Source organism: Bombus vancouverensis, chromosome 1, assembly GCF_051014615.1.
Source record: "Bombus vancouverensis nearcticus chromosome 1, iyBomVanc1_principal, whole genome shotgun sequence".
NCBI classification, from domain to species: Eukaryota; Metazoa; Arthropoda; class Insecta; order Hymenoptera; family Apidae; genus Bombus; species Bombus vancouverensis.
This window is the reverse complement of record NC_134911.1, coordinates 11,564,583-12,666,090: the sequence shown is the minus strand read 5'-3', so window position 1 is coordinate 12,666,090 and position 1,101,508 is coordinate 11,564,583. Positions and strand designations below refer to the sequence as shown.

The 1,101,508-nt window shown below is 41.0% G+C and overlaps 23 protein-coding genes and 5 long non-coding RNA genes across 60 annotated transcripts; 15 read left to right on the top strand and 13 right to left on the bottom strand.

Moving 5' to 3' along the window:
• Positions 1-74,796: 74,796 nt before the first annotated feature.
• Positions 74,797-76,660, bottom strand: LOC143303287 (uncharacterized). The gene is made up of 3 exons (XR_013059428.1): positions 76,376-76,660; positions 75,787-76,312; positions 74,797-75,587 (listed from the first exon to the last, which is right to left on the bottom strand). It is a non-coding gene; the product is annotated as an uncharacterized LOC143303287 (long non-coding RNA).
• A 47,188-nt stretch (positions 76,661-123,848) lies between these two features.
• LOC117153486 (uncharacterized) lies at positions 123,849-128,610 on the bottom strand. Of its 2 annotated transcripts, XM_076618433.1 has the most exons (4): positions 128,357-128,610; positions 127,915-128,186; positions 125,222-127,844; positions 123,849-124,741 (listed from the first exon to the last, which is right to left on the bottom strand). In XM_076618433.1, the coding sequence occupies exons 3-4, from the start codon at positions 125,363-125,365 to the stop codon at positions 124,232-124,234; spliced, it is 654 nt and encodes a 217-aa protein (XP_076474548.1). In that variant the 5' UTR covers positions 125,366-127,844; positions 127,915-128,186; positions 128,357-128,610; the 3' UTR covers positions 123,849-124,231. The 2 variants fall into 2 exon arrangements, with proteins under 2 accessions (XP_076474548.1, XP_033183474.1); XM_033327583.2 differs by having other exon boundaries at positions 125,222-128,186.
• A 102,398-nt stretch (positions 128,611-231,008) lies between these two features.
• LOC117153412 (WD repeat-containing protein 47) lies at positions 231,009-310,230 on the bottom strand. 6 transcript variants are annotated; one of them, XM_076619511.1, is made up of 11 exons: positions 310,151-310,230; positions 284,653-285,352; positions 283,861-284,464; positions 283,422-283,770; positions 275,424-275,534; positions 274,975-275,053; positions 242,394-242,590; positions 235,781-235,950; positions 234,750-235,057; positions 233,696-233,918; positions 231,009-233,310 (listed from the first exon to the last, which is right to left on the bottom strand). In XM_076619511.1, the coding sequence occupies exons 2-11, from the start codon at positions 285,331-285,333 to the stop codon at positions 233,165-233,167; spliced, it is 2,868 nt and encodes a 955-aa protein (XP_076475626.1). In that variant the 5' UTR covers positions 285,334-285,352; positions 310,151-310,230; the 3' UTR covers positions 231,009-233,164. The 6 variants fall into 6 exon arrangements, with proteins under 6 accessions (XP_076475626.1, XP_033183330.2, XP_076475619.1 ...); XM_033327439.2 differs by lacking the exon at positions 310,151-310,230 and adding an exon at positions 304,728-305,312; XM_076619504.1 differs by lacking the exon at positions 310,151-310,230 and adding an exon at positions 297,404-297,453.
• On the top strand, positions 286,718-289,267 carry LOC117153418 (uncharacterized). Its single transcript, XM_033327445.2, has 5 exons — positions 286,718-286,735; positions 286,825-287,247; positions 287,321-287,456; positions 287,939-288,291; positions 288,857-289,267. The coding sequence occupies exons 1-5, from the start codon at positions 286,718-286,720 to the stop codon at positions 289,265-289,267; spliced, it is 1,341 nt and encodes a 446-aa protein (XP_033183336.2).
• Positions 310,231-310,739: 509 nt separating the features above from the next.
• On the bottom strand, positions 310,740-571,934 carry hiw (MYC binding protein highwire). Its single transcript, XM_033327432.2, has 54 exons — positions 571,529-571,934; positions 570,942-571,005; positions 570,625-570,861; positions 570,407-570,560; positions 570,126-570,328; positions 569,732-570,049; positions 569,485-569,652; positions 569,180-569,398; positions 568,900-569,101; positions 568,430-568,822; positions 568,126-568,294; positions 567,989-568,071; positions 567,783-567,914; positions 567,498-567,695; positions 567,221-567,417; positions 566,892-567,144; positions 566,374-566,814; positions 566,173-566,300; positions 565,876-566,102; positions 565,615-565,795; positions 565,367-565,553; positions 565,168-565,302; positions 564,952-565,094; positions 564,249-564,884; positions 563,904-564,171; positions 563,548-563,834; positions 563,144-563,469; positions 562,951-563,051; positions 562,668-562,877; positions 562,373-562,517; positions 321,681-321,903; positions 321,188-321,532; positions 320,896-321,102; positions 320,583-320,788; positions 320,359-320,509; positions 319,924-320,281; positions 319,671-319,851; positions 319,407-319,612; positions 318,924-318,989; positions 318,455-318,544; positions 317,886-318,115; positions 316,279-317,805; positions 316,027-316,198; positions 315,558-315,943; positions 315,273-315,402; positions 314,792-315,198; positions 314,613-314,727; positions 314,348-314,538; positions 313,858-314,286; positions 313,407-313,775; positions 313,112-313,336; positions 312,242-313,014; positions 311,764-312,134; positions 310,740-311,596 (listed from the first exon to the last, which is right to left on the bottom strand). The coding sequence occupies exons 1-54, from the start codon at positions 571,621-571,623 to the stop codon at positions 311,481-311,483; spliced, it is 13,974 nt and encodes a 4,657-aa protein (XP_033183323.2). The 5' UTR covers positions 571,624-571,934; the 3' UTR covers positions 310,740-311,480.
• Positions 324,798-349,817, top strand: LOC117153413 (uncharacterized). The gene is made up of 4 exons (XM_033327440.2): positions 324,798-325,568; positions 345,755-346,174; positions 346,812-347,104; positions 347,586-349,817. The coding sequence occupies exons 1-4, from the start codon at positions 325,362-325,364 to the stop codon at positions 349,348-349,350; spliced, it is 2,685 nt and encodes an 894-aa protein (XP_033183331.1). The 5' UTR covers positions 324,798-325,361; the 3' UTR covers positions 349,351-349,817.
• On the top strand, positions 425,419-426,570 carry LOC143302870 (uncharacterized). Its single transcript, XR_013058703.1, has 2 exons — positions 425,419-425,591; positions 425,665-426,570. It is a non-coding gene; the product is annotated as an uncharacterized LOC143302870 (long non-coding RNA).
• Positions 444,790-561,806, top strand: LOC117153415 (uncharacterized). 3 transcript variants are annotated; one of them, XM_076619540.1, is made up of 3 exons: positions 444,790-445,153; positions 523,885-524,137; positions 557,804-561,806. In XM_076619540.1, exons 2-3 carry the CDS (start codon positions 524,135-524,137, stop codon positions 559,169-559,171), a joined length of 1,371 nt encoding a protein of 456 aa, XP_076475655.1. In that variant the 5' UTR covers positions 444,790-445,153; positions 523,885-524,134; the 3' UTR covers positions 559,172-561,806. The 3 variants fall into 3 exon arrangements, with proteins under 3 accessions (XP_076475655.1, XP_033183334.1, XP_033183335.1); XM_033327443.2 differs by lacking the exons at positions 444,790-445,153; positions 523,885-524,137 and adding exons at positions 543,234-543,319; positions 550,105-550,888; XM_033327444.2 differs by lacking the exons at positions 444,790-445,153; positions 523,885-524,137 and adding exons at positions 548,852-549,893; positions 550,105-550,888.
• A 580-nt stretch (positions 571,935-572,514) lies between the features above and the next one.
• LOC117153601 (RING finger and SPRY domain-containing protein 1) lies at positions 572,515-576,487 on the top strand. Of its 3 annotated transcripts, XR_004463639.2 has the most exons (13): positions 572,515-572,862; positions 572,934-573,113; positions 573,218-573,543; positions 573,676-573,841; positions 573,931-574,113; positions 574,184-574,250; positions 574,337-574,477; positions 574,603-574,718; positions 574,799-574,942; positions 575,038-575,255; positions 575,323-575,583; positions 575,665-575,833; positions 575,914-576,487. XR_004463639.2 is itself a non-coding variant. In XM_033327796.2 (12 exons), the coding sequence occupies exons 3-12, from the start codon at positions 573,329-573,331 to the stop codon at positions 575,750-575,752; spliced, it is 1,599 nt and encodes a 532-aa protein (XP_033183687.1). In that variant the 5' UTR covers positions 572,515-572,862; positions 572,934-573,113; positions 573,218-573,328; the 3' UTR covers positions 575,753-576,487. The 3 variants fall into 3 exon arrangements, 2 of the variants coding, with proteins under 2 accessions (XP_033183687.1, XP_076475590.1); XM_033327796.2 differs by having other exon boundaries at positions 575,665-576,487; XM_076619475.1 differs by having other exon boundaries at positions 573,201-573,543; positions 575,665-576,487.
• A 589-nt stretch (positions 576,488-577,076) lies between these two features.
• On the top strand, positions 577,077-722,844 carry LOC117153597 (serine/threonine-protein phosphatase 4 regulatory subunit 1). 6 transcript variants are annotated; one of them, XM_076619446.1, is made up of 12 exons: positions 577,077-577,098; positions 577,182-577,226; positions 600,376-600,532; positions 706,032-706,144; positions 714,935-715,077; positions 715,318-715,455; positions 719,418-719,588; positions 719,829-720,112; positions 720,333-720,519; positions 720,783-721,616; positions 721,716-721,986; positions 722,076-722,844. In XM_076619446.1, exons 1-12 carry the CDS (start codon positions 577,092-577,094, stop codon positions 722,237-722,239), a joined length of 2,514 nt encoding a protein of 837 aa, XP_076475561.1. In that variant the 5' UTR covers positions 577,077-577,091; the 3' UTR covers positions 722,240-722,844. The 6 variants fall into 6 exon arrangements, with proteins under 6 accessions (XP_076475561.1, XP_033183675.2, XP_076475550.1 ...); XM_033327784.2 differs by lacking the exons at positions 577,077-577,098; positions 577,182-577,226 and adding an exon at positions 683,242-683,545 and having other exon boundaries at positions 600,417-600,532; XM_076619435.1 differs by lacking the exons at positions 577,077-577,098; positions 577,182-577,226; positions 600,376-600,532 and adding exons at positions 625,918-629,149; positions 683,242-683,545.
• On the bottom strand, positions 588,632-591,185 carry LOC143302864 (uncharacterized). Its single transcript, XR_013058691.1, has 2 exons — positions 590,917-591,185; positions 588,632-589,919 (listed from the first exon to the last, which is right to left on the bottom strand). It is a non-coding gene; the product is annotated as an uncharacterized LOC143302864 (long non-coding RNA).
• Positions 722,845-725,724: 2,880 nt separating the features above from the next.
• LOC117153598 (uncharacterized) lies at positions 725,725-728,698 on the bottom strand. The gene is made up of 3 exons (XM_033327787.2): positions 728,448-728,698; positions 726,519-728,179; positions 725,725-726,441 (listed from the first exon to the last, which is right to left on the bottom strand). The coding sequence occupies exons 1-3, from the start codon at positions 728,590-728,592 to the stop codon at positions 725,908-725,910; spliced, it is 2,340 nt and encodes a 779-aa protein (XP_033183678.1). The 5' UTR covers positions 728,593-728,698; the 3' UTR covers positions 725,725-725,907.
• A 124-nt stretch (positions 728,699-728,822) lies between these two features.
• On the top strand, positions 728,823-729,946 carry LOC117153602 (selenoprotein F). Its single transcript, XM_033327797.2, has 4 exons — positions 728,823-729,003; positions 729,151-729,269; positions 729,346-729,467; positions 729,540-729,946. The coding sequence occupies exons 1-4, from the start codon at positions 728,959-728,961 to the stop codon at positions 729,719-729,721; spliced, it is 468 nt and encodes a 155-aa protein (XP_033183688.1). The 5' UTR covers positions 728,823-728,958; the 3' UTR covers positions 729,722-729,946.
• Positions 729,947-730,640: 694 nt separating this feature from the next.
• Pep (Protein on ecdysone puffs) lies at positions 730,641-736,525 on the bottom strand. 2 transcript variants are annotated; one of them, XM_033327788.2, is made up of 10 exons: positions 736,436-736,525; positions 735,014-735,372; positions 734,784-734,930; positions 733,638-733,867; positions 732,735-733,038; positions 732,496-732,654; positions 732,183-732,423; positions 731,909-732,109; positions 731,608-731,792; positions 730,641-731,537 (listed from the first exon to the last, which is right to left on the bottom strand). In XM_033327788.2, exons 2-10 carry the CDS (start codon positions 735,365-735,367, stop codon positions 731,055-731,057), a joined length of 2,304 nt encoding a protein of 767 aa, XP_033183679.1. In that variant the 5' UTR covers positions 735,368-735,372; positions 736,436-736,525; the 3' UTR covers positions 730,641-731,054. The 2 variants fall into 2 exon arrangements, with proteins under 2 accessions (XP_033183679.1, XP_076475576.1); XM_076619461.1 differs by having other exon boundaries at positions 734,784-734,927.
• Positions 736,526-736,596: 71 nt separating this feature from the next.
• On the top strand, positions 736,597-740,085 carry csul (protein arginine N-methyltransferase 5). 2 transcript variants are annotated; one of them, XM_033327793.2, is made up of 13 exons: positions 736,597-736,779; positions 736,972-737,084; positions 737,231-737,351; positions 737,424-737,542; positions 737,612-737,835; positions 737,903-738,085; positions 738,167-738,376; positions 738,462-738,670; positions 738,815-738,937; positions 739,011-739,186; positions 739,280-739,483; positions 739,556-739,737; positions 739,803-740,085. In XM_033327793.2, the coding sequence occupies exons 3-13, from the start codon at positions 737,263-737,265 to the stop codon at positions 739,953-739,955; spliced, it is 1,872 nt and encodes a 623-aa protein (XP_033183684.2). In that variant the 5' UTR covers positions 736,597-736,779; positions 736,972-737,084; positions 737,231-737,262; the 3' UTR covers positions 739,956-740,085. The 2 variants fall into 2 exon arrangements, with proteins under 2 accessions (XP_033183684.2, XP_033183686.2); XM_033327795.2 differs by lacking the exon at positions 736,972-737,084.
• An 872-nt stretch (positions 740,086-740,957) lies between these two features.
• Positions 740,958-742,499, top strand: ppl (glycine cleavage system H protein, mitochondrial). The gene is made up of 3 exons (XM_033327864.2): positions 740,958-741,350; positions 741,766-741,909; positions 742,000-742,499. The coding sequence occupies exons 1-3, from the start codon at positions 741,206-741,208 to the stop codon at positions 742,227-742,229; spliced, it is 519 nt and encodes a 172-aa protein (XP_033183755.1). The 5' UTR covers positions 740,958-741,205; the 3' UTR covers positions 742,230-742,499.
• Positions 741,780-822,352, bottom strand: LOC143302848 (uncharacterized). The gene is made up of 3 exons (XM_076619411.1): positions 822,134-822,352; positions 820,198-822,053; positions 741,780-741,891 (listed from the first exon to the last, which is right to left on the bottom strand). Exons 2-3 carry the CDS (start codon positions 820,490-820,492, stop codon positions 741,872-741,874), a joined length of 315 nt encoding a protein of 104 aa, XP_076475526.1. The 5' UTR covers positions 820,493-822,053; positions 822,134-822,352; the 3' UTR covers positions 741,780-741,871.
• ftz-f1 (ftz transcription factor 1) lies at positions 743,061-762,622 on the bottom strand. The gene is made up of 5 exons (XM_033327862.2): positions 760,556-762,622; positions 747,804-748,486; positions 746,130-746,388; positions 745,917-746,017; positions 743,061-745,819 (listed from the first exon to the last, which is right to left on the bottom strand). Exons 1-5 carry the CDS (start codon positions 761,862-761,864, stop codon positions 745,673-745,675), a joined length of 2,499 nt encoding a protein of 832 aa, XP_033183753.2. The 5' UTR covers positions 761,865-762,622; the 3' UTR covers positions 743,061-745,672.
• On the top strand, positions 807,482-818,993 carry LOC117153644 (uncharacterized). 2 transcript variants are annotated; one of them, XR_013058666.1, is made up of 5 exons: positions 807,482-808,382; positions 808,553-810,516; positions 810,877-811,015; positions 811,215-812,092; positions 815,624-818,990. It is a non-coding gene; the product is annotated as an uncharacterized LOC117153644 (long non-coding RNA). The 2 variants fall into 2 exon arrangements; XR_013058665.1 differs by having other exon boundaries at positions 807,483-808,382; positions 811,215-818,993.
• LOC117153627 (metallophosphoesterase domain-containing protein 1) lies at positions 820,249-827,237 on the top strand. Of its 5 annotated transcripts, none has more exons than XM_076619391.1 (6): positions 820,251-820,335; positions 825,546-825,669; positions 825,815-825,959; positions 826,030-826,306; positions 826,381-826,578; positions 826,663-827,237. In XM_076619391.1, the coding sequence occupies exons 1-6, from the start codon at positions 820,304-820,306 to the stop codon at positions 826,679-826,681; spliced, it is 795 nt and encodes a 264-aa protein (XP_076475506.1). In that variant the 5' UTR covers positions 820,251-820,303; the 3' UTR covers positions 826,682-827,237. The 5 variants fall into 5 exon arrangements, with proteins under 5 accessions (XP_076475511.1, XP_076475506.1, XP_076475498.1 ...); XM_076619383.1 differs by having other exon boundaries at positions 826,381-826,607; XM_033327833.2 differs by lacking the exon at positions 820,251-820,335 and adding an exon at positions 825,225-825,414 and having other exon boundaries at positions 826,381-826,607.
• On the bottom strand, positions 822,449-824,799 carry Mcad (Medium-chain acyl-CoA dehydrogenase). Its single transcript, XM_033327863.2, has 10 exons — positions 824,586-824,799; positions 824,357-824,435; positions 824,096-824,263; positions 823,916-824,016; positions 823,774-823,854; positions 823,583-823,713; positions 823,397-823,505; positions 823,178-823,318; positions 822,822-823,097; positions 822,449-822,744 (listed from the first exon to the last, which is right to left on the bottom strand). The coding sequence occupies exons 1-10, from the start codon at positions 824,598-824,600 to the stop codon at positions 822,592-822,594; spliced, it is 1,254 nt and encodes a 417-aa protein (XP_033183754.2). The 5' UTR covers positions 824,601-824,799; the 3' UTR covers positions 822,449-822,591.
• A 1,436-nt stretch (positions 827,238-828,673) lies between the features above and the next one.
• On the bottom strand, positions 828,674-835,501 carry Prps (phosphoribosyl pyrophosphate synthetase). 5 transcript variants are annotated; one of them, XM_033327842.2, is made up of 8 exons: positions 835,375-835,501; positions 833,733-833,940; positions 832,829-833,012; positions 831,845-831,916; positions 830,626-830,649; positions 829,274-829,497; positions 828,879-829,212; positions 828,674-828,802 (listed from the first exon to the last, which is right to left on the bottom strand). In XM_033327842.2, the coding sequence occupies exons 1-8, from the start codon at positions 835,439-835,441 to the stop codon at positions 828,710-828,712; spliced, it is 1,206 nt and encodes a 401-aa protein (XP_033183733.1). In that variant the 5' UTR covers positions 835,442-835,501; the 3' UTR covers positions 828,674-828,709. The 5 variants fall into 5 exon arrangements, with proteins under 5 accessions (XP_033183733.1, XP_076475490.1, XP_033183734.1 ...); XM_076619375.1 differs by lacking the exon at positions 835,375-835,501 and adding an exon at positions 834,750-834,889; XM_033327843.2 differs by lacking the exon at positions 830,626-830,649.
• On the top strand, positions 834,771-837,272 carry Ubc4 (ubiquitin conjugating enzyme 4). Of its 3 annotated transcripts, none has more exons than XM_033327846.2 (5): positions 834,771-834,909; positions 835,987-836,139; positions 836,395-836,477; positions 836,563-836,726; positions 836,801-837,272. In XM_033327846.2, the coding sequence occupies exons 1-5, from the start codon at positions 834,847-834,849 to the stop codon at positions 836,935-836,937; spliced, it is 600 nt and encodes a 199-aa protein (XP_033183737.1). In that variant the 5' UTR covers positions 834,771-834,846; the 3' UTR covers positions 836,938-837,272. The 3 variants fall into 3 exon arrangements, with proteins under 3 accessions (XP_033183737.1, XP_076475517.1, XP_033183738.1); XM_076619402.1 differs by lacking the exon at positions 834,771-834,909 and adding an exon at positions 835,429-835,542; XM_033327847.2 differs by lacking the exon at positions 834,771-834,909 and adding an exon at positions 835,660-835,891.
• A 657-nt stretch (positions 837,273-837,929) lies between these two features.
• Positions 837,930-841,482, bottom strand: Rfwd3 (ring finger and WD repeat domain 3). Of its 3 annotated transcripts, none has more exons than XM_076619357.1 (3): positions 841,366-841,482; positions 840,580-840,687; positions 837,930-840,492 (listed from the first exon to the last, which is right to left on the bottom strand). In XM_076619357.1, the coding sequence occupies exons 2-3, from the start codon at positions 840,665-840,667 to the stop codon at positions 839,000-839,002; spliced, it is 1,581 nt and encodes a 526-aa protein (XP_076475472.1). In that variant the 5' UTR covers positions 840,668-840,687; positions 841,366-841,482; the 3' UTR covers positions 837,930-838,999. The 3 variants fall into 3 exon arrangements, with proteins under 3 accessions (XP_076475472.1, XP_033183731.1, XP_033183730.1); XM_033327840.2 differs by lacking the exon at positions 841,366-841,482 and adding an exon at positions 841,196-841,355; XM_033327839.2 differs by lacking the exon at positions 841,366-841,482 and adding an exon at positions 840,937-841,155.
• A 545-nt stretch (positions 841,483-842,027) lies between these two features.
• Positions 842,028-847,345, top strand: LOC117153634 (uncharacterized). Its single transcript, XM_033327849.2, has 20 exons — positions 842,028-842,033; positions 842,198-842,581; positions 842,710-842,831; positions 842,908-843,134; positions 843,228-843,388; positions 843,477-843,659; positions 843,727-843,857; positions 843,927-844,103; positions 844,331-844,665; positions 844,759-844,791; positions 844,862-845,061; positions 845,129-845,368; positions 845,572-845,625; positions 845,684-845,915; positions 845,984-846,132; positions 846,205-846,306; positions 846,366-846,575; positions 846,652-846,834; positions 846,917-847,066; positions 847,142-847,345. Exons 1-20 carry the CDS (start codon positions 842,028-842,030, stop codon positions 847,343-847,345), a joined length of 3,483 nt encoding a protein of 1,160 aa, XP_033183740.2.
• LOC117153628 (uncharacterized) lies at positions 845,487-853,470 on the bottom strand. 3 transcript variants are annotated; one of them, XM_033327836.2, is made up of 6 exons: positions 853,332-853,470; positions 851,895-852,293; positions 851,332-851,835; positions 848,280-850,798; positions 847,981-848,195; positions 845,487-847,911 (listed from the first exon to the last, which is right to left on the bottom strand). In XM_033327836.2, the coding sequence occupies exons 2-6, from the start codon at positions 852,277-852,279 to the stop codon at positions 847,779-847,781; spliced, it is 3,756 nt and encodes a 1,251-aa protein (XP_033183727.1). In that variant the 5' UTR covers positions 852,280-852,293; positions 853,332-853,470; the 3' UTR covers positions 845,487-847,778. The 3 variants fall into 3 exon arrangements, with proteins under 3 accessions (XP_033183727.1, XP_076475443.1, XP_033183728.1); XM_076619328.1 differs by having other exon boundaries at positions 851,521-851,835; XM_033327837.2 differs by having other exon boundaries at positions 851,332-851,787.
• Positions 853,010-854,981, top strand: Urm1 (Ubiquitin-related modifier 1). Its single transcript, XM_033327848.2, has 5 exons — positions 853,010-853,196; positions 853,279-853,343; positions 853,404-853,485; positions 853,838-853,886; positions 854,713-854,981. Exons 1-5 carry the CDS (start codon positions 853,153-853,155, stop codon positions 854,779-854,781), a joined length of 309 nt encoding a protein of 102 aa, XP_033183739.1. The 5' UTR covers positions 853,010-853,152; the 3' UTR covers positions 854,782-854,981.
• Positions 854,982-865,225: 10,244 nt separating this feature from the next.
• Positions 865,226-900,900, top strand: LOC143303039 (uncharacterized). The gene is made up of 2 exons (XR_013059004.1): positions 865,226-865,676; positions 900,181-900,900. It is a non-coding gene; the product is annotated as an uncharacterized LOC143303039 (long non-coding RNA).
• The last annotated feature ends 200,608 nt before the right edge of the window (positions 900,901-1,101,508 follow it).

Sequence of the window (1,101,508 nt, the reverse complement as noted above, 5' to 3'; positions counted from 1 at the left end):
AAAAATAAAAATCTTTCTATTTATAAAAAAAAAAAAGATACAAATTCCAAATAATTACATACCTATCGTTAATAAATCAATCGCACGATTTTCTCAAAATAACGCCAGTAGATGTAGTAAAAAAAAAAAAAACATGCTTCGAATTACAATTGCAAAAGAAATAATAGGAGAAGAATAAAAGGAAGCGAAATAAATCCAACCACAATCGGTGAAGGAAGAATACAAGAGGCGAATTGTTAGCCGGATAAAATTTCGTTCGACAACGTGCTGACTCGATACATTTACCGAGGTGGACGCACGATGAAAATAAAACGACGCGCGGATGTTCTTGGCTCGAAAATATTATTCCGCTGCGTTTTCGATGATTAATTCTCGCGATGCACGCGATCGGCAGGTAGTATGTTCTCTGTACGCCGCGAACATCCGTGGCCGTGATTCGCGTGTACGCGCCACGGGACCGAACAGCATCACGAGATCACCGAGTGCCGCGCAGCAGTTTATTTTCTCCGCGCCCAACTCTCCAATGAGCCGAAATCGAAGCCGAGAGAGAAAGGCAGGGGCGCGAGTAACCACGTTGAAATTCGTTAGACGAACACGTTTTTTTTTTTTTATTTTTCTTATGGGAACCGGGAATACGTTACTCAAGCGGTTGATACTCGAGTGGCCCATCTCATATAATCGTCTGACGAAATACACGCTAATAGTATCCGGTCCTTCAACGAATCTGTTACGGTGGTGGATTCAATTTGTTTCTTTTCTATTTAACGAGATGGTATAGCCTTGCTGATTTGTACGAGGGTACGAATGAAATATACATAGTTCGTAGGAAGAGTGGATAAATGTCAGACGTATCTGAATCAGTAAGTCGGACTTCATTACTTTCAATTAGTAAGAGAATCCATGAAATGTGGTGGTGATAGGATCGAACAAGGTAGTGGATGACATAAATTTGAAGAGCAGAAGATTTGTAAGTTTACATTGCAAGAAATTTGAATATTTGAATATTTGAAAACTTGGAAGCGTGTAAGTAAATTTAACGCTACACTGATTCCACCTTCAACGAGAGAAATCTCACCGTACGTGTCCAAAATATTCTTACGAGTTTATCTCCGCCCAATCGCAGAGTGCATTTCATTCACCTTTCGACCTGAGTGTTTAAATCTCGCCGGTAGATTACACGTTTAATTATGGGATCGATTACGCCGCCGCGAGATATCTCGATCGATAACCCGAGCCTCGACTTCTCGTTCATCAAAGCGGCTTTCTGTTCTCGTTAAATCAAGACCATGACTTCCGACAGAAACCGCGATTGCTCTATTTGATCAATAGCAACGTTCAACGGTTGTCCGAATCTCATTTAAAAACACCAAGTAAGAGCGATGGATAGCAAATGGAGTGATTATTGCTTGAAAGTGCAGTCTCACCTATCGCGATCAACTCGAACGCGTCATCCATTGACGTTTATTCTAATCTCCATGAAAAACCTTTCCTACTTGCGATCGATATTCAGCTCGTGAAAACCAAGTAAAGATAAATAACGAATCTCTATTTAACACGTTGATTACTCTCATATTGTGCGCGATAAAGAACTTAGATATCAGGTATCGGGGTATTATACGATACAATGACAGCTATCAACGATGCATCGTTAAAACAAAATACAAGAAAAGTAATGAAATTGTTCAAACGAGCGTACAAAGCAAAAGCAAAACGGAGCTTTCGTTGTACAACTTCACAGTACATATCGTCGGTTCTATTTCTACGTAAAAATACAAATCAGCTAAGTACGAAATTAAGAAATCGTAGCATCTTTGTACAACGATGTAAGACAATGTCATAACGAACATGTCGCAAAAGACAAATACGTACTACGTAAGATTCAAGTAACTTGAGCGCTGACTGCTGTAACGATATATGTATGTACTATAATAGCATACTTATGTCCAACAAAGCGCTAAATTGCACTCTAACGATTTTTACACACATTGAATCTCATGTCTTGAAGTCTTCCACAAAGTAAAGCATAATAGGTGCGAAATGAATGTAAAACCTTTGATCAAAGAATTAACAAAATAATATAATAATAATAATAATAATAATAATAAATGTAATAAAATAAATAGAAAATAACGAACGATAATAATACAAGTAACAGTAATAAAGATAAAAAGAACTGTGAGCAAAAGGAAGTGAAGAAAGGGTGCAACCAGGGTGTACGTACCCGGAATAAAAAAAAGAACAGCGCGGCAGCCTCGAGGATGCTCGAAATTTTACGAAAAGCAACACAGGTGACGGGGGCATTAAGGGATGTACAAGGTTGTTATCGCGTGAACGCATAATAACGTTCGGCTTGATTTACGTTACGCCTGGGATTTCAGGTGGATATCTCATTATACCGCGTATTATATGCACGCTCGGCTCAAGGTGTACGTGAGATAGGTGTGTACATTGTACACGCATATCGGCGCGCTCGTATCCTGTTCGCCGGCCGATCGATAGCCCGGATAAGTGGTAATGGAATAATCGACGTTCCGTGTAAAGGATATTCGGATAATCAGGCATCCCGATGCGCCATATCTCTATAGCAATATCCGGTGACACAGTTTTTCAAATATTCGCACACTATCGGCGGGAATCACCGCGCGACCGGTCGACCGTCCCGCGAACCGGTTACCGGAAGAGGGAGAAACTTGTAATTGGATTAACGGACCATTGTCAGTCTTATCTTAATCGCCTTTTATGCGTTGCGCGTTGTTTACGACTGGAAATTGCTGATCGACATTTCGTACAGCCAACGATCAAGTCGTAGATACTAACGATTTTACGATACGACGTTTTGTTACTCCTCCGTTAGGTTTAGAAGAAAATTCTATGCTCTTAATTCTACGCTCCGTACGCTTCTTTTAAAGCAAAAAGAATTTTCCTTTGCCGATATCAGTGTCCTTTTTTCGTTATTTTCGTTATTCTTCGATTTTGATTATCGGCGTTTCGATTTTAAAAATCTCTGACATCATGCTTCATATATGATTATTGATGCGGTTGATATAAAAGTAAAACTAATCGTCTTTAAACAGTCGTTCGTTGTTGTAATATTTCGGTTGATATATGCTGGTGCTCTAGCTTGCAAGTTTACGAAGATTCGGTTACAGATTTGCGCGTGCCTTTCTCGCCTTCGGTATTTTGATATCGTTATTAGATGCGGCGAAGAAGAAGAGGATCTAGCTACCTTAGAAAAGAACGTGACAATATTACGATGTTCGAGGGAGTGCGAGACGACGTCGCCTTGGAAAAGTGCTGACGAACCGGGTCATCCACCTCCAATCTTTCCTCAGCAGAATCTTACGGTAGGTAATATACATCTCTTCTTTGCACGATATTAATATCTTTTTATCGCCAACTACTTTTTCTATCATACTCTGCAATACTCTAAAGATTACTGTAATTTTTAACACGGCTAATAAACGAAATGGAATTTTACTTTTCTTGTATCAAGGTTTTTATCCCTAAATAACTATGTTCCTCATGATACAGTATTTCTTTCAGACTATTTAAACAGCTAATAAATAAACGAACGTTTGTACTCTTTCATATCATTTTTTCTGTCATTTTACCTTTCATCTTTCTGCTAATATATTAAAAATGTTTTCAATTTTGTTATAACGTATACCACGACTAATAGATGAAACTAAAATTTAATTTCCTTGAGTATCCAACTTTTCGATCAAATCTATATCGATTTCTTCGTCATCTTACAAACTTGAATGTAATTGTATGAAAGACCGGAAATCTGAAGTCATCTCGCAATTTATCACATCAGCATGTCATTTGGAGCAACTTAGTAAGCCACGGAGCAAACTAAACATCGGAACAGAATCAAAGAGAATATAGAAGCCAGTTAGACATGAAAACTTTCGACATGGCAAAGCGTCGACAGACTGCTGGGAATATTTCGGATAAAATCATCGATTCACCAGTTGTCTTCCCTTAAACCCACGAACATAATTAAACTCCGATACAACGAAACCTAAGAATCATAATTAACGATACAAGAACCAAACAAAATGAACACCCACCGATATATCAACCGCTCTTCGATGTATTAAAATTCTATGTCACACGACGAAATAATCAAAACTATGAAAGCTGTTATCGCGAAGCCTAACAACGAGATAGCCAATTCGCGGGATCGCGGCCAGCTCGTTTCAGCCCCACGTTCCGTATCGGTATTTAATCCGCGATCTTTTCAATCTTCGCGACTCGAAAGAAGGGAATACACGGTGAAGGAACGAAAGACAAAGAACGAAAGCACGAGGATGGTCGGTCAGGATGAATCGATGGAAAGGAGAAGAAAAAGGGGAAAGACCAAAAGGGGGCAGACCAGGTGGGGGTTTGGGAGGGGAAGGTGGTCGCGATAAAAAGTTGGACCGGTCCACGGCGTAGAAAGGCGAGCGTGGCGTGGGTGGAACGAGGACCAGTGACAAGTACGATCAGCCGGTTCACCGAGCTGATCGAGGGAAGAAGAGGAAGAAAAAGAGCGTGAGCCAGTGACGGCGGCGGCAGCGACGACGTCGGTGGAGGCGGGGGTCGATGCAGGGGAAGAGACGCGCGGGGGAGGAAAAAAAGAGCGAAGAGAAGTCGGCGAAGTTGCTCGAAGCCGCGTCGACCGGCAGCGCTTATAATTTCTAATGGGCACCGGTGTATTTTTTGCAGCGGGCCCGGAACGGTCCGCAATAATTTATATCCGCGGGGACAGCGTCGCGCGTGCGTCGGCGTGCATACGAGAAAAAGCGAGAAAACGACGGGGACGGCTCGCGGGAATCGCGCCACGCCGCCGCTGATCGTGCCACGCCGCGACAGAACTCGCTGGCTATCCGTCCACACGCTTTTGGAATTGAAAATTGTTACAGGCAATCGAGAATCTTAGGCTTTCGCGAGAAAGTTTGTACGAGTTTGCATAGCTGTTACATAGTTAAGTCCAGTTTCACGCTATATAAGATAAATATATCCTTTGATATGCTCGATAACTTCATTTGATAGAAATATATCATCATGTTGCGTATACGTCATTGGCCACGATCATGCGTATATCGTCGCTCTGGTTTTCGACTGGTTCTATAATCTAGCTCCGCTAGTTTGCAAATTGAGTTTAATATGATTATGCGAAATTAGCACTACAAAGAATATTTGTTGCTTTCTAAATAGAATTATCATCGTATTATCGTAAATTTGTATTCCCTGTATCAACGAGACATATGCGAATTGGTCAATTACAATTTTTTGAAAGACAGTTTGTACGAGTACATCCAAATTATGACGAGCTTCCACAGATATCGAGTATCAAATAATAAAATTGGGATAGAATTTCGAATGTTAACGCCACGAAGGTTTAGTTTTTTCGTACAACCTTCGTTCTACAGTGATTTAATTTTTTTATACAACTGCTCGCAAAAACGGACTCTGTTTCGACATAAAATCTTCCACGAGAGTCATGGCAAAACGCGTGACTAAGAATAATTCCAGACGCCCGATGCATGCAGCATCGATTCCACGCGAGTCTCTGGAAAGCCAGAACCCCATTGAATACGCGAGCCCAATGAATTGTCATTCATGACAAACGGAGGACAGAGTAAAGGCGCGCGGCGTGGACGCGGCAACCAGCACGGTTCACCATAGAAGCTCGGTATGTTGCTGTGGCCATGAGGACACGGCGTTATGCGGCATCTCGAGGCAATAGATCACCTGGTCGGCGTAATCGGCGAGGAACGACCGTTCGACTGTCGACGACCCGACGTCCGGAGGATACTAATTCCTCGAGCAGCCTTCCGACAGCGGACCGAGCGGCGATTCACGGTCGTTCGAGTACCTCGTTTCCTCTTCCCATCTCGAAACGCTAATTGCTGTGACTTGGATTCCGAGCGATTGTTTCGGTGATCCGAGTACGGTACTGTGTGCATAGTATGCTGTGTAGCATTGTGTTATGGGAGAACCGTATTGATAGAACAGGTTTCTAACATTCGCATACTATTCGTAACATTCTTTATACTATTTCAGAACTGAAGAAAATTAACGTTTTATTATTTTCTTTGCGTTTGTCGTCCTTCTGTCTTTGTTCAATTTAAAAAATTTAGTCGATAGCAGCAGCCCGTATGATATTAATTTACTTACAAGATAAAAGACATCGACAACTTCAAGTATCTCGGTATATCTTGAAAAACGAAAAGATGCAGGACCTTTCGATAAGGGAGGACAAAATATTCGGTGTAAAGAATGACAGGAAGCCAACGTAGGATATTACCTGTGAGACAGGAAGCGAGATCTTGTGAAAAATAGGTGAGAACTTCAATAGCAGAAAATTAAAAATTCGTAGATTTGAGTATTTGAGAATCTGTGGACGTTTGTTAAACGATATTGATGGTAGAAATCCCGAAAGCCGCACATCGAAAGTTCACAACAAAATCGTGTACCTAGAATGTCTCAATACAAAGACACCCGATGGGACTCGACGACGATCAATCCGCGATCTTTCACTTATCAACAAACCAGCGGCAAGAATTCGTTTTTCACCCAGTCGCTTGACGTGGGACGATTGCACAGTGTGCATTGCACGCGCACACACACGGCTTTCTTGCGTCTAGCTTCGTTATATGAAATCTCGTGTGCGCTCGCAGGACACGTTCGTCCTGGCTCCTCGAGCGCGTTCTTTCCGCGTCGAGATTTACTGCGTCATCCTGCGCAGACGGCAGCTGTCCGTGGAATGTCGATTGCTGGTATCGATCGAGCGCACGCGAAATCACGAAGAAAATCTACGTGGAAAAACTAACATTCATCAGCCGGAACGCGGTCGATGGCGTGGCGTGGGCGAATTTATCGGGGACCAACGACTGGTTGCTGGACTCCGTTCGACGATCCGCGCCTTTTATAGACGGAAGAAAAAAGAGTTCGTGAAACTTTAACGGGAATTTTAACTATTTAAACGACCAAAGAGAATCGGTTCGATTAAACGACCGATGGAATACTATTTGCGAATTATTTTGGGGAACGTTGAAAGCGTTTTTAAACGAACGGTAAGGCTGGAACTGAAATTAAATGACGTGCTATTGGCGGCAGGACGTATCTCATTTAGTACAGAGGCAAACATTTATGAATAATGCGAAGTTTTGTACAGCTGGAGAGCTCGCTTCCATAGTTTTCGTATTCTTCATATTTCTTTTCTGTTTTTTATTTTCCACTTCTCTTCTATTATATTCTATCTTCGTTTCACACGGGAAACAAACTGATTACGACAGAACTCCGTTTATATGAATTTTTCGATGGACAAATGGTTTGTGCAATGTGCAACTTCACTAATTACTACCAACTATCTTGTTCGCATAATAGAAGTTTACGTTCAGATAAGTAACTTCAACTTGCTGGAGTTTATCTAATCAGCAACTAACATTTCGTTTCAATAAATAGAGTTTGTACAAATGTGGCTTCATCGTATCTCCATGAAGAATAATCAGAAATATATTGTCATAATAAAATGCACAAATCACAAAAACTAGAATTAATCAGTTTAGCTTCCGAGTATCTCATCTCTGTTGCCATTCGCCTTACGAACGCGTTACACCTACCCATAGCCGTAATAAAGCCATTACCACTTATCCATGCAAATCAACCAAAGCAAAATCTAACGCAATCGCTCCAATAAGCCAATCTCCAAATAAACCTCTTACAGCGATCAATTCCGGGACAATGCTTCATTAAAATCGCAAACATTCCTTGACACAGCCGCTAAACAAACATTTCGTACACGCGCTAGACAAAGCACGTGTTTCGTGCCGCATAAACCTCGATTGACGCGCCACCCGAAAAGGAAACTGCCCTGTATTAACGCGACGTACGACCGTGTGGGCGTAGTCATAGATCGTATCGCGAATCGATCGCCAGTCGCCTTATAGTAAGTTTCACGTCACAGCGAGTACCAGCGTCCCGTGCTACGCCGACACCGGCGAAAAACTCGCTTGTATCTGTCCGACTAGGAAGCGGACGGGATAACCGATCGGCCGCTATCGGCGGACAGGCTTTTTCGCATTTCGCCGCTTGTAGAACAATGATCTTATCGGTCGAGTGGCTGGCGGTCGCGTGGCGTGCACCAGGCGTGTACCAGATCCGCCACCCGGTTCAAACTTTTCCAAAACAGGCATCGAGCCACGGCAGCTTCGGCTTGACGATTTTTCATCGCGTGGGCGTCGTAGATACGATCTCGACAATGATCACGAGCCTATACGTCGTAGGTTTGTCTCTTATTAGACGATTAATTTTCTGGCGGTGACGCGTTCGCGAAGCGTGTGTCGTTTGGTCGGGACGAGGAGAACGGGTAGGGCGACCAGGAGTCTGAAATTAACGGGAGAACCCGTTCCCCCATCGCGGTAACGGCGAGTTAATTATGAAAAATGTAAACGCCGTGGCTAATTTTATATGTCGCGACAGGTGCGTGGCACGGCGCGTGCGTGCGTAAGTGCGTTCGCCAGTCGCGTGAAATCGAAAGACTTAACTGTTGCGCTTATTACTTGTGACAGAAATAACGACGAACGAAACGTCTTTTATGTTCAAATGCGAATGATACTGATCGCGTGTTAAGTAGTTTTTAAATATTGTCGAAGTAATGTAAAAATATGTTTGGTAATGGGACGTGGTAATGAATGTGGTTGATACGGTTGTCGTTGTCGGTAGTCAAACTGATCGACGTTCGATTCATTAACAAGGTGCACGTCAAGAAACAAATAGTCGCTGTCGTAAATTTATTTATTACGAGAAGACGGTATAAGTAATTGTAAATGTCAAAATAAATTTTATGTCAGTCGAATTTTATGGTCGGTGCGACTTCTGACAGCTTTTCATGGATAGATTCATAATTTATAGCGGAAGTTTCATCTGAATTCAGTAAGTGGATTTATATTCGGGAAGAAATTGAGATCATGAATAACGATGGTGACCATCATTTATCAAATTATATTTGCACAGATTGATCGGCAAGCAATTGCCCGAATGCAAATTATTGTGTACGATTTCAGTGAAAATCCTCTTTAATTTCCATCGAGGGAACCTGTTGCATTCGACAATTAATATCTTGTGGAAGAGGAACTGTTATCGAAATGTACGAATTATTACGTGTATTATTTTATTAGTTTTGGATATTTTTCATCGTATTATTTATCTACACAGGCTGTGTGTAACCGTCAATTTTTCCCTATATCTCCACAAAACGATCAAAACGATCACGTCGAGTCAAACAAACACGTGTTTTTTAGAATTATGACTCCGCCCCGAACCTCTTCACTCAATTAGCCCTCTCATCGTTAAAATGACTGGTCACCAATTGTCGAGCGTTCACTATATACATACCTAGCAAAGCTTGCAACAGTCATTTGCCATAATTTTACATTAGTTAAATTTTTAACTCTCTCTCAACTTTACCTCCCTCAACTTTAATATTTTTATAAAATTATTTTATTTAATTTCTGAGTAAATTTACGATTCAACCCGTATAGCGTTTGCATACTGACGGACAAGTCTGTGACGAGAGGAATAAAGTCTACGTCTCTGTAACTACAGCCACTCGAAGCGTCCAAGCAACGAGTCTATACTCTGCATGCATTCGCAAAATATCGATCGCACGGACAGATTGGCGTTTCGCGTAGATAGGTATCAATTTTTGAGGGTTGTTATCGACCAAAGTGGAATAATCACTCGTTACGTATATTCGCGAACGACAAGCAAGCATATAATTTCACGGCGAAATTGGTCCACCATACCGATTATTAATTTCGTATCATCGATCGACGAACAAAGATACTTATCGAGGTACGCGACACGATTTCCGATTCTGTTGCTATCTCATGCCGATGCTAATTGAAACCGTAACCAACTTGACGTCTTTGTATTCTCAGATATGATAATGATTTCCGTGACGTGTAAAAAGATATAGATGAGAAGATGTAATCGTGAGACGTTGACGTTAAAGGAGATTTCCCGGAATAGTCGGTCGCCAAACAGATCAATCGTGTATCTGACATGCCGATCCGTTCGATTAAACTCTTGACTAGGAGATCGGTTGAATTATAGCGCGTCACGAGTACAACTCGTTATATATATCGTCGTATCCGCCGGCATATGTCAATTGCATCCAAATGAAATCTCCGCTGCGGAAGTCGTAATTATTCTTTATCATCATTAGTCGCAAATATATCAACCGGTCGACACGTGAAAACTGCCGACCAACGTTCATCAAAGCTGCACACAGCGTTGCCTTAGTTCAAGGAATATTTACACCGCGATGAATCTTCGATTCATTTGTACTTTTCTGGTGATAAATAACGAAAAGTTTGTTTCAATTTTTTTTTTAATTTTATTACTTGAGGGCTGTACTTGTGACTATGGGATCGATCGTTTGTCACCAAGACGATAATAATTTATCAACGTGATCTTCCTGCAAGTTCGACACAGTGAACTTTAATCCGAAAGAAGGAAGAAGCTTTGACTACGCAAGAATCAAGCAGTTGAGAGCCGCGAAGTAGGCGTGTAGAATCGAGATTGGGTGAAAGGGGAATTAACGTGCTTTCCTTCTCAACAGCTTCCTGTACAGCAGATTTGTGAATAAAATTCAGCGGCGATTTGTATGTTAAATACGAAGTAGCTTGTAGGTTAAGAGTCAAAACTGCGATTTAATCGAAGAGGTCGACGAGTAGGAGTCGATATTTGTGAAACAGAGAGATTCTGCGGTGAAAGTGGAAAGTCGATACAAGTGTTTCACCCGATGTTAAGGATCGGTGAAATATAATTATAGCAAAAGCATAAAACTGTCAGTTATCAAGCATTTATCAAACCTGATCATTTCAGATATAAAATGTTTTATATAAGAAAAGTATTCCAATGTTTTACAACCAACGCGGTTAGCCTCGTCAAAAGTTGAATGTAATATTCACTGACATTAACACGCTGAAGATATTAAAATTTCTGCCGAACTTTATCCTTACTTTTCAATTACGATACATATTAAATTATCTAAAAAATCATCTATTTTCTCGTTACTTTATTATAAATCTATAATAAAATTTATCAAAATTCTCCAGTAAATACAACAAATAGGTATCCTAATACTTGTCAGAGAAGCGTCAGGAATAGAGTTGTGGGCATTTGCTAGATCTCCATTGGAATGGCCATCGCTGTGTTATAACTACGGTACGGTCTGATACTACGAGTATGAACACTACCGATTCGACGATCAACAGCGGCGATTAGGCACTCGCGATACTAGTGATAATGGTCTTAGGTTCGATAACGAATCCACGGTCAACGGGAAGATAGATATACTTACTCTGACTCAAACGTGTACTGATCGTAAGACGCTACTCCCTTCCTCGATGAGGTCTCAATCAGGAATGAATCTTCGTCCCAACGACGCCACCGAGACAAACTCTGATGGGGTGTCTAAGTACACAAGATCCTCGGATCGACGTCGCTGTCAATTGGTCAGTTTGGGACAAAGACTGTCTGTCCGCTTGGAAAATCTTAATTGCCGGAAAAACCCAGGTTTTATAGCGGGTCCTCGGGCTAACTGGACTTGTGCTGTGTACGTGCGTCAACATCAGGTATTCATTATCCGAAGGAACCATTGGCATGTTTTACTGTCAGATACCTCTATGGGTATTTCCTTTAATGAGGTTCATACTATCGCTCCATACCTTTATTAGATGAAGCGCCCGCCCCGTTGACCGCGGCTACGTTCGGCGGCTGATGGTCGCCTTGAGCCCAAGTTCATTATCACCAATCGCCAACAAGTACAATTGGGCAGACTGACGGCAAATTGTTTAGTTACAACTGTAAACTTTAATTACAATCTTACGGATTTTCCTGAAGTTCCAGAGGGGAGGCTCCGGTGGCCTTTCGTCTCCGACATACTTATAGCCGGTACTGTATACAACAACTTACATCACACGTCAGTGCGAAAACAACATGAACATTCGAGTAATATACTCGTACTTTCCCTTTGTAAAATCAATGCGAATGATCCGAGACTCCGAAATCCCGAAACATTCGCGCGGTTTCGCTTTCCATCCCAATTAGCGTGAACGGTCCCTTTTAACGGAACCGGCGGCGTCCGGAATCAATAAGGATCATCGAAAACAGGGAGCGTAGGCGGTCGGTTTCCGTGGCTGTCGTACATATAACCGGTACTTTAAAGACCGTGCTCTCGGCCTTCTCGATCGGTCCTCCCGTGGGACCACACAGAGTGTCCGAATCTGGCGGCCTTAATTAATCGGCGTTAATTCTTTCCGGCTGTACGGCGTGGATCCCAGGCGATCGCGGTCGAGTCGAAGGCGGATCGACTTGAGAACGTTCGATCGAGACTCGGTGGGGACACGGTCCGGCTCGTACGAGACAGAGAATCGGGAAGACAGGGCTAAAGGAAGGGCAGGGTGCAAGGGAGGATCGTAAATTTCCGTTATGGGACTCCTCGTAAAGCCGGCTCCGACCGGCGCGATAAAAAGCCCGGTCCACAGGTTGCTACTCCCGAGAATGATTCTTCCTGCCTTTTTCTCTCTTCCTTTCTCGCTCCCTTCTTTCTCTATCTTTGTCGTTCGTTTTTCTTCTTTTTCTCTCTTTTTATCCCCCTCGGCTCCACGAACGAGAGAATCATCGGGAAAATCGTACGTAAGGAGAGGCGGCTGCCGTCCTCACAAAGGTGTTCCTTAAAATTCGTGGGACACTTCGATCGGTAATGGAGAGGAGACGGTGAAAAAGGGACGAGAGAAGAAAGAAGGGAGGAACCGCTCGTTAAGGCGGCTTCGCTCATCGGCTCGTCGCCGGGCCCGTAATTGCTGCTGGCGCTCGCCCACGCAAAATCGCGTCAGGCGTAAATACGGCTTAATGCCCTACTCCACCCATTCCTCTTTGTCCGGAGCGCGCCTTCTTCTTTCTGCGTGTCCTCCGAAATCGACTCGAGTTTTCGGTTTCGTTCGGTGAGAACAACTTGATGAGTTTTTTTAAAGTTAACATCGAAGGAATTATGGCGCAGGTGAGGCTTTCTTTTCTGAAAACGTTTTTTTCGTACATACTGTCTGCGCGTAAGACTTAATAGCTTCTTAGAACGAACGCGTCGTTTCTTGTTTGTTTATACTTACGAACCTTCTTATTTAGTGCTCGCTATGTATATCGTATCTTTCTTGTATGCACCGACGTACATGGCTTTGTCATCGCAACGAGTCGATAGTTGCTATTTCTGTACTTTGAACAACGACACAATAATTCTACCTGAACGTCGTATCAGAAATATAGAAGGAGTTCAGAGAATAATTTTCTTCGTCTTTTATTTGAAGTCTGAGGTAAATGATACAGGTTAATTAATCAAATTTAAACCAGTCGATTGGGTTGACGTTGTAAATAAAAATAAAGTATTTTGCATTTCGACATTGTATTTTTGGCCAGTTAAAATCTCTTACGCTCAATCCACTAATTTGTCAAATATTGCATCGTCTAACTAGATCGAAAAATATTTGAGTGGTCCAAATTCGACGAACTTCCCCTACATATCTCACAGATGACACAAATTTTATACGATTAAGCTATTCGCCCTGCCAAATTTACCCAGATATTTTCCAAACGTATACACCGTCACGTCATTTCTACATTTTCGGCAAACGGACTGGCACTAGTTCCTCGTCGAATCGAATTTCAAGCCGGAGTGACGCATAAATTATGCCGTACGTATCTCTCTAATCTCGCGGCTAACCAAATTCCTCCGAATGCAATCGAATCTCCCCGGACATTTGCCAAAATGAACCACGATCCGGCGTCGTCCCGTATACGTAACGGAAGAGAGGGATCGATTGGTCGTCGTAGTCCGACGTCAATCAAGAGATTCGGAATCAGGTCGTCGCTCGGGAATTAATCCGATTCTGGCGACCCCGGAAATATCCTGGTCCCGATTTCGCGCGGGCGTTGCCGACTATTCGAACCTATTTGAACCGTTCTACGACGTGCGCCCTCAATAATAAATCAACCCCCTTAATTGCATTACCGGCGAAACGTCAGTTGTCGAGGATGAGGGTTATATCTTGACAGCGCGTCAGATGCACACAAATAACCTGACAGCGTTGCTAAATCGAGCCACGAATAGACAAATGCTAGAAAAAGTGTATAAATATTTATTCTCCCAGAATGAGGTAATTTTCCTTACGAATTTTCATCATTATGCTGATTATTATTAGATTATTTCCAGAGTTCGTTCGCAGCTACTTTGAATTTTTTATTTCGTAGATCAATGGTAGAGAAGCTAAACGAAAAAGTTAAAAAGTCGAAAATTCCAAAGGTTCGCAGTGAACCTTTTTCGGGAAAGTCCAAATTGCCTACCTCCCAAGTTGTAAAGCTTACGATGCGGACCTCGTTAAGAGGCTGAAAAACACCTCAAGTACCCGATGGGTCAGGTCAAAGGTAAACAGTTGGTATCAATCGGTAATACCAGAGGATATGCCCCCACTAGTGTACACAATTAAACCATGGAAAAGTCAATATGGAAAATCAGTATATAAGGACAAGACGAAGCTTCTGGTGACAGTATCAACAAAATCTTACAACCGTTTTCATCAGAACGTCAAACTCTTCGTGTATACTGAAAAGTGCAAATAAATAACCAAACCATACTACTACTCGGTATATTTAATTTACAACCGATCGATTGTAAGTTGAGAATTCGCAACACGCGGTACCTAGTCAAATATTCTCTTTAAATTTTGAGTAGCGAGAAAATTTACAGAATTCGGCAGGTTCAAATTTATAAGCTCAAAATTCGGAAGGTTTGAGATAGTCAAACTTTGTCTCGATATCTCGGGTCACATGTACGGTGTACAGCAGGTAATTGATATGCAAATGATACTTGGTGGATAGACGAACGAAAGGCATTTATTTCATCGAATCGTTCAAAGAATTCCATCGAAATGAATATGTGACATCTTCGGTGCGCTTCCTCCATTAATGATAATGATAGTTTATCAGCGACATGAAACCACGGAGCATCGATCTAGACACCAATGTTCGTCGCTGGATGAACTAGCCCCGACTCTGAACACGTCTCCGGGTACACAGGCTAATAAAATACGATCGTTTCGTCCTTTCGTTTTCCCGATTCGTAGGAACGACTCGATCGGATCGGCGAGTCAGACCTGGGTATAAATAATGTAGAGGCATCGGTCGTTAGTTCTAAAAGAGCTACCTGGTCGCCCGCGTTTCTTCAGTGACCGGATGCTTTTCATTCAGGGACAGATTGCCGAGTAGCGCGACGACCACGTCAGTCAACGAACCGGTGACGGTGGTCCAGGATCGCTTGTCGTCGTAAGGACGCCGATTGCGATCGACCGGCCTCAGGAAATGCTCGATAAATAGATTTGTTGTTTCGAGTTCGCGTTTCAGGTGAAAGGAGATAGCTCGCAAATCGAGCCATTTATTTCCTTTCCTTTTCTTCTTCCTTTCAAATTGATTTCGATCGTGACTTTTTATTTGCCGAGCGATGATAGTATACGACTATTTGATTTTTTATTTCATCCTCCGTAATTCTATTCCTCTAAAAAATATATATCACACTTTATAATTAATAGCATATTGGTGGCACTGGCTAATCGAAATACGAGTACCAGTTTATTTTATATACTTAAAATAGTTGACTTTTTGGTACCAGACAAGATATTGGAAAATTCAATGGTACTATGAGTGGAAACGAGAAAGGAAGGGAAAAAAGGTGTCTATCTCACGAAAGTAATGAACATTCGCACTTTCGCAAACGAGCATTAAACCAAATGAACGGAACTAGTCGGTAAATCATTCCCCTTTCTAGTCAAAAACAAAAGATCAAGTATCGGTTGATACGATATACGAGCGTGTAAAATGCGTAGCGAAGATCGGTTCGTAAATAACGAGTCATCGACTGTGGGAACGGTTCGCGACACGATCGTTTCAGGAAGATAATTCAACCGGCTGTCGATCGGCGCGACGTCTTAGCACCCCGACAGTTTCACTGACGCGCAACACGATCCTGCGCTCAGCCGCTTTAAATATTTGCCAGCTGGCGATATTAATCTGAGGATTCGCCAATTTTTCGCGCGGCTACGGCGCTGCTAACAGGTTGTACCCGATCGTGGTCGGGGACTTTTATCGAGAAACGAACCGATACCCACCGCGAGAAAGCAGCATTTTCGACGTTTCTTCGGCGACGCGACGAGTCGATCGATCATCTCGTGGCAAGCATGTATGTAAATCGATCGTCGTACGATCGATCGCGCCAAACGATCGTCATGCAGGTTGTAGAGAGCCGAACGACGATAATTCCTTCCGCGTAGATCGAACAGCGTCAACGACGGTGCTTGAGCGGGGACCGCCTACGTCGAGACTGGATTCTCTATTTGGCAAGTTGGCATTGCCCCCTCTCGCGAGACTGTACGCTTCGATTAGGTTTACTTACGACCGATCGGCTAAGGGCACGCCAGGTTCTACGTCCGCGGGATACCTGTCAGCGCTTCCGTTTACTCCGACCGCTGTTCTGAATCGCCCCATGGGGACTCTGATCGACGTTGTGTGCACTCCTTCCTGGTTCTGGCTGGGGAAATTCAGTGGCGTCTCCGAGGGGTAGTTCCTGAGGTTATAAAGATACTGTTACGCGTATGAAATCGATGATAAAAGAATATACGGTACACTTGCACATATAATTTTCCAATAAAGTAAGAAAGTAAGATTCGACTTTAGTATATCGCTATCCACGATGTTTATTTAACCGAACAGCGAAGTCTTTTGCGAGCTTCTATATCGGCCTTGAAATGTATAATTAAATATACCGATCACGTACTCGGTACAAATAAAACTTCCAACCGAATCATCTCAATTGCAAACCAACGTACAGGAGTTTAATCGATCAAAAGTAGAACATCGCAGATTTCCAAAAATCCAACTCTACGAAACAGGTGACTAGATACGCTCCTGCGATCGACCATCAAGTGCGTGGAGTAGATAGGTGCACGCACACGCATCGACGGCTATTGCTCGGTTGGTTGGCTATCCCATTAGGAGTGTGTCAAACCCTGCGACATTTATTGAGCCGCGGCGGAATGTCCCGAGCCACTCGGTGCACGTTGGTTGGCGCGCGGTCGCTTGCTGATTTTCTCCAGATGTGGAGCTGAACGTTCGCGTCGTAAGGTGGTCGCCTAAAATGGCCAGGCCTTGGCCAATCTATAAAACATCGCTCGCTCTATCAACGGCCCTAAACGCTTTTGCGTTCGTACGCGCCCGCTTCTTGCCGTCGTGCCGACTGCTCCGTAAACCGCCGCTGAGCCACTATGATGACAACGGCGCGGCAAGAAATCCCCTGGAGTTGGAGAAGAAAGGCCCTCGTGTCTATCGGGAATACCGCTGGCAATATTCGTAATAACCCTTTAGGGAAAGCCCGTATTGCTCTCGCCGGTGAGTCCGTGGTTCTCGTGCGTCGCGCGGTTTAACTCGACTTTACAACCGCGAGCCTATAGACAAGAAACGGCCACCACCGGCAAAGAAACGGTCGCGTTTTTCCTCGCCGCGTTTCGAGGACGCGGTTGGAGAACGTTTACGGTGGCCGATCGATCGGTACCACCATGACCATGCTACGTGAATCTCGTTACCGTTCCGCGTCATTTCCGGATGCTTCTTGCTTTCTGGGCTGGTAAATCGATAGATTGAGACAGAGGAATCGATCGTATCGTGACGTGGATGGATATTCTATTTTTACGACTGTTTCATCGTTATATTTGTTTTTATGTTTCCATCTTTTACATGATTTCGGTTAGGTTGGTTTTCTTCCGTGGATCGTCGTATAGACTGTAGCAACTGTTCCGCGATATAGTCGAAAGGATCGTAGATTATACGGCGCGATGGTGTAGATAATCTGAGCCGTAGATGGTGGGTGCGATCGGTAGAATCAAAAGTTCGTATACAAGTTGGCAGTTCGATTGGTTAACGCAGTCGACTGGCAAAAGGAAGGTGCCTGTTTCTCGACCCGAGTCTCGGTCCAGTAAACCGTATCCTCTCTTCGAGAGAGTTTATTGTCCCCGGGGGAAAGCGTTACTTTGTTTCTCGACCACCGCTGTTCCATTTCGCGTTTTCTTCCTTGTCCTGGTATTATCGTTTGAATCAGTGCTCGTAATACAAATTTATATATACCTATGTAATCATTCAATGACAAAACGAGACAATACTCTGCGAAATTCGCACATTGTAGAACACTTCCATATAAAGTTTCCAAGTTTTCGCTCATGATATTCGATGAAACAAACGATATATAACCGGCGATACCGGTGCGAGAAAAAGCGTTATTTCTGCGCTCGTAACTCCATCGAAGAGACAGAGAGGAAGGCCTCAGTCTATCGGCTAGGATTTTCCCATTAATTACTGTCTACGTCGGTGAGAAGCGGATCGAGAAGAGCGTAGAGCGCGAGCACGAATAAAAAGCAACGTGTCGAGCGAGCGAGACGTGGAATTGCCGGGATTTATTGCTAAATCGCGCAAAACTAATAACGCTCTCCTCGTCCGTTCCAATCGACCTGTTACACGCTTCTCGACTGCTCTTTTTTCTCTCCACGTTCGACTCGATGGGAGACGCTCGCCGTGCTCGTCGTAGATACGTCCAGCCTGTTTGTTGTTCCCGATTGGTCATTATAATTACCGTGGTCGTCGATAGGATTCTTATTTACAAATAAAGTAGCCGACCTGTTGCACGGTTTTGTCGCGCGGTTTTGCAATGCGTGCACGCGCGGATCGACGGAAGTGGGAAATCGTTCGCCATGTTTGACTACGAGATAGCCTAGGTACTGTTATGTCATTTGGAACTGTTAGATTCGCGATACGAAAAGTCGATGATTTTTTATTTTGAAATAACGAAAACAACAGAAAACAAAGTGGAAAGTTTTAACGTTATTTAGTAGTTTAATATATCTAATACTTAATTCTTGGAAATGCAGAGTCATTCTTCGAGTCGTATCTCGAACGAATCTTTTACTAACTTTTGTTATCAATTTCACGCCAATAGTACAAATAAGAATATTAATTTTCCAGCTTCGACAAAGGTATGGTCGAAGAGATTTTCTAAGGTAGCGGAATTCCAGAATTATTTTACTTTAAATACTTATGATTCCGTTCTAAACTTATTCTCGATATCTTCTCTAGTATATTTGTAAGTAGCTACTCGTGCAACTTCCACGAGACTACGTAACAAGCGATCCTACTTCAACTAGATTTCCAAAATATTCTTCCTTCCCAGAAATAACCATCCCCACATTCTAAGCTCGTGGACGTATTCTCAAGGCTCACCTCTCGCACTGGTTCTTTGCCCTCGAGCATCGATGGTCCCTGTTTTATTCATCACATCACGAATCCTTTTCCGGGAACGTAAAATCCCAGGACGAGAACCGAATATCGAACCTTCTCTACCATCTGAGATGATTTTCCATTTCTCTCGCGATTCATAGCCTGAATTACATATAAACGAAAACAGAATGCACCTCTTCGAGCGTGTCTACGCGCGCACGCGTTCCAACACTCGCTGAAGAAGAGGATTCGCAGTTAGGTCGGCGTAGCTCGAACGTATTTCACCAGTGGATCGTCGGCATTCGTCCCAGCGAAGGGAGGATTTATTCTTCGTCGATTTACAATGCTTTATGGTGTCGGTCTCGCTGCTTCAACAAATAATTGCCAATTAAACGTTCCGCACATCGATCGTCTCGGCAGCCCGGTTGCGAAACTACGGATATCCCGAGGTAACTTCCTTCTTCTGCGTATTTCCACATACATATATTCGTTGCGTTGTGATTTTGCGTAGGAAGCACAGAGAGAAGTTCGATTTCTATCCTCTTTATTATGAGAACTACGCTTCATTCGAATATTTATTGTTAATTATAAAAGTTAGAGGAAGTGTCATTGGCTTGAATCGTAATATTTGAATGCCCGTCACACTCAATTTATTTGATTTATTGGAATTTACAAATATGAGATTTCTATACTTCAAGAAAGTTAAATTGTGGAATCAGCCGTTTGATACGAACGATAGCGAGCAACTGAATTGAAAGCAAGAGCGAAAGCTATATTGTGTCGTCGAGTAATCGTATAGTAAAATTATTTTACGTTGTTTTGTGCTGTCAAGTAGAATAATAGTGTGGGCGTATATAGCCAATTCAGTATTGAATTGTGTATCGAATGATAATAAGAATTCGCATCTATTCGAATTTATGTTACAAAGTCGAAGAATATTTATCAAAACAATTTCCTAACGTTTACTGCAATCTCGCAACTCTTTCACGAAGCAACCTGACGAGTTTTCATTTTTAGTAATATAATCACGTTTTGCCGAGATATCTCGAACCGAAAGTGGACGTAGGACGATTAAGAGCAATTATGCGAGATCAAAAGGATCGCGAGCTGTCGATACCGAACTTTTTTTTTCTTCCCCCGTGGAATTCATCCTCCACCTGTGGCCGTGCGTTTCCTCGAACGAAGCGGAGAACGAAGAGGAGGATGGCGAACCGATCCGACCGCGGACTCCGACAACGGGCTCGTTTCGATTTTTTGCCGGGGCCGGGTATGCGGGCACACCTACGTCAAATCGTAAATACATTTATTCATGTTAGGCAGCCACGAGTATTGTATTCCGTTGTGGCGTTAGACAATGAAACGGGGGCGTTTTGGCCGTTCTCGCGCCGCCGCATCGCCAGAAACACACGGGTCGCGCAGCGAGACGTTTCGCCAACGAAAATTTATTTCATCGTTGAAACCACGATTTCAAGCTTTGTATTTTGGTTTCTAAGAATCGTTCTAATGTCTATTCGTCATCCAATATGTATTGGTTTCAATATCTCTACGTTGTTCCAAATTCTATTCATTTTTAGTAAATTTCTAAACAAGAAATTCTTCCATTATAAATATATTGATATAAATTATCGACGAAGATTTATATATTATACCTATTCCACTCGATAGTATGAAACAATACAAGATAATTTCGCTGCTAAAAATTATTCAACGAGGTACATTAATTTTCACTTTCAGTTCTGCTCAAACATCGCCCCGTGACGTATCTTCTTCAAAATATGTACGTATATTCATACCTACATTTGCACATTCTCTCTCTCCTTATGGTACAATCTTTTCTCTTAGTCCACGCAAAGTACAAAGATATTCCTGCGACACGTTCGTACGTAAAATTCAGCTAAAACATTGGATGGCCCACGATCCCTTCTTTAACATTCTAATCTCAAGCTCTCAGGTCTTTAGATGTTACATATACATACGTATCTCTGATATTCGGAATTTAGTCACTCACTATAAACGTTCACATCAGATTTCCATTTTTATTTCGAACTATAAATTTCCATTTTTACTTGAATATTCTAAAAACTATACGTATCTACGCAGAGTGTATTACTTGAAAGAACTTTCTACGTTATCGATATGCGTCACTCTTCATTTTCATCCATCGTGTTCCCGATTCGTTATTCGTACTTGCCACCTTGTATTCCTTTTCGTGCACAAAGTACCCGGGCGGTGCAGGTAAAAGTGGTCTGTTCCGAAGCCTCGACATCGCGCGACACTGACGTGCTCGGCGTGGTGGTCGACGCGCATGTCCTTTCTGTTTCGCTTCTGGCGTGTCCTGGTAAGAAAGGTGCTCCGACAGTTTATGGCCGCGGAGAGGAAGCGAAGGAGATATATGCACGCCACGCTGTATACACGCAGGGATGCGGCGTGTCTGTGTAACGTGGACGCGTGCGACGCGGGAGGAGTACTTATATGTACACCGGTGGACTGGCGAATAAATATAATGCCTGGCGTGGGCGGCCATTGTTCGCACGCGTAAAGTTGAAACGCGAGAGAAACCGACCGTAAATCGAACATTTCGAAGTTAATGGTTTACCGAGGCTGCCTCCTCACCCCCGTGGGAACGCATCTTGTCCGTCGTGGACGACTTTCTCAGACGCCACCGACGAGGCCAGCTTTTTCACATGCCGCTATTCGGGATGCGCCACTCTGTTCGCCGTGAGTTACAAAGTCCTTTGTTTTGACGTTTTCAGCATGGACGTGGATTTTCAGTTGATTAGTTGACAAGCATATCGAAGTATAAGTAGATTTATTTCCACGGTATAGTGCGATGCATGACGCACAAATTATAAATGTCTGTGCTTTAGATGCAAAAGTTATAACGCGAAATTGGACAAATGGAGCTAATATCGAGGGACTAATCGGTAGACTTCTTATGGGAAATTTAAATATGCAACGGCGGATGAAATAAGCAAAGATATCTTAAGAAGTAAAGCTTCAGTTTGTTGTAATGTCTAGTAGATGAAATAATTTTCCATTCTCATATTTACCATGATATAAAATTGTACGAGTATCTACGATCTATTGGCCAGGAAGAATTTCACGTAGAAAATACATTTGATGTTTCAACCTCCTGTTTACGACTGCTCGTTTCACTCAATATTTTCTCAATATTTAATCGTTCTCATTTTCGTACGTTGTTCCCAAGCGTTTTGAAGATACTTACGAACGGACCATCGAATTCGGACATTTCTAAAATTACCTTCATCTTGGAATATTCCATAGACACTGAAACAACGCATGCATACGATAAAGCAGAGCCACGAAGCGATCGACGCGAGTTCGATACTTATGAATGGCGCAAGGTGGATCGAGCAGCGAGAAACGAGCCACGAAGAGGAGCATCGATCGGCTCGTTAGACGGACGCAGGTATACGCGTCCGCACACAAACGTGTCTGATGTGTTCTTGTGAGCCAACCAGCACGGCGTGAAGTGCCGGACGACCCCGAGGCGTGTACTTGTAACGCACGGAACCCTGTGCTGCAGGGAGCCGCTTATTACCGATGCGGAATCAATTTCAATTTCGCGCAGCTTCACCACCTGCGATGCTGTGTACGCGAACCGAACGTCTCGCGACTCGCCTTGTCTCGGATTACCTGGCAACTGGCTGGCGTGCGTGACTGCATGCGGCTCCACCGATCTGCGAATACTTGCGTCCATCTCTACGATATTGGGTATGGTACCCGGAATGCGGTTACAAGGGTCATAGATGAATGTAGATACGGTTTAGAAAAGTATTTCAACTTTTAAGTCAGGTAACCTGGCGAAGAACGATGAGTAATATCGATAACGTATACCAGCTATGGAATTTTTGTGATGTTAAAAATGAAGGTTATTGGATCTTGATTCCTGGGTGCAATTGAAACAGATCTGAGAAGCCTGGTTAGAACGATATTGTAGTCAAGAGACTCCTCTGACACCTCTATCTCAAAGGATTCGATCGAAGACACTAGAAACTTAAGCAAGAATGACTCGACCAGTTCACAGAGATGTGAGAAATTCAATTGGAATCTACCTAAACTCGAAGAACACTGTTGGAACTTGCCCAGATTTCGTGGATCGTATCCGAGGTATCTCGGCTTCTGACACCTTGACCTATCCTAACGATCTTGAATTTCAAGAGTTTAGCACGACATATTCAAGAGATTTGAATATTAGGGTTAGATCGATGAGATGTTCGAAAATTTGAAAATTCGGCTTGTAGTAGCCATTTTCCACCGTTGTTATTTTTATGTAATAAGAAATAGAATAATATTGAAATTATACAAACAAATACAAAATGATCTTGTTTGCGTACTAACAAACATTAAATATTATGTACAGGATATACGGTACCGTGACAATCGTCGTGGTTTAGCGCAGAGTATATGGTTTTTCGAGGCCGCTATAGAATTGCGACGGAGAATGTGAAGGGGGCAGTGGCCGGTACTTCTGCTCCAGGTTGATTGAGGTTCGTGGGTGGCCCTGGCGTCGACGTTACCCGGTAATGCCCCCTAATCACGGTCAGCCGTTCGCCATTAGACTTAAATGCGATTTTGAGCGATACCAGAAGCACCGTGGCCGGTGTAATTGCTCGTAGATGTCGCGATACTTTACGTAACTCGATATTGATAGAAAAAATCTAGATAAATCTAAATGCACGTGAAACACAAAAGGTCCGTGATTAATTAAAATTACGCGATTTATCAAGAGAGACAATTGCAAAATAGGATAAAAAATTTGTTAATTAAATTCTCTTTAGTCTCGTTTCGCGCCATTCAGTCGAATAAAACTTCAAAATGAAAAGTTTTACGTGACGTTAAACAACCTTACAGCGTGCAGCTTTACTTTCGAACGAACCTTCACGCTGCGGCGCGATAAATCGAATAAGTTCGATACTGGACATATGAAATAGCGACAGGGTGGCCCATGTCTGACAAGTGGCTTCGGTGGTAATGGATCGAGTCAGGATCGAAGGTATAGTTTTTAAGCGCGGATATCGATAGACGAGTAATAATGATAATGGTAATGATGAGTCAGATAACGATCGGTGAACACAGAAACAAAACTGCACGGGATATCGACGTGCATATAATAAGGGATGCGTGTTTGCTCGTTTTTCGGCGCTCGACGAGATATTTATAGCTGTTGCTATACCCATACTTGCCTGTGCCAGATCAGCCTCGCTAGAAAAAGCATTATTTTCAACATTAACGTCTCGGCGACGCATTAATAAGAGGACGTAAGTGCATTTTGGACCTTGCAACCAGCTACTCTCTTTTCTGTAACCGTCAATTTCACATCTGATTCTGGTATCGTGAATACCTTAACGGGCCGGCAGTCTTTTCAAGTGTATAACTGGAAAGGAAATTTCTGATTGACGTATAGAGAATCCTATCATTTCCCTTACAAAGCTATTATATTTTTTGTACGATCTATCTTTTTTTTTCAGAAATGGTCATCGAATCGCAACATCGCGTCTGTTAATCGCGTGAAATAATCTGATTCATACTGAAATAACATCGAACATTGCGAAGGACTTTTTTTTTAAAGACGACAGTCTCATACTTCGTATGTGCAAAGATTAATGTAAGATAAATTTTAACGAATGGCAAAAGAAAAAGTTAGTACATTTTTACATCAATCTCCCTTTCGTTGATAAAGTACGGTTGTGCAAACATCGATGTACGCGAGCACGGTGAACGTCATCAATGATGAAAGGTTCGCGAAACTTTGGATACTTTCACCGTTCGTTCGAGAAGAGTATTGACATGCATAGAATTCCTTTGTCGAGTATGCGAGTACGCCTGCGCGTTTGTGAAATTCAGCGCAGGAATGCTTGACTTTGTTTAAACGTTCCGGGCATAAAATGAGGGAAACCGTTTGGTGAACGTAGTAGGATACGGCGAATGAAACAAATTAATGGTTTTCAAGCTGATTTTCGTGTTTGCGTAACGAAGACATAACGAGCAAACGCGTTCGCGAGAGGTGTGTTTTGAAATAAAAAATAGTGAGCCGCATAGGTGTAAATTTCTCTGAACAAAAATCGATTCGCTTAAAAACATGATGGCAAGTTTTAAAACGAAAGGCGCCGCGTTGCACTTATTGCGATTTAAAGATTTCCTGATATTCAATGATAATTCTAACTGAAAATCACAAACTGTAAATTGAAACAAAAACCTGGATATATTCTACATTACCAATTCGAATCGAAACTCGAGCGTGCAAAGTCTTGGGTAGTTGAACCATTATTCCGATCGACTTTATTAGCATCGAAGGTTCAATAGCCCTATAATTCTACCGTCGGAACATTTACTAACTATTTCACGCGAGCTACCGTTTTTCTGCATCTGCGCGCAACCACCGTTCCGAACACGAACAGTAGCTCTGAATTGCACGTTGCTCTCGATGCTGCACGATGTTGGCGAAACGGCGAAACATTAATAATTACCCGCCGCTTTCCCTTGGAAAACCAGGAAAGCCTGAGGGACAGAAACAGACAAGAGCTGTACGGTTCCGATTGCGCCGATAACGCGTAACGTTCGAATTACCATTCGTCCTTTCACAAGTGTTGCCAATCCCTGTAGCTGCGTACAGCGTTTAATTTATCACATTGTATTGTGCCGCTACGGGGTAGTAATTTCGCGATATAAATCGTTTCTGCTCTCGTATAACTAGCTCAGTGCAATTTACGTAATTTCGAATCGCGAATCCCAATGTCCGTTACATGGATCGAAATCGGAGCGAAAATTCTAACTTATCGTCGCCACGACACGAAAACGCTACCTATCGCACGATGCATCGTTCAACGGACCGATTATACGGTTCATTTAAAGCCTGCTGGTTTCTGCTTCTTTCTCCCTTCTCTGGAGAGAAAGGTGCACAGTAGTTAAAATGCATTTAAAGAGAAAAGTCTTCATTATTCGCGTCTCTGAGACGAACCGTGCAACGGACACGCTGATTCACGTGGGATTGGCCAGTTTATTAATCGCCGGCGGCCTTCCTGCTCGAATTGTCCGAATGGTCCATGCGTGGAAAAGTGAAAAAGTTTTTATTACGGTTGGGAGTATAATAAATGTGAACGTTCTTCTACCAACGGGATTGTCGTATAATTTAAACGTCGCCTCATACGAATATCATTTTTCCATTTTTACAAACTAATTGATTTTACTCGGTTCGTGCACCATCACCAGCTATAATTAATTTCAATTTCCTTAATTAATCTCTCCATTGATAACTTGGTAAATTACTTAAAAACACGAGCCCATTAAACGAATAAAAAGTGCATGGAAAAGTTGTAGGGAAGAAAAAAAGGGCAACGTTTAATACGAAAAAAGGAGCAACGCATCGCAACAGATGACTTCCTCCGGTCTTCAGAAGCGGTGTCAGATAGGCATCGCAGGTAGCGTGGAGTCAGCGCGCATGTGCGCGTGCCGGGTAGGCGGTAGCGAGCGCGCATGCGCACCGGTGTTCATGTAAATCGACTATGCGCAGTGGCGTTAGCGGCGGTGCATTCGTGCTGTTGCAGACCGTACGTGTCGCGGCACGTCCTTGTAAGGCCACTTGCCTCCCGTCTAGTGGTGCGCACGCGTGCACGCTAGCGTTGTACGAAGCGTGTCTAAGCGGCGATGTGTGGTGTGCGCGTGTGCGTGTGCACACGTGCCGTTCAAGTGGCGCTGCGCCGAGGTTTCGCGGGCTTCTCTTCGATGTAATGGTGTGCCGCCACGCCGCTGTTCAGCGGGACTGACGCAATGCACCGTGTACACGCGTTTGCTCGTAAATCGATTCCGAGGGAACGAACGAGAAGGGGTCGAGCAAGAAACTGCGAGAGCACGCCTTAAGCAAAAGACCTCTCCTGGACTAGCTCTGGCTCGTAACGACAGGTATTGTCGTAATGAACGCTGTTATCGCCGTGATCGTTATCCTTCTTCGCTCAGAGCTGGATTTCTATCGGAAATCGGGTTTGTCCGCTCGATAGCAAGATCTGTGATATGTAAGAGATAACTTTTTTCGGTTTCGAAGTTTGAACAATGTACGGGCGGAGAACTTACATTATGTTTTTTTATATACTTGGTAGTTGGAAGTAAGAAAGCTTTGGATATTGTAAATTGCGTGTTTCTTAGAATGTAGAAGTATTAGAATTTGTGAATTTACGAATAGAAATTTGGGAAATAGATTTTTTGATCAGTGACGAAGATAAATCGTTATCGAATAAAAGTCATTTACCAAGATCGAAGTGATATTTGACGATAGAATTTCAGCACCTGTTGCGCATGCAAATTTCACGCGATTCTGCCAAGATTTCTGTACTCGGTTCGCGTTTCCTTTCGTACAGAAATCCGGCGAGCGTTCGAATTATAATGGAATAATTTTAACGAGCACGTCGAATCGGGATTTCCCGATGCGCGTCGGTCACGCACGGAACGGAAGCGGCGAATTGAATTCAAACCGAGACGAATGGGCGAAGCATCACGTGGTGGTGTATTCTCCGTCGAAATCGAACGCGTTCTTGTTCAACAGGTCGATCGGTCCACTCCAAAGAATTCATTTAACGTTTGTCTTACATCGGTTTTTTCGTCTCTTAACCGGTATTTTGTTTCCCCTTCGTTATTTGCAAATGAATAAACCGAACTTCACAACGAGTCAGCTATCTCATCACGTAAGAATACAAATAACGCAACGATCTCAAATAATTCGTCTTGTTTTCCTTTTCCTTTTAGGCTGTATCTTAAACTGTTATCTTAACAAATAAAAAATGTTTTAAGTTTGAGTATATAAACAATTCCACAGGATCCATCTCACGTATCGAATCTGTGATATCCTTATTCTCTCTCTCTCTCTCTCTCTCTCTGCCTCCTCCATTGCTGTCTTCTTCTCCCTTACCATTCCATCTCTCTCTTCTTCGCGATATGCTTAGCTACGGGTAAGAGAACCGAAGAGACTGTCGAAAGTGAAAGGAACCGAAGAAATCAAGATGGATCGTGCGTTCGTTATAACGCAGGTTTTCTCGCTGCGTGCTGCACGCACCTCCACCTTCCACCTTCTCTTCTTCCACTGGTTCAAGGACTCGTGGCGAGCGTGGCAGTCGATACCAGGCATCGATAGCATCTTGCCGGTCGTGGATGACGAGGTGGATGAGGGGAAAAAAGACGAGTCGACCGGTTGTCCCGATCAAGTGAACCGTGTTAACGTCAGGCCTGTTAACGGGGAGTCGAATTAGTATCGACGAGGGTGAATCGATCGGTCGCCATCGTGTTGCTTCTTTTTCCTCCTTTTTCCTTCTTTCTTTTTCTTCTTTGATCGTTCGCGAGCTGGTCGAGCTCGGTTCCTGTCAAGGGCCCGACCCCGTGACGCCCTCGTGCACTTGTTGCGAGCAGTGCCGTTAGAAAATACGGCACCGTTCCAGAGAACGGCGCTCGCGCATTACTTTCGGTACTCGGGGCCACGTTCCACTGACGATTCCGTTATCTTTCTCTTCGTAAACCCTAAACGATGGCCTTTATATAATCCGGCATGCAGGGTTTCATCGTTCCCTCTTGGTTCTTCCTCGTGTTCATCTTGACTCGTTATTAGGTTCTCCCACGAAGCCCTGACGATGCACGCGGTTCGGTTAGACTGGTTTCTTGTGGAGTATGCGAAACGGTCGTTAAGAGAAAGTACGTAGGTGTGTACAGTTGTCCAGAATCGTCGAATCTTTATAACGCGAAGGGAGACCGGCAGAATTCCACGTTTCATGTGGTCCTCGGCCGTGAGTATCTTTTGCCGTGCGATGGAGAACCGAGAGGGACGAGGTGAAAGCAGGAAGCGAACTCGTGTCGGACCATAGTGAGATCCCATTCATTGATCGTGCTATTACTTGTTGCTTCATGGTTCAGGTGTTTTGAACTCGTAATGCATCCCTCTTACGGTACACGGGATTCTCTCCGTCGGATTCGAAGCTTTTCATCATGAAAATTATCTCTAGGAGTTAGAATCTCTAGAATTATCTCTATTCTTGTATTTTGATAAAATCGTGAGTTTGTATTCCTATTCGTAAAAGTAGAGATAAAGTTGCACCAGTGTTGGAGTAACGATTATTAGAAAGAATTACAATGTAATTAATTTCCGCAACTTCAATTAACAAACTACGTACATAAGTTCTTAGCAGCATTCCAGTCGCGAGTCTATGTGAGAAGAATGATCACAATCCTCCCCCCACCGAGTGACCTGAATCATATCGACCCAGAATGTTCGATATCATTACGCTTTTTGCCTGGATCGATCGTATCGCGAATGACGCTTGCATCTTCGTGGCTCAAAGACGTGGGACGGACTTGCGACAGGCGTGTTACCCAACGTTATTACCCGTTATTAGCTACTCTTTCGCGGCGTGACGAATTTGATAACTTTCAGGCGCTAATTTATTCGGTCAAGGTCCATTATGCTCTCGGTTATAACGGCCGGGCCATTCATTATGCGTACGCGGACCCGTTAGGCCGCGAACGATGCCCGTGACGCGTCGTGAAAACCTTTAACAGCTTCTCTCCTTACTTCGATTTTAACATGATATTGTTTGCATCGGGACAAAGACGTGCGTTTTACGAGATAGAATGAAATTTGACGTCTGAAAAATGATAAACGATTAAATTTTCTATTTGAAACGCGTATTTAGCGTGAAATCGCAATAAGAATTAACAAGATTTCCAGATATTAATTTCCAAATTATTTCTGTGTCTTTAAAAAAATCTTGCCAATTGTATTAAGAAAAGTGCGTTGGAATGAAAAAAAGATGAAAGAAAATTCCTGTAGCGTATCGAGGCACGATAATCTGTATGAAGAGGAAGAAATATATTTATAATCTGAATCAATTTCAAATTATTCTTAAAAGAAACTCGCATTCCTGGCTATTTCTTTTATCTACGTAGGAACACCCCCGCATTAAGTCACGAAGTATCCAATAATCTTTTCCTTACTGGTTCTCCGATAAAGTTGCTCTCATCCGTTCTCACTTCTGCCTTCGAAACCTTCTTTTTCAAGAAGCGAACTTGCTCCGTACGATACGCTGATTATCGGAATCCTCCTGAACAAATCGAAACACAGGGCGGTATCTTAATTAACTTCGTTCGATGAACACTGGCTGTGTACAACAGTTAAATATATTCGAACATTTTAGTCGAAAAGATAAAAACGAAGATAGGCAGCTTCTTAGCAAGTTTTCAGGAAAAAGAATCTTGTAAACTGCCCACGACGCGGCATGGAAGACCGTCTGAAAGAGGAGTCTCGAAATCGGGAGGAAGATAATTCCATGTTTATGGTAATTCAAGCTCGCCACGAACAGAAGTTTTAATTTTCTACAATGTTATCCCGTTACGCAATCCGTGCATATTATTAGTTACGGATTTCTTTTCCCACAGTTCCAGTGTGCCACATTATCGGTGTGTGTCATCTCGAAAAATCGTCGACCTACCATAGACCACCCTTCTCAAGCGTAGTATAAAAAATCACGAGGATGACATCAACGACGCGATCGGTCGCCCCGTAACACGACGAAAAAGACGAACGGATCATTTCCCAATTAGATTTCTGCCGCCCGCTATCACTTTCCCTCTATTCTCCTTTCGTTTTAATTATTCTTCACGACACGAGTTCAGGGGCCAGGAGAAATATTGTCTAGCCGGGTTTGTTCCGGCGGCAAGTCTTTCCAGGCAGCATCCCGGTCCAGACTTTCGCGGTGCGCCTTCTCCGTGTGCTATTGACCCTTTTTCACTACAGGTGAGCTGGGAGGGGCCTTGGACAGGTAGATACACCTAACCCGCGTACCGTAAGAATTGAGAGCCACGTCTAACGGGTGTTCGTGTACGAACCTTATTGTGCTCTTTTCTGTTTCATGGAAAGCGGGTTGTCTTACATACTTTTCCTCGATTCCTTTAAGCATTTTTCATCGAAACGTTACGTTGCATATGGCGTTTACAAATACCTGATAATTAACTACATGAATTCTAATCTATATTTTACAAAAGTATAAATAACACAATTTTCGTTACGTGAGTAGAAATGAATATATACCGGTAACTTTATACACGTATAGTTATATCGCAAGGTATTCTACGAGTCTACAAGCCATAGAGTCAATCGTAAATCGGTTACTTTTCAACCGGATGAATGTGGCGCTTAATTGAAACCACCGCGTAACGCAGTTCGTTTGATCGCGAACACCGGTTCAACGAACAGAGAGCGAGCGGAGGTTCTCGGATTCGCGCTTGCTCCACCGTCTTAACGACACGTGCCAGAACACGCGTAGGCTGGTATTTTTACCGCGTTACGGGCCCGGCTCGTTTAGAAGCCTCGTTAAATGGCGAGCAATTAATCTAGATGAAACTGGATGGGACAAGCGCGCCTGGATCAAGCGGCGGCAATTAGAGGCTCGCGTTATCGGCTGCTGGCATCTTCCAATGGAAAAAGTCACCCGGTATGTGGCGCGGAACGATGCTGCGTAGATATGCGGCGAGAGTGAGCATAAGGTGCACAAACTACCATACATGCCCTTGCACGGTGTTTCCACGTTACGACACACGACCGTGATACACGAGCGCGAGCCACGCGTGTGCGTGTCCACCATCGTTGTATCGTTATGACCATTAAACACATTGTGCACGAAGGTGTTTCTTATAATGGATTCCTGTTGTTTATTAACATCGCGAGAACGTCCTCCCTTTATCGTGCCGCATCAGGCTCCAGTTGTATCTAAGCTTTGATTTCGTCCGAGTAAGGACAGCGGATAGAGTCTGACCGGAAAGAGACTAGGGAAATCACGGCGTCGATTTATGAACTCCGCGACCGGGGCTGATGATCGCCGCCACGATCGCGAGATGGTGGCTGTATCGGATGGAACGCCAAAGCTCCCGGGAACAAAGGAATACCTTTGGTTACTTGTCTATTTGTGAATTTGAGAATTGGTTGCGGGAAGCAACCGGGTTGACCAGCGGAAATTCAATTTGAAATGACGGTGGTTGATGGTGGGGCTAGATGTCTTTGTACTTATTGAAATCGTGAACCGTGAACTTGAGATGGGAAAAGAGACGGGGAAAGAGATGGGAAGGGAGATGGAAAGCAGTTGATATGTATTTACCAATTTGAATACTTGGTGATACGAGCTAGGTTTTAACAACCATAAAGAAGTTGTAGAATATTCTTGAATCAAAATCGACGATTAGGTCCAGTACTGGCGGATTTGCTGTCGAGGTGAAACAAATATATGCGAATTTGGGCATTTCGTACTTCAGGGTAGATCTAGTAACCGTAGTGAAGTTAGAATGTTTAATAGTTCTTCATAGAGGTTCATAGAGCACCCTTGAACCAAGATCGATAATTAATTCTAGTACCTGCGGTGGTCATGGTAGCGTGACCGCGTTAAAATGAAAACACCGGGCAGGAAGACGGGAAGAAAAAGCACGGAGAAGAAACGAGTCGCCTGAAATATTAATCCCGATAAAACGTCTGTCCGCTCCGGTCTACAGAAAATTGCCTCAATTTAGTCGCTTGAGATAGCTATCGCTGGCCTTTTTTCCCCGCTTCAAGGTATTCGTATATCCTGCCGTTGATTATCCGCGACATTGCGCAGACTGGCGCGAGGCGTGTGTTAGTTGCGGCATCGACGCACGTGCGTCCACGCGGCGCGGCGCCGCGGGAAAGGCGCGTGCGGATTGCGAAATAACGAATTTAACGAAGCCGGATAGAGAGAGAACAGGTGTACGCGCGCCACAATATTGGAAACTGAGGCCGCGCGAGCGCGTTTTAATAGTGTTTCCAGTCTTCTGTCCGGCCAAGGTATAATAATCAGAAACGAGGGAACGTGGACACTAAACCCGTACCAGTGAGCCGTGTATCGCTCGCGAGTACGTGATCACGCGCGAAATAATCGGCCGTTGTATAGATTGGACAACCGGTATTGAGGTGGAGATAAGTCTGAAACACAGGTAGCTCGTAATCTGGAAAAAAGTCCTGGATGTCCTATTGATAATGGTCGGTAGAGTATCGTCGATTATCGCATTGCTGCCGGTGCACTGACTCGACGATCATAAATACGTATCTACTTTAGGTTCCTTGAATAATCTAACGGTAGGCCACTCGTTTCCGACGTGGTGAATATTAAATTGGTCTAATGGCGATCGTGAAGTGGCTCTACTCTTCCTCGAGATGCGGCCCGTTGCTCGATATGTACAAAGTTTGACATGCGATAGTTTATCGATCCGTTCCACGATCCGGATGTTAAAAGAGTCGCGGTGCTATCTCTGAGTTTCGAGGTTTCGCGAGAACGGAGGAACAATAAGTAGGCGCCAATGGTAATAGATACGACCGACACGATAACCCTGTCACATAAATACCGTCATCAAGACAGTGTACGCACGGTCGTTCGATTTTAGTGACCGTTTGCCGTGGCATTTCTCTCTCTTTCTCTCTCTTTCTAGCGAGCAGGCATTAGCTCGTGGTTACTTTATCGTAGCCCCAACGAACAACGGTCGTCCGATCGATGAATCCCGGCGAACCGTTCACTTAGCCGCTCATTACATATTTTGTTGTATTTTCTCGAACGGCCGACGTAATTGCCCCTGCCTATCCGGTTTGCCCAGCCCGTATTTATACAACGGGCGTTTAGAAGGGACGCCGTTACGGAAAAGGAAGATCTCGCGGAAGGTGCATCGGGAGTCTGATTGATAATCACGTCATGTAAATATCGCCATTATCTCGCGTAATCTGAGCACGGACCTCTATCCGTTATCAGAAAGCAAGCTACTCGCTCTCTTCGCGTTCCTGTCAAGATTCGTGTACATTGTACAAGCCCGACTCATTCTCCGCCTTCTTGCACGCCCGTGTTTATTCTTCCTTGGACCATTCCGTTTTATGGAGCCCGGTAAATATCGAGACGATGAGTCGTCATAAATTTCCATTTTGTTGTTACGCCCTGTTTGTTGTGTTCTGGTAATCCACGATGAATGATCGAGCATCGAACGATACGCTAATTTGATCGGTCTATTCAGCGTAAAAGCCTGCCTCAAGGCCCTCGATATTTTCTTTCTTCGTTCGCGCTGACTTTTTTACGTGAAACTGTAGCAACTTTGTCGGCGATGAATCTAAACCGTTTCTTCCACTCTCTCTCTCTCTCTTTCGCTCTTACTCACCCCTTGCTTTACGTTTATTATGCAGAAGCGGTCCCTGCCGCGATGCAGCTTCTTCTTGCATCTCGGGAGCCTGTGCGTCGATTCGATCTCTCGTTCCAGTTATATGCGTGCTGGCTCTTGCACGCTTCTTGATTTTTCATTATTTTACGGTGGCGCGTCGGTGTACTCTCGATTCTCCGCAGACAATCGTGTCCGCCCACCTTTTTTGCTCGCGTTTCATCGAACGCTGTGGTTTCCTCGACGTTCCTTCATCGATTCTAATTCCACCGCGTCGCAATTTTTCCAACAACCACCGACCGCGATTGTCTTCATTTTTCCTTCGACAACGGGATTGTTTGTCGCTTCGACAGGATATTTACGTAACGCGGATCTCGATGATCTCGTCTCAATTCGACGAAATATCAACGACCCGCTTCCTAGCTCTATCGAAGACATAATTCAACCATCTGATCGAAACCTCAACCAGAACGACCGATCGTTCTTCGTCTTTCACCATGAATCTCACGCGTACGCTATGAATTAATATTCCAAAATCGTAAATTAGCAGACTCGTCGGCGATCGGTTCTGAGGAATGTGGAATCGACCCGCGACTGTATCTCTCACCGTTACGTCGACGCACCTAACGAAAATGGAACGTAAACGTTGACGTGTTATATAAAAAACATCGTCAGCGTCCTGGACCGGCGTTATCCATCGCGATGTAATGCCTCTCGTAAATATAGCTAGTGTTACAGCCTGCACACGGCTTCGTAGCTACCGAAGGAGCATGCAGAGCATCGCGTTGCCCGAGTCACGTTCACGCTCGATGCACCTGTGTAAACGCGAACTGACCACCGGGAGTTATTATCGCTGCGTTAACTCGTCTATTCGCGGGAAGTTACCTGCGTTACGGGAAATTAATCCGCGTGAAACGGACGACAAGCAATTCACGGGAAAACGTCGTACAACGTAGTAACGAATTGCCGGTGACGAATACCGTGATCATGACTTATCATAATTATCATCCTGGAAATAACCATGCCAGTGCACGTGGATCAATCGTTCGATTGGGCAATTCGATTGCTCGCGAGGAACCGGCTAATTCCGTAAACGATAACCGATCGAAATTCTGCCATCTCACTGACTATCAGTGGTTAAGATCGTCGATCGAAGATTCATCGTGTTTTAATCGTTTTGCCTTTATCGCTACTATCTTGCTCGAGTCCACGGAACTCGCGTTTAATTAAATTTCACATTGGCCGTATTAAAAACTCGTTCTGTGCGGCGTATACGAATTTCACTGTATTACGCTTTTAAATTGTAGAAAGAGATCATACGGGAAGCAGAAAGAAGGAAACGTAGTTAAAGCCGGCTTTGCACGGAGATACGCGTATCGCGAGCTGCGTACCGTGTGAATAACGCCGTTTTTTTTTTCGTCTGTCGTCTTCGTACGAAAAATATCGTCGCCAAGATACACGAAATAACTATCGTGATATCGCGTCTCATGAAAATCGTCGTGTGAACGCTTCCCTTAGTTTGCGTGCATATTCAGTATCGCGTATTTCCGTGTGAAACCGGTCTAAGGGTCTCGACGTGGGACCATCTATCGTTCGACGATAGATCATTGACGATGGACGAAACACGACGACGTGGTGTCCCTTTGAATAGTGGAAGGTGGAAAGAGCGACAGGTGCGGTTAATCGATACGGGTGAAAGGGATTGGTCGTCGTGGCGGCGCGCAAAAAGTTCGCACGCGTTAATCCGTGCCGAGCCACGGATAATAGGCGCTGACCGCAAGAAACGAGCGGTCAAGAAGGACGCTATGCTCGTTGGCTATTAATTAGCCGTTTGAGAAAATCGTTACGCACGTATGCGCTTTACACCGAAACGTAATTCGTGGGGAGCGACTGATAGTTGAAACGTGGCTGATTTATCAACCGCGAGTGAGGAACGGTGGAAACTGGAGGAATAATTTCTGATCTTTTTCAGTGTTGGAAATTTCGCACGTGTGAACCGACGGTGGGTGGTACAGGCGAAATGGTCAGCATAACCACGGACGTTCCTCGACCTTAGATTCTTAGCTCGTTAGAATATATGAATAAAAACGACTGTATTATACGAGGTTACATCACCGTGCGGTTTCGAAAGTTTCTTAGGGAATGTCGAATCTCGTGGAGGCGCGTTTAAAGCACCTGCCGACTCTATCCGGAATACTTGAATTTGTCATCAAGGTCTTGCTATGATCAGTCGGCGTGTTCAGAGAAGAAGGACGACCGAAGAAAAAAGATGCGAGGAAAAGAGGAAAGAAGTAGCTATATGGTAGAGTGTAAACTGGAAAAAAAGAGACGAAGGAAGGGGGAGGAACGAGGAGGAGGGGAATAATGGTGACACTCGGAGGAGGATTAGTTTTTTCGGAGTGGCCACAGTCTCACGGTACTTAATATCTCGTAGTGAATCATAAATAATCGAGCGATGGCCGGTTTCGAAGACACGGACGAAATCCTTCTCAAGCTCTCGTAGTTCGTGAACAGGTATGAAATGTAACGTGGAACATCATCGGCGAGATAGCAGCGGCGTTTGCAATTAAAAAACGATTTAAATGCTAATGGTCGCGCGTAATTAACGCGAGTCACACGCGAGCGGTGCCCCTTTGCCCCGCCCCCAGCTGTCGATTATTATTTCACGGGGTCCGCACGGGGTTAAAACGCCGCTGAGGGGATCCGGCCAGAAAGGGAATATCGATTTTACGAGGTGCATGTCGAAACCTTCGATGGATTTGTAATGAATCACTCCGCGGGTACGAAATCTGCCGTCCGGATCCACCGGATCGTTAATAAAAGTCGTGCGGTTGATGCACGTCCAACTTTTACTCGTTTGTTATTACATGTTCCTCGAATACCGATGAATAACTCTGTTGCATATTACCGAATGGCGCTATTGTGTACTCCGATGATGATCGTTTAATATTTTTAGTTATAACGAGATTCGTAATGAGAAAGGCTACCTCCTAACATACATACGTAGATTAAGTATACCATCAGATCGGTTCATTCGTATTTTTGCCTTTTTACGTAAATTTTATTCAAACGAGCAGACGCGCCTGTTCGTATGCGAAATTAATTTTAAACTGCTAAGGTTTGCCTTGCTTGGAACTACAAAGCGGTGAAGGAATCAACTACATGGAAACCTCTTCCCGTCAAGCTGGATAATTGAAATGTCTCCAGGCAGATAACGAGAGAAGTCACGCCATTAAGAGGCCGTTCTTTAGCTAGCTTTTACGAACTGACAGTTCTCACCGATTAGCGGTTCCTTCTAGAACGGTCCGTGGTGGACTGCCAGCCGACGTCAACACGCTCTCTCAAGGGAAAGCAATGGAAAATCAAGTTCGAGGAATCGTTAGGTCGTCCGATTCGGTCGTGCTGGAGATTTCTCCAGTCCTAAGTGGTCCCACGATTCCATTTGTACGTCGCATGAGTTATCGCGTGGTATCGCGGGGACACGTATTCCCCGGCACCCGTGCGTGTAAAAATCGTAATAACAGTTATCGCCGCGTGTCAATCGGCGCCGATTGAGTATTCATTAATTAATAATACGAGCCGGTGCGGTCGCGATAAGTGGTCCAGAGCAGGCCCACGCTTATCCGCCGAGGAAATATACGACCGTGGCCCGTTCGCCACGACTTCCTTGGTCGGTCCGCGGTCGACAACAAGAAGAACAACGCAGCGGTCCAGTTGACTTCTACCTGACTGCGACCACGCAGCCGGCGACAAAAAACTTTATCGTACGAGCAATCGGCTGGATAATACCCGATAAAGGCGTACCGAAACGAACCCGGTCTCGCTGCTTGCACAGAGGCGGTCCTATTAATTTACAAACGTACATCTCGATACAAGTATGGAACGTGGAAGCCTCGATTAGCTAATTGACACCGTTTGGTAACTGTTCGTACGATTCGTTTCGGTAATCGCACATCTGCTACACTGCTATAGGATTCTCGTCTGTCCGGCTTTATCCTAGCCTGACTCGACGCTTTTTCAACTAGATACGTGGATTATGTACACGATCCTGAAACGTCGGTATCGAATGAATATACGGTAAACGAGGCAAAGTGGTGAATTGATTTATAGGCAGCTCTGATATTTCTGCTCGTCGATTAATCGATCCGTGTCCATCGCCAATTACTTTTCCCTTGAAACTTAATAAGCCATGCCGTCAATTAGAGGACTGGTCTAATCGAACGCACACAGGTGGTCGTCGCGTAGTTCTTGCTCGATCGTTGATGGCCGATCCATGTAGAACAACCAAGGAGGGGCCTTGCCCTTTGGCCCGGGCCGCTTTGACCGACCGTTTCTTAAATACCTTTCTCTCTCGTTTCGTCCATTCCACGAGTGCCACGAGCGGCAAACATCGTTCGGTTCGACGAACGATTCGGTTACGTCGATGCTCGACCCCCAACCGCGGCTGTCGGAGAGCCGCGCGTCGATTAAGACGTGACCGATGAACAGGAGGCTTATCGAGAGAACTCTTCCAGGCAATTCCGTGTGCTCGCGGGGGTTGTGGGCGAGCCGCGTGGGCGTACGCAGATCGTTTCCCCCCTCGACGTTCTATTTCTCTTGTTTTTTTCCCTCAGCTCTCTCCAGTCTACTCGCGAGGATACGATCTATACGAGCGAGAGCAGTTCCTCGAACGCTCTACTCTGCCATCGAAAATGAATTCATTCCATCGGCTCTACCACGTTCTAGCTATCCTAACCAGCGATGCATGACTCCCAACGACGTGTATCGGGCTGACGGGCTTCCTCGAACGAATTGTATCTACCTCCACATCGAAAACATCCTGACTTTCTTGGCTAATTTCCGAGCAATTAACAAATCAATTTATTCGAGAGTTATCTAGATTTCGTCACGCTAGCCTTTGTGTCGATCGCAGTCGTTCGATTTCAACGAGCAGAAACATCATACCTTGCAACGTAACAGAGGTAATCTGGATACCATAGAGACCCTCGCGTAAAGCGATTGATTTTGTGTACGAAGACTCGCGAACAAACTTGTGATAATTTATCACCAGGAAATGCTCGGTTGCTGTCGTAATCGCGAGCGTGAGAAAAGGTCAAATTTCTAACAGATTTTCGTGGTGAAGGCGATCGTGAGGACGACAGGGAACGAGTCTTCTCAGAATCTGATACGACGATCCGGAATGGGATCATGAATCCGGTTGGTCGTTGAACTTACTCACGGCCCTTTGCACTCCCCATAACGAGAATTTTAACACCCTCGCCCTGTACGGCCGGCCCTTTTGCTCCATGCCGAAGGGTATCACTTCCATGCAGCGTATTCGGCGCATGGCTGTGCCGTCATCGAGGCCAGCTCTTAATTCTTCAGATAAGAAAAATCAGGTGTTATGGCTGGTCGCCGTGAACCAGCACCAGTACGCTCCTTGAAACTCACCGGTACGAAGATCATTGCGGATAAGACGGTGTTGTTCCCTGAGGTATACCACAGGAGATCTTCAAGTTCCTCGTCCGTGATGTGATTCATGGTTCTAGGTCATGGTGTTCTTCGTGGTACTCGATCCAGTCAGACGTCGTAGCAGAACACGGACCGCAAGGGTCTGAACGCTCGCTCCGAGCGTGGGCCTCGAATGCTACCCGCTATGATGTTGTACCCTACTTCTAAGAATTTCTCTCTTTTCTCCGGTCTCGTTTTTAGACAGACTCTGATCCGTGTCATATGATGGACGTTGTACAAAGACATATAGAAGTTACGTTTGTAGAAAAGATGACGATGATCGATGGCGAAGCTAAATTATATCAACGTTCTTTATATGTACCGTGTTAGGTAATTACAGCAGGCAATCATTTGTTACATCGATCGAGAATCTATTAAGAGCAATCTTAAGAACGATCGTTAACATGGTGAATCTTGCCATCGTACAAATAAATTTACCGATCCATTATCAACGAGTTCGTTGTCGAAATATAGACTCTCCTTAAAACGTTACTGAACGATCTCGATAATTCGTCCCTTCTGCGACAGTTATAAGTTCGTTTCTTGGAATACATTCGCGAAAAGTATCTTGTACTAGTCGCGGAGCGTCTTCGAAGATTGTTCAACCACATGCCAACCGTGGATAAGGGTTGCCATAATATTTGTGTAACACGTTGCCACGTGTAAATGCTCACTCGCAACCAGTTACCTGGCCGCGGTTCGTTAATGAGGCGTCTGCCTGCAGTGCGTACGTGCATTTCCGAGACTCTTCTTTTTCGTGCCGTCCATAAAACGACGGCAAAGTCCTATCTGTCGCCTTTCATCTGACCCGCTGCACCGGCTTGCGGAGAATTAAACAATTACGACATAACCGGACGTAAGAATCTCAGGAAAGTTGGCCCCAGAGGTCTCCCGGTTTATTTCTCGAAGTCGTATCGCTGTCCCATGTTCTCGACCCGTTGCTCGCCAGAATTCCTTTCGAATTTATAACTTCGCTCGACTTCTCTCGCCTCGAGTAATCGCGGTCTCTTACCTTTTCCTCCATTCGTTTAATCTGATCCGCCTTTGATCGCGATTTATGTAATCGGTGCTGACTCGAAGATGAATACGTTCAGCGACCGAACGCTGTGATTAGAAACGATTCGTAGTAATTGAGATTCTTTTCTTGTTCGTTGAAACCTTGATGGTTGTATCGCGCAGTGATACGTATGATTCGTTTGCGTGTACGGTTCTCGTAAAGAGAAACGAACTGCAACGAGGAGGCTCACACCGGATACTTCCATCGCTTCATGGCAATTACAACTCGATTACAAGGTTCGATCGCGCGATTGTCGGTGTCAACTGGCAGACCTTAATTATTGCGTTACACGAAACCGTCAACCACATACTCGCCTCTGATTGTTATCCGTTATAGGAGTCGTGCAAAGGATTTTGTCTCTCTGTTATTCTATCGTGCGTACGTTTAGTCCTTCTTGTACGATCTATGAACGTTCGAAAGCTCGTCGAATTCATTTACAATAAACTAAATAAATTCCAATATTTCGACTTACGACGCAGAAAAATCATTCGAATCTTCCTGTTCCAATCTGCTGTTCTGGAGAACATATCACACTACCGATTGGTAACTGCATACTATACGACGTCGCCATATGAGAAGAGAAAAGAAAAAATAAGGATGAACGTGGTTGATGCACAGAGACGATGTTACGAAGGGCGGTGTCCTCTGAGGGCTGAGCGAGCGCAGGAGGAAGGGTGTGCACGGCACTCGCGCGAGGTAACCGGAGATACGCGGTCCGGTAAAAGGTGGTACGCGGTAAGCAAGTACCAGCGGTGTGCTGCGCTGTCGTCGGCGAGGATATACGAGCGATCGCGCGCTGATGAATCGCTCGAAACTTCGGGACGCTCTGGGACGGTCTGGTATCGGCGCTGGTGTAAACGGAACCGTAAATCGTTGGGACGATAAATGACAATTGCGGCTGACACGATCGGCTGCCGTCCGGAGTGTCGAGACCGTTGCGTTGCTACGAGCGGGGTGAGGCGGTTAGCGAGGGGTGCTAGCGCAGAGGTAGCCGAACGCGTGGGTGGACGCGAGATAACGCGTCGCATTACGTGGGACGTTAATAAATTATTATTGCGCCCCGCGAGATCCCCTGCCGCGGAATGATATCTCCATTGTCCTTCGACGAATTAATAGCCTGCGCGCGAATATCGTACGCGCGCACCACGCGCCTCCTTCGCCAAGGAATCTTGCGAGGCCGCTCCTCTTTAGCTTGCCGGAGATCGTGACCCGATGATCGACGATACATCGGCTCGCGAGTATGTTAATTCGTGACTGTGAGGTTTCGCAAAAGTGGTGGTGGCATTGCCGCGATGCGATGTCGCCCGATAACTCGACGTTTCTCTTGGATCTCGCGGCGCAAGAATACCGTTCGTATAAATTGTCGTCGCTGACCCGACGAACGCTTTACACGGCGTTTATGGGGTATCAATGTCGGTGCCGTTACGCAGCAGCGATGAGCGTTAGGTTGCCTGGAAGAGAAAGGAACGATATGGCAAGATCGAGATTAAATCGGATGGCGAAGAGGGTAGACGTCTTCGTTGTCGCCTGCTTCACAACGCACACCGCCACTAACCAACCGGGAAAACCAGCGTCGATTATCTGTTATCTAACGAGAAACGAGTTTACCTGTTTCTTGCTTGCGACAAGAATTCCGTGTCAGTTGGCCGGTTGGCATTCCTACCGTGACCATCCCACCAAACATAATTCATCGCGCAGCAAGGGGGGAACAAAGATCCCCTGTTCTCCTCGGGCGATCCATCATCGTAACAATTAGCGAGACTCGCGTTTCTTTATCGGCTCGAACGTGGGAGGTGTAGGTGGAAGACGGGTCTCGGTTTCTGGGATGATTCAACCGTACGATTGCATCGATGGGAACGAAGAATGCCATCCTCCGGATTTGGTGGCGGATGCTATGCTTTATGACTCATTGTCTGTTCGTATTTTTGGTCGCTTGTCTAATTACGCGAAAGGAACTTTTTTACTCGAACAAAGACAACGCGCTTGATGCAGGAAATGTTCTTCTTTTTGTTGAACATTTCGCGGCATTCTTGTACAATGATGTAAGAAGAATGTTCAAATTAACCCGCAGCAGGATTCGTCAGCTAAATATACCGCGTGTTGCATAGTTTCCGTGTTATGTAGATAAATAATCAGTTTCTGTCATTTTTACGTTCTTCTCCTATATTTCCGTGCAGCATTTTGTAGTTTAAAAGCACATTCCACGAAGAGGAGGTGAACGAATAACGTTGATGTTTTTCTGGCACTGTGACAGCGATCAACAGCTATATTTCTAATATCGTCCGTGCTTTGCAAAGCCTAGATAAGATTTTCATCTAACGAAAAATTTTTTGGGTGAAAGAGAAAATAGTTGATCGGAAGTGCAATGTGACAATGTTGATTGCAGCGGTTCCGTAATATAATCATAGAGATAAATATATAGATAAACTGGACCAAAATATTACTGATTATCGCCGCTTGAAATAGCATATCTCATTGTAGCACTTGTCCATTAAGCTAATGAACAGCTGCGACAGCGATGGTGAACTCCATTCGCGGTAACAACCACTCTGCCTGCTACCTTGAATTATTAACATTTCCGTGATTTATGTCACGAGGTGATAATTGCAAACAGTCTAAAAGTCGGTAACACGATATATTTACAAACCCTAATTTTTCCGAACAAGTAACAAAGTACGTACTGACTATCGAACCATGACATTTTTACTGAACCGTTTAATTACCAGAATCTCACACAGGTGCTTGTTATTTGTAATTATCATAACAGGTTTGAATCATTTCGGGTATTAGACTTTGGAAAATACTTTGTACGCTATTATTATCAAGGTACAAATACTCCAGATAAGCAGAACTTTTTTTTCCTCTAATATTTTACACCGCTCAGATGAAAGCCAATTTCCTAATCGATCGCTTCAATTTAAAATTATAATTTGGATCAGTCTATAAATTTTCACGACCCTTTCACGTCACTAAACGCAGCTGTTGCGTTAATTAACGCACCAATGGACGCCGCAATGTGCGTATTTCGCCTTATATTTACAGAAATCCCGATCGACGATCGATCGGCTCGCATATTTCATACCAACACGGCGGGCTGATTTACGAGCTCTTCGTAAGTATCCATACATTATCTGGTGCATATTTTCAAATTAGCGGCATCATCGACATCACCGATATCCGATCGATCCTCGTCGTCCGATTTCCCTTATCTCATTCATTGTACCATACATTCCCCAAAGACATTCGTAATTACAAGTACTACATCAAAATCGAACTCCTGTTTCGTGTCTCGCTTCCGCGAATCGTCTGGCAATAAATTCGCGGCCGGAGATCATTCTGTGGTCTCATCTCTTCGACTCACCTGTGGTCACCGCAACCTGGTAGCACCTGCCCAACGAATCGGCTCCGACTCGACGGTGCGCAATATGAAAATAATATCCCGTATGAAAACGTGGTTTGTTAGACTATGGATACATATGCTAAGTCAGTTCTTCTGATAAACTGTTGTTTCAACGAATGAGACATCCGAAGACCGAGATGCGGATTCTTATAAGAACCTACATGTATATTAAGTTGTTCAGAAAATTCGTGGCGAAAGTGAATGAAAGTCAAACTAAAATTAGCATCTTCGTTGCAAAATGTCATTATGTGATAGAAATTTGCAGTATACCTGTCAGGTTTTTTCCACGAAACCCAATATCCGATTGTTTTGCCATACGTGAGAGTACTAGAGGAAAGAGTCGCGAGAGGAAAAAGGGAAGAAGACGTATTTCGTTGGAACAATGTACTTTCTATGACTATGACTGTCTGATGTAACGATTTCTATGAATATAAGAGACTTCGAATGTCTAGAATGATTGTAGAAAGTAAATTATACGTATATTTGCTACAAAGAAGTTAGTCCGTCAGGAACTGTTACCACTCACTGTAACTATAGTCCTTCGCACGCGAAAGTGGACACCCGCATACAGCAGCTAAGCATAATAACGTTCGAATATGAGCGTGGCGCGAGTTGCGCGTCTCTTATTAATAGATCGCGTACGGTGACGGGCAACTCGTTCGCCCTGTGCTAGTGCACACGGTGGCTGCGCGATGGTGGTTTCGTCATAGCGGTGTGGAGTCGCTATTATAAGGACAACCGCAAACCTGTCATCGATCGCTGGTAGACGTCAAACGTGGAGGAAGAGGGAGACGGAACGGCGAGAGCACGCGAAAATTCTACTTCCATCGTCGACTAGCCAGCCACAGGGAAAACTTCCGGTTTGTCCAGCCACCGAGAGAACACCACCTGTCGCTCGTGTGTCTCTCGTCGATTCTGCCCTTCTCCATACGAGCGGGCGCCGCGTGTTGCATCGTGGCGGATAACTGAGCATGATGAGAACGATACTTGATAATACGTGGGAGTAATGGAGGAAAGAATCAGGGAAAAACAGGGAGCAGACGTATTTCCCTTGAGAATGAGGTAGCTCCCTATGACTGTATTAGCGTAACAGTTTCAATATAAGAAGCTTTGAATGTCTGAAGAACAAAATTGTATATTTTATATAAATTCGTCTAACGAACGAAGAAATAATTTCATTGAACCTGATAGCTGTATCTACCAAGATCTAAGAGTTCAGACGACATATTGTGGAAGACAGAACGTTCCTGATCTGATGATGAGAACGCGTTTCTTTAATATTCGGTTTGGAACTCGTAATTGAGACAGCTATGCGCCGAGATACACAATGGTAATTAAACAACAGATTATTATTTTCGTTGGTAGCAATGCGACAACTAAACGACTATCTCTCGTGCCTATTTATGGCAAGATTTTCGTTAACGATTTCCATGAATCAGCGGCCATCTCATTGAAAGCGTTCGAAAACGGTTGAATGAGTTTCGTAGAAGCATATAATGGAAGCGTAGCCACCTCCACTGAGCGAACTCCGTTCGCCAATCACGTTTCTGTCAGCGTTGTAATGCTGGTCTCATCGGCTGAGTCCGCCGTCGCGATATCAGGAGAAACGGCCGCCTCCGTCGCGGAACAGTGGCCGTCGTTGTTCGCCTAATGGGCTGCGCATTTCTCCGTCCGCTTTCACAGCCAGCTGATTATGACATGTTGGTCGCGACTGCGGGAGAGAGCACGATACCCCATACCACGTACTCCAGCTACCGTAACGCCATTTGCCCGGCTAATGACTCGCGGACACTCGGTTACCATGTAGACGGCCCTTCTTCGCGTACCGCGACTCGCAGACGGCTCTATTCGAAAAGAGAGAGTGTCACTCGCATTAAACGAATCCGGTATCCACGTTTGTGTTCCGCCGTGTACCGCGTATAATTCTCTCGCATTAGTCACGTCGTGTCGCTCGATACATGATTTATTCACCGGTTTATAATCGCTCTCGCTTACCATCACCGACCGCGCCGCGTAAAGACGTTGATCTGTCTGGCAATGTTCACAAGCAGAAGGCGATCTACAAACGAGCCGATTCTGGTTTCGTGATTTCTCATCCTCTCGAAACGATAGATCGTAGATAGAAACGATTAGATGAGTTCTTAAACGGTCGATGAAATAAAACGGTAGCAGGTGATAACTCTATTCGGTCGGGGAAATGGCGTTCGCGTCGAACAAGCCGCGGTTAGCAGGCAATAGGATAATCGGGAATAAATGAGATGACTTGAATCATAGGTGTTTATCTATATATGCAGCCAGTTCTAATGAGATTAGCGATAGTTCAAGAATGACGATGCGAAACATTGATTAACGCGATCGAGAAAGGATCGCGCGACTAAATCCGCATACCTTCGGTTCATTTTATTGAAGAAGGTTGATTAACCGCGACGTCTCAGTTCAAAATGAGATGCGAGGCTCGTTGGATGAGGGACGCCCCCGTACGTTCGTGCAGGAAACGGTTCCGTTCCATCGTGAACGTGGAAACGCCGTCTTACACCTAGGCGGCGTGACGTCGCCAATTATTCATCGCGTATGGTTGCGAGTAACAAATCGCCAGTCAAGTGGCAACACCGTTGGCAGCTTGCGCAAGCGGGGCTCGAAGGCAAGATCAAGTGGGGAATAAAGAGAGAAACAGCGGCCGGTGAAAATGAGATGGAGAGCTCTCGCGGAAAGAAAGAGAAGGAGAGAAAGAGGGTGAGGCGGACTCCTCCCACGTACGTCTAGATGCGCGTCGCCAGAACGTAAATTTAGCACTAACGCATTATGCACGCTCAGGCTATGTCGCATTGGGCGTGCGAAACCAGTAACAGTGGCTTCTACGTATGCACCATCTCGAAACGGTTGTCACGTTACGCAGGATGGAAAAAGAGATCGAACTTACTTTGTATCGTAGAACGTGCTACGATGAAAACGTTAGCCATCGTAATAGAAGCACGAAGGAACGCGTTTGATCGCACGATAGAAGAGTGATTAACGCGCGGCAATCCGATGCGAGCAGCAAAAGTGACACAGCGTAAAATCCGATACGAGCTCGTTGGAGACGGATCGTGCCACTTGGCCGATGAGATAAAATGAATCCGCGCGCGACCACCGCGAGAGAAGCGAAAATAATAGAGTGGAGTGGCCCATTGAAAATAATCGTAAATCAACACTAAATAACGAGCGCAAGGTCGTCGCTTCTTAGTTTTTAGCTGGTCCACCGGTCAGAAATCTTAATTAGTCCTTTGTGTCCCTCGCTGGCTGCTTCGCAATGGATTTGATTAATGCTCGTTTTACCGTGGCTCCCTTTGTGGGAGACGCTAGCGCGCTTAAGAAAACACAATTTACACCGGTGAGCGGTCTTGGTGGATGTTTTGCGCGTCGGATAGCACGCGTTTGACTTTGAGTCTGGCATTGAAATCATTATGATTTAGAGATCAGCGCGAACACGCGAAAATTGAGTCAGCGTAAGCGGCGCGTCATTGCGAACGTAATTATGGTATTTAGTCGCCGTGGCTTCATGTCAGGATGATAAATTCCACGCGACCAATGGACCGTGGAACAACGCGTCTGGGATTATCGTCGTTCGCGGAACTCGACGACACGGATCGCGCAGCCGTGGCGTTTCAATAAAACGTACCTTCGTTACTTTTAGTTATTCTTAGTCCATTACACGCTGTCAAGCGCGAAATATCAAAAGGGGCATCGATCTCGCGCGAATTTAATTTACCCACCTCCCGTCCAAGACCAAACGTATTTTCATGTTATTTCCCATCCTCTCGCACCGCGCAAGCAGTAGTTTTGGTCCCACAATAGTATCACGAAGACAAATGTTAGCGATAAAGTCACGCGAATTGATGTGCGATGTACAGTTACTACCTTCCCGCTTTAGCGATAATTCGTACTATACTTACGCTGTAATAGTTGTTTTACGTTCAAATGCCCCGCTACCGTGGCGATTTTCATGCTTCCTTCCCGGTTGCGGAATTCCGTGATGTCCGGTTCTCGAATGAAGATATTCTTATCCTTTCTATTTCTATTTATCAACGGAACTGCCCGTGGTTTCCCTATCGCCTCTCTACCAACAAATGAAAAAGTATAAACGTGATTTCTCTTGCGAGAAAAGAAGCAGCTGTAATTGGCGAGAAACAAAATAATGAAATTCGCGGCATTATACTAGTGGCAATTAAGTGCTTTATGAAATAAATGGGAGAATAACTAAACGGAATTTTATATGTTGAGATGCGAATCAAGGGGAAGGAATGAGTACATGAAATATTAAACGATATTCAACTTTCTCTCAGTTAGCAGTAAAGCAGTTTCACCAATGTTCTCATCTTAATCTTGTTTTCTTTTGATAAGCGCAGCACGGTCGCGACAATGTTGCTCCAATAATTTTGAATGTTCGATAAAATGCAGGTGCTGAACGTATCATTAGTCCGAGTTAATTTATGCAACGTCATTTGCACTCTTCCGTATCCAACTATATATCCCTTCGAACCAATTCAGATTTCACGTGTTCGAAATACGGCATTGAAGACAAAAAGCATCAACCCGTTATACGGTATCGGACCGCGTCTCGATAAACTAGATTCGGGAAAAAATAATTACTCTGGCACTTAGTCGGGCAATCAGTGCCAAGATAATAAAACAGGCGCCACGATCTTTCATCACGTATTTCAGCAGCAATCGGTGGTTGTACAGATAATACGGCACGCAGCGATGCTAGTGAACATTTATTATGTCAATGCTAAACATTTACAAATGCGTCCGCGAGCTTATCGTGGCTTAGCAACGGAGCACGAACAAATTTCCCCTTAACGGTGTCGCGTTACTTTGAATTTAGAATTCGTTTAAAAATTACACGTAACGCCATCGGTGATACGAGATACACGACACACTGGTACAGCCACTATCGTGTGATATTCGAAACAACTTCTTGGGCGATGGTACTCCATACGATTACAGCGAGTTGAGGTGTAGTTATAGAATTGTAGCAAACTGAATCGTTACGCACGTTCCTGTGAATCGTGCTGACCGATCTCGCGCCTACTTGAGATAATTGCGTCGAAGACGGGGTGATTAACTGACCAGTGTGACTGTATGGATTGTGGGTCGGCCATCTATTTCGATCTGGCTACCGTCTTCTTTCTTCGCAAAAAAGACATGCACGAGCAGTGTCATATTGTTGAATCTGATTTCCAATTAACAGCCCCTTTTCCATGGTCGTGATCGGATCGAAGAAATGCACAACACCCATCTGTGATCAAAAGATAAACATGTAAGCGCAATTATGTAACATTCGTCCGGTGGGTAGTCGCACTACGTGATAAGATCAAGTGCTATACATGTAGACACCTGTGTGCAATAAATATTTACGATTCAGGAATAGAAAATAACACGAAAAAACGAAGCAATATTTCTGTCGTATGTTGTTAATATTACTTCATAAAATAATCATATTATATAACGGTGATGTAATCGATTAAATTTCAGTATTATATTATTAGTCGGGATGAGTCATTCGCGATGGACCATCCAAATGACTGTCTCGCGCGTGAAGTTACCATTCTAACCTCTATTTTTTAAGTATAGATAATGACGTTTTGATTCTCGTGATTACTCATATATTATGTTTTATACAGAAATGATAAGATTAAGTATAATTACCTTGAACAATCAGATCCCGCTTTAAACATTTTATTCGTTTAACTAAGTTGTATTGTCACACAAAGAAAAAGGATTCTCACAATGCATTATAAACTGCTGCTGTGCCTGTTACTGTTTATACATTTCTGTGATATACCGTTACGAGGTTAGTACTGAAGTACGAACAGCGAAAATCAACTCAAGTAAATCCACCAACCAGCATAAAGAATACAAAAAATGTATTTGTTTATAATCTCAGGATGCGTATCGTAGCACAATAGACATATAATATATTATATAACATATATAACATAACTGTTCGTTTAGAAGCTTAACGAAAGGGCGACGCGATTGTTATAGTCACGTGACATGTCAGTTTGCACTGCGCATAGTCATATGATCACTCTTTAGTATACGACACGTTCGGGTACCGAATATTTACTCGTTTTGTAGAAAACGTAAGATTTCGTTTGTCTTGTACGGTTATCGGTCAAATTTTGGTTTTAATTATAGTGCATCGTATGTTAATTATATTATTCTAATAATACGCGTGTGTGTGGATATCATGTGGTAGCGATTTGTGATAGCATCAAAAGAATTTGCTGGATTTGGAGAAAATCAGCTCTATGCCATATTGTCATCCCAGAAGAAGTACATCGGAACGATGAGTTTGAATTTATTTTTCGTTAATTTCCCATATAATGATATATTTTCAAATATACGAACATGTTTATTGATAATCAAGAATAATTATTATCATTGGTGCGACTGATTATTACCAGTAATATGAAATAAATACGTATAACGCTTATTATTCGTGTAAAAATACTTTGACGTAATACGATGTATATGTAATACGTTACAATATGTACACAATAGAGTACTCTCTGTATCAAATATTTGATACTCTCTGTATCAAATATCGATCAACTGTTTACTAGCGTATATCATGTCTTTTTTCTTTCGTGTAGCAAAACCTAAACACGAAGCGTGGCACGCGTCTGTTTTGCACACTATTATTTACGCGTACATTTATATAGACTGGGATAAAGTGAGATAGCTTTCGTGGGTAATCAAATGTACGAAGAAGGGCAAAAGGGAACGTCAGAATATTCCAGTGAGTGAACTGCCGGCAAAAAGAGAATTCTTGGGCTTCTCTCGTGTTCGTGGCTGCATTGCCGTTCTTAACCCCTTTTCTTTCACTATCGTCTCCGTTTCTTATTGCTCCATTTACCTATATCTATGTTTCCTTCAATGTTCGACGCATCTTGTGCGTCCCGCTTAATGTACCATCCGTTTACCGTAAGTCGCAATCACGCACATTCAGCGCCAGATTTAACCTCCTCTACGACAAAAGCGAGCCCACTTCTCTTTTCAAAGCCTTAAAGATTACGCGTTCCTTCTTTTCGTTATTTTCTATTCGTCGATGTGGATAGAGTCATGGTCGTAAATCGTTTTCTTTGCATCCTCGCGGAATACTGGTCGCACGACTCCGATCGGAGAAGAGGTTGGACGGAGCAGTGCGGTCTATTTTGCCCGATCGTCAAGAACCGTGCTATTTTCGATTTGTTCGACGCGCTCCACGCTATTCTATTCCGCGAGTAGTGCGACTCGCGCACCGTGGCAGCTTCCTGCTGGCTTCTAGCGCGCGTTCGTCCCGTCCCTAGGGGCCCTAATGCATTCTCGGCTGAATGGAGAGCGTGGAAGCGATTTTCCTCGGCTGCTCAATAGCGTCTGTTCGTTTTGCTCTAGACATGGCGTGGCGCATCGCGGTACGCGGCCAACAGGGGGAGGACGACGGCGACGACGTAACATACGCGCGGTGCTCCCTACGCCGCCAACTCGAATAATTCACATTGTCCGTCGGGAATGGTAGGTAGTCCAGTGCTTTCTTTTGCCAATTATTTCGGGACACGCTGCTGTGAGGAAAGAAAGCCCCGCGGGGCAGAATAGATCGCGCGATTTTCTGCGGACTAATTTAGCCGCGTGCGCGTTCAACCGCCACTGTGCGTGTGCTCTCTTTTTCTCAGTCGCTTTGTCCTTGTCTTTCGTTCCTTTCCTGTTTCACTTCAACACGAAGGTAGAGGCTATCGTCTTCTTCGACTCCTCGACTCTGCCTCCCTTTTTTTCCCTCTCAGTCACGCATCGTCCTTTTCTCGTGCTATGCGCCGACGGATCCTCCTTCTCGTTCCTTTTCCACGGTGGAAGCCAGCTCGATTATTCCCCTCATTAACGCCATCCATATCGGTATTCCTCCTTTCTCATTTGACCACACCCTTGGCAAGCGAACGATATGTTACGTACATCGTCGGTTATCCGTCGTTCGCGCGTGCTATCGTCGGCGAGTGCTCGTTCGTGACCATCGGACAAAGACGTATTTTCGACGATTATTATCGGTCATATACGATAAAAGGGTCGATATGATGTATGGTTGTTTGTACCTTCGTACTTTTAATTACCGCCACTGGTCCTCAATGTTCGCGTCAGTCTAACTTTAGAGAGTCGATTTGTTCACGCCTCACCCGTGTCACGAACCGCGGAAATTTCTATCGATGTCGATGAATCCACCGGATAACGGCAGATTAATTATCATGGGATCGACTCATTTCGAGGCAACCTATGATCGTTTGCTTCCTTTTTCACGTTTCAGTATTTTCGATTTGGCCTGATGCTTCCCGCTACTCGTTTTCGACAGTTTTCATTTTCATCGTAGAAATGCTCTACGCATCTGTTCGTCTGAATAGTAATTGTCAATGTGATGCAAGTTTCTCTCTTTTCCGATTCTTTTCGTACCTTTTGTATATATGAACTTTTGTCTAACCTAACCCAAGTTCCGTTCAAGCCATTCCGTCAATCGCTTTACGCATATAATTTTCTCATTACTCGAGTCGTCATTCTTGCCTCGCTTCCTCCCATTTGCTTGCTACTCGTCATTAGTCATTCCACGATTCCCATCTTCCGTCATTGGTAGCGGCAAAAGAAACGGAGAACGTTCTTACAGCTTGATGGAAACTCCTCCAAAGACCTGGTCTCTGTTTTTTTTTCCGTAAAGTAGGGAATTCTTGTCCTCGGTTGTTCATGGTACTATATTGGAAGCTTCACGGTCCACGGTGGCCGCCTCCATCGTCGGTTACTCGCAATTTTCGATACGCTTTTGCCTAGCGAATTAATGCTCGCGGTGTTTCAGGGATCGCGCACGCCATTCATAACGCGAATGTTATTAGTGCAGATCGCAGTCAGATATACCGCCTGGTCGGTCGTATGGTTAAAATAAAGATGATGAATGCCCGGCCGTCCCTCGCCGCGGCGCTGGATGTAGATTAATATCGACCCTCGCTCACTTGCTGCACCGCGAGCCCTTCCCTTCTACCTCATATCTGCGGGTTGTATGTACCCTGTCCGTGTAAACCAAGTATCCTGCAACCTATCGACGACGATCCTTCCCTCTTCGCTAGATTGCTACTTCGTGTCCTTACGGTGACCCTCTTTGAGAAACTGGTCGGAGAGTAAACGCAAGGTGTGTATAGACAGGCGGTTCGATGGCAAGATCGCAGAAGACCGCGCGTCGCTTATTGTAACGCTAGTAACGCCAGAGATCGTTCGAAACACTTTTCGAGTGGTCGAGGGTGTTTCCTAGCCACTTTCTCATCGTTGACCGCGGCTTGAGTCGTCTTATAAGCATAAGTTACGGGAATCAGGCGAATTAGAATAATTTTCCAATTGGTCGTAGTGCACGTTTCAAGAAACCAATTGCCGGTCGACGATCGTCGCCGATTCAGGAAGCAGAGCCGGTTAACGTCGGCGTTAACGAGTAGACTTTTACGTAGGCCCTGTTCGCTACGTATCACCGAGTTTCTTCTCGCTGTCGTCAATTGCAAAATCTACGGGGAACTTTTTATTTTTATACGATATAGGTATCTGGAAGGCATCGTTGCGAAAACGCTCATAGACGTTCAAATACTTCTTTCATATTCGCGAAGTGGTCAGTTCGCCAGGCTATGGCTACCAAACTGTGGAAACGTAACGCGTATTGGCGGAAAATTTGCATAGTAGCGACTGACACGTTGCAAGTCGAGCGGCAATTTTACTTTAAGCCGGGATCAGGGCATCTGATCAACGCGACAGCGTAAACTATCGTGCTCCTTGGATCGTGACACGATCTCTCGCGGTTTTCTCATTGGAGAACGGTTCGATGCATCTGCATCGCTATATTACTAGCCGGTGCACCGCCAGCCCGTGCAATGTGCAGCCACATATGTGACTCGGCCTAACGCGCGACATCATTTTGCGCAGTTCGTTAGAACATTAAGGACGGCAGCTCGAGGTACCTTCCGTTTCTGTTCCCAGCCGACTTCTTCGGATTCCAGTGATTCTCATTTGTTGCTCGTCTTGCGTATACTTTCGAACGCGTACATAGCAAAGTTTTAGTTCGATTGATTATTAGATTCTGTTAGACTAGACGTCGATGGTCTATTACATTCACTAGTCGACACGTAGATATAAGTCTTTTTGTTTTGTGGACATTGTGTTAACGTAGATTATAAATACGCATAGATATAACCGTTGATGAAAAGTAGAACGAGCAAGTCATTAATCGTAATTATATTCCGGATGTGATAATGTAAAATTATCTGTCGCTTATCTAACGAGCAAGTTGTTCGAATATTTTTAAATTTGTCGCCTCGTTCCTTTTTTCGAAACGAAAACCTCGATGACTCGAGGTACTCAAGGAAATTATTAATTACCTTTAAACACCGACGGCTTAGCGAACGCTCGCCCGGTTTGGCGCGCGCATTTTTCGTCCCGCATGAAAATGATGTTTAACGAGAAGGGGGCGTACTGCTCATTTGTCAGGGGGAAAAAGGGGGGATAACGTTGAACCAGGTTCTTCCACGATTAAAGCGGTTGTTCGTCCAATGGTGAACAGGCGGCAGTCTCGGTTGCGTAGGCAGCAGTCACGAGCGCTCGAAGGACGAACGATAATGTCCTGACGACACTCGAGATGCGTTTCAGATCCTGTTCGCCTGTTATCCATGCGGGAATGGATGTTACTCCTGGCCTGACAGAAAATGGGATCGAGACTTGACCAGCCCGTGGCTATCGTTCGTGGTCCTTGCCGATTGTAATTCATAACGAAGATCTTTAGATTAGATTCTTGCGTCGCAACACTGTACATCGAAACTGATGGCAACGGATGACAAATTTGACGTATTTATGTGAAAAGTCAAATCGTCGCTGTTAGCTAATTGTGCGTCGCCGTTAATTGGAGATGATTTATAACAAAGAACGACTACTGTGTCGCGCCTACAATACTATCAACTATTTCCAAGTACGTTTACATCGACATGAGAAATTTAAGCATCACGTGCATCACGATATATGCAAAAATTACGTTGGAGTGTAAATGAAATATTTAAAGTAGCCAGCGTGAAGAGTGTTAGATCAATTTTAGTGAAAGTCAATGGACCGGAAAAGCAATCTCGTTTTGCATGAATACTTTTACGATGGACTGTTTTTTGCCCCATTATAGTTGGTCATCATGAGTGGATACATTCCGTGTCGATGTTATCACGATGACCTGCCTTATTAGCGACTTGTGAATGACGTGCTGAGGTTTTTGTTTTTGAAGATTGTTCGCGATGTTCATCCCTCGCAAAGTATCTACTTATCGTGATCGTATCGGGGATCGTTATTGTAAAAACTAGTCCTCCCGTTTATTGAATTAACGCAAACGATCTTCTAAACCGTTCAAATCTTGACACATTGATTTCTATCGATTGATTTTTGATACGTGGCAAATTCATCTTTTTGTTCGACTAATAAGGCGTGTCTGATAAGTTTTATTACGTATCATGTGACTCGTTAGGATCTTCCTTGGAATTCATCGATGAAATTGGTTAACAGAGGAACGACGATGCTAACGAACGAACACGGTTGCAGAAGTACGAAATAGAAAAATAAAAGTAGTTGAAAGCAGTGAAAGAGGGAAAAGCGAAAGTATCTTTGAATCGTTCCACGAGCGGGTCACAGAATTGTCCAGACCAAGGAACATTACAGAAGAACGCAGGTTTTCATTGGAGAAAATTTGTGACTTAGCGAGTCCACTGGCCTCACGAGTTAATACGCGAGACATTCTCAGACGGCGTCGGCCGCGAATTAATATAGCCTCGACGCCTCAGTGCATCGGGGATTATAATTGCCTGAGAATAATGAGAATATCCCCTGGGAATTACGCTCGACCATAAAGTGGCCTAATGCAGTTCCTAATAAATTTTCACCGCGTTTCACGGTACAAATGGCGCGTCTGTCCATACCAAAAATTTCATTCACGATTTTCATTCTCCTGTTCGGCTTTCATTCCTTCTTGCTTCTCTACCAAGTTCTTTCGTTTTTTAACGTTTCTAATCTGAATATAATACGGACTCCAGTGTGACTATAATATTATTCTTCATTTACACGGTAGTCTTCGATGATGGAAAACCTTTATACTCGTTAGAAAACGAGCACTTTTGCTTTCATCCTTACCTAAGCTCGTTCCAAGATCTCCTCTTCGCTGCTACGTACTTAGGGTTCAGCCTTATGCAACCGTCCCCGTTTAACGCGCTAACCTCTTTCATCGGTGACAAGGGACGAAGGCGTTCTAGCCATCGAGGCTTGTAACGTTGGACATTGAGCGATGCCACCGAGACGAGCGATTGTGTTCGCAGATATTTTACTAAGTCGGGAATCGGGCTAAAATTAGGCCACGCTGCGCCACAACGAAAGATCGGGATAGCGTCGAGTCTTTGGCGCGTTAATTGTTCTTCTCGCTTCGCAACCGACCGTGCATCGTACCGTGATTTGCGAGAGATTGGTTTCATGGAATATCCGCGTCAAGTAGAACGCGAAAGGTCCAGCCCCGGGGGTGAATGAATTTAATTTCGACCAGATACCATTCACCGTTGAATTCTCTCCTTTCTACCTCGTTGTTCCTCCTCTTTGTCCGATTAAACGACATTCCTGATATTCCTAGAACGACTGGCCGGTGTTAACGGTAGATTAGCGGTTGATTGATTTGCCAGTCGCTTGGATTTGAATCTACCGAATTGACATTGCTCTAGTCGTTTTTGTGGTACAAAGATAGAAGCGCGGATGTATTCTAATCGGCTTGCAAACCGTTTTCCGTGTGTGAATTCTCCACATATTTTGACGATTTCGTTTTTCTAGATATCACGCACGTAAGATAAATTATATCAAGGCAAAAAACTCAATATTCAACTTTGTAATCGATTACACGTGATCACCCTAACGAGTCTTTCGCAGGAAATGTTTTAATATTTCATAAATTGCGCGAATGATGTACTTACCTACTGTATAATTTTCAAATCTGTACCAGTCAGAGTCAGTCCGTGTTTCAGTTGCAGTCTCGGTCTTGGTATTAATTTCAAAATTTCTAGTTTATATTTTATAGCTTTAATTATTATAAATCGCACATAGATAGATGTTTCGATAAAATAACTTTCCAGACTCGAAAGTTAAATCAAAAAGCCATCGCTCGATACGCACATTACTTCTTTTTAATTTCCACGAAATTCCAATTGAAACCTATAAAATTATTCCAACAAAAGCTCACTTTCCGTATCGACACATATTTTCACAATATTCTCGCGATATTGGTTTGCGCGTGGGTGACAAATGAGAAATCTTGAGAAAAGCTTTCGCAATAATTCATACGAGGCAAACATGTAGTGCCTAACGATTACGATAAAGTGTATCGATCCGTCGTGGTCGAATTCGATCGGTCGTTAACAGTGCAACATCGAAAACCGGAGTCGGAGCAATGATCACCGGTTTCGGGGTGATCGTTGGGAATGGACGGAATCGCGTTATCGCGGCGCGGTACCGCGACTCGAGTCGAAGGAAAGGCGTAATGAAGCTAATGGCGATGGCACGGTGGTCCGGCGATAGCAAACGCCCGATTATATCGATCTCGAAGCGGCGGTCGTCGATGCTGGCGACTGTTGAACGAGCTACGAGAGACGCGGTGGAGGAGGAAATCGCGGTTGGCACCGCTGGAAGAGGGGCAAAACCGTGTGTGCTGGAGGGTGGGGAAGTGTTGCCACAGCGTTACAACGAGGCGGACCATTAACTATTAAGCGTGCAGATATGCATATGAGACGATTGCAGTGCGTGGGCTCGCTCCAATCGGCGGCCACGATGCTGTATATTGCCGAGATAATATCCCGATCTGATTGGACGGTTATAAACGGGATATCGCTGCGCGGCTTCAACGCCGTAACGCCGCGTGCAGTCGATAATTTTTCGAAGGTGCCGGGCTCGATATACGATATGGGATTTCGAAAGAGCGACGCATGCTCGCGCGCACAGTCGTGTTCATTTGCGGCAAAACGAGCAACGCCGCACGAGGAAGCGTACATTGTGCTGTCTCGATTCTTTCGGCCGCCACCTCCGTATCTCTTGCAACCCCACCTTTCGCTGTTTTCGTTCGTTAGGGTGTATATGCGTACAATTAATAGCGCGTATACTCTGGCTGTTTGCATAGGAGATAATGTATTTATTTATTGTTCGTAAACGGATCGTATAAGCAATTACGATAAATCGAGATCAGCGCGAGATAAGGGTGTAGGAATGATATGTAAAATTCGTGGCGATAACATCGGGACACGGCGAAACAGTAGGAGATAAGGAAGATACGCCACGGGTACAAATATGTAGATGCGGAGAAGGAGGTGCATGCTGCGAGAATAGCATAGGAGAGTTGCTCAGAGGTAGTTGGTTCGGTGTCTCGTTAAAGATTCAATGAGTTTAAGCAGTTATTCGTTTGCACCTTGTGTTAATTAATTTGATAGCTACGGAGCTTGATATAAGGAAATTGATATTGCTCTTTGTTGTTATCGACCTCTGAGGTACAGTATCCTTTTATCAAGCGGATCTTCCATAGTACACGGTATACAGTATCTTCTTTCCGGAGTACAGATCGTTCTATACAAACTAGGACGATCCTTGCACGTTTATCTTCGACCCAAAAGTAACCAAAGAGGGTGATGGAAGGTTACACGTGGAATATTTATGAGGCGGAAATCGGTGTTAGAACGCAACGATCACCTGCATTGGATGCACGAAAAAGCACGTACGGTTTCCTGGCAAGTATCAGCCGGTGCTTTCTAATAAATATGCCAAAGGACCTGTTTCGATGTTGAAAACCTTCAAAGAATCAAGACGTTTCCTCTCGAGCTTTTATCGTGCCGAAGGGTTAGGCGCATCTGCTTTGTACCTGCCTGATCGATTTTCAAAACGAGTGCTCTCGTATTCTGTGTATCGCTGGGTGGTGAGATATACAGTACAAAAGGGGAAAGCAGCGGGAGATGATGAAAAAGGTCGTTTATTTGTTCGGTAGATGAACGCGGCCTCTTCCGAGCGTGCTCAGTTCATTTCGTATGATAATGATATTCAAACTGAAAATACGGGGCGCAACACGAGTTTCCGACACCGCACTGTAGAGCAGCGAGAACCATCGACGAGAATATGACTGTCCATCGATCTCAGCGGCGTTATTTTTCTTTGATCATCGAGATAACCCGGTTTTACTAGCAATTAGGATCGACTGTCTCCAGGAGTCGAACACGCAGTGGCAACGTTCACTCGGCGTAGGACACCCGGTTAGCTAGACAGACATTTCAAGCCACGAAACATCATTCCAGTACGTCGAACACCATTTCGATTACATTTGCGCAACATGCTCCACAAAGTCAACGTAGTCTATCGCCTGGTTTACTCGGTCAAACAGGGGTATTTGGCAACGACCGGATTAAAAACGAACGTTATGTTTCTTCGACTATCGATAGTCGCTCGTTTACAACTTTTCTACGAGCAACAAGCGAACGAACGCGAGAACTTGTTCTACTGGATGCTTTTACCATCGATCGTTATCTTATCTAAGAATCACTACGCTATTAAACCGATTTCCATATTCCAGAAACAATGTCGTAAGAGAGGAGGGACACACGCGAGTCGTGCTCTCGCGACACTTTCTGTGCTCGAATGAAAATTAAATCGGAATCTCTGCCTGTTCCATGTGGAATGGACAATTTCTTATCCAACCGCACGAACGTACTTCGAATAAGCCTAGCTTTTATCTCCTCCTCTCGTATCTCTTCTTCTTGCTCCTCTTTCCTTCTCGTTAGCGATCGCTGCAAGCAATAAAGTTGATCCGCATAGGTTTATGTCTCCTCCTAGGCCTCTCGTTTAATTCTGTTCCCGTGAATATTTAGGACGACTGCATTCCAATTAATAGGAGTTGCCGGTCTTGGGGACCACGCGACTTTCAATTACTTGAACGAACATTTGAAAGATACGCGCTGTATTCCTCGATGACTATAGAAACGAGAGTCTCGAGAAGGAAGAATCGCTGAGAACACCGCGGTGAATGCTAATCACGACTGGCGAAAGGTCAGACGTGGGAGTCTAGTCGCCTTGCGAGGTTCGCCATATGGCTATTTGTATTAATTATATTTGACAAATTATTATCTCGATTGATTGAAATGGTACCTAATATTACGAGTTAAGAAATTTCAGTTTTAGATATATAAATCTAAATGTAGGTATTTAAATTAACAATTAAAAAATGTTAAAATTAGAGGTTTAAAATTTAGAAAAGCGAATTTTAAGGCTCTAAATTTACGGTTTTGAAATGGAATACTTTCAAATTTGAAGCTTTCAAATGAAAAAATTCAAATTCCGTTCCTTAAACTTAAACTTGAAAAAATTCAAAGTTTAAAACTTTAAAAATTTCGAGTTTAAAGCTATTCATTCAAATAATCTTAACTTGCAAATTAAATGCTTCCTTCGTGAGACAAGCAAACGTTCACCGAGCCAAGTAATCCGATTCGTTGTATCATCGATCACGAGCACGCGTAACGTTTCGTTTCAACGTTGAATGCTCTCTTTGGAGGGCGCTATGACACGCGCGCATCTTCGTGTTTCCCCTCATCATGTCCTTGCGAAAGTATACTTATCTTAACGGTAAGTCCACCGAGGGTAGCCCAACTGAAATTCAGGCTCTATCTCGGTCAGGCTCAGGGAATATAATATAAGGATCGTTTGAAAGGAAGGAAGGCACGGGACAAGATCCTTTTATGCGTCGAATTCGAGTTTGAACCGTTGGCGAATGCCTTGAGCACACACACGCGGCGCGATTCAAAGCGTCTCAGCTGTTTCTCTCCTTTGCCGTTCCATCTTCTTTTTTTCGTCGTGGCTCTGTCCTGTCTCGGGCCGGCAGACTTCCGATTTTGGCACGCGTCCCCAGCCAACGTTGAAATCCGTTGACGGAGCACCTTTTCGAACACGCGTGGAACGAGTCGATTTTTTTTCGGGATCCCGAGAAGCGTTGAGACGGTTGAGAAATGAAACTCAACCGCGTATATGTAGATTCTCAATATGTGCTAATACGAAAGTAGTAATGGTCATGATTGTTGAAGTAATTGCTTCAAGAAAAACTCTACATCTTTATTTTTGTATATCCGTGACCTGGAAACCGCTGTTACGAAGAGAATAGAGTTTAGTGACAGAAAAAATTCGAAATAAGGAGAGATCCATATTATTGTGCTCTTGAATATAAATTATCTTTTGGATTACAAGGTCTAGAAACAAAAGAGCTATAAGTAGATTTCTATTGCTGTTTCTTGTAGCCTTCAGCTAGAGCTACAAGGTAAACTTTTTGGTAATGCCCTTTGCTATAAATATATGAACGTGCTCCCTATCATAGCTTCTTCTATTGTGTTGTAACACTGTAAGAGTGAGGATCTGGATCTGCATACAGTATACTTATACCTTTATTTATTTCAATATATTTTTCTATTACAAATATATATACTCGTTCTTCTATCAGTCAACCTCAACATGATGAAACTTGATAACCATGCTTTTTAATTAGGAGAATATAGATTAAATTATATGAGTCGTTCAGGAGCCATATTGACCAAATCCACAAATTGAAAATTACAAAAAAGAACGACATTACAAATAAAATATGTTTAATACTCCTTAGAATGTACTACTGTTTATATCTTGCTTTCGACAGATACGTATATAAAGATAAATATCTTGTTTCTCGGCAATTGAAAATTATTCATGTACCTGTATAACAAAAATGAGAAATTTACAAATAGGGCAATCGATTAATTTAATTTCTAATAAATTCGTATAGAGATGATTCATTTCTGACGATTCTATTTCTCTAACGGCTGAAAATGTATCAAGAAATTGCTAAAGGCATTTAACGCTGAAGGCAAGTTGGAAACAGGGAATCTTATGTCATAGGTCGTTGACCCATTCTCTAGTAGAATAAAACATCATCAAAGAAACTGAAATTGACTTGCGACTCGTCCGATTATCTTATCAGGCTGTTACTCGTTATCTTCTATATCACAACTTGCAGTGAGATATACTTGAGATAAATTTCAAACGCTCCACCCCAACGGCTTCCGATAATTGGTTTAAAGGGTACGTTCTCGTTGATAGACAATCCCTTTTCTTTGCTTTGGTGCGTTCTTCTTCCTAGCAGGTACGTAAAACGTACGTTATGCAAGAGACCCAGTAACGTATAAGAGTCTTCTACCTGGAGCCCCTTCGAAGGGAAAGAAGGTAAAAAAAAGGTAGATAGAAGGCAGGGGGATGGCACGCGCCAACCTAAGCGAGAAGGAGGTGGCCCCGATCAGCTGCAGCTGCGCTTTCGGTTTTGCTCTTGGCTGCCAAGCGGTCTTTTGCTTGGCTCACAGCCGATCTTGACCCGATCGTATCGAACTATGTAGTCTGCCCGCTGTCATCCGAAAACGAATGACAGCGTTCGAATCTCCCCTGGAGGCCTCCTTAGAAAGCGACTATGTCACTTTTCCTTCGTGATTTATATATATATATATTTTTCGAGGGAACCGTATTCGATGGTTAAATTGCTGTCGGTAAAGGAACAAATGAAATCTCATTTTGCTACTGAATTTGTTGATGTGTTTATCGAAAGAAAACAAATGTAGGGAAGTTTAAGTTTAAGGAAACGCTACTTTAGACTAAAATCATTCTATTACTGTGCCTTCAATGCGACGTAACAAATAATTTGATATTAGAACTGTGATTGTACTCCAAGTTTGATTCGTTATTATTCTTACTTCTTACAAATTGTTTATTTTACATCCAATTGTAAATTTCTACAATTTGTTGATTCATCGAAACCATATTTTCATAACTTCTCAATCCACGATTTAAAATATTTTATATCGAAGACTCGATAAAAGAATTTAGGAGATTTAATGAAATAATTAATGGAAGAGCACGAAAGATGATAAACAACGGTACATTGAAAGTTTAATATCATCGATTCCAGATCTAAATCGATGAAATTAATCTTCCCCGTACACCTGGTTACAATCACGTCTTAGCTAACGACAATAGCTTTTGTTGGAGACGATGTAACACGTTCGACCACCCTCGCAGGGTTTCCGTGTTTGGACACACTCACTTTTCAGTTGACAAATGTCCGTGGGTGGCTGGTCAAGCGGTCAGCGTGCTATGTCGTTGTTTGTCGTCTCATTGTGCTAACTATACGAAAACACGAACATGTATGCTGTACACCCTCGTAGAACGTTAGAGGTAGTTCGATGGCTTTAATATTTCTACCCTAGAGTTTATATCATCGAAGCGTGGACGATTACCAGCTGGCACATATAAGACCGTCGTCATAGAACCGGGATTTTTCCTTCTATTGTCCTTAAAGACACCTTGCGTGAACATTCGTTCGACACATGCCACTGTACGACGGATGTAACCATTTAGGTTTGTGATTCCACTGTTCCTCTAACAATTCAGCTGATTCGTTTCAACGTGATTACGAAACCATCTTCCCACACTTCTCGGTGATTTATTATGAGCGAACAAGGAAACATATAGTCGTCGAACATAATTCACAATCGAAGATCATAAATTTTATGTTTCATCTTTTTTTCATTTCAGGGAAGAGTTAAAATTGTACATTACCTGCTAAAAGTTTGAAAGTTCGTTACATCTGTTATAGAATACAGAATTTAGTAGAATATCAAATTCTATACAGTATAAAATTTATCAGAGAATTGAGAAATTTGGCAGGATGTCAGCTTAGAATTCTATTATAAATCTAGCGAAATAAGGGAAATTTCTATCGATATCATCTATGTCGCTAATCTCGAATGAATGAAAAAACGAATAAATGATTCATATACATACGATAAAAATATTTCTGCTATGTGAAGGAATAAATACTTGGCAAAATTTTTACACAAAGTTTGCCATTCAACGTTTGAATGTTACGTCAAAGGATGAAGACATTTCAGTAGATTTTCCAATTACCTATACCGAATGTAATATCTCTATTGTGTGGTATATTGAATTCAATCGGCCGCGAGATATCGTTCGCGTGATCCGTAGGAAGCGAATAAATATTCCTACCAGTCGTTTAAGGCGAACATCGAAATTGTCGTTATACTGTCGGAATGAAATAATGCCTGTCGTCAAGTCGAGAAGAAACATCCGTGCGGTTAATATTCGAGGAATGAGGTCCAATCGCTGCAACGCGCCGAGTGACTTATGGAAATTCTAGCCTTATCCCGGGCAAATACAATGATAGGAATGCATCCGCGATTCCACGATTTACTGCCAACCTCGACCATTGCGTTCCGCCGTGTGACTCTTTTCAAGTTGACCGACAAAATATTACATTGCACGTCTCCTTGAATAAATATTAATCGACATCGTGTTTCTCCAATAGTACCTCGATTCGTTTCTTCCTGGAGATTTGCGATTAATTGCATTTCCTATGATAGGCGAAAAGAGAGATCCTTGATATCATACATTCATTTATCACTATATGTTTATTTATCTGCTGATTGTACCCATTTAACTAAGCTTTGAATAAAAAAAAGAAAATCCTGTCGAAGCTTTTGCACAAACGAGGGAAAAATGTCAAATCTGGTATTCAATTAAATCTAATTTTCACGCATTACAACGACACAAGGTCTCGATCGAGTAAGAAACAGCCATTGAACGATTGCGAACAATCGTAGAACGCGAAGATTGCTTTGCAATGGCCGATTACCTTGGCAGGAAAAAAAGCATTAAATACCAGTTAACTTTTGATCCTCGCAGTATTTACGTTTCTATACGCGATTAAGACGAAATTATCGAGGATGTATTTCGCGAGACGGCAGTATATCGAATGCGATGTCGTTAATTCTCCTCTACGACGACTTTCATGGGACTGGCGTAAAACGTACGATCGCTCAGTCACCGCGTGTAATCCACGTTCCTGGCGTTTCACGTGCGCCTTCGACTCGCTGAAAACGCATCGCCACGCGTATACCTTTATATTCGCGCGATCGTTCGTCGTGTTTTACTCATTGCGAGGGACAGCGCGTAGATCCATCGAGGCCAACCGATACTCGTTAATTAAAATAGCGAGCTGTTAGACCTCGTATTAACGCGGCTTTATTGCCGCGTGGAATTCATTGAAGCGTCTGTGCGCCGACAGTCAATGTAATTACCCTTACTGTTCCTGCCAGCCGATTCTCATTAATGTCCACCCGACTGCTAGAAATAAAGGTGTGCTTTTCAGAGACCGACTCTGGTTGTGCGCGTGATAGAAGCTCGATGAGTCGATCGGAACCGAGCCGAATCGTTGTTCCGTTAAGTCGTCCTTTATGACGGGTTTCATTTCCTATTTTTTCGCATGAAATCGGGACACCGTGTGTGGAATTACCAAGCACATACCGATTGCCCGTTATCGAGCCTAGTCTTTGGCGCGGAACTTCCGATTAAAACGTTCAAGGAGAATGAACATGTACGCTCGTTCGCGTCCTTTTACAACGGTCCTTTCACGGGTGAAAATCACACCGTGAAATGATTGTCTGGCCGTTCCTTTAACGATGCTTCTCGCTAATAGATTCGTATACAGAAATGTTCGTGAGCGTAACGATTCGAAGATCGATTGGCCTCGACGAAGAAAGTCGCGAGGCGGTGAAAGTGACCTCGTGTGCTTCTCATTAATTTTGGAATAGCGTGACGATGCAATTTAAATTGGAATAAGATCGTTTCCCTCGGTGTTTGTATCAGCGGATTCTCCCTTGCAGCCTCTCTCAACTCGAAATGGAGCAGTCGAACGAGGCGGCAGCTGGTTTCATAACTTAGCTCGTTGCCGTTAATTAAATATCCAGTCCGCATGGTCCTGATCCGACACAGTGTAAGCGTGGAATGAAAGTAGTCGACAAGCGTGTATAGCATATACTCTATACGTCAGCCTTCTGTTTCACCAACGTTCGTTCGGTTACGCTAATCTAACTTGGAGTTAATCTAGCTGCTTCTATTGACAACGGCGCTACTTAATAAGCGTCTATCACGTATAAATCACGATCCCTTCGTACGAGCACGCGCCACGATAAATATTTATTCGCCATTAAAGATTCGATAAATCGATTCCCGAGCTGAGTTTCACGTGTCGCGAAAACCTATTCTTCGATGGCCTTTTAAATCGTTTTATAGTCGATTTACATGTCACGTTTATACTGCTTCGCGATTCAGACGATGTGATAATGATATTCTGAATTGAATATGTCGTAAAGTATGATTTTTATAGAACGTTGAGAGATACGTTGAAAGGGTGTAAGGTGCGTGCATTTTATGTCTCATCGATATTCCACGCTCCTTCTGCCCTTTTGGGTCGGCCCCAATCATGTTCGGGAACAATTTGACGGCAGGTGCTCCAAATTGAAAACCTTTGGTTGCACCTTCGCCTACTCCGCCCCTGGAACGCATCGCCTCGTCGTCCATTAGGCGGGGCCACCTACGTACGAAAGCAACGCTGGAACGACGACGTACGTGTGTGGTGCTGGCATCGCATACGTGGTAAATTCTTCGCCGGTCGATCGATAGATTTTATCAACGAACGAAATAACAGGCGGCTTGGTCACCAAGAGTATAGTTCCGATCTAATAATCTCTCTGTGAATTACTTTCGTCCCGTGTAACTTCCTCGGAATTGATACCTACTGTTACTTTTGATATGACAAGCACAGAAACTAACATGGTTCATAAGTATCAGGGCACCTGTTGGCTTCATACGAAATGCGATACTCGTTATTAGGCATCAGGAAAAGGATTGATCCATCAGAATTTTTGGTTCTCGTAAGATAACGATCTAGAATATACAATATCAATTGGCAGAAACTGTTTGCGAGGGTCGAATATAAGATTTGAAACGAGATAGTAATTCTTCAAGGTTTTAATTATTTCTCCGTGATTATTCAGCTTTATTACTTGTATCATTTTTCTCGAGTGTTCCAATATTTATAAACGGCAGTGTATACGCTGACACAAGCCGATTTATCTGCATTCCTCTCTACGTCATGGTCGACTTTTCGTTGCGCTACGACGTCGTTCATCGTTAAAGAATTGGACAACTCAGCTCAGAATTTCTCTCGCAACAAAGTACCATGCTCTTACTTAATTAGGATTATGCAAATGTAAAGACAACCGACGATAATGAAGCGTAACGACGGCCACCGAGGTATTCGCCCAGCGAACAAGATACGAGAGGGAAGTTTCATCTTTTCCAGTTTCTTATAGCTAGTTGCACAGGCGGGATAACTCGGCGAATTATCGGCGCCAAATAAGCGAATGCAGCGTAAGAAACTCCATTGGATGATTGTATTTCACGCCGGCAGCGTGTGACTACTAATTGACCAGGCTTAGACGGTACCGCGAAACGCGCACGACATATTTAAAAAAGGCTACCTCGCATTAGCAGGCTTTTAATGCAGCCCGTGGTACCGCGTGAGATACGAGGCTCGCACCAGGTGGCGGTGGACGGTGGTTAAAAGCGGAGTGGTGCCAGGCCGCTTATGTCTTCCTCCGGTAATCTGCTGGTACCTCCTGCCGGTCGAGACCTCGTCAAGTTATGACGCGGTGCACCTGCCACAGGGAACGATCACAGCGTCTGCATCTAGCTAGCCGTCAGTGACCACTACGGCCTGCGTCGATAGATCGCTGATAATTTGTTTATTAATGAGTCTCGAACCATGGGTCAAGTAATCCTTGATACCGTGACTTCTCGCGTTTCATCTCAGTCCACTTTCTTTTTTGTTAATATTATTTTGCTCGTCGTCAAGAATTAATTACTTCGATCATCGTGAGCCAACAAGGAAGACGGATGTGTTGTTGCGTTTGTTTGGTCGATCGTTGTAGCGTGTGTTCGTAATACGAAGTTGTATTAGCTAATCGTTGTTTTTGCAAAGATCGTTAATGAAGAGACCAGAGTTTGAATCTGTGTACGATATAGCGTAACTAGGAAATTAATAAATTGAAACGTCCGAAAAATGATCGAAACGAACGAACGGGTCAAGACATGTAACTTAAATTTCAGCCAAACTCGCGCGTCACTCGTAACGAATATTAATCGCGCGAACAAATCATCTCGCGTAGCTTTTCCGTCCGGCTGATATTCAGACTAACGGTAGAAATCGATTATCCAATTATCGCAGATTACCTGAAGTTGCGGAGCGGCGCGAGCCTTTATGCAGATGGTTTTTCGCCGAAGGCTGTGCATGAATGGTGCCATGACTTTGTTGCATACAAACAACCTTCTGTAAGTCACCGTGTAATTTATCACCACGCCTAGCGAGATCTTAATACAAATCATTTATCGGTTGCCGCTGATACCGACTTACACCGACGAGTATGTATACATCCATAAACTAATAACCCAGCGAAGTAATTAAGGTGAACCGATGATCACCGGACGACTTTTATTCTCTTTTCTCATCTTCGTCAGTTGATTTCTCGTTTCAACTTGTCTCTCTACCTCTCGATCTTTATCGTTCGATTCCCTTTGTACGAAATCGATCCTTCTTGTCCGGGTTCTTCCTTGTTCGTAAATGATCCCGTTTTTTCTCTTCTAATTTCACAGCTTCGATTCGTTTGCCCGCTCTTCGTACCTTCCATAGATGATATCTACTCCTATTTCGATCGAATCCTCGATGCATGCACTCAACAGGTAGAGCAAGGTGTATTTAAGACAAACGGCGATTTAAAAGATCGCCGGTGTTGTACGGTAGTTAATGGTTAACGTTGCTACCACGTTGCGAAGCCGCTATCGCTCCGTCACGACTTGATAACGGTGTGTTCCTAAATCATAGACGCGCGGGAAAAATCCTCGTCACGGAAATTACAACGATTTTAATTGAACGTCTATATGGCGTGCTAGCACTTAAAAATTCGAACGGTTTGATTCATTTAATCGCGATCGCGCCCGCTTGTCAGTTTATCGGGACCCGTTGGCTTGATCCACGGGGGCGCGGCTCGATTTCAGGTTTTCGCGGTGCCGCGTTGAGAAGCCACTCGCGCGTTTCGCGCGACTTACTGCAACGTATACATCTACCTACACGAACGTGTTACAGCACTGTTCCTATTCTAGATACACGCACACGGGTGCAACGCAGGTATAATCGAAGGGAAATCTACCGGTGTCGAGGAAATAATAGCCAAGCGTAGAGAGGAGGCTGAACTCGCGAAGAATGGGAGACTCGTAAATTCGTTCCGGGCATCGGTCGCGCGAATTTCTCGCAGCGTGTAAAATCACTCGAGAATCACTTCCACGTTGTAAACACGTCGCGTAAACGGGTTCCGTGTACGCGCACCTATATACCTATCGTCGCGGACAAAGAGGCTGGAAAACGGTTATTGGCAGGCAGGATATTGGCTTTGACCGCGTCGCACCGCTGCGCTGCATCGTACGAACAAACGGCCGGTGAAACGCTGTCTAGAACCTTATGACCCCGCGGCAAAAAATGTTCGTTAGCGGTACGCGTTCCGCAAGTTTTACCCCGTCCGTGACAAAGGAGATAATACGCCATTGAATCGACGCTTTATCGTGTCCTTTCTCTCCTCCCCTTTTCAACCGGGAGAAAAAGTATCGGGAGTATTTATAAATACGTTTTGCTCGTTCCCCGCAGCGATAGCCAGCCATGTTTCTGCGGGAGACTAATTTTATGTCGACACGATATTTATCGGGAACATCGATATACCATCGTCGTTTTTCGCCCACATAAAGTTGAACACGTAGTTACCCAAAGGCCTGCTATAACGCGAACAAAAGGTGTACCGCGTAATTATCTTCTATTAGTCGATACACACACGGAATTGGTTCGGTGGTTTGTAGCCAGCCAGTTACGTAGCCTGGCGCTACCATTGTACTTTCTTCTTTATCGCAGCTCTTATTAAACCAGTATCATTGTTCTCCTCGTGCTATGCAAAAGTGCCACGAGCGGACGTGATAATCGTGGCAAAACAATAAGAGTTCGAACGTCTTAATGCTCTACCATTGTTGTCTATTATTCGTTGTTCAACGATGGGTCTCAACGTTCAACAGGATTACTATCGAGAGAAAATAGGAGCGTCTTGGTTACACTGTGCGTACTACTACATATAGAAGTTATGGATCATCGACTTATGATAGAACTACATTTCGGTTGGTAGTCGATTAAACGAACTCTTATAGATTGTATCGGATGATCTGAAAGTGTATTCTATTATTTCGATAGAAAATTACAAGCAGTGAAAAAGCATAGGTGAACTCCAGTTATATGAACTGTTTGTCCACAAGTGCAGATATATAGATATGCAGCGACTTATGAATGTATTTGAACACCTACTACGAAGAATTTTTATGAATATATTACGAGTTTGTATAATTACCTTGAACAAACTTGATATCAATCTGAAAATGTATATAAAAGTTACCAAACATTTACTGCTAACATATGCTTATTAAAAAGTTAGTGTATCGTATGATTAATTGCTTTATTACTTGGCGTTCTACGATATAAGTCCTCAATCTTATTCAAGCATGACGATACAATACACTTACTTATTCATATCTATTATATGTATATATCATATCACCCTATTCGTATCTCGGCCGATACCAAAAATACTTTCAATCGCTATAACTCTTACGAACTCTTCAATTTACAAGCATGAAGACTAATCTATCCTGAGTGATGTACGTAACACATGTATCTGCAGGCCATTTCTCTATCCATCGACAATTTATTCATAGCGTAAGGATAGGGTTATTCGAATTAAGCCGTAATTCGTGTAATTACTATGAGCAACTTTTAAGGGATCCCAGTTTGAAAAGAACTATTTTTTTTTCTTTTAAATAAAAAGATTGTTTTATTCGTTGTTAGTGGCCTGAGAAACAATGAAATATATCGTGCTCTTACAAAGACAATTCGATGACTAGCATTTTATGAAAATAAAAATTTCTACTCGTGAAAAGGAAAATTTCAACTAATGTTAATATTCTCAATTGTAATTACATAATTCAATAGCACGTGTATCGTATTACTTTATTTCTGGAAGTTATTTTGTTATTTACTTTATCATTTCTCATACAATACCTGCTCGCCGAGTCAAATAACTCTATTACGGGTATATTCCAATCATTTTCTTGTCTTTTATATTTTTTCCTGCTGCACTTCCAGAACACTATATTTCTTCATGCTTTCATTATTATATTAAGCACTAACGACGTCCTATAATATACAACAAATTCGATTATTCTGTACAAAAATCAAGATTGAACTTTGAGATGTTGAAGCCTAGCTGATTCGAATAACCCTACCTTGCTATATATACATATATATCGCAGCCAGCAAGGATCACGCGACGTGACGCAGGTCCTGCGGTTACGAAAAGGCCCTGGATATATCTGGTGGCGTGTAACGCAACCGATATTAATATTCTCGTATAAACTCGAGCGTAGTGAGCAGGGACGAACGATAACGCTGTTGCCGGCGCACACGATCGCATGGTTTTAATAGGTGGCTGCGAGGCGCGCGTATAGACGCACCCATACGGGACCACACACCGGTAGCGTTCAATTTATATTTTGGGCGGAGTTACGTTATTTATCGCTGCCGGCCTTCGTGCCTTCGACTGCCATTCCGCGGTCCGCCTTCGATGTAAATGGGACGAACCGCCCTCTCCTCACTAGCGCGAGCCCTGATGCCTTAAAACGCATCGATGCGAGTCGATCTTTCCTCGTCGTCCCTTCCATGATCTATTCTGCTCTTTCACATCAACCTACCACTTGCACGTTGACCTCTGAACCCCTTGGTCAACGCTCGGACTTTGAGACTCGAAGGGAAGAACCTGCAATTTTTCTATTTTTGAAAATTAAATGGATAGTATGTACCTAATTAGCAGATACCTGGATATAGGAATAGAACAAGTAGAAAAATTAGCTTTCGGAGTTACTTAAGATGACTCAATTAAAGAAGAATCTATCGGTCATCTTCTCATTCCGAAGAACATTGAAGCGGTTGTTGCGATGAAGGATTTTATAGCTCGAGATCGCTGTGTAAGGCAGACATGTCTGTATGTGCAGCGTGTTGCGTGTAGGTGATGAAAAGTTGAAAATCTGTCATATACTATTTGTGATAGCAACTCAATCTTAGATCCTCTTCGCGATATCTAGAATTAAGTAATTTGACGGCGAAGTAAACTTGTACTTTGTGCGAGAGATATTATGGTTCTCCGGGATATATCAATTTCTATAATTAGAGAGCGAAAAATCAGACGATGCTAATCATCGATTAGTTTTATGGTTAACGTCGGCGATTTGGTATTATTTAATTGATTATTGAATATCGTGAATAAGTTTCATCGATATCTAGTCAAGATATTTTAAATGGAAGTATCGGCTGGAATATTAAAGAGAAACTCTCGATCGTTTTACTTGTAACATAGTTGCACTCGTTGTCGGTGTGATTTGTGATAATGATCGTGTATTTTATTTAACGGTCATTTGTCCTCTGGCCGGTTTGGTCGGTCAGTACCGATGATGATGTACAAAGTGGGCATTAAGCTGCTTGCGGAACGTTAATCACGCCACGGCCACGAATCTCGCACTTTCGTTCGGCAGTTTCACAGCGAGGGTCGCCTTTCTTTCGTTGATTGCTACACCACAGCGAAAGAGGGAAAAGTCTTTTTGCAACAGTGCTGGCGTGGGTGACTTGCATTAACTGTGTACCCAATGGTGAAAGTGGGTCCTTTATGATCGTTATAATGTTCGATTTATCCTCGGTGTCGAGCGTTCGCTTCAAAGTGAAGGGCTCTCGCGTAGCGAAGAAAAGTTTGGTAAAAGGCGAGATGCCGACTCGCTCGTTGGCTTCCGTGTTAACGTCGATCGTACTATCGCTCGTTTACTTTCCTCGCCAACGATTTCATTACCTAAGGCGTCTAATACGAGCAAAACAAACGATGTAATACATTCCTGGTATATAAATTTCATTTTTGCAAAATTCTTCCTCGAATTCCCATTCGACGATTTCGGACATAATTGACTAAACTTGCGGCCAAACTGACAGGAAACTTGTCTTCCTCCTATTTCACAAATGTGGATATTAGAGCTGCTACAACGTTACTACCCGAGACTTTTGTTAATCCGGAAGTTAAGGAAGTCGATTGTTAACATTTCATATCTATCAAATATATCTACGTTACAAATTATTATGTGTAATACGTAACAAGTATGATGTACGAGTAATGGAAAGAATAGACAATTAAATCGATTAGTTAGCGTGTAGTTACATTACCAGAACCTCGTGTTAACGATTAACAAAGAAATATCCTTTCATTATCCACTCCCTTCTATGGAGACTCTATTGCGTTTCTACGACTGTATAGCTGTGCTATAATTACGCATATTAAGCGAGACAAATGTAGATTGCCATACTAACCGCGCGACAAAATAATTTCATCATCATCGGCCACGCTTTCCCTTTTTCATTTTTACGCGAGTACATTGAGCATCGAATAATATACGAAAGAACAAAAGGAGAGACACAAGTACCGTTAAGTCTAGCGTTATTAAATCCGGAATGCAAGATCACCGTTTGAATTTCCCGATAGATTCTTTTTACTCGAGCGTGATATTTGAATATAGTTTTAATTATGGTCGGTGGCTACAGATTTAGTCAAGCGTATGACCGAATAAAAATACCAACGGTATAATTATCGATGAAGTGTTAACAGATGTGGAGCACGGATAACGTGTTCTGCAAGTAAGTACGATTTAGCCTAGAGTTGCAATGGATGGTTGAGCATCCGAACGAACTGACAAGCTAGATGAATATCGAGCTACAACTTCTTCGCAACCGTGAAGAGAAACGCTTCAACGAGAACAAAATTACAGAGGGAAGTGGAGAAGTCGAGGAAAAAAGAAACACGCTCGCTAATGAAGAGGGTAAATAATGGGCGTTTTCACACACGGTGGGCAAGGCCATTGCCAAAGCAGTGACGAGTTTCTCGATCCGAGCTGTCGCAAGAAATCTACGTATCTACCATCAAGAGGAATTTAGACGCGAAACACGCGCGTGCTGTACACACCTTGCGTGTACCTGCAAATGACACACCGTAAGAGGAGGACTAGCAACGAGAGAAAAAAAGAACAAGTTTGACAAGAAGGGAGACGGAGAGAAAGGAGAAGAAGAAGATGAGGAGGGACAAAACAACGAAGACGAGAAACAGCGGGCGCTGCCACTCAGCGGTCCATAAACCGTATGAAATATTAATAATGGCGCCGTTCCCCTGTGGACTGCAATACTCTCTGGGACTTTGCAAAAGAGGGACACATCCCGTGAGACGATCGGTTCGTTAACCCAAGTCGATGGTTAGTAATCGAAGTTTTGATCTTCGGGGCGAAAATTCTATAAATTTTCTTGCTTTACTTCGCCTTCGCCGTGTCCGCAGAATTTTATTACTATTTTGATCGTTTAACGAGTAGAAAGTATCTATGTTGGATTTTTATGAAACTTTATCGATTAGTTATATTTGTAACAACGCTCGATCGTTCCCACAGGTTAACTTAATAAATCGAGTGGTCCCCTTCTTCTCTCGTACCTAAGACCAGCAGATGCTCGCCGTTGATCGTACGATGCAATTGGCCGATCTCGGAACAATAGAATGCGACCATGTTCTGGTAGAGGAACCACTTTGGAATTTCATAGTTTCATCACCGTCGGTCTCACGTATAAATTCACCGCGCACCTGCTACGCGTATACGTCTTTTGTTCATCGACCATTGTTTCTTACCCGTGACGGTTCGATGCGATCCAGGAAACTGTTTTTCCTTCATGAAAGTATAAAATCGTCAAACGGTGAGCGCACAAGCGCTCGAATCCGATGCATGGCTATTCTTCCGCGGTGGATCCAGCTCAAGCTCAGGGTGGATCAACCTCGACTCTTAACGTTGAGAAACTATGGAATAGGAATGATACGATTTCTTGAGTTCTTCTAAAGAGCAAGAATCGTTGCATTGCGTTTTCCATCGAAAGATATTCTGAAATCGGAAAAACGAACTTAAAATGAATAGAACTGATACTGGTAATCGTTAGAAGGGTATCACGAGTATTTGAGTCGACGAAGGACCAAAAAGGCCGGGACGATTATCCCGATAATTAACATCAACGAACGAGCTAGGTAACTGAAGCGTGTAGTCCATTACCGCAGCAAATTCCCCTTCCCACAGGTGTAGGTACCTTAAAGGGTTATTTACGCTCGTATTGTCGTAATTATTTCGTAAGGATGAGCGTAAAGACCGTTTCGTTATTGCATGGCTGCTATTCTGTCTCCTTCTACGTTCCACCTCTCTCTATTCTTCTTGCTCGTTCCTTTCTGTTTTCTCATCATCATCTTCCTCTTCGCCTTTTTCTCCACCTCCTCGCGTACTTTCTCTTTTTCTCCTTAGAAACTCGTCGCCCGCTTGTATACGTATGCCCTTACGTTGTGTGACGCTTCCCTCTTTCTCTTTCTCGCACAGGCAGGTGAATATTATGCATAATGAATCGTCCATCGTGGTGAGCTCTTACCTGGAAACTCAAGGCGTGGTTAAAAGGAAGCGCGGATGATGGACTGATCGCGATCGACATCGACGTAAATCCTCGATCGGAGATATTCGTTTATCGACGCTCCGTTGTCGTTTGCGTCAAATAATTCCTTCTTTTGACTCGTTGCCATGGCTTTTAAATCTCGTAAATTCTTTCCTTCATTGTAACGATATAATTCCTGGCAAATGGAGATAAACTGTGTTTATGAATCATCGGTTGTTTAATATGAATCAGACCTTACCATTTGGTTTCTCTTCTTCTGTAAATATATAAGTTCGAGTATGTAAATTATTCCAGACATATCGAAGACGAGAAATCGGCGAAATGGAAAAAGAATATCGACTTGATGAAACATTTGCTTGAACCGAAACCAAAGCAGCTAATCATACGGAATCGCTAATTTCATTTAAACGTCTTACAAGAGCTTATTCACTCCAAAATGCGTCGTAGCACAAATACTCGTAACACAAAATGTAAATTCCCGATAACATTCCTCCGCAAGCGGCGAATATTTTGTCAACGGTAATAGTTGTAACTAACAAGTTCATTTAAGTGAATGTCGCTTGTTGCTCGTAATTAGCACTGCAAATCAGAGACGGGGAATATAGCGGCAGCCTCCGACGCGTCACTGGATCGTGTATTAGGCGCGATTACCAAAGGCATAAGGATTAACGTTACTACCGTGGTTCAGTGTGATTTTACGGAGTAATTTCGTGGAGTTAACGACGTCGTTTACCGCAGCTTAACATCGTCGTCGCTCGAAAGATCCACTCGTTTCACTAAATCTCGAATGGAAGAAGCATCGACTATTTCGCGAGAAGCAGTCGATATTTAGTCAGTCCCTTGATGTCAGGGGATCGAGAGTGGTCGCTTGGGCAGATCGAGAAAAGAACGTCCGCTTATCGTTCGATGGGATCTGTTATCAACGGGCGAAACTGTGATGCACTGCCGGATCGGCCGATAACGAAGATAAATTTTATGCGATCAAGCTCACCGATATCGAGTTCACGGATCGGTACGCGGAAATATAACCGTGAATTAGTTTACGAAACGATCGATCGGTTTAACGAAGGAATTAAGGGGATGCAACCGGCCTTTGCAGAGTTACGAACTGGCAGAACTTTATTAAAGGTAGCTCAGCGTGATCTTGACTTTTATACGAAGCGTTCAGTGCGCGTGATGATGCGTAATATCGCTCGTCCAATTAACGTAACCAGTTTCCATTGTTACCAAGCGTTGTTTATTGTACAAAACTGAAATAGAGTGAATGCGTAACGACGCATCACGGCAGAAGAAAGCCTTTCGATGAAGAGCCCGATAAATTAAATTAAGTATCCTACTATTCGTTTATGAATTGGCATTTACTATCCTAGGTTTTATATTACGCTTTATCTTCCTGACTCATACGATGATAGAATGCGATTCGACGAAAAATTTCAGATACGCGTATTACGTATTCAGACACGCGGATTACTTATCACGCGTATCGTTATTGCGCGGAATTTTCCACTGAATGTGGAAATGGATGACAAAACGCAAGAGGAAGGATTATCGCATACACCATCCTTATTATTAAAAGTTTAAAGCGAAGGTATGATTATATTTGATAAAGGCTTTCCATCATATAAGTTATTTTTCTTTCTCTTTTGTCTTCTAACATTTCTATAAACAACCGTTTACGAATCGGTGTTAACGCCACGCGTGCCGATTTTATCGAGATTGAACTTCCGCACGGTTATATTTTATGTAACCAAGAGTTGTGTATCTTGGTAGCTAGACGATTGGTATTCTAGACGATTTCATGACGTTATTTATGAAAGTGTCGTCAACATATTGTGTCCTGTCAACGATCCTCTTCTTCCAACGCGTAGTGATAAACAAGCTAGATGAAACTGAATTATGTCCAGTATGCTCGATAAAATTATTATTTTATTATTATATCTGGGTCTTTCTATCTTGAGGATAATCAACATCAACTACTACTTGGTTTAGCCAAGTTGCATACATAAAATGTTACATAGACATAGGAATTAATAGATCGTTTCCTAGTGAAATCAAGGAATCTCAACATATCTCAAGCATCTCGACGTTTCTAGAATGTTTTCATGTCCGTCTTCGGGTTTAGCGAAACATATTGCCACGAGTCAGCAGAACATTTACTCGCAGTTTCGATGTTTCACCGGTATCATCAGCCACGATTTACGTTCCCTTGTCGAGCGTAAATAATAATCAACTTCCACCTTCTTCGTTGTATTCAAAGGACTACTAACTTTCATCACAGAAACTTCCTCCTGGCTCGCTTCTGCTTCTGCTTGGCGTTATCCTCGATTACAAGCTAGCTTACAACGTAGCTTCGTTTCGATAATAATGAGCGATCCACGCTACCGATCGTCGCTTCCTTGTCGATACTCATCGTCGCGTCGCGTCGATTCTCTGCTTTCGTCCTTTATATAACCTTTCTTCTCGCATTCTTATAGTAACATACAGGTTTCTTCATGGACAATCGAGAAAAAGCGAAGAGCCGCTTGGTGTAGGTTATAAAATTGATACTGGATCGGCGCTTACATAAGGAAGACTCGCGAGAGATATAGCAACTATGTAACAAAGAATCTCTTTATAGTTGGCTAGTTTCTTCTTGCCTATGCATACATGTGTTTAGAGTCTTGTGTTTTGCGGCTGTTTAATCATTCGCGTGGCCGCTGGATCGCGAATAATCTGGCGATGCAAAGTTATTTTACAGTTTCGTATCAAGGAAGAAATTCGTCACCGTCGATGAAAATCCTCGGTAGAAACTGTCGGTATAACGACGCTGACCCTTCGTCGTGGGATTATCCAGCTATGAGCTGCAACCGCGGCAGAGAGATTAGCGTCACTAATTTCGTCGGTCGAACCGCGGTTTAAATTTCATTCTGCCCGAACTAATTACCAATGTTAATACCGTGTTCTTACCATGGTGTAGCTTCCATCGTGGGATTAGTAAACGTAATGAGCTCCTGGTTTTGTCATTAACGATATGGTATCTGTTTGAGGGATTGATACGGTGGTTTGCGATACTGTCTTTCGCAGAATAGCCGGTTTCACTAGATTCCTCGTTATTACTATTCTGTTTCGTATGTTCCGTATGCCCATCATGATTATCTCGCAATGTTATTTACGATTTTGAAAGAATTTCAGGAGTACGAAACGTGGAATCAATCTCAAGATCCGTTAAATTAGGATCGTTCATTTGTAAATGTCCATTAGTGTCTTGCACCTAAAGTAGAATCTACTTAATTCGCTTCCTGATGAGCTTACTGGCCTACCCGAAACGAACTATACTTCCCGTATTTTCTTCTTCTTCCTCCTTCTCCGCCCATTCTTCGCGGTAACTCATTCAGCTGAGCATCGTAAGCCGTAAAGTCGCCGAGGCTAGACTTCGTTTGCGTGACAGCTAGCTTATCGTGCTAGAGTGTATGGCGAGAAACAGGAGACAGCAATGCATATTTGTGTCATATGGTATAACAATGCCTCTAGAATCCTCTTTACATTTTTCTGCTACTTTCACAGTGACTGATTGAATACGAAGTGAGAATACAGTGGAACTTCCATTGCTCAAACTAGCCATCACACACGCTGTTTGGACCATTGACTAATTTGGAACTAATTTATAAACGTTAATACTAAACAGGAACAAGCACTTTGGAATAAATGTGTTATAATCTTCTTCAATCTCCACTCTTATCTTAATTTTCTCTAAGAAAGAACCATTCCTAGATCTTATGTTAATCGATGTCCTGCTAATTGCTGTTCTGATGAACGTGTTTCCATCGTACGACGCTATTTACGATGAAAATCGAAAGAAGACACGATGAACAGTACTTGTTTCGAAAATAAAAGTTGAAACTCGATTTCTACCTATGTATTTTAGTTCATGCGATACAACATTTCATAGGATGTTAGAGATCTATGATAAACCTCATCTGTGTTACAACTGACCTTTCTCGTCTGTCATTATCTGTTTAATGCCATATAAGAGGCGGTAATCTACGCAACACGCAGGTTTACCACCAGCAGCGATTCGTAACTGTCTCTCGCTGCTACCAGATAAAACATCTAAGTTCCTCCGAGACTTCGTGTAGCTCCTCTATCAACGTTTCTCGACAACGAGAGAGCTTAATACCTCGCGTCCCGAAACGGGCGATTCGAGAAAATCAAGGTGAAGAATGAAGAATGAACCAATTATATCGTCAAAGGTTCCCATGTTATAAATGCCTTGGAATTATTCGATTAACGTTCGTAGCCGGTCACATGTACTAGATAAATTATCGGCTCGGTCTTGCGGCCCGAAGAAGCGTTATTATCAGGGGAGCGATTCACTTATGAAGACGTAATCGCCGCGGGATTCCCCTGCCGAGTGTTTCATGCAAAGCGATAAAGCCCTGGATACGTCGCTAATTATACGTGGCGCATTAAGCTAACGGATGTTTTTCTCGGCTAGCCTGCTATTAAAACGATGCCAATTAAACGGCATCTATCAACATCGTTAGGCGTCCGGGAGTTATGACTGCCCTGGAAGGTACGTAACTTTCCCAACGACCAACAACATTTCGGTTCTTCTTTTGTACGTTTTCCATCGTAACGTTACGATCTTGTAATTACCCTTTATCCGTTCTCGCTCCGGCGACGTAGATGAGAGTAGACGCGCAACTAAGACAAGATTGAACGCTGATGTTGAAGATCAAGATCAAACACGTCGATCTTAAAAAAGATATCGTTATTGCGTTGTATAAATTGGAAACGTCGTTTCGAACAACTTGGCTTCGTTGAAACAGTACAATGTTTATTCTGAATAGATATTCTAAATGTTCCAGAAAAAATGCTACACGTTATTACTTTCATATATTACGTTAAAAATAACTTATTTTGATAAAAAAAAATATTTACCAAGTTCTTCATAACGTGTTACAAATATTAGTTCGTGGAAATCTATGAATTTTTAATTGTCATGATAGAAATGGACAGGAACTCCTATAATTATATTTAGAATAACGTGAATTTAAATAATATGTGGAAGGAGTGAAAAGTCTTTGAAAATAATAAAAGAATGTCCTATTTGGTTATGCGAAGCCTGCATATCTACCACGCTTACTCTACGCCAATGGGTCTCGCTTTTCTCCGTCCAGCATTGGCTCCGATTAAAAGTCGGAGACACCCCGAGAGTGGAGAGATCGAACTGGACAGGCCAGTTTCGTCCCGTGCACTTCGGCTTCTAAAATAAACCCGACAACGAATAAGTCTTTGGCCGCGTGTGTCGCCGTCTCGCGTACGCGTACGCACAGTCCGGTATCAGGTGCGTACGCAGTGCGTCATTTCGATAGGATCTCGGTTCTCGTATACGCATCTCGATTCGATACGGCCTGGTGAACATTCCGCCCACTTGCTGCCATCCGTACCCTCGTACCAGAGGGAACTCGTGGGATCTTCATCGAATTTCGTCGTCTCCAGCCCGCGTCAGATCTATCCTAATGATTAAAACTCTTTAAAATGTTTCCACCGCTTACGAGTCGATATCCACCTGTAATGAGGGTTATTACGAGGATACAGATTGATACAAGGATGTTGTATTTTGTAATTAAGTGGCGACTAGTGACGTGCGCGCGTTTGATTAGTAGAATATATTCGATCGTTTCGACTTTCAATTGGAATGGCACTGGTCTCCTTGTATTAACTCAGCGTTATTTCAACACCGCCAATGGACAAAAAAAAGATTGTTGTAGTAGTCGTTAAAATCAATAAAGTTCCTGTACGAAAGGGATAATTGGCGAATAAAGTGAGATTTAAGAGGTTGTAGGATACTCTAATTTCCTTAATCGCAGAAGCTGAAACGTTATTAAACACGTTTTTCTCTTTCGTTACACAAATTAACTGTATCTGGCTTGAAATGTGGAGTACTAATGAAAATGATTCAAGGAAGAACACGTTATGTATACGTGTATTTCTAACTTGTTTCAATATTCAGCTAGAATTCTAACATATTTACCGTATCCTTTTGACTAACTGCAGATTAAAACGTGTACGCGATTTCATCAAGGCGTGCTCAAAAATTCCTAATGGCCGTCAAACTATTTTCAGAAATCTACTCAGGTATTCCATCAGCTGAATCAGTCTTAAATTTGTTTATCGAGCCGATGAACACTTAACGATCGTTCGTTCCAGCAGGACGAATAGGACAGGTAATCAAGCTGCCTCTGACACTCGCTGTTTTCTTTGTTATCTCATACTCTGTTACGCGGACAAGCGAGGGACGAAGGGAGGAAAGCAGCTTTAATGGCGACTATCAGATCCAAAACCAATAACCTACGCGGGATAAGCGAGCACGGAATGGATGGTGTGGGCAGATAATCACGCGAACCAGAGGCATCTTTGAACGCCACACGTCTTTCGATCACCATATAGTCCTTTCTCTTGCCGCGTGGCCACATTCAATCGCCTTGTATACCAATACACTCATACATATACCTCATTCAGGTATACCTGTTTGTGTACACTCATTCGATAGAGCGTGCATTCGTGTGCATTCGAAAAAGCCCGATCCTCTATCCGACGCAGAACCCCGATGCGTCGATCTTCCCAGCTGCCGTGCCGATCAAAACTTTCGATATCGATTGGATATAATGACGCGCTCGTAACTATTGGATACTGTGGCGAACCGCAGCCCTGGGTTATACGGCTGGTAGACCTAAAAGGTAAGAAGAAACTGGCTTCCACGCAGCGCGCACGCACTTGCATGAAAATCGCCACCGCGACGAGTGCGTGCTACGCCGCGCCGCATCGAGCATACCGACGCGAGCCCAGCCAGATCGAATTCCATCCGACTTTCAGAGAAAGGGTAATTATTTATACAAGATATAAAATATGCGGCGGATATTTATGGGCTCGACTTTAGATCAGACGTTAAAACGGCGAAAAAAGTTCTACAAAAATGCCGTTCGAGGCTTATTTTTCAAATTACAGTCGACATTTCATGATAGAAATACATATACCGGTATCAGCGAATGGACTGACCACCTATTTCGCGTTTCATATTTCTCGCTCTAATATAACAGACGAAATCCTATCCATGTTTTATGTCATTTGTTTAAATTCGTGGATCTCCCCCACATATACACGTATTTTGCGACACCCTATATTCAGATTGCGGAAAGACATGTGTTTTTAGGTATAGAGTAGAACTTTATTTAGACGAATTCCATTTATTTGATTAAATGATTTCCTGTGAGTTGAGTTCAACTTATATTTTATATGCATAAACGTGAACTTCTACTATATAAACGAAAAATTATAATAATAGGGAAATCAGTGGATTTCTATCATATGAACTTCAATTATACAAACTATTTGTTTCCCCGTAAATTGATGTAAATGGAAGTCTACTGTAATTCCTAAGTCGACGTATATGAATCGAAACGCGAACGTCCATTGATTACCGATAATGAGATGACAACGCAGTAATTACGAGCGGAGGAATTACTATCTGTCTATGTTCGAATTTTCTATTATCTCCTTTTTGCGACACCTTCCAAGTATTTCTGTTTTTGTGAATTTCTTGCTATACGGAATCTTCTTATTGGCATCAAGCGTTTTCTTTCTATCCATTAGTCGTGTTCGTTCACATCGATAGTATCGATAGGTATAAAGGCAGCAAGTATTTGCAATCGGTTTTTACGTAATAATTTTCATTCAACTATTTAGTTGCTTCTTTGTATGATTTCTTAGAGGTACGACTACAAAGAGAGTCGTCATTGCTTTTTCCCCCGCGACACGTTCCTTTTTTCTCTTCGTGCTTCGAACCACTTCGATTCACTTCTGTTTTTGTCTCGTTCTTCACGGTTTGTTTAACCGGCCACGTTCGCTGCCGCAAATATTCCACGTTATATTCGTAGATTAATTTTTTTCTCATCGCGGCACGCTCTTATCGATGAATACACTGTGGATGGGGCGCGCGTTCAGGAATCCAACGACGCATTTTTACGGATTACAGCGTATAGAAAGCGCCGGTCGATTTGTTCGTCCTCCGTATCCTTCGCGGAGCAAACAAAAACTCTTCATCGAGCTGGCCGAGCTGGTTCGATCCTGTTCGTACGCCACGTGACTGGGACGAAATCCGAGTTTCTCGGTAAAAGTTGGCCTCGTTGCAAGGAAAGCGTGTCTTGCTCGTACATCACCGAGGATTACCGATGAACTCGTCACTGCACTTCTCCGTCCGAGACCTCGAGAATAATGTTAGAACGCTGTGTGTGTCCGGTAACGCGACGATAAATTATTCGAAGAATATTTCCTGACTTTTGAAAATCTTCGATAAGGTACGTAATAACAATAAACTCGGAAGACCAAAGCATGTAGTATTCAGGTAAAAATATTTTAATCGACGTTAATGCACACTTTTGAGACATAACCCTTAGATCCATCACACTTTGACGACTCGCTCTCGTTCTTAACTACAATAGGTGGATTTCTGCGAAACAGACAGCCCAATATTTATTATATACACTGAAACTCATATCGTTTATTTGTATAAATGCATCATACTGTATTTATATTTGTTGATTTAATCCTTCCCATGTTAATACGATATAATCTGAAAGTAACTTTTACAAAAATTGCTAGATTATTGCAGATACGTATCTTTTTCCGTCACTAGTAAAATCTGGGGAACATGCAATCATCTCATTGTAAATAGCACTACACGTCCCATCTTTTAATCACTCTTAACCTATTCGTAGTTTCTAAACTTACACGTCTTATAATCCGATCAATTTTACGACCATTTTACGAAAAACGTTCACCACAGAAAACTCACGTGATCCTATTTGTTTGTTCATTGAGTTATCGAATTATTAAAATGCAAATCTCTACATCTTTAGCCACCTAAACATTCGAGACGTCGAATCGGGATATCGAACGGTACAGCTCGGGTGCGCGAGTAAGGCTCATCGTCGTTCGTACACGACTGTTCATTTAAAGAAGAAAAATATCGTTGGTCTTTGACCGAGCATGATGAAGTACGTCGCGAGTAAGCATGTTTAACCGGGGGACCGTGGACATCTCCATTTCCTGGTTAAACGAACGACCGTCTCTTCTCGCCGTGACGCGGCAGCGTTCTAGCCACCGTTGGTCAGACGGTCGACAAATTAATGTCAAAGGCCAGTAATTGGAGAGACGGCGAGGCAAAGAATGTCTGTCCTTGTGTACCCCACGAAGCGGAAGCTCGATGGTTTAGGATCCTCCATAATTCGACGCTAGATCTGATCTAACGTCAGGAATTGTTCGGTCTCTGTGGATACCACGTGAACGTATATTTACTACACCATCACTGGTCAGTTTGGTTCGCCTGTACTGACTTCGGATTTTTCTTGGAAATGATCGCGTCTTAATCACGCCGCACCTTATCCGAACGGGATCTTCCTTTCTGCCCACGGCTTATGTGACTTTCACGTATTAATTAGCGGCGTACACGCGCGACTGGTCGGCGCTAGACAGTGCTCGTGGCGTGGGCAGCGAGTTCATGTACGTCGCGTCGCGTCGCGACGGTGCTACTACCCGGACGTTCACGTGCTCGCTGCGGGCAGGTGATTCGGAATTTTCATCGCTCTTTTACGATCCGAGTGTGCTTTCGTAGCATTTGTCTTAATTAAATTACTCAGAAACTCGCCGATCTACCTTACATTTTGTAACTTCTTAAATTTTATTACGAGCATACCCGATTAGCGTTGAATTCTTAAAAACTGAGAGATCGCTGAAAATAATATCTCAGGGTTTCGTGCGTGTTTACGTGTTACAGCGTATTATACATACATATGGAATCATCGAGCTTATGATACGAGTTATAAACGCTAAATGATCACCACCGGAAAGGATTATACTTGACAAAGTTAGTGAATCGCAACCACTTAAGATATGAAAGATTTTCTTTTGCGAAATAATATCGTATAAACGTATTATGTATATATCGATACGATGATCTTTATACCCATCTAGGGATTATCGTTCTGTCCACAGAGGCACAAGGTATACGAAAAGTAAGCCAGGTGCTAGTCGTTTCTGATGTCCTCTCGTGGCCAGGCCGGATATTAAGTGGTCCGTTTAGAAGAACATTTAGATTAAAATCAAACCGCGATCGATTATTAATCTCGAATGAATTGCCGTTCCGACAAGCAACATTTATTGCGGCATCATCAATAATTATCGGCGCATTAACCGGTGTTATTGCCGCGACCGGTAATTCATTTTCTTTCGGATCGATGTAATTAATTACCGCGAACCGAGTCGTCAGTGTAATGCCTTTATCGGTAGGTATAAAACGCCGGCAAATATTGTTCCCAGTGTACGATCCGTCGATCCGTGGATCGATCGATCAACCTGTGTGCGCCCGACGTTCGGTGCGTGCACGGACTGCTCTCGTTTCGACCAGGTAGCAGCTGCTTCATCATCATCCTTGTCCCGGAATAAGGTTGAGAAAGAACTGGTGGAAAGAGATAGGGAACACGGCGAAAAGGGGAGAGAGAGGAATGACGTTGCACACGGAACGGACGAAAGGGAGGAAAGTAAATGAATCGTCGTTATCAGCGTTTCGTAATTAGCAGTTTCTTCTTGCAAATTACGCGCATCGATAATGCGAGTCGTTTAATTTCGCTTCTTGCTCCTTCCTCGCTGTTTCTTCTCTCTCTCTTAGTGAACGCCTATATACATATACGTGCGTTGAAGAAAAAATTCCGATCGGTTGTTTCGGGAATTAAGGAAAACGACGCACCGTGTGCGTTTCGTAACAGGCACGGACACGAACGATGATCAATTAACAAGAACGAGTGGCGAATAAAGGACGAGTTTCGAACGAACGTCATCGCAGCTGTGTGCAAAGCGCTATGTGCAAGGACGAGCACACAGTACACACGAGGACCATCGGTAAGATCATAACGATAATCGCGCCGGATGGTGTTTGGGTGCGTGAATTCGATAAGTATATATTTATTACGGACGGTGTATCACAGGTGTACATACAAGTAGAAGCTGATGGTGGTAAGTCGCGTGCGAAGTCGAGCGCGCGTGAGTCGAGTCGACCGGTCGCATTTTGTCTCTCGCCTCGATAAAATCTTTCAATGGGAATCGTCGAAAGTAAGACGTCTCTCGCGACCACGAGACGCGACAAACGACCGTTCTTTTTCTCGTCTGGCCGCGATAAGCTGGCGGACGCGCGACGCTTCGATTTCGCGACGATACACGCCACGAGGGACCATATGTTGTCGGGCTGGTGCTCGCGTGCCGTGCTTCGCGCACATGTTGCATCCAGCGGCGCTACTCGCCGTCTAAACGCGTTGGTCACGCATAGATTTCTGGTCATTCACTTCGTACGCTTAATAGTTTAATTGATTCTTCGCCGCGTATCAGCGAATACATTGAAACGTAGATGGAAGAATCGTTCGTGGAAATTTCAAGGTGTAAAGTCTGATGAAAAAAATTTATTCAATTAGCTGGAAGATGCTTTCTCTAGATTGTGCATATAAATTGTCTCGATGAAATTGCGGCTTATAATTTTCACATTGATACGATCAAACGAAACGAATGGAGAATTTATAACGGAGACAAAATCAAAAGTTAGTAACTCGTACGTATAGCCCTGGGTGACGTTGCTCTTTAAACTGCCATGCAATTCGAATTTTCAAGCGGGCCTGCAACCAAATGTTCGTAAGCAAAGAAGAGCAAAGAAGGATGGGCGAGTCGCGTTTTGTGGCTCGCGTGCGCATGATTGCACCCTCGAGCTGGCGAGTCAGGTGGCTGTCTGTCCAGACCTTGAGGAGTCAGAATTCAAAGACCGAAGATGAAGCGTTACTTCGAGTCTCCGACATAGTAGTAGACTGCCTCGCAGCCATGTTCTTCTGGCTCTGAAACTCGTGCTTCGTTCCGCAAAACTGCCTGTAAGATTCGGTAGTGATTGTTCCCTTTTTTCCATCGTGGTCGGCCGCGATTGTTCGACGATTATTCCTTGTAAAACCCTGGCAATTTCGTTATTAAAGCCGATTTTCTTCGAGCCTGGAGCCTTGCCCACGGATACCGTGGCTATTGGTTTCCGTTCGATCGATCTTGCACGCGTCAAGACGCGGTTCAATCTGTCAAGTCGTAAACAATGCGGCGTTTCCGTATAAATTAGGCAGTTGTATCGAATTTGGAAAAATAGACGATTTGGAGAAGTTGGATCGCTGATAAATGTATCAGCGAATAATTCAGTCTACTAAGTGACGAACGACTGGAAAATAGCATTTTCAAAGAAATTGGGTAGCTAAACTCAATTTTGATAAAGAGCCGAATCTTATATTAATCTTGTTGATTCAGTAATAGTTAAGAAATGGTCCAACCTACAGAAACTAAATAAAGTGGATAAATAAATAAACTGGACCAAATAAAGTTCTCCTAAGGAATTATATATTTAAATTCAGTTCGATAATTAAACCGAAGAGAAGAAGATCATTTGGAGAATTTGAATCCTGCAACTCTGTTAGATCAATCATGTCGCAATATAAATTCAGGCTACGATTGAATCAGTTAAATAATAGAAACGAAATATATATCTCTCTGAAAGTTTAGTAATCTAAATCTAGCTCGGAAAGAAAAGAAAGAGGAACCGAAGGACTCGAATCTTGCGTCGTCTCGTTCATGGTCAACTTTGGTTCCCCTGGTGTTGGAAGTTCGTCCTAGAAAGGACGAAGGACACAGGCCGCTCGTCGGAGGGTCGCACGATGATGGATGCGCGTTAGCGCGGGAGTGCGCGAAGACAAAGATCCTACGGATTCCCTCCCGGCGTGCGCAACGTGCATTAGTTCGTGTCGCTCCTGCTGTGCGCAAATTAGACCTGCGAGTATAGCGGTGTACCGCTGCACCTCGTGAAAACGAACGTGCGGAGAGAGGACGTGAAAGAAAAGAGGAATACGAGAAGAAGAAGGAGAACAAGAAGGAGACAAAGCCGGTAGTGGAAGCAACGAAAGAAGAGGACGACGAGATCCGGAGAAGAAAAGGCGAAGGAAGAAGAAGCGGAAGAAGAGAAAGAGGAGATTGTGCAGGAAGAAGGAGAAAGAAAGAAAAGAGAGGAACGGAGGCGAAGCCGCGATGAACGACCGCAATCAACGCAACACCGCCCCGCGAAAATTGCCTGGAATACACCCGGAATATATTATCCACACGGATGTTCCTGCAGGCGGCGTCCTCCTTCGGGTCAAGAGGTCACGAGCTCCGGAACGGACACGGCCCGAAGGAAGAGAAGCGTGCCCGTGAACAGCCGCACGATCGGCTGTGCCGCGATGGATCACGAAGAAGAGCCGCGGTTTTACGGTTGCGTTCGCCAAGAAAGACCAAGACCACCCCGAATTATTCGTTTGCACGAAGGGCGGTTTAACGTCTTCTCCGTGTCCTCGGTATCTTTGAATCGTCGGTAAATCGTTTTAAGGGTAATTATTAATCGATCGTTAAATTAAATTACGTTACTAATCGTGTTTCGTAGGCAGCAGGACGATTAGTTACGTATGGCTGAAGGGTTCGTAAACGTTCGCTTTATTATATCGAATCCCAGAATTATGTGCTCGTAAAATGGTAAATGGTAATGCGGAGAGTATTATGATATACAGAGATATTAAAGTTACTAGAATTTTGGTGGCAATAAACAGGTGTAAAACGTGGCGTAAGTTTGTTCGTTAGTAGATGTAAGGGGAAGGCGAAGCAGGAAAATTTTCCCTCGTACCGATCGTATCTCGTAAAAGTCCATGAACCGGTGAAATCGAATCGATTTAAAGGCAATCCATCTTCCTTCTTGGAATTTTTGATATTGATTTCGACGATGCCTCGGGGACACGATCGCGTAAATCATGCGAACACGTTATACGGGATTGCGACTCGGAGACTCGTAGCGAAACACTCGAAGCACGCCTCGTCCAGATACGTACACTATACTCATTATCGTGACGTATGGCAGCCGCTGGTAACGCGGGAATAATCCATGCGATGGTTCGCGCTCCAAGTAGCTACCGCCTGTTGGTGGATTCCCTACGGGCGATTTCTGCTCAGTTCCAGCGGAATCGTTTATGGCCTTCGTAATTTTCAGCCGTTCAATACGTTCTGCCTGATCCGCATCGACTAATGGCCCCTGTCGTACGACAGCCATGGAAAACGTACTCTCTCGATTTGCCCGCTTTAAAAGGACTCCTTCTCGGACTGGATAACTTTATTTAGCGTGCATTCAGTCGCACTCTCGTGCGTCCTTTGGCCCGCCAACGTTGAACGCTTGATTGCGATTAAGTGGCTATTATATGTAATTCGTGCTACGTTCCCTTCCAGGGTAGATCATTGCAGCTTACGAGAAATAAATATAGCACGCGCAGGATGTTGCTCCTAATGGCGCCGCGCGTAGAAATCGCGGAATCGTGTGTAGCGCGATCTCAGTTATAAGATATCGTCGTGCACCTGATTACTTTCTGTCAGGCGAAACGACAATGCCTTCCACGATGGTACGTTTCGTATTAAGATTTCATCGCTCTCGAAACCCGTCGAATCGTTCAGAAACACCCTGTACACGCGTGATCGCAAGCAAGCTGGAAAGGCGATTACGAAAGCAGTCGATATTGTCATTAGAGCCGTGTTGGCTTTTGCAATTAAGCACCGGGCTTCGAGAGAGTGAAACGCAGGCCGCGATGAATGTTAAATGTAGCGTATAAGATTCAAAGATAAAGATTCATAATAATTTCCCGGAATTCCGGCCAAGGACCGGTATTTTCGTACGACGCGAGCGAATTACGACGGCGACGAGGTCGTTGTCAGGGCTGACGCATACGGGAGAAAGAGGACGAGGAAAGAACACGGGGAGGGTATAGAGTAAAAGAGAGGGACGAACGCCGGCGGAACTAATGGTGATTTTTGCGATGAAACTCACGAATTCACGGTCCACGGGGGGGCGTCTGCCCTTCACACCTGCGCCTTAACCTTACCGATTTATCAGGGCCGGTTCACAGTTAGAAAGAACCCGTTTCTCGTGATCGCGTTTAATCCACCCGCGTGCTTTCGCGTGAAAGCTCGGCTTCGTGGAAAACAGCCGACTCGTTTAATGCCGCCGCGACTTTATAAAACAGCGGGCGTGCCGCAATTTCGCCGATGTAACGAACCAATTGAACGCAAGGTCGGCTTTGCTCTTTTGAACTCATTCAAAGTTCCTTCGCGAACGATGATTTCCTATTTTATCGTGATCCCGATGTGTGGATCCAATAATCACGATTGATCAAAGGTTTCTTTATTCCTTTCTCTCTCTCTTTCTGGAGATTCAACTCTTGCCGGAATAAAAGATTAAAATAATTAATAAAAAGACGTATTGTTCGTCAGACGTTTGAAGCGACGCAACGGAATTTCTCTTTTCCATTCAACGAGCGTAATTTCGCTTTGAGTCCACTTCGATCGTATCGCCTGTTAATCACGTCGAATTCTCTCGCGAATAGACGATGTCGGTTATGATCAGCTAATTTCACCGTGAGAAACTTTTAACAAACCATAAACGTCTGGAACGCTTTGATCGTTCTACGAGACGCGCCAACTATGCGAGACTGGTTGGTTCGGGTCCGGACGCGTGGGCGTTCGTCGAAGCCGTCTTTCGGCTCATCTCTTTGAAAATAGGCGCCTCTTTAATGGGGCGTACCTGATATTCGGTCGCAGGTGCGCACCTATTTCGAGAACCCTGTAAAGTGGTAGAATGTTTCGAGAGTAGGCAGAAAATGGGAACGGAAGTTTGATGTTGTATACCTGTTAAGATACTTTTACCTGTCCTTCGAACGCAGGAAATTTCCTTTTGGAAGAACGTCGCGTTACATTTGGGACACGATTATATTATTATATACACACGTAGGACATAATATTCTCGCTGATTGTGAAATCGACATTGTTCGATATAGTATCCATTATCGTGGGTAATAAGCGGCCGCTGCCGAGAAAATAACGGAATTAGTTGAGCGAGTCGGTCGACTCGTTTTTAATTGACAGGCCAGCCTGTCGAATAGGTTGTGCCAGAGAATCGACACGCATCGAGGGAATTCATAAAGCTTCGACCCGGGGGGAATGTGATTAATTGATCTCGGGTCACGGGTTCGATACGCTGTTGAGAATCTCGCGGTCGGTTTCGTTTCACGCGTATGCATATGAGCTCCTTCCATCGTCGCAACGCCGCGCCGATCAAATGGAAAAAAATCAATTTCTTCAGTCGACCGCGACTGTGTATGTCTGTCGATCGTGTATATAAATGGTCGAATTAATTGTGAGGCGAAAGACTCGGGGAGAGAGACACGCGTAACCTATGCGCTTCGATCACGGTGGACGCGCGATCCAGCCTCGTTGCGCAATGAACGTGTTCCTTTTTTTATTAGGGATCGGAGGTAATCGATTTGTCTTCTTTCTTTTTCAGTCGTTTCTTTTATTTCTCCCCTTGCCTCTCGGCGGTTGTTAGCGCCGTTATACACCTGCATAACGACTTGGAGCCGCTCGTAACGACCAGATCTATCGACGACAAGTGTAAAATCTCTCGTTCCTCGTACACTCATATCGCTTCCAGGCATTTTTATTATCGCGCCACGACCGCGTTCTCGCGTCGTCATCGCTCGAAACGTCGACGCTGACTTCTTTCGACTTTCAACCACTCCTTATACCTATGCACGCACCTATATTGGTTTCTCTAAATCTAACCTACTAACGGATCGTTTCGCGTTCGAAAGTCACGAAAAATTTATCTCTTCGTGCTTTTCGTTTGCATCGTTTGTCGTTTTACTATCTGACTCGCTTAACGTCTCCCGTACGAGATACGCGCTTTCATTTTCCTAAGAAAAACGTATTTACCGCTCGTCTAATATCTGACCAACCTGTCCAGCTTGGATCGTGCGATGTATTTACGAGTATCAGATAAACTACCAAACAATCTGTTATTCCATGCACACGGTCACCGTCCGCGTACAATGTCTTCTCGATTAAAATTAAAGAGCTCCCCATACACCGAACGAATATATATTCATGGGACGAAAGCGAGGATACCGACTTGGAGACACTCCTGGAATTTCTCGTATCGACGTAATCCGCATAGATTCGCCAGAATGCTAACCGAACCACGAATCGCTGCTAGCTTGACCTATCGCGTTGACACGCAGGCCTTGAATGCCGAAATTGAAAAATAACTATGACGAAAGAAATCGTTCGAGCTTGTAGCCCTTTACGGTTAAACGCATTTTACTCGATTTCCACGAAGTTTCCAGATAGCGTATACTTTCAGCGATAAAAACGAAGAAACTGGGATCAAGTAACATTTATTAGATAGCGTCAAAAGGATGTGTTAATGATGCTCGCGTGCGTGTAAATGAAGTGCATATACGATCCAAGCTGTTAGGTGCGTTAAAAAAGGTGACGGACAACTTGGTAACTCGTGGCAGAGTCGTAGCAGCGTTTCGAGAACGTTTCAAGAAGAGGAAGCGCTTTGAACGGTTGCTGGCCAGCTTCGTGTCCGGTGTTGGGAGCGGTCAGTCGTTTATCACCTTCGCCACACGCGAAATATAAACGTGTTTTCTAGTAATCCCTTCCATTCGTGACGTATCGTGTACAACGATGTAACCGGGTCACGCGAGCCCGCGTGATGACGAACGGAACGGATGTTACGACTAAGTTTATCGACGCGGCCAACCACTTCACGAACGAATCGACCTCGAACATATTCACCCTGTGTGAAATATGGACCTTGAACGTGTAGGTTCGTTGAAAAGAAGAATAAAATAAGTAAAATATAAGAAAAGAGAGAGAGAGAGAGAAAAGGGAGGAAAAAGACAGAAAAATGGATGCATTAAGCATGAGAAATTTGTGCGGCGGCGAATCAACCGCGAGGTGCATTCTTTCCGCGAAAGAAGCCGTGGATAAAAAAGTGAATTCTGCGTTAATTATATATAAGCGCGTCGTGTACGCGACTGTGTGAAATGTAAGCGTATAATCATTCATCGTTACCGGTCGATTAATTGAAGCGTCCGAATGTTGTTGAGCGACCTGGACCGGTCATTAAACGAAGCTCCGAGCTTTTTCCTTCCTCCTTCCAACATCGACGTCACGGCAAACGATGCAATTTCATTTAATGCACCGTTATATAGCGTTTTATAACTATGTTGCTGCGCTACAAGTGAAACAGCTCGATTAATACGCGGGCATGGACGGTGTCCACAGTGAAGGATTTTCTGCGTCATTAACGCGAACGAGTTCTGATCGGCAATTAACACTACACGTTCGCGTTGGGGGAATATACGTTGTTGGAAGTACGAGCACGAATCGGTAGCAGCTGTTCCCCGGCATCGGGAGCAGGTGAATCCTGCTACCGTTCTCTCCCGAACGGCAGACTCGACAGTCGGCGACGCTGACCTAATCACCATCGCGCCCCTAATGACGTCCAACCCCTTCGCCACACGGTCCCTTCGAAATTCGCTTAATTGGCGGTACGATGGTTATTTATCGCTGGCCCATGCGCTACCTGCCCCGAAACGGAACGAAGCCGGGGCCACGATCCATCCGTGTAAACTAAAGTACCCAACTCTCCCGTCGATACTCCCGATTCCATCCCAATACTACTCTCTGTTCCCCGTTTCTGAAATCTTTATCAACGAAAGTGTCCTTCGGGTCCCGATCTACGGATTCGAGAGCAACTGGTAGCTCCGTCACGATATCCCGAGCAATTAAACAGTCTCCACTTATCTGAACGATTAACGCTTTCTCCCTTTCGGTTACGTTCCATCCGCAGGTTGTGGCACTCGAAGAAGATCGCGCAACAGATACCAGCATCCTGCAGATCGTGGTCGAGAGCGTGATAAATAGGAACGCGATCGGTGAAAGTATAAATCCACGAGACGAGAAATACACCGACGAGAATCCAGGGAACGGTCGTGCCACTTTATATTTCATTGTCGGCCCCGTTGGTTAAAGCCAGGGAGCATATAGCGCCACAGAGACGTGCCTTGGAATCTCGTTATCAGCCGGTTGGCGATCGCGACCGAGCAAGAGCTCGCGGCTGATACGGGTTAAGCCTTTTCAGCGAGAAACGGAGATTCAGGGACGCGCACCGCGACAGAATCCTGCGAGGAGTGAGGGCAGGGACTCGGAGGCCACAGTCGGTTTAAGGCACATCAAAGGACGCCGGCAATAATTATAGAAATATGCGCGTTGATGCGTGCCGCTTTGTCGGGTAATCCCCGAAAGGGGGTTGCGATCCTCCTGCTGCTGTTCTCTCCCGCTGCCGCGGATGTTATCTCTTCTTCGTGCTCCTCCATCGGTAATACAGTTATTTATTCGCCACCCGGTATCGTGCTGTAATCTATAAACGCGTTGTTCCTCTTTCATTCGCCGGCTTGCCCGCTACCTTCGACCACCTTTCTTTCTTTACTGTCGCGGGGAAACAACGCGCGAGTCTCGAGCGGATCGCGTTCTTTGTAGCTCGTACGTCTGCGATCATAGTATACCGCCACGGAAGTTACCTTTGGCATCTCGATTCGTAATTGGTGTGCTTTTTCTCCTCTCGACGAGTTCGTATGCTGTTTCGATCAACAAAATCGCGGCCGAATGCACTGGGCTTTAATCGAAGATTAGCTGCAGCTGGTACGGTTACAATGAGGGTAATCAAATTTCTTATTTCTTATTTCTTCGAGTATCGGTACTTGCGTTGTTAGAATCCAAGGCGTTGGTTTTGCGATGAAAATTTGTGTGCGATATTTGTTTTGTTTATAATATACATAGGCGGTGAAATCCATCATATTGGTGAATTACCTCTTAATAGTAGATTAATTGTGACAAGGAAACGTAAAAGACCTTAGCAGTAGCGAACAACAGAAATCAGATTCTATATTAAATGGAATAATATCTTAAATCTTCCGATAGTTAAAATCCTCGATTGATAAGTCATCAATCGAGGAACCAGTTAACTAGGAGATACGCATGTCACGCAGAATCAGTCTTAAGTCTCGCGTCCATCGTATCCCCTATCCAAGCAACTAATCGTCAAAAATGGTCGCTTTATCTCGTCGTCAAAATTCCAGCGATCAGATTGGAAGGAAGCTAGGAACTTGATCGCTGATACACGCGGTACGACGTAAAAGAATGTTTCGCCGCAAAGGACACCTCGACGTCTCGTCGCGGTTCGAACGGTTCGGTAAAAGGGTAAAAGTGCTTCATTGTTTCGAGTCACGCCATCTTCAGCCGGCTTCTTCTTCTTGGTTGAGCGTCGAGGTTGTCCGGCGAACAATGAGCGGCGTGCATTCGTGGGGCACAGGTGCGTATTTGGACCAGAGGGGCGTTAAGGTCCGTTTTCTCCTAATTGGCAACATTTTTCTTGTTTCTCCGAGCGGCGCACTCCGCGTCGGACAATTGCATCAGGCAGCAGCAAACAGCATTGGAAAGAATTCGTAGCCAATTGCCGTTGCAAGCTGTGCAGGCTGCTGCTGTCGCCGCTGAAAAAAAGAACGCATAGATCGTTCTACGATTATTTCGCGCGGCGATTGAGCAAGCGGCGCAGCCGTCGCATATTTCTCTGGCTGTCGAGTGGCGAACGAAACGCCTTAAATCTTATCCCCCATTGAGCGTAGTGCGGTCGGTTCTGTGCGACGGGTATCGTGTGTCTCGGCTTCTGGATTATTAACTTATTCCGGGCTACGATACGTGACACCGGTCGATACCGGTCCCTAATGATAGTAATAGCACCCACAACTCGTAACAGGCTGTTCACGCAGGTTGAACGCGAACATTATTGCGTTTACGAGACCCTTGCGACCGACCCGTTTCCAGTCTTCGTAATAACCACGTCCTGAACGGACTCGCAGAAACCGAGCTGCGAGACTTGGAGAATAATAGCTCGTCTCTCTTCTCAGCTGATTTAGAATACGTAAATTAGCTATTGTATAGTTACACTTTATGCGTAGAATAAGATAGGATTGTCCGAGTCAAGCTAAGTAATACGAACAATTGTTAAGCGATATTACCTTTCTATCTGATTAATCGCAGAACTTTATAGATTTATCGCTAATTTCGGGAAACTTACGTTTGTGAATCACACGAATTCGAGATCGAGAGTGCACCTGTTATTTTCTTCCCGTGCTTTTCAATCCTAAGTACAATAAATTTACCATCTCGCAACTTTAATCAAAAAATGATCAGTCGTGCATGGTTGAATCACACGATCGCGATTGATTCCACGTATGTATCAAAGAGATTAAGTTTCTACATTTTTCACGAAAATTACATGAAATTACACAAAATTTCGAATTCATAGAAATGCTGGAAATTGGCATTCCCATAATATCGGCGTATGTAGATTTTTCTTTATCCACCGATCCGCTCGTCGTTCACACGGTTTTAAAGGAAATACGTATCTGGTCTGGTGTCTTATCGTTTTACCAGCGAATGTTGTATGGGCGAACGGTCGATTCGCTCGAAGCGCAGATTAAGATTCTACAAATGATCATTATTATGCCTGTCCAATACCAGGAAGCGAGTATCGCAGCGCATTCTTGCTTGCTGACCCCGAAACGCAAATTAACATTATCTGGCTGTGAGAGGTCTGTGGTCTGGATCCCATGGTGGCGACGCGACGACCAAGGGGAGACCGATTAAAATTATTCGATCGGAACGTTGATCGACAAAGCTGGCAAGTTCATTAAGCAGCTTGTTTTTTTATCTTTTTTTCTAGAATTTCGAATCGGCCAGCACGATAATTTGCAATATGCCGGCTGAAATTATCTGTTACATTATATTCGGATGATTCTGGCCAATTTTAATCGGAAATAAAAGAGCCTGTTTGACGAAATCGTAATCGTCACGATTGCTTCATTAGCGTGTGCCTGTCAATTCGCAAAACCATTATCCTCGCGTGATGTATTGCTCGTCGTAATAAAGAGATTAAAATGTTTTTATACCGAAATCGTGTAAAAGCGGGATCAACAAAATTTTACCTATGTTCCCCTTTAATGTTCGCGTTTCAAAGCCCAATAAAGCATGAATATACGCGCGACTAATACGGACACTCTCTGAATTTAATTGGCATAAGCTTGACTAAAAAGACGAATGACAGGGAATATAGCGAGCGACAGTAGCTTTCAGCGACAGTACGCCGAATGTTTTGATACTCGGTGCGAAAGCCACTTATAAATCGTTTGTACAACTGACAGGCGAAGATCGATCATTGTCACATTCACGCCTTTCACACCTATCTAAACACAATTTTACAGATTCCGTAATTTACTTTCAAAGCGATCGCTGAACTGTCGTAATTCATCGCAAGACTAATCCCATTTTATTATAAATGAAAACTCGAAACACTAAATTCAAAACCATTACAAACGTTTAAGTAACATGACAATTTTCAAAGTGTCAACTATTGAAATTCCAACGAAAAGACAAAAGCAAAAGCACGTCGTTTCTATGAATGCAAACGGTGAAACCAATTTCCTTCCACTTTAGGGCAGTTTGCAGTGGCGATTAACATGAAACTTTCCTTCCGTGTGAATTCGGGCGCAACCGATGACCTGGTTTTGCGCGGCTGCCTAGGCTGCGCCGAACAACAATTATATTTGGCGCCTACGGGGTGCAACGGGAGCAACGAAGAGGAACTTGAAGCGAGAAAGACGAAAACCGAGGGAGAAAACGTACCGATATTAATCTCAGCCGCGCGAGCCTGAACGATCCTCGTGACAAATGCGGAACACGGCGCGATCGCTCGAATTTCGACGAGCAGGAACATCGAAACGGGCCACTCGTTACTCTAGCACGTTTATTTATCGAGTTTACTCGCTTCTCGTTTGTTTTCTTTCTATGTTCGCGAGCTTCGATCGAAGCGTCACGGTCGATTTTACCGTGATCAGAGTTCTTGCGTCGACTGGCAATCATGACGATAATTATGGTCAGTTTTTTGATAAGTTTCGTTTGTTTTTCAGTTGAAGTGGAAAGTACTTAATGTCTGTATATCACGTTTTTGTCGCTGGAGAAAATTAAGATTATTATGACGATTAGGTAGAAGATGTTGTACGAAGGAAGAAACAGTTAGAAGAGCAAATGTGATTTTATTAGTGGAAAAGTTGGAATGGTAATAACTAGAAGAAATCGTTAAATCGAATCGTGCATAAAGTTTAATTGCTAGCTTCTGATGGTATAACGAGACGTGGCTCGCACAGATGCAGCGATAGCAGTGGAAACTCGATTTATCATACTTTGCATTAAACTAACTACGAGTATCCTCTAGACTTCTTCACTTACTGTCAGGCTGAAATCGTCGATCTTCAATATCAATTCCGTACTAAGACTTAACTACTGATTAAGAAGAAAAAATACCTCTCGTTCGTCTTTGCTGTACTTCTTGGTTGCTCGTATCTCTTTTCGTGTCACCGTAACTGCATGAACAAAAATACTATAACTGTTATGTAATTTCTAGATCCTGTTAAACTGTATTACTTTGCTATGTTAAGTACACGCTACCGCGCAAAACTATGTCGAGGTACGCTTGTTTTAAAACGTAAATAAAAAATGTAATTTGATTACGAAATTACAGACAGAAGAACTCGAGGTCTTTGATTAGCGCTGCCGTAGAATATCATAAGCCGATGAAGTTCATTTTTCAAAATTCATAGACCATAAAATAATTTACATATATAAGTGGTAAGCATTATGGAGCAGTTTTCTGATTTAAGGAATTCATTATACTTAGCTAATTTAGACATCAAGCTATAAATAAGATAGAGGAGGTTCTTCCAAATTAATAGAGAGACTATCGTAATTGATTCCAGTAATGATATATAAAACCGGTTAACGCTTTATTTCATCGTGTGTTTAGTCTTAATATATCATTGATAAGATTTAATACGTGTCTGTGTTTGACAACAGATTATTTGGTTCGTTTGTGACCACGTCCCTGTGACTGACGTGGTAACGAGAAGAGACACAATATGTAAATCGAGTTACTCGTATCTAGTAAAACTTCATCGATGTTGACTCGAAGAGACCAGCAGGGTTAATTCGACGTCCGATCGTCTCCCTTATACAAACGATTAGGTGAATCTCAACGTGGGTTACAGTCGAAGAAACTCGCCCTGAAGCTGTGCTCTGACGAGCGACTGCTATCACTTGATTCCTCGTATTTATCCCATCGGTATGTCTAGTAATTACTGGTTAGACCATTCGTTAGAGCTGTCGCGCCTTCGGGACGATCCTTAATGCGCGGTGGAAATTGTGCTTCGTCGCCGAACTGTGCGCGCGACGTGTCGCTCTTCAGTCTCGATCATCTTTAAACTCGGCGAATCGCAGAAACGATCCTCGGAGCGAGGACTTGGCGTATCTCGTTGCTTTATTACAGGATACATCTGTTTCTGGCCAACTTGGTAGCGTGTAATCACGCGCGTAATTCGAAAGCACGAAAGGGAAATTGCCGATTAGCCGCTCGCGCGTTTCTTAATCGTCACCGACATTACGCTTGCGGAGCAGCGGTTTCACGCTGTTTCGACGAAAGGCGGATACGCGCCCGTCTTTTTGAAGCTGCGGGCGTATAAGGCGAGGGAAGTGATTTTCGTTGAAGCTCGTTAGGTTTGCATAATAATTTAGTAATTAATAACATTAGTTAATTGGTGAGTAAGGAATGTACGTAGATTGTAAATGCTTGTTGTATAGAGTTCGTGTTTTTTTTATGATTTTACAATTTCGTGTAAAATATATTATTATTTATATTATTGTAGAAAGTTAGTAGCATTGGTAACGTGTAAGAGAATGGATCTATTACAAATGTTACTTATTTAATTTATTCATGCTAAATGTAGATATATCTTGAATAGGTAAATATTATTATCTATAGTATACGATTTATTTATTATACAGCACAAGTTCTTTGATATCGGATATATAATGGAAAGAAAAGAAGAATAAAAGGAACAAATAAAGAAGACGGTATTATTATCCATAGAAAGAATATCAAAGCGTGTTTGTTTTAAAGGAACACATCAGGAAGGAACGTTTAGCAGAATTTTCAAGTTTATCTGATGCGTAATTCACGAAGCGTTGTATATCAGTCATGTAATCAGTCATTTTAGTACAGTGAAAAATAGTGGACGATTTGCGAAAGAAATTACCATCGCATCGTATCTTCTGGTTTGACCATTAACGAGTCCAGCGAGCGTGTTCCTCGAAGCAATGAGCAGTTCCGTTGCACGTTGGTTTCCCAGCCAGACGTATAACGAATGACGTCCTAAATAACGCGGCCTGCTGGATTCGCGAACGAAAATCGTGCGTCTTCATCGCAAAGTTCTCGTTTGCTCGGTCGTGGTTGCTGCATCCGCGCATCGGAGTCACGCGTGTTGCGTTCATACTTGCGACGATTACGTTTCGTAAATCGTCGTAAAACACGTTGGCGACACGTGCGCAGACGTTCGACTCTCACGCTGGGTCCTTTCGACGTTCACCTGAAAATTGTTCTGTGAAAACTACTGATTTACGTGCATCAGTTTCGCCAAACTCGTTTTCCGGTTTCTTTTCTTTTCGTTTTCTAAAGAGAGAAAATATTGTACATACGTACATTATTTTACGTACGATAATTATTAGATCGACTTGAAATATTACTGTAGTATCGTGGACGAGGGGCCTGGGGGGCGTCGTACGAATTATAAACAAGCGATTGCTGAGCATGTGCGTGGTGGGACTAAGACAAAAGATATGAGGCGAAGACAAAAGACAGGGGGTTGCTAAGGGACATAAACGAATTAGCAGCAGTATGAGCTGAGAAGCCAGAGAGTGCGAATTCCGTTGTCGAGATAGTGTTGCTAGCGTTGTCGAGAGAGAGAGTTGAATCCGTGGTGACGAGAGTTGCAAATTAATTATCTAGTTGTTTTAATTATAATACGTTATTGTGATTGATTCACGTTAAACAACCATCGTTTCCTGTTTAATCAACATCTGTTTAATCCATTTATTGTACATAAACTAATTATAGTAGTACGATACTACATTACTTAAATAATTTAAGTTTGAGATACGTGTAATATTTAACTAATAGTACGAAACAGTATTCATTTTTCTGGTGAAGAATCGTGTGTGCTGCCAATAGGATAATAAATAAGGAAACCTTATTTGGTTTTTATAATAAAAGTAAAGTAAAGTGTAAAATTTTAAGGTACATCGCCCGAAGCATTACAACTATACATATATTAAGTACAGTGTAAGTATAATGTATACCACGTAGCAGGTTACACATTAAAACGTAAACCCTCGTGAGACACATGATTTGTAACACGCGACAACATCGTTGCGTCGTCTTCTGATGTACCTTTAAACTCAGAGATTGTATATATACACCGTGGGTGAAAACTTGAAACAGAAGACGAGGACAAAAAAAAAGATCGAGATCGAGGATCTCGTCTTCAATTAAGGGGAAGCCGCATAAAAAAGTAAATCTCGTAAATTACAAATTGACGCGTGAGGATCGAAAGTGTGGAATGAAAAAGAGGAAATCAATGCGAAGTGCACATGAGTGAATGATTTATCGTTTGTATTCAGCAGTTGGCTGTGATCAACGTAGCTGTCGATTAATTTCTTCCCTCTAATAAAATTTATTGAAAAGCAGTATCTGTTCGTGTCCGTGCGCATTAAAAGTCGAGAAAATTACGATTTATACGCGAGCGCTTATTACACAAACCATTGACCATTAACCGTTCTTCGATGAAGGTACCCTTAAAAATTTCACGCGAGAGAAGTACGTATTTGTGCAGGATGAATTGAATGGCAACGATTATATCACGAGCGACAGCGATAATTTCAAATCGTACGGTAGCAGAAATTTCCCGGAACCGGATGGCAACGTATCGACGAGAAATTTGCATTCATCGACACACCATCGGTGTGCAACCTGTTATTACTCACTGTTAGAATGTCACGTCTTGATATCGGGACTGTTGCAAATTGCAAGGAAAAATCGCGGGGCGTGCATCACGCTCATTCGTGACCACGAATCGCGGTTTACATTTTCCTGATGCAAAATAGACGCGGCACTATCAAAACGATCGACGAAGATTGCCTTTTAAAAGGATTACAACGAGACGAAGTTTTGATACGAGCCACGGACGTCAACGCGGACAGGATGCCATTACGAGGTAATAACTGTGCATCAAACGTGGATATGATCGTCATCGATCGACAGAGTCCTACTATTTGTACATCGTTCGGCGACGTATCTTACAATGGCAGGGAATCTTGGGGCCCATTGATGCGTGAACGACAAGCCGTTCCACCCTGGCCATGGGCAACTCACTTACTCATTGAGATTTCTAATTTCATACATTATAAATCCTCCATTCGCGTTAAGTGTATGATTCAGGGAGAAATCGGGTTTTACGAGACACGAACCGTCGCTTATTATTGGAATTTGCAACGGGAGGAGACAACGATGGACTTTACACATTTATGCGGTAATTACGTACTACCTTGTTGCGTGCAATATGTCCATTTTTGAATTCGAACAATGAACCAACTTCGAGAAAGGATGTTGAAAACCGGAAATATGTACGTAACATATTTTTATCAAAGCCACTTTAAGAATAAGTATTTTATCATCTGTATTAGCTTGTTTTATACCATTACGAAACAGGATTGTTAGGTGATAACCAGTTAATTCCAACTGTTAATTCCAACAGGTTGATTTCTAAGGAATGAAGCCCATATCCTGGTAATTAATTAAGAATTTGTCAGAAAGTCGAGTTAATCGGTTTGATTCCCCAGTGAATCAGATCCAAATGATATCTGCTAAACTAACGTCGTTTAAATAAGTAGTTACAGATAATGGTACAACACATTCGACTGCTTGGTTGTATCTCTGTAATAGACGCGATATGGCATATTTATGCGTGTCGGCCTGCCCACACGTGACGGTCACGCAGATCGTGCGGCTCGAGGGAGTCTGCAACGGTTGTGGACGTGTCGCGTTGCGCGAAGAAAACGTTACTTCCGCGATAAATTATTTCGCCCTGTCGACGGTGCTATCGGTGTTTGTCGCGCGACAGGAGAAACGGTGCGCGCCAACAAAGTCTTCCTGACGAGTGTACAAATCGATTGCGGCGGCAGAGACGACGAAACACGTTCCCCTGCGTGTTGGAGGTCGTCAAACCTGCGGAGGTTACGTAAAACCTTCCATGCTCGCATCCTGGTACCTACGCACCGGAGATATACGACCGGCACGTCGATAGTATACGTCGCCGTGGCAATCGATCACGAGCCTTTAAAATGTGGAACGTTTGTCCGTCTAACGTTCTCTGCTGACTCTGATAAGCTGCTGGTGCCTGGGCTTGCAGTGACTAACGTCCATCTTGGATACGAAAGAAAATAGAATGCTGTACGATGGATATATCAGTAATTTGTAGTCATGAGGAGTACTAACGAGGGTCGTATAGGATACCACCCTGAAGTTCTTAAAATCATCGACGTCTCTCACAACTTTCATAGATCCAGATTATCCCACAGCATTCGGATTATCTCAGTGATCGCTTCGGAGTTGATCGTTCCCCTTAACTCTCGTACGCTCATTTTCGATCTAATTTGCATTTTTCCATCGTTAGAAAGTTTTCTAAGCTTGAGAAGAATGAGGAAGAATTGTTATCGAAATGTACGATTTATTGTCTTAGTTGTGTACGTAGAAGTTGTTTGCTCTGCTAAAAGCGAAAGATTGAGACATAAAAATTTCGAGGACCGCAGCAGGGTTAAATATAAACTAGAATCAACGATATCATATAGCGTAGGCGTTTGTTATCGATAAAAGGATTTTATAATTTAATATCTCTTCCAGGTTCGAAAAGAAGAAAATGGTCGACGTACCGCGTGAAATGCGCTTTCCTCGAGCGGATAATCCCGCTTATTACACGACAAAGGTTCAACAGGGCGATTCGTGAGCATTACTCATACGCCACGTCGCGTATTATATCATCCGTGGTAAATGTATCATGAACGTTATTACCAACGGCCGTGGTAAGGAGAAAGCGAAGGAAAGGTAGGAAAAAATGGCCAGGCCCGGTGGTAGATAAGAGTTTAATTATCCACGTAGAAGCTCGGGGTTTCCTCCACGTAGGCTGGCTTAGGGAGGGTCGATTAGGCGCGTACACTCGGCACCGGAGGTCCACCTGCGTTCGTACGCTCGTACGTATCCTCTCTACGCACGCATCGTGAGCGCGATAAATCTCGAGGAGTCAGGTGGACGATGGTCATCAGCTAGTCTCCGCGTGTAAGAGCCGACTGTGCGCATGGTACCGGGTTTAAGCCTGTTCTCATGAGGCCGGACGGCCTAGCGACGACCCACGACCCTGCTGACCACAACTTACCACATCGTACACCCGCAATGCTTCCTACGATCCCCCACGCCGCATTCCTGACCCGGCCGACCAGGTCGGAATACGCAATTCCGACGAGCAGCCACGTCGAGAACATCGGAACAGAATGCGGCCTGCGGTAGTGCGGCTTTGAACGGTGATTTGTGTGTCGACACCTTTGGTAATTGAAAAGAAATTTCCTTGCGTAGGCGGTAGTTGTATATTTACAGAATACTCGAGTTTCGAGGTTGTAATGAGAATTTGAAACGTGGAAATTAAATACCAACGTGGCAACAAGGCTTTCATAGTCTCCGTGTTGCGTAATTAATTTCTTCAACTACTATTTTGAAAGGAAAAAAGATTTTTTCATTTTTAATTCTTCCCGCCGTTTCCCTTTTTTCGCTTTTTATGTTACTACCATATGTACCGTTGTCTATCTACGTAGTAGATAAGAATAAACCTTAGTGGAACTTGGGTTGAAGTCGAATTTCGCGATACAAAGATTAAAAGAATTCCAGCCTTAATTCTCCACTGATATCATGAGATTTCAGTCAAATTACTTTCCATTTATATTCCATACCTTGCAAGAGTCTTCATTGTCTTAATTTGCTTGAATCAAATGTACGATTGTAACTTGGATCAAGCGACAGGGGTACGAAATACTAGCGACGAAGGGCTTACTTTGGCGCGATATCTGGCAGAGATCTTGTCACATTTTACGATCGCTATGATCGCGAGGATCTGGAGTTGGTGAATCGTGAGACATCGAGAGGCAAGCGGGAACCCGTGGCGCGAGATAGCATCTCGACGAGCGGTCGCACAATACCAAACATATTAATTAATATGCATCGCCATGAGGGCTATGCAAAGGCAACCTGATGGAGGTATTTCATATTTGTAGGCTACAATGCCGTTTGCAAATTGTTCCCTTCTAACGGTACCATGAAAATCTCTGGAAGTTAAAACACTTATAATATATAAATCTCTTAATCAAAAAGATAAATACGTTGAGTGCTCTACGACAAGAAGCAATGCTTCCAGTGCCTGGATAAACATTCCTTGATTTAATAGAACCAAGATGATGGATGATAGGAAATCTCATTTACGTTTCTCTAAAGAGGACAGATCTTAAAACGAGCATCTGTTCCAGCGTGAAAAACACTCAACGAAATCACGAATTAAGGAAATCATCTTTCACACTAATTTTCAAGTTGAAAGTCCGTCCGCGGGGTACGTTCACGAGCGAACTTGGTGATTATAATTATACGCGAGAATATTATCTGGCTGTTTCGCCAAGTAACTATCAACCAGGACGTATGAACCAGCAACGTACAGGGTGCGAATGCTTACGCGCCTCCTCGTTACACCTTTTTACTGCGGCAGTTTCTCCGAAGCGCTACAGGTCGTTACGTGGATGGCGACAGGACACGTAGACTTCATCACTCGTTCACGTATCGCGTCGCCTTGAACCCTTGAACAAGATAAACCTTTCGTTTATTGCGAACAATGCGATTAAACATCGTCGATTAACACCGATGATTAAAGTATCCGTGCCAAAATTTTGTGCGCGAGAAATCAAAATAAAGGATATACGTATGAAGATATGAAGAGATATATGTATGCAAAGGGAAAATGAAGCCTTTCGTCAAATATATTTTAGAAACAAGTTAGTTAAATTTCTAAAAACACAGTGTTGTAAATGCGTAGAATTTCGATAAAAAATTACGAATTCGTTGCTTTGACTAACCACAGTCAGAGATAAAATGTACAACGTTGTCGCATGAAAATGAAAATCTATTGAAAACCGTCAATGTTACGAATGTTTGAAAGTAACGCTTGCGTTCTAACAGCAGTCGAAGAAATTAGATAGAGAACTATAGATAAAAGTACGTTCGATCCCTGTTGCACTTTTCTGTTTTCTCGACGGCACGCAATGCCAGTCTCCGCGCGATTTCTCGTTTAGCCTGTTAACGAGACGCGATTAGTGGTCGCGCGGCCCAGAAACGAGATTTCAATATATTCGCACTTAATATTGTATTTAAAATGCGCGACAGAGAACCGCCTCGATAACCGGGAAAAACGAGACTTCGAGGCACATAGAAGATATTTTACGATCGCTCGAAAGGGCGGTGTTGGACGTTTTCTCCGCGTTTATCATACGTCGCCTGTGATTTTACTTATTTATCGTCCGCTCCTCTGCCTTCTCTCTCGCTCTTTCGCCCGCGTTCTTAACGAACAGGCCCACGAGCCGCGGAAGGAGAGTTTCGTTTGGCGGACGTTAAATTAAAGAGTCTTCACCCAGCTTCTTCGGCTGCCGCGAGCGACGTAATGGGCCAGTGGATCGTTTTCTTGCGTGTAATATCGCGTCATTAGTCGCCAAGCGAGAAGAAACGAACCAACACGCTTATCGTACTCCCGTTACCCTTCTGTCCTCTTCCTATAGCCGGTACGTAGCTCGCGTGATAGTATTGCCGCGACTTAGCGTCTTTTACGACGCTTTAACGCAGATGAGGAGACGCGCGGTCGTTTCCGGCGCGACCGGATAATCTCAAAAAGCACCGTGACCGTGCAGGCTTTTTGCACGCCAGCCTTTCTATGATTGTTTCCGCGAAAACTATGGCGCAGCTGATAGGACAGCCGCGACTGAACGTGAACCATGGGGATCATTTAGATGTCGTTAGAGGCGCCAACGCTCGAGAGGCATTACGCGTTTGTTTAAGAATAACCGTGGTTCTCTCTCCGACGTAAATTTCCTTTTTAAATCGGGTTTCCGATGTTGTTAATCGATGCCGTTGAATCGTAAACGCTTAATTCTGATCGCTCGAACGATTATAGAGAATTATGAAATCGCGGTTGCCTACTGTGCTGTAATGCGAACTCGTTAAAAGTTAACTGACGACTCGTTATATAATAAATTACGTTCGCGTTGCCTGGCGGATATTATTGGGTTATGATATTCCTTTTTACAAACAGCTGATGTTTAAATTTATCGCTATATAGGTTCGACAGCCGCGTTTATAGCCAATATTCACACTCCGTTAAATTCAATTTTCCTCGAACAGACGACACTGCCCCGTCACGAGTTTCCTCGCAATAAACCGATCGCTGGTTTATTGTGATTGCCAGACGTGTTTCTTGCGAATATTTGCATAATTGTATCGTACACGTTCTCACATGTACGATTATATAGGTTCGGTCGCCATGACGCACATTGACAGAATTTATTGTTTAAGATATTTCCAAGACCTAATCGATAACTAATCGCCTTCGCGTCGTGTTGTGATTTAATATGGATTAATTCTTTTTCTAGTTTCGTAGTTCCGTATTCGTTGTCACCTGCCACGTTTCTTATATTTTATGTATCCCATAATTAAGCCGAGTTTATATAATGCAATTTAATGATAGGCTGTCTGCGAAACTCGATCACGGATTGGAGTTGAAGGATGAAAAATTTCGCTAGTAACGTTCTTGATCGGAAAATCGACGTGACAACCTATCGAACCGTGATAATTTGCCTGATTCGGTCGTCCTCTTTCTTCGCTTGGTCGCCGTTCTTTTCTCGGAATCGGCTTCCTCCGCAGGTGGGTCGTTCATATTTATAGTTGGAGTCTAACGTACAAACATTATGTTAATATTTGTTCAATATTTGTACGGCCTACGTGGGCGTTTAGTGTCGCCTACGCGTGCGCACGCCTTAAAGTGTGCCTTCGTCGAAAAGACCGACGTAACCCATTATGTGTCGCGGTTGAACTCGATGCTTAAGATGTCCACCTCCATTCAGTTCTTTCAGCCACGAGAAAAGGAAAATATTATTCCGATGTCGTGACATGTGTAACACTGTCACTCATGGCTCACTTCGATGCTCGCGTCCTTAGCACCAGGAATTCCTAGTGTACATTTAACTCAAGATGTTGTAAAAGTGTCCCGTCAAGGAGAAAATTGCAATTTCATACGACGAAATTGTTAAGAATTGGAAGGGAAGGAATGGGAAAGAAGATACGGGAAAAAGTGAAAGGAGGAACGGTTAGGGCAGGTAAAAACGAAGCTCCGATGCTTCAAGCAAGGATGACTTAATGTCGGTCCGACGTACGGCTTTTATATTCTACTTTCCCGCTAGATTTTAGATCTAAAAGTCACTGCGTTCCTATAGATACACCGTGACCTATGATACAATTTTTAAGACTGCGATTTCTGCGGAGTTAAGCTAACGATACCGATACATATTCCGATAATACCTATTGTCGTCAGTTTTATTGTTCCAAAGATAACGTTTGTCTGCGGTTTGACTTCACCTTATATTTATCGAAGTCGTTCGAAGAGTATGTTTCATCGAGTTTTCAATTGCACGTGCGAACGTGTGGGTGTCTAGTGATTTAAATGTCTCGACCGGGTCACGTCATAGGCGATTTTCTTCATCTACTACGAATCGCCCCCGTCGCGTCGTTGCGAAACCGTGCTGTTACGCTTTATACGGATCTGACCTATCAGTCTTTCGATTATGCGCCTAATAACGCGTATTGTCGCTTTCGTACACGTTCATCGACTGTCGTCTACCACTTAGTCCGCAATCTTTTTTACAACGTTTCCTGGCAAGCTATTTCTTATCAACAGTTAATGATACTTCGTTATTAAGGATATTTCTCTTTTTAGAAAGTCCTAATTGGTCCTCTATTTATCGAAACTTTTCATTTCGCGAGTTAGGATACCGGTGGTAATTCGTCGGTATATATTTAGAGAAACATCAAAGAGACTGGTTTATTTGTATCACTGTACGTGTACGTACAACTGTGAATTACGCGAATTTCCCAGTTAAATACGTATCGATCGCTTTGCACTCGTATATTCGGCATTCCTTATTCAAATTTAATGTTACTTTGGAACGTGGCCGTTTGAAACGGTGGCGGGTCCAAATGGCTCGACTTTAATTAACGTCAATTAACGCGCTTAAATAATTCCGTATAGCTGGACATTCAGCGCGAAATTACCATCGACAGGTGTACCATTCGTTTTATACCTCGGCAGGATCATCCGACATAGAAAGTTATTCGCGGCCAGGTCCCCGTTACAATTTCCAGCGGTAACGATGCCCACTCTCAATATAACTATTATCTTGAGCCTGGCGAGTCACGGTCCCCCGGCCATAGAGTGTCCACTTATGCAAACACCGACGATCGTTGTCATTCAAATAGTCACCATCCTCGTTATCTCGGAAGAAACGTCTACCAATCTGCACTGCAGCTTTCCCTTTCCTTTTCATCATTCTTCGAATACATATTTTCTTCGCGATTCGCCATCACTGAACGCATACCACAAGTACAGTAGCAACTGATGAAGAAAAACGAACATTCGAATACATCGATAGACGAGCACTGCGTATAGGGTGTTCCAAAGTTCCCGGCAAACTTCAGAAGCATCAAAGCAGGTAAAAGTGTTTCGAGCAACGTGGCTGCGAATATCATCGGTCTCAGAATTATGAGACGTCGTAGTCTGATAACTTCGTTCCACCGTTTGAAAAATCGTGCATGACTAATTTGTGTCTTCTTGTCATACAACATCAGGTAAGCAGGTAAGGCTTCTCTGGTAAAAACGTCTTATAACGTCGAAGTTGTTATAATTATTGATATTTGGAGGCAGGTTCGTTACAAATTTTTTGCTTACTTTAACGAGATACTGCACGCTCCTGAAGTTTGGCTCCAATTTCCTGAAACATCCTGTATGGTAAATATTAGGTCGTCGGAAAAGTTTATTTCGTTTTATAAGAAAATTGGATACACAACATTTTTCATTTTATATTATTTTATCGAATTACGTATGATCCATTTTGTTCTGTCAAAATAAAGACACACTCACGTTCGATAGATTAGGTTTCATGTTTGTATAAAGATGCATCGTTGTAAAAGACGTGTCTGTAAAAGAAAGACACTTCTCGGACAACCTAATAGGATATAATATATAGTATATAGTGACACGTATATATAGACATAGTATATAGTGTACACGAATAATGTCACGCTTTGAAATCAAAGTTAGGTTGTTCTTGTAGCCAATAATTGAAAGAAACGATTCTCCCTTTGACAAGCTGAACTCGGGAAGCCAGTGCGTGGCTCGCATTCCTGACACCACCCGCTGCTCCAGGCCCTAATAAATACTATCCAGCAGCCTATTGTTACGTACCCTGACCCATGATTTGTGGCAATTAACGTATGATTTGCTTGTTCGCCGAGAGACACGGCGGGTCGAGTGTTTCTGTTCGCTCGGTCCGGTCGTCCCGTTTGTTCGGCTTTCAACGGTGCCGACCGATCGCGCAGCTAATTTATGCCCTGGTTCCGCGCTGCGATCAGCTAATTGTTTTTTCAGGCCACCCTTTCGCCGTGCATCTCGTCCACGTAAGATCGTACGTCTTGTTGCGTGCGGACGACTCGCTGATTGCGATTGCTTATAGATCCTCGTGGCTCGCTGCCGATCGAAACGATTCACTCTGAGGTATCTGTATAAAAGCTATGCTGAGGTATGCTGGATAAAAGCCGGTTTAAATAATTGTGCTCAATTTGACAATTTTTTATTTCGAAATAGGGTGAAATAACGAAGATTTGTTCGTTAACGCGTCTTTGAATTAATACTTTGGAAGTTGATATTTGATTTATTTAATTTTTCTGTAAAGTGGTATAACTTTGAAACGATTCTTGAAGATTTGAAGAAGATAATATCAAGGTCTGGTTAGAAATTATCAGAAAATTATATCGTAGTTTTATTTTGCGTTACAATAATAATAAACTACTTCCATTCATCGTGAATTATGTGCAAAAGTAATTTTATGCATTCTAAATGTAAATAACCGAGTATGCGCTCTGTCGATTTATTTCTCGTAATGGAGTAGTTTTGTTTTTGTCGTCCCGTTTCATAGAACTCTCGCTTTTTCCATATATCGTGTTTACGTGGAACGTTCTAGTTTTTCGTATAAATTGGACGAGCAAAGAGGCGTTTCAGATTTTTCATCGGCGCTCTGTTAATGAGGACGAGGATCAAAGTGTCACCTGTCGGTCGCGTGTTGTCAGCCTGTGATTAAGTCGGAAGGACGACCATGCAAATAGAAAATTGCCTCGTGCATGTAACTTCGATCACGTGAGATTTTTTTTTATTCGCAGCCGTCACTCGTCGACAACGTACAGCATCGTTCGCACCTTTTGATACGTTTAACTTAATGCGTCTACTTCAGAGGTTTTTCTCGGTGGCGGTTCTTCTCCTCGATCTGTGGACAGAGAAATATAATTATTCTATATTTGCCTGAAGATACGAATTATTCGATAACCGTAATTTGTATTAATCATAATCTATGATATAGGAAAGTAGCTACAGGATAAACTGCATCAGCTGGCGTTGGTTATAATGCTCGATGATACTATATTCGTTCTGGACTCTGTACCATTTGTTTTTAACTTTGATTACAAATTACTACTGACAATGTGTCTAAAAATATTGGAAGATATACTCAGCGAAGGCTAAATTAATTTAGATGTACCTATACTGCCTGAAAATTGCAAGATAATTTTTCTACCAATTTTGTTGTTCTTCATAGTAGCGTTTACGCTAAAGAAATTTTTCTGTTTGCGTAGTTGGAATAATAAATGGGACAGTAAACAGTGATATGCAAATGTAACCAGCATGTCTATCCAATTTAAAGGTCAGACAGACACTGACCTTATAAAAAGAAGAATTCAGAAATTAAAACACTCGGGAAAAGACATTCCACTATGTCTCGCATATCGAAATTATTAAGATGCGGACATATACTTCGATTGTTCTTATCACCGTCTTTCATCATACAATCAACGCTTGTATCAATACTTACGAAATATTTCGAAACGTGCAACTCTCAATTTTCGCCCTTTGTTATTCTGATAATACAATCTATCTCACAGGTACACCAATTGCTTCGTATCGTACGACGTAAAAACGTAAATTTACCTGGAAAAATTTCTGAATTCTCGATCGCATGACGATCAATGATTATTCAAATCCTGGCGTCCCGTCAGCATCGACCCTCGGCGATATCCGTTTCCTTCGATTTCGACTGCAAGCACCAGGCTGTCCATTGCCCGGGGCAAATTTCGTACACGGTAAAATATGCCCGACCGGCATCCAATCCAATTAATCACCGTTAATTACGGGCGCGGGGGCAGTGGCGTGGCGAACGAGGACGATTAATGAGTAATTGATTTCGATCACGCCACTCGCCGACCGAGAAAGAACGCGCCGAGAACCAAGAAGTTGGCCTGATCGTAAATTTTCTTTTCCTGCTCCCGGATGACACGTTGCTCTACCCGATAACCCTTGTGATAACGTTTGCGAAACTGTCTCACTCCTCTTCTACGGTATCGAGTAGCGTCTCGATAATTTCATCGATCGCTTGTCAACCGATCAATCGATCTGTAATTAGATTATCGAAGATTACAAGGTTCAATTACTCCCGGTCATCCATATTCGTATTTCAATTTCGGAAATGTCGTGTTCCGACATACGACGATACCTCATCAGAAACGCGATTAAAGGCGCTGATTCGGCTCGTTCGTCGAGTAAAATTCTCGAAATTATGACAGGGAACGGTAAATTACCTATTTATGGAACGACAGATTCGATTCGACGGAGTTCAAAGGACTGAGCCGACGCAAAAACGCGGCGAATAGTAATAGTGGCAATTATGTTCTCGGATATCAGTCAGCAGAAAACATTGAAGACGTATACATCGAACGTTCCGCGACTCGTAAAGACAGGCCCATAAATTATCACCACTTTACCAGCAGCCTGCGTCGCCGCGTTCACCGACGAAACAAAGAACCTCCCGGTTTTGTTCCTCCTTCCACCTTGCTCGAATCCCGTTTCGCGATAATGATCGCGAGGTATTATTGGCCATTAACGATCGTTGTCGCGGCATCATTCAGCTACCAAATGGACTAATCTCGGGTCAACCAACTCCCCGGAGGCTTACGCTTGTTCTACCTGGCTCGATTAACGGCCAGCTTGCTCACCTGACTCGCCGATAATTCAAATTCGAAAGAGGTCGAAGGCCCGCGCCGCGTGCCTACGTATGCGGCTCTCGTGTTGCGTGCCAGCGCCGAAAGTATTAATTCCTCGGCTTTTTTTTCCATCATACCCCCGCCCCACGCGTCGCTATCCGACTCGATTCGACCGGCTGTTTTCACTTCTCGGACTGATGCGAAGCGTGAAAACGACCGGTATTCTCGTCGAAATCGTTTCTAATTAGATTTTACGCCGTCCTAGTTCCATCCCGTCTTACATTATAGAACTCGGTTCGGGTCGTAAATTTTTGACGATCGATAGCACTTACGAGCTATCACAGCTAGAGGTTCTTGCGATCGTTTCACACTTCCAGCGAACTTTAGATGCCTCTAGTCGTAACTTATTCTTCGAATAATCGCCACCGTTATCTCCCACGTCGATCGGTTGCGAACTTCCTCCACGTGTGACTTCCCACGAGCGAATCAGTCCGATTTCACAAAAGGGATCGCGGACGTGCAGCTCTAACTCGGAGAGCACGAGACGGTGGACAAGCGGTTAATTAATTAACGCGAGGATTCACGGACCATGAGACGTTGAATCGAAACCGGGATCCGTCGATCAACGATCGATTCATCGATCGATAAGAGAACGTCGCAGACGGCGCGGAAAGCGCTGAGTTGTGATTACATTGTTTGGAGCTGAATAGAGCCGTGTGTACGCTGCACGGATCCATTGTGGCTACCCGGGGAACCTGCAGGTCCCTTCTTCTCCTCCTTCGTGTCCTCTATCCTTCCTCCTCCTCTCATCCGTCGTTACGTCCTCGCGTTCGCTGTTGGTTTATACTTTATATAAATACAAGACCGGTAACCCCGGCGGTTCCGTGCGGATGGTTGCCGTTTCCCGCGTATCGGAAGGCGAGTCGGTATTTTCATACATCCTTTTCCCCTACCTTCTGTTCTTCGATTGAAAATCACTTCGTTAAGTTACTACATATAGGCGAATCTTCAGTGGTTGATATGACACTTCTGTCTTTTTAGTTTGCGCTTATCGTCGCGCGTGATAAACGATCGTACGCGGAGTATTCAGCGCCTAACGAACAAGGCGGAAGAAAAACGAGCTCGCAGGAGCTCGCTAAACACTAAACGGAGTATGGTTTAATACATCATAAACAAACCGGCTGTATCGATTTTATTTACATGATCGACCTGGTATGCGCCTTATTAAACGTTTAATTAACCGGCTCCAGCCTAACACGAGTCCACGCGACTCGTTACTCCAACGAGATGGAGCTCTGCGCTTTATCGATCAGATAGCTATTACCTTCGGTGTGTGTCGCGACCCGCAGTTGTATACTTTCGTTCTGCCGTAAATCTTCCACCTAATTATTAGCTTCACGGGATTATTATAATTTTATTTGTAATTTGTAAAATTCCCTTGCAGTATTTCGTTCATTTCGTTATCAAACTTGTTGATATTATACAATGTTATTTACCTATATCGATAACTCGTGGCTCGTCTACCATGTAGATACACGATCTGATAGCCAATAATTTCACCGAAAAATACTGGAATAGCCGAGGAAACAGGGACCAAACGCGAAACCGGTAATTAATCGCGATCAAGTAATTTTTCACGCGCGTAATTAAAATTCATGGTGCTAGATCATTGAAAAACAGAGTTGGTCGGCGACGTTATCGCGAACGACATCCAATTTCAGTCGTTAAATGACGATGCAGATGCAATTCGCTTGAAAGAAAGAACGCGGAAGGAGGACCGGTGCGCTGCAGGACGAAGACGCCTACACCTAGAAGCGCAAAAACGCCACCCGTGTGTATTCGCGGCTGCATCGCAGGTGTAGCCTTCCCTTCCGGTCGACCGTCGCTCTCCGGCGATCGCCGCGGCAGCCTACGTAATTTTATCTCGAGCACCGTTAAAACGAAGTTAATTAGGCCTCCAGATAAAATAATTATCGATAGGGCTTCCGGCGAGCGTACGCACGACATCCGGGGGTGGTGCCAGCTGCAGTCTGCAAAGAGACAAATATCTCTGGCTGTCACGTTCACCGTGCCCTCGCTCGTGATCTGCCTTTCTGGATCTCGAAATCGGGTGGGTGTACCGCAATTTGTGGCCTCACGCGTATTCCATGCACCTTTCCTGCGTGAATGTTATACCGTTGCTTTGGAGAAGGGTTGGGAGAGCTCGACACTGGTGGTACCAGTTTTCTTTCGTTTCATTCGGTATATCTTCGTTGTATCGTCCAACTAATTATCAAGAGAAAGCTTTTTTTTTGTATTTATAGAATATAATTTGTTGTTATTTTAAATGCAGCAAGATACTTAGCGAGCTTGAAATATTGTCTCTGTCGAATAGTATGTCGTAAAAGTTAATTAAAATAAAGTTATCCTGTGTCTATATCGAAATATGTAGATGCTGTAGGTCGCTATGAAATTATCGTGACTATGTAAGAAATTAATTGCCTTCTCTATTTTCCAGACTTGAACAAACTTACCTTTATTATTATTCGGAGAATTGAAAAATTTGTTAACAGTCGAGCGATGTTTGCGTTTCATCAAGCTGATGAACTGATAACTACAGTGAACAGTTACTTTGTGTCTCGTTGAAGTGTACCCAGGTTGAAAGAATTCACAATGAAAAATAAAAGTAATTATAAATATGCTTTGGTCGTTAAACCGTGAATTTTTCAAATTGGCCGTGTGTATTATTCGAAACAGTACCTTCTACACAAAATCACCCCATCTGATGTACTGAATTGACTTTTCACACTATCTTACGCAATTTCCATTTATGACAACAGAAAAAGCAAGTATGTGAGAGAACGTTTCCGCTCTGAAAGACGTTCCTTTCCTTCTATCTTCGAAGCGTAGTCTCAACAGGTAGTTAATGAGACCTTGAAGCTTTATCGTGGTCGATCTGGTGCACACCGTTTCGCATTTTTTCCCTGTCGAGCTCTATATAGAGAACACGCTATCGATGGTAAGAATAATAAGGATCCAGGTAACCATTCGAGGAGAAACGGAGCTTTTACGCGTCGTCTCGTTTTCATTTTGATGGAAAACGCGCGATCGAGGCCGCCGACTTACCTTCACCCATCGGCCATTTTTATAAACGTCTGATCGTATCTTAACGATTCACTAATTCGCTATAAATCCTGCGCCGATATTATCCGCCGACGCTGGCACGTTCGTTACATGCGAATCCTTAATAGAAAACTACGATTCGACAAATCGGTCATGAAAAAGCGACCATGAGACGAAGCCATTGATAATCATCGTACCGATCGGAATTAACGGCTCGTCGTTGCTCGCGATCTATCAAACCGGAACGAAGATTTTCAACGTGTGTAGATTTTTCAGAATATTACCGGTTTGAACACGCTCGAATGGTAATTATTCATCTTTGTGCTGATCTTGCCTTCGTTTGCCCTATTGAGAATTAATCCGGCTCGATCGAAGAAAGAGTATAAATTAGCGAAACGAAGAATTATTGAATTTCCAGACGAACATATGGCAAAATCACTAACGAATATTTATGTTTCATTCGTGTTTAACCGAAGCTATAAACTTTCCAAATCAACATGCTCCAAATACGCTCGTGAAGCTACATTTGAGTTATGAGTAGGCCGCAGACTTATGTAAATTCATATTTTCATGAACATGTGGAGATTTATGTCAATCTTTATGACCAATTCTTTATTTTGAATATTTCGTGTATTTTTACAGGCTATAAGTACGCGCTGTATACGTTCTCGCATTTCTAAATTTTGCCATAAATGCATAAATAACCGCAGTCTAGTTATGAGAAACGTTCGAACCGCGTATAACAGGATTCACCAGATAGCTCATTTCGCATACGGTCAATTCCTATAGAATGACTTTTAAAGCAAAGAACTCACACTCGATTTACGGGTTGGTGCGAGCCTGGCCGCGTAAATGCATCTGCGTAAATGAATAGCGAGACTCATTACAAATCCCGACACTCGGCCCGCGAGCTTTGCTCATCTCTTTATAATGTCCCAAGTAAGATAAAGTGGACGGGAAAATAATCATAATGTTGAGCTTACACGGCCGACATTTCCCCGGCGACTAGCCCCGGAGACCATTATCGGTAAACACACTATTAACGCAGCCGTTGGTAGCCTTTGCCCGGCCTGCAGAACCGTGTACCAATCTAGACTCATAAAACTGGCCAAGTGTCCGGTAATAACGTGCGAACGCGCTATCCATCAGCCGGGACAAAACAGTTAAGCGGTTGTACGCTTGCTCTGTACGCGGGCCGACGCCGTAATGAACGCGCGGTCCGGTGAAATGTCGGCGAAAAACCCCCTGGAACACGCGCTAAATCTTCTTCCGCTCGTTGCGCCACGAAGATGCAACTCTACCGCAACGTGGACCGTTGTTCTATTCGTGTAGAAATTCTTCGGTCTTTAGGCGTGGATGGAATCGTGTTTGATACAAGAAGAATCTCAGTAGCGAGAGTAATTTCATCGTTTCTTACGATTATCCGGAGATCTTCAACTCCGATTCTGGAATGTAGATGTGGCCGATTGATTTTAGGTTCGATTAGATTTCCAGATTTTCCTGCCTCGATGAAAGTTTATCTTTGAGCGTACGCGGAATATTTGAAGAACGAATAAGTATAATACGTATCACGAAGGTTTTAGAAAGCAGGAATTTAGAAAATCCGTTACGAAATAAAATGAAAAGAACGGTAATTGCGGTCGCATCTGCGCCGCAATTAAGCGCGGTCACCTTTCGTGGTGGCGTCGCTGTGAGATTCTTCGCTGGTTACCGCGCCGCGAGAAAGCGAGGTATCGTTCTGTAATCGGGCGCTGAGATCGCCACCTGCTGATCTCGCATCATCGACCTAGCCTAATTCGAGCAACCGGTAGTTCACTGCCGGTAGTTATCGAACGCGTAGATCGCTCGAATTAAAGTTTCTCGCGTGTGGCCCTGGTCTATTAGCCGCGAAGGTAGCGACTAATTAAGTTCCTCCAACTAGGTTCGACTAGATGGGTTCGCACGGACCAGAACCAGCGACGATGTCTCTTTGAAAGAGAACTTTCAATTGTCTTTCTTCTTCTTTGTCGTACACGTGCGCGTGTTTACGCGTTAATCGATCTGATGCGTCGTACGAGTGTCTATCCAAGTCATGAAAGAGAACTTTAAGTTTCTTGTGGTTTCTTCTTCCGTAGTCAATCTCTATGCTTAATCTATACAGCATCTTCGATGATTTATTCCTGATTGCAAAGTTCAAGGAAATGCGATTTGAAGGATGAAGCGCTTAATTTAATTTACCTTATTGAAAGTTCAATATCCAAACCGAGAAATAAAGTTGCAAGAACGCGAAGAACCGTTCGCTTCGCAACCTCAATTTCATTTACAAATACGCCTGGAAATATATAGCGATTCTCTAGGAGTACTCGGTAAATTAACCGAACGGTTTTTCACTCGGCAGCAATTTACTTCAATACGCGTATATTCGCGTGCAGCGTACAGTGTGCAGCCTAACGCCTAACCTAACCTCGAGCTGCCTCCGTTTACGTAGAACATAAATTTACCTTAATGATATCGCACGTAATGCCAGGGTGACGCTATCTCGCAGGTTGATACACGTAAGAACAAGGCTGACACCTCGATCCACCGTTTCGTACGGCACTTCGTAAGAGGAATTGCGGCGCGAAAGATCGTATCGTCGAGATTTTCTGCGGCCCTACCCTGCTTAGCTTCGCGTAGTCGTTTAAGGGAACTCGCGTAGCGATGACCCGTCCACCTCGCCAGACCTCGTTTGCACCGTTCAACCACGAAATTTTCAACCTTTTCACTCCTCGCCAGCTCGTGTTTCTGCTCGTTTAAGACAGCCAGAAATGATTCCAGCCGCGATTTGTCTTCAGATAGCTTGGAGATCCGCCGGCCATTCGCGTCGCCCGCGCTTCCTTCAACTTTTTCTCCATTTACTTTACCGGCTATTCTGTACGCTTGCTTCACACTCCACGTTGCAGATGGTATCTCGACTTTCGCCACTTTGTACGACTCTTCGACGCTTTCACGAAACCCTTTCACGATCCTCGACCTTTTTTATTCGGCGCATCCTGGTTTGCTTTCGATCGCAAATTAACTTGCTGATAGCAATTATCCACTCTGTAGTTAATAATCGCGTAATTAATAGTTTATACAGATTCTTTGCTTCGATGAAGCGAATTTTTTAATTTTAACGTAAGCTACGCGAAATTGTGTCGTCGTTATCTGTATTAGAGAAACATCGAAATAAATGGGGCATTCTCGAATAAATAAATCACGGAAACACTACGTTACAAATTGTTACATTCGTGATATTAAGAATTCAAGCGAAGAATTAACGAATTAATTCTATATAAGAATGGAGAGCCGATTGAGAATTTGCTAAAAATATGAAAGAGCTTTCAGAGGAGTGTACGCAGAAAGCACGAGTTGCTGGCAGGTGTAAGGTCTAAGGAAGCCAAAAGAGTTGGTGGCCGAGCACGCTGCTTCCCGGAGACGCTGTTCCTGCGAACTAATTGTGAGATCGGTGGCGTGGAAGGGCCTGGGATACGGCGGGACACGAAACGATAACGGGGCTTTCAGCGTGGAACTCGTAAATTTGTCAGTGGCGGGTTGTATCGTGGATTTTTAGGCCGCTTCCCTCCTGCAAATTATCCCCCCTTTCAATTTGTTCGGTTCCCCTTATCGACGCGGAGGCGAGGAGTCGCGCTCGTTAAATAGTAGATAAGGTGTAACGCTCGAACGAAGGAAGGAAAGGTTCTTCCTTTCTTTCTCTCGACGTTATCTTATCACGAACCAGTGCTCGACCCCTTGGCTTGTGCGTCGAAGAGGCACGGCGCAGGTTCCGTCGTGCTAAACCAAAGAGAAGTTCGTTCCGCTCAGGGTGGCATCAGTCGAAACGATCTGCCAGAAGGTTCCTAGGTGAAAAACCCGTGACAAACGATTTCGTGCCGGAGCAACGTTCTACCGAGTGTGTAATAAACGATGTTATGATATTTGTGGTGTCATCAAAGAAAGAATAATTTCATCTTCGAAAATTCACGTCAGAGTATCAGTACTATGATACCGTAGATAATACGAAATATCGACGGTTTAAAAGTTTTAACGCACGGCGAATTCTTTGTGCAATCAGAAAATGTTTTTCAATGTCGTTTTGTTCTATGTACAAATCGTATCTCTTAAGAACTACCATCAACGGATATAACGTTATTGCTGTCATAGGCGAAATTTCACCCAGTGTATGTTTTTCACTGTAATTGTGCGTTACGATACAGTTATCGATAAAAAGCAGATAAGTGGTTAGAAATGACACGAACGAATAATATTAGAAAAATTCGAGTGAGTTGGAATTTCACTACTAATGGTCTTTACCGATGAACGCTTGTTCCATCGTTTAAAAGTAGAACTATAACCGAAATTCTTTAACTTCTTCAAAGATCATAGCTTCTTCTCGTAATTTGAAACAGGCAATTTCAAATCTGATTTGGCTTTCTCAAAGATCTCAAAGAATCTGCTATAACGACACTTGTTGATGAAAATCCACAGACTCACGCTTTTCAAGCTTATAATCTCAGGATGCCAATGTATCGACCTCCCATAGGTTCGATCCGTTCATTAAGAGAATAGAATAGGCCAGTGCGATCTGCTGTTGCTCTTGTAGCTCTTACGAAATAATAAGCTACGTTATGGCACACACAGGGAGCGATTATAATGCGCGGGCGCTTACTCGTTATCGCGCACAATGGGTCGCATGCTGAGCCCCGAAACTACCGGCTGCCAGGGCCGATTTAAAGCAATCGCGACCTTGTTCGTTCTACGTTATCCGTGGACACGAAATAAGAGAACGAAAATGAGCGAGAAAATGAGTCAGCGAACTACTGTCCGTTTTATGAACCGTTGTTTCCTGGACACAGGTAATCATCTCGTGAAACTTGAGGACGATCTCATTTCTCAGCTTCCTTGCTTGTTTGCGATTTCAATCGCGACAGTTGAGATTTATCTCTTTCGTGGAAATTTTATATTCAAAACTTTATTGTCCCTATTTATTTACATTAATCGAGTCTCTCAGAAATCGAATCGAGCAACTCCACTTTTTTTTCTTTTTATTCCTTAATTTCGTAAGCAAACGACTAATGTTCAATTCTCGATAAGTTCATTTATCGCAAGAAGACGAGCAATAGTAAATTCTAACGTAAACTTAAAAAAATAGTGTTTGTATTATATTTTTACTTTTCTATACTTGGCTTTTGAACGGTTCAATTGATCTTAATAATTTCGTATTTTCTTGACCTCAACTTTTTCTATGGCATGTTACTGTGCCTGCCTGATCGCTTTCAAAGAGTAGCATATTTGAAACAGAAAATAGCAGAGAAACGCAAAAGTAGGTTCCGTCGTGTCGATAAACAAATCGACAGAGATCGAGATAACCTTGCGTAGATCCTCCGATACGAATCCTTTTCATCTAGCTACCGAAGATGGACCTCCGAAGAAGTTTCGGGAAAGCGAACGGTGTACTCCGCGGACGCGGAGGGAAAACTCTTTCGTACAATACCGATACTCACCGTTAGAAGCACATTAATATCGTCCGATGAATTGACCGGTAGTGTCACGTCGACCTCCGAGAGAGTCCTGCTGGAGAATAGGGAGCAGTTAGATCGCGGTATTGTGACGCGTACGCGAGTCCCCGCGGGACGTCCGAGCGGTACCAGGAATCGGCAGGCTCTCTCTCAGTGGGGACCGGTAAATACCACTAATCACTTCTCGATCCTTTCTAACCCACCTTGACCCCACCGCTGGAAGAGTTATGGCCGTTGGTTTTATTCAGGCTACCTCGGCCAAGGCCCCGACCTCCGTTCTCGCCTGGAACCCCAGCCGGGGTTCGCCAGACGTCGTGAAAAGTTGTATGTTGAAGAGTCGAGGAGAGAAACCGTCGACGATGCGATTCGTTTGCGATTCTTGCGAATTAAAATTCAGAACAGCCGTATATTCGAGTTAAAATGGAATTCTATTTAGGAGAACCGTATTTATCGGAATTTTATTCAAATGAAACTTTAGCTAGTGATTAGCTAGTGTTTCCCTTGGATGGGAAACAAGTGTATAAGTTTGAAGCTTTAATGATTTCGACGTAAGAATACTCAGAGGATCCAGGAAGGATTTTGTGGTATTTTCACTAACAAAGCTGTAAAAGATTAACAAAGATGTTATCAGTATACAATCCTCGTATCTGAACGTAAACTTGCGTTGTATAATCTTTTATTATCCAATTGTCATGTACTTATTGTTCATCCCTATCAAGTTCGGATAAACGAAGTTTTCATTGTCTAAAGATAGAGCAATAAAACTACATCTATTGATACATAGTGTCCATTTATTCGTTCGAACGTTACACGACGAAACTGAATCAAAGTACACTTATTACTTGATAGAATGATTGACACGAGCAATAGATCTAGTAATACGATCAGTGAGCTACACAATTTAGACAGAGGTGATGAACGACAGGTGACGCTCCGAGACGCGAGCGGTTCCATTCGGCGTCGATCATCACGGGGATGTCGATCGACAAGCCGAGCGTTGTCTGACAACGCGCCGAGAGATTGTCACCGTTAACGATGCACACACGCACGTAGTGTATGAACCGACTTTTCTGATCGATTAATCTTGATCATGGATCGGTCGTCGATCGGTTATGGCGCCATCTCGATCGCTGTTTGCCGATGATCGACTACGAGTCAGACTATGATCACGACTTCTGCTCTGCCTGCTTCGGTTCTCCTCGTTGCTCTCCTTCTCGCACATGCACACGTTATCTGGCTCTTGTGGCTCCACTGGATTGTTCCTCAGAACGTCCACGTTCCTGGTTCTCTTGGTACACCTGCATCTGGTGCAACCAATTCGCCTGGCTCTCATAGTGGCGCCACGTCTTCTTCGTCTTGAGCGACGACGACTACGACGACTTCTACGTCTGCCTCTGCTACGTCGACGTCCTCGGCGTCTACTACGTCGTCTGCTGCTTCGTCGTCGTCTGCTTCTTCGCCTTCCGTACCTTTCGGTTGGCGTCAGGTTCGACGTGAGCTGCGGCTCGACTTCCGTGTTCAAGAAGTAGTGGCCCTGCGTCTTCTTCAGGATACCGCAATCCAACCCACGTTTTAACGCTGCTTGCATCTGGCAAATGATTCCATCTTGTTAGCAACATATACATCATTTACAATAAGGTGATAGAGTCTGGTTTTGTTTAGTAGTTTCAGATTGCTGGAGACATTGCCTGTCAAGGGAGATTACCGTATGGATTATGATAAAATTTTCATTATTATTGGTCTGCGGAGAATCGAATTGAGTAAACATGAGCAAAGTGCATGTGCATGATATGCGGAAAGATACGGAAGTACTCATTACCATAGATATGACCTTTAACATTCATAAAAATACCAATTTGCATAAACACCTGCAGTCATATCATTATCAATGTTGTTTGATTTACATTTATCACAGTAATAGGAAATAAATGGTATTTTTACTCGATGATATTACTCTTATTTTAATCCTTCCAAAGATATTAGTAATGCTAGTCGTCGGTGACCAGCATGATGACCAACGAGTTAGCAAAGTATGGCATCTAAAGAAACGTATATTTTTCAAAAATACCTGTCTCTGCACGGTCGTCTCGGGGACGTTGCACTGTGACATGATGTAATTCATGATCTCCTTCGACGTGGAACCGTGAGCCTCTCGTAGATTTCTAATGGCATTGACCACTCTGGCTGACATTTTCGGCGCCTGTTTCCCCATTTTCCAATTGTTTCTTTCGTTTACCCGAACGAATCTTTAACGCACTGACCCTCGGGTCACTTCTGAAGGAACCTCCAGTCTCAAAACTAGTAATTTTCATTTGATCTTCACGTGGAATTTTGACAATCGCTCTATTAGTGTTCTTGAACTAGGATTTTAATATCACGAGAAAATTTGAAGAAGTTATGCCAAAATCATCGTGACCCTGAATCGATTTGCGTCTCGGAAGCGATCCAGGAATTAATTGACGATGCTGTTTATTCTGGTATCCGCGTTTCGATTTTGTCAGGAGACGCCACGCTTCTCGCTCGAAAACGATCGCATTCGCCACTAACGTCATACGAAAGAATTGTCACACTTGCCAGAAAATGGCACATATATAAATTTTGTAGAAAAAGAGAACTTGTTCCGTGGTGGTTTGTGGCTGGACGAGCACGAAGATTAGTTTAACACGAGCTTATCTCGTCTACAGGATGACCGGGAAAGTGGAGCTGTTTGACGCGAGGATACAAGGATTTTCGAAGTACACCGCTGTTAAATCGAATTACACGGCTGAAATAATAAGGAAAGAGAAATGAAATCGAAAAGATAGCAGCCTGTCAAACGAACCTCTATAAGCGTAGTACGCCTTCGCTAACGTTAAACAGTCCGGAGTCTCGCTGTTCTTTGGATAATTCCTCTCTTAGTATCTCTCGATAGGTGTCTCTTTTCTGAAGATTCTTTGCTTCCATTTGAAGCATATCTTTGGACGTTTCATCGTTTTACGTTAGATTCCACCAGGAATGACGTGTCGATTAATTAATTGAAAAGTTGATTCTAGCATACATTATGGCTACAATATAACGGGAATGATAATAATTTAAAATAGTCGAGCGTATCTCGTATCTGACTCGATTGCGCTTTATCTCAAAGTGTAAGAATTCCGTTTTAGATTCGTTTTGTTCTAATGTCATGTTACTTAATCATTGCACTTCCTTTTCGTCGATTAGCGGTCGCGCTTTCTAACTATTGATCTCAAGCTTTCTTATTACAAATTTATCAACGACGCAGGAAGAGGTAAAATATAACGTCAAATGTTAATCCGAGATCTAACTATGTCAACAACGCTATCAGTTTCGATATTGCAAGTAGGTAATTCGAAATACGAGCATTTCACTGAATACAAACGACCGTTTCACGCCTTTGAGCATCGGACATAAGTACCCAGCTCCAGGTAATTTTCACTAATCGATCGATTTTCGAACTTCTCACCCAGTTCGCGTCTCCGACGGGCACTCACTTTTGCGATCGATTAATAACAACGAGGTCCTCTTCTGAAAAGAGAGAGAGAGAGAGAGAGAGAGAGGCGCAAGCGGAGCGATCTTTAAGGCCTCGTCGCGGTACACGTTAGTTGTTAAATTCGGTGATCCGGATGGTAACGAAGGCAGTTTGCAGCCGGCTCGGTGCCACGCCAAATTTGCCGATTAATTTTTTTCCCCGAGCTCATTAGCCGCCCTTAATGGTGTCGGCAGCGTTAAAAAAGCCGCGATTCCGAGTCCGTGGCTGGAACGCGTGTATCCAGCTCGAGACATCTTGCCACCTCGTCCAGTAATTGGATAGTCGGGAACGCCGCGGTTTACAAGAATAACGCGGCAATTTAGCCGACCATTTAGCCTTCTACCTGACCAGAACCGATTCCCCGATTCGTTAATCAGCACCAGGTGTCGCGCGTCGCGTCGCGTCGCCGCGCATTCGCCCCGGACCTGCACACCTGCATGTAGATGCTCGCGTCTATACACCAATGATTATTTATCAACGTCGCGCTTAGACAAGAGGAACGCGCCGGTGCCACGGGCTGAACGTCGCGTTTACGCTCCTTTATCGTCGTCAGCCGGAGCGCATGCTTCGGTAATCGCCGCCACTTTCGTCCCCTTTTCTTCCGATTCACCGACGTTCATCGCGCTGATTTCATCCTCGCCACCATTCCTCCTTTCTTCTCCTTTTACCTTTCTCTCTTCCTTTTTCTTTCTTGTCTTCTTTTCTTCCCTTTCTTCCACTACATAGACAGCTTCTTTTGAACGAACCCTACGAAACGGTAATTCACGCGCGGTATATTTACGAGCGACGCGGAAGGGAAATTTATACCGCGTTCCATCGCAACCATGCATCATCCAAGCGGCCAGCTAGTCAAGCGACAATCCTATTTCGACGAATAGAAACGCCAGCATTTATTGATATCTCCGTGTAGCAGGACTATTTGTTGTTACCTGGAGCCGATACCACGTTCACAGCCGCATTCCGTGACCGATAAAACCGTCATCACGGGACATTATTCCAGGCAGTCGCGAGATATTGCTTCATCGAGGCGTCATGTACCGGAGCGTCCGACAAAAACTGGATCCTCTTCGCGTGGAGAATTTTGTTGTACGGTATTATGGTACACAGTGTTCGATCTGCTCGCAAATTCTCGTGTTCCATCGGTTTTATGCCCACCGTGCACCTGTTTTCAAGACGCGAATCATGTCAATGGCGACGCTGGTGTAACAAATGTCACGCGTCAACGTAATTACCGCGCGGAATTCTCCTCTTCCACGAGAGTTCTCCGGGTCACGAGCGGCCAGAAAAGAGAATCTCGTGGCCTCGATACGATCGTAGCAAATGCCGCTGTTCGAGCGTAGCCTCTGTATGTAGGAGCCATCACCCTTCGCCGCAGGATGTCCGTTTGGATGGACACGCGGTCAACTGACCGTGACGATTGTCTACTACGCTATTTTTACACCTACGCCACTTGCACACCTCCGTGTATTCGATCGATACATTTCCATCCTAATATTTCGTGCTTCTGAAACAATTCAACGCTCAACATTTTATGACCGTTTACAGTCGATGACGATGCGCGGTGACCGCAACAAGCGGACGATTCCATTTTTTGAAATCTGTTATAAATGTGGTAAAAAGTATCGCGTAAGAATTTTAAGACGACGATAAGAAAATTATGGAAATTACACTGACCTATATATGGACAGACTGTTACGAGCGCCGTAATACATCCAATTTTCAAATACCACGTTTATTTGTTCCGTGCTTCGATAAAAGGAAACGAAGGTCCTTTGCATCTGCACCTCAGCCTCTTTTCCAGCTGCTGATTGCCATTTTACAGCGACTTATTTAATTGCAGTCGTATCACAGGAATCGTACTCTCTCTCTCTTTCTTGCACCACGTACAGTATGCATCGACGTTACGTGTGTCGTAGTCAACGCGTTTTCTACTTTGCCCACGTATGCAAGTAAGTAGAGAGTGAACTGTTTCTCGGCGAACGAGTTGACGGTGCCCCCGTCGCGTATCGATGATATTCAGCCGGGAGGCTTAGCCTCTATTTAAAAGCGGATACTGGCTGTCGCGTGTACAGGGGCGACACGCGAACAGACGGCTGCTGGTCGATCGACCAATCAACGGCATTGTACCTGTGCCGCGCGATGATTGCAATTGGCTGATTAACGGCCTTTCCGATCGCCAAACGGTGGCCGGGAGTCGCGTAACCCGTAACAGAAAACTGTCCGTTTTGCATACTCGATTGCATCGAGGCGAGCCTGTGTCGCCTTGCTGTCCATTATCGCTGCGTTTTTGCCCCGCGTCGTTCGCCATTTTGCTTATATTATCGCAGGATCGTTAGGTACCGCGCGACAGAAATTATCGATCGGCCGGTGCGCGCTCGTATATCAGCTTATAAATATTCGTGGCGCAATTAATAATTAATATTCCGCGAATGAGCCGAGATAAATCGCCGCGTTTTGTATTCATTAGAAGGTTGGGAACGGCACCGAGACACGGCGTGCCGAAGGAAATTATTCGCGGTAGGCCGCGCAACCAGACGAATTGATTGCCAGCGACCAAGGCCGGATCCAGTGGCTCTGGTTTTTCTTTCGTCGATCGTCGTACGATCGTTTTCACCTTGTGGAATTCCACGGCAGCGTACTGTCGCTCCGTTTTTCCTGCGCTCGTTTCACCCTGTCGGCTGGACATCAATTACGCGGAAAATGGAGCTCGTTACAATGCGAAATACGGTTATCGATTCTTCTACAACTGTTCTCCCATGCTCGTCATCGAAAGCGTTTCCTATAACTGGAACCGATATTGCGTAGTCGTAAAATCGATCAAAGCTGTAAAGTTTAAATTATTCGTGCAAGAGTGCTATCAGTGAACTTTTGACCCGGCACTGCCCATCTAATAGTCAAAGACGGGTCTTCCTCGTGAATCATCCAGGTAAACGAGTACCTGGCTTCGGAAGGAATTTTCCTTTTCTTCGTTCATTTATCTATCTCTCTCCTTCTTCCTCGTACCTACAATACCGTATTTCATGAAATTTCTCATCGAATCTATTTCTCAAAATCTGGCAAGGAAGCTCGATCGAAGCTTCGAAGTCGAGTGTCCCTCCCTCCGAGCGAAACAGTTTGCTCGCGTTAAACCTGTTCCGCGGTTCCTCGAATCTCCCGCGTCCTTTGATCACGGCAGCCTTTGAGTCTGGAACGGTACACACGTGGGACGATGCACGCGAGCAAAGGGACAGCTCGCGCGATCCTCCCTATCCACTCGTTCTCCCTCATTCCCTCTTTGTCTCTTTCTCGTCGTCCGTGCACACCAGACAGATTTTCGGTGCACGAGGTTCGCGGCAAAGGGTGAATTAATGCCGATGAGAGCGGGCGCAGTTAATAAACCGGACTTATTAAACGATTACATTAACGCAACCGTCGCCGGAGATTAATGCACTCGGCTCTGGAACGTCTCACTCGTTCGCGAGCGGCGAGTATATACATATACGAAGAAAGGCAGAAGCCGACAAGAAATATGATCTACACGGTGTGGGCACCGTATCGCGGTAGCCTCGAGATAATTACGGCCACGACCGGCGATAATTTTTGCGTATCGAAGGGCTAAGCTCCGACGCAAAAGTGGGCCGATAAAGGATCGCGTTAATGTCCTCCAACCCAGTCTCGCTCCCTCTCTCTCTTTCTTTCTTGTCCTCCCTTACTCTTGGACCACCCTAATTGGAACGAAATCCATTAAAAAGGTACAGAAAGTATACGATAATTAGCCGAAGGACAGTCTCGTCTGTTCCGTAGCGATGTTGACGTAGTTTTGCAAGTTCCTGAATTTATTCCTCTTTCTTTCTTGATTTCTCAACTTTTCGATATTCGTTTTACAATTACAATTTTCGAGCGTCTTCTCTTTCATGTTTTCTCCGTTTAATTTATTCCTTTAATACTATATAACATAGTTAAATGTGAAAACCTATGTATCAAAGATGAAAGATACAGTTGCCCTATTAATTCTATTAGGATAGACACGAAATTCGACTAATCACGACACCTGTTCTTATTATTGTAGCAATTAAAAATGAATTATTCTCTTTCCTCGCAAATACGACAGATATATGTTTCCTTACATTCATCGCAACACGTTCAATTGAGATAAGAAACGAACGAGGATCGAACGTTTCTAAACGAAGCGAAACGCCGAGGAAACACTCGAAATATTCGTATCGGCGAAAACGAGAGAAGTTCGCGTCGGAAGGAAGCAGACACCAGTGTCAGGAATGTAATAAGCCGGACAGGGCAAAAGGAAAATATGGAATCAGACGAGCACGGAAGAGAATATGTACGTAAGAGGCTACTGTCGGTCGTCGTACACGCGAGCAGGTGGACGAGAAGAGGCGAGAATACGAAACTGCTCGGCCCACCCGCACCAACCACTCGGCCCGATGTCATGTGTTTATAAATAGTGCATCAACGTAATGCCTGGCGGCTGTAACCACGCTGAAAGATTTACGCGCATCGCGGCCGCCGTACGCTTCTCGCGGACGCGCTGAACGCGGAAAGGAATTCCGCGATATAATAACGAGGGTGTCCCATCTTGTACCTAGTTAGGCGTTACCGATGACTGTCCGAGATTTTACGGCTGCTTCGTTTTCTATGATCTACGCGTCTCGTCGCGTCGCGACGTTCTTCGAATTCAGGTTATGGTACTCGTCGCTGAAACGACGATGGTTTATGGATTTTTCAGGTCGTATGGAAAGTTGAATGAAAATTTCCGCATTTGCTAGAGGATGAAACTGTGACGTTTTATCAGAGAATCAGTATTTTGGAATCAAAATTCTCATTATTTAAACTTCGATGGTTTACTTTTTAGATGTTTGTCCCAGTGGGTTGAATGGAAAATTTGACTTTTTTTATGAGATGTCCTGTTTGTGTTGTTGTTGATGATGTCTCGAATTCTCGGACGTACGGTTGCTAGAAATGTATTTCATTATCTTTATGATTATATTTCTACGTGTTTTATTATAATTTATGATTCGGAGAAAATAGATCGGAGAATTAAATTAGAAAATTATGCAGCATTCCTCTTGTTTACTAAACATATCTTTTGTAAAGTTTTGCAGATACAGAAGATCGTTTAATAGTTAAGGAATAATGTTCCTGCGAAGAAGAAGTTGAAAGTCTCGTAAACTATTGAAATAACTTTCGTCTTTATTCAACGCAATGTCCCTGGTATTGAAACGCTGTCTTTCCCTGAATCACAGTTTCTCGCAGCATAATTTAGGGCACGCATCACGCGGGCGGACAAGCGAAATGCGTCTCGGAAACCATGGCTTACGTTCCACGCTGGCAACGTTGACGCACACGCGACAATGAATAATCTTGTCGCGTGTCACAATTACGCGTCCGCCGGCAACCGAAAACAATCCATTTTTCACGCTAATCCGCCGTCATAATTTTCCAAGAAGCGGCGTTTGATACGCGGTGCGGCACGATTCCGACGCGTTTCGCGGCGAAGAATCGAAAACGCGCGAAGGATGACGCGATGGCGCATTAAACCGAAAGCCTGGTAACAAACGATGGTCGAAATTTTCGAAGTTTCTATCGCGGAGGCCGCTTTGTCAACGTAGTAACATATTTCACAAGCCCTAACATTGCTGGACGCGTGCTTAGCTATTTCTGCGATCCGTGACACAAGCGTTTGAGACGTGTTCTCCCGCGCTACGACGACACCCTCTCATCCTGTAACGGTTCCTCGACGAAATTGTTATCGCTGCTACGTATTTTGTCCTGCTCTTCCTCGTCCTCGAATTTATCGTCGAGTTTCAATCTTGCTTGGTAATCGAGTGAACGGATCTGGAGCTGCCGGCGAAATTAGTCAACGTAATTAAACATCACGTGGCCGCCTGCCGGGAATGCAGATTGAGGCGATCAAAGGAGCCATCAGAGAAACGAACAGGGATAGGAAATATTCGTCTAGATTCGTGGTAGCTGTGTAATAATGTTTATTGTTACGTTGAAAGGCATATGATGCATAGAGTAGGTAAAAATATATTTATCTTCTTGGTGAATTCGTAAGGTTGTTCAGTTTGGTACGCACGAATAATAATATAAAATTATTTGTCAATTTTTCTAGCAATAAATTTGCAATAAAGTTTATTAGGTGAAGTTGAGCGAGTAGGTACGATTTTTTAAACGCAGATACTTTCATCGATAACGCAAGACATGACGTAGAAGAATTACAAAGAAAAAGTGCACGTTGTAACGCAATACTTTGAATGGAGATTTCGATTGGCAATGAAAGACGCGTGAAACGCCTCGTTTAGCAAAAGCGAACAGGTCCAATGATTTCATGGAACCGTCACGGTGCGCGAAAGTTTAACCTGCCGAGAATTACGAAAGCGGTATCGTGGTACGCATGACGAGTTTATTCGTCACGACATTTTAATACCTACACATGATCAAATTATTAAGACATCGTTTCTTTAGTGGTGGCTCGACCATAATATTTAATTTCTCATGCTTCTCCAGGCCAGTGACAACGGTCTACATTCCCTTTTCTTTATCCTTCACAATACCAACACTTTCATTCTCCATGCCAAAGGAATACCACCAAGCACATACCAATCCTGTCCAATTTGAATTCATCTTAAGAAAACATTTTATCCTTTCAACAACGCTATTCTCATCTTTCTGTTTTGGAATGGAATAACAGCGAGTAACGCTTGAACTTGATGTACGGCAGACGCAACAATCAGCTTGCTAGACGAAACAATCGAGAACGATCCCTCTGTGAGAAATGCCCGCGAGAAACAGACACCAACGCCCTGGATTCCCCTGAGATTATGTACGCGTACATTTATTAGCTTAATGGAATCCAACATGTGTATTACAATACGCCCGAAAATAATGGAGTACGCTTGTTGAGACGCGACCGGCACAAAGCGACCACGTCTCTACCATCTACTTGCACGCGCCTTCTCGCAAGCGTAGAATATCCATATTCTCGTAGCCGAGGACACTCCCCCGGTCTCGGGGAATCCAACGACACCGTCGCTTCCGGGTGCCTCCTACGAAAGAACCCGTCGACCAGTTTAGAAACAACCGTCGTGGATCGTTACTGTGCCTACTGGGAGCGAGACGAGCGCCAGATGTTGTCAGAGGGTAGATATGGCTTGTTTGATGTAAATGTTACAAAAGCTTAAAGTCGGTGCGGTTAGGTGTTTAGCGATCGTAGAAATGGTAATTTGTCTTCGCGATTTACCGTGGATTTTTGAAACAATTTTATCGGCGACATTTATTTTCTTATGAAGGATCTTACTCGTGTACTGATATGTATTAGGTTGTCGGAAGGTTTCTTTCGTTTTATGAGGAAATAATTGACGCACAACGTTTTTTGTTTTATATTATTTTGTCGAATTGCGTACGATCCATTTTGTTATGTTGAGATAAACACCGCGACACTTCACAGACTTGGTTTTACGTTTATATGAAGGTGCACTGCTGTAAAAAACACGTTTGCGAAAGAAAGACACTTTTCGGACAACCTAATATATATGTATTTAATGGTTATACGAACCATTTAAAAGTCAACTTCATTTTCTGACAATCTTCCCAACTTTAGAAGCAATACGTACGATTAAGGTGATATTTATTGGAAGTGAAGCAAGAAATTCCGATAGGCCGATCAACTTAATTCTTGCGAGTGTAAGGCGTGGATGTACTTAAGTTTACGAGAAATTATGTAATATCCAAGGCAATTAAAATCAAAAAGAAATCAAATGATATCCAAGTTCATCGACATTACAGTTAGATTATTCAAAAGTCAAGCGACACTTTGATATTTTAATACCTTGAAGATATGTTTGATTGCGAGTTATTTTACCGCCATCATAGGTGTATTCTGATTATTCAGTCGAGAAAACATTCTATAGCTCGTTCGAAAGCTAAAAATAATACGAATCGTATAAGCAGAACCAAACACTCTTAAAATCTAAAATTCTCAGTAAGATACAAAGTTCCGTTGCCTCCGACATATATCTTCCACCAAATTAATTTGCATGAAGACCTCCATACAAAAAGTTTCTATTAAGAGGCAAGATTGAAAACGCGTTTGCAGCGTATAATTCGTTGATCGCTCAATGTCACGGGCGATCGATTAAGGAGAACAGGCGTGATTCGACGCCAAGGATCCAGTTGGCCTGGGTGCTCATTCGCGGCCGTCGACGCGCTCTAAAGCGAACGACGCGACGATCTCCTTCCGTGGCCAGTAAATCAGCCGATTCCAAGGCTTACGGAGGAGAGTTTATAAATGTATCTCCCACGCCCTCCACTGTCTGGGCCGGATTTCTCTCTTTGCTTCTCCGCTCGTCGCCACGCGCCGCTCCTCGCGGCTTCTGTTCGTCGCTACGCCGTTGTATTACGCGCGAATGCTTCCTCGGGGTAAATTAATTTGCTTCTTTGCCTCGTTCTACGCTCCGTTTCGAGGATGGAACGCGTCGGTGTCTCGGTTTAGAAGATTGCTTCGAAACATTCTTTTCTTCGAGAGTAAAAGCGCGTCGATGTGCTTCGGGAATGTTAGCGATAGAGAAAAAAGGCTGAGACTTAGACGTTTTAATGCGATCAACTCGCGAAAATAGGTGACGAAGACGTTGGATGTCGTTAAAGGACGAATTTATTGCCGACACGATCGTTGCAGTGAATTTCTGTTAAAACAAGCGAATTAATCTTTGAGGTGTTGGTACATATGGTGGATGTTAGATAGTAGAAGGAGTTGACATTTTAACCAGCACTGTCAGGGTTGTATACGTATATGTGTGTATGCTTGACAGGTATGTTTTATGAGTAACAGTATTTTTTAATCGTTCGCAAAGGACGTTAATTTGAGACTCGAGTGGAACAAGTAAAAAATGATGCAGGTAATGCGCAAGATTGATTAAAATAAATATGCGCAATAAGAAGAAGCTGGCCGTTTTTTGCGCGTGTAAAGCGTGAATATGGTTGTTGTTTTATACATTCTAATGGTTCGACTTTTTACGTCTTTGTCTTTTATTGATCTTGATGAATGCAAGAAATTCATATATCCTCATACGATCACATGATCATCGTTTTTTATCGCGTAAAATTAATATCCAACTTCCGCCCTATCAACATCGAACATATCTTAGTTTCTGGAATGTTATAATTACATATATCCTACTTTTCTCCCTGGAATTTATAATTTCATTAAACACGAAGAAACCCGTCTTTATCATCTGCTGTCTGCTTAAACCATTAAACTCGTGATTTCAGGGTATCACATCGTGATTCCAGTGGCTGAAATCGTAAAGTAGATTCGTTATCGTTCTAATTCATCGTGACACCCAGCTTCAACGCGGTAAATTAAAACGCTGGAACGAGTCGCAAGAGGAGCGAAAGAGTAAGAGAAACGTAGTAGCGTGCGAGCTCGCTAATAAAATTATAATTGAAGTATTAAAAGACGTATAATTAGCGGCGGTGTAGTTAGACACACGTCGGGGGTTGACAACCGGCTCTCGACTCCTCGGACGTTCGCGGTCACTTAACGACACTTACGACAGCCGACTACGCTCGAACGAGCCGCTTCGTTGGCTGTGATCGCACATGGAAGAATTATCACGGAGTTACTACAGATTAACAAAATGTACGACCCTTTTCCTTGCAATTAGCAATTCGTTTGTATTAGACAAACAAGGGATACTTTTGTTGGAATCCTCGAAGCTTGGCAAATAATTAGTTAAACGATGGTGCTTCCGCGTGACGACGGAAACTACATGTTATGTTGATTCGAGAGAAGATTTGCGGAATTTAAAAAAATTCGAGTTTTTGCAAACTCTTATTCCCAATTATAATCTATTTCTCAATTTTCAATTTTAATTACGAATCGATCGTTTTGACTGTTCTGGTTATTTTTAGTGGTCCTCGAGAGTTACAACTGCAGTGATCGTTTTACCCAAAATTCATACAATCGAAGTGTCTTTCTTATTCCTTAGATGGCGTTTAAAAATTTCTAGACTCCTACACAGATTAGATTCATACACTGCTCCCATAAGTTATTTTTAAGTGTCATTCGAATCTTTTGGAAACCACGTCGATCAATCTCGCAAATTGAAAAGCGCAAATTGAGAATTGAAGCGAAGATATGGCAAATTTGGTTCCCTTACAACGAGTGAAATTATGAAAGTAAGTCATCCGTTTCTCAAGAATTGCATACGAAATTAATAAAAAGTGGCGCCAAGCTTGGCTTCCGGGAAGCTCGAGTATCGCGAAACAATGACACCAGATATCACAGAAACCATTTGTCCGGTGTAATTTCGAAAGCATGTAACCATTTCGACGTTTGTTTCGGGTTCAGAAATTTCTTCCGCTATGTAGCTTTAATTGCCGTCACGAGCAACGTACCAGTCCACGACTGGATACTTGTGGATCACGCAACAAGAAACGACGCTGTTGGCGACGCTCGCGTGAAAATAGACGCTCAATGCTTCATAGTCGCGAGACGCCGTGCGACACGCCTGCCTTGAAGTCTCCCCTCGATCCTCCGGGTCAACACGTTTCACTGTTATGAGCAGCTATAATAACAGTGGCGGCTAGCCGCGACGAGGAACCCCTCATTAATGGAACACCCGCGAGACTATGAATCGCCATGGCAAGTCTCAGTGAACGAGCTACCGTCTGCTGACGGTCTCTTGAACGCGAATGAATGTACGCGGAGGACTCGTCGCGCTCCTATTGCATCTCCGATGACAATAATAGACAGGACCGGTGGTCTACGACCGCGTCCAAACCGACGACCACTGGATCACGCGCTCGAAAATCGGACCTAATTGGTCTGCCAAATGGAAGAGTTTCGGTTACTTTCCTTTTCACTTCTTCGCTTTCTGCTTCTTTCGATTCTTCGTTTTTTTTTTAGTGGAATTGCAAGGTTTCAGGATTGCTTGGTAGTTTAGGGAGTTGATATCTTATAAATGGTATTGTTGATATATCTCATTGATGTTTATTATGAATATCTAAAATTAAGAAAAATACGATACATCGATGTCTTTGAAAGTTTACGGTAATGTCTTGGTGATCAGAAATTTTACAATTTTTTTTTTTTGTAATGCCATTTATTTTAGTTCTTTCCTCGTTTATAGGTACACGCATATTTAGTTTCTTCTCGTTTGTTATTATTTAGTCGAATAAATGTTTCACTTCATTTTTATAGTACACTCGCGCTATGGTTTTGTAATTTGACTAATAATTTTAATATAGTTTATTTTTAAGTATACGAATCCCTGATATAATTCCTAGCGTTTTTGTAAAATAATATGCCACAATGAAATGTTTATTTTTGTGTCAGAAAATTCTAATGCCTATTTGGGTAGGAAGATATAGAATATCGGATTCCGTGCACGGAATATTAAATATAATTGATAGAGTTATCTCCTAGTTGTTTGGGATAATAGATTGCAACATTGATAACAAATCACGGGGTTAAAAGGACGCCTTTGAAAGAAGTTTATTTAAATGTATATACAGTACGTCGCAAAAAGCGTCCGCGAAATTTATGGCTCTCTTAACGGTCGTAAACGTCAGAAGGCGGTTCAACGGGCTACGTTCTGGAAGGTTGAGCTTAAAAAATAGCACCAATTTAGACATAATCTTCCTATGCTCAGAACAAAGCTACATTCCAGTGATTCTTCACAATGACACTTATACCGATCCACTAAACTTTTTTATTAGCGAAAATTATTTCCTTTTTTAACTTGATAACCAACAAGCATCCGAATTCTTCGACTTCGGAATTAACTAGCTCCTAAACTAACAATCTGTCCGTCACTTTCAAAAAAGACACCCCTATAATCTCTCGTAATACGTAATCTCGTTTATAACAAAACTTACGTAAGAAGCAACACTTCGGAAATGAAATTTGCCGCCCTTTAAACAACCTTTAACATTTCGCGGCGCAATTCGTCAGCGTCGTTCGAAGAGCCGCTACCAAGATCGATGGTTAACTCGTTAACCGGCTATACGCGTCCTTAGAAAGAGGAAAATTGAAATCGACGCCTCGTTAGTCGTGCATTCCTCTCGCGATTTCGCGGCCCCGCGAAATGATTTACGCGCGCGCTTTTTCCCCCGGCTAGGATGAGGAACGATCGTCCACCGGTCGTTAGTTATTTTTCCTCTTCCTTCCTTCCTTCCTTCCTTCCTTCTTTCGTTGCTTCGTTTCCACCGTCGACGTATCGATATATAAAATTTTTGACGCATCGCGCGCCGCGAGGTCCGCAGCCGCAGAACCCGGGCAGAAGCGACACAGCCAGAACGAATGGTATCGTTCCGTCCGTTTTCAGCGCTTTGATTTATGACCGTCTTATACGCGCACTCGTAAACGTTATATTGGTTTTCACAGTAGCCACGTTCTCCGCGGCAACACGGAGAACCAATTAACTTCGCATCAGCTCCGATAAAAAGCGACATGGTCCGCTACGAGGGAAAAAGGCTGGCGCTGCTTACTGAAAGATATACGTCGAGCCGCGTCTCGCGGCATCGTGAAAAATTATTGAGACATCGAATTCGCCGAACGTAACGAATTCGTGACGCGGCTCGTGTCCAACTTTTAATTCGGTTGATTAAACGCGGACACGACAATCGAAACGAGCATGGTAAAGAACTCGGGACGAATTTTGTTGCGTCTTGTCTGACTGCTCCTTCCTCTGTCTAGCTCGTGTTCCTTTCTCTCCCTCTCTCTCTCTGTCTCTTTGGCTTTTCGTTACTGTTCGCAAAGAATCGTCGTATATTGTTGAAAAGTGTGCTCGATCGACGAACGAGACCACCGAAAGTTATTTCATGCGACTCTTTCTGCCAACACTTACCACGCTGGCGATTCGAGCGAGGGCGTGCTGACGTGGGACGCCATGACGCTGAGTGCGTTCCAAAAATACGACTGCACTTTGGCACGGCACACCGCACCCGGTGAGTTTAGCGGTTGTTTACATCGATGAAGAAGCTGTTGCGAGTGATTCCGGGCCATTAGTGGCAGTCTACGATGCACCCTCCTCGAAAGGTTAAAGGAGAGTAATCAATCTTTCACCGTTCTTCCGAATACCGAATAATCACGTTCTTCGTATTCTCTAACCATTCTTGCACTTTGATTCGATTCATTTTTGAGTTGCGTTTTACGAACAGACGCTTCGGAGGACTAGTAATTTTTCTTCTTGACGACAATGCTTTCAGGGACGTACTTTATTCGTAACTTACCGATTAGTTCAGTAAGTTCGTGAAGCAAATTTATAGTTCGTTCAGTGAATTATGTGCAGTGCTTAAATTTTAGTTTTAAAGCGTCTGATATCTGTCATCATCTAATATCTATCACAAGCGAAGGGTCATTTGCTGAAATAACGGAATTTAAATTGACAGCATGTGACAATAACCATATGTCACACGTACGTTCGGAGTACTATAATCGTAGAGAAAATTAAATTGTAATCGACTTTATGGAAAGTATTTAATGTTAATGTATTTTATGGAAAGTTGCTGTGAAGGATCACATGTTTGAAAGAGTAAGATGAGTCGATTATTAAACGTGGCAACACGAAGATGCATCTCGCGTTCTCGAAGAGAACGTCGACTAATCGATGTGTTTGTCGGAGCTGCGTCTTGGAACCGTGAAAATGTACGGTTAGTCGTTTCCATTCATTAGCGGCGTTCATGCGGGAAAATTAGATGACGCATAATAACAATAACATATCTCAACCCAGCCGTTCATAGATGCGTGCGTCTGGCAAAGTGATGTTTAGTGGGTGTTTTTGGTTTCCATCCGTCACGAAACGAGGTGTTAATTCTCCTACGTAGAAACTACGATGCGTCGACAGTTCTGAATTATTATGAACTCGCCTTGTCGACGCTGCTAATAATTCTACGGCGAACAAGCCGCGATTTCGATGACTAGTTTCTTTCTCTTCTTTTATTCTCCCAGCTTCCCGAGTCTCTTTACGCGATTGTGTAATGATTCCAGGATCTTAAGCCGATTCATATCCAAGCGAAACGATCGAATAATCTTCCAACATATTAATCAATTTCGAAAAAGGAGAAATAGATAGATAGATAGAGATAGAGATAGAGATAGAGAGAAAGAGAGAGAGAGAGGAAAGCTACGCTCAACGTGCAATCATCCTATCGATCGATTACTTTGTTACTCGCCTCTGAATTGCTATAATTGCCGCTTGCTACGTCGTCAACTAAAGCAGAAAACCGTGAAATCTGTTTATCGATTAAAAGTTCGAGCGTAATAACGCGTATCGTTGCAACGATTACAACGCGTATCGTTGCAACGATTACGACGCGTATCGCTGGATTACAACGCGCGGCGTCCGAGTGGCCGATGTCGGCGCGGAAATCCACGCGGTGTCATTATAATCCCATTACTCGCGTCGATTCCTCGCCGTGGCTTAATTACAGTCCGCATGTAAATAACGTCGGATCGAGCATCGTCGATGCAGTGAGCTACTACCACAGAGACTTTCTAGCGATTTCTAAGACCGATTGGGAATCGTTCTCGAAACCGTAGCCAGTTAGGAAAGGACAAACGTGTCATTTTCGTACAGTTTGGTTTTATAACGTTTCGGAGCTCTCGACCGGCCAATTTGTGGCTGGACACAGTAATCGAGTTGAAACGGCGTTTGCCGTTTAAGACGAGCGTTTCTAGTTTTTTGCACCGGCTGGCAAATCTTCTTTTAAGTGTTACCCATAATTCATCCATAGTCAGATGACCGGTTAGAAAAACGCCGAGGATAAAAGATCGTTTCATTTAAGAATGCTTTTCATTTACCGTATCTTTGTCTAGTTTCGAGAGACCAGTTTAAACGAGATTATTATTACGGCCGCTAATCGATATCATCGACTGTTGAATTTCAGATCGAAAGGTAGCAGTATATTGCGCGAATTGAAACGCGTTATTGATATTACAAATCGCACATTATCGACTCTTTCGATTCGTAACATGACCTGACAGTTTGAACCACTTGCGCGTATCGTATCGAGTCTATCACGATTCATTCAGCCGTACCGATTTGATCTATAGCACGATCCATCATGCACTGTGTCAAGCAATGTCGCTATCATCATTGTTAGTGGGCAAACACAAAGGGAGTGGACAGGCGCAAGTACAATTTGTAACATATCGAACACGTTGACCACCCTACACATACAGCAATCTGTCATAATTTGGCGCGAGTGAAGCAACTTAGTCCTTAATTGCTACTGTTGAATCCTGGAATGCTCAGATATATTAGAAATATCGTTATAATTTCTCAAATGATACGTGATGCTGTATCTATGTATATCTTCAATTAGACCGAGCCTTATAATTATAACTCGACCGCGGAAGTTAATGCATTTAGAGGAAATTTAAAGATGCAAAAGTAGGCAACATGTATACGTGATATGGAAATTTTTCCAAAAGTAAAGGATTATAGTATTTAGAAGGTGAAACAAATTTCTAGCTACTTGTAAAATACGAATTTGCATAAACGTCTGCAGTTTAATTACAACTTATAAAATTAGGTTCAAATGTTTTATCGAGGTACGTATTTTAGAAGATCCGCGAGAACTCCAAAAATTATATAGAATTACCTACCACACTTCATTTTTTAAAACAGACCATTTACAGCTATTCGTAATACATTTTCAGCTCACTGCAAGCGTTAATTAAGTACTTATATAATCGTAAAGCAATATCTCAAGACTATTCTGAATGCAGCTTACAATAACATCAAATTATCAATCATTTCTAGATTCCTTTCAAACTGTAAAATAATCACAGTAGCTGAGTGTCGTAACGATTAAACTTCAAAATGTCTCATTTATAAAACGAATCTTCTGTAAAAGCTTCATATGAATATTTCCCCGTAGAAGCTACATTGTACAAAGTTACGCATCGCTTCGACGATTTTTCACGAATCAATTTCTCTTCTCGGCTGTCAACGACGCGCATTTTACACTCGTCGCGGAACATAAACGAGTCGCAAATTTCGCGCAGTTGAACGCATCTGCCATGTGGGTGTTACCACTAAATCTCGTGTGCGCGATATGTCGCATGCCTGTGTCACACGTTCCCCGTTCACAATGGCAGTGACAGCGCGTCGGTTGGCGTGGGTACGCTCGCGTGTTACAAGAGCGTGCAAGATGAGCTTAATGCGGCCAACGACAGGCACACCCTAAAATCGAGAAACGCGACGCTCGCGACGGGGTATCGCGCGTTGACAATATACGAACCGCAGAATACCTCCCTGATGATGTGGAAAAGAATCTTGGACAAATGTCCCCCGATGTCTCTTGCTACGTTGGGCTTTACGAGCCTCTTTGTTCGGGCTTTGACGTTGGTGTGTTAATACCTTGGCGTATGCCGTGCTAATAACTCGAAGCTTCTCGCACTTGACAAATATTGCTCAAGGGGCTAATAGGAACGCTTTGTACGTTTAATATTGTTATATCGTGTAATAATACTGCAGCCCTTAACAAAGTCTTGGCAGATCTCTTATTCTTAATGAAACGTCAGTATCCGATTCGAATTACGAAATTCAAATCGCATTTTAGTAAAATTCTTGGCATATTAACACCGTACGCGTTAACAGTTTTCTTTGTCGCGTGATATTATGTCTTTAACGGTTAGCAAAATTTAACAAATTTCCATGCAGATAATTGAGATGATATTTGGAAACTTTTGAACGGGGGTGTAGCATGCAACGTAAATCTAATTCAAAGTGAAATATTCGTTACAATATCGGAAAGTGAAACGAATTTCTGTACTTATGTTCTGACAATAACATTTTCGTTAAAAAGAAAAGATCTGTACCTATTTAAAGAAAAGCACCGCTGCCTACTATAAAGTAGTTTTCTGTCGTTACACAACGCACAGTGGGCAGACACTGAGATCACACAATGGTTTTCTGAGTCAACATTTGTCACCGCTATATTTCCTAAGAGAGTAAAACAAATGCAAAATATTTACGCTTCAAGTCGCCGAATGTATGTCGCCGCGCGTGTAATCCGTTTTTAATGCGAATATTAATGTAACCGTAGAATACGGGCAGCATTGGTCGTCTGAGAACAGACGAAAGCTTAACGAGCATTAAAAATACGGAAACTTCTTTTTCTCGAGTTCGCCCTGTTCTGTTCCCGACGACGACGTTTCTGCGAAATTCTCCGTCCTCGATGGAGACCTCGAGAATCTTCCCTCCTCCCAGCGCCCGCTCTGTGAAAGTCAGACTAAACACTTTATCCCGGGGTCGGTCACAAAAAGAGTGTGTCACCCGCATTTTCGCGATGCGTGCGAACAATATCAGTAGGAAAAAGGAGGGGTGGGGGCGTGTAACGGAAGACGAAAGAGGAAACACGAGGGACGAACGAAACGGAGAAGACGGAGGATGTCTGGGTCCTCTCTCCGTTAAACTCTTCCAAGACAACAGATGTTCCCTCTTTTTTTCGATGGTCTGCGCATGCCACGCGAAAAAATTCTTCCTCTCACGACGCTGTCAAAATCGAACGAGGAGGTCTTATTTATCGGGGCCCCGTGGTCGTTCCCGGTTTCCCTTGCAGCTCGATTTCTTCTTTTTTTTCCTTCGAGCCACCCGGCTGAACGGGATATCGATATTATCCTCTCGTTTGCGTGTTATAAAATTCCCCCTTAATGAACTCGTCCCGCGGACTTATTTTTAGTGCGTGCCAGGCCATCGGGCCACGCTCGTTACGTGTCCACCGTTTCCATCGGAGGGAAACGAGCGAAATCTTTCTCGCACCGCGTTCCTTTCGTTTCACTTCCTAAAGCATTTATTGGATACGCTAGATAACGACTTTGTACGCGAGAAGTTTCTGGATTGAGTGACGCATTGTTGGCCGTTGCACAAACGTAACGCGATATCCAGTCTGACGCTATTTTGTCAAGTAGATGTTACCGAAGATTCAGTAGTCTTTCTTCGCTCATGGTGAAAGGCATTTTGGCAATGATTAATATCATAGCGTAGATGTGCCATGGGCTGGACCGATATAGCGAGGTCATAAAATAGGTCAGAAGTTAAAGTTCATACGTTGTGAAAATTCAAGCCAATACATTGTTCGAAGTATTTTGGAAAAATATTTTTGGCTCTTACTAACAACTTCGCAGAGTGTACAATTTAGAAAGCAACTTTCGGGAATATGTAAAGGTTTCTGTTTCCTAAATCATAGATATATTGCATACGTACACGGAATTATAGAAATATACTGGTAGAAAAGGTAAACAAGTAGTATAGTCATTCATGATCAGACACGCACGAATACGCGAATTTTAAATAAAAGCTTCAGATCTAAACTGCAGCTATAAAATTGCTACAGCTCCAAGTGCGGTTACATTCACCGTTACTGTACCTTTTTATTCAATTTTTATCAATTGTAAAGTTGATATATATAATTTAAGAATTTACTATATCAGTTCCGCTATAATACACATCGAGAATATCAAAATTCCACATGTTAATTCTTCCATAGACGATCCATACAATTGAAAAATAAAATGAAGGCCTAACATGTCGCATTTGTACGAAACAGAAAGCGCGCAGAATAACGAAACGTTTGAGTTTCGTGCGACGACTAGTAGCGAGCGAATCTGTTACTTTCTGCATTCTTTCGCGGAGTCGTTCGCAAGATCGGGGAGACGAGGCTTGGCTCGAGACGCGCGGTCTAAGTTTGCCACAAAGCCGGACAACTCTGATATATTAGTTTCATGCGTGGTTACATAACCGCGAAGAGTTGTTCGCCATCGCATACCCCACGTCAGCCCCGTCGTCGCGGATGAAAAGTCGTTGTTGTCGTCTTCGTCGTGTGCGAGGCGGCGTCATCCGCGTCGAGCGCCCGCGCGCGTTCTGGCGTCGTTGCGTCTCACGCGAATGTCACGCCATCACTGTTTTCTATCTTTTCGTAATATCGCGTGTCAACCTCTTGACAAATTTCTCGATTCTTCGTAATCGTGGCAAATTTTTAATCGGAATTTAACAATTCACGCACGATTCTTCTGTTTGTCTTCTTCGTTAGAAATTGTTCGGTGGGTTGGCCATTTCTGCGTATTTTTATCTTGCGCTTTTCGCTTGAACGTTCAGTATTGAATACTAGTCAGACTGTGTCGTAACATGTATTTCTAAACTTAACTTATTTAAATTACTTTAGGCTTAATCGCGAGAAAATGGACATCAGAAGATTAAGATGCAAAATCTTTTGGATTTTACTAGATTTTAGATAGCTACAAAAAAAAAAAAAAACGTCGAATACAAATAATATCGCGTATACGATATTATCGATATAAATAGGCAGATTATGGATAAATCTAACGGGAGAGAAATATTTTAGTGAAACGGAACGAGTAGAAGAATCGTAGGTGATTTTCATCTGAAAAAGAGAGAAGAGAAACGCAGGGAACGAACTCTAGGGGAGTTGGCATAGTAGGACGGTCTCCGGGTTATAGTTTCCATGTAAATTAGCGGTCGAGGAAAGAGAAGAAGAGAAGGCCCGCGTCTTGGCCTGCAGCGGTCTTTTACGCCGTGAAACGATCATCGGCGTATGGTCGCTCGTAAAATTGTCAATGATGATGATTACGGTCCAATTACCAGTTCACGTATCGACGTTGTAAAGGAATAAAGAACAGGGAGAAAGAGAGAGAGAGAGAGAAAGAGGGAGAGAGGGTGAAAAAAGAAATACCGAGCAAAAGAGTGAAAGAAAAAGGAAGAAAAGAAAGGAGGACGGAGAAAAGAGTAACGGGAGAAGAAAAATAACTTTTCTCCCTCGCCCTGCGGGTCCAGCCGCTAAACGATAATCGTTCGCAATTTAGCAATCAAAAATTCGAAATAAATTCTCTTCCCGTTAGCAATTAACTCCTCGTCGTACGATCTTACATCGTCCTAGATACATATGTAATACTTAGAGTTTCGATCTCGTTTTACTTATCACGGAACAAGACACGAGCACGATCGAAATTAGAATCGTAACGCGTTCTAAATATCGGTTTCGCAATTACTCGCTGAGAGAAACGACGAGTGAAACAAGAAATAGATGAACGCGCCCTACACTGTATTTACCAGGACCACACGTCGCGTTTTCTATTGGCCACCGATTATCCGCCTCGCGATCGTATCTCGTCGCGCGTTTTTCACCGCGGCACGTTCGCTTTCGAAAACGCGCGACGTGTCTCGAAGCGGTCGCACGCAATGACTGCGCGACCAGTATGTTCGTTCTCGAAACGAGTTCATTATCTACGTGAAAAAGCGCGATCCATCATCGTGCTCGTCAGATTAGATCAAACGGAGAAACAACGCGCGCCACGTGTAACCGTGTGTAACAACTGGTAAGAAGCAGCCGAGGAGAACGCGCGGCCAAGCTCCGTTGTTTCGTTAGAAACAACATGACAGTTTGGCATGATTAGTACACGTGTACTATTGTTCATTCATCCCGAGGCCACCCACCATAGTGCGCACAAAGGAACGCGCCAGTGGTCCACCAGTGTAGAGACAGATGTAGATCACTCTTGTAGATACCGAGACGAAAAATAAAGAGCAGCAAAGCCTTCTACTCATCGCCGACGTGTTCCTTCTACCAATCGTCCAACCGTCTATTGGCTTCGCTTCTATTTACGAACGAGGCATTATCAGTCCCACCGGTTCTCCGCTATGTCTCGCGAGCAATCCATTTCCATTTCACAGATCAGATTGGTATCGCGCCGGGACTCCAATATCCCTTGCGAGCAACGAGTTCGCGCTAATAGAAAATAGAGCAGCAAACAATGGATAGCGTATAGGCGTGCGCTTACGGAAGGTTGTCGGGCTCTGTCGATTCGTAGGTCGCGATTAGATGGTTTTGTTGGCTCGATGTGTCGAGAATAAAGGAATAGGAGAAACTAGTTTCAAGCTTTCATAGATTCAAAATATGTTCAGTTTTTTCTAAAAAGAAGATGAAGTTTTAAATGATATTTGAGTCGTTCATAGGCCAAAGTAGATACATATAAATGCAATGTTTCAAATTTTTTAAATTTTCACGCCTCAGTACCGGATTCATTTTTACGTTACATCGTTTCATCGATTTTCTCTACCTCTCGTTTCGTGAATTAGCCGATTTGGTAAATAAGTGGCACATTTAGAAGTCTTTGAATTTACATCGCGGGTTTTTGAATCTTAAAATTATTAAATCGTATCGCTGTACTAGATCCAAGTAGCCGGCGATCCCAGAGTCACGAGAACGAAGCAGAAGACCTTATTAATAATCGTAGAGTGTCACGGGAACGCAAGCGGAGTTTCCATCTTGGAGTTACTAGAAAAAGATCACAAGGAACCGGGATTGTGCAAAAGGAAGAGACGGAGAAATAGAGAAAGGAGGAGGCAGAAACCTGTCTGTCGTACTGTCCGTCAAGACGTTGCGTCTGGGGGGGTGGCGAAGGCGTAATAATAGCGACGATAATACATGCGCTCGACGCGGTGAATCTCGTGCGAGAGTCCAAGCAAACGGAGTCCTGGCTTGTCTCCCTTTATTTCATATCTGCCTGACTTTCTCTCTGATCTACTCCATCTTTCTGCTCTCCTCTGATGCGTGTACCACGTCTGAGGTGGGTGGCCACGGATTCAACGAACAATAGTACACGTGTACCCGTCATGCCAGACTGTCGTGGCTATTTCAGACGAAACAACGGAACGCGACCAGACGTATCTTCGCGGCCGTCGCTTCCCCACCTTGCGATCCGATCTACGTCCACCTGACAAATTCTCCTCCGTTGGAATCTCGCGCGCCTCGATTCGTTTGCGGAGCAAGACATTCTACTTATTTTTTACTTCTCGTTAAAATAATAAATACGAGAAACGAATTATCTTGGTACGAATTCCTTGGAAGCCAAACTGATCAACACCGCTTTTGAAAGTACCTCAATTTCGTTATCTGGCCATGTGATTAGTATCGAACTCCACTTAATGGAACGAAATTTGTAATTAGTATGTAATTTGAATGGTTTCCTGATAATCGAAACTATTTATTCGAAATTTGATTCCAATTGTATGAAACAGGAGTCACAGATAGCTTATTACGTAGACTCCAGCTGTAGATCGATCTGCTTGGTCCCTGATGGGTTTGAGTAATGAATGAAGTTCTAATTATCGAACAACAAAGTTCTGTAATTGCTGAGAAATAATTTAGAAATTATTAGACAAACCTTGCATCGATAAATAATACAATTTTTCTGCCGATCTATTAGTATATCAACGCCGAGCTCTGTGAGCAGTTTTGGACACGAAAAGCCACGTCCCTACCTGGCGCCATATAGTGCAAACATAAATTACTCTCGTGCATAGATAGAACAACGTGCCTCGGAGTAGAATGTTCCTCTTTTTCCTCGCCCCCCTTCCATTCGATAATTTTCTTCGATCCTTTTACCTCTTCGCCCTTCCTCGAACATCCTTTCTTCCGCCTAGTTCGTCCGCCTCGTACTTTCATTTTTCTCCTACAAACAGCTTATGGTGTATCTCCTTCCTTGTTTTACTAGGCTGCCCCCTCGGCGAATCGTCAGCGCTCGCTTCAGTTGCATTCCTCTGGCAAGAGACCTTAAGCGTAATTCCGCGAGCCGGAGCCCGTAACGCCTGCTACGAGCTAAGGCGGCGTCGATGACGGCGTTATTGCCACCCTGCAACGCTGCCGCTTAACGCGATCGCTGACTGAGACCAGCCGTTATCTGAGAATAGGCGGAGAGGCCGCGGTAAAATTGGTTGGAAAATTATGTGTACGCGCACTGGCTAACGTATTCGTTTTTCGAGTCCCGTCCCATGGAACGTCGTTGTGGCGCCGATATGCAGCTCTCGGCACTGTTTCAAGATTCTGCACCTTCTAATAGAAACTCTTATTAAACTACATGTTTATAGTAGCGGCGTATTAACTGGCTGGGAATTTGTTTCCTTAAATGGTCATCGTTAATCCTCGACAGTTCTACGGACTGATTTTTTCAGGAGCGAGCACGTGGTGTTACGTGTAATAATTTGCGAAAGTGTTGGAATACTTGCTAGTTGTATCGACTTATATGTTATATTCATCAAATGTTTCTCTAACTCTAAGTGTCTTTGCCATCGAAAAATGCTTTTGTGGATTAAATAAACAGATATGCCAAGCATCTATACTCAACTTCTTCTTGAGACTTTCTAGAAATGTGTCTACCTCGATAATTGGACAGACAAAGTCAGATCCATGGTCGGTTAACGAAGCACTGCTACTTTAGATAGAATTTTACTCCATCTGAATCGAAGGATAAACATAATTCTTTCCATTACCAACGATTTAACGTTCATATTATAGTTCACATTCGATCAAACACTAATTAAAATTTCGTTCCAATAACTGGAACTCTACTGCAACAAAACATTTCTCACATCAACGAATTAGAACAAACATACGATCTGACCGAGTTTTTCAAAACTACTTCAACGCGGTTCCTCTCACGCTCGTACAACTCGAAACACGTTACAGCTGTGTATGTATGAACGCGACTCATTTGTCGTTGCACCGCGTAATCGCTCCGTCCACCAGACCACAGACTGTTTCGAACTCGGCACGTCGCATCGCGTCGACGAAAATAAGCGGCAGTGCTCGAAACGAGAGCCACGATACCTGTCAGCGTGGCGGAACATCCGCAGAATTTCAGGAAACGTGAACGCAAAATCCCGTAACGTTTCGCTGTTCGTTTCACGAAGCACCATTATGTAAACCGCGAGACGGAACAATATTACTGGTCGCATTTTAGCCACGGACAGCCACCCACGCATGCTGGTTGGCGTTTGCCATTCGTCTTCCTTCCGCTCTTTCCACGACGTTCTCTCTCGATCCTCTAGTTTCCTTCTGCGCTTTCGATCGTACGGAACGACGCTGTGACGGACGTTCATCGCAACTTTTTTTGTCGTTGCAGACGCCGCGACGATGCACAGACCGTGCGAAAACGTTACGATCATTCCCCTCCTTGCCTTGCACATCGACCATAGCCATCGCTAATTCCTCGCTACTATTTGAAGCGGACGTCCTGTACCTCAACTCGCCTTGGACTTCGTCCAGGACGTCCGACCAATTCTCTTACTATGAGATCACTATGCGATCGAATGATTCCCCCGGGATGACCAAATGGAACTTTCGATGGAACTCTAACTACATCGTTAGTTTCAAAAAATAGAAAGAAAGGAAGTATCGATATGTATTCTGTTTTCTTTCTTAATTCTTCGTATATGAGTTGCCCAGATACTTACATGGATGTATAAATTGGAAAGTACAGCAAAGTGACGATGATAATAAACGTTAGTTTACTAAATTTGCCTGGGAATTTTCGATTCTTTACGTCGTTTGTTTGCGATCAATAAACTCACAAGTAAGTAATTAATTGTTTAAGAAGTTCGACGTTAATCTAAAGTATCCGATTACAAAGGAGAAGTTCAGTTGATTAACTCGACGTCCGAGAAGCTCGTACGGAAACGAAAGTGGAGTTGAAACGCGATAGGAGATTCTTCGCGAATAAAACCACCATCTCCAAAAATACACGACAGGAAATACCGCGTAATCTATTCCCTCTAATCCCCATCGAAGCTCGTCGATCGTATCTCTCCAGGAAGCCAGGAACAAGCCACTCGGTTCCCGTGAAACTTAACGAACAGTTTCGCGAGAATCGTGATTTTTGCTCTCCCTTGTAAACGAGATAACGCGTTTGAATAACGGGTGTCTCATTCTGCTGTGAAAAATCTCGCGGCATAGACGAAAATAATCATTGTAGTTAGCCAGTGACTACGTCCTGGAAATTACGTAGGAGAGGAACTGAAATTCTCGCGGATGCTCGTTACCGTCGCTCGATTATAAGTTCTTTTCGTCCTTCTGCCATCGCCTGGAATTCTACCACAGGGTCACGGATTTTTCTTCCGTGTTTTCTTCTTCACGGTGAAGAGTTTGTCGCCAGCGAAAGGTGGAACGCGGTGAATTGGAGAATTTCGCGACACGAAAAGGTGCTAGTAGAGAAGGAAGAAGGAACGAACGAAGCACGGGCCGCGCGCGTTGGAAAGCCAGACGTCGCCGGCAATAACTTGTTGCACCCAACCACTTGTTGCACGCCTCTCAAAATTCTTCACGCCTCGCCGAGCAATTTTACCGTAAATTGCCTGTTCGGGAAAAAAATCTCTTCTCGTGGCGTATCTCATTGGCGCGAAGCCGGCACCGTGCAAGAACTGGTCGCGAAAGAGCATTGCTTATAAGATTGCGACCAGGAAGGACCAAAAAGGAACCCGATAGACGGACGCCGCGGTAACAAATTGAGAGATTTTACTACGACGCCGGTTCGCGCGACCGCCGCGTTATTATCCGTTCACCACCGCCAACGCAACGCGGCGCCGCCATTCAATGTCGTTGGTTGTTCGGCGCAGCGTTTCTCTTTTTTCTCTTTTTTTTTTTTAATTTCGAAGATTGGTTTCACTGGTGTATTAATTGCATCGTTATCCTAGAAGAAATGTATTTATTGCTAAGTTTGGTCGTAAAGTATTTAGTTTAAGAGGAAATTCGAAAAGGCTGGAATTTTTTAACAAGTTGATCGGTTAGCTAGAAATTGTGCATTATGTAATTTTGACGTGACTCGATCGGTATCTAATTAAAGAAATGAATAGAAGGGAATAGAATTTTGTAAAAGTTAACGTTAGTAGAAATTATACTTTTTAGATAGACAGTATACAATTTTAATTTAGATCGATCTGCACGAGTCGTGTCATGTACACGTACGCATAATAAAAAGAATGAGAAACTGTGTTCGTAGAAGTTAAATAGAAAAGGATAGTAGTTGTAAAGTCATAATATGTCTTGATGCGGTTGCGCGTACGTTTAATTGAATGGTAATTAACTACCAAGCTTAATCCGGAACGCATTGGGACGACGAGGAAAACAAACTTGATTAGGATAATCTCGAACCCCAAGAACTGAAACGTACTCGTGATACGGCATATTGAAACGAGCGTTAAATTCTGGTGCTTCGCGGCGTTATTTTCAAGTAATGGGAGAAAAAACAACATTTCCATTAAAATCCACCGGCTAGGTGATCTACGAGCTGGGAATATTAATTTCAGTTGCTCGCGAGGCCGCCTTGATAAATTAGCTCTGCAAATGACCATGAATGTGCCAGCGTTATTCCAGCGAAAGAAGAAAAAAGAAGTGAAACGATTAGATTGTCATAAGGAAGTGCGAATTCTCGTTTCTTTGGGTTGTGCGCGCAAACGTGATGCGATTAGTCTTCTTTTTTAACTAAAGCAGTACCGTACGGTCAATTGAAGCCTGTTGCAGCTATCGTTGCTGCGATTGTGGATTTAACTTGGCGATTTTAATATCGATCAAGATGAAAAGTTGTTCGAATTTACTTTTTAAATATACATCGTTATCTCGAACGGCGATATTCTTTCTCTGCTTGCTGCCGCGTTACGGTAAAACGAGAAACACGAGAATAAATATAAATCATGTAATTAATTTGTTGCGAAATCATTATAGCGAGAAAAGTTTTATATTGTTGTAACAGCATCCATTTATCGTTATTTAATAATATACATTATGCAATAGAGTAGCATTTAATGGAAGAACTGGCGCGTAATAAGTCGATAGAATGTAGTAATAAATATATAATTAGTGATTAGGCTCGATATTGGTACTAGCTTCCAACCTGTTTTACAAATAACATATTTCGTAAAATGGATGTTAAACCGTATTTCATTGCTTCTATGCCTATCACGGCTATTTTATCGAAACAGTGTCTTTGCACGCTTCCAAATATGTATAGTTTTACTAAATTTAAAGAATCCGAATTATCTTGTTTGCTTTAATGTTAACGATATGAGGCAAATGGTATTTGAAAGATTTTACATTTTTACATAACGTATCAGTTTTAAAGACTTAAATATATATAAATCTCTAACTAACAACATTCGATTTCTTGTTAACAACGAAGAAAGTAGAACGAGTATACTCACGCACAGTTCAAAGTTTCCAGTCTAAAGTTCCACGTCGTATCTTGCCATGTTTGCTCAACGAATTAATATTTCGTTTTGAGAGTTTTACGACTTAGGTAACCTCTCACGTATAGAATTGCGATTCGCGGGTCGGCTTCAGACCAATTCGATCGAGTGGATCTACTAGCTTTCGTTTTTCGACGTAGAATGGCGGCTTTTGAAAGGTGAGCGGCTGAGAGCGGATTGATTGGACGTTGAACGACGACGAGTACATCAAAGGAAATATTATTAGTACGTGACACGAACTCGCAAAAATAGCAACACCCCCGCAACTTTGTTTCAAATTTCACTTACTCTGTGGACAGCAGTCTGACACGTATATTAGAACCGTGTTATAGCGAAGTCTTAAATTAAAGCATCGTGCAGCGGTGGCTTCAAGGGTGGCATGTAGCATTCTTTAGAGAAAACGAGCAATAGCTGAAGTATGTTTCAGTAGTTAAAATTAATATTTAGGCTCGTGCTTTTTCAAGTTTCTACCAATTTGTTCGTTCAGAACATTCGAATCTATTGAGATATGTATGACCTTGTGCGCTAGACTAGATTGACCGCGTAGTTGTGACACACGTATGTGAATATGAGTGTGTGGAAGTATGTGTGTGCGCGGCGTCTCGAAAAACAGATGAATGTAACTGTTCTGTTGGCAGTGTGATATGGAAGATGATGAGACAGATGTATATCGACGAAGATCCTGGAAATCGTTTATTAAATAAATCTAAAACTATTTTAATATGAGTTCCAAGTGTAATCTTCCTGTTCCTTTACTTTTATTTCGGCGATTAAGATCCACAATTTTTAACAGAATCATTCTCATTAAAGCTATTCTACTTAACTCCACGATATAGAATTACATAACGTTCAAAATCAGTTCGTGGTACTTAACGATCTTTGTAATATTATCTCTACGTCAATTTTATTCTTTGTAAATTTGCCAACTTCATTACGTGAAGAGTCCAGCTAACGTTCGATTATCAAGAAATAGACGATTCAGTTTCATAAGTTTGTTTATCACAAGGAATATTTGTACCATCAATTTTCTCTACTTTTGCTTATTATTAATATTCAACTTCAAGCATGTTACTCTATCGCTACATACCCAATTTCAATGAAAATTATCCACCTGTATAAATAACGATAATTTGAAACCTCCGCCCATCGTCTCGATACAATGTACGTTTCATTCCCAATTAAATCTGAATACAATCAGGGACGAACGAAATGCGATGCGACGCCTCTGCAAGGCGTATCACTCACTGGATCCATCGATAGCGATCTCGGGTTCGCGTTTACGTTCGAACGACATTCGCCAGGCGACATAGAAGGATCGATCGATCGTCCTCGTCGAGTCGATCTACGCTGGTTCAGCGGATATCTTACTCTCGATCCTCTTCTCCACCTTGCTCACCACCCACCCGACTAACGAACTCAACGCGACACAAGACACTTAGCACGGCTCTCAGGTAAAAATCGTTTTCACGCATGCAAACGAGCGACTCAGCATTAATTAGCGTCAACGTCATCGTCGTGGTGCACCGCTGCTCACCTGGCTGTTATGCAAGCGTGTAATAGCTCGAGCACGCTTCTGCGCGCGAGTGCGTGCCACTAATGACAAATGCGAACGATCAGACGATGATTTTTCGTTGAGATTTCCTGGCGACCCACAACCGTTTCACGCAAACCGGAGTTTTCACCGCAACACGATGCGCTAACATAAACCGTAATCATCGTAATTATTTTATCGCCGTGCAAGGAGAGAGGCAATTAAGTCGGCTGACACGAAGGTGCGAATTAATTTAATTGGGTCCTGGTAATTTGTCCAATTTTTTGCAACCCAATTTCGTTATCTCCTTTTACTAGCGTGCCGCTGATTTATCCGCACGCTTGATACGCTCAATTTACGCTTGATCGATCGGATGGTGTCACGGGGTCGGTGCGACAACCGATTACGATCGTTTTTGACGTCGATTGATGCGGAAACCCAGGAACATCGCCGTCTAGTCAACATTGCCCCTCCGACAGTGCAACAATCTTTCTTATTACGAGATCTCTGAGCAAGCAATCGGAGAATTAATTTGACAAAAATTCATGAATTTCACCGAACATCGAAACCTAGGTATCTTTTATACTGATTACGATATCTCATAGTATTCTTAGCTATAAGCGCTATTCTCAGAAGATAAATTTCAATTCTTCGAATATCCAAGCGAAGCAATCGAACAAACTTCTACAAACCTAAACGAAAGGAATTTGTTTCGTATTAAGAGATTTGAAATTATATCATCCTCGACTTAATTTGATAACAATTTCGAGTTGAAACGTATTTTCCTTAGGACGTTGTTTCACAATGCCACTGTAACACTGGCATCGAAAGATAAATCTCGACCCTCGAAACAACCGAGCGAAGCAATCAAACAAACCTCGGCAAGCTCGCAAACAAAAAGGAAATCTCTCGAGAAACCACTCCTCCCTTTTGAAAGACGCTGCCATAGAATCACCATCGTCACTTCCGTTTCTCCCCTGTCGTCTTCCCACGTTCACCAACGCGTTCGATCGTGACTCATGACGCGCCACTCGCCTCGAGACTCGCGCGTCGGACGGACGGACAAAGAGAAGAAAAAAGTGCGCCGGTGGGTCGACCGAGGAGGAAAAGTATTCGCGAGCGGCGCAGATATATCAATCCGAGTCGGTATGAATCCCGCCGACAGGTTTAAGGCTCGCGGCTCCGACGAGTCCTGGACAGGTGCGATTCCTATGAAAGACGCGCGACGCACACGCATGCCCGTGCGTGTGAGCGCGCATTGTCCGCGCGCGTTGCATTTCGTGTTAGCTGGAAAGGCGAACGAGACGCTTGACTGCTCGGTGACACTAACCCCTGGGATCGTTAATAAATCGAGAAGTTTTTTCGTGCCATTTGGATAATATTTTCGTGAAGTATACTTTCAAGCGAAGGATGATGATAGGTTTAATATTTTTGTGAATTTTCGTTTCAAAGCTCTATGAGAAGGTTTGCAAGCGGCTGGAAGAAGGTGAAAATTTGATAATGAATTTTAGGCCTCCATCATACGTGATGGAATATGTGTTCATTATGGCAATGCGTTAGATTTTATAAAAAGAAAATGATATGGACTGTTTCTTTACGCGCTGTTGCTTATTGCTAATTACATTAACTGTTACAATAAATATTACTGGATACGATGGATTTTGTACGATGTATGATAAATTGTCCTCAATAATGAGCTTTTATTAATTATTCTTTTTATATTTACGTGGAATGTGACATACGAATTCTATCAGTATCTAAGACAGTTTGGTTTATATTCGACTCATGTTAGATAATTATGGAGTATTTAATTTATCATCTTGTATTCTATGTATTAGACTTGCATCGTACAGGATACGGAATACACGTCAAAACGAAGCAAGTGTTTCCAGCAACTGCAACTCGCCTATTTACGACGCAATGAAACCACTTGAGAATTAAAAAAATGATATTTCTTACCACTTTGTCGTGTTACATATAATTGGTTTTCTTACTGTAACGATGTGCCTAACACGATAGATGGTTTGAAATTAAAATACTCTCATTTGACACGTAATATACCGGTGCACCGTATTACGGAAACAGTTTTTCTTTCGCTCGTAAGATTTGGTCCTTAACCGTAGCCCGATTTAATTACACGAATCGATTCGACAGAACCGACGTCGGCTGACGACGAAGTGAAAGCCTTTCCGTCAGCGGAGACGCCAATTAGGACGTGTTAACCAGCTCGAGAACGTAAGAACCTTATGTCTGGTTGAAGTGCGATCTCTTTCATGTCAATCGTCACGCACCATGGCAGCAATCGAAACGCACAAATTACCAGCCACGATTATACCTGTCCGTTAATTGAGGGGAAAATTACGTTACGTAAAATTGCATAAAATAAACAGTTTTTAAATCTCCGTCCAGCGAAATTATATTTCGCTTTCGAATTTTAAAAAGAAAGGGAAACACAACTTTATCAATATCATTTATTATCCAACGAAATGAGTTTGTATTATACGACCAGAGAAATTCAGGCAGGTTGCTAAATAGGCTACTATAAATTTCACATCTTGGATGTCATCATCATACGTAACGTAATTATTAATATTTATCTCCTGTTGTAAAGTTGAAGATATATATTTGTGTACTCGATACTAGGTCCTTCTGCATAATTGAACTAATATCATTAGCAGAACTTGACACGTTGTACGTTACAAATTAATATTATCAATAAATATCCCTGCACGACAGCAATTAGCGTAGCAATAAAGCGAAATGCAAATTACAAATTACGTAAATGGTCTACAACCTATAATTTCAAATTTATCGTTACACCGATATTGTTGGTCAATCAATTATTATAGAAAAGGAGCCAGAAATTCAAGAAATCGTAATAATAAAAAACTGATTTCAAACTCTTCGTTATTTTCATTCACTGACAAAGAGTTGATATTATTTTTCTATACATTTCTTTGGAACCAAGCTGAGGATCGATTCGGAGGGAAGAAAATGGTGGCGTTTCAGCCGCGAGAGGCAAGTCGAAACGTTAGAAAAGGGGCAGGCCTCGCGCTGTCTTTCTCGCACCGCGATGACGTACGATAAAAAATCTCATTTTCGTTGCACCTTGCGTGCGGTGGGCCACGCCTGCTAAATTATGTTTTTCCCAAATTGCCCCCAGTCACGCCCACTCGTACGTTCTCGACATCGAGAAGGGTTGACGGTCATTAAAGCGTACACGATCTCCCAGTCGAACAACGATCGTCCGTTCGACTTTTAATCCCTCAAAAAAACCGAGTCGTTTGTAGAATCGTCTGGCAAATTGTACCATCCGACTTTCGCCGTTTTCAACTTCGACCAACCGTATTAAACAGTCGATGTCGGACACTGATGCGAAGTTACGTTCTTTCATTAACGATGATCGAGCCTCGTGAAACGGCAAATATTCGTTTGATACTCTTCGTTGTTGCAGGAACAGGCTTACAGGGAAGATGGAGTAGCGTGTCAATTACTTGTAATTGTTCGTCAGCCTTTAAGACGTTACATAGTGCAGCCAAAATGCTCTTGCCATGGATAAACATCGCATGGACATCCGCTGCGCAGAAGTTTCCAAGAGATAAGCCGATCGTGTCACGTCGGGGACACAATAAATCAGGAAACCGATAGATCGCCGGTGATCTCCTCGCGTCACAGATCAAACGTTTCACGAATAAGGCGAAGAAATTGAACTTTGTATATGACAATAGAATTTATTATGCAAATCCAACAGAGTTACGGTTCAAAGAGTTACAGAATGATTCAAAGTGTTACAAAAGGCTGTCAAAATATTTTAACAGACTGATTCGAGCGCTTATTTTGGAGGGTTTCTATACTGTGGTCTTAGTCCTTCTGGAGGGGTTGTCGTCTGGTGTATCTCAGAGGCGCCTTTTCCGTTACTATTTGGTTATTGCTTCGATGGCTGTGGTATGCAGGATGTCTAGTCTATCCTATTACTGTTTCCGAGCGGGTGGTCTTCTTGAGCGTGTGATAATCGCATGTATTTCAGAAAGGAATGTTGTGTTGCACAGTTTCGATCGTTACATTAATACCGAAACAGAGTAACTCAAAGAGAATATTGAAAGTATAATGGTAGCGCGACGTCGTTATTACAGCAATATAGCGCAAGTATATTATGATATAATGAAGTAAGAACGTGGAAATATGAAAGTTAAGGATAAAATTGTGAAAATCGTCGGAAAAGAGGACAAAGACTCGACTACAATATAGCAGCTTCAACGTTCTATTCTGAAAAGCATGCGGTATGTATTCAGAAGCCAATCGATCGTCCATGAAGCACCGAAGAATTCAGATGCCTTACCGAACGTTGTTGGAAATAATAGCCGAATTAGCAAGGCCATGCCAATGTCTATTCTTAACGTCCATTACACTCGCGTCTCGAAATCTGCCTGTAAATCTGTTATCGCGACTAAAAGCCTGCTCGGCGTGCGTCACGAAGTGAATTATGATCAGAATATGGAAACTGTCGCGCGTCATTGGTAAAATCCATTCACTATTAACCCACCTCTTAGTATCAGCAATCGAATCCACTTCGAACGATCTTTCCTTCTCGAAGGTTTCGGAGCACGTTTCGCAATCTACCGCGAGACGCTCCGAAAATCTACATCGAGTCAGCGAAAAGTGGCAGTTGGACCAGTCGTTCCGAGCGTTTTGACGAGGTAATCACCCAGAATGGGCAACCTCGTTTCGCGATGGATGTTAAGAAGTCGCGAGATGGACGCGAGGCGGGTTGAGACGCGCGAGGTTACGACAGGTGCGTGCTGTGTTCGACGCTGGCTCATTGTTCACGTTTGTTAAAAGCGTTAACGCGATAATTAATCACAATTACCGAGCGGCTTGTCGAGGTTAAAATGACGAGAAGACTTTGTGAAAGCGAGAATTGTGTAGAATCGGTAATTTGTTCTGTTGATAAAATAGGTATTAAACATACGACTCAGTTAGGGGCTGACTCGCAGATGTTGGCTTTTGTTTAAAGATTGATAGCCGTTAACAGAAGTTTTAATAAATAGCTTTTAATAAATTTTCCAATAAATGCACTTCTATAACGTATGTTTCAATCTACGACGAATGAATATCGATCCTTAAAAAATATAATTGTATTGTAAAATAATTTTATTTCGTGACTTATCACAAGCACTGTTTACATTTTACATTATTCTCTTATTTGAACAGTTGTTAACTATTTCTTTTGAAAATTATGTAATATGCAACAGTTTATATAATTCATGCAATGTAGATTCGAAATGAAATGAAAGCATTATTTTCGGCAATGTAACAGAAAGAAAATATGTAAAAATGCATTTCTGTTCCAATAGACGCGATATATTCGTAGTTCATTAACATATGTAGAAACGACGTATAGAAATCTCAATAGGATTTTCATGTTCACCATTTTCAATCGGTTAATTACACGCTCCAAATGACAATGACCAGCTTCATCTTGCGTAAGGGGAAAGCAGCGTGCGCCATACGGGTGTTTAGGTATGGATTTATGAGCGGCCGTGACCGAGGAACGTTGGAGATGTTCACGTGCGAGCGTCTGTTCGCTGAGAAAAGTTCATCACGGGTTAATCCTGAAATACGGCGATCGGACATCGGACAGCGCGGAGAAAATGCTAAGCCGTGTTAAACGATCGATCGTGGTTAACTGCCGGTGCATACGTTGGACGAGTCTTTGCGCGGGAATTGTGCCGTGAAAATACAACTAATTTATCGTGGCATTTTGTAGAAGCACGTTTGTGTGCGGCATCGTTCAGGTGTATGTGTCACTTGATTATCTTTGACAGGGTGTAATTCAATTGTGACAGGATGAAGAAAAGAACTCCGGGTGATTATACTCTTTTTGCTGTCACTGTTATTGTGTAGAATATAATGACACGACAAAATTGATTTTTAGAACTAGTAACGTAATAACAAAAATGAAATTCATAAGTATCGAACGTCGTGCAATTGCTTGGTTTTGTAACATGTCTGTTACTTTAAAAGTAAAGACTACCGCGATTGATTCAAATAGCGATATCGCAAATTGACAGCTACTTTGATGAATTGTGCGTAACTTTCACACGCGTACACTATCGCCACACGTTTTTATGTATGATCGAAATTTATAACACGTTGCTTCGATAAGAATATGACAAGCATAGCCTCTGGTTATTACATAATTCGTTAGTAAGTTTTATATCAGAACTATCCTTGTGCCGTTACTGCGAATCAACAAAAATATCTACAAATATCATATCCAAAGTCGATTGGTTTTAATTTCTTCAAATTAGTTCTTCTCCTTTTTGCAACTGCCTTGTTCTTCTTTCCTCTACGTGTACTGATTCAGGTTTGTCAGATTCTACAGTCCAAATAAAAGATCATATTCTTTTCCTTTCGCCGCTTTAATTTTCTATGTTTTGACAATCCAAACATCGCACGCTAATCCAAAAATCTTCGAAATATATTGAAGGGAATTATTCCAAGTTTGAAAAAACTTTTTAAATTCAGGAGTAAAAATCCATGCTCTTCTATCCCTTCGTTTGCATCGTTCCCCTATTTCATACCGGTTCAATCTCCGGACGTTATAAGCAAACTCATCGTTGAACGCAAATGGTCTGCGGTAACTACAGGTCCGAGCAGAAGCGTGATGTCTGCTCGCGATCGATTCGCTGGCCGAGCTTCGGATGAATGGAAATCGCGTGAATGACCGAGGGAACGCCCTGGGTGATTGGGGTGATGCCAGAATGAGCGGCGAGCCGACATGCGTGATCGAGGATGATCGGTCGACTCTCCGGGAATCGTTGGGTCCTCCGGTTTGCTCGCGCAGCGGCTCCGAGAAATCGTCGTTGAAATAATCCTCCTGGAGGCATGCGCGCGAGCGAGTACACGTGTGCCGTGGAAACGAGAGAAAGACGCAGAAGCCGGGAAACGGACAGCGAACCTCCGACGAACGGCAGAGAAAAAGAGAAAAGAAATAGCCAAGTGGAAAGTGGCAGGCCACCGTTATTGGCCGGCCGAAAACGCGCCGCCTCGAGGCGCAATATGCAAACGACGCTTTAAAACGGGATATTTGCGCTTCGCGCGCTCTCCGCCGGATAGCCATGCACACGAACGCGCCAAACTCTGGCTCATGCGAGTAACCGCGGTTTTACTGTTTTCTTCATTCACGCGTCTCGCCGACGCGGGTCCAGATGCGTGGGCTTGACACGGCGGCGTCGATGAAAAAAAAATCGTCAAGCACCGACCTGCCGGACATGCGACCTGTAATCAGTCCGGGACCAAAGGGAGGAAACGAGATGGACGCGCAACCGGCTGATTAGGATTTACATTTAATCGAGATCGTCCTTTGGCGAGCTACCGCCCGTAAAATTGATAAAGATTAGGTCGGACGAGTAGTCTTTGGTCGATCGCTATTCTGTTAAGGGTGTAATAGTTTCGTTGCAGCGAGATTCCTGATTTACGCGAAAAGAGAATTGCTTAAGGAAGAAACGCGTCTCCCTCAGCGGTAGTTGACCTGGTTCAAACACCTGGATCACCAATTGGCACGGTAAAATAATATTCCTCGAATACGTTCAGGAAAAAAGCGGACCACCTGTGTAATCTTACTCGAAGCTCGATCACCGAACCGAACGTTCTTGGACCTTTGAAAATGCGTCTCGTTACTGATTCCAGAAGGGTTCCGTTACGACTGGGCCGGTGTGCACGAGGTTTGACGAAGCGGCGTCCGAGCCTTGGGGGAGGACCGCGGCGGAAGAAAGAAAAGAGAGTAGCGAGATGCTGGGACGCGGGACAGGTTGCGGGGAGGTGGTTGCTCCACATATAAAAGAGCCGTAGCCCGAGGCGCGACTCTGCTACCGACGTTCCTCCGTGGTGCTACGTGTATAAGACTCGGAAGAGGAGCGGCAGAAACAGCAGCGGAAGAAGGAGAAGAAGAAGAAGAAGGAAGAAGAGAAGAAGAAGAAGAAGAAGAAGAAGAAAGAAACGAAGTGGGAGACGAGAGGGGAGAGGCGAAAGGAGGGAACGTCCATCTCATCCATCCTCCTACCGTCCCCTCATTCTTGCTTCTCCTAATGATAGCGTGCACGTTGTGCCCCCTTCGATGCACCGCGTCGACTGCACCAGCAACAACAACAACAACTACGACGGCCGACAACAACGCGACCGACCGCTGCTCGACGAATATATACACCGAGAAACGACGGTGAAGGCGAACCTAACTACCAGAGCACGCCTCCGCCTCCGTGCACTAAAACATTACCACGCCGCCAGCGTCGGCTGCCGTTCCTGCTACCTTGTAGGGTATCATCCGAGGCACGTATAGGGCCCTAAGTGCTATTCCAGGGCCCCGAACCAGAGCCACCCTTTCCTCGTTCCTCTCCTTCCAGCCAAACATTCTGCTCCTTTCTATCGTGCCCGAGAGGGAGAGACGGGTAATCGAGCGAGACCCGTGATTACCCATTGAGGGTGGAATTCATTATAGCGAAATCCAGGCTTGATACGCTATCCCCCCTCCCCTCGTGTCCGTTTCTCGTCCCTGCTCTCCCCAATTTCATCTCTGTCCTCGTCTTTCACTTTTCTTATCGTTTCTCGACGCGTTTCTTCTTCTTCTTCTTTCGAGTCTTCTTCTGTGCTGTTCTGCTCTCTATATTCTTTTTCTTTGTTCCATTTTTGGTTTTCTTTTTGCAATTGATCCACCTCGTGTTTCTCTTTCGCGCTTTCTGCGCTCTTAGCGCGGACCAATTAATTTTAGCAGCGGTGATTTAAGAGCGTAGCGTTCGTTCGGTAGATTGAGTTTTGATTCGAATAAGTAGCATCTTTGAAATATGGTTTCTCCGTATTTCACTTTCTTTTCTTTTTTTTTTTTTTTATTTTGTCGCGCGTGAGAAACGCGACAGCGCCGATTTGTTTTGTTTCGAGCGGTATGGGAAAATAATGCAACACGAGAGGCAGAGCGACAGTTGTTCGACGATCCGTGCGATTTCAGTATCGTGTCGCTGCAATTCACCCCAGAGATGGCAGAATTCCTTCTTAACGACGTATCCGTTGCTTGTTTGCAGGATGACCCGCGCAGGATCGCGACATGACTATCTGTGACCACGTCCTCGGAGCGAACTTCAATTTCGCGAAGTGGAAAACACCGTTGCTTCCCTTTCCCGATTGCCGATTTTCGTGACATTCGAAGATATGCACCAATAAATACGGAGAACACGTGACGCGAACAGAATTTTAATGACGCCGAGTTAATAACCTTCTCTCCCCAATCTTCTTTGCCACGAAGCAAGACAGATTTCCAAGGAATCCTCCGGTCGACATTAATTCACGATTTCACAGAAACGCGTGAAAGAAAGCACGACATGCACGGGTCACCGGCGGTGACTAACGAATCCGCGAAACGTGTATCGAATGCCGGATATAAAAACAAAATTAATCAAACATCCGAGTCGAAGCGAGGAGACGCGAGTCGAATCGGTAACCCGCGCCACGAAGACGAATCGAATACCCCAAAGCAGTGACCGCGCATGGAACGCAATCTCCGGGTAAAATTAGTCGAGTCGAATGCTCGAATCAAACCGAGGAAGCGCCTCTAAATCGACCATTAAACCAAAACAGACTTGAAAAACCAAGAAAAAAAAGCCAAGAATAGAAATAAAAGCAATTTCATCCTCTAACTCTGACTGTCTCGAAATTCAATTTATCGAAACGGAAACGACGGACGTTCCGTGATGGGGACTTGCGTTCTCTTCTGGTCGTCCCGTCCTTTTCTTCAGTTTTTGCGCGTCGCTTCTCCCGGGCGGAGTTTTTGCGACCGCTGGGCCAAGGCTCGTTTCTCGAGCACTCGCGGACCAACGACGCGGAGTACGTGACAACGATAATCAGCGAGCTTAAGTGGGGTTTAATTTCCCTTGGCGCGGGCGGTGGAGAAAGGTGCCGGTGAACCAAGGGGAACAGAGAGGGGATTGGGGCAAGGGGTAGACGGTCGTGGGGCGAGGCGACGGAAGGGAAATGCGTGTATACACCTGCCAAGAAACATGCAGACTCGTACACGGCATAGGCGGACCTTACGGTCTCGAGAAAAGGAGAGGAACCTCGACGAACGGACAGAAAGAGAAGGGGTAGGTGAACGAGGAGAGAGAGGATGGTCGGACGCGAGCTGCGCCTCGGACAGGGACACAAGAACGTCCTGAGCACGCCCGCGCCACCTGTAATTGGGTCCAATCATCGTGGTTCTCATGCCGACCGATCGTTTCGATCGCCAACCGGTAACCTGCTGACCACTTGGTTCAACGTAGATCTAATCTACAAGGATCGCAATTGGAATTCTTGTTGCACTTTTTGTTTTCGCTTCCTGTTTTATGGGTGTTGCTTGAAGGAGTGAGTTTCATCGCTGGAGGAACAGAGTGGTGTGACAAGTGTTCGCTTTTATTTTTACTTTGTTTGTACGATTATCTTGGATTTTGAAAGGAGAGGTAGAAATTTGGTGGCAAGTTTGATCGATGGTGGTTTGACGTGGTTACGAAGAATAAATTGATTTCGACCGTTTCGGTTGGTTTCGCAACCTTTTGACAGTTTGATGTCAATACGGAATGAGAGTTGCTGGTTGGTTGCGCGTACAGGAGCCACGTCGCATCTCCGGAGGCAGCTGCCTTGACTCCTTTGCCTTGCCTACACGGACTGCATCTATCCTCCGACTGGACGTAGCGCTGGATTAGAACGATACTCGAACCTGTTCAAAATTCTCTCACACCGTCTCTGCTTCTCTCATCGAATTTAGTAAAGTGTAAGGAATACAACGAACATGCGATATAAATTAACGTATGCAAAGACAAATCATAAAAACCGATCACAGGTATCGTGAATGTCTTGTCTTCGATCCATTGCGATCTAGCGCTGGTAGTTTTCTCATATTTCGGATTAACAGCGTACATCGATCACGACGGTCTTAATTACATTTATTCATTTGCTTCTACATAATCTGTCACGAAATAAAATTCATAGAATTCGTTTCGTACTTGTGAAAATGATTTCCGAATAAATTAACTACCCATCTCCTATGGATTCGACGCATTAAAATATTCATAATTTTAACTCTTGAATGACTTCGAACGTTGATACAAGAGGAGAGAAAAATTACAAATCATTCGATAATTATATGATCTCGAAACTCTCAACGAAACAATGCAATAAGCTCACGTTCCGAATCAAATTATCCCTTCGTCGCTGCGGATCAGCGCAGACAGCCGCTCTAAAAACAGCCCGAAGTCAACCGCGTTGCTTCCGCGCTTCCATAAATCGGCGATTCGAAGCAATCGTCGTACCGGCGCGTAACGGCCCGCGAACATCCTCGGGAAAAAAAAAGAAGTTCGATCGGAAAAATCCACATACCGGCGGTCCTCCTCTCGCTCGGTAAAGATTATCTCAATTATGAACGCGTAAAAGAAGCAGACTCATGCCGGCGTGCTCGATCATCATCGTCGTGAGAGCGCAATCGCAATGCCTCCTATGTCCGTGCGTGCGCGGTATAAACCGCTTCTCCACCTTTTCCTTTTCCTTCTCCTCCTCCTCGTCCTCTTCCTCCTTTCCTTTTTTCTTCCCGTTGGTACGCGCGAACACGTACATATACGCCTCCACCTGCCACTCGACGATGAACCGCCTATAAAACCCCGACGAAGGGAACAACTTTTAGCTCGTACCTCCGTAGACAACGTCCACGCTTCTTCGTTTCCACGAGAGGGAAGACTCTCTCTTGCTCCGCTTGAAAAATTTCATCCAACAGGGAGACGCATTATGGTACCTTTACGACCGCGCTCAATGGCACCTGAATCGACGAGATGAAGACGGAGGTTCTCAGGAATCGAAGTCGATTTCAAGTAAATTCACGAGACCAATGTAATGATTTAATGACTTCGTGGTTAAACGTCCGATGCGAAAGATGAATCGGCAATGGGAAGAAGTGATTATTCTCGGCTGATAAGGAGATGATAAATTATTGGGGTATGAAATTTGAATTTTATTGAAGACGAGCTTTAGGAGAGATTAAGCTCTATGATTTCTTTGGTTAATATATACGCGTTAGCTGTTCGCAACACGTTAAATTTAGTATATAATTAATGTGTTTAGAAAACATAATTAATGTTCCAGCTGAGATTAACCTCTTACCATATGTTTTGTCTAATTGATATACACATACGTGTTAGCTGTTTGCAATATTAAATTTAGTACATAATTAATGCGTTTAGAAAACTTTAATCTGTAGTTAGAAAGAATTGACATTGAGGTTAGAGTTCAAATTAGAATTTGTTGCATGTACAAATTATCTCTTATGGTTGGAAAATTGACTAGCGGAAGGAACGCAAATCTGAATAACTTTTAACATATTAATGTCATTTTCTATTTCACGATCTCAAAAATAAAGCATAAATCGCACAGATCGCAGGAATGGCCAGTTGATACTTTTCTTTCATCCGTATTCCGCTAGCTATCTTGTCAGCCATGCGTAGTACTTCCATCGAATGGCCATCACTATTCTAGTTAAAAAAGTAACAGCATATTGCAAGCCATGCCATGAAAAACTAATTCCGATATAAATCGTCGATCTTCGATCTTCGTTCATACAGGATGCCTGATACAATTTATTTCAACAGAGGCGATCTAATCATGAATACGAAACAGCAACTATTTAGAAAATATCAATAAATAATCAAAAATACTCCAAAGATGTAAACTCTAATTAATGGAAAGCTGACGGGAAATCGCTACAGGTAACGTTGGCAATTAGACGAGGACCGAATCGGTTGGTGGAGATGGCGAGCACGAGGGTACGATTATTTTTCTCGCGTTAGGCGCGCGCGAATGCTTTCGATTCTCGACGGCCCTTTTCGGTCCCGCGCTACTGGCTTGATATCAGCTGGCGTAATCGCTTGGCATTCTCCGTGTACACCGCGAAAGAAACGAGCGAACGGGCTGGAACTTATGGCGGCGCCGTGCAATGACATCAGTAAGCTGGAACGGGTCCGTACGTCATCGTCGCGTACGCGAGATTCCATAGATGAACGCCCGATACGCGCTTATTAATGCAACAACGCCGAGGATCGTCCGCCGCCCAACCTCGGTCGATGGTGGGCGAGAAAAAAAAGAGAAGGAAAAGAAAAGGGCGAGAAGAAAAGTAAAAAAGGGCAAGCGGAAAAAAAGAATGGAACGAATGGCTCGTTGAACAACTTCTTCGAGCGGTGAGGCGCCGATAAAGTTTCACCTCGCGGTGCAATCGCCGGCCAGGATCGCCAGTTGTCGCTGTTACTTCTTATTCGTGCGCGGGGGCGAGCTTATCTGCGCGAACGACACCCTTTCTCCTTGTCTACCTGCCTCGTTGCCTTGTCGCGCTTTTTATTCCCTTCCGGTTCCCAGAATATCTCCGTCTCGCGATCTTGTCACGTTCGGCAGAAGCTTGCCGGTTTCTTGGAAACGATTAGTCCGCGAGACTTTCAATTCTGGTAGCATGAGGTAAGCATCCTTTGTAGACATTCAAAGTAGTAACCCGTAACCGATAGTTCCAATTCGTTTAAAAATTCTCACTTTACGATACTAGTTATCTTTCATTTATTTATAATCGTCGTGCAAGGGTTTTAGATCAGACGCAAGTAGTATATAAATAGCGTTTATCAAATAGTATTTATCGATATGCGTCAATACAAAGTATTAGGTTGCCCGAAAAGTGTCTTTCTCTTAGACGCACGTCTTTTACAACAACGCATCTTTATACAAACATGAAACCTAATCCGTCGAACGCTGTAATCCTTATCTTGATTGAACAAAATGGATCATACGTAATTCGACAAAATAATGTAAAACGAAAAACGTTGTGCATCCTTATTTCCTGATAAAACGAAAGAAACGTTTTGGACGACCTGATAGTAAATACCTCGGTAACTCGTTCACCACAAAGGTTAATATGTATATTATGCTACGAAATATCGCGGGAGTTTTATCGAATATTGATAAGTGCGTAATCATTTACTAAATTCACACGTATTTACCTTCACACAAGGTATTATGCATTTAATTATACAAAGTACATTCACACATACGTGTTCGTATCTTCTGCATAATAACAGGATATTCCAATCTCTATACAATAACATCTAACCAACTCTTTAAAAAAGCAAGAAAGATGGGTGTTTTAAAAATACGCGACACATACTCCGAGCTTATCTATTGAACATCTCACCCCTTTCCATGCTGTCTATTTCTTTTACACCAATAAGAAAATCCCATTCACCCTTAATTCACCGTCGCTTCACCGTTTATTCATCTTTCCTCCCCCCAAACCCCTGTATCCATTTTCTTCCTTTTTTCGGGCGTATCCAAAAGTCGTTGGAACTGTCTTTGACGAACGGTCCGTACGGTTCGCCGCGCATTCCCCGATAGTTTCGCAGCCGCGTTAAAAATACCGTGGCCGTCGTGCGGAAGGTCAAAGGCACGCGGGGGTCATAAAGTGTACGCGGTGCCGCCACCCGCGTGCAGCGTATAATAATAATTAAAGCCGCTTAATTACCGGCACGTTGGCGGCAAGGATTCAGACGGGCGATAATTCAGCGGCGGCCGAAGAATCCCGGAGGGTTGGCGCGTCGCCGTAGCGCGTGCACCGCGAATTCGACGCGGGGTGGACGGTTGTCGGTGTCGCACAGGGCAAGGATAGCCTGCAGAAGCACGAAGCAGTTAATATTGTCCTCTGAGGGCATATTTTACCGAAGATACGATCTTCGGGATGCCTTGCTAAAAGCTACACGTGTTTATCAGCGTAAGTTCCTCCTTTCTATCCTCTTTCGCCCGGTCCGTTCCTTTCTCTCACCCGACCATCGCAACTCTGACTTGGTCCAGTCGCCTGTTTTCGGGTAACGTCGCGTCGAACGTTCCATTCACCTTCCTGCGTCTCCTTTTTTATCGAATCTGCATCTTCCGAAGTGTTCCTTGTACCCACGACATCGAGTTCGCGTCGATACGCAACGGTATAAGTACACTTCCATTCATGAGTATTGGTGTACACATGCTGGTGTGCGAAACGTGATAATTGATTTAGCTTGTTAGAATTTTTAGCAGCTGCAAGATAAGGAGCGAAAGTATATGATAAAATTTGCCAGTAATTATTTGCTTCATCAAGCTTTCCGATCTACTATATATAGTCTTTAGCTATCTTCTTATTGATTGTAGATAGACTGAAACGCATTGTAGTAGGTAGCAGCGATCTCACAAAGTGATAGCTCACTCATTGTGTTCTTTGACCTATATATTGCCAAAATAGATGGTTGCGGTTAAGGAAACAAACTAAGAAAATAACGAGAAATAAAAATGCTAAAGTATCTTTCTTTCACGCCTGGAAATCTTTTATATCTCTTCACTTTTAAAATCGGATACTTAGGAGCATTCTAGAATTACATTGCCATCGATCATAACCGTCAACGATCATACAATAGATTTGAGCCTCTCGCAATTTGACATCGCGCTGCTTTTAACAGTATCGAAAAATCCATACGTGTATTCTCCATACGTGTCTTGATTTATGAATAATCTCGCTTATATCGATACTCATAGTGTGCGGCACCAGAAGCAGGCAACAAAAATAATAACCTATCATCAACCGCGGTGGGGACACCTCAGAAGTGGTTCGTTTCTGATCGATGCAACTCGTTTACGGTCGCAATGGTTGCCGATGATAAAGCTCCTCGCGGGGGTTCTAGATGTCGTAGGAACCGGGCGATAACGAGCCGTTTCGATTACCAGCGGTGCCCTCCGGTACCACGGCACTGTGCACGCGAGATAAATGCGCCAGATAGGAAAGTACAAATGATCGAGGGCCGCGATTGAACGGCGCAATAGCCGGTACTGAGCGTGCCGCGAAATGGCTCGCGTCGTTTGACCGTATGACGGATTTCTGTGGAAGCGGCAATCAGCCAGTTAGGAGCAGTATACGATACGCAAGGTGTTGCCACTCAAGATCGATCTTTGCCGGAATTCCTCTCCTTTTATCCCTCGTGATTAACTTGTTTGATGATAGAACGTTTTCGCCAGAATTATTATCCATAGAAGCTTCAGCCGGATAATCAGCGAGAATTCCAAGTTGAAACCCAATAATCAGTGCAACATTGACGAATCTTTTTCAACTTTCTTCCGCTGGATTGCTCGCCAGTCGTAAATATGAAATTACATTAAACGACAAGCTATTAGGCATCTATACTATAGCATTTACTTACAGTCGATTCTTTCACGACGTTACGAAGTATGTCGAGACAGATTAATAAAAAATTTCATAGTTTCTAGTTAAAGACACGGCTAGGGAAACCGTTGCGCCGATACTTTGATCGGATCTCTGGAACGAATCTCGCCAGTATCCTAGATAGATGCGGCGCGTATTAAATCCCTTTCCAATATTATAAGCTACGTGGAATTTTTTGCACCAGCCTGAAAACGCGAGCAGAATAACGTGTCATTAGATGGATTATACTGTTTAACTTTATTAACGAATTTTTTACCACGGCCGGCTGTTTGGTCTCGTAGCGCGCGTGCGCCCCATTCGTTCTGACGCCAGACTAAGAGAACGCAGTGAAAAAAGGAAACAGATCGTTCCATTAAGGAACGAAACAGCCGAAAAACGGCGAATTATAACTGAGAAAACTGACAACCTGCTTGTCCGAGTGAACGAACATAAAATTACACGAAAATCACTGTGATTAAGCAATATAATTCATTATTTCGATCCTCCGTTACGCTGAAATAATTTTGTTCAAATAATGCTGGAATTTGTAAAGTACATATGGGATGATCGTAAGTACACATATATCGTCGTGGTAATGATACCTTCGGAAAAACGATACGCATCTATCATTGCTATCAGCGTCCACTCCCGATAGCCACCGGTTCGATAAAAACCGAACCGTTGCGTCGGTAGCCAAATTTTTACATATATTATCGTGGTTCGACGCGACGACTACGCCCATATCACGATGTTCCGCCAAACTAATTGTTTATAATCTGCTTACCTAATTTCACCGATAAGATTGCACGTTAGCCGCGTTGCGCACGGTGGCCGAACGTTATCGTATATTTTTTAACGCGCTCGAAAATTATCCGACGAACCTAAAATTTCGAGCCGTGGATCGGGAGCTCGCTCGTTCCGTAGCCTGACGGCACTTTTGTTCGGCTTGTGCGATCCTCCGTGTGTTGTTTCGTCTGAGAATACGGGCCTGCGACTCTCTTTGATGATACGGTATGATGTGACGACTACTATCCTGCGCGTTGTGAATATTCAGATATGCGGCAATGCGCGTCTCTTTCGAAGAAGCGGGCTGTATTTCGTCCACCTTTTTTCATTTTGTAGAGTTTGCTTTGGCACGGTGCCCGCAAATTTGAAAGATAGGTGGTAGCTATTTAGGAAATTTTATCGAAGAAGTCGTGTGGTATCAGAGCAAAAATTTGTGATATGGCTGGTGGTGAACTGTATTAAAAAATGTATGTTTCCAAATTTTTTATTTCTATTCTCGCGTTATTTGTTTATATTCTTCGTTTGTTTATTTACACTTTGAATCTATTTACCTATATCCTCGATCTATTTAGTTACGGTTTTTTTATCGTTTGTTTCCATCATTGGTTCGCTTACCTATTATCTACAATTTATATACGTATTTTCTTCTCATACTATATCGTACACAAAAGTTTGTTTTATTTCTGTCGCCTTTCTAAAACTATAATAAAATCCCCTTATATAGTTGATGTAATCCTATTCAGCATGTTTAAGTCTCGTAATGCTTCAAACCTATATCTTCACTGTAGCGTTTAGCAAGAATTTCTAGAAAATTATTCAACTCATAGCCGCATGTCATAATCGTGTGTCAAAAATATACCGATAAAATATAACGCCTGGCTCAATCGATTTCGTAGTGAAATCTCTTAATGACACTCTCAATCGAGTGTTCTTCGTGTTGTCTCGATCGTTAAGCAACCGCCTTGACCGTACCATGAATGAATTATCGTCATAAACGACAGCCGTTAACGCGCGAAACTTCAGAAAAAAGGCAACAATCAGTCGCGCGTGAAAGAGAAACGCGTTTAATGGTCTCCTCATTAAGCACTTCTAGCAGGTTATAAAATATGAACGATAAAACGGAGAAATGATAATCGTTAAGGTCAAGAACGACGATTGCATAAATGATAGGCAGGAAGAAATCGCTAGACCGTGCAATTAATCGTGCGTGCAGAACGAAGCACGTAGAGCAAGGAAATCGCCAGGAGGTGCCAAAACGAAATCGAAGGTCGCGACTGGCCAACAGGTAAAACCAAAAGGGATCGTTCGTTCGCGCACGTGGTTCTCCGTTTCATTTGCATATTCAGCTCTCGCCGCGTTACAACAATAAAATGCCGGTAAACACGTGTTTCACGGTACATTACAGTCTGATTTTCGATAGTCCAGTCACATTTTCAGCCTGTTCTTCGCCGTTTGTGTCTTTTCACGGACGGCCAACACGAACGCTACCGCGACCGTAATCGCAAATTATCCTTGTATCTGGTGATCTCCTTTCGTATCTTCCTCCTTCTTTACGTTATTTTATTTTTTAAATTATTGCCGCGTAATGCTTTTTATTGGATCCAATAATACATAAGATCCAAATAGAGAGCATGCAAAATTTAAGATGACGCTCTGATACTTTCGAAAGAGTATCATTGTACAAGAATATTCAATGTACTTAAAACGATAGTCTCAAAAGCAATAAGATAACATTTAACAACGACACGGTGAAACTTTTGTCATACAAACTCTACAATTCCCATTCGCAATCATAATTTATGGCAATCATAATCATATAGATGAAATCGACATTTGTTCGTATATGTGCAGTTAGCAACATCTTTTTTCAATAGCGCTGTAATATTTTCTGCGTGCGTAGGATACGCGTCTTATACAAATCAATACCTACTCTAAATAACTAAACATATTAAACGACATTACGCGAAACTTGGCAGATCTAAAGCTAAAACCAAACCTTACCCTCGACACATCTCGAGCCGCTATAAACCAATTTACAAAGGGGAACTATCTAAACAGTGCAGTAGCCTGGTCACGATATTCGTACCTGCTTCCTAGAAACTGCCCGCTAAATCAATATTACACCCTCGTAAGTTCTGCGCAACGACGTGATCCCGGATAAACGTCCAATTATCAAAATCGTAGCTAGCGTGCCACCGACAGGATAAATATGTCGGTGACACGAAGGATCGCGGGTCCGACAAGGATCCTGCGTGGCAGCTCTGCGCATAGGTGTTCGAGTTGCGTGGGCGAGCAGACAATCGCTTGGCCTGCGTTCCTTTTTGCACCTAGATAGCTCACGGCAAAAATCAGAATAGCTCGAGCTCTCGCCGCGAGCTAAGCCGAGCAGAGCCGAGTTCTCTTTCGTCCCGGGAGCCTACACGAAAGGGTAGGCAGCGGCGCGTTCGCGCGTTGGATACGCGTGTATCCCGCGTCCAACGTGAACGCGTCGCCTTAATCCACCAGGTTGATTTACGCACTGATTTACACTCTCCACCGGGTGGCAAGCGAATACCAGCGCGAGCGGGTTAATACCGCGACCCTTTTGTCGCTCCCAGTGTATACAAGGTGTAAACCCGCTTGTCGTCTCCTGCAAGCTTGTTCTACGGTGTCGAGGAGAGGCGAAAAGTCGCCAGTTATGCGACCTCGAAGAATAACCGCCTCGAGCAACGTCGTGTTATAGAGGGAAGGGTTATCGGGCCTTGTTGTAGAAGTAAGGGTTCCTTTCCATGGAATGGAAATAAGGGATGAGCATGAGTTGACAATGGGGATTTTTCTGTTGCTTGTTTGCGATCATTGAAACAGTTTGTGAAAGATGTAGTTAGTTAATCCATTCGCTATTGCCGATGTATATGGCGCAGTCTTTTTTGGTTTTGTACGTTTCAATAGGAAGACTTAGCAACGTAGACACAGATCGTCACTTAGGTTTTACAGCATTTTAGTAATTGAAACTCTTTTATCTGTTGTTCATTAAATCGTGTAAGTACAATGATAAATTTGATACAGTTGAGATTACATTTATTAAGAGAGTATTTGGCATATGTTCGTAGCTAAGTAAAATAGTAAATTCAGCAGAATCATGCAATAGAATATTTTGTCAAATTTCTTCCTTCAAAATGTCTCAATATCTGACAACCAAATTGATCATTTAAATATTCCCACCTTAACAAAGAAGGTAACCACTTTCTCTTTCATTCTCAAATATAACAAATTAAGATACAATCCCATCTCATACCATGCACAAAACACGATCCATAAAACACGACCCGCAAAACAAGCAGAACAGTAGCCGCCACTCACGCGAACTCGCTGCAAGGCGCGGCAGCTTTCGTCATAAACTCCTTTGCACGCGTCACGTGCATAATTCGCGCATATTGTCGTTTGTACGCGACGACATTTCGCATTGGGCGTCTTTATGCGTGCAACGTAACACGGCCACACGTTGATACAACGCGTCACGACGCTCGCCGATACCGTAGAAACGCGGACCGATCGTCGACATTTTCGAAACCGGTCTTCGAGGTCCCGGAACGACTCCTACGCTCTACTCTCGCGGATCGGCTGCGATTCGCGCGCGACCGGATCGATCGACGTGCGTCGAATTTTGCCGACGCGGCGATTTCCATACAGGCGGCACGTGTAACGAAGATAAGGATCGATATTCGTTGCGAATGCGTTTCCTTTCCACGTCCCGAAAAGATACCGCGGCGATAACGAGAAGCTTCGCGCTCGACAGAACGAGAGGGCGAGTTTCATACGGAATCGTCCCGGCAATTTCTTCTGGTTTTTGCTCTTTAGGGAAGCCGAACGGTTCGGGGGCTGTTTTTAAAGTACACACACGGAGCGCATCGTGTTATTACGGTGGCGCGGTAATGATAATAATTATGGAGCATAAAGTACGTAAGTTGCCGTGATCTTTCGCGATTCCAGATAATACCAACACGTTCGGCAGCCGATGGGAAGTTTCTTTCGGAGACGATCGTTTCTCGGTCGCTGTCGAACCGGAATGACCGCAAAATTTCCCAATACGAGTCCAAGTTTCGCGAATCGAATCGATAGACCGACACGGGTTTGTTTGTCCTGCGAGACATGAATTCTCACTGGGCCACGATCTTCGAACAGAAAGATATCTCCTTTTCCATTCTCCTTCACCTTTTTATTTCTTTCCTGTTTTTCTTTTCTCTTCTTGTACTTCGTTCCTGTTGCTCTTGCACGCGCGTACGCGAGACCGAATCAGTTCGATGCATTACCATCTTGACATGGGCGCCGTCGTCTTAATTCCCATCAAGCTTTTCGTTTCTGATACTAATCTGGCAGCCGGCCGATTGCCATACGATCACGATGACTCGCGTGTCTTTCTCTCCGCCTTCTTCTTCTCTCGTTTTTTCTTCCCTCTACTTTTACCGATGCCTTGTTCCATTCGGTTGTTCCGAACGAAATTCAAACGTCTTAATCTGACGTATAAATGAATGCCAGGGTGGTTTCTTTCGTCCCAACACGCAATCACGAATTTCACGAGCGTCCCTTCTTCTACAGAGTTCTATCCTCTCGGTTCGATGTCCACAAATCCTCGAGTCGATCTTGCCGCGCGAATCGGACCACCCCTTACGTCTACTCTGCGATCGATCCACTCGCCATGCATGACTTATCCTCCGATGAAATCTTGTTTCTTCGTTAAACGAGGACCGATCGAAACGATCGCCGTGTCCACTGGCTTAGGTGTACATATTCGATTTTGCGATTTTCGGAGTCTCTACATGTGGGGCGACAACGTGTCCAGTTGAGTCTCCGCAGTTGAGCGTAGTTCTAATATTTTGTGGCTGATTAACGAAGATCTTGTAATCGCAAGATGATCTACTATTTTTGCACTTGGGATGTGATAACATTTCGTGAATGTAATAATAAGGGTTATACTAGTACTGTCCTAAAGAGTTAAGTTTTTTTCTAACTACTAAAGATAGTAGAAGAACGAAGATAAAGGTCAAAAAGAAGGAAAAGATGAGAAACATAGGAAATACATTGCTTACAATAATCGAAACATATTTCTTACGCGTCATACAAATTTTTAGACACGTTCTTTGCACTTGTACATTTTTTAATGAAGGTTTTAAAGACAATCTTCGTTACAGCATCGTACGAATAACATTTCGATCTATCAATCCCATACTTCGGTTGATCGGTGCAATAACTAATATCTTTTATAGTAGCAATTTTCCAATTGTTTGTAGCAATGTAAATAATTGGAATGATAAATAAGCCTATCAGGGGTCAATCGACAATTCCACTTATTACGAATATTTAAATCTCATTACATAAGTACACGATTAGCGATCGATTCTCAATAAACAAGTGGTAAATTCTATGGTAAATTTGGAAACAGCGTTTGTAGCGTCATAACTTTTCTGTACCTTCTAATTTATAGAGTTGATATAATTTCTAAATTGCTCGAACAATTAACGTAACAATAATTAAGAATACTTGACCCTGTAATTGTACAAAATCGATAACCAAGCGATGAACGATTAGTATTGGAGGAAAAGCTCCCAATGTAGAAGCACTGTGTGTCACTGAATTTCTCGACTTCTCACATCTCGTGTATCTTTGAACGTTATCGCGGATGATACGCGTGGGAAGGTAAAGATTGAAGATAAGCCGGAACTTCGCGCGACTCAATCGAACCCCAGTAAGTGCTGCTATACAGAGGCTATTGTGCCCGATTCGATAATCGACGGTTGAATGAAAGAGTCGATAGACGGGTAATCCACGTGCAAGCAGAAAGGTGCAAATAAGGGAGATTTTTTTCGGCTGCAACAAGTCGCCTGGATTTTTCAGTTCTCGCTGGCTTCTCTTTTCTCCCTCTTTTCTCCCTGCTTTCTTCCGTGATTGCTTTCGACTGGACGTGCGAATATACTCGATACCAGCTCGCTATTGTGTTCTCACTATTGTACAAATATGTGTATTTATTTGGCGATGCCGATGTCGATAAATTAGTGCAAATGTAACGTCACTACAAGATTATTAGGCGAGCTTGTGAAACTTGAATAAGATTTGATCAAAAAATATTGTGAAATACAAGAATACAACAATATTTAGAAAATTTGTGAAGGAATATTTTCGAATATTTTCGATAAAATATGTATGGACATTTGTACTAGTCATCGTCTCTGATGGAACAGTGAGCCGAATTCCTGAATATTTTAGTATTTTCAAATAGATTAGATTCGTACAATATTCTATTTATTCCAAAATATTTTAATTCAATTTTCACTTGAAATATTCGGCGATAGAATAACAGTCTACAGTTCGAGTGTGCTATAGAAATCTCGTTTGACCCACAATGAGTCACATAATTTTTACTATGTTTTTGGAAATTCTCGTCAACCTAATATAGCTCCAAATGTACCGTTCGATAGTTCAAATGGCACGTCTCTGCCGCTATTTTCACCGCAACGTACTCGTAGATTGATCGACAGATACCAAGTCTTCCTCGAAGAATTCCTCTCGTTCGTCTTCGTCTTCGTCTTCGGGGATGTTCTCTCGATTAACGTCTTATGCGAGTGCAACGTCCATCGAGGATGAATTCAAGACGCATGATAACGAGCGGATAATGGACACGGAGTCTGTTTAAGGACAGGAAGATGCAGCTCGAGAAAGCGAGAAATTCCCAAATCAAGAAATGCCAGCGAAGACCGTCTTCACGAACGTATCTCGATGACCTTTCGAGAGAAAAGTTCAGGCAGAGAAGAATACGCCGATTGTACTTCGTCCAGCGATAACTACCGTGTATAGTGCGGGTAAAAATTGTCGGTCGTGAGCTTCAAAGAGAAGTATCGTTTGAAGTATAGTGAGAAAAGTCACTTTAGATACGTAGGAAATTTTATAAGATAATAATATTCTTATTTTAGAACTCACTAGTGTGTAATGTTTTTCCTCTCATCGATTTTCCTTCGTCCTTTAATATCTTCTCTTTTCTACTTCACGCTGCCATGTTTCTTCCTCCTCCGCGTATTCTTTTGAAGTTATTTTTTATTGTCGTTCTATTGATTGTCTTAGTTGATTTAATATTTCGTGAAATCCCTTGAACGCAGTTTCCAATGTATTCCAAAGTATTATTAGCGTATTTTCTTATTTTTAGATATTTATTTCATTAGTACTGTTACCTTTTTCTTAACTAGTTCCTTCAGTCACCACTTCCTCAAACATGATGTTTCAAGAGAGTAAAGAAAGAAAACACTTTTGTTATTCAATTTTTCGGCATATAGTCTCAAATCATCCAACCTGTACAATTAATAAATTATATAATAAAATTATATATAATATAAAATATATAATATAATAAAATAAACAAAACATAGCATTGAATTAGAAAATTTCCAACAAATAGGAATGCACAACGACATCTTCGATTACTCATTTAGATCTGTCCATGAAATTAGCTTTCTGTCTTTGAATTCTTTGACAACCTTATTTATTACACCGAAGATGGCCAACTACGGTAGAAAAATAGTTGTTCGTTAAATTCACGAACGACCAACTGATCCAGTCGCGAAAATACTCGTGACACTGTCAACCGCGTGTGGCCACCGCGAGAAAGAGAAGGAAAGGAGAACAGCGGAAGAAAAGTGGACACAGGGTGTCAATCACTTGACCGCCTCGGGATCGGTCGTTTCCTCCGAGAAATGAATCGAAACGGCGTTCGAATCCGCTTTACGAGCGCAATTTCGCGAGGGGAATTACGGCCCTGGCGAAACGAGGCACTTCCGTTATATTTTTCTCGGTATTACACGGGCGGCGCGTGAGCCGTGCCGCGCCGAGAGGTGACTAAAACTTTTCACCTCCGCCTTAAACGGGATAATTAACCGTCTCCGGCTCGGGTTAACGGTAAAAACGCAATATTTCAGTCGGCTTCGGCCCTCGGCGTCGTCGGTACGCCACGGCCACGGTACCGTACGCGTCGTTTCTCCGCTTCGAAACGCTCTTTCCACACGCCCCTGCAAGCACCTTACGCACCTTGTAATTTCGTCCAATTAAAAACGCCCGATAGACGCGGCGTGAACGCGCCCCTGAAACCATCCTAGAGCAAGCGTTAACTATTAGCGCCAATAATTACCAGCGGAGCCGAGCGAGAAAAATTGATCGTGCCGCGAGTACAAGGGGAAGAGTTTCATGCCGCGATATACCTGTAATCTGCACCGTTTAACCTTAATGCCGCGTGCTCGCGTTTGAAGCTCGGCCGCGCTGTGAATTAAGCGTACGAGGTCACGAATGCGCGCCTTCCGGCGTACAGCGTGCTGGTTTTTATGGGTTTCGAGACGGTGTCATGGAATGGATGTCATCGTCGTTTGTTGAACGTTAGGATGATCGTTACAGAAGATAATTACAGTGAAATTCCACTAATGGGAACGAAATATTCATTGGGACGAAATTTTACTTCGTGTCTGACTTTTGATGAATGAATCCACTTACACGAGCGTAAATGTTTATTATTTCATGGATTGTGTCATAGAGCGGATGTTATTATACGGCTAATTATAGTGAAATTTCATCTATTCGAGTTCTATATTTTGGAACTAAATGTTACTTAGCGTCTGACTCTTGACGGGTGAATCTACTTGTATGGATGATATACTGTTATTTGCCGAAGTGCGCGAAATTGTAGCGATTCTTATCGATTCAACAGAAAGAATAATGGTAATAATTGGTGTTCGAGCTATTGCAGAGAATTTGTGATCTGTCTGATATACCAATATATACCGAACACTGCAACAAGATTCTGTACCGTTAGCGTAAATCAAGTAGCCCACAAGTCGATATTACTATACTATTAATATTCTTCAAAAATACATACCCGATCAGCTTCTACTATCAAGATGATCTCCTTTCAAGATGCGGTTCAAGATGCATGTTCCGCGGTTAAAGCGAACCAAGCTAAAAATAGGTATAAATTACCACAATGATAATCATCTACCCAAGATTCTAAGATCGAAGGAAGAATGGTCAAACAGCAAATCGAAAAGGAATGGAAATTATTGCCACTATATAGTGTCGTATAGCTTATAACCAACTAACAACTATGTAGGCATTTCAGAATGATTTACCGACTATCACAACTCATTGGGGTATCGCACTTGAATCGATTCACAAGGAATTGCCAATTCTTTAGAGGTAGACCAGGATAGTTGGTTGTACCGGCGTATTTTACATTATGTATATATACCGTTAATAAAATTCAGTAGTCAAAGCAGCTGGTCAATTACGTCAGCCCCGGGACATAATTCTGACAGTACGATCAATTCCGGTGAGCGATTGGTGCTCCCGATGACTACAGAGTTACGGCGAAAATTATCATGCTCTCGTCTATACTGGCGGCGGTGCACCTGCGTTCATTATGTGGCGCGGCTACCTCGAAACGCGAGCACGATAAGAATATCCAATTTATACGATCGTTTCATAATTCTGATATCGTTGGATCGGTAACCGGAGAATTAAATTTCCACTTAACCTGTCCAGTTAACCGGGGTAAACAAGGAAACGCGTTGCATCGACGACCATTTCTATTTCATATCCTATAGAATCAACGTGGCCAGCAGCTTGAAACTTTCGTAGATTTTGCAGAAAGAACACGATCCAATGCCCGGCCATAACACTTCGATGATTACCAGTCATAATTCCGATACCAGTTGCAGAAATAGCAACTTTCTTGCGGATAGTTGCAGAGCTCAAGTGGAGTGAATGTTACTGGCTATGATATAATGGGTAACTGGTGAGGCGTAGGCCAATCGAGTAAGAACCGATAGCCTTGGGTCAAACGAAAACCGATTGGGTCTAGGATAACGCGTTTTTGATCAATAACGAAACAGTAGGTTTAGAGTTTGGAATTTTGATTAACGTTTGCAGTAAAATTTGATCAGTTACCGCTTGTCTTATTTTAGTAGATTAGATTAGCGTAGATTATTTTAATGCTGAGAAATATTATTACAATCGCGATGGAGAACATTAAGGCGTACTCGTAGAATTAAACTACTTAATAAAGTAAAACTAATAGAATGAAATAACTTAAATTCAAGCGATTTTATATAGCAAATGTTTCGACTAATGAATATGAGAATGGAAACTTGAAGTGACATATATCACGTAAAGTAAATAATAGATTTAATCTTGAACGTGACGACTCGAATTCAAGTAACCCGACTAATTTGAACGAGGCTTTACTTCATTATAGTTCTAACGTTAAATCATAGTTTGTTATTCCAAACGAGTCACAGAGCATTTTTCGAAGTACGGGGGGAGAAGCTGAGAGAGTCACACGTAGTGCTCATTAATAACGCGATTATTAGGCGCCGCGCCAGCCTCGTTACGCTATTCGGATCCTAACCTAATTGGCATGGACAATCGGCCACGCCGTGAGCCGTTTCGTGCACCGATGAATTTATCTTCTTCCCCGCGGGCCGCGATGCGAACCATAATTCTCCGCTGTTCCGTCGCTCCTTCGACGAATAAATTTTTCCCCGTCTGGATAGGCGCCGCTATGTTACGCCCACGCCCGACGAAGCTATGAATGACCCCGGCTATTTACTAAATGATCCCGATGGAAACACCTGCGGGGAAATTCTTTCAAACCGAGGACTCTGAGTTTCGAGAATTTCGTGGAAACTTTCTTTTTTTGTGGAACAAATTTCACTCGCGACCAAGATTACATTTATTTCGGTAAAAATTTAAAATCCACCCAATAACAATGTCGAGGAAGCGTACTCGCGAATCGTGCGTTATTCAAACATAGAATAAATCAGTCATAAAGCTACAAAGATTCGTACACGATAGAGTCGCGACGATACTTCTCTTCGCTCGAATCTTTCGCGAAAACCGACGACACCTGTACGAGTAGCTTCCATGAACCACGCTGATTTAGACGAAAATTTATACCCATCCGAACAACGGTCGTCTCGTTGATCATCGTGGCGTTCCTTTTGCGGCTCGTTTCTCATTGTATCGGGCCAAAAGTTAGCCGGCAAAAAGTCGTCACCTGGTCAGAATGAAAGGGCTTTCTCTCTCTGTCGTTGGCGTACGATCTCGCATCCAGGGCGGTGTGCCCGGAATGCCGGAAAAGGGATCCATGGATCATTGTTTTTGCGGCGGGACGAGAGACGGGACAGAAACGGAGGGCATAAATCCCTCGAGAGACTTTCATTGAACGTAATTGGATCGTGGCCAATCGGCGTGGTCGGTTGGTATACTCGACGAAAGTTTTCCCCTCTTGTCAAAAATTGAATGGCGGCCAGGAATCGCGGCTATCGTCCAACAAGCCGAATACTTACTTACGTATACTCGTATAAACTGGCGATATCGATTATCAGCGAAAGAAATCGCGCGTATGTCCCAGTGGCTTCCGGAAACGCGGATGGAAAGGCTAAGAAGTTTGCAGAGCGAATTCTATTCTAGCGATTGGATCTCGCGTGGTAACGAGCTTCCGGTCGATCGCGGCTCGTTCCATGGTCTTATAATTACAAACTGGTACGGTTTCTCGGGGAACGGCCACGGTGAGCATCGAGAGCCGGTTATCACGGCGCTGTCTTGTTAGGACCGTATACATTTCCGATGATAACGATTGCGATTAAACCGCTGGAATTAATGTTCGCGACGGGCCAGTGCCGCGAGCAGATAATCGCACGGAAAAACGCGTCGCGTTCTCTGTTACTCACGCGCCTGGAAAGTTTCTAGTTGCCGCGGCTAATTCCGTTTCCGGCGCCTCGCGACCGGCGACTTAATTCGCCACTCTTGTCCTACGTATGCTTTAAATTATCGGTAATTTACTTGGGAAATGAAATTATTTATCATCGTTGAATGGAACAAAGTTTATGTCTTCTGCCGTATGAAGAAAGATGATATTAACATTGTTCGATAGATAAGATCTTCTAATATCATGGTGAAATGAATAGGCAAGAAATGGCAATAAAGTTTGGTAACTCTGTTAAATATCTTACAACTCTTGTACATTTTGTATACAATTTGTGTGAATTAATACCTATATATTACAATAGTATGTATCACTTGAATTACTATAATATCTACTTCGTAATAATTCATGCGAGGTATCAAATACTCGCGTTTCGTTAAAAGATATTAATTCTTCAAGAAATGCGAAGGATTGTTTTCGAATATAACGATATATTATTTTCTTTTTCTTAATCAAATTGATCAAGACAAGGGAAATAATTATCATAAAAAGAAATCAGAAAATAGAATCGCGTTTTTCTTCTCAGATTCTACATTTTCATAGTATCAAATTTCCCTAGTCATAGGTACAAAATTTAATATACCTGGACCTAACTAATTAGTACATAAACGTTACGATAAATACAATGAAGATACATTTGTAGCCACTGTACGTAACATCTTTACGTAATGAAAACTCAGTCAATAACAGTAAACGCGTTAAAGCACTTAAGCCGTATAATCACCGTAACAACAAACTCTAACACGACCATTAACGTCCCGTTTCTCAATTTGCGTGCAACGTGAGCCGGAATCGCGGCTCTATTTTCCGCGTTACAGATGTTAGAAATATATCGGGGCTGCCGTTATTCAGAGGCCATTTCCAGTCACGTATTCCTCGTCTAATAATCGGTTGATCGCGGCGCGTCCGCGCGCAACACGCCTCGCACTACCGCGAACGTTGACGCGATTTGCATACAATCGCACGTCGCATGGCTTCGACGTATCGTTTCGCGCGTTTTCAAGACTTCTTCTCTCTACACGCGCGCACGTACCCCCATCGCGTTTAACCGGCCACCTTGCGTCCCACGAACCAGATACAACGCGTGCAAGCGGCTGCCAGTCATTTATTTTTATCGACCTGTTGAAAAGTGCCGATGATTGTACGCGACGCCTGTTTCATGCTCGCGTTACGATACAGCTATTATTATTTATTGCCGCGTTACGATATACCGCCCCATTCGACGCCAATTTGATCGAGTGTTAAATCAATCATGTATAATATGGCTTGCTTTTTGCTTCCTTCTTTTCGCACTCAATGGGATTGTTATGTGCGGCTTTATGTAGTGGTAATTGGTAATACGATATAGCACTACATTTTGTACTTTGCAGAAGCAGGAGATTGGCATCTGTTATTAGCAACCAGAATATCGGATCCTATCATTTTGTATTCAGAGTTAAATTATCGGTGATAGGAAAAAATTCCGAGAGAAAGTGTCGTTTTTTAAATGAAATTTCATTATTGAAGTACAAAACTCAAAGGGAAATAGAACATCTTTTATTTGGTAAAATATAGGAAATATTTTCTAAAGACACGTTATGTAGATATAACGCTTTGAACAAATTTAAGGACGAGTAGATAAAGCAAGGGACCACGCGGAGCGAAGAATTACTTATTCATACAAGACTTTCGACGCGAAATTGATTACGATCGATAAATCAATCAGCTCGCGCTCCAGAAGGAGCTAAGGAAGATCAGGACGAGAGGAGCAACACGATCTTTACGTCAAAATTAATATATCGATATAATTGATTTAATAAGTTCATCGATTTATGGAAGCAATCAGTGTCGATGGGCAGATTTATTGCGGTAAAATCGTTTGCCAGCGTAACGGTCCGCGAAAATGAAGCATCACGAACCTTTTCTATCCTTCTTCTAAAAGGGCTGTATATTGTAGTATTCCCGAAAAATATTTCGCATTGAACGAGCTCGTAGTAATTGCGTAAATGATAGAATCATTAATGAAGCAAGTCTATATCGTGAGTGTCGTGCTTGGACCGTACTGCTACTCGCGAGCAGCATAATATTTATACAGGAGGATTCAGAAGTAGAGGTGCAAATTAATTTTTACGTATCTTAGCGTAAAAAATAGAAGGCTTTCGATTATACATTTATCGAAAATATTTTTTCTTTCAAGATATAAAATACCTACAATATAACAGATTTTATGATTTATGACTTTTGAATAGTTACGCACTTGCAAAATTTGTATCTCAACGAAAATTCGATCAAGCACTTAAATCTCGCTAAGTACGTGAAATATATGTCGCACTGTAAACGTTCATATCCACCAGTCACATCAATTAGACGTGTTCGCGTTTCCGCGGTGTAATTCACGAGCGATCGTTCGAGCTATGGACACAACGGCGGGCCGCATCGATCATTCGGACTATCGCACGTCGATCGTGCGTTTCTCGAAAGCATCAAAATCTTATGACTTCTAGATTGACGTTCTAAAAAGAAAAAGACGAGAGAGAAAGAAAGAAAGCTCCGCCATTCGTTGGATATTTCGGCGATCTTATCGATTCCCTCGCCCCGGGCTGTTTGTATATAATACATGTGCATCGATCTTGATCTTACGTATCGATCGTTTATCGATGCAAAGATAACGAGGACGTTTAGCGCGATACTGTAGCCATGGTTTCCGTTGTCATCCTCGCTGCTGGAAGCGTGGATTCCTGTCGATGTCTATCTGAATGGCACCCGACTGTCTTCGAGTGCTCCAATTTGTTTTCTGGCACACACGAGTGCCACCTCATTCGACCTCCCGCCGTCATTCGCTACTTAAGTCGCATTCAAAACTCTTAACTCACGACCCCGTATCGATGCCAACGTATCCTTCTCAATATTCTACCGGAGCATGTTTCAGCGACTTGATTTTTAAATGGCACCCTGGTGGGTCCAGATACATGATAATGATATAATGAAGGAGTCTAGAGCGTTTGATCGTCGAAGATTTTGTTTCTTTTAGAGAAGGATCGATTAAAAGATATAATATATTGCCAACATTTAACAAGGATCGTTGTTAAAATGTCGCATGAATGCCAAGCAAATTTCCGTAGTTCTTACGTGCTTAATAAGAAGTATGTAAATCAGAAATAGGTAAAACATGAACATTGTAGTTAACTTCCACGTTGTATATAAAACAATGTAATAGAAATGTATGATGTAGGTATATCATTTTCGGTCTTTGTTTTTTTTAAAGTTCTTTAAAAAAGGGAATATTTAAACATGTATTTTATCGTCAATATTTAGGGTAACAAGTACCTACGCCTTACTAAATTATCGTTTTTATAATATTTCATTATTTTTCAAAACTCATGAAACGTGATTATCAATAAGCAAGCTGATTTTCCAACTTTTAATCTCCTTGATGATAAACCTAATAATTGGAAATAAATCATAGACGAATGTTAGTTTTCCACGTTGCCAACTCGTCAGAAACGTGGTAAAAAGGAAACAAGGTTGAATACAGTAGAATCACAGCGATTCTCCGATTCACCTGATACGATGAAAGCAGATGGATTCGAAAATAGCGGTCACTGTGAACGCACCTTGAAACGTCGGTCCCTGCCAACTCCGTGGGATGCCATGCTTCGAGTCAAGCATTCCTGACACCCTGAAGTGGCTGTCGGAACCAGAAATGGAAAGAGGGAGAAGCAGCAACAGAAGAAGACCGATAGTCGATTCGCAAAGCCGAGAAAATATCTAGAGTTCCGAGATAACGAGAGAAACACTTTCCACTTTTTCTCATAGTCATAACTCGCAGGAAAATCGTAAAAAATACTAACGTTGTCTTCTTTGGTTCCTTTGTTAGTCTGTTGCTTTCGGCTGGTTACGAGCGACCCAAAGGAGAGTAATAACGGAAGATAACGTAATTGAAAGATATGAACTGGCGCGTGTGGTTGCTCTGTACCACTTTATGAATCGTTACTTCACCCTGACGCAGATTGAACGAGACCAAAAGGGAGAACGACGGTAGAGGGGCGCGCGAGGAGGACGAATCTCATGGGAATGCAATGCGGAAATTTCAGGCTGGAACTCCTCCCCCTCTTCTTTTCCTCCATCCTTTTTGGCCATCTTCGCCTGTTCCTTCTCGTAGGTTGGAACCTCGCGATGCTCCGAAGTAACCAACTGGTGTCAAGATCTAATACGACACTCGAGGGAATGTCTCTTGTAGTACGATACAAGATCATTTCTCTCACAATGCTTCCAATACTCTTCGTCCTTTTTGATGAATTGGTAGCGTTGAGAAATTTGACGAAGAGTATTTAATTTTACAAAACTTGTACGCGATTCCGTTAATCGATATTGAGACTAAGCTAAAGCAAAGTATTTAATTGATTGAAAATTCTAATTCTATTGATATAACCATCATTTTAGACAAGTTCAACAGACATAAATAACAAAGAGCTGCCATCCTTCGGAAATACTTGAATCAGAAATGAGTTCGCCATGCTACGAATGTATTTGTAGTAGTTAGTAGTTCATGATTTCTTTCCTTCTTATCAAACCATTCCGTTTTATGATTTCTCAAGCAATTTTGAACATGGACATATAATACTCTATTCAATACGTGGTTCCACATGCCAATCCAGTAGGTAATGAAATAACATTTCGAACCCCGAGAACACCTCCCTATTAATAGCGTAAAAAAGAACGTGAACCACGTTGCGCACAGGAGGCAAAAATAATAGTCAGACGACAGACGGAGTCTTGTTGCGCGATATTTTAAGTGATATCGAGTTATTAATATCGAGCGTTAGGCGTCCCGCACCTAAATATACATTTTTGGCGCGGACCCAAGTGATCGCTGGCTGGTTTTATCGCGGGGGGATAATGTTTTACCCGATAATTAGAAACCGTAGATCTCGGTAGGCGGGGTCTGTGGACCGTTCGATAACTTTTAATTGGGACCGAACCGGTGTACATAATACGTCTCCTTGCCGTGGCCGCGTACTTTCAGCATTCCTCACGGAACAGCCGCGAGACCAGCTTCAGATATCTTAACAAATCGGTCCGAGCTCCCCCCGTTCGACTCTTTTTTTCCATTCCACGCTCTCTGCTCTCTGTGTGCCCCTCTTTCATTCTCGTCGTCGGAGAACTTCGTTCTCGATCCAACCTGGACCCGGAGTGATCTCTTCGGTTTCCACGGGAACTCATTAGTGCTGCCAGGCTGCCCTCTTCGAGACGGAAGATCCGAGATCCTCGATCATTAAGACAATGTTTATTAGCGAGCTTTGCATAAAGATATTTATTGCCTGGCGTCTACGGTTCTCGGCGTTCGTTTCTAGATAGAAACGACGACGTCTTGTTCCTTGAAAACCGTGTGAATTCGTTGATTCTATGCTTCTCTAAGGCATCGTGCGATTTTGTAGCGATCACGCTATGCTATTCGGCAGATTTACATTTAAATGGTAAAAGATAGGTGTTTACAAGTACGGTGAAAAATTTAGCCATTAGGCTTATCCTTCTATCGTGATAGGGGTATAATTTTGAATTCCGAATAGACAGTGGTCGCAAAAGATGGAAATATATTATAGAAAGAAATTAATTTAATCAATCTCATAATATTCGTTGTCGTTTATTTTCCTTCCATGTCTATGAAGCTATGTCTATAAACGTTGAAGCTGAAGATTCCACACTGTCATTACTAGAAACTAGTAGAAAGCATACCACCTAATCTAACAAATTGGCAATATTTATAGGAAATTTGACAGTACAGAAATGTACAGAATGCAATAATACGTAAACGCACATGCAAGATATCTAAAATTGACTGCTCATTATAATATTTAGCGAGTGAAACAAGTCTCTAATTAAGTTCCATTTCTTTACTTACAGTCATAAAAATCTAAATTTGCATAATTATGCAAAAGTATCTACAATCTAATAAAATATTGATATCAACGGGTGTATATACATGCACTATATTAACTGTGATTTACGGCCTACATTCGCTGCTCTACGACCAATTAACAGAACCTACTATGTTCGGGAAATGACTCCATGTTACTACTTGTAATTATATAGGTGCTCAAAATACTTCCGTCAGCCTACCTGTATACGTATATCGCTACATATGCACATAGTTCGGAAAATTCGTCCGGGCAGAGCATGATCTTGGAACAAATGCGAAAGGGCCATCAAGTCCCACGAAGAGAGGTGATCAACGTCGAAAAAAGGATTCCGTGGATCGTGTGCGAATCGCGCACAGTTCCCGTTCTTTTCGTCGTGCGTCGTTCCTTCTCCTTTCTTCTTTATCTCGGCCCCTTCAAACTCGACTTACCGGACCCACGATCTCGACGACTCATTAGTGCTGTCAAGCTGTTGAGCCCGCAACAGAAATCAAAGCTAACTAGGGTGCTCGATCACTCAGACTTGTATTAAGGGTATTTGCATAAAGAACGCTTTTATCGGTATTAGAAATTCCATTCGAAGAGACAAGGGGTGGCTCGCCGCTTCTTCCTTCTTCTCTTTCTGCGTATCTCCGCGAACCACCAAGTCTTTTGTCTTTGCGTATCTACTTACGCTTGGCGCGCGTCTAATTTTTAAGGGACATGTTACCGATTAATGGGACTCAATTAACTCGGTTTCTTCATCAACGTCTAAACCACGATTACACCGAGGTAAAGAAGAGGGGAAAAAAGAAGGAAACGAGGAGACGCTACCAGCAGACCCTTTCAAGTAGACGAAGGTTAATGGTCTAGCGAAAGATGCTCGAAGAAGAGGTTTCTGTGACAGGTCCGATAGAGAGCGGTAAGAGAGACGAGCAACAGACAGAGATGGTTGTTGGTAACCGAAGAAGCGTCTGTTAACGCCTGGTATTCACATGTAAATCGACGCACCAACGAGAACGAGAAATATATTAAAGCGAATGAAAAAAAAGAGAAGGAAGAACAATCTGACGGCAGTTACAATACGAGAACCCGTGGCCACGCCGCGTAAGAGAGAGAAAGAGATGCGAAAGAAAACGATGTTAAGTGTCGGTTATGATGAACGCATAGGTGCTTCCTGACTGAAACGATCGGTTCGAACCGAGAGTTGTCTTTCGGTCGATCGACCAATCCTCTTCGTAATAGTATTCCCATTCGGTAGCGTCGATCGTCGATACGCGGATCGATTTTTCTCAGGCCTACACGTCTTGGGAACAGTGACAGCCATCGAGTGCACGCTTCACTCCAAGTAAAATGATGGATCTGATGTTCAAAGCGCTCGAGATACCACTGCACAGGGTTGGAATTGGCGGCTTGATCTCGATCGGCAACGATTCAAAACGCATTTTTGAGGCCAGACGGTGAGCGAAGTTTGAGGAACGCTGCTTCTTGGTCAGCAGAAACGAAAGTAGGCACGATTGAACAGTTGGCGAATGATTCCTGACGGAGGGTGTTAAATTTAAATCTTGGTTGGGGAGGTTAATCTTTTTCGTAAGATTTATCTTGATTTTGAAGTGTCGAATAGTGACTATTTTAAAATAGAATAAAAATTGTAATGAGTTGTTTGAATTGTAATGAGAATAAGAATTGTAAAGGATATTGAATATTGCGTAGAGATTAACTGAATCCTCCCTTAATTTTTAGGAGAATAGAACATTTCATTATAAACGAAGCCACGCCTAATTAAAATCCTCGAATACATAGGTTAAGAATACACAGGTTCACGTTTTTGACGTCTGCAGAAAATCCCACTTCCATCGATGAATCCAATAACAGACACCTTCACCTTCCGCTGCCTCGTCCTTCCATTTTCCTTTCTACCTTCTACTTTCATCGTACAACCACATCCTCCAAGCCAGAAACTCTCTTCACCTCCTCCAATACATCAGCCCACAAAGTACCTGAAAAGCTCCCATGACCCTGCTACAATGTATCAATATCGTGCTCTGAAGTACCATCGACATTCAATTACGCAATATTCCCAAACATCGATCTCGACCCCGAGGCACGCGTTATTGACCCCTGCAGTCCGGGTCTCTCTCACGAGGTTTGCCTTGGCGAAACGCGATAACGCGCAATCATGATCGCGGCGTGACGAAACCAACCAACAAAACAAAGGGAAAGAAAAAGATCGAGACAGGAAGGTGGGGAGACGATCGTTGACGATAATTGCCAGGGCGAGGTTACGTGGGCGTAGAGGAAAATGCGGACGAGTAAGGGTGCATCTGTAAACGAAGGTGTAGGAAAGCGCGCGCGCACGCGAGCGTACCCTTGCCTGTTACTTGCATTACAGGAACGTGCACCGCTTTCGTGCCGCGTTCAGATAAGTGGTGTATGATTTGGCGATGATTGATGGGGTCGTAGGTCAAAGTGATCAGCGGCGCTCTGGGCGCCTCGGCTCACCTGACTGCGCCGGACCCGAGCCTCGAATACCGGGGGCCCCCTGGCCGTGTAATACGCCCTCGACCCGACCCTCCTCCCACTCGTACGCTCCTCACAGTCTGTTGGTATTGCCCACGCGCGGTTCACTCCAGGAACTCGCTGTTCCGTTTCTTAAAGGGAATTTGGAGGCAGATCTAATGGCTCTTAAAGAGGGTGGTTGGTTCGTTGATTATTGGTATTGTAGCATTTGCGAGGCAGCGATCGAGGGGTTTTAAAAGAGAAGAAGACAGTGAGAATTTTCGGGAGATCGTTTAAGAAAGTTCTTACAATGTTTTGATAGCACTCCTTAAAGACTGGAGAAGTACGAACGTTGACACATATTATGGCTATCCATCCTTGAAGGTGCATTCTGTTTCTTATCAGATATGTATTATCGAGCGATAATGTTTATGTCATTACGTATGTTTCTTGCTGCTTTGTTTCTCTTTAGCATTCTGTCGTCAAAAGTGAAATATAGTAGGTGTAACATTCGTATTACTTAAATAATTAGATCAGTCACAATCCGATGGCATAGAGCATGGTTTCAATTCAACAAAGTATGTTTCCTTACTTATGTAACCATAATTTTGTAAAACCTTAATTTCAATTTCAATTGCCTAGTAACAATTGATATACACAACTAATTTAGAATGTTTCAATATCTCGTATCGGAATAAAGTTCAAGTACGACTACTTAAGATGTAACTACTTAAGATGAAGAGTTAATGCAATTGACCCACTTCCAATCCAGACCCGAAATTTCCACATTATGGCGATCACAAACAATCAGTGGCACAATTATGAGAGCTACGTACGGTGGGTGTGTGCCCACTAAGTCAACGAAAATCATCGCCGAGGTCTTCCGGATCTTCCGTCGCGTTCGCGTAGCCGATACAACTTCCGAGAAGCTTCTCTGTCTACGACAAATTGGTATATCCAACCGCCCCTCTAGAGATCTTTCTCTCTCCCTTTCTCTCTCTCTTTCTTTCCACCCTCTCTGTCCATACCCTGACGTAGCACGGTGAATATAAAGCAGCGCCATTAGTCAAGCTTCTAACTAATTCGGGCAATTAAGATTGGAACGGAGACCAGGCATGAACCAAAGTCGCCGGGATCCAGAAGTGAAAACGAGCCTCACTGCTCCCCGAGGATCCAGATGAAAGCTAGAGGGGAAGGATGCTGTGAATTTTCACTGGCCACGGCGATAATTACGTATAATTCGAGGGAGATGATCAGGAAGTTGTTGCTATTAATCTTGCTGACTGGTTGTTCGATTTGTCTTTAGAAACGTGTTACGTGGAGCGGGGTGAAGATTGATGGGAACTGTTACGACCCCGTGGAACTGAATTAAATAATTTTAAGCACCTCAAATAGAAGTAACGTGTTCTAGATCGACAGTTCTTTGTGACATCTTTGAATTTTCTCATCGTCGAGTTTGCAAGAGTCTGGTGAATTTTTAAATTTATTTGTTAAATTAGTTAATTTAGAATTAACAACTTTAACAAGTTGCAAATTTTTTATTTTGAATACGGATTTCCCTAATTCTTTCGTCGTCAAAATATTCTAATTCCCTCGCGAGAAGAAACCTACGATTTTAAGAAGACACTTTTCCTGTTTAACCTTGACTACGTACTTACGTAGCAGGAGCTTATCTCAAAGCATATACGGTAGGATGGTAGCTGTTTGAATCAGTAATAAATCTTAAGCTACTCACATCAAAGTCCAATATTACAAACTGGATTCCACGAGTCTAGAGTTCAAGAATCCGCGTAATCCATCACGTGGAAAGATTTTCCTTTACGTGGGCGAGTGGGTGCACGCGGATTCCGGTAGATCGACAGTGAGTGATCTACAGACAGTGTAGCGCGAGACACCGTTTTGTAGATGAGACGCACTCAACCATAACTAATTAACCCATTCGCGTGCAGCTATTACATCTTGTCTTTTCGAACGTCGAAATCACGATAACGCGTGAATTTACGTCGTTGGTAATTGCTGACATCCGTTCAAGCACCGAGTCGAGCTACTTGGTTCGTAATTTTCGTTACGGTGGAAGCAATGGTCGCAATCTAGAAACATCGACTGAGATCGTCGAATTATTCTGATTATCGCGAACGTCTTTTCGTTCTCGAAGGCTTTCTATTTTACGGAGCAATAAAATATAAGCCCACGTTTGACTATCTTTTGCACTTCGTCGTTTATCGACTCGGAGCTTGTCACGATATGCCTTGATCCTCGTTTAATGGTAGATCGTTGTAAGCTGTCGCTTTTGAAGTATGCTTTCTGGCATTCGATCCACGCATTTATCGATATTGTCAAACATACGGTATTGATTGGTTTAGATAGCATCCTATGTTTTTGCGAACGTTGATGATCAGTTATTGCAATAATTTTTTTAACGTGTCTACGGATAAATCAGTCTTTGACATTGGATAATGCTCTTTTGTTTCTATTCCTTTATTTGGATAACGTGATAATGACGAATTTACGGACACGATGAATCAACGTTGAAACAAGATTAGCTATCTACTATCTTTATTCGCTATAAAAATCCTTGTTCATTTTCAGTCTTGATCTTCAACCCTTATCGTCATTAACTTTACCCTAATCCTTCCCTACGTTATGAATCAAGTTCTATACAATTTTTATCAAATCTTATTCCTTTTTAATCTTCACGCTCAATCTTTATCAAAATTAACGATTCTAATCTTCCTCCCTGTCACAGACAATTGTATCTAAATCTTCATACTTATTATTATCAATTTTATTAAATCATAAATAATATGCAAACATAATTTTACAAAATTCACATCTGCTATAATTCCATACTGTAAATCCTTGCTCTTTTCCAATTTTCATACTCAATCCTTACCACGATTAATTTTATCCTAATTCGTCTCTACAACGTAATCAATATTTAAATACACTGTCACAAAAATGTACACTCAATCCCCGCCATAAATTCTAGTCCCTTTTGAATCTCCATGTTCTGCAAATCTTATCACTACCATATTATCTTCATCTCTGGCATAGTCCTTTTTTACATTTTTAAAGTATTCGACGCGGTTCCCAAAGGTTCACAACAAATCCCTTTAACGTTCGAGCTATCGATTTCACCTGGCGTAAAAAATGCTTGGAAAGAAAGAATGAACGCGGAAAAAGAGGATATTCACCGGTAAACGTTTTTCGTTCAGTGTTATCGTCGGGTTGGGCCAGCAACAAAGACGCTGGTAATCCGGGCTAATCAATTTGGGCCTAATTGGGGATTACGGCGGATCCTCGATTCCGTTTCCCGCAATTCCCCTCGTCGAGTTTCTTTCCCTCTTTTATCCTCGGTTCGGCGTGCTCGAAGCGGCGCAGAACGGGCGCGGCGCTAATAGATTAATTTATTACGCCAAAGCCTTCAAAGACACCGCCCGACATTGCAGCCCGACGACATATTAGTATCGTGTCACGACGATCGTTAAATAGACTCGAGGGAGGGGTGCAATCGTCCGGCGGCGGAATGTTAATTCCATCAAGATTCGCACGAGCGATCGCGATGTCAGCCGGAATGCAACGCGACCGCGTGGGTGAAACTTACTACCCTTTTTTCACAGCTTTCTTCTCTCTTCTCTAAACGGCAAACATTCCGATGGACCCGGTCCAGAATGGAGTTTTTTTTGCCTGGAGAAAGGAATTTTTGCGTATGTAGGTAGTTGTATTATATATGTTTGTTGCGTTTTCGGGTTTTGGGAGAGCGGAATTTTATTTAGGAGGTCCTAGTGAAATATCGTAGTATGTCATTGGGAGCGTAGCGGAGGATAGTGATTATAAATATGTTATATTTAATAACGAAATGTAAGTATGAATCTTCTTTTTGCTTCTTTGACGTTGTTACTGAAATAAAAATTATTATTTGGGTTTGCCTTCGTCGATAAGGGAAAGTAGAACGATTATAACATTGAAACAAAGTTTTTGGTTTTTTTAAATAAAGATCGTATCAAAATATTTCGCAATTTATTTCACAATTTGCTTATCGCTTAAAAATCTCCATTCTACGATCCCTCAATCTCTCCTAGATTTTTCTAAATTAACGCTGCTATACATTTCTTAAAGCCCATCTTTCTTACAGCTACTAACATGTCTCAGTAATAAATAAAACTGTTATAAAATTAGTCGGAGACATCTTTGAACGTCGCGACAGTTTTATGCTATGGATTCCAATAATTTACGATACCATGACAGTCTTCCATTAGAATTTTAAGTGGATATGGAATTTTTATTAATTTGTTTTCCGTAAGATTTTATGCGCACAATATTCTGATGAAATTAAAGTCATGAGAATATAAAATAGGATTCTCGGATATTCCCTCGAATGAATCTTTTAGTAGCCATTACATGGAACGACAAGACGAGTTCATTCGAGATCATTTATATACGTGATTTCGAATCTTCCGTCATATATTCCATATTAATTATGAATGGTCTCCAATAAACTTTTTAATTCGCAATCAAGCAGCTTACATTCAGTTCCCCACTCGTTAGAAATCCATTTTATAAATCCGTATATCGTGTACAAATTTCATTAGCTGAATCGAAATCTCAATTAATCAATAGAAATTTGTTTCCCACCGCTCAGAATCGCAGAGCTCGGTTATTCTGTTGCGATTAAATCGCCCAGAACATGCTACTGCTTGCGATAATTCCGGGATCGATTCAATTAGATCTTTCGCGATCTCCAGCGCCGGTTATGTTTCGATAAATAATCGGCGCTGGATCTGGCGTAGTCGATGTATCGAGGACCCGACGTTTATTAATCGCTAGTTACTCGGCCAATGATGGCGTCATTATTGAACTATTCGCTTCTATGCTTCCTTGATCGTTCGCTATTTAGGTCTGCCACATTTTCCACGATTTTACGTAACTCGACTATTAATCATTTATAGACTGATGCATAGAACATCCCAGGAATGTTCAGGAATTTATAGATAATTCAATGAAATAAATATATACTCGTACTCATAAATATATTATGAAACTATGAAAATAAAATCTAGAGGCTAATAAAAATGTGTTTCGTTAGAAAAGAAACAAATCTCAATCTACATTTAGATCCTTTAATTCTACTGATAAAAAATACGAATTTATACAAACGTTCATAATTTGACCATAATTGACAATATGGATATAATGTAATAGAAGCTTGGTACAAAAATCAGAAGCCATTTAAACAATGATTAATCAACACTTTCTCAAGCACGGTTCGCAACCATCGCTTGGCTCGCTGCAACAAAACGGTATCTTCTTTCCCCGGTAGCAATGTATCCTCGAGGAAGAAGTGGGACCTCGAGAAAACAACAAAGAACGAGTCCCTCATCAGTCTGGAAGTCTAGGAATCAATCAATGACCGTCTTTCCATGGAATTCAACTCACTCGTAGGCGTACACTTTATGCTTCCTTTCTCGCTCTTCATCCTCTCGCTTCAATAATCGCTTCCAGCTTTGTTTTCCATCCTCGTTTCTCTGCGCAATTCCAATTATTCGAGGTGCCCTTGGTTTCCATGGAATCTACCCTATTCTAAGAGGTTTTTGCGCATCGAGGTTCAGCCAGAATCTGGCAATCGCTTCATTTCGCGCGACATTGAGGATAATGGGTGCTCATGATGGTAACGAGAATGAGGGTCCTTTCTTGGTATTCCTTGGTTTTTGGAAGATTGGAATCTCGCTCGTTGTGTTGGCCACCTGTTTGATTGGTCGTCAGAAGAACTGAGGTGACGAAATGGTTACACTTGTATCGATTTATTTTAGTCGCGTAATACTTTTTTTTCATGTGCGTTATTACCGTAATCATTTTCTTGTAAGTCTGAGGAGGATTTATTGTGGCGAGTATGTAAATAGCTGTAAATTCTTCTGACGATTTAACTGAAATTATATGTAGTTTATACACAGGTGTGCTTCTGACTGAAGCGCTATGTATTTGTCGAATAACCATTACAACTTTACAAATATTAATTTCATGGTATAATGATATTAATTTAGAAATGAATATTTTACACTATTATTTTTTGGGATTATCGAAAACATAATGTCCTTATTTATACAGCTTCCAAAATCGAATAAAAATGCAAAGGTCCTCATTTACTTATTACACCAGCTATATAGTTTGTTACGAAACGTGTATTTTTAATAAAAAAGAAGAGGAGAATTTCAAAGCACTGACCGATTTTGCAAGCAAATGTAATACGACTGGCCTGGAAAGTTGGAAGGAAAAGATCGTCGCTCGACCGTGAAGAGCTGACAGCCGCGAAAGGGAGAAAATACGCGCGGAAGATGCAAAGAGGACCGCCTCTTTATTTCTTCCAACGGTGTCTTTCACTTTTCCCGCAGCCTTAGATGCACTCGACCTTCCGCACCTTTCATCGTCCGGTTATAAAGCGCTACGGAGCTCCAGTTCCTGCAAAGATAAGAGAGAAGATGTTTACAGCAAGTAACAAGCGCGCCAACGAGCATCGCCGATAGCGAGCTGAAATCCACTGCCTCGTTTTTTCTCTGACTTCGCCGACGAAATACACGCCTGTGAATTTATTCTCCAAAGGCACGCTCTTCAAAATTGTGACAGAAAAAATACGTATCTCGTGCACTGGATTCATCGTCAATACATTAATTTAATGTTACTCGTCGTAAAATTCTTACCTATTTGTCACATTGACTGTTACGGAAGTCAGAAATGACTAGAAAATGCCCGAATTAAATAAATATAAATTTGTATTACAAAATCTTCACCATTTTTAATGTTACGATATAAAGCAGACTGTAATCGCATCAGAAAATGTCTAATAACAAATCTGTTTTTCAATAAGATATAACGTGATATGACGTGAAAAGAGATGAATTTATACAGAAAAATAAATCCACGATGTCGAGCGATATCTTTTAATATTACATGATCTCATTTTTCCGAATGCAGTACTGTCACGTTAACCCAACAAAAATTTTGTTTTGTCAACTGGCTATTTGTATTCCCATCGAGTTCAGAAATAGGTTCCTCATGAAGTGAATTTCTGTTGTTAGACACGTCAGCCACTTGTACTTAGCAAATATACTTGAGATTTTTTACAGATGTACCACGCTCGATAACGAGACAAATATGGTCCCAAACGGTAGCTAGTTAGTGAACTAGCACGATAGAACATACTGCTATATAATAAACTATAAAGAGAACCAATAAGATTGTAACGCATTTCATATGCATATTACAATGTATCCTACTGAAATAAACAACAGTCATAAACAGAAATAAACAACAATATGACAGTCAACATATGAAATACCAAAACCATCAAAATCCGCTTTCAGTACTCGTAATATTGTATCAGTACACAACGCGCCGTAAACATGTGAAAATGGGGCGACACATTTTTCTCAAATCGCAGTATGAGATCTCGAAATCTCGATTTACGCGGGTATCTCGCCCACGCGAATCGCGCGTGAAATTCGTGCGACCCTTAAGTCTCAACACCATAAATTCAGCGCTCGTGGCATCATTAACACCGAATAACGAGGCCGATGTTATGGTTGCTCCAGCTGGGGACCCCGACGTTGGATCCACCATCCGAAATAACGACACCCGTCGCCGGTGGAACCATGGGGTGCGTCACATTCCCGGAGATCCGAAAATAAGTAGTTTTGCCCTTCTTATACGCGGCCCATTTGCATGAAGATTCCGGGACCCGGTCTGCGCGGAATCCTCCATTCTTCAAACCGGCTATTCCTCTGGCCGTTTCACGATGTCTGTTGACTCTTAGCTCGTGAAAGGCTTGCGAAGTTGCGAGCAGCATTTAGAAAAGTTGGAGAGAGGGTACGCTGTGTTTACGAATTTTTGACCCGTTTAAAACGTTTCGTTGCATCCACCATTTGTTCTCTTGGAAATTTGGGCTGTAGAATAAGACAGAAAGAAAAAGAGGTAAATAAGTAAATAAGAAGTAAAAAATAAATACGTAAGATTATAAGATGTTTGGTTGTTTCGCTTGCTTTCCTGAAAGTTTAAGTTGTAAAATGAGAAAAAGAAAAGAAAGCACAAGTATTGTAAGAGATGCTTGAAAACCTTTCCTGTTGATTTCAAAGACGTAAAATATTACATATTTTTTGCATGAACTTGGTTCGTACAACGAGTCAAATTCGATTTCAAGATTCTACTTCGATTTCCAATAAACTGCAATTTGTGTTAATTTTTTAATAAAGCACGGAAATACGTTCGTCGATTTACAACGAACAATATTCGCCACTCTGAGCGATGGTATATGTATTTATAAAACTGCGCTTCCTACTTACGATACAAACATATCGCGGATAATCGTAAACGAGACGCGGAAAGCGTACCGAGACTCACTGTTTGTTAGGCTTTAGTCGTAACCGCGTATCTATAAATTCTCGCCGTGTTATCCTTCGTCGTGATCGCTCCCCAGGGAAGAGGAAAAGGGAGTGGAAAGAAGAAGAAGCGGGTGCACGTGCTGCGGGCTTAAATCATAAATGAGAAGGAAGGGGTGCAGCTGCAGGACAAACGCCCTGAAAACGAACGTTGCAAAACCGACTTTCTCCTGACGTACGTCACATTGTTGCATAATTTTATTGGGACTCTACCAAGTGTTTGGAATGTTTTACACGTGGGTTTTGCAAAACACAGAGTGACATTGTAGCTATCTTTTTTTATTAATGCATGACACTTTTCTTGGCTACTCTACCCTTTCAGCAAGCTACGATAGAAAATCAAATAAGAAACTTGCCTGTCTTAGTTAAAATATCCTACCTGTCATTTTAAAATTGAAATAAACCGAAGCTTTATTATTTTCTTCGTCTCGTGTTAGTTTTTCTTCGCTCGATGTAAAATGTCAGTCATTGTTTTGTAACAGCCTGTATAATTTTTCTCGTCAGAACATTTAATTTTACCAGTACAATCTTAATTACTGTCTCTTATCCAGTTTACGATCGCCGCCGTATTTACAATGTTCATAAAGAATAAAATTATTTGCAAACCTCCTTACATACAACGTTATTATATAGTAATAAATTAGAATATTGAATTTGATTAAATTATAGTGTGTCAAAAGTGAGTAAACCTTCGAACGGTAGTGGTTGGAATCAAACTGGCGAACGTACGAGCGGTAACACGCGTACCGCACGTCTTAATCATTCTTTAATTATGCCTAACACGACAGTAGCCGTGTAACTGCCGAAGGCAGTGGTCGATACCGTGGCTATTCACTGTCGAGGTTCGCGCGTCGCGTTTTCATCACGGTATCCAAGAAAACGAATCGAGTTATGAAATACGACTGAGAATGTTTACGTTAGCGTAATTAGAAGAAGAGCGAATTACGCCGCTAATTTATCTCCCTGTCACGCACGAAATAAATCACTTCGCAATGCATCGACCACTGTCGCGCATAATCATCGATAGCCACAGTGAAAGTGTATTCTCACCGCCAGATTGAATTCTGAAGCCAGTCGTCGTATTTACTCAACGGCGTCAAATTTAATAGCTTCGTTTAAAATCGAATAAAAATTTACGAAGGAAAAATAATAATGAAATATAAGAATCGCGCGGGTTTAATGATTCTTTAATGAGGGTTTTGACATTCAAATAAGTCATGGAAAATTTCAAACTGCCCAAAGTCGTAGTCACATTGAAAATCCAAGGGACAAACTCTTGTTTTTTCGTCGCGGTACTTGAGGAAAGAGAAAGGATTTTATATTTGTAGCTTTTTTCAACTGAAATATTTTTTTTTTCATTTTCCTTGGAATTTACTATTATTTATGTTATTCCCACGCGATGAATGAACTTGGGAGTAGTCATCTATTTTTTAAGAATTGGACATTGGTTTTCCGGATAATAAAATTGAAGAATTTGTAAGAAATGAAGTTATTTAATACTACCTATATAAATAAATTTTATTTCTGTTAGTTATCCTCAGGGTCTATTCGCTATTATCCATTCTAAACACGTTTCGTTCGTAGCATTATGTTCGCCGCGTGATCTCGGCAGAATTAATGGTACAATTTCCAATGGAGGCCACCCCCAGAGGCGTTTGGTTCCGCGTCAGGAGACATCTTCCTCGGCAAGGTTCAATTCCGCGTATCCGGCGCGGCAATCATCGTGGAATTTTAGGCGGTCATGAAAATTGCGCGGTCGCGGTCGTAGCGACTCGGTTCGGAACGGCACCTAATCTTTTTGCGGCGTTATTACGGTAATCAAGGTAGTCCGTGCGGCCATTATCGATGCTCCACATTTCGAACCCTCCCCCGCCTCGCGGGCCCAACTAGAGCTTCGGTGTACACACTGGCACCGAAATCGTCGTGCAATTACTCGCTCATAAACGAGGGACGCTAAAGGAAGTTATGCGCCTGGCCAATAAAAGCAGCGTCAATGACACACGCACGGCCGCCAGCAAAAAGCGTTAATGGCTGACGTACCATGCCGGGGCCACGAGCACAATGTGTTCGGTTGTACAGGCCGCGTCATTTTCACCGGACCACTAGAAACACAGTTGGATGACTAGATCCATGACTAGATGTTTCAATGATTTACATTTATCCTTTGAGTATGTTGATTAATACTGCGATAATAATATTATTTAATTTGATTGCAAATAATAGTACAATTACAAAAAAATATACAGATTCGTTCTGTAAAATTAATGGTGATTTTTATGGGAATAGGAATGCATGTAATTCTGTACTAAGTATTTATTTTCATTATATCACTATGAATAACTTGTTCGGGTATACAATACAAGTTCGTATCTAGATCAACCGAAGTCTAGTATTTTCATACTAGCTGTTACATGTATGTATATGTGCATGATAATATCGTTACAAGATATTAACTAACTAAATGATAATTGTATTTGATTTAGATAAAAAAAAGTGGTCCTAATTTTAATAGTTTGCCTTTTTCATGGGAACATCCAAAAATGTCCGACTCTGTTGTAAACAATAATTGATAAAAAAGGAATTTTTTCCATCGTACCTATACATTTCGAGGAATGATGCGAAAATTGTTTAAAGAATATAAATATAATAATACTGATTTATCCACGTAGTTTCATATTCTTAAGTCTTTTTGACAGAATTTGAGTTAGCACTGGGAGGGGCACGATTACAATAGCGATGAAATATTTTTAATAATCGGAGGACCGTGGAGATGAAAAAGCTGCTGTCATCGAATCATTGAATTCCAAGTGGCGTTCCAAGGATCGTCCTATGCAGACACATATACACGGGCAGTTAAACCTTATCCAAAGTCGATGCCGAAGAGTACAATAACGACGAAGACGATAGCCGTGTCTTGTGTGCTGCCCATAAAAGCTTTCCAGTCGGACTACGCGGATAATACCCGCATTAATAATTTATAACTCGGCCGTTAACAGTTTTTTTATCTGTTGTTCGTACGTTTTGTTCCTCTCGAGCCGGTAGGAAGAACGTCGTCGCTGGATCTTTGTGCTTTCGTGCGACAAAAGACTCCCGTCATCGAGCATCTTCGTATCTTCGCTTTGCGTTCAAATACTTGCTGCTAATCGAGCATAACAACCAATCAATTGCATTAAAATTCACGCATTCCCATTGAGATTCTGCTTTTTTCTCTTTTACGTTATATGTAATTTACGGGATTGGCTTGATTCCGTATCGTCGATTTGTCAGAAGAGCGAAGACATTTAAAAAATGACCACTTTTTAAATAGCTGTAGAAATTAATTCTAAAAGCGAACTATGTCCTTCTTATTTGATAAAATTATGCCATTAAACAATAATAATATTACGATTTAAATAATTGTTAACTAAACTGTGAAAAATTGCTTTGATTGCTAAACGATTGAATTTAGTAATTTTGCCAATTAATTGTAATTTAATGTTACTATTGCGAACAAATCTCAATAACCTGACGTATTTCTTTTCCTCAATCCCTTCTAATCAATCCACGATCTGACGTATTAATATCTTTTCATATTAGCATCGATCGCTTATATAACTGTAATTGCAGATGTAAATGAAACTGCATTTGCATGCGCAAGTGTAACTTTGACTACGTCTGCAGTTGTGAACGCAAATGCAACTACATTGAATATCCACGGGTGGACATTCGCCTGTAGATATAATTCGTATTATAATCAAAACTTTTGGGCGGACTACTCCAATGACAACGCTGGTTCCGTAATCTTTATGCACCAAACGGTTCTTTCTCTGTATTCGTTCTTTCGTAACTGGCCCGAGAAATATCGGTTGGTACGATTTTTGGAACACTACAGAATGTCTGTAGGGTGCAGATTCGCGTGATTACGTATCGGTGATCAGTCATTCGAAGGGGCCTACGGTTCGTTTCGAGTCGCGGAATCACGACGATATCGTATACAGGAGAAACGAAAACGAGCGTACATCGCCTACCTTCTCGTGGTTTATTTTGTCAGATAAATCAGAACGGGCTACGCGATACTGAAGGTAATAAATTTATTTTACGTTCAGCTCCAGTGATCCATCGTCTTCTTTTTTCTGATATACACACTTAAATGTTTTTCGAGAAGACGATTGATATAATGATGAAGATTTCTCCCGGACGATTTCGTAGTAACATCTTGTTTTTATCCATCCCGATGCGGGAACATTTACATTTGTGATTAAGGTGACTGATATGGAGAAAAGATTTAATGCTCCCTTCGATCGGTCAAGGTATATAAAACACGTGGGAAATAACTCCCGAATTTCCAAAGACGTACGATCATGTGCATTATCGACGCGCTTGTTAATTTAATTTCATTATTTCCACGGTCTTAATACAGAAAAAACGATTAATCGTCTTTAAGCTTTTACTTTACGATATTTTTCATATTATATACGATCTGAGGAGTCAAATTGATCAAATCCATTTCCTGCAAATTTGTTTATTTTAATGTCGATGTATGCGATTAATTAATTCAGAAATAAGATAATTAATTTTTGACGAAGTTAATCAACTTGGTTTCTGTAAGGTGGTATGTAGTATGATTTACGTTGTGTCGAAAGTAAAGTATTAAAATATTACATACAATTCATATTCAATAATATGAAATATGCGTAATAAAGCAGTGTTATAGCGTGGAATTCAAGTTGGAGTTAAGATTAAACACGCGTAATCTATCTTCATTTCATTTGCCCCCTTAATTCACGCCACAAGTGTAATTCAATATTAAAAGACAAGGAGTTGTAAATATCTCGGACAATCGTTAAAAAAACATCATCGTAAATTATTAAGAGGATCGTGACAACGAAACAGTGTTCTCGGTGTGAACAGCGCCTCAAGAGAACAAGCACCGCGCTGGCAGGTCAACAAAGGCATATTTCGTATTCGCTGGGCATAAGGAGTATTAACTCCAAGAATAGTGCGCGTGGGCAGCTCTCCCACGTACGCGTCATACGCGGCAAAGCGGCTCTTCGAGATCCAAGCTCGACAGGTAAGAGTGGCCTGTCTGTGTCTTCGACCACGAATCCCGCGGTAGCCTGTAAAATTAACAGGTTCGTGAATTTTGAAACACAGTCTCAACTTCAAACATTTGTATTCAAATTCGTCTCAATTGCATTCTCACAAAAATCGACGAATGATCGTTATATGTGAGAAATAATTATCTGAAGATATTTCTTCAACAAACGTTTGTGAGCCTCGGTTGAAAATTAATACGAGTGCACTTTTCCTAAATAAGATAGATATCTAACTTTCGTATTTATCTAGAAGATTTTGTTACGAAATTTCAAGTTTTTTAATATTTTATGTAACGTTTGGAAGCATATAGAATTTTTCTCATTTTTTCGTCATTTCATATATTGAATCTATGTTCGAAATCTTCCTCAATCTCTTTATATTGAATATTTTTATTTTCTAAACACTATAATGATATAAAAGAGTGATAAATAAATAATCGCAAGGTAAAGATGAAAATCTGCTACAGTTTTTTTCCTAACGGCCGAGCAAGCAAATTCAATGTAGGTCAGCAACAATCCAGCTCCACGTCCGACCACCCGTCACTCAACTATTAAAGTGAAGTCACCCACAGTTTTCTCAAATCAAAGTCTTTGTCTCGTACCACTTCTCCACCGAGCTTTTCAACTGTGATAATAGACGACCTATTCGTTTCTATTAACTCGTCTATTTCTTGTTACAAATACAGTAGCTACATGCTGATCGATTCATCTACGCTCTAATGCATCTAATTTACGCAATTCGCCATAAATTTCACTTGGATATATCAATTTTCCATTATCCTGCCGTGTTAAAATGACGCAAGAAATCGTCGGTTGCTATCGATTGCGTAACGGGTCAAACCGGTGGCTGGCAGCGTTGGCGGATCGATGCTTGATTTACAACCGGTCGGATGTCTTGCGTGATCCGCGAGAGAAAATTGACCACGCAACGCGTAATTGGTTGGTCGTTGCTTATCGTGGAAGGCAACTGACTTTGTCTGTTTGATGTGGGTGTCGAGCATTTTTTATAAGAGTCCTCTTAGATTGGCTTTGCAGCACGAAGTCACGGCGCGAGATCGTTGGAATACTACAGCCATATTACGATAATAAAATTTCAAGCTGATCGCTAAACATAACGTACACGTAACAATTGGTTGTAAAACTTGCTTCTTTATTTGTCGCGTTAAACGACAACGGCGACTTCGCAAGAATGTAACACTGTTTGTACTGCGCTTCGTCTTGTTGCCCAACGAGATAAAATTAGTATGTGTTTGTTTGTACAGATTTTATTTTTAGTAGACAGAAATATCGTACGAATGTTCTATTAGAATATGTGTAATAATATAGTCTCTCGCTAGTCGACCACTTTCAATTTCCTCGACAAAATCAAATGATTGATTAGAAAGATTATAAATGATATTCATTTTGCAGAATTTATGAAGGATTTTCTTTGGCTGTACATCTACAGCGGAAATAATATTAGATATAATTAAAAAATTGTAATTAAACGTCATTAAGTATATAAGTAGGTACATTATTCCAATCACTCTATTTTATATTTAGATCTACCAAGGACAGATTTTTATTGATTTCGATGATACTTCTACGAAGTACATAAAATTTAATGTAACGGTGAATCAGAGCACTCGATAGAGATATAAACACGTCTTGGAGAAATTGAAGTATAGCTGTAGAAAACAATGGATAACATATTACTTATAAACGAGTGGATATTACGCGTTAACATTTTGAAGTTCACACGTATTCGTATGAATTCATAATCTGATATCCTAACGATCCTAAAACTCAAGTTCCGCGTACAAAACATGTCTCCTGCTACAAGTTACATGAAACTCAAGTAGTTTAAATAATCTTCCTCGTATCCACCATGAGGGAATTCTCGTATTTGGGCGAGAAAGGTGACAGAGGAGAAGGCGAAGGAGGTTTCCTGCGAATCTCTGGCAGTTCATCGCGGCAAACAGCGGTCGGCCTCGATTAGAGTCACAGAATAAATTTCTGCAGAGTGTGGGAGCGAGGCGGTCGAGGTCCGCGTCTCCAATTGACCCCACTTTGCTGCGAAACTCAGGCAACTCCGCGGGCAGATTTGTCAGTCGGGACGCGACCATGCCTAGATTTTCGCAGATTACGCGTGTTTCCGTACTCGAGACACCGACCAGGTGAACCACCTGGTGTGCTTACAGCTTCCAGTAAGATGATGTCTCCTGTGTAACTTGTCTCAGTTACTCTCGGTGCGTGTACATGCTTCGAATTTTCTCTTTGGCCCGTTTCCCACTTTCTTGGTTATACCGTGTCATAAAATATCGTCTAATGAGAATTATAAATTCTACTCCGGAGATATCTGCTAAAATTACCAAATTTTACCTTTCGTATCGAATTCTGTGTATCAACAACGCTTAACGATAAATTATTTATAAATATGTATGAGACTGTGATGGGAATGAATGTTCTTCGTATTGAGAATACTTAAAAAATGATACAAAAAATGATATTCACCTTTTGCAAATTTCGAATCTTGAAATTACGCTGGAATCATAAATATCAATAGGATGAAACTAAATTGGAAAGAAACGCTTATACAAGTAGAATTTATAACGATTCTTATCGATGGTCGATGTCATAGTGATATATACGATATAATACAGAATATTCTCTAAAAAATATATCAATTATGTATCGTTATCCGATATCATGTAATTATGTCTATGATAAGTAAATGGAGATGTAAATGAACTTCTTCACGCGTTTCTATAGTTAAAGGGGTTTTTCCTTTTCTATTCAATGTAAACGTGAAACTTTAAGGATTTTCATTTGTAATTAAATTTTAACAAAATTGACCTGTACGATCAAGTTATAATTTTATTACGTAAATTCCACAAAATATCTCACAGCGTCATTGTGAAATTAAAGACAAATTTCAATAATTACAACGGTGAAACATTCGTTTTAGCCTATTTGGGAGAACAGGAAAGGATAAAGCGGCGTGGCAGTGTGATTTACGGGCCACCATCCTCGATCTCGACTCGCGGTTACGAACGAGCATTATTCCGCAGCGCCGTATGAATCAAGATCGGTATCGTCACTCAAGCTCTTATAAGATAACAAGCGCGACTCTTGTTACGAACAAACACAGCGTGTCGAGAGGCGTAGTGGGTGGTGGTTTCGTGTGGACGAGTCTTTAAGCGTTAATTGAGACGAGAGCCGCGCGTTGGTGGTCTAAATTCTTCGCTATTCCGGGAAGGCTATTTTCAGTTGTATCTACGACAATTCGCCAAGTCTAAGGAAATGGGGGGTGGACGATGACGTCCGCGGATGTATAAATTCTCTTCTTTTACCAGGCGACACACTTCTCCAGTGCCCATCGTGGACCTGTTTGTTGCCATCGCCGTGGATTTAGTTCAGCTGCAATGAGAATTAAGGGCATCGAAGTTCCAGGGAAGCTCTATAGTCTAATAATAAGTTTTTAATCAAAGAGAAATATAGCTTTCTATTGTATAAGAGCTATTTATAGTTGATAGATAAAAGTACACAGGATGGAACTTTTCTTGTAAGACCTTTTTACTCTTTTAAATTTACCTAAAGCTATAAAAAGGTCGTACAATTTATAAAAAGACCATTTTTATTTAGATAAAAAATATAGCTACATCGTAGTGACATTTATTTTTTAACTTACCGGGCAATAATTAAACTTTCTTCAGCCATTTTCCCATAGAATGATGTATACAACTATGCACTGTAATTTTGTTGCATCTTATTTTAATAAAAATGACTTTCCAAGACTTTACTCGTACCTTTTTTAATCTGAAGTTCGCTTTTGATTATTGCTCCCTCCGCTATCTGTCAACATCCTCGTCTTAGCTTCAGCTGCTATAACTTCGAGAATGAATCAAAGAACCATCTACAGAAACGCTATCATCGAAATAGCTGAAATTATCGAAATGAGTAAAATCCAAAGCCTACCATCACCGGAATAGCTAAAATCTTCATCGAAATAGCTAGAACTTGAAATCCAATTTCACCAAAATAGCTATATAAAAATTAGCTTCTTCGCTAATTATTTCACTATCCACCATGAATTCGAAGGCAAAACTGCAACGTTGTTGGAAGCTGTTGTAACGTGTAACTCATTACACATAAGGATCAGTGAAATTAAGATTCCCTTTTACGCGGATCGTCGCGCGTATTTTCTCACAACTTCGGTTGTAATGGCTGTATAAGCAAGCTTATGGGATAAGTAATGTCTATCAATATTTTCCACAGTTCATTTTCCAGCTCGTTTCGAGGTAGCTGCGTGGGAGGGAGGGGTTGTAATGACCGTCAGATAATAACGAACGGATACGCATTCGATCGACCGGCGAATCAAGTACGGCTGCTTAGTATTTCACGGTTTACGGGTTACGAGCACAAGGATTATCGTTACTATTATCGTCGGACCACCTGCGTGGTCGGAGAGGCCGCTTTCACGCGAGCGCAGCCTGCAATGAGGAAGGGATTTTATTTTCGTTCGTTGAAAAGCCGCGTTTCATCACCTGTCGAGAAGATTCCCCGATGGGGGTGAACATATAATGCTTCGTAAAGAAAAGGAAGAGTATGGATGAACGGGAATTTAAGGAAGAAATTAAAATTGCTATACAATTTTTTACGTAATTATTAGTAGACTGTGGATGTTTGTGTATTTATGGGAAACTTAAATGTACAAAAATGTACAAGCCAGCAAAAGTACAGTGATTCTTTATATTTTTAGACGTGGATATTTAAGGGATGATAGAAATTTTTTGTAAAAGTTCTACTTGTTTAATCGTGTTCAGAAAAATGGATTTGCAAAAACAATCGTTTGAATTCTCAGATACTAAATACTAGTCGCGTACTTCGATTATAAAATCAGATAAAATTAATTAAGCGGCTCATTTAGAAACACAACGATAGAAATATCTAACTTTCGAATCTGTCTAACAAAATCTGAAGCAAACTATACGAAGGCTATTTAGAAAATTAATAGGAAACTTTCAAATGTCAAAAAACATCAAACACCTTCTTCCGCCGCAAAAAATGTTTCTCCCAAGCCGTAATCTCTCCTCATTAAGGTTACCAGTTAAGATAAAAGCGTTCTCTGCTCGTACGATAGCTTGGTACATAAACATTTAAGTACTCAGTTAAATTAATCGTCACGCGCGATTTAAGCAGCCGCCATGACGATAATATACGACCAAATTTCCATGGTGGATCATGCTTGATGTCGTCCCGGTCCAATATCGTTTAGATTAGCACGAAATTGTCGGGGCGAGGCGAGCTCAGTCGATTTACGTACGCCCACACGTGAAACGCCGTCGCATCTTAAGTGGACCCAATGAAAAAACGCCAGCCAGTCGTGGTCCAAGCCGGTTGCATTATAATTACTACAAATTGAATCGTTTAGCCGCTTTTAAGGTCGTGAGATAGTGTCCGGGAATGCGACGCTCGAATAAATCAATTCACGGGTTCCTCGACTGCTGGTCGCTCCTCACTTTGCGAGTTGAATGTAAGAACGACGAGTATGTTTGTTACTTTGGGAGGACAAAATCGGTATTGTTTACAATAAAGAAATCTATCGGATGGTATGAATTGCAGAAAAAAAACTTTATTTTGGTATAATTAGTTTGTCGTGATGATTCAGCTTTGAAAGATTTTTCTATTAAAGAAGTATTAATTCAATAAACGCACCACGTATTACGCAAAATCACTTATTTACAGGTATGGACGTATTAATTGATACGTAGACGTATCTCCAAACAGCGAAGTCTAAACTCTTATTAGTCGAGGCATGGATTTTCAATTTTCATTTCGTATATACTAGGATAGTAGATATTCTTACTTTTTTTTTTTGTATTTAGCGAATGTATTTACATTCTGCATTTAGTAGAAACCCACAAATAATATTTACTAAATTATAGGTATATTTCTACTTTTACATGCATATAATATGTTACGAAAGACAAGGAATTGAAGTCGTAGCCTAGCAGAAACATATTGGAAGATTCCTCTAATCACCCTGACCACGAACAACCTCGCCTCAAGATACCAAGCGCATACGCACAAACGCATAACAATTAATCGAAAGAAGAGGCCACAGCTACGTCGTATACAATCGACAACTCGTCATACCTTCCGCGCATCTAAATTACAGAATCCAAGATATTTAAAACTAATCGCCGCTAAACAAAAAGAACTTCCCTACCTAATATTCTAAAACCAGTCGTTCTGTAACGACTCGGGAACAAGCGAGGTCTCCCGCGCTCGTCGCACGCGTTGCCATCGAATTTTGATTATTTTTATACAGGAAAAATAACTGCTTCCACCGTACGATCTTTCTTTGATCCTTTTTCCTTCGTTTATTATGCCGCTTTTTTCTTTCGCTATAACACGTCCGCGGCCAGCTTTCTAGTTTACGGTCGATGAAAGCAGCGTCGCTGGACGCGCGTTTAATCGAAGCCGCGTTCTCTCCTATGTCCTCTCTCTCCTCCGTTGAGAGACGAGCGTTTCATTTGGATATTTCGCGGCCAGGGTCATCGCCTATAAACGTCGCGGACCAGGAGATCGGTAATTTACGGCCGGTGCCCTGGAAAACGAGCGGACCAGCGATTATCGGTCTAATTGTAATTAACGTCTCCCGGCACCGAGGCCAGCGCGCCCGATCGTTTATCGTCCGCGCATATTTATGAGTGTTCGCGAATCACTTGTCGCTCGCCCTGATACGCTTCGACCAGATACATCTGTTTACGCTCTTGCGAGCCTCTACTTGCTGTCCGAGATCTCTCTGGTCCAGAGAGAAACAGGAAGAGAGAAAGAGAGAGAAAGTAGAGTGGAGATCCAGTCTTCAGCGCGGTTTATTATCGACGAACGAAGAGGCTGCCGAGCGTAGTCCCGAGTGTGGGCGGTTTCGGGAGGATGGGATCGGGATTGGCGACCGAAAGTGATTGAAAGCGATCGCCTTCGGAGATATTCCGCCAAGGGTGAACCAGGAGGAGTGTAATTATGGTCGTATTAAGGCTTCTTCGAGCTCTTTCGAAACGCTCCGACAATGTACAGGGTGTTCCAAATAATAACAGTTTCAAAGATTTTTGTTACGTATCTCGAAATGTGCTGAAAAATTACACTCGATCGTTAAACAAAAGCATTTACAATACTAGAATTATCTTATTGTATGAATGGAGTCGGGTTAAAATGTTGTAAAATTTAAATGTTGATGAAATACTTTGAACTTTAGGAGCAAGGATTGTTAAAATTATTGAACTCGATAGATATTTATGCTGCGAGTACATCGTGCTATAATGTTAAATTTAGTTGTTGATTTAATATTTAAGGCCCTAGGATGAGGATTTTTTAAGAATATTTATCTTTAATTGTTATTAAGGTTGCTCGATATCAAAGAAAGTGATCTAGTTATTAATGATTACGTTCTATTTTAAGAGATCGTGTGAGAAACATTCTGTCAAGTTTCTATTCGATACAAGTTGATTAAGAACGCATACGTGAAAATAGATGACGGTGGAGTCCTGGCAGTGATCAAGCAGTAAAAACGAAAAACAATTTGCCGATGCAAATTTGCGAATGTCTGAATCTTAAATGGCGATGCATATCTGTTCTAAATACCACGTATTATGAACTGTCCCGCGAAATCGTTTAATTATACACGACATTCCCGTTGCATGCGTATCACGAGCTGTTGCTTCAATTAACATTCCAATCAATTCGTAGATATCATTGATGCGCACTCAAACTTCGTAATTGCTTAAAGGTGTGCATTCTACCGTGAAAAAGATGCTATTTAATACTATTCAAATTGATTTTCCAGATTCATACTTCGATAAATTATCAACGTAGGCGTGAGTGGTACAGAAAAAGTAAAAATAATACTTATTTATCGTTACATTGGACGTTTATAGTAATAGATTTGAAATAAAATTTTAACCACATTTGAATTTAAAATAGGTGAAAAATGTAAAGTACGTACTGATGTTACGTGTTGGTAAAGTGATTCAACCGAGTTGGTATACATCGTATTTTTTTTTTATTTCAGTCCTGTGTATATTGAACTTGATCCCATCGCTAGTAATTACTTTCCCTGCGGCCTTTTTCACCGCGTCCTGATGAATATTCATGTCGGTAATGACGCGAATAATTGCGCGCCCTTTAAGGAATCTTAAGAGATCTACGAGACTTGGGCCCTTCGGCAGATTCACGTAACACGGTGGTTCGTTTGGTTTCAAGCCCCGAAAGCACGTCGGTTTACAAATTATGTCGAGCTTCGACGCAGAACATGATACAACAAGCCGATGATTAATAGTCGAACGCAAATTGTACGGGAAGTATTGCTGCTTCTGTTTCTGTACTTTTCTGTCATTATTTCACTATGTATATAAAAATATATTTATATGGAATTATGATTATATAAAAGTTTACTAGAACGATCGAAATAAAATTATTGAACTTCGCGCACAGGCACTCGCATATAAAAAATCTTGCAAAAATAATTCAAATTCAAATTCAAATTTAGATTGCAATAATATTTTTCAAAAGTCATATTTCAAATTGTAAATCTCAATAAAGATCAGCTAGGAACAAAATGAAAGATACTCTAAATAATGTGCTCACATTGTTTAGGAAATATTTCGTCGAGTCAACTGCAAATCTTCGCGGTCTCTGCGAAACATTTCTCACCCCCTGAGAGAGCGGAGAATCCAACTTAAGACGTCTCGTGAATCGCGGATAATCGTATGGTGTGTCTAGGGAGGGAAACATTTGCTAAAACGTAGAGCAGAAAGACGAAGAGATCGACCAAAGTGAAACGTTTGCGGCACCCACGCGACCACCAGTCTAGATGAACTGTTTGTTGTTGCGTTTCAGTGAGTTATGACCGGACCGCTGCCCCGTGCTACGAAACCGCCGTATATTAGCGGCTGAAAGCCAGCAAATGAGATCCGGGAAACATTACAATTACCATCGCAAACAATATTCCGTCGTACGCAGCGAACCTAAGAAAACGGTAATTTACTACCCATTATATTCACGAAACAGCTTATGGTGGCGCGTGTTCATTCGACAATTTTTAGGGGAGGATCCTTGACGCTAGGACCAACGTTACTACCAGAGTTAAAATAAGCAATTAAAAATTCTTTGCAGAAATTTTGCAGGTAAATAACGGTGCATTTTTAGAGATACGAATAGAAATTAAATAAGGTTTTTGGAAATTTAATGCAGTATATGAAGCAAGGATTTATTTTTTCTCTCCATTATGTATTACATATTTTCATGTAGATTTTGATTTTTTTGAGTATTTTAACCATGGGTAATCTTCGTATTAACTTCTCAAATTAATTTAGATCGAAACATTAAAATATCGCATGAAACGTAGAAAGTTTCTATTCTAAAAACGAGAAAGAACATTTTCCCAGTGACTACTTTACGGGTAGGTGACTACATTATTTATCTCGCATCGCCTACCGTTTTGAATAACCTGAAAGCCCACAGAAACCCGATAGATTTAATCGACCCAGATCGCTGACAATGCCGCGTCAATACTCGTAAATAGCTGGCTAACAAATAAATAACAGCGAACGTTTCAATACACAATCAATACCTTTCACAATACTAACCAGATTGCATTCAGAAATTCGTTCCACCGTTTACCTTTTTCTATACGCTGTATTTGAAGTCATCCTGATTTTTGCTACCGTGTTCAACGAAGAATCGGTTTGTCGCACCGATCTTGAGATACACCTCAACCGGAAATACCAGGCGTGTCGATCGGAATCTCCGCGTGTTGGAGTTTCCTAAGCAACAGGAAAAAGAGGGGTGAGCTTTGTTGGCGTCTAGGCTGGACCTGGCGCGAGGAAAAGTCAATGTCCGGCATTAGGCGCATTCAAAGCATTCCCTAATGTTTCACCGGAGGATTTATAACATATTTAGCGAGCGGTGCCGCGATACATCGTCAGATAACGCCGACGTCCGTAAGCGTACGCGGCACACATACGCCCGTTGTTCGGAGATTTATGCGCAGCGCATGGAACGCGCCGTTGTCGCCATTGTGCCAGCATTAGGTAACCCGGCTGGCACTCCATCATCGCCGATATAATAAGCCGGCAGGGAGAAAAAAAAAAAATAGTATGCGTTGGAAGCTACTCATGCAGAGACGTTTCTTCGTAAATCTTGTTTGTAGGTACTTGAAGTTTTGTGAGACGTACAATGTCGAAGTGGAGATGACGAATATCGAATTTAAGGTTCTGTAAAAGTTAGGCTTCCAGATGAGGGTGAATGTTAGGGAAGGGCTGTAGATTAGTGTTGGTAAATTAATGTCGGTGAAGTTTAGCTTTGACGAGAATTCTCCGCGAGGTTTATGATGTTATTTCTATTATACTTGCACTAAGAACGTATCGCAGTGTCATAAGCGAACTGTGGATGTCTATGAAAATTCAAATTTTTGCAAATACAACTAAAGAAACGGTACCTAAATTATTGAGAGTTATCTAAAACTATGACGGGAGACTGCGGCACGATATCTGTCTACGTATAATTGTGTAAATCAAAAGAGAACAAACAAGGGTGTAAGTATGTAAATTTGTAGTAATAGGAATTACAAAGAAAAAAAAGTCACTAGCAGCCTTGGACGAAATTCTCACTCTTTCTGTCTTCTCTCGTTGTGTCTAAGGTATAGGTCTGCTAGGTGAGAGCCTTACTGAGGAGTCCGCCACTAGCAAAGAAAAAGAAGTCCAAATGAAGAGGCATTGAATGGGAGAATAAAAGACTAAAGAACAGGGAATATTAAACTCTGTGCTATCGTTACCTGTCAATTATAACGAGAGGCTTTATTAATGGAATCTTTATTAATTAATTAACAAATAATTCAATATCATGTTCCCGCGAGAAAATAAAGTTCCATGCTCAAAAATCTATATAGGTAGCCTAAAAAGGACATCGTTCTATAAATTCAATTTCAACGTCCACTTGCGACAAATCACTCGATCAAGATCTAAACTAAATCAAAAGTACGAATCCTTGCCGCATACACTGTAGGTAGGCGCGTGCCAAACAGGAACGTTGTGGTCGATCGAACAATGGAAAACTATATTGTATTCGAGTCCAGTAGTAGATCAACGGAAGTACCTGGACTTTGAGATCGAACAGTAGCAACCGATCTCGGTTACGATCGAGCTGCGTCACGAAAAAAGCTCGCTGTCGCCACAACGAAAAGAGTAGCGCGGGCGCGGTCCAACAACGACAGAGACGACCACGGGGAACACGAGAATGCGGCAGGAATCTAAATAAGACACAATCGTGGCGAACAATCGCATACCGGTGGCGCATTGGGACTTTCTAATAAGCGCTTCTCGGCGCCGCGCTGCGCCGCGTCGTGCTGCGCTGGTCGGCCTTGCTATGACTACTGCTAGTCGAATCGAAACGGGACTGTTCACGTTCAACAACCTGTTGCTCGTAAGCTATCTGTCTCACCATCTGTGCGTAGTCGCTGGCGGAAATATTAAAGAGGAAAATCGAAGCTGATTGATAGGATGAACGTTGAGAATGTGTAGCGCGTTCCTCGAGTGTCAATGAAAACTGAAGCATAGTACAAAGTAGCTACGGGAAGGGTATTATTGAAAAGGAAACGGAAGAAATCTGATTGGAGTGATGGAAGTAGTTAAAGTGTTCGAAGTTTTGGCTTTTCCGACTACCTTTATGTTAAATGCTCTCTTATGGAAACAATTTAAGGTGCAAGTAATAAAGAATTCGGAGTTTCAAAATTTAAAAGATTCAGTTTTCGATTTCATATTTTTCATTAACTTTATTAATTATCCTTTATTTAGATTTAAGCGTTTTGTATTCGTGAGATCAGTTGATTTTTGTAGGACAAGATGAATGAAGATACACTTGGATGTTTTATGTCTAAAGTAGAAAAGGTTTAAATAGCAATTTACACCTACTTAATAAATCTACAAAGTTTGTGGATTTACTGACAATAATTTTTCTGCAAGACATTAGAGTCCTCTTTTCTGCACATCGTTTGAAAATTAACGCGAATCTTCCTATTGCAATTGTTAACTTATAGATTCTAATTTATAGATTTTTATATATAGATTTAATTTATATATTTATCATGACTACAGGTCTATCTCGTGATGGCGAAACGTTTTATGATGAAATTTATGAAATTGATATTTGTAGAAATACAGCTAAAGGTGTGCAATACGTACGACGAGAAATAAAATTGAAATTAAGATACGTATGCTGGATGTTTCGCTTAATTGAGCTAAAAGGAATCGAGTATCAAAAATGATTCTTAATTTCCAGCCGAGTCATGTAAAAAATGTTAAATGGATTTTGATAGATCGTAATTCTCACACTTAATCTTTGATTAATAATTCAGAATCTCGGTGTATTCGACGTTGTACGAAATTTTCGGCTCCGTTCCGGGATAGCCTCATTCGCACTTCATAACCGCGTGGCGAATGCAAATGCGAAACAGCTGGAAGATGACTGGTGATCCGAGATCGGGTTCCACTGGTTTCGAGGGTCGCTTAATTGAATTTAAGAGGTCTGCCCGTGACTGTGCGCAAACATTACAGCTCCTGGAAGTCCCCAGACAAAATTCCATTTGCTCGATTAGACATTATCTCCGGTTAATTTATTTTAAAAACAAATTTTGCAATTTCGACGTGACCTTTGCTTTTCTGTACCGACGCACCTTGCATCACTTTTGTTTTCTCACCCCTCGTTCGTAACTTATCTTGATCTAAGACATGATAAATATAAAACAACAGTATGGCTTGTACTTCGCTGCATGATCGTTGAACGATGCCGATAATCTTATGTCCGAACACAAAAAAGTCTCATTTTTCTAACAATAGTTTTAATGAAAGAAGGAAATTCAAATTTATGTACAACTATTTGTCTTCTCGTCATATTGATGCTTCTATCATTAGGTTTGATTTTAAGAAACAAATTACTTTAGGAAAACAAAAGATGGATGAGGATTAAGAACCTTCAACAAAATCTTGTTGAAGCCACTTTGAAATAAACTTTAAAATAAAATAAATCGTTACAATGGTTGTTCTTTCCATCTTTCATAAGAATGTAAGTATTATGTCATCGTGGTCAAATCTAATACACGCTCAGTATGATATTAACGAGTCGTAAAAAATATAATAAAATATTTATTTAATTTAATAAATATAATTTTAAACAATTGCTCACATAATCGTGTATTTCACCACTAAAATTGATAAATTCTCAGAAAATAGAATAATATGAAGCGATATTGCTAGTAGCCAATATGAGAAACTCTGTTAGACCTATAGACGCAATAGGAGTGACGTTTTCCACCCAAGTGTCAGGCGAAATGAACTAGGTTTCCGTGATAATTCGATATTTCAGCTGAGAAATATAAACGCGTGTGGCTGGCACGGGTTGGCTTTTTCTCTTCCACGCGACACGTCGGCTTTTTCACGCGAGCAGCTCGAATATTAGCCGAACACACGTAAACCTCGCTTGCTTTTCTCTTTTGCGACGCAACCAGTTCTCCGATGTTCGATAACACGAGTCATCGTTTTCATAAGTCAACCACCTTCCTTTTTTCCCCTTCTACCTTCAAGATCAGTACGGTCGATAGACTTAACGCGGTTAAATTGTTTTCCGAACTGCGAACAAAGGGAAAAAAAGTAGAGAAATTTAAAGAGCGCTAGTTCGAAGCTTTTTAAACACCTCGTACGAGCTCTGTTTTGATTTTAATTATCGACAACAAGTCAAGGGGATAAAGGGGTAGAGCGTTGAGACTCTTAACGTTGTTTATGGGGAACCGATTAATTGCCCGCCTGACCACACAGGTCGTCCAGCGAAAATAATCCCGCAATTATGCTAAACCATTGTATGGCAACAACCTGAAACTACCCATCATCGTATTTTGCTGTTCTCGTATCTCACCGTCTTGGCAACTCTGAATTTTCTGCGATCTCACGTTGCGAACTTCATTCTGTCATGTCTATAATGTGCTTTTTTCCCCATCCTTTTTTTTCGACGTCAGCAAATTTTTTACTCGTCCTTCGGTGTCTCTGGAAAATAATTCTGTCGAGTAAGAACCATCTTGGTATACGATACGACAGTTGCATATTCTCGAGAATTAATGAAAATTGTATGAGATAATTGGTGAGGAAAATAGTAGGTAAAACATTCGTTCATTATATTACTTTCTTTATTCTCTCTTAGGTCCCTCTTCGACCTTAATGCACCTGTTGCGTCCAGTTTCAAGTTGTTGCCGCTACGCGGTACCACCGATCAACGATTTCATAAACGATGTTTCGTATAGACGAAATAAAATAAATGGAGATTCTTCTGGTAGATAAAAATTATCATAAATAGTTTTCAGAAAGAGGAATTTAATCTGATAATGGATAGATACTCCCAAACATTTAGGGAACAAATTACCCGCTATCAGTTCCTTAATCTCCTACTTTAAGAGAAAACGAACAGCAACTAAACTTGTTACTAGCGTTACGTGTTTGAGCGGAGATCGATAATTTTGAAATCATACAAGATATCCTTGGAGATAGAATAAATCGTAAATAAAACAGAAAATCTCCCTTACCAATTAAATAAAGAATTATGTATAGAAATAAAATCTAATCCAATAGGAATCTCTAGAGTTCCCACATTATCAAATCACATTCCAAAAGAAAAAAGAAAAAGGAGAAAAAGATTAAAACTATATTCCATACGTAACTTGAGAAATAATTCATTTACTGTCATTCTACCTGTTACATAAATTTTCCTTCAAAATCTTTGCTTCACAAAATTGAAACTCGCGGAAGAACTCGACGAACGTTAAGCGACGCTCTTAAACGAAGAAGCACAAACGTTCTTAAACGAATTCCAACGATCGGAATCCTCGTAGCTCTTTTTATCGGAAATAAAACACTTTCATCTGGCTCCTTCGCCCAATTATGCGGCGCGGCGGTCCGATTTTACGTTTATATCCGTGGCTGGTACCTGGCATGGCAGAGGAACGCGCACGTCATAAAATGGATCGCCGTTTGCTCGGAACTCGTCTGCGTTCAACCGCGGAATTTATTAGTTTATTAGACGAGGCGATAATACACGTTCGAAGACAAGACCGCGCCTTGTGCGTTTAGCCACGGCTAGAATTTTTATTGCGAACAAAATGGCTCGTTTCTGCTCGTGCATAGGTTACGACACGTTAAGAGTCTGGTATCGACATAGCAGGCGTTATCCAGTAGAGAAAAGGGAAATAAAGTGAAAGAGGCGAGGCGTTTTCGGTCTTTTCGCTTGTTAAAGCGTGCCAGACACCTGTCATTAATTACAAGCCTACGTGCAGCGATGCTACCTTGCGCTTTCCCGGCGTTCAGAATTTATCGCGTTCAAGCGAATCTGATCGATTCGCTGGGCAATCCTTAATTGATAATCTTCAGCTGTGATGAATAATTTGAGCGGAACGAGCCTCCTCTTACTGTTAGTCTTACGCGCTTCAGATTTACAGGACAGTGGTAACGCTTAACATTAAAACGTCGTGGGCTTTCTGTTGTCGAGGTTAACGAAGATAACTCGTTACTTGTAAACTTGCTCTGCTTGTCATCTTATATGTGGTATTAGCTACCGTTTTAAATCACACTGTCACTTTGATCGGCAACTATCGCGGCTCGGCAACGAGTTTTTAAAACCAGATACGTTAGATTAGTATAAAATGTAAAAGAAAGTATAATGTGAAGAGAAACTTGGTGAACATGAGGGTAAACCTATATGAGGGCAAACTGGGTAAAAAGTAGGTAATTACATTTCTTGACGTCTTTTTGTCTGAAATGTAAATAGTGCTTCAAAGTAATTGGTTGTTTAGACAGGATACTACTTAATAGGAAAATTTTAGAAAAAGGAACACTTGGAATACAAAGATCGTAAAGTGTAGGTCTCGATATGTGCAATTATGCAACAAGATGCATATAACTAGTTTCCCTATTTTACCACATCTAGTTCTACATTATTTTATAACACACTCTCTACTTTGCTCTTACTCTGTAACACTCTTTCGAGAACGCAACATCCACTTTTTACTTCTCTCCACTTCTTCCACATTCACGGTATAACAAAATGCATACAACTGTCTCTGCTTCCTATCAAATCTGTGTCATTCAACCACTCACATTGAACCACTCTCTTCAAACTGATCCCGCTCGGAAAAAAGAAACGAAACGTAGCCGAGTAGGACATGGTCATGGTTTAATTGACAGTAGCCGCGTTCGAGGGGGTTATGGTGGTCGGCTACCTAGCGTCCTTATTATCGTTAATTTTAATTAGAGGTTACTGCCGGGTCCGCGACGAGAGATACGCAGCGGTCACGGAAGCAGCGGGATGCCGGGAAAGGAAGGAGATTCCTAAGCCGCGGGAGGAGACGCGAAAAAGGACACGCCGGCCGATCCTGATTATAAACGACTGGCCCCGCGTGGACGCGGTGTCCCGCCGCGAAAGAACGTCCTCAGCGGCTGCGACGACCGGACGAGATTCCGGACAAGACGATCCTCCCGCAGGCCAGACCGACCCCCTGCGTGAATCTTCGACCGCGAGATATCTGATTCTGGGACCGAGGGACAGCTCCTGGATTCGTACGAGCCAGCGTGATAAGAATCCTGCGGCGAATCTAATTTCTCTAATTTCGACCTCGTGGAATCGAAGTTTCCCACGTGGAAACAGGCAGACAGAACTTTGACTCGTCGCTGGATTAAATTGGAGTTAGGAGAAATGTAAGTTTATTGGCAATGCTTGTTCTTGAGTTTGCGAGTTTCATTGGGAGCGAAGGAAGTGAATGGTTGCATGAATATTAAGTTACAATATAAATTCATCTTGTTTATATATTGTATAATGCGTGCGTATTGTAATAGATATAAAAATGGGACGAATTTAAGTTACAACTCGATATATACATATCCTACCATTTGGCAGAAGAAAAATGAAGTTTCGCAGATGGCAACAAAGTGATACAGCGGTTTCGCAACTTGATGACTTCATATTGAATGTTTTCGTTTACGCTATTCTTCTCTACTTTCCCTCATTGATCTAGTTAGTTGCGACTGTGGAACTCTTCGACTATGGTTAAAGGGAGAAGAAGAATAATTCGCGTTTTAGAAGTTGGACAGGTCAAACATTGTATTTTGGTAAGAGAAATGGTTAGTAAGATTTTTCATGAATTCTATCGAGTATATATCACTCCAGATGATTGCTTTGTGTTAGTCCAAGCCCTTTTAGGACTATATTCTAAATCTTACATAATTTTATAGTAACTGCAAGGCAAATATTACAACTTGATTCGCTTCTATTGAAATTAGGTTTGCATTTGTTACAAATGGAAAATAAGAATAACCCTGATCTTTCAACAGGTTCTTCTAAATGGTAAAAATACGATTGAGAAATGAACTTCTCAAATGTACAAAAAGTACGAATCTTCCTTAACTTTCTTCGCACAGTCCACTTAGCTTTCGAATTCCTTTTCCTCCCTCGCAGACAGGGGGCGTCATTCGCTGCAGGGGATTCGTCGCGTCGAACAATTAAATCTTTATAATCGTTCCGCGTAATTGGACCGAATTAGTGATGCCGTCCATCCAAGAGCGAACTCGAACACACTGATTATCGTTGGTCGCTCGGCCAAATAACAGAGAGATAAAGCAGAGGTTCGGGGACGGTCAAATGGAAAGGAGCGAGAGAAATAGGAGCGTGGCGGCTCCATGAAAAAAAAAGGACTTTAGAACAGAGGGGGGCACTTAACGGGATACGTCCCGGTGATTATTGGCTGTGATAATGATCGAGTCGCTGCGAGTTGTCTATGGCGTGATTGTAGGTCGCAGCTCTGATCCTTAGGCCATCTGCGAGGGTGGTTATTAAGAACGACCGGTTCGAACGGAGAACACCAATGACCGTGGATTAGAGATGAGACCATAGTACCCATGGTGCGTATAACTAGTGTATTCGTCACGTTTTAATATTATCGGAAGAAACCTTTCGATTCTATTATTCGTATCTTTCTGAATTCTTCTATAGTACCATACACCAATTGTATTCAATTTGTCATCCAGGTTGCACTTTACCAGCCTATGTACCACTGTGGCAAGTGGTAACCTTGCGCGCCGATACATCAACTAATAATATCGTGAATTATAGATTTTTCTTTTATACGATATAGCATATAATATAATATGGGAATGACCCAGTGATCATCAGCGAATGACAGAACGTATTAATGGAATATGACATTTTCTTCTTCTTCTCCTTCTGCAAAATACAAAACAGTGACAAATTATTCCGTACATGTATAGATCTTTGTTTCCTCTAACAGCAGGCACAAGAGCAGTCACGTAACTGCATGGCAAACGCATAAATTTCATTAATAACATCGCATCGCGCGGACAAGGGCAGCTAACAACTCGCCGATCCCCGATGGGAAGACGCTCGCAGTCAGTGTTTACACGCTGATGATTTCCGAGGGCTCGGATTCTTTCCGCTGACGGGGGTATTTAGTCCGACGTATTTACCCTCGAGAGACAACGTAATGGGTCGGCAATTAGACGGCGAACGATTAAAACCGACCCTTAATTGGCCACGATAGAACATACGAGAGGATTCACACTCCTGCTTCTTCATCCCTCTCGTTCACGATGGGCCCTACCCTTCTTTCCTACTCTCTGCTTCTTCCACTATGTTAGTCGATCCTTTTTTGTTGAACGTTTAGTCGAGACGAATCCTTTTCTCGCCGCCTCCGCATGCCAAGCCCGCGGCGATAAATCACGCGAGCTCATGCAAGTAGTAACTAGTAACCGATTCGCGTTTGTACGACTCCTGTGAGATATTAGCTATTACGGAGAGTTATGGCGCGGTGCCACCCTCGCCCTGTGGCTATGGCCGCGGGAATCACCGTGATCGACCTTGATTAATTGCGACGCGAAGATTGCCCCTCGTAACCGCGCTGTGATCGCGCCTGGCACTCAATGACGAGTGTTTTTAATTCCAAGCAACGATAATCGTAATAGCGTCTTTTTTTTGTAAGTACATAGTTCTGAACGATTAGGAAAACGATTAGTATTTTTTTTTTTTTAAATTACTTTTATACGTGATAGACGTTGGAATATGAAAAGTTTATAGTTAGAAAATGGACAGTTCTTATGGGTAATTACTGTTTGTGAATACATACGTCGTATTGCGTCAAGTATTTTCTTTAGTCGACGTGCATATTAATCTATATTATCCGCCTATTAGATACACATGCACGTTCAGGATGAACTACATACTCAATTGTTTCAAGTTACAGTGCATCCTTCCAATGTAATTGAAATGGAATGTTGGAGGAAGATAATAAATGATGTAGAAATTATTACGCGTGTAGAGTCATATATTTTTTTTCAAATACAAAGATGAATGTTCATTTAACAATTGTATTATTATTTTAAATGGAAATGTATAGTCTTTTCCCGGATTTTCTCGCTATTCTTCGTAAATAAGTGTTGGAGCGAGTATTATTAGTTATAATTTTTATTGAACCCAGGTCTTATTCTATGAATCATTCGCTCTACTAAAGTCACGAAATAATTAATTTTTATGAGTTGATAATTATCGTTCATTGCTGTTATTTTCTAACCAGTTTCAGCACCCCTTTTTGCCGATCCTCGTTTCATTTCGGGACGACGCTGCACGAACAGAGGTAAATTAACACCGTGATGGTTATTCGCTCTACTAAAGTCTATCGAAAGATAATCTTCTTCCGTTTTTCCATAATCAAGAAATAATTAAATTTTATGCGTTGATAATTATCGTTCATTGCTGTTATTTTCTAACCAGTTTCAGCACCCTTTTTTGCTGATCGTCGCTTCATTTCGTGACGACGCTGTACGAGCAGAGGTAAATTAACACCGTGATGGTCATTCGTCGTAAATTCATGCAAATACTTTTACAAAAATACCTATAATAATCTCGACCCGTAATCAGCTGTTTCTTTTTTTTCTTGCCCATTAAATTCCGTACTGTTTCGTCTTTTGGTCTGCACGACCATCTGTTTATCGTTCCTCGTCACGCGACGCTCTTGCTTCGCGTTCTTAATCACCGTGTTTAAAGACAAAGAAATTCGTTTTTCGCGGAAATGCTGGCGCGTGGTGATTTGAATAGGTGCGACGAACGAGCCATCACGCGAAATTATACGTGTTTCGCCGTATTATATTACAGGTAATTACATTCTTTCGGCGGTGATTTCCGTTTTTTGTCAGTTTTCAGTTAATAGCGAGTTTAAAGGCGAATCTAGAATTTCTAATGGGCCAAATGAGCTTCTATAAACAGGCACCTACCTTTTGAACAAATTTACTCTTTTACGAACTAAATTTAATTATAGTATCTACCTCTCATTATAGTATTCGATGCTCTAATCGCTTTGTAATAGATCTTAATTTAAGATTAATTCCTAGAAAAAAACAAAGAAACAAATAGATGTGAAAAAAGCTTTGGAATGTTCAATGATAACTGTCGCAAATTACGAGCACACAAAAAGATACAGTATAATAGAACAAGGGAAAACGTTGTAATTTATTTAATTCCTTATTAAAATCACCCAAAGGACATTTTGATTTATTTTACATAATACTTGAAATGCAACGTGACAAACTAAAGAATGTATCTGATGATAAAAGCTATCAGAAATAATAGAGAGTTTCTCAAAGAGCAATACAAAATCACGCTACGAAACAGATGAGACAACGTTCCTATTTCGTTAAAAACTCAGTACGATATGTCTGAAGGAAAGAAGATAATCGTCGCAAGGAATGGAAGAAGCGTAATAAGAGCGAATGACGAAAAAGCGTATGGCTGTTGCGGTCGTTGAAATCCCCCGCGGTCGCTGAACGTTCGTCTACGTCGAGCGCACAATCGGCAGTGGCGTTTTCCCTCGCATTTCATTCTCGGGCAGATGATCGTGTCTCTGGTGTGGCGCCCCCGGCTTCGACCCCCGGTGATTATGAATTTCTGGTTTCGTCGTTTAACTGCGGTGCCGGGACAGAGAAGCAAAGGAGGACGCGGACGAACGTCGACGAAATCATCTTAAGCGGCAAATTACACGTATGCTAAGTGGCCACGATTCAAATTATTATTATCGTCATCATCCCCCGGCCCCAGCGGACTCGCCCTTCTGAGAATGATTACACGCGCTCATCTTTCTCTCTGTTTTTTCGAAGTCTTCTTCTCGTTTTGCCTCGTCCCTTTCCTCATTTGAATGCGATCACCACTATCAGCGGTGCGCATGCATGTCTTCCCAACGTTTGTTCTGACGAGTGTTGAAAGAGACGAAGACCTAAATAATATGAAGTATCGAAGACTTAAGCCAGACGTTTTTGTTATCCCTTCAGAGGGATGATCGCAAAATCTCACACTTATTCTTAGTAATATTGTTCACATTTAACATTATTCATCTATTTAAACGATCGGAATAATAAACAGGCGTGCAATAATAATACATTAATTATTGATTATATTTAATCTAAACCTTAAACGAAGAATGCAATTTATCTTGAAAATCGTTATAAAAAAAGAATTTATGAATATCTGGGTTAAGAATGGTAATTCGTGAAAATGGTATGACTTCGTGTTCGGTGCAGCTTTTAAAAACTTGTTCGATTTTTTAAAACGCTAGCGTAATTTTTTTGTTAAATAGAAGTATATGTTACAAAAATGTGTGAGAATTTACATAACCAGAAATAAGGATTTATGTATCTATATTGAACAAAAAACCTCACAAGGATTTACTTCTACAAATTACTAGCGATAATAATAAATAACGATTATACGGTCCAATCTTCCCTAAACATCAACGATGGGCATCATTACGATTTAAAAAAAAGCTGCAACAATGTATTAAAAGGAACGCCCAAGTTAAATGGAGAACCACTGCGGAAATGATAGAGTATACAAAGCAATGCCCGCATTCGAGCAGAATTGGAGGCGATTTCTGTAATACGTTATTAATTTGGATGCCTCGCGCCCGATGAATTATTTAACGGCGCGATTAGCCTAATGCATCGCGCGTCCTCTTCTATTAAAACACGCTGAAACGATGTTTGCGTCATGATCGACAGGCAAGGAGGATCGTCTGCTGTTCCGTAATTTTGTTTACGCTTTCCGATCCTTCGAATCGCTCTCCTCCCTCGATTCTTTTAATCGCGAGACTCTATTAGCCAAACAGAACGCAACGACTCTTCCCGGAACCGTGACCGGTTGATTATTGTTATTACATATCGGAAATTGAACGTGTCTCGTCTCGAAAATTTTACCACCGATGGAACATTTCGCGGCACGTGCCAATTACTCCCTCCGTTATTCTCTTCTAAAGTCTCCCAGTCTTCGCTCCATTACTCTCTTAGATTCTTTAGTGGAATAATTTACGCATGACGAGTTTTAAATTTGTGCCTTCGAAGAGAATTAGACGACGTTGGTCAAAAATCGTAGACTCTCACAAGTACGTCCGAAGCTTGCTTATGCGAAAGTAGCACGTTAACACCGTAGGACTGTCATACCGCTCAAATTGATATTTCAAACTCCTAATTACCTTCGTCTATTATAATTATCGTCTGATCTACTTTATTTAAACTTCGCTCAATCCAATCGTAGCAAAGTCACGTCGACTATACGACTGCCTACGTTGAACAATTTCCAAGACCTGCAGGGTTCTGCAGAAATCATCACGGCGGTCGACATTCAGCGTCAATTCACGAATTACACGGCCGGAGGATGCTCGAGGTGCACAGACCTCGTCTGTGTCGCTCTCGTCTGTCTAAAACGTAACATTACAGGATCGTCGCAGCTCCGGGGGCATTCCTGAAGCCTGTGCAACGTTGTGGACGCGGTATGGCCCAGCCAGAGGATGGAATTCCGATCGTAGGTGGTGCTCGAACAAGAAAGGAAACGGTCTCTGTCCTCGGGGACCAACAGACCGCGTATCCATTGGCGCCCCGGCAATTAGGGTGCCTGGCCCGCGGTGAGGATTTCGAGGATATTTGTGAACCGCGAACCGACAGAGGCGAGTTCGTCGAATCGACGGATGCCGCCGCCTAAGAATTTCGTGGGTGGGTCTGTACCCCGAGTGTGTTTGTCCTCCGGCACTATCGAAGACCTGGCCTGATTCATGAGTATTAAGACACCAGCTGGTCTCGAACGAACTGTCGTAATTGACATAGATTATTGGGTGAACGATCGACTGGTCTGACTTTTGTGATCGTGCTGCAGGTAGATCTGAAGTCTATTGCAAAAGTTTGTAGGAGCTATCTGCAAGCGTATATTGTGAGAAAGTAACGAATTCATAATTATATTGCTTTAACAGTTTTGTGGTCTGAACTTTAGCGAAGAAAGTTTCGACTGATCGAATAAGAAATATTGCCTCTACGATTATGTGGCTTGAACTTTAGCGAAGAAAGTTTCGACCAATCAAATAAGAAATGATGGTTCTATGATTATGTGGTCTGAACTTTAACGAACAAAGTTTCGAATTAAATAGGAAATTTTGAGAATCGAGACTCGAAGAGTCGTTTACACTATGCATGGAACCAAATAAATTAATAATGTATAATTAATAATAATAATAATGTAATAATGTACTAAATTAATAATTAATAGTGTAAATCAATAATAATAGTACAAATATCAACATTTATGAATGCGATTGTCAAGAACTGGAGCAAATATAAACGAAAGAAGAAAAAGTACAATCTCACTACACGCACATAATGGATAGAATTTTTATAACGATATTCACGGATGGATTCTTCACACTTTCTTTAGTTCTTAAGATCTGAACAAAGATTGCATATTAGAAACTATATCCTGAAAAGTTTAATAACTTTCAAGTTTACAGAAATTTAATGTAATATTCCCAAGGATATTTCCATTGTTGAAATCCTTTTTATTGAATTTCTAATAATCTAAACTTGTTCACTGAAGCGTTTACCTATAAAGGTGGCTCGTTTTAATTTTTTGCTGGGTTATGAATTTCATTTTTGCGAAATTGCTGGTTCCACAGCTCGAGGGTGTAATGAGGGTAAATCGAGATCCCCTGCCGTGGATCCGTTTGAAGTTTCGTAAACTAGAGCGTCGGTTCAGAGAATCTTGTGGTGTAGCAATGGTTATTTTGGCATGGATTTGACCGCGTAGAACGCGCGCGGGTGGAAGATTACATGATTGCCCGGTGATTATGGGAAATTTTCAAAAAGACGACGATCCAGGTACCTGGCACCCTCTCAACACTCGATGTGATCGGTTTTACCGGGCTAATTGCGTCTATTACTGGAAATCCCGGAAGGCTGATGGTCGATTAACTTTCTTCATGGTTCTTTGATCGCACCGACCAAGGAATTTATTCAGTGAAGTTCTTCTTTTACGCTCAAACGATCGATAATGTGTTTTTAACCTTGTAGATTTTGGTTCCAACCCTTTTTGCATTAATCTGAATTGCTTAAGCCTTATACTACGTTTCGCTCTCCATTGAAAAAAATATCGTAAATATTTTTATGTTCGAAATCTGAGATTATCTTCCTGTTGTCGACACATTTATAAGTTTGTAATTGTGCATTGTTTAATACGTTTTGTCTACAGATAAGATTCTACGCCATAGTACACCCTGAACGGTTAAATGTTTCAAATGATTCTTACGCGAGATACCGCGTTACAGTCGTAATCAAGCGAAAAGGAAGGAACTGCATGGCGAGAAACCACATTGTTTAATAACGTAAATTTTATTGTTTAAATTAGACGTGACAGTATTATGTCGTATCTACAGGAAAAGTACAAAGTTATAAGTTATGCTATATGTATACCATATGTATATATATATATTTATATTAGAATACGGTAATTATCGTACGAGATAGCGAAGAGATTTTTTATTTTACTTCAGCATTTTTATGACAGTTCGATGGGATGAAGATATTCTCAAGGATCGTCGAACGATCGTGATTTATAATATTTCGAAGCTGGTGAGGAGTGAGGCTGGGGGGGGGGGGTTGATGGAAACGAGGGAAGTCGAGGGGTGAGGACGAAAAATATAAAAATAAGTGTGAATCGTCGAAAGCAGTCACGACAGAAGGCACGACAAATTGCTACATGGAAGCAGATGCTCGCACGCGTTCTCGCGGACGCTTCGTTTCTTTCCCTTTTTTCTCTCCTCTGACCAATTAATCTCTTGATCGATTAATCACGAAGAACGCATCTTATACGTCACGAACGAAACGAAGTAATCGATTATAAGGCAGCATCGGGAACAAAATATCACTTCTGCCACGAAGCACGATAATTTTCTCCTTTCGACTGTTCACTTTTCAGATCGCTCAAACGTCTACGTCTCTAATTCCTGTGATCCATCTTTTCATTTCTTTTCAGTATGAGGCATGTGCATATAAAAGGTTCCTAGGTGCGATTTAATTGCTAGATGCGGAGATGATGAATAAGGAGAAACAGACGATGCTTGTTACCTCATCAATGTTCATTTTCGAATGGAAACAAAAGGAGAGACGCGATCACGCTTGCGCTGATCAGGTGAATAGTAGCTCGAAGAAACGTGCGTTATGTACAAGGAAAAATTGCGATTCGTTCGCTGGTATCTCGAGCAGCACGAGACTTTCTCCCTCTTTTCCCCAATTTTCCAGAGCTAATCCGACAGCTTTGGCGATTGTGACAAGCGACAACGTAAACCGAACCTTCCTCGTCCGTGACGCTTATCATGCTACATTTATTGCGTCGTACCGGAACATCGAGTTCCTTTCTTCCGAGTGTTTCCGACACGCTCAGAGAGAATCCGTTTCTCGTTTTATCATCATGGTAAAAAATAGCGATTAATAATGAGCGTACGTATATGTTGTTCTTCTTAATATAAGATAGGTATCTATATATTATAATATGCGTAATATGCGAATATTTGGCGTGACTTCGGGGGATCGATAAGACAGGGACGATGACTTGGTGGGAAGAAACGCTTTAAAACGATTTAAATAAGAAATAAACACAAAAGGAGAATGAAAGAACGAAAAAGATAAATAGGCAGTTGATACTTGATCGACTAAAACAGATAAGGAAAAGAAAAACAAAAGACACAAGCAAATGGTAATCAAACAATGTCGTAGATAGATTTTACAAATGTTATCCGCAGGTAAATCTAGAAATATTTGCAACGAGAAATAATAGGGTATCGAGCAAAGAGAGAGCATTCAAAATCTAAAAGTTACAGAGAGCGATTAAATATGTATCGGGAGCATACAGATTTTCGTCTCCCGCGAATCATCGCCCTTAAGCCTATACTAAACTTATGTACACCGGGGCAAAACACACGACCGCGAAGAAACTCTATAAAAAAAAAAGAAAAAAAAAAGAGACAGACGTTATACAATGAGTCTACAACGAAATACGTCCGATCTGAACGCTCACGATAGTGTTGCACTGTCGTTTGTTCTAGTCGAAAATGTTGCTTTTGAACGAAAGAATCTTCATCGAAACGATGTACGTTTCGCTATCGTGACTTGACGTATTAAGCATATATCTCGAATGACGAAGTTTTCTTGCCGGTTCTTCCGCAGTCTTATGATTCCTAACAAACGACTCACCGTCGTCGACAAATGATTAACGCCTAGAACGCTCGTTACATCGTCTCTACGCGAAAATGCACTTTCACTCTTTCTCACACGAGGCTCTCGAAGCGTGTAACGTTTACTTAGTAACGCGTTAACAATGTTGCTCGGTGTGGCTGTAATTGTTTCTCGCACGCGTCGTCGCGCGTTGAGTCTCCATTACGCTCGACTGCTGCCGCAGCCTGTACTTCAGGAAGCTTTAATTGGTCATGGTTGAATTATGCTCGTACACGCGATGAACTTTTCTTCCTGTTGTAATACGCTTCGCATCGATAACGTTCACGATCGCCCGTTCTCCCGTTTCCGGCAACGACCTTTTCCTTCGCGGATTAAAAAAATTACGTTTCAACACTAAAAATAATATCTACTCTCGCTTGATCGTGCCATCGATCTCTTATTGTTATAAAAAAAGACAGACTCTCTGATGTTGATTTAAATAAAAGGGAAAGAACGAACGATCGTGACCGGGTTAACGAGACAGTTCCTGAAAATGAATGTTACGAATGAACGACAAACGCGTGCCATCGACGTTCGCCTGCCTAAACAGGTGGCAGAGCCCACAGAGTCGCTGTCTTGTCAGCTGAAGTACTGAGGAACGAGAATTCCGTCGGATGCCATCGGCCGGAAATCACCTTGTCTTGGTGTTGCGCCACAACTACGCTGGGCAAAGGCATCGTTAAATCACCTAAAAAAAGAATTTAAAAATTACTAATACATCACACGCATAAGCATCATTTTGTTATTAAATCGTATTAGATTATGCAGAGTGTCTTAGCCTAAACCGAACATCCAAATATCTCCCTTGTTTTTAATGAGACGGAAAAATGTTTGTAAACTGCAATAGAGAAAGATATGATCTTCCACGATATTCCTCTTTTGAGATTGTTTAGTCTATACCTCATTGTCAGACATTTTCCAGTATCATTAAAAAAAGAATATACATTTTGTTATTTAAGAGCTTGGTTTATAATGGGGAGAAAAATTTAATCTTTTAATAACTTTAGAGAAGAAATTTCATTTCTAACGATTTCATCACGCATGATCTATATACCAAAGTAGCATAAATTTACCTTGCAGATCAGTCAGAACCAGCTTGTTATCGTAGCCACCGGTAAGCAAGTAGTATGCAGAAGGGGAGAAGCGTATGCTTCTGATATCAGCAGCGTGAGGTTTGAAGCATTGAACGGTCCGACCGCCCCGGATGTCGAAGAGGACGCAGCTGCTGTCCTCGTGACCGGATACCAAAAGACGTCCGGATGGATCGACGCAGAGAGCTGCTACCGGACTGCCAACCTGCAACGGGATCAAATGCTAATCAGATACGCGATACCGATTCCGTTCCAAATTATTTTCGAGTACGTCCGATAAAAATTCGATCCTGAGTTGAAGAGAAAGAGCAAGGGTGAACTAGAGGAAGAAAGAAATGCGATTCGTGAAGGGGGATGTATGATCGGTGCGATTCAAAAACGTGGGTCGAAATTTTATCGGACGTCGAACGAAAAAACGAAACTTAAAAAACTGAAAAGTCGATGTCGTCGATGCATGCTGGGTCCGTTATGAATCATAGAAATCCTTTTCACATTATGTACGAATTATTTATCGCTGATCGATGATGCCTGGATTTCTTATGAAGTGATAGAATTAACCGTATGTATTACTAATACCTTTTCTAATAACTTTTCTAATAAAGACCGATGACAGGAGGAAAGCGCTAATTGAGAAATAAATTGACGAATCTGAGAGTCAACTGTGATACAAAAATATGGACTTGCGGATCGACGATATAAAAATCTCTGTTTTAGTTCAATGAAGAGGAAGATTGAATTTAAAGATACTTCAACTTCAAGATTAGAGTCTGTTTAAAATTAAGTAGATAGTAAAGATCAGTAAATGTACATGTATAAGTTCACATATATGTATGAAAATATAATATTACATAGCGATATTACACAACAGAGATACAGCAAACAGTTACTGTAAACGATAGGGATAATAGATTTCAAACAGACTGTCTTACAGAAAATCAGCAACTTCAACAAAATCTACTAATACCGTTTGACAATCAGATTCCTCGCTAGGTATTCTAAATACACAAGATCTCCGTTGCAGAGGAACTAAACTAACCCTGCTGCCAGGAACCGTGGCTGGTGTGACCATGTTCACGCAACCTCTCGTTCGAAGATCCCAAAATCTGACCGTCTTATCCTGCGATCCGCTGACGAACATTGCTCCACCCCAGTTGTAGAGGGTGAGCACGTGGCCACTGTGACCGCTCAGAGCCTGGAAGGGTGTACCAGTTGCGCAATCGGTGACGTAGATCTTGCAGTCGCCGGCACCACCGCTAATCAGCAGACTCGACTTGTTCGAGGTGTCCTCGAGGAAGCACAAGTCGCGAACGGTACCGTCGTGCATCGTCAGCTCCACTTCTTGTCCTGGAAGAGACACAGGGTTGTAAAGAGAACAATGTTTTAATACGTTAACTTGGATCATTTCCGAATCGAACACTTTTATAATGAAATATCTCAGGAGTTAAATTGCTAAACTTCAGTTTTTGTTAATTTCGTAATTTCATTGCACGAGCACACTATTAATATTCAATTTTCAAGAAACAAACGGCTCACTTTCTTGAAACAAGCATATAAGAAGATGCGATAAATAATCTAAATGAATTCTAAGGCCAATTAAAAAATTTTCTAACTTTTCCGATTTATAAAGTGGGTCAATGTAAGTTTTACACGACCCGATTATAAAATTAAGAGTTAACAGAGACAGATTAATTTCAGTTGAATCGAGTTTAGTTTCTACAAATACGATATAGTTTATTTTTAACACAAATTATACGATGCATTAGAAGCTAGGAAATCTATAAATAAAGAAATTTTGATATGCTAGAGATTGGAAATCAAAGTAGTTTAATTCTTCCCGGTTAATAGGTTAAAGGGAGAAAGTTTTTTCAGGCCATGTTGTTACACAACAGTTATCATACACTGCGACAGAGTGACAAGTAGGAAGTTGCAAATAAATGACTGCCACTTTGAGAGCAGTTTCTGTGAGGAATCGATGTAACGAGTATCGTAGTTAGCGTGAAAGTTGTGATAAATGTTTACAAAATGAGAGAAATGTTAAAAAATTTTCGAGAACGCTTCTACATTTACCTTCGAGGTTTGATGTATCGGCATTGAAGCGCATCAATTTGACAGTCTTGTCGTTGCTTCCGGTCGCCATAAGCTGTCCATCCGGCGTCCATGCGAGACAATATATCGAGCCCTTGTGGTGTTTCGTTCTCTTGAAGAGAACCGTGGGCTGATACGTCTGATGATCCTCTCTGAAGAAAATCCATTCCAGCATTAGTAACAGTTTCTTACGTTTGTTATCCTTTTTACCGGACGATTGGAATACGTTTGTTCCATTTCACCGCGCAAGTATTACTAAAACAACTAAACCACTAAAAAGAGTCACGCAGCTTACGAGTCGTTTCACTTTTGTTTGAACTGTTTGCTCTTTCACTCTTCTTCTTCAACAAACTTTCCATCTCGACGCTATAAACTTCAGCGTGAACCACAAGCGTTTCGTTGACTATTAAGTGGTTGATTTACACTTTAAATTAAATGCCTGATACAATATTTTATTACGAACTATACAAATATAGTACATATACTGTAAACTACTTGCTATTTGACTTGTTCAAATGTTGCCAAGTGAATTGTTATTTTTATTTATCCAATCAGATTATGGAAATAAGTTCGTGGTGAAAAGACATTTCAATAAATCGTAGCGTATTCAAAATACATTAAAAAGATAGATTTTAAACTCTTCTCATACAAACTATCTGCGAACTTTATCATATATAAGCCCCTCAGAAGCCAAATTCGGATAAATTCAATCTTCTTAAAATGTATCAATTTGCCACGAAAGTATTGATCAGTTTGGCTTCTATGTAACACACATACATATATTTGTACTTACATACGTGAGCCTAGTCGGTATACATATGTATACTATGCACACAGCTACTGCCATAAAATTAAATTAAACCAACGTCACCAAATCATCAAACATCGACCTACCTCGCAAGGGAATAGAGTTCTCATCAACAGAGTCACTTTCCTTGCAACCTCGTTTCCTTCCTCGTTCCCAGCCCCGACGCGATTGCGCATCGTCCTTAATTAAAAGAGTAATACTTAACACGACGATCGTGTTTCGGTCGTGGAAACGAGGGAGAGGAGGATCGTCGATACGATTTTAAACAGGAGCGACGCCGCTTTCACGTCGGTCGCCTTTTTACGTCGATTTTAATTAGCCCCGAGTTTTCCCAGACACCGCGCACGTACGCTATTCGTCGATCGAACCTCGGTCCTCAAAACTCGCCTCTTTCTCGAGAGTCAGAGCTTCTCCTTCTCGCGCTTCTCTCCGTTCTTTCACTTTCTTCCGTGTAAACACGAGAATCGCGTGCTGGAAATTATCGACGGCCCGGCAATCTCGCCTCCCGAAGGAATCGCGCCGCGGATTTTCAATCGCTCCATTAGAATCGTACACGCGTTACTTTCTCTGCGAAGATTCAGAGCAACGTCGAAAAGATGGCTCGATCGAGGCGTTCACGGTGAATTCGAAGAACACGCTGGCTTCCTTCGTGGAAATTAGAGCGTTGTTACGATACAGTGGATACAGAGCAGGATAGCTATGTGTTTTCCTCGATATTTGATTCTCCACGATAACAGAGCATCTTTTATTCTTTGTTTCAAAGAAGAAAACTCGACGAACCTTTTAGTTGGCGAAAAGAAGTAAGAAACGAAGAGTGGGATTTCTGGTTTCTTGTACGAAAGCTAACTGACGTCTATATTGGCTTTAACGCACAAGGATCATGAGCCTATGTTGTGAAGTAGAATAAGTAGTAGCGTAATTGTTTCCATTTGTCCGAGTCGTGTGTAACTGCAATACGAAATAGTACCATTTCCAACCATAATAACCATTATTATCGTGAAATTGAAGGAGCCATTAACGAACTTCGTGATTGGAAACTAACTGATCTCTCAAATAATTTTTTTACGCTAATACGCAAAAATACCACGAACAGGATATTTTTCTCGTTTTCCAAATTCCTACTCTTCTGTAACGATTCGGTACATCAACGAATGAAACTCAAAAACACTGTACTTAGCGCGACAATCATAACAACCGAAGAAATGAAAGAACAGTTAAGATACTTCAACTCGTAAAAACTAGAAAATTCTTCCTCCATTATTTCTGGTAAATTGTGACGTGCGAAGACGCTGCGAACACGAGCGAACATTAGCAAGCGACTCTATCTATTTGCCACATTCCTATATCTCAACATTAGTTCGAATGAAACCCAAGCCAAACACTAAGAAGTCGAATGGTCGGTAAACGTGTCAGTTTCGTTTACACGCATTCTCCTCTAATCCTTCCTCCAGACCCAAGATTTTGGTCGACTGACATTTCGAAAGTGGACAGATCGTTCATTGGAAACACCGACTAAAGATAATGGCAAAGAGAGTTGGTTCTGATACTGTTTTTCGAAACGCTACGCGACAGATGAAGAAGCGCGCTCTCGCTTATCAATCACCCGCTGTCACGGGGCCGAGCGTTTATCACGTTCCACATAGCCCATTTACAAGGAGAGGACAGAGTGAAACGCTTGTCGAAGCAAACACACGGAAACACGGATATCGTGACGGGTGAATCGAAAATGATAGATCGCTGCTCGGGGGTCTCAACATATTGGGCCTTTGACGTATTTAAACACCTCGTCTTTTCCCCTCTGTGTTCGAGTATCACATTAGCAAAAAGTTCTCTGTTGATCCTGTGTGGATTCAAAGGTGAAAGAAAGTGGCTGAGAATCGAGGAATTCGTGTTTCCAGAGAAGTTCCGGGGTAAATCGAAAGGCTTTGAGAGACGGTTTCGAGGAACAGAACTTTGGAGAAAGGTTCAAGTGTTCTCTGGTGTATTTAAGGAAATTGTATGTTTATGTACGATATACCTTTTGATACGGTTCTTGGATTAATGATAATAAGGAGGAAGTTTATGATCAGCAAGTTAACGAGTTCACTATCTCATTTGTTATGTGTTGTAATTGAAGATCATGAAGGAGAAATATAGCTACATAGTATTTTCTACTATGCTGTGAGACAGTAATTTTTAAACTGGATATGAATAGAATTAAGATTATAGAAAATTACATGTATCACGGGAGAAGAGCGTAATTTTACATTTTTCTACGAGAAAGCAGTCTTTAGGTTGCATATAAATATAACTAGAATTATGCAAATTTGTATAGAAAATACAAGGATTAATCTTATGTTGCTCAAATTGTATCATTATTTAGGTTCATAAAGTTAAGTATAGTTTTTTAACATGTTTGTGAACATTTAGAAAATATTCGTAAACTAACTTCATAAATGATCTTATAAGACCATCGTCTATTTTTAATATCCTAATTATGTCATACTAAAATATTCTGTCTTTATTAAAAAATTAGAAAGTCAAGAAAAGATAGGTTCGTTCTGTTTTTCGCATATGATTTTCGTGTACAGCTATCGATCTAAGAAGAAATTATCACTGTCAATCGTTGCCATCGATTCGAAAACGAGAAACAAAGTCGCGCAGATCGATTTCACAGCACCTGCGCGCGAATTAGCTTTAAATTCGATTTCGAGTACCTGTCAGAGTAAATGGTTGCTGGGTAGATGATAATTGAGCGATCAGCCTGCAATCTAATGACCGACTTCGTATAAACCTTGCCTTTGACGAAGTCGTAACCTGGCATTACGTTGCAAAAATGATTTCCTGCAGTTCTGAGACTGCAGAGCACCTGAAATTCGACTATCGTGTGCAACTATCGCTCTCGATTACCTCACAAACATAAAGTTACACGTCAAACAATTTTTAAACGAAAGTCACGCGCTAATACCAGTTTACGATCTTTTTCGTCCATTTTTTACTCGTAGTGAGTTTCTTAGTATGTACTCGTAGAATGTTGATGAGAAGTAACATACTGGAGAAAAATTTTCGTAATCGTTCGCCACACCGTAATACTATATATATATTTTTTGTACTTTCACTCCATTTTAAATATTAATTTTACAGACAACGTAACACATGGTCTGTTGGAAAGTGCGTTATTTCATTTGTAGCGGACGTAAATTTTCGAAAGGATTACGTAAACAGAGCTATTGTCTCGCGACTTAAATTTAACTCTCCAGCTACTAAAGGAGTCCGAGTGATTGGTTTCAGATTTCTTGTGTATTCGAAATCATCAAAAACACATGGGGATTTCTGATAAAATTAATATCGTGTTTTATTAAGACAGAAATATGACTACTACATATTTATTTATTTTTATAATTTTTATACATGCATAACACGATTAATCACAGATCAAGCTCATATGTAGTTCTAGCGCTAAACTCTTTTGATTCTTTATGATGTCATTTAAGAACTGACTCCACGTCGTTTCACATGCACTTTTCTTACTTTTTACCTCGCTTTTTACTACAATTAGTGCGAGTATAACTACAGGAACGTATGGGAGTTATTACAGCGCGAAATGTAACAGAATTCGGTGTTGATAAAGTTCTGAGTTCAATGCCAGATATTCGATCGGAGCGAATATAGATTAATCGTTCTACGAGGCAGAAATAACGTATTATACCGAAAGTTGCTAGCCTTGATGAAGTTCCTGTAGACTATTAGAAGAATAAAAAGAAACTGAAACAAGGTGAAGATTTAAGAAATGGAATTAATCCCGAGCCGTTAGACTTTCACTTCAACTCGGATGGAAAATTCTATGAAATAATTAGAAATATTATCCATCAGCTTCTATCTGTAATCTCATCTACTAAATGGTAAAGTCGGTTAAACCAATAAAGCAAATTGCAAGGCTATTTTCAACGATATTAATTAATTTATTTTATTGTTTTTATTAGCCAGTCGTTACGATTATCAAATTACTTTCTAACCGAGAAACCTTTTCAACGTCAACCAATAAATTCTTTTTAAACAGAATTTCTCTATTATCGATTAAAATAACTGTACTTTTGCTTTCCATTGGTGTAAATTTATTAACTCGTATTCTATAATGGAGACATTATATTTGTAATAGCACTTTTGAAAAATATCATCATCATTCTTGAAAATGTTATCGTCAATGAAAAATTCGTTAACTGCACAAAATATTGTACTGCTACAAAGAGAATGTTTCAATACTATTTGATATAAAATACACACGAAATAAAAAATACATAAATCGATATTCAATTTTACAAAAATTCTGCTCCAAGAAAGCGACACACATTTTAATTTAATTTAATTCAATTTTAATACGATTTAAAATAGTTTCAGAATTTAAACGGACATTTTATGTGTTACGAACGGATATATCACTAAGTAAATGAAATGATGATTATTAAAGTGTACCGCCGAGAATTGAATGAATTCACGGTTCTGCTCTGAAATTTTGATTGAAATTCATTCAAATATAACCAAAGGAAACAAAAAAGGTAGACGGAAAGAGAAGAGACAGGGACGAGAGAGAAAGAGAGAGAGAGAGACAGAGAATCGCGAAATCGCGATAGCAGACAATAAAAGAATCGCACGAAGGATCGAGGGATGCTCCGTTTGGTATGAAGGCCTCCGTCGTTCGTTAAGTCAGCAGGCTTGCGTTAAATTAGTCCGCTCGACGACTATTCGTGTACAATCGTAAATAGCGCGCGGATTGTGATAATGACGTGTCAATTTTTTCTTTTCTTCGCGGAGAAAATTTGTGGATTTAGCGCACCGTCTAAGAATATTACGGGCAACCTCTAAAGAGAAAGAACGAACAGTAGTCAGAAGAGAAGTTTGATAAAGAATAAGAATATAGGAAAGATTTTTCACAGTTAATTTTAATCTGGAATTAAAATAAATAAATCCTCGATTAAACTAAGAGATAAAAATAGCGGAATAGAAAAGTAAATAATTGTTATCCTTTTTTAAAGGTGAAAGGGAACATAAATTAAGTGATAAAACATAGAGGTCTTAAGCAACAAATAATTGGCACCTAGTTAAGATTCATAGCTGTTCAATGTAAATTCGCGTGAACATGAATCGATCGAGTATCGAGAATCGTTTCACGTAATTACCAGTGTTGGATCATCCCAGTGTGCTCGTTAACAACGACAGCTTTATCAATAATACGTAATTTACGATTACTACTGCAACTATTTTAGCAAAATATATCGCTCGTACCCTTCACTCCTATTTCTTCGTTTCTTCACGCTAGCCAATGTAAATTTCGAAAGATTTCTCTTTGCGACATCCCATTTCGAAATACGAAATGCACGGTCCAGCTTGATTAATCGTTCAGATAAAAACATAAAAGTCTACTATCTACTATGCATTTATATTTCTGAAAACTGCTTTCTCGATTTTACGTTATGTATCCATTAAAGAGAAACATTTTATATAAAATATGAGATTAGGTGCAAGAAAGTGTGATGTCCACTGATGGAAGATACGAAATTACAAATAAATGGCGATGGGAAAGGCAACAGTTCTTAATGAATAATGTAGCGGAGAAGAAGACGTATGTTTAAAAAAAGATTAAGCTATACGCGTTGTAAAATATGAATCGATCGTTCGAGACACCGACGAATTCGTTTTACACGAAGAAGAAAAAGAAGTTTATGAAAAAATCACGTATTAAAAAGACCAAGAGGTAGAGGAATATAAAATATGAAAAAAGAGACTAAAAGATCGAAAAAATTATATTACCTGACATCGTGAAGCTTTGGATAAGAGCATATTCTCAGCGTCTTCGAGTTCGATCCCACGGCGTACAATTTTCCATGGGGGTGGAATTCCGCGCATCGAACCGCTTGCACGTCCTCGAGCGCTGTCACAGGAACGAATCTCGGTCTTCCGCCGTTGCTATTTCCGTTGCTGGTATCGAGTTCCTGCCTCGGTTCTTGCTGAAAACGAGATCGAAATCCGGTTACGAATTACATCTCATATTGGCGCTTTGACGTCTGTTTACGATTAACGACTAATGAATAATTATGATTGTGACCAATGATTAACGAGTAAATTTATAATGCAATAAAGAAAAGTATCGATATGATCGATACGTTCGAGCCGTCATAAACGTCAATAAGTGGAAAATCGTGTTAGAGTGGGGGAATTTTTAAAGAGTTCCCGTACTGTAATTACCCATTGAAGTATCGTTGCGATACGATAAGAAAATTTATCATCATGTTTATACATCGATAGGCGAACTGAGTAGAACTTGTGCAATGATAGGCAAACGTTTCTAAAATTAATCCCACGTGTGCTAATTAGAAATTAATAACCGTAGAATCATTTGTGTTTCTACAAAAGGTGTATCATCTAGATTTTAGATTTTCAATATTAAACTATCATTTTGATGGGGAAATTTCAACCGGTTACGTTATGATATCCAGAAGTTTTCGATACTACAATTATGTCTTAAATAACACTCGGTACATTTTTGTTCTAAATTATATATCCGAATGGTTTCCATGCGTAACGGAACTAATTCGATACTTGAATAACTACTTTTATTTTACGTATCCATTAAAATACTGTAACAGGTTGAATTTCACTTATTCGAGCATACTTTTTTATTCGTGACACTGTTACGCAGACCCGTAAGTCAAATTATATTTGAATGGCAATTTTACTGAAAAAAAGCGTATTTCATAGAAGTATACACGGTGTCAGAGAAAAATGAAGAATTTAATTGCAACATTCGTCAAGGCACACGCTCGTTAAGATTAATATTCCTAGCGTTTCCACGTCAAAAAAGCAAGCTGGAACCTTATAATAAGCGTTAAATCTTAAAACGAGACCCGCCTTGACCCTTTCGTGTACTTCGCGCAACAAAAGTCACCGTTTAGGAGCATTTTTCTGCGCGAACTAGTTCGTTCGCGGCAGAACGAGCACCTTACCAGCAGGGAACGTAACGAGCGACGAAAACTTCAGGGGAATTAGAAAGTCAGACCTTGAAAGGATTTCAAACGCCTCTCTTTTCTACACAATCACCGTGTTTACTTGTATGCTAATCTCTGGTGAAGTTTCCTGCTCCAGGCTCTTTATCTAAAGACCCATTCATGTTGCAGTCTTGTCGATGCAATCTTCCTCTCTCATTGCCGTGGATTATTTTATTATTATTGCTACTAGTATCATTATATCATCTGTGACGAATTTTTGCTCGTTCACAATACGTATTCATTTAATTAAAGAATGTGTTTAAACATATCTTTTAACCCACTTGAACAAATCGTTAGCAACAGGTAATTACTACGGGCAATAAACGAAATGAAACACTCATGGTATTAGTTAATAGGTGAAACAAATTGCTGTTCAGGCTTCATTCCTTTGGTCAGCTCCATAGAACATTAAGTTAAATGCACTCGTTACTGTATTTAGCATATGAAACAAATTTCTATTTAAGTTCCACTTCTTTACTCGTGCTCGTAAAATATATAAAATAGATAAACCGAGATGTTCAAAATATTTAATAGACGGAACAAATTTCTATTAAGGTCTCCTCTTTTTTTTTAACTGCACTCGTAAAAATATGTATTTACGCAAACATCGACCGTCTAGTAATCACCGATTTTCTTAATCGAACAATGACGTTATGCGGATCCTATGCAGGCTTAGTATCTAACGATCGAGAAAAAAGAAAAAAATGTAGAAAAAGAAACATTCAGGGTCTCTGAGTGGAACAACGATCTTTCAAGTATCGCGTAACACATTCTGCATACTTTTTTCCATATAGCTCGTAAAATTCTTCTGTTCTCAATCGATCTTTACTTTGATTTGTTTCTATGCCGTCATGGAATGATAGCTTGTTCTGACGTAGTAGGATTGCGAAAAAGTTTGCTATGGAAACATTCGAGGGGGGGATAAGGAGCTTGAGAATGTTTTTCAAGCTCTCTCCAGAGGAAACCGAGCTGATTTAGAATCATCTTGCGACTCTTCTTGCACAATAATTTGCACGCCTCGCCACGTTTTTACTTTCGACTGCTACGAGTTTTTCGTAATTATCGAGATAAGGGCAATTAGTAAAACAAACGAGCAGCACTATTTTTCGTTATGATCGTCTAATTTTTCGTTAACTGTCTATAAATCAGACTTTAGTGTGAGGAAACAAACTGTAATTTCAAGAGTTTCTTACTTTTATCTAGTAAATACAGACCGATAATGTTATGAACAGACTGTTTGGTATTAGAGTAACGATAATACAACGATAAACGAATAAAATATAGATAAAAAGGTACGTAAGATTTCAGTTCGTGCCGTTACACAGGTTTAATTACCAAACTGTGTAAAATGGAAGAAAATACAGAACTTAAAAATGATGGTTTTTTAATAACGTATTTACTAACTTGTTTTTTGCTCTCTTGTTTTATCTTTGTAGAAATATTATAAGATTAATCGAGTCGATTAATGAATTTTATTTTTAGTGTTGGAAATTACGAACCGAGCACGGATAAGTTGAAACAAATTAACTAATTGTTTGCTGAAGCTTCACATTGTTACGGCGAAAACAAATATAATTACGAAGAAGAAGGAAATTTCAAATCGACAAAGATTAGGAGTCAATAATCGGGACGACACTATGATTGACGCAACGACGATTATTTTCTCGAGCGTTGCGCCTATAGATCTTACACACAGTTAATAATTTTGTTGCACAACGAGGCAGAAGTTCGATTTGCCGCGACACTGGTAATATAAGCGTCCTGTTCGGTTGACATCGTAAACCTTTCGAAAGATTTCTATTTATATGAGAATTCTAGAAATCGAGTATTCCATTAGCTGAAAGGAAAAAGTCGATCGAAAGAATTTCAATATCTAAAAAACATTTTACAGAACGCTTTACTTTTAATACTTCGCTACATGGTATTTCGTTGTGAGAAATACTTTTATCTTTCAGAAAATCGAGGAGGGATTACCTTCGCAGTAATTTCGATGATTGCAAAATAGAGGGCCGAGGCGAAAAAAATTTAAAGATCTAGGACGAGACAGGTGTAGAATGATCCTGAGGAATCGTGAATCAGAAACGCTCGCTGCTTAGTCACGAACACCGTTTCTCCATCGGTGTTCACCACGGTGTGTCATTCGCGAGGGGAACGCTAATAGAAATCGACTAGATCATAAGCAAAGATACACAATTAATTTCTCCTTTCTTATAAGATAAATTATACGTCTTAAAATACAGTAGAATTCCATTTATTCGTACGAAATTTTAGTTAACGACATATTGGTCCACTCATATGAACCTTAATTAATACCACGTGAACGAAAAATTATAATTATGAGTAGGTAGTATAGAAATCACTGTACTCCTATTTATGAACTGCAATTATATAAACTTTTCCTCGACAGATCCATGTAAATAGAGTCGTACCGTAGCTATGCAATCTTCTGTAAGTGAAGAAGATTAATGGAACGCGAAGATAATGGAGTTACAATCACAATACGCTTGTGTGCTGCGTCCTTTGCAACTTTTATGAGCCATCATCGGACATAACTGTCGATAAACTTTCGTGCTAAGCAATTTCTGTCTTCTTTGGTAAATTTATTTCATTTAGTCTTTTCTTCGCATATCTTGAAAGAATATTGCATGATGTTTTTCTTCAAACATTGTAAAGAATTAGAAGAAATGGCGTTAAGAGGAAAAATAAATGGGTTTATGATGAAAAATGAGGCCGTCGAAAGGATCGATCGTTGATCCATTTCGAGGTAACTTCGTGAAAAATTCATCGATGATACGGCTTTCTTCCGGAGGACGTTTAACGGACCGGAAACGGCACGCCAGTAAACCATCCGGGAACGACCGATAAATTTCAATGGATCTGGCAGAAGCCTAGTTTCACCGGCGCGACGGGTCACTAAACCAATGAGTTATTGGCCGTTTTTTCTTTTCTAATTGCTTAAGTCCGGGGTTCGATAATTTTTCGATATAGCAGCTGGCCATGCAATTGTACCGTGAAAATGACATAGTTTCTGACTTTTGGAGTTAATTTCACTACTGACAATGGCATCGATTAGGTACGTTTAAAATTATGAACCAGAAAAATAAATTGTTTTAACAATGTTCAGAAAAAAAAAAAATGAATAAAGATGAAATACTGGATTTTCATATTGGAACTATCAAATTTGTTTAAGTGATGGGTTTTAGATCTTTCGTTTTAGAAATTATAAAAAATTTCAAAGAAATAGTGAAATGATAAATGTATCGGAAGCATATCGAATCGAATCGATTCCATCAACAAAGAGATGATGTCTCTGTTAAATATTGGCAAGGATAGTGAAGATTGCTGAAACCGACTGAAGACTCATCAACGTTAAGAAGGTAAACGTCTCGTGAATTAATCAAACAATACCATTCTTCGAGGATTGATGCGTCGTATTTATTCGATACGTTCTTCTCGCGGGACATTTACTGCTGCCTCTATGAGAAGTAATAATCGTCGGTAAGATCGTTTTCTCGCTGTATTCATAGTTCTCAAAAGAAGATTGATAGCACCGTGGGCTACCAACTATGACTCACTGCTTACGACTTTGAGCGTCAACGGGATTTCCTGCGTGCAGCTTAAAAGCATCCGATTCATTTTCAGAATGACGAGAGTACATCTTGAAGACAATTAAACATCCATTTTCTCAAATTTAGAATCACTTGCCTCTAAAACACAAAGGTTCGTGTAATTTTTACGCCTGAGAGAGCTTCCACGTGACACAAATAACAGGTCTGGTTATTACATAGCTATTAACTAAATAAGATATTAGACTATTGATCGTAGATAAAACGTGTAATATTTATCGGAAAAATCTGAAGAAACTAGTAAATGTTACGAACATTTACGTTGAACGAATGTTGAGTAGCGTTTTGTATTTCAGGATGAAAATTTCGCGTAGAACGCAATCTTCTGCTTTACAATGTAAATCCCACGAGTAATTCAAACGTCAAATTACCATTTTAATCACCGATCTTCCATTGAATTGTCGAATAGAATCAAGACTCGAGCGGCAATCAACCGTCTGTTAATTTTCGACCGATGATTAGATGCGAATTACACAGAAGATTTAAATTAAAGCTCTCATGAATAATTTATCTCGGTCCGATTATCAAGTAACAAACAAAATGATTGAACGTTGCTCCCGCTTTCTATTGCAATTATTCCGTCGCAACTATTAGCGTTTTTTGCCACTTTCGATATTAAAGCGATCACGATCTTTAATCACTTTCTACGCACGTATTACCATTGATTTCGTTTACACGCTGTTACTTGCACCGATATATAATATTAGCATCTGGAGTTCGCGATCGATCTAAACGTTAGAAGATAAAAGAAGATAGAAGAGCCCTAATCGATAGCATTCAAACGTATTACGAAATATTTGTTGCAAAGGATGCTGCACGAGGAGAGACACGCTAGTGTAGAGGAAATCGCGAAGGTCTTCGATCGAGCGTCCACAAGGACTATCTAACGACCCGTGTCTCGATGAAAAGCAATTACCGATTACGAGAACCTTCGCGCAATCTTAGAAATTGCAATACGCCGAAGAGGCAAGAATCTCCATGGAAATATTCGAAACATTCGGCTCGTTCTATATCGATAAATCCGCATTATCTCGCCGTGTTTATCGCCACATAAATTTCCTACGCCGTTCCCAAGTGAAATCGCTTGATAGAGATGTTCGAATTAGTTGGAAACGGTATTTATTAAGGCAGCTTTCTTATCGCATTTTTCTTCACGAAAGATAGAGAAGCATCATAACGTTTTGAGTTTGAGACAGTTTTGTTTGTGGAGCAGAGACTTTTCACTTTTGACGAGGAACCGGTCGAGCCGGAAACTACGTCCTTTCTCTGTCTGCGGTCCAACAGATCGATCCACTCGATGATAATCGTATGATCTATGTTTAACCAAGTCTCGAAATATGGAGAATACGTCGCGAATTCCGGTGAAACCAGTCGCAGCATCGCGGATCTGGGTTGCGACATACTTTTTCAGCGTGACGCTGTTTCAGGAAATCGAAGATGTGTGTGGACGGGGCTTAATGGCAGCGCGCGCCGTCGCAGGGTTCCTTTCGGAGGAAGGAACTTTCGAAACTTGTGCACCGGAATTTCACCGTTCGAAATTGTTCAACAGATCTCTGTTCGAGAAAGAACGAGAGAAAAATTGCTCGTTTATGATGGAAACAGGCGTGGAAAATTTATGTTAATTTGAAGATTAGTAGATAATAATTGGAGTTTCTTAAAAATTATTCTTTGTAGAAATTGTTTCTGTGCTGCAGAAGTGTTTGTTCTTCAAGAAAAGTACCATTCATTGAAAAAAGAGGAAAGATATACCTATCTTCGTTGAAATTCTGTCTTTTAACAAAATTATTTACGAAGAAGAGATGATATTCATCTTCTACAACAAGAGTTTACCATTGAAAATAAAAATGCTCGTCTTTTTAAAAGAAAAAAAGGAATAATTCGCTTCTTGATAATTTTGCTATTGTTTTAGAACCTTCCAAAAGAGTTATACATTTCCTCAGTACAGAAAGAATATTTCATCGAGTAAACGTTTCGTTCCAAATAGCAATAATTTCAAGATCAAACGATTTGACGTTACAGAAATATAGCAGAGACGGTAAATAGCAGATCAAGCTTCCGACTATCGTTAAAATATAGCGGAGATTAAAAACTAGTTTGCACGACGAATGGAAAAGAAATGAAACGCATTCGAGCCGATCCAAAATTCAGAACTGGAATACAGAAGGAACGATATTACTGTGGAGAGATTTTACAAGAGGTCACTTGCATTCAACGAGTTCTTATCGAACGCCTTGCAACCGGTGTCGGCGTAAGAGAGCGTGTAAGTACCTTGCTCGGCGAAGCTTAACATACTCGAAGATAGACTTTTTCAAAACCAGAGGCCTTTAGACCGATCGATCACGTAATAGTTCAAAGGATGGTCCCCCTCGGGCGTAAGATGTTCGATGTAACTCGCGCACGTGCCAGATTAGCCACAGCTCAACATTCTCTTCTTTCTATTTACGAACAAACTCGAAAGTCCGGCGCAGTTCAGTGGACTGAATTGCGATAGAACGTAGATCGTCTGACATATCCTTTTAAATTTATGTAAAAAACTACCATTAAATTGCGCGTGGAAATCATTTTCTTGCCTCCTAAGAAAATTTTTAATTAAAAGAAATTTCAAATGGAATATTGCATAGGTTAGAAAAACGTATATTGATGAAAGTTCAAATGGCGAAAAAGTTAATGAAATAGGAAAAACCGAGAAATTATCATTCTTACGCGAACACGTTTGTTAAACCGTAGAATATTGCTAATTAACCATTAAGATTAGAGACCTGGATAAATGGTTTAACGATTTCACGTAGGCCAACTGAAAAGCGAATACCGGCTGGTCTTTTCATGTTTCTGCGTAAGATAAAACCACTGTTTATTATGAACTAACAAGCAGGTTTGAATTGTTTGTAATTAACCATCCACCTATTGCTTGATTGAAGTTGATAACTCGATACGGATAATATGTCTTTCATGTTTCTCTATCTAATAACGTCAGACACTTCCTTTATCTCATGCCAACAACAAGAATAGAATAGAAAAAATAGCAAGGGTAATAATAAGACCAGCGATTGCAGACTGTTGCAATCGAGCCACGAACACAACGTTAATTAAGCAGCTCATCGATCGAAACGACCACTTTTCCATAAGCTACTTCCACTTTCGTTAATCCATTGGATCGCAAGACGAACAAAAACACCGAAAAATTGCGTTCTAACGGTTCACAGAAACCACCAGGCAACGTGATCGCTCGTCCTTGTTCGCACCTCCATATTGCGCAACCAGCGAATTCACTTTCACCAGAAAAATGCTTTTTCGAAAGTGTCCGTGTTTTAATTGTTCCCAGCAGCTAGAGTTCTCCTTTCCGAAGAATCTCTTCGGGGCACTAAAATTTCAGCGAACGTCCTGTTTGCTCGAGCATTGAAATCGCCGATACTAAGGTGTCTGACTATGAAGGGATCGATCTACTCTATACTATACATGAATTGTATACAGATATAGAAGAAATATAGAACAAAAGATATGAATTTTATTTTCTTTGGGTAACTACGAGAACTTCTGATATTGAAATTATAGTTTTCTTTTTGGTAGTTAATTAGATAAGTATTGAAGATTTTAGATAAAGCTATATATCGAAAATTCTTGAATGAGTAAAATTCTTTCATTTTAATAAACAAAATAGATAAAATTGTCAAAGGAATATTTACAGGAAAATTTACATCGATCTAGCAAAAGGTACATACTGTTCAATGCTTTGATAGTATGTTAAAACGACCAAGAATTCAGAATGAACAATGTAGAGAATAATTATTCCATTATCTTCAACCACAGAATCACAATGTATCAGACAAAAAATAAATACTTTTAATTTTTCCTACGAAATAAATACTTATCTATAATTAAGACTTGAAATTTATAGTGTCATATTTAATGGCTACACTGTGCAAGAATTAGATAATCGATCCAGTTCGACAAATTCTAGCATGGCATGTATAACTCGTTAGAAAGAACGTGTTTCTATTTTTTGTCTTCTGTCGATCATTGATCTAAGTCGTCGTACAAATTAGTCAAACTGAAACTACTCGAATTCTGTAGAAGATTTCTCCTTAATATGCTACATCGTAATAGATGGATTCAAATGTATGACTTTCTAAATAAACATCGACAATCTAAAACAATCTAAATATTCAATTATTGATTTATGGCAATTCTATTATCCAAGTGACTCAAGTTTCTAAATGCTAATGAAAATCGATCAGTGATGCCTGTAACGAGAATTCTTGATAAACAAATTTCACCGTGGTCCATCGAACGTGAAATGAAGGATTAGGTTTGAGAGAAGCTACCGAGGCGCATTGTTCCCGATGGATTCGGTTTCTTTTTTTTTTCTCGTTTTAACGAAGAAGTAACGGTGGATTAACTCGAGGTCACCAATCGGGAACACTTTCTATCTGTGACTAGTAAAATTACGGTTCATTAATACCGGCTCGTTATTTTTTAAAAAGTATCGACCGATATGAAGATAAAACATGTAATCGAACGTTTACGAGAAAAAGGACAAGATCGCGTGAAGACGCTTTTTCTCGGCAAATTACAGCGATTTCTGCGATAGATCCTCCAGCCAACCGTGTCATCGGTGGTATTTTTATTAATGAGTCGGAAAATCGAGGCTATTTAGAAAACAGAAGGTTAATACTTTAAGACACGTCTCATTTAAATCTTATATGTCTCATTGCAAGATAAGTTTCTATCGAAAATTATAGTGACGGACGAAAGAAGGCTTAGAAAGGAAGAAGTACGAAGAAACAATTAGAGAAAATGGAACCATAATAAATAAGAGCAATGAGCAGATACAATACATATAGCACAATAACTTACTATTACCAGAGTAATGCTAAAAAAAATGTCTAATAAAAAAGTTTCAAATTTTCATATACAAAAATACCAATTTTAAATGTACTTTTGCCTGCCATTGTACTTCAATCTTTTTACTCCGATCTATTGTATCATATTTCAATCAATTTAACTATACCAAAGTGATAAAGATAATAGAGATTATGTTGCAAAATGAAATAACACTAAAGTATAGTAATCGTATATGAAATAGTAAAATAATAGTAAAAGATAAGATTTTCCACGATAGAAGTTTGATCGGACACAATTTGATGTTTATCAAAGCGAGAGAAAAGCCGATTATCTCCTTTCTGATACAATCGTGTCCGGACCAAAGCAGGTGGTTAGATACGATTCAGCGATCGATCGTCGCGAAGGCGACCGTTTTGAAACAATTTCTATCCGGGCAATACATATGCGTCAAATCGCGTAATTGATGCGAACATTCGTGGACTTCCGGGATCAGGCGTTGGCACCGATTAGAAATGGCGAAACTGGAGCAATAAACTGGCGGAACACTTTCCATTAAACGCTGTTCCCGTTAATCTACATACAAGACGTGATAGGTGCAACAAATTTGCGGAATAAATCGAAACAAAATTTCCAGTAAAAGTGGTTTTACTTTTTACCAGCTAACAAATTCAGAAAAATAAGCGAGAAAACGGGATATAGAATGGGCGGAATTTCGTATATAAAGCTCCATTTGTACGAAATTCTTTTCCTGGATTTTATCTATTTAAATCCGACAGAACAGGCAAAACGAGATTTTGAACATAAAAGTACAGCAATAATTTCAACTGTTTTAGTAATATCTATTGATACGGAGGTTCCTACATATGTAATTAGCAAGAAAATTATTGCAGAAACGAGTCTAATTTCCAATGAAATTGTTACCAATCCTGAATCATTCGTCAAACCAATATCTACAAACGTCACGGTAACTAAGCTTTCTACGAGTTTAACTTCGAAAAAAATAGTTATCAATTTTACATTGGAATCCAGACGAAACATTTACTTCAACGAATCTCTATCCTACGACATTAATTTCTGTCACAGCCTGATCCTAAGATTATTATCTCTCCCCATTTATCCCCACGAAATCCCTAAAAATCAACAAACCATATAACTGCCGCGCCTTCTTCCCGGCCTCTCGTTTCTTCTCTCATCCGGTTTTCTGCAAGTTCTGCCAATTCTCTCAAACGTGTTCAGCTCATGCTGCTCAGCCGTTTCAACATCCAAAAGGTTCTCCATGGACCGTCTAACTTGTCTGCATACACCACCGTTCTTAGGGCTCTTCCTCTGCAGATGATTTCCATTTTCATCGTGATAATCCTCCCATTCGCTCACTTCGCTTCTAACGTCCTCCAAGGATCTGGTCCTGCCTACTGAACAGGTGCATGGAGGTACGCTGCTTCTACATAATCCTCCAGAGTTTTTAGTTCTACTTCTCGGTTCCATCATCATCATTCTTGGTGAAACAGCCACGGGTGGAACTTGAAGAGGTGACATGGCTTGTGGCGGTGGAATTGCATTTCGATATAAAGGCGCCAAATAATAATAATCGCGACCTTTGTTAGAATTGGATGCGCTTATTCTAGTTGGAACGTAATTGTAGTCAGCTATATGAGGTGTTACCCATTGAGTCATCGCGTCCATCGGCATAGGACGATAACAGAAGGACGGTCCTCTGGTGGCTGGATGACTACGGTACATGGGGGGCCAAGGACGAGACTGCTTGAGATCGAAGCGAGGATCCATCCGCGGATCCAGCACTCGGATGTCGCCCATGTCGTACGCCGCGATCTCTTGACCGGGTTTTGAATGACAGCTGCGTATCGATGTTGAAAGTGGCGTCAATGAACGACGTAGACGTTCATCTTGAGCTACCAGTTCTGATACTCTTGAACGATCTTCATAGCGGTCGAGTTACCGTTTTCGAACGAGTTCTTTCGATATGATACAATGTGTCTGGAATATTTATGAAGCAGAAGTAGGTCGCGTTTATACTCCTGTATGATCGAATACCAGGGAGTAGTCAAGGAAAAGTCGGAAGAAAGTGAGGAAAATCGGCAACCGATGGCCTTCTTCGAACGAAGAATCGAGGAACAAAGGATGATCCAGTCGTGTTCGCACGAATACAGGATTTTCACCACTTTCCACGCACGCTGGGAAGTCTCTCGCGAGCTCAGGCCCTGTCACTTTCCTCGTGCTTCCCTTCCGACACTTTGCACTTCACCTGTGGAATATTCGATATTTCCTAGTTTCCTAATCAACTCGTACGTGTTACCCTTGTAACAAGCGCGTTACACTTATGACGTTATTACGTGCGCGCGAATGGCAAACCCGGTACCGTTACGTCTCTCACCTTTCACCCGTTTTTAGCTGAAATCGCGGTCGGAAGCGGTGCTGCTCGCCCCCGAACAAACGTACTTCCGCCGCGTTATCACGACGAACAATCAACAGAGAGGCTCGTGGATCGTGGATCGCGGATCGGAGACGACTGTGCTCAGCTGAGTGCAGCAAAGGAGTGCGTAGCCGACGCGTTCTCGTCGAGTGACTTCGCCTCTCGTTGAGAAACGACCCACTTCTCCTCACGGGATTGAAACTTCATCTCCCTACCACGATCGTGGCGCGGCTCTACAACTCATCTCTGGCTACCTCTTCAGCGTCTGTGAGTTTCCAACGAGAATGCATGCCGCGCCGGTTCCGTTCGCGGACGATGCGCGTTTAGGTGATATCGCAACAGGTGGTCCACCGAATCAAACGTGACTGATTATTATTGATACTCGAGGTATTGAAGCCGACACATGAGATACGGTTTCCTTGAGGATGACGAGTGAATTTTAAGTTTAAATTAAGATAACTATGGAACGGAACGATGTTTGAGGAAAATTAAGCATTTAAGATTCAAACAGGTTAACCCCGATTCTCCTCGAGTCTGCATCACCTGAAGCGAATATTATATTGCGATAGATTTTAGGCCTCGATATTGCTCTCATTTTAATGAAGAGAAACTAAAATGACGTAGCGAGAATAAGTTGAAATATGAAAAATGAGAAAAAAGAAGAAATAGTTTAATTTAGAATCTGGAACAACAAGAAACTTGAACCCTGTGTCACTAATAATTTAGTATGTATTTTTTAAATACTAAATAATCACTAATAATATTAAGATATTAATAATCGTGTACCTTTGTTAATCATAAAATCAGTTATTATACAATGAAACCTAGAAGCTTCTCAATCTTCATCGCACACACACAGGAATCTCACCTCGCCGAATAATTTCGATAAAATCGATTGATGGAAAATCTAAATGCTCCGGAGGAGATTCGCGAGAGAGCTTTTGATAATCAAACACGAGGATCAAAAGGACATCGCGTTCCTTTTCTGTAAGCGCTTTCACTGAGCCACCTTGATCCAAGTCCACGACAACCGTGCCCATCCTTTCGGGTTTATTTTAGTTCGTACGGAAATCGCGCCATTATACGCAGGAAGTTGGAAACAGGTGGGTGTAAAGAACCGATTCAGTCGCTAATACGAGCCGCGTTAGCAGATTTGCATCATTAAGAACTTTAATTACGGATATAAAATAGATTTGCACGAGAACTCGAAGCATGGAAACGCTATTTTTAAGCTATCTTTTTCCTGGAAATCAATCTTTGCTCATCATTTCGGTCGATTTTACACATGTACTCCGTTTCCAATAAATAATTCATGTTTTTGGAATCGAAGATCTCTTTCGATCGAAAAATATTATTAAAATAATTTAAATATTTTATCCGAAATAATTTTCGTGGTCGACCATAAATTATTCATAGCTAAAGTTTTTAGATGTAGTTTCATATAATTGTAGCGTGGCACGATCCTGGAACGATATCAGGCGATTTATGAGATTATTCAAAACAGAATGTTTAAATCTCCTCTTTGTACCATGTAATTTTATTTTTTCTAAGTGATGACTTGTTTTTTAAATGTTGGATGCCTCAAGGATCGCCATGCTGGCGCACGATCACGCCGTCTCAATTTTCCATCTCAGCTTTCTCCGATACGCTCCGTTAATAATTCGTGGCGATGCGGCAATTCCTCTCTATTTTTTTTCCTTCCCGTATTTCTCTTTTCGCCCTCTCTTTCTTTTATTCGCGGGAAACTATCGCGTGTCGAAACCCACGCAAGATTTCCTTTCGCTAGAAACGGACCTAGCGCGATAACGACATGGAACCACTTATCGACGAGATCGTGGACAACTCAGAATTCAAAGATCGGTAGAATAAGCAACGACAGGTAATTATTGTAACTCGAACGAAATCGCGTGGAAAACTAGCCGTAAACCGGTCCAGTCGATCAGCGGAATAATTCATCTCGTTGCAATAGTTCGTCGGATGGTTCCATTATTTCCATCATTTCTATCATTTTATGGTAATAGAAAGAAATCGAGTCACTTTCACGAACTAAACGGCATCGATAGTTTTCTGCTCTGACGCGTAATAGATCGATCGTCCCGACCAGAGGAATCCGAATCGCTTTAATCGAGTAAAAGTGACGCGAAGACAATCGATTTCGTACGTTCTGATAGTCAACGAACTTTTCCTTTATCGAAGCCAAATACAGTCAGAAAATGGGTCGTAACGTATGAATGGAGAACGCAGACGTCAAATCAGACGTAAGATCGGTATCGTGCACATTTTAGAGAAAGTTCGCCGCGCGACACGAAAAGTAAATTGCTGTGATCCGGTCGTCCGCTTTTATGCCGATCGTATCTGATCAGCGTCGCGCCAAAACGACAAATGTACTCGGTCCTCGTCTTATCCGTTCGAATAAGAAGCCGCTATTCGTTTTATTGAAAATGAACGTTGCATCGGACAACTTTGATGAACGTCTTCCCATTGAACCTGTTTACCGATCCAAAAAACAGTAGCTTTATCCAACCAAACATATTTTTGGACGACGAATACATTCGCTTGAGAAAGTCACGAAATTTAGAAAGACAAATACAATAAATATATTATAGAGGTATCTGCAATAATAAAAAGAAATATGTATATTTGATCGAAATATATAGATATACGAATCATTTAGAAACCATCGTTTTGACCAATTCTAGAAATTGAAAGGTAAAGAACGAATGATATCGTAAACAGTTCTGTTTGTACTATTTTAGAATTTACTATTAAATACATTATCGTGCGTGCCTATGTAATATTAGGTCGCCCGAAAAGTTTCTTTCGTTTTATAAGGAAATAATGGATGCACGACATTCACCGTTTTATATTATTTTATCGAATTACGTATGATCCATTTTGTTCTATCAAAATAAAGATCACAACGTTCGACAGATTAAGTTTCATGTTTGTATAAAGATGCGTGTTGTAAAAGACGTGTCTGTAGGAGAAAGACACCTTTCGGACAACCTAATACAGTTGAGAAAAATTGACAGATGATGGATATCGTAATCGATTTGATATTTGAAAAATCTTCCATATCCTTTTCATTTCTTTTCGTTCATTCTTTAAGATCCATTCTTCAAAGTCCATTTATTACTTTCCGATTGTTTCTATGTTATTCTAAGTCAATTAACTTTCCATTGCGACTGTATGTGTTGTTTTTTTCATTTCTGACATTGCTGTCTTATTTTCTAGAATCGAGCATTGCACCAGACTTCATCCTGGAAACTGTGTCAGTGTTCTAAAAATTACGAGTATTTAAAGTGAAAGTAGATAAAAGATTTAAATTTAGAAATGTCTATTGGTTAACGATAAAATCGTAGCAAATGTCCAACGTAAAAGACTTACTTTACATATTTTACGTACTTTAACCGCGATATCGATGAATTATGAAAGTATCGTGTTGCTGAGAACAAACACAATGTACGAATACAAATTTTGCTTCGACGCTTAGTTAATTTTCAAGGTACAGTTCGTAAAGCGTACGATAAAAGCAAGTATACTTCCTAAGTGGTAGGAATAAAGCAATCGACCGTCTCTGAACAATTCGCGTTAGCTTTCTAACGTTAATAATTACGGCATTGTTCCAAGTTTCACTGTTGAAATAAAATCAACGACCTTCCAATTTAATACTCCATATTCTTTTTCACTTTCGTATGGTACTTGGCTCGTTTATTCCTCTTCCTTATCGCTGCAATTTTACCTTACTTTTTACGTTTTGCATAATGCAAAAAGAATATCTGTAAATACAAAGATCGGGAAACTCTAAACAGAAGATGAAACAGGAATTGTACCTACTTATCCTACAAGTATTATTATATTTTCTAAGAAATAATGTCTGTATTTTCTAGTAGATATCAAATTAATTCACTGTATATTTTATAGAATTTCTACATTCGTAAAAGTTGGTTAAACGAAATTTTATCACGTGCTTTCAGTTCAATGAAATTATCATAATAGTATATGATAATGTAGGAATACATATGTATTATAGGAAACGGTAGTTTAAACGTGTTCAATAACCTTTCTCTTTATCCGTCAAAACTTTCATCTCAGGATGTGATTTATTACTGCTTTGTATCGTAATCCACCTTCCGGCGTCACTTTCCATAAATGCAAAATTTACCTGTTCGATAATTACCTCCGAAAACTAAAAAAATCTCGAGTCTACAACAATTTAAAGCCAAGCATGAAAGTGTCTACGTAACATCGGACATGTAATATCGGTAGAACAGTGTGGCGATCGCGTAACACGTATCGATCCTGTGTCACGAGTTTATGCTATCTATTCACTCGTTTCTGGTACGGTAATTAGGTCGCGTGACACAATGAAAATCAAACAAGGATATTAAACGATCCCACGCATTACCTTGCAGAATCGTCGAAGGTCGAATGCACGCTCGATCGATCAATCTGAAAATCAGCACGATTTTTCTCTATTTCAATGTAATGCGCGTTAAACGTGTCTCACGAGGGCAGATATCGATCTTTTCGCTCCAAGAATGGACAGGTAACAGTTTCGATTAAGCGGTTCGGCTATTCGATTCAATATTAGCATTAGGTGCGATTCGTGACGCAATTTAGCTGCTCGCGAGGGCAGAACAAAATGCAACCTGCTCGTATGAGACGAAAGGCACGGTTTGACGAGAATTACGCAACAAGCTCGTACCGTTTCTTTTCGATTTTTCTTTTCCTGTCGTTCGCTGCTTGGCAAAAATCAGGTATTACCGGATCACCGTGCGGCCGCGCGAAAAATCTTAATAACAAACCCGATACGCGCGTGTACGCGATAACAGCCAAGTGCCACGAGATCTCGGTGTGTTTTAGTTCACGTACGGCGCTACCATAATTGCTTTTCCGTCCGGTCGTGGTACGTGGACCATGACTCGCCACCGCCGAAAAACTGCGCGCGAAAGCGATGCTGAAACTCGTGTGGAAACGAGACGAATCGAGTCTTCGCACGGTCTCGCATCGTAATTATCTGGTTTTGGAAATTTTCGCTCGGAGCCCGAGGCGATCGTTTATCGATGAATGAAATACGCCGGTTGCGTAATTCTTTGGTCGTACGAACTCATACAGTAAATTTCATGTTTGCTGATTAATGAGTCACTGTTTTATTAAGGGTTTTGAACCTCGTTTCAGGCGTTTCCGGTGAACTTGCGTGTTTTCAATCTCGTGTTTTCACCGCTGTTATGCTACGTGCAACGGGGCTCGTTTTGTGTGTAACAAGTTTGAGATATTGCGTATCGAACGCACGAAAGTTCGTGACGTTTCTGGCAATATTATTCAGAAGATTGCGTGCGTGTTAAAGTGGTTCGTTTTTTCCTATCCGACCAATAGAAAGTCGATCGATCGATCAGAATGCTGGTATTGTAAACGAATGTTCTGGATCATTTGGTACATTTTAACATGGGTTTAATAAAGATCAGCAGTGAAATATCGCGTTGTGGTCGTTCCATGAAGTGATATAGGATACGAGGCAGAATATTTGGAACGATGCAACTCGATTATACACGAGCCTCGAGAATCGCAACATGAATGCGCGCTGATCTGTGACATATTTACAAGCTGACGGTTGTTAAGAAATACGAAATGCTAGCAGGATGATTGGGAGAAAAGAGTATGATCGTGAAAATCACAAAGAATTTACAAGAAAGTTGATGACCATTAGATCCGCCTGGTCGGACTTGTATCCGTTGGTGCAACGATCCTGCCCTAGATTTCTTTCACAATCCAAGTCTTAAATAATATTTTTTTTCCACTTCTCACGCGTATTCGAACGTTTACTTTCGTTGTATAATAATTAGAACGACCGGTGTTCGAACGGGAATTTGTCAGTCACAAAAGGCGCAAAACGATCCCTGGTGAAATCGAAAGTCGCGGAACTGCTGCTTAACAGGTAATACAGAGTGAGTTTTAAGCGATCTTACTTGTAGTCGGTAAAACAGTATTCATTGATGCATGATTAAATAAGAAGATATGTAAATCATGCAGGACTCTGTGATCGAAAAACTGAAATACCGACCTTAAAAAGCACCAAAAGTTTGATTTTATATTTTAGACGTTGATCTAATTTTATTTTATTAAAAGCAATATTATTAATTTATTAAGACCAATAGGGCTATGCACTTAAAAAACAAACTAGTAAGAAATAAGTATAATAAATTCTGTTCATCACTTCTGAGACAGAATTTATTTTTAGGTCTCTGATCTTTTAATTTTCTACGTATATAATTATTTGATTACCTTCGCGAATATTTTTCACATTCGAGAGAGACATGATACTAATTATTAATTACACTTTCTATCGACTAATGGGTTAGGTTTATACGATTATATAATCCTACTCGACTGTCATTCAATAATTACTGCAGCTTGTCTATTCAATAAATCAACTTAAACTGTCAAATATGATCGAATTTTATAATAAGGAACTAGAAACTTCCTATCTTATCAATATTATACAGATTTACATTCGAGCGAAATCGATCAAAGATATGGATTTATGTACATTAAAGTTACTTATGAACTGATGATTGTAATGTGATGAAGTAACGAATAGAGATTTATATTTTATTCACCTAGATGAAGAAAGTCTTTTGAACCAACACAAGATACAGGAGTATCATAATAAACATTGATATATCGTGAACATATTACATTTACAATTAGAGAAAATCCTGCAATTTATGCTGTGAGAATATAAAGCAATTTATCTGTTCAATAAAGATAAATTATTTATCAACACAAAGATATCTCGTTACAAACCAAATTACGAGTTGGCAGATGGAACGGTAAACACTGAAAAACCGCAAAGAAATCAATGGCTGTTGCCAACTATCTTCATAAACATGTTGCGGAGCAATACCCACGCGATTTATTATAAATGGAAATCCACTGACTAGTATGTGACGAAATGAAATATGTAATGAGATAACAAATTTTTGCAAACGTGATCACAACTAAAATGTGTTTCTTATCCGATACGTAATTACATGACCATTAAAATAGATGCGTTTTCATTAGCACGAAGAAACATGGTTTAATATTATGATATGTTGGTGGGTTAAGATTTTCAGTGCAATTTATTCTGTGCAAATTTCACGTGGTGACTTTATACAATAAGCGCATAAATAATTGTTAATAACTTTAGAAAACGTTTATAATCTTCATATGTATTTCTAATTACACGCTTCGCACGATTTTAAACGAAGTGCTACACTATTTCATTAAATCAATTTCTATACAAATGTATTTTACACCTTAAAAAGATTCACCACAATTATCAGTGCAAGTCTTACGAACTCGTTTCTTAGTTTCCCTGAAATGTGAGAAATAATCATAACTTTTACGTGTCTAATTAAAGAACATCCTTTCGACTTAACGTTCCACATCTTTTCTTTTTGATTAACGTATTTTACGATGTATTGTAACCACTATGCGAATGTTTATACATTTGTGAAAAATTTATGGATGAATAATGTACTGAATACAAAATAATATTTCAATATATACAAAATATTTATGATTAGACCGTGGGTACCTAAAAGATCGGAAATGGAAAACTTAAAAGTCCAATTATGGCGTGTACCAATTAACCGATTATGGCGTAATATTTCTTATCATTCTCTACCATCGTTAAAAACATTGCAACGGTGAACTTTATTTTTGCGTTGGTCCATTAAATACACAAATTCCACGACCTTTCATCTTTCCAGTTGACCAGAGATTCTGTTTGATTTAATCGACAATTGCCACGGAGCAAGTTATCATCAATAATAAGAATTTAAATAAGAAGAATAATTACCTTAAACAATAAATCGAACTGTAGCAGATGAAAATGGAAAAAGCGATCAAAGAATCACAGTGGAGGAAGATGCGATTTCACCGAAGTATAAACACGTAGAATTTCAAACACGAGACTTTCACCTAATTGACAAAGCATGACGGTGTCACTAATCAAATTCATTTCTCGTAATTTGTGCAATGAAAAAATCCGTATTTTAAATATATCGATATACATACTTGGTAATTGATAGACATATTCCTCTTGGCGTAATGACTCTATCGCGTCTATATGACGCTTTGATTATACTAACTGACATCGTTTCATCGATATTTGCTTCTATAGCGTGCTTATTTATTTTCCGCTAACGAGCTTCTCGTGTAATTTATGACACGATATTCAGAATTCTAAACAGCTACGTCTGGTATCGTACATTTTGCATGATACTTTTGCCGAACTTATAAAAATTCAATACACTGACCATGATAATTACGTAGTATATTTCACGAACACGTATTGCATAGAGATGTGTAGCGCTAGAAAGGATATAATCGAAGACCAGTATGCAAAATTATACTTGAAAATTACAGCTGGAATCTCAGTTAACCTAAAAAATTTCTTCCAATGTTAAGGATTCCGTAATCCGCAATAAGTCGGCAAGCTTAATTAGCTTGCTAATGATAAAAGTAGAGAAAAATTCTTGCCGGAGAAATGTCAAGGTTCGCTAGCCCTGGTTTCTAGATTTGCCGCGTGAATCACCGATTTCTTTGCACGGTGCCACTTCGAACTTGACCCTATTCGGTGTATTTACGCTCGGTACATTTCAATTTAATCATTTCGTTGAAAATCTCGCGATTTTTTGTCTCCTGGCATGCAGCTATCTCATTATCAAAATGTAATAACCGTGGGAGAAAACGTAATAGTCTTGCTTAAAACTTTTATGCAATGCAACGAAGAATATTCTTGTCACGATACAAAGAGACACGATATAAAGAACTTTAGGTGTATTTGCGTTAGTTGATACGGATAGATATAGAATCATAATGTATTCTCAAAGACGATGAATATATCTCAAGGGAAATAATATCTGATTTGTTTAAACATAATGCGGATGATTTTGAATCGTATGAGTACGATATTGACAATTATAGACACATTATATCATTGACACATGGATGATTTCAAGTAAACAGAAACTAGCCTAAAGCAATCGCAATTCGATACCAGTAATTCTAGATTCTACAAAGACACTGTCAAAAGCAGTAGACTATCAAAGCACATCTTTAAGGTATTAATGATTCCTTTGGTCTCGTTACATACAAAACCTCCTCGGGACCTCTAAGATCTCAGCAGGTTGCATAAGCTTCAACAGTATCAGTTCTGCGAATATCGAGGATCTTAATAGGTTTCAGGTGTTTCAAGATTTTCTAGACTTTCAATGGACCTTCAGAATGATCTAAGTTCTTAGTTACCCTAAGCTTTCAAAAGGTCCTAGAAATCTTAACATCCACTGTCATCCAGTTTCCTAATTCTACCAAATTTGTCAGATTTAAGTCTCTAATAACAGAGCAGAAATTATATGCATTCAAATTTGGAATTATATGCAAATGAATCTAATGTTATCTGCAATGGTAGCAAAACCCATAATCGATATTTTAGCTTCAGTTTTGTGAAATAGGTACTACATACACATCATAGTTAAAGTAAATTTAATGCTTTGTTACGTTATAAACCTAAATCAAATTTCATTAGCATTCAATGGAATGAAACAATAAAGCAACTTGATAGAATAAAATTTATATTCTTCGATAATAAAACCAATTCTACTACAAATGCAGAAAATATTCCTATCTTTGGTCAATCCATCAACGTACACCAACTAGTGCACCGCCAGACAAATCGTTTCGCGAGCGGACGCAGTTGTGTGCGTTCGTACGTCAATAAGACGTCAATTTTTGTTAACGGTACCGGTCTGTTTCGGCCAATCATCTCGGACGTCGTACCGTGAGACAAAGCGGTTCCGTGCAACACGGCACGAACGCGAAATGCGTGTATTCGCGGCGCAAGAACGCGACACGCGTGCAGTTGAAAGCGCATCGCGGCCGATGCACGTGCATCGTATCGAGGAAGTAAGCCGTGGCGACCGGGCAACGTCACGTGCCATTCCAAACGGAAATTGCCAGCGCCGCGATTTCAGGAATTAGACCTATTACGCGGACCGTCCGGTATAATGCCGGAAAATGACGCGTGCAACTTGTCGATTCATCCCCATTACGCGTATTTTCGAGAGCCTTTGGAAATCGGTGCTGCCGATGTTCCCGGTATCGGGTCGACGACCGAGATTGAAAGGAACCAGCGGCACGTTAATTTCTCTTTTCCTTCGGTTTGGCTCGGTTTGAACGGTGTGCGAAGTTTAAATAAAATTCACCCGCGTGGAATATTTAACGAGATTTTAATTATGGAGGAGAAGATTATGGGAGTTAACAGGAAGGATGTTATTTTTTGGTTTTGACGTAATTAACAGCCACTGATCTTAATGAAACATGATAGAAATTGAGGGATAATAACGGTATTATTTACGAAGAAAACTGTTAGGGTGTTATTATACAATTATTCTAACGCAATTAAATATCGTATATAAGTTAAAATAATTGTCTAAAGGCTTTAATATAAATTTAATATTTTCTCTTTAGCAGAATGCTGTTCACACGCAAAACGCGGAAAGGACGTTTCGCGTTGTTCGCGCTCGCACAGATTTTTATCCCGTAAACGAGCAAAAACCATCGTCTTGCTAACATATCTCGTGTCATTAAGGTGTTAGGAAGCATCTTAGAATCGAGTAATTTGTTCCGTCATCATGGTTCGATGGTACTTCTAATTGGATACGAACAACCGAATTCGGTGCTAATTAAAGCAGAATTTACATTCGATCGGTCGCTACTTTCTCGATACTAACATCTCCCAGTTCCCCTTTCCGACTCTCCAAGTATCCTTTCAATTTTTGATGCACACGCTACGAGTTACGTAAAAAAAACTTTCTTTTCGATCGCGAATCACGCTCGGATTACATAAAAGAAGTTCCTTCAAATAGAAAACAAATAATACGTTAAAAACTGCGTGTGCTATTAATTCAACATGTCTGCTTCGATTTTTGTTTCAAGCATGCAACGAGTTATAAAACTACGTTTCAATCTATATGGCTATTTATCTGACATCTTACAGTATGAAATCTTATGTTATAATAGGCGATACGATATTTGCATTTCCTTATTAGCATCAATATACAAATGAGAATTCTAACGTAAAACACCATCAGCAAATTTATTCTACCAGACCAGAAATTGTGAACATTGGAAAACAAACAATGGGCATAATATTCCACTCAAACGACTATGCACTAATAAACGCTGCAACGAATCAACGAAGAACTTAAAACTTCAGTATCCAGCGTCTATTAATAAATCCATCTCGCCAGACCATGGAGCACAAAAAAGCCAGGAAACGGGGAACATAAAATTACACCCATTAATATCAGCCTACTAAAAATAAGTAAAACAAAATAATTAGTGTAGGTAAAATTCTATCCGAATGACTATTAATAACCATTCAAAAAACGAAGCGGACCTATCAACAAATCCATTCTACCAGATTAAACATCGAGAAGCAAGAAATTCTCGTTATTAATCCATTTCAACACCACTAACACCCAACATCTACCAACAAATCTAACCTGTCAGCGAACTTTAAAAAACAAACATCTCAATAAATATAGCGCTTAACGCAAATGACCATGAATAAATAATTAATCAAATCATTAGGTTTATTATCCATATAATGACGCGATTTTTCCAGATTTTGCGAAACAGTCGAGTATCACGGCGACACAACGCGCCAAATAAGACGAACGATGGGGAACATTAAAATACGAAACGATCGGTGGATGGATGGGATCGGGTCGACATTAATGACGCGAACGCTACTTTTAAATCGTCCTGGCGGTGTGGCCATATCGAGGAACCGCGGCGTGGGTCGCCACGCGTGATCGCTGTTTACATACAAGACGAACGCGAGGTGGAAACGAGACAAAAAGCTAAGAACGCGAGGAAAAAACGCGAGGTACAAGCGCCGTGCAGGTGAGTGTGGGCTGCTCATGGCCAAACGACGCGTAGGCCTTACCTGCGCCAATCTTGTTTCAGGAAATGCGCCACAGCATCGCGTTTCAGCATCAAGACCAATGCCAATTCAGGAAGATTCAATGAAAATCGCGAAAATTGTTGTTTCGTCCGAGTCACTTAAAACTTTAAAATCGAGAAGCAAAGTGATATTGTTAAAAGCATTGTATTTTTTAATTTATCTGCAAATCTGTTACTATCTATGTTATCTTTTTGCAACAAATGGGCTTTGGTTTCAGAAAATTGAACAATAAGGTTGTGAAACTTGCAAAGAGTGGGGTTGAGATTTTGGCTTCTGAGATTTACATGAGATTTACTTTTCATGATTTACAAATTGAGAAATGAATGATTTTTGTAAATGTTCTAACGGGTGAGCTATCGCGACCTGTGTCTACAATTCTACTTGTTAGGTACAGAAATTGAATGATTTGTTTCTTTTAATGGACGATGTAGTAGAATGGTAATTACGCTTGATGTATTATGTATTACGTATGCAAGGAATGCTTGTGTATCAGATAGAGGCGCGGTGAATAACAATGATTTGAACTCGCTTCTTAAATAAGCGAGTTACATATTCTCAGCGTTTGTGCTCGAGAGTTAAGGAAAACGAAAGCAATGGCGTATGCTGGAATGACGATTCCACCGCACCGATGCGAAGGAGGAATAGGAATTACGTAGCTGCGAATCTAGGCGGTATGTGTGCGCGTGTATGTGTATTCAACAGGTGAAATGCATCCAAGAGTTGTTCATACGAAAGAGGAATACAAATATTTGCTAATAGTCATAGGCTGTAAATAACCGTGACGTCTTTCCTTGGAAATAAAGCAGCAAAATTTATTACTTCGAAAGTATTATAATACAAGCAACACCAAAATCCCTGAAGTTTGAAAAACTGCGTGTCAAAATCGAATCGAAGCATTGTCATGCCCTTTCATCTATTTTTAATCAACCTACGTGTCGCGAATTATGCATTGGAAGGCATACACATTCTCGATAATATTCACGCTTTCATAAACAGTCGATGTTATTTGATTTGTAGCAAATGTAAAAGATCAAAATCAAATCAAAAGAATTGTCACAATTTTTAGCCTATCTTTGATCAGCCTAAGTGCTACGGATTTTATCAAGAACGAGACGCATAGATATTCTCGATGCGGTGGACGCTTTCATAATCAGTCGATGACTAACAGCGTGTCCATACCGTGGAAGGCATGTCGATGACGTAAGTACGCGGCGAACACTTTGCATGTGACGGCGCCACATGGAAAGCACCTTAATGTCGTGAAACATTAAAGCCATTGCACGATTGACACACGGTCGTAAATCAACGCTTTCGCGAAATTCAGCAGACGTTTTCTAACGACAGATGAAAGTTTTGTAAAGTATTACGCCGTCTCTATCGACGTTTCTTAGCAAAGTTTGAAATTTCATCGGGAAACCTGTCCACAACGTTAGCGTATCCTTCGGCAGAAATTTTCGTTGCGATAAACTTGCAATCGAATTGCGAATGCTTGGACTCGAGAATGGCATTCTCACGGCCGGCGGAGTGCACCTTCTAACACGGGACGATAAATTCTGTCCGCGCGTGCAACGACAATCAAGCCCCGCACGTTTCACCACGCTTCGAGATGGTTTCTCTTGTCCCTCGCGGGAAAACGCCAGAGACAATGAGACGACGTCATTCGGCTTTCTGATCCGTTGTTAATATCTGACAGAATTTTGACAGCCACAATGGCTTGAGAAGACAATTCCAGAACAAACTTTCTATGCTTCCTTCTTTCAATCAGTTATTTCTAAGCCAGGTTTTTCTTCATAATCGTTCGTAAAAGACAATTCATTTTGGAGTTCCGTATTAACAAGTTGGAATATTTTACCTGATCGACGCAATCGAAGGTTCCTTCCTCCCAAATCGGATCGTCCCATCCTCCGGATGATCCGGAAGAGCCCCTGCGACCCGGATCCCACGAGTTTCTCTTCGTATTATCCAAAGAATCTGTGGAGAGTCTTCTCCTGTCGTAAGAGCCCCTTCGACTAGAAAGCGGCGCTATGAATTTGCCGTCTTTTTTCAAGTTTCCGTTGGAACCCATCGAAAGATCAGTACTGAGCGTCACGTTTAAATTGCTTCTTAAATTTCCACTAGATCCGGCCAAGCAGCTCTTCAGGTTCGACGTGCTTCTTGCCTTTAGATCGCTGTTCGACGAACTCAAGTTAGATTTCAGAGAATTCTGCGATATCGGAGAAGTGGCGAAAAGGCTGGCCAAATTGCTGGTGTCTCGTCGCGAGATTGGTCTCTGAAGACTCGTCATCGATTTTGCCACATAATCCCGTCTCAGTGGAGAATTGTAGCTTGACATGGTGTCTTTCTTCAAGCAGCCCATTGATCGACCTATAGGATCGCGTCTTAGCGCCGAATTAGCCAAGGTGGACATGTGAGGATCTTTCTTCGTGTGATTGATGGCACTCATCGACGAGCCCAGGTGATTTTTCCTCAATGTATTGGGAAAGCTCGAAGGATGAATCTCCTTCTTCGGTGGTAGAGAACCTCTTCTACTCGGAGATGTTCCAGGATAACCGTCACGACGACCGAGCGAATCCCTCCTGAACTGATACGCAGCCCCAATGGATCCTCTACGATTCCAGCAATTCTCCTTTGCATGCTTGCCGTGGATGTCACAACAGCTCGTGTCGATTTCCACCTTCACTATCTCGGGATTATACTGCTGTTGTTCCAGCTTCACGTTTCTGAAGAGAGCCTCCAAACGTCGTATCGCTGCTTGCTGATGCGCCGCGGTAGACATGTTGACAACGGACCAATCGGTTCAATAACACGTCTGATGTTTGTTTTACCGAAATCGCTTCCTTGACTTGTCGACGCAACAGCTAGTTCCTCCGGACGCTGCAAGTATACTGAACTTCGTCGATGCACCGCATAGCTACTGCTTTCTATCGAATGCAACCTTCCTGTCACTTGTTTCCCGGTTCTTACCAGTCTTTGACGCGTGTGCTCTACGCGAAAGATCGAGTCTGAAGACTAAACGATAAATAAACAATCTAATAACAACGATCGAGTACGTTCCAAGATATCTTATCTTCTGTTTTGTATCTCTCGTTGATAGAAAAATTTGATCGAAAAATCGACTTCGAGCAGTATAGATTCCAATTTAGATTATTTTCTCTCTCTCTCGAGTCATGAAAAATGGCACACAACTCACTGACAACCTTGCGAAGAACGGTAATGTTTCCCGTTGAACGTTCCACGGACAATTTACAGGACGGAAACGTAATCGTAGTTACATGGAAACGCGTGTGCGGCGTAACACACGTCCGGTGAGGTACTGGGGAACTCCGTGAGGAGAGAGACCCGAAGGCCTCACAGGAGCTCTCCATACGGATCCCCACCCGACCGGTGGCATTCGTAAAGTCCAAGTCTCCATATTAGGTCAAACCTTATGGGTTTGTCGCGCAAAACTGCGGGAGAACACCGATACGTCCCTGACGGTCGTTGTAATCGGGCCGAGGGCCAACTCTTAACTTTGCCATTGCGAGCTTTACTTTCTTCTCTTCATGGCTTGTCTACCGCGTTCAAAGCTTTACGCTGTCATCGACACTGGCTGTGCTACGTCCCCACTGGTACTCGACGTTTCAGCCGATTGGAGACGCGTGTTTCGTTTTTCATTTATCAATTGTGCTTTTTATTGACATGAACAGATATTTCGAATGGTTTAAAGTTTAACTCTAACGGATCTATTATTTATTCAAAAGGATGCTTGTGAGATAATCTTATATTTTGTAAGTTTTATTACATTGTTTATATTGTTTAGTATCCTGTATGATGGATAGTCATTTTTTGAGTACTATGCAATTCAGTTTAAGTAAAAGAAAAGTAACATTATTTTAAAAAATATCACAGAAATATTTGGACATATCTGAATCAATTATTTTATTGGTTAGATTCTACCATTTATAAATATTGTTATCTTCGAGCTTCCTATAAAATACAGTTTTGTATATTATTATTGTAACGTGTTGCGTATTTGCCTTGATTTCTTCAAAGGAAACAAAATGAGCATGAACTATTTTATAAATAGTGTCTTACTGTTTCGTTATTCGCAACATCTTTGCAATCTCATGAATCACCTGACGATCATATCTCCACATAGAAACTACTATTTTTTATTTTGTCATTCAGAACAGTATCTTTGTATCAAATTCGTCCAATTCTAAGTTCATTCATCAAATTATCGATTTTATTGTGTTTAACAGCTTCTTGGTTTTTATCCAAAACATATTCGATCGTAACATAAACTGAACGTTCAAGAATGTTTTCCGATTCCAACAGAATTCCATCGAATTCTCGAGATGTCTACTACAAAACTCGAATTTACGAGTGTTTAAAATCGACCAGTATTCTTGGTACACCGGTGAACTCATTCAGATGTTTCTTTTTTTCTGCCTCGTGGTTGGTATTCGAGCTAAAGAAGGCTTTGCCTTCGGCAGACAAACGAAAGGGAAAAAAGATGTTTATTGGTCATTACTAGGAACGTCTGTGAGTCACAATCGACTGTGTCGAATATAGCGCTACACTTTAATGTTTCAAGAAAATGCTTGAAATCTAAAGCAAAGTAACAATGACTTACAAAACTAACAATGGCTCTTTGAAACTTTAAAACTTTTCATATATGATATACAGTTATTGAATTCAAATAATCAAGGTAGTGTTAGAGATATAATAAAAGATATATGTCATCGTTATTCTACTAACGTTAGAAGATAATCCGATCGTTCATACAGTACATAGTTACACAACATTTCTTTTGAATATGTTTCATAGCCAGGTTACGAAAGTATTCCAATGCTTAAAGGTGAACGATGTTTACAATGTTGAAGAGATTTAATGAATGACAAATTCAGTTGATAATATCACATCGTGTTATTATCATTTAATTATAATTGTTATTGCGTATATTTTGGTGTATTTATTAAATTAGACGACATTAATACTCTATAAATAATTAATCCGTTCCCCAATTATGTAAATTGCCAACGGGGGATCTACTGCGTCGGTAAATTCATTCATGATCTGACGCGCTGATATTCTTAATTAATCCCTGCATCACCAACGAAAAGCGTTAATAGAGTAGTGATATTTGCAGAAACAAGCTCTCATGCATGTAACGAGATGGAGCTGCGATTCTATTTCACATTCTGTATGCACTGTATGCTCGACATCCAGAGCAAATGATATAAGACATCGATCAATATAAACGAACATCCCATGAATTATACATCGGTCTGTTACGTTCTACGTACAAAAAATTTTAATTCAGCTACGAGATAGATACTTATGGAAATCTTCAAATTTCCATAAAAATAATTACATAAATTGTTCAAATAACAAGGAAGTTTCATGGTACCAATTTTCAATTCTGTAATACCATGACTCCGGCGTCGTTTCCAAATATTTAAAAATTGGAACATCAAATCTTCGTCAATTCTGAACCAAACGACTGTCAACACTGCCGTTATACATTAATCATGAATACTAACGAGCACGTGCCATTATTAAGTTACTAGGCGTCTCTTCCACACCCACATGGCTGTCGATTCCAGTTCACCTTGACGGTCGAAGGTGTATCACGCTTTTAATTCAAGTAGGAAAAGGTATACCGTTTCGGAAAAGTGATACGTTGGCAGGTGTCCAGTTTCCAGCGGAACATGTGACAATTGTTGCGATTTATTAACAAACATAATACTCTGTTTTTCTCGAAAATGGCCACACGTCTATTCTCGAAAACTTTCTGCGCTTGAATAGCGACGAATTTTTTCACGGAGCTATACCCTCATGATTAGCTTGTTAAATTCTGTAAACGTTACATTGAATAAACATTAAATCACAGACAATGTGATATGTCTGATTAATATGACTTCTTTTCACACACATATTTTCCTTTTACTATTTACTGCGACATATGATAGTCGTAAATATTGAAATTAGAGTTTGTCACAGAGCGATCGCCAAGTTTGCAGCTCGGCAAAAATCTCGGAAAACAGTGATCACCTACGCGGAATAGCCATTTTTATCCGTGTTACGACGCGTCTTCTAATTGTGTGAGGAAAAGACGCATCAGTGCGCGACTGCATGTCGATTTGCATCCTGTAACTGCGTCATCGCGTAACATAATCCAGCGACGCTCAGGAATGAGCAATAGAATTTCGAGTGTGGGCGCTTGGACCTTGTCTTGCAATTAATTAAAAATCAAAGTACGTTCCACAGAAAATTCATGTTTCTAAAGAATTTGATCGATTTTTTTTCACTATACTTTGAATTTTTTCATTTAAAAGAGTACTTTTTATTTTTTTGTATAACTGTGTTTCTTCAATGAATAATTAAGAAATAGAATAGTTTAACAGTTGCAAACGTTTTGATAAACTAAACTATGACTTTAACTATGTCTTCTCTCCCACGCGACGTAATTTATTTTCCTCAAAGTATGCGCGACACGCACGTTTATCGATGTCGTAAGACTTCTGTACTGAAAAGTAAATCCAATATGGATCGATGAACCGGTTCGTCCGCGATACTGGAAACAGACAAAACAGGCCGTGACCCATTACGACCATCAAAGGTAGACTACATCGCCAGCAGCTGTTGTTGGCGATCGAGGTGATCACGTACGGGGACACGACGTCGAATCGGAATCTATGCATAGTTCTGAATGGACACCTGGCGAATCACTCGAATCAAGCGTTTTCGCAGTTCTACGAGATATTCTGTGTTGTATAATCGAATAATATTGATATCGTGAGTTTAATTCCAAATAGGAGATGATTAATCGATTGATCGATGTATATAATAGTAATCGATGTAGAAAATTTGAGAATGGAACAGCAAAGAAATTGTGCTTCCAATTATTTAACTAGAATTACGTAAAGGTTAATTCGAATATCAAAACATTCGAATAATAAAGGTATAAATTTTTGCGATTAATCCGTCATGGAAGCGAGTTCTTGCTGACTAAACGATGATGTAACGTGGCGCATGAAAAGATTCAAACACCGAATAATTATTACGATGATTACATGCCATTTTATTTCGACAAATACTCTTCAACACATGGTTCATGGACATGATAATTGCCCTACAATTTTGTCAATTCTTCTCTATTCGTGGTTTTTGCGTTGATGGTGACGCGAAGGAACATTCAAATGTAAACTGACAAAATGACGTCAACGACGTATTATCTCCACGGATCTTCAACAACGGAAACATGTTACAAATAATCGTGGAAGATATTCGAAATGCGCAGCGACTTGCCTCGGTTACGTCACTGGCGAACTTTGCGGAAAAGAATTTCGACATAGTTGACGGGGGACAAGGGAAGGGGGAGGTTATGCGATCGAACGGCTAATTGCGCCGATTAAAACGTCTAATTGGCAATTCCTCGATTAACCAATCGATGATTACGGGAATTAGAGCCGATCTGGGCCTGGAACACCGAGAACGAAGTTTCTCCGAATGCTCGGCACTGTAATTTTCCAAACTCTGACACTTTCACCGGTGTAATTTGATCGCTGATTGAATTATATTAAATTGATCTTAAATCAATACAAATCGTTAACAGGCTGATAAAATGGTATCTTAAAACGGAGCATTTTTATGAAATTTAATTATTAACGGTTGGAATATTTTGAAATTACCTGTTCTTAATTTGAAAAGAAGTAGATATAGATAATTTAGACGTAACGTTTGCAACTATTCGTGGAAATTGCTGTTAAGCCAGTTTCTCTGGTGCGTTACGAGTCGAACCATAAACGAGTCACGGGTTTATGCGGGCGCTTACGGCAACAAGGAGAGACAGATAGAAAGTTGGACGTTAAATCGATCCTTTTTCCCGATTATCAGATTGTAAGTTTTTGATGCAATAAACGTACACAAGAACATCCGTTACAAGGCCACAAATATATTTTCTATTTTATGAAATCGTTTCTTAAGAAACCTATCGCTAATTACGAGTGACTGGTCGAAATTTCAAATTGGCGTGAAAAGGCCGTTGAACGGTTCGAATCGTCACGATACGCTCGTTTGCAATTTTTCGTATTAATAACAAATTTCATCGAGCTCCCACAAGCGTTATTATCAGCAATGCGTTTGCAATTCAATCAAAAAGCGAGTATATAAAGTATAAAGAACGATTAACAACTCGAAGCGATAAACGTCTAAGTTACATGATTCAAAATAAATCAACTGTTAAACGTTGTTCTCGTCAGCTTGTTATTAAATTACATGGAGCGTCGTAACGACGATTTCGCGCCACTGCTTGCGCAGCAATCGTAAATTAATTGTATCGGTGGTCCATGAAAGCATCAATGTGGTTTAAAATAGCGACGAGTTATTTCTCGTGAATCTTGTATATTCGGTGCAATAATCGTAAATGAGTTTATCGACTTACCTTCATCGGCTTGACGGCATCGTAATGACTCTCCTGTGCTCTAACATCGTAAGCATTGCCTAGCGCCGAGTTCTGTCTCCTGCGAGGACCATTTTCAATGAAATATCATGACAAATCGTTTCCTTTCGAATCTGGTATTTGAAAATTGCTGAACTTCCTACGTTACGCCATTGCGTATGCGTAGAATACACGCGAAAATATATAAAATATCTAAAGTCTAGTTTTAGTGTAGTACTCGTTACGCTAAAATAACTTTCTTATTCAATTTCCACTTTTTAGATTATCTTCACAATAATAGGAATTTATATAAATACTTATAGTTCAGACGTTACGTAAAAATGTGAATGTCTTTTTCAGAAATTTCAATTCTACTACAATTAAATGCAAATCTACGATTATAACTTCTTTCGTATAGATAATTAAGTAATGGAAAGTAGCACGACACTTACACTACAGGCTCAGATCCATTAATCGTAGGCTTTGGTGACTGGATACCAGATCGAGCAGGCGTGCTAGTGTGAACAGGTGAAGGTCCTTTACTCCCCAAAGGTTGCTTTATACTGTAATCGCAAAAGAAAGTATACGATCAGGCTCTGTCGTGACCGTGATTTTCTATAAAATCGTCGTATATTATACGCGATTGCTCTTCAATTTCGTAAAAACCATCCGTAACCAGTGAATTGATAAATTATACCGTTCGACAAAAGCGAAATTTCCATTTCGTTTAAAGTGACTATCTGACACTGAAGGATACTGTTGTTCTCGTGTTGGTAAATGTTTAGAGGCTGATCGGCAATCAAGATTTCCTTTGGAACATCATCAACGGAGTTAGGTTGGGGTTAGAAAGGTTATCCGAGACACTGTTCATTATTCAGGCAAGACGTGACTTATGGAAACAAAGCATCCCGCATCCTTTACAAGTCGAATATGAATACAAACTCTGTCCCCAATGGACAAAGAATGCGATTTAAAATAATTGATAAGATACACAAAATATTGTAGAATCAAAATTATTATTATACTAATCTTTTTCCTAATCTTTTAAATACCTTGCACAACCAAAACAATTCCAAACGTATGTTTACAGAACGATAGACGTTTCGTTCTTATGGTACAAGTTCGTTTCTTGCAATATTTACAAACACTTTTCCACGTCAGCGTTAAAGTAACGCGAGTGAATTTCTCAATACTTCTAAGCCTACGACTTTATTACGTTGCATTTCGTCGTTTCGTTTTCATACACAGTGACAGGTCCGAGAATCAACACGCGTACTATGCGGGCTGGCTGATGGGAACTGGAAGCGGAAGCTGTTCATAATTCAGCGTCGCATTCTAAATGAACGACACTCGACTCAGTGAAACGATCTAAAGAGAGGCTACTCATTCAGATGCTAAAATCCTTCAGAAACTACAACCACGAGTTGGTCAAAGATACATTTATAAAAATATTCTTTTTCTTTGACGACATAAAATATGAACCGCGAAATAAGAATCTACACCAGAGGTTGCAAAAAAATATCTTATCGTGTACCGATTGACACATGGTGGCGTGGAACCGGCGCTCCTCAAGCTGCACGTGCTACTGTGGTTGTTCTGTTTCGTGTAAATCGGTCGATTGCTCGGAGCCAAGCTGATACGTTCGGCAATCCGAAATCGTGGTATCGTCGGTTTGTGATAAATCATCGTTTCTTCACCAATCCAGTAAACTTCGTCGATCAAAAACTCACACTTTCATATCTCAGTTCGATTCTTCCTCGTATCACGAGGAACGAAATCAAACTTCGTCACGACCAATCCCTTTATCCTCGTAGTCTAATTGCAAAGCGATCACCACTACACACCTGGACAAACTCGAACGATCGGATGTCTCATAGACCACGTAGACAGAAACGATCGGTTCGTAACGATTCGACCGCGCCACGGAATTCGAAGTGTTCGTACCTTATTTAGGGAGCGTGATCAAGGACCGAATGGAATGTCGAGTTCGCGACGATCCAACGTACCGTTTGTCTGTCCGTTTGTCCGTACGTATCTATGTGTATAACCGCGTCGCAGCCACAGAACCGGGGGAACGATGCTGCTGCGGAGGAAGCCCGACGTGAAGTATCGAGGGAGCCAAGCGTTGGCTACGATTTCGCCCGCCAGCGGCATTAGACTCGACTGCCCGTCGACCGACTCCGCTCGTAATAACAAAGCGTATCGCGACCTATCAGAGGCTGCTTTGATTCCCGCGGCCCTGCGCCACGTTCACGTTTGCACACGCGGTCTGCGATCAGCTGTGCCCGCAACAAACATACCGATCGAAAGATGCAGCCGCGAGCATTCGAGGAATCGTCTCGCAGTTTTTCTTTGCGCATGGATATTCAGAGCGTGGTTTAAACGAAGCGTGTTTCAGCAATTGTTAGGCCTTTGTGATCGGTTTGATTGCTTTCTGATCGAGCGAATTTCGCGGTTACCTCGCTATAGAATCTTCGATAATTGGATATCTGTATGGATGTTTCGATTATAGCATTCTAAATGCGGAGCTCTTGACAGAACTTGAGAAATATTGGCAGAATATTGCAGCTTTTAGTAGATATAGAGGGGAATTCTAGAGTACGTGATACGATACACGCAGAAATGTAATTTTTTATTTCTGGATATCCGTATCAGTTAAAATCTTATAGAAGTGCTAGACGGCGTGTGCAGTAGATTTTATCAAGAGCGATAAGATTCATCGATGGCCGACAAAATGCACATCACAGACTTATACAAGATGTATTTTAAATAGGTAACTAACGCTTTTCAGATGCGACAGGACTTTTAGAAGCAGTAACGTTTGGAGTTTCGTTTCTGCCTCCATAATGTAGACTGGTTCTTCGACGAATTCGAAGGTTAACGAATATCTTTCACTGGAATTCACTGCAACGAGAAAGTAGCATGGAAAAGGGTGGATGACCCTTTTTGGAGGAATCAAGAGAAGAAACATCTGGCAGATGTGGTGGCCCAAGAACAGGAGGGACAACAGACGTAGCACAGTTATTTCTCGCGTAAAACTACACGCATTTTTACTCTAAGCGTGCGGCGAAGTATCCTGCACGTTACACGCGCTGTATTTCACAACAGGTTGAACGCAGAACTATACTTTCCGCCATACACCAACGTGCGAATTCCTATAAATTTTCAAACGTCGCCGTATTCGCGTATAAATTATTCATTCTACTTTCTTGAGTTATTGCTCCCATAACATTTATGTTGTTGCCTTTCTTCTCTACTTGAGCCTCTCATTACACAGATACACAATTTCTTAATATTCGATTCTCAAGAAACAAATTACTTCAGAAATTTGTTCATCGCAAATAAGTAAATTCCAGGGTAACACTAGAAAACAGGGTTACATTATTTTTTAATTTATGAAGTTGGCCAATGCGACTTCTGATTCGCTCATTTGAACAATGATATTATTACTGCAAAAAGAAAAACAAATATTCTCATGAATATGCAATAATTTTCAAACAAATCCTACATTATCAAACTCTAACCCTGTAAAATGCAAATTTCGTAACGAAGCATCAGTGAAAACAAACTATTGCGAAAGAATGGGACACCATCGTCCCGTCACGGCACCTGCAATCGATTCACCTTGAACCAATGCGAACTAACCTACTCCCAATGTACTTTTCCACGTAAGAACGTTTACAACACCTGCTATTCTTCGATGCTAACGAGGCGATTCGATTCGAGATGGACGCTCATTTCGCGATTCCCTCTCGTTTTAATCGAGCAAGTCTCGAACAAAGCAACGTCTGTGGCCAATCTCGGCCGGTCACGCGTACTAATTGCGTGCTACATCTCGCGGTCGACACGCGCAAGTAGGCGGACTACCGTACTTACGCTGGTTGAAAGCTTCGTTGGCTGAGGAATTGAGAAAACGCGGTGTCGCGAGCCAAGAAAATCCACGAATGACTGCCACTGTCGACGATCTTCACGGAGAAAGCAACGTCCGTGACAATCGCACGCTGACCGCTCGACAGCTCGAACGAATCGAGAACGTGCGTGCGAGACATTCGCGAATTTCTATCTTTCTACGCTAAATCTGTCTTCCGACGTGCTTAAACTCAATGCCTCACGATTCATTCGACGACTCTGGTCACCAGAGTTATTCGAGGTAGCTGTCTCAACTTGTCTCGCGTAATTTGTATCTTTGAGAGAAGTTAATAAACTGTATTATGGATACGATTTGTGTCTGTCACGCGTGAAAGATAATACGCGGTTGGTAAGTATGTTACCACGCAGAAGAATGCTTTATCCTGAAGTAATAGGATGGACAATAATAAAGTAATTTCTACGAAGAACGCGAGTTAACTGGGGATTGCTTCTAACTCGAAAATGTGACAGCGCGTGGCCATTTAAAGGGATTCACTGGAAAGAATCGAGCGCAGTGAATCATTAAGAACGGCCTCGTTTGTTGAGCCGGTTGAAGGATCAAGGACTACCGTACGCTCCTTATTTCAACGACCGCAAAACGTAAATTTTACTACTTCAAATATGTTCGTATTTTGTGGTTAACGAAGTGCCAGACATTTGAAATTCCTTTGGCCCGTTAATTCCACGACTTACGTCTCAGACGTGTCAACGTGATTGCTAACAAGTCTCGTTAGTATCTACACTAACTATGTACACTATAAATGTACACTATAGAAACAGTATACCATTAAAATATACCAACTCGCTGTAATTCGATGTAAATGGATTTCACCTGCCCTTTTATTTTCATTCTTAGTTTGATTTATTTGTTAAAACTCTTTGATTATCAAGTTCAAAACAATTGAAGTGGAAAAGAAATCATTCATTTACTTATTTATTCGCGCAACAAAATTCTGTTATGTAAGATATATCGTTTGAAAAACATTTATCGTTCCTTTTTTTTTAATACAATGAAAAGATAAAAGAATATGTGGTAAATTCAATAAAAAATTAAAGAAGATACCAGGAATAATCATTTCTGATGAAAAAGTAACTTCAGCTTAAACTGCTTGACGCGTGCGGTTTTACGCTTATTTGCGAAGGAAATACAATATTGTCGCTAACTTTGATTTATGCAATTCTCATACAATATTACTGTAATGAAAATATGAATTACATACTTCCACACAAACAAAGAAATTTACTACACAAAATATTGTTACGATCTTTGTATGAATCGATGCTTGCGAATTACTTTTAAGTGCATTCAATTCTTTACTCTCCTTTCCTTCAACTTCTAAGCTTTTAATTCTTTCACTGAAAATTCTATGAAAAATTCGTGTTTTGACAGTAATGTGAGATCGGAAAGCTCTCCATGCACAAATATGTACTAGGATCGTGAAATATGAACAGTAGCAGGCGACGGCGACAGCGTAGTGGGTAACGTAGTCGGCTATAAACGCCAAGGCGGCACTCGGATTCGATTCCTAGAACAACCATAGTCACTATTTTTCACGACTCAACAGTAATGAATGACCTGCAAATGCTCTTCTCAAATAGTTAGTAGAAAATGCTCTCCTCAAAAACAGATCGATCTGCTCCTGAAGAGCGTTATTCTTTTTTTGCATTCGATTGCTCTTCTTAAAAACATTTTTCTTTAAACTTTATTAACAGATTCGAAATATTTTTGCATCACTCCTTTGATCCTTTCAAACGTTTCGTTAAATTCTTTTGTTCTTCCTGAGTTATTCGATCGAAATTAATCCACTTGTACTGAAATAAGTTAATCGATTCTGTTAATGACTGAGTCAATCGAACGTTTTTTAAGCAGATATCACGATCTTACGGTTCCTTTCAACCGAATCATTCCATGATATCATAGATTATAGATAAGAGAAGGTATGAATCACCTTTATGATACTGAATCTAAAAACTGTCATTGTCAATAGCAAGAGCAAACAAAAGGAAAGAAGGACTAAGTAAACGTAATCTCTCTAAAAATCCTGTAATATCTAAAAAAAATTGTTATGTTGTCCGAACAATTGATGATAATATCAAATAAATGTTGAAATGGATATTTGAATAAATATTCGATGTATGTAATATCCATTCTTCATTGTTTAAGAACCGAATGCAGTCATAATACGACACTATTTGCATACGTATACAAGAAATTGAAACCGACTACCGCAAGCTCGTCACGTTGCAACCACGATATTGTCGCCTCTGAAATCAGTTAAACTTTGTTCGCCAGCAATCCACAGTAATTAGCATTTTGCAGACTGAGGATGCCCTTCAAGCCCTGTTGGTATCTGTTATTTCGCTTCATTTGCAGTTACGATTAATTTTGCTGAAACGAATTCCACGTTGATACACATCAAATTACTCCTCGCTACGTATTAGGTTGAACGAAACGTTTCTTTCCTTTTATAAGGACATGATAGATGCACAACATTTTTGTTTTATATTATTTTATTGAATTATGTATGATCTATTTTATTCCATTGGAATCAGAACAAAGTGGATCATACATAATTCAATTTTGTTTCAATAAAATAAAATGGATCAATAATAAAATTAATTGAGTGCAATTCAAAGTAATGGGTACATAATTCAACGAAACAATATAAAACAAAAAATGTTGCGCATCTATTATTTCCTTATAAAACGAAAGAAACTTTTGAGACAATATACATTTAGATCTCGCTTCAATAAATTGTAGCTAAAAATAAAAAAGTTAAATATGTATAATTATTAATTTCACCTGTATATTCGAGGCAGTGAAATTATTCGTAAAATTTACGAAATACTGAATGTTTGTACGAAATAATTTACTCTTAGCTTTATTCAGAGACCGCATTTACATCGTCAAAGAAAAAGAAACGTCTAGACGATACACCGCATACCAGAAATTTGCACATTCATCTGCGTTTTATGAGGAACCGGTATACATGAATGAGACAATGAGACCATAAATATGCAGAACGAAACCATGAAGCGAGAACCTTCGATGGGGCCCAAACCAATGACGAAGCTGTATGGTCACGATTTCCCTGTGACAACGTGCGCGTACTTATTCTCATACATCCGGTATCCGGACTCGGAACAATGTCAACGATCGGTGCCAATGAACCGTGTTTGAATTCCACTTTCATTTCTTTGACGCATCGATACCGCGAACTGGCTTTTTCACGACAACGTCATTGAGAATTATTTAGGTCATTTGACGTTATCGAACCGCGTACAGACGATGACAAAAGATATGATAAAAGATCAGATATTATATGTTCTGACCCGTTACAAAATAGGCAAGGTGAATCCATATCTAGAAATCTATGAATTTAAAAAATGGTAAAAAAAATGGTTCATAATTCTGAATGGTAAAGTATAATGTAATGTTGCTTCTATGTAGATATCTTGATAAAGTGATGAACTAAAGCTGATAGCGTAGCGTAGAAAGTTCACGAGATCGGCGTTTAAACGCCGTTTTCAGTTATTATCACCGGATGCGACCGATATGCCTTTGCAGAAAAGATACATTGCACTTGACATCTCATGGCGATGGTAATTTTAGCTCGTTACAAGACATTTACGAGGATACAGCCGGGACCGTTTATTCGTTCGCGAAAAGGAATGTGCATGACACTTACGAGGGATGACTTCCCGCCGCTACTGATTTGTCTACGGTGAAGTTTTCGGTGTGTAAGCTCGTGGGAAAACAGAATTGCTACGATCGGCAGCGTTCAAAAGAAACGCGTTTTCAATGAACTATAAATAATACACGAAGGTAAAAAGAGTAAAAGAAACTTTTTTTACAAATACATATTTTTATAGCCCCTGCAGAAATTTCAAATTCATATACGGTATTGAGTACCTCTGTAAACTCTCGTCTTTTAGAAGTCGATATTTGAACAGAGAAATAGAACTGCGATAAGAGAGCAAAGGTCAAAGGGCATCGTCAAATCAACAAAATAATCCGGGTTTCTTTTGAACGTTTCCTGTGGAGAATTGCTATTTCGATCCGTGCCACACGTTGCTGTCTAGACCGAACAAGTTATTCTCGGCCCACGCTTTAGTACCATAATAAGCGCGACAAAGGCATTCCTTTGCTGCCATCTGTTAGAGAATGTAGCCAACTACTCGGTTTGATTGACTGTGCTCTGCAGAACCTGCGAGACACCACACGGAAAACAACAGTATTTGTCTGCATTTTGTCGCATGAGCAACTCGCCGGGAAGCGAGCCAATGTTAATTCGAAGCATCGTACCACTTTTCCGTGATTGCCTCGTGGTGATAATCGTCAGCACTCCGGCCACTGAATAGCGGCGCATCGAAACGCGACAAACAATACGCTTTTGTTTTTCTGTTCTCCTATCGTTTACCGATCGGACTCTTTACATTAAAAAAACTATCAAATCAAACAGTGAATATTTATCACTGTCGAAATTATACTGGCGATATGAAAGTTAGTTATATTGGCTAACAATAAAACTTTCACTTACCCATCTCCCTGAAGTCTATTATCGACGACTTGAGAGGGTAACGGAGCCGACAACTGTCTGACCAAATCATCCCATTCCCTTTCTCTCTGTTGGAACTTCTCCTGCAGCCTTTGCTTCTGCTTTTGGTACTCTTTAAACAGGTCGCCGTTATAACTCTGCTCGAGATGCTCTCCACCTAGGGAAGCCCGAACAGGCATCGCAGTAGGTTCCGTGATCTTTGCCGCGACTCCGGTTGGTTTTTCTGCCAAGGAATCTCTTCTCGAACTTCTGGCCGTCGATGGGGCGGGAGATTCTCTGCCTGCAACTCTACGCTCTGGCGTGGAGGCTGCAGAAGGGTCAGCTTTGATACCTAAAATGAGACGCATGTAAAAGTATTAAAAATAACAATTTATGACATATTACTGTATTAATAAATAAAAATAAGAATAGGTAGGCTTACCCTCGGGACTCTTCGATTGTCCTCTCGTCCTCGGCGGAGCTTTCGGCTGGCTGTTGGTCGTTGTTTCTTGTATAGAAGGCAGTTGCTGAAATTCAGCGTAGCTCGAGCTAAGAAAGACGTCACCCTCGTTCTCAAAGAGTCTGTCCACGCTGGTGTTCATTAATTTGTTATTCTTAAAACCGGTTAGATGAAAGCTCGCGAAAGATGATCTTGACATCGGGTTTATATCACCGGTAGACAAAGCCATTAGCGCCGCAGATGGTATCGGCGTATTTTTAGGCCCGGGACTCCTTGGTCCAAGCCCAGCTTCTAAAGCGGGCACTAAACTTCGTGACATCATGTCAGCCGCGGATCTTGGCCTGGTGAACGGCATCGCGCTATGCGGGAAGGTCTTCGGCTTTATAGGGGTGATCAACATGTGTTCCGTCCAGGAGGTCTCCAAAGATGGTCTCTCGAGCCGTTCCACATCCACGTTTAACGTTCGTTGAGCGAAAGGTACGGCGAACGTTTCCGGCGGTATACTTTGTAGCCAAGAAAGCAGACTTAAGTCAGAATCACTGAAACCTACTGAGCCGTCTAACAGTCTAGAAAAATTCATTTCCACCTGTAATACAAATTTATATCTTAATTATCGTTAATTATCTTTAAACTATAAAGGGAAGTAAAGTTAATATATATCTAATAATATCTACGTACTTCAAGTACAAATATAAATATTACTCGAAGTATCTGTCCTAGTATTTCAAATAAAAAAGATAGTCGGATTAAAGATAAAATGAAAACAAATGTTACCTGTTCGCTCTCCTTCGAGCCTGTAGCTTTAGCCTGACAATAATTAACGCAAGACTCATACAAAATGCCCTTGATGATCAACTGTATGAGCCGATCGTTTTTCGCGGAGGTGACGGGATGAGCAGGGTCGGTGCTCTTTCTGTCGCCAGGCAGAAATTTCTCAACCAAGGGATGCACCTCGCGAAAGCACTGAACTCTGGCATTGCTAGGATTCCAGTCCTTATATTGCAAGTGGTCCGTGAGTCGCGGTAGCGTTAGCAATAGGCACAAGCTGCTGTACTCTTCTTTCGATGGCGCGACCTTCTCGAGGTCGCTCAAAACCTTGACAACCTCTTCGACCGCATTGTCGACACTCCCGTTTGTCCCGGCGGCGATCAAGTTCGCCTCGGACTTGATACATAGCAACTCCACGTACTTGTGCCTGAGGATCGAGTAGGTGAACTTTCTCATATCGAAATCCGGCAGCGCCTCCAACGGCTGAATGAACTCGAGCACGTCGTCCCATTGTCCATCGAGGATCAGCTGACGAAGGAACAGGACGTCGTCGCTGTACTGACCATTTATCACGCCAGTTTCTCGTTCCAACGAAAGCTGCGAGATGTGAAGGTCACGGCTATGGAGGAACTCCAAGGTTAGTCGTACCACATCCTCCTCGCGCAGCGTCAGGTGCGCCGCCGGCATCACGTACCGAATACGCAACCTGGACAGTTTCCAGAGCAGAGAATTACAGCCTCGACCTTTTGTATCGAGCGTGACGAGTTACAAGAAATTTCATTGATAAACGGTCGAATGAAATACGGCTCGACAATTTCGATGATATTGTGACATCTACCAATTTTATGCAGCTTGCATATATAGGTTATATCTGTACATTATATTGAACCAAGGGAAAAAACGATTTTCTGTTAATACAAAAACAAAGACCTACATATAGATTATGTGAGTCGAGAATGTGGGTAGGTTGATATCGAAATTGTTTTGCTCAATGCTAATTTTGCGATCGATAATACTAAGGTTCAACGCATCACGATCTGATTCACCGGGATTGCTGTTCGGACGATACGTGTTATTGCAAAACTGAGTAATGTTACGCTCGTAAGGAATGTGCGAAATCCTTGCTTTTATAAGTTCGTTGCACTTCGAGGCCACCGGCCCTGCTGACACGCCCTGATTGTCGCACGAACTGGGTGGATAGATTCGGACGTTGATTTGCTATTCCCCTACTAAACTACTCTTTCCTGTGCGTGAATATTTCAAACATAAAATCGCCCGCGTTTGCTTCCGTTTGTATATCGTTTCGATGTTTCTAACTCATAGATTCACCGGTCAGACGATGAAATCGCACGAGTTGCTTCTTGAATGAAATATGCACAGCGGGAAGGCTCGGAAACGTTTAGTAGATTGGAACGATGACATGGATTTACACGAGGGCCGTTATTATGCGGCCACCATATGACGATGATATTCCATTTCGTTGCAAAATCCTACAGACTCGATGCAGCAGGGAGAAACTTGATATTTCGAGCAACCCCGTAAAATCTCCTACTTTATATTCCTCTGGAAATCTCGTTCTATCCAACTTGCTGGGAATCGAAGCGCGAACGACGTTGGCGGAGAATATGGGTATGAGGAAAATTGTTATCGACTGCCTCCATATGGTGCCGAAAGTTTCTTTCGAAGCGGCTCTTGATCAAAGGGTGTGAATTACGAGATTTGTATTGCTTCACCGACCAGATGAAATACGACGAAACGAAAGGTGATTTCTATGGCTGAAAGATTTCATCAAAAATACATTTTTATTAAAAATATATATATATATAGCATATGAAATCGCGATGAAAGCAATACAGGTGACAAGCGATACATGAATTTCGTAAAACAGTGACCCATAAAAGTCTTCTGCGAATTTGCTAAATTTCCCAAGTTTGTAACATGCTGGCTTGACAAAAGTGCGTGCCAGACGAAATACGTGACATCAGCACCTTCGTCCGTTAATTTATGTGTCTTTAAAGCCCGCTGCGCAGATTCGATCGAACTGTTGAACGATCAACGGTAAAGTACAACAATGGGGCAATTAACGATGGTAAGATCGCAATAATTGACGTTTGAAATCGTAATATGTACACTAAATTATAAAATATCACGCTCATACTTGATAATATTTGATTTCAGTTTTTAATGGCTATTTTCCTAGTCCACTATGCGTTTGCTGACATTATGATACAACCTGGATACGAACATTCACACTCTACACAGAAATCAGATTTGGAGGAAGAACATCAGCCCATAACTCAACCTCCTGAAACTCTTCCAAATTCAGAAGACAAAGGCCATGAATCACATCCTCAATCACACAGTCCACGCCAATTAGTACAACAACAGGGATACATGGATCCAGGGTATCATTTGGAACTTTATCCAGTGTATTCGGATTCATACCATGTTCCCGCTCAAGCATTGTCGCCGATGTTTCAACATGTAATATTGCCACCTATGTCAAGAACTGCTTACAGACGACTGCTGTCTGATATGAATAGCTACGGATCAGCAGGAATTCCCGGGGCAGTTCTACCCTATTATCAATATCCTCCTACAGTGAGCGCGCAAAGTTCATTATTACTTTCAGCACTGTCTCCTGTAATTATCGATTAACCGATCATTTTTTTAGGCAGCACACAATCGATACAGAAGATCTAATCCAAGCGAAGAACCCGATAGAATACAAAGGGATGAACACGATGATGTGGCCACGAAGTCGCCCTTAGATGATTCGTTATCGGTCGTTGATTTGCAAGATCAAGAGAGTAAGATAATTATTTTCAAGTACAATATTAGTGTTACATGTGGAATGTTGGCTAGTTGAATGATACAGATACTCTGATTCTTGGGCGTATATATGTATAGCAGAATTTCAAACGAAATATTAGTTATGACCTTGTTCAATGAATTCTTATCGATTCCACTTACATATCTGGTCGTGAGTTCCTATTATACGAATGAAAAATCATAAAAAGAGAAAGAATCGGTGAACTTTTATGATATGCATTACAGCTATGTGAATTCTACTACAAATGATCCATTTGCAAATGTGATCATTTTGACCAATGACAAAAATATATTCGCCCCATTTTTCAAATTATGTTATAAAAGATAGTCCTATTATCTACTATATTACCTACTATAAATCAATTAGACTTACATATCTTTCACTACCCAACTTTTCACCTATGAATAATCTTCATAAAAAATCGCAAATAAATTCTATCAAATAATGATGTTTCTACAGAGAAGCGCGTGAATACTCGTCAGAGTGTTTCATTGTTGGGCTTGAATCCATCGAACATGTATCCTGTGCAGCAACAATACCGTTCTGTGGAATTGAAACCATCCTATAATCCCTATCAACAAATACCAGCCGAAGTAAAGCAAAAAATGCCACAAGAAATGCCAATTGCTAGTCCTATAGAAACCACGAGTTCTTTATTAGCCAACAAAGATCTTCATCACGCATTATTATTGCAACAAACTTCCCCCCAAAAACAGCAACAGAGAAATTCCTTGGATTCCATGGTCTCTGCTTCCGTTCAATCGTCGCCAGCTGATATCGTGGGAAGTCAGCGCGAATTTAAAATTTCCACGGTAGGAATTTTTGTTTTATATACACACAATGAACCATACAAAAATTGTTTCATACAATGAACTGTTAAATTCTAACGACTTTGTATACGTTCATTACGGATTTGATCTTATTATTACTAAACCAACTAAACTAGAACTACGAATATTTTTTTTTCTGTAAACTTCTACTTTTACAAACGCAACAGAAATCTATTCCACTTACTGAATGTCATAACAGATACTATACTTTGATTAGTTCGTATTTTTATCGTATTTTTTTTTTTTTTATTTTAGGAATTATGTCTTTAAATCTCGCATAAATCATTCATAGTCCATTCATTATAAATAATTTTCCAACAAATAATTTTCATACACAATGCCCGTTACTATTATTGTATAACTTTAAATTGTAAAATATTTTTTCACATTTTCGTGATTTTGCATCGCGTCTTACATAACGTATGTGATATGCATAATCTAAAAATATGTACTTTGACTCGGATCATGATAAGATATATCGTAATTGATAAACGTGTTAATTGACAAAGAGTAATGGATATGAATTTATTTGCAAATACCTGAACAGGAAAAAGCTGATAATCATAAGGATCAAGTGGGCACGAAGCTGGGGGATATCTACAAAATAAGGGTGCACCAGCACGTGCATAACCACGGGAAATTCAAGGATAATATGTCAAAAGAAAGTTACAGCATCACGATTCCTACGAACGCGCACCACGACGCTGAGCCATCGAATAATTTAACACCGATACAGCCCGCTGCAGAGCAAGTTTATAGTAAGCCAACTGACCTGGGGACAAATTATTTGCCATACACTCAGTACACCGTTACACCTCAATCTTATCCTGTTAGCGATTTCGGTAATTATGTAGGTAATTATGTTTGGTCATGCCCATATCCGTCCCCCTATTCGCCATACAGAATTTGTTTCGATACCAATGATATACAACAACCTGTCGTATATCAGTTAGCTTAAATGAATCTCGACTTTGCAAATCAAACGACCACGCAATTTAACTACATAGCTATACTTTTTGGATTTTGTATAAAATGTTTATATCACGATATTTTATATTTTTTCACGGATATTACACGTCAATTAAGCATCTATCGAATATATATGTAAATTTCATCGTTCTTAATCGATGATTAGATGAACATTTTTCAATAAACGTATAACCATAAACGCCGTCAAGTTTATTAGAAGCTTCCCTACCCATAAAGTGTTACATCTCGTGCCGTTAACAAGGAGGCTGCACATAATCGGACCTTAATGCTCGTCTGCCAACCGGATCTCACTATCATCTCATCAATCGCTTAATCACGGAACTAATTCGAAAATACGTCTATCACTTGACACCCCTCTCGTCAATATTTATTAACTTGTCGGTTTTACGCAAACATTTCCAGAGAAATAAGAAACAATTTTCCTCAATGATCCACGAGCTTTCGCAGAAAGCCAAAGATTACCTTTCATTCCGGTTCGTTTACGGTTTCTTGACTCAGCTCGTTTCCAGATCGCGTAAGATTTCCCTGCCATTAACTCGACTATTCCTTAATTAGTATATTAACGCTGAAGACGGCGAACTCTCGTCCAGGACACGTTTCACAGCCCGGACCGTGCAGCAGCGGTTGCGGCTGCGAGACAACCGAGCGACTGAACGAAAATTCAATTTCGGACAATTTGCCGGCAGCGTTAATTGACCCGAACAGAGAGGCGAGAAGTATGGCCGGTGCACGACGAGGGCATCGAGTGTCTGCAACCGGAAAAGGAGGGCAAACACTGATCGAGCAATTTCTGATTTCTCGCTCGGGACCCGAACTTTCGAACCTTGTATCCAACCCTTCCGCCCTTCGTTCATCGTGAAATGTAATTTCTTCGAAGCTGCGAAATTTCAACAGTGTTTGCCATTCGTTACGCTCGTCGAAAGTGCAAGCGACGAGATAAGGAAATTACTCTGTGTAACGAAGTTCGGAGACGTGCCTCGGAGAATACACGGGCTATGCAGATGCACTCCAGCGATTACGGGCAAGCGGATAGGCGAGGCGAGAACGTGAACCGGGGATAAATTCAGCATTTACGAGCGAGCTTCCCGTCAGCGCGTTCAGAAGCAGGACGGCGAAGGACGAGCGGGAACGAGCAAGTTTTTGGAAAGAGAACGTTTCACGGGCGCCCAGGAGATTAATTTTCACAAGGAGAATTGCGGCTACTTCTTCCTACTTCAGCCACATTTAATTTCCCTTTAAATTGTGAAACTTGGGGAGAATTGGAAAAAATCACATGCCATGCCTTCGTAGTGGTATAATTCGCGTTGTCGATGCGGTAGTTTGAAAGGTAAAAGTTACAATCGAGATTGGAATGGAAGAAATCATACTTTTATTCGTCGATCAAGTCCGTGAGATTTAATGGTCGGTTTTAACGGTTGAATCTAGCAATCGTACAATGTTGCGCGAATAGAGGGTATCTGTCTGTTTCGCGGACAAGAGTATCGATGTCTGTGCTATGAATAGATGTTGCAGTTGACAACGAACAACGGTTAGGTATTTTTACGAAGCCATATCGTCGATCCTTTTATTTGCAATTTTTCAGCTTCGAGACTCGAAAAAAATTATAAAGAATTGCCAGTGAAAGGGAACCAAAACGATAATTATTCAAAATCGACGACAGTGCAGCCGATTTCTTTTTTTTTACTTTGGTGGAATACAATCAACTTTATTGAGATAAAAAATATGAAAGTCCAAAAAGTACAAGGTCGATGTAACTTAATTTAGTTTCGGAAAAGAGAAGAATACTGTCAAACGATGAAATTAATTAAGAAAAACGATCGAATAATCATTGACGATTCGTGTTATACTTTAAAATGGTCGTAAACCCACGTTGGAAACGCGATGGCAATAAAAAGATGGCGAGACGTTTAAAGTGCACTGTAAAATTACAAAACACAGAACGTAAAACGCGGTATAATTTTAGCCACGCGATTATCGATGCTTCGAGGTATATAATTTAAACTAAATTTTTCAGCACTGTTCCGCTTACGTTTCAGCCGGCTCCGTCACGGGTTTACTCGGCTTTCGTTACCAGGCAAACAATTCGACTTCAATTTCGTTTTAATTACGCCGTGATCCTTGTATTTCGATCTCAAACGAGCAATTTTACTATCGACGATAGGACAGGTTATACGAATCCACGTGCTTTTCAAACGAAGCGGATTTTGTAGAAGTTTGAAAAAGCTGAAGCTCACAGCTGTTGGTCCTTTTTTTGCTACAAATCTTTTAAAAATTCCATTTGTACTTTAACGAGTTTGTTCACAGAGGAAAAGCTCTCTTTCTATCATGTAGAACTCCATAGAAACTCTTGTGGAACTGTGTGATAAGTCATCTTTATTAATCCCTCTCTTCCTCTCCTTTTTATGATCTGAATGAAGAGATATATATAATTGAATTTGATTTTCAAAGAAAAGGTAATGGACGAGAAACCTTAGACAAAGAATTCAGTAGCGAACTAAACGGTGATTACATCGGAATATAACGTTGTGTGAGAGTCAATAACCAGACACGATTGTCGATAATGGGTAAATGGAACGAAAGTTTTACCGATGAAAGTTTTTGTTTTTTTATAGCCATCGGTTCTTAGTGTACGTAATTCGCTGCGCAAACCAAGCAGCGCGCTACCAGTTATTCATAAACGTTGACCGTCTACTTATTAAAATGACTAATTGATACGAAATCGATGGGGAAGTGCGTTTATTGAGCGGAAATTGCGAATCGTCCACAAATCGTTCCACCACGTTTACCGTCCTATAACGACCTATGCAAACTCATCGTTATTCTCGTAACAAGTGACTCTAAACGACTATAATTAGATACTAGTTAAGGGGAGTCGGCATTTACCAAACAAAACTACCGGTCGATATTTCGTTTGCAAAAGAACAGTGAGTAACAATGGCACGTATTTCGATACACATATACGGCCTGCCGTTGTAAATGCGTCCAATTGTTATTTGTTTTCAAAACAGTAAATGTTCAATATGATCAAGATCGATATATTATAATATTTATAAAACAAGATTTGTGAATAGACACGCGAGAAAACACCAGGAGCTTCATCTATGATATATTGTACGTAGAAGATATACAATTTCCAGTTCCAAAAAATATAATATTTATAAAATTTCAATGGAAGGGATACTGCGATAAAGAAATAGCTCTACTTTCCAGTAATTTGAATAAACCAACAACAACCAACCGAAGATCAACCACAATCAAACCACCTTTTCAAGCGTGTTATAAATTCATAGTCAACTAATATCCATAATAATAAACTTTTCCACGTTTGAATATTCCCTACAAATAAAACTTTAATATCGAAGCTGCCTCTTTATTATTGCAAACTTTTTAATTCCCAAACGGTAAAATTTCCAGACGCAAATATAGCAGAGTTTTCAAATGCAAAAAAGTACAGAAAATCGATACTATCAAATATTACAAGCTTGGTGTAAAAAAGGTTTTCCTACCAAGGCCAACATATGGAGCAGTTGTTAGACTGATAATGAAAGTAAAGAAGAAATGAACACGCCGCTGAAAGAAAGAAAAAATAGAGAAACGCTCTTTAATTTGTATTCTTGAACGAAGGTAAAAACAGGTCGGTTGTATGGAACGGTTCTATGGCTCGCGAAGCCCATTGCCCCTAGCCAAGGAGCAAAGACACAAAGAGCGAAGTTTGAAAATCTCTCGGTGGCTTTGAAAGCCCGGTCATTCCTCCATCTTTTCGATGCCGGCTGGCGGCGTTTAATGCCAGAGTCAGTCCACGATCCTTTACTATCGGTGTTTCTCGGCTCCTCGCTGCGTTCGTAATTCCGGCTTTCAGACGTCCAGACGGCCACCGTGACACTATTACGTATGCGCGATTCAAATGTCCGATTAATTTATTCGATAACATTCACGGAGAATCGATATGCGTGTGCCTCCTCTCTGATTAATAAATCCATTAATAAAACGCATAGACGATCCAATGAAACGTCAGAAATTTCATTTTTTTTCGATAGTTAGATTAGACATTCTTCGTGTAAATATAGAAATTTTGTTCTTGGGTTTCGTCTTATAAAATCATATGTTATGTCGTTTCACGTAATTACAAATATACGATCGAAACGTAACCTGATCGTGCAGTAATCTTTAATTAAAACCGATTCACCAAAACTTTCACAACTTCACAAACCTCGTGTCTTCAGGTCAAAACTTGTCTCTAAGTATTCCACTCATTCTCCAGGATATTTCGTCAGAAAGTTCGGGTAACAAAGATACGATGCTAGTGGCTGCGTCTTATCTACCGACACGATTTATACCTGGAAGCTTCGAGCAGTCCGAGTTCTTTTAAAACACCACACGTATCTATCTAGCACCGAAACCATATACTCGTAAAACTCTCTGTTAAAATAATTAGCCTGTTTCTCGAGTCATCTTGAAATAAGGTGGATAACTTGGTTCTCCTAGTCACGGAATATTACAACGATGTGGACCAACGGCCTCGGACACGACGTCGGACACGGTTCGATTCGGTACGTTTACCTGCATGAAACGCCATAGCGATTTATAGAAGGGTAGTATCCGGTCTCTTCGTGGTTCAAAGCCGTGTGGCGTGCTTTCTTCATACTGGTGCACGAGTAAAGGAACCATTACCCGGCCTGTAATGGAGGTATTCAAGCAGCTCACCTTTGACCCGAAAGCTCGTGGTACCGGTGCGCGTTTACTCAAGAAGATAGCCAGCCGATGACAACTTTTTCCTCCTTTTTCACGCGACACGAATTCCTCGAGAAGGCTGCCGCCTCCGGGAAATCTCGAAAGCCTCGTTTAACCGGATGAAGACGGTGTGTGTCGTCACGAGACATTCGTTTCCTTGTAAATCTCACTGCGCGTTTACATTAACGGTTGCTAAATAAATGCGTGTCGATTACGAGACGAACAAGACGTGAAACTCGTTGTTGCATGCGTGTCACTCGCGTGATTAACACGTTTGAGAGTTTCCTATTTTCACGATGTCTTCGATGGAAACAGAATTTCCCCACGATGAGTTTGACTTTTTAAGAAAATCGATGTGCTATCGCGGATCGCCTCGAACGTTCTCGAGCTACGTTGGATGCAAATAGGTTAATCACTTTCGAAAGACTGAAAGCGAGCCAAATCGGCTCTTGTTACGCTTAAAAAATTGCTTCTCTAGAAAGTCAGTTGTAACGCAACGACGTATTATATTAGACGAGATTTGTCTTAACGATATCAACGAGAAAACTTCAATTTGGCAAGTTTTCAGTGTAATAACGCTTGTATAATGAGATTTAGCGTTTTGGTAAAAGAATTGCTCGAAAGTGGGTGAAAAATGTGGCGATGATATTACTAGATAGGCTGCTAGAATGTATAAAGTTGTTCGTCAAGTTCGAACGAGGTAAGCAGCGATTGCAGAAGCAGGGTCGAGCGTGTGGGAAGCGTGAGATCGTGGGAAGCAGAAAAGTAGCAAGCATATTGTCGGACTGTTTCCCAATCGTTAAGACGATAAAGTGGAAAAAGAAGGGAGGAACTTTGCCAGGACAAAGTCGGAATACTAGTCGTCTTCCTGAGTAATTTTACAAAGTGGTTGTATACGAGATCTGGCTTGCTATTTCCATTGTCCGATGAACAACAAGACCAGAAAAATGATTGCACAAGCTGATCCATCGAACTACATTTCGATTCTTCTTTTATTATTATAATTGCTTCATCGTATTATCCTCGTGGTCTTTATCGTTCAGAAATAATCCATATTAAAAATTAATTGGCTTACTTCAGATTAAGTCTGTCATAGCGAACATTATTAACTCCCAATCCCTGTTTCAACAGTACCTATCGATTTATCCGTTCATCTACCACGAGTATCCTCAACACTGCCATATTATTCGACATTCATGGGACTACTTGCATGAAGGAAGAAGATCAACGACCTGTCAATCCAAAATTAACCATCATCGTTCCTCTGTACACACAGAAGGAAGAATGACAACGTAATTCGTCAGCATCGTGGCATGCCATTCACTGTAGCGTAATCGACATTGCCCTTTTGTTTACCGAGTCCCCTGCCCACAAACTGCACGGATCATGGATTTTTTAATTGCCAGCAAGCTCTGAGCGTGGATGAGCACAGAAGGGTCTGTTCGCGGGTTAATTCTTCTCATTCAACCTCACATTTTATACATGTGAAACAATTTCTTAACTAAATCTTTTACGTATTTGAATTCCTGTAGATACCCTTTGTGTATTTTAAATTTTTTTTAAATTTTTAAATTTAAAATTTAAATTTCATTAATACATACCAGTCGATTATTCATTATATTAATAAACCTCAATAATTAGGAGGCCCAAATTTAACACTTACATGTTTAAGATGACTACTTATATTGTATAATGGAATTTTAAACATATAACTTCGTGCATATTTGCAATAAATATTTGTTTAATAAATAAATATAAACGCTCAAATAATAAAATATAAGTTTTCGATGGCAAGTGTTCATATATTTTTGTAAACCGCTACGCATATTTTTCGATATTACGAATATCTTACTGAAGTCATAGTCGATGTCAATATTCATCAAAACAGCAAAGCTCTTTCTCTTTAAAGACCCGTTTTAAGCGTGGCCTTGCTCTTGGGGTAGATCGAGGCTTACTCGAACGCGTCCATGCGCCACCCTTACTTTCTAACGAGTCCTCGCCGCCCTCGTCCATTGTCTCGCGGACGAATCAGCCCCGACGTGGTCGATAAAGCGCGAAAGTAGCTCGCCGTGATTTATCAAACCGTCGCTCTCTATAGTCGTGTGGAGAATTGAACAGAGAGGATGAAGTTCAGCTTAGGAGGTCGTCCGATAAACCTCCAGACTCATAAATTACCGCCATCGCGAAAAAGCACGATGTCTCGTCGATCGTTCATCTGTATTAGCCTTTTTAGAAAACATTTTAGTGCACCTCCAACGAACACGTAATATTTTACACCGTATAAAGAAGTTTTGCTCGTTAAAATAGTTGACGATAACTTTTTGTTCTCGTTTTAGCTTACAAAATATTTTATATTTTGCACGTTTCAAGCCACAACCATCGTAACCACCGGTCGATGCGTGTTAATTTAATTTTTCAGGCGGGGCGTGACGTTGACAAATTCCCGGAGTGACGCAACAATTCGGGAAAATTTTATACAAAATGGGTACAAGCGAATTTACACGGCACATCGTTGGAACGTTATCGTACGCTGGGGAGCGACGCGTTAGTAACAGCAACGCATGTATCAACGAAGGCATACAAACCGCGACGCTCGTGCCCCTGGAAATCCAATCTGTCGGTTCGCATCCCCTGTACGATCTTTCCACCGTTTCATGGCCGGATCGTTCCCTAATACGGTCGATAATACGTGTCGGAAACAGCTTTTCGCGACCAGTTTGAATGATTTGTGCAAAGCACGTGATTATGTAAGCGGATCGCAAGGGTGGAAAGCAGATTTCGCGGTTCGCCGTGTAAATTATGCGTATCCCACATTAGGGCGAAAAAAAGCCCTGCCTCTCACCCACATAGGAAGCCTATATCTCGATCTAGAAAATGATAGAACGAATCCATAAAAATTGCTGGAACCTGTGAGGATAGAGTTAACACATAACACTTGCTATGTAGAGTAGAACAATTCACGCGGTGTTTCGCAGAAACTAGCCTTCATTAAAACAAATTAACCTTACATCGTCTCGTCAGGGCAGAGAATAGATCTCGTGATACTTTGTCGTTTCGCGTACGGAAATCATAATATTAGTCGAGATACGACTACCGTTGTTGTTATCTGTGATCTCTCGTTATCAGAGACCCAAGTGATTTGTTAATTCATTCGATTGATATTAAATCCACAATCTTGTAACAATGCAAATCACAAGATAAAACCTGTTAATCTTGGATGAAACAAATTTGTATAATATATCAATTTGTAATTCAAATATCCAATGTTTGATTATGAAATAACGTGATCCAATGTAAAATTAAATTTCATCGAAAGATAAATGTCTGAAACAAACTACAGGGATTGGCTTGTACAAAGAAACTACGTATTTACTTCCTCTTGATCGTCTGCTTGCACGTTGTGGACATTCACGTAACACGTAAGGAGATCGAACGACTCAGTGGAACACGCATCACAATCGCACACGAAATCTTACGGCGAACGGAAGCACAGAACCGGAAGCACGTGGCTGAACTGCACGAACGACGTCGCAAGAAACACTGACTCGACGCCTGGCGTCGAATCGCTTCTGCGACGGCGCCTGTATCTCCGAAACGCGCGTCTATACGCAGACCGTCGCACGCGTCGAAATGCCTCGCGAAAGATGAATGCTATCTCGAAACTCGAAACTGCTGAATCGCAATGCTGTGATCGAACGCTTTGTGGACTATTCGAGCTCCTCGAACAAATGTTTCGAATGAACCGGAGTTTCATAACGATAAATCTATTTGAAGTAAGGAAATGCAAGAAACAAATTTTTATGAATTTTTGCAATTTTTATTACATTAGTATTTAAAAACGTGTTGAAATTTATTTACTTTTATTTAATTTCGAATTTTGAAATGAGTTAAGATTTCATCAAGATTCCAATATTTAGATAATGACTTTTTTATTCCACCCTGTAATATCACAATTTTCTGTTTCAATTAAAAAACAAAATAGCAGACGTGCAATAGTTGATACTTTCGTATTAAATTTTAAATAGAAGCAGCCCACGCAACGTGGAACAAGTATACTATATGGAAGATGGTACAGAATAGAATCGATCTCTAGAGAGTCTGGCATGGTCTAGGTGAAGGATAAAAAATGTCTCGATTACGTCACTGGAGAATTCTTGGAGTACCCTGGTCCATATTGAACGAGAAAAGAAGATGTAATTAATGGTAGAGAGTAATTTGATGAGAGACGAATTTATATTGAAATGAAAGTTATACGTGGAAAATACGTAAACTTTACTTATACTCGATATAAAGAAACGAAATAAAAAAGACATAACTCCTATTAAAAAGATAATAAATAATTCATAAGCGAGTAATAACAATTAACTTCGTCCTGTTCATTAAAAACTTCATAAATAAATAATCCCAGTGTTTTTTATCTATACTTTCGAGATTAATTTTCCTTCGCGACTACTAATTTACCGCGTAAACGAAACCGTACAGATCTTTCCACTTTTGAATATAAAAAGAACATAGGAACTACACACAGGATTTTGATCAAGATCAAAAGTTTCCAGGCGAATCGAGTAATTTAACACGTAACTCTTGTTATCTCGCAACTCTACCGCAAATGAAATTAATTTAAAGAATAAAAGTCTATTATATCGTAACTTTTTTCTTTTCGAAGCATATTAAACGTTCCTGCTCCAATTATATACTGTAACATATAATGCAAACGGTATAGTTGCGCTAAACTTATCAGAGCCTTGAAATATTTTTGAACAAAACCTTTTCCTCGGAGTATTGTTTCGCAATAGGGAGAGTTCGTGTCTTAATCCTATTGTTCAAGTAACGAAAGGGTTAACGAAGAAGCGTGTACTCTCGAAGAAAGGAGATTCAATTAAACGACTACCCCTCGCTCGCCATTCCATCTACTCGACCACGCCAACTACTTATCTGCCGGAAGTACTCGGCACGCACTGTTCCTTGACACTTCGATTAGCATATAACGTAGTAAGCAGAATCCATCCGTTCTCTCCACGATAATTACGATAATCGTAATCACCTAATCGCGAGCCAGCCAATTTTTCACGCCACGATTTTCACGGTTCAATTATGATACATATAAAGCCAAAAAGCTTACAAAGTGTAGATGATAGATTTAACATCTTGTAAAAACGAGCATTTACAAATCGTTAATTAAATTAATCAGTTAATTGGAACGTTCACGATTATCAGACACTAATGTTATGCAAAGTACAGATAAGGTAAGTGTGCACACAATCACGAAAGTATTCGAACATTTATAGACACCTTCTATGCACGTGTGTATTACGTGTCTCGTTACAGTGCTAATGCAATTTCAAAATATTCTATATAGCATTATTTGCACATAAAGATTTTCTATGGTATGTGTGCAAATATTTTTGTGAGTTTACTACTACCAGTGTAGATACAAATTGCAAAATGATAACAAGTTTGCAAACATCAGTTGTGATGCGTTAATAAATATGAATGACGACGCGAGCTAATTTCTCCTATGGTGTAACGTTTACGATGAACAATAGAATTACACGGTTTGACGTATGAAATAACGTCGTATGCTAATTCGTACATACGCCACGTAGCCCCGCAAGTTTTCGCTCTGAAAGAGGATTAAATGGTGGTAGGCGATCATTTTGCATTCTATGTAACCGCACATTCCTGCGGTACGCAAACGGTGACCATCATCAAGGAATTGCAGCCTCATTCGATATAAATGACGTCTCTCAAAGGAAACGTCGAAATTCCATTACTTCGAAATTTTACTCTCAGGAAATCTTGTGACAGTAAATAAAGAGCAACGATAAAACATGACCTGACTCGACTCACGATCGATACTATTCGCAATTTCATTCACAGCGTGATATATAGCGTATCAATCACCATCAAACGAGGAATCACCAAGTACATTCGAATTATCATGCAATTGCTGTTTGTTACTATAATCTCCGGTAATAAAGAAGAAAATATGATACTACGATAATGTTTTCAAGGTTAAAGAAGAAAAGGAGAAAGAAGCCGGGTATGTTACATAAATGAAGACACGCGAGATCTACGGAGGAAGGTTGGCTCCGTATATTCCACGAGGTTTCATGTCTGATCGTAGAAAGTCAGATTATTTGGTGTATAAAATACGTGTCCTGAAAACGTATCGACTTCCTCTCCAACCATCCCCCACCCCTTTGTCTCCGAATGAAAAGTATGTTTTATTCACACTCCCCATTCATGACAACCGAACACCACAAAAAGATTTACTATCGTTGACTCTCGTTTCGTCACGGATTTTAATCTCTCCGTGTGTCGTTCACCCGCAAGAAGAGTGATTAAACAACGAGCACCAGATATCAGAAAACGTAATAACAGCTGAGAACTAACTAACAAAAGTTCCACCAAGCAAAGACGAACAAAGTTTGAAGCCGCCCGAAAACCACAGTGCAGCCATTTCTTACTCGATGTAACGGTAGAAACTTAAATAACTCACGAGCAGAGGTCACAGTAGCGGAACCATCGACTTTTTGGTGAATCTAGAATGAAAATAAAGCTCACGTAGCTCACCGTCGGTGATACTTACGAGAGCGCTCAAAACATGATAAATTTAAGAGATAATTTCGAACTCCATTCTACGTTTCCTAGAAACTTAATCTGTGTATTGTATTTCGTCCGTGTGTATTATCTAGTCGCAGAGACTCTGGGACTACAGACGTATTTAGTCTCTGTGACTAATAATTCATATTAGAGACTTGTTTAGTCTCTGTGATTAAATAATGTCTACGTATCGTTATAAGAGGTTATTGCATTATACACTCGGCTAATTCAGTATACATATTCTTCTTGTATACGCTTCTCGCTCAAGATGACTAGAGATGGCTATCGATTTACAGGATTTTTAGTATTATTTATTCACTGCAAGCTCTACATTCGGAAAAGCAAAGTTTACCAATGTCGATGAATTTACTGCTGAAATTTTCTCTCGACCGTCTCTCGAAGCGTTTCGTCCTTCATCCTGTGAAAAGACGGGATACTCTAACAGCCTCTCCCATAGACATATTAGCTACCGACGTAACTCGGGTCTAACTTGCATAGCGTTATCAACATCGCGATAAATATAATCTCATATTTCCTTAAACAACGTTCCATGAGATTATGAATCTTATACTGCGTTCCTGAAAACTCTAAGAAGCAGTATCGCAAAGCATAACACGTTTCTCATATAGTATACCCAATCTCTCTGACCCTTCTTTGACCTTCACCTACGCATTGAACTTTATTGCTCACGGTCAACTTCTATGTAAGCAACTTATAGGTATATACGTTTGCGTTTGACGACTTGTATTCTTTCCTCGAAATTCCACCTTGAGTGCAACTTTTACGGAATGTTTCACATCGAAGAAGGAGCAAAGGTAGAAAGTAATAACGTTCTCGTACACGATTCGCTCGATTACACTCATGGCCTCTTTATAACCGGCGTCTGTACGCTTTTAAACGACATCCGCGCGATTATGGATGCACGAGGGCACGGAAATTATTTGCGACCAGCTGTCGACGGCAGTTTTACGGTGAAAGTGAAACGTACGAGGCAGTCGATTAATAAACAGAGGGGGCTTCCCTCGAACCAATTTCTCGAACGCATCTGGAACTTCCTCGATGGTATCTGAACGATTTAAGAATAAGGCAGATTCGATGAAATACGTACGCGATAAACAGCAATTAGCCGAACAAGTTGCAGAGAGAAATTTCTGGATAAAAAGTCTCGACGGTTTCAAATATTCAATGGAGAAACTCTATTGGAAATATTAATCAACGAGGCGAGAAGAGACTATATTCCTCGTTCTTTATGCACTCTATTCTGAATGGGAGATATTGAATCAGTCGGAGAAATCGAATCGAACGTGTTAACAATGAAAACAAAGGGGGGAGATGAAAGATGTTTCTACGTTTATTTACCACTCGAACAAAACCCAGGAACGAAAAGTTCAAGCTAATTACTGAAATCGAAACGATATCTGTTTAAAAGTCTTATTACGCGATTATGTCAGACATTTCTGCGCAAACATTTATTATCCATTGTTCGATCCAATTTACTTTTCGAGTTCCTCTAGGAAGATTAAAACGAAAGAAGACAATGTAAATTCGGCATCGCGCGGATGTAACCAAGAACTGCGACGATTCGCAGAGCAACGTTCGTTCCGGGCTGTGTACTTCCTTTAACTGACTGTGTGTTTTTCCTCTCCCCAACACGTTCACACGTTCCTTCCCATCTTCGAGATTTCCCCCCTTCAATATCAAAGCGTACCATACATGCAGCAAATCATGTTTCCATCAATGGAAAATCGTTGAAACGGATGGGAGAAGACAAGCGGACAGGAAACCGTTTCTGTGCCGGATATGGCACAGAATATTAATAGGTTGTAGGGTAATCGCTATACCTGTATCATTTCCGATTCCTTTTTCTTTTACCTTGTATTGTAAGCCGATATAACTCAGATGAAAAGGAACCAGGTATATCATAAAACTTTTTACGATTTAGAAATTTCCGGCTATATAGAAACTTCCTTGAAACCACGACTGAAAGTTGCTTACGCAGCTCTCAGTCTTCAAAACTTAGAAATTCGCTTAATGTCAAACTTCTCCAATTAATCTAACAAAGACTCATAACAATGAAGTATCTGAAAGTTTCATTTTCGTATCAAGATATACGGCATTCGTAAGCTTCGAGAAGTTATCGCGTATCAACAGCTAAGATTTATTCACGTTTCACCACACACAAAATAAAGTCAATAAGCAAGTACGTAAACCAAAATCAACAAGTACCTTTTCATACGATTGAATGATTCCTCAACTGTAATTTCTTCATTTAGCAAATGATATTTAAATAGTTCAAGCCAAAAGTGTACAGACTAGTTTTAGCAGACCCAGTTAAATTATGATAAAAGACACTAAGAATCGAGAAATTATCAAGTACATCCAACATTGCTACTAATCCGCTCGTAATCGTTAAGTCTGCGTCGTAGCAATGATTCTTCGTCGCTGGGCTTCACGTACATCGATTTTGCGTAAACATGCGTATCAGCGCGATTCGTATTGAACAAATAATTCTCCCCTTCTCGCTCTTAGCAACCAGTGGTTTCGACGAAAATCGTGGAAGATAAGGCTGTGGTTACGCTGGATGCTTTTTCTGACGAAGTGGCATGAACTGAAATATATGAAGATGATAAGTACATTTTCCTCGATTTTCTGACTTTAACGTGACTTTATGACTAACAGACATTTTCATTCGTCAAAACGACAGTTCGCTAAAAAAACACATCCACTATAACCATAGTTCAAGAGCAGTTCGTCGTCTATTTACCACCTGACTGCATATAGTTCGCAAACATGTTTGCGAAACACAGTGATATCGCGTAGTGTGGATACAAAAATATTTGCAAACATCTTGCAAACGCTGTGCGCAAACAATGTTTTTGAACTGTTCACTAGCGAGTACGCGCCTTAACGAGTGCTCAAACGTTCTCGCGTACCGAATGGATTTTCAGTGACAAATGACGCGTTTGATGCAATATGTAAACTCCCGTGGAGTAATCGAGCTCGAAAGAAAAATCGACAGATTACTGTTTCGTATACACCGTTACTCATCGATTTCGAAAGAGGCAGACAATTAAAGAAACAGGCAATAGCACTTGGAAGGTCGAATCAACTGGCGCGTCGGCGCCGCGATCGATGTTTCGGAGTCGCTATCGGCTCTGTGCTTCTTGGTTGAGCGACAGACCGATAAATGAGGAACACGAGCGTGCATACGCGCGAGAACGAAAGAACGAACAAACGAACGAAAGAACGGATAAACAAACGAACGAACGAACAGACAAACGAACGAATTCAACGTGGAAGGCCAAGTTCGTGGCGACCTTCGTCTGCACGATTTCAGGTGAGATCGTGACTAAAGAGCGCAATCGAGTATACTTTCGATCGTTGTACCAGGGAATAGCATGCTGGTTTAACCACGATGGAGAAACGAAAGATCGTTGAATTTCACCGACCTAAAAAACATTCGTCCACGTTGCTTCCTGTCGTTCGAATTTCGACGATAAAACGCGCAATAAAAACAATTTCACGTGAAATGGAATGCTCTGGAGTCGAGACACGCGTACGATTCAACTTCGTTTTTCTATCGACGATAAGTTTAGATCGGTTAGAATGGTTAGACGGTCACCTCGAAGTCATTCGAAAGAAGTTGTTCGCGCGACGCGGCAACAATACCGTGAAATAACGTTGTTTCTTGCAGTGCAGCTCCGACCGCAGAACCTCGCGTAACGTTAAGTGCGGCTTTTTTAGTCTGATCGTCGTGTCCGTTAGATTTCGTGCACCTATCGGGGTAAAGGGGGACATTAGTGTAATTCCGCGTAACTCGAGCAGGACTTTAACCCTTAACTGAAAACATCCGTGCGTTACGGTTCTATGGTAATACGAACGATTATGTCGGCTACGCTGATGTTTCTAACAGTATCGAACATTTCCGTGTATTTTTTGAAAGCTTCACTAAAAGACATAAAGACTACTGTGTTAATATTAATTATAAAACGAATTATAGAGCACATAAAGAGTAAAAGAAAATTGAATACTGTTTAAGTTTACAGAATTTAGTTAAGGCATGTCATATGAAATATATGACCATATTGTACCTTCCCAAGGTGTCTTTGGAAAAATCCTCAACCACAGTAATCGCCGACGAAGCCACGACGACCATGGTAGAGCTTCTCTCCCATATCTCGTCGCTGACCAAGTGTTTCTATTTCGAAAATCTTGTTCTCAAACCGTAACACTAATAAACAGCATCCACTATCACTTCTAATGAAAAAATTGCTGCTTCATAGACTAATGAAACACCATACGAGGAAAAAGGTATTCAAACAGTTTCTGTCCACTCTTCGATTCTCGTTTTCAATTTGCAATGCAAAAACACTAGCAGACTTCACCGTTCGAAAGCTTTATCAATCATCATTTTCGAGACACGTTTACAGGGAAGTTCGTGTAGTTAGTTGGTGGCAAAGGGCTAACGACGCTTTTAATTAACAGCGAGCGAAAGGATACGCTAATGCGAGTCAAGAGCCGACATTCGTCAGCGCCTCAACGAATCAACTCGTCACTCGATATTCATCAAGCTAGGTCAGTTACGAACTACATACTTCTCTGGCCGTCATGAAACTTCTAACGACCCGAGATACTCGTCTCACAGGAATACACGACGTTTCGCGAACATTTTCATCGACACTGCTGTCTAAAGCTCACTCGTATCGAACTCGATCAAATACTTCGTATCGTATGATCTCGATAAAGTCATACGGTCGACGATTCGCACATTGAACCTTTATCGTTTCTGTGTCCGTTTGCCTCGCGCTTGCTGAGAATCTTCGAGTCACGCGAGCATTCCGTGTATTACAAAAACGTCGATCCCTCTAAATATAAAACGAAGAACGATCGAAGCTGAATCACGGTTTTGTGAAGCAGTTCGCCATACGTTTCTTTTCCTCTCCGATCCCACTTTTGGTTGCTCGACAGGTTTGGTAAACAGGAGCGTTCTCGGTGGCTGGCCTGATCAAAGGGTGATTCGTGAAACGAGCAACGACGTCTCGGAAACACGGCACGCGAGCGCGCAGAGCCGGCGATACACCGTCTGCAGTGTTGATGTGAAGAGGAAGAAGATACGACTGAAGGTGCTCAGCGGCGTTCAAGGCGCATTCACCTTGGTTCCACGCACCTGTGTGCACGCGTGAGCGAATCTGCGCGCTTTCTCTCTCTGTCTGTCTAGCGGATACACGGCGTGCACACGCTCGTGACCGCTTCGGCCCGTGTCCACGCGAATTTTACGCTCGCCCCGCGAATCGCCGGAGAGTTTCACCGCGACCGGCATATACGGCCTTGATCTTGGCTCGCGATGTCTTGGCCACCGATGCTCGGGGACACAGCTCGCGGGTCACGATCGTTGTGTCGGACGCAACCGGTTCGAGATGGTAACAAATATAAAAATCCAAGAGTTGCGCAGATCCGTGCTGGCATTCGAGTGTCGCGAATTTTTTACGTTTGAGAGAACACATATCGTTATCGGATCTCTTATCAAATTCTACGCTTGTAGGATATTTTTTATTCCTCTTCGAAGCTAAGCTAATTATCCGCATGCTCGTTGTAGATTATCGATCATCACGCTCGTCTGCTTTTTCAACGATTTTCCACGTGCATACGTCGCCTAGTTTCTCTGAAAGTCAGAATCTTGCATACACGTGAAGATCAACAGAATAGAAGATGAGAGAGCGTGAGGCAGAAAAGGGCAATTAAGCTCATCGGAAAGAGACCAGACTGGCGGACGCAACCTTAAATACCTCCCAGTGCAATTAAAACATCGTTAATCTCAGTAATGAGAGCGCACGCGTTGACGCACCTTTAACGCAATTACAATATACCGTGCGCTGTCACAGTCTGAATGCGATGAAACTCAAGATTTAAATACACGTCTGCGATCCTGACGAGTGATACGACTTCAATCGAGTCCTCGTATAGTCTACCGATATAACCTTCCTACCAAATCCGTTAACCGTGAGCGGACCGAGGACGGAATTAATTCGCGATCGAAAGTCATTTTGCCGAACTCGTTTCTCATTGAAATTCGGCCTCTGAAACTGCCTATTTTTTCTATTCTCACTTTGTTTCTAAAATAGAAATATTCTGAAATGTTGTGTTTCTTCTCGAGGATACCATAGGTCGAGGACTTCGTGGTCGAAAGATTATTAATAATAATTCTAACTTCGAACTGAATTTCTTTAAACTTGAATTGTTTTTATTTGGCTATTGTAATTTCTCAAATGCTTTTCCAAAGATATCATACTCATTAATATATAATAATATATATGCAATAAGAAATACTGCAATATTATCAGAGATTCCAGACATACCATACCATACAGATACCAGATTTTGTTTTAATTCATGGATCAACTTATTTCAGCTAAAATCCACCGTTAGATCTAGACATGTATCTCATTTATTTCTCAGTGATAAAACATTACTTGATTTTTTTAACGATAATTAATTATATTTCTGCAATAATTTTTTCGATTCTTCATCAGTATATACCAATGAATCATTTGAAAAATAATAGAAAGATTTTAGTATAAATTTCCACAAGCTTTCACGACTAAATACTAAAATAATAACGTGCCTTAATATTTGATCCATTTTATCTATATTTTCCACAAACCATATACTTCGTCACTTGTACTACTTTTTCTTATAATCACTCGTTTATCTCGAGCCATTCATCGCTGTGAGCGACATGCGTCCAATTAATGCACTGGAAGTGTCTACAGACGCATTAGTAGCGTTTTCAACTTTCTAACGCGACAAGCAGAAGATAAAGGGAAGAAAGCACGTTCACGGTGAAAATTCCGAAAGACCCCAACCATGCTTTTGAAGTTACAAATATGTGCCGTTCTGTGGAGAAATAAAACTTGCAGAAAAAAGCATCGTTAATTGGCATCGAAATATACGATTAAATCAATGATAAAGACGAAGCTTCCAGATTGTCAGTCTAATAGAGAATTTCACGGTGGATCCAATCGCGATAATTCGAGTCACGGAAGTTTCTAATTAGAAATGAAAATTATACGATGGGGAAAATGTTTGTCTATCAGATCGAATGGAGCAGAATATATGCATAGTGCGGTTAGACAAACACGCAAGCTCATAGATCTAAGCCGTTAGTGACTTGGAGGAGTATAGGAAGTGTTTAATTACGATGGACTTTAATCTTGAAGGTAAGGACGATATATGTGATGTGCATGTGAAACGTGATGTGGAAAGAGAATATTCTTGTGTAGAATTGCGGTAGACTAATTTTAGAGTGCTAGAATTTGATCTAAGAAATGGCGACGAAGGCAACGTGGTTTATGAAACGTATGAATTTGGTAATTTAGTTAATTAGGGAATAACTAAACACGCTTGCTTCTGCCTTCATTTATTACATAAACATTTAAAATAGAATAATAATGAGTAATTTATAATGTAGCCGGAAGAAGTGCAAAACTTTAAAGACAATAAGAAAAAAAATAGACATCATTTGTAGCATATATAATAAATATACACATGTTTTTCTAGTTTATTCATGCAAGTATTTCATCGTAAAGAAATTAAGGAAAGAAAATGTTCGATAAATACCAATAATAGCTGGTAAAAAAATTAGTAATACTTAATCTGAATGAATACGTCAAAAAACTTAAAAGACATAACAGCCATGTTTGGTAATGTCCGAATTTAAGGCCGATTTCGGTGAAAATCGTAGAAAGTATATGTAAACCTTTGGACACATAGTGCAGATATCGGCTGCGACATATGGCACTGACGCAATGCATACGATTCAGTAAAAATAACGGGACACGGTGATCTCTCGCTGAAACTGGTTTTCCGGGGTACCGGTGATGTTATTTCTTCAATCACGATGGGGCCCCAAGCAGCGTAGTAATCATAGAAATTACTGTTGCGCTAGGCATTGACTAGTAGTATTCGGATTTCACTAAACATGGGTCATCGGATTAATTGAACGCGAATGTAAACGCGATACTCTTCGCAACAGCACTTTCATTCGATCGTAAAGGACGTAATAACCAATGTGAAACTGAATGAACTATACATACCTGAGTTATACAGAAGAAAAAATATCGAAACATACTGAATATGATATAATAAATAAATATGTATATATATATCACATGAAAGAAAAGCAATGAAATGCTATAAAATAACCTCCAGTTGATCTCCAACTGGCTCACCGGCGCAAGTAATGCCATTTCCAGAGAAAACGGAAACAGACGAGAACGAGTCATTCATTGTCGCTGACAAAGTGTACTTTCTCAAATGATTGTGTGCGTAGAACGATTCACCATGAGCGACAGGCGCGTGCTCGAATGCGTGAGATGCGTGAAATGCATTAGACCGCGTGGTACGCACGTGTTTAAAACCAGTTTCACGTGAATCTAAACGACTCCCGCAAAGAGTATTTCCCATTGGAATGCCACGGTCGCAATCTTACTCAGCCGGTAGTCCTGACGACCGGCTGATTCGTTACGAACGCGTCAGATCGTGTCATAACGTATTAAAGCATGAGCACGTTCAAACTGCAGAGACCAGAACCCTCGCCATTCGACCCATTATTCTTTTATCGATAGTCGACTCGCATGCGAAATAAAACGTGCTTTGCAGTATGCTCTTCCAGTACCCTCCGTGCGAAACAATAACTTATCGCAGGCATTATGGTTACGACATTGATTTTAATCATTCATAGCACGCGGTGTTTCATATTAAAGTTTAGTACACACCGACTGATTCTATGGCTTTCATGATATCGATAAAGAACAAATACGAATATTTTTGGTAGAATTTAGAGAATGCCCGTTAAGTATGAATTTCGAAGTAAAGTTCTATTGTATCCAGCGCTAGACGATGAAACTGAAAGGCATCGTATCTATACATTATCGACTATCCGAATTCAAGGACCACTTAGCCTCGAAAGCGTCTATAACTTGACAGCACATCGTGTTAAGTGAGCAAAGTGAGGTTAAGTATCGACACAGCAGACGACAACTTGGCAGGAATTCTATGCCCTCACAATCTAATTTCGAAGAAATATTCCGGGAACGTGAGTCAAAAGAGCAATCTACGCGCATAAGAACACTGTCTGCCCACAGTTGATCTGTCTGTTGCTTTTTATAAAGACTTTCGTAAAGAATCGATCGGTGTGTTTAAATTCATGTAAATCTTGACTGGAAGATTCTCTTTTAAACGAGGAACTTGTGTAATTTCGTTCAATTAGGCTATCGCTCGGCTTGTAATTGGCTTCAATTCGTGGTAAAAATAAACAGAGCGAGTTGACAGTAATGCTAGCAGGGTGGCACGAACGTGCGTAGGAGATCATCTCCAACCAAGCAGTTGCCCGATCGTTTCCCACCAAGAAAGCAATTTCCCGCCAAAGGCCGTTCAATGGGTGAGTATACATAACTGACGAGGTTCAGGAATTATATAACTATTGTTGCACGACTCGCAAATAAAGGCTACTTACCGCTGATCAAGGCGAAAAACGTCAGGATCGCGCGCACACACACACGTTACACCTCGAACTGCTTAAGGCAAACTGCCGTACCGTGGCGCTGTTGCTCATCGCCATCTTGGATCGATCAGTCGGCAGTCGAAAAGTGCGCAGATTTTGATTCTCGAACTGTTCTGACACCATATTCGAATAACGGTCGTTATGTTCGTCTTGAAATTAGAGGTGAGTAATAAACTGATACTTTTCTTCACGATCATTACTTTCATCTAAACTGCACTAAATCAAAGCACAAATAATAACAATCGCCGCTTTATATGTTAATTACCGTCCACACGTTTTATTTATATATGAATATACACAATGATACTATCATCTTACAAATAGCGCATATAATACAAAGCGTTATACCGATAAATAAATAACAGCAAAGGTTTTATAGTACACGATCTATTGTAGTACACGTTTGAAAAAATATAAAAATAAACAAGAAACTGAAAAATATGATAAATGCAAATTTCATGACTATATTGAATAATAGTGCAAATGTAGTACATACAATTAGTTCATTCCGTATATCACGGATAATAATTATTCATTCAAATTTCAATTTTTTTTTTTATTTAATTTATGTATTCTTCACAATTGAATTCTCATTTTTAAGTAACACACTTCTTTCACATACATAATTTACCTACATACATAATTCATTAGGATCATTGCAGATAATAATTAAATATTTCTTAGGTGGCGTAGAGAATTATATTAGGTATTTATATATATATATATTATTTTAAACACTTATAGCTAGAATACTTTACCAAAAAATCACTACACTTTGTATGACTTATGCACGTGTGCAAGTTTTCCTTTTTTTTTTATTAGCTTTGCATGGAAGTTTAATATACGCACAAATTTTCTTCCGCGTCTATGCGTTTCAGTAATTTCTATCTCAATATTTACCAATAAAAACGACTTACGTAATACTTAACAAATATAGTTTCACGCATCACCAGATCCTCACTTACAATTGTAGCTAAATTCAGTTTTGTCTGTTTGATTCCTCTTGCATCATTATATTGCATCAATTCCACTTTTGCGGTCATTATAAGAATTCTTAAAAATCAATATACACATAGCACTTCGATACACATATTCATAATTATGAGGATGGTTATATCGAACTATATATCCGTTTAGTCATATTAATATATACTGCATCGATAAGACTCAAAAAAGTTTTAAGAATCACTCTTATCGTGCCGAATGTAGCTCGTATAAGAGCTATGTCCCGTATCAAATATGTTAATAAATAGATTTTGCAGATCATAGATTTTGAAGATTTTTAGAAAGTATGCGCGTTGCGGCAAATGCCACAGCCGAGAGCAAATTCTTCTCCAGTCGGTGGATGTTTTACGTGTAATGGACATTCGTCCCCCTCGAGTTGTTTTGCTTTAGGTCCTAATAATAAAAATTGGAAAATATCTATATATGACATAAATTATATAATAACATTATGTATAATAAATTTATATTTTATATCCTTTTCTATTAATAATTTGTATAGTGTAATTTCAAAAACATATCACAGATAAAATTAAGGGGTAAAATTAGAAGCAGAAATCTACCTGCAGGGCACGAAGGCAAATTGTTCTTTGCAATGGTGGTGACTCGTTGGAAGTCGTCGTGACAGGGGTTACAGAAGTGTGTAGTTCCAAAGCAAAAGAAGACTGCCACCGAGCAACAATAACGACACTTATACTCTAGGAAGTCTGCTCCGTGCTTCGGACACATCTGAGCCCTTGCCACGTCGCTGCAACCTCCACACACTAATTCTGTGGGATCGAACGTTTCTCCGCCTACTTGTGCATCGCATCGTGCTTCACCACCGTAATAGGCCTTCTGACATTTATAACAGACATAATATGCATAGCGTTCCATTGCGTATGCAGCAGAATCTTGGTGATATTTTCCACCTGATCCAAATGCTGCTTCGGTCCTGTAACAATTAATAATCGTGTAGACATGTAATCCCATATATGTTTTAATATTCAAGTATAATATTCTTCTAATATTATCTAATATTCAGTATAAACTTGTACATACTTATGCAACCCTTCGTATTCTAATCGCATTAAGGCCTTTCTTCTGACATCTTCATAAAGTTCTTTTATACTGGCCAACTGATCCGCCAAAGTAGGATGTTCCATCGGAACTTTACAAATTGGACAAAGAGAGAATCCGAAAGTTATCCTAGGCCCCACCCACCTCTTCATTAAAACATGCCTACAGCAATGCAAATGGAATACGTGCCCACATTGTAACTGAATCGCAGGCGCTGCAGATAAAGCTTCGGTAAAGCAAATCATACACATGTCGTCAGCATCTTGTTTCAGATCACTGCCTGGTAGGCATCTGTGTAGACAAGGTAGACAAATATTCTCGTTTCGAACACCTCCACAAATATGTCCACACACGTGTACTTTGCTGCACGCATTTTTACCGTGCTCTTGACAGTCATGATCTGCACAAATATTCCCTACCGCTAGCAACCCTGTATTACCAGTAGTACCACAAAATCTGCACATTCCAGATGTAGCTCCAACAGGTTTCTTTGGTGCACCATCACGAAACTCTATCAATGCTTTTAACGTTCTACTGTCGGCTAGAGCTAAAATCCAAAATAATTTTGTTCGACCACAGCCCTCGTGAAGGTCTACCCGTATCGCTTCTTCTTCTTCTTTGCAAACTTGTCTTATATGCATTCGTGTTCTCCTATGTAAATGCAAAATTTTATCACACTCTGCACATAAGTTTCCGCAAACGTTGCATTGGATAATTGCTGTTGTTTCACCATCGTCGTGATTATTACATTTTGGCTAAATAAAAAACATATAAAAAATTTTTTTAATTGGATATATCAAGATATATGCATATGTATAATGAACCTCTTAAAAATTAGTTTAATATTCTCACTCTAGGCGGTGGTGGTTGTCCTTCGGTACCGCTCCATTGACCAGAAGATAATCTTTCAACATGATCAGAATCCAACACACACAAAGAAGAAAGGGCGAGCCACAAAGTTGGAGTTTTGAGACATTCTGCCGGGTCACGACTTTTTTCATCCAATCTGGTGAGATTTAGAATATTTTCTGCTATCGCTGCTTTAGTTACAGATGCCCAAGCTTCTGATAATTTTCCCTGCAAAAATATATATAATATAATTAATAAAGTATAAATATCTCACAATTTTTAATCAATTAATACATACCGACGCCATATCTTTCAAAAGTTGAATAATCACTTCTGCTAATTTTCGAGTCATACACCCTCTTAACCACCATCTTGCTCCAACATGACTTTTGGGATGAATACTAGTAGCTAATGAAGCAGTTTGCAAAGCTTTTCCATTTTCTTTCCCTTTTACTTTAACTTGAACAGTCAGTGCTTTAGCAATGCAACTTAAAAAAACATCGAGAATTCCTGGGGAATGTTCATCAAATTCAGTAGTTTGCGGTAAATCATTATTCGCCGCGGATACAATACTAAAATCTGTGGGTGGCAATCGTTTGACACTGATAACATTAGCTAATGTTTCTGGCTTAATTTTTGGTAAAATTCTCTTCAACAAAGATGTTACCTAAATGATTAAAAATATAATATTAAAAATCAGAATTTAAATATAAATATAGATAGGAACCTAGAAAGAGTAAAGTACATACTTGGCGTTGTACTCTTGCTGACCCAGTATGTAACAAACTCAACAAATCTTTCAACAATCCATACTGGTGTGACAGATAATACTGTCCTACGGAACTACCACTTAAAGCTAGTACCATAGATAACATTTCAAAGCAATATGTATCCGCTGCCTTAGGCAAATCACTGTTATCACTCAACAAACTAGCAGCAGGGGTTGCAGAACATAATAGCGCCTCCCATTCTTCTCTCAGACGAAGAGTCTCTTTTTGAATAGCTTGAACAATATGTGTACAGACTTGTTTTTGTAAGTGCGTCAAATTATTTCTGCTGAACAAAATTCCAACCATGTGCTCGCGAAGATCGTTGCTATCTTGCAAGTCATCGCTAGTACATTCCGTATTATCTATTTGCTGTTGTGGTTGTTCACCTTGTATAAGCTTGCCGAATACCTGACAAATGAAACATATTAAAAATACATGTTATACCAAGAATAGTGTATAATTAACGTACTTGAGAAGTAATTAAGCGGAACACTTTTAACGTTTCTGCTTCACAATTCCTTTGTTGAATCGTTTGTGTATTCAACTGTTTTCCAATTTTCAAAGATTCCCCTTCAATTTCGCCTAGGATTCGTATTTGCCGTACTCGCAAGGAATTATCAGGACCCTTCAGTTTAAGACCAATGATAACGTGACGTGGATCTGCAAGAAATACGACAATAATATTCACAGTAAAAGATTCATATGGTAATTAAAAATACATAATATGATGTTACCAATAACTGGACAATTAATCCAACCGGCAGATCGGCTTTCAATTTCTTCAGTTCTCAATTTGATCATTTCATCTACATTATTACCTGACTGAAATGTAACACTAGAAACTTTGTGCTGTAACATAAGTATAATGAATATGAAGACATAGTGAGAAAGTTAAAGTTCATCATTAACTTACCGTTAAGTCACGACAATTATCGATATGTATGTACACCATTCGAGGGAGAGAATGAGCACCACAAATGATGGTAATCGTCTTAGTTTTGTTTCGATCTTCATCACCAGATTCCCAGAAAGTTTCTGTCGAATTATCAGTCAAGCTACCGATCATAGCTTGTCTACTCGAGGCTTTTATTTCCACACCACACGTTAAATCTTTCAAAACTTCCACGCAGCTATTAACTTGTTGAGAATGAATCGATTGATGGCTTTCATGCATGCTCACTGTAATATCTTCTTCTTCCTCGGATCTCGAAAGTATTTTACTAATGTTATTAAAAACGTGACTTCTATGAAGAAACATGTGATCCGCGGGTGAGAATTTAATGCCCCAACATCGAATAGCAGCTTGTTGTAAAGGAGAACCTAAAAATGAATCCATTAAAATTTTCTATCTTTTATAGAGAACAGCAATTCTATAGATAATATAGAAGACATACCAGGTGGTGGTAAAAGCATCAAGTCAGCTATAGTTTGCAACAAAGTATGAAATACGGTTGGTAATGGATTAACAGATTCACCTGCTATGACAAGATCGCTTAGAGGGTGTTCACATACTCCGACCATTTCCTAAAAAATGGCTAGAAGTTTATTTATGCTTGTGAAAGAAGTTAGCGAATTAAGCTCACAATGAGTTTGGTAGTTTCTCGAAAGTTCCAGTATACGGAATAGAAACTACGAAAATGTTATAATATAGAATTTAATTATTGCGTTGGTACGCTTACATGGTCATCCTTTTTATCGGTTTTGTTATCTTCATCGTTCGCATCTGGAATGTCAGACGGTACTGTGGGTCTCAGAGACGCAACAAACCACCATAATAAATCATGGAGGCAAATAGGCTGTGTTACACTCCTTAGTAGCCAGTTTAATGCTTGCATCGCATAAACTCTGCAAGCAGCATGTCTTAGCGCTTGCTTCATTGCATATTGTAGATGTTGTAAATTGTGTTGTTGTAGGACAAACAGCATCACCGGTCTCATGAGGATTTCTATTTTATCATTATTCGTGACTTCTTCTTCATTCGACGAGACAATTGCCGATTGATTCATCGATGGTACTAACTTTTGTAGCGCGGCAGAAGGATAGCATAGAAGAGATGACCCGGCGTCTACAACAAAAAAAGAAATATTTTTACTATTGCTAATTTAAAATTAAACTCTAACCGTGATTAGCATTCGACTGTTCACATACCAGTATTCATTTCACTACTACTATTGTTTCGTTTTCGCATCACGACGACTCTACCATCGTTCGAATTTCTGCTCCAAGGGGCACCGGTGGACATCGACACAGACCGGTGGAATACTCCACGACCTTTACCACCTTCACTGTCGCTGTCACTCAAAGGGCATTCCGACAAAGGCTATACAATAATATATAAATACAGTCAAGAGTTAACAAGTCCTCAAACAAAGTTGGATAAAAAAATAGAAAATTTCTTACCCTTCCGTCCGTAGTATTAGCCATGACATTGCTCCCATCATACGCTGTTTGGTGTCCATTTTGGCGTCTTAAAGTCTCCTCGTAATATTTCTCATCGTGACTCTGCGAATGATGAAGCCCTAAAGCTTGCAAACACTGAAACGGTCCAGTCGGTGGGAATGGTCCAGCTGCTTCCGGAGGGCTGTAATTTTCTGCCACAGACGACAATGTCTGGGAAGGCCGTCTCTCCTGTTTTGGAATATTTAATCCGGACGCGCTAGCCAAGTCTAAGAGAAACATAGCATTGTTCTTCATGATTATATGTGTCTCAGTTGCACTAGGGCTATTAATTGGCGATACGATCTTGATAGAACCACTTTTTTTCTTCGTCATTCCAGTCAAAAACTTTTTTGCGAGCTTAAGTTTTCGGGCTCGTAGATATTTATCGCGACACGTATCACAGATGAGATACCACGAACTTCCACCAATTCCACCTTCACCACAATTCCCCGCCCAACCGATGCAGTAGTTCCCTCCGCTGTTGTAGCCTTTTCCTCCTGCGTGCCATCCGCAACCGGGATGCATCATCTTCATGTGATACGTCACAGGATGAGGAAACATCAGACCACATAATTCGCACATTGTTTCTCGTTCTATTCCTCCTAATATTTCAGGTCCATTTCCTCTGCCAACTGGTTTCCATTCTTTCTTCTTTCTACTGCTTTTCTTTTCACGTTCCTTGACTTTATCTTCCCGTGGTCGCTTTTCTGGTCGTTTCCCCAGTTTCATTGTTTGCATCTGTGATATCGGACTTGGCAATACCGAGCGTTGTTCTATTGTCTGAAGGCAATTGGTACTAAGTTCCTCCCACAAGAACACAAGGCTCTTCAGTGCCGGTGGTAATACCGTGACCGTTTGCAATTCTGGCAAAGAATCCAACTTTCCACTTTCTTGTACTTCTTCTTTAATGACTGTCTTCTGCTTCTTTCTATTTCTATTTGCATTAGCATTCGCGGCAGACCGTGTTAAAGCTTCTACAGTGCTCGGTTGTATATACAAGTAGTTTCCAGCGTTGATCACTTCGACGGAATGTCTTTGTCTGGCTTTCTGTTCCTGCTTCTGTTTATCCGTCGATTGTATCACTGTTTGCCTGGTCACAACAAGTGCGCCCTGCTTCGGTAAACTAGGATGAAACTTAAGAAAACTGGCGCAAGCCATTGCATCGTGCACGATTCCTTCGTGCCAGAGGAACGCTGCAAATACCGCTCTCAAACATTCGGCCACGGATGGACTGATGGCATCTTTCACCTTATCTTTACTTAAATTCAATGGTCTACTCGTGTTTGTACTTTGTTGAATATTAGTTGGAGACATGGTACGTTTCGTTCTGCTTTTCACTACTTTAGTGTGATCTCTTCTGACTAACTTCACTCCTTCTTTTGGTCCAGTAGAACCTATACTAAAGTGACCTTTCATAGCTGTAGTCGCGCTCTCAGGACTCGTTTGCGTTTGCGCTTGGGAAACTTTCTTTGGACTTACTTGAGAGTCCTTGAACAAAAACAAACATCCATAATCTTTATCGTACCGTGGTCTTTATATGGATAGTAAACATATGTTTGTTTACTTACTCCGCCTTCTTGTTTTGGAGTATCAGGTGGACTGGCTATACTACCCTCGGATCTCATGTGTAAAGAACTACAACTCGGGCTTGGGGAGAGGTCGCGAGTATTGGCAGTTGTGCTAACAGCACTTGGAGATTGCGAAGGATCCCTTGTTAAACTACTGACCAAGGCACTTGTGTCGCTTTGTGTTGATCCCCGTCGCTGTGACGTTATACTGTCTATCAGCCCACCAGAAACTTTAAAAAAAAAGACGAAGTCTTCGTAGACGAGAATTTTAGCTTTTTCAAAAATGTAAAACTAATAAGTTTTTCCTCTAGCAAGGATATCGTTATCTCACCTTGCTTTTCAGAAACTATAGACATAACAAAAATATGTAACAGATTTGATATAACATTCGCATAAAACTTCGTGCAATGTAACTTCGTGCGACTTTGTCGTGAATTGAATGAAAGAGCAATGAATTTATCTGAATAATGTATTATATGCGATCATGATTCGAAAAGTAATCGTTTCAATGCGACTAGACTTATGTTAGTGTAAAGTTATAGAGTATTAACGCGTGTTGTTATCCTTACCTAACGGGGAGGGACCGACACTTCGGGGGGAGCCACACAGCACAGGGCTGCTGCTAATACTATCTCCCCCTCCTATCAAACTTCTCCCACCTGACAAGTTTTTTATTAGTTGTAGAATTCATATGTAGCGTGTTATGATTTATTACTAAACTAGGGTCTCTGTGTATTTTATTAATGTGCATTATTCGATTCTCTATCTTGAAAAGGGGTAAAAGTGTACTTGTACGTGCAACAATTGGTCAATTTTATCTTATATATTAATCAACATACTGTAATATGCGTGCATTTAAATCATATAATGTTCGTACATCAATAAAAAGAGAAGTCTACGGTGCTATTATGTGTTTCTTTCAATAAAAATATGTAATTGGTGTTCGAAGTAATACATGTACCGAACAACATTAAACACTATATGCTATTGTTAACTGTACAGATTGAGGGTTATGTCGAGTAGGAAAGGAGCGAGTACCTGGTGCATGAGTAGCAGGAGGGAAGAGGCAATTACCAGAACCAACTGGCTGCCGACTGGACCCAGCTAAGAGCAACATTACTATTTTGTTATAACTAATCCGAGATAAAGATCTGTATATATTTATATCCTAAAGTCGTTTGTTCATTGACTAGAATAGTATTAATCGGAGAAAGGTGTGACTTATTCAAACTTAATGGTTTCATCTAATCATCATCCATTTCACGGAATAAAATAAAAAATATCTGTGAGACGATATACATAATCTTACAAGTAGCAGTTTCGGGTCTCTCAGCTTCTGAAATGTTTCCCTCCTCAGACCAGTTACGATGCCAAAAGTGTGAAGTAAGACACACGCATGAATGTATGAGATTAACAATGATATTATCAGTTAAAAAAAAGAAAAGAATAGTAGATGTAAACTGATAATATATTTGTCGTATAGCAGAGATTCGTTTTGTCTTGTAAATAGTGTATACGTACCAGGTATTGGAACCGGGCTAGAGGACGGGCTGTGAAATCTTGGTGACCCACCTTGGGGATTCTTTGGCGACGAACTTCTTGATAATCTCCTCGGTGTCTCCGGTGGCGTAGGTCCATTACCGTTGGCTCTACTTTCTCCAATAGCTTTCACCAGTTCCTTCACGGATACTCCGACGAATTCAGAGAAGTCTCTACAAATGCCAAAACTATATAACGAAACTAATCTAACTGCGCGTGCCTGGTCTTTCGTTTGGTTTAACTCACCTGCCAGGTGAGCTTCTTTTCTCCCCGTGACATTTGTCATCGCCTCTCAACCACTTTTGTAGGACGCTCAATTTCCCACCGCCCCCTTCTCTCTCCCTCTCCTTCACCACCCTTTCCTTAGAGTGTGGCTTGGAGAACTTTGGCGAAACATCCGTTTTCTCCGGGGTAAATCTATCACCTCCTAAGGTGTACAATGAAAAATAGATAATATAATACATTACGTACGATGAAGCGCATTGCCTTTACGCAATACCTGGTGAATCGTGTTGATTGTATGGACCAAAAACGAATGGATTTGTATTACTACCCTCTCCAGATTCTGCTGTACCTGGTGTTAGATTTTGCGCGGTGAAATTGAAGCCCTCATGACTCACAGAAGGCACGCAGAACTCGAAGCCTTTCTGATTGGGCAACTCGGACGGATCTGCTACCACGGGTTTCTTTTCCACTGGGTCGGTTACGAAGTCTTGCTCGATCTTCATGTAAGTTATACCATGTTTGCTGACAGCGAGAGACCAGGCTTCACTCTCGGCTACTCGACCTTTCCGAAAGCAGTACTTCCGCATCGATTCGTCGTCCATGCGTACCCAAGTACCTTCGCCATTGACAAACTGCAGGAAACATCGTTTAGTCAAATATTTAAGAAATTTTTATTATATTAGCATAACAAAATAATATTAAGACGTACGTATTCTTGAACGGTCACCGTGTTACCAAGAGCTAGCTTTCCTACCGGCATAGCATTTAATCCTGGCCTACTTCTGATGTTATGGCCGGAAGCACCGCACTTTACGACGACCATATTCCTACCACCGACGAACGCTACCGTCTTCCTTTTGCTAAAACGAACAATTACGTTACGAAATCAAGTTGAACAACGATAAACAAATAGATACTCGTTGATTCCCATACTCGTCAACTATTTCGGGTCTTTTCCGTAATATAGTTTCCTTGATTACTTGATCCAAAATTGATTTAGGCTCTTCGACGGGAAGAAGCAACGTTTTTCCCAAGTGCTGATTGTATTGCAGACACCAAGCTTCCAGATGACTGCTGTTACAATATTCCTTTATCGTCTCCGCGTTCAGTCGTAGCCAAACACCATCGTCGTTATGAATCTACGGAAATAGTATAACAAGCCACAGAGAGATAGAACGTTTTAATAAAGGTCTAAGTATAACCTTCGAGGAAATTGAAACTCCGCGAAGGAAGCAGAATTGCATACTTCGTCTATGAAGGCTATGGTATCATTAACCAAAACGATGCCAATTTGCTCGCTTTGAAGAGACGGATGCGCTCTGATCCTTAAGCCAGCGCTATTCTTTGCCACGAATTTTCTTAATCTACTCGGCTGATGCTGCGGCTTCTTCACGATGTTTTGAGTCGGTGGTTGCATACCCCGAGGAGATTCCTTTACTTCTACTTTGTATTTCTGCAAAAAAAAAAAATATTACAAAATGATTCACGAACAATTTTATGGAATTCAATACGACAAAATTTAAAGGGATAATATTTACATCTTCCATGTTGTATCCATCAACTGTGATCATAAGAGAATACCATCCTACTGACGACGGTGTCCACGTTGCGCTGTAACTCCCATCGCTATTAGGTCTAACTAGCATGCTTTCGCTTGTTCTTTTTATAGTCGGTGACATAAACCTTAACTCCTCGAAGGAATAGTTTTGATAAGCTTTCATGACTGTAATCGCGTAGAAGCAAGTCTTGTTGTTTATCGTGACTTCGTACGGTACATCCAATGGTGGCTGTGGATGACCACCGAAGGTCATTGGGTCATATTGGGAAACTTGCTCGGAATCTCCTAAATCCTTCTTGTCTATAGGTACTGCCTTTACTTCGACCTAGAAAATTACGAATGGAAGCAATTTCGGTTAGTACTAAATAATACCACGCAATTATACAGTACTAAATAATATCCACGCAGTTATCGAATGCCTCTAAAATTAGAGAAGTAATTTATGGTAGAACAGAGAATAGTTATCGTAATACCTTCAAATTGGATACATGAACAACATCTCCGTACTGGTCTCTGGTGAATATGGTAACTATGGCAGGGCATCCGCACTTCATTTCGTCCTTGGAGTAAAGTGCCTCGCATTTCGAGGGATCTACGAAACTGTCTGGCTGTAACCATCTTGCCAAACGACCTCCGCTGGTGCCAGTCGAGCAAGATACGAAGTCTCGTAGAAAGAGTCGTTCGTTCGAGTGACCACTGCAGGCAAAGAAGATTCTCCAGTTACTTTACTTTATCAGACAAAACTCTACAAAACCTGCTTAACACAGATGAAGCAAGGTAATAAATTAAGAAATTTTCACGGAGAATAATTTTAATATCTGTCATCAGTGCAATTTTTTCTCTGAAAAATTTTAATCTTTCATTTAAAAAAACCTAAAAGTAACTCTATTTTCTCGATTTTTATACATATATGTACTTAAATTCCACGTTATTCAGTTACGCAATCGACATGTCACGAAGTTGAAATCGTGAAAGTCGAACTCTCACGAGCATTTTCGTAGGTTAAAAAGCAGTCTCGAACGAGGTCACAGTCATCACAGGTAGCCGTCTCGTTAGAACGAGTTTCCAAGTTGCGATGCCCCTAATTGGTGCTCCGTTTCGCGAATCTCGTCTGGGTAGAACACGAGCAGAGGACGATGCTCCTCTGGCAGCCAGACAATCGCTGTTTTCCCCTAGCGAGACATCGTCGGACTCATCCCTAATAAGCCGCAATCACGTCGCAATTCTGTCCACTGTGGATCGCCCGCTGCGACGTGTCCGCTACCTATACGCTATCACTGCTTCTACCGATTTTGTTCTCAACGAGCTACGAGAACTACTTCTTCGAAAGCCTCGTACTCGGTTACTTTCGAACAAGCATGCGGCCAAACCGGTATCCGCCGACAGTCACCGCGGATTTAATCGGAACATGGCTCGGCAAAGAAATTACATTCGCACCGAGTAGTATTGTATATCTGCAACTCATTCCCGTGAATCTCTAAATTTTGAACAGAGTTTCTAAAGTATTTGATATTATATGTTTGAACGATCTAATTACGATTTAAAGGCGATTAATTTAAATAGAAATATTTTTCATATGATTTTAGAAACATTGTAGAAACATGAGATTAAATATGACAAATTTTTACAATTTTCGTTTATTAGGTATATTTTTATATATGACGTAAATAACTCGATGGCATTCTTAAAAGTCTTACACATACAACACATATTCTTGCCACGCAACCACATTTTTTGAAGAACCATATCGAAGTCTATGTATGCATGGTTTCAACCAGTCTTTGCTTGCTATCTTAATATAAACATCTACTCAATTCACATTTCACATTTCCACGCTCATTTAAAATTACGTTTCTGCAACATTAAACTACAATTTTTATGGAATTAGAAGAAATGATTACAACTGAAAAAGTGATCTGATCGAGACTCAAAGGCAGAAGACTTTCACGTATCTTTAGAAATATTAAACCCCCATTTCCCAATAGGAATTCTTCAATTGGAATTAGAAAAACGATGTCGTGTATTAAATAATCCCACCTCTGTCACGATGGAATTCGGCAGAGGTAATATTAGAGAAAATTCATCCGTCATAAATGTCGATATGTATTCGCTGACACTCGAATCGTGGAATATCCTTGACGTAGATCTCGTTTTACCGATCCACGACGAGTAATGTGAGACGGAGGAAGATCGATGGAAGGAACGTGAAACGAAATCGAACAGCGAGGAGCCACTGGCATCCAAGAGGATCGTCGGTTGAAATTGGGAGGGCGGCTTTAAGGTCGTCCCGATGTGACGTATGGTCAGCACGTGGTCATTTGGGAAATGGCCACTTCGACTGGCGTCAGGTGCTTCCTGGTTTGAGAAGAGCGTTATGAATGAATGGACGTTTCGCATGTGTGATGCGGACACGACGGGACGCCAACGAGCCCGAAGTTGCACGGACACGCGCAATTTCTCATGGGAAATTAAATGGCCAGGCCTTTTGCTCATAAAGCGAAGAGCTACGATGGCATGGCGCTTTAGGGAAACGCTATCTACCATGAAAAGAGACGTGGCTATGAAGAGACGCTTCCGACCTCGTCTCGTTTTCACGCTGCGCATTTTGCGTTAGGTTTCGAGTTTTCTGCGAACAGGCCAGAGAAAACGCGTAATTCGACTTTCAGTGCTTCCATGGCTCATCTATTTTTCCTCTTTGGCCATTTCTGCACGAATATCACGAGCCTTATGAGCGTAGAGAGGCGTTAGATTAGAGGCTCAGTTAAGACTTGAAAATCTCGGAACAAAATGATGTATAAATCTCAAATTGTTTAAAAGTTCTCGATGTCTTTCTTCCTCTAATATTTCTTGATAACCATCATAAACAACGGCCAAATTGTCCTACTTCAAACCGAGTGGATATAACTGACCTTACGAGCGAAGTTTAGACTAGATTATTGGAACTTGAAAATTTTAAAGTTGACGAAGTAAAGCTTGATACGATAATTTTTAAAATCCTCATTCTACATTTTTATATATCACGAAGTTCATATTTCCTGGTATTACTAATTTTGTCTTCCTACTTCAAACCGATCAAAATAACACATACAGAAACCACAGAAAGCGTATTCTAACACAGGAGAAAAGGAACAAATGAGGAAAGAGCAATAAAAAAATACAACCTGATATCAATCGCTCGTCAACAAGTACAATTGCTCTCCCACGAACATAACTTGCTTGGCAAACCGCACACAAACACGTGTTATGTAAAGCACGGTCACGAGGATCCGTGATTCGTGATAGACAAAGCTGTTTGGCCGTAACTTGGTCAAGGTCAACCCTTGGAAGGCAGAAAGTCCGGTGACCCTGCGACCTGCACGAAAACCGGTGTCCCGATCCTACGAGCGAGCCAAGCCCTTCTCTCTTCGTCACGTCCCGAACAGGAGGAACCTCGTCGAACCGGCGTCGAACAGTGCGCCCCTCCGGCCACTCGAACACGCTTCGTAGCCTGGCTTTTATCTTTTCAAAGACCGAAGAGGGAGAGTAACGCAAGAGAGCGAACCAAGGCAAGGAATACGGTTCTTGGTGGGGAGGAGACACTGATCGTGCATGCCACCGACCACAGTTTGAAAGCAACCTCCGTCATGATCGCGTCAGCTGGCTTCTAGTTGCCCCACCTCATCGGAAACAAGCCGTCCGCGCGCGTGTTTGGATTAGCTCGCGGCGGGTATCCGCTCGAGCAGTTTTCCGTCCACTTCTGATCTCCCTGTCCTCGAGCGCGTTCCGGATCACTCGACAGAAATCCTGTTCCGAAAGGATACAGGGATAGGCGCGATCGATACCTTTCTAGAGTCTAAAATCCAACGATCCGTGGTATTTGCCCTGACCTTTGTTCGTATCGCAGCATTCAAGCAGGGTGTGTCTATAAGAAGTTTTCTTTACAAGGAAAGTTTTCAAGTGTTCGATCAATCGAGACAGATGTAACCGACTTCGAAAAAGAGAAAGAGGGGTCGAGGAAGATCCAGATCGATGAAAGTGTGCCTTGCGTACGAGTAACGGTGTGCTGTAAACGATGTGAGGAAGATCTTCGCACAAGAGAATCGAAGGCGATCGATCGCGGTCGTTGAACAACGCGGCCTTTTGTTCCCTCGGAGGATCGTCTTGGATCAACGAAGATGAGCGGCAGAAGAAGAGTGTTTAGTGTCCTGAATGGGCTAAAGTGTGATCGTGCTATCGTATGGTCGGTGTTTTTGTGGTGTCTAGTATTTCTGCTTGGTAACGTGGAGAGTGCACCGCCCGGAATATGCGCGATGGACGAGTGCAACTGTACCGTCAAGGCACACCGTTGGGTTAACGTCAAGTGTGTCTTCTCCAACGATCAGGTGAATGAAACAAACAAGTACCCTCTTCGTGACTAACCTGCGATGCACGCGATGCAGATATCCTCAACGAAGATACCATCGTCACGATGTTATACGTCCCGATTCACGTTGCGTGTAGATATCTCTGTCGCTGAAATTCATGTTACACGTAGATATCTTTGTCGCTAAAATTCACAACCGCCATGATAACGATGCTGGAAACGTGCGACGCAAATGCGCGCCCGATGACTAACTCTCGGCTTCCAACTTCGCGCTCTGCGCGCTATAACTTATTGTTAGCATCTCCCGTATATACGATCTTTCTTGCGCGATCTAAAAATGGAATCTTTTCGCGGTTCCACGGTCTAGCTAAATAGTACGTTTACTCTTGCTATAGTGTCAAAATTCAAGCAGCTCCTTGTTCTTAAGAACAAAGGTTTCTTTCAAAATATTAGAAACACGTGTACCTCGTACACTTGAACTTCAACCTTAATCAGTTAACTTCTTATCTTTTGACAATATTCGATAGATAGGTTCCGAAGATATTTGTCTTGAGCTTAGAACATTTTCCAAATCTAATTTAAACTCGACTTTAACCGTAGTCTAACTCGAATTTGGCCTAACCTAAACCAAATTCAATATATAACATAACCGCAAACTCAGACCCAACCTCACCTGCACACTCGATGCTGTGATTTACTGTTTTGTAAATGTATGCTACGCCACGTGCAGTAACTCTTGTAACGAACGTAACTTTCCAACCGGATGTTTTCTAAACTTAAACTCGGTATTTCTGGATTTTATTCTTTAAAATTAAATCACATACTATTAGAAAATATGCAAATCGAAAAAACGTTTTCCAAATGTCTTACAAACGAAGTTTTAAATCATCCTTCGAATTACCAAATCTCTGCATTTTCCCCCCAAAATAAGTCGATACTGTACTCATAGTACAATTTCTGCCAAACGATTACTATTTCTAATTTAACCGTAAATTATTGAAAATCGTTACTATCCAGCATTTACGACAATCGATGGTGAAAGTTTCTAGAAAGACAGTGTGGATCGCGCTCCATTGCAGGAATTAGCATACAAATCATTGGTCCGTGAATATGGCGGGAATCACATAGTAACGTGCACATGGGAAACTCGAAGGCATAACGGTCTGTACAGGCGTCTCCTATGAGCACATTTTGGCGCATTATACATATCCGGAGTCCCACTTGCCGTTCCCGTTGTCAGCCTCGCTTGGCTGGATGCAGTCCAAGCGATCCACCGACCAGCAGTGGCACGGTACTCGTTGCGAGCCAACCAGGCTCGTTCTCTCACCTTCAGCTTCAAGCTGGAACTTCCGCAAGAAACTTGGAATCGAGTTAGAACGGATGCACCGGCTGCTAACCGGATAACAAATTGCTATTGTTGTTGGCCCGCGTTCTGATACGATGAAAACGCGATGTTTTCTATCGGCGATCAAAACCGTCAACTCAAAAATGGAATTACCAGCAAGAAGCAAATGGCTCGCGAAAAGTTTCGAACCGATGCTTCTAGGAAATGGAAATGCCGAACAACGTAAAATTCAATCTTACTGATTAGGTGTTATACGGTGGCTCGCGAAAGTATTTGAACGTTTAACCATAGAAAACTTTTATGCGCTTTTACAAGATTTTTTGAAACTTCATTAGCACCGTAACGAGGCATGTTTGTCAGGACCATATCTGTTAAACCAATTGAGAAATACATATATAGAAATTATAAAATGAATTATATAGGAATTACAGAATGTATGTAGAAATTATAATTCATAGAAGGTACATATCTACAAGTATTCGAATACTTTCGAATGCCACTGTGTATATGTAGTATAACTGTTTCACTTCTCAGATGATCTTATTCTGAAGTTCCCAATGGTACGTATCGAAAGAAGATCGTACTTAGATGGTAATAACGCGTCGCGTAATTGATGGTCTTGATTTCTATGGTTGATAGCCGGGTTAAGTATCGATGCACGCTACGCTTCTTGACTGTGAACTGGGTTCCTTATTATTGCCTATCGGTATTTCGATCAGAGTAACGCACAGCAATGCAAGGATAACCAGTTCTACATAACGTTTGCAATGCAGAAATTTATTCATGGTCCGTTGGCGATTTCTTAGATGTAGTTGAATTCATAAACGATGCTAAAACTCCTTACAGTTCTACGTATCGAAGTTCTTCGTTAAAAACTCTTGATACGAGATTGAAATATCGGTATGTTGCTATTTTGTACTTCTGTTATCATCGAAGTATAGTTTCTCTGTGAAGTGGCTGCCGAGTCGACTATGTATAGTATGATTGAAAGTAATTTCTGTCGATCCGACAAACGCCTGACGCGACACTCGTAGGCGTGACACGCATTGCAATGTATACCGGGTGTCTCGAATCAAAGAATAGAGGAACGATCGACGATTCATTTTTTCTTTGTCGCAAGTATCGTAAACCTGGTTTTAGTTCAATGACATCATTCGTCCGCGATGGCCGCCGATAAAATTTACTTGTTAATCGAATCAGATCCAGCCACGACGTCACTTATCGTTCCAGCGTAGTTAATTCTATTTACAGACCCAGTACGGTTATTTGCGTTAAATGCCCGTCAGGCTTTCTTTAATCGTGGGCTTTCGATTATGATAGTCAGTTGAATGAGATACCAATGGCGTTGCAAGCAACGGTTACATCACGATAGCGTTAAGTCGACAATTGCAATTGCGATTTAGTCCCCGTGGACTCAAATTGTATTCTTCCACGATCAATCGAAATTACTTTATCGTGGAAGAGTCAAAGATAAGATAAATCTATCTTAGGCAACACGTAGGTACCAAACTATTCGTATACATATCTTATTCATCAAATCGTTACGTCAATGCGACCGATAATCGTATTCCTGTTGAATATTAAGCGTCGATCGTCTCGTCAGGATTCTCGATTCTCGTACGATAGCGAGAAACCGATTGGAACACTTCCTCGACAACGCACGCGGAGTCGAGCACGTCCGTCATTCCCATCTGAACAGTTAAACGCCACGCCGGTTCGAGGAACCTCGTGGCACGAACCTCGTGTTTATACATTCAGAGAGGCACCGGAGCCGAAGGGCAAACCCGTGTAGATCGACGCGATAGGTCCCACGAAATCGTTTGCTGGTGCGTTCGCCTAAACCTAGCGTGGCTTCCGCCGCGCGCAACTTCCGGCCGAAGGGTTAACCAAGCTCTGCAAGTCGGCGGTCGTACGAGGAACGAAGAGAGACCGCCCTGTATAACATGTTGTCGTCGATTCCATCACATTTCTCCGCGTCTGACCGGCGTCATTGTTCTCCCATCAGCCCCGTAAACAGTTTGATCTTCCTACTGGTTCGTAGTTGGATTCGAAAAATCGGTGATTAACCTTATCGCCGACCGTCGGGGAGAGGACGTTGACCGCAAATTGCTGTAGCGCAACGATTCCAGTTATAGAGCATAGGCGTGTGCCATGCCGTGTTGGGTTATGCTGTTTTCCTTGATAAACGGGCAGCGTGTCGCAAATTCAATTGCTGGCCGATATCAATGGCCTGATCAGGACCGGCGTACTCGTCAATTAATAACGAGGTCAACGCGTGCCGCCGATTAATTCCATCCAACTTTCCTGGCTTTCGAACGATACGATACGATAACGATTGTGCACAGTTATGATCGTACAAGCAAGGCAAATAAAGCTGGCGATCGGATAGAACGAGCGTGCAGTCGTGCGAACGATAAAAGCAGCCAGTTACAACGGAAGCGAACGTTCCCCGGTTATAAGCGCGAGGCTGCGTATATGTACATGTATATGTGTATGTACAATGTATACAGGAGAATAATACAAGAGAATAATACATTCGACCAGTTAGTTCGTCGTCTAATTATCTGATCCAATTATCGTTCGGACGATTTCTGAAAATGGGACGATCGTGACCTATAGACCGGACCACGGATTTCAACTAAACGACGACAATAACGACAGTTCGTGCGTTCACGAGAGCTGGTCGCACCTCTGTGAGGTCTTTCATACCCGCGCCGTCGGTCGTCCAACGCGGTCGTTGGATTAATAAATTGACGGTTCACGGGGTGTCAGAGGGAGAGAGGCAGGTCGCGGTGGGAATTTCATGCGCACAAAACGGACCACGCGATGGCGAGAGAACACCGCGTCGAACCTCGCCTCTGACTGCTGCCCAATCCTTGCTCCGGCTCAATTTATTCACAATAGGCTCTTTCAACGAATTACACTTCGGTCCACGACGAATCTCTGGGTGTTACCGAGCGGCTGACGCGTAATCATGCGGGTGCGTTGTGTGGTGCGATGACGGGGCGCGGAGGGGAAAAATTATGGGTGTCGTTTATCGTCCGGACGGCGCTCACCCCGTACGCGGCCACGTTTTCCCATTTGAACCGGCTACAACCCGTTTCTTTCTCTTTTTTGTGTCTCTTCTCTTTCACAGTGCTCCATTTATCGCTCGGTGAAGACTCGATAAGAGTCAGCCTCCTTCTGGAATTCGTTATCGAACATCGCGGATAATCCAGCGTCGACATTTTTGACTTTCGAGAAGAAACTAGGAGAATATTGAACCTATTACCATAGATAAAGCTTCTTGCAATAAATATCACCCATTATCTATGAAGGGCTGCTGTAACGAGAGACGATAAATCAACCTTCAGACTCTATCGAACGTTAATCAATCTCTTCGTTTCGAAACAATTTCTTAAACAAACTTTCACCCCTTATTTCCTATTCCACGATCGAATACCGCATAGTATTCAAGCGAAGTAACGATCTTCCGTGTCTCGACGTGACTCTGCCTTCATCTTGTGTGCGTCATCGCAATTGAAGCCCACGGAAATCCTTGGCGGAGCTTGACGCTGGATCTAAGCTGGTTAACGCACCAGATAACTTCGATAACCCAATAAACCGCATGGATCGAGATTGCAGCGTACGCAGCGCATTATCAGCCAGGGCGACGATGCGTTCGTGTATCCCCAGCGGGCAGATAAATTATTTTAGGACAGTCCTCGGTACACAATACGTGCACGCGCATCTGGCCCGATTGCGGTTTGCCTGCTTTGTCTGGAGAATTCGCTCGGGGGCGTAGATATAGCCGACATCCTGCTTCGTTCATTCCCGACGATAATTCTCTGTAACACCCCGCGAGCACACTCGAGTTATCGCGATTGGCCACACGTGCGAAGTGGCCCGCTTACTCCATCTCTCTCTCACTCTCTCTCACTGCTGCTCCTGTTCTTGTCTCTTCGTATGCAATTCGTCGCGTACACGTTTACAAAATCGCGCAAGAATTATTCATGAGGTATGTCGACGTCTAAAACAGTAATGAGACGATTTGGAAGATTTTTAATTAATCATAGTTCGAAGTGTCCTTTAATCCTCGGCTTCAGATTTAATACAAATAGTACTATAATTCATATGATTTTTTTATACGTTTTATTCCTCACAAGAATACATGATTTATAGAATAGTATGTTTCACATAACGAGATATAGATTACTGCTTTACAATTCCGAGAAGAGATTCAATAATTGCTGAGATCATTTGTCGATCGTTGAAACACGCGATCTTGTCGAGATCTAAACGTGGCTTCGTGAAAGGAAATGTCGCAATCGAAACGTCACACTAGACATATGCGTGTTGACCGAGTCTCTCGTACCACGGCTAAAGTTCCCCACGTTTAACCAGTCGATTCGTAACAGTTTGTGTAAACAGAAGTTTCTGTAAATTACTCGGTGATATACACCGAAACATTTTCGAATGAACGATATATCGATAATTTTCAGTTTCTCCAACACAGCCATAAGTTGGAATACTTTGCCAGCTTCTCTATTGTCCCATAAAGCAGATATATCACCATCTTTATATTCTAAACTTTCTTCATAATTTAAGTACGAAGTGCCGACATCATAGCAGGTGTCGCGCAAAATAATGTCACAGTAACTATAACGTATAACCTTCTCCCTTACGTTATTACGTTCATGGCGAGTGCTCATCTACAGCAGGTAACCAGTTTATATTTTAAATATATCTCGTGTCTTAAATACGAAACGTTGGCACGTTCTCAGGTGCTATGGATGGCACTGGCACGTGGCTAGCTCAGAAGAGACGTTTAAGAAAAGTTGAGGAACACTGATGAGCACGTTATTACGCTCATCTTTCTTTTTTTCTGAATATTATCCAAGTTACGTATCCTCGGAGGAAACTGGACTAATAACGGGCTTATTGTTTCGAGTTCTCAGCTGCAACCACGATGACCTTGTCAGACCCATGGCGACGTAGGTCGACCGTGTCCAGACCCAAGTTTTTTCTGTGTCTATTCCCGCATTTCCGTCTTAAACGCCGCGTTTCTCAAGTTTTCCACGGAAATAAAAATTCGTTTCGGGCTCAGTTTACCAAGGAAATGCATGAGAATTGCATTTGTATCACTCTGTCTGTCGTGATTTTATCGTACACGATCTCGTCTTACAGCTTCCTTCCGAACGTAACTATTGTTGAAATGCTCGCATAAATCTTATTGCAAAAAATAGCTTAATAGTCTTCGATGTTATCGCGTTAAATGTCTAATTTGAGAGATTATCAGGATTGAAAATTAGTTGCAGTTAGACTGAAACGTCGTTGATTCGAAGGCAAAGCTGCTGACAGACGTATTATCCAAGTAGATTTAACTTTGGAACGGTACTCGACGTTTTCGAGTGTCTCAAGTAGTTCACAATCTACGACGCTATTCATGATTTTAGGTGTCGCTTACGAACTACTGCGATACGCTTGTCAGAAGCATCATATAGTTATGTTACACATTTGCTATTAATACAATTAACAGCAAGCAATATACACGAATAATATTCTATTAGAGAGTCGTAAAATTCAAATGATACTTGCTAAATTGCAGAAGAAAAAAATTGTCATTATAAATTATATTAATAACGATATTACCCCTACTGATCAAGGATCAGCGATTGCATTAAGCATTTCATTTGTAATTTTGTTTCAATTAATTCATAAAAAATAATTCTACTTTAAAGTATTATCTATATTTCTCCAAAAGTTAACATTAGAAAATCACGATGCATTCGAGATCTTATGGCAACAAAGAGACGCTGTTGTGTCAATCCATCGAAGAGGAGCAGTTAGGTCCGTAGTGAAGGCTGGATGCTCGAACAATTAATCGAATTATGCGTGGACGAGAGGACGCGCCATATAATGGCGGGGGATCCGCGTATCTCTCAGTTTCGTGTGCCGGGCGACCCCACACGGATAGGGGAAAAGTAATTTCGTGCGCGGGTAGAAGGAGCGGCGGCGCATACACCATCATTCCACGAATTAACTTCCGGCATTCCTATGACGAGCACGGCGCTGCAAGCTCCGCGAAATTCATGGGACACGATATCGCGGGGGTGCACACTTTGGCGCCCCTAGCTGCACCACACGCGTGTACAAGCGTAATGCAGTGGTTTTGCGGCCCCGCTCTTGCGGTCTGCCCGCTAACGATGTTATGAAATAATACCGCTGTGGATAGAATTTAAAATCTTCCCACTTCTGGTTTTCCAAATCTGACTAATTGCATTTCGAGTACTTTGGATTATTTTCTTTCTTTTCTATTTTAGCACTTGAAAAACAAGCGCCATGCATAGGCTCACAAAGTGAAACAGAAAAGATTACGAAGCATCTGAAAACTTGTAAATACTATTTGTGAATATATTTCTTCTTTTACACCTAATATTTTGAAATTGTACTAGCACTGCAATGAGATCTAACTATCGTGATTATATCGGTAAAATTTGAAATGAATTTGGAAATGTATATAGAAATTACGAGGATTAGCAACGAAGAATCGTTGAAAGATTTGGATAAAACTTTTTCTCGCGAAGAAGAAATAGCTGAGGCTCGTTTAAGTTGCTAGAATTTTTGAAAGAACTTGATAAACGCAAAAACGTCATATAATTTCTACGACGAAAGCACGCGGCGTCGAGCACACGAAGAGAGTTGCTTGCAAGTTGATCCATCGATCGGACATTGAACCTCGACTACCTGGCGTCTCGTGTTCACGAGTCTCTCGTTTCGTACGTGCATCGTCTCGCAACATGATTCGAAGTGAACAAGAGGCAGAAGCACGCTAGCCGATCCGATCTACAGGCATCGTTATCGGTTAACACCTTCGAATCATCTTCGAAAACCTATCTCGTATTCCGTGTAATTCCAAAGGCTTACGCAACGTTAGCGTGGTTTCGTTAAACGAGTAGGCTGACTCGAGTACGTCAGGTTTGAAACGGAAGTTGCTCGACACACTTTGCGGCAGATTCTTTCTTCCAAGTAAAAGTCACGTTGTTTGTGTCGCCTTGTAGACTTTTTATCTCCTACATTTCGATGGAATTCGTTGCTCCATTTTGATTACATAAATTTACTAGGAATCTTTTTCTTCTTGTCTTTTCTTTTTATGTTTAACCTAGAAGGCATCGTGCTTGATTTGAGAAAAGGAAATGAGAGAGAGAAGAAGGGATGTGACGAATTTTATAGATGTTTTATACATCTATTAAAGGGGTACATCGACTTAACCTTCCTTAATTGTTCATTTTTTGTGTTCATTTTTGTATTTCACAATGAATACGTCAGCCTATCACAGGGAAATATTTATATACTGTTAAACAATATGTTGTGTTTAATAATTATAAATTATATCTACTTTCATGTAATTAGTTTTCACATATTCATATTGCTTTCATACAAAAATTGCTTCTATGGTATAGATTAAAGTCATTATATCCCTCAAATGAACCATACCAATTGGAATTTGTAAATCGTAGGGATAACAGTTTTGGGAGTATATAATGAAAATGTATATTGATAATTGGCGAAATAAAGATCAGATCTCGACTTTTACAAAATGCATTTCATACTTGTGAAATATTCCGCACCAATAGGTATTATTTGTAAACGAGCGAAGCTTAATGAATTGGAAAAACATTGGCTGTAACAATTTCACGGATGATGCTACCGATTCGATGCATGGAACGTGAAAATCGCGTGATTCTCGCTCGAACAATTTTTATCATTTTTCCCCTTGCTGTTCTCTTACATTTCCATTTGATAAATATTAAATCATGGAGCGTACATCTACATATAATACAGTTACGAGGATTAAATTTCCAAAGACATTCAGAGAGCGATTAACAAATAATGCAAGGTACGCGTCATGTTCTCAGCAGCAACGCGTTAAACGACGAAAACTAAAAGACCTCATTAGTGTCGCGCCATTTTACGAATTCAGCAGAGATTAATAACCTCGGGAAGTACGCGGTGGGAATTTTAAAATTGTTTTCGAAGTTTAAACCGCGTAACTGGTTTCCAAGAGCTAACCAGCCTCGAGAGTTTCGTGCGATGGTAAACTTTCCTTACCGTACGATACTGTGTTTTATTTTTTAAATATGCTTCGATGATTGTGATGACTCTCCCTTCCTGCGTCTACTGGAATTTTAAATTCGCCGTAGCTTCCGGTAACAGTAACCAGATCCCTTTTGCGGTTTCGTCGAGCGTTCGTTCGGTTGCAACTGTGTCAAGTAACGATCCTCCAACGCGACTTCGAGCACTTTACAAAGAGAAACTTTCGACATCTCGACGAAGGATTTACCGAGAAGTCGAACACTCGAACCCTGACTTCTTCGTTGTTGCTTCTACGACCGTGCAATTGCCAGAAGATCCTTTTCTGTTTCCTAGTTATTTCCACTCTCCTGTTCTGCCTTCCTTATCAACCTCGCTGATACTTCGCTTTTCTCTTTTCCACTCTTTTCTGTTCTACGTCACCTGAATCCTTCTCTTGCAATGTTTTTTGTTAGCTTCTTTCTCTCTCTTTACTTCTCTTTATGTTTCGTACTGCAATTCTAGTTCTTCTCATTCTTCGTCAACCTTTTCTATTTGCCTTCCTTCTTCTACCTCCTCCGTAGAATACAAACCTAATTTTCTTTTATACGCTGCTTCGAAAGGACGTTTATCGACTTCGATATACTGCTCGACGTTTTAAAATTTTCTTTCCTAAATAACATTTTCTAAATTGAGAAAGGCGTAGTCTGTCGTAAAGATGATAAAACACGTGTATAAGGAAAAACTTCGATAGTGTGATTATTCGCCTTATGTTTTAAATCATTTAGATAACGTTGTTATTTTTATTATTAAGAACCGTGTATTTCAGTGTAAATGTTAAGACACGTGAAATGCGTGGCTTCGTCAGACGAAAAAATACGTAGGAGAACAAAGTTCTCTTAAAGTGTCGTTATGGTGCGTGATAAGACGAGAAGAATGCGTTTCACCGGAAGTAGGTTTATAAGGTATATAGTTGCGGATTTTTATGCAAATTTATATTATCCTGAATATAACTAAAGAAAGGGAACGTATGGAACGTCCTTAAAGGGAAAGTAAATATTAAAATGAGCACTACACTTTGGACATTTTATATATCGTTTACATATTATATGTATTCCGTGAATTTTTCTACGTTATATACTTTTTATAAATGCATAAACATCTACTATTTATTTATAACCATTTTGTTCTCCGAATTTTATATTCCGATATGATCTTTTTCCATTGAAAAACCATTCCACTGATGAATCATTGAAGAAGAATTGCTTAGAATTCACACTTAAGGGACACTGTCCTCTGTCTCGTGATATATATACTGAATATGATCCAGATGAAAACAGTCGACCAAATTATGGATATTACTTAGTAAATAGTGTCATCGATTGCTATTGTTAACTTCCTCAACGAAGGCACCTGCAACACGTCGGATAGAGTTAGCCGAATTTCGAATAACTCGATTACGATTGTCTCAGGCTGAATTACAACTACAAAACACTGACTATCCTCGACGAGAAGAGAGGGTCTGTTACTAGGTCTGTTCCTAGGTTTCTTCAATTAGCCTCTGTACTCGCCGCCAAGTTCGCCACCGAGCGGAAACTTTCGAAAGTTTCATTGTTCTTAAAGCGACTCGACTTCTCTGTTCCCGATCCTATTGTCATCGCAGATCAACTCGAATTTCCATCATAAGAGAAACAACGTACGGCTAACAAGTTTTTTTAACGATGGAAACCCTTAAAAAAGTACGGTCCGCAAGTAATAAACTTGCGGCGTAAAACACGAGAAGCATATTACCGCTTATCGTCGTTTCACGTTGGAACAGTTTTTGATAAAAGCCAAATCTGATTTAGGCCTCAATTATCCCCTCGGTGAAAACTTGTATTTTCAAATTCTATGCGATACATCGTCTTTGTGATCTTATCATTTGGTAGAGTATTTTTAAAAATACAGTCCGAATTTCAACATAGTCGAAAACCACGTAACTCAAGCTCTACATCTGTCGAATTTAACACCATTTCCACGCACGTAAATTGAGAAAGGAATAAAGAAAAAAGGAAGCAAGGGGAAAGACACAAGTACTGTTCACGTAACTCAGGCGGATTTAGCATTCAAGAACGAGCGTACAGTACCTTCTGCTCCTGTGAACGAGAAAAAATTGATTCGTACTGTCAGTTGCTGTCCGTGGATCGTACATAAAATCAAGCTACGAAGCGTTAGTTCTCGCTGGGCTGGAAGCGCACGTTATAATCCACGGGAACGCCATTGTCGGTCGTTCTTCAATTTCGATTCAGCCGGCGGATCGCCGATAGTTCGTGACTAGACGCCTTAAAATGCCAGCCAGTTGCGGCGGCGCTTTGCTCTCCGGCATTCGCGACACGCTCCTCGATACTGCTTAATTATTTATCTTCTCGATCGAGTATTTCTTCAACCGTATAATTTGGGGGTCGACGGTACTTCGAAACGCGGCTCGAAGTGCTTCGAACGCCTTCTGCTGGAAGCTCGATTCGAACTGGGCGTATTCTCGTAGTACAGATGCCTCGACGACGTTGCCAACAAACGTTCGCGTTTCCGACATAATTTCTCTCTCGTAATTTATACCGTCGCGCTTACCTTTCTTGTTTGTATCCGTAAATTTCTACGGAGATTGTAAATTTCCGCCCTTGCTTTCTCGCACGATGAAATCTTTTACGGCAAAGAATCATATCCGCGTGCTTCCATTTTTCCACAGTCTAGAGTGGTTTTAGCGATCAAAAGCTTCGTTTCGACGAAGTCGCGGTTGTCTTTCAACAACGCGGCTTTAATTCACTTCTGCTTTAATTTATCTCCGCAATTTATGAGACTTTGTTTAACGCCGTATACACGTTCCTATCTATCCGCGGTGGCCTATTTTTCCATGGCAAATAACGTCGGTTACGAGCTCCGAGCAAAGTCTGCTTAATCGCAAATTTAATTGATGGTTCGTTTGTTTCCCCGTTTACGTTCGCTGTGGATTTCGTCGTGATCTCGCGAGCACACCGTGCATTCGCCACCGTCTTAAATCGTTTATTTACCCTCAAGCAGCGAGCCACCCTTGTATAGTTTCAACTCGCACAGATTCCTTCCTCGCCTCCTCAGGGGCCAAGATCTTGGGAGACTCTGACTTCTCTTTCGTTTGTTTACCTTCTCCTCAGTCATCGCTTCTGGCGGCTAGTTCTCGTACGCAGCTCCTCCTTAACCTCCCCTTAAACGACGACATCGCGTTGTCGCGTCTATAGCTATCGCTTCACGACAGAAACCTTCGAAACGCGAAAACCCTACGGGTTAAGGGTAACATCATCCCTTTTGTCGCTTATGACCCGACTAAATTCGATTATTTCGCTAAGATTTCCTCACCACTGCTCTTCATTCCCCTATTGAAACTGTACACCGTACGCTAGGCATCCTTTTAAGAATTTTTTTTTTTTTCAAACACAGCGTACTGACGTTGCATGCTTCTCTAGTCTATCGATAACGTGCTGACAAATTTTCGACTCTTTCTTAGTTATGTTGCACGGTATATAGTTATGTAAGGGTATGTTAATGGGAAGTAAGTTTTGAGGTAATTAAGGCAATTTGGTAGTTTATTTAACATTAACATTTCATAGACAAATTGTGTCGTCGATGATCCTCTGCATTTTTCGTTTTTGAACTTTTCACCTAGGTTGTGTGAAAAATATGTTTATCTATAAAGATAAACAAGTCTGACCCATAGCTTGTTAAATATTTTTAATATTCTCTTGAATTTCGTGAAAAATAATTCTCATCTAATGATAAAGTAAGAATCTGCCATCGTTTTCAAAATTTGATATTATCCTCCTCTTGCATGAAGCAATTTAACGTTCTAGAATCCATACCGAAGATGCCACAATTAATTGAACGATGTAGAGACGATTACGGCGGCGGAGTTTAAGAGCCGTTCATAATTCGACCGCTCCTCTTTGTGTTGGCAACTAGGTGCAGAAATAGCCGACGTTATCCCTGTTCCATCTTTTGAGTCAGCGTGCGAAATGGCACGAATTTTAAGAGCGGTCTTAGTCATTCATCGAGCGTAGAGAAATGCACGGGTGTCCTCGTGTATCTCTCGACTTACGCAGGGAACTGCTAGGAAGAGTTTTCCCTCCTTTTGGTGGCCCCGTTCTTCTCTTTATTTCGGAGAACGTCCCAGCTGTTCCCGTGCGATGCACCGAGCCTGACGTCACCGATGCACCCGTGAAGACACTCCGAGTCAACCATCATACATTACGGGGAATCGTGTTTATAAACTTCCAACTTTCTTTGGTTTCTTTCCTCGAGTAGAAGTGATGAAATTTTAATGACATCAACGGAATAATGGCGTGGACATTAAAATTCAGCAACAGAATAGATTTTAGTATTCTTAGCGGAACGTAATTGAGAAGATCTTTAAAAAAAGGAAGGACCTATAGGTGTTATTGGTAGTCTTGTTGATATTACTACAGGTCTCTATCGTCGATTGTGATTTTAAGTATTTGCATTTAATCGTACATTTTAACTCTTAAAAGTATCACCCCTTTGATTCCATAATTAATTAAGTTGTAAATTTATTGAATTATTTATAGTGATAAACGACAAACGTTATTTTATGAAAAATAACAATGGACTAATTATAATCCTCAGCAGAGTGTATTTTTTAGTCAAATAGTTGAGTTATTGCGGAATTTTTAATTATTTGGCAAATAGAAAAAGAACAAAGTTCTCTAACAGCTATTATAATTGCAAGACGCAAACATGGTTAACATTTTCCAATGCTATTCCGTTTTATTAACAAACTGAAGAACTTCCTTTTTAATAAACTCGTGATAGTTCGTTTATTTTGTTTAGGTAATTTTTTTCAAGATTCTACCAACATTGAAAATTCGAATTTGAAACTTTAGTGTCTTCGGAGAGTGTCATAATCAATTTAGGATTTTATTTCATTACTTCTGAGAGTAGATGATAGCATGAAATCATCATAATGCGGTAACATCGAGGATTCCAGGGCATCCAAGGGAGATGAAATGGATAAAACGAATCACGATAAAACGGTTTACACGAGTAGTGGCTTGCGGTGCACACGGTGCTTATAATGTGAAGATTGCAGTAATAAGCGAAACAGAAGGTAATTCGACGGTTCCGTTTCGAGTTCATTTCTTAATGGAGTGACGGGTCAGGAGTGGTCAGCAGGAAGTAATTGCAGTCGCATCGCCGCACCCTGTCCTCGATCATTTCTCGTCACGCGATCGGCTTCATCTTTCACGTAAAGTGTAATGTCAGTATGATTTCATGCAGGTTCGTTCACTTGATCTGAATTTCTTCCGCTTTGCGTTTCGCTTTCCGTGAAAGAAAATCAAACACAACCGCGATACTTCCCTGGAGCCTAAAGTCTTGCAATCAGATTCTTGATACTCTAAACAAGATTTTTGCGTGACATATTTTCTTAAATTTCATTTTTCTCGGAAGATCGTCAATCCTTTGAATGGTATTGCGTTCTTCATAATAAACGCAATTAAGAGACATTTATATGCTGTTATGTTTAAACATACGTGTTGAAATATTTATCGAGAATAATACTTAGCCCCGATTTAAGACAACTCCTTATATGAATAAAATTATAACGCTTCTGTATCATAGGAAAAATTACAAATAGAATAAAAGAAGTGACGGCAGTCCATTTCAAACACATCTATAAAGTTTCTTAATATAAAGGCACGATATAAAAATCGAAATCGCAGGAGAAGCGACAGTAAAACAATTCAACTTCTTCGAAACTATCTTTTTACCAACATCAAAACTACTCCATTATATGAAGACCCAACTACTTAATTCTGATACACATTTGTCTTAATCCATCCACAAACTTCCTCTATTTATTTAAATATGTATTTCTCGCTCAAACACCATGTCCACGAGTTTCCACGAAGTAGAAGTGGCGTCCCACTACTTCATAGTAACACGCGTACTCCTCTAATCAGGCTTCACAATCGAGAAACAAGTTTCGAGTAGTAATTTCAAGCGACTTGCAGACACACTAGCCGCATTGTTCTCGCGGCAGATTCTCTGACACCGTTCCCATTCCTTCGCTTGTTTCGCGTCCCGGTTCGCCCGGTCTAATTAACATTCGCGTGGGCGTTAATCCGCGCAACGAGCGTGTCGACGCGCGACAACTCGTTTCTACAAGACGTCTGATCGACGCGAGCCTTTTCCACCTGACCTCCGCCGATGCTCGAGTTCAAGGTGAGCCTCGCACGGTGGAAAATTGTGACGGAGAATTGCAATAGAAATCGACGACGCGACGAGAAAAACAGATGGCGGATATGTGTTACAACGATTTAACCGTGTCGCAAGAGACGAGATCGCGAGCGTGTGGATTAAAAGCAGAGACAGAGGAGCGACTATGTGAATCATCGGTTCACTGGTGAACGCATGGAACATGGTAGCTGCGATCATTCCAGTTGCTGTCTCAGAACCGAGGAAAACTCGGGATACTTGTTGCGACACTTTGTGGTTTCGATGTTATGCGTCAGGATAATTGCAGAATTTAAATGGGAAACGATGTAGAGGCTAGAATAATTTATTTTAACCTTCAAGATTCTTTTTAATTTCTAGGATAATTTATTTTCATTTTCAGGCATTTTTATAAGTTTGAGAAAGTAAAAGACGATCTTTTTAGAAGAAAAGAATGTGAATTTTATGCTGAAGGCAGACGTAAATCTTAAATGTAAAATGCTACGATAATTTACGTATAGCTTTTAAAGCTAGGTACTGGAAAGTAGAGTTTAAAGTCGTAGATATCTTATTTATACTATACTTTTGCTTCTTTATTCTAAATATTAACAATGATTTCTTAAGTTGAATCAGGATAAGAGGGAAGTAATATTTTTAATGTACAAGTAGGAAGAGAAACATCGAAGTTTCAGTCTTCGTTAAAATGTTTTAAAGCAGCATTTGACGTGGTTTTCCACAAAGAAAGGCCGAAGCCTAGGGCTCGATGAGAATTTTTAGTGCAACCAGATGGCCGCGTGATTTACCAGAGCCGTGACAGAACAACAATTATTTAATTATCTCCTGCACAGGCTTTCCATGGAAGAATATCGTATTTCTTTCCGGTAGGCCACGAAACGCATTACAATGAATCAAGACGTCGCTAGGAGAAATCACTTGGGCTGCTTACTCTCCAATGGATGTTGTGATATCTCGCGAACCAAAATATCCTCAGATAACGAATTTAGCTGCGCCACGAAGGTAAAAGGGGCAGGCCTTCCTCCGAAACTCGCAGAGAAACGAAATGCGAGGATACGTACCGAGAATAGCGCGACGAGAAAGATAAACAAATTGTCGGAAATTCCGATCCGAAAAAGAGGAAGTTCCACCGTGAAAGTAGCAGAAATCGCATAATCTTCGAATGAAACCTCGATCAATCGAGTGTGCAATTTTGTTCCACAGATTTTCACGATCTTTCAGTAAATTTACAATTAACTCATATATACGCAATCAGAATTATCTATCAAACATAAGTAAGTTTGAAGCTTTAATATTTCAAATTTCTATATAAATCTCGAAATAGACATGTCCAATGGATAAAAACATATTATCACTAGAAAATAAAAAATTGCTAAAGGAAATATTGAAATGTGTTACAGCTATCTACACTAGGAGTATCCGTGCCGAAGTCGACATTTTTCTTGGCGTTAGATCTCACCACAGGTTGACGATCGTTAGAATTTTTTCTCGAGTTTTTCACTATAGGCAGAACGCAAGATACGAGGGTATTAAGGGATTACAGGAATCGTCCGCCGGAGGCTTAGCCGGTGAACTGACGCGACGCCTCGATTTTCTCGTTCGAGGCTTACTAAATACCAACGCGAAGACTCCTCGAAAACAGCTTTGCTTTCTAACAGGTACAATGAATCCTCCTAACGTTCACAGTAGTAGGTTTTGGTCTTTTGTGAGGCGAACTGAACTGTCTCTTTCTTTAGACATTTCAGTAGTCTGCCTCTCTCTGTCAGTCGAAAAAATGGGCTTCTACGTGTTTGTCTGATTCAACGTCACCTCTTACTCCAGTCCCGATTTCAGCGTTATCGTTCCGTCGATACACACTATACTGTTTCGTCGACGCGTTGCATTGGGGCTGCCACCGTGTTTTCTCATGTAAATTTCAAGTTCTGCTGCGGCTTACATCGTGTTCAAACGTCGGTCCAAAAGGGATTTCCTAGAGTCGACGTTTGCGCGGTCCAAGCGACGTGAGAAAGCGTTCCGAAACCTTTCCAAACTGTTACCAGATAGCTTTCTACCCCTTTTATAGTCTCTCCGTCTATTTCCTTTTTTTTCTTTTTTTGCAAAGATAAACTCTACAACGATTGGAATATAAATCACGGACGTTGCACGCGTACGGGAAATCCGAGGAAAAATGAGATCTAACCAAGCCGACCGACAGACGTATTCCATTTTTCCGGCCATTTGGAAACGTTAGGAAAAACATCCTTTTGCTTGTATCCTATTTTGAGTTTGCACACCATGAATTTTTCTTGCACGACTTGTTACGAGTCGAAGGATTGACGACAGATATTTGTTTTTTTCTATTGCCTTTTTCCACGTTGATGCTTCCGAGGAAATCGATGTTCCCTGGAGGTAATTGCTCGTATACGCGACTCGTTCGGTACACAATTCAAAGAGAAGTGGGGAAACAGCGGAATTATTGCTTAGCATGGCGTTCGAACATTTCATTAAACTGGCGCGCTGACAAACGTGCAGATAGCGGGGAACAGTCAGGAAGCCGACGTCAGCGGAAGTACTTTTAAAGGTAACTCGTCGTGGGCCAACAATTTCGCTCCCCACCGTCTCTCTCTTTCTCTTTCGCTGAGAACGTGATTAGTATGTCACCGAAAACGCAAGCTTCGCGTGCATGTCTGCGTGCTTAATGATGGCGAACAAGCTAATTCAATCAACGTTCACCGGTCTCGTCGCTATCATCCAGTCGATTCATTTTCGTTTATGCTCGCAATTCGAAGAAACAAATTTACATGCGTCTCGATGAACGCACGAAGCTACTATGAAATACACTTTTTGACGATAAAGTCACTTGAAACGTGCCTCGTGGACGAGCAATTAGAGAACGAGGAGGAAACAATTGGTTCGTTCCGTTGTTTAACAAGGAACCAGGGGCAATTCGATTTCTTGCGCTGTACGAGCACATTCGAATTTCCAGACCGGTTCTTGCGTTTCATTTCATCATTGTTGGTTCAAAGGGAGCAGAACGTCGTTAGCAAACCTTTTCGACACGTAAATGGCAATCCACAGAACGGCACATCGATCGTCGCCGTTTCGTTATATAATACAAATCTGACTATGGAAAAAAGATGGGTACAAAGAGATACGCAACCTTGCACGCATAACCAATGATGTAGATATTTCTAGTAATCGTACGTGTTACAGTCGCGTGATTCATTTTTCACGCGGACTCGACCCGCAGAACCATTTCCGTCTCATTATCGATTCACCTCCCGCTCGACGAACCAAGAACTCGTTCACGCTACGTCTAACATCGATATAATATTTCCGAGGACTTCAAACATGTTGTATCGGATACAATTGCATAGCATTTTCTCTTCTGAAAAGTATGATACGACATATGATTTTTACCTTTGACAAAATGACATTTTGAAAATGACGCGATATCCATTTGACTGACAGAATGAAAAATATACCTTAATTATAGGTAATTGAATTTCATACACAGAAAACGAATAGCATTGAAAATTTCAAAAGAGAAGGGTAAGAGTGTTTAATTAATAATCGCGACATTAATTCGTCAGTGATTCCAGGTCGTCGAATTTCTCCTGTTCTCTCTTGTATTTTTTCTTTCTTTTTCCTTCCATAGTTGCTACGACCAGTTAGCCTGGTAATTCAGTCTGATAGAAATTCACTTGTTGATTTTAAAACGCGACAGGGCTAAAGGACTTCCGTTTCATTATGGAGATTTTTAACTATCTGATTATTATTCATCGCCGCCCGAGTCGTAACACGTAAATTATTCCGAGAAATTATTCCCGGGGGTCTATTAAAATCCCTCTGCCCAACTCCCTCAGCCATTCGTCGCCTCTCTTTTTATCGTTACGAAATTACGAAAGCAGAATCCCATCGAGAAGATGATATTTGCAATTACATAAATTTTACGACGGTTCAAATTGAACTCTTCTGTTCCCATTGCGTGGAAATCTTGACCATCTGTAGTGCCAATAAAAATGGAAATATTCTCAACCTCGCTTTGACATAGCTAATTACAGGTCATCTGAATTTCACTGCTAGTTTTTCGCAAATACCAATCATTCACCGCTCGATAAATTCTCAATTTTCCTCGCGCGTATGAAATGAGAACGAAGAGAATGAATCTTGAAAGACGTATGAAATAAGACGTTTCGAAGTGCAACTACCTTTACTCACAGAGCTCTCTATACGTACAGTCCACTCGCAGGTTGTGTGTATATTTATCAGATATGCATCATCAGTCAGCTCTCGACTACGATTCACAGCAAAAGATGATTTATATCCAGGATACACCTACCTACGATAACTCACGTCACTCACCCGCATTGTAACCCAAGTCCCACCTCTCTCGACTCAGGTATAAATTTTCCAAACAACCCTTATAATATTGAGGATTTACAAAGTTCCTAACATCCTTTACAACCTTTCGAAACTGGCACAAAGATTAAAATACCTCTCTCCACCGTTAACGCGTCAACCAACGGGATCGACATACTATAATAACCAATTTTATTTTCTTTTTTTGTTGTTAGGACGTGGAGTTACTGGAGGGAACCATTCCATCGGATGCGATGGAGGTGGAGGTCTCTCACTGCAGGGAGTTGAGGATCCAATCGGGTGCTTTCGCGGATGGCGCGCCTTTAAAACGAGTCCACGTGTCGGGGATCTATAGTCTGGTGGCTAAGAGGCAAGCCTTTCAGAATTTGAGCGCCCCGAATACGCATCTCGAAGTGTCCGAGTGCAACAGCGTGATCCTAGAGAGCCACGCGTTCAGGAATTCGCGAGGGACACTCAGCGTTTCGATATCGAGATGTAGGAACGTTGGAATCAGACCGAATGCCTTCTCTAGGCTGCTCTGGATCACGATTAGGGAGGTGCCCACTCTGGAGCTGTCCAGCAACGCGTTCAAACTCGAAGCTTCTCAACACGGCAGACATGGACCAGCGACCAAGGTCAAGTCTACACTGATCAAATTCTTACATTAAAAAGTAGAAAGGTGACGACATTCTTTAGAATTCACTTTGGGATTCATGATCATTTATACGACTTTCTTCCGAGATAAATTCGTGGAAGTGATTATACGTTTTTTTGAAAGATCGAATATTATTTATGTTTCTGGGCAATGAAATTGAAAATTTATAAAAATGGAGTCAATCAATTTGGCTTCTGTGATGCTCGTATATATTTAGGATTCCGCCGTTCTTTATCCGACAAAATTTTCATGGTGAATTTTGTGTCGTTTAATTTTAATTTTGATTTTAATTTGACGTTATACTAACTAAAATGTGATATTGCTTTTTTACCTATGTTGAATATCTGAATTGAAAATCTTAATAGAAGTTCTGGTACACGTCAACAAATAACAAGAATTATGCATTATAAAATAATAGAATTCAAACTTCTCCGACACAGTTCATTTTAATGGCTCTTATATTTCTCATTTGTTTCGACGTAACATAAATCCATCGCGATAAACGGAATACATACGCGAAATACGTTTGGCTAGAAATTGGCGATATTCCAACAGGCTGGCCGCAACAGTTTTCGACGAATTCGCTATAATCTCGATTTCTAATTCGGCTAGTGCAGATTATGTTCCAAACCGTGAGAATCATGGAGTTGCCGACAGCGGTATTCCCATCGGCGGTTGCAGAGGTTCGGATGGATGATATCTGGACAAAGGTGATCCGCAAGAATGCCTTCTGCGCGATGACGATTTTCAGTGTGACCATCAGCAACGCGACGATCTTAGAGATCGAGACCGGAGCGTTCAGCGACAGAGCGTTAATCCAAAGCCTAGAGTTCGTCGACGTCAGATTGAAGAGCATAGAGAGGGGAGCCTTCCGGGCTGGCCACGACAACCTCACGATACAATATTCAAGGTAGATCCGCTCGTTTCCCTTTGTCTCGCTTACTGTTTGATCAGGCGTGTTTGTATTCTTACTCGCGATTGTTAAGCCGTTACTCTGTTGTGCGTTACAGTTAACGAAAGCTTAGATTTTTCCAACGTTAGAAACGTAAAAATAATGTACCATCGCAATGTCGTTAAATTTTCTTTTTTTGGTAGTGAAAACGTAACGTAATTATGTGTTACGCCATTATATCGTAATATAATTTCCTCCACCTTGAATATTTATCCCATTCGGTAATGTCTCGTGTTTGCTTTGTTTCAAAGTTGACAAGCAAAATTAATTACGCCATAATTTAGTGGAGAGATTAATATCTGTAACTCGAAGCGAGATAATTCCATTTTCCATTCGTGAAAACACGCGAACGTAGTTAAAAACTTTACGTTGAAACTTCTGGAGATAAAGTTTCTGTAATGTGCAAAGTTCAAGACAAAGTTTCCTCTCGCGTTTGCAGGTTGTCCGAAGTAGAGACCGGCGCCATCGACATATCCGCTGCCACGGTCAGCTTCAACAATAACGAGTTCTTAAACCTGCACCAAGGCGCGATCGTTCTGCATCAGTGGAATCACATAGCCATCGACTACAATCTCTTCATCGATCTGGAAACCGACGCGATCATGGCAGAGGTGGACGCGACATCAGCGCCCAACTTCGAGTTCTCCTTTACGGGGAATCACATAGAGAAGGCGAGACCTGGTTCCTTGAAATTCGCGGCGATCTCGCAACGAGTGAATTCTGCCAGAGTCGGTAATAATTACTTCAAGGAGAAGTGCAGATGTGGCCTGGACAGTTGGACACGCGAAGTGACGGGGAAGAACAGCTCTGTATCCTGGATGATGGATTCGAGCTTCTGCGTAGTCGACCAACTTCTCGACAAGTGCTTCAATCTCCCACAGGGCTACATGTCCATGAGCAATTTTACAAAAATTATCTGTGGTCCTGGCAGTCATATCGTCTGTGAGAAGCCATCTGCTAAGCCAGAGCCAAGCGTCAGTCCACCAAGCGTTGGTCCACACGTGTATCCAAGGCACAAGGGTTACTTCGACGTGGAGATGAGCGACTCTGAGCAATTGCAACGCGAGAAGAGGATTATCGTAGTGATCTGTGTGGTAGCTGTATTCATCGTGCTGGTGGTCATCTTAGCTTCCGGAATTCTGTATATGCGCCGTAGCGGCGTGTGCCCAAAGTTAACGTCCGGCCATCTGATAAACTTTGCCAGCTGGTTGTCACCCAGCAGTGGAATGACCGCTGCCACTTCTGCCAGATCGATATCCAGATTAAGCGTGCACGAATACGCTGGACTTCAGCCGGAGACACGAATTCTGGAGGTTGAGACTCAAGCAGAGCCGGCGGAGGAAGACGAAGAAGATGCCGAAGGATTGTATCCTTATACCGAGAACAAAGCGACGCAAACGTTACCCGAGGAGTTAACGGAGGAGTACCTGAGGGATCTCAGAGAACGGCTGAACGATCCTGACAACTACAATCAGGCAAGGGACATGATAGAACACCTGTACGATCTGATTAAAGTGGAAGAGAGCTGCAACAATAACAACGACAGACAACCATCGGGCAGGGAGGAGAACACGTACGATGTGATTCAGCCGAGACAAAGGAGACTCAGAGGTGCAGCAAAACCTTCCGTTAGTGTCGGTACTAAAGCACCGTCTTTGGAGAAACTATTGCCCAGTGGAATACAACCTAGACCACCTCTGACGGAATACACGGAGCCACGAGATCAGAGGCCTAACGAACAGAATCACTTGTACGCCGAACTACCTGGTGACGAGACGGTTCCCAGTACCAGTAGACTATCTCAACCTATTCTGGCGACTTTGGCTGGAAGAGCGCCGCAACCATTGCCGCCAGACGTCGTAAACGACCATTTAATCAATGATCACTCGAACCAAGCATTCGGTAGCTCGAAGACTGAAAACCACAGGCCTCCAGACAGTCCTAAGTTCGAAGCTCCTAGAAATCAGGGCAGACCCATGAGTTTTTTAAAGGCTCTCGGCGAAAGTATTCTCGGCGGATCGAAAACCGGCAACAACAAAAGGCCCAATTCTCTGCTCTGTGAATACGCCGAACCGTCCGATGCGACTGCCCATCTATACTCGGAACTACCCGAACCTCAAACGTCGACTCCAGCGAGCAAGATGGCCAACAGACCGCTACCCACCAAACCCGACCAAGATTCCGTGAACGTGGCGAGGGCATAACGAACGCCCATCGTCGATTGTCTGTGATAAGTGCGCGAGAGTGGCAAGACTACTACGAAGTGAATCGTGCTCTCTCGTTCTTTTTTTTCCTAATAATCGTTCGTCGAACAACGATGATTTTCGTGCCTGGTGACCGAACGTGTTAGTAGTAGAGTTTCGTCGAAGAGGAACAGTGCCAGATATGTAAGAATCGAACACTTTTTATGATTTTTATGATACTAGTTTAAGAAGCTTTTGTATAAAAAAAAAGAAAGAAAGAAAAATAGGGAAATTCATAGAAAGGATGAACATTGTTCGGTTTCGTTGTAACTTTTCTTTTGTTTGTATGGAAGAAATAGTTAATTGGACGAGCGATGAAAGACGAGTTTTATTTAACGACTGGCCCCGAGACGCGAATGTATCATAGATTTATATATATATATATATATTTGCTTCGTCAGGTATTATTAAAAAAGTATTCCACATTCCTCCTCTGTCTTTCATTCGACCCGGTACGGCCAATTACGCTCTCCTCTTCGATCCGCCTTCCACGAGTTCGTGGAATTATGTAGCTGGATGCGATATCCAGTTCCGATAATTTCCAAGTTTCAGTTCTCTCGAGACTTCCGCCATACTCTTAATCGTTCCATCAGAAATTAATTTTAGACATAACGTGACGGCACTGGATAATCTGTGAGAACTATAATCGTTATGGATAACTCCCTTGAAATATTCTTCCTGGACTTGTCAGAACCATAAAAGAAACTATACGTGTAAAGTAGCTAGAAACTTCTAAGAAATTTCATTTTGCCTGTGACGAAGCCATGACCATGAACCTGGTCGCTGTTGTACGTTCGCAACTTTGTCTTTCCCACGAGGAAATCTTGTAGCTACGAACCGTACAGTTGTCTTGCATCCACCGAGTTTATAAGTCGTTTTTCCCATAGGAAACCTTTGCAATTACGAACCTCGCAAATGTCTTACGCCTGTAAAGTTCCTTGCTACATTTTCCCTTTGGGTTAATCCCGTAGTTGTGGGTTGCAACACTATTTTCCCTTCACCGATTTTATCACGGAATATTTCGCAACTTCCATAACCAGATTCTTCGAAAACTCTCGTAACCGCGACACATTCACATGACCTAGAAATCCACTTTTCCACTTCTTCCATACCTCACAAAAATATAGGATCCCTATAGGTATATATCTGTAGCATATACACTTACTTCTCACTTCGGAGATATAAGGATTATCTCTTTCACTGTTCTAAGCCTAAAGAAAAACTTGCTTAATTCCCAAAATTTCGTACTACGTTACCTTATCTCGAAAAACTTTATTATTCCAGCATCGTTCAAGACTCTCGCGTCCCAGCGTTTGTCTTGCTCGAGAACGCGGGTTTTGGGTTCAGGGGTCGACACGGATATTTTTTCTCATTCTACACGGCACAGTGGTGCTCGAGTCGTACGAAACATCGTCTGGTCGTTTCGTTCACAGTAGCAAGACGACCGAAGAAAACAGTCGTTTCGACGGCCACCGAAGACCCCGAAAAAGATATTCTTAATCTCTTTCGTTCTCTCTGGGCGTAGTCGGTGTGTATATCCGCGGCGAGACCAAACTATTCCACAAAGAATGTAAGAAGAGCAAATAGAGAAGGCGGCTAGCTGGGGAGGGCTGCGATGCAGCTGTTGATGTTCAAACGGCTGTTGCCTCTCTCTCCTTGGCTCTTTCACCCTGTTCCTCCCTTTTTCCCTGTCTACTTCTTTCTTTCTTTCTTTCTTTCTTTCCTTCTTCCTCTGATCCTTACTGAAAACCAGAAAAGTTTCAGCGAAAGAGAAAAAGAGCGCGGTGACACGGGGAGAAGTCTGCGAGTCTAGCCGAGAAAAATATCGACCACTGCTGAAATGTTAAGGTAAGTAGCAGGAAAATTAATTTATACTATTTAGTAGTTTCAGAAAAATTGTAGCGTAGTATAGCGTAATTTCTATCAAATGGAACTATGTGTGTATGTTTGAAAAGTATCCATGAAAGTGAATGTAAAGGAGAAAGAACCCTTCGTCGCTCTTATTAGCAAGAGGACAGATGTTTGTTTAATTGTCCAAATTGGAGTACCATTAAAATTTAGTACCTCTTTAAATATCTCTAAAAAGATCTCCTCTCCATCTTATATTCGCACTTTTATCAGGGTAGGTAATTTTAGAATTACCAACCTGAAATGTGTACTTAGATAAATATATTAGAAACAAATTATACTACTTCATATACTTAGAATGAAACTAAATAGGTATATTATATTTTTATCTTAGTAAAAAGAGAACATTTCAACTTTGCCAAAATTCGCATATGTCGAGTAATTGTAGAAGAAAAAAAATCTAAAATCTATCGTTTTTATATATTTGGTAGTTTCAGTGTCAATTATCAGTGATTAAAATATCATATTGCCAATCACATTCATATTCATAACAAGTATCAAAGAGCTACAAAATCACATGCAAGGGAAACTAGATGAGCGAAATTCACGTGAAAATCACGGAAAGCAGGTCAGCCTCGAAATTGAACGGACCGCCATTAAGGACAATGTAGCGTGAAAACGTTTTATCGAACGGTCGCTGGAAATCCAGGATAGCCGGGAGAAAACAAACGCGATATTTCTTCCATGAGCGATTCGTCGTACTTTCGTTCCGAGGGTGTGATCCTTCGCGTGTTTTATCACTCGCCACTTCGTCGACAGGCCGCCGCGTAGCGTCGTCGCGATACCGAGTCAACGTACACGGAGCAATCACCCTATCTCGCACCGATTCCTCGGATACTTTATGGGCGCCTATTTTTCAGATAAGGATGTGATTTTTCTCGACGACCGGTTGCTCTTGGCGGTAGAATTATGGGAAGCATGTGACCGGCCGATTGTTGGACGACGCGTCGTTTGTTTAGTTTCGATGCTTCTGGTATTGGGAAAAGCGTATTATGATATAATGGGTCACGTTTCGGCTACGAACTTGTCTAGTCTTGTTTAGATTAGTCAAGTTGCTCGAGTTTAAACAACCTGAAGCGAGTGATCAAGATGAACGTGGAAATTTGAACGGATATATCAAGTCAGATGTATCACATTGGTCAATACTCTGTTTCAGCTGGAAAAATTGTTGGATCAAATTTAATTCAAGATTAATTAAACGATTGAATCTGTTCTTCTGATCGTATTTTACTCCTTGAAGATCTAGATCCATATTCCAATTTGTTGCAAACCTTCGTAAAGTAACGAACTACTTTCTACCAAAATTTCTGTATCTTCTGTGCGTTACCCTGAAATCGGGTAACGCAAATTAATTCAGCGCATACATCGATAACATCACCATCTAACATCGTATTAGAAAGATAGAATTCTACGATAGAATCCCATAGAGAATCTCCTCAACAAAAGAAGAAATTCAATCCTTCAACTGTATCTTTCTGTTCGAACAAACGTCCTCGAAGCCCAACTACGTCCAACATTCAGTGCATTATCTCGCTTATCATAAATCTACCATCTCTCTTCTCACTAAAAAGGGAAATCTATAGCCTACAGGACCTGTAAATCTTCCATCTGAATGGGGACGATGAAGAAGAGGCAGCAAGTGGTAGGGACCACGACGAAAGGTGTATGCTAGCCGGAAGTGTATACGGGATCACCGGCACGATCCATCGCGTTACACGACAGAATAATCTGCAACGAGGCAGTCGAGGCGAGCTTCTCTATCAGGTTTCATTAGCGAGCCAATCATCTCATCACTTGGATATGGTCGTGCTACCGTCGCTTGTACGTAGGTTAACCCGTTTCTCTGGTCCCTGACCTAATCTCCGCGAGTCGGAGATCGTCCAGGAAAATCGATCGAGGATCACTTCGGTCGGCTCTCTCTCTCTCTCTCTCTCTCGGGTTATCGTAACATCGAAATCACTACTGGAGCCGGTCAACGGCTTATATTAAGCCCCAGCTTAGAACGTAAACGCGTTTTCCATTTCGTGGTCCGTGGAGAGCGAGAGAGAGTTCCGTAGTCGACGAAAACAGCTTACGTGGGATAGAATGTATCGGGACATTGTAATTGGACCGGATCTAATATATTCCACGACGCGTCAGCTAGTAATATCGTGCGATATTGTTTCTCGACCACCTGGATCCCTTCCGCCTTCCGATGGCAACCGGCTCTGAGATTAGTTTCCTAGCCGATCTAGTGGTCGCGAGGGGAGCGTCAATTACGTAGCTGGGAGTTTGTTTCGCGGAGGCTTGTTCGTTAAGCAGCTTGTTACTCGTGCGGGTAATATGCTCCAGAATGATGACGAGAAAGAACTGGATAACTGTGTAATGAGCGAAAATGAGTATACAACTTCCGCGTGTTGGAAATTCTGTCCGCAGCGAGAGATGTAATTGGAGAGTTTGGAACGAAAACTATGGACATTTGTCAATTCTTTTCTCTTTTTGAGACAGCAAGACAAGGATACCGCGGCATTTTTAATTCTCGTCCGATGTATTTCAGAATAATGATCGGGATACTGTGATAAAATAACAATTTTGCTAATAAAAACACAGGTGTAAATTCTATTCTCTCAATGAGATCTATTCTTGCAAAAAGTAGATTTTTGAGAAGCATAAGGCTTATTTTCCGGTTCATTTTCGTTTGATATTAGAATGCATTTGAACAACCCAAAAATCTGATTTTATTGAAAGCTACTCAAGTATTTATTACTTTTGGGTATCTGGAGAAACTAATTTAATATAATAATACGAAACGTTGGTAATACGTGAAAATTTATGCGAGTCTTAATTACTATAGTTTAATTATGATAATTTATTAAACGATGTCAAGCTAATATTAATTTTGAGAGAAACAAGTTTGCCATATCGAAACTTTTATTTTTTGGTCATGTTAATTAAATAGAAATCCATTTTGAGGGAAACAGGTCTGTTGTTTGGCAACTTCTACCATTTTTCGCTCAACGAAGAGATTGTTTCGCCGCGCTCGGCACGAGTTTTACGAGGCCCGTGACGTAACTCGTGTAGTCGTTTTAAATTTTATGGGAAAATGTATAAAATCGAAACGTGTTGGAAGCATACGACCAGGTGACATACTGGCCTGATCGACGAACTGACGGCCGAACTTTCTGTTCGTGCTTTTATTTCGTCGTGCTCGTATATCGAATGGCGCGTTCTTAATATCCACCAAGTGTTCCATACGAGCCAATGTGTCACCTGCCGCCAGGATATTAGACCGTCGTCCTAATGGACCTTTAAGCCAAAGATCTTTATAGAAGCTCACGTATCACCGCGATTCTTTTCTCAAGGTAATCAACTCGAATGACAGAGCTGTCACTGAAAAATGGCGAATCCCTGTTTCGCATTTTTGGCATTTTGTATTCTTGACAGTTATTTATCCTAAAATGGCATTCTAAGACATCTGTATTTCAAATTGAAGTTAAAAGATAGTGTAAATAAATTTTTAAAGTGCCTTTCAATTTTATGTTACTTTATTGATCAACTTATTGTTACTTTAGTAACAAATAATCTGTAGTTTCCAATTTGATTTGTTTCAAGCCACTACGGGTTTGCCAGTGAAACGACATGTAAAAATTGCATAAATGTATAAATAACATTATTACATATGTAAATAAAATAAGCTGTTGTTTTGTCAAGGAGCAGAAAACTTATTAGAATAACATATACATTATAGAAAATCACGAGAAGCCGGCGATACAAAAGGAAGTTCTATAAATTGAAGAAAAAATAATTCATTAAGTTCTTCATAAAATTCTAGACTTTAAATGCCAGAGAAAATAGCAGGTTAAGAAGATACTGGGCAAATTTTTGATATTTACGATATTACAATATGAATTCAATAAAATTCAGTAATAAGAATTGATTAAAAAAGTTACAAATAAAACGTTGCGTTAATGTTAGTTCTTAATGGGTTAACAGGAAGATTTGACTCAAAATAATTGATCAGACACTTTCGATGAGGTGTATGGAAGAATTGCTGGTGAAGTTGATTCGCCAGCCACGGAAGGTTCGTTTGCGTTTCGTCGATGGTACGAACATCCGCGAAATGACGAAACGTTTGCCAGTCACGTGTTGACGGTCACGGGAGTCATCCAACGCGCGAGCCAAATGAAAAAAACAACGAGTTGGAGAAACAGGATGTCGCAGATGAACGGGAAAACTTGAGTCTGTGTTAATTATAAATATGAACCAGAAAACGATGTCCGTTCGGTGGGCTCTAGAAATCCAAAAATAAGATATTCCCGACTCGTTTCATTGCCCTAAGTTCATCGACGGAAGCAACAATTACAATCCTGTGTTGTAGGCTATCTGGCGCCGTGTTATAGTGAAATCGTAGTAAATATATTTGATAATAACGCTTTTACTACTTTTATTGACATTCATCGAGTACAATATACGACTCGATAAGATTACGCAATACGGAGATATAGTTCCTCAATTTTTGGTTCAAGTAACTTTTTCTTCCTCTTTTTATTACAACAATTTCTTACTCTTATTATTTTGTAATATTTTCTACTTGAAAATCCAATAAATACTTCTTGGCTAATATTCACGATGAATAATTGCAATTAAACTAAAACAAATTGATAGGTCAAACAAATCGATAAATGATATATAGTCGTACATATATAGAAAGATATCTGCAATTAGCGAGAATAAGAGAAGTTTAAAATTTTGCGTTAATAATGATTCAAAGTTCCATTGTTCGATTATTTTCCTTCTCTTTAATTAAAAAGAGATACGAGAATCTTAGTGGAGTATCGTATCGACAAAGAAGCGAATTCCTTTATTGCGATTCATTGCCGGGGTCTCGTGTACTTTACAGACGGCGTATCGGCCGTGCAACTCGTGGCCCCGCTCTCTCTTCCCCATTGAAATCTAAATATACCCCATGATATTAATAGCGTATGGTGTGGCGGTGGCAGAAGGGTCGTTTCATACGCCCGCGTTGCACGTAGTCTTTCAGACGAATGCAGAAAACCGCATTCTCTCCACAACTACATGCACCCTCTGTCCTAACAGACGTTTCGCGATTCACGAACTGCGATTCTTTTTCTTAGCGTAAAACACTGCACTTCAATTTGTCAACATTAAATCTGTTTGAAACTTAACAGACGCGATTTATTATTATTCGATTCAGATCTTTTAATTAACGTGATTGAAGTTAGCGAAGGAAATTACACGTTGTGTCGTATATTGAAATTCCTTGAATATCGATTTATTTTGTCGCTAAATTAATAAGCTGACCGAATTGAACGGAATTCAGGTTCGTTTGAAAGAAAGCTCGTTACCTCGTTTATGTCGAATAAAACGAAAACCTTGAGGAAAATCTTATTGTTGGCCAGCGCAGGTAATTAATTTACTTCGCTAAATGAAAATGAGTTTCCACCGACCGTTTCAGGGCAACACTATGCAATCCAATCTGTTCATCATTACCTACTTCCATTTTACTTCCATCCTCTTCGATAATTAGTTCTCTTAAAACTCTCTCAACGCGGCGTGGCACGCCGGCAACAATTATCAATGTCGAATATTTCTTTTAATTCCTGGTTAACCTTCTCTGTTTGTTCCCCGCGCTTCCGCTTAAACCGCCTGAACCCTTTCGACGCACATATTTCTTTCTTCACAGAAATTATATGGTACAGGCTGAGTAATATATTCATATTGACGCAATACACACAAAATGTAAAAATAATGGGTTATCCAATTCGTCGCTATTCAAATAAAGCTATTCCACCCTTGGAAATGTACATTTATACTCCAGAAGTAGCATAATGACTATCCTAACGCACGTATCATCCAGTGTGTTGTTTAACTCTCTAATAAATTTTATGAAAACGTACGAAAAACAAAAATACAATAATTGTGTCAGTTAGAAAAATTACAACTTTCCAGCAGTCTATGTAAAAATTTCCCTTGCAACGCATTGCTCATTAATCTTAAAAAGGGTGAATTGTAACAAGTTCACTCTGTGCATTAATCTTCGTTGTACATATCTAACGAGATGTTGTGAAGATTATCGAAACCGGAAGACATTGGAGAGAGAGCGTAGAGAAGAGCACGGCGGGAATACTTCCGGAAAATCTAAACCATTCAGCACAGTGCTCAGAGATCAAAGAAATGCGCCACTGCCGTGTTAAAAAACCATCATCGTCGTGTCGAATGTTTCTCATCGTCACGGTCGTGTGAAAGAAACGCGCCGCGTGAACTATTCGAAAGATCCGACGGATCTCATGCGGGTTCCGGTACGCAGACCCTCTTGGAGCCCTTTCTTTCATCGTCGCCAGTCAAACGACACCGGCTACACATTTCCACCCTCGATTTCCTCTTCCGGATCGATTTTCCGAAAGATCGTCTCACGTTGCTTCATGACGAATGAAGACATAAGAAATTGTAGTACGAAAAACACATGTAGCGTAATTAGTAATATTTTATGGCCCATAAAAGTTTAAAAATAAGTACTTTCTGTATTTGATCCTGGAAACTCTAGAAACGATCTATTTTATAACACTATGAAAATATTAATGCTGGAAATTTATATAATACGTGTTACGTGAGAAGTATACTAAGTATCCAAAGTAAAGCACTTAATGTATTAAGCAGGCGAAACAAATCGTTAGTTAGGTTCTATTACTTCAATTCAACTTACTTCTAAATAAAACTATGAATTTGCATAACATTCTAATATCATAATTGTACTATCGATGATAGTCATACTATAAAAGGAGGAAACCATATACGTCACATTAAATTTATAGAACTGCTAGAAAGATTTGGTCTAGATTCAAGTTACGCCCACCACACTTTAAGGTAACTTTTATTCAGTCCATTTTTCTCCGAGATAATATCGATGTAAATCAAGGCGGTAATTTCACGTATACTTTATCCCTTACATATATCCGAAAACTGTGTTCTTGCGGTTTCACGTCGTTATAGTTATTAAATCTTTCGCGTTACGTATACTCGAGATTAAATTAGTCTCTTTAAAATGCATGTTAAAGAAATGCATCGTTAAACACCATGTTACAGAAAAAATGAACAAATTATCACATTTTGTTATCTCCTTGTTGGATAACAGCATTTTGTTATTTTCTAGATTCTCTGATTGTGGCAACAAAATCTCATCGATGATCCTTTAGGCAAGAATTAGGAAAAATTAGGTAATTTTATTTCATTGACGTATTACAGTTGCAATTAACGCGGGTTTGTATTCGACCGGGAAATTTTTCGTTGTCGAGGGAACCAAGGGAACCGCATACTCGCGTGAAAACGCAATTTCCAGGCTCGTGTGGCATCGTTCTTTCAACACGATTGTATTACTTCGTTAAAATGAAACCAACTGAATATCGCGTCCACAGGGAAAAGAAGAGGACATGGTACAACCATTGTACTGGAAGTATCAACGAACTGAGAAACCGAGATTTCGTCACTGTAAATAAGCACGTGAAAATGCGAAATTTTTATTTTACTAACGAACAGTCTTCGTGAAAACCACCATAAAGAACTTTTCTATTACAAAAGCTAGACGTATTACGTCATGGAGCTTTTATGAGAGAGAAAAAACTCCTATGACTGAGATTAGTATTTTTCACATAATTCAAGCTGAAAAGAGGTGAAGGAAATATCGGAAAAACCTATTCTCTAAGCACCTGTCTAGCGTACAAATCTCGAATACGTGATCAGCTTGTTGAAATCTGGAATTAAGAATTAAGTAACTTCGGCTTAAAGAAAGGAACTATTTAAATCTTTCCTCGAGCTCGTTCCTATAGACTTCGTGGTGGTGAAAAGAGTTATGTTGGAGGATTTGAAAAAAAAAAGAAGTAAAGAAGCGAGAACGAAAGGTCGCAATAGGTTCCCAATTCTCGTTAACAGATGAAAGATCTAAAGACGTTTGAGCGAAAGTTTGTTTGGGGATCGATGAAATGGGTAGAACGACTAGCTACGAACAGACATGAATAGAAATTGGTAAAAATTCCTGGAGGTAGCATAAATTCCATAGAAAGTTTTTACCTTTTTGTACTTTTATTGAATATTTAAAATTTTGTCAGGAGTTACGATCTTTTAGAACTCTTTTATTTACGAGATCATATTTGATATTAAACGGAGACCAATTTATCATTTAACATTTTTAAGTACAACTATGATAATCTAAACGAGATTATTTCAATCATAAATCCTTGTAGAAAATTTCAGGTTTTCGTAGAAATAAAGTAGCGACTAAGTTAAATGATTTAAAGTCGAGTGGAATAATTTCGTGGTCGTGATACAACGTTCAATGAAACATTTTAACGATTCATTTTACAATAAAATTGAAGAAACCTAGTGGAAAAAAAATGTTAAAAATAATGGAAACGAAGTTTCTTGAGGAGAAGTTGTGATTCCAGGGAATAAATCGTTTTAGGGATGAAATATGGAGGGAGATTTTTGAGAAGATGAAACGCACACGAGCACACACATCCACCAGGAAGCCATCCTTTCCTTCGGCATGATTTCGATAACGGGTCGAGAAGTATGGACGACTTGTATTCCGCGCTGATTGATCGCCCGGTTGTCGCGAAGACTTATCGGCCACTCCGTCGGGCTCGAACGAGTTATCGGGCCACTCGATTTTCACCAGAAACGCTCTTAATAGCTTTCCAGCCGTACCGACCCATTCCTTACGTAATGTCGCCGATTACGTCGATAAAATCGACTTTAATGAAACGACCCGGAGCTCGGATCACCGCGAGAAAAGGAACAGTGTAATCGCGACCGGTTTAACTTCGCGTTCGAGTCGTTCCACTTTGCTCGACACTTCGGTAGTTCGGGATGGGAAGGAGCCACGAATTCTTTCAGAGGACGAAATTACGTTGCGTGAACAACTGCAAAAGAAGACGCGGTATTTCACATTTGAAATTGCAACTGACGATTTGCACTATTTAATCTGTACTACGCCGGTAATATAAGATTCATAAAAGTATTTGAACATTTATCGTAGAAAAATGTTGACGTTTATGGCGTATGAAACATTTTGAAATCTCATTGGTATTGTAATGAGACGCGATGGTCGTGATTATATCGGTCGAAATTGAAAGGAGTATGAAAATGTCCATAGATATTGCAATCCAAAGGATTATGGTCAAACAGTCTGGAAGAGTATGAAATATGATATTAATTAAGGCAAGACGCCTTATTAAGTGATTTAGAAGCTACAGTATTGTAAAGTACGAGCTATTAGCGCGGCAATTAGAACAGACATCCAGAAGCTTCTTGGAACGTTACAGGAGGTAATCTTGGTATTTTAGAGAGTTTCATAATGTGCATATGTTGCTGAAAATATTAGAATGTTTATTAATAACGGGAACCATTAAACCGAATACGATTGACGTTGAAAATCCTTTAAGAGTTTTATAGAATTTCTTAACATATTGAACAATATATACTCGTGTTCGCATTTAAGATATTAAAATGTTTATAACATAGACAAAAGACGATTACGCTATTTTAACAACTTCATAATCAAACGAATAATATTTGTACGTTCGTATTCTTAAAATATTAAAATGCTTATTAGCGACAGAGAATTGAACCTCAGACACAAAAGATGGAAAAAGTGGATCTAATATTTAAAAATCGTCACGCATGCTTTTAATGCTCGATAATACAATAAAATGGAACGCAATGCATTAGCCCTTGATGTGTTACTTCTATAATCTTTATGATTTCAAAGGCAATCCAAAGTGGCAGTAACACGATCAGAAGAGCGTGAATATGGCGAAGGGCAAAGCCGATAAAATCGGCAGAGAGAGGACACCCTGTGAACGACGAAGACCACGGTACGGCGACTATTGTGTCTTTAATAGACTTTCCAGCGCGGAAAGAGGAGTAATTCCCCCTAATGGCAGCATGCGCACCGATCAAATTGTAGGAGGAGGGATGAGATCATCGTAGCGGAAGCGATCTTTGAATCGAGTTGAGCTGAGAACTTAATTCGTCCCGTTCCCGTGGCTGTTCGCTTTCTGTCGTTCTTCTTATCCCCCGTCGCCTTCAAACGACCGATTTCTATGCGCTTTAACGCGATCTGGAATACGCAATTTTTTAAAAGACTCATCTCGTCTAAAGATAGCAAAAGTATCGTTGTCAAAGGAGCATCGGTAGCTTTTAAGATTGAAATCCTATCAAGATAAATGAGACTTGGTATTATTCATAATTCATGAAATATTTTCTCCTGCAAACGTACTATGAAAGAATTGGAATGGTTCTTGATTTTTTACTAAGCGAGATAAGTTTGTATTTCGACGATATCCTTTTACGTACAACGATAGAGATAAAATCGGATAAAATATGTATAGTAGAAAACAAAGGATTAATGGGTCATCTGGGAATCTAACTTCAATGACGAAATAAAGTGGCAGCTCCAGAAATACATGGCGTCGGTTGAATATGTTAAAAGGCGAGGTCGATCACCGAAATTGTCGCCCTCGAAACAGAACGAGCCGCAAAAGCGAGTCAAGGTCTCTCTCGATTGCATCAATAAGGCGTTCGATAGAGGTTCGTAGATTCGTCCTGAACAGTTGTTAACCCAGCCGCAATCACGGGACGAATTTTGACGAATAAAGAGCGGCCAGCTGGAGAATCGGCCGTTTATATCGCCGCTGTGGAATGTAATTCGTCGGAGGTTCGAAATAAATTGCAATTGTCCTGGTATCAAAGTTATTGCTGCGATCGCCTCACATCGATGCAATCCAGCACGCCGCTGAAAACTCTGATATTAACTGACGATTGAAAACTGTTTCAGGCGCTTTAAAATGATATCTTTTAAAATATCGGAAACGCATTAAACACGATAAAAAATTATACGAAGGTTCCAACGATGAATATTTAATGTGTTTTATATATAATCATCATACAATTAAAGATCGCAGGTGAAAAAGGCGATGAATCACACTTTTTGTGTTTTATAAAAGAATAATTTTTTAATTCAGTATGTCAAAATTGTCTTTCTATTTCTTGATTTTCCGTCACTTTCATGAACAATAATATTCGATATACAGATTAATATGAAATAGGTTAAGCTAACGCAATTATTATATAATGTATTTATTCCCTCCTTCGATTATTTCATGTTAAAATAGTTCTTTGTAGCCATCAAATATCAATGAAAATAAAAATTAACTGTAATAAGTAGAACGCGTTAAGCTGCTTCAAAATTCTAATTATTCGAATTAATTTGAAAAATTACATAATCAAATTCTTGTCTCTAGAGATTCCATGGCCATATTTTCCTCTTCTATTTCCTCTTGAGATTATCAACGTCGTGCATCAAAGCTGCTCGGCAAGAACATGAAAGCGAAACGTTTCCCAAAGCGTGTCAGGAATTCAGCTAACCAAAGGCGACAAAATCTCGAGATCCCTTATCAACTCGCCGGCCAAGTGTATGCACTTTATACAGACAGTTCCAGAGGCTATTCGACATGGTTTACGAGGTATCGATGGAGCGGTTGAATAAAGAAAAGTTCGTGTCGGAGAGTTTAATGCCGTCTGCCTAGATGGCAACACGATGCAGCCGGTGGCACTGAACGATTCTTAGAATCAGCTGCCGGAAATCGCAGGGTCAGAGGGCCATTGGGTCACCGGTAATATAAGCTCGAAACAGTTGTCATCAAAAAATGCAATTGACGAGTTGACGAATAAACCAACGGTTAAATGAACCATGTTACTTTTTAAATGGATGTATGAGAAGGTACAGTTAGCAGATTAAAAAAAAAAAAAGAAAAACGGATGGATAAGAGGAAGTTACATCAATGATTTGTGATAACGCGACATGCGATTAATATGAACCAAATTAATATTTTGATTATTAGGTATCATTGATTATTAATATATGATAGGTTAGCGATTGTTAAATGAATTTGATAAGAAAATGAAAGAAGCACGACGACAATATCATACAATAACGATGGAAGGCTAGCTTGAATCTTCTGTAATTTTGTGATAACCGCGATTGAATTTTTCAGGTAGAATGGCTGAAAAATATCTTTTGATGGCGTATCAGAAAGAAATAACCATACGCAATTTGAAATAACAATGTCAACGTTGCATGTTGCGTTATAAATCGAGATTGCACCAATCATCCGCTAACTAAGCTAGTAACAAGATTTCCTCAAAATTGTTTGCCACGTTCAGTTAATTTCGCGCTAATAAAAAGATTTCAAATACGTTTCCCATCGCAAAAAAATAGATAAATTGAAATACCGATAAATAAAATGAATAAACCACTGAATTGTTCCATTTATCTTCTAAAAATTTTGTTAAAAAATAAATCTTTATTTTTGTTATATATTTTATTTAACGATGTAAAATATTTCTAGAAAAAAAAAGACCAATACAAATGGAATTTTCGAAATTCATGCAAAATGGAACGATGCCGAAATGGGCGGAACAAAAAACGTCAATTTGCTATGTTAATACTTTTTGTCGCAGACGTATAATCGAGGCAGCAGCGCGCGAGAAATTGCGACCTGCCGCCAAATTTTTTTTTCACGGAAATATTTCAGCCGATTTACATTGCGATTCGCTGCGAATCCCTGCTCGCGCATATTGATGCGGCCCCCGTGTCTTCGCTCGTTTTCGCCGCTTGCAAAATAGGCCGCACCGTGCTCGACGATTATATTCGTTTACCGCGCACACGTTCGCCTGCCAAAATTCTGTTTTCATGGACTTTCGGACAGTCGGCAAACGGACCGAAGATAAATACGCGAATGTTTGCTAAACTCTTGTATGGCAATTCTTTAACAAAATACGGGCGCATAATGGTAAATACGTAAAATATTCCGTCATGTCATGGTTTGTTGAATCGTCTCGCTGGGTGGGTTTTAATTGGTCGCTTTGGTCGCTGAAGAATTTTTCTCCTCATTTCTGTCCTTTTATTCTTTTCAAGTACTTCTTTTTGGATCATAAAAAGAAGTTTGTTTTATCCGTTAATAAGAATAGAAACACGTTCCCTGATGTTCTGTAAAGAAGACACACTATGCTAATATTTAATACCAGTTATACTGAAAACAAAAATACATTCATTGTTTAATTAGCTATATGATAATTTTGATAAGTCAGGCACTGAAAAAATTAGACAGCGTCATGTTATTTAAGATCGTTGTCATAGGAAATCAATCGACATTTTCTTATGTCGGATAATGTGCTTCAAGATGATTATAGTCCACTTTTTATCAAATCATCCCTTTTCAGCATCACCTATGATTTTTTAAGTAAAAGTATCATACATCGCCTTACAAACAGCGAACTGGAAGAGTCGTTGTTTTTCTATACAGCGTTTCTTTAACTCTACAAGTGACGATGATCCAAACTGAAACGTGATCGTATTATAAATATAAATATTGTTTACTGAATTCGTCAAAAAACTGATTAACCGTATTTTCACTGGAAGTTGCGGGTTACTTGCTGAATGCGAGATGCAGCTTGAAACAGAGAATACTCAGGGTACACGGACATCGATCGATCAGCGCAATACGTGTGAAGAATGAAAATCTAATATATACGTTACCACGAACTTGTTCGTTCCGGAAATGTTCCCATTGATACCGAATAGAAACGCGTTTCTATAGATTATTTGAATTTTAATTAAAAAGAAAACGGCAATAGACGATTCAAACGTTGCGGAAGGGCCGCCACTGCCCTTTTGCTTCACCTGGTTTTATCGAACTGCAAGATTCGTATAAAACACGGTATACAAAGAATGCATTATATTCGGTATTCTCTTTTGTGAAATATCGAGGACGATTCGCATGCTGATTTATTGACGTTAAAGCAACCCCTGTCATTGGATGACGGATTGTTGATGACGTCAACTACAAAGATTTTCATAATTAGTTAATTTTCATAACTAGTTAATGATTCCCCTTTATATCGGAATTTGTACCATTTTTGAAATATTTTACTTTCATTTTTGCATACGGAAAATTATCCGCGACACGGAAGTTTTCGTTGAGTAATTCTAGTAGTTCTAGAGAAGTTTCGTTGAGAGAAGAGAAAAGAAAAGATTGAATAATGTGATAAAAAGATGATGCTGTCTTATTTTCAAGCGATAACTAAATAAAATGCAATGTGTCTGTAACTGCACTGTTCGTTAAATCTAATTGTTAATCTTCTACGCAACAATTGGCCTATTACATCGTTACATCGAATATTCCACGAGTAATTCAATTTATAAAAATCGCAACTCCATATTGTAATTAAATTACCTGTCGCGAATCTACGTTGAACCGTTTAACCTTCTTCCTACCAATTATATTCATTTTCATCCTCCGAAATAAACCAGAATTTTCGTACGTAAAAATGTCTACGTAGTTTGTATATTGTAACGCGAAATTATCAAACAGGTACAAGAGAGAATTATCAAAGAGATACGATCTGTACGGTTCGAAACTGGCGGCGGCGATTTGTTATTTATTTAGCTCGACCGGCGTTCGTTTGCACGAGATTTTCTACTGCAAGGCAAATAGAATCAATTCTGTGTGGTTTATAAGAGGGAATAATGCATCGAACATCGTTCGATTCATTATTTAACCCCGACGATTATGACGAGCTATGAAGGACACTGAATAATGCAAAGCCACGCCAGCTAGCTGTATTCCGTACAATGGAAAATGAATGCATAATGCGCGTGTGGATTCTGGAAATTACGTTTGCTAATCGTAGAACGCGGATGCACGATTATATCGACTGGTTAGAAAATCGACGAATCGTCACCAACCAGACGGAAACAGGCTTCGCTATTATTTAAAAACTTCGACTAACCTGAACGAGCTTGTTCGTGACAAATTCAAACATTTATAGAAACATATTTTACGATGAAATACGCGATCATTCATTAATTGTAGTGACAAGCACGAAAGAGAGTTGAAACTTTTTAAATTCAAATATCTTTCGTTTCATCGTGTCTTTCTGTGTACGAAATTATTTCTAGACGTCGTTCTTGAAATCACACAACTTCGAAAGAAACGGCTTGTCCTTGTTATTAAAAACAACAGGAATGTTTCAGGAGAATAGAGCTAGCGCGGGGAGGTTCCGCACGCGAGATCCGCATGCACAGTGTATTTTCAAAGTATTAAAGCGGAAAAAAGATTCCAAGTTTTTAATCTGAAATAACTAAAACGGAATTTTAACCAGAAATAAGATAGAACCACGTTAATTGGTTAATGACTTATAAATTGCTCGACGATTCTCCAGTACCACGTCTTACTTCGTGTTACGATAATTAGCACAGAGAACGGTAAAACGGATAGCGCAAATACTTCTACTGGTCGTTATACTTAACAAGAGTTAAAGAAACACACAAAGTCCGTTTAAAAAGTATTTAAAGAATGCCTAGAACATCACCGTACGATATTCGTTAAAAAGATAGTAAGGAAAGTTTTACGGCGTGCACGGTCTAACCGTGTAACCACAGAAAGTAATAAGAGCTTGCGTTCTTATTAGAATCTTGCGAGAATCTCGCGGCTATGTGGAAATCAAATCTTCGAAAGCGGCGGTATCCATTCGAAAGCGGGCTTCGTCGTTCCATTAACGTAATCGCGCGGCGTACAGGCTACAAGAAAGATCAATTCAATTCTACGGACCTCTTAGTCCGCCACGATTGCCTCGTTTCTCCCCCAGGGAGACTCTCATCCTACTCATGACTACAAACCTCCCGCAATTTCACGAAAAAGTCACCCTCGAAGAAAGGGGGCGCGGCAGCAACTTCTTCCGCTCGCGAGTTGGTCTCGTAACGCGCGCAAAAGAATCGTGAGATTCATTATTCACAGCTTTTTCTCGGTTCCGTCGATGCTCCTAATGAAAGATAAACATAATCAATCCCACCGTGGCCGAAAGAGGGAATATTATATCGGATGGCCATGTAATTTCGTGGTCTTCTCCCTTCGCCGCCACTCGCCCCTCGTGTTTTCGTTTCATTATACCGCGCCCGGCGATGCACGCCACCGGTCATCATCTCGCTAATTATCCGTTCAAAGGGTCGAATCATACAGCCCTCGATCCTTCGTCAAACGACCCTCGCGAATTTACGCGCGAATTTTTCGGAGGTCGAAACAATCGTATTCGTATGGGTTTGATAGGGTACCGCGGGGATATAATAAACGAACCGCCTCTGGCTACTGGATAAATTACAACAACGGAGAATTGTGTTACTGTTTGCGTAGAATCCGCAATAGGTAGAATTGTAACAGGGTTAGCGAGCGAATCTGGTTACTTTCCTTTTTTATTGCTTATTATTCGAACTTGCTAATTAGTTAGGTGGTTTAGCGAATGGCATATTCCTTCGGGATTCTGAATAGTACGAGTTGCTAATATTATAAAACTATAAAAAAAATTCGCGTAATGTTTTACATTGTTATATGTTTGGATGAAATGTAGCACGATGTAATTACAGGTTGTTAATCAAAAAACTAATTAGCTTTAAGTACAAAGAGATAGGTGCTTTTCAAGAACACAGAGGCTATTTCATCGAACGAGGGGAAAATTTCACTGGCGCGATACGCAGGTGAATTTTACGAAATCGGTCAGCTGCGAATGTTAATAATTTTGGTGTACGCAGGCCTGAAACGTTTTCCGGGGCTGATATACGTTCGCCACGATGTGAAATGAATGACGTTAATATTGCATTACCAGCCCTTTGTCTATCGGGTGGCTGTCCGTGTTTGTTGGATTTCCGAGCGGCGTGGCCGATCGAAAAATCATCCGACACCAGGCTACGGTATTACCGAATCCACGTCATATCCCGTCATAAGCATCGAACTCGCGGCTCCACAATAAATGGACGCTCGAACGCCGCTACATTTGTTCAATGTCCTCTAATTAACAGTGCTGCCCGGTCGAATAGAAAATTACACGATCGAGGAGCCACCTGCGAGTGACGTTTCTACGGGGCTAATGATGTCCGGCGTGGACATGATGAAATTAACGACTGAAGGGCGCCCAGGTGACAGACCGCGTCCAAAAACGTGCTGGACAATTTTTAAGAAGTGAAATTTATGTTTTTGCAAAGTTTAATCGAGTGATATATTACGAACAGCTTTAGCTGAAATTTTACGCGTTAACCAACGGGATGTAACATAACACGCGCACGCCCCTTTTACACTTTCTATTTATTTTCCTTCCTGACACTTTTGTGTCATATTTTCTGTCGTTTTGAATAATATTTGTACGTATTTAAATGCGATATTTATTGCGGCTAATCGAACGTAACCACGATGGTACTATTATATATCGTAATTAATCCATCGCAATCCGAATATTCTTCGCAAGATGGTTTTATCGATCGGAATACGTAATACGATAGCGGGATTCATTAAAAATCGGTAAACTGTTTCTGGAAGTTTCGTCGGTACTAAACTCATCTGATGGTAAAATAATTCTCGTTTGATTTTTCTTTAACGACGTAATTAATGTCGAGAGCAAATACGAAGTAGAAATTGTATACCAACACACTTTGGTGAAAACGCCAAACAGCGAGGAAAGGGAAGATAGCAGAGAGAGGGACGAAGAGAGAGGGAGATGAAAGTAACAATTAACAAACCCGAGAGAAAGAGCGGTTCGAATCTCACCTAATTCACATTTCCGCAGCGGACGGGAGCTCCTGGAAAACGCGAATCCCTTAATTTACCCTTCCGCCGCTGGTCTCATGCCACGGATTCGCGGCAATTTATTTATCGGAACGAGAACAGTCGCCGCTGGCTGTAGCACGAACGTAACATAAATCACCGGCGAGTATAAAGCGCACAGTGCAGTTCGGGTAACGAGGAAACAGAAGAGCAAAAAAGTAACAGCGACAACAAGAAAATAAGAAACCGATAGATATGGCGTAAAAACGAGGTCATGAAGACTTGTTACGCTTCCCTCTAGTTCAGCCAGTTCCTCAATGAAACCAACATTTGGACCGTCTGTTCTTTCTACTTTCGATCAGCAACCATTTTCTCCAGGCTCCTTTTTAGCCCGACGAAGTAAAATGAACAGGAATGAGAGAGAGAGTCGTGAGGGTTTTAAATGTACAAAAGGGTGAAATAGACAGCCACGGACCATTAACAACGACGACACGTTCATTGGCACTGCACGACAATCGTAGAATCGTTTTGACAAACGCAAAAATTCGTTCGAATGAGCCGGTGGTGACCTGTGAGTGTATTTATCCTCGCATCGTTCGTCACCGGAGGGCACACGAAAAATGACAAAACTATCAAAATAGCAATGGCTCGGGGAAAATCAGGAATAAAGTGGCTCGGATTGACGGTGTTCAAGCCCCTTTTAACGACGAATTTTGCCCCGCGGATCGTTAATGTCGATAACGTTGGCCACGTCGCGCTACAACGAAGCCTGGTGAACATTTCCTCTACGGCTATCTGTGTTCCCCATCGATGAGCACGCGGCGAAACTTCGGCCGCGCGAAAACAACAGGTGACAGGAGGGTGGAATCGGCTTTTTGCGGGCAAGATCGCTGCCAGCGCTTTTCATAGCGCTGATCCATTTAGCGTGGCTTTTTTTTTCTTTGTATCAAACGAATGGAAAGGGGATGAAAGTGCGATGGATTAGATCCTTCCTATTCGGAGCTGGTTATTCCAGTATCTTCCGAAGCTTTTGTTTATTCGATGGATCTCGTGCGACTTTGCTTGGACGTCTATCCGTTCCTTCGTGCATTTCGTCCTTTCAAGAGAATAATCGTGGTTTTTTCAGTTTCGTATTTTATCTCGGTGAATTGGATAATGGGCTTAAAAGGGAAGGAATGGAGACGAGGCAATATCTGGAAAAGTGCAACGGAGAACTAGAATGACGAGGAGTGCGCTTGAACTACGGAGCGAAAGCATTTGCTTTCGAGAAAAACATTTAACAGTCGAGGTTGATACATTAGAATATTCAAAAGAAAGATTCATAACGCGGCTGTAGGTTAAGAACTGGGTCAAGCAGGCTACACGTCCGTATAAACTTTTTTTATTATGCGTTCAACCCGTAATTTGAAGCCTTCATCTTGCACACAGATATAACCTGGTGGAAATTCTTTTCAACCCTCGTATTCTTATCGTATGACGCGTACAGAATGATAAAACAATTGGTAATCCAGCCGAATTATACCAACTTTCATGGCTTTTCGTTCCTAACAAAACTCATCCTTAAAAAAGACGTTTGTTCTACTATCTGCGAAATTCTTTTAGATCCGCCGACTGGGATGCGCCTATTATATTCCACGGTTCTAATTAAGGACACACCCATGAAAACACGTCGGGTCTGCAGAGACAAAGACGTCCATTCAATTCGAGGCTAAGTACTGGCATAATTTTTTAAAAAATACGCCTGAAACTTTCATCCGAAACCCTCGACGTCCCAACAGCTCTATCGCGCTTTTGCAACTCTAGTGGCTAAATATTAATAAGTATAATTATGTCGGGAGTAGAGATGCATTTCCCCTTCGTTTACTCCTCGCTCAAACCCCATTATTCAAACCCCAACCCTCACGGCCATTGTCCAGTTTCCCCTTAGGTTTTTACCAAGCCGCCCGTGCTTCCCTTCACAGTTTCGCGGTTTTCTCCGCGTCCACACATCCACTTGTTTCTCCTTCCACGTTCTTCGGTATGTTCGAAGCGGCTAAAAACCGTATTAACTACCGCTTTAATTACCGGAGGCGAGGCACGATGTTTTACGACGTTTTCGAGGCGAGCGTTTAATTCGAAAAGCGAGCAGACCGGCAACGATAATTTTCGATATTACCGGGCGGAATCGCGCGCTCGTCCCCGTTTTTCACCCCGGCCTGATAAATCGCCGCTTGTCAATTAATTTTCTAATTAGAGCGTGGCACGTTGCCCGAGATCGGCCGCCACCGCTTCCACGGAATGCGGCTTCTTAGCCGGGAATTCACGTCGGTCCCTCACACCCCTTCCTGCCTTTTATCTTCTTTCACTTCTTCCGTCGAAGCCCGTTTCTCTGCTCTCCCTTTTTCCATGCCGGATTCCTGTCGGATTGCTTCCTCTTTTGGGTCACGAACCACCCGTAATTAGAATACGTTGCAGCTCCGCAGTTGGAAGGTTAATTGCATCGTTTAGTCACAACCGGGGATGGAACGTTTCAGAAATTTTGTTTGATTTCTCATGAATTTTCGATCGGAACCTCGCTTTTACGAATTCAGCCAATGTAATTCTCCTAAGCAGTAAGGAAACGTGAAAGACTTTGGATACCGCGTTGAATATCGTTGCAGTATGCGCTTTATAAATACTCGAGACTTGAATCGTTTACTCTCAAGTTTCGTCTCATCCTTATAATTCCATTATGAGTACCGATCACTTAGTAATATATACTCGCAGGAAATTAAGAGTATTTCTTCTTGTCATGCGTGTTTTCTCAATTGCATTTTCCGTGGGAGAAAGGCGTTGAAAAATTCATAGCGCCGCTACGGAACAGTGAAATTGAATGAGAAAAGAAGAAAGGAAGAAAGAGAATAGTGACACAGAAATGCTGCGATTACAGAGGCGCGTGCTCGTCAACGATCGTCCGGTTGAAACGCATTCTGCAAGATGCAAATTCTTTGTTGTTGTACATGATACATATTTATGACTCCGCGGGAAAGTACGTTGAATTGTTGTTTAGTACGCGTCGCTGAACCTTTTTCAATGTATCCCACAATATATCACCGGTTTACGTGCTATCTTACACACGTACGAGTAAGATTTTAAACGTGCGTTTCGTGATTCCAATAGCGCCGTGCATTTATGTTTGTGAAATTGAAGCATTATGTTTGTAGCTTAGTTTATACTTTACGAATGGGAAATTTATTAAATTGCGGGAATTAGATCTTATTTTCGAATTTAGGTGCCTAAATTTTCTGAAATACATAGGCAGAGATCGGAATGTCCGAAGTGATTCGTGAATCGTAAAACGTAGTTTCAATGCAAAAATGGGGACTCTTCGTGTATTATCGTTCAATTGATCGTTCTCGGTTATAGACAATTTATCGTTGCGGAATCGATATGCAGAACAAGCTGCGAAATAATAGATCAATTAAAAAAGCGAGGCGGCAAAATGAGAAATGGAATGAGAACGAATACAGCTGCTAGATTGAAAACCAATGTAATTTGTAATACGAATATCAAAAAGTAATTACTTATTTATATCAAATTCACGTATATTGTTTCATGCTTTGCAAATGGGTTGCAACTATCAGTTGCAACTATCGACACAGATATGCCTCGAAACCATTTCATATCTACAACTTCATTTCATCAGTTACAAATTGCATCAATTTCCATCCTTATATCATTCTAAATGATAGATACTATATCAGGTATCTCGATCAGGTGAAACTATCGACATAAATACGTCTCTCGAAACTACTGAATATCTAAAACTTTGTTTTACAAGTTACAAATTAAATCGATTTTCATCCTCGTATCATCATAATACCTAATAGCCACTACTTGTTCCTCTTGATTAGTTGGACCAATCAAACAAACATGTATTTCTCGAAATTATTACGTACTTAAAAGTTCATTTTATCAGGCAAATCGATTTTCATTTTAACATCTGGCTACATGTAACATTCTTACACAATTGATTGCAAACCAATAATAAGAAAAGACTCGATTGATATTTGACTCTCATATAAGAAATTCAAAAATTTTAATCTCTCGTCGATTCACTACCCAGTTCGATCGCAAATAATTCGAGAAAATTCGAATTCGTTGCAATGCCAGTTGATACGTTAATCTGAGTCCATTAAATCGATAAATCGGATGGAACTGTTCGACGATCATCGTCCATTACGGATCTCCATCGAAATTAACGAACGTTTCTTCGCGGAGACGACATATTTCGAATATCCCTCGTCTCCGTTTCCATTCATCGGGGGCATCTTTTTTTTCACAAATTTACCAAATGGAACGACAAAAAAAGGAATGAAACGCGGATGCTCTGACGACGCTTGAGCTGTAATCGTCGATGAAATTCCGCTGGTCTAACGGGCTAATTTCGTTTGCCTTAACAAAGTCGAGTTCATCGCGGCTTGTCTTCCCTCCCGCCTATCCGCTGGTTTCGTTCGATGGAATTCCAGCATTGTTCGACACGGAACATCGTCCGCTTGATTTCCGTGTTCGATTGATTGCGACGCGGAAAAATACGACTCGACGCAAAAACGGGAATCCGCCGCGGTGCAAATTAGATACACGACCACCGACTTTCCAATCGTTTCGTCTTCCTTTGAATTGCCGTTGTTTCGTGATAATCGGGAAAATATCATTAAGTAGGATTTGCGGGTAATTGCATTTTTCATGGCACAGAGGAAAAGTAAGTGCAATTTCGCGCAGAAGTTGAGAAATAGCGACTAAAAAAATTCCAAAAATTTCTTTCCATAGAAAAATATATTTTCGATTTGTTTTTTGCTAGAGGAGGTGATCGATTTATAATATATCGATACTCGTTCGTGTTTGATTTATGGGTTTAATAAATAACGGTTAAACAACGAAGCTTGATGGTCGGAAGAAGCGAAAGTGGATATATTGGCAGTAAATATCATAACGGATAGAAGAGATAGTTTAAAAGAAAATTTAAACATCTACAAATTATTATGCATTTTTCAGTGTTATATTAATTTTCCACGATTCACGATTTTTATACACACAGCTTCAATATTCAATTGATAATCGTTGATTAACCTCGATTTCGGTTTTTATACATTTATTATCATTTCAGAATGATAATACAAAGATATTATATTATATTTTAAGTATTCCTACTCTGATGTAATATCACTACGGAACTTGGAAAATACTAAAATCATCCTCCACGGTAACCTTGTCAAATTTTAATTATCGAAATAAATTATACAAAACATAAAACAACGTTTTTTGGTCGACACGATCGATCATCTGTACAATCGTCAAACAAGAAAGACAAGAAAAATTTACCTTGAAGAAGAATAAAATAGGATGAACAATAAGATCATCGACGAGCCTCGGACGATGAAGTCATCGAACGAGGCACATTAAATTACAGACCACTCGGAAATCGTGGTAATTTCACGTGGTCGTGATCGCCCGAGGGAGCGATTCCCCTGACAATAAATTCATTATAAAGCCGCTTCTAATTGTCGGCTGTATCGCGGGGCCGGAATGAATTCGCCCGGATCCGCCTACGAGTGAACCGCGCCCAGTTAGCAAATTGCAATCTTCCTTCGCGGAGCAAACACGCCGGGAGGTACGCTTCTTAACCGAGTCCCTCCTTAATCGTGCGATTTATTTATGCGAGGTAATTAACGGGAGAGACGCGTAATTTTGCGATCGTTTCCGCTACCTATCTTATCCCGCTTATCCTATCTTCCGCTTCTTCCGCGCATCAAACGAGTTCCCTTCATTTTTATCTTCTTATTTCACAGCCTTTTTGGCAGCGATCACGAGGTTAAGTACAAAAATAAAGGTCTTTCGTGTAGAAGATAGAGATTAGATAAAAATATCGACATGTTTGAGCGGTTATTAGCTGCTGTAAAGCAGCCGGGAATTAATCGCGTTTCGTACCAAGTTACACATTTTATGATAATTATAAGATAAGACCTGACAAGTGTGAATCATAGTCGCAACAAAGATTGCAAGTGTATTTTTATATAATGTAATCATAGATCAGGGACATATAATTATTAAAATGATTAAAAGGCAAGGGATTAATCGCGACATTTCAAAGGTTTATGGCATCGCCGTAGGTAGTTTCACAGAGTGACTCATAAAAGTATTTGAACATTTGTTATGGAAATCTTTTATGAGTATAAATGACTATCATGATCACGTTAGTAAAATTTTTAGACAAATTTTAAACAAGATATTTGCTGCGAATATGTATGTATCGATATAGATCACAAATGCATATTTGCAAGTATCTTGTAACTTCTACACACACTTTTGGATTTGTTTCAAACTTTATCAACGTAATTCCGATAGTTATAAACTCATTAAAGCGTTAAAATTTCTTCAAATTTTTAAATGCTTTTACATATGATATAGTTCACATGATATTTCATAAATCACTTTAATATTAAGCGTTGAAATACTTTCCGCGAGATACAGTAAGCATCGATTCTACTTTCCGTATGTTTTTTGCAAAGCGTGCCAGTCACAAAAGTATAATATTCGAAGGAAATTACAGAAATTCGCGACATGAATTGTAGTCGACTGACAGATAGTAATCACTCCGGCTACGCTGATATCGCGTTACGGGCCACGTATCGGTTTGAATAATTCACGTTTGATTGCGTTTCGTTTTCCAACGACGGCGCGGTGGCCCGGTTGGCTCGCGCTCACGCTCGAAAAGTTCATTTTCCCGTTCATCGATTTCCATACCACGCTCGTAGGGTGGTGGTCCTCGTGATATCAATTTATACCTATCTTCGTGAAAATAGAAACTGCCCGGCCTGCCACTCTTTCGTGTATCTTGTCCAGTTTTTCCACAATCAGATTTCCATTACTCTCTTTTTTTTCTTTTCATCGTCGATAGAGTTTCGTTTCGCTTAGAGTCCACAAATGTGGAAAAATGGCGGTTTAAGCCAGAAACAAGAGCGAAATCGAATTCAATGCCGCGTGGGTTCGAGGAGATATCGATCGTTTCGCGAGTGTTTTAATTTTGACGCGACCATGAATCGGTAATAACAAGCTTCTTTTAATTTATTCGACCTCTTGGCTGTGTTTAATCGATCGAAGACCGTTCTCGAAGTAACAGGCCTTAAAGAGCTTAATTAGCCCCGTCTTCCGTTATTACGACGCCATCGCCGAGACATTAGAGTTATCGTAAACATGCTAAGAATTTTAATATTCATAGCGAGAATAATTCTGCCAACCGTGTTAACGCATGACCATTTATTGCTATGATTAGACTGCAGATATTTATGTAAATTTATATTTTACCCGATATAAATAAATATTAGAACGATCATCAATATTTCGGATATTTCACATAAATCCATACAAATACACAATCGACTTATACATATGTATCAGAAAAAAAGTTAATAAAGAATCCTTGGGGTAGCTTGGAAATTTGTTTAAACAAATTGCACAGAATATTCCACTGTGTATTGTTATTGCATAACCTACATGTTAATTATCGGAATTCATTCAATAGGAATCAATTAAATCGCCACCTCGTTGACCTGGTTTTAATGAACGTGCCGGATAATGAATATCGCGAGGTTGTATGAAAAAAGCGACAAATTTCCAATGAAAAGCGGGAATGTAGAGCGTCGATATCATAAGAAATGCGTAAAATGGATTTCCACTGGCAAATACTCTCGACACCACGAGGACAGCACACTGGATTCGTGCAAAGAGACGTACAACGCACATGACGCGATTCCTGGTCAAGGAGCTTCCGTGTTACGAAACAACTCCCTAATGGATTCAAGATGCTGCCGCTGTGATAAGCTACATTCTCTCGAATGCGCTCAAAGGAGGCACCTTGCGACGACCGTCGATTCCTTTTACATATTCCTTTTGTTCGTCTTTTCCTCCTTAGACGTCAGCAAGAACTTCGCTTTTCAGAAGAAATTGAGATTGTACTCCGAGAAAGAACCGAATTGGATCTTCTTTACGAATGGAATGCGTGTTTGAAATATTTGTGCAGATGGTGAATAAGTGTACATGATATAACTCAACACAAAAGTGAAAGGCTCGATTTAATAGAATGGAGAATGCTGTACGTTAATTTCAAGTTTTATCAAAGATCAATTTGTTACTCGTGTTCTTGACGTAGACTTCTTGGAAAATAGGGAAGGTTCTTTTAATATAGGAGAAGTATGGGAAGGAGGAACATCGAATTGGAATTAAATCGATTTTTTCGATTTATTTAAATTAATTCACTGTTTCTTTCAAATATCGGCATTGTATCTTTATGAATAGAACGATAGGCTTGTTTTTCGATAGTTTTCACAAGTCCAGTCATTTAGAACGAATTATAGTTCGAAGTTATGTGAGTTAATTCATTAAGGGGGCTAACACAACATTTCACTCGCAACTTATCTCGATCAATTTACATTATTTTACTATTTCTTTTTCGCTTAGATTCTACATTTTTGTGAAATCTAGAAACATTGCTAGACCCATATTGGATTAATAATCAAGTCATAAATTAATATCTAACATGCTTGGAACAAAAGAATGTCGCTGTATAGAATGAAAAGTAACGACTAGGGTGTGAATAACGGAGCTTAATTCAGAGCCATATCGAGGCAAAGCTCCTGTTGGGAAAGTACGGAAACGGCAGCGTCACGTGCACGCTCATAAATCGTGTCGAGTCGCGAGGCATTGATTTGCACGCGAATACTGAATAATTTATCCGGTCAGTTAACCGAATAATTGCACGTTATTCGACTGCTCCGAAACACTCTCCCGATGAGCCGGGTAATCGTTGTGTTTATGTTTCACTATTTAGAGAATAATTATAGGATCAACCGGTGCGGTTCAGCGATAGTGAATTATTAATCGAACACGCGCGCGCAAACATTTGTCTGGTCGGATGTATTAATTATTATCTCGACATAACAATAAAAACGAGTAACGTTATTCAGATCTTTTCATTTAGGTTGAAAAAATTTATTTATTACTTATAAGAAACGAATATCCGTATCTATAACGTTTCGAGAAATTTAAATTAAAATTGTAATTAGAATCTTTAAAAGTTTCACGCAACAATGGAGATATTTATATAATTTCGATGTTACAATAGTTTTTGTACATTAAAAAATAACTCTGCCTTTCCATTCTCTAACAATTCACGTCATGAAGTTTAAATCAACTTTTTGATATCCCAAAATTCCTTGTCTCGCAGTAAATATGTCTCTCAGTTAGTTCTTATCTCGAAATGAAAACGATTTCCCGCGAAAGCGTAGGGGAGAATAAAGTCATACAGAGATTTGTTCAGCCGGGTCAAGTTTCCAATCGATTTTTATCGACGCTCGCCGAGACTATTCGATTCTAATTCCGTTTACACGAACAGCCCTAAGTAGATCGGTCCGTGAAAGTTTGATACGCCTATCGCGGTGTAACTTCCAGGCAAAGTGCTATTCCGCCGCCACCCATGGGGCCTTATCTCCTCCGCTAACTCGAAAAGTTAACAGCTGACGATGTCCCACCGCAGGATACGTACAAATGCTACTTTGCATCCTGAACTGAACACCCCGTAACACAGAGAAACCTGGAACGATAATGACGACGCGGCGAATATCAACGCCAAACCAGATAGCGCCATCGTTCTTCGTGACGCTACTCCACTGGATTTTAATCAAAACTTCACCACTATTCTGTAAATAGCATGAAACTTCCATCCAAAAAAAAAAAAAGAAAAAAAAAACAAATTTACTGGAACATGATAGAGAGGATTAATTCGAATGATTTTCGTTGGTCGTTGATTTTTAACTCGATGTTTACAGTGGCTAAAATTTCACTGTTTTATTTATTTTTTGACCAAAAATCGTTCAAACTGTTTGTTACAACGATGGATAGAGAACATTGATATCGAAATTTTCGTTTGGACAGTGTTTTGCTTTAGTCACTTTTTACCGTGCATAAACACGACCACGGAGTAGTTAAATAAGGCATGTGGAAAATGGAGCCATTTATTTGCTGCGCTTGAGTGCACCGTATTTTTGACTTGGAAAATTTTCAGTTGCAAATAAAATTTTAAATAGACAATGTTAGTAATTATTTAATTAAATCGCTCTGTTTAATAATGCAAGTTTAGGATTGTCATTGTTGTATCAATCAAAGAGTACCTTAACCCAAAGTAATCCAAAAGAAGATTTTATTAAATTTTCCTCCGAGTATCGTCAACATCTTCGACTCTACGATTCAATTAAAAGACGCGGCCAGTAAGCTGTAGCAGGTTGTGGGGGTGAGCGATTAGCGAAATAAAACTTTCATTTCAACGGGGCAAATGATCTCGAGCATCCGATGAACCTAACCGAACCCAAGGAAATCGCTCTCTCTCTCTCTCAAAAACGAGAGAGTCGACGAAAATTAGGAAGAAAAGAATCGTCTCAATTATAAGCGTGACGAGGTGGCTCGAATTAATTTACAGGCTAACGCCGAGACCGGCTCGTGGAAATTCCATTAATACGGACCCAAGTGTCCGGGATTCGAGAGAGACGCGCCCCTTTAAAGCAGACAGGCTTGTCCATTAAGACCGATGATGAAATATTTACGTCGCCGTCACGGACAGAGACTAAAGTACACGAAAAGAAATTGCGAATTCTTCGACCGACTGATTATCGAAAAATCGGGTTCAACGACTAGGTGTAAACCAGGAAAATAAAAACGTTTACATTCTCTGTTTGAGAAATTGGAAATGTCTCGACTGAGTATTTCGACCGCTCTTTTGTTAAAAAAAGGAATACGATTTTATTTAGGATGAATTCTTTCATTATTATTTATTTGGAAAAGTAAGCGATTCGATCAATTTCCGTTACATAATATGTTCGTTAATCGAATTTTTATTATTTTCGTTACATATATTCTCGCGCGAAATTTATTCGTACACATCGTATAATTTTAGAAATCCAATTAATCGTACTAATCACGGTAATGTATGATTATTTATTTTATGGTAGAAGAAAAGTTAATAAACTGGGTTCTTCGATTTGCTTGAAATTATTTGAAATCAATGAATGTGAATGTGATTGATATTTTATGTGTATCTTAATTATCGAATGTCAGTTTGATCAAAATTAATTAAGTTACCAAAATAAATTAACTCAATTTACGTCTCACATTTAAATTGATATCATCAGGTACATTGTGAAAGTAACTATCAATTGCATTTTGTATTTTGTATATTTTTTGCAAACTGTTTATTTCCTTCCGATTAATGTTGCCATTTATTTGAAGAAATTGCGCACGGGTAATTTCCCTTGGAACATATTCCAGTCACATTGCTTTGAATAGGACGTGTTACACATTCGTGTACAATTCATAGGTATAACCGTTCGACTCGCAAGTTCGGAGAAGCACGAACTAAGAAATTCTAAAGTTGCTTCGCTAAATTATGATCTCGCACAATGTTTCCTTATTACCTAGCTACTTCGTGTTGCAGATTCGCACAGCTTTTGGAAATTGTTCTGAAACTGTCCTCGTCAAACTTCAACCAATTTCGTCTATGTATTCCAGTTGAATATTTCTTAATCGTTGAAATTTGTATATCTCTGACTTTAATTCATGAAATACAAAAAAATCTTAATTCAAATCAAATTAAATAGAACACGGATGTTTATATTGCATTAAAATTAAATCAATTAATTCTTACCCTGGCAATTCAGATATTAGCTTCTGTTTTGTATTTGATCGAAATGGAAGAGGATTATTTTTTAAGGAGCAGCAACAGATTATCTACAAAATATTATAGAAAAAATATTTAATAAAATACCAATTCTATAAAGACACGTTGTTTCTGAATTTTTCTTACATTTCGTTAAATACTTTCGAAACAACCTAATATTTTTCCTTATATTTTTTTATTGAATCTATATATTGGACATATTCTTTTATTGAACTAAAATCTAGTAAATTTAAATCCTCTACCTTTTTTACGGTTCTATGTACAGCAGAACGCTACAGAATTAAATTCCACCAGCTATGGAAAAGTTAATCGATATTCCTATTTGCAAATTATTTAGTCAAAATGTTAATCATGCAAATTTCTCAAAGTTAGCGCGTCATAAACACGTTCAAATTGAATAGGTACAGGGATACGAGCGAAAGAGGTAATTTTTATTAAAAATAGACCGACATTCTCAGGCTTGCACCATTGCCAGCTTTGACACAGACCAGAGTCTGGGAGTTTCAGAAGTTTCATTCTTCGTTGTCTCGGAAGTTTCGATGGAACTTCCACATCCGGGTGAGGCGTCGAACTTGTCGCCGTGTAGGCAGCTGCAAAAACCCTGGTGAAATCGACAGCGAGGTAGAAGGAACTCGTACGTAGTTAACTGCCAATCAGGATTAGCGACGGAGTCGCCGATTCCGGCGGTCGCTTCTTAACTACGTCGCGTAATTCCGTGTAAAGTTTGCGCGCGGTTAATTTCACCGCGAATAATCGACTTTCACGTTGTTGGCTGTGCCCACGGGGGAGAAACGTGGAAACGAGTAGGAAAGTAAATCCGTAATAGTTTTAAGTGTGTTAATTAATGCTCCCGTGACGAGTTTAAACGGTTGCAACCGACTAATTCGTAGTTCTTGTCGAGTTAATTAATTTGAATATAGTCGGTGTATACGTCGCGATTACGATTAGAGAATCATACTGTGTTCAGAACTACTGTCACAGTGGAACTCTGTTTACAGCAGCAAAGTTTTCTCTGAACGAGAATTTTTATTTTGTCTTTGTATGAATAAAGATTCATAGGTAAGTGATGCTTAATATGTTTGTTTCTCGGATAAATACTGTAAGTGAAACATTAATGTATCATAACTTCATTTATTTAAAAATTTCTATAATATTGCACTACGTTCGATTTGAGTGAAAAACGGGACTGTAAAATATCTTACATATGAAAATATTGATATGTTTGTTATATCCTCGATGAAAAATAGAGAGAAATTTCTAGAGAAACTTAATGTACTATAATCACAGTACGTCAAAGTCACTGAACAAAATCTAGAATTCCCTTGAACACGAAGCAACCCTCACGTCATCCCATTACCCCGGAAGCCACTGGGAAGCTTATAATTCTCCCAGTCATGTCACGACAGATGGAAAGTCCCAGCACCAACCGCGACAAACAGCCATCCGACGAGAGCAAGATCAAGAGATACTCGCCTGCATTAACCATATAACACCCCTAAACTCACCTACGCGTATACACACGTATGTTTACTACCCCAAACGCGTCAACCCGTGAAAATTGAACTGGCACGCAACAGTCAGGATCAATTGGAAAACAACGCGACGAATGATTCCATTTCAGGCACGATGAATTTCACTCCTATCCCTTGTCTGACGATTTCACGAGTCAACGAATCGTCCAGCAACTCGTGGCGCCGCAAATCGCATTGCAGGACACCAGGGTGTCCTAGGATGTTGAAGGGAGTTGGGTGGACGAGTGCCAGGCGATGACCGGCCTTTCTGGCTTCCAGGAACTTCATTGGAGAAAGTTAGGCAATTGGAGGCGAGGATGAAGTTGCCGGCTAGTTTTCAACCTTGGTGCAGTCCCTCGCGATTATGCGTTCGTGCAACGAGCAGACGAGCATTCGAGGTACAGGCTTTTCATCGCGAAGAGGGAAAAGAGAGCCAGCGCGCTTATTTCTCGCTGCAAATGAAAATCTCGACAGAGAATGTTTTTTATTGGCTGGAGCTTCACCGCGTTTCCGTCCGCCTCAGTAATATATCGGTCGAAAACGATCGGCCGCTAGCATTTTTTCTTTGTCGTTTGACGCACACCCGCTTTTTAACGCCGTGCTCGTTTTAAATTATTTATGGGATCCGTTCGCGAGATTTTATTTTTCACTGACGGATTTTTATTAATTTTCCCCGGATCCTTGCCTTCCGCCCAGTGTAACGTTCTGTCCAACGCCCGCTTTTTATGAAAGCTTCTTTCTTTTCGTGTTATTCGGGCTAATGAAAGCACGGCGCGCTACGAGGGAATAGTTCCTTTGGTCTTCGCGTTATGCAACCTCGTAATGCACGAAGATGTTGATGATATCCCTGTGTGTGCTGCATCGTAAATGAGAAGCTTCCTTTTATCAGATTCTTCCGAAAACATTAACTAACTGTACTTGCTATTCCGACGTGGGTAAATTCAAATCGTTCTGTGTCGGATTCGATTAAATTCTTGCCATGACATCGGATAAATTTCTCCTCCGTACTGCATTTCTGGAATTTCTGCTATTATGGAATTTTTGTACTGGCATGTTTGGAATACTCGTACAAAATAGCATTTTTGACAGTCGATACGTTCTATCGCGTATTTTGTAAAATTTGAGGAGCAGTATTCATTACGAACTGCTAAATAACGAAATATCGAATTCGAGATTTCTAGCTGAAAATTTAACGCAGCCGTTAGAGGGAGAGAGATAAATCCATTGTTAGTATAAAAGCAGATTTTAAAGAAAAAATTAATTCTGTACATCCACGTGTGAAATATAGATATCTTGACGTACTTGGATAATTTTTCAGGCATAGTATATTATACTATCGTTTATTTTAATCTCTGCTAATTTTATTTTGACCACAAAACACTGAATATCTTAAAAATCTAATAGAAAAAGATATTCCAAAATAATAATTTTTGACAAATGTGTAACTTTCCAGAAGTCAATCACGAATCTATTTAATAAATATTAAAAGATCGCTACAAGAAACGGGTCATATAATATTCGAGAAAATCCCAGTCATATCAAATATGTTATCTTCAATTTTTCCTAAAATTCTGATACAAATTTTTCAAATAATTGATCTTTAATTTTTTTCAATAGCATTGATCTTTAACCAACGTTTTTTTCATTACATTAGGTCAAATCTCATACCTTTACTTATTGAATTCGCCACGATCAATATACAACGACCTCTTTCATATTTAACTGTCTACACACGAACCCTTTTATCTGAAAATTCCTTCCAGAGAATATCAAATCGAATTTTGGCTTCGCCTGTCTAACTGGCATCTTATCGAATCTCGTCGATGGTAGCCGAGATTCGCTAGCAGCCCCGAGGAACTTTCTTTTCAATTTTAAGCCGTTTCGGAAGATCGCGTCGTTTCCTCTGGGAAACCTGACCCCTCTGGTCTCGTGGATAGCGCAGCAGCGTTTCGGGAAAAGGAAACCTGGCTACCCGTTGGATCGCGTTCGATTACGGAGCTCTCGTGCTTCGAGAACCAGTCAGGAACAAAGAGGCGTACTCGAAAGTTCCTTTACCCACACCTCTATCGCATTGCTATCGCTTTAAATTCTCGCGGTCGCGGCCCAGAATCGTTTCCTCTACTTCCGGTGGCCGCGAGAATCGCTGTTATAAAAGCCTGGAATTGTCCCTGACAGTTCGATTCTTCGAGTCCCTCGTACTTTCTGACTACCGTGCAGTTCCCGATGAAACGGTCACAGTTCAAACTAAACTCAAAGGACTTAAGAACTTGTCCTTGGATCGTAAAGTTTCAAACTTATGCAGGTCAAATCTGCCATATATATCGGCGAACGGGTGGAGATTCATAGAGAGGAAGAAGAGAATTGTGAAGTTGAAATGGTAATTAACGTAAGTGGAAAAAGAAAGGATAACGATTTTCTTCCAATCAGGAAACAGTTAATCTTTATTCGATTCCCTTTTTTTTTGTAATCTTTCAACACTCGATACTTTTAAATTTAATTTCTCCTCTATTTATGAAGGATTTAAAACTGCTAAAATGCACAGAATAGATATAATTATATTTGAAATTTCATGTATTCGTAGTTGAAAATTGTATGCATTTGAAATGAGAGTTCTGACGATTGTTGGTTGATGAGTTGCCATTACTGCAAGCACGATTACTAATACCACCATTTGGATGAAACGAGCTAGTTAGCGCATGTAGATCGATCCCAAAAGGACTACGTCTAGTTAATTACCTGATCAAGCGTGGTAATTACTCTATGAATTCGTTTGGAAAGAGGGAAAATGCAAGCTTTGTTAGCTGTTAAACGAACATACTAAAAACACAATTATATCTCGGAAATTATAATAGTGTTAAGAATTTTTATATTTCTCTACGCTATAAAACAAACAAACTAAGAGGAAATTTTATAACTACAAGAATATTAATTACGAAATTAAAAAAGTTAGGTGAATTCCAGTTTGACTGATTGAAACTACAAATCCAACCGAATGTATTTTAAGTCGATACGACTGTTATATCATTTCACGTGCTATTTTAACTCATAGAAATAATGCATTTTATTAACATTGGTTTTGCCATCGTTAAATTTTGTTCACAGTTCGCCGATAGATTCGAAATTAATGCAACGTAAGGTTCTTACTGAACGAAATCGCATTGAACAGAAACACCTTCAATAAATAACCGCTAGTAATTAATTATAATTAATTTTATGGATAGCAGAGACCATAAACCGACTGACTTATTGCTTATAACGATTAATCCAGAATTTCGCTTCGTTAAAGTTTACGCTTCCATGTTATTCTTTAGATCCAATTCGTTTCATCAGTTTTACTTTTCCATGAGATGCATGCAAATATAGTAGTTTATAAGCGTCCCACAACCTTTCACAAACACTTCAAACAAGAAGAATCTCTAACTTCCCCGGAAGAATTCACCGAATTCTTTAAATGTCTTGTGAGCAATAGCGAGCAATGACGTAGTCATAAATGCGAGAAGAACGAGTTGTGTCTTTGTAAACCATAATAATATCGGTCACATAGAAGAGAGACGAAGTAATTCTTCTTATTCGTTGCCAGAGACCAACTTCTCACAACGAGAACAAGTCGTTTTTCTTCATTTCCTTAAAGTGGTGCCTCGAACGTGATCCTGTCGATTCGGCAAACCGAATATGTTGAATGAATTCGGGCTGGAACATCGATCCTCTTTGCACACCTGGGTTTTACCGAGTAGAAGAAGGTTGTGCGACGAACAAACGAACAGGAGTTCTCGAGGGCGAGATTCAAGCAAGGAAAGAAACGATCGAGCCGGAGGAGACGCATCAACGAATCTTCTGTATTCTGATCTCGACGCGCAGTCGCGTTTACGCTTCATTCTGCCACGCATTGTGGTTACGGAATACAGACGCGGCGTTTTAAACAATAAGACGAGACTAGTGATTTATTGAGTGAAAGGAAAAATAAGGGAGGAAAGAAAATAAATTGATTTTGGATTCTACGTCGATCCAACAATATTTTATTCCTCTCGGTATAAGCTCTTGAAATGTACTACTACATATCCTTATCTTTTAATATCATGTATGTATATGTCGGGTTTGTCGCGTTGGCGCTGGTTTTAGGGGCGCGTTGCGTATCTTCATTAGGACAAGCCATCGTAGTAGATCAAAGAGGTTTATATTTACAATGATATGTACAAGTTTTGATTTAACAATTAAATGTGATTATTAGTCTCTCTTAAAGTACAGACAATGTTCTTAGGTTCTAACGAATCCACGATCAACGGGAAAACTCTTTGTACAATTGAATATGTTTTGAAACTCAAAGTCGCGTCAGCTGTTACGTACGGTACCTTTCAGACTGACTGACCCGACGTTGTGTGTAAACTCTCCAAGGTGATCATAAGAATAAAAGACTGACACGATCACACTTGTCAATTGCGTATTGATCGGGGTTATCAACAAAATTCCAGGCGCCATAACTAGGCAGACTCGCGTAGAGCCGTCATTGCTCCTGCCCCGGGGCTTGTTTGTTAATACAGCGTGTGTCCTTCAATATTGGTACTTCTACTGTTAAGTAAAACGTCCATCCCGTGACCGTGGCTACGTTCGGTGACCAGTTATGACACCTCGACCCCAAGCCCATTGTTATATAATGAACAGCTATAATGAACAGTTTAGACCAAAGTATTGGGATCTTCCCAAAATTCCAAAAGAAAGGCCCATAAATAATATTATATTCATATATTTTTGCACCTATGGTCGCGTTAAATTCTGATTGCAATATCGCACGCATTTGCAACCAGCATTTTCTCGATTCTCCAATCCACTAAAAACCAATGGCAACAATTAATTTTATTAAAAGTCACTTTTGCACCCGTTTCTATTTAATTCAACTCGCGTTCGTTTAATCTCCTTTATCACGGTTTGCGTTCACTGTGAAATAAAAAAAATAAAAACGTGCTCGTCGATAATTCATACGCTCAAATTTTAATAGCACGCGAGTCGATGGAAACGAGATCAACGATAAAAGTTACATTGAAATTAATTTTATACTACTGACGACAAGTTGTCCTATTTCGTTATATGATAGGGATTTCTAGCGAATATGATAAAGTATACATTTACGTAATTGCTTGCACTTGATGGACAGATATGATGGAGATAACAAATATAACACCTACGATATAGTCAGCGACTAATCGATATAAATCACTTCATACAAAACGGATACACTGCTCAAACTTTCATCTCTTTTCATAACTTGTAAAGATCGTCAATGTTCCGAACTACTCGATCTTCAAAAAAGCAGCGTTCTTTGCACAACGATGTGGAACAACTTGTCATTAAAACGTCGAGTTCTCCGCGCAAAATGGCCGGTTGATTGCAAAGACTCGACCCTCGTCGAAGATCCGTTCTCCACGTTACGAACGAGGGCTATTCTTCTCATGGATCGATCCGGTCTCATCCACGTAAGGAAACAGTCTAGTTACCACCATTTTCCACCGTTTTATCCTCGTCTAAAGATGAATATCTTTACGAACTTTATCGCTAACATATAGTATCAGCAAAATTCGTTTAGAAATTTTATTTCGAGAATTTTCATCCCAACCATTAGATAGAATTGATTTCGAGAGTTTTAATTTATATTAGCCGAGTTTTAATTTCCACTAGCCGAGTTTTTCGAATCATTATTGATGATTACACCGGTGAATGTGTTTCGAGATTGTAAATCATACGAAGGAATTGCATTGGATAGAACAAAGATAGATGGAAGATGATGTGAAAGTGTAAATGTGGAGTTCGCTTGATTTCAAGCTTGGTAGTGAACTCATTGTTTACTTCCACCTGGCTTACCTTGCATTCAGCGAGGAAGAATCTGATTAGATGTAGAATTTGTGGAAAACAACGACTTTAGGATGATAGCGTGGTAATAGCCTGGGGTATCTTCTTTGTAGAATGAGGGAAGATTTGTAATCGTTGGATTTCCTGATTAAGGTCTTTCTTTTCCTCTATTTTCGATGGCCCGTATTTTGAGAAATATCTTTAAAGATTTTTAAAATTACCTTAATCAACCTTTGAATTTTAGTGATCCAATCTTATATCCATTTCAAGAAGGAAATTCGTCAATATTCTAATCTATTATCTGACAATTCTATGAAATATTGATAAAGATGAATCAACTGGAATTAGGTCAGTTAAAAAAAGAAAAATTCTTAAATAACAACACCACTATATTCGAAAGATTGATAATTCGAACGACAAATTAATTCGTTAAAAAATTTCCAGAAACTTTATGATAAAATTGGATTGCTTCTCACACATTTTCTTTAAACTTACGAAATGTTATAATGAAAAAAACGCCCGGTCAGAATGGAAACGACTTGAAGTACTAAATTGGGCAATTTTGTCGCAAGGATAAGCCTCTGAAGGTACTAAATGAGAGTGCGTTTTTCAAAGGATTTGGTATCAAGATCCCTTGTACGACCAGTTCATCCAAATGATCGAGCACGACGGAAGAAACGAATTTCGAACACAGTGTAGAAAGCACCATCGAGTTGAATTCCACGCGACCTATCGATTAATTCGCGCAGTCGATTCGCGAAGGACTACAGCTAAAACGATTACTTCGATTCGAACGGTGCTCATCATCAATTTCCTATAAAAAGCGGGACACGAGTTGGGAAGAGGTCGAAGCGGCCGTGCACCAGCACGGAACGAGTTTGTAATCGAAATTCCGTCAGGTAATCCTTGAACCAAAAAATATCGATTAAAACGACCTGAACGGCGACCGGGCGGAAAACAATATTTTTCATACGTGACTTCAAATTTAATCGTCGAAAAACGAGCGGGTGCAGCGTCGCGAAACGAGATGCCTTGATAAAATCGTCCCGTTTATTGGCTCGTTTCGCGAGATCTATAAACCTGGAGCGTGCAACGGGTACTTTATTGAGCTGTATAGAAGATTGTTATAAAGAAATGGGGTGATCATCGGTCCCAGGAAATTTGATCGTAGAACGTGTTTCTAGTTCGTAAGATTTTAAAGAAGACAAATTTCACAATTCGAAATTCTGTCAATTATTTTCATTATAATATGTTCGTAGATGATCGTGGTACGTAATTCAGGCTCATTTTTTAGAGTATTAACTGAAAACGGAAATTCACACTGTTGTGGTTTGAAATTTTGATTAGCAGGAGGAAAATAAAAAATGTTTAATAACAAATGCCGTTTGTAACAACGCTGTGCCCGATGATTCAATAAAATAAACTGTTATATTCATAACATTTTCAATGCTTTTACCGTTGCAGAGTAAAGTATTAAATAGACTAAAAAGCGCTGCCACAATTTTATCTTTTAATAAAATATGTATATATGTTATTCATAGTTTAGCAATCAGTGTAACGTATCAATCGATAACTCGAAAAATGTTCACATCGTGCAATGTCAGAGATGTCAGACTTTTGTACTAAAATAAGAGATGCAAATCTGGGAATAAACTTTCGTGTTTTACATCAACAAACTTAATTTCGGGTCTTATGTAGATTAAGAACGTCTTACTTCTTTAGATGAGTATGTACTACTATGTAAGCTTTCAAAGTCTTCTAAAGTCTGATTATGCATTTACATTGAAAGTTCGTCGGTGCGACACTCGACAAAGAAATTTCCAATTTGATACTCAATTTCCTAATCTTCTTTCATTCGAACGATTACCAAAAATAACAACAATCTACTAGATTATATTAATTTTCTAAATTTCTTTCCCCGTAAATATTTTTATCTTTGCAGATCTCTGCCATTATGGCATCATGTGAAAACCAAGAATTATCTCTTGCACATACAACTTCAGATTCTCGACATTCACATATATAAACACATCTTTCTTGGAATTCAGTGAGACGTGTATCGCTGAAAATCTAAAATTTCGTACATTATAACCTAACATCACTCTTGAAACTCATCATCGCCCTCATATTCCAGCCGCGAACGATTCAAGAACCTCGCGAAACATCCCAACATGTATATCTTGTATCACTATCGACGATGCTCGTTACAAAATTCATCGATAGGATTGCCGCACAGCGAAGTTCACCTTATCGCTCGTCCAAGCGTGGCTCGTTATCCTTTGATTCCATTACGGGGTTCGATGGGAACCGGTCCCGCGCATTGTGCCGCATTCTTGTCTCTCTAGTACCGTGGCAACGCGTCCTCCAAGATCGATCGATCGTCCAACGGCCATGAATCTTGCGCCTGTGGAATTGCTGTCCCGTTTCGCCTTTTCCGTCGCGTCTCTCCTTTTCCGTCCGGTCAGCGGACTCGTTTCACGATCAAACCAACACGAGACACACTCGTGGATCGATCGTCGACCGACATCGAAGCTTCCGCACGAATCCGAGCAATCGTTCGACCGATTAGCGGAGGCTACAAGGAACCGCCGGATTCTCCAACTGTCGGCGTTCATCTTCTCTCTGTGGCGTTGACCATTAAAAACACCTTTTTCGTCGTTGATTCGTGTTCAGCTGATCAAGCCGAGGCTCCGTTATAAGATGCAACGGAGACGAGCAAGATCAAAGGAATCCGATGGGCCACGATTTATTATGGGAAACATCTTCATTTCTTGGCATTTTGACTGGATTAACATCTCGTTGTCTACTCGTGTTTTAATAAGAAGCGTGTTCGTGGCTGGAAAGGAGGTCTAACTGGTTTAAGATACTTCGGAAATGAGAGTTAACTCTTTACGCTCTTTAGAATTATCTAATGGAAAGTTTCTATAGAATATTAACCTGAGAAATAAAGTGTCATATCCGATATGAAAGTAAGAACTTGAGCAGAAAATTTTGATGTCGATGCAAACTTGGTAGATAAAAGAATATAGGGTCAAGGAAATGCTGTTCCTAGAATAATTGATCACAAAGTCGGCAAGATAAAATGTGTTTTTTTTATGATAGAATTGCGAACAACATCGCGATCCTTCTTCCAACATTTCGAAGTAGAACGCGTATCTGACAATGAATGATTTACTTAACCACACTATAATCTGAGTAATACCGAGACAAACGTTACAGCATAAAAAATGTCCAACACGGTGGTATCACGGATAACAGCGATTTCAGTAGATCCAGACACACATGATCAGCCTATCACGTTCCCAGCTCGCTTAAAGTCACATGTGCTGATAAATCGATCAAGGAAAGGAAAGGAAAGAAAGGTGTTTTCATTTCGAAGCTTCACCCTTAACGCAATTAAACGCAACTGGAATCGAAACGGTTGCGATTGCACGGGCATTACACGATGGAACGAAAGTAACTTGAAGGAGATTACTTTGTCGAGTCGACCATGCTGCGGGAAAGATTTTCCGCTGTACCAGAGTAGAACGTGACCCGATCCCTCTGTCTCCGTCTCTCCTATCCTCTCGTTCCTTCCTCTTCGCTGTTTCTTTCCCCCTTTCTTCTTCCCAGAATTTTTTCCTCGACGATGGGAGAAGAGTCTTCGCTCACGAAGGAAAGTCCCCTAGTTACGCGAGAATACTCCCGAGACTTTAATGAATTCCGATGGGAGGAATAAAGAGGAAGGCAAGAGAGGAAGGATAAAAATGGTAATTACGATATAAAGGAGCCTCCCGGATAAGAATACCAGCGTAAGAACGGCGTAAAAAGCAAGACAGAGGGGTAACAGCGGGGCTGAAAGGGGTGAGAGAAAATAAGAGAAGAGAGAAGAAGAGACTCGAGTCTCGAGAATCGCCAACTTATGAACCATTCGCAGACATTCGTGAAAAAAAAAGAAGCGCAGCTGGAGAATGCAAGGTAGAACGACAAGCAGAACGATGATGGAGGGGGATAAAAATGGACAAGGGAGTTTCTTCAGTTCGAAACTGGCTCAACGCGGATGATAGCCCGACAGTTTATTAAAAGTTGCTCATTATTCCGATCGTTTCACTCGACAAGATGGCACGAAACCACTTTCGAACAGTCGGTCACGCCTTTCAGATATTCCCGCGGAACGACCCTTCTTAATAACGACACGGTTCCGCTGAATATATTCTATATAATGCTAATTTAATTTTGTACATTGCTAGTCCAAAGTTTGGGATGTACAATGTATTTTATAAAATTGAAGAATTTGAAAGAACGTCTGCTTAAAACACTGTGTTATTTTAATCAAATAAAATAACATAGTTTCGTAAAGAATCTGTCGAATTAAAATATTTTATTTTAGATTTCAAGCTTCCACGATGGTAAGATGTCGTGAAATTGGTTTTTTCGGGAACAACCGTGTGGCTGTTGCACTTGCGTTTTGCGCCAACGTCTCGTAGACATTGCGGTATACTATTTCACGACCTGAAACAGCTTCAGTTTTTATCAAATGCAAAGTGCAACTGCAACAGCTACACGATTACTCCCGAGAAAATAATATCATGACAAAAGAATATTTTCATTGGTATCTATAATATTAATTCTCAATTAATAATAATATTAGCAGAAGATTCAGTGTAAGTATAATTGAGAAATATTCTGACGGTAGTGTACATTGACAGTTTATATAAAATACAAAGAGAACAGTTACGAGAAGATTTACGACAACCGTGATGATTTAGTATTCATAATCGATAAAGGATACGACTAAATTGCTGGTATAATTTAATAATAAAAGTAGGTTTTGCTAGAAAATACGTTCATTGCTACTGTTTCAATTCGTTCTAATCGATTTCTAAGTGCTAAGAAGGTTTTCAGGAATTAGCTAATTCAAGAAATGAGAAGTGTATGAGACGGAAATTACCTCAGGCCAGAGTTCCGGTAATCTAATTTTTTAAGGATCCTCTTAAGGGTACTGGATATAAATCTGGATATAAATCCTAATGCGCTTTGGTCGCCATTAAACGACCAACCCTTAAAAATTGAGTTTCGAGTGGCAGCTCTTCGTTTAATCGACCATTATTTGGAAACATGCCAAACGTTGTAAATAAATAACAAGGGATGTGAAAAAATGAAAAGATATATCAGCAAATTTGTGATGAAAATTTAGAAATTGTGCATCTAGGCTTATTTTTTAAATTACATCTATAAGGATATGAATTCGTATAAATATTCGCGATATATTTGTGTAATAATAGTAAAAGATAATAATAATAAAAAATCTGCTTTGTAGTTCGCTGTAATTTGTTCGCACTGGAAGATGATTCTCTGAAATCAGTCTCGTTAATTCGAAAGTATGCACTGTCTAATATATGCAATAGCAGCTAGCCAAGTGTATCGTGGTAAACGAGTTCGAAGCTTACTCAAAGGTGCACTCAATTTGGCGCGGCAGGGCGCGGTGAGAAACCATGGGGATGGTAGAAATTATTTACGGTAATCGCGTTGAAGGCAAGAAACCATCGACGCGGGATAAGCCGCAACCGTGAGCCCGACTTCCTAAAACCGAAAAGCTGTTCTCTGCCGCATCCTCCGCGCTCACCGAGTTTCTAACGGTCTAACGAATTTACTATTTTCACACGGCGAGCATCGGGCCACACAGCTCGGGAAAATCGATTTTCGCTATGTCATATCGCACCAGCGGGCTTTCACTGATACGCGGAAACGAAAACCGACTGAAATCATGCCACCTAAATTTCGCTAGCCGCAATACCGACGGACACGAGCGAAATGCACGGTTTAGAATTCCGGGTGCGTCTCTCTTATATCTAACAAGTCAATTCACGAGGTTCGTTCGATTCCTCAGACGATATCATCTATTTTCGCAAGCCTATGAAAGTAGTCGAATTTGTTATATGGAACATTAACAAATTTTTAACGCTGTTACGAGGCTCGACTATCAAAATTATATCAGCAAAATCTGAAATAAAACTGAAAGTATATACAGAAATTGCAAGATATTTAACGCAAACATATATTTAGTAAAAAATTAGTAGAAAGAAAGAAATATAATTATGTTTAAATAATGCCACTAAAAAGACAAACCAAGGATGTTTTCTGAATAACTGCAATCGTCACAGTTAAGGGAAATTTAAAACTATAGAAATACAGAGAATACACATACTGTTAAAAAAATATAAAAAGTTATCTAAAAAATAATACCGACTATAGTACTTAGTAAATACAACATTTTTCTACGTACGTTTCATTTTTCGCGGTATTTCCTTCAAAATATGAATTTGCGTAAATACTCGCACTCTATTCATAACATGCACGCGAACATAAATAATTTGCCACGAGTAAATCAAAAACGAATTGAGCAAAAATCACAACCCACCTAACGTCATAAACCCTACGCTAATTCTTCGTTTAACAAGCATTGACATTCGCTATAAACGTTATCCCGTACACCCTACCTGAAACATCAAGCAATCCAAGCAGCCTAAGCCGGCTACACAATTAATTATCGTGGTAGAAGGGTTGAAAGCCCGAGTGAAAAATCCATTCCGAGGAGCAACGAAGGATTTCGACTTCAAAGTGGGCGACGAAATCGAATCTGACTGCGCGATACGGGCTGCTGCGCTCGCTCACAGACGAAGGGTAGGATGACAGCGCGCACCCTTTAAGGCAATTACCAGAGGGAGATCATCCCTCGGTGTGTCGGGGCCGGCGGGATAAACAAGACGCTGCTCGAAAGTTAATCTAATCCGTCGTAATAAGGAGGCAAGCGAGACGAAGAGAGACTGCAGGGGTAAAAGGGAATCGAGAAGGTCGCTGAAGAAAGAAGAGAAGGAAGAAGAGCAGGAAGATGTAAGGAAGGGACTGAGTTCAGGCTGGAGGAACGATTAAGATGCATCGGGTTGTAATGATATAGGCAACCACAGTGGGGTCTGTTCGCGGCGGTTTTCAGACCACGCTACTTAATTACCGTTTAATGAAAACGCTGCGCGAAATGAAATCCTTATCGGATCGAGCGACTCCCCTACGGGCGTGGTACGAGTGGCAAGCGGATACGATGGGTCGTCGAGAGCCCCGGGTCTCCTGAAACTTGCATGGCCGAACGGAGAGAGAATTGTCGTCCATTGGAGCGTTTTCGAAATTTCTACCTGCGAGTGGAAGTGTTTTTAAGGATCGTGAAAGGTTTGAGGTTCGGATTAAGTTTCGGGTTAAGGTTCGAGTTAAAACAGGGCTTTGTTATATGATACTGTGAGCGTGGTAATATTAGTGCATTTTATACAAGCATTAATAGCTAAATTGCTATAATTTAGCGTTACATATTGGCATTTCAATTTATTTTTTTCTTTATACTTATTTCTTTTTTATTTATTTCAATTATTAATGAATTTCTTTTACCAATAGCATTTTATCCGATCGTGTTACAAGAATAATTATTTCCGAATACCAATCCTTCACTTTCTAACGTCTTTTTGATATCTATAAGTATTCTGATCGCGCTTTAAGATTTTTTGATATTTAGAATCTGATGTGATGTTCTTACTCTGTCTTCGTTACGGTAATACAGGACGCAGATTGATGCGATATTATATCAGGGGTTGAAAGAGTAGATTTCACCCCATTCGGTGACCGTGTTTCGTTTTCATTTTATATCGCGTATCAAGTTCGATGAGACTTCAGTAGTCAATTTTCGAATCGAAAAATATTACATGTTGAGAATGCGTTCAACGGTTCGTGAATACCGTTCACGAAGCACCCGGCGATAAAAATCGCGTTTCGCGGGTAAAAAGATTCAAGCCATCGAGCTTGTACACGCGGCCGAACAGGGGTCAAATATTTTTCGATTTCCGTTCACTGGCATACTTTCGTTCGTGAATGGAAGATTACGACTGGATCGAGTGCTCTTTCAAATCGTACCAAATGCAAAATTTCGAGTACCATAGTTTTCAAAAAACCGTATAATACAAACCTCCAATAACATGCCGTTAATAGAAATAAAGTTACATCAAACATTAATTCCTTTTCCGTTCTCGTCATTTACGATTCTACGCCGAAAGGCAATGCTTTCAAAGCATACGATTCAACTGGAAAATGTATAAAATTCGAGAAGCATTCCGTGACACTGCTCGATAAAGCCAGAATATTTTACATGCTCCTAATTACTTTACACTCAGTTATGCATCTAACTAAAATACGAAAATGTATCATTATTTTTCAAACCAAATTCCAGCACAATAACTTTCAACGAATATCATATTATCAGCTAAGGCAAACTACCGAGAGTTCTCATGAATTCCCAATGAATCTTTTATATTTCGAACAATTTGCATACAACCTCTCTCTATTCCGAGCGTCGCATATTTTCGGTCGAATAATACGATCGATTTATCAAACGGAAATACGCGAGGAATTTGAATGGAGAAGGAGATGGTATAAAAAACCGGCCGATCCATTGGCGAACCGTAGGCTTAGTATCGGACGTGTTTATCGTGGGATTAGCAATTTTATTGCGGTCATCTTTATGCATACGGCATTCACAAGCGGGCACGTTCTTATTTCAATTCGCGTGCAACGTTCGAAAGTAGACCCTCTTTCCTGAAGAGGAAACCCTTTTCCTCGTCCTTCTGATAGCTCTTCTTCTTCCTTCTCTTTCTGTCCGTCTGTCTGTATCTTTCTCTCTCTCTCTCTCTCTCTCCTCTATCCTTCTCTCTTCGCTAGGTTCTGAGAGCGCACTCTCGAAACCTATCCCTGCATCTCGACACGGCCGCTTTTATTCTTATTTCCATTAGAAACGTTGGATGCCAAGAAAGGACGATGATGCTACAGCTTTCCCTGAGAGAGGAAAATTCCTTCGTGTTTCTGTGCTTCTTCGCTATTCCTCGTTTTTTCGACAGCGAGAAGATCGACACGACATGTCGCTCCTCGAGGAGATCCTCGAATGAAAAATGCTCGACTAAACTGTCGGTGGATACTCTCGCACGTTGATGAGAGCACGCATGGAGTTATTTAGGGTGAAGAAGGTAAGAAAAGCTGTCGTATGTCGGGACCACGATGTATGGTTGTTGAAAAACCGGCGAGATTGCCCTAGATTCCACAGTCCAGGCGATACGATGGACGATCGCTAGACGATGCAATCTTCCCAGAGAGCACGAATTGCGATGGTAAATTTTTAAACATCGAGATACACCGGTTCGATTTTGGTTGCAAATTTTCAAGGAAAAATCGGTTTTTCGGCAACCAGGTGATTCACATTTATTTTCCAAAATAAATGTGTAAAACTAGTTTCTGTTTTGTAAAAACTTATCAATGTCGTGACTAGGATGTTTTATTCACTTGTACAGAACGTAACCATTTCTATTCTGCACGGTTGCTTTAGTGTTTGAGTAAATATTACAAACAATATTTTAACTCTTGCATTATGCTTCAAGCACAGTGTATTGAAATTTTTAGAGATTCTTCAAATTTAAACATCGTTTTAAATAAAAAACAATATGAATTGTTTTTATATTGATTTTTAATTCGCTGATTCAATTATATCATTAGTAACTGAATCGACGTAATAGTCAGCGACATAACGTATCTTCACAAACTCCCTTCTTATCAAAATGTATCTAACGATCTCAAGATCTTAGTAACAACAGTTGTTCAGGAGACATTAACTGATTGAACGTAAATCAGACGTATATTCAAAGGAAGTAAATGTAGAAAGAGGGTTTTAGGGAAAAAGTGGACGAAATGGGATGGAGATGTCCGGGAAATTCGAGTTACTGAAGTGGAGCGAGTGTACTAATTGCGTAACAATGTGGGCTAGAGGGTAAAACGCGAGAGGATGAAAGCTTTCTCGTAATGGGGCGTATTTGACAAAGGTCACGGTCATTTGGGACCCGCGATAAAGAACTTCTCACAGGATTACAGATGATCATGAACCAAGAGAAAACCCATGGGAATTATATGGAAACAGAAATATACACGTTATTCCTAAAAGATGAATTCTAAAGAATATAATTTGAAATTTAGTTATAAAGCAATAGGTTATTTGGTCTATTTTCTTCAAAGAATCAAATAGCACTAAACGTTAAATTAAATTGAAAAATTTGCAAACTTTTGTTTCCGTGTATAAATGACAGTTATTAAAACGCGTAATAGTAATAAATCCATATACAATGTCAATAAATATAACGATAATTTAAAAACAGCAACACGATTTACAGAATCACACGATTTACTGATTTTATTGCCTATGATGCCAGTGAATCTTTGGTTTTACTTTAAGCTCACTCATTCATTTGTCCATTTTCCAATAAACATAGATTTTGACAGTTCTACCAATCATACACTGACACGTACATATTATGAGCAGTGTAACAATTAGAACAGAATCAGAAAATTCGAACCATTCTCCACTTAAATCTTACTTAGACTTTCTATATATTTATTTTTGCCAAATAATACATTCATCGTTAATATCGATTCATTTATTTGAGAAATTAAGCCACGTCCTGACAACGTGAGAATTACAAACTCGTTAAATGTAAAGTCACAAATTGTGATTAACGAATAAATTAACGAAAATAATTAACGAAATTCTCTCTATTAGTATGAGAGAAATTTTCGGAAGAAATTCGACGAATCACAACTACGCGTTATATAATCCGAATATTAATTAACAATATTAAAATGAACGACAAATTACTTCAATCGAACTGCTCTATTATTTCAAAAACGTTCTCGTTCAACTAACGGGGCGCAATTAATTGAATCCATTTACGACTTTTCACGGGGCGACCAGTTGATCGTCGACCCCGAAACGTAATTGCAAAATGGGACAGGTGACAAGGAAGCCTCTGCAATCCGTGTCACTGGATGGACAGCCGAAAGATCCGCTGCACGCTGATTAAACGCACCATTTAAGGCAATTAACTCGTTCGATACAATACGATCTTTCATATTTTTCGTTTCGAAATTCAAAAATTCGTGACGCTGTAGTCGAAAAATTAAATTTTATTGAGAAAATCATTACTGGACTCTCATTTTTGTTTTCTATATTTTTCTATTGATTATAATTACTTTATAATTACATTATTATCACATTATGAGAAAACACGAAGAAACATTAGCATCATAGCTGCTCAACCATGTTATAATTTTCTTATCATGATTATTATGTTAATCAGAACTTTTGCTATCCTATTACAAAACTGTAATGAAAAAAATCTGTTTGCGCAACATTCGGAAAAGTGAATTTTTCCCATTGCTGTAGGATGCAACTTCGAAATTGAAGCTTTCATGGCGGTGTACGCCATCCACGTCAATTCGAGCAGACTCGGAAGCGTTGACAGTGTCCGTGGAAGTACATTAGCCTTAATTAAGTAGACACTTGTTGATTTGTATGCTAGCGAAATTCAATCGTCACGCTGCTGTGAAAGATTACACATCTCTTTCTGTTCATATTGAAACAGGGATCAGAAACGTCTTTATTTTAAATAATAATGTTTGCTTCAACATACTCTTCATTACCGTTTATTTCGTCTCTTTAAATCATTGTACTAAATTACACAAAAACGAAAATGCGACAGTTTCCACGCAGCATTACCTACAATTAGATAATTAAAGCGATGCAACGTTTGCGCTAGAAACAATGCAAATATGTATTAAAGAATCGACGTTGTGACATTGAAGAACGAGACTGGAAATTTTTAATAAATTTTCGAGATACTTTGTAAGCTGGATATTTCTAGGAAGATAAATCGGTATTGCTTGATGATCCCGGGAAAAATATTCTTCGCGGTGAATCGGGGAAAATACCCGCATACTCGTGGTTGCGTACAGCGGGAGCTTAGGAAGAAAATGTTTGGAGGAATCGCGAGGTAATTTCCGGTGAAAAATATCGTGTCAAGGTGTGAGTCTTACTGATTAGAAAATCAGCCGTGACACTGATAGTCGAATAGAAAAATTCGCAAATTATTTGTCCGTTACTATTTATATATAATAATGATTATTTAATATTTTATCATAGAACATTGGACATTCTATCGTACTTAAAAGAATAAAATTGAGTTCAGATTTCTTCTGTATTTCTATTCTCCACGTTTCCTTTCCTTACAATTGTGCAACTTTTGCAACGGTTACGTTTATTACTTTGAACAGTAAGAATATTTGATGTACACAGATTTGATAAGACATCTTGTATATCTAGTAGAAACTACGTACATAAAGTAAGAGCGATTACATGAGCTGGGATGGCAACGACCTGGTGATTCAAGTGCGTCTGACGAGGAATTGACTTAATCTACTTCACACACCGCTATTTAAGTAGAATCTTCACTCTGAAGTAGATAATGATTGGTGGTCAGACAAAGACGATGCAAATACTAATGTTGCTGTAACATGACTATGATTTACAATATATTTAATGTTTAAAAAATTACGCATTATTATATAAGCCTTTCAGAAACAAAAGCGATTAACTCTAATTTTCATAAATTTCACAATTTCATTACAACTGCGCAATCTGTGGAAAAAATGCAAGTTACTTGTTATTTCCATCCATAAATTTACTTATTGCCACAAGCAGATGGTATAAATAACTTTATGTTTCGCAGTAGACCAATTCATTTCTACTTTCTAATTTATAATTCATAATTCGGACAGTATCTAACTGAATTATCAAACTTGAAATTCGACTTTTTTAATCAAGCAATTAATTTACTATTTTTTTCCATGCTAAAAATTATTTACAAGTTCTTGGACTACGTTCGAATGTATTGCGAAATCTCAGAATTAAACGGCGAGCATCGTAGCTACACGAGGCAGTTGCATAAACAGCAGAAAGATCACGTCGAGAGAGAAGATCGTTAATCGCGATCGATCAGGCACTGGTGGAATACCAGGCGTCAGAAGATAAAGGCCTCACGTGAACGATGGATGAATAACGCTACTGATGGTTCTACTTGTGGAACTTTAGGCATTCCAATCGAGAAATTCCCGATGCACTTTGGCAAGTGCACGAGAGGAATGCACTGATATATCGATCGTAGTGCTCTGCTATCAGAGCCAATATGCATGAATATGCACGTGATTCACGTTTAGTCGACGATGAAAAGAAATGTTCCCTCTGCAAGCCGGAAGTGCATCCAACCACTGCTTCGATGTTCCAAGAAGTCTCCTTTAAAACGCATGAAGAAACATTTCGACCGGCGTGAAATTGATGCGGCTTTAAAATGTTACGGATTCTAAAGGATTTTCGGCTGGAAGTCGGAAATTTCAAATTGTTTAAGATGGTTTCATGCTTATACGTTATAAATGTAGATTACTGAAAAAATATTTTCTGAAATATTATGTAAAGAAAACGAGTTGTTGAAATGTTAAAAATGAGTAGAGATGTATCTCTACTTAAATAGTTGATGTAATTTATTTTGCTGCAGAAGCTCAGAATATGCCCTACTTAAATCTGATACGATAAATGATGTTTTCCTAGCAGACATTGTCTACGAACAATTTGCATACATTACTCATGGTGTTATGTATGCAGAGTATGATATTGCGCGTCGTGTATTATAATATATCGTGTATTTATATTTTACACAACTTCGTCGACTGTCGATGAGTTATCTGGAAACATCCAGAAATCTTGCATGTAGATGCTGTATCTGCAAATATTATCTGTAAATCTATGGCCTTCTCGTGCAATTTGCAACGACTAACAGAATTTAATAGCATAAAATTGCAATGAATAGGCTAGGAAAAAGGAATACGTCAAATGGCCCAGATCTGAACGATCAGATCTTTCTTCCAAAACTTGTTCAATTTATGATTCTAAAAATACATTAATAGATCCATTCGCTTTACAAAAAATCTTCCACACTCCTTAAACAAGAGAAACTTACTGTTTAAACATCTTCAACCAAACTTAGTCATACGCAAACCAATTATCCAAAATAAATCATGTAAAAGATATTTCTCTAAATTTCACCTAAAAAATCGTGTAGCAATCCGTGGACAATAGAATCATCCCGAAAATGCATCAACGCTAAACAAGCTTGCAAAAAATATATACAAGCATCTAACTCTCTGTCAACGAGGATCGTCGCTTGCCAAACGACGTAACAAAACGAAGCAATGGTACGAAGAATATTCACGGGCGGGCAACAGTCTGCCGGCAACGAACGACAAACATCAAAATCCAAAGCGGCTGGCAAACACAGTTCCGCGCGGATCCGCGAATCGGACAGGTAAACACCGGGCGGAAGAAAATCCCGTTCAATTTGCAGCTTCGTTAGCGCGCGAAGGTGTCGCGTTTGACGAGCCACGACGTTTCTCGGGCAAATTAGCAGTCGACATCCTAACGAGGGGATCTACGGATCCCTGGAGGATGGATGCAGCAACCCTGGTCACTTGGCTAGCTGTTTATCGACATGCATTATGGAGAACATGGCGCGCGTGGCCTGTCCCCGAATATTAATTAGGCCGATTAACCGGCCAATTAAATAGCGTGCGAGTACGAGCGTTGCGATATTTAAACCGACGCCAACGATTTATCGCGTGGATTTATCATTAGCCGATCGCAAATCCGAGCCCCGCCGGATACGGAAATCGTGCCCACTGAGCCTGGAAAAAAGACACAGCAGCCGTGGTTACAAATGGCTATGCTAAAACGAGTTTCCGGAATATTTCTCCTCTTTTTCATTTATTTACTCGCGACGTTAGTGTCTGTGAGTTTCTTGTTTATGACAGAATATAATGGAATCTCGTTGAGCGGAGTTCCTTCAAATTTGTCTCATAATTATGGCAAAAAAAAAAAAAAACGGTAGAGAACAAAATGACACGAGCGATTTACGCAAAAAATTGTAGAGTTCTATTTAAGAGAAAAGTGCAATTGCACTCTGTGGCTATAGGGGTGCATCCGCGAAAAAAGTTGTACAGTAGTATGATAGAAATTGCGATTCTTCTCTAATTTCACTTGGAACAGTTACAGTTAATGACAAAATCATTAACGCCTAATGACAAAATCCGCAATCACTTAGTTGCCAACCCAATAGAAACATCCTGTAGAGTTGGTAATTAAGGTACGGAACTTTGGAACTCGAAGTTGTGCAGGATTGTATTAATCAATAGAAAGGAAATTTAGGGGAGAACCTCGTAATGAGAATTTGGTGTAAATGATTATTGCCAGTGACTGAGTAGTGGGTATTAGAGATGGCTGAAATGTTTGAGAACTTAAGGTAAGGGTGAAGGAAGAATAAGATGGCTGAACCAAGTAAGAGGAACCGTAAAATACGTATAAAAAGAATAGAATATAACTTTCTTCAAAACCTCATCCATCTTTACGAAAATAATCGAATAGAAATTTCTACACTAATTAAAAATGAATAGAATTTGCTGAACAAAAAATCGATATTGCCATGCGTTCTGAGAATTCCACATTCATATACTTTTCTATACATTTTTAAATACAGACCATAGAATAGGCCATTAAATAGAAGAATATAAATTTCCACGACTGATATCAAATAAAATGAAATTAGCAGCTCCGTTTTTAATTATAATTTTCGGTTGTAACTCCATAGCAATCGCAATTAAATTACAGACAACGTCATTGACTATATTTCTACGAAGACTCGCACAAATGCGAAACACGAATTGCAAAAAAGGCGACGTCCCGCGCGTTTTTTTCAAGATGGAGTATAACGTTTCGTAATTAATACTGAACGCGGTTTGCGCCGAGTATCCGTGATACGAACATCGATTCTACGCTTTTTCCCGAACGGATGTCCCGGAGTATAATTAAATTCCGGCGACGTGGGCGTGTGTTTAAGTTAGAAGAGAACGGAGAGGAACTTCAATACGGAAACTATCGGCGATACTCGTGGAAACGAGTCACTGGGGACACAATAAAAAGAGGGAAGAGGAATGGGAAATGGGGTAAAAAATGAGAATGGTTTCAGTCTTGGATTGATACGGAGTTTCGATGTAGGAAAAATGGATGAGATTGAAAATATAGAATCTGCTCAAGCAAGAGATACAATCGCAAATCTATTAAAGCGTCTTTTTAATGCTGCCTTAGAAAAATGGTAAAAATACCAACTATAAATCATAAGTACCTGTAACGTTATCTATAAATCAAGAACGTTTTGCATGGAATAATAAAAAATCTCGAAAAATGTGTAAAACTAGTTTGAACCAATTTGAAAGATTCAAAATTTTAGAACCACAATACATACGAGTTCTCGAAAACAACATTTTATAACACAAAGAAACAGAAAAAGAAGAGAACAAAAGGAACAGAAATTCTTCGACTCTTTCGCATCCTTTCGATCATTTTCGATTCAGTTGTATTAATCTATCGTTAAAATATATCTTTCTAATTCTTTTAATTCGTCGTTTCGATTACATATTGAACACTTTTTAAAAATACTAACAACCTTTTTTGCATACTAAAACGAAATATAAAGATTCAAGGATTAGGGTAAGAGATCTTAAAATTATGGAAGAAGTAGGAGCAATGAAGAGAAGAGATCAAGAGGAACAAGGGAAAGAACGGAGAAGCGTGAAAGATGGCGCGATGGAAATCAGGTTGAAGGTGGGTAGGTTCGCAAGTGGTGCCCGGAAATGCCTGCCGGATCGTGTTTTCTGGCCCTATCGGGTGCTCGGAAGCCGTTTTAAACCCCGTCATTTCCATCGGGTAAACTATGATAACGATATGTAATCACGGCTGTCGAGTAGCGACGCTCGATTATAAACCGGCCAATGCTCGTGGGACATATAAATAACGTAAATAACATCTCGCGACACGCCCCTTTGGCCCTTTCTATGCGAAAGTTTCCTTCTTGGCTGGCGCAGCTCTCTTCTCACCCCTTTGCCGTTCCATCGAGATACGCTGTCCGATAACCCGACCGCGTGGTGCTTGCCAAAGGATAAGCGAGCGAGCACCAGGATCCAACGACGAAGGTGGTCCAATATTTGTAGCTTGAGAAGTAGCAACCGTGTCAATGGGCCCGTGATATCATGGAAGCATCGTGGAATTTATCTTTGGAGTAATATACCCTATAGTAATACGAAAGCGTTAGGACAAAGGAATACCTATCACGTAATTTGTTGGTTGAAATTGGCGTGAACGTTTTAATTGAAAGGAATGAAAAAATGGTACAGTAGCAATTGAAGAAAAAAGACGGGATAAATATAGGAAGTGATATGAAAGGTGTCTTGTAACAAATGGTACAACCGGGAAGAGGATGATCCTTTTTGGCAAACTAAATTGAAAATATAGGATATATGCAATTTTTTCAGGAGGATATGCTCTAAGGAAAATTCACTTGAAATATTTGTCAGATTTTGTAACCAATTCTTTCCAAATCTTTATGAATACGTGCAGCTGTGTTTAGAAATATGCAGATTTCTCTTCAACATTTTTATTTGAGTTACATATTTTGCGAATTGTTGTAGGAATTTTGGGTTGCAGACAGATTTTTATTACAACCAGAAGTATAGTTTTGTAACGATAAAACGGTAACAATGACTAAAAACAAGTCTCGATTCTCTTCAATATTCGTATAAGACTTTATTGAATCTCCATTTGGAACCGATATGACAGCACAATCATTCACTCAACCCTTAATCACTCGTCATCCCCAAAATCCTCAATTCCACGGTACAATCTTTTATCGATACTCAAAGGTAAAAGTGCACGGGAACGCTCCATATTTCATCGTAACCTTTACTAAATACGAGAGAAAATAACGAATAGGAAAGAAGAAAAAAAAAGGAAACAGAAATCCTGGTAGCGTTAAAACGAGTGAATCGTTTGAAGGGATACAAGCTGATAGTTTCTGCCTTTGATAGGAGGAGAAGCCGGATTAAACGAAAAGAAGCGGACATCAAAATGTTTGATTTAATAAACGTGTAGTTTTCCAACATGAAAAAAGAACGAGATAGTGGGACATACAGATGGTAATGGAGCATTATTCAAATCTCTTTATACGTTGCATCCTTCGATGTTTCAAAGTCACTTTTCCAGCTTTTCAAATGGAAATCGTCTCTCCGTGACAAAGAATACAGACGATATTGAAATACGTTCGTCCGTGTTCAAATAATGCGAGTTCCTACGCGAATACACGTGCGGCACGATCAAAGGGGTATACAGAGTGTTAATTTCATGTAAACACGGTCCTTTGAACCCGGCTGCGAAGTCGTTGGAATTTCGCCGGAAATTAAATTTAAATCGATCGCGACGAGATCTTTCGAAATTTCATCCGCAAGACAACCGCATCGCGAAGCTTCTTAATTAAGAATGTCCATCCAGCGAATCGTGCCCTCCCTACCCTGAACACTTCCATAGTCTGCAAATACGCCGAATACTTCGCATATATACAAAATAGTTGTATACCTTTCCTCTGTTTTGTCACACCTTTGTCTTTCGTTCGCCGTTTCACTCTAGTTTCCTCTCGAATTTTCTGTCCAATTTCAATTTCATATTCTCTTATCCTCTTGTTTGAATCCTCTATTATTCCATAAAATGCAAATTATTCGAGTTTATTCCTCGTGTCTTCAATCTTTTCCTTTTCCGCCTTCTTCGCTCTCTGTTCTCCGTTTGAATTTGTTTCTCTCTTTACTACGATATAAAATGATAAGGCAACGTTGTTCTGGTAATAACGACGCCTTATCATATAATGACAGTCGCTTTATTTCTCCGTGAACAAGAGTTAAACACGAGGCAATTTGCGAGAAATGACGAGAACGTGTGTTAAGGAAACCACGTTCACAGAAGCTTTATGGATCACCGAATAGGTTTATAGGTTAGACCTTAAACAATTCATGGGGTAGCAGCAGTTATTAAGCAGAAACACGAACGACCAATAGAGGCGACGGTTGATGGAACCGCGGATCCCTGAAAATCCAACGCAAGACCCACTTTGCACGCGAATTTCAAATGTCTTCGGGTTAATCTCGCAGAGGTAGAAACACATTCACCAGCGAAACGTGGAAACTATTTTAAGCGGTAATTAAATTCTGAATTGTTGGATAAAAGAAAAACATAAGGTCACGGTGTTTTAAATACACATCGACGTTTGAAATTTTCGAAGTTAATCGACATGTTGAATAATTTCTCATTTTCTGATTTTATTCGTAGAATTTTAGACATTCAATTAGATGTTATTGTGTTATTTTAATCAGTTCACAGAAGTTGCAATTTTGTACGTAATCTTCTCGTGCTTGATGTTAAGCAGATGTTACGTTGTACTTTAAAGAGTTATTAATTAAACGACATATATTTTCACTAAAAGTGTTCTTGAATCTTAGTGGACGATCTTTTCTCTTGTAAAAATATACAAAAATATGTCGTTTACTACTAATATATTATTAATATAAATTCATCGTTACTAATTAATACGAAAGAATCTTTCTCACAGAATTGAATTCGCTAGACACCAAATTCCTCCTCCTCTAACCAATCATTCCAAAAATTTCTTCGTTTCACGAATAAAATTCACGATGACCAGAAAACCCATGGATTTTGTATTCATCGTATAAATGTTGACACTGAAAACCACAAATCGTTCGACAAGCAAATTATCAGTCGAATGGTTATCTGCATTTTCCCATGTTGGACCCATCGCGAATAACGATCTTTTTACGGCAGTACAACAAGCCGGCAGCGAGTTCATAGGAATTTCACGAGCGTGATCGCACAAATTGCAAATGACATCCTTATCGATAATGTTCAAACAAAGCGAATAATTAGGATTATATATTAACGAGATTTGCGTTCGCCGCAACACGATTAAAACGGCCCGTTTAGGAACGGAGTTACGATTGTTACGGGAACAACGCGAAAAACGATAGAAATTGTCAGAGCCAGCCAATTTATTTATTGCGTTAATACGATTCGTGGATACATATGTACGCGTTCTCGCTTTGAAAATTTGTTGCTTGATCTGCGTTAGCGCGTTAGCCGGCGCATTTTATGTGATTTTATCGAGTTGTTGACGAGCTGATGAGTTTCGCAGGATTTTTTCCAGTATTGTCATATAAAGGATCCGAGAATTTTTTTCTTTTTACTAAATTTCGTCAGAGCATTTGACAACCACGGACTATAGGCACAAATATAACAAATGTAAGATGAAAATGTGAAAGATAATTTGTGTACATATCGAGTAAAACGAACGTTTGAAGTTTTATTAAAGAAACAAAAATAGAAAATACACAGGGAGCAATCCGACCACCAAGATGTGGGAAACTTGGAGAGAAAAAGTATACCAAACATTGAATTCTCGTAGCAAACTTCTGCAAAGAATTGGTTATCGATTGGCTGAAATGAGACGAAGCTACAGACTTCCTTACAAAAAATTAGTGTTCTTGGGAATTGAACGTAATATTTGTAGAAAGATAAATTAAAGCTTTTACCTCTGTCAGTTGTGTATTTAGTAACAGAAACAAAATGTATATTTGCATTTATTAACTGTCAACTTTCCATCAAAGAAATTCAAAATATCAATATTTACGGTATAATTGTATCGACGAACCAGAGTTCCAAACAATATGTTACACTCGTCATGTTTTCTAAAATGTTTATTCACGTCATATAAAATAGTCTCGAGGAGATATAGAGCATGGGGAATCAATTTCCAGAATCCACCGAGCAAAATAGAAACAATATGTATGTTTCACGTTGCTACAATATTCCTTTCACGAAGTACATATTGTTTCTGTTCCACAGCTTCCTCCTTTAGCAAACAACCCACGGTATCTTCGAATTTTTGGTAAAACCGAAGCAACGTATCAAAATCATCGGTTGAGGGTAACGAACTGCGGTATCAAAAACGTCTATCAGTAGATTACTTGCGAGGAATGGCAGTCAACGGAGCTATTAGCGTATTTCCACAACGAGAACGCCACGCAGCATTTAGCTTGTCGATGATGAAACGAAGAGTAAGAACAAGAATAATATGAAGAGAGAAAAAAGAAAGAAACAAGGAAAAAATAGCGAAGACGGCGGAGACGAGGCTCCAAAAGCGACGAACATCAATGTCGGCGGAAGAAAGGAAGCGTTTGTGCGGAAGCGGAAGTAATTGCGGAAATTGCTCGACTACTTTTCCTTTTGTGCGCTCGTATATATAGCTCCGCTCACCGACGCGGATCTACATACACAAATACATAGATATACATACAGGATGTCCCAGTAATCGTGGTACGATCAGTAGGAGAGTGATTTTACGTGAAGAAATCAAATTTTTTCTTTTCCAATGACGTCTAGTTTTCGAGGAAGTCGAATTTGCAAATTTGTCAAGTGTGCTTGAATTTCGTACTAATCTCGGACTCCACAGGATAATCGACACCGAAGTTATTATACGTGTGAAAATAAGCGAAACCGTGAACTCTTTTTTCTTGAAAACATGGCTTATACGCTTCTTAAACGGATAATTTTAATCTGCATTTTCGACTGTAGGTACAATTACTTCCTTTGTCGATTGTACAACGATTATTCATTTACTTGTTATTTCCACGACACCCTGTATACACAGATATACAGATATAAAAGCTTCTTTACAGAAGTCTTATCAGGAGAATAGGGATGGATTTTCGGAGGTACTTCACGGTAATGACGAGGCGAAATAAACAGAAAGACCACGCGAAATAAAAGAACGCGATAGATAGAAGAAAGAAATGCCCCCGCTACATCAGGAAACGATCCTTGGAAATATTCGCGACGCGACGAAATTAGGATGGAGGAGGAAGAACCAACTATAGGGAACGCCCAGCGCCGGGAAAAATATGCACCGACCATTTCTCCCGGTTCACGGTCTACGAATTTCTGATTAACGTCGTGGACGCCTGTTTTGTCGCTCCTAGCACCAACATATTTCGCTGATATCGCCACGTTCATATGATAAAATGCTGAAAAAACTTCTATCGGAGAAAAACAAGAGTAATTAAAGGGATGTGATTTTTTTGGTTTATCTGCCTGCCTGTTTGGGTATTCCGAGTTTATAGGACTTTTTGATTAACATAGGTTCTTTTTTCTGCTTCTATTGAGACGTTTCATGCATTTTGTTCTACTTCTTTTTATCAACGATTTTGCACAAAGTGTTGTGCTTCACGTGTAGAAATTACACATATCGGTTTTTAATTGTTTGTTCCGTTAGGGGGGATTTTAAGAAGGAGAGAGAGTTTGTGGCATAGTGCACTGTATGATTTTTATAAGAAAAATAATGCAACAGTGGTAACTTAAATTATTAATTCAGTTTATTCGCGAGATTGTCGAAAGGACTTGTGAAAGATAGTCTTCGAGATTCAGGAAAATTTTTATTAAAAGATTTAATTAAATCCTAAGTCGCAGAGATTCTATAATCCAAGAAAGAGAAAGAGTGCTGGAAAATAAAGAAGAATATGCTAACGATTTAATAATGTAATTCATGATTTTCTGTGGCTTCATGTCAGACCTTGTCGTTTGAAAGAATGATGTAACTTATAAAATGAATGAATATTTCCATTTCTGTGATATCGAAATAATAGGACGGTTGTTATTGATTCAGATAAATCATTGGTTCAGAGACATCTACAAAGAAGCTTCGGTAGCAATAAGAATTAAAGAGCCGAAGAAGAGACACTCGAAGACTTCAATTAGTTTCCCAAGGCTTAATTAATGACGGTTCACGTGTCCAGCTCACGTAGCCTCCCTTTTTTCACCATCATTTTTCTTCCTCCCTCTGGTTTACAGTTTTTGCTCGGTTCACCCTGCCGTTAATGTCGCGAACGATAATCGACTTTTCCGGACGAAACAGAGAAACCTAGCGAAATTCTCAATTTAACTTACCTCGAGAAGAGCTGTAAATATCAATTTCTTGCAAGTTCCAGGTCACAGTAATTTTGTCCAGTAATAACAAGATCATCGAAACGACGGAAGTTTCCGTACGAGAATAAAATCATCCCGGGGAAACACGGAGCATCGTAAAAAAGCGCGGAAAAAAGATAAATAAGGGAGGAAAGAATTTAGCGTTTCTTGCGATATACACCGTCCACCATAAGTATTAACACGTGTACTCGCAATATTTATTGAAAACTTCTAATATATTTTAACCTTATTTAGTATTTTACGTCATAACTAGACTGCGAATTTTTATGCTATTTCATATTTGTATAAATAGAACCAAAGAAATAGAATCTATTTAAGTTTCGCTTACTACAAATTGTAACGATATAAAATATTCCACTCTGTGTGTCTTATACATATTCTTTTTCTTATATATCCTATACGTTCTGTGCATTTTTGCACCTTTACGTTTATCACAAATCTATAAATATCCACAGTCTATGGATAAGGTACATATGACGTGACTGAAAGTACTGACTTATGATAAAATAATTATAAGATAAAAGCGGTAAAAGATATTCAATTTCTACTAAACATCAATAGCTCAATAGGTTCTAATACTTATGACCGGCAATGTAAATTTCCACTCACCGTAGTATCGTGTCGCGGAAGGTTGCAATACGTCTCTTACCTGAAACAGAGAAAAAGAAGGATCGTTTAAAAACAGAAGACTGCTTGCTTTTCGTGGCTGATACTCAACCACCGATCCAACCCCTCCGACTCCCGTTTCGACGAGGTTTGAGGATGAGTCGCGCCCGAAAAGTTGCCCGGCTAGAGTTTAATCGGTTCGCTAAATTATTCTCTTCTTTTTTTACCCCCTCCCCCCTTCCCTCGACTGTGGAATTGCCCTCCGGCCGGAAACTTTGCTCTTAATCGTCGTGAAAACTCATTCCGACGGCTGCGAAAGGGTTTAAACCGTTCCAAATAGCATCGTTGCAATTTCTTTTTTCCAGAGCGATAACCGTTGGAGCGTCTTTAAGAAAAGGCCGGCACTGCGCTTCTTTTGAACTTATCGTGCACCGGTTAATGTGAATATGCTTCGAGAAATTATTCCGATCGTAAACAGGTGTTTGGGAATTTTTAACACTTCAACTGCCACAGGAATTTTATATATTTTACTTTAGAAACATCACAGTATATCGTCGATTGTAATACCGACAATGTCGTGTAAGTGATTCACATAGCAATTTTTTAATGCTAGAAATTTATCTTATTTTGACCGCCTCAAAAAACTTAGTAAAACGCAGGTCATCGATGACCATCGATAAACATTGTCATAAATCAATGGATAGTAGAAATCCATTTATCTGAACCCGTCGGGGAATAAATAGAATTCTATAATAAACATTCGCGTTTACTTTTGTTTTTGATATAGAATATTGTTCAAGAAATTAATTCTTATCTGTGTGATTAATGAAGGAAGAAATGGTGTTAAATGTATCATTGTGATGATACTTGTACGCTTGCTATAGATCACTGCCAGAGAGATGCACATGGAAAATCATATTTGTCGAAAGTAGCTAATTTTTCAATCTCGACATTTTCTAAGTTAGTCTTCACTGTCTTAGCACCCAAAGCTATGTGGCGGCACTCGACCACGGAACTTTCCAACGGCTTCGCGACACAAAGCGCTATACCTTCAAAGCGTAAGGCCGACATACCTAAAATGTACCATCCATATCCCTACGGTTCTTTCGCCGAATATTCGGAAGAACGCATACGCGGCAACCGTCGCGGACATCTAATAAACGCGCACGTAGTGGAGATGATATCGAGGGGCAACAAAGAAAAGAATCCGTTTGGTTTCGAACCAAAGATTCATTATGCACTGAGCTGCGAAGTGCGAAATGTTAAGCGTCGTAACGAAGCAAACACAATTAGAGATACGTGACTAATCGTTAATCGTTATTTATTGTTGATAGTTAATCGTTAATCGTTAATTGTTGACTGTTGATTGTTAATAGTTTAATAAACTTTATTGTTGAACATCAAGAGTATTTCTTGGGGCACCTTCACCAACATCCACCTCAGCTATTACTTTTAGGATGTAAATCCACTAGCTAAGATAGTCACCGATGCTAAGATAGTCACTAGCAGACTATATTAAGATAGTCACGACCAAATGCATAGTCCTCGTCCTTTCGATCTTTCTCGTTGCGGTCAACCGTTAGATGAGCTCGAATTCGTTCAAGAAGATGAGTGACAGGAACGTGCAGTTGCAAAGTGTTCCCAGATGGTATCAGGGTGATTGCATGGTGAGGAAAAGAAAAAGCGAAGAAAGGTTAAGGAGCGTAGACGAAGTGAAAGCACCGGGAAGCAGAGGTTTATAGGATGAAAGTTTAACAGAGTCGAGGAGAAAATCGAAGGATCTTATGGCACATGGACGAGATAAAAATTAAAATTGGTATACTGTGCACGAATTCTTCAAATTTAAATATGCAATTAATCGAAAGGTTAACCGATCAAGCCTATTTCCTTTTACCGCGTCGTTTCCACTATAAAATATCGAGCAAACAATCAACCAGGTCAACGTCGATGTTTCGTAATTTCCGGCTGAATGTCGGATCATATAGATGGAGTATTAGCTTTTTTCAATTCCATGGGGAATTGCTCGACCAGCTTCCCCATGGATCGATTCGACTGCACGAGATTAATATGCGGATACGATTTTTTCCTGTTTGCGTGAACACGATGACCTAACAATACCACGACGTCCCTGCGCCACGCACAATACACACATTGTCTATGTGATGTACGAGCGGACAATTCATGAAACGTCAATCGACGGACGCACGCGGCACAATCCTCGTCGTCTCGAACAATGCTCAGCGTCTAGAGATATTGGATCGAGCCGGTAACCATAAACGGGGAATTAAAAGCCTATTGTAACGCTGTTAACGAGCAAAACTTTCCTTTATACGTTGTTGTACATATTCGGCTCTCACTGGATTTTGATGAATTTTTTATTACATATCTGCTAGAATATTTATCTATATAATTATATTTATAGTTATAACATCTATATTATTGCAGAATGGTAGTCTTCTACAAAAAAAAAAAAAAGAAAAAAAAACGCAATCTCGAGACTTACTGCTTTTCATCTCAGGTTTTACATAGACGCAAGTGATATTCAACAAACAAATTCTAGAAATGTAATCTACTTCATGGCTATTCACATGTAGCATTCGAAATGGTGTCATGCTATTCATATCACGGGATATCGGAAAGTCCATACATTTCCATGATGAAAACGTAGCATTTTGCTAACTTTCAATGAGATCTAATCTGCGAAGCTTCCACATCAAAATATCTAAACACGACGCCGTGTCATTTTTCTGATCACGCAAATACTTCTAACTTGTCACTCAAAGTAGAAAATATAACAGAAAGTTATCACAGAGTCGCAGCTACGTACTACATGTAAAATGCAACGAATGCTTTAGCATGTCAACCTGTCACGTAAAAGTTACATACAACGTGTTAGTTTCGGCGCGAATTGTTACACGTGCTATCTCATAACCGAATTCACGCGAGTTAATAGTCTGAAAAGCAAGCAGACAGTTTTAGTAGTAAAATGTGAAAATATGAAAATATGATTTATCATGTGCATCTCTATAGTTTTCATATCGATTTCATCATATTCTAAGTTTAGATTCTGGCTATGAGAATGCATACGACGTTATGTACAAGCTTAAAAAATTTGACAACGTTCGTTTTTGTTACGTACGAGCGCTTTCAATGAAAGCACTGCAGAAAGATCGAAGCAAAATGGACGAGCAAAGAAAGCGTTATCACGTAGAAGCGTGTTCCTTCTCGTGTCTGTTTTTGCTTTCTTTTTTCTCTTTCCTTTTCACTTCTCCGTCTCTGTCTCCTTAATGAAAGCATTAAACACGTCGTCTAAGGTCTAAGCAGACCTCGTTTCTCGGACGATCTCATTTTCATCTCCAGCCCTGGAGAACTTGTTCCCTGGACTCGGCCACGCTTTTTCGCGGGACTAAAAAGCTATCACGCCAGTGAAACGGTTTATCGTTGAAACGGCGCGGCCGGCGATTTAAGTCGTGTCCCAGGGAAAATTGTATTATCCGAGTCAGCTGCGCGAAAATTGCACTGTAAATTCGGACGGATAAAGAAAAACAATTAAGAATAGAATGGGGCCACGGAGAAAGAAGTATCTCCACTGTCTGTTTGCTATTAAATCTAGTCGGAGTGGTGTTCGCCCCGTTGGAAAAATACCTTTCGCTCGTAGTTTCGTTCGTAAACGTTCGACTACAATGGAGAATCGCGTTAGAGAGTGTATCTAACGCGAATCACTAACCTTTTCCTATTGTTCTCTTAAATTTTATGTTCCTGGAGAATTATGGAATTTAATATCACATCGTGTGCAGATGATGTAATTGAATAATTGAAAGGTGCATCGATCGAAGCTGTAGAAAGTAGATGACATTTGCAGGATGAAGTTTCACGATAAAGGCATTTACTTGTTATAGCGTTTAGAAGATGAAAGAAAATTTTATTCGGATTTCATTGTTTAGTTGTATTCATTTTTAAATATGCATACATGTATATTACAACATATTCTACGCATATTGGTGTACTCCTATATACGTCAACATGCTATAATTACATATACATGTAATATCACCACGTTTATAATGCACAAATATCACTAAGTAATCAATCCCTTCATCAAGCATTTCTTCAACAACTTTTTTCCAAGAATCAACAGTTTTTTCGCCATTCGCAAATGTTCCTTCTTAATACACAAATCGAATTTCCCTAATATATCGCTACCCAGTGACACGGAAAAGGCAACGAGCTATCAATCTTGGCAAGAAGTAGCGCGAAAAGGGGAAGTCCTTCGATCGATTTGAACGGTGCACGAGGACGGAATTAAAACTCGCGGGAGCGCAGCGTGACGCTATTACAGACGAGCGAAAAACGAGTAAAAGGAGCAAAAGGATCGGGGAATTCGAGCAAATTAATAGATCGTGCCAGGTGAGAGGCGGCTAAGAGCGTCGCGTGTGAACGCGGCATAAGCTCTTTCTCGTGTCGACGCGCACAAGGTGAAAAAGGAACGAGAGGCGAAGTGCTGCTACGGGGCTCCGGCTGCATGTGCGCACCCATATGGCGACAGGGAAATACGTTGGCGAGGACCCGTTCACGAGGAAAATATTTTCAGCGTCGATTTCAGACCCGTGGATACGGTACGCAGCGCGATAACGCGAGACGATGGCCTCGCATTCGGAGCGTGCATTCGAACGTTCGAGCTGAACGATATACGCGATAGTTAGACGACTTCCTCGAACGTCCCGCGAATAGATCCAGCTCTGTGGGCGTATCCTATCTCATACGTGTAAATGTGAACAGTATTTTTTCTCGTCCAACTAGAAAAAACAGCGTGGAATTTAGTAGAAAATTTGGTAAGAAGAGAAAAGTTGAAAATTGTAAAAACAAACACGTGTGACCGTCTAAAAACATTCTTTTTAATAATTGAGTAACTATGATGAACGAACGTTGTTGTACTTATGAGAAGAAAAAATAATAAATTCATCGCGCATATAATACGTTAATCACCTTAACGGACATTCCTCTCGTTCTTGGCAACAATTCCACGCAACTCACGTGTCGGATAGGTCTTTGCATCAGCCGCGAATTCATTCATCGACAACCACCATTGTTAACTGGCAGTAGTAGTTACACGTACCAATTATAACTGGCAAACGGCCGAGTTCATTGCGCTTGGCTAGCTCTGCACTGGTCCGGCCTTTCAAACCATTCTAGATGCTCGTCACGTCTGCGTGCGAATCATCGAATTGTACGCAAACCGCCACGACGCATCGGAATTTCTTCCGAGGATCTAACGATTACATCGAGACTGATTATAACGGGCGAAGTTCGCCGAACAAACGTCGTAACCATGTGCGATACCCAGAAACGTTACGCGTAAGTGGTACTAATCCAAGTTAGATACGGCACTTGAACTGCAACTAGCGTAGATTCTCAGATGTCTTGTTGTTAGCTCGAGAACTTCCTGCGACAAATGTCTAGAAGATTGCGAAAGTTGTTAAAATATCAGGACTAAAAGATATAAATCATTGCACTCTCGAATTATTGTAGAATACTGCGAAATCGTGTTCAATCTACTTCGTTCTATTAAACGTTAAGTTTGACTAACCGAATTTTCACCTTATGACCCGTGAAATTCTTTCTCGTTACATTAACAAAAATTAACTTCTAAGACAAATATCGTACGATATAAGATATGCTCTTACTTCATCGTCACAAGCTACCAGACATCCTACGTAACTTCCATTCAGAGATCTTCAATCTAAGTACAAAGTATAGAAACTAAAAATTTATCGAAGATTTCAAACTAGCCCATGCCATGAATACAATTCGCCTTTCTTCTTCACAATTATAATCCATGATCCATATCATAAGCGTGACACGACATCGTAAGGCAAGAGCATCGTACAAAAAGAGAATTCGACCAGAGAGAAGTGTCATCGATACTCGAGCGAAAGTCGAAGCGCGTAAGTAGCGCTCGGGACGCGGGCGTCAAGTGGCGCGAACTCAAACAGAAGATCCTCGTGTTCGAAATTAAACATGTGTAGTAGACGTGGACGGGACAGGGGCGAGCAATCGATAAACTTGACGCCATTTTGATGAAGCGTTAAGCCAACACGCAGCTACAAGCACAGCCACGACATAGATAGTGGGATCCCTGGATATATCTGGCCGGCTGCTAATCAACGCTTTATTGGCTATAGCCAATTAACGGCTGCAATTGGCACGCGAACAAAGCGAGCACGTTCCAATAGGTCGACCGAGGCTTTCCGTTACGCATGGGTCCTCGCGAACCGTACCATTCCGATTGTCCGCCATCGAGTATTACCGAATGCCGTGCTAAACAATTCGATTATCTGAACAGCCGTGTTCGCAGATCGACGGATTATTCCTCGGCGTCGCGACCGATCGGCTCTCAAAGCCGTCATTAGCTCTTTTATGGACGAAAGCGGAGCTATCGCGATCAATCCCTCTTCTATTCAAGGGGAAGCGGCACGTGGCAATTGGCTCTTGATGGCCTCTTGCACAATTAAATTAATATTATTAGCGAAATTTTACAAGTCGTAAATACATTATAAGTTACTGGTACAATATGTTACTAGAACGAACTAATTACCATTTATGAATTGAGTTTTTTTTTAAAAAGCACTTGGAATTAATCAACTTCGCTTGTTATTGATCTCCTAATTTCAAAAAATTAAGAAATTAATTAACTACACTTTTATTGTTTTTTTTTTTTATTTCATTATAGAAATACACGATTAACGTTCAAGTTTTAAGAAACGAATGATTTATTTCCATAAATTCATTTATCGTGAGAAGATGGAATAAATATCGATGATACCTTTTTCTATTTTTCAATTTACAGAGTTGACCAATATGACTCGATTTTTATTGGATTTTCGATCGCCACATGTGTATTTTTACTCCTTCCATACGTCGATGTTAATGCACAGATCGAGATACTTGTTATTGATTGCTTCCTTAACAATCATACCGCGAAACATTATTGAAAAATACTTTCAGAGGCGAAATTTCTCACAGCTGTACCAAGTCGATCGTTTTCTACCAACAGATAACGGAATTCGCGTAGGGCCATTAAAAACCAACTTGTTCCTGCGACCTGTCGATCGATGCGAATGTGTATCGGTAAACAGCAAGTCAAACGTATGAGAATACCTCGATGGAAATACAATATTTATTTACGGCGAGTATTTCGGCAAACAGCGTGTTTGAACGCGCAAAAATACCAACAATTTTCCATGGTAAAGGATACAAGGACTACAGAAGGAAATATTCGATTGCGAATCGCTAACAATATAAATAATTACATTTCTGTCATTAAAATCAACCACTCAGACAAAAAGGAAAATTTCATACAATCTTTAACAAAGCTGAAAACGTTGAATGATCCGGTTGGTGGACGACTTTTCATAATTTTCGCCAACGAGGAACACGAAACTGCGAAGATAAGTAGTAAGACGAGCAAGGGTCCGTGGAATATTTTTCTTGTGTCCCGGGGAAGGTGGTATTGAGACGAAATAACGAGATACTCGCGCGATATAAAGTAGACGTATGAAATTTTGCAGAGCTGACGCTTGCGGCCATCGTTGTCGTCGTCGAGAAGGACACAGAATCCGATATTTTCTTTTTAAGCCTGACGGAATTACGAGACCTGTCGGTGCTGGCACGTGCATAGAAAAGCATTAAATAAGGTCCGCCTCCATAAAACTGTTGAATTTTTGAAGAATAAGTAGATTCAGCTCGTTGCTTCGACCTCGGTCAAATATTCACGAACGATGGTCTGCTAAAGAACAAGAATTTTCGTCAGCTTACTACACGGAAAATGATAAAATAGGACCCATATATGTAATTTAAAACACCGATGTACTAAGTATTATACGGCATGTTTGACAAATTTCGCAGTAAAAAATAAGTTTAAAAATATTTTGATTGCTCGTGAGAACAAGGTGTTGCAATTCATTATAATCCTTTAGCATAAATGGAATTCTGAGAACTAATAATTTCTATTAACAAACTCGTTTGATTTTATTCTAGAGATAAGCAAATAAAATAAAATTCAAATAGGAAACCAGAAGTTTCTACAACCAAGACGAACTATTACTAATTCAAACAAACATAAGACATGGTCCTTTTCTTACAGACGTTGATAATTAATCTATCTAATAAAACAACACTCATGAAAAGCGAGATATTAGCTTCCATTAATGCGTTAACCTGTACCAATTTATAACTTCGAGTACTATCACTTTCTCAAAAGACTTCGTCAAGAAGGTACGAAGAACAAAATTCATTCGGATGATTAAGCGGCAGGGAAGAAGTCGAGTCATTTATATCACTCGGTTCCAAAGATCTTCCCTCTTGCGAGTTACCCTTTCTTGGTGGACAACTGAAAAGAGACAGCGAGTAGGTTTCGAGTCGCTTGATACGGTCAGGCCGGTTGAAGGACGAGGTGAAAAGTACGGGAAACGGGGTCGAGCTTCGACCGTGCAGAGAAATGGAAGCGGTCAGACTAACCTCTTCTTGGGAAAACTGCAACCCCCGGACCAACCCTCACTATCTGCCGTAAACAATGAAAGCTCAAGTGTCCGGCTAGCCTAGAGGGGCTTCTCGAGTAGCTGCGCCGGGACTTCCGGTTGCCCGCTGGAAAATAAATTTACAGCTAAGCTCTGTGCACGTCCGCAAGCGTTGCACACGGCTCTCTCGATGCCCTGGCCCTGAAACCGACGCCAAAACATCGTCGGAATAAGAGGAAGAGGAAGATACGATCGTCGTTTGTCACCCTGCGGAACGGTCGGCGGAAAGATTAAGAAAGAAATTTCGCTCGAGTGAATTACTTCAGGGGACGTTGAGACGAATTATTTACACTGCGAAGGAGAATCAACGGAAAATAGAAAGCCCTAAAAATTGGATCGACGATAGCTAAAAGATCCTTGGATGACTAATTTGCCAACGTCGAAGGGTACGGAAGGGGTTGTTTTCTCATTTTCGTTCGAGAGACTTTTAATATCGAAACTCTCGAGGTTAACGGAGACCCTTTGACGAGTGTAATTATCTGACCGCTACTAGAGAAGGTAGAGAAAAGGCGAATAATATTGCCAGGGACGGGTAAGTAACTTCCGTCAGAAAGCGCGGAAACCAACCAACGGATTCCCTTTGTGATCTCTCTAATGACGACCCTTATCACCCTCATAAACAGGGATTTACTTTCACATATTTCTAACGCTTGCTCCCTGTGGCCGGTCCCATTCTCACCCTTCCGGCATATATTCGCTCTTAAAGGCTGACGAGGGTGAAGAGGACGTTTTCGTCGCAGAACCTTTTCTTTTCTTCCCCTCTCGTGCGTTTCTCCGCGCTTTCGCTTCTGCATGCTTTTCCTACTACTTCTCTCGCTCTGTCTTTTTCCACTTATACTCATCCCACTTTTCTTCCCATTGCTTTGAAACGCCGCCATTAGCTGAGAGCAACCGTGAATCAAGGGAACGCTCGACCACGAGTAGCTAAATCATCTGTGCGCTTGTTACATAGTGAGAGAAAGAAAGAAATCATGGCTCGAGTAACGTTTCCACGATCGAAAGCCGTCGTTGTCTGTTATCGATCTTCAAATGGATTTCGTCGTCCTCGCGGACGAAAGGAAAATACGCTTGATCACTTTAGCCGCTAATGGACTACCGATTAATTAAACACGGTCTGGCAAGTTTCCAAGCGTTTACAACGTTGTTTATCGTACGTACAAGTCGGTAAATGCCCGTTTTGCGTGCACTATTATAGCACACATATCGCGAACGTGAACACGATACAGAATGCGTACGCTTGCGCGGTCGCCGATAAATCCGGGACACGTTTGATAGGCTTCATATGCGGTGTAATGAAAAAAGTTTCGTCATACGCTCATGTCCGTTAGGACTTAGTTTTTGCGACATAATCGCTTTTTCCTCTCCGTGAATTGAACATGGTATATGCTTGCCAGGTCATGTCGGTGCATCTGGTTTAGTATTGAACCCTACGGACTCTTTTCTACGATAATTAATATTATTTATATGTATTTATATCTAGATTAATAACGTTACTAAATTTTGACAAATTACAATCCTCCACATTATATGCATCCTGTACATTTTTGCACCGGTTAAAATTTGTTACGATTGCATAAACGTGCAATTACAACGAGTATTCTACAATACATAGGATAGTTCATATATTTTTGATTATTATGTGCATTCCGTGTATTTTTGCATCTTCAAATTTCCCATAGATACATAGGAACCCACAATTTACTCACCCCCAAGTTTTCCATAATTTACTCATCCCCAAGTTTCCTTTATTTACAAAACAATCGTACACGCACGTGTATTACTAATCCACGGAAGCGTGTAGATATTTTCGGACAACGGCCGCAGCCCCTCCCAATTGTAGACGTCCATATTTCACCCCGGTTAAATGTCTCCCAGGAGTACATCTTTGTGGGTATCGAACGCCTCTTCGAAGTTAGCCGGAGTTCACCAATCACCTCAAAGAGAACGGTCAACGTACGCGTACTGACCCCGCAGACTAGTTTCGTACACGATGCAACACGCACCAATACACCCCTCGGGTCAACCCTAAATCAGATGGATCCGCGACAGCCTCAGGGTGAGACGGTCACACGGAATAATTATTCGACGAATTTGCATACTGATTTTGAGGTCACGTTTACTCGAACGACGGCCTACGGCTCCATCCTGTTCCTGCATTTCGATGGACAAACGAACCATTCACCAGCCTATTATATATTGATGAGGATATTTCGTATGCACGTAAACCTGGATTACAGTCAGGGCTAGGGAAGAAGTTTCGGTCAGTAGAATTTCCTCGTTGCACGAATTGTACGGTTTACGTTTGAGAGAGAAGTTTTCGAGGGGAGAGGGATAAAGGTGAACTGGTTAATTTAACACTGGAACTAGGATTCATCAAAATGAACATTCCTTGTGGAAATTTTCATGAAGTTTCTCGTAGGAATTTTGTAGATTTATAAGGTCGTGCTTGAACAAAATGCTCGATCATAAATTAAATATAGATACCTATGTGTACGAATTTGAATGCATTACGATTTACGAATTTACAATCGTAATATCACCAAATGTATCCTTAATTCTTGCAATTATTGAGATCAACTACAAATTTGGAAATTTCCATGTGAATTTATATTTAAAACCACCGTTACGCCACGATTATCAAGAATATAAAAATCTTCCTTCATTCCTAAAGATGAAATCATTCTCGAAACATTCGTCAAATTTAAAACCGAATTTTCTCACCCGATAAAAAAGAAACAAATACAGAAAAACACGATTGTTCCTGATACGCGACGCACGATAAACCTTCGAATTTCCATATTCAACCTCTTGTATTCCCTTTTACCCCTGTTCAAAGCGCGGAAATGAGAGAATGCGGAGCACATCGTACGCGTCAACCCCATACCATAGCGCTACTATTTAAAGCGAGCCGCAACGCGACGCTAAAACACGATCGAATCGGGGTCTATCGGTGTCGCGTGGCGCGAATCCGGGAACCGGTGGCCGAGTTCGCGCGATTCCTGGCCACGGCGTCATTTTCACCCAGCAATTAGATCAGGCGATAACGAATGGGAAGCGACGTTCGAGAGGTCGAGGACCGTGACACGGGAATCGTCGATCGGCGTTGGTCGCTTTTGAAAATCGAATTCGGGGCCCCGTGTTGACGCGTGTGTACAGGGCACGTCGATAATTAATCGGAAATCGAGGAAGAAAATGAATCGAAACGCGTTCTAACCACACCACGTAAACGCCTCGTTTCGTACCCTTCTACATTATTTTCGATTTTAGGTGACTCGAATTCCGGCTGACCGGTTTCGAAATCGGTGCCGCGTTCGCTTGCCGCAACGATCGCTGCGGTGATTTCGTCGCGTATCGCGGAATATACGATTACAGGAGAGAATCAATGGTCGCGGTGGCAAGTTTGCATCCAGGCCGGCTTATTTGGCCGATTACCAATCCTCGTTCGACGATATATTCGAATTGCAACGGATTTAGACTGCTACGTCGAAAATTAGACGGAGAACATTTTTTTCTTTTTCGTCACGATGTTCGTCTTTTATGGGTGGTTAAGAAATGGTATTATAAGAAATTCGAAGAATCGGTCGTACTTGATATATTCGCTATTCGCGTCTTTAATCTGCATTTACGATAAGTACTATGAAACGAGAATGAGTCAGAGAATGTACCACCAATTGCTTTTTGTCGATCGATTGTCTTCTTTTGAATGAAACTGTCTGGTTAAAGAGGAGACCAATCGAAAGTGAAACAATAATATCGTGTTATCTAACTCTCGTTCTTTTTGAAACTTTCATAACTATACCTTTTCACCTTGCCTGGAAATAAGACAATAAAACAAATTTATATAACGTTATAATGAAGAAATAGCACAGAGACAATATTTGATGTTGCTTCTATGCATAATAAACGTATAAATAATTAAGTATAATGAATGCGACAGTGAACGTGTGAACTTATTCGAATGGTGTAATTGTGACTGGCAAAACGAGAATGAATTTGCATTATTGGTTCCTGAACCTGGTTGATAGCCGAGTCACGAATTGATTGCGACCAGTGTGAAATTAAAAAACTTCCGACTCGTCGAGGTCGGAGAAGAAGATTCACGGAGTTTACACGTTATATGGTCGTATATCATAACTGTAAACATAGGCGGAGATTATTATTTATTGCAACGATGTAGCCACGCCATCCAGACTGCAGAATCCGTGCTCCACCTACGAGACTTCCAGAGAAGATACTTGTCAAATTTACTAACCATCTTCCATCTGCACTTACATGTGAAATCGTGATTTTTATTGTTTTTGTTCTTTTCTACCGCATTATTTTAGTATTTCTGGTCCTAGAACTTTGATGTTTTATATTTCGAGAATATATTTATATGCATAAAATTTCTTAAACAATTTATGAATAAAATGTATGAAAAAAAGAAACATTTCATTCATATTATTTAGATAATTAAGAAAATTCTGTTTTCTCCTTTAAAATAGAAAAGAATGATACCAAGAAAAGAAGGAAAGCGTAATTTTATTTAATTAGAAAAAATAAATATCAAGGAATAAACTAAGGGAAATCGAAATGGTCGGTAAGAAAATTCTAGGTGCAGTGAAAGTTTCTGCGATTCAAGTACTAAGCCACGATCATCTTTTTATAAAAATAAACCGATACGAGTACAGAATAGGAAACACTTATCTCGCAACTTCGAGGCAGTTACAAAGTCTCGATGCCATCAGTTGGCCAACTTCTCCTCTTTTTATATTTGGTTGCCTTTTCTACTTTTTTTATTGTTCTCCCAAGTGGATCGTCGTGACGTAAAGTTCGTCTTGTGATGTTCCGGCTCCAGAAAAGGAGTTTGCGAGACATTAAATATACTCGTCCGCGAAAGTGCACGCTCGAGAAGGGCGACGATTTATGATCCGTCGCCGCGGATGCGGCACACCGGAAGGAAAAACGTATTCTCTCTCTATTCGCCGGTTCCGAGCGTGTTTTCTTTTGCTCGTATCGCGCCACGAGAAAGGGACCACAAGGATCGATCCATCCTTCGCGCGGGACGAATTACCTGCCAACGCGCCACCGAAACAGATATTCGCCTCTGAAAAAGAAACATTTCAGCCGTCTCGCGTCGACGTTCTTAAACGTTTCTACCGAACGAGCCCACCTGCTGCTCGATACTCGAGATGCTCAATCGCGAGCCGCGAACTTGCGACGACCCTCACACTGAATCAAATCACGATGTTGGATTAAATTACAGGATTTCGATACTTGTTTTCTTATTTTTGCTTTTATAAGTGAAGGCAATTTATAATTTTTACCCTTTTAATCTTCTTCAGTTTATTGTTTCATAGCGTTTATAATTTATGATTTTTAATTTCTAGCATTTTCTAGCATGACGAAACAATAAAAACGAATAATGACAATAATGAGAAAATGTCTTCAATTTCACGAAAAAAGATGGAGATAGTACAAGAACGATGTTACAAGATAGCAGCCTCTTTCAGTTTGAAAATGGTAAATAAGGAGGATAAAATATTCATAGAATTCGACAAATAATATCTAGACTACAGAAAGAAATTTTCGACAGAAAAATCGCTAGATACGGTCGTGGAAAGCTTCGCAAGACTCATCTCTGCTGGATTACCAAATTTATGCGAATACGTGATACAAGAGCCAAACGAGACGATAGAAACGCAAGCAGTCTTGCTGTTCGTCTGGTAGACTTTACGGCATCTCGCGAAGGAGGCTTAATTTATCACCGTCGAATCATTTATCATCGAAAACGCCAAAGTTCTCTCTCTCTCTCTTTCTCTCCCTCCTCGTTTCCCTTCCAACCTCCATACACCTCCGTGGAAACTTTCGGCTGGCTGCTTACCCTGGTTGTGTGTTTCTCTTGCAGGGACTCAATTCAGGAACGCTGGCACGTGACGAGAAACAATGAGGCGAACAATGAGTCGGGTCGACAATGCTGTCCTCAAAATCTCTCGGCGCCGCTTGCCAAAATCCTTCGGGGCTTTCTTGCAGCAGAACAGAACCGCGTCGTCTATTCGTCCTCGTAATACCGCCATGTGTCTGACGACTATATCCGACGTAACTTGACGCAGGCTGATGCATTCCTGACGTAAACCACGAATTCGTCGGCGACTGTTTTTCTTTATTTTTTACAGAGAAAGAAAGCTTCTTTGAATTTTCCAAATTACCATCGACTGTGCGTGTGTGACGCATGCTGTAAGTCTTTTTATGCGAAGAGAGTTTCTTTGAATTTTCGTCGATTCTCTGTGCGCGACGCATCCTTCTTTATCTTTTCATACAGAGAAAGCTTCTCCGAATTTTTCTTTTTTTCCTTTCTTTTTTTGCGAATCTGTCGCCGACTGCGCGTGCGCGACGCATTCTTTAAATCTTTTTATACAAAGAAAGTTCATTTGAATTTTGTTTCTTTCTTTTACTTGTTGCAGAAATTGTATATTTTATCTGAATATATATTTTCTACTTCTTTATGTTATTTATAATAATCACTGTTTCCATTGGAGGTAGGATAGGTATTTTTTGAAAAAGTTTCTCTGATTATTTCGTAATCGTGTTTTTCTTAATGAGAAATAAAAGATAATGGTATTCTGCGACTCGTTATAACGCAAGGTTTCTATGTTACGTAAAATTGCATACGTTCTATTCATACGCGGTCTCGTAATGAAATTTCTTCTGGATAAAGATGAAAAAGTTTAGATAGAGAGTCAGAAACGTAGGTACGTCTCCATGGAACCACGAAGAATGTCCCCGAGGCGTATTACGAGATAGCAGAATATTACCGTGATACTCTTCGACATTTTCTGTAAATATGACTCTGCGATAACGTCGCCATTCGTCCCTAATGTACACAAAACCACTCGTCTCCTTTCAAATCTGAATTTTTAATACAAATGTCTTTCCCATTACCTTCCCACTTTCCTCAACTTGCTTCATTAATCTTCCAATCTTAGTACCAATAATCAAATCCTTCACAAAATTAAAAAATAAACTCTGCGGAATTTTCCAACACTCTTACTCAATAACTACAATTCAATTATTACTGTTCGATTGTTATTGTTGCAAATGATAGAATTAAGTAACATAATCTTAAAGTTAAATTATTCAAATTCTGTAGCACTTCATTTTAATTCATATTCTGTATTTTATTTCACAAATATCATGTTGTTACCATACTTTTCGACGAGTAATTTAACATTGTAATCTGATGATTCCATAAAAAGGTAATAAGTGTCGCTTCTAATGATTAATTTCTCATTCGCTTGTACACATTGACAAAAATCAAATACGATTACCACGAATCAATCAAAGCATCTGGATAGTTGTGACTGACAGTACACTTGGAAATGAAAAAGATTCGGTCGAGAAGAATCCACAATTCATATAATTCGGATCTTTTCCTATACGTAGACATCATCTGTTCGATATTTAATGGAGACAAGAGATGGTAATTTGCAACACACACCTATGTGTGTACACACGTAGCTTGCTTAACGAGTAACTACCTCGAGATCGCGTAGCGCGAAATTAGACGACATCGCACCGCGACACGTCTCTAATGTCGGCCACGTTTCTTGCGCCGGAAGGACGGTGTCGTTTGCCTCCGTTGTTTCGTGCTTGACGCGTGACGACACGCACCAGACACAACCCTCGTGTTATGCAAAGGAAAATGAAGTCACAACAGGGCGGAATCCTCGAGGGAACAGACAACAGCTGATCGAGGATAAAGAAGCTGCTGTCCAGACAGGAAATGGATGAAATTTAAAATGTTTTTTGATTTGATGGAAACTGGAGCCTGCAGGTTTGCGATATACATAATTCTGTCATTTGTGTAATTCTCTCTAGAGAAAGAATTTCTGTTATATTAGGTTGTCCGAAAAGTTTCTTTCGTTTTATAAGGAAATAATAAACGCACAATGTTTCTTGTTTTATATTAGTTTATTGAATTATGCACGAACATAATAATAGAAATAGAACGAAATCATACCTAATTCAATAAAATAATATAAAACAGAAATTGTTGTTCATATATCATCTTATGAAACGAAAGAAACTTTTCGGACAACCTAATAGATACAGTTGAAAATCTTATTTCAGTTGAAAGTTGGAAAACTTGAGATTAATGGAATTAAAAGGATCGTTTAATGTAATTAGTTGAAATCTGAAATTTTGGTGACTATCAAATTCTTAATGGGTTTTAAATACAAAATTAGACATTTGGTTTCTCACTCGATTTTCAAAGTTGAAACTTCGCTTCAACGTTCAACGACCTATTTTGCCTTCGGAGAATTAAATCATATCAAACATCATTCCAAAAAATACATATTTAAATATTCTTAAATCACGATCGAGCAAGAATAGAGAATTAATCCCTGAAAATTTTTTAATTCCACGAGAACTCTCAGACCAGAAGATCGAATAAAACATAGTGGCATTAAAAATCCTTGAATCAGTTTTCTAGATAGACTTAAAATTCATAAATTCATAAGAAGTCGGATATCATGCGGTCCGTAAACTCTATCGATTTGGTTGTAATTGAAAGTTGCAGCCCTAAAAAGGGACGGTAAGTGAAACGACGCGCAAAATGAATTTTCCAACTTTTAGACGGTCAGGAGAGGAAAAGCAGGGTTATATCGATTGCATTAATTAGCAGGGGTTCTCTTTCTCTGTTAGAAAATGCACGGCCATTGATTATTCATCGCTTCCCTCGATCGAAAGCGTTGCTTCCGCGAAAAATTTTTGCAAATTATATTTAATTTAACGTTGTCGATGTTAATTATTAGAACTCGAAGAGAAATTCTGGCAATCTTGGGTTGTACAGCAGGCAGGAAGCCATGGCTGCGTTTAAATTAGACATAAACAAGAGCAGAAAAGCCATTTCGAGAGGCAACTCACAGGAGACTTCATATTGTGTGAGCAAACAATTTGTGTTCCCTGTGTTTGACTGACAGTCTAAATTGGAACTAAAATGTTGGCTGCTCAAGGCTATTAAACCTCCTCATTTGGCTTTGTGTACAATTTCCTTTCCCCATAGTGTCAAAATATGAACGTAGAATTGTAACTACTCCTTGTGATTATGGACAAAAGAAAAATTTCTACACACAAAATCATAGAAGAAGAAAGTAAAATTCGATTTCCAGGATACAAAATACACACAAAGAGAACAAAGATCTAAAAAATATTTCAAAAAAGCGTACTCTGGAAAGTCAGCTTTTATTCCACATAAATTATAGCTCGTAGATCTTTATAAGTAAAATTAAAAAAATGGTGTCAATTTTTTCGGTGCTAATTATGCATGCACGTATGTCACATTCGTACAGGTTAATGCGTTGGTGGCTAGATCAATGCGTGAAAAGTGAAAAAACGGATTTAGAAAGTTCACGCACGGAAATTGTAGCAGAGGGACTTACATAAAGGCAAAGTGGCGCCTCGGCGAACGTAAGACGGCGAAGGAGGAAGCCCTTGCTCAAACGTAGACAAACAGTCAAGAGAAACACGACTATGACCGTTAATGGAGGTGCAGTGTTTACTGGACTCACCGACAATAAGTCCTCTTGCGAATCCCGTTGTCATAATCACCGCTATTTGCTTGATTAGCAACGGTAATTGCGTTTTATGTGTACACAAGCTAACGTGCTAAATAGTTACGTAAATTTATATCGTCAACAGCACTCGAAATTTCACTACTTCCTAAAACATTAATCTCCTAAAAACATATTAGCTAATCGGCTAGAAACCAATTAGAATAAGACTGCGGTGCACAATTTATGAGATATTTGGCAGACGAAAACGAATTTACGTCGCAAACTAATAAAGTTAGTTGCCGATTGCTCGCGTTAACGAAGATATTACATACATTATCCTCCCAAGAGAATGTTCAAAAATCCATTTTATTCAACCCATTATTTATTTGCATATCCGAACAATTTAAATCGGATACTTAAATAATTCCTCGGGAAATAGATACCATTTTTCGATCATTTCATTAATTGAAATCTTCCCCTACTTTAATAAAATTGAAGTATAAATAGGTATTCTTTCGCCACTTGACTTTTGCTCGCCAAATCGTTCGCTCTCGCTCACCCTGAAGAAGCTCCTTTGGTGTCAATATAATTGACGAACAAATGATTGGATGACTGATGTCATCAGATGAGCGAGTGGTGCTCTCCTTTTCCTTCTATGTACTTGTTCGTTTGACCTAAAGGCACGCTCAGAATTCCGTGAGTCTCTCGACAAGGATTTGAACATATGTATAGGTACACTACTTAAGAAACGAACAAGACAGCATTGAAACTGTCACACGCTGAGAAGCAGTAATAGGGTAGACAAAACATCCTGCATGCCACAGCCATCGAAACAATAACCAGATAGTAACAGAATAGCCGTGTCTGATATACATCCGATGATAACCCCTCCAGAGGGATCAAATCTTAGTATACCAAATCAGCACTCAACACCTTTTTTGTTATAACATTCTGAACCGTCACTCTATTTTGAATTCGTACAATAAATTTTACTACCATATTTAAAGTTCAATTTTTTACCCCATTTGTGAAACGTTCGAACTGCGACGCGAGATCAACGGTGATCTGTCAATTTCGTGATTTCTTGTGTCTCGTACATGACAAAACCAACGTCAGTCCCACGAATCATCAGACTCGCCAAGGGATCATGACTACCCGAAGCGAAGAAATCGGCGGATAAAATCACGCGATAGGGTAATAGGGATAGGGTAATCAAAATTCGATCGTTTCTGGAACGAGCCGGGTGCAGCAGCTTCCGGGAACGTGTGGGCGTTCACTCTGGATTCGCTGGTCTACTGGAATTGATCCACCTCAGGATTATAGGGAACCTGGCTGGGTCGTTAACACGAGCCCTTTACCAACATCTCCTCCCACGATCCTAACATACAATGCAGGCTACCTTGGCGGTAGTGGCGCGGCCGCGATCGTTTTATTAGAAACGCCACGTCAGCTTCCGTGGTAACGGAGACACCTCGGCAATAACGCCGACAGCTCGTTACAACGTTGATAAAGCGCCGCGTGGCGGCTAAGCCTCTACGACGCTACGACGACGACGACGACGACGACGACGACGAAGACGGCGACAAAGACGACAACACACGACGATCTAGCTGTGAAAACTTTGTCCCTGTTACACTGCCGATCCCTCAAGCTGAGCCACATCCAGCTACAACTTTCACAGCCCTCGTAACATTGTAGGTATACCGCCGCTAATCGATGTTATGGACACCGATCAAATTTAGTGCGATTAAATTTAACACGAAAGCATTGCGATCGCTCGCCTTCCTCTGTGTACCATCGATTAGAGTAGGTGAAATGATCCGATTTCATAGTGTACGGAGTTAGGATTTGATCACTCTCCACGGCTATTTTTCAAAGGTTCTTCGGCGAGAGAGAAAGCGGGACAGGTTCGAGACAAAATATAAAAAAATCATGAATGATCGTTAGAATTAACTAGTAAGGTAGAAATATATAACGAATCTTTTCAGACTTTTCATTTTCTTAATTATTGAAAATACGCGGACGTGTTTGGTAAAATTCTTGTGTGCATATTTCTTTTCGTTACATGATTTTAATTATAATTATTAATGCGTAACATATTTATCAGAAGCTCTGGCAATGCATATCTGTAATATGTACACACTGCTTGACCTTCCTCTTTTTTGCTCATTTGCATTTCATGCAATAAAAGGAAGTAAGAGTCGCAATTGCATATTCAAAGTAGGGCACGTAATTACACCGATTCGACGGAAATACGAATATTGAACTGGCGAATCAGCACGATCTCACTTTTAGAACGTACCGATGCAAGTTCTGCGAGCACATTTCTGCCAAACATTTGCACGAGCACTGCCTCTGCGAGGACATCAAATATTTGACATTCGGATCTACATATATACAATCTGCCACCCAGCTGTACGGTCGTTATGTACGTCGTTCTATAGTCATTAATAAACAGGGGATAGAAACTTTTATCCGACCCATCTAACGTTAACGATTAATCTTTCCCTAAGGCTTTCACCTACCAAGACACACACTTTACGAAACCGTTCCCTTTAAACATTTACAACCCTCTCATCGTTCAAAACGTTGCTCTCCAGTCTTCTCCGGTGGTTGCATTAAAAAATTATCGCAAAAAAAATGCCGTGACATCGTAACTCTGCCTCTCGAGCCATTTAAAGCGGATATTCTGGCGAAAAAAAGAGGAAGAGAGGAAAGAGCAGAGGAGAAAAGAGGAAAAAAATTATACGGGAAAGTCGCGTGCGCCCAGGCCACGAGTATTACGTTAAAGTCGCTTCTTATGTCTAAAGCCTTTTTCATGGCCAATGCATGACCCTTGGAAGAGAAGTCTCTATAAGGGTACGTGGCACGCGATCCATCTTTCATGAAACGCATACCGCGGCGTGCAAACCGTCGCGCCGCAGCAATAACGACGGCTTAGAAGCATAAAGTCCGCTATCTTTCTCTCTCTCTCTCTCTCTTACTCGCTTTAGGCTGAGAAACGGCCAGCAAACGGGGCTGAAGGGGATCCTTACTGCCGCCGAGGTTCCCGAATTCCCGCGAGATTGAACCCAAGGTCGACTGCTTTCGAGCTATACTACCGGGAACACGAACGTGCCGCTAATATTGCATGGGAACCGCACCTATACACCCATCCAAATAACTTCCTCGTACTTCCACTTTTATATTTTCTACTGGAATTACGTGTTCCTGAAAGATACATGAACGATTGTACGAGACAAAGAGTAAGACAATCCTTTTACCAGATATATTCTGTTGAAGGATGGTTTCGTGTTGTTTGTCGTAGGATTAATGCGTTAGTTTTACAATTAGCTAATTTTGAAGGTAACTTGCGTGGTAAGAATTAAGAGAATTACGAGAAAATTTAATAACTATGAAGAGTTAGAAAGTAAAAAGGTAGAATAAGTATGGAGAAGTTGAGTCTAGTTGGTAGTAGTTGACACTAGCCGCCACCGTCATAGCGCTAATCTCGTTCAGATTAATCGATCTAGTCGAATTTCGCAAACCCGAGTTCGAGTCTTTGATTATACACGACAAGTTACATGGCTAGCAATTGCTTCAAAATAAATACCTAAAATACACGAAACTAGAATGATATGCATCAGTTACTTAGATATCAGTTGCTTAAATTAACTCGACCTTTTCCGAACTTTATGTTTAGTTACGCTTCGTATGCAGAATATTTTTAGTATGTTTAATTAAGTACTAGTACTTATTCCATTTGCTCAGAGATACTCTCTTCGAATCAAGTTTTTGAACATAAATAACTTCAATTTAGGTGAACGACAGAGATTGGCTGATATACTTGACTGAGATATTTCGAATTACATAGATTCAAATAATTTAAAGTCGCCTAATCTGACTTAAGACAAGCGTACAAATTTAAAGGAATATTTCAAGTCAAGTCAAATAAATTAATAAATCTAAACGAGACTCCTACATAGTATTAGTCTGCGATTGTGAAGTTAAGTAATTATTAAGTGCACAGGGCACATTCATAATGGCAATTTCGAATTTGCAAATTAGTTAGGATATGATCGGAGCAATTGGACGATATTGCAACCAAAGTTGATATATCTCGAACACGTTCTGTTAATTTTGAATACCAACTAAATTTTACATTAAATCTGTTCGTGTTGAAAACAAATCAAACATACACAGAGAGTATCGCGATTGTGACGATTATTATGGCGTTATTTGTACCATTTTTCCCGGTAATGTCTGGACGAAAGGAATCAATTGTGTTAATGTAAACCGGATGTTCCTAACGCCATTCAATTTACGCGACCCAACCGATTAAACGTAAATGAAGCCACTTTAATACTGTTACGCGGTCTGCGTATCCAGAATTCATTACAATTCAATTCGGGACCGGTGGCCACGTCGATGGAATTTCGAAATTTCATTGAAAAGTCAACCGCATTACGAGCTTTCTAAACGAATAGCGTTATACGAGTGTATGCCGAGAACGATAATCGACAACGTTTGTCCGACCGCGATCAGTTAATACTAACCTGAACAGCCGTTTAGTAAAACATCGAAACCTCGATAGTAAAAGCGTTATCGATTTTAAAATAACGAACGAACGTGAATCAAAATACAACGGTTCCGATTCTCGTAGGGAATACATGGAATAGCTGGTCGGCTATTCTTTAAGCGTAAATAAAAACGACCGAGCGAATCGATATATTTCTGGATTTCATGAATCCGTTTCGTCGTATCTTTCGACGTTACCGATCGGCAAATCTGCGTGCGACGATTTGTCTGGCGACGTCAGTCGTCGATCTAACGCTGATCCAACGGGGTCTAGAGAAAAAGCTTTTCTACGCGGGGGGAAAAAGCACCGGGAATGTGATTAATCGAACCGATGGAGCTCAGCGTTATTTTGGCGGAAAAATCGAAATTAGGTTTTTCCAGTCGCCTGGTTAAAATCTAATTAACGAGCCGCATGAAACGATAATCGTCGATGGACCGCGTTCGACGAAAATTTCGCTCCATCGATGTTACAGTAAATTGGTGTATGTGTGTATGTGTGTGTGTGTGCGTGAGAAAAAGAGAGAGAGAGAGAAATAGACAGAAAAAGGAGAGGAAAAATGATCATATAGGTGAAGGGAAAAGTATGGGGCGCAATTTGAATGCATATATCGAACTGGTAACGTTGAATTCATCAACCACGCGAAAAACGCGACAGCTCGACGAAAAATAATTGCGTGCGTTTCAGTCAAATGAGAATCCCCAGGCGGAAGTTGCGTTATCGATGAACCAGTTTCCAGCCAGAAACGAGGACAATCGGTGCTCGGGAATTAAGATTTGTCGCTCCCTCGGGAACAACCGAACTCGCGCTCCGTTGCTACGTCGTTATTCTCGATCAGCTCGTGCCGCAGCGTTTTCGTGTCACGAATCCGCCTGTATTTTACAATCATTCCGCAATGACAGGCTGTGCTACGCGTTAACCTCAATCTACGAAGATTGCATTACCGCCGAGATTGAATCACCGCTTCCGAAATATTAAGCTTTATAAGTAGAAATATTGTATGAAAACAGATTTCTTCATAACGAAATAAAAAATACCAAGCATGTTTAAAAAATATTTGGCCAATAAACGCTTCAAAATTCCTAGGAAGTGGAAAGCAAAATAAGTGATATAATATTATAATACGATTTTCTAATACTTTCTTATACTGCATAGATTAGAAGCACATTAAGAAACAGACAATGGAAAGATAGAGTAGAAGTATCCTACGTTAAGCAGACATTAGGTTGTTCTTGTGGGTGTAGTAGACCTACAGGAAGCGTCTTTTCCGTTTCTTTATTTCCTTTTCCTTCCTTAGCTGTCGTTCTGTACTATTTTCGTTTCTTTCATTCTCTTACTATTTTTTCTTTCTGCAGCTCTTTCCTTTAGGCGAACGACCCTCTACATGTATAATATACATACAATGGCGGAAAGAAGAAAGTTAAACTAAGAAGCATAAAAGGTCATCATAATTCTACAAAGTTGATTTACATTTAATAAACGTAATATGCACCATAAAATAGACGACTATCACTAACACGCTAATTTTTTTTTTTTTTTTTTTTAGAAAAGTTACTAAAATTCATAGTGTTTAAACTTTCCTTTCTTCCCATCGCAGTATCATATTCCAAACAAAAATCCTTCTAAAATCTTCTTGAAAACCCATTGAAACTTTCATTCGCATGCTACATCCTTCATCACCCTATGATCGAATTTCGAGGACGGTTGAAACACACGAGCGAGCAAAGGGAGAGAAGACCATCCGATAGCCATTGCAAGCGACGCGAAACGGAATGGCAGAGTGACTCTGGTACGGTGAGGATGGGGTTGGTCGATCGCGTCCGGTCACCAGGGAATCTCCTCCGGACGAAAACAAAAATCGGGTTTAGCCCGGGCACAGGCCGATCGTGCAGAAGGTACAAACTCGATTTAAAGCGCGACACGCGACACGCACCGGCGATAACCACCACGGTTAACGACATTTCCCCGTTGGCGCGTCGAGCAGCGAGTAATTTGATTGCATTGGGACAGGATGTGGGCATGGTCAGAGGCGAAAACGGAAGGGAGCTCGGACTGGGGACAACGAAACAGAGAGAGAGAGAGAGAGAGAAAGAGAGAGAAAGAAAGAGAGAGAATGGAAGGGGAAACATCTAGCCACGGGAAATGGGAACACCATATTCACGGGGCTGATAATACGACGAGCGTGCGACAGAATTTTCCGTTTCGCCACGTCAATTCGTAGCATACGTGTTTTCGTATCAGTGGTAACGATAGAACTGGTTGTTCGATCGAAGAAACGCGACTGTTCTTTGTTCCGAACCAATCAAGTGGTTTTCGGTATTTAGAGAGGTTTTTGAGAGATTCCGTTTGTAGGTGAATCGCAAACATTTATAACTTTCGTTTAGGGAGTTGTCATCCTTCTCGCCTCTTCCAATGTCGTACTGGAACATGATTGTATAGCCATAGTTTCGTATGTCGATTTATCGATATGGTGACTCTGTCTGGAGAAAAGAGGAGGGTTGTGATAGAGGAAGGCCGCGACGTTTAGTAGGCTGAATAGAAATACTTCATTTAAAAGAATTTAATCTAAAATTTAATCTTGTACCCTTCATAACAAAAATGTACCATAATAAAAATGTACCTGCAATTCAACAATCATATGATTAAAAAAGCTTCCTATTCAACCAGTCCAAATATGTTTGAATAAATTCAATCTTTAACTCTTTTATTAAATTCCTCTTGTACCTCGGATGAAAAAGAAAGAAGTCTCCCATAATAATCCACTCCTAATTCGACAACCATGATATTCAACATTCACGGCACTTACATTCAACCCTGAACTCTGGCTGTTAATCCGACTTCAAACAAAACCTACCACCGAACAGAAAAATCGAAGCACAAGAGGCTCGTATCTCTCAGCGACTCAGAGGCGCCATTCGACTCGATAATCACGCACTTCGGTGGGCAAAAACAAGGAGCCATCGTCAAGAGTAGCAGAGGTGGGGCTTGAAAACGAGGCTCGTATCTGATTAATCGACGCTGAGGCGGTAACGTGCTCGAAATCGCACGCCTCGGCTCGACCGTATCACTTTGTCCGTTCGCCACGCGTCTTCCACACCGAAGGCGTCACGTCGACGCGTCTCCTCAATTAGGAGAATTAAAGTAATTGCACCGCGAGGCCATGCCTTTCGAACCGACGTCGTCGTCGCGTGCGTTCACGCCAAGCTAACAGATAATACCACCGTGTACACAAAGCATAAATATTTCGATTAATAACTCAAATGCACCTTGCAACTGTCGCCACAGTCGCTACCTGCTAATTTCAGTTTTAATAAAATCATTCAACGATCTGCGTGTGGTTTTAGATATTTCGATTACGTTTTTAAAATTAGACAGCTAAGTTTTAGAAAAATGAATGGAGAACTCCGGTTCGTTCGATCTTTGCGCAAGGCAGAGGATGGGTCTCTAAGAATTGAACTGTTGTTGTGCACAATATGGGGTAAGATATTGTGTACACTTGCGCATAATTTATTACCAAATAGATTAGACGGTCATAATTAGTATAATAAATGAGATAATTAAAAGCAATGGATTTTGCATGGTCTTTGTGGTTTTTGTATAATAGCGCGCAGGAAAGTATATGGCGATGCACTTTTGTTACAACTGTAGTTTCTATCGTACCAATATTTTATCGTCTCAAAAATAAATTAGTATTTAATACTAAATTTTTTATTGCCTTTAATACATTTATCAACTATATATATATATATATCTTAAATTGGGGAACTGACTATATATACATGTTTGGAACTGACCTATTCACAGTTTTGTTACGGCCTTTTGTTAGGATCCATAAACTACCCTCTATATCATACAAAACACAAAACTAATAATTACGACGTTACACGATCTATGAAATTCATGAGGTCATAAATCCTACTATATTGTATCCAATATTGTAATTACTCATGAACTTCAATATTATAATTAATAATAACAATTTATAATAATTAAATAACAATTATTATTATTTCTCTTTTCTATCGACCTAGCAGATTTCAATCGCTCGTTTATCACCAATTTTTTGCTGCAATATCTTTGTCGGCAATTAATTTAACGATTATTGTCTGGCAGTGCGCGAGACGCAAAACTGTCTGGATAAATGTGGATAATTGTCGATAATAATAACCATGTGGTCGATGAACGTCCTTGTTATTCCACGAGCGTCTTGCCTCCTGAAGCAAAGTTGAACGTGAAATGCTGCATTGTTCGAAATGCGAGCGGTTGCAGTGTATTATTCTTTCTCATTACGAGTTTTTCTTTTCAGATGAATTCCGTAGTCTCGTGAATGAACTCGCGTTTACCTCGCTCGGCTTCGTTTCATCGCGATTATCAGAATTACCGACATTATTTGTTCCAGCTACGAGATTTCCATCGCTTTTGTTCAGAAACATTTAATTCGAGGAAAACCTCGCGGATTTAACTGTCAATAATAAGTACAATTTGCAAAACGCGCCATGATCATAAAGTTCATTTTATAACATACAATTGACGTACAAATACGATCCTATTGAGTTATATTTATTGAATAACGCGGAAGCATGGCAAGATCCGAGTTCAGTAAATTATGTGATTTATATAGTTACGCATATATAGGTACCCAATGAGTCAAGAATATGGAATTATCACGCGTTCAATAGAATTCCAGAATTTAAAACAAAATCAATCTGAAATTACGTTATGATTTTTATACGTTAATTCTGTTTCAATTTAGAAACGTAATAAGGATTGTTTCTTGCATACTCTTGTCCTGGTTACTACAACCTTTGGTCTTCTAAAGGTGTCCCGGAAACAGATTTGACCACAATCCTTGTGAAACTCTAGCTCTACTAGCGAGCCACCGTTTATTATCAACTATTAACCCTTTCGCTACTATGGAGAGTATGGTTACTCGCCGCGAAACCCTATTCATATATTAGGTGTGACTATAACCGCTCGCCATGAAACGGTCTTCGTATGCTTCTAAACGATGTACGAGGTACGCAGAGGCTAAAGGGATCGACCTCAATTTCTGCAAATTTCTCAATTTTAGCGCCTGATTAGTATTCAAATTTACAAAAGCAAAAGAATCAGCTGATCAACTTAGTTTACTTGTAAGCTTTTCAAATACCAAACTTCAGAAATTTTTCGATTCCTTTAAACATTATCGAATAACAAAGAAATTATTCCTATAACTTTATCTATAGCGAGGGGATCGTAACAAATTTGAAAATATAATGCAGAAAAATAAAATGAAATATTTCATATTCTTCTTTTTAATTCTAACATATCTTTTACATTTTATTCCATCTAAAATCCTTGAAGATAATATAAAAAGAAAGTAAAGGAAAATATCATGGCAAGGCCAGCAAACACTATCTACGCGAAAAATACACGTTCATAATAGAGAGTACCGTCCAGCTAGCGGCCAGTTCCATACCAAAGGGGTTAAAGAAAACACCAGAGAATATCCTGCAGTCCCTATAATGGAAACCATTTAAAGTAACTCGCCAACTACGAACTCAGGAAAACTTTCCCACTTGATCCTTAATTGTTTATCAACTAATTGTTTAGTCGTTTGAAGAAATCGTAACTTCTGATCGTTTCTCTCCTTACCAGCTTCTTTCAGTCATTTCCCATCTAATTCTGTTTTTCTAACGTTAACAAATATTTTGCGTCGGAACAAAACATAAGAAAATTATTGCTGAAATTATATGATACGTCATTTTCATTTTACACCAAACATCTTAAAATCAAAGATCGAAATATACAAATTGAAGAACGGCAGTAGAATTACATTTCCAATGATTTATCAATCGTCGGGTAGTCTTATTAAGATGTTAATATCCCAATACTTGTGGACGAACATATACGTTCGAATTACCGGCAATTAAATCAGATCCTCCATCATCCCACGACTCTTCCATTAGAACCACAAACCCAGACATTTCAGTGCGAATAAAATTCTCCAACTTCGTCGATATTTCATCGTTTCGAGCGTTCCTCCGTTGAATCAGAAGGCAACCGAGCATTCGTCCACTACGGACTCTCTATCCTCGCAATTTCTCTTCCAGCGGATGTTCTAGGCCCGCGATATCGTCGCTTTTTCTCTTTCTCTAGTGGGCATTTCCACTCGCCAACAGGTCGACAGCGGCTCGACTGGAACAACCGACCCGAGGACGAGATTAAGGAGAGTTCTCAATAGCGGCCGGACCAGTCGTCGCAGTCGGTTATCCGGATTCATCGAAATTCAGTCCGGATCGTCCGCCCTCTAGACTCTAGGCTAATCCTCGATAAGGGCCACTCGTCTCGTATTGGCCGTCGAGCTATCGCATCGGGACGCGCGTCCCTCGTTGATTTGCATCCGCGATTGCTCCTGTTCTTCTATTCTTTTCCGTACCTTCTCGACGAGCAAACTTTCTTTCCGATGTTAACAGCATTGTGGAACAATGCTTCTAACAATTTGTCCAGGATTGGCAAAGATTGTTTCCAGTATATGTTGACATGTTGGAGAGATTAGAAGAAACGATGACAATTTCGGATAGGTTTTTCCGATGATACTTATGAAACGAAAAATGATTAAGTTATTGGAGTTTGATTCATAGATGGTGAATATTATTACTTTAATGCAAGATTTCATACGCTACTTTTTTTCAATCAGTTAACGTTATCGAAGTTTGTTTGTGAAAGGGAGTTTCAAGAATTTGTCTAATACTTTTTCCACTGTTCTTGATTCGATCTAAATTCATCTAAACTGTGTCTCGTAAAAATTGAAATATTCATAGAGCTGTAATAAATTATTTCTCTTATATTTTGAAATTCCCTTAAACATTAACATATATAAAAGTTAAATTTTGTTACACGTATGTTTTTATGTCTTTCGATGACGTTACGTTTACGGAGTAAGATGAAAGAGAATTTTTTAATAATTAATTTCGAGAGCAGGTGGTAACAAGAGTAGGGATAATTGATTGCAACACTGATAGCGACATTGAATCGTTTTGCAAGTTGTTATAGAATCCTCTGAATTTGAAAGACATAAAAGTAATAGAATTTTTGAATGATTTATGCAGCAAGAGTTTAAATATGACAGTTTAGGTGAATAAAGAATGCTGATTAACTACCGTGTTAGAATTTTAATAATATAACGAGATCTGTCACGAGCTGTCGTTATATGTCTTCGATCAATTTGATAAATTACAGAGCATTTCAAGGGAACAGGAAGAGGATTATCGGCGATTCGGTAGACAAATGCGGCTACGTTCTTTGAGCTGTCGCATTCTTGTCCGTTTTTTCGTTCCTGACCGATGAACTATGAAAACCAGGTCACGATTAAAATTCTAACGCCCACTGACAGAGACAAGTACAAGTTGGTCTAATTGCCGCGGACAAATGTGACAGGTGACACGGTATTATACAACCCGTCGGGTTTACGAGCAATGCTGATGTAACGTTAACATTTTGACAATAAGAAGTAATATTTCATCTTCCGAAGGAAATAAATATTTGACAATATCTGTCTTCTTTAGAAGGAACTTTTATCGTTTTGTTTTAATGTTGATTATTTGCTTCCTTTTTATTCTTAATCTTTAAAAATATACAGTACTTAACGCGAAGAATAAAAAAGATCGAATCAACTGAAGATTCCAAAAGGTCAATACTTTTAGTTTCGAAAATAATTTTCCATTTTCATTTTTGGGATATTTGAGAGACAAAATGTGAGCATAATATACTCGTTCATGAGAAATAACGTAGTTCAATTATAATGAGTGGAAAACTAAAATGCACGTATTATATCAAACAACGAAAAAAAAAGATCAAGGACGTATTAATATAAATATACGCTCCCCATAATTTACACGTATGAATATTGTATTTAGATAGGAGAAAGACAGATGAAACACCCCATATGGAAGAGGACACAAAAAATCAACCTGGTCGGAGGAAATTAATTTCAAATTTCATGTTTATTAAGCGTTCCTACTTCTCCCAGCCTTTAAATCTTCAAACATTCGTCTTTTAATAACCTGTAGCATCGTTCAAAACAATTATCACGTCCAAAAAGCACAGTATAGAAATTGCAAATAAAACGAATAAAAATTAGATCACGGAATATATATTCTTTAAACAAAACATAATTCACACAGTAGTCGTATAATCAACGTATTATTAATTTACTTAGTTTTCAGAATATTCTTTCTCCTTTCTCCTTCTGTACTTCTTCTTATCTTTCTGTCAGATGAGATATAGGTATAAAATTTTTTCACATCCACCATGCAATTTCAACGATACAAACGGCGCACAATAAATTGGTCATGGTTTCAGCATAAAACTCTCGACGAATGCTACACCACGCGCGAAGATTACCCCGTTTCCTCGCGTTTCCGGCGCGGATGAATTTCATCCTCGCGAGGCCTGAAATCCGGTAACGCGTCGGGCTCCGTGTCTCAGGAGCTTAAGAAAGCGCCCGGAGAGTCAGCTTTCTCTGTAATACACGGTGTCAATTTCATACACTGACCAGGCGTTCGTCCTCTTGCACGGCCACGTCTGAAACTCTTTGTATCGTCTCACGTGTCTCTGTCTTGCGGGTCGACGCCCGGGTGGACCGAGGTCGTCCACCTAAATGCTCGCTTCTCATCCCGCGATGTCACCTCGCGTGACTCCAATTCGAGATCTCCATTATTATTCTTCCCCCCAGCTTTTTTCACTAACTCTGCTTATAATTCATTAACTCGACAGAGATGGTAGAGAAAACTAAACTCGTATAACTCTCGTTGTTGTGCGGAATTTTAAAAGACTCCTTCATTATCCTGTATTAGTAAACTCGAAGTGGTATACTTTGGAGTTTGAAAATTGTTTGATCGCTCTGATAAAGGAGAGACGATGCTCGTAGGTCGGGGATTTAGATATTAACGCACGATTTATTACATTATTAATGTGATATTGGAATTTGTAACTGTTACGATATTGGGTGATGGCAAATTTTCCACTTTCGTTGATGTTATACATCGTATAATCTCATATATGTTCACTCAATATTTATACTCTACGCTGTATTTTATATTTGACTAAGAACAACAGATTAATCACTAACGGATTAAGCTTTAATCGAGTTACGTATTCCCTTTAATTTAATTATACACGATCTAATTAATTATGAGTTCAGTTACTCTTCGAAGTTCCTTGATCCAACTGCTTTTGTTTAGCGTACAACGATGGGTAATTTGGCTGGTTTACATTTTTAACGATACACTGCTCAGATACTGCATAAAAATAGAAAATTACGAATCATACAACATCGTCTCTTTGAAATTACAATGACGTTGCATAATTTATTTGTATTAAATCTTGCATTAAAAATACGTATACCAAAAGTGCTATATGTACCAAAGATTTCTCAATAATGAGTTTTTTTGAATTTTTCGCACGATGGTTTCATGCCATTAATCGTTGCTAACCCAGAATTTTTACTATTTTCCTCCAATCCCATATCAATCACCCATATCACGAAATCGAATCTCAAATGCTCAATAAGAAGTTGTAAATCGTTCTTGGATCTTTCCAGCCGATCGACGAGATGCAAGCTTACATCGAACGTCGTATCGTGTCGTTTAACTTCTCCTTGATCGTCGAAGAGGAATGTTCATCGAATTTGAACAGAACGAAGGTTGGTACACCACTCGACATGTATACGCTGTCCGCATTGAGGGCTGCAGTTTCCCTTTGCAACCAGCTGGGGAAAGTAGCCGATGGAAAATTGATATGTATCTCGCGCGTCGCATTATGCAGTTTCGTTATCGCGTCGCACCATTGGGCAATTCGTAGCGTTGCTCGTAACTCACTCGAGCGAGTCGACGTCTCTCATCTTCGTAAATCTCGTGGAAACCGGACCGTAGGCGATGCTATCAAACGTAATTTAATTTGTCCCAGAAAACGAGCCGGCCTTCGCTCGATACATATAACACACGGAGAATTTCGCGTGGAATTCAAACTCGTCGGTAAAACAACCGAGGAATATTCGCACTTTGTCCGCGAAATCTTTTGGTAACACGGTATAAGAAAGATATGGTTACTCCATTCGAATAGCCGGATGAAGAACGGGACTCGCGGGTTGCATGTAAATTAATGTGTCCCCTGGGAAAATATTCTTCCTCCTTCGCGTACTCCAGCAAGAAAAAAAAAAGAATGAGGGATGTCAAAATGAAAAATTCCGGGGGCGTTCGACGAAGCACGGCGTGTGACGCCTACTTGATTCGCGCTCGAATTTTCGATTTGAGAATCCATTCCTGAAATTGAAGCGTGGAGAATCGTCGTCGATCGTTAGCAACTGTCCGTAGATGTGTTTCATACTAGGAGAAGCGGATATATTCGCGATTGTCGCGATTGTGAGCAAGCCTTAAGGCCCGTTTCTCGCAGCAAAATCGTGGCGGGGATGCAACCGTGGCCCGCGTCCGGTTCTCCAACCTAAGAGACCCGCTTCGTGCCAGTGTCGACGATGCGTTTGCAGCGTCTGCTTCTGCGCAACTTTTGTATCGGTTCGGTTTCGATCCTCAAAGACCGCGAAACTTTAAAACACCGATGTACGATCCCGTCGAATAGAATCGAATAACCAGTGCGTTTTCTCTGTCATTAAAAAAAAAAAGTAAATTTTGAGATTTATCACTTGCTAATTATAAAGTAATAAATTCATTGAAACTTTGCCACGATAAAAGATCGATATTAAAAACGTGACAATGTACGAATTTGCCCGATTCTTCAAACTGACAAAAGTGTGAAACTTCGTTGCGAAAACGATAAAATCTACAATTGCATCGAACTTGCGCGAGTCCATGGACGAAGTTGATCTTCGATTCGACCAAACAAACGTGAGCAAAGCGTGTACGTCTCGTGGAGGCGTACACAAAACAACGCGTTCTCGGAGAGGATTTCACGGCTGAGTCGGAGCATCCATTGCGGTGAGTGGTTCGCTCGTCTCTTTCTCATCTACCGGTCGCACAGCATCCGCGAAATGAATGCAATCAACCAGATCGAAATTCGATTTTCTTCCATTCGATGAGCTTTAGGGAATTCCTTTTCGCGTCACCTATAACGCTACTTTGGAAATCGACCGTGTCCTAACCAATTCAGAAAGATAGAGACATATACGAGGATAGTAGTCGCGTTATGGAAATCGTTATATGAAAACGACGGTTCAGTATATGTTTATTTTGCGGAACGTGCGTTGGCTGAACGCTATTTCGGTGTCGTGCGGTTTGAGAACGGCGACGCTTCGTCGCGTCGTTACAAAACCAGATTAGGATTTTCCTGAGAATTGTTTCTCTTCACGGTGTTGTAGGAATTACAAAAGTTTTCAGGAACTGAGCTTAGAGGTTCTTAGTATTTTGATACTTAATGAATTTCATTCTTTTCTCTTGTTGTTGGTTGAAGACATTATTTTACATAGATCGTTAGAGAACACTTTTAAAACTTACTCTACAACATTATAGAATTTTTTATAATTTTTAATCATTTGGCCAATCTTGACCAATGTACACTTTAAATGTTAAACATTATTTGATCGCGTTTCAAATTACAATTACAAGCTACGACCGGAGATTTCAATAGAAGTCACGTCTTGATCTCTTGCCAACATGCCAGATAGCTTCTTTTATTTGAAACCTCGAATTCTGAGAACTATATATATGTGTGCAATTTAGGACGTGAAGGCCTAAAATTCTCAGTATTTCAAGCATTATACAGAGGTAAAAAGTTGGTACGCGGAATGAATGCAGGTCTGATTGCTCATAGCGTAATAGGTCCAGGTCCTGTAATACGATTATAAAGATAGAATATGTCGATCTATTTTCACCTTAATTTTTCTGCGGACCACTCGAGCCGCGATTATTAGTTTAAAGATCTACGATTTCTTTTTTACGTTAAATTTCATTTTGTAACTGTCCTAGTTCAATCGTGCAAGACGAATCAAACGATAAAATGATCAAAAATGAAAACGACCGATCCAATCACGACCGCCACTCAAACGTTACAAGTTTGAACAGACCTAAAAATCAACACACTATACAAACCGTCAAAAAATTGGTCAAAAAATCTATCTAAAAATAAAATTGAAAGATAAATCTTTTGTTGCCTATTGGCAAGCATTTCCTGGCGATTTATATAGATCGACAGGAGATTTTGCCGGTCGTATCTGCGTGTGCGTGGGCCTCGCGGGTTCTCCGACCAGTCTTTTATCGTGTCGCTGATTTATCGGGGTGCGCCCCGTCATGCGTGCACACGTGCATCTATTAATAGAAACCGGCGGAGACCACCGTGATCTCAACTTTTCGAGGCACTTGAAACACGCGCCCTGCTATCCCTTAACGAACCCGCCGCCGATCAATGAAACTGGAACAATATCGCTGGAGAACGATTCGTTCCAACGTTTCACGCCGCCTCTGGCTATACACTATACACGTACGAACGCATAGACGTATCACGCGTTGTTTGATTGGATTTTCATATGTTTCGCCAATCCGTTAAGCGTTGCAATTCGATGAGGATTTCGTTACGGATACATAGCAGGAATTGTATGTAGTGAACCACGGACGTAAATGGTTGGATTCGCGTTGAAAATATTTATCGATACTTAGTAGTATCGAGTAACCAAGAGAGAGAGAGAGCTTCCCTCGTTATTCACTGCTTTTTTTACCCTTGTTTAAATAAAAGGCGAATTTTATAACGATGCAAAGATGAAATCCTTCTAGTTCTTATTTAGAATTTTTTTTGAACAAACTATATTTTATTTTTCAAAAATGTGTACTTCCAATATTATATCGAATATATGTAAGATATATTTATAAATATAGAATTTTCTAGCGAATAGAATATTCTGGTTTATTTTTTATTGTAAATATCTGAACTGATCGCTAAGGTCATAATGGAGGACGTATTTTTAGATCCGCTCAGTACACAGAGTACCTGTTATGTTGTTGCTATCGTAGACTACGTCTAGGATCTACGGATTTAATCGCCACAATACACAAATTTATCTTGCTCGAGCAGCTTCTCCATTGGATTTAAAATATTCCTATATTTCACAAGTTGTACGATATCGTAGTAATCTTCTTCCTTGTCGAATCGCTCTTTTATTTCCTACAATTGGTCTAATTGTTTCAATGTTACTCTGTTCCAATTCCTCAGCTAATCTTCTCCCATGCTCGCTCTAAATCTTAATTTAACGATACCAACGTAAAACGTAACCATCGTTACTCGTACATCCTAACCTAATAATATCGAAGCCTGGCAGTACGATGGATCTTCCCATCTTTCCGTATTTCAAATTAACCGTACCAAGCTCGTATCCATGGATTTTTTCTTCCTCCTCCACATTTTCTCCCATTCACTTTTATTTTCACGACGCTATCTGTTTTAATTGAGATTGGAACGATTTTAATCCGCGAGAATATTGCCCGAGATAGTCGCGCAGAAAAAATAAACGAGGTCACGAACGAACCGAACGATTACGAACAGCGATATAAAACGCGATCCGATTTTAGGAGAATTTGCACGGAATCGTATACAGGGTGTTTCAGAAACTCGGTAGCAAACTTCAGGAACATGTAAAGCTGATCGAAATAAGCAACTCTTAACAAATGTGGATCTAAATTAAATCATTATTTTTTGAGTTAAAAGATGTCCTCGACTGTGAACTTATAACAGCATAGACTATTTGATTACGTTTGTATCTATATATTGTTTTATTAGCTAAATATAATAACGTGTCACATTTTGGATATTTCATACATCCTTCTGTATGATAAGAATTCTGCTCACTTTTTCTATTTTAAATTTGCTACAAACGCGTAAGTATCCGCGATCTGGTGATATTTGCATTCATGTATATTAACCTTCTATTTGGGTGTTTATTCATATTTATTCGCTCTTTCATTTGTTTCAACAAGTACCAAATACTTCTCAAATTAAATACCAACATTCTAAAACACAGTGTATATGGGGATGGATTCTGTCAAGGATGGGAATACGATGAAGCGGTTGTAAACTTGTATCGCGTATGAAATATGGACTCGCGTGGACGTACATACGCTATCCTCTCTCTAGCGCACTTTCGATTTCACGATGTGGCTGCAACGTGTTTCGGCCCCAGCGTTTCCCGCCACTTTAGCGAGAGTTTCGACCACGCGTTATACACGCAAACAAGCACTTCCATTCACTCGCTAATCGCGGACCGGGCTAAATTGAATCCCTGGACAACCGCGCATAATCTGTTTGGTCGTCCGTTCGGTCGATCGTTGGGAACCACGTTGAAAATTGGAAGAAAATTCAGCGACCAGAATTTTGGTCTAAACGCAGTGTACGTTTGCTTAGTATTGAAAATTCCAAGCTCCAAAATACAAGAGAAGATACCAGTTCCTGATTCCTGGTATTCTTTTTTTTTTTAATTACGTTCTTTTATATGTGAAAATCAATAGTCAAAGAATCTATTATTTTGAGTACAATGCGAAGATCACACTTCATCTTCCTTTGCTGTTAGAAGCTTGTGAAGAATTATATTTGTTAGTGAAAATAACAAATTTTATCGATGTGTCGAGGAGTCGAGATAATCTGACTAATTCTTCTGATATTAACATTCAAATTATTAAACTCGTCGAAACTATGAGTTCTAGATACTATTAATGCAAAAAGGACTTTTTGTACGAAGCTATCTTGCATCTCTTAAATGGCATTATGTATTTTTCTTTTCATGTTCTTTCTGAATTGATTTCTTCCTTGAAAATAATATGAAAGAATATTTCTAAGAATATGGAAGAAAAGAAACAATTGATGTCATTTAAAAACGTAAGATTATTTCATTCTTTTATAAATTTTACTTTTAATCTTTCTGTGTACTTATTCACTTTAATCATATCACTATCACGTATACTTTCAAACAGATTAATTAAGCTCAGTTAGGCTAATCAATTTTAATCATAAATATAACGTTTATATATATATAACATAACTGGATTATGAAATATAACGACAATAAGGTGATGTTTCCTTCGAAAAAGAATTCTCAATTGTTCTTGTAGCTGTGAAAATGGAGAATGAAAAGAAACTGTATCCTGAAGAGCTAAAGTGAAAAGTACGAGGTCCTTTGATAACGAATGAGCAAGTTAAACTTATGAGAATTCTTGGCAGAGTGAAATTCGTGGCAATGTTAAGATGAAACTTTTCTTTTAAAAACTCGGAGTAAGCCACATGTATGTCAAGAACAGAAATCTAAATTATTTCCTATACAACGAGATACAACAACTTCATAGTGGCACCTGAAAGAATTGAAAGAACTGAATTGTTAAAGCTATCGAAAAGTTCTGTATTTATACCTTTTATTCACTATCAATATACTGCTAGCCATTATATAGTACTACGTTTTCATCTACATTGATTTCTTTCTTCGTACTTTTCAATTGCCTCTTGCCCATTGTCTTCAGTTTTCAAACATTTTCCATTTACAAAGTATCGTAATGATGAAAGTAAGTGATCAGAAAGGGCCAACTCGGGCGATTGTCTCAAAAACAGAAGTTGCTTGTAACGACAGCAGCGTTACTTCTTTGATATTCATAAAGTAAACACCTGTTTTATCTATTGATTGTTCACCGTTAAACTTCGAATAATAAACTAGAAGCTGCTACCAATATTCGCATTCCTGTCGTACTTCAAATTAGAATAATAAAAAGTAATAAATAATAAAACCCTAAAAAAGAATAATAAAAAATAATAAAACCCTAATTAATTTGGAGTGCTGGTATTAAAAGTCCACAATAGACACGATAACAATGAACAAAATACATTGTCACGTACGAATCCGACATAATAAAAAAAATGTAGCGCTCCAAGACTAAAGTCAAATCCGAAATAATAGAGAAAAAGGCTTCTCTAATCATGAAGTATCTCACCACACTACCTTAATAGCCGTTCTATTTCAATTAATCTCTCATTATCTGGAGATCGTTGAAAAGCCGCCAAAATTTCGACGTCGATCGGGATCGATGCATTGTTCATCAAAACCATCGAACAAGTCGATCAAACTAGTGACACAACGACGACAGAGGACAGGCGAATGTGGCACGTATTTAAAGTGGAATCGACGCGGCTGCCAGTCGCAATGTCGGCTCCAGGCCGAGCGGAATAAACGTCGCGTCGCGGCGACGTAACCGCCGATATTTCCCGTCCGAGCCTATCGGCTCGCCAGGAGACGACTTAATAGAACGATGCCGGGGCACCCTCTTAATGGAATATCGCATAAAACCACGGGTGGCATTAACCCCCTTGTGGCCACGCTGCGAGAGCAAAAAGCTGATCTCGTAGCTTTCTGCCAACCTCCCTCGTTGGATAGACAGTGGAGGATAAAAGTAAGTTTAAGATCGATATGTATTTCAATAAAAATTTTATACCAAAAATTTGTTACCCTATTGGTAACGGCCGTCTATTCGGTAGAACTATTTCCACGGTGTAGATCGTATTATTATGTTGTCCGAAAAGTTTCTTTCGTTTTATAAGGAAATAATAGATGCACAATGTTTTTTGTTTTATATTAGTTTATTGAATTATGATAATAGAACGTGATAATAGAAACAGAACGAAATGGATCACACCTAATTCAATAAAATAATATAACACAGTAATTGTCGTTCATCTATTATCACCTTATGCAACGAAAGAAACTTTTCGGACAACCTAATATATTTCTCGAATGGGCGGGCAAAAGTGTATACAAGTCGGAATTATCAGTATTTAGTAGCAGAGAAACGTTTATAATATTTAATAGGTGCAGTGCAAGATCGAGCGTTAGATTTCGAACTTACAAAATATATCGAATTAGAAACATCCCCCCCTTTTTTAAAATCATACTATTTTTACCAAAATTATTATTATTCTTATCATTATTATTATTATTATTGACATACATTATTAGAATTTGAAAAGATCGAGAACGAAGCGAAATTGACTCATACTATTAGAACCATGAGCAAAGGACTGCATGTATTCATCCTGGCTCAACCAAAATTTCCCCTACACCTTCTTTGTCGACCCACCAGAGATTTATTGCTTGCTCTAATTAAATTTGTAAAATTATGATGTTACTTTATACTTCTTATTTCATAAACTTTCTTTTGTCCGCCACGGTAGTTATCGACGAAGACGCGCGCCGAAAGCTCGGAATAATTGGGGCGTTGCCCTGAAAAACACGAATTCACCGTGAAATTGGCGAATCCACAAGACTGCAGGGTAGAAGTCTCTAGCGTTCGCTGGTAACCACCCGTTGAAAAGGGATGAGTTGGTTGAAAGAAGCAGTCGCTATTCGAATCGAGAAACCATGAAGTATACTCGAGGAAACTCGAAGGAAAATGAATCGCCCGGCCAAGAAAGAATCCGGTTTATCGACCATCTTGAAATCGTGGTTCATATTCGCCGTTAACGCCGCTTCGTCCACGAGTCGACTGTTAATGAATCGATGAAATAACAACCGTGGTATACACAAAATAATTAGTCGTATCCTCGGCAAGCGACGGGACGCTCCATTTCGTCCGCTTAATGATCCGCGAAGAGATCCCCCACGCCTCTAATGTCACTCTTCCCTTCGTGAAATATCCTCGGTTCAATTGAACGATAATTAATTGCACTTGGAGGGTTGAAGGGAATACCGCGATCGCGAGCTTCTCCGGCCGATGCACTCGATTTCATTCGACCGCGCATCAGATCCAAAGAGACTCTCTCTCTCTCTATGATCGTCTTAATAGCCTCGATCCTGAATACGCTAGTATTGTGTTAATTTACGATCAACATCACGAAGCGTGACTTCATGTGGTCAGTTACAGAGGAAGGTTTGTTTCTAGGATAGTACTTTACCCCTATTTCATGTACCTTCATTTGCAATAAGACCTTTTACGAGCTACTCTAGTGCTTCAAAATTTTGTATGAAAGGACTTGACCAAGAAGAAGATTTTATACGAACGATTGTACGGATTTCAGAGATCTTTTGCCGGACTTTTTACCAAGATTTTGTATGATATTATTTCCTAAGAGTTATAGCTTTGGTTTTTTTAGAAAACCGTCAATTTGTCAGCTGATTTTTATGGTTTACACCTTTGTTTCTTTTGCCATATATCACATCATCAGGTAAGATGTACTTCCTTTCTAAATGATCAAACTGCGAATATTGCGATTCAGTCTCAGAACTGGTAAGTGTATCAACAGCCAGCTACCGAAGCAAAATCTGAATCATCTAATTATCCTAAATCCATCCGTCTCGTGCATAGGACTAAAAAAAGGGGGGTGGTTCGTGATCCTAAGTTCGTCAGACAATCTCGCCCTTGAAATTCCTCCGTGTTGGTGTGGCAAAAGCGTCTTTCGGCTCGAGTTTCGAAGCGAGCAGCTCGAACGAACACGAGAAGCCTGTCGGGAGGATAGCGCGCGTGCCGATGGATCTAATTAGCAATCAGGCTGGCGGCTTAAGAGGGTTGAAAGGGGGCCAAAGGGGCCGGAAACGTCGCGCAAAACCGTCTGCACGCCCCCATTGTCCCTGGTCCCGTTCCAATTACACGGTGAAATTGCGGTTCGATCTGAATGCGATGCGGTCCTCGACCGAGCTCCGATCGGAGATCGTTCGACGACACCTTTGTTTCACGCTCGAACAAAGTTCGATCGGTCGTTCGACCGATTGCCAACCTTCCTCCGACGCGCTTAAGACCGCGGAAACTCTCTCCCCTTGCTTGAACATAGGCAATCTTTGTATACTCGGTCGTGCGAGTAGTTGATCGTCGTTAATTAATCTGGTAATCTCGGACGAGAATCGTCGCGGATGCTTGTTCCAGGCTTATTAATGATCAACGACCGATTCAATGGACGTGGAAAAACGCGAGAGGGAGTAATCTAAGTAGTAAGAAGCGTTTTAGGGACGCATTCATTTGCATTTTCATTAAGCTGATGAAAATCGACATGTACTGGCCGGGGATTAACTCTCTGATGAGGTGAGAAATTCCAATGAGATTCAGTGGTGTATGTATGGCGTGTAACGTGTAAATTTGTTTGGTAGAAAATATCAGAAGTTCAAGCACTTGGGAAAGGTTCAGAACGAAGACGATAGAATTGATTAAATTCTATAAATTATGGTGAACAAGTCGGAATTTAGATATCATAGAGTCACAGAGTAAGGATAACGTCAGTTAAGGGATAGAACGAGATTAGCGATTTCTTTATTTTTTAGTGATTGTATTTAGAACAATAATACTTAAAAAATACATTCATTCGAAAGAAAGTACCATTACACATGGAAAAAGATGATAGTTTTATCGTATGATCGTACGATAAATATTGGATTAGATTAGACCGATTAACTCGGCAACGTTTGGTAATTCGTTTCTCTAATTGGACTTGCGGTTATGGTGTTGGCTAAATTGGATCGGCGGACTAAGAGGTTCGGCAAACAAGACTAATCTATTGCGATAGCTATTGGTCGAGTTACGTATCGTACAACGAGGTGTAATGGAGTGAGTTCGCTTAGTAGTAAGCTATTCCATTTGGTGTTTCGTTTACAAAAGTGTGAACATAAATTGCCTGTAATTTAAGATACTCTACATGGCAAATCGATAAATTCGAATGTAATAATCTACGCTGCAAACCTTCGAGGGCAATGTGATCAATCGATCGGTTTCAATTTACAAAACCAAACCCGCGATGCATGTATCGACAAAATCAACAATCGATGCATGTGCCAGTGCATAAATACCGAGAATCAAGTGTCACCTATAAACCAACGTGACCGGAATTATTCAATGGCTCTTGATACGAGACCCAAGATAGCAACACGGTGGACGTGCTTCAGTCGCTTCGTTTGTATCAACATTTCTTCGTTAACCATTCGTCGTTATCGCTGCATTTGCAGGTTATTTAATGTCTGATACAACAACTTTAAGCAAACTTGTTATATAATATAAATTACAAGGATTCAGAGATTGGAACATAGAACTGTTAGAAATCTGTTTAAGTTAAAAAGCTAGATTCGATGAAAAATAAAAAAGTTGTAAGAAAATACGTCTCAGAATCAATGTCTGACTGTGTTCGTGTATTTACGTTCTTCGAGAGATATCTGATAGGAACACGCTACGTATTTTGTATAAGAAAGCATAGGATAATAGGCAAAGGACGACGAGAGATTCCATCGCATCAACATCAAACTGCAACGAAGTGACGAGGTCCTTGCATTTTGTAGCAAGGCCATTCTTTCACAAGACGACAATGCACCGAACGAAGATTAACTGGATGTTTGCAAATAGTGTCAACGTAATATATTGTACTTACGAAATAAAGGCTTTCTAAAGCGTATTTCTTACAAAGTGATTTCTAAATGTTTCATGTCGTATCCTTCCTCGCTAACAAAAATTCCTACGAAACAAAAATTATGAAACATTTATCGCATTTGAGTGAAAAAATTTGCCACATTCATAGGTCAGCAAAGTTAGAAATACCCTGGTATCGACTCGAACGCACGACTTTCTGGCTGGATGCTGAATAGCCGTGGAGATAGGAACGCGAGAGTTGGGTTAAATGATCGATCGGTTCGCGGAAACTCTCGTTAATCGTCCGTTTCCGTTCGCAGACGTCTCCACCCTTTTCGCGGAGGCGGCTTTCAACGTTTTCGACGGTTTCCGGCCTTTTCCTTGTCTCGTCCGCGCCTTCCATCGTTTTTCACATTCGACGAAACCAGCGAAGACGGATTAAGGGATCTCGCACGGACGAATTCGTTTATTTCCGATAACCGGCCGCCAGCAAAGAATTTATGACCGCTAAGGACGAGTCGTTTCGAAGTTTATCCGCGTCGTCCGGCGAACCACCCTCCGCCCTGGTGGCTGGGAACGTGCCTGAAATTCCTCGGCAGCGCGCGAACATCTTCTTCTTCATCTGAGCATTTCATTCGCGGAAGAGAAGACGTGAAAGTGGAGAATATCGTAAAATAGACGTCAATCGAGGTTCTTTCCTGTTGCTTTTCTTGTACAAAATATTCTTCACTGAATGCAGATGTGTTTTTCAAGAAAATCTTCATAGTAGTATCGGATAAGTAAAATACTGAGGACATAGTTTTTGCATTTATGAGAAATGCGAAGTTGCAAAAAAGAAGATAAAATATCACGGTATTGTAATATCGTGGACAAAAAGGCCTGTGGCGGCACTCGACAACAAATACCGCCACTCGACACTAACTAGTGTCGGACGACGGCAGCGCAGTGGTTAGCGCCTTAGGTTACGAACGTTTCGGGACCCGGGTTGGAATCCCGGCGACCGGAGTCTCCCCGATTTTTTTTCCACGCGTCTAAATCAGAAGAAAAACCAGCAGTACCCAAACGGCGACATCTACAGCCAGCGCTACAATTATCACGGATAACACTTACACCTCAAGCATTTAACAGGAAACGCAAGAAAGCGACACATACAAGAAGTTGTGAGCCGAGTATGAGAATGAGACGTACGAAGATATTGTAGTCAGTTATTGCATTGGGTATTGCTTGTTAAAATAGAACTAAAACTTCACTTCAAATAGAACATCCTTTCTTGTCCTTACTCTAGACTATTTACGATACCAGAGTATTGTGCTCGTTATATTTCATCGACGAAACAAATCATTGGTTAGAGTTTGTTTCTTCGGTGGCAGTCATAAATACATGAAGTCTCAACAATTTTCTCAGTCGCTTACATACGAAAGTTTATTCGAACCTTATTTAAGGCCAATTCCAAGTCTGCAGTCGGAAGCAAAGTAGTAAACTCAAAGTATAGTAAACTCAGATTTCAAACCGTGGTAAATTTGTAGTCGAAGAACACGCAGCATAACTTCCACTTATACGTTAGAATGCTGGACATTTGTACACTTACACTGCATAACTGCTTAACATCGGTAAAAATGAAATTTCGCGTTATAAATTACATCATAACACGTCCCAGATTTCCGAAATACCCAAAATCTTTGTCTTTCATATTTCAAAATTATTTTATTTGAAAACTGGAAAAAATTAATTCCAGTGTAATTGTAGACAATCTTGTTCGCATCCTGTTTCAACGATTGCCTGAAACACATGAAAAATCGTAGTAGAACGAGTGGGAAAGCAGCTCGAACGAATACGATCAGTAGCCGCGTAAAAGTCGCGGTTTATGATGTTGTTACGTACGTTTAATTCATGCGGTGGCGCAAGACGTGGTCGTAAAGCACGGAGCACGCGAGTAGAACGCAAAGAAATCGGCGACGTAAACGGCGACGAGGACGAATAGCGGACACAAGAAAAGAGACACACTTCTTACTTTTCATGAGCGATTTTTATCGCCGTTCTACGACCAGACCACGCGACGTGGTCGTCGTAAAACCGCGATGGCCGATCCATGCTCACGATCGTTCGATCACCAAGAAGCCAATATGGTCGTGAGATATCTCAACGAAGAAAAGATTTTAGAACGCGCGGAGGATGAAAGCGAAGCGTTGGTTCCCGTTGGTGAAATACTCTGGAAATTTTTTCGGCGAAGCTTGATTTACTCGCAAAAGAAATTAATTTAATACACTTGCAAAGACGATAGTCCAGTACAATTTGGAATAAAGCATTCGTTAGTGAGAAAATACAAAGAGTTTAATATCGATATATTACGATACGACGAAACCAATTTTTAAAAGCTAAATCTTAGACGCATGTTTTGTTAGTTAAAAGACCGGCACCTTGTTTTTATATTCTTTAAGTTCTTAATTATAATTCAGATCAATACTTTCGTAGTTAATGCAAGCAATAATATTATAATATTTCTGATAGATAATTTAAATTTATACTCGATTGATATCAAAGTTAGGGAATACTGCTTCTCATGGTTCATTACTTTACAGATTTTGGTAAAATTTGCATATTATTATTACAAGTTAATCGAAGTGTCTTATGAACGAATTCCTGTGAATTATAATAAAACCTAATCCCAACCGATAAAAACAAGAGAATAGTATGACATGTGCTTAAAAATGTTACGAAATGATATGTGAAAATCTGACGTACCGATACATCCATCCATGAAAATGGCGAAGACACCTTTGACATACGAATATGTCATCCGTTTCGAATGGAATAATTCTATCTCCTTCGACTCGGAACGAGTTCTTGGACGAAACGATCGTTTGTAAAACGTCGTTCCCGCGAAATCGAAGAGATCGTTGAATTTTATTCTAGGAAAACTAATCGTCGAAACGGTTGCTCGATCCTGGCCAATGCTCCCTGCCTGTGCTCCAAGCTTTTATTGGCGTTGTTGGGGTTTCAAAGTCTTGCGCTGGACTCGTTCATTCGATTACTCGAAGGAAATAAAAACAGGAAGGAAGTTCTTAAAAATTGTTTTAAAAAGAGATAGGAATTGGAAGAAGATATAAAGAAACGCTCGTATGTGATGTCTCGCTAGCTTGGTAAATAAGTTGAGAATAGATCTATCCGACTGAACAGACATTCATAGTAGCTTTTATTGACTGTACACTCCGATTACCTTGTAATGCTTGATTAATATCGTTCATCATGATCACTCGACGCATGGCCTGCAATATTAAATATTTCACCTGCAGCCCGCGGAATATTCCGTATTTCCCATTCTACCGCAAATTAAAACATACATTATAATATATTACAAATAGCAAATTACAGATAATTATAATTATATGGAACCTCTGATCAGTGAACAGCTTTGTTTAATACATTTTGTGTCGCGTAGATCACTGGTTATCGATGATAGATATCAAAACCAAATGCACGTTCGTTAAGCAGAAGGAAATAAATTTCGAATTAATCTTCCAGCAAAATCCATACATATATATGAAACATTAATAACCAGAATATTAGGAATTTCGGTCGAAGAAAAGATTATTGTTTTAATAAGATAACACAGTGATATAATTCAATGTTAAGAAGAGACAGATAGTGGTGGTTTAGAAAAGAGAAATGTGCGTCTTACGAAATAAGAGCCATCTTCTTACTAGAACTTAAATCACACAGAATATTTTATTATAAACTAAAACGATATATCTAATTGAAAATAAAAATATAAGTATTTCTTTAGTTCCTAACATCAACTTTTTACTTTTTATTTCACAATTATCCTTTGTTATCCACGTTGATTTCTTTTATTAAAAGCTTCACTGTTCTAATAGAAATTTGGTCCACTGATATTTCTGTCTTTTCACAATTAAATACTCTATTATAAATTCTCAATTTTCCACCAAACTCTTCCCACCGACCGTAATTTGCTCGTGACACAGAATGTGCAAACATAACTTCCATATTATACGTTACAACAAACCCGCGTCGAGCGGTGAAATTACAAATAAAATGTACATTGAAAACGCAGTGTGAATCAAACAGCAACAGCGGAAAATTCAAGCTGGTGCGTAATAGCGTTTCGCGTGGAACATTATTGCACCGTCTGGTACTACCAATGTGTGTGCAACGGGGGATATTAAAAGAAAAATCGCGAATATCGTTGGAAATTTATCGTCAAACAGGGCTACATTATCGTAGGGTGTACGTAGCACAGCCCCTAGGGACCTAAGTTTAATATTCCCGCGTCTGTTTGACGATAAAATATTGAAAGTTGCAGGGTTATCGACAGTATACATATACACGTTGAACGTTTTCCAACGACGTGTCTTCGAGTGCAACAGTCCGTTTTCAACGTTTTCACGTGAGCTTTCGCCGGAATAACGAGAGAGCTTTCGATTTCGGATACGTTCGACGTCTCGTCGAGAAATACGCTCGTTAATCCTCAACTTTCTGGCATTCGACATGAGACCTTCGATCGGAACAGGACAAGCAGGTCTTCGTTTGATTCTTGTTGAACGCGATTGTCTTTCAACTCGGCAAAGATATCTTCTTTAGAAATTAAATAGGCAGAGACGGTACGATCAATTTGTGGGACGATCGATGTCGCATTCCTTCTGTTAATGTCAATTAAAAATAATTGAAATTAGGTGACTTTCCTTTTGGTACACGTAGTAAATCGAGCCTTGCCTAGACGAAATATCACATTTTTCCTAAATTGTCTAAGACAATCGTATTTTATTTAAAAGCAAATTAAATTATTAAAATTATTAAAATGATCAGATTCTAAGATTCAAAACTTATCTTCCATAAAATAATGAAATACCACGATAAATTTCTTCCTTGTAAAATTTACAACATTAACAAGCCTTCACTTTCAGAATCATCGTCATCTACGCGTTCGAAGCAGTCAAAGAACTCTAACAGTAAACACGATCGGTCCAAAGAACGAGACTAATGGCTCCAATACCGTCCGATAAAGTCATTGTACCGCCGACCGGATAGTCGCTTTTTTGCACATCCTTCAGAAACGAAGTAAATCGAAGATCCTGCGACGGATTCGTCGAGGCTTTACGTCACGTAGAAAAGGTGTACGTGAGTCTCGACGGGTATGTAACGTACGAGAGGGGATGGCGACGCAGAAAAGAGGGATAATTAAAGTGGCAAGGCAAGCACGAAACTGGACATTGGCCATGTCTCTCGAGGGCTTCTACGAGATCCGAAAATTTCTGTGCTGCTGCTGCCGAGGCGAATGCGTGCAGATTCCCGGCCGGAATACCAAAAACCGGCCGAACGAGACGCGCGGCATGCGATTGTACGTGCACACGCTCGTCCATCGGCCTCGGAGGTTGCCAAAGAAATTTACATTTCTTGAAATAGTCGAGGAAAATCGAAACGATAGAGAGAATAGCCGGCAGGGGACGTACGAGAAAAATCGAAATGCGATGAAACGGGAATTCTGTTAGGGTAGCGGAAGAAAAGAAGAAGAAGAAAAGTGGTCGATGGAAAGAGAGGTTGGAACCGTTGAAAACCATTCCGACACTGTACTGTATCCCGGTGCGCAAATAAGAACAATATAAGATCAAGCCGTGCTCCTTCGGACGAACAGTCTACGAAGATAGAACCTTGAGACGATCTTTTTTTCACTACAGTCGAAAAAGTCTGGCAAGATATTTGAGAAGAGAGCCGTGGTAATTATGGAGAATTGGATATACCTCGTTGATTGGAGCGGGTTCGGTAGTTTGATGTGAATTACACAGAAGCTGAAATTATCGAGTTCATCGAAGTAATTCATCCGATTAAAGTTGATCGATCAATTGTGTACAATAGCGCAGTGAAATACATGTGAAAAAGTATACATCTAATCAATCTGATATGCACACCGATTTTAGCTATATTTCAAAATCATCGAACGTTCTATATAATTGGCAAGATCTTCTAGCTGCAATTGTATGCCTGTAAAGAATTCGGGTATTTTTGTCAGCACCGTGATACTATCGTTAACGAGACAATAAAACCGGGAAAGAAATTTCTAAGAGCGACAGATTCGTCGAGATATGCAATACATGCAAATATCCAGACAGGCACGCAGCATTTAGCATTATTTGCAACCGGCTGCGTGAAAAATGATAATAGACAAAGCAAAAACGATAAACCAAGCTCTTCTTTCTTCGTCTTCCTCTTCAGCTTCTTCTGTGAAGCCACGCGATAAGCTGATGTATCTGAGGAAGTTGGTGCAGTTACCAGCTCGGAAAGTTGGTTAGGAAAGAAGAAGAGAGAAAAAGGGAAGATGTATATAAGAAAGAAGAAAAGGAGAAGAATGAAAAAGGGTATATAAAACATTCGGGTAACCGTGGAACCGGTGAATAATGCATAGCCGAGGAAATGGACCGCTTAGGCGATTTAAATCTCATAAATGCATCGGCCGTTTGTTCTCGAGGACACGTACCGTTTTGTCAGGACATTGGACCGATTCTACTGTGGCTACGTGTCGCGGAACGCGACCGGGACTAAGTCAAGAGAAATCGCGACTATTTTTCCACATAGAAGTGTGTACGTATCTCGAGAGAAGACTTCACCGGAGAAACTTCAAAGAGAAGACGAGATAAAGGTGTTCGAACGTGAAACCGGTCGAAGAATTAACCCGAAAGAAATCAAACAAGTCAAATGTTTAACACATTGTCAAATTCGGCCTAATTACTCGCTAATTATTCTACGTGTTTTGTAATAGTAACGTTCTAGAATTTAAGTAGTCGTGAAGTATGCAAGCAATTTCGAATAACAAATTGTAACTTGCAAAAGACACATGAAGATAAAAATATGTTATACGATTTAATAATTGTCTGAACGGCGATGACTGAATTTGTCGATAAACTTTTCTTTCAGGCTGTGTCTTTCTGTCATCGAAGGAAATGAAATAAGCCTTTCGTTCAAAGATGATTAAAAACTAATTAACAAGAAGTACAGTATGAACGACGTGTTTCGTGTAAGATGTATATACAATTCAAAGATATAGTAATATGAAATAATATAACACAAGACTAATAGCGTACAGTTAATGGTAATAGCTTAATAGTAATAGCTTAATATATAATTAAAATGCAATAATCAAACAAACTGACTATCTTGAATCGCATATTATTCTCATAAATATCGCAATCATGTTTAAAACCATACTGTATCCGTTTATACTAAAACAGGGTAATATATCCTAAACGAAATGTGAAGATTACGCAAATCAATAATCGGTACATTAACTCAAATTCAACTCGAGTAAACGTATTAATTCCTGAGCCACGCGTGTAAATCTCGAGGCGACAACACAGTGGACGAAGAAGAACACGCGAGCTGACGTGAGCGGAATGTTCGTCAAATTTTTTCGCAAACTTTCGCGGGCTTGATCACAGAGCGACGTGAATTTTAATTCGCTCCACTGCTGCACGCTCAGATACCGGAGGAAAGCTTGAACACACCGGCAACGGAGAATAATAGAAAACATTTCGTAAAAGAACCGATGCCGGGTCGCGTGAAAAAGTTCAGCAGAGAGACCGAGTGGCTGATCTCGTGAGAGATAAACAGCGCAATTTAATACAATTCCGTTTCATTACGCGTCGCCGCGAGACGCTGTTAAGCCCGGTTACATCTAACTTTCATGTTCACGAAGGAAATGTTTCGTGTTCACCTTTTTCCTTCTGATTCGCTGTTCTCCTTTTTTCGTAGCTTTTTCATTCCCCTTCTTGTTTCGCGATATTTTATCATCGTCAATTTCGAGCTGCGCTACACGAATCAGATACCAGAGAAATTCGAATTAGCATGACTTCGATAACATATTTGTAGATCATTTAACGAGGAAACAGTACATTGAATTTTAGTATAACGTTCATGCAAATTCAACTTTTATGAATACGACTGAATAAACAGAACCTAGAGATTTGTTCCATCCTTCAATCCCCTTGTTTTCTTTTCATCATGTTTGACCGAAACGTATTTTTCTATCGTTAAAAAATGTCCTAAGTAAGGAAAATATGAAAGAGTCAATATTGATATGTTTGATATCTCCTTTCAATTTTATGCTAAAAATTCTCCTAGAACGCTGAAAATCCTTCTTCCGCGTGGAATGAAAACGAGATTGAGATACAAAAAATTTAAGTATCAAAGCGGAATTCAATTTTATACCGTAATATAAAACATCCACTTTGCTTTGGATATTCCATATATTCTTGTATGTATATGTCACGCGCATTCAGTGCAATTTTGCAAATTTAAATTTTCCATAAATGTACAAGCATCCGTAGTCTATATGGTAATGTAATAAGATCGATTGGCGCTTCTTTCATAACGATAAGAACCGTAATCCACAATCGTTCTCGAGAAAAAGCTTCTTCTTATCAAAGAAGTGCTCGCGAATATCACGTAAAAAGGATCGTAAAGAACGTGGATGAGTATGATGAATTTTTCAGGCGTTTTAGCCCTAATAGTAACGATATATGTACTCGAGCGTGTAGCTCGAGCACTCTTTCCAATCAGAGAATTCATCGCTGCAACGCGAGATCAAACAGTACACGTTACTGGCGAACGTGTTCGTAATAACTTGGCGAGATGAACACGCCTGTTTCTTTCGATTTCAATACAAACTCGGACACTTCTTCTTCTTACGTTCCATTGTTTTAGTCTTCATTTAGTCGTCGCCCAGCTTTTCCAAACATTCGTGCGTGATAAAACAGAGCTGAAAGTCGGATGAGATTCTTCTTTGCGGTCTAACTTTGGTTACCGGGGGTTCGAAACACGATTCACCGTGGATATCGAGATGAGAATGTCTTTGATCCAGATTAGAATGTTCGAGAAGCGAGAAAATTGTGGTTGCTTCGAAAGGAGGGGGCGTTGATCAAAGTTCCGATGAAAGAGGGAGGGAAAAGAGAGAGAGAGAGGACAGAGAGAGAGAGAGAGAGAGAGGGAAGAGATAAGCAAAAGAGCGTTGTAATTTTGTTCTGATTAAATGCTGAAGAACTTTGAATAATTAAGCTTCCAACGACGACGATGAGCAAGGAAAGTACGCTCCGTGGTTACGTTAAACTTCCATGGTAATTGTTGCGAAATTGCGTTGGCTGAATTGCCGTTAACGTTAAAATTTAATCGGAAACAATCAGCGGTGTTTTCTCACCTGTGAAGAAGTATCATGATCTTTTCGTGTGACCATCTAGAAATGGGAAACATAATCGATTTTCTCGGAATGTTTTTAATTTAAGTAACACTGAGGTTTCCGAATGTCTAAATTCAAATTCCAGTTTATGCGAAAGTTCAAGTTCAAATTCAAATAAAAACTTTCAAATTTAGGTCCAAAATTGCTAAATATAAATCTAAGCCTTCTTAGATATACAAACTTGAAATATTTCTCTTCACCCTCACATACGTATAAATTTAACCATTCGAGTGAAAATTCATATTCGTCCGAACGACAGCAAGCAGAGACGATCAAACAGTTCTTTTATTTTTTTTCGCTATCGTGATTCTCCATCGCTGTCAAAACCACATAAAACTGGCGCGAAACGCCCGACAATAACAACAGCTCGAAGCCAAAGTGAATCCGCGGAAACAAAGAACACGCCAGAGGAGACCGAAAAGGGAGAAACGGAGCCGTTTAACCGAACTGCCTCGACAGGACTCAATGGCACGACGCGACGATGTCTCGTTTTCGGTAACTCACCTTCATCGCGAAACTATTCGTCTGAAACTATTCGTGGACGCGGACAAGCCGGCCTCGGGCTTGTGTGCAACGAGGTCGACGTAGCTCGCGTGGAAACGAGTTTGCCTCGCGGAGTGCTAGCTCGCAGAGAGAGGATCGTTTGACCCGAAAGAGAAGCGGGTCGACGATGCGCCCGAGCCACCGCCGAAGAATGGAAATGAACCATTCATTCGGTAGTCGTTTGGAATGGAAAAAAACAGACAGAAGAAAAAGAAGAAAAAAGAAACGGAAGGAATTTGAGACACGAAATAGGGGACGAAGTCGTCAGGTTTGTCAATTTCACGTGACGAAATCCCATCCCCTTACCTTCTCGTCGCCTATTTTTTCGTTGCTACAAGGGGCACACGTTATTGCCACTGATGGAATGCGACACGACGAAAGCGGAACCTGCGTCGCATAGTACGAGAGAATAGAATTCCAAGATCTTGCATGAGAATGAATTTTCGCAACGAAGATCGGCGAGAGTTTTAGGAAGACGGTGGAAAAATTGGTCTGGAGGAAAAGGTTGATTAAACTAAATTAGCTACCGTCGGGATACTTTCTTATTAACCAAGATGGAATCGAATTTCCCGAATTCACAAGCTTAATCCTGCGTAGTAAAAGTGGTCATCCGCGATCCAGATAAAATTTCACTTCCCGAAAAGAATTTTTATTTATACTGGAAAAAGTTCCGATATAATATCACGAAAAAGTTGTATGAGACAATAAAAACATCGATACGTATCTCGCAATTTCTTCACATATCTTGAAACCTAAAATGGTATCGACATTGAGCTTGAAACGAAATAATTCACTGCACACAGTGTCAAAAAGCATGTTTACCTATGAATAACTAACATGCTTTATCGATGAAAGCCACGATAATCATCGTATAACTCGGTCGGAGTACGTTTCATAATTTGCCAGGACGATAAAAGAAAAGGAGATCCTAAGATAATCTGTTTCGGCTTCTCCAACCGAGGTTCGTAAAAGCGTTCCGCAAGAATTACCTGACAGCGGCACGATGTAAAGCGTGCGATATAAATCGGTGCTTTCCACGAGTTCACGCTCGGTTAAACCGATATCCCCCGCGGGGCAGGCGATGGAGTTGCGTGCAAACAAACATCGCTGTTTCCTCGCATTGATTAAAACGGGCACAGCCTCTCTGAGAATCAACGAACCGCGTCGATGTTACGGGCCACGTAAACACGTTCATCTTGCCTGATAAAACTCGAGAGAAACGAAAGAGCTACTCGAGATCCAGAACGAGTGTCGTCCCGAACAGAAGAAAAACAAGTTTTCCTCTGTAAATGACTCTTTCGATGACGTACTTTCACAACGAAGAAATTTCTACCGCTGCTGAAAGAATAAGACGGTAAGGTAAGAAGAGGATGAATCTTGCTCACAGATATTCCAGCGTAGACCTTCCCCCATATTTCGTGGCCCGTGACAGGGCGAGCAGCCTCGTATAAATGGTTTAATTTCCTTATTCAGACGGCAAACCACTCGGTACGCCGCGACGAGCATACTGATGAAACAACGACGGGGAACAATCAAGAGGGTCGAGACGTTTACTACAAACAGCCCTCGTCGAGAGTGCGCTCGAAACTTCCGCCGATGACCCTTTTCTCCTGACCGGTTGCGTCACGTCGTTAGTCGACGACGACGAAACTTCGAGGAAAGAAAATGTTGCCAACCATGGATCATCGTTATGACACCGGCAAGACAAACTCGATGATGTCCTCGAAACTATCGAATTAATTTCCTACACAGTTTTACGCGTTTGCTAGCGATCAATCGACGATACAATTAATTTCTTTGAATTTTAATTGAGGATAGGTGGGGCATGTAGAAATTATTGCCGGTCATATCCATCTGCATAGATATGCTTGATCAATGATGCTTTGATCAATTTGTCAAGGGCAGTATACTAGCAGTGGCTCATGAAAATATTTGAACAGAAAATTTGTATGGATATGCGTGTTACGTCAAACGTTTCGAAACTTTAACGACATGTGGACAATTTTATATTACGGGTGTATTTACTAGACGATATTGTGAACACATAAGTCGATGCTATTCTACTATTTTACTTGTTGTATCATTAAATGAGTAACAACTTCCACGTTCGTGAATTTGGTATAGTGAAATTCTATCGCCCTCAATTCAACCTGGAAAACGATTATTTGAGTGTTCCGATATTTTTGCCAAGAGCACCAGGCAGCTTTCAATCGGCCAGAAAGCTCGACGCGAAATCACCGCTTCAAAGTCAAAGAAAATCTGGCGCGTTTTTCGCGTTAAAGCCAGATCTACAGACGGGCACAAAAATAAATGCACATGTAGTGAAAGTAGGTATGAACGAAATATAATTGAACTGGTACCAGTTATATACCTAAGCCTATATAAGATTATTTGATAAACAATGAAAATTAATACCCACATTTTTATCTGAACACACTGTATTTAACGAAACTTCATTGGTACCTGTTTCCACTATTGATTTCTGTCTATTTATTTTTCTTCTCGACTGTATACGTCCGCTGTAACTCGCGGGCCAATTCCATACTCTTCTGTCCAGCATGTTCCCAAAGAGTTTAATACATCATTAGACGTGCACGGGCGCGGAACATGAGGCGAACGTATTTAACGCGACGTACGCAATACACGTTTTGTTTATCCGTTAATCAACGATAAGCCATCGACGGCGACGTGGTCGGCGGCCACGATCGATATAGGGGAGTACATAACGACTTCCCTTTATCGACGTCTACCCTTAATTAACGTTAACGAACCGAGATAGCGGACACCCCTCTGTGAAGTGGCTGCCGCGTTCTGCTTAGTTTGTATTCGTAGATGCTACAGAATTTCGCATCGAAGGCTGCGCAGGCCTCCCGTTTGTCCACCTTGTTAGCGTTATGCGCTTTGCACTGAATTTTCACCGGTAGCCAGCTAATTGCATACGATATCGACTCGCGTTTATCTTGATCGCCGTCTACTTTGAATAAAGGCAACGGGAGAAAGCGGGTTAGACGATTTGTTTCAACTAACGAATGTCGGCTATCGAGATAATTCGTCTGTTATAAAATTATAATTTTTTGCCGATTAACGAAATTATTCATTGTACGGTTGTTACTTAATAAGGGTAACAAGATTGTTAATAAACTACGGATGTTTATGCATTTATGGAGAAACTTTTAAATGCAAATATTTTCACAAAATGTATATAATATGGAAAAATATGTAAAATAATAAAATTAATGCGTTTATTATAACATATAACGAGTGAAACAAGTTTCTATTTAAATTCTATTTCTTTAATTAAATTGATAAAAATATGAAATTACATAAACATTCGTAGCGTAGTTATTACCGGCTAACAGCAACGTAATATACAACATTTCGCTATTATATTATTATAATATTATTATAATCGTGTATTAACAAATATCAGAAAGTAATTCACAATTTTCCTGCTTTTTACGGTCATGATGTCACAATTGATCAAAGGTTCCAGAAACGTTTCAAATCGAATATTCGATAATATATTGTTTCACGACACAGAAATTATTATTTAACATTTCAATCAATATTCTTCTATTTGTTTGAAAGCATATTTACTGTACAAAGACCAGAATTATTCGATTTAAGATCCATTGAAATCGCTCTCTTTGGCAACGCACACGAAATACGGTGGTCCGTGAACGGCTGGCAATAATCAGTTGACAAAACAGAAAACAAGAAGAGAAGATCGTAAAAGTCATGCGTTCCTGGCTAACAGCATTAAGTATCATTAGTTTCTATTTGAAAGATAGCGGCTTATACGGCCGATCAAAGATTCCATTCAACAGCTCACAAGATACAACAAATCAACTATTCTCTTTTAATCGATGTTCACCGGGGTCCAGTGTTTACACGGAACACTAATCGTATGAACGATCAAATATTTGCCAGGCTGGTTGCTGACTGTCCGTGAAACTCGCTAAGCAAGAAATAGTCGAAGGAAATTAAAAGTAAATTGAAATCGGTTGCTGGCTCGATATCGATTAAGCGGCTGAAGGGCAAAAAAGGAGGAAAAAGAGGGGTGGAAAGTGGCGAAGGTAGAAAGAGAGAGGAGAACTCGAAAACGAAACGACGAGCAACGCGATTAAATTTCGGCGAGCCGCGAGCTATTCGCCGATTCCACGTTAAAATTTCATAAATCGCATGATTGTGTTAGAGTTCAAAGGCTGTCGTCCAGAGGCAACCTACCATCGTTTAACATCGCTCCAGTCCAATCTGATCGTCATATATCGGATGTATTATCAATTTTTACCGATCGATCGAACAATACCGCTTTATTATTTCTCAAGTAAGAGATATTTTAGTTAATATATACTTTATTTTAGATTCGAAAATAATAATAAATCGAAAGAAGTATAGTGGCTACAAAACTAAGGTGTTTTCTCCTTTATCATGTTCTATCACATTTTATTTTCGTAGTATGAAACATTTGTAGCCATGTGAAAGTAAATAATACTAGTACTAAATGATATAAAATTTAACATACTCAGACTTAATTAGTACGTAAATGCTACAAGAAATACAACTAGTATAATAGAAAGAAGTAATGTTAAAAAAATCATAGAGGAAATGCATACATTGTGGATGAAAACCATTTTCTTTTATAGCAGAAGAATTTCTGAATTCGTTCCGTCAATCTCGCTTACATTATTAAAATTTCTTCGCATTTGAGTTTGTAATTAAATAAGTATTTTGGTCACTACTTTAAATATTAAAAAATATCGATTGTGTGGTATAATGGTAAGTTGACATTAATATTTGGTGGACTTCTAAGATTACTTTTACAAGATTAATATCTATATTTCAAAAGTATGTGTCATATCAAGATATTCTTTCCATCAACGACATCTAAATCCAGTAAACACATTCGTCATTCAGCACTGGAACTATATTAAAACGAAGAAAAATTTGTTCAAAAATTCGTTCAAAATGTTTTATTCGTTCAAACGTTATCTTCTAAATTTATTCTGCTTTCTCCATTTTGCATGTATTTATATTTGTACCCACCCTTATACACTTTCGCATATTTGCATTAGTTGAGAATACGCGAAGGTACATTTATCTAATAATTTACCATATAATAATTGTTGAAAATGACAACGCGAGTTCGTGCTCGCCATTCATATGCAGATGCGTTAGTTATAAGAAATAGTGACTAGAAGATAGTCCTAGTTACAATCGATAGATTTAATCGATAGGCTTAAGATGCTTTTTTGTTTTTATCCCTAGTTTTTGTAAGAGCGTGCAATGAAGGATTTTTGGCTCACAACTGTGTGATAGATTTATCCATTCAATAAAATAATAACTATTGTGATCCTACCTCTGAGTATAGAAATAACAACAATAATTAAAATGAATATCGAAAAATATCTTGTAATTTCTCTACATGTTGTCAGATTGGTTTTAACGAATGTAATCATAACAGTCGTGTCTCATTACAGTGGCAATGAAATTCCAAAACGTTTACACATGTAACACATAAAATACGAACGTGAGAATTCTCTATGACAAGTGTTCAAATACTTCGATCATAAAATGACATTATTTATTTATTTATTATATATTATTTATTAATGACAGTATTTATCGCGTTTTTCTCCTGTCACCCTCACATTTGTTCATAATTTTGCGTAAATGTAAAAACTTAAGCGTTCAATCCTTTCCTTGATACTTCACATTAATTATCACCTTGCGTATGAAACCAGTAGACGCCGTACTACTTATGAGCGACAATGTACATACAGGCCATAAGTATACATATCAGAACACCTACTTGTTGCGATTATTGGAATACTCTAATAAATTTTTTTTATTCAGTATTAATAATATTCACAGCCGGTAATGTATATATTTTTGTCACATGGCAGGAAATTTACGAATATTTGGGAAATTTTTGGGATCCCAGCGGAATCGTTGTAATCAAATTCCACGTGGCGAAGACACGATCTATTTTATACCGTATGAATCGATCGATCGATTCACGAGTCAAATTAGTTTAATTACGTTCCAGTCGAGACTAGACCGTACGCACGGCCCCATACCCTTTTCCGCAGCCGCTAAAAACACGATTACATTTCCTATAATGCACCGGAACGCGTCACACGCGTTAGGTTTAACGTTGAACGCTTATACGCGGAAATTGCGCGAGTGCGCTCATGCCGCTACGCTTTCCCGTTTCCATTCCGCGGAAGAACATCATGGGCGAAACGTAATTGCATCCCAATAGTCCATTCGAGGGTTAGGTTCCTGGCGAGAATAAATACGCGTGGAAAATGTGAGAATTCATTTCGCTTGGTCGACTAAACGCACCCCGATTGCACCGTTTTCTCGCTTCTTCCACGCGTAATTCAACCGCTAGATTCGTCGATCTCGATCACTTTTTTTCATCTTTCCTCGAGGTATCGCTTTCAGAGATTGATCGATTGCTGTGTTATATTCACTGTGAAAGTTTCTTCGTTCTTTCGTGTTGGAGGTTGCAGATAGGTTTTTGATGTGTCACATCTCAAATGAGAATGTAATAGCTATCTCTAATAATGGTGTAACAGGATGCTGACAATTATTGGTCAAATATTATAGATTGTTTGTATAAATGTTTCATCCCTTGCTTTTTCGAAGAACCGACACTTGCTTTAAATTCGAAGGTATAATTAACCTATGTATAAGCAGTTGCCCTAAGCATTTATCCTTGCACACGTGCTTACATTCACTCTTTCGTCAGTTTACTATTTCTATCATAAGATGCACCCGTTCCTAGAATACATTCAGCCCATTATTCTGAATATCTTGGAAGATGATGCATTCGTTCACAGAATAATCACAACTACTTCGTCCAAACACTCTTTGCTTATTCTTCTAATGCTTTCAACTAACGTTAATTTTAACATGAAATATTTCGTAAAGTATTAGGTAACTACCTAGCCCTAATACCACTATCATTAGTTTTCACTTTTCGAGCTCTATCATTATACAAACCTTCATCAAAGTGTTAGTAGTACACATAAAGATCTCTAGACTATGAAATTTAGGAATCTCTAGATTTTTTGGACAGAAAAATTTGTATGTTACGAGATTTAGGAATCCCTTTATTATTAAATCCATATGATTCATACTATCTCTACTCCGTAACTTCGATCTAACAAGTTTTATCTAAAGTCTATAGTTTCCATAATACTGGTATGTTTTTCCGGGATTCTAACGAAACACGTATCTCTAAAAGAGAAAACCAAATACATTTTCGCACAAATCTATACGCACGCGTTCATAGCTGAGTATCGAATCAATGGAAAAAATGAAAGAAATCACATCGACAAAGCTAGATCCCTCCGGATGCATCTCAAATAACCGTCTCCTGTAAAGGACCCGGTAGATCCGTGCATCAAAAATAGAGGATAAAAAATAGCCGTGTGAGGAATGTTGAACAAACCCCGTGTCGTTTCCCATTTTCGCGTACGTATCGAAAAGCGGCAGGAAAATACATCTCCATATTTTTCTGTGGTACGACGCGCATGGATAGATCGACAGATTGATAGACATTTCATCCAGCTTTTACCAGCCGATTGTCATCTGGTTGCATTTTTTCACCTTTTTCACTTTTTTTTCTCTTTCCCTCGTTTCTCGTTTCGCGAACTCGATCTGATCGAAATTTTATAGCGATTTCCCCCCTTAGCGCTTCTGTACGCGATTATCTCACGCGATAGAAATATAGGAAATTTAATCCAATCGAAACAGACGATTATCGTAACACGAATCGTTAATATCGCGTTATTAACCTCCTAGGTACGATGCGCCACAGTAGTGACTTTCCCGGATGTCATCTTATATTACGACGCGCCACTATAGTGGCTCACTCTACTGACTCTGTTGTTTGAACTAAACGATCTTTTTCATTTATTTTGTTTCGCACTTTTCTTGTTCTCGCAACATTTTATAACAGTGTTAACAATATACAGGCAAAATATATAGTCTTTGTTTCTGATACACCTGTGTCAGATATCAATTATTGCTTTTCGTTAAAATAAATGTACCATTATTAGATGCTCTTTTTAACATGCCGATCCGTATCCTTGTAATTTTTTAGAATCTTCAAGCTCAAAATGTCGCTTCAAAATAGAAAACGAAGAGCAATTTGAAAAACACTATCGCGCTATGAGTGTGAAAATTGTGACGTGGTCTATGTGTTGTACCGTGCTTTAAAATATATCGCACTCAATTGTATTATTAATTATTAAAGTAAATTATTAAAGTCCGTCACATATTGCAGTGTCGTATCGTTTACGCGAAATTCCCGTCAAACTCTGCCGTGCACAAAAGAGAAACAGCCTCGCACAAAATTCAACCTAAGAGGTTAAACTATCATAAATCAATAATTGTAATTACCGTGTTTACGTAAAGGTATTTCTTAGTCTTTTCAACGAGCAAAATAAAATACAATACAAACGTACAAGACCATCTATGATATTTTTGTCTATTATTACACATTTCTCCAAGACTCTACATATTTCTGCCTATGAATCTCGGGAAGGAAATGGCATTCGGTAGAAATGCTTGTGAAACGTATCCGGATGAATGTATCGAGTAATAGATTCATGCGCAATTGTATAGAATGCGACGATGCTTCGTGCGTTGATTCATGTTTTGAAATTTCGAAACTTAGGAAGATTCAGTTTCCGCTCAAAAATTTGCCGGTTTCAATGTTTCAATTATCCAAGTAATTATTATACTAAAATATTAATACAGCGTTAAACGATTCTCATTCGACTCCCTAAACGAATAGATTTTGAAAAACTGCCTGTCACCGTGAAAGCATCCAAAATTTCCTTCTAGTTAATTATCACAAAAAAAAAGAAAATAGCGCAGAAATAAATTAGATTATATTAATGATAAAATTCATTTGAAAATTAAATCATTAGAAAATCCGACAGTTTTAAACTACGTACATTACGACAAGTAGAGACAGTAAATCTCGGCACGTTCATTCGTTACGCGAAATTTATATCGCGCAATTACTCGAAACTCGAGAGACTCACTAGTGACACTCGTTTATCTTTCCACGCGGCATAAACGTATCGCTGGATGAGAGGATCAAGTGAAACGGATGATTCACTCGGTGGTGCAGAAAAACAATGCCAGCGTCAACTACTAAATACCTTTAACCTGACACCGACGACAGGGAATTCGATTCAAGAATTCACGTGTAGACATACGCGCGTGATTCATGAAACCTTCTATTCATAGAGTATGAATATCACTGTCGACATCTAAATTCGCCAAGTAATAGAGTCGGTAATAGTTACTTTCGAATATTAGATTCAAGGATAAAGAAAAGATAAGGAATCTGTTGACCCGAATAGCTCAATCGTAAGCCACTTGATCAACTAACAATACCAGGTTCGAGTTACACTCTATCGATCTAGCTAATGCATATTGTGTACTATGATAGCCGACAAAAGCCTATTTTTATTCAAATTATCATCATAAATATTTTCCTACACTTTCAACCATTGAATATTTATTATTCCTTTAAACGTTACTCTTTTTTCGCCCTTAATTCGCCATTACTTTTCTATATACGAACTCGTAATAAACAAAGAAGAATATTTTATAAAAAATCGAGTGTATCTTTGGCAAATTTCTTTCTGACATTACTAGGCTATATATTCCTTTGCATAATTGCGTACACCTCGAATCGCAAATACATTTCAACCGTCACAATACGCTTGGTGCATTTCCTGGCGTCGGCCTGGTCGTAAAACTATTGTTAGGAATAAAGCAAAATTAATAATCAGAAAGTTCTACTGCCAACAGTAGTATCGAGTAACACAGCGTACGATATCGTTCGAAATTCCATCACCAACTTCGTTTCGACGAACAAATGCGTTCAAGTACCGCGAACGAAACATCAACTTGCAGCCACGCTATTCGACTCGAACGAAACGATCTGTAGAAAATCGATTCACGCCCGTAAACACGCGGCGAACTTGATCCTGCGACGCGAATATCTTGTTCTGTTTGTCGCTTATTCATAGCCCGGTCTTTTCTTCCCCTCGGAAACACAATCTCCTGGTCAGTCCAGCGATGCACTCGTCGCGATCGCGTTTTTCCTCTTGCATTCTCTGCTACAACAGCCAGTGTATTAACGAGACTGGTACAGTTCGAAGAACAGAAAATGTAACAAAATCGAAAAATCGGTTAGCAGTTCAAGCTGATATGCTTATAGGCTTGAAAATAATTTCAAGACGTCTTTCGTGATATAAGAACTAGACATCAAGGCTTTCTTTCAAAAACTGATTTCTTCATTATTCAATGATTACAACCTAATCTTTATTATCGGGATTTTTATCGAGCGGTGGTGATGGAGACTTAACCTTTTGCGCCTCGAAAAATTCTTACAATATGAACCTAACCCCAATCTTCCATAATTTTACCGAGGCTTTCTGAAATCAAATTTTGTTTCCAAAAAAAAAAAAAACATGTGGTTACATACGTATGCCTATAAATTTAATTATACTACGGCCTTTCTATAATTTACATTAGAAAACTAATAGGAAGAACAGTAGAATATTTTCATACCGTCAATGTCACTATAGCACCATTAATGGAATATAAAACGTTAATACCGTACAGTATAACATCGATAAATGATTTGCAGAGTGAAATTCATAAGCTTTTTATGATTCACATACGATCTTATCTAAAATCAACGAATATCGTCACTCAATCAATGTATCTACAATCTGGCTACATCGATTCCGTCAACTATACCATCCACGCGGAGGAACACGTCTTTGGCGCCAACGACGCGTTTCCATCAGTACGACTGCGACTTTTGTCGCAGAAAAGGAGAGCCAGAGTGCAACCGTGCCAGTGGAAAAAGAAGACCAGGAGCCGAAAGCAGAGAAACTGGTACAGTAAGAAGGAAGAAAGATGTACACTGTGCACCAGTCCAGGTTCGTAGAAGCGAGAAGACGAGCGAATGTCATCTTGAGCAGTGATTCCAGGGTAGTCCAGGAGTTTTGGATCCCCGTGAATGCTCACGAAAACGTCCCGCAGAGAGGACCAAGCTGAAAGGACGAGACGTCACGTGAGAATTTTCTGTTTGCGCCGGGCAAATATTTCAGCCGGTATTCCCCGTCGTATTCCGGAATTTCCCTTTAATCCCTCTTTGCTCCTTCGACTCGGCCCTGGGCGTACCTCCTCCTGTTCTTTCGCCAAACGTAACGCAGGGAACATTCTTCCCTTAGAATCGTGCAGACTCGATCAAATATTAGCCATCCGCTGCCCCCGGCTACGATTGTTCGCTCGAATGGCGACAGACACGTTTTCCGAGTGGGCAACAGTAACCACCCGACTCGTCTCGAGAATCCCGCGAGGGAATAAAGCGGAAAGAAAGCGGAGAAACAGCTGCCGCGAAAGTTGCCAACTTCGAAACGCGGTATCGACATTGATGCTGTATTGTATAGTATCATACGCCTTCTACAGGGTGTCGTGAAATACACGAAGGTCATGCAGATGTACGATCGATTTCAAGCATTGAAATGACGAAAGAAGTTCATATACAAAGTCGTCGTTCCAGGCTTATTTTTTGAGCTTTCATTTGCATTGCTGTAGTGTTAATTTGTATTCGTATTTTTCAAGCAATTTTATTTTATGCTGGGAACGTGAACAGTTCAGAAACCACATTGATGAGCTTTAGAAATTGAAGAGTACAAAAAGTAGTGTTTCAAGCACAGTCTTCTGTTTTTTAATTTACTTTAGAATTTACCATTATTCGTGTCGTCCTTTTACGATGAATGAACTTACGAAAGTAAGTCACTTGTTTCTTAAGTATAGAATATCAGTCGAATACTTTTGTAACGAAATTAAATTTCATGTCTAGAATCGACCTTATAAATATCCACATATTTAGCGAGATACTCTGTGGTATATGTATATTCTAAGGAGTAAAGAATATTCTCCGGATGAAGATTGTTCATGGTAAATTTGTTGATTTTTCAGGGTTATAGTTAGCGAAGAAGCAGAGTGCTGGATGTAATCGTTTATCTTTCTGTGGGAAGTTTTAGTGGGAAAGATAATTTGGTTTCTGCTATCTTTAGAGCTTAGTACTTTGAGGGCACGTTTGGGGCAAAGAGTTTACCTCTTTACAGGATTTGTAGATGCTTCAGTCCGTAAATAGTATCCGGATAATATCTATTTACAAACGTAAAAGATGGAGGTAACATCTGAAAATCAAAAGGAATTATCGACGCAATTACTAAAGGATGAATGTAGCTAGAAAATTGATGAACTAGAGAAGCTAAAAAATTTGTAACGGTACAAACTACTTTCTAAAGGAAATTAGAGAAAAATCTAAATTGGCATCTATTGAGAATAAATAGAATGTTAAACAAAATCCGATAAATTAATCTCCGTCTGGAATTGGAATTTTATCCGTGACCAATAACACGGAGCGATCGATCAGCTGGCATTTCGATTTCATCGAGGCGCCCGTTTGCAGAACGTTCGTCTTGATTCACGAGCTTTCCACGACTCGTGTCGATCGCAATTAAAGCGATTACGATAAATTAAACGCGGCATACGGTGCAGCCGAGGAATTTACGACGAACGAACGGAGGTGGTAAAAAGCGGAAGAGAATCAGCAACGACAAATTAAGCCGGCATCGATTTTCCCCTTGCGTTCTCCGCCGGCGTTTTCCATTTAAATGAACAACATAATACGTGCACACGGCGTCGCGTCTATTCGTCTCGCCCGTTATAAATTATAATTGCGCGAAACCAGGCCGAGTATCGTTACGGCTGTCGCAGGAAGTTCATGAAATTGAATAATACCTACGATCGAGATATGGTACACCAATCACGTGCTCCGGTTCGTTCTTACCCGAAAAGATCGATTGCACGATTTACGAGTTCCGTTTATTTATCTTTTTATATGATAAGAAAAATTCGCCGCGTGTCCCGTATCTGTTTAATTAAAATGTTTCCAGAAATCGAATCGTATCGAATTTATCTTTGACGGTATGTTTACTTGGTTGGATGTAATTGACACGAAAGATTTCATTTCTCATTATACGTATTAAGTAATTTTTCTCATTCTTTTTATTGAACACGAGACTCGTACTGTATCGGAAAAGTGACGTCAAAGGCTGAAAAGTGTAAAAATACTGCGTTATTCGGAAAATCATCTTTCTGAATAAGCCAACGTCGCGTTAATCCATACATCTGGTAGGCCGTGCAGATGCATCAACGTCGGTACGAACAGTGGAATTGCTCGACTGCTCGCGGAAATTGCGTGGATGGGAAACGCCGACGCGGTAAACGTTACACTCAGGAATACATTACTGTTCCAACAATTTGCTTCGCCGGCGCGTTTGAAGAAGTTGCTATAGGCAGACCAATTACTACTATCGGGCAAACGAAAACGAAAGAATGAACAACTCGTGCGATTAATTGAAACGTGACTTGGTCCATTTCATATATCATTCAGGTTTCGTCATATTGTATAAAAACTTGCATCCTTGTTTTTACCAAAGAAAAAAAGGAAGGCAAAATGAAAAATATTAAAAAGAAAGGCGTAAAAAAATGTAATGAAATGGAATTTTTGTGTTTTCCATGGTTAGATTGGATGGGTGTGTAGGGTTCGTGTACTTCCAACGGAACCGATAAAACGGCGTCAAACGCGTTGGCATAAAAACACATCGGGTTGGAGGAAAATTGGCGGAAGCCGTTTCCTGTTCTTTGTTTATGGGGAGGGAAGATGTCGCGCCGTGGAAACCGTTTCCTTCGGTTTCCTGCGAGTCGCGCTCCTTTCTTCCGGCGTAGTTCCTTTTTACCCGGGTGACAAAACAGTTCCTGCGGGCTCGTAGAACTCGCTCTTTGACTTGGCAATAAAAACAAGAAACAGAGCGTGTCTGGTGAACAAGAGAGAGAGAGCAAGAGAGACGCGAGACAGAGCAGTGAGCTAGGGGGTTCGAGGTAGCCGAGTAAATACGTCTTCGCCAGCTGCGCCTCGGTTTTCGGAACTAAGAGCAGCAAGACACAACAAGCGTTCTGCAATTAAATTATCATCATCCCCTTTCAGCGTGTACCTCCCACGCTATCAGCTGCCGGCTATGCTCCTTTTTATTCCGTACAACGTGGCAATTAAACGTATTTATTAGGTAATTAAACGGATCGCTTTGGATCCTCGCGTAAAACCAACCGTACGAACCGGAATGAATCCGTTTGGACGAGAATAACGAGCTTCCGCTAGACTTAACCCATGGAAATAAGTCCCAGCTACAAGATTCAAGCCCTTTCTCGGACACGGCAAGGGTGAAACGGTTCGCTGATCGATGAGACAAAAGTCGGTAGATCGCTCGCAACACGAAATACCCGCAGTAAGTTCCAACGAAGGGTACAATTAGAAAGATTAGCAAGACGCTGCCAACGAGTCCTTCCGCGGATGATACAGGCGAAAGAATATGGATCGGAGCGTTCTATAAATCTTCCGCTTCGTTCCACCGAAGAAACCTGGCCGTTTGGTACCGAACGAAATTACCGACCTCCTTGCTCGGCCGTATTATTAACCCGCGGCTAACAACGAGACCACAAACACGTCCAAAACGTTGTACGACCAATCGAGGCTCGACCACTCGATTCGAATTTCCTCGTAGTTCTTCCTCCCTGCGTCGTGTCGCGGCGAAACGATAAAAGCCAAAGCACCATTTTCCTCTCTTTCCTTTCTTCTTTCTTCGAGGACGCGCGACAACCATTATATTGGCTGGTCCACGGCTACCGTTCACTTATCCCCCTGTACCACTCGTTTCCCCATAGTTTATCGACACCAATAAGAGCTGAGGCAGGTCGTAGTTCTAACCTTGCTATCGAGAGCAATCCCGGCTAACCTCAACGTTCGCGAGAAGCTGCGCTAGAAAGTCGGAAGGGAAGATGGATAGAGAGTAAGATAGGGTGAAAGGAGAGAAAGGAGAGACAAAGAGAAGTTCGAACTTGAACACTCTCGCCGGGGTACTCCTGGGAACGTCGCCCGGGGACTTGCAAGCAGAAGACCTGCCAGTCGGAGGTTGCCAAGCTGTGGAGAGTATCATCCATGTGACAAGTTGATACACGAGTATACGTGTGTCTATAAGACACAGGACAGGATACCTAGGATCCTGGCTGATGTAGAATGGTTACCGAGGGTGTTTATTAGAATAAACACTGGGGGATATATCGTGGTGTAGTTATAATTGACATTTTGAAGAGAATATGGTATGGGAGAATGGACGAGATATGTTTGAAACAGATTGCAAGAACTTCTGCTTCAAGGTGAAAAGAATATTACGGTATGTTTCTGTTCGGTTCTTTTCTTATTATCCCGAACGAATCATTATTTAGTACCGAATTAAATCTGTTCACTGAATTGAAAAACTATAGGCTGAATAAAGATAGATACTGAGATGGATGCTACCCTGACTACCCAAACTTTTATTTCTAAAGATATATTTTAACATTATGCATAGAAAATAAGAGAATAAAACAGATTAAAAATAAAATACAAGTGACATGCCGCTTAGAAAACACATTTATATACTGAAATAAAATCTTTTTCCGATAAATATTTCTTTGTATACGAGTGCAATACAACATAATGATGATATAGGACGAATAGTTAATAATAACGAAGCTTGTCTCATAGCAAACAATCGCAACCACCAAGTATAATAGCAAAAGGATTAATTATTTCCCTATCATTAAAAACAACATGGATGTTTGTAAATCCTGCAACATATTTACCGTACATTTCCAAAGCAAACAAGTAGAGACCACGAAATTGGCTCCGAAAAGTCTACACAACGCTTTGGTGCATCGCCGCTTTGTGTACACGTACAGAAGAAGTCCATCAAGCGAAGAGGCGTTGCGGTTGGTCGCTGGAGAGCGGCTGCACTCGAGGAGGCCGCGAAATCGCGGGGGAGATCTCTGAAGGAGCGGATGAGAAAACTCGAAACCACGAACGTCGAGGAGCAAACAGGTCGAAAGGGGAACGAACAGCCGGAGACAAAAGCGGTCTTGATATTTCACGGATAGAAGGAGCCATCGAATGAAAGAAAATGGATCACGATCGTCCCTGGAATAACATTTTCACGTAGAATAGAAATTAAGATAAAAATCAATCATTTTCTTAGGCTGCTAACCGAAAATAAAGATCGTCGACGTCCCTAATCTTAAAACCGCTTTTACCTTTCAACGAAACGGATGTAATGGACAGAAGAAGTTTGAGCTACTGGTTTTATTTCCAATTAGTAAGCTGCAATGTTTGTTTATATCTAATAACAAGCAATCAAAGTGGTACACGTTTGTGAACTAAAAAAATATCTTCACTATGGAAGAGACAAGTACGTTACACAAAAAATCAATAAAAGATCAGATAAACCAACTTTTGTAAACTTCTGCAACAGAATAACATAGAAGATCGTTCTTCAAGATGAACTATAAATTTCATCGATCGAAGATCTCGGAAGGTGACGAGAGAGAAAATCTGTGTATCGGGGGAAAAGAGAAACAATTGTCAGAAGGAAAGGTCAGGTATTATAGTTTGACAAGTTGATACCTTCCGTATCGGATTTCTCTAAAACACTATACAGGAACCTTCGAAGGATCTCACGAAGTTGTTCGTCGAAGAAGGCAACGATGCAGCAGATCGACGTGCTCCCTTTTGAAATTCTACTCCCGAGACGATTTTACAGTAGACGCGCGTACGCCAGAGGAGAAGCAAGCAAGGAGAAGAGAAACAAGGGATCTCGATTGGTCAAGTATACGATGCGCGGATACGAGATTCTTCCATGGGATCCTGTCGAGAATAGACGGGAAGCAGCGGAGTAGCCTGGCAGCAGTCGCGATTGCCTCGGTCCTCGACATTCTCGAACGATGGAAATTGCATGCCAGTCATTCTGGGAGACGATTAAAATCCTCTCCATAGCCCGAAGGGAAAACTGGTCGTGTTACTCTGTGTCGGTTTATATTCGTTTCCTCTTCCAACCTTTTGACGATTAAATCACCCTTAATCGCGAATGCATCGTTCGATCGCGTCAATTTGCAATTTCTTGTTCAATTTCGCAAAAAACGAGACAAGCCTCGAAGATTGGAAAAATAAAACAATTGTAAAAGAACGTATACGTACATGTAAAGTACAGTTCGAGCGGTTGGAAAACAGTCGTTTGATTTTCTGTTAAGATCGATGGAAACGATATAGCAAGATCGTAAAATAGCGCATTAATCTTGCGACACCGCCTTCGGTGTTTTATACACGCGCAAATATCAACATTGGTTTACAAAGATATTTTATATATGTATGTTATGTATGTTATATGTTATACATTGTTATGCGTATGTTATATAAAACATTTTGAAACTTCACTAACACTGCAACGAGACACCACTGTCACGATTATATCGGAATCAATCTAGAAATGTATATAGTAGTTACGAAGTATTTATTGCAAATACATATTTGATAAGAAATTAGTATACAGAACTGAATATTGAGGTTTATTCATATAGCGGATACTTTTGACTATTTCAACTCTTTTACGAAATATAGTTATTATGGTAGAGCACAATTTTGCTCGCCAAAAGCAGTAGAATTTAGTATTATAGAACTTATACTTTTATAGTTTTACCTTTACACGATCAATCAAAAAATCATGCTGAAAAATACGAACAGGAACATAAGCTACTTAACTATATCCTTTCGTCGATCTGAACGAAGAACTCGCGGTATTTAGGTGATTCTCCTCTTGACTCTATCTGTAGTCCGTTTTCATCGTACTACGCCAACAACAACTGGAAAAAGACACGGGAACAGGCCAAGCGAAAAGAAGCAAAAAGGAAAACGAGGGAAGAAACGTTTCTTATTGCGAATTCGACTCGGTCACGGGAACAAAGTCGGTCAATCCGTAAAATCACGAGCATTACTCTCTCAAGAAGCAACTCGAGATTTACTGGAGTGTGCCGTAGAAAGAAAACTGGCATCGACCGTGAGGTAACCGAGAGGCGAATTCTGGTGAACGGCGAGAAAACGAATGGGAAACGAAAGAGGAGGAGGAAAATCGATGAATCTCAATTCGCCTACGTTCGCTTTATTATGCTCCAAGAAAGTTGTTCCAAGATTCCGTTTATAATTCCGTTAAGTTACATACAATCGATATGATCTCCTGATGGGTAGAACGGTTCGTAGTTGGAGGATTGTTAGTGTCGAGAGCGAGAATATATGAGATCGTTATTTCAATGCGGCGCAATGAAACTTTGAAAGGTTAAAGTGGTAAGGAAGTTTCATAGTTGCAAGACTTTTAAAAGAATTACGTACAATTTCTTGCTGTTTAAAAGATCTGAAAAAATTCAGGGATTATCGACACCTCTGCTTCGGTATATCATACAGTCGTTCGTATCAAAGATCACACGTTTCAGACCTTTTTAAATACAGATAAAAGTCCTTTAGACAGATAAAAGTACAATAACATCGTATAATATAACAGGAATCCATCGATTCTCCTTGTTACCTATCATTTTTTATATAAACGAAATTCTATTGTACATACCTTTATACATGAAACCACATATATATCATATATCAAACATATAACACGATATTTAAATAATTACGTTTAAATAGCCAAAGAAATAATAAAAAACAACTGCGACTACCAACGTGATAGAAAGTCTTCGAGTCATGGAAACTTAACTCGGGGAGTATCGAGAGATTTATTCGAGCGATGAAAGAGAGAACTGGGGGCTGGAGAACGGGGTTGGCGAAAGAGGACGAAGCGTGAGACCAGAGAAAAGAAAGCAGGAAGGAAGGAAGGAAACGCGAAAGAAAAGGTTAAAGATTCCCGTAGGGCGACTGCAGAGAGGGTTGGAAGGCCACCGAGAACTCGAGCAGTTTTATCGGGTGAATTGTATCGGTGTCTGACGTGCCAAGTCCCGTCGGACTGGATTCCTCGGCCCAGCGGAAATTACATTCTCCGATAGAACGTGGCGGTGCAAAAGAAACGCGGACCAGAGCCAACGAAAACGCGAGGAGAAAGGTGAAGGACAGAGGCTCTCTCACGTATTCCAGATCCTCGTAGCCGTCGGCTCTACGCTCCTCCAATGAAATTCTTCGAAACAATGCGACACTGACGGTCTAGCAATCGCTCTCCATCCATCTGTGTAACGCGGTTTGGGATGGAAAAAAAGCAGGTCGATCCTGCAGGTTTTACAGGAATTACTGAACTCCGCGATGATTTCTACGATTGTGTGGAACAGAGAAAAAAGTTTCTCGAAAAAAAAAGAGCTATTTCCGTTGGATTGAATCGTTTTGGATCGGAGAACTGAACTGGTTATTAAACGATGTTGACACTCTGAGGGGAATAAATGCGGAAAGTGGACTATTTAGCGGCAGTTATACGCGTCGTGTCGCGTTTTATTCTCGATGCTTTTCAACGAGGTTCAATTAGCGAGCAAATGGAAACGAACAGAGACGGTTTTTCGCCATCGGCAACAACGTTTCTCTCCCTCTTGCTCGGCGCGTGCTCCACTCAAGGAATTTTTAAACGGGCAAACAACTCGACAGAGGATATCGAGCGACACATTCGGATTCGAGCGAACGCGCGCCAATTGAAAACCAACACAGCGGACTTGGTCCTGTCTGGAAATTTTTATTCTGCCGTTGCGCCTGGCAACTTCGTGGCCGGACATCTGCGTCAGAAGTGCACTTTAATTCCGCGTAAACCGTTTACTTGGATGCCAGCAGCGCGACGTACAGCGGGCGTATATGATGAAATAAAAAAGGCAGAGAGGAAGGAAGTTGAAAAAAAGATTGGAGAGGTGAGTGAAAAACAAGAACCAAGTGGAAATAAAAATCACCGTCCGAAAAGTAACGTACTCGCCGCCTTTTTTCAAACAACCTCTGTCACATCAACCCCTTCCCACTTTCTCCCTATGTCCAGTACGCTGCCCGTATATATTAAAAAACGAATCGCGAGCGGCAAGCGGAAATAAAATGAACGCATTGCTCGTTCTTGCATGTACCTGTGAATGCGCAACCGGCCGCCCGAATATTTCATCGTTAAAATCGTAAGCAACGCGCGGACTATGCAACGTTTCCGAGTTACTTCTGCGGCCCAGCTATCCCACGAGAAAGTTGCGATAAACGGGAATGCTCATAACAGTTCCCGAAGACACACATTTTTTAACGTATACGACGCAAGAACATGACCCTGACTCGTAAATATTAAGATGGAATGCGAGCCTTTTCTGTCTCAGAACATGTGTGGAATAGTCAACGCCGAGAACCGTTTTGAGTACACAAGTGTCTTCGCTATTTAAATAAAATTCACATTTGTATGTAGCTATGAAAGCGTTTTACGTTAAAAGATTGACCAATATACCAATGCATTTGCTTTTTTTTTACTCTAGTTCCAAGCAAGTTATGTGTCGTTCAAAAACATGATCATCGAGATAATATCATGCCTGTCTGAATCACTTGAACATCAAAGGTCATTATGATGGTTAGTTTGCTTTAATTTGCTTTAATAAATAAATATTCGAAAATCATTGGCAGCCATTGCGGCAATGTAAGGCCATAGAAGATCATTGGGATCGTGTCATTGATAGCAAAAAGACATTTAACCTATTGTTGTTTAAAATATACAAAAACTATTTTTGCTATATTAACACATTTATATATTTACCTAAGATCTGTTTCTCTAATTTATACGTACGTCTATTTCGTCAAAAATTGCGTGAGTCAGTAAATAGCTTTTGCAGACGCCACAAGTGCTGGGAAAATGCAGTCTAAAGAACCATTTAAAACTGCTCCCCACCCACGCGTAAAAATTTGAAATTCGTCCATGAATAGAATATAAAAGTTAATGGGTGGTGAAGGGGAGAAAACGAGAACAGCAGGCAAAGAGTGGAATCGTTCTTTTTGTTTCTCACGTATCTTCACGGCCGCGATTCATCGGGCTGCCCGGTTTTGTAGTATCTACTGCGGTTCTGCTCTGTCAACGTTCTATAATTCCGAAAATCCGCGGGACGGTACGTCGGTACACGGATAATGAGGATCCTCCGTCGGCCGGGCGGCAGCCAGCCAAAATTTTAGCATCCACCCGCTGTCATTTAAAGCACGGGGATGGGTAGTCGGCTGGAAAAGGCGTCCAGCCTTTGTTACGAAATTATTCCCCGGAATTATTTTCGAAATACAAGCCTTACTGGACCGGAAGTCGTCAAGAGGCTTCCCCATGGCACCATTTCGAATCGAGTTACACGTTTCAAATTTTTATAGCGACCACAGAGATGAATGGAAATTTTTCTTTTATTAATTCTATCCGGTATCTTACGTGTTATTTGAATTTTAGGCGATGTTCTGAATATAAAAAATATACGCCGAAAAAATTGAGGCGCTCTATGCTTTATGCGTGAAGCGAAGCATTTTGTACATTTTTTTTTTCTTGTTTGAAAAGTGAGAATATCGCAATTATAACTTTCATTCGTATAATTATAATGTACAATTTCGATACTACGAATGAAACATTTATTTACTCAAGGAAATCTTTTGAAATTCTAATATGCTGCAAACTTTGACGAAAGTGTAAATATAGTAAAGATAAAAGAGATAATAGACACGTTGGTCTTTTGAGATACTATTACAATATTAGTATTTTTGAATATTTGATATTCGGATATCGGATTAATAATTAGAGCAGAAAGTAATATGTGTATTTTATATATCAGATATCGCGAAAACTGATCGTTAAAACAGACCTCGTTTAACGGGCGATAGCTGTCGCTAATAATAATTTCGTTGACGAATGTAATTCTCGAATTACTAATGGAAAATATTACGCGTTCGCAAATACTATTCAAAAATTACGACACGTTTCCACAAACTGTATAATTATCATTATATAATTCTATAATTTCATTATTATTTTATTTTCTTTTACTTAAGAAGAACACGCAGCGGCGGTATTTACTCGACGAACAGCAAGACAGCACTGAACTTTCCCATACAAAAGAAAATATCGTCTTGATTCAAGTGTCGACGAGGTCAACGCGAAATACAGGGCACGTGATGTCGAAATTGTAAGCAATACGAAAGTTCTTCGCAGAGCCGTGTTAAAATTCCGTGTGACATTCAGTTAGACGGACGACCTACTCCTGGAACATGACACTAGGAACCGGGAACACTATATTGGACTCCATTTATTTCGTTTCCACGATTTGCATATCTCTTTTCTACCACGGTATTAATAGCGATACTGAAAGTGACGAATACGAAAATTCCGAACGACCAAAGTCTCGTATTTCAGGAGCTGCGAACGGTAAAATAATTCAGTCTCGATTGTCATGCAAATTATACGATCGTGATCGATAACCAAACTCAACTAAATTAACGGAAACTGAAAACTACGTGGAACAGAGTGAGAAAAAATTTGATATCAGCAGATCTGCGAATTGTGAGAATCTTTTCTTCTCGTTTGAATAAACCATTTAAATGATGTATAAACGTTATTTACCTGAAAAAATATTGAAAAAGCCACGTACCGAATAATGGTACTATACGATATGAAGATCTCAGAACAAAACCGATATTTGCTCTTGTTTGTCTTTCGCGAAGGAAACAAACTATTGCAGCAAATCTTCGATTTCCATGCTATGCATTTCAATCTTTTTAAACAAGTACATCTAATTGAATCCACGAAATTATGAAATCGTGACAAAGAGTTTCGTAGAACCGGTTAATTTTCATTCGACGATAAAATTAATAAGGCAAGATATTAATCATTTTTCATGGTACATTACCATCCCGTTTATTCAAACAGGATATCGTATATCTAAAGTTGATCGTTATAATGTTCTATTCTACTGTATTCACCGTGTCTTGGCTATTAGATAAGGATATTATATAAAAAGTGAAGAAAATCGATACGGGTCGTTCCTGTTATGAGCCCCTCGTATGGAACCGGAGCAAACAATCACTCTTGTCCGGAGGACGATCCTAGAGCAGTTTAGAAGGATGCTTATCGAGCGGGATGCAAATTCGCGTAGAGAGCAAGGAGAATCCATGGTAGGATGTTGCATCGTTGGGAAGACGCTTAAATCTTTGCAGTTAATTTGGAAGCATACCGCAACCGACAGTAGCAGAAATCAGCATGGCAAAAGCTCTCGGTACCGCCCAATTGTAGCTGCACGTAAGTTCGTTGTGAGTCCATCGAATCGAGCTCTTCCGGTCGACTGACCTACACCAATCCTCCATACCTCGAACATCGCTTGGCTGGTTGGTTTCTTCCATTTTTTCCGCCGATTTTCCTTCCTCTAACGAGAAATTATGAGAAAGAGCAAAAAAAAAAAAAAAATTAAGGGAACAGAACTGGTGCATTTGCATTCGAGTATCTTCTCATTAATCCAGTAAGGTTTCACCGCCCTGATTCGAGAATCCGAAAACGACGGTCCTCCATCCTATCGCCTTTCGACGCGAATTTATACAAGCTCACGAGAAATATTGATTTTTTAATTGATTTTAAGAATATACGAAACATTTTGAGATTTTATTGACGCTGTTATGAAACTCTATCGTGCTATCATGATTATTGCTGAAGTTTAAAACAAATGTTAAAATACATTTAGAAAGTACAAGTATATATTTTGCAGAGATTACAAAAGTATTTAGATAGACAGTTATTCGTTACAGTAGATTTATGATTTACATTTCCAGACTGACTTCAAATTTTACTAATATAATCATGACAGCTGTGTCTCGTTACTACGATAATGAAATCCAAAATGTTGCATACGACACATGCAATATAAACATAAAAGGTATCTACGGTAAGCATTCAAATACTTTGTACACCGGCATTCCACCTGATTTCACCATTCCGTGTTTCGCGACGCAAAATTTCGCAATTTCTCCGAGAAAATGTAACGCAGTCGCCACTATTCACTTGGCGAAGATCGTTCTTTCTGTCTCACAGTAGAAAGCTTATTTATTATGGATGCTACTGTTTCGTTCAATGGAGAGGCGATGGAATTAACCATCATAAAAATATGGTTGATGGTAACGAATTATGAAAAGATAACTCGAACGTTGTTTCTGCGAAAAGTTCAAGGAAAAAGAGATATGATACATATTATGTATTTTCTTCTTCCATATTTCTAACAAAGACGAGGAAACAGAGGAGCGCAAAAAGAATGAGGTGGAAAAATCTATTAGAAGCCAAGAGAGAAAAAACTAGCCAATTATAACGGCGTTGCACTATGAGTCCCTAACGAACCGAGAATCGCTGTCGGTGCTTGCGCAAACGCTGGTTACGATAATACAGAGACGCGCGTTCAAAGGAAAAGCGAGCTAAACATTTCTTGACTTGAGCTTGCCTAGAGGCGGAACATGTTAGACTTAAAAAAAAAAAAAGAAAATGAATAGTCGAAAATTTTTCAAATTAAAGTTCCCAAAGGATGTTCCTTTCGACTTGGATGCCAACTATTTCCATAAATTTCTACGGTTAATTAAAAGTCGAAACAAATAGTAGAGCCCGAAGGAGAAAAAACAATTATTATCGAAAACAATTTATTATTGAAAACTAAAAAAACCTTATCTGCCAATATTAAAACGTATTGTTACACATATACGTAGGTACCTAAAGATTTGAGAATTCATAATAAAATTTTCGAAACGAATGCGGATTTCGTGTGTCAGCCGTTGTATGTATTTATTTCGATTTTTGACAAAAATGCATTTGTACCATTTTTTTCAGTGAATCCATCGTATATTATAGTTTTACATAGATACATTTTTTCTTCGATTTTTTCTGGCAGATGACAGTGCTGTTATGACGATCATAACTTACAGTTTATGGATATCACGCGTCCTCCTCTTCTTGTTCCTCAACAAACTCACTCAACCACACACAGAATCACTGCGATATACCATAACTTCAGAAACTTTAGTACAGTATGATAGCAGACTTCAAAATTGTTCATGCAAAAGATCCACGTTATTCACGAGTCAACTCAAATTATAAACGAAGGAAACCAAAGCGATTTAAAAAATGATAAACATTGGATCAATACTGTAACGTTAGTCCCTGATTTTGCAAAGCGTCGTGTCAATTTGCCAATTCTTGTCAAAAATCCACAGAAACGAAAGCATCACCGGCACTGCACGAATATCCCGTAGGATATAAATTCAGCGAGTGGCCAACTCATTGTGCTCGATTTTCAATGAATTTCCGTATCGTGGGCCGGTGACAAAACGAATAATTTATCGCGCGCTGCCAACGGCACACGCCTCTCCTCTTCCCGTACAACTTCCACGAGGAATAATTCAATCTTCGCGAGGCGAGGAACGATCGGAAGTTTGGAAAAGCACGTTCTTAGAGATTTCCGCGGCGGCTATTGGCGGACGAGGCCACCAGGAGCCTGTCTCTCCTGGTGCCCGCCACCGATTCTCCCTCACACTTCTATATCATAGCAATTTTACGCCCGAGCAGACGCGCCGTTTCGAACCACGCCGAACTCGCTCGAGAACTTGGAATGATTTGTACCGCGAGATCCTGGCCCTGTACCCCTCTAACCCCTTTCTCGTCTAGCCGTGACTTTATCGCGGAACATCGTCTTAACTTAAGTTCGCTAACTCGCTCCGAGCTATGCATGGTATTTAACTTCTTGCGATCACTAGGTTGTTATGCTTCTTAGTTGGGAATTAGATAGAACAGATATGAATCTCCATGGACAACTGGTTTGTTTATAAACTTCGATGCAAGACTGTTCACTGCAATGCCATTCTATTTTTCAATTTGTCGGAATGTAACGTATACGTTGGAGATGTTCGTGCGTTTGTAGGAAATTTAAACGCGCAGAATATATAATAAATATATAAAATATTCATACACAATGGAGTGGAATATTTGTAATAATATTCCGAGAGTAAAACAAATCTCTGTAGAGTGTCTATTTTTTACATTGTGTAGTCTAGTAATAAAAAAAATTATCAGTCAAAATGTGTACGATACGCGTATCGATGGGAGAAAAATTACATGGTTTTATTTAAAATACTCAAAAAACCTGAACTGCATTTTAAATAAAAGAGGATCGCCATATATTGTTTAACCAAAAGGCAAATAGATTTTCGTTAATAACTTTCTTCTATTACACTCGCGCAACACTTGAAAAATCGTACAAAATTGATACGTTACATTGAACCTTGCATTTATAAGACATCAGAAATGAATGTCTTAACGAAAGAGCCAACTTTCTCTACGGATATCTCTACAAAATACAATTTTAGTGAAAGTGACTTTAGCTATGGCCTTCCTGCAACGTGCTCTTAAAAGAAAGCTCTGTCTACTTTCTTTCCAGCTCTTGAAGGGTGTTTGATTAAAGAAGTCTGGACGTCGGAACAGCCGCAAGACGTTGGCGTCCAGTGTTCTGTCAGGTTGAGGCCGCGACAACGGTTAATGCGGCGTAACGTAACGCGACGTAAATATTAAAGCGCGACACAGCGTGAGACGGCTGGTTCCGTATTCCGTGGTAGTCAAAGCAAAAGATCGCCTTGCGAAAGCCGTTGCTGCCACAGGGGTTGAATGTAACCGCGCGAACTTTTACGGGGCTTCTCGCGACCTGGGGAACGCTCTTGCTAAAGGCAAAAGAGAGTCGTATTGCGAGACGGGCGCAAAAAAGAAAAAACGCGTCAAAGGTAGAGAAGGAGCCTCGAAATGCAGGAGAACAACCGGAGCTCGTTGTTCCCGGCCGCGCGCTTTTCGAAAATAAGCGCACGGATTTAATGGCGGCTCGAAGAAAAGCATTTCCTTGTGCAGAATTTCTCTCTCGTCAACGAATTGTAGTTCGTTGCCCGGTTCGAGCTTTGAAGGATTAGGTTTTTTGTACAACTTTTGAACCTGTAGAATTTTTGAAGCTTACCTGTCCGTTTGATATTAGGTTTCTAGCCTTTCACCGAGTGTTCAAGATCTGCAGAGAGAATTTTCTGTCTCCCACGGCGTTACATAAAATGTATCACGGCTGTTCTCTTTCCTCTTTCATTAACGTGCTCCAAGAAAAGAAAATGTCGAGATAGTTTCCGATCTACGTGTCGCATTAATCTACTTGATGTTCTTTAAACGCGTCAATCAGGCTTTAAAACGTATCCTAGTTATCCTTGTAGATTAGAAATATTCCTGTAGATTCAAAGACCCCCTTTAACTCTTTCTTCCCTCGAGTACACAGTTAGCCTTTTGCTCGCATTTGCATCCGCCCGCCAGAGTCAAACGTATTCTGGAATTTTTAATCACCGTTTCCTGACAAGAACGGAGGGGAATGGAACGAAGGCGGCGGACAAGATAAAGTAGTTAGTTCTTCGTAACTTTCGGTAGAGACCACCGCACTGAAATGCAATGAAAAACGTTCGCAACTTCGTGAGACCTCTAACCACAGAAACATAATTTTATCGACTGTCTAAATATTTAAACGCCAAGGGACGATGTTACACTGGCATAAAGGTGTAACAAACCACCGACGAAAACAAGCGCGGCGTAAAACAAGATGGAATCCCGGTAGTCGAGACTCGCGGCAGACGGTCAAATTCCATTTCCTTTACAAAATTCCGCTTTCGTTTCGACGCCCTCGGCTTCATATTACTTCGGTGTGCTCTAAATAGGACGAAGTCAAAGCGCGTTACAACGATACCTTCCGTCGAAAATTCAATTTCGGTTAAAGTCAGACGAACTCTCACTTTCATCCTCCTGCTCGCGTTCTTCCCTTATCCGTTTCTTTCCTTCTTTATTCTTTCTTTCCCGTTTTTTCTTCTCTTTATTTCTTTGTTTACCCTTCCCTTCGTAGTTAACCGAGCGTTATTAAAGATATTACGAGCAGCCAGCCGGCACCAGGTTTCTACCGTTTCTCAGCGAATGCACGGAGGATTAAAACAGGTGTAAGCTTAATACCGGATGCGCCGCCACTGGCCACGCCGATGGATCTGTTCGCACACGCCGTGCTCGCGAATAACTAGCCTCAAAGAGTATACACAGCGAACGCTTGAAAATATTCGACCTGGAGGCTACCTCCGATGTAATCCTGTTAATCTGTGAAAAAAACGTATATCGTTTGAATTGCTGGCAGGAGTGAGAACTTTCTGTTTCCGTTTTGTCGCGAATCAAATCTGCCAAAGTCTTGCTGATGGAATGATATGGTATAGGATGTGAGAAACCACATCTGTGAAAACATACCTTATATCATGGAACATATGGAACATGAATGGTATGTTGGTAACGACGAATACGCCCGGAATTTAGGAGATGGTAATAGAGCTCGTAGAGAAATATTTTTGTATGCGAACTTGTAAATATTTTGAAACATTATTTTTGTTATTAGTGGTGTAAGCTTCATATCGACAATTGCATTTTACAGCGGTCAAACTGATCAGTTTCAGTTTTTCTCTGGCTTCTCGACTTCGTTTCTTAGATTAGATTAGATTCTCGCGAAATTAATTACTGTTACTTATGTTTATGGTATTTTTCCTGAAAATATTTAAATCGGGAATACACTGGTACGTAAAAGTAAATATATGGATAACCTAAATTCTAGACTTCTAAGACAAATATTTATAACACAAATATCTATAACGCAATTAAAGTTTTACTCTTTATTTGGGTTTAAACTGCTCACAAATCTAAAAATACACGGAGAAAAATATCAAACGTCACGAACATGGTGCACGAAGTGTAATCCACGTCCTTTGAGCCCGCCAACCGTAATTAGACATGACTCGTTTATTTACAGACGTAATTTCATTAGTCGCGTAACTTTCGTGACAATCCTGTTCGCGCGTACGAGGGGGAAACGGAGGATTTCTCAGTGTTTAATTTTCACAGAGCAGACACCGATGAGATCACGAATATTCCCAAAACGACAGGACCGTCCCATCCGGTTGCGTCTTCTCTGGATTAAATCCGGAAGCGTACGACGCGTTTACACGCGCGATCCACGCTCCTCCTAAAAGTAAAGCCGCCGGAACTTCGATTTCTCGTGTTCGTAAACTTCGCAAACAGGGTTACTTTATCGAGCGCGCACCTCGTATAGTGCAAGTCTTCGCTTATTTTCCACGGTGATTCCATTGGTCGCTGAATCATCGAAAAATCAGGCTCGTAAAAGCTTTAGGTTTCCTTTTTTCAAGAGATTTCCTCTGAATAGAAGGATCGCATTATACGTGGGAATTTCTAGAGGAATTTAAACAACTTCCTTTCATGGCAAATAGAAAACAGAAGCGTTTCTAAGTTAATCCTGAATTATTATCGAAATTCAATTTTATTGACATATATAACTCTACCCATCAAACCTTCGATTAAAATAAAGATAGAGTTTCAGTGGTCGAGGAACAAGATTTTGTTAACATAATATCATCACTAAGCGATTTCAAACCTCTTACGCAATAGTCTTGGTCTTTTCACATCGGGTTAACAAAAAAGTACCAAATAAATGAAAAAAGAAGCTCTGGCGGCACTCGACAACAAATATCGCCACTCGATACTAATTAGAGTCGGACAACGGCAGCGCAATGGTTAGCGCCTTAGGTTACGAACGTTCGGGTTCAAATCCCGGCAACTGGAGTCCGATTTTTCTTCTACGCGTCAAAAACGGAAGAAAATCAGCAGTACCCCATCAGCGACATCTACAGCCTCAGCAGCTACAATTATCACGGATACATATACACCTCAAAGCTACTGTGTCTTAGAGGTAAAACAAAATTATGTGGTTGAAGAATGCAGGATTGCAACTATGGCGTTCCAGAATTAAAAGGTTTAAAAATAACTTCCGACGAAAATAAAATTATCTACGAATAAGAAACTACCTTTCTCAATTATGAATCAACAAAATACATGAACAATCGTTTTGTTCCCCTTTCGTTCGTTGTCATACGAACTACGAATCGACTTTTCGCTCATAAGCCATGACACAAAGCTTGTAATATTAAACAAAGTGCCAAACAGGCATCCAATGTATCGAAGAGAAGTTGCCAGAGACAAGAAGTTCGAGTAGTTGTAACCAGAGAAGTTTGTGCAGTGAAATAATGTCTATTCGAGTATATAATCTCAGGGCAAGACAGTTTCAAAATTAGTGCAACTACGTTACTCGATACGTTTAACTATGCCATATCCTCAATTAACTACATAAATTAATAGTTACGAGAATTTGACCCAATAATGATAACAACGTCGTACAGATAGATATATGTATAAGTGATAATTCTACTAAACCAGGTTAAAAATCATATGGAACGTAGGACGATCTAATTTCGCCGCGAAATAATCAAAGGCGAATATAGCATGAACGACAATGGCAAATTTCCACTATTCGCGTCATTTTTCTTCCCATCACGCGACGGAGAATCATAAAAGTCCAACGGAATTGCTAAATCTTCTCGAGTGCACGGATTCCTCGGTCTGTACGGCAGTTTTAAAACTATTTGAAAAGTAAAACGCCTGGATACCATCAGCCAACCATAGAAGAGGGAGAAAAAGAGAAAGAACGTCGGGATCCATTTAACTTTTATGACGCCGTGGCGCGGCCTTTTTACCGTTTTTCGATGGACCGTGCCTTTTCTTTCTGTTCCTCCAGAAAGTGGATAGGGTAACCGTGCCGAAAACTCCACCCTCTGTCTGTTCGCGGGCAGCGACGTGCTGCGATTTCCACCGATACCGGACGCCTCTTCGACCATTTCTTTCGAGAACGAATCCAAAATAAAAAAGAGAAAAAGATAAAAGTGGAAGAAAAAGAGAGTTGGAAAAGGTAAAAGAAGAAAAAATATGAGGGGAGAAAGGAAGAAGCAAAGTGAAAAGGAAAAAGGATAGGAGAGAAGAGTAATTCCGGAGATCTGGAATCGGTATAAAGGATATCGCATACATCGACAGCCGCTGATCGGAAATTCAATCAGTGCTTTTGGGAAGCGTTTTAACTTTCGAAACCCTTGAATTTTTCCTCTCTTGTCGAACAGCGCGTTCTTGAAGTGGCGCGAGCCCGTGTCGCCGCGAGGGGAAACGGGATTTTCCTCGATGCGGAAAAAGCGCTCCGACGATTCTGCTGATCCACGTAAAAACCGAAACAGGAAGAGCCCGGCTACGGAACGACGTAAGGCGCGAAGATTGATGAATGAATCGGTGCCTGGCTACCGGCAAATGGTTCTTCGGTGTCTGTCGTAAGAAACGTCTCCAGAAATTAAATCTAAAATACAATTACGGCGGAAAGATGATCGAGTAAAAGATGCAAAAACAAGAAACCTGTGCGCAAGAACTGCGATACGTTAAACAGAGAGCGGCGTATAGAAAGAAGGGTGAATGAGAGAAATGGATAGAAGATGGGTGGAGAACAGAAGGTTTTTTGAAAATTGATTTGGTGGTCCGAATAGAGACAAAAAAAGGAAGCTTTATAATATTCAACGGTTTGAGAGAAGAATACAAATGTCAATACAATTTTACGCTATACCTTTGTACTTTCATATTCTACTGAATATGTACCTTTTCCCTTGAATGTTTCATATATTTTTGTATAGTTATGTGTGCACCTAAAGTTCAAAAACTGCCTCCATTCTATTGTCAAGACACATCTCTTCAAATATTCAGATATCGCCTATTCTTCAACCAGCACAATCGGATCGAACACGATGAAAAAGCTCGCAGCGCTACGTAGCGAAGATCTTTTATTTATCAGATTAGAACGTGTAATCGCGGAGAATCGAGGGAAATTTAGATTTCGCGATAAAGCGGACGCGTGAACAGCCGGAGGACACGAAAACCATACGCGAGAGCTTAGGTCTAAAGACGCGGAGAACGGTATGGAAGCAGGTGGCCCTAAATGGGCTCCGCTCGATTCCGGAATCAGTTCTAACGGTCTCACGTTTCAGTATTTATGCGCAGGCAACCCTCTTTCACACGGACCAGCCACGGTCAAGCCATCGATCCGGGCAGGTAGGTGCCATTTCGAGAGGCAAAGTTCCCGTTCGAAAACAGTTACGCCTTCGCTTTGTCCAACTTACAGACGTGGACGTTCGAACGAAACGTTGCTGGACCGAAGTTTAATATTACGAAGAGGTCGCGCGCGTGTTGAAATACGATACCGAAGTCCGCGGGATTTTTATGCGCGATTATGTAGAAACGATCCGAGCGAACGAGTAGTAGGTACCAAAAATTCGGTTCCAGACTGAATAAAATATTTTTCGAACGACACCTGCAGAAGTGACGCAAATCTCCGGAATCGAAAGACGAACTTTCGTGATCGTAAACGGAATTCACGGAGGATACGATTTCTCGAATGCGGGAAAGGAAACTGGTAGAATTGGAATTTTAAAAATGTTTTAGATCTTGTGAAATTAATTTTTTTTACTCGATTCGGAAGACGATTTCGGTGGTAGTTGCTGTGGTAAACAGAATTCGAGAAGAGTACGATTTCTCGAATAGGCAAAAGAAAACTAATGGTAATGAAATTCTAAAAAATACGGACGCATGAAAAGATGAATTCTTTGTATTTCAATAGTACCGCTACAGCAAGTTTGATAATGTGAAAATTGTTTCTTGTATTGTTTATACCGATAGAAAATGAAAAAGGGAAGATGACTGTTTACAACCATTTTCGTCGAAAGAAATTTCCCGGTTTCAACAAGTTTCACTAGATGTAAAAACATGCAAAGGTTTTACCTTCTGACATTTGATGTTGCAATTGTTAGCTGACGTTAACCGATGAACGTATTTGGTTTCGCAAAAAATTGCTTTGAAACTTCAATGCATCCCCTTACGTGTATGTTTTTTTATTTTATTACAAATAATTGGTAAAAATAAAACTTTCCTCGAAATTTGAAAGAAATTCAATGCGTTAAACGAGTTAAAACGTTGAAATTTCTGATTATTTCAAACACTAATTTCAAACACCATGTCTAATTCGCTACACAGTAGCTCTGAGATTGCTACAAGTCTGACACACGGCTCCGTTTGAAACGACGCGAATCTGGCTGGTTCGATATGAAAGCCAAGTGGAAGAGAAAGGAGACGGAGTCGGAGGCGTTATCGCGGGAGGACAAATTCGTGCAGGAACAGTAGTCGCGAAAACGTGATCTTCGAAGCGGGAAAACTAGCGCGGCGGATATCCCCAAACGGCTGTTCGTAATGCGAAAGTAAAACACGGAATATTAATTGGAGGATTTAAACTAATTATCGCGGTGCTCTGATCCAATTAGCGAGGTTGCGTCGAAGCCGGTGTTCTCGAGAGACTTGCCCGTAGTTAACCGAATTACAAATTCTTTGCGTCCAGAGCGCATACCGTTCGTATCGAAAATCTCCCTGGGTTTCGAACATCGTCTTTTTCAACTTCTTATTATCCATCGTCGTGTCGCAAACGACGTATTTTTCGTCGAATGAAAGCAAGAAAAACAGAGAAAAAAAAATGAGAAAGAGAGAATCAAAAAGAGGAAGAAGGTGTCGTTGCGGTAACAAACATAATTTGACGAGCTATTTGCGCGAATACAGAGATTTGCTCGTCGTTGATGTTCGACAACGTTTCAAGATCGAACGAATGCACAAAGCTATGTGTCGCCGGATTCAACACGGATCGTTTTTAATCAAAATTCTAAACGATTCCGTGTGACATTCTTGTAAATCGGATGCCTAGAACATTCAAAGCGTTCTAATTACTCGAGGCTGCCTAGTCATTAGTATGAATAAGTAAGCGCCCCCTTGCGACCGTGAGGAATTAAAGTCTTTTAATTAAAGAGCCTTTTTACGGCGAATTTAAATTGCCTGATTTCCCGGAGTTACCTACTAGGGTTCCCTTCTTTTCCATGCAGACCCCTCTTGCTCGCTCCGTTCTCTTTCACTCCGCCACCGCCACAATTATGTATACAGAGGGAAACTTGTCTGCTCGAAAAACTCGGACAATTAGTTTAAATAATCCCAATGGTAATCCGCACGCGCGACCAGTCGATTCCACCTTCGATCGTACCTTCTCGTTTTCATCGTGCGCGCCAGGATAATCACCAGGATACCACGGTTAGACGATTAAAACATTTGGATCATGATCACGCTCTCTGGAATATCCTTCGTCTCTATTTCTCTCTCCTTTGCGTTGTATCGTACGGATCTTAGGAACGGGAATGTTTCACTTTACGGGATTCCCCATGTGAAATCGATTTGTAACCTGACATGTACCTCTTTCACGGCTATATCCTGGCACCGATATATAAAGTGGTTCGCTTTGAACGTAAAATCTGTTTAACTTCGATCGGACCTTGGCCGAAGAACGAGTTTTTCTCCGATGAAATGATCAACAAATATACACAGACTGAAAGTCGTTTGCAAGCTGTAGCCGAAGCAATTATTTCATTAACCATTTCGAACGATCGAAATTGACCGACTAGCAAACGCTGTATCGCGAATTTCGTTTCGGGCGAACATTCCTACGTTCCGTAAAGCGTAATCGAAGATCGACCCAATTTCCAGCAGCGTTTGGCACGGCTTCCGCTTCCAGGTCACGGATAGTAAGCGCGATTCTTGTTGTCGCGGTTATTGTGTACGAACAATCGCAGAATTAAACGCGTATTCCCATCAACTCTTAACTTTGTACGATAGCAACTATGTCGCGACTATCCGTTCGCAATTTGGTCAACTCTGACAATAACGCGATGGTAAAGTTGTGGTAGTAACACGATCATGGTTCGCTGATGTGTCTTAAACAGACAGAATAAACGTCTATCCTGTATATCGTATACGAGCTGCACAGGTTAAACAAAATGGCGAAACGGATCAAATTTGAGCAAGGCGAAATTTCAAGGTATCGTGTGATCGTGTACGATGAACGGAACAGTGTATCATTGGAAAGCATGCATCAGACGTGGCCATGTCGCGTGTGTATGTGCGTGTATACATTCGCTATTTGATCCTTCATACAGGATCAAATGTTCCGCTTCAAAGAGCCTGGCTACGTACACACGAACCGATATCTATCCTGTGTTTAAGCTACTCGATGGATCTTGTTAGTTATAGACCATCCTTGCTGGAACGTTTAGATGCCATCATGCTGTGTATTGGCAAATAAAAAGAAGTTTCGGTGCTTTTAGCTCTAGAGTTTCAGGCAGTTGCGTGGGTTGAAATGTCTTGATATGTTTTAACGTGTCTCTAATGTTAGCACTTAGTTGTCGAAATATCGCCTGGTATATTATTCCTTGTTTGTAATTTAGCTGAAAAAAGAATGACGAATGTAATAGCAGTTCGTAAAAATTGGGTTACGTACACGTGTTAATAAAAATTAATATTATCTGCAAAAAGTATTTTGAAATAAGAATCACTGAATTCGATTAATTGTACGAAAGATATAGAGAAATTATTGATAGAAATGAAGTATACTCGAATGGTCGAAGTCGTTCAATTTTTTTGAAAATGAAAATATAACGCGTTTACAAAGACACACTTGGGTGTGGCATAATACGATTCGAAATATTAATCTCTACAATGGTGGTGGTGGTGAATGGTGGTGGTGGTTTATGTTAATCGACGACTAGTTAAGTTAAACGATGACAGCATTAAAATTATCGGAGAATTTGCGAGGCACTAGAGAAATATACGAGATAAATTCAAATTTCCATAATTTAGGAAGAAATATATGTGTTCGTGATGAATATAGATGTGTTGGCATTTGTCAGTTCCGACTGAAATATTTAATGTAATCCCACTCGAGTTTGGAATATCCGTGGCAGTCAAACACTTTTTCCATCGAACGGGGTTTGAAATTCTTTCGAGCTGGAAACGACGCGCTGAACTTGGACGTGGAAACCGGGGGAGGGTACACAATCGAAGGAAAGGTCGGATGCAGACGCGGGGTAACCAACGTAAATACTGTTTCGAGGTGTTTGCCAGCAGTCTCAAAGGTAGTGCATTCGATGGCAGAGAAAATATTAAACAGCCATCGATGTTGCAACACGAACGAATCGACGAGCAGTCGCTGCTCTAACAATGGTCTTAGAAAATCTAATATCAACTCTCCTACCACCTATGAAACTTTATTATTTTTTGACAAATACAAATACAACTTCGTAACTTGATAAATACTCGATATTCAAAACCCCATCTTCTAAAAACAATACAGAAAAGTTACTCAAACGATCGTTTCCAATTCCATTCTCCGTAAAACGATACTTTGTACTCGCAACCGTTTTTCTTTTTTCTTTTTTTTTTTTTTCAAAAAAGAGTAAAGAAGGTAAAGAGTAATCTTTGTAAAATATTCTACAAATCCCTCTGAAATGTACCTTTTATCCAAGAAACCTATCAAATCCTTTCCTAAGCTACGAAAAGGAAATTTCATTTCCCACGAAACAAGACTTTACATTCACAACTCTTTTCCTAGAAAAAAGAGAGAGAAGAAACGAAACTTATACATTCCTTTTATCCAAGGAAATCATTGGAACTATCTCTTCCTGCAGTTGCGGAACAAAAAATTTAATTTCCTGCGAAACAGGACTTTATATTCACGATCTTCTCTTTAAAAAAAAGAAGGAAAAGGAAGGAATAATCTCTATAAAATATTTTTCTTATCCAAGAAGATCATCAAATTAATCCTCTGCTTCCAAGCGCCTGAACAGAGAATTCCGTTTCTCGCAAAACAAAACTTCACATTCACAAGCCCTTTGTTATCAGAGAAGGAAAATTCTCTCCATAAAATCTCTCTCCTATCCAACAAAATCATCGAACCGATCCAATTGTCTCAAATACTGAACGGAAAACTTCATTTCCCGCGAAATACGACGTCGATGAAGTCGCAGAAAACGAATACCCAGCGAGTGGTTTTTACGTGAGCCGCTTGAAGATCGAACGAAGCTACCTTAGTGAATACGAGCTTGTTCCGGAATAGTGGTTGTTCCAATCACCGTTACGGGGTGTTTACGTATGCTTAAGACGCTCGTCGGCACTCGTTAATTTTAAGCGAACCGGAGAGACGCCGCACCGCGGCGCAGAACACCGGCTGGAAGCTGCCTCGCCTCGACAGGGAATATTCAGACTTCGACCGACTTCGAATGCCTTAATATTGCATTTCTGGTGTCCTCGTTCCGTAAGCGGCACCGCGTATATAACAGAAACCGGCAACGCCACGCGAGATTCTAAGCAACGGGCTGTCTGCACCCCAAGAGAATCTCGGATGTTACGCTGGCTGGCTGGATGAAACGGATCATCCTGCGTGGGCCAATTTCGCGGATCTCAGCTGGCCCGAGGAAGATGGTGACAGTTGTTATCGAGGACGAGAGACACGAATCGTCCGAGGAAAACAGCTGCTGAAGAACCCACGTTGAATACGAGGGAAAAGTACGCGAGCAGAATGTGAAATAGAATAGAAATTTCTTTATGTTCAGGCTATGAAATAACTCTTAAGATAATGAAACAAGTAGAAGGTATAAAATTTGAAATTTTAATATGCAGCTTATAACCAACTAAAAATATAGGGTTTGTAACTAATGACTTTTTTTTTTTATTTGGTAGAGTTTTTACAACCAATTCTCATTGAGAATTATAAGTAAATTATTTTGGCGTGGTACTGTAACTTGGATTATAAGAGTTTGTAGTATTGATTCTAGAACTAATGACTTGACTGCGGATGTTTATGCGCTTATGGGAAATTCAATGATGCAATGATGTACGCATACGCTAAGATATATGTACAAGTAAAATATACATCCTAATCTCTTTACTCGTTATTCTTATAATTATACGAATTTGCATAAATATCCGTAACTTATCGATGGTCGATAATATTGATATTAGGATATTAATTTCGGTGAAAAACGAAGTACTCCTATGTCGGGCGTTTTTCGTAGATTCGATAACAGGGTTGAATTAAACTTGGACCAATATGAGGGTAGCTGGAGCGAAGATCGTGACTTCGATCGGGCCAATCGTTCTCGGCGTAATTAATGCCAACGGACTTACTTGGCAAGGTATCTGGGAAACGTTTTCCCTTTCTATCTTCCTTTCTCTGTCTCTCCGTCTCTCGATCGGCTGAACGGGAGACCGATGAAATATCTCGTAATTCAGGGAAAGTTTCTCGCCCACGTAAGTGTAAAGAGAATGAGAACGGCTGAACCGGAGGATGATTTATGAGGGAATAAAATAGGAGAAGAGAGAACCGAAAAGGAGCGTGCGGCTGAAATGAATCAACTTATGAATTTTAAACACGCGTATACCTTCGTAATAAAAAGAACACCGTTATCCGTTCGCTGTCTATTTACCATCGAATTTATATCGACGTTAACGCAGCCGCAACGATGAATCAGTTTTCGTTACGAGCCTCACCCGATCGGATATTATCTCGATATTACTCCGATATTAGACCAATATTACACCGATAAACGCATCGAGCCGGGCGTGAACGTAATTAAAAATATTTCAGCGACTCGTAAACGAGCCTTTGAAACAGGCAGCCGTGGAATTTTGATCAAACGTCACGCGTCGCCTCACCGACGGCGCGCCAGGTTAGCCTCGTTGCGGTATGAAGCTGGAATTTACGAGGGATCGAAACAGGAGGCTGCTCATGCAGTTGCAAGCTGTCTGTGGATATCGTCTATGAAGCTCATCTATCACGATGGACGACAGTCGTATCGCGGGATACGTTCGTGTCCCCGTACACACGTCATTAACATCGTTTACGATTAAGTGATGATCGCCGTATCATCGTGTGCCGTTCGATGCGCCGTTTCATCGGTTGCCATTGAACACGACTGACGTGTCCAACGATTCTCGACATCGTAACCCTGACGAAAAACGAAACACATATAGCTCGAGATACATATTCACTCGTCATTCGAAATTCGATAACTTACTTCTTAAATGAACGATTAATCGAATAACTTATTAAGTGCCACTTATTTTCAGAAGATTTTTCTACATTAAGGCTACATCACACGTACCGTTATATGATATATAGTACATTACGTCGCCGTAAAGCATGGTTAGCGTCTCTTACAATGTGTGCGACTACACATTGCCCACGCGCGAAGATCAACGTTGCGCCAAAAATCCCAGGAAACCAGAAAGTGGTAAAACGCGTGACAAAAAAAGCAGCGCAAGATTTACAATGATGGAGAGAACGCGAGCCGCAAATTGGATTTGCAAATCCCTTTACGGAGTAACCGAGCTGGAGCGTCGTTTACTGTCGCGACGCACGGATCAAAAGTTCACCCTCTCTCGTTCATTTTGGTCTCGCGCGTCTTCGCGCACGCGCACCAAACTCGCATAAATGTAACTTCCATGAGAGAATAAAAGGAAGAAAATATTAAAAAGCAAAGGGAAAAGAGGGAAGGAAAAGGGGAGGCAACGAAACCGGAGGCGAAAAAGAGGAGGAACGGAGCACTGACGAGGATTATCCCCGAACGATGCGAAAGATACCGAGAGACAGGTTAACGTCGTCGTCGCGCGACCGAGAACTCACCCTCCTAAGCAGAGAATTTTTATATCCGATCCCATAGGAGACAGTCGTCGCGATCCCACGAAATTACAAGGGACCCGTTGGCCCGCAACATCCTCGAGGCAAGAGCCGAGTAACTTCGTACCGCTGATACACGTCTCCGATAAGCCTGGCCTTCGAATTTTTCGAAAGCCCGCGCGAACTATGGCGACAATGATCTCGAGAAATTTCCCCGAGGAGCATAGATTAAGAGAACGCCGGGGAGTCTTTCCCCGGTTCGTATAAAACGCCAACTTTTCGAATCTTCGATCGATGTAGTGGAAAATGAAAGGTGGGCTGTCTCGTTTTACTTCTCCCTTCTATTTTTTCAGTTTCTATGAAAGTGTAGGTTCTTGCGTACGTTTAAGAAGATGGTCGCGGTAAGACGCACTTAACGACGTATTTAACGATGTTTTTAACGACGTAGCGAATAGCAATTGCCACGACAAAGGATTTCGCTAAGAGGTATCGTCTCGTTTTAACAGAAGGGATATCAAGTTGAAGAAGCGTCTCGTAAAAGAAGAACTCGTTTATGAAGAGGCGATAAAAATGACGAGGAAAACGATCTACTTCTATTTAGGTGGATTAGAAGTTCTTGCGAGGGAATGTGCTTCGTAAATCAGTCATGTTTACATTGTCCCTCAACATTAGAAAGTTTAATGACGGAAGTAAAAAAATGGAAGAGAAAGATACAAGATATTGAGACATAGATAGATAAGGAACAGTCTTCATTCGTGTACTTTACGAAATATCATTCATATCTACAAAAATGCACCGTTACAGGTCTACAGAATTTCTATGAAGCGTTATAAATTTATCGTTATCGCTACTCTATTAATTCTAGTACTAAATGAACCTCCGAGAAACTCATCAACTTCACTTTTTGTCAGTTACCCAGTTACATTACATAAGTTACATGATTAATGGCCAATCCCAAGGAAACAAATAACTTACATGCACAAGTTCATTTATCGCGAGAAGCGCGGTATAAATAATAGTAACTTCTCTAAGATATTTGTTACATCGTCGCTTGTCTCTCTTTCTCAATTTCCGTAGCTGGTCGATGTAACTTCTAAACGATTCAGATATCCGCCTTTACAATCCCGTAATACGTATTTCCCTGTTTATCGGTGTTAACCAAAATGTTGCTTCACAACGAAGAAAACTAAAAGAAGAAAGAAGAAGATGAAAAATAAGGAAAACAAAGTATAGAAACGACCGTTATATGTACCAGAGAGGCTTCGTCGCGTAGCATAACGCGTATCCGAACGTTCTTGTGTAAATTTCACCGTATTTTGTCTCCAGTTTTTCAACAATTAATAACCTTCATGAATTTCCCGCTGCGTCAGCCGACGGTGCACCGTCGGGAGCGAAAGAAGAAACGAAATAAAGTGGAATGCTAGACTATATACGACATAATAGGGTAACAGGTAGCAACACTGGCACAGGGCTCAGACGAAAGAGCTCAGGGCCGTAGTATATATCATGCGGTAATGGTCCCGTTGCGGCGAGGGTGACAGCCCTCTCGCGCTAAAATATCTGCGAGGTCCCCGTTTTGCAGACGCGCAGCGCATCCTGCTGCCAAAATAATAACTCCCACGAATTAAACCTCATCATTCTGCAATTTGGCTGCCTTCCGAAATCATCGCTTTGCGCTTCTGACATCAACGCGTCGTGTCGTCGTGACTGGTAAAGGCATTAGGTGATGGTACGATGATTAAAGGGGTTACTCGTGTTACGTGAATAGGGCAAAATTACTTTATAGCTCTAGAGGGAGCTGGAGCCGATGTACGTATCGTGTTGTACATACGGGATCGCATTACATGTAGTTGTTGTTGCAGTTGTGTCGCATTAACGAGAAAATGACGAGGGACGAGTGGTTTTAATCAGTTTTGGAAAACTTAAGAGAGTCGTATATTGGTTTGTGAAAGATTGTACGGTACCTTATTTCGATTACCGGCCTCTTGAATATTTATGGTCGGTGATAAAACCTGGCGAGATTTAATCGGTCTTTTATACGCAGCGGTACTTTCGAAGGAAGCCGAGAGTCTGACAAAAAGCAGACCTCCTCGGAAGTGGGACACGAAACACATTGTCGGTAACCTAGTGGGATATTGGTCTATCGGCTGGTGCAAGAGTAACGTGAAATCGTAAAAAAATACACGTGTACACGATAGTCGTACAACATTTTGTCAACCGCTAACGGTCCATCGAACGATCAAATATGTACGAACTCGATATTACTTGAATCCTCGGTCTGCCTACGAAATGTTTCAACGGAATCGATGGTTCTCCAAACGATACCGTAAACGAACAAATCTGTTGCACGCCGAAGAGAAAGAAAAAAACGCAATTCCAGGGCATAAATCAAAGATAAACTAAGCGACCGTTTTCCACGAGTACGCCTCGGACGATACGATCTAACGGAGCAAGCACGATGCAAAAATCGAAGGAAATAGCGAGGCACGAGGAGATTTGGTTCGGGTGTGCGATGCGAGGTATCCAGCGCACTGGGTCATAAACTGTTAACCAACCGTACGATTTTCCAAGCGCGTACACGGCCATATACGAGTTTCGAGGCGATAAGTGTAAAGTGTAAGAGTGACGATGAGAGTCGCTCGGAAGCCGATTCGAAGCTTCGAGTTTCGAGTCATCGCACGAAGGCGAGACGTGGAACCGCGCTGTTACAAACTCGAACCAGCTTCCACGAAGCGAGCCCACATACGGCGCGTATGCACTCCTCTCTATTTCTCTACCATCCTGACTCTCTCCCTTCCTCTCTCTCTCTTATATCCTCTCTGCTTCTCTTCTTTCGCTGCTATTTTATCGACGATTCTTGCGGTAACCACGCCAAACCAAGCATTCTGCACCGCCACGTGTGCACCGCACAAGAGCAAAACGCGAGTTATACGCGAGCAAGGAGCAGCATTTTGCTACGGCCAGAGACCACCTGCGCGCAGAAACAAACGAGAACAAAACGACGCGAGTCGCGTGAATTGAGATCGCCGCGGAACACGACTCGAGGAATAAAGCGATATCGAGTAGAAGAAGGTGAACACGTTTTATTAAAACGAGAGAGAACCGGCTGTTGAGACTGCGTGAAACGCATGACTGCAGCTTGACTGGAAACTGAATGGTAGACATTGTGCAGGCGGCACGTTGAAAACGCGCGAAATCTAGGCTATGAACTTCTTTCGCCGTTTCGAGCTTAGCTTCCTCGAAGGCGGCGTGGCTCGACGCGAAACTTCCGCGACGAGTATCGCGACGAACAGGCGCAAACAAAAGTTGGTAATTACTCTTCGCGAGGGGAAGTTTTCGGCGCTGGCCGGCGCCAAGGTAAATAACAGGCTCCGAGAAGCGCGAGTGAACTTCGGGGGAGTGCCTTCTGCTTCGATACCTCGCGAAACGCGATCGATGCTACCCCTTTCGACGAGTTTCTCCGTCCAACTAATAGTTGGTATACATGAAATGACTTCTTTTTTCAAGTAAAAGTTTAACCACACAGAGTTCATTTGGAGCATCGTGTATTTAATCAGAGTAATCCAATGCACTTCGTCGACGACTAATTAGTTCTATTATGGCAGATTGCAGAATTCAATTTTCAATTTCGCTCGTAAAATAATTTATGTATTAAATAAATTTCAGTCTCAATCAAGCTTTTTCCACATTTATATTCACATAAGAAAATCATACGAATATATGATTATCCACAATGTTCGATAACAAGGTTTTAATATCTTCGTTGTAAATCTTCGTGACTGATACGAAATTTATCTCGCACAGTGTTTGCTGTATCATGGTGGTTTTCTATTTTTCGATTTACGAAGATCAATTTACAAAATTCAATAACTCGATCGAGTGCAGAGAAAAATTTAACGAATGACATTAACCAATCATCCTTAAACTACATAGAGCGAAACATTTCATACACACCATCCCAATGAAAACATTCTCTCGTCCTCCTCCATCTTCGAAGTTCGAAGTAATCCGCGAGGAGGGTGATCGAGCGAAAAGCGATGAAAACTCTTTTTTTTTTTTAATTCCCGCAGCAGATAGATCCACGTACAAGATTAAGCAAGTGTACAACAACTTTCGCGACGATGGCCAATTACGAGAGTCTTGCAAGCGAGATAAAGTTCCAACGCCGATAACCACCGACGATAAACACGCGTTTGCGGCTACATAGTAACATTGCGAATCGTCAGAAATTCAGCAAGGGACGCGACGTGTTCGCGTTTCCTCGCTCGTTCTCCCTTCAAAGGGAAGTCGGCTTTGCATCGACCGGGATACAGTGATGCTTGATGCGTGCAATAATTATATGCACAGACTGAATTCCCCCCAGAGGCGGAACCATCATCGAGGAATCTCGTTGACCCGTGACGACGTCGTCTCTCCTCTCTCCCTCGCCAATGCGAATAGAAGGGAAAACTGGTCTCGAACAACATTCTGACGGGCGCGCGTGATTCCATATGCAAACACAGAGACACGAGACCCAGCCTCTCCGCACAATGGGCTTATGTCATATTATTCTCCCCTCTGTCTAACTTTCCTACGCCGCCTCTTGACTCTGTCACCCTTCTACGCGTTCCACCATACTCCACAGTGTTCTCCGCATCGGCGATCCTCGATTTCCACTCTCCTTTCTCCGACTACGGTCCACGGTCTGACTCTGTTTTCTCAATGAACAGCGGCCGACCAGCTGCATCGACGTTCCACGGTCTATTTTCGGAGAGCGTCGTCATTCGTGTCTCTGAGCCGCTCGTAAAGTAGTAGTTCAACGGCATGACTGGTGCCGCTGATTGAATCTGGACCACCACTCGAGGTGGACTTGCTCCGTGATTTTGCTTCGTAGTGGTGATGGGCGTGATCAAAGCACAACCGAGATTCGCGAAAGTCGTATACTGGTATATACTACGAACAGCTCTGTATGTTTGGCTCGAATAACACTGCGATAATGGAGAATTATCGGTGGTATTATTTGTGTTGTTCGTTTGTTGGAAGATTTTCTTAGGTCCGGAGTGTGAGAACTGTACTGTGCTTCTTAGAATGTTAGAGATAGAGACTCTTTTATTTTTAACGTAATCATTGCGTCAGCGTTGAATCGGTCCCAATTCCTATCTCAAACAGATTCGTTAGCGTCGTTCTCAAGGTCTGTCGAGGAAAGCGAACCGCACTTGAAACCCGCTAAAGGTTCTTTAATGGGTTGAGGACTTTAGCTAGCAGCGACAATAAATATTCGAGTATGTCATCATCGTAACAAGCGCCGTAATATTTACTCATGAGCAGTTATACAAATAAAACAGATTCGACGTCCAGTAAAACTTCTTTCTTATTTTTTAGTCGTATATCTATATATCTGTATAGCACTTGTATGTCGATCAAACAAACGATGGCAAAAACAATAAACTGTTTGCTTAACGGTAGACACCACCTACGACGCCTCGTAGTCTCTTCAGACATTTCTTTTTCGTCGAACTGTTCGTCATCTCTTGAGGCGATCGCAGGCAACCAGACTTTTATCGGCTGGAATAAATCTCGTCGGTCGGTTCGACTTGCATCGGCCGAACTCTGCCGGAGAGATATGGAAAGGAACGATGCTGTAAAACTAATAAACGACGCGGCTATCGATCGACGACGTTTATCGAGTCGGCGTGCCGCGAAGAATTCCAACCGTTCCAACGATTTTCCACTGGCCGGGCCGCGGGATGTCTGCGGCCAGAAATTCGCACGAAACCATCGTCACCTCGTAAAACGCTGTATAACGTCGTTAACACCACGAACGGGGAAAGCTGTGTTTTATAAATAACGAAACTACGATTCTCCAATGCGAATTTGTTCGATTCTTCTTGTATGGTCGTTCGTTCGATACTTTCGATATGAAGGATGATTATAGTAATCTACTGTACTATCGATATCGAGTAATCGCTAACAATAAGCAAGTTAACGATGAGTTTTGCCAGAAGACAAACCGATCTACTTCAATTTGTATTAATTTCCTGTTCGATTACCTTCTTCGAATCGCAACAATTCTTATACGATACGTACTACTTACACGTGTTAAGTCATTCGATAAGCAGTGCAGTTTTTTTCAATGTAAGAAGATGAATTGTAATTAGCAAGTAGCGTGTTTACCCTCATTTTCTAGAACCATTCGTTATCTTACTATCAACAATCAATTTTCCACTTCTGTTTCGCAAAACTTCTATTATATACCGTAAGTTTTATCATTTTAAACGCCGCGTTTGAAAACTCTCTGTTACTTATGTAATCCAATATTCATCAAAGAAACGGCAGATCGCAGGTCGTTAATCTTGAGCCCCACATTAACGCGATATTAATATCGTTGAACGTACAAACGATTTTCGCTTAGACCCCGATTCCCCCGTTCACTACTAAGGGGGATAACGATGCTCCGTCTATACATACAAGCACGTCACCCTCTACCGCGTACGATCAGCATCTTCTCACCCCCGTTTGTGGCGCGTATGTCGCCGCATTCCCAGGAACAAGGGTTTCGCATCGCGCCGTAAATTATAATCGCGAAAATATGGCTTTTCGGGACATTAAGCGGGGATCTCGCTTTGAATAAAGTGGCGAGAGAGTGTAGTAGCAGGCGGTCGAACCCGGGGAACCGGTCACAGGGTGAGCACGAAAGAGGGGGTTAATGCAGCGCGAAGAGGTTGCGGAGCGAAGCAACCAACCGCGGAGCCAGCCTATAATTTCTGATCAGCATAAATCTCCTTTCACCTTGTGGCATCCCTCCGTGTGGCCGCTTCCTTCCGCCGGCTCACGGTCAAAGTTAAACCATCACCCTCTAGCTCGGCAACACCCCTTTCGCGCGCAGTGAATATCATCCCCCGTAGGGATTCTGGAGAACCGCTCCCTCGCGGGATATCACCCCGCTGCCACTTTGAGGCGGCGGCCAATGGGAAGCGACAGAGGATCAAAAGTGCCTTCGAGATAGCACGAATTGCAAATTAGACCGCCTAATATCGCGTCGAAGGGTCGATTGAACCCACGGTGCATAATATCCGGTTGGAACGCGTAATGGACGGGCACCAACCCCACGAAATTCTGCGTGGATGTCGGGTAGGCAACGAGATCAGAGGGACGCATCATCGCGATTTCTGTCGGATGCGATTTACACGAGGAAAAATATGGCAGCCTGCCCCGCTGCCGGCGAGACGACACTTGTCGTGTCATGTGTGGAATTTCTTTTCCCTTTCTTGTTCGTGTGGTTCGCTCGTTATGGCCTGGGACGAAAGCAGCGTGTTCTAACGCTTTACGACTGCAGAATATTATGAACAGTTTTGGAATTTAACGAATGATCTTTCGACAATTGAGAGGTTTACAGCGATAAGGGGCCAGCTGCAATGTCTAAGTTCTATTTATCGGAACAGAAAGAAAGGTACAGATTTCATATTCACAGCTTTCGTATTCAAAAGCGCAAAAGTTTGCTACTACGAATATTGGAAAAGTGATTTGAGTTTGACTGATTTTGACTTGATTTTCCGTAAATTATTCCAGTTTCCCTTAGTTTTCCCGTTATTGAAGAGCGAAGGTGCCTGCATATTGCAACAGTCGCTTCGGATTTTTTAATTTTCTCTCGTTTCGTGACTTAAGAAATAGGTGTGTATAAGAGAAACGTCTCTTTCACACGAAAGACAAAATTTAGATTCGGAAATGTTATCGACGAGAGACTTAATACAGCGCGTTTGTAAATGTAAAATATATGCTGATAATCGGAATAATGATAGTAATTCATCGCATAAAACACGTGATAAAATCTGGAAGAAAAGAAGGTGTAAATGGGATCTAATAAACGACACTTTAGACCTATCGAATTAATGGGTACGCGAAGCCGGACCGCAGCGTGGGCAAAATCAAAACATGGTAATAACGATAATCCAGTCGGGAGAAAAGTCAGGTAGCAAGAATATCAGCTTCTCGAGCCATAAACACGTACCAAGATAAGTAGATAAAACCGGTTCGCGTCTGTGCAACGAGAAGCGGGTAATCTAGCTGCAAAGCGACCGTAAAGATTTAATAAATACTAAAGCTCGATGAGACAAGATAAATCGAAACCCAAAAGAAAATAAAAGTCTATGGAAAACTTAACCCAAACCGCTAAACCACAACATAATCGATGATACAATTCTAAAAAATGAAAAGAACGAAATACACAGAAATAAGATGTTCGTCTTCTTAATTTAGACTTAACAGAGACAAAAAGAAACTAGTCTCGAACGACGCGGCAGATCCAACAAATGTTGAAGAAAGTCAAAGAACGGCAGTGGCAGAGTGAGTTTTTTTTCAGGTTACAGCGAAAGAAACGGTGGCATCTGTTGGAATCTCGGTGGAAGGGTGTGACGGATCGCACGGCGGATGTGGGCACCATTATTTAGTCGGGATGCCAGTCGCAGAGGACTCAGCGCCTGCGGGTGTGCCGCGCGATTCCGGCAACGGCTAGAGGTCTCCGCGCGTATCAAACGGGGCACATCGAACGAAATACAGTGATCCGGTCAAAGAGATTCCCAGACGGCTGAGGGTACGAGTCGAAAACAAGTATAGCGACGTACGGTCATCTCTGTGTCCCCCTGGCCGATTCCATCCGCGTTTCCATCGGCGTCCATCGTGGTAAATCCCTTGTTTGCCCGAGCTCCTTTGCCTCGAGAGATTGGAAAGCTTTTTCGCTTTGAAAACCGCGACTCTCCTCTCTTTCCTTTCCCGAGGCTGTTCCACAAAGGAGGAAATAAATTAGATTCCTCTCCGGCCGGTGTATGCCCCTCGTGTGTGTCGTTAAATCACCGAACCTTCTCATCAAAGTCCCTCGCGAACCTACTCTCTGTCCAACCGTGCACTTGTAACGCGGGACGTGAGCGTGTGCAACGTTTGTTTGCGTCGTATCTACCGCGAAATGAGCATTCATCACGATGCCTATATCCGCTGTCGATCGACACAGTGATCCAAAAGAGTGACTACGAACGATGTACTTGATTTTTCTTAGGTAGAGCCTGTCTATTCTGCTGTTTTAATTGTAATAAATATTTTCTTCTTTCCTAAACATATGTCACATGAGACGAGTAAGGCTATCCTTACGTAAAAACAGCATATCGCTCCCACTTCTACTTTCTAAATCCATAGAATGTTAGCATTCTTCAGGTCAAAAAAAAAAAAGAAAAAAGAAAGGAAAAGGTTACATTCAAATCATTCTACATTTAGTTAATGTACATATCTTCAGTATGACATAACTCGATTGTATAGAGCCACTCGGAAGAATGGAACATTCTCTATCGCGTCTAAGAAATTTACGATCCAAGTGACGGATTAACCGGTCTTCTTGGTTAACAAAATAAAACTACGTCGAGAGAAACCATTCAGTACCTGAAGCTCTCGGTGTGCATTACGAAGCCGGGAAAGTATCTCGATTTGGTTTCCTTTTTCTTCGAACGAGACGGAATGAAACGAGCGTAGCCGATTTCTGTGCCGCCTTCGAGCGAACGCTAATTATTCGACGAATTACACCATTAACCGAAGTTCGACTTGCCAGGTCGGAATAAGTACGAGGAAAGCGCGGGGAGGGACTGTGGTCCCGAACAGTTCGCAGACTCGTTATGTACGTTTCACGTCGAGTGTCAAATCGAATTTCTGCGGTGGCATACGAATTCAAATTACTTCGGCGAACTTGCCGAACCGGCCCGATTCGCTGATTCTTTTCGCCTCTCTCGCCCTTTCTCTCCTCGATAATTACGCGAAAGTACAGTCAGCGTGTAGGAAGTTTGAGAAACCATGACATCTGGCCCCCTGCCATTAGCTTCCTGTCGACGCTCGAATTTGATAATGCCGATCAACGTACGCGACCGGCGAACGCATCCGGCTCCAGTCGAGAAATTAATCGATAACCGTTTCCAACAGACAGCGTGTCATCCAGCGACAGCATAATAGATGATAATTAGAATGAAAGGTGTGTAAACGTGGAATGATTGTATGATAACGAGGGAACCCGTGTGGTTTCGGCTATCTGCACGTAATAACTGATTATTTATAGGGGACGAGGCTTTGGAGAAGCGAATACGTAACGTTTACAGGTGTCAGTGCAGCGAAATTTTGATCGAAGAAGAATTCTGCTTGTTAAAACCAAATTTTAATTAGTCGTAATTAGTCATTATCTGCTTATCTGAACATGAAGGAAAAACATTAGTAGTAAGGGGAATCAACGAACTTGAGAATGAACAAAAATCCCAGAAAAATGACTGCTACGATAGTGTAATAATAGTGAAACAATGTACAAGATGCCTTACGAAACTAGGACAAACTATAGACACACATGCAGCAGGTGATACACGATTTCATTCTCCTTAATGAAATTTTCTCCTACCTCCTACCATTTCCAATCTAACTTGGATCGCTTACACGTAATACTTTTTTATATTATTAACTGGCGATTATTTTATCCCTATTATTAACCAACACAATGTACTAATCCTTTTACATTCTTTGCTATCATATACTTAACTACCTATTTATCTCACCACCATCTTAAACTTATTTTCACAAATGCCTACGAAAACCCTACTAAACACGAAGCGTATATCTTTCACTTGCCAGTCCAGGTACAAAGCTGTCTCTCTAGCAAGCAAGATCGGTGACTCGATAATTATCGCCGCGCAGAAAATCGGTGTTTCCCTTGTACCCGGGCGTGTAGTTAACCAGCAGCCGGGTATTAGAGGTGCGTTATCACCGGGCGAGTAGCTGCATTAATGAAATCCGATGAAAAGGCAAGATTAATGCGCATAAATATCTCAGTCTGACGGTATAAACGCAAGCTGTTGGTACAGCCGGAGAGGGGGAAGGGTTTCGAGGAGTGTACTTTACGCGGGTAATTATGTAAGAAATATGCACATAGATAGCGTAGTCATTAGATTTCCACGGCGAGAGCACGGCCAAGCCATTTTCCCCGGTTTCACGTCGCGCGTTGCGCCTGACGAGCCGAGAAAGAGGGCTGAAAAGAGAGGAGAATTCCACGCAATTAAGCAAAAACGAGACAGCCAAGCTACCACAGGTTTAAAGGGAGAAGAGTAAAAGTAAACTGCGCTGACGGCCGGTCGCCCCGGAACCAGTCGGCGATAATGCACGCTCAGGATAACAAAATTCACCGGCGATATTAATCGACTAATGGGCCGCTCGCGTGATACTTGAATTCCTTCAGTCTTCGGAGATAGGATTATCGCCAGTCAAAGCGCAATTAACCGGACGAAAAGGATTATGACGTTAACTCTGATCGATCTCGTTCCTCGCTCTCTATGCATCATTTTAACCTGCCTTTCTCTTCCCTCGATATACGACGGATAACGAGAATAACTCTTGGAACCCGATAGCAAACTAGTCGCAGAGATATCTAAAATATTTTGAAACTACGGTAGATACGCGGGTATCGCGTTGCTCGTTTATGCCGAGAGCGAAAACAGAATGCTAACCGAATTCCGAAACTTCGGAGAACGTTGCCCATCTCGACGATGAATTTTCAGAAGGAACGTGTATTTGCCGGCAATATCGCGATAAATTAAAGCATTGATCACATCCAGAACTATGTACATCTTATAGAAACGCGTCTTGAAATTCAAGCTGCAAAAGTCCTTTATGAGTTGACAAATTATTTTTATAATACGTATAAACTGCGTGAAAAATAATACCCCACACTCGATATTGCAACATTATACTTCAATAAGTTATTAATCGATTAAACTGTAAATATATTTATTTCTCACAAAACTGGTCTCAAATTCTAGTTCATCGTATCTTCTTTACAAAACCATCCAAAAGAAAGTCTGCTTTTGCTATGAATAAATAAAAGACAATTTTTCTCGCACAGGTTAAAAAGTTTGATCCTGAAAATAATAAATAGATACTACGAAAAAGCAACTGATTTTGAATCGATATAGTGTCATCCCGAACAAGCTCTCCGACTTCTTATACTTCCGATATATGCCTTGAATTTCCATTTGGTCGAAACGTATAAAGTTCTACGTCTGACCAGTTTTATGATCTCCTTCGCAATATCTGTCCATCAAAGTACCTGTCCGCAAACAACGACTAGGAAACGCGTGGAAATTGCTGCTGCCAAGCATTTATTTACTGTGCGCCGGGCTGAAAACGTAGTATCCAGACGAGACGACCGACAGGCGATAATTAACTTACGATTTCCGAACGGCTTTAGTTGCGCAAGTCAAACATCGGGGCTGACCAGCCCTGAAATCGGGAGTCCGTGTTCGCATCGGCAAACAATTAGGCAAACGTTCCTGACGAGTCGTCGACTCCGTGTCAACAACAAGTTCGTGCAGCGCATAGTATCGATAGTTTGCGGCATCGGAATTATATCGAGAAAGAAAAAGAGGCTTAGGTCGACCCTCCGACGTCTTTCGTTAGAAACGTTTTTCCTTTGAAAAGGGTACTTCGACAGGGATCTTCAAGTTTTCGACCACACCTCGATAACAAATCGATTGGAGATTTAGGGCAGAATGCCGGAGCCGAAGTTCTCGCGGAAGTTGGACATTTATAATTAATAGCCCGGCTGCGGCGCACCTTCGTTTCCCGTCGCTAATTAACCAGAGGAGATGATTATATCCGTAGCCCTGGTTTAGTGCATCCGAAAACGGCTACCACGACTATCGATCAGGCTTATTACACCCTAAAATCTTTTACCCAGTTTCTCGAATACTTCTTTGCAAAGGGTGAGGTACGAATTGGGATACTATCGTTGGGAACATTGTGTCTCGACAATCGATCGCATGAGTTCAATGAGTGAGTAAGTAAGGAAGCAATTGTAAAATAACTCTTTTCGCTGCTCACTATTACTAAGCTGTACATTTGATGCAGATGTTGCTGAATTCTTCTCAGTCTTGAAAATAATTTTCTCTCCCTTCCATTTGGAATTTAAATTGATCCATTTATTGTTCCAACTGTTTAATCGAGAGAATCAATTTCGTAAAATCTTTCAGAGTACCTATATGTGTCAACGATAGACATACATTGTACGCAGATATCGTATCTCAGTCAGAATCAAACAGTGCACTCTTAACCTTCACAGTGTAATTAAAAACACGTTGTAATTAATTTCTGCAACTACCATTAAAAACCGTCGATCTTGAAAGAAAAAAGGAATTTCTAGCTCTTCAATTTTCCTAGAATTTATTTACGTAACTAACATATATATCTTTATCAATTCTCAGAGCGAATAAAAATAAATTAAATGCCACTTGGGTTAAAGTAATATTCCCCAGTGAACGCATTAGCAGTCGACCATATATGGCACGTGGCAGTATAAAAAGTTAAAACGCAACATACACCGACGCAACGATATCAAGTTAATCGCTACTCACGTATACCTGGCTCCTCCAAAAATAGCAGAAACTCTGACTCACCTGGAACAAACAGAGAAGCAAATGGTTATCACAAAACGCCGCTGTTAATTCACCTTAATTACGGTCTATCGCGACAATATAATATCCTGCTCCTTCTCGAGAGAAAGCCTTTTGTACACAGATGAAACTCTCGATTTCAGCTGTCGCTTGCTTGAGCGAGTGCTTAAACTTCCGGAAATACAGCGGACGTATCCGTTAATACACTGATAGTGTATGCGAAGCGCCTTGGAGTCGTGCCTTGTCCCATAATTGGGAACGTCGACGTCGTCTCTCGCTACAAGATAATTCGGAAAGTTCTGTCGACGAGCGAGAGGAAGAACGCTGCCGTGATGTTAGGACCAGGTTAAGTGCGACGGGGATAACAGGCGCGGGGGTCAGGTGAACGAGGCGGAGTAAAAGTCGCGAGGGTGGGACCTATGGTACGGGGATGAAATTTGCATCTACACGACGCAACCTGTATAATGGAATTAAAACGAGGTGGTGCTGCAATTAGCTTTCTAACTAATACTACAGGCGTGTCATACGTGGCGCGCACGAGTACTGCCACGCGTGTCTGTCGCGGGCGGAGAAGGAAAAAAGTAGAGACAGACTTTACGAGACATAGTTTACATGTTCGGATTTTCTCAACTACGCGAGCGACGCGTACGAGCTTGGAAATCTGTAGCGTTTCGACGGTACCGTGTCGTGTGCCTCGATGCATCCAGAGTTTATCTTCGTTTAGGTAGAGACGAGCCAAACGAGGGATAAAATGGCTTGTCTGTGACGCAGTTCTCTTTCCTTGTTTCCTTTTGCTCGTTCTTTCCGCTGGTCCGTGAATATTGTAAAATTAGAAAAGTCTGCCACTTTGTGTATTCTATGAGAATTTAGACACTATGGGGGATTATTAAAAATAATTAACAGACAGCTATCAGAAAGAATTCTATTATACTAAGGGAACAGATGCGAGCAAGTTCTGATAAATTTGCATATTATTCGTAGGATACAGTGACAAAGAGGAACATTAAGACAATCGTTAAAACAAGATATAAGGACACCACAAGTGCGAAGAACAATCGTAGCGGTACAGAAAATAACCCACTAATAGTCTCTTAAAATACATCTCTTCTGAAATTTTTATCAAATTTAAATCTGTAAAGATATTTGCATATAATCCCGGAAGAAGCTCGAATCTAAAAAGAGTAACCATCGCGTTAACGTAGCGTAACGCTTCTAACAATAATTTTCTCGTTAACGTTAATATCGGTACGTCCGTTCCTTGTACGGGCGACGATAAGTGAAACGCAAATTGAACGCGACTGGTAATAGCGTTCCCAGAGTATTACTTTTAATTCGAGCAGCGCGTCGCCATGCGACTGAATCTCGTCGCGTTTCGCCTCGTTAATATAGCTCGGTATCGCGGCAAAAGAAACGCAAACGGTTTTAAAGACTTTGAAGCACGCGCGCGCCTTCGCTCGCGCCGAGGATCGACGATAGAGAATTTTATTAGCTCGCTGTAATGAACAAAGTTTACGAACGAGTTTACAAAAGAGTAACCGCGTGAAGAGCAAGTTTTTCACATTGACTCTGAAGCTACGCGCGCAACCGGATGCGCGAGAAATACTTTCCGACGTTGACTAAATAAACCGATATGTACGCAACAGTAAGGGCAACGTAATGGTAGCCGCCCCCTGCGTCTACGTCGTGGAATTAACCTCGCGTCGGATAATGAACTAGTTAGGTTCGCAAACGACAAGGGGAACGGATGAATCGGCGTGGGCGGCGACGCGGTTTCAAGAAGGTTACGAAACGGAAGTAACGTTAAAGGGGAAGGAACGACCGCGTAGAAACTCATGGACAAGTTGCGCTTCTCTACTCTGGAAACTTGCCGATCCAGACAAGTTGGCCGATAATTTATGGAAACGCGCCTCTAAATCCTCCGACTGAAATTCGATTCGTTTCGAATTCATTTCGACCAGCAAGTCTTCTCCGTGAAGTTCTATGCTCCACTTTGAGAATGGAAATTCGTTGATAGAATTCTACCCTACGATAAATTGTACGATTAACCTCTTAGGATTTTCGTTTATTACAACGTTTAACAGATTCGCCCCACATTTTTGTAGGTTACTTTATTTTATTAGGTTCTGATCTAATAATTAGGACCTAATTTAATTATTTAGGTATGAACAAAAATGTGAGATGCGAACTAAATTGTGGAAAATAATGATTTTTGATTTGAAGAATAAAGATAAAGAATAAAGAATAAAAGTAAATGTAAAGACAAATTTTGATAATACAAGATCGGACCTTTTTCAATCTTTCTTCTGCAATCTTCAAACGTAAAGCATTGTAAAATCGTACGAGAATTAGAAAGAACACGTTCACTCGATTCGTTGATATTTTTCAATAAGTAACTAACTCAATGATCAATCTTTTCATCTTCCCTTGCTTTTAGCGATATTTAGTCACGTAAAGGATGTTCTCGTCGGCTACTCCATATCGTAGCATACGCTTTGCAACGCGGCCAGATTACCGGTTGTCCGATGATTTTGCACCGTTTGTGTTTCCTGGCCTCTGCAAACAATCGGCTGGTACGTCGATGACTACAGACGGTTGAAAGGATTCACCGAAGGGTGAGAGAGGAAGAGATATACCACAAGAGGGAAAGACAGGAACAAGGATAGCGAGGGGCAAAGACAAAGGATGCAGGCGCGAGAGGCTGTTTCCGTATAATTACAATACACATCTCGTCCAGGCCATTGTATGTTCTCGGAGACTGCGACAAGCTAACTAGCTAGTGGTCACCGTAACTAGCAATCCTGTATCTTCGTGTTCTGCCCCTAAGTCAGAAAGCTCGTGAACCGGTAATGATACGTTAATATCCCTGAGGCGATCTATCAACATGCCAGACGCGATCGTGAGTACACGATGATTAGGCGTAAGATGTACCGTGACGATCGGAAACGCTACGAAAAGCGATAATAACGACTTTATACGATGTAAGAAGATAAAGGAAAGATTAATCCAAGTTTGACATATGAAATACGAAATGGCTACTACAGAGTAAGTCTAGAGAAAATTTTTATCTTGATGATATATATACCACGTTCTGAACCTGCATCTTAGATCGACAAAGATATGACTTATTAAACGAGAGAAGAAGTTCATCGACTCAGGAGGTACGCTACAGTCTTGAATATTTTAAAATCAACCATCCATTGGATACTTAACTTGTTAACTTGTCGTCTCTTAAGCACGAACATGTCAAAAGTTAATAAAGTCGAGTCAATTTCAGTTAGGCCAGTCCTAGCCCTCATCAATGTAGCTGTGCCGTATAATTCATTTTTAACAAAGAGAGAACTACACGTAAGAAAGACAAAGGATAGATAAAAAAGATAAATGAAAAAATTAGTATGTCTGAAATACTGTTCGATCTTACTACAATTAGTTCATTTAATTTAGATTAAACAGGCGTTGGTTAAACAGGAAGCGATGGTTGTTTAACGTGAACTAAATACAATAACGTACTATAATTAAGACAACTAAATAGTTAATTTGCAACTCTTGTCACCACGGTTCCAACGCTCTCTCTCACGCGGACCACGCTCTCTCGACAACGCAATTCGCACTCTTTGACTTCTCAACTAACACTCTCTGACTTCTCAACTAACACTGACTGTTAACTCGTCTTTCTCCCGTAGCATCCCTTTGTCTTTTGTCTTAGCCCCACCACGCACGTGTTCCGCAACCGCTCGTGGCCAGGGTCACGCAGGTCTTTTCCGCGTAACTATTCGATCGAAGGACCGACGATACATTGTTGGGCCTGTCGGCACTTAGGCTTTCTCGCGACATTGTTTATGGTTCGATCCGGTATCTCTTAGACCTTTCGTCCACGATACCACAAAGTCGACAATCTTAACAAGTTGTCGCTTCCTTTACTAAAATAGGTTAAAGAAAATAGTAACGAGGCGAAACTGGAAACTTTTAAATAGCAGAACGATAAATAACACGAACTCGCCGAACAACCTATGTTGCAACCAATTGATCCTGTACGACTATGAGTTAATTAATAATGGAACAATTGTTTGTGCATGAGAGCAGAGAGAAACGATTGTTACGGGTTTCATCGCTAGTCTCTCGGAAGAAATCATGCAACAGTGGATGAGATTAATTCGATCCGATATTAGAGACGAGAAGGAGGATTATAGAGGTGGAAACAAGAAAATCGAGAGTTAGTAGCCTAGGGAGAACGTCACGGAACCGGACCAGGGAAAATGCCAGCAGCCGGCAACGGCTCTCTGTCAGTAGTGTAGCATCGAGGATATTACCTAGTGGTAGCGTGAACGGGGCAGCAGGTGATCTATTATCAAGGCTCGCGTGTAATCAAGCGAGCTTCAGACGAGCGGACGAAAACACAGACACGCGCCAACGTGGATAGGAGATGATCAGCGATTAATCTCGTACGTAAGGAACTTCGAGGGTGGTTCTCCTGTAATTTCCAGCCAGGAGAACATTTCCGTCCGCATTTAGAACGAAAACGACCGACTTGTGTTGCGTTTAGAAATTCTTTCGCCGCGATTTATTGCCCTGCCAACCACCATGTATCCGCGATCTTGCGCGAAACACCACCATTATCCTCCTTTCAAAGTATGTTCATACCTTGATACGAAAGAAAAAACAGAATTCTTAACGTCCGGAGATTAGATTAAAATGATTCAAGATATAAATTTTCGCTCTAAAGTCTTAGGCTGCGTTAGCGTTTGACTTAAAATTGAAGAAAAAGTTAAATAATGACGGTAAAAGGTACGAATGGGCATTTACCTCGATATTTTATACGGCAAAATATGTAACATGTAAAATGATGTGTGCAATTTAATGTTTATGATCTACATAGAATACCGAAGTTTCATTAGAAACTACAGGTAATGTACATATGTATGTTTCGTTATATTCGCGTAATTTCCAGTACTCTACACACTCTACATATAATTATTTATATTAGAACAATAAGAATCAAATTCAAGACACGCAATTGTTTACTCTTCGAGGATTAAACAACAACTGTAAATTTTATTTTTCTTACAACCAGAAACACCATCAACAAGAGAACCTGTATATTCCTTTGATTCTATCCAACGACCGTAAGATTCCTTAATTCGTTCCTGCTTTCACGACCGTTAAACGATCCGATTCTCGGTTCGCGACAGAGAAAGACAGACTTTGTCAGCGTCGTGTTAATACCCAAAAGACAAGACAGATCGCGGTATGTTTGACGTCGCTAAGCTTTCCTGGAGCCACCAAAGTACCAAGAAGTTTCGTTTATGCAAAAGGCTGAAAGAGACAGAACCGTGCGCGTTCTTTCGTCGTACTCTACGACGAGTTGCTTGAATAATAGAGACAAAACCTGAGACGATGAAAGAGATGGTAAAGGGAGAAAGTGAAGTGCAGAGAATGGAGACTGCGACGCGATATGAAAAGGAACAGAGAATATAGCGGGTTACAGCGACTTCTCATGGGACGTTAACTTGTCGTATACCGGCACTTTGTGTACCGACTGTTTTCCAACGATGCGTGCCGGCTCGTATATACACGCGGACGAGCCGTCAGGATGAAGGAGAATGCGATTCCGTGCATTCGGGGGCATCGAGGCGCGAGCCTCGTTCCCCATGCACTTTGCATTCGCGGTGCATAATTTGTGCCCCGTTCGCTCAGCCTGTTTTCCATGCGACTCGATCGATGCCCATCATCGGAGCTCACGGTTCGTCCACCACGTTCCCTTTTCAAACACACGGACCGGCCTGATACGCGTTCCACGTACCAATTACACTGGCTACGCAGTAGACTCTATGCGACCGCGATGCGGAAACTATAGCGGTGTGTTTGTTTCGCCGAGGGAAGATTCGACGCCGATATGAAAATGTTTGATCGAACCGTGCAGCTCGCCGAATCGCGGGGCCTCAACGAATTTTTATAACCGGGGAAACGGCCTGTCAGTAGCTTTCCAGAGGGAACATGCCAAAGGGAGGAGGTTATGGCAGGGAGCTTATTGGAGTGCTTTTACCGAGGCTGCTAGATCTTCCATTAGTGGCCGTAATAAAACGTTCCGGTACATATTACGTATGCTTTTACATCGATAAACGGGATGCTGTTTGTTAGTGTTGTTTGGGATTTGAATTTCGGATTCAACGAAATATCAAATTTGTAGCATACGAAATGTTCGCTTTCTAACGATTCGTGTTCCATTGAATTTTAGAAAGACGTGTAAGATTAGAAAATTAATTGACAGTAGAACTAACAAACCAGTCAAAATGACTAGTTTCCAATTATTTGTTCTCGCAGTTAGTAAATACGATGTAAGAATTTTTGACGAAATTTATAGTGAATGAGATATAGATATTATCTCACTATTTTTTATTTTCTCTCTATAATGTATTTAAATATAGGTTAGAGGTTAATGAACCGGCGTTAAAATCATACCAGACAGAGAAAATCTTGTTCTCAGAAAGAGAGTAAATAAAATGTTTCCTAACGCTTTGAATTTCCGTTCCATATATATATAGCTTTGATATAAAAAAAAAGAGGGAAAAGCGAGATGAAACATCGTTACCGAGAACTTCCACTTCTCATTTGATCGAGTTATCACACGTTTCGTTGAGAAAGTAATATTTTTCCAGGACGATCGACCCGGCTGGCCAGGATCCAGCCGATGCAGCAGAATCGGAAGAAAACGAGGAAAAACATCTCTGTTGTCGACTGAGACGACTTTGATTGGCAGAATAGCGGTTATTGGCATCGGCCGTGCAACACGGAACGAGTTCGCGGTTTGGGATTCGCCAGCACTAGCCGGATCGATGAAACCGCTCAAAATATGATCGAGTGGACTCCCGGCTGCTCTTTTTAATTCGGCCGCATTCACCGGGGAAAATGGTACGTTAGTGCGTCGACTTTCTGCCGGACAGAACGTGATTCCGTGGCCGAGCAATTCGCGATCGCAAAAATTGCCTGGCATGACGAGTGGCCATAGCGAGGTTGATAGTGGAATGAAATTAAAAACAAAAAAAAAGAAACGAGCGAGGAAAAAGAATGAAATAAAGAGAAAGAGCGAAAAGAGGGACCAATTTCATTCATAATACATTCAAAATCATTTGGATTCAGTCGCGAATCGTTTTCGCCTGGCACATATCCTTTGATTTTCCGCGCTACTTTCCGCTTAAAATGCATCGTATCAAAGCCTGAGAGTTAGATTTCAATATTTTACTATAGGAGAATGCACAGAGAGCGTCGCGAGTGTCGTGTAAAAATCAAAGATGTCTCGTGATAGAACGCGCCTGACTGTTTCCATAACGTGATCCTATATTCTCTGCATTGGTTCGCGAAAGTATTTCAACACCTACGTGGAAAATTTTTAACTCCGTATCGTACGTTTTGTACAAAACATTTTGAAATTTCATTAACGCTCTAACGAGACTGTTTACATTGGTCAACTTCGAAATAAGTCCGAAAATGTACATAAAAGTTACAAAATATTTATCGCGAACATATTTTACTGTTAAATAAATGGTCCCGCTGAATAATTTTAATGGATAATTGGCTTTTTAAATATTTTTCTGATTTCTGAAGAAAAGTGTCTTTCAGACCCGTCTTTTACAACGATGCATCTTTATACAAATATGAAACCTAATCTGTCGAACGTTCTGATCTTTATTTTCATAGAACAAAATAGATCATACGTAATTCGATAAAATAATGTAAAACGGAAAATGTTGTGCATCCATTATTTCCTTATAAAACGAAAGAAATTTTTCGGACGACCTAATACATATCTTGTAATTTCTACGTGTATGAATGTACATATTTTCTACATAATGAAAACTATCTACGAGTGCTCGAATACTTTCGCGAGCCTGTATATGTACACGAGTACACATCGAGAAACCAGAGCTTGAGTACTTATATACGTATCGACATGGAAACATACGAAGACGCGCGCCACGATCCTACAGAGACGGTAACATATCTCAGCGTAATAAAAGATGGCGAATATCTCTGAGGCCGGTCCGATGCTATCGATAAAGCCTGTCTTTCTAGCATGCGAATAATGGACGTACGAGCGACGCATTGTTGTCGACTGGTAATATTTATCGTCACGAGCATGGAGATCGTGCATCTCCAGATGGAAATGGTTACAAGGATTTTCCGTACACCGCCATATTTTCAGTAATAAAGAGACCGACTGAGAAGTGGACGCGTCAGCGTTCAGCCTCGCTGGCATTAAAAAGAAAAGAAAACACGAGATAAAAAACAAGAAAGAGAAAAATACTAGCGGTGCTTTTGCAGTTGCAAATGAAGCCGAGTTCGTTTGACGAGAGGCGTATTTAATATTTCCATACGCAAATGTCGAAGGAAGAGTTATAAAGAGAATACCGAGGCAAAAGAATTTTACCGCTAATATCTGAAATTTGTGTACGTTCTTTCTTTTTTTTTATATATATATCAGAACGATGGAACGTGCAGCTTTTTCACTCATAAATCGTACCCATTTAATTTGCCATCGTTTGTCGGTCAAGTAACATAAAATAAGCTACGACAAGTTACGATACTGCAATAAGTTGGAACACTTTTCATGCACAAGTTGCAGAAAAGGACATTAATCTCCAATGCTGAATGTCTTGTCAATCTTCGATTCATTCTCGTGCAACGTGGTCGAAGTATCACGAACGGCCATAAAATACGCAAACGCGATGTTACGCAAACTTTACGTGAGCCCCGCTCGAATTATTACCTCTAAACCCTCAATCGTGGTTAGAAGGAGGAACGGAAACCGCTTTAACTCCCTTCACGATCGCGAAATGATAGTCCCTGTCAAAATTATTGCTATCCATCGTACGATATATCCAGCCGACCGGATACCACACTTCGATAAAGTATAGTGCGCGAAAGTGGCCGACCTTAATTGTAAAACGGAAGTCGCGTTATCGATCGGTGCCGCGGGCATAGCCGACGATTTGCGAACCTTCAAACGTTTTGCGTATTTTATCACCGACCATTGCATTTCCGAAACGATTTCGACTGTAAAAGAACAGAACATTTTCAAACCATAGTGGTAAAATTCCAGTCATGAAATTAGGACTCTCTGTTATTCCAAGAAACATTGATATTATTTAAGGAAAGTATTACGGGTAGAATGGTAGATCGTAGATTCTTGGATAACTATTGGAAGATTATAACTATATAAAGTTTTCATTATTTCGTTTTATCAGAAAAATCGTGGTAGCTACAGATTTCTAAGTTTGTCCAAGTCGGAGAGTAACATCAACTGTAATTTCTAGAACAGCGTTTTTAGAAGGACGAGGATAAAATGTTGCGCTATTAGTAACTCAATCATATCTACGGCGGCAGTCGTAAAATCCAATAGAGCTCGTTCGTGTAACGAAAACAGAAGTCGCACCGAAAGTACAGAGTAAGCACGAACCGCGTGTCGCGAGAAGCGAAATGAACGCTTCCTCGTGCCTCGATGTTTGATCCTCTGTATGTAATATCTGCGACGCCCAGACGATGAAATATTTAAATTTCAAAATTTTCAAATTTTCTCTTCGAAAGTACATGATTAAATTTTCAAGTTGCCAGATTATTAATCTTCTAATTTGTACATTTATGCGTTAAATTAATGCTCGCCAAATGACAATTATGCAAAAAACGAAAGGATAAAAAAATACTCTCATAATCGCGCGAATTACGACAACACCTCCGCCACCTAAAAAAAGGTAACATTAACGCGATGATAATGGTATGTCACATTACCGCACGCCACGCGCGATGGTTCCGCCGTTACGTGAATAAATTCCATTTACCGGGATGCACGGTGGCCGCGTATAATTCTTCATTTCGTGTGTCTTACCAAGAAACAAACGACACCCGTCTCGCTTCTCGATAAACCAACAACGGCCATAAAATAATTACGCATTTGCCACGCGGCAAAAACGAGAGGGAAGAAGGAACAAGCATAGGGAGGCGTCCGAAAGGAGTAAAAAACGCGTCGTAAAGTCTTGCCAACGTTGAAATACGATCACAGGCTGCACGGAATAACCGGACCGTGTCTCGATTTATTAGCCTGGGCACGATCGATACTCGTTGCCCGTGCATGATTAAGTTTTTATCGAAATCCAAAGTCCCGCGTCACTCATAAATTCGGCAAAGCGCGAGAACTGAAATTCGCGTGCACACATTGTGTCTGTATATAGGTACATATGTACGACAGAAGCTGAACAAGAGAGGGATGAAACGCGTCCATCCTTTTCAATGAGGAAAAAAAAGGGGCAGGGGTGTTAGAGCAACAACGGGGGCGAAGGTAGGCGCGTTTCGCGAGATTCATCGACAAGTTCAAAGCCGATTAAAACGCTGTCTCGTAACACGCGAACGGGCGCCGATATTTAATTATCGAGAGTCGCGGGCGCGTTCTGTTTGTCCGGAACGCTCGCATTATTTAACGTATTTACGGACAAATCCCTGAATACCTATGTTTCCCGATGAAAGAACGGGCCGGTATAATCCGTTGCAGGAAAAACGTGAAACAATGTTTCCTCCTCGCCAAAAATACGACAGGACACGCGCGTCGATAACAAAATACGACTGAAAAACGAAATATGTTCTCGCGGATCGAAACGGGCGAAAGGAGGGGAAAAGTAAATCGAAAAACAAAGGAAAGGATACGCAAAAACTTCTACCTGCCTCCATCTATTTCCACGCGCGTGTCGTAAAAACGCTCTTTCCCGAGCAACGGATGATCAACTCGCGAAATGCATTTTCGCGAGGTCTTGCCGCGGGCACGAAATAACGTTTCGACGAAGGGCAACGAAGCACGATGAAATGAAAAAAAAGAAAAAAAGGGAAGAGAAAAGCACAAAAAAATATACGAGTCGTCGCGATGGAGGCAGTTGTCGCTCGGCCGATATTCATTAGAGAACTTTCATATTCTTTCAGCTCGGGCGATACCGATGTCGTTATTATAGCAACGCCGACCCTTATTATAATTTCTCCCCGACGTGCTTTCGACTCGGATTGATGGGAAACGAACCGCGCGCGTTCCAAGGATAAAAAAGAAAAGAGCACAGGAGAACGGAGGGAAGGGGGTGAATGTAGAAAAAAATCTCGGGACTGAACGATGCTGAGGGGGTGGTGGAAGGATGACGGGAACGGAAGAGACCATTAACGCCGATCCAAAAGATGCCTGAGCGACGTGATATTGGAAATCCTCCTTTTTACGCGAGTTCTCGTCCCTCGAGAGTGCCGAGCCACTCGATTTTTACACTGCCAACCCCTCTACATCGCCCTGTGCCACCCACGCGATTCTCTGAACGTCTATCCTGCACGATTTCGTAGTAACTATTGTCGAACGCGAGTTTCCGGCAGATATATTTCGCGGTGCTCGAATCCGGTTTACGTGCGACCCTTTACTCTCCCGCGCACATGTAAATGATCCAAAAAGACCTTCGAGAAAAAGTTCATCGTACGGAGAATGTGTTATATTGTATCGTGTAACGCCACGTGTTTCACAGTTTCGAATCTTAGACAGTAAGAGAGGAAAATACTGCGGTATACTGAAACGCGTCTTAACCTTTTGTGCCTATGCTGGAAGAATAGTATTAATTATCGAAAGGGCGAGGGAAACCAGGTCGAGCATTGTACCGCTTGAAGGAACGTTCTCTCTACTTTCCATTTCTCGAGAACTACGATTCGATAAAAGGAAACACGTGTAAATGGCAGTAACCAGAGCGAAATAAAAACCAAGTTGCAAATAGGAACCTTTGAACTTTTTGGATTCTTCGTACGCATTGCAAATCGTTTTGGTCGCGGAAAGCGCGGTTTCATTTAAGTTGACATAGTCAACGAGTTTCAATTAAAACTAACTTTAAGTTCATTGCTAGTGAAATTTCCGGTACCTGTGCTATGCTTTAGTAAATAAATTTTCATAAATTTGAAAAACTTCATAATTTTTCATTTACGTTGACATCGCATGCATACAATAAAATCTCGTGCCGACGGAATTATTCGAACCTTCTCGATCGGATCTCTTTCTATATGTTCAAAGCCTTCGTATTCCACCCTCAGAACGCTTCCGCTGCACTCTTCCCTTCGATAAATCCATTTTATCCACTTTTCTGCCCTTTTCTCAATGCGAGCTTCGAAATTCGACGAACGTTCGACGCTCCACACAGCCCTCGAATCGCGACTTCGCGCCGCGAGTTGCAACTTCATCGTCGGTTCGACGTTCCGCCAGTTTGTCGGATAGTTTTCGAGCACACGAGAGGTGGAGGGAGAAGGGATAGCGGTGGCGAGAGGGAAATGTTGCTGGTGTGAGCGCAGATATCGAGCTTCAAAGAGTCGTATCCATCCTTTTAACGCTCGACACTGCCGGTGTGTTCGGTTTTTTAAAAGCTCTGGCCCGGCACTCGCTCGTCGCCATCCCATCGGACCGACTTTCTCCGACATAGACGTCTCTCTCATTCTCACTCGTTCCACCGAATCTTTTTTCCTTTCGTTCTCTTCCATTTCCTTTATTTTTTACTCCCACCTTGGCAGGACTGGCATAAATCGAGCGAAATGCACGCTCACGCGCGGCCTATCGATCGCTTCCGGGCCCCAAAAACACGTGGAAACATCAAACGATAGCTCGGTCCACGGGACAAAGATTCGACTTCGAAACGAAGACACAGAGTACCGGCACGAACTTGGTTAGACTGCAAGATGCATAAACATCATCGGTAACAGGGGAAAATGGGGGAATCTCGAGGGAAAGCTCGTGAGAACGATGAAGAGAATAAATTGGCCGATAAACAGAAGAAGACACGAGTGTTCGTAGAGAGGAAGGCGAAAAGAGAGAAAAGGGAAAGAAAGAAGGGGTAGAGATGCTAGCAAGCCGTAAGTCTCGACGTTATCCTGTTCTCTGCCGCACTGACTACTCGTCGATCTTCCATCTTCGTTCGTTTTCTAACCCCGCAGCATGCGCGCGCGCCCAGGGCGAAGGAGCGCGTTTGCAAATTACGCGCAGTCTGAGGCGACTTAGGGACTTTCAGAGTTTTAATTACTCCGTGCGAGAGCCGCCTTCTCTTTCTCCCTTTGCGCGCTCCACTCCTTCATCCCCTCGACCCCATCTCCTCCTGCTTGGGGTAGCTCTTGCATCCACTTTCGTGGCTCTTCCTCTACGCCACGTGCCGGTATTCCCGACGTACTATTTCAATTCCGCGAAAGAGTTCCGCTCTTTAACGTAAAAGGGAAGCTCGATTCCCGGCTTCTTTCCATCCGATGAGGCCGCAACACCCTGTACGTGCCGCGCCGCTTTCCAAACCAGCGCAGTTGGCAGGACCCAGATTTCGTTTCGACGATCGCGGCCAAATTCGTGAAAAGATGCCGCGAATTTCGGAAGAAAGATTTCCGTCTGTGTACGATACTTTCTCACAGAACGTGAGCTTTCGATAGAGAGTTAAGTAAATACGATCGATGTGAAGCGTTGAACGAGGTTCGACTAAACGATGGAAGCCGAGCGAACAAGGTCGCGATTCGCATTCCTCCGATGTACAACAGGCTCCGGGCTTTTTTTGAGTTTTCAACTTTTTCTTCTTATTTTTTTCCTCCTCTTTGTTCCGTATTTCAGACGGAATGAGTTCTTTCTTTTGTTTACTAGGCGAGCAGGCGCGTTTTATCCGTTTCACTCGCCATTCTCTGAACGCGTGTGACTTAACATGCGCGCGGCTCGTTAAACAACTAATACGCGGCACACATATCTTACAGGTCACGTTCTACCTTCGTGTAGCCCGCGTAACTTCCCCTTGTAACGTGGCCCATTAGAAAATACAAGAAAATATATGAAAATCGTTGAACCACTTACAAGCACGCCAGTTTCCTATCGCAAACGTGCCACGCGTTTTTCGCAACACGCCATACGCCTCGCGCGGAATCACCGTAGCGATAAACCCGGAAAAAAAGAATAACAAGAAAATAGAAAGAAAAAAGCTGTCGTGACGCGAGTTACAAAATCTAGATAGCAATATTGTAACGCGCAATGAACACAGTTATGAATGCCATATTTCTGTATCGATGAAAACATTCGTCCATATGCAAATTGTAGAACGAATTGCCCTACGACTTTATTTTTCCCGCTTTCTGCTTTTTATTCTTTGTTAATTTCGAACGAGTGGCTATTTTTAACACTCGACTAATAGGCAGAAGCTAGCTGGATTGATCTGTACACTTTCGAAAGCGTTACATTGGATTCGCGATAACCGAGAACATTTAACTGAAAATTCGTTTATTTCAAGTTGTCGTCAAACATCAAAATTGAAGATAATAAATTCATAAAGAACACGCTAGTAACTTTTGTTTAAATATAAATTGTAATTATGACTAGAGATTGCGGTGTAATTAACAAATTGAAGAGCGCTAGGGAAACGTAGAAAAGAGAAAGATTTACAAAAACAGTCGAACATCGCTGCGATATTTTCGTTCGAATTGTTAATGCACGGTGCGTTAGCGGATGTTGGATAATTACAGGTAGTTGGGGAAAAAAATCGTTGAAAGTACAGTACCGAGCAATGCAACGTTCTAGCTATCGTTCAAGGTAATTTCCACGATCCTGGGTTTCTTGTCGAGTACGTAAGCCACGATCGAAACGATCGGTCGACAGTGATGAATGTCGCGTTACTGGTGGTCCGCTGTCGTAAAAACTCAATACCGCTAGGTGGGAAAACTTGGAGTTGGGAATTTCACGCGAGTGATCGAACACGGTCAAAACCAAAACAAGATGCACTGCAGCTGTATCGGTCATTGTCGGAACGAGTTTGGGCATAATCGTACAAATTGAATTTAGATTTGTCCTCGTAGAATTTGAATGGTCTTATAAATAATTTATAGATATGTATAGTGTCTTTTAAGAAAGTATAGGGAAAATTGTAGCAAAATTTCTATCTAATTTTGTTCCAGTGAAAATATATACTTGAAATGAAATTTTAATATATAGACGGCAAATGTTTCTGAAGATATTTTTCCGAAGAGATGTAACTTAAATATTTAGTATTTGTTTACGTACGTTTGTATATCTTCTGTCATAAATGCAAAAACATCCGCAGTTTGCTAATAACGAGGATATGGATTAAAAAAGAGAAAATTATTGAGTACATCAAGGACACGGAAAATGGTAGCAAATAAACGAACGAAATGCCTGGTATTACGAAACTAAATTTATTAAACGCGAATACTGCGACAAACAGTTAAACAGATTGATAAGGGCTATACCTAAAATTACCAAATCCATAACGAAAACAGAGGAACCGAAGTTGCTCGATAAAGAGCATTCGTAAACTATAACAACACGCTAACAGAATCCTAGAGTCGCACATAAGTCTCCAAGTCATACAACCTCGCTAGTTTCGGAACATAGTTTAAAGCAGTAATACTCGTGAAACTAGAACCAGACCACTTTGACCTCATAAGACCTTGTACCGAGTGATCACAGAGACGTAGGAGCCTGTGTACTTCGGGTTTATGAGACCTCGTATCGAGAAACCTAAAAGTGGCGTCGGACAGAAGACACGAAACTTCGTGCTAGTATCAGTATTCCGAGGTCTTGAGACTCAAATCGGACAAGAATCACGAGACATTGCTGAGGCTAACCACAAAGTCATGAAATCTAACAAGTTAAATTATCCACAGTTCGTGGAATCTTGTGCTAGGATCCTAGCAAGTTGTGAGAATCTTATTGGACAAATTAAGAGTCGTAAAATTTCGTAACAGAATCCGGAATTTATTGAATGTAAAGTAGAATGCTTTGGAGTTAAGTCTGTCAAATTGAGTTATGAATAGAATCTTGAATTAAGACGTCTTAAAGTCAACGAATTTTTATTCACGACAAATTGAGGTTCACGAAGATCTTTTAGACGCCACCAAGGATCTTGAGCTTCTTAGGAGACGTACATTTTTCCGTAGAGAAGCAGGTAAATTCTGCATGTTCCGTATCATTTCTTTCCTAGCCACTGAATTTTGTGCGGGGTTGTTTCTCCGTGCGGCAGAGTTTGACGCGAATTTCGCGTAAACGATACACCACTGCAATGTGTGACGGATAATGCTGTTTTCTACGCAAGCACATTGGAATGAAGTTTTTGATAATAAAATTAGAATTTTTCTTAAAAATATGATGCATATACTTGAACTCTAATAATTTACTTTAATAATTAATAATACAATTGAGTGTGATGTATTTTAAAGCATGGTACGACACATAGACCCACGTCACAATAATTTTCAGCGCGATAGCGTTTTTCAAATTGTTCTTCGTTTTCTACTTTAAAGCAACATTTTGATTCTAAGATTCTAAAGAATTACAAGGATACGGATCGTCATATTAAAAAGAGCATTTAATAATGGTATATTTATTTTAACGAAAAGCAACAATTGATATCTGACACTGGCGTATCAAAAACAAAGACTATATATTCTATATATTGTTAACATTGTTGTAAAACGATGCAAGGACAAGGAAAGTATGAAGCAAGACAAATGGAAAAGATCGTTTAGTTCAAAAGATGAGCGAATGAGTCAGTAGAATGAGCCACTATAGTGGCGCATCGTACTTGAGAAGTCAATCCTATACCGATGTAAGTAACGTTCGTAACATCTATCTAAATTATGCTTTTCGTGATCCGAATTATCCGATCTACCAATAAACGCTTGCTTTCAGACTCTAATAACGACGAGAACCATCTGGAATAATTAACGAGTACGTGTGTATCCAATTGATTTAGAGATCTCCCAGCAGGCACAGCGCACAAACGTATCGTCAAAGGCCGGAACACACGCACTGGTACCGCAAATAAATATTGAAACACAAACTCACGACTGCGCGTCACGCACAACTTCTCCAAAGCGCTTCGAAATGGAAAAATTGCCTCGATGGAGTAAAAATTCAATTCGCAATTCACGACGCTATCGTTTATCCGTGTAGACGATGAGTATCTGAAATGAACTTGCACGTTCATACGACACCGCGAGGATTTCTGATCGTACCGAGAGTACCGGAAATGAAGGGAAAGAAATAGACCACCCGGAAAAGGTTAAAGAGGCGATCTCTTTACGTTTCATTTATAGCATAAGTACGCATCATGGCAGTCGCTGAATCTACTATTATTTAACGGCTATCATAGATAGCAGGATGGAAAGAACGGCGAGATAATTCGAAGATATTTCACGAATTATCGGCAGTGGTTGGTTTACGATGACTTTTATTCGTGCAATTTACAACGCGGCCGCCGCGATCCCGCGATCGGGAAGCTGGCGCGTCTGAAATATGACGAAAAATATTAGGTTTTACGAGCGCCCAACCTATGGCTCGACGACAACGAGAGGAAGCCAGGAGAAATCGCAGAGAGGCAAAGTAGGAAGAGGCAAATTTATCGTTAGTATTTTTCTTGCGCGAAAGTGCCCGGTATCTTCGAGTTCCTCTCGGACGTGCCAATATTTTTCCCTTTCTCGAACCACACACCGGAAAACGCGTCTTGCCATCCTCTCGCTCCTCTCTTCCGGATCACGAGATTTTCCGATGGTTCGCAACGAAAAAATAATCCGTGGGGGATTTTAATTCAAGCTGTCGCGAACGATCGCGGCCGGGACGCCGGGTTTGAGTGACAGACACAGCCAGCGGAATTCGTTTTCGACCGTGTGAAACGTTCCCGGAAACGAAATTCGTTTCGCGTTCCGGGCCCGCGCTCGGCCAAAAGTAATTAGTATGCAGATATCTGCGTTTGATGAGTCGAATCCCTCGTCGCGCACCTTTTATCCGCTAGCAGCGAACGTTTCGAGGACGCTTTAAAGTGGAATCGTGGCGACAAAGAACGCGAACGGCTGAGCTGTCAACGTGTAGAACTGACAAAAACTGTATCAGCAACAAAGTCTATGATGGGAACAAGGTGTTCACTGAAAATACCAGCAGAGAGATAGAGAAAGGAGAAATAGACAGACGCAACGTTGCACCTCCCGAGGGGATCGCGCGCGCCAGTGAAACTCGGCAAACAATTATAACTTCCGGTGAGAAACACCATAATATAGTCGAGCTGCTGGCGCACGTCGTTTCGAAACGTTACATTTATGGCCCCGTTGGTATTGCCGAGCCCTGAATTTCTGGTTTCGGAATTTCGGGTTTCACCGTTGCGGTCGCACGCCGACGATCCCTTTCGTCCCTCGTTTCACCCTCATTCTCCGCGTTTTGCACGCCAAACCCCTCTCTCTATCCCTCTCCGAGTCTCTATCTTGCTAACTTCGCCTAATTTATCTTTGTCTGGTTGCAGCTACTACATCCAACTCTTCCACCCATTTATTTATTTACCCCGAGGCGGCCGCAAGCTAACGCCCGATTCTATCGTTAAACGTCGTGTCGTCCTCTCTCATGCTGACGATTAAATAACGGGTTACCGATGTTGGCGTACGATTTTCAACTAAACATTTATTACGAGAATTTGCTACAATGACCAATTTAAATTGATAATAGTTTCTTTTAAAAGTGGTAAGATAGGATAGAGGTGGAAGATTAGATCGACTTGAAACGAATTTGTAACAGAGATGAAGCGATACTGACACAAAGATCTAACTGCACTTTGGAAGACATATATATATATATATATGTTAGGGTACTTGTTAGTTTGTTCATGACCTTAGCCCTTAGTTGCTGAAGTCAATTGACTGTTCAAGGCCACTCTCTGAACTACAAACGTCGCTAACTTGCTCTCTCGGTGAAACTACCCAGATTCTGGATAATGCTGCATAAAATACGCCTTTGTTTCTTGCGTTTTCTCTAGGGCAACTGCCGTTACACGATTTTTTCAACAACTGCCTAAATACGTATAACATATAGAAGATACAATACAGTTATCGTTAATCATCTAATTTAATTTACCGTGTTTATTTGATATTTTAAGACACAACGTCGAACGTCTTTCTAGGAAACCAATCCAATCGTATGTTTTTTTTTTTTTTATTTGATATTTCACATTCACAATTTGTCCAATTTGGACATTTGGTAGAATTTCTTAGCTGTTTGATTATCATGTGGGTGGTTACCCCCAGTGGGGTACCATCTTCGAGTTTGTTAGGTTATATCCTTTATGAGATCTGCTGGGTGTTTCCTTTTTAGTAATCGTATAAGTAAGCGTGATAAGCAATTTCAATGCCAATGCTACGGAAATATATCTTACATAAAACGAACGATATTTAGAAATACGATCACGTTCGAATTAACATTTGAATTAACATACTGACAGTATCGTTATTTTAACAATATTCTAATCTCTATAGCTACTTTAAAGGGATTCTCCAGCGTCGATTATTCCGTGCACATTATTGAAATTTCGATGAAAACACGAAAATGATTATACGCGATCGGGGAGTTTTTAACGATGCTTTCTGGGTCACGATCGACGTATTCAGTGTTTGCCGTGTCGCGTCACGTTCTCGGCGATTTTTAATGATTTGCGGCTTGAATGCGACGCGCACGTCCCGGCGAGAATTTTTACCGCCTCCCTCTTTTTGGTCGCGCGGAAAAAACAGAGGGAAAGGTAGCTGAAAATATGATGCCTTCTAGTAAACGGGAGTCGCTTGTCGTGGGTTTCAAAAGATATACTCGCCGCGCGCGCTTTCGTCCCTCGTAAAAGGGAATGGCCTGAGTAGACGAATCCTTCCTCTATTAAACGCCGTTCGTGAACAGAACACCCGACCCACTGCCCGAGGACGTATTTCACGGCTTGTTTCCTCGTCGCCTGAGAAAAATTTCCCGCGAAATAGGAAAACTTTGCGGCGTAACCGACCATCGTAACCGATGCACCGTGGCCATTATTGTTGACAGATGGCCGAGCCTTTGAAAAAAAAAAAACTCAAAGATGATAGAGAACACGATACACGCTTTGTAAAGCTTTAATGCACCAATTTTTCTTCGGTTTACTTATGAGAATGATCAAATCCTTTTAGTAATAGAATGATAATATCGGAGGACCACACGGAAAAGATATGACAGATTCATTTTTGTTCATTTCGATGCTACTTGACAGCGAAAAGATAGTTTTTCAATGTACTTATTTATACGGATGGGAAAAAAGCTCGTTAGGTTCGATGAAGCAAGTCTTTTAAAAACACCTGATAGCTCTATCAAATTTTCTAATAAATCAATACCGGAATCTAAGAACAATCGATACTTTTGCATTGTTGTATATATTTTTACTATGTAAATCAAATAGGAAGCAAAGAATTGGAAATATAAAATTGATCGGCAGTTTACTGAACGATGAAATTGTTCACCTGCAAAACACGAGAATCGTGACTTGTTTTTTTCCTGCGATCTTCGTTGGAACAGTCGTCATAGGAGTAAGAACTGCAATTTGCTAATTGCGTCATACATACATATGTATCCTTTTACAGAGCTCCAAAGTTTCGTAGTTTTTTGAATTTCCAGGCTTGGAAACTTTCCCTTGCGAGTGTACGAAAGAAAAACATAATCGAAAAGAAAATAAGAAACGAATCTGTCGCGTCGAAAAGTGATAAGAATTCACCTCCGAACAATAGACTGAACAAACGGAAACGGAAATAACGATTCCTGATCTCGTCGTGGACAACGATCCGGATCGGTAGCCCCTAGAGGACATACGACGATATCTTGGCGAAGGTCTGGGGTTATTGGACTCGTTGAGCTTGCGTCGATGGATAGAATGGCGTCGACCAGTGGTGGGAAGCAGCCGAGACGCCGCCGGTCGCCTGGCGCCCTTTCAGATCAACGCGGACCACCGCGACGATCACTCGCTGCACAAACTCCAATTCTCGTCTCGGTCGAATCACCGGAAGCACCGTCAGCGTTCAAATTTCAGGAAATCTGATTTATATCTCATTTTTCCTTTTTCTTTACCTTCCTCCTCTTTTGTCGATCGCAGCTACGATCGGGGGTTTTAAAATGTATCGAGACATTCTGCTGTTTCATTGAATCCAAAAATCAATGGTGGTATTGTCGAAGCGAAAGATTCATTTCGTGATTTTCTATATAGATTTCTTTATATCTCTCTGTAGACTTTATTGCGCTCTGTTTACTATATTGTGTCTCTCAGGCGTGATTTTATGCGCAGATCTCTTTATATCTCTGTTTGTATTTCCTGCAGAGAGAAGATATCTCTGCAATCGTGATACAACCACAAGGAGAGGATGATTCATCGTGAAAAAATAAGTTTCAGTCGAATTATCATACATTCTTTGTAGTGTACTATTTATTTTTTATTTATTAAACGACAAATCAATGTGCTATTTTCATCTATGACGGCGTTCCAATTAAACGCGGAATGATAGAAACTGACGATACGATTCAACAGTAAATAAGATAATATCGATGATAGGAACCTGATCATCGCATTGCCCACATTTACAAATACCAACATGGTCTACATAATCTAAATCATATCCGATACGTATCCATCAAATCGAAACCTGCAGTTAGAACGCGCGTACCTAATAAATTTTCAAGCTCGTTCTTCTAAAAAACAGTTTATCCTACATTTTCGATTTATCATGTCATGAAAAATCACTTGCTTCCCTGTTACTCCGCAATTGTGAAAACATCGTGTATCAGCTCTACGACGAGGAAGAAAGGATAAACAACCCGAAATAGGTCAAACACAGTTTAATTCTCGATGTACCATCAAAGTTGCATTACGATCGATAGATATCCCGTTCTGCGGGACAACACACAAGCTGCGCTCCACGAATGTCCGCGGCACTGATTCGCGTTCCTTCGCGCGGAACTCGCGGTATTCGTTGAAAGTCTGCCAAACGTGGATAACAGAACGCTGCTTTTTTCCATTCCCTGATCCGCGTGCCCCGTCCGAGAAGTAACACTTGTTGATCGGGCCCGCGGTCTATGATTTAACGAGCGAACGTGACGCGGAATTAATCACCCGGCTGAGCTAGCGCCGTGGAAAACACGAGTGCTCGGCGAGCTCGTTTTCAAAGATGCGGGAGAAGCGCGCTCCGACCGTGTCACGGACAGAACGAGGACGTCGTGGTTCGATCGTTCGCTGGAGGAACAGTTACATAACGTGTGTATACCTGTATGCGGCGAAAACTAGGCGAATTACACGTCCGATCAATGACGCTCTGCGGAATATTTACAATCGCAAAGCTGGCCAAGATTTTGACAAACTTCGCTCGTACGATTTTTGATCGCAAAAAGAATTAAGTATCTGAGGAATAACATTGTTTATACAGGGATTTTTCTTTACAATTGGAGAATATGAGTCGTCACGTGAGAATCTCACGTGGGAATTAACTAAAATATCGGGCAAATAAATGGAATTCGCCTAAACGAAATTTCGCTACTTATGTAATTATGTTTGAAGTTCCAATATATCTAACTTTTGCATACATTTCAACGGCGAAATATCGAAAGAAAGATTACCGGATGATTTTATGGCATACTTACAAGAAAATAAAACATTGTTGAAACAAATATAGAATTTTCTACGCAGTTTTCCACGTTAGCCTTTAAATGTTGTTACGTCTGAATGTAATTTACGTACAAAAATAACACATCACCAAACTTTCCAATGCAAATACTTGACGATCTGCTAAAATCGTGCGATACGTGACGTTCCATGGAAATCGAGCGACCGATCAATTCATTGGCTGCGGTACTTTTATCCGGCCAACATCTAATTAATCACCGTAATTAACAATTTCGTGTCGACGGTAGCCGAACCAGCTGGGATTCAGCCCGAGGGAATGATGGAAATAATTACCGATGAAATCAGTCCAATTTCTCACGGCCGTGGCCACGACCGATTGGCGGACAGAAAATCGGAAATACCCGTGGACGCGATTAATTTTCGGCTAACGGGCAACACAACCCTTTCGATATTTTATCCGAGGAAACGGGGATCGGAGATGTATCAGGCAGGAAACTGACGTCACGGACGAACGAGCGGAATGACGTCTTGACGAATCGATCATCGAATGGCGCCGCTTATCAGCGGAAGTCGGCCGTCGCCGAGGTCTCCGCGAGCTTCAAGGTGAAAAATCGAGTCGCGATCATTCGCGTGAGATTTCGACCACGATCTCGCGATCGTGCGACATAATGTTATGCACGACACGCTCTGCAGACTAAAGAGGGAATGTGATATAGAAAAGGGGGGAACGCGATAGAAAGTAGAAAGAAACGAGGCAAGTGCGACGCGAAGATTTGCAGTAATGAGAAAAAGAACGGTCGAATATCAAGTAGAAATAAATATTTACATATATGCATGTGTATAGAAACTTGGAAAAAAGATTACGAGTCAACGTGTAATCTTGCATTGCTTAACATGACTAACCTCATAAAGGATACTACAAGAATATATGTAACTTTTACTGAACTTACAAATATTCTGGTTTCAAGAAATTCAACAAACAATCGTATAAAGTAACAGAGGTATTAATTAGTTTTAAACAAAGAGCTAATAAATTGGTTGCTGAAAATGTTAGAAGCAGGATATTCTAAGCTACTAGGACGCCATAAATCATCGAGCAAATAATATAAATAGCACAAACTTAAGAGACGAGCATTTCTTCAACAAAAATTACAATTGCATCTGGCAGATTCCGTGGGAGTTGGGAAAGGGCCGCGTATCATCCCTGACGTCCGGACAGAATGATAAAAGCCGTAACTTTATAGCTGTTAGAGGGCGAAGGAAGAACGGTCGTAAGACACGATATCGCATCCTTTTCCTTCAAAGCGAGGTACAGCTTATTTTGCCGGCGCGGCGCATCAAACAGACGGGGAGACGATGCTCGCGGCGGATTTCATACCGCGGGAAATACCGTGGAAATTGTTCACGCAGTCGGCGAGATTTTTCAACGAAGTGACGCACGACGTGTACGCGCCGAATTCACCGTAAAATTCTCCGAAAGTTAGAGAGACGGGACTGAGCCCCATTTGAATTAGGATTGAGAAGATTGTTTCGCGACGTCAGTTTGTCCCAAAACGCAGTTTAATTAGAATCGAATTCTCGGATGATTCTCCCCGCGGTAAAAACAGCTCTCCCTCCCTCTATGTTTTAGGGGAGATTAATCATTGTTCTCAAACTCCTCTATGAAAATAAAGACGCGTACATTTCGCTATATGGAACGATAAATCACGTCGAAGAGAGAAACAACGGCGTGCAAGCCAGGGAAAAAATCATCGATCGAATTGAAAAGGTTCAAAAACAGACGGAAAGGCCGCGATAAACGATCGTCTTGGCTGACCGGTATATCGCGATTTTACACGGTGGGGAAACTTTTTTATCTTGGCAAGCCTCCGTAATTAATCAACGGCTAATTAACGAGAGAAAATCCGAAGGAAAATACGAGGGAACCAAACGTACACGCTCTCTTTTCCCCGTATCTAATCTATCGTGGTTGGAACGAATGGGTGCTAATTTTGAAAAAAAAGACCTATACCAATGGTTTCTCTGTCTTTCTGCTCGGTCTTCTTTTAGGTCCAGTTTCACGAGTTTTTCGTATCTCGTTACGTAATACAAGGCCGACTAAATACGAAGGATTTGACGATTTCGCAGCGGTAAACATAACGATCATCATTGTGGAAAAGCGAGTTATTCGAATGCTCGTTGATTCTCTTGCTAAAGAAAATGTTTGAAAAACAGTGTTGCTTTCAAAATAGAAGAGGGTGTAATATTTTTGGAGCGACAGATTTAAATATCCTTCGATTCTATTCGCATTAAGAGGACCGTGAACGATTCTAGACAGCATGTCAATTCGATTAGTTCGGGTTTCTAAATCCGACGTTTATATTTAGATCCTCTCGATGATGATTTTAATTTAACCGCTTCCACTCTTCGTCGTTAAAGAAAGCATCGTGACTTTTTCATTCAGCGAAAGTCACTTTATCTGCTAACATTTAAGCAATTTGTCTATAGAATGATAGCAACGCTCCATGCGAAGCAGTAATCGCTCTAAAAAAAAAAGAACAGCATATTGATGAAATAATCGCTGAAAATAGCACTGGTGACTGGTGGCTACGAATGTTCGGCAATGTTATCAGTCGCGCCTTATCATTCGCGATAAGAAATTCGCCTGTGCGACACGGAGAAGGGATCGAACGGGGAAGAGAAAGAAAGGGAGAGCAGAGCGAATAAACAGCGAAGATTCGATCGATACACCAATAAGATAACGCGTCAACTACGCGAAACGAACCTTTGAATAAAACACCGATCCGTTTCCTCGCCGTTTCTATTCGCACGGGAATTTAACTATTAAACGCTTCAATTCATAAATTCGTTCGACTCGAATAGCGTGGATTTTGCAGCAAACGAATCGTATCGGTGGCAAGCTGACTCGGTTTCGCGTGTACCGTTTTCAACTACGGTCCTCTGCATTCACGCGTACCCGTAGAGGTTGTGCGCGAAACATTGTTGGTATGGCTCGATACGTGACCTACGTTTACGTGCAAATATTTCATGCGAGCACCCGGAGTAAGAGAGAGAGGAGAGAGAGAGAGAGAGAGAGAGAAAGAGAGAGAAAGGAAGTCCAACCGACTGCCGCATGCTGTGCAATATCTTAAAGGTGCAAGGGCGAATCGATTTGATACACGCGAAAATAGAGTCCGGCAGGGCTGGGGGCGAGAAAGAACGAAGAAATGGTACGATAACGGTGCGCCGTACAAATATAAGTTTGTTGCTAGACGAGACTTTATCCTCTCTTCTCTGTTCTTTTTCTCATTCTCCATACTCTCGAAGGACAGATACACCGAAAGGAGACGAAAACGGATAACAACGCACACCTCAAGACGGCAAAAGACCGACTGGAAAGCACGCGAGGGAGGGAAGTCCACTTGTTTCGGTGGGGGTACGATTTTCCGTGCGGCACGAGAGCAAGTGGAGAGGAGAATCATAGAGTGGGAGGTTCAAGCAGGAGGGTGGTGGGGGATCCAAGAGAAGAGGGGATACTCGTGTCGCGCGATAACCGTCGTCGAGGTGCAAACCAGCCGCGAATTCGAAAGGCGGCCAGTTGCTGTTCGCGCGTCGTCTGCGTCGCGTCGCGGGTATATCGTGTCGAGATATCGAGGTAAAGATCATCTTGTCTACGCATCATCTTTATTTTGTACTCTCGCGACGTTCAAGTCGTTCCCCACCTCTCGAACGATTCTACGCGGTTAACGTAGTTTACTACGCAACAACAGTGTGTTTCACCTTCGATCGTTTATCATACTTTAAGAATAAAGAGGAAAAAGAAAAAAAAAGAGCACAAGTCCCTTCCGGATTCGAGAAAGTGTCTAACAACAGGAGAACCTGTGAAAAGTTCACTTGATCGAGGATCACACGACGCAAAAGGTTACAGAGGCGTCGATCGCGCGCGGCTCTTTCTCTCTCGATCCTCCAGACGAACGCTTGACCTTCTATCGGTGACAATTCGTGCGAGCCGCGGGGAACATCCTCGAAAGATCGTTGCATAATTCTGACACAGCGGTAGCATAAACGATGACGTTAGAACGAACGCGTCGCGAAATCCCGATGGATTTTTCCGTAGCTGAAGCAAACAGTGGGTGTGCCTGTCCGCCTAGAGCCACGTAGATGAGAACTCGGTCAATGAGTCGCGTTATCTCGTCCACAACCATCAACGATGTCGCGGAAATAGGACTGACAGTCGATTTCGAGGACAAACCGAAACTTCGGATACTCGATGGATCGGTGTCTGATTATCGAATCGTTCCCGTAACGCATCGTTTCCCACGTGGCACATACGTGCGTGCGGTCGCGCGCGTGTCAGCCGTGTATCGTCTTCGATAGAGCTCCGCTCCGATAGAGGAATTCAATTTAATCGTCGATCAACTCGATCGTTCATCTCCCTTCCATCGCTGCGAACGTTTTCTCCTCCAACTTAGTCCCACTTTTTCACATTCTTCCTAGGAATGAAATCCTCTTGTAAAACTTCTTCGACTACTAATTCGTTGGTTTCTTCGACCAGCGACCAACAATAACTTGACACTGGCAAACCCATAAATGGAACAACGTATGGTAATTGTTCACACCAGACGCGTCGTCCGGCACGCAGCTGTCGATCCACCGAGACGTTCTGCCAACATATTTTTCCTCGCAGCTGCATAGTGTACAACACTGCACGGCGTATATATGTATAGGTTTCGCGTATCGAAGGGCAACTATATCGGTTTCCGATGCGATCGTTTAGTCGCAACTGCACGTTTAACGTCGTTCGAGGCTACGACATCGATACTTCCGTGTTTACCCTATGCTTGCGCCAAATACCGAAAGAAATTTCACCGGTGCCCACTCGGATTTCCCACGATTTTTTTTCCCAAAAACTCGACGTATGCACCGCACTCGACCTCTCGGCTGGAGCGCACTCGCGCGGTAAATTGGCTTTGCCCGATGCACGCGTTTTATCGCGCGTAACGATTTGTGTAACAGCATAATTTCTCGACAGGTTCGTTCGTAGCGGATAAAAATAACGATCGCCAGAGCTCGCTCTTCACCGCTTCGACTCTCTCTCTCTCTCTCCCCCCCCCCCCACCCTTACTTCTTTTTGTAAAATTCATGGATCTAACGGAAAATCTGTTTCCACGAGAGAAATGTTATCCGAATAATCGAAGTAAATGATCAAAATAGGTCAATGTACAAACGATAACAGTCGCGCGCTACTTATCGAAGATTAACGTATCGGGTATACGGCATCGTTTCGAATCACAGATGATATTGGCTTGATACCGGGGAAACGATCGCGAATCAATCGCCACAGAATCTCTTTTCATGCCTCGTAAATCGACTTTCGTCGTCGATTCTTCTGCCGCCAAGCGAACTGTCGATAGAAACAACGGAACAACTTTGTACACATATACCTTGTCCTGATAATAACGGATCGGATCGTTGGTGAAGTTCTTCGAATAAAATAACGTCCGTGGAATTCGATTGAACTGGAAAAACGATTCCCTTCTACGAGAGAATACCAGCAGCTATCCCTTGATCCGCACCACTTCCAAGAGGCCGATTAATCGAAACCCTTCAATATATATATCGGAACGATAGCTATAGCACGAGGGCCGTGATTGCGGGATTATCCGTTGTCTCACTCAACTAACGGGTAGAGTTTGACCTTCGAAATATCCCACCTTAATCCTTTAAGGGCGGACGTAAGGAAGTCTCACCCCCCGAGCGAGTTTCGACGATCGAAAGGGTGCCCTTTCCTCTTCCTCTCGTTCCCCTCCGTTATCGGTGGTTGAGAATTGCCAGCGATTTACCGGTTCGTAGAAGTCACGGCGACGATAACCGTGAAACGGAAGATAAGAAATGGAAATAAAAAACGAAAACGATTGTGGTTGAAAGTGGTTGAAGAAAGAAAAGGGGGTGTGGGAGAAACGCTGTTGAAAATCTTTCGCGTCTAGAATCTCGAATAAGATGCACCTTGCGGCACACCTCGAGCGTATTTTCCGTGCAGACTCGGCGAGCAGACGGGTAGACGGTCGCGTGGGCCGCGTGTTCCCGCAAGCGTGTAACACGAAGGAACGCGACAAACCGTTCGAGTACGGGGTCGAGCGGAGGAAGAGTCACGTAACAGGAAGCGATTTACTCGTGCGTCTCGTGGTTGTCGCGTGTCGTGGAAATCGAGTGTGAGTAGAGCAACGTTACGAAAGAGGCGAGTCCTAGGATACTACAGCACAGAATCTAAGCAAATAGCCTAGAACGGGAATATATGAATATCCATTAAGGAGAAGTAAATCAGCCGCAGCGAAATGTTTAACCAGTCGACCACAAAAATCGTTCCGTGGACGAGGTCGAATAATTTCCTCGAGAGAACATCCTTCGCTGGCAAACAAAATCTATACACATACGCGCAGCTTCTCTATCGCTCCTTCCGCGAGCTAATTTTCTATCTACGTCAGCCCAGCCTTACCACTACCATCGATTCATCCATCGACTCTCTTTCTCTCCTCTCTCTTTGCTCGTTTCGTTTCACTCGTTTCGTTTTTCTCGTTACGTATGCACGTTCGATCCTGGCTAGTCTCTCTTGCTACTGTCGGTGTTTTCCAGCTGTGTCTCTGGCTGGTATACGCGTTCGTTCTTCCGAGTCTCGTCGCGGTTCGTTTGTTCGTTAGTTGTGTTGTAGCCGTGTCGCCCAGAAAGCGATGTCAGTGTGCGCCGGTGGCCAATTAATCGCTCACGCTCGATCGCACTCGCGCTCCGCGTTGTGTTGATCGGTGTCGGAGAAAAATGCGAATTCCGAGCGGAAATACGATGTACAAAGAAGCGTATCGATTCGAAGGGAAAACCGGTTGGCGCGCGCGCTCGTTACCAACTTGCGGGCGGTTCGCTTCGATCGTTTCGCGATCGTTCAACATTTTTGCCGCGTGGTACCTTTAAACGAGCGAGGGAACAGCCGATCTGGTACACAAGAAGATCCAGTTGCTCGATGTTGCACCACGTCGCCTTTAATTCTTCGCCAACGACTCTTTGAATTTTCAGCTCGAGATGCGCGAGAGAGTGCAGTAATTAGAGGGGAAAGAAATGAAAGCGTTTGTTCTCTGATGGCGTGCTCAAAGGTTCGAGAAAGACTGAATCGAACAGCAGAGGGAAATTGAATGTTCGCTAAAGAATCCAGCGTCGTACTGTCGCGGCAGTCTATCTGACAACTTTCAGTCGCGCCCCCTCGACGCGTAAACATAATTACGTTTATTACCATTCGCAGTGACAGACGGGATTAACGGAGACCTCGTCCGAGATGACGCGTAATGACGCGTTAAAATCTTTTAATTCGCCGAAGCGACGAACAAGAAAATCGACCCGTGTGCTCGTTAGATTAATCAACAAGTCGACTCGAGTTTTTGATATCGCCGTAAAGCTCGGCCTGTAGAAAACAGACAGAGACAGAGACAGAGAGAGGGCTAGAAAGAACCGGAAGAAATTAAGAGCACAGCCAGTCGAGAGGAGTCAAGCTCGCGGAAAAATTCTTCTCCGACCTTTTCGAATCGGACCCGTCTTTCATTCGCGCCACCCTTTTCACGGCCATTGATGCGCTGTTTCTCTTCATCCAACCCCTCTACATCGCCTTGTATTCTCGCTCGACGAATGGAAAGTTAATTCATTAAAATCGCCTGCTACCTTCCTACAAACGAACTTTCTTTGCCGTTTTCGCGCCGAATTAGCGCAAGCTTTGCCTTTTCTCTCTGAAGAATCTTTCTGTTCGTACAACCGGCTTGACTATACTAAGCCTGTGATCTCTCATCCCGAGAGTAGTTTTGATTCCGAGCAGAATTACCAGACAAGTGAGTGTTGAGGAATACGAGTCGATGGTTCAACTTATTTTCGAAGAAGAAAAAAAGATTACTCTGCCAGGATTTAACGGTGTTTCCGAGTAAGGAACGCTGGTTCTTCGTTCGTTAAACACTGGAATATTTAAAAGCGACCGCGTCGTCGGACACGAGACTGTGACACGTGCGTTCGCGCGACACTGGCCGACCGGGTCTCGAGAATGCCGCGAAATTGCGGCTTAATGAACAGTCGTTTCACCGAGGAGCCGAAGCAAGGGAACGGTTATTTGCCGCTACCTCGATAATCCGTGCATCTTTTCTTATTTCGCGCCACTCTTGAAAATACGTTCATTCACCGGAAGATCGTTCAGATACGCCCACGCTCGTATTGTTTCGATGGAATTTTTACTCGGTAGCGAAGGATCGTAGCGAGTATTCGAGAAACACAAAGAACAGTGATCGTTTCTATGGAACTAGCTAAATGAAAAGGAAGTCAGACAAATATCGTTAACCTTTTCATAGTATAACATAAGAGAGTTGAACAAGCTGTCAAATATAGCATTATAAATTTCACGTTTCAAGCGTTATTACACGTAAGGCGATTATTGAAATTTATTGCCCGTGATAAGTGGAATGTATTAAAATGTAATTCATTTTCTGACACGATCTGACACGAATTTTTTGTTACTCTATTACATTGTCAAAGGATTAATTTCGTAATATCGATGATACGCAGACTTGTATATCTATAGGTAAAAAATTTTATTCCATTCACTCACCTATAACTTATTATATTCTATCAGGATATCACTGTACCGTAACCGAACAATCGTCACACGCTAATTATCAGTTTCTCGATTCCAAACTAACGTAAAAATCTATAACGAATTGTAATCCTTTCTCTGTCACAACCAAACAGAATTTAGCTTACAGAGAGTTGAAAAAGTTTCACCGCGATAACGAGTAGACGTATTTGAACGACCTCCTCGAAACTAGATCAAAAATTCCGCGCAATATACATACATACGTTTGTAAACAAGCTGATATTAGTAGATAGGAGACTCGGTGTCACGACAGTTTGATCCACGCAATTACGCAACGCTCGAACGATAGCAATTACAAGCAAACGTCTCGACGCGCTTTTACACGATCCGGCAACGCGTATACGACAGTGGAATACGGTAAAACCATATCCATTCCACGTTATAACGACAGCGAAAATATTCGAATAAATTCTTTTCTGAAGCAACACGACTAACTCTGTGTAAAAGTAATTATCACGCAATACTTACAATAAAGTCCTCTTTATCGTGCAAAAGTTATTACATAACTCTAATTTTCGAGTCAATTCGACATGCATATCGCGACTTAAATTTGCAGCAAAGCACAATGATCAAACGCAGCGAATCGATTACAAATACCGTCCTTGTTTAAACAAGATACCCTTCCACCTCCAAAATTTATTGTCACATACACACATATGTATACATATATGGAATCTTTTTAAGGAATTTTGCGATCGCGTTATACGAAAGCGCGCTAGCAATTTCCTGATCGCGTTATACGAGATTCTACTGTATTTGCCCTGGAATCGAAGTGGAATGGAGGGGCTGTTGTATGTCGTATTCTATGTTAGAGAACGTAGCAACGGTGAATTTAGTCTGCATCAGGCTGCGCTCGAGCAATCGAGAAGTACAGCGTAACTGTGTAATCGCGTTCGCGTTCCCCGAAGGGCAAAATGTTTAACTTGAAACGGCATGTGTATCGAGCGTGTGCCAGCTCGGTGCACGCGTGTCACGTGCTTTTCGAGCACCGAATCCCGTCAGGAGAGAAGTTGCGCGCCACTTGCTCGCTCCAAGCATATGTAAAAGAATAATGGCCTCGCGTATGCGTTTTCAAACGTAAATCAGTTCGGCTGGACTTGCCAGCAACTGTTTCGTATGGCTCAAATCTATGTTCTTGAAACGTTGCTAGATTCTCCGAAGTCTGTTCCTTCTTCCTCCTTTTCTATCTCTTTCTTCATTTGCTTTTTTTCGAGACGAAAACAGACGACGTTGAAAGAACGATCGACCAGCAACGATTGACACGAGGAAGAAGGATCTCGCGTGGGTCGAGATTCTTTAAGTTTTTAAACACGACGACACGCGCAGTCAGGCGACGCGTCAAAGTCCCCGATAGCGACGGAATGTAGGGAGACGTTTATAATTAGTCATGCGAGAGTACACAGAGAGAAAGGAAAGCTAAAGAGAGATTATAGCGTAGTCGTGAGTAACGAGATCACGAGGATTTTTCATCGCGACGCACGCCTCTGTGATTCACTGTCGTAACGATAGCACGTGTTATTCTCTTTTCGTTCGGTGAATAAAAATCGGCCAGAAGGTAAACAAAATACGTAATAGAGGGAATTCTCGTTCACGTAGACGCAGTACCGTGAACGAGATAACGATCTTGTGGGTTAGAGTGGCTCGATTTATCAAATCGGATCACGTCGACGAGAAAGTAGAGAAAAATTCGTAGAATCTTCTCGAGAGAGAGCAGGCGAGGGACGTTAGAACCACCCAAGAATTTCACCATTTTTCTATCGTTCCAGCTGGAATTTCGGACAACGTCGAATGGGAGTATAAAAATCCGTGGAAACTGGTCGTGATGCTGAACGATGTTGCACGGTATCGTGGGTGTAATTGGATGTTTCCGGTCGAACGAAGGAAAATAACGACGGAGATGACGTCGTAGTCGAACTGGAACCGTCTCGCGACAGCTCGAATGACGACCTTTCGGAGTGAAGCATCTACGAAAGTTGTCCAGAAGGAGAGATTATGATCCTGACTGCAATATGACCGACAGAATTACATAGTGGCGCGTGGCGTGTCAGACCCGACACGGGACTAGTGCGTTCTCCGCCCTTTTCGCCGACTATCATCGTGTGATTTGTGTTTCGACGTCGACGCTATATATCGTTGAAGGGGGGGCTTTCTGGAGAGTGGTGTGATTGGATTCGTGGAAAATCCAAGACGCAAACATGTCGAGACGGCATCCAAGTCGACTCGACGTAGAATCAGCTAGTACGGACTGAGTGTAAACGCGTGAAAAAAAGAGGCTACTGGTTAAAATAAAGGGAGCAAAGACGGTATAAAAGAAGACGAGAAGAGAGGAGAAGAGGATAAGAGAAAAGAAAGAAGAGGGTGGATCGAGAACGTGAGCCGAGGCGCAAAATGGGAGCAACGAAATTCGTGTTGGGAAGCGCTATCCTCGGACTCTTTTGGTGTGGCTTGTTCAAGGGTGCCCTAACCAATTCGATGAACAGGTGCGACTATCCTCCATGCTTCTGCGATCCTCACGGCAGGCTGACCTGCGACTGTAAAGAGGAAGGAGAGGTATGTTCCCCGTAGACGTAGCCTAAGAAACTCTGCTTATCTCTCTAACGTTACAACGCGACTCGATCTTATCGTACGAGAAATATACACCTAACACGGTCGAGATCGTGGAAGGGAATAAAAGGAGAGAGACGTCCTGGGAGAGGAATTCGTAGGGACTAGCGAAGTTTACGCGGGTCGTTCTAAATCTCGGCGAGCGCCGTTCACAACCCTCCGAGAAGAAAGAAACTTCTCTCTCCCTGTTCGGTCTGGCGCGAAATAGCTCATCGCGTTTAACTTGGCCCCTTTCGTTTCGTCGATTTCATTTCGTGCCTCTGGCCCAGGAGAGCCGTCCTCTCCGGGCCAATCGTCGTCTCGAATCTTTTCTTACTGCATCCCTCCGTCCTCCATCTTCGATCTCTCTCTCTCTCTCTCTCTCTCTCTTGCTTCCCTATTTTACTCCCCTTCTTTCCCACGAATTCGACGATATACCGCAGCCAGCCGTTTTTATCTCACGAAAAATCGCAGACAATGCAACATCAGGGTCCGGCAACATCTTCTTTCCTCGCCGTGCTATATTATTCCGCGATGGCTTAAACTATCGAACGAGGAAAAGATAAAGACCTAAATCGAGTCTGCACGCAACAGAGAGCGGCCGTGTGTATAACGCTCTCGATTTTTCGAGGCACGAGACTTTTTAGCGGATAAATTACACGAACGGTCGTTATCGCGGCCGGAACCCGAGTTACGTGCGATCCGATCGTCGTTCCATCATCGCGTCGATTCCACCGGAGCCACCCCTCGACTAAAAGCGTGCCGAGCCCCAGGAAGAAATATAAAGCACGCCGCAACGAGGGGTTGTCAAAATAAAAACGGAAGACAAGGGAGAGAGGCTAATCTCAGAGGCGCGTAGGGGTTCCCGCGTAAATTGCGAGGGCGGTGCGGCCAGCTCACGCAGAGCAAAACCTCCATAAATTAAAGCGTGTTTACGCAAATCGCAGGCCAGACGTTGCTGGCAGGTAGGTAAGGTGCGCGGCCTCTTCCCACCCGTCTTCCACCCCGCCCTTCATCCTCGCCCTTCTTCTCCGATATTTATTACACCGGTCTGATTCAGGTAACAGCCCCCACCTTGGGAAAAATGCTACATGCTGGGAAAAATGACAGCCGCTCTTGACGGATCGCGGTCACGTGAAGACCTTTCTCCAGGGAAACCATCACCACCCGCTTCTTCCTTTAAACCTGCTGTTCTCCTCGTTTCTTCTTCATTTCGCAGAGTATAGTAAAAATTCATTCGTGAAAAGCGTGAAATATAAAAAGTTGGTAACATTGTATCGAACACCGAAAACAAATATTTAAAAAGTATTTACGTTTTAGTGATATCTTTCGCCAGATGTACATACCATCCATTTAGGATTATACGAATCCCAAGAGAACAACATGGTTAAATCTGTCCCTGCTTTCTTTTACATTTTCCGCTTGATCGTAATCATACTTCGAATCCTCGATATCGTATTTTTGACGAAATAAATGAAAAACCACGCAAGAAAATAAGACGGTTTCGAAGAATGGAAAGAAGCTCGCGAGATTCGATATATCTGGATCGAAATAGCTTGTATGTACGTCGTATGTTATTGAGAGGAGGAGTTGTCTCAAGGTCCCGCCTCGAATCACCTATTATTACACCTACGAATTCCAGTACACAATGAAGTTTCGTTTATCGCGCGCCCTTGGAAGCATCCCGGCGTCGTTATGGGCCGAGATAAAGCGTTCTTTATCCCCGGGGATACAGGTCGGTACGTTTCCAAGCGACGCGACGGGAGAATTACGCCGCGCGCCGTGCCACAGTCCGAGGCACAATGCCGTAAACTCGATCCGTAAAGCTCTCGTCCGTGACGAAATGTCCGCGGGAAGCAAACACCGGTTACACGTCGTGAAAACCAATCGGCTCGAACGTGCCGCCATTTGTTCCACGAATGTTAAAAAGAAGTCGTAGAAGAATAAGATTTACCAGCGAAACGATAAATTTCCACGAGCTCCGAAGAGCTCGGTGAATTTTAAATCCGAGTGAAATCGGCGACGATACATAAACTGGATTGGTTCGAGCGGCACGATTAAATGTTACGTAATAGATAGTTGAATCTATATGAATCCTCGATCCGCCGATATTTACCAGCAGAGTAAATTCTCGAAACTGACACCTTACGAACGTTTCGCGTAGATCGGAGCTCGCATTTTTTACTTCCCGTTGATACAGCGTGAAAATGCTTGCTGCGAGAATTCGCGATATAGTCGCGATCGCGACTCGCGTAGGCGCCTCGTGTCGCGTGCGCGAATAAAGGAAGTGGTCGATCGTGGGTCGGATAAATTACGGATCGAATATCATCGGCATCGATGATCGCCTGGTCTGTCGTGGACAATCCAGACGACTGCTGCCGGATTCGACGAAGAACGTGGTCGCTCCACGCGAATTTCAAGCAAGAAATGGATTTAGAATTGTCGATAATCAGGGGCATCGATTTACGATCGACAGAATACAGCGGTATTCAAAGATATCTTTGATAGAGACGTCGGCGTAACAGGAGACCAATTAGCAACGAGTTTCAAGAGGAGAATTCAAATCGACTCGGCCGTTGAATAAATGAGCGGAGCCAGCCGGCACCTTTTCGCGCGCTGTCTGCCAACTTGCCGGTAAAAGGGGTGAAACGTTGCTCGCAAAAGGACACAATGTATTCCGCGAAGGGAACTCGTTTCAGGAAAACCTTAGCTAACAACGAAGAAGAAGAAGAAGAAGTAAAGGAAGAAAATGGTGGTGAAAGAGGATAGAAAAAAGCAGAAAGCAAGAAAAAGAGGCGGCAACTTCTATAACGTATAGCGGGACCGCGAGTTCTGCCGTGGATTTCGCATAATACAGCCAGCATTTCACGAACACGCTCAGCCAATTTGTCGCGCCGTCAACTCGTGACTACGAATATATCGAGAGAGACTGGACGTCTCTCTTCCTCTCTCTCTCTCTCTCTTTTTCTGTCGTTCTCCCTTACCCCGTTCGAGTCCGACCTTACCGGTCTCTGTCTCGTTTTCTTGTTCCTCTTTTCCCATTTCCGCCGAGCTCATTGGAGTTTCTTATTCAGACCCATTATCTGCTTCTTGGCAGCCTTAGCAACGAGACGCTCGCCGGTACGAGTAATACGTAAAATCATTAGGTTCGCGTAATACGTTCAAGCTCGTATTTACACGAGCGAACCAAGACGATACCAACGATCCGGATAAAAAAGCTCGGCCCATTGTGTCATCGAGGAAAAGAAATTCGACGTTCCATGATCGTCTAGGAAACGATAGAAATGTCTTATCTTCTCTCTTTCTTTCTACATAGCTTTCTTTTTCTTTCTACATAGCTTCGTTTTGAAACAGGCGTGACGGTATTTTACTTTCGAGAAGAGAACACTCCTCCAGTCGTGCGTTCCGATGGCAGAGAGTCAACGGGGATAAAGTTGTCAAGCCCGCCGGCGGGCATTGAATAATTGACGCTACGGTAAATAATCGAGGGAACCTTTTAGCGGGTACAGCCTTAAACTCGGCCGCATTTCCCATAACGAGAGACGTCGAAATAAGGTACGAAAGGACGAAATAAAGAACGCGAGCCGCGCTCTGTGAGGCGCGTAAAAGTAATAGCCGTAAGCACTGAGCGGGTGCAGGGAGGAGAACGTAAGGGTGCCATTTACGAGAAGGCGCTCGAATATGAAAATACTTGGAAAATGGAACCTCGATAGCGGAAACTGTCTCGAGGCACCAAACCGTAGAAAAAGGAACAACCATCTGGAACCTACCGGTGGAATTCGCCGTCGATTCGCGAAAACGATGATTACCAAGCCATTGACCTGTTATTTAATCGCCCACCACAGATGAAAGGAAATTATTTCAACACCAAAGCGCTTTCCCGATAGAGAAAATGCATACCACCGCGGTGGATGGTTAAAATGGGAGGTGTTCGTTATTCGACTAATAGAACATCTCGTATTTCTACCGTTTCTACGAACGTTATATTAAAAACGCGTTTCATTTACATTAAGCAAAAAGAGCAGCGAGTAAGAAATAAAATACAAGGGCAGAAAGTAATAACGCCCTCACAGGGGAAACTATTTCGCATAAATCCTCTACAGATTGTAAAAGGACGTCTTTGCATTCAATGGTCTCTCGCTGTTTTCCCTTTTGTTTCTCCTGCTTAGCGAGGAAGCTCGATTTACGATACGACTGTTAACGATTCCATAATCGAAAAACCAGAACGCGTTCGAATTTAATCCTCCATGAGGACAATTTCGTTTTCAGTCTCGTTTCATCGAATAATCTTAGTAATTGTTCCCCGATACGCGTGGCTCGTCGAAAATCGTCGAAACAGTCCCTTGCCAGGTATAATTTCATTAACGTCCCTAACGCGTCTCTAATCGATGTTCGCACTCGATGCGTTTTCTAATTAAAATTACGCTCAATGTTGTTTCATTGGATTGGTAAACACCCGAGGGACGACGCGTACCATTAAACTCGATGACCGTTTTTTCTCTAAAATCGATTCGTCGAACGTGGCAAGAGAATAAGCTACGGATTAATTGGCGAAAATTTACGTTTCAACCCGTCATCAGGTATCAACGGTGTAATCGAGAAACAGTCTCTCGACGCTAAGCAGTCGCGTACTTTATGCTTATTTTTGATACTCGAAAACGTCTGCAGACTATGAGAGGTTACGCTCGATAGAATTACGTGCCGCGAAAGATACGCATGGGGGTTTAAGCCGAGAGAATAAAGAGCAGACGTTAAACAGGAATACCGCGTTGTCGTTGTTTCCTCCTGGTACTCCCGTCTCAACCCCATTCCACGCTATACAGTAACTTTCGTTTCTCACGGGAGAATAAGGCCGTAAGAAAACAAAATTTAAATTCTCGTGGAATCCATTGAAACGCTCGAATCGTTTCCTAATTATTAATTTGCATTTTGGAAAGCGGAGAATATTCCATGTTGCGCGTGTCCAGAGGCTTGTGCAAGCTCGTGGTACGCCATTGTAACCACGTTTGTACGTTCAACAGCGACGAAATCGTGGAAAAAAGAGAGGTCTGTCCCTCTGTGGACTGTGATGGACGGCGAGCAAACTCCGAGAGACGGAAACGAAAACGTTGGCTGGACGAGCGTGTAATTGTTCGAACGTGAAAAACGAGCTGTAGACGCGAAGACAAGTATTTCGGCTGTGGTAATCTTTTCTATGGCCGGAGATTGTGTGTCGGGAATTGACCAAGAACAATGAGACGGGAACAAAGATCGGACAGACGGAAAGGGACGAGAGGAGAGATTGCATCGGAGGCGAGACGGAGAAACGCGCGTGCCCGCGTTCGTACCTGAGCAAAAGGGGCACAAAGGTTTCTCTTTTATCGACGACGCACTACGTGGGCCGGGCCCTTCTTTATTTTCATCCGCTTCGCGCCCTCCTTTTTCCCCATTCACCACGCACGGCCTTCTTTCCATCCTTCATTCACCGCTTGTGTCGTGGCCAACCTCGAAACTCCTTCGTTCGCCGCGAACCCGCTGAATAATATACAACCTCCGCTCGTCCGTGGCTTAATAACCGCCTTCAACCGTTTTTTACCAAAACACGTCGCTCTGCCGAAACTCCGGCACACTATTTTACAATCGTTTTACATCGAACTTGTCAACTTTGTTTTCCTTCTCTTTGTTCCAAGAAATTCCAACGAATTATTCCAAGTAGAAGAAACTTGCGAGCGGTTGAACGTACCGTAGCTAAGATAATTCGTTTATCTGTGCGTAGATTTCCGTGGAATCTATGATTACGCGAAGAACAACCTCGTTGAATCATCGGGCAATCGATGGAACGAACGCGCAGCGCTTTCCACGAGCGACTCGTTATCAGGTGTTCGTTAGCGAGGAAAAACGCGATAATCCGACGAATCGAGTCAGTGTACGCGAACGATATCTGGATCAGTTCCACCGCTGGTCGACACAAGCAGGTATGCGCGTGGCATTTCGCCATCGATTGTTTAACAAACAAGGAACCGCAAAGTGGCAGGTGGCATCGAGTACGCTTCGTTTGCAGTAACACTGACGTGCTCTGCAAGCCGCGTGCAAATGAATTAATAAAAACGCAAAATGAATGAGCAAATAACCGGTAGAAAAACGACGCGCCTGCATCTGAGTTAACGAGGTCGTTTATCCATCGACGAATTACCCATCTCTTTCCTTTTCCAAGACCGCTTTTCCTAGCGTGCTTCCGACTAGTTGAACGTGCCCTCGCAAAAGTATCTTTTTAAAGGAAGACAAACTCGAGAAACGATTCGCTGGACGTTGATGCTTTGTTATTCATCGACGAGAATCGACGAATACGAAACACAAAGCGAGAACGTGCATCGATAAACAGTACTGATGAAACAGTGTCAACGAAGAACGCCCACTTGTAATATATAACAAAGCATTTCAATGGCAGAGTAAACTACAGAGAAAGTATAAAAATCACGATAGACGTGAGAAAAAGTACAAAACATCGGCATCCGTGACCGAGTACCATTAGGTTTGAAAATTTTCGTAGCGACGTTTACCGGTGAAAATAGGAAAACCCTGGTGGCCAACTACGGAAAAGTTAAGCCGGTGATTACGATAACGATATTGGCCTGGTTAATAGCTAAGGGCGTGCGACACTATAGTCGCGCGCGTGTTCCCAACGATTAGGGTGGTTAAACGTAAAATTGCAGCTATTCAGCCTTTTATTAAGAGCCCGCGTCTGGTGCAACGGATTGCACGAGCTTGCGCGAGAAGTTTCATTTCTTCGCTATTTTCTACGTTCATCTTCGAATTTTCTAATTGTAGAAAATGTCCTAATCGTAGAAATTTTTAACGATCGAAAACCGAACGTGCTGATTAACCTCGTTTGTCTGATTTCAGGAATTGGTGTTAACCACCGATGGTGACAAAAGATTGAGCCCGCACACCAGCAGGATAGCGGTGAGCAATTGTTCGTCCGTGATCCTGATGAACTCGAGCCTAGCCTCGATGGTCGGACTCCGTGCGGTTGACCTGATCAACGTGGCGAACTTAAGCCTAGTCAGACAGAGCTTCGAGCTGTCCCCGCAGAATACACGCACACGAATATCCGTGAGGAACTGCAGCATCGACACGATACCGAGTTTCGTCTTTCGAGGTGACGTGGAAGCGATCATCTTCGAAAATGTAAGGATCGGCCAGCTGAGCGCGTTCTCGTTCGCGAATCTGGTACACACGGAGAAGCTGAAGCTGGAAAACTGTCGTATCGAGAGCATCGAGGCACAAGCGTTCAAGAAGTTCGACGTGGGCCACCTGCACGTGATCGGTAGTAGCTTCGGGGATCAGGTGCCCAGTAGGACGATGAACGATATCGAGGTTTACCACACTTTCATGCTAGACGGTGTGAAAATGGGTACAGTGAGAAGCGAAGCTTTCATCGTGAGGAGTCCACGGACTGTGGCGATACAAAATTGTATCGTAGAGAGCTTGGAAAGCGAGGCTTTCGACGTGACCGCGAGGGGGCCGGTGATAATCAAGAACAACAGCTTCGACAGCCTCTCGATAGGTGCTTTTCTCGGTATACGAGCGGATCCCGAAGCGAGAACACCACCTTCCTCCCTACCGACCAACCTACACGACCTTATCTTTAAGAATAACAGCGTGGTCAACTTCGAGGAGGGCTCGATGATGTTCGACCGGAGTAGCTTTCGTCTCGAGCTAGACAACCTCTTGGTCGATCAACCGTGCGACTGTCAGATGTTGCCCATATGGAAGAACAACATTCTCAATTACACGAACGTCTACTCGAGGTTTTACACCAAACAGAACACCGGACTACCCCGTACGTTATCGCCTCAGGACGCCATCAACGAAACGCCCGAAACGTTCCTTTGCTCCGATGGCGAAGTGAACGGGGTGCCAACGAGTTTCATCGAATACGAGACACGACATTGTTCACTGGGTGGATCCATACTAGTCTTCGTCCTGATCATCGCGGGCTTACTCGTGCTACTGATACTGCTCATCTGTCTGATCATCTGGTGCTGCAGAAGGCGTCGTCGAAACAGCAGGAAGAAATGGACCAGCGTGCCGATGAACGCACCTGACGTCGTGTCGAAGAAGAACGGGGTGATCGGCAGAGAAGCAGCCTCGTCGGCCGCACCGGTCGACAGCCGGATAACGATGGTCGTGCCCGATGGCAGGCTCTACAGGGAGACCGAGTTTCACGTGATCGTTGAGAAGGCCGAACCATTGACTACCGAATTGTAACGAGAACCTTCACACGGCTCGACGACGAGGGCCGTGGTAGCTCAAGTCGAAGAAGAATTCGAGTGGTCCGACACTTCGAGCCGTTTTCGCGTGTACAAGCTGTGAACCGGACCAGGACAAGACGATGTACTTTAAACCGGTGCTGGTCAACGATGTGTGACGAACACGTGCACCGGTTTCTCAGTGCGAGTTAAGAGAGTCGTGGAGAGTTTGTGTAACACGCGTATAGTGATCGATGTATATGGTGATCGTTAACGTTCAGGACTAGAGCGGAACTCTTCTAACGAAGAACGCGATCCAACGCACTTCCTCTATGAAGGAGGTTCCTCGAAGAAATTTTTCACGTACTATTATCGACAGAGCCGTGTTGCGTCTAAACGAAAATAGAACGAGAGATATCGATCTCGAATCTCTCTTGTTTTCAATTTAATCGACTATCCTCCTAGTACAAGGCAGTTCGTAAGCTTCCATAATTTACATATCACGAACGAACGCCAATTATCCAACGCGCCTCACCCTGCTCCCATTTTTTTTTCTCTCTTCTTCGTTCTCGTCCTCTTTGAACGCAGTCACGTTCCTCTTCACAATTAAGAGTTTTTCCTCTCTTCCACGATCGAGGTCACGTGCATGGATAATCGGCGCGTCGTTGTTAGTTAAGTTTATCGTGTTAAGTAGCTTCCAAAAGAGGGCCAGTGTCGTTTCGCGAAGATTGGAACGGAGCTTCGACGAACCGATACACGCAAGGAAAAAAAGGCAAAGAGATAACGAAAGAGAGAGAGAGAGAGAGAGAGAGAGAGGGAGGCGAGAAAGAAGAACAGGAGACGAGACGAGAAAAGTGTACAAAAGAGAGCGATCGAAGGCAAATCCTAAACTCGCTGACTTGTGTAAGATACGCGATTGGATCGACCTTTCGTACTTCGTCGTATTTAAGTTTATCGATCGATAGCACGCTTGTCGACGCACCGCGTCGCGCGTTGATCAACGTTTCAAGCGAATGCATGCTGTGTGAACCAACAACCGACAAATTATCTAACGATGATCGCGCGTTCGCTCGGAAACCAGTGCCATCCCTATACAGATGTGAGTTCGTGCATAATTCATTTAAAGACACGTTCGATCCTCGAAGCAAAAGAGAAAATACGAAATAGAAGGTAGCTGAATATTCGTGAGTTCGAAACGAACCGAGAACCAAAATTATTCACCCTCTTAACGCCCCTCCTCCCAGCCCAATCACTGTACTACCTACTTCGATTCTAATTGCGTTTCTAATCGCAATTATGCTTGTAACACAATAAAAGATATTACCTGACACCCCTTGACAATACGAAATAATGAATCGATATGCGAATATATCTGATATTACTATTAAGCGCAGAGAGAACGAAGATAGCGTACTATGAAGTGAGATAATCGAATCTTGTAATCTACGTTATCTACACGTCATAGATCAACGAAACTTACATTACTAGAGCTCGTTACATTAACGAGAAAATTTTCGTTCCGTTTCGATGTAACAAACAACGAGCGTAGCTCGATTCTTCTCAAGTGTTCAAAACCCTTTCTCCCCACCCGATCCTTGCGTATTCGTTAATTTATTGTATTATTTCACTGCGACATGTTTTATTTATGAGCTTTGGACTTAACCAATAAATTGTTGTTATTGTTATCATTCCGATCGGTATCTAATTTTGATAAACGAGCAGCGAGGGACACCCTCGGCGAACCCAATCGATTCATCACGAGGCAAACGATTCGCGTTTACGAATTCCCTCGCTAATCTCGAAAGCGTGCAAGTCCCTGACTAATGCGCGCATACGTTCAACGTAAAACCACAACCGACTGTCGCGCTTAAGTATCGTTCCACGCTCCTCGAGCTACCGCTTCCAGTGTGATTAATAGACCCGATATAATTCGTCGTCCTCTCTATTTCATCAAGGTAAGCACCGGTGGTATTTTACTCGTCGAAGATGAGAGCACAAGAAGCAGGTACGAGGTGAAAGGTAGCCTTTGGAATTCGAAAAACGAAGAAACGCCGCGGTATACCTATTACGTTGAACGAGAACGACTCGTAAAAGACGATTCGTTCGATGTTGGAATGGACCGTTTTGCGTTTTAAAGTACAATGCCGAAGTAGTACCGTAAGCGGAGTTCTGTGGCATCGCGTGTGCAGCTATCTCGCGCACGTGTTAGCCATGCATTATTGATATCGCCACCACTTGCTCCACACGTAACGACTCTTGCAGCGTTGTTTCTTTTTATCCTCGAGCGTCGAGCAAAAATTGGTTCTCTCTGAGTTTCTCGAGATTATTCAGCGACCTTCCCGTCGTTACCTTGAGCTTCGTCCAAGCACGCCCAATTAGAGATCGCGCGCGAAGAAGTAGCGCAAGTCCAATGGAAGCTGGACTCAACTACCAGCTCTATATGTATTCACGCGTATAAATCCACGAGCGCACGCGCGAATATACAAGTACAATTATCGTACTTTGATGAAAGATTAAGTTTTTCTAAGGACATTTTAGTTGTAATTATCGTGAGACTGTGATATAACGACAGCCGATTGTATAATTTGTTTTACATTGACAAGGACGTCGTACCATCGATAACGAGGAGATAATAAAGATGAAGTTGATGCATAGTACACGACAATCAATTAGATACCTGATATTCCTAAAATATATCTCACATATCCTACTTCAGTATATCGCTTCCTTTTTCTCTTTACGCGTAATTATAGATACGAATTCACGTAACGTGTTTATGAAAAAATTTACGATATATCGTCATTGAATCGATCATCGGTTATTTTCAGTTGCTCGCGTGCAAACATGAATGCTACCATGTCGATTAATTTTTCCGTAATAGAATAGCACCGATTCATAAGCTGCGTTTCAATAAAGCAATTATAACCGGAACTCAACGGAGGTGATTCATTTTTTATGAATCCATCAGTCGATTCGCTGTTTGACACGCAGTTCTAGTTGAACGTTTCGATAGAACTGACACGGAAAAGGAAGTAACACGATAAACAAACATTTTCTATTATATTAACAACGAAGGATTTTATTCGTATCTCCTTTACTCGTTTTACTTGATAGTATTATGTGAACGACATTATGTTACCAATAAATGCATTACTCCTTTTTAACGTCAGTTCTTTAGCGACTGGTTGCATAAAATGAAGCGTTACGATTCAGCACTTACCTGAATGGAAGCACACCGTCGAGCGCCTGGGAGACCGTGGGAGGTGAAGCTAGAGCGAATCCTCGTCCAAGTAACGTTGAATGTACGGAGAAAATCCTCTTTGCAGTTTCTTGCATGAGTTCCAAATCCTCTTCCACTTCTTCGTCTGAAAAGGTACAGTCAAATTCATTAAGTAACGAAACAATTGTCAAATACGATTGTATACTTCAAACTACGTATGTATGACGGAAAGAAACGTTAATTTTCTGAATTATATGAAAGAAATATTATTACGATTAAGATAAGTAATACATACGAGACACGGGCGGTAACAGAAGATTTCTCTTCATGAGACTCGCGGCACAGGCACCACCAAGAAATGATAATTCAATTTCCAAGTTTTTCAAACCATTTCCCGATGTTATCCAGTCGTATCCAATAACCAGACATTTGAATCCGTATGTAATTGCTCTGTCGTTCCTCATGTAATCAGAAGCGGTTTCCAACGAAAACATAACTTCATTTCCTGAAATAATAAATAAATCGATTGATATCGATTAAGCATGCAACTAAAATTATTCTGCAAAACGATCGCTTACCTGGTAATACGATCGCGTTTTGAGGCCATTGACTTGGTACATTACTCAATTTATGCAATACAGGCCAATGTAGGGGTACATCTTCTGTTGATGTGCCTATCCTAAAAATATATATATATCCACAAAATAGATGATATTACGTAATTGTTTTTCGCTGTGAAACTTGTGGACGATATGAATTAATTATGCTTACCCCCTAAGAGAAGGAGAGATTATGTTTGGAATATACAATTGTAAATAATCTTCTGGTTGAGCTGTGCCACATTCTGGTGTGAATTCAATGGTTAACCACTTGACCGTTTCTGGGAAGGTGACCCTATAGTGAGACACGGTAGCAGGTTTATAAGGATGATCGCTTTCCAGCCAAGCATAATGATGACTAGAAGTAATGGGTGTGGAAACATGAGATTGAGCTTCACTTTCTTGGGATATTTCAGACGATCCCATTGCAGACAGCAAGTTAAGTGCCGCAACATGGGGTAACATTTCTTGAATTAAAGTAAGAATTTGTACACCACTCTATAAAAAAAATAATTTGTTAAAACTGGAACGGAAAATAATAATAATTAAAAAAAAATACAAGACTGTTAGTCTTACCCTAGGGTCCGATGTAATCAGAGGACTTATATGTGCCATAACCAATGGTAGAAGAGTTGTCACAAATGTCGCATTTCCAAGAACTTCAGTAGCTACCATTTCTTCCGCCCTTTCCCTCGCTAACGTAAAAATTTCGTTTGATCTTTGAATAATCGTAGCTGTCATAGCAAGAGCACATTTCCTTGCTTGTGCCTCAGCCATTGCTTTACTTGTATGCTGACCGTCAGAGTCTTGGGGATTTGAATGATAAAGTATGTGCGGTATTTGACCTCTGGTCTGTGTTGTACCTACAAAGATAATATATGTTATTATTCCTATTTAAAGAAACACAATATGTTTTACGTATAACAATATACCATTGAAGCTTAAGGAGCAAGCCGTGAAGGTAAACGTAGTTCCATCAGGTCCTTTAACGACGCTTAAACCAGCATCGCCATTACTTGTACGACCTCCACGATTCCTCAGTCTAATAGCGTACTTTACATTTTCCTTAATGGGTACAGGTTTATCAAATTTTAACTCTACTATATCATTAACAGAATCATCTGGTCCAAAAGATCCTCGTGTAAAATCCAAACTACTCCAACGTTGAGTGTGAGATGGATCATTGCCTGTGTTATTTTGCTACAACATGTACGGTACGATAATGTTTACGACAATAAAACAATTAGTTTTATACGAGAGTTTAAGATAATACTCACATCATCAAGTAGTTCTAATTCATAGTCATACATTCCAATACCTCCATAAATACCGACTCCAGCGATAACGATGCCAGGTCTGTCGACTGAAAAACAAATTGCATCTGGAGAGCCATTACCGGTATTCCACGATCTTGTTTGATTTACTCGGGTAAATCTTGAAGGTGTAGTATATATAAGTCTGCCGCAGGCTGCTTGAAGTTCATCCTCGTTCCCACTAGATTGTGCCGCTAATTCAGCAATCACTCGCGCTAACAAATAGCAACAATGAAGTACCAGTCCTGGCAGTGATTGTGTCTTTTTTCTACAAAGACTTTTTTTCACAGGAACTAGAGTCAAATCTAACAGTCTATCAAGAACATCACGAAATGACCAGTTTAAAGTTTCTTTGCCAGAATTTTCCACTTGAGATTTATAACTAATTTGTTCGACTAAAATTGGGTATTGATGACTTTCGATCGAATTTATCATTAGTAAGCTCATATTGTCGGATAGACTAAGTTGCCGTTTTATACTATCACTGCTATCCATGATGTTACTTAGAATTGGGAATGTACATCGAAGACGAATAGTAGGATTGCACAGTGCTGCTAAAACAGCCGATAACAATCGATCTTTTGTGGATTGCCCTTCCTCCTGTAAAATACCGTAAATTATATAATAAATACCCTTTAATTCATAAAATTGCGAAATGTATACATACTCTGTCAATTTCTGATAGTAGGTCGCATAAAGATGTCCACTTCAAAGACGCTGTCGGATAAAATGCATGATAACAGGCTACGAATGTTCTGTGACATTCGTCTAATATACTATTTGTCATCTTACTATTTATGGCACTAGAACCTATACAAATTATTTCATTATAAAAATGAAAAACAATATTTAAAATAAAAAATTCTATTGCACGTAAACTTACTTTTGCTTAGTCGCGTCTTTCCTTTGCTTTTCGTATTTAATGGTACAGTATCGGATAAAATTTGATGTAACAATGCACGTACTTCACCAATACATTCTGCTAGTCGTACTGATTCAGCTGGAGTTTTCTTTTCCACTACAAGCCATTAACATTATTTAAAAATAATACTTAAGAATTTGATATAAAATTCACTACATACCTTGATTAGGATAAATCTCATTGGTGTAGGTTCTAAGTAACCGTAAACTAGCTTTACTAATGTAAACTAAACGTTCCACTTCAAGGAGCGCGTGAAATGAAGTGGCATGAGCCACGGTATCATTTAATGTTACTTTTAATGTATTCCAGCTCCACTGAAGGAGAGATATTAATGATTGGAAACATTCCTAAAAAAGGAACACCTTTATTTACATTACTCTGCATTTAATATTAGAACTAGATACGTACTTTAGTGACTGTTCTGCTGAAATCTCTTTTTAAGATATAAACGGGTTCAATTCGATCTCTTTGCCTATTAGAAGTTGGATTATCGGGTGTAACAATTCGATACAATAATTGTGGAATTTGACCGGCATTTACATCGGATCCATTATTGGATCTCTTCGAAGATTTAAAATAAAACGTAACTCTAGTGGAAGAAACAATTAAAAAACGTAATATTCATCATAAATTTACATTCTTTGGAGTAAAAAGGTTGTTTTTACTAACTGATCTTCTGTTGTGACCATTCCTTGACCACCAGAACCACAATCGCTAGAAGGGCCGCTAATTTTAGCCCACGCAACGTACCATCTATTTGCTATTACAGGAACTGGTTCATAAAATAAAATAGAATATTTCTGTCTCGGTCCACATTCGTATGGTATTTCCTCAGATTCTGCCAGAAGCTCGCCATCATTTTCTTGATCTCCTCCATCCAATCCAATATCAAAGATCTAAAATGATTTTTAATATAACTCTTGGCATAATATCTCATAATGTATTAAGAGACTATAATATTAGTACTTTTATTTTTGCCATATATTCTCCTCGACCTCCAAACAATCCGTATCCTCCTAACATGATATCAGTGTCAGACATAAATCTAATAGCCTCGATGGAATGTGCAGAATACCCCCAACCACCACCATGGCCTAAAGATGCCCAGGATATATACTAAATAAATATTAAAAAATATTTATCTTTTTTCATCTTTTTTATACTCACTTTCAAATCTATTAACTGTAACAAAATCTTCACGACACGGTTTTCCGTGTGCTGATTGGTTACATTCATCTTCTTCTATTATAGACAAATTTTCATCTTGTGCTTGTGTAAGAGTATCCAAACAACCCAATAAATGCATTGCAGCCTGAGAACGTGTTACAAAACAGTTTGAAACTACCGGTAATGCTAAACCTGGATTCAAAATGGATTCTTCCAATCCAGGAATTGTTCTAGCTTCTGTTGATATAATATTATATAAACTTATTTCACTATTTATAGGATTAAAAGTCCAAATCACATTATACAAAGGATCTAAACACGTCGCACAATTATTGAAATCAACTTGATCTGGTCCACTGTAACTGTTACAAGTACCATCTCTTTTGCTTATAACTAAACATTTGAAAGAATTTGCATGATCAGTTTGATGTGGAATTAAAACTGAAACAAGTTTTTATAATTAGATGCATTTGGCAATGTAATAATGATGGAAATATAATTTACGAAAGAGGACATACTTATGCAATTTTTATTTGCCATAACAGTACTCCTTGTTAAACTAATAGAATTTATTTCATCAATTTTGACATAAGTTTGATCTCCACTTGCACCAATCCATGTTGCTCTTCTACCCCATTGTGGACCAATATTTGGAACTACATTAGGATAACAATGTCGGGGCTGTGTTCTATCAGAACGACGGCTAACTTGCGGAGGAGAATTTGAGAGTTCATTTTGTCCACTCCACCAATTTATGCCCAGTTGTCCTTTCTATGTAAAAAAAAATATATATGTATATTGCACTGCTTTTTTTGTTATCATGAATAACATGGTTCTCAATACAAACTTGATAAGCTCCAAATGTAAACACTTCCCCCTTTGATGTAAGTACAACGGTGTGATTGCTACCAGCAGCAACTTGTATTGCAATTCCTGGTAGCTTAACATGAACTGGACCAGCATGTGCTACCAAATCTCCTACACCTAACTGACCATATATGTTACTACCAAATGTATAAACTTCTCCATTTTGTAAGAGTACCACTGTATGTAACACAATATAATGGTTAAACTTCATTCTATAAATTTACTGAAAGAACTTAATATACATTTTGAAGCATTACCTGTATGATGTAAGCCACATGATACTTGAACCACAGGACTTTCACTAGGTATAGGAACTCTAGCTGGTGATATACTAGCAATTCTTGTAGCATCACCGCGTTCAATGTCACTTCCGCTAATACCTTCCTCATTTGTTAAATTAGTACCTAATCCTAATGCCACTTTTCCAGCAATTTTTTGAATCACACTTGGCCCAGCTACTTTGCATAAAATTTATTGTTATATTAACCATAATAATTCTACTTAATTTTAAAATATATCCACTACATCTATTTTATACAGACATCTTTCATTATTCGGACCTTTTATCTTCAATCCATACTTCGCAGTACTCGGGCCTGCTTTCGTTCTCTGTTTTTGCTTTATTTCTCCTAAGCATCTTTGTAAATATTCTCTAAAATTTGAACTTGATCTACCTACAATGTGATATAAATAATTTTTTAAAATGTTTGATTAATATTAGTTTATTAATTTCAGATCAAATTTTTACCATTGGTACAACCTTTCCTTGCACAAGTGCGACAGCATCCACATTCCGCGCATCCACTATCCCCTTCACCACATCCACATTCCCTGAAAATATAAACTTTAATTTCTTATACTATATGTATAATTTACTATACGTACTGGCCTGGATTTCGATCTGGACGTATACTGCTTAAACATGATATACTGTAGCCAGTGCATTCTCGGCATACTGTGCAAACCATGCAAACACGATGCCTCCATTGATGTAATCCTGGTGGACACATTCCTTTTGTTTCTTCCCAGTCTTCAGTAGGTTCCATAGCAGCATCTAAACAGATATGAGAGTATTAATTTCCTTTTATATGTTATTAAAGAACATTAGAAATATATAATTTCTACATTGTATATATATATATATATTATATAACTTCTTAATAATTCTATAACAGTTACATATAATTACCCTCATCAGTTACTAAAAGTTCATCCTCTGCTGTACCTATTTCTACAGCAACTGAGGAGACATCTTTATTTATGGAACTATGAACTGTATTAAAATCTCTACCACATTGTCCTTTATTGTTAATTCCAAATGTGTACAAATGTCCTTTGTTAGTTAATGCTGCAGCGTGAGCTTTGCCTAATGAAACATGAACAACACAAACATCTCTGAGATCAGTAACTATTCCTGAAGCCGGGTCACTATGCAATGTATCTTTGCCAAACATCAGCAAGGAACCCTCCCTTGTAACTAATGCAGTTGATCCATTATTACAGGCTGCATCCACAATAAACTGCCCTTCTACTTTTGATATCTTTTTTGGTTTAACTGGCTTAGGTTGTCGTCTAACTTTGTCTAAAAATAAAAGATATATGAAAATATATGCCAAAGCATATTATCAATTTCACGTCATAAACTAATAATATATTTACTATTATCACCGTCTTCTCCGCGCCTAGCAGTCCCAGCAAATAAAACTGAACCATCTTCCATAACCATCACCACATGTTGACCATCATGACCAGCTGCAAAATTTACAAACCTCTGTCCCCTTACAAGTGTTAGTTCTATCCATCTGTTAGGCCTTGTATTACTTTTCATACCAAGGGAAGTTCCTTTTCCACTATATAGAACCTTTAATATGCAATATAATATGTATATTTCACGTCTCTATATAATTTTTGACATATTAAAAAACATCACGTTGCTTACTTTTCCAGATACAGTTTTTAGTAATGCAAATTCTTTTCCTGCAGTAACAGTAGCTATTTCATCATCACAGCCTGGATTTAATGTATGAGTGGTTTGTTCTTCATCAAAAGCAGCGTATCCAAAAACATCTACACATTTTCTTGCCAATTTTAACGGCAATTCTGATGCGACTGTTACTGGATTACTTAATGTATTTATTGTTCTGACTACAAAACCATCCTGTTAAAACGTAAAACATAAAATTTATATATAGTTTTTTAGTTAATATACATTTTAGAAACACTAATTCAAAAGCAGAAACTAACATCTTTTCCAGCAGTTATCATTCCTAAACATTCACCATCAGAAAACATAACAGAGGATGACCAATCACGACCCTCTAAAACAGCAATCTCCGTAACTGAAAGAGTTTCTGCATCAATAATTAATAACTCGCTCTGTTTTCTCGGTGTATATTTAAAATACAGCGTGTTCTAAAATAAATTAATTGATAGAAGAATATTTTTTATAGATATAATTATGCATAAAAAATTAATACTTAATTAAACTAACATTGGCATAACCAAGCCAACCCGTTTCTGTTGGATAAAAGTCTGCTTTATGAACATATGTATGACCCCAAATAGTTCCTCCATGACCACTACCAATCTTCAATAATCCTCTACATGTATGCAGATACAGGTACTTTCCATCGCTCACAAAACTTCGTCCATTTAGTATTATATTATTTATCTCATTTGGTAACTTAAGCGTAGAAGTATAAATCTCAGCACACTTAGGAACTCCATATGTAATCCAGTCTGGCCGTACAAGTTTTCCAAGTAAAACAGCTTGTACACTTCTTTGCAAGGATGTTAATACACATGGCATCTACAACATATAAATTATAATCTCTAAAAATTTAGAAAAATATTCTATAGTATTACGAATTTGGAAAAGGATTTACTTGAATATTTTGAACTGCTAATGCTCTTGGACACATGAGTAAAGCTGCTATTGCTGCCAATAAATGACCAGTATCTCCTCTAACAACCACAAGACTCAATAAACATGCACAAGCGACTGCGGTCAAATGACTGCCATCATTGGCAGCTGCTGATTCTGGGCCGTGTGAAGTTGCAAGATCCAATAATAGATCAAAAAGTGGATCTATGAAAAAAAATGTAATATGAAGTTCACTATGAAGCAATAAATTTGTATGTGTAAATGTTGACTTTTGTATATTACCAATAACATCATCTGGTTCGAATTTAAGGCCTTCAGGAAGTTGTCCTTGTAATACATCCAACAATGCTGACAGTGCTTTTGTACACAAAGCAGGTTCAATTGTTCTACTTTCTCTCATCAATGTAAAAACACTTCGTAAACCAATACCTACAATCTAAACATATTTGAACTCATATATAATTCTTCCAATGTACATAATCTATAACTCTGATGGTTACCTTTGGTAAGCTCTGTATTGATATTCTTTCCTCATCATCACTCTCAGTATCAGTAGTTTCACAATATTCTGGCGAGGGTGGACGATTATAATTTGGTATGCTACAAACTTCATTTGTTTTAGTATGCCTCTCCAAAATAGCACTCCTGACGCTAGCAAATACAGCAAATGCAGAAGCATTGCAGGATAATTCTATTTCTGGTGGATTATTGTAATTTAAATCACCACTTAAGTCAATCTGTAAACATTGAAGGTACAAGTAACTTGTTACAAAAGGAAAAAAAAGAAAATACAAACATCAGAGAAAGTTAATAATACCTTCTTTTTATCCCTTTTACGTACAGATTTATTTTTTTTACATTTTTTCCATTCTTCCTTATTTCTAAAAAATAAAATATATGATGTAGTACATAAAACGCTTTATAAATAATATATTATTAACAGTTTTTTATAAGGAAAGCATTTGCATTTATAAAGTATTAAGTATTGTAAAAACAAACAAGAAAATATATTATATGTTTATTCTTTTTAATGAATGACTATAAGTATATGTTTTTGCATATTATCATGTTAGATTAGATAGATAATTAACAATGGATAAATAATTCAAAATACCAATCACAAATTAATTTATAAATTAAGTCATTTACTTCATCTGAGAACTGTCAAACTGATAACCTAACATACAGCTTTAATAAACAAACAATTTTAGGTTATTTTAAACATTTACAAAAATCATGATATAATTTCGTAGTGCGATAACATTGTATGACATATTTAAAGACAACAGGAATAGAATTATCAGAAATTTTGTTGGAATTATTGAGTTTGATAAATGACAGATGAAGTCACCGCCAAAAGCGTCAAGTAAACAAAGGTGAAAGGAGGTTATACGCAATTCGCACCTCTGTGCTTCAGCAATACTTTTGAACAAATCATAAAAACATTTCACGTAATTCTCCGGTTCAGGCAGCAATCTTTCGTGATCCCCGGACACCATGTTGTACACAAAATTTTCAACGTCCAAATCACCAATTCATTTTCGTAATACTATTGATCGTTGACATTCTCTCGCCTTTCCCATGTGATCGCATCGCACAATTTATAAAAAAGGCCATTCGACGATTTCTAACAAAGTATTTATTTATTTGACCTACGATTTTAAATTCACATATATTAAATAATTTAACGGCATATTATTTTTCCAATATTCGAAAACGGCGAAAGATTCGCTTCTGATGTATGTTAAGAAATTCGTCTTAAAAGTACCAGACGGACCGCGACTGCTTTGCGACTTCGACTCTTCGATATATATTATCACTTTAAAGCAGATTACCAGTCGATATGGCGGCTACTTTTCAAATAACCTTCCTTTCATAACTGTAGTTTTATAAAGCGGTTTATTGGCTGAATTCTACAGTTCTTAGGATATTTACAAATATAACGAACTTCACACAACTGTATTATATGTAAACATAAAACAATACATGCCATAACTTTTATATATTCATTGTTTATATTTGTATTTGTATTTATATTTGTTGTTTATATGACTTTGTGAAATAAGGAGTGTCTTTAAAAGATAACGACTTTCTATTTAAAAATTTTATTTTATGAAATAATATGACTCGGTTATGTGAATAAGAGTATAATTATTAAATTTGATTTCGTTATTAGAGCATAAAAGGCATGTCGTTATATATGAAAAATCTATATATAAGTTGTTGTTAACATTAATTCTGGAATATTATATATTTATAAAATGTATATATTATTTAGTTAATGTTGTATATGTTACATCCAAAATTTTGTGTTGTATAAAATTGTATTATATAAGAATTTCCATGTTCATATATTTTTTCATTATAAGAAAATAATTAACATATAGATAAATGTTTTATCGTACGTAAACTTAATTAAGTAAGCGTTAAAAAGATATACTGACGTAGAAGTCTTATCTCATATGTGATTTAGAATTGATCACCTCACGTAAAGTATAGTGTAGTATGCGTATCCTGTTATGCTGAGAATACTGTTTTGAAGATTATTGAGGACATAACCTAACGGACACGATTTAGAGTGCAATTACGTATAAATCTATATTTTATTGGAAAAGAAGCAAGATGAATGCGATTTTATAAATTATTTTATAAACGGATAATCAAGGAAAATTGCTGAAGAATTGTATAACTTCTTTCTATTCCGATAACAACATAACCAAATGACAGCCCTCAAGCACGTATGTAATATTTACACATATAACTCGATAAATTATTTGGAAAATAATCGTTAATATTTTTTTATTTATAGGCAGATTATTTTAGCAAATATATAACTATAATTGTAGACTGATTTTTGCTTGTTACATATCTTGATTGGAACTGCATTTATCTGTATATTTAAAAAAATGACAAGAAAAAACTACAAGAAAGTAAACAAAAATTTTAGTTAATTGTAATGAAGGAACGTGATTCATGTGATATATTTTTAGTATGTATCATGACAAAGCTTTGTATTTGTAAAAAAATTTAATGTTTACACATCTGTAAACATATGTTATAAATATTGTTATTTTAGAAAAGAATTACTTTTAGTTACATTGGATACAGCAGTTAATAGTACACAGGTCACTTGATTGTGTAAATATTACTTAGAAAATACATGTGATAGAATATCTTTAAAAGTATCATTATAAACGTGTGGGAATGGGTAATTGCCTCTGTAAAGATACACCAGAAGAACTTGAAACATATAATAGACAAAATCATGCGGAGACTGAAAATACCATATTACCAGAATCAAGTGTTGGCACAGTTGCATCTGGTGATATGAGCACTACAACTTTTAAATTTCCAACTTCAGCTAACATTGATAAATTGGTACTTGAAACTCTTGGAGTAATTGGTTTCCTTGTTGATAAGTAAGTGTTACATACTATAAAGTAAGTTACCTTATGTAATTATACTCTAATGAGTATTATAGCTTATATGTAAGTATAAGGCTGTTATTAGATTTATTAATTAATAATTAATTTATTTTTATGCATATTCAGTGAACAAGAGCCACCACCTGCAATGTCAAAATTACATGCTATTGCTGATAAAGAAGATGGGTGGATACAAGTTGTAAGTTCAATGGTTAACGTTATTCCTATGCATAATCCATTAGGTCCTTCAGTTATCACACTTCTATTGGATGATTGTCCATTACCATCAAAGGTATAATTTTACTTTTATATGTTACTTGTTGATGTATAATGTGCTATATGTGATGTATAACCTGTGCTATAGGTCTTCTAACTTTTTAGGAATTGGTTCTACGGTTGTCACACATGTTTCAATTATCTCAAAAATTTGGAAATGTACAGACTAGTGCAACTCAACAACGTAACATCTGCGTGGTATTGGGTTGTATAGCAGAAAAGTTAGCTGGCCCAAGTAGCATTGCTATATTATCTGATGAAACTTTGGATTATCTTATTTCAAACATTGTAAGTATAATTAATTATATGCATATAATTTGTTTGAAAAATTTCATTCATGATTTGTATGTTATTTTAGAAAGAAGATATTGATCCTTATGTAGTGTTATATGCATTAATAGCCTTGGAAAAATTTGCCCAAACTAGTGAGTATTAATTCCAGTAATGTGTACAAATAGCGATATTTTTATTAACTTACATTTAATAAATCGTAATGTTTTTACTTCACTAGGTGAGAATAAAATAACTATAAAGAAACGTTTAATGGCAGAAAAGCCAAATCCATTGCTAGAATTGGAAAAATGGGCAACAGAAACTCATTATATACGTCGTCAAGTAGGTTTTTGTGCGCGATGGTGTTTGGACAATTTACGTAAGTATTAAAGTGTGTAATATAAAATATTAAAGCATACGTGATACACATGAATAGCAATGGAATTTTCATTATTCTATTTTTTATATATTTTTATATATTTCCATATATTTTCATTATTCTAGTTGTTATGGAAGGTAGAAAGTATTCTCACGATTCAGTGGATACAACTGGTATCAACGTAATGTTAAACACAAAGGATGTAAGCGAGTACCTGAAAATATCGCCTAACGGTTTGGAAGTAAGTTTTGGAAATATAATATATTGGGTAATATTTACATATCGTAAGGCTTCCTGTTATTCTTTTTATTGTATTTTTAGGCTCGGTGTGATGCATATTCATTTGAAAGTGTGAGATGTACATTTCAAGTAGACTCAGGAATCTGGTACTATGAAACACTTGTTATAACTACAGGTGTAATGCAAATTGGATGGGCTACAAAAGATAGCACGTTTTTAAATCACGCAAGTTTTTACATCCTTATCGTAACATGGACGATTACGATGTATAGATTATTTTTGCATATTTTATTTTATTTTATTTTATTTTATTATTGTAGGAAGGCTATGGTATAGGTGATGACGAATATTCTGTGTCTTACGATGGTTGTCGCCGATTAATTTGGTATAACGCAGACTGTGAAAGATATCCTGATAGACCTTGTTGGAAAGCTGGTGACATTTTAGGTTGTTTATTGGACTTGAACAAATTAGAAATAATATTTTCTATAAATGGTGTGCGACTAAGACCGTCTGTTCAAGTTTTCAAAACAGTACGGTATGTATTCTCTCTCTCTCTCATCTGAATAAAACATTCTTATTAATGATCATTCTAAATATTTTAGGTCAGGATTTTTTGCAGCAGCCAGTTTTATGTCGTTCCAACAATGTCTTTTTAATTTTGGGAATGTGCCCTTTAAATATCCTCCTACTGATCGCGAATATCAGAAATTTAACGACCACGCTACTTTGAAGCCTGAAGATAAGGTTGTGCTTCCTAGACACATATATCTAGATCAATTGAGGAAACTTAGTGTTAGAGAGGATTCATGTACATTGTGTTTTGACCAAAGAGCTTCAGTAAGATTGCTACCTTGCAATCACAGGTGTCCTATATAATTTTTTCACGTATCTTAATCCTTTTTTCATGATATTAACATGAAACGTAAAAACGAATACTATTTCAGAGGATTCTGCCAAACGTGTTCGAATCAACTGATAGAGTGTCCAATGTGCAGAGCTACAATTGAAGAAGTAGTCACCGATAACACATGACATCACATGAGCGTACCGGCATTTTTTAATACTCTTCCACTATCTTTCTCATATTGTATGATTCTCAGGAACTGCCGCGAGGTAACCACAACTGCATGTCATGTGTATCATATATTAAATATAGTTATAATGTTTTATACATTTCTTTTCTTACAATACAGTATTTTAAATCAAGAGAAGGACTACAAATCAATCACAGAAAGAAAAATTGTATTTAAATATATCGCTCCTCTAAGATATGTCATTCTGAATGTTACATTCATATATGTAGATATAACATACAAATTATCATATTACAAATTCAAGTTACAGAAGAATATCATTTTATATCTACCGGCTGTGCAAATTACTTTCCCTAGGTTTTACCTAAGAACATCTTACGTCTAATTAGATGTTTACAGTAAAATAGCGAGATAAAAATTTAAATATTTTTTTTACTCTATACACATTAGAAAAAGAGATGAAATTTGCAATTTACATCTGAATTGCTACCAATGTTGTACATTTCCAATTTAATGTTTGTGACTGGTTCACAAATATGTAGACACTATTTTGTCTATGAACATAAAGTTCTCTTGTGTTATATTATGAAAGTCTGCATCATCTATTACTTGTCAAAACTGACAAGCAAGTAACTGAATTTGCGCTGTAATGTAAGATTGATTTTAAAAAAATGTAAAATATTATCTTGTAGCATATATGGAAAGAACATATTATATATATTGCATAAGCTTATATTATATTCTTGTGAAGATATAAAATGTTATCATATGTATAACTTTGCAAAAGTTTTCTATAAGTTCTGCCGATTTTTATTTATCATCTTCCCTATTGTTTAAGATAATTCACTGTCATTTGTATATTAAATATATATAAGTGACATGTCTCTTTTATATATTTTTTATTTATTAACTGCAATCATTGCTTTGCAATAATTATTCATATAATAATCAATATAATTGTGCAATTTTCGGTTAATATCATAAAAGAAATTAAAAATTTTGGAAATAAAAGTTTACATATCACGCTGTATATACACATGTCTTTACATATATGAATATCCTACTTAAAATTTGTAGATTGTAATAAATATCAAGTTAATTACTTGGCAATATCGCCGAACGCCGAAGATTTGCCATCGATTTGATTCTTCATTCAACACTTCGAAGTAACTGCTTTTAAATAAGATGTTATAGCAATTTTTCAAATTGAAAGAACCGTTGAAATCAGAATTAAAATTGGCAATATCGATATGTCCACGAAGAATGTCAAGAAACGATCTCTCGATTTGGAATAGTTAAGCGCGTGGCCACGGGGACGCGTTGCAGTTTGTTACAAGATGGCGGGTGAGTGAGTGCCTGTGGATCGAACGAAGCTGCCCAAAAATACGAGGGATTTTCAGCTAACCCGTGGTGTTTGTGGGTTTCAGATATATCCTACATCCAGAAAGAGAACCTGGACGATTCTGACGAAGGTGAGTACTGACACGGAAATACATTTTTGATGATCGTAAATGTTCGCGGAAAGGGTCGAGTATTCGGCACGGTGGCCCCACCATCGAAGCATGCCAGTGTCTGGCGTGCATGGCGGTGGCGTGGTCGTAAATCCATGCCCGTCTAAGTACATTTTATCTTGCATAATTTTCGGGTTGACCGGGCTTGAAAACTTCATTACCACGCATAACAACACGATTCAGACACCTTTGAACGGGTGTCACGTTTCAGTTACGACTGTAACCCGTATGTCACGCCGTGATTCTCACATGCGCGACCAAGTCATGAGAGTGCCTCGATGGCGTTTTATCGGTTAGGGGGCGCCACGAAACGTGCCGCGCTGTGTTTACCTCGACCGCAGGCTGAAAAAAGAAGAAAACAGAAAAAGGGCACGCGGTCGCTTTGCGTCCTCATGTATTGTTCCTATTCATTTTCGCTCCTTTCACGATCCGCTCGAAACATCATACATTTTTCACCGTTTCTCCAATTTTTATATATTGCGATCGTTACTCTCAACTGACGACATGCTACGACAGTTAATGAGTACACACATTGTCCTACCAATTCCTAACAGGGTTTATTTTGATTGTACTTTATGAATAGATATAAGAATGCCCGAAATGATGCGATTCTTTACATCGTTAATGTCTGTAATAAAAAAATATGTTTATTTAGGTACATCGATATGGGTTAAAAATAAATTAAAATTTTTTATAACGTCACAGTTTTGTAGTTTTATGCCTATGATATCGATACGTGTAATTTCTTTCGTATTCATCTAACGGTTTTTTTGAAAACCGATTAAATTGAATGGAATAAAAGTATCCTGGAGGGTTCAAGTAAACAGAGTTAATGCGCGGTTATTCGCCTATCGGGGTTACTGATCTTTCGACTTCCATGTATTTACTAGTGCCATCTGTCGCATACAAAACCGAACCACATTATTAACTTTCAATAGAACTTTTCGTGTGGGATTTTCAAACTTCTAATTGTAAGCACATGATCGAAATATATAATCGAAATTTATAGCGTTTTGCAGGCTCGATCAATAATCGATTTATCGACGATACACGTCGTGCGTGGATTTTAGATACGTTACGAAGCGTACGATGCGTAAATCCTTATCGGAGTCTGCTGGACCCTCTGGGCCGATAATGTCGGCGCTCTACGTATACATATAGGGCATCCACCTTTCTTTCTTTTTCCTCCTCGTTCCCATGCATACAACCATTCTCACCAACTGTTGCTGCTGACTAACTCGTAGTTGGTTCTAATCGACTTTATCAAACATTCCAGAGGTCGTTTATCAGCTTGGCTCGCTTATATTTCCAAGCGCGACTAGATAGAAAAATATTTAAGGCTGTGCCCTTCGATCCTCGAGGCAACGACCCGATTCGAGATCGCATCGATCATGAGACTGTCACACGAATTCCTATCAATGAACTATTCTATCAATTTGAACGATTCATGAAATTTGTTCGGTTTTTTCTCCTCGATCTCGCGGTGTTAGTCACGAACCTAATTAAATAATTCGTCTTATTTCATTCATATAATGATTCATATTCGGGGATCATTTAACGATTCATCTAGGATCCTGAGAAATCGTTATAGTAAGTGTTTATCGATTTAACCTCGCACAAGTTTTTTTACGTGAGTAATCCTTTGCGATTCATGACTCGTGTATCCTATTTGGTGACGTGCAACATTAGCACGTGACACACCGCTTCCTGATTCATACTTCCGACTTGAGCGTTCGTTCGATCATCAACTTAGCGCACGTAGAATTTTTGTATGACTTTCGCGTGTCGCCCACCTCGTTTTAGTCAATTTTGTCCGATTCACGTTTCCTCGAAAACTGTTTTCCCTGAATGACGTCGGATTAACTTTGACCATCGACGAAGAAAAGAATAGACATGACATCTTATGGGATTCCGCATCTCATGCTCTGAAATACCGACCTCGAAAAAAATCAGTATTTCTTACGCCCTCTACAATTTACTACGGCGAACATAGTAATTATGTTCAACTCAAACGTCGAAGACGATAAAATCAATAGTTAGGAAAAGATTTTCATTTGTTACATTCTTAAAGGAAGATCTGTCCCGCAATTGATAACAGCTGGCTGTGGTAGGTTACCTGTATCAGACAAATTTCTACCTTGTTTCTATATAGTATCTTCTGGTTTAAATGTATTAATATTGAACATACGCTCTGATCTCACAGAGATTGTAACTCAGAGTAACGTTTAGAACTTTATCTTATATATTGATCATATCAATATTTTCTCCTTTCTATGGATGGTTTTTTTCTTAACTAAACATATTTAACAGTAGCACGAAACGCAGTAAAATGTAACGATCATTTCAAGTTGTTATTATTCGATTCATTTATTTTCATCATTTTCATTTTATTATTTATCTGCGGTTCAATAAAAAAAAGGTGTTCGAATAGACTATTAATTATAATGGAATTCGTCGAAATCATATTTACATCCAATGATCTATATCATAGAATTATATACGTATCCGTAATTTCATAGGAAAATTTAGTTTTAATTGTTACCACTACTAGCGTTCTTCTTTTATTCTATATTGAATCGATAATGTCGCATGTTGCACGAAAAGGGTAAGGGAGTCACCTAACCCCCCAAATCGTAGGACATGAAAAAGCATAGCATGTCAGGTCTATCTTGTCTTTCGTCGGTGCCTTGACTTATTTCCGAGCGTCGATAACAATGGTTCCCGGCGTTCGACGTGCATCGTTCCGACACGATCGAACGAAACACGTTCGCCGAATTTTTCAAAGTCTGACATATGGCGATGACTACGTACGGGAACCACGACGAGCGATAGTAATCAGTCGCGATTATGCAAATGATTCGGTGACTGGCTGTGACAGCTAGCGAGTCGGACGTTTCTCGGGTATCAATGAATCCCTCTTTTCATTCCTGCTATGATACATCATCGCGTTTACGAGTTGCTTCGAGATTATTTACTAACTACGAAACACCTTTGAATTTTAGTACATAAGTAACGTGTAACGGTCGAATTGATGGAAAGTGTACTTTGCGATCTCATTGAAATTTTTTTTTCACTTTTAACCGGTATCTTTAGATCATAAGTGACTGCATAAATAATTTATGTCTGAATCGAGTTAGGTTAATTAATTTCGGAGTATTCGATTTTCATTTTCTTCTATTCTGCATTATGGTACGTTACATACGGTACTTATATGTAGATACTATTGACCTCTATCACGTAAAACATAAAACAGGAATTAAATAAAGTAGACTGAAATTAATCGACTTAACCTAAACTCGTATAGGTAACTTACCATCCGATACTAATCGAGGATTAAACTCGTAGAAATGAATGCAACGTTTCCAAACGATTTACAGCTTGTCTAAAGCTTCTCGTAGAAGGTATATACAGGATGACCGATCATAACCATAGACGCAACGAGATCGATCGAACTCCAACAGGTACAAGAGTTCAGCGAATCCTTGCGAAACATTTGCCGCGAAGAAAGAGAGCAGTCTATTTAACTGGCGCGTACGTTGCTCCCCATTCTGTGTTTGCGTTTATCGGCAAAGTGATCTCTTTCTCTCTTTTCTTTTTCCTTTCTTTTTTCTTTTCTCCCTGTACCGGTACGACGTAGACATCGGACGAAGAGGATAGGAAACGGATAAAAAAAAAGAAGGAAGGGGAGAGCCATAGGACGAATATAGGTGGATATACAGAGAAACTTTAATTTCTTGGCATTGTGAAGAGTTCCTTGCCCTTTCAGCCTTTTCAGTTCGGTGGTCTGTTTTTGATAGGAGGCCACGTCGTCTAGACACACCGGGGGTTGCCCAGCTTTTATAATCGCAACGAAATGCACCCCTCCGTGCTCGACGCAAAAATACCGGTTTTTTTCTCCCTGATTCTGTCTCTTTCTCTCTTTCGCTCTATCTTTTCCCCGCTCTAACGTTGAATTTCTCTACCCCCTTAGCCTCGTCACCCCTTCGTTCCGTAGCGTCGTGCCGCCGCGTTACATTAAAATGATTTATTCTCTTTATTAAATTCACATTCGAGGCTACGAGAGCACATTCTCGACTCGCGTGAATCGAATCTCGAGACCGGATGCAACCAACGATATGTGTCTCCTCCGGTGGCGGCGACCTGCCCGTGTGTCTCGACCGTGCACAGGATAGGCTTCCCTTTTTCTCGGTCGAGAGGGGTAGTCAAAGGTCACGGAGGGGCATAAATTTTTGTCCTTTTTATCCGAGAAGATACTGTATCTCGTTAGCGATCGTAACCGTATTTACTCTTGCACCATATCGGTTGCCTCGTTTAATCGTCGACGTTTACCCTCCGTTTATCTGCAGTTATGGATTGTTGGCAGATAATTCGTTGAAACGGATCGTATTTGACTTGCACGTTGTTTAAGGATACCTTCAGACACTTTACCGAACGATAAGGTTGCTTGATTAGGATAAATACACGTTTAGGATAAATACGGTAATATACACGTTTTTAAGGCCCCTTACCACTACGCGTAAACCGCTTACTTAAAACTACACGTGTAGCTTCCCTTCTCTATTATTATAATGTCTAACATAAAACGTTGAAACATCCCTCAAAGCGTATTGGTAGTTTGGTTAACTAGGAAATATCGAGCACGTCCAAACTACGTGATTCTAATTATTATCGATGAATTCTGTCCAACGAATATCGAAACACCCCGTATAATACATTGATCGAAATTACTAATATCATAAATTAGGAAGCGTCGAGTACATCCAAGTACCTAGGTGTAATTTACTATTATCGAAGAATTTTTTGACAGGACGATCTAATCTGAAAATGTTCGTGATCCGCCTATTCTAAGGCTGTGCAAATTCACCCCCTGTTCCGGCGGATGCGACGAGCAAGACGAGTGAAACCGAGCCGAGCGGTGGCGCCCCCTGTCGTCAGAACGGACGCTCGAATGGCGGCCCGATTATTACATGACATTCCTCGAATACCATCCAGACCTCCCTCGTCTCCGCCGGCAAGCAGTGGAGGCTCCTTCTTCTCCGTTGCCCGTTCCCCGCCACCTCCCTCAATTTCTTTCTCTCTGTCTTTTACATCCCCATACGTGGCTACACTAAGCCTTCCTGTCTCTTTCTCGCCTCTATCACGTTCTAGAGAACCGAGAGTAGACCTCCTAAGAGGCAAAAGGCTTCGGGCTCCAAAATAGGCCCGCGATACGAATGATAAAAGCACCCCCTTCTGCCTTCCTCCACAGGCCACTGCCTCCACCCACGCCATCTCTTCCCCTCGACAGCCCCTCAGCCCCTCTCACCGAGGCGTCTTCGTTTCCTTTACATCCTGCCGTCGCGGAGGAAGCACGATCGAGAATCAGCCGCGCCCTGTCGAGAGGGAAACACGCCCGGACTGCGATATTCCGGCTCGACGATTCCGTGAAAAAATGGCCGTAGGATCGTACAAGAGGCTATAGGAATCTTCGTGCCGCGACGATTCCTCAACGTATTTTCTTTCTCTCGTCCTAATTCATGCCTTTACACTTTCACGATATTTCTGAAAATATCATAGAATCTTTGTTACGTCGCGATCGATTCTGAGGGTAATATATCTTCGGACAAGCAGACGTTTAATCGTCAGTTTGATCGAGTTTAATTACTGCGAGTAGACTATCGTTCAAGGTTAGCTTCGTTCGACGAGCATGATTTTTCTTAGTCGTAATGACGTTTTCTTTTCGTAACGATTAAGGTGATGGTAAAAGACCAAATGCGTTAGTGCAAATAGACGGCAGCAGTGACGACGACGACGACGACGACGACGACGACGCCGGACGCGGTGGCGGTTGCGAGCTATACGATCGATTCGTGGCCGCCTTCTATTGTCGCTGGCTCTGTATGTAAGGGTTTGCAGTAACCCCCGGAGAAGGACGTTGGCTGACACCCCGTTTAGAGAAAGGGAAAAGACAGCGAGAGAGAGAAAGAGAGAGAGAAAGTAGTGGTAGTAGAGATAGTACGATTCCTCGTAAGCCACGAGCGAACCCATTCATAAAGACGGGGCCGTGACTAACGAGTAAGGAGAAACGAGCGCGAGCCTGCGTCTCTCTGTCTTCCCTTTCCCCCTCTTTCTTTCTTTACTTTCATCTTCGGCCTTTCTCTCTCTTTTTTCGTATCGATTTCCTTTGCTCCATCGGCTTCTTTTCTGCCGGGTGTTATTGCACCCGGTAACGAGTCGAATTTTTCCCTTCTTTCCTCTCCTCTTTTCCGTTTCCTGGTTACTCTCTCGCGTTACTCTTCCGCCCTCTCCTCTCGCCTCTCGCCGCTTACCCCCGCGATTTCACGCTGGTGGTTAATTAAAAACGCTTTGCCGCGACGAGATCCGCCGACGAATTTGATAAACGAGCCCACGCTTCCACGAATCGATCGCGAGACCGTGTACAGGGAAAAAAGAGGAGAACACGCGCAGAAAAAGTCACCCCTAGCTTGGATTTATCGATCGGAATGGATTACACGAGGTTGGGCACGCGCGCGCTCGAATTCGATTTCCCCCGGAAGCGATCGGTCGCGGCCCTTCGTTCCGTCGCGGTTTTTGCGGCACGTCACGGGAAACCGTTGTTGCGTTACGTTCGTCCGCAAGAAACCGTGTAAATTGTAGGCACGCAACGGGCGGTAGAAAAGAGGACTCTCGCGAAGTGATGACAACGAGAAACGTCGTCAGCCTTTCTGGTCTTTGTGCGGACGCTTCCGCGTTCCATCACGTGGACCGACCTCCGGGAAGGACGCGACATCATCGATAACGACCGCGATGGTGCTAGGTTCTTTTTCATCCGTCTCGTTCTCAGAGAAGAAGCTTCCCAACGTCGTTGTGATGGCATTGTTCCGAGCTATCGGTAACGACCGGAAGATTCTGCCTTAAAAGCGGAGTGAGTCTTCTCACCGGTGGCTGACTCGCGGTACATAGATGGCAAACGAGCGTGTTTTTCCTCGCGTCGCGATAGCCCTGATCGCTGGATCGCCTCCTTCTCCTACCTTGTATCGCCATGTTTTCTCGTATTTTGATGGCGAGAATGTCGCACGCTGTCGAGCCACTTAAGAGACTGTTTAAGGTTTTTTTTCGGTAATCCACGGTTCGAGAAAAAAGTTTTCAGAGGGCGGTTCCGTGGGATAGCCAGGAAGATAGTAGGAACGCGAAACGTCTTACCTGATCGGGCAATATCGAGATAACCCTTCGAGAGGGACTTTATTACGACGCTAGGGAAAGTTTTGATTGGGTTACAAAACTCGTTCGCTGAGGGATCGATGGATACCTCGGAAACGGAAAAGCTCGATGTAAACGCAACCCTCCTCTGGTCGCTACGTCCTCTTCCGTCTCTCCTCGTCCTCCGGCAACCCCGGCCTTGGCCCAACGTTCGATGGAAACCAACAGCCCTTCGCTCGCTTTCGGCCATTGCACGGGGGAACAGAAGAGGAAAGAAAAAAAAAACAGAGGGCGAAAGAGGAAAAAACAATCTAGCTAATTTTTCTACCGCATACAAGGGCACTGGGACAACCACTGCGAGACTAAAGCGTCACCCCACCTTTCGTCCATTCAGTCGTCCTTCAAAGGGATCAAAGGTACACGTCCAACCTTTATCTCGCTGAAATCGTCGAGCCACGCGTATCTACGAAAGTACTTACTTTCGTAGCATCAGAATTTCCTTTCCGTATTGTTTCTAATTTCCTCGCTCTCTTTCGCCGTTACTTCTCCGTTTCTACCTGTAAACTAGCCAATTCGTTTCTTTAAAATCGTTTAAACTTCGCACGATAATTTCCAATTCTCCATCATTGAATTTTATTCTTTCCTTTGCCTTCTCTGTAGTCCGTCTTGTTGCACCCTTAGTATACTACTTACTTGCAGCCACACCTTGGTTGCATTTTACAGTTTCGTCTTCTTCGATGGTATATCTAGTTACCGATACGTGATCGCGTAATTATTACCGTATACGTGACTTTCGAGGATTGTCGGTGAACCTTATGCTCACGTAGGCGACTCGTACATCCGATTTCGCTATCGAACGAGCGTGCTGAAGAAACAAAATCGGCTAGCCAGGTTAGCCGGTTAAGGGACAAACCGGAGAGCTCGGGTGGTAGCTGGAATCGCGACGATAACGCGTATTGATAACACCGGGTTTATTCAAAGAACGACTAGACGAGGTGTCCCATTAATCAAATCTAAATGGTGGAGAATGGTAACGTAAATGCAACGTGAATGTAACGTGAATGTAACGTAAAAGTACGGTCACAACCTTAAAGTATAGGAGCGTGTACAGCTGGTGCGTTATCAGGTACCTTTACATGGGCAGGCAGGGAAGAAGGGAATAGATAACGAAGAAGGATGTCGTAACACCTTCCTCCTTGTCACCCTCGGTTCCCTCACTGTTCTCCTCTCGTTCCTTCTTGAATACGAAAATAGGGACGCGACGACGCACACGAGCCGGCTTTTGTCTTCGTTTCCTTTTTCTCCCTTCGGAGCCGGTCGGCCGATTAGGCAGCGCGTGTAAATGTGGAAACTAGCTTCTCAATGGACGAGCCTGGCATTCTTCGCCTCTTTTTTAGGCACGTGTCGTTTGTGTGTCGCACATATATGCATTCCACACGTGGGTGCGTAAAGTGTAAATAAAATTCCAGACGCTGGCGTACCTAACGGCGACCAACGACGTAGTCGAGGAAAATTCGTGTCTCGCGTTACTCTGGTGACGTGCGCGGCAGCACATACACGCTACGACAACGGAATTATCGTCGCGTTAAAGTTTTAATGGTACGGGTCTCTATGCTGGTGTTGGTAGATCGTGCGAGAGAACGTTCCGGTATTTTGGAACGATGACGAACGTGGAAAACACGATCGGTCAAAGAGTCGCGAATAAAATACACCGGTGGCGAGCGTATTTCGTCACCGGGAAGTAATTACGTCACTGTCGGGCGCGTCGGGCTCTCGTGTGCCGCACAGGCAGAGAGAGAGAAAATCGATCGGCGCCGTACGAGTCGAACGTCATTTCACGTATTTTTAAAGCTTTTCCCCCCTGACGATTTAAGCGGCGGGTGGCAAGTGACGAAAGAGAGCCCGGACGATGGGATCGAGGTCAAAGCTCGAAGCGGCACGAGAAATTTCGTCCCTGGAATGTGCCGGTTCCCGCGCAATTGTTGCGACAATTTAACGCCGTTGTCTCCATCTCCTCCTTCGTTATCTCGCCAACAAGTTAATCTTTATAAATAGCTCGAGCCACGGTTATATTTAATCCTGACCCTCGTGGTCCGTGTTTCTGCGTTGATACCTCTCTTTCTCTATCTCCGCTTGTCTCCCGCGTCTTTAACGTTTTCTGGAAAATCGGAACGCGTTCGATAACTACGAGATTTTCTACGCTCGAGTGGGAATTTCTAAGACGAATGGAATCTCCGGTAAATCATCCAGCGGAAGGATAAGGTCGTGAATGACGCGAGATTGAACATTCATTAAGAAAGAGTAATTACGTGCAACGTCTTCGTTATACGAGGCAATAATTTATTAAAATTTCTCTGTGACCTTTCCACGATATCTGACCCGGTTCACCGAAATATCATCTACTCGCGGAACTAGCGCGCCTTTCTGAATAATAGAAGAGCTTCGCGCGAATATCCATCCATCCAATGTCCCAGCCGAAAGCCGTTTTTATCATCGTTACCGTTTCTCGCTTGCTCTCCTTACCGACATCGTTTCTCGTGGTCCTTCGGTTAACCTAAATTCAGACACGACTGCTAATCGATCGACCTTACACGCCTCTCTCCCTCTTCTTTCGTTTTTTCTTTTATCATCCCTTTCTCGCGTTCCAGCAATACCGGCTTCTCTGTCGCTCTCTGTCGGCCAGAAAATTTCGCGCGATCGATCGATCCACCGTTCTAATTTCGATTCGGGGCTGTGGGCCTCGAGCGCAACCCCGCAGGCCTTCCAAATCATCGTTACCTGTATGAATTTTATTTCACGAGGACGATCGTGTTTCCACGGTGTCGGTATCGGTCGAACCGAAGTCGATTCTCGGTTCACGAAACGTTTTCTGACGAGCGGACTAGAAAAGTCCACGCGAATTAATCTTGGAGCTCGACCGACAATAAAACCGGACTGTCCTTACATTCCTGGGCAGTGTGTCGCCCGCTATTTTAAGCCCGGAGTTTAATAAACTTACGTCTCTTAATTAGACCTACTTCTCTCCTCCTCTATCGTCTCCTCTCTCGTTTCTCCTGTCTACATCTGATTGGTAAACGGGTTGAACCAACCGCCTCGATCCAATCGTTATCTCTTATTGTTAGCGCGTACTGTTAAATGTTCTAAACAAAACTCCAGTCTCTCTCAACTTTTGTGATATACCGTTTAAAACAATTATATTTCTATCGTATCAAAACATGGATTTTTTATACTCGTTAATCGTATTCCTACATTTCTTTCTTTTTTCATGATAAAAATCAATTTTTATAAGAATATATATGTAACTCCCTTTGCTCGTGTTCGCTTGATCGGTGCAATGAAATTGGATCATGGCAGTAATCTACTAATTGTTTCGACTAATATGCATGCGTTTTCCCACAGTGGCTCTACACGAATTTATCTTTATCCCTGTGCGTAGAGGAAGAACGTAGTTCAGATTTTTATATTTCAAGAGTGGTTAGATACACTGTTGAGACGCACGAGATTAGATTAGGGACTTACTTTTCAACGAGAAAAATTGTTCGTTGGGTTTTAATCGTACGATACGAAACGCTCGTCCTTCGGATTATTCTATTCCTTACTTTATTTTCTTCTATTCGTAAGGACGTAGAATTTCTTTCCTTCATAGATTTTTTTTTTTTTTTGTAATATCTGTTACCGCATCATCTCCCGTATTCGATATATGGAACGGAGAAAATAATTAAAGACACAGCGACCCAGTGGGAACGGGCGCGTAATGATAACTATCTCGTTGCAGTTTCAAACAAAATATTACTGCTCCTCGCTGATTAATCATTGGTACGTGGGATCGAGTGCTCCGAGAAATCATTCGCAATATTTGCTCGGCAGAGTACTCGCGAGGTATTCCGTCCTCTCGTTTTTTCTTTTTTTTTTTCTTCCTTCCTCTTTTCTCTGTTCCGCTCGCAACGCCACGCGAGTTTACGTGTACGTCGTATTACGGCACTGCGCAGCGTACGCTCACTATTCTATGATACAATCAATGAATGACTGACTGCGTGCCGTGACGTGGCTGAGCTGGTGACCGTGATGACTTATCTCGAGTTCTTTCCCTTTTACTTCCCCGCTCGTACATTCATTTTTTCGTCCTCTGTTTTTTTTTTACACGAAAAATGTCGGTTGTGTATCTAGGCGTAATTAAAATTCAAATGGAAATTGAAATTGATATTTATTGCATACGCTGTACAGTTGTACAAATTTCTCGATAACATTTCGATATTCCGATAGCGAGGCAAAGTAATTAAAAATTTTAATATACAAAACAGGAAAGGTAGAAACGTACGATGGAAAAATTTATCAGTGAACGAGTATCGTATCCTTCTTTGGCTAATCTCGAATTTGGTTGCAAAAGGGCGCAATTTCTGTGGAGTAGCCGCTGTCGGTTTTCGTGCCACGATGAATTCTTCGCGCGAACCGTTTAACCGAGTCTGGTTTCACCGCTAGCGAACGGCGGAGAAAATGAGCGAGATAAAGAGAGAAGAACCTGCCGGGCACATGGAAAAAGAGAAAGAGAAAGCCGAATATACGTTGCCGGCAAAGTGTGCCTTCCTACTCCCGGTAGTTTTCTCTGCTTCCCCTCGCTTCTATATTCGTCCGTTTCTTCTCCCTTTCTCCTTTCATCCGGTGCACATTAGCGACGTGAAACGTACGTTCTCCACGGCAGACCGCACGCCACGATGCAATCAATGAATGACGGTGTGGCGCGGCGCGCGCACTGACCGTGATGACTTTTCTTATCTATCAGTAGTCTCTCCCTCCGTTTTTCCTCTTTCTCTCTCTCTTTCCGAACCCTATTCCCTTATCCGTTCTTTCACGTAATTCGTCTCTTTCCCTTCGTTACGACCTCGCTGCTCTACATCTGTTTCTTCTTTCTCTGTCTACCTCTCTGCCTCTCTTTTTAAAAGTCTTTCTCGGTCGCTCCCCTTTTACGTTTATACTCGCCTCCTTCTCACCGAAGCTCCCTTTTTTCCCTCCTAGTCTCTCGCACGCTCTACCTCCTCCGTGTTCTTTTCCCTTTTTTTTCTTTTTTTCTTTTCTCGTTTCTTTTTTTCACTCTCGTTCACTCTCTTCCTGGCCTCCCACCCCTTCATCCGGTTCACATTACGCACGATGCGTACGCTGACGGGAGTACGAGAAGGAAGCGCCTCCACCCTTATCGCGGCAACAGTGCTCGCCCGAGGCGCACTTAAAAGGTGTTCCTAATGACGGTCCTGCGACCGTATTTTAAGGCGCCGCTCGCTCGCTCGTTTCGCGAATGGACAAGCCCTGCAACGTCTAGAGACGTTTTACGGACACTTTCGTGAAATCGTGAGCAAAACACGGCAAATTGATAACGATGAGTATCGAAGGCGTGGTCGTAAAGGTGCAAATATAGATGGAAAGCTGTGCGACTTGTTTATATTTATAGAATACGTGCCGTCACCACCAAGTCTTCGTTTCCTATAACAGATGTAATGTTTGAAAGCCGGATCGATAGGGTATTGATAGTTCGAATAAATATGAACGTCTCTTGGAGACTCTTTCCTCGTTACTTTGCTGCGTAACGAGAAATTATAGTACAAAGTGTTATTTTCTTAAGGAAGTAAGCAAATAAAATACACTCCGAGTTCAGTTTTAAGTATTTCAATATTTAGCTATGTATCATTAGGCAAACAACCCTCTATGAGATAATCCGATGATTATTTTTCCATCGAAGAGAAGACACATACCATATAAACTTATCATGATCATAGAATATCATGCTCCTCGTATCACGAAATAACAGCTATCCTAATTACTAGGAACTAGGAACGCTCAATGTCCACGAATATTTCATTCGTCAAAACGTTCAAATATGTAACTTCTTATCGTCGTATATATTTCGATCTGCGGATGTTCCAGTCATCAGAACACTCGTCAGAACACGTATACAGTGTGAGATTAGACTACTAATAGGCTATAAGTTAGGCTATAGGGTATAACTGAGAAGTGCAATGAGACTCAAGCAAGAATTAGTTTGAAAAATTCGGAATAGGACCGAAACAAAGTATACGCGGTGGTGAAGACTTCAAAACAAGCAGCGGAGCCAAAACGTTGACTGCCATGCGAATTTTATATATTTTGCTTTGGGTGCCGCAATAGCCCGAAATACATTACACCAAAACATTTAACTTCTGCAAAATATTATAACGTATTTACACACTGTTTTTTGACAATGTTACCTAAATCGTTCACGTTCTTGAATATTCCTCGGTTTATGAAATTTATATATATTTTACCTCGATCGTCCTAGAAAACTGAATAACGAGATAGCCGATATGTTAACGCCCACGCTGTATAATCGTAACTAACGAACGACTAACATGTAGTGAGATTTGATCAAGATTCGATCGAAAAGTCAGGAGCGGTGCCGAAAGTACACGCATATTACTGCAAACAAGTAGCGGGGCCGACTAACCGGAGTGCAATAGTAGTATAGCGGTTCCGTGGCGTAGTGGTGGTGGTCGGCGGCGTCGTCATCCTCGTCGTCGTCGTTCTCATCGTCGTCGTTCTCGTCGTCATCGTCGTCGTCGTCCTCATCGTAGTCCTCCTCATCGTCGTCTTCGTCGTCTTCGTCGTCGTCGTCGTCGTTGTCGTCGTCGTCGTCGTCATCGTCGTCGACGGTCGGTGACTATCGATCGGTGGCGGGCGTCGGCGTCGGTGCCGCGCGGTGGCGCCCCCGTCGTTGTCGGAGGACGGCGACGGCGCTCTGCCTCGGTTGTCCGCCCCTGGGGGGCGGAGGAGGGGGCGGCGGGGGCACCGACACGCAGACCAATCATGCCTTTGGTGGAGCCGGCAAGAGCCCGGCGTGTACGTGAGGCCGCTACACTAAATGCGGATTTATCAGTCGACGAGCCGCGTTCTTGCTGTAAAACTTTTCATTCCCGATCCACCTTGGCTTTTTTCCACGATCGCGATCGACACGGTGAGAGTCGCGCCGACCGTGAAACAGTGTCGACGTTCACGTCGAAACGATCGAGCGATTCGCCAAGGCGTTCCCGCTGCGGCGCCCCTTTTTTTATTCCGTGGGGGGCGTTGGAGAACGCGAGAACAAGGATGCTGCTTCCTTCGTGCGGTTATCTCGTCGGATCGTCGATGAATCACGTTGTTCGCGAGTTCTTCGCTATGACGGAGTTGGACGATCGAGAGGCTGACACTGGTACACAGACGAGGAACGGATAAGTGAAAAAGTGGCATGCTAGTCGGACATCGAGGAACCCCGCACGATGTGAACGATGGAATTCGGATAATTTCGGTTGATTTTGAAAGTAATTTTTGGCACACGGTTTGTACGAGGAAGAGATTCGTCGAATACGACGAACGTACAAACGAAAGAATTTGTATACAATAACGCACGCTTTAAGATAGTAGAGTGTGCTTTGATATAGTAGAGTGTGAAAAAGTCTCCGAGTACGTGACGCATCATGGAAATTCCGATGCGTAACGGTAAGGAAAAAATGAGACGCGTGGGAAAGAGGCGGAAAAGTATGGTTGGTTTTATTTTTGGAGCGAGCGAAAAATGGCATTGTAACACAGCCTTAAACGCGGAAAAGGTGGCGAGGATCTCGCCGGCCACGCATGGCCGTTTCGCCCGAAGGATGTCATAAAATGCCGGCGTAAGGATCCATCTCGACGGCCAGTAACCATTTTCTATCGTCCATAATGCGATCGTAGCTCTTTTCGACGAGACGCAGAGACTAGAAAAACGAACGAAGGAACGACGGTGAAAATGCTGCGAAACCAGGATAATAAAAGAGATTTCGCATAGAGAAATCGCAGGCTGTCGTGACTACGCCAGCAGCATCTCTCTTGCCTGTAGTTTCGTACCTTGTGATAATCGGATTGTGTTACTTTACGAGGGACAGACGTGTGATTGACGCGAGTGCGCGGTCTTTTCTCTCGAAAAACTGACGCAACGATGTTTATAGTGAGGATGCCTGCAATGACACGTGGATACATGAAGAAATCGTCAGGTTGTTTCACAGGATCGGAAAGGTGAGCGAATATTACTCGAGTAAAGAAATTAAACTCGTAGTTTTCCACTTTGAAATAAGAAACGTAAAACGCCGCACGATGTGCTATGCCGAATCGCCTATAGCGAGATTATATAACACCGTAGAGAATCGAAAAGTACGTGTCAAACGTGCATCACTGTACACACGAATCGATGAATCGTTCTTGCTACTGTAACTCGCGTCACTATTTGCCACATATTCCATATATGTACATACGTGTAAAAATCCAATTGCTATAAGAAATTGGTGATCGACCCACGGTTGCGCAATAACCGCGATATTTCTGCACGAGTAACAGAAATTATAGAGGAGATTAAAGTAAAAACAAAGTTTACCTGCGCTTTCATAACAGCCGGTCGATTAATCGAGTAAGTGGTCGAAATACGACTCGTTACCGTTTTTTTTCCTCTCGGTGGGGATAGGTACGCGTGAAAAGAGGAGCGAAAATCGGTGAGAGAGAATGTGCATGGTGTGGTGGATAGCGAGAGGAGCGAGAAAGACAGAAAGGAAGTGGAGGAAGAAAAATAAAAAGCGACAAGCTACCGCGAAACATCGACAAAAACAAATGTTCTCGTCGCGGCTAATGAAACGCCTCCGGGAGCGAGAGAAGAGAAGCGAACAAGGAAAAAAGGTCGGGAGGGCGAAACCGAGGAAAATCGATGTAAAACGTACCGGAAAAGGGGTTAAACAATCAGTCGCCGGCCGAACGAAATGGGTTATTTCGTGGTGGACGATGTTTTAGGTGTGGCGAAAGGGAAAAACCTGTCGATTCCTTTTGTTTCCCGTCCCGAGCCGGATAGTCCGCCAAGAAGATGCTCTCTCTCTCTCTCCCCCCTTGATTTATCGATCTGTCCGCTTTGTCGTGCCACTTTCCTTTCGTTTTTCTTTCTTTTTTCTTCCGCGCGAGACAACGATAATTAGCAAGAGGATTGATTCAAGGGTTGAAGCGACCGAGCAACTTCTCTCTGCACTTGGTCGCTTTGAAGCCTCGACGAGAAAGCAGTCGCAAGAGGGAGAGAAAGATAGCTCGTAATGGTTTGTTATTGATCTATCTCGAAGACTTACGGTTTTCCTTCTTTCTTTCGTTGTTCGTTTCCCAACGTTTTACGATTGCATGACGGGGATTGGTTCGTAAGGAAGAGAAATATCTTCGATAGCAGGGAGAGAACGTATCGGGGGGAAACCGCGTACGAATTTTCTCCGCCCCTTTCTTCTAATTGCGTGTCTCGAAAGGGCGAAACGAAAAACGTAACGTCTGTTTGCTCCTATTGCTGATTTTCACACGGGGAACTCGACGATAAAACAGAGTTTCAAGAAGAGAGAAAAAGAAAGTGGAGGAGCCGCTGTGAAATCTTTCGTGGTCACAAGGCTCGATTACGGGGAAAGCTACTTTGCCAAAAAATTGAAGCTAATTGGGACCTCGTTAAGCGCGAGAAAACGAGAGAATTCGTTACCACTAAATTCAAACTTTTTATCCATTTTTTCTCTCCTCGACTTTGCTTATTTGTTTCTCGTTTTCTTTGCTTTCTTTTTGTTTCTTTTCCTTTTTTTCTTCTTTTTTTTTCTTTGTTAGCGTCGTAAATACCAAGCGTAATAGGCAGACTTACGCACCCTTTTGACCTTTTCGTTGTTTATCCTATTTCTCCGGCTGCGGAGGCTCTGATTCCAATGTTACAGACTCATCGTTATATTTACAAAGCAGTAATTATACCGCGACGTAAACGGAAACCTGACGGTTACTCTGGTAGCGCGTATATATTATCGTTAGGCGGTCCAAATATACGCCAAACGCATGCTTAATCGCTTTCTTCCGCTTTTGCCTTGAATACCGTTGTCGTTCGTTAACGTAATTAAGAAATTTCGCGAACTATGTATAGAATACCGCGTAACGATCGTACGATTGTCACGGACACGTACGTTCGTTCCAATAAATCTTTTCGCTGTTCTAGGACACCGAGCGTTAATCCTGCTCATTGTTTCACCGCGTTCCACGTGACCATTAACGGTCACGTTATTTTAACGAGCGTCGGAAAATGAGCGTTATATAATTGCATGTATCGATACGAGAGGCTGCGTGTATCGTTATCGCATCTGTGACCGACTTATTTTAAATCTATCCACAGTCAATCTTTGAAAATAATCGTATAAATATTCATCGAAAGGTGTGCCTCGCGAATAGATGCTGTCTCTATCTTTCGACGGCTATTCCGGTCGTGCGTAGACGTCACCGAGAAATTCGATTATCCGATCGGGAACATCCATCGGGGAATCGTGGGAAACTGACGCGCTTGACGTCATCCACTACCGATATCGTGCGCAGACCTACTCAGATATCAACCGTAGAAACATTCAATTCGATTCGCCTTAATTAATTGGAATTTAACGAGATTCTCTCTTACCTGCTTTTCAACGAAGCGTCACCAGCGTTTCGCGGTTGTCAATTTTATAATTTCAAGAAATAACAATACCAATTTCTCCCGCCCGATCCTTCCTCTTCCTATGATCTTACTATTTTCCGATAAGCAATATGTTGAATGGAAACGCGTCCACCATCGAATAGAATCGGACAAGTGTGGATAACTCTTATATCGGTAACCTACTTAGGGAAGTTTCCCTTCTTCACGAGCGGCAGTGGCACACGCTTCTCATTAACGTCTTTAACCGAGGGTCGTTGGATCGCGTCGAAGCTCACCTTACACGGTGCATGAATTATAAATCATAAGCGGTACAAGTTGGTGGTTCGCTCAGTGCGCTCACCTGCATTACCGAGTCGTTTCTCTAGATATCCCCAGCGTAGAGATTTACGTTTCCTGTGCGGGAATCGATCTGGTAAATGGTATAGTAGTCTTCCCTCTCTTTCTTCGTCTCGCGCGTCACGGCGATTCGTCAATGGTCTGTAAATGTTAGACATACCGGCGTTGGAAGCATGCACATCGAGTGTGAAACATCAGGGAAAATTTCAAAAGAAAACTTTCGCTTTCCGATCGGTGTGCTCTAGTCGTTAAACCTATCATTACGTCAGTTGTCGTACCACCTGTTATTACGATATATTGTGGTGGTTCTCCCATCGCATTTCATGCGCTGCTTATAACGGAAGGTGAACACACTCGCCACACTGCCTTCCTGATTACACTCCTGCTCGAGGCGTTGCGCACAGAAATTGCTACTAATTACGTAAAACGTTGCTCGGTGTTCCCGGGGTGCCGTCCTTCGCTGCGTGTACCTTGCGTGTACAGGTTGGTAGCGCGTTAATTTCCGATGCTCGACGATTAACCAGGTTCACAGAACCGATATAAATATTAAATGAAAATAGCAGGAAAGAATTATTTTTCTCAGGTAGGCGATCGTACGACAGCGTGTCACGGTTGGAGTAATTAGAAGTTCGTACAAAGTATTACAAGGGTCTCGGTTGGTCGGACGGTAACGACCGTGAAAAGAACATTTTAATCCTGGAAGCTTTTAAAAAAGAAAAACTAGCGTCGACCAGCATGCAGAATGTTATTTCAGACGGTCGTTCCGTCATATTAAGCTCGCAGAACAAGAGAGCCGGTAATTACTTTTCGCGGGACTGTCACGTCGGTCGAGACTCGCTTCCAGTGCACCAACCGTGCTTCGGTTATTAATATTGTCGGCTGGCGCCCGGTTAATCGACCGTGTACGCCGATTCCACGATTTCACGATATTTTCTATTCCAACGGACGAGTCGGCTTGCCGCAAACGAAAGATAGCTCGAAACGACGTTCGTTTCACGATCGTGTGACCCCGAACTCAGGGAATTCAAAGGATCCGTGACGAACAATCGACGATTCATCGTCGTTCCGCGACGATCTGTCGGTCGATAAGAGAAAATCCTTCCATTTATTCCACTGCGCGAAATCATGAGACGCACGTCCTGCACAGGGTGCAAATTGTCCCGCCGATCGTGACGGCCATCGGATGCTCCGGCTCGTCGTTAATTCAGACACGTAGCCAAGGTGAAATTAATGTAACGAACGCGGCGTATATGGAATACGTTTTAAAGGTTGGCGCATTTCCACGAACCGCGTCGCCACAATCGAACGTTCTCAGACGCGCGCGTAATGTTCTGCAAATACTAGATTAGCGGCACCAGTAACGAGGCACTCCGACCTCGGTGTGCGCTGCTACGCGCGATAAACGGATACAGGTTTCCAGCGCGACCGTGTGCTCGTCGCCGATTCGAACGCACGGTGTATGCCGCTCTAGTTGTATCGAGATCGTTCCAACGTCGAATGTGGGTCCCGTTGTGGTCGTCGACGTCGTTGTCGTCGTTGTCATCGTATCTTCCTCGTCGGATGGTTTTCGGGAGGGTGAAGGGTAAAGGGTGCGCGGAGCTTACAAGGAGAAGGTTCATTATACCGACGTCCAAGAGATCAGGATTTATCCTTTCTGGCAGGGGCCACGGCGGCGTGGCAACGCGACACGCACACCAGGGGTACGTTGGGCGCCGAAAATGTCGTTGATCTCTCTCACAGTGGTAGAACTGGTCGGCGACCGTTTGCCTTGTATCGGGGTGAGAGAAAGGAAGAGAGGGAGAGAGCAAACGATCTCTCCTCTCTGGGTTCTTCGACTTCGATCCAGGCCGGAGCAGGCTCTCTCCCTTTGCAAAAGGAAGGAAGGAAGGAAGGAAGGAGCCGACACACAGGCGAAAGGGGTGCACGCATGACCCTGAACCTAACCGGTGCGCCACCCGGTATAGGGGTGCGAAACTCCGACAGCGAGCGAAAGAGAAGTAAAGAGAGATAGAACGATCACGGAGGAACACGGTGGAGAAGAGAACGGGAAAGGGGAGGACGCGCGTATATATGCCGAAGTGAGAGAGGGATGTGGAGAGAAAGAGAGAAACAGTCAGAGCACAGTCCCCGGGATCAATACTCCCGCGTCTTGCGATCATTCATCTTGCCACGCCCCTCTGCTCTCTCCACACTCTCTCTTTCTCTTTCTCCTCCCATTCCTTCTATTTCTCACCCCCTCCCACTATCTGTCTCCATCTCTCGTCCTTTGCTCCACCATCTTCATCCCCGTAGCGTCGGCACCCCTCGTAATCGCGCTCGTCGTCGTTTGCCGCCCAATCCTGATATCCATTACGAACGAACGGTCGAATAAAGAGAAATTTCGAAGGGCAGACAACCGACGAAACACGGTGGAAACGGTATCAAATGCGAACGACAGAAGAAGAATGAAAAGAAACGAGAACGCGTGAATAATAGGTTTCGGAAGCAAGGGATCCGATACTCTGTCCGATATTGCTGTAAGACGGGTGAAAAAGTAAGGGAAAGTGGGGAAAATAAGGGACGAGAGAAAAAAGGACTCGAAGGTTGAGACGAACATGGAACACGCGGCACGACGACACGGTTACGGATGTTGAGATCAATAAATAGCCGGAATCGCGAGGCTAAGGACGAGCGAATGCGAAACTTGGCAGAGAGAGAGGGGGGGAGGGAGAGAAAGGGAGAAAAAGGAGATCGTTAGTAACTACATAGTAGCGCGCGTATATACGTCGGCGTAAACGCGTAGTACGGCTGCACTTGACTCGTCGTTGCACGTGATTCAAATGAGTTTCTGGAGCCCAGCCCCTACCTCCCACACGGTGATGCCAGAAGGCCGATAGAGGGGGCTGTACTAGGCCGGACGACGAGAAAGGGTGGTCTCGAGAAGAGAGAGAGAGCAGGAGAAAAGAGGGTGGGCGCTTGTTTCAGATAGAAGGGCTCGTCGGCGGAACGGTCGATCCGATCGAGCGTTACGATAAAAGAGAGCCTAGAATCGGACAGACGGAAGTCTCGTGAGATCGATATGTTGCTCTCGTTCCACGCTTCTCTCCTTCCATTCCCATCTATCTGCCTTCTTTATGTACCTATTATCTTCCTCTTTCGCTCCTTTTGCTTCCATCTTCTTGCATCCAACGTGGCTCGTGCGCCGCAGGAGTGGCCGAACCATCGAGTACAATCTCTTCCTTCCACTGTCTCCTCTTCCTTTTCTCTCTCATTTCCTATCCTCTACTCCGTTCCCCTCCAATGCCTGCTAAGAATGCTGAGAAAAATATCTCGAGGGAGACCACGAGATCCGCGAATCTCCTATAAATTATCGTTTTGCTGCTGAGACGGAGGTAATTCTCATGCTGTCCCGAGAAGCGTAAAAACCGGGACAAAATTAATTTTGCTTCGTCGAAACGGAATGGAATTAGACCTGGCGGAGAATTAAAATAATTCTTTATGACCTTAAGAAGCCCGCTGGTGAGAAAGACGCGGAAAAAAATCCTCTCACCTCATCGCGTACGGAAACGTGCATACTCGGGGTCTCATTCGTTCGTTTGTAAGAAACGACACCGTGTCTTTTTCTTCTTCTTTTCTTTTCCCTCCTTCTTTCTTCCTTTGTATGCTCTTCCTAGCCTCTAAAATTCAGCGGAGTTTTCCGCGCGATGACGAAATAACATGGCTGAACCGACCTCCCCATCCCCCCTCCGCCCTCCCCCCGGCCAGTGGGAAAAAAGAGAGAAATCGGAGGAAATTCGCGTTAGTAGAAAATACGAGACACGCAGAGGGAAATGGAAGAAATGTAGGGAGGCAGAGGAAGGTGAACACAAGGGGACGGTGGAAAGCAGACTTGGAAGCAGGAACTGCTCCGTTTAAAGCGTCCGGTTATCCCTGCTGCCTTCTCCTTTGAATCTCTATCTCGTTCTTTGTCACGAGTCGTTACGGACACGCTAGTTACACACGGGCAACCTTCTATCGTGTGCGCGATAGCCGTGGATACAGGGAAATTGTCTCAGCAGAAATACAGGGAAACGAATGTTCACGATCGGTGCAACGAACCGGCTGAATTCGAGCGAACCGGTTCGAATAACATTATTTGTCGTCATATTCCTTCGAGCCACTTATCTTAATATCGTTTAGCAATTTACGTAACTGTACAACTGTTGACATATTTTCGTTTTCTTTTCTTTTATTTTTTAATCTGTTTATCAATAAGGGACGAAAGTTGTGCAAATGTAACGTCATTGAAACACGTAGGTAAACAGAGTAAGTTATACTGTTCCGACGAAGCATAATTGTAAGAACTATGCAAAACAAAAAACGCATTATTATAAGAAATACGTTACGTAAGTGTAGAGGACTGGTATATAGTACGTTTGACCGTGAGATTTATTAGATGTTATTGCTTGTTGTCGCAACCGTCGAATATATTTAAAAATAATAAGTAGATATACAGGCTATATTCGCTGAGTCGCTCGTACACAGTGTAAATCGCAAAGTAAAATTGCTAATTAATACTCAATAAATGCTCGCTAGATATTTGTCAAAAACAGAAAGATACTCGTAGATACTACTCTTTTCGGTTGCGTCGGTTCATTTATTCTGGTCGGGAGGGAGTCGGAAAATTCAAATTCGTCTTTGTTCGACGGTTGCGCGTAACGGCGACATTGTTTTGCTCAGAGTCTATTTATTCTTACATTACATGTCTCTTAACGATCTTGATACTCCGAGGCAAAACAACAACATGATTTCACTTGTCCTCTACTCATGTATATATAAATCAGAAACACGTGAAAAGGTATAGATTGATTTAAAAAAAATATATAATTTATATTTATATAAATATATAATTGAATTGCTTGGAAATTCTTAAAATTCTAAAATCTAGACAAAAGATAAAAATTCAAATTCAATAACGTAAATTCGCTGGAAAAATGATAAATCGTCTTTAATATGTTAAGATACGTAACGAAACAGGCAGGAATATTTTCTTTTATTTTTCTAAGTTACAATAACGTATAGCAAGTCGAAATAAGTTTTACCTTTTTCCTTCCTCTTTGATTAAATATTATTACATTTCGGTTTGTACAGCAATGGGGATCGACGAAGACTGCGATGACGTTAATTATACTCTAAGTCCTACTGGGACCGGTATTTGCAATGTTGGAGGAAGTGGCGACGAAGGTGGAAGGGACGAACTTCTTCTCAAATTGCAACAGTACGTAACGTCGGACGCAAGCTTCACACGGTGAGTTTCCTCTCTTTTTCCCACCTCTAACTGTCACAACAAATATATTCCAGTCGTTAATTTGCTTGTGAATCTATCTCGATGTTGATATATCTGGATAAATCTGCGCTTATAAACCAATAGCCTGCACATATACGGAAAAATTGAAGAGTGTGACCGTATGATAAGAACGAAGTGAACTCGTTATAAAACACAGAGCTTGCTCGTCGGTGTCGTTTGCATGAAAGAGCGAAAACGAATGAAAATTCGTTTGCATACACATCGAACAAGCGCGCTGTCTCTTAATATTTTTAGCGTACCGTCTGAATCGTACAGCAAGTTGAAATCTCTTTCAAATGTTCTGCCTTACATTTGTGTCGCTCACTCGAAATTATTTACGAACATTTTCGAATTTCCCTGACTCCGTGCCGGCGTGAAATATCATCAAAACGCGAGACAAAACGAATTTCCGCGCGTTACGCGAAACATGGCAAGAAAATGTAACTATCCGTCCTTTGAAGAACCTCTCGACGTCTCCGCGAAATGAAAGGAACGATGGAACGGGATGGAGGAACGATGTTTAAGGGATGGAGATGGCGAAATTGTTGAAACATTGGAGTATGTAGAACATCGGCAAAGGGTAAGAGGAAAATATGATGTACGCGCAAGCAGACATTGAATAAGGCCGTGATGAAAGAAATGCCTGCTCATTTCCATACGGAGAAAAAGGAAATCTCTTTCGGAGGATCGGCGACTGCCGCTACACAATGTAACGCCGAAGTCCTCTCGTGCAGGTTTCGCTTTTTCTGAGCACCGCACCGGCCGGATACGCGGTACCCGACGAGAGAGAGAAAGAGAGAGAGGAGAGAGAGAGTAAGAGAAAGAGAAAGAAGGGCTCGTCCATAAATTCTCGAAGCGCCGGTAGTCGACGGTTGCTGTTTCTTCTGCGTACAACGAATCCTCGCGTTGCTTACCAACCCCCTCGACTTTTCTCTACTCTTTACAGTCACCCCGAACTTTTGGCTCCGAGACGCTTGCCCCGACGTTTTCCCGCCCCTCTCGTTTTGCATCCACTTCAGTTTGCTCGCGCTTGAAAACGCTACCTGAAGATAAAATCGGCTATTTTGGTAAAAGGAAAAAACTCGATTGCATTCGTTACAGATCATCTTTATCACCAGCGAGAAGATCGCTGATTATTAATTAAAATTAATGTTACGGATACAAGTAGCAACGACCCTTATCTCGATAAATTTTCTAGCGAAAAGCGTTCCAGGATCAGATATTTTTCAACCAATTTTGATATTCTTAGATTCTATGAAACACCTGAGCCATACTTTTGACCTAATAAGTCCGTACCATGACTCGTTTATAGTCTTCGTGACGCGAACTCAAGCTGACGAACGACCAGAATGACTAATTCCATACGAATCTAGACGACGAAAGAAAAAGCATTTGTAAATAAAAAATCTGTGTCCCTTCGAATTTTTACTATTTCAAAGTTAACCGGTCCATTGGTATTTAAAGAAAACTAGAGCGACGCCAAAATTGGAAGTTTCACAACGGCGAAACGATAAACATCAGACGAGTTAATAATAGTGGACAAAGATGATACGTTTGAAAATACTAGAAAATTAGAGGTGTTATCGGTGACTGACGAGACAGTTAGGTGAAAAAATAGAGACCATGAAATGGAGGTTTAAAATCGGAACAATATGACCTAGAGGATATCGAGGATAGCAGTCACTCGAGATTATCTACCGCGGAAAGAACTACTACGATCGGACGTGGCGGACCCTAGCCAAATATACACGGTGCGTCAGCGTCGCGGCGCGCGGCGTCGCGTCCTCCCTTCCTGCACCGTCCAACTGCCGGGCGCCTCGTTTGAGGTCAACGTCATTCGCCTCTCTCTCTCCTTTCTCGTTCCTTTGCTTCTTCCCTTTCCTTTCTTCTCCTATGCTCTTCTACGATCTCGCTGGCTCTCTTGCCTCATCTATTTCTCTCTTTCCCTGCCAACGTTTCGGATGAGCGAACTTTGGAACGCACGTCGAGTCGGTTTACCTATGAGTGAAATAGACCGTACATAAAAATCTGATGTCGATTCAACATCGCGGGAACACACGAACAATTGTCACTGTCTTTGCAATTCCGATCTTCTAACGCGACAAGATGATCGATGTTCTTAATTCGTTTACTACAAAACACGTACACTGTTAGACATATGTATTAGACCAGCTACTTGTTACATTTATTGGGAAATTGTAACAGATTTTTTCATCTTTTGTAATAAAACTCCGCTTACACGAACGAAATTTTTCTTAGTACTCGATCGAACGAACTTTTCGCATGTTGAATTCACTTATCTGCACTTCGATTCTGAATTAAAAATACGATGCCAATGATATAACAGATTTATAATAGAATAACAAGGAAGTAAAGAGCACTCAATTTATATACCAACAACAAGTACGTGTGTCAGTAGGACAATTATCGAATATTCTTAGATGCACACGTTCTATGTGACATGGAACTATTTTCATTTTCGATTACACATATAATGTCATAACTATAAAGGATTAGTAGTAGCATTTAAATGTTCACATATGTATCTTCTCCCTATTAACAAAAGTTACTTCGACATGTGCACCAAAGAAGGATTCGGTTCCGAGCGTTAGCGTAGAACAAAGGTTAATTCCCAACCTCTAATCGCCCATTTCCTTCACCGAGCATAACTAACAACTCTCGAAGGCTCATCGTCATCGGTCGTTCGAACGATATATTCATAGGGCGTCACGATTTTGCAATGATTTCGAACTTCTTAATTGACACGACTGATTTATGCAGGCGGCATGGCGCGTGTGAGCGCGATACGAGCCGCAACGGAAGAAAGGAACGTAGTATCGGTATTGCGCGTCGTATTTCTTACCCTGCTCCGATTCAACTTGATCTTGATCTGACCGCGCAGAACATAATTCCCAGCTCTTTCCGAATCGACCCGTGCGATCTGTTCCTTGTGAAAAGAACGAGCGCAACGCGTTTTATCGTACATCCGTACGATTATTCGACATTTAGTCTGGTAAAGTGTATTTCCACGCGTAATATGTATGCCGCCTTGTCCAATTAATACGAGAATGTAAATACGTTAGAAGGATTGTCATCGAACGAGTATCGCAAGCGTACTGGTCATCGTCGAAAGTCTCGTAAGGCGTACGCAGGTTTCCCTGGTGAACCGTTTCACCGTTTCACAGGTGCCAAGATCACCCAGACCATGTAATTAAAAGCGTGTTTCGTAACCGTGCGCGCTCTTGCATGGTTTCCGATTACCAGCTACCGGCGACAACGTGCTCACGGGATTTCAGGTGCAATTAGAAAGTTCGTTCTTTGCGGAACGATCGTATCTTTCGATAGAGAAACGCTTTGTTTATCTGGCATGCGTCGATCGTTCAGCAAATTAACGTAATTCTGTTCGTTACAAAATAAGCTGCTCGAAACAATTAGAGGATCTATGAACGATTCTATTGCATCAATAATCTGTGCCGATGCAAAGAGGACTCTGTATCGTCCAACTGCGAAGGAAGACAGTATCCGAGAAAGAAGCATTCCGTGACAAAATATTTTACAATTTCATACGATACAATTTAGAAACGTATCACTGAGAATTTTGGCAAAATGAGATACTTCATTGTAATTTTGCACTAAATCGTCTCGCAATACGTTCACGATACGTTCAGAGGTGCAAATTTCGTACGTTTCGTTAGACATGTCATTGTTCTGATACTATGACAAAGATTCTTTGTGACCAACAAGTCTACGACGCTCGTTGAATAAAACTTTTTTCAGAGTAGAGCTACGGTATGCGATTCTCGAACTCTCTTACCAATTTATGTGTATTGTTATTTTTGCACCGGCTAGTTTCGTAGATATTAATCATTAGGCTTATGAATACGCAACGGTCCGCTGGAAATCATAATTTAACACGTCGTTAACTCGATTCGATCACAAGTTTATTCTATAATAAGATCAGTGGAAAGATATCTCGCCCGCGAGAAGCGCGAACGTTCTACCACCGTTGTTATGCTCGTGCATAGTTCAGATATTGCTCGTATAGTTACGCCGTGAAAGTTTAAACAAAGTTGGAAAACCTCTTTTTGACCCGACTGCTGTTTCTCCTCGTTGGCGTGGCACGTGGGAATTTTAACGAACGAGGAAAACGGTCGGGCGGAAACCACGGCCTCGCGGTCGATGCTTCTGGCGCCATGATGCGTTTCCGCGAAGCAGAGCCTGGCTTGCGCGGTGCACGTGCGAAATATTCTGGAATACCGACGTGTTCCGGACGAGCCAATGGGTTCTTCGGCTCTCTCGTCGCGTACAACGCGAGACGCGGTCGAAACAAAATACTGCTAAAATTAATCCGGACCTTAGGTCACGTCTGCAACAAGTCTAGACGACGACGAACTCGTTGACGACATGGCCCGTCGAGACCAGCCGATTAACCGGTTATGTTATTTCTACAAATTTTCGCGTTGCTTTCTTATTCCCGGTTTATATGGATTCAGTGGCTACAAGTAAAAGTATTTGCACACCGTTGATTTATTGAAAGAAATTTAAAACTGCGAAAGTACGCAGAATGTGCGTAGTATGAATAAATACATGGAATATGCAAATTATAGTAGTGCTTTCTGTAGTACTTGCTTTGTTTCTTGAATTATATTCTCGAAAAAAAGAATTTGCCTAAAAGTGCCCGCTTTAAGTATAGCATCTATATGGTAATTAATTAGCTACAAGTATATTAAATTTTGTATCATTTAGCGGTAGTTTTATACGACTATGAAAGCTTGACGCTATGAAAATGAAACGTAGAACTTGATAAAAAAGTGTTTCATAGGATAATACAGATATGTGCAGATACTTTTAGTGGCAACTGTAAATATAAAATCCTTTTATAAATAGCTTTAAACAATTTTTTGTGTAAACCTTGCCAAAGAATAGTAGCTGTTACGTAACAGATTAAGTCTTTATGAGAAGGGGTGGGGAAAAAGGGAAAAGAAGAGGGAAGATGATGTAGCGTTGGATGGAGAGAATGGAAGGTTAAGAAGGAAGTAAGAAAGGAATAAAATAAAAGAAATGGGTAAGAGTAGGAAGGACAAAAAGCAAAAAGGGAGTGAAGAAGTAAGGAAAGAAGAGGTGGAGGAAGATAAGAAGGGAACGTAAATGAAGAAACTATTGCAGCAGAGGAAGAAAAGAGAAGAAATACGACTGCAAAAAATGAAATCATTTCGCGAATAGTCATTCGTAGCATCGAATGTCTAAATACATGAATATTATTCTTCCTACAAGTTACAAAACAATTCTTCTCTTATGAGCTTAACAAATTCATCTCTGAAGAGATCAAATACATAGGAACAATTATATTTTAAAATTAAAATTTCAACATAGTCCTTAGCCCCGCACGACATCAACTTCGACACAGTCTTTTACAAAGATTACAAGAATTTCGTTCACCCACGATATTAGGATAATATCGTTTTTGTAAAACCCGCAGCAGTTGCGACCACACGTGCGGGAGAGCGAATAACGGCAGCGATTTCGTGCGGACAGTAAAAATCGCATTTCCCCGGAATTTTTCCTGTTCGGTGGAACTGGGTTCGCCATTCGAAGCGCAGTCATTCAATGACTAGTCGATTTGTCTGGTGTGCCAAGCATTTGCCACGTCATGCCTCTTCCACCGTTGCGGAGAACAGATAATGCGGACATTGTTCGGTGTGAACGCAGCCTTCGACCAGATGGCACAATTTTCCGATTGTCGTTCTCCGCTTTTTCATCGTTCGACGCTGTTCGCTCTGGCTTTCAATACGTGAATCCTGCATATACACGCGAACACACGTACACGTAGAGTCGGACAGACAGACAGACAGACAAACAGACGCACACGGCATAGGTAGAACGGAGAGGGAGGCCAATATACCGGGATTAGGGTATTACCACGGGTATTTGCGATTTCGATTTACGTCCAGGTAATTTCGTGATTCGGTTTCGACCGCTTGAAAAATAGCCGTATCAGCTATTACGGTCAGTGGGACACCGCGCCTATCATCCAAAAAGCATTCCTCGTTGTGGAATGCACTGCAAAATCTAAGGAATTTATCGAACGAATAAATTACTAGAAAATCATAGATTTCGAAAGATACTGCACGGCCATGCTTGTAATAACGAAGCGATTGCATCATATTGCGCGACGTTACACCGATCTACGTGTGCACTTTGATCAGTTTAAGGATCGCGTCACGTAGCTGTTCACTCTGTCGTGCTTTCTTGCCTCGTATGTGCGAACTCGTTGATCGATCGTTATCGCTATACCCTTGCTAAATGATTCAAAATCTTACGTAGAAGTTAGAAAATCTATCGTGAGAATTGTTCTACTCTTGGAAAGGTGAAAAGTAAGTTAATTCGCGATATTCGAGGGAGCGACGTAACTTGTTTTCATCAAAACTATGATTCGAGAATAATGCAGGGTAAACGAATCGATCGTCTTAGGTCACGATTGAAAGTCGTGCTCGAGCGGCGCACGCCTAGGGAATAATCATCGTATCGTTGCTCTGTGATAAACTCCTTTATTGCATCCATGCGAATCGTTTTCGTTCCTGATAGTCTTTTTCCGAAACCTGAGGTGTGTATTTAAACCGCGATGAAGCACAGACTTTCTCAAAGTGATGTAAGACGTAAACTCGATCTACATACATCGAAGAAACTTATACTCCCTCGGTTATGGATATTGAAATTCAAGTTCACTTTATACGGAACAAAATCCATGAACATGTATGTACACATGCAACGCGAAAGGCAAATATTGACGAATTTAAAAAATATTCGAACGCAAACAGTGAAATACAATGAAATGTGAGAACCGATGTGATGCCGACAATGGTGACGTCAATATAATATAAATATTGAATATTAAAATGAACGGATTGACGTTTCTCATAGTTTCAATATAAAAACTCGATATACAATGTGTTCCAGGACACGCGATAAAGATAAGGAATTATTCTTCGCTCAAAGAATTTAACAAATAAAGTTTTTTCATTCGAGATTGTTTCGAGGAAACAGCGTGACTATGTCACTACACGTACTTGATTAACACCAGAAGATTATTCACGGAAAATTATTCTACAAACGAATGTAAGTCGAAAATGTAAAATACAATTTTTCCGTATCACGTATCGTTTTCGAAAAAAATCGAGTTTCAGATAGGTTTCGTCAGTTGGCAGACATATCGAACACAGTCCATGAAGAATTTGTTGATTGGACGTGTACTCACCGAATTTTCAACTTTATTTTCTCGAAAACGAGGCCTTGGACGAAAAAGTTTGATTCTTCTTTTCCGACTTATCGTTACGTATAAAATATTTTCCGTTAATTAACATATAGGGTAATCTTCGCTAACTACCGGAATTATCTTATATTTAATTTATTACACTTATAAAAGATCACAGAAGGAAGCAGAAACAATATATATAGAATATATTGATATACGGAATAGAATATATTTATTAGTTTCGACATTACTGTCAAGGAACCAACTCCAAAGAATTGATATACTTGAATGTACTGTAGCCGGCTACCTGCAAGTTTAGTTTTACTTTTGCTTTACATTCGCAAACTATCTAAAACCGAGACCGATTTTTCCAGACTAAAATCAGACTAAAATAGATAAATACAATAGAATACGGAAAAGATCATCGATTCTACGGGCAAAGAAAAAAGGCGCAGAGCGATCATTCCCCAACCAAGACGAACGTCCAACAAGATAAATTTAAAGACATCAGTTTATCACGGGCGATCGTTAAACGCTTAACGATTCCGTTTTTCGTTTCGAGCGGCGTCGAATTTAAACGTCAGCGGGACCACGAGAACGGAAGTAACCAAGAACTCGGCATAAATAGAGCAAGATAAGTAATTCCTGGTAAAGAAGGGAGTTCGAATTGCGTCGATATAACGTTGTTCCTGTGGAAGGGTCAGATCGATACCGAGTATCGTAATAACCGTTGGTCAGAAAAGGAAAAAAGATAAAGGGGAGGAGAAAGGAGAGAAAAGGAAAAGAAAAAGAGGAGGCGTACGCGTGTGTGGGACACCTTATCGGCTACGAGGATCTCTAATTATCTACGTCGTCGTTCAGAAGAAAAAAGAAATAATGAAATCGTAAAGCCGGTGTCTAGGGCACGTGCCCTTCGCCCTATGACCATCTGCCCGTCTTATTTCGTCTCTTTCTGCGCGCGTCGTTCTACGTTTCCTTGGTTTTCCGTTTCTTCTTCCCTTTCCTAGTCGTCGTCACGAAATGTCGTCATCGTATTCGACGGTTTGCCCATATAGTTACGCGATCGATTTACGTCACGATATTGCAGCATCTGCCACGGAAAATGGTCATTAAAGGGTCCCTCGCTTCATTAGGAGCTGCTCTAGCGAGAACGCCGTTCCAAAGTCGAAAACTCGAGAGCTGTCACACGACGCAACGAGCAGAGTGCTAGAGGAGAGAGAACACGAACGAGAGCGAGAGAAAGAGAGCGATCAGGTCCACGCCCAGCATGGAAACTTTTAATAATGCGGTCCTCCACCAATTTCCCCCGCAGCCTGCTGTTCCGTGGCGCGAGGGACGCGTTTCGTTGCATCGCTATCGGAGCTTTGCGCTTCACGAAGAAAAGTCCGTCCATGTTACAGCCGAACAAACGAACCACCACCATCGCCACCATCAACGTCATCGGGGGGAGGCATTACACGTGTAACTTCCCTCTTGCGCGGTCACGTTCCTACAAAGCTCGTTTACCTTTGTAACTCCCCGCTTATTGGCGGCTCTCGCTATTTGCGCGTTTCTCTGAAATTAATTGGACGATTCGAACCCGTTAATCTCGCGTTTTTTGCCCGTTTCCTTCTCGCCGTCCTTCTCCACGACCTCGCGTCCATCTGGATAGTTCGTCGCGTGCCTCTCGCGACTTTCTGGTCTTCCGTGCAATTTCGAAAATGTTTCCGTCGACGACGATATCGAAGAGTCGGCGCCTCGTTACGGAGCGGCTAAGTTTCCAGGCGGCAAGTTTCAAAGGGGCGTAAACGTCAACTTCTTCGGTGACGCGCCAACGGAAAAGGGATTAAGGGCGCATCGTTGGAATGGCAAAGTTGGCGAAGCAGAGGGCTGCAAACACAGAGAGGCTATGCATCGGAGAAACAACCACGAGAAACGGTATCGTTGCTGGCAGCAGCCGGCTCTTAGGCTTCTCTAGGTCCCTTCATCCTCTCGCTTCGCCGCCTCTCTACTGTCGTCACGACGATCTCGCGGCTGAAAGTTACTTGCAATCACGCTGTTGTGTCCTACGTAGATGAAGAATCAAAGAGACTCGCTCTTTCACCATGTGTATACTTTGTTTGTTAGACGTTACGATGTCTGAAACAGTAATTGTTTCTATAGTTTGTCACAGATGTTTGATAAAAGTTTCGAAAGACTTGCTCAAGTCATAATCGTAAACTAGCTGCAGGATTCTGTATACGAGGAACTTTCATCCCTTCTGTAAACTAGGACATTTCGACGAAACTTTTGACATTGTCACGAAGAAGTTTGCCATCGACAATGCGTATGAAATTGAATTCGGATGTTAAACAAATATCATGAAACATCCTAGATACCGGTAGTACTTACAATGACGATGAATCGTAAGGTTTCGTCCATCGTTTCTTTCTAAAAAGCTTAACACACGCATCGAATCTACCGATATCTGTAACTAGAACAGATCTCCAAAAATTCTCCATTAAATTCTGCAAAAATACTGCGCTCCGGATACAAAAATCGATTATCAAGATTTACGGTTATTTCGTCATCCCGCGGCAAGTTGAACCGGTACGGTGGTTGGTCGGCATTAATGCGTCGTATACATAAGTAAGCTCGTTGAGCACCCTTTTCTTCGCGCAAAGTTTATTCACCGGTCAAAGGACCTCGACTCGAGTCAGACAGCCTCCTCTGTCTACCATCCTAGGAAATAACATGTCGGAATCGCAGCGGGCTAACTATGTTCTAGTTGCGTCGTAGCCTCCCCTCTTTCCCCTTTCTCACTCTGCTTCGTCCACTTTCTCTTTCTATCCTCCATACCACTGGCATCGCCGGGAGTAATCCGTGTGCATTTACGACCCTCGCTGCGCGCACAGTCATAGCGACGTGCATGCGTGTCGGTGAGAGGCAGGTGTGTACATTCGGGGGGGAAAACGAGACCTATCTGCACGGAGAGAACGAGTGAGTGAGTGAGAGAGAGAGAGAAAGAGAGAGAGAGCAGCGCGTGCCGCCATCGACCATCCGGAGGCCAGGTGTAGCCTTTATCCATTTTACTCGCGTTTGTTACCCTCGGACCTCTACGATTCCGATGCACCCTCTGGGTCCCGCTTCAGGGGCGCCCATCGACCGACTGGATGAAAAAATATATGCTGTAGCGATCGACGACCGATGCCCACAGACATCAGCTTTCTGCTACATATGTACTCTAGTCGCTCGGCAAACCTGTGATTATCGAACGTTTTTGTTGTTCCATTTTCGGACCAGGCGTCGCGCGTTCCTTATTTATTTCGTCGTTCGCCGTGCCCCGGCCGAGCAGTTTGCAGCAGCGAAGAATAGGCAAAGGAAATTTCGGTGATTAATGTTTCAGGGGAAAGTCAGGATACTTGGTGAAGGCAATGGTAGAGTATTTGCCAGAGTTTGATATATTTAAATGCGATGAGTAGACAATGAGTTACCTTAGATCATCGTTTCTGTCGACTCATTTTGTATATGAAATTTTCAGAACTATTAATTCTTGGTATTATGTATCGCTACAGTGACGTATATTAGCTGACGCATGATACCTGACGCATAATACCCACGATTCGTAAGATAATTTGTGTAAGTGACGATAAACAAAAGGAGCGAGTAAGATATGTTATATCGGGATCTCGTAAACGAAATCGATTGTCGGGTTGATTAGATAATTTAATGAATGAAAACCACGTTCGACGTAAGTACACGCGACACTCGTAGAAAGTTACGCTTTTCCATAGAAACGGCGCCATGACCAAAACGTTTGACGATAAATACTACTGGTAGAGTGGAATACCTAGCGCGAACCCTGTCGTTTATCACATTTGACATTAAATATTTCCGCTATCGATCGGCTTCCGCGTAAACGGTCCGATAAAAGCTGGATCGAAATCGACCCAACCCTCTTGCCTCGCCATGTATCGAGTGGAAACATTGTCTCGCGTGCGAATTAAAGTTCGTTTCACCCTGTCTGGCCGAGCTGGCGTCTCGGCCAACAATGTGGAGAAACAGATCGATGAAATTCCACCGGAAGACCGTAGGAAATAGGCAGCAGCTGGAATTTCAAAAATCTACCCCAGCTGTCGAGTCTGGCAATGGACGAGTCTAATCCCGAAATAGCAGAAAGGGGGTGTGCGCGGGGACCCGCGTGCTCCCTTTGACCCCCGAAGGCATACGCCCACGCGGAAATGACGTCCGCCCTTAGATAATCAGCAGGGCCCCGGTAACGACCATTTCGAAGGGCGTTCTCGCGGCAACGCTTCCGATTTTCTCCGTTCACCTCCGGCGCGGTAGAGTTCACGGGGATGGATACTGTGGCGAAAGAGAGAAATTCGCGCAGCCACCGTGTCTCTTTCGTCCGAACAATTCCTTCTCGAGTGGATATTTCGTTGCGCCGTCTCATCGAGGCGAATAAAAGAGCAGATTCTGGCAACAGATTCCCGTCCAGAGGCGCCAGCGAGTAAATCCTCGCGTTAATTCCTCGAAACCGTCTCCGAGGAAATTGACAGATGGTATATTATCCCAGGAAACCGTCCATCCAGCAAAGTGGATCGTTCTTTTGAAACGGAGCACGCTTGATTGCTTTAAATGCCGGGCATTAATACGCAGGTTAATAAGTCGCTAATGACGAGCATGAGAATAGAAAGAGGAGATGAAGAGAGAGAAGGAGGAAAGAACGCGTTAGCATTCCTAATAAAGACCTTCTTTGTTAGCGGTTTAATACAAGAGGCGAGCTCGTTGCGCTGCATCCATTCGCTTCCGCGGACATGCAAAGCGCGAATCATGACATAAATATAACCGAGCAATGCGCATAAAGTTGCATGAAACTACGTGTTCACGGAACCGGAGCAATCCAGGGTAAAATAGTCAGGGCGGAAATATCTGGTACAGAAGGAGCCGGCTCGAGAGACTCGGATACGCGTATCCCGGCAATGCATTTGAAAAGATTCAAAGATACGCGACCTTATTTTTTGACGAACATATCTCCTTCGTGCGGAGTTACGCAATTCTACTTTATCTGGCAGTATATGTTTCGAAGGACACGTATCCTTTTCTTCTTGCGACTTGAAAACCAATCCTCGTTCGACGGATACACTCGTGAATATGTGTGGTATAGGCGCGTATATAGTCGAGAGGAAAGAGCAGCCGTCAGAACGTGTTCGGACAGGAGGGTGCGCGTATACACGTTCCGCCAACGGAACACAGACGCACGCCGGGTCGATGGCTCGTTTAAATACGTCGAGGGTGGTCAAAGGACCATCGCGACAGCGTCCATTGCCGATCCTTTTAATCCTGCTGCGCCGCCCGTGTCCTTTTACCCTACTGTCTCTGTACGACGAAGAAAAGGGGTTGCGGAGGGGGAGGGGATCGGGGGTCGATGACGTTCCGTCGAGAGACATCTCCTCCTCGTTGCTCTTCGTCGCTGAGTCTCCTCGGCTGTTAAGGCCGGCGTTTTTCATCGGTTATCTCGTTCAGGGCATCTTGAACGGCAGGGACAACGTTAAATAGCGACGAAGTACTAGAAGCCCCGATGACGACAACGACAGCCCTTTGACGTACATTAAACGCGTCACCGACTAAGTGTTTCTCCGCAGTCACTTCTAGCCTTCCTTCGCCTCTTCCTGCCACCCGCTTTTCTCCCTCAAGCCTTTCGCCAACGAGAGAAAATGACATCGGCCCGGCAATAACCCGCGGCTACTTCTACCACCGTTCAGACACCAAAGCGAAAGAAAGAAAGGAAAAAGGCGACAGAAAGAAAGGTTAGGGTGGTACAGTATGCCTCCTGCTCGCTCACGACGGCCGACGATCCTGTAAGAAGGGCGAACAACAGGCGTAAAGTACTCTTCGAGAGCCATTCCCGTAGATAGAGAGAAGAGTTCCGAGGAATAAAGGCGATCGAGTAAACTTCGGGGCTTAAGTTCGGTTTCTAGGACACCTCGAGGCTCGAGTGTGCATTGTTCGACGTTATCGCGATCATCCTTCCATTGAATTTCGTTAAAATATTCCGAGTTCGATTAACAGGTGAACCGCCTAGGCCAATAAAGCGGCTCCAATCTCGGAGCGGTGTGCCTGTGTGATTTGTTCGTGGCATCGTGGCTGACACAGGGAAAGAGAGGACACAAAATTCGTCGACTTGATCCGTATAAAAGGAACCGTCCTGGGTCCCCTCTTTCCGTTGGTCGATGAATATTCGATAGTCGAAAATTTGATCATACGAAAGAGTCGTCGTTAGCGCTCCTTGCCTCTGTGGCCTCTTAGGGGAACACGAAAGAGCGACCAGTTATCGTGTTACGACGCGCGTCTCGTGTTAAACCTGGTAACTGAATATATCTCTCTGCCCAATAGCCGTCAAACGGCCGACAACGATCGAATTTGTCCAGCCAGCCGTGGCCCGCTGGTGCCTCTCTTGCTCTTGCGCGTTTTCTTTCTCCTTCCCACCCATCGAATTTGTTGCCCTGTTGCCAAAATATATCAACGCCACGGGGTCCTCGTTGCGCACCATACGCGTGGTACCCTTAATTGATTTTCTAGCCAAACAGACTGATTTCATGAATATTTCGTTTCGTCACTGGTCTGGCTTCTTGCTATCTCCTCATTCATTACCTCTCGCTTCGCTTCGCCACTAGGAATACATTAATAATTTCTTCCTTCTTTTAATACATATCATCATATTTAAGAAAGACATCAGAGTCTGTCAGGATGAGCGTTATCACGCCGATAATCTCCTAATCACCATCTTGCACTCGTAATTTTGGAACTTTCACGCTTGCCGGAGCCGCGTGTCCTTCCACGTCGACAGGATCAAACACGAGCCAACGTTTCTGCGTACTTTGCGAGGCTCCAGGTGCGAAGCACGCCGCGCCAGGACCCAATGGGCCCCTCTCTCGTACCCTTCCTCGAAGCGGCCTCATCCCCACTTTCGCGAGACGACGCGACGGTGGCACCCGAGCGCTTCGTCTCGCTATATCTCGACGCGCATCCGGGGCCCCACAGTGGCACGGAAAGTTTCGAGTCACAGAACCCAGAGTTGGATGGAAAGCGAAAGAAGAAGAAGAAGAAGAAGGAGGAGAAGAAGAAAAAGAATAAGTTTTGGCCCTGTGTGTTCGTAAATATGAACGTACAATTCGTTGGTTCGCCGGCTCGCTTTAAAGAAGCCAGACCCCTCTATTCCAAGTTCTTCGACTTCGTGCCCCGACTATCGTGCAGAGCCAACAAGGGTGCTGGTGAAAGAGGAGAGGTCGGGAAAGGGGCTTAAGGGGGGAGGGAGAGGCAATTTGCGGCGGTGGTGCAGGGCAGCTGCAACCTCACGAGATACGGCTTAGATCGTCGTGGCACGAGCCTTCCTGGCATGTGTTTCCTTTAGGCCCTCGACCTCCTCCTCTCCCTCCCCTCGTGTTGCCCTTCCACCGTAGATTTTTACTCGAATCTGCCTCGCTTCGGCCCTCCGTCGCCGTTCCTTCTTCTTCCTCGATACGCACATGTATATAATTCAAGCGAAACAGACGTCGCGGTCCCAAACCCTTTCTCCACAGTCAGGGGGATCCGGACATTATTTCGTGCAAACGACGACGCGCTACAGCCAGGGGTCGGCTTCGTCCAACCTGCAGGTCAGCTTTCATCGTAAGAGTACAGCGATTCCGATCGTTTGTACAGCTGGGCTATGAGATCTGTAAATATGGATTTTATGGAAAAGCATTCTATTTGGGGACAATCGATCGTCGTTTCGCTTAATGCAGAAAGTGAACAAAAGAATTTTGGGCGGAGTTTCCAAGTTCAACGATCGGCAGTTGCTTCTGGAAAATAGAGCCCTTGTTCTCTTCGAGATTGCTTTTGGTCGATGAAGATCATCCGAAGATTACTTTATATCGTGCAGTTGCTCCAAAAACGAGGCGCTTATCCTTTCATTCTTCCTTTCAAATCGTTCGATCGGAGGTTCTCATTGTGAAAACATGGCACTTGTACGTTCGCAACTCGTTCTATCACCAGAGCATCGTAAAATGCATCTTGCACCGTGTCGCGCAAAGATTGCCTCGTACGGTGCAGTTGTCGAATGAAAAATGAAGCGTTTGTTTATTCAGAAATCTTTCGATCGAAGATAATTTTAACAAACGTCTAAGGCACAGGTTGTAGCATTACGATTCATAAGTGGGTTTTCATTTACCCTCGTCGTAATTTATTCTCTTTGGGGAACATATGTCACGCTTATCGAAGCTCGAAGCGTAAACACTCTGATCGCATTTAACGATGCCCATTGACCATTACAAAAGTACGCGCGCCTAGATTCGCTTGCACTTTCCTTAACAGTTATTTCATTGCAAAACTCATGAATATCGCGCAATCGATCGATCGATCGCGTCGCGCAAGCGAAACTGACAGCTGTTCGCCCGAGATCGTAGTGAAACGAGAATAAAATGATAATTGCACGCGTAGTAAACCGACGGTTGCTTCCTGCGTGAAATGGCACTTTACGCTTAAACGAGATCGATCGAACGCGAATCACGTATCATCAACGACGATTTCGGGCATGGTTGTCCTTATCGCGTTAAGTAACCGGCCACGTACTTTGTGTCATAGGAACTGCATTCCTATTTTAATGAGACCATTGTGCGTCGTGGTAATCCGCCAACCCTGGCGAGCAGTTTTCAAACCAGTCTTGGTCCCAGAAGCAGGGCTCGATTAAACGAAGATTAACATTCTCCAGGCGTATCCTGAGGTTTTCTGCGTCCTACCATCGGACATTTCGTGTTACGTAAAATCACGATATACCCACTTACGTATACTTACCTCGAGCTTACGAGGCGTATATCTTGCTCGGAGCGGAAAGTATCGAAAGAAAGTGGCACGTGCGGCACAGAAGGTGAATCGTGTCCCTCTCCCGGTGGACATCTGTTTGGGTCTATCAGCGCAGGGAAATTAATGCATTTTTTCCCCGGTTTCCAGCCGCAAGCGTGTGCCACAGAAAGAGAGGGGAAGGACGAAAGAGAGTAAAAAAAAGAGGCAGGAGATGCACGGCGCTCGCTCCCTTTCTCCGAGCCTGCACAACACAACGTGCACACCTCGTGGTAGCATCTGCCGAGGCTTTCGATGAAGTGATTTCGTAGCATTGTACACCTTTTTCTTGCTGGATCGCCTCCATCCCCGCGCGTGTTCCACTGCGGGGTGCTACCCGCCACTGGGTGGTGGGATCGAAAAATTTAGATTAGACCGCGCAGGTAGCCAGAACTGTGCCGTGCGTATATCTGCTTTCCTATACGAGCGGTTTCCTGAACCCTGTTCCGCCCTTTCTTCTCTTCGACCTACGTTACGTAGTCGTGGATCGCGGTGTCGGCCTTTTCTCTTCCTTTCTTTTCTTCTCCGTTTCCTTTCTCCTTCTCGGTCTGTGCAGAGGCCGGAGCTCGTTGGTCGCGGGTTGTGCGCCGGTGTCTCGGTCCGTCGATAAAATCGCCAAAGGAGGGCCGACCATAGACAGCTTCCTTTACGCGTGCACACGCGGGATCGAGAAGAACCCAAACTCCTCGTCGTATTGCAGCTGACACGCACGTGGCACGTGGCCATGCACCGGGCACACAGATGCACAGGGCCACGTACGAGCCGAGTATATTTACCGAGAAGCCACGAGAAGGTGAGTTGGCTTCTTTCGGAATACTTTCGACCTATCGACCCCCTTGGAAAAAATAACGCTGTTGCGTCCCAGCGAAACAGATGCACCGCGAAAACCCCCGCTGGGGCGTTCAATTGGATTCGCCTTTTTTTTTCAGAATCTTCGATTATACCGAGATACGTTTCTACGTTCTACCGGAAGGTGGACGGATCGAAGAAACTAAGCGCGTCGGTAAAACATACGCTCGGGTGACTTCCAAGGATCTACATGACGTAACGATCGTAAGGACAACGACGCGCATCAGTCGTCGTCGTTCTATCTCGAAAGACTCTATCTCGAAACAGTATTATCTTTCGCCGGCTAGACACGAGCTAAGCACAAAAAGATTCAAGCATCCGATACAGACGCGCGTTGTATCATTGTGGTCAGCGTGTAGCGCACGTTCGTCCAGCAGTTGCAGCTCTAAGCATTCCACGAATTTTCGGTGGCTCACGCGTGGTTCCGTGGACCAAGATAAAACCATCAGCCGCAGATCCTGTTTCTACTAGTTTATCTTTTAAAGGATTGCATAATCTTAACTCTGGCATCCACTAGTCTGCCCTCGTTCCTTCTGCCTGGCTTGTTTTACTTCTTCGCCGTGTTTGTTTTCAAAGAAAGGAAAATTCATGGTAGGGTTGCTCCTTCCGGTATCACCTACATTTGGCGTCATTGGTGGCCGCCGTCGTGGCGTATTTTTACCGTTGCACCCTACAAATATTTTTTCACCGGTGAAGACGAATCGGTAACTGGCGAGAATCCCCGAAGAGCAAGGCATCTCTGAAACAGAGCACTCGGTTCTTGAAGGCGGCAGGCGGCTAGGGTCGATGGTTATCTGACTTCCTGTCCGTTCGTTCGCCCTTCGTGCCTTCGCGGCCGAACCCAAAGAAAGAACGGGGCAAAAGAGACGGACGGATAAGAACAAGCAATAAAAGCTTGGTGAAATAAATACAAAAGATAATGGACGGAGGATTGTTAGGAGTAGCGGTGCTACACTGTCGCTACACCTTTCTCTGCTTTCTGTCTCTGTTTCGCTGACATCTGTCGGCTTCGCCAACTCTCGGAAGGAAGAGAAACAAAAGGCGTTTCAAAGCACACGCGTAGTAAAGCGAGATTGGCGTCTTTAGGTTGTCCACTATTAACCGTGCTAATAATTTCGTTCTTTCGCCAACACGTTTACCCTTCTATTTATTTGGAAAAAGAAGTATTCTCTTCTCTCGAAAAACGCCGCATTTCACATTGTTCTTTTGGTGAATGACAGCTACAGTAACAAAGAGTATGGTTACGATAAAGTTGGTCGATTAATGACCGAAAGAATCGACGTATCAAGGTGTCTAAAGTGCCGAGTTATAAGTTCCCTGTAGAGTGGAGACGAAAGAAAGAGAAACGAGAGAGAATTCTACGAAGAGAAGGTTGGGTGGGGGCGAGGGGTTGAGGCTCAGGCACGTGACCGGAAGGCGGGGGGCAAAACGGCGCACGCGCCGTCGTCCTCCACCTGGTGCATCACCTGCTGCCCCCTGCTTAAGCCTCCCTGCCTTCGCCTTTCCTTTTTTCGCCTCTCTTTTTCTCTTTTATCCTGTCTTATCCTATCCTCCTTTTTCTTTACCTTTTTCGCCGTCTCCTTCTCCTCCTCATCCCCCGTTCTCTTCTCTGTACACTCGTCCTCGCCCATCCCTCGCTCATTTCACCACCTTCAACCACCTAGAAGCACTCGACGTTAAGCTGCTCGTTCGTTTACGATCCTCCTGATTCTTTCTCTTCTTTTCCGCCGGTTTTAAATTAATCCGTGGTTTCCCGCCAAACCACCTACGCGATTACACCTCTCTTGCACCAGATATTTTAAAACTGTGTCAAGAGTTGGGATTTACGCGATGCTCGTACAATATGTCGCGTTACGTGCATGGTGTCTTTCACTCGAGTTATTTCTCTGCGTTTCGCGACACAAACTTGGCGTCGACGTCTTCGCCGATACAGACAACGATATTCCTTATCCGACAAATATCTATTCATTTTCCATGCTAGTAGAGAGATAAATTACAAGCTGTTACGCACACCGAACGTGCCGCCCGTAAACGTTTCTCGAGTCTCGAGGATTCCTGAATACCCTGGCCCACCACCTGCCACCCCCCCCCCTCCCCTCCCGCCTGGAACACACCATCGAGAACGTGCATCGAGAACGTATTTCGCTACGCACACCGTAGCTCTCGTGTGCTTTCTACCTGTCGGTGTTCGCACGACCACGATGTTTTCACTTTTTTAGTTATTTGTTTTTTTTTTGACAGACATTTAATTAACCGGCGGTTCACGTGACTGAAATCAACGACTTTTCAAAAGACTGACGAGGATAAATCGCAATGAGGATCGCGACGATGGGCGAGCAATTATCGCCCCAGTCAAGATACCGGCGAAACACGCGGCGGCACAAGGTGGCAGATGCGGGTCCCTTTAGGCGGAGCACCCTGAGCCAAACGCTTGTTTGTGTATGCGCGTGCATGTGGCACGAACGACAGAGAAAAGAAAAGAAAATAGCATGGGGATGAAAGAGAGAGAGAGAGAGAGAGAGACGAGCGGGCTAAGATGAATTCAAGGTCCAGGTGGTGCGGCACCGTACGCGTTTCGTGACGCTTTTGTAGGATCGACAGAAAGATCTTCGGGTGTTAGGTTGGGGTAGCAGCCAGCGAGCCCAGAGATCATTGTCCTGATCGCGACAATCTGGCGCGGCCCGTTCCAACAAGGGCCATGCCAACGGTGCCCTCTGCCAAATCGACACTTTCCGCGAATGCGGACGTCTATGCACGAAAGAAAACCGTACAAATAACCGGCTCGCTGATAATGCGATGGAAAAGTCTATTCCTGGGTGGCGTCAGGACTAGCCTCACTCGCCGTAATAAATCGTGTCGCGTTACCAATGGCCTTCTTCCTCTCTCAGAGGATACGATGAAGCAGTAACGTTCAACGAGTACGTATTTATATCCCTGACCCGGTCGCGATCAAGATCGGGTAAATCGAGCGATTTAAGAACGCGATGTAGGTCGCCGATGGTGCATGCGTTCCTGTTACCTGAGGTCACGACACTAACGAGCTAATTGCAAGGCTGAAACGCGAGAATTTCACCGATTTGCTAAAAATATAACGCGTGTGCTCGCACACCATTAATCGTCCTCCCTGCTCGACCGCTAATGAATGACTTTTTCGTTCTGTTGCAGGTAAGTTTATCTAAGCAACGAGATCGTGTATACACCGAAGCGACGCGTATGGCGTGAGTAACCATTCACACGTGTTATTACTATAGCAATATATCCTTCATTCTTGGAATATTTTATTACCGTTTGAATGACGCGTGTACGAACGCATACACGTAAACGCCTGCACGATATCGTACGAGAGCGGTTTGAACGCGTTTCGTGCGACTCTTATTATTCGCTGATAATCCATTCAATATTTGCACCTATCTTAGCGAATACCTCTGTTAACCGCAACGCCTTGCATCACGAGAGCAATTCATTTAACCGCGTTACACGTCGTGTAGAATCTGTTTTACGGTGAAAGCTGAAACGCGGACGAGTAATTTGAAAGTGTTTGCGTGTGAACTGTGCGCGTGGGTGTTGCATCATTTTCGGATGCATCGCTGCCAATCTCTCACTTTTCCCCACCTTGATATTCCTTATTCCTATCTATCTTCAGCTTTTTTCTCGTCTCTGTGATATTCCCTCTTTTACGTGCTGTTATCTTTTGCATACTCGTTACACGTATAGTATATGGTACATTGCCGGGGTAAAGGGATACGAGTGAAAACCAGACACAGAGAATAACAGCACGAATCACGGATATTTTTCCGTGCAGAAACGCACGATACGTTTGGACCATGTAAAGCTGTAGATCTTTATCGTTCTGTTTCTTTCGCGTCTCGAGTAACTTCCGATTGACGGTCGACTAAAATTCAACAACTTTGAACTACTGGAAAGAGAAACAAATCAGGGACACGTCAGAGTTTGCCGATGATACGCGGATAATACGCATTGTGCTCGAGAATAGAATAAAGATTGGGCGAGAGGGGAATTTTTGCCCCATGTCGCGACTTCGACGCTCGACAAAGGAAATTCTCTCGCGCCCAAGTTTCCCGATCGGAAAAAGAAAAGTGAAAAGGGGAGAGACGCGTGCGCGCGTTGATTCGCGACGAAAGAATTCGCGCAGAAAATACCGCGCGTTTGCCCGATGATTCGGAAAAATTCCAATAACGCGTTAGGGATCCTGACTCATGCGTCCCGAGCTCGTCAATCGAAGCGTTACGAGTGGAAACCAAAGAGCAAACGCGAAACGAGACCCTGTGACAACACGAACATTTTCCTTGTCCTTTCACGAACAGAATTTAAAACCGGAGCGTTTGCCTTGGATTCCTTCGTCGCGTTGGCTAGTTATCGCGTAGCTTTCGGTTGAATTTCAGAGCGCATGCCGGATTCGTTAACCAGTGCGGGCTGGCTTGAATCGTGGCCGCTGCTTGTGAATGAATTCGTTATCTGAGGAAACGGTCGTGGCTCGCCAAGCTGCGTGAATCGTATCGTGTAAAGTCAGCCTGGTTAGGAGCTCGGAAAACGCAATAGAGAATCGAGCCAAAATTACACGATACGTCGATATCGATTCGATAACAAACGTACATTGCGTTTCTAATGGATTTTAGATTCGTGCAGCTGCCACGAAATGGAGAGCGAAAAGAGTACGTCCGTCGTGTCGTCATAGCGAAAGGACAATGACGCGATTGTGAGAAAGCTATTTTTCAAGAGACAAGGAAAATGAATTCTATTTTTGTAGTATTTGTTATAAAGTAATAAGAGAAACGTTTGACGAGTCTTATACTCGATGTTTGAGAACAAAGCAATTCTTCCCATGTTTTAGATATTTCCAAGTTGCATCGGTGTCTAACTTTTTTTTGTATCAAACAAGAAAACAAATCTCTTTCAAATCGATCCATACGATGAATTGTTATTATAATATGATAACAAAATGAAATATAGATATATAAATGAGAACTGAAGTAGTTCTAAACGTGAAATTTGAACAAAGACGTCTAGACAAAGTATGAAACGCTTGTAATTTTGCGTGCGCTAGTTGTACACGGGTTCAGTAGATATTTTGCGACCCCACGAAAGATGTTTTCGCGAGGAGCACGCGTGTGCGTGCGGAGCGTGCGCGCAGGCCACCGCTGCGTTACTTTACAGGCTGCTCTCTCTCGCGAGCTCGCGGTTCAATGTCGCCAGAAGCAGTCAACAACAATGTGTAACCGCTAAAAATACTCTCTCCCTTTCCTCTCTCGCTCTTTCTTTGCCGGGTGTCCCCGGCGTCCTCCGTTGCTTCTCCGTCCGTTCATGACTTTTCTTCGTCTGCTTGTGTTTCTTTCTTCGTGTCACTGAGAACCGAGAGTCCATCGCCACCATCGTGCCACCCCACTTTGAATAACCGCCGCGCGCAGTAATAGTTTCCTCTTGGGACTTCGCAGCAAGTTCAAGACCTCTTTCTCCTTGTTGTTCGCGTGTTCTCGCTCTTTCTCAAAGTCTTCCTCTCTTCTCGCCGGAAACGTTTTATTCATTCCGCTCCACATTTTCCTTCCCCCCCCCTTTTTCTTCTCCTCTTTCTATCGTTTTCATCGGAAACTACCGCGTTCTTACTGTTTACTAAGTTCTAGGATCTATTTGTTAATAATCAAGAGACATACAAGTATGTGGTTCCTCGAATCACAGAATGTTTGCGCGACAATAGGAAAGAGGTATATATCTGGCAGATAAGAAACGAACGTCAGCGCGACACTATCAATTCGTTTATACACTGCCGCTATAGTATGATTCACGAGAGTTCGCGAATGAAAATTCCACCTACGCGAGGCTCGTTCTATCGTCGTGCTCTAGACGCCTGCTATTATCGTCGATTGATAATAGCTCGCTCGAAAATTTGTGAATCATGTTGCTCTTTGGAAATGGCCCTCATCTTCGTCACCATTCATTAGAATGACAAGACTCTGAAGTGACGATTACGTCATCATACATAATCATCATCGTCCGCTATAGCGTACGACCTTATTGTACGCAAATCAGGGATATTGGTTTCCGTTTTCTCAGTCAACAGGCAACAAGGACGTAATACCGCGAATCGCTTGTTCATCGAGTCTATGAAATCGTTCTTACGAATATGATCGCGGTGGTGGAATCTCGAGAAAATTCGTGAGTCACTCGTACTGCCTACGTAGGAACCGGTTCTTTGCACTATGAGAAATTATGACTCGAATGCTTGTGCGACGAATACCGGACGATCTCGCACGAACTTTACCTTGATCCATTCAATGGGAATTTGATCGATCGTGAATTGCTCTATTTTAGCTTTTGTCAAACGACGATGCGTAGATCTGCAGCCAGCTTCGAAACAAAGACACTTCTAATACTATCGTACCGAATATCGCGTTATTAATTCCGTGTTAAAGGTCAGGCAAGATTACATTCTCCTCTTTTTCCTCTCTTTCTGGCTGACTTTCGCGCGGATCGCTCTGTTTCCGTTATAATTTTTCAAATGTGCAGTACTATCGATCGGTCGCGCTGGTATTCACGGTTCGTTAAAGGGAGAACTGGGAGTATCGTCAGACAATTTCTCAGCGATTATTGTAAGGAGTGCTTAAGCGAATCTCGAGGCAAAATCCAGTTGAATGAGAGCGCTGCCGGGTTGATCCGTGCCGACTACTCCTCTAAAGTCCCTCTCTCCCGTTCTCTGCTTCTCTCTCTTTGCAGCGTCGTCGAGGCAAGTAGCACGAGGTAACTCGTGGCAAGTTGGTCCGCCGGCTGGCTTAATTGCTAATTAATTCTAATTGATAATTCCCTCGATAGTGTTAGGGAAGTAATCTCAAAGCATGTTTACGCGAAAGTTCCGACGAGCAATCGTCGGATCCTCGTCTGACGTCTCAGACCTCGTTGATCCGCGCGTCGCTATCTCTCGTTCCACTGCTCATCTTCTTCTTTGAGCATCAGTTTTTCGACGACCCCGGGAAATTAACGGTTTAATTTTCCATATGATAACGCGCATACGTTCCGTGTATGTTATCTGGCAAAGATTTCACCGTCCTGTCGATCGATAAGAGATGTCGTAAACGAAAATTAAAAGTATATCATATTCAGACCTGGGAGGCGCAGTAAACAGGCAGGGACACGTTTACGCGATTTATTCGTCGCATTGATAACGCGTCATACGTATCTGGTTTTATTGCTTCCTACTCGATGCCAATTTAACGTTCAATCGCGTAATGGACACAAAATTGCTATCTGTCACGCGAGTTTTAATACCACGATCAGACTCGTGCGGTTGATAGAAAATTTCCACCGAGACGATCTCAAAGAACTCTACTCGAAGAAGCCGATTCCTTTCGTCTATCGTTGGCGAAAAGAAACAACGTAATATTTTATGCAATGAGGATATAATAGCGCAGTTGCGTGTAGCTCGAAGTAAATATTTGTGCACCAGAGTACGTTCGAATCGTGGAAAACACGGAAGCGTCTCGAAAGTCGACAGCGATACGAACCTGATAGCGTCGTGGAATTAATTAACATGAAACGGTGCTTGTCACTCAAACGTTCATTATTATTTTCCATTGTCGTGGATACCGCGTTATATAGCGTTTGCGTGCACGATGCATCATCAATGAATCTCATTTTCTTCTTGTTTGCGCTACCTTCGCCAACCTTCTTTCTTTCTGTCTCTCTCTGTCTCTCCCTCTCTTTCTCGTCACTGCGCGTTTGTTCAGGTTCAAAAGATAGTCGGTCGGCAATCGGTAGCAACAACGCGTGACGTTCGGCAACACGTGAAGAAACTGCAACATAGACGTCACACGTGTCACGTGACTTATCTACGTAGAAACAAGATCCGAGGGACGTTCATCGACGACTACGACGACGACTACGACGACGACTACGACGACGACTACGACGACGACTACGACGACGACTACGACGACGACGACGACGACGAGAGCGAGAATAAACGCGGAGAAACGCAACAGGAAAATGATAGCCATGATACGCGCGCAGCTTTTCGTCTCTGAACTAAACGTCAGTGGCTCGTTATCGACGCACGTCATCGGTAGCCGATGATCGGTTGAAACGAGCACGACCAGATAAATCAATATGTCGGTGGAAAATTATTTCGTGATACGCGAACGTGGTCGGTCGATTCAAAAGTTTCGCCGAGGCGGAACGTCGACGTTTCGCTAATGAAATCGATCGTCGTGAATGAAATGCTGCATCGTCGCGACGTCAACCGCCACGTGACTCTTAAACATGTGCCCGTGTACGTTTCTCTGTGAGCGTCTGTTGTACGTGCATGCAGGTAAAGTACGTATATATGGATATATGTCGGGCCGTTCGAGGTCGTTCCTCGACAGTGTCGAACGATAACACAACAAAACGTTCGTCGGGTTTTCGTCTTTATGTCAGTCAGCCGGTGATACTCGATTCGCGTGGTTAGCGTTCCGCGAAAGTTTGCGTAATTACAGTTAAGATCGCGGAGGCGCCTCTTGTTGTTTGGCGAACAGTGATTACGATTAAAATAGGAAAATAGATGTGTATAGTAAGTGTGGGGCAACGCTAGCATGGAAACGGGAGATCGAGATAAAAAGGTGATACGGCAGAAATTAGAGCTCGAGTCGAAACGTAATCGGTTTCACGTAAGTGTATGGATTTGAGCGTGATCGCGATACATTATCGCGAGTTTCGCGATATATTGACAGTTCGGTGTCAGCGATGAAACAAAGGGACCGAAAACGGTATCGTCGACGACGTTACGCGAGTCGCGAGCGCGAGGCTCTTTGTCGTTCGCACGACGAGGAAGAAAGCTTTCAACGAGTCGCGTGTTCTCACAACTGCCAGTTCAAAGGCCACGAACAAATCTAATTGGCTGATGCGAGTGTGTTGGTGCGGCAGTTTCTAGAAAACCGAATGTACCAAGCGGTACATATACGGCTGACGATGTTACACAGACGGCGGATTTACGTGCAACGATGTACTTACACACAGCGGAAAGTATAGTGACGCGCGAAGACGTACACGCGGAACGAATCGTCGTCGTTGGCGCGCATCGTGTCCTACACAATCTCTCTCTGTGTGTCCCTGCGTTCAGACGCTTGGATTATAAGGAATGTCGACGAACGGTGCTATTTCTGCCGCGTCTCTATTCCGTAACAATCAGGGACGTACTGAGCGAAGGCGTTTCTCTACAATGTTCCCCTACGCTAAACCATATCTACGTATCTCGCGCGATTTATCCCGGTTTAATCGGGAGCATATCGTTTGTCGCTCGATGTTCGAGCTACTTTTAGAACGACCGTGCGCTATTCTTCGCCAGTTATTGTCTCTAATTGAGCCAATATCGCGCTACTCCGTTTTAAGACGTATAATGTCGGGCATATTTTCGGAAGATCGGTTATTGCTTCTTCCAGGCGTGAATTACAGATGACTGGGTTAATGAAACAGGTAGTAGTTTCGTAACATCGCGCGCATTTCATAGTTGAATCGTTAATGACAGCGTGGTACACGGCGTTCAGTATGCCGAGTATTCGAGCAGCGGAAACGAGAGGTCCACGCGTAACAACGTAACAGTACCGGCGGCATAGAAAATATGATTTTCCGCATAGCGTGGAATTCGTTGCACTCGTATCCGTTCCGTGGCACGCGTGCGCGCGCGCTCGTTTACCAACCGGGCCTGATTCACGGACGCTTGGCAATCGGAATCACATCGTTCGTTGTATACCGATGACCATCCAAGTGCATTAAAGTTCGCCGCGCGATAACGTAACAGAAGCAGCAGGGGCAATGAATTTTTCAAGAGGCCAAACGAGGCATATGCTCGTCTCACGTGACAGCCCATATCGGTAGAATCCCAGCGACCTGTGCTACATAATTTTCCGTGTACACGATACACGGACCGATGTTGTGTCACGTTACGCTGTTCTCGCTCCACCCCGTGCGTTCTCGTACGCACGCACGCACGCACGCACACACATGCACAAATGTAGCGTGCGTGTAGCGTGCGTATACATTGGGCTTTTATCGCGCACGCATACACAGAAGCGGACCAGTACAGCGCCACCCCGAATACCGGATGTGACGACACTCGCGCACTTGGCCCGACGCACTCTTGAGATGTCTCCCTTCCTCCCTCCGCCTCTCTGCTCTATTTCTCTCTTTCTCTCCGTCTCTATCCCTCGATTTCTTCTTCCCTTGCCCGTCACCGCCGTTCCCCTCGCCCTCCCCCCTCCCCCTCTCTTCGCCGTGGCCGTACACTGCTCGGTACGCGAGACTCCCTGCTCCCCCAGTACCCCCACCCCACCCGTTGCCTCCCCTCCTTAACAGGGCGCTATTTACCCTCGCAGTTCCGGCGACGGCCGAGCGTGGCGCTGTTCGCTCTTGCGTCGCATCTTGTTCGGTGTGTTGTGTCGACGTGCACGGCGTCGGACTCACGCTAGCGCGCACAGTCCCACGCGGATCTTCGCGCGTGCCTGCTGCTGCGAGTGTCATCGCGAATCGCGGTGTTTATCCGATTTCACGATGTCTTTCTTCCGCCGCCAACTACGACGTCGACAACGACAACAAAATACCGATGTCGCAGCCACGTTCCTGATTTCACGCGTACGATCGTTGTACGACGCGCGGTCACGCAACGCCGTAATCCTCGGAGATGATGCCACCGCTGTCGCAGCGCGTGTGTCAACGAATCTCGCCGTCAAGAGGAAAAGGAAAAAAGACGAGACGGGAGAGCACGACGAACGAAGAGAGAGAAAACAACATACTCGCGGCCATTTTAACTGCGCCGTACGCTAACCCGGGCCACCCAGTGTGTAGTATACGAGAGCCAGAGAACCGCCGCCACCGCCGCCGCTCTCTCCTTAGGCTTAAACTGCGTCTCTCGCGTGTGCGCTTTGCTTCTGCGCACGCGAGTCAGTACATGTTTTCTCACACATACACGGACGACAGCTTCGCGACGCTCGTGCGTTACGCGCACTTTCTCGTATACGACCGAGTTGCTTGTCGCGTTCGGGACGTCTTTCGTCACGATCCAGAGCCGAGTCGCAGAAAATTGACAGTGACGGGGGACACGCACAGCGGAGGATCGTCGATACAGTGACACACCAGCGAGAGGCGACACGCGAACGGAACGTGTCCGCTCGACCGGTATGTTTGCTCGTTTCACGACCACGAGAGAAGCGCGCCAATCGACGATTCGGTGAGAATCGACAGTATTTTGTATGGTCGTATTGTATCTCGCATCGACGTATTGTGCGCGATGAACATGGAACGAACGCGATATCGCGGAATCCCCCGTGGGAATAAACGCGAGGACGATAACAAAGGAATGATCAATCGCAGTATACGAGGAAATTTGTTCAGCCGGTAACAAAGAATTTGACAGCGACCGGGGTTACCCTATGATAACCCGTGCGGAAGAATCGCGACGCGATGGAATAATTGGAAGTGCGCGAAGCCATCGAGGAAAGGAATACGTGTCGAGGTGAAGGATCGTCGTAAACAGACCGATCGAGAGATGACGAGAGACCGAGCGAAAGTACAGGCAGCATTCGTTACGGCGTGGCGGCCTCGTGAATTCCTGCCGCGGGACGACAACAATACAAAGGAGAAAAAGAACCAAAAACGTAAGTCATACGTATGGAAAGAGGTTAAAGACGCGCTAAAAGTGGGGATGAGGAAAGTTCGACGTCCGAGGGCAGTAGCGGGACACACAGAAAGAAAGAAAAGTTATCGTGTGCGCGACGTAGGTACGAATGAAGAACCGCGTGACTCGGAATCTGCGCAGTAAATCGCGTTCACGTGAACGCGGACCCGAAGGCGCCGCGAAATTCCCTGGCGCCCAACAACGCAACCATTCGTCACGAGGAGGTGGAAACCTTTGAAACTCGATCGTGTATCACGAATATAACCGACTGTTTCGTTCCTCTCGTTTCATACGTTTCTTCCTTTTGTTTACTCCGTTTTTTTTTTCCTGTACTCTTTGACTTTCGTCTTCCGATATATACCTTGCTCTCGGTCTCGCTGGCTTATTCCATTCGTCTCTTAGTTTTCGTTCGTCGACCAAGCACCGAAGCCCCTTCTGCGAAAGACGTGGGCGACATGGTGGCTTACGTAATGCCCCGAGCGATAAGACGGATAACGCCGCGGCGGCTCCGAGCGCGCCACCGAAGCGGCGCCTCTATTTTCGAACGCGCGAGTCACACACTGGTTACCGCCTAACCGTACGCGTCGTGACACACCCGAAAAAGTCTTTGCAGGCTGATAAAAACGTCATTCTTGTCGCATCGTCCATGATCACCGTGTTTCATGCGTTACTGCTCTATTCGCGATATTTAAACACGCGTTTAATCAAGAACGCCAACTTGTTATTTTTTGATCTATCGAACCCATCGCAAGTTATCGATGACGTTCCTAAGAAAATTCAATAGTCCGGCTCTATGAAAGCAGATTGGTGCTTATAAAAGGGCAAAGGGAACCATGTACGACGTTCGAAATTCTCTCCACGCGTCTGTAGCGTGCGTGGCACCGCCTACGGAGACCGTCTGCTCGAGTCGTCGCCTTCCGATCGATCGTCAACGGTTCACCAAGGTGAAACGATCCGAATGACGAGCGGTGAGAGTTCCTTTGATCGGTGACCCCTGATTCTTCAAGGATACGTCGTTACCGTGATATCAAGGTCATTTACTAAGATGGACAAAATCGTGTTCTTTCTTCCTACATATATACCCGTTCGTCTTTTGCTTTCGAGTTGTTCGAACGATCGAATTGGCAATAGAGAGAACTATATCACCAAGGTTGTGCCATCGAGGGCCACGTGGTACCGGACGTCCGAAATCTGCATAGCGCGAACCGTGATAACGTACCGAGAGTAACAACGTGACTCATCGGCCTACGTATGCGAAACTAAACCATCCTGCACGATATTAAAATGATGCAACGTTTTGCAATTCACGCGTTAGCTCGAACGGGACGCTCCGCTTCTCGTGCGTTATAGAAAGCTATCACAGACCGAGGCTTGGCTCTCGTGATGATTCCTGGCGTATATCTCGAAACCACCGTCCTCGTCCCCGACTGTATCGTTTTTATCTGAATTGGAGATTCGCGCGACTCTACACTCTGTGTCTTTCTCTCTGTGTGTATATATTTTACCGCGCACGTGTGTATGTGTGTATCGCGTCAAAGGACGATCGAGGGGAAAATATTGGAGAATAGCTTACTGCCAAATTGATACAGCGTATTCCGAAGCTTAAACAGATGGAAAACGTTCGTATAAAGTTCATATCGTATGTAAATAATTTATTATAGAATTCATTACTCGACTTCTTTTGTCCCGCCGCTCTGTTGATAATAGAATTATTGCTTCAATATATTGCTATGGAAATAACAATTGCTTTCTTATTATTATTATTATTACTGGTTAATGGTTAAGAATTCTCTTAATCGGTTAATCCGTTACTATTATCAGGCACCTACGTAGACGATGTACGAAAGTAAAAACTATCGTACAACATTACTCCATAGGTAACTCTAGATAAATTTCTAGCACAGGTTCATACAAAACTTTTCCATCTGTTTAACTTCTACAATGTATTGTAACAATTTCATGCCAACCTATTAAGACGCGTTATATATTAGCCGTTTGGGAATCGTATTGATCGAGCACACATAATTGGAAGGTACAGAAAAATCGTAAAAACTGTGTACTTTAAATTTATCTTGGAATTTATTGTTACCAGTGTCGATTCTCTTGCGACGAATAAACTTACGAAAGCGAGTCGGCTATTTCTCGTGAATCGAACGTTAATCGTGCGTTCGTATGAATGGAATTGCGAAATGGAAAGTGAAATTAATCGATTTGTCTACCGAGAGACTCGCGTATGCGCTCTTCGATCTGTGCAATCTATCGATAATAATCGATCGTAACGACGTAAAAAAAGGCTTGTTTTTCACCGAGACGCGGGCAAACGACGGCAATTGGCGTATCAAAAAGTTTGCTTCGCCAACGTTGGAAGAGGGGCGACGACCAGTGGTGGGGAGATCTCACTTCGCATGGTGGACGAGCAAGATGGCGGCCCGGGTTAGAGACACGTGAGAATCGCGTTGCCGCGTCACGGAGCCCCCTAAAAATACTCGCGTACGTATCGATATCGATACGAACGATTTCCCTTCGACCAACGTGAACCCATCGACCTCGTCTCCCGATCGATCGCCGACTACGAACTCGACTCGAGCTCTTTCAACCGAGGATTATGCACCGTCCGCGTTTTCTTCGGTCGTTTCAACCTTCTCATCCGACGACGTCGTGCGTGATTCAGGATTTGAAACGAATCCACGATACCAGAGACCTACGAGGTAAGCTAATTGATGATAGAATTTCTTTCTCGTCGCCGTGGAACCGTCGTCGATCGTTTCGTGGAGATCTTTACCACTTGGACCTTTTGATTAACCGGCTTAATGGGGTCTGAGACAGTTCGGTTATACGATGACTTGGGAAGAAATTGCCTAAACTGTATCTGTAGTTCCGTTCGATGAACTTGTAATTGTGCCATCTACTAATCTCGTCTTTTTCTTTTGAGCGGTTATAGGTTGAGTGGGTTTGCTTTTAAATCGCGTCGATCTCGTATACAATGCAATTGACTTGTTAGATACAACATACGTTTTATAATTTTAACGCCAGGGACGTCGAGAGTATGCACGCGTACATCGAGAGAAACGTTGCGCAAGTAATTACTACGTAGAAAAAAGGTACGTGACCCGTTTCTCGAGCGTTAATTTATGAATGAATTTTTACCCGCCAGCTTTTTGTTTAAAGATATTTTAATTGGACGACGATTGATCGAGTTGTTGATATTCACGCTCTGAGATTCTACCTTCTTGTAAATTTAATTAATACATACGCCGGTGAAAGGATAGTAAACGACCCGGACGTTTATACGTATGAAACGAGGACTAACTTGGTGTCATTAAATTCTTCCAATGAGAAATACTCCACTTAAAGGTCATTGTTCATACGAAAAAGTGTTTAGTTATGCTACGAACTCCCGTCGACGACCATTTGTCGGAGGAAAGAAGAAACTAGGTAATATCGGTCGGCGAAGCAATAACGCGTTGCCTAGTTCCATATGCAATGTCTAAGAAATAGCTTCTAGTACTCGTAATTACCAGTTTACCACTTGGCCGTTCCGTTGCAAGTATTTGCATTTTCCTGTAATTAGAACTCTCATCCCGGTAGTACGTTGCTTGCCATCAGCTAAAGTGGTAAACGAATGTCAGTGTCCGCTGCATCCGTTTCCTTCCGCAAGGGATTCTTCCTGTCTATAAATCGCATTTTATCTGCGTTCGCTCTTCCTTTTTCCTAAAACGGTTCGCTCGATCATCGTTTACTTTTTCGCTGTCCTTTTTAACGTATTAATTTCTTTTTTCCCTTCTACCGTCACGAACGCTCGCGCAAATAAAATTACGGGCATTCGTTATGGGGCAGCGTGTCTGGTATTCACGGTTCGACCTGTCGCGACCAGTCGAGGGTTTCAAGGAAACTGGTACAACTACTTTATCGGCCGAGGAAGATCGACGCAACTGCCTGCACTGATTTTCATTTCAATGCGTGGCAAGATTGTTTGTTCGGGACGTTGAAGAACGCGTCGACGGAAAGTTAAAGATACCTGGGCCGGTCGTGCTCGAACCAACCTGTCTGCGAACTTTCTAACAAGGGAAGGGGGTCATCGCACCTTTTCTCCTCCTCTTCTCCTTCTTTATCCGTTTCTCAAATTTTGTTCGCTTTCTTTCTCAAACGTTTCAACGTTTCACGCGAAAAAGCATCGACAGAGATGATGCACGACGGTTGGTGAAAGCGTGTCGACGGTGGATGCAAAAATGGGTAACGATATTACGTGCTTAAGGGCGAATGCAGAAGGGGTGTGCCCGAGAGCGATGGCTGTCGGAAGCTGTAATGGAGATTGATGGCTGCCGCCGCGGAAAAGTCGATGTTGCGAAAGTAAATTAGTACGCGAAAAGCTAGATCGAGCCTAAAATATTGAAATCTGTGATAGAATAGTTATCGTGTCTCCTTCTTTGTCCTGGTCTCTCTCTCTCTCTCTCTCTATCTATCTATCTCTCTCGTTCGTTCGCGCTCTCTCTCTCTCTCTCTCTCTCTCTCTCTCTCTCTCGCGTCCCCATTCTAATTCGGCTGGCGACGTCCGCTCCGTTATCGAACCCTCGGGTTTGTACGAAACAATTCCAGCTTCTACGTCGATAACGCGTTTCGAATTGCGGACCGAAACAATCGAGGTACTCGTCGTGAACCGGGGGAAGAACGAACAGGAGCGTTTAACTAATTGACGAGAGAATTCGGTAGGTACTTACTGCTATGGATACACGCAGAGATTTCTCTTTACACGTCGGTAGATACGTGCGGTCACGATTTTGATAAAATGTTTTGATAAAAGTGAAATCACGCGGATGATTGAAAAGGTACATTCTTCCGTCGCACGTTATATCGCTTGACAAAGAAATTACAATAATTCGTGTCCGAGGAAACGCTAAATGTCGATAATGGCGAGCGTTAATAGCTATCGGTGGCGATAAACAACAAAGGCTGAAAGCGACAAACAGGCTAAAAGCGTGCAAGGTGTGGAACGCAGTCAGGTGGGCGAATCGCATTTGGCTGCTACCATAATTGTACTTTCACGTTGCGCCATTGTTTTGTGCGGTCGCGTGGGCAGCTTCTCTGTACGCGAGCATGCGTTAAGGGTTGATTTTTCCACGAGTTGTTGTCAAGTGATACGCCGTACAGGCACTTTATTTCGTGACAAACGTCATCTAGTTCGACGCTGAGAAAGAGAGAGAGAGAGAGAAAGAGAGAAATAAAACACAAGGTAGAGATACAAAAAGGAAAATGAGAATCAAGATGGCACGTACGAGGAATTTTTCGCGCGAGACCTCCACCACTTGAGACAATTATTCTCGTCTTGTGAATAAAATCGAGAATGAAATAAAGAAAAAAATCGTATTTCGAAGCGGCGTGCCAACAAAACGCCTACATGACGTAGGTAAAACGGAGCGTACTCGTTTATGGCTCACGTGTCTCGATCTTAATGAGGCTGCTTTGCGTTTCTTCGCGGTTGAAACACGCGTGTACGCGTCCCACTCCTTCCGCGTGTAGGCGCCGCGGATCTTTCATCGGCTCGTTACGATTTATAATTTGTCAGAAACGGCGATACGATCGCTCGGTCATCGAACCGTTTAAGGGATCCGCACGACCGCTAATAAATAAATCGTGGCACCTCAATGGCGACCGGAGTTTCCATCGTATATCAAGATCGCGTCACTACGAGGATTTTTCGATGATTCATCGGTTCCCCGAGAACCAATCATCTACGATCCACAAATTACCATCATTTTCTCGTATCTTCTTATTTGTTTCTTCAAATTACCGCGTGGATGGCGCGTTATCGGTGTCTGGAGGCAGCTTGTTCCTCGTTTCACAGGCACGATTAGCAGCAAAGTAAATATTGTCGGCAGCAGCTACGTTTCCTCGCGTCTTTGTCGTCGATGTCGGCGCAGAGACACAGTAAGTTCGAAGGAAACCCAACGAGGGTGCAGGTGGCTCGTATGTCAAGAAGATGAAGTCTCTCGTCTTGGAACAATGGGCTATGACGTGCGCGCCAGGAAGCATACATGTCTTGCTTCCGGTGACTCGCCGTCTAATTGATTCTCAACCCTCTTGTTCGGTTAACGTCGTCTATCGAGTCTCGAGCTTTGCCGCCGCGTTCTCTTGGCCCCGTCGTCTTTGTGCGTCGACGTCGTGTTACGTCGGCATCTAGGTGAGGACACAACGGCGAACTGCGGCGCCGCCTCGCACACGCGTTCACCCGCCGCCCGTGTGTGTCGTTTTCGTTCGACGTCGACCAAACGATCCACGAAAAGTCGTAAAACACAGGTACTCTCTTCGCAGGCAAATTCTAATGCAGATATAGAGAACCGAGAGGGGGAGAAGAAACCCCGGACCTTCCTCCTTTCACGACCGATTTAAGATACGCCGACGTTTCGTAGCGCCGGTGACGACGTTTTCTTTGAACTTGGACCGCCCGTGAAATATTCACCTTCGGTGTAATATTCAACGGCGCGTCGTAAATTTCGCGTGCGCCGCCGCAAAAATTGGCCGACACAACCAGCGTCCTTGCACGAAGTCCTTGTGCTCGCTCGTTCTAAAAGCGACCCCGTGCGTCGTTCGTGCCTCCTAAAAGGAAAGAGCACGAAAAAAAGGAGGAATACCGATCGGAAAGGTCACATCGTCTCGTTATTGCGGCGAATTAATCTTCGACCGAAATAGCGTACCATTCCACGATTACGCCATTCCAGTTTCGCTTCTAAATATACGTTTTACATCGTTCCCCGGTTACAGTCGCCGATAATTCTCAGAAAACTACATTCTCGCAGAAAACTGAATTATTATTCGAATTATCGAGCTACAAACGTGTACCTATAACGCAATCATCCACATCCGATTCATTCGGTGTATCTACCACCGAAAGAGTTGCTCCAACGAAACTTCAAATTACGTCGTCATTGTACATTTCAAATTTTTCGACATCCCAAATTCGTTGCGCAAACACCTAGAAAATGAAGCGACAAGCATGAAGAACGCAAGGATATGAGAAATTTGACCGATAAGCACGAGTCGGAGACAAACTAACGGGGTAGGCGTGTACAGGCGATCACAGAGTCTGGCGGCAGACTCACGGGGGTTTGTTTTGGTGTGCGACTATCGAAAAGAGTGCGTGGTCCGCTCCCGCAGTCCGTGCCAGGCACGCAACTGCACGCACATACAGTATCATGTCCGCGCGACCGGCTACACACGCGTGGATGCAAAATGCGATGCGTGCACGCAGCCCGCCTCCATGGCCTGTACGAAAGATAGAGTACCGATAGCGGCGATTCGCCATGGCCAGCCGTGATTTAGGGGTCGCTATGGCGCCGCAATTCAGAAACAAGGGTTCGTTGAACCCGTTCGCAACCCTCGCCCGCGATCGTTACTCTAAAAGCTCTGTCAGCGTGATTACGAAAATGTAGGATGGTGTACAGGGTGGGGCGTGCGAGATCGAGTTTTTCTTTCTCGTGTCGACGACTTTTCACTCGAAGATTCATGATGATCGCATCGCGAGAATGCAGTCGCGATCTGCATACAGAGACGAGAGAATTTTGTACGAGCGTTTCAGTAACGTTAGATTATGCGAAGATGTGCACGAAAAAGTGGTCGTGCCTAGGATAGGTAAAAATTGTCGAAAAATTACATATACCTGTATTGTGAGAAGCTGAAAAGATTTGTAAATTTTTTCTTCAATGATTCGCTACGATCGAAATTACTTGCGAGATCGAGACGGATCGAACGAAATCCGGCAGTCGTGTAGACGAATGGATCAAGCAGAGTCTCTTCTCTGCCATCCAATCGCTAGTCTTCTCTCGATTTCTTTACATCTCTGCACGCATCTCTCTAGGCGCGTGTGAAAATAAAACGTGCTCGAAATAAATTTGTTACGAATTCGAAAAAGTTGGGAAAGCGCGTAAGAAAGAGTCGCTCGTCTACATTGAACCTTTACCGAACGAAATCTTTAACAGACGCGTTGCTCATGGCGGAGGAACGATGGTTCCGATTGAAATCACCAGCTCGAAAAATTTATACGATAAACGCGCCGCGATGTGCGTAACGGACAGCGCGGCGGGTCGCCGTCAAGTGGCAGATTGTAAACATCCGGTAGCCGATGCAAATCCGCCTGCAGTGTGACGACTGTAGGCGAAACAGCTCTACAGAGAGAGAGAAAACAGCATACCGTATACGTCATTGTCCGATTGCGTGCGACTATGTATTCAGGTTCTGTTGCGATCCTCCGATTCATACGGAATACGCTGGCAGCGCATTTTCCCCGGCAAAGACTGAGATACATCTACGTCTTCTACGACGGCTTCTTTTGTACCAAGTTATTTTAAGAGCGCAGAATTTTGCACGCTCGCTCGAGTATGGCAACCGCGTCCGCGGATAAAGGCAAATAAGGGAAACAACTCGTACCGCGCTTAGAGATTCGTTAGAGCTACAACTTTATTCGACGAGTCTTCTTCGAGATCGTTTCGTCGAATGATCTTTCTGTTATTATAAGTACCTACTCTTTGTTAGAGATATACACAGTTGCACGATCGACTAGCCAGCCAGTAGTCGCGCCCGAGTAAATGGAATGAACGATGGCGCCGTAAACTCGTTGAGAAACTGGACGATTCTACGAAGTCTGGTCGAAAATATCTGCCCGGCTGACTAGACGATATTATAAAGCCTGGCGTTTCCTCGTTGCTGTCTTTGGTTTTTCATCTTGTCATATAGTTGCTTTACTTTATCGGGTTTACTCGGTTTGCTTTTTGACTTTTCCAACGTTTCAGTTGGTACGTCGATTTTATAGAAAAATTCGCCTATCGATAGTGTATCATATTCTAGCCTGATACAAGTGAGGATTGTTGAAAGGAAAATTAGATAAATATTTTTCTATTAACCCCGACAAAAATGATCTCGATGGTATCTTTGGCCAACTGTATTTCGTAATTTACAAACGTTAGACGTTGTTAGCCGGTTTTAGAATGTAGATTAAATATGAAACCGAACGGCAAGATGGCGTGGAGAAACAACACGTACCTACTTCTCGTCATACTCCACAAATAATCGACACAAATCACTCTGTCCTTGGCACGGTTATCTACGATATTTCGTACTGGTTTTCCGTTTCTCCATTAGAAACAACGTGGTATTTACGAAAGGAAGTCGGCAAGAAGGCCGTAAACTCGGTTTCCAGGCTGCAGCGCGTGTTCGTACGTTCATAACGTCTGCGTATCAATGGCGGCTCTGACTTTACCGTTTACCTTACCGACCGTTCCTCCTCCTCGCACTTTAACGACTCTCTACGGTTCTCGAAATTATTTTCTTCTGCCGTGTCGGTGCCAAAACGAAACCAAACGAAACGAAACACGACGTTGAACGATTACACGCGAGATATCGAGAAATTGGGATACACGTATACCGTCGATCGGACAGCTCTCGAAGGAGAAACACGAACCGTCCCGTGAAATGTCGCGTGTTCTTGCCTCGACAGTCGGATGCCACCTTAATCGATCGCGTTCGCAGAGACGCTTTCAGCGCATAATGAGAAAGCTGCCGGCGTGGATGCGCCATTGATTTTCAACCGGAAACTAACTTCCACGGGTAGAAGCAACAAGTAATTACTTTAAAGAAATTGAATTACACGGACTATATAGTGCGAAGCGCGCGCGTCTCCTCGCGTAAGTACACTCACTGTAATCGAATCACCGAACATTTTCATGTAATCAAGATTGTTTGCGCCGCGGCTGTTTCCCGTGGAAATTTTTTCTTCTCTCTCCCTCTCTCTCTTTCTCTCTCTTTCTCTTTCTCTCCCCTTGTCCCACTTCGTTCTTAGTATTTCACAGAGTTTTTCCAGTTCGCGACCGCGAGAAAGGGAACGTTGATTATCGGCTCTCGCTCTCTCTCTCTCTCTCTCTCTCTCTCCTTCCCTCTCCCCTCTCCTCTTCTCCCTCTCCCTCTCCGTACTACGACATCGTACGGAGAAAATGAGGACCTCTCGCGGTGCCACGGCATTCATACCCTATCGGGGACGTGAGAGGGTAAAAGACGGTTTTCACAGGCCCGAAAGACGATCGTTCGTAATGTTGTTCCCCGAATGCACACGGAACCCCTTACCCACCTTCTACCCTTTGAACTTTTGAGAGACCACTCGACACTTGGAAAGATGCCTCTAAGCGTTCAATGAGGCCAATACCACGAGGGTGCGGCTCTTAACAAGGTTATGGGACTCTCCTCTTCTCTCTCTTCCTTACTCTTAGTCTCTTTCCTCCCATTTCTCCTTCTAACATTCCCTTTAGTTGGCTGCATTTACACCATGCTTCTCTCTAACTCTCTTCTCTCTCTCTCTCTCTCTCTCTCTGCTCGTACCTCGCGCAACGGTATAGCAGCATTCGGGCGTGAGACACTCTTTCCTCTGTCTCAGTAAGGGGTGGTTGATTTGGGCGCGAAATTGCCCGACAAAATCAAATTTCATTTCGCCGAGGGCGTGTCTGGACAATCGAGCAGCCAAGTGGCCAGCGGCCAATCTGACTATCTCGTCAACCAATTTTGTCGGTGATTACTTTACTCCTCGTTGCTCATGTCCGATGACGAGCGAAGCGTGGCTTTCGACGCCGCGCGCGTTTTCCGAGCGGTCTTCGCGCTCCTGCTCGACCTTGCTTCATGATTTAAAGTCGTTTTACGAAAATTCGTTCCGTCCGACTATATTTCTCATTCTCCTTTCTGCTCCCTCTCTCTCTCTCTTTCTCTCTCACACCCTCCGAGTAGTCGGTCGTCTTACCCGTTTCGTCGTTTATAATACAATAATCGCAGGTTGCCAGGTCGAGACAAGAAACGTTTCTCTCTTTCTTTCCGCAGCCAGCCGTTTCTGTTTCTCTCGCGGAATACCTGTCATCGCCACGCTTGTAATTTAAATTCTCTTTCGCGAAATTCATTTTTTCCCTTTGCCCCGCCGGATTCTAATTACGCGACGATGCCCTGAGAAGCGTATCCGCGGAAAGACATCTGTTACCCCCGAGTTTCTTTAATATCCGATTATATCGTTCCCGGATGGAAAGCTCCGAGAGGAAGAAACAATTACACGTACACGCACGCGTATCTTTTCTTCACCGCAATGAGGCTGGTTACAAAAGGGAGGGAACTCGATAAACTGGATGCTCGTCAACGAATACGATATTCGTAATTAAAATAACTCGTTCGCTCGTTCTCGCTCGTTATAGTCTTGCCAAGCTTCGCGAGCTTCTTATTCCCCTTCGTGGAACCACGTACTCGCGACTCTGCCGCGTTTCACCGGAACGTGTAATCACGCGCTGGCGCGCACGCGTGAAACGATCGGGCAAATTTTCTTCGCTCCGGCCTCAAGGTAAAGCGCAAAAATTTTCTCGTCTCGCTCGCGGTTTGCCACACATGTGTGAATGTGCTCCGGGGTAGCTTCCCACGCGGCACCTGCGGAGACGAAAGCTCCGCTTATCGTGGAAAAGATCTAAGAATCTACGAAAAACGCAGTGGGAGACGCGCGTGTTCGTGTTTGCCCGTCCTTTTTTCAACTGGTGTGTGCCTTTTATGTGTATATATCCGTGTTTGTATATTATGCTCGTTTCTGACTGTATACAAGAATTATTCTAGTGGATAGTACGCGTGTGCGTGCAACGAAGATCAGGTCCAAGTTTATAAGGGTTCCTGGAAGGGCGGCGACCTCCCTTGGGCCTCTTTCATCTGGACCGCGTCCTTCTCACTGTATCCCCCTTTGCCCCTTCTATCTCCTATTTTCTCTCTCTTTCCGTCCTTCCAAACGTACCCTCTCTTTTTCTCCTCCCCGTTTTTTCTCTACTCCTCTTCCCTCGTTCGTCGAGTTTCTTTTCTCACCTTTCCAGCTGAAATCCCATATCTAGCTAGCAGGCAGAGAGATACGCTCTTGTAAGTGGTCCGAATCGGACGAATTCACTTGATTCCGCGGTCTAAGCCTCCCCCGTACGTTATCGTTTTCGCGCGCGAACGATACGCGCGTTGTGTTCGTTGGTATCGATCGTTTCGATTCTGTTTGTTTTCTTTTTTTTTTCTTTCAGCATACGTATATGAACTAAGCAACTATTCCTATATTTCTTTGAATAATTGTCTTATTTTCTAGTAAGAATATCACAAAACTCGTTAATCTCCCGATCTTTCGTTAAAGTTTATGCAAAAATTTGAAATATCACAGCTCCGAACATAGTCGTGGTATTTTGATTGCACGGGAATATAGGTGAAAATGCGAAATGAATGAAACAAATCACGGGTCCTTCGGTTTAGAGCGTAAAAGTTGATCGGCTAGGAGCTACTGTCGAACATGGCTCGTCTATTCGTTGGACGCGGCTGTCAGTTGGAGCCTTAACGAGATTAATTAACACGCCGAACCGTAGCGGCGCGACCTGCGAGGCGTCCGACTCGAAACCGGTACAGAAGCGCGAATCCCGCCTTCGCTTCGTACAAAATAATCGAGTTTCACGAGACACCAGGCAGAGAGAAAGAGAGAGATAGAGAAAGAGTAGAAAAAGAGAAGAAAGAGGAACGTGTGCTCTCTATGGCTTTCCGGCCTCGGGCCCCCGCGTTTCATTTGCTCGTGTCAGTCTCAAATTTCCACGTTCGACGCGTACCTACCTGGTACTTGTGCCCATCTCCTCGTTTACGTCGTTCCGTACCTGTGCCCGGTTCTCCGATTCTTTTCGGCTTCTACCTGTGCAACCGTCCACAGGACGCCCGTGAAGGGATGCAAAATCGTTAATGTACGGCTCGAATGAAGGATAATCTCCTGGAATAACTTCATCGTGCTCTCGAGTAGCCGAGTATTTTATAAAAATGTAATAGAATGAACTTGCTTTTTCAATATTCCGCTCTTTTTGTGGGTCTAATATTTTTTCACACGAGAAGAGTTTGATGATTTCTATTCGAAATTAATACTTCCATACTGTCCTAGGCTTTTAAAAAATTAAGAAAATTGAGAAAAATTTTCAATAGGAATACAAAATGTACTGAACGACATTTCGATCTTGTCCATGGAGGTTTAATGTTTTAGTATCTTGGAAACGTTTTATAAGGCGAACGACGCTGATCCTTTGCCATAGGAAATTTGGAAATAAACAAAATTGGCAGTAATTTATGACTTATTAATCGCATCGACCTATTTTTAATCGCAGCCTGTTCAACGCAATTACGCGGTTCATCGACCAAATAAATTATAGTATACGCTGGAATATATATGTGTACGGTTCGTTTATCGTTAGGACAACGATTGACCTTTTGCGGTTGAATCGCGCTGTCCAACCAGATATTGGTGATATCAAACGCTGGGATCCAACTGTGCCCGCAAGGCATATCGAAATTTAGGCTAGCGTTCTCTATAAATTTCACTGCGTCCTGTAACTGAAACGCGTATCGACAGATAGGATACTATAGGTATTTATGTCATCACACTTTGTCTTTTTTAATATTTTGTCCTGCGCGATTAAAAAGATCGCTTTATCAACTGTTGGTCGCACAACTATCGATATGTTGTATAATTTATAGTATGCTATACGTAGTACACTGCAACCGAGTAACCCGTTACTTTGCGCTTCGACATATTACGCTTCGTACTTAGGTACGTAACTACGATAAAATTGAAATTTAGAGAAAAAGATTGCAAATGGTAAATAAAAATTGGACAGTGCATCTATCGTGCATTTCGAGCGTCGTGCATCGCGTCTAAATTATTACCGCGAAATCGAAATATCAAGCTTCGAGTTACAAATTTAAATTCAAAGTACGAAGCTAATACTCTTATGGTAGCTGTATCTCGTAATAGCTTATAATTGCACTCAATAATAATCGTTCTCTCTGATTTCAGGTAAGTCCAGTTAAGCTCTATCCACGCTGCACGCGATTTCACCATTTCCGGTAAGTGTTCTTACCGACCGCTTCATTTGCAAACGCTTTTACCACCTAACTAGCAAAGAAAAACTAGAGAAAAAACGAAAAAAGCAGAGCGAAAAAAAGAAAAAAACGTGAAAAAAGGAACCAACACTGGTCGGTAGAAAAGCGGTATGCGCGGTGCGCGCGCCTGTGACGCAAAGCGTGACACATTCTTTCCCTCTCTTTTCCTCCTGGCAGCGTATACACGCCGGTGTCGTGGTTTCACGATTTCTTCGACATTCTTTGGCAGAGTAGTCGCGTATGTAGATCAGCGTCTCGGGTCAGTCGGGCCGTTGCGGTCTTTCTCTCTCGGTGTCGCGACGTTCGCCGGACAAGGAAGCGATGCGAATACACGGATCTCTTTCTCGGGAGAAGCCTACGACGCAGTTGCTCCCGCGGTAGGTACGCGCAACTGCGTCGTCGTTCGAATAAGGATCGTAGGAAGAAGAAGGGGGAGGGAGAGAGTGCGAGCGTCGCGAGAGCGCGTTTTCAAGAACGACAGAGATAGAGAAAGGGAAAGAGATTAGTGTGCGCGCGTATGTGTGTATGTGTGCGTGTTGCTTGGAGAGAAAGAAAGAGGTCGAGAGAAAGATAGGGCGAACTGTGTGCGGAGAAGGCGATGTGGATTGAACGGGGAGAAGGAGAGAGAGAGAGAGAGAGAGTGAGAGAGAATGAGAGAGAGAGAGAGAGAGAGAGAACGAGAGAAAAAGAGAGGAGTGTACGCTGTGAAGTTACGGGCCGGTCACGTGGTCCCACGTTCGTCTCGCGTACCTTCTTAGTGTGGCCCTGCTTCGGACACGCGCGCGTACCTACGTGTGTACGTACGTAGATGGTGCGTGGATGTGTTGGCGTTTGGAGGGGGCGGGAGAGCCCGAAGGGAGGGGTGGTATGCGGGAAACGTTTTCCTCGGTTCCCACGGCGCGACGCCTCCCCCTTTGCTCCTCGCTTCTCGCCCTTCTGTTGCCCTCTGTCGGGCATACAGGCGCGCGTGCGGCCTCGTACACCTAATACCCCAGCGTGCTCACACATATACCCGTTCCAGCGAGGATCACGAGTGTACATACACTGTACACGCGCTATCCCACCACCGAAAAACTGTAGCTGTCGCGGGGGGGTGGGGAGGGCAGCGACGCCACTGGACCGCCTGAGATGCTGCGAGACTCGACAGCGCGCGATCTCTGGCCGCCCGTACCCATCCGAAGACGAAGAGGGCGGCGTGCTTCTTTCTAAGCGTGTGTGCGTGCGTTGCGTAGCGAACGTTAGGACCTACGAGTGGGTGTACGTCGCGACGTGCGTGCGTGTACGTTGCGTCGTCGAACCGCTGATTGCCAGGGGAAAGGGAGAAAAACGACGCTTCCTCTTTTCTCTTTTTGCAGAGACGCGCGACACCGGGATTTTGGAATCTGTCAAAGGGGCGGTGTGTGTTCGATCGAACAGAAGGAAAAAGGTAGTCTCGATACTGCGATGGATTTTTTTTGTGAATTTCAGCGTCGTTCGATGCACCGTGGTTGTTCGTGGTGTCGCGAGTCGATTTAGCGTCCGATGCAGCCTTTTCGTGGTTTTCGCTTAAATCGCGTCCAACATCCGTTAATTGACTTCGTCCGAAACGGAACGCACGAAACTCTGCTAAGATGGGTAGAAACGTTGATCCGAGAATTCGCCGGCAGATCGTATTTTTTCCCCTCGTAACGGGCTCCAATTTCAGAGGAATGCGCTCGCTCGCGAGACCTTCCGAGATAAGACAGAAGGAAGAAACTCTGGCCGAGAGACTTGACTTTCGCACACCGGTCGCGGCATACCAATGGATCGTCCGATTTGCATCCTACCGATGCAACAATTGCCAAATTACAAGCGTTTCTGTATGGGAAGAAAGTCGCGATTCTCGGTGATACGTTGACCCTTCGGACGTTCTGTCAACGCGATCGCGAGCGTGCGAGTCAGGTCGTAGTTAGTGGATGGCCACGTGGTTCGAATACCGGGGCTGCAGTCCCTGCGATTGCTTCGCCGGTCGGTATTCGAGATTCGTACTCGAGCGCGTCCAGTGTGCCCACGATGATTCCAAGTCAGGCATTTCCCTCCCTGTTTCGTTCGTTCCTCCTCCTCTCGCGGCCCTTGGCCTCCGCGCTGCCTCTTGAAACCGCTGCCACATCGCATTGACGACATTCTCTCACGTGCCGGCCACTCGTGTCGCGTCCGTCGTTCCTGGTAACAAGAGAGGAAAGATCAGGGAAGAAGGCGGGAAAAATTCCACCGCGTGCTCCTTCTGTGTTTCCAGCTAGTTGAACGAAAATAATTCGCCACGTAAACCGAGAGTAAACCGGGTGAAACTAGAAGGACGTGTTTCGAAATTTTCAAACGTTAGCTAGCTACGTAGAGATACATGCAAACCTTTGTTACGATTTACCCATCGAATAGTCCTAGCACGATAACGAACAACGTAACCGATCTATCGGTCGATCGAAGAGCGTGTGCCAAGGGACGGTGATCCCTCAAGTTCCACGAACGGAGCACCTTTCCGGACGTTCCACGCGGGACGTGGAACTCCGCGATGGAATTTCGAGGAACCTCGGAACGAGAAAAGGAGGAGAGAAAAGGATAGAAGTGCGGTAGGTGGTGGGACGGTGGTTGTCGTTTGGTTCCTGGTGTTCTTACTGCATAGCCGGGTGCTCGGGTACCTACCTACTCACTCCCTCGTACCAAAAGGGCAGCACACCTTGGCTGGCCATTGGCTCTCCTCCGTCCTCTTCTCTCGTCCGAGAGAGAACGTCACGACCTCTCTGTCTTTCCCATCGTCGAGGTTCTCCTGTGTTCCACATAAATACACAAATACCCTGGCATAGCCGACTGGCGCGTATATACCGGGACCACGGCCGCATTCCACGACCCCCGCCCTTTCCCTCTCACCTCTGCCTCCGCCTTCCCTCTTTTTCCCTCTCCCACCTTCGTCTCTCTACCCTTGTGTGCCGTCACCACTACTACCACCGACAGCAACAGCAGCATCACTAACATCACTAGCACCACCATTGCCGCCACCACCACCGTTACCACCACCATCATCACCACCACCTCCTCCACCACCACCACCACCACCACCACCACCACCACCACCACCACTACCACCGTAACCACCACCAGCGTTGATCGTCACTATCGCGCCACCAGGGCCCATCTTTGGGGCCCTTTACCTCTCCCGGGACCGAGAAAGAGTCTCTCCCACCTTTCAACCGCGTGCACTGCCTCCTCTCCTCGTGCTCCTCACCCTCTGCGCGCTACCTTCTCGCCCTTTTCACTCGCTCGGCCGTTCGCTTGGTCGCTCGGTTGGACGCGAGCGCGGCGCCACCGAATGCCTTCGTAGTTGCTTCTCTTCTCGCCCGACTCCTCGCCCTTACCGAGGGCTCTCCCTTCTCTATACACCTTCGTTCTTCTTCGTCCTCTTCGTCTTCTTCTTACGATTCTTCGCCTCACCCTGTTATTCGTCTTCTTTCCTCTCCCGCGTGTATGTGACGAGACACACACGTAAGAAGTCGCTACAGGTTTCTGTGTGGCATACACCGACCTGTAGGAATATTTTGTTTACCTCGCTCACCTAGTCCTTTGAATTCTGCGCCGGCAACGTTCTTCTTCCTCCTCCTCGGTTTCTTCCAGCCTCTTCCTCTTAATTCCGTGACGTTCTTCTATGGACGAACCAAGGACTCTCCGCTATGCATAAAGCTATTCCTTGAATCGAAGCTGATTCGACCGTCAGCCGTTTTCATCGCTTCTCCCGTTTTCGTCCTCTCGTACGCTCCTCGAATTCTCTTCTTTTTCACTCTACGAGTGTCTTATGATTTTACATACCTGTGTATATTCTTGGACAGTGTACCGATTAGAGGAACGTTTCCTGTCTACTCTGTTTGCTACGGGATCACGGGCCCCGAAAGATGCTTGGTTAAACACCGATACTCGGAGAAATTGAAACGGAATTAGTCAGATCAGTTACCTAACGCTCTCCGCTGCGAGTAGAAATTCCGCTGGTGGCGAACGTGAAGTCTGTGTTTATTCAAACCAGCGGTTCCCATGCTGAACGATGCCGCCGAGGCGTAAGAAAGAACAAAACTTTGACAAAAGCGAAGTTCCTGGGATGAGTTGACTACAATTTTAATTGGTCTACCGACCGAATTTTCGCACTCTAGTCGCCTAACCGTGTCAATGAGAAGAAGTAAAGGAACGCGTCTTAGCGAAAAATACCTCGCTGAAAACGATCATTCTTTGATTTTTATACTCGTCCGTTTTAACTAACCGTTTTAACGGTAAAGAACCAAGTATCGGTCAATTATCCTTCATCGTTTAAAACATTCTCTTCAGGAAACTTTAGGTTCGCTCGGTCAAGCAGTGTCTCGGAATTTTCGGCGTCGTTCACAAAAAGAACGTCCAAAAATCACCGCAAGTTTGTCGTCTTTTGAAATGGTGCCCCTAGCAGCAGGGAAGCAATCAACGGTGCACCTTTCGTACGATTAACGGCAAAGGCATCCGCTGCTTTATCGCAGTTCCTTCGACACTTTTATCTGCGTTCTCACGCTCAGATTTTTCGAGGGTAAAGAAAAGAAGAAAAGAAAAAAAAAGAAAGGAGAGGAAAGGAAAAAAACACGCGTTCGACCCTCTCGCGCGTCGTTGACCGTGGCCTGTATCGGTACGAAACGAAAAGGAACGAAGGGGGCGATCGGTGTTGGAACACCGACTCCACGCATACATCGACAGTGGGCCGCTGGCAAACGGAGTCCGTTTTCGTAAAAGCATGCACTTATTCCCAGCATCTCGAGAGGTTCTCTCTTCCCGGGCTGGGCAACAACAGAGAAAGGGAAAAGGGAAAGAGAAGGATATACGAGCAGAGGCTCCCGAATGAGATATATAGCACTGAGCAACAAATGAGGTCCTTCCGAGAATCGGGCCACCGACACAGTGCCCGAAACGCACGAGGGGGTGAGAACCACCCCGGTCGGTTCTTTTCTACGCGATGGCTACGAACGATCTCGCCGTTTGTTTCTTGTCGTCCCTGGCTTCTTTTTTCTTTGCTTCCTTTATCTCTGTTCCAGGTTTCGGTAACCTGCCTCGGAATTATCTCATTTATCATTATCTCCTTGCCTGTAAATAGTCTTGTCTTCGAGATCTTTGACGTGTTCTTATCTCTATTTTATTTTTTTTGTTTCTAAAATTTTCCACGTACAATAGAGGGAAAAGGAGAGAGAGAAAGAAAGACGGAGAGAGAATATTATCGAATATTGAAATTTCAAAATTAACGAGTATCTCTCTTTCTTTGTACGGTAAGGAGCAAAGAATCGCTCGCTGTCTCGTGTCGATCAAGTAGAGTTAAAAATGGCACCTGTTGCCTGGACCAAAAATTCCCAACAGGAACAACGAGACGTGTAGGCTGTTTCGTTCGACGAAGGTTCGTCGACATCGCTGGGGAAACCTGCGTCGATGCTTCAACTTGCATCCCCCTCTGGCCTGGTGTAAGAGGGGGCGAAAGGGGAATGGTAAAGGCGGTGAACCGCCTGGCGCCATAGCGAGCGCACCACCCCCTCGGCCCTCTTCCTCTCTCTTCTTCGGGGTCCCCTGGACCACCACGAGTCACGTGACCGTCTGCATTCTGTGTTTTCTGTGAATGACTGGACCCACGGACCAATCGCAGCCTTGCCGATAGAGGCAAGCCTTAGGCGCGGAGGCGCGACAAGAAGAAGCGGAAAGCGGAGCGCGAGAAGGAGGGAAAGAGGGCAGAGCGCCGCTCCGAAACGTGGGGGCGCGCGAGCGCGCGGTTTCTTGGCTTTTGCAGGTCCAAACTGGGCTTGGAATTTCTTCCGAGGATACCTCGAAACGTTCCACTTCTACCTCGTGCTCGCTGTCTGCTTCCTTTCGCGCCATCCTGTCCTCTCGCGAGACTCACTTACCTACGCGCAATCCAATCTGCGATCGCGTGACCCACGAACCGCAAGAACTCTGCATTCGCCGGTACACACCTTCAGAGTGCACTAATCGTTCAATTTATGTTTCGCTGCATACGTTACGATATCAACGAATAAAATTTACGAACAACCTTCTTTTTCCCGCCGTTTGTTAGGGACTTTCTGTATTTATGAAAAACCTATACCTAGTTTAATGGATGCGAGAGTTGTAAATCCGTTTTGGAGCGTAACGCGGACCTTGATAGAAAGGCTCCTGAAACGACGCAGGAGAAGAAACATCGGAGGATTTTTTCGGAAAGCAGATACATCGACAGCGTGGAATAGGAGCGCCGCGTGACCTGTGCCGGTTCTCGGAAAGGCGGATGCTCCTTTCGAAAATGTAAATGCAGGCGCCGAGTCGACCACGCTCGTCCGTGTGTCTTTTGTACGAGTATTCTCTCCGCCACCAAAAACCAGAAGAAAGAAGCAAAAAAAAAAAAAAGAAAGAAATAGGCATACACAGAAAATCAGAGAGCCGCGATCTTTCCTCGTTTCTCCTCGTTTCCTTTATTTCTCTCGAGACCAGAAGTTTAACGAGTGGCGACTCGAATCGACCGGTGGAAAAGGAGCGAAGCGAGGGATAAAAAAGGGGGGAAAATGGACAGCTTCTAAATCGGCGAGTTTAGTAGCCGTGCGTCAAATTTACGCCGCAATTTGCGCCTCGAACAATTTAGCCGGGACGATGAAGCGCGTCCCGACGAAATTTTTCTCGGGCCACGCCGCTGCGCTCGCGCGCGATGCCATTAATTCCCGACCATAAATTCCCCTGTTTCTCTCCCGTGGAACGTGCGAGAGACACGTTCGAGAGAGCAGTGAGAGAGAGAGAGAGAGAGAGAGACGAACAGCCGTTGAGAAACACGGAGACGGCTTTACCTTCCTGCCTAGGATTATCTTAAATATTATGACTACCCTCTTACCCTGGTGCGGCACACAAGCAGCACGAACGGAACGACGCGTGGGAATTTTACCGGTACTACGGACCGGAGAGTTTTACCCTTGAAAATGGATCTCCATCTTCCCTTCGCCAACGATGTCAAAGGAATCGAACGATCCATTGCGCACAAGTTTCGGCAGATGGACGAATATCGGTATTTTTACAATGGAAAATCTACGATAGCTGATCGATGTTGTAAATATTCCAAGTATTGGTAGCGACCCGCCCAATGACAAAGTATCGATATCGCTTTATGTTGAAGTAATTACCTGTAGGAGAACTCTACATCTTTTTGTTTTGTATACCCGTGACCCGGACATCGTCGTTACGAAGAAAATAGGATTTAGTGAAGTCAAAAAAAGAAAAGGAGAGGTTCTTATTACTGTATCCTTGAATATGAATATAATTTTGGGTTATAAGGTTTACAAACAAAAGTGCTATAAATAGGTTCTTATTGCTGTTTGTTGTAACTTTCAGCTAGAGTTACACACCAAGGTTAATTCTTTCGTAATGTCCTTTGTTGTAAATGCACCAACGTGGTGCTTCCTATGACCTTTTATCGTAGTGTAACAGTGTTATAGTGGATTGGCATACATTACACCTGTAATTTATAATTATACTTACTTCAATGTATATTTCTATTTGACAAATTGATCCACGCGTTCCTCTATCGGATAACCTCAACACTGTACCAGTGTGAAGTTATTTAACTTGAAATACGTAGGAAAAAGATCAGGAATACATTTGGCTGAATTTTTGTTATCTCGATGTCGGTTTATGACCAAAACGGAATATTTTAATATAAAAGAGCCAGTAGTAAAAAAGGTCCGATGTAAATAGTATTTTCATACCGTGGCAAGCGATATTTTTGAAGTTACGTAGTTTCGAAGCTGGAAAAGTCAAATAAAGAGACAAGTTTGTCGCGTTCTTCGCATTTTTCTTCGTCCTCGTATCCTTTCAAGCTTCAAATTATTTGACGTTATATCGTCCGAATTCAGATAATTCGACCAATCTGTATGAATCTTCGGCTACCATCGTTTGTCATATCTAGCAATATAATTCACCTTATCGCATAGCAAGTGTAAGAAGCTGTTCGAAGGAAATGAGAAAGAAAGGTCACGAATCTATGGCTTTCGAATTCTTCGAACTGTGGAACACGATCCATCCTCTGTTTCCTAAGAAAGTAAAACCACTCTGCCTGGCCAAGTACATATTTCTTTCTCTATTTTTTCTATCTTTGACTTTTCCACGATACGCGAAGAAAGATTTAAACAGTGGGTAAAAATTTCTTCTGAAAACGTGTCTGGTGTTTCTCCCTCGAATGCAGCGAAAGATAGGCAAGGAGGAAACGGCAAAGAACGCTGGAGAAACGAGAAAAGGGCCTTCGGGAGGAAAAGGGACGGGCGTACTCGAGGGGCCCATCGATTCCAGGAACCTTGGGGTAGGTCTTTTCGGGAAAAAATGTGTTGTGCTATAAAGCACGCACCGGGTCCTGGGAAAAAGAAAAAAGACATCGTGGGACATTTTTCCAGCACGTAACTTTCTATATGTGTGTGTGTGTTCTATTGGCTAGCCGAAAGACAGGAAAAGAAAGAAAAGAGAGAGCCGATAATACGATGTTGGACGAATGAATGGCCAAAGGGGGCAGGAATAAGAAGGGTACGGAGAAAGTCGTCGAAATGGAACGAAGCCTCTCGGAAATTTATGTTGAAGTCCGCGTTTCTCGGAAACTCATTGTCGATTCCTCATATGTATGCGGACGATTCGTCTCGTTCTCGTCGTGGCGGCCGGTTTTCGACGATCGCGTACGCCGGTATGCCTCCGCTACGTGAGAAAAACTCGAATACGAAACAATTTATTCATCCGCGTGAGAGTTACCGTCTGCCGGTGGAGAACGCCAAGATTTCTCACGAAACCGAGCCGCGAGCTCGTGTTCTCGCGTTATCAGCTTCTATCGAGATCCGCGATACGTATCTCGCACACTCTGTGGATGGACGGATATCCAGGAAACAGCGGAACGAAACGAGAGAATTTCATCGATTGAATAGTCTTTGATCCTTGTTCTGACTGTCTCGGACGTGTAGGTCGATCGAAAGTTTATAGACACCGCGAAATTAGGCGCCTGTGGGCTCTAGACATCTCTAATACACGAACGAGTTGCTTACAATTTTAACGAAATGATAACGAAGCGATACATATTTATTCCAAGGTATCGATGAGTGAGAATAGATTGGAGGAATGCCGATGTAGGCTAACAATGTACGAAGTTGACTGCGCGTGAAAGAGATGCGGTTGAGATACGCGGGAGTTCGGAGTTGGTCTTATTGTTAGATGAGCGCATTTACCATCGTTCGTCGTAGTATTGTTTAAAAAACTATTCCTTACTTACTACAATTAATAATTTCCCACATTAATCGCAATTATCCTTCCAAGAACGGAGCTGGCGACCGCTACTCGTCAAACGCCGGTGCATGGCGGGTTGCCCGAAGTCAGGCGCTAAAACCAAGCGCTTACAGACATCCTCTCCGCTCCGAAATGAAACGAGATCGAACATACGTTCGTTGAATAAAAACGATTTCTGTCTTCGTTATCTACTATTCCGCTCGATTTATCGATCGATGAATTCTAAAGCAACGTTTTATTCGTCAAGCAACGAGCAACATTCGAAAAATCATGGACCAGAGATTTGTCCTAAGACTGTGAGCGTAACCTCGAGCTGGCAGAAGCTCGACCACCTACTCGTACAGTTGTCACAAGACCACCTCGTTAGCGATATACGCGAAGGTCGGTCATAAAAAAGTGAGAAACCCGAGAGGCAACGGTGTTCGTGCTCGTTGTTCGATCGAAGGAGGACTAGCGCGATGGACTCGGTCTCGTCGATTCTCGGAAGGTCCCCCAACGAAATTCGAAGGTGCCGCGCTACGACCTCGGGCAAATGGAGATTTCGTGTGTCTTGACCTTCGTCAAGGGAGGAGCCGGCAGCTACGGCAGCTAGAGAGCGAGAAAAATAACGAAGAGGAGGATAGCGCAGTATGCGAAGAGAGACGCAGAACACAGGGTCGAAAGCTCGTTGCGAAAAGGAAAAAGGTATCGGTCGTCGCGTCGCGGCGCTCCTACGCCGGCCGGCGTCTAACCTTCGGCGAACGCGCAATCTCCTTCGAAGAAAACAGTATCGATTAAGAGAGCCTTCGTCCTTCTCTCTCTCTCTCTCTCTCTCTCTCTCTCTCTCGCGAGTCGTCCCAACATCGAAGGAGGAAGGATAGAGGACAGACACGAGCAAAGAGAGGAGAGCCTGGCAAACAGGGAGAAAGAACTTTCTTGCTTTCACTGCGCACAGACCAAACGAATTCCTGGGGATCCGCGAGACCTTTGAGATTCCGGGCACGAGAGGGCTACGGAATCAAATATTTCTCCGTTTGGATTTCATCCGATAGAGAGATAAATCTTCGTCGTTGGTTATATTAGGAATGTAAAAGGAAACGAACGAGAAGACGAACGCACGATGAACTCTCTCGAACGAGCAACCTCTTCCTTTTTTATCTTTTTGGGTTAAAATCGCGGTTACCTACGCTTTCATAAGTCCCTGTTTCGACCTGTACGAGGTGTGTCGTAGTCGTGGTAGCGATCAGCTAACGTCCAGAACGCAACATCCGCAGCTACGTTCCGCGTGTAAGCTTCTTCCGTTTCTTCTTCTTCTTCTTCGTCTTCTCTCGTTTTGCTTTAAAAACATGATTACCTTTTCTTCTACAAGTCTCTGTTTCGACCTGTACACCAATTTATCGTTTCGTAGCGGTGATGACGGTACGTCCACGGGAATGCAACGGACATGGCCATCTCTCGCGGCGGTAATCATCGTCGTTAGTGATCCGCGACGCGTGGCCGCCGCGCCCGTGCGAATGCCAGAGAAAATTTGGCCGCGAGCCTGTGCATGGCCCGCGGAGTGTTAACGCAGCGCGCGCGAAGGGTATCTCTCTCTCTCTCTCTCGGTGATGGTGGTGTGTGGTGAGAGAGCAGTTGCCCGGGGTTGAGACGAAAAGACAGAGGAGAGAGTGAAATAAAAAAAGGGGGGAGGGGAAGAAGGAGTTGGGGGACGCAGAGGGCGAGAGGGAGAGAAACGACGAGGCCGATTGGAAGGTGAAGATAAAGGGCTACGAAGCGGCGGCACGACCAAAGAGTAGAAGCCGTAAGAGGTTCTGTGCTGCTTCTTCGACGAGGAGAGAGAAAAAGGAGAGCCACACCGTGCATGGAAAAATAAAATGAAAAGAAACGAGAGACAAAGAGAGAAGAAGGGAATATGAAGTGAAGAGACGGTGGAACGAAGAGGAGATGCTGGCTGAAACGCGATGGAGGGAGAGAAAACGAAACACGAAGAGAGATCGAACGAAGTCTGGCCCTGTTGGTATCTTGGCCAGGATCGCCGAGCTTCGGGGCCTTATTGTGTTGTATCGCCTCGGGGGCCCCGAAGGTGAAACACGGGGCTTCGTTCCGTCGAATCTACCCCTAGTTATACACCATGTTATGATACGCTTCTAACGACCGTGAGATGCCGATGATGAGAGGCGGTTTTACGCTCTCTGGCCCCTCTCTCCTTTTATCTCTAAAATACGACGGGGCCTTGTGGCCCCGATGATCCTGTCACGACAACGGCGTCGTCGACTTCACGATTTTCATCGGGTAACACACAAAGAGGGGAGGCCATCCGCCTCCGTTCCTTCCTTCCTTTCTTCTTCCCTTCCTTTCTACCCTGCTTCCTTCCTCTCTTCGTCTATTCGTTCGTTTCGTAAATTCCTATCTTAACAATTTTTCACATCGTCGTTTTATTACGCCCAATTATAACTCGAGTTCCGAAAACGATCGTGCGCTTTCCTTAGTTCGGACACACTGTGGTCTTTTCGCTAAATTGCGTCGTAGATTTCATCCACACCGGTCCACGTCGAATATCCCGTACATTGACAAGGTAAACGGGTTCCTTTGCCCTCGACTAATACCTCGTCCGTGATAATTGACGATCGGACGGTTCTGCGTCGTGGCAGCGGCATATGTAGCGGTACGCTTGTTTATCCTCGACGGAAAAAGAAGGGAACGAAAAAAAATGACGAGGAGGGGAAAATAAGAGGAAGAAGAAAGGCGGCTTGGAAGAGTAAAAGCACCTGAGTGTCCAGGCAGGCGACGCCTAGTCTGCCTCGGGTAACCTCGACACGTATATTAACATATTAGACCAGCAATGACCAGTCGGCTAACGATCTCTCCGACGAGTTCGTACGAGTCACGCGGAATCTACTCGACCGTGAATCCCAATCTCTTCGTTTGAACTCGCAAGACTAATAACCTCGGAACTCGTGTTCACCCTTGCCGGATCAAACCTGGCTCATTTTCGTCGCTGGCATCGAACGTTTTTATTTTACGGTAGTACGACGCTTGATTTGAATGAAATGTTAGTTTGCTATTCGATTAAGCGAACTCGTAGAAACGAACGCCGAAAGGAAACGAATCCCTCGCTTATCTGGACGTTGACTTCCATTACGATACACGGCTGAAGTGTCGTAAGTAGCAAAACGGATCGGCAAACCTTTAATTTCTACGAACTCCAATTACGTACGAAGGTCACAGGCGAGGAACACGATAAATTACATCGTCCATCTTTTACGAGATTTTACATTGAAAATATTTGGTCCTTTGATGTTGAAATTAAACGCGTATCTTCGTCGGCTTCTTGAACATTTAGCGATAAACGATACAATATTCGTTTTTGCTGTTGTATGTAAACGCGAAATGCTTGCGCGAATGAAAACCGAGTCGAATCTCCGTATTCCAAGAATTCAACGATAAAAGGAAGGAAATATCTAAATTCACGCGGCATGTTCGAGACGTATCTAATCGTATTTGAATCGACGACTGAGACAATTTTCCGCGAAACAGCGATAGCGTTTGTAGAAGCGAACTGTGCCATCGAACGATCATCCGAGGAATAGGGATAAGCGGTACCGTAGGTCCGGCTCGGCGCAGGCCGCGGGGTTGCTGCACATTCCAGAGACCCCAGGTAGCATTAAAGGAATGCAGATAGGATGAATGAGGTGGTCCATGCCACTGCCGACGGATGCATAGGAGTGAATCCTCTCTGCCCCCCTTCTTTCTTCTTCCTTCGTTCCCCCTTCTTGTCGAGCAGTTCGAGAGAAGGACGGAAGAGACGAGCGAGAGATGAGAATAAAAGGGAGACACAGTACCGAACGGATCGGTGAGCGCGCAACAGAGAAACAACGAACGAAGGGAGAGACGAAGGGAGAGAAGAAGGAATGGGAAACCGAGGCGCATTCCACGTTACCGCGATAATTAACGGCTATATTCCAACCCTATCCCACGGGACGATCCTCGCGAAGCAGGAACGAGAGTGGGGAATGCAAAGAGAGGGGAGGAACAGAGAGAAAGAGCGAGCATTTGAATAAAAGGCGCGAGTACATGAGTTTCCTTTAATCAAGGGGATTCTTCCGCGGTAGCCTGGAGAAACTGCGCGTCCAGAGAATTCCTTTCCCGAGCTCTTGCCCGGCACAAGAATGCACCGGGATGAGTTCTTTCACCCTCTTTTCCACGAGCACGCTCGAAACGCGCGTGGCCCGCTACGTTGTCCAAATTCCACGGATCCTAGTTAGCCCGCGTTCTTCCTACTCTTTTCCTTCCTTTCTACCTGCTTTCTCTTTCACTTTCTTTCTTCTCTGTCTGTCTGCAAGGGAGGCAGGATTCTTAGTGAAGAGTTGCTCGTTGCCAATGTTTTACGTTAGACAGAGCAAGTAAGATGCTTGTACGTCGATGTTGGAAAAATAAGGAGGTCCGTGTACAATATAGAAAAAGTGCTCCGAGGTTACTCGTGACGACGAAAAATCGTAGATATGAATGGCGAGGGCTATCGTCCAGCCGATACTGGGTCACCGACTGATAATCACGGTCGTTAACTTAACAGAAGGAAAGAGAGGGAAGATACACGCAGAGAGAAGTGGAAAATAAAGCAAGCAACGATGTACACGTATGTAATATCGGTAACACGCGGGATCGTCTAACGAGTTTCTGTTTAACTCACCGTATACCGTAACTCTTTCTCTACGGTGATGGGAAAAAAAATTAACGCGATCCTGATAACGAAACGTCGCGATCGGGAGAAGGGATCGTAAAACGATTATGTAACGATCGATCGGTACGTGACGTAATACTCGGCAGGAAGGCAGAGTTCGAGCTCGATATCGCCAGGGTGAATAATCTGTGACACGTGTGTCGACCGTGGTTTCATGGAAACACTCTTCTCTCCTCTTAGAGGAACGCGCCACTTTCATTGCCACGTTTTTCCGTGGCCGCGCCTATGCGTATAATATCGACACACCGAGACTTTCCGATAACCGATCGCGTCTGCTATACGATACATACAGAAACATTCCTCGGTTCGTTGGGTGCTCTTCTCTCTTCTCTATTTTTTTCTTTTTTTTTTTTTCTTTCTTCTTTCTTTTTCTTTCACGTCACACTGGTGCCACAGAGTAGAGAGAAGCGTGGTGTGTCGTTTCTTTACCAATCTCTCGCTTTTTTCCACGTTTTCACTCTTCCGTTTCGATTTCGTTCTTTTTCTACGTTTCGTGGCAAGTCTCTCGTATCTACGCGCTTCTTTTCCTCCGGCGATAAGCGCGAGGGAGGAGAGGAGCAGGGTACACATGGAAGAAAGAGCAGCGAAGAGAGGAAGCGCGGCGGCGCAGAGAGGGAACGGGTGACGCGCATTCTGCTTCCTCGGTCGATGTTTCGAAATACTCGGGCTTTCATTCATGAGCACGCCACGACGGAAACGAGTCACTCTCCGTCTCTCTCAGCCCCCGGCTGTGTAACCGAGACACGAGTCGTCGGTCTCTCTCCTGCTCGATTCAACCGAGTGATCAATGGTCGTTATCGCGGCGGATAATTTTCTAGGGCCGATAAAGAGGCGCCAGCATTTTTCACGATCGACAGCAAAGCAAACGTAGCCGCACGCGTGCTGCTCGTGTTACAAAGTGTCGTCGTCTCCTGCAGCGATGGTTCTCGCGTTTCCTCGGCATTGTGCGTATCGAGAAGAGCGAGCGATTGCGGTCGCGTGTAAATTAGGGAAACGATAGCGCTGCCGCTCGTCTCGTATCGCGGTTAGAAACGATTCTACGATACGAGAACAGAGAGAGAGAGAGACTGTTATCTCTGGTGGAAATTTATGTATGCGTACGTCGCGCGTATTCCGGAATTCGGTAATCGGTTTTTCGGGGTTAAACCGGACGGTGCACGAGGTCAGGAATATTCGCGACCTCTATGACGCTTCCAAAATGACCAATCGAACGATTGTTCGGGGAAGATAAACGGTCCAGCCGAAATTCCGATCGATATTGGCGCGTTACGCGTACTTTATGAACGAAAGCTAAATATTTCTCGGAGACCGTCGTCGTCGTCGTCGTCGTCGTCGTGTCCAGCGATCGTTCCGTTTCAAATGGTCGCTGGAGGTCGATAGGTCGCGCTGCCTCGTCACGAAATACAATCGCTGGGACGGATCGCATCGATCCACTCCCTTTCTCAGACCGTACCGCCGCTCTTTTCTTCTATTTTTTTTTCTTTTCCCACAGTCGACTTTCCTTTTCCCTCGCGCTACAAACCTCGTCCACGATCGTCGTTTAGATCGATCGCTCGAACATCGAATTCCAGGCCCGCGCCGCCTGTGGGACGACCTAGAAAACACGACGCCGCCAGGCCTACCGCAGGGTCCCCTCGTGGAAAATTTTTCATTAAGCCTTTCTCTCCTATACCTGGCGCCTGCGCCTAATCCGAATACCTTTACCCTACCCTTCTTGCCTCGTTTTACCCACCATTCGTCTCTCGCCCTCTCCCTCTCCTCTCTCTCTCTCTCTCTCTCTCTCTATCCTTCTCCCTCTCTCTTTCTTTCACAGTTCCACGCCGTCATCCTTTTCTCTTTCTCGTTCTTCTCGTTCCTACGTCTATGAATGGGATTCTTTCGAGCCGCGTTTTACCAACACGCACACAATCTCGCGTGTCACGCGCGCGCTGCCTCTCTCTCTCTCTCTCTCTCTCTCTTTGGTGCGTACACTTACAATCAGAAATACGTATACTCGTACAGAGTCACGCACACAGACTTCTACAGAGTGTAAGTACGTGTACACCGCGACACAAAACGTAGTCACTCCCTGCTTCTGGCTGCTCGACTACTCTCCTCTCCTCCTGCCCCTGCTCGCGGCTTCACGACCGAGTAACGCGTTTTCTGTTGATCGTACGTATGCCGACGACGAGCACCTTCACGCATTCCAACCTACTACCATGACGAAATTCAAGACGAGTCGTCGGCCCGATAGCTCCGTTTCTCGGTCTCTGTGTGTCGACCACAGAGCAAACTTAGCACCCAGAAGACGGTTAGCAAGAGGGGGACCCGTTTTTCCGAGTTCCAGCGACCGACGTTGATTCAAGAAATTCTTAAGTGGTCCCATTTAAGACCACCACGACGCGGACCTACATAAATATAGTAGCGCTGGTAGCTGGCATTTCGAAAAATGGGGCGGATTGGAAGGACCGTTTCATGGACACGATTTTTCCTCTGTGCAACATCTGCGCACCAATATTAGGTTGTCAAAAAGTATCTTTCTTTTACAGACACGCCTTTTACAACGACGCACCTTTATACAAACATGAAACGTAATCTGTCGAACGTTGTGATCCTTATCTTGATAGAACAAAATGGATCATACGTAATTCGATAAAATAATATAAAACGGAAAATGTGCATCCATTATTTCCTTATAAAACGAAAGAAACTTTTTCGGACGACCTAATACTTTTGGTTACGCGCATCCAGGATCTCGCAAAGATTTCCTATCGGTGTTGGATGTTTGTCATTAACCAAATATACTCGTAAGAATAATTTCTACGGATGTAGTCACTACATGTGTTAATTACTCGTAAACTATTTGCTATACGAAAGAATATGTGAAAGAAAAGTTGTACGATATCAACGGAGGTTTCAGTACGCTAACTGGTTTTCATAAAAACACAAATTATTACCGTTATCACTGTAATTTAGTATAATTTAGCTACAAGACTCATCCTGTATATTCCGATCGTTCTTTGAAACATCCACTGTAATCACGTGCTTACGACGTATTCTGACGATTCTGGAATTTTTCAGATTCTGAATTTTCTTCGTCTTTTATCCTTGTTGGCCGTCGTAACGGCGCAACGAAATAGTTTCGCCGGAAGATTTTATTCTGTTCGCGGAAGCAAAGCGAAAACGTTGGAGGTCTGTCTATTATGTGATAGGTTTATCACCGCTGGACCACTTCCGCATCCGGTGACATGGTTTGAACTGACGCAAATTTCCCAGCGATACGCGGCCAACTCTGGAATGTCCCCTTATCGATCATACGCGTGTCGTTCGCGGATCCTACATAATCACGTGACCTGAACCGCTGCACGTATTCTCGGATTCCCCGCTGGCAAATTAATCGTAGGCGCATAGTTTGTTTTTCTGTGGAATTGACCGATCGATCGGTGGTCGGAAATGGTATTTCCTCGTCGCCGCTACGACCATCGAGAAACTTTTCTCTCTCTCTCACACACACACACACACACTCGATAGGGAACGACGACATATTCCGTTGTCCCTTCTTAAATAGCGACATGGCTAACGGTGCTTCGAGCGTGGTGCGCCAAGCGTGAGAATGAAACGTCGCAGCGCTAGCGATAAGCCTGTCCTACGTATTGATAAAGGAACTCGAGGCAACCAAGAAAACGTCGCGACTTTCCAACGATCTTCGAAAACTCAACAGGCGTCGATTCATCGTTCGTACGAAAGTATTACGAAAAAATGTGCGAATACTTGTAGACACATTTTACGAGCACAATATTTATACTGTACGAAACGTTTTAGAATCTCATTAGGATTACCGTGAGATTCGACTATCGCGATTATATTGGTCGAGTTTGAAACAAGTTTGAAGATACGCAGAGAAATTGCAAAGTATATCTTTCAGTTATTCGTTGTATTAATAAACCTGAAATATACGTTCGCAATAAATATCTCGTAGCTTCTGTACAGATTTTCAGACTCGTTCCAATTCTGATCAGTATAATGGTGACTGTTGTGTCTCGTTATAGAGCTAATGATATTTCGAGATATTTTACCAACGCACGCAACGCGAACATAAATGATTTCTATTGCGTAAGCGTTCAAATATATAATATTTCCAAGTAATAGGAAATTTAATACGCTTGTACTTAATCAATTAACATGCAAATACCATAATAAACGCAATAGCGTTACCCTATACGCGATAATTTTTGTAACCGCCGTATATCTCGATCGGTTAACACGTTGCGTATAGATTCGTCAGATATCTTTTCTAGCTTAGTCATTTGTTTTTCTCGTCGTACGTCGATGCGTGATTCCGATAATCGAGTATATTCGGAATTGAAATAGCGAGACTGCCGAGCAACGATAAACGAGCAGTTATTTTCAAATATCATCGCTTCCAGCGAAATTTCATTTCGCAATTACAGTTAAGGTACATGCTCCTAAAGTATTTCTTGCATTACGATTTCTTATCGATCGAAAGATTCAACAGCGTTCCGCCATTGGTACGCTCGCCTGCTTTCGGTGTCGCTCGTGGTTGATTAACGCTTACTTCTGCGCCAAGTAACATCGCATAGAATAGGTTTTCTATGTTATTTCTTACTTTTTTTCACCACGCCCGCTGATAAAAAACACCGCTAATCGCTGGAATTACACATTTTTTCACGAGGAACGTCTTTATCTTGAGTAATCATGTTTGTTCCAACACATTTATCTAGCCAAGTGATTTTGACGAAACACGCGCGAACAAAAATGCAACGGTTGTTTGTATAGTTGAAGAGGCGCGATGCATGTACGAGTGACAGCAAAAATCAAAGTGCAAAGTTTTCCGGAAAAATACGTAATGCAAGCTGTTGTCCATATGTTTTATCAAAAATCGATAAAACCTACACAAACTAGTACGGAACTAGAAAATTTCGGCAAAGAACTATGAATTTTCTCGCCTGTTCTAACATTTTCGTTCGAATATTTTGTGCAAATGATTTCGAGGTGGTGTCGGTTTCGATCGTCTGACAACGCGTCTAAGAGGTTGATCATTTTATCGCAAGCTGGTTGCACCGAAGAAAACGCGTTCGAAGGAACACGTTGCGAGCATAGAAAAATGGGAGACGGTGGCGGGCGTATGGAAGGTGCGTAGGGATGCGGCAATTACGGAACAGAAATAAAAGGAACGAGGGTAGAAAGGTGGAACGAGCCGAGCCTTCACTAGGGCGTACTGTGTCCCCGGTGTCGCGCCATTCACGGGTAATCGTACGTCATGGAAATAGCAGCCTGTCGAAATTGTTCTTTCCGCATAACGACGCGTCGAAGGTACAAGAAAATCATACGTTTCGGATGAACGACCGTGTCGCGTGGGTGGAACAGCGTAATTTCGCGGCGTTTACGTACCCTATAAACCCCGGCCGACCCCTAACGTTTCAACGATCCTCTTGTTCTTGCGAATTTCCGTCTTTTTTCCCTCCCACCAGGTCGGTTAATACTCTCGTTGCACGCGGTTAATTATCGCGAATTCGTCGCAGCTCCGGTTCACGACTTTACGCGTGCACGCCGTTACGTATTTTTAGCTTTTCCTCCGACTACTCGATGTTTCGAATATGATCGTTGATATTCACACAGCCGCGTGGTCTTAATTAACATCCGTACGTGGAAAATTTATATCTCGAAGCGTAGACGATTCTACGACCGATTTTCCAAGCATCGCTCGATAATATTATGAAACGAAGAGGGAAGAGTAACGACAGAAGATAATAGTTGGGAACTTAAGACCTTAAGGTTAGAAAACAAATCCAAACATTTTCCATACAAATTCCATACCTCGATCGTCGCTAGTCGTATTATATATAGCGTCTGTGTGTAGTACAAATACATAGAACGTATTAACGTAGCGAAAAGACGTTGGAACGATAGCGCTATTAGCGTCGTTGTCGCTCACCATTATCCAAGCGTATAATAAAGGAATATAGCCCTGTGTGTAAAGATCATGGTCCGAACAGCAAGTTCGAACGACGTATACTATATACGCTTTACGTTCACGTTTTATCGAATCCATCATCATTCGCAACACGTTGCTCCATCGCGAACGGTTAATACCGTTATTGTATCGCGAAGGTCCTCGTCTTTCCCTACGGTGGTACGGTCCCACGGTGTTGGTTTTTCTGGTGAAAAAGAATTAGGCGGGAAATTCGGGAGGTCTCGATTCCTGGAAGTTGGAAGGCGCTGGAACCAGAATGAAGAAGGGACGAGAAAAGAGCAACAGAGAGGGGAGGAGGGGTGAAAGGGAGGATAGGGGAAAGACAGAGAAAGATCGATGGGTGTGAGAGAGTGGCGGGTGTGATATCCCTCCCGGGCGCTACAGCGGGTGTTACCACAGGGTGAAGGGGTGCGCGAGGGATAAAAGAGCAGAACGAGAGAAAGAGAGACGAATGGAGAGGAGAGGGCAAAGGCAGGCAGGGGCTGAGGGTTCTATAGGAATTATATGATGGGAAGGGAAGCAATTATTGGGATGATGGATGGCCCCGGGGCGCCGCTGTAGTGCTTCTCTCTAACCAAAGATCTTTCTATCCCTCCTCTCCGCCGCCTTCTCTTCGTCCTTCGTTTCGTCTCTCTTCCACAACCGCATCTTCCGTTCGTGTCCCTTCGTCTTTTTCTCTCTCCCTTATCGCCTACCATCGGCACTTACCGTCTTCCTTTCTCATTACCCTCCTACCACGAGCCCTCTCGAGCAGCCGATTCGCCCGAATCGACTCAATTTTCGCGAACATCCGATCGCGCCACGCATGCAACACCCTTTACGCGCACCAGCCTTTAGCCACCGAGCAACTCGCGGATTCGGCAAACTAACTTTGTACTCGAGAGGAATCGATCGGTTCAACGCTGTTGAAATTATCGGAGGGCAGCGTGTTTCTCTAAATATTCCTATCCGCTTCGACGAAGATATCTGTATTTCGATAACTGCGAATACAAGGTTTCATGACCATTCATTTTCGTGAATTTCGATACTTGTCACACGGTTACGCGATCGAATTTCAGAATAGAAGCTCTTCGTTTCTAAAAATCATCTTTCACTTAAAGACATCGGCTCTCCGGCAGAAATTCCATTGGAGTTATCGTACGCGAGACGCCGATATCGCAGGGACCGCTCCATCGAGAAGCTCGCTCCTCCCAAAACCGCCCTGCTAAATGTTGATTTCGTTGCCGCCAATGCCCCAAGTCTGCCGCTTAATTCGATTTACCTAGCGAGGGGGCAGCCAAACGAAATTGCGTGGTAAAGGGCGTCTTCGTCTCGACGTAAGAGCCGAGGGGTTGCTAGCCGCGACATTCGAACGCAACCACGCACGCACGCACGCCCTTCCGAATCCGACAGCCACGCATGCGTACGCGTTCGCGTGTACAGCGACGCGCGGCGGTGTGGGTGCGTCACTTAGGACGGCCCTTAAATGGTCGCTACGACGAAGGGAAGCCGGATGATGGACGAAAGCATCGCAGACTCGCCTCCTATTGAATTAATTTCTAATCATCTTCTCTGCTACGTCCTGCGATGGAGTGTCTTCACCGAACTTCTATGCTTCCATTTCTCCCAACCACCCACCCCCATTTCCGATCTACCATCTTTTAAAAGCATTTTCACGCTATATCTAGCTCTGAGAATATTTAGTAACACGGGTATAATGTATTTTTCGTAAGAAGACAGTACCCAAAACGACAGAAGATTTCGATCGATAGCTAAATGAAAACTAAGATGCAAGACCGGTGTGTTCGCAGATTTTTTCTCAGGATTTCTCGTGCTTTCATTTTTCCCAACCACCTGTCGATCTATCAGAATTTCAAAAATATTTGTAATCGGAGAAAACACGCTTCATCCAAACACAGTCGTATCGATACTTGGAACAAGTAGCCCAAAACTTCGCGACGATCTAACAGAAGAAACGAAATTTTCTTAAGCATCGTGAAATTACAGCCAGCAAATTATACTCGCAACGTACCAAAAGTTCAATCCTCGTCGAATAAACGACGTCGCCGACGATTCTCCGTTCCCAACGATTCTCGCGAACGTTTTATTATCCTTCGTTGTCTGTGATCGCTGGTCGGTGTCCCGGAGAAAAATACGTTCCCGTTTCAGCGGGACGTAATATGCGGCCGGTTTGGCGGTGCTCGCGCGCCACTGTCGAAGGTGAGAAAGTGAAAGAATCCGAAAAGGAAAAAAGAAGAGCGCGAGCCCGAAGGTGGAGAAAGAGGCGTAGACTGGCAAATGCCGCGAACGTATGAAAACAAATTACGAGGCGGCGTCTGTTTGTTGTGCTCCGAGAACACGTCCAGGAGAAAGAGAGACAAAGAGAGAGAAAGCCACGGTGGCTGGACGAGGACAGATGAAGGACCATGGTGCGTTTCTCCTTCTCTCGCTCCGGTTCTTCGATCCTCGTCTGCAACGGTGCATACGTAAGAGTAGGTAGAGAGACCGTAGACGGATTCTCGAAGGTGCATTCCATTCTCCCACTTTGACTTCCTTCGTGTTCTCTTCTTCGTCGTTGTAGTGGTCCTCCTCTTCTTCTTCTTCTTCTTGTGCATCTCCTAACCTCGCGGGATGCGTAAACTCGATCGTACTCTGGTTGTGGCCCGAAGTCGTTCCATCTTCTTCGGACCTTCTCTCCTTTCCCTTAGATCGCAAATGATTCCTCTTTTTCGTGCCGTTTCCGTGAGACCATATTGTAAAAACGTTGCCGCTTCTTTGCGCGCGGCAACCTCTTTGACACGGTAATGGCAATTAAGGCTGCCATTAAGTATTACGATGGCCAGGAATGCGTTAAGATAGCGCGAAATAGCGAAGTAGACATTTTAAGGAAATTCTTGCGGCTTCTAGTGCTCGATCACACTCGCACGAATCGTAGTCCTTCGTCGAATCGAAGCTATCGCGGCAACCAGACAGCTTTGACGTTCAAATTACGTATCTGGCAGAAGAGAAAAAATGGTATCATATTGAAGATTGCAAGAGTTTATTATCATCGTAGCTATACATTGTTTCTAGTGAGCTTGAGAGAATGATTTTCTTTCGGTCAATTCTGACTTGGTCGTGTCGATTTATTCAAATTGTTGCTTCTCGATCGTAGAAACTGTCGTCTCGTACGGTATTGAGAGTCGAAACGATTCGTGCGAGTGGAAGACCTCTACGAACGTGATAGATGCGAGAGAGGAGGGAAAAGAGGGTGGAATGTTAGAGAAGAGCGCAGGTAGAGAGACGTCCGATGGTGTTGAGACGATATGATAAAGTGGTGGCGCTAACCTCTCGAGCAAACACACCGCTATCGGCACTCTGTCCCGCGTATCGTTCTACCTAGGGTTCATGTCGTCTGTCGTTACCTTCCACGCTTGTTATTATTGCCGTCCCGGCCGATTGACCGATAAACGAATTACACGATATTAACGAGGAAAGACATTTCCATCCGCGCCAGCGTAGATAGCAAACCACTTGTTAACCCGCCGATAAGAACAATAATTTTCGGGGAAATTCACGACGATGACCAGGAAAACATTTTCACGACGGGTAAAATGCTGCTGATGTCGAGCAAGCTATATATTCGCTCGATATATCATCCATAATTTATATGAAACATCGTACCATATTTTCGTTATTAATTGAAATATATTATACCATTTCTGTGAATAATTAGGATGTGTACACGTATAGAAAACTGGTTTGTTCTTTATGTTCTTATACGACCTCGTAATATTAGGCACGACGTGTGAAATATCCATTATACTTTGTGTCAAGAGATTCATAATTTTAATTGGTCAATTGCACACTGTCGAATTACGTTTCTAACATATCGGAATATATCGTCTAAACAATTACATGATATGTAATGCACATACGTGTTGTATATCGATATTCATACTCGCTATTTACTGTCTCTTCCTCTCACGCGCTTTATCTAGATTAAAACTCGATTAAAATTCCCAAAATATCGCTAAAAGATCCTATAACATCCAATATTTTATATTAGTAGAATTCCTTACATTTTCCTCTGCCGTGCAATTTCATCTTCGTAGTTGCAGCCTTGAGAGGTCGACTCTCTCGTGATCAACTATTACGGCAAAACGTTCGACTCTTCCGTATCGAAATTTTACCAAAGATAATAAAATATCGATTCTCTTCTACAAATCAGCGAGGCAACGCCTGAAACCAACATTTCTGTCGGCCCCATGTGTCTCATGTATTGGCTTGGCAACTGAGTGATAGCGGATTTTGTCAATACCACCTAATGAGAAAATCCGCAATCACCTAGCTGCTGACCCAATATATCAACGTTACACGCATTAACCTGCGAACCAGACAACACAAGCACCGATTTCCGAAATGTATTTAGAACCTGCGTATCTCGCGTATCCCGTATCGTCATAAGAGGAGACAGTTGGTTAGGAAGATTGGCGGGTAGTTTCGCGTTCGAGCCGCTAATAACTCGAAACAAAGTAACTCGTTCATCTGGGAAGGTTCGCTGGCGTGCGCTGCTCGAGTCGTGAAGCGGTCGAGCGCCTCGCGTCGTTGACGTAACACGCTGAACTGACAGTGGTAACTACATTAACCTTTGAAGGGAGGCACCGTGTCGAATGGGATTCGGCACACGCCGGTGCACCGCAGATTCGAAATTCTCTGTCCGCGCCGCGGCACTCCGCCACGGACGATGCAGCAGTCGCTGATACAAAGGGAACCGGCCGCGATTAAGCGCCGATGAGTATTTCCAGCGTATTCCGTCTTCACCGAGTTGAGAGGCGAAACGGTGCGGAGCCACGGTTAGTCGTGACGCGATTAACCCACCGACCACGGAGGCTGGGTCAGTTCTGACACATGCAGATATTTCATATTTATTATTGGGACCGTGCAATAAGTCGGTACCGTGATCTTTTTATGGTGGTCGTGGCGTGTTTTATAAATACGGAGCGATAAGTGTAATCGAATTACCGATTAATCTTTTGGGGCTTTTAATCGAGTTTAGTCTAGGGAAAGCATTCGAGAGGAGGAGATCGGTAAATACGTAGCGAGTAGGAATATCGTAAGGGAGAGAGAGCAACATTTGCTACGAACGATACTTTTGTAAAAACCGTATTTGCACACGGTAGCGGTTTATTCGAACTGGGAATGAAATTTTGATCTTGAAAGTCAAACTGGATGAAACGAGAAATCCTTTCGTGCAAGAGACGTCTAACCCCCTGAATATTGCGAAATCGATTGATCTATCTGTATTTGATAAAGATGGGAATAACGTCAAGGCTGGAATTTTTTAATTACCCATACGATTTAATGTCTTCTTAGCTGTAAGATACAACAGTGTGTCGTATGCTCGCCAGGGACGAAAGTTAATCGACCGCCGTCATCGTCCAAGCTATCCATACACCCTAACCTTTTTTCTGCTTCTGAATATTACAAAAGTCCGTTAAATATACCTGACAGTTTCACGAGAAATGGTGCATTCTGTGTTAAATAACCAATGAAAGGTAAGAGCTTTTACTCTTTAAAGTCTTGCTTGAATATCGTTTATTCGGACGTTTAATAATAAACGTAGACCGCTAAAGGTGTATATGGAATGGTAAAGGAAAATGGAAAATTGCAGAGGATCGCTTATTAACTCTTCCCGGATGGCTTGTCCGAGCAACAAGATATCGGAGGTATCGTTAGAGTGACCAAGAATAGACAAAGGAGGACGTAACAGGTAGAAATAGGAATGCCAGCGCGATTATTGCCGTTCGTATAGCTGCGGTGGCGAGTAAAACAACTCGCGATTACCCAACGCGGCATTGAGCAATCGTAGGATGCAAGACTGCCGTCCTCGTCGCCGTGGTTCTCGGGCTTTGCACAACGATTCGACGAACTGCGCGCTTGTACATCGTCTATCCTCGTGAAAATTTCGGAACGTGTACGACAGACGTAAATCGTCCGCTGACGAGCTTAGGTTCGTTACGAAGTAGCAGATTTTGCTCGCGCGACGATTTTTAACGACACAGACGGTGTGAGTCGCCTGAGAAGGGCAACCGATCAATTCTGCTTCTCATTAATTTCGTCATTTCTATGTAAGAGAACTATTCGACCGACTCATCCATTTAAAATTAACATCTTTCGTATCCAAGTATCCAGGATATTTTGTAAGAAACGAGTAACATCAGTTTAGTGGCTGGTCGTTGGTTTATCTTAATCAATTAGCCTGCATACATAATTAATCTTATTAATATTTTTAAATATTCAAGAAAGTGACAAAATCACATTCAAATGAGAAGATAATTGGATGTAGCATGGATCGGCAACATATTGAATTTTAAAATAGACGATTTAAAGTGGATGATGGTAGAGACGAAATCGTAACGATATCATATACACGCAAACGATTATCACACGTCCGCTTATTTTATCGCTACGTATCCATCGCTTTCTCTTCGTGCCGCTGCATACCTGGTGCGAAAACGCGCGAGAAAAATCGCTCGTCCGCGACGAGCCTTGGAATAGAATGTAGTATATCTTCTCATTGCCACGTATGTTTCGTCTACCGCGAATCACAGTGTCATTCGATAGTCGATAGCGCTCGATGGTAGACCGGTTCGTGCGACGATCCATCCTGTCGTCGACGAAGGCCAGTTTCTCATCGAGAGAAGAATGGCATTAGCCGCGCTGCAGGAAATTGTGTATTCCGCGGCGTGGACGAATACGGAACGGAAGTGCGGTTCGATCGAGTGGAATCGACCGAGCGAGACGTTCTCGCGCGATTTAAATCGACCAAGGATCTACGCGATGGTAGCTTGATCGCATGGCGATCTTCGTCGCGTCCGCAAGTTTCACGCGTTTCTTAGTGAGATTCGGAAGGCTTCGAATTTGTGCGGAAACGTAGTATTGCTATGGCGAGAATCGAGATTCCTGCGAACGGAGCGAGCAGCAGCTGAATACTGCGGAGAAATAAATGGACTTGGAAAACACGTATACGCGTTACGTATATCTATTATACGTACTTACTTACATATACTTACACGGTACGAGCGTACACTAGCGTACAGTCAGAGATAAATATATTCCTACTGTTGGTTTATCATGGAACTGTTGCGCATTATCGAATAGATCCGGATATGCATATATATAAGACTATATATATAGAGCCTCTGAGAAATCGAATCGACGAACTGCGATTCTTTTCTCCAGGAAATTAAGAAAAACGGGGATGAAGAGATACAGAGACAGATTTCTTATCACGAAAGCTTAATACTATTCGTACCTAATCGAATATTTGATAACGTAGAATACATTTCTCTCTTTATTTCTACGGGTACGAATACTTTCGTCTTTACTTACGCTGTACGTACGAGCTGACGACTAGTCGCATAGTTGAAACATAATGAAACAAGAGCAAACGAGGAACGGAGGAAGGACGGGTTGGCTGGAGAAGAGCGCGACGAGAAGAGAACAGAGGGACAAAAGGGTAAAAGGCAGGGCCTTTGATGTTTTCACGTACAAAGTCGATGCGGTCTCGAGGTGGTCCCGACAGTGGGAGGCTACAATGGCCACATGAAGTCCTACAAGGTGCTATGTTCACATCGTTCTCCATACTCAATTATCATATTGGGTCTGGGACCAGTTCCGTCTGCCCTCGAACCCTCCCGCCCCTTCGTCTAGCCAGGCTTTCTCTTTCTCTACCTCCTTTTCTCCGTTGAATTTTCTACAGCGCGTTCCTCCGCCACGGCGTCTACAACAACATCCCTTCTTCCTGTGCCCCCTCTTTCACGGCTTCGCCTCCTTTTCGCCCGTTTCTTCCACGTCTCTCTCTTTATCTATCCCGTTCGAAAACCTCGTACGCGCCGCGTATTTGTCCCCTCGCACCACTCGCCCCGCTGTCTTCCATAGGCTATTGTCGGCCGCCTTGCAGCATAATGCATCTTAAACGGCGGCGCCTCAAAGATCGACGCCTCTGCCTGGCCTCATCGGAATTCTTCAATATAAATTAGATCGTTGAATGGGGATTCTAGATCGCTGCCACGACCTGGCTACGGTTAGCGTGGTTCAACGAAGGATGCGCCACGCGAGCTGGGTTGCTCGAGTCAAATATGTATTTATTTATCTATGCGATCGAATATTGGAACGTATTCTTCTTCCTCGTATTCGATAACCTCGTGTAAATAATACGCGACCTCTTTCTCCGCTTTTCGTGGAATTTCGTCCAGACACGTTTCCCACGTCCACCCGATCGTTCGCCCATTAATCGAACGACGTCGTCACCGACCGCCTGTTTCGTCCCTTCGTCCCATTGGTCACGCGTCGTCGACCAAACGAATACCTTTTCTCTCTGCGTGTACTAAGTCACATGTAAAAGAAAGACAGAGCCCGTTGCGTTAATTAGAGCAACGTTCTAGCCACCCGATCGAGCGGCCTGATTAGCCGCGTTACGCCCCGCTGAATTCGTGTATACTTCCACGACGATCGCCGGCTTCCTGGAAGAAAGCGCCACCGCCTACGCACGCGGCCTGCCGTCGATCGATTCATCCTGTGAACGCGGCGTTATGTATACAGGCCGACGGCGTACTGTGTCTCGTTTCCTCACGTTCGCACCGGCCCCGATATCCCGCTTCGACCACCGTCATTGACGGCCTCTCGCGTACAGGGAAGTGTAGGAACGGCGCTCGCACGCGAACAAACCGAGTAACGTTTTCCTGTCACGAGATCGCCAGAGGGAGGAAAGGAGAGTAGCGTCGCTCGTAGAGAAGCCCACACGAGTCTGGCCGGATACTCATACTTCCGGTTCTACACATGGCCGCGCGCTCGCGCCTTCTCTCGCTTCGTCTCTCCGTCGTTCTTTATCCTCCTCCATTTTCTCTGTTCGCGACGCTAGCCTGCATTCGTACGTCTAGAACGCGTGTATTCGCCACGTTGCTCTTCCCCTTTCTTTCTCCCTTTCGTCTATATGCATCTGTACTCGTGACCACAGAGATACCAGCGAACGTTACACGCGACTCGCGTCGTTCTATAGTCGCACACGTATCGTATACGTATGTGGGATAACGTGTGTGTACTTCTTGTGCTGTGACGTCACCGATCGGGCACCCTACGCACGCAAATATGCGCGCACCGCACCGAGTCATTCACCAGCGTAGCCGACTCCGCTTCTTCGACTTTGGCCAGGCTTTCGTACTTCCTTCTTTGTACAGACGCGGAAGGAGTATCGCTGCAATAGCTGCGTTACGTAGCCTTTCAGCAGCCACGTTGATCGTGTCTCTATAAATTAAAAAGTATTTTTCAAATTTACCTCGGGACATCGATCGATGCACCGCGGCTAACATCGATCGTACAAGACGTTGTACGTTTCTGAAATGTTAGCATCCAAGCACTTGCGATCGTCTCGTATAATTTCGTCAGTTTCCTTCCTCTGTTTCTCTACGACGCACGACGAAGTTAACGAATTAATAAGAAAAAGTAGAATCGACGTACGACCAAGTTAACAAATTAATAAGAAAAAGTAGAATCGACGAGCTTGATGGTTCCTGCTGGCAAGTTTACACAGTTACGAACGCGAGGAACACCTTGTCGCGATAACCGCTGTCGCTGGAAGCTCCGTGTGTCCACCGAAACTTGTGTAACTCGTGGTCGCTGAAAAATTCCATAGTTCCGTGGAGAAGCTGCACGATGGAAGGGGAAGAAGGAACCAGGTTTGGCCACGGAGACAAATTAACGGCGGGGGTTTCCGTTCGTCGTCGGACGCATTTCGATGAGACAGATTTAGACGGGAGGAAAAAGTGGGTGTAGGGGATTACGTGGCCTGTTTACAGAGAGCCCGCGCCGAGTGGCAACGGCTCGCGTCACGCAGAAAAGAGGGGCTGCTGGAGGAGAAGGAGAACGAAACGAATAAGCCAAGTCGAAAGGAGGATGGATATAGAGAAGAGAAGGGGAACGCGAGGGGCAAGAGAGCAAGCGGCCACCAATTTGAGAATCGGCGACGACCCTGGGCACGGACGACTTCCGGTGGTTCCGTTGACCCCGTAGAAGTTCGTCGCTACGAACTCTCGCCGACTCGCACGACGCTCAAACAAACGGACGACTATTCGCGCCGGGCACGCTGCCCTGCTTCGGATTCCGTACCCACCACGTTTCTTCTTTCTTCTGCCAGTCTTTTTCCGCTTGGCATACGAATGTCAGAGTTTCGAACGTAAACCGTTGGGGTCGCAATGCTTAAACGTTGCGATCGAAAACGTGTAATGGCGCTCTATCGCGCTATCGTTTAAACGGTACTCTTTAAACGGCACTTGTAACGTTGTCGTCGATCACGGACTAAGTTGTCATCTGGATGGTTAAAGAGAGTCGAAGTATCTCTGTTTCGCAGCGAGTGCCAGTAAAGTACGGGGATGCCTGACACGTTTATTTGACGCGTGTACAGAATGAAACAGAAACAGCGTGAAACAGAGAATCAGAGTAAATTAACGTGACGTTGCCTCGTGAGACACACGGAGACTCATGGAGTATAAACTGACCGATTGCAAGAGTGGTATGACGATATACTAAAATTGATAATCTCTCGGAATACGCAAGAAACTCTTAGTATCGAAACTTCGTTTTTCCCAGGTACATGATTAATAACGAAATACCGTAACGATAAGAAATTCGCTGCCGCAACGACGTTTATCGCCACGAAACGTAAATACTAAATGCGAAATGCAGATGATAAATACTAAAAACTAACGTCTGCAAGGTAATCGGTGTTCGTCGAAAAATTCGTAGCTTGCGATGTAAATTCCAAGAACCAGTGCTTTTAACACGATCACTCTCCCCTGCTAATTTACAAACATGTTTACTGTATTCCCACTGTTCTCGCTACTACTTTCGCTGCACTTTAACGACGATCGCACGGTTAATAAAGGAGGAGTAAGTGCAAGGCGCGTAAAAATACTACGCCACGCGAAACGATGCGACCAGGCAAAGTGAGAATCGGCGAGGAGGTGAGGAGAAACGATTGAATGAATCGTCGATGGTGAAGCGGCACGGCGGCGCTAGTTAGCGGATGTGAAAAGTGTGTACAGGATACGGGTGGCCGCGAGGGGGGTGGCGAGGCCGTATTAGTCGCAGGAAGGGTGGCGACGAGGAAGAAAAGAGGAAGGAGTGGCAACGAAGAAGGCGACGAACTGCGCACGCGCACGCTACGTGTCCGCCACTTTATGAATGCACGCCGCAAACGTGCGCGTCGCCGCGCCGTCGTACGTACGCGCGGCGAACGTACATTCATACGGACCGTGAACGTAGCCGTAGCCGCGTAGTGCGTAGTAAGCACTCACCACACCACACTCGCGGCCAATGTCTGCGAGCTGGCTGCGTGCGCTCTCTCTCTCTCTCTCTCTCTCTCTCTCTCTCTCTCTCTCTCTCGTCGGCCCCGAGGGATTTACTTAGAGCGTCGTTGTGTCGCGCGAATCGTTAAAACGACGCCGGCCACTCGCGAACGATGGCGCTTGGGTTTATTGACGTTGCACGGTTAGAACGTGTTACGTGTTTTCACGATAAAAGAATTTTCCTCTGTGCTGTTTGCTTCGTGGAACGATTTACTACAGTAGGGTCGATTAGAATCGAGTATGTAAGAAGCGCGGATTGTAATTCTCGATTTTCTTTCGCAAGTATTTCCGGGAATGTTGATAAGGGCGAAAAGATCGGGTCTAGCGAGATCAAACGAGAAGCGCCAATTTCTCGCGTAGTTTTATTATATTTAACGAATAGTTGGGCAGCGGTCTTTGTCTTCCACAAGAACGTTGCAAGCAACGTTTACGACACGTAGAGAAATGTATAGAATGTCCAAAGTCCCTGCGATATTTGTTACAATACGTACTGGCTGAAGGAAATTTCTATCCAAGTTTCGCTTTGTTAGTTACGTTGGTGAATTTGCATAAACATTCGCGGGGTCTGGTTATTAAGCTTAGGTGGAACTGAACTGGAGATAGCGAATAGTAGGGGAGTGCTAGCTAGGGCTGTGAGTCATTCGAATTTAGGTGAAACAAAGCAATCGTTGCTACACTATGTTTTGGACGGCCTTTTCTATCGTTGAATTACGTTTGCCAGGGAGTCGCGATAGTTTGGATAGCAGTGTAGTTGAAACGTAGTTGTTTCTAATTCAGAGGAAATGGTTAGCGAGAAAAATAGCGGGCAAATTACGGTAGTTTGCAGTCCGCGCGAACACGGATGGCTTCACAAATCACCGAGCGTATCCACGCCCGCGAGTATTGACGTAACAATAACCGCACGCGTTTACAGATATACAGCATTAGTCTGCAGCCTGTAATACACCGGCCGTCCCACTTGTCTTCCCTTCGCGTTTTTTTCTCTTCCTCTCTTCTACGTACGCGTGTAGGCTTTTAGAAGCACGAAGAAGAGGAAGCACGACGCATGCGTCTTTTCTCTGAACAGTTACACAATGATAATTCCACTCGTTGGTATTTTCCTCCGACTCATTCACCAAAGTCGGTGTATCCAATCGCGTATCTTTCGCTGCATCTCATCGATCCACGCGCAACGCAAATTATTATGTCACTGCCACAACGTATCGCTCGATTAGCCACAAAAATCTCCTATAGTACGTCCCAATAACTTTTTTCCGGTCGATTGTAATTTCAAATCTTCCCAATCCGATCATCTTCGATCGACTGCATAAATTACATTTCTTCGTAAGTCAAATTTCTCTGACAATTCGCTACGTTTATATCGTCTTCTTACGACGAAGTAACTTACAGGAGTAAGTTACTTGTTTCTTGATATTTGTATATGCAGGTAACGAAATTGAGATAGACAAAGCAATGGAAGCTATCAGGATGTGGCATGTGAATTTTCTTCGAACGGTTATTCCCCGATCGTTGTACGAAAACGTAGCCAACCTCGGGAACTGCGTCATCCTGTCATCGCGATATTGTCTCACATGCCACAACAGAATCGGAAGAAAAAGAAACCGTCGTGCACGCGAATGATGGGAGCTCGTGCTCGCACGAGATAAACACCCCTATACGTTCACGTATAACTCGAAATCTTCTCTCGGATCTTGTATACCTTGCCTCTCTTTTTCCACCACGTCCGCGTCCCTCCGAGAGAGAAAAAGAGAGGAGAAAGCTGCGATCGCTCGTGCTACGAACGATAATTGCGCTCACGCAACTCTCGGTTCATTGACGCCCTTCTTTTCCAACCCTACCCTCGTCCGGCGCTCGGTCCATTCATCGAATCCCTCGGTTCGCGTCGAGCCGAGCTGCTAGCGATCGCGTCGTCGCACGAGGATATCTATTTGTGCGTGCCAACGCACGTTACAACGAGAAGGATACATGGGGAACGGATGGGGAAAACGAGAAAGGGAGGGAAACAGAAGGGCGGAGGAGGAGAGATACATAGGGTTCCAGAAGTCAGATGGAAAGGAAGGACGGCTCGCATAAATATGCGTAGAAGCTGGAATGTGAGAAGAGGAGCGGCGAGGGAGGAGGAATTTCCTGTTGTGAACGTCTTGGGATGCATCTGCTTCTCGCTCCGACTCTTAAGCCCGAACCACGCGTGCGAGTACCAATTAAGGCGCCACGAGTCGTCGTGATTGGCCCCGCGGGTGCAACCCATCGTTGTTTGCTGCCGCTCCCCTTTCTCTTTCTCTTTGTGTTTTCTTCTACTATCCGTGTTCGTCTGCCTGCAACAGCAACACGGCTTCTCTTAACTGATAACGCCGCGGCCCGTTTCGAATCACAAGCCGAGAGGCTGATGACGCCACGTACGACGTGTTTCTGTTGCGTTCAAAACATTCGATGGCACACCACGTATGGCTTATAAAGAAATCGATATCGATGCTATGAAAAATTGTGTCGATGAAATCGCATTGTATAGAATTGGAGCGATAGGTAGTGAATAAATAAAGCGGCCGGACATCAACATCGGTTTACGTGTTGTATTTATCGAATACAAACGGCTGAGCTTTCAGTTTAGTCTATTTAAATTTCGTTCTCTTTCACTTTGACGATCGACGATATACACCCACGAGCCATCTTACGAGTCTTCGGACTATTGCAAAGGATTATAGATGAGTTTACGTGTGTCGTTATTTTTGTTCGTTCGATTCGATAAATAATATATCGATATACATGTCGGAGATGAAAGGACACCGGAGCCTTCCCTCTGGAACTTCGGGAAAATCCGTAAAATTGTAATTAAAGCTTACAGTTGTAATTAAACAATTTGCCGTCATTCTGCCCAATTGTACTTGTTTGCGATTTGTGACGATAAACTTGGGCTCGAGGCGACTATCAGCCGCCGAACGTAGCCGCGGTCAACGGGACGGGCGCTTCATCTAACAAAGATATGGAGCGATAGTATGACCCTCGTTAAAAGAAATACCCATAGAGGTACTTGACAGTAAAACAGTCCAACGGTTCCTTCGGACAGTGAATACCAGATGTTGAGGCACCTACACGGCACAAGTGCAGTTAGCCTGAGGACCCGCTATAAAACCTGGGGTTTTTGATAATTAAGATTGTTCAAACGGACAGGCAGCCTTTGTCCCAAATTGACCAATTGACAACGTCAATTTCCCTTACTTTCGGAACGAGGGCTACACTCGACGAATCCGATGATCTCGTGTCCTCAGACATACCCCATCATAGTCTTCCTCGGTGGCATCATCGGGACGAAAATTCATTCTTTCTTGCGATCTCCTCGACGAAGACAGTAACGCCTTACGATCTGTGAGTATTGTGTGAGCAAGTATATCTATCCTCCCGTTGACCGTGGATTCGTTATCGAACCTAAGACCAACGTCACTAGTATCGCCAGTGCCCAACCATCGCGGTTGATCGTCGAATCGGTAGTGTCCATACTCGTATTACCAGGCCGTACCCTCGTTATAACACAGCGATGGCCAATTCCAATGAAGATCTAGCTAACGCCCACAACCCTATTCCTGACGGTTCTCCGACATATATATCGACAAGTTTATTAGAACAACGCATATAATTGAAAGTTCATAACGCGAAATATCCAAGTTTTATTAAATCTTGAGGCTTTTGGACGAAGGTATGTATGCCGACGAGACAACAAAATTAAAAAGTTCTCACTGTTTTAAAATCGAAACTTTTCAAGAATAATTAAAGAACTTAATTACACAATGTAGGTCAAATGAAACAAAGAGTAACTCCGCCCAACCTCCAACCGTTTTAACTTTCCGAGATCGTCTTATAATAATAGCCGAGGCTCGAACGAGTTAAATAACATTTCGTAACAGCCGCTGGAACGCGAACGCCTTCGACTTCCGTTCTAGCGCCAGCTTTCGCCCCTTTATCTGGGCTCGCGCTTGAAACTCGACTCGCTCCTTGACGATACGGTGGTCGTCGAACGTTTATAGATTTCGTGATGACTGCCGGTGGTTTTAACGCACTTCCTCCGGTGCCCTTTTTCTTAAATGTAGAGCTCCGCGCGCGCTAGAAACGGCCCCGTCCCATTTACGCGAGCAAAGAGGTGGCGCGGTGTTACCTGCACGACACGCGAGCGAGCAAAGCCGAGAGGCGCGAAGCGACAACGGGTCGTCGAGAAATATTGTGGCGACTGTCCGTTACGAAATCTAAGATAGCGGGCATTCGTCTTGCCTTTTGGCCGCGGATGGGTGTCGTTGTTGCCTTAAGTGCCCCGGCGTGTCAGGTGGAAGAACTGCGGAACGAAAAGGGGGAACAAACCACCAGAGAAGGAGAATGACGGCTCGCGGTGCAGTGATTCATCGGGCGAATCTCTCTCCATTCGTCGTCACGCATCCCACGGATAAATCTTTTCTCCGTGTTCTCTCTTCTGCTTCCTATTCTCTCGTTTTGTACCACGTTTTGACGAAGAGCAACTCACGATCGAAGTTCTTGCTCGGTTTTGGGCTCGTTCGACTCTCTTCTGCACGGGATACCTCGCGATGCAATTTCGTTTGCGCGTAGAAAAATATTTGCCGATACCTCGAAGCGAATGTTGTTCTATGGAAAAGGTGAAGCAAATTTGTTTTGGATGGAATTCCAAGTTCAAATACTTCGTTATATATATTTAACGTCGTTGACACTTTGCCGTTATTCTCTAAGATAATGCTGTTCTTCCTTTATTTGGATTATAAATCGAACGAATCTTTAAATCTGTTGAATCTAAGACGACTGTCGGGTAACTTTCCTGGAGGTAGTTATCCTTTCGAAATTATGTGCGGTCGACGCGTTCGAGTTGATGTAACTTTTTCGTAGGTACGAAGGAAATGGAAAATGTATCGTTTGTTCTCCGATAATTTGAAAAATATACAACGGGATGGAAAAGAGGTATCCAATGAAACAGATTGAAAGAGATCTTAATGGTTTGACATTGATCGGAGAAGAAGAAACAGTCGTAGAGTGGGATGGAAAAGTGGTGTCTAATGAAACAGGTTAGAAAAGGATTATAGTCTAATGATCTGAAATTGATCGGAGAAGGAGAAATAACGTATAGTGGGATGGAAAAGAGGTATCGAATGATGAAACGATGATGCGGAGTGACGCAGGCGTTTGGTTCGCGCGCATTCCATCACGTTTCCGTGTCTCTTTATAGGTTAGGTGCGCCTCCGCGATCTCCTCGCATAGGCGTCGCAACGTAGCGCGCATAACGAGGATACACGCGTATATCGTTTTGAAACGCGAAATGGAATGGACAGCGATGCGTGGTCACGTTTACCATGCCATATTGTTGTCCGAGATGCAAATTGCACGGTTAAAACGAGCCGAATAGTTATTAAAGTCTCGATGGCGAAGCGGGATCCGATCCGTTCGCAGCGATCGCAAATTACATGCAATTCCCGGTTCGATCGTCGGCAACATCGTTTGGACACGCTGTTCGATCAGCCGTAACGACAAAGTTGCAACTTTTAACTTCGCCTTCGGGCTTAGCTTATCCCAGTTATATCTCGCGGATGAGATTTCAACCGTCTCGCGGTCCACTTTCTGCTCCCATCTCGAAGTATACGAAAAGATAAACCTATATAATAACCGACAAAATGTCTGCGAGACTTAAAAAACGTAAAATCGACAAAATTGATAAATCGATTTTTATACGCGCGGTTCCCAATTATCGAAGAAAAAACGCACGATGGAGACGTGGACGTGGACGTCGAACAACGAACCGACAGATTAATCGACCACGATTAATAACCGAAATGAGTCTCCTCGGCCGTTATTTTGCATTAGACCGCGCCGTTTCTATTGGCTCGATGGCGAAACAATCGGAACGTTGCACGAGCAAAAGGTCTACGTTATTTATAACCGTTATTATTGCCGTAAATCGATCAGTTTGAACCGGATTACGTGCGGTGCAGTGCGTCCAATTACCGTTGCATCGATTATAGTTCGAAACTATACGGTGGGAGCCGATTATGCGAAGCTGGAATAATCTTAATAATATACGTAGATATATAAATGCATATACGAAATCGGTAACCGGTGTATCTCCGGGATACGTCGCGATCGTCGCTACACCACTGACCTTAATAACTCTCGTACGTTCCTTGCGTACCTCGATGATGACGATAGAAAAGGTCTGCCGTCTAGCGGGCGAACCGTGCGCATCAAATATGTACACGCTAGTTCCTTCTCCCTCTTTTTCTCTCGTTCCTCCTGTATAACTCTTTTCTCTATCTCTCCTGTTTCTTTCCTTTTTACACACTCGACATCTATCTCCGGGATCTCTGTTCCCTCCCCGGTGTCTCTGTGTACAAGTACACCTTACGGTCGTTCACACGAGCGCGACCGATGGAATGCACGCCGGTGTACACACACGCGTGCCCACCTCCGTGCCAAGGAACCGTTAATGAATCTTGCAGTTCTTAGACCGCCCGTGTGTGTCTCGGGAATCGTCGTGAGAGAAAAGGAACGGAATGAAACGCGCGCACGAAACCAGAGTCTCGATCCCTGTGCAACGGAATTTGGTTGAAAGAATTTTACGCTTTCCAGCAGTCGTCGTCATCGGGTCGCTCCATTTCGTCGCGAGAATGTTCCGTAAAGCTATTATTTTACGAGAAGACGGTTCTATCGACGAAATTCGTTATCGATAGGAGAAAAGATCGCAGTAGCAGAGTTTGGGAATATTCTTTCGTAAGGAGAGCCGCCGAAACATCGTTAATTGTAGATCGCACGAGAGGCAACTTTCTCATTTTGCTGGTGCGCACGCTATACGTGGTGTGTACCACCCACGACGCTGCCCCCGTTCCGTGAAAGAAAGGAAATGTCGATCCCCGATGGGTATACGACCGGCCACCACTTGCCACTTTTACTCGGTAAGAAAAACTAGACGAAAGTCGAGGTCGCGTTTCGGCGAAACGCTCCCTTCCCGCCTGCATCCGATGCTTTCCCACACACGCTGCTTGTATGTAACCTTTCTTTCGTTTCTTCCTTCTTTTTTCACCCGTAGAGAGACGATAACCGGTTTTTCTCCCAATTTCATCGACGTCGGTGTATTTACGGGCCTCGCTGCTCCGACGTTCCATCTGCTTTCTGTGAAAAACACATGACATCGGTATGCGTTCGTCACTCGAGTAAACACTTGTATCTAATCAATGGCCGGTCGGTCGGTCAGCTTGCGACAGAACTCGCGCGCCTGTTCGTTTATCGCGCTACGCGTGAATATATCCAACGCGTGGCTATAAAATAAAATATATACGTAGAGAAATAACAGAGAAGGAGACATAGCGCGATGGAAATAACGACGGAGAAGATAAAAGCGAAAACATTCGAGTTGGTAATTTCGAAAATTCCAAATCGTGCAAGTACCAAATTCCGTCCGTGTTTCTCGCGTGTCACGAGACACGTAAGAGTAGCGAAGAGAGTAGTAGGTCCGAAAGCAAGCACGCCGGTGGTGGCAAGCGAGAGAGAACCACCACGGTCGGTACGTGGTTACAGGTCTGTTTGGCGGCGAGCGGTGGCGGTCCACTTCTGAGAACTAACGGGTCTGTTTCGTCCCCTCTCTCCGTCTTTCTTCTCTCCTTTCCCCGCCTCGTCCCTGCTCTTTCACGGACCTCTACCACCCGCGGCAACGCATCGCGTATACGTAGAGGAAGAGAAAGAGAAAGAAGGAGAGAGGAGGGTAGTTGTATGTAGAGAGCCAGGCTCGTGTGGGTGCGTGCATCGCGCATGCGTGAGTGCGTGTTAGCGAATGCGAGCGCGCATCGCGGCTGGTTGCCGCCGCGTCGTGCGCAGCAGCGTGTGCGCAGCCCGCGTCTGCGCATCGCCGTGAGCGTGACGCGCCAGCGATCACTCTCAGTGTGGTACGAGCCGTGCCGCCGTATGGTCGTGTCGTGTTCATCGTGGCGGTGCTCCGTCGCGTCGATCCACTTTCCCGTCTCTCTTTCGCACCACACACGGCCATAGTGGAACGCTGTGTACGCGTGTGCGCGAGTGTCGGCCTACGCGCACTGTATAAACATCCCGTACGGTTGGTGTCAAGGGCGAACTCGCCGAGGAAATTCGGGCCACATGTCGTATGTAGTAATACGCGGTCCGTGTTGTTTGTATACAAAGAGGGTAGCGTCCGAACGACTTTGCTACGATAAAATGGATATATACGAGTAATGGACGGATCGGAAAGGACAGTCGCGTTACGAAGCACCACGTGGCTTCAACGGAATGGAGCTTCTTCGGTAGAACGAAGCGAGGTCGGGAGAGATATCGGAACATCGAAAACGTGAAGTAGGCGCAATGGCGGAACCTTTGGCCGGAAATCGCTCTACCGGTTTCTCTTTTCGTGTCTTACGCGCACTCGAGAACGCTTTTATTTATGGCACGAAGCGAGTTGAACGTGAACGCGTCCCTTGATATACGTTCATGGAATACCATCGCGAAATTCATCGAAACGAGAAACGGGAACGTGCGCAAGCCGTTCCTACGCGGCGAATATGAAACAACGTCGAGGAAAACACACGAGCCGCGGCGAGTAAAATTTGTTCGCGCGAAGAAAACGCCGAAGAAATGATAGACGCGCGAGGTTCGAGGAGAAAAAGGGAAAAAGAGGAGCGGGAGGAAAATGGAGGCGTACACGCCTCCGAAAAACGCATTAAAGAAGTAACGACGGGCAACGTGGCTTTAACCGGTAATTGGACCATTTCTTTTTGCCATTGAGGTAGTAATGGCCCTTGTAGCGTCACGCTACACTACGGAGCGCCATAGTACTATGGAGACTTCCGGCCCGCCGCAGGAAGTGAGACACACGTGTTCAGGCGTGTGCGTTCCCATAATACGGGCCCCGGCTCCTCCTCTACAGTGTGCTCCAAGTTCGATGGCCCATACGGGAAGCAGGCACGCCACGGATACATTACCGTACGATCGAGTAAAGGTGAAGCGAGGGAAAAAAAAAGTGCGCAAACGTCACGTCCATCGAGCGAGTTCGCAGCATGCTATCCCTCGATACGAAGAGCATCACGACCAAATGTACGTACTCACACTCACGCATATATATTTAGACGTATAAATAAATATTTACTTTGTCCTTATCGATCATCTAACACGCAACAAATTGATCGTAGCGTTACAAAGTTTCCCACAGATTATCCGCGATAAATAGAATATAGAGAAAGAAAAGAACCTTGTACCCGTGGTATCTGTTTCTCTTCGATTTCTGTTTCGTATTTTTCATAGTTACTCGCGTTTTATACTTGGTCTTCGTAACGATTTCGGTAGAATCTCTCTATAGAAACTCTCGATCGAATCCCACACGTTGAACACACACAGTGCGGCCCACTCGAACTGCGCGCGCGTAAGCCTCTCCTAACCGGCCCATTATTCTCACGATTTAGGAAAACGACCGTGTTATTTATCGGCGGATCTCGTTAACCTCTTCTCCCCGCTTCCCCCACCGATTCTCCCCTCTCCGCGTCCAGCTAACGACCGGACCCGTAATCCGAAATTCAAATAGCACGCCCCCGGTATATTCGAGTAGCCAGATCTTATTATGAATGAATTTTCGGCGTTACATTCATATTTCCTGTGGCAGCGTACGCCCGCGCAGCCACAGCGGCCGCGCATCAGCGGTTCTCATTTCCGACAAGGCAGCGCCCTACGCTATTTTTCTCCTCGTCGTTTTTGTCAAATATCAAAGAGAGAGAGAGAGAGACCAATTTCGGGGTCGATCACATTAGACTACGATCGAACGGAACGCGAAACCGTCATTTCAACGCTGCAAATATAACTTCTTGCGTAACATATGAATAATCACGTCTCGGACGGTTGCTTTCAATGGCAGCTGCGCGCGAGCGAGCGCACATCCGAGTGCAGCCTCTGCATCATCGTATTTATCGCATTCCTGAATACCCGATGCCTGCCATTTTCGTTTTACCGCTTGACCGTATTTGTTCGACTCGCCGTGCAGGTATTTCCCAACGAATTACGCGCATCGCCGATTATTTTATCGCCGGCGTCGGATGAAAATTATTTCCGTAAAATACGATGAAAGAGAGCAGCGAAATAAAATTGTACGAGAGGAAGCGGTATGTACGTTTCCTGTTGCACGGCATGCGCGTTCTCACCGATCTCGATCTTCACGTTGGCAGGGATCGAGCACGATATACAAGCGTGTGCACGCGTGCTATTATGGTTAGGTGGGTCGATCGCAGCGAATGCGAACTGTAGGAGGCTGAGTTAAGGACAGGTACCGGTGGAATGTCGTCTTGGAAGTTGACCGCTCCAGCCCCGACCACCGTGTTTCGTGCTTCCTCGGGACAAGAACGGCGACACTTTCGTGGCTTTGTTCGCGTGGCTGTTGATACTCGAGCCGCGCGTTCGCTCAAACTGAGAAAATTATTTCTACGATATGTTTCGAAGGTTCATCTTGTTCATTTATATATCTGTGTCTGTTTCATGGAAAATGTGAGAAAGTGGCAGGACGTGGAAAACAAGCTGGGACCAAGTGTCCTGGAAGGCTGGATGAGGCGAAGCGAAGGCAAGACCTTCTTCTCAAGTTCATCGCTCCCGCGCATGTGCAAACACGAGGCATTCATGTGCCCTTTCTCCGCATTATTGTCGGCGGTCGCGCGTTAGTGGGACCCTTCTCGCCCTTCTGCCGTCTCCCCTTACGAGACGACGTTCCCGCCCTCCTGTGGGAAGATATACGATAGTACCCACGTTACTGAGCGAGGATATCCACTCGGCTTCCCTGCTCGTTCTCTTTCCTTTCGATTTCTTCTCGCTCTACGTACCTCTGTCGTTTATTCTTCCGCGTCTTTCCTATCGTTTCGGCATCGGGTTCTTCCTCATTTTCAGCCCCCTTTTTCAAAAATGCCTTTGCCTAAAAACGAGAATGAAAGCTACTTGCCGCAATAAGCAGGCACAGCCATATTGAGATCGTATCATCTGGTTTACAGAAAGGTGTACAGGTTTCGTCTTCAAAAGTGCGAAATATCGTCACTATGAATATTCGTCGTACGTATCGTCAACTTATTATAGCGCGTTCGAGAACACGAATCGATTCGGGTTGATTTTAAGTCGGTTTACGTTGCGTGTCACACGCTAAAGGTAGTAGTAACGTTACATCGAATATCCAAAACAAATATCTAAAAACTGTCCTGTATCTTAATATCCATTGGGATATAACGTTAATTTCCGGTCGTATAGAGCGAACGAGAATCGTAAGATTGTGGTAGAGACTAGATCGGACGAAAGCGTTCTATATATCCGTTTCGAAAGAATGGCAAGGAGACGACCGCGATTTACGATCGATTTCGACGCAGTGGCGCGGCGTTTCTCGGAAACGCGTCGTTCAAAAATGGCCCCGGACTCGCGGGTATTTCGGTCCAACAAAGCCCGGGTTGATTAAATACGCGATCGTGGTTAGCATGTCGGCAATAAAAGCGTCGCGCCACGTCGTGTTTACGGCTGCTGGCCGTCCCGGACAAGTCCGACTCTCGCTTCTCGCGTAATGGTCCCGCGGCTGCGTTTGATCGCTAAATTATTTCGCGCTTCTCGCCCGAACCTATCCTCTCTGTTCATCCCCTTTTGTCCCTTTCTCCGGTCTCTATCGACTGTCTCCGTGGTCTTCAGTGCTCTTCAAACGACGATCGTGAACCGTACGCTGCAACTCGCGTTTCACACGCTTTGTAACGTCAGGCTTTAACGGTTTAAAAGTTGAAATCGTCGCTACGAATCGACGTCTCGTTTCGGTCGATCGTGTTCAGGTACTCTGGAACAATCGTGTTCCACGCGTACTGTCGTCGTTCGAACGGAGTACGCGATCTTCGCTTTGGCGATCCTGTTTCGTTTGCATCGATTTGTGCCAATTGTTCGTCGCATTATTTCCTTACGTTACGTTTTATATTTCAGTAGAGTATTTAAATTGCGCGAACATTCACGGTTTATAAACGTGGCCAACGATGTCTCGTTTACGGCTGTAAAGCAAACTGTCGATTATCAGATCGAGAAAAATCGGATTCGATCGTTGTAACGTTGTTCGACAGTGTGAAAATCGACGACGAAAATTTCGATGAAATTTTCTCATAGATATCGAGAGAAATTCGAGTCGTACGCGACACGGCGAACGTTGACGCGTTGCTTGGTATCGGGCGATGAGAGCGGCAGCGAGAGGGAGGGGGGCAGAGAGCGCGGCGTGGCCCTGGCTTGTTTACGTCGCGACGCAGAAGGGCCTCGGCGAGGAAAAGGGGGCCCGAAGTACGGCGAGAGAACGCGCGCGCCTTCGCCGTGGAGCATTTAACGCAGTGGGCGCTCCCCTCCGTCTTTCCCTACCCCACCCCCATTCCTACCGTCTTTTGCCATCTCCCCACAGGCCTCTTCTTCCTCTGCCACCCCTTCCTTTCGGTTCTCTTTCCTCTTTAGCCGTGTGCAACGAGGACGAACTGCACGTTGCCCCCGGAGTGCATGCACAACGAGGACAGACGAAGCGTGTCTGAGTCGCTGGCCGCCATGACAGAGCGGAATGCATGAGAACGCAGAGCTACTGACCCTCTTGTCCTCCCCTTACCCCGTTTCACTCTCTTTCTCTCTCTCTCTCTCTCTATCTATCTATCTATCTCTCTTTTTCTCTCGTTATATATATATATGTGTGTGTGTGTGTTTGTGTATATATATATTTGGTTCTTTCCTTCTCTCCCCTCTCTCACGACGTCTCCGTTCCTCTTTCGAAACGCTTCTCTCGCTCGCACACATCTCATTCTATCTCGCTCACTCGGTCGCCGACCGATCTCTCGCTCGCAGACCCCACCCCTCCCTTTAATCTCCATATCAATCCCACTCGCCGAAACTGGCGTGTCTTTAAGCGCGCCGATTTGGAATTTTTTCGCCGGCGTGACGCCCTACGTCGTCGTCGATCAACAACGACTCGCTGGCTCGCCAGCGAAATAATCGTTCGCGTCTCTCACACGTTAGCGACCTTTTTTCGCTTGTATATAGGAATCTTTGCATCGAAAGCACGAACCACGATCGAGAAACTAGCCTATGTTTTATTCTTCGATGTAAATAGGATGAAATTCGTAGGATCTAGAATATTCGGCATATTAGGAAGAAATAGCGGAGAAGGGATTAGCAGTAAATAAAAAATTGCGTGGTGAAACAGTGGCTACCAGGAACGGTGAGGCTAGAAGCGTCTAGAATGTTAATTTCGAGTGGTATTGGCGCAACGATCGGGCGAGACACGGGACACCTCTAGCGAATCCGGACAGCATGGGAAAGCAGGAGAGTCGTCGCGTAGACAGGTGCTAGCAGTCGGCGCGGCTGTCGTGTGCCAATCGGTCACATAACGGTCGCACGGTCGTAACACGACCGTCGCCGCCGCCGCCGCCGCCGCTGCTGCTGCTGCTGTTGCTGCCGTGACGTCAAGAGATTGACGACCACACCGCGACAACGACAATCATTCATAGGATTCGAAGGAAGAGGCGGCGGCGGTTTCTCGGCCGCGCGTGCGCGTTTCGTATTCGACTGGAATCGTCGTCGAGGAACGTTTTCCACGTATCCGGTCGAGTATAGCGTTCTAGGTATCGTCAAAGAGAATCAAATAGAAAATTTCTCGGTGGACGTATACCCAGCGTGTGATGGTTACGCGGAACTTTCTGGAGTAGAAAATAGACGTAGATCGTCGTTGACTTGGTTTACACGGGTCAGAAGCGCTCGGTGGCAGCGTTAAACCTGCGCACAGCCGTGGTATTTTCCTTTCTAGCGGCGACAATGACGTAATCCAACGGCCTTGTTAGATCGGTGCAGATCTATCGTGATTTATCGTTGTTCGAACGCGCGTTCATTTTCATTCGATCACCGTCTCCTCCGCTCTGTCATTCGATAACAACGTACACGTCTCACTTCGAAATAACAAGGTCCTTCAACTTTTATTTACTCTTCCTTGGAATCGATTCCAAAGAACAAAATTAGAAGAACCACGAAGAAGATACTTCTTGGTCGTTCGCGTTTATCAGGTTCTACCACCTGTACGAGGCGCACAGGCAATGGAATTCCGCAAGGCAAACGGCCTTGATCCCGTATCAATCCGCAATAGCGGAGGTCTTTGCGCGGATTCAAGATGGAGAGAAAGAAGGACAGAGAGATAGAGAGAGAGAGAGAGAGAGATCAGAGAGGTAGAGAGTTTCGAGCGCGCCTTAACGCGGAGAGACGGCACTTCTCGTTGGGTCGTTGACTCCCCGTTTCTTCTTTCTTCGAATCCTGGGCCCGGTCCCCGTCCTCGTACCAGGTTCCCCTCCGCTCTTCGTCCTTCTTCTTCTCTCCCGTTCACATTCTCTTATACCACTCGACTCTGTGTTCACTCTTTCTCTCTCTTCTTCTCCCTCCCCTTCTTCCTCGTTTTCTTCGTCTTCGTCTTCTTCGCCACCCCGTGTTCGTCTCTTCGTTTTTCGTCGGTGCACGCGGATGCTTCTTCTTCTACTCCGTTCCTGCCAGACAGTAAACAACACCACGCCGTACCCACTCCTCTCATTCATATCTCACACGAGCGTATCCCGAATTATTTGGATGCCGGCGTATTTCGCTCAGCAGGAGCGGGCCGGCCGTGCAACGAGGGGTCCCCGTCCGGTGGATTGCTCCGCGTTGCTTACGAGCCCGTCCGCTTCTCCTCTTTTATTTCTTTTCTTCCTTCCTTTTTTTTTCTGTTCCAAGCCAACTATAAAAATACTTTGCGCCCCGGCGGAAGCGGCGAAACTAGCCGTTGCTGGATCCAGCCGGCGTGAATTGACGCGTCAATTGCCGGAAAACGCCGCGTGCATTCCTCCTTTTCGTTCGCCTTCGTTTCTAAAGGCGAAACTGTCGTAGAGCAATGGAAGAAATGGGATTGTTGGACCGTCCCTCGTATTCGAAAATATACGATTGCGTAATCAGTATAAATTGAATCTTTTGAAGTAATCGTTACTTGGAAAATCGGAGCCTTCTCCCTGCTCGTACACGTAACCAATAGATCGAATCTTTTGAAATTCAATTAACATGCACGGACTGTGATTGCAAATCGCATAAGCGTGATTGGGACTGCATTATTCCGTGGTACAATCAGACCCGTGGTAATGGAATTTTTGAGACTCCCTTAAGGCTAACTCTCGACGACTGGTGGAGTTGTAGTAACAGCGGCGTATAAAACGGCTTGTGTAAAGTAGAACGAGGGAAATGCATGCGAACTGTATAGCACAGTGTTGAAACTATCAACCGATACGGTATAAGACTCCATGAATTTGTCATCGACATTGATGCGACCGTTTCTTCAGAAACGTTTATCCACTCGAAACCATCAATTATCTATGACTACGAGATATCATTCGCCATGACAGAAACATCGCTTATTCCTATGTCCTGTAGCGGCTAGGGAACGATTAGAATCCGTATCGGAACACCTGGCAGAGGCTATCGACGGTGTCTCGGAGGCGGCAGGGAGGGAGAGGAAGAGTTCTCGGGGTCCGTTCAACAGGTGCTCGTCGTCGATCGTGTGTGAGTCGGCTGAAAAGGAAGCCGCGGAGTCAGGCGCGAGGAGAAGGCGAAAGAAGTCGAAGGAGAAAAAGAAGATGCTAATTGGAGCGGCTTGTAGCGTCCAGCAGCGCGTGTTAACACGACTTCCAGGTACTCGGTTTCTCGCCTTCTTCTTCCCTCTCGAACGAATACTTTCCAGTAGGTGCTTCCGGCTAGACTCTGGGCGGCCTCTTTCAAAGAATCTTTTGGAACTCGAAATGCAAGGTCGGTAGATAGAACGCCGGTTCTAGAGAGAACGCAGGAAAAGAGAGGGGGAGAGAGAGAGAGAGAGGGAGAGAGAAAGGTATGACAGGTATAGAGAAGGTGCGACAGAGGAGAGGAGGAAAAAATATTCGTTGACGAGTAGAGAACGGTGAAGGGAACGCTTTTCGAGAAACTATGAATGATGCTCTCTCCTCCCGCCTGTGTCTCTACTCCTACCCCGTTTTCTCTCTCGTTTCGATCCTACGTGTCTTTCGTCTGTACCCCTCCTTGCCCCCCGCCCCCGCCACTCTTTTTCATTTCTCTTATATACACCCGTTAGTCGGACGCGCTGGACAAATATTTGCTCGAATTCAGGGCGACCGCTCGTAAATTAGAGAAAGAGCGGCCGAGAGAGGACTCTGAAATTCTTCAGGGCCGTGCCCTTGCTTGCTTCCACTCCCACTCTCCCCTTTATACCGCGTGTTTCCTCTTCTTTGGCTTCTTCTTCCCGTATTTCGCTCCTCTTCTCTTCGCTTCCCTTCTATGCTCGCGGCACGGTGGAATCTCCCTCGTGGGGCGCTCGGTTAGACAGCGAGCGTTCGGTGTCCCGGAGTCTTTGGCTTCTCGCCGCGGCAGGAAATTAAAACGGCCCCTGTGAAGTGGCCTCCGACGTTCTTCCGTCCTGGCTTTCCTGAAGATCCGTGACACGCCGCCACTCGGTTCCGCTAGATCTTGTAATCTCGTTCGCGGTTTGTAAGCAAGAATGCGTTTAAAGTCTTGAGAGACAGAGATCGTTTCGTTAGACCGTGGCCAGATCGGAGAAATCGTCTTGATGACAGTTTCTCACGGCACTCTGCTGGTATACAGCTATTACTATCAGTAAGCGTACAGCTACTACTTTACAGATCGATAGTTTACAATTTGACAGTCACATCGGATCTTATTGTCGGAGATGGTTTGAGAAATCTTAATACGGAAGCGGTCCGGTTCTTGGATGGAAATTTCAAATCGTCGTACAGAGCCCTAGCCGCTGATTGCCGCGTTTTCAAACGGTTCGGTTCGACTTTCGCCTCCGATTTTCCCCAACTCTATGTATAGCCCCGTGAATCATATGATTCGCGCGGTTCTCGTCACCAACGGATTTAGAGTTCAACCAAAGTGAGTGGAATACTTGAGCGGAGTAGGAGGGCGCCGTCCGACCAAGACAACGAGTCCTGTAGGAAAAAAGTCCGGCACCTCGAGGGTCGCCGCGGAAGGCCAGCTACTAGCCCCGGTAGGCACTCGCGGAGGGAAACTCGCGACCAAATGGAGAGTTCGTCGACTATCGGACTGTACAGGGTGGGAAACGACCGATAGAGAGAAAGAGGCGACGTTGTCCATGGGATGCTGCGCGGTTCCACGTTCTTCTCGCTGTGATCTCGCGATTAGTAGGAGCGAGAGACTTCCTATAAAACGAGACGAAGATACAGGGAGAGGGAGGCAGAGCGCGCAAAAGGGAGAGAAAGAAGGAGGGAAAGAAAGAAAGAAAGACGATTACCATCCACGGGAGGGGCGGTGAGGATCAGAAACGCGACGGCCGGGGGGCAGGGGGTGCAACGTGGAAGGGGTAGAGAGTGGTGTGTGCCGAGTGGGGGTGGGGGCAGTGGCGATGTCCTAGCGAAGGTCACGGCCGGGAATGCGGTTTGCGTCCGTCGGTCCAAAGTGGCGTGCCGCGTTGCAGAGCTTCGTTGCTCTTTCTCCTTTCCCCTTGACGCTCGAGTCTCTCTCGTACGTTCTCTTCTCTCGCCTTCTTCCTTCTCTCCCGTCTCTGTCCAACGTTCTTCGGCTTGCTGGCTCTCCTGCTCTCTCCATCGCGAGCCGCAGCGGCGCAGACTACAGGAATGCACCAAATGCAGCGCACTGACCGGTGCTCGTCCCGTTCCATTGCTTCCACTTGTTTACTTCGGTCGTGCTCGCGCGCGCACGCGTGTTTCTCCCGTCCCCTGGCGCGTTCTTCTTCTACACCCCTTCTCTCCACCTTTTTCTTCGCCGCTTCTTCTTCCTCTCCTTCCTGGGACGGTAGATTCGTCTCTCTGTGTGCAACAGAGAGAGGAAACGCGCGGGTTCGCTACTCCACTCCTGCGCTTGGTCGTGTATCCTTTATCCCCTCGACGGTTCAGCGGCACCGTTCGTCGTTCCCATCGTCGCCCGTCGTCGACCTTCCATCCCCACGCCCCGCCCCACCCGTTTCTTTCATTACTCCACCCCCGTGCGAACGTTCACCCCTTCGCTCCGTGTGTTTGGACCGTGTCCTTGCGCTCGCCACGGACCCGTACGTTCTCTCTTGACTCTATATGGAGAAGCTCGTGGTATGCGCTACCTTGCCACCAAGGTGACCAGAATTCTGCGTTCTCTTTACTTAATGTTCCTTTCTTCTTTATACTCAGTTCCCTTTTTCTCTCGTATCTCGTGTAACAACATCTCGAACCGTGCTTCTCCTATGATTTCGTCTCATTTTCTTTTCTTTTCCCTTTCTTTTTTTCTTTCTTTCTCTTTTTTTTTGCTATTTTCCCATAGCTAACTACCAAGTATCGATCCGCGAGGCAATCGGAATACAGCCTCAAATTAAGATTCCATCGATCCAGGCACTCATAACGAGCAACGACATTCTCGGTGGGGTTGTAACCGCAGTCGCGTTTCACGTTGAGAATTCCACGATCGCCGGCATTCCTCGAAACGCAGGAATTTCCTGGATCCACGGTACCCTCGAAGGGCGTGCGTGTAAACGCAGCCAATATTCACGCACACGCGCGCGCGTACTCGCTGAATCTCTCTGGAGGTTTGACGAACTCTTCTTCCACTCGTCCCTTCGACCTAGCCGAATCCGGCCGCGATTCTCCGTCTCTCTGGCCCTGACCCACCCAAAGGATGCAGTCAACCCCCCTTGCAGCAGTGGTAAATGGGGTGCTCCGGTGGGAAGCGGTCTCTGAACCAAGCGGAGGGTGGGACACTGTGTACTGTATATAGGCGCTCGCGCGGTCATCGGGGACTCTCTGAAAGGGGGGTGTACCTAAGCCGTAATTGTGTATGCGACCGTCTGTGCCGCGTGTGTGCGGAATTCGTGCGTGTATCTGGTCTCTATAGGGAAGCGGAGAGCGTGTACGCGCGCGGACCAGCCTGTTTAGCGGCGAGCCGACGCGCCGTGGCAGAGCCATCGTGTAACAGAGAGGGGTTGAAAGCGACGAGAGGGGAGGGGGTGCGGTGCGTTCACTCCACAAATCAATACCCATTGGCTGCCGCGTGTGTACCAGCCGTGCACAACGAGCGAAACGTGTCACCCACCGACCCAAACCCAAAGGACGATATAGCAGCTGCACGCACGACAGCCGGCATATGTCGGCCGATGGCCAAACCCGACGCTCCACGAGCGTGTTCGTGCACGTCTTCTTCCGTGCATCCTTACATGGCGCATACTGTGAGTGCTGTGTGCGTTGTTTTGATACGATGAAACAATTTTTATCGATCATTTTGGTAGAGGTAGAATCTCGTTCTCGTTGAAACGAAACGAGACAAGATATCGAGATTTAAACGTTTCAGGCGAACGCCGCTTTTTATCCTAAATTTCCTAATTTCGTTGGCAACATTCGTTGCGTAAATGTGAACGTTCAATTGTCGAGAAACGCGTAATTTACTTCTGTAGAGTCCATTCGTTGGAGAAAGTCGTATCGCGTACAATGGCAAATTATAGAATGCTTTTGAATTTCGAGATTGTCCTTACAACGAGACGTTAGCAGCCACCGCAACGAGTTGCCAGAGTTGAGGAAATGAGGTTTTCTAGCGTATCGGACTTTCGGCTCGATATATAGCGATCGTCGGATTTGTGGAAGTTGCGTGGCCGCCCACGTGCATTCGTTTCGTTAATTAGTTACACCCGGTTGTTTTTAGCGCGCAGAGAACAATAGGATATCGCCTTGGGGCAGATATTTCCGGCGCGGCGGCCAATACCGTTTCTTTTTTCGACGAGCTGCGTGCCTCGAGTCCTCCTTCTCGCTTCTACGCTATTGTTCCGAGTCTGGGGGCTTGCTGCGCAATTACTCGGCAGAGCCCGCAGTAACGAATCAAATAACAATCCTACAACCATCTCCGCCGAGCAAATTTCTAATTTCCTCTCGTAGCGCCTCGTCTCGACACACCGCCGCGCCGCGGTAAAGGAGGAAGGCGACGCGGCGGTGGTAGTAATACAGACACCGAGCGTCGTCGACGGTTCTCTGGCCGAGCGGGACGTTCGCCTGTACGCGCCGCGGATGCGGGCCAATGAAATTCGATCTTCGGCCCGTGCGAAATCCAGCTAGAAATCGTTACGAGGGACCACGTTGTTGTTACTCTTGCACGACAGAAACGAAACTGTTTTCGCGGTCCGATAATATCTACGAACTGTTACTCTGTAAAAATACGCCGCGCGAATCTCTCCGATCGAAAAACAAAACTTGTGCTTTCGAAAACTAAAAATAAGAATGGGTATCTTCCTCTGTTGATTCGTCTAATTAAAAGGCAATTCGAACAGCGGATTCAACGGCCGACAAAATCCACAAAAGCGACGTTCTTATCAAGCGAGAAGGCCGTGGGTAGGCGCCAGTCGAATTTGACAAAGTTGGAAGCCACGGACGAGCAAACACCACGGGGCTTTATCCTACTAGGCAGCCGCATCGTGTAACAGCGGCGGCGACGCGCACGGTCGCGTATATACCGTGTGTGCGTGGCCGTCGGGTGACGATGGTGGGGGCCTTCATTCAGTGCGCCTCTCGGGGTGCGCGACGCGCATGCGCAGCCCGTCGCGCGTACACACGCTACTCACGCTGTGCCTCTCTTCCTACTCTAGCGTTCCCTCACACGTACGTGTCACGCACGCGCACACTACTTCACCTACGTATATGGACTTTGTACTCGAGCCGATCTCTTTCGCGCGGCTGTCCAAGAACGAACGGCACACGGACACGCCGTTCTACGGCACACCGGCGCGGCGTGTGCGATCACGTACACCGATATTCGCGATCGCGAACCAACGCGCGCCGTTCCGAAGAGAAAGAAAATGTACGCGTGGCGGGAGGGAGAGGGGTCCGGCGGCTGTGGAGGGGAAGGGAACGCGTATGTGGGACCTAGAAGGAGAGGGGGAGGGTACGGTGCAAACGGCCAAGAGTGACTGAACTGCACGAACGACGACCACACGCCGCCAGTTCTTCGTCGTGCCGCGTGCTCGAATACGCGCGCGTTTTTTAGATTGCCCGCGTTGACTTTTCTTTACCCCGTTCCTTTCGCTGGATTTCTTTGGTAATCGTGGAATAAGTCGATAAAGAAAAAAGAAGCGGGTACAGACGGACGGGAGAGAACCCTGTCGTGGACGGAGAGGGGGATTAGAACGGAACGCGGTGTCCCTCCGCCTTTTTCTCTTTTTCCGCTGTTGTGTAATTTCGCGGGTCGCGCGGGCGTGCGTACGTGGGACGCGGTAAGCCGCGTGCTTTCGAGGTCGTTGCTATCTATCGTTCGCGTTGATATCTCTTTTCCCCTCGAACGATTCGAACGAATTACTTCTTTCTCTGGTCGATTTGATATTTCGACGGGCACCGTTGGAATTCCTCGGAAGGCGAACACTGTTCGATTTGCGACCCGCGCAAAACCGCGAATGTACCGTTCGAAAGCTACTTCTGCTTACATTCCCAGTTCTTACGCGGCCGTTTCCGCCGCGTGACTCGCGTGTCATTTCCTGCAAGGGGAAAACGTCGGATCTCCTCGGAGAGGGGAAAAAAACGACCCGGGGAAATAAAGAAACGGAGTAGTCGACGAGCACGTAACCCGACAGCGGTGTACAGAAATCGTTCGGTTTCCGGAGCATAGAAACGTGTGTGTCACGTCAGATCGATACGGTCGCCGGTTGTTTACAGCCCGACAAAAGTCGGGGAACGTCGTGGCCCGAGTTTTCTTTATCGCTTTACACGCCACGCAACCAGGGCCCGCATTTAAGCGTTTCTGTGTTCCTCGTTCTCTCGGCCCGTTCCTTTTTCCACCTCCGCCACGACCTTCTCTCTTCCTACCTCCGCCTCCGGCTTTTTACCCTGTCCTGTTTAGCGAGAGAACTCGATTCTAGTCGACTCGTAACACGCGCCGCCTCGGTATGCATCGTCCCGTGATGCATTGCTTCCGAGAAGCGATAGCGCACCGGCTTCAGCTTTGCGCCGTTCTGCCTCGCCGCAACGCGCTCGCTTTCAAGCTCGGCCCCCGTGACTCGTGGGAAAGCAAGTTCACCTAGAAGCGAGCCTCGTGCAAGCGCAAGTTTCGGTTTTTAAATGCCGCTCGTTGGACGGTATTCCATGTCCGAGGTTCGTTTCGTTTAGGAATTTTGAATATCGTGAAACGCGAACAAAGATCATGAGGTACGTGGCGATCTGTACGACGAACATGGCAGGAACTGCGTTAGCCACACTTATTCGCGTTTTACTCGCACGCCACCGATTCTACCACCATGTTGTATCGTTCCCACGGTGTAGCTACACGTTCAAAATGACGAAGTAGAACTCTCGTTATTCTCGTCGGAAGCTAATCATTCCCATCTGTAAATAATCTTGACGCGTTTTGTAGATATCATGATGTTTACAAATTGCCTGCTTGTCGCGTAGGTAATATCTACGCGAAGGAATTACGGGCAAATGTTTGCCTTTATTAAATAATTTTAGGAGAGGAGAAATAAAAGGTACACCTCGCCACGAAATAGTACCAATTAACGATCTTCGAAATACACGCACGTTATCGATAGTACGGTGTCATCGACCTCAGCCTAAATCCACCGAAATAGAACGTGCCGAGAAGGTGAGAAAGTTGCAGAAAAATTGATGGAAAACATTGGTCCGCGACAAACCTCGTCTCTGCTCCATGTGCGCGAAGACGTGCGTTATCCTGCTAAGAGAATAGGGGGAGGGGAAATTCAGAGAAAAGCGTATGCCAGAAAAAGACGTAGTCGCGTATAGTAGGCAAGACCAGCGACGACGTAGTCGTAAAGTGCGGTAGAATGCACTCTGACGTAGTAGACTCTGTGTATTGCTTGGCGCGGCGCGTTGCATTCCCCTGCGGTGCATTGACTTTGCCGCCCCTCTTGCGCCTCGAACGCCAAACTACCCCCCACTCCGCCCCGTCTCTTCTCCGTCGAATCCTTCTCCCTCTTTCTCCATCGCGTTGCATCGTCTTTCCCTCCTTGTCGCTCTTCCACCGCTTGATCCACGCCGCCGGTCGCGCCGTTGCACTCCACCGCCTCCCCGATGCAACCGCCTCCCGGCACAACAACAACATTCCTTCTCTCTGCAGTCCCTTCATGCCACGGAGACCCTGCTACCAGACTCCTTCTTCTTCTTCTTCTTCTTCTTCTTCTTCTTCTTCTTCTTCTTCTTCTTCTTCTTCTTCTGCTTCTTCTTCTTCTTCTTCTTCTACGTCGTCGTTCTCTCAGACAGCGGCGTCGAAGCCCTGAGGAACCAACAGACGAGCAACACGCGTGTGTATACGCTTCGTCTTTCTCTCTCTCTCTGTCTTTCTCTTCGTGTAACTACGCCTCCCCGGTGGAAACTGGTCGCCCGCGAATCGCGTGTGCGATCGACCTCATGGCCACCGGACGAACAGAAAACGGGCATAAGTTTTCGGTTGGTATGTATCGGAACGATATTATATCTACCTGCTCTGCCATCGATTTATCGACTGCTTGTCGCTTCGAAGAGAGGAGACACTGGATTCTCGTGGTCGCGTTCCAACGGAGTCGCGTTGCCTCGACGTTTCGTCGATATCGCTCGATTTTTCCCGCGAAGAAACACGAGCAAGGGTTACCTTGGTTTTCATTAATTCATGACACTCGTTGATACGTCGGTATAGATAGAATGTGAGACAACGTAGCATGGAGGTACATACGTGTGGTATACAGATATCGTGAATGTTGGATGAGAACGATAGATGGAAGAAATTAGATATCAAGCCGGTTAACGGAGAAACGCGTGTGTTTTGTAGAAAATATTGGGCGAGCGATGGCACGAGATTTGGCGGATCGACGCGCGGCAATATAGGAGGCGCGAATTACGTCGGTTTTCGCGAATTGTTTGTCTCCGTGCGTTACATCGATCTACCGCGAACACGCTGAACACCGCTAATTGGGTTATTACGCGGAGCCATACGAATCGACGCGCGTTATGCGCACGCCGTCCCTCCTGTTTTGTTCTCGTGTTTGTGAACAGTCTCGACCCAGTCTGTTTACACGGTTGATTTCGAATTTGCCGATGATGCATTATAAGAGCTGTACGACCGACTAACGAGCCGTAAAGCTGTTTCTCCCTTCGGTACCCTGGAAAAACTATCGTAATCGCGGATGCCTATAACGGAAATTACGCTTATCCTCGTCGAGTGATATAGCAATTAGACGATACCAGGTGTCACGGACAGTTATAAATTTAAAAAAGCAATCCGCGCTATTTCCTCGAGTTATCAGCCGACCATTTGTCGGCGATGATTATATTCAGACAGATTTGTTCCGCATACTATCATCGGGACGTGGCGTACTCGTTTGGAAATTTGCTCGTTGTCGAGTGAATCTTCGACGCCCACGAGACAGACGAAACCATGTGGTTGATGTTTTTCCATTTCCAAGCATTCGTCCTCGTGGACAGGTTAATCGTTGGTAAAACTCGCGCGCAACGGTCAGACACGTTGTGAAGAAATCAGCGAAATTCGTTTGGCGAACCGTAGAACGTGAGCAATGGGCAACCTTATCAGATACGATTATTTCTTTGGAATAGAAATTTTATTGCTATAGAATCTCGGGTTATTAGCAAAATTCTTGTTTCAACCATAGACAGTCTCGATGCTTCTAATGACAACGATACAACAAACTCCTCCAAACAACTCTATCCAGTGGAATTAGGTTGGACCGTAACTCGGGGGCGTTAGGCAGATTCCTTTCGAAGCAGAGAATCAGTCGACCCGATGTTATCAGCTATTGAAGATTTAAACCTGTGCATAACCTTTCTCGGTTTCTGGCGAAGGACGGGAATTGCAATCAAGGAAGAATCAGGGAAAACCCAGGGATGGCATTTTCTAGAAGGCAGCCACCGAAATGTTATTTGATGTTGGTAATAAAGGTAGCCGGAGGAGACACGCCACCGAGTTGCTCTTCCGTTTTACCATCCTGTGATTCTTTTTCGTTCTTTTGTTTCCACGTCCTTCGCTTCGCAAACCTTCAACGTTCGCCGCTCTTCCGCCTGGTTAAACTGTTCGACGCTTATTTATCGTCACTGAAGAGCGCGAAACCATAAACCAATTGAATGAACGCGCGTTAATCCTCTCTGTACTTAAACCATCCTTCCTCTGTCTCTTTCCTGGGTCACATCCTGTCCGTTCCTCTGTTCTTCTCCCTCTCTCTCTCTGTTTTCCCATCACTGAATTTCACGGCTACGTTAGGCGATTGTTTGATTTCTTAGCCGTTAATCGGATTTTCAGAGCTTTTTCCCTCTGTCGAGCGAGGAAGCATGCACCAGCTTTCTCGAGTGTCACCCTCGGCTGATTTAAGTACACGCAGAGTTCACGGCAGAGTCCATCGAGCGGAAGTGGCGCGGTCATCCTTTTATCGTTTTCCGCTGCTGGAAATTAGAGGCTTTCGCTTAATTCAAGGATTAGTCCTTAGGACGTGTATGGTGTTTTGAGTAGCGCGCACCAATATGGATAGAAAAGTTGTCCGTGATACCTGAGTGCTCAAATTGTACGCACTCTCGAGAAACGGTGTTTTCTAGATTTTTCCAAGCTTTCAAAATAGTCGACTGACGTGTCGTCGTGCTTTCGACGCTTCGGTATTTTGCGATTTTTCTCACCGTTTCGAACCATCCGCTGAACATTGCAGCAAAAGTGCAAGAACGCGATTGATGAGAAAGGAAAACCATCGCATGGACAGTTTTTAAACGTTCGATCTTAACACTCGATGTAATTCCAACTATTTTATATTCCAAAATTCCATGCCTGTTGTAAGTAAAGTAGACGAGAAACGAAAGATAACTGAAGAGATGCACAGATTTGATGCGGACAATCGTTTTTGATATATTGGCGGATTATCGGATGAAAAAATTAGCCTCATCAAATTTTGATTGGATTTAGAAATCGTATTTGGGTATTAGGTATTATTTAGGCCGACAAATTGCGGATTTTCCTTTTTGTATTCTCCGTTCGTTGACAGACCGGTGTTATGGCATTGTACGAGAGATTAGATGAAACGCGTTCGAGCGACAGATGCGCACGGCCAACAAATTTTCCCCTTTCTCATTTCCACCGCCATCGTTTTTCCCCGTCTGTGCTTAGGTGCGGCGCATGTGACACGAGGTACGTGCACCTGGAGGGAGGGCGCTCCCCTAATTACAATGATCGGGGCCCAGATTTTCGCGTTCCCCTCGTGCCACCACCGTTGCGCATCTGGGAAAACTATCGCGAGTTTCGCTGCAGTTCACGTGGCTTGAAATTAATTTCCTACCTTTCACTTCCCCTTTCCACTACGATTCCCCGAATTACGTGAAATCCTATTTTTCCAAAATTTCTCGCATCGTAATAAATTGATCACTTAGCGGATAAAGCTGAGTCTCGCTACGATTTCGCGGTTCACCCTATCTTCTAAACGCTGGCAGGAATTAAGAGCTTGCAAGGCTTCCGCCTGTTGCCGAGATCGCCTTTTACGGCTTCCGCCACTTTTCCCCGATACAAGTCTTCTGCTACTGATACTCCATCCACGCAACAACAGCAACAAACGCTATATCGTCTTTCATTACCATGTCCATGGGGAATTTTCGCCGTATAACAACCCCTCGGTGCTCTGGCCCCGTTTTATCCGCTCGTCCTTCCTTCCAACTGATTCGTTAGCGCGTTTGTCCTCGGTGAAACAACGATGGACAACCGAGGAGCGAAAAACTCGCGCGGGACAATCGGACGAGACGCGGGGATAAAGAAGCAGAGGAAGAAGAGAGAGGGCAAAGACGGAGCCTAAACAAATCCGGGGGTTAGAAAAACCGTGTGAAGACGAGCGAGTGGAAAGTGCCCGTACGTGGAAGCCGGTATCTGGTAGTCATAGACACGCGAGTTTTCGAATGCGGTACCCCACAGTCTTCCTTTTTCGACCCTCGTCGCGATCCCTTTGCTACCAATGGACCCTGATGAAGGGCGAGAGGGGGGAGGGTATCGAAGGGCGACCTTCGGGCCCATGGGAATTTATCTTGTCTGGCAAAATTCTCCTGACGCTGGTCTCTTTCAGAGAACATTGCCGGACAACTGTTCGTTTGGTTGGCAGGATGGAACTTAGAAAAGAGGGTGGAAAGGGTAATTTATCTTTTCTTGTACGTTTCCTTCGGTGTTGTTCGTGGAAATTTAGATTTACTCGAAGGTTTAGATTTACTCGAGTTTGGATATTTTCCCAAGTAGATGGAAATAACGAAGTCTCGCGAGCTTATGCTTCCAATGATTTTATTTCAATTAACGTTTCACCTGAGACGATTTATTATATGAAAGTAAGCAAAATATATAAAATTTAAGTGGCTGAATAATAATAGCGTATTAAAGGTAACGAAACTGGATGGGAGATTGCTCAAACGTTGGACAATTATTCGAATGGGATTGTTTAAGCGTGAAATGTTCGATTAAATAACGAAACGCGCGTGTAAGTACCGTTCGACACGAAGAATTTTTGGAAAGCAACTTGAATTGGAAAAACAACTTCAGTCTGCAAGTCGTTGAAAACGCGCGATGATACGTTACTTCGATATATCGATAGAGCAATGTGTAATTTATTTAAAGAATCTGGCTGTTTATAATTACACGATAATTACACGAAACTCATCCAGCAGTTTCCCTTGTTTTTTTTTTATATCGCGAAAGTATCCACGATGTTTTCGATGTATTCGACGTACGTACCGATCGTGAAACAACTTAGTCGTCGAATGTGGGTCGCTCGTGTCAAAGACGAGGGCTTTGTCGTTCGGTGCCGGCTAGCTTCTTGAGATAACAGCTGGCTTCCGGTGGCTAGAAAGCGCGGTCAACTTGTCCGGTAAAGTTGGTCGATCGCGGATGCGTTTGTTCAACGAACCGAAGAACATTGTGTTTGTCGAATGGTCAATTGCGGCGAACTAAGATCTCGATGCGAGTTCTCCTGCTGTTCCGGTTTCCATTTCGTTTGCCATTTTTAACCATCGAACAGGCGATAGAAAAACACGACGTTGGTGTAAAATAGCGAAACGATAAGCTTTGATCGAATATGTGAAAACAAACGATTTTTCCGCTATCTTCGGCGATTAGAGGAACGTGGAAGCGACTTCGATTAAAAAAGCGCTGATTATCAAGATTTCAAATCTTCAGAAGCAGATAGCAGAGGAATTTCATTTCTACGATCGACGTGCCAACTTCGCTACGACTGATAAATTCCGCTTTTCAACAGCCACTTCAAACACTTCTCTCCTTTTTTATTGTTCTTGGTAATTGGGCAAGTGATATTCCACCATCAAATTTAATAAATAACATTTGTCGATCAGGCTAACGCGTAATAAATTTCAAGAGGAAGACGCTCCTTCTTTTCTCGCGTCGTGATATCTGAAATTTAATCGAACTTTCGATAACCAACCTAACTTTTGTATTGAATAAAGAGAGAGAGAAAGACGTTAAAAAGAGATAGAGATCGTAGCTGGCGGTGAACAACAGCATCGCACGGCAATGCACATAGCTATCCATCTTTACCGTTTCTCCGTCTCGGGCACGTGACGTTACGTCGTATTTCCACGACTCTACGCGTTCGAAACGACAAGCAAATCCACTTTTCGCCGTTCAAACGGAATACGAGAGGCGCACACGCGACTCGAATACAACGTTGTATCTGTATGAGGCGTGGAGGTTGCACGCGACATCGAAGATGCGATATATTTCGCACGCGGACGCCTTTTCCTCGTAAACGATTCCCCGGATATCGCTGGTCCTCGTGAGCGTTCCACGAGGCGGATAATGAAATTTCACGACCGATATTCGGTGAGAACGATCCGCGCGAATTACGCACGATCGCGTAATAACGCGTTATCGTCGAAATAACGATCGTGTCCCCGTTAAAATGGGGCCATGGTTTTTTTAACGTCGATAATGAGAACCAAGGCACGGTGCATGTCGGCGCCGAGGAATGTCTTCCGTTCGCCGATTCTATTCGATTAATTAGCGGAACGTTCGAGACAGAAAGCAATGTCGAAGTCGTTGCAATGGAAGATCGCGAGTTTCGTTTCGGTAACAATTGTTTTAACGGGGCTCGAGTAAGTTTATTACGAACTTTGAATATTCTATGGGTTTCTGGTTTTCTGTTATACAGGGACGATTTGGAAAATGGAGAAAATTTGTAAAATTTAAGCAAAATCGCAGGTTCGAGGTGTTCGAAGTTTGTACTACGGAATATGTAATGTATAGGTAGCTTGGTGGAATCAGCAGGAAGTACGAGCGTACAGTTAAACGCGAAGTTTTCAGCGCGTTACATCGTTGCGAACGATTCCCCCGCCCGACAAATCGACTTTCCCCTAAAATCGAAACCAGCCCCCGAAGCCCGTCGGTCACGAAACCGCCGTCTTCCCTATCGATCTTACGAGCCATCCTGAAGCACGAACATGCGCAGCAGCGCGAAGTTACCAGCGGAGTTGTACTTCAATTTTGGGCCGGAGGTGGTGCTGGGTCCGCGTATACGTATTTCACACCCCATCCGCCTTTATCCGGTCTCGCGACTATCGATCATGGTAAACGTGCGAACAAAGCGGATGCTCGTTTAAATCGATCGTTTTGTGCATTCGTATAATTCCCATCGGAAGTTGATCGGCGAGAAGAAGTTGGGTGATACGCGAGCGGAATTTAGTGGCGATCCTCGTGGTCGGTGTCGTCGTCGTCGTCGACGACGCCGGCGGCGGCCATGTTTGCGCCGGCACGGTAGGCGTTCACGGGCGGTACCATCCCTCTACCCGTTCTCCAACGACTTTGGAGAACGGTCGCCCCCCACCTCCGATCGTCCGGTAAACTTCTGGTGGGGTACCGCAAACGATCTTCCGTTGGTGCCAGTTCTACCCCCCACCACGCGGCCGCCTCTCCTCCGTCCCCTCCACCGCTTCGGCAACCTACCGAACTCGGTCTTTATCGCTCTACGAGTTTCGCCACATAGTCTACTCGCCTCTCGGCTGCTGCCAGCGCTCTCTCTTTTGCCTTCCCCCCACCAACTCGCTTCCCCGCGTCCATCCGTTCACGCACTCGACCACAGTGGAGGGGATAGCGTTCCCCTCCACGGCGCTATTGAAGCGCGGTGGGGGGAAGTCTTGCGAGGACGCCAAACTAGAAGATCGAACTCTTCGCGTATCTTCTTGCTTTTTTCGCGTCCTTCTTCGTCTTCTTCGCGTACCTCCTCGATCTTTTGTTTCTGTTGCTCCTTTCTCGGTCCAACCATCGATTTCATTCGTTTCTATCTTAACCCCCCGTGCTCATTTTTTCCTCTTCTTTCTCTTCTTCCTCCCTTCCTTCCATCCCCACCATACAGCCACGTTACGCGTTGCTATACTTCGCGTTCCACCTTTTCCTTTTTCTCTTCCACCGCTTTCTTCCTCCGCTTTCTTTCTCCTCTTCTTTTCTTTTTTAATTTTTATTTTTTTGTTTCCTTTTTTTTTCTTTTTTTTTTTTTTGCTACGCTCGCCTCCACTTCGATTTTTCGTCTCGAGCAGAACGTTGCCTCCTTCTGCTCGACGCCGTCACGATGGCCGACTGACAACCACTGCCGACGTCCGTTCCTTTTCAGGCTTCTGTCCGCCGGTATATCCTGATTGGCCCTCGCAACCGCGCCGATCGTTAAGATTCGATCGAGTACAGCCGCTTCGCCAACTTCCTTCTCGTTGGTGTGCAAGTTTGAACGAAATTGGCTGGGGAACCGGACAGCGACGAAAGTTGCGACCGATCGTCGTCGGGAATTTCGGGGACACGCGAACGATTCCGAGACTTGGTGAACGAGGGGGCGCGTGGCCCCATCGTTCCTTGTTAAAACTTTTTTCTCCCCGGCCAACTTCTTCTCTGTTCGCCGTTAATTATCGTCCCCTGCGCTGATATTTGCATTCGTCCGCGATTCCGCCGAGAAAATCTAATTTTCCTTAGGCAAACCTGCCCTTTCTCGCCACTTTCTTTCTTCGGCCATCCCGCGCCCTCCTTAAGCGTATCCTTCGGCCAGTTGCTGCTAGATGATTTATATTCGGGACGAGACGCGGCTCGTAAATGTCTGCTTACTTTCTCGACGTTCTGCGTGCATTGCCTTGTCGTCGATCGCGATCACCGCTGTAAAACTACGTTTCACTTGGATCGTACGGAAAATCCGTCGAAATACCGGTTACTCGAATTTTTATGAATTTATACGTGAATATATAATATAAAAATGTAAGAGTATTTAAAATATCCATATAGCGCGGCGCACTTATCGGGTAAAACGATCGAAGGAAACGCTTTGAATCGATGTAGCTACGATTTGCCGTATATTGGATCGTTAGAGTACGGAAAATTTGTTAAACAGGCGATGTCAAGTAACTTCGCCGTTTCAACATATTTAAATTAAAATCAATTGATTTTGTTCTTTCCACTTCCTTTTACGTGTTCAAGGCATCTCTGCTATTCTCTGTATTTCAATTGTACGACGCTTTCTTTTTAATCACAGCTGCACACCAACCAACCTTCGTACTGTTACTTCTTCTTGCAGACAGAGAATCGGCAGGATGCTGGTGGAAGTATTTCGCACTGCCGCTAACAATGGAACGAAACTTAACGTGAGCGAAGTGATGCACGTGGTGAGACAGATCGCCGACGATACCGGTAAGTTAAAAACTCATTTGTCTGTTAAAATTGCACATTCGAAGATATAAAGTGTAACCGAAGCGATTAGAAATCTATCGCGTTCCTTGTCAATTCTAAAGAAAGGAAAGAAAAAGAAGAAGGGAGATTTAAAATGAACAGGTAGAAAATGAAAACGTCGCGATCTTAGCTTGACAGTTTACTTTATGATGTGATAAAATCTAAGAATTTTAATTTGGAGATTGCCTTATGCCAGAAACAGACGACTCGAGAAACCTAATTTACTAAATGTTCGCTATACACACGTTGCACGTTGTTGGCGTTCGCACATTTGTCTTATTTTACAGCTTCTAAATAAGAAACGAAAGGATTGGAAATAATTCTGAGCCAAATCCTTGACGCACTGCTTGCGCACGTAATTTATAAATTACCTTACTTTGCTGTCAGACACTGCATCCTTGAGTGTTTTTTATTTTTCCAATTTTCCCGTTTTTGCTTCCCGTTTGTACAACTTATTAACAACGTCGTCTCGAGACGATTTAAAGCATTATCTACGATTTTAATCTGCAATAGCCAAAGTTTATATAGCAAAGTCTACTCTTTAGATGCACGTAAGTTTTATCGTATTTACGTCTTGCATTGAATACGTGTGATTGTTGAAAGAGCGATCGATCTTTTACCAATTATCAAAAGACTATCGTATAGCATTCGCAGATTTCGACGCCTATCGCTTACTCTATCGTGTCTATAAAAAAATTCTTTCCATCTATCGGGCAACGAGAAGATGGACAATTTGTACGTTGCCATCGAATCTTCGAAACGTCCATCGTTGCAACTTGTTTCAATCTTACACAACACTCTTGTTGTCTCTGTACTAATAATCACACCGTAGCAAAGGTTTTCTTTGAAAGAAACTTTAAACTCCTGCAACCAGGTTTTGCAACGGATCCAAAATCCTACACCTCGTCTCGAGTTGCAACTACACCTTTTACAGAAATAATTCACCAACCGCGAACCAGACATTTTTCCCTGGTTCCCTCTCGACCATGAAAAATTGAAGTGACGCGGGATGTTCCCTAGCTTGCACACACCGGCCTGCAGAAAATTCCTTTTTAGGTGGCGCGCCATTTGTTTTTCCGGTTGCTCAGCCCCGTTTCCTCGAACGAGATACACCGAACGAGACCCGCGGCTGCGGATACGGGGGGAGTTTAAAAATAGAAAGGCCAGGACGCGTTCTTGAGAGAAGACAGAACGTGTTCCGCGTTACCGGTGGGGTAACGTGACGAGGAAGCCAGTTAGGGTTGCAGACGAGGCTGTTGCTCCGCAGTAGGTGACGACAAGATTGTCGCCGCTTCCGGTGTAGCACGCGCCTCACCGGAAGTCTGTCGTGGTTTCTCTGCGCGAGGTATTTATACGAGGACGCTCGCTACGGTTTACTTTTTCGTCTAGCCCACTTCTACGTTACATGGTATTTCGAAACGAAACACCCGACCCAACGGCGAACCTAATGACGATTTTCTTGCTCGAGGTATCGCGTTCGCGGCCTGTAATTTCGATAACGCGATCCCTTTTTGTCGAAACTCGAACGAGAGATCAAAACGCATAACGGCGTTGGTCGAAGAATGGTTCATAGTTGGATTTAGAGGCAAAGTGGAGCCTGAAGAGAAGAGAAAAATTCCCTGATCACCTGCTAACGCGAGAAGGCTAAAAGGGAAACACCCAGCAGATCTCACAAAGGATGTACCTTAACAAACACGAAGATGGTATCCCATTGAGGGTAGCCACCCACGTGAAGATCAATCGGATAAAAAATTCTACCGAATGTCCAAGTTGGACAAATTGTAAATGTGAAATTTTTAATTAAAAAAAAAAACTTGCTAACGCGTTTACCATCGCTGGAAATCACAAAGGTTACGAGTAAGGTTACTAGAAATCTTAAAAACAGGTCAAGAATTTATGTCCTGCTATTTATTCATAAGGAAACGGGCATCGGTTATTAGATTAGAAATACAGCTATTCGGCGATCGACAGCAGACACAGCAAACATCGTTAAATATGGGAAAATATGAGCGGAAGAATTGTGTCAGCGGTAGGAGAAAATTTTGAGGGGCCATAAAACGCTTAAGAATGACTGGTCGTTTGAAAAATCGATTTATTACTCATCGTCCTCTGTAAAGATCGAGAACGATCGTCATTGTTCGGGGCGGTTTTCGCAAAGCCGAGTGAAGTATGTTCGAAGGTCATCTATAACGATCTATGAGTCATCAATGAGTCGATGTGTATCCTGAGCAAACGTTAGCCTAACGAAATCCGAAACACAGAAAGGAGAAAGATAGAAAAGGAAAAGATATGTTTGAAAAAGCAATAGCCAGTAGGTCTTCTTACCTGACCGTTTCGAGGAAACGTGGAAAATGACGCGCCACTGCGTTTTCATCCCACTAATGGCTCTTTTCTTTTCCCAGACCTTCGAAAATACTTTAAGACAGCCGACTTTTAAGACCCGCACGGGACCTCCGTCACGTGAAAAAAATGCTCCTTTTATATTTCTGTGCCGCCGCAGCGTTCTCTTAATACGCTACCTCACCACGACAAAGGGAATCCTTCGAATTGCAAATAAACTCGCCATCGATCGTACCTGGACGCGTGATCGTTATTTCCCGAGCGTTAGCGGACCTAACGTTGGAAAAACACGTACGACCGGGCTTAGTTCGTTGCTTTCCAGCGTCATTCTACGAGACAAGCAAAACAAAGGCGATGAAATTCTAGTAGGAAATTCTCTGGACAAATTTTCCGAATTCTCGATCGGTTATCTTGAAACGTGTAAACCAGCTCGCCCCTAATGTTCACGCGGCGAAACAGTTTATTTTAATGAAAGATCTACGTGATTATCGACAGGGTTCGATATTTTGTCGTTTTAATTGTATTCTTATCGTACGACAGAAATATTAAAAATGTATAATATACGCGGCGTGCCTAACTGATATCGATATTCTATATACATAACGTCGGAGTACAAATCAATTATCACACATTCGCGCTACATTACTTGCGAAGAATTAAATACACGTATTTAAGTTACGAAATTTATCGAGCATTTTTTTAAGTTAATCGTGTCTCTTTCATCGTCCAATTGAATTTACCAGGAATAACATATTATACAGAAATAGTATAATATATATAATAATATATAAAATATTTACCAAAATAATCTACAATTATCCATAGCTTGATATCGAACTAACAACGCACAATTAGTTACAGTCCTCGCTATCTATACATACTTCTCTATTTCTATTAGAATAATCGTATTGTAAACGCGCCACGTGTCCTACGAGCCATCAGGCGTTTCCCGACAGGGATGCAACTGTCGAGGAAAGGTGCATTCCCGACAGAGCATGATCCCTGACGAGTGTCACATACTGGCTGCACTATTTTTAGGCACGATCTAGACGACGATGGAACATCTTGCTCGTAACACGTGCCGGCATCGGTGTTTTTCCGTGGGCCGATCGAAGCATAGCATAGGGGAAGACACGAACGAGGAAGAAGAGGGTTGTAGGAAAGAAGATTCAAGACTCGTGACCAGGGGCAAGCGACACGCGCGCTTTTTCTCTACACGTATTTTTGGACTAGCTTCCTCGAGCAGGGACAAATATCGAAAGGGACACGCGCCCCTTTTCCTTTTCGGTAGATCGCGGGGAAAGAGGACGATGCCAGTTGCGTCGACTAGTTCCCGATTTTTTCCTGTCATATGCGAGGAGGAAATACGCGAAGGCTTAACAGACAACGAAACGGATATTTCCTTTTTCTTCCTTTACCATTTATCTGCTTCTTCGCTTTTTTTTCTTTTCTCTGGAATGACAGGATACAGCTTACGTTCGGGGGAATCTTCTTTCTTTCTTTCTTTTTTTTTTTAAATAAATTCTATCCCATACAGTTCTATTCTATACGTTGTCGAGAAATACATTAAATCGAATAAAAAAAACGTTGATTTACGCCTACCATAAAAAATGTGCTAAAATTTTAACGAAGAAACATGGAGAGTTACGTAAGTTTCATAATTGGGAATGTTCGATAAAAATGGACAAGCCGAGAATGTATCTGTTTTTCTGGTGGCGAGAACGAGACAACGATGGCTTCAATAACAATGACTCTTCTAGTTACGCGTTTTCTCTCTCTCTTTCTCGATAAGAATGCAACGAAGCCAATTGTTGCCGTAAAGCGAAAGGGGTTCGAATACTTGTTGTTCCGTGAAGGTGGTTTTCATGCGGATCTTGGTGGCGTTTCTATGAATCCGTGCCACTGTTACCGGAGGGTGTCTTCTCATTATTGGCCCGATACGATCGATACCCGAGATCGATCCATCCGTCGTCGCATAACTAGTGTCACGTAAAATTTATGATAAAAAAGGAGTAACTGAGCGATAACTTAACTTGACGGTGCCTTTATAATTTTGTTGGCTTTTATTCATATTACAATGAAGTAGCGAAGTTAAAATAGTTGTTCAAATCACGGCCAAACTGTACACAAGACTCAAGACTAAAGACTCAAGGCTAAAGACTAAAGACTAGAAACTAAAGACTTCTCTCGTGGTCGAATGCTTGCAGTTTTTACATGTTGCGTTTGTAGGTGTTGAGGTACAAAGGGCGGGTCCTAATTGCCCTACGTAATGGGGAAAGTGTAATATTTGGCCATGTGCAAAGATCAAGTCAGAACCTAAGGGTTCGCTGTCAGATAGTACGGAATGACGTGGACTTGGGTATAGTCGTTGTCACACTAGCTTCGTCTTCACGGAACTGCCCAGGGAAAAGTAACTATATGTCGGAGTCAGGTTGGAATTTTGGGGCGTTCGACGAACCTTTACTTACTTTACCGTCACGGATGTAGCAATGTTTATCGGTACAAATGTGGACACTACAAGAGGCTATGAGTAATAGCGGCGATAGGATGGTCGAGATGATGGTGACAACGAATTCAGGTTCGATAACGAATCCACGGTCCACGGGATGACCGGTATCAACGTAATACACGATTCGGGTAACTTTCTCGATAACTCAATCGGCAATTCGTCCAACGACTCACTAACCAAGTAACTAACTCCCTCAATCCGAAAGAGGCTACCCTTATATACTCCTGTCCCTGCTTCTCGGGTTAATCTCTGTTTTAAGGAGAGCCATATAATCATTTCATACCTCTTTCAGGTACATGTCCCTCCCGTGACCGTGGCTACGTCCAGTATAAGTACCGCTTTGTCACTTAGAGCCCGAACCCATCGTCATAAAACCATATGGGACATTAGAACTATTTCTTATTGTTATTACTTAAGTGCAGCTATAGTAAAAGTCTGGATTAGGGTATTGGGGTTTTTCCCAACATTCCGGATGGGAAATCCCGATGTTCTTTCATCTCCGACATATATAACGATCACGAACACGTTTCTAATTATCCATCGCGGACAAAGAGTTATTTCAATTAGCAGATAATAATTGTACGAGTTGCACGACGATCAATGAATTCGAGAATCGTGCATCGTGTTTCGGTTTAATTTTGACCCGACGACGAATTTGTCGTATCTCAGTTTTGTTTTCGTTTTAATTAAGAAAAGTATTTTTAACGTTTTAAGAATATCTATAGCGTAACATTGAAGGGAGAAATCATTTATGTTAATAACGAATGCCATAATAAGAAGATTAAATGTTCGGTACTTTTTCAAAAAGCGTTGTAATTAATTCATAGCCAATTAATATTCGTGAGACGTAAAACAAAGTTTTGCACCTCCGAATACGAAACTTATGCTTTTCTCTCTTTTCCGATAAATACCGACAGTCCATCGATTTACGCGGTCGGAAAATATAATCTTCGATAATCTTTGTCTGAATCAATCGTGTTGTCGACGATAACGAGATTCCCAGCGAGCGCTTTTAACCCGAAACGTTTAGAATAAAAGCGAAACAGAACTTTGAAAATAAGTCAAACGACGAATATGGTAACTTTGAGTCGATTAAAGAAAAAATTGATTGCCTGGAAATATGGATACGGACAAAGACGATGAATAGAATCTGTTTCAGCTTTTGTACGATTCTATATATCCAATTTATTTGCGAACCTATATGAAATAAATACTTTTATAACTTCGATTTCCTCTACAATATTTTCTCCCTTTTTCTTGTATTAGCCGATTTCCTCTAGGTACGCGATTTTTATCCGCGTAAAAAGGATTATGTATATGGAACGAACACCACGTAAATCCAGAGTGTACAATTAAATATCGAAGCTGCCTGCCATCGATTCTTTCTTTTTCACATTTACAAGATTATGAAACGGTAAAAAGAAATACAATTGACTAGTTGGAAAATGCCTGAGAGGAACGCAGGAATGTTACCACGTTCCTAGAATCCTCTAAAAATATCGGCGCCAAAGACCTAAATCACGTGGGCCGGATAGGAACCAAAAGAAGAATCAGCTTTTCAAACACAGTGTTGGCCAGTCTTAATATCGGCTGCGATCAACAATGGACCTTCGTCCCTTCAAAGAAACGATCGACGAGATGAACGAAAACGAACGTGGCTCGAAAGAAGACGAAAATGCCAGGGGTAAATAATCGGTGACGCTTAATTCTGAAGGAACGCAGTGGGATATTTTTGGCGGGATCTCGTGTCCTAGATAGAAGGCGCAAGGATGCAGTAGGCGGAGAAAAAGAAGATAAGACCCAGCGCGTGATTAATGGACTGGGGCTGCCTGGCAAAGAGAAAAATGCCAGAGGGTGGGGACAAGATCCAGCTTCTTGTTCGCGTTTCGTCGGCTAAAACCGGCGGCACGAAGGGCGGTTGCGTCAACGTGGGAGGAAACGATGGAAGAACCGATCATGGAACTCGCTGGGAAACGGGATACGAGAGGGGAGGGAAAAGCGAGCACGTGCTCGGATCGTGGGCCTCACGAAGTACGCGCGAAGCAATCCGAAAACGAACGAGCCCCGTTTTGTACGCGATACCCTATCCCCTCTCCTACTCGCTCCCTCGTTGGGCCTTGCAGTCGAGTGGTGGGGAGATTACTACCCTTCTTGTCCTCCCTACCACTGGAAAAGTTCGACAAATGGGGAATGTGCATTTCCCGCGACCAACTAACCGACGAAACACTCAGTCTCACCCACGCTCTACGATGGAAAGGTGTTGCTGCTGTTGCCAAGTTTTCTTCATTTCTGACGACTACGAAACAGTCGAACTATTTTCTCACCATGCAGTGTCTTTCGGGTGTGTGATAGTGTTGTGTGTAAATCGTGCGTCCTCTTGGATTCCACGTTTCATCTTTCTGTTTCGTCCTCTTCCGCCGGAGTTACTTCGCATTTACCGATATTACTTTCAAAGTTTTTTCAATTTTTAGTAGTCTAATATTTAACGGAATATCGAGGTTTAGGAGTCCAGAGATTTCCAAACCGTAACGTCGTTCATAAAATTCGAAGATAATTTGGTTTTAACAGTTTCCTATTATTTTCCCCTGTGTTTTTAAACGTGGAAGGGGCTTGGTGAAATTTTAACGCTTCGAGAGTGCAATTGAAGTCGATTTGTGATAATGGCGTCGCAAGAAGCCAAGTATTTGACGATGCTGACTAATACGTAAAACAAACATGGTGGTATGTACTTTCTCTCCTTCTCTATTTATTTTTTATATCTTTCTAGAATGTTTGAAATTGTACATTGAATATCCTTAGAATATGCCTGTATTGAAAATTTGAAACATACAATATATATTTCCGTAAACATTCCATCAAACGCTACTTGCAAGATACTCGGGCGACGTAATTTGTACTTGTTGTACGCGACCAGTCGAGCTAATCCGATGATCATTCGACTAATAAACAAACGGGACATTTCCATTCTTCAGAAGCATATTGTTAATGGGAAGGTGCGTTTTCCTAATCAACAATAACGCTGATATGTGCCAGGCCTTTCTTTTTCGTTCAGGTATTTCCTGAAAATGCCTATTGGGGTAATAAAAACGGCCAAGGTCGAGAAAACGCCGAAGAATGGTTCCTTGCCTTTCCCTCCAGTTTTTCTCGCTTTCGACGCACGAATGGCTGACGGTTAGCGGCCGATCGTGAGTTGCAAAGAAACGATCGAATTCCTTCATAGAACGCCGGCAGTTCTTTCCTCGTCCAAAGAATCGATGGATCACAGCGCAGGCCTTCTCCCTTTTCTTTCCTACGTGTTTTTCTTCTTTCTATTTCGATAGGAATTTTTATTCCTCCCCGGGAGAAATAACGTTAGATTCGTAGAAATCCCATTCACTATTCCTGAATATTCCGTGATTAATTATTTGAGGGAAATCTAACGAATATCGCCGATTCGATCGTATCGACGCCGATTAAAATAAATTTGCATTTGTCTGCTCAGCCTGTTCACCGTTGAATTCTTTTCAATAGGATGACGGAGGATCACGTTTGTTTCACAAACAAATTACTTCTGCCGTTTTACAAAAACGATTATACTAACGACTGTATTACATTATCGCTATTCGAGTCGCTTATCCGCCACATAGGTCGACTTCGCGAAACAAAAAGTAGACAAAAATTGATAAAATTATGTAAGATAAGCGATCGCACGAATGCTTTGACTATGACATTTGAAAAAGCATAGTTACCCACTTTAATCTGCAATCGATTCGTGTTAATCGTAATCAACTTACGATCCAGAATTCGATCTGGACGGTGGTCGTTGTAGAGTGTTTTTTAAACAAACTGAAAATAGATAAATATACGAAAAGCAATATAAAAAGAATAAAATTTAAGCGATGAAAAATTATTTCTGATTTCAGATGCGCAAATTGGACTGGACCTGATGGAGCACATACCGCACGTGGTGATGATCTGCCACGAGACTCCCCACCTATTCGACAATATTTTTCACAATCATCTCCTCGACATCATTATCAGATACTTACAAGATCAAGACAACCAGGTGAATATTTTGATCACGTTTCTCTACGCGGTTGATCGTCAAAGCTTCCTTCCATCGATAAGCATCTTTTCTTCTTATGATTTACGTCGATTCAGAAATACTTTTCGATAACCGCTTCCTTCTCTTTCGAAACCTAGCGGAAATCGTGTTCTTTCCGCAGGCGGCAAAAAATTTAATGCCTCGTTAACGAATTCTAATTTTCGTTTTTATTTTTTCTTTTTTTTTTTTTTATTGCCTCAGGTACGAATGATGGCCCAGACAGCGGTGTTGACGCTAACGAAGAAGGGTCTCATCGATAACACCACGATAGAGGGCAAGCTGTGTCCCGTTATAGAAACCCTCTGTACGTCCATCGATTTGCTTAACTCTGGCATCTCCGTAAGTTTCTATGTTTTTTTTTTTTTCATTTCTTTCTTTCCCTTTTTTTCTTTTAAATCTTAAATTTGTTGCCGTAACCTACACCACCTAAATATGGTTACATCCATGGTACGTTATATCCATTGATATTTTTTAAGAAATATATTATGAAGGACAATAGTGATCGCCGACGTCCTCTTCGATTAAAATGTCCCACCTATCGTTTCGAAATAATCCGGCAAACTGCGGTTTTATTTTTCTTTCGTGTCTTTTAAAATAGTTAATCATATATTACTCAATGAACGATTTCAAACACTTCGACGTGCGTGGAAAAATGAAATCGCTAGATCGGACATTTTCGACAAACCATTCGTACGATCAAATTAGAAAACTCTAACAAAAATCGTGATCTCTCGTCTCGTCGCAATGTTCATAGCCCGCGATTATTGCGTGTTGGAGGTGGAATCGCGCGTTGAGAAAACGAGTGGAATGAAACCTACGCAGAATCATTGTGCAGTTCTTTCTTTACCCGTTCTATTTTAACATTCTATCAGGCACCGGTGTAGTTTAACGAGTTTTCTCATTTTAATGCGTTCAAACGAAGCGTAGCACGATCGTCGACGTCGTTTAATTAAAGAATACGTATGTAAAGAATTACTCAAGGGTAAACGTGTGTCCATTGAAAGTACGGCAGCGTGGTGAAAAACAAGGCAAGACGGGTTTCTCGCGTCTAGCATTCTTGATCCATTCGGCTCGACCACGCTTTCATCGTATGCAAGCAAGTGTATCGCCGACTATCCGGAGCAATAGGTGTATCGAGTTTGTGTCGTGTTTATGGTCGTTGGACCTTACGCCGCCCTCGTTCCAACGGATTCCGCCTGAAAGACATGGGTAGTGAGATGTTCTCACGCTATCGCGTCTCACTATCTTGTCTTTCATCCGGCGTTCGTTCTACTACGACGTTCGCCAACGACCAAACGAGACCTGATCTATACGTGCGAGGGAAATTGGGATTTTTAACGCTTTTCATTTCGTACTGAGCGTTTATCGATTCTGTCAGAGAGATCCCTAACGCTTTAGTAGGCACCGTATGTCATTGCAGAGGCTTCTCCATAGAAGATGTTTTTCGTTGAGGAATCATCTCCTTTGTACACGTGATTTCATTACTCGAGTAGGCACGCGATTAGTTGTAAAAAGCAAACGACTTGCTTCTATAAGTTCGTCATTTATCGCGGAATGACAGGAATAACGATCGATTTTAAAGTAGGAATCAGTGAAGAGTTAGCGAGCTCTTCGAGCGATTTTCAGGTGATATCGACGAGAAAAAGAAGAGTTTACGAGAACAAGCTGGCACCTCTTCGACGAGGACATGCTTTTACCATCAAAGTTGGTTTGTCATAGAGTTCGACTATCACAGCCAGCTTTGATGAGCAAAATCGTGTCCGTCCACGACGCACGATTCGACGGAGAAAATCGAACGAGGGGAAAAAGTAAAGGGCGAGGGGAAAGCCAAAAAAAAGGGCGGAGAAACGGAAGAGAAACGTAGAAATAATTAGCAGAGAGAACGAGAGAAAACGGAAAACTGAACGCGTCGTTTGTATCTCTCGCGGAATTGAGGGACGACGAAAACGAACGATCCGCGAGAGAGGAACACACACGTACGAAGAGAGAGAAAGAGAGAAAATCGACATGAAGAGAGAGACGGTGGAACACGAACGCTGTACCCGAGCACAGCCACCGAAATGAAAATACCTTTTGCGGTCCGATACATCAAATTGGTTGTGGAATGTTTCGAGTCATATCACAGCCATTTTGTTGAGTTTGGCCCGCAGAATCGATCGTCAGGGAGCATATTCGTGTGCGCTGTACGAGCGCACTTAGTGCCCCCGCTTAATTAATAATCAGCCACGTCGTCGATGGACACCTAAAGTTATAGCGAATGAACGACGTGCGTGCATAACTTTTACGATCTTCTAATTTTTACCCTCATTTTTCCGTCTCACGTTGCATACACTCGCTCCTCTAGTACTGTTCTGGATTACGATCGAGACCGCAGCTTCTTTCGCCGTACGATCGTCACGAGAAGACGAAGAACGAGGCGAGAAGTGACCGCAGAAGGGGCAAAACTACAGAAAAGGAGAACAACGCGATCCAATCGTCAAATTGGTTGTGGCGTGTTGCTTTTGGAAATGTCATATCACAGCCATATTTGACGATTTGGATCGCCGTTCCGTGCAACGTGTCGTGTCTTCTATTCGATGCAGCGTCCTATCAAACTGTATTGAACGTAACGGTGCTAGGAAATTATAGATATATAAGAATACTGCATACACAGGACATCTAGAAGCTTGTTTCTCGTAGCTTTTAGGATCTTAGGAAGGTTCGCAGGATAGAAATGACGCGGACGCGTCGCTCACAAAGTGGTTGTGATATGCTGATGCAAGCGTTCATATCACAGCCAGCTTTGATGAGCGCGGCGACGCGTTTCATCGACTGTTTTTTTCATGTTCAATATGATTGGAAATGTAAGATCGTCCGTTAGTCAACAACTTCTAGCGTGGATCTCGGTATCGATTTTCCTTTATCGTATCGAGGTAGAACTTGGTTTTCTGTAAAAGCAAGGGAAACGTCGTCTCACCTTTCCGCTCGCAGAGATCCATTCTCGATCATCCTTGAAGCATCTTCTATGGGTGGCGTGGCCGTTTTCCCGCGAAATACAGCGTTCCATCGCGAGCCATTTTAAAGAAAAACATTTCCGATCGCCTGTCCCGATACGGAGATCGACTCCTCGCGCGTAGTTTCCACTTTCGGCAAAGTCTTTGCACTCTTTCATAGTCGACTTCCTCTCATGGGTTCACAGGATTCATGAAGGACGTGATCGCGTTTATTGAACGACGATTTCCAGATGACTTCCTTATTCGTGATCCACGATGATTGCCGTACACTACGTTTACCTTCAATTCTTTTCTTTTACCGCTTTTTAACTAAATGTAAATAATATAATTATATATATATATACAGTGCCTACAGAAAAGAACTTTGTGCACAGACTTATCATTCGTTGAAACGTTTTGTTTCTTTTGTTTTGTTTGTTTTACACATTTCATTTTCATTAAATGTTACTAAATGTAGAAATTATAAAATTGTATAAAAGTTAATATACTTGATTGATCGGTATATAAATACAGTACTAAATTCAGTTATGTGCAAATACCTTTTCGTAGCCACTGTGGTGTATAGAAAGTGGTAAAAATTGAATAGACAGAACGACAATGAACGATAATAAAGATTTAACGATACGTGCGATCCAAGGATTTGACGTACTGCTAGAAAGATACTTGATAATCTTAATCTATGAGGCTAACGCTTAACAGAAAAGAAAAATAAAGTAGGACAAAACGCAATGCGCGTACGCGGTCACGATCGTCGAACGACGATAGGATGATTCACCTCTTTCTAATTCGTTTGATCGTTGCACAATGACCTTCTGATTCGTGCAGATGCGGGCGCCAAAGGAGGTACTCGAGCATCGTCGCGAAACGATCGATCTTCCGCGGTTGTCTCGGACACGTTTGATCCTCTAGCTACCGGCCAGCATCTACCACGCTATTGATGTATGTATCGTACCTGTTGTTTTGTTTTCCAGGTATTTAAGAGGCGCGAGTTCGACTGTTCCTCCTATCAGAGTGGTTGTGATGTGGTGACTTGGACTCGTATCACAGCCAGCTTTGATGAGCGGAACGGTACGGTTTATGACTCCGTTCACTGCGATCTTAAACCACGCAGACGATGTCGCAAACACGTTTTCCTTTATTTTATGTTTCTTTTGAATTAATTAATCGTATACACGTGTGTGTATTTGTACATTGTTTCCTTTGATTTTCTTTGTTACCGACTTGTTTTCTATCGGATCACGTTTGCTTTGCCATCGAAAATCCGAAAATTCACCAGAGATATATCGTATTTGTGTATTATTATCGCAGCTCATGTGCAAGATGGCACCGCTCATTGGCAAAGAGCTGACCGAAAAGATCTTTCTGGACAGATACATCGCCCTCTGCGAAGACAAGGAATTCTATACGAGGAAATTCTGCGCGTCGCACCTTGGGGAACTTTGCGCCGCTGTCGGCAGGAAAACTCTTTTTCGGAAATTGGTAGGTCTCTTCACACGAACCTCTCCCTCCATGTAGAAACTAACAAACGCTTGACACTTTATTTTTTAAATTCATTTGCAATTTCATTCGATCGAAAAGAATGCATGGCATGGCGATTCCCCCTAAAAAAAACGACTTATAATTTCTTCGATGAAATTGAAATTTTCTAAAGTCTCAGGCTGTTGAGCATACGAAAAAATAAGAATTGTTCGTTCTTTTAATTTCTTCTTTCTCCCGCAGTTTCCAATATTCGTCGACCTGTGCAGCGATAAAGTGTGGGGTGTCCGGAAAGCGTGTGTAGACGTTATGATGCCAGTCTCATGCTGCATGACCCTTCAGCATCGTCGATTACTATTGGCAGAGCTTCTGGCCACGCATCTTAACGACGAGTCGAAATGGGTGCGAATGTCTGCCTTTCAAATTTTAGGACCATTCATATCCACGTTCGCGAAACAGTTTACCGAAGTAACTTATAATCAACACGGCGAGCTAGTGTTTACCAGCCAACAAGATAATCGTTTCAGGTATAAAAAGCTGAAAGTTTTTACCTTCTACTTGGTCGACTCTGTTCACAGACTCGCGTTGTAATATCCGTTTTATTTGTTCCCCTCTGTTCTTCTTATTCTGTGCTCTCGTTGCTTCCTTTTATTTTCTCGTCGACTCTCCCGCTTCGTTTATCACGCTCGCATTTCCCTTACGAACTAGAAAAAAGAAATAACGCGGATCAACGACGTGTTTTTACAGTATAAGGTACTCGTACGAGGGAATATTTCCTACTAAGTGCGCGATACGAAGTCACACGCTCGACATGGAGGACCATAGTTCTAAGGATAACTTCAATTCGTCTGTGATAATACAAAAACCAATTTTAGAGGACGACGAGGACGAGTCGCAGGAGGATATCTCCACAATGAGAGCTTATAAGTCGAAGGTACGACACGTCCGTAAGTAACGAAACGACGCGGTTCGCGAGCTCATTTGCCTTTCTATTTCCTTGAAAATAGCCATTAACGTGATTCGATTTCGCTCTCCAGTTACAATGGTAACGAGTCATAAACGGGATTGTGTATTCTTAAAACGTGCTTCAGATAGTCGCCCCTTGTTCGTTCGACTATGAAATACAACCAGTACATAGTTTTTTTTTTTTTTTTTTTAAGATACACATAAAAAATGATCTCGTGAAATTTCTTTCAGATACAAAGGAAACAGTTAAAGAACGACCAAACGCTGGACCACACGGAAAACTTTAATTCGTTTCTATACTACTACGTAGAGCCAGACCTTCCACTGGACGACGAGCTCGTCGAAGCTGCCAGAAGATCCGCGGCGCAGAACAATGTAGACCGGAAGCCGTTGATCAGCACTACAGCGTCCAGTAAAGCGTCGTCGTTAGACGCTGCGCTAAAAGAAGACAAATACGCAACAGACGATATTAAGAATTTCAACGATCAAGAGATCGTTCCTCAGCATCTGATCGATTCGTTCTTGTCGATGGCTGAGCCGGAACAATGTTCCGGAGACATGAGCCCCGGAGATATTCCTCATCATTGCGCATTTAGTTTTCCCGCTGTTGTACTCACGTTAGGAAGAGAAAATTGGCCATACCTGAAGCAAGCTTATCAGTCTTTGGCAAGCGCTAATCAATGGAAAGTGAGGCGCACGTTAGCCTCCAGTATTCACGAAATCGCCATAATTCTAGGAGAAGAACTCACTATCGCTGATCTCGTACCGATCTATGATGGATTTATCAAAGATCTGGATGAGGTCAGAATAGGTATACTCAAGCATTTAGCGACGTTTTTGAAGATACTCAAGCCTGCCGTTCGGCTCCAGTATTTACCAAAACTGAGGGAATTCCTCACCACCGATAACGAGTGGAACTGGAGATTTCGAGAGGAACTAGCCACTCAGTTGTTGGACATTGTGAATCTGTTTGATCCTGTAGACGTTACCCGGTTTATCGTGGAACTAGCTATCGATCTACTACGCGACAAATACGCTGCTGTGAGACACGTTGCTCTCTCTTTGGTACGATTTTATATACTTTCTATATACTACGTAAATTGTCTAGCCTAACGCTGCTCTATAATATTTGTCTTATGTCTTTGCTTTGTCGTATCTGTACAGGTGACACAAATAGTAGCACATCTTTCTAACGACAGACGCCTTGAAAAAGGGCTATTTCGAAAGCTCAAGTGTCTCGTTTTCACAAGGAATTGGGTTAGAAGACAGATGTTTGCCTTCGTGTGCGCCAACCTGATTTCGAAAAACGCCATTAGCGGATATAAATTCTCGCAAGAAATGTTACCTACTTTGTTGCAAATATCTTCCGACAAAGTACCAAACGTGAGACTAGTTGTGGCGAGGACTTTGTCAAAGAACGTTATTCCTATGGGATGTAAGTATTTATTTGTAATCTTCTTCGGATAATTACGTTACGAGAGAACTTCGAATTCATATTCAATAAACGGGTGTTTCGATTTTTAGCAGAATGGTTGGGAGTGAAGCAGGCGGAAGAAGTAGAGAATAGGCTGAGAGAAATGAGATTAGATCCGGATAGGGACGTTCGAGTTATAGCCGGCGGCGAGGAAAACGTCCCATCAGATATGCTGTTGCCACCGAAAACTAAACAGCCGTGGGACATATTTTAACGAACTCAGATTTCGTGAGAATCAAGTTGTAATTATTTCCTGCCATACGAATCAATTTTATACCGGACTGCCAAGAAAGGAAATGGGATAAAAGAAATTTCGTACGAATGTTCTTCCATACGTGAATTATCTTTGTAAATGTAAGAAGAAAATTAATTGGATGGAAGAGATAAGAATTTCGTTATACCGATAGAGAATACGAGATGCAAGGGTTTCTTTAAAGAATAAGTTGGTGTATCTACGATGTAAAAATGAGCTCAAGTTTTAAACAAAGAAACAAGACTTGTACCGTTTAGTGCAGTCAACATAGGAAAAAAGTGCAACTTAGCGTTGTCGTTACGACCAAGGGACCGACAATTTCCGCGCCCCTTTAGACTAAGACAGATTATAAGTATCAATGGTCAAAAGACATTACGCAGTTATATAAGAGTGTGTGTGCATGTTTAAAAGGAAGTGAACGTACACTGCCGCTGAGTGCTAGGACATTTGTTTAATTGTAAGAAATATCTGTACAAAGTTATGAAATCATTACTGAATTTTACTAAATTTTATGTATTCCATTTTGTACCGTATTAGAGAATATATTTTAACAAAAATTTATTAAATTTTTCATCAATCATGATAAAAATATGATTGTTATCTATCCATCTATCCATCGAGTGCTTTTGTAACTACATCTACAAGCTTAGTAGCTTGGTTACTAATATTTTTTATTGTTTCAGGCCTAATATTATTCCATTCCATTTCGAAATGTTCCTATAAATATTCTTCCAATTTGGGATATTTTATTCGGATTTTATCTGAATGATCTCATAATTTTTCTATGGGGTTCAAATCAGGAGATTGGTGACCATTCTATTATTTACACATTAGAACTTTCCTGTAAGTGATTTTCACATATTTTAAAAAAATGTATACGATCCTTAACATGCACAAATATTCGGTATCCGAAAGGCACTAATGTGCAGGATCTTTTTTAAAATATAATTTGTTTTTAACGATTCTCCTGTTGTTTCCTATACGTACAATCTCTCCATTTGAATTCAACCATTTCAATTGTAGACTCATCAGAATCAATCTTGCAGTGTCGACTTTTCTGGTACTTAGTTTATGCCAATAGCGACTGGCATCTCTTCTTTATTATTAATGTTAGAAACACCATCTCTGAAATTATAACGGTTTATCGCTATGAAATTGTTTCCCTATCTGAAAATCGATACAAGTAGTTTAAGGTGCATATTTCATCGCAGCGGCCACGACAGACAGAATGCTGTTAATTTCACCTGTAGTTCATTCTTATCAAGGTCCATATTCCTGAAGAAATTATTGTCACTATCATAAAGGAGCGGGTTACGTTTTATCCTTAATAATAATTTTTTCACTGCCAAAATCGCAGATACCGACCTCTACAAATCGCTTTTTTTACTATTGCCATTGAAATTGTTTCATTCTTAATTGTATTTATTTCCTCAATCGTTTCGGAGGTTGTTACTTTTATTTCTCTTAAGCTTTCAATAAAGCTTTGTATATATGTTTTCTGGACCTCCCAGGTCTTTTTACAGACAGATAGTGTCCTATGCTGTTACCCGAAATTTTATCACGTTGGATAATGATTCTAAATATTTGTATATCTGAAGAATTTTTTTCACTATAAATGAAAGAAGAAAGTTTTAGAAACCGTCCACACGTAACATAATACAGCGTAGGCACACCGCATATACTTTTAATTATATAAGTTCCTTAAATAATATAGTTAAGTTCCTTAAATAATTAAATTTTTCAATTTTTAATACTCTTATATAAATAATACTCTACCACAGGTTCATTAAAAATGAACAAATGTCCTAATACATTCGCGTGGCAGTATATGCGTGATTTAGTACTCGCGTGTATGTATGTGATTACCATTGTGATCAATTTGTATTTGTAAGCGGTCTCTTGGACAAACTGAATATTAATTATTAGAGATATCGAATAAAGGCGGGACCTCTTGTTCTTTAGTAAACAGTCATAGCACGTTTTCTTCAGCCTCGCAATCATTGTTATCGCCTTTTCTCCAATATTAATTTTCGCTTATCAAACTAAAAATTATTCCGAAATAATTCCTGCGATCAGAGGAATTTACTTTGTAATTTTATACCGGTTGGATGACTCAAGTTTTCGTGCTATGATTCGTAAACTCTATTCATTAGTAAATACTCTTACGTTGAAGAAATGGAATGTGAGAACTTCTAGACTGTCAAGAGCAAGAAGGAAAAAAAAGAGAAGAAATTTATATTAGATCCTCTGATTATCGCGAAGTGGTAAATCGTATTGGAGTTCATTCGATTCAAATTGCTTGTATTTTGTATATATCATTGAATCGTTTCGTGGAGATACGGTGTGTAACGAAAAAAGGAACGAGGTATGCAATGGATCGTTTACGAAGCTATTTGTGGTGAGGTTATGTGGAATATTCTGCACTCTATATTCGCAATCAAAGATAGCTCTACGATGCTACAACAAAATTATTCTGAACAACAATCTGCAAATTTTAGTCTATAAGACCGCGATGTGCGCCTCTAGACACGGTGGTGCCTGATTAGACGTGAAAAACTGTGCTTACGACCGTTCCGTGTTGCGTCAATTTCACGACTCATAACTTACCGATTTGGTGCAACCGGGATGACAGTTACTGTGATCTTTGCCTACGCGTGATCACGTAGGTGAATGTATATCATCTCATTGTAGATACGTAAATATTGTAAACACAGATTTTTGTTAACCCGTTCCACCTCTCCGACATACAGTAAGGATTTTTGTTAACCCGTTCCTTCTCCCCAACTTAAATTAAGGGATTACGATTTACACGAAAAATGTTTCCAGAGCCTTACATTTAGAAACTTTTTAGCGATTTGTATATTAAATACCACGAAAAGGAAATCATGTTTATACGATTTACACGATAATACTAGGTTATAAGCAACAAAATATGAACGAGGAGAAATGAGTGGTTGTTGAATAAAGGATATGTACAATAGGAGGTTTAACGAGTGTAAAAAAGAAAATACGTGTGGACCGTAGACAAAAGAATACAATGTGATCCGATGAATTATGTGATTGTACATTTGCGAAACAACTGTTATAGAATGGTACCACTAGATATTTGTGAGTAACCCCAATATTTTATCCACCGTCGCTAATATTTTGTGATGTTTTAAATTAAAGAAAAAAGCAAAAGTGAAATATTGCGTCGTAATTGACTCTTTGCGAAAACATAATGATTGAGATACAGTAAAAAGAAAAACGATCTTCGCTTAAGCAACGAAAACTCGGTACTTGTGAATACGTATGAAGAAAAGAAGTTTTGTTTAAGATATTCTATATAATATATTGTGTATTTGGTAATGAAACGGAAAAAATATACATCATGTGATTTGTTACACAACAGTGTTGATGTCGTTTGTTTCAATAATTTAACTAATGACATGACTAACGATTAAAGTTAATTAATTCAGTTCTTTATTTGAAAAAATTCTTTCCCTTTATCTTTTTACATAAAACATGCTATATAAATTATATGTATTCGACATACAAAATTACTATGTAGTCATACATTAATATAGACAAAGTAATTCTTGAATTATTGTGCTTCGATTCGTAATGAAGTCGCTAAATATTAACAGTTATTAAAATATACCAAGGAATTTTCCTGGTGGACAAGCTGGCAATTGGCAAGCTTTCTCTTCCATCTCGGTTTCTGCAGTACTACAATCGCGTAAACAATATCGCCATCTTATTTGACGACCTTTACCGCAAGTAATACTACAGCTGCTCCAGTCTGTCCATTTCCCCCATTTACGACCCGATTTTGTTTCTTCTTCATTACGAATTGCCTTTGAAGTACTCGACGATGTTTTAACAACGTGTCTAGCCACTGATCTTCTTTTTTCTACCGAATGTTTTTTTGGGATCTTAACTTCTAATTTATGTTTCTTTGTCATTTCAACTGGATTCGCTTTTCTTTCAACGATTTTGGTCGTAGATCTGTCATAGTTTGCCGATACACATTTCTGGACAATTTCAGGTGCTTCTTTAAAAGCGCCACAACCACTGCTAACGTTTGAACATAAATCATCGATCGCACGTGTTTTTAATTTTGTCTCTTGTTTTTCGTTTCCTGCTGTTTCTTCAATGTTTAAGTAATTTTGTAACTCATTTACCTGAAAGGAAATTTGTTGTTAGTTTACAGAAATACACATATTATGTTAAAATACTGTTTATTATAGATAATATATACCTTTGTTACTAATTTCTTTGCGAGTTCTTTAACTTCTTCAATCGATCTTACTGCTCGATTAGGACCCATTTTATCTATCATTGAAAGTTGATTTTCATCTTCGTCATCGCAATGATCCACTACAGTTCCAGGCTCCTGTATATTCTTATAATACTTCAGTTCCTCTTCCTTATTTAAGAAACCATGATTCGATTCAGTATGTTTATTTCTCTTTGCGCGTAATTTAGAATCCTGTGGTGGCATTAATTTTTCAGTTTCTACGAATGGTTTTTGCTTCTCATTTTGTACGACGAATGCATTTGAACTTTTATCCGTTCCCGCCTTAGAATCACCAGCGCCACCCGCAGCTTTCGAGCCTCTTTGCACCAATGAAAGTATGGAAATATCGTCGTCGATTTTATTCTTACTTTTTGCCTCCAGTTTTGCATGCAACGTTGATGGAACATTTTTTGAGAGATGATCGTTTTCAGAATCAGTACTATCGATGGATTTTTTCGACTTTACGGATCTACGGCGAAAATTGTTGTCATTATTTTTCTTAGCCACTACATTGACAATTCCTACTTTTAAATTACCCTCGTTTTTCGTTTCATCCATTTTTCTCTTGCGAGACACTCTCGATCGACCCATATTTTTCGAACGAACGTCTTTTATTGACCACAGAGAATTTTTTGGAAAATCATGTTTTTTCCCTACGCGTTTCTTTTTCTGTTTTAATTTCTTTATTTTGTCTCCATTATTGTTTCTCGTTTTTCTCCTGAACCGTAACAGATCTACTCTAAGATCAGCGATATTTGAACTGGGTGGATTCGAATGTTCTTTAAATGTTTCTAATTCGGGAATTGATTGTTCTTTTTCATTAGACGATTTTTCTTTTTTAGCTTGCTGATCAGATGAATTTTGCTCTTTTAAATTCTTTTTGTTATATATCTTTGAATAATCGTTTCGTTTTTTCCTAACAAGTTCTACCGCTGGTATAGGATCTGGTAAATTTTCATCTTCCGGATTTTCATATGATTTCCGGTTTATAATAACATCGCTCAATGGCTCTTGTAACGATACACTTTCCTTGCTTTTTGGTCGATCTATAAATTTTACATTGTTGTTCCCTAATGCATCTGTTCCACTAGCGGCAAACTGCGAACTAATAAAATTATTAACGTCGGATTTATCTTCACCAAAGTATGAAGGAACCGTGATTGCATCATTCTCATCTGGAATTGCATTGAACTGTTTGTCATTTACAAAGTATTCCTGTGATTTAATTTCTCGTTTCCTATCGAACGACGCATCGTCATCGTACAAGTTTTCTCCTATTAACTCGTATGAATCTCGAGGAAAAGAGTTGGCCAAATCCTTTAAATAATCTTGTTGATATCTAAATGACGAAATGGAGTCTGATTCTGCTTTGCTTCTTTTTACTCGTACATGTGTTGTTAAAGAATCTGGATCATCGACATCATTCATGGGAACTGGTTCACCGTAATCTAATAATATCTTCCTTTTACCTGTTCCTTTGTTATTTTCAAGTAGACTTCCCGTAGAATATTTGTCATTATCAGGAATTGCACATAACGTTCTCCGTCTCCATTTATAATCGACTTGGTAGCTTTGGCACTTGTTATTCCTTTTTATAGATTTGGACAGTATGTTGTTGGACACTAAAGAAAGAATTATGTAATGATTAATTGTATCTAATTGTAACTAGTAACCATTCGGAATAAATTGTAATATTTTTCAATTTATTTCTCAATAATTTTGGCAATTTCTTTACATTGCTAATTGCATCTTTTGTGTTACTACTTTCAAATCAATTTATAAGAGATAATGAGTCGTATATACGCGTAGCATTTAATAAAACGCCGATGAAGTCATGCAGAACATGTGCGAAATTTAAAAAGAAATAATTCGAATTTTTTAATGACTCACAATCTTGGGAATAATTGTAATTATGATAGTGACGCGTGGATAAGTGGGTATTAACAGTATTATATCTCTCGGTTTTAATGACAGGAGCAATTAACAGAAGGATCGTAAGAATCCAAGCGACTGTGTAAGTTGCAAATTTCAGCATTACATACACTATCTCAGACTTTTTATGTTATGTTGCTCATTAAGAAAAAAGCATTCAGTTGTTGTTATTAAAGATTTGCTAAAATAGTTTTTGCTCCAGGTTTTTGGTTACTTCAAATTTCATTACTTTTGCGATTTTGCTAACATCGATTGAATTTCGATGGATCGAAAAATACATAATAATATATCGATTTTTATTTCAACACTGAGAACAGAGCTTTAAGTATTTAATAGTTAGTATTACGGTATCAGTATCGGTTCGTAAGATACGTGTGGTGTAAGTGTGTTGATATTAACTATTATTTCTCTAAAATAACATATGATTAATTCTGTATATATGTATTTTATGTATATATAAAATAATATAATGAAGTCATCAAGATTAGCACATATATTTTCATTTATCTTAATGGTAAGAAATGAAAGTATTGTTACTTAACCTATTAAATTTAAATTAGCATACACATACGTATTACATTTATGATATAAATTAAAAATGTTTTTGGATTGAATGGAGCTATAACATGCATCGTATTTTCATTATAAATATAATTTTTAGGTGAACATTGTGTCATCGGAATTTTCAGCTGATGATTGTAAAAGTTTAGGTTTCAATAAAGCTAATTTACTTTGTTCTACCTGTGAGGAATTTAATAAACATGGTTTAACAGAAATATTGTAAGTAAAAATAAATTTGTTTTGTTGTAATACAATATCTTATATTAACAATTAGATTAATGTTTGATAATCATAGGAGTAATTGCAAAGAATGTTGTTTGAAAGACGATGATTATGATGCATCTGGGTTAAAAAAATACCCACGTGCTGTCCTTGAAGTATGCACATGCAAGTTTGGTACATATCCACAAATACAAGGTAAATAGAGATTTATATTTAGAAATAAAAGTGTAACTGTTTACAACACACATTTATTCTGGTTTTTTATAGCTTTCATAAAAAGTGACCGACCTAGCAAATACAAAAATTTACAAATAAAATATGTTAGAGGCTTAGATCCAATAATTAAATTATTAGATGCGGATAATAAAGTTGAAGATATTTTAGATATACACAAATGGGATACTGATTCTGTTGATGAGTTTCTAGCAACTCATCTTTCGATGGATTAATATTATCATTGATAATGGTATATATTTAAGTTTTAATATTAAGTGTAAATAATCATGTTTGTTATGTAATTTACGTTCAAAAAGTATTTTTAATTAGATCACTGCTCCTCCCTATCTTAAGAATTCTTTAATTCTATGATATTAAAAAAATACTTTGTAACAACACTATATAAATGGTATTCATATTAAAAAGGTGCAAAATAAAACTCATTATTTTTTAGACCATTTATTGTTTTATATTTTCTACACACTAATACAGAAGAATCCAATGTTGGAATGAAAAGTTATTTAGATGATTTAGGAATAATGTTAGGTTTTTATTACATTCTAGTATAGATATAGGTTTTGCATGATACTTACATAAATAAACATGATTAATATAAAGAAATTATGAAAGTTATATATAACTTGTTATTAAAGTATCATATGGCTATTAAAGCCATTCCTTTCATGGACGCAAATTTTATTACAAATTAAATTACTCTATAGGGACTACAAAGATGAGGTGTGTGTATTGTGTGGAAATTAGAAATATCGGTATTCCATAGGACAATTGTCGAATAGTATGCATCTTTTATATTAATTCTTTTTTACAACGCCTTATGTGTCATAAAAGACATAATCCTATAATAAAACTCCTACTATATTATGATAAAGCAAATGAAATTACGATTATTTTTCTTATTTATCAATGTAACCTTCGATTTACTACAGTTAAACATGAACCGGATAAAATTTTTATCAACATCTTAAATTTATTGCAAAGTATTTTTGGATTTTTTATTAGCATATACCTAGGAATGAATTTTTTCTAATAGAGTTTCATATTACGATTGTTACTTAAAAATGATAAACATGTATTAATTAGTTGAATATTAATAGTATTTCTTAATACAGAATAGTTACAAGATAATCAATATCAATAGGCAAAAGCATATCTGTTTATTTCTCCTCCATACTCCGAAAATGCATTATTTTCTTTAACAATCGTACATAGTACAGTTCTCTGTGAATGATAATGTGTAATTAGAAAGCTTTGAATTAGCTTGGGCAAATCAATATTTATATTGGTATATTATGAATATATATAGTATATAATATATATATTCATACAAGATACATAAAAAGATACAATTTATACATGTAAAACGATAATCAAACATTTGATTATAATGATTTCTTTCATTCTGTCAAAAGACGTACTAAACCAAATTATTTAAACATTGACGTCTTGAATATATCGAGTAAATAAATGAAACCTAACAGTAGATATATTAAGGGACGTAATTATGAAATATACTCAAGCTTACTCTAATTTACGATAGAGATCACTTTATCGTCGAGCCCTTCGTGCTCTAGGAGTACCGCGTCCACGAGGAAAACCTCGACCACGTGTTAGCTTCACTTGCGGATTTAGATCTCTATCTAACTTCTGAATGGATTTTTCATGATCAACCTGTTCTTTTTCATCTTCATTATCAATTAAATTACCTATTTCCGCCTCATTATCGTTATCGATATCGGCCCATATTTTATCAACTGGTGTCTTCTTTTCTGGAGTGTTAACAGTATTTTGCGAAGGCTGTTTGTCGCTTTTTTCCGCTTCGCGAGTTTCTTCTTCCTCAGATTCTGCATCAGCTTCAAGCGGATCATACTTTTCATCTCCGTCAGTTTTCTTTTGAGCATTTGCATTTTCAACATTGTTTTCTTGTGCTTCCTTCATTTCCACATTATTCTCGTCTTCAGAATGAACTATTTTACGACGTTTCCAGCTCCCATCATATTCCTTGTCATTTTCTTGAGCATCATCGTTAGTCTACACAGAAAAATTACTTATTATATTTTGTGATATATTACATTAAACCTTTTTACGTATTAAAATATACCTCAAGTTTTTCTGTTGATTTTTGTTCTGTAGTTTCCGTACTCGAAGTTAAAGCCTTTACTTCTTGTACGAAATTACGGTAATGAGTAATACTACGTAAATGAGCATTCATATCTTCAGCTAACAGCATGAATCTTCTACATTTTTCACAATAAAATCCTTGAACTTCTTTCACCATAGATTTTCCTGAAACAACATGTGTATATATAGATAAGTGAGTTTTAAAATATTAAGTAGATAAGTAAATAAGTGAGTGGATTAAAATATAATGAGAAATAAAATGTATAAACAGTGCAATTTACCAATGGAAACTTGATTTTGTCGACAATATTTATAAGATGGAATTTTGAATTTCTTTTCATTCAAATTCTCAACAATATCCGTAATATATTCCTGTTCTTCTATAGTAGTATCTTCCTCCTTTTCATTTTTGTTGTCAGAACCAACGTCTTTTTCTTCATCTTCTGCGGTACGCACTTCAGATTCTCCTTTTGCAAGTTTTTCTATAAAAATGGAAAACAACATTACATAATCTTTATTGTGACAATAGTTTCTTTTAAATATCTTTTCGTGTACCTTTCTTTTTATTTTTTCGTTGTTCTTCACACTGCACAGCTTTCTTCATGTGTCCCGGTGTTAAACAATGTTCATCATATTCAATACGCGATGGAAATTCTTTCAAACATGGGAAACATCTTGGATGCAAAAATGTTTTTAGCTGTTGATGTTTCTCACTCTTTCTATGCGTGGATAATGTTCCGTAAAAATTCAAGTCACACATTGTGCAATATTCACGTACATTCAAATCTACAGACACCTAAGTAAAAAATAAAATACATATAAAACATTTTATAAGTTATTAAACTTTTACATTTGTATATATACTTACTTTCTTACCACGACGTTTCGAATTAGTCAGACTAAGTTCGCGTTGTTCTTCCGCTACTCTTAATTCGTGCCGCATGAGATCAACCTTTAATTTATATGATTCATCTAACTTTTCCATCATCAACTGATGTGCTCGCCCGCGTAAGTGATTTTCGAAAGACTATAAAAAAATAAAAAGATGATAATACCAAAGTTGACCTCGATTGAATGTACAATATATAGTGAGTATTAAGTATATACATATCCATCCCACATATGTTTGTTACAAATGTGACAGAACATATGACTCATTGGAACCTCTGCATAACGACTTTCAGCGTGTCTTGCTTCTGATTTTTTGCCTGCCAATTTTGAATCCTTCTCCGTTGTAGATGTATTTGCTTCCTTCGATGTTTCTTCCGTTGCAGATTTGTCTGGCTTTTGTTCTTCATCATCTTGAGGCTTTTCTTCTGTTTCCTCAGTCTCTAAAACTTGAACATCTTCGGATTCCTTTTTAATATCCTTCCGATCAGCTTTCTTGTCATCAGATTCTTCATTCACTCCACTAGTATACAAACAAACAAAATTTTTATTATAATAACAAATGTTAATCAGATCTATATATTGTGCTTTTTTGCTTTGATATAAATATTATAATCTTTTAATATGTGTTGTAATAAAAACAGATATATACACGAACTTCTCAATTTCGATAGCCAGAAAGTAATTGGGCATAATATTAAGTTAAAAGAAGATAACTCACACTTCTAACAACTGTATACAAATTTAATCAACCTATTATTATGAACAAATATTTGGATAATGTGTATTGAAAGAAGAACGCATGGGGAGCATTTTATATGATTATGAAATACTAACGTTATGAGATTATAGGTAATCTAATTTAAATTTGAAATGTGAGTTGAGTTTAATCAACAATGACGAATGAACATATAACATGATATGTAGACATATGTATATATAAATGCATATATACGTATGTATGTAGTACTTTTTTAAAAGTCAGACAAGAGAAAGGACACAATGCTAATTCTTTAGCAATCATACCATATGTACGTAACATACACCGTACATACAGAGATAGGTGACAGAATGAGACTTACTGAAGTTTGAAGAAACTATTCACAATCACCAGGAGCTTACCTTGTTACAGCAGGTGCTTCTGTTTTTTCATTATCAGAGGTCTTAACGTCCTGCTGTTCCTTTTTGGCAGTCTGATTTTGTTTAGAGGCAGGAATTGGTTTAGAAGATTTATCGTTGTGATGTTGAGTTTGGTTTCCATTCATACGCTGATTGCCAGACTGGGGTGCACGAGATTGTTGTGCAGATGGACCACGTCGCCCAGCAGGGCCATCACGGGCGCGATTGCCCATCTAGTCATGTAGGTCAAATGACCAAACCGTCATGAGAAGTATCTGATATATTTGTGATTCTTCTCGAATCGAATTTGATTTTAGCAACCACTGGGATATTTGAGGGAGAAAAATATTCTACTCGATTCGGAAGCAGGACGTATTCAGTGTTTCAATGAACACCAAAGGTCAGTATTTCCACAGTTTAGTGGAAGGGAAAAGGAAAGTAATAGCAAATCGTTGAAGATGCATACAATCGTCGCATCATCTAACTTTGTACAGGCAATGATCTTATTGATCATAAGATATGATATTTATAAAACACATACTTTTATCCTTTGAACATAGCTCAATAAAGCTCAATGAAACATAATCAACAAGAAGAAGAAGTTAAATCAGTGAACAATGCAGCTTGTAATCAATATTTTTGAATACTATTCTTCAGATACTGTTCTTTAGCTACAATGACGAATAGAAGACTTGGGCGGATTATAAATGAACCAAGTTAGAGGAGAAATATATCTGCATGTCTATACTGAAATTTTTTACACAAAATCACAGTTAACTTCCACTACTAAAAATGAGAATACACATATTTTGAAATCAATACACGTCTCATTATCGTGTTTCTTAACGAAATAACATTGCGATGGTAATTTTCTCCTATGAAAATCGTGTTTGGCACAACTAGTCCAGCAGTAAGAATTGCTTATACTTAGTAACTGCACAGGGTAGCCACGTAGCATGTCATCCACTAACTGAAAGCCTCATTAATGAATCGATCAATGAATATAAAAAGGAGAATTTCAAACTTTCAAACTAAGGATTGGTGTTGTTGATGTATAAAAAAAAAAAAAAAGAAGTGTAGACTAGAAATTGCCCTTACAATTTTCATTCAAAACAATCTGCATATGAAATAGGAGATATGTATTCATACCTTGTTATATGGTTGTGGTCGTTGATTCTTCATAGGATGCCTAACAGGACGATCATTAAAACGCCCAGAAGAAAAGTTCTGCTGATTTGGAAAGTTAGGTCCTGGTCCGCTAAAGTTATTTCCAAGGCTGAGAAGTGATGGTACCTGCTGTAAATACAAAATGTCATATGTAACACATAATAGTATAACAAAAATGACAGATAATATACATAAAAATGAAGTCTCCTGACCTGTGGTTGTACTTCTTGCTGACTGCGAAGTAAGTTTGAAAGGAGATTGCTAGCTATTGCTAGTTGTGCTTGTGGCGATGCTAAAGATAAATTATTATTAGGTGTCGGTAAAATTCCTCTGCCAGGCATCATTCCTCCTTCCCAAGGATTCATTCCACCACTTCCACCGCTACCTCCACCTCCACCCCCTCCTCCACCCCCTCCCATTCCACCACTCATGTTGCCACCCATACCTCCACCGCTTCCTCCCATATTTCCAACCCTTCCTCCGCCACTTCCACCACCACCACCTCCTCGATTATTAAAGTTTCGATTCCCAAAGGAATCACGTTTTATTCCTCGATTGAAAGACATTGTATCTAAAAACAAGTGCATAATAAATACCTTATAATAACAGAAAATATTACTTTATTATTACAATATATGCACATACATACATATGTATTGTATCTATTCTTTAAATGCAATTCATTTATTTATGATAAGAATTATAGTAGTTTTATTTCTCAAACATGATAACATTGTAGTGGTACAAGAGTCAAAGGACGACGCGAATCGAGAGCGACTCATGTTGTTTTGCCTCGGGGCATTGACACAACCTAGACGCAGGAAACGTAATGACAAATAAACTCCGGGCAAAACAATGTAGCCGCTACATGCAGCCGTCGAATGAAGACGAATTTGAATTTTCCGACTCTCCCCCGGCCAGTATAAATAAACGGACGCGATCGCGAGCGAGACAGTATCTAACAGTATCTACAGTATCACGAGTATCTACCGAGTTACACGACGAGCATTAACAAGTATTTATCCGCTATTTTATTTTGCGATTTATACCTTGTACTAACGACTCGCGTATACAGGCTGTACATTAATTTATTATTTTAAATATATTCGACGGTTTCAACAACGAGCAATCTCGTCCTTTAAACCTCACGTACTAACTATCCTCTGCATATAAACCTCTACAACATAAATATTTAATAGTAATTGTATTATCATACTGCATAATCCTAAGTTTCTATAGAGAGAGACAGAGAGGGACTACCCATTTTAATTTATAAATGGAGTCTGTAAGGACGTCTATTTCCGATATGAGAAGTTATATCGTTTGCAATAATTTATCTACCTACGGTTTTACATAAACAGTAAGAATTCATAATTATACATACGTGTATTAATTTTAGGTAAACGCAAAAACAAACACGAAGTATATAATAGAAAAATGAATTACTTAAAATTTGTTCAATTGATGTTTTACACATCAAACGACGCCGTACAATGTGACTGCTAAATTTGAAAAACTTTCATTATCGTATCAAACTTCTATTCACTTCGAACTTAAATAATCTAAATTGTACCCAAAATTTTTAATAAACAATTTTTGTTGGAATTTGATTAGAAAAATAAGCAACTACTTACCACAAAAGTAGCAACTTCGACCACAGAACAAGAAAAGGAGGCAAAATGGAAAGCTCGAGGAAATGGAGTCATCAAGCGTCTACCATGAACTAGAACAGTAAAAGCGGCATTCAAAATGGTCGATGTCAAAAGCTACTGCTTGCTTCTGATTGGTTGACACTGTAATCTAATAAATACACACAAAAAATTAAAAGTTTCATTTCCTTTCATTTATGTAATATGTGATATAAAGAAGAAAAAAATCTTTATATACTATGATATAAAAAATGTATCCCATTTTATATTTGATATTATGAAAATAAACTATAATAGTTAATTTCTATGTAACAACTGATTTTAAGCAGGTATAAATATTTTCCCTTTTTGTAAATTCAAATGTAAAATTGTTAAAGCAAATTAACTAATTTTTATGTATTTGAGTCGTGGAATTATATATATTTTATTTTTTCTTATTAAGTATTTTTATTCAAAACCAATATATGTTTATATTTATGTCTTTAATGACAATATATGTTTTCAATATTTTTTACTAACAGCACATATAGGCAACAGTGTTACACGTGCAATTGGCGTGTAGGCAATATTGCAATTTTCTTATTGTTTGTAACATTTATACATTATTGACAAACCACTGATCGATATTATTGAGGTATTTGTGCTTTAGTACAGTTATATAAAAAAATTATATGTATCACACAGTAAACTTTTTGTTAAATAATACCGATAATAGCCGGTGTTTGTAAAGTAAAATTATGATGTTCCCTAAATCTTGCTTTATATTTATAATACTTTTAGGAATCAACTTTAACGTTTAATGGTAAAACATAATGTCAAATCAAAGACCAATTTCTTGTGGTCTTGACTTTTGTGCAGTACCAGATTTGAGTAATTGTCTTTTTACGGCACATGCATCAAAGTAAGTAACAAATTATAATGTATATTTTATCGTTCACCTTTATATCGTTATTGTTATTGACTTTACTTACAGATATGAGTTTATATGCGCTCCACTTGTCCATCCATTGTTTAAAAGAGAATTTATTTCTGGAAAGGCAAAAGATCGTGCTGGACCATTTACCAGGCCAGACATAGTTTTATGCAGTTCTGGTAAGGGCAATCAGTACTGAAGAACTCAAGCAACAAAATATTATTAAAATATTATTACTTATTTTATAGATTGGAATACTTTAGTTATTGGTAAATTATCACCACATATTAAAGTTGATTCAAAAAATCCTAGCTTAAGGAAAAACAGCGAAGAAGCTTTAAAGCAAGAATTAGCTTTAGCAAGTCATTTAGGTCTTATAGGAGTTACTTTTAAATTGACAAAAGGAATAAAAGAAAATGCAAATCTTAGCCGCATTATTTGTGATAGAGTTTCAAGCATGTACAGTTTACAGGTATACTGACTAACAAAATAAATTTATCATATGCTTGTAAACTAAAGTTGTCTTAATATCATTATAGGTTTGGGTTCAAGTTCCAATGGAAAATCCAATCAAACAAGCTTCTTCTTACAGAGAAGAAGATTGCGGGGGTATAGTAGAAAGTCCATGGGAATGGTGGAATGCCTTCAGAATAGTTTGTGATTATAATAAATATGTAGGTGTTGCATTAATTGTTAGCCATGATCTTCCTGATCAAAAAGAGGTATCTCAAAAATTGTTGTTTTCTATGTATTTCATTAGTAACATGAAAATTCAAATGTAATAAAGGTGATTTAATTTTAAGATTGATAGGTGGCTAGGAGAACCAGTTAAGTGTTTGATCTTTCCAACAACATTATTTATCACAAACAAAAAAGGATATCCTGTACTCAGTAAAGCACATCAGACATTAGTGAAAAAGTTTGCCATGCTAGAAGTACAATTTATACTTACAGGGCAAAATCGATATCAAAGTATTACTTATTATCATAACTATTTGGAGTACTTATGGAAGGTAGAATTTTATATATATTTAGTTTCAATTTTTTAATAATAATTTGGTTCAAATATTTCTATTTAATTATAACAATTTCGTACAGGATCGTGCATCAGATGGACCAGTTGAAAGATATGCTCGTGGTTATGAAGATTATCTGCAATGTCCTTTACAACCACTTATGGATAATCTTGAATCTCAAACATATGAAGTGTTTGAGAAGGATCCTGTTAAATATACACAATATCAAACTGCTATTTATCAAGCAATTAATATGATTGTGCAGACAATAGAAGACAAAAATAAGAAAATGTACTAAAATACAAAAATAATTATAACTATTGACAAAACAATACCATCTATTCACAAAATCCGCAATCACTTAGTTGTCAATTCAATAACTATAAAAATGTATTACCATTGCTCAAAAATGTAAAATTTTATTTTAATTTTTAGAGTAATAATGGTAGTTGGAGCTGGAAGAGGACCACTTGTTTGTGCATCTTTAAATGCAGCAGAAAAAGCAAATCACCCAGTTAAAGTATATGCTGTGGAAAAAAATCCTAATGCAGTATTGACGTAAGATTTAATAATTGTAAACTTTCTTGTGCATTATGTAGAGATATATCTTTTTAATTTATTATGCATATAGTTTACAAGCACTAGAAAAAGATTTGTGGGAGGGCAAGGTAACAGTAGTATCTTGTGATATGAGAGAATGGAACTCCCCTGAAGATGCTGATATTATGGTGTCAGAGTTACTTGGTTCATTTGGTGATAATGAACTTTCTCCAGAGTGTTTGGATGGCATTCAGCGATTTTTAAAACGTACATCATTTTATTATATTACAAATATTATTAATGAAATATTTCAACTTTCGTACTTATTTTTATAAATCATTTAATACTGTCTATCATCAGCTAATGGTATATGTATACCATCTTCGTACACATCATATATTGCGCCCGTGCAGTCGTCTAAATTGTACAATGAAGTAAGACAATACGGAGAAAAAGACAAACACTCTATAGCGCACTTCGAGAATTCATATGTAGTTCATCTACAAAATAAATATGACATTGCAAAACCGCAACCATTATTTACTTTTAAACATCCAAATTACGGTTAGTAAATCAGCAATATTTATACACTGCTATTACATGATATATGTCTTTTAAGTGTTATTACATTTTCAGCACCTTTTATTGATAATTCAAGATATGAAACAAGGGTATTTAAAGTACGTCAAAATTCTGTATTACATGGCTTCTCTGGATATTTTGATACTATTCTATTCAACAATATCACACTAAGCACAAAACCTAGTACACATAGTCCTGGAATGTTCAGTTGGTTTCCTATCTTTTTCCCAATTAGGGTAAGATAAATTTATATTATTGTATTATAAAAGAACGTAACGTAAAATACAATTTATTGTTATAGGAACCAATACAATTAAAAGCTGGGGACGAAATAGTTGTCCATTTTTGGCGTCAGTGTAATTCTAAGAAGGTGTGGTATGAATGGTGTATTAGCGAGCCATTTCCAGGACCTATCCATAATCCTGGTGGTCGTTCTTATACTATGGGTTTATGAGTTAATGTTTATTTTCATGACTCATTTATTTAAAAAGAAATCTCTAATATTATAAAATATCTTTCATCAATAAAACTGTAGCAAATATTCTGTTACACATTTTTTCTAATAAAAGTGATTCATTATACAACTTCTTGAATAGATTATTGGTTCTAATAAACAGAAAATATTCTTTTAATTTTGTAGAATAAATTCTTGATATATATATATAAAATATTTCGAAATTAGTATAGATATATCGAATGTTCATGCTTATTAAAGAATTGGATATATACATTTACATTTTAAAAAACATCTATCTAACATTAAGTGATATATTAATATAATTTTGTCATAAATGATATAAAATAGAGATAATTTAATAAATGTCTTAGATTAGTGTTTAACGTTTTTGTTTGTGGATTATTCATATCCAATACGGAGGTCACCGATATTGCACAAGTTTGATAACATAAATTACAAGTTATCTGCCGAGCGTGTTTCTAATGACCTTTTAACCTCACGTGATCACACACAGAATTTCAATAATATTACGTTTTGTCTAGAGCTATAAAAAGATTTTTACTTTCAAGTTAAAAAAGTAGATCTCGTTTTTGTTATCAAAATTAAGAAATTGGAACATTACTCTTTCAAGAAAATACATATTAATACTATATACTTACTTTCACATACTTTCTATAAATTTTGATCCAATTTTTTACTGAAATCATATGATGCGATTAGAAATTAATTAAAAATATTTTTCAAATAATTTATAATAATTAAGCTTTTATTTATAACAGTTAATTTATTGAGCCTTTGTTATACAGATCATAGTAACAACGAATATTTAGAATCATTATTTATTTTTATTTATATTATTTATGAAGACATGTAATTAATAATTATAATAAATAATGTGATTATTTATTATAATTTAAAATATTTATATACATATATAAGTATTTATTGAGTATATAGTATACATATGTAAGTGTACAATATTTATATGTATATTTGATTGGCAATAGTTTGAATTATGATGATGAAATATATTATACACGATAAGAATCATCGATAATCTAAGAACACATGCTACATAGAAATATATTAATTCGTTCAAATCCCGCGTTTCATTCATATTAAACTCTGCCGACATTGGGGAAACATTACAAAATTAGTTGAGAACGTAACGGTCTACACACTGCACGATACGTGTTTTATAGGTTAAAATTATCTGATTGTTCTAAAACTAAAAAATATAACTAAACATGGCAAAAGTAGTTGCACAAATGGCAAAATATACCGCGAGAACATTTTTACGTACTTCGAGAGAAAATTTATTTAACTTTCCTACTCCGAAAGTGTCATTATATGTTTCACGTTCCATCGTTACTACTCGTTGCTTAAATGCCGGTAAGTTTAAAATGTATATTAAAAACACAAAGTAAAAAAAATTATATATTTATAATAATATTCTTAGAAACAAGATCTTAATGCTGGCAGTATATTTATTGGTTATTAATTATCAATAATCTAAAGAAGAATATTGCATCACGCAAACATATCTTAATGCATTTAAAAAGAATTGCCATTCATGTACATATTTTTTTTGTTTATAATATTTAAAAGCTTAATTGTTTAGGAAAATTGGTTTATGAAATGTAGTTGAATAAAATAAAATAAATATTTTTTAGTTTATAGTAAAGTTTATTTTTTAGTAAATATTTTTTTAGTTTATAAATATGATGTATTTAAAATACTGTCTTTTTATTAAACAAGATTAATGGATATTTTTTTTATATTTAAAAATTATAAATAAAATTTTTAGAAAGATTTTATACGGAAAAACATGAGTGGATAACAATTGATGGTAACATAGGCATAGTTGGAATATCCAATTATGCACAAGAAGCACTGGGTGATGTTGTTTATGCTCAGCTTCCAGATGTTGGTTCTGAAATAGAGAAAGAAGGTTAGAACGTTTGTATTTTAGATGTCTCTCTTAAAATAAAAATTGAACTCTATTATGTTTTCTACTTGATAAAAATGAATTCCTTTACAGTTGAATGTGGAGCTTTAGAGTCAGTGAAAGCTGCTTCTGATTTATATAGTCCTGTCAGTGGGAAAGTAATAGCAAAAAATGAAGAAGTTGAAAAAACACCCAGTTTAATAAATACCTCTTGTTACGAAAAAGGATGGTTATTCAAAATAGAATTAAGTAAATCTGATGATCTAAAAAGTCTAATGAATGAGGAAGCGTACAATGAATATTTAAAGTCTGATCCATCATAAACATATTATGTTTCTGACATGTATAAAATTAGTTGATAATGATTTAACTTTTGTTATTTTCAATTGTGTCATTAGTGAAAAAGAAATGTGAATATTTTTATTTATTTTAAACCTTGTAATAATCATGCATGATCAAATATATGTATGAATATCATATTATTAGCAAAATAAGTATAGTTTATAATTGATTGTTTAATCAGATAGGAAGGCATTGCCTTCAAGAACACAAATTTATAAATTGTGCAATTGTAATAAAGTGTTATAAACTAATATATTGTATCTTTGCAAACGTAAAACAATAAATTGTAAACATTATTTTGTATATAATGAAGATTAGGTAGTATTTTTAATGAAATAAATGTGGTGTATTATGTAAACATTGCAAATTAAGAATATGAAGCTATGTGCAGTAGTTAGCTGATGTCTTTATTAACCACTGTGCATTTTCTTATCTTGTTACCATATTTGTACAAAGCAAACAAATGTTTTAATATACATGTTATTAGGTATACGAATGACACCATTGTTACAAATTATAATAAACTTTGTGTTGTACATAAACGCATTTAAATTATAATAACTTGTATGTATAAAGAAACAATTGAATGTTTTGGAATACTATTTGTAAATTTTTGAAAATTGTCTGCTTAATAATTTACATAGTACCATCCTTTACCCTCCTGTTGAAAACTATCTTACGTCTCGTGGTCATTGCATGTATTTTTACAATAACAGCAAAGACAGGAGTGCAATAAGGGAAATATTATCATATAATAGGAGTTCAATTAGTATAATATATAAAAATAGCGCTGTCAATCCTAAAAGGAACAGTTATCAGTTAATAATAAAGATATATTTACAATCAATCATTTTTTTCTACATAATTTACAATTGCCAACTCCTAATGGCAGTGTCAACAACGCATAATAGTTCATCATTTAATGTTAATTCCAATTATTTATTGGATCAAAAAATCACATCGATATTAAATTAGATTGTTTGCCAATTATAATTGGTAACTGTACATATTTAACACAATGCTTATAACACCACTATTATATTTCCTAATTACAATTATTAATAAACACTTTATAACAGAATCGAGCGGACGATTAAATAGGATGGACACATACAAAGATCATCGATTTGGGGACAATATTTAGAAGAGACAATTTTCATTTTTTTGAGACAGTTGTGTTTGCGATTTTTGTAAGTTGTTCCAAAATTATCAGACCGACACGTTCTACAAGAACTCTTGAAGACAGATGAATGTACAATAAATAAAATATTATTTGATTTTACCCAAACAGCAACACAAGATTAAACATGACTTTAGAGACTTCGTTGATAATTTTTAAATTTTGACTGGAATATATCGTACACATATCATAAGGAAGTATAATCTAATTTGGAATAAATATAATAATAACTAAAATAGTTAACATGGAAATATAACGGGTACAATACTTGAATGGAACTTTTATATTCTGTCGATACGCATATTACAGAAGTCGTAGATTTTAAATCTACGTAGGTAACATTCATACATTCCATTTAATTTGCTATCTGGGTGTCTATTCTGAGGTATGTGGTTTACTAAAAATGTAAAAATGTAAGACTTAATACAGTTATGAAGAGGTAGACATTTATATGCGAGTTAAATAAAGGCAATCCGTTTTGAAAGTATTATTTAAAGAGCCAATAATAATGCAAGCTAGTTTTTTTTTTCGATCGATCAATTAAAAGAACCAGGCGATTTGAAAATTTGGGAACATGTCAATATATATTTTGCATTTATATCGAAGATTTCAAAAATTTTTCCATGGACACAAATCTTTACTCACACGATAAGTACATGCAAGCTTCTGAAAATATATATTCTTATGTATATATATTCTTTCATGGTAGTAATACTCGCAGCTACTCCTCCTGATTTGATTCAACACTCGATTCTTAATCTAATGTGGCATCGAGTTTTCTTTTTACATACATCAATAAATCGTTTAAATCTATATTTAATATCTTATATCGAAGTCGGTGGAAAAGTGAAAGTAGTAAAATAGCATTTTTCCCAGGTACTTCTTTGATAGAGGATATAAACAGTAGGAGTTGCAAAGGGTGGTACTACCAGCCTACCAGTACGAGCAAAGATTTCTGTTCCTGTTGCCACACTTGAGCCTCGAATCTAGCACGTGTAATTACCGATGGCTTAGATACCACAGGCGTCGAAAAGACAACCTTCACAGCACTGAAAAGTTTCTGACTATTGACTAAACAATAATAATCTATTAGTGAAAAATTACTACGTTCGATCGCTATCTTAACATTCAGTAAATATTTATCTATTTAACAACTGCGATAAGACAATATTGATCTTATATACTTAATATTAATCGCTAGATAATGTAGGACCACATAAACCTTGCTCCAATGATTCTTTTATTTCTTAAAACAGAATCTTTATTATGATACAATATACAATAATAAAATATCGCAATTTGTGGTTATTCTTTTTCCGCCACCTATTTGAAAAATAATAAAAGAGAAATACATGAATAAAACTCTAAAATTAGTGAAGACATTAAGTAGCTAATGATTTTTTCTCAGTAAGCAACAGAAATATATTTATTTCATTAAACTATACACAAAATATTATAATTACATATTTAACATGATTCATACTTTACAACGTAATTGGAATGTGTTAACTAGTATTTACAATGTAGTAGCCCTGCTGTGTGCAAGTGTGACAAAATGCAGATTTTTCATAGGAAGTTCTAAGGATGCCCAGGTGGCCGTGCGACATATATGTATATATGTATATATAAGTATATCACATGAAATTTTACTGTCGTTCAAGTATGCCCATTGAATCCCTTGCAGAAGCACAATTGACTGGAGAGTCGACAATTTCTTTCGTTCGTTACTATTAGGATTATCTTTTTGTTAAAATGAGAGCAAGGCTTCAGTGGTATATGCTTAAAAATAATCGCTTCTAGTATTAGAAAAATAGCTTTACTTATTTAGACAAAAGTTGCCTGCCCTTTGACCAATATTTTGTTAACCACCCTTTGTACTGTTTTCAAGGCATCTTGCTTACTGTTTCCCTGCGCTTGTACCCATCAACAGGGGTAATAATTCTCCATGGATACATCTCTAAAACTTCAACATCAAATATAGAAAATATATGTCATTATGTTTATATATTTAGATACACTTTATAATACATATATTATGTATATATGTAAAGTATGTACGTCTATACTTGATTTGTTTGCCTAGGTATCTTTTGAACCAGACCCCCGAACTTGGTCCAATACCTAAGCAGCATTAGCTCTTAATAGGTACTTGAGGTCCACTCTGACAATAAGGGGCTCTATCTTGATTTTTTAGATATAGCAATAGACTAATTCATGGCAAAAGTGCCAAACGAATCTATCGTTTCATTTTCTTTTAGCATGAAGCATTTCCATGAGAAGAGTTTGAGTTGGTGCTCCACCGCTACAATGCTTCTGATAAAGGTGATCTTCTCCCCTGCTCGCTACCACATGGATTCCAGGTAATACTGCTAGCAGCTTGTTAAATTTATCCTGTTTGTATAAAATCTCATGTATATCGAATCGTTCACTAAGCTATCAGAAATTAGAAAAAAGAAAACCTATGTACATATATATGAGATAAACATACCGGTATAGAAGGATAACATGTCAACGTGTAATCCAAAAGAGCTTGTTGGACTTGTTCGTGTCCATCTTGTACATGTTTCTTGTTAACTAACCCACGGACTTCTGCATATTTAAATAAAATTGATGCATCACAATGATTTTTGTCTAATAATAATATAATCTCATAGCGAGACATGTAAATATAAGACAAATCTAGAGAAAAAAGAAAGCGTACCATGATTGAGCAGCATCAAGAATTTCATGCATATATAGTCTGAAAGATCAAATTTGAGTTCCTGAAGTTTGGACGACAAATCATTGAAAAGGTCTGCCAAAGAAGGAACTCCAAGTAGGCCGAGGCAAAGGAGATCAAACTTTTGGCCATTATGAAGTGTAGTCTCGTCAGGTAGATTATTGTGTAACCTTTGATGAAGATGGTCGAGCACCAACATATCCGACCAGGAGTGCTGTAGCAACTTCATTTGGTCATCAACCTGCCCAAAAGAACGTAAATTGTAAAAATATATATAAAATTTTGTCAGATTGAAATGTAAAAATTGTGCTAAATTTTTTAATAAGACGACTTGTAACATATATATCAAATGAATTTAATCGAGACATTGAAATTTTGAATAAAAATAATTCAAAGAAATAATTAAAACTCGAAAATTTGAATTTTCAAATATAAAATTGAAAAATAGTATAACAAAAGCTAGAATTATTTATAAAAGGAAAATTATATGTTAATTTTTAAGAAATATTATTTAATAAGCGACAAAATCTTTATATTCGTGCTCCATATTGTTCGTAAAATACAAAAGCATGGCTTGAGACTTGAGATATCGATGAAACGATGACAGAACATTTTACAGATTTCCAAAGACAAACACAACAAAAAGTATATAATCGGTTAAGTAAACGGTTTATAATTAACATGGGCCTGCTTTAGGGCAACCGCCATAACCCAGAAACGTATCTTGTTATGACCTAGATATGAGGCGATGCTTGAAATCATTCAGTGATTGTGCAATGCTGTTGGTTACCTCACATCCCCGCTCATACTACCAACAGGCCAGCGAGGAGTTATTTATCGGTAAGAACTAACTTCTCTTGAAAAAGATTCTCGACGACCGTTAAAACCGTGAAATTTTTATATCTCCTATAATAGACGCTTAATATACGCTTGTTTATCGTACAATTACAAACTGATCTAATTTCCACGAAAAGATATACGATATTTCAATAATTTGTAGATAGAAGTTGAAAGTGAATTTACGTATACCGATCAATAGAAGATTCGCTCTAACGCATTGTTCTACATTATGTTGGAGGACAAACAGTTCATATAATTGAAGTTCATACAGCTAATAGAAGTTTACTAATTCTCCTCGTCATATTTCTTACTGAAATAAGCGGACGTAGATGTTTTCATATAAACGAATTCAATCGGTTACTTAACAAGTTAAATCGCACACTAACGAAAATTTCCATAGAAAAAATAAATATAAATGAAGTTCGGATGAACGAAGTTCTACATTTATATACTCTTCCTATAAGCCGATGACGTTTCGATAAATTCAAGTCAACTTACACAGCGTTATATATACACGTTAAATAAGTATATTTAACCCTCCATAGGTAAACTAGGTCATTCATATCCAAGCTTAATTTTTCGCTATTCTAAACTTGCAAAGTATCTAAAAAAAAAATTCTAGGATACCTATCGGAATATTTTTACTACGTTTTATACGTTATACACCATCGTTAAATCGAATACCTGAAACTTTGTTCAGTAAAAAATAAAAAATCAAAGGAAGCAGAGATATGAGAGATGGAAATTTCTCTTGGATCCTAAACGAGCCAATTTGCCTAGTTGAGAGGGATTAAAGTCAACAACATTGGCACCAACCTTGAGATCCTTGAAGAATACCGAATTCCTTGCCCAGTCCACTTGCGAGAACAGATTCTGATCGAGCACTTTGCACATTAATTCGAACAAGTCCACTTCACACTGATTGTACGTTTGATTTTGTAACAGTCCAAAAAGGGATGCCTGCCACTCGCGATCATCGACCGTTTGAACGAAGTCTCTTATCATCGGACTAGTTTTCAACGTGGCGGTAGAGGGTGCGGAACCAGCGGCCCCGTGAGTGGACTGTTCGCCGAAGTTGAAGGCCTTCGGGCTAGGGGTGGTGGAATTGGCAGCCCATAGCTTGCTATCCAGGCCAGGGTTGAGGTTGTGCAGGTGATTACCGCCAGAAATGTTTGGCTGGGAGGACGGTGCGATCAGTTGATGCTGACCAGCTCCGCTGCCAGCTTGTGTCGTGACCAGACCAGCGGCCACGGCTGCGGGGGATGGACTCGAATCTGGAGAAGACGTTAGACTCGAGACCTGAGGTATTTGTATTTCCTGTTTAATATGCAGGAAAGGCGTTACGGCGGAGGGATAGTTCGATGGGTCACCGAGGCTGCCGCGTATCGTTTGCAGTGCCAGCTGCCGTTGTCTCATCATTTGTAGCTTCCGCGCTCGGTCTCTCTTGTACATAGGTCCAAATTTATTCCTACCACCTCTCATTCGGTCCGCCCGCACGGCTACAACAGAATCAAACGTACAAAATATTGAAACAACAGGATCAGTTCTTCGGCTTTGGTCTGATACATCTGAAACACGAATCGAACGGTTACTCGGGCTTTGCTGGATGATCGAACGAAATGATTTTGTTAGTCTTTGCATGTTATGTTACGTGACTTAACAATTTTGCGTCGTTCTTAATGATGTCTGAGAAAATGATCGTTGAGGCGACATTTGACGATCAAAGCTTCGGTTTCAGCGACAAATCTATCCGAAAGACGAGTAGAACTTTAGCTTTTTAGTTGAACCAAACGATCTTGTTCATTTTTCCAGCTTTCAAATAATTCTGTACGATTTTGAACAATTTTCCATGGCTGAGAAACGATAATTGAATTTGAAATTTGTTTTGGTAATTAAGCGTAGTCGTCGCCAATGTCGAGTTTGAAGAAGCACCATCTTCCAGAAGGAGACGAGATTCAATCTTAGCCAAACGGGACAAAGCGTAAACCACTTGCGACTATCCTTGTTCTACGACTAGCGACACGTCTACTTGCTGCTTGTAAACGAGTAGCTACGTGTACGACATGGATCTCCACCTACGAAAGCTGCAGGTGTTATTTGGCACGTTAAACCCGTCATTATTGAGAGCGAACGTTAAGACTTGCCAGCGTCGATTATTTATTGTCTGTCATTAACTTCAAGGGACAACCTGTTGACATTCTTCTTTTACAACACTGCCAATGTAAATACTTCTTCGATATTTATGGGTAAGGATATCGAGATAATAAAAATTCCCCAACACGTAACGAGAAACGAAATATCGAAAGATTTTAGTACAAAGCGGCCTCTTTCGTGCGACCCAGTTGGATGTTTACGCTCGAAACTAAGTATTACTGCATCTCCGAGTTAAGATTCACATTGTAAACAACAGATTCCCAGATGTGTGGTCTCGAGACAGGAAGTGGCCCAGTAGAGGAACTCGATATGGATCCCCCTTGGCAGCGAGGGATTAAAATGTGCCTTGGTGAGTCTGCCGCATTAAAGTACCAGTGTTTCCTTAGCCAGTAAACGTGATACGAATTCGCATCTACTTAACAAAAAAAAAAAAAAAAAAAAGAGAGAAAAGTAAGAAGAAGAAAAAGAAAAAAGGAAAAGAAAGAAAAGAAACGGATCTTCATCGTAAGATCAATTCAAAATTCGATTTCCCCGTTTCTAAATTTAAACTTTCGAAAGGCGGATTAAAAAGGAAAATGTCGGGACAGAAAGCCAAAAGGATAATGGAATAAAATGAAAGAAGTCACAAGACTAATAATAACGTGGAAAGAAAAAAGAACAGTCTCGCGCCATAAAAGGTGGCCGGTTCATCCATGTGCATCGCGACGGAGAAGTTGATGGCGGTGTGGCAACGTATCCCCGAGAAGAGGTCGTGTGCCCGATGACGATCATCCGCGATCCTCAGGGTCACGGTGCTATCGAGGGAGGATTTCGTGCAGCTTTAACGATTTATAGGGCGGACACGCGGCTAAATCGGCGGCGTTGCCTATTTTCGTACGAGGTGTTTGCTATCCGTCGTCGCATGAAAACACCAGCGAACACGAACAAGCGAACGAGCGAGCGAGTAAGCGAGCAAGCGCGGTGCGCGCTCGTTGAAAGTGAAAGGAGGTTGAATCGCTTGCCCGTCCACTTCTGCCTCTGAGCCGGCCTGCCGAGGGAGGAGGGCCACCCCTCTGCCCCCACCTCGCACACATATATTCATACACATACACATAGACAGGAACCGTGTCGAATACCGTCCGACACCCCGCCACCTCCTAACTCTACTTATTCCCTTCCCTCGACCCTACTACTCTCTTACCCCTCTCTGAACACCTCTCGCCTCCCGTCGATCCACATTGCCGCCTCCGCCACCCTGTGTGCGCGCGACCGCTTACGCCTCCTCTCTTTTTCTCTTCTTTCTTTCGTCTCTCGTTCTCACCGATTCCCTTTGCCTCCTCCTTCTCCTCCTCCTCCTTCTCCTTTTTCGCTACTTCTGACTGCTTGCGTTTCTTTCTCTTTTCTCCTCTCGTACGAAATCGCCACCTTTTCTCGCCTTTCCTCCGTCGATTCCCTGCCTTTTTCGAATATACTCCCGTTCCTGTTCTTTCCTGGCGCTCCTCGTCTCCCTGAAAACTCCGCATAACGCGGCCACGCACTGTCGCGGCATCCGAACATCTGCGACTACGATTGCAACCGTGTCACAGTCTATAACTTTGTATATGTAAAATTCGCACGCACACACAGTCACACATACACACACATATATATAATACAATATATACATGAAATATAATATTAAAATATAATAAACATATACATATATATATATTTGAATATTTTCGTTTCGCGCAATTTAGAAACTTTTAGTACGGAGCTATACGACTGGAACGAAGAAGGACATCCGTTAATTGCCTTCCCGTCAGGAGCAATTATTCTCGATAACTATTGGCCGGAAAGATAATTCCAGCATGGAGGACTGAGAGGTAGAATATCACGGCAGAGCAACGATGGATTCGCCGCCGTAAACTTGACACTCGGCTGCGAGCATTCGTTTCCCGAACTTTTCTGCCGTCAGTGCTCCGACGAATACGTACTATGCAAAGCGAGCGTCATCCATCATCCAAGGATTACGCGAACGTACTCGCGCGAGCACGCCTCCTCGTCTTTTCTGCTCCTATCCGCGACACTCTTTTCTCTCTTTCTCCAACATACGTGACTGACTCGCCGAGAATTCAGACAATAGCCGAGAGAGCAAGCCAATAACGAAAGTTGCTAAACTTGACTTTCAGGTTGTTGCTTTCGGCCACTTGTTCTCGATTGCTCGCTTAATGCTACGCAACGCCGCCATCGGCTATCTCGCTGACTTATTTAACACGTGTAAAAAGCTACCTCGCTGCGTGCCTCCTTTTTCGATCCTTCGTTTACGATCCTTCGTACACGCGTTTCCCCCTCTTATTCCATATTCCATCTCGCTTCAGTTTCTTTCCTTCGTCATATTCTTCTGTTTACACCGTTCGTTATTTCGTATTTCTTATATGCAAGAGTCCCATTCTTCTGAAAAGAAAAGATAGATTGGATTACGATCTTTCGTGCATTTCGTTTCCTCGCCCTCTTTCACCCTGTCTTGTATATTCATTGTAACGAAGAACTCGAGGAGACTGGAAGGGTCCAAAGATCGGCGTAGATCACGGTTAAACTTGACTCTCGGTTCAGCAAGGTTTCTTTTCTCTCTCCTTATTGCCATCCTACGTTTACGATCATTCTCCCGTGGTCTTTCTTCTCCCGTGGTTTCACCGTGCGTCGTAGGTGTTACACGCTGTCAGACGTACATCTTTCTACCTTTAATTTGACGCCAGGTGCATCGTGCGCTTGGAAATCGTCCTGCCTTATGTATGTGATGTAAATACTTCTGCTGCAACGAAACTCGCGTTCAACGCGAAGACTATCCGGTCGATAAATCCATCTTAAAAACTTCATTCGTCTTCGGATTGCCTTCAACGATATCGACGTTCGTTTAATCACATCATTCACGTAGAAATCAAAAGCGTAGAGGTTGAATTTCATTGAATTAATTATACATGTCGTAGGATTCTAATTTTGATTAATTCTCATATTAAAGCATATGATTATTTAACGCACAATTATTTAACTGTTATCTTCCTCCATCGCGTCCCATATCTTTTAGTGCTCGCAAAGGAATTTAATTCCCAACTGTTACGGTAAAACGAGAACGTCTTATCTTTCCGATGGAGGTGAATACCTACCAATGAAAGAAATTAAATTTCAGCTTGTAAGTTGTAATTAAGCATCTCGATCTAATTAAAGATAATCAATTGTACGATTAAAGAGATACAACGTCATACGTTTGTTATTTATCTTACTCAAAAACTAACACGTCTTACCACCAACGATGTTATAATCGCAATTATAATTACTACAATTTCTATCTTACGATCGTAACTCGATCTGTGGCATATTAAAACGATAACGTCGAGCAACTAAAAATCTTGTACAGTGGTCTACGTAGTACATTTGTAGGTTAATACAATTGGAGATACGAGTACGAATGGAAAACTTGCAGCCAGTCGGAAACACTTACGACGCGCAAAGACACGAGTACACTCGTGACTGGTTAACAATGTGTTAAAACTCGAGACTCTTTCACCCCGGAAACTCCGTGGAAATGATCTATCGTCTAACTTCCGACCACGTGTCACACACGTTTCCTGTGTTTTTGTTAAACAAGCGAAGCGTGAACAACGTGAACGGAGAGATTCAACAGTTTCTGTCGCCCGGGATGGTGTCCACCGAGTGGGTGGCGGAGTTTCGCGTGGGCAGAGGACATTAGCGTATCGATATATACGGCTCGATTTGATCGGGCTCGATCGTCAAATATACATGCCAGACAGCGACACTGATGATATTTACGAGTCGAATTCCGGGGTACCCAGCGGGTTGGAACCCGCGGAAACGTGGAATCAAACCGGAGGAACAGTGTACCTCGGTGAAGTAGCAACCGGAAGTTTGAACAGGACGCGCGGAATTGCGTCGTTGTGGCGTCGAGTTTCGTGGCTGCTCTTGACTCCATTACGCGAACGAAATTATCGATAAATTACAGCGATCAGCGACGCTGGGATATAGACTTTTACGATGTAAAACGATAATATCATTAAGAATCTTGCTTGTCTATTTTCATCGATAGAAATTCTACGAGAAAAACATAGTAAAGAACAGGATTGATTACCGATAAATCAGACTAGCGGAGTAAGAAGGCTATTGAGAATTTCAGATTTCCCGGAATTTCATCTAACCCCTGTGAAAATTGTACGAAAGGATCATGAATCGCGATACTCGTGACACGAATAAACCGAGACGATTCGATTTATGAGAGAGAATTTCTGACTCTTGGGTTGCGCAGGGATGTGGCAAGACGAGAGTCGCCGTGTTACCAAAGCGGCATATAAATGCGTTAAATACACCTCAGGACGATTTTCCATCGATCGTCAATGGCTGGAGAAACTGTGTCACGATCCTCGTGATTTGACAGAGCACGCGATCGTCGAGCGTATATCTACCGGAAAAGTTTCATTTTGTCGAGTTTAATGTGGATTTAATATAGTCTCGCGAAGGAAACGCATTCTACTTAACAATAGCGCGACGCGGTATTCTCTTTTATCTTTTCCTTTTTTTTCCAGAATCAACATAGATATCGACGTATTTTGCATAAGAAGCGGTTACGTTATGAAAATATGACAGGATTATTTACAATTGAAGGTACGAAACGTGAAGCGTGGAAAACGTGTGAAACGTGCATAATAAATCGCCTTGAAGCGTACGAGCGTTCTAAAACAAGAAGCAAAATAAACTTGTTAAGAAAATGTATACCAGGAAATTTTTATTTTATTAAGTAGTCGATCTCCTGTCGTAAATAAACTAAAATATATGCGCTGTACACGTCAACGAAGATAAATATAATTACCTACATGTTTTTCCGTTTACTAATACACTTTATCAGTAGGTAGCACGTATCTATGATAAAAAGCTTCAAATATGCTTAGCGGGTTGACCTTTTCTCCTGCGCGGAACAATTGCGAGCAATTATAGTAACAACGGTAAGTGCGGACCGCGTTACGATAGCGTTTCAATAAAAACATACATTCGTAATTGAAATCGATATTTCCATCGGCGGTTCTCCGTACTTTTCTCCTGTTTATAATGAATCTGCGACAGAGTGGTCCGCGTGCATGACAGAGATCCACGTGCAATGAGGCCCGTGCAGGCCATTGAAAGAATGCAACCCACGTCCGGTTCGCAAGGTCCGCCACGACGATAAGCGTAGTAGACGCAAGAGCGCCGAACCCGAGAGCGCGTATGTCGAAAAGAAAGGGAAACCCACTTGGTGAATCTGGTCCACGGGTCCAGTGACGTCAGACCCTCCCCATAGAAATTAATGTGCGACCACGTGACCACCGTCGCCCACGGTTGGACCAATCGCGCGAGAGAAGTTCCCCCGTGACGCAGCCGACGCGACGCGCCCGACCGTTGCGTTAGTGAAGTCATCCGCGCATTGCGAAACAACATAAAACAAAAAGAAAAAATTGTAGAAAACGACGAAATCTTCGGTCAGGAAACCCTTTCGGATTTCTAGCCGAACAAAGAATCATAATTAAACTACATATTTATGCAAATTCATATTTTTGCAAAGATATAGAAAGGAATAGAACCTAAGCAGAAGTTCGTGTTACCTATTAAAAAACTATTACAACGCGTGCTAAACTTTTTGTATTTTATATATGCCTTTGTATATTACGCGTATTTTGTGTATTTTTGCACTTTCAAATTTCCCACAAATGCACACAAATCCGCAGTCTAATCATGATCTTCCGACTTCTACGAAAGACAAGCTAGGGAAAGACAGGTGCTAGATACATGCATATGAAGCGTTCTGTTTTACCAAGCGACGATACTAACTCCCTGTCGCAACGAAACTTCGAAGATATTTCGTGCGACGATAATTGCAGTAATACCTGATAATCGACTGGCAGGCTCCAGCATTAGATTTTAATGCTCCACTAACTGCGCGCCTGAACACTTAATCATTATAGGAACAGGTTAATATTGATGGTTCGATAATCGACCGTGTTACCGACGGTCGTAGCCGAAGCTTTTCAGGTATTCAAATATTACTCGTATCGCGGCAACGATGACGTACATAGATCGTACGCTGCGACGCGATTGCGTATCGGTGCTTAATGTATGTATATGTATGGATACAGGATACGAATTTGGACGCGCGCTGGAAGGAATGAGAAAGAAAGAGAAGGAGTCACGAGACGAGAAAGAAATAAAAGCTTCGGCGAAAAGAAGACGGTGAGGCTCCACTCAACGAGGGATTACACAATCCCCGCCTCAACCTAACCTTTCTCCCCCACCACTGTAATGCGCGCGCGCGCGAATGACGAAGGTAGGAGTCGAGCAAGCGAGCAAGGCAGCCCAGGCAGGTAAGCAAACAGGCAAGGCAGACAGGCAGGCAGGCAGGCAACTAGCAGGCAGGCGGCCAGATATACAACTTTCTTGCAACATAATACAATAATTATGAAATTTATGAGTTTCTAAACAGAGGCGCATGCCACGATTTCCGCTGTCCTGTCTGCTTTTCCAGGCTCCGTATATAATACGTATATTTACAAACGCCGAATTCTTAAACGTCCAGAAAGCTGTTTTTCAGCGATTTTGACTGCGCCAACGATCGACCGGTGACCGCTCTCACTTTTACAACGGGACACTGGGACGGGGCATGTCCCGGAATCGACAGGGACCAAATCGAACGTTCAGAGTACCCTGTGTTCGGCCATTAAACACAAACCTGCTCCACGTGGCGGACAGATGCAAAAAATGCGCCGGTTTTTCGCAGTCGTAAATGGCATATTCCTTCGTTATTACTTTTAATGCTATCCCTTTGACGAATTACTGCCACGAAATTCTCCGTGTCTTACAACGTCTGTTTCGCTTCAGAATACTTCAACGCTTTTGTTAATTTCTCGTTCGTAATTCTTTCTTTCTATGTTGCAGACACGCTGCTTGCAGTAGGATATTCTCGCTGGTTCTTTAATTAGTTATATTTTACGCTACCCCATTGTAAGACTGTACTATAGTAATTAGAGTACTTAGAGCGTCTTTACATAATTCGAACGTAATATGATTAAGAAAGCTGATAAGAATGGTATCGTGGATTATCTCTCGAGGGAGCCTACATCCACCAGGAAAATAGAGTTTCGTCGAGGCATCGAAGCAGAAAAGCACGAAGCATCGCTTCAGCTCGCGCGAACAGTCATCGCCTATCTCGATTGCAAAATGCGAAAGAATTATGAGTGTATACCTATACACGATTAACAGCGCGATCCGAGCGAGCGTTTAACGGCAATAAACCGAACCTTTCTTCCGAACAATCGGTTAGTTAAGAAATTTTAATGTTACGTAAATTAAGCGGGAAATTGATAAATAAGTTCGTCGGTAATGAAACTTCGGTTCCAAGGGGCACCGCTAAATCGGCGGCCTTTTTTATATTAAGTAATACCGTTAAGTAATATTTAAGTGGCACACAAATGGCGTATCGTTTTTCGTGACTAATGAACACATACAGATGTAGGCCCGTGTGTGTCATAACCACGGAACGTGGAACTTTCGACGTCGAAAGCGACCCACGAATCTTTCCGACTCTAATTTCACCGTTGTCGCCGGTGAAAATATATTTCGACCGTCTAATAGAAATTTGTCCGGTCACCGAAAGGCTTTCTCCTGATTGTATCGTGCAGACGCGAAACAAGCTCCGAACGTCCTACCTCAAATTTCTAGATTCCATTTGCGCAACACTACCGGTTCGCCTTTGGCCATAGATGAACGTGCGCGCGCACATTGCCGCTCCTCCACGTGACAAATCTGCCTTTGTCCAAAACGAAAACTCACTGACATCGGTGGTATACCGAATTTTTTGTCAAGAATGACGCTAATGAAGAAAACGAAAGGCGAGTAAGAAGTTAGTTCTCTAAGAGAGCCACATTGAGGAAACTTTTTATATCGGCCACGCCAGATGCCTAAAACTACTAGAGCGCCATAATACACGCTATCCATCCCCTTAACGTAGCCATCTAGAGAACGTAATTATGATTAATTGTAATTATGATGGAAAAATTCTGTGTCTCTTCTAAGATAGAAAGGTAGAGTAGTTCCTTTAACGAAATTATTGTACGAGTAAGAAAGATGACAATTTCTAACTTTGCGGTGTGATTGTTACAGATATACCAGGTTCTATATCATTGAGAGGCGATTACAATTATTATTCCGTACGAAGGAGGCAATTAGAAATCTAAAATTGGATGGAAAATAAAGAAATTAATTACGATAGAATATCGTTCGCGGAACGAATAACACGAGCCTTGAGGAATAAACGTCGCTATATTTTTAGAAGTCATTAAGTGCGCGTTTAATGAAAAAAAGGGAGAAATCCAAGTGTATGTGTATTGTCGAGTTAATGTTGCATAAGTTATTTCGATTTTTTTGTGTCATTAATGTTCTTCGAATGTTACCTCAATTATTTGACTGATTATCCAATTACGTAACCTTACGTCTGCATTTCCGGAGTATCGTCAATTTTCAACAACTTTCGCTGTAAATCTTTCTAGCGAATACGGAATTACCATACACGAGCCATATTTGACAATAAAAATGTTTACATTTCAGGAAGAAGTTGCTCGACTAAGATCTTACGAACGAACGTTCTTCTTTTTTCTTTTTGTTGAAATCAGACGAAAGCCTGAGACAGTTTGCCGTCTGGGTAAAATTGGATAACGCTTCGAGTTCGAATGGGACAGTCAAATTATTCGCAGCTGCGAAAATTAAGACTCCAGTGTCAATATTTGATCGCGTCTGTACACATATGGTGGCACGTTCGAAAGTGAAATTAAAAACCCAACGAACGTTTCGACCATTGTCGGTGGCCTGTCTCTGTTCGACAACGGTACGACAACTACAGCCAGCTCAGCCTTGTTTTAAAAGGTAAGACAGATTCATTTATCATTAAAGGGTAAAGCGTGGAGTAACTGACAGTCGTCGTACATCAAAGAGCTTCTTGCCATTCGGCCGACATAAAGCTTTCTTCTTGGCAGGATTCTCTGCTAATTTGCCTAATTACAATGCCAGGTAAACACGAAGAATTTAAGTTAGAAATTTAAATGCATTTGCAAGTTTTATGGGATGAGCGTGACCTCGTTCGTTACCAGAGTCTTACAGTCTCGTGAAATAAATGTGGATGCTCTGCTAGATGAGTTCACGGCTTACAGAAGAGAGAGTATGATTTTCAATCAGCTTTAAAGCAGTTCCGAAGTAACGTTCATTACGTTTGAACGAGGCGTGTTCTCGTATGCACGGACCACTGCAAAACGGCAGGTTTGTTGCAGAACTGTGACAGGTGTTATCGCACGATTACCGCCTATTTAACCGGTGTTTTCATCCGATGTCGACGCGCTCTTCCTTCCGCGGAGGTATTCCCATTTTTTCCACATAAATGTGTCGAAATTTGACAACGAACGACGTATATCGGAACGTAAAACAACAGTTTATACTTTAACGCTTAAACAGAAATGCGTAAACTATGTGGTAAGAAGCACCGAGATGACAGTAATAGCGGTGACAACAACCGCGAAACTTTTCTTGCCGATCGTATACAGCAAGCGTTACGAAACGATCGTCGAATTAACGTCAAGAAGCATTGTCAAGTGCACGTTCGACAATTAATGGTTAGACAATCGGTAAAACGCCAACTTTCGATAGCAATTAAAACAAATATGTATATACGTTTCGATATTTCGAAGATAGCTGAGAGATCGGCTCGTGCCACGAGAAGAAATCGGTTCTACCTAATCGGTATAAAATTTATACGTAGAAGTAGGTTTTTACATTTCTGAATAGCGTGCAAGTAAGAAACTGCTTCCTTTCGTAAACGCTCGCAAGCACACTGGAAACTTTCCGCATTAAGCAATCCGCGTTGCCGCTGTAGGAACGCCGTGGAAAACGGCGTGCAAAGGCGGCAATTGCGACAGAGCCTGTTTCGAGATTCGCTTAATCGTTGGGCCTTGAGGGCCTAGACCCAGTTACTCGAATTGCATTAGACGCTTCGTTCGAATCGTCCTCCCATTTAACTGTTGCCAAAGTGCGAAAAAGATTTTCTAAGACCGGTGGCGCCAGCCACGGCGATTGCGGTTTTACGAATATATAACCTCGACTTTCGCGTAAAATCTGCATAATTCACGGATGGAAAGCGGATCAAAAGCTAATCGCGAAAAAGTAACGCGATACATTTAGAAAACCGGCGGCAACTATGTTGCGAATTCTTTTTGTTGCGTACATGCAAAAACGGTTTGCCTAATCGGCTGTTCGAAATGGACGTGGATCGTGTGATATCGGTGTAATTAAAATTAATGATGGAACACGGTCGCGTGAATGATATCGACGTTGAAACGAAGAAGAAAGTGTTGATCAAAATAGAAGCGTTAGAGCGTCGAAAGAATTTGCGAAGGAAGACAACGGTATCGGTTGAGCGCTTCACGCGCTGTGTAATAAGGTTAAGTTCGTAGGAGCGTAATGCGAAAAGGCTCGAAGGCGAACGTATTCTGCCGAAGTTTGCCGAAAGGAATCGTGCGGTACCGAAGCGCCAATCGCTGCACACGCGTTCGCGCGCAAACCGCTTTTGACGTTCCGCAGGATGTACGTAAAGATATTGAATAAGAGATAACGCAAAAGTTGATAAGAATGCGGTAATATTAACGCACCGGTGATATCGTGAAAGTTACGCTAAACATCCGTAACTCGTAACAAAGCGGTGAAAGTAATTAGATCACAGCAGATTTCAATGGGGACGATAAACAACGCTTGCGGTATTAAATAAATGTACACATTTATACCGTCGATGTTTCGACAGAATTATTAGGCAATTTTTAGCAACGATATGATATGAAAAAATATAAATGGCATCTGTTTTATTAAGATCTTTGTTTTCTAGTAACGTCGACGTTAATATTTTTGACCGAAAACCTGTTATACGCGCAGACGCAATAGCACGCGTGTCTCACGATTACGTTGCATAACTGAACATCGAAATCTACTCGGTCGCATATACGCGTGCGCTTTCGTTCTTTTACCTTCTGCATAAAAATCGCGACGATACCCGCATGCAACGCTTTCACATCCAAAAAATGAGTACCCATATTGTCGGACAAATAAAATTCGTTTACGCAACAGTACGAAATTCTCTGTATCGTTGTTCATCTTGCGCGTCATTCCGCCCTGTTTAATCTCCGAATTTTGCGATACTTGCGAAATGAAAAAAGAGAAAGAAGAAACAGAACGAAGGCACATTCCGTGGATCCATCGCAAGGGATTATCGAGAAACTATACGCGCGCATATGTATTTTTGCAAAGCGTAACGAAATGAAAAAGCGTAATAAATGGTAGATGGCCTTGGTATAATGATGCCACAATTCAACAAAAAAACTCACCCTCAAGCTTCATGCCGACTTCGAGGCACTTCTGAAAACGACAGTAGGGACACCGCTTCCGTTGTGTTTTGTCGATGTGACAGGACCTCTCGGCGACGCACGTGTAGACCTTCTTGTTTTGGACGGTGCGCTTGAAGAAACCCTTGCAGGATTCGCAGGTGAGTAGCCCGTAATGGTATCCGGAGACCTTGTCGCCGCAGACCGGACAGAGCTCTTCAATGATGATGTCCTTGGTGTCGGGGAATTCGGACGGACACGGTATCGAGCCGGTCACGACACCAACCCCGACCTGGCCCAACCCAGGATGACAGATGGTACCAGTTGGTAATGAATAGGTGGTAGTTGGTATCGCGACATTGCCGCTTACCGTAGCGGATCCGCCGCCATTTCCGCCGCCACCGGCCGCGCCACTACCGCTACCGCCGCCGCCAGCAGCTGCATTCCCTGCGGTGGGCCCACTGCCGCCAGCGGCACCCGCACCACCGCCTCCACCCGCTCCTCCGCCGCCTCCAGGACCGGCGGCACCGCCACCACCGTAACTGCTACCACCGCTACTCTCGAGGGATGTCGACGTACCGCAACCACCACCTCCGCCGCCATTCGCCGCGCCATTGTTGCCTCCACTGCCGCTGCCAGTGCCGCTTCCGGCTCCTGTTGGCGAGAACAGACACGTGTACACCTTCTTGTTGCTGCAAGATCCGATCTCTAACGCCGATGATGCGCCGCCGCCGCCGCCGCCGCCGCCACAGCTACCGCTTCCACCGTTGTTACCACCGTTGCTACCGTTTCCGCCACTTCCGCCGCCTCCACCACCGCCTCCACCACCACCACCTCCGCCCCCACCTCCCCCACCTCCAGTCGGCGAGAACAAGCACGTGTATACTTTTTTACTACTGCACGGTGAGTTGTTACGTTTGAAAAAACCTTTACACGACTCGCACGTCAGCAAACCGTACTGATAACCGGACATTTTGTCGCCACACATGGGACATCGTTCTTCGAGAGCGGTGGAATCGAAGAACGCGGCGTCGAAACCCGAGATACCACCCTGCGAGTGCGACTGACTGTGTACCGGCAACTGTTGCTGTTGCTGCGGCTGTTGCGACTGTGACTGATGACACATCGTCGTCGGTGGACTTTGAGCGCAATTCCCATACGGTGACGAACCGTACTGCGGTTGCTGCTGTTGTGGTTGTTGCTGCTGTTGACCAGCCCCGGCCGCACCTTGGGGACTACCCTGTGGGCTTAGATGAAACGGCGACATATTCAGGGATATCAAGCCCGAATGCTGCTCCATCTCCAATAACATATCACCCTTGCGCAAGTGCTGCACGGAGGAACGTGCTTGTGGCGTATCGGCTCATATATGAATTGCCTGTGAATTTTCCTAGTTCTAGCCACCGTGATGAATATCACAATTATTTCTTTTTTTTTTTTCTTTCTTCTCTTCCTTTTTCTTTTATTTCTTTTTCGCGGCTGGTGTGTATGCGACAGAACAACGGCGGTTTATCGGTTTATTGGTTAGGCTGCCCCCTTTAAGTTTCGAAGCGGTAACGGTGTACGTCGTGCAAGGTCGTGGTACTCTCGTATGCTACGGTACCAACGACTGTGTACGATGTTGTCGGTAAAAATGACGATACAACGACAAGCACAACGACGATGACGACAACGATGAAGTGGAAAGCATAAGCCCGAAAGAAAACACACTATATTCCCTTGGCACGTACAATATCGATCACCAGTCACGTTTTTCTACGGCACACGTTCATAAAGAAAACCATCGCGCACCACCGCAGAAAGTAAATCCTGTTTCGATCGTGCGTACTACGTCCGAACCATCGTAAAAAATGTGACGAAACGTGGGTCTGTGTGTGTGTTGCGTGAAAAAGAAAAAATTCTCGGCTGTCACTGTTGCATTCGTGTTACTCGCGAAACAACAAAACCACTGTAACGTCCCTTTTTTTCTATCCTTTTTCTATCCTTTGGCTGCGTGGTCACTGATAAATCCAGCTTTTACAACGAGACACGAAACAACAGCAAGCACACATGAGGTTTAAACTGATCGTGGAAGTCACGAGACGGGGGATGATCGTATCGACTAGGATCACAGTGCGAACAAGACAATCGAATCGTTGTTTTACCGGGCACGCGAATCGCCGGTAGCGTTACCGAGTGATCGCACATGCGCGGTTGCGAGATCAAGTTTTGATCGCGGCGTTTTGACACAAAATAATCGACACGGACGTAATTGGATAAATAAGCCGGCTATCAGGAGAACACGCACACACTGCAATCCAACTGAATACCCGTAACGTGCGAAAAGTCGAAAAAATATACAACGGTGTCTAAAGTCCGGAACAAGTAGACACACACAAACAGAGAGAGCGAGAGTAAGAAAGGGAAAGAACGTTTGGAGTTCCCGTATCGTGCGACTTGACAGCGCGGCTATCTGCGTACGACTAGTTGTCTTCTCGCCTCGTTGCTTTCCCGAAGGGCCCGCCCCCTCCCCTCTGCCGCCCTACCGGCGATACATGGACGTAGGTAGAGTTGGGAGACCGTCTCGCGAGACACGGCACACGTCACGTATATCACAGCAGCAAAGACGACAACGATCACGGGCGGCGAACGCGAAAAACACGGACTGCAGGATGTCTTCCTTTTTGATCCATGCCCGGCTGGCTCTCCCCTCTCTCCAACGGGTATATCTACTGTTATTAATGTCGTTGTTGTTGTTGTTGTTGTTGTTATTGTTGTTGTTGTCGTCGTCGTTGCCGATCAGAACGACACACGAGTCTGTACACGGCGATACTGACTGCACACACCACACGACACGATGACGATCGAAACGAATACAGCACGACAACGCGGCACACGGTGGCACTCGGTGCGGCACGGCGCGGTTTCGCCCGGTATAGAGAGATACGCGCTTCACCGTGACACCGCCAGGAGTAAAATAAAATTGGCAGAACCAGGAGAATGGCGAGAGGCGCGCACACACCACCGTCGTCAGGCTCCCTTGGCTGTTTCGGTGAGTACAGAGGAGAGAAGAGAAGGAGCGCGCGCGTGTCCCTTTACCGACGGCCACGGGTCGAGTGTGAGAGCGCGAGAGCGAGAGAGACGTACGGCGTATAACCAACACAGCGCACGGCATAAGTGAAAGTGATTCAGCAGCGCATGCCACAGCGCGCGACCAGGTGCCCGACGGAGAGTAGTGGAGGTGCCTCCGAGAGCTCGACCGATTGGTGGGGAGAGGGCAACACGCGGTGTCCGGGAGGAGAGGGACCGACTGAGAGAGAAGCAGAAGGATGGGGGAGGTTGGGAGGTATTGCCGTGGTCGAAGGGATTGACGCGGGAGGGGAGAAGGAGGTTGCAGAGCCAATGGCGGGGATGACCTACTTACGGAACCAGGTCTATGTCGGCCGGAGAAGTATTGTCCCTGTACGCTCCCGCGCCGGTCTGCCGCCCGTTGCTGCCGCCGTCGTTTTGTCGACCGTATTTGTCGTCGGTGGTGCCGGCAAATAGCCCGACGCACGTGTACCACGGAGCCCGCACGGGTTTCGATCCCGAATCGATGCGTTCCCACCGAGTTACGACGCGTAACGATCGATATATCGCGGAACGTTCGAAAAACGTCGATCGCGCGAGAAACCGAGACGCGTTTAGGAACCGATCGAACGAATGATCAAACGCGCGCGATTGTTAAAATATTTCGATGAAGATAATACATTGCGACACGACGATAAAATAAAATTTGTCTGGCGACTCGTACGAGATACCGTTTATCCCGCAATGATTTCGCGTACGCGATACGTACTTCCATTCTTGTTTTGTCGTCACACGCGAGAAAGATGGAATGGATGCCTCGAGCCCGCTAACAACTCTTGCTTTCAAAGAGCACAGGGGAGCCAAACACAGAGAGTCGCGGTAAGCGGGCACAGGGCAGGCGCACAGGCCACATACAGGCCGTGGCTGGGTCAACAGTAACGCCGTTGGCACTCCCCGACAGTGCCAGTGCTTCTCTGTGTGTACGTCGCAGTAGATGTACGACGTGAAGCAGTGGGGAGACCCACTGACCTAGTTCGCTGAGAACATGACGCAGCCGCGACTCACTCCCTCTCATTATGTCTTTTTCTCTCTCTTTCTCCGTATCTTCCTCGCCTTCTCGCGCCCTCAGCCAGCCACCTCGCGTATCCTACCCTCCCAGCTTATCTTCCGTCTCTCTCTCAGACCCTGTCCTTACCTCTTTACATGTTCCGTCACCCTAAACGTATGCGCGTCTCTTTTTCTTCTTTCTCACTCTTCCTCCCTTCTTCGCCCTGTTTCTTTCCCTCTTTCACGCTATCTTGTTCTTTCCCGTTCTTTCTCGTTCCTACCCTTGCTCTCTCTCTCTCTCTATCTCTATCTCTCTCTTTTTCTGCTTGTGCCTAACACGTATCGCCTTTGCTCTCTCGGCCGACCAGGCTAACTATACGACGCGTTTCTTTCTCTAACGCTACCTCACACGGCTCCCCCCAAACCTCTCGACAAACGTGCCATTGCTTATACACACGCCGAACGTAATTGTCGCGCTCTTTTTCGTCTAAGTAACCGTGTGCGCCTGCCGTAATAGCGCATACATTTACGTACGACCTGTCCTACCTATATACGACACACGCATGCACGCGTTCGCGCGCACGCCGTGTCATCGATGAATGCACGCAGCAACTATTGCAAACGTGTTGTCGTCATCGTCGTTGTCGTCGTATCCAGTGCATCGGGTTTAGAGGTTAGGTGGTTAGGATTATTTCCAATAAAAAATTCGTCGACGTACATTTTCAAATGCTCGGCTGGGGTAATCGGGCTTTCTTAAGAAACTCTTTTAAATGGACATTGTAATTCGGTAATTTTCTCGTGTAAAGATGTTGCATAGAAATAATCGAGTGAGATTTTCGTTTAAGTAACAGGAACATCGTGGTTTTTCAATTCGAATACATCGAGCGTATCGTTCGTGTTACGTAACAGCTTAAAAATAAATCATATTCCACATTCGTACACTTAATTACATGATATAATAAAAGCAAATAAGAAGCGTGTATACAAATGGCGTTCAGATCAACGAGTTACATACATATTACGCGTAGAAAAATAGCGACATAAGAATAGATGGGAGAAAAATGTAGCGAAAGATAGCGATAGACGCTGGCTCATGGCTGAATGTTAATTACGAAGCTCGAGCAGGAAAGTTTGTTCTGTTAATTTTACTCGTCGGAGAAGTAACGGCGCGATTGCGCGAAATCCAAATTGACATCTGCTGAATATCCCTTTAAAACTCTTTCCATTTTCGCCGGCCCTCGCTCGTTTGCGCAACAACTTGTTAACAATGCCCCTTTTTAAATAGAACTATCGACTCGCTGTATTCGTTTATTCCAAAGTAACGAGAGTAACAAAAGTAAAAAAGAAACGTAATTCTTTATCCAGAACTTTGGCAATAGAAAAATAGCGAAGATATCGAGAAATACCATAGAGTATGTAATTTACGTAAAAATAAGAATCGTGATGCGTAAGAAAATCAATTTTTCATCCACTATCTATAGATAAAATGTGCATTAGAGTAAATTTGCATTTTCTAAAGAAAAATTACGACAACCAAAATATTTTGATTCTATATTGATAGCGTACCTGTTAAACCACTAATATACGGTAACGAGTAATATACGGTACGGTGGAAGAAGCATAGGATCGATCCTACATCCTGTTCCTCATTGTGTAGCACTTTGTGCGGCGCCGAAACGCGGTTGCACACAGGTTATTTTCTCGCTTTGTTCCTTCGGGTGCAAATCGGAAACGCGTGTATATACCTGCACGGTATCGTTGTGGTGGTGCCGCGGGCACGACCATCGTGCAACACATGCAACACATTTTATTTCTACCGGCGCATTGAGAAAGAATAAAGAGGTCGGGCCTCTCTGTGTTCCATTGCATGTCACGTTAAATCACGATCATCGCTGTGTGACGGTAGAAACGAAATGAGAGGAAGGAAGAAAAAAAAGAACGAAGCAGAAGATAGACAAAGAAAAGTAAATAGCGCGTGAGCGAGAGAAAAGAAGAGAGGGAAAGGATGGAACGAAAGGGAAAAGGGCCGCCGCCGCCGTGCTTCGGCCAGTCGAAAGGGCGGAAGAACCGACGAAAGAAAGTGAAAGCTGTGACCCAGAAACTCTGGAAATGTAAATGGCGCGCGCACCGATACGTTCGGGAATTATAAATGATTATACAGGGGTTCTATTTGATTTCGACACGCGATAAGTAGACGATTTCGTTAGATTCGAACGCTACAAAACTGTCCTCATAATTTCAATCGGAGAAGATTACGAAAATTACTTATTCAGTTTGATGTTTAATGAAATTGTCATTGGACGTGTTACGTGGGTATATATTATGAGAGAGAGAGAGAGAGAGAGAGAGAGAGAGAGAGAGAGAGAGAGAGAGAGAGAGAGAGAGAGAAAGAGTTACGTTACGAACTGGTAGGTTGTGTGGTAGCTTTGTCGATTTGTAATATAAAGCTACTGGGTACACAGATGGACGAACAAGCACGAGAACGACTACGTGCTATGACAAGGCTGAAAAAGTGCGAGTCCTTTACCCGTATAAGCTGAAATTATGCGACCATTATCGGCATTATGCTATTTCTGGGTCAATTAGCATTACGCTGATCCTTTAAACGCCCTACTCGAGTAGACGAGTAGGTAGCGCGAGAATGCACGCGGAATTGCTATCGCGTTCTTGACTATCGGAAGTAATTTAACCACTGATAGACGTGTGGTTCCACGCTTTTGTAGGAATTACGTTTACCCGCTGTGCGATACATTTCTTCCTTTCAAGCAAATACGGGAAACACGTCACAGTTTTCGAATATACGGACATACAAGAAAGGATTCGAAAAATGTCAAACGTATATTTCTGTGTTGTTTGAAGAATATTCGATTTTATATTTATAATCGTATCGTATCTATGCCGATAAAGCGACGCGATGATGTTTTAGGATATTTTTAAAATTGTAAACTGGATATGTCAATCGAGGAAGAAGAAAGTTTTATCCACCTACTTTGTATCATCTTTGTTCCTCTTCGTTTAATTTGAAATATTTGCTTATTATTTCGTAAAGACTTCAATGATCCATTCGGAGACCATATCGATCATCTTCGTAAATTGAAAGGTGCAGGAAGACGATGATGTTACAAAACAATTTACCTCGCAGTTTACCGTTGTTTGTTACTTTCTTGTGTCGGACGAACTTATGCAAGTAGGATGATATCCGTTTCTCGAGAACTGAATATTAATTATGCGCCGATATAGCGAGCTTAAGAAATGAATGAAAAGCAAAGTCGATCAGTTCGGGTTTTAAGAAGATCGTATCTCGAACGAAATGAAAAATGGAACTAACTTCTTACTGACAGATTTGATGGATAAAATATTTTCTTATCGATAACATTCAATTAAGATTAATTCAAAAACAATCGTCTGCTTTTTTTAAGGCTAATGTCTTTGCGTAACGTTACGCTCGAAGCAGAAGGATAAAAGATGTGTACATATACATATGGAATATATGATTTATTTCCGTCGGATTATTTCATGATCGTATTCAGACAAGCAGTGGAAGTAATCTTCCTTTAATAGATCGAACAGTATCAGGTTGTGAAGATAGAATGTTAATAAGCATATTAAGGTCAACCTATCTCTCTGTCGGGGGGGAAAAAAAAAGAAGAAGAAATAGAACTATCCACATCGTCTTCTAACGATTACCATCTCGATATTAACTATGCAGGTATGGTATCTGTAACTCGTAATATTCGTCGCAAAGAATATGAGCTGGTGTGATCTTTCTCTCTCTTTCCCTCGGCTCTTACTCCGTGAGCAACGTGCCTCGGTGTGTGAAGTGTGCCAAGGACCGCCCCACTCCGCAATCCCATTTTCGAAACTAAAAGTAAAATCTAACTCATTGTGCTGTGTTGTACACGTACACGTATATCCTTATACATACAGGTTTGCATACACAGGCACGTACGTAAGAAAGAAAAAGAGAGATTGTAATATATTTTTGTCATACGACCGAAACCGTCGAATTCGTTTAGGGCGACGCGGTCGCCATAACAAGGACGTGGCTATGAAATTTTCATTCCTGGAACGAGTTCGTGAAGTTTCGATATTACTTTCGCGAGGATCCTCGGCGTGGACGCGTAAGGCCGCGCGAAGGACCTTAAATCATCGAGCAGGTGGGTGGCGATATTTTCGATATCCTTCGAACGGAACCTTCGTATTCCTTGTCGTTCTCGTTTCGCGAAATCGCGCGGTCCAAACAACGTTTTTTTTATCCGCCAGTTCTCCTTTTCGCATCTTCGTTCTCGCGGCCAACATTTTGCAATAAAATTTCATTCTCCGTCACCAGGAAAAAAACAAAACAAATCGAATAAGGGAAACCTAGGGAAAGAGAGAAAGAGAGAGAGAGAGAGAGAGAGAGAGAGATTGTTTCATCTACGAAACGCGAACTGACGTTTTGCAGGCCAGTTCGCACGTCCTTGACACACTTACCCACATGGGATATCGCGAGACCATGTGTAACTGTGTGTGCATTAATGTGTATGCGCATGCACCCACACACGTCGCTAGAGCACACACACGTACACATCGTTACACACGATCCCGTGTAAATGCATGATCTTTCTTGCATGTGTCTTGCAACGTATTACACGAACATATGTACGTATGAAACGTACACACGCGTATCGCGGTAACAAAGATGAGCGTGCGCGCGTGCACATCCATCGCGTTCTACGGCAAAGGACGCGTAGACCAGTTTCTGTGTGGAAGTTGCAAGGATGTACCCCCTCGCGCAACACGTATGCATCTTATCCGTGTGTGACCATGTATATACCCCAGACGACCCTCTCGGTGCTTGTCGTCTCCCATTTTTATTACCTTGCAACTGGGACACACGATGAAATGCGAAATGGACCTCGAGCCGTGAACGGGCGGCGAACTAACGAATCCGGGTAAAAAACGCGAGCAGATTCGGCACAGTTTCGTTGCCATGGAAAATTATCCCGTTCGGCTAACAACGTCCACGAGACGTGCTCGATCACCGTACTTCCGTTTGTACTGTGACTTTCTTTTATAAGATAAACGACGTGGAAATGGGGGAGAAAAAGGGTCGAAAAATATCGTCCTTCCAATGCGTTTCTACGCTGAACATCAAACCATTGTTTGGTTTCAAATAAATTTGATTAACGTTAGATGGGGTGCGGACAGCTGTCAACTTCTTCTCCGAGGGTTAGTTGTAGCTGTTAATAATTGAGAAATTTCTGTCCACTGGATTTATGCAAAATACGAGAATTATAAAAAATATAAAATATAAAAAATGAAATATAAAAAATGTTCTAACAACGAATTTTGTATTATAGTAGAATCGATGAAAGAAGAAATTAATAAATGTCACGGGTAACTTTCACCATTAAATTTACTGTCTTTCTATTATCTTCTAAACTAAACTGCTTTTGTTCATTATGTATGTCATAAGTATCGGATAAAGTAAACAAACGTTTGCAGGACGTATTGCAGAGCAAAAATTATTGCTCTGTACAATAACTCAACGTTTTTCTTGACATGTTTTCGTCATATGTATGAACCCTATTCTTCTTCTGTACTTCAATTTCTTGCCGTACTGTCATTCTGGCATAAAACGATAATACAGATAGCTAATAAACGGAAAACAGGGGTTCCATTGAATTCGCCTTATGCCAGATAAGAAAACGACAGAAAAAGGCAATTGCGCCTTTCTAGAAAGAAACTAAATTACAGAGATGTCCTCGACTACCTGGCCAGATCTTTCTCCGAATAGTAGAGGTGGTCCTGTATATCTCCCTTGAAGAGTTGCACAGAGGCGTGTTGCCGATTTCTTACCAGGTTTGTCAGTTCATAAATTAAGGATAGGCGTAAATATTTGGAAATACCGTCGAAAATTATTGCGTGCTATTCGTTACAGGGGAGCCCCCCAGTAACCCAGTGCCACGACAACAATCGTCTCTGGCGCAAGAGTGCGTTTTCTCTTTCACTGATAGATCAGTGTAACCGTCACGTGTACTTTCCACAACTTTCCGTTAAATTTTCCCTTTGGAGCGTCTTCTAGAAAAAGACGGACGACGATAGCAGTAAAACTGAAATTTCTGGCCCGTGATGCTTGACGCCCCCGAAAATTCAGCGCAGCTCATCCGTGAAGAACAACCGAGAGAAAAACAGTTACTGCAGAAAAAGACTTCCGCCCGTTTCGACGCTTGCTTGTTTCTTCGAGAAGCGACACAGAGCTGAAGAGCTTCGAGACGAGCTTCGAGATGAAGAGTCACCATAGAACGAACATGAACGGGGTTGATGCTCTAGATAATATGTAAGATTTTCGTCCTTCGGTATTGTCAAATGTCAAATAATTATACCTCGTTAAAAGTATAGGGACATGTCTTTTGTAACGTTCGTCTCAATTTCTACCTGATACAGCGTAATTATCTGTTGGTCAAGTGTTGCTTTTGTTACAACCGAACAAGGATTTTTAACGTTTCGAAAAGTCTTTACCATAAAATTGAGACAAGCAATCACACATATCGGTAGCGATTCTTTTTAACGATTTTTTTAACGATAGAAAAATGCGATTCGATGGAAAATGGTCCAAAGTACTCAGCAGGATTAAGGAAAGCTTTTTCGATCTATATAGTAAAGATATGGTAAAGATTCTATTTTCGATCAGTTCCTAGGCTAGCGTCATAAAAGATTTCAAAGCTTCTATACTTGGAACGAAGATAATAAAATAATATACACGATCCATGTGACCGATCTCTTCCGTCGTTTATACACATACGTAACGCTCTCGGATAACGTATTCCATCCGTTTCTTTTTCGCTATGGTGTAATGAAAGTTTTTATCGAATCGTACACGATAATAAGTAAATACGTACGTATCTAGCCGGTTGTCACTTTTAAAAAAGTCTCGTCGAGTTATCGCGAGAATGGTTAGCGAATAACGGCAGTAGATCAAAATTATTATTATTATTATTATTATTATTATTATTATTATTATTATTATTATAGGCATTTTTGTTTCTGTCATTAGGCTAAATAATAACTGTTCGATAAGGCTTAAATATTGGAGCGTTATTCGTCGTTGTCCTAATGTTCATTAAATATTCTCATTCTTAAACGAAGCTTAAAATAATTTCACACAAGGTTCCTCTTATTCAATGAGCTGTCTGTCTTACGAGCAAGTTACGAACATTTTATTATAATATCGTAGCGTCGATCGTTTCGAACGGCCAGAATCCTGGTTCCTAAAATTTTTGTATTCTACCATCACGTTAAAGGCACATGCTTTGCTTGTTGCAGATGCTCAAAAAAATATTCGAACATTTGTAGGAGCCTCTCGTGAATATATATTATACGTAACATTTAGAAATTTCATTAGCATTCGAGTAACGAGATTCGATATTACCATGATTACTATAAATTGTTAATTATCTATATAAACAAGCCTAATATTCAGCGAGGCTATTTTTAACGCTTAATATATTGCTTAAGATGACCGTTCAAACTATAAACCAATGTTTTACATATTTTTGGACGTTAAATACATTTCTGTCGCTTTCTTGAACACGTAAAAACATTAATTATGTATTTGTAGACTGATATTAATTAACATAAATTAATTAACATAAATGTTACATTAATATTGCCGATTATCTCTTATTAATATTATATTATAATTAACCCTTTTTATATTAACACACTTCTTTGTAACCATTATGCCAGAAAATTAACAAAAACGTACCTATCGTATTCTTCCATTTGGAAAATATTAGCTCCGATACAAAATCTTTTTACGTGAATTTCGTTTGTTAAATCTTTCCTACTCGAGAAACTGCGAGCTGGAAAAAATAAGACGAAATCTCCATAACTCGAGCATTCTAGTTCTTCCCTTGAGATTCGAGTTGGCGAGGTTCGACTGTACCAACACGTGCACGCGACAACCTTACAAAGACACGATTGTTCAAACGCCAACGACGCGACGATGAAATGTGAAAGTTCGCGTTCTTCGCTGGACGATAAAGGTATTCATTGCCGTTTATTATGCTTCGTTAACAAGCGAATCATATTTATGTATTTAGTCCATTGCGAGTTTGGCTCGCGAGTTACCGTGCACGCAATTTATGTATCTGTCCGCCACATCGGGCATTGATTGTGCACACCTTGAGCTGCAACCCGGCGCTGGTCTCTTTTTTTTATCATTGATCACGATTAAGAAAAGCCAAGGACATCAGCGACCTTGACCGAAAAATCGCTCGGTATGATTAAAAATTGGCGATCCACGCGGAACGAGCGTGCCATTGCGGCGAAAGCGATCGTCTCGTTGGAGAAGCACGATCGAGATCTTCCTCTCCCGTAGGACTATGTATCGGTCGCAAACGGGATAACGCTCAAGGTTGGAAAGCGAATCGAGTACACGAGAACGGGTCTTCGAGAAGTAAGGCCAATAATAATGATCAGTGACTGTAATGACCGGTAATTCCCGGAGAAAATAATCTCTGTCCGAGCCAGACAGTGTTGGGTGAGGCAGAACAGTGAGAACGTATACACGCGTTTGTGCCTAGAATTTCACGTATCTATCACCATGCGCGAGAACCGTTATCCATAACAGAGTCACGTGACTAAAAGATAACACAATGATACAAGTAATACTAGTTTCGTTATTAATCGTTAATTAAGCGTACAATTGCCAAAAAGATCAACGAATAACAATACCCGATAGCCATCATTGCGATGCACCATTTTCCATCTTCATACGAAGACACAGCATGAAAACGTGGTTATGTTTGCAGCATTGTTGAAACGATCGCTGGAGTACAAGGTATGCGCTAATAGTACCAAAGATGAGTAAACTTGCAATGCAGAAAAAGATCTGAAATGTGTGGCTAAATTTGAAAACCTAACCAATAAAGCGTGGATAATAAACAAAACGTGTCACTGTCGGAAAACAGCACGCCAATGGAACAGCACGCGGAGGCATTCGTCGACGGTGGCGCGCGCGAGGTGCGCATGCGCAGCGGAACGAGCACGTAAACGCATATCCGCACGTGCCAATTCCTGCAGCCACCTCGGCTGGATGCGGCTCGTGTTCACGCCTAGCCGTGTATTTATATCGCATGTAGAAGATGGTACATTAGGCCTTAATAGTAATCCAGCAGTGTCGGTTCAAGAGCCGCGGAGACGCTGGTAGACGATAGACCGATGAATGGGCGAAAGTTCTTTCCTTCTCTTTCCTCCACGGTCGGATAGCTAGTAGGTTATTACGCTACTCGTAGAGCCGTAGCTCTCTTTGTCTTTCCTTGGTTAGACAGCAGCCAGGCAGCAGCCACGGGCTCGTGACGCGCGAAAAGTGGCTCATCCGCTTTTACTTTCCACGATAGCTTTCGTTGGCAATGGTACTAGTTACGGCTGTTACGTTAAGCGGTTACGAGAGAGAGAAAGAGACGCTGGGAGCCGTTTCACGTTCGGTTAACTCGCGGCGAGTCGAAGTAAGCCAACTCTCTTATTCGTCTTGCTCTTTCCTCTCGTGCTTTCTCTCTCTCTCTCTCTCTCTCTCTTCATTCCTCCTCGCTGTTGTTTGCAGTCCCGAGATTTTTCTCTCTCTCTCTCTCCGCTCTCACTTTCGTTGGCGAGCTCGCCTACGTAATATGCCTGTCTGTGCGCGTCTCTCTTCCGCTCGACCGCGATCTTTGTTACGTTCCCTTGATACCCGCGGTAAAATTTTATTTCGTCAAAGCCCGTAAATAGTTTCCACGGCGTCTCTTTCGTCACGTAGCCGTGACGAGCCCCGGTAGAAGGACCACCTTGCGTGAAACTCTCGTGATACCGCTCGGGTCACGCGCGCGATCATTTTTTTCTAACATAGCTTCAAAACTAATTAAGACTTGCAAATACGTATATATATCTGAGCGGTTCGTTTTTCCGATACGACGAATTAGTTAGCGAACGTCATCGTGGAGAGATATATGGACGAAGAATATGTATATATATCGTAATTCACAATGCAAGATAAAGGTGGATTTATCAACGGAGTTCCGAATATATGTACTACGATAATGTTAATTATAGAAATGAAACGGAGGTGACATGAGCGAAACTGAACGTTGTCGAGCAATTAACGCCAGTTACCGTTCAACAGACCGCTACGAATAAACCAATTTCATGGAAGTAATTTGTTATCTTCAACGAAGGTATCAACCGAAATATGCAGAAATACGTTTACATAATCATGGCAATCGAACTTAACGAGTTTTAAGAAGAAAAACAGGGAGACGCAAAAAGAAGTATAGAAAAGAAATAAAAAAATCACGATCTTCGAACGTAAAACGAAATATAAAATCTTGCCGCGCGTACGATAGATCGAGATTTGAGAAGAAAAAGCGAGTCGCGACAAATCTAACGGGCAGCAATCATTTTTTCTATCCAGGTCAAGTTGAAGAGTTCGAACTGTCGAGGAAGGACGGTGGCCAGCGTGAGGTCACCCGTGTCGTTGTTGCTCGTTATTTTTAGCATGTTGGGGAGGTGTTTTTACCCCGCGTTATTATTACCGACGTGGTCGTCAGGCTATCGGGTGAAGGATACACGTAACGACGAATCGAATCGAATCGATAATCCTGCCTAATCCACCATCGGTCTTTTGATCAAAGAAGGAACACCATTCGCATGCTATCTTCCAGTGAAAGAGATAGTCCAGAAGAATCACGCATGCACGTACATATATACAACATATACAGACAAATCACACACGCACGCACATACACGCAACATATACAAACAAACAGAGAGCGAGAAAGAGAGGAAGAGCAGTGGACGCCTTGAATCTTTCCCCGACATAATTGTACGTTTAATAAGCGCTTTATCAAAGGCGATAATACGGCCGATAACGGTATGTAGGTCAGTTTGATACGAGTGACCTGATTCCTGGCTGGCACCGCGTTACCAACGCTCGTAGATCCGCATGCGTGCCACCGACGTAGTACGATTTTATATGTGTGTACTTATAGAGCATAATTCTAAACTCGCGTTGTACCCACGTCCACGGCCACCCACACGTTCGCGCGGCCGTCTAATCCGGCGCGCACACACATGCGCCACCAGTGTGTGGAGAAACGCTCGGTAAGAAGGTATCGCAGTCGATTGCGTGTAAACACGAGCGTGGCTACTTTTAACCGAGCATTTCGTTTCCATCGAACATTCTCTCGCCACGCTCCGATCGAGCTTGTATCGATCCTTCAGCGAGAAGCCTCTTCTTACTCTTCTTCTTCGATCGAAGTTTCATATTTTTATAGATCCTTCTATAGATTCTCCATCGGTGGAATTTTATCGAATGATAAAATTGTTCGTCGTTGTAATATCGTCTCGGAGCTGACTGATTTACCGATTCGACTGCAGATGTACGGCTTCATATTGAAAGGGAAGTTCGTCGATACGATATGCCTGTCGACAGATGGCTTATTTAACAACGTCGACGTAGAAATTCAAAGGCACCTCGATATATTACGAAGCGCTTCTAACCGAAATTTAAATATTATCTTACATCCTACATATCGGACGACCCATTAAGAACTTTGTATACCGATATACTTCGAGTACGCTTCTCTCTTTTTTTGTATTTGCTTCCTCTTGCTTTCTGGTTTTTGTCCCCCTTTTTCTCTTCCATTCTTTATATTTTAGCGCGGGTTACGTTCATTACCAGGTTCGTTCGTACCACACGCCATCAACACGTTGCAATTTTACTGCCGCAATTACGGCGCGTCTCACGCGCGGCAGGGTCATTATCCACGGTATTATGATAATTAATCATTACGAGAAGTAATTTCAAAATTCATGTAGGCATGGAAGCATAAATAGCGCCTCTACGATTGCCCTGTTTATCTTCGACGATAGAGCAACGACTGTGCCGCATTTCCGCGAATTTCCATTTCGAGAAAGAAGTAGCATTGAAAAGAATAGAATTCCCTTAGGCATCGTAAATTGTATATTTTAAAAATAAACTGTTTTGATATTCGGAATTCTTTGTGTTTAATTAATTTAAAAAAAAAAAAAAAACAACAAGAAAGGAAAAGTGAAGAACGAAGAAAAATGTATTTTCGTGAATATTTTAAATAGAATGTTTTAAACAATCGCAAGTACGGTGATGATTATATCTACCCGTACCTTCGCGTTTTTCCTCCAAGTCTTTCCTAGCACGGTACGCCCCGCGCGACGCTTTCGTCATGCACCGAGACACAAAGTGCAGCTCGCCAACCAGAATTAATTCGCTTGACCCATTTACCCGATGCACTTGGACCACCTTGTACTACCGGTATCGATGTGTGTTAAAAGTGTGCCGATGAGTACGGGGCGACGCGTGCGCGCACATCTTCTCGTTTACGTTTACGATCCGACCGAACGCTTCGAATGCTAATATTATTGTTACAACGTGTTACGGTAAAAGCATCGAATAATTACATACGCGCGCTGCTAAATTTATACGTACGCCGGTCTTAACTAGCATAAATATCCTATTAAACAACCGTATAACTATGCTATGCGAATCAATTCAATGCTTCCACGATAACAACAAATTCTTGTACATATACGAACAATACATTCGTGCTAGCGTAATTAACGATAAAAATATTCATCCTATGACTCAACCGCAGGAAAAATGGAATCAAAATCTATATCGCGAACAATACGCTGCACGCGTTGCGTAACGCAAGCTCGAGCGTATCGTGCGCGTACGTAAGTGCATACGCTCTTCCCCCAGGGATATAAAAAGCAACGATGCGTCTAGAACGTTTTTCGATTTGTACGCGCGATTCATCGAGGAAAACGGATCATTCCTAACCACGTTCCCTGCTCTAATTCGCCAAGGTGCGTCTCGACGCGAATATCAGATCCGACGTCTGAACGGTGTCTGCGCCGGTGACACGAGACGAGCGGAAACTGCGAGGGGTTCCAACGCACACAGGAAGTTGATAACCGTAATAGCTCCTTAGCTGCGTGCCATTCCGCCGCAGAGACGACGCAACGCGACTACGCGCGCGGGGGAAGATTAAGCGAGTCAACAACGGCGAACCATTTAATGGACGGCAGCGACGAGCAGGAATATAGAACTGCGTCGAACGAACGGACGGCGCTTTCCGCCGCATCGTGCAACGTCCGACGACGGCTAGAAGAGCAGAGACAGATATACATACACACGTAGACGGGAAAGAGAGGAGAGAATAGAAAAGAGAATTCTCGCAGCGCCACGTTCATGCTCCCGCAACAACGTCGCTCTCTCGGTTCTCTCATTGACCTAGTTACCCAGTACACTTGACCGCACTCTTCGCGTCCCTCCCTCGCCACCACGCCACATCCCTTCTTCCACACCGCCGCCCTGCCCCTACTCTCTACCCTTCGAACACAGTGGCGCGCCGCCTCTGCTCGCGGAGTAACCAAGCCTCTCCCCTCCCCGCTGTCCGACACAGCTCGTTGCCGTTGCCGTCACTGACGCCGTCACCAACGTGCGCGTCGTCGTCGTCGTCGTCGTCGTCGTCGTCGTGCCACGGCTCACCCTTGCCCCCACTCGACGCGCCGGTTCACTTCGCTGCTCCGCGAGTATGCTCCCTCTGGATCGCGTCGTTAACTCCCTTTTCTTTCTCCCTCTCGACTAACTTTCCCACCTTGCTTCCCTTGCACGCTATGTGTAATTTGTATATCATCTTTTTTTTTCACGATCTCTTCTACTCGCATACACACCGTTTTTAGTATTCCTGTGGGTAGTATTCTAAATTGGATAATTCTACCTTGCGTTCGTACTCTGTTTGTGTTTAATGAAGTTTGTTTCTTCGATGCAAAGGAAGATTTCCTTTTTGTACGGATAGTAAATCTATCAAAATGCTGTTTGTTGAGTTCGTTTGGAAGGGTAAGACTACGATCACGGTGGATATATGATTCGACGAACTGTTCGTTTTGACGAATAAAATGTTTCAGATTTTTTCAGATGTTTTTCCCGGCGGTATTAGAGAAATGGAACGTAAATACAAATCCGTTTCGTTCGCCAAATATATGATAAAATGTAGTATCGTGGACAGATTGTCTAAGAAATATCGAGCGAGCTACAGACAATGTTGCGAGGGAGCCTAAGTGCCGACAGACCGAAAGGGTCGGGAAACTTCAATGGACCAAGCGGCCCATCAATGTGTCGTCGGTCCTTCAGACGAATATTTACGCGGAAGAAGGCGTACGTGACCATGATCGCGGACGGTTACAGAACACGTACGTGGTGAGAGTATGAGAGACGACAAAGGGATGCTTAACGGAGAAAGACGATTTAATCGGCGATCGTTAATCGAGAGTCGAATTGCGAGGAGTTAGTTAATTGCGAGTCGAATTGTGAGGAGTTAGTTAATTGCGAGTCGAGAGTTACCGAGTTGTTATGAGTTTTGAATTATCAATTTAGTTGTCTTAGTTATATCACATTACCGCATTAAGTTCACGTTAAATAACCATCGTTTCTTGTTTGATCCACCGTATATAGATCCATCTATCACTAAATTTATCATATAGGATACAAATCATTGGAAATCTTAATTTCCAACATTTCTGAATAAATAATCCTATAATAAAGGAGTGCTTCGTATTGAATATTTTATGGCTAGCTCGTATAGTGCATCCTGTACGTTTGTACTTTGAAATAACTTGTAACCGCATAAACAATCTAGTCGCGAGAATCTCTATATTCGATTGTTCTTTATGCGTTTGACGTATTCGTCAGAACGACAACTGGTCAGAACACCCACTATGTATAACCGTAACCAAACGGTGGTTGAAATAGGCAATAAAAGAAAAGAAGGGGCTGCAGCTACATAGGTTGGTGGTTGCTCGGCAATAGGCGGATCTGGACAGTTCGATGAAACGTCGATTGCAGGCATTCCAAGAAAATTGCTTGGTATCGCTATAAATATCGCGGCAGCGCGATGAGTCAAACTTGGGGAGAAAAGCGTGGATATCTCGCAGCTATTCAACGCGATGTAACAAATTAATTCCACACGACTATTTTTTTTATTTTCGCTCGGTGCTCTTCTAACTTCGCGCGTCGATCCCTTTCGAACTGGACCTCACCTAAGATAGAAATACAAAGCAAGAAGAAAGTAGTACGGAGACAATAACGTCGTTCGCGGATCGGTTTCGTTTTCGTTGAAGAGTCGATCGTGTATTACAGGCTGGGAAACGTTTTAAAGCTCGTACCGAGCAACTGTATGCTTACTAGACTGGAATTCCGCTCACGTGGGGAACGCGGTTCGCTCTTACCATCCAATTAATGCACGTCGAATAGTAAGAAGTGCGCACTGCCGCTCTTGCACTTGCATGGAAATACGCGAATCCAGCGGTGAAGAAAAAGGGAGAGAAAGAAAATTAAATTACAATAAGAATCGCCTCTTGTTTTCATGGGACCATGAAGGCAGCTTGTAACGAAACCATATGAAGTTCTCGATCGTCGATCGGTAATCGACGTTTCAATTTACACGAGTCAAAGAAAGCTTAATGTAACGAAGAATTACAACATCGATTACAACGTCTCGTTCTCGTGGCATATTGTGACGAACGTTCTGGATCTTCGATTTTTAATCGCGTTTGAATTTACGTGACTCGAGCAGAATTTGATGGTACAGTTAACAAGATGACATAAATTACATACTCGTCGATCTTCTGCATATTTACGTAACGTTTAATAATCAAAGAGAAACATCGACTGTGCAAAGACTATCGTCGGTGATTCATTTACTGATCGTATTATAAACGTTATAGCGGAAAGAACAAGCTCGTTGAAATCGTGCAAAACATTGATTCCCCGCGATATCAGATAAGCGATAGCCTGGTGGTATTCCTAACGCAATGTCTCTGTTACTATCCGAACTTATTCTTGTTAATCAGGCTTCTGGGTTACTAGTAACACTCCGCAGTCATTTAATTACATCGGTTTAATTTGTGGAGAGCCTCCTTATCATTGCATAATTCGATATGCATAACAGTGAACGATAAAATGTCGAGGAGACGGAAAAGAAACATTTTCGAGACCGATACATTACACGTTTAATGAGGGAAGCAATTAATTTTCAACCTGTTTACCGGATCACGAGTTTACTTCTGTTGTAGTTCAATTTTCCAATGAGAAACTTCTGCTAAACCGAAAGATAAAAGTAGACGAAGGCGATGTAATTTTAATTAGGTCGAATATCGTCTTTGTCTGTATAAACATGATATAATAAAAGTACTTTTCAACGCTTCATTGACCGGACAAGCCAATTGATCTAATTAAAACTTGCGTTATCTACCAAGACCGCCAATTGGCGCCCTACGTGATACAATCACGTTGCAATGTGTAAACATCGAAAGCACTTTGGCTATCGCGAAAAAATGTTTAAATGCAACGTTCTAGGAAATATGTAGCATCGTATGCAATACCTGCTATATACCTGTGTACGTAACACACTATCAGTATCTGGATTAATTAAAAAATAGCGCCACGTCGATTCGTTAATATAAATGTTGCGATGGATCGTTCTACCGGAGCTATAGAGTAAATTAATAAAATACGTTGATACATCAAGTTCTATCAAAATAGAAAAATATACCGATATAGTAAATACGTTACAGAAGCACGGCAATCAGAGATTTAGAAAAAAGTGGTTTAACATGCCGCTATATTACAAAATACGTCGATTTCTTCAAACTCCTTAAAATGAACCTTCTTGCGCAATTTAACGAAAAATTGATTTCATATGCCAAAAATACGAGAAATGGACCGAACTATATCGTAACGATAATCGTAACCATAATATTAAAAAGTTCGAAACTAAAATAAAATTGCATGAAAAATATCAATTTAGTAAGACGTTTGCCCTGAAAACGAACGAAACGATCGATCAATACGCGTACGATGAGTGGCATGGAAAACGTTATACGTTGACGAGTTAACAGGTTAACAGTTGAGAACGTGGCATAATCCCACGGCAGGTGTCTTTCGACGCTAAGTGACGCGAGAGGATCTCAAAGAGATGCATCTTTCCCTGGCGGATACTCGTCGTTCTACGTCAGCGCCTCTCCGCAGCAAGTTCTCTCGATCCTATCAGATCCGATTGATCGATCACCGATCGGGAGAGCAGGTAGCAGGCCGCAGACCGGCAGTAAGCAGTAGTAGGTAGTATACCGCGAGTAGTTAGCTGCTCGATGTTGCACCGCTGCAGCCTTGAGCCTATTCCACGCACGAAAGCCCCCGCCGCACGCCTGGCTGCACGCTGCACTTCACGTTCAGATCCCAGACTGACTAAGCTAACTCGAAAAAAACCGCGTCTCTATCCGCGACATTTGTCCGGCTGACGGTAAATTTAGTTTTCGCGCATCCAACTCGATTCATAGTTCACCCGGCTTCGTCTTTATCTTTTCTTTACGACGTCGATCGAGTAGCTTATTTATTTTCGTCTGTCATTCATACGAAATCAGTTTCTACATTGATGATTTTTCTCCTCTTTTCGATCGTTTTAAAGACGATTCATCGTTCAATTATACAAGGTGGTTGGTAACTGGTGGTACAAGCGGAAAGGGGGCGATTCTGCGCGAAAAAAGAAGTCGAAAATATAGAATAAAAATTTTTCGTTCGAGGCTTTGTTTTCGAGAAAATCGACTTTGAACTTTCGCTCGGTACGCGCGCACTTTATCACGTCTCGTTATAACGGATCTCACTGTAGATCGTTGTCTCGGTGGAAAAATTAAAAAAACAATTTTATTCTATATTTTCGACTTCTTTTCTCGCGTAGAATCGCCCCCTTTTCCGCTTGTACCACCAGTTACCAACCGCCCTGTATATGTAATTTTTTGGTAGAAAGGAAGATAGCTTGCTGGTATAAAGCGATACCAGTAAATGTTATCGATGGTAAGAAAAAGTTTTGTTATTACTCTGTATCAACTTTGATTTTAGTATTAATACTAGATATTAATTATATTAAAGAGAGTAATATTGATAAAAATGGACGATAGTCGAGAGTAAGTAAACAAATTTTTCGTCATCGATATTCATCACCAGCCGTAATGATTATCGGTAACCGAAAGAATGTTAATCGTCCTAATCAAAATTACCTGAAACAAGGTATGAATTCTTTTATATCGCAACTTTTTAACTCGGGTTTCAACAACCCTGGCTAGAATTAACCGTCAACTGATATCGTCAGGCTATTCGAGACACGTAATGACTGGATTTTCGATTGCTTAATTTCAGGAGTATTATCTTTAGTTTTATTACCAGTCCTTATCATAGAGAATGTACGATATAAAACACAATTACGTAGCCCAATCTTCGATGATCTTACGTGAATTATCGTAACGTGTTGTTCAACGTTACTATAGCATTTGAGAGTAGAAATCCAAGTCATACGAAACTTAAGTAAATGCAGGGAGAGCAAAGTATTTAACGGGCCATCTTCTTCGATCCATATGCGCCCGTGACTAGCCAAAAGATACCGTTTCGAAGAAAACGTGGCAGACTCGACGTTCGCGCGCGAAGTGCATCTCTCATCTCGGTTGATCGAATGCGTGTCGAACGAAATCGGAACAATCGTTTTTTCGGGCAAACGGTTGGAACGGGGGCGTGTAGGTATCACTATTGGTGGATGGTCGATAAAGTTAGAGCGAGAGATGGGCAGTGTAAACTTGCTCCCGATTTAGAGCCGAGCCCTTTTTACACGAAGCCAAGTAGGCCATGCGCGAAGGATGATGACGGCGTGGAAAAATATAACATTTTACGAACATGCAAGCGTCGTTGGGTATATATCGCTTGCATCGGTCTTTGCGTATACAAGCAGCCGGCGAATCAATACTAGAAAATCACAGTGGGCTTCTAAAAGGAGATCGCGATCGTGTGACTACGGGGGAAGCATACTCGCGAATCGAGCGAACGCAAATAGCCGACGAGAATAACTTCTCGTGCGATCCAACTTGGAAATAATTTCTTCCATCGCGATGCTTATTTATCGTAGTTTATCCGTTAACCTTCGTCGAGCTACCCACGAACCTCGCTGGGGTTGACGAACCGACCGATAACACGTATATATTCCGTGTTAACCCGCACGATATAAAACTGCACTCTGGTGTTCCACGATCTCGAAGGTTACTTCTTTATTCCATCCATATAATATGTGATATGTTTACTGTAAAATTTGGGAAATTTTGTCAAATAAGTAAGAAACTTGCAAACATAAAACAATGAACCTATTAATCGAGAAGATCGTCGATTTCTTAGAATAATTTCTTTATTAAGATTCAAAGATTAAACTTGAAGATTTTGATTAAGATTAAAGCGTGGCAAATAAGATTGCGGATCTGTAATTTATTAGAAGAATGTCCTTCGATCCATCGGGTTATTCTCCTCTTCGCTCGTTTCATTTTGTCGAAATATCTTTAACCAGCGTGTGATATCAAAATCAGAAGTTAACTGCAGTAAACGTCATATTTTTCTCATGTCCCGTGGCCTTTGATCGCAGTCGCCGAATATTCGTTGAGATATTCGAGATGCAAAAATTTTAAGAGACAGATTTAAGTCTCAACGAACAAAGAAGTTTATGAAAACGATGTGGAAAAGCCAGCGATAAGGTGACCAGTGACAATGACTTACTAAACACCAATTACAATCTTTTCCAACGAATTTTTCCCTCGTTACTTAAAAAGTATACAAACTGTCAGAACTATTATCGTAAGAACCTTCTATGCTTGCACAGTTGTATGAATCGAAGATTTCTAAAACCTTGGCGATTTTCCGATAACAGGGTTCGCGTAGTGGGAAGTAGGATGTGCGTTACGACGCGAAGTTTCACGGGCGTGAAACGATCGAGCAAAAAGCTGGGTTGGTGCGGTGGCCACGGCGTTAAGTGGAATGATCCAGAGCGCAACTCGGTCAGACGCGAGGCATGCATGAGCGAATATAAAGTAGTAGCTAGCGATAGCTGTACGGGCAACGCTAGGCTGCGAGGGCGACGATTTCGCAAAAATTAATCGCGGCCATAAATTTATCGCGTTCCTATCGTGAGAATCGCGGTGTTCCTCGGGGCGCGTACCTGTGGCTTGCGATGTAAAAGCGGAATCTAGGCCGATATAAATAGGCTGACACACCACGGAATAACAGGTAGCCTTAAACGCCGCATTAACAGCGTGGATACATTCGAGAAAGAGCTGGTTGCCGCATACGGGCATTTCGATGCTTAGCTGTGGTCAGTTTTCCGGGTTACGAAGAATCCTTGAATCGTGTGTCATACATAGTTAACCCCTGACTGTTGTCGTTGGGTCATATACGAGCAGTAAAATATGATTTCGGGTATATTTCGGTTGGGTTACTTGGTTGGGTTTTGAGATGAGTATTAAAATTGTTCTATTCTGGATACGAATGAATTAGAATATAATAATTACGATATAAGCGTTTCTTACGTTTTTCATGTCAGATATAAAACATGTAATTTGATTTTCACCTCGAGTGATAAATTTTTATACTTATAGGTATAATCGAATTTGGACGCACCTTTAATAATAAAACGTGAAATTCACAGCCATTTATTAGATTTCGACAGGCCGTGTGAATTTTTCTAGAGTTACGTCGCGAAAAATTTCATTTCAATTCTCTGCAGCCTCGTTCTTCCATTGTAATAGTAACGATCGTCACGAAGAATTGGTGTAGTTCCAATGTATCAATTAATTACGACTCGTAGGTCATGTCGATAAGCAAAAAAAAAAAATTGTTTATATATTATAAATGTATGAATATATATAATTTCCAATTGATATTTCGTATCTTATTCGAGAAATCCTTCCGATGATCTGTATCACATAAAGTACAGGATACGAATTAAAGTAAAATGAAGCAACTTAACCCAAATGCTGATATGAGTCATCTACGATCTAACGAAATGAAACGAGATTCGATACAGCTATAGGAAACGAAACGTTTAGCAAGATGTTGTAACGTTAACGAATGTGAGTCGTTGTGATTTATATTATATGAAAACAGTAAGAATATGATATGAAAACTCCGATCTTTTTCTTCTTTTCTTTCCTACCATTCGTCTTCCTGTTCTGTGTGCACGCACAACGAGCACACGTACCGAGAATTTGCCGGAGCAACGCGTTTCGCTTCGTTGCGCGCATCCACGGTAGCGTATATGCGTTGCGAGCAGAAGAAGAAAAAAGAAAGAAGCCTGCCACTATAAAACTCCCGCTGGTTATGGTCCGCGCTGTCCTAATTCTGCCGTGTACTCAAAGAGCTTCCCTTTTCAGCAGGAATGAAAAGAAAGGAAGAAAAAATTACGGTACGCTCGCGCGTAAATAATACTCAATTACGAACCAACTTGCTCCGTGTCCTTTATCATACGGGATTTTACTTAACTCTACGTTTAGCCACGGCGATTGATGAGAATCGAATGACACGGAGATGTTTTCAAATCTTGTTACGCTATAGCGAGGTTCATCGTTAGTTAAAGTAATCATATGCGTATATAATATATAATAATAGTATATGTATTTTGCATATCAGATTAAAGAAATTGTCGGAAATGCGTAAGAAGTTTCATTGATGTTTAATTGACGAAGTTAAGCAGTTATCAATAATACGAAGCCAATATGAATGTCCTAGAATTGATCGTTATTTATGTCATCTCGTTGCAATAAATGATCTTATACAAATATATAAACCCGCGTGAACCCTTTGTTTCTTGAAAATCGGACAATAATCGTGTGTTTGTATAATGAAATTAACTTAGACTAATCCATACGCCGAAGAAAAAAGCAAGAAGAAAAGAAAAGACAACGTGAGACAACGCGTAGCGGCACAAGAGCTAGAGGACAATTGAAATCATGTTGTTGTTTTGCCTCGGAGTATCAATATCGCTAGGATACACATAATATAATAATAAATAAACTCCGGGCAAAACAATACCGCCGCTACGTACAACCGTCAAACAAACTCGAATTCAAATTTTCTGGCTCTCCTGCGACCAGTATAAATAAACGAACGCGTTCGCTAGGCGACCAGTTTTTGATCAATGAGTCGCGCGATTCAAGTTGAGTTACCAACGAGTTATCAGTCAGTCGTGCGAATCAATATCAGTTATCAGCGATCTTATTAGCGATATATACACTGTCTTTAGCAAATCAGTTAGTACGAGCGTCTTAGCGAATATTGTCTGTACTTATTTATTTATTATTTTAAAATACACTTGACGCTTTTAACATCGACTTATCTCGCCGTTTAAAACACACTATCAACCATCCTCTACAAACGCGTTTTGCTCCGGTGCACTTAGCTACCTTTGTGTCCGTTTTTCTCTTCCCCTGAGTCCCCCCACCAGGGAGAGACAAAAAGGCGGACAGCATAAAACCCCTAGCACAGTGGCGTGGTCTGCCTATCGGTATATATCGGCTCTGTCCCAATTCCACAGAGTATTGTGTCACTCGATTTTACTTTGCCACACGACGACGATGACGCTCGCTCTCGTTTTTGCGTATTTTATGCGGGGCATTAATGCACCGGGAGCCGATGATGCTCGAACGATACGCACATACGTTCGTTATGGACGCATGTACGTTAACGATGGGCTCGAGTAACAAGTACATCGCAAGTAGGTTCGTACGCTGGCCGAATATATTCGCACTCTCTATAGGTATTTCGGGGAAGAGAAGTATTTTTAAACAGATGTGAACATAAACGCGACAGGTCCGATCGAACGAGTACCTTAAGAAGTGGGGTAAGCATTCGAAAGTAGAACCGAACATTTATCGAATAAGTTCGAAACTTTACGAGCATCTTGCCAGGAATTTCTCATTCTCTTCAAATCATTTCTCTTGGCTACCGTTGAAATTCTTTGTTCTGTAATAATTGGCTACATCAATCTTGTAAAGGTATAAATAGAATACATAGTGTTTTTCTGAAGCTCGTGACTCGATTAGTCACGTTGTTATTAATTATTTAGTAGTTAGTAAGAGTATCGATTCGTTTGAATGTCTTAGTGCTTGTAAGTAGATTTTTGAAACTTGCAAGTAGCCATTCTGAAGCTCGAGAACGGTTTGCGAAGATCGGATACTTGGCAAGTACAATGAATGAGCCATTACGTATTACGACTAGTACTCGAATCCTTGGGTATTGCAATTGGTTCGGTTTTATAAATACATTTTGAACTTTATCCCGTCACCAGTATATATACAACAACGAGGACCTCTATCCTCCCTTCATCGTCATCAACGTCTGTTACTGTCTCTGTAGAATCTACGTAAAAATGACTCGTGTGCTCACCGAGCCAACGAATAGACGTCTAGCGTAGGTTAATCTCCTGACTTGCCTGTTCCACTGTCGCTCACCTATCTCAACTGACCCATAACCGATGTAATTCCTACGCGTAACGCGTTACACGGCTGTGTAACTGCGCGTTACGCTGTTCTACTCGCGCGTCCTTTAATAACCACTATGTTCAGAGATGGATAACGAACCGTGCTGCTTGTTCAAACTCCAAGAATACGTTACTGAAATTTTTGACCAATAATTCTTACTCTAAAATATAGCAGAATTAAATTTTAATACTGCTACGCAACAAATAATTAACTCATTAGAGTGCTCCATGCCCCATTTCATTTGCGATATTTTTTCAATCGGTTTACATTATCGAATCCTGTTTTTTAGCATTGCAGCTGTGAAAGAAAAATCTAAGGTTTCGCTTAATACTTATCTCCTTGTCGTTCCTCCCGCCTATCGATTATTTTACAATTATGAAACAACAAATTATTTTTAACAACAAATATGAAATTTAAAGAAATTGGCGTATTTGTAGCATTATGATAAACCATTTCTTGGTCCTTGTCAGGTTCACTTCTAACATATCGAGATAGTATAGTTGAGGAATCTCAATACGATCTTTCAGTCCTTTCAGCCATTGAAAGTAAGGTAATATAGGAACGGCTTGTCTTCACGACGAATTCAAATAAGTAAAATTCTATTAGCCTCCTTCAACGATATATATACCAACGATGTATATATATATTTACATACATATAAAACAGGTATGGAAAACATTTAATCGTGGTAACCGTAATTTCGCAAGAATGTCGAATAAGAAAATGGGCCACGCATCCGATATAGAATACGATATAGAGCAAAAGATGTGTGGGTGTTGCCGGCCCATATAGCTTATTGATCGTTTAACCGCGCTTATACCACGAACGAATTATCCAAAAGGTTGGTCGACGAGGAGCTTACACGTGAAAACCGTGGATCGGAAAAAGGCTAGACACAGGAGAGCCAAGCGACGAGCAACTACTCTTTTCCCTCTTGCCGTCACGCGTAATCTCTGCAGTGTATCTCGAGTTTCTCGCGAGGCGTACGTACGCGGGCGTAGGTCGTTCCGTGTGTAAGCTCCATAAAGGCGTCACGCTCCGTAAGCAGAGCCCTCCTTGATCCAAATTCCAACCTGGGGTTGGAGGTTGAGCGATTCAATCTGGCTTTAATGTGTTCACACTGGACAACGCTGCTGCTGCTGCTGTTGGTCGGTACGCGTTGAACTGTGAACCGCTTTCACCCGTTTTATTTTTTTCCATTCCCGAATCGATTAACAAAGGGAATTTTTCACGTGGCCGCTTGACGCTGGTAGGAAAGAGGAGGAAGAGGGAACGAAGGAGGAAAGAAGGTGGGGAGAGGCTGTGTGTTGCAAGCGCCGCTCACGAATCGCTCCGTGAAATATTTCACGTACTTCGAGCCACGTGTTTCCGAAGAAAGCGCCGTCCTGGATCGAATCGATTCGAAACCAGACTTCTAGTTCGGGGAAAACTACGTTTCTACTTAAACCATTAAATCGATAATAACGTTGAATTCCCCTTTCGCTATGCCATATCCTAAAAATAACTCAAAGATTCACGTTTCTTATGGTTTCTTTTAACCATGTAGAGATACGTGTACGTGTAGTCATTGCCGGATCGCGATTTCAATTATTTCGTAGAGGTAAAAATATGACGATATTGAGAGAAGAGAATGGAAAGAATTGGTAGAAAGAAATGTATCGATGTATCGTATACTATGTATTGTATGTATAATATATAGGTGAAGTGCGATTTGGGCTCGAAGTTTGGTCACGAGAGAGGAGGAACAGAAGCCAGACAGATAGACACGGCCAGGTAAAACTCGGCTCTCTCGTTTCGTTTCGGCTCGTCACGGACCGGTGCCCTGTTAGCTCTCTGCCCTTGACACAGTTCTCCCCGCGAGAGGAGCGCTCTTGCTGTGTTACGAACTCACGACTCTCTCGGCTCCGTGTGGTGGACCGAGGGCGCCTCTGTCTCTCTGCTACACCTCGACGCATATGCCGTCCCGACGACGCGTCGCGTCGCGTCGCGTCGTATACGTTTCAAGCTCGGTTTCCACTAGCCCTCGCGGGACGCTCCAGTGACGCCAGTCCCCGCCAGCGAATGTTCTTTTTTTTTTTTTATTTCTTACTGTAAGATTAAAAGATCTACAGGGTATGTAATGTGGCAACAAAATTACAAAATAAACGATGCAAATGAAAAATCACGAAATTTCGTAAAATTGTTGCATAACAATTTTCATGAAAGACTTGTGAAAGACTGATGAAATACTTTCGTAATAACGATGAAGTATATATGCAGAGATTTATTTAATACTGTTAGGTATTTTGGCGCGGACTTTGTGCGAAATTTTTTGCGACATAGTATTTTGGTGGAACAATTATCGGCATATAACGTATCGAATGAAAAGTTCGTCACTTTATAATAAATATAAATTGTAATGACAAATTGTTTCTAATTTATGTCACGAAATGCGAACCTGCGAGTTGGTATAATCAGCCATTTGTCAAGTTAAAAATAATAGAGAAATTATTTAACGATCTTATGACAACCAATGTATTTGAAATATTCGGAAGAACTTGATGGTTCGTTTTCTGGAATATTTAACTTCAGCTAAAAATGAAACCATCAAGTGAAAAATTTCTCCGATATAAAACAAGAAACATATAGCTATATGTTCGTCAATTTTACTATATTATATAACAAATTAAAGTTTATAAAAAAAATTGCGCCACCCTATGATCCTCAACCTAATTGTTCAAGGCTACTTCGCTGCCAAACTTCGCTGCATTCTACGTTATAACGAAGTTTGTACCATGTACGTACTTCGACGCGCTTCGAACGTTTGGATGCCGCGCCGTGCGGATCAAAGCGGACGCGAGCTCCATTATTCGACGTGCTCACGTAAGTTCACGTTCGTGCACACGCCCGGTTGCCATGCGTTGCACGGTTCTGTCCAATGAAAACGTGCACGAGATTACCGGGCCCGAAGAGAGAGAACATCGCCAGGGTCCGTGCGAGTATTTCGAAACAGGCGTAACTAAATGTTTATCCGTCTCTCTGCACCCGTTTGCCACGTTCTCTTACGTTTCTCCAAGAACAGACACGAAACCACTCACGGATTACGATTTCGGATGGATTTCATTTGAGAAAGAAGCTGACGTTCGTCCCACGATCTCGCGATGAACATTATTCCGATCGCGTCTCGTTCATTCGAACGAATTCGTTGGTCAGCATTCTTTTTATGGAATGTCTGTCTTTATTGGCCAGCCTGGGCTATTTCTTCTTTTCTCGGCCGTATTCCAGTTGATTACAATGAAGTACAACAGATAGAATATTGACGAATATTATCGTCAGTCGGGTTGTGATTTTCGTCCCTGTTGACACGTGTTTGGTCATTGATACGGTGCAATTCCCTGTCTACGAAGGCTTGATCGCTTACAATAAATAAAGTTTTTCTCAGCGCGAGTAATCGCGACTTTAACGAGAAGATTTCGTTCTTATCCTCGAAACAGATTTAAGGACGATTTACTATCACACAAGGGAAGCGAAAACTTGTTCGCATCGTTCAGTCTGACTACAGTTTTAGAAATACATATTTATATCTTTATGTTTGCACATTGCGTAGATACGTCGAATCATTTTGCATAGAATCACCTTTTTTCTTTCTTACTTGCACCACGTGATTCGACTTAAGTCTGCGCGTATGTCATTTTATTATCCGCTTTGGAATACGCGAACATTTGGCTCGCAAATAGAAATCTGTCTGCGAAGCGCACGCGTTCTGCATGGTCATCTTGGTTTCTTTGATCTACCTACTTTGTTATAGCGCAGTTAGTTTAAGGATATAGTTCCGCTTCCTCGATGATCGACCGTCCGTTTAAAATAATTTGAATTAAAAGATCGAGGAACAACAAATGTTCTTATTACGAAATATTATTACCAAGTTTATGAATCGGAGTAACAATAGGTCCAACTGAGGTTCACGATACTCATAAAGTATATTCTATAGACAATAGAAAATACCACCAGAGTCTGTATAGAGATTTCTGTATGTTCTTCGCGTACTTGCGTGGAGTGGCAACATTTAATTCGGTATTTAACATATAAAAAATGTATATAAAACAGGAGAATAGGGGTGCATCGTGCGTCGACACGCTTCACGCGTGAACACCTGCGTGGAGAGACGGATGTGTAAGAACGGCATATGGAGAAAAGGGGACGATCCAACAATTACCCTGGTTCTACCTGCTCGTTATTTTAACCTTAATTTTACGATTATTCCTCCTTTAATTCACTCGTTGTGGAAATTAACCCTTGTGCCCAACCCTCTTCGAATTATTTTCAATTTAATCGCGAAGTCCTTAACACATTGCGGGCCAGACGTTTCATTGCTGACCATACCCAGCAAACTTTTGCCTCAAATACTTTCAAATTATTTACAGTTTGTTAGTAGTTTCTGACTCTTCAAAAACCTTCTAACTCTTTCTACCGCGTCTTTTGTTACTGCGTTCTCAACGCCCTCGACAGATACACAGAAAACGCAAAATAGCTCGTCGTCGGTCCATAATGCGTTATAATATCAATATGACGATATTAATAGCATTATTTGTCGCTTGAAATTGTACCACAAAATTTCTCTGGGAACATTAACCTTTCAACAGTCTAATAAAATAATAAGAATCCGCAATGAACGATTTTGAAAACATTTGTCGCCTTATCTTCAATGTTTACTATATTCCCGATAACTGGACACAAAGACCACATATTTTCCATTCTTATGGAACAATTATTGATAAATATTAATAATTGCGTTACGCATGATAGTATTTAAGATGTGAAATTTATAGCACGTGCTACACGTTCTACGCTGTATATTACGTATTGTATACCATATAATACGTATTATAACGTTGTATACTTGTTTGTAAAAATTCCAAGATTACAGCAGCGTTGAACGTTATAGTAGCTACCGATTACCATCCGGTGTGGTCCGATAGAAAAATGAAAAAACTAACGCGACTCTGTGGCATAGACGATACGATTCAGGTAGTGGAAGCAAGCGGCAGTAGCACACATGTGTGGAACAACAAGTCGCGAAATTATTCAGGACAGGTAGAGTAACGTGTAATGGCTGCGTCGTGAGCAGTATTTCCCATCAGTAGATAAGTACATTCAAGGTCAGCCGCAGTGCAGCAGACCGTTTCAACGTTACACGCTTTCCCCGCCGGTGGTTCTTTATCGACTGTTTAAGTCAATAATCGGTCAACACGCGATACATACGTATGTATCAAACGCGCGCAAATATCGTGCCAACCGGAACACTCTCTTCTCATAAGGGGTGGAAACCGTCGCGTGACGTTTATTAAATTTAGACTCTGTTGTATGATTAACCCGTGCGACGTCTTTGCAAGTTTTGCATTCTGAACGCTTTGTAATTCGATGACTTTGTACGTAAGCTTGCAGTTCTGCTGTGAGAATTTTGAACTATACCAAGCTCTAATGTAATATAAATTAATTTATTATTTTTTTTTTTTTTTTTGAATCGATAACGTTACATGTGAGAGACGAAGTTGACCTTTGTACGTTCTTTACACTTCCACCTGTAGAAAAAGTAGTAACATCAAATTACCCACTTCTTCGTGTCATTCAACTTTTGTTCGAAACATTTTTCCACGCGTCAAGTGATCGTCGAGTTACCTGAAGTTACCAAGTTAGGAAACTCAAGCCGCACAATGTTCTCTAGTTTGACGTAACGTTTGCCTGCCACTCTATTAACAACCGCTTGATCTCACTACTCCGAGATATTCTGCCTCGAGTATACTCATAAATTCTCTGTCCAAGAGAATGACAGCTTCCCTTTTCCTGACTTTGAGTAACTTCTTGATTTCCAACATCAAGAACATCGTTTTCTTACGCCGACTCGGGGGACACTGTATTTCTAATAGCATTCGTGTCACCGTATCGTTAAAAATCTCACAGATTTACTATACTTTTTATCGCAGATTCGTGGAAACGTCACCCACGCAAACCAAAATGCTGCCACGCAAAATTACGACGAAATCGCATTATTCATCTGTACCAGCTTCCGACGCCTGTACAAGGGTCCTCTTCTTGCAAGCGTTGGTGGCGCAGCCATTCAAGCGAAAATCAAGTAGAGTTACGAAACGGTGGTTGTTACAGTACCACGCTAGAATGCCGTAGGAACGATCGTGGATCGCAATTTTCACACCGTGCCGAGTCGTATCAGGAGGAAAGGGTCGAGCTGTCGTTCCGAGGCGTCGAATCGTTGCGCCCCGTCGGCGCGCAAGAATGGAACACACGATTTGTTCAATGGCTCGACGATAAGCCATCCGATTACCATGGACTATTTACACGAGCTATCGCGTCGCGAATCGACTTATTTATATCGTTCAATGTTAATTCGTTTGTTCGTCATCTCGAACGCAGTCGTAACCGGGAATCTTCGTGAAAAAATTCCAACTGCTATTTATCCGCAGCAGCTCGCACAATATGTGTATGTATACATATATTGTATATATATACGTGAATATGAAAGTGTGTGTATACAGATATACGCGAGTGAAATGATGTATTTCAGGAAATTATAGGAAAAAGTTGTCACCGTATGAAAAGTTGGGCGATATAAATATACATATTATCGAGTGCACGGTTGCACAGAGGTAGAAACACGTGGCAACCCACGAACGACCTATTTCCAGGCCAGCTCGTTTTCCACTGATATAACTTGGAAAACGAATCGCTGCAGCGATCGGGCCTCGATTCTCCGCTGAGCTCGATGACAACGAGCCCGTCTCCTGAGACATTTCGTGTGCACGAAATTCGTCGATGCCCGAACGAGATTCTCGCGTTTAACCACGTATCTGGTGCTGAGAGACTCGTAGGTCACCGATGTGTGACGACCGAAATTTCTTACCATAGTTTATCGACACTTTAACCTTCCACCTGACCCTCGGCCATCGAATTAGGATTGCATGAAAGTTGTGATTTTGTGATTTGAATTATGGATACTATGTCATAAATGGCAAATTGTTCTCGGATCTGTCGATATTGCTAAATATAACGTTTAGAAAAAATATTTCCACGTACTGTTATTTTCTAATGAATTGTTTTTTATCAACTTCTATATATTTTATTGCAGTGGTATTAAATTTGTGTGGCCGTGGGCACTGCTAAACGACGTGGAATTTAATATGCTTGCACCTAATTAATTAATACGTAAATGCTATAACAAATGCAATACACGTTACAACGCATGTTAGTGTGTGTATATATATTTTAATATTTCCCTATACTAAATAACTTTATTTATAATCTTCCCAACTCAAAGATTTCGTCATCCATACCACTCCCTCCCTGAGTAATCAATAAATTATCCCTCCCTACCGATCGATAAACTTTGCTATTACACAGTCCCCTCGCACCTTTCAATTTCACTAAAAATACTACAAATTTTAGTGGTCCTAATTCGATAGCCAGGGGCTGTAGTTGCGAGAGTCGGCTCGGCTCGTCTGCAGGCTTAACCGTGTCACGATTTAAAGGTCAGTCTCTTTCCACGTACAGCCAACGATCGAAGATCTTGTCTCGAGCTTTCGACTAATAACAGGCTACGAAAAGGCTTTTTCTCTAGGTTCGTCGATGCTAAACACCGCGCTGCTCCTTAACAATGCATCGTCAATGGTAAATTTAATCCTTCGTTCGTCGAGAAATTGCAGGCTCGACGATGGAAAAGCAGTGTATGCTGACGATAAAACCGCGTTTACGTACGATTCTGGTCCGCGTTTGGCCGCGCGAATAGATCGAATTTCGCGTGCAAGTGACTTTAAATCGAAGGACTCGCAGGCGATGTTAAGGGTGGAAAGCGCGGAACGAAGAAAGAGAGGAAGGAAGGTAGGAAGGAAGAAAGGAAGAAGCGATGGAATGAGGTCGTGTTAAAAGTGGGCCAGGTTTACTCGGTAACTATGTCACCGCTATTGATCTGTCATCCACCCACAACCTTCTACCGCACCACTTATCGTCGGCGTAGTCTAACAGAGCAAACTGTTGCGATAGTTTATTTTCATTTCCTGTCCATATTTCCTGTATAATCTATTCCCGTCAATTCATTTCATCATCGTCACGCTGTTCCTTTTACTCGTTTACTACAAACTTGACAAACTCAGCATTAGGCTCGACCATGAATTTTTATTATACAGCTTGGAAGCTACGTACGATTCTGTGTATATATTATTGAAATCTTATTTTATTTGCTTATTAGCCGAATGTTACACTTTAGCAACACATCTATACGTATCAATTATTTATTCGTAAATTTCAAAGTGTGTAGAGAACGCGATGTATCGTTATCCGTTTTGAGACGCGTGAAGACTTTCTTTTTTTAAACCAGTCCGCTCCTTTTACTGGTACCATCAAGTTCAATTTTTCCTTTGTAGAAACCTATTAGAAGATGGGTAAATAGTTTATGGATTTATAATAGAATGAATTAATTAATATAATATTTCGCATTTAAGCATTTATTCTATATATTCATTTTTGTCGTATTTATTAATATATTTATCTTTAGTACAGTTATACAAGAGAATATACTATACAGTTATACAAGAGAATATACTATAATATACACATTTAAAAATAAGAAAATTAATTTGAAAACATCAATTTTTAAGTTCCCGATTCTAGTTCTAGTTAACGGATTAATAAATAATATCCTAAGAATGGAAGATACCAGCTTTAAGTAGCTACGTAAAATGTTATATCTAAACGCCGCGAAGCTTTTGGAAGTCCATTGTCGTACGTTCCATCTATTGGTCAACGAGCATTCGTATGCCCTGCTTACGCAACGGGCTTGGGACTCGATTTCACTATTTCGGATTAGGAACGAACTTGGGACAGCTTTGTAGCGACACATGAGCTACAAGACAATTCAAATCATATTGCTGTTTTGCCTCGGAGTATCAATATCGTTAGGATACACGTAATGTAATAATAAAACAATGTCGCCGCTACGTGCAATCGTCAAACGAAGACGAATTCGAATTTTCCGGCTCTCCCCCGACCTACGTAAATAAACGGACACGATCGTAAGCAGTTGAGCATCTATCAGTTACCAACGAGTTATCAGCGATCTTATTAGCGATTTACACTGTCTTTGGCGAATGTGAACGTCTCAGCGAATATTGTCTGTATTAATTTATTTATCATTTTAAAATATATCTGACGGTTACAACAGCGAGTTATCTCGTCATTTAAATGAACACTCCACTAACCATCCTCTACAGCTTCTTTGGTAATACCGGCCGCGGTACTACGAAACACTCTTCCGACTACTTAACTATGCCCTGTAACTCTTACCTAGTTTCCTAATTGTACGACTCTCGAGCTTTCTCTATTTTCCTTTTTTTTTTTTTTTTTTTTTTTTTTTGGTCGTTGGTCATCTCGAGACTACTTTAACCCTGCCCCACCCTCGTCACAACCTATCGACCCTCGTACGACCGCTTTTCATTCTCTCTCTCGAAAACGGGTTAACGCGATAAACCGTCGAACACGGCTGCGCCGTTGTTCCGTTTATACGATACTTTGCATACATATGTATAACGCTATGCGCTCGCGGATACCTACAGTCGTAGGCAAAAATAAGTGGACAGATAGTGGAAGTAGGTATCAATGAATTTTAATACGTACGATGCGACAGGATTTTTACGTTTCCTACCATCTGCCACGAAGAAGATCGAAAAACTTTCTTTACTTGATTTTACTTAGAAAATGAATAAAACGCGCGTTACATCGTTTGGAAATATTAAAAAAGAAAAACGATACATATGTCGAATATTTTCGTCTGAAAGGCTCCCTTCTTCTTGATGCACGAATCTATGCTGTATTTGTTAATCAGATTAGTACCGGGTTAGTGTTAGGTTTTATTTGTTATACATCCGTATAATACATAGGTCGTTTAAATAATCTAAACTAGTATTTACATGTTTGTAGAAACAAAGTTTAACGAAACACGCGGTAACTCAGTATACTTCCGTTATCTATCCGTTTATTTTTGTCCACGACTGTATATCCTATCAAGAGGTCTTATGTACGTAACAGAGATGATATTCATTAGCAACGGTCCACGTTACTTCTCTCTGCGTGAGGTTTCTACGAGATCTGTTTTTCCAACCACGCTCAAAGTCCTCAGAATGTTAACGTGGCTAAAGATAGCGTGGACGAAGATTGAGTTGTATGTATTCAGAAGAGTGTAATATATTCCTTACTCTTTTTCTTACTTGTCCTTTCTTTAGAGTATTAGCGCGACGTAGTAGGTGTGATTTTTTGCGACGTGCGTCAGCCACAGCGGGAACACCGTTTTCCATGACATAAGTGTTCCAGTTTACATACCGCGTCCTCAACAAGTCGAGACTCGCCTTGCCGCGCGTTTGAGGCAGGTCGGTAATGTTAGCGAACGCTACATATCGCGCAAGCTGCATTACCTTCGATCCGACCGTCTCGATATGAAACGAACATCGAGAGTCGAGAGTCCGGTGACGAGCCATCGGCCTTAATGAGGGAAGATAGCGAAAACTGGTTTTCGAGTCCCGTGGAACAGAAATTGAAAGTCACCGGCGCGATTCCCAATGAGTAAGAGAATATACGAGAGACTTCGTCGTAAAATATTTCGACTGTAAGCGTGTAAGCGTGTTCCTAGCAAAACAAAAGTAATTTTTTTTCCCAAGGATAATTATTTGTATATTTTCAGTATTTTTAATCCGCGTTTGGTATCGTTAGAGACAACGATATTCCCCTTCTTAGTCAAAGTGTCTTATTTACGTATATCATTTCGAACATGAAAAGAAGAAGGAAAAAGCTGACGCTTTGTCATTTTCTTTGCGACGTCTTTATTTTACTTGATTCGATTTTAAATATTTGATGGTCATTTCGTAATAGCTTATATAATATAACTTTACTTGCGAGGAACTTGAAGCATTTCAACGTATTCTGAAAACTGGTGATAAAAGACCGAACAATTTCTGTTCATTGAGATCCTAATGCATCTCACATTCTCACGACTCGATCATTCCTAAAAGCATCTTCATCCTCGACTCGTTCCTCGCTTGTTCGAACGAACCTGACCTAAAAATCTTATTAACAGTTCACTGTATTGAAACAGCAGAAGATGCGAATAACGACGCGGAAATGTTCTCTAACAATGTTCACAAGAAATGCTTCCACAAGCAAGAAAACATTGCTACCTAACGATAACGATGTATGCATAATTGCAATAAAGGCAAATCACTTTGAGGCGACCATTGCAAAATAAAATGGCATTTTCTAATTCCGTTATTATCGTCGTTATGACAATGTTCTTGGTAATGGCGAGATTTCCGTATAATTGCTAAAGGTTATTACTTTGAAGGGATCATTGCGATATAAGATAACGTCTTCTTGATAATTCCAAGATCCCCAACATTTGCTCGTCCAGATCTAAATTTCGCGGGTGAAAACGTTTTGATTTGGCAGCGTGACGGACGAGCATCGGCTGGATCCTGCCCTCCACTGAGTATACACGTCTGCGTCGATTGTCTCGTGAAGCGGTCTCGTTAAAACGGCACGGCGTTAAGTGGATGTTATTTTTAGATCAGACACTCGAGTCAAACCGTTCGGGTAATTCAGTGGCAACGGTGATTTCTGTGCCGCGATTTGCATAGCACCGTGGCTCGCGTGTTCCCCCGCTAGAAAGAAATTCGCTTGACGAGACTCTCTGGCCTGATTCTTTTCCTCCGACTGCCCTCGCAGAGAGAAAAAAAGAAGGAGAAAAAGAATACACGAGAAAGAAAAGAGTACGCGATGCCGAGCACTTGCGTCAGAGATACGTATCCCACGCTAACGCCGCGATTATGACGTTGCCGGCTACTTGCTGCTACCTGATCGATAGCGTTGCAACGCGGGCCAGACGACCCAAAACTCGATCGTTTCTGGTTCTAGGTCCCGATGATTTTCGTTAAGAATTAGTCTCTTTTTTTATTTTATTTTATTATCGCAATATAATTTGGGGGAATATTAAAAGCTGCGGTATTGCAGTTCGATTCTTTAATTGTAAGGATCTTTAGGAAATAAATATCATCGAACAAAATATTTATTGTTAATTAATTATTAATTTTAATTTAATTAATTTAATTTCGTAACGCAGTGATTTCATAAATAGATAGAAAATTCGTAGTTTTTCTTTGTAATTATCGAATATACAGTAACAGGTATCTTTATTGTAGATATTAAGGATAATTTATTGAAGATACAAAGACAGTCCAATTTTAGTTTTCATTGCACGACTATCCTATAGTCAAAGTTGTATTTGAAAACTCTTTTAACAAACCCAATAACTTCTTTCTCAAAAACTATATTATGAATTTCATTCTGTGAAGTATCCATGAAAGTATTTGAACGCATTTTACCTTCGAAAATTCTTATGAATATATCCAACGAAATTTCAAAATGTTTCGCATAACATGCACGGTATATTCGTTTGTAGAAGCGTTCGAATAATTTCACGAGCCACTCCAATATCGTATCGCGATAGCAGTTCGTGCAATCGCCTCGAATTTCATAAAATCGTCAAAGTGCTGTTTGGAAAAAATGTTTTCTCGATATGATACACGGTAAACGCGTGCCTACGCTTGGTGTATAGCGGCTATAGCATAGTCCCGGAGGCGAAAGCGAGACCGTGGGCCCGAGCAAGACGGAAAGAGAAACGGGACCGAGAGAGAAAAGGCAGCCCGGGCACTCGGCTTTCGTTTTCACCCAGCCTACTTGTTAATCCGGTGAGTCAATAGTTGTATAACACTGGAACTACGTTGCGTAATCCAGCGTTGGTTTCCCTGGCGACCTACTTGCCTACTAAACTAGACATACATTCTTATCCACCGGTAATCCGTCTCTCCCTGACCGTTTCTAGCCTTCTCCGCTTCGCTATACCCGCCGCGAGAACCGTTTCCTCTCGTGTGCGCCGTGCACGGCCACGCTTCCATCGACGAGCCGAGACTCGATCGATGCCACCTCGAAGGGACGCAACCTGTTACGACACATGACGAAGTGGACCCTTGTCGTCTCGACCATACCAACGAAGTTTCGTCTCGGATCAACGAGAAGATATAACCCGCGTCGTGAGACGAATCTTGAAAGCTTGCGAAACCTTGAAACTGCGACCAGATCCCTCGGAAGTTAATTAGACGATTTAATACATGAAACCTGTATGAGAGCGCCACAGCGTACAATATGCATTTCGTACGACGATACATCTTCTAACACAGATACCTTTTAATTAAACGTTTAAAATACATATTTACATATTTACAAACGAAACATCGAAGATAAGCAATCGATCGAAAGGAATTTCCGCCTTCTTTACTTTTTCACGGCAGCCGTATGTTATTGTCGAACAGATATCGAGAAGGAAAAAACGAAAGAAAAAGCGAACGCGGAAACTGTTGCGGTATCGCGGTTTATTTTCCGCGAGGTACAGCAAAAACACGATAACGTTTCCGATCTGCTGGCGATACGATAATACCATGATGGTAATCTGAATTTCATTCAGACCATGACCCAGGCTAAGAGTGAAAAATTATCAACGGCTTCCATACGTGGCGAGCAAAACTATATTCGTGGTTGGTGGCGTGCGTTGCGTATACACAGGCTCTCAAGGACCCGACGAACCGACAGCCGAGGAGCAAAAATTCGACTTCAAGGCGGCAGAGTTTAACGGGAGGAAATTTCACGACACAACCGAATATCTTCGACATGGTTTTCGATGCTTGCCCGACCTTGGGCCCGATCGATTCGATCCATTTCGCAGATATCGCACGCTCCTGAACACGCTGATTGCCACAGACGCGTCGCAAAAACCGGCATCGATACGTTATTTCGCGTTCGAACAGAGTTCGATAGTCGTGACAATCTCGCGAAGCAACCGCGTGACAAAGTTATAAGAGAGGAAAAAAAGAACAGAGTAGAAAAAGAATTACATTGACCGGCGGTGAAACTGGGACAATGTGCAAGAGCATGGAAAATGAAGTTTCTTTTGCAAATATTAGGTCGTATATGAATGGTTTCTTTAGCTCGGGTAAATGCCGGGGCATTTACTTTTCATGAGAGCAAGTTTAATAATCGAAGCACGGTAGTATATTAGTAAAGTAGATATTGAAATGGTAAAAGTTTCCTATGCACGTTCTTTGATAGACCTACCGTGAGTTTGCTTCAACTTTATTTTATCTTGCCCGTAAGTTTGCTCTGCTCTCGATTTTTAAAGTTGCCTTTGGTTAAAAGAAACTTTAGAAAACCAACGATAAATTGGTACGTTCGTTAGTACTAACCTGCGTAAAATTTCTTCTATCCCACTGCCACCACATACGCACGTTGATAACGTGAAAATTGTTGCCTGTACTTACTGTTTCTATCAATAAAGCATGGGAAATGGAAAATTTACAAAAAAAATGTATAACCGTTTTAACGAAATAAAATGCATGGTTTCGATGAATTTCACTGTAAAAGAGCAACTTTTCAACCAACAGGTTGATCGTTATAAAAATTTGTCAAGCATAAAGAGCCGATACAAGAATCATATGACCATATAGACGTTCCGTCGAATGAATTCACGAATCGTGAGTCGCATGTAATAAAAAACGGATAAATAATAGAAACGTTGAGTCATTCGATCTCGGAACCGATTCACGTGGCGCCCGTGAACGTTATCTATCTTAAGCTCGCATTTAAATATAGAGTCCTCGATGTGTTCCATAGTCAATCGTCTCCGGATTTGAAAAATCGCGGTGTCACGAAATCGATCGCAGAATGGGGTCATTGTGGTCACGCAATTGAATCGGTTGGATAAGAAATAAAACGCACCGGGGTGGACCATAGAGAATATTATGAAAGCCAAATCTACCATTTTACGAAATACCTTCGATCAGTCGGATCAATCCACTGATATCTTCTTCGTTGCGGTTAATAATGGAAAGTTCGGTCGACGTGTGGTAATCGATATAGCGAGATTGTAAATTAAAGCGCTTATTAACGATATCTATCAATGTAGTCTATGTAGTATATATGTTGTAGAGAAACTCCTTATTTCTCGGATTATAAACATCTAACATGTAACGTTCTATTAAAAGTGTACGATATTAACGTATAGATAGTCGCTTTAATAACATCGAAGTCCTTTATGTTCCTTTGTGGCTAAGGTAAATTCATACGGAAGAATTATCAGTAACTCCGAGGAAAGAAGAATTTCTTATATTCATTTCAATTAATGATTCTTGGAATTCTTCTCTTACGACCCTCATAGTGTAAAGTGTTAGTAACGTCACGCGTTAAGTACGTAACGTCAATCGTACGTTTAATGTGTTAAGATTTTGTTGTCGCTTATTGATCAACGGACGTTAGTAAAATGTAATTTAGCTATTAAAAATTAAACCACATACTGTTTACAAAAAGAACAAAAAAAGACAAAATGATAGTTTGAAGTCAACATCGTCAGATGCCGGACAATGTTTGTAGAATGTCGGAAACTATACTTCGCTTATACTTATGATTCTTAATCTATTATACAATCTCGTCGTATCTTCTCCATCTATTACGCTATCTGGATAATTATAAACGCACACGCGTGTAACGCAAATCGTGGGAGGGGTATAAAGAGAAAGAAATAGAGAGTGAAAAGAAAGGAAAAGGACTCGCGTGAGTCTGCAACGGCTGACTTATTAACGCCGGTATTGAGATTAAGTTTATTCAGCAACGAGTATGCCATGACACACTAACCAAGTGGTCGAGACCCACTTAAGCTACCGGGTGACCTCCATTGAAATGGAATGGATGGGGTGATAGTGCGTGGTGTATTTAAAGCGTGGTATACGCAACACTCACGGAAAGCGTCCCGACGCGAGGCCATCCGCGCGCGAGTGTCCTTCGATTTTCAAACGGGAAGACCATTAATTGCCTGTACGTTGTGCCAGGGCTATCCGCGATTCGCGTTGGACCTTCGAGGAAACGACTGTGTTTGCACGGCACGCAAAGTCTTCTGCAAAGGCTCGATGCATCCTTCGACCAGCATAAAGACTAATCATTATCGTATGGTATACGTTTACCGTATTAACGTGGTATATCGTTCCGAGGCGTCGTTTCACGAACATCGTGACTCTTCTTCTTGGAAATGATAAGCTGCTCTTGTTGCGAGTTCTACTGGTCGCGAACAACCAGAGAATATAAAGAAACTGATGGGACGAAAGAAAGAAAGAAAGGTAGTACGATGTAATTAGAGGACAATACGATTTTTACGAGCACAGATTACAGCTCGAAGGAGAAGAGCAGTTTCACTTTCGACCAAAGCGAAATCCGTTTAACCCGAAAATTGGCCATAGCTGGTTGCTACTCGGCTGGCCAGGATCTTTGGAACGAGAAAGTCCCGATAGTTTCGCTGTTTGAAGGCCCGAGGATATTACGATGAATTTCTGCTTTTACGTAATCTCCGTCTGGGAAGTCACGTATTGTCAAATATATACCGAGAGCCTGGTACCCGGTTCGAGTCAAACGGACGAGGATGAAAGTTACGTTACTCAAGATAATACGTTCCACGGTGTTCAAACGTTCGAAAAGATTTTTAGTAGACCGTAAAAATCAGTTGAGGAAATATTTGAGACCGACGATATCAACGTTACGACATACTTTTCGTTTCAAACGTGTTCCTTCTTTTATTTAATCGAATTGTTTTCCATCGATCGAGAATCAATTCGATAAAAGATCTTTCGCGCGAGATCCACCGTTTCGCAACTTTTCGAATTCCTTCACTCGAAGATATTCGAATTCAGAGGCAGAAAAAGAAACGAAATTAATGAATATGATAAGAAAATGTTTGCCGATTCGATAAAGCAGAGAGGGAAAATCTAAAGGGGAAGAGGAAAATCGTCTGGAATCCTTAGATATCGTGTGTCGCGAGGTACATTAGCTAACTGGGTACGTATACATTTCTTACGCAAACTAGCGAAAGTAGGCGGGTGCGAGAGCCGCTCGGCAACGGACACACCAGCCAGCCAGTCAGACGGCCAGCCACACACGTAGCACCGAGGCGAAAGATACGTGAGAGCGCGTGTATATGTTTTCGAGCCGGTTGGGTTGGGAAAAGGGTTGCGAAAGCCTGCCGAAAGCGCCTCCTTCGCACCGAAAGCGAGAGTGGAGAAGGCCTGGGCCGAGTCTCGAAACGGCCTGCCGGAGACATATCTGGGGCCTGTACGTTCCCAACAGGCCTTAATTAACACGTGCTCAGGCTACGTGAGTTATTTATATCGCTCGTGATCGAAGGGAACCGTATAATTGCCCCAAGTTCTCCTCGTCTAGGGAATTTTTCATTTGTCCCATAGAAATCACTCTGCTCGATCAGCATTTTTTTCATTTGTTTCTTTTAACGAATTTTTTCAGAAATATTGGTATGTTGTATAACGTACTATATGTGTGAATTTTATTTTTATTTTTACTCAATTCTTTTAGTGTTACAATAGAATTTATTTATTATATTATATTATTAAATAAATTATATTTTATTATTAATATTATTAGATAAAGCACTATTTTTATGTCATAGGAATTTAGCTACGTGCTCTATACAAATTACCGTGGAAATTTCTTTTGGGAACATCTAACATTTTTTATTTGTGTTCCGTGTAATTGTAAGTTGTTGGTATACGTAAATAACGTAGATTTGCAATAGATTCTTTGATGCAATACAGTTTCCATTGTAATAACAACGATTCCTATTTACAAAGTTTGTATTTGTCCCCATGCAAAATTATTGTACAATATTCTCATTCTCATTTAGCACATATAAATAGATATATCTTAAACAAATAGAACAGTAGTAATTATCTCCTCTTAGTTCTAACAAATTCGCCCTTGCGAAGATTAAATTGATCGTAATGCGACTAGTAACCAAAGGAATCGCCGATCGTAAATCAACGAATGATAATAAACAATGGAAATTTTTCGATATGACAATCATTTCCATTTAAGTCTATTAGAAGAAAGGTTCGAGATTCAAAGGAAGTTTCGGTGAACTCCGGTTATTATGCGTATAAGTACGTATGTTGTAAGACGAGTCCAACAGGAAACATGCCGAGGAAATTAACTGGAAGGGAATGAGACTTAATACGAGCTTGCTAAGCGTGGGACGCCGGGAACACGGTTTTTATTCTCGCTTCTTCTCCCGATTCGTAGGGGAAAAGGAAAGTTCGAGGCTGGCATTGAAGCAGGCCACGGGGAAGACCAACACGCTAGGCTGGAGAGGATGTGTAATGCGGTTTAGATCGTGGACCATGACCAAGTGATAGTGACTTCAAGAATCAGCTGGCGCGCGGCTCAATGAGGTTACGCCGCATTTAAATTGCGTTCCATTTTATGACGGTTGTACGGAAACGGTTCGCTGACGAGCTGCGCTCGAACCACGAGAACGTCGCGCCGTTAGCCAGTCGTTTCACGTAGCCGGCGCGATTCGCTTGCATAAATCATTAGAAAGTTATTGAAACGCGTCGAGGGCGAATTCACGCGACGAGTCCAGCACCAACGAGTATCATTTTGTAACGCGTGTCGTTCGTTTCTTTCGTCGAGGCGAGCGCGAGGGAGAAGAGGATTGCGCAAGAGGTAACGGTCGTGGTAATAATGCGACCGAGTCTGAGAAATCCACAGGTGACAAAAAAGACAGGCTACGAGCGTTTTTACGAGTTTCTAACTGCCCCTCGGATCTTTCAATTTCTTACGCGCCAAAGAAACCGGCCGTTTCTTTTACGCCGCTCCTTCTTTTCCCTGTTAGCACCGATCGAAATTTATCTAACGATCTGAGTCGCCTTTTGCCAACCTATATTACAGTATTTTCTCAGTTAATATCGATTAAGATGTAACCGCGATACAATCCGCTTTTCACCGGTTTCGCCTCGTTTTATCAATTACCACCGATTGTTATCTATCTAACGACCCCACGAATTTATTTTTCATCGTTATTCTTATTACTAAAAATCTACATTTAGATAAGTGCTATCCATATTGGTCATTCAACATCGTGTTCGCAAACTAAGGACGATAATAATAAAAAAGAAATGTATAGAAGAAGATAAGACGCGTCTAGGCGTACCTTGACGCCTTTCGGGAGCGGCGTTTACGCGCAGCGTCTCGGATGGCCTTTATTTCCAATAGCACCCTGTGTTTGCATGCGCCACGTAACAATCACATCGATATATCCCTCAAAGAGATAAAAAGCATCGCGTCCTCGCCGGATTCGCGCTATAACGCGGGACGACGCGACGCCTGCGCCGAGTGCGCGGGAGAGGTGCGAGAAGGCGCTGCTGCGTCCACGTACACGCGACCGAGGGAGTAGGACGCACGGACGTGCGGAGGGAGGGCGGGTGGGAAGGAGGGTAGGGGAGGAGGGCGGGAGGAATAGTGGGGAAGGGTGAGCCCGGTGGGAGGCAAGGATTCGTGTCATTGTCAGTGGGTAATCAGGTCAGTGGGCCAGTGGGACGACCACTTTCAATTTCAGTCCTTCTAGCTGTGCAACTCGCCGTGCCGCGCGTCGCGCGTTATCTCGCGCTCTCGCTCTCCGTCTCCCTCTTTCTCCCCGCGGCAGCGATACGTGCGTCTCTTTTGCCTCGCGATGTTCACGCGACTCTATCCGCTGTCCGTGTCGTTTCTGTGCTGTTTGTTAATATCGCGGTACATACATACGTACTGGTAGCTCCGTGGTTCCTCTCGAGGGCGTCGTGGTTACTGGTAGAGGGAGGCAAAGAGGGTGTAGTGGAGGGGGGGGAAGTACAGGCGCGAAGTCGTAAACGTGGCAGAAGTATGAGTCGCGAGAAAAAGAAGAAGGATGCAAGAGGGAAGAGGGGGAAGTCCTGACACGCGCCAATCACATCATGCTTCTTCGGTTGCAAACGTGTACCGAGCAGTACGCGGTTGAACAGAAAGAAGAGAGAGAGAGAGTGATAGGGAGAGTGACAGGATGGCGGCATGCGGGACAAAGGGCGAGGGGAAGGATGATGCACGCGCGATCGCGCTAGCTCGCTCGCCCGACGGCGCTCGCTCGTTCTCTCGCACGGACGCCGGGAAAGATAGCAGAAAGTAGGACGCGTATTAAAAACCACAGACCGTGTCCCGTGGCGTCACTTCTCGTGCCTCGCCGCGGCGCGTCGGTATTACCCAATCGAATTCATCATAACTGGCACGAGAAACGTACGAGCGAACAAATGAACGAACGAATCGACGGACATATGGAGACATGGACGAGTTGTCGAATTGAAAAAGAGAAAGGGAGGGGGGAGAACTGTACGACGTATAAAAGAGAGAGGTAATTTCGGTGATAAGCGCGATCAGCGCCAAGGCGCGGTGATCGATGGAAACACGGACGCCCAGTATCTTACGATCTATGATAAGACTTTCGATTTCGATGCGTTGATCGCGAGATCCGTGTAACGCCGCGGCCAAACACTACGGTGAATCGTGTTTTCTTATTTTCAGTGTTTAGCCGAGGAGAAGAAACGAGTCACTTCCTCTCATTATTGCATTCCCAAACGAAATTTTTGCACGCACAAGTTCCAGAGAAATATTACCCGAGTGCTAAATTTAGCGACTGATCGAAACGAGACCAACGCCGTGGTGCGGCGATCGCGGGAATTATAAAAGGTGTGAGCGCGCCTCTTCCGCTCGAATCAATGATCCTTAATTACGTTTGAAAATTAAGCTGACGCCAAAGTATCGCGCAACGAGTAAATGAATTTTCCTAAGGAATTAGGTCATACCCTTGAAGGGTTATTCGTGAAAGCTTAAGGAATGTCGGCGTCGACTATACACGCTTCATCGACTATTATTTGACGACGTTTATGTAAGTACGATCTGATCTTCCAATATAAACTTACAAATCCACCAAGATCGAATCTGTGACCTAAGAAATCGATCGAAGAAACGGAGAACGTTGTCGTTTGCGTATCGAACGCTCGTAAATTTACCAAACTATATCGATAGAGGTAAACAAAAGTTAGAAAGATGGTTCCCTTCTCTTAAAACTATTACACCAGCCTATTCAACGCGCATGGCTGAATAAATCGAACGTTTCCGCGATGCTAAACATTTTAACACCCCGGCTACTTTGAATGTCGCGCGCATGCGCCCAGTAGTACGGATAGCAATTCTTATATGCGATCCTTTGGGCAAGCTTTTAGATGTTGATACCATTGGGAGGGCGCCACAAGTTAGGAGAAGCAATTTGGCGATGCGAGATATGTACACTTATATGGTCTACTTTTCGAAGTCGGACCGCGTAGACGCGACTCGAGCGCGCATTCAAATACGTCTTGCTTTGCATTTGCAAGTACAATGAAATTATGCAAGCGTGTTATATTGCAATTATATGTACTCGCAATAAATCGGTAATAACGGAATAATAGCCGTTACTAATACACCGGGAATGCGAGCTGGGATATTTCCAACGGCATACATTTAGTAACGGTGATCATAACACGAAGACTTACGATCCAATAATACAATTTGTAATACGGTACTACAGAAAAAAATGGTTTTTACAATTACTTTAAAAAGGGCACATTAAGAATAAATCTGTTATACTTATTACATATACAGAAATAAATCTGTTATACTTAGACTGCGAACGTTTATGCAATTTTATTTTATTATGGAAAATTGTAATGTACAATAACATAACGTAATATAGACGATACACATAATATAAGAGTGAGCACGATAAGAAAGAATATATGCAATAAGAAAATATGCAAAGCGATACACCTGTCGTAATATTTAAACACCAAACCTAATTTCTCTTTACAATGTATGCTTAATTGTTGCGTCTATAAAAATTTCAATGTACATAAACATTTACAGTCTAGTTATAACTATTTTAGGTCTTGTCAATGAATTATGTAATTTCATACAATTAAAAGTAATAAACGCACTTTAATAAGATGAGCAGCATAGCTGAAACTTATTTGTAAAACCAGTGGAATTCGAAAAACCGGAATTCGATCGTACCATGATTACGATACAAGAGGGTAAAAGGTGACGTGGACGCGAGGGATGAAGGTTCGGCACCGATAAATTCGCCAACGTATCTGTACCGGTGTTGTAGCCCGCTGGGGACGTTGAATAATAATTATTGTTGTTGGCTCGGCTTGGGTGTTATTGAGTTATTCCAATGCGAGTTTATCAAAGTGGGTCAAGCGATTCAATAGCGACCGCCGTGGAGGAGAAACGACCCATCGTCTTAACGTGGCGTGGGAGTGTACGTATAGCAGTAGAATAACGTGCACACGATCAAACACACACCGGCAAACGCTACCGAATTGGTACACGTATAAAAAGTGACGAACAACCAGACCGTAAAATCGGCACCACTATTACGAGGAACAATTACAACGATGATATCTCGTTTCTTTATATTATTCGAAGAAAATTGGTGGAAAAGATTGGTACGTATTTATTTATATGAAATATACAACTGGTGCAAAAATAGTATAAGGTTGTCTTCTAATAACCGAATAACATAATTCAAAATATTTCTAGAATTCTATTTGAAAAGGAATATAATACTTTGTTCTTGAATAAACGCGATCTCTTATTTTTTTTTTTATAAACACGTACGTATGTATCTCAAATATTTGTTTAATTCTTAAAAATCGGAATCTTTTAAAGAAGCTTTAAAAAGCATTTGTTCTTGGATAAATATTATGCTGCATTATTTTTCCAAATTTATAATTTAAATATTTTCTGATTCTACAAAACTTAAATTTCTCGTTACTAAAACAAACAATATTTTTATCTAATTCCAGGATCAATTTACTCGGAGAAAAACAGGGACGCAGGAGAAACAGAATTCGTGAAACGTAAAATCGTTATCTAATTGAAATCGTGGAAAAAACAAATGTTGATTCGGAGCTTGGTGCGAGTTATAATCTCAGTAACGATTCCGTATGTATACATTTGCTCTTCAATCCGTAAAGTCCGCTAATGACTCACTCATTCCACCTTCCGTACGCTCATTATCCGTCGCTAATTATCATAAATCCCAGCTCAATCACGAGAATAGAATGGCAATGTTAATCGACACCTTTTTGGACAAACAACGGTCACACGTAACCAACGTAATTTCGTCACGGGATTTTCTCAGGTAGACGAGAGAGAGAGACTAATTATCCGGCTTTCCATTAACAACAGGTAGAACGACGGACGAGCCATAAATTCCTATAGGAAAGCGAGGAAACCGGATTTTCTTCGCTCTTGGTGAGAGTTGGGACAACACTGTCGATTGTTGCATAATAGGGACAACGAGGATAAAAGGCGCGTGTCCTCGGTCAGACTGGCAATAAACAAACAAGGAATATTTGACTGAGATGTCACGGGTAAATAAGTAAACTGACGACAAGTAAAAATACAGCCCAAGTCCCGTGGAGAGAACCGAAGTCACGAGTCACGAGAGAACCGAAGAAAGCGAAGAAGGTCGCGTGTCTATATTGGAGGATCGCTTTCGAAGTCACCGGATGATATTGTAAAAAGAAGCGAAGAATTATTAAGGAAGTTTGCCATCATTCACGCTACGCGTGTAATTTACATGTTATTTAACCTTCCGTAAGCAAACTGGGTTGGTTATGTCCGAATGTTTTTTTACTGTTATTTATTATTATATTATTACATTATTATTTTACTGTTTCCGACTTGGAAAAGATCCTGAAGCTATCCTGAAATAGTTATCAATGTTTTTACTACGCCAAATGTTTGAAATATTTCTCAATAAAAATAGACATTCTTTTTGGAGAAATTGTAGAATGAAATTTAAATTAGATTCTCAACTACTCGGTTTGCCTACGAAAGATTAAATGTACTAAGAATACGGATATCGAAAATGAGACTTCAGGAAATGAGAAATAACTGTTTGCAGGGTATCAGAGGATTATATTATTCCTTCCAAAACCGTATGGTATTGAATCGTCACAGATTCGAATATGTGTACTAAGCATACTTTCGCACTAATCAACCACTTTAGATATGGTTAGTTTCAACGTAGTTACACGGCTTAATGCAACAAGAATCAATTGTACATAACCACTTGAAGTAACCACGTAGAAAAGATTGTATTACGAAATGTCTTGTACAGAAGTTCTATATGTCTCGAAACGCATGCACGATGCGCTCGCAAAAAGGGTAGTACCTAAAGAATATGTAAAGCAGGTTAAACGATGTATCGGAGACACAGCCTTGAATATTCATGAATACTGAACAACTTTTTTGGAATGGTATCACATTTAAATTCCATTCGTCCTCTGGTACCGCGTTCTCCGCTCTATTTGTAAGCCTGCACTTTGCACTTTGCTTAACACACGCGTTTCCTATTGTTGTTACGATGTTCAAAAATTATTTCCTATCATTTTCCAAGGGAAACAATATCTAGCGTAAAAAAAAGAAGGGACCTTGGATAAAATTTGCACCTGTGCCCTGTAGGTCTATTTCGCACCCCTTACTGTGCGAATAATCGTGATTTATTGTGTGCAAACAGCGGACCCAACCTCTAACGGAAATGCAACAAGTGAATTTCGACACAGCAGGTAGATGTTGACGTGGTCTATTGTCGGGAAGGGTGTATACATTGTTGAAGGAACTGACCCCATCCACTCGACAAGGGATTGCGACGAATTCGTGCCGGCCACGTGCCGCCACGCTTACGAAACCCCGGGAAAGCTGCAATCCCTTTTTCTATAACATTTTTACTACTCGGAACGGTACATAGCAGAAGTAAAAGTGACAGTCAACTTTTACGGGACTAATACTTTATCTCTGACTAACAAGGGCAGGAGGACATCCACCACAATGGTCATTGTTACTCGTAATATTTTTTCGAGAGAAGACTCTATTCGGAGTGAAATACGATCGTTATAAAATTACGAAAATTGTCACCTTGATTCTACGACGATAGAATGATACTGGTAAGGTTGCTTTTGATCCGTGGAGGAAGGAAAAATACGAAAAAATTGCGTAGTCATATTTTCTTACACTACCACTGGAAAGTATTTGGCCACTTTTTCTTTAAAGCTTAACTAAGTAAAGGTATCGCTTATTTTTCACGTAATTTAATTAAAAAGAAATTACAAATAAAAATTACGTATTCATAAATAATGTCTACATTCTGTGGGTATTATTATTTTATCGTCACTATATATAAGGTTACCTTTATATAACCAATACATGTGCAATGAAATGTTGGCATCCACGAGAATAAACGTAACCCTAACCAAGTTATGACACAATTTTTGAACAAAATTTACGAAACATTCCGGTGAAGCTATTTATCGCCGGACTAACTTCAAGTTTCTAAAATACAGATCAGATAGATTCTTATAAACTTGTATCATATTTGACTCAAGCAATAACGTTTCAAACTAACAGATACATCGATGAATTTCGCGTTTGAAATTTTAATACATTGTCAGTCGATTTTCAAACAATTGATAAAATGTATTATTTGTTGATTCGCTAAGAAGATAAATCCGTTAAAATGTCGGGAAACTATGGAAAATTTGAAAGTGGCAAAATGCACAGAATACGCATAATTCACAAGGCTATACAAAATACTTGAAATATTCGTATACGGCTAATTATAATATCTAGCGCTAGAAATAAATGAATTTGTTTAAGTCTTATCTCCTCAGTGGCATTCACAAAAATGTAAATTCGCGTAAACATCCACAGTCTAGTCGTAGGTGATAGTGTAGGTTAGATCGCAAAATCATTTTCATTTTCGTCGAAATGAACTCGACTCTCGGCCGTTTGTCCGATTTTAGAACTCTCTTTTAACGAAGCAAAGGGTCGAGATGAGTCTGTTTATAGAGAGAGAAATTTCGAGCGTTCGTGTCCCCTTTGGGTTTGTCTGGTTCGCGAAGCGTGTCGTCGGGGTCCGGATGAAAGTAAAAGTAAAAGTACCGAGAACGGGCGCCAAAGTATACGTGCACGTGTGTACCGCGATCTGGTCGCGTGAAACGCGACCGTCGAAGGAGGACGCGGCTCGCCACCCGTTTTTCCGACCTTTGAAATCGTACAGACGCATTTCTAGAATGGCACTACGACGTTCGCCGAGTGCTTTCACCAGTGTCGATGCGCGTCTTGAGCTCTCTGACGTAACCAGTTTCACTGGAACGCGTCTCTCCCATAACACAGACCTAATTTTTAATCGACGTCAACCTGTTTCCAAGCGATTACACGATGCAGCTCGTCAAGGTGACGATTAAGCAATTACCAAAATTAAGGCTTCCGGATGCAAGTTGTTCGTATTCTAATTTTTTCTAAATACTACTGTTAATATTATTATTCATATATACAGAGTATTTGTCGCGTTTTTCTCACAAATAGTAGATTTATGAACAAAGTTGAAAGAACAAAGTTTTACTATCTTTTATACAATAGTTTGAATAGATCTTCTTTCATTTTTCTTCGTTTGCACGTATTAAAGAAATTATGAATGTTCTTAAATTGCTAACAACCTTTTTACAGTGCATCGTGAATGTAAATATGAATTTAATATTTTTCTTACAAATCTATCGTTTACGAGGTAAAGGCTAAGGCCGGGTGCGGACGAGCGACTTTTTGACGTTGCATTTTCACTGCATCGTATGTCTGTCCCCGTCATGTTTAACTGGGAAAACAAGGACAGACGTATGACGCAGCGAGAACGTAGCAGGAAAAAGTCGCCTGTCTGCACCGGGCCTAATAGCACGAACTTGTATGTATTAATGTATCATTCGATAATAATTTTGATCTCTGACGAAACTGAAACTTTCAGAATATTTCTTTGAAAAGGGTATGAAACGAGAGTCACAATTTTAAAGATTGTATGATAATTGACTATGAACGCCATAAAACTCTATATAAAGAAGGCGATGAATTTTACAATAGGAAAGGAACGCGTGAAAATCGAAAGAAAAGAACGTTATCGAATCTTTGCAGCCGAGTCGGAAAGATATTTCCGGTTGATAATTCCATATCATTTCCTATGTTATCTGGTGCACCGCTAATTTTACAAGTATATCGCTCGCGAGTTATAGCAGATTGTGTAACTTTTTAATATCAGGAAAAAGAGAGAAAATAGCTGTTTTATATCTTTCTATCTTACTTAACGAACACTCTATTAAATCCATTCGAAATAGAACTAACTAGTCACAGATCGAGTATACGAAATTAGAAATAAAGATCGTAATTCGTATTTTAATATTACGAAAGTTTCTTAAGAACTGTTTCGACGAATATACATATCCGTATTCTTACGAGCAACCTAAGCAGAAATTTATTTCGCCTATTAAACGTTATAACGAGTATTACATTTTAAATATTTTATATACGTTTGCATATTATACAAATATATATAAACATATTATATATATATAAACATATTATAAAATATTGCAGTTTGCAAATTTCGCAAACAATCCAATGATAACTTATGTAAAAGGCAACTGTAGCTTGACTATACGTTCGAAAGATACTTGGCAAGAGTCGCGTAACGTTTCATAGACTCTTTCCCATTCTTTTCAGGTGGTTGGTGATCAAGCTGGGCTCTGTATCGCGGACGAATTGCCACGCTCGAGTAGATTTAACACCGGCTGCGCAAGTACCGGTAGCTGTTCGAAACGGGAGCGTTAATTGTAAACGCGGCTAAAGGGGGCGCGGGACAAAGAACGAACAACGTGACGGAAAAGAAAAAAAGAAAAAAGAGAAGGCGGAGAACAAAAAGAAATGAAAGACGAGAAAAACAAACGAAATAGAACGGACGATCGTAAGCCGAGAAAATAGAGTGCAAACTGCCCTTGACGCGAACGAGAAGCAGAGCTTGTATCTTTGTAACGAGCCCGCGTAATCGCGCAATGCCGCCAATGCCACAATGCAGCTAATTATCAGCATTAATGCTGGCGAGAGTCATGAATATTCATACTTGACATCTTTATCGAGCAGCGGGAAATTGGAGTCGTTATACGCGGGCCTCCTTTTTGACCCACCTATCCACGCGAATCGATATGTGACCCGTGCCACGGTTAAGGAAATTAAAACTTCTCCCCTTCTATGTATATGTATATACCTATGTACATCTACAATTTTCTTCAATCTCATGTAAAATATAGCGTGAGCCAGAATAGTTGTAGAGATTAGAAGAAAGAATGAATGTATGAGAAAGAGTGGAGGAGTGGACTTGTGCGAATGACAAAGAGGGAGTGTGCAATTAAATTATAAGATTAAATTTATGTAATTAGGTATAGAGTAAATAGAGTACAGTTAAGTGTAAGTTTAAGTGTATATATATATATTATATATTTATTTACATTATATATTTCATATTACATACTACATTATATAAATATATAATGATCTAATGTATATAGAGACTGCATGACAGTATGAATGAAATATCTATGTAAATCAATCTCAATTTTTAACTGGCAAAAATTAATAATATATATGTATATAAATTCCGTGAACATAAATTCGCGGTATGAGTGAAAAATAAGGCAAAAATGAAGAGTAACAAAATTGCTTTGGATACTCGGTTTTTTTAGAAAATCTAGTTTGGCAACTGGTTAACTAAATCCTAAGCCGAATCGGTATGCTACATAACTCACGTAACAGTTAAGGAAATTAGAAGTCTCCCTCTATGTATATGTGCACCCCTCGTTCATATGAATTAGGCCACGTATGAAAACTTAATCGGTTGAAGATCAGTGTTGCGTTAAGGCAACATTTTATTTGTATTTTTAGTCAACTTATTGAATGCCCGGTCAGATTTTGAAGTATCCTACCTGGACTTCTCGAGGTATCCTATTTAATCCACCGTCAATTTCTTCAGCAGTATTTAGATTAGCAAACTATCGAGATCGGCATATAATTATTATAACTTACTATGCCAATGTAGTTCTTTCAATAGCTTGCTTTTTACATACGTACATTGGGTAGCAATCTTGAACGGATATAAAATCCTACATGATTAATCGTTTCCTTGATGCTTTGAAATTTTCAAATTCGATTCTCCTCGAATGCGAACCTTAAAGGAAAAAATATTATTCTGCACCGTCGACATAACTCGAACCATAGAATCTCTCTCGTTTCAATTGCATCACGAATTTATACCCATAGTGTGAGTTTACTTTACAGTACGAGATATTGTACGTACGAGATTCTAAGATGCAACGACCTGGCTAAAGAAACCAACTGAGAGAAAGGGAGAAGCTTCTTTCGAGCTCGAATAAGGCGACTTACTTGTTTACCGAGTAATTAGATATTCTTGCTAGCCGGGAGGCACTTTGACACGGATTCGCGTGCGTCTAATGGTGCAAGAAAAAACCTCTTGGCTGCTCGCTACTAACCTACCCAGTTCTCTTAAGAACCATGCTACCTCAAAATGTTCTCTTTGGGTAAACATGAGTTACCAGAAGAGAGAGAACAAATTTCAAGAAAAAATCTCCATTTTATGGAGACAAGTTGAGAGCTACAGTGAGAAGTTACGATACGGTAGAACACCATTTAAAGTAATACAGGTAGAAATGGACTATTAGGTGGATCAGATAAGTAAGTGTTTCTCAAACTATTTGTCAATAATTGTCAATAATTGATCAATTAATTGCATCAGACTTAATTACCGCATCCTGTGTTTCACGTCATACTTTTGATAAATTTTAACGAGAATCGACATTTTAATTTCCGATAGCAACAATTATTTTTTGAATGATTGTAAGAGCTAGTTATTGATACGTTGTTCGATATAATTATACAGGGTGGTTGGTAAGTGGTGGTTCTACACGAAAAAAGAAGTCGAAAATATAGAATAAAAATTTTTTATTTTCTTTTTTTTTAATTTTTCCATCGAGACAACGATCTACAGTGAGATCCGTTATAACGAGACGCGATAAAGTGCACGCGTACCGAGCGAAAATTCAAAGTCGATTTTTTCGAAAAGAAAGCCTCAAACGAAAAATTTTTATTCTATATTTTCGACTTCTTTTTTCGCTTAGAATCACCCCCTTTCCGCTTGTACCACCAGTTACCAACCACCCTATATATATCATTTTTATGAAATGAATTTCTACAAGATATTATTACAATTCTCAGATAAAATGAATTTAGTAAGATAAAATAATTCTTGTTCGAGGATTAAGTATCGCTCGTTATAGCAAAGAATAGATGAATAACAATTTAAAATTTTATTATTCCAGTAGCTCTATATAAAGATAGTTCATTATACAAATAGAGAAACATAATATTCAATACCTTTAAAATATTTCAATTTATAATGCTTTTAAAACCAAACGTAGGATATTAGATATCTCATATCTACAATTTCAATCCCAATATCGAATACCATGCTTTCAAGACGTTCAAACTTATCAAGATTCTCAAGAATTATCAGAACTTAAAAGACTGAAGATTCAAAATTTATCTAGACTTTCGAAAATCTGAAGTACATATCAAATTAACTTTGAAATAATTCCAATCTTAGAAATATTGAAAACTTCGAACGATTTCAAAATATTCAATATTCAAACGCATAATCATTAACTACGAATAGTACGCAATACGCAGGCCATAAACAAAAAACATAATAATCGATTTAAACGTTCAGTAATGAATTCCATGTTAACAAAACTATTGCCTTTGTATTGCTTGTGAAATTAAATATATATCCTTGCATCCTACTGAATATTACAAAAATCATCCTTTACCTATTTACAGAATTTCACAGAGTTATTACCTATTTTTAGGAAATTTATATTTGTGAATCTACCAAATTATTTGAAATGAAGAAATTAATAAAAATGGACCTGTTTCCAAAAGATTCCTTCTGCAGTCGCTTACGATATATCATGTTAGACCAGAACTAGTGTTAAATGTAAGGGTTAGAACAGAAAGGGTGAAACATTGCGAACACAAATAAACGTCTCGCTTCATCGAATTGCTGCGTTTCGTTCGTGAAGCATCGGGACGGTGTGAGTTCATAAAGAAAACGTTCTGAAGGTTGTCTGTTCTAAATCTGAGGCGAGATGTGGCAGCGACCGGGCACACGGCTCGTTTGCATCGTCGCTACTGCGGAATTCGCGACGGAACGCCTGTTGCGCGCGAAAGCCACTCGTGACGTTCGTAGAATCGCGCGCAACCCCCGATTCTCAGTGACGACCAGCTAAATTTTATCGCGCACGCCAACAAGTACTAATACGATATCCGATTCCGTCTACTTTTCTATCTCTTATCGTTCTCCAGGTACAAACCATCGTTGCCAGGTTATTTCGCACACTCTTGCATTTTTATCGCCATCGCGTTGCCTTCGTCTACTACGTTTTTGCCATAGTTTTTCCTTTCCTTCTGACGATATTTCTAGGAACTTTTCAGTGAAACTTGTTCCATATGGAATGCGGTTGAGTTTGTCTCACGCGGCGGGTAATTTAAATCGTGCATACGGTTACGCTCGATACCTTCGCGATTAACTGCTATTTATACATAGGTATAGATAAAGATTGCTAACAAGCCTAGAGGAATTAACGGGTAATAGACACGTATACTTATTAAACGGAGAATCGATAAATGAGACTCGCTTTCGTATTTATGTATTTCGTTAACAAGAATTATGATAAAAATGTGGTATGTTTCTACTTACTGGTTACATATATGTAATTGGTACTTATGCTTGCTACTTATGAGCGTAAAAATAGTCGAGTAGACAAAGTGTAAAACAGGAAAAAGATGTGACGTTTTGCTACGTCGCGCAATGAGGAAGAGCGAAATCGTATGTACCTGTAACTTCGAAGATGGACCGAGTCGAACGAAAAAATGGGCAAAACGAGTACAAACAGGCGAATAATAGAGAAAAAAAAAGGGAGAGGGAGAGAGGGAAAGCAACGTACTAGTGTTGGCGAGTAGAGGATAGATGGAAAGGACGAAAGACTATACGCACGAAGCGAGAGGTAAACGGTTGAAAGCGAAAGCGAAAGCGAGAGGCAGAAACAGCGGAGTGAGAGTGAAGCGTAGAGAGAAGGCAAAGTAGCGGGAGAAAGAAAAAGAGAGTTTGGCAAGCGGTATACTGCGGCAACAAAGAACTCGAGAGCATAAAAATGAGTGGTTGAGGTTACCTGATGTATCATTCGCTGGCAGATCAGTGACCAAGTTGATCGGTGGTCGTGAGTGCGTTTGCTGTTGTTGTTGTTGTTGTTGAGTTTGCTGTTGCTGTTGTACCTGATGAAGGGTCTGTTGTTGAGGTCCCGGCAAAGGTAGGTTAGTCGAGGTATTGTTTTCGGCGAGAATCGTCGGTACCGAGGAGGAGGAGGATGACGACGATGATTCCGTAAGGGCCGTCGCGGTGGTGTTCTCGAGGGCCGTGTGGCCCCCACCTTCCCCTGCCCCTGTAGCCATTCGGCCCTCGTGCATTCCAGCAGACAGACAGACGGGGGTCCCTCCTCCTGCACGTCGTCCTCGAGCGCACGCACTTCTCTCGAAACACCTACACACTCTCTTACGTGCCCTCGCTCTCTTTCTTACCCCCGTCTATCTATCTGTCTGTCCCGTTTCCCTTCCTCTTTGTCTAACCAACGGAACCGCGCGCGCTCGCTTTTCTTCCTTCTTTATTCCTCTCTCTGTATACGTTCCCTCTCTGTCTCTTTCTCTCTTTCTCCTCGTGTGCGCACGCTCTTGCTGTCCTCCTCTCTTTTTACTACTACGCTCCCCGCGCCGGCCAGCGCCGTCTGAGCGTACCGAAACTACACCGTCTCTTTCAACCAAACATCAGTATATCACATAACAGCGACATCACACACGCCCGCGGAAAAATGAGCCCCGCGCGGATTATTAACCTCCTGTCCGCCGGCTCGAAAAAAATCGAACGTTAGACAAATGTAGGTCTGTAGGCCACTTCACTTACACTTTGCATCGGGACGGGCACTCCCTTAGTCAAGCGAGCGTCCGGCGCACCGTTGCGCTCTGACAGCACGAGTTCCAGGACCGTGTGCTTAGCGCCGGTGCCCGCCGTCGATTCTCTTTATCGGTACCGCGCGCCCAAATCACGCTTTCCGTCGCCCACCTTGTTGCGATTCTTGCCATTTCTATACATCTATTAACGTACGTTTCCAAGTCTTTTCTCAACGTGTCATACGCGTTTAATTCAATCGGCAGTCAAGGTTTAATTAGAACGATCGAGACAAAATTAGGCGCGTTATATTTATGAGATCAAAACTCGAAAAAACGTAATGCGAATTCTTTTACATTCCCTTTTTGATCTGCGATGTACGCGTTAATTGGCTTTGTTTTAATAAGCCTTGAACATTAGAGATATAAAACGTAATCTCGTATTATAAGGAAAGTTTAATTTTTGACTCATTAATTTTTAAAAATGTTATTTCGCTTTATTGAATTACGAATGTTGTTATTCAATGCTATTATTTCACTTTATCGAATTAAATGCTTCGACGAGTGTGCAATTGTAATTTTGAACATAATTAAAAGATACTAGTTGATTAGGCGTTAAAAAGTTATAAATTTGAATAATCATAGATAAAAGAGTCGATTGTTCGGTTTAAAATAAAAATCGAAGAATGTTAATTTTTACTATGGTATGATACATCTGTCTTGTAAGAATGAGTTAACCATTTAATTTGCGCCCAATTTTACCATTCATAGGCACGGCAGTGGATAACGAAAGGGAAAATATTAACTATACCGATCTCGTACACGCTACATGATGTAGAAAGAGCTCGGCGAAATTTAATGTATGAAGCCTCGAACATTGGAATAATCTTCCAACTGTTTACTTTCAATTGTACCACATCGAACAATAACAAAAGGGAAAGTATTTTGAGAGAAGGAACGTATCGAGCGAGGTTTTAGTGGGTACCAGAATTTGCTAGTCACGGCACTGTGTTCCAATAATGTATCACGGAAAGACGCAATTTCCGAAAGATTCCCTAGTTCCCTCGTGTTTGCAGGCAGTTAGAATCTGCAAATTGAAAGGCTGTCAGATACGTTTTTCACGTTATAAATGTTGTCAATTTACCACTGCCTTAAATATGACGATACCGTCTAAGTAGGTCAGATGTCACAATATCTGGACGTCTTATTATGGGGCGCTTTTACACCAAATGTTGCATAACTCGCCACGCACGACTTCACCAAATATAACCGTGTAAAAACTATGACCTGACGGACATAATGCGATGTAATCCCTTTTCATTGTACAATACACTTGACTAACGCTTTCGAACAACGTTTGCAGCGCTATCTAACACCGATCAGCGCGAAATATGAAATGCAAAATTCTCACGTTTCTTCTCCTTTATGTTTTCCTGTAATAAAATGTATATTTCAAAGTATTTATAAAAAATTAACAAGGTGCAAGATTTTAACGTTTAATTAATATACAAAATGTTATAACAAACATACAAAATGTTATTATAAATTTTATAAAAATATATATAATATAATACTTTTAAAGAATTAATATTTTTTATAATTGTACAAAATTCTTGTTAGAAAAATTATATATTTTTCTGAGTAGCCTCAGAAAGTAGATAACGCGAGATTATAAGTCTCTGGATTTGCGCAGTACCTTCGTAAATTTGATAAATTTTTGCATCTCGCATCAATTTTTCTACCGGATATTCGGTGTTGAATCCAGCACCACCGAAAATCTGTAAATAATTTCGAATATGAAATGATTACTTTTACTTTTTAAAAAAGATAAATATATTGTGTAATAATAATATACTTGAACAGCATCTGTTGCACATTTGTTGGCTACATCACCACCATAACACTTTGCAATGCTAGCAAGATTTGTAGCTATTGGAAGACTACGATCGGCAGCCCAAGCTGCCTTCATCCATGCAAGTCTAGCAGTCTCAACACCGATCGACATATCTGCGAGCATGAATGCTACAGCTTGATGTTCTCCTATTACTTTATTAAAAGCTTTACGTTGTGTTGCGTATTTTATAGCTTCGTCAAGAGCTCTTTGAGCTAGACCGACAGATGAAGCTGCAACCTATGAAGGGAATAAGAAACAACATTTGAATATTACAATTTATAATTGGTTATCTTTAAGGAGTATTTTCATTGTCGTACCATTGGCCTAGTTTTATCAAAAGTTTTCATAGCAATCTTAAATCCTTCGCCTTCTTTGCCCAAAACATTTTCTTGTGGAACACGGACGTCTTCGAATGTTATCATTCGAGTATCGGAAGCTCTTTGACCCATGTTTAGTTCCTGTTTCATCATAAAATAGATTTATTTTGAAATTCTAAAAAATGCAATGAAAAATAATTTATTAAGAACAAACTTTACTTTTCGACCAGGTGTTACACCTTCGTACTCGCGTTCTACGATAAAAGCTGTGAAAGCCTTACCAGTTGGAGCTTTTGGATCAGGATTTGTCCTTGCTAATAGAAAATACCTATATAAGTGATTATTTTATATAGTGAATATAGACATAATTTAGTGACAAATAAATTACTGATAAATTCAATATACCAATTAGCAACACCTCCATTTGTTATCCACATTTTTGTTCCATTAATGATCCATTCATTTCCTTTCTTTTCAGCCTTTGTTTTAACACCTGCAACATCTGATCCAGCTCCAGGTTCGGTAACACAATATGCCTATAATTTTTATATTGTAAATGTATTAAATTATTAGGAATTAAAATTTGATTATCTTACAGCAACAAGTGGTTCTTCGATAAGTCTTCCAAGATATTTTTTGTGTTGTTCTTTTGTTCCAAATGCAATTACAGGAGCTTGCTGTAAAAAATTTTAAATACCATTATTTTACGTAAATAGAAACATTGCAAAATGAACTTACACCTAATCCTGATCCTTCTAATGCAGTTGATATTCCTGTACAGCCATAAGCAAATTCCTCTCCAACTAAACAACCTTCAAAAGTACCAACGTTCATTCCTCCTATAATAATAGTTTATATAACCATAATTTATCCCTTAAAATTTTATATTTTTTAAATTATGTAAGTCTGTAACAATACCACAATATTCAGGAATATGTTTATTTAATAAACCCAAACTCCATGCTTTCTTCACAATATCCCATGGATATTTTCCACTTCTATCATATTCAGCAGCTACTGGAATGATTTCTTCTTTTGTAAATTTGCGAGCCAATTCTTGCATTTCTCTTTGCATATCATTTAGTTCTAAAGTGGGTATTATAAAAATATATAATAAAAGATATTTTTATTCTTACAAATATAACTAAGTTATTGTCATATTCAATTTGTTATACTAACCAAAGTTATATCCTATAGCATAATCAGATGTTGATGAAAATGTTCTCATCGCCTTTTGATACGTTACACTTTTCATTATCTAACAAGGCATATGATATATCATTAATATCTTTAACAGCTCAAAAAACAATTTGCAGGGTTTGCACAATAATGAAAGTTATACATATTTATATCATCTGCAGCATTATTTAACTTTTGTATAAAATTTCATGTCTTGTAAAGTACTTACCGTTCGTGAAAACATTTTGATGTTTCTTTGTTTTTACTTTTAATTTTAAGAAGTTCTTTAATTTCAAACTTTTATCGGTATTGTTACTTTTGAACGTATTGAAAATTCACAAAGTTTGTACATAAGACATTTAATTTAAACGAAATCTTTATCAGAACTTTTAACAAATGCTGCAAATCACGGTCCTTGCAGATCAAAGTACATCAGCGACTACCAACTATCATTACTTATGAAATAAATACCTAAGATAATTAGTATTTGAACAAATAAGACTATGTTCATAAATATATTATAACTTACTAATTACATACTTTATTAACACTGTATGTTGTACATAAAGCGAAAGTATATATATATTGTAAATCTAGTATAAAGCTTTGGAAGTAAATAACTGATTGGTTATTTTAATATTTGTTATAATCTTTTTCTTTTGGTAAATATATATTTGTAGACTAAGTATGTTTCGCAGTTATAATTTTCTTTTTATACATGAGACTTATTTTTTAACATGAAATCTTAATATTGATAAAACTATTTAAATACTAATTTTATATACATGAGAAGGCGCGAAAATTTTGGTCACTTCTTCGACATTTAAATATTTTCGAAAGATTTAAGAATTGCGTTAAACTGGATTTAAATTACTTAATAATTTAATAAGTGTTTATTTAATTAATTTACGAATAATAAGTTGTAAAAAATATAACATTATTTATGAACAAAATAACAAACTATAATCGTTTAAATTCGCATAAGGAAGGGAAATAAATCTACCAGTCGATGTTGAATCGTCTTTGTCGACCAAGTAATTAATATTTTTATGTGAAAGGTACAACATGAACTTAAGCTAATGTATGTAGAAAAGTAGCTGTGTGTTAATTAGTGTATTATGTATACTAATTTCATTTTTTTGCTATAATAATAACTAAAATTGATAAGCGACTATTGCAATCTCTCCAGCATGAAGATAGATATTCATCCATTAACAAACAATCCTACAGCAGCTTGGCGTGAACTGTCACAGCAGCAAAAAGTGATTAAAATAAATACCAAACTTCCAACAACTGAAGCAGCAAATGATAAAGTAAAAAGTTTAAATTACTTGTCATCATTTTTATTACAAACATCCGTTGAATCTAACCTATAATAGCCAATATACAAAACTCGTATGATATTATAATACTAAGGGTAAAAAAAACAATTTATTGTGGTATTTCATTATATTTTAGCTCCGTGTTGTTTGTATGAGTGATACTCATTCATTAACACCATTCATAAAATTCGATATACCCATGGGAGATGTGTTTATACATGCTGGAGATTTTACAAAATGTGGTAGTTTACAAGAAGTCATAGAATTTAATAATTGGATTGGTAATGTCAAATAAAAAAGCTCATTTTTTTAGCTTGATAGCATTAGTTAATAATAATCATTTTGTTGTAGGTAATTTGCCACATAAAAATAAAATCGTTATAGCTGGTAATCATGAACTTAGCTTTGATCCCACATTTACTCATCCCTTTTCTTTACAAACCAGTGGAAATCGTCAAAAACATACAGGGACCAGTATTCTTGACAATATACCTACATTAGGAATGTCTAAGGATACTCTTGCAGAAGCAATACAGACCGCGAACGTTAAAGAATATTTAACAAATTGCACTTATTTAGAAGATTCAGAAACTATAATACATGGAATAAAAATATATGGTACCCCATGGTAAGTATTTATTTCTGTATTATAAAGACATTTTATATATCATAGTTTCCTAATAAATTTTTCCTATACTTTAGGCAACCAGAATTTTGTAAGTGGGCATTTAATGTACCTCGTGGAGAAGCATGCCTTTCAAAATGGGAAATGATACCATCAGACACAGATATTCTTGTAACACACACACCTCCTGTAGGTCATGGAGATTTATGTTGTAGTGGCGTAAGAGCTGGATGTGTTGAGTTACTTTCTACAGTTCAAAATAGAGTTAAACCAAAGTATCATGTTTTTGGTCATATACATGAAGGTACAAAATAAAATTTTTTTTTATTCCAAATGAATTACATGCTTATAATTTTTAGGGTATGGCATCTCATCTGATGGGAAAATCATATATGTAAATGCATCAACGTGTGATTTAAATTATTTACCAAGTAATCCACCAGTAGTTTTTGATATAACATTACCACCTGAACATTGCAAATCATAAACAAAATTATAAAGTATAACGATAAATTTCGTTATGTTTCTTATGTACAAACGTATAAAAATTTCAATTTATTTATTCGTATATTTCTATAAATTTTTTGTATTACAATCTTATCTAAAAGAACAAAAATTACAAGGCAGATATAAAAAAATTATTATTTTAAGATAGTATCGTTCACTTGAAGATATTAAAAAATTGTTGAAAGTAATATTTAGCATACATTCTTTACAGATATAAAAATTTTATAATTATATCTTTATTTACACATAATGACATGTAAATAGAACAGTTTTGTACTTAGATAAAGTTTTAATTTATATTATTTTAAGAAGTTATCTCACAAATGTATGTCTAAACGAATTATAAAAACCTTGCGTACTATGTATTTTGAATATAGAAATTACACAATTTAATCATCATAAATTGTTGCACATAATACTATAAATTAAGTTACACATTAAATCAGATATTTCTATCATATTGAAGTGTATATAAAATCTTAGTCATATCAACAAAATATTTGGTATTGTAGTTAAGAAATATGTCATGAATAACTTCTTTACAATCGACTGTTACAATTTCAATTACAATATAACGAACAATATTTATTAGTTGTATTCCGTTCAATAGTGTATAATAATATCCGAGTATTATAATGCAACTTATATACCGTAGGTCAATATGTTATAATTAATAATAATAAACAAATTAACTTGATATTTAATTAGTGAAGTAAAAGCTTGTTTCAGTTAGATTTTATACATAACATAACTTTTGAAAAAATAAAATATTTCTAAATATTTAATCAATATATCCAAAATATTAATAGTAAATTAATAGTAAAATGATCATGTACATAATTTTTCTATTATAGTAATAAAGAATTAAAATTGCATTTTTTAAAGATATTTATTATAATATCCAATTTATCAACAGGTAGCATCTTTCACTGAATTAAGAAAAATTTGCATGTAAACATTGCTGTATTTATATTGATTTATATTTTTGTATCATATTGATACAAAGTCCAACTATAAAATCACTTTCCTCTATTAAATGAGACAATCATTTTTTGCGGTAATAGAAATATATTCATATAAATAGTGACTTGCTCGTTAATTTTTAAAAATTGTAGTAGTAAAAGATACTTGAAAATAATACAATGTCTTTTTGACATCATTTTTCTATTGTATACAACATAGTACACAGTGTATTAAAATATTATAATACATCATACTAGAGCTGTAAAAGTTAATTATTCTGATGTGCTTATCAGTTGATAAATTGTACATACATATTGCAAATTTTTACATGTCTGTAAAAAATGAGATATGCCTCTACGGCGTAATTAATTATATATATATATATATATATAATTATATATATATATATATATATATATATATATATATATATATATATATATCGTATAAATGGCTACTTGCACTCGTTACGATACCCTTTGTCCTCATACAGTTTTACACAACTGTTAGGATCATTACTTCATTTCATATCGCAATAACAAATTATACAATTTAAGTTAAACAATATAATAACTATATGTCCTACATGGGAAAATGATGTATTCTGCGTATTAAGTGACAATCTAGCGAAAATTTAATTATTTTTAAGCAATTTTACTCTGTAACTTCTTTTTGTATATATTACTTATTAACTTTTTTTTTCGAAATGGACAATATAGTATGTTTTAGTTGTTTAATGTTTTACTTTCTACACATGTCTATCGAAAAAAAGATATGTATAGTTACCAAATTAAAAACGGGATATTGGTGCTTATCCCAAGTTGATTTTATAGGCAAATTAGTTTAAACTAAACTAAGAATAACAGTAAACAGATGTAAAAAGATTACATTCTCCTTACATAGTTTGAAAGAGTATATTATCAGGAAGATTTTCATCTAATACGGTACATTTGAAAACAGGTACGATACAGATTCACCGTTATGAGTCCGCCTTACAGCCTCAGCGAACATCATTGATACATCGATACACTAAAATATACAAATACAAGAATCAAGCATACAAATATATAAATATGTTAAATATATATTATAATTATTCATCTACCTGTATCTTTGGGCAATCCTGCATATGGCCATCTTGAGGAATGGTATTTGTTACTACCACAGCTTCAAAACATGCATTGTTAATTCTACTAATTGCTGGGCCACTGAAAATTCCATGTGTTAAAATGGCATATACTTTTGTTGCTCCAGCTTCTAAAAGCTTTTCTGCTGCATGACAAATAGTGCCACAAGTGTCGGCCATGTCGTCTACTAGAATAGCAACTCTGTCTTTTACATCTCCAACTAATACCATACTAGCAACTTCATTCGCCTTTTTCCTTTCTTTATGTATAAGAGCAAATTCAACATTTAGTCGATCAGCAATAGATGTTACCCTGTTGAAATTATTTTCCTTTAATATATTTGCTTTAGATTAATGCTAATTTTAAATTTTACCTTTTAGCACCACCAGCATCTGGAGAAACAATGATGCTGTTTCGCCATTCTATAATGTTTTCTTTAATCCATTTCAAAACAGCTGGTTCAGCAAATAAGTTGTCAACTGGAATGTCAAAAAATCCTTGTATTTGACTAGCGTGCAAATCCATTGTAATAATGTGATCAGCTCCTGCTACTGACAACATATTTGCTACTAACTTTGCTGAAATAGGCGCACGACTCTGAAAAAAGAAGATAAAATCTAATTTTAATCTTATGAAATTGTATGAATCTCTGAAGTCCATTTGCAACTGGAAATATCCTGCAATTTGAAAATATTGCCATTAAAATTTTCAAGACCTTTTAGAAAGCATTTTATAAGGTCAATAAATGAAGGAGTATATAATTCAAAATATATTTTTATAAAAGATATGTTATACAATAGAAAATTCTTTCTTTGGAGGGGACAAAATATGAATACAATGGCTATGTATTGAGATATTCGTTAAAAATATATTGTATGTGTGTACATACAGATAAAAACGAAAACAATATGTTGCAAATGCATCCCAGTTAGATTCAACAGGAAAATGTAAGTCAAGCAAAATTCAAACTTATAAATTACAATACAGAACACAGTGCATTCTGATACCGTAATTTTTCATGAAAACATTTAAGGACATTTGGGAAAATAAAATAAAGTTATAGAACTCTGCAGTTATGACCAAAATATATAATAAATATATTGGTGAACCATTGATATTATAATAACAGTGAAATTCTTTAAACAAACACAAATGCATTGTGTTCAGAAAGGTAATAGTGATAAAATTATCTTAATAAACTTATCTGTAATAAATATGTTTCAAAGAAGCTAATTGATGTTAATATTTAAAAAATAATATCTGTTTGCAAATCATTTTATTGGCATAACATTCTATTGCCTAAATAACACAATCACAATTTTATCTTGTCAAAGCACTATTTCATTAAGAAGATAGGCATTTCATGATTAGTAGTATACTTGGACAACAACATATTTAGCAACATAATAATTAGTACCCATATAACATACAAGTGTGTATCCCATTATGTGTATATAGATTATTAAAAATGTATGTAGAATGCTATTATATTAATATTTTGCCCTCTCATACAGGTATCAATATGCTATGACCAAATAGTTCATTCATTCATTCATTCATGGGGATACCATTGTGCTATATAGCAATATATATGAGTTTTGTTAGTCCTACAAAGAAAATTTTGTAAAAAACTAAGAATGATATAACAACTCAAATTGTTCATCGAGTTATAATTACAAACGTTACACTCGACAAACGTTACAATCTTATTGTTCTTATACTCACTGTAGAGAGGTCGGGCACAAAATCCTGAAAATACCCAACTATTCAGAAATTTATGTAAAAGTAAAATGAATTTTTGACAAGAATTATTTTAATAATAATATTTCTTCCTCATTACAATCTATTGTATTTGGAGATTACTTATCAAAGATTACATTTTGATAACAATAATAATTGTGTTATTTTAATTAAATCTTCATTAAACCAATATGCCTCCATTGTGCTTATTTCTTTATAAAATGTTGTGGCGACTTGTTATTAACATCTTAAAAAGGATACCAGTAAATTTATTAAAATAAATTGCATTCAGTAGACAATGATGGTAAATATTATAGTATGAATGCACGGAAGGCCCCCCTCGATGAATTGCGATATTAATTTTGCAATATTCATGTGGGTTATCTAACTTCTGATAACCTTCTGATAATTACTAAATACACAGCTTCAGTTACAATATATTTGTTGTTTACAGCTTTGTTAATTACTTATTGCAAAATTATATGAAATTTTGTTTCATTAATATGTGCCACTTTGTAAAATGTAATGTTACAATATATATAAATATATTTAATATAATATATATATATATATTAAAATACTTGTATTTCTGAGAAATTAATTCATGCAAGAAGAATATGAGAGTTAAGTATTTGCATTAAACAATGCATATATCATTATTCCCTAGTATTTCATATCTTCAAGCAACCCCATAAAATGTATAAGATGAATGATTAATACTTTTTAACATTATATGTAATCCTTGATTTGTTGCATGCATACTATGTTATATATTTATATATGGAAAGAAATGTGCTAAACAGTGGACATACATATAGTTCCAGTGCATTGTTTCTTTAAATATGAAATTTTGCATGTATATTTACATGCAATGAATATCTAAATAAAATATTTAAAGTGTTTAGATAATATATCTGAAACTTTAAATCATTCCCTTGTAGAATATGTCAAAATTAAATATTAGTATTAATTCATGTTAGTTATGATTTTGTAGAAATAAGTATAATATAGTAAATAATGTAATCCTGCTAAACAAGACTACTATTTGGTATGACTCAATGATGTAAGCCAAAATATTATAAATATGTATATTTTGTATGATGATGAAAACTCATGTTTTGCGTTCCAAAAGTGATATTACTCCACTGGCCTGTTGCAAAGCTATTAAAAGTGAATAGAGCAAAAAAAGACCGCTACAAGTTACCCTGAATTTCCACTCGTTTGACTTCATGATAATTTGTTTCTTAGAATTTCTGTTGTCACGTCCATCACCACCCTGTGAAGATATCATATAAAAAAAATTAACTTTTTCTTTAGCAAGCCATATTTTCCTTATTATGGGGATCAAACTTTTCAGTACTCATAACTACAGAAGATATAAAATAGACAATTTTGATTAAAACCACAACTTATTAGATAAATTATTTGAAATATGTATATAATGTTATTATTATGTCAGAAGTGTTTAAGAGAAATAAGCACATAATAAATAATTATTTGAATAAAAATATATATACATGGTTAAATTAGGAATGTAACTATTATATCATTTTATAAAAATTATAAGCATAGCATTTTTCTCCCTACAGGAGTATTCACTTTATTTGCATGTGTAAAGCAATGTAATCATATTAATTGATAACATAAATCAACAAGATGACTATTATGTACCTAGAGTACCAGATTCACTAAAACATAGTTCCTAGAAGTTATTTTGTTATATAAGTGTTTTATATTTACACCTTTTTTATATGATTCATTTAAGGTAATAATTAATTGATTTTACTAATTTCTTTACATATAAATATGCATTAATATGCAAATAGGTACTTATAAATAAATCTACTGTTGGATAGTCAATAACGGCAAGACAAACAAGTATCACAGTACAGTGTAAATTAAATTTACCATCATACATTATACATCATATGTAATCTAAACAAACAAAATGTTTTGGTATAAGATTTCCACAAATATGTTTGTAAAATATAAACAGTGCATACATTTATCTTATAAGATACACCACATAATAGTAATAAAATTATAAGGCAATATAAGTAATTTAATTGAATTAAACTTTATTGATTATTTCAAAGTATTATCAGTTTTTTGTATTTTACTAAATTTCTATGCATAATACTATAATAGGTAAAAAAATAAAACACATTATCTTATCAATGTGTCCTACCTTATCCTTCTTATCTTGTCTTGCGTACGGGAAACAAGGAATTACAGCAGTTACTCGAGATGCAGAAGCAATTTTACATGCATTGATCATAATCAATAATTCCATCAAGTTGTCATTTACTTCTCCACTTCCACTTTGTACAATGTATACATCTTCTCCACGAACAGATTCTCCTATTTCCACGCTAATAAGAGCATAAACAAAACAAATATAATTAATATCATATTAGCGAAACATATTATATATAAACACATATAAATATAAATTTGTGCTATATATTAGCCGACTTACATACAAATTTAGAGATATTGTTGTTTACTTTTTATTCTTAATATACCAACAAATCAGAGTTATAATTGTTCTCTAACATATGCAAGCAGAAAAGTAAAATCTATATAGTTTACTTATTTTAGTCTACATACTTGATTTCTTTTATTCTTAAAATTATTCCAATTAAAAAATTGTATACTTTATGATAAAAATCAAATATGTATAAGTACTAACATAGCAAAAAAATGTATTTATCATATGTTTACACACAAGTTAAAATACTCTATAGAATTATGTACTGTATTATGTATGTAGAAGTATACATTAATGTCAGAAATCATTAGAATGTGTATTAATAATTGTACTAGTTGACCTTCAAGTTAAACATCGCGGCTCGGTAGTATACTAGAAAACCGGCCTTGCGCGACAGGGTTGTTTGTACTCTGGTAGGGTTGATGAATTAACGGGTACATATATGGAAATGGCAATACAAGGGTGATAAAAATATTCTGCGCTTTATGGAACGATATACCAGGAAGGAGGAATTTCAATAAGATTTGAAATGACACGTGGTCGGAACTTGAGTTTAATCTAATGACAATAACGTGGTTATAGCGGTGAATGCAACCATTACCATGTTTCGAGGTTACTAAATTTCTTCGTGACAACTTTTCCAATGTCAATACCGAGTCTGTCAACGATACGTTGAGCCAAATCTGGATGCGATGTGCCACTGAAGACTTTGATGTTTGGCATTCTGCTCTGTAAAAGTCGCCCGCGAGAATTTTCTAAGTTTGCGCGTAACAAACTCTTAGCACGCACTGGCTGGGACACAGGCATCACTAAAACAGAAACCACAAAGAGACTATCCAATCAGAGAACGCTTTTAAAACCGGATGTGATGTTTAATATTATACTCCGCCCATCGAGTGTTGGACATAACCGCGCAAATGCATTTCTTATCGTATATTTTTTTCCGTTAAAAAAATAATAGACTAAGAAATATCAACAAGATTATGTTACTGCTTGATGAAAATTATGACATTTTTATAAATGTTATTCATGACGTATGTTATTATTGCAGTAATTTAACCGTACGTTTAAGGGGCATGATAATAACTAATTTTATAATGTAATAATACTTAAAATTACACATTTTACAAATCATTTAAAGATTTCAACTATATTTTTTGCTTAGTTTTATATCATGTGTAATTCGAAGTAAGTGAAGAATTAGTTTAGTTTGTTGGTAAATTTTAATTTATCTTATATACTAATTTATAATCTCGATAATTAAAATTGTTATTTTTTTACAGCATATTTCTTTTGGTGTAAATATAAAAACATGTGAGACACTTTTTTATGTTTTTATAGAAGATAAAAATAAGTTACAAATAATTAAATTATTATTAAAATTTACATTTTTCCATAATTTATAAATTGGCGCCATACCGAGCAACGACGTGAACGTAGACAAAATTCAAAAGGGTGAACACGAGCGAGTGACAGTCAACTTTTCTCATCAATGTGGCGCCGGCAGTGATTAAATGATAAATTGGATGTATCCGTGAGCGGAGATTTTAGTATAGAACACGAGTTAGAACGTTCGTTTTTCTAAGTAAAGAGAGAGAGTAAACCCAAATACTAATACCTTAAAGGTTTTGTGCACGTTGACGCATTCAGCGAACTTCGTTAATCTATTCGAATGACGATGACAGTGTACTGACTGTCTCACCGATTCGGAAGCTATGGCGAACATCGCGGCATTGAGAATCCAACGCGAATTTAAAGAGGTTATAAGAAGCGAGGAGGTGAGTGAATAATAGCTTCCTATAATTTTAAAAAGTATCGTTTGTTTTTTACTCCAGATATAATTATTAGAATTGCTAAACAACATCGTACAGTTATGTTATACTATCCCAAAGAAATTTCATGTGTGGCGTGACAAAAATGTGCCGCAATTCATTGGTTGATAAAATCACCGCGAACAAAGCGTAGGCACCTGTTGTATGGTATTCTTGAGTGTCATCAGCATTTAAACTCATCGAAATTTACCAATAAAACGTTACTGTTTTGTTGCGTTCAAAAATATTTCTACCATATATTTTTGCTCGAGAAAAAAAAATTATGAATAAATTTTCTATACTTTTTAGATATTTTAATGAACTAATGTGTAACTCCAATTATGCAAAATAATGCATATTTTCTGTGTTTAAATATAAGATTAATGATTGACACATGCTTTCATCTATGAAATCTTTTGTTTAAATACGTACCATTTCCCTTAAATTTCTGTGAGCACTGACATATTCGTTTGCGCTTGTGTTGTTCTGAGAGATCCATTCTATGTGCCCAAGAATATTTGTTTTCATTTATCACTTCTACATGTTTATAGAGGGGCAGATTACACCAGAATGTCTCAATCTTTATGTTGTAACAATATGGTAAATTATCACTATAAAATATTACATCAATTCAGTATCAGATGATAATGTCAATAGGTCATTTGGTTATATCTTGCACACAGTTTTTGAAGAATTATTTTACATGTGTCACTGCAATACCATCTTCTGTAGAATATTGTTATTTGATAAAAACTAATATGTTTTGTAATTTGTATAAAAAGTTACATAACTGATTAAGTATTAATATACATTAGACAATTGTAGTATAATAACCCATAATTATGCTTTCATGTTATTGACTTTTGTGTTTTTATTATTCATTTGTTTATAGATCTAAAAAATGTAAGATTAATTTTGTTTCATGCAAATTGTAGCCATATTCACTCATGTAAGTATGTATCTTGTAGAAAAGGTTTAATGGTAATGTAAACTGATAATGAAAATATCAGTGCTTTTTAGTAATCTGTTTAAATTTTGTTATAGGTTGCAAAATGTGCAATCAAAGTCGAATTGGTAAATGATAGTTTTACTGAACTAAAAGGTGAGATAGCGGGCCCGCCAGATACACCATATGAGGGAGGTAATTTTGTGCTCGAGATTAAAGTTCCCGAGACATATCCCTTCAATCCTCCTAAAGTAAGCACTTTGTAAGTCAATATGATTAATATATGTTAAAGTAATAATTTTGTATTATTTAATGTTAAGACAGGCTAATATAACCTAAAACATGACAAAGCATTTTCTAAGTTCTTTGTTTTATCATATATTTCAATTTTATATTTAAAGTTTCTTTTCTACAAATACTCTGCAATCATAAGTAAAAAAATTGATTTATATATATTTCTTGGGATTTAGTTATTATATTTCAGTAAGCATATAATTTTTTTATAGGTACGATTCATAACAAAAATATGGCACCCTAATATATCTTCCGTAACAGGTGCTATATGTTTAGATATATTGAAAGACCAGTGGTATGTAATTCTGTTAAATAAGATAAAAAACAATGATTTTAATATTGCTTGAAATATATTTTATATTTCTTATACTGATTTTTAGGGCTGCTGCTATGACTTTACGTACAGTACTGCTATCATTACAAGCTTTACTATCTGCAGCAGAACCAGATGATCCACAAGATGCAGTAGTGGCTAGGCAATATAAAGAGCATCCAGAAATGTTTCGTCAAACTGCCAAACATTGGACATATGTATATGCAGGTGGTAAGTGCATATTGTAGAGAATTAATTGTAACATGTAATTGCAATTTTTCTGTAAACACTAAAATTATTTACAGGACCAGCAAAGATGCCTGATTTAGATGATAAAATAAGGCGACTAACAGATATGGGTATTGAGGAACATAATGCAAGAGTTGCTTTATCTTCATACAATTGGGATTTGGAACGTGCCACTGAGCAGCTCTTCAGTTAGTGATAACTGTATAGTTAATCTGTCATATAAAAGCACTGCTCATTTTGTCATTACAAAACTTCTGTAACACCATGCCCAATTACTGATACCATAGCAGTTTCATAATCAAATTCAGCACCTGTAACGACAATATTTCAATGGCAAAAAAATTCACAGGAAATTCATTTCAATAACCTTAAACAATACTCATTTATTTAACGTGTAAAATAGGCATGAAGAAACAGTAATTAATAAAATCTATTAAGTCCAACTTAATAGCACACTTAAAAAAAACTGTATGAAAAGTATGTCATTCTTCATCTTACGTTTATTAAAAGTTTAAAAATGTTATTTAAGCCATAATGCATTTATCATTTTTTTCTTTTTAACAAAAACATAGTTTTATATGTTAAACATTTATTAAATCTCTTTGTACAAATTACTGTATATTTCTAAATTTCTTATTGGGCGTTTCTCTTTATGTCATTGTATTTGGTGATATATTTTTTTCTTTTCAGTGAAAAAATGTTTGCATGAAATAGTACTTAGTAAACTTTTCGTTTTGTTTTTATAAATCAATATCTACTCTGTATGCTTTATTACATTAAAATGAAAACCACGATTAGCTTATACTTTTATTATTAGATTTTAGTAGATTTCTTTAAGCCACAAAGAGGTTTATCTATTTAGATCTGATTGTACATTATTGAAATAGACACCAACCTGTTAGCGTTAAAAGGGATTTGTAAAAAAAATGATAAACATAAATGCTATACTGTTGATATTTAAATTCTGTACATTTTTGGTGAAGGGTTATGTTTCAGTGATTCATAATTTACTATTACTATCATTTATAAATATCTTTTTACGTATGCATAGTTTTCTGTACTCGAAGCTGGAGATGTACATTCCACATTAAAAATTGCATTTATTACATCATTAAGAATAATGGTACAAAGCAAATTTGATTTTTAAATGAACATAAGTTGAAAGTTGATAATAAAAAGCTATCAGAAATTATGACATCGATACTTCCATGTAACATTGACACTTCCAGCTTATGAAATTTCAAAAACCATTTTAGATTAAAAATATTTAATGAAATTTATAGTTATATTGTTTGTGAAGAATTGCAGGTTAAATAATTTAAGACACTAATTATTCTTAAATCTCTAATAAGATAGCAGCCTATGTAGAATATATTTGAAACTTGTTCAAAAGAACTATTTGTATAGCATTATATGTGTTATCCTCTACAAGTTACATAGATTTTTCTTAATATATTTAAACAATATTGTATTCCTGGCATAGGAATTTTAAATTTTCTTTCACATTTTCTAGTAATTTATGCGGAGGCTGTGTTAGAGGTGTACTACTAGATTATACTATTTGGTTTGTTTGATTTATAATTACAGATATAAAAAATTAATTACACATGAAGTATTTTATGAAAATAATTGGTTACAGCAGCTATATAGATTCTAAATGTAATTTAATACTTCAAAAATATCAATAAATAACATTTTTTAATAAAAATAATAGGGATACTTGTACAAAAATTTCCTTATCTTAATATCTTGATTATCTATTGAGTTCAATAAATTTGTATATTATTAGTTATATTATCTAATAGTATATAAATATATAATTATCTTTAATATTATTATCCTGTTTTGAAATAGTATGCAGGACAACTACTGAAACAGTTTTTAGATTGGTAGAAAAATATTTATATAACAAATATTCATTGTATATATGCACAGCGATAAACATGTGTATCTTTAAATGGGAAATGGTAACATAAAAATTTCCTTTTAGTATTTTTTGGTAATTCAAGTTGTGTATACAGAAATTTTTGCATTGTCGTTAATAAGAAAATTTATGTTTCATATTTACGAGTTTAGATTTTGTATCATTACTTTTTTTTGACAACACACAATTTTATATAAAATAATGTTGTTTAAATTTAATGTAAAAACAAATACGATATTATTAGTTATATCATGTATCTATTACATTATAAATGTATGATGTGTATGGAAAAAATATGAGATATTTTTATTTACTTCCATAGTAATGATAGTTATCCATGATTATAAATTCTAACTTTTTTTGAAGAGAGTGTTGCTAAATATAAATTATTACTAACATCAACTGCACACATATCCACTACAGGATCAGAAACAGGAAGACTATTTACTTGTTTTCCAGTAGATACACTCCATAATGATATACTGGTACTAGATTCTTGATATGCAGCAACTAATGTATCATTTTCAATATTTAAGTAACATGGTCGAGACAATAACTGTTGAGAATTACCAGCATGGAACGTATGTACTACATTACAAATTGTTGATTCCTCACTGTCTTTTTCTATAGTACATACTATGTGTCGTGCATGAGGCTGTCTAGCATTTGGTCGGGAAGATATTAAAGTATGATTATTCTTTTGATCGTAACACACAGATATAAACGGACCTTCAAGGAATATTTGTTTAGGTAAATATTTTGAGTCTTTCTGCTCATAAGCATAACATGTACTCAAATGGCATGCTATGAATCCACCCCGACTAATACCGCTACCCGGATTAAAAGGCACTGTTGCTAGAGAAACTACTGGTGATCTGTCGCCTGCATTGTCTAAAGTTTCAACAGCACCAGAAGTTTGTCTAATATCAAATTGTGTTATAGATCCATTTTGTGCACCCGCAAAAAATACATTTGAATTATTGCCTGACCAACAGCAGCTCCACAATGGAGATCCTGTTTGATAAGTATGCAAAATAATGTGATTTTGAATATCCATTAATTTTGCACATTTATCAAAACCAACACTAAGCAGCAACGAATGTTGAGTTGTATTAAATGTAATATCTCTTATAACTTGATTATGTAAAAGAATAAATTGACGTGGTTGAAATTTATCCGAGTCAATTTTTTTAATACCATAACCCGAAAATAACATATTAGTTGACTTCTGAGATACAACTAGGAATCCAAACCATGGGTTGTAGTCTAATACACGGCAACCGCCGTCCTTACATATCTCTATAGATCGATCTAAATGGAACTTTTTAATCATATGTTTAGAAATCTTCTGGCAAGAATGAACATTTATTTCTGATTGCTGATTTTCTAGTTCAGAGATCCTATTCCTCATACTAGCAATTTGCTGTTCAAATAACTTTTGTCTTAAAGTATATTTTGAAAGTTCCATTTCTATACGATTTTTTTCAGAACTAACATTATTTAATTGTTCTTTTAATTTATCCAATTCGCTGGTATCTATAGACGTTAACTTTTTGGCATACAACATTCTGATATCTTTCACAGCAGCTCTCCTATTACACTGTGGACAACGACGGTTGCCACTAGTGCAAGAAGTTTGTAACCATCTTAAAATGCAACTATATCCAAACAAATGTCCACATCGTAAACAACACAAACGATGATCCCCAGAACTAGTCCATAAATCCATGCATATTGGACAAGACTGGTCAGAATCAACATCAGATTCATTTAAAGTTGTTTCTTTTGCCTTTTTTGTTTTTGTTTCATTTTCATCATTGTCTTCTAAAATATTACATGCAATATTATTTTCTAAATAATGCGATATTTATATATTTAATACAACATACATGAAATTTAAAATGAACTTACTTGTATCTTCTGTTTGAACTTGGATTTCTAAGTCGTCGGCATTATCATTATCAGATTCTTCAGAATGACCTTCTACTACATGTTCCATTTGTGCTTCTCCTTCTTCTGCTGTAATATTTTATCAAAATTAGAATGAATAATTGTACTTTTGTATATACAAATACATATATATATATAAATCCCTTTATTCTTTAATTTATAACATAAAAAATGACTAATAAGGTTTATATTCTTTATAGCATAGAAAATAAAAAAATATTTTAATTATTTTTATGTTCAATCACACATGTACATGATTTTACTTGATACAACTTATCCTGTTAAGCGTTGTTTATTTGACATGCTGTTAATACTTACCCTCTATTTCCATAACCTCCATTTTATAAAAATCAAAAGCAATCTATCTATAGGTAAGTATTGGAAGTGCTTATTTTACTATAAGTAACTAGAATTTTTTAAAGATAAGAATGTACATATATTTTTCGCAAGAAACATAATAAATCAAATATGGCAATAAGTTTGTTTGTATACAACAGACATTTCGTGACCTTTCGTGAATGAATATATTACCATAAGAATCAAATATACAAAACGATTCTAAAATCGTATTACTTACAATGTCAAGCAATAAATGCTTTTTTTCTAATAATTAATGTCTTAATCTAACATTATTGTTTCGCAAACGTTTTCACCTAATCGTGAAAGATGTCATCCCAATTTTTGTAAGACCGTGCAATGTACTGTTTTTATATCAATAAAATCATGTTATTTACAAATGTTATTTACATCTATCTCAGGAGTAATCACTATTCAATTCCTTCATTACATTAGTTATTACAAACACTTTAATATACAATAAATAAAAAACTTTGTATTTTCCATTCATGCCCATGGTGTTGGCAATTCTTCCATCTTTAATTTGAAGAAATTTTTCTTTTTTTAACATTAATGTTTAATTAATGTTTTCATTTTGTATTATTTGCCACTATTATAAATTTAGAACAATTCTGATTTTTTATACATATCTTTTGTATAAATACATAGTTAGATATACCTTGGATACAGTTGATAAGTTTAAATATGTAGCTGTGTAACATAAAAATAAAAGACGTATGCTTCATATTCGTATTTGAAGAAATTGAAGGTTTTTCCGAGTAAGTGTCATATTTTGAGTTTTATTTTACTTTCTCTGACAATTTAACAAATTTATCCATCGATTGTTACATTAATATAGCATGTATTTCAGTTTCGAGATCTATAAAAATTAAACAAAAAAAAAGATAATTTCGATACAAAACTGGAGAAATCGTTCGACGCGATTTGATAGCGATACCGTTTCTTCAGTGAATAAACGAGAGGAAAGGGATCATTGTTCTTGAATCTACTATAGCTGTGTAAAGACCTTGTGTTCTTCAGCGAAGCAACGGTGTTGTATCGAAGGTAAAATAATGAAGGTAAAATATTGGTTAAATTTTTAATGTATATACTTGCAACTTTCTTTAACATCGAAGAATCATCTGTTCACGTAGAATGTATTTAATAAAAAGAAAATGTTAGATAAATTTAATTACATTTCAAAAATAGACAAATATTTAAAAATACGATTTAATTAATTTAGAAGCGGAGACCGTGTACGTGGAATATATCTCGTTCTCCAAGGAATTCACAGACACCTCCTCGTGCTCGCGAGCTCGATAATTGTCCTGTTAAAACCAAAAGTTTTCATGATTTGAAACGTTTGAAAAGAGGTAGCTCAAAATTACAAAAAAAAAGTACAGAATACAGGGAGTCTTCGTTGAAGAGAGATACGTTCAGCTCATTGGAATCTTTGTTCGATCTGAAAAAGCCTCTAAATTTACCGGACATATGCTCTTTAGCAATCGAGTATCATCAAGAGGGTCACGCGCTACCTTTTAAATCAAGAAATTCCAAGCATTCTAAAACCCTTGTAGAATCTTTATTTCTGCAACAAGTGGATCTTGAACCACACATTCTTAACCGGGTGTGATTTTGGTATTATTTGTATTCAAATTATGCAACAGTTAATAAGTAACTCCTTAGTACATTCACTAGTATTTGAAAATGAAAATCGATAGATTGTTGTAAGCTAACTTAAAATAATTTGGGTAGACTTACGAAATCGATGATTATAACGACAAATCGAAGGAGATTAAACAAAAATCGAATTTTGAACCACTAAAATTAGAAGAAATCGAGAATTCGGATCAAGCGGGAAGCGATTCACAGAAAAAGTATAAAATTATTTAGTTCTCGAGAACATTTTGTTAACATTGAATTATCTTATAATAAATTTATTCAATTATGAAGCATGGCCGAAGAAGAAAACGTTGACGAAGCTCTTCAAGATGAAGCGGAAGAATCAAAAGAAGAAGAAGAACCAATAGAAGAAGAAGAACCAATAGAAGAAGAAGAACCACAAAAGGAAGAGGAAGAAGGAACAGAATCTGTAGCAAAATCGGTATCAAGACCGGTATCAAGAATTGATACGGAAGAACTGCCTCCACCGTATCCGCTTCCTCCCGGTCTCGGTGAAGGTATGATATCGTAAATTCAGCAAAAGGTAGAAAAAATGCAATAAGATAATACAAAAAAATGTATAAAGTATAATGAATTTATGCATTGTTTAGGTGTGCCAATTAAACCTGGTGGACGACATGAATCGATATTGAGTTCATCTCCGTTGACTGATAGCGTTGTACTGTTGGAAATGAAGAAGGCGGATGAACGTTGCGTCGTTCTTGCAAGAGAAATTGATCAGCTAAAGGAAGAAATAGCTGCTCTTACAACTGTAATAGTTCTGGAAATAATAAACTAATGAAATTTGAAATTCGAAACATCGAACATCGAGATTTAAAAAGGATTGCTTTGTATTATAGAAAAAAGATTTAACCGATGAAGATACGTTAATAATACATGAGAAGCAGGACGAAGTGATGAGAAAACTGGCAGAATTTGAGCAGATAACGAGGAAAATACAACGAGTACTAGGCGTGTCCGATATCTCGAGTACTACTTTTGCTAGGATGTTCAATATGCAACCCATTATGAGACCCACCGCCGTAAGTATTCTTTATCGATCATCGAAGCAAGTAGCGCGGTGAAGTGTATAGGAAAAATAATTTCTAGATCATTACCGAAGAGGAAGAACTTGAAATAGCAAAGGAGAAAATAGATATGGTAGACGAAAAGACAGACATAGAGATAGAAAAGCTTAGAGAACGCTTCGACTTACCTCAAATAGAATATCCAGAAGATAGGTATGTTATATCATTTATTTTTTTTCTTTTTAGAATACATTTTTAAAATTTGTATTATTGTTTAACTAGGCTTCCAAGAGTGATTGTTTGCGGAACTACGGAGGATGAAATTCCAAAGATTGTTGTGGCAGATAGTAAAAAGAAAGGAAAAGATAGATGTCTTCAAAATTTAACTGGAAAGTTAACAGAATCGTTAACTATGCAGGAAAAATTGGTATTGGAAAATGCACAGCTTGAAGGTGGCAAGTAAGTTTTATGAAACAACTTCATTTTACACAGCTATGAATTTCATAAATTATCTGTCGTTTCTCGACATAAAGAAAAAAAAAAAAAAATAGAAAATCGATAAAAAAAATGTGAAAACTAATCAGTCTCCTTAACGACGATTGCATAGATTGTCGCTAATAGAAGCATGTTGACATAAACCATGTGATCTTGTCTTTGTTACAAAAATTAACTTACTGACGTGTTAGATACAAATTGGAAGAAGCATTGCTAGAAAAGGATACCGCCGTTGAAAGTCTTCAGAGGAAGGTATGCGGGTTGCAGGCTGAAATGAGAATAGTTGTGAAGGAAAATGTGGAATTGACACGTCAATTAGCTTGCTTGAATCAGCGAATCACTAGTCCTTGTTGTTACACACCTTGTTGCCCAGGTGGAATTTCGTCCGAAGTGTCAAGTCCGTCTCCTCTACGTTCGATTTCGTACACCACTACGTTACAGCAAGACGACGATTATTGTCGGTGCAAGTGTTGTCTTCAACCTCAAATCGCCGATACTTTGTCACCAATCGGAAATACTGTATGCGGTTTGTATCCCAATGACAAAGTTTTTAAGATTTTCTTTTGTATAATTTTTTTTTTAATTTAATATTAAAAATAAAATTTATAATGTGTTTCAGTGAGGCCGAATCATACATATTTACCTAGCGGAGGTGAGCTATGTCTATTATAATAAAAGAAAGTACTTTGTGTATTGAAAATTAATAAATACTATTATTTTAGATTCACCGAGACTCGCGGGTGGTGCGTCAATAACAGGAGCTTGCATTACAAGTGATTCTTCTTCGCAAATCGATATGTGTTGTCGAAGTCCTGCCGCGGTTAAAACACTGTGTACAGGACCACCACCTCCTCCAAGAGGATCTTGCCCCGCTGAAATAGAGAACAAACTTGCGGCCTATGGGAACAGTACCAAACAGCTAGTACATCTTCGAAATATGCTGCAAGTTTGGTTTAATTTCTATGTTTATTTATTTGTATATTTTATAGGAACAACAATTGGGTACCATGGAATGCGAAGTGCGTAATATGCAAATAGAGCTTGCTAATGTTCAACGAGAACGTCAACAATTGGAGCAACAACGCAAGTTGCTGAAATGTACTGGCCCTTGTGCGCCTTGTGGTTGTTGTCCTCCTCCATCTTTGGGCATGCAGCAGCCACCAAGCGCGACTCCTTACGTACCGTGTTCGGCTCCAATTACACAATCGCCTTCTATACCTCTTCCTAAGGTATCTATTCAATATTTCGATTAACTTGATTGTAAAGATTGGTAAACGTTCAAAGATGAAATGTCGCATGCCGATAAAATTGTTGAAATGTCACAAATAATTTTCCACGAAATAAATATATTTTTCGAAAATTTTCAGATATTTTATTTTTATTAAGTGTGATATATTACATAACATATAAGATCGTTTTTCGTCGTACGTAGATACCACCTGCTCCTTCTGCAACCTGTACTGGTCCTTGCATAAACGCTCCTATGGTAAGATTGAACTTCAGAAAAAGATTTAACATGAACTAAAGCAGCTATTTAAAAAAAGGGCGCTAGCACGTGTCCTCAGCAACAGTTACGTGACCTACGCGAACAATATGCACGTCTTCAAGATGATTACAAAAACAAATTATGCGAGGTTTCGTGTTTAAGAACAGATGCTGACAAGTTGAAACAACAAACGCGTGAATCTATCGAAGAGAAAGAAAAGTTGGAAATCAAACTCGTAGACACTCAAGAACGATTGAAGACAATGGAAGCTGAGAAAGAAAAATACGAAGGTGATTATTTGGAATGTTTTTCAATTTCAATGTTTTATATTATAACAATATAATTAATTTAAAACTAGGTTTTAAGGAGCAGATGGTTGAGCAAGAGCAAACTTTGATCGTCTTCAAGCAACGTTTCCGAGAAGCCCAAGATGAACTTGAAGAATTACGATCCTTGATTCAAGATCAAGCCGCTCAGTTGGAGGACTATCGAAACAAATATTTACAGGTTCTTTTTTACCTTATATTTCCTTTAAATACGTTGTTATAGGTAAATATAAGAGTAGCTGTGTAAAAACAGGCACAACAACAAGTGGAAGAACAACGGCGACAACTTGATCTAATGGAAATGGATAACGCACGGATGAATGAAAATGTCACCTTGGAAATAGGGAGAGTGAAAGTACGTAAATATTTACGTGTGCATGATTATCTTGATACATTTTACTATCTTTCGAATAGAATCAGTTCCAAGAGAAACTCGCAGAACTTGCGCCGTTGCCGGATATTCTAAAACAAACGCAAGTGAAACTACAGGAAGCGCAACAGATGCGTTTGGTTGCAGAACGCAACTGCGAGGATCTTTCACGGGAAGTTATAGGTTGCAAAGATAAAATTCAAACATTGCAAAATCAATTGGACGTTTTGCGTAGCGAATATCAAGCACTGCAGGTTAATGTTTTCGCATTTTTCTACCAGTTCTGGTCTTGTAAAAAACAGTACGTTTGTAAACAATATATGTATTTAGGATGAAAGAGGTCACGGTTCGGGACGATTCGATGAATTAGAAAGAAGAAATACTGAACTACGACATGAGAATGAACGTATGAAAAATACGCTTGCAAGATTTGAAGAGCACGAAGCACAATTGCAGAAACGCATCGATGAAAAAATGCACGAGGTTACACAGTTGACAGCAATGCTTGAACAGGTATTATTATTTATTATATTATATTATTATATTATTGTATATTTCATTGGAAAATATATAGTAATTCTAATAAATATTAAAGATTCGAGAAGATTCTGCGAGACAAGTAGCAAGAACGAAAGAAAGATGTGAAACTGTAAGGAGATCGATGCAAAGCCAAATTGCGGAAATGGAACGACAATTGGCTCAGTGCAGAGCTACCGCAAGAGCTGCACAGAAAGATAGAGACGAAGTAATTTATCGTTCAAAAAGCTGACATTCCTTTCTAGACATTAATTTAACTTATCTATTGCTTTATTCCCCTTAGATAAGACAGAAAATGCAGGGTCAAATAAACAACTTAAACGAGGCGTTTGAGCAAGCTCAAGGTCGGATAAGATCACTACAAGGTCACGTGAATTATTTGAAAACATCTTACACTAATATCTTTAAGGGACAAGGAGAGATGCCGCCCGGTGTTTTGCCTGGAGAGGCTGGGACAGGATTCGATTCCTGCGACTGCAATTATTAATAGGAAATTAATATATTATCTATATCAATATTTTATTGATATAGAAGTGAAAATCGTCGCACTGACTTGTTTAAATTACATGTGAAGTATCTGTTTTCATTTCTAGAATGTAAAAAAATTGTCTAGTTTGTATTCGTAAATATATTACAAAATAGTAAAAATTTATACAATGTAAGACTGATGAAATTCACTTGTTGTTACATTAATCAATGTCGCAAAAATTGAATCATTATAATACGAATGACATCTGTTACAATGTAGCAGTTTTTTTATTTATGTATTTTATTGTAATAAATTGTTCACGTAACCCTTATATGCAATGAAGTAGAAGAGGTAAATAAGAATTTTTGATGACAGTGCAAATCGATTTAAAGAAATTAAAATAGTGATCTGTACAAGGAAAAAGCACTTATTTAGTATTATATAAGTTTCATTAGTTCGTATCCACAGAATGAAGCATATTGAGCATATCTAGGATTGCGTCCGAACGCGATCTTACTCTTTCCATTTCCAATCGAAATTCTTCAAGTTGAGATTCAATTCTACGTGCATATGCATGGCAACACCTGTAAGTAAAAGTAATAACGTATTCCATGTATATATCATGTTTTTATGATAGTGTACAATATAGTTACCTGTCATTGCATTGCGTAGAAGTGGAACATGTAGGCCCGAGTGTAGGAGAAGAAATCTTAATTTGTGGAGGATCATTTGCCATAGAAGGTGTTCCTTTTCGAAATCCACTTTTACTTAAACTAACAGTACTATTATTACGGCAATCTCCACATCCCTTTAAAAGATCCATAAGAATTCCTCTTACCCTTTTACCACTTAATCTTCGTTGTCTCGTCTGTACATAAAGAAACAAACGTTACATGAACATAAAGTTTTTGATAAATTTGTTAAGATTATATTTATGCTTTTATTATCTTACTTCAGGCGTTTCATTAGATCGTTTAATTGGAATTAGAGCCTCTTCTTCATCATCGCGTGAAGGGCTGTGATTACATATATGTTTGTCAGAATGCTCGTGAATATTTATATTGTCCAAAGATGATTTACATCTATACGAAATATCTCTAACAGGATTACAGTATTTCGAGCCTGGACTGTTATCCGCTACATTTTGAAGTGAACATCGACACGCATGATATTTGCAAGTTACTTTGCTCATTTCGGTAGTGGCGTCCATATAGTTTTCGTGTAAATGATTTTTCGAATCTGGGGTAAATGTATTTTTACATGAATCTCTCCGAATTCCATTACTGTGAAACTTATCTTTACAATGCTTAAGACTAACATCATGCTTTTGTGTCTCATGATATAAACCACAACTACATCCTTTATCTGTGACTCCAATATGATGTGTATAACAGGAATGTAATTTTTCTTGTGAACTCGATGCATCTTTACATGTTGACCATTCTTTATGATATTTTGAAGAATTACAGTTTTCACAAGAAGGAACACAAATATTTGGGCTGAGAGAATTACTCATATGTCTTTTATCATTTACATCTTCTATTGATGAAGACGCCTTTATTGAATTTAATGATAAAGAATGACAACATTGAGGAATATTGGACCTACTGAATTTGTTTGGAACTTTCTGCTTTTTATTAGTTGAACACACAAGCGGACTTCCATTAAATCTCGTTTGTGATGTATTCTGCCAAGTCTGACACGTTCTCTGTTCAGTTGATTTTACACAGACTTCCATATCATCTTCGTTATCGCTTATAGATTCATGACCTACCTCTTTACCCCAAACACTAATCGTTCCATTTATTTCAGACATTCTTACTTCAAGATTACCCAATAAATATGGACCACATTCTTGAATGCGATTTTTTTCATTATCTAATCCATCTTTTATAGGTTCTTCTGCTTGAATTAAGAAACTTCTATTTTTGCTATTTTCATCTTCCCTGTATATGAAACATTTTACACTGTCCTCATGATCATCTGTCTGTTGTATCTTATTTTCTGCAGATGTAGAACCATTAATATCTTTATTGACCGATGTATCTTCTATTTGTTCTGATTTTGACGTTGCATGTTCCTCAGAATATTTAAATTCTACATCAGTTGTATCAGTACTATTTTTTCTCTCAGATTCTACAGTTGTATGAGGTATTTTGAAAGGTTGAACAGAAGTAGATGTATCAAGCATTTCTGTAGCTTTTCTTTTTTTGGAACTTGATGCATGAATTGGAGAATTGTATTCTATATTTGATATCTGATCTGTAGAATTTTCATTTAATCGTTTCTTCATATTTCTTACTAAAGGACTTTCAACTTTTGTCTTCCCTTGGGTTATATTTGAAAGTGTTTGCAAAATTCGAGATGAAGTAATAAATGTTCGAGATAATGGATGTGCTAATTTTCTTGGAGTATTCCCATCAGTGAGTATAATACTATCATCAGAATTAAGAATTGGTGTCAAATCAGGGAGCTTAATGGATATAGCTGGGCTATAAGCACTATCTGCCCATTGATCAGTAGAACTTGCTGTAGATGCAACACTACTAGTAGATATTTTATTGTTTGCTTCTCCTGAAGTTACAGTATCTTGATTAGAAGTAGATTCTGAAACTGTTTCAGTTTGTACAAATGCAGTTTTCATTTCACATGTTTTATTCTGATCCTCATATTTTGCTAAAGATTTTTTTAGATTATCCAATTCTTGTTTCATTTTTATATTTTCTGCCAATACTTTTTGGTAGGCATCTCGTAAATTAATAAATTGTGCGTCTTTCTCATTGAGTTGAGTTTTCAACTCAATTATTTCAGTGTTCTCAGCATTTATTCTATTAGTTGCATTAATTTTTGTAAAATTTAAGTTTTCTGGTTCATCTTGTATTATGCGGATACTTTTAACGTTTGCAATTTTTAAAGGACAGTTAATATTGTTATCAATTTCTTGTGAACTAATCATTTCTGCTTCATTATATATTTCTGTTTCGTTCATTTTTTCTTGTCTTTGTTCAGGTAATTCTTCTCCTTGTTCCATATTAGAGGCATTGTGCATGTATTCTTCATAGCTTAACGTACGTAAATTAATAAATGTGGGCGTTGTCTGATGTCCATTAATTAGAGAAGGTTGATTTATGCTACCAAATCTCATATTTCTATTTAAAGCATTTTGATATTCGATATGATGGATATTGACATCTACTGAACCATTTCGTTTTTCTAATTTATCATCGGAATTCTGCACTCGTTTCTCATTTGGTATATCATTATATTCAGTGTCCTTTCGAATATGTTTATAATCATTTTCAATAATTCTGTTGGAGGTTTTATTATTTTCTCCATTTTCCAATATTTGTGCTGTATTGTATATTAAATTATCATTTTCAGCTTCATCACGTTGTAAATTCTGAATAGCTTTCTCAGCATAATCTTTTATGGTTTTATTAACTCTTGCTTTCAATTGCTCAGTGTCATTGTCTATAAGCAAAAAGTAAAAGTTATAGTTTACATTGATTACGTATTTGCCTTAGAACTTGGTTATTCATTCACATACAAGAATGTCACAAACAATATTTGACTGTATCATAGCATTTAGGCCAATGCTTACTGGAGAGTATGGGATATTATTGGAAAGCTTATGAGTGGCAGAGCCCAATAAGGATGGTCACATCTTCTGAAAATGCTCCATTCAGAAAATATAGATAATATCGCCGCCAAAATTCTCTCGACGACCGTTTGCATTTGTACCGGGTCTACACATTTTAATCTATACTTTTCGAATGGGATATGTGCAGTAGCCATGACCAGTCTTGTTGGACTTCTATGCTTATAAGCTTTCATGGTGAACCATATTCTCTAGTGTTTTTTTGTCTAAATACCATAATGCAGCCCAGTACTTTATTGAATTATGTAAAGACATTTTAAATCATAACAACTATAATAGACATCGAATATATTTTCCTAATATGAATATTTCAATTCAAATATAATTCGATAAACATATTTCTTACTTTCATTGCTTGCATGATTTTTATTCATTATAAATTCTTGCTCTTTAATACGCTTTTCCATAGATCTTCTAGTTTGTTCTTTTATACCTTTTATGTACTGTTTCACTTTACTTTCCACGTGTTGATACTTAACTGACATCATTTGCTTTTTTTGTGCAATAGAATATGGCATTGGATTTTGCTGCATACCTAAATAATTATGTCTGAAAATGTTCATGCTATGTCTTTTTCTATTATGTGACAAATGAACATTGTTTTTTGAAATGCTTAAATCTTGTAATGATAAACTCCTCTCTTTATGGTGTTGCTTTAATCTTTTGTTTAAGACAAAATCATCAGATACTCTATCAAAGCACTCCAGATCATATTCTGTCTCAACATCTTCATCGTCGTCATTATGTAGTCTCAAAAGGTTTCCTTCGTCATCATCATCATCATCTTCTTCTTCCTCCTCATCTATCATTGCATTTTCACGATCATTTTCAAGATCCATTTCATCCATATCTGCATACATATATGTATATATATCGCAATGTAGAAACGAGGTTTTATTATTTACTTACCTTCACTATCTGCATATTCATCTTCCTCTTCATCGTTGTATGGATGGTTACTTTCTTCATCATTGTATGGATGAGTACTTTCTTCACCAGAAGACAGTACATAGATACTGCCGCCTCCTTGATCATCACTAGGATAAGGACTTCGACTGTGGTCTTCTTCTATTGGGATTCTATCCGCTTGTTTTGTATTACTGATATCTGAATCTTCGCGTTTTGATGGAGTAGACACACTGATATACGTTGGCATTTCTTCATCCTCCAACATTGGTTGTTCTGTGTCATTGTTTAACATGCTTGTTTCACATTTTGATTGTTCTTTATTGTGATTTTCTGCACGCATTTGTGACTCCGTTTCATCCGAAGTACGTTCATTTCTTTGCGACATTGTGCAAGTTGATACTGAACACAGAAAACGTATTACAATTATATAAAATTATACGAGGATAAAAAGTTTAAAATAATGCAAACGGGTATTGGATTTGCGCCACTTTGTTTTTTAGATATTTAACGCCTGCGATTGCACTTTTCCGACGACCGCCATTACAACTGCCGCTGATCACACCTGCACTTCAGTCCATCTGTACATTCTACATTTTTATCAAATGCACACCATTTATTCCATATTCGTTTAACAATAATTACATTTTTAAATATTATTTTCAACTAACAAACTTTATTTCTTTATCAATTGGTGTTAATCATGTATAACACAACCTTCACCATGCAATTAAACTCATAATTATTAAGGCTAATGACCCACGAATACACAGGAGTGTACTTTGCGTAGCATTTAAGAGGCACCTGCTCTACATTCTGCTTTTTACATTACGTTTGGTATAAATTTTATTTTTTGTGAATACTTGTTATTGATATTACTGATATTAATATACATATTCATAACAAGCAAATATTTTTATATCAATGGAATGATCGTTTCTTTCGATTTCTCGATGCATAATATTATAAGATTAACAATTGCGAAGATTTGTAGAAGAACTTTTGTAAATTATAAAATATCGATGAAGAGATAAAACTATTACAATGTATAACTGTTTTTTAAATTAAATTTTGAATTCGGAAATTTCTATTTTGCAACATGCATACGCTACTGATCAGTTGAATAGAAGGAACGTGGAACGGAGTTGTAATGTCGTTTAAGTTGTTTCTATGCGCAGTGAACGATATTTTGTTTGTAATTATATAATAATAATTAATAGTATTGTAAGGCGGCATAATTTTACGAAAAATAAAAAAAAACATGTCTATCGAAAGTAGCAGTATTCCCGTGATCATTGAATTTGGGTAATATGGAATCGATACTTAACCTAACTCTTCTTGCGATCGTAACAATATACATGTATATCGAATTATTAAATAATTTCAGAGGTGGGGCAGAATTACTTTTCGACAAAAAGAAAAAGCACTCTGTGGACTTACCTGGAAACGAATGTAAGTTCTATAAAATTTCTCCCAGTGTAAAATATTAATTCGTGATGTGAAATTTTATAGGGACTATACAAAAGTTACTTTTCTGGATAAAAGATAACCTTCTAAAAGAACGACCGGAACTTTTTATGCAAGGAGACACCGTGTAAGTTATTAAATCATATATTTTTACGTTAACGGTAGAACCATTTCAAGTAAGCGTTCAAAATGTTTCACCAATTGATACTCCGACACTCGTGTTGTACCTCGTACTTCTTACTATAAACACAATACGTTATTATTGTATTAATTCGCACTTGCCAATTCTATGATATATAAGATCAACATGGCACCTTACGAGTTTCACAGTTTTAATCGAGAGGGCAGCACAGTTCACATTAATGGAGTTACAACTACAGAGATAGCTCATTCATTCAAACATGTAAACATTTTTGTATCTAGATATATATAAATAGTACATGTACATGCTTATTTTATGTACTATTTTATGTTCATAGGCGACCAGGAATTTTGGTACTTGTAAATGACACCGATTGGGAATTATTGGTAAGCATAAAATTATTCGCATCATACTTAAAAAAGTTGTTCTTAATAACATTTAAAATTAGTAGTGCATTACTGATACCAGCTATAATACCCAGACACTTTCACGTGTTACGTGAATTTTCGATTACGTGTTATGATTTTTCAATTTCTCTTTTTTATTTTCCTCCTATTTATACGAGAAACTATAAAAAGTAGTCCTGTGGGATGTCAATAACGCGTTGATCGTAATCGAGATGGGGTAAGACACCTGTTTCTGAACAATTGACAAACGTCTAGCGAGAGTATTCTATCGTGGAACTTTTTGCGAGACGCATAATCGACCTACTGTGAGGTGGTTGGTTTGGACTGTAACTGGAGGATGGAAAGTAAGAGAGAAAAGATGAAAGGGCGCAAATGATCTTGAAGGCTTGCCACACCCACGGCAGAATTATCATTTTAAATTTGTAAATGTACAAAACTCGACCGCTATTAGACTCCGCTTCCTTAAACGCGTTCGAGGAAAGAAAGAAGCCTCGAGAAGCGAGCTATGGAGGAGTCGGAGAGCAGACGCGGAAAGGATGATGGTTTCAGCCATTATTATGATAATACCGACGTTTCTCGAGGTTTCGTATGCTTCGATCGTACTGCTATTCCTTGTTCTGTCTTCTTTTCGCTCCATTTTTGCGGTACTTGCATTTATGTCGTTGCATTTTTATCGTCTTGATATACGTTTCGTCTTACATTTTTATCTTATTAAAAAAAACAAATTGCAGGAAGTAAATTACAATTTTATTAGAAGAAACGAAGAAGTTAATATCGATAACGGTAATTTTATGAAAATTTTCAGGGCGAGAGCAATTACAACATAAACTCAGGCGACACGATATTGTTTATATCCACCTTACACGGAGGATAGGACGCATTTTTACGCAAGAAGACAAGACGGCGACTCACGAAGAGGAAATCAAAGATGGTGGTGCACGACTTGATTCGATCGCTGCGGGCAAAATGATAATTTCGCGGGACACTTGTTTGTGTGAAGTACGCGCACACGTGCACACTGTCAGAGAATAAAATGCTCATTCGCACGACGTACGTTTGAGATGTTCCACGTAACGACTATGATATTACGGCTGACACGTTGGCCGTTTTCCAAGAAACCTCGTATTATTGCTCCTTCTCTACCTTACCAATCTTTTCTCGCTTCATAGCCAATGGGCCATATCCTGTTCCCCGTTTCCACTAGTGGAGACGCGACTTGTCTATCTCGGTACTTAACCCTTACCATTCTCGTGCTGGTATACAGCTATGCCCGCGTTACTTCGTAATTAATATTGGAGAAGATCGAATGAGAAAATAGGAAGAAATTATTGATTCTTGTCTTCATAGAATTTCCCTCTTGGTGACTTTGACAAAAAAGAAGAAGAAAAAAGAAAGGAAGAAAAACGAAGAGAAAAGAGGAGAGGAATTAGCTTCCGGTAACTGCGTAGGAAAATTAGTTTCGATACAGGAGCGGAGATTATGCGCGTGCGTCGTGATCAGTTCACATCGAGAGTTAGTTGTTGGTCCCTGGTAGCTCTATTAAAAGTAACGATCGTGTTCCAACTTGATAGAAAGAAGGGAGAAAGATAAATAGAGAGGGAGTAAGAAAGAGATCTTTTCATGGAAAAAATGAGGAAACTTGGGTGAACTTCCTCTTCTGTATAATTAATTACCGGTGGTAGTAGTTCTTTACGGTACACGATAAAGATCGTATCGAAGGTTTTTCAACTTGCTCGACCGAGTGAAGTTAATCAAGCCTGCTACTCGCTGCCACGATGTCTGCGATTCCCCTTTTGCTCATCGATCGACCGTGCTCCCAGCATCGTGCCCTGCGTTCCGTTTAATATGATCCGCGAGGGCAGCGACGCGTCTCTGAACTAGATTTCCGCGATATCGTGGTCAGTCAGCCGTTGATGGAGGTCGATAGACCAGTCGCTTCATCATATAATAAACTAACGAGAAACAATGCCGCCAATTAATCACGGGCCCGCATTGCGCGGTGAAATTCGACGAAAACGGTCTAACGAGCATCGGTTGGGGAGCAATCGATGTTGCGGCTCGAAAATTTCGAGCCAGTCAGACGTTAATTGCAGGTGAGAAAGTTCGTCGACTTTCGATGAGTCACGTATCTGCTTTTCATATATATCAGAAGGGAAGAACCTTTGTACATGATATTTGTATGAAATAACAAAAGATTCTTATAAACTCCAACGAATTCGTCTAATGTATTTTCAATAAATCAGAAATTTAATAAACGTATTTTGTTAGTTTATATTTCCAACTGATTCTTAACTCGTTAATTTGCTTCTCATTTTTCTTTCGTTTTTTTTTGCCATAATGTTAGCGTAAGTGCATTCGTGTGTCGTCTGTGCCACTACGTATCTGTATTTTGCACACCAATACAATGCATTTTCAGGCATGGAGAACCCATGGCCCCCTGTGAAACCAAGTGTCTCGATTGCTAATGGTTCGGCAGGGTTGGATGGTCCAGTGATTAATTGTGTCAGCCCTGATTACGTTACAGAGGCTGCAGATCCACTATATTATATACGATCGTACATGCGTGTACCTCGCGGCCAGTCCGTAACACGTGCGTCGAACGCACTTGTGCGTGTTAGGTGGCTGTCGGAGGAGTTGCAACGTGGCCGCCTAACTGGTAGAAACGCGTCTGGTTGACGTTCGATGACGTTGCTAATACGCAATTCTGTATCACCCATATGTATAAATCCCCAAGAAATGGTAAATCATGTTAAATGTTATATACAATTCTAAATATAAAATATCGAAGCGTAAAATTAGAAGAACACGCGCAATGAAGAAAAGACAAGGGGAATCCTGGTCCTGTATATTAATATAATTCTATATCGTTTAACATCCTACGTCGATTGATTTATATCCAATTAAACATTTCGCCTGAAATTTACATCTAAATTTGAATAGACGTGTTGAGCATTGCTGAATATCGATGTAATTTATTAATTGATGTTCCAATTAATCTCAGCATTTCAGCTCGTAAATATTCAACTCGATAACGTCGTGGCCGCATAAATAATCCTCCAAGAGTGGAACTATTTCTCGGTAACAATTCGCTGTGCTGTGGCAGGCAGCATTACCTTAACGAGTTCCAAGTTTTAAAAAAGACGGTAACTGGACTAAAAGAAGTAATTATAGGCGGAACGGAAGGCTCAACGTCGATTCATTTGTGACTGGTCTCATTAGTGGCTTAATTTCCCGAGGGTCGGGGGATACTTGCCGCGAAATTTTCGGAATTTCTCGATGCCAGACGGTGGATTCGTATCTTTGTCCGGTCCGAAGAAATTAGGCTGGAACATGAATCCCTTTGAAATTAGGTTCCCCGACTAAAGATATTCGCGAAGATGAAATCGAGCGAGTCGGTATCGTCGCGAATTAAAGTTTCGTGTTGCTCCGCTAACGGTCGTTTCACTTTGAAAACGCGCGTATAATTTCTGTTATCTGTCCGTGCCGTGGTGCCACGAAATATAAAATAATAAAGGCAACGCGAAGCGACTAAGAACTTCGGCTATTACGATGAAACAGTTGCGCGCAAACGCGTTTTCAACTTTTAACGGCTCACCCTCGTTTCTTTTGTGCCCTCCTCGGTTTCGGTTCGCGAGCCTCTTCTGCTGCTCATTTCCTTTCCCTATCGCGAATTTACTTCTCCCGCCGGCGATCGTATTCAATTGTATTCGGAAAGGGAATCAGCCAGAAAGAGAGGATAAAAAATAATTGCCTAGGAGTATCCGTATTGGTCTGTAACGAGATTCAGATACTCGATAACTTTTAACTTTTTCCCCTTTCTGCTTCCTTTTTCTTCTATTCATACGTGTATGTATATAGTATGTGCATACTGGATGTCTCGATAGTTGCTTGGTAATAAACAAATTATTATCTTCAGAGTCAATTATTATTATCACGATTAATTATCATCGACTACACGGAGCTACGAAATCGAGGAACATCGCACAGTTTAACTTATAATTGTGACTGAATCCTTCGAATAGCTCTTAATAGATCATTTTTTACCTTTTTTTATCTATTTATCTTTTAGAATACGTTGCATAAATTTGGCAGGGATCTGTTGAGACACCCTATACGTGTATATACGTACATATGCCTACACATTCTTTTCTCTTGTTGGAAATTACTAAGTGCTTAGCCGGATAATTACACTCAGCCAGTTCTCAGGCAAGCACCATATTTATTTCAGTTTACCACCATCTCGCCATTAAGCTACTAATCTGCTTAATTTCTTCCTAGCCCCGGCTAGGACGGTGGTGCTCTGCTGTTTGTATTTCGATGCCTCCATCGCGCGCAGGTACATCGCAATTAACTCCCGCGGCCGAAATAAAGCCCCGCGAAATCCCGTTTCTTTTTGCCAATGCGCGGAATAAAACGCATTGCCAAATAAGAACGTAACGCGTTGAACGTCGAGGACTGCGAGACGACTGCGCGATATTAAAGCACCTTTTTTTAAGCCGCCGTTGAGGCTCGTTAAAATGATTAATTTCGCTCTCTGATTATGTGGTTCGTGGGCGAAGGGGCGGGGGGAAAGCCGCGTAACATCACCGTCGATGTCTTCCTTCACGATGTATACAGTCCCTTCTACCGGTGTAATATTTCACCGAGTCTGATAATTTGCGCAACGGCGAATCCCTTATCGATTTCCCACGGCAAAGTGGCTGTAAGTAGTTTGTGGTCGTGCATGGTCGGACGTTCCCAGCGTTAGAGCCGAGAGAAGAGATTTTTGAAGGGTCGAGCCGCTTTAAAATTGCAAGCTCGCTGCCAGCCAAACGACGTTATCCAACGGCACGTAGCTACGTATTTCCCTTTCGATCGGTTCCAGCATAATCGAGCGCACAAGGAACATCGGCTACCGATCAGGGAACGATCGAATCGTTTCGCTTTTTCTCTCTCCTCATGGCGGAAACGGAGAAAATCTCGCGTGGATAACGTACCTGCCGTTCGCATTTGGCTCCCATGCCAAAATAATCTCAAGAGAACGAGCCGCATCGGCCTACACCGTTTTTTCACTTGGTCGGTCGCGCTTGCTTGGCCACCCCTCGATCGACGCTAGCGCAGCAGCCTTAGCTGTTGTAGTACTTTTCTTCGGCCAGATCTACTCCCTTTCCGTTCTCTCTTCCTCTCTCTCGCTGCTTTTCTTCGTGCCAATGTCTCCGAGACGCGCGCCATCAGCATAAAACGCGCAGTTTTATGAGCCGTAGCGAGTAGACGGTCTCGTGTTACATCTTCCTCAAATGATCCCTCTTGTTGCCTGCTCTACAATCGTCCCCGCGTTGTATTTCCCTGGCTTCATCGGTGGAGTTTTGGACGACGTGGTCGTTCTTGTCCGCAGCCCTCATCCCATTCTCTGTATCTCTTTTGATACCCACGCCTTTACTCGTACACCACTGGCAAGTTTTCCCCCGAGCCAGCCGTTTTACCTCTTGGATCTTATCGCGCTTGCTCCAAGCGTGATCGTCCGATTACGAGTAATTTTAATTTCAATCGCCAGGCATTAAAGTTATAAAGCGGATCGCCGGAGTAAATAGCGAATCGTGGCTCGTATAAAATTGTCTCGCGGAGAAGCTACACCGGCGCAGGTTCATGTCACGCGTATTCATGAAACTGGGGTTTTATTACGCGGTTACACGGCCGTTCCAGGACAAAACGATAATCCCGCAGCGGGCTAATATAAAAATTATGCGTATGGTAATGATATCACGTCACGCGTGTATCCGCGCACTAAATCATGCTTCTATAGGGTTACTACTACAATATCACGGGGAATTATTTGACCAACAGCAGGTTTACGGGAGTCAGCTCCTGTCGTAAAATGGGATTTTGTCACATGACGCGTAAACTTGCCTTAATTCGACCTATAAAGAAAATCGTTTACGTCGAGCACAGCCAGCGAGTCTGTTTCCTTTTTGCTCGCGACCTGCTGTGTTTCCTAGCCTCATACAAAACAGGGAAGATAAGAAATCCGATAAGATCGCAATCTTCTGTCCTCGACGATTCTATCCACGGCTATTCGCTTTTAAAAGCGAATTCTTTTAAAAACGAACGCTATTAGGAATTAAGGAAGCCACTCGGCTCATTAAGGGCATTGTGTTTACCAAGGTTCGTTTGAGACTAAGGGAATAAGAGCTCGCCGGTGGTAATAACGATTCACCTGTGTGTACGGCCATAAGAAATCAGCCTGGCGCTCATTGGCGTGGAAGGAAAAATAGAATAGAACGTTTAAGAAGAACGAAGCAGGGAAGACGGGGAAGAAAGAAGAAAGAAGCAAAAGGAGAGAAGAGGAAGGAAATTCCTTCCCCCAATATCTTTCGATCTGCCGTCGAATGCACAACCGTGGCAAATTGGAAGGAATATATTCTTCCCCTCCTTGGAATCGGGCAGGATGAGAGGGAAGGTAGAGAGAAGAGAGGTGGACAGGGACGGGCGAAGGGAAGAGAGGCTGGATTGCACAATGCACGAGATTTCATCCAGTCCATCGGGAGTCCCATCGCGTCCCCATAGGCAACTATTAGGGCGTGGGGTTCTCGAGGTAGAAGTCCTACAGGATGGCTGGATAGCTGGATGGTTTGGAAAGCTGAGAAGGGATGAGGAAGGTGGATAATTTGTCCGGCATCCACCTCCTCACCCTCTGCAGCTGTCTCCTTGTCCCGTTAGTTTCTCTTCCCAAGCTTTGGGCTTCGTCTCGCCTCCGTAGCTAGCCAAAAGAACAGGAACAACTGCACGCCGCTGACCCGAATCCCAACGAGGTGTCCACGTCTATTTTACTTACCTACTCTGTGGAACGCACGAACACTTGAAACTCGGACTGTCGTTTGCACGCTCTTGTCGGACCTCTATCGAGGGTTATAAGTTTGAAGAAATAGGTACTTCCGGGCAGCTATGTTTCACCGCGTAAAACAAATCCTCTTAGTTGGCAGGGGAAGGCAAATGCGCGGCGTTTACCAATGTGTCGTTTTAAAGCGCTTTCTAACAGAGGTTTATGGAGAAGACAGCGAGGTCCTCCGACGGTAAGGATACTCTACAAAGGTTTATGGAGAAGAGAATTAGGAGAAGAGGAATAGGAGCGAAAAACCAAGTTACGGCCAAAGCCATCAAGCTGACTTCTTACTTTGGTAATACCCTTCTAGTGGCTGCTTTCATATAACTGCGTCTCCTGCGTGGCTTCTGCACAGGGGTTTGTCCTTCGTTGCTACCGTGAAGAAGGATGGTAAATGGTACCGACGAGAAAGAGACGCGGCGAGAGACGGAGAGAAATGGCGGAAGAGCGGGGAGTATCTAGCAATTTGTATGTACAGTAAGCCTCTGTAATTGCCAGACCACCTATCTACCACCGCGAACGCGCGCACCGAGACCCCTCGATGTTTCTGCTCTCTCGCGATTTACATATTATAATTTATAGGTCAAAGATATCGGCTTGCCTGGGATGCTGTCGACGTTGTTCTACCCTCTAGAGAGATGCGAGCATGACAACGCGATTTTTGATTGTAATTCCGTTTTAATGAAAATTGTTTCGTAGATTAGAATACCAAATAATAGAATACCACGAAGGGATCTTCAAGAGGACTTTTTTTTAGCAAGATTAAACAACATTCGGTCTAAAAGAATTGAAATAATCTCATCTTGCATTTAATGTTTAATTCGACTGAAACGTTACGTGATATTCGGCGATTCCGTTTGATATACGAAACGAAATGTTTCTCGCTTGATGCTAGACCGACGTTTCACGAATGATGTTTCGCCGTTGGAACACGTTGCACTCGGTGATAAAATCTAAGTGTTTAAGAAACGGCTGAGCGAATGAAGATGTACGAGCCGAAGGTATTAGGATACAGGGAGAAGGAGAGGGTCGAAACGAGGGAACGAGAGAAGGAAGGGTAGTTTTCACCGTGGGGTAACTAAAACGTACTTAGCTGCTGGGTTAAAAGGTGGAGAGTCATCGCGTGATCGTGGAACGTTATCCTAAAGCACATAACCCAGCCACCGGAGAAACAATCCGAAGGAAAAGGAAGGGTCGGTTTTCTCCAGGGTGATGGAGCCACTGCTGTAGGATCAAACCGCCCTTAGAGTAACGGGGATCTGCGATGATTCTCCATTTAGATATAGTTACATTTAATTTTCGAATGTCTTATAGGCACGCGATAGCAAATGAATTGATCACCATCTAAAGTATCCCCGATAACATCGAGTTTGAAACTTTTTCCCTGAAATACTTTTCTCGTTCTTTTAGCTGTATCTCGAGATTCGAATTACGGGTATAAGAAGAGTATTTCATTTCGAAACATTTAATATCTCAGTGAAGTATCTGAGTATTTCAATCAGATATAACTAGATACGAGTGGAAATGTCCGTTTTAATTAGTACCTGGTAAAACATGTTTTTCTTCTTTAAGCATGGAATATTAATGTACGTATTGGACGAGCACGATTGTTGGTGGAGAGGTTTTGGCACGAGTTACGATTTAACGGCGCAACTACGTCGATGTTAACGGTCCTACACCTCCGTCATTCCGGAACTTTATTGCGATTCTTATTTATCTGTTCGTGATATTTGCGCTATTCATCCTGGCGATACCAAGTCGCGTCGTGGTAGGCTAAAAATCGTGGACGAAATTTTGCGAGGATGAACATACATCGGATAGATCGGTACGTGGAGATAGAGTTGATGTTATGCGTCGGGGGAAGAAGGCGAGATGAATACGATCGCGTGTAAAACGTTTCTTCGATGGAAAAATGAGCTCGATTCTGGAAAGTAATTCAACCGTGGGAAATATAAAACGGTGGGAAAATACGACAAATGCTGGGGCAACGGGACGAGATGGTGTAGGGCGTGCAATTCCGTGGAAACACGGACGTGAAATTCCACGGAACAAGCTGGAATAGAAACTTATTATTCCTTTGGATCGGGCTCGCACAAAATTCATATGGCACGGTGCGAGACCGCCGAGAAATATTAAGGAGTTCCGCGTATAAGCAGCCGGATTCTAGGTATACGCACGTACGTGTGAAAGAATATGTGCTGAGGAATGGTTTTATCCAGCTCGGTGAAATCGATCACCCGACCCGTGGACGTAATACTATTGAAAAATTGCCATGGAATCTTTTGTGTGCACGATAAGAGCCAGAACAATCGCAAATAAGAGTGGAATAATGAAAATGAAAATGTTGAGAAAAAATTCCGTTCGATCGATAAAGCGATAAATATTATTCTACAACCTGATTTGAAGAATCTTGTCGTTTATTAGGGAGATGTTTACGTTTACCGGCAAGCTCTCGAAACAGGAAGGTACACGAATAAAGCCGAGATATTAGAGGTATTAGAGGTATTACAGCGTTTGAAAAGTCATCTCGTAAACAAGAATGTAACTGTAGGGTCTCCCAGGGAGCAGCCGGCACGTCGTTCTGGATATTCCGGGCATGGGTGTAACATTGAATATGCATTAGCGTCAGCACGTCGATGGTTGCAGCTACGCAGGAGGGATGAACGGAGTCGACGGTGACTCACATTGTGACCGGAATAAGCAAACTATCCTTTAAGGTTCACCCCTTAGATCGACGACGAGGCTTTCTGTGCCTGTTGTCGATGCGACAGCACGACGAAGATCCTCGATTGAATTATCGTAATCACGCGTTTCCTTCGGCGGCCCTTTTCCTCCTTCCAATCTCATTTACGCTTCACCGGGGGAAGGGACGTTCTTCGTGAGGTGACTACTTGAGAATTACGAGAAATCAGACTCTTCTGCCGAAGGTCTGACTCGACGAGTCCTTGAGTAATTGCTAAAATACAAATCGAGTTCTAACCTACAGATATTCGAATGATACGAATTGCTGCGTTAGATATGTGTTACTAGCAAAAAGATTTTCAATTACTAAACCTCATATTAATTCTATTGAAATTAATGTCATATTTAGTCGTCAATGGTAAGTTATTTTAGTTTGATGAAGCCTTGATTCGATACAATTCTAAATTTCGTTAAATGTCTGAAGTTTATAGAACATACAATGTGTTCTTATTAATTTTGTACATTTCCATGTAATTATTATACATGTTGCATAATCAGTTCGATTAAATGCTTACACGTATCCAGTAAATGCAAACGCATCGTCTGCTATAATAATAAATTATTTGGAAGGCCGTTCGTTAATTCGTGTCATCAATAGCGTATAATTAGGATAGTGTGTTGATGGGGAGACTAGGTAGTAGCGAAGGGAGCCAAGAGAGGGAGAGATAGGTTGGGGAGCATAAAGGAGTTAAGCCACGACGCATCAGGCTCACACGTGGGCGTGCGTGATAACGAAGCTTACCATCACGATCGACGAGTATGTCTTGCACGTGCATGTGCATATAACACGTGCACATGTAGACGCGTCCGTCTACCGCATGGATGGTTGTGGGTGGAGCTTCGAAGTTTGATATTACCCTGGCAAGTGTCCATGGCAATCTTATAACTCAAGTGTTCACTACCTATAATGCGTGAACCGTACTCTAGTGTACGTGTACATACACCTATCCGTATACACATATACGTATACGTGCATATACTTGTGCAGTACTTGCGAGTGTTAGTATAATACTAATACTATTTGAGTTACTGTCTGTGCGCATCGAGCTTTCCTCGTACGGCAACGGGCATTTAGATTGCTCGGTCAGAGTTCTCGTAATACTTTTGGCAGCTGTACGTTCCAACTGAGTAGCGAGTTAAGTTTAAGTTTAATTAATGTGCCACATTGGATTCGTTTGGAATCACTCGCCCCTTAAATTGTCACGGTATTACCCTGCGCCTAATACGAATCCTATGCGGTAACGAACCCTCGTTGTCTGTCCGAAATTTTCTCCGATTCAAACCAGGTGTCGTTTCGTTTCCGTTCCTACGGAAATTATACGGTTATTAGCTGATCACGATAAGTCATATTTTTCAAGACTAGTAATTAACTACCCCTTCAGTTTTTCTACTGGAATATTTCCATGTATCGCCGATTTAAAACACGGTAGAATAACAATGTATAAAGTACTCGTAATTATTAATGCCGGAATTTTACTGGCAGTTATGTAAAGGGGATGATTTATTAATATTCATTCCAGCGCGAACGTACGGAGATTAATGAGCTACGCGGAATATTTTGTGCCTCGTCATTTACGCGGCATTTTTAGCTTCTAAACGATCGAAATCACGTGATCGATAGACGACGTCGTTTCGTATCGAATTTCAATACATAATTGCGCGTCGCCAGCGCCACCCAGTTACACACCGCGAGTCGATACGTTTTCATTTACTGGATTCTCGTTCCGTATTTCTCGTCACGTATATTTTTACGTATTATCGTTAAACCGGAATATATCGCGCGTTATTTTCTCTCAAACGATACGAAGCGCTACAATAAATTGTTTCGAGTGTTTATCTCAATAATGACGACGATATTTGCGACTCTAAGAGTCACATCATAATGGCAGCACAAATGACAGAATTTCTATCTTGCAGCAAGTGTCATGTATATATCAGTGTTTCGTGTTCGCGTCGTAGAGAGAATCTCTATGTCGCGAGAATCTCTATTTCGAAAATCGGATTTCGGCCAGGAGTATCGTAGTGTGAAAGTGGATTACTGGTTACGTATTTATGACAAAATGTGACGAACCGAGATTATGGAAGAGCTTGCGATCCATGGGGACTCTTAACGTTGGCTTTGATCATCTTACAACAAGCAACAGGTTCTCCATGTTTGTACTTCTCAGGTATGTTACGAATAATGCACGAGTTATGGAACTTTCGTCCTCTGCGTTTCTTTGTTACTTAGAGCGTAGTTGTTGAACGGAATTTAATTTAACGAAGTTACGGTTGGAAAGCAATATTCTATGGACATTAATCCTCAATCGTAACCTTGTTACAAATAACTACATGGCCTGTTTGTAGGAATTTTTTTTTATTTCTTATACATATATATTTAGCGTCCTAAACGTCTTTCAACATCTGTACATATAGCGTATTTTAGACACTGTAAAATTTGTGCTCGTTAGATCAATGGATCAAAAACATATACAGAAGGAGTTATATTCTTTGAAGATTAACACAACTTTATATACAGTGATGATAAAAAGTATTTGCACAGCACTATATTTACTATTGCATTGATATATTATTTAATTAGGATCAAGTATGTTAAATTATTATTTGGTAGTATTTTCACACGATGATAAAAATTTGATAATATGAAAATGAGATGTAGAATCTAATAAAAAAATGCTTCGTTGGAAAACAAAGGTATGTGGAAATACTTTTTGTAGCCACTGTAGATAACCTTATTTTCATTTCTGTCTGTTACGCCGCCATTACTATTTCCAACATCGATACATACCATTCCAATGTTTTCTATCGAGAATGAAAAGAAAACCGAGACTCCGTTATATCCGCCGTGACTCGAAAAATGTAAAGGAAGACATCGTATTTCAAACAATATGATAACGTTTTACTTGGTGACTACTTGCGTTCAGTATACGGTACGGGGATAACTTTCTTTTGGATTTCGCTTGGCTTCCGTTAGTTGTTTGCTTAAGAATACCCTTAAAATTTTCTACTGAGCTTGGAGCAAACTTTCGCATTGTTAACTTCGAAATAAGGATATCGTTAGAGACTAACTTCGACTTATGTATTTCGTACGCACTGTACAGACTGTGTGCAACAGAGACGAAGATTAGGGAGAGGGAAGTACGGAGTGGCGCAAAATGAAAAGTAGTTCTATTGCTAGGCTCAGTGCCAGAGAACCGTGTAAAGCTACCCTGCCCGCCTCATTATAATAAACCGCGAGAACCGTCATGACTTACATTGCAAACTGTTCGCGGCGTTAGACGATCGTTAGTATCTTTCCTGTAGCTCACACGTGCTTCACCGAATTTTCTCCCTATTTTATTACATAAATAAAAAAGTAAAATCTCTATATATATATGTAGATATAAGATGAGATATAAGAGAATTGATTTATAACCTATAATTTATGTAGTACCGTATGGATTCTTAGAGTAAGGATAAGTAATGATGGTAGATTTAAAGTTTAGTGTAGTTTAATAAGCGATATTCAATAACAAAAGGACCGACTATAATATCGTCGCACGTCGATTCACACTCTGTGTCCGCTCAACTCACACTCCGCTTCTCAACTGACTCTCTGGCCGTTGTAGCATTCTTTTGTCTTTTGCTAGGCCCACCGCACACGTGTTCCGCGGACGCTCGTAGCCAGGGTCACGTAGGCCTTTTCGGCGAAACTATTTATTTGAAAGACCGATAACACATTGATGGAGCCGACAGCGCCTCGGCTCTCGCGACATTGTCTATAGTTAACTCGATGTTTCTTAGGCCCTTTTCCCCGATACTACATTTATATGTAATATAAATATAAAATACATACAATAAAATATGTATAAAGTATTGTAACAGATATCACAGATAAAGAAGTAAAGTAAATATCGTAACAAAAAATTGTTTTCCTAACATTTTATGACATTGTTTCTTCTTCTTTAGTGTTTTAATCTTTGATTTTTTAGGTTATAATTTCTAATCTTATTAACGTTTCGATGAAACGTTTCGTATACGATGAAAGTACATCGAGAAGAAACTTTTTGCTCCTTTATAAAAATTATTTTCCGTCTACAACGTTTTCTCATACCATTAAGAGCAAAAGAGAAATTTTATACTTCAATATTAGATGGTATACTTTGTATACATTTTAATTATCGTTTTTAATCGCTTATTTACTAAAAGGGTTCCTGGTGAGTTTAAGATGAGGTTTTGTCGATAGACAGGATAGAGATTTGCTAAGTAGGTTCGCTGTCAGCTAGAACACATTATCGGAAGCGATAATGTTTATAAAGTTCTTCCTTTGGTTGAACGATACGGTTACGGAGTACGTCTTCCTTCGAAGTTTGTTGCGAACGCGTGGCAAGAAACCTTTTAGTTCGTAAATTTCCCTAACTTCCAAATAACCGCAACTTCTCGCGAATTCCTAGTACATAGAGTGTGTAGGAACTGTTCAAAGTTTCACCGTCGAAGATTGGTAGAACATTTCCCCGACATTTCAATTAAATGTTTCAATTGCTTTGTCTACTCGCAGATATAGCAAACGCGCAATTCATCTTGTGACACCGTTTTCTAACAAACTGCTGCATCCGTTTGTCTTTAGATCTTACTACTTTCACCAAAATTTAATTACACTTGCATGAAAAATGTTTGTATATTGAAATAGATCGCGTTAATGTCTCGGAAATTGGATAGTTTAGATTTCGTGTTCCTATGTATTTTAAAATATATCACACGCAGGTCGAATTACGTACATTGTAATCGAATTATTCTATAACTAATATCCTAAATTTACAATTAGTTTTTGCTATTTCTTTCAATAAAAGATTATTATTCCATTCTTATTTTATTATGTCTATTACTTAACAATAGACTATTTAAATTACTCCAAATTTTCTTGTAAAACATGAAATAAATTGGCGTTCTTTAATCTTCATTCAATTTTCAACAAAAGAATTCACAAATCTAATCTATCGTTTATTTCGATCGTACTAATTTCTCGCTATTGAATTATTTTAACATCGACAAACAAAATCACTTGTAAAAGTAAGATATTGGGTTAAAATTTTATTGGTCGTGTAAAGGATTGGCCGACGAACAAAAGGTTGGTCTTCAGAGTGCTTCTCTTTGTTTTGATGTTCTTGTGTGAGAGACTTCTTAGCCGAATTCGAGTTGGCCGAGCAACGTAAGGCGTAAGGTAGATAGCAAAGATAAGGTGGATTGAAACTCAAGGTGTTGGGCGAACAGGTTGAAGTGGTATCAAGGGTGTTGCTAGGTTACTAGCCTGGTTCTGTGGATGAGAAGTAGTTGGAATTGGGCCTTAGCGTGTGTATCTTCGATAACAGAAAGGCTCGAGTAGTGGTGCACCTCGAACTTTACTTTCCTTTTACGCCTTTCGACTTCAGGTCTTAATTTTCTTCTCATTTTCGATCTGTTTCGTCTTTTCTTGCCGTGATCTACTTCATCTTTTTGTGGTTTCAGTTCCTTCACACCGTCGACGGTTATTTATTTCTGAAAAGTTACGATATTCTATCATCGTGTAGAATCGTTGTAAGAGCTATCGTTTTTTTAACGAACAAACCCTCAAACTTTTTGATTGAACTGCTATGTCTGCTACATGGTGGTTGATCGAATGTAGCTAAGATAGAGGGGGCTTAAAAATCGAGATAAATAATTCTATGTATGAAATATGATAAATGAAATTTGTAAGAGGAGAAAGAAGAAGTTACGGCAAGCGATCTGCATATAGTAAAACTCAGTAAAGAAGAAAACAGGGATGAAAATAAAATAATGGCGACTATCTGATGTATTAGGATGATTAATGTTTTTACGGTGGTCCATTATTCGGCTCGTAACTGTATTGAAACATCATAGCGTGAAAATGTACCTTACGAAGGAAACATTTTGATAGCAATTTGCGCGGAACAATTGAGCGCTCTTCTTGTTGGCGTTAACAACCTCTTTGCTTTGCCCGTTTATCCCGAATGTTCACAAATTGATCGCAATACATTCGGTTAACAGCTGGCCGGTATACCGAGCGGTGTAGCCTAGAACACCACTCTGGTTTCGACAACGATAACCAACAACCAACCCCTTCGACCCGTGGCCGATAGATATACGCACGATCCGTTATGCCAGCCCCTCTTGTTTCAACGTTGCGGTTGCATTAAAACAACCTGTTACCTACGAACAGGTAACTCCGATGCTAGTTTTCTACTAACGAAAAACGACCCGCTGGTTAACGAGGCAAATTACACGACGTTGCTCGTCGTATAGCAGCGATCTTCTACGACAGAGCCAACGCGATTACCCGACTCTGTACTCAACGATGGTCTAGTGTACCGATACTAAACTGTTAAGCCCTTAAGTAAGCTACAGAATTCTATCGATTTATTTCTGTGAATTACGTCGATTTCGAACGGAGTATCGAAGTAGGATGGGACAAACGAATCCTACGAGCAAAGGTACAGGGAACGTTCGAGGCTCTATCTTGTTAACGCGCTGAAAGAAGGTCAAGCAGACGATTTCGTTGCCTGGAATATCTTTTTGTAAGTTTCTGGCGTTTTACGAGAAGGTTTTTCAACCCCGTAGAATGTCACCCCGCGAGGAAGGTTGGTTCGACGTGATCCTACGTATCCGTTCAATTTTCATTCCTCTCCAATTTTCCACGTTGCTCTCTCCAATCGATTCGAGTGGGTACATACTCGAGTTAACGACTTCATCTGTGCTTCGCTAATCGCCCAGGTCTGTCGACGGGACAGGCATTGAGCGAGGGCTTTAAGAAAGTTCGACGAACCGGTCGTCGGCTGAGAGACATTCGTAGTCCGGTTGTAAAGTTACGCGGATCGATCGAAGCGTTGTCTTGCAGCTTTCGAAGATTAATTAATTCGTTCGTTAGAAGAATCAATATTGCCAGTAGCTTAAGATCGACGAGGTTAAAGATGAGGCAGAAGTTCCGACCTCCACCTGTCTTATCGCTCGCTGGCCTTTGCCTCTCCTGTAATATCGTGGCAAACGAGCTGCTGGGAAGCATCCCCCAAGGCTATTTTAAGCGGAAACTCGTTGCAAGTTTCGGACACGCGGCCTGGGGTGGATGGATACACATCGATAAATGGACAGACAACGGTATGCGAACTGGTGTGTGCGATGGTGTGTTCATGCGAACATAAATAGACATGTATATAGAACTGATGGTCGTGAGTGGGTGAGTCGCGAAGCCGATGTACGCAGCGGCGACGTTCGAATTCAACAGCTTTGCAATATTCCGTCTAGTCGGCGCTGGCGAGTGAAACCACGCTTCGCCGGCGTTACATTATTCCGCTCGCGAGAATAAGCAGATTCGATCGTGCCACGGCAAAGGAAATTCGCATTACGGGGCCAGGGCTCGATCGTCGAGACAGTGACTGGCAGCCAGACATCGTTTCCCATTAACGGCAGAGAACGCGGCACGTTATTTGCCCACGTGGCCACTCGATGCGCTATGAATTTGAAATAACCGCCGTCACCAATCTCATAATCCGAGTAATGGACTCGCTTTAAACCAATTGGAATAATAAAGGTACACGTATCTCAATTAGGACAATTTTGATCCGACTAGATAGAGTTTGATATCGTACGAAGTTAACGACCTTCTTCGAGCAGCTTTTAAGTCACGCTGATTCAAATATGGTGGAGGCGTTAGACGATCGTTAGTACCTTTTCTGTAACTCACACATGTTTTACCGAATTTTCTCCATATTTTATTACATAGATAAAAAAGTAAAATTGCTATATATATGTATATATAAGATGAGATATAAGATGAGATATAAGAAAATTGATTTATAACCTACAATTTATATGTAATAGGATTTTACCCTAATCCGCTTTACTTCTTTCCAATTTGTCTCTTTGATCTCTTTAATCAGATGAAATTTCAACTGCAATTCGCGCCGACACGCCACAACTTACTTCGACTCGTTTCAACTCGCACCAGAGAAATATCAACTATTCTAGTTAAACTGGCAAATCTCGACTACTTTTGACCTGTTCGAAATCTAGACTAATTTGTCCTATCGTGTAACAACTCGCTGTGACTCTAACTTGCTTCGATTCAAGCTTCAAATTCGCTTCGATCCATCTTAACCCACTTCGATCCGCCCTTACGTACGTCAATCCTATTCAACTTGCTGTACCACATTCCGACACATTCTTACTTGCTTCAATTCGCTCCAATCCGCTCTGTCTCGTTTACATCCACTTCAATCCGCCTCAGCACGTCTCATTGCGCTCCAACTCGTAGTAAATCACGCTCGGCAAGAACCAGCCAGTCAAAGAACGAATTCGTAACAAAGAACTGTTCGTGACCGTCATACTAACCTCTCGACCGAAATTCTCCTATTTTGAATTGTACGATTATTATTTCGATTACGGCTGGTTTGGGATGCAGCGCGGAGATAGCGGTCGCATGAAATTCCAAGTTTCTTGCCTATCTGCGGTCTAAGCAGCCGGTAGTGTGACATGATCGTTGGGTAAAACGGGCACCGTGAAAACGCGATAAGAGACGAGAACCAAGGGAAACGACGATACTCGAGGAAAAGGGCTGCTCTGAAAAGCCTACCGCAATCATCGTAAGGGGATCGTCAGAGATCCCTTTCGGCTGTTACGTCATCCTCGGCTATCCACCTTCGCTTCGAACCATTTTTTTTTTAACCATTCTTTCTCTATTCGAGAGCTACGAGTACAAGCGGAACAGAAGTCGCTTTAATGGCTCCACGGAGGACACAACAGTTGCCCGAAAAAACAATTCCAGTTCTAGAATCTCGTCGCGGTCCAACCAAGAATCGGTCAGTGTTTCCAATACTTTTCTCCTCCTCGTCTTTTCTTTTTGCTTTTCGATTTGCCCTGAGCTTCGACCACCGTAGCCTTTTTTTCACGCTCGTACAGTTGTTCGCCGGTAAAAGAAAAGTTGGATAGAATATTTTTGTAAGCGTTTTATTCCGTGGTAATGTCGTTTACAAATATCTGGATATTTTGACTGATTTTTAGGAAGACTATGCGAATTCTAGTAGATTAGAAGTGATACTTTCTGCCAAGTTATAAATTCAAATTATCTATTAAAAGACGCGTTAATAAGATATTTTACACAAAATATAGGTTTCTAGAATTAAAATTCCTTCGTCATTGAAATCCTGCCGGAAATGCATAATAAATGTACAAAATGTTTTCGATTTGAAAAAATGTAGGAAGAAATTAAGTCAAACATAAAATCCAGCCATTAAAATTCCACTGTCCTGTAGATTGTAGATTACTTTGTTCTGAATTAATGGAATTTATTCAAAAGAAATAGTCTCCGTAATTCTACATCTTTATATTAAAAGATATTAAAGATGAACTATACAATTTTTTGTTCTTTAACCCCTTTGAACGTACATCTCCTGAAGCACGTTCAATTTACGGAATACATTACTTCAGAATCTGCCGGTGAAACGTTCTCCAATGATATAATTCTCCGCGTAATCGTCTGGCTGGTAATAACTTCGGCTCGCGTTATGCATATCCGTGAGCGATAAAAACTACAATTCAGGCAATTAAGATCGCTGTCCTTCGATATCTCCTGATTAAGCTGTAATCCCACTTCTGCTCCGAAGTTTTCACACACCCTTAAGGAACCTCTTACTACGAAGAATAGCACACTGAATTTCGAGAGATAAGTTTGCGCGAGCTGCGAGAGTTTCGAGTCATGCGTTTTCCTGCAAGTGTATGGGGGATAAGGAGAATACGCGGGGTTTAGGGGCGTCGGAGGCAAAAGGAGAAAAAGAAGCGAGAGAAAAAAGAAAAAAAGCGGGAGGGAGAATGGGGCAGAAGAAGAGAGTAGCGGCGTCAGGGCTTGCCGCCGCGAACTTTCGCAGATATTGAATATCTCGGACCATCAATCACTTCGACGCGGCAATATCCGAAAGTATTGGCCCTTATATTTGTTTCTATATCGCACACCGATTTATGGTTAAAGCACATCCTTCCGTCAGGCCCGGAAATCATCGTCCTTCGATCTTGCGTATGCTACAATGATACGAACTTTATATTACAAGCTCTATCTCTCTATATACGTATTATTGGGTTGGCAACTAAGTGATCGCGTATTTTAAATAAGAAGGAAAATTCGCAATTTTTGCTTAAAAATATAACTTTATTCAAGTAGATATTGTCCGTTTTTGTCGATGACCTTTTACCATCTTTCAGGCAGTGTAGTAACTCCATGTTCATAAAACTTCTGATTTTTGCCAGCAAAAAACTGAATTAAATGCGATTTTATATCATCGCGTCAGTAAAAATTTTATTATTTTGACTGCCACGCCGAAATCATATGTTTCGCTCAGGACGCCACGGGAGTATTTTTTATTATTCAAAGCATATAATGGCAAAATAATAATAAATTGATAAGACAACATTCTTCCCCAATGGACCGTTTATGTTATTGATGGTCATGGGTGATCACCGTTGCGCCTTGGTAACACTTGATAGTGACATATTATAACAAGGCTTCGTTTATTTCAACAAACCATTCGCATTCGTTATTTCGTCGCAAGCAAAACGTGTAGAATATATTGTTGAAACATGTAGAAGATATTAGTAAACAGTATTTGCTCATTCTATATACAGGGTGGTTGGTAACTGGTGGTACAAACGGAAAGGGGGTGATTCTACGCGAAAGAAGAAGTCGAAAATATAGAATAAAAATTGTTTTTTAATTTTTTTTTTAATTTTTCCATCGAGACAATGATCTACAGTGAGATCCGTTATAACGTACCGCACGCGTACATCCAGAGTATATTGTTGAAACGTGTAGAAGATATTAGTAAACAATATTTGCTCATTCTATATATAATAGTAAGATATGTGCACACTTCTAACTTCAATTATATGATTATAAAGCAGCGTTTACGATTATTTTCTAAGCTGTGTTTATAATAATATTCGTAGATTACCCCTCAAAGATGTGGGTGCAAACACAGTGCACCGTTAGATGCAAGATTTGTTCTCATTTTTCTTTTATTGATGTCCTAAGAAAAATGTTTAATCGTTCAATGGGACACTTTTTATTTCAAAGTATCTTCAATTTATCGGTTATATTCAAAATGCCCTAACTATCAATTTTCATTCAATTTTTATAATGGTAAGAAGTCCATGTGCTCTGGTTACCAATGACCACCGTGGCGTCACACGAGAAACCGTGGCCGATCCAACGTGGCAATCAAAGTGTTAAGGAGTTCTACATGGAACGAAATAAATGGTAATCTGAAGGCGCAAGGTCAGAGCTATATGGTAGATTTAACAACACATCCCAACCTAGTTCCAATAATTTTTGACGGGTGACCAAAGATGTGTGGGGCTTTGCATTATCATGCTGGAAAACAACTCCCTTATGATTTGCCAATTCTGGCCGCTTTTCTTGAACTGCATCGCTTAGTTTGGCGAGTTGTTCAACGTACACGTTTCAATTAATCGTTTGGTTTCTTGGTAAAAGTTCAAAGTACAGAATTCCTTTATAATCCCACCAAACTGACAGCATAATCTTATAGTCGATATACCTTGTAGCTTTATCTGTTACGTTCTTTACATTAAAGAGATGGATAATGCGCTAAAATTGTGGAACGTATTTTTATAAAATGAAAGAGTTTAACAAACTAGATTCGGTTAAAAATGCTCAAAATTCGTAAGATATTGACGGGTTGGTTCACAGTATCAGAAGTTTCGGCTGATGCCATACTAAATGTTAGACTCGGAGAAGAGCATCGTACAACTGTAAAATTCAATTGAAGCTATATCACGTGCATTTGGTTGTGAGGAAGGGGATCACACCGTTGTACACAATGCGATTCGCCTTGCTTTTCATTTCTGGGATTTTATTTGAAACAGTTCTACAATCGCAGAGATCGTTTAATTTATCCTTGCCTTTGATACTTCTATGTATATTTGATACGAAAATTTGTTCAATATAGAGTAAATTATTTATCCTCGATCGTAATGGAACTGTATTTAGATATTTTTCTTATTTCTCTACGATACTCTTTAGTCCCAGCCAACCAACGTTGACGTTTTTATTTATTCAATTTTCTTTGAATTTGACCCTTTTCCTATCTTCCTTCGTGTTTAATTCCGACTAACTAAACTCTAAAAGAAAAATTCGTTTATATACAAATACAGTAAATTTTCCTACTGTATTGCTTGAACTTACACAGCTTTACGCCCTCATACACGTTTTGAAATAGTCGTATACATGGACCGTGCTCTTTCTAACTTTCTACATTTTCGCATACATTTCGCCGGAGACTCAAATTTATCGTAGTTTTTTCAACACGTCCGCTCACCTTTGCTAGCACGTTCTCTTTTATTTCTCCGCGCGTTGTGTGTCATCGTCAGTAACACGTGTGTCCGTGTGCTTGCACAGTCGAGCACGAGAAAGAATGGTTTTATTTCTTTATTTGTTTGGCCGTCGTACGTCACGGTGCCACATTGAAATTCTCGCAGTTCATCCGCTAGCGAGCCAGCCAATTGGTCATCGACTCCTCTCGTTTGCTTTCCCAGACGCGCTCCTTCCACTTTCTTTCCTCTATACATTTGCTCCTTGCACGAAGCGTCGTTCTTTCTAGTTTTACGCTTTCTGTTTTCACCATCTCGTTTGTTCTTCATCCCTTAAGCGATTCACAGAGAGATCTTGGCGGAGGTGAGGAGCAACAATTGCGAGTCTCGTTGCCAGAATGCCGGGCCAGGCAGTTGGAAGCTGTTCTTCGTGGAAAGACGAGTTCCGCTGGCTCGCAAGCACAAAGACGAAGCCACGAAAACAGCATAAAGCGTCGTTGAATAGTTCATCCGTGATGAACGTGGCGACGATGTTTCGCGAAACGCATCCGCAGGGGAAGCGTTTCATTGCTTTCGTTGGGACAATAAAGAGGCGTTGAATCGCTAAAATCCGTCGTGTTATTACGCTACAAGTTTAAATCTCTTCTACCGCTTCTACGATATACTAGGGAACGGTGGGGATAAATCAGAGATAGAAGCGTTAGATATAAAGAAAATTTGGCACGATCTTATCTCGCGATATAGCACGATCTCGTTTGATATCGGTAATATGGTGCTCGATTTCGCGCCATTCTTCTTCACGATCATTGATTTCAGCCGAATGTAAGAAGGGTGCGGTGAAGGGCTTGTTCCTGCAACTTGGAGAGTCGGCCCATTTCCGTCGACAGATCGCGACAAAGTGCTTCGCATGTAGACACCGCGTGGAAGACGTTGGAGCCCGATAGGGAGTCGGATCTCTCAAGATGGTTCACCTTGCCACTTTGTTGCTACGAGACTTCTCTTTTTTCTCTCCCTTTCTTTTTGTCCCTTTCGTACGTCGTTCATAGCGCATATACGGCAAGCTGTTTCTTCCTTGAGCGACTGTTAGCTAGTTCTGGCGTGGCTGGCTGCTTCTTCAAGGCAGTTCTACGCTGACTGAAAGAACACCCGTAAGAAGCAAGAGGGATGGTATAGTGGAAAAGAGCGGTCGATGGGGGAAAAATGCGAGACGGGGGAATCCGTTGAATGTTCCAAGTTTCTTTATTAGATCGGGGATGTCCATTCGTCGGAAATGGACCAAAATACCCTCGCCTTGTCCTCTTCCAGCGATCTGCAGCTTCTGTATCGTTCCTTATTCGCCTTTGTGCGTCACGTTCGCGCGAGCACAAGGGTGTTTATACTGAAATGCAAAATCCAGGGAATGGGACACGCGAGCTCTAGATTGTCGGAAAAGGGGTCGTGGAAATCTAATACGGAATAAAGATGAAATCTTGGAGAAGTTTCATCGGCCCTTGTGTATCACGGTTCCGCAGCGTGTGTGCCAAGTCAGAATGTTTTTTTTCTTATCAAATATTGCTCAATCGGCTTATTCGCAAGATCGGTGAGCCGATATTCCTGGCGCAGGCCACGGCTGCCTATGCGCCGATGGAGGATGCCTCTAACATTTTCGAAGTAAGCGCGTTCCGGCAACATGACGCCAATAAAATTCCGGGCAACTTCACGAGCATCTTCGAATATTAAGCGCCATATGAAAAAGAGGAGGCGGCGTTATGCATTTTAGAAATAAGCGGGATATCTTTCAACGTAACCATCAATTTTAAGGTTGCATTATTTCATCGAGTTTCCTATGTAGGACAGCGTATGAAATATTAAATGATCTGTACGGAATAGTTGAATATTTGATAATTAGCGTCTATAGTTTCGTCGAAAATAGATAATATTAATTTTTCACGCGTTATTTCGCTAATTTTTGTAAATTTCATTAGGATCATCTTCTGAAATTTAAAAATTTTCTAAACTTCGTTATGACAAAATATAAAAAAGTCTTCATTATTGATACATATTGTTTCTTATGTCAATATTCGGCTTGACATTTTCTCAAAATATTAAATCTTTTTGTTTATTGAAACGAAAGCGAGCTTCAAACTATACTCGTTAACTCCTGCAAAGCTTCGCACTGTTACAAGATCGTTTATCTCATATGCAACAATCTAAAGATAAAATGTAGTAGATAAAATGTACAATAAACGTATAGATCGAATTTTTACCGCAGACTGGTCATAAAATTTTTACAAATAAACATTCGATATGTGTATTTCGACACGAATCGAATACAAGGTGAAGACGACCTATTTTTCTTTGCAACATAGACGAAAGAAAGAATCCTTGGCTCGTCACGAACGACACGTACCACTCCATTTTCTTCCTTGGTATTTATTTAACCATAGTAATTCCGTTTCTTACGGGTGGCCACGGTTTAAGCCGTTGTTACGCGGTTTCGTTCAATTTCGCGTGCGGAAGGAAATACTCGTCGGAGTTTGCAAAAGTTTAAAGCCACTCTATCTGAAAGATCGGAAAAGTACCATTCCTATGCTAACAAGAGCTTCTTCAATTATACTTTGTCCTCTCGGTCTTCGCCGATTGTTATTTGTCCTCCTCTTTCCACCTTTTCTTCAGCTTGATTTCCCCGTTTTGCATAATCTAATTTCGCCTCCTTACCGGGCCTCGGGCATTTACCTTTATTATAATTAGCTTATTTCCGGAGTGGAAGTTTACGATCCCACTCATCGATAGCCCCGGCTAACTTCTCCGATTATAATGTTTTATGTATCTCTGCCGCGAGCCGTAATTTTATTTTCCGCCTCACAGTTTCGAACGGTGCTTCATTTCGTTCCTAACATCGAATCGTATATCTAATTGGAATATAATTATCGCAGAAACTGCGCTGACTCTGTTCCACTCACCTTGTTCCATTGTAACACATATCTTCGTAAAGAATTTACAACTGAGAATAGTTAAAAAAATTGCTACAACTGATGGCGAATTAATCGCGGTACTAGGAAAATATCAAGAATTTTCTTGATCTGAACTGTTGAATTAGATTTAAATGAATTTTTAAGTACTTCAGCCGTCAAGTTTGAACACTCGACAGAGTGAGATTCAGCTGCGTTTGACGGGGACATTAAAACATTATTTTCGTATTAAATATTATTCACCTGAAATTTGCTAGTCTAATTCAACGATTCAGTTAGAGCTTCAAATTCGATATGCTCTTCGTGGAACGATAATTTGGCGAAGCATTCTGTTTATCTTCCACAAAGAGAATATTTATTTGTTTAGTTGAATTTCAAGCATTTTGATCTTCAATCCTTCGATTTCACGCGAAGTCAGTCTTAAAAATCGAACCCTTAAGGTTGAAGTTTAAAGGCTGAAAGATTCAAAGTTCGCGTATTCACTAATTGAAAATGACGAACGATGAAGAACAGATGTGCCGGCGAACAATATAAATTGGGAATAGTATCTACCGCGTGGAACCCTATACTCGTACGTGCTTGCTCATTCTTTTCGTCGCCTATAAAGTCATGGCGTTCTGGTTGCACGGAGGGCTGAAATTTACGGTTCTTTTATGGGGATTTTTATCGGTGTGTAAACTATGCGATATCCTCCCATATCCGTTTCCGCTCTCACGGATGGCTCCGACCTTTATCCCTCGTAGAATCGAGTTAGCTTTCCCGGAGACGATGAATTCTGGATAAATCGTTCGATTCTTTCGCGGCCGTTAAACGTCGCTTTCCCCTTCATTCGCCATAATACGAAATAATATCTTCTCTACGTTCTCTCTTAAGTTTCGTTCAAATTAGTCGAGCTACTTCAATTCAGCCTTATGCTCATATAAAAGGAATTAATTGAATCGAGCTCGAACTCAATCGACTTTGTCCGTCCATGTAGCGGAGGCTTGAAAAGACGTCAAAGAAGATGAGGCTTTCTGGTAGTAGAGAAGGTGGTAGATAATGAGTGGAATTCATTTTCAGAAAGAAAGGACACTTACTTTGATCTGTTTGCTTGTAGTTCGCACTGCACGCAATTGGTGCTCTTTAAATGTTTCGATGTTTCAAGGATCATTTGAAAGAATCTTAACTTTGCTTGAAACATAAAAACATATTTCAAACTAACACGATATATTATCGCTTTGAAGATGAAATTTATTTTATTTGTTCACTTGCTAATATAAAATAACAGGTTCACATTAGTAAAATAGTTTTCAGCAAGTGTCTCGAGTTTTCGTCAATGAGTACGAGCGTTGAAAGGATTTCGATACACATTTGTATGATTGCAATGTATTAGTGTCAAGCGTAACGAATAACAGACAGTGACAGACAATTCACATTGGCCAAGAGCTTTCAAGTTGGTCAAGAGACTGGAATTCAAGCAATCAGGACGAGACTTTGCTCGGTGCTCTCTACGAGTAAAATCGAACTGTAGCTAATTATGCTGCAGGTTACGCGTGTACGGCCAAACCGATAAATAGCAAGCGTTCGAGGAGCGTGTTTACCGATTCGTTGAAAGTACATCGATTCCGGTGTTGGCGCGCGTAATAGTCAATAATTGCTTGATTGACTTTATTGGAATCTCAATTACGGGTCAACCGACGGAACCCGAGAGCGGTTTCACGATTTTTGTCCGCGTGTACGTTACAAGATACAGCCGTGTTATATTGCTCGTAGACAAATAAATACAAAAGCAAACTTTTTCCTTCGTTTCCATACACATAACCTCGTGTTGATAAATATTGGGACAGCTGCTAGTCTCATATAATAATTGTAATAATTGTTGCAAATTGTCAAAGGAATGATTAATCGATTGGAAATTGTATGTTTATGCTAACGATTGAAATAGTAATAATAAACGTTTATATATCGTTCGTCTTTTAATTTGAAACCCATTGAGAAAATTTTGAAAGAACCAGATAGGAAATTAAACGAAGTTTACAAAATTTTGAATCTGACTAGTGGTAAAAAGGTCATTTACAGGAAAAATTACTACAGTTCGTCTCATTTATGAGATTTTTATTACAACATAGCATATGTGGGTTCTGCATGGACCACGTATTATTTATACGATACCATAGAGGTTTTAATAAGCTTCTCGTGACTTTTCGACGTTCATCTGATTTTCTGTGAGTGTCCTGAAACATGTGAATGGGGATTTAAATATACGCAAGCTGATGAATGTATTCGACACTCGTAAACATTTTTTATAAACATAATTATGACAGTCTTGTTTCATTACAACCCTCCTCGTAAAACTTTAAAATATAGCACATACCATATGAATAAATATTTTCCATGGTGAATGTCGAAATAGGTTTCGTGAGTCAGCATTATTACATACGCAGAGATGTATCTCTTTCTATGAATCCGAAATTCGACTGCAACAAACGTTACACATCGATAACCTGGTGCAGCTACTCGTTTCAAGTTTTCACGGAATGAAGTCGATGTTGAGAGACGCATCGACGTTTAGACAGAGACAGACGAATAGAGGCGGAAGCCGACTAACTCCCGGAACCACGCCGCTTCTGCGGCTAACAGTTGCGCCGAACTTTGATAATCTATATCGCTTATAGTCCGTGTCTCGACACCCGGCCGCCTCGACAGAAAAGTTGGAGATTTCGAGCTGGCTGCTGCTTCTTCGAATTTTCCTACCGTCGTTCCCACGGAAATCGAAGCGGGTCTGACACCCGCGATCTGACACAAACTTTCCACCATTTGTTACAAGATTGCGTATCGTTCGTACCAATCTCTCTCTTTCTCTCTCTCGTTTTGCGTTATGGTGTTGTAACGTACATATATAGAGTCCTGATATTAAATAACAAAAATGAGAAAATATAAATTTTATGATTTATAAAATAAAAATTTTCTTCGAATCTCGTATATTCACAGAAGCGTTTCTTTCTCTTTTCGTAATCCATTTATACAAATGTAACCTTGGAAACTAACAAGTACAAAGCGAAGCATACGATTTATATAGCTACATACCTTACGTTCTTTCGTTTTGATAGAACGGTGCACGCGCTAACGATCTCGAGCTAAGTATAACTCCTGAAGAAGATATTGGTGAAAAAGTAAACCTCGATAAGTCAAGCTCGTTACAATGGATCCCGCGAGCCCTGGATATCGCGTTATTCTCGATCGAATCGCGTATCGAGGAGTAATGGTAACGAGACTCGTTCGAAAATATCGGAGGAAAAATTTCAGATCCCATGTGATCCGATGGAGAACCGCGAGAGAGGCACGTAAAAGCTCTTCGTTGACGTTCCAGATCGAACATTATGGATGCTGTAACGACATTTCATTAGGAGGAAAAGTTACGCAAACGATATATAATACCATTCATCAAACGCGTACGAGCGACAGAACATTAAAGACGCTCGGTTGGCGATTCTTCAGGGACTGTTATCGACTACTATTACTAGATTACTAGACATATTTTTATTAACACAACTAAAAACGTGGAACCTAGATGAAGATTTGCTTCATCGGTTAAATCTTACAACAAGAACGTCGCTTTGAATATTTTTGTTGAGAATTGTGGATCCTAATCGCCGAAATAAATGTATAGAGACACTTAGATTACACTTAGAATTGATATCAAAATAGTTTCAGAATTATTGAATATGTGATTTACAAGATATTCGTCGATGCGTATTTGTCTCACCATCTCCTATACCATACTCAGGGCCGGTGTGACCTTTTGCGGGGCTTGAATGCACATTCAAATCCTACACTTAAATTTTACAACGAAGAATTATTTATTTGCAAATGCTGTTACATATTATATATTGTTTATAAGCAGTTTTTCAAACAAATCCAAGTAATATTTTTTCGCATCCATAATTCGCTTTCAAGGGGCAAAAAATTCAATGAAAGTACAAAATCTGTAATCATGTATGACTTTTGCAAAAAAATATTGATGTAGTTTAATTTCTCTAAAAAGTACACTTCTCTGAAAGCGCCTGGATTTTTTATCTAAGGTAGTTTCCAGGATAGGAGGACTTTATGGAGTTACACTGAGCTTCGATGATTTTTGTTACTCCTTTTGTTACCCTGTGCACACACATATTCCATACACTCATACTCATATATATGTGTCACTACTACGCGGCTAATCTAGTGTAGAAAACTAAATTACTCATATCTCAATAATTTTTTCTATTTTCGAATATTATGCGCGTTCTTGCATTTTTCCACTTTTAAATTTCCCGTAAATGCATAAAAATCCGCAGTCTACAGTGCTAAAAGTTGGCAGATTACGATGGCTACGAAAAGGATTTGTACGTAATTGTGTTTATTGTAGCATCTACATACTAATTAATTCGGATCAAGCGTATTAAATTTCGTATCGTTCAGCAGTATGTACTTAAGTACTTTCATACGGCTACAAAAGTTTGATACTATGAGAGAGTGAAATATGAAATCTCATAAAAAAAAACGGTTCATTAAAATAACGTGAAAATACTTTTTGTAGAGTCAATAGGGATATTGCAAGGCAAAATGTGTTGCGATATCTTCATCTTTGTCATATTCATCGTTGCATTTACTAGGCCGCAAAAAGTACAGTGAAAGACCGATTATATTATCCTTCTCTTTGTGAACGCGTGCGTATGATAAGAACGAAATAACGAATGGAAACTCGATTTTAATTTAGCTTCGACGGTAGTTCACCGTGCCGTTTTAACATATTTATGCGGGTCAGCGTCAGCTGCGAGCCCACTGCTACGCGGTGAAAAATACCGTCGATAAAGTATCGCGGCTTAGCATGCCGGAAAATAATTGTAACCGGTAATACGGCTGTTTCAATGCGTCTTCGTCCCTCTTTTTACCCACGATCGTTAGCAGCTATTAATGTACTTGTATATACGTAATATTATACACATGGCGAAGTTATTAATTTCCTCCCATTACCAACTTGTGTACACCTCTCCATTTATTAACTTTCAAACTACCACAATAATGAAAATGATCAATTTATAATTTTTCAGAAATCTTTCATAATATGTTTGCAAATTGAAGTGATTTTTGACAAAATATATAAGCGAAAACTTTTTCTTTCTCTATACATTTAGGTATAAGTTTTATACTTTTGTATTTGTAATTTGTAATTTTTTTTTGTAATTTGTAATTTGTATTTGTAATCTTAATTCGTTAATGAGATCATCTATTAACCAGAGATTTCTATAATTGTAGAATCAAATAAAGGAAAATCAATTTCAGTTCGGTCAATTTCAGTCTCTTCGAACGTGATTCATTTGATTGTAAGAAAAATGAAACGACGAATTCAAACATATTTAAATAAAACTCATATTTAAACAAAGAAATTGTTCTATGCAAAAAACCGAGAATCCAACTGACTTGTCCCCCGCCTCTCGTCTCAGTTAACGAATCAAACTTCAAAAAAAGAAAGAAATCGATTTTCCTATTACTTTTATATGTTCAATTCCTTGCGTGCACACATCGCATAATTCTCCAATCATTCTACTACGAATATGGATTGAATTTTAACCGGATTGAATTTTCGTTTGCCGTTTCTGTTCATTCTTAATCGTCGGCAACCAGGATTTAGCTATGTAATATCTCTTTCTGTGCGGGCTCGCGATTTCGATCGCCGATCGGATATGATGCAGCCACGAATGGCATCTGTCGGCTCGCTCTGATATCCGGTTACACGAATGCACGTGGTTTCGACGATGAATCCCCCGGCTGAACTTTTTGACGGATACCCAGTTCGGTTCGCGATTCAATCGCGTGTACGTCGGCCCACCTCGAACACCGACCAACCTTATTTCTATCCGCAAAGGAAACGGTGTTCCCTGGGTATTGGGAGGCGATGCAGGTCGCGTATATGCTATCCGAGAAGCAGGATAGCACGGTTCGTCCCAGTGAAATAGAGAGACATTCTGAAATCATACTAGATATCGTCGCCCAATCGCATTCTCCGTGTCCGTTTATCCTATTTCGTTGTGTCTCGTCCTAGCCAACGTTATCTTCTTCTATCCAACGTTTATCGAGCGCGTATAATACCTGCCTTTTCCATCGACCTCTGCTTTAACCCTCTCCTACTCGTCCAGTCTTCTCTTTCTCTCTCTTTTTCTTTGTTATATTCCGTCGTTTCTCAAAGTGTGTACGTATTCGTGTTCGAGCGCGATTTTGATAAAAATACGCGATGCTCCGTGCACACGACAAAAGTCCCTCTTCTCTCCTGGGAGAGATTGCGGGACGCTTTTAAAGACATAAAATGTAAGTAACCGGAAGCTTCTTCGTCTGTAGAGCACGTTACGTACGCGACAGGTTTTACCATAAATAGGGATGTCAGAAGGATGGAATTGAACGAGGCTGGACGATAAATTCACGTGTCTGCGACTAGCAGGCTATTGTTTGGATGCATCGGTTACGCGATGCGCTGGCTCTTTTGTTTTTTTGCTATCTTTACAGGAATTTGGTACTTGTGCTCGTAGGGCTCATCGCGGTATTCGAACACACATTCTATGAATATGCTATGCGTTGTTGGAAACATTTTGGAATTTTATTAGAGAATATAATATGATAATGGGAAAATTTATTGTGGTTAATATATATATTGGCAACGCTTGAAATAAATACAAAACCGTGTATACAAATTTCAAGCTATTTAGTATCATTTTGTTTAATCGATATTCAATACATCAGCGAACCTGGTTATTTAGTAGGATCATATTTAACATCTATCATATGCTTAAGACAATTATTTATGGCGTTTATTAATTTTTTAATAAATATATGTCTACAATAAATATCTCTATAATTAATGTAATTTCTATATTCGCTCTCAGATTGGTTTCGAATTTGACACGATATAATCATGACAGTACTAATGAAATTTCAAAATGTTTCGTGTACGATATACAATTTTTCTATGACAAATGTTCGATGAAGTGGTTCGTCGAACCATCTACCTACTTCTTCCGCCATGTTGATGAAATTTCGGCTGATGAAATTCCTTTGAACGCGTCTGGCATTTTCCGACGCGATTTTTCTGGCACATCGATTAAATAATCACTTTGTTCCAGGTTATGATTCCGGATAGATTTTATTTTCTATTTTCCCCGGGGGGCAATTTATTTGTTCGGTTTTTATATTCCGCGTGATAAATCGCGTGACGCGGGGAATTTTATACCGGGCGGGGACGTAAAAAAGTTGGTCCGAAGTTTCATCAGATTTATGGCGACCGGAGTGGCTAAGAGTCGCTTCCCGGTCCATTTTGTCGCGTAGAAACGACCAATTTTCGCCCGATTACCGAAATTAATCTGCATTAAACGCGGTTACCGCTCAGATGGATCACCATTCGCGAACTTCGTCGAGTGCCGTTGGCATCCGTGATTTCCAACGTGAAACACCGTCTGAACCTGCCTAATGGTCACGAAAGGAAAGAGTACAATTCCCGATAGCCATCGTGTATCATAAATCTGCACGACGAGGAGGATACTCACCAAAGTGGACTGACCATAACGAATCGTCGAATTATGGGTCACACGTGGGAAGATATGATGGTAAGAAGAGTTCTGTGAAGGATTTGTCGTCACAGTTGATCAACGGACTTGAAAGAACCTCAATGATCTTATATCGACTATGCATGGACAGGCGGATATCATTTTGACTTCGAGGATGATGACCTCAGTTTTAAGTAATTTTCTCGTAGTCTTCGTCCTATAGCACGTCGAATTATCGGTTAATTCTTTTCCTGCTAGAGGTACATGATTACCTAATGTGGTTTATTAAACTTTGATCAGCTTAATTGATATTTTTGTATAGTTATTTGATTTTATTGACTAGATATGTTAAAGCTTGTAACATGATATTAGTTTTCTAAACCTTTTGTTCCTTCGATGAACATCTTTGTCGTTGCAAATATCGTACTGCGTAAGCATATCTTTTTAAAGTTTCAAATGTTCTCCTTCGTTATGATTTTAATTGTTTAATCACATACGCGTATTTTTTTCATAACGTACATTAGAAAATTACTTGGAAGGGTCTTTCGTTCTCCATTATGTTACAGTTATGTATGATAGAATACGTAATCTAAATTTTGGCTCTAATATAAGCTTTAAAATGAATTGCGGCTTTGAAATAAAATCTACTTGTCGAAAAATCTGTATCATGGATTCGTTATAATATTTAGGAGATGTAATTTCTATTTAAGTCTAAAAAATATGAATTTATATAAATATGTGGAATATAGAGGAAAAAGGCTCAAACCTCGGTTTTAATATAATTTAAAAAATTAATTGCGGCTTTGAAACGAAATTTACTTCTAGAAAATTCATCGTAACTGTGTCACAGTTGCCGTGATATTTATTCAGCCGAAAGTTACGCTTATGTTGTAAGTGTATATATAATATGCCGCTGAGATATTTTCCTTCCTACGTTTTCGTTTACGTCTACGGTTTTCGTTTTTCCAGCGAAAGGGTTTCCAACGAAATCTTATTTCTGTGAAATTATAGACGGCACAAGTTGGTGTAGCTAAAGTTGCACGAGGAAAGGCAAGAGTCGCCGTTTCTTGAGCACTCTTTCCGGCCTCTTAAAAGAGGAAACGCAGACGTCGAGTGTAGCTGCATTTTAGTAGATTCTTTGCGCGTTTCTGTGCGAGCCAATTAATTTGTAATTAGCGCGAGATTCGCTAATGTCGTATATTTCGCCGGGGAGGATGCCTTTAAAAGCGACGTTTAGGAGATGGGGAATTCGGAAACGAAAGATAATCAGCCGACGTGATTAAATTATGATTAGACTATCTGCGATATTACGTTAAAGAGGCACGAACATGATAACACAGTGACGTTGGAACACTCGTAAAAACTTCCTATAAATGTATTATATGCGCTATATGAAACATTCGGAAATTTTATTTTGTGATTTCGTTTTCCTCTTCTAATAATCATCAAACACGGTGCAATACCATTAGCCGTAAATTCCGCGTATTATTTCGCTTTTGTCGCACATAGTTTAATGAACATGGCAAATCAGGACACTGTACAGATATTGGTCTTGTTTATATTGAGTAATTTATCGGTCTACGATAAAATTGTACCAATAAAGCAAGCTAAAAAGGACAGAGAAAATGAAAGAAACCGAAATGAAGAGATAATAAAAAAGAAAAATATGTAAAATTTGATAGAGCGGAGGGTACAATGGCGGCATTAATTTCAACGTTTAATTAAATCTCGACCGATATTCCAATCTTCGTGTTAAGGATCAGCAGGGCAGCGACGCGTGCTTGATCCAAAAAGCCAGGCAATATTTAATTTTAATGCTCGCACCTAGCGCGATCCAGCTGATATACGAGCGTGTCATTCGTGGAATGGTGTGTGCGCGACATTATACATATATACTCGCTTTCGGTTCAGTTTATTTGGCAACGTGCCCAGCGTTTTCGACTCCCTCGAACCTGGTGGAACCATAGTTCCATTCACGATCGGATGGCGCTGCCATTTTCGAACAATCGCTCACGATCCACCCTCGGTCCCGTTCTTATTTTATACTTGCATGCACGGAGACCAACCAGGGAATACGCTACTGGCTCGTGTGTACCCATATAATTTCGTTCTTTACGTATGTGCCGCGTGTTATTCGCTTATTTCGTCGTCCGTACACGTCGGAAGCTGGTCAAATTTGCAACCCGTTCGCCAACGGTGTGTGTTTTTTTGAGTCACGAAACACGAAATTGGAAGGACAATGGCGCAAGCTGCCTCCAACCGAATACACATGCCGCAGGAATACCAGGGAAATACGGGAAATCCTTTCCTAGCTTTTCTATAAGAATGTAAGAATTTGTACGTGTTCCACGGCTGGTATAAAGCACGGATAGAATCAGGGACAGGGAACCGGCGTGTCTAGATTCTATCGTAAATTGCTCGATTTAGAATCCTGGGTCTTATCACCGGGTATCAACGGTGGATCTTACATAGGGTGCAAGCGATTTTAGATATTGGAAGAATGAAAAGTGGTGATGCATAACAATTTTTTGTCCAGTTTATTTCTCATCTTCTGAATAATTAGTTTTGATACTGGAAACGCTTGCATGCGAGTACGTGACTTAAGGATCAGTTAGTACTCAGTTGACTGAACGACGAGAGATGTTTAGTATTATCGAGCAAATCGTGTGCATGTCATTTTGTATAATAGGGTGCACTAGAAATTTCCCTTTTGCACAACGATATACGTATCTCCGATTAACCATCTCGTTAAAATTTCGATGCAGTCAATTGTGCGCTTAAGATGATACGAGTAAGTCATCTCAAACGTCCCTGTTTCGATATCTAAAATCAACTCTCCGAGAAGCTCACATGTATACATATAATACATTATGTTGTCCGAAAAGTTTCTTTCGTTTCATAAGGTGATAATAGATAAACAACAATTTCTATTTTATATTATTTTATTGAATTAGGTATGATCGATTTCGTTCTATTTCTGTTATTATGTTCGTGCATAATTCGATAAATTAATATAAAACAAAAAACATTGTGTTTCTATTATTTCCTTATAAAACGAAAGAAACTTTTCGGACAAGCTAATATATAAGCTTCCTGTATATAAATTCTCAGAATCCTGTTTCTCTGTCTGCCCCTTGGGACTTTAGAATCTTCGACTTTAGAGAAATATTCTGGTCGCCTATAAACTGTGCTACATTTTTTGGAATTTTCATATGTCATAGAAAACTGCGGCAAGATTTTATTCGTTCGAGGAAACCGTTGTTTTCGTCTCGCGGGAGTTGCGAACGTTTTGCTCGGAGACTAGGAAGGAGAAACGAGGTGAACGTGGGGTATACGCGTAATGCTCGCTAAGATTTGTAGGATATAGGCACGACGATCGAATAACGGCAATGAAAGTTCCCTCGTTGCCGCTGGAAAAATATTATTCGCGGGGTAACTGTTTTATCGTTGCCTGAAAAATTCCGGGCAAAAGGATGACTGTCCACCGTCGAGATTCGATTGTCTTACTTCAGCCTTACTTCGCTCTTCTGTATGTGAGACGGTGGCAGAGTGGAAAAGGGGGGCAATTTAAGGGGAGAAACGAAAAGAGGGATGAAATACGATGGGCGAGCACGAACGATAAGAGCACTTCCTTCATGGACCTATGAAAACATAGTTTTCTCTGCTTTCCTACACATACCAACCTTTTCTCTATGACGTACAGGATAGCCATTAATATCGTCCCCGACCGTACATTTACTTCGATACCTTTAGCCAGCAAGAACTCTGCACTCTGTTAATGTTATTTCTATCGAAGCTTTTAGTCTATCTCAAGTACTTTCCTACTTTCACTAAAAAACATACGTATAGGTACCTTACTCTCGCTGTATCACTGTACGGTTAGGCGACCGTTTTTTAACGTCGAGCCAAGCCAATCCCCGAGCATTTTCCCTTCGATATATAGGCAAACAAAGTTTCATACGGTGGAAATGGTCGGTTAGCTCGATACCGGTCTCTACCCCGTTTCGTCTGCACTCGATATACCCTGGTATACGGGTTGATGCAGCGAAGAAGCGGAGATCCGATAAACCTCTTGCAAAAGCACGAAGGCAGCGACAACAAGCTGATATCTACGGATTACGGACACACGCTGTATATACTTTATCCTAGCTTCCTATGTGTACGTATTCACGATAGCGTTCTTCTAGGCATACGCTGTTTCCTTCGCCTAACACACGGCGAACCTGTACACGGACGAAACCTGGTGCCTGGGTCCCTCCAATACACCCGCACCAAAGATTCTCTCTTCTCTTTCGTATATACTTTGGTATCTTTAGCCAGGGGAAGGAAGGAGCCTGGAGGAGTTATGAGACGACGGCCATCTTTAGCTAGAGGTATCCTTCCTTCCTTTCTCGTTTCCTTCCTTCTTTTCTTACGGTCGTCCAGGAGAAGCCTCGAGGCTTCCACGAGAAAACGAGGTCGTAGCACCACGAGTCCATGCGCCATAACGTCCTCTATCGTTGAGAGCCATACATCATCATCGTGTTCAACGAGAACCGGGCAGCTCTAAGTGCCTCGAATCGACCTTCGTGCCTCGGTCCTTTTATGCTGGATTCATCCTGGCTTTATCGTGCACCAACTTCGCCACGGTTCATCCTTCGTCCTAGAACTCCACACACCTTTATCTTCTTCTTTTTCTTCTTCTTCTTCTTCTTCTTCTTCTTCTTACATAGCTCTTGCTGAGGGTTGAAAGAGCCTCTGTGGTGTCGTACCTTCTCGTTTCTTGATCTTCGACGTTCGATGCAACGGTACGCTCATCTGCCTGCTTGTAGATGTAACTACATACATATGCTTTCACGTACAAACGCATGTACGAAAGTATATCTTCATAAATATTAGAACATTTACTAAGAACCAAAATCAACTTGACAAAACTTGACGAACAAACGAAATTATTTCTTTTTGTTGTTCTCTATATATATTTCATAAGCCTTATATTTCGACTTTCGGCTATTTAATTCGTCTGAAATTTTCAATCTCGGACTCGAATCAAAAAATTGTACAAACACCAATATACAATCGTAAATTCGTTATTTTCCTCTAAAACTGCTGCAGGTAATTTCAGATCGCCATTTTGTACGTTTCTGCTACTTTGTTGCGTCGAGTATCACACTCTCTGGAAGGATTCTCGAGCTTTCGGATTTAATTAAAGCGTCCGGATTCAATTCGCTTGTTGGCACGTTTGCCTTTGGATCATATCGGGCCGGACGTAATTGTCTAGCTCGCGGAAGCCAAGAAAGGGCTTTACGGTAATTGGGATCGATCTTCGGTGTGGTCTCCCCGGTATTGTTTCTCTTTAATGTATTTGTTATTTAGCTTGGATCGATATTAGGTCCTCATGGATGGGAAATCGGGCTCGATAGATAAGGGCCGGCGGATTAGAGGGTACATTGGTCGTTCGGCACGTCGCTCCTAGCACGCTGCCCGATTGGTGCACACTAATTATACCGGCCGGCGTAATTCCATTAGCGTAATCACATCGCGGGGCGGTAATTGAACGGCTAATTAGATTAATTTAAAATTTCGCTAATTCGAGTGGTCCAATTAGTAGATTATACCAGAAGGGGGGTAATTGCTATACGCGTTCAGCTGTCGAAGAAACCGTTCAAAAATCTGCTCTTGTCGCGCGAATGAGACAAAAAGGTGGAAGATGGCGGAAAGGGGGTAAAAACGAGGTGAGAAGAGTTTGTCTTCTTTCAACGCCGGCTACTTAACTATTAAACCGTCTTCTTGTAGCAATAACGTAAGTACACGGAGCCTGGTTGTCGTACAAGTTCAGGGGGTGGCAGGGTAGAAAGGGCGGGAAAATTGAATTTTGCCGCTGCGTCTCGAGGAAAGTGCGGCGTAAGGAGGACGTGCCACTCCTGCAAGTAATTGACGCTGATTAAAATTCCACGGAGAAGAGCCAGCGTCCCTTTCTCCGTGACGTACGTGTTGAACCGGAAAACCCGATCTCCGACCTTACGGTCGCCCTTTCGGAAACGCTATTATATCACCGGGGATCCTCGCGAAACCTTTGAATTTCCATCTTTCACGCGTGTTCACACATCTAAGTTTGACTATAGCCAAGTAAGAAAAGCGACGATCGCAATTTGATGTGTAAAGCCTTGTTCGAGTTTATCGGTTTATTTGGATTCAAGTGATTCGAAGCTTTTTTGCCAGTGTATGTTGCCTACTTGACTTGAAGTATCCTTGCTGGTTTCGTTGTCATTAGTCAAGTCACTTCACTTCAAATTGATCGTGCTCGAGTAGCTTGGAACGATTCTACTAACGTGAACTTATTTCTTTGCTCGAATTAAAATATCCTTTCAAGTTTGAGGGAAAGTTGAGTTTCACCTTTAACTTCTAGTTTTATGCTCACCGATGTAAACCAGATATTTAAGGTATTCGTTTTTTATTAGGATTTGGGACAGAATCATTTGAATTTAAAAGTCTTGAAATCAAGTAAGAAAACGGATATGTAGCGTGTAACATATAATAATCTGATACGATTAAGTTGTCTATGATGTTTATAATTAATTTCATATTTACAGATGAATTACGATGAGTAACAAACACGATAGCAGAAACATGTCTCGTTTAATATAATTTCATTAGTTAATAAGTTTCTCAGAATGGAGTAGGTTGTTTGGACAGTTTCAGCATTTCTCTGTATACGGATTATGAAGTTAATATGTACGTAGTTGCGTATTTTGCGATGAATATTGCACGCGGTTCAATACTGGCAGCTCTATGTATCTCGACTGGTTTCGTGTCTGTGTATTAATCAAACGTGTAAAGGTCTCTATAGTTAACAATAATACGTGTCCCCATCGGGTTTAAAGCATACCACGTTAATGATCTCTGTTAATTGTGCGCCGCTAAGCTTTCAATATTGCAGACTTCATTAATCATTACGTTCTCGGTAATTTAAAAATACGATGATACGTTAAAGTGTGTTTAAAGCAAGCCATGTGAACCCGGAATTCTGATTACGATTATTGTGATATATTTTTCGCCGATATTAATTAATTCGCCTCAATTTCAAATAATACTCAGTAGATGACGATCGGTTCACGTAATTGTTAATAACATCGCGTTTAGACCGCTTATACTATTGTTCACAGGTAGATCAATTTGTTATAACAGAATATTAATTTTACTGGATTGTGCAAATTAATAGGAAATTACTGACTGGAAGCACACTGCTTGTTAACTTTTAATGGAATGAATACATTGTAAATTTAAATTATTATTGTAAAATTTCTGTAGTATTGGTAGAATCAAGTATGTGCGACTGATCGATGCTGGTATTGGTTATTACAATCAGGTATTTATTGATTTTACGTATTTTAAATATTGGTATAGTCTTACTATTAGTTAGAAAAACTCCTTTGTTTAATTCACAGTTCAAAAATGAAACACCCTGAAGATAAACGTAAAACAGCAAACCAGTGTCATACGATCTGATGATTGTAAACGTTAATTTTGATATTGCACAATAACTTTAGTATGATCACGAGCTACGATGATCACAAGGAATAAGATTCTCGTTACAAATCCTTTAATTTCGTAATTAGATTACATTCTGTCATAAATAAACCAAGACACATTATATATACCGCGCTACAAAAATTCAAGTTGAACCACAGATATTTGCATAATCAAATATCCCTCTCGAGTAATTCAGCGTTACGTACAAAAATTTTTATAGCAGAAGAAAATCGTCAAATTCTACCAACGCTATCTTTCGGAAGTGTTCTGTCGCCCGCTAACTGAATTAATTTCCTTTGCTCGAAACCAATTCCAAACTGTCTATACATCGTTGATCTGTACGTCGTTGAACGCACAACAAGATTGAAGGAAGCGATTACACCAGGCGATGGGAAGAATCGCTGTTGAAATCGCTGGTTGTCAGAGGGTTGCTGTTTTGACTCTCGAGACCTTAGCCCGTGTTCCTGGTTATATGCATAGGTAACAACTGCATTATCCGGCATAAAATCCGGGATGCATAATGTATCCGGTGTAGGTATCTGTGTCAGCCACTAGCACGTTAAGTTGAGGCTGCGTGTTCGCACATTGCCACTATCGCGGACGCGTGTGTCGGCGTAAGTTTGCATATATTTGCGATACGCGTGTATACGCAGGCCTGGTGATGGAGAAACGCATCTCCAGTTCCCATCTCCTCGAACATAATACATAGCTGGACTTTTATCAAGTCTTAGCTCGTCTTATTTCCGCGAAAGCGTTGTCCTGCTCCTCTTTCTCGTTGTCCTCCCCTTTTCGTCTCGCGGCGGCGGATTATCCGGCTTTCGAAAATACGTCGTACATAAAATATGATGTTGAAATAATATATGGCCCTTTCATCCGGCGTGTAGAAGGATCCCTGTAGCAATGCTCTCCTATTTCCTCGTAGGATTTACTGTTTATTACGATAACCAGGACGCAGGAATATAAAGAACTCCATGAAGGATAGCTTTACCAACGTTGGTGCGTGCTTCGAAAGAAAAATAACCGTGAAAATTTCTGGCCAGGAACAGATTTTCCTACTCATAGGTATATATCGTGCTGCTACGTTCGCGGTACAGCCGAAGTTAGACAGATTCTACGATAAAAAATAAGATGAAGATGAAGAGTAACAAGATTATGTCGGAAATCTTATTTCCCACGGAAGACCAACTTTAAGCAGTCTGGTATGATTATCTGAATTTGCCTAATTACCACCAACAGTGTTCTATGTACAAGTGTAATGTACAAAGGTAATCCAAAGTCTGATTTTCAAGGAAATCGAATTTGAAAATTTGTTTATTGGTAGACTATGTCGGTTTAATTCTCCACCAACGTATTCGAGTTTTATCTTCTCCAAAATCTTATTCTCCACTTTCCACTTACTTTCGCACGTGAAATAACCTGCTACCGGTCGCCCTTTCCTCTGCCCATTCCGTCGGAAGTTAATTAAATGTACATGTACTTGATAAGCTTTCGAACTTGATCTTCTTGAAAACGAGGATTCCAGTGTAATTTCGTTATTCTCATTTTATTTTGCCTCATAAAATCTGGCTTCACTCGTATCGTGAATTGGAAATGTGTATAATATACCACACGATAAATTTTTCTTAGTATCGTTAGTTGGATGAAAAGTCCAATCGACGTTCGCCAATATTAAGCAGGCAAAGCGCTTTTGTTTGATAAAAAGAAAGCATGCACCGGTGTAGTTCCAAAATGACCAGAGCAAATCGGGAAAAACGTTAACACCGAGGACAATTGTTAGACGACGTCAGGTATTGTTTCTTCTCTTTCTTTCCCTTTTTCCTTCTCTTTCTTTTTATCCTTTTTGTTCTCGTCGGAAAATTATGGTCGGGTCAACAGAATTTCTCTGCCATTGTTATAGCCGAAAGCTCGTATGGTTAGACTATTGAATCCCCGGTGGATTTTTTTCGCCCGCTTTTTTACCCACTGGAACATTACACAACCCTCTACACACGCGTGTGCTCTCGTGCACACGTGAAAAGGAAAGAGAATGGACGGACCGAAGAATGGGTTCTAATTCTGTTCCTGCTGGAAACGGAGGTGCTGACGACGCCATAATTTGTCAGACCCCCGTAACTACCGATATGTACGCACAATTTCCACGTACAAATTCAAACGTGTGTAGGATGTGTTTACAGGATATCACGTGGTGAATAATGATTCCCTGTTTATTCCTTTTCACGATCAATTCGAATAATTTCTCCATCGAATCCTCTTCTCGCGTTTTCACTCGATTGGATCGTGTACACCCTCGCCACGTAAAATTCGCATCGCGAGTTTTTGAATAAATTAATATTCAAAGCGGATGTATTGCGGATATGGCTATTTTGTTTGTCATATATCGAGATATACAGAATGCGATAGAACGTGCGGTACATCTGGACAAGAGATTATTTTACATTAAAAAATAGCTCGAAATTACAATTTCTAGAATCGAGTCATGTGTGTATCGATAAATGATATTTCTATGGCAAAGTATTTTAACGCCTTAACTTGGAAGCTACATATTCAACACTATTCCTTATTAGAACACTAACTAATTTTAATCGATCATCATTTTTCCCTGCAACGAAAATATAGACAGATAATTCTCGAACGAGTCTCACGCTATAAAATTAGTAATCGCATCTTTTTTTATTGCTCGTTGTATTTATAGCAGTGGCGTTAAGCTACAAACGGCAGTTATGAGTTAACTGTTTGCTTCCCTGCGGATAGACGTTTCATTTTTATCGAGAGCTCGTACCACCCTAGCAAATGTTATACGCGGCCACGATTGTTTTTTAACTGCGAGGTTGTCATCGAGCACAAAACATCGTTACACCATAGCAATGTGCTGTACAATTCGGAAGCAGCGAACCACGGGGGAACATTTCACTCGATACTAACACTGCTGAATGTTACACGCGCATTCGAAGGAGAACTACTTTCCCCCTGGGAAGTTTCTTCCGCTCGAATCTTGCGTTTCGAATGCAAACGCGTTATTGTTATCGTTATCCTTATTACTGTCGCAACGCCGAAGCAATAGAAGCGAAACCGAGCAAACGTAAAAAAGCGGTATAGGCGAACGTGTTAGGGCTCCCATCTTTTCTTTCTCTCTTCAGAACAAAAAGAAAAGAGAGATCGTTTAACCATTTATATTCTGAATTATGTCCATTCCTAATTTTTACTGCCATCTTTATTCTGCTTATATCTACTTAAAAATAGTTCAAAGTGATGAGGTGGATATGTCGTGATAGTGATAGGAAAGAACACTTAAGTATATCCAACAATATATATGTCGGAGATGTAGGGACATCGGGCCTTTCTTTTAGAATTTTGGGAAGATCCCCAATACTTTGGTCTAAATTATTTATTATAGCTGTACTTAAATAATAGAACTTAGAAGTAGTTGTTGTGATACGATCTGATTATGTTTGCTTGAGATTTGTGACAGTGGGCTTGGGGTCGAGGTGACACAACTGGTCGCCGAACGTAGCCACGGTCACGGGACGAACGTTTTTACTTAACAGTAGAAGTACCAATATGGAGGGACACACGCTGTATTAACAAACAAGCCCCGGTGCAGGAGCAATGGAAACAAAAATCTCTAAGAAATAACATTTCCCAAGTCTCTTTTTAACATAACTTTTATTACTGTTCAAGTGCTTAGTGGTATGATCACCAACAATGTAGATACACACTATTAATTTCATTATTAACATTTATTAATTTCATTATTGACATTTATTAATTTCAAACATGTAATCCTTGACGACGTATACTTTAATCCTTGAAGGTCATTTTTAATCTTCTGACAATTGTTTTCTACAAATTAATCTCAAATAGCGTGTATATACGTACGTACTTTCCATTTGCTGCTTCGTTCAAAGACCAAAATGTATTTTAGTTGAGTCGCGCCTCGAGCGCTGATGTCCCCACACAATTCTTGATTTCGTATTGTTTAGACAAGAATTGCGTTTGGACAATCATAGCCTGAGACATTCAATTCCGTGGGGATATTCCGCGTAGCGTTCAGGGACGAGAGAGATTTCTTCGACGTGATTTTCCCCGTGGCAATCCTAGCGTGCCGCACCCTACGTTGAAGGATCGCGGCTGAAAAAAAAGAGAAGGAAGAGAGCATTATATATATTTATTTTAGATTAGTCGTCGTTGACCTAGTTTTCTTCTCGAGCGAGTACTTAGCCCACTTTGTCGCCGTTTCACGTCCTCTTGTTCGCCACGTTATTCGGAAAAAATCTGCGCAGACATGCACGCCATGCATTTAAAGTTTCCTAGAAATTAGACCATCTCCTGCATGATATGCGAAGGTACGATAAAAATTACCACGGAGACGTAATTGGCTTACATCGCCGTTTGTTCTTTTTTTATTTCTACGCTATTAAGCGTTTCGCATAAAATTTGCCATTTGTCCTGTTACGTCCTATTTAGTTGCCGACGAGAACGTAGCGTTAACTGACTTTTAATGCAACTGGCAATAAGTTCCACTTTCGGCTAACCTGCTATGTGCGGGAATACTGGCACGGGAGACGATTAAAGTTGTTCAAAAGTAAATTAACAATATGTAATGATTTATTTAAATCTCATTTGATTTCGATATTGGCAATTGACTGACAGACTGACGGATATAAAATTCTTCGGTTGACAAAATGATAATTAACTCTTCGATAGACAAAATAATAACTAACTCTTCGATAGACAATGGTAATTATTCGGTTGACGAACGGTAAATAATTAATAATATTCGATAGACGAACGGTAAGTACTTTACTCGATAGACGAATGATAACAATTATTATTATCTGATAGACGAACGGTAATTATTGTTCTTCTTATTCGATAAACGAACGGTAAATATTGTTCTTACTCGATAAACGAATGGAAAATATTCTCACTGACTTCTCTGAGCCGCTCGGAGATGAAAAAAACGTCGGGGTCTTCCTTTTGAAAATGTTTGGGAAGATCCCGAACGTTTGTTCAAGTGCCGACTTTGTTTGCAATTTAAATTGTCTTAATATCGTTATAGAAACATAATTAGGTAAATATAAAAACATGGTTAGATAAGTTTTTGCAAGATATAGCTTTCAGCGGCTTCAACTGCTTTTGTAAACACGGTTTCAAATAAACGTTTTAAATTACCTTGATTTGAAAAAAATTATCAATTTTACTTTCGCGCTACGGATCGTGCGGGTCGCGGGACGTGACACACGCCATGCATTTAATGTTTCCTAGAAATTAGACCACCTCCTGCATGATATGCATGGGTACGATACAAATTACCGCGGAAACGTAATTGGTTTACATCGCCGTTCTTTTTTTTATTTCTACGCTATTAGGCGTTTCGCATAAAATTTTCCATCTGTTCACAGTTCGAATTTGCCGGGCTAATGCAGATGTGTATCTTATATTTTATTTAAGCTGCGTCTTATCGTCCATTGGATCATTCAAACGCCAAACTGGTCGACTTGATCTTTTTCTCAATCGCTGTTACACAAGTATTTAATTATAAAATTATTTTCAAAGAAACCACGTCAACTTTATGCCAAGAATTTTTTAGTTTAAGACTAGTTCTTACAAATCCAGAATAATCGGAGATACGTGCTTGAAAAAATAAAATCTCATACATTGACTGATTCATGTAACACTTTGGTTGAACGTTATTTCGCAGAATTAAATCGTCGATCCTCATTGATCGGCGACCACCAAGGTCAACAAGAAACTCTGAGTTAAAAACTCTGGTAAATCGCGGGCGTGTGTACGTGCGACTATTTGGATCATCGGTATACGTAATTACATTACTTCGTCTTACTCAATCTTGATCAATCAACCGCTATTCAGAGCAAATTAAGGGGAGTAGTAGGAGGAAAGGCTGCGTCAAAGGACCTATCGCTTCCATTGCCTTCTTCTTCGCTCTTTTCCCCTTTTTCCCTTCAGCCTTCCCCTCCCGCCCGATCCCCCTTTCCACTTCGCATCTCAATAACGTCGAGTGGTGTTCAATCATACACGCATTCTGTACGGTTATTACGCGCTCCGCGGCGTGTCTCCAGGGATCGGTAATGCGAAACAATGTTACCCTAATTGGCCGTGGTACGAAATTACACAGTCGATTTGTCAACGCTCGTGGAAATTCGGCGAAAATTCAGAACACTGGGAATCACGTTTCTCTCTTGGTTTAATTTTCCATAAAAAATTTGATAGCGTAACGAGCCAGCGTTCTCGAGATCATTTCCGTTGGCCGTTTTGTTTTTCCCCGTAATGACCCTCTTTTGTATTCATAGACGACACAACGAGAAAGCCAACGACGCGAGTCACGAGGACATCTACGAGAGAAGAGCACGAGGGAAACTGCTTCCGAGACAATTGATCGACGACGAGTAAGAGGATGCAACCGTGAAGGACGGTATCCATTTGTTGCGTATTGGTGTAGGGTACACTCGCGATATAAACATCGCGATACAAGCATCATTTTTCGTCGTCACGTCAAAGGAAAGGCTAAGATGGAGTTATTTCAGTCAGCCAAGCTTCATCTTAAAATTCAACTTTAAATAATTGAGTTTGTTATATTTTAAGTAAGTTAGTTCTTAATACAATAACGAAGGAATGTGAAAGAACCCTGCGAGTACTTTAGGTTCAGCATGAGAAAATAACTCAAGTAACTCTATGGCAGAGTTAGCTTTACGACGAGTCAAACAATCTGCATCGCCCAAAAACGCTTCATAACTAAATTTGATCACTCTATCAGGCAAATTGTTTAGCTTAACTCAAATATCCGAATTCAGAATCAATTTGGAGCGTATGATCTTTCCGTTCCTACGGGCGTATCTTCCACGTCAGACCTTCTCTTTCCCTTTTAATACGTACATGATGGACAAAATTGTATATCGTTGTACAATGTCTTATCGCTGGATGATGCACACAACGAATATACGCAACGAATGGATACGGAACTCGAGAAGAGTGGAGATGAAGATGGTCGAAGAAGACAGCGAGGAGGCGAGCAGTTGGGTAAGTATTAAGTAGATAGATGAACAGAAAGGGTCGATACGCGAGTGGTGTGGTCGAATGATTAGGTTAGCCGCTTCGGATATAACTTCGTTACTCGCCAAATGAACAGACAAAACCGAGCTACCCTAACTCCTTTCCATCCCTCTACCACCCACCTTACATCCTTCTAGTCTGCATATCCAGCACCCCGATAGCACTTTATCCCGATCAAAGACGACGCTGTAGGCTGCCTGCAGATACCCGTTCAATCAATTTCGCTTGATCGTTCCCGCTGTTTCTCGATCAAGACGCCAACGATGAGGAGGAACCAGGCGATCGTGAATACTGCCGATAGTTTCCGAGAGAAATGGGATCTCACGGGAACGGTTTCTCTCGCGGAGCAACGATACGGATGATAAATAGCCTCTCTCTGGTAGCTTGACGAGCGTCAATTTGGATCACCGGATCCTGGTAAATCCTTTCGACGCGAATAACCGGGGATCTTAACCGTGGATCTCGGTGTCTCTTTATGACCGTCGAGCCTAAGCGTGGTGTTTCCATCTTTCGTAGTTCAATTTTGTCGGAGAAGAGATCACAGTTTTATGATTGCGAGATTAAAGGGCGCGAATGCCGGCCATTGTTAAGCAACAACGTAACGCTTTATCCATAGTAATGAATTAACGACGATGACAAAGGCTTGGCGATGGAACGTACTGGAGTAGCGCGAATTTTGCAATCGTGCAACTTTGTGAGCCAGGGTAGGTTTACCTCGGAGCGTAGGAGTACACGCAATCGTTTCACACGCATACACGCATGAACCGTACTCTGAGAGAATCTTTCGCAGAATCAGAAATAGAATAGGATGTCTGTCTAGACTTTTGGGTGATATACAAGAGGGATACGTGATATGGGCTACAAAATGTACATACAACAAACAAATAATTTGAGGCGTTTCGAAATAGTACAGGAACGCACAGCATACTCTACAGTCGTACTATGTATAAATAACACTTAATATTAATAACAGTATATTTAAAAATGTAATTTCCTCGTTGTGGTTTAAAAACTAAACTAAAATTAGAAAAGAATCCTTCCACGCGCAAAATGAGCGACGATTCTGCGAACCAAACATTCCATCACTCTGTACATTGGTCAAACGTTAGTGGTGTGAGGATTGCAAAGATCTTTCCCTTCGTGCTCCACTCGGAATATTCTCGTGTGTAACCACGCACGCCACAGTTCCTTCTGCCAGCTGTATCTCGTCTATTGTGCGAACGGTTTCAATCTGAATTGAAAGGTCCCGCGGAATATTTCGAGATATATAAATGGGCCCGGACGTGATTCGCTTTCAATAATTCACAGGCAGATTTTCAATGGTTTCCATCGAGAGATGTGTGCCGATCGGAGAAGGGCAGGGGATGGATCTCTTATTCCGCTTTGGAAAAAGGAGGGAGAAAAGGGCGATCGGGCACGATGTGAAAAGGCAGGGCTCGGATAGTACGGAGGAGAGGTAGAGGAACGCAAGAGAGAGCTGAACTTTTGCGACATCGAGAGGGTGAGCGAAGATGACGATGGTGAAGGAATGAGAGAGGGGGTGGGAAGACCGTCGTGGCATTGATCGGCCACGCCACCGCCACGGTATTCTTGCTCTGGTCTCTCCGGCACCCAATAGATGCCCTCGAGTTTCTGGAACTACATAGAATGTGACAGTATCTGATAGTTATATCAGCCTCTTAAGAGCCAAATTGATTAACTTCATTTTTCTGAATTTTTCAATTTCGTTTAATTAGACACATAATTGCCATTTAATTTCTCAAAAGAAAGGAAACACTTCTGTAAGCTCATTTGTTGAAAGAAAGTCGTATAAATAACCGTGAACAAAAGTTTTGTCGTATCATCGATCTTTTGAAAAAACTTCCTGCCTATTGTTTCGGCAAAATAAATGAAATTGTTTTTATAAAACAGCTTTAATTGACGTTCTCCCGTATCAACCTTCGTATTTGTTTCGGTGTCCAGAATCGATTGTTAGAAGAGGGCGGCTAAATTTTTCACCACGTCGTGTATTTCTGCCATCATCGAAATCAATTTTTCGCGAAGCAAACGTCGCGAGAACCGAAACGAGAATATCGGATGTCTGGACGCATGGTCGCTGTTTTCTCACGATAATCGGATCGTTTCTTACCTAACCCCGTGAACCGACAAGACGTACGAAATATACGGGGCACGATAGAGGTCTGAGAGGGTTGCGTTTCCAAGCCATAGACGATTCCTTGATCCATCACGATGATTCTCTATGTCCGATATCGTCGAGTATCTCGGGTGGAAGTGACGTCGTTTGCGGCCCTCTTCGAGAATTCCGCTTGAACTCGTTGGCGACATTCTCGGTAACGAGGGAGAGACATCTTCGGGATATAAAAGGAACTGGCGGAAAAGAAACGTGCCGCGAAAAAAGGGGGTTGAAGCAGGCCTTGTGGATGGAACAAAGGGAACCAAGGGGCGGAGCAGCGGAGATGTTGGATCGCGAAGAAAAAAGCGCTCGTGCTCGGTCGGATCGTTTCTGGTCGATTTTTCAGGAAGGGCCTGAGCTCTGTTGGCCTCTGTGAGGTGTCGTGTAACCGGAAGCAAAGAGGTTGCGGTGACTCCGCTGCGCCACTATACGTTGGTGGTAGGTTGGGGGCATAAGAAAGGCGGAGGTGGCGCAGAGAGGCGAGAAGAAAGGGGTGACAGTCGGATAGGGAAGTAGGTTTTCTCTGCGGCCAGGTTCCACCAGTTGGAAAACGAAGAAGAAGGAGGACGAGAGAATTGAAGCGTGGAGCTTGCGGCTGGTGCTCTTGGGGGGCGAGGGGAAACACTTTATAATTGAAAAGCTTCGTTTAAATGGAAACGTTTCTCTCTTTATGCTGCGCGCCATCGTGGAGAGGTAAGAGGTCGCCGACGAGCCGAGTCCCGGACGGTTGGAACCGGGCTGCGCCGGATAAACAAATTTATTAAAGGCATGTCGAGGTTTTGCAGGCAGCCGCGCGCGCCACCGAGTATTTCATTTCGTCCGCATCCGAAAACACGCCGTTTCGCCTCCGAAACTTTCACCCCGTCTCGTGAAATTTTCTGTTACACGCCTCTGCACCCGTACTCCGTACTTTCCTCTGTCCTAGATATGGAATAACGTTGTACGTAGGTTGCTGGCGAAAATTTTTCGCCCTGTTGGACTCGCGTGTGTAATTCTGATATATGGTCTTTGTGCTTGAAGACGAAACTGCGCTTTTAAAAGACGTTTAAATGTGTATCATTCTGTAAAAGTCGTAGGCTATTTTGAATACTCGTCTTGCATAGCGACAGAAATTATATTTTTTAGAAATATTTCCACGATTCACTATATAGAAACGAATCTTCAGATGTTCTTTTATTGCGTTAATTTTGTCCCTAGTTTCTTTTCACAATTTCTTTTTAGAAATACTTCGATTAAATATTACAAAACCATATGGGTCGTCTTAGTAATAAAAACGAAGTAAATTTCGTACAATACCGTACCTTTCCTCGTTTTCCGACCTAATTTTACGGATCCTCGTATTCGTGACCCGCCCAAGCACGATCACTTTCCAACCTACCAAGCATTCGCATCTTCCACTTTTGTTTCTTATTGTCATTAAATCTCGATTCATCGTGGTTCTTTGTACCTGACTCAATCATGTTCTCTCCAGTGAAAGCTTTGCTGTTCGATCCTGCAGTTTCTTGCAATCGCATTAAGAAAAGGTCGACGAGTTTCAGGCGTACAAAGAGCTGACTTTCTTTCCGCGAACCAGCACGGCGACTAATAAAATCTGTAGAAAATCATCCGAACGATAACCTTTGGAGGAAACGCTGGCAAAAAGAAACAAATCGCGCATGGTATAGGCAAGCGAGAAACGTCCGAGGAAATGAAGGAAAGGATTTTTACGAGGGAATTTGAATGGGTCGTTCGGCAAACGGTGTTTTCGACTGTTGAAATTGAAAAACTGTAGGCGCAGCTCGTGCCAGCTTGGCTGGGGCTTACCTTATGCGCAGCCAAACTGTTGGCCCCGTAAATTGCGCGTTATTACTTTTATGGATCCAGAGGATCGAACAGAACCGGGGTTAAAAAAAGGGGAAGAGGAACGAAAATTGACGAGGAAGAAGGAGAAGACCAGGGTATAGACTTCTAATACAGCCGGGTGATAAAAATTGCGCAGTGTACGTGAAACGCATTCTGTCCACGGAGCTTCAGCAACGTAACGTTACGCGCAAGTGGCTATCAATTTGTTTTGTATTACAACCGTTCAGGGACATCGCCGTCGTAGTCCTGATAGCGTCTTCTCAAGATCAAATACTTTCGGTGAGCCGCGTGTTGCTCGGGTTTCATTGCATGGAAATATTGTTAGGTTACGGACAAGCCGTCAAATTCATTTCGTCTATAAAAATAAAAACGACAACGTGTAATTATCTACACGAACAAACTAAACTCATACATCAAATATTCTGGTTAGTTGTATGCGGCCGAACGTAAACATATTACGCGAAAGTAGTATTTATAGCACACGTGTAAAGCCTGTAATATATTATTGTTAAAAATCTCGCACGCAAAATACGTGTTCTTCGTGCCACCACATATTTCAAATCCCAGTGTGCATTCTTGGAATCACTCCATATCTGCCATAATCGATACTTCAGCATAAATATTCACTTGCTGAATATTTAATAACTCGTTAATAACTCGTCACCCACGCGGATTCTATTACTTGGATAATTTTCACCGAAGCTCCATCGATTCCCTCTTCGAGGACTCGCGTATTACGATGCTCAAATAAATAACAGGCGCGAATAATTATGAAAATTAGAGATTTCAGTGTGCGATTATTATCGTGGCGCGTATAAGGGGTTTATTATTGTAATCTGCGCGCGTACGGTTATTTTGTATCGGCTGTGGAACTGGATTGCTCATTGAAACGCTAAAATTACGCCTGCAACGGTGCTTAATAAAATCGAGCATTTAGTTATTGTGCCAACAGAGCGACGCCGCTGTTAATTTTCTGCATAAATATCGCCAAGACTTTATTACCGCTCCCATTGCCGATACCAACGGGAATAGTTAATGTCGTTGAATCGCTTCGGTCGTCTCTCACTTTCCCGTTAAAATCCCACCTATATATCACGTTGTTACACATTATCAATTACGTTACCCGTACACGTGTACCGTTATCCGTGTAAACGATGATTAACGCGTCGACGAATATTCTTTGACGCTGAACGCCCATTTATTAAATACTCGTTTGTATGTAGACGCGTTTGTCGCGTGCACCGAGGGCAAAGACCTTGATTGTACAATCTATATGACATACATATACTGATCCACTAAAGTATTCGAACGTTTATCATAGAGAACTTTTACGTCTTCATATCGTGTGTGTTACGTAAGACATTTCAAATAACGAAATGTTATGAAATAGCAGCTGAAAACATTGACTTGCGTCACTCGTTCCATGAATTAGTAACAATTACTAACAACAAATTTATTTATTTATGGACGCACAGCGGGGTTAGAAATATGTATGAAAATTTACTGAAAAGAAGCTATCTTACTTATAAGAGGCATTAAGGCAAATTACATTTGTGTGAAAGTTTAGTTTGAACTGCAACTTCTATTCGAATCCAGACTGGAGATTAACAAGTACAAATAATGTTTCATCGCAACGATGAATTCATTCAGCCAAGTAATTAGCGAAGAAATCGCAAGTGAGAAGTTTAAAAGATCCATCGCCTATTCTCTCAAACACGTAGACTATAAACAACTTTACTTTCGATACCACGTTTATGGAATCGAACGAGAGAGAATAGAAAAAGACATCTGCAAGGTATCAGAGGAAAAGTGAAGCGATCAACGTTCGTTCGTTTTCTTCGCGACAGTTGCCAAGTACGAACACCGTGCGGATCTTATCGTATTTGCAACTGTTTCAACCTGTTGCCAGTAGAAGGACGGCGTCGCCTGAAAATTTCATCGAAACGTAACCCGGTGTTCCCGGCGGACTCGAATTTCTAAGTTCCCAAGCTTTTGTTCAACTTGCTTTCACAACAAACCGTAACAACCAAGCCTATGTTACGTGGTGCTATGCTGGTTCTATGGATACGCGCTGCTGTATACAACGTACACGCGCATCAATACGTGTATATACGTACGCAACAGCTATATGCACGGATATGCACACAATATATGTATATGCACGGATGGTTGACCGTTATAGGGAAACAGTTGGTACACGGGAAAGGAAATATAGCTATCGACCATATTCGCCATCTAGCTGGCCCCGATCCGTCATACAAATAGGCCAGTTCGAGTACAAGCTATCAGCCATAGCAGGCCCATTTAAATTCACAGGCTGACCAAAATCAATTGAACCGTGAAATGAATTTCTGTATTACAATCGTGCTTTCATTTTAATAAACAAGCAATTGCGTTATTTTAAGAAGATGTCTAACACAACATTGAAACGAGAAATTATGAATACCGATAAGAATTCTTTTATATTTTCTTCGATTTTGATATTATTGAGATATGTATAATTTTATGTGCTAGATTAGATTAACCGCGTAGTAGTGATACATGTATGTGAATATGAGTATGTGGAAGTATGTGTGTGCGCGGCGTCTCGAAAACAAAGGAATGTAAACTGTTCAGTTAACAGTCTGGTATGGAAGAAGGTGACGTGCAGGTGTGTATCGATGAATATCTTTGAAATCGTTTATCATAATATAATATATATCTAATATAAATGCTAAGTGTAAATTTAATGTTCCTATGCCATTATTTCGGCAATTAAGATCCAAAATTCTCAACAGATATAATTGATATTTTTTAATGTTTGAAAAAATTGGAAAAAGAGTGTATACTTATTGTAATATATAGCAAGTATTTATGAGAAGTATCTATAATTTTATTTAATAATTCGACGTCAAATATTCCTTCCATATTTGAGAATGAAGCTATCCAAGGATATTTATTGGCAGTTTTCGCGAAGCTAGTAGACCGATAAAAATTTCCTAATGCAAGATACTACATACTTATTACTACAGTGTACATATATATATATTTAATGGAAAATTAAGGACCACGAGCACATCTCGATAATCTTAAAACAAAAAGGAGAAAAAGAGAAAGATAAAGGTATTTCACCTGAAAATCCCAACCGCTAGTTACAATTTTCTTACGTTCTTCTCTTCAATTAGTCTGTCGCCGATAACTCCGTTTGTCTCGGTTACACATTTCCGGAATAAGCTTTCACACTGGTGCAGACAATGCAAGAGAACGCAAGCTGTGAAACAGTCAGGTATCAATTAAGTTGGCTTCTGTTTGCGGGAAATGAAACAATTTGCAAAATGTTGGAGGCACGGATCGGTCTAGCGGACGAGAAAAAGGAAATTGAGAGGGAAAAGAGAAGGCGAACCCTCTGCGTGCAGACCCTCGTGACAGAGTCGACACGAGGGTCTTTAGGAGACCCGCTACTGACAGACTTCCGTGTTTCCATCAGAAATCTTACAAGCCTGGAAACGTTGTTGCTACCGCTGCCCGACAATAAGCAATTATTGCTTGTACGCGACGCACAGTCGGCTAAACATTATTCGTTTTCTCGAATTTCTCCAACGCCCGTTTCTTCTTAACACGTTTATTGCACACTATGTATTTTGCCCTGGGAGTCGCGACGTCGAAATATGCTATTTCAAAATATTCAATTCTCGCTGATTATTATATCGTATGTTGGTGTTATCCAAACGATTTACATCGTCGAAAATTTTCTTGTTCACGAAATTTCTTATTTTAATTATGCAACAAAATTTTGTTACGCGCGTGATCGATGGCCAACGTGGTGTCACTCAATAGGTTAATTTACGACGACAAGCGCGCTCGTACGGTCTATGTCGCCTTTTCTTCGCGGCTTCCTCTTTTCATCACCACGATTGGATCCGCGGAGCCGATGTTTAAGTTGCGATCTACCTTGCGCGAGACTCGCCCCGTCGATTTAATTTCGACTGAATTACCGCGGGGTTAATTGAGAAACTTAAATAACTGAACGCAAACCGAAATGGAACTTGGATATTCGAATTCCGCTGTGTGTGAAGCTGCCTCGGTTTGTCAATGGTGCTTTGATGTATACTTGATGGAAGTGTCGACAAACAGCTGCACCGTCGCGTCTGCAGGGAATTTCGGCTATATCACAGATTCCAGAGTACATATAGCGTTCGATTAAAAAGTTTCCGAGCATTATTTATAAGAGACGGCAGAAATCTGATATTTAGTGACGTTTTCGTCTCCTTCATACGAATCTTTCGTAAAAGCAATGGACATATTGGGTTGGCAATTAAGTGATTGGGGATTTTGTCATTAGGTGGCAATGACAAAATTTGTTAATCCAATAGTACGAACATAACAAGTCTACTTTTAACATAGTCGAGAGGAGGGAAACAAGCGGTCATACAAGAAAATTCCAAAAGCAAGTGCAAACGTGGTTTCCATGTAAAATTGGTCGATAATGCATTGAACTTTAAAATTCCTCTTTCTTCAGTTATTATATTTTTCATCGCGTCTTACATTACCATTATCACGATTCATCACACATAAATTGCCGAACTTTCCAATCGGTAACGACACGACGATATTAATTTTTATGCTAACCAATCGAAGACCTTCTTACTGCCTTAAGAAGGCATGGCAGCTTTCATCGGTTTTCGAATCGAAGGATATTCCTAGAGTTGAAAGTGCTTGCACAGCAAACAGCCGCGATTATTTTTCTTCTGGAGGCCCGCAATGGAATATGGCATCGACGAATTCACCGCTCTTCCGGCCATTCTACCTAAACCGAATGATTTTTCCTGATAGTTCGAACGTCGACTGCATTATCGGGAGGGGTACTCGGCCAGGAATGCAATCACCTGTAATTTCTCACACCGCTCTTTGGTCTCCAGGGGGAGATTCGATCGATAGGGGCAATGTGTTTACGGCACCGAGCCGCGTCTGATGCACCCGATGCGATTCTCGTTAAAGCCGTATGTCCCTGCTGGCAGCTCGGTGAGTTCTGCATGCGAACCTGCCGGAATCAGCCACGGCCCGGCTATGTTTCATGCTCGTAATGCCACAAATTCACATTAGCGCACGGGACACTGCCATTCTGCGACCTGTGCGCGGTTAATTTATTTTCCGCCGCCACGTTAAAGCCGTCGCGAGCCGATTTTTCCCACGAAATTACGCCATCGTTTCGATAATCCCACGAACGGGCTGCGAATCGATCGGGATTTTCATCGGCAAACAATCGACAGAAGGAAAATTCTCTCCTGACGAATTTATTAGGTGTAAAAAAGGATTTCGTGCTTTGGAGAACGAAAAAAACCGATTTTTTAGGAGAGCACTTGAAAAACTGCAGGTACTTTAATTGTCGGAGTACCTACCCTCTATTCATATCAATTTTCATCCAGTTTTTGTTCGACGATTCCTGCTGTTCGTGCGATTCCAACTTTTTACCGCCGCTGCGGTGTGCTCGGTTTTCAGCTTGAAATTTTCCTTGCGCAATTTCTCATATTACTTTTTTTGTATGGTAAGAGCGGAATCATTTTGTCTACTTCAGCGCAGCTTTTGTTGGATTGAAACGTGAACAGAATGCAGTGTTAAGTATACGAGGATTTTATTAAACGTTGTGGTATTCTAGACTATTCTTTGACTTGACTATAGACTTTATACTATTCACTTGACAGGATTATTAAGATTTTACATTTATTCAGACCAGAAGAAGATATATTTCAATATACATAATACGTATGTATTTGATCGGAAAGTATTTTGAAACGTCTACGTGTAGTCGTTGCTTCTTTTTCAATCATGCTTGAGGTAAAAATAAACTAAACCCACACGTATGTATGTAGTTGCTAGTATCTTTCAACGGATTAAAGATGAAATATGCTGTAAACACTCGAAAAAACAGAAACATGTCTCAATTTAAATTATAGCTAATAGGCCGTGAAGCTAAGAACAGGAATTATTTTCTACCCTCAATTTCTGAACGAATCAATCAATTTCTTAAATCCTCTAGAATGAAACAGTTAATAAAAACAGAGCAAAGCTGAATATTGATAACAGTCAGTAGAGATTGTTAATGCCGGTAGAATAGTTAGGAAGTAAATCGGTGAATACGTTCAGCGAAGCGAATCGTGATCGAACCGGAGTGCTAATGAATCGTAAATGGAACGTTTGTCTATTCTCAACGCCCCTTTTATACTTCGAGGCTGACCTTGTTTCGAGGACTATACGCAACGATGACGGAAGTTCAGAATTCTGCCTTTGTACACTCGTCACGATTACGGTGTTTAACATCTCAATTTCCTCGACGATCGACCCACACTTTAACCCTTTAAGTGCAGGTAAATTTTCAGAAATCGTTTACGTCAAACTTAAAAATGGGCAAAGCAAAATACGAACGAAGAACGTTAATACACGTGACATTTTTCATTATTTTACAAAACACCAAGTTTTTATGAATTAATCGTATGTTAATGAAAAGTGTTCCTTCGTTTGATCTGCCAGTCGAACGTGTACTTTTCCACCTTCTAGTAAACAATTCCCGCATCTCAAATTCAATTATTGGGTTGGCAACTAAGTGATTACGGATTTTGTCATTAGGTGGTAATGACAAAATCCATAATCACTTAGTTGCCGACCCAATAAAATCTTAATGCGACGACAGCTGCGTTCGACTAAATTTTCGTTTCATCGCCTGCCGATCACAGTTATCTTTTTCTTTACAAGGGATGACGTCTTCAAAAGTAATTCGATAATCGTTAGAGTATTCCACTCTACGAGATCGTTACCGATTAATCAATCACTCGATCCGTTTTTTACGGGGATTTGGTTACGTTTAGCATTCTGGTTCAAAGGTGGAGAAACGAGAGAAGAGTCTGGTGAATGAAAAGGTGTGTGCTCAGGTATTTCACGCTGTTGACAAGAGTATTACGTGGACTTACGAGAAAGCCATATTCATAGATTTCTGATAATAATCGGGGCATTTCTTTTAACATTGACGAATATTCCTGGCCGTAAATATCAGGATATCTACTGGTTGTATTTATTGGAAAATTCTAACAAATTTTATTTCATCTTACATTACAATTAATTATTGATATGATCAGCATTTTGTGCCATAAAGTTCGCGCGATGCGAGTGAAATAACAGATTCCTAATAAAACAGCTAGAAACTAAAATCAGTGAAGAAGATCTAGTTTATGGCAAATATCAATAGGTGTTCTGGTATTTATAGTCGGCGCATATACGGCGAACATTATAAATAATAGCACTTTAATATCTCTGTTTTTCTATGTCGTTCCTGCATGTTTATTTCTTTATTTTTCGTAGCATTCGTGTACATGAATTTGGACGTGCTGATGCATAAAACGAGATGTTTATCGAATTCCTATTCGTCCGTTCTCTTGAATCTCTTTGAATTTTAATTGATTACCCGATGTGTGTGTTCGGTGAACTTTGGATGTTTGACTTGCTGAAATTTTTATAACGGGCACGCCGTTTAAACGTTTATCTTTCGGTTTGAATAAAATCGCAGGACGTCGAGGGTAAAGCACGGAAGCTTTGCTGTTCCCCCTAAAATTAAATCAGTTCGAAAATTACATTTCCCTATGAAAACGTGAGCTCGCAACAATGTCCAAACCCTATTTTACTCGACATTTTATTATTATATATAATGTCTCAACCATGGCTTTTAACCAACACGATATAATGAAATAAATACTATGAAATTGCCAATTCGTGTGTCACAAAATTGTAAAGAAATAATTTTTAAAATCTACATTTTGCGAAAAGAATAAGCGGGGCGTGAAAAATACAATAATTAGTTATTTTACCGTTTATACATATAGCACAAGTTCTAGAATATATCAGTGTAATAATAAATCTTCTAAATATAAAAGAAGACAATAGCTTCAGCTTATAAAAATAGTAAGACTAAAATTACAAAGATGATTCAACGTTCTATAATAATATATTTACATATTTCTTAACAAAATAAAAGAACAATAAGGACAACTCTTACAATGGAAGTTAGAAAATTGCACTACAAGTAGAATAGATCATTCGTAACACAAACCTATTTTTTACATGTCCCATAATGTGGATCTAACGAGTGAAACGAACGATCCTTGAAGTTACACCTAGTCACAGAACGTATCGACTTTGCAGTGAAATTTTGTAGGATTTTAGTTCAAGTGAGACAGTCTTTTCATAACGGATATGAAATTTATACTTGATTGATTGGACGTTATCAAATAGTAAGACTGAGCATCCTTCCCATACGATTGACTCTTCAAAGGTTCTCGTGCTTCACGCTAATTAAGTGACGCGTGCGTGACTAGCACTTTGGCATCGTTACTATTGTTTAGTCACTCGTGGATTACGCGAAGGGTTTACGGTACGAAGTTTTCGATTAAGCGTACTGCCACGTATTCTCCAACTCGGGCTTGTTTAATGTCAGAAACTGATAGCAAAGTCGGTTGAAACTTGGAAATCAACGTAGTTGGATGTATCTTACGAATCGAATGCAGCGTTCGGCATGGAACATAGACTATAGAAATTCAAGACTATACCCTAAAATCTAACAGACTGGATCTCACCGGTAACCGATGCTGAATTTATTGGCAAGTTCGTTGACCTTAATTCACCAGAAGCACGGAGGCAAAGAATTTAATAAAGTCACAGCCTCGATTCTTACGCGGATCCGACTGTGATCACGCGTTACTTTCGGGATTTGGATAATCGCTCTGCGTGGAGAACGGTTATTGAATTGATTTAATAATAATACACCGTAGGGTTCCGTGAGTTTGCCGAGAATTTCACAATCTTCTCTGTGTATTTTCGCTGGGTATTAAAACGAACGCTGTCGCTGTACGAAGGGTGGAAGAGATGAAATGGAAATTCTTGTCATTGAGAGATTGAGATGGTAAATGCTTCGAGTGTGAGAAATAAAGAGGATGTCCATGGTCTTAGCCTACCTGAAACCTAATAAAATTATTCTAGTACTGTCACCATTTATCGCTATATTCAGAATAGAATTTCCATTCTTTTTCAGTAAAAAATAATTTACATATGTACAGACTTTACAGTTTGAACTTTACAATTCGCCAAATAACGCTACACGAAGTTAAAGAGTCTTTAACCCTTTGCACTGTTTTGTGAAACGTGTCAAAGAAAAGTAGGATTGCATCCTGGAAATTGTTTCAAGATATATCGTACACTTAAAAATTACAAAATACAACAATAGTGTGAATAAAACTGGTATTTAAGCGAATTTGTTTCTTCCTTTATTTATTTAAATTGTCTTATTTTTTAGTTAAAGTAAATTTCAAATGAAACATTTAATAGCGTTGGCAGCTGCTGGTAACGAAATTGAGATAAAATTCGCAGTGCAAAGGGTTAAATCGTGTAAAGTAAATTCAACTTCCATACTGTTACGAATGACGGTAGGAATTCCAGAGATTTTCAGTCAACGTGGTAAACACGAAAAATTGAAAATTATAATAACTGTTGCATTGGTGGTGTTTGTGAAAATCCAGGATGAGGAGGGGAATCGATAAATTAAATACACCCTGAGTTCACTGCTTCTAATATCTTGGAATATACGATGCAGGTGTATGTCTAGAACCATACGTGCAATAGAATACACGTGCACTCTTTATTTCGCTCTTCGTGTACTCTGTATCTTTAGCGTAGTTCCGTTTTCCCCTCTCACCCTCTCGACGACCCTTTCGTTTGGTTGAAAGGTACGAGAATCTAAGGAATGGAATCAAGTGGAGTAGGGGTTGTATCGAGCGAAATTCTGTGAGGCAAGCGGAATTGCTATTAAAGGGAAACGAGCCGAAAAATGTCCACCTGTAATAAGACCAACTATTTCTATAGTGAGCGTGATGCATTCTCAGATACACTTTGGTATTATTAGGTTGGCAATTAGGTGATTGCGGATTTTGTCAATACCGTCTAATGACAAAATCCGCAATCACTTAGTTTCCAACCCGATAGTATCTGTGCCTTTGGGCAATTTTTGTCGAATTTTCTTGCGTAATTAAAACTCGTGAAAGAACATTTTTGTTATCTCACATGGTAAGTGTTATCTGTAGGATAAAGTTTTTATTGGAGTAGCAACAAAATAACCAGAGATTACTAAAAACTGTTAAAACGTCTATTGTTGCTGCGCATGCTGTTGTCTATGTTTGTCAAATGCATAGATGCGATGTACAAGTTACGAACGGATGGTGGATATTTATACATTTAATTGTAAATTTAATTATGTAAAAATGCATAGAGCATATATGACGTGTATAGAAAATATAGAAAATATGGAAAGTACGCGTTACGGTACCGCAGTGAAATCAATTTCTATTTAAATTTCACTTCGTTGGTTAGGTTAGTAGATGGTAAATTTACATAAATAACCATAGTTATAAACGTTGCGTAGATTAACGAATCCAAATGGAATCCAGTTGGAAAGAGTTAATCGGGCAGGTATTTTAAGCGTAACTCGCGTAATTCGTTTATTGTTGTAGTTACTCGGGCAAAGTACCGTCAATAGCACGTGCTGCGAATACCGGGCCAATTGCCGAGCCGTATCTACGCGAACATCGCGTTCGCGAGGTACGCGACGTGGCAAGGTAATAGGATCACGTTGCAAGTTATACATTAGATAAGTTAGCCTTACTATCCGACAAAAGGTTCTTCATCAGGCGTAGTGACATCGGGTTAACTAATTGTAAGAGAAATTGCACTGTGCAGGTATTAAATGCTGCTGTGTAAGTTTAAGACAAATGGGTAGCTACATTTAGATTTATACCAGACACTCTATATTTGTAAGATGCTTTGCGTGTATACGTTTGTAAGCGTTTTAAAGTAAACTAGTGTTTTGTTAATCAAGTTTGCCTTCTTCATGTTAGTCGTACTTTTGAGCCTATACGTTTGGAATAAGCTAACAAGTAAGTTAACACTAGAATTACCGATAGTTAACACGAAGCTATTTCTACCAGAACCAGTCAAAATGACTCGTCTTTTAAAAAATACGTAATAATAGAATATTTTTATATTTATTGATTTATTACTTTCTTACAGAAGCAATTCCATGTTACGTAGTACATTTTTGTTATTATTAATCCATCTGGGACCATGATCCCTAAACGAGAGTTGACACATTTATAAAATTGTAGAATCAGTCATTTTGACTGGTGTGGTAGTTCTAGTATTAAATAGAGCTAATTAGTATCCAAATTTCAAAATTTCCAGAACAATGTATAAATATTTTTGATACTCGGTATTGGGTGTTCAGTATCCAAACGTTAAAATTAAAAGAATAGCGCACAAATGCTTTTGGTATCTGTTGTACCTACTCTTGCAATTGGCTGCTTTCGGGTTACCAATTAATAAGTTTGTAGCAACTCTACGGATACTGTTAATGTTCGTGGTAAGAGTGAAACTTGAACGAGACAGAAGACAGACGATAGAGAATCACATAATTCATAGGAATAGCGTTTGCCTCGTTTTCTGTCCTTCGATCGTCGCGTTCGTACAAACGGTTTCGCGCGTGTCCAATTTGCCACCGGGTTAAATTTTACGCGGCGCAGTTTTTAATGATTTATTCAGCGAGAAATTGAAGCGAAGCTGCGTGTTGGCGCGCGCTGCTCGTGTAATGGGCGAGAAATTCAAGCGCGGCTCGATGAACGAACCGTTAAAAGCGGCCCATACGGCTTTGCACGCGGTGTGCATCGCTATCGGGAAAGACGGATAGCACCGTGGAAAATAACGCGTAATGAAATCCACCTTTTAAAGGTGTCACCGACGCGTGACAATGCCTCGTCGTTTTAATATTCATTACGGTAGCCCCGAAATAGAACGAGAGCGGAGGCTCGAGCTAGAATTTTATAGTTCCAACGACATTATCGAACGTCGAATCAGACCACAATTCACGTAGCCTCGGCTTGGTTACTGCCACGAACTGACGTCGTCGCAACGAACAATTGTTTGCACGCGTGATTATTTACGCGACCGATGAATACTCGCACTTATAACCGGCGCTCATTCGTCGAAGGAACGGAACGCATGCGGCTACTGATTGGACAAATTGAACCGGTTCGATCGTGGTTCGCTTGGAAACTTTCAACGTGTGGTGGAAAAAAAGGAGCAGAGAGAAAACAGAGGAAAAGAGGTTGAGGAGAGTTTGGGGCTTGCATATGCAACGCGAGCCTCCATAAACATCGTGCATCCAGCGTGTTCTCTGATACCTGTTTGCTTTCAATCCGCGGCTATTGCACGCATCTAGCTGACAACACGTCGAGAACTCGATTCATCAAGCGTGCGTGCGCTGATAGTCAACTTAACGCGCGTTTATTCTCGGCGCATACGTTGTTAACTGTTTAACAGATCGAAGAAGCAGAATTTTAGCCGTTTTACGTAGGTTTCGCTTGGCTTGCGTTCAGTGAGCTTTCTAAACACGTCGCCGAATATGACAAACTTGACTACATTCTTTTTGCGATACTTTTGCGATAACGATAACGCGCATTCCTTCGTACGATGTATCATACGCGGTGTACTTGTATCGCTGATATAAAATAAATTAACGCAATAAACGAATGCACGTGTTTCGTGTATTAAAACTGAACAGATTCGAACGAAGGTAAATCGTTGATTGATTAAATTGGCCTAACCGATCGATTCATACGTGAGATTCAGCTGGGTCAAGAGCCGAAAAACAATCGAAGCCAATTCATCACCGTTTCGGACGGTAGCCGGCGACGGAGGTGCACGGGGTTGATGTATACTCGCGATATAATTTCTACCTTCTGCAGCGTTGCACGTGAAATCGGCTTGCAAATAAGGCGGCGAGAAAGGGCTCGGCGCGGCGTGTGTGGCGTACAGAAGCCTGTTCGTACTGCCATTCGTCTTGGAGTTAAGCGGTCGGGTACTCTCGTACAGTGACAAGCTTTGGGACAGGGGGTTGAGAGAGGATGGGTTGGTGGTGGCGCGTCGGGACAGAAGGGATGGGTCTGTGGAAGGACTGGGAATTGGGTGGAAGGCCTCCCTCGTCTCTTCCAACCATTGTCTCCACGAGTTCCGTTGTTTCGCCTAAATCACCACTGCCGGCACTGAGAGCTTCTCTTCTTCCCCCGAATTCAACCCTCTTCCATCGGCCAGCCGACTATACCGCACACCTACTACTCTGCCGCCCCTTTTGTCCTTTCCTCCTCTTTGGTTCCATTGCGCTGGCCAAATCTGTCTCCTTTTCTCTTTCGACTTCATTTACGCTGGCAGCCAGCGAGAGGGACGTCCTAACATTTAAATACCAAAGTATCTGTGCCTCGCGGCTTATAGAACTCCCTTTAATACCGTCCCTGGGCCTGTCTTACCGAGAGAGTTTCGCTGCTCTTGTCTAGGAGAACCCAGGGACTGGAATTTATGCAGCAACGTTGCGCCACAGTGTTTCTCGTTATACCGCCCTCTTACCACCATCTTTCTACCCCCATGGCCGCGAGACCCATATTTCGTCCCCTGCCCTCTTTCTCTTCGGACGCTTAGATAACTCGGCCCAACGTCACGCCACCCGGTTCCTGGCCTTTGGTCATTTTTCTTCCCTAACGCTGCTTCTAATCCTGCCTTGATTATATTTCAGGGACCTAGATAAGGTTGAATCCTCTATAGATTGCACTTTATACCTTACATCTATTCCTTCCCTCCGTTTTTTTTGTTTTTTTGCTTCTTGTAGAAGTCTCGGAGAAATTAGCGAAAGGATATGTTTTGGTTTTATCAGTGAATATTTATAAAGATATTTAATAACTTTCTTTTAGACTGTCTTTTATTCTATCAATAGCAAAAGATCTTGCGGGTGTGTCGTTAAAGAATTTTCAAATAAATTTTCGTATCGCGCGCGAATAATTTATTTATATTTTCAACTTCTCCTCTTCTCGCGATTCATTTCGAATCGTTTCAATTTAGCGTACTGTTTATCGAACTTCTACGAAACTCGTATTTCGCGAATTGTAACACGAGCAAGTGGTACCGCGAAGGAAACATTCGGACAATAAAGTTTCCTAAAAATACAATTAGTTGAGACCGTAAGATCGCTATCGTAAATGGCTTAAGTCTTTTACACAGTAGCGCAGCTTAAGAAATGAAAGAGAATTTCGCCGACACCTCTGGTTGCTTTAATATTTTATCCAACAGAATTGTTCGCAGTACGCCTTGTTTAAGGAACCTTAATTTCGCTTCTCGCTTGAAACCTTCTCTAGATAAGATGCACCAACTCCCGACTGTTTGCCATTCTTCCTCGAAATTCTTCTTGCGTTTACCGAGCTTATTAAAGTTCCGTTTTATCGTACGTGGTCGCATAAAGCAGAGACCTTGGTGTTTTCTCCAGACAGCCATACGAAATATTGCTTTTCATCTCTGACTGAATGTTCCACTTAATTATTTATTTAAAAATAATTTATCTTGCAACGTTAAAAGCGGGTTAGACGGAATAGAGTTTACAATGCAAATGAGAAAAATGAAATAGCGTAGCTTGACACATTTTGCGTGGGTTACGTAAAAGTATATCCTTTCGTTATTAATAGACTGCGCATGTTTATGTGCAATTTGCGATCTAAATTCGTAGAAATGTATCGAATAAGATGTACAAGAGCGAAAGTAAGGTATCTGTCATAACATTCACAAGAAAAATTCACAAAATTCGATTTACTTTTCGATATACATCAGATAACTTTAATATGTTTTTATCTAAGCCCTGTATTTCTTTACTTACCTTCGTAATATAAATTTGCATAAATACTCGCATGGTTTAGTTGCAGATCGCTATCTTTATTTTCTCTACTTATTACAATATATCGTTCAATGTTTTCAGCTTTTTAGTACAGTAGAAAAATATCTCGACTGTTTTGTGATTTACAACAATTTTCCAAATATCACGATCTTAACTCAAAAGTCAGATTTTTACGGAGATCGCGTGATACAGCTCGAAATGTATTAATACGACGCGCGTTCCCTCTTCCTATATTTTTATTGATCTTCGTGTTAAAATTCCACGACGCTCTCTCTATGAACCTGCGACGTATCTCACAGTATTTCATGGTTCTCAAGCCGACAAGGTGGTTTTATCGTTTCGTGCATCGTTCGTAAATACATTAATCCGTAGGTGGGACAGCTCGTTCTCTTCGACTAATAGTAATAACCCCGTCTACGGTGATATTTCATACGAGCGACGTTGATTAAATTCTCGCGGAGTTTAGGTTTACGTTTCGGCTTTATGCGCCGTGAAAAGTTATGAGCGTCGCGTCGCGTCGCGTCGCGCGATTTCGATACGTTCGCCTCAGCTCGAAATTTGTTTCTATACACCCGTCATTTCTTTCTCCAGTCTTCTATCGTATCTTTTCAAAATTATACGACAAAGTGGCTTGCTTGGAAAAATAATCGCCGTCGTTCGGTGCTTCCGCTTTACGATCTCGACTTGGTGAACTATAGTTTATTATTTTGAATGAAATATACATGGAACGATCGTTCCTTTGCGAATGAGTATCTTGCTGTTCGCGAATTTAAAAACAGGAACGTGGACTACACGATTGTTAAAAGTTTACTCGTTTGCTAAGCTACTACGATGGTTGGATGTTTATTTTGTCACGTTACACGAAGAGTCTGCAACTTGCGCCCACATTTTATTTTCCTTTATCACGAGAACCATCGTAAGAAGAAAGTTCTATTTCCGATCGGCGGTTATGCGTCGAATACTGGACAATTGGTTGAATTCTTTAGACATTGACAACATCTACGAATGATTATCGTCTTCGATGTATTGGAGAGACGTACACGTCACCCGTGTTAACGATGATAATCGTTCGCGTAGGGATCGAGAGTTCGCAAGTTTATGGTGAGCCAGTTGCCACTGAGATGCAGGAAGAAGCTCTGAATTCTCTGTTAATCTTCGAAAATTAAAAGCACCCTTGGTTATAAATAAAATTAAAATAAAATATGATAAAAGCGTTTGCGAAAAACTGAAGAATCGGATATAGCGAGAGAATCACACCCACGGCATAAAGTCGGATTAAAACTATTGCGAACGTGTTAAGAATGATGGTTCGTCATGAAGAAAAATACTTCTCGTCGCGTGTGAACGAATGTTTGCGTTTGGTCGGTGATTATCACGAATACGAGAGCGTAGACTGGTGTCATAATGCACTGCCTGCGGGCACGTGAATGGGGAACAAAAGCCTTCCAACCAGAAACACCTCGGACCATAGCTACATTAGACACATTACGAGCAGAAATGAACGACTGGCAGAAAGGGAGGGCACACTTTGTCGCGCGTCAGCTCGTAATAAAGTCAGCCTCGGTGTACAGAATGCGAGAAATATTGCTTCGTTGTTCGTTCCATCCCTTCTTTCTGCTGTTAGCCTTTCCTCAAAGGAAGCAGGTTGCGTGAGGTGAACCTGGTTTGTCTGCGCCAAAGTCGTAAAACGTCGTGTTTCTTTCTTCTAATTTTGAGTTGGCAAGCTTTTGTCCGGCCTTTCGAGACTGCAATTTGAAATTGTAGAGTAAAAGACGGAAGAGAAGACTTTAGTCTCGTGGACCCCACAGTGCAACCACGAATGTCCTCATGTCTGGCTAGTAAGAACTTTTGCTATTCATATTCTAACTTTTCGCTACACCATTTCAAATGATTTCCTTCTTTAACTAGAATGCTAACGAATAGAATGGTGGTGAATTTATACTAATTTAAATATTAGGTTGTTCGAAAAGTATCTTTCGTTTTATGAGGAAATAATAGACGCATAACGTTTTTTGTTTTATATTATTTTGTCGAATGATCCATTTTGTTCTGTTGAGATAAACACTGCGATATTTCACAGATTTGGTTTCATGTTTGTATGAAAGTGCACTGTTGTAAAAAACACGTTTGCAAAAGAAAGACGCTTTTCGGAGAACCTAATACATGTGAATTCCAATAATAAATCAACAACGGCAAATTTCTAATAATTTTATGAATACGACTAAAGGAATGAAATGTGCGTACATTGTTGTAACTACTCGAACGTACTATACTTTGCGTATGTTACATATATTTTTATTTTATGCGTATTCTGTGGTATCCTTGTACCTTTAAATTTCTTAGAGATGCATAAGCATCTACAGTTTAATAATAAATATAATAATAAATAATTTAATAATAAATAATAAATATAATAAATATAATAAATCGTAAACATACAATAATAAATTATCGCACGTTTTTTAATAAGTATATGTATCTTCGATTTATAGGCCGATAGCTGTATATAGAAAACGTATTAATTACGTATCCTAATTATTAATTTGCTATTAGTCTTCCATTCGCTTTGGAAAAATTCACATATCGTTAAGAAAGGTCGATCAAAGTATCCTGTCGCTTAAAGTTGCCAAGTGTATGCCACTTTTACGTATACGTTTCGTCGTTATGGCACCAGGCAGGCAGCTATATCTACGTTCGCTTGGCTTGTAGGAAGCCGAAGGTGGCAACAGGGACTTGTTTTACGAGCAAGATGAGCGTACGTGATCGGACTGGCTGGAACTTCTAGCCAGAATGTTTTTACTCCTGAAACTTTTTTAGGGGTCATTTCGTTTCGGTGCTCGTCACGATGTCGTGGATTTGATTTCCACTGAATTTACGAGTTCCCTTGGTGCCTTAATCCTTGGGGCGAAGAGTGGTCTCAAATAGGGATGAGCTTAGGGTGACGCGTTCGTTTGACAGAATTAAAAGCGACGAGCAGAGATTTCGACGATTATGATGGTTGCAAGTTTGTCTTAATTGAAAGGAGCGTGGTAAGGTTATTATGGGGTGTCTCAAGATGTTGATGGTAAGGTGGCCGAGGGTGAAGTATACAGGGAAAGTTTGGACGATTTCGGATATGACAATGATTTGATGAGTTAGCAAGGATCAAAGGTTTGTTGTCGATCAATCGTTAGTTACATCGTTTTTAGTTATCGCCAGCCACGTTCCTAATTGACTCATATTCGACAAGGTATTTTTTAAGCGAACCTTCTTCGCCAGACTAAATTTTTATCCCAGAGAGTATATTTCCTATAATGAAAGTGAAGGGAATGGAATTTATATTACGCAATAGAAAATAGAAACTTGAGTCTAGTACGACGTACAGCTGCAAAAAAATACGTTCACGAAATTCTGAAACAGATTTTTCTCATAGGTCGTACAAAGCACAATACGTAAAGTGTTCCGAACGTGTATCAGAAATAATACAAATTTTATCAGCGACAACTGTACTTTTAAACTGTACATTGAACTATGAACATTGAATTATAAACTATGCGAACAGGAAAACTGAGAATAATCGAAAGTTTGGTGAAAAAGAAACTGCCTGTAAAAGAGTGTGAACAAGAATATCGGTAAAATTTGATCACACGTTGGTATACGTTCTTCGAAGCACAAAATACGTATATTCTCGTTCATTTCCACGATGAATAGGCTTCTCCATAGTTAGACGTTGTCGAAATTCCATCGCCGACAGGTAGTCCCTAGAATTTCAATTATCTCAGGCCTATCTCGTGCGGTGTGCGTTCGATCCTCGTTGCAAGGGAGCCGAGGTTCACGGTTCGTCAGGCCTGGTGAATTCGATTCGGCCGCAGCCCTATCTCGGTGCCCTTATTTTTCGTCGACAGACAGCGGAAAATGCGCGGCAGCAGGGAAATCCAGAGGTCGGACTTGGAACATGGCATGCAAACGAAAGCAATGGAGAAAGGAGAAAAGAAAAGGAGGGAAAACGCACGGCTAGTCACCTCCTTTTCTATCGTCTTTCACCCTAGCGAACGAACGATCAGAGGGATGAAAGGAAATGGAAAATAATGCGAGGTTGGTGGAAAGGCACGCGTGCGCGCTCTAGCAGCGAAAACAAGGAACATAGGGGCAAGGAGAAGGGGAGAAGCTGTCGGAGGAAGGAAAAGATGGAAAGATGCGGAGTCACGAGCGGCAGCGTGACTTTTCAGTGGGCTAGGCGAGCCATTAAAGGCGCTCGCAAAACAAAGCTTCGTTATAAACCTCGAGAAATACCTGCCATCTTTTACTTCCTTTTTTTCCCCTCCGGTACGGTCTTTCCTCTTTTCTCTCTCCCTGACTTCTCCACGTGTACACAGAGTTGCAGCCTCGTTCCCCGTTTCTATACGCAATAATAATAAATGGAGAGTTCTTTACGGTCCTAGCCCAATAACTTTTCGCAGCAGCCTGTGAAAAAAACCTCGAAACGATGCCAACGTCTCCTCCAGATTCTGCCTTCCTTTCTTATTTTTTCCCTTTCTTTCTTTTTTGTCTCCTTTTTTTCGCCCTCGACCTCGTATGGAAAACTGTTTCACGATTTGCATCACCAAGGGAAACGATGTACTCGCGTGCAGGTACTTCTTTTCCTCGCAGAGGAAAGATTATTAAGATTGTTAATTGAACGGTAGAAATTACCGTTACCTGGAGAGCCACCTGGGATTAACGAGGGAATTTTTTAAATTTTCTTCCCGTAAAAATGAAGCGTAAAGAATTGCATCCACTCCATTCTCGCCGTCTTCTCCGCTTCTTCTATGAAGATTCTCTTCCCGGGGAGACATTACGAAGTCGCGAATGAGACACGGAAGTTTTTAAAGTCACTTTGTTCCTCGCGGGACAAAGGTCGGGCTCCCCTGAGAATAATGGATAATCGACGAGCTCCTTGATTCTCTATTATGGCGAAATAAAAGAGCAATTCGTCGAGAAGGTAGACTCGAATATCGGCTTTCCCTTCTCCTCTCAGCTGGCTGTTTCTCTCGTCGAGGGGAACGCGACTTCTTACGGTGCAAGAATATTTTTTCATAGTTAAAATTTTCTCGAGATGATTCTTAGGTTTATTGAAATTAAAAGTAGGCGAAGCACACAGTAGATTTCGCGCTTTCCCCCTTCTCCGCTACTGTTTTTAATATTATTCTCTGAATTTAAGAAACTTTAGTTTCCTATTTTAATTCGATTAAACGACGAGACAATGGCATTATTGAAAAATGTAAATGAGGTGCCTTATGCGTTTTTTTGTCAGACTCGCTACACAAATGGACAACAAGAAAATGTTACAACGAAAAAAGAACATGATCTATCGCAATGTTGTAAATACTTTTGTTTCTTTAAATCTCATGAAATTCTAGAATTTATAACAAACATCGAGGCTTATCAATGCAATTCATTTTAAACTTGGCTCAATGTAATCACGATAATCGGTCTTATCTTTCGAAATGTTTCCTACGATACACGCAATACAATGACGAACACGAAAGAGTTTGTAAAACAAGACGAGTAAAAAGACGATATAATTTCACCAAATGGATTTACATTTAATAAGCGCAATAAATAGACACGAACGTTATCAATAACGTAAACTTTTTCAGTAGAAAAGTTGCTAAGATTCCTAGCGTAGCGTTTTTAAACTTTCTTTTATCTGCCACTGTACATTCGTACAAAGTTTTGAAAAACGTTGCAACATTTTCACGAGTAACTATAGTTGGTTTAAAGGATCGTCGCTTTGAAATGGACATGGTCGATGACGGTGGCCGGAACGAGGTCGATTTACCTACGAAATAATCGTCGGCGGATAGGAACGAGTTGGCGGAAAGATAAATGGGACTCGCATGTCCTGCGACGCGGAAGATTTCCCCCAGGTTTTCAGGAATACGAGAGACGTTTGACGTACGTGGCACGCCGACACCGGCGTAAATGCGAGTTCACAAGGCAACTGGGGGGATTCCCAGGCGGATTGAAACGCGACGATGTCTGTGCGCGTACTGGCCAAGATGGGATTCGGCGCCGGTCATTTTGACAAAAGCCGCAACGTTCAGGAAGCAACGAGCAACAATATACGCGAACGAGCTTCCACGGCACGTTTGGGAACAGCCGGATGCATTAAAACCATGCATCAGTAGATTAAAGTAAAATGAATCGAGTGGCGATTCGCCCTGGACACCGAACCAAATTAATTTTGTGGTAGAATTCTCGTATATCGTGTGCGGATGCAAATTATGAAAATGGTTATACCGATTTTGGAACAATGGGCTCTTATCCCACATGGGATTTTATCTCCATGTTTCTTATTCGATCGGTTCAACAATTCGTGTAGTCTTTTTCATTTTATATCGAACGCATCGTTCATAAATATTTGGATACTTGCACGTTATATCGTAGAATAAACAGGGTGTTTACGAACTATGGTGGACGGTGATGGCTGAAGCAATTCGAGACGAGGTATATCTACGTGATAAAATAAATTCAAAATGTAGCACAACATTGTCTCACACGAAGCTTTATTTCTAAATAGATCGATATTGAAAATTTGTTGAATACATTTTCTTTAAGTCGATCAGTCAAGTTTTCTTTTTATTATGTAATTTGTACTTTACAATTTGTCCAGCTGGACATTTGGTACATTTTTCTAGCTTAATTGCTAAATAACATGTGGATGGCTATTCCCAGCCGGATACCATCTTCGAGTTTGACTATTTTATTTCTTTAGTGAGGTCAGTGTGGTGTTTTCTCTTTAGTCTTCTTTTTATGAGAGTTTTATTCGCTTCAGCAACTAGCTGGTTTGGATGTGTTGCTGTTCTTTACTTGTATTTTTCTGCGTACCAGCCGATTTCTTCTTCGACCGTTGGTATTTTTAAGTCTTTGCGTATATCCTTGTTTCTGACATACCATGGGGCGTTTACTATTGTTCTCAGTATCTTCGATTGTAGTTCTTCTTCGACTCTAGTTTATTTATGTGGCTCACTGCTGCTATCCCCCATAGTGATATTCCGTACGTGCAAATTGGTTTTATTATCGTTTTGTAGATTTTTAGTTTATTTTCTATACTGAGTTTAGAGTTTCGACTAGTTAGCCAGTACATCTGTCTTCTTTTTATCCGTATTTTGTCTATAATTGATTTAGTATGTTGTTTCCATGTAAGTCGTGTGTTTTAAGTAGAGTCGTAGGTATTTAACTTATCTTGTTTGATGTAATGATATTTGGTGGTTTTCAATACCACCTATTGACAAAATCCGCAATCACTTAGTTGCCCACCCAATAGAATTTCTTCGCATTCTCCTTCTTGACACACTATTTTTAACTTTTTAAAATAAATTTCCACGGACCTTGGAAGAGTTCAACCCGCCACTTACCATAAACTCGGTATCACGATTTTTTTTTCACTTTTCCTTCGGTTACCGAGAACGATGGAGAAGGTGGAGGCAGTGGGTTGAACGGTCTACGAATGAGCTTGTCTCGATTTACAGCCCGCTAGGGACAGATTTCCGCTTTAAAACAATATCTTGCAGACTTGTCGCGAAACTGGATATCAGAGGCAGGAAAGAAGCACGGCAGAGGGTGTGTTATTTTTTCCAATATGCAGCCTATGGGATGGGCGGCGTTAATAGGGCGGGGGGTGGCTTTCAGGCCATGATACCTTGCCTGGCCCCAGGGGCATGTAAACACCGGAGCGACTCGACGCCCTGTCAATCGACTACTTTCAGCTTCTAACCTGCTTCTCTTCGCTTTCTTTGCTTGCTTTCTTTTATGTATAGTTTCGTATACAGTCATCGAGAAAAGCCTTGACTGCCTATCTTGAATGTCAGTTTCGAATTTCACGGACAATGGACTGTTTCGTTTGCCCACGTTCTCGAATTCGAGGGAAACCGGAAAGGCTTGAGAGAAACGCGAGAGAGGCGCAAACACTGGCGCGTTGCGCGTTTTGCCGCTGCTGAAAGCTTCGAGGATTGGAATTCGTGCTGAAATCTTCAAGTTGCGAGGTCCAACAAAGAGTTAGTTTTTATCGACTTTGTCCCTTTTTGATAAAAGGTAACCCTTTCTGTATTATCCGCGCGAAGATTGCCACGAATATTCGGTTGACGCGCAAGAAAAGGGTTAAAAATGAAAGGTTTTAAGGGGATCGTTGTCGACTTTGCAACAATCTGCGATGCATCGCTCTCGAGAAAGAAGTTCATGTTGAATATACTCAGTGTAAATGCTCGGAGTTAGTTTCAGAAACGTTGGTATCCGCGCTACGATCGATGGATGTATCGAGAGTAGCCGACAAAAATGAAACGTTTGGCCGCGATGCGATCATAGGCAAACTTAAACACACGCACTGCCATTTTTCCGGCGACGTATCAGCGCTCGGATATTTTGAATTGCAGATGGATTCGTGGAAATTGGCGCGCGTGAAATCGAACTGTGAAATCCAACATGTTTCTGTTTTGCGGCTCCGCGAAACGGTTTCAGCAAAATTCACGCGACAGCGTAAAAGCTTGCTGACGGATTTGGCGAGAGGAAGGTTGCCAGCGTTTTCTTGTCGAGCTGCTTTCCCCCATGGTCGCTTCAGGAAAAAGGGCGTTTGCGCTAAGGAGGAGTTTTTTTGCGGCTCGCGATAACCCACCCCTTGCCGAGCCTCTCGCAACTCAACATTTTTTCTTGATTTAATCCAGGCTAATGCAATTCTTCATTCTTCTGGGCTAAAGGCGCCTTTTTACCCGTTTCTAGCGAGTACTCGACGAAACTTGCCCCTCGAGATTACGAGCTTTCTCTCGGCTCACCCTTCTCCCTTTTTCTCTCCGTCGACTAGTCAGAAGGAGAGAGAACGAGCAGAGAAAGCGGCGACGCGAAAGGGAGAGGCGAGCAATCAGCGTTTTACAATTTGCCAACCGTCAAGTAATAAATTAAGCGAATTTTATTCGCGCCCCGTATAACCACGTTAAATATTTATATTTGTGGCCGATTGCGAATTGCCACGGGGTGGCCACCCTCTACACCTCTGGCCATCTGCTGGACTGCGTGTTAAATGCCTCGTCACTCCCGTCTATCTATGGGGTCAATGTGTACGTGTGACTGAATGGACAGTTCGACAGGGATGTTGTACATGTACGTAGACGCGAGGGTGTGTACAAGTACAGTACGCAAAACCGATGTATATTGATGTTTGCAATTGTACCTTGTGTCGTTCTTTGTAGAATCACCGTTGTAATTTTACAAATATCGTTCTTTTGCTCGGTTAATAGGCCGGATGAAGGATAAATTGAAGTTAGGGGGATAAATGAGGTGTAAACGAAGGTTAAAGAAAGTCAGGCGAAGAGAAATGACAGAACAACGAAGGGCAATCGGATAAAGATACCTGCGAGGTGAATGAAAGTCGAAAGAGACAAATGAAAGGCGGATAGGAATTAAATAAAGCGACCTTGATAAAAGTTGATAAAAGCTAAGCGAGGATCGAATCTAGCTCGTTCGTGGTGGAAGCAAAGATCGAAAGTTAAAAACGTTTAACGTACGAACGCGAAAGAAGAAGCGGTATGAAACAACACAAGTGCGACTATCTGAATGAAAATTAATTTGATTAAAACATAATACACGACAAAGCCGTTCTTCGTGTCGGCCAAACAGGCTGCGTAAACGTGTATTTCCTCGAATATTTCCGCGAATACGACAGTTTGTTCGCTTAGTAAACGACAGCGGGCTATTGCGCGCGCGCCTTTAAATTTAGTTCGATTACGCGAGCACGTCGCTTCGAGTCGTTGCGCGTTTAAATTTATGCATGAAAAACTATTTGTACATAAATGTAGATGCGTGGGCGTATCATCGAGATCGATTGACGAGCGTGGCCGTTGGTATTTGCGCGTGTTCCGCCAGGCTATAGGGATTGTGTATGTGTGTCAGACGTGCGGGTGACGGGAATGGGACGAGAGTCGAGGTACGGAGGGAGATGTCCAGGGTTGGTTGTCTGCGTGCAGGGGTGGTAGGGGTAGAACCCGACCTGACAGGGGGTTCATTCTATATTTTATGGCGGCCAACCCCCTGCAGTGGGATGCTACTAGCTGGGTATACCCATTGGCGATAAGGTGATAAGCTCAAATGTATTGGCTCCCATCAAATCGTGCGCTTTACTGCTATAGCCAACCCCATAAACGCCGCTCACCCTTTCCACAGCTCCGGTTTGTACGTGGAAAAATATTTCTCGCCGCTTCAGCCACGGAAATTACCGTAGAACCATTACGTAGTTTCATTATTTTCGCTAGCTTTGCTCGTTAGCCGACAAAAAGAAAAAAGAGAAAGCTAGGAAAGGAAAGAAAAGATACGAATGTTTAGAAAAGAAAGAAGAGGGAAAGCAAGGACGAGGATGGGAAAGAAAACGAACGAAATAGAATTAGCGAAACTGATACAGCTATCTCGAGTTTGATCGTACGCGAACTGGCACACTGGTACACGCGCCATGAAAACGTTACAATTTTACGACGTACCTCGATGTCTTCTATTTTCCTTCTTCTCGCTTTGTTGCACGCGTATGGATGTATATAATAGATCGCGATCCCTTCCAACGGACATTGCTCGATATTAAAAGGCGTTCTCGTAATGTTCTCTATGCTAGAGCCGAGCGCGGACTAACGAGTTTTCCACAAAAGATTCATCGTTCCGGTAGCGGATAACGCACAGAAAATTGAACTCGAGTCGCGAAGAGCGCGGCTGCGATAAAATTGCAAATAAATTACGCTTGAATTTCCATCATCGAACGGGATAGGGGGCGTGGCCGGGGGGTGGGAAGCCACGGCGAGGAGAACCACGGCCAGATAGCAGCGCGTATACTTTTCATGGAGAAAGATAGAAAGGAGCAGTGCGCGCGGAAAAAGATAAAAAGATGGTGGAAAGAGATAAGACTTGTGTCTTGCTGCTCCTCGTCCCAACGTATAATATATATATATATACGCGAGAAGGAGCCTCAAGAGCCAATAATAAGTAAGCCAGCCGCTCGTTAAGGGTTGGTTAAAAATACGAAGAAGCCTTGTCTTTCTTTTCTTTTTTCCTCCACTTTTCTCTGCTCTTCCTTGCTTCTAGGGTTCTCCCTCTTGTCGGCAGAAGCCGAGAAGGGTTGGCGGGGCGCCGTGGAAAATAATGGCTGGCCGTAATCGACGGCTCTTTTTTAGCCTGGTTAGGACTCAAGGACGAACTCGCACCTCGCTCGTTTGTACTCGGCGAGTGCTCACTTCCCTAAGTACATCGTTTAATCGAACTCGTAGAACGTTGGCGGCCAATTGGCTGATTCACGAAGATCCACCATAGATAAACATCTACCTATTGGATTTTCTCTATTCCATTACACGGAATTACACCGGTGATTTCAATATTTTCAACGCCATCGACTCAGACAAAGATTCGCTAGCTCGATCACCGAGTAATCACGGGAACGCGAAGCGGTTAATGCGATAACACGAAGCATGGATAATCGCGGCGATAGGATCCGATTTCATTGCAAGAGAACTTCGATTCATGCGGAACTACGACTGATTAGGCATTAGCCTGTCACTCCTTTAATCTTCTCGTCAGGGGCAGAGCTACGCCACTCTGGTGTTCTCTGTTTGCGAAGTTGCTGGTGAAACCGCGTGCGATGATGCTTGTGTCTTCACGGTGACTTTAAGTAGCCGTAATTAAAGATGGCCATTCTGAAGGGGGCTGCGACGCGAGATTAGGGGACACCGCAGGTCGGATTAAACGGATGACGCGAAACGCAAACAATGGGAAGGGTCACGAATATCTCCCCTTTGTTTTCTCATTTTACCCCATTTCTTTCACGTTTCTTCACCCCACGCGCTTTTCTTCTTCTGTGTCTTTCACACCGTTTCTCTTACTTCTTCTTTTCTCTGCGTTTTCCCTTCCCTTTATTCTTTTTTATCCACCCTCTAACTTCTTTCATCGACGTTGCGTGTCCCAGTTCGACGAATCCCGAGTTTCGGATTCGATTATTCGGCTCGCGGTAAAATCTGATCTCTTTGCTCAGCGGCTTTAAATTACCTTCATTAAACGCTCGCGCTGTTTTTACGCGGCTGAGTGTCCGAGGAACTCGTTAAGATCGATTCGATATCGAGTTGCCGGTAAAGGTAAGCTTTTATCGGTGGCTGTTAAGAAGGAATTATTGTTAATAAAAATCTGTTTTTTTTACTCTCTGCCTTCCCCTTACTCGTTTTTTCTTTCCGCTTTCTCCATTTTGCGAGATCTCGTTACCGTTTCTTTCCGATTCTTCTCGCATAATAGGATTCCTTCGATCAGCGTAATGAAATTTTTATCGCGTAGCCTACTACTACTTTCGCGAATAAATGCAAAAGTTACGATCGAGCAACGTTGGTTCTTTTAATCGAAAGTCATCGGCGTGTATACTACTACCATTTCCATAAATATTTCGACACTGAACGCAATTCGGCTAAAGAATCAGTATCTTTGTTGTATCTTCAAAATTATAATGGAATCGTTGATTTTATTACGTAAGATCAAAGATGAACATTAAACTAAAGAGTTTCATTGTAAGTATATTTTATATATTTGCAATGATTCGGAAAGGTGGAAATATTTATAGAGGCTAACGTACTTACGTCTTCACCCGGAAAGCGTGCCACGATCGAGTCAACGAAATCCAGAAAATTCTCCTCGTTGACGAAAGGTTTGTAATCGCTTGCACCCCCCCCCTCTCCCCCCAAATTGGATTTTTCTAGGTGCAGCTTTCAGCCGACGTGAAGTAGCGTGTTGAGCTACGGATTTATAAGGGAAAGCCCGTCCGCGATATTCGAGAACTTTCAGAACGACTTTACTTCTTAATAAGATTCAACGTTCCAAAATGAAATTCGAAGCTGTACGTACGACGAAAGTCGTTTAGTGGCAGCGCCGCACTTCCGCCAACTTTTCCAGCGAAACTTTCAAAGCTTCCTGCGTTATTTCCCCCTCCCCGTTTTCTCTCTCGCCCTCTTTCGCTCTTTATCTTCGTCTTGTTCCTGCCCCTCTGCTGCCTCTCCATTCCCTTTCTTTTCGTTTTTTAAACGTGGTTTAAGAAGAAACGCTTCGCGAACTGACGCTGAATGCATTACGATGCTTTATGCAAAGCGCGCGCTCTTCCTCTTCTTTCTCGTCCTTCCTATAACGACATATTTCGTGGGATCTCACGGAAGCTTCTCCCTTAATGTTTCCTCGTTGTTGCGCCACTTCATGAACCCCCGGTTTCGCTTGCTCGAGCATCTTTTCATAAGCCGCGTTATTTTCCAGTTTACGACTCATTTGTTTGTTCAGTGAAAGAAACATAAGACGATAAGAAATCAAGAAAAACGAGATATCGTAGTTTTCAGCGAATTGTACACATCAAAATATATAGGTCGTGCGATAACCGCCGCTCTAAAGTTTCTACCACCCTTTCGTTTTTAGATGACATGACTTTTTTCCTGTCCTTTACCGAGAAACGAGAATATTATAATTACAAGCGCAATGTCCCAATTATTATCATAATTATCGATCCAAATTAATATCATAAATGGTATACTTGTTTACTTATAATCTTTTGAAATCCATTAACTTCAAGCTGTAAACTTTTGAGCGGAACTGCAATCCGTGTTAAAGTCGTATAATCGTAAAACCGTACAAAGAATTAAGACGAAATAATACGATTGTTTAAAAGATGCTGGGAACAAAAGACGAAGAACTCAGCGGAGTTACCGGTGGATAGCCTTTCGGAATCGATTTTTATTTTATGGACTTCTCTCGCTGAAAGAAAGCCAGCACGTCGGAATTCTGCACGGCACTGATAAGTATTTACTGCCCCGGGACTCTGTTCAACGACGCTTCTTCTTTTCCCGACCACCCTCGTGCACACGTAAAGTCTCGTTCTATCTTCATTTCTACGTTGTCCATTTCTTTCTCTCATTTTGTCTTGCTCTCTCGTCCGGCACACCACAGCACAAGGATCCCTTTGCCGTCGTCAGCCGGTGAGACCGTACTAACTTTACATTCAGGAACGTCTATATACTCGTTATCACTTCGTTCTACGCTGCTGCTCATAAATATTGCCATACCTATTTGTTGTATATATGTATCAGAGGATTTTAATAAATTTTACATTATTTAGTATTTTGCGTTATAAGGCATATACGGGTCAAAGTGGTTTTCATTCCACCTTTTGAAAACAATCCTGCCCACAGGTGACCATAACTAATGTTCCAATTCCAAACAAAGATTCAGTCAGATATCTGGGCATGATTCTGGACAGAAGAATGGCATGGAAACGACACATCGTAGATAAATCCAAGCAACTTAAATTAAAATTACAAAAATTCTACTGGCTTATTGGCAGACGTCCCAACTAAAGCCATATTAAAAACTGTTTGGACCTATGGGATCCAACTATGGGGGACAGCGAGTTATTCCAACATAGAAATTCTTCAACGATTCCAATCAAAAACTCTAAGATCCTTAATAGATGCACCTTGGTATGTTACGTTACGTTGGTTATGGTATTTCTAGTGTTAGCATCTAGCGATCTAACGATCGATCTGGAATTTTCCTGATAATTGATATCATCATATCGAATGATACGCAGTAAAAATTTATAAAACGTGTGGGAAGTTCTACAAGACGAGGAAACTGGTTAATTGGGGTTCGATAAACAGATTGCAGGACCCTTTTATACTTTAACAAGTACTAGTCGTTTTGACTGGTATTGGTATAAGCAGCCTCGATATAAAATTATTTTCAGTTTGAATACAGAAAAAACAAAATAAAATTTATTATATTATTCCTTTAGTTATCGTTGCGAAAGTCATTGCATTATTATGGAAAAAAATTTAACATCAAGTAGGAATTTTAAAATAAAATTGTAAAACCAGTCAATTTGACTGGTGTGGTAGTTCTAGTGTTAAACAGTAGATTCAGCTAGAACCAAACATACGATGATCATTGATTATTCACGTTATAGTACCACGCCAGAATAATTTACTTATAATTCTCAATGAGAATTGATTGTAAACTACTTCCAAATAAAAAAAGAAGCTTTTTGAAATTTTACTTCCCATTGATACGTATAATTCCATCGATTTCTCTACTTTCCAAGTTAACCAACTTGGCAAACAAATATAATAAAGTAACTAAAGTTAGCAATAATTTCTGCTGTTAAGGTGGAAAGGTGTCCTAATATGGACTGACTTATGGCTGACAGCGTATATCCGGTGTCCCTGTTTCCGCAGTCGTGTCGCGCATTCGCGTAAACTTGCCCGGAATGGAAAGCCACGTCCTGCGACGTAAAATTGTCTTCTGTTCGCGGGAAAATGATCATCGATGGATTCTAGTTTCATCCGACCGATCGAGAAGCCGTGCAACAATTCCAATAACGTCGCAAGTTTCTCCATACGAGCCACTCACTTCTGTCCATTTTCCTGGCCTTCGGACAAACTTCAAGTTATCTTCTCTATGACCCCACACTGCATCTTTCGAAGTGTCTGTGCGAAAGTTTATACGTTCCAGAGTTTCGTAGGAAGATCGTTAATGTTAGACCAGTGATATACGCGATATCTCCAAAAGGTAAGATTCTTCTAATTCGGAAATTTCCTGATTTTGCATTTTCTTCCGAAGAATTTGTTTCAAATAAAACGGCGAGCCTTAATTTTCTATCTTTTGTTGGCTTCTCGCTCTGAAAAAGATCTTAAAGCGTAGAAGAAAATGGCTGGACAATTTCGTCGCCTCGAGAAAAGAACAATTTCTATGTCGTAAAATTCGCCTTTTATTCCTATAATAAAAAGCTATAGAAAAAGGAAAACAGCCATAGCTGAAGGGAAACTATTTTGATTATTTCATCGATAAATTCAAAATTCCCTGCATGCAGACGGCTATTACTTGTATGTATCGATACATCGGGCACAAAATTGCTGGAGACACGTGGTTGCTCTCGTATCTCAGGGACACGAGAGACGCCAGCAATTTTTCTTGCTCGGTACATGAATTCCACGGAAGTATTTCCATCCGCAATCGGCCGTGGACCGTGGTCATTGAACAGGACGGTGAAAATAAAGTATCGACAAGACGATGTGGGGTGGCCACGAGGAGAAGAATCAGAGTTATCGACCTGGTACGACGCGGAAGGAAAATGAATGGAAGAAGCCCGGCCATGATAGAAAGAGACCAGACAACGTGTAGCAAGTACAATCGAATGATTCTGGTTCGCTGATCAATTTTATACGCTCGAACTTCTCCTGTCGGGTTATCCATCACGCGGGCATTTGACCCTTCGTTTCTTCCATTTTTCCTAACCTTCCGGCACACCCCTTCGTCCCGCCATTTCTGGTTTGCCACTTTTTTCCGTGTTTCTTGCTCTTGTCTTCTCGCGCTCTAATATCTTCAGAAAGTGTCACAGTTCGTTTCGCGAAGATTGTTTTTATAAATTGCCAGGAAGAAGCATCGATATCTCGTGTCCAAGGGATTTGCTATAAACGAGATAGGTCGTTTTATATTCCCAGCAGGTGTTCTTTTTCGTGGTCGTGATTGGAATATCATGCTGTCAATATGCTACGACCGACGAAAGTAGATTTGGAACTACAGTAATTCTCCTCGGACACTTTCTTCTCGGCTTTTTATGATTTATCGGAGACTCGAGGAATCGATGATTTGCAGGCGCCAAGAATAGAATAAGCAATTCTATATCTGCTCGATATATTTCCTGTCTTTCGTCGTGATTAGGATATCACGTTGTATATCAGCGTTACGTCGCTACGAACCACGACCACGAGATTCTTTCCATATCATTTTCTACCTTTCGATGAAGTTTCATACAGAAATTTTCGGTCACACTATACTTTCATACAATACACAACACACATACTCCTGTCCTTCGTTCCACTTTGCTTTTCATTCCTCATCAATATTCTGCCATAAATATTCTTGTTGAGAATTGTGGACCTTAATACACACTTAGTTACGCTTAGAATTCGTATTAAAATAGTTTTAGAGTTATTTAATAAACGATTTCCTGGATCTTCGTCGATACACATTTGCACGCGTCCTCTTCACCATCCTCTTTACCAGACTACCAATGAAACAGTTACATTCATCTGTTTTTCGAGACGTTGTGCATAACTCATATTCACATAGGTGTGTCGCTACTACGCGGCTAATCTAGTCTACCACACAAAATTATACATATCTCAATAATTCTTCTTCGACCTTAGCTGTTCGTAGGTCAGTATTAGCCCGAACGATTAAAAAGAAAATCTTCTCAGTCGCGTATCATCCGCAGCTCTATCGTATTCTCTCCGGTTGTTTGTCCTAACAGCAGCATAAACACTAGGGTATCCATTAGACTTAATATTTGAGTAGATGGAACAGATTTTTATTTCATTTCTGTGTGCTCGGTCGTATTCGTCAAAATATAAAAATGCGTAAGAGTTCTTAGTCTACTAATAATTGACCGGTTTTAGTTATTTGGCGCTTGGCAATATGTAGAGCTTCGTTTTCGAGCAAGTAGCCAAGCGAAATCAAACTCGTCAGAAACTGGCCAGCCCGATCGAAATGATAATCCCGCGGAAATGAAGGTGCAGATGTCGGATGAAACGATTCGTAAACCGACGTGTATAACTTTTCTGGATTAAGTGACGGGGAGATTCGGGAGAAGTTTGCGGAAGAGATTAAACTTACCGGAAACTTGAACGGCTCTCTCCTCCTAACTGCTAACATCTCGCAAAAGCCACACGCCACTTCTGCAATCAGAAAAGACAAAACGTTGATCGTTGGTATGCAGAGTATGCGATGATTAAACGGCGACATCGCGATATTCTCATTTTTGAGATAGCGTTGCTATGCTATTCCCAGGGACGATGGTTGTGCGGCGGCAATACAGGAAAATAGATACGCTGTTACGTTGGAAGCGGAGGTCAGAGCGCACATGCTTGGCCAGATTCATCCCCGGGGATGTATTCGCGAACTTACGCCGCTCCTGGGGCCAATAGAATTCACGGATGCGACGCAAGCTCTCGTGTAAAATCTGTATCGCTTTAAATTGAGATTCTCCGCTGGTTTACTGCTGCATCAATTTGTTTGCTGGAATCGAGACCAGAATGACAAAAGCTTCGACAACGCGATGCGTTCTATAATCGTGATTGATTCTGTTATTATCTGTTATTATCAGGTTAGATAGATTTATGGGAAATTGAAATGTGCTCGTAGTAAGAAATAAGATGAAGTAGCTGAGCAAAGTATTTAAAAGTTTATCGTAGAAAATTCTTACGTATTATGCAGATTGTAGGTTGTATAAAACATCTCGAAAATAGCGTGATTTTATATCGTTCATGGCTTTTTAAAAGAGATACGGATATTATATTTAAAAAGATTGTCGGCCAATCAGAATTTCAAAATCTAAATCTCATTTACCACTGTCACTTTCGTATACCCACAAGAGATGCTACTTTTTCCCCACAAGAAACATCTCCTTCCTGTTTCAAAAACTCCATTATGTCATCCACTTTCATCTTCCCGCTCCGATAAGAGTCCATTTCACTAGAAATAGCGTTAGGGTGGCAATCGTGCGGAGGTTGGTTCGTTAAGGTCGTTACGTTCTGTTTGCACGGTCGGTTCACGGGTGGTAAAATCTTTTCGCGACAACAAAAGCTTTTCTTGCTCGTGTTCTTCAATCTTTCATCCCTTCTTGGTATCATTGTCCCTGCGGTTCAACAATTTCTCATTTACGTCTCATAGTAGAACAGAGTTTTTCACGGTTTTCCACGCGTGTACACGAGAGCCTTACATGCTACGTGTCTGTTCGACAATGGATTAACAAGGACTAGTGGCAAGCGTCGAAGAACGCGAGGTTCAAGCGCATGGGAGAAAAGGACGCGGATTTCTGTCGCGAGGTGGTCGACAACTTTCCGTCGAATTGAAAAATGTGCGCGAATTGTGTCGCGTTTCTCGTTAACGAGAGGAAATTTTAATCGCATCGCGATACGAACCGAAGCCGGAGTGTCGCTCAACCAGGCTGTTCATTGATCGAAGCAAATGAGCGTCGCTTGTATGGACCATGTTTTTTGCGAAACACACCGGTAATTGAAGCCGCTTCGCTTTAATTTGCAACAAACTCCTCGAAGGATTAACGGCTCTAATTGGGAGAGGGGAGAGAATCGGCGGTCGAGAGGGTCGTCGACGAGTTTCTACAAAACGGTGGTACCATGGAGTTGGAGCAGTCGTGGCAAAAATAAAGTACCAACTACGCTCGTAAACGAATCGAACTCGCTCTACTGTCGCTCGTTCGTCGTCATTACACGTCTCCAAACGTTATTCGTAGCTGTTCTTTTCCTCCTTTTTTCCTTTTCCTTTTTCCGATCGAAATCAATTTGATCAGGAAGTTAGGGACGTTCTGTCTGTCTATGCGCGTACGATCGCTACGAAGCTTTATCGTCACCACCTTTCTCCGGGGATTCGATTAGGCGCACCTGTATGCCTTTGCCTATCTGGCTCACTCGATTACGACGTCACCGTGAATTTGCCCCGGTAACCTGGTTACCGCGATGCAACGGCGCGGGTCGAGATTGAAAATTCGCGTGGAAAAAGCGCGCGTACACAGCATCTAATAATACGAGCACTGGCATGTTGTCCGGTTACAGCGAACGCGCACTCTGGTAAACTGTCGTTCGGTAAAATTTGTCGAACGAAACTCGAAGGAAAAATGAAACACACGGAGGTCGAAATGCGTACGCTCGTAATAATCTACAGGCTGTGTCGCAGAGAAACGTTCAAGTGTGCAGTACTTGCCGATATAGGCAAGAAAAGTCGTAAGGAAGCTACAACACGTTTTCGTTGGAGAAATATTATCTGCTTAAGAACATTATACGATGATATTGCACGTAGTGATGCGGTTAGAAAATCCTGAATATTTCTCGATAACTCTCGTCGAAATTCTGTCATCCTAGTTTCCATACGAAATTCCTTATTGACTTTGAAAATATAAATATCGTGTTTGTCATATCTGCGGTCTTCGTCCTTCGTTGCTCTGACATATTCGTGTTCACCAGAACGCATAACCACCGAAAGCACGATCTTAGACGCGTTAGTTTCATCCTCGTTGAAGAAGTTGGTCGCGACACGCGTCGATTGTCCATGGCAGGTATATAACAGAAGCTAAAAGAAAAAGAGGAAAAAGATGGGTGCAGAGCGGAGGAGCAGAGGGAAAGAAGAAAGCGGCTGAAGCAGCGCGCCGCGAGATCTCTGGCAATTTGTCTTATCTTCTTTCTCTGTCCCGTCTCTGTCCAACGCTCGCCACTTTTCTCTTTCTCTGCTAAAGCAGAGCGTAGTGTGCCTATCGATCCAGCAGGTCCTTCGAAGGGTGTGGTTGTGTTACTCGACGTCGCGACGCCTCTACTCCCCTTCTGCTCTCTCCCTGCTGCTCTGCCTTTTGCTCTATCCGCTCTCTTCCTCTCTTATGCTGTTCTATTTCGTTTCAATCCGTTCGATGCTCCATTGCCGGATCGAAACGAGATCGCCATGTGTCTTTCTTTCGCATGCACGCGTTTCCAAATGCGCGATTTTTCTTCGTTGCAGACCAATAACGCCATGTCATTGTTATTTGTCAATAGCGACTTCGTGTGACAGGAGGATTCATATTTTTAACGATGCGATGCACGTGAATTTTGTGATTGCGATATTGGACGCGTAAAGAGTATAGGTCTTCGCTAATATTCAGACGAACGAGTGTATTTTTAATCGAACATTTGCGTTCGTACTTATACCGAAAAAGGATCGTTCACCTATCGATCGTAGACAACTAAACGCGAATTTTATCGATTATTCATCAATAGAAAAGTACGATCGGTGAGGTCCAATATAGACAAACGATGTGACGTGGTGTAGTTGCAGCTTCGTATCAGTGTGGCTATAATTTTACAGTTTTATTTTTCTACAGTAGAAGCACACGCAACAAAATTGCAATATTCGTCACATTACTTGTCTTTGAATCTAAATCACGAACCAACAAAATTCGACGAATGTCTCTCTTGGAATAGTTTTACTTCATCTGTCTTCTACGCTAGATAGACTTGGCTTCCAATTATTCGAGGCGTCGAGGAGGCGAAAATTGCTCGAAGTAATCGGGAAGTTTTCGGCATCGGGATATGGATGGCGATTATCGATGGCAACGAGTTCCAAACGAATTGCGATATTAAGTAAAAATGGGCCAGCCGATCGTTATCGGGCAGATTCCCTGCGGAATTTCGTTCGTCCACGTGGATTTAACGACGACGGCGGATATAATTGGAAATCGATATCCAAGAAAATTCTATCCATTCTGCACGGGTTATTATCCTATTAATTTGTTCGATTCGATTTCGACTGGAAGACAGCTGTGATTTTTCAACCTCGTTTGCTTTCCTCGGTTCTTATCTTTTAAGACAAGTATCCTCGATTCGTTTCCTCTCGTTGAGAACGTATACCGTGGCCGAAGAAACTTATCATGCAAAACTCTTATCTACATGTTACGTCTGTTACGTAAAACATTTTGCAATTTTTCCCTCTTACCTACAACATTTTGAAATCTCACTAGCGCGTGAATGAGATACGCGCGACTGTTATTGTGATTATTATGGCCAAATTCAAAACCAAAAATATAATAAATTCGTTCTTCCGTTAAATATTTCGTAAACACACAGGATATTCCCGCGAAAGATTTCTACAAGCGTTCGAGTATTTTCAGTTGTATAAAGACGGGCCAATTTTCTGTGTGGTTAGAAAAAATCATGATATACGCGTGTACTTCGCTTTCAAAGAATCTTCAGTTGAATCCTCGATATTGTGCTTTCTAGAAGATGAAGCTCGCTGCGAGCATAATTTCGGTGCTGGGAAAGTCTGTTCCTCCTCCTTTCGTCTTCTTTTCATAGAGAAGAGATCGTCAAATCGAAAGGGAACACGGCTCGTATCGTTCGCGATATTCAGATACCGAGCGACGACGTTCACAAAGCGATGTCTTTCTATCAAAAAATTTACCCGAATATCTCTGAACCACCTTTGAATTTATTTCAACCGGTTAATACCACTTGTACATAGATTTCTTCTTCTTCTTTATCTTCGTATTCTTTGGTGGTTTCGATGTTTCGCGTTCTTCCTCTTGCAGCGAAAAGAGTAAACGCGTGTCAATAGTAACAAATGATCCTTAGAAAGATTTGGATGAAACTTTATAGGCTTGAAGAATGTACACAGTCGCTGTACGTTTCCAAAAGAACGTGGTCGACGCAGTTTCCTTATACATTTTGGAAAATTCTTCGTCGTCTCTAGCATTTTCTTCGGACGTATTAAAAGGCATTTAGTCTTGTAAACATTTTCTTCTATCTCCGATCATTTTTTAATTAGCTCGCAGAGTTATGAAAACTCGAGTTATCGCATCCAAGAAAAGATACGTACGATTTTTAGCCGATCTTGAAGCCTGCAGATTCTCCAAATCGAAGCCGGATCTGCTTTGTCAGTTACGTCAAACAGGCTGACGCTTTTGTAATTCCTTTGCAGATGCGAGAAAAATCGCTGGGAAGATCTGCAAGGCGGCGCTTCTCAACGTCCGCAGGAAAAATTGTGCAAGAACTCGTTATACCCGGAAGCAATCGATTCGCAAATGGCTCTTTCCCATCGATCAGTCTGGCAGCCGCGCGTCGCTCCGAAGATTGAGATATTTATGAAGGCGATCCCGGTGGACGCAAGGGAACGATGAACGCGTATGTATTTGTACGAGCTGTATCATAAAATCGAACCGGAGCAACACGTTTACATAATCGCTTTCATATACGTGTCGCCGCTGCAAAATGTTAATGAAGGAGAACTTTGAGAATATTAGGTTGTCCGATAAGTGTCTTTCTTTCGCAAACGTGTTTTTTACAACAGTGCACCTTCATATAAACGTGAAGCCAAGTCTGTGAAACGTCTGTGAATTATCTCAACAGAACAAAATGGATCGTGCATAATTCGACAAAATAATATAAAACAAAAAACGTCTATTATTTTCTCATAACGTTGTGCGTCTATTATTTCCTCATAAAACGAAAGAAACTTTTCAGACAACCTAATACATTGAAATTTAGCCTGGAAGGGCGGGCAATCATCAGAAAATGAAACTTACGAGTTTTGTAATTTCCCCAACAATGAATTACCCCATTAGGATGTTAGTATTGTAGTATCGTGGACGAGGGGCCTAGGGTGTCAGGCCAATTATAAACAAGCGGTTGTGGAACATGTGCGTGGTGAGGCTAAGACAAAAAGATAAGAGGTTGCTAATAAGAGGTTGGTCATTGTGAGTTGAGAAATCAGAGAGTACGAATTGCGTTGCAGAGGTAGTCAAGTGTGACGTCGGAGACTCAAGAAATCGCGAAACCGATAGATCGCCGGTGATCTCCTCGCGTCGCAGTTCGAACGTTTCACGAATAAGGTGAAGAAATTGAACTTTGCATATAATAATAGAATTTGTTATGCAAATCCAATAGAGCGCCGATTCAAAGTGTTACAAGAGACTGATTCAAAATGTTTTAACAAACTGGGGCGAGCGCTTATTTTGGAGGGTTTTTATACTATGGTTTTAGTCCCTCTGGAAGGGTTGTCCTCTGGTGTATCTCAGAGGCGCTTATTCCGTTACCATTTGGTTATTGTTTCGATGGCTGTGGTATGCAGGATGTCTAGCTTATCCTATTACTATTTCTGAGCGGGTGGTCTTCTTGAGCGTGTGCCACTAGCGTTGTCGAGAGAGTGTCATGCGCGTGAGAGAGAGCGTTGCATCCGTGGTGACGAGAGTTGCAAATTAACTATCTAGTTGTCTTGATTATAATATATTATTGTGATTAACTCATGTTAAATAACCATCGTTTCCTGTTTAACCAACATCTGTTTAATCCATTTATTGTAAATAAACTAATTGTAGTAAAGATCTTGTAGCGGCACATGAGCTAGAGGACAATTCGAATCATGTTGTTGTTTTGCCTCGGAGTATCAACATCGTTAGGACATACATAATGTAATAATAAATAAACTCCGGGCAAAACATTGACGCCGCTACGTGCAACCGTCAAACAACGTCGAATTTAAATTTTCCGGCACTCCCCTGACTAATATAAATAAACGAACGCGATCGTAAGGTGACCAGCTTTTCAGTCTCAGTCTCGTGCGATTTTATTAGCGATCAATACACAGTCTTTAGCGAATCAGTTGGTACCAAGCGTCTTAGCGAACATTCTCTGTATTTATTGACGGTTTCAACATCGAGTTATCTCGTCATTTAAACCACACGACCGACCATCCTCTACAATCCTACAGTATTGATGTTAATGTCTGATCGATGAGGATTAATATATTTATAACTTAAAGCAATGCTTGCCATAAAATCGCAGAAAATCCCGCAAAATATAGCGTCTGTGAAAAATTAGAAATTGTCTGCTTTAACTTTAATAGCAATGAAAGTACCTAGAAACGAGTTATTCTCCTCGTTTCGCAATTAATCAGCGGACCAATTAAACAGCGTCCTCGATGTGCAATTACCTGGCCGCGGAAATTCTTGTTTACCTATTTTCCCTTATTACGTTCACCTCGCAAGTTATATCCGCGTAGCTGTTACTCGTTGTTCATATATATATGTATATATATATACATATATGCATATATATGCATAAACATATACGTACACAGAAATATACATACGCAAAGAGGAAGCCACGACGGGGATGAGGATTAAGGGCGCGTTTAAGGGCTGTTTACGGTTTTGCGGACGGCCGGCTATAAGCCTGCGTACGCTCGGCGTTCGTGGTGCGTCGGAATTTCGCCGCTGGTTTATGGATAGCAAGGGAAATCGGGACGGGACGAAGGGAACTGGATAAACGTTCGGCCGTTTGTTCGTGCCGCTTGTGGATTGCGTAAGAGAGGAGAGAGGCAGGCGATCCGAGGAGAGGGCCTTCGTTTAGCCAGGCGGTAATTCACGGTTAAGTCATTGTAATAAGCTTTGTCTACACGCTGCTCGGATCAGAGATTCGACGCGTAATAGGATTTCGTTGCGTGTTAATTCGGCCCGATTGAAGCCGCTTCCTCTCCAAGGATTAATTTAATTATTCAATCTACGCGTATCACTTGCATCGAGATAATTTTCAGTGTCGTCTCCATTGATATTGTCATCCGGTTCGCGTTTCTTATATAGTTCACGAGTATGTTTTAAGGAATCGTTCGTACACTTTTGCGTGTTATGCGATATGCTGAAATCTGACTATTATGAAACTCGACTACCGTGGTTATGTAAAGTTCGAAAGAAATTTGAAAAATATTACGACGAGATATTTGATGAATTTATGGGAGGATTATAATATTGCATTATTATTGTACGTGGTAAAATAATCGGTTTGAATTGGTTGCAGATGAAAACGAAGCATCTTATCGCAACGTAACGTAAATTTTTCTTGGAAATGGAGGTGATCTGCAGGTTTCAGCGATGGTATGTATAATTTATACTTTAAAAATTGTTTATTCCACGAATCGAAAAACGGTAAAGGTGTTGGCGTTACAAACACTATGTTTTTAATTCATCTTAGAGTTTGCTATTATTCACGTTACCTCTCACAAATGAACTCAAGAAGCTAAGTAACTCGTTGCTCGAGAATCGGACGTTAATCGCGTACTTACGTAACAAAATTGTGAAATTGGAAGAGACTTAGTTTTGTATAAAATGTATTGTTTTCTCGAGAGCAGACACGAACAAGATTAGTCTGCAAGTAATAGACAGTTGTAAGTCCCGTAAGTAATTCAAGACGATCTCTCAAATGCGGCAAATCCAGGTGAATTTGCCAGGTATTATTCGCGCTCCGTTCGATCCCGTACACCATGTTCAAACTTTGACAGACTCTTCGACTCGACGATGTCCTCTCGACAAATTCCCTCGTCGTGTTCGGCATCGTTAATTCGCGGCTGTTTTGAAAGTACACGGCCGCGTGGATCCTTAGTGGTTCGTTAAGCGCGAAAACTTCTAATTTCCACGTGTCTAACGCGAGCCAGCTGCGCACACAGCTCCTACAGTGAAGCGTCGTTGTTTGCCACTGTTTGACAACTGTATAGTAATGAGCTCTATGCCAGGTGTTTGCTGAGAAAGCAAAGAAAACGTTTGTTATCGCGTCTTGAGACAACGTTACGAAATTCCAGGATGAACTCATCGCCTTTCAGCTAAAACCTATCCTTTCGGTCGCAAAGTTTACAGGGTGTTCCAACTTTTTCCACTCAAACTGTATTTTTCAATCTTGCACACATACTGTTCTTCTTCTTATTATTATTATCGTAGTATTATGTATTATACAAATAAGAAAATATAAATGGTCCGAAGCTTCGTCGAAAAGTTTGAAGAAAAATACGAAAAGAAGAGAACGATAACGTATTGGAGATTCCGATACAAGACGAGAATAAAACGTCGATCGATATAATTAATGCTATATAATTAATACTTCAAAATATCTATCATTCTTGTCGGTAAATACAAGATCGATAGTGGTGAAAAATTGAATTTCGTCTCAATGAATCACCAATTCTTCGTACCGTCAACGTAATTAATTCTTCCAATCCGCCACGTAAATTAATTCTTCTTTAATATCGTCTTTCTTCTTCCAGGTTTCTAATACACAATGGCATAAAATCGAGCCTGTATCACAGCATCGTTCCTTTCATATTTTGTATTTAATAAATCTCCAAACGACTTATATACTTTTTCGTCTAGAAAATCGTTGCCTCGTTATATCGAGAAACTTGAACTTTCCCGAAGTATTGGGTTGATTGCGGATCTTGTCATTAGGTGGTATTGATACGTTACAGAGCAGGTTAAAAAATGATAGTCCGAGGATATTGGAGCACCCGGTGTACATGGTCACTGGTAACAAGATATTACAGACTGAAATGTCTATTAACGTCGGGATCTTCGTTTTTCTCGTTTCCTTTTTCGAGCCTTCTAGCTGTCGCCGCGTCAACTTCGTACGAGCTTTCCAGACGGTCGGTCGATGGGAATTACAAAAAGGACAGGACGGAATACGTCGCCGTAGTTAAGCACTGTCACCGTTGTCCGCGGTAATTGCTTTTTATCGGATTGCCAGCGTTTTCGATTCGCTTGCTTCGGGGAAAACGAGTCGACGCACTTTTGAGATATACGCCACGCGTAATCCGAAGTTTTCCAGCGCTAACGAAGGAGTTTGCGATCGCGTGCATGGAACGCACGAATCAGATTTCCCCTTGGTCCAGAACCGTAGATTGGACCTATAACGAGCACATCGTACAGCGCCGAGTATTAAGCTCGTCCACGGTGAAATCCCTTAAGCCAATTTACCTAGCTAACCCGACTTGCCACCTTAGCCCGCTGTCAGTGTCGATAGATAACGACGAAAGAACGCGAAGAACCCTGAAAGCTTTTAAGACTTCCGCTGTATCGTTTATCTTCCGTTTTTCTATTTTTTCTTCTTGCAATGCAGCGTACTTGGTTATGGAGAAAAAAGGATATGGAGAAAAAGAAAGTAAAGGAATTTTGGGATTTTACGTTGAGAATATGTTGTTACTGTTGTCAGAAGAATATCGAACACGCGAAATTAGAATATCGATAACTGGTTCTTGCGTCGATTATAAATTACATTTAGCTTTTGTCTTGTCCTATACGCGTGACGAAAAATTCAAATTATCTCGTGTATGATTTTTTTAAATTACTGATGAAGCTTGGATCTGGCGTTTTGATAGATCGCGAAGTCATCGTAGGTGGAGATATTAATCGAACAGTTATGTGATTGTGAAATGCATAAGTTTGTCCAAGATACGTAGCGATGAACGCTATTTGGAATCGAATATGGATAATCATATGCAAACAAATATTAGTCTTAAATACTGTGTATAAAACTAAATATTTGTTATTTTAATTATGCAAAAATTCTTTTATCCAAAGAATTTTATCTCGTTGCTAGCTATGTACATTTAAGCGCTTGATGTTTGCTCGAGGAATATCAGTAACCGAAATGTCGTATGGATTCTTGTTAGGAAAATGTGGCTGGATAAACGATAAAGTATTGTTACGGTTTTTATAGCACATCTAATATGGTAATGCCTCTTTTGTTGCATAAAAATACATCATATAAAACGTTATGGGTCATTTCGTTAGAACGTCGTTGCAACAGCGATGAAATTCACCCCGTTTCCCGAGGAACGTCGTAACGTAAATGTCTTAAACAAACCATTCCTTCGAGACATCGTATAAAATCCCTCTCTTAAACTTTGCTTAAATTAATCAAATTACTTAATGTCTCGTTCGTACTAGCTAGCTTACTAAAATTCGAGTCGCTTGAATTTGAATAACCTGACTTATTATTACCACGTTTGATGACTCGATTTAGGTAAATCGATATCAGTGAAAATGAAACTAGGTATAGTATCACGTTGTGTAATAATTTTCGTTGCTTTGAAGTCATGCAGTCGTTGGGAGAACTGCAGCTTCGTTTGAAAGGATACTCCGACTGAAATAACAAGTTTCCATTGACAAAGTATTTCGAATTTGAATTCAAAGAGAAGTCAAAGTGAACCCGATTGTTCGATAAAACCGACGCTAGAAACTTGTAAATACATTTAAAGCGGGCAAAAACAAGTGTACGTTGCTAGAGCATACGTTTGAATCCAAGTTACTCGAATGTAGAAATTTATCGAACCGAATCGACACGAGGTTCGATAACAGAATAACAGAGCCTGTGTATAATTAGTACAATTAACTGATATAATTACGAATAATATATTCGTAAATCTAATTGTACAATATGCAAACTAAACGACCGTGAATTATAAGGTTAGACGAAGAGAAACTGAATAGCCTTCATGCAACGCGAAGTCACCAGGGTGAGAGAACAGCAATCAAGTGTCAGTTATCTGTTGAAGTGGCTTCTCAGAAGGGATCGTAATTACTCAGAGCTTAGTCGTAATTCACGAGGCAAGCGGTAATGTGTTCGTTGCGGTGCATTACTTAATTTTGCTCAGTGGCAAGAAGAGGACAGACGGTGAAATTCCGGTCGATCCCGCGAGACGAAATTCAAGGCGGAACGCGAGAGTTTTAATTTAACGTTCGTTTAACGGGTACGCGAGGAAAAACACGCGGAATGCTCGTTGGCCGGAAACGGACGCGAAACAGAACGTTAATTGTGCCGTGATTTTCCGGCGTCGTCACGAGCGAATTATACGACGAGAAACGGCGAACGAAACGAGAGAAAGAGGGGCCAGAAGTCGTTGCGACGCGGTTTTAAACGCTGATGCCGAGTCGGGGGACGAGCGTGGCGGCGCATAAATCAGACATAAATCGACGGTGAGACGCTCAAAAAGTCCAGTTCGCAACGGCGAATACAAACGAGACGGCGGCCTCGCAAAACCGATAGGAACAAACGCGACCGGAAGCAGACTATGGACCAGAATGGCCGAGCCATCGTTGACCGAGGGAAAACGCGCAGCTGCGTCCACGGTGAATGCATAATTTGTTTACGGAGCTGGGGATCGTTTCCGGCACGTCGGTCATCGAATGGCTTCGTTGTCCCGTACTTTCTGACCCAGAAGGCGACCACGATCAATTATCTTTTCCCCTTCGTTGCGTCTTATCGTTCTCAATTTATCGTTCATCGACTTTGCGCGAGAAATTTCTCATATTTCCTTGTAAAGCGTCTGACACCACGATTTTCGACACGGTTTCGCGAGAATGTTTTTATTATCGTACAGGAATATTAAAAATTTGCATTATTTTCATATTCAAAGTAGTTCGTTCGGGGAGTCGAGTGTCGCAGGGAACGTCGTTCACGACATATAAAATCGCGTAGGAAATTTCAAGCGGAACTGCTTTCGAAATCGTACGATCTGTGGTTCTAAGATGACAACCTCTGAGATGGGTTTTGACCTTTGAACGTAAAAGGCAGTCGTATAAATTCGGATCCAGGGCAACAGACTGTGCAACTTAACTCAAAGCTTACAATTACGTATACGATGAAAAATTAGAAGTCTACCTATTTGTCCCCACAGAATCCAACAATTTGTAGGAAACAAGGATCCTCTCATGCTGGGAATATCCTTGGGCACAGATATTCGTAATTCTATTAATTTAATTAATAAGAAAATCCGCTTACTGGAAGACCGAATAATGGTACAATAGATGGTCACTGATGAGCTATTAAACGCGATAAAGCTTGTAGTAGTGCGTCGCGCTGCTTGTTATTAATTATTATCGTTGTCAGGGCTTGAGGTAGAAGAAATTTGCTCGCAGATGTAGATTTTTTGGATCTTTTTCTAATTAAGGTGATGAATACAAGGTGAGTCGCAAGAACCAAGAACGAAGAAGCATCGTCGTAGTGCATCTCGTGAAATCGTATGTCGTCCTTCAGATTGAAGTAGCCCCGTTGCATCGGAAGATTTATCTACAAAGCTTGTCCAGCGCACGAAGCACCATTTTCGTGGAAAGAAGCGCGAGATATCGGCGCGGTACCTTCCAATGTGATTTCGTTGAAGCTTCTTTTGTGTATCCCGGTGTTTCTTGCCGGCTGACGGGATCAGATGATAGAATCGCTATAGAACGCGATAGCAGAGCGAGCTAGGACAGCTACTAGGGGCGGAAGATAAAGAGAGACAAGGAGCGGTGAGCAGAGGCGGAGATTAATCCTAAAGGACCTAAGTAAACCGCTTCTAATGGACCCTGTCACTGGGCTCCAGGACGCCTATCTCCTGTGTACTTCACTTTGCCGGACCACGGAGTGACGATAATAATGGAGAATCGAGTGCGAGAAGGGAAGAAAATGAGGGAAACGGAGGGAGCCAGGGTAGCAGCCTGAGCATTCTGTCTGGAAACCGTGAAGGCGGTGCTGGAAATTAATAGGCTCGTTCGAAAGTCTCCGACCGTCTGTGACAATGGCCAGTTTGGTCAATTGGATCGACGTCGTTTGGAACGTTAGAAGGCGAAGTAGGTGTTCGCCGTTCATCTTCCTGACACGATTTTTATTGAAACTCCAGGCCGGCTGAAACGAGCTTGGCCTAACATAATGGTTAGAGAATTTGTTAGCAGATAGGAGGGATTAGATAGGTGTTCGAATACACTCGTTTCGATGTTACGAACACTGTTCGTAATTTCCAAGTCTACTCGTGTTCATTGTGACGTCTATATCATCGATTTAATAACGCAAGAAACGACGGTTTTAGAAATTTCAATGGATAAGATCCATCCAAAGCTTGGTGTTCTTTGCTTGACTTTTACAGATGTTGAGGTTGGACTGATAGAAGAACGAGTGGATGAATTTGTAATAGAAAAATATATTGAAATAAACAAAGATATAAGTATAATGTATTAGTTTATACTGATCCAGATGATCATTCTCATAGTGTTACAATACAATAGAATCGATAGGGAGCACGTTCATATATTTGTAGCAAAAGACATTACCAAAAAAGTTAAGCTTCTGGCTTTAGCTAAAGGCTACAAGAAACATAAATGAAAATCTATTTATTAGCTCCGTTGTTTCTAGACCTAAACATAATTTATATTCAAGGGCACAATAATATGGACTTTTTCTGATTTAGAATACTTTTGGTTTCACTAAATTCTATTTTCGTCGTAACAACGGTCTCCAGATCACGGATATACAAAAATAAAGATGTAGAGTTTTTCATGAAGTAATTACTTCAACAAGAGATTTTCCTTGCCCGTGGATAGACGACCGAGCTTAATTTTAAAGCGTGGTCGATAATAGTAGCAACGAAGAGACACAGGGCAGAAAGATTGAAACAGGTAGTAGAAGAGATACAAATTGTGAGAATTATCTTGAACGAAAGTTGCTGCAGCTACAGTTAGTAGGAGGCTAGGCACTTGTTAGTCTACACATTATTCCTGTCGTATTTTATTTTCTTCCATGCAAGTTAACGAGCGAGTGTGACATGTTTGTTTATTAAATATTATCTACGTTTCTGCAGTCGTGTCTCGTGCGAATCGACCGAGTCGTCAGACGGCGCTGTATAAATGTGGCCATTAGAATGCGCAACGTAATTTAAGTATAATGGGCCGTATTTGTAACATATTCAAAGTTTACCTAACAACCACAGTGAATCGCGTCGCTGCTGTGCCAAAACACGGGGATATGCATGCAAATGCGGCGAATAGACAAACGGGACTGCGGCTGTCCGTGTCAGAAGTTCGTTCGAGGATTTCCTTGCGAACAGACGAATTTACCACGGAACGCCGCGAATGCGAGTAGACGCGAGCGAACGAACGCGTGTACGGGCCGCATACGGCAATCAGAGTTTGCCTGAAGTTTCGGTTTGAACGCGGGGAACGTAGTTTTGCCGCGACGAGCTGCCGAAGCATCGTTCCATTCCCCGTGTTACCGCATTCCGTTAAAATATGAGGAAGGCCGTAACTCCCGTTACAAGAAGATCGAACCTCATCTTTGATGCTTCAGAGTATTTCTTATCATTTCTGTGACTGGAAGTTTCTATTTTCGGCTTTTTCGCTGGGTTTTCACACCGATTATTTATTAATTTCTTCGACCCTGTTGTAAAACGTATTCTCAAGAAGTTTGAATGATAACGGAAGAAACGGATGTTTAATTTATAATTTTTACTTGTAACAATTCTCGAAATTGCCTCATTTTTTCTTTGAATTAATTATATGGAATTAATTATTTGTTTAATTGATAGAATCTTCGACAGCGTTAATATTATCCTGATGAAAAGTTTAAATCGTTTGATGTTCGCCAAACAGACATTTACTAGTTTCTAAAAATATTTTTCGCTCACATCGACATTTTTCATTCCCGACATTTACGCAACTTTTAACTTTACAACTAGGTAAAACATCAAATACACGTTATTTTACAAATATAGATATTACGGTACATCATGTTGAAGCACGCAAAACCATCTTTGCTCTATAGCTAAAATATTCAACATTCTCGGAGGACACGTTCCACATATTCCACGATATATGCAGTTTGCATTCTGCATTGTTATAACACTAAACGCAGCGAAAATTCAACGAACGTTCGTTCAATTCAATCGCCTAATTTCACCAGCGTCGTGCGATGTATCTTCGTTCGCAATTTCTAAAAATTTTTCGAAAGGGTAGCCAATCAGCCTGTCACCGGTGAACGATGGCTGGCAACTCGCTGGCTCGAATGTATAGCGACGAATCAAGCGACAAATTAAGCGACGAGCAGAGAAATTGTATCGAACAGCCGAAATTGTCCAATCAGCGGCACATTCGAAATCCGCGACGGTCGGAGGCAGATCCAGGTTATCTTGCACCCTTCGCCACACGGCTGAGATCCGCTTCCACGAAGACGTTGTCGGCGGTCTCGAGACTCTGCAGCTTGTAGTCGGAATCCTCATCAGCAAACTTCCCCGTCGACAAATTACCGTCGATCCTAATAAGGCCTCGTCTCCATTGACACGAGGCAGGCAAAGGTTTCCGGGGCGTGGCTGAAGGAACACTGCCTCGAGGTGGTTGCTTCGACAAAGGCTGCGGCGTCGCGCCTCTTCCACGATTTATCCTCCCATCGCGACCCTTTGTGAAGCGAGCGTTATTGACGCCCTCCACGTCGGCCACTCCGTCTCTCTCTCTCTCTCTCTTCCTCTTTCTCTTCTTCCTCTTCCTTCTTTTCCTTCTTCTTTTTCCTCCGTGTCTTCCACTTTCCGGTATATAGGTACATTTGGTCTCTCTCTTTCTCCAGTTCGATTCCAGGCTGCATGAAAAGAAGACGCTGTCTTCTTGGGTGCGACTCGTAATTGGAAGGTTCTCATGCGTGGATATCTTTGATCTGTACAGTTACGGATTCCATATCCTACGTGCTTCCCCGTATTTTCCACCGCAACTTTCTCCTATCCCATTTTTATGCGAGGACACAGAGGTACGTGGTAGCTTCACGCGAATCGGTCCACATCGGTTCGAGACAAACGTCGATCGAACGGAAAGTCTAAGGTCTAGTTATCCTGCTCGAACGATTCTAATAGAACGGATAGCAACGGATGGGCGCTATCTTAAATTAAGATCAAAGTAACGAACGTTTGACAGCGCAACGCGAATACACGGAACAGAGTAGAACGCGTAGAGTATAGAAAGCGCGTAGTAGGCAACGACCATAGATACCCGGTGCAGCCGTAACAATTCATCCTATAGCTCCGCTATATATTTCTCCTTCGGTGTATCGCAAAATTATGGTGGATACCGAGCAACTAAATTTTCCCGTCGATGTATGCCCTAACTACAGACGGACCCCTAATGGGTTCGCGGTGGTTGATCGCAAGGGGCAACGATTTCATTGGGACGGTGTACTACGGGGGTTGGGGATTCGAGACTCGCGTCGAGGTAACACAGAGTAGGGTAGCACAGAGGGCAGAGGGGTAGCAAGTATAGAGGGCTAACATAGAGACAAGGGGGGTACAAGAGAGATTGGGATATACTGGAGGGCCTCCGATCGAGCTATCAAATTGTCGCAGTGCGGTAGTGATGTAGGCAGAGGTTTAGGCAGGCTGGCTGGCCGGCGCGCTTCGCTCGGCCGGCTACTGTCAGCAATGTCCAAAGAGTGACAGAGAGAAAGATCGGAAGCGGATACGAAGAGCAGAGACGAAAGCGGGACGACACGAGTGGCTACCGGGACCGGGGAATCGTCGCTTAGGATCGCAGCTTGTTCCTGGCCTGTCCTCGTTCCTCTAATAGAATTCCGTAGTCCTCTGCAGCTGTTTCACTCGGCACAGTCATCTAGCCGAGCGCGTTCTCTTTGCCCCCGCACCGCCGTTTGCTTTCTCTTTCTCTTCTTGTTCTCCACTGTCGTCCGATCCTCTGTATCTTTCTCTCTCCATCTTTGCCACAGACAGGTACGATCTTCGCAGAGGCATCCCATTGCTCCCTTACTCTTGTATTTCTGTCGCTGTCTCGCGATTCTCCAAGCCTCCACTCTATTCCTCTTCGCTGGAGCCTCCACTCGACTCCCAAATACTACAATTTCAACCTTGTCGCCACTACGGCACTTTAGCTACGAAATGATAAATTCCTGGCCCGTCTGGCCTTCTCTGCTTCCTCTACTCTGCTACTCGTCGTCGACTTCCTTCTTCCGTGTCCCGATGCTCCTTCAACCACTGACGCACACACCCAAAGTCGTTTCATTCGGTAACCACTTTGTGTTTCTACCGTGGTTAAGCCGACTCGCTCGATTGCTTCGTCGATGGCTGCGTTCCTTCTGTTCTGTCGCCTCGATTAGCCGCGCGCGTCGTCGCGCCGGCTGGAAAAATTTCAAGCATCCGGCGTGTCGATCGATCCATTGCCTGCTCTGTCTCTCTCTCTCTGCTCCGTTTTCGCTCACTTTCTTTATCTCGAATCTTATTCTTGCGGGAAACCGGTTCATTCAATCGAATTAACTTTCATTCACCGATCGCTGTTTACATATCGCGTTACGTAGCTACTCTCGTACAATTTGTTAACATTATTTTTCTTACACCAACGGACTCTTCACGCAAGATACTTTCCTCACTATGCATGAAAGAGCATTTTCTGAAAAAATAGCAGAGTAACACGTTTCTTTATGGCGTAAATTTGAAGCCGATTTTTTCAACTTTTCCATCCCGCTCGCGCAGCTTCTTTGTCTGTTTGCTCGACGAATTTAATCGACGAGGATGGTAGCTCGATAGACGAATCGAGGTTAAACGAAGCCCCTCGTCCCAGCCGGAACTTCCGGACAAACAGAGCTTGTGCAGATCCAGCCTCGCGGAATTCACAGTCGAACTCGGGTACAGGATCAAGTGGATAAAAACGTCCCAGAATAGGATAGAATCGTGGTCAAGGCAGATTTCAGAGTGATATATGGACTCACGGAAATATTCCAACACTCGTTGTGTGTGTGTATGTGCATACGAAACGTTTTGAAATTTTCATAGTACCATCACGAGACTCGACTGTCGTTATTCTCGTGTTAATTAGATTTGAAACAAACCTGGAAACTTATATAGAAACTGCAAGATGCTCAATAGAAGCGTACATTTCCTACAGACGACGAAAGTGTCCGAGCAATTGATCGTATTAATTAACAATTCTCGATATTCAATGGGATCATATTTAACAGATCCATCTCTCCAGATTGGCTGTTTATGCTGTATGCTAATTTTTTGCTAAACATATATCTATCATAAATATCTTCTGACTTCTGGAAACATTTCCATGTTAATTTCCAAATGGAAATGTAATAATAAAAAGGTGACAATGTACAAAAGTAAAAATTTTTCATGGGAAGTGTTAAAGTATTTTATTGAGCCAGTGCAGAGCTTGATATAGTCAGAAGTGTGAACAGCACCGTTGTTCCATCATCGTTTCCAGGAAAGCTCATTAACCCATTTGCCTTCCGGTTGCTCGAGGGTGGTTTATGTCATCGATACGCACCTGTTCGCCAGCTCCACCGATTAGCTTATCGATACTCCGCGTCGCACTTGGAGAATTAAATTCCCTTTCATTCGAGGGAAGACACTACTCCGATCTAATTAAACGTTCTCGTCGAGGGTAGCTTTATATCTCGTGTAACCCCGAATGACGAGCGTTATTCCTGTAGGCGACGAGAAACACGAGCAAGAGCAGAGCAGAGCAGAGTGTCTTCTCAACGGAATATCGAAGGAGGTATTACGTTAACAAAAGTATTACGTAGGTTTCTGTTTCGACCTGGACAGTCTCGTTTCCTTTGTACAACCGTATATCTGCTTTCCTTTCCGTCTTCCGTTGATCCTTCGGTAATGGAGGAGTTAGGAATATCGAATTTTAATTGAAAATTTGCATAATGGTATAATGTAGCTATGGTAATGTACGGTTGATCAAAATTCTTATTTCGCATGGTGTTTTCAAGGAAACTTTATTAGCCCTTTAATGGCACGGTAATGTGCAAGTGTAACACTTTTTAATTCCGTGATGGGGGGATTCCAAGCAGATTATAAAAAAAATATTTAAATCCGAATTTCTATGTTGTAATTTCAAGGTTTAACCTTATCGAGAGTTATGCTGACACTTACGTTTTGTTACTTCCAGCGATTCAATTTTCTTCGTGTTTACGACGTACGGGATTGTGTAGAATCCTATACTTAACACTTTACCGATCGATAGCCGATTAATCGTTTTTTTGTCGCCGACGCCCTTTCTTATTATTTGAGCAGTAATTTAGTCTTATTAGTTTCCTACGATATTTTTATTGTTTTATCTTATTATTTTCCTACGATATTTTTATTGTTTCATTGTAACCGATACAGGCACTTTGAATCGACTGATACGAAATCAGCGTACGGTTGACTGGAAATTTTTCACACACGAAACCATGTGATCCAAAGTTGTAATATATTGCAGCTATATTTTTCTTCCACGTTTGGTTTAAAAGAATCGCACGTAAGAGATGGGGAGAAAAATTTAGTAAGCCCCGCGTGACGGCGAATCTACTTTCCACGAGTTGTCAGGAAAGGTTGGCGAAAGTATTGCCGCTTTCGAGACGATTCGCTCGGAAACCCAGCTACGTTCGCGTCATAAATACGCGCGGCGAACTCGCGGAAATCTTCGTATATTTATAGAAACGAGCTAGTCGCGAATGCTATCGCATATAAATACGTTCATTGGCGTATAGACGAGACTGTTGAAAGTATTTGAATGTCCGCTATACCAAATTTTTATGAATATATCACACGTGTTGTACGAAACATTCTGAAATTTCATTAACACACTGTAACGATTACATCGAAAAAGCTTAAAACAAAACCGAAATTGTAAACGGATGTTGCGATATATTTATTTTCATTTTTCCATCATAACACCAATGCGCTTTTAAAACAATTGTTTTTATTTTTATTTTTATTGATGTTTTAATAAAAATGTTGAATTGTTCAATAGGGCACTTTTTATTTCAAAGTATCTTTTGTTTATCGGTTATATTCAAAAAGCCTTGTCAATTTTCATTCAATTTCTACAATTGTACAAAAGTTCAAGCGTTCCAATCACCGATGACCTTCGTGTCGTCACAGGAGAAACCGTGGCAGTCAAAGTTTAATCGTTCCGAGTCTGAATTTTCTTACCACTGCGAGAAAAATATTTCCTATCAATTATCGATAGCGGGAACATATTTTCCTGATTTTTGTCGTTAAAGACAAGCGCATTTATCGTTTAATAATTTGTTTACGTGCAGTATCGAATACGTTAATAAGCTTGGATATATTTAACAAGATTCTATCTAGATTATTTTCGACTTCAATTTATGTATTTATTTATTTATTTAGGTCATTCGTGCTACCGGAAAATATTTTTGTACCATTTATGAAATGTATATTTACGTTAAATATCTTTTACCTCGGATTTGTTTTGTAATTTTGTAATTATGCTGGCCGTGTATCGTGTTACAGTGTTAGCGAAATTTCAGAAGGTTTCGTGCAACATACGTAATATATTCGTAAAAGTTTCCTACGATAAGTGACGGAATACTTTGGCGAGTTACTTTACGCCGAACGAACAACGTTATTTCGCGATGGTTCCATGGAAACGGAATACATATCATCCCAGGAGGGAACATTGTACCAAACGGTTGGGGCGATGCGCGAACTTGATCAAACAAATTATAAATTTTTCTGGCGGTGCTGGACGCCCACGCAACGCTTTCATAAATTCAATTTTTTATAAAGTCGTCAAGCGCGCGGCCGAAAAAAAGCGCACCAGAGAAACCTGGCATGTTTGCTAAAAGTCCAACCGTCGACGCTATCGCTCTCTTCTCGTTTCTCTTTTTCGACGTTCCCGTGCATGCGAAATTGCGAAACTCGAAACGCATCGTAGTCGAGTGTTCGAGTAACTCGATTCGAGGCACGTGCAACGTGCTAACCAATGATAGTCTTCGTCACTGTTATGTATAAAGTAAATTACAGCCGAATGGATTTACTTTCTAAAGATCCGACTAAAAATACACATTCTCTCGCAGAACTCTAAAAATCCTCGCGATTCTTACAATACTTGGTGTTCAAATATTCTTCACGTTCGTTGGCGATTGCTGTTTCATTTGTCTCAATGTATTGGATTGGTAACTAAGTGATCGCGGATTTTGTCATTAGGTGGTATTGTCCATACCACGTATATGAAACTATAAAAATTCTATCAGTTTGAAATCTACGTCACAGAGGAAACTAATTTCTGAAAAATCACACGTTTAGTCAGAACGTGCTCTGCCATCAGAATTAAGAAGAAATGTTAAGAAACTGTAATTGATCAATTGCCTGTACATCCTTAGGATTCAAGTTCACCAACCTCCTGCTACATCCCTCAAAAACTGTTTCTCTAACTGTTCCTTTCTGAATACCTTTGCATGAAAGAAGAAAAATAAGGAAAACGGCAGAAACTTGCTTAATACCACCGTTTCCTTTTCTTTTCTCGATGCTAGGTGGTCACGTGATAAACATCGACATGACTTATAACCATTTACGAGACGCGGGAAGGTGTGGCGTACACAGGGTCGAGACAGGAAGGCTGATCTTTTTTATGCAGTTCACTTGGAACGATACTTAGAGAGGGATATGGTGGTACTTAGAGGCGCGGAGAAAGGGAGGCAGGCGAAGGAAGAAGAATCCTGTCAGGATGGCTCCATCAATCTTCGGCAAAGGGATGACGCTAATACCCACGAGGAAACGTTTTCGCGGTTCCTTTATCCGGAGAGAGAACGCTCTATACCGTGCATTAGGATGGTCTACCTGGATGAAATACGGCCGATATCCGGTGGGTACGCGATCGTCGCGAATTTATTTCGCGAAACGCCACGTCTCCTCGCGATGTTCCTCTTGCGCGCGAACCACGATGTATCCTCGTTGGCCGAACGTGGATCGTGAACGGTAATTACGATGCGATCGAGTAGGTGGAGATTCTACATGAAAAAGTAAATCGGAAATATAAAATAACATTCCTTTGACTCGGAACTTCGTTTTGGAGAAAATCGAATTTGAAAATTTGTTTCATACGAACTTGACTAATTACGAGTACTGGCCACGAGTGAATCATCGACAGGAGATGGTTCTCCGTTTCTGTATGGGAAAATGAACGGAAATGTATATTACGATCTTTCTGTTTATGGCTTCGTTTTCAAGAAAACATGTGAAGTTTGAACGTATTTTAGATTTTAAGGTTTCACACGGACGTCGATCGATGTCACGCTTTTCGTTGTTCAGGATCAATTGTGTTATGCGTTGCATGTTTGCGTGTTCTTTTTCTTTTCTTTTTGTGTTTCGTGAAAGTTGTCGCTTCCTCGAGGGTCGACTTCTCTTCAGCCAGGTTCAAGTATACTCGACACGTTGACAAATTCCACTTTCACGTTAACGAAACATAGTATGAGCGGAGTTTATTCGAAATATATCTTCGATTTGTTTCTCGTATTGTTGTAACGCAGCGTTATGCTGTTGCTGATTGTCCTACGATCGCTGGGATAGCCTGTATGGCGCGTTAATGCCGGGACAAACGCGAATAAATGTTTAATACAGCGGTGGACGCCGGAGGCGGCTGTGATGGTGGTGGTTGGTGGCACGACGCCGCCTCTTTCATTCCTGGCATTTACATTTTATACGCTGCTGCGTTATACCGTGGCAAGAAACTCCGAATACGAGATTGTTGCCGAGGATTTGTACGTTGGAATTTACGAACATCGTGGCGGCCTTGTGTTATCGTCCCCTGGGAACCGGAGGGTGGCCTGGCGACCGCCACGGAAACGATACTCCGGCAAGATTGGATGGCAGGGATCGCGATAACGACGATAATGATATCGGCTTTAATGCGAGTTACGAGATGCACCGACGGGCAACCCGTACAGGTATAGCTTGGTTTCGTGTCTGCAGTTCCGACGTAATTTCTTAGAAAATTTCGTCTTGGAGATTGCGTTTGATCTCCTTGGTACGCGGTTATGTGAGAGAGGAATTTTTAGAGAAATTGTTCACAACTAGATAAGCAATACCAGTCTGTATCATTTTTAGTATATAAACGTAGATACGATCGTAAAATATTGGTTTAATTACATAATGCTAGGTTATAAGTTTAGGTAAACGTACGAAATTAAGTTTATATATATATGTAATAACGTAAATCCTTGGGGTAAATAAGACGATTGATTCTGGAAAATCGAGTTTACTTTGCGAATAATTTAAATCATAAACAAGCGGTTGCGAGACATGTGCGTGATGGGGCTAAGACAAAAGACATGAGGCTAAGACAAAAGACAAGGGGTTGCTAAGGGAGATAAACGAATTAACATTCATTGTGAGTTGAGAAGTCAGAGAGTGCGAATTGCGTTGTCGAGAGAGTGTTGCTAGCGTTGTCGAGAGAGCGTTGGATCCGTGGCGAAGAGAGTTGCAAATTAACTATCTAGTTGTCTTAATTATGATACGTTATTGTGATTAGTTCAAGTTAAACAACCATCGTTTCCTGTTTAATCATCTGTGTTATCCATTTATTGTAAATAAACTAATTGTACTAAAGATACTACATTATATACAATAACAATTAATAATAAATCTACTACAAATTTTATCTGGAAAATCGATAACCGATTTTCTATGTCCTGAATTACCGTTCTTCTCTCGTGATCTAATCTATTTAATACAATTGTTACCGGTAAACCAAAGCAAAATTAAATATGTCGGTTGGCGGGTAGTTTGAATTCCATAGAATTTACTTATTTTTATAGAATGTTATACAAATTGCTGATAGATTAAAGGCCATGCGAAATATTCGATCGTGGTTCATAGATATCTGATCATTCGGTTACATTGGTCAGCTTTGTTAAACGAGTTAAGTAAACGGTTCATATTATTCTGTACACGTGCCATTTTGTTTTCTTATTTTTTATTAGATCAAAACATACTAAAACGTAAATACGTTTGGATTATAAACGCGCGTGGAAGTTGAACTTTTCACTTTCCGACGACTTGTTTGCGTGAAATGGATTATGGACACGCGTGGCGAAAAGTTTCCACCGCGTTCAAGTGGCTGGGTCTTTTTCGCCTTTACATCGCGTTGCACCGCTTGTGGTCTGATCACCGTCATGAATCTGGCTTCTTTATGAACTGCGATATTACAAGCGCAACCGAGAAAGCATCGAATAAATTCCATCCGACCGTTTTTAATAGAAATAAAGAAGCACTTCGTGATGGGAACCATATTAAAATTTCGCGAATCGCGATGAAGTTAACGAAGCTCTCGTTACTTACATTTTTTATAAATACGTTTTTAGATCATGTATTTTTAACGTACACTTAGACATTTCTTATGCTAAAAAATTGCTAAAAAAATTATTGGAACTAGGTTGGGATGTGTTGTCACATCCACCATATAGTCCTGACCTTGCGCCTTCAGATTACCATTTATTTCCTTCCATGCAGAACTCCTTAAATGGTAAAATGTTTAATGATAAAATTATGTATATATATATTAGTTATATATATATTAATTGTATATATTATTATTAAATATATATTAGGTTGTCCCAAAAAGTGTTTTTCTTTTACAGACACGTCTTTTACAACGACGCATCTTTATACAAACATGAAACCTAATCTGTCGAACGTTGTGATCTTTATTTTGATAGAACACAATGGATCACGCGTAATTCGATAAAATAATATAAAACGGAAAATGTTGTGCATTCATTATTTCCTTATAAAACGAATGAAACTTTTCGGACGACCTAATATATTTCCGTGTAATCTTCAATCGTCTTCAGAAAGCGTATTTCGTATTAAGAAGCCGCGTCTGAGAAATACATCGTCTCTTGGTAGGATCCTAAAGAATTTACCAAGTATGATACTTGAAGAATCACGAACGGTTAAGTCGATAGGAAGAGCAAGACGCATCGACGTGCAAAAAATATTCCTTCCGCTTGGCCAAGGTAGAGGATCAAGTTGCTCTCGACGTGTAAAGTTTGCTGGCAGAATCGTTTCTATCTAAGCCCCTGTACAGGCCAGCAAGTATGCGTAAAGAAAGCGAGCAGCGGCGAAACGCTAAAAGAGAGACAGGAAGGGGCAGCAGGCCGGGATAGGATTTTGCGGCGGGGCATTAAAAGTTGCCAAGTGCAAAGTTTCTTGCGGGATGATCCCGCAACGGGTGTACAGTAGCACTCTTAATCCCGTTACCTGCAGCCAATTTTTCTTCGCGTACTCTTTTTTTCTCTCGTTCCACGATCCTCTCCAGCCTACCCAATCCCATCCCCTCGAGCGCCATAACAGCTGCTGCTCTGCCTTTAATCTTTCCATACTTAGCACCCCATTCGCCACAAAGAATACCGACGACACTTTTCACACAGGTGTCCACGTTCCTTTGCTTGGCAAAAGTAAAACAATGTATGTGTGTGTTTAAGCGACTTTGAATATATTTATATGTTTATTAAGACGCGTGAAATCATAAGCACGTTCGATACGTTTTCAAAGCTCGAAGTTGACGAGTTGTTGAGAGTCGGTTGACAAGTCGAATTAGGTAAAGTAGGAAAAGCTATAAATTTCGATCTTTTTCGGAGTTTCAGTGATCTAGCGATTCTTCTTTGTCTATGTCTCTTACGTTCTGGATGATGTCAACTAGATTTTTGAGTTTTAATTGTAGCTGGGTTTCTCGCGTATTGTTTGCCAATTTTTACGTGACTCTAATCAATTTCCTCGAATTTTGAGTAGCTGTGTATTCTTCGAGGCTCGACCGATATCATCCAACGCTGTCGCGATATTTGAAACTGCGATAAAATTCTTCGAATATTCAGGCAACGTCTAATAATTTTGTCGAATGTGATTCGCTCTTGCAATCGCTTGAAAGAGAACAGTGCAGAATGTATCCGATCACGTTCAGTCGGAACGTAGTAGGTTATTCCGATAACCATATGTCGATTTAAAGACTATAATCCCACTTCTTGTTCGCAGGCCTATCGTTCGAATCTCGATCAACCGCTTAAAAAATTCATGCCAAATCTCTGATTCTGTGCACAGGTCCCTCTCGCTTCGATCGATCTCGCCTATTGCTATACGTAAATATTCAATTTCTACAGCTGTGGCAATTCTTATGCCGTTCTATTAGATTGTCCGAAAAGTTTCTTTCATTTTATAAGAAAATAATAGACGCACAGTGTTTTTTCTTTTATTTATCGAATTTTTATTAGTTTATTAGTTTACCGAATTATGCACGAACGTAATAGCAGAAATATAGCGAAATGAATCATACCTAATTCAATAAAATAATATAACACAGAAATTGTTGTTCACCTGTCATCACCTTATGAAGCGAAAGAAACTTTTCGGACAACCTAATGCACCTGCGAAAATGAAACAGAGCAAGTCAATTTCTCTCGAAATTGAAAATTGCATTGTATCGCGTTGTCAGCGACGATGCTGATGCGATTAAAATTATTAAAGCGCGATCGATATATCACGTCGTGGCATATTTCGAGCGAACAGAAGAGAAGCGCTGGAACGCTGTTGATTAACAAAAGCATCGGTTAATTAGATTGAAAGAAGGATTTCTTTGATATTCCCTTGGGGATCCTTATTCGTTGCACGGTCGCAGCATGAAACAATTTGCCGGCTGATGGTTGTTGAATTTTTGCTCAGAAGAGATTTTAATCGAACTCGGGTCGTCCCGATTCCATCGAACCGTCCCCGATTCTCGTCGAGCTTCTTCCATTCGTTTCCGCGAAGTTTCATACAGATCCCGGCCAGTTTCCTCTTCGGAATTAATTACTTACGCCGTGTTATCTAATTGACTCGGACTTTCCATTGGTTCCACGCGAACGACTTCCATAGTTTGTCGCCGAGAATTATCGTTATTTCTTTTTAAATGGAGATTTACATCGTCCCTTGTTTCAATTAGCGCTTTGCTCGTAAATTACTCGAGTTACGTTTCTTCAGCTTCGTTTTTAGAAAATAATATCGAGTAGAATCTTAGATCGAGATGGAACGATGGGGCGATGGAAATCGCGTGGCTAAATGTTTATTTCAATATCAGTTGCTATAATCCATTGTATTTGTCCTGGCCAGTACGCTTGTATATTCGCCGATGCGGAACGTGACCAGTCGTTGGTTTCCAGGATCATCGAAACCGCCAGCCCCGATTATGCTTTGCCGAATTCGCCGGAAGTCCTGCAATTTGCCAGTGAAATCTTTGAAATCCACGACTACGTCGATCATGCCTAAACGCGATCATCTTTCGTTGATATAGGATATCCAGGCTTTGTTTAACTCTTCGTATTATAGTTCACGCGTTTTATGGGTATCTGACAGTTCGATTTATCGAACGGTACAGTTTGCCGAAAGTTGAATCAACATCGAATCAATGGTTCTACGATCTACAATCTCTGGTGATCTTTTTAATAGACACAAGTTGTAGATATTTCGTCAGAAGGCGAAAAGTTAAACGTAAGAAGGATAGGCGTTTGAAACTTACCGAACAGTGTAGCTTAAAATCTGCATTTTTCTTTTTAAAGTGTACGAACGTGTATGAAGTCGTAACCAAAGTTAAAAAATCGTTTCTTACTTGCTTTTTGTAGGAAAAAATTTTCTGAAAGTATAGCAGTGTGGCGGATCGGTATCAACAGGACGCCGACAGGTCGAGGCATCAACGCGGCGCAACACCTCCCGGGCGATCCGCGGGTACCAACCGCCAACACTAGAGGGCTACGACGACAACGAGTCTGTCTGTCTAACTCGCTAGCGGTCGAACATACGAGCGATTGATATAAATACCGCACCTAGCGAGACTCCCTCTACGTCTAAGGCAGGGACTACCGGGCATAGCCTTACTGACGAGTCCACCGGTAGTCCCGGGACGAAACGCACCACTCTCCCTCTCTTTTCATTCGCCTCAGCAGGAAAAATTCACGACGAGATAAAACAGAGCGAATTTAAATTCAATTGCGAATAGCGTCTGGAATAGAAATTTCAAAAGCGAATCGACATCGATATATCGTGGTTCTTGTACGTTCTCTGTTTTTCTAACATAACTCTTGCTCTGGTTCGATTACGTTCAACCTCATAGTCTCTGATATTCCAAAAATGGAAACACGCTTTTACATCGACTCCATCGAAGGTGCGCGTGTGTTACGTAGAGGTACGTAGCAATGCACTTTGTCGGATACTCGGACGAAACTTTGCGACGACGGGCACAACGAGAGCAGAGGGAAACGTTTTTCATCGGCGTAGAAAAATCAGGCCTCTGGACGATCTATAACGTGCGAAGAGAAACGAACGATGCAATTGTGATAACAACCACATCTTAATCTACACCAGAGATAAGACATCGACCCCCCAGCTTCGGTCTCTTTTGCACACATCACCACCTTATCATCATAGCCTACACCGAGCCTATGACACACCTTAATCTACATCATTGATAAAACACGACCCCCGACCTTCGAACTCTTTTGCATATCATAACCTACACCGAGCCCCTCAACATTCCCAAACAAAAACGCATGTAAGCTGAGACTTCAGCCAGCTAGAGCAGTTCTTGTTCAGTTCTTGTTCTTTCTCTGATTCAGTATCATTCTACTTCTGTAAAATCATTATAATCATTGTATTTATAATAAAGTTCGATAAAAGAAAGTTAATAGTTGGGTTACGGCTCATCCTTCTTTTCTTTTATAGTCGAAGTTTCAAGTTGACGTGACACAATCGTCGCGTTTCGATATCGAAAAATACCGAGGCTCGCGAAAGTAGGAATTTGTGGAAGGTGTAGCTGAGTTCTGCGTTGTCGTGTCATTTTACATCGATGTATCTGACAATTATTTCGATATAATTCTTTCTTTACCTTTATTTTCATTCGAAACTTTCTCACAATCTCGTCTGTCTATAATGGCGAAGATAGCTGACCAATAAAACTTGTACGTATATTTTTATCCGTTTTTTACGCGAACGTTGTAGTTCAATCCCCAAATTAATCCGGTCTATCAAGTAATGGCGATAAAGGGACAGAAGGCTATGAAGAACGCAGGGATATAACTTTAACCCAGCCCTAAAGACACCATTACCAGTGTGCTGCTAAATGGTGTAATAAAACGAAATATAAGAATTCCGGAATTCGTTAAATTCTCTCAAACCATTTCGTTTTACGATCCCGTATAAATACGAAGGGAAGAAACTGGTCCGCAGCGAGATGTACCAAGCACAGGTGTACGGAACGAGTTCGAAATGATTGTCTCCAAACCGAACTCAACCCTCGTAAAGGGTTCGCTCCAGATTTCCTACTTTTATCGCGCTTTTTTCACAACATTCTCTTACTTTTCACCCCATCGTTCATCGGAACGTTTGAACTTCTCCAACTTTTAAACATCATCGAAAAGGGGAAACGCAAGCTTTTGCTACGTGATTATTAGACCGCTGATTTTTAAGTATTTATGAGAAATTCAAACGTACACAATATTTATTTTGTTATCTTCCACTGTGTTCTTAAATTGTTCCCATACACTGTTTAAATTGCTTGAAATTGTTGAGAATTGTACATCTTAACACTTTACCGGTTACTGACGGTTCTATCGCTCTGCAGAACACAACGAGGACGAAGAGATACTAAAGTCCTGATATTCCCGTTCCTTCGCGTTTCCACGGATACTGTAACTTCGTCACGAGTCAGCAGTAATTGACCTCGTTCCCTACTGTGCACACAAGATATAGAAAATTTAATCATCGAATCCGAACGTCTCACAGACCAAATCGTGACAAGTAAACGTACTGGAATAGCAACTAAGCGATTGCGGATTTTGTCAATACCACCTAATGACAAAATCCGCAATCAGTTAGTTGCCAACCCAACATAATGTGCATGTTTAACCATACTCTTGCTAAATCTGTTTCGTGTCGCCACCTTATCGCACTTCCAGAAAAGGATAAGGTAAAAGAGGACGAAAAATGCAGTATAACAAAACTTCCTGTAAAAATAACTCCAGATTTATCGTCTTATCGATTTTTAAACTAACCGCCATCATGCGCGCGAGGTCAGGAATATAAACTCCGACCACCGTTTCGAAATCGTAGAGAATTTGAGAAATGGAATTTTCAAGAAACGTTCGCCGCAAAGTATATGCTCGCTCGAAGCTGCGGCAAGAAACGTTTCGACGTGATGTTATGCGAGCCCAGACACGGAAAAGGAGTGCTTTAAATCGAACAAAAGCTTTCAGGATAAATGGTGGCGCGTATATACTCGACGAGGAAGCGCTTTCGCCAACCATCGTCTCGAGCACGAGCCGTTCGGAAACTTCTTTACGACGGATCCCTCGAACGATGATGCGGAGAACTCGCGGCGAAACGACGCCATCCGCTCGCGAAATGACCGACCCGCAGCGTACTCGCGCGAAATCCCACAAACGTTTCGTCGAGAGCTCGGCCGTGGATTTTATTGTCCACGTTGAAGCGTTCTACGTGTCAGCAACGAGTCGTTTTTCGTCAACTTTTATGCTCGTCCCGACGCCCCATCGCGACGTTGTCATCGGGCGATCAAGGAACGCGCGAAATCGCTTCAACAATGTCGTCGCTGTATCAGTTTGCTGTCTTTCTTTCTTGAAGGAATCTTCGACTGTCGTTTAGCAAACCGATAGCGATCGCCGTGTAAGCGAAGATTTTGAGAATTGAAATCTAATTTCGACTGTTAAAACTATCGTCCACGCCTTTAACTTCGTAATTGATTAAATGATGAGCTGAAAAATGTACCGAGTTTCTCGACAAAAATAGACGCAGCACACTACACGAAGTAAGTTTAGACTACCAGCAGAGACTTTTATGCAAAGTAGTTGTAATAGTAGACTGACTTGCGTCGCTATAATTCCTAGCAGAGTGAAAGTAAGCGATAGTATTGGAAGAACAGTCGATACAGAAGAAAGGCAAGACCGATGTATCTTTGTAATTCAAGAAACGTTCGCTTGCTGGCACGCTGTTCCACGACGTTTATTTAACTCGGCGCACATATATACGCGTCGCCAAGGTGTCGAAACGAAAGAAACAAATCGGATTAAGCGACTGTGCACTGTGCAGGCAGAGCTTGCTTATCGCTCGATGCGCAATAAGTATCGCGACGACGAACAGATTGGCCGGCCGAGAAGCCGAGGAAGCTGTCCTGGCGAGGGGTAGCCAGACGGGGAAGATAGATTGGGGAAATGAGAGAAAGACGAGGCCGATCAACGCCATGTAATTTAAAAAGTTCCCTTGTCCCCGTGAAATTGATAAATCGCGCGAACGTCTTCCTTCCTCGTTCATCCCTGCTGCCACCCTTTCCTCGTGACTTTCTTCCTTCCCTCTGTCGTTTCCATCCCGAACTTCCTTTCTCGCACAAGCGTAATCAGCGATAATCTGCTCCTACGAGCGATAAATTAAAAAAGTCCATTCGTCCGACCCGGCTACGTGTCTGCTTCTACTTCACGCGCGATAATTCTTCGCGCGTTCTGCCAGAACGAAAGGAAGATTCTCCGGTGTCTTTGTCGGAAAATGGATGAATTCGGGATTTTGAGCAGTACGTAGATAGAATGGTGGAAATTTCTCGAGTTTCTAATGACAACCCCGTTGAAGGGGATGATCGAAGCATCCTATTTCGATGATAAATCCTGCTGACGCGAGCGTTCTCGATGACAAACGACGATGCTTCGACCGATGTCTCGTCGAACGTTCTGTTCGACGTTTAAAGGGTCATTTGTTCATCGATGGATCGAATATGGAAGGAATTACGCCGTTCAATTCTACCGTTCCGTCGCTATTTCTGACTGTTTAGAACACAACACAGAATAGCAATGAGATGGATAGGTCCGTGATAGTGCTACTGCTGGTGTATAAGATTTTTGTCTTCATCCGAGTCGGGGCATTTTCTTCCAACCATCGGGACCGCTCTCTTCTTCTCATTTAGGAATCGTGAAAAACAGGACTATGAGTGTCGGGATTCGAACCTGGGTCTGAAACGTTCGTAACCAATTACGCTAACCACAGCACTGCCGTCGTCCGGACTTCGTCCGGCCAAGGATAGAGTCTTTGTGTAGCAAGCCACGGGACAGAAACCGTTGGAAAATTTTGCTGTCGAGTGCCGCTACAGGAACTGTAAGAGCTACGAGTAAGCACCTGCACTTTTCAGTTAATTTTTTAACCAACATCGAATCATGGTCACATAAACGTGACGATATATAAATGTTCATTTCCGGTCGCGAAAGTGACATCGAACTAAGAAGCGTGCTTCATCGTATTTCCTCCCCTTATGACCTTCGAATAAAGAACAAAGGAAGAAATGGAAAAAAGCCTATGTTCACGAACGATAAGCGGATTTTAGAGTTTCACTGCTCTATCGATGTCCCCGAACGATTGCCTACGTACGTTGGTATCTCCGTCTGGGAAAAACCGGAAGCGTGTGCGGCTAGAAAATCGGCCATCGTCTAATATTCGACGGAGTAACCGCATAAAAGGAGATAAAACGTGGCCGAAGGAATCTCGGGACAGATCATTTCAGGAAGGATCCCCCTAAGTACGACAAAACGCCGTCGGAGGACTTTGTAGGATCCCGTGCAAGTTTACAATAAGCGTCGCGTTACGAGCCAGGAAAATGGACGACGTGAAACGTTTCACGACCATAATCCGTGGGGAGAGAGCGGTATACGATACTAGATAGGCCCCGCAGCTTCCTCCACGATACGGGGTCTAGGGATCTAAACAATCTTCTATCCTGTGCACGAGGATCCTGCCCTCGTAGGCAATAAAGCCCGGCTTTTCGTAGCTTTGCCTTTTACCCTCTCCGTTCCCGCGGGAGAAAGTAAAAAGCCACCGACTATTTCTTTGCCGGGGTTCGTTTTCTTCTACGTGCCTCATCGCCGGGACCTCGTCTCGTTCTGCCTCGTATCTTCGATCCACCGTCATCGTTCCTCTCGCTTCCTCCTTTCCATTCTTCCTGCCATTTCTCTTTCTCGCCTTCTTTCTTTATCTACGATTGCGAAATCGCGTTCCCGATGAAACGATTTCCAACCTATCTCGTTCATGGTTTTTCCTTTCTGCCGGTCCGACTGTTAGTTAACCCTAGAGCGAGACGGGGCGGGTTTGCCAGTGGACATATCGTATTTGGAGAGGGATTTTCCAAGTGAAAAGTATGTCAAACTGTCGCTGGCTAGAATGGAACTGGAAGTGTGAACGTTTGAAACGAAACTCGTGTATGGGGAAACTGGATTTTTCGATGGTTTTCAGGCAATTGTTTGGCAAAGGACTGTAGAAATATTTGCGCAGATTGGAAAGAAAAAGCTTTCATTTTATTCTATTTAGAATGTTTACAACTGTTTTAATATGGAATAGAAAAGTCGTATGCGTTTGAAAAATATAAAAGTAAATCTCTAAAACGAAGATCCAACCATTTACGTTGCACATTGTTAGTAATTGAATATTCACCGATCTTTCCTTAGTGGACATTTACACATAGTATCAAGTACTCTATTTTTCTTCCCAAACTGTTTCTCATTTTCAATCATTACAAATATATTTGCATAAGAATTTCAATTATCTGAATGAAAAATCATAGATAACGAAAAGGATCAGTGTATTCTGATCCTATGAATTACTCAGATCCAAATAAATACTATACACATATTATCAAATTTTACCGTCATTTTATCGCCATTATATCCATTAAAGGAATGAAACTCGTCTTAGTACATAACACTATTTATAAATAACACAGCAATAACGAATCGTCATTTGCAAATCTGAAAGTGTTTGAATCGTTGGTCGCATATCGTCCATATTGGGTTGGTTAGTGAAAAAATCCGCAATCATTTAGTTGCCAACCCGATATAAAAGTTACAAGCTGCAAAAATATGCTTCATTCGTGAAGCGTTAATCATTGATCAATCAATGTGTCGCTTACTGTCTTATCTAAAAATCTACGATCGTTCCTCGTGCATATTTCATAGTTATCGCTACGAAATTTTCGCAAATATTTAGCGAACAATTTTCGAGGTTTTTCCGTGCGTTGCACGAGAATTTTTATAGAGATTGGAGGAGCAAGAGAGCTTAATATACACGAGGAGAAGACGTTTTCACGATTGGGAATTATTGCATGAAATCCATCGCCGGCAATGTATTCATTTATGCGGTCGGTATGAATATCATTTATCCGACTGGGCGATATGATATTTCGCGATGTAAGGCTTCGATATTACAATTTCAAATTCCGACTGAGAGCTTGCTGGGTGTAACGCGACGCATTAAGCAGGGTCAATATCGACGGGATACCATGAGTATTCCGCAGGTGTTGCCACGTCTGTCGCGTGTGTGCAGAGGATTCCTATCGGGTGTTAAAGGAAATAGAATAGAAACGCGTGGAATTTCCGAACAAATGTATTAGTGCTTTCCCCGAGGCAAAATTTACCACAGCCACCGCTGCTACTTCTTCGGTGGAAATTTAGCAGGTAAGACAATTATCATTGAACAATTACTCTTACTATTAATTGAAAAGGTCGAGTGAAAGGAACGATAGTTAGAAAATGTATCGAACATCTTTGTGACAGACACGCAACTACGATTCGAAAACTTTTCATTTTTCTGCGCATTGCCCGAAATTTGTTTCTTTTCAAGAAGATAACATTTGTTACGTAATATAAAATCGAATAAAAACGGCATTTCAAAAATCGTAATTCTTCTTAAATAATTCTTCGAAAAGAAGTTGCTGCTTTCTGAAATACGCTACGTTCGACCATCAAACTGTCCACTTCGTATCCACCACCTCTAAACGAATATAACACTGTAAAAAAAGAAAAAAAAAAGAAAAAACGATCGAAAGTAAACTCATGGCCAAAATTGATCCACTGCTATAACAGAACAAATATAAAATCACTGTCATTTCCAAAGAATTTCTTTCCATCTCGTATGAATCGCGATTGCATCGAACGTACAATACGAAGGGACGCCTTGCCGGCTTGTCAACTTTATTCAGCAGTGATTCGATATCCAGGACCGGTGACAGGAGGGCAAAACGACAGGATCTCCTCCTGCAGATCGATCGATGCCTCGGCCCGTGTGCATAGGACACGAGGAAACACGAGTTACGCGAATACCACGTACCGAATGTTATATGGAACGTGGATAGACGTGCACGTACACACACAATCACACGCACATACACGTATGTGTACAAGCAGCAGGACGAATTCCACAGACAGCTTGATGGATGATACCTTTGTGTCTTCGTTGCGTGTACACATCGCGCGCATCATCTACGAGGATCGCGCGTTCCAGCTCGTTCGCGTGCGCCAAAACGCGCGAGGAAGAAATTCGACCGTGTTCGACAAATATTTTCCGACGAAAGCGTGCCCTGTTGCTTTTTCATCTTCCAAAATATCGTTAAATGTTATTATGGGCCGTGCTAAAAGCTCCGTCGAGCAAACGAGAAAAACAGGATTTCGAGAAAAGGATGTATCGGTGGTGGAAGATTGATATCTCGTCTGGGTTTTTAGGGTTGACACAGCACCGATCGATCATTCGTCCTAATTCGGAAAGAAACGCTTTGTTAGGGCCATTTGCCGATTCTATACGTTGTCCAGGTAATCTTCGCTTAGGTAACTCTCGAATAAAGTCTACGAATTCTTGAAAGTCTTGTAGCGGCACATGAGTCAGAGGACAATCCAAATCATGTTGTTGTTTTGCCTCGGAGTATCAAGATCGATAGGATACACGTAATGTAAGAATAAACAAACTCCGGGCAAAACCATGTCGCCGCTACGTGCAACCGTCGAACAAAGACGGATCTGAATTTTCCGACTCTCCCCCGACCAGTAGAAATAAACGGACGCGATCACGGGCGAGTCAGTTATTAACAGTTATTATACGAGTTTCACGAGTTATACGAGTTATCGAGTTAACTGCGAGTGATCATACACTGTCTTTAGCGAATACGTTCGTACGAGCGGCTTTGGACATTGTCTATATTTAATTTATTTAATTTATTTCAAATATATTTGACGGGTTGCAACAGCAATCTCTCGTTTCTGTTCTGTCAATCCTCTACACTTGCACCACAGTTTATTTCGGAAATTCTTACCGCGGATTAAAAAGCTTGGCGGTGACAGAGCAAGTCGCGAAGCAAACAGTGACTCAACGTGGCCGGGTTTCCTTCGCGAATTAGTAGCCTTGAGTCACGCTATTCCTACCATTTATGACCTGGCGATGACATACATCAGCCAGAATATGCAGACTGTATCTAATCTCGAATCAACGATGGAAACGGTTCAATTGCATCTGGCTATGTAACGCGCGCGGAGAAATGCGCAAGTCTCGATGAAAAGAATCGTCATACGATGGAAGAGCAAGTAATCTCGAGAAGAAAATCTTTCAGTAGTTGGAAATCTTTCAAATTTCACGGATTTTATTCAACATACACGGCCACAGCGTATTAATATTTTTTTTCTTTACAACAGATTTGCAGGCGAATTTTTAAGAACGATAGATATTCGAAGAAATTGAATGGTAAATTTCGAGGAAGTATAGTTTCGTTGCCTGCTTCGAGTTTCGATTGTTCGGTTATTGAAGAAGTTAACAAATATCGGTGATTTCGAGATCAGACCTCGTGATCGATATTTTATATTCTTCTTTCTCATAACTTGGAATTTTCGGAATTTTTCGAAAAGCTCTAACTTTAGCAAATAAAAAGAAGCGTAAATACGAGAACAAGGTTTGGTCTACGGTTCAAACTCTAATCATTTCTTCATTGAAGAAATTAGTTATCAAATATAGGATTCTTTGTGTAGGATTAGATGGTACTGACAAAATCCGCGATCACTTAGTTGCCAACTCAATATATTACTGTTTGACAATTTAAGCTCAAAAGTAGCAAAATCTCAGTGATATCAAAATCTCGATTTTTGATTCCAAACGAACTACTATTATTTTCTCCTGTAATCTTCAAACTTCGTTCCGATCATCTTACTCGCATTCCACGTCGCAACAGTTTTACATCTCACTCCTAGGAGACGTGGCGTCGCGGCGTCGCTCGACTTTCCAAAGAATCTTATCTGTCTATTCGATTCGCCAATGTTTGTCCATCTCCTCTTTCTGCGAGCTGTTCCACGACATTTCTCGTTTCCTCGCGGGCCACGCGATCGTCGTGGTCGTCGTTCGTGTCCAACGAATCGATCGATGGAAAGGAGGAAACAGTCTTCTCCGATAGTTTCTTAACCTCTGCTCACTGTGATAAGAGCCGATACAGCGAACGACAATGGCGACACTCTTGTCACTTTGGTGATCGTATAGATCGGGATGAAAGGCGAAGAACGTCCCCACGATGGACGGGAAGAGCACGGTCGATGTTATTATAAAGAACGTCGACTCGTCAATGGTGGCGTTCAACGAACCTGCAGCACGTGACACGCGTAAAATAAAAAAAAGTCGGTCTATTCTTTTGCACACGTAGTCTACGTTTACCTGCCGCGTTTATCGCAGCGATAATAATAATAATTGCATAAGGTATCGTTGTTAGGAAAATTGGCGATGAAATTGAAGAAAGAACGATAAGCCATGTATTTTCGTGAAATCAACGTTTTATCGCGTATATATAATATTTAGCGTATAATTTTCATGAATTACTGTTACGTATCAGGTACGTAGATTTATTTCAAAAAATCATTTGTCTAGTAAATATTTCTCAAGTAAGTAATACTTTTATAGAGCTTTGTAACAATTTTAGGGGTGTTTTTTTTTCATATTCGTTTGTATATGTATGGATTTTTGTTTCGCCAATTAAATATAGTTACGCAAATTAAATCGTCAGCAGCGTGCGTGGAATATTCAGATGGATACGCATATCCACGTGTACGTTAATAAACTATAAACAATCATTATGAGAGATGTGATAGATATCGGCGCGTATATTTTCTTGTTCACGCGTTGGACATGCGCGATTATTTCGTAGTTTATTAAGCAAAATACAATAATTTTCAATTTGCGTCTGATGAATATGTTTCGATGTTTTAATTGCAAAATAGAGCATAATTTCGTTTGTACGTACTGTATGTGAAAAGTTGCATCCTTGTCCGTCAGAGAAAATAATTACAGACTTCGTTGTATCGGAGAATTTACATTCGACCAAATGGTATGTGAAACTCAGGAAAAGTAGGTGTATGTAGTGTACGTTTTATGCACAATATTAAAAAAAATACTCTTGAAAAAAAAAAACGACCAGAGAAAAGCAGTAGCATTTTTATCGCATTTTATTATATCGTATCATAGCATATAATGGTATCGTAGAACTAAGTCAATGTCCGTTGTATCGCAACTGTGGATCAATTATTATAATTTTGCAAAATTACTTAAACAGACTCTCGTGCAAGGGGGATGAAAATGGAGGTGAACATTTGAATATTGCCGGAAAAATACAAATACCATTATATTTATAATTCGTAATTATGTTCTCTACGATGATACTACACTTTAATTTCGCAACTGCATAATTACCTTCAACGCTACTAACTCAAGTGATCTCGTGAATACTAATTTGGAAATTTTCGTTGAATTTTGAGGCGCGTCACGCCGGCATTGTTCATCGTGGTTGTCCGTTCGCGTCGTAATATGTTATTTCGGCCATTATAACGCGCAGAGGCGTGAAAAGGTTATGAAATTATTCAGGAGGACATCGATTTTCCATCGACAGGTGGGTACGGGCGATAAAGCAACGGGATCGGTCGATACTCGGCGGTACCGAGCGAGGAACAAAACGCGTGAGGCGTGTGTGACGGCCGATTCCAGGCCTTTGGCGCCAAGTAATTTATTCCCGCGTGATAAATCACCGTGTAGCCCGGTTGAAATTGCGCGTTAAACAATAGCCTCGCCGATAACTGTAACTGCGCGTTTGTCGAACTGGCTTGCATATAATTAGCGCACCGGTTTTTGCCTCGCAAATGCTATTATCTAATATCACGAACGTTTCGTTTGTAAAAAAAAAAAAAAAAAAAAAATAATATAATTCGTAGTTTAGTAATTTAGTATAGTCGATTTTCTTCGATAGTCGTCGTTCAAAATAATCTTTTGTACGGAAATACAAAGCACAAGGTACGAGGTCATTCCTTAATTTAGCGTAGTTTATTCATTTTTCAGCGTTTTTCTCTTCCAAGTTATCGTTGAATAAGAAAAGAAAGAAAGAGTGAGCTTGCCATTAACTCTTTGAATATATTATGAATATACGTGTGTTTATGAATATGTTAGACGAATATACTAACGTAGCTTTGCAATGGAATTATTTCACGTTGTTTTACATTATGTGTGAACAATTTCGGTTTTTAGTCGAGTTAATATTTATCTTTCGTTGGTGCATTTTAGCTCTCGTTAGTATTCATCAAATAGGTCGATCGTGGTTGGTGAATATGTTTCTGCACGGTTTCGCTGCGATTCGGTTATTTCACGTTGACGTATATCTCTGTGCTATGTGTCACTGTGTACGGGTTTATTCAGTTTTTTATCTATGCCGTAGCGTTCAGTTATCGATATTCCTTACTTTAACGTCTCACTACCAGTGTAATTGTTATTTGACAAATCCGACAACAAAGATTTACACCAAAGCTACTAAAACCTTACGCGTTATAGTATTCTGCACCTAGCAATATAAATAATCATCTCGTTTGCACAGTTCGAAAAAAGTGGAAACTTACCGATCATTTATACGTCGTGCGATAAATTTGAAAGACTTTATCGTAGTAAATTCAATTTTCAAAAAACGCTGTATTATTTGCCAGACGACATACCAATCGAATAGTTCGAAAAAAGTCTTCAAGCATGGGCGGTGCGGCGGAGAAAAGATTGCAGATTACTCGAAACCGATCCATCACGTCGGCGTTGCATCGATAAGCGTATCCATTGGGCGGCGAATAGTGGCAGGCCATTTTCCGGAAACCACGGGGAAGGTCACGCTCTTACGATATTTCGCCCCTAGTGGAGGGCGGTGAGCCGCGATTAATCGCAGGCGCGGCATAATACGACGGTGCCGTATAAACAGCGCGGCACGATCATTTTCCAATGAACTGTTCTCAGATTAATGAACGCGTGTGTACGCACACCTACATCATCGTTATATTTATCTGTGTATGTATTATGTACATGGACGGTGCACGCTCACGTACCCACGCTTTACGCAAAATCGTGTGTGCGTACCACTCGTACGAGCTTCGTATCCGTTGGGAACAATGTAGCGTAATAGCGAACCCGGTTCCGATTCCGCCTCGACTCTCTTTTTCCACCGTTTTCTGTTTAACCAAGCTTCGATCACGCGTCCCATTTTTCTTCCTCCTTTTTCTCTTTTTTCTCTTTTTTTTTTTCTGTTCGTCTCGTTAATGGCGCCGCGTGGAACGAGTTGCTGATAATTTGAATTGTAGAACCGAGTTTCGTTAGGGTGTTTTAGCAACGTTATTTGCGAAATAGTTATTCCAAGATAAATAAAATTGTTACGTTGAAAGATATAATTCGCTTGTGAAGTTTATTAAATGAACGATGATATGGCTGTAGGTGGGAATTTCGTACGATGTTCGTACGGTGCTTTGGAAAATACTGTTTGGTGTTTGCAGGTAGGAAAAACTAATTATCGCGTTGAAAAATATGGTTCTGTTGGAATTTATTAAAGAAATTCTGTTGGATGTACTTAGGTGTATCGTAATGGAATTAAATTGTAAGATTATAAATTACCTTTTCAAGATTAATGTCACTGGCAGCATGCTGTATCGTGTACTTATAACCGATTTGTATAGACCATCCGTCAAAGTCGAGAACACCGCTGGTTTTTATTCATCGCTGGCCGGGCTTACTTTAACCGTAAACCATTTTATATTTCGTTTCTCTGATTCTTTCTTCCTCTCATAATTAAGCCAGCCAATCTCGTTACTCTGCCACGTAATTAATATTCTATCTCTTGCAAAACAAATCGCTTACTTTCACGCGTTTATTTATCGTACGAAGATATTTGCAGAAACAAATACGAAGCTAAATTAAAAGAAATTAATGTTCGTAATGTGCATTTCGATTCACGCAGTCGACCAACGTAATGAATAACATTCGACATATACAGATGGCAGAAAGTTGTAAGAACATTTTAACGTTATATTTCAGTTTATATTTAGTTTGTAGTTTAGGTTGGATTTTAGTGCTAAACATCTGTGCCTCGAACGAAGCTGGAAAAAATGCCAGGAAATATTATTTCGCTGCCCTTATCGCGTGTCATTTAATTAACCGCATTTTCATTGGCAAATATCGTTCACCGAAATAACCTGCTGGTCTCATCCTGTTTTACGACTTTACCCTCGCGATGGTATCGCGATGAATCTCGTTTCGAGTACGATGATGGATGTTAGGAACGTGTACGGTCTCTAGCAAGCTTTATAATTAAGTTTCGAAACATCATTCACCGATCGGTGGATCGCGGTTGCAATTGGCCCATTAGCCGCATCCAATTGGTCGTATCGCAACGCACGTTTCGCTGTCTTTCCCACTACCTGCTGTTGCTTATCGTTCTATCGCCTGTGTGTACGATATTGAATTATCGGATTAATATCGCGGATCGTATCGTCGCGTCCCAAAGTAATCATGGCAGTGCATTGTGTATACGCGAGCTGTTCTAAATTCTAAGAGATTAATTCGTTGGAGTTTGAAAATTCGTATCCACCTTTGAAAATTTTGATTAACTTTTAAATGTCTTGTAGTTGTGACGTTGGGAATATTCTAAATTCTAAATTCTAGAATTCCTTTGACTTAGTTGTTGGAAATAGAAGTGTTCTTTGTTTATGATTTCAGTTAGACAGAGGACAATTTCTCTTTATTTTACATTATATTATTTACGTTTAATTTACTGCACTTTTTTAGTGGAAATTATAATTTTGAAAAGTGAAAGAGTTAAGGTTCCTTGTTTTTAATATCTGCCTTCTGCATCAGTTCGGCATTCTCGTTATTTTAAATTGAATTATTTGTTAACTATGTGAATAAATGTGAATAAATTCCATTGCTGCCCTGACTTTTTCAATTCATTGTGTTATATCAAAATATCAATAATCAATAATGAAAACGTAAAGATTAATAGTATAACAAAATGGACGAATATACAGATATACAATGTTTGCATGATGTATTCGTGTACGGTACATAAAAAGATAGCATCTACCATCATAAAAGTCACTTTAGTTATTTTTTCACGTTAACTTTAATTTCTTAGTATCAAAGGGGAAGATTAATCGATTAAATTTTTCCACGAGAAATTACAATAGCATTTATCACACATCACTAGCCTCGAATTCATAGAAACTGCCTTATATTTTACGCTACGAACGTTATAACAAAGCGTAGAACGAATCGCGGCGAGACAAGATTTCTACGAAATCCATGAGAATATTAAATCCTGCTTACTTGTTTCTCGTCGAGTCAGCAAGATCCGAGACACGTTTTCCATTTTCACGAGCCACGTATCTGAAACAAGAAAGACAGCGTTTAAATTCTAGAGAAATCGAAAAGGAGCCAAACAACGTCCAATAATCTTCACTTATAAAAACGCACTCGTTTAAATGTTAAAAAATCAGAATAAAAATAAATAATAATCGTTTCGACTAGAAACAACACGAACAACGCATGAAGGGAACCCTCGTAAATGAATTTTCGCGGCCAACTAATCAAGTCCTCCATCTGTTTTCTTTAATTCTCCAGACTTGTACCATGAAACAAAGAATCATCAGAGGACCATAGTTAAAGCGGCGCGCGTGTGTCCGTGTCATGGAAACGAGAATGTCCGCAACAGCTCGAAATATACACGCGCCTTAATTTTATGGCAGGTTGCTTAGCCTGTTCTCTATGTCTGTGTGTGGTCCGAGGAAGACCAAGCCGCATTCGCCCAAGCTTTACGACTTCACGGTTTCTGTGTTCGCGGCTGTGGGCTCGAATAAACACGGTACGCGGTACAGAAATGGTCAGCAGCAGTTGGCCATCCGCAATTGTATACCGCTACTATATACATACGGCGGATCGAACTCCATCGAACCTGAACAACGGATCGGTCTAATGGCTTCACTATCTGCACGGAAAGGTCGTTTAATGGGAAACGAACACGTGACTGGGCGAGAAGCTCTTTGTTGAGTGGTGGTTTGATCTTGTATCGTTTTTCAACTGACGAATGGCATATACAGTGGCAACGAAAAAATATTGCTATGCTGTTGTTTTTATCACGGCAAGCATCGACGGTTTCTAATTTTAGATTTTAAGCTTTCACGATGCGATGACTGATGGATGTCATGCGTTTGGTTACTTGGCATCAATTGTGCTATTCGTATGAAGTATTCGTTGCACTTTCGCGCTAGTGTTACGAGAATCTCACGTAGGAGACGCAAGAAATCATGAAATTGACAGATCATCGGCGATCTTGTCACACGCTCAAGAAGACCACCCGCTCAGAAACAATAATAGGATAGGCTAGACATCCTGCGTACCTCAGACATCGAAACAATAACCAAATAGTAATGGAATAGGCGCTTCTGAGATACACCAGACGACAACCACTCCAGAAGGACTAAAACCTCAGTATAAAAACCCTCCAAAATAAGCGCTTGAATCAGTCTCTCGTAACACTTTGAATCATTCTGTTGTAACATTTTGAACCGTCACTCTGTTGGATTTGCACAATAAATTCTATTATCATATACAAAATTCAATTTCTCCACCTTATTCGTGAAACGTTCGAACTGCGACGCGAGGAGATCACCGGCGATCTATCGGTTTCGTAATTTCATGTGTCTTCTACGTGACAATCTCCTCGCAGTTCGAACGTTTCACAAATAAGGTAAAGAATTCAACTTTAGATATAGTAGTCAAATTTATTGTACGAATCCAACAGAGTGACAGTTCAGAGTGTTATAACAAAAAAGGTGTCGAGTGCTGATTTGCCAGGGTTCTTATACTAAGGTTTGGTCCCTCTGGAGGGGTTATCGTCGAGTGTAAATCAAAGGCGACTATTCCGTTTCTATCTGGTTATTGTTTCGATAGCTGTGGCATGCAGGATGTTTTGTCCACCCTATTACTGCTTCTGAGTGTGTGACAAGAACGTTGGAACGCGTTTGAACTCGAATACGCTATGTTCGTCTCATAGAAAGCAAGCGAAAAATCAAAGCGTATTCAGCCATCGATATATATAGACTTATAAATCAATTGGAAATCAGGCCAGTTCTATCATATATTCTATAATTCCAACTATTCGGACAATTCAATTTATCCGCGGACGTGCGTCATTTCCGCGTTACAGCGATGGGTATAGCGGCTCATCAATTACCAACATTACACCGCGCGTTTACTAATGCGACCGAATCATAACTGATAACGTCTGTCGCGCAAGAACGTTCGCGAGGCAAGTAAATATCAGCGATCGACCTGATGCATCGCAATATGCTCTCGTATCAGAACGAGCATCCGTAAACAAATGATCTACATTAGCATTAAAATTACTAGAACGACCCACGTAGCCAGGTAGTTTAACACGAGGCTACACTCGCCGGATCCTAATTTTCAGAAATCGACCTTTATATTATAACGAATCCTTATTGCTTTGCGTCACGATGCTCACTCCTTGTACGTGAATTTACACGCACGGTTTCCAACGGTTTGCATGCGCGTCGTCCACAAACGATAAGTAGATATGTGTTCTACTGGCTCATTGGCAGACGCTCCAACTTAAACGTGCAGAGTAAAATAATGCTGTATAAAGCCATATTAAAACCTGTTTGGACCTATGGGATCCAGCTATGGGGAACAGCGAGTAATTCCAAGATAGAAATTCTTTAAGGGTTCCAATCAAAAACTCTAAGATCCTTAATAGATGCACCTTGATATGTTACCAACGAAACAATCCATGGCGACCTTAAGATACCCACAGTTAAAGAAGAAATATCCAAATTCAGTGATAAATATAAGAGTTAACAACCACCGAAACCCATTAGTTACCCAGTTACTTGACACGACGGATCAGATCCGCAGACTAAAAAGACATTATCCTTTAGATCTAAGCATTAGATTCAACTAGAATCAAACATACTATAAACACTTATTATCCAAGTTATAGTACCACGCCAGAATAATTTACGTATAATTCTCAATGACAATTGATTGTAAAATTCTACCAAATAAAAAAAAGAAAAAGAAAAAAGTAGATATGTAGTGGCACTCGACAACAAACTTTCCAACGGTTTCTGTCCCGTGCCTGAAAACAGGATTGCATCCTGAAAATTGTTCCAAGATATATCATATACTTAAAAATGACAAAATACAACAATAGTGTGAATAAAACTGGCATTTAAGTAAATTTGTTTCTTCCTTTATTTATTTAATTTAGTTTAAGTAAATTTCAAATAAAACACTTAAAAGCGTTCGGAGCTGCTGCTAACGAAATAAAAATACAATTCGCAATGCAAAGGGTCAAGAATATTATCGAGTACCAAGAATTCGAGGTTCGTAGTAGCGTTAATTACTATACGCAACGTATATAACGTCGTATATGACAGAAGAATGAAAAGGGCAAACTCCTGAGTAACTATGAAAACATGGAACACGAAAGATCATCGAACGTCGGGTGTACTCCGTATCTCGTCAATGACAGCACCGAGTAAAACATTTTATCAACATCCAATAAATCTACCCCTTTGTCCGATATTACATACTCAGCGTAGCGTAACCCACCCCCTTGCGTCATTTGCATCACAATTTGCCGGACACCGCGCACGCGGCGCTTGTATAATTACCCGATCATAGGCGGTTAGAGCAAAAGTATGGTGGCGCGAGCGCGTATCGCTGCGACCGATCGTTGTAATCGTTCCGGCATGGGATAAAAGCGCGGCAGGGTTGGTCGGTTTCTCCTGGCCATGAGTCGAGAGAGGGTTTCGACAGGGAACGTGGCAGCCAGGGTATGGGGTGCCGGGATTCCGGGGTTCGCAGGATAATTTCACGGTCCGCCGCGCCAGCGACTAACCGGCTGACCGCTCGACACACGCTCGCGACGCTCCTGTGCAGATTTGCGCGCCGTCGAATCGAGACTCGCTGTGTGGTTGCGATCTAACGCGGTTCCACGGCTTCGTCCAGGACCGATGTCCATGGCCGCAATCGCCTGTTCACACGCGCCGAGCGAAGCTGAAAACCTGTGAAACTCACGTACAATCTCGCTAGCTGCAGATTGATCTCGCGAACAAGGATAAATTTGAGATTTCAGCTGTTCAGAGATTGAAGCGGTTAACTCAAAATTTTAGCAATTTTCGCGCGAATTTGGTCGCAAACGCGTTTATTCGTTCGTGTTTGCGGTGAACAAGCGGAGTGTGTCGAGTTTGATACGAGATTGGTTCTTGAATTGTTCTTTCTTCTTTTAGACGATTGTTGGTCCTGTAGGTGTTTCGAGGGAATAGACAGATTTGTATCGTTTGGAAAAAATGTTTGGTGTAAAGTGAGCACGAGAGATCGTGGAATTTATATTCTACAGTTTTGTCGAATCCCTATGTTCCAATTTTGGTTTAGTCTGTCGTAAGGAACGAGATTTTCAGTGTTTTATAGAAAGGTTTAGTGTGAAATTGAAGTGGGAAATCACATGTATATTAACAACAGCTTTTTCATAATTTCTCCAATTTTTATGCCACGATCTTAGTATTGTTTTAAGGAACGACGAGATTTTTTACGTTTCGAGGAAGAATTTAGCATAAAGTTCAAATAGAACTAGAAGTATAAAATAGTAAAAAGCTTGATCTTAGAAAGTGGCAAGAAAATTTTCTTAGTTTAAGCAACGCTTTAATATTAAGAATATATAATCGTAACTGAAGTTTCCACGCGATTATACAGGCAATTTCAAAGATTTTGCTGCGATGGCAAGCAATGAATCGGTTTAGACGATTGGTCGCAGACGAGTCGCTTATCAAGAATTCGTATCGTTCGAGTAGGAGATTAACATCGACGATTAAACCTTTGTAATTTGTGTTATTCCTCGGGACGGCGGCATAAATCGAGGGTGGCGCATAATCCGAGATAAAACGTTTGGCAAATGCAATAATCTATAAAAATGGAATCGATATTTAAACCGTACGGAGATTACGGGAAAGGCAATCACACGGTCGATCGTGAATTATTTGTCAGGGCGTTGCGTTTCGTTTCGGACCGAAAGATAAATTGGCTGAAATTCAAATTAATCGGAGAGAACGTGAAACAAAATGGCGAGTACCGATTCGAATAAAATGGCCTGCGCGTTTGACACGGCCTCGTGGGATTAAAAATCCTACCGTGTACCCGCGAATTTTCCAATTCACGGTTTAACACGACGTTTTCAACATAAACATAGCAGATAAACCTACCAGCTACAAAACTCTCAGTGGGAATCAAAATTTATTTAACCCGAGATTGAAAATATCTTCTTTTATCGCGTCTTTGTTATTCATCAAGTTGTAACATACGTTTCTTCTCGTTTCCTTCGATCGATGGTGTAACATCGGACGATGCCTGTCGATTTGATGTTCACGAATGTTGTACATACGTCACTCAGGTAATTAAAAAAACTTCATTTCAGAATTTATCGTAATCGAAGGATATTAACGTCTGAAGAAATCCAGTTGTTGTAAAAAGAAGATTTCGTTTCTGAGATAAAAGCTCGTGTCACGTGTACTCTGACAAGCAGCGAACAAGAATTTAGATATTCGATTGAATAAACAAATTCATTAACAGAACTACATTCATTAACTACGCGTATTACTTTATTTATTTTATTTATAATCGATTACCCATATTTGATTGTTTCATTAAAACAAAGTACAGTATAAACTTGCATTTACGTTTCAGCCAATTAAAATTGTTATAAAAAACGATACATCCAATTACAATTTATCACAATATTTCATTCTTTGTTTGTAATTCTACCAAGCCAAGTTTAAATCCAAATGTTTACACAGGGCTAATGATAAGTAATAGCGTGATAAAGTTTATTTATACGTTGCATGCCTGTCCAATTTATTGTAGCAATTTTTCCTAGCGTAAAGAGGTTTAAGCGTGTGGCAATGAAACGATCGTAAAAATTCACAGAATTCAGGAGACTCGGCAATTCTCTGTTTGAATTATCTCCGACGAAATTCAAATAGAAATTCGCGCTCACGTTTTCTCGAGTATCTGTCGAGACGTTAAGAGACAATCCATAGCGGTGAGAGCACCTACGAGACTCGAGCAGGTTTACGGGACCATTAAACCGGAAATTCGTCAGCGCTGCACGATGACGACAGTAAAATTATCCCGACCACAACCGGCGGTCTGCTTCGACGCGCCAGGTATTTTCATCTACGTAGCTTTCTAAAATTAGCAAGCAGAGTTCGAAGAGTTAATCCTGGAAAAAGAGACACTGTGTCGCGATGTGTTTCGTAAGTGGATCCGTTTCGCCATCGAAAAGCTTTCACCCTGAAAATCCATTCATCCGATACTACCCTCTTCTCTGGTCCAAATTTCTCGCTCGAAGCAACACGTTTTTATTTCGTTCTAATCGCAATTTCCTTCTTCGTCGTTCGTACATCGACCACATCCGGTGCAATCGAATTCTCGATTACAACTTTCCAGTAATAAATTAATGCGATCACAGAGGCCACCTTTGATCTTTCAGAGGCCGCTATGAATTTCATTTTTCTAGTGGCGAAGTTAATCCTTTGGCAGGTTATACGCGAGTTTCTGTCTGTGTGCACAAGTGTACGATGGTAGTAGTTTAGATCTATGATGGTCGCCTTATACGCGGAAGACCGAAACAGTGGAGGGATATTTTGCAACGAGGCGACTATTCTTAAAATCGTTCAAAATCAAGGTCATCGTTAATTTAGGTACGTTGTTTAATAATTATTTAGTTTGGATACATCGGTGCGTAAAAGCACATAACATTAACTTTCACGCGAAGGAAGCTGGCTCGTCGTCAAGTGCAAAGATCTTTTCTTCTCACGTGTAAATTAAATTTGAGATAGAAATAAAGCCGTTCGCATAATTTCATAGAATAATAATACGTAAATAATATGTAGTACATAAATTAGAGATTAACAAAGGTGAAACGACAAGGATTCTTCTAAAATACTTAATTTCATCTTATAACATTGTCACCTAAAATGGAGCATTAATTGTACAGTATTTGTAGTAGTTATATCTATAAAGATATAAAAATGCATGAAAACCTGCGACGTACTTACAATAAGATAAAATAAAAAATCAAATAAAATAATATCTTTCAAATATTCTCTCGGTTCGTCACTGTCAGTATGTGTAGGAGTATTTGAATAAATTTCGTGCCTCCACCATGGTGTATACTCGCTTTTCATCCTCACTGTATAAACAATCGCGTGATACTCCCCTGTTTCTGTTCCCATGTCCAACCAAGCTACGTGAGCCGTCCCGTTCCTTCTTGTCCAAGAACACGTCCAAGCAGCTGGATATTTAAATGCAAATTGAATATATAAAGCACGATGCTTGATCCTGCGAGTTTCACCCTTCCCACCCTTCTTCCAATGGTAGGTTACGCAGAAAATATCCTTTAGATTAGATAGAGTCACGTTGCAGACCAGTCCCACGACAGTTATAACCTGGTCACGTTTTCCACGACGTGCCGGACGTAAATAGATGTTGATCGATTCACACACGATACTGTCAAACTTATAACCACGTGCTTCATGGATCTTCCGTTGCTTTGTTTCATTTTCGGGGGATGTTGGATACTTCTCAGGGGATATTCTACGAAATATGATGGATTCTAGAAATAAGAGACGACGCGTATTTTAGAATCTTTTTCGTTGGTTTGGTGGATCAAAGTATTTTATTTTACTAAATCTTAGAAAGTTTTTGGTTGGTTTGGAGGATAGTAATATATTGATTGAAATAAGTGGTAAATGGTTAAAGACCAAAGTATTTTATTATAGTAAGTCTTAGAAAGATTTTGGTTGGTTTGGTGGATAGTAGTATATCGATTCTAATAACTGGTAAATGGTTAAAGGAGATCAAAGGCTAGGAGATCGTGATAGTTAACGGCCTTTGGAAGTCTTTGTAAAGGTGAAGCATAGGTGAGACATTTTTGGTACGTTAGAGATTTCGATAGAAACGAAATATGGTGGCAACAGTAAGCACCTTAGGATATTTTAATAGACACAGAAAACCTACCAAAAGGAAACCTTACGAATCCACTGGTAGGTTTCGGACGAAATTTTCACGGTTTTCCCCTTTCCTCTTTGCGCTTGGGACGCCATAAATCGTTTGAAAACTCGTCTAGTTAATCAAATGTTGCTTCTTTCCATTTTACGTTACATTCCTATCATCCCAATTGGTAGAAAAAACTAAACACTAAAATCACTAACGTTAATAGTTAAATTAAAATCCTCTGTTGCCCCAAGAAACATTCTCGTTACAAAAACCTATGATCGAATCATTGCAAAATGTCAATATTAATTAAACGGTAGAAGATGTACTAAAATTAACAAAAGTTTGAGTACAAATACAATGAAGAAAGAGACCTCGAACTTTTTCTTAGCAATTGATGCATTTCACGGTACGAAGATAAAAGAATTCATAGCGGAAGACAGGAAAATTTCAGCGTTTAGTCAGAAAATACCATAGATTCTAGGAAGGTAGATAAAAGTACGGTATCACAATGGTCGAGCGATTTCCTTGTTGCAGTATGGACATCGGCCGATAACGGCTGGTGCCGCGATAATTGTCGCGGCGTAATTTTTCGTGCCGGGGCACTTTGCAGCCCGGAGCGCGGAAATCCACCGACTAAATCCCGCGGCACGTTTAATACCAGCATCTCTTTCTCTCTCTCTCTCTCTCTCTTTCTCTCGAATAGGGTTCGCTTTAACTCGACGGTACAAAAGCTGGCCATCGGGCGAATGTGTCCGAATGAAAATTCTATAATTGGATCGTCTGCTCGTTAGCCTCGAATCGGCTTCCGTTAACGCTTCGAATTCGTTCTGGTCGAGCAAACGCGGCCAACCAACCCCCTCGATGGTTCAACAACGTCCAAGCGAACGAAGGAAAGGGTGAGAAACGCGACGGAAGGGTGTGTGTATTCGAGACGAGAATGGCGAAATGGCGCGGAGAAGAACGCGCGGATGGGTCGTCAGAGGAAATCGCTTATTTAAATTTGTACGAGGGACAAGTATCGCGGGTCCGACATTAGAAATTCAATGGGTCCAAGGTATTAGCATGAACGATCGACGTGGTAATCGGCGAAATGTTATTAAAGAGCGGAAACGAAGTATGGTTTGAGGAGATGATTGGTTAATGGGAGGCTGGCTCAACGAAGTCCGGGTTAAGCTGTGCAGTTTCCTTCTACAGAGATTGTTCTGCTGTCTTTCGCGGTTTCTCTTTGAAAATCTTGTCAGAGGTTGTTCTGTAGGTGGAATTACTGATCTCTTCCAAGGCGGAATTTTTGTAGCTTGCGAGCAAAATTGTCGATAATATAAACACGCACTTTTGGATAGCTTTGTAAAGAAGAATATGGTACACTGGAATTTTCAGAATATTTGTAATCTCTTTCATCGTAGGATACTTGAAAGACGACAATTATTCTTACAAAATCTTGGGTTACTACGGTATTTATTTGCCAAGGAAACGTGAAATTGATACTAGTGAGAATTCCATTGGTCGAAGGAAACAAAAGAAAAAGGAAGGAAACTGAAAAGATTTGAAAAAATGTTGATAGTCCTAGACTCTGTTATTAATTAAAAAGGAAGAGAAAGAGAAGAGACGAATCGCTTGTGGTTTAAGAACAAAAGAAACGAAATCAAGTTGCAAAAACGAGCAAACTAAACGCAGAAACAGAGAAATGGGTTATCATTGAAAAGGAATAGAGGGAAGATGAAAGAATTGTAAAAATATTTGCGTATGCAGTCTCTCCACTAAACAATTCTTGGCATCGAAACGCCTGCATTGTTGGAGACTGTGGCACATTCGTTCTCGACTCGGTTCGCAAACTTCAATCCCGTCTCGTAGACGCGAAGATTGCAATTTCACGACGAATACCGGGCCAACACTCGAAAACTTTATTAACGAAAACGTCAACGAAATATCGTAGCCTCCAATATTCAACAAACGGTCGACACCTGCGTCGTTCTTTTTCTCGCTGTCATCCCGGCCCCGGCCACGGTTTATCGGAATTTTGTTAAACGCGGAAACTCGATAGCTTCGAAACTGCAAGAGAGCGCGAGGCTTGCCGAGGTTGAAGGGTGCTAGGGCGCGACGAAGCTACTAATATTTTTCGCATAAATGGAATTCCGCGCTTCACTTTACGCCTGTCCTACGAATCGAATGTCACACAGTTGGTTATGATCGTTAGTTACGATCCACGTGAAACGGACAACAGAAATTTCGTTCTTTTCTACGGTCGAAATATTTACAGCCAGCGAAGACAAATTAAGTTCCACGAGTTATGTTTATCGCAGCGTGCATCGTATTGCGTTACATTTGCAGAAAAATTAGAGCGTATTTTAATCCTCAATTTTTATTAACGTTGGGTCATAGGTGATAGTGAACAGCTTAGGCATGGGTTTGGTTATATAATTTGAATTTTATGGAGTGAAATGTACAGAGAAGTATAGACGGTCATTTAAAATATACAATCGCAATTAATCTTGTTCCAAATTATCGTGTATTTATGACTTGATGTTTTGTAGTTCAAACACATATTGCAGTCCGACTATTATTATTGGGTTAGCAGCTAAATGATTGCGGATTTTGTCATTAAGTGGCATTGATAAAATCCGCAATCACCTAGTTGCCAACCCAATATTTCTGGGGTAATCTTTGAATAATTTGTTTGACAACTACTCGAGATACTTGGAAGTGTCGGATCGTCCATCACGTATTCGTTAAAAGCAAAGTACTGTGGAAGAATTAAAATATACGTAAAATACATTATAGGCAATCGTTCGTACGAATCGTATGGGGTATTTTTCATTTCGTATTTTGTCGTTTTCAACAGATATTACATTTGGAAATTTAATTAAAAGCCCACATTCGGAATACGAATACTTTGTAAAAGCACGCTGATAGAATTTCATTTCGGTGCAATTTCATCTGTGATGGAATTTCTTAAAGGTTCAATGAATTAATTTGCTCAGCCATTCGACGTTGATCGTCAGCTTCTTTATCAGAGACGATAAATTCTTCGAAGGTGCTTCCAATTCCTCGGATTTCACAAATCACCTACCGTGAAAAAATGATCGGAATGCTCGGAACGCTGCAAATCAGGGATAAACAATTACTCGTTACTAAAAATAACGAGCAATTTTCAACGAGAAATTACAACTTTCCGATAACAGTTCTTTCACAAATAATTGTAGTTCTTATTTTTCCCAACAAACTGTAGTTCGAACAAAGACATTCGTGTTTCAGAGAAATTCATAACATGAAGCATACAGTTTTAGTATTAAGATACACTTTACATTAGCCCCAATTTTTATCGAAACTTTAATCTTTAATTCTTAATGTCGATACATACGTGTCATACGTACGTGTCAGGATATTTGCAGAAAGGGAGGTAAATTTGAAGTTAAAATTAACGAAAGAAGACTGCAGGAAATTAACAAAATGTTCAGCGATTCTCATTTCAGTCGGAATTTTGAACTTGAACCCAATTACGAGTAAAATGAAATTTTCATTAAAACTGATTTACAATTTTCACGTTTGAAACTTCGTACTTTGAAACGTGTACATTACCAGTGGTTAATTGCAAAACCTCGAAGTCTAAGAAATATCTGGCGAATCATAAACAATATTGCGGGAAGGCCTAAGTACCGTTAGGCCAAAAAGGGCCTGGTAGTTTTACCGGGGAGTCGAGTGGGGAGGAGTCGAGTTGAGTAGTCGTGAGTCGAGAGTGAGTAGTCATGAGTTGAGAGTCGAGTTGTGAGTTGACAGACGAGTGGCGACAAGTCTACTTGCGAGGAGTCGAGAGTTGAGTTGTCGAGTTGTTACGAGTTGTAAACTATTAGTTGTGAGTTGTGAATTAACTATTTAGTTATAGCACAATACTGTATTTAATTCACGTTAAGTAACCATCGTTTCCTGTCTAATTCATTGTAAATAGATCTATCGATCAATAAACTTATTCTATATACTTATTATATAATATAGTTAACAAAATGTTATAAAATTCTCCTTATATCTTCCATTTCAATTAGGTTTTTTCATTAAATCTCGATTGAATAATTTGTACGGAAATTGCCAATAAGAACGTATCGAGTATATTTCGAAAAGCAATAACACAGACGATAATTCCATGCAACGACTCAAGACTATCGATCTTCGCCTCAGGTCTGATATCTGGCCGAACAAGTTGGTCGAGAGTTCTGGTTCATATTACTGGACACAGGATCTGCAATTACCACACCCTTCTACAATCGTCCTCTCCACCGTTTCCGTGTGCATCGCCATGGATTAAGTTCGCGTGCAACATAATCACTGTTCGAAGAACACTCGGACAAACGCGTGCGGCGCGTGTACTCGTACAAGTTCGAGACATTAAAGCGAACAGGGCTATTTGCAACACTTAATCCATCACAGTTATACTAAGCTTGTTCGCCAACACTGTTAGGATAGTTACGTACCTAGTGCAGTTTGCAGTCTGTTGTTGTGTGTGACTTTCGGTTAATAGATCGTGGTCTGGTTGAAGCTGACGATCGATGTGCGACGATTGGTCAAGTTGGCATATTAATTTCGTGTTTCAGATGTTTCTCTCTTTGGCCATTTTTATTGAACTATGGAAGAAAGTTGCGGTAAAACTGAATTGAAGTTGAATTTTATATTTATGTAAGCTAACGATTTGAAATTTTGCAAGATTTTGTTAAAATACACGCGAGAATTAAATTGGAGATTACGGGGAAAGAAGATGGTAGAAATAGACTGCTGATATTTATGGCAATTCATATTTTTACGGTGACAAATAACAAGATTAAATTTAAGTAGCAAATTTTCTTAGTATATATTATAACAATTATTATATTTTCAATATTTTGTACATTTTTGTATATTAGCACCTTGGCTGCCACGGTGATCATTGGTGACCGGAGCGCTTGAACACAATTACAATTATAAAATTACAATTACAATTGTAAAAATTGAATGAAAATTGACAGTTAGGGCGTTTTGAATATAACCGACAAATAGAAGATACTTCGAAATAAAAAATGTCCCATTGAACAATTAAACATTTTTATTAGAACGTTAATAAAAAAAAAAAATGAGAACAAATCTTGCATCTAACGGTGCACTGTGTTTAAAACACTGTGGCGTCCTGAGAGAAACATGCGATTTCGGCGTGGCAGTCAAAGTGTTAGTTGCATCTTCTTTATTTTTGCATCTTCGAATCCCAGCGTAAATATTGACTCGAAGCGTAAATATTGACAGTCTAATAATAAGTCGTGTTTTATGATTTATATGAGCTTTTTATTCAAATTCACTGTGTTGCGAGTTGTCGATCAACTGTGTGTCGCTGTAAAAATATTTCAAAACTACCATCCGCGTGACGAGAATTTCGCAAACGACCGATAACAACGTTGTGATGAAAACGTGGATCGTAGGTTGGAGCAAAAGCTGTGAACAATGTGTTTGTCCAAGCAGATGTCGTAACGATACAAGCGCGACCTCGCAATGTAAATTTGTCCGGCGGGCTAATGTGTTAATAATTTCACAATATTTACGTAGCTACGTCATAAGCTATCGACAGGTCGATGCATAGGGTCGCCTCTAGCAATGGGATTTACCAGGCTAATCTCGAAGCCCTATTGAACGTTAATCAGTTGCGCTACGCTTCGCTAATCACCGACTTACAAGCTGCGGTCTCTAATGAAATAACTGCTATCCATCAGCATGGTAACTAGGAAAAAGCTGACGAAGAGAACGAAGCTTAGCCAATTTTGCTATATTTCTATCGTTAGAACAATTCCAAGCTTCATCGTAAAATACCAATTATTATATTGCTGTTTCCTCGGTAGACTCGGCGAATGTTTATGCAAAACAAAAGCGAAATAGGAATTTGTTTCATTGACTACGTATCGCCGTGTGTGCTTTGATCTTGATATTGTACGTATTTTTGTGCATTCCGTAAATTGTTCCTTATTTAAATTGCCCGTAAATGAGAGAAAATGCATAACACGGAAAAATAGATAAAATATTCGAAGCGTAGTACTTATGATATTAATGGATAAAACAAATCTCTCGGCAAATTTTATTTCTCTAGTTATATTTGTAAAAATTAAAATTTGTATAAGCATTCGCAATCTACTCGCGAAAAACTGTTCAAATTCCAAACATCAAATCATCAGCGCGATGCCGATTGGTATCTGTGCATAGTGCGCGCTGGAAGCTTTAAACGCGCGAATTTCGGCGGCTGGCCATTTTCAAAATGGGAGAAAGAGAGCATAAATGTTTCACGCGACAACGATTCGTTTTACTCGGAGTGTACGGTGCTTAAGCGGCGTCTACACCGCCACGCTCCAATACTCTGTTAGCCGCGTCGAAAATCCTCGTCGAGATTAGTGTGTGCTTTTTGCACACGCGAATACTCACGATATGAAATCGGTGTGTATATGTGTGTGTGTGTGTGTGTTCGTGTACACGTGACCGCAGTCACAATTCGCGCGGAATATGCGGAGAACCGGGAATGGCGTTTCAGGTATTTTTTTTTTATTTTTAATTCGCGGCCCGGCCGACGTGCCCCTCGACGCTCTTTTCATTTCATTTCGCGATTTATGGCACCGCAAGCGGAGAACATCGAACAGTGGGTAACCGGTGATTTACAGACGAATCATAATCGGCGAGGAATCGAGGCGATTTATCGCGAGATATCGGAACGAAATAACTTGCCAGCTCGTCTGATCAATGCTGTCCATCTTCACTTCCTTGGCGCGTCAAGTAGAAAATTCGACCGTTGTCGTATTAGACGGATTTTTATGCACAGTCATGTTCTTTCCTTGTGTAGTTAAAGAATTGCGACTTGAATGCGAAGGAATGTTTTATTTTCTAAATATAAAACTACGTACTTTACTTTTGATGTTTTATATATATTTGCATTTGTGAACATGTTTATTTTTGCATATTCGCACTTGTCATAAATGCATACGTATTTTCTGTCTAGTTATCGCGTTAAATAAGTGCAGAGGAAAGAAACGACGAGATATTAAATATATTGTCATGATATAAATGACTTCGTGTCTCGTTTGATATTTCGTTTGAAATTTCGAAGATGTTTCGTATCGAAAATTTCACAAGCGTCGTAAGGAAAGAATTTGGTTTCACTCGATGAGAAGCAAGAATGGCAAATGCTTACGCAAAACTGCAAAAATGTTTCGTTAATAACGGGATCCCTTTCATACGGATATCTATAAATTGTTTTTCCTGGACTGAAAGTGTTTCTGCAAACTTTTTGAATGTAAATTTAACAATGGATTCTTCTAAACGTTGGAAAAACGTCAAAGAAGTCCACGTCAAAGAGGCGAAGGTACTTGACGAATTGCTAAAATGCCTGTCAACAAAAGTTCTGCGTTAATTCAGGCAAATACGCGTAGAAAATGTACGGTCAAGGCAGAAGAAAAATGCTAAAGTTCAATTACAAAAATATTCCGCTTTCAATAACAAAAACATGTCTCTTTTATTCTCTAGAAAATAAACAATTCTATAAAAAGGGGAATCGAGCTACTAGAAAAATCCATCTTGAATCGGTGCCGACGTATTCCAAACAAACGGCAAGCTAACGCTATAACAAAAATGAAACAATTTCGATAAATCTGAAGATTTCGATTTATTTGAACAGATAAATAGATGACACGCTCGTTTTCTTCCAATTTCATTTCGACCTTCGTGTTTAGGAATATTATGCCGGAAGGGCGTGTCTCTGCCAGAGGTTTAATCAAAGAATCTGGTGATTGATCCCGCTGGTCGGACGAAAACGGTGATCCGATGGCTGGGGTAACACGGAAAAGAGGAGTAAAACCGGGAGCAGACGGTGCGCGTAATGGAGGCAATAGCTTATCCTGATTACTTTTAACCCGAAACTTGTCCTCTTTGCCCTTCGATCCGTCCTATCTCCTCCCAGTTTCGTTGATCCTCCTCTCCTCCGTTTACCGATGCAACTCGTCCCTTTGTTGACCACACCGGCTTTGTCGTTCAATTTCTTCGATTTTTACCTAATCTCTTGAAATTTCTATCCCGCCACCGATACTTTTCGTCTCGGATTTTGTCGATTTGGCCCGAAATTCAAGGGAAAATGTATCCTGTTTTCGTTTCCTACGTCAGACGATATTTAGAGTATTTTCAGGTATTTCACAGAGAACCGAGATAATGTGCTTTTATCGTACGATAGATTTCAGAAATTCGCGAAGCCAGAATTTAAGAGTAACTTTTACGAGGAGAAGTCTGCCGAGTGAATAATTGACTTTGACGTTACAAGTACGCGAATGAGATCAACTGACCGAGGATCGTGGTCGCGGCATTAAGTTCGGAAGATTTAAAGCGAGGGACGTGAGTCTGGCGGCAGGATGTTAAAAAGAGTGCAAGGGTCGAAGGTAGGGGTCTCTTAAAGATAACGACAGTCGAGTAATGAGACTCTCTCGACCCAGAACCGTACGTATACTCATCCGCGTCAGAGAGTTTCCGTCGAATTTTTGAATTACTTTATTTAATCTGTTCGATAAATATAACGAACCAGAAAAAAGAAAAATCATATTGCCACGCGATGATCCTTCGGTATCATATTATAGGTAAAAAAGAAAAAAAAGAATAGAGATGTAGCTAAAAAATAAAAATAATGAATTATTTAATTTTCAAACATTTGTTAAAATTCCTATTACCATTTTCAAGATATTTTTCGGCGAAGCTCATAACACGATAAAGCCTTTGATCCAATTATTTCCATAATGAAAAATCATGTATCTCGACGATTCGATGATTACCCTGTAGAATGGAAGAACAAAGGATCCGAGAGGAACAGCCGTCGAATGGCAATTGGACGCTTTTATGGTCGATATCGGGGCAAATTTTTCGCGTAATTTGCAGCTGGTTCGTGGCTGGTTCGACGGGGGTTAATACGTGCACATTCCTACGAGATTGGCTAGGGGCGTGATATTTTACGTCCACACGATGCCGTCGCACGGATCATTGGTTATTGTTTAACGATGTTTCACGCAACGACGAATGGCATCGTCTCGTTACCGGGACCATCTGATAACGCGAAACCTTACTCTGCGAGGCGAGCCTATAAAAAAATTTTTTATAGTTCTTGTTTAATCAAGTTTTTTTATCATTCTTGCTTGGGAAGTTTTTTATAATTCTTGCTACACTTGAGAGTGTTGTCAGCGTTGTGAGAGTGTGTGGTCCGCGTGAAAGAGAGCGTTGGAACCGCGGTGACGAGAGTTGTAAATTAACTACTTAGTTGTCTTAGTTATAGCACATTAATGTATTTAGTTCACGTTAAATAACCATCGTTTCCATTTTAAATAAATAATAATAAAATCCTCCATATAGGTGCTTGGGAATTTCAAAATTGTTGACAATTGAGGATCTTAATTGTCGAAATAAAAGCAAAGGAACACTAAGGTTACACTTAGAATTAATATTAAAATAGTTTTAGATTTATTTAATAAACGATTTCCAGGATCTTCGTCGATACACATTTGCACGCGTCTCATCTTCTATACCACACTACCAACGGAACAGTTACATTCATCTGTTTCTCGAGACACTGTGCACACACATACTTCCATACACTCATATTCACACACGTGTGTCACTACTATGTGTCTAGTACACAAAATTATACATATCTCAATAAAAATATCTACATATATTAATAATACACTCTAATACACTCATAACCGTGGCAGACGAACCTTTGCACGATCCTCCGCCCAAAGGGCCAACCGACTCTGCCAAAATTTCATTGAGAACGCAGAGCGAAAATGATTCGCGGTACACAGTAGAACTCTTGCGCGTATTTCTTGGGTAGAACGGTGCAGGCAGGCAGACGCGCGTGAATTTTAGTGTCAGCGGGGTTATAGTACCGGCAACAAAGCCAGCCGGCCAGAGACGTTTGTATATCGTGACCACAGAAGCGTGTAGCTCTTTACCGTCGCTTTACATCCTGCTTTCCTACGCTTTGCAACGCGTAACCTTTTTGTCTCACCCACACCTTTTCACCGTTTGCCTCGCCCTTCCGTCTTTCTTCTCTTACTCCTGGCGCCGCTTTAGCATAACAATGGCGTACTAGAATCGAGATCAGGTTTGAACCGCGTTCATAAACCTTGGCCAACTCGAAACTTAACTACCGCCACGTTGGCGTAAGAGTGTTCCTGGTGTTTGAGGACAAGGTTCGAGCGCATGTAAACGCGACTACAAACGCGAGTAGCAAAGATCCTGAGAATTAAACGGGTAATCGCTTCGCTCTGAGGCTTCGTGGCTACTTTCCGCTAGGTGGAAAAGCTTGACGGGGATTTGTCGGAAGTAGAATTATGTTGATCACGTTCTTGGTCTTTCGGTGTTTAAAAAGTATACGAGCGACGGTTGTAACAGATTAACGAGGGGAAACTGATCGATGGAAGTGTTAGTAGTATTTTATCAAGTGTCTCATTATGTGCATAAAATCATGCGAGTGTCTAATCATTTCCACTTCTTGTGTGTTTACTAATTTTCATTGCGTAAGTACGCGATTAATGTTCGATTCTGAAGAATTCTAAAAGAAATTTACATTACAAAATTGTATCAATCTCTAAATACGAGGATTAAGAAAGTCTTCATGAAATATTTTATTTCACAACAGTGAAGAAATCGAAGAAATTGTTATGACGAAGTGAAGTAAATCCCTGTGAGGATCTTTATTTCCTTTAAGAATTATTGAAATATATGTAATTTTGTGCGCGACTCCGGATCAGTTGCGTAGTAGTGATACACGCGTAATAGGTATCTATGATCATCTTGTAAATCACATTAAATAAATACAAAAGTATTCTATTATCATCTGTATTTGCAATGAAAATGTTTCTATTTATTTCGCCGATTACGATCCACAATCCTCAACAAGAATAATAACTATAATTATATATATAATATTAAACTATAATTAACACGACTGTTATCAAGCAAATCTCTTCGATTCATAGAATTGAAGGAAGAACACCAAAGAGACTCCTCAAGAAACGCGAAAAGTCTAAAAAGTCTTGGAATTCATCGATTTGTCGAACGAGAGCTCGTGCACGCTTCCGTTCTTAAATTTTACTAAAATACGGGAAGAACGAGCACTCGGTCGCTCCAGCTAAGCCTAAACGCACTATAACAGACGACATATCAGATTGCGAGCAAAGAAGCGCCACGTTCGGACGTGGGCGTCGAGGGGAGTGTGCTGTACCTCGTGAAAAACGCGATGAAAGAGGGCAGAGGAGGGCACAACCATCGAATCTGCTGTCCCGTGAAACAACGTTAAGCAATAACCAATAGGCCGTGTGCGCATCGGCGGTGCAAATGTCAAATGCCATGCCACGTGCAAAAGCGGTTGGAATCGCGGCGCCGGTTTCAAACGTGGTCGCGACTGGTTCGCGAATTACGCGAAAAATGCATCGACGTTCACGATTGACTGGATAACGCGGTTTCCAATTACCGGCTCGTCCGCGACGCTGACGCGACGTGTAATCGTCTGGACGTACCCCCGCGTAATCATCTTCCCTAATGACCCGCCCTTCTTCCCACATCAAGGGGTCGTGCTCGTTTCCGCCCCGAGGGTTGTAGACGAAGAAGCTTTCGGACCGCGAAAATGCAAATTACCCAGTACAGGATGAATAATAATCGAATGGAAAGACGACTGGCTGTTAAGGTCTCTCCGCGGGAGTAGCTTCGCTGTATGAATAACGTGGGTTGCTCTGTTTTCATTACGTTTCGCTTTTCCTGCTTTTTAATGGCGGAGCCTGCAACGATGTTTTTTGATGATTATCGCAGCTAGATTTTTAGGAATCCGATGGCGTGTAGCAGAATTTCCGAAATTGTACATTTTATTTGGGGAAAGACTCGACTGAACGGTTCTTCTGTTTTCTTTGCGTTTCGCTTTTTCTAGAGTTTTTAATGATGGAACGTGAGCCGATGGTTCTGTAGAATTATTAAAACAAGATTTGAAAAACTTGGTACTATTTGTTGGAGTTTGAAAGGTGGTAATACGAAATATGAAAATTGCCGCAGAAAGCTCTGCCACGCGATTATTTGCAAACGCGGAGCTTACGATCAGGTACTATACAGATACTTTTATAGACGTCTATGGTATAGCTGATAAAAGTTGGTACTCCAGCCCTTAGTTCCGCCTATCAATTTGTATTATCAGAGTACAACTTTCTTCGTAAACTACCATATTCTAAAACAATCGTACAACGATTCTTTCGCAGCTATCGCACTTGTTTCTTTATTAGAGTTTACTTCGAACAAAAGGATAATATTCACTGTCGTACAACAACGAGACAGAAATATATCCGCATAAAACTTTCTCGTTAATAATTCTTTTACGATTACCATCCTTGTTTCTCCCATTGGACTTCGCTTCAAATAAAGACACACGCAGACATGTGACAACGTGACACGACTAACATACGCGCTCGAAAGTCTGAGATCATCTGTCACTTTTAATAAAACTTTAATATTTAACGTAGGTTATGACTTAAATCGTATACATATTTTATATAATAATTCTTAATATATTACAATAAACATACTTAATATATTAATATCGATAACGAATAAAATCTTTTTTTATCGTACGAAATGTAAATGAAAAGAAATTATTGTCACATGATTCATCTATAACTTTTTCTGACTTTCCGGCAAATATAATAATTTTCCACGGATTTCCTAGCGAGAATACAATACATACATAGGTAGGTAATTGAAAATTTGCCGCGTATACGTGTAACAAACTTATTTTTAACTAACACTGAAGCTACTACTTAAGACGAAATTATTTCTACCAAAATTAGTCAAAATGATTGGTCTTTAAAAAATACGTAATAATAGAATATCTTTATATTTATTAATTTATTACTTACAAAATGAATTCCATGTTACGTAGTACACTTTTTGATATTATTAGCCCATCTGGGACTATGATCTCTAAATGAGAATTGGTACATTTATAAAATTGTACAACCAGTCATTTTAACTGGTATTGTAGTTCTACTATTAGCATCATGGTCGATCCGGAATTTGCCTGATAACTAACACCATCGTACTGAATGATACGCGCGTATAAAAATTGTAAAAACGCGTGGGAAGTTGTACAAAACGGGGAAACTGGTTAATTCGGGTTCGGTAAACAGATTTTAGCAGCCTTTTACACTTTGACGAGTACCATTCATTTTGACTGGCATTGATATAAGTAGCCATGATACAAAATTATTTTGATTTTGAATAAATAGAAAAAAATAAATAAAATTCATTATATTATTCCATTTACATAACAGAAAACACCCCACTGACCTCACCAAAGAAATAAAATAGTCGAACTCGAAGATGATATCTTGCTGGGGGTAGCCATCCACATGTTAATTTGGCATAAAACTAGAAAAATTTACTAAATGTCTACCTGGACAAATTGTAAAGTACAAATTAAATAATAAAAAAAAAGAAAACACCCTAGTGACCTGATCAAAGAAATAAAATAGTCAAATTCGAAGGTGGTATCCCACTGGGGGTAGCCATCCACATGTTAATTTCCAATTAAGCTAGAAAAATCTACCAAATATCCAACTAGCCAAATTGTAAAGTACAAATTAAATAACAAAAGAAATTTACATCACAGATTATATTATCACATCATTGTGAAGAAAAGATATAACGTAAAGTAAGGATTTCAAGATAAAAATATAAAAACTGTCATTTCGACTAGTGCGGTAGTACCAGTGCTAATCGCGATCAAATTCCATATTCTCGAAAAACGAATCGTCGACCGAATTATTCCAAACGTTCTATTCAGTTTCACGTGATGAATCACGCCCTTCCCACACGTAAAACGATTTCAAAGTCAGCCTGTATAAAACGAAGTAAAATTCGTAGCACGGAAGTACAATACCTGGTCGGTGGCTGAAGGGCTTTTGGACAAAGCGTTGGTCATTTCTGTGGCCAGGGACGGTCGTCGCCTAGCGGAGGAGGTTTTGTCGCGTCGGCGTTATAACGCGCGTACGCGGTATAATCCCGCGTACACGTAGCCAGATGGCGAAATAAAATATCCAAACGCGAAACGGAGACGCGGCGTGGTAAAATCGGAATTTTTCGACCGGTTCGAATTACGCCCGCTCATCCGTGATAGATTTATGATCAGCGTGGATACGCGTGTATCTCGTCACGACGTGCGCGCCGAGGTATTTGTAGTTTTTAATCGCTTTCAGAGAGCAGCACGGTGCACGCGCCTGCACAAAAACCCCTTGTGTTCATTGGTTATCACGGACCGCGTTTCCATTTCGCCGTCCATCGCCGGACGGTCATCAGGGGGCTAGTGATTCGACGATCCCTCGCCTCTCTTTCGACCATCCTAGCGGAGTGCAGTTGGTCACGCTTCGTATTGTTCTTTTTTCAACCCCCGCTCACGTTTCCTCTCTGTCCGAGATGACGAATGCCTTGACAATTTGTCAATCTCCGCGCTTCTTCCTTTTTCGTTCATGCGACATTTTTTTGCAATACGCATACGGAGGGTGGAGATATTATGTGCTTTAGCCCTATTTCGATGGTGTTGAGAGAACATTGGGAGATCGTGAGAATTTGAGAATAAATTGGAAGACGAGTCGATAGACTGCGGATATCTATGCGTTTACGGAAAATTTACATTTTTGTTGAATATATATATATGGACATTCACCCACGCGTTTGTTCTCTCTATTACAAGATACAAAACCTTAACACTTTGTAATACCTGCCCGAATTCTCTCCATACTTTAACAATATTTTTAAATGCACGGCTACCTATTTAGCCGAATTTAGTGGAATAGCATTTATTCACAGAGGATCGTGGGTGGATCGACTCTTGTATAACAGCATATATAATTCAATAGTGCGATTTCGCTGATAAAGAGATTACGATATATGTCACGATATATAGCGTGAGATATTGATTAATATATTATTAAATACGTGATTAATTCTCTGAAAAAATTCATCCTTATTCGATGAAATACGTCTACCTGATATCTACGATATAAAAATTACATGGACAATTTCCTAAATCCAATAATCAAATATCGACGATGATCGAGCACATATTAATCCAGCACTTTCCGTTCCTTCTCTTGCCAGCCTACGATTAAAATTCACATAATCGTTTCAATAACCACGGAAGTATCATTGAGCTGTCGATTATCGTAAAACCGTGACTCGGCTGTAATTTCAACGTCCACGCCCTCGACCACTGTTCGATATTTCGTCACGAACGTCTGCACACAGCCTACACGGTTTGATGGATCGCGTTCCACGAAATTGGGTCGTTGAACGTGCGTTACACGAGGCTATCAGCGATCGTGCAACGATCGTTACGTACTCGAAACCCTCGACGTATCGGTAGGAAACGCGCAGAAACGCGTCGATGAAATGTCTTTCGAAGGTGGCTTTATCTTCTCGTCGGTTGTTTCGTCTATCTGAGCTTTCCATTCGAATGACTTATGCGCATCGATCGCGCGTTTCGATTCTGCCCGCCTACGTCGCTCGTTTTGCCGTTATCTGCGCCACAATTCGCGGTCCTGTTTGTCGAAAAAATATTCTTATCGCTTTGAAAACGTTCGACGAATACATTTTCCACGTGGATTTCTTTCTTCTTTATCTTCTTTTTCTTCCTTGTTTCGTCGAATTAGAAAATCGGACATCGCAATTTCCTACAAGCCACCTCAAACTCAAATGATAAATATGAATTGAAAATGACGAGACTCGATGTAACAACTTGCTGAAAACTACCTGTAAAATTCCTAAAACCTAACAGAATATACGCAATTCAGAAATGACTTGTTTTTGACCTAAGAAATTATTGTAAATTACTTTAATACACAAAAAAATTCCACCAATTCGCCATGAAATTCCAAAGAACAAACGAAATACACGCTGTAAGGAAAACGTAGCTTCGTAACTTATTGAATCTAGTTCAGATTTTCCTGCCATGTGACCGATAGAAAGGAGCGTTTTCCATGACGATTCGCATACGTTAACCGTTCGCAATTCTGCGGCGATTATCCGCATACAGCAGTGGCCGGGACGCGTTAATTAGACGGTAGACTTTAATTTCGAGCAGGCTGCGATGATTAGAATAAGCTGGCGCCAGCGACCGCGTTATTACGTTCCACAAATCCAGGGTGGCCGCGATTGTATTCGAACTGTTGGCGGTAGCACGCGAGACGCCATGCAAACTATCCACGCACGAAAAGATACTTTTCGCCGACGACCTTTTGTTGCCTTAAAGCACAAAGCATCGTAGCTGAATGGAGTGGTCGAGTGTTGTTGCTTTCGAAAAGATTTCAAGATCTTTGTCGTCGGATAGAATAACAACGTTACGTGGGAATTTAAATGTTATCTTTTGTTTCTCAAGGTTGCTGCTACACCTTGTACATTTACGTGTTTTTATTTCAACCGAGCTTTTTCAACTTGGCGAACCTTTCTTTCGTTTCGAGGTTAAAAGAGTTTGCGTTTCAAGCGTATCTCTTTACGCTCGTTTAACTTTGTTTCTTTATCTTTCTGAGCATTGTAGCGTTTTGTTGGTTTCAAGTTCTTTTGCGTCGGTTTTAGTTAGAAACTAGTGCAACGATTTTCTTATGATCGAAATAATCGGAATTATTTGAGAGTGATAATAGTAATCGGAAAATCTCAGGCTAGTGAACTTTAGGAAAGCCAAGCTACGAGAAACAGTAAGGAAAGCAATTTTCATTCTCAGCTGAAAATCACTGGACACTGTATCTATAGAACAAATTTACTACATTTCTATTGTAAAAGTAGGAAGAAAAGAACGAAGATTACTTTAAAACCTAAGAGAAACTAAATGATTACATCGATGATAAAAGAGATCTTTCTCAAAACAGACTGTCTTCTTTAAAAAATTATACAAACAATTAATGAAACAAATAGCAAATAGATTTGTGGAAAGATTTTAATGATTCTTCTTGTATATTTAACGTTGTAAAGTACGTACGTCACGAGTACCAAACAAAACAAGAGAAAATTATTTTACTATTTCAACAAATCTCACGAATCTATGAAGACGCGATATCGCGATCCTCACGCGTCTTTTTTCAGAAAACTTCGCTGATGTTGTTTTCCAATTACTTTCAAATATATTATTCTCTTTCTGGCAAAAGAAAGTGACAGAGAGAGTGCGTTTCTGCTCGAGAGTCGGATGCGGTTTTACAGACACGCGTGACGTCGTACGTGACTCCGTGTCTCGCATACTCGGAAACAATTGCGAGATGCAACGTGGAATTGCGGTAACTTGGTGAAATTCGGCCCGTTCCCTCATCCGGTGAACACACACGAACGAAACTATAGCACGAAACGAGAGAATAATCGGAGAATGAGCTGACAAAAATTGTTTTTCCGAAGTGCGAATGGCACTCGTGACGTTCGTTTGATTTATTCCCAATACTCGAACATTATTTGTCCTATTTTTATATTTATCGTACAAATGCAGAAAGCGAGACGAATAATAGCAATAGTATGTTCCGTGGTATTTAAAAATTTGAATAAATATTTAATGACATAAGATTGAAGTTTGTACGAATCTCGATTCGAATCCTTAAATCACGCAGCGGATTTTGAAAACTGAAGTTATCAGTGGCTTTTTTAAATCACTCCAACATTTAGGAAAATTACATTTATTTTGACACTCGGATAACACGATAGTTTCTCTGTAAATTGGAATTTGAATATTCTGAAAGCATTTTCTTGTTTTTCGCAAGCGTTCGATTTTATGTTTCGTCGCCTACTGTGGCGAAACGTCAGAAGCTAAAGGAACCTGATTCTCCTTCAAAGCGGATTGAGCCGAAATCTCTCTTCTCTTCTTCTTTTCTTTTATAGATGCTGATCTAGGGATCTTCTTCTCGGACAAAGGTCCCTTAAGGTGTCTGATTGGTTGGACGTTGGACTTCTTGAAAACGGCTGACCAATCAAGAAAACTTCGCGTCTTCATTTCGTTTCTATTGTATCTGCAACGATCTATTCGAGAAGACACTGAAGTAATTCTCGATTCTCCATAAATGAGATCACTTCAAGTACTATAGTTTCTTCAAAGTTTTCACGCTTCGTTTTCCACGTTTTACTTTTCATTGTTATTGGAATGTCTCTTGTACAGTGTAATTTCACGGTTCTTGCACGCGATTCCATGGAATCACAGCGCGCAGTTTCAATAAACAGTGACTCGATAACATTCGTTAACATTCATTTTCTCTTAATTTTATCAACTTGGATAATCCTTCGAATAGTCGATGGACGTATTTGCGATAACACCGTTATGTGATATTTAAGGACGATAGACTAGCCTAATCTCAAAACTTTCACAAGTTTTGTATCGAAATCGAGTTGAAAATTATAAGTATTAATTGCGTTAACTATAGAGTCGAAATAAGTTCGTTAAGGTTCAATTAACCAACAATTTGTATATCTAAGAGCGATCGGCTATACGCATATTCAAGGTGAGAATTTCAATTTTTGTATATCCTCTTCCCTGATAATTTCGCGGTTGTACGATATTTGACATCGGAATAAAATTATTCGTCGATAACTATAATTGGCGATTAAGACTATTAAGTATACGGTTAATGCGAATAGAAATTTTGTGTATTAATTATATATACATATATATATTATAATTTATATTATAATATATTGATAATTAATTTCGAACAACTTTAATCCTCCAGTGCCAGTATTCCTGCACATAGCAGGTTAGCCGAAACGTGGAATTTATTGCCAGTTGCATTAAACGCTAGTTAACGCTACCCATGTGCATGCAATTTGTTGATTAAATCGTATCATCACATTCAAGAAAACGCGACAATTCAATAAAACGTAACATTCCGCGTTTTCAATTTTCAATGATCCGAATGTCCAATCTTCGATGCTCGGAACCTTCATGATTTTCGATGAAATTTTCGCGACACATTAAAAGAAGCTTAGAATTGTAGCGACACTCGACAGCAAACTTTCCAACGGTTTCTGTCCCGTGGCTTGCTACACAAAGACCCTATCCTTCGGACAAGATGATTGCCAGATATCAAAACATCTTCATAGCATATTTTTAACTAGCCTAAGGACCCGCTATAAATCTTAGGATTTCTCTAGCTAAGGTTCTTCAAACGAACAAATAGTCTTTATCTTAACAGCCCCTAAATCTATCACCTACTACGGAAAGATACGGGAAATTTGCTTTTTCTCACGTACGATGCTTCCCGCTAGCAATTTTCTCTCGAGCGCGGTTAGCATCCTTCCTCAACCACCAACCTAGAAATTAACCAATTAACAGCAACGTCCATTTCCCTCACTTTCCTATCGAAGGTTTTCCTCGACGAATCCGATGATGTCGTATCCTTAGACACACCCCATCATAGTTTTCCTTTGCAGCATCATCGCGACAGAAGTTCAATTGATAGTTGACTAGAGCTCCTCGACGCATCCTGAGTAATCATCATCTGAACTCGCTCCGTCTAGCAGTCGAACTTGTAACCGCGAACCGCTAAGTGCAATCACGAGCTTTACGTAAAGTATACATTGAGAGTGTTGTTAATAAATATACTGTTAATTATACTCTAGTACTTCTTCAGTACCTATCACAACCTATCCACCTCAGAATCGCTTCAAAATTTAAGTACGAGACATCCATCACTTCGTTCAACGTAGACGTGTGGTAAATCCACGAAGGAAACCTTTCAACGATTGTCACTGACATTCCAGATCCAACCACTTTTCCATCCAACCAGTTGCGTAAGTCGTTACAATCGCGAAAAGGTTAAAAACGCTTGTCGCGTGCAACCGTGTACCGTTCGAAAAGCTCTCTGTTTCGGTAATTCGTTGCGGTTTGTCTGTTCCATTCCGCCGCGTAATCTCGCGGAAAAGGAAATGTTCAGCGTTGAAACAAAGAGAGCGGTTAACGACCACGGTCGCGGCATGAAAAGAATTACGCGAAATTAAAGGAGACTCGGGCGAAACGCAATTTCGTTGCTTCGTTTCCCCTTTCCACTTTTCCTCCTGCAGTTTCTATATCGGATCGCACTCTCTCTCTTTCTCATTCTCTCTTTTGCTCTCCTTGGACAAACAATTCGAGAAATGTTTAAAGCGCGTTTCATTAATTTCGCGTTAGAGTACGCGGCGACTAGAGAAGCATCGCAGTAAAATGAATCGTTCCAGACGAATTAACGCGACCGCGCGTGACGCGCGTGCTCGGAGCCTCGCAGCGTACTAATTGCAGAAACAGAGCTTAGCTTGAAGCAACAAACGCAACGCGGCGTAAGTAGTAGCAGCAACTGGCGTTAAGCAGTAACGACAATATCGCCGAGATGGCGAGGTGTTTCTACTGACGACAGTCTGACTAGCGACAGGTCTCTTCCACTGTCCTCTGTAATTGTCACCGCTGCTTTCAAGTCTACTTCCGTAGTACGCCCGTGTACGTCTGTTGAATTATAGCGACGTTCCTATCGTTATGAACGTCTAAAACATTGTCAATTAATATTTGTGAAATAATTTTTTTTTTGTAATTTAGAAGCGTAAGTAAAGGAATTGTCATATTTTTTATGATTTTCCTTCGCAAGAAAGATCGGTTTGAATCGTCTGGCAGAAAAAGAGCGGTTTGTATGAAATGTTTTATATTATTGAAATAATAATAGTAGAAATAACAAGAAAACTTGATTATTGTTTTATTAGAGTAATAAAGAAATTGATCTTTGGAATAATAAAAACGCGTGAAATAATTTAGTAGATAAAAAATATTTCGTACGAACGTTTAATATCTTCAAAATCAATTTTATTTTATTTCTTTTTTTGAAGTTCTTCTCGATGTTTAATTTTTGTTTACGCGGCAACTGTATTATTCTACAAAAATGTTTTACTACTAACAAGGTAATCAACGTGGATTAAAGTGACAAATGCTTGTTAATAAGCACAAGTAGCATCCCAAGGGAGGCATAAATATTGCAGAATTGGGCCCAATTCACGTTTAATCATGCAAGGTATTGTTGCGGTGGCTGTACAGCACTGATCATATCTTAGTTGTACATTCTACTTGCTCAACCGTATACAGTCTCTTGTACAACAATAGCTGCCTCTATTCTACTTGTTCAACAATGGACTACCTAACTATACGTAGTTCTATTATGTGTGTGTAACCGTAAACGACCTGTGGTTGTGTTACAATAGACGATGTTACAATGCCAGCCCACTTACACACGATTCTATATTACTCGTCTGACTGCCACTGTTCCATTTTACTTTCCTGGTATGTGCCCTACCACATACGGTCCCAAACTACTAGTTCACCTACAAACGGCGCGTACTACTTAGTTAAGAGTAGTTAGTGCATAGTATGTATATTTAATAGTAATAATTAGTCGAACTTCGTAGTTTTGAAGAAAAAAGAAGAATTATCGAGTCTTCGACATTGATTTCGAACCAATAAGAAAATTAACAAGAGATAAGTATTCCAAAGATTCCAAGGTTTGTAATTCTGAATTCTAAGAGAAACGACTCCACGGTCCCAAATTGCTGTCTTTCCATTTTCTAAAGAATTTTCCACAAAGAATTTTCAACTGCAGAACATCATACCATGCAATCAGTAGTATAAACCCGTATTTAAACCGACAATAACCATCCAGACACATTGTACAGATATCCAAAATGCCTTGTACCTTTCTTCGTCCTTCTCTCTCTCTCTCTCTCTCTCTCTATGATCCTCTCGTTCCCTGTTTCCCTCGCTCCATTGCCTAGTCTCCTCTTTGCACAGTGAGTCTCGTCCAAGCAGGGCTGAATACACACGCGACCTTACTACTGCTGAGAGGCAGAGGCTTCGCGTTAACTAAGGAAAGTCAATATTTAAGCCAAACTAGTTCTCCCCTCTTAAATTAACGATTTGCGTTGGACACGTCTGAATAGTCTCCGGTTACGTTTCCGCTTTTCAAGTCGGCCCGGTTACCTGACATCTTGCTGGTTCACGCATCACGTGCCACAGGTAAAGGGACAGAGAAAGATAGCTAGTGTACACATTTGGATGTCGTTCAAAGAGCCAAGAGTCGTGAGTTACATTTCAGGCCACTACCACACTTGCCGACGGAGTTAACTTTGCTTGTTCGGAGGAAAGAACGAGCAATTTTATGGAACATGGATCGGGGCCTCTCTTGAAGGATTCGCCGCGATAATGGCGGCACCAAGGTCGTTGACGTCGTCGTCGAGATTTGCCGAGATCATACGCCGACTGCCACACGAACTTTGTATATTTTGTTCTAGAGGTTGCAATACGTTGAAGTGTAGATTAATTTTGCGAAATGTTAGACGCAATGTTAGACAGTATTTACGATAGTCATTTTTGCCAAATATAACGATAATATCGTTTTTATAAATAAAATGGTATTTGTGTACTTTTTCTCCGAACATTCCAAGTTGTCTAAGTCATTCGCATTGTTAGTCATTCGCAACACTTTTTAGTCGATGAAATTTGCATTATTTTAATCGATCTAAAAAATTTAGCCAAAAAGTGGATCATTGTTAGCCCATCGTAGTAATCGAAGTGTTAAGTATGTTGAATAGTATTTGATGATTCAATATTATTCTTTAATATGTATAATTGGGCTTTTATTTGTTCGCAAATGTTTATGTGACAAGATATGTGACAAATACGCAAAAATATTTGTAACGGAATACACCAGCAGGTCTCATGAAAATTTCGGGAAATAAACCTGAGAAATGTAATTTTGCTGCGATCCGTCATTTTCAAATTTCGCGAGATCTCGTTACTAAATGCTAATCACGTTTATTTGCCACGACGTGTTAGCAACTGAAGCTTCTATGAAATTAATCATACAAACAGCATTGAAGGACAACCGTTAAACTACAACTATAATTTATAATTTAATAAATTAGAACTATACTCGTCGTCTCTTGCACGTTCCCTCGATCCCAAGGATATGTTAACGGATAGATAAAAAGATGCTGGAAACACGCAAACACGTAAATAGACGACTCTCGGATGGTTTTAAAGATATTCAAAAGAAAAGTAAAACCGTGTCAGCTAGCGCACTCCTTTGGTCTCAAAGGGGCTCGACTTTCCATCCTTTTTACTTACCTCGTTAAAACGCGAAAAGAAGACAAATTCTAAAAGGGCAAAGAACAGAAAAAAGACGAAGAACGCGTTCTCTCTTTAAGAAGAAAGACGCCTTTTCTTTTTTAACAGAAGAGAATATAAGATTCCACAGCCAGGCATCGGCCTTCAAATATACAGTTGAAAGCTTAATTCTAAGCGCGGCCGTGGTCGATTTCAAAAGAATTTCAGTCAGGCTCGGCTAATTAAAGGCGAATGGTCGGGCGAGCTTGGCGAATGACGATCCTTTAGGAAGGCAGAAACAGTCGTTGGTACGTCACGTGCAGCTGCCGAGTAACAGGAAAGTTATTGCTCGTATAGCGGGCCAGCCGGACAAATAGTGATAATAGTGGAAAGTTCGCGGCGGATGTAGCCAGGCTGACCATGCACACGGCAACTCCACTGTCTGGCTGCGACCAACCTTTACCGCTGAATTATACGGCCGACCGATTTCCCGCATACGAATGTTCATTCCGATGCTTCCACGATCTGTTTCGATCGGTCCGGATCGCCAGCCATTTTAGTTATTATCCTTCCATTGATACAGCTACGTGAGGCTAAGTACGTAGACGGCCAGGGCGTGTTTCGTAAACGCAATGTTCCGTACATCTATTTATGGGGAAGCTGTTGAGAATTTTAGGGAGATATCGGAATGATTTCGTTGATATGGGAAATTGTTCCTTTTTTTAATTTTGCTCAACGCAGCGGAATATCGAAATTTTGTTTGTATTTTCTTTCATTATTTCTATTTGTTAAGAAGATTCGATTTTATATCGTTATTCTATCGTTTGATATTTAGACTCTATTTAAATTCTATCGTGCGAGATTGTAATCGAAATGTCCCAGCGAAATGTATTTCTGAGGAAGTAGTTTTGCATGGGAATAATTTTGTTTCCTGTTGAAAATAAATTATTTCATTTCGGTTTCGAATAAGAGCGCTAGGTATCCGCATCTTTTTTATATTATTTCCTTACGTTTCTTCTCGTTAATGAAATTTTATGGAGAAGCAGTTGCACAGTTCCATAGCGCTGCCTCGGAATCATGTTTTTGCTATTGGAAATTTCTCCCAGTTTTTCTATTAGTGTCTTTCCTTCGCAAACGTGTTTTTTACAACAGTGCACCTTTATACAAACCAAGCCTGTGAAATGTCGCGGTGTTTATCTCAACAGAATAAAATGGATCTTTAGACAAAATAATATAAAACAAAAAACGTTGCGTGTCTATTATTTCCTCATAAAACGGAAGAAACTTTTCGGACAATCTAATGTAAAAGAATAGCGTTTCAAGATCTTTTCTATCCGTCTCTGCTTTTCTTTCGTCCTTTTCCTTTCTGTTAGTGAAATTTTACTTACAGGAAGGCACTCAAATAACTTGAAAGATTTAAGATAAATGGTAGTAGTTTCAAAAGACAAATTGCACCAATGAGCAGCTCAAAGAACTGGTCGGATTCGCAACTGACTGCAACTAGTGAAAACATCATCGAACGTGTCATTTCAGCAGCAGAGAAGCAAACACGTTAGCCGAGTCCGCTCGCACACTGCAATTTGAAACGGCGCGGCGTTCGCAAATTGTTCGGAAGTCAATCGTCTAATAAAACGATGCGCCGCGAGCCATGGCGTGCCTTGAGAATTGGGTAAATAGTAATAACACTGGGAAACTTTCGACTTGATGGAATTCACCAGAGTGTACATTCCCGCGCACTCACGGCATTACAGTTGAATTATGCACGTTGCCTCTCAAACGTCTTCGGAGATGTTGCTGCCATCTTCCGCCTCCGCTCGTTTCCTTCAAAACCGCCCACGAATGTTCAACCCCTGTGTGTCAGACTGGCGCGGTTTCACCTCAACGTTAGAAAGAAGCGAAGGGTGGGTGGTTCTTTCGCTGGAATATTCAACGGCGAAACGGAATGCAAACGGACGAGCCGAAACGTAAACCTCGCGACGCGCGACGTTCTACGGGGAAAAGAGGAAAGCATTTGCTTAGGTGCACTTAGCATGTCTGTGAAACGCGTGTATCCTGTGCGCGCTGAATTTCACCGGTGACGAATTTTCACGATCCGAGCTGCTTTTCCCTGGGTTCGTGTTACGGCTCGCTCTTCTCAGTCGACGAACTGAATTTTGATCTTTGGGTTCTTTATTTTCATCTTCCTGAACGATACTGGAATCTATTGTTATTTATATTATCATTTGCATAGCGACAGTATAGAAAATTTCACTTTTATGATTTTAGTACTAAATAATACTGACTTAGTTATAGTCTTAATATTAGAAGCAGCGATAGTTAACGCGAAGCTATTTCTACCAAAACCAGCCAAAATGACTGGTCTTTAAAAAATACGTAATAATAGAATATTTTTATATTTATTGATTTATTACTTTCTTACATTTTTAAATTGTCCTAATCTACTAATCAAAGGTTTCTTCGAAACAGTCGTGAAGTCTATTCTAATTTAAAAGTGTGAGTGTCAAGCAGCGCGTTGTTTAAATTTTGTATCGAAATGTCGCAGTACATTTTAACGGACGACTGACGGTATTTTGTATTTCATTGCTATCTTCTCAATAATTTTGATTGAACAAAACTTGAAATACTTATAAACTAATAATATGCAGAATATAGATGTAAATTTTATGGAATCTCGAACAACAACAGACGGACTGGGACTTAGGAGAGAGAATAAAACAGGATTTCAAGAAGCTAAGATTGAAAAAAAAAAGAAGAAAAGCAAGTTAAGAGTTAGAAGGGGAGAGAGAAGAGAGATTAGAAGCAGAGAGTTTTTAGCAGATACAGAAGAAGACTTAGAAAATCGATTTTTGAGTTTCACGAATCGATCGCCTGATTTCCAAAAATATTACAACATTGCATAGATGTATTTCATAAAAATAACAAATATGACGGGCGCTATTGCGCCGTTTGTTTCTCTTCGCAATCGATTAAGACAAGAGCTATCGCGCTGTTGAACACTTTTCGACCATGTTTTTCCAAAGACCCCTGCGACTCAAACGGTCAAAGAATGAAAAATGTTGGAAGCTGTGAATGGTCCTAATCTACTAGTCAGCAGTTGCTAAGTCTGTTCTAATTTAATCATTTGGCTCAGTCAGACGAAAAAAGAAATCGAGTTCAGCTTCCTTTATATTTGTTCAGAATATCAGTCGCCATTTTCATAGATGTATTCTAATAATAAGGGAACGAGTACTGTGAGCCGTAAAGGACGAAATCAGAAAAGCTGGAAGAATTTTAGTACCACTCGTTGCAAAGATTAAACATCGACTGGAAGCTTCAACATTATTATCCTTCCTTAACTGGAAAAGATCGATATTGAAACGTCAAACAGAAATTCTGTTTTCACCATCGACATCTCATGGAAGCGGAGATCGAGGAGCGCGGAAATAGGGAAACACAAAGGGAATGGAAAAGGGTGAAAAAAGGCGGAGAAAAATTGGAGAGGTTTCCACAGCGAGCAGCACCTGTGGAATTTCGCGATTCCCTTTGCCCACCGGCGGGGACTTGGAAACTCGTTTGCAGAAAGTCGCGCGGCCGCAAGTGGTTGCTACGAACAACCAGTCACTACAGTTAAAGAGATGGCTAACCGTCAAGTTTTCACCGGTGATTCGTGCATTTTTCTTTCTTCTATCTTTTTGCGATTATAGTGAGCATTATAGTGAGATTCGTTGGACGTGGAATACATAGAAGTTGCTGGGATATGATGTCGATCATTACGCCATGATGATGAAAATATGGAATTTTGTTTGGAAAATATCGATGGCCTTGAAATCTCAGAAAGAAAAATGTTTGATTCTTTGTAATATTTGCTTCTTAGAAACAAACAATTCTTTTCTCTGACATTCTTTCTTACGATCAAAAATAATTGAAATATTCAAAGTGATTGGGCGATGTTGTTCATTCTATATGTTGGATTTTTCAAGTGAAAGTCTGAGGTTTTTTTACATCAATTTCTGCGGATTCGGAGACTCTAACTGGTCTAGATAATATTTCCGATCGAATTGACTCGATGGACGACTCGCTACTTTTTGTTTAGGAATTTAATGGAACAGTTAATCTGTCCATATTTTCTAATAATCGCATAATAATAATTTATACGATAAGAAACTCTAAACTGTGCACCTTCGTCTTCGTCTCGTCTCACGATATTCCATCTCTCATCGCCGAGCTACCTCGCTTCACATACAAACATATGTACATATGCAGCAAAAAGGATTCGCTTTTGGCCACAACAGGCCATTTTTTCCAAGACCAGTCTCCAGGGTGGAAGGCTTTCCTTTCATCCTCCGTGGAAAACGAATTGGAGCGAGCGGCGCAGAAATTGTCTAGTCTGAATCAGCGAAAGGAGATGGTACGAACAGAAGTGATAAAAGAAGACGAAGAGGAAAGGACATCGCAGAAAAGGAAAAGAAGGACCATCGCGGCAAAGGCGATTTCCTGCAGTTTCGTTTGTTTCTCTCGCGATGAAACGAAAGGCGGATCCTCGTAGAGCCTTTTTAGCAGGTACATCTATAACAACCGGTAGAAAGGAGCGGGCAGAGACGAGACAAAAGAGAAAGAAACTAAAGAGAAGACGAGAAAAAGAAGGAGAGTTGGTTGCGAAAGAAGGAAAAGAGGTAAAGCAGTCGGTCCCCTTGGTACGCAGATTAGGACGACGTACAGTTGCTGCAGAAAATATTGAAACAGATACAGAAACGTTTTATGAATATATCGTGTGTTTCGTACGAAACATTCTGAAATTCTCATTAAACCGATGAAAATGGAACGAGACTGTTATGTATATATTTGTAAAGTCTGACGCACTTTCGCAAATATGTGCACGTAGAAGTTGCTAAATATTTAGCGAAGGTATATAGTACAGTAGCGGACAGAGGCTGAGAAGTATAAAAAGGACAGCCTAAATTCATAAAATAAATTTGTATTTAATGCGAGCAACGTATAATACCAGCGAGTAGATGACTGTTGCCAATGGTAAGAAACTTTTATCATAAAAGTAACTAAAATTCATAGAATATGAAATTAAAACTTTTTCTTTATTCGCCGTTGTATTTGCGAAAGACGATAAAAGTGATAAAAGTTGAAAAAATTCATAGAATACGAAGACAGGAAAGCAGCAACGCAAGGGCTTCAAAATTGAAATTTGAAAGAAGAATGCACACGATCTGCAAAAACGTGTAAAATATTCAAAGAATAGCAATATATCTTATCAGTTATCAAAATCGGACGTTTCCGTTTAGATTCTGCTCTTTTAATTGTTTAGATTCTACTCATTTAAATGCACGAAAATATAAATTTCCATCGAAATCCACAATCTAATCATCGGAGATAAAATTCAACGATCACAAAGAAATGTTGGAAAGGAGTTAGGAAGTAAGAATACCGTGGAATATAGAGACGCGAATATAAAGGACAAAGCACAAAGGCTTCAAAGTGAAATTCGAACGCGTTACTAGCCATCTCAAATTCCCTCTATCCCCAGGTAATCCGCGTTATCAGAGTCTGACGCACACCGTGGAAAGCGGCCCTAAAGACGCGCATTAACATCGAGCGAACGAAACTTTCCTAGCCATTTCACTTAATTCGTACGGTGGCGTTGGCCCGTGCGGTGCGTAGCTCGCAAAAATTGTCCTCGTTGCAATTACATAAGCGACTTATCTCGACCGCTTTCCAGAAACCTTCATTTTGCTAACAAGGCTCTCGAAGGACTCGTAAAAAGTCAAACCAAGGAGGATTAAGCAATGAAAACTGTAGGACTACGCGAGTCATCTTGAAACGCACCTTTGTATTTAGTCATTCGCGGTAATCGTCCATTCCGACCGCCCATTTATATCACGTTATCCTTGTTAAGAGAAAAGTAAGAAAGGCATTCAAGTGACTAGCATTGTTCATAGAGAAACCCGAGATACAGTGGCTCGCGAGAATATTTGAATATTTAGCACAGAAAATGTTTAGGTATGTGTAATATCGTGCGTGTTATATACGAAAACATGTTGAAATTTCAGCAGATATATTCGATTATCCGAAAAGTTTCTTTAGTTTCATAAGGTGATAATAGATGAACAATAATTTCTGTTTTATATTATTTTATTGAATTAGGTATGATCCATTTCGTTCTATTTCTATTATTATGTTCGTACATAATTCGATAAACTAATATAAAACAAAAAACATTGTGCGTCTATTATTTCCTTATCAAACGAAAGAAACTTTTCGGACAACTTAATACAAGGAAAGAATGGTAGCACATCGAAACCAGCTGGCTGCTGAAGCGAGCAAAACTGTCATGGAAAGAAAACTAAAGAGAAAACACCCCACTGCCCCGACTAAAGAAATAAAATAGTCAAACTCGAAGATGGTATCCCGCTGGGGGTAGCCATCCACATGTTATTTAGCAATTAAGTTAGAAAAATTTACCAAACGTCCAGCTGGACAAATTGTAAAGTACAAATTAAATAATAAAAAAATATTTCAGCAGATTTATAATGAAACACGATCGGTACGATTATATTTGGCAGATTTGAAAGCAATCTGAAAATTCATATGCAAATGACAAGATATTGATTGCATATCGAGTACAACATTAGTATACGGCATGAACAGTCGTCTTGATCTTATAACAAATACCACAATATCAAATAATCGATAGTATAAATATTTCTGTAATGTCTACGAAATACACATTCGTGGCAAATATCTTGTAATTTCCATATGTAGTTTCAGATTTGTTTCAAACTTCGCCAGTATAACTATGGTAATCCAGTATCGTAACACTACTAATACAATTTCGAAATGTTTCGTATTACGCATCGTATATTCATAAAGGTTACGTCATTCGTATAACGCGTAATATATTCATGAAGGAATTGCAGAAATTCTTGAATGCTACTGTTCACGGTACAATATCGGATGCGGAAGTTCGTCTCTTGGACGGTTGGAAAGGAAGAAAAGACGCGTGGGTCAACATGTCGAGAAACGTCCGCTGGAATTCTGACGGCTCACCTGTTACACCTTGATCCGAGGAGCGCCACAGGGATGAAGATGCAGTTACAGTCGTTTCTCCGTTCCCATCCCTTGTTCCCTGAACGACCGGAACTTTTTCAAGCGCGAAAGAATTTGTCTTTCGAAGGACTGGCTCGGAAGTTCTGCCCTCTTTAAAGAGACACAGAAACGACCTTTCGTTCCTCCTCCTTCTCCGCCTCTTTCTTTTTCAAAATTCCGACGACATCGTTGGAACTTTTCCACCAACTGGCTATTGCTCGAATATTTGTCTCCTAAGTGACCGTGCCTTCTACCCGAACAAAGGAACGAGAAGAAAGAAGGAAATCCTTGGGATTCGAGGGCGATTCAAAAATGCCCTTTAACACTGTCGTCCAGTTATCTGTCTGAAGGTACTTCTTTCATCTCTTTCGTAAGGTCGCGAAGAAGAAGCGAGAATCGCCGTCTTCGATTCTTTGATCCTTGCGATTCGATGGAAGTTAAATAAAAGTGGAAATATCCTGACTGATAAATATGTAAGCGTCGTTTAGGAATATTACGAACGTCGATAAAAAGCGATAGTTACAACTTTTGCTTCATAATTTCTATTCAAAACTCTGACGTAAACGATCGGCCATCGATGTAAAATTCAAACACAAAATACAATTTGATGAGAACAAGATTTCACTGTTGTAACGTTGAATACCGTAACGATATAGGATCTGTATAACGCGAAACTGATAGCCTCGGAAAAAGCAGAGTCGATCAACTTGTTTTCTAAGATGCTGAGATAGCTTCCGCCTAAACGTTATATTTCAGGTCGTACGAGGAAGGAAAAAGATCTCCCGAGAACTATTTCATTCGTTCCCTAGAAAATTCCATCATTTCAAAGCTTTACCACTCTGCTCTTCCAAAACGTCAGGGCAAAGGTTTTTCCGAAGCACGAATGTCCTTTTTTTCTTACCAAGGACCATTTGTTAAATCATCAGGAAAGGAAGAAGAGGAAGCAAAAGAAGTAAAAAAGAAAGGACAGGAAAGAAGCGTTTTATCGCGATCGAACAAGATATCCTTCAGGATGGTCCTCTACAGGCTTCCCTTCTCGTGTCCAGCAGCGATAGGAGGTCTCGTTTCGCATTCGAACGATTCATTGGCACCGCCGTCGTTCCACAGATCGATCGCTTTCGTTCCTCCGGCGTCAATCCACCTCGTCGTTCGAAAAAAGGGCGTCTGAACGGTTTGCTTTGGAAACGACAGACCTCGAAAGCTGCTGCCTTCTGCGTTTTGTACACGGGAATTTGTCGGCCATTGCGGTTCCCAGTCCCGTGTCTGTCTCTTCGTCGACGTTGTCTGATGTTCTTGCTCTGGATCCCGAGTACCAGGGAAACGAAACGGGGAAAATGCCAGGGATCCTTCGTGTTACGCTTTTTCAAGTTTTCTCAGACAAATGGAAACCATGGTGTCTTTTAACTTAAACGGATTATTCCTCTGGAAATTTCTTCTTCCCGCAGAGTTCCGCGAATTATACAGTTTGTGTGTTTCGCGATACTTCGCTTTAAAGATTTATTAGGGTTATTCTTCATTTTCCGCGATGATACGTACCGTGATATTGCCTTTTAAGTAGATTATTCCTTCGGAAGATTGCTTTTCTTTTTGTGCGATTGTAAAGATTCGAATTGCTGGATTTAGCTCTGTGTTTTAAGACTGCCGACGAAATTCGTTGGAATTTGTTGTGGCTGTTTTTCGATTTTTGAAATTATGCTACTACGTATACCATCGATATACCGCCCGTGTAGCGTTATTTTCTTAAGTAGGTTAGTTTCTCGAAAATGTATTTTCTCCTTGCGGAATCCTTCGATTTGCAGATCGTTCAGATTTATTACGTGTACTTGTTCTTGATATTTGACACTGTTATACACTACACGTGGATTTAAGTAAATTTACAAGTTTATTGAAAAATGCAACAAAGTTTTCGTAGCTAGACAACAGGAGAAAGGACAAGATCCACGAACAAACAATATCCTGAGCGTGTCATTTTGAATACAAGTTCGATCGTCCATACAGACAAACAAATTAACCATACATACACCAACGTCAATACAAACGCCAAATACCTCGGTAAAATCAAATTACGCTTTATTATACAAAAACGTAAATTTCACGAGTATATTTGAGCAGATGGACCGTAGAAACGAAGCTGGCAAATTGGCGTAACCAGCCTGGGCTTTTCGGTGTTTCTATCCCACTGTGGTTTATGCAGGATTTGCAATTTCTCGTGGGTAGAATGGGCTTGCATAAGCCGGCGAAAGCTTTATGGTCGCCGAGTTTATTAGTTTCTAACCTGCGGTCCAGTGTAACTGGCGTGGCGCGAGAGCTTTCCCTATTGCGACTCTTTCGCCGCTACAGATTTCACAGTTTCGAACTCTGCTACGGACGATGGTACGCAGCTACGCGGGCTTTCCACTTTTGCACCGGCCAAGTCTCGCATTGCACGAGGATCCCAGCGGACAGAAGAATTCCAATCTCGCTTTGCCGCGACCTGCATCTCCATAAACTTTCCAGTCAACGTACCGAGGTCTCCGGACTCTCCTGCCGCGCACGAAACCTCGTTCTGCATCCGTTTACGCGATTCAAACGATCCGTTTCAACGTTTGTTGAGAATCTTTCGCTGGCGTGAAACGCGAGTTTATTTTGGCGAATACTTTTACTTCCATTCTAGTCGCGCGCATAATAAAAGTTAAACAAATAGACTGTGGACTCTGTTGTTATTCCCATGGATACGTTGAAAAGGAAGGGTGGAAAGTTTATTTGCCTGTTGAACATTATGAAAACTGTACTATACTTGGGATATTTTATTGGGTTGGCAACTAAGTGATTGCGGATTTCGTCAATACCACCTAATGACAAAATCCGCAATCACTTAGTTGCCAACCTAATATATGTTTTTGCATATCTGTTTTCTATGTTTTGCGAATTTTATGAATTCTTGCGTCTTTCAATTTTCCATAATTGCGTAAAAAGCCGCGGTTTGTTATTGAAATTTAAAAGAGACGTAGAGGATCGTGCGAAAATCTTAAATCATCTGTAATTTATGTTGTCTCCACCCAAACCTCGACTTGGCGTAATGTAATTCGGACCAACCTCTGACTTTATGGTATATTTAATGGTATATGCTATATTTAAGGTTTTATGTGTATTTTACAGGAGTTGTTTTGGAGACAGTAATTTGCTCAAGAAATTCAATACCAAGCTGTTATTATTTAAATTGATGATTAAATTGGGCGCTACCATTTCAGGTAATAGGAATATTAAGCGACCTATTTTTCATCTCAATTTATTGAATTTTATTCAATAAATTTATTCAAGCAACATTTCGATCTGTAATTGCTCTCTATCGGATAGCAAATGGAAATTTTGATTGTTTCATTCGCTTCATATCGGGACAGTTTATCGTTGCCACGAGCTTTATACTTATACAGTATTATCTTACGTATATAAAATTTTGGTATTTCCATTTAGATACGTACCATTACATTTGATAGAAAATTTATTGTCAAAGTTAGTGTATAATCGTTAAATTATGGTTGACATATATTCTCATTCCATTACGACACTTTATATCATCTACTTTAAATGAAACAGCAGCTCACCGACTCCTATAATTTTGATATACGTTTCAAACTATTCAGAATATTATCTTGCTAATTGATATTCACATACAGTGGCAGATAAAAGCTATAGAATAAGAAATGTAAAAAGATATTATAATTTTACAGAATGAATTTATATTTAATAAGAGCAACGAATAAATATGGCATACAGCAGAGAATAAACGACAAACAGCGGTATGGTAAACAAATGTTTAGTGTAAAAGTTAATAAAATTCATAATGTACGTTAAAGTTTCTTTTATCCGCCACTGTATATCCTAAAAGCATATTCATCCACACACGCACACAAGCAACGTGCTAATCACAACAGCGATTAAATCCTATCATCTGGAACCATCTCTTGTCATTTACACGTCTTTCGTGCCTAACCGTGGCAATGAGTGAAATTTTCTATGGCGACCGAAGCCTTGGAAGATTAATGGGTCGCATACGGAGAAACGTGGACAAAGAGGCGCGCGTACGTCAATTGATGGCCGCGTCATAATTTTCATCGGGCATCCCAACCGTCGATTTATAATGACAGACACGCGGCGCGCCTCGGTTCTTCAAACGTCATCGATCCTGCGTCCCGATGAATCGCACGAACCGGGCCATCTGTCACTTCCCACACCGTGAAACGGTGCGAGGATTCTTCGACACGTTCCGTGTCGGCGGATTTTTTATTCGGATTTCAGGAAACCTAGTTTTAAAGTCGGAACACGCCTAGTTTAGCGTTTCGAAAGTTAAATTTGAAAATAAATATTAGCGTGGATTGGCAAGTTCTCTTTCGTCAGACGAAAAATTATAGAAAGTTATTACACGCAGTGAATATTTAAATAATTGTTCGAACAGCTTGTCGATGTTCGATGGAAAGTGTCGCACGTTTATTCGTGTGATTTTATTGATCTTTACGCTTCTGTGTGAGTTTCGTTCGATGGCTGTCGCAGTTTTAACATTCTGTTTGACCCGAGTATTTGTTTTTGGAAAGGATCAGTAATCGGATAAAAATAGACGAGGGTTTAGAGAACCTGGCGAATAAAAATTTATCGCCTCGGTTGCTGTTGTTATTTCTTAGTTGCTTATCAAACTATGTAATACGATAATATCGAATTTTGATATTAATCTTTTTTGAGCCCTCTTGTAATTTTCATAATCTTTTAACACTTTGACTGTCACGCCGAAATCACATGTTTCGCTCAGAACGCCACGGCGGTATTTTTATTATTCAAAACATATAATGGCAAAGTAATAATAAATTGATGGTGTGAGACAACATTCTTCCCCGATGGACCGTTTATCTTATTGGTGGTCACGGGTGACCACTGTGGCAGTCAAATTGTTTTCCTTCCCTTTCTTTCCCTTTTATGATTTGGTTTCCTATAAGTAGATTTTGCCGTGGCGATTTCCTATGATTCTCCACATTTTTTGTTTTCTATAGAAAAATCACGTTTCTGTATTCCTCGCTACGATCTTATGATATCTTCTTCCCCCTCCCCCCTTTTTCCTGTTCTTTATTTGAAGTCTATATTATATTCACGTTACGTCTGTGTCCTCGGTTTAATATATGAAGGTTTGACGAGAAAGAACTGACGTAGGTTCATAAAGAAGAATCGAAAGAAAGAAAGATCAAAGTTATTCGTATAAGCGCGGACTACTCTGGCAGAATGGAACCAAAGGATATTAGGAAAATGCTCCGAAATTGATTCTTGAACTCTTTCGCAATATCATAGGCTTTTTATACATATACCGAGTAGTTTAAAGAATTGGAACAAGTGCTACTTCGCTTTTCGTTGTTACTGGGAGAAGGTGTTACAGGGAAAATGTGAGACGATACAAACAGCATATTACATGTTTTATATGAAATCAATTCGTCACTGTAAGTGCAAAATATATCTACTGTTCGTCATTTATGTTAATTTCAGAAACAAACTTAATCTTTAATTGTTTTCTAAAAAACATTCTAAAATCTAAGTGATCAAAAATTCGCGAAATTCTTCACGGAAATGTTCCTTGACTATGGCAGATTTATTTAAATTACAATGTTATCGATGTAAAAAGATGAATATTTTCTTGCAATTCGAACGTTATATCTTACGTTCTTAACACGATAAGCAATGTAAAACTCAGACGCGAAAGGAAGTAAATTTGATGATTTTATAACAACGTGGTTGCTTGTTGGGACAAAGATGATTGACTGACTGTGTTCACGTTTCACACGTTAAAGGGTTACACGCAAGAAAGCCTCGGTTGACGAAAACACATCTCAGAATTCTAGAAATAGTTGCTGACGTTCGAACGAGTAAGCGACGTACGATCCGATACAACGTAAGGATCGCGGAGGAAATAATTTTCGAATCGAATTAATCCTACCGCGCGTGAAATGCAATTGCAAAAGTTGGCGTAATGGTAACGGTGTAACGAAGTTATTTCGGGTTGGTTTGCAGCGCTAAGAGCATCGAGAAGGCCGAACTTGGGTCCATTGGGTGTAAAACATTTTAGTGGTTGAATCGAACAACAAGACGAGATTAGGTTAGACGAGGATGACGAGTTTAAAACGGAAGAACGAGCACGAAGGTTTGGCTTCTGGCTCGAGTGAAACGTCAACAACCATAATCTGATGTGAAAGGATGATGGCGGCGACGACGTCCTCGTCTCGAGTAGAACGAAGCTTAACGCCACGCGAAGGTGGTCTTAATGTGAGAAACGTTGCAGACGAAATTGCGAGCACAACGAAGACCAAAGGTTTTCATCGTGTCAAATTGGGCGCGCGAACTTTTTTAGTTTCTCTATTGCACATTTCTATTTTTAATTCTGCTCATTTTTGTCGTACGCAGTGATCCACGCAATTGCAGTAAGTTATGGATTTTTTTTCGATTACGATGGAAAATACATGTCGAAAGAATTATTGCAAAAGAACGTCCCCTCCGGAACATCTGTTTCGTGAACGTTGCTTACATATCGCAGGTGCGCGTTGTATACACAAATGATATTTTATTTACGAAATTCGGTAGCTCAGCTTTCGCAAAATTTCGCAACCGTTTCGATAACAGAAGCCATAATTCCAGTTATCAGGTTCGCACGTTACGTCAACATTTTCATTATTACTCTTTTTATTATTATCTGTCCAAAAAGTACAGCGTAGGAGTAGCATTTCTCTTGCACGCGAAAGAAAAGCAGCATCGAGTGTTTCTTTCCAGGATGACGGAGGCGAAAAGTTGCACAGGAGGAGGAGAATCTCCTGCTCCGTTGTCATCCAGTGTTATTTCTTACTCTTCGAGTTGCTTTCATTTCATTTCTCACCAATTTTTCGTCACTCTGCTCGAACGCCGATAGATAAATACACGTTTCATCCCTTTACCTTCATCGCGAATGCGATAACACTCGCGTGAAATACCCGGTTTCTTCGCGGAACAGACGTCAATTTTTGTTGCAATTTTGGTTTCATTTGACGAGATCGAAATCGACTTCGTTCAATGAAATAAAAGACAAATACTCTGGGAGTATTTACGTTACATTAATGGCCATTAATGAATCACGCACGATACACGCGAGCGGTTCAGAAGCAATGTATCGATCAACCCCATAAATCGAAAAGTAGAGAAAATCGACGATGTCGTAAATATTATCTTTTAAATTTACTTTAAAATTTATTATCGTTCGCGATAGACGAACTCACGGAGTACCTTTGCTTCTTAACAATCTACCATTAAAGGTGTGTAATTATTACCATTAATACTATTGAGATATGTGTAATTTTGTGTGCTACATCGGATTAGCCGTGTAGTAGTGATACACAAATATGAGTATGAGCGTGTGGCAGTATGTGCGTGAGCAGCGTCTCGTAGAACAGAAGAATGCAACTGTTCCGTACGCATGGTGTTGGAAAGATGGTGAGATAAAAAGAGTGCAATGAATAAACTAGAGTCGCTACAATCGAAGATACTCAGAAGAATAATGAACGCCCCATGGTATGTCAGAAACGAGGATATACGCAAAGACCTAAAAATACCAACGGTCAGAGAAGAAATCGGCAGATACGCAAAAAAAATACAAGAAAAGAATGGCAACACATTGAAACCAGGTGGCTGCTGAAACGAGCGAAACTCTCATAAAAAGAAGACTAAAGAGAAAACACCCCAGTGACCTCACTAAAGAAATAAAGTAGACAAACTCGAAGACACAAACACTGAAGCTACTACTTAAGATGAAACTATTTTTACCAAAACCAGTCAAACTGACTGGTCTTTAAAAAATACGTAATAATAGAATATCTTTATATTTATTGATTTATTACTTACAAAAGGAATTTCATGTTACGTAGTACACTTTTTGATATTATTAATATTATATATTATTATTATATATTATATTATTATTAGCCCATCTGGGACCATGGTCTCTAAATGAGAATTGGTACATTTATAAAATTGTACAACCAGTCATTTTAACTGGTATTGTAGTTCTACTATTAGCATCATGGTCGATCCGGAATTTGCCTGATAACTAACACCATCGTATTGAATGATACGCGTGTATAAAAATTGTAAAAACGCGTGGGAATTTGTACAAGACGGGGAAACTGGTTAATTCGGGTTCGATAAACAGATTTTAGCAGCCTTTTACACTTTGATGTGTACCATTCATTTTGACTGGCATTGATATAAGTAGCCATGATACAAAATTATTTTGATTTTGAATAAATAGAAAAAAATAAATAAAATACATTATATTATTCCATTTACATCACAGAAAACATCCCACTGATCTCACTAAAGAAATAAAATAGTCAAACTCGGTGATGATATCCCGCTGGGGGTAACCATCCACGTGTTAATTTGCAATAAAGTTAGACAAATTTACGGAATGTCCAGCTGGACAAATCGTAGAGTGCAAATTAAATAATAAGAAAAAGAGTGCCGAGAGTATCTTGTAAACCACATATTAAATAAATATGAAACTATTTTAATATCATTTCCACGTGTAATGTAAGTATTCCTATTTACTTATTTCACTCACTAAAATCCACAATTTTGAACAAGTACAATGGTTGATCAATTTTACTAGCAAAGAGCTAGAAATATGAATTTGCATACATATCCGCAGCCTAATACGTAGGATTCGTGGCCAACCACGATGAACGAGGTCAAAGACCAGGAATGCCGTACGAAAGTAATAAAGAAGAGGGTGAATAGCGAGGGACAAGAAAGTAAGCAAGAGAATCGAAGGGTGGTAGCTGGAAGATAGAGGAGTGTGCTCGTCGACGAGAGACAAGACAGAAGGGGGAGCCGGTATAAATAAAGAGGAAAATACAAAGGGGTGGGGAAGGAGAGTGACAGAGGGATCAAAGGCAGCAACGTATCGAACAAAGGGAAGCATAGAAGCGACAAAGATCAGAGGAGGAAGAAAGAGTACCTTGGGTGAGCAAGTCGAGGGAAATTAAGCAATTAGTAACTTTGCACCGCGGTAGCTCTTGACGAGATTTGATTATGTTTTCGGTTTAAGCTCTACTGCGAAACGAGGGGGTTGGTCTGTTCCTTTTCCGCTTTATTGCGCATTTCTTCGGCAGAATTTCATGTACAGTAGATGGATGGACACAGTGCTGAGCAAAAGTCTTGGGCTACAAAATGAGTATGATATTTCAATATCGTATTGATGTTTCAAACAGAGAATTAGAATTGTCTGTGAGAGATGTTGTCGGATAATTTTCTCATAAACTCGTTTTATATAAACTCGTCTTATGTGTAAACGTTCCTTCACATTTTTAGTTGCTCGAACAATTTATTCACATTCTTTCACTTGCTTCCTCGCGACTTGTTCTCAAAATCATTCCGTATGACTTTCACGTATCCTGTAAGCGTCCATTCGCAAAAATAGCAATTACACGAAACAACAACATCGAAATCATTCAACTTCTTTCTCAAATCTTTCACATCGTTCGAAACAATTAACGGTTTCGAAAATATTTCGGCTTTCAGCGTCTTAACTAACTCCCCAGTGTGTGTATCGTAACATTTGTAATTTAAAATCTTATTCATCTAAAGTGTTTTTAATATTGTAGTGTCGTGAATAAGGGGTATCGTGGACGAGAGACGAGGGGTGTCGTGCGAATTATAAACAAGCGGTTGCTGAGCATGTGCGTGGTAGGGCTAAAACAAGAGATATGAGACTAAGACAAACGACAAGGGGTTGTTAAGGGACGATAAACGAATTAACAGCAGTATGAGTTGAGAAGCCGGAGAGTGCGTTGCGTTGTCGAGATAGTGTTGTTAGTGTTGTTGAGAGAGAATTGAATCTGTGTTGACGAGAATTGTTAATTAATTATCTAGTTGTTTTAATTATTATACGTTGTTGCAATTAGTTCATGTTAAATACCCATTGTTTTCTGTTTAATTAACATCCGTTTAATCCATTTATCATTAATAATCTAATTATAATAGTTTACGATATTACAATATATTTATGACGATGAACGCCTAAATTTAATTCCTACGTATAACAGTGTGCGAGAATATTTTCTAAAAAGCAGTTGCTTGCTATTATACGATCAATGGGAAACTGTAGGTGACCTAAGAGACTTTTGTACAGAACTGTAGATGAGGAGGAGGAGGATGGCAGCCTTTAAGAGGTGGCTTTCGCTCGGTCGACGTATATCCACAGCCGCAAACTCTAAAGGGGCAATACGTGCCTCGAGCGCTGCGTCCCGTCCGCTTCTATTTCTTCGTTTCCGCGCTTCTGTCATCCCTTATTGTTCTTCGATTCTCGCGCTCCTTATTGCATTTCCTCGATTCTTCCATGGGAACGTGGAGGTGAGAACACAAGCGTTCGACACGCTGGAAACCATGTGGCGACGATTGAAGATCGATCGTTGGCGAGGACCATTGTGCCACCACGAAAGGTCGTAGCGTACGTTAAGGCTCACAGAGGAGGAATCTGTTGGCTAGCCGGGTAATCGTGATTTTAAGCGTGAATTCAAGTGAAATTAATCGACAGATTTATTTGTAGGTTTTTTATTTCTATCCGTACCTCGCCAGACGGTTTTTCTTTAAAAAAGGGTAAAAACGTTGTTTGGTTTATTTTGTTATATGATTATTGATACGTGAACCGTGTGGATGTCTTTTGATAGAAAATGATAGAGAATTATTATTTATATTATTATTTATATTTTATGATTATATTTTATGATTTATATTTATATTTGAGAATATTTATTGTTTATTTATATTTGGAACATAAAGTTTCATACAGTAACCGAGATAATGATAATTATTAAAATACTAGAGTGTAGTAGAAAGTCCGATGAAGCTCCGATAGCTCAACTTGTTAGAATGTTTGTCCGATAATTAAGAATTTCTAGACTTAATTAAGTTTTGTCCGATTAATCTGTCTGTAGGATACGAGCAAGTTGTTTCAATATTTATTATCTATTGTACGAAATCGATATGCCGCGACTTAATAAAACTTTTACAACACATGTTTATACAATATATATAGATACACAAATATAGATACATTGCACGTACAATTTTTATAAGAAAATACTTCAAGTTATATGGAAAAGTCATTGCGTGTGTATAAATTTCCACGTAAATTTTGCCAATATTCTATGAGTGAAAGTGAGACGAAAATGTGAAATAGATATAAACTTTTAAAAGAATATACCTTTATTAAGAAGTTACAATAAGAATCTGAAATACAAAGGAAACGATAATGAATTTATTTTCAATACGATAGAAGGCAGAAATAGATAAATGATAGTTGATATTGTATTTCTGAATCAAGCATAGGAAATTAACTAATAATAAATATTAAATCGGTTTGTCGAATATATTTAATGGTACATCGAATATTATTACGTGCCTCTATTTCCACATTTCGAAGTGTTAACTTTGTCGATATAAATCTACCACCAATATACCATTAAATTAATTCAGACTTTCATTATGCGAAAGTATGAACACGTGTGCTTGATGATGCGAATCTATTTACACAGATTATTTAATTTATATACAAATGAGACATTAATTCACAATGGATTCAGATCGTATTAACACGTAACGTAATTATCATTTATCTATTTCCGCCTTCTATTGTATCAAAAACCAAAATAATTGTTATTTCCTAGAGAACTTTATGATCAACTTTGTAATTGTTGAGTAAAATTTGCAAAAGTTTTTGTTCGTGTGTTTTTATACGTTAGCAAAATTTTGAACATGAAAGCTAAAAGGTAGAATGTCAATTAACGTCTATTTATACACAAGTTTAATACTTTGCTCTGCAAAATTATATACCGAAGAAACGACAGAACGTGAACATTTTCTGGCTTGTTCTCGCGTGTTGGGAAGATATTTTCTAAATGAAACTCGTTCTTTACTTAGTTCTCACGTGCACATAGAACTGCATTAAAACCAAATCTTTTCTCACGAGTTTCTTCTTAAAAACTTTCAGCTTCAAGAGCTCGTAATCAATTTATCATTTTCACGTTAATAAACAAGTCGTTATTTGTTTGCTGTACACACACGCCTGCAGAAACCACGTAGAAACAAACAATGCTTTTCGATTAAAATCCCAGTCACGCAATAAATTCTTGCAATACGAACAGTAAAAAAAAAAAAAGAAGCAAAGAAAGAAAAAGAAGAAAAATCCATAAAAATTAGTCTTCTCACAGTTTCCACGTTGATTTTCTCTCCACGGACCAGCGTCCCGGTTTGCTTTATCGTTCTAGTCGGCTCGTTTCGAACGTTAAAACGCGAGTCTAATACAGAAACGGACATCTCTTGTCAATTAAAAGCCCAGCCAGGCAATAAAATCTTGCAATAAGAACAAAGAAATTCAAAACCATAAAAATCGAAGTCTTTCTACAATTTCCAGTCTGATTTTATTTTCTTCCTTTCATTTATTACCATATTATAGAAAGAAATAACCCTTATCGATAAAAATTCCAACCAGGCAATAAATTCTCGCGACATGAATCCGTAAAAACGAAAGTCATCTCACGGTTTCTACGTTGATCCTCTTGTCTTTTATTTCTCAACAGCCAGCGTCCCGGTTTGCTTTATCGTTCTCGCCGGGCCGCTTTGGACGTTGAAACGCGAATCGCGTGGTGTTGCGTCGCGATGCAAACGGCGCGTCGCCGGCGAAAAACCAGACTGACGAACGTAAGAATTAAAGTGGCCGTCCCCTCTGAGAGGGACGTTGCTTCTGGCGTTGCTTTTAAGAAGTCACAGCACACTGTCCCCTGCAAACTTCGCCGTTAAAACGTGGCTCCAGAACGTTCCGTCAAGCTGCATTTCCTCCGCCCTCTGCCCCGTTCACGACCCTTCTTCCTCCGGCGTACTTTTGCATTATTCCCAACTCCGCCGTTTCCGACGCAGTTTGCCAGAAGACGGCAAACTTTTAAGAACGCTCGATGGAGAAGAATTTCGAATGTAATTACTAACCGTTTTCTCCTTGTTTGCCTCAGAATTGACCCAGGCTACTTCGTTTCCTGTAGCTTCTTTCTTACCGTGGTTTCCACCGGGATGGAGCAGTTCTTCCGGCCAAATGAATGAGGAAAATATGGAATAGCTTGAGAACAAGGTTCGGAGCGAATACATTCTTTTTTTTTTGGAGTCTGTTCAAGTAATTACTTCTAGGAAAACTCTATATCTTTTTCCTTTTGTGTACTCCCGACCTGGACACCGTTGTTACGAAGAAAATAGAATTTGGTGAACGAAAAGAAATTAAAAAAGGAGAGGTCCGTATTATTGTGCTGTTGAATATGAATGTTGTTTTGGGTTACAAAGTTTAGAAAGAAAAGAGCTATATGTAGATTTCTATTGCTGTTTCTTGTAACTTTCAGCTAGAGTTACACACCAAGGTTAACTTTACTATAAATATACGAACGTGCTCTCTATCTTCTTCCTATTGTATTGTAACACTGCTAGAGTGAGGATCTGCATCGGCATACACTATACCTGTACTTGTACTTACTTCAATATATATTTCTATTACAAATTCATTCACGCGTTTCTCTATCAGATAATCTCAAGAGAATTGATAGGTGGAAAATTAGGTGATTGACGAGTCGGTGAATTTCGCGATGAAAATAGGAAGAGTTTGGAAGAATTAGAGCAAGGATTAAAGGAAGTTACAGAATGAAGATAGATTATGATCCTTTGTAATCCAATCTTTTTTGTCTTTTATCAAAGTAGATCCCCCCTTGGTCTAATTAATTTTAGGACGATGATGGACGATTAGCAGACGAATTTGTTTATGTCGTATTTTTCATAGGATTTTTTTAAATTTATTTATTCTTCTTGAACGGTATTAAGAAAATTTATGGAATGGCTGGTATCAAGGAGAGTAGGAAAGTATTTGGGTGAATTACGTCGCCGTTTGCCGGTCTACTTCCACAGAATATCAATTGTCTTGCGAGATGTGTATCGAACTTTTGAATTGGAACTGAAATACTGACAGAAAATTTGCAACGTTAGATTGTCATTCTTCTGTCACTGTAATGTCACTTTCAATCTAATCGTAAGAACATAAATGATCACTTGAAATATCGTTTTGAACTTGCGAGTTGACATCTAAATGGATGCAGCAAATTTATCATGCTGACAATGAGTTCAGATTCTGGAATCGTTCATCATGCTGACAACGAGTTCAAACTATAGAAAACTTGTGATGTCAAATTGAGCTTCGACTAGAGCCAGACAAATCTGTTATTAAGTATTACGAAATAACTGGATATTAATTTCACGAAATGCATCGAGTCGATCGCAACGATATTCTCAGAAGCGAAGCGTTCTTCACCAACTACTTCCATCGATTTAAACGACAACCGTCAAAAGTTGCCAAGTTAAAACAAAAAAAAAAAAAAAAAAAAAAAAAAGAAGAAGAAGAAGGAAACGGACGTACAAATGCTTCAAGTAGCTACGATTAATCTTTTAGAGTGGCGGTGAACTCGACGACGAAAAAAGGAGAAATAAAAAAGGAAAGCGAAGAGGCGAGGAAAGGGAAAGGAGGCGTTCGTTGTCTTTACGAATTGAATCGAGTTCGTCGAAGCGGCGAGGCGGATTTAAATAAGGGGAACCGTCTCGCGGATGCAAATTAGAGTTTGCTCGAAAGAACGTAATCAACGTAACGAATGGAACAGCTTCTTCACCGATTCTGTTGTCTCACGCGATCGAAATTGCAACATTCTTTCGCCTGAGCCACTCGCTTTATTTCCAATTTGTTCGTTAGCTTGATTCTTTTCCTTCTTTTCTTCTATTCCTTTTTTCGTTTCTTTCTCTATATTTAAAATCGTTTTTACGTCTCCTTTAATTAAAAAAAATTGTTTAAGTTTCATAATTTCTTCTTTGGTGATTTTTTTTACCTTCGAAAATAAAACAAGAGAATGTTATCGTGTTAGTGAAGCGTAAAATTATTTTTACCTTCTGTTTAACCTTTTAATCTTTTACATTCTTAATTTTCAATTTTTTTCAATAATCTTTGATTTTTTACATTTTTCCTTTTCGCCATGTTTACGTTTGTAAGTGAAATAAGAGTATTCTTGACACGTCAGCCAACCACTTCCACATATTAATATGCAAATGCATCGACCAACCCTGTTTACGATCTCGGGAAGATTACACGCGAGGTGGGCAGTGAATTTATGTTAGGCGATCCATCTTCTTGACGTCAACGGTGCGTTCTCCACGCGTCTCACGTCCACGTGTCCCTGAACTTCCTCGCGAATGCAAGTTCTACAATCGACCTACTACTGCTCATTCAGACGAGGGAAATTCCTAGATTCTATTGAATCTAACGAACAAACATATTAAATTAAACGATACACGCCTGATCGTGCTACGTTCAAGACCATTTAATTCCTTCAAACAAATTCTCTCCCATCTTTTATTTCCATAGAATTACAGTCCTGTCCTAGTTGCACGAGACAACCTGCACATTTCCTTCTTATTCTCTCGCAACGAATCACTTTATGTTCTCTTATATATTTTATTTGGACCTCGTATAACGCGAGGAATAGAACTCGGTAGACTCGGTTAATTAACGGAACCCACATGGGACGAGTCTGTGTTCTGTTCAGGCGACTGGTCCTCCTTCCAACCTCTTTCAACCCCTTTCCACTGTTCCGCGTCATCCCTGTTGTACTTCCAAATACAGCCGTACGTAAATAACTCGCAGCGTCCCTTATCCGGGCTTTGCCTGTGCCGAACAACAAGAGGCGAAAGTTGAGGGGTTGAGGAGTCGAAAGAGGAGAGAAGGAGGACGACAGAGGGTAGTAGATAAAGTCTCGCCTGTCTGCCGAGGGAACCGGAAGAAGCAGGCACCGAAGGAACATCCGTCCGGTTGCTTAATTAAAGAAATCCTTGTTTACTGCTGGCCGACTCTCTTACTTCGTTATGTAACAGGTGTCGTGAATAAGTAATTCGGATGACGGCCCTCGTGCAGCTTCCATTTCATTACGTATTTATCGACGTTTACGGACTCCTTAAAGGGTGGCAGACGTCTCGAGAATTTGCACACTCTCGAAGCTATCCTCTGTCGGTGGTATCTGCCGTCAACGATCTTCTCTGACACTTCCTTGCTTTCTTCTTTAAAGCGACAGTCGATTAAAAAAGGTTGCACGATGAATGGTTAGAGGTTTGGGTAAGAGATTGTGAGACGCTGCAAGCATTTTACAAATTGCTACTTATCGGTATAGGAAAAATTGGTAATAAAATTGATAGCCTACGAATTGAGCAAATTAGACGACATTGCGAAATAGTAGGAATATATCGCGCATATTATATCAGGCTGTCCGAAAAGTGTCTTTCTTTCGAAAAGGTGTTGTTTATAACAGTGCATCTTCGTACAAACGTGAAACCAAATCTGCGAAACGTCGCGGTGTTTATCTCAACAGAACAAAATGGATCATTCGACAAAATAATATAAAACAAAAAACGTGCGTCTATTATTTCCTCATGAAACAACAGAAACTTTTCGGACAACCCTATATAAAAAGGATGTTAAAGAGATGTTTGTCCCTTCGTGTCTCATATCGCCGATAATTTCACGACGACGTTGCTGGAAATGGAATCGATGTTACACTCGAGTAGCCTTCGTTGTCTACAATTCTAACACGAATTGCATCTGCAATTCAGGTCGCCTACGAAAGGCGTATCGAAATCTATTCCGATACCTATTTCTACGTGAAATTCTAGAAATCTGGTGTACTGGAAGACGATAACGCGAACGAAAGCGAAGGGTTAAACCGCGAGGGGTTAATTAAACGGTTGAACTTGCAAACATTTTTGCAATTCGCTCGACGAATCTCAATATTCCGGGAACGCACTCGTTTAATCTCCGTAAGCGGAATTTCACGTTCCATTTGTCTACCTAGCGCGCAAGTTATTGGAGAGAAGGGCCGGGCGAAGTTCGTAAAGCCAGCCTGTGGATGAAGCAGCAGCAGCAGCAGCAGCAGCAGCGGCAATAGCAGCTCCGTGATTTTTCCCGGGTGTCCGTTTAATCCCTCGCACGGTTGGAATTAAATCGGGCGTCGCGCCGCTGACGGAATCGCGGTTTCCGGGGTGAAAAAGAGGCGGAACACGAGCAAGGGAAAACGAACGACGAAAGTGTAGCTGTACCTCGAAACGAGAGACGAACAAAGCACGGTTAACCAGGTTCGTAGTTTTGTTTCTGTTTTGTCTGTAAGATGGACGTCGTTCGATTGTATCGGCACGTTGTCGCCTAAGTATTTTTCACTGACAGCCTCGATGTAGCATTTTATCTGCGATATAACGACACGCTAGAATCGATTACCATCTTGACTACCACGCAGAAATCACATGTTTCCTTTAGGACACCACGGCAGTATTTTTATTATTCAAAGCATATAATGGCAAAATAATAGTAAATTGATGATGTAAGACAACATTTCTCCCCAACGGACCGTTTTCCTTATTGGTGGTCACGGGTGATCTCCGTGGCGTCTTGGTAACAGTTGGTAGCGACATATTATAACAAGGCTTCGTTTATTTCAACAAACCATTCGCATTCGTTATTTCGTCGCAAACAAAACATGTAGAATATATTGTTGAAACATGTAGAAGATATTAGTAAACAGTATTTGCTCATTCTATATACAGGGTGGTTGGTAACTGGTGGTACAAACGGAAAGGGGGTTTGTACGGGGGGATTCTACGCGAAAGAAGAAGTCGAAAATATAGAATAAAAATTGTTTTTTAATTTTTTTTTAATTTTTCCATCGAGACAACGATCTACAGTGAGATCCGTTATAACGTACCGCACGCGTACCGAGCGAAAATTCAAAGTCGATTTTCTCGAAAACAAAGCCTCAAACGACAAATTTTTATTCTATATTTTCGACTTCTTTTTCACCACCACCACCACCAGTTACCAGCCACTCTGTATAATAGTAAGATATGTGCACGCTTCTAACTTCAATTATATGATTATAAAGCAGCGTTTACGATTATTTTCTAAGCTGTGTTTATAATAATATTCGTAGATTGCCCCTCAAAGATGTGGATGCAAACACAGTGAACCATTAGATGCATGATTTGTTCTCATTTTTTCGTCATTGATGTTCTAATAAAAATGTTTAATCGTTCAATGGTGCATTTTTTATTTCGAAGTATCTTCCATTTATCGGTTATATTCAAAATGCCCTAACTGTCAATTTTCATTCAATTTTTACAATTGTAAGAAGTTCAAGCGCTCCGGTCACCAATGACCACCGTGGCGTCACAGGAGAAATCGTGGCCGGTCAATGACCATCGTGGCACTCAAAGTGTTAAAAATGTCTAATACAATGGTATATATGTACCATAGAAATTCATTTGTCTGGATTTATAGGAGGACAAATAGTTTGTATAATCGGAGTTCACACAGTCGACAGCTCGTTGATTTTTCTTGCCAATTATTATTTTCCATTCGCTAATGGAATAATAGGAGTTTAGGATAAATCGATTCGATCGGCAGAAGCATCGATTACGTTTTTAGAAATATTCGAATACGTTCGTTTACCCATTGAAAAATTATCGCGTCGATCCGTATCGCAATTCGATGCTTCGATTCACCGGTTCGTTACATCGCGAATGTAACTGCAATAATATTGAAAGCAAAGAGCAAGCAACGTCGGCTCGTTGGTCGTCCCAGTTCGCTGACAAGAATGTTCCGTCGACGGAACAAAGATTCCAAGAGGAAATGGGGACATTTCGCGCGAAAGGGCTGTCGCGGAAGAAGCGTTACAATGTAACGTCCCCTCGGTTCCTTTAGAGATTTCGCCGCACGGCGCGCTTTTTGCGTGAAAAATTAAGCCTCCGAGGTCGCCGGCAACGTCTACTCTCCCTTTTCAACGCGAGCACCGTCCGCTTTGATCATCCTCCGCTCTGGTTATCGTGTTTGCGATGACGAAGTTCAGCACGGCACGACGCGGCGCGTCACCGGGTCGGCTCGAGAAAAGAGCAAAGAAAAGATCTCCTTCGGGTTAGTGGACTTGCTCGAATTCGAGAGTCTGAAGTCTCTTGACCACCGTGAACCTGCTATTTACACGACTCGAGACATACACAGTAGTTGACGTAAGCATCAGATGTCGCGTACAATCTTCAATGAATTTATTATACGTGAATTTATTATACCGAAACATTTTGAAATTTTATTTCCTCTGCTATGAGACTCCGCTATCCCTTTTATTTGTATTTGTTAAGAATCGTGGATCTTAATCGCCGAAATAAATGTAAAGGAACACTAAGGTTACACTTAGAATTCATATTAAAATAGTTTTAGATCTATTTAATAAACGATTTCCAGGATCTTCGTCGATATACATCTGCACGCGTCTCAGTTTCACTTTCTTTGTCTCACCATTTTCCATACCAACTGCCAATGGAACAGTTACATTCATCTGTTTTTCGAGACGCCGCGCACACATATACTTTCACACACTCATATTCACATACGTGTGTCACTACCACGCGGTCAATCTAGTCTAGCAAACAAAATTATATCTCATATCTCAATAGTATTGAAATATGAAATTAAAGTGTGAGAGAAATTTGAAAACGTACAACACAGAGTACTTAATTTTTGAGGTTTTACCTCGGAATAGACAGAGGAAATGCGTGGATGAATGTATAATAGAAATATATTTAACCGTTTGTCACAAGCAGCGCGATTGCGCTGTTTAAATTTTGTGTCGAAAAGTGCCAGTACATTTGAACGCTACGCACGACTCAGGGTATTTTGTATTTCATTGTTATCTTCTCAGTAATTTTGATTGAATGAAACTTGAAATATTTATAAGCTAATAATACGCATAATACAGATGCAAATTCTATAGAATTTAGGACAACAACCGACGGTTTGACTTTCCCTGTGTTTACTGGGAGTCGATCGAACAATATAAATAGAGAAGGACTGGGTCTTAGGAGAGAGGATAAAACAGGATTTGAAGAAGCGAAGATTGAACAAAGGCGAAGAAAAGCAAGTTAAGAGTTAGAAGGGGAAAGGGAAGAGAGATTAGAAGCAGAGAGTTTTTAGCAGATACGGAAGAAGACTTAGAAAATCGATTCTTGAGTTTCACGAATCGATTGTCTGATTTCCAAAAATATTACAACATTGCGTAGATGTATTTCATAAAAATAACAAATATGACAAGCTATTGTGCCGCTTGTTTCTCATTGCAATCGATTAAGACAAGCGCTATCGCGCTGTTGGACACTTTTCGACCATGTTTTTTCAAAGATCCCTGAGACTCAAACGGCTAGTGTTACTTTGAGACTGACAACCCTTTGAAATTAATTTAGTGTTAAACAATACTCAATGGCCTCGAGGACTAAGGAAATGAAATATTAGAGAAGATGTGGAGTTTTCCTTGAAGTGGGACCCATTACATTATGATAAATAACGATGTATACAAACATTAATGATACTTAAGAGAAAAGACAAGTATTTAGATAGCATTAAAATTGGAAAAATTGGGATTTTTTAATTTTGCAACGATGGAAATTTAAATACTTCATCTTCTGAAACTTGTATCGCTGATATTTCTCAATTTTGGAAATTTCTATCTCTAAAATTTGGAACTTTGAACTCTCAAATCTGTAAGTTAATGATTTCTATTCGATTTAGAACAACGCAAAGGGAATTTGATCATTGAAAAAGATTGCAAAGCTACACGTTACTACTATGAAACTTTTACTCAAACTGCATCACACGCATCGATCTGCTATTTAATAAACGTTCTCGTCCAGCACTCACATTTCAACCTGGAAATCATTTTTCCCTGTGATAAAGGTACAATCTGCAGAGTCATTATCGTGGCTCGATCCACGAGATCGCGGCATGGCAGCTTGAACACGGGACTAAGTCGTATCGTACGCCAGCGGAAGGACTAATTTTCGATAAATTCCAGGAGCAGTCGGTCGGTGTGTAATTAACTTGGGCCGAAAATGGGGTTTCTAGCTGGCGAACGCGCGAATACATAATGCCACCAGGAAACTTGACGGCGTATCAATTATCCGCGAACTATGCGCGGCACGAAAGCGTCGATTCTCGATTATTATACACAGTGGATTTGCCACAACGTCAGCTAAAATTCGTTTGAAAGAGCACGCGTTAATTAATTACGCGGTTATTTATCACCCGACAAGATACGTAACCCTGTTTCCTATTTCCTTTATCACGTAATATTACGTAGTATTATTCATCAATTTTCTTTCGTGTGTAAGAAATGCTATAGGAATTATTGAGTTAATTAATAACTTGCAGATTGATTATTTAATAATAGAACAATTCAATAACAAAACGATTCTCACTGTATATACAAACATATATTTGAATAAATCTTCGTCAAATTGTAGGATTTTCTAACCAGAGCTTCCGGAAGCTTTCTCCGACTTCATCAAATCGTAACATGAAAATGCAAACGACTGTTCCCAAATATGACTGCGCGCTGTTTTGTTAATCAAATTTATCTATAAATTTACAAAAATAAAAAGATGCATGTACTAATTCATTCATTGATGGAGCAATGTTTCTATAACTTTATCACATACATTTTTCGAGTTGCATCATTTTGGTAAAAAGAGTGTTGCGGCATGTAAAGGCCGATATAGTAACAACATCGTGCAGTTTATTCTGTGTTACCACTTTTATACGTCGCATCGTTCAGTCGCGTTTTCACAAATCATGTTGTTCCGTAAGGAAAACGAGTTACTGTTAACCACGCGTATCATGGCGATACTGTTTTTATTCAACGACAGCTATTCACGTCGAACGACCAAGCACAGTGACGATATGCTTCCGGAAACAGCAATTTCCTGCGTTGAAGTGTATCGGAAACGTGGCAATGATTTCGTGGAAACGAGCTCCCCTTTAATTCTCGACGGAGGATAAACGGGGAAGCCACGTTCTAGTTTTCGATTCGCAGCTTTGCAAACTTTCCAGCCATTCGATTTATCGATACGCTATGAAAATGTTGAATGAAGAGACGGGAAAAGCGTTTTACACCTTGAACGATCCATGTTGAATGATCATCTAGGCGAAATAGCGTTACTTTATCAAATTAAACGAGAATACTTCTTTTATCATCTAGCAGGCGATCTTTTGTTTATCTTTTTGTTTAAAAATTCGTATTGTCTCTTTACACCCTCTTCGAATGCTTACAATTTCTCTATCCTTTGAACTTCCAAATAATCCATCGATAATCATTGAAAATAGCAAGAAATAAAGCTGCTATTTGTGTCTTCTCATCTTCATACGCGTCTAATACATTTTGTTTAAAATTAAGCCTCTCGTTATATATTCTCGTTCCATCACAATTTCCTTTCTTTATCTTCGCCTCTGTCAGCCACTCATCGAATCTGGTCTTATTAATTAACTTACAATTAGCGACAGTAACATATAAAATTATACATAAATATTAGGTTGTCGGAAAAGTGTTTTTCTTTCGCAAACGTGTTTTTTACAACAGTGCACCTTCATACATATTTGGAAGCAGTTTACAATCAATTCTCATTGAGAATTATAAGTAAATTATTCTAGCACCATAAATATTCTGGTACTATAACGTGAATAATAAATGATTATCGTATGTTTACTTCTAGCTGAATCTAATGTTTAAGTCTAGAGGGTAATGTCTTTTTAGTCTGCGGATCTGATCCATCGTGTCAAGTAATTGAGTAACTAGTGGGTTTTGGTGGTTGTTAATTCTTATGTTATATCTATTACTGAATTTGGATATTTCTTCTTTAACTGCAGGTATCTTAAGGTCGTGATGTATTGTTTCATTGGTAACATACCAAGATGCATCTATTAAGGATCTTAGACTTTTTGATTCACACAAACGTGAAACCAAATCTGCGAAATGTCACGGTGTTTATCTCAACAGAACAAAATGGATCATTCGACAAAATAATATAAAACAATAAATGTTGTGCGTCTATTATTTCCTCATAAAACGAAAGAAACTTTTCGGACAAGCTAATAAAACGAACGAATGAATAGATTGAAGTGAACTTATCAATCTGATGAAATATTCTACGTAAACAGCTGGTTGCAGCTCTATAAATTAAATTGTAGTGTATCAAGAAATTATGGTGTCTTACGATTTACTATTTTCTCAGCTGTATTGCTACATAATATGTACATTTGGCACGAACGTGTACGCGAACGACGATAGGATAAAGCTGACAGGTTTCGAAAGACAGCAAGAAGAGGGAAGGGGAGGGACACGAGCGTCGTCGACGTCGGCTGTTCTAGCGCGACGGCTGTTGAAATTAATATAAATCTCATTTCCTCGCCTCGGATACACCGGCATTGTCTTACTCCACTCGCTACCGCCTCCGACCCTCTACCCCCAAGCTGTCGCCACGACAGCCTCTGCAACTCGAGCATCCGACAAACACGTGCTCCAATCTCGATTCGCGGGTCGAGGAGAGCCTGCGAACGAAGAATGGAGGGCTGGAAGAAAGTGGATAGGACGCGAGACTTTAGACACGAGGTGCAATAAATCAGGATGTAATAAACGCGGTGGTTTCATCGTGTGACTTGCGAATGGCGAGAAAATCCAATAAACCCAAACGTTAAAAACTATCTTAAACTCGAGCAATATAGGAGAAAGTTATCGATACACGCGATTTCTCCTTTCCATTTTATACTCGATATTTTTCGGAAACATTAAGCTTCCTTTTTCTTTGCTCAGACGAAATCTAGCGAAATTGAAAGCCGAGAAATAGACTTTTTTTTATTATTTAATTTGTATTTTACAATTTGTCCAGCTAGACATTTGGTAAATTTTTCTAACTTAATTGCTAGGCTACCCCCAGCGGGATACCATCTTCAAGTTTGACTATTTTATTTCTTTAATGAGATCAGTGAGGTGTTTTCTTTTTAGTCTTCTTTCTATGACAGTCTTGCTCGCTTCAGCAACCAGCTGGTTTCGATGTGTTGCCAGTCTTTCCTTGTATTTTTCTGCGTACTTGCCGATTTATTCTTTGACCGTTGGTATTTTTAAGTCTGCGTAAATCCTCGTTTCTGACTTACCACGGGGCGTTCACTATTCTTCTCAGTATCTTCGATTGTAGCGACTCTGATTTATTTATTTATTCAAATTGGTTTTATTATCGTTTCATTTAATCAGTACATTTGTCTTCTTTTTATCCGTATTTTGTCTATAATTGATTTAGTATGTTGCTTCCATGTAAGTTGTGTGTCTAAGTGGAGTCCTAGGTATTTAACTTGCCTTGTTTGTCTTATGTGCGTGCCATTCAATTGGATATTTGGTGGTTTCCATTTTCTTAGCGTAAATGTGATATGGTTGCATTTACTGGGACTTGCTTTTATTTTTTTTATCTTGTAGCCATTTTTCTATTTCTGTGATGTGCTCATGTAGTAATGTAACTGCTGTTTCTGGATTAGTGTGCCTGACTAGTATAGCTATGTCATCCGCGAATGTCAGTATTTTGCTGCCTTGTTTCTTTTTCAGAATATACATCCTTTATTTTTACTACAAAGGATACGAGAAATAGGTGTCCTGTTTTTACTAATGAGTACAGGAACATAAAGATAGACCAACGTTATTTTAAATCGTTTTAATTTAAGATTATTAGAAATTTGTTGCACGAACATCGACCAATTCATAATAATTAATATTTTCGGTATTATTCTATATCGAATAATTTTTCAATAAACCCATCTTATACCATCCTCTAAGTTTATTTAAAAATCCATTTTTATTCACTTTCTGACTCCTCGATGGTTCAGAAGAAATATCTTAACCTGAGGCAATTAACATGTATAACGCGTACAACGAAAAAAGTTTCTGCAGGTGTTAGAATATTTTCATCAGCCACTGTACGATATTTACCTGAGACGAGTCTACAGAAAGTGCAGAAAAGTTTCTAAACGATTTAAGTTGACACGACGACACCGTGAAATCTCTGGTTCGGGACGATGTCGCACAACTTTGTACAAACTGGTGTTTGTTCGTAGTATCAAAACGCAACGTTTACAGTTCGACTGGGAGATAAAGGTAAATTCATTCTCGGCGAAGAATATCGTTCGTACGCGCTCAGATTATCGACATTCTCTCGCGAAATTCTGGTTGTCTGTTTCGTAAGCGTATACAGCAGAACCATATGTTCGATACGACGAGAAAGGGGATAGGTTGGCGTCGTTATCGTTATCGTTGTTTCGAGAAACAGCGGGGTATTCGCGTGCTGCGAAGTTCGACGTTGAAACGGAAGCTCGTTCCTACTGGTGTCGAACACGGTTCGACATTCGGCATACTTTGGAGGCTTCGCGTAACGAGCCTGGCTTTCCAAACGTTTGAAACGGGTCTGTGGGTTCATCCTAGGTGACAAGAAACTGTCATCTAGCTGTTATCGCCGATAATAACATCTGGTTATCCGAATACTGCGGAATATTGTAGAGTTGCGTAACTCGTGCAGCTGTCGACAGCATAACGGAAAATTAACAAGCGCCTCGTTGGTAGCAAAACGTGTTTCGATGTTCCTAGATAAATGGAAATTTTTGCAGTTTTGTTACGGAGATAAAATGATTTCGTGTTATATGAAAATCGATGGAGATCGCTAGAAATCAGAGACAACAAGTCGAAGAAGTCTCCACGTTCGAAGATTCAACTTTCGAAAACGTAGATTTAAAGAATTCGTATTTCGAAGACTCGCATTTTAAGAATCGCTATTTCAAAGACTCAAATTTCGAGTATTGGTCTTTCGAACATTCGAATCTCAAGGGGTAGGATTTCAGACTCATGTTTCAAAGTTTCAAATTTCAAGGATTCAAATTTCCAAGGTAGAAAAATTAAAAAATGTAACGGTTCGTTGAACCGTACGGTTTCATCGATATTATGCTTCCGTTTGGCGTACGATTCTATGCTAAAATCAACGGAATTCTCTATTGCAATTTATGGAAATTGCGATGGTACAAGTAGGTCAGCTTCGGCTCATGTTTCAGCCAGGTATTCGAAGATTGTCGAGGTATCGAGAATGTTTCATTATAATTAATTAACACGAAGAGACAAGAATATTTCTATGTTCGAATAAACGATTCGTATTAATAAAGGCGAATTGATTTTGTTAATGAGCGCGATGTATCCGACCTAGTAATCAAGAATACGCATTTCTCTCTGTATCAAATACTATATCCGGTGTATGATACATTATGATAATTATCTACGCTCTCTCTCTCTCTCAACAATGAGGATTATTTTTTCGTAACGTTTATTTTACTAAATGCTTGTAAAAAAAAGTACTTATTAATCTGTCAGAAATCACGAAAAGTACCTCACGCCACTGATATTCTCGACTACATATTCACATATTCTTTTATACGAAGCTTTATCTTCATTTCCACAGTATCCCAGTATTTACACGTTACATATAGCAGCCTGCGAACATTTCAGCATATTTAGAATCATAATCTCGCCATGGTAATATTGTGAAATATTCTAAAACGCACATGCAGCGACTTTAGGACAAATTATGAGGAGAAAAGTTATGTACTAAATATTAATGTATATTAATCTACAGAATACAAGCAGCATATCAAGACCCTTCAACAATTCCATAATTTTCAGTACACGGTATTAGCATCGTGTACGAAATATGAATAGAAACTATTGGAAAAATTGGACGAATTATGAGGAGAAAAGTTATGTACTAATTATTAACGTATATTAATCTACAGAGTAGAGGCAGCATATCAAGACTCTTTAACAATATGGTTACAGAGATCATCGAGCGATTCGACGATCTTCAGTAAACGCTATTAACATCGTGTGCGAAATATCAATAGAAACTATTGGAATTCTAAATTCAACCGAAACGTGTTCCTTTCCATTTTTCTCTTTTCTTTTTTTATAAATTATTTCTACCATTATACAAATAATATTGTCTTAGGCAAGAACCTAATCTCCACGTCAGAAAATTGTAAACTTTTATTGCACTCTTTCCTCCCTGGAATCTCCTCGACACTAGTTTGGTATTCTTTCGGGTAATTTAATCGAGACTTTACTCAAACAAAACGCTATGCGTGGCAGCGACGGCGCATGGAACATTCATCGATCGAATTGAAAAATGTCGAACTAACTCAAATTTTCCCTTATAATTCTTCCCATACGGTATTAGTTGTACAATATTTCAGAGAATCTTTTCGAAATCGAAGCGGGAAAAGTTGTAATCCTCTTTGCGGAGTTTCCTCCGTGCTAACTTTGTTGCTCGTTATCATTTCAGAGAACAACCGGTTGCAAAATTAACTTAACCAGTCAGCTGTTGCGATCTCTTTGAAAAGTGTGTACCTAAAACGTGTGGCAAAGAGTAAGACGAGTATACTCGTCAAACGCAGAGTATGTGGATGTTACAATATAGAATTAAGTTATAACGAAATGATCGTTATATTTCTTAATTTTATTACTCACAGGGCTTGTCATAACGCAGAATATTGTCATTTCTTTACGACGAGTATACTCGTCAGAAACAGCTAACTGCTTAAATTCAATCCAAATCTAACCCAAACTTAGCTTCAAGTACAAAATACTACATACGCGACATAGCGACGATGCATAAAACTCTACGGTAAAAGCTGGAAGATTCGATGCACCGAAAATGCATCGTGTCCACTTCCGTCACGATGTTTCCATAAAGTTCCAACAAAACGCAATGTAATTGCGTGGACGATTTGGTCGCCAGACGAGGAATCTTTGGACCAGCGTGCGCCATCCCCGTGGTTCGGTCGAAGGATTCCGACACGAGATACCCGGCAACGGCATAGCAACACCGTCTCTACCGAACTCGAGGCTAATATATGGCGTTGTCATTGCGCATTACAATAGGAGCTGTGTTGCGTAAGCCGGTCACGTGTTCTGCTTTACCGCGCACACCAACCGTTCGGATCCTGTGGCTCACGCACGTGTACGTGCGCTAGTACACCCTCGAGTCACCCCCGCGTGGATGGAATTATGGTCACGTGTTCAGGCGAGCCGCATACACGTTCATCCTGAACAAAGAACCGATTATTGTCGAGGACTTTCGCCGCTGTCAAGTGTTTTCATTCCTTTTCTGTAATGGGAATTCACAAGGATATATTTTGCTACCAGACGATGCTGGTCATTCAATCAATTTTTAAACAAAATATAACGTGGAATCTGGTTTGAAAAAATAACCCAATAACGATCAGATGAATTCAAGTCGAAGCAGCAATTACGTTTATTTAGAATTTGAATCTAATTTAGAAAAATCATATTCAATCCGAAGCTAATCCAACGACACTTGCATTAAGCCCTGACCTAACTCAACAAGAGTCAATTGGGAGGCAAACCAAGCCCAATAGCAATTATTAGGTTGTCCGAAAAGTGTCTTTCTTTTACAGATACGTCTTTTACAACGATGCATCTTTATACAAACATGAAACGTAATCTGTCGAACGTTGTGATCTTTATTTTGATAGAACAAAATGGATCATACGTAATTCGATAAAATAATATAAAACGAGAAATGTTGTATTTCCTTATAAAACGAAAGAAACTTTTCGGATGACCTAATACATTGAATCCTATATGGAGTCACTGAAAATTACGTTTAAATCCAACACAACAGTTACATCCAGTGCAAACTTTATTCTACGGCGAACGCGTTAAATGCAAATTTAAATCGGCGACCACATAAAGTCCGGCGGCAATAATTAATATGATAAATATTTACAGTTTAAGGGGGAATTTTGAATGTTGCATCTGATTTCGAGGGCAAGCCAGTTCAAGTATCCCCGCAAATAAAAATCGAAGGTACATTGAATGAAAATTTTTTTATTGTTTCTCGTTACTGAATTCTTCTCTCAAATATTGCCCACTTATTACGAGACACTCTGTATCTCAATCTATCGTGACTCTCAAGGCAAGATATGATGCACAAAGTTCAATTCCTGTAACGAACGACGCGCCAATCATCGAGTAACGTTGAAATTAGAAAATCGACAGACGTGTTCTTTTCGGCCTTCGATCATAATAACAGCTATTGCTGATGGTTTCGAAGGATTTTTGAGCTTTCCTTTCTATTGGATCACCAGAATATTGGAAAAAGGGAAAGTTGGCGGCAGAGAACCCCTGGGAAGAGGGTTGAGGCACGATGCATGTCTAGGGAGCGAGGAGCCACGAGGGTGAGAGAAGCTTCCTGCAAAGAATATAAACAATGCGTTTTAATTAGAGCCCCTTGGCCCGATGAATGCACAATTGTTGCCCTCCGGGGCTTTGCAACCCGCCTCGACCCAGACTCCGAGCTTCCTCCGCCGCTGCTTCCGGCTGCCAAGGCTGCGTGCGCTGTATATCAGATGCCCCGACCGTAGATGAAACTAATTTTTCTAACTTCGCGCGGCGGGATGGTTTATTTTCTTGGCATACTAATCGGCACGGTATAGCGCACGGCCGCATACGTAATACGCGCTGGGAAAAAACAGTCGTATTTCATCGTAGGCCTAGTTACCAGATGACATTTGGACCTGGCTGAATCGAAATGGATGACGAACGAAGAAGAGTGTAACAGATGGAAGGGACGTACCGAGGTCGTGGAATCGGTCAGTGAGCAAAGTTTGCGATTTTCACGATATTTAACCCTTCAAACGCAACCTGGGTCATTTACGTCTGGAGCGAAACTTTACCCGCAAGTATCTTCGAAACGGATTTTTCTGTTTCTTACGGAATATTCTATACGTTTAATTTAAGAAACGATTAGCAGTAAAGACCTCGGTAAGTATTCCAGAATTTTTGCAGATTTTTTGAGAGCTTGCAATGGAAAGAAGATTAGACGTCAGCATACCCGATTCAGAAAATACACTTGTTCACAAAGGGTTAATATTTATAGTGATTCATTAAGGTACTCGGATATTAATTGTAGACTATTTTTATGTGTACATTATGCGTGTTGTATGAAATATTTCGAAATTTTATCATCACTATTTCGCGTTACTTCCATTTGATTCTGTGTTGATACGGACAATTTTTGCGAAATATTATATGGTGTTTGAACAATTTTTTCCTGAAAATATTGTCTCATTATATGCCATTTACGTACTTGAACATTTCTTAATCCATGAAATTTATCTTCTTTTAATTATTCTAAAAGACTTAGTAAAAGGAACGTGAGTCACCGATGAACCTCACAGTGTACGTGTTAAATAGGATGATTTTGATTCGACATAATTGAGAAAGAAAAAAATCCGTAAGTCTTTTAAAAATAGTTGGTAGTTGTTGAAATTCCGTGCGGTTTATTTTCCATGGATTTCCCAAAAATGTACAAAAATAATCTCACAATGGACACATTGAAATACATGATAGGCACATCTGGGTTAAAGTAGCAGTTATAGAAATATCTACCTCGCGTTTCTTCACGTTGCTACCGCTTTTATCTTTTCCAACACGTTCGTTGTTCTCTTAAGCGAGCGCCCAAGGGATAATGAACTGGGATCCTCTCGCACCTCCAGGCGCTTGTTGTTTGCTCGCGAAAACGTTTCGCGCAAAAGGAACGCGTTCCCGAGACGTGTGCCGTATTTCGTGAACTGTTTAAAGGAAAGACAGAAGGAACGTGGAATTTCGAGTTGGAAGGTGAGAATTAGAGTGGGTTTTCTTACCGAAAAGTTGGATGCGGTTGTAACCGAGAAAATGAAGGATCTGAATATTATAACGATGAAATGCAGAACGATCTTTGGCGATGCGTTCGAGAAACCGAGGTATGTTTCATGTGATCGAAGTTTGATAATAACCGGTTTCCATGTTCTGTCGCGATCGGTTTAAACAAAAGTTCACGTATTCAAGTTAATTAATGAATTAAGTTAAGGTTTATTCCCCGCGTATTTCCTGTCGATTTTGCTGTCTGTGATATTGTTCCATAAATTTGTTCCACAATTGCATCGCTATTAAGCGTGTAGATCGATTTTGTGTGTTTTTTAATGAAATATTTTAATGAAATTTTATCCGTGGGTCATAGGATACATAACAAGCCTTAAAGATATATATGAAATCTGCATAAAATTACAATTAGGCGAAGAAAATAATTACGAGTTGTTATATCAGCTGGAGAATAGTTGCTACAGTTAGGTATATCTGAAGACGTTGAATTAATTTACATAGCGCTAGTACTCGCTTGCGACTAGTTTCGCTCAAGAGTAATTTTACTATCATGGAAATGACCGTTATATAATGATTAACTGTGTCTGTATATTTTGTACGGGTTTTAAGTCCTCGTCATCGCTACCTTGTAGCAGGTGTTTTAAATATTAGCTTTAAATTACCTGTACTTAACTCTCTGACAGCCGCACATTTCGTGCAAGTACTCTCGTCTACCGTGGCCGTCTTCCGCGGTAGATTACACCGCCTGTCGCCAACACTTTTTACAATGTCGTTCCTAGTGTAATTACAATATACCTACCAGCAACAACATCGAAGATATCGTTATTTTAGTTCCTTTTATAATATCATCATCGTTCTACCATTTTTCATGAAATATTTCGAGATGCTCTTTCAAATATTTCAAGCTTCAAAAATTAGACGTAATTAAAGACAGCATCTTTATTATAGGCAAAATTCTCTCTCTTTTTTTTATTACCAATAACAATTACCTACGATGGCATATTTTTAACTTCATCATACATGTAATAATGCAAATTCACAGCTTTACAAAAATAATTTAAGAAATTGAACCTTGGTAGAAGATCGTTAAACCCGCTAAATATCGTAAGGAGTGTTACTTGTGCTACTTGTGTGAAAAATCGTAGTCTCGATAGACCACACGTTGTCAAACATTCACACCAATTACATATTGGGTTGGAAATTAAGTGATTGCGGATTTTGTCAATACCACCTAATAACAAAATCCGCAATCACTTAGTTGCCAAGCCAATATTTGAGAATCCGTGTGCGTTTCAACGGTACGTTACACGACTGTGAATTACGTTGGCGCCTGAATGAGAAAAGGTGGCGGCTAAGATGGACGGGTAGAGCGAAGTGAAAGAACAAAAGCAAAGAAAAAGGGGTTAGGACGTACGTGGAATCGGATTTGCCTGGCTCTTTCATTTCGCGTCTCGTAACTCGTGCTGCGCTTGACGTGCTGGACGAACGTGCCTGCCTGCTTCCACTTCCTCTTCTCTGGGAAAATTACCCTTCGATACAAATCGTAGTCGCGTTTCGAGCAGCTGGACGAAAATTGCAGCTGGTCGTTACTTTGCATTCAACCGATTCCATTCTAACTTGGTCCTGGCGATCCGATTATGGTCTTGCAACTGTACAAAAGCTCGAGATCCTTGATTTAGACCTCGTGTACGTAATGGCTTTGAGAAATTTCATGTCAGATTACACTGCTTTCTTATTTTTCCTTTCTCTCTCTCTCTCTCTCTTTTTTTGGCAGAAAATTAGACGTTGCTGGAATTGTGAAGTTACGCGAGATGAATTGGATAGAGTTGTAATTTCCCACTGTTTGTAATTTCGATCTTACACTTTGCAATTTCTCACCGCTTTGGTTTTTACGCTTTGTAATTTCTCGAAGACGATAAATTGTATGCATTTCGTTGCGTGCAAATTCTATTTATTTTCTTTCTCTTTCCCCGTTATTTGTTGGAAATTGAACGTTGATGAAATTTTTAGCCAGATTGCGTTACACACGTAAATTCCCAAGTTATCAGATAACTTTATAATTTGTCACGTGCAAGTTATACTTTGTAATTTGTCGAAGATAGCAAGCTGCATGCATATCGCAACTAATTTTACTTCTACTATAAAAAAAAATGCAACGAGTTTCAATCTTTTTCGTAGATTTTTTCCTTGATTTTTTCTTGATCGATTACTGTAATTCTTTCGTGACGTAAATCTCTCATAAATGACGAATTGTATCCTTTGTGGTTACAAATTGTACACATAGGTTCTCGTTGATCTATTTGATTTATTTTACAAAGATATACCTAAAACAGATTACAGTGTTTCAAAAACATAAAAGCACGGACACCGCGACCAATCTAATAATCCAGACAAAAAGTGAGCTGCTAGTTATTTATTAGCATCGATCGCCGTTCCATTTGTCGTGAAACGTCCCTTTTACGAATTCATAAGATTCGATCGCGGTAAACGCACGACTGGCTCGAACGTTTTTGACGGAGACTCTGAATACGAAACAGCCCTGGCGTAATCGCGCCGACCCTTTCGCTCTGTTCGAAATTGCCAGCCTGCAAAATTGTACGGAACAATTCTACCTCTTTGCACGTAGGTCGCATAAAAATGTCTAAATAGCCTTCTACGAGCTAGCTGTTGCTGTCCTCGCGAAAACAGCTTGCAGCTTCTTTTGTTCTTCGATCTTTCGTACGCTCATTGATCGAATCTTGTCTTGTTTGCTCCTAGATCTTGTCTCTTCGTGTATTAAAATATCATATATCGCGATATACGATGATGATAGATTATCATTGTGATACAACGGAGGAAGATCGTAATAAATGTGAGAAAATTTAGGTTGAATTTGAATTTTCATATTTAACTTTCACATCGAGAATTATTGAGGATAAATTTTATATAGCAAATTCGATCGTCAAATGTCTGGTTGACAATTTTTAGTACAAGAACAATCGAGTCACATCATATTGTTGAGAATGAAAAAGTAATCTCTTCGTTGATTCTACTCGCTTCATTTAACTTTCTATAGTGTTTTCTTGATTATTAACCTGGGAAGCTTGTCGAAAGGGGATGCTATTTTTTAATGAATTTCAATTAACACTTTGACTGCCACGCCGAAATCACATGTTTTACTCAGGACGCCACGGGAGTATTTTTATTATTCAAATCACATAATGGCAAAATAATAATAAATTGATGATGTAAGACAACACTCTTGCCCAATGGACCGTTTATCTTATTGGTGGTCACCGGTAACCACCGTCGCGGCTTGATAACAGTTGATAGCGACATATTATAACAAGGCTTCGTTTATTTCAACAAACCATTCGCATTCGTTGTTTTGTCGCCGGCAAACCATGCAGAACATATTGTTGAAACGTGTAGAAGATATTAGTAAACAGTATTTGCTCATTCTATATATAATAGTAAGGTATGCGCACACTTCTAACTTCAATTATATGATTATGAAGCAGCATTTACGATTATTTTCTTAGCTGTGTTTATAATAATATTCCTAGATTACCCCTCAAAGATGTGGATGCAGACACAGCGCGCCGTCAGATGCAAGATTTGTTTTCATTTTTTTGATTGATGTTCTGATAAAAATGTTTAATCGTTCAATGGGGCAATTTTTATTTCAAAGTATCTTCTATTTATCGGTTATATTCAAAATCCCCTAATTGTCAATTTTCATTCAATTTTTACAATTGTAAGAAGTTTGACTAACGTGGCAGTCAAAGTGTTAAATTTGCCACGAATTTAAATAAAATGTTCAAACATCGACATCGATTTATACCTTCTAAAGGGTATTGTTATATTTTTAAAACGCTCGTTGCATTGTAGAACGCTATTTTATAACTAAAACACTACGACACGATAAAAGGTTAAACAAATAGCTTGGTCCAAGAAGCTCACAAAGAGACCGCAAACGTCAAAAACATCAAAAACCTGGCGAGAGAAAATTGAAAGGAATATGGCCAAATTCCAGCGAAGCTCTTTCAGCTTTTCGAATGAGCTTACGAACTCGAATCCGCGAAGTGACAAATTTAGAAAATTACACAAGGAATTAAAAAAAAGAAGAAAATAAAAGAACGCGAACTCGAGGGACGACAAGTGGATCGATAGAGCGAACTGTGAACAGAATTTCACAAATGTAAATTGGATGGAACGTTCGTCGTTAATTTGGACCAGACACGGCGTCGTAAAGCGCGAAAACCTGGCGTCCAGCGGTAAATTTTATAACGTCGATATCTAGTTTATGTTCTCTCATGATTCTCGAGCGAATTATTACGAGTTTCTCGTAATTGCGATACGATAAGCTTTGAAATTTTGCCCTGGTGAATCATTGGTCTTGGAATAATTATATTCCAATCGTTGAATCTTGCATTGACGATTGCAATCTCGAATTCTGGAATTATTCATCGTGATGATAAAATACTTCGAATGAAAATTAGAGGTGGTTGGATCGTAGATACGGTTAATGGATATGCATCGAAGAGTTTGCTGCCTAATTTATCATTCGTAACGACGAATTACATCTTGATTGTTACATTTTCACACAGTTGTTATGAAAACTATCTGCACGCGGCTTTATTTCATTTACTTTTGTTGAATTTATTTCTTACATATTTTTATACATCTTATTTTTTATATGTTTTTTCTACGATTTTATATCCTTTCTCTATTTTCTTTTCATTGTACGTCGTATCTCTTGTATCCCAGATTTTCTCTTTTATACTTTTTTTACGTTGTTACCTCTCTTCTTTATTTTAGGCGTCTTGCGAAGCGATTACATCTCGTCTATCCTTTTACCGTACAATACGACTTCTCATAGAACTTTACACAGTAACCTGTATTATTAATAAATGAAATAAAAAAAGGACAGAATATACTTCCTCATAGAATATTTCCTTTTATTTTATTCCATTATATTACAAACTATGATATTATAAATTTAAGAAATCCTAGTACAGTTATTTAAAGAAATACTATTTAAAAAGAAAGCTAGAATACCGCATACTGGCGCTATAAATTCAAAAAATATATTTTCATGTAAATTTTACACACGTTTACTATACCTACGTACATATAATATATGTTCGCCGAGACACGGTATTACCATTTGAAAGTAGAAAAACGCGCAATTGTACGGTGTTGCAGACAGAACGGCGAATAGGACAGTTGGAAGGGGAAAGCTACACGGGCTCCTAATAAAAACTACCAACGAGTTTCTCCACGTACCTACTACCCTTTTATTCCATTTCTTTTTTACCAACATCTTGCTGCAGAAGGGGCTGCGAGCTATGCTTCTCCCTTCGCTTCCGTTTCCACCCCTTCTGCGTCGTTTCCCAACCCCTGGGTGGCCTATCGCGTTAACAAGCATATTTTACATTTCATCGCAGCCACTTAACGCGACCGGCGCCGTTTTCTTTTCCTCGAATTGGCCACGTGACACGTGTGCACGGATCAATTAGAGATCCTGGGGTGTATTGCAATTACTTAACGTAATTGAGTCGTTGGAACTCCGTGTTTAAGCTAAGCTCTTTATCTCTACGAACTGCCTTTCTCTCTTTCTTTATGCGACAAGTAAATGTGCAATCCCGAGGTTTCTTTCAATTAAACATCTTAACATCGCTGCGTCATTCACGACGGAAAATTATATCTTTCTGACAAATATCTACACTGTGGACGAAACGTGAAAAATATCTCGTTGATATTTGGAAAAATGATTTCACGTTTGTATTTCATTCTAAACACCTTAAGATATTACGAATACTTTTCGCTTGCTAAAACGCCAGCGAGACTGAAACATAAAAATTCAAGGACTATGGCAAGGGTAATACTACTCCGTTTATTTACCACTGTTATCCACGATTAATACCTAACACTATACTTAAGAAGAATCTGTACGAACTTACAGGTGGCTAAGTGTATCTCACAAGAAGAAGAAAGGTCAAGGCATCCATAGATTTTGTAGTTAGTTCTGCTATAGTCAATATAACAAATATTCTGTACTTAAACTGCTACGTAAAAGACATTCTACACTTCCTAAAGTCTCGAGAATTTTCAAACACCAGCCAGACCTCATGTCACCCCAATTCAAGTACCACACTTCCAGGAAATGTTTCAAGAACGAAAACATGTACCAGGTCCAAGAAACACGATTCAACGATCCTACGAACTTCAAAGCCGAAACAAGCAACACGCAAATCACGTCGAGTATCGGTCAGTTTGTCTCTCGAGAGTGCACGAATCAATTACGCCCACAGAGGTTCGAATCGAGAATCTGATTGCTCAGATTCTCAATTCACGTGGACGATAGCGCGGCATCCGCTGGTTTCTGACTCACGCGTGTAATGCCGATAAACGAAGGGAAAAATCGGCTGCTGCTCTTCGACGCCATCGAGCTTTCGCCCTCGTTAATCCACCAACGCGTTGACAAGTTCCGGCGCGCGCAACGATTTCCGTGCGAGTCGTCGCGATCGAACGTCCGCGCCGATGACTCGAGAATTCCTGTATCCAACCACGAGGACTCGACTCTGGGATACGTCGGTCGAATCACGGCGGTATCGATGAAAAAGGAGTAGAGGCGGAGAAAAAAATTGCTGGATCGCTTCGACGATTGTCTTTAATCCTGCTTCCGTGCTTTAATGAACGACCGTATCCACAGTGAAAATGGAACGCCGCCACTGACGTTGCACGGCTGTCGTTCAATCTCTCCTCTCGTGTCGGCAGACACCCCGTGGGGAGAATGGCAGACGTCGGGCCGGGGAAAAAGTTGACCGAGTTCCCGGAGATTTATAAGCGAGCAACGCGACTCGGCGTCGCGCGTCGACACGTCAACCGTGAGATTCTCCGCCTGGTGCCGGTTAATTAGTAGAGAGAGTTTTCCTCTTTTCTTTTCTTTTTTTTCTTTTTCGACAGAGAGAGAGAGAGAGAGAGATAGAGAGAGAAAGAGAGAGGGAAATTTGCTTTTAGATTTTAATCATGGCAGTTTGGAATCCTTTTTGATGCTGTTCTTCAGGCGAGACGTTTCTGGATCTTTTTATTAAATGACTTGTCGAGATTATTTAGAGTATTTTATCAGTTATTTGATTATGATTCTTTATCAGATTATTCGTTATTTATTTGTGAAGTTATTTTTCGTAGTCGATAAAATTTCTTTATCGAATACCCTATTTTGATTGCTATACTGTTAGTTGTTATTAGTAAAATATTGTTCGTTATTTAATTTATATTCTTTATTCCTTGATACGTTATTATATATAACATTTTCGTTGTTGTTTCTTACGCAGAAATATTCCATTCCTGTATAATTATCGATCGATCGATTCTTTTATAGTCAGGGTCGTTAATTATAATTCTGATTCATCTAAATCAGCTCTGCGATTACTTCGTCATTGTCGAATGAACTAAATATAATATATCTAAATCTAAATCTAATATACCACAACACCCCAAAAACGCCCCCACAGCCACCCTAATAAACGAAGACTTTAAAATCAGTCTGCAATGTGCAGCAAACTCGTCCCAGCTGGCATCGACGAAAAAGAATCGAAATATCTGGTACGAGAAAGTCATATGTATACGGCTCTCTGGCCAAAATTCTCTGGCACGGTGATTTGGAATCTGCAGATACGGCGAAGTACGAACGTGGCCTAATGCAGTGGCTGATCCTGGTAAAGGGAAACCAAGTCTGGCAGCAAAGAGGGATGAAAAAAAGACGTGGTTAACACGACGCGAGATATCAAACCAACCACACACGTACACATACATGGACACGTGTATACAGAGGATGTGCCTGAATCGACCAATTCGAGCCACCTGCAACGAGCTTACAACCACGAGGCGTTCTTTTTCTCCGGAGAAGCCAATATAACAGAACGAGAAAAACCGCTGGACCTGTTTCAGCCTGGCTTGAATAGTAATGGGGAACTGAACTCGTTTACCAGGAATTTGTCTTTTTAGAAAAAAACTAGGAGCCAGCTAGGCTGAAAAAAAGCAGAGACAAATAGGAGCAATTTGAGAGGTTTCTTTTCTTGCGCGTAAAGTCGATCGTTGTCTTATTCGTTCTTCATCACATTGTTCTTCATTTGCAAGTTTTAGCAGCGGAATCTGCCCTGTGGAAAATTTGTTGGCACGCGTGACTCTCACGTTTCTATCGCTTTCTGTTTTTATTTTTTCGCGAAGAATCGTTGTATACGCTCGATTTGTATCTCCACTATTCTACGTCCCTATCTTTGTTTATGGGAAATCGTTTCGTGCACGTCGATCTCGTCGATCGCTACCTTTCTTCTCTGTTTTTTCTTACGGAAAGTCTCTTCGTGAACGTAAGTCGCATTTCCACTGTTTTCTGTTTCGATTTTTATTTTCAGGTGATCGTTGATTCTACGCGAGCCAAGGTATACAGTAGCAGAAGTAGAAGACTTGCTCTTGCTGCGGATAGAATTGGTTTTGTGGTAGAACCACACGACGCAATCCTTGCAGTAGCTCACTTTATCTCGATATTCTAAGATATAATATAGTACTCTCCTATTTTCCAAGATTCGATTTGCCAGTTAATCCCATAGCACTTGGCAACTTGCTCAAGTACATATAAATTTAGGTATCTTCTCTGGGATATGTTTTCCGACCAAGTCTGGTAAATCGAGTATTTGCTATAGCGTTCGAATTGGATATTTGACTCAATGCGTAACACGATACAGTCGAATATGCTGAGCATTTTTTAAAGGAAAGTATCATTTTGTAGTATAAATTTGCCTCTCAAATGTTTTCTTTCAGTTTATCTTGTACCACTCTGTCTCTGAGAATTTCAGTGAGAAGTTTCAGAAACTCGTTCGCCAACTCCTAAACGATCATCTTCCCAATTTTCCCAAAATAAAATAAAATGAAACAAAGAATAACAAGAAAGTGAGCAAACGATCGATATTCCCCCGTATCTTTCTATCATTTCGCTCCGGAAAGAGACCTTCGTCGATTCCCAAACAATCGAGCGATTCCACCTCGATAAGAATACCAAAAAGAAAAAGATGAAAACAAACCAAAAAGAAGATCGAGCTTAAAAAAATATCGTCGGAAGCTCTTCTCCGAGATCACAGGAAACGGAAAAACGAAATAAGGGTAGCGAGTCGTGGGCGATGGGGCGGGCGACGAAAGTCCGTGACGGCCACGCAATATGTACACGGAACGGTTTGATTCCCGGTGGCAGAAAAGCAAAGCCCTTCGCGTATTTGCGAAACGCGCCACCGGCATACGAATGTAACCATCAGCAGTCGGCTCTACATCCACCCCTTTCTCGTTCTTCGATCCCAGCGCTGCTACAGGGACGCCAAGGGCCGTACAAATACACGCGCGTAAACGCGTACACGCTTGTACAGACACGCAACCGGCCGCGGTTTATCCACAGTCAATAAAGGCTGGCTGTCAGCATGAATACCAACAGCGTGGATCCCAGGCCGGCCAGCAACCCCCTGTACGATACTGCACACTACGTACTACCGTTGTGAACCACCCCCGGTTGGAGTCGCGCGGTTGCGGCTCAGCCCGCTGCGAGATTTACCGTGGCCCGTACATCATACGCACGTGCGTGTTTCACCGTTATCGTAAATACGTTCGCGGAGATAGCGCATCCTACTCGCAGCCGGCACGTACGCGGAACGTACAGCCGGGGTGGATTTTCCGGGTTTTCTCTCGACGCGTCGAGCAACATCCACGTGCCTTAATATCGAATTCTAAAGAAGATCGCTTGGCTGTTGAACATGAGCAGCGAAGGATGCTTTGCAACGCGGAGAGTCTGCGCTTGTTCGCGGAATTTAGGAGATGGGGTTGAGAACTCGGTGCATTGAGAACTCATGAACGGACACGGGCTGACAACGGGACGTGGATGAGATTTTCTTATTTTTCTGGTGAATCAAAGTGTAATTTCGAGCTGGTGTTCTTTTACTTTTCCTGGATAGCGTGGGATCGTCGTTTTTTTTCTTTGTCAGCGGATAGTAGACGAGTAGAGAAGGACAGTCACAGGGTGAAAGATGAGGATTCTTGCGAAATTTTGAAGGAATTGGGAAGCTCGAAGATGAATACGAAGACGGATGAGATTCTGTAGACCTTGACTACGTCAAAAAATATATAGTTTGACGTTGGTGTCCTGTCTCTGTTGGAATCCAGTTATATTCGCTCCAATTTTAATGTTCACTTTATGAAGTACGTACACGGACCAAAGGTGGAATTTTTGATTTTAAGGTACAAACCACATAACCCCAAGATAATCCCGAATTTTATTACTCCTGGATTTTTGATCCAAATCGCGTTAATGGTAGGCGAACGTAGAAAAGGACGCTAAGTAGACGAAGGGGTGGTTTTTTAATGGCCAGCTGCGACAAGATTTGACGTAGATTGAGACGAAGGGGACACGGGCTTGGATTAAGTTATGTAGGTTGGGTTAGCTTATATGGAGTGTTACGGGAGCCTTGTTTAGAGTAGATGAAGCTTGAGTGATGGATAGTGTAGGGTTTAGGTGGATTTGTGTTGCGGCAGATTATTAGTTTCTGGCTTATATTATGTGGCATCGGAGAGTAATGGCACCAGGTGCGTGTAAAATGATATTCTGATACTTATCAATTAGCAACATTATATGTTCCTTCGTTACTCATGGATTTCACTCATTTTCCATAAATCTCTCATTTTTCACTCTCTCGTTCGATATTTTCCTCGATAATCTCACGTTTGAACCGATAGCACGTATTGTAAATTTTCTCTGACAATGTTATCTAACTAACGTTATCATTTGTATAGCCGAAAATCGCTTGGTCCACGAATTTTGTCTCATTTGAACGATATAAAAAATATAAAATAAAACTTGGATCACCGATGACCACCGTGGCGTTCTACGCGTTAACCAGAGATCCACCGTTTAATCAGCTTCCAAAAATCCACAATCTTCCCAGAAGCCTGCTCATACCCACGAAACCACCTTCGTCCTGCCGTAACACTCGAAATCACTCAGGATCAGGAAAGCAGGTGTGTTCGTCGTTGAAATGAGAAGGATGGATCGCAAAAGAGAGAGAGAAGAGCTAGCAATTCCGAAGCGGAGAATTAATCGGATTGGCGCCGAGTGACCTGCACTTCTTTCCATTCTTACTCACATTGTCCGGATCCCGTAAGGATTATCCGACTAAGGTTCTTTTCGTTGCTCTCGTGAGGTGGGCAGCCGCAGCAGATTTCGTTCCAATCTGAAGCGAACCGCCGAAAGCTACAGGGAAAACGGGAAACCGGGAGCTGATGGTGCCGAGAAGGCAGAACCGGGATATACCGAGAGAAGAAATAAAAATGGTGAAAAAAAAAGGAAGCAGGCGGTTGGAAAACAAATAAAACAGAGTGGTGACGTAGGGTGATAGAGGAAAGACGTTTGTAATGTAAAAGCGAGACGCTACCAGCATTAGGGAAATTGAAACGGTTTTCTTTATCCGCCTGGATCTTGCAGATAGAAAGATTCTGCAAGATGGCTCGTTCCTCTGCGAGAATTCCGTTCTTGAATCATTTTAATTCGTCGATACGCGGCTCGTGCTGAGACGCATGCATTTTGAAAGCTGCGCGGGAAGATACTTGGAAAGGGGTGAGAAGATTCTTGAAACAGCAAGAAAGCTTTCTAGCTTTCATTTGATAAAGACGTTATTAACTGTTTTAGACTCGTGATATATTCCTTGCTTTTTAATGCAAAATATCGAAAATATCCTGCGAGAGATTACGAAAAATTGAATTTATTTGACGCCGTAATCAATGTTATAAGAAGATCATCGAAAGAAGACGAGATTCTTGAAGCGTTCTGCAGGTTCAATTTGGATGAGAAGTAATTTGGATGTCAACTGGATGCTTCAAATCGACGATATTTCTCACTTCATAAATGTAATGGACTGTAGAAGAAGCTACTTTAAATCAAAAATACGTTTGATTTTTTCTAAATCAAAAGCCGTAGAAGAAGATTAGTTTAACAAATCGCAATATGACAAAACCTAACATTTAATACGTTCGGTACGTTCTAACGTTGTATTCTAACATTAAAAAAAAAATTAGTTTCCGGGAAACGAAAGGTTAAAAAGGGACAGAAATCATGTGAACGACTTCCGAGAGCACGTTCGAGCGTAAAAGTTGAGTCGGTTGTTAACGGTTGGTAGTCTACTGGCGTGTTTCAGGGGGAGGAACATTCCCTCGTCCAGTAAAATTGATAAATTTCCAACGCGGTCATAATGAACGCACCCGCTTTCGGCCAGTTAACCAGCAATAAAGCCCGAAACTTTTGCCCCACGCTAATGAAGTGTATGCATGTAAACTGCGCGCGCCGCGCTATTACGACTTATATAAAACCGAGCGGTCGTGTCGGTAATTAAAACGCTTAATCAAAGCCGCTTTTAATGCCCGGTCGATGTTCTTCGAAAAAACGTATCGGCTCACAGTCGGCTATTCGCATGGAAAAAACGGACAGAAGCTGATTTTTAACAATTTCGCGTACGTCGTACAATTTTTTCCGCGCTAGATGATCGAATATACGAGGTACGGCGCGTCAGTATATTTTTAATTTCGCACAAGAACTATCGAAGTGATACATGTGAGATACATACATGAAAGTAAGCATGTTTTAGGAAAAGTCAGAAATTATGAAGCGATATGATAAAGTTGAAATATGGTTAAATTTGTGTAGAAGTTCCGAGAGCGGTCAATTTGACCGCACAGATAGGTTTAGTGTTAAAGAAACAATCACTTCCTAAGACAGATAAATATTTTATACGTGATATTACCATTTCATGTTACTGAAACTGCTATTAATTATATTTAGAAATTACATCGAGCTTTAAAATATTCTTATTTTTCAAAAAAAAAAAAAAAAAAAAAAATGAAACAGAGAACTCAGGATAAAATTTATGTTGTTCTAGGTTCGTGAAAGAGAAGAAGATGGATAATTGACAAGGGAGCTGTAACATTCTGGGAAAATAATCGCCAGAGAACTGACACTCGCAACGATACGAACACGTCGCATCGTGATCATAGCCAAATCCGTTTCTCCTATTACGACACACGCCATTACGCTCTTGACGTATTAAACGTTCCATTTAACCGAGGTCTAAGCCCTAGCGAAGCTTATGCAACATGTTTGCAATTGAATCCCAGCGGCATTACGTAAATACTGGCGTGTACCGTGGTGAAGATTTCTGTTCGGGCTAGCTAAGTCGAGTATTTGGTTTCGTCGTGTTGTTCTTGGAGAAAGAAGAAGGACAAACCTTTGACAAAAGGCTTAACCAACTGCGTTACGAGCCTGGCACATCCTTAATTACGTTTCTCTAAACCCTCTAAACTTCCTTGTAATTCTTGCTTCGAACGAGCAGCTTGGCAAATCAATTCTTCTTCTTTGTTCTCGATGCTTTTCAACGAGCGACTAATGCTAATTGCTAATTCTGCTCAAAGCTATGTCACTTCGAAACCGCGGAAGAAGAAACTACGACGTTTTTCTGATTTTGTACATTGTCTTTTCCAACCTCCGTGTGGGTCTATGGAGATTGTCAATGGCATTTATTATCCAAGATGAAAGATAAAAATGAAAGTTAAATACTCTGATATTATTATAAGAAACAAGTTAAAATTCGATTAGGTTCGGTTTAGGTTGCGGATGAAATATCTGGGTCTCGTCACCGACAGCCAGTGAACGTTCGAGCCCCACTTCGACTCCCTGATTTCGAAGGTGTCTGCGGCTGCCAATGCCTTGTACGGCCTGCTGCCGAACATCGGCGGGGCAGGAGTCGCGGTGCGCCGACTATACGAGGGCGTCGTTCGATCCCGAGTGATGTACGGGGCCCCGGTATGGGCGGACGATCTGATGGCGAGTCGTCGCAGCATCCTGCTCCTCATATAGGATAACCGCCATCAGAATCGTCAGGGGATACCCAACGGTGCCCCACGCGTCGGCGACCGTTCCGATCGCCCCCCCCCCCCGTGGGAGCTTCGGGCACTGGCGCTCAAGAGAAGATACACCCACATGAGAGTATGGAACTCGGGAGAGAACTCCCGGCCCCAAACGACCTAGGAACCGACCTAGGACGCATGGGACCAGTGGCGATCTCAGCTGATCAACGAGGGAGGCGAACATCGAGGCGCGGAGGCGGTCCTCCCAAACTGGGAAACATAGAGAAGCCGTCGCGGCCTCCCGCTCATCAACAGGATGACCCAGGTGTTCACGGGACACAGCGTGTTCGGCGAGTACCTGAAAATCGGACGGGAGACGACGGACATCTGCCACCACTGCGGGGAGGGCAGGGACACGGCGCAGCACACGCTGGAGTTCGGCGTGGGAGCTGTCCCGCTACACCTTGCGGCACGTCATAGGCGAAAGATTGACCCCCTCGGCGATCGTAGAAGCAATGTTGAGTGAGCCCCAGGAATACGAGGCTGTCCGCCTCTTCTGCGAGCGAGTTATGCTTGCAAAGGAGCGAGCAGAAAGGGAGAGAAAGAAAAACTCTCACCCTTGTAGGATAATGCGATGGAGAGGGATGGCGGTCAGGCGGCCTAGAGCCACTTCATCGCCGTCCCAACGGACCACGACTAAAAGGGGGGACAGCGCTAGGGGCAATGCCCCCTTCTAACGCCAAATTCAACAGTCAGGAAATTATTAGGACTGGCTGGAGCAAGAGGACGCGGGAAGGGGGTGCAACAGAAGATAATTCATAAAAGATTCCTGAAGTATTCCTGTCATACGCGTAGGGTGGTCATCGTGGAGTTTTAGTCTGCTGTTACCGATTATTAGCAGCAGCGGAGTGTCCATGAGGATTTCTCCACGTGCAAAAAAAAAAAGGTTCGGTTTAGGTTCGATTTGTCGTATGGTAGTCTGTTTTACATTTACGGTATTAAATACCATAAATTCTAATTAAATATTAAACGTGAAATCGTTCAGAACAAAGAACAGCGTGTCCAAAAGAAGCCAAGCTCGCGATATAAATTTTTGCCTCGTAGTGCTTTCCTTCTTCGTCGGAAAAATGCGCAGAATTCACGTAACACAAAAAAACATATAAAATAAGCAAAATAGATTGCTCGTAAAACGAATTTCTATTCAATTCCTATTTCTTTGCTTGCACCCATAAATCCTCGTTATACAATTGCATCCTCATTATACGATCTCCAGTTTCCAGTTTGGCAAAACCAAAGGGAAAATCCACGACCATAAAATTCTGCGAAAACGAATAAAATCCTATAGAGCGCAAAGAACGCGCGTTATGAAACGCCTGTTTCGCCTCTTGCTTTGTCCAGCGACTCGCTTTGTCCACGTGGCACAAAATTAATCTGGAAAATCAAAGTGTTTTCGTGTAACGCGGCGGTGTAATTAGCAGGAATCTCGCTGGAATGCCACAGAAATAATTCTAGCAGCTTTATTAAAACCATTTTCAATATTTCGCTGGTTTTCTGCCGATCCGAGACGCTGGTTCCATGCTTTTTAATTAAACTATGGATAGTCGGACGAAACCACTGGAGACTCTAAACAGCGGGCCAAGGAATCGGTGGGAGAAGCGGCCATCAGCGGCGAACGGATCTCAAGAAGGAGCAGCCGGAATGGTCTCGGCTTGAACGAGTTAATGCAAGAAAGTCCTTGGGCTTTCTCTACGTAAGCGATCAGGATAATCCGCGGATCAGTGCCATCGAAGCGAAATCCCCTCTGAAGTATCGTCTTTTCTTCGCGTAAAATGAGATTCCTTCGTTATAATTGCGCCAGTTGACGAGCAGCAATTTTTTTCATCGGTCCAAACGAGAATGATTGGCGGCCTCCTCGAATCTTCTTCTTTTATATCCTCTCTTTTATCCTTCATTTTCTTTTTTAATGGCCACTCTGGCTCCCGAGGGTATTCATTGGAAACTTTTATGTTCGTACTGTCTGCGCTGTACGAAATGTTTTGGAATTTCATTGGCGCTGCAACTAGTCAGGTTTGTCATCGTCGTGTTGGCCAAATTTGAGATCAATTTAAAAAAGCTGTAGATAGAAGCTGTAATGTACTTATAGTAGGTATATTGTTACGACCGTTCGCGGAGAGACGCGGTCGCGAGGAAAACGCGTCAGCGAGAGGCGTAAATTCTCGCTACGATTCGGTGAATCGACGCCGCGAAGTAGTCGTTCCCCTGTTTCGGTTAAGATAACAGAGGTGGTTAAATGAATATGACACAGTAGAGTAAGTTATATTTCACCGTTTATTCCAACAACTTATAACGAAGACAGTTACGCTGGTGCGTATGTACGAGATGAATGAGTGACTGATCTACGGGTGTGTATATCCGGTTAAAGGATGTTGACCGTTCGAAGGATGCAAAATCAGTACTGTCTTGGGAGACGATGCTGTGTCGGAGGAAAGCTAAGGATGGGTGTGTCTAGCGCACGGGACCATCGGATTTGTTGGTGACGATTTTAGTTAGGAGAGTGAGGGAATAGGCTTCGTTGTTAATTGGTTAAACGAATGGTCTTAACCGCCCTCGATAGAAAGTGGTTAGTGGGAGGAAAGTTGCATCATACGTGAGAAAAACTAACTTTCCCTTGTCAAGCCGTGGTAGACAATAGTCTTTAGAAATTCTTCGGACAGACGTTTGTTTGGTTTAAAGGACCTTTACTAGGAAATCTATGAGATTTATGGAAGATACTTGAAACTATGGAGGATACGCTGCGAGTATTCGAAGACATCTGGTTGCCATATTGCCCGCGGTGTGTGGCCTGGGCTAGGTAGAGTGTTACACGACGTAACATATATGTTACATGAAAAATGATTTTCTGTTGTTTCTGTGCGCAGCATACATAGCCACCTTAAGACTTGCAACGTTGGTGAAACTTGAGCAAGGTGAGACTTGGAGGTAGCAGGTTTGTACAGCAAAATCTGGCTGATGAAATTTCTAACGACAGTTTCTAATTTCAGGTCAGGTTAGTTAAGGTGTTCGGAATGTACGTAGCTTTTGTCGCTACTTTAATTTTCGTGAATTCCTACAAAATTCTCTCATCTCGATCTTTTATTCGTTTTATTCGTTATCTTGCCTAATGAAAAATGATCAGGCTAGAATTTTAATAAATCAAAGTCGAACTGTCCCGGTAGAAAAACGTCTCATGAATCGAGATGACGAGATTTAAATAATTTCCTATTAATTCTCCAATGAGAAGTTCTTCGATGAACTTATTAAAAGATGCTATTGAATAGCAAACAATCACGGGAACGATATTCGTACTACGACAACGATGAACATTAGCAATCCTTTATGACTTTACTTTATGAACTTTATTAATTTATAGTAAATTTACCAACTTTAGGTTCATTGAAAAATTGGAGAAACCTTTCTCATAAATTTAATACTTGGCGTAGCCACTGTACCAATCTGCTAATATCAAAATATCGTTCAAGTACGCGAAACGTAGATGCCCATCATAGTTAAGGGTAGTTCCCAGGGGAACAGTGGCGGGACTCTGCTCGAGATTCGGTCTGCTCGGTGAATGGGAAACGAACGAGGGCAAAGGTAGTTTGTTCCAGTGCTCGGCCAGGTCTAATTAGAAAAGTCAATATCGACTGGCGGTCAGGCCAAGAGTCTCTCGGTGTTCATTATATTATAATATTCTCTGACGCACCCCTTGATGCCTCTAAGACCGCGACGTAGCCGGCAAGCGAATTGGCGTTGTTATCTTGGCCAATGGCAAGCCAGTCTTCTTTCTTTTTTCTTCTTACGACTAACGCGATTAGTTTCAAATGCCTAAGAACAGCCACGTTGTTCGTCGTTGTTAGACACGCACCGGTCGACATCAAAGATGATGCTCGAAGTAGAGGCGAAATAAAAGAACGCGTGTTTGTTTATATTAGGTCGTCCGGAAAATTTCTTTCGTTTTATAGGGTAATAATGGATACACATTTTCCGTTGTATATTATTTTATCGAATTACGTATGATACATTTTGTTCTATTAAAATAAAGATCACAATGTTCGACAGATTAGGTTTCATGTTTATATAAAGATGCGTCGTTATAAAAGACGTGTCTGTAAGAGAAAGACACTTTCCGGACAACCTAACGCATAATTAGCAGATTATAGACGTTTCTGAATTTTAAACGCGCTGAGAAAATTAAACGCGCAAGATATTATGGGTTTATGAAAATTCTGTGCATAAATATACACAGAAGATTGGAGCGAAATATTTCTCTGCAATGTTTCATGGGGAAAATGAATTTGTTTATCCTATTTGTGAAATGTGAAATGTGAAATGTTTATCCCGTACGTGTTATGGGTAAATATTAGATATCTTTTATGTATTTTATTTCGCTTAGTTGTATGTACATGTAGACATTTGTTCAGAACGAATAAGTAGATGTAATTTGATGTTCGTGATGCGCAGCAAATATCAGTGATTTATCAACACTCTCGCAACTGGTAATTTCATCGCTTCTCTGAAACTAAGAGCCGCTCAGATATTAATAACTCTAAAACTGGTAGATACAAACTTCTCTTATTACCAGAATGTTATGCCAATTTCGAAAATTTCTAAACGTCTGAATCTCCGGATAACCAGATATACAAATCCAGAATTTTCCAATAGTTTCGAAATATCGACATTTTTAAATACGCGTATATCCAAATTCCCGGATTTCTCAAATATTGAAATTATTGTCTCAAACATTCTAATTTCCAAGTACGCGAATATTCAAATATCTAAGTTTCCGAATATCCAGATATCTGTATTTCGAAATTACAAAAGTACCAGGATCAAGGATATCTGGTCAAAATATGTGCCAAGAGAATAATTGGGTAGAAAAATCCAGTGTGAAAAATACATAAATCTGTTAAACAAGAAATCAAATAGTCAAAAAATAATTTTTAGCGTGACTGTAAATCGCACGCATTACCGTAACCACAATTTGGAGGCGATGATTGCACGTCTGACTGGTCGATGGACGATACGATGCAGGACATTCGCCGGCGTGTCGCGAGTTTATCGGCGACAAAACGCGGCGGGACTCGTTAACACCGTGAAATATACTGCCGTCCATAACGAACGGACTCTCTTTTGGTGCCGATATCCTCGCGACGACCGCGTCGCTTTTTACTCCCCGTTTCCGAGTCGTCCCGATGTTATGGGACTTTAAACGAGCGTTATAATGACCGCTGGTCGACGTTGATTAAAAAACCTTCAACCGACTGACGTGGGTTCGCTCGCTGGCCGGGGGATGCTAAATCGTTCGCCACGTGCTTCCGCCCAGAGAATTCGATCAATATGCATAGCCGTCAACCTGCTCTTTTTCCTTGATTTTTTCAATTATTTTTCGAAATTCGTGGATTTTTCCTGCTTGCTGTTATACGTAATTTTATCATGGACTTTTCAAGGTTGATTCGCCGAGAAAAAAGAAAACGCGTTAATGACGATTGATATTTTTAATTACGAAACTAAATTATTCGAACGTACGAATACCAATTTTGAGAAAAGTTGCGGTATACAGTGGCTGCTAAAAGTATTCCTACTTTTAGTAAGTATGCTTATTTCTCCATTAGGTGCTTTTTGTCAGGTTTCATATTTCATTTTCACAGTATTAAATTTTCGTGATCACGTGAAGGTACTACCAAATAGTATGAAACTTAATACACTTGGATAATAAATGTAATTAACGTACTGTAATGGTATACATTTATTTTTTATACACACCGTGTACACGAATATCAGTTGGCTTCATCAATATTCTTGTAGCTTCAAGATAAAGTTTAATTTCAATCGTATTGATTGCACCTGTTTGATTTTTTGAAAGGATTGTTTTCTAAGGATTTTAAGTGTCATAACGTAACGCAAAGCTCGTAGCAATGCACAAGGATCATCTGTGTCATCAAAGTCACTTGAAACTTATGGTAGGTCGCGTCACTGCTAATTAGGGTCATTTAAAAATTATATTAAGTCACGAAATCATGTTCTGAACAGTAGAAAACCGTCACTTATCAGAATCGCGTCGATCACTATAGATCACTTACAGCAAAATTGATGTAAAAAAAAAAAAAAAAAAAACAGGAGGTGTTAAACTTCGACGAATTTATGTCGCGTCAAAGCAATCGGTTTAAAGCTCGCTACAACCGCCGGTGCAATCCATAAAAACGACTGCAATTTAAAAACAAACTGCTGGCAAACCGTCCATAAATTTCCGGTCTAAAAAAACCAATAGAAAAAGGAAGAAAGAGAATCGAAACGTTCGAAAGCGGGTGACTTCAAAACGGGAGAAATATTTAATTCGTAGAATTCCCAGAGCGGCCACTCGTTTGCAGGCCATTCGCCGTTTGGAAGATACTACGCTGTCAAGCGTAACCTGGCAAATTTGAAAACCGCGCAATCATAAAGCCACTCAGAATTCACTTGCCCTCGACGACACCCAAAACCCATCCCAACAGCCAGCGTCCTCGAAAACACCTATCTCGTTGCAACGCTGCTATACTCGCACGATAATACTACTCGCCATCCCATTCCATCCAATAATTTCGTACAAATTTAATAACCAGACCGCCACGTCCTCCTAGCCTTTAGCGATATTGCTAAACAAAGGTAAAAAAACGGAGAACAACGAGTGCACGCGTTCACTCTTACTATTTCTCGTTTTCTTGCTGCTGTATACAGGCTGTCGCAAAATATACGGCAGGGTAGTTCTTGTGTTTATTCAAATCACAAATTTCAAAATATAAAATAGAATTTTCAAGATATTTCAAATTGGAGAGGCAAGAGACATCGAGGAATGTAAGTAGAATAGGTCGGCGCATAGTTGGACAACGATAAGCAACAATCGATCATAAAATTTGAGCGTCGATATTTTGCGATTGATAGATTGCAGTGTTATCAATTGCAAAATTTCCAATGAAAAATACAATTTCCAATATGAAAGAAAGAGACATCCGAAAGCAGAAGTAGAACAGGTCCGTCTATGATCAGACATCAGTGACGAACCGTAAGATACATGGACTGCAATATTTTATGGATTTTGTAGTTCAGCCACTGACACACTGTTTTGATGGTAGATATTAGCTAACTAAAATTCGTTTTAACATTAGAAAGGCAAGGGTACCAGAGAACTGTGGTTAACGGCACGGCAATTAGCGGAGAACTTGCAAAAAGAACACCTGCGTTTAACTGTACAGTAATTTACGTTCGTCCACGAATATTTCCACCACGCTTCTAACAAACTTTCTAACATTATTCCATCTTTTCATGCAACACCCTGTAGAAGCGTATCTTTTTAATAACATTACCAGTCCGCTGTTCGCTTTAATCCTCGCTCGTTCCCACAAAAAGCGGCTAAATCTTGGTGGCGACCGCGTAGAGACCGGATCGTCGCGCAATGGCGGTGACGCTGGCGGTTTCCACGCCGGTGGAAGGGTGTACAGGGTGGATAGGACACCGCGAGGGTGTACAGGGGGGACTTTAAGCCGGCAGGATAATCCGCGGTTTAGAGCTTTCGAGCAATAGCGCTGATACGCGACCGTTCCGCCGTTCGACCGTCCGTTTTCCTCCACCATCCCGTTCCCACCCCCTTTGCCGCTATTATATGTCTACTATGTAGCGGTAGAAAAGGGACAGAAGGAGAATCGAAGCGTGATGAACTATTGATGATGCTATTGCGTGCCTAGTATCGATGGTTTGCTAAGTAGATCCATTGCCACGATGTACGATGCCTGTCGTTTCTTTGATTTATTCCGCAGTGGTGGAATGCGACGGAGATGCCCGCAAAATTTTAGGGAATTTGTTGCGGATGGTTGGAAGATTGGTCGACCGAGAGGTCGAGATAGCTTGTTTTCTGCTGTCTTCAAAGTCAACGGACTGGTAATTAGATTTATTTATGTTGAAGTAATTATTTGTAGAATAAGTCTATATCTTCTACCTTTTGTATATTCGTGACCTGGACATCGCTGTTACGAAGAAAATAGAATTTGGCGAAGCAAAGACAATTAAAAAGGGAGAGGTCCATATTATTGTGCCGTTGAATATGAATGTTATTTTGGGTTACAAGATCTAGAGACAAGAAAGTGTTGAAATAATTACTTCGAGAAAAACTCTTTATCGTTTGGTCTGGAGGCGGTCTGGAGACCACTGTTACGAAGGAAATAGAATTTAGTGAAAAAAAATTGAAAATAAGGAGAGGTTCATATTATTGTGTCGTTGAATATAAATTTTGTTTTGGGTTACAAGGTGTAGAAACAAAAGAGCTATAAGTAGATTTCTATTGCTGTCTTTTGTAGCCTTCAGCTAGAGCTACACACCAAGGTTAACTTTTTGGTAATGTCCTTTACTAGAAATATATGAACGTGCTCCCTATCTTCTTCCTATTGTATTGTAACTCTGCTAGAGTGAGGATCTGCATCAGTATACACTATACCTGTACTTGTACTTATATCTATACTTATTTCAATATATTTTTCTATTACAAATTCATCCACTCGTTCCTCTATCAGATGACCTCAACAATTTTAAACCAGTGATGCTGGATTTATTATTAACATTGAAGTTTAATCGATGGATACGTAATGAGAGGTTGGATTGTAGGGGCAATTAGAGAGAATGTTGTTGTAATGAACCTTGTAACGCATAATATTTATCGATAAAATATCGTAATAGTTTCTACCGCTAAATTACAAAAAGAAGCTCTGTGCCACGTCGCGATCAATTTTAACCCTGTTTTTAACTTCAAGCTTGTATCACCTGCACAACGCGGGCTCGTAAAAAGAATTCACAAGAGCGAAGTGTCCAGTAGACGTCCAAGCGGATTACGTGGCTGCAAGCTTGCAAGCCACGGAAGAAGCCACATGTGTCACCAGCTACTTCTTGCCAATCGTTCACGACCGCACACTACCTTCTTTAAAGGTATTTATCTACCCTGTGTATCTTAAAGAGAATATCAAGAATAATTTACATCAGTATTAACCCTTTGCACTCCGAATTTTATTTCAATTTCGTTACCAGCAGCTCCCAACGCTTTTAAGTGTTTTATTGGAAATTTACTTGAACTAAAAAATTTAAATAAATAAAGGAAGAAAGTAATTCACTTAAATACCAGTTTTATCGTTGTATTTTGTAATTTTTAAGTGTATATATATCTTGAAACAATTTCCAGGATGCAATCCTGCTTTTCTTTCGCACGTTTCACAGAAAAAGGTGGACATGAAAAACTGTCGAGTGGGACTCGACAAAGGAGCTACTGAGATAAAAACTGATGTCGAGTCACACTTAACATAGGAGTGCAAAGGATTAACAAACTGTACATGTTCTCGTGGAAATTAATATTTTCATAAATACAATTAAAACTTGAATCTACGTATAGACAATTCCTTTACTCGCTAAGTATAATAACAAGTACTGTAATTTTACGTATTACACGAATTCTTCTATACTTGCAACTTTGCAAGTTTCCCATAAACGCATCGAAATCCACCATCTTCGTCTTAAATAGACACAATTCATCCTTCAAAAATTTGACTGCAATAAAAATTGCTGGCAATTTACTGCAATTGCCAAATGATACTCCCCATGGAAACAACACTCGAGTACCACAGTTCATTGGCCAACAACGCACCACTTAGAAGTAGTCCGTAGAAGATAAAAAAAATGTAAAAACAAGACGGCGGCATGGCTTCGCGACGATTATCATTGAGACGCGCTCGTAAAAAACAGGCTCTGCTGGCCGGTCGAAGGGTGGCGGTGGCGATTGCTCGTGGCGAAGGGAGTACGAACGAATCCGGTTATCGGTTATCCATAAATCGAAACTAGACGAGCTGACCGTGGTAGATGGGTCATCATAATCCGAGCGGACGAGCAACGGTGATCGAGGTTCGACGCAGTTGGACTCTGATGGCTTCGTCGTCCGTGGAACGGGTGAAAATAAAAACGTTCAGGAGAAACGAGCGAACGAGCGAGCAGAAGAGAGAGAGGAGAAGCGGTTCTCGTCGATGACATACGACGAGAGGGAGAGACGAGGGCATTCGGGGGAAAAGGGGGAGGAAAAGGTTGATAGAGAGGAAGAAAAATGTGGGCGATCTCGCGTGGTGAGCCACGCGAATAGCAGCTGCAAACCACGATCTCCAATTAACGACCCACTTTTTTGCGCCGGTGCTCGTCAACGCGACGCGTCTCTTGTTATTGTCGTCGTGGTCGTTATTGTTGCTTCACGTCGTTGCTTCCGTCGTCGGCGTTTTCTTTTCGGCTGATGGCGATAAAAAAAAAAAAGAAAAAATACGATAGAGCAACGAGAAAGAAAGTACAATGTTGATACAAACGCTGACAGTTTGGCGAGGAAGTTTCACGACTGGAATCGTAGTCTGTTACAGTCGCGGGTTGCGGGTAGTTTTCCACTTGCTTTTGTTTTTTAATTACTCGCGTTGCTTTGTTCGCCAAAGTTTGCCGCCGAGGTGTGCTTTCGACGTTGCGATTAAAGGGTCGTCCGGTCATTTTAAACCGCCCCAGAAAGTTTCTCTGTGGTAGGAACAGCGATTTCTGTCAGAATCTTAATATCATGTCAAGAAATACTAGACGACTTTCTCGGGTATTCCAATCTCCACAAGTTTCTTTGTGTATCGAGTGACTCTGTACGTTTAAGGTTCGCGAGAGGAGGAACGTTAATATTACGCAAACTTAAGAATTTTAGTATTGAGGTGGATAGGTCGTGGTGATGCTGCTGCTGTACAGGCAGACGTAGGTACTGCTGCTGGTGTACTGGTCGCTGAGAGGGATTTGAACCCGGGTCCCGAACGTTCGTAACCAAAGGCGCTAACCACTGCGCTGTCGTCGTCTGGTAGAAGTTGTCGAGCGCCGCCACAGTATTATAGTTAATGCAATTTCGAACGCAATAATTTCATCAATATGCGTGTACGCTAAACCTAATATTTTCACGCATCCTGTCAGTGTTTCCTTCTGATACGCAGTTTTTCCTATCCTCGCGCAACTCAGAAAGATTCACGACCCCATAACGCTCCACAGCACCGAAAGTGGTCATGGTGGCGCAACAACTTCCTTCGTCAGATACCAGATCCTGTGAGCATCGACCACATCGATTCGGACTGTCGGAACGTCCGTGGAACGTTGAAGGTGGCCCCAACTCGTCAGAGAACAAGCGATTTAACGAGCGAAGAGGTGAAATCGGAGGACGCAGAGGCAAGAGAATCGGATGAAACGCGGCCTACGAGCGTTGACGAACGCGATACCGTTGCTCTGTAGCGAAATTTAAGCGTTCTGCTGGTCTATAGACGGCCCAGTGACCGCAACAGCTGGTTCAGCCTCGCAGGAGTCGAACCGGAAGAACAGAGGACCCAGCAAAACCGCGAAAGAACCGCTTTGTTCGTGACAAAGGCGGCCGTTAATCGTTGTCTACGCGTTTCCAAGGAATTCCTGATAAAACTCGATTAAACTTCGAAGAGATATAGTGGAGAGAAAGGCGGCGGATGGATTGAAACGTTGTTTCGAAGTGGAAGCTGAGCGGAGAAACGTGAGAACCGAGGACAATGGCGGTCGCTGCGAAAGTTATTCGATTTACCTCGATAAATATCGCGGAAAACGGATCGGTTCATGGACTTGTTAAAACGGTATCTGGAATTTGCTGCAACTGTTTCTCGTTTGGTTAAACACCGGAGTTAAGAGCCTGAGGAAAAGGGTTTGAATGGAAAGGGAAAAATTGGCAGTTGGAGGGTGAGAAATGCGAAGCTTGGAATTCGAGAGTAATTAAGTCAAGTAACGAGCACGTTGCTTTTCTCTTAAAGCAGCGCATAAATATGTTGTTAGCAGACCATGGATTTGTTGTAAATTCATATTTCTCTGGTTATCAGCGTGAATATCACTTTTTAATTATTACGCAGCGATAGAATTTAAAGAAAATTTGTCATGTTTATTTCTAAAGTTTTGCATTAAAAATATAAAAACGTATTTTGTAGTAAATTTTATGATTGTAACTATAATTATTTAATAGTGCGCTTTGAATATTTTATACGGCCCACTGCGTATGTTTTGTACATTTTAGTAAATACTTTTGAATTTTTTACGAGTGCGTAAACATCCGAATTGTATTTATTATTTTTATACGAAATCTATCTCTATAGTCAAAATAATAATTTTTCCTATTTTTCGGCAAATATATATCTTTCATGGAAAAATTCAGTTACGTGTATCTTCACGTTCTTCCACTAATTTTCGCGATATTGTTCGACACGCCAGTGAAACGCGAACGAGAATTACTGCGCTCCATATTTAGTCAGGTTCTTAGGAACTTAACACGAACCAACTGGTTTCGCATGATTCTTGCATGCAGCGATACAAGCTCATTAAACGTCGTTAAATAATTCGAATAAAAATCAGATCTACATGAAACGAGAATTCGCTCGTTAAGAAGTTTCGTCGGAAAAATGCTTCGTTCTGTTTCGCGACTAAACGCTTAATGCACGCATCCGGTTTCTGGGGCGGCCTGTATCGTCGGACACGTTTCCCGTTTGAACGTTATATACCTAATTCCGGAATTTTCCCTCGAGTCGTCGCTGCGTAATTTTTTACAGCGCGCACTTAGTCACAGAAAAAGTTGGCCGTGGATTGCACTTGGTCGTAGCGAAAAAAAGGAGGAAAGTTTTTTTTATTGGACCTAGAAAAGTTCCTGATTCGCTTAGCCAGTGCGCCACTTTAAAAAATAATAAAACTTTTCGCCGACCCAGTCGACCAACAGCCATTATCTCGGCAATTCTTCCACGTCCGTTTATCGCGCGTGTTCCGCGAATTATTTTAACATTGCCGCGCTTAAGCTGAACCGCGCGGACAATAAGCGGGCCAATTTCGCCCCATCGTTTCCGTGTCACGAGCACTTCACCGAAATTTACGCTTATGAAAACTCGAAACGCGTACAATCATCTTTTGTCACCTTCGATTAAGCGCTTACCGTATACGTTTTAGCTTGTCGTTTTTCGAAAAAAAAAATGCTACACATGGATTGCGATATTCGTTCGTATCTTTTTAAATTGTTGGCTTCGATATATCGATCAAACTGGCAATATATTTTTTAGAATTTAGAGGCAATTATCATTACTGTCGATTAATATTTCAGCTCGCAATTAACCCTTTGCACTGCGAATTTTATTTCAATTTCGTTAGCAGCAGCTCCCATTGTTTTTAAGTGTTTTATTTGAAATTTACTTGAACTAAAAAATAGAACAATTTAAATAAATTAAGGTGGAAACAAATTCACTTAAATACCAGTTTTATTCACATTATTGTATTTTGTAATTCTTAAGTGTATGATATATCTTGAAGCAATTGAAGCAATCTGCTTTTCTTTCTCACGTTTCAGAAAAAGAGGTGGACATGAAAGAACATCGAGTGGAACTCGACAAAAGTGCTCCTGAGATAAAAACTGATGTCGAGTCACACTCAACATAGGAGTGCAAAGGGTTAATAGTATTATATACGTGTATATAATATCGATAATATTAAATAAAAGTGGAATTTAAGGAATCTGTAGAATCCTCGGTTTTTTTAAACGCTGTTTCGCTGACCGATACGGTTCGTTGAATTTCATTCGCTGAGAAGAATTTTTCGCTGCTACACCGTCTGTGTATGTTGTTCCTTTTTTCTCTTTTTTTCTATTAAATATGTATTTCCAGCGTTCTTGAATATTTCAGAAGTATTGGCATAAGATTAACCATACCGTCAGTTTGTACATCTACTCCACAGTTCCATAGATATCAGAATTTTGAAAAAGCTCGTATCTCTGGATTTAACAAGTTGCTCGCACGTCCTATCGAAACAGACGTTTTCAACCAGCAAGCAACATCAAAACCAGAAAATCAAGAAAAATGAACTTATCGCGTGTTTCCCGTGTAATCTCCGTTTTATACGTTGAAATTATTTCGTGATTTTTGCTTTCACGAGCAAATCACATACAGAATAGAAGATCACTCGTTGGCTGAATGAATTGTTTCAAGTATATCGAATGTGTATGTCGGTTGGTAAATTTGCCTGGAATTTAAAATATTCATGCAGTTGTAAGCGAGAGAGAGAGAGAGAGAGAGGAGAGTAGTTGGAATAACCTAGCTCGTTAAATCGGTTGTTTTAACAAGCCGCTTCCGTGCTCCAATAATTCTCTCGATAAACCCATTTTTCCAAATAACCGTTGTAACTTTTTCTGCACAGTTCTATGATTATTTCTGTTCCGACGAAAGGAAGGGTCGTTATAAAGTTGAAAAGAAGGTCAGGTAGCAGATATATTCGAAGGACGTTCGTTTTCCACCCTCCACGTACCGGCTACAAAGATCAAGAAAGAAAAATTCATGACTTTCGTCTCGATACGTGTTCCTTTTAACGAAACAGCCTATAAACATTTTGATGGACTATCGTCAAAGTAACGAATATGCTATTTTGAATCGGCACGGGTAAGACAGAAATTGGTCGCGTTTCAGAAACTTGACATTTCTGCACCTTTATATTAGACCATATGAGACAGGATTTTCACGTATTTATGAGAAATTCAAAAGCGTAAGAATTATTTGTCACACGGGATGTAATTTACTTAGAATTCGTAAGCCAAAAATTTCCAAATCTACTTGCAGCGCAATGAGATTCTACGAATTTACCTTTCCGTAGTTCGATTCATTCGCTCGTGAAATCTAGTCAGCTGGCACGGAATTTCACACGTTTTCGTGTATCAACCGCAGTTATTCTCCGGCTTTGCTCCAATTTATGTACCACAAATGAATCGTTTAATATTTATTATTTATTTAATTTTACTATTACTATTACAAATATCATTATTGTCGCTCTAAATTAAGAAACTAAACTAAACTAGTCTGTGAACTAAAAATGCCCAAAGTTACGAACACGTGCGTTCTCTAAATGAGTTCTCTAAATTCGTAGCTTTGCGATCTCGTAATTTTCAAAATATTCGAGCTTTCCAATTTCCACGTCTATCCGAATATTCAGATTTCCAAACGTTGAAAATTCTCAACATACGTATAAGAATCACCAAATTTTCAATTCTCCAAATATCCAAATTTTCAAGTACCGATCAGTCTAAACGTTCCTCCTTCGACTTCAAATTCGCTAACATTCGAATTTCCAACTACCCAAACTTTCATCCATCTTTTTAGTTTCTCCACACCAAACGTACACCACGCGAAGTTTAATCACCGTAACGCTATATTCGCAGCATGGTTCGCCAAGATTACCGCCAAATACGAAACACAAGCGAAATACATGCGAAACGCAGCTCGAAAATCACCGTGGAGCTGTGTACCTATGAAATTAAAATGTAATTTCGGCGGCCTCGTAATCTCCGCGAGCATCACCGAGTGTCGCGAATACGTGTATCGGGTTTCCTGTGGCGCCCAAAAGGGGTGAGAGGATTGTTCGCGGGGGTGGTGGCCGCAAAGGGTACCGCGACAGGTCGGCCAGCTTATTTGCATATTTTAATCTAACAGCGAAAAGCCGCAGGACGCTAGTTTTCCCATTAGTCCTGTGACGCTCAACCCTTTGCGAGGCCGTGTTGTCTCGGATTGTGAATTTTACGAGAGACGCTCTGCACTTCAATGGCTTTTCAAGATCAAGCAATGTGATGGAGCGTTTATTTTGAACGTGGTGTAAGTTGGTTTTCCTTTGTATTGAAATATTCAAGCGTTTCCGTTTCCATCGATTGAAAAACACTGATAAGGTCTATTTAGTTCTGTCCGCGTCTCTGTGCGTTTAATTGTCATTATGTTGTGTAGATGTGAGTTCATTATACGAGTAGTCTTTTGGAGAATTAACTGGAAGAATAAATATTTCCAGGCTCATCAGTGAATTTGTAGCAGTTTGAATATTAGCAAATTGTAGAATTCGTGAAATTTTAATTATTTGAAATGTAAAACTATTATTAATGTAAGTATTGTTCAACTATTATTGATTATTATCAATTTAATAATAATGCTTAATAAATGTACTAATAATTTACGACAATGTTGCTAGAGCGCATTTACACAGCTTGTTCACATGCGATCGTATTGTATCGGATAGGATTACGCTCGCTATCATTTGTTTTTGATTATTGGTGTTTCGGCCAGATTACTGTAAATGAACTCATACCACTTTCAAAGTAAACGATCATGCGATTCTATTTATCAACGGAATTGCAATTGATCGAGGCAAACGAATATCTTAAAATTCAAATTATAAGTTTTCAAAGTTTAAATTCAAAATTTATTATTAAATATTGAAATATATTCGTTCAAAAATTTAAATGAACTTTACAATTGAAACAGCTTGGAGTAACATTACGGTAGATCAATGTAAAAAATTAATAGATTCTATGCAAAGAAGTTGTAGCGAAGTGATAAGAAATAACGGATATTGGACAAAATATCGAATTTAAACGAAAATTGTGTATATTTTTTTACCAAAAATTAATATTTTTTGTATAGTCAAACTTTTGACCGACGAAATATACAGATCTCGTTCTTTTTTTATAAGAGCTACTGAGCAAAATATCAAAATTAAATTTTCTTTCTAAGTGTATAAACAAATGTCTAATTAGATAATATGAAAAGTAGAACACTGTATTTATATTTTTTGTGCAAAGTAAATCAATTATTTATTTCTTCCATTTCGTCTTAATCTTTTGTCCGCTACTATATGAATTGTTTACAAATAGAAAGTTCGAGTTAGGGCATATGCAAATTCTTCTCAATTTTTCCACTGCTTTGCGTGGTTGTTTGTGAATTCGAAACAACGATAATTGCTTGTCGTATTAAAACGTAGAAATTTTCAAAATTTTTCTGGTCGGTGGCTTTTTTACCAGTGACATGTTTTAATTATATTACAAATAGGAACGTGCGATACGATATCACTGTGGTTTTGCATCGCTGGAGCGTGAAAGATCTTTCGAAAAAAATTTCACGTTCGTCCAGCTATTGCACTAACCTGTGCAGAAAAAGACACGCGAAAGGATGATGGGGATCGGAAATCTGGTGTATTTTATCCATAGCGGCTGAGTGCTTTCGCTTGTTTCTACGTGAAATATTCTACTAAGTTGATGCACAAGCATGAAACGTCGTTTTCCGAATACATATGTAGCCTTTCTCAAACGTCATTTGTCCAATTAAAATAATTTCCACGTTCCGTGTTCAAATTTGTATAATAAGATCAATATTAAGACAATTACAAAAAATTACAAATTGCTTGTTTTAAGAAGCTTACAAATTTGAAAATTTGCAAAATCCTGAATCCTCGAGCTTCGAAAGCTGGAATTTCTGAAACTTACAAAAGTCCAAATTACTCGGTTTATATGAAACTGAAAATTCGTAATTTCGCAAAATTCTGAATTATTCGTATCCAATAAGCCGCAATTGTTCTCCAATTTCTCCAATATTTCGAGAAAACTAGCTTATGAAGTCTCGGACGTACTGCGAGCCAACTTGCCGCGTAAATTTGAAATCCAGCAACTTCTGCCACGCCCTAAATTCCGACGTTTGGACTTGAGCTTTTAACTATATATTCTTGGAAAACTGTTTGGATGAAGTTCTCGAAACGTGGTTCTCGACTTTTTCCCTGTCATCGTGACAAAGTGGCTTTTGCGCAAGGTACATCGAAGCATTTTGAGCGAAGCACGCCGAAGGGAAGTTTCGCGATTCGACAAATTTGAGACGCGCGGAGGGATTTCCGTGGCGAACACGAGTTTCACATTTTTCAACGGACGTTTGCTCTTTCTTTCTGTTTTCCTCGTCCATTTGTCGAACGGTTGTGTCGAATGAGATCGTCTCTGCGAAGAACAGGAACGTCGAAGAGTCCACGAAAGAGAAAAAGAAAGAAACATGGTGTTGTTTCGATAATGGGAACGCTTGCAGAACAAATGCGGAAGTTGGTTGTTTTTCTTGAGAACTTGTACGAATTTTCCAACTTGTACAGCCTTGTATAAAGATTACCGCTTTATTCGGTATTATTATTCACTGGATACAGTAATTTTGAAAAAATTTCATTTCATTCTAATGTACGTGTATGACCAGAGATTGTGAATTATTACGTATTGTGATTCATTAAAACGAGGTAGACATTTTTATTAGGCAACAAAGTATTAATTTATTCGTCGGAAATTTCATCGAGTAAAATAAGTGAAAGTTACAAAAGTTAATTATAATTTGTTATGCAGACTGGCTTCAAATATACATTCTATGAGAAAAACTATGCTCAACTCAACGTATTTTCATGTTCGATACATCGCGCGATGGTGAGTGTATATTAAATAGTTTTAACGTCGTATTCAGAAACTATGGAAACTTGGGAGAAAGTTCTAAATGGCAAAATTATCAAATATTCGCAATTTCAAAATATACAAACTATGAAACTTTCAAATATATATCTGAATTTTACTTTTAAATACATAGAAGTTATTAGAAGTGATTAGAAGCGATCAGAAGAAAACAAACAAGCAAGCGAGTAGGTTGCCGAGTCCTTTAGAGAGTAACGTACATGTAGAGCGGAATAATTTGTAAAAAAATTTTTTAAATATCTAGATTCTCGAACGTTCAGATTTCCAAATACGCGAATAAATGTTACCCAAAATTTCTACTAATTATTAACACGAATTTTCAAATTTTCAATGATAAAATAAATTACACGCAACTGGATTCGCAAGACAAAAGCAGCTGCGATTTATATCTGCAGAGGAGCAGCGAGACAAGATTACGATCCCGCAGATGCAGAACGTTGCCGTAAATTTTTAATGGGTCCACGAGCAACGAGCACGGACAAAACTATGCTCATAAATAGAGAGGAAGGCGGTGGTTCGCCCTACAACGGACTACAACTTGCCCGACCGTCGAATCTAAATCCATTTTCCGCCGCGGTCCACAAATTTCCAGCAATCGGCTGCCATTAATTGCTGGAATATATCACCGGCAGACCGAGATCGCCGGCATGCTACTGGCCAGACATAATTTACGGAAATAACGTTGGAAAAAATAACGAAAATCATCTGAAACGTTCGACGTTTCGAAATCCCCCATAAACGGCTTTTTCAAGACTTTCAAATATATCGACTGCTTTCCCTCAGATTTTCTGTTCCGCACGAGAGCAAAGAAAATGGCCTAAGTTTCGTGCATACGCCCCTGACTACAACTTTTACAACGGTTATATTCGTTTCGATGAACTGGGAAAAATTAAGTAATCGTTATACAAATTTTAAGGAATATTCAACTTATTCTTAATATTTAATACTTCGTACGTATAATGAAGAGAGTAGCAAACGGATAAGAGGCTGGCATATTGAAATTTATAACATGAAATGCATGTAACTTGTGAAATTAATAATCCCACTGGCAATTTGTATGCATTCGTAGGAAATTTGAATATGCCAGAATCTGCAAAAATATATAATATATATATAATAAATATAGAAGATATGCAAAATCCGGTACTCTCTGTGATATGTAGCGAATAAAGCAATTTTCTACTTGAGTTTCATTCCGTTAATTACGTTTACAAAGAAGTGAATTCACCTAAACGTCCGCTATCTATTCATAATCCACCTACGTGTAAATACTGAAATTTTATTAGAAAATGAACGCGTGCTGAGACTTTTGAACGAGAGTAGGTAAACCCAGTTAATTTCTATACGATAACAAACGAATAATTTGATCTATTCTGTTCTTCCGCTGAAACAAAAAAATATAACGTAATCACGTTTCTTTCTTCACTCAGAGAAGAATCAAAATCTCAGGAGAAAAACTATTCCACATAGCTGTAAACGCATTTCGCAAAGCCGCTAGAAGAGCGTTTTTTCTATGCGTTTTTCATCGACTCGACGTCGCCACGAATTTTACGCGACGTGGCGCGGAATTTAAAGCGTTAAGGGGCGAATAAAGGAGGCGAAGCCCGCGAGTCGTTGCTCGTTCGCGCGATTAATATTATAATTTAATCTAATGGAATCGCGTGCCCGACCTATTTATGAGTAGCCAGGCCCCCAGCTGCGTCTATGATGAGACACACCGCGGCCATAAAATTCTGACCACGCCGGCAACGTGGGCTTCGTTTCGCTACAATTCGCCGTCTCTGCGCGTATAAATAATTCATGCGCCTCTGGCCGAGGCATAATATTTTCCTGGAGTTTTTCGAGGGCCCCGACCACCGCCAGATTTGTCCAACGAACTCCCTATGAGGAAAAATCACCCTCGTTCGGTCCGGTGGCTGAGGATGGGGGTGGTAGAGGGAGGAGAATTTACAAGGAATGTTTGGCAAGTACAAAAGCGGTTCGTGGATGCTTTGAGTTTAAAGGCGAAGTCATTTGGTTACAGTAACTGGATATTTAACGATCGTCGCGCTAATCGATTCAGTTGCCTGCCGCTTATTTTCTTATCGAAGTCGAAGAAGGTTTGAAGCGTTAACGGCTGATGGAAACATCATGGTAACGTTTGTCTGGATATTGTGGAAAATTTATTTATTTATTTATAATATTGTGGAAAGTTTGAATAGTTGGATATTAGGTAGGTAGGTATAGATATTTGGTACATATATAGTACATATTTTATTTATATATAAATATGTAGTATTACATAATACTTATTTTATATTTACTTATTTGGGATACATTTTATGTTATAGAACTTATATTACTTGCAAGTATAAAGGGAATAATTTTTGCAGCACCGCAAAGAAAAACTCAGTGCTTTGTCAATCGATTTTACGTTGTTTTATTTGATTTCGTATGGAGTACTAAACGTGTGTTGACCAAGAATGTAGGGCAAACAATATGACAAAGTTTGAATATATGAATAGACAGATATTTCTTTTTAGTGATAAAGTAACATTAAAAGCAGAATCCACGCGTCCTGAGAAGGGAAACGTTATCTCAAGTAGAATACAGTAACGTTAAAGTAAGAAAATCGATAGAAATAAATATATTTTTCAACATATATAACGTTTCTTTCTTTCTTGTTGTTGGAATATAGAGGGATGAGAGAAAGGGATGAAGTTTGCAAGGGCTAGAAGATTCTTCTTGTAGATTGTGATAGATCGCTGCATGTCACAGGTCGAAGTTCTACAGGATGTCGTAGATGGGTGAAGATAGGTGCTTCTCTCCTTTGTCTGTTTTTTAGGGGATTGGACTCGTGTCTCTTGTATCATTCTATTTACCTTAGTTCTTTAAGAACAGTATCGAGCTGAACATTTGTTACGTTTTACAGTGCAAAGAAAGAGAGACGATAGTCGTTGGTTAAGTTAAAAAATTCAAACTTTTAATGATCCGAATTATTTCTTCGCAGAGTCTTATATTCGTTAAAGTACAAAGGCAGAGAGAGAGAGGGAGAGATGTTGGTGAATTTATGTGAAATTTAACTATGCAAAAGTGTATTAAATGTATCTCGTTGTAACATGCAAGAATATACAAAACATCTGAAGTAAACGCACGTTATAACATTTACAGGGCGAAGTATACATTTCCGTTTGAATTATAAAAATAAAAATAAAATTATAAAATTCTCTGTACGCGTTATAAAAAATTTGCATCGGCATAAACAATCTATTGTAATCGTATCTTCAGAATGTAAAGCGAAAATCCATCGCGAATTATTAAGATAAACTGCAAATATGAAACTACGGATAACAAATAACTACATTGCAAAAGTAAGCCCGTAGAAGATCGCCAAAAAGGAGCTTTCAAATAAAACAGAAGTGGCTGGGAAAGTTTCTTGTAAGAGCTGAAACAAGCTAAAGGAAGAACATCCAGTTTCGAAAGTTGAAAACACCTGGCTACTTTCCTCGATCGGAAACGACGTTTTTCTACTCCTCTTAGGATCCTACGGAAAATGGTGAGAGAACACGAGTCGTCGTATGAAAGGACTCGTGAACCGAATCGCCACCATGTCGGTGTATTAGGTTGAAAAGCAGTTGGAAAGAAATAGGCAACGTACAGGTAGAAACGCGTATTAATTAAGTTGGCTTTTAATTAATGCAGAGCCCACTTCGACCACGAAGGATCGCTTAGGACGTAGCTTCCCTTTAAGCTGTAATTACATTTGCGATACACGTGTCGGTGTACGTTCACTGGCACCTCGTGCCACGCCATCCCCTTCATCCCCTTCCTTTCCTCGATATACACGATATATAGGGTGTCCTAGTTTTATTAGACTTCAAAGTGTAACTACACTGGAATTCCTTCGAGTGAAAAAATTTCTTTAAAGAGAAATTGCAGAATTTAGGACTCGTTGGGAAGGGGAGGTGGGTTAGTTTCCTGTCATTCAGCGACCTTTAAAAAATGATTCATCAGAAATTATTTCCAGGTGAATTAAAAGCTCGTATTTTTAAAGGCTTGTTGCTTTAGATTCTATCTCGTTATAAGAATCTTTTAGAAGGAACATTCTTAGGAACAACGTTTATGTAACATTGTTACAATATTTTTCTTTTCTTCGTACGAGATAATAGAGTATCATGTTCTTCCAGTCCACCGATACTACAGTTAAAATTCTAAGATTGTGTCAGAAAATATCAGACTATAAGACGCAAAAGAGAGAGGAAAATATTATTTCTAGAAGCGTCGTCATATTTTTATTTAGAAAATATTCTTAGAATGCCCCTTTATGCTTAATCGAGGCAACCAGGCATCACATTCTTTCACACCGGTGATATCAGACTTGCTGAGGCTTCTTACGGAATCTAAGCAAAGCCCTCGTACACGATATCATCTGAAAGAAACGGGATTACCATTGAACATATTGTTGCTATCGATTGTTAGAAGAAATACAAATATGACAGCGTTATAAGAAACAATATATTGGGTTGGCAACTAAATGATAGCGGGTTTTGTCATTAAGTGGTATTGACAAAATCCGCAATCACTTAGTTGCCAACCCAATAGATACTTACAGGAGAAAGAAATTACTTCTCAAAGTATTATTACGTCTGGTTCGATGAATCAAATCGACGCACAGAATATCATAATCGTAAACGAAAAAAAGGTTTTTTTCAGAAGATTATTACGCTTTACTCGATAAATGAACTCAACACACGGAGTATAATAAATGTTAGAGGAAGGATTATTTTCCACAAAATGATCTGACATCTGATTCAACGAATAAAGCCAAAACACAGAATTATATTTCTTTCAAAACATCGTCACATTTTATAATTACGATTGCTATAGAAAATAACAAGAAACGAAGGCTGCGATGTTTCTAAGAGAAGAAATTATTTTTCAAAAAATTTCTCCATCGACGAAATGAAGACACAGGGTATTTAGGAGAACGCGTGTAACGTGTTGTATTCGACGATGTGTACGAGACAGCTTTCGGCCAAGAGCCACAGGAATATTCATCGCCTACGAGTATCCTAAAAGTGGCGGCGGCGGATTTTCCAGCGTGTTCCGGATTACGTGCACCGATCTGGCTGTGGATCCTCGCTAACGCATCATTCAGCTGGAAATTATTTCGATTCTGATATCTTTCCATGCAAATTCCATCGGATGGGACCAGTCGACGGTGTCTGGTTTAGAGCAACCGAGAATTTCTGGCTATTCTCAATCGATGCTAAACGAATATATCGGTTGAGGAACTCGATACGTGGATATCTCAATTGGAAACGGAATTCTCTAAAAAATATATGCAGTATCGTACGACGTTAATGAATGTTGAAGTATTTTGTGAAGCATTTTCTGCTGGCGATTCTTCGAAGTATTTGACGATGTTGAAGTTGAACTATTTCACGAAGACAAGTTTCTTATTTACTTTATGTTCGAGCTAGAAAAATTTACCAAATGTCCAGCTGGACAAATTATAAAGAACAAATTAAATAATAATGATAACAATAAAAAAACATTGTGTTTTCTCGTATATGAAAATCTTTTTCGATTCTTGAAATTGTTCGTGCAACGACTTTTGCCTACGCTTTAGCAAATATTTCTAGATTTTCAGATCTTTTGTCCTCGATGTCAATCGATATAGTCGTTCAGAGTCACTGAAGATCGTAGATAATGAAAAAATAGTTGTTCCTTTCCTGTGTGGAAAAAGACGTAAAAATTATTCACCTCCATCTTGTAAATGTTTCACATCCATCTTTCCGAAGAACAGATTCAAAGTTTCGGGACACCCTGTACGTTATTAATTGCTTTTTCATATCCCAGAAACGTATCAACTACATCGCATCGATCGTCGAGTTATCGTTAAACGTCGACGCAAAAAGGGTCGATTTATAGCGAAGGAGAGAAAGTTACGACACCGAACCAAACGATGCCGTAAATTAATTTCAATTAAACCTAATCTACACCTCCAACTCATAATCGCAATTGATTGAGCGTCTATCTGATGAGTAACGTTCTTATCTCCTTTGAATAGCGTTTGACTAAACGTGTTCTATTTTTATGAATGCCTATTACATCGGGTTATTCAGAAAATTCGTAGTAAATTTTCAGGAAAATTCTAGTGTTCTATTTTTACAAAAAGATCTCTCCCTCTCTTTCTCTTCTCAAAAAATGCATTTCTTCGCCACGGTTTCTCTTGTGACGCCACGGTGGTGATCGGAGCGCTTGAACTTCTTACAATTGTAAAAATTGTATGAAAATTGACAGTTAGGTCATTTTGAACATAACCGATAAATAGAAGATATTTTGAAATAAAAAGTGCCCCATTGAACGATTAAACATTTTTATTAGAACATCAATAACAAAAAAATGAGAACAAATCTTGCATCTAACGGTACACTGTGTTTGCATCCATATCTTTGAGGAGTAATCTAGGAATATTATTATAAACACAGCTTAGGAAATAATCGTAAATGCTGCTTTATAATCATATAATTGAAGTTAGAAGTGTGCACATACCTTACTATTATATACAGAATGAGCAAATACTGTTTACTAATATTTTCTACACGTTTCAACAATATACTCTGCACGTTTTGCTTGCGACGAAACAACGAAGCCTCGTTATAATATGTCGCTATCAAGGCGCAACGGTGGCCACCAATAAGATAAACGGACCAATGGGAAAGAATGTTGTCTTACATCATCAATTTATTATTATTTTTCCATTATGTGATTTGAATAATAAAAATACTCCCGCGGCGTCCTGAGCGAAACATCTCGGCGTGATCTCGGCGTGGCAGTCAAAGTGTTAAATTGCTACATTTCATATGCAACCGAAAGCAACGCTGTTCAAGCAACTTTTACTTGACATAAAAATATTTATTAACAAATATACAGATCATAGTACAATAAACTGATTAATCAGAAACTTTCGAATTCTGCGAACAATACCACGTTAGAAACATTAACCGATAAACAATACTCCAATTACAATTTCAAATTTCTAATTCTCCGGAAAGCTTGAAAGCTTTCCTTCCACCTTTTACAATTTCCTCGAACAACGAGCACCATACAGCAAGGGAAATTCAGGCTAAAATCCTGCAAACAGATCCCTGCACCGCACTCATCGTTTCAAGAACGTCCCGGTTTTGGAATATTCGCGGCGAGAATCGTGGCGTGGATAATAGCAGCTGCGATAACAATAACAATAATCGATAACCTGTAATCCGGCTGATAGCGCAAAGGGGTGGCTGGAGGATTGTCGGAGACGATGAAAGAATCTCCAAACGATCCAACCAGCACGTTTTCAACGTATATTGGTAGATGTGACGTGTTCGCGTGTGTAGATCGCTAGCTAACAGAAACGCGTGAAATCATCTCGTTCCTGCAAACGAGATCGCGTTAACCGCGATTATGATATCGCGATCCAAGTATCTCGTATTCCTTGGTAGCTGCTTCGAGTTACCGCGTCTGAAATTTTACGATTCCGCAGTTTCTAATTTTATTTGATCAACGCGTAGTTTGGAATTGTTGCGAGCTTCTTTCAATTTGTTTCATAAGGTTTGATTTGCTTTGTTTCTTCGTTATTGCTGGCACGTTAATTAATTGTTTCTAAGATCTTTCTAAGTTTCAAGCTCTGTAACGCCACACGAGCTACCAGTTGTTACGTATTTTTTATAATTTCATTTTTTTAATTTTTCATAGCATTATTGTATCTCGTTAGTACATTGTTATACGTGGAATCGGAAAATTCATTTACTATAATTATTATTTTCTAGGTTTCAGTTGGAAGAATAAGACCGTAACAAATTACAACTCAAAAGTTAGCCTAAAAATTAAATTTTATTATCTCAACCTGATATGTAGAATTTTATTAGAGAACCTATAAATTAAATTATTATTCAAACTTACTGCTGTTTTCTTTTTTTCTTTTCTTTTAGTAAAATTCTAAATATCAGATTTCAGACTAATTATAAATTAAGTTACGATGTAAGCTTTTGTAGTTTAAAAATTAAATAGAATTTCAGGTATTAAATTTTATCATCTCAATCTTCATAGGAGAACCATCAATCCCCGCTATCCATCTAAAAACCTTCCTCAAAACTCTCCAGTCTTTTTCATCGAACCTAGTCACTTCCAACTTTATCAACATAATTTCTGCAACCCTTTCCACCAACACAACCCTTTCTCTAATCATCTCAACGAAAACACTTGAAAAAAATAAAACCTTAAATTCATATAAACCAGGCTACACAAGACACGGCGTTTGAGGACGGAGACAAGAGTGAAATGAAAGAGGCACAAATCTTCACTCACTTATTGCCCTCTCACCTTGGAGGCGGTCAGGTTCGCGTGGAAACGAGTTTCTATAAACCGTGGCGAATAGCAGGGGCGCAAAATAGACGGCGCGCCATGAGCTGCGCCTCCTGGCCGGAATGCCCTCAAAGGGCGTCATAATTGCTCGAAATGAAGGTCTTCCTGCAGGTTATATCACTTTCTTTGCATTTTTTTCGGTGGCTTGTCGCGCTATGAAACACGAGCTTCCTCGCGCGAGGGAGAAAAGGAAGAGAAACAGCCGAGGACCGTGTTATCTACAGAAGGTTTACGTTTATTTTAGTTAAGATAAAGGTAAACTATTTCAGCGTAGAATATAGGTAAATTATATTTAGAACGCATTTGCCCTCAGAATTATTGTTCTTTTATGATTTTTTAAATGAAGTACTTGTCCAAGTTGTTGTTACTAGGAAAGCGACCGTTCGAATGTAATTTGTTTCAAACACATTGGCCGTTCGTGTTAAATCGTAAAATATTAAGTAACGTTGTTAATATGGAATTACATTTTTAGCGAAAATAATATGTTCTAACGAAATAATATTGGATTGGCAACTAAGTGATTGCGGATTTTGTCATTAGGTGGTAATGACACTTAGTTGCCAATCCAATATATGTAATAGATGTTCGATTATGTTCTGGTATTGAAATTATATTCTGTACTCCTAGGCGAATAGAATCAGAAACTAATCAATAGATCGAGATATCAAGAGATATTTCTTCGAAAATAGTATTCTAATAAAATGTATAATCATTAAAAAACAACATTCAATTAAGTAAAATGATCTGAAGCAAAATAGTATTGAAATAATAATTCCTCAAATATTTCATTTGAACAATACTCGAGTCTAATTTACAGTCGTCCCTCCTATTTCTTCCTTTTTTTTTTCGTTTCTCACCTGTTTCTTTTTTCTCGCATTCAAGAGACGTTTCCTCTCGCCCCATAACGACTTTTCACGAAAGACAGAGGACTAAAAAAGAAAAAGAGGCAGCAACGTTACCTTCTTTTCATCGTAGCGCGGTTTGTGCCAGTTTCAAACTGGATTTCGTGCTATGTCTCGCGCAACTGCTCTCGAGTGCTCTTGCTGGGGCAAGCCCCGTCCTCGTGCACCCCCGTTGCGCGTACACAGGCCCACACAGAGGCTGATCTGGTTCCGCTCGCGCGAGAATTGCCACTCGTGACTTTGCATACGTTGCCGCTAACGCTGCGAAAAATTTTCCACCGCCGTCCCAAACACGTTGGCCCGTCTCTGTTCCTCGCTAAATTTTACTAAAATGCCTTCATCGATTTTTCTGAAAAATACTATCGACGAATCTTCTGTTTCACGTAAATAAATCGAGAAGATAAAAACATTTATAAAAAGGGTACAGTGACTGGAGAATTACATCGACACATATTCTTATTTTCCAATGAAACTTTCTTTTTCCAATAAGATTCTATATATATTTATCTTCATAGTACCAAATTTTTACAGCCACGAAAGCACTGTCAAATAGTACAAAATTGACTATATCTGCATTTAATGGTCTGTAATTGAAAAAAATTGTACAGTTTGGTACAAAATTTTCTGTTTCTTATCCCTATCCCATACTTTCTTGATATATAACAAAAACAATATCAACACCCTGTATATCTCAGGTCTATGTAATATCTCTCTTTATTTCCTTTAGCGAGACTCTTGCAAACGACATTGTTATCATCTGTACACTACGAATACTTAGACAAGTTCATATTTTTCTCAGCGTAGTTAACAAAGTGAAAGTTAAATAGAAATCGAAGCCTTTGGATTTCACATAAAAATGATATATATAGCCTTGTAGAACACGAAGAAAAAGCAGAAGCACAGAGTATAAAATGGTTCAACCCTCACGGTAGGTCGAGTCTCGTTGATCGGGCAGCGGTGTCAATCGATTGCTGGCCGTGCCTTCGGCGACGTCTTCACATGCACGTGGCCTGCACGTGTGCAAGTGCGCCTCCTCCAGGTTTTTGTAACAGGTCTGACGAGGGCAAGAAGCGGTTCGGAACTGGCGCAGTCTCGGGCAATCGATCACGCCAGTCAACCCCCTAGTTCCGCCTCCTAGAACCAACCTCCATTTTCATTCCTCTCTTCCTCTATTCTGCACACACCCTCTCTTCCTCGCTCTGTCTGTCTATTTGTCTGTCTGTCTGTCTCTCTCTGTCTCCTCTCTTTCACTATCCCTGTGTTCAGTTCCTCTTTCGAGAATTAAATTCCAGCAAACTGACTGCATATACGCGACGTAACCGGCCGTGAAACTTTTCTGTTCCGTCTCAGCCGCGGCCCGACGAACGATCGAAATTAGACCGAGGAATTATTGCACCGAATAATCCACGCTTTTGGCCACCCATCCCACGAATATCGCAGGCAGTCGTTTAATTTTAGGCAAGAAACTCTCAATTCTGTTTCTTTTTTCTTTTTTTTTTTTTTTTATTTCTTTTCTATGGTATTCGATTCTACGCTCTGCTCTTTTTTTTATAGAAATCGATCGTCTAAATACGATCAGAAGGTAGTAAATTGCTGGAAAATTCTGCCTCGTAATGAAAATATGAGAAGTATGACAAAGAATAGTAGAAATGTGTCTACACTGACTAGACTTCGAGTAAAGTAGAGCGTGCTTTCATCATTTTCTATTTTGTATCAACTACTTACACATTTTTTCTTTTTTTTTTTTTAAGTGAAATCTGATTGCAAGTAGCTATATCCGCGAAATCTTCTCCATCGTCTAAACAAGCTTCCCTTGTCTATTCCGGCGCTTTGCTCGCAGAAAATAGAGAACCACGGTGTATAGTTCGTGTAATCAGGCTATCGCGATGTTTTTCACGAGGCCGTGGAGCATCGTTGAACGTCGTTTCCCGTGCAGAATGAAAGGAAAATTAAGCGCAGGAAGCATCGAAAGAGAGAAAAGAGAGAAGCACAGAGAGGCTGTGGAGGCAGTGGAGGCAGTTTCGCGAATGGGCAAAGTTTCGAGATGGTTAACGATTCCCAAGGGCCGTCGAGACGAGCTGCTGCGGTCCCGGACGACGAGCTGAACGCGCGTAATTGCACAGAATCAGAATCGTGCGGTCGATCCGCGAGCAATTAATACGTTCTCTCTGTGTACGGAACCTGTGTTTGCTGTGCGAGCGTTTACGCGGATCGAGCACGAGTATCGCGTTTAGTATCTCGATGAGTTGCTGCAACGTTTGCGGATCCATCTTGCCGATTCAAATTGCGGATAAGGGACGAAAAGTTATATAATTAGCGTAGAAGATCTTTTATCTCTGCTTATACGATAAGAAACAATCTTTTGGAAAGATACTTCAAACGAGTGTTAGACAGATACTTCGCCACTTAGTTTCATGTTAAAGTCCAATTATAAACTTTCCAAGTTTGAACTTCATAACGGTAATATGGTAAAATTATAAATTTAACGAAACTATGAAATAATGAATTTTCTTTGTAATAGTAAGTGCAATCTTGAACGATGTTCTGAGGGAATTCTACGAGGCAATTTGAAACTTATATTATTCTTGAAAGAAGACCTGTAGAAGCGCCATTTGGGAAAGAAACTTGAAAGTAAAAGAAGTAAGATAAGCATAGAATGGCAACAATAAATCAGTAAAATACTGAACATTATTTTGCAAAAGACTTTCTTTCAAAAACACTCTTCCTCCTTCGCTATTTTATTACAAAAACTAAATATCAAAAGCGTTCTCTTTCGTGTCACCAGTACGTTCCAATCATCGGTTTCTGCTATTCGTTTTTCCTTTCTCTTAACACGCTGAACTCCGAACTTTTTATGTAACTCGTCATTCAGGCTGCGTGGGCCATCGGTAGCCCACGGTATAGTAATCGTGTTATGCACATTAATTATGCCTGGACCGATTATATTCTGAAGCACTTGACGATCAAGCTTTGTCTCGCACAGAGTTACTGGCACAGTCTGAATGAAAAGTACAACGTGAGCCACTGATGGTTCACGCAATTTGTGACGTGTTAACCAGACCTCGAAACGTGCCTCGTGGAACGTGAAACGCGGATTTTCCAGTTAAACTAGATAAAAAAAATGAAAAAAGAAAGGAAAAACGAAGAAGAGGAGAAAAATAGAATATCCTTGCCGAGTCATTGGAAATTCTCGTGCACGCGCGTCGCTGAATTTGGCCAACTCGCGCGGATGACCCGTACACAAATGCCTAAAATCGAATTTTGCCGCTTCGTGCCGGCGGCGGATCTTCGATAGTCGAAGGGAATGAAGAGAAAGGGGGGACGAACCGAACGGGGGTGGCACGGTGATATTTCGAAAATCAAATTGCGCGGGTCGGGCCCCGTAACGAATGCAATTTAAGGCAGCGTCGCTCGAAAGTTACGGCACAGAGAATCCTCTGCAATCAACTCATTACAGACTTCGCTAAATCAATTCTTCCCGCTACTTCGCGGATCGAACTTTCTCTCGCTCGACGCAAAGCAGTAACCAAGAGAAGAGCGAATTTTTCGACGACGACAGCGGGTCGAAAGAAGAGTTTTCAACGTTAAAAGGCTCCAACCTCTGGTTCGTATCTGCGTTTTAAGGGTTGAGAAATATCGAAGAGAAAAGTGCAATGTGGAAAATTGTTTGGTCCAGATTCCACATCTACATCTTGAAAGTTAAATAATTTACGTTAGTATCGTTGCTTGATTAGAAATTATTAGAAAGTCCATAAATCTGCGTGTACATATAGTTCAGAGTAAATTATTGTTCAATATTTATAATAAAAAGCATGTTTGGTACAAGAGTTTCTAACACTCATGCACGTAAGTGTCGACTTTAAGTTTGCAAAGCTCAAGACCCAACGAGTATGTTGTCACAATAATAATTATATTTTGTAAAATATAATAACTAAAGTAATAACTATATTTAATAAAATAACATTATAACACGTTCAAGAAATAATTAAACATATTATTCGATCAATGTTTACAATTGAAAAACTGAGGACTTTTACACATCTCAGATCAACCTACGACAACTACTCGATGGAAAATACTGGACAATTATGTAAAAACTATCTTTCCTCTAAACAAATACGTGAAACTTTACTCGAGGAAGGTATTAACCTAATATCACGAAATTTCGAAATCAAATTAGCAAGTAGCCAACAAACATGGATATATCGAAGATGACCGAATTAGAATTAATCGACATGGACGCGGGTATATCTCTCGTTTCATTTATCCTTTGAAATAATTAAGAAATTCCTTCGGCTGCCTGAAACGTCAAATAAACACTCGGCCACTAAAAACACGAAGGGACAACAACCGGAAGCAAAGGTAAACGCGAAGCTTCTCCTCAGTTTACTCAGCTCCACCCTAACATCCCGGTAATTAAGCTAACTAATATCAATTTTCGCCAGTTTCTCAGTTCCTCGTAATGATTTCATAATATTTCCCTTCTAACGGTACAGAAAATTCGCATCGCGAACGGCTGAAATCCGCCAAGAGTCAAGGACCGGCGGGGCAAAATTGAAACAGACAGAGAACGAGAGGAGGACAGAAACGTAGATGGAAAGGGGATAGAGCGATGGCAAAGGTGAAAGGGTTGCCAGACGTTGGAAGGTTTGTTACGTCCGTGCGCGTTGAATTTCACCTCTCTCGACCTAGGACAACGATGAAGAGGTCAAAGGCACCGCGACGCCGAGGAATTTATCCTCGCGGTTTCCGCTCTGCCGGCAATTCACGCGTTCCCCTCGTTTACGTATTCGCAAATAGTAACTTGCAGAAAACATTTTGTTCTTCTCTTCCACCACGTTGCAAACTCTAGTCATTCAGAAGCTACGTTCATCGACTGGATAAATTGAAAAGCAGAGAAAAATGATGACTAAAGTTATTAAAACGGATATTCACGTACGTCCATATTTTTGTGGATAGGATTGAAAAGACGAATAGCAGGCGATTGTTTTATTTACTGGATAATACGACGAGCGCTATATTTCTAATATTTTTTATGTTTTGTGTAATATGAACATTTTGTATCGTTTTCTACAAATTTTCTACAAATGCATAAAACTCTGTCTAAATCTAATAATAAACGATTAATAAATTGCGGATTTTTAATGTAAAGTGTAATACGGAAAGAGATGTTGAACGACTGAATTAGCGCACTCGTCGTTATCCGTAACAAGTGAAGGAAAGTTGCTACTTAAAATCCATTTCTTTAACGGTAGAATAACTCGTAATATAAATGTTCATAGATATGCGCGCGCTAGCGACGATATCGCGAACAGTGCTTTCTCAATTCGTGTTTTAAGGAAGAGTAAGGAATTATAAGGATTAAGGAAGAATATTAATCGTGTACTTATGTAACGACACTGAGCAATCGATAAAAAGTGGAGTCGATCAGTTGGCTTCTGAGCGGCTTGTTTAACCGTGAGAAGGTTAGAGGAATAGAAACGTTATTTAATTTCTTCGTTCTTGTTCACGTGTTTTCAACTTTTTACAGCTCACCAAGTGTATGCGTAATAACATAGATCCTTAGGGTAAATCAGACGAGCGATTCTGGAAAATCGAGTTTACTTTGGGAATAATTAAATTAAATACAATGACAGTTGACAACAAATCTACTTCAAATTTCACTTGGAAAATCGAGAATCGATTTATTATATTCGGAAAATGACTGCCGGTAAAATAGAACAAAAGTAAAAATGTCGGTTGGCAGGTAATTTGAATTCTATAGAGTTTACATTTGTATGGTGCTTCAAGTAGTATTTTATTTCAGGGAATGCGGGGGAAAAAGTCGAAGGTTTCGAATTGAGCAGAAAATATCGAGCTAGTAAGAAAATTTAAATTTAGAAATAATTGCTAGTCTCCTCGTGGTATGTCAAAGAATTTTTCCGGTCTGCGAGCGGTGCAAGGCATCACGTGAAATCGTCTCGCAAAACGTTTCGCTGAAACTCGATGAAAATACCGATCAAATGACAATAACAAATGATTATACACGAACAAAATGAGAATTAACTTGATCATATCAAAATGATAAAATCATTATCATAATATCGAATATGTAGGCCCTTCACAGTCTAACGATTCGAATGGAATAACAAGTCTAGAAAGTTTTCTTAATTTCCTAATGATCTTCCAAGTTTTGTCGTAAAACTTTTCGATACGAAGCTAAGAAGCTGCAGAGTCTAACTTGAAACTCTTCTTTGTCTGTTCACGCGAGAATGAATAAAGAAAGGGAAACTGCAACCTAATTTTGCGAAATCGAGTATCGTCCCCTTCTCTCGCGCTCATCCAATTCGTTTTAGCATTCTACCCTTATTCCAGAGACGCTGGAAATCTCCACTCGCGCGCTCCATGGAATTGCAAAAAGCCAAACGGTGGGATTACACGAGCGATGCAGCTGTTCGGCCAATTTGGCATACGTCGCGCCGGCTAAAGCACCCGCGGAATCTTTGAAATCTTACAAAGCAATTAGCTTCGAGAATATCGTTGACCGAAAGTTTCGAAAGAAATTCCATGAAATTTACAAGTATATGTTATACACCTACGAATTTTTATTTCAGTATCAGGATTGGCTTTTTTTTTGTGCGCCGTTTTGATGGTCTAGATATTTCTTTCGCAATTAATTAACAAAGTAACGTAATTATAGCAGAATGATAACATGACATAATAATAATAATAATAATAATAATAATAATAATAATAATAATAATAATAATAATAATAATAATAATAATAATAATAATAATAATAATAATAATAATAATAATAATAATAATAATAATAATAATAATAATAATATGTATAATAGCATAATAGTAGAGTAACAGTATTACATTAAATAGAATATCAATTGGATAACAACAAGTCTGCAATTGATATATTAGAATATAAAATATCATTTTGATATTACATGTCTGTTTTAACTGTTTTCGATATTCCTTTGGAACAAGTCACGAGTTCCGAAATTGTCGAGAAATTTAAACGAGATAATTCTGAACACGATGGCCTAACAGCCTTTGCGTTACTATTTCCATAACAATGGAAAAGTAAATTTCAAATATTTCCTGAAATTTTCAAACTCAGGAAATTCATCGAGAAACGCGTTCCAAAGACATATTAAATTGAGTCACATTAAAAGATTTGTGGTGCAAGCTGTAACTTGAAATTATGGGAATCGAATTGGCGTTATAAGCCCCTCAAAAGCTGAAAGAAGCTAAATCATGTTCGCTCGATGAATCCACGGTTGCAAGCATCCATTTTCCAGGATTGTCCACGCCAGCTAAATTCCCAATTTACGGCTCTACAAAGGCGAGCCCGTAAAGTAGAGGAATTTCCACGGAAACTTCGAAACAAGGCCGATATTTATCGAACGATCTTAGACGCGATTGTGGGAAGATTAAGTATCGTGCTCAAGGTCTAATGACACGGTAAGGACTGCATCGTTCGAAAAATCATAGATTCTGTTATACCTGCCACGTATCGCGCGCTATACTTTTCTTTGCACAGTGTCTGTACAAAAGTATTTGAACATTTACCACGGAATTATTTAAAGCATATATTTCGTGCATTATACGAAGCTGTTTGAAATTTCGTTAGCACTGTAACGGAACATGATTGTAATTATACGAACGATTGATATAATCATATGTGTTACGTCCGGTGGACGCCAACCCCGTCTCAACCCCATCGATCCTTCCCGGAAACTCAATTTGTCGGTTGCGGCCCTTAAATTTAAATTCACTTCGATTCACCTACCGATATAATGCAGCGGCCAACTCTTGGCTGCAGCGGATTTGCATTCGTCGTTGCAGTTTCTCGCGGGCAACTTTCATCGACGCAGTATCGGGCTGCCATAATAGGAAATCACGAGGCGCACGCTATCGCAGCCAGGCAATCACCGTCTCAAGGCGAGTTCTTACGGCGGTAGGAACTGCGAATATGAACGAATCCTTTGCGAGACGATAAAAAAGGAATCGTCGGCTCGCAGCCTGAAAAGTTTCGCGGAGACGTCTACGGCGAGGTAAAAGGAACCGGGTAATCGCGAATCACGAAAACGCTATCGTCTTTCGGTTGGTGTAATTTTCGAGGAATAGTTGGATGGGGACGGTAGACGATGGTATCTTTGATTTTTAATGATCTTTGTTTCGTGGATTAACCATGGAATGTGAATTGGACGAGGAAGTATAAAACGAAATAACGCGAGCTATGCTTGGTATTAAATTTAGGCTGTATTGCTTAATTTTTTGATAGAATTGATTTAAACTGGAGCTAAAAGTATTTGGAATTGTAGAAAATGTTTCATATGGGAGAGAGACAAGAAGGTAATTCGACCAGGCTTCATTATACTTGGACAATTAGTAAAATATTAATAAAAGGAAATATCGACTCGAAACAATACCAAGATGAGTGATCGTGACAAATATATTTAGTTCTTTTTGAAAAGTTGAAAAAAAGTTGACAAAAGTTGAGAAAAAGATTTGAATCTTGGCACCCATCCTTGGGACACCCAGTAGAGGAAAGCTCGCGTAATATCTGGTGCGACCATCGTCGAGGTGCACGAAAAACAGGTGTTAAATGTTTCAAGGTCGTGCATGCGACAACACAGTTTCCGTGCTCGAGCAGTCCAGAAGCGTGTTTCGACTAGGGACAAGTTTCGACGTTAACTCTCCGCTAAGCCCGAATAGGAAGTCATTAAGTAACGTGTATTAACGCGTGCCCCGTTAACTTGAGAAGCGAACTCGTCTAGCAAAAGTTGTACCGCTCGACGAACAAGAAGTAGAAGTAGAACAAATAGAAGAAGAAGAAGAAGGAAGGAAATTTGCAGTAAAATTGTTTTAATGAATATGACTCATTTTATCCACGTGTAAAGTAATATAGTTTTATGTAGAATTTTATCATTTCGTAAAATTAAGAATAAATTTTCTAGCGACTAAATTTTGTCGATATTTGTTTCAGTGAATTTCTTTCAATTATTATTATTATTCAAGATTATTCTTTCAAGATTACCTCAAGATCATTCAAAATTATTCAAGAATATTCAAGATAATAAAGGTAATTGTTTGAGAAAGATCAACGTTTAGGAATTGCGTAAAAGAACATAAGTTTACTTATTGTGTAGAAATGACAGTGCGTTAAAATGAACAATGTACCTGCAATAATCGACAATTTTAAATTGGCAGTGAAAAGAGAGAATGCGAGTCGAGCCGTAAGTAGATCGAGACGCTCGTGCACAGACACTCCGTTCCAAATATTAAAATCAACTTGCAAGCGATATTTTCGATTTAATCGTGGATTTTACGAATCAAATATAAATAATGCTGTAGGAAATACGATAACGAAATTCCTATAATAAACTAATCACTGAAACGATCAATCCTATAAAATACACATAGATGCACACAAGTAGTACAACCTTAAAGTTGCGTGACATTATAGAAGCTTAAGTTACAAAATTGCACTGGTAAACCAACGCATTTCGCCTCTTAGTACTTCGAGCAACCATAAATAATCTCACAAAATTTGCAAATTCTTGAACAAACAAAAACAACCGCCTATAACGAGCTAAGAAAAGAGCAACGAATTCCATCAACTATAGGCACACAACTAGTATAACTTTAAACCTACACGACATTATAGAATCTAAATTCATAAAACCCCATTATTATGCCAAGAAATTCCGCCTGTTACGACTTCGGACATACATAAACGATCTCTCGAAATTCTCAAAATTCTTCCAAGGAGGAAAACTGCTGCATTTAGTCGAATTTACGTGGCACTTGAATCGTAAATGGGAGCCGATAATGCAGGTAATCAGCGAGTACTTACACGTTGAACACGGCGCCACTAAATTTCCTATAAATACCTAAGCGGCGTTTGTGACACCTTGAAACATGCGCGCACACGTGAGACTCGTGGACCGGAAGTTGGGGCAACGGCGAAAGTTTATGGCGCTTTCGTGCGTCGCTGAACCACGCTCTCTCTCGCCCTCCGCGTCCCCCTTTCTTATGCTACCGTATTAATTTACATACCGGTGATTTGTACGGCTGGAAACATCTCCCCTGTGTGCTACAAAGATCTTTCAACAGCGATTAAACCGGATACTCTTGACGAAAACTTCGCGTGCGCGGAACGTTTCGCTCGTTGGTCGGACAGGCAAGTAAACGAACAGGACCAAAATACGCGAGAACACGATTCCTGAGTGAAATTAAGGGGGTTCTGAGGTAACTTGGTTCGGGAACATGACAGTTTCAGGGCTAATTCGTTCCTTGTTTTCTAATATTAGAGGATTATAAAATCGAGCAATCCTGATACGTCAGGTATAAGTAACCTCTCGTTTATAAATGTTGAAGAATTATAAAATTAAGTAATCCAGTCACGCTAACTCATAAGAGACAGTGAAGATTAAGGTAGGTTACAATAAGATTATTTATCTGAAGTGCGTTTATTTCTATCACATGGAGGAAAACTCAGACGGAGTGAAAATAATCAATGAATTTTTATTAAAGTACAGTAAGCATAAAGTATAAAGAATAAGAGGATTGTTTTTGGCTCGAATTGAAATTCTATGCACGGGAAATATTGTATTGGAAATTGTATTGGCAACCGAAAATTCACCTACCATTGCAGCATTATCTTGAAGCTTTACCATTTTACGATATTCCCACAATTCTGACACGATTCATTATATTTCTAAACTTCTTTCAGATACAGCAGATAAGAAGATTCAGGCAAAAAGACAGAGGTTTTAATCAATTTTATCTTACAGCGCTATAGGATTTGGTAAATATTTATTATATAATAAATCTTGCCATTAAGCCGGATATTCTTGGCGAAATGATCGCATGGCCGAGTTATTTCGCTGGTTGGCCGAGCGCGCAAGAACCAGAACATGCGAGAACGCGATTCACGAGCGAAATTGCCAGGTTTCGAGGCTTAGCTCGAGAACATGCCTGTTTTAAGCGTAATTGGTTCCTTGTTTACGGCCAAATAGGCGTACACCGCGCATCGGTAACCTGAAAACGGTAAGAAAACGCGAACAGCCAGGAAAATGTTGGCAATTTGCGAAACCTTATTGAAAACTCTAGTA

Coding starts and splice junctions, on each gene's coding strand:
- LOC117153486 (XM_033327583.2), bottom strand. CDS start 125,365: ATGGGGAAACAGGCGCCGAAAATGTCAGCCAGAGTGGTCAATGCCATT. Junction 124,742..125,221: donor AGACGACCGTGCAGAGACAG/GTATTTTTGAAA, acceptor ATCATTTGCCAG/ATGCAAGCAGCGTTAAAACG.
- LOC117153418 (XM_033327445.2), top strand. Junction 287,248..287,320: donor ATTATCAATATCCTCCTACA/GTGAGCGCGCAA, acceptor TCATTTTTTTAG/GCAGCACACAATCGATACAG. Junction 288,292..288,856: donor GCGAATTTAAAATTTCCACG/GTAGGAATTTTT, acceptor ATACCTGAACAG/GAAAAAGCTGATAATCATAA.
- LOC117153412 (XM_033327439.2), bottom strand. CDS start 304,792: ATGGTCGTCGTGGCTTCGTCGGCGATTACTGTGGTTGAGGATTTTTCC. Junction 275,535..283,421: donor AATAGACTTCAGGGAGATGG/GTAAGTGAAAGT, acceptor TTGCGATTACAG/TATAAAGCAACCTTTGGGGA. Junction 235,951..242,393: donor CCAAAGCTTCACGATGTCAG/GTAATATAATTT, acceptor GATTTTCTTCAG/AGAGGATCATCAGACGTATC.
- LOC117153413 (XM_033327440.2), top strand. CDS start 325,362: ATGAGCGGCAGAAGAAGAGTGTTTAGTGTCCTGAATGGGCTAAAGTGT. Junction 325,569..345,754: donor GTGTCTTCTCCAACGATCAG/GTGAATGAAACA, acceptor TTTTGTTGTTAG/GACGTGGAGTTACTGGAGGG. Junction 347,105..347,585: donor CTCACGATACAATATTCAAG/GTAGATCCGCTC, acceptor TCGCGTTTGCAG/GTTGTCCGAAGTAGAGACCG.
- LOC117153415 (XM_033327443.2), top strand. CDS start 550,727: ATGGGAGCAACGAAATTCGTGTTGGGAAGCGCTATCCTCGGACTCTTT. Junction 550,889..557,803: donor ACTGTAAAGAGGAAGGAGAG/GTATGTTCCCCG, acceptor GTCTGATTTCAG/GAATTGGTGTTAACCACCGA.
- hiw (XM_033327432.2), bottom strand. CDS start 571,623: ATGGTGTCCGGGGATCACGAAAGATTGCTGCCTGAACCGGAGAATTAC. Junction 565,303..565,366: donor TGAGATTTATCCTAATCAAG/GTATGTAGTGAA, acceptor AATGGCTTGTAG/TGGAAAAGAAAACTCCAGCT. Junction 311,597..311,763: donor TTTGCCTTCGTGCCCTGCAG/GTAGATTTCTGC, acceptor TTTTATTATTAG/GACCTAAAGCAAAACAACTC.
- LOC117153601 (XM_033327796.2), top strand. CDS start 573,329: ATGGGTAATTGCCTCTGTAAAGATACACCAGAAGAACTTGAAACATAT. Junction 574,114..574,183: donor ATTATCTTATTTCAAACATT/GTAAGTATAATT, acceptor ATGTTATTTTAG/AAAGAAGATATTGATCCTTA. Junction 574,943..575,037: donor ATAGCACGTTTTTAAATCAC/GCAAGTTTTTAC, acceptor TTATTATTGTAG/GAAGGCTATGGTATAGGTGA.
- LOC117153597 (XM_076619435.1), top strand. CDS start 629,041: ATGACGAGAGACCGAGCGAAAGTACAGGCAGCATTCGTTACGGCGTGG. Junction 706,145..714,934: donor ACAGATCGCCGACGATACCG/GTAAGTTAAAAA, acceptor TTCTGATTTCAG/ATGCGCAAATTGGACTGGAC. Junction 721,987..722,075: donor GAACGTTATTCCTATGGGAT/GTAAGTATTTAT, acceptor TTCGATTTTTAG/CAGAATGGTTGGGAGTGAAG.
- LOC117153598 (XM_033327787.2), bottom strand. CDS start 728,592: ATGCTGAAATTTGCAACTTACACAGTCGCTTGGATTCTTACGATCCTT. Junction 728,180..728,447: donor TTACAATTATTCCCAAGATT/GTGAGTCATTAA, acceptor TTCTTTCTTTAG/TGTCCAACAACATACTGTCC. Junction 726,442..726,518: donor CAAAGAAATTAGTAACAAAG/GTATATATTATC, acceptor ATTTCCTTTCAG/GTAAATGAGTTACAAAATTA.
- LOC117153602 (XM_033327797.2), top strand. CDS start 728,959: ATGAAGTCATCAAGATTAGCACATATATTTTCATTTATCTTAATG. Junction 729,004..729,150: donor TATTTTCATTTATCTTAATG/GTAAGAAATGAA, acceptor TATAATTTTTAG/GTGAACATTGTGTCATCGGA. Junction 729,468..729,539: donor TACATATCCACAAATACAAG/GTAAATAGAGAT, acceptor GGTTTTTTATAG/CTTTCATAAAAAGTGACCGA.
- Pep (XM_033327788.2), bottom strand. CDS start 735,367: ATGTCTTTCAATCGAGGAATAAAACGTGATTCCTTTGGGAATCGAAAC. Junction 732,655..732,734: donor AACATATGTGGGATGGATAT/GTATATACTTAA, acceptor ATTTTTTTATAG/TCTTTCGAAAATCACTTACG. Junction 732,110..732,182: donor ACGAAAAAATAAAAAGAAAG/GTACACGAAAAG, acceptor CCATTTTTATAG/AAAAACTTGCAAAAGGAGAA.
- csul (XM_033327795.2), top strand. CDS start 737,263: ATGTCAAATCAAAGACCAATTTCTTGTGGTCTTGACTTTTGTGCAGTA. Junction 737,543..737,611: donor CATAGTTTTATGCAGTTCTG/GTAAGGGCAATC, acceptor CTTATTTTATAG/ATTGGAATACTTTAGTTATT. Junction 738,086..738,166: donor ATCTTCCTGATCAAAAAGAG/GTATCTCAAAAA, acceptor TTTAATTTTAAG/ATTGATAGGTGGCTAGGAGA.
- ppl (XM_033327864.2), top strand. CDS start 741,206: ATGGCAAAAGTAGTTGCACAAATGGCAAAATATACCGCGAGAACATTT. Junction 741,351..741,765: donor TACTCGTTGCTTAAATGCCG/GTAAGTTTAAAA, acceptor TAAAATTTTTAG/AAAGATTTTATACGGAAAAA. Junction 741,910..741,999: donor TTCTGAAATAGAGAAAGAAG/GTTAGAACGTTT, acceptor ATTCCTTTACAG/TTGAATGTGGAGCTTTAGAG.
- ftz-f1 (XM_033327862.2), bottom strand. CDS start 761,864: ATGTTATTGGAGATGGAGCAGCATTCGGGCTTGATATCCCTGAATATG. Junction 746,389..747,803: donor TATTCTTCAAGGATCTCAAG/GTTGGTGCCAAT, acceptor TCTTTTGGGCAG/GTTGATGACCAAATGAAGTT. Junction 746,018..746,129: donor CTTGATGCTGCTCAATCATG/GTACGCTTTCTT, acceptor TTAAATATGCAG/AAGTCCGTGGGTTAGTTAAC.
- LOC117153627 (XM_076619383.1), top strand. CDS start 820,304: ATGAAGGGTCTGTTGTTGAGGTCCCGGCAAAG. Junction 820,336..825,545: donor TTGTTGAGGTCCCGGCAAAG/GTAGGTTAGTCG, acceptor CAATCTCTCCAG/CATGAAGATAGATATTCATC. Junction 826,608..826,662: donor TTTTGGTCATATACATGAAG/GTACAAAATAAA, acceptor TATAATTTTTAG/GGTATGGCATCTCATCTGAT.
- LOC143302848 (XM_076619411.1), bottom strand. CDS start 820,492: ATGCACGAGGGCCGAATGGCTACAGGGGCAGGGGAAGGTGGGGGCCAC. Junction 741,892..820,197: donor GCCAGCGAATGATACATCAG/GTAACCTCAACC, acceptor TCTCTATTTCAG/AACCAACATCTGGAAGCTGA.
- Mcad (XM_033327863.2), bottom strand. Junction 824,264..824,356: donor TGCTATAGGATATAACTTTG/GTTAGTATAACA, acceptor TACCCACTTTAG/AACTAAATGATATGCAAAGA. Junction 823,506..823,582: donor AATGGAGGTGTTGCTAATTG/GTATATTGAATT, acceptor TCACTTATATAG/GTATTTTCTATTAGCAAGGA.
- Ubc4 (XM_033327846.2), top strand. CDS start 834,847: ATGGCGAACATCGCGGCATTGAGAATCCAACGCGAATTTAAAGAGGTT. Junction 836,140..836,394: donor ATCCCTTCAATCCTCCTAAA/GTAAGCACTTTG, acceptor ATTTTTTTATAG/GTACGATTCATAACAAAAAT. Junction 836,727..836,800: donor GACATATGTATATGCAGGTG/GTAAGTGCATAT, acceptor AATTATTTACAG/GACCAGCAAAGATGCCTGAT.
- Prps (XM_033327842.2), bottom strand. CDS start 835,441: ATGGATCTCTCAGAACAACACAAGCGCAAACGAATATGTCAGTGCTCA. Junction 833,941..835,374: donor ACAGAAATTTAAGGGAAATG/GTACGTATTTAA, acceptor TTTCTGTTTTAG/TGATGCCTGTGTCCCAGCCA. Junction 828,803..828,878: donor AGGATTGCCCAAAGATACAG/GTAGATGAATAA, acceptor TGTATATTTTAG/TGTATCGATGTATCAATGAT.
- Rfwd3 (XM_033327839.2), bottom strand. CDS start 840,958: ATGGAGGTTATGGAAATAGAGG. Junction 840,688..840,936: donor GGAGGTTATGGAAATAGAGG/GTAAGTATTAAC, acceptor AAAATATTACAG/CAGAAGAAGGAGAAGCACAA. Junction 840,493..840,579: donor AGTTCAAACAGAAGATACAA/GTAAGTTCATTT, acceptor GTAATATTTTAG/AAGACAATGATGAAAATGAA.
- LOC117153634 (XM_033327849.2), top strand. Junction 843,135..843,227: donor TCCTCCCGGTCTCGGTGAAG/GTATGATATCGT, acceptor TGCATTGTTTAG/GTGTGCCAATTAAACCTGGT. Junction 845,369..845,571: donor CTTCTATACCTCTTCCTAAG/GTATCTATTCAA, acceptor CGTCGTACGTAG/ATACCACCTGCTCCTTCTGC.
- LOC117153628 (XM_033327836.2), bottom strand. CDS start 852,279: ATGTCGCAAAGAAATGAACGTACTTCGGATGAAACGGAGTCACAAATG. Junction 851,836..851,894: donor TGAATATGCAGATAGTGAAG/GTAAGTAAATAA, acceptor ATATGTATGCAG/ATATGGATGAAATGGATCTT. Junction 850,799..851,331: donor AAATCATGCAAGCAATGAAA/GTAAGAAATATG, acceptor TTTTGCTTATAG/ACAATGACACTGAGCAATTG.
- Urm1 (XM_033327848.2), top strand. CDS start 853,153: ATGTCTATCGAAAGTAGCAGTATTCCCGTGATCATTGAATTTGG. Junction 853,486..853,837: donor TTTATGCAAGGAGACACCGT/GTAAGTTATTAA, acceptor TTATGTTCATAG/GCGACCAGGAATTTTGGTAC. Junction 853,887..854,712: donor ACACCGATTGGGAATTATTG/GTAAGCATAAAA, acceptor GAAAATTTTCAG/GGCGAGAGCAATTACAACAT.